Source organism: Trachypithecus francoisi, unplaced genomic scaffold, assembly GCF_009764315.1.
Source record: "Trachypithecus francoisi isolate TF-2019V2 unplaced genomic scaffold, Tfra_2.0 Lachesis_group0, whole genome shotgun sequence".
Lineage (NCBI taxonomy): Eukaryota > Metazoa > Chordata > Mammalia > Primates > Cercopithecidae > Trachypithecus > Trachypithecus francoisi.
Genome location: NW_022681453.1, coordinates 36,147,600 through 37,301,032, shown reverse-complemented (window position 1 = coordinate 37,301,032; position 1,153,433 = coordinate 36,147,600). Strand labels below are relative to the sequence as shown.

Sequence of the window (1,153,433 nt, the reverse complement as noted above, 5' to 3'; positions counted from 1 at the left end):
GTTCACACGTAACAGTATTAACCTTAAATGTAAATGGGCTAAATGCCCCAATTAAAAGTGACAGACAAGCAAATTGGATAAAGACCTATTGGTGTGCTGTACTCAGGAGACCCATCTCATGTGTAAACACACACATAGGCTCAAAATAAAGAGATGGAGGAAGATCTACCAAGCAAATGGAAAGCAGAAAAAAACATGGGTTGCAATCCTGGTCTCTGATAAAACAGACTTTAAGCCAACAAAGATAAGAAGAGACAAAGAAGGCCATTACATAATGGTAAAGGGATCAATTCAACAAGAATAACTAAGTATCCTAAATATATATGCACCCAATATAGGAACACCCAGATTCATAAAGCAAGTCCTTAGAGTCCTACAAAGAGACTTAGACTCCTACACAATAATAATGGGAGACTTTAACACCTCATTTTCTTTTTTTTTTTTTTTTTTTGAGACGGAGTCTCGCTCTGTCACCCAGGCTGGAGTGCAGTGGCTGGATCTCAGCTCACTGCAAGCTCCGCCTCCGGGTTTACGCCATTCTCCTGCCTCAGCCTCCCGAGTAGCTGGGACTACAGGCGCCCACCACCTTGCCCGGCTAGTTTTTTGTATTTTTTAGTAGAGACGGGGTTTCACCGTGTTAGTCAGGATGGTCTCGATCTCCTGACCTCGTGATCCGCCCGTCTCAGCCTCCCAAAGTGCTGGGATTACAGGCTTGAGCCACCGCGCCCGGCCTAACACCTCATTTTCAATATTAGACAGATCAACGAGACAGAAAATCAACAAGGATATTCAGGACTTGAACTCAACTCTGGACCAAGTGGACCTAATAGACATCTACAGAACTCTCCACCCCAAATCAACAGAATATACTTTCTTCTCAGTACTACATCTCACTCATTCTAAAAGTAACCACATAACTGGAGGTAAAACACTCCTCAGCAAATGTAAGGAACAGAAATCCCAACAAACTGTCTCTCAGACCACAGTGCAATCAAATTAGAACTCAGGATTAAGAAACTCACTCAAAACCGCACAACTACATGCAAACTGAACAACCCGCTCCTGCTCATTGAATGACTACTGGGTAACGAAATGAAGGCAGAAATAAAGATGTTCTTTGAAACCAATGAGAATAAAGACACAACATACCAGAATCTCTGGGATACATTTATAGCACTATGTTGAGGGAAGTTTATAGCACTAAATGTCCACAAGAGAAAGCAGGAAAGATCTAACATTGACAACCTAACATCACAGTTAAAAGAACTAGAGAAGCAAGAGCAAACACATTCAAAAGCTAGCAGAAGACAAGAAATAACTAAGATCAGAGCAGATCTGAAGGAGACAGAGACATAAAAAACCCTACAAATAATCAATGAATCCAGGAGCTGGTTTTTTGAAAAGATCAACAAAACTGATAGACTGCTAGCAAGACTAATAAAGAAGAAAAGAGAGAAGAATCAAGTAAATGCAATAAAACATGATAAAAGTGATATCACTACTGATCCCACAGAAATATAAACTACCATCAGAGACTACTATAAACATCTCTACACAAATAAACTAGAAAATCTAGAAGAAATGGATAAATTCCTGGACACATACACACTCCCAATACTAAACCAGGAAGAAGTTGCATCCCTGAATAGACCAATAACACGTTCTGAAATTGAGGCAGGAATTAATAGCCTACCAACCAAAAAAAGCCCAGGACCAGATGGATTCACTGCCAAATTCTACCAGAGGTACAAAGAGGAGCTGGTACCATTCCTTCTGAAACTATTCCAAAAAATAGAAAAAGAGGGACTCCTCCCTAACTCATTTTATGAGGCCAGCATCCTCCTGATACCAAAACCTGGCAGAAACACAACAAAAAAAGAAAATTTCAGGCCATTACCCCGATGAATATCGATGCAAAAATCTTCAATAAAATACTGGCAAACCAAATCCAGTAGCATATCCAAAAGCGAATTCACCACAATCAAGTTGGCTTCATCCCTGGGATGCAAGGCTGGTTCAACACATGCAAATCAATAACTGTAATCCATCACTTAAACAGAAACAATGACAAAAACCACATGATTATCTCAATAGATGCAGAAAAGGCCTTTGACAAAATTCAACAGCCTTTCATGCTAAAAACTCTCAATAAACCAGGTATTGATGGAATATATCTCAAAATAATAAGAGCTATTTATGACAAACCCACAGCCAATATCATACTGAATGGGCAAAACTGGGAAGCATTCTCTTTGAAAACCGACACAAAACAAGGATGTCCTCTCTCACCACTCCTATTCAACATAGTATTGGAGGTTCTGGCCAGGGCAATCAGTCAAGAGAAAGAAATAAAGGGTATTCAAATTAAGGAAAAGAGGAAGTCAAATTGTCTCTGCAGATGACATTATTGTATATTTAGAAAACCTCATCTTTTCAGCCCAAATCTCCTTAAGCTGATAAACAATTTCAGCCAAGTCTCAGGATACAAAATCAATGTGCAAAAATCACAAGCATTCCTATATATCAATAACAGACAGCCAAATCATGAGTGAACTCCCATTCACAGTTGCCTCAAAGAGAATAAAATACTTAGAAATCCAACTTACAAGGGATGTGAAGGACCTCTTCAAAGAGAACTAAAAACCATTGCTCAACAAGATAAAAGAGGACACAAACAAATGGAAGAACATTCCATGCTCATGGATAGGAAGAATCAGTATCATGAAAATGGCTATACTGTCCAAGGTAATTTATAGATTCAATGCTATCCCCATTAAGCTACCACTGACTTACTTCACAGAATTGGAAAAAACTACTTTGAAGTTCGTATGGAATCAAAAAAGAGCCTGCATAGCCAAGAAAATTCTAAGCAAAAAGAACAAAGCTGGAGGCATCACGCTACCTGACTTCAAACTGTACTACAATACAAGGCTACAGTAACCAAAACAGCTTGTTACTGGTACCAAAACAGATATATAGACCAATGGAACAGAACAGAGCCCTCAGAAATAGCACTACACATCTACAACCATCTGATCTTTGACAAACCTGACAAAAACAAGCAATGGGGAAAGGAGTCCCTATTTAATGAATGGTGCTGGGAAAACTGGCTAGCTATATGTAGAAGGCTGAAACTGTATCCCTTTCTTACACCTTACACCTTACACAAAAATTAACCCAACATGGATTAAAGACTTAAATGAAAGACCTAAAACCATAAAAACCTTAGAAGAAAACCTAGGCAATACCATTCAAGACATGGGTATGGGCAGGAACTTCATGACTAAAACACCAAAATCAATGGCAACAAAAGCCAAAATTGACAAATGGGATCCAATTAAACTAAAGAGCTTCTGCACAGGAAAAGAAACTACCATCAGAGTGAACAGGCAACCTATAGAATGGGAGAAAATTTTTGCAATCTGTCCATCTGACAAAAGGCTAATATCCAGAATCTACAAAGAACTTAAACAAATTTACAAGAATAAAACAACCCCATTAAAAAGTGGGCAAAGGATATGAGCAGACTCTTCTCAAAAAAAGACATTTATACAGCTGACAGACATATGCCAAAATGCTCATCATCACTTGCCATCAGAGAAATCCATATGAAAACCACAATGAGATACCACCTCACACCAGTTAGAATAGCGATCACTAAAACTTCAGGAAACAACAGATGCTGGTGAGGATGTGGAGAAATAGGACGGCCTTTACACTGTTGGTGGGAGTGTAAATTATTTCAACCATTGTGGAAGACAGTGTGGCAATTCCTCAAGGATCTAAAAATACCATTTGACCCAGCAATCGCATTACTGTGTATATACCCAAAGGATTATAAATACTTCTATAAAGACACATGCACACGTATGTTTTTGTGGCACTATTCATAATAGCAAAGACTTGGAACCAACCCAAATGTCCATCAATAATAGACTGGATAAAGAAAATGTGGCACATATATACCATGGAATACTATGTAGCCATAAAGGAGGATTAGTTCATGTATTTTTGCAGGGACATGGATGAAGCTGGAAACCATCATTCTCAGCAAAATATCACAAGGACAGAAAACCAAACACCACATGTTCTCACTTATAAGTGGGAGTTGAATAATGAGAACACATGGACACAGAGAGAGGAACATTACACACAGGGGCCTGTTGGGGGTGGGGGGCTGGGGGAGGGATAGCGTTAGGAGAAATACCTAATGTAAATGAGGAGTTGACGGATGCAGCACACCAACATGGCACATGTATAGCCATGTAAAAAACCTGCATGTTGTGCACATGTATCCTTGAACTTAAAGTACAATAATCAAAAAATAGAAATTTTTTGACATTATACAAGACCTGTTATTTCTTCCCATATCTGATTGTTCTCATAATATTCCTGAGTAAGAGGTTGGAGTAGAAAGGTATTAAACTTTCAGAAGGAATGTGGGTTCTCCTCATTCTTGAGCCTCCTTACATTGTTTATAATACTATTTTGTGCCTCTTCTTCCCCTTCCTTGCCAGGTGATCCTCTCTGCCTACTATCCTACCCTCAAATTCAGATGAACATTTGTGCATGCTCACTTACATTATTTTACTTATTTTGCATAATATCTTTCTGAGTTAACCTTCTTATTATCCCTTTTTATGCATAAGAAATCTTGGTGTAATCAAATACCTATGGTTACACAGGTAGTGGCAGAGCTGGCTTCTGAAATCTGGGCTTTCCGATTTATAGCACCTTCTCCCTTCAGTGCAAATAAGACTTTCCTGCCCTATGCCATGATTTCCAGCTTCTGTGCTTTTTAATTTTTGTTTAATGCTCAACAGCCCTTGCTCACCTTGCAGAACTCACTTCATTCTCTAGAGCTCTCTGCAGCATTCTCGCCTGTTCTGAGGGTCCTCCTAGTTTGGCTTCTTTTATTATGAAAAACCTCGTTGTGATGTTGACCTTTGGCCTGGGTAACTGATAGTGTTGCTCTCTCTGCCTGAATCATGTTTGAACTGATGAAGTTTTACTTATTCCCTCTCCACATCCCTTAGGTTTTAAACTGTCTGAGAGGAGGGATAGATACCTCTATTGTGTCTTCAATAGAATCCAAGATGGAGCCTTGCATAGAAGGGCAGAATATTCACAGATTTGACCTGAGATACCTTTTGGAAGGCCTCACACATAGGGAAAAGCTGTCCTTTCAAAGGTTGCATTTTCATTCTTATGAGTTCTGCTGGAGACTAGGTTTATTAAAGAGTAAAGAAGCTGCTCAGTGAGCCTCTCCTTTTTATTCTCCCTATCCTGAAATGTGTTCATTAAGGTAAGGTTAATACTGGATAAATAAAAATACAATTCCGTGACTGCACACACTCTAGTGAAGGCCTCAGAAAGCCACTAAAGAAAGTGTTACTTTGCTTTTTGTAATAGCGCTGTAATGAACATACACATGCATGTATCTTTATAATAGAATAATTTATATTCCTTTGGGTATATACCCAGTAATGAGGTTGGAGTCAACCAAAATGCCCATCAATGATAGACTGGATAAAGAAAATGTAGTACATATACATTATGGAATACTTTGCAGCCATAAGAAGGACTGAGATCATGTCCTTTGCAGGGATATGGCTGGAGCTGGAAGCCATTATCCCCAGCTAATTAACACAGAAACAGAAAACCAGACACTGCATGTTCTCACTTATAAGTGGGAGCTGAACAATGAGAAGAGATGGACACAAGGAGGGAACCATCACATGCTAGGACCTGTCTGGCAGCAGCGGGGGGAGTGTCTGAAGAAAAACAGCTAATGCATGTTGGGCTGAATACTTAGGTGATGGGATTATCTATGCAGCAAACCACCATGGCACATGTTTACCTATGTAACCTGCATGTCCTGTACATGTACCCCAGAACTTAATAAAAATTTAAAAAAGCATTAAACTTTGTACCCAAGAGGTAAGTGAGAGTTGACCAAGCAAGCATTGGACAGCGAGTTTAGAAATTAAAGGTAAGAAAATCCTGTATGCGTAAAATGCCTGATTCATAGTAGGTGCTTAAAAGTAGCTGCTGTTAGAGTCTGGTAGCTAAAATGACTGAATCCTAGTTCTGCCGCTTGCTGCCTGCGTGACCTTGAATTCTGAAGTCTGAGCTTCAAAATTGTCATCTGTGAGCCTGAAGATATTTCCAAAAACATTGCATTCTGTGTCACATAAAGCATGATTTCTGGTATTTAGTGTGTGGTAGGCTCAATAATGGTCCTTTAAGGAGATGCACATTTGAATCCTCGGAACCTATGAACATGTTTACCTTACATGGTGAAAAGGGCTTTGCAGATGTAACGAAGGATCTTGAGATGGGGAAATGATCCTGGATTAAGTAAATGGACCCACTGTCATCACCAAGGTCCTTTTACATGAAAGGAGAAGGCAGGAGAGGTGGAATCAGAGAGGAGAGATGATGATGGAAACAGAGGTCGGAGTGATGTACTTTTAAGATGGAACAGGGCCACAAGCCAAGCAACATGGGCAGCCTGTTTCAGAAGCTGGGAAAGGCAAAGAAATAATTTTCCCTTAAGGCCTCCAGAAAGCATGCAGACCTATGGACACCTTGAGGTTAGCCCAGTTAAACCCATTCTGGACTTGTGACATGCAGAACCATCATACATTTACATCATTTTAAGCCACTAAATTTGTGGTAATTTGTTACAGCATAATAGAAAAAATTATAGGAAGTATTCACAAATGATCTATGTTGTTGTTGTTACTATTTTTTTTTTTTAAATAACTTAGGGCAGTTATTTAGCCTCTCCAGCTTTCTGCTTCCTTCCTAGTACTTGGGCATGATCACTGTGGCATACCACTGGAGTTCTTTCTCTGAATCATGGATCCCTTTAGCAGGGTGGTGAAGCTGATGGACCCTTCTCATAATTATGTGTATAAAATAAAATCAGAAATAGAACAAAGGAGACCAATTCTATTGAAATAAAATGATCAGATATTAAAAACAAGTGTGATAGAGTAATATTTGTACTTTATTAACACATTTAAAAAGATCTTGTATATGTACCACATTTTCCTTATCCAGTCTATCATTGATGGGCACACTATGCAGCCATAAAAAGGAACGAGATAATGTCCTTTGCAGGGACATGGATGAAGCTGCATGTCCTGACTTACAAATGGGAGCTGAACAATGAGAACACATGGACACAGGGAGGGGAACAACATACACTGGGACCTGTTGGAGGTTGGGGTTTGGGGAGTGATAGCATTAGGAAAATTAGCTAATGCATATTGGGCTTAATACCTAGGTGATGGATTGATAGGTATAGCAAACCACCAGGGCACATGTTTACATATGTAACAAACCTGTATGTCCTGCACATGTACCCCAGAACTAAAAATAAAAATTAAAAAAAAGATCTTGCAGCAGGCCTCAAAACTACCATAATTTGAAGTAGTGATGAGCATTCAGTGACACTCTGCAATAACGGAGATATGAGGTGAAGAAAGTATTCGATTTCTTTTGATGACGAGTTTGTGGGTACTGCTACTACTACTGCATTTTAGTGCTTGTATTCATCGTCAAAAGAAATGTTAGATTATTGTTGGGGGTTAATGGAATAAAGATGTAATTTTTTATCTCATCCAAGTTCAGCACCCCATTTCCCCAAATTCTGTCTGTCGACCCCTTAAGGGGTCCTGAAACCTCAGGTTTGAATCCCAGGCAGGGGCATTGTGAAAAGACCACTAGAAATCATGGTGAAACCTCAAGATTTTGATACTTATATTCAGAGTCAATGTTAGTATTCTAGAAATCATTAGGGGGTGAAGGGGTAATAGGACTGTTAGGAAGAGGAATGACTGCTCCCAGGCATTTGGGAAATGCCAAAGCCATTCTTGTAAACCCAACTGAGTTTATTTGGGCCTCATAGTTTGGAATGTTATTTGTAAAGCAGACTTAGCAGGAGAGAGGAGTTAGCAAATAAACAGTTTTAGAGTAGAATTGAGAGTGGTGAAGGTAAAATTCCATCTTAGAAAAGCATTAACACAATGAAAGAAATGTCATGATAAGAATTTGAGCAGCCAGGTGCAGTGGCTCATGCCTACAATCCCGGTACTTTGGGAGGCTGAGGCAGGCGGAAGGCTTGAGTTCAGGAGTTGGAGACCAGCCTCCCTGAAACATGGCGAAACTCCATCTCTACAAAAGACAAAAATGAACTGGGCATGGTGTCACTCATCAGTGGTCCGAGCTACTCGGGAGGTTGAGGTGGGAGGATCGCTTGAGCCCAGGGAGGTCAAGGCTGCAGTGAGCTATAATTGTACCCCTGCACTCTAGCCTGGGTGACAAAGTGCCACTTTGTCTCAGAAAAGAAAAAAGAATTTTAGCAACGTTGCCTCTTGGAGGTAATTTTGGATAAAAAAGAGTGGGTAAGACAAATTTCTTGTCCAGGAGTGAATAAGAAAAAAGGCCAAGTAGATTGTGCTGGCCATTGTCACTCAACAGGACACACAACTGAGCTTCAGTCAGAGTTCATAGTAGAGTAGCTTATTGGAGAGCTTATCAAATAGCTCATTTGGTGAAAGTTTTAGGCTTATATCTGGCTTATGGCATTGCACATAGTAGGCATCCAAATGCTCGTTAAATTGTTTTGACTCAATAACATTTTATATCCCATTCACTGGGTTACTTTTTTTTTAAAAAAAAGTCAATATTTGTTTTCACTGGATAATTTAGAAAGACAGCTATGGCAGCCACAAGTAAACAAGTAGCTTTTCAAAGCTGTCCACACCGGCCATATAAAAAGAGCAAGCATAATACATTTTTATTTTGTTAACATGAGGCTCAATAGGATTGCAAAATTAATACCAGTAGAGATTTTCTACAGGCGGTTTCCATCGCAGAATTACTGGAGAAGCATTGGCAAATACCTTTTTAAGTGATGGATTTGGCAGCACAGTCTTTAAATAGAAGACAGAGAGCTGTTAGGTACTTACTGTGGTTTAAATACGTCAATATTTTCTCATTTTTCTTTGAATAAAAAGTAACGTAAGGGTAAAACACCTGAAAGAAGTGTAGTAATTGGGAATGCGCCCTTCAGGCTTCACTCTTTATGGCAAGGTTGAAAATTCAAAGTAGCAGTCGTGTTTATTGCCAAGGTAGTGCCTTGAAGAACTATATAATTCACAAAGCGTATCATTCAGGACTTGTTTTCTCTTAAAAAAGCAGGGAGGTTGTCTTCATAGTTTATAGATCTACAGCCATCATATCTTATTGTTGTTTTGATGCTGTGTTTGTATCTTAGGATTATCTCTAATAGCTGTGAGTCTGCACTTAAATTAACAGCATGGTATATTTTGGCAGTGGTTCAAAAGTTATTGATTTTTGGTTATGTTTTTCATCAGCATCACTGAATGTATGGATGACATTATTATAGAGTTTGTAAAAGATTTTAACCTGGGAGTACTGGCTGTTAAAAGAAACAGCACAATAGTGATTAAAATGATTTACAGACTCCATTTCCATGCTACTAAGTCCGTGGGTCTTTGTACACTACATCATTTGGTACCACCATGTGGTACAGTATAAACACAGTTTGTAATTCCTTTGGTTTACCAATTTTGAAATCTTTGCATTTTAAAAAATTATGGCATATTTACATTTTTGAAATTTTGTGCATAACGTGAGACTTTAATAATTTGTTTAATTGACAAGTAAAAGTCATGTATTTATGATGTACAGATGATGTTTTGATGTAGCTGTACATTGTGGAGTGGCTAAAACAAGCTATGTAACATAGGTATTCCCTCACATACTTACCATTTTTTTTGTGATGAGAACACTTAACGTCTATTCTCTTAGCAATTTTCCTTTTCTTTTTTGAAACAGGGTCTTGTTCTATTGCCCAGGTTGGAGTACAGTGGTGCTGTCATGGCTCACTGCAGCCTTGACCTCCTGGATTCAAGTAATCCTCCCAATTAGATGGAATTATAGGCACATGCCATCATGCCTAGCTAATTTTTAATTTTTTTTGGTAGGATGAGGTTTCACTGTGTTGTTCAGGCTGCTCTCGAACTCCTGATCTCAAATTCCCCTGCCTCAACCTCCCTAAGTGCTGAGATTGCAGGCGTGAGCTACCATGCCCAGCCTAGCAATGTTCAAGACTGTAATATATCATTATTAACTGTAACCACCATGGTGTGCAGTAGATCTCTTGAATTTATTCTCCCTGAAATTTTATGTCATTTGACAAATATCTTATCCCCTAAACTCTAGCAAGCTCCATTTTACTCTCTGTTTCTGAGTTCAACATTTTTAGATTCCACAAATAAGTGAGATCATACAATATTTGTCTTTTTGTGCCTGGCTTATTTCACTTAACATAATGTCCTCCAGATTCATTTGTGTTGTTTCAAATGACATGATTTTCTTCTTTTGTAAGGCTGAATAGTATTGCATTGTGTATGTATGCCACATTTTCTTTATTCCTTCATTCATTTATGTACACTTAGGTTGATTTCATATCTTGGCTATTGTGAATAGTGCTGCAATGAATATGGGAGTACAGGTATCTCTTTGACATGCTGATTTCATATTCTTTGGATGTATATCTGGTAGTGGGATGGCTAAATCATGGTAGTTCTATTTTTATTTTGTCAAAGGAATGTCATACTATTTTCCATAATGGCTTTATTAATTTACATCCCCACCAACAGTGTGCAAGGGCTCCCTTTTCTCCACATCCTCACCAACACTTAGCTTTTGTCTTTTTGATAATAGCCGTCCTAACTGGTGTGAAGGAATGTCTCATTGTGGCTTTAATTTACATTTCCGTGATGATTAATGATGGTGAGAATGACTTGTCAGCCATTTACATGAGAAATATCTATTCAGGTCCTTTGCCCATTTAAAAAAATCAGGCTTATAGGTTTTCTTACTATTGAGTTGTTTGAGTTCTTTATGTATTTTGGATATTAGCTCCCTGTCAGGTTCATGGTTTGCAAATACAATCCATTAGTTGTCTCTTCCCTCAGCACAATAGAGGCTATAGATGACAAATACCCAAACTGGATGGTGAGAAGTTGAAAGCTTTTCCTCTAATCTTAGGAACAAGATAAGGAGGCCCACACTTACTGCTTTCACTCAACATAATACTGGAATAATACTGGAGTTGTAGACAGAGCAGTTAGACAAGACAAAGAAACACAGGCATCCTTGTTTTATTGCACTTTGCTTTGTTGTGCTTTGCAGATTTTTTTTTTTTTTTAAATTAAAGACAGGGTCTCACTCTGTCACCCAGGCTGGGGTGCAGTAGTACAATTTCAACTCACTGCAACCTCTGCTTCCCAGGCTCAAGTGGTTCTCCCACCTCAGCCCTCAGATAGCTGGGACTGCAGGTTTTTGTCACCATGCCCAGCTGATTTTTGCATTTTTTGTAGAGATGAGGTTTCACCATGTTGCCCAGACTGGTCTTAAGCTCCTGAGCTTGAGTGATCCACCTGCCTTGGCCTCCCAAAATGCTGGGATTATAGGCATGAGCCACTGCACCCAGCCTAGATATTACAATTTTTACAAATTAAAGTTTTGTGGCAACCCTATGTCCAGCAAGTCTATCAGTGCCATTTTTCCAGCAGCATGTGCTTATTTCATGTATCTATGTCCCATTTGGGTAATTCTCATACTATTTCTGACTTTTCATTATTATGATTATCTGTTATGGTGATCTGTGATCAGTGATCTTTGACATTACTATTGTAATTGTTTTGGGGTACACCATGCCCTGTGCCCAGGTAAGATGGTGAACTTAATTGATAAGTATTATGTGTATTCTGACTACTCCACTGACCAGCCATTCTCCCATCTCTCTCACCCTCCTTAGGCCTTCCTATTCCCTAAGACACAATAATATTACAATTAGGCCAATTGATAACCCTACATTGGTTCCTAAGTGTTCAAGTGAAAGGAAGAGTTACATGTGTCTCCTTTTGAATCAAAAGCTACAGATGATTAAGCTTAGTGAGGAAGGCATATTGAAATATGCTGGGATATGCTGAAAGCTAGGCCTCTTGCACCAAACAGTTAGTGAAGTTGTGGATGCAAGGGAAAAAATTCGTGAAGGAAATTAACAGTGCCATACCAGTGAACATATGAATGATTTTTTTTTGAAGCAAAACAGCCTTATTGAAGATATGGAGAAAGTTTAATCTGGATAGATCAAACCAGCCTCAACACTCTTGTAACACACCTAATCCAAAGTAAACCCCTAACTCTCCTAAGTTCTGTGAAGGCTGAAGGGAGGTGAGGAAGCTCTGGAAGAGAAATTGGAAGGTATCAGAGGTTTGAGGATTAAGGAAAGAAGCCATTTCCATAACATGAAAACTGCAGGATGAAGTAGCAAGTGCTGATATAGAAGCTGCAGGAAATTATCCAGAAGATCTAGCTATGATCATTGGTGAAAGTGGCTATACTACACAACAGATTTTCAAGGGAGACAAAACAGATTTCTACTGGAAGAAAATGCCATCTAGGACTTTCCTAGCTAGAAAGTAGTCAATGCCAGGCTCCAAAGCTTCAAAGAACAGGCTGACTCTCTTGTTAGAGGCAAATGCAGCTGGTGACTTTAAGTTGAACCCAGTGCTTGAATACAACCCTGAAAATCCTCAGAATTATGCTAAATCTACTCTGCCTATGAGTAGAGCCAGGATGACAGCACATATATTTATAGTATGGTTTTCTGAGTATTTTAAGCCCATTGTTGAGACTACTGCCCAGAAAAAAAAGAGATTCCTTTTCAACTATTACTGCTCATTGACAATGCACCTGGTCACCCAACAGGCCTGAGGGAGATGCACAAGGAGATTTAATGTTGTTTTCATGCCTGCTAACACAACAACCATTCTGCAGCCCATGGACCAAGGAATAATTTCAACTTACAAGTCTTATTACTTAAGAAATACATTTGATAGCATTATAGCTGCTTTATAGAGTTATTTTCTCTGATGGATCTAGGCAAAGGAAATTGAAAACCTTCTGGAAATGATTCACCATTCTAGATACCACTAGGATTTATGGGAGGAGGTCAAAACATCAGCATTAACAGGAGTTTGCAGGAAGTTGATTCCAGCTCTCATGGATGACTACGAGGAATTTGAGACTTCAGTGGAGGAAGTAACTGCAGATGTGGTAGAAATAGCAAGAGAATTAGAAGTCGAGTTTGAAGATGTTACTGAATTTCTGTAATCTTATGATAAAACTAGTGGATGAGGGGTTGCTTCTTATGAATGAACAAAGAAAGTAGTTTCCTGAGATGGAATTTTGTGAAGATTCTGTGGACATTGTTGAAATGACAATAAAGGATTTAGCATATTACATAAATTTATTTGATAAAACACAGAGTTTGAGAGAATTGACTTCCATTTTGAAAGAAGTTCTGTGGATAAGATGTCTTCAAACAGCATCACATGCTACAGAGAAATCTTTCATGAAAGAAAGAGTTAATTGATGCATCAAAACTCATTATTGTCTTATTTCAAGAAATTGCCACAGCCACCCCAGCCTTTGGCAACCACAACTTTGATCAGTCAGCAGCCACCAATATTAATGCAAGACCTTCCACCAGCATAAAGATTATGACATACTGAAGATTCAGATGATTGTTAGCATTTTTTAGCAGTAGTATATTTTTCAATTAAGTTTTTTAGACATAAAGTTATTGAATAGACGACAGTAGAGTATAAACATAACTTTTATATGCACTGGGAAATAAAAACTGTGTGACTTGCTTTCTTGCTACATTTGTTGTATTCTGGTGGTCTGAAACTGAACTTGCAGTATCTCAGGATATGCCTCTAAACGGTACCCAAGTCAGAAAGGAAGAAGTTAAATGGTCTCTGTTGGCAGATCACATGATGTTATATATGAAAAATCCTGAGGATTCCATAAAAACTATTAGAACTAATAATGAATTCAATGAAGTTGCATAATAAAAATCAATGTACAAAAATCAGCATTTCTGTACAGTAGCAACACATCTGAAAAGAAATCCAGCAAACAATCCCATTTATAGTAGCTACAAAAATAGTAAGAATAAATTTACTCAAGTACATAAACGATTTTTAAACTGGAAACTACAAGACACTGATCAAATAATTTGAAGAAGTGGCAAATAAATGGAAAGATATCCCATGCTCATGGATTGGAAGAATTACTATTTTTTAAATGCCCACATTACCCAAAACAATGTACAGATTCCATGCATTCCTTATCAAAATTCCAATTACATTTTTTATAGAGATAGAAAAAATATTCTAAAATTCATGTGGAACCACAAAAGACCCTGAATAGTCAAAGCAATCTTGAACCAAAAAGAACAACGCCAGAGGCATCATGATTAGAAAACCTGTTACCCGATTTGAAAATCTGCTACAAACAAGTAATTAAACAACCTGGTACTGGCATAAAAACAGATACATAGACCAAGGAAACAGAATAAAGTGCCCAGAAATAAATCCACACATTTACTGACCATTGAGTTTTGACAAAGGTGCCAAAACACAATGCCAACACAGTGAGGAAAGGGCAATCTCTCAATAAATGGTGCTGGGAGAACTGGATATCCACATGCAGAAGGATGAAATTAGATTCTCATCTCACGCTATGTACAAAAATCAACTCAAAATGGAGTTAAACATAAGACTATGAAACCATAAAACTGCTAGAAGGAAAAACAGGGAAAAGCTTTATGACATTGGTCTGGGCAATGATTTTTTTTGGCTATGACCCCAAAGTACTGGCAACAAAAGCAAAAATAAGAAAAGGAGATTACATCAAACTAGAGAACTTCTGCACACCAACAACAAAAAATCCACTTCATAGTGGAGACATTGATAATATTTTAGATTTATTTAAAATTTGCATATTTCAAAACTAAAAATTACAAACAAATCATATTGGCAACAAATTATATTTCTAGACAAATAACTATTCCCATACTGTTATAGTGAACTTTAAATTAATGTTCAAGTTATTTTGTTATACTGGAATTCCATTGCATTGGTAAACCAAATTTAAAAACTGGAGGCTTCAATGAAACATTTATTTTTATTCATTCTGTGCTTTCAGTGTTTTGATCTGTACTTTAAGATGTGTAAGCTCACTTCTATCATCATATTTGAGTAGAATACCTGTAAATGGATTGTTGCTAACCATGAAACTTGCACTGTGTTCTAGGGTATAAGGGCATTCCTTGGAAGCAATTGTTAACTATGAAATTGATTTGATTATTATAGATTTCAATTTTGTTTGAAAATATTTGTAGCTCCTCCCTTCTCTGCCTCATTGACATGTTTGATCATATGAGTTGCTTTAACCAATGAAATCTGAGTGGAAGTAACATGTGTACCTCCTGGACAAAAGTGTAAAGTTAGTGGGGGTTTCTATGTTCTTTTCCTACTATCATGATAAGCAGCAATATTCCAGGTAAGGCCTACTCCCTTAATTTGTATACCAGAATGAAGATGACATGGAACCAGAAGCATGACTGCTTTTCAGTAGACATTTGACATTAAGTCAGAAGTAAACCCTTGTTGTGAGCCACTGATATTTTGGGCTTTTTTATTATTGCAGTGTAACTTAACCTATTCTGACTGCTGTGCCACACTTAATTGTTATCTCTAGGTTTTTAGAGGTAGAAATGCTAAGGGTGTGTGCATGTGGATATTGAATCATAAACGAAAGTCTAGAGTTTAGAGTATTAGAGATGAGAATGGAATTTGTCATGGGGAAATCAGAGAAGTCAAAGGCATGAAGATAGAATTTGGGACTGCTCATGACCTATTAGGAAAAAAAGTAGGCTATGGTGGCTCATTCAGAGGGTTTAAGAAGGCAGTAAATTATTTTGTTAAGGTAGGTGGGTTCTAGATTATCAACACTTGAAGATAATTTGAAAATTTGGAAAGCTTTTACATAGGATGAAGACATTAGTACTGCTTCGTTTTAGGACAATTGTTATGATAGAATGATGTATTAGATAAGTGATGAGACAGGAAACAAAGGATGCTTTCCAATGGCTGGACTCAGGTGGGAGGGCTGAGGGCCCAGGACCAGCTGGAAGCTGTCAATGGAAGGGTCATTTTTAGGGGCTTGCTCATGTATGTGAACAATTCTGTCTTGTGAGACTCTGCTTTTCCTGTGTGTTACTTCTTCTCTGTTCTGACTAGTAACTTAACCCCTTTCTTCTCTTTTCTGTCTCAGTGATTTTCAAGTTCATCAAACCCAACCCCATTTTTTTCTAATAAACATTTTGTAGCACTTCCTTTACTGTTCTGTGCTAAATTTTACACATAATATAATCTATATGCATACGTTAAACATCCTTCCAATATAATGCTCTTCTGTAAGGGAGACACAAAAGAAGACACATACAATAATCTGTAGTTCAATATGTAGATGCTCAGGCATGACAACATCAGAGGATATATTGTTGTTACCAGATACTTGCAATTATATGTCAAATCTTTGTGAATGACACAGCTTCAAATGCAGCTCAGCAAAGGTGTGTTAGGTTGGTGAACTTAATACAAAGCAATCTTACGTAAGTGATGGAGCTACATGAAATGGTAAGTGTCTCTTGATAAAGTTCTGAACACAACAACTCTCTCTGGATTGACATAATTGCACTCCTAACTTTAATAGGCGGTGATTTCTATCTAACACTATATAAACATACTTTGCATTCAGGTGCAAAGTCAAGTCAGGCTCTAAGCTCTTATAATTACAAACACGTTTTTGCCTATGTGAATGCCCTGCCGGTCATTAAGAATAGTGAAGATTTTGGGATGATTCTTCATTTTGCAGGACTCCAGGAGCATTGTAGGATATCAAATGTCATTGTCTACCCAATTCTTGTGACAAGCTACAATGCCCCATGTTTAAAAAATGTCTACTTGTGGGCAATCTTGCTTGGATTTGGGAATTACTGTTCTTCATCATTGCTTCTGCTCCATGGTAACATCAGCTTGCCTATGCCACAACAAGGCCTCACCACCCTCCCTAAAGATAGACAGACATGAATTATCAGCTTCAGCTTCTATTGTGAATTGCCTTTGTCTTTTGGTAATCTTTGTTCAAATTCTAAGTACTGGAAGAGGATGAACCCAACATGGTGAGTTTTTGTTTTGATCTTGTTTTTGAAACTTCAGGCACATGATCCAAGTCACTAGCCAGCCTGTGGATTAGCTGCCCTAGACCGATCAGCTGAGGCAAACAAGGGGCAGGATTGAAGAGAGAAGGAGTTAGCATGCTTTATACTGGACATGTCTGATATGCTTAGTTATTCATGTTCATCAGTAAAGTAGAGGTGCATTGGCAGGACTTCATTTGGTTCATTCTTCTATTTCCAGCTCCTAGACTAGTTTCTGGTACATGTAAATGTCTTAGTCCTTTCAGGTTGCTGTAACATAATACCATATACTGAGTGGCTTGACAGAAATTGATTTCTCACAGTTCTGGAGGCTGGAAGCCAAGATCAGGGTTCTAGCATGGTCAGATTGTAGGTGGCAGACTGCAGACTTCTACTTTTTTCTCATGGCAGAGAGTAGAGAAGGGAAAGCAAGTTCAATCATGACTCCTATAAGGGCACTGATTGCATTCATGAGGACTCTATCATCATGACCTCATCTAATTCTAATTATCTCCCAGAAGTCCTACCTTCTACCACCATCATATTGCAGGGGCTAGGGTTTCAACATATGAATTGTGGGGGATATAAAGATTTAGTCCATAACAGTAAACAACTATTGAAAGAATGTTGGTGACATTTGTGTATCATTGCTATCTTATATACTCTTGGCCAACTCTTGTATGTAAAAGAGTTAGGGTAAAAACTCTTATTACAAAAAGCTTAACAACAGAGTATATAATATATGACATAAATATATAACATAGAATGATAAACTAAATGGCTTGGGCTTACTTGTACTTCCTTAGAAATGTCATTTGAATTAAAACATTTTTCTTGTTTGTTGCTTTTGACAGTTTTTAAAACAGGCAATTAGAATGTGTGGAAACTGCCAGAAGAGTGTCTTCTACCTACTAGTAAATTTGAGGAGAACTATTTATTCTTCTTACTTAACAAGAAAATGCCATGTCACAGACTTCAGGGAAAGTTTTTTTTTTTTTTTCCCTGCTTCTTGACTACTGAGGCATAAACTATAAAATGAAATACTGCCCAAGTCCTTGGCATATTGCTTTTTACAGTGTTCACAATGTTGTCAGGTACTCAAAGTCACCCAAATTCAAGACCCAACTTTTGTACTCAATTTGTTGTTTTTGAGTTATTTCCTGATAACTTATAATGTTGTTTTATGTGTAACTGATACTTTTTATGTAATGATTTATTCAGAGATGCTTTAAAAGTGTGGATTGGTGATTTTCTTTTATGTTTTCCTTAAAGGGTTGAATTGAATTCATGGTATTTCCCGGAGCACTGGGCTACAACTTGTTTTCTACTTATGGTTTAATTATATAGAGTTTGAAAAATAGACCAGGTATGATGGCTCATGCCTATAATCCCAGCAGTTTGGGAGGCTGAGGCAGGTGGATTACCTGAGGTCAGGAGTTCGAGACCAGCCTAGCCAACATGCAGAAACCCCGTCTCGACTAAAAATACAAAAATTAGTTAGGTGTGGTGGCACATGCCTGTAATTTCAGGCAGGAGAATCACTTGAACCTGGGAGGTGGAGGTTGCAGTGAGCCGAGATCACACCGCTGCCCTCCAGCCTAGGTGACTAGGTGGCAGAGCAAGACTCTGTCTCAAAGAAAAAAAAAAAAAAAGAGAGTCAGAGATGCAGAGATCTTTGAAGGCCCCGAGCCTCTTGAGGGCAGGAATCTTATTTGGTAGGGCTTTAGGAAGACAATGAGTCACATCCTTCTTTTTTTTTTTTTTTTCCCCCCCCACTTACTGAAGCTGTTGAAAAACAAACACAGGGTCAGAGAGGAATCAAAACCTCAGTTTTACCACTGGTAAAATTGGGCTAGAGAATGAGAATCAACCCTTGAGCCTAGATGGACTTCTTAATACTTCCCTCCCTGCCTTGAGTTTTCTCCTTGGGACCTTCACATGGCAAAACAGGCCCCTATGAACTATCATGTCTGATTATGGCTTTCATCACGCCCCTTGAACAAAGCAAGGCCACATAAACACAGCAACTGGGAATAAATCAGCCTTGCCCAGGACGGAATTATGGACATTGGATGTCGGACTCTTGTCATTTCACCAATCAAATCAAATCTCCCTCTTCCCATTTGGAGGAGCAAGTGCAACCAGGCAGCAGTTTCCAACCCATTCTGTAGAAACATACAGAAAGGGGAATTGTTCTCTTTAAATTATTCATCTATTTATTTCTCATTATCTAGCACAGAACATAATAAGCATTAACAGATAGATAGATAGTTCTCACATGTATTTATTTACTGAAGCCTGGTAACCACAAAATATTATAACTGGCTGCAGTAGATAGAAAATGAGCTATGTTTGTAATTTGGCAATGAAGGACATTTTCAGTAGAGATCATTTTGGATGGCATTTCAGGTACTCAATTAGGAAGAAGGGAACAAGGGAAAAAAAGCTAGAACAAACCATCTTCTTAGAGTTCTCTCTTGCATTGTACAGCTCAACATCCCTGTAAGCTTGGATGTTGACAGCAAATTGCCAAAGAAGAAAGCACTCGAAGCTCCACTTCAAGTTCTATATTGTGAAAATGTGGTAATTTAATTGAAAGGCCAACTTCCTCACCATGTAACCTTTAAAAAACGGGGTTGCTATATGCATTAATACTACATGGAGAAGCTAAGGTGATTTCTCGGATGTTCTATGCTTAGAAATGTTACTGTGCGGTGGAAAGATTCTCATTTCTCTTTATGTGTCAGACAGTTCTCTGTGTGCTCTGTGTTGTTCAACACTATTGTGTTTTGGCTGCTCTACAATGCAGAGTACTTCTAGGGCTTACATATTTATGATAACTTCAGGCCATCTGCCGCTCAACTACTATCAGAGAATGAAGAACAATTTTCAACTTTAACAAAGCCTTACTCACCACACCAAAGCACTTCTCATAGTATTTGTCTTCTAGTGCACTAAATTCTGTTGTTCTAAACTCACATTGACTTATTACTTGGTACTTTTTTTTTTTTACAATTATCCTTCCTGCCAACCCCCCGCCCCCTAAAGAAATCAACATGCTACCTTTTATTTCTGGGCCAATGATCAAGGTTCTAAACATGACAAAGATTGATTTTGACCTTCTGATTTAGCATGTAAATTAGGATACTTGAATTAGAATGCTCCATATTTTCTTCCAGTTTGTGTGTAATGCCAACAGATTGGTATGAATCAAAATGGAACACTTAGAAAAAGATACCATTTATAAAATGTCAATTAGAGACGGCAAAACTGAATATAAAAGTTAGCTAACTGGTGATATCAATTAGGATAGTTTTTCCTGTTGCTTAATACTACCATTATTACTTTGTAACAGAGTAAAAATTTAACCTCCATTTTGTTATTTTGAAAAACCTAGTGAACTTAGTTGTGTATTAATATTCCTTTGTTACATTTACTTGGAAAAAATCTGAAGATACCAGTGACTGGCTTGCATCTTGTACCACACTGTAGATTTCTAGATTCTGGAAAAAAAAAATGCATCGAATTTTGTGTAAATTATTTGAATGATTAGAGGACAAGTTCAAAATTCAAATTATGGATTTTTTCCCCACCTATAAATAGACTTTCTTAATTATCTTGATCAGAGGTTGGTAAACTTTGGTCAAATCTGGCCCACTGTATCTTTTTGTAGGGCACATGAGCTAAGAATAATCTTGATATTTTTAAGTGGTCATTTTAAAAATGATTGTACCAATATAACAGCCTTGATTTTGCAGTTTGGCCTCTAATGCCTGAAATATTTACTGTTTGGTCTTTTAAGAACAAGTTCACTAACCCTTGATCTAGATTATGGTGATAAGACCTAAATGAATTGCCACGATAGACGTGTAGTAGGTAAAAATGCCTTTCTGGGTCACATTCATGTTGTGTCAACAGATATTTGTAGTAAGAAAAGCACCACTGCAATTTGTGCTGTGAGTGGAAATACTTTAAGAACTGAGAAGCTACTTAATCCCAGCTTTTTATGTAAGCCACTGAACAGCCATCTGGTGGAAAAGAGATTTGGGTGGTTCTTAACCTGGACCTATATATTTTCCCCAAAGGCTGTAGCAAAATTCACAGGGATTCTAGAGCTAGTTCAAAGCTATGATGGCCAGTTAGGCAAAGCCAGAATAAAACAGGGATGCATCAGCAAAACAATAATCCCTTCTGAAATTTTGGTCCAGGGGGACATGGATGAGTTTCACTTGGAAACCTACATGCCTATGACCATCAGAAAAACAATATTTATTAAATCTTTTATCTCTATAAAAATAAAACAAATAGCCTGGCATGGTGGGTGAACTTTCATGAGATTTACATCCAGAAGTCTGGCTGTGAAATTCTGGAGTCTGGAGAGAGTTGTGCAAGTTAATGATGGGCTTTTTCATCCAGGCAGCTGTTGGCCATTCAACACTTGAAAGCCCAATTAGCTTTGCCCTTTGTTGCAAATGGCATCTTCTCTCTTCTCAAATTCCTGCCTCTTGCCCACCGCTTTGGTGACAAAGCTGATGTCCCATCATTTTGATCTCAGCTTTGCTTTTTTCTTAGCCTCATTTTCAATTCCCTGTCTTGTTAATAAAGATTCCAGCTTAGTTCTTCAAGTACTTCGGTTCTCATCAAATTTGTGGAATATGCACCTCGTAGAAGAACTTGACTTTCTTTTCTCCTAAGTTTTGACAAGCTTTCAAACGTGCCTTAATGAAATTCTTTAAGAGTGGCCTCCCTATTCTGGTGCCAGTCCCTGGTGAGCTGAGAAGCAAGTGTGGAGCAGACCAGTTAAGGAGGTGAGTGTGAACAGGAAGGCAGAGAACTCATACTCGCTAAGTTTGGGGCAGTTGTCTGGCCACTCTGTGACTCAGTTTTCTTCATAAGCAAAACTGCGGGGCTGGGTAAGGTCCACTCCATGTTTCCATCTGTTTCGACAAGTTCGATTCTGTAAGTGACTGGGATAGAATGTCAGTGAGAAAATATGTTTTATACTCAGATTGTTGTTGTGCTCACTGGGGTTCAGGGTTGGCACTGTTATTCTGTATTAATTTCCTACTGCTGCTGTAACAGATGATCACAAACTGAGTTGCTCAAAACAACACAAATTTATCATCTCATAGTGCTGGAATATTGGCAGGGCTGTTTCCTTCTGGATGCTCTAGGGCAGTGGTCCCCAACATTTTTGGCACCAGAGACTAGTTTTGTGAAAGACATTTTTTTCATGGACTGGGGAATGGAGGGATGGTTTTGGGATAATTCAAGTGCATTACATTTATTGTGCACTTTATTTCTGTTATTATGTTGTAATATATAATGAAATAATTATACAACTCACCATAATGCAGAATCAGTAAGAGTCTTGAGCTTTTTTTCCTGCACTTAGTCCCATTTGGGGGTGATGGGAGACTGACAAATCATTAGGCATTAGATTCTCATAAGGAGTGGGCAACCTAGATCCCTCACATGTGTGGTTCACAATAGGATACACACTTCCATGAGAATCTAATGCTGCTGCTGATCTGACAGGAGGCGGAGTTCAGGCTGTAACGTGAGTGGTGGGGAATGGCTGTAAATACAGATGAAGCTTTGCTCACTCACTGGCCGCTTACCTCCTGCTGTGCAGCCTGGTTCCTAACAGGCCACAGACAGGTACCGGTCCATGGCTCAGGGGTTGGAGACACCTGCTCTAGGGGAGAAACGATCTCTTTGCCCCTTTCAACTTCTAGAGGCTATCTTCATTCCTTAGCACATGGCCTCTCATCACTTTGCGTTTTCTCCTTCTGCTTCCTTTGTCACATTGCCTTCTTCCTGACTGATCCTCCTGTCTCCTCCTGTAAGGAGCCATGGGATTAAATTGGGACCACGTGGTTAACCAGGGATAGCTTTCCCATTTTGGGCTCCTTGATTTAATCACAACTGCAAAGCCCCTAAAGGTGCTGTGGTCTGAATGTTTGTGGCCCCCTCAAAATTCATGTGTGGAAATCCTAACCCCCAAGGTGATGGTATTAAGAGGTGATTAAGGGGCCTTTGGGAGGTGATTAGGCCATGAAGGCAGGGGCCTCATCAGTGGGATGAGTACCCTTATGAAAGAGATGCACAGCTAGTCTCTTCCACTGTATGAGGACACAGAGAGAAGGCTTTATTCCAGGACCAGGAATCAGGCCCTCTGCAGACACCTTGGTCTTGGACTTCCCAGCCTCCAGAACTGTAAGAAATAAATCTTTGTTGTTTATAAGCCACCCAAATTATGGTATGTTTTTACAGCAGCCTGAATGAACTAAGATACCAGGTAAGGCAGCACATACATAAGGTTCTGGGAATTAGGATGTGAACATCTTGAGGAGGGGGAGCATTATTCTGTCTACCACAAACTCCTGACACTTTACTGCTCAAAAACTCTTCACTGACTCCCTGTTGCCTAGAAAGTAAAGCATTTTTAAAGGTATGTCTTTCTTTTAACAAAAAACAAACCAGGACTACAATAAAACAGACTGCAGTTTCCTTTTCATCTTGATTTACCAGTGACATATTTAAACTTAATTGCAATGACCACGCTGAAATTTAAATTTGCATATTTTATTTTTTTCTTGTTCCTTTTAAATTTTGTATGACTCAATTTTACTAGTTCTGCTTCTCTTAAAAAAGTTGATGGTTTTATCTTGTATGTAGTTTTATTTTAGTAAAAAACAGTTTTATAAGTTTTAACAAGAATTCAAACATAGCCCGACTCCAAATATATCAGAAACTACTGAATTGTACACTTTGACTTAATTGTATGGTATATGAATTATATCTCAAGCTGTTATTTACACATTTATATGAATCTAAACAACAAATGATTTTATATTTTTCTGCTTTTGACGGTGTGCATACCGCAAATGAGCAATGTCCCTTGAATGCAACTAAATGTTCAACGGCTGCCATACGTGAAGCTGGAACATATCCCTCTTATAAAAATTAATTCCAGATTCCAGATACGTTTCTAATAGGTTCTACTTATTACTTCTGGTTATTTTAATTTTGCTTGCACTTATATTGTCAAAACAACATACTTTTGAAAAAATCAACGGCTTATAATTTTTTTGAAGAGAGGAAGCCATTTTCTTTGCTCCATAATTATAAGACATTTATATTTTTAGATTTATAAACACCAATTAACATGACAAATTGGGTGAATGTTTCTTCATTTCTGCATTATCTCTTCCCCTCCATTCACCTTTCTACACATCACCTGCCTTCAGCATATCTCCATTTACCAATTGCATCAAGTAAATTTTGGTACATAGGCATCATAAAAGAGGAAACAGTATTGCCATGCCACCTTTTAATAAAAACAGGATGGTCTAGATTTTTCTTGTGAGATACTGTGTGATGAAATTCTTGATGCTGAATGACAACTGAAGATATACCTATATTATATCCTTTTTGAGAAATATGTTGTTCATTCATCCACTATTTCATTAAACATTTAAAAAAATTGTAGTGAAATGCACAAAGCATAGAATTTACCATTTTACCAATTTTTAAGTGTACAGTTCGGTGGCATTATGTATACTCACATCGCTGTGCTATAGATCCATCCATGGAGTGCTCTTCATTTTACAAAGCTGAAACTCTGTACCCATTAAACAATAACTGAGGGTGACAGTATCTGTCACCCTCAGCCTCTGACAACCACCATTCTACTTTCTGTCTTTATGAATTTGACTACTTTGGGTACCTCATGTGGTATTTTTCTTTTTGTGACCAGCTTATTTCACTTAGATAATATCCTCATGTTCTTCCATGTTGTAGCATGTGTCAGAACTGTCTTTTTTTTTTTTTTTTTTGAGATAGAGTCTCGCTCTGTTGCCCAGGCTGGAGTGCAGTGTCATGATCTCAGCTCACTGCAACCTCTGTCTCCCATGTTCAAGCGATTTTCCTGCTTCAGTCTCCCAAGTAGCTGGGACTACAGGTGTGTGCCACCATGCCTGGCTTATTTTTTGTATTTTTAGTTGAGATGGGGTTTCACCGTGTTAGCCAGAATGGTCTCAATTTCCTGACCTTGTGATCCACCCACCTCGGCCTCCCAAAGTGCTGGGATTACAGGTGTGAGCCACCACGCCTGGCCCTGTCTTCCTTTTTAAGCCTGAGTGACATTCCATTGTATGTACATACTATATTTTATTCATTCATTCATTGGTTGATGGGCATTTGGGTTGCTTCCATCTTTTGGCTATTGCAGTAAGATCGCTATGAATATTGGTGTACAAATATCTGTTGAGGTCCTTGCCTTCAGTTCTTTTGGATATATATGCAGAATTGGGATTACCAGATCATGTGGTAATTCTGTTTTTAATTTTAAGGAAATGCCATATTGTTTTCTACAGTAGTTGTACCATTTTACATTTTTGCCAGCAGTGCACAAAGGTTCTGTTTTCTCGACAACACTTGTTATTTTCTATTTTATTTATTTACTTTTTTTGATAGTAGCCATTGTAATGAGTGGGAGCAGGTATTTCTTTGTGGTGTTGACTTGCATTTCCCTTGTGATTAGTGATGTTGAACATCTTTTCATGTGCTTGTTGGCCACTTGTATATATTTGGAGAAATGTCTATTCAAGTCCTTTGGCTATTTTTAAATTGGGTTGTTTGATTCCTTGTCTTTTAGTTATAGGGATTCTTTATATATTCTGGATATTAACCTCTTATCAGAGATATGATTTGCAATACGTGCGCTCATCCTGTGGGTTGCTTTTTCAAACTGTTAGTTATATCTTTTGATGCATGGAAATTTTAAACTTTGATGTAGTTCAATTTATTTTTTCTTTTGTTGCATGTGCTTTTGGTCATATCCAAGAAATCACTGCCAAATCTAGTGTCATGAAGCTTTTCCCTGTTTCTTCTAAGAGTTTATAGTTTTAGGTCTTCCATTTAGGTTTTTGATCCATTTTGAGTTACATATATAGATTTTAAAAATAGTGAGTAACAACCCTGCCACATTCTTTTGGAATGTATAATTCCAGTACATATATAGTTGTACCATGTCTTTTTGGCTCCTAAGGCCAAAGGATTTATTCTGTCCTTTAAAAGTTGAGAGACGTTGTATATATTAAAATTATATATACTGTAGTAGTGTATAATTTCTTTAAATCTGAACCTTATAATCAGGTGTTTGTTATTCTACAGTTTGTCACTACTTTTTCATTTATTGCTTTGTTTCCTAATCATTGTTATATATGCCACTGCAACCAGCAAGTGGTTTATTTAGGGTGTCTAGAACTTGCCCTGAGTTTTTAGCAACCCAGAGCAGTTCAGTGGTGATGGCCACAGGGGTGCTTGTGTCACCCCACCCCTAGCTCCAAGCAGATTAGCATAGAGAGAGACTCTATTTATTTGGGAGACAGTAAGGGACAAGAACAACGGTCTCTGCCTGGTAATCCAGAGAATTCTTGCAGCTCTTCTCCATGACTACCAAGGTGATACTTTATAAGTGTGCAAGAATCACGGCGTTGCTGGACTTGGGGTGCCCCATACTGCAGATATGGCTTAGAACACAATACCCACATCTGTTTGAATACCTGGAAAGCCTTCCCAAAAGAGGAAGAGTACAAACAAACTCAGACAGCAAAGACTACATTAAATAACTAACCCTTCAATGCTCAGACACCAACAAACATCTACAAGCACCAACACCATACAGGAAAACATGGCCTCACCAAATGGGCTTGAGCTTCAAACAGTAACTCAAGTATTCAGTTTTTCTTTATCTTTTGCCTCTACTTTCCTCTGGTTTTTATATTTATTTTTGGGTTCCATGTGGTGGCAAGATGATGACAGTAGCTCAAGCATTACATCCTTGTAAATTTTGGTTTAGCAGGATAGAGCAATGAACCCCGGTCAATATGGTGGAACACCCTGCGTTAGCCCTAACTGGGGTCTTGCTTGGGTAAGCTTGAGTCAATAACTCGTGACTAAATCAGTGGTTGTGGCTAGGGGTAAATGCAAGGCGTTGGCCATCTTAGGTTGGGGTCATATGATCTGTAGCTGAAGCTGGAAGGTAGGGCCTCATGTAAACCTGAAGATTGAGAATGGGGGAAGGGTGTTTTACTAAAGGGAAATTGGAGGTGTTACTAGCATTGAGGTTAATGGATACTGAATGGCCCCAAACTAACAATTGTCAAAGCTCTCTCCATCTAGAATGTGTTGTACCCTCTCTGTTATCAGTATCTGAATCTCTTTAAGATCTAGCTAAGATCTTCACCTCTTTGAGTCTTTCCTGCTGAACTCCCAGCACAAAGTAATCTCTAATTTATCTGAATAACTATGGAATCTGTCCTTTATTTTACAAACATCTAAAGTATTATTTATCTCTTAGACCTTGTATGCTGAGGACAAAAAGACTCTGTGTGTGTGTGGTGTGTTTATTGAGACACAAATGGGATTCAAAAACAGGCTTAGATTAGGCTTCCTAACACTTGGTAGGGTATGCTTTTTCATCTATATCTACTCTTGGTTCTGCAACAGCTGTATTTTTTTTTCTGTTTGTATTTTTAACGGGAGCAATTCCTATGGCTTATCTCCCTGCATTAGTGGTATTAATAGGATGGCTATTAAAAATAATAAAAAGAATCAGAATTGTTGGGTCATGTTAAATAATGCTGCTGCATCACGCTTTCTGAGGTGTGGAGTATATATATTTTTCCCCACCCAAAATGATTGATAGAGATGTCTTCTTGGCTTATTGGGCTGCAGGCAGGGATGCCAACTGTGGCATCTGCAGGTGGGCATAGCCATTCACTAGTGAGATCACTATACAGTGTGGAATTTTGAAAGCAATACGATGAAAAGAGGAAGTCATAGGAAGTAGAAGCGATATGAAAGTGCTAAGGAGAGGGGAGAGCTGAGCAGCTGTGAATGGTGTGGGGGAGAGAGAAAGTCATCTGAAGGCTAGAGCTGTCCCTGTTGTTTATATTTATTTGAAAGCAAGGGACTTTAAAGCCAGGTGTTAGGTTACTTTGTAATAATGCAGCATGTATTTAACATGAGTGAAATACAATGATCTTTATTTACCCTGTGGCTTTTAAAATTATGACAGGAGAAATGAAAACAGCCAGAGTAGAAAACAAACCTCCCCATGTTAATGATTAGTTCTCCAGGAAGGGTAAGTAGAGGGGAAAAAAGTGACACAAATTAATTGGTGTAATCTTTCCTTAGCTTGGGTTCATGGACAGTGACTCCTTAAAACATGAATTCCATGTTCTCATCAAAATAAATCCTCATATATCTACCAAAGCCTGGCAAAAACAAACTAGAATTTTCAAGAATACCTTTTATTCTAAAGAGAAGGAGTTTGAAAAAAATCAGGGTTTATACAAGTCAGGATCCTCGAAGCTCCTCAGGGAATAGAAGATGTTTATGTCCCACTGATTCTGACAACCTGCCCACTTTTAAATGAGTCATCAGGAGTGGGTTGTACTTGGAACAGCTTCAAAATTCCAGTGTCTTGACACATTTTTTGATTACACCATTAAACACAGTAAGGTTACATCTTGAGTTATTATATAGACCGGCAGATAAAGAGATGGCATTTTCTGAATTTCACTTTATCTCTATGGAATTCCTCTTTCTGCACCTACGTTTGATTCATTGTTACAGGGTGAATTAAACTTGCATGCATGATGCAGTTTTTAAAGTCCGTAACTCAAGCACAGCAATAAAAATGGCAGCTCCCTTTTAAAAAAACCGGCTCAAAGTTTCACTCATTCCTTTCATGAAAGATCGTAATTGTTACTCTTCATGAAGTTCAGCTGTTGCAGGAGAGAGCATTGGTTCATACTAAATGTTTTTAATGTTCTGTTGCTCAAATATAAGCTCAAAGTTAAAATGCCATTTTTGCAATTTAGCTTTATGACTAATCATTGCATAAGCGGCAATTGGATTTCCAAATTGGGCTGCCTAGCTATGAACCACCAAATAGGATTGCTTATCTGAAGCAGTTTGCTGCAAGACCAAACCCTGAAATGAATTACAAGCAAACAATTAAAACAGAGGGTGTTTTCAACAGAGCAACAGCCATCTGAGTGCAGTTATTGGCCATATATTCTTTTAATTATTCAGTCTGCTTGGTGGAATTTAAAAACAATATTCCATTCTCCTTTTCTATTTAGTAAATGTTGGGCTCATGCCAGTGGACCATCTTCTTTTTTTTTCTGAATGGAATCAGACGATCTCACTCAAAGATCCATCTCCCAGGGTACATTTAGATAAATCAGTTTCTATGTCCCTGAAATCAGAGAGTGATTAACTGCCTATATTTGCCTGCCAAAATGGAGATGCTTTGCGAACTCAAGAATAATAAAAGCAGAAATATAGGAAAAATGTAATCCCACCATTAAGAGACAATATAACTCCTTGATCTCACGGAAGCAGTAGCACAGCTGTATAAGGATCATGAAGAGAATAAGAAGGCTTTTTACCTTTGTGTAGATGGCCATCAATTTAATAGAAATAAGAAAGTACCAAACTCATTTTAGTGCTTGAGATTTTGCTTGAATTTAAGATGAAAGGTCTGAGTTTCATTAGGAATGGAAGCAAAGTTGTTTCTATCTTCAGAATATATTTTGTTCATAAGTGGCATTCTTTTAATCTAGTTAATTTGAAAAGATCTTAGATGAAAATTATTGCTGCATGAACAATAATTACAAAATTACATGTGCAACTGCAGACCAATTTAGGAACACAGAAGATTTTTGTCAACCAACAGCAGGGCAAGAGATAGAATAAATCAATCTGTTCTGAAACTTTGAGAGCTTTGAGGGGATTATCTTTGGAGTATGTGTGTGTCATATTTTGAATCTGAAATAGAGAAAGAATACTATCCCAATGTTAGAAAAATTTCTTCTTTTTTTGTCTACTGTGGAGGCTTGCAAACTGTGCGGCATGCTAAGATACTGGGGAAGCTTTTAAAAATCTGAACGCCTAGGTCATATCCCAGACTACGAAATCATAGTATGTCCCTCCAAGTTTGAGATACCAATGCTCTCTCTTCCAAAATTTTCATTGACTCATTGAGGGAGAACATGATTGTCAATGGGTAAGTCCATATGTATAATCATAGCTAATTTTCTCAACCAAAAAATAGAAATAAGATTAATAATTGATGCTTTCCCTCCACTAATGATGAAAGGACTTTTTAGTCTGCCAACCTCTTATTCTTGATAACTACTATTTAATAATATGGTATTAGTTCAGTCTTTCATTTTGCGAATGAGTGAAATGAGCTTGCAAACGTGGGTGTTGATGGCATGTTTCTACGAACAATCAGATTGTTTAATAATTTGAGAAAATCTAGGAAACTAATGAAATCCATTAGTAGGCCATTACATATTGAAAGTCCTCTGAACTTTCTGACTGTCTCAGAGTTTCTTTTAGAATCTGAATCTTTGCCTTAGGGTACAGGAGTATGCTTGAGAGCAGGGATTATAAACTGGTGGCCTATGGGCCAGGTTTGGTCCACTGTGCTGTTTTAGATTCTGGAAATACCACATCAAGGTCCTAATTTCTAGTTCCTAACAAAAGTTTAGCATATCTAGAGCTGAAAAGCTGCTGTTCTTCTGGGACAGGGCTCCCTTTTACTTCTGTGTCCCACTAGGTTATATAGCTGCCTTTCTTATTTACTTGTAGTCGCTGGAGTTTGAGATCTCTGCTTCATGATAAGAGAGTGAGGCACAGTATGGTTTATTTCTTGGGCTTCCTGACAGAAACAAAGTCGTTAATTTTCTTGTTTTCTTTTTCTTCATGTGATGATACATTATAAAGAGAAATATAGTCCTCTGCTGCATTAACTTCCTAAGGATGCCATAACAAAGTGCCATAGCTGGGTGGCTTAAGACAATAAACATTTATTCTCTCACAGTTCTGGAGACTAGAAGTCTAAAATCAAGGTGTTGGCAGGGCTACGCTTCCTCAGAATCCTCTAGAGGAGGATCCTTGTTGCCTCTTCCAGCATTTGGTAGCCCCAGGCGTTCCTTGGTTTGCAGTTGGAGCACTTCAATCTTGGCCTCCATTGTCGTACTCTCTCTGCCTCTGTCTTCACATGACATTTTCCTCTTCTTACAAGGACACCAACATGTTAGATTAGACTTCATTTTAACTTGATTACACATGGAAAGACCTTATTTCCAAGCAAGGTCATATTTACAGGGATTAGGACTTAAACATATCTTTTGATGGGACACAATTCAACTTAGAATACTTGTGTTGTGCAGAGGCATGAACAGTGTGACTGGTGCCCCAGAGCCATGTGTGGTCAGGTAGTTAAGGTGGTTCCCTTTTGTGGACCAGGTGGCCTGAGATCAGTCCATGACTCTATGTTCCATCACTTTGTTTTAGTTCTTTACCATGTTTCTTCCTGTTTGGTCACATGTGCTTATAAGAGTTTCTATCCATCCAGTTTGCCTTATCCTTCCACTGACCTACTACACACATTGGGGGTTGCCGTAAATACTTTGAAAGGAAATAAATATGTTGAGGAAGTGGGACAGAGAGCAAAAATGGCCAAAGTAGTGTTCCCAAGACTTGCTTCCTTCCTTCATTAGTGCTAAGGGTGGTACAAAAGGTAGGAGAGGTCCTTTCACTCCTCACTGCTCCTGTGTTCTCCCCACTTGGCACATTTTTCTTTGTTACTATGCCGATGTACCACTTTGTTCCCTGGTTGGGATGTCTCTGCACAAATGTCTGATTTGAGGTCATTTGCACTAGTAATTTAGGGGATTCTCATATCCGTATGAATAAGATGCTGACCTTCTACCTGAGAATTGACTGTATAACATGACTCATTTGAGTAAACTCAGCATGGTCCTTTTTCCTCATTTATTTTGTTAAATTATGAGTGTTCACACTTTAATCTGATAATCTCTTTTAATTTGTATGTATAGATCATTTACATTTAATGTAATCATTGAAATATTTTGACTTAGGTTTACCATTTTATTATTTTCTGTTTGTCACCTTTGCCTTTTGCTTTTGTTCCCATTTCCTGCTTTCTTTTATTTGAATACTTTTTAGTATTTTATTTCAATTTATTTATTGGCTTTTTTATACTTCCTTTTTTTCCTTTTTTAGTGATTGCTTTAGGGCTTAAAATGTACATATCTGATCTTTCAAAATGTATATTAGAGTTAATATTTTGACACTGAGCAAAACATAGAAGCCTCACAAGCATATAGGTCTCTTTACCCTCCTCCCTTTATATGATAATTATATATATTACATCTACATACATTAAAAACTCTATTCAAAAATCTTATAATTTTTGCTTTCAAAGTTATACATATTTTTAAGAACTTGAGGCAAAAAATAGACTATGTTTACCCATATATTAACGATTTTTGTTGTTCTTCCTTCATTGATTTTCTTCCTTCAAGTTTCCCTCTGATGTGGTTTCCCTTTAGCCTGAAGAATATCCTTTAGCATTTCTTGTAGGGCAAGTCTCTTGCCAGTGAATTGTATCCTCATTTTAGAGGTGTGAGGTTACCACGGTTTTATTGATGTGTGTGGGTATGTGTTAAATGTGTGCATTTCTTTTGTTTTCTGATGAGAAACAAAGTTAATTCATCCAATGGGTATTTTTACAGTGGTTACTGCGTGTCAGGCACTAGTTGAAACTACTAATTATATGGCAGTGAACGAATCAGAAATGTTTTTTTGCCCTCTTGAGCATCATGTATGGGGGATAGACAGTAAATAAGCAAATAAAGCATAATATGTCGTGAATTCTATGGGGAAAAATAAAGCTGGGGTCAGAGATGTGCTCTCCCAGCTTTATTAAGGCACAATTGACAAATAAAAATTACATATGTTTAAGGTGTCTAATGTGATATTTTGATATACATATATGTTGTGAAATGATTACCACAATTGAGCTAATTAACATATCTATCACTTCACATAGTTACCTGTGTGTGTATGTGTGTGGTAAGAATATTTAAGATCTACTCTCTTAGCAAACTTTAAGTCATTGAAACAGTATGATATAGGCATGAAAAGAAGTGCATAGGCCAGCAGGCTAGAAAGCCCAGAAACAAACCCTGGAATAAATGGCCAACTAGTGCTTGACAAAAATCAACTCCAAATGGATTAAAGATTTTTTTTTTTTTTTTTTTTTGACACGGAGTCTTGTTCTGTCACCCAGGCTGGAGTGCAGTGGCGCAATCTCAGCTCACTGCAAGCTCTGCCTCCCAGGTTCACACCATTCTCCTGCCTCAGCCTCCCCAGTAGCTGGAACTACAGGCACCCGCCACCACGCCCAGCTAATTTTTTGTATTTTTAATAGAGAGACGGGGTTTCACTGTGTTAACCAGGATGGTCTCGATCTCCTGACCTCGTGATCCACCCGCCTCGGCCTCCCAAAGTGCTGGGATAACAGGCATGAGCCCCCACGCCAGGCCCAAATGGATTAAAGACTTAAACATGACTGGGTGTGATGGCTCCCACCTATATATAATCCCAGTGTCTTGGAAGGCCAGGGCAGGAGGATAGCTTGAGCCCAGGAGTTCAAGACCAGCTGAGTGACATAGTGAGATCTTGTCTCTAAAAAAGTAAAATAAAATAAAAATTTAGCCAGGTATGATGACATGTGCCTATAGTCCCAGCTACTTAGGAAGCTGAACTAGAAGCATGGCTTGAGCCCAGGAGTTGGAGGCTGCAGTGATCTCTGATCATGCCACTGCACTCCAGCTTGGGTGACAAAGTGAGCCCCTGTCTGTTTAAAAAAAAAAAATACACACACACACACACACAAATACAAGGCCTAAAACTGTAAAATTCCTAGAGGAAAACATAGGTGAAAAGCTCAATGATGTTGGTCTTGTCAATGATTTTTTGGCTATGACAGCAAAAACACTGGCAACAAAAGCAAAAAGTAAATGACAGGAGACTGCATCAAAAATTTCTGCACAGCAAAGGCTTGTGCTTTTAAAATAGCATAGTCAGAGATGACCTCTCTGAGAAAGGAAGTGCTGGAGTAAAGATTCAAAGAAGATGAAGGAGCCAGCCCTGACGATATCTGGGGGAAGAATGTTCCAAGTGAGGGGACAGTGAGGGCAGCTGTCCTGAGGCAGAGGTGACTGGCATGCTTGAGGAGCAGCAGTAGTGTGGCCAGGGTAGTGAAGGAGAAGGTGGTAAGGAATACAGTCAGATGATTGAGGCTGCAGCTATAGAGATACTGCCATGAAAATGAGGTGAGAAAGTGTAGCCACGTGTTACACACCACTGCGCAAGATTTATGTAGCGAAATCTCTTATTTTTAAATGTTTACTCTTCTGGGGCTATAATGGATCAAAAACCTCAAATACCTAAAGGAACGAGGTCTCTAACAAAAATATGCAAATGCACATCTAGCATTGCAATCTTCCAATTTTGCTGGACACACTGGAGAGAGATGATTGAGTTACATCTCTTGATTTTTAAGTACTAACAACTAAAACATGTTCAGAGCCTTGAGCCAAATGAAACACCTGTGGGTTGCAATCGGGTTATAAGTTGCTCGCTTTGAGTGCTGGTCTAGAAGCTTTATTACACAACAAGCAGCTCCGATCCATCATTCTTTAAGAGAAATAATGGTTTGTGCATAGATTGCTTTAAATTTGATTTGTATTCTTTATGCCTTCTTTTGTTTAGTTTGATGCAGTCATAGTCATCGTTTGACTATGGTCAGTGACTGGGAGAAAATAATTTTCTTTGCACATGTTGCTGCTTGTCGTGTAGATCAGATGTGACCTGGTGAGATGAGCCAAGGGGCTCCGGTTTGTAAGTGGCTCAAGGTCAAGTCCCATGATGCTGATGGACATTCACCGTCCTCTCTTCTTTCCTCTTTACGATGGCAGACTTTGGACATTCATCTGACTTTATTGCCTGAGAGGTTTATTATACTTACCACAGCTTTCTCCACAGCCTGGTGATATAATTATGATTGTTATCTTCTCCTTATCTTCCCTCTCTCTCCCCTTTATGAGATGAAAACCTCTGGTATAAATATGTGACAGCGAGGGCATGCGCTTTTTCTTCTTCTCAGCCTAATGGACGAACAGCTGGGAGTTAATGAGCTTTTAATAGTGAGTGTAGGGGGTTAGTTTGTTGCAATTTCAGTCTCCGCTGAATACTCTGAGGTCTCGTTGTTTTTCTGTTTCCCCTTAACATTAGCTTTATTGATACCTGCAAACACCTGTTTAAAATTCACTCAGCATGGAGGGGACATATTTCTCTTTGGATCACCTTGGCCTCAATTGACTCTTCTTTAATTATGAAGCTCCTGTGGAACTTCATGTGAGGTTTTATATCTTCATTTTTAAGGACCTAAAAATGTTATATAGGATTACATTTTTATTTAGCACAGAAATAACTTTCTGCATGAGCTTTGTATATTTTTTCCTGACTCTTTTTATTTTTTCTCCTCTGTCCTTAAAGGCAAAACAAGACAAAAACCTTCCTCCACAAATACATTTTGTAGCAATGTTCTTAGCCTTTATTTCTCATTTATCCTTCCCCAGTAAATTAAAATTTTCTCAGACCCATCATTGTAAATCCTGAGTCATAAAATGATTTCCTGTAGCTGAAAAAATAATCATGATTAGCAATAACACCTAACTTATATGCAGTTTGTGGATCACCCGTATAAAGCTTACAAATCATTTTCATGCATCTGTATTTTCTCATTTGGTATTCACAATTACCTTCTGAGATGAGCTAGACAATTATTACCATTTTACAAAGTAGAAAACCAAGATACAGTACATTATTAAGATTAAGTGATTATAAAAGCTAATACTTATATATGGTAAGATTTCCAACAGTACAAAGTGTATGTAAGTTTACCTACTTAGAGGTAACCATAGTTAACTCTTTCCTTCTTGGAAGAGATGCAGTCTCGCTATGTTGCCCAGTCTGGAATGCAGTGGCTCTTCTGCAGTGTTTACTCACAGGTGTGATTGTAGCCCCCTGCAGCCTCGAACTCTTGGGCTCACACGATCCTCCCATCTCAGCCTCCTGGGTAGCTGATACTGTAGGCACATGCCACCTCACCTGGAGTCATAGTTAACTATTTTCTTGTGTTTCCTCCAGTAATTTTCTTTTGTTAAAATTTAAAGTTTCAGGATACATGTGCAGGATGTGCAGGCTTGTTATAGAGATAAACGTGTGCCATGGTGTCCTCCAGTACTTTTCTAAACTTATATATACTTTTTTTAAAACACAAAGTAGAGAATGCTCTCCATGTCATCCTGCAACTTGCTTTGTTAATTCATTTATTAATTATTATTATTATTATTTTTGAGACGGAGTCTTGCTCTGTCTCCCGGGCTGGAGTGCAGTGGCCGGATCTCAGCTCACTGCAAGCTCCGCCTCCCGGGTTCACGCCATTCTCCTGCCTCAGCCTCCGGAGTAGCTGGGACTACAGGCGCCCGCCACCTCGCCCGGCTAGTTTTTTGTATTTTTAGTAGAGACAGGGTTTCACCGGGTTAGCCAGGATGGTCTCGATCTCCTGACTTCGTGATCCGCCCATCTCGGCCTCCCAAAGTGCTGGGATTACAGGCTTGAGCCACCGCGCCCGGCCTGTTAATTTAATTCTGTAGGATGGAGAGTAAACATATCTGATATCAAGCCATATAGATCACCTTCCTGCATTGTGGGGACTTAATGTAGTTTATTTAACCAGTCCCCTATTGATGGACATATAGGTTGTTTCCAGTTTTTGGTATTTTGAAAGAGAACTGAACAGCCTTGTACATGATTGTTGTGTATGTTTGCAAATACACCTGTAGAACAAATGTCTAGAAGTAGAATTGCTAAGTTAAAGAGTGTGCGCATTTAACATTTAGATGCCTATTAAGAAAAGTGCCCTAGTATTTTATTGCAATATGTTCACAATATAGCCATTTACATGAAAAGTTGTGCCTTCCCCTCACAATCTCTCTTAATACTTTGAATCACAAAGCTTTTCAAAATTGCCAGTCAGAATTATTTTAATTTTTGCTTCTTTAATTATTAGTGAGGTTGAGCATCTTTTCATATAATGAAAAGCAATTTGTATTTCTGTTCATGCGTGACCCTTTGGATTCTTAATGTTTTCTTAATTGATTTTTAAAACTCTTTATGTATTGAAGAACCATAGCTCCATCTGTCTTGTTGCACATCTTTTCCCTAATTTGTCATTTGTGTTTTGACCTTTTTTTTTTTTCCATTTAAGACTGGTATTTATTGCAAAAGTAAACAGGGTCATTATAAAAATAAACTTGGGAAAATCTGAAAAGCAAAAAGAAGAAAACTGAAGTCTCAGCAATCTTATTATTTAGTGACAATCACATCTGTTATTTTGGTGTCTATTCAGTTCTCTCTTCTCCTCTTCTCTTCTCTTCTCTTCTCTCTCCCTCCCTCCCTCTCTCTCTCTCTCTCTCTCTCTGTGTGTGTGTGTGTGTGTGTGTGTGTATCTGTCTGTCTGTAATTTTTCTTTGAAGTTTATCTTTCAAACTCTGGAGCCATCTGGAGAGTCAAGAAAACTAGGTGGGAAACTCTGAAACAGATAGATCCATCATTTTTTGGATCACTGTCCCCTTTCCATTTTCTTTGAGAAAAGTCCTCAGTGTTTACAAATATCTTTTTCTTGTTTTCCTAAATTTATTCTTGGAAGGCCTCTCTCTATCTCAGTTTTGTCTTTGGTCACAGTGCTGAGGCTCCCAGGCTGGATGAAGCTCCTCTGTCTGTGCTTGTCTATCTGGTTCTGAGACTGTCTGCCTTTGTTTTGGATTTTCTGCATGAATGGCCACGTAATCTGCAAATAGAAACAGTGTTATTTGCTTTTTATTTCTTTTTTTTGCCTAATTTTCACTGGCCAGGACCTCTAGTTCAATGTTGAATGGAAGTGGTGAGAGCAAATATTCCTGCTTTGTTCCCAGTCTTAAGGGGAATGCATTTGATCTTCATAGTTGTGTATGTTTGCTATAGGTTTTCTGTATGTGCCTTTTATCAGGTTGAAGAGATTTCCTTCTATTTGTAGTTTGCTGAGAGTTTTATTTCTTATGAATGGATGTTGAATTTTGTCAAATATTTTTTCTGCATCTATTGAGATGAGTCACATTGTCCTATTGGTGAGTCACATTGATGTATTTTTTACATTAAATCTACTGCATTCCTTGGATAAACTTTACTTGGTCATTACATATTATTATTTTTATATACTGCTGGAATTGATTTGCTTTTTCACTGTTGCAAAATACACATTTTTAAAACAACTTTAAGGTGTTCAGTTCAGTGGTACTTAGTACAGTCACAATGTTGTACAACCATCATGACTGTCTAGTTCCAGACTGTCTTCATGAGCCCAAAGGGAAATCTCATATACTTTAAACTGCTACTCCCCATTCCCCCTCCCTCTCCTTAGCCCTGGCAATCACTAGTTTGCTTTCTGATCTATGAATTTGCCTGTCTTGGTCATTTCATATAAGTGAAATTGTACAATAAGCCTTTTTATCTATCTTTTTTCTTTTTTAACTTAGCATCATGTTTTTAAGATTCATTCATGTTGTAGCATGTATCAGTACTCAAGTTTTTTCAATCTCTGGATAATTTACTGTGTGAATATATCACATTTTATTTATTCATTCATCCATTGATAGACATTTGGGTTGTATTCACCTTTTGGCTATTTTGAGTAATGTCACCGTAAACATTTATGCATAAGTTTTTGTTTGAACGTCTGTTTTGCACCATTTTACATCCCCTCAGAAATGTATGAAGGTTCCAGTTTCTCCATGTCTTTGCCAACACTTACGTTTTCCTGCTTAGAGCCATCCTCTTGGGTGTGAAGTGGTATCTCACTGTGGTTTTGATTTGCATTTTCCTAAAGACTCATGATGTTGAGCATCTTTTCATATACTTCTTGGCCATTTATGTATCTTCTTTGGAGAAATACCTATTCAAGCCCTTTATAAATTGGGTTGTTTGTCCTTTTTTTTTTGTTGTTGAGTTGTAAGAGTTTTTGATGTATTTTGGATACTAGACCCTTATCAGATATAGATTTTCCAGATATTTTCTCCCATTTTCTCTGTTGTTTTTCCACTCTTGGAATTGTTCTTTGATACTTAAAGTTTTAAATTTTGATGAAGTCCAATTTACTTATTTGTTTTCTTTGCTTGTGTTTTTGGTGTAACATCTAAGAACTCACTGCCAAATCCAAAGTCATGAAGATTGACCCCTATACGTTTTTCTAAGACTTTTGTGGCTTTAGTTCTTACTGATCTGCTTGTGTTTAAAAGGATTTTTGCATCTATTTTATGAGAGATGTTGGTCTGTAATTTTCTTTATTTTTAATGTCTTTGGTTTTCATATCAGAGTAACGCTGGCCACATAAAATGAGGTAGTAAATGTTCCCTCCTGTTCTTTTTTTCTGGAAGAGTTTGTGTAGAACTGACATTAATTTTTCTTTAAATGTTAGGAAAAAATCAGCAATGAAGTCTTTAGACATGTGGTTTTCTTTGTGGGAAGGTTTTAAAGTATAATTTTAATTTATTTGATATAGAGATACTCATGTTGTCAATATCTTTTGGAATGAGCTTTGGTAGTTTGTTTTTCAGGAATTTTTCAAATAAGTTATCAAACTTATGGCATGAAATTGCTCATAATATACCATTTTTCCTTTTATTATCAATATAATCTGTAGTGATGTTTCCCTTTTTGTTATTAATATTGGTAATACATATTTTTTCTCTTTTGTTCTTGACTAATTTGGGGAGATTTATCAACTGAACTGGCCTTTTCAAAGAGCAGACTTGTTTTATTACTTGTTTTTAATTATTTTTCTCTTTTCTCTTTCATTGCTTCATGCTGATGTTATTTTTATCCAGTTTTTGCTTTGGATTTAATTTGTTCTTCTTTATATAGTTTTAAGTTATATGGAATCTTAAGTTTCTGACTTAAGACCTTTCTTGTTTTTGAATATAAGGATCTATTTTTGTAAATTTCCCTTGGTCACTGCTTTAGATGTGTCTCACACATTTTGATATGTTCTATTTTTATTTTCATTGTATTAAAACATATTCTAAAATACTTTTGTGATTTTTCCTTTGAGCCATGAATTATTTAGGAATGTATTATTTACTTTTCAATAGTTTGGATTTTTCCAAATGCTGTTCTTTTATTTACTTTTAGTGTAAATCCTTTGTAGTTACAGAACCTGCCTGGTAAGCCTTTTAGGTTTTTAACGTTTTTTAATATTCTAGAATATGATCTGTCTTGATGAATAGTCCATATTGTACTAAAACATATGTATTCTGATGCTTTTGGGCACACTTGTTCCATAAATACCAGCCAGTTTCTGATTATTTGTTTACTTGTTTTATCAATTGCTGAGAGTCAAGTTTTAAGGTCTCTGTATTAGTCTGTTTTCATGCTGCTGATAAAGACATACCCGAGAATGGGCAATTTACAAAATAAAGAGTTTGAATTAGATTTACAGTTCCATGTGGCTGAGAGAGCCTCACAATCATGGTGGAAGGCAAGGATGAACAATTCCCATCTTACATTGATGGCAGCAGGCAAAGAGAGAATGAGAGAGCTTGTGCAGGGACTGCCTCTCTTTAAAACTATCAGATCTCATGAGGCTTATTCACTATCACAAGAACAGCATAGGAAAGACCTGCCCCCATGATTCAATTACCTCCTACAGGGTCCCTCCCAAAATACATGGGAATCCAGGATGAGATATGGGTGGGGAAACAACCAGACCATATCATTCCACCTCTGGCCCCTCCCAAATCTCATGTCCTCATATTTCAAAACAATCATGCCTTCCCAACAGTCTCCCAAAGTCTTAACTCATTTCAGCATTAACTCAAAAGTTCACAGTCCAATGTCTCATCTGAGACAAGGCAAGTACCTTTGCCTATAAGTCTGTAAAATCAAAAACAAGTTAGTTACTTCCTATATACAATGGGGGTACATGCATTGGGTACATATAGTCATATCAAATGGGAGAAATTGGCCAAAACAAAGGAGCTACAGGCCCTATGCAAGTCCAAAATTCAGTGGGGCGGTCAAATCATAAAGCTTCAAAATGATATCCTTTGACTCCATGTCTCACATTAAGGTCATGGTGATGTAAGAGGTGGCCCTCACAGCCTTGGGCAGCCCCTCCCCTGTGGCTTTTTAGGGTGTAGCCCCCCTCCCAGCTGCTTTCATGGGCTGGCATTGAGTGTCTGCAGCTTTTCCAGGAGCATGGTGCAAGCTGTTTGTGGATCTACCATTCTGAGGTCCTCTTCTCATAGTTCCACTAGGTGGTGCCCCAGTAGAGACTCTGTGCAGGGGCTCCAACCCCACATTTCTCTTCTTCACTGTCCTAGCAGAGGTTCTCCATGAGGGCCCTGTCCCCTGCAGCAAACTTCTGCCTGGGCATCCAGGCGTTTCCATACATCCTCTGAAGTCTACGTAGAAGTTCTAAAACCTCAATTCTTGACTTCTGTTCAGCTGCTGGCTCAACATCATGTGGACACTGCCAAGGCTCGGGGCTTCAACCCTCTGAAGCAACAGCCCAAGCTGTACCTTGGCCCCTTTTAGTCATGGCTGGAGCAGTTGGGATGCAGGGCACCAAGTCCCTGGACTGCACACAGCAGAGGGACCTTGGGCCTAGCCCACAACACCATTTTTTCCTCCTCAACCTCCAGGCCTGTGATGGAAGGGGCTGCCAGAAAGGTCTCTGACATCCCCTGGAGACATTTTCCCCATTGTCTTGGTGATTAACATTTGGCTCCTCGTTACTTGTGCAAATTTCTATAGCCCGGCTTGAATTTCTCCTCAGAAAATAGGGTTTTCTTTTCTATTGCATTGTCAGGCTGCAAATTTTCCAAACTTTTATGCTCTGTTTCCCTTTTAAAACTGTATGCCTTTAACAACACCCATGTTACCTCTTAAATGCTTTGCTTCTTAGAAATTCCACTAGATACACTAAATCATCTCTCTCAAGTTCAAAGTTCCATGAATCTCTAGGGCAGGGACAAAATGCTGCCACTCGCTTTGCTAAAACATAACAAGAGTAACTTTTCCTCTAGTTCCTGACAAGTTTCTCATCTCCATCTGAGACCATTTCAGCCTGGACTTTATTGTTCATATCACTATCAGCATTTTGGGCAAAGCCATTCAGCAAGTCTTTAGGAAGTTCCAAACTTTCCCACACTTTCCCGTCTTCTTCTGAGCCCTCTAAACTGTTCCAACCTCTGTCTGTTACCTAGTTCCAATGTCACTTCTGCATTTTTGGGTATCTTTTCAGCAACACCCACTCTACTGGTACCAGTTTACACTATTAGCCTGTTTTCATGCTGCTGCTAAAGACATAACCAAGACTGGGCAACTTATAAAACAAAGAGGTTCAATTGGCTTTACAGTTCCACACAGCTGGGGAAGTCTCACAATCATGGTAGAAGGCAAGGAGGAGCAAGTCCCGTCTTACTCGGATGGCAGCAGGCAAAGAGAGAATGAGAGAGAGCTTGTGCAGGGGAACACTCTTTTTAAAACCATCAGATCTCATAAAATTTATTCACTGTCATGAGAACAGCACGGGAAAGACCTACCCCCATGATTCAATTACCTCCCACTGGGTCCCTCCCATAATACGTGGGAATTCAAGATGAGATTTGGGTGGGGACACAGCCAAACCATGTGAGTCTCCAACTATAATTGTGTGCTTGTCTATTTCTTTTAGTTCCATGAGTTTTTGTTCTGTGTATTTTGAAACTCTGGTATTAGATACATACCCATTTTGGATTATGTTGTTATCTTGATATATATTGACCTCTTTATGATCATGAAGTTCCTGTTTTTACTTCTAGTAATAATCCTTTTTTCTAAAGTTTACTTTGTGATTTAATATTAATGTAGCCATTCAGAGTTACCTGTATGAATGACTGAATGGTATATATTTTTCATTCTTTTGCTTTTAATTAATATATATCTTTATAGTTAAAGTGGATTTCTTGTAGACAGCAAATAGTTGGGTTTTGTTGCTTATTCATCCCAAAATCTCTGCCTTTCTAATTAGTGTGTGTAGATGATTTACATTTAACATAATTTTTGATATGGTTAAATTGAAATCTACAGTCTTGTGTTGCTTAACAATGGAGATGCTTTCTAAGAAGATATTGTTAGGTAATTTTGTCATTGTGCACATATCATAGAGTATAGTTACACAAACCCAGATGTTATAGACTACTACGCACCTAGGTTATATGGTATGGGCTGATGCTTCTAAGTTACAAACCTGGACAGCATGTTATGGTACTGATTACTGTAGGCAGTTGTACACAATGGTAAGTATTTGTATGTCTAAACATAGAAAATATATAGTATTATAACCTTATACTTCCACCATTGTATATGTGGTCTGTCATCAACAGATACATCATTATGTAGCACATGACTATTGCATATTACTATTTGTTTTCTACTTCTTTTATAGATTCTTAATTTGTTTTTCTGCCTTTCTTTGAATTCAGTTTTTATGATTCAATTTTTCCACCATTATTACTAATTATCTATACCTCCTAATTGTACATTTTAAAAAATGGTTATTCTCAGGCTTCACTATCCAGTAAGGCAGACAGTATCCCTATGTAGCTGCTTAAATTTAAATTTTGAATTAATTTACATTTAAATGCTTGAAATTTCATATCCTTAGGTAAACTAATGACATTTCAAGTGTGCAGTATCCACATTTGGCTAGTGGCTACCCTATTGGACAGTATAAATATGGCACATTTTTATCTACACAGAATGTTTTCTTGGACAGTGCTACCCTGAAGCTGAAAATATGTCACTTTGTCTTACAGTCTACCTTCAAGTAATATGCTACCTTATGTATATCATAAGTATGTTCCAGCAGTGTGCTTTTGTTTCATGCCTCTATCTACTGCTTTAAATTCTGTAGTATATTATTATTTTGCTTTAGGCAGTGAGTTTTAGTATGAGGAGATTAAAAATAAGAAAAATATCTTTCATATTTTTATAATTTCCAACACTCATTATTTCCTTGTATATATATTGAAATGTCCATGCAGTGTCATATTCCTTCTTCTCTGCCTGAAGAAATGCCTTTATTATTTCTTATCGTGCTGAGTTGCTGACAATAATTTATTTTAGCTTTTGTTGGTCTAAGAAGGTTTTCATTTTCCGTTTTAAAAAATTACCATACACACCAAAATATGTTCTAATTTCTTTTGTTATTCTTCTTTGACTTGATGATTATTTAGTAATTTGTTGCTTAGTTTCCACATGGTTTTTCCGATTTTCTTATTATTGGTTTCTAATTTAATTAAATTGTGTTTAGATATCATATTCTTTGTGATTTTAATAGTTTTAAATATACTGAGACTTGTGATATGGTCCACAATATGGCCTATTCTGATACACTTACCACATGTGCTGAAAATAATGTGTATTCTGATGTTGTTGGTTGTACTGTTCCATAAATAGTAATTAAGTTCAGCTGGTTGATAGTTCTGCTATAATTTATGGTGCTGTTGTTAATATTGTCTAGTTATTCTATTAGTTGCAGAGAGAAGGGGGAATCTCAAACTATGGACGTGGAATGGTCTCATTGTCCCTTTAGTTCCAACGCTTTTGCTTCACATATTTTGAAGCTTTATAGCATACACTTTCAGGCTTTCTGTATCTTTCTGTTAAACTGGCCCTTTTTTTACAATGAAATGTTCCTCTTTATCCATGATAATGCATTTTGTTTGGAACTGTGTTTTATCTACTACTAATATAGTGATTCCAGTCATTTTATGCTTACTTTTTGTATGGTGTGTCTTTCTTTCATCCATTTACTTTTAATTTTCCTGTTTCTCAAAGTAAACCTGTTATAGATAGCATATATTTGGGTCTTGTTTTTATCTATTCTGACAGTCTCTACCTTTTAATTGAATTATTTAGTTTGTTACCATGTATTATAATTATTAATATGTTTAGGTTTGAGTCTACTGGCTTATTTTTTTGTTTTCTGCTTGCTGCCTCTCTTTTTATGTTCCTCCATTCCTCTGTTACTCTGCCATTTTTGAATACTTTTTGAAATTCTACTTTAATTTTTGTACTGTATTTTGCCTTTGTTTTTAAACATAAAATTTTGGGTTGACAGTCTTTTGCTTTTTCCCTCTTAGTACTTCAAAGATCTTGCTCCATTGTCTTCTGGGTCATTTTTTCTTGCTTTCTTGTGTGAGTCTCATCATTTTTAATTGAATGCTGGACAGTATGCGTGGAACAGGAAACTGAAATAAATATTATTTATGATTTATGACAGGAAACAGGCCTATTTCTTCTGCTATCAGGCCAGGAGTTGGGTCAATCTAGCCAGCAGTTAAGCTGGATTTGTTTTTGGTTGTTGCTGTCATTGCCCGGGTCCCCTATAGCCTTCCCTTGCCTTCAGCTCTGGAGTGCTGCTACTTGTGGTCAATATGGCACTGGTATTACCAGAGTACTTTGTTGTTGTTGTTGTTGTTGTTGTTTTTGTTTGTTAAGATTTCCTGATTCACCCTCAGCTTTGAGCAAACTCTGAACACCCTGCAACATGGAGGAAGTCTCCCTCCTTGCTCTTGTCACCTCCCCAAAGGTAGACTGGCGTTGCTTGTGAATAAGTTGAATATTTGAATTGGGAACAGGGTATTATTTCTTGGCTCTTCTGCTTCCAAGGGTGGGGCTTTCTCAATGCTCCTGGTACTCTCTCCATGGCAGCTGAATTTTCCCTTGTATGTGTAAAGGTAAGGTGGTTTGGGGAGGGAACAGGTTTCCTGCCACCTTACTCTCCCTAACATTGTGCTTTGTGCCTATTTCACAGTGACAGCTTATCCCCACTCTAAACCTACACTGCCTAGTGAGTCTCTCTGTCTTCTCTTGCCCTGTCCCCAACCTTTCTCATGAGCACCCAGTGAAGGAAATTAGAAGAGTGAGTACATTCCCCCAAATCCTATTGTGTCGGAGACTCCCAGCTCACATACGGCCTTTAACCAATAGCTAAAATTTGAGTTGTTTTCTGATTATCTGCCTTTATAGCAGCTACCTTTTCTTTCCCTGCTCTGACAAATGTCAAACAGTTAATATCCTCACATCCTTTGGAATTTAGTTCACTCGTTCTTTGTTACTTTCTGAGGGTCTCAAAGTAGTTAAGATTTTGTACATTATCAAGCTTTTGTTGTTATGATGGAAATAGCTTTCTTTTTTGCAGCTTTTTAATATCCCAAGAACAAGTGTAGAGCCTCTTCCTATGTTTTAACTTTATTTTTATAAATTTTAGCCCCACAATTTCCTTTTCACAGAGTCTATTATAGTTTTCTTCCCCTATGCCTCTGATCTTATGTTTTGATTAGAAAGGGTTTCCTACTACTAAATGAAAGAATGAAAAGAGGATCTCTCATTATTTTACATTAAAATTATTGATTCACCTGGAGTGTATTTTGACATATAGCATTTTATATAAATTCAAATTTTGTTCTTTCCAAGTGACTACTAGTTGATCCAATACCGTTTGTTGATTAATTCATCTTTGCTCTACTGCTTCTCTCATATGTGCTATTAAAAAGTAAAAGGCAAGATTCGGGTTGAATGCCCAGTGTTTACTGATATTCCATTTAATTGTATTTCTTGGTTTTCTTTCTGATGTTGCTTGAGAGTAGAGTGTGTGGAGGGAATTTTCCTTTCCACAAGCAGTGCCTCTGTGTTCATGGTCTTATCTTTCTTTCCCTCCAGTTGAAGAGCCGTTTCAAAGGAGATAATGTGTATTAACTAGTCAATAAAATGTATTCTCTTACAGAATTTCCATCTATCTAATGCTTGCAACAGAATGAAAGAATCCAGTAGTATTAACATACTATAAACATTTGGCCTTGTTTATAAATTCCAGGGTTTTTTTGCATTGATCTTAGCAGGTATTTCCAGGAGTAAACTACTTCTTCCAGAGGTTACCTTTCCAAGTACTGCCACCTCTCCTAGAACTGGAGCTTGGGAGAAGACCCCTATTTTTATTGTTAGCCTCTCCAGTGTCTACCCCTAGGCCTAGCTTGACTGCTGTTGTTCATCTCCTGGATGAAGAAGCAAGGTCCATTTCTGTTTGGTCTCTTGCTCCAGAGGCTTTGTTTCTGAATGAAAACTACTCTTTTTACAACATGTTGACAATATGGTTCTGATCTTAGGCTGTTGGTTACTGCTTGAGTAAGTTTCACGCTTGCTATACATTTTTTATTGCTGTTTTCATCACACATTATTCCTTGTTTTCCTGTCCTTCTCATGTCTTCTTAAGCACCTTTGCTCTTAATCTTCATCTGTCAAACCAAAATTTTATTAGAAATTTAACTAAATTGTCCCCATTCCACCATTTTAATTTATGTGATGTGGCATAATAAATAATGTATCTGGTTCCTGGGACAGAGCTTTGAAAACCCTTGGAATTTGCTGAGTGACAGGAGTGTCTTTGATATGCCACTGAGGTGACTCATAGTGAGTCACATCCTTACATAGCTTCAGGTGGGGGCAGGTCATCAGAAAGAACAAACACAGGATTAGAGGGATGGAACTTCCAATGTCTGGATGGGTAAAGGAGGGGAGCTGGAGATTGAATTTAGTCACATGGCCAGTGATATAATCAATCATGCCTAAGTAGTGAAATCCTGATAAAAACTTTGGACACCAAAGCTTGGTGGAACTTCCTGTTTGGTGAACACATTGATGTTTCAGGAGGGTGTTGTACTCTGAATCCAAGGGGAGAGGGCATGGACACTCCACATCTAGGACCCTTCCAGACCTTGCCTGATGTGTGTCTTTTGTAATAAAATTGCAACTGTACGTATAGAGCTTGGTGAGTTCTGTGACTCATTCTAGTGAATTATTAAAGCTGAGGGACTTGTGGGAACCTCTGAATTTGTAGTCAAGTTGGTCAGAAGTGTAGATGGCCTGACATCTAAAGTGGGGTCAGTCTTGAATATTTACACAATATTCAATTAGGTTTCCTAATTCCAGCTGCTTATAACATCCCCTATTATAGGGAACCTTTTTGAGAATGACTGAGCTGGAGTTAATCATGACTTTTAATTTTAATGGATGCTCTCTCATATAGATGATTGAGATCAGTAGTTGTCTGGTTAACAGAAAAAGTCATTTGGAGAAGGAATTATTGTTTTAAAAAGATGAAACATGCAATATTATTCAGAGTTCTCTAGAGAGACAGAACCAATAGGATGAGTGAATGGATGGATGGATGAGAGGGGATTATTAGGGGAGCTGGTTCATGTGATGATGGAGGCTGAGAAATGACAGGTAGTCTGCAAGCTGGAAACCCTGGGATGCTGGTAGCATACCTCAGTCCAAGTCCAGCTACCCTTCCTCTCCCGATCCAGACACTGGAAGTTCCAACCCTCTAATCCTGTGCTTGGTCTTTCTGATGACCTGCCCCAGTCTGAAGCTATGCCATGGAACCAGAGAAGCCAATGGTGTAACTCTCAGTCCAAGGCTGAAGGGCTCTAGTGTTAAGTCCCCAGAGTCCAAAGACCAGATAGCCTGGAGTTCTGATGTCTATAGGCAGGAGAAGATGAGTGTCCCAGATCCGGGAGAGTGAGGGAGAGAATTCAGCTTTCTTTTACCTTTTTGTTCTATCTGGGCCTCCAGCGAATTGGATGGCACCCACCCACATTAATGATGGATCTTTCCTACTCAGTCCACTGACTCACATGCCAGCTTCCTCTGGAAACGTCCTCATAGAAACACCCAGAGGTAATAATTTACCAACTTTCTAGGTATTCCTTAATATCTACTTGGCACCTAAAATTAACCATCACACATGCCTTAATATTTTATTTGAACTTAATACCCATAAATGAACTCATTTACTAATCATTTGATGTAAGATCAAGGCTCTTCTTTGAACATGGATCCAAAATCTGAATTCCATATGGTCTTGCTTCCATAAAGCTCACCTATTTTATGTCATCCCTGAATTCCAAGTTTTCTGGTTAAAATGAAGTGTAGGCCTTAGACACTTGTGAAGCCTTACAGAATTTAAAAAAATCTTTATTCTTCCCTTTCATACTTATTTTGCCCATTCCTCATTTGGTTGCACCGTTTTACAATTTGCTTTTGGGTATTTCCAAGCATTTGGATTTCTTTTTGAAGAAGCAGTTCTCTTGGTTACACAATATTCAATTAGGTTACATTATTCCAGCTACTACAAATGATGTTAGCAGGTTTGGTAACACACAATTTTGGTGAATATGAAGCTCACCTCTTGCTCTTCCTATGTGAGAGCATTCATTATGCTGTGATATTCCATTAGAATATTCTAGAAAGGCATTGGGTGATTAATGGTCTTCATACCTCTGAATCCCTTTGTACATTTTAAGTTGACATCTAAACTTCTGCATTAGTAAAATTTTACTGGAGTTTCACCTTTTAATGAAATAACTTTTGGGGAGGTGGTACTTTTGATAACACGAATTTTTAAACTGTTTTTGTTGGGTTTTAATCTGGAAATGTTTACTCCTAGTTCCATAGTAACGAGATGGGAGTGTTCCCTTATCCCCCTCGCAGGAAGTGTGACAGGGGTGTGGCTCATATTTTCAGTGTCCTGCTGCTCAAACCCCAAAGGGGAGCATGCAGATGGGCAGCTACAGAGGCCATGGGGAGCACTTTTTGGGCTCCAGTCCCATGGCAGCGTCTAGGGGTGTCTGCGATTTCCAAAGCCCTAGTGGATGTGTGTTACAGTGTGTTCTTTCAGCTTTGCTGTCTGCAGGCGGCTTGTGTTAATCAGCTCAATTAGACATTCTGCCTTATCACAAGGATAGAGGGCTTTCCGTATCCCAGGGTTCTTGCTCTAGTGTACCAGAAAAATTGGATCACACATGGGCTTGGAGGATGAGTACAAGGTTGTATTGAGTGGTGGAGGTAGCTCTCGGTGAGATGGATGGGGAACCAGAAGCGGGATGGAGTGGGAAGGTGGTTTTTCACTGGAGACAGGCCACCCAGGGGCTGGACTTTCCTTCAACCGCCCCCAGCCAAACTCCCCTCGTCGTCCGTCCTTCCACTCTTTTTTGTCTGCTGTCGTATTCTGCTCCTCTTGATGTCCAGCTGCTTGTGTGTGTGTGCCCTGTAGGTCTTAGGTTTTTATGGGCCCAGGATGGGAGTATGGCAGGCCAAAAGGCAACTTTTTGGGCACAAAAACAGAAATGCCTGTCCTCATTTAGGTCCGTGGGCACAAGCCCGAGGGTGAAGCCCTCGCCACGGACCCCAGCCTTCTCTACCCAGCACTTCCCTGCCCTCCTCCTCTATCAGTAACATATGGGTTGCACAAAAAATTATTTTCTTTATAAAGTGGGAGAAGGTGAGGTGGGTCTTGAGAGCAGGCATGTGCCTCCCTCATCATCCCAATTTTTAAAAATGTATGAAGGATAATCTGGAGATTGTTTCTAGGGGTTCATATACCCTAGTTTGAAAACTGGTGTTTTAGAGCATTGGTTAAGAGAGCTTCTGCTTTATTTCCATTTTTATAATTGCTTTTATTTTGCTTATTTCAGAAATTTTCTCCTCAGTCTCGTTCTTCACAGATAATCACTGTTATCATCAACAGTGTTTCCTGCTAGACTCTTTCTGGACATTTCAAAACATGCTATCATCAACTTGTCCTGAGCTGTCACAAACTTTTCTACCCTTATAATAGCATGTAAAATGCATAACCCCTACAACTGACCCAATTTTGGCGTCATTCCTAAAGCAGTCATGTTTTTAGGAGGGAGATACTTTTGACAAAGTGTTTTTCCCAAGAATTGTATTAAAAACAAACAGAAAACAAAAATGAACCCACAAGCCAAAATCTGGGATGTAACAAGTTCAGCATTTGGATGGGATTACATTTAGATTTTTGTTTTCATGAATCTGATTTCCTGACTAGCTTGGAGGTTGGGCATGGTCCTATACAGGGATGTTTTTTCTGGGTTTTCATGATAGTAAGGTACCCCTGGCAGTTCTGTGGCCATTGATATAGCTTTTACATGGCAGTTGCTTTCTGTGTTTGTGTAAGCCATGCATGAAAAAGGGGATTGAAAAAGATTAACTCCTGAATTCAAAAAGATTTACTGTTTACTACAGGGATCCATCCACAAATAAAGGAGTTGTGTTCCCTGCCCTTATAGAGCCTATAGCCTAAGGGATGGTATGTAAGAAAAGATCGTTAATCAATTAAATATTATGAGAATGCTACTTGGTGGGATTTCTGCATTTGTTTTTGGGAATTTTTTGGCTTTTATTAACACATGATAATTGTACATATTTATGGGGTATAGTGTGATGTTTCGATACATGTATACTTTGTGTAAAAATCAAATCAGGATATGGTAGCATATCCATCACCTATTGCATTTATTATTTCCTTGTAGTAAAAATGCTCAAAATCTTTTCTTCTAGCTATTTTGAAATATTCACTACTCTTAATCATAGTCACCGTACTGTGTGGTAGAACAGTGGTCCCCAACCTTTTTGGCATCAGGGACTGGTTTCATGGAACTAGATTTTTCCATGGACTGGGGTGGGAGGATGGTTTGGGGATGACTGAAGCATGTTACATTTATTGTGCACTTTATTTCTATTATTATTCCATTGTACTATATAATGAAATAATTATACAACTCCCCATAATGTAGAATCAGTGGGAGCCCTGAGCTTGTTTTCCAGTAACTTGCTGGTCCCATCTGGAAGTGATGGGAGACAGTGACAGATCATCAGGTATTAGATTCTCATAAGGAGCGTACAACCTAGATCCCTCCCATGTGGAGTTTACAGTAGGATTCATGTGCTCCTATGAGAATCGAATGCTGCTGCTGATATGACAGGAGGCAGAGCTCAGGCAGTAATACAAGCAATGGGGAGCAGCTGTAAATACAGGTGAAGCACTTGTCTGCCACTTACCTCCTGCTGTGCAGCCCGGTTCCTAACAGGCCACAAACTGGTACCTGTTCATGGCCCGGAGGCTGGGGACCCCTGCAGTAGAACACCAGAATTTATTCCTCATCTCTAACCGTAACTTTGTAGCCACTGACCAATCTCTTCCCCATCTCCTCCTCCCCTCTCCTATTCTTAGCTTCTGTTTCCCACTGTTCTACTGTTACGGGTTCAGCATGGTTAGATTGCACATATGAGTCAGATCATGCAGGATTTGTCTTTCTGTGCCTGGTTTATTTCATTTAACATAATGTCTTCCAGATTTGTCTATGTTGTCACCAATGACAGGATTTCACTTTTTTAAATGACTCAATAGTATACCATTGTGTATATATACGATATTTGGTTTACCCATTCATCCACTGATGGACACTTAGGTTGGTTTCGTATCTTGGCTTTTCATGCTGCTGCAATAAACACTGCAGCTATTTTTTTGGCATATGATTTTATTTCTTTTGGATACATACCCAGTAGTGAGATTGCTAGAGCATGAGATAGTCCTCTATTTTTAATTTTTTGAGGAACCTCCATACTGGTTTCCATAATGGCTGTACTAGTTTGCATTCCCACTGACAGTGTATAACCACTCCCTTTTCTCCACATCATGCATTTGTCATTTTTTGTCTTTTTGAAAATAGGCATTCTAACTGGAGTGAGGTGATGTCTCATTGTGGGTTTGATTTGCATTTCCCTGATGATTAGTGATGTTGAGCATTTTTTCATATACCTGTTGGCCATTTGTATGTCATCTTTTGAGGAATGTCTGTTTAGATCTTTTGCCCATTTTTCAATGGATTATTTGCCTTTTTTGCTATTGAGTTGAGTTTCTTATATATTCTGGATCTTACTCCTAATCAGATGTATGGTTTGCAAATATTTTCTCCCATTCTGCAGGTCATCTCTTCACTCTGATTGTTTCCTTTGTTACACAGAAGCCTTTTAGTTTGATGTAATCCTATTTATCTATTTTTGCTTTTGTTGCCTGTGCTTTGGGGATCTTATATTTTGAAAGTTTTAACAATTGTTAGTCAGTATTCTTATAACAAGTTGTGTGTGCATGTGGGTGTTTGGATGCTTAAGCAAATCTGAAAAATGTAGCAAATAAAGATCTGATTTTTTTAACCTGAAAATAACCTTAGCAGTATAGGAAAAAAAGTACTAAGGATAGAAAATATACAGATTTTTAGAAATATTTATCAAATGCAAAGGATTCAATTCTTGTGCATATATGCATATATGTGTGTGCACATATGTATGTGTGATATGTGGAAATATATAAATATATATGTATACATATAAGGACTTACCTATGAATGTAAGATACTATGGCTTGAAAATCATCTGTCTGGTTAGCTTTTGAATTATATAATCAGATTTATCAAAATTATGCTGGTATATATTTGAAAAATTAACTTCCTCATCTTTCTGTGTCCCAAATTCCACTCTTCAGTTGCAATTACTGCTCTCTTTTTATATATTTTATATTAACACCATATTTCTAATCAATATGTATACACTGCAATTTATTGATACATCAATTTAAGATTTTAATTATAACCTCTTGTTAATATATAGTGTTTCCTTTCTTGGACAGTTTTTCTGTTTCTAACTGCTTTATTTGCATGTGTAAATGTTTCTAGCGTATGCATTGTATCAAATTTCCTGTTGTTCCCGAGATCATTTCCATTCTGACTTTCTTTTCTATTCTGGCTTTCTCTTTATTCTGGCTAGTTGAAAACCTGAGTCTGGGGCTTCCTTTCACCACTCTTTTGAATTGGATTCCTTGATTCCTGGGTCCCTTGTCTCTCTCTTTCTAACTGTACCCCTTTATTTTGCTATAGCATATCCTCTGGTAAATTCTTAAATAATTGTGTTAATGAAAATAAAGGTTTTGAGTACAGTACTTGGGTGACAGATGCACTAAAATCTTAGACTTCACCACTATACAATTCACCCATGTAACCAAAAACCATTTGTACTCCCAAAACTACTGAAATAAAGAAAATATTAAAAACAAAAACTATAAAAGTTTTTAGGCAGGATCTGATATATTTGCTAAGTCTCATGCTTTATTGATAGTTTTGTTGGGTGCGGAAATCTTTTTCAGACTTTTAAAAGCATGAGTCCATTGTGTTACTTTTGAGAAGTCTAATAAAATTGTTTTCTTTCTTTTTCCACGTGGTAATATTTGTTTCCCCTGGCTTTTCAAAGCTCTCACAATTTTCTTTTAAAATTTGAATTCCTTGAGGAAATACTTGGTGTAGGTCTGCTCTTCATCCCGTGTTTCTGGGCACTAATAGAATTCAAGTCTTTCTGATCTTGGATATGTATTATTTCTTTGGTGATATTTTTACTCTGCTTTTTGTAGTTGTTCTTTATCTTTGAAATAGGATTTGGACTTATCTGGATTGTTTCTCTAAGTATTTTCTGTTTGCTTTCATAATTTTCATCTTTGCTTTTGGAATTTTCTGAGATTTCAGAAAAATTGATTTTTAGCTATTAAAAATTAAGGATGCTTTTGTATTGTCCCAATGATTTTTTTTATCATAGCATTTGTAGTATCTTTACATACCTCTCTCTGAGAAGTATCATAGCAGAAAGGTTAACAGCATTATTTGAGAATCCTTATTACCTGGATTTGATGTTTGGGATTTTTTTTTTTTTTTTTTAAGTATTTGATGATGACCTTATGAAACTTTGTCTTGTTCCCTTACCGTCCCTATTATCAAAGACTTAATGAGATTATATATGTGTGTGTATGTGTGCAGGTGTGTGTATTCATTCTCTGTTTGAAGTATATATAAACTTTAGGTACCTGGCATATTGTAAGTGCTAATCATGATCTCTTTCTCTCCTTTTTGAATAGTACTACTATTATTGGAATGCTTAGGTGCTTTTCTGTTCCTTGTCATTGATTCTCCGTTCTCTAGTTCTATCTTTTCTGTTTGTTTATTTTGGTCTCTTTCATATTGGAGACTTTCTCCCAGCATTGTACCTTTTTAAAGAAGCATGGACTCTCTGAATATGAACGGGAATGGTGACTAATGGACTTATTTTTGAGTACACTGATGGTCAGCCAGGCCTCTTGCTGTCAGCTCCCTGCACTGAAGCACTTACTGAGGTCTTTAAAGTGAGTCAGTCTCTTCCCCTCAGTATCCACTTCTGCCTGTCTCAGTCAGTCACTCCTAATCCACCTGCTTTCCATCCTCCAAAAGCCTATTAAATGTCTGTCAACAGCTGATGTGTCCATTTCTGTACTTTGCTCTTCTGAGTTCGGATCTTATGTCTTCCTTTTCTTTGGTTTTAGTGGGGTCTTTGGAAAGAGAGAAGATACCCACAGGTGGTTACTCTGCCATCTTTCACTGGAATTAGAAATTTAAAAATCAATTGAAATCTGGTTCTGCTAAGTGCTATTAAGGAGAGATCTGTGGTGCCACATAAGAGTAGCATTCTAATATTTTAATTCTGGATTTAGATACTTAATGACATGTATAGTGTGTAAAGAAAAATAGCATTTGTAAGAGAGAATTTAATACCTAAAATTTTTTTTTTTTTTTGAGACGGAGTCTCGCTCTGTCACCCAGGCTGGAGTACAGTGGCTGGATCTCGGCTCACTGCAAGCTCCGCCTCCCGGGTTTACGCCATTCTCCTGCCTCAGCCTCCCGAGTAGCTGGGACTACAGGCGCCTGCCACCTCGCCCGGCTAGTTTTTTGTATTTTTTAGTAGAGACGGGGTTTCACTGTGTTAGCCAGGATGGTCTCGATCTCCTGACCTCGTGATCCGCCCGTCTCGGCCTCCCAAAGTGCTGGGATTACAGGCTTGAGCCACCGCGCCCGGCACACCTAAAATATTGTTTAGATTATGATAAAAAAAATTATGCAGCTTATTGCTGGAGCCTATTTTACTTAGGGCTAAAATAGAACAAAATTTCCTAAGGGAAAATGTTAACAATACAAATATACTTTTTATATTTAAAATGTACAAATGGAAACGTATCACCAATTTCTATATTATACATACAGAGATTTATTTATTTTTATTCACTGAGATGGTCCTGCATACAAATTTAGTAGAAGAACAAATAAGAAATCTATCCAACTGCAGATGAAATGTTGTTGAAATCACAAATGCACATATTGAAAAGGACTTATAAGGACTAAAACAAGTCCTTCTGTTTATTTTTATCTTCTAACTCTCCATTTGGCTTTATTCTAAGTATGATATAAGTAGTTTTTTAAACAGTTCTTTGAAACTGAACACAAGCAATTTCACTGCTCCTTCTGGCTTCTTTGTCTTTTGGTTAACCACACACTTGGCTGTCACCCTGCTTTTGCAGGGATGCTGAGGAAGGGGGATGATTAGGGTAGAGGGAGGATGCCCGTGAAGGGCAGTGTCAGTGCCATGCTTGTCAACTGCCTCCAAATGGAGAGGTTTTTGCAGTCTTTTCTGTGTCTTTGCAACTATGTTCTCTCAGAAGCAAGGTACTCACAGTGATGGACTGAGCATGGGGAAACCACTTCATTTGATTTCCTCTCCTCTAGTGACCCAGCTGAGTTTGAAACCTTTACAAGCACTAGGCAATGGTAAAACCAGAGCCAGACAAACAGGAACTGGAGTGCCCAGTACAGTCCACTGCAACAGGGATGAGAGTCATGACTCATATCATTGGAGATACCCTAAATTTGGCATGGGTTGGCTTCTGGTGAGAGAGCTGAGGGTTTAATTCATTGGCTGAATACCTTGGAGGGAAATAAAGGAAGTAATGCACCAGGTGGGGAAGAAATTAAAGATTGCCAGCTATCTCAAATCTTAAATTCAATGAACAGCAGTTGGGTAAGGGGGCCATTGTAATACTGATTTTTTTTTTTTTCTCCTAGAAGGCATTTACTATTTCTTTATTCTGAGAAGTATAAACAACAGCAACTAATTGAATCAAATTCTTTTTATATTTATTTCCAGATCTTACCAGTTTAGTAGTTTAAATAGCTTATAATAATAGTTGTCATATTTTTATTACTAATTTTATTACTATTTCTATTTATTGTGCACTTGCTACATACCAGGTGCCATTTCAGCATATTATCTATATTAGTCTTTACCCTCACATCAGACCTCTAAGAGTTTATTATTTTGCAGCTATGGAAACCAAGGCAAAGAGAAGTGAAACCACTTGTGGAAAATCTTGCAGAAGTAGAGAGATGTCAGAGCAGCTATTTAAACAGAAGAGCCTGGGGGCTTTACTTTGATAATGGCTTCCAGCTATATTTTGTAATGTTAACTTTTCTCCACCAACTCCTTATTTGGAAATTTCTCAAATTTAAAGAAAACATTCAAAGTACAATGAACATCTTTATATTCCTTACTAGATTTGCCGCTTGTTTACATTCTACCATATTAAAACTACTAATTACATATCTGCCTATCTAGCTTTTTTTTCTGAATGTTTTGAAAGTAAGTGACAAACCACATCTATTTTTCAAGAATAAGACCATTCTCTAAAACAACTTGCTATTGTAATAATCTATGTTGATACAAACTGAGGCAGACTTGGTTTAAACAAAGTTCATATCTTATTGATATTTCCCAGTGATCTACAATGAATTGGGCTAAAAAGCCAATTTACTATATATATAAGCACATAGAGACTTTTCAGAAACATGAGTGATGTGTTTTGCTCAACTATTTTTCCAGTGTGATACTCCCTAATAGGAAGCATTTCACCTTTTTTCAGCCTATGAAGTTATAATTACTAAGTGACAGTGTATTAGTGGGGGCTTCCATAAATATCACAGTCTAGACAGCTTAAACAAAATAAATTTATTTTATTATAGTTCTAGAGGCTAGAAGTCTGACAGCTTCAAGAAGCTGTTGATCTTGGACCTCTGGCAATTCAGTTTTTGGTGGGGCTCTCTTCCCAGCTTGCAGATAGTTGTCTTTTTGCTATGTTTTCACATAGCCTCTTCCTCTGTGTGGGCATGGGGAAGAAAGAGCTCTCTGATGTCTCTTCCCCTGAGGACACCTATGCTATCAGATTAGGACCCCACCTTTATGACCTTATTTAACCTTAGTTAGCTCCCTAAAGCTCTATCTCCAAATACAGTCCTACTGAGGGCTAGGGTTTCAACATACGAATTTGTAGGGGGCAAATTCAGTGCCGTTCATAACATAGTTTGATGGAATATTTACAAAATGTAAGTGGATTAGGTTCACTACGAAGTAAGTTGTATCTCAGTATAACATTTGAAAGTATACGTTATTTATTTAAATCAACTCTTATAAAAAGGGAGCTATTTGTAGTTCATGTGTATGCATACTTGTGTGTGTGTGTGTGAAGTCTGTGTCATACGTGCTAAAGACCAAGGTTTACCTAATGATGAGATCCGCTCAGAGCATTTATTCCATGGTGTTTATCATCTTGAGATATTATGAACCTTCAAATCTATGGTATTATTAGCAAAAAAAATGGTCAACAGAGAGACTTCTGGTTAAGAAAACTGACAAAAGGAAAGTGCTGAGAAAAGGTATTGTTTTGAGTAGTAAGGGAATAAAAATTTTAAGACTTATTAGAAGTGATGAGCTTGGGAGGTTTTTAGATATCTTAAAAAGTAAGGTAAGCAACAGAGGAATGTTGGTTAGAATATAATTTTTTTTGTGTTAATTTTTGACCCATTGAATAACTTTTCTTGTAATATCTATTAGAATCAAACAATAATAGTTAATCTCACAAAGACAGAGTGTTCCAAGCAGATGAAACATTTTCCTTGGAATATATTAAAGGTAGGGAACATATTATTTCTTTTGGGTGTAGGAAGAAGGCTCTGAGTGGAAAAGGGAAAGAGAGCTGGGATACAATTCTTAGACTGGATTTTGCTACATGGCTTTTCAGGGGAAAGAATGTAATACAGTTTAAAATATCATCCTCCATTTTACAATTACCTTTTGCCACATGATCATAGATGTTCACAAAAGCATTCAAGAGCTTCACCAGTTTTCCTAAAGGTCTGTCTTTAGCCCTTTGCTACTTAAATCACTATCTTTTGAATATTTCAGCAGTTGACTTTCTCATCTTCAATTGTTGACCTGAATCTGCCAAATTCTCAGTTAATAGCTATGAATGGTGTTCAAGCAGCTCTCAAACATCACTGTCTCAAAAAGAAAAAGGAAAAAAAGAAGTCTCGCTCTGTTGTCCAGGCAGGAGTGCAGTGGCACGATCTTGGCTCCCTGCAACCTCCACCTCCTGGGTTGAAGTGATTCTTATGCCTTAGCCACCTGAGTAGCTGGGATTTCAGGCATGTGCCACCACACCCGGCTAATTTTCGTATTTTTAGTAGGGACGGGTTTTGCCATGCTGGCCAGGCTTGTCTTGAATCCTTGGCCTCAAGTGATCTGCCTGCCTTAGGCTCCCACAGTGCTGGGATTACAGGCGTGAGTCACTGTGCCTGGCCCCAACGTCACTTTTATTGACTTTATGAGATTCTTCATCTTTTGTAATATTTGTATCATAGGACATTTTAGGTAGTCACTGAGAGATAGACAGACTTAACAGGACAGCACCTGGTGTTGAGTGGGGACTGGTTTTATGTGGGCAAGGCATACTTTATTTTGATGAATTTAAAAAGTACATAGCAAAAACCATACCCTGCAAATAGACCATCCACTGCAAGTGTAATGTATCAAAAACTGGGGAGAGGAAGACTATAAATGAGCCATCTATGCTCCTATAAAGCCTTTCCTTTGATGCTCTACCCATTTCCTTCTACCTATTCAGACATCTCTATGAGATTTTCCCCCATAGCATACACACATGCTGTAATTTCCCACATCTTAAAAATGTTGGCTAACATCTGTACATCTTATTGGTGACATTCTCATTTCTCTCCTTCCCTTGATAACACCATTTCTCAAATAGTCACTATAGTTGCTGTCTACAATTTCTCAATTCTGCTCTCTCTCAAACCCATTCTAATCAAGATTTACCTCCATTCTTCTGCCACTTTTTTTTCTTTTTTCTAAATTAAGGCCACCAATGGCTTTCCCAGCCTCTTGACATAGAGGTAATCTTTTTCTTTATCCTCTAGCTATAGTTTTTTTCTCTCGGATTTTATCTAGTCTCATGGGTTTAAGTACTAGATACATATGCCAATAATGAGCAAATGTCTTTCCTAAAGTTAGACTTCTCTCTTGAACTCCAGACTTAAATGTCTGGACTTCTCTCAGTTAGGTGTCTAATTAAAATATTAAATTTAACAACCAAGCTCCTAGTCTTTGGTTTATTTAGGGGATGACCCCGTTCTTCTTGTTCAAACCCGAAACTTTGGAGTTAGCCTCTTAACATCTAGAATCTCCACATCTAGAAGCCTCTACTTCCAGAATCCAACCTCTTCTTCCTACCTCCACTGCTACCACATTGGTCCAAGCCACCACCAGCTTTCCAGGGATTACTGTCTCTGCTGCTTCCATCCTTGCCCTTCTTTAATCTGCTCTGATCACAGTAGATTCTTTTAAAATACATGTCACATTAAGTCATTGTAAGCTCAAAATATCCAGTGACTTCTCACCCCACTTTGAGTAAAAGCCCAAGCCTCTATAGTGATCCATGGGGCCCATGTAATCATCCACACACCTTTCATTATCTTTCTGGCATCATCTCTCTATTGTCCCTTCTCTGACACAGCTCTAGTCACAAGGGCATTTCCCCTCAGATTTTGCAAGGCTTTTTTTCTTTTCAACAGCTTTAATGTCTCACTAAGTACTCAAATGTTAGTTTCTTAGGCTCTTCCTGTTTTAAATTGCACCTTTCTTGCTTTGTGATTTTTCTATCACTAAAATATGAAAGATCTTCGAGGAAGATGATTTTTTTGCTCATTTTGTTCAGTGTTATATTAGCATGTGCTTGTCAAAGAGTAAATTTTTAGCAAATCGTTACTGAATAAATATGTAATAGAAGCCAAAAGGCATTTATTCAGTATTTACAGCATTTCAAGTAGTTCACTGTGTTCATTAAGCACTTTATTTAAACTTCATAATTGTCATATACTACTTACATATGCGAAGTACAAGATTGAGAGACTTAAATTACCTAAGTCTGGAAGCTAGTATTCCAGCTCCTAAATTCAATACCCTGTCTTTTGTTACCAGCAGGTAAAGATAAATCCACTTCCATCTTAGGAGAACAGTCAGGTAATTCCATTTGGCATCTCTACTTGTTGAGACCACAGGTGTCTCTCTTTTTTACTGTCCTATCCTCAACACCTGGCAGAGGCCCTGGCACATAGTGAGAGCTCAGTGGATATTTGTCTTCACTAAACTACCAAGTTTGTCCATCAGATGGCTACTATCATCTTCTACACTGCAATGTCTTCCTTATTGATTAAGAGCCAAGTTGGGATAGGGATGGGAGAAGAAAGTTGAGAATTACAAGTGAACTGCAACTAGGAATACTGGGCATGTTTGCCAAGGGAAGCAACTATCTGTGGCCTCATTTTCTGCTTCCATTTCATGAAATCTTGTATTTAGCCTTCTCTTTCCTCTGTTCTGCTCCCATGGAGAGATAGGCTGAAAATGCCATACAGAAAATCACACTCAAATCAAACAAATGCCTTCTAAGAAGATCAGTGGAGTGTGAGACTTCTCTTTGAGGGTGTATTTTCTAGTGCTGGGCAGGAGGAGGAAGGGGAAAAAGAATTTGAACAAAAGGAGAAGGATGCAAGGGAAATAATAGCATAAAGAAAGTCTCCCTAATCTGATGCTTTGCGTGTCTCTGTTAACTTTCAAGTAGTTTCAGCTGAAGAACTTCTATTGACGATGTGGTTTTGTATTTTATCCTTTTCACGATAGCAAAGCCCTGTCTGCACTGGGACAAATAGGTATTTTTTCTATTGTTTGAAACTTTTCTTAAAAGTATATTTAATAAGAAAAAAATGATATGTATTTAAACTATTTACTCTTCAGATAAAGTTAATCCATCCTCTATAGCAATCCTGAGGCAATCAATTTTTGTTGTAAGGATTGATCATAACACTTTTAATGGTGTCTACATCAACTATTCTGGTGAATGAGGAAACAGGCATTTCACATGTTACAGCCCTGCCAGTATTTTAAGTCTTCTTTTTTGAACAGAAAATATGCAACCCGATTGCAATTTCAGAAGTGTGGAAAGGAATCGAGTAACAGTTTCAAGTTTCCCCACTTAAAAAATGTGTCTCAAAGAGCACCAAGAACAGTCTCTGGCACATAGTGTGCTGTACGTAAGAGTTGGTGAAATAAATAGAAATAAGCACCTACCCATCTACCCCACATCTGCCCACCCAGACAAAGCCAGAAGGGAAGTAGCTTAGCCACTGAAAGGATTAACAGACAGCATGAAGGGGACAGTGTTTTGTTTTTTGCTTTGTCCAGTTTCCCTCCTAGGAGCAGCCCCATTTCTGGATAGCGCAGTCTTGCCTCCTCCAATTCACACTTCAAAACTTTAAAGTAAACTCCATATGAGAAGTTTCATCTGCAACTTCTCACTTATTGCATGGGCCTCATGTTATGTTCTCAATATTTAGCTTCAGTTTTCAAGATGGATCGTCCCACCATTATGTTCCCCTGCTGTTTAAGAGGAAAAATTCGTCTTTGTTTTAAGTGAATTTACTTGAAGTGGCCACTCTCTGGTACCAGGCTTATTGAACAAGGCATACCCCCATACCTTTTAGGAGAATTAAGTTTATAACAAAAGCTGCTAGTTTCTTGTCTGTTTCAGCTTTCATTTTTCTCCCATCCTATAATACTATATGTCATACATAGTTATAAGATATCTGTGATGGTTACTTTTCTGTGTTATCTTGACTGGGCCATGAGGTACCCAGATACTTGGTAAAAATTATTCCTAGTGTATCTGGGAGGATGTTTCTGGCTGAGATTAACATTTGAATCAGTGGATTGAGTAAAACAGATGGCCCTTTCAAATGTGGGTGGGCCTCATCCAATCTGCTGAGGACCTGAATAGAATAAAAAGGCTGCTCTACCCCTGAGTAAGAGAGAATTCTTCCTGCCTGACTGCCTTTGAACTGGGAGATAAGTCTTTTCCTGCCTTCAGACTTGAACTGAAACATCGGCTTTTGCTGGGTCTTAAGACTGCTGACCTTCAGATGGGAAAAACACCATTGGCTCTCCTGGTTCTCAGGCCTTCGGACTTGGACTGAAACTAGACAAATGGCTCTCCTGAGTTTCCATCTTGCAGACTGCAGATCTTAGGACTTGCCTACTACCATAATTGCATGGGACAATTCCTTAAAATACTTCTCTTTTTCTCTATGTGTACATTCAATTGGTCCTGTTTCTCTGGAGACCCTTAACTAATACAGTGTTGTACATGAGCTGCTCAAACAATTATAAGGAACAATTTCTATGTGCCATTCACACTGGATCCTTATTTCTGCCGTCAGGCTTTGAGCAACTTTAAGTACCTGTTGCTGAGTACCTACCTCCTGTGCCAGGAAATTACAAAGAAACAAAAATATATCCTTATTCAAAGATCATAGTTGTATTAGTTCATTCTCATGCTGCTAATAAAGACATACCCCAAACTGGGTAATTTATAAAGGAAAAGAGGCTTAATGGACTCACAGTTCCACAAGGCTGGGGAGGACTCACCATCATGTCAGAAGGCAAAGGAGGAGAAAAGTCATGTCTTACAAGCAGCAGGCAAGAGAGTGTGTGCAGGGGAACTCCCCTTTATCAAACTATCAGATCTCATGAGACTTTTTCACTATCACAAGAACAGCATGGGAAAGACATACACCCATGAGTCAGTTACCTCCCATCAGGTCTCTCCCATGACACGTGGGAGCTTCAATTCAAGATGAGATTTGGGTGGGGACACAGTCAAACCACATCAATTGTCCACTGTCACCAATACACAAATTCCTAAAAAGACTGTATGGAACCACACAAACACTGTCATCAAACAGAAAAAGATGTTGTTAGTGGGAAACTGAGCTATGTCCCATGACTTGCTGAGGTAGAGATGCCATTTTTGGCTCTACCTGGTAAAATACAAGCTATAAAGCAAGGGGGGAACCTTTCCTCCATCTTTGGGTTTGAGTCTCACCTCTTCTTAATCTCTAGTTATGAGGTCCTAGGTGAATTAGTTAATTTCTGTACATTTTCTTAAAGATAAAATCAGAGTACAAAATAATACCTACCCCATAGCATTTTTATAAGATTGCGCAGGATGATATTTGTTTGAAAAAAAATTCAAACAGTACCTAAAACCTGTATTTTATCAAATCTAAGATGCCATCAGTTGTGAGATATACCACTTTTGTGTGTATTCCTAAGAAGGAAAAGCAGTGCCAATTATCATTATAAGGTGCTACTAGTTATGTCACCTCCTGATGTGTTAAAAGGTGAAAAAAATGTATTTTAAAATCAGTGAAGTACAATAGTTGGTGCTGTATAAATAATTAAAATTCTGGTTCAGGCGAGCTGATAATTCAGGGCAGTGTGGCCCAGTCCTAAGTTTGAAGAGAAAATAATCCATTTGTACTTGTGGATGGTTATGTAGCAACAGAGTTCTAAGTAAATCATAGCATTACTGAACGTCCAGATCGTTTCTTGACTGCTCCAAGAAGTTACTGACACATATATTTTTCATTTTCTTAGTGGCGTTTATAGCTGCTTTCATTACAGACTCAAGGGTCATTTAGTAATCTAACCAAGGCATGATGGTTTGTTATGGACTGAATGTCTGTATCCTTTCAACATTCATATGCTGAAGTCCTAACTCCAAATGTGATTATATTTGGAGAGAGGACCTGTGAGGTGGTAATAAAGAGTAAATGAGGTCATTTAAGGGCATGGCCTTAATCTGACAGGACTGGTGTCCTTATAAAAAGAGGAAGAGACACCAGAGCTTGTTCTGTTCTCCATGTGAGGACACAGCAAGAAGGTGACTGTCTGCAAGCCAGGAAGAGAGCTCTCACCAAGAACTAACTGTACAGGCTGACATCTTAAGTTTAGACTCCCAGTCTCCAGAACTGTGAGAAAATACATTTCTGTTGTTTAAGCCACCAAGTCTATGGTATTTTGTTATGACAGCCCAAGCAGACTGAGACAGTGACCAATGGGAGGACATTTCCTGAGAGATAACTGTGAATGACTCCTCCTGGCCCCTGCTCATAGCTAGTCATTAGCTGCCAGGGAATGTTTGACTGAAAGTTGCTGATTTGCAATTGGAACCAAAGACAGGATCTCCCCTCCAACATTTCCCAGCCCTTACTTTTCTGCTCACTCAGTGCTAAAGTTTCATAGTATTTTACTGACATTATAATTACTATTTATTTAATTTTACAGTTGTATACAACTACCTATGGGAAATCAATGCTCTTGTTATGAACACTTAATTAGGTTTATCATTTTAATCACTTCTCCATATTCATGCTTTCTTAAGTAGTAGATTGAAAACTTTCTCTCTTGTTGGTAGTTTGATTCTCTGGGTACTGGTTCTGTCTGCCTTAGCATTTGTTCTCACCAGTAATTGAATTTTCCTGCCATCAACATTGAAGATGGCGTGACAAGGTTAGTCCAGAAAACATTCAGAATAATATAAAGGTTGTTTGGAAAGCCTGTCTTTATGGATAAAAAGTCTGAATCATGGAATATTTTGAAATTGGTTTTATTTTGAAACACGTGCATCAACAGAAACTAAGCAAAGCATTAACTGGTGGGAATCCTCGGGGAGACCTCTTTTAATGAGTAGATGAAATTGCTTACAATTCACATAATTTCCATGTAAATGGATGTATCTGAAAATCATGAGCACACTTGAGGGTACTTGAAAAAGTTGTCTTTCCTTAATAATTTCTGAACAGAACCTCTACAATCTTGTTTATGTTATTTTTATCAGAGCAAAGGTAAGTCTCTCCAGCCTGGTATAGCCAGAGTAGGTGTTTTAGTTATCTACTGCTGTGTAACAAATTACCCCAAATCTTGAAAACCTGAAACAATCAACAGACATTATCTCACACACAGCTTCTGAGCATCAGGAATCTGGGAGTGGCTTAGCTGGGTGGTTCTGGCTCAGGATTTCCCATGAGGGTGTAGTTATGCTGTTGGCTGGGCTGTAGGATCCACTTCCACACTTACCCACGTGACCAATGGCAGTAGACTGTAGTTCCTGGCTATGTGGGCCTCTAACTAGGGCTGCTCACAACATGGTTTCCCCAGAACAGATGAATACGTGAGTGAGCGTGCCATTGTCTTATCACCTAATCGTGTACATGGCAAACCATCACTTCTGCTGTGGTATACTGTTGTCACATAGACCGAGTAACTCTGGTTTAATGTGAGAGGGGCCCACGCAAGGAGTCTGTTTGCAAGTTTACTGACATGGCTGTTGTCAGGATACTTCCGTTTCTTACCACCTAGGCCTGTCTGTAGGGCTGCTCATGCCAGGGTTTCCCCAGAGTGAGTGATCTGAGGGCCTGGAGATGACAGCCACCTAATTTTGGACAAACCAGCACATCTGCTGCATGCTTTTGCTCAGACCAACCCTGGTACCATGTGGGAAGGGACTGCACAAACCTGTGAATACTTGGTGGTGGGGATGACAAGGGAGCATCTTAGAGGGTGGCTGCCACAGTTGACATGTGACCTAAGTCAGGCCAGTCAGATGCACCCTTTCCTAGAACTGACGTGTGGAGCAGCATGACAGATTGAGTGGAATTACTCACTCAGGTTGAGCCATGAGAGTAGTTCCACTTATGGTTAGCTACACTCTTCATTCTACAAACTCCTGATCTTCCAGTAAAGTCTCTTTGCATTACCTTAGCTCAAATCAGTTTCTGTTGTTCTAACAAACAAAAGACTCCTAACTGATAAATGGATTCCAATGTAAATTACCCTTAAGTACATGTGCAATACAGAAACTACTTTGTTTATCATAGGATGATGGAATTCAGGTGGTTGGTGATGGGAGCGTAGCAAGAAACTGTGGTGCTAGATTGGAATCGGAGATGTCAGTATGTACTTATGCTGTACCTGCACACATACTTCCTTGACCTATTTGCTGAAAGGGCCTGAGTCACTCCCTAATTGTGATGAGTAAACCTACACATTGAGATTCAGGTTTCTAAGTCTGATGCCCCATGAAAAGTAATCAAGAATTCTTGAAGAAATTATGGGGGCAGGGAAAATACCAGGTAAGTCTGGAACTTCTTGAGGGTCAGAAGGTTAGTAAGTTCTCAGAGAATATGAGAATATGACACAGCTCCTCCTGCCTAGATCTGGGACAATTGGAAGGGTCTCCTGCTGCCCAGATCTGGGATGATTTGAACATTAACATAGAATCAGTCTTACAACTATCATATTGATAATTGATTCAGGTGGAAATCATCAATGGATACTAAAACTAGTAGGTGAAAGTTTGATAAAGAATGGGATATATTCATAGTCTCACTAATATATCTCCCTCAAAATGCTTACTAACATAAAGGGAAAAATAATACCTTTACAACGGAGAAGCCTGACAGATACCATCCTAACCATTTAATTAAAGGTAATAGCACTGATAATGGGATGAAAGGACATTAGGTGTTTCCTGATATAATGCACTAAGAATAAAGAATCACTTCTGGGACAATCTGCTAAAGATGCATTGCTTGAATCTAATCAAGAGGAAGCATCACACAAATCCAAACTGAGAGACATTCTGCAAAATAATTGGCATGTAACTCTTGAAAAATGTCAAGGTCAAGAAAGAAAGACTGAGGAGGAGTTTCTGAATAAAGCAGGCTAATGAAATGTGACAATTGAGTGCAATGCATGCACCTTGATTGGATTCTGAGCAGGGGGAAAATAGCTATAAAAGGCATTATTGGGATATTGGCAAAATTTGAATATAGATTGTACATTACATAGTAGCATTATGTCATGTCAAATTTTCTATCTTTAATCATTATGTAACCTTATGTCTTTGATTTTAGAAAATACACAGTGAAGTAGTTAGGGGTAAAGGGTCATCATGTCTGAAATTTACTCTCAAATGGCTTAGAAAACCATGAGAGAGTGAATGATAAAGCAAATGGGGCCACATATTAGCTGGTGAACCTGGGTGAAGTCTGTTACAGCAGCAATTGCCAACTAATAACAAAGTACCACACATTTAGCACCACGTTTCTGCAAGTCAGAAGTCTAGCACTGCCTGGCTGGAATCTCTGCCCAGCATCTCACCATCTGGTTAAATTCAAGTTATGAGCAGGCTGCATTCCTTTATGGGGAGGCTCTGGGGAAGAATCAACATCCAGGCTCACTCTGGTTATTGGCATTTCTTGAGGTTGTAGGACTGAGATCTCCATTTCCTTGTCATGTGGCCCCTCCATCTTCAAGCCAGCAATGGCACCTGGAGCTCTTCATCTGTCTGTTTTTCAGGGCTCATTTGAGCCCTGAATGGCCCGATCTGGATAATCCAGGCTACGCTCCCTCTCTTAAAATCAACCAGTTGGCCAGTCATGGTGGCTCACGCCTGTAATCCCAGCACTTTGGGAGGCTAAGGCAGGCAGATCACTTGAGGTCAGGAGTTTGAGACCAGCCTGGCCAACATTGTGAAACCCTGTCTCTACTAAAAATACAAAAATTAGCCGGGCATGGTGGCACACACCTGTAATCCCAGCTACCCGGGAGGCTGAGGCAGGAAAATCGCTTGAACCCAGGAGGTGGAGGTTGCAATGAGCTGAGATCACGCCACTGCACTCCAATCTCAGTGACAGACTGAGACTCCCTCTCAAAAAAACAAAAAATCAATCTCAGTCACATCTGCAAAATCTCCTTTGTCATGTAATTAACATGACATAACCATGAGTGTGACCCCAGGGGTTGATGATCCTGGAGGCCTAATTTCTGCCTACCACAGGTTCACAGAAGCTTTCTGCATTCTTCTCACCACCTTTATATAAATTTGAAATGACATGTTATCAAAATAAAATGTTATAAAGACTCATAAGCATAGCACAGGAAGTTGGAAAATGTCATCATAGCATCGTTCTGGTTTTGGTGGTGTCATTTCCTTCTAACAGCACTGGGTTTGTTTTTCTCCCCCCATTACCTACTAGGTCACCACCAAATCAAGCAGGGTACATGTGAGGTGGTCGCTGTGCACAGGTGCTGCAATAAAAACCGCATAGAAGAGCGGTCACAAACAGTCAAGTGCTCTTGCTTCCCGGGACAGGTGGCCGGCACAACTCGGGCTCAACCTTCTTGCGTTGAAGGTAAGACCTCTCTGGTCAGTGTCTCTGATATTTCAAAAAGGTCAAAACCCACCAGGAATTTCCCTACTTTGCTGCCTTTGCAACCCAAAGAAACCTAGGGTTGCTTTGAGATCAGTGTCAATCCAAAGTGAACATAAATACAACTCCAAAAATGTCTTGATGGTAAGGTAAGTCTTCAATAATGTCCCTCAAGGGGTACCAATGGGGAGTTGTATTACACGGCAATTGGGAAGACGTGCGTCAATTCCTTTTGCCCACCTGTCTCCAAATCTCACTCACCAAAGCAATTGTTTCCACAGATGCCCTGTTCTCCCTCCTCTTATACTCTGTACTCAAAATTAGCAGCATGACTTTCTCACTTCATGCTTGGTGTCATAGATTAGTATCCTCTCTTTTATTTCTAGTTTATCATTTTAACAGACATTTATAGGACATTCTCTTTGGAACAGCTTCCCTGGGAATAGTTTGGAATCATGTATCATTCATTTGTAATCTCCAAATCCCCTAGCACAGTGCTGTGCCGATGGTTGTAGATGGAAGCCTGGGATTGATTTCTTTTGATACCCCTGGCTTCTTCCAGCAGACGCTGTGTTAGAAACAAGTGTCAGTCCCCAGGGGAACAGATACATGGGGTTAGTCTGTATCAGTTGCTCTGCAGTGTCACAAACCTCCCTGAAAATGAACATTTCCAGTCTCATTTGATGCATGTCTGAAGGTCAGCAGTTAAAACACACACACATTCTTAACTCCAGATCATATTGCACAGTGAACAAGAACGGCTGATTTACCTGCATCCCATTCCCCCTACCAAACACACACATAGACATACACAACTATATGGGCTGTGTGGTTACAGTGGTATATATGTATCAGCACCATCTCAGCCACCTTTAAAGCAGGAAAGTGGAAAATTTCCACCTACAGTTTTTTATCAGAAACTTTGGGGGCCAAATGTGTTGCTGAATTCAGAATTTGCTCATATTTCTTGTGGGTAACATAGCACATATACCATCTATTACCTTACAGACCTAATGTACTCTCCACTTGCCCCCCATAATCATAGAAATATTACTATATCTACAGTGAAATGTGCAAATATTCATGCAGGATGGGATAAGGTTGGATAAAGAACTTGTTAATTCAAGTCTGGTTTGCTGTCATCTTACAGAAAACCTTTCAATTTCCAGAGCTTTTTGGATTTGGGGATTATTGATAAAGGATTGTGAACCTATAAAAAAAGATGAAGATCTTTAACATTAAAAAAAAATGGCATTTTAAAATTTCTTTTAAGAAATACACGGAGTTTCTACACCTCCAGCTGGGGAAGTCTAATATATTTATCATCTCTATTAATTGAATCCAAATCACAACCATTCTTTCTCCTGGCTGTCTCTCAAATCAGCCCACTTTTCTCCATCCCCACTGCTACCTCCACAGTCTAGGGGTCACCCTTAGATCTTGCTGAGTGTGCCACATCTCTGCTTCCACTTTCAGTCCTGTAGCCAGAATGATCTACACAAACAGAATGAATTATGTCACTCCCACACTGAAGACCACACTTTAGTGTCTTCCCACTGTCTTTAAGATAAACTCCAAGTTCTTTACCATGGCTTGCAGAGCCCTGCAAGATCTGTGTCTCAGTTCTCTTTCAAGTACTCTACCCTAGGTAATCCAGAGTTCTTCCCATTTCTTTTCATTTCTGCACATTACTAATTTGCATCCCTTGCCTGAATCATTGCCCTCCTCCCCATAAAACACACCTGGTCTGCTTAATTCTTCTTATTCTCCTTTCAAATCTCGTGTAAGTTCTTGCATCAACTTGGATTTCCAGTTCATGACATTTAGCCCATGTTATTGTAAAAACGTATGCCTTCCAGTTAGTATGTAAACAGTTTGTGGACAGAGACATGGTCTCTTACTTTCATCTTTCCCCATTGGCTGGCCCATGAAGAAGTTTTAGTACAGTGGAGAACGGACTTTGCTAATCACAGATTGTTCTCTAGAGGCAATGTGTTTGCTTGCCTCTGTAGGCCTTAAATGTCTTCTAACGAACTCTTCTTATATTCTGTCTAACTCAGAATAATGTTTACAATATTCAAAGCACTTAAAAAGTACTGATAGGGTGGTGATGACTATTAGTATCTTTATCTTAATAAAGAAAATATGAATACCTTACCCCAGACTATCTTGTTTTAAATTTTATGTATGGGCAAATCCCCTTTGGCCACCACCCTAGAAGTAACTACATTTATGTGTTTGGTCAATATATTTCTGTATATTTGTGTATTTGGAGCTAGGTTTGTAGGAAACAGTGGTAGATTTCAGTATGAGTGTGTGTTTTACACAAATGCTATCACATTGGATATTTCACTCATCCTGCATTATTCCTATCAGTATTAGGTTGCAGAAATCTTTGTGTGCTGGTACCTATTGATCTAACTGGGTGTTTTCAATTGCTCCATAGCATTCCATGTATGGATAGGCCATAATTATTTAGCCATTCTTCTTCCTTTTTAAAAATTAATAGGGTCTTGCTCTGTCATCTAGGTTGGAGTGCAGTGGCATGATCATAACTCACTGCTGCCTTGAACTCTTGGGCTCAAGCAATCCTCCTACCTCGGCCTCCCAAAGTGTTGGGATTACAGTTGTGAACCATTACACCTGGTCACTATTCCTTTATTGATGGACATTTTGGTTGTGTTTATGGCAAAACAGACTCGCAGGTTAACTAAATGGTTTCCCTAGTGTCATAGGAAGTGTGATATGGACCAATCATGGAGCATCTGAGCAGAGTCTATGCAGCATATGTTGTATATGCTGTCTACTAGAACTCTCTGTGATGATGCACATGTTCCCTCTGTATACATTTACGGAGATAACCTGTGTAGATGGATATCTATATCTATATGTGATGATGTATATGTCCAATGTGGCTAGTAGCCATTAGCCACCCATGGCTATGGAGCATTTGAAATGTGGCTAGTGTAAATTTAGATTTAATAGGGACTTGTGGCTCAAAGCTTCACAGTGGACAGTGCAGGTTATGCGTGATGTAAACACGTAACTTGTGTGTAACATTTGTGGTCAGAAAGTACCAACACCCTGAAAGGTGAGACTAGGTCTTTCAGCTTGTGTCTCCTATACCTAACATTGTCTGGCAAACAGTCGGTGTTCAATAAATGTTTATTGGATCAAAGTCACTGAGAAGTGCAGGCAGTTTAAGCTTTGGTTGGGATGTATGTCTGATTTCATCTCTCTTTGATCTCTTCCTTATCTGAGTATGTTTCCATTAGGGCTTTTTAGCTTTGCCTGCTTAATCTTTATCCCATAATAATTATGCAGTATCATGCCCTTAATTGGCATGTGGAGAAGACCTATCCTCTGCTGATATGTTCCTCTTATCTTATTTGTCAATAAGAATAGAAAGGATCTAAAATATAAAATTCACCTGAATTTACATTTAAATTAAAACAAAGGCAAGAAAATGTTGTCATGGGGCACTAATTAATGCTGACATAGGAATTGGAATATCCTTTTGCATTTCTGTTAATCCACACGACAGATACTTATCTAGTGTTTTCATTGCTTTTCTGTAAAACCATAGATTATATTATATAAACAGGGAAACTAATTAGCTGTTCCCCTTCTACCAAACTTTTTTGTTATCATTAACTTATGAAACCTCCCCTGAGTTATTGAAGTGGGTCTTTAATATACATTGGGGATTTGGGAGATGGGACAGGGAATTATTTGATTGTAAGGCTATGGTTACTTGGGTCCTAAAACAGACAGCTATTCAGCTGGTAATCATTCTTCTTTTTGAATCTTCGGCTGGCATAGACAGGTCTGTTTTACGGTGGAAACTATCTTCCACACATTTATCAAAATACTGCTCTATGGAGATAATGCTGAATGGTTTTATGATAAAATGAGACAAATGTGTAGTACAAGGAAGTTTATTTTGTCAAAACGAATGGTTTCTGAACATTGGGTTTAAAAGATTAATAAAACAAAAGCTCGAAATAGAAAGTAGTTACTTTTCAAAGCTATTTAAAAATTTTTTTGATGCCCCATCACTTTTTTTTTTTTGAGACAGAGTCTCGTTTTGTCACCCAGGCTGGAGTGCAGTGGCATGATCTTTGCTTACTGCAAACTCTGCCTCCCGGGTTCAAGCAATTCTCCTGTCTCAGTCTCCCGAGCAGCTGGGACTACGGGTGTGTGCCACCATGCCTGGCTAATTTTTTGTATTTTTAGTAGAAACAGGGTTTCACCGTGTTAGCCAGGATGGTCTCGATCTCCTGACCTCATGATCTGCCTGCCTCAGCCTCCCAAAGTGCTGGGATTACAGGCGTGAACCACTGCACCCAGCCCACTTCTTCAAGACGTCAGAATTCATTTAGTTAAGAAGCAGAGTTACTGTTTGGACTGCAGACAACTTTCATGGCTTTATGGGCTGTGTGATGAGACATAGGGTCTGTCTTTACAATGTGTTTTCATTGGGATTTTTTTTATTGGGCATGTTCTCCTTCCACTTAAAAGATATTTTTCTCAGTGCAGACATGTGAATGGCAGAGAGAGAGGATTTTACCAAAACACTTTGGGAGTTGGGAGGATATGTATGTTGTATATGTTGGTTCATTCATCGTTTTAATTTGGCACCTTTGTGTCTGACCTGTCCTGCATGCCAGATGGAAGTATGAGAAGGAGACTCAGGTTCTGGTTTCAAGGAACTCTGAGTTTACTAGTTCAGAGAAACAAACTTTTATTAATGAAGGACTCAAAAGGAGAACAGAGAGGTGGTCAGGGATGCTGCCCCTTGAGAAGCAATGGGTCTGAATTTAGTAGGTAGAAGGATTTGATGGTGGGGGGAGTTAGGCAACGAGGCAGCCCAAAGCGTATGAGAGTGAGTGGGGCTAACTCGGGAACTAGAAGTAGCTTGGTCTGGCTTGGAAACAGTAGAAAACAAAACTGGAAAGGTAAACGGAACCCTTGATATGAGAGGCCTTAGAATAAGTCAAATTTTAGGATTTAATTCCTGCCTTCTGGGAATTTGCATTTTAAGAGAGTGTGCCAATAAGAAAGAGTATGAAGTGTTACGAACAAAGTTTCTATCAAGTACTGTAAGATTCCTGATAAGAAAAAATGTGATACCTAAATTTGACAGGTCACCTTGTCAGCATAGGTTTCATGGTGAGCTCACAGTCAGTCAGGATTTGTGTGTGTGTGCATGCATGTGTGTGTACTAGTCTGTTCTCACACTGCTAATAAAGACATACCCGAGAATGGGTAATTTATAAAGCAAAAGAGGTTTAATGGACTCACAGTTCCACGTGGCTGGGGAGGCCTCACAATCATGGTGTAAGGTGAAGGAGGAACAATGGCATGTCTTACATGGCAGCAGGCAGGACAGTGTGTGCAGGGGAACCGCCCTTTATAAAACCATCAGATCTTCTGAGATTTATTCACTATTACAAGAACAGCACGGGGAAGAAAAAAAACCCACCCCCATGATTCAGATACCTTGCACCAGGTCCTCCCATGAAACATGGGGCTTGTATGAGCTACAATTCAAGATGAGATTTGGGTGAGGGGCACAGCCAAACCGTATCAGTGTGTGTGTTTGAGAGAAACCTCACAAGTGGGTGTGCGAAAACTTTAGATTCATGGAATCGCCCATAGTAGGGGCAGGGAGGAAGACATAAAATAGAGGTGGCATGGTGTTTATGATGGATTAGAATTATTTTCATAAGTCCGAGCTTTGAGCAGGTCTAGCACAACCTGCTAGAGGATCTAGCACAATCCTGCGAGAGGATGAACTAACACAACCTCTCATTTTGAGTTAGTATGCCTTTAAACTGTAAATCCATGTTTCTCAACCAGGGGCGATTTTGCCCCCTTGGGGATATTTGACATTGTCTCAAGACGGCTGGGAGAGGGTGCTACTGGTGTCTAGCATGTAGAGGCCAGAAATTCTGCCTTACATCTTACAATGCACAGGATTGACCGCCACGATAAATAACCAGGTTCAAATGTCAATACTGTTGAGGTTGAGAAACCTTGACTTACAAGGTTTTACAATGTGTTTTCATTGGGATTTTTTACAATGTGTTTTCTTTACAATGTGTTTTCATTGGGATTTTTTTTATTGGGCATGTTCTCCTTCCACTTAAAAGATATTTTTCTCAGTGCAGACATGTGAATGACAGAGAGGATTTTACCAAAACACTTTGGGAGTTGGGAGGATATGTATATGTGGATATGCTTATACAGTTACTTAGATAATAACTGTCCCAATATATGTGGATCCCCAATATATGTGGATATGCTTGTGTGGGTCTGCATTTAGTAGAGAGGACAAGCCTAGATCACAAAAGATCAGTGTATGTGTACTCATGCACTGACTCAGTACTCTGTGTACTTTGTGGAACTAACAATATTGTGTTGTTTGCAGAATGTGTGAACAAGTAAGATTCCTTGAAAAAAATAGTACTCTAACTACTGCTCTTACGCCTGTTAGCTGGGTCAAGTTGGTGTGGCTTCTTTTCTTAACACGACATATAAAAGTTAATGGCTTAATTTTTAAATAACACAGAGTCTTAAAATAGTAATATGATTGAAATAACTGAAGACAAAGTGTTACAATCTTGGAGCATATTCTATAAGGCATATATTCTAGGAAGATGTTTTCTTAATTTTTCTGTTCATAGTTGCAGTAGAAACATACACTTTGCTTTAGAATATCCTTCACCACATGTATTAGGGTTCTCTCGAGGTACAGGACTAATAGGATAGATGTATATATGAAGGGGAGTTTATTAGGAGTTTTAACTCACACAGTAACACGGTGAATTCCCACAATTGGCTGTCTGCAAGCTGAGGAGCAAGGAAGCCAAAACCTCAAAAATAGGGAAGCCAACAGTGCAGCCTTTAACCTATGGCTGAAGGCCTGAGAGCCCAGAGCCCCTGGGAAACCACTGGTGTAAGTCCAAGAGCTGAAGAGCTTAGAGTCTAATGTTTGAAGGCACGAAGCATTCAGCACAGGAGAAAGATGGAGGCCAGAAGACTTAGCCAGTCTAGCCCTTCCACGTTCCTCTTCCTGCTTTTATCCTAGCTGTGCTGACAGCTGATTAGATGGTGCCCACCCAGATTAATTCCTAGTCTACTAACTCAAATGTTAATCTCCTTTGGCAGCACCTCACAGGCATACCCAGGAACAATACTTTGCATCCTTTAATCCACTCAAGTTTACGCTTAATAATATTAACCATCACACCATGTAAATACAGCTAAACTAAATCAACAAGTAAGAGTCCAACTCAGGAAAAGTGAGCATGTTCTTGGTTATAATTTGAAGTCTGGCTTATCTAAGTAACTGTATAAATATATAATTGTGTTCTGTTTAACCAAGTGATGTTTATTTGGGACAAGAGATACAAAATAAAACTCATTTTATACAATAGAGAGTAAGGAAAATGTACTAGAAGCAAAACAGCTAATTATCACATGAAATGTTCACCTTGACAGCAGCACTGTAGAATATACCAGTCACTACCACAAAACCAGGGAGGGCTTCACTGTCTTTTTATTTTATTTTTCTTTCTGCATAAAACTGGAAATTCATTACAGGTTGGCAGCTTGAAGATAGGGGTATTATGTGTTTTCGTAAGTCAGGAAGCCTGGGGCTTTTAAAAGAATTTTATTTTAAAAATAGAAGTGACAAGACACTTTCTCATTTAAAGTGTATTATGATATTTTTTAAGAGGAAAAAAATATCTATGCCTCCTACAAACGTATTTTCCTGTGGATACAAGGCTCAGTAAAGTGGGCAGATGTTCTCACCAGTAACTTTAATAAAATCCTACTTCTGAGTCCTTTGTCCCTGCTAGTGAGGCTGAAGGTGCACTCGAAGCTTATATTTCCTGGCTGTTTAATGACCTTATTCTCTGTCAGGTCCAGCCCTCAGTGGGTTCTTACCTTTGCTGTCAGTTTCTTAGTCAATCCTTAACTCATAACGGAATTTGCAATGCGTATTTTGATTATTGTGGTGTTTCCTTTTACGTCCGTCATTTCTGAGAGAGCACTTGCCATAAAGCCTTTCACAAAGAAACTCCATCATGGGTAACACATTGACGAATAGGGGCACCTCACAATGTATTATTCTGTGAGACAGGAAAATGTATATTTGCAAATAGGACTCCTTTACATTTCAGGGCAGCTTGCTATTTTAAGGAGTCTGAGGCAAATCTGTTTTTAGAAGAAAGCATCACTCCATATTTTCCAATTAAAACGAAAAACCTGGTAGATAATCTCATAAGAGTTTTGTCTTGGTCTTTCGTGCTTCCTTTTTAAATTTTTTAATTTAAATCCCTAAACACTAGGTAAATGCTGATTTTTTTTCTGTAGTTAAGAAGTGGCATATTTTTCTGTGATATACATCCGGATCTGTCATTTTTATTCCCCCCTCCAGCTCCTTTTCTAGGTTTTGGCATCGGAAGTACCTTGTGTCCCCATGGGTTCAGTAAGTAAGTGCTGGCTGGCATTTCTCTGCTGAAAGGCTGAGATTATCTGATTCATTCTCTTTCTCCGCAGGGAATTTATTCCGCAATTTCTCACTTCACTCCCACCTCAGTTGCTCTTCTGTTTTAGAGTTCGTTCTTCTCAAACTCTTCTGGCACCCAGTTTTCTCTACCTTATTGCACTACTTGGCTCAGACTCCTTCCCTGGCTCTCTGCTGCTGAGAGACCCAAGTCTAATCTTGAATTTTCCTCGAGAGCCCCTAATAGTTCCTTCCCAGACACCCTCCTAATCTGAGCATCCAGGGCTTCCCTGACGATCTCTCACTTCAGCCACATGCGTCTGCTGGCTTCCAGGTGGAACCATCACTGTTGCTCCTGTCTTCAGTTGTGGACCTCTGGCCACCTGTCAAGACTGCTTTTGAGTCTTTCATGAAGCTCTGATACCTTTCCAGAGTACATGGGTTCTCACTCCTGAGTGGAAGAAAGTTAGTCTAAGGAAGAGTTTTGAAGACAAAGTATTTTAAATTCAGCTCTAATTCTATGTAAATACAACTAAGCTCTGTCAACATTTATGTAACGTTTCTAGTCCTGCAGATGGTATTTTAAATTGAGGTCTGGGGATCATCTCTTATTTATTTTTATATCCACTTGGAACCAATCCATGGTACTCAGACAAGAATGAATGGTCAGCACTATGAGTATAGTAAAACTCTGTGTAGTACTTCCTAATCTAAAATATTATTATAAATTGTGATACAGTAGAAAGACTACTGGATAAGGAAGAAGAAATTCTAGTACCACCCTCCACCCCTTTCCTAACTCTGAGGGAAGCCCTGGTTTTTATTTGTGGCACTATCTGGCTCCCCTTTCTGGCTTCTGAAGGTTGTTGGGACAATCAAAAGAGGAACGGTAAGTAAAAGTGCTTTGAAAGTGACACAGCTCCATGAAGTTGCAAGGGGAAACTGAGGCTGCAAAAAATACAACTTTTTTTTTTTTTTTTTGAGACAGAGTCTTGTTGTGTCACCCAGGCTGGAGTACAGTGGCGCAATCTCGACTCACTGCAACCTCTGCCTCCCAGGCTCAAGTGATTCATTCAGTCTCAGCCTCCTGAGTAACTGGAACTACAGGTGTACACCACCATGCCCAGTGAATTTTTGCATTTTTAGTAGAGGCGGGGTTTCACCACTTTGGCCAGGCTGGTCTCAAACTCTTGACCTCAAGTGATCTGCCTGCCTAGGCCTCCCAAAGTGCTAGGATTACAGGTGTGAGGTATCATTCCTGGCCAAGAATATAACTTTATTAGGCTTTACCTGCTATGTACATCCATACCAGTTTCATGGCAGTCTCTGGCACAATAAATAAACAATTTGGCTAGATTCCTTTCTTGGTGTTGGCAATGCCTGATTTAAATAGCAAGTGGTTACCCGAGATCACAAATCCACCTGACTTAGGTACTATTTGTTTTGATGGATATCACTAGATAGTAACTGCTCAGTATATTTGGCCAGAATCAGGGACAATGTGGCCACTTGTGGAGAAGATTCTACAATGTCTGGCCCGTTCAATGAATAATGAAATTATCCTGTGCTCTCATCATGCCACGTAGTGTTTGTCTGACTGGGAAACTGTTTGAATGCACTGGCTTGCCTCCTTCCATACAAGGATTTGTTTCTAAGTAGATGCGTAAAGGAGGGAGGTATGAATATAAGTGTTATCACTTGGGCTGTAGCATTAGACTGCCCCTCTTCAAGTGCTTGTTTGACTGTTTTCAGACTGTGTGACCTTGCTCTAGTCACTTAATGCCCCTGGACCTCAATTTTTTCATTTCTATGAAGTACAGGAAAATGTTTTTAAAAATATTTTTTATTTCAACAGTTTTTGGGGAACAAGTGGTCTTCTATTACATAGGTAAGTTCTTTAGTGGTAATTTGAGATATTAATGCACTCCTCACCTGAGCAGTATACATTGTACCTAATGTGTAATCTTTTATCCCTCACCTCCCTGCCCTGAAAAATAATTTTTAACCTCAGGTTTGTAGTGAGGTTTAATTTAGAAAATACAGGAAGGAAATTAGCAGGGTGCCTGGCCCTCAATAAAAAGTAGCTATTAGGATTTGTAAAACTTTGTTTGAACTTGAGTTTCTGACTTCACAGGCAGCCTAGTTTGAGTCAAATCTATCAGGAAAGTCTTCAGGGCTTCCTTTATATAAGACCATGTTGTCTGCAGAGACAATTTAACTTCTTCCTAATTTTAAGTGCCTTTTATATTTTTTTCTTGCCTGCTTGCTCTAAGACTTTTGGTATTCTATTGAATAAAAATGGTGAGCGTAGATACCCACGTCTTGTCATATATGGCCTTTATTATGTTGAAGTATATTCCTTCAGTACAAAATTATCTTTGTTAAGAGTTTTATCATAAAGGGATGTTGAATTTTGTCGAATGATTTATCTGCAGGAGATGACCATATGATTTTTATCCTTCATTCTGTTAATGTGGTGTGTCACATTTATTGATTTACTTACATTTAATCATTCATGCAGCCCAAGGATAAATCCCACTTGATCATAGTGGAGGATCCTCTTAATGTGCTGTTCAATTCAGTTTGCTGGTGTTTTGTTGAGGATTTTTGATCTACGTTTATCAAGGATATTGGCCTAGAATTTTCTTTTCTTCTAGTGTCCTAATCTGGCTTTGGTATGAAGGTAATGCTGGGCCTTGTTAAATGAGTTTGGAAGTGTTCTCTCTTCTTCGATTCTTTGGAAGAGAAAGCAGAGCATTAGTTCTTGTTCTTCTTCTTTTTTTTTTTTTTTAAGAGAGTCTCGCTCTGTTGCCCAGGCTGGAGTGCAGTGGTGTGTTCTTGGCTCGCTGCAAGCTCCACCTCCCAGGTTTACACCATTCTCCTGCCTCAGCCTCCCAAGTAGCTGGGACTACAGGCGCCTGCCACCACGCCTGGCTAATTTTTTTTTTTTTTCTTGTGTTTTTAGTAGAGATGGGGTTTCACCTTGTTAGCCAGGATGGTCTCAATCTCCTGACCTCATGATCTACCTGCCTCGGCCTCCCAAAGTGCTGGGATTACAGGCACGAGCCACCACGCACAGCCTAGTTCTTCTTTAAATACCAGGTACTAATAAATTCAGTAAAGCTGCAGAATACAAAATCAACATCCAAAACTCAGTTGTATTTTGCTAACAATGAACTATCCAAGAAATTAAGGAAATGATCTTATTTTTATAATAGCATCAAAAAGAATAAAATACTTAAGAATCAGTTTAACTGAGGAGGTAAAAAAATCTGTACACTAAAAACTGTAAGACATTAATGAAAGAAATGGAACAACATCCTGTGTTCATGGATTGGAGAAATATTGTTAAAATGTCTATACTCTCCAAAGCAATCTACAGATACAATCCCTAACAAAATTCTAACATAATTTTCCACAAAGAGAGAAAAGCAGTCCTAAAATTCATATAGAACCACAAAAGACCCCAAGTAGCTAATGCAATTTTGAAAAAGAAAAAGAGTTGGAGGCACACAGCCCCTGATTCAAATTATATTACAAAGCTATAGTTATCAAAACAGTATGGCACTGGTATAAAAATAGACACATAGACCCATGTAACAGAATAGACAACTCAGAAATCCATGCATTTATAGTCAACTAGTCTTTGACAGGGTGACAAGACTACACAATGTGGAAACAATAGTCTCTTTAATAAAGGATGCTGGGAAGAAAATTAGACATTGCCATGTAAAAGAATGAAGTTAGACCTGTGACTTAAACCATATGGAAAAGTTAACTTGAAAAGGATGTAAATGTAATCTATGAAATGAAACTATGAAACTCCTAGAAGAAAACATAGGGGAAAAAGTCCTTGATATTGGTCTTTGCAATGATATTTTGATTATGACACCAAAGGTACAGGCAACAAAAGCAAAAACAAACAATTGGGACTACATCAAATGAGAAAGCAACCTACAGAATAGGAGAAAATACTTGCAAGTCAATTCTGATAAGGAGTTAAGATCCAAAATATAACAGAAACCCACCTGCTCAATTGCCAAAAATTAATACCCTAATTAAAAAGTAGGAAAAAGAACTGAATTGATATTTTTCCAAGGAAGACATACAAATGACCAATAGGCATAGGAAAAGGTGAAGGAATGCCATGCCCTCCAACTTTCCTATGGCTTTTTGTAATTAAGTGGTTGCTGGCCACTCACTAGAATGGCATGGAGAGCTGAACACCATGTATGATGGAAATTTTTAGTGCTTTTAGTTTTTGCTATTAACAGAGACCATCAAACATAAGAACCAGTTGCAATACCATTGTAACCTGCAATCGAAGATGATGACCATAATAACAGCTGACATTTTCTAAGACTATTGTGACTGGCTCAAAGTCAGCAAAGATTTTCACACATGGATTAACTTTATCCTCTTAACATCCTAGGGTGAGGATCTACTTTTCAAATGAAAAAAGTGACAGAGAAGTCCGAGAACTAGTCTAATCTAGAGGATGGCACAGTCAGATTCAAACCCAGGCAAGCCCACCACAAAGCCCGAGATCTCATCAGCTCTATTTTACAATTGGGCAGTCCACTGCAAAAGTGATCTATTTTTTATTTGTATAAACTTAAGGGTACATAGTGGTGAAGTCTGGGCTTTTAGTGTAGCCATCACCCAAATAGTGTACCTTGTACCCCTTAAGTAACTTCTTGTCCTTCCCACCCTTCCAAGTCTCCAATATCTGTTGTTCCATGACTATGTCTCTGTGTACACATTATTCAGCTCTTGTTTATAAGTGAGAAAATGACTGACTTTTGACTTTGACTTTGTTTCTGGGTTATTTCACTTAAGATAATAACCTCCGGTTCTATCCATGTTGCTGTGAAAGACAGGATTTCATTCTCTTCTGTGGCTGAGTAGTATTTGATAGCATATCTATACCACATTTTCTTTATCCAGTCTTCCACTGATAGACACATGTTGATTCCATGACTTTGCTATTTATTACTAGTGCTGCGATAAACATGTGAGTGCACGTGTCTTTTTGATACAACAGTCTCTTTTCCTTTGGGGAGATAGCCGGGGGTGCGATTGCTGGATTGAATGGTTGTTTGATTTTTAGTTATTTGAGAAATCTCCATACTCTTTCCCACAGAGGTTGTACTAATTTGCCTTCACACCAACAGTGTATAAGCATTCCCTTTTCTCTATGTTGTCACCAACATCTGTAGCTTTTAAATTTTTTAATAAAAAAGAAATATTTTGTAGAGTATATGCCTGATGGGATGCCTTAAATTTACTAACAGTAAATTTAATAGCAATCTTTGAACTCAGTGCACCACTCTGTATTGAGTTTTATTTTGTCCATCTTTGGAGGAAGAAACAGTGTCACAAATATTATTTGGCCTTTGTTTTCCAGCTTCCATTGTGATTCAGAAATGGTGGTGTCACATGAATCCATGTTTGGAAGGAGAGGATTGTAAAGTGCTGCCAGATTACTCAGGTTGGTCCTGTAGCAGTGGCAATAAAGTCAAAACTACGAAGGCAAGTATAGACAAAATGCAACTACAATTTACAGTTTATCAACTGTGGGGCTTCCTCCCCTTGATTTTATTCTGCCATCAAGAAAACATTATTATGTGTTGATAAACCTGCTTGGGCAGTGCTACCTTAGGGCTTTGGCCTTTTTGAAAAGTGCATTTCCCAGCATCATTCTGTGTGTCAGATTTTATAGAGCAGTGATTTGGTGGGAGAATTCATTATTTTAGGCAGGGCCCCTAAATTCATTTCAGCTTCTTCACAAGCCCGATTTAAAGTAAAAGTTTCAGAGCTGACAGGCCAGTGTATCAAAACACCATGGCAAGAATCCACATCCAGATGATTTACTCAAGTAGAAATACCTATTGCTTTAAAGGAGATTTAATGCTTGGAGATTCTTATTCAAGACTTAGAAGCCAACACTTTTCTCCCCAAATGGTCCTCTTTTTAATTCTCACTGTCACTGAAGAACACCATTGTCTACCCAGTTCTCCAGCCAGAAACCTACCTTCTTCCTTATCTTCCCATGATCAGTTGGTTATATGTCCTTAGGATTTTTACTACCCAACTTTTCCATGATTCTTCAACACTGTGCTTACTCCTCTTTTCCAATCGGCCATCTCATATGGAGATGCATCTAGACTGCTAGATTGCTGCCTTCCAGTCTGGTCCCTACACAGTGACTACAGTAATTTTGTAAAATCCACATCCTTTAAGCTAATCCACCTCAAAATATTCCACTGGTACCCTCTGGTAATTGGCCCACTAGCCTCTGCCTGGTCTTTAATGAGTAACATGGCCAAGCCACCTCCGCTTCCTTCTCGCTGCTCTAAACATCCTGGCCTTTTGTCAGTCCCTCTTACCCTGGTCCTTTTGCACTGGCTGTTCCCTCTTCATAGAATATGTTTCCATCCTTTCTTTTCTGGTTAATCATCATTTTTTCAGGGACCTCTTTCCTGATTGAATGCATGCTCCCTGTATGTTTGAGAATTTATTATGGTTACATTTTACATAGATTGCTATCCATATTTTGCTTAATACCTAGAACTTTCTGTCTGGTGGGAGAGCTTTGATGTTGGGCCCTGGCAGTCCCAGAGCCAGCTGAATGCCTTGGTAACTATTTCTTGAATGAAAATTGACATGACCAAGGTCATTCTAAGATCATTAGACATACTGGAATGGAGTGACTCTAGTTCTCATTGCTATTGAACTTTGCTCCCTTAGGAAGTACATACAGTGAATGACTTCTTGCCTTTCTTATGTCATCTCCTTTATGAATACTTTGAATGAGAACTCTAAATGCTTAGTAATTCATCTTCAGCCATGGAGGTCAAAAGCAGGCCAGTTCTTCTAAGTGTGAACATGAACTATTAAGATTTTGTAAAATATATTAAAACATAAGATAGTAAGTCTAAAACAAAATATTAGAAAATATGATTGTACAAAACATTTTAAATGGGAACTTTAGCTGATATTATACCCCAGATTATCAATGGAATAGTTGTCAGTTGATTCTCTAGGTAAAACCAGAATGTTGAAATGAAGACCATTTTCAACATTAATTGCGATTGTCAACTAACTTACCCTTGTTACTGATATTGAGATGACTGGGATAATGACCTGATATCTGCTTTTATATCCAGGGCAGCAGAAGTCCATGGAGTCATTTACTGGTGGTGCAAGGAGGTCAACACTCGTATCGTTCTAAGCCATTCCCAATAAACTTCCATCCTATATAGACCCAGCATGCTTGCTAAGCAAACCCTGCCTTAAGATAATTTCCTTATCTTTCCCTTGGGCCGTTTCACCTATTTTTTCCTAATTCCTTCCTAAGTAAAAATCTTGGAGTAACACATGAATTAGGGTATTACATCCATCAGTGATAAAAATTTTCTTTCATCATATTTCTTGTAGGCTAAGGAATAACATTTTGGAAGATTCTATTTGTATTGATTTTTATGTATAAATATAAAACAAGATCATGAGCAGAAGCCAACTGTAGTTCTCTTGGTAGAATGGCTCTCTATTTATGTGTAGTTAGAGAAGGCATTTGCAGGAAGCAAACCTTTAGGGACATTTTGGCTCAGTGCTGGGAATGTAAGTTTGCTCTAGCTAAATCCTCAACGGTAGTGACATTTCATTTAGCACTTTGAAAAGTTGTAGAAAGATAATACAGTTCCCCAAGCCATCATGATACTTGGGCTGCTTTTTTAGTGATATGTCACTTGAGAATAATCTTGAAGTCATAAAACTTTGTTTCCTTTATTAATCCAAGTCAGTGTGACTTGAACTGCATAAAAAATTTTGTATCTTTTATGGATCTTATGCACATAGAGTAAATTCATTTGTGGGTCTGTGACTAGCTTCCAGTTGTATCTTTTTCTTAAAATTGTTACTGACCTTACACCACAGGTAAGACAGAGGTCCTAGAAAAGCAGAGCAATTGTTTCCCTAGAGGATATGTTAACTAAACTATATAACAAAATAGTTTCAATTTTCTTTAAACAGTTCATGCACAGCAGCATCAAAACACAGAAGGGCTAAAGTAAGATGGTCTCCAGTAAGCCAGCTATGTCAGAATTTTATTTTCCATTTAAATGCAAATATGAAAATAGTTGGCAGTTAACTTGAATATTAATAGCTTTAGATGAAGATATGAAGAGAGAGAGGATAATTCCCTAACTAGTCATCTTTTCCAAGTATAAAATATTGGCATTGAGTTTACTCTGCCAACATAGTTTTCAGCGTCTCTAGAGCTACTGCTTCTTGTGGGAAAATATGACCCTCTCTATGGACCTGCCTTAATTGAAATCTGGGTTTTGCTGCATTCTCTGTGCTAAGGAGTTTTTCACTCTCTGGGGTTGCCATTGTTAAGCCTTCTAACAAGGGTATGATGTCTTCTTAGCATCGAAGCCAAGCATTTGCCATATCTTGTTTGTGAGTAGAAGCAAATCACTTTGAATCTTGAGACATTTTAGACTTTTTAATGTTCTTATTTTTGAATCCTCTACTAAGGGTGAAAAGCTATGTCTTTAGAGTAGTAGTTCTCATCCAGAGGCAGTTTTGCCCCTGAGTAGACATTTGGCAATGTCTTGGATATTTCTGGTCATCACACATTGTGAGGATGCTACTGGCATCTTGTGGGTAGAGGCCAGGGATGCTACTAAACATCCTTCAAAGCACAGACAGCCTCTACAACAATTATTTGACCCCAAATGTCAATAGTATGAAGGTTGAAAAACTGTTTTGGAGTACAGTATATTTTTTTCAGTAGCTCTTTGCAGACTTCCTACTTGATTCTTTTACTTCGTTTTTCAAAGTTTCTGTTGTCTAAATATTTCCAATATTTCATATTGGAAAATTTCTACAGAATGGAAGCAACAGTTTTGTCTTCAGTATCTTCCTCAAATGCCTCTCTAATCTACCTGTCTCTTGGGCCATCACCACGGGTCATTGTCAATATAATAATTTAATGCTATCATGGGAACGTGTAAAAAACACAGTTTTGAACTCTAGGATATTCTGGTATAGTAAAAGCCTAGGATAGGGCTTAGAAAACTATGCTTTTAAAACAGTTGTTCTTAGGGTGATTGTGATGAACAGGCAGTATGAGGGAACCATTAGTCTAACTGAACTCTCTACCTGTTCTCACCCTTAATTGACTTATACCTTGCTTTCTCTGCATCAAGGGTAAACTCCCTGCCCAGGTTCCCTCCCTGTTGAGAGATCATCAATGGATCCCCCTTGGAAACTGATACAAAATACAGATTATAAGCATCTTAAATGGGCCTTCACTGCCAATCATTGTACAGGCCATGTACTTCCTCATACCATTGTTGCCTCCTTTTTCCACTTCCTCTTCTAAAATTCCACTTGTCTTTTAATGTCCAGCTCAGATGACTCCTTTACCCTGAAGTTTTGTCTTCCCTGATCTCTATAGTCAGACTTGAAATGCTCAGGGTACCCTGAGGAATGGGAGTAGAGCTAATATTGGCATCTTAGTAGCCCTGTATCCATCAAAATTCAGAAGTAGCAATGAATCTTCCACATGTAATCAGTACAATAATAATGTTAAAGGAAAATAAGAGCATTTTATCATCCAACTTCAGTGAAGTTGTCCAAAATGAGCTGGGCATGGGGAATAAGTTGCCTTTGACAATTACATCCTGGATGTACATTGATAGATCCAGAAAGAGCTAACATCACAACAGCCACCATTCCCTGAGTACAAACCGTGTGTCAACCACTGGGCTGTGTCATTCAAGTCACATATTTTATTCATTCTTTACTACAACTGTAGGGGGCAGGTACTATTATCTTTATTTTGCAGATGAAGAAACTAAGGCAAAGAGAGACAATCTACCCCATCACAGAACATGGCCAACTCCATCATTCAGTCACTCAAGCCAAAGATCGTGGAACTGTCCTTGATTCCTCTTTTTCTTACATCTTTGTCCTATTTGTCACAACTCTTTAAGTTGATAGTTCAGTCTTGCCATGCATTTCTCATCTCTTCCTTGAACCTCAGAAAAAGGCCAAAGTCCTTGCATTTGCCTCTTCCTCTCTTCCCAGTGAGTCAGGCCTCCCTCACTTCCTTCAACCTTCCTTGATATCCTGTATGGAAGAGCAGCCCTCTACCTTCCCTTCACCAGCCTTTCTTTCCTCTACTATACTACTTTACTTTTCTCCATAGCACATATTATTAATTTTACCTGTTTGTCCAATCTTTTCCTCTGGAATAGAGATCAGCAAACTGTGGCTTACAGGCTAAATCCAGCCCTTGGCCTGCTTTTGCATGGCCCATGAGCTAAGACTGGGTTTTACATTTTTAAGTAGTTGGAAAAAATCAAAAGCAGAATATTTCAGAATGCATGAAGATTATATGAAATTCAGATTTCACCATCTATACGTAAAGTCTGGAACAAAGCAGTGCCCATTCATTTATTTATTGTCTATGGCTACTGTTGTGAATGAAATAAAGGCAGAGTTAAGTAGTTGCTATAGAGACTGTATGGGCAGCAAAGCTGAAAATATTTACTGTATGTAGTCCTTTCCAGTAAAAGTTTTCCAGCCCCTGCACTAGAAGGTAAGCTCCATGAGGGCAGGGTTTTGTTTAGTTTGCTGTAGTTACCCAGTACAAACAAAAGGGGAGTAATATTGTTGAATACATAAAGGCCATATGTCAGTTAATAGCAAGGCTGAGGTTTGCATATATAGCTGATTGGGTCTAAAGCCCAGGTATGGTGACTGTACTATCAAATAATTTGCTTTGAAAAAATATTTTTGTGGTGTAGGCATGTTAAAGTCTTATGCTTTTTTTTTTTTTTCCACCTGAACTGGTATATTGGCTAACACATAAAATTTCTTATATGACCAATCAACTATAGAAACTGCTATTCTATTTTCTTAGATCATAAGCAATGAGCCTGGATGTTTAAAAGTGAAAAATACAACCACTACCTTTTTAATGGATAATACAGCAGTTTTATAAAATAACCTATTTTCAAAAGTGAAAGTTAACTGCATAAAAAAAATAAAGGCAACATTTTATCTTGACATGCACTGATTTTAATCAACCATTTGAAAATTTTTTAGTGCCATTAACAAAGCATGCATGAATTGATGGGCGATGAGTGTACCTAATCAGATGGGATTTTTATAACCTCACAAATGCAAAGCCAGACTGCATAATACCCTCTTATGGAAGTCTTTGTGCATGTATTCTTTATATTTCTTGCTTTTAGGCTGCAAAGCAGAATTTGACAGTTGATTTGGTGAGGTCAGTTATAGGTAAATGTACAAACTGATAAACTATTCACAGTCAGGACCTTATTGGTCTAGGGGGCAGGAATGGTTATTTTGGTGGGTATGGATTGTTGAATGCTCCCTTATTTGATTTGTTTTAGGTAACGCGGTAGCGAAGAGAGAGGTGTGCTTCAATCCTGGAGGGGCAGCAGGATGCGGAGCACTTTTGATTGGATTCCCATCCTGGCCCCTTTGCAGAAAATTGTCTAGGATTTCAGCAACTTCATATTTGTATATGAGAGCTGTGAGAGGTGGCATTCACTTAACTGGCCCAGCCCTCTCTGCTTCGTGATTTTATTTCATCGAATTATGACCACAAGCCACCACACACTTGACATCCTATCTGGATTCCCAAGGAGCATACCTCCAACATCCGAGAAGAGCAAATTAGAGTCTTCAAAATGCATCACCACTAAGGGCATGTTCATTCTTCACTTTCTTTCTGCCTTTACAAAAGAACTTAGATGTATGTTTCAAAGGGTCCTCATTCTGTTCCTCTTTTGAACTTTTCTTTTTGCCCTTGTATTAAAGTGGTTTTAAAGGGGTCTAAAAAGATTTTGGAAAAACATATTTGCAGATGTAGATTAATTGGTGAAGAAAATTACTGCCAGAGATCAACTGGTTAACTGGTAAAGAACATTTATTTTATAATCCTTGAAGAATAGAAGGACATAGTTGGATTATTGTGTGTATTTTTACTTTCCATTGTCCAGTTAGCAGAGATAAAATGAGAGCGTTTTAACTTCAATGTACCATTTTACTGAGTGCTAAGGAAGCATATCAATTCCAATATTTTATAACCAAAGCTCTATCAGAACATATTTATAAAACTTGTTGGAATTTTTATGGCTTTTGTGTAGTCATGTAGGTAACTCATTTAAAATATAAACAAATCTCAATTTAGATCAAGGATTATTTCTTAGATCAAGTTTATGCCAATTATATGAAAATATTTTAACTCCTAGACAGGAGTCTTTCAGTGCTGAATTTTAGACTGTAAATGAGTTCTTCTTAACTTGGCTGTTTCCCTACTTCTGTGTTATTTCTTATTTCTTTAAAATCTGAGTCCTGATTGGCTTAATGATTTTGCAGCAGACATGTCTCCACATATTCTCAGATGTTGTCACGTGGAAACATGAAACAGATGAAGAATGACTGACCCAGATTTTAAATGTATAAGGTACATACTACTGTAAAAATATGGGATGAATTTTATATATTAAGAAATACCAAAAACATAGTTTGTGCACCAAGTTAATTATCCCTGGCCTTTCACATTTATGGGGGGAAAATAAATCAATACTTTAATGTTGTTTATAGCATAATGGTTGTTTGATTTTATTCTTGCAGAAGGAATAGAAAGATTTGTTGGCTAAATTTTTGAATTTGACTACATGTGTTATGATCATATGAATAAGTAAAAAATATCATCCTGCTGATGGCATACATGTTTTTGTGATTATTATATGCCTTAAGACTTTGTGTTAACATCCTACCTAGGCTTGCAGATTTTAAACATGAAAAACTCGTTTTAAAAATAACACTTAACTTTGGGGATGTGAACTATATCGCAAAGTTGGCACATAACATTTGGGTGGCTTCGTTTCTTCTCCCAAACCTATGTAGCATTAAGCTTAGGTACACTCATGATGTTTTATGCATACTTTGCTCCCTTTAGTATTGAGATATATGTATATATATCTATATCTATCTATCTATCTATCTATATATATATATGGAAATTTTATGATACATGAAACAGTGACTTAATTTTTTAGCCCATGTATCTGATCTCGTACCTCAAATAAGATCAAGTAACTATGACAGTACTTCACCTTTAGGTACATCTCTGGTGCGTAAACCACTTCCAGGGAATCAGTGGTCCATTTGGGAAAATGGCAGGCCTCAAAGCTGCCGTTTCATCCATTGTTGTTTCAACATGTACTTTTTACTTCAAAAGTAAGGCCTGAAATGGGGCTTGCTTTGAGAAGCATTTTAATGTTATCATTCCCATTCCTTTCCTATAGGGAAATAGGTAAGAGAATTTTCGGTATTTTTACAGAATTTAAAACAAACATACCAGGACAGTTTTGAGGCTGTTGGTCACAGCATGTTAGGACTCTGACTGGCACATGTAGTCTCAACACCCGAGAAACCTTTGCTGCTTGTATCTGTGTGGACACAGCCAAAGTCTCTGTAAAGGAACAGTAACTACCTAGATTTTTCTCTCTTCCCCCTCATGTCTGGATGTGCTGCTCCAAACCATGTACCCCTTTGCCTTCATTTCCACATTGGAAAGGTGAAACTCTGTTAATAAATTACATTTAAGGAGCCTCTACAAGACTGTTCAGAGTTATTGGTAAAATTCTCTATCCCTCTACAAACCTATTTTTCTACTCAATTTGGGAGATATTTATGAGTATTTCCATTTCATAGAGAAGAATTTAAGACCTACAAGATATTAGACCAACCCAAACTCACACAGGGAGTTATTACTGGAAATTATACAATGAGGGTCATGGTGAGATACAGAAAATTCTAGATTTATTTTTCTTTGAGAGTACTTTTAAAATACTATTCTGTATTCTAGGTGTCCAGGTGATGGGCTAGCCTTAAATCTGCAGTCAGATTCTGTTTGCATCCAGCACCTGCAGTCTTTGCCACTATCCCAATGTTAACAGACTGATGAAGAATATCATGTTGCTACCCATTTTTTTAAATGGGTAAAATAATCATAACTGAATTTCTGCTTGAGTTTAAAAGAATATTTGTATTTTAAAGAATTTATTTAAAGGAAACCTGGCCAGGAACAATATTAAAAATATTGAACTGCTCTGTAGTTGGTCTTGGACTATAAGCTGACTGTAAGTTACATATACCACTGTGCTCATTGGCAGATCACTTGCCCCTCCTCATGCCAGAGGCTACCTGAGAGTGTAACCGAGCAGTCGAGCTTGAAAATGCACTTTTAAACTTTTTTCCCCTCCTTTCTTCCAAGTCTCAAGATGTAACCTCAAAACAAACTGTAGAAACTTTTCCTTAGTCTTAAAATAGAGCCTCAAACATACTTTGAAACTCCATTCCCTTCCTTTTACCACTATGTACTCCTTCTTTCCCCCATGTACATTTATCTAACTATATGCTTTTATCTAATTATATGCTTACTTAGAAGTTCTAGGGGCTAATGTTGAGACAGACCAAGCATGGAGACCCAGCTGCAAAATTCCAGAAATTACCTCAAGGTGGTTAGTCCACACCCCAGCCATTTTAAGATGACAGCCTTCCATGCTCCTGGTAGACAATAGTTTGAGATAGCCACCAGAAGAAGACATGTGGACCTTGTATTCAGCACCATTCCCCCATGCCTCCCATTCCAAGTTCCCTCTTTAATCCCTTCTCCCCAGCCGAAAGTTTGAAGTGGTTCTGGAAAGGGTGAGCTGGCTGTTTCCCCACAGCTAGCTCTGGAAATAGAATCACTTTCCTTTCACTACTCTTCATCCTTGTTATTGGTTTTATAAGTGGTGAACAGCTAAGCCTGCACTTGATTACAAGAGCAGATACAATCTAGCATATGTTATGTGGATTTCCAAGGTTGCTTAAACAAGCCCATGTGGCAACATTGAACAGCCTATGTTCTCTCACATCAACACTACTGGATGCAGAGGAGAACCTGCCCCTTTTATGGGTCTATATATACTCCTTCATCCACCACCATCTCTACTTGGCCAGCTTTTTGCATTTGAATTTTTGCAAGAACTTGTGGTGTGTATACAAGGTTGAGCATTGACTCCTGAAAGTGGCAATGGAAACACCATACCAAAAATGCCTATTTCACAGATAAACTGGAAAGTGCTTCTGCACAAAATTCTTTGTGCACTATTAGGGACCCACTGACCAAGGACAAATCCAATGCTAGTCTGTTGACTAACTTTGCCATTTAGTGAAGCAGTCTAGCCTGAACAAACTGGCGTAGTATCTGCGTATAACCTACGCACATCCTCCCATAAACTTTAAGTCATCCCTAGGTTACTTATAATACTAATACAATGCACATCCTATATAAATAGTCGTCATACTGTATTTTGGGAATAATGACAGGAAAAAAGGTTTGTACGTGTTCAGTATAGACATAACCATCTTTTTCCCCCCCAAGTATTTTTGATCCACACTTGGTTGAATTTACCAGTGCCCATGGACTGTAATCAGTTCTTAATAAAGTTGTGTATCATTTATGAATAACTTGTAGTCCAACTGGTCATTTCATGCCAAAAGAAAAACCAAAAAAACCTTGCCTGAAAACTGGGGCTTAAGGTTTAAGTGAATGCTGCTGATAGAAAATTGTGAACAGGTAAGACTACATCTTTTCATGTTTTTTCCTTGTTTCCAAGTCAGTGAGAAATTTGAGAAAGCAAAGAAAGGACAAAAGCAAACACTCAAGAACCATTGCTTCCTGTTGCCCTTAGCTGTCAATTTGGCAGAATGTTGAAAACCCATGTGCTTTCTTCATGGACAAGTAAGTGCCTTGGCCTGTAATACCTATCTGGTGGACATCAGAGCACCAATTTAATCCGAAACATGAGATGACAGATGACACACACATACACATACACACACACTCTTTCAGGTTCATCTTGTAAAAAAACTCAAGCCCCATTCAGCAGCCATATTAAAGGAAACAATCATTTCAAATTACAAAGTAATCTTGTAAACAGAAACTTAGAACAAAAGAGCCCAGTAAATAATTGATGAACAGTTACTGAAGCATGTTGGGTGTCTCTGTAGTATTGATTTTTGGCTATGAAGAAAGGAGGGCTCTGCAAGCTCATACTTTTGTCTCTCCTATTTGGTACTATCAATATTCATAGCCCACTTACATGTTAGGAATGTAAAATGATGCATCTTTTATGTTGTTCATTTGGGCCCTTGCTCTCTGTGGATGAGGTCTCTGACTCATTCCTTAATTACCAGCTTTGATTCTCTTAATGAGAAGTTATCAAAATAGTTCAGGACACTGAATTATTAATTGAATAACTGTAATTAATGATCAAGAAATGGAAGCAAGCAAATAAACTTTGGTCTTCTACTTCCAAGTCTGAAATACTATTCTCAGAAGTTCAGTTGGGTCTCTGAACTTCTCTGCCTTCTCTTTGAATTGCATCTTCACCATTGCTTTGTTACATGTATTAAGTTCAGTGCTCAGTGTTTTATAGGCCATTCACAGCATGGAAAATAAAATCATGCCCTTGCTATTTTAGCATTGCAATAACTGAAAAGATAACATAAAAAATAATCCATAGTTTCTCTCTCACACACAAGTCAATAGAGTGGAATGCTTAGGTCAGCTCAGCGGGGGCATGGGTTGAAATAGGAATCAGGACAAGACTTTGGAATATTTAAATATGTATGAGTGCTATATATCTGACAGAGGACTGAAACTGATTGAGTGCCACAGCAAAGAAACTACGGTAAAACCACTAGGTTTCAGCTTGAGAGAAAGTTAGCGACAACTCTTGAAACTGTCAAAGTCAGAAAAACTGGTATTTGATGCTGCCATATATTATTTAATCACTGTCTTTCCTGATTCACTACTAGAGCACAGACAAGGAGTAGGAACTGAGGAGGGAATCTGTGAAAGATGCTGTGTCTGACATTCCCAAGGGAAATGGATATTGCCTATGCAAAGTCAGTGCAGATGGCTCTGATTTGGCAATGTATGCATTTGGCTTAGGTCAGAGTGAGTGAAGTAATGAGGGATTTGCATGGGTTTTTGGAGGGCTCTTATTTTACAAAAAAGATTAGGAAAAACTAATCTTAAAGACCTTTCTCATGTGTTACTCCATTCCTGTTCTTTAAAAAGAGCTATGTTGGTTTGTCTCTTCTCTCCTGACATCTCAAACACAAAAAGGGGACAGAAGAGAGAAGAGAACTATTCGGGTTCAGAATAGGGCTTGGAAGGAAGATCTGCCCAATAGCTAATTTGTAAAAATTGATAGATTTGACTACAGAAAAAATAAAACTTTGTACATGGCACAACCACATAAACCAAACTAAACTCAAACTGGCAATAGTATTAATAGCCTATATGGCAGATAAAATACTGATATTCATATATGGAAAGTTTTTACACATCAGTAAGAAAAAGATGAACATCTCAATAGAAAAGTGAACATGAGAGAGGTCGAGATGGCTGATTAGAAGCAGCTGCAATCTACAGCTCTCACAAAACGGTGAGTGAATTCTGCACCTGAGGTATCTAGATTCTCACATTGGGACTGACTAGGAGGATGGCTCAACCCAGAGAGAGTGAGGAAAAGTAGGGTGGGGTGATGGTCCACCCATGAGTGGCAAAGAGCCAGGGGAACCCCCACCCCCAGCCAAAGGAGGTGGTTAATAACTGCATGACCCTTCCTGGGAAACCATGCTTTTCCTATGGATCTTTGCAACCAGTGGATCAGGAGATCCTTTCATGAGCCCACATCACCAGGGCCTTGGGTCCAAAGCACAGAGCTGTGCAGAGTCTTGGTGGAGTGGCTGCCTACCCACTCACGGGAGCATTTAGGGAAACCTGGGAGTTTTGCATACTCCAACCCCAGGAATTCCAGCAAGGCAGGAGATCCTGTGCATTTGCCTAGGAAAGGGGCTGAATCCAGGGACCCCTTCCTTACACCTTATGCAAAAGTTAACTCAAGATGAATTAAAGATTTAAGTGTAAAACCCAAAACTATAAAACCATAGAAGAAAATCTAGGCAATAACATTCAGGACATAGGTACAACCAAAGATATCATGATGAAAACACAAAAGGCAATAGCAACAAAAGAAAAAATGGACAAATGGGATCTAATTAAACTAAAGAGTTTTGCACAGCAAAAGAAACTATCAGAGTTAACAACGACCTACAGAATGAGAAAAAATTTTGCAATATATTCATCTGAAAAATGTCTAATATCCCAAGTCTACAAGAAACTTGAAAAAACCACCTCATTAAAAAGTGGGCAAAAGACATGAACAGACACTTCTCAAAAGAAGACTTCATGTAGGCAACAAACATATGAAAAAAAAGCTCAATATCACTGATCATTAGAGAAATGGAAATCAAAACCACAATGAGATACCATCTCACACCATTCAGCATGGTGATTATTAAAAAGTCAAGAAACAACAGATGCTCATGAGATTGTAGAGAAAAAGGGACACTTTTACACTGTTGGTGGGAGTGTAAATTAGTTCAATCATTGTGAAAGACAGTGTGGTAATTCCTCAAAGACCTAGAGGCAGAAATATAATTTGACCCAGCAATCCTATTACTGGTTACATACCCGAAGGAATATAAATCATTCTATTATAAAGATACACACATGTATATGTTCATTGCAGCACTATTTGCAATAGCAAATACATGAAATCAACCCAAATGCTTATCAATGACAGACTGGATAAATAAAATGTGGTACATATACATCATGGAATACTATGCAGCCATAAAAAGGAATAAGATCGTGTCCTTTGCAGGGTCATGGATGGAGCTGGAAGGTCTTATCCTCAGGAAACAAACACAGGAACAGAAAATCAAATACTGCATGTTCTCATGTATAAGTGGTAGCTGAACCATGAGAACACATGGACACATGGATGGGGGAACAACACACACTGAGGCCTTTTGGGGGTGGGGCAGTGGGAAAGAGTGCATTATGAAGAATAGTTAATGGATGCTGGGCTTAATACCTAGGTGATGGGTTGATCTGTGCAGCAAACCACCATGGCACGTGTTTACATATGTAACAAACCTGCACATCCTGCCCATGTATTCCAGAACTTAAAAGTTAAAGAAAGAAGAGTGAACAAATGGTATTAATAATTCACAAAAGAAATAGAAAAAGGCTGGGGGTTTGCAGTTCTTGATGAGTAATCCAGAATGAACAGTCTTTCATGTATCAGCTTGGCCAATATTAAACAGAAAGATAATATCTAACAAGAATTACAGGGGGACAGTGTTACATCACACATAATATGTATCAACAGCTGTAACAGTGTATTACCTCTTGACTTCAAGATTTCTACCTGCAGGAATTTATCTCAAGGAGTTAAGAGGAAAAGTCGTATGTGCGAGAATGTGAATCACAGTATTGTTCATAAGACCAAAAAAATCAGAAATCCTTAATAGCCATCCCAAAGGAATTGGTTGTACTTCCAGTTCTAGGCAAAGTGAATTCTATTTTACTCCTTCTGCTTATCACAACCAAGGTCCCTGGACAAAATACATAAGTTACCCAGCAGAGGACTCTAAAATGTGGAGTAAAAGCATACTGCCTCAGGTTGTTGGAACTGAATGAGGCCCTGGGTTTTGTTTTCTTTTCTCTTTTTCTCTCATCTTCTGTATATCTCAGATTGGGCACTAGAGAAACCTGAAACTCAGCAGTGTCAATAGGTGCAGACAAAAATATACCCTCAAGAAAAGCCTGTTTTCTCTTGCCCAAAGAACTGGGAAAAGTGCAACATAATAGTCCAGAAGCCTTTAATGAACATCTATCTGTTCTCGAGGTAAACACCATGAAAAAAAATCTACACCTACCCTCTGCCACAACAGGTGTTGCAGCAGTAGAGTTTGTGGGTGGAACCCTTTCTTTCTTCCATCTCCTTGCTCTGCGTGTGAGGCTGTATCCTTCCTACATAGAGCCTGTAGGTCAACTTTGACTTCCACCTTCCTGTTACTCACCTCTCATGACACCACAGATATGAGGAAGCACCCTTTCTCCCTGGAATGGTGGGCAGAATTGTAAATCCATCTCCTCTGCAGGAAGAAGATGACTCCCCATGCCCCGCTGTGTCAGTGCATAAAACCCTGTCTTCTGTTCCCTGCAGTAATGAGTGCCCCTGCCTTCCCTACTCTAGCCATTGCTAAAGAGACAATAGAGTATACTCCTGTCATCTAGGCTGGTACACAAGTGCGGCCAACCAGAACAGCAGAACTGCAGACTTATAAAGTAGATTGACATTTGAATCATGACCCACAAAAGTGAGCTGGACATGCAGTTTGAACTTACATGGTTGACTAGCTGCCAAAATAGCTTTACATAGGAATCAGTCTGACAACATAATATTCCAAATATCTAGAATACAGCCCAAAATTACTCATTATATTAAGAAATAGGACAATCCCAAATCATATACAAATGTGATTGACAGATGCCAGAGCTGAGATGACACAGATGTTGGGGTGTTTAGATAAAAATTTTAAAGCAGCTATCATAAAAATGCTCCAGGAAGCAATTACAAATGCTCTTGAAACAAATGTAAAAATAGACCAACTGAGCAATAAAATAAAAATACAAAGAACCAAATGAAATTTTTGAAATGAAAAGTACAATAAATAAAAACAAAATTAAAAACCTCACTGGATGGGTTTGATAGCAGAAGTGAGATGAAATAGGAAGGAATCTGTGAACTTGAAGATAGACCAATAGAAAACATCCAGTCTGAACAACTGAGAAAAAAAAAAAAGATGGACATGAACTGAGCCTCTGGGACTTGTGAGATGATAACAAAAATCTAACATTAATGTCCTTTGAGTTCCACAAGGAGAAGAAATAGAATATGAACCTGAAAAACAAATGGCCCAAAACTTCCCAAATTTAGCAACAAGACATAAATCTACCATTTAAAGAGCGCATGTAAGTAAGTTTTCATTTCTCTGGAGGTAAACTCCCCAACGCGCAATCACTGGCTTATATAGTAAATGTATCTTTAACTTGATAAAACGAGTTGCCAAACTTTTTCAGAGTTGTTATACCATTCTACATTCCCATCTGCAATGTGTGACAGATCCAGTTACTCTGCGTCCTCACCAGAATTGTACAATGAATTCTTGTTATGTTTTATAATGTTGCCACAAACACTAAATTAATGAATACTGAATCAAGGCTCCTAGGGGAAATACAGGGTAAGTTTCCCACCAGCCTCTGGTCAGAATATTTTCAACCAAATCGATACATAACGTTGTTTTATGTGTGTTTCTGTTTAAAGGCATCTTATTTCAGACATTATTGTTGATTCGTTAGCACTGCACTCATGGCCAATAGCACTATAACTCATGTCTGAACAAAGCTTGTCTAACATAGACTTTTTTTTTTTTCCTCTAAGCCTGTTTGTCATTCAAACTAGCCAATACTAAACTATTTACCCTGGCTTGCCTTGCTGTTGAAGAAATCCCAATAAAGGCTCTTGTCTCAGTTTTTTCTCATCCCTGCTTCTGTCTCCTGACCAAAGCTTGATGCTCCCGCTGTGGCCTTGCATGGCATGGTATTCTCTCTTCCCTTGGGAAACATTAAGTAATCAGTTCTTCAATGGCATTAACGTCCTCATATCAGGCATCTTTGTAAATTACTGTCTCTCTGGTACAAACGAAATGGGTTTAACTTCCTTGTTTAAACTGTCTCTTTGAAACAGGTTCACCAGTATATTTAATCTCCAAACTGAACTCCCTTGAGATACTCCCTTGGCTTATCTGGTCATCCTAACTTGGACTGAAGTAGTTCTCTTGAGGTGGAAGAACAATCCAGGGAGCTAGAAATATCATTCTCTTTGACTGTCAAAACTCTCTGAGATTATAACTCACTCTGTCCACTTGATCTCTTATGTATAAGTCTTGCCAGCCCAGAGATTCCGTGTATCAGAATGTGTGGGAAGAGATTTGTGTATTCATCAGAATTCATCTATTACTTTTTCCTCTGATCTCCCACATTCCAGGTTTCAATGTAAGCCTGAGACATCTTTGACTTCCCTGTGCAGAAATCACAACAGAGAGAAAACTAATGTTTCCTGAGCACCCACTGTAAGTAAGGCACAACACAGTATTTCACCAGTATTTCCCAGATGAAAATCTGAGTCTTAGAAAAATTCAAAAGCCAGGTTGAAGACACAGATAGTAAGGGTTAGAGCTGGAATTCATACCACTTGTCATGTTTCTACTTTGTCTTTCTCAGAGATTTGCAATTTGAGAGTAAATGTTACTAAATAGTAATGTCAGCAACCACAATTCATTTTCAAGGCCTTAAAGATTGAGCAAATAACCCCAGAGAAGACACTGTAAAAATAAAGCCTTATCAGGGTAGTGATAGTGGAAGTCAAAAGGAGATTTAGACTCTAATGCCATAATAAAATTTGTAATTACACAAGACTGTCCAGAATGGGGAATATGAGTTCTTAGAAAGTAAATAGATTTAAATGAGAATTACTTAACTAAAAACTTGATAAGACACTAATTGATTTCAGCAATGAGACATTATGTAAAGTACAGTCAGCAAGACTGCTAAAATGAGGAAGCACGTGTCTTGGAGTTTAATGGAATATTATCCCAATTGCCAAGATATCCTCTCAGCAGAAAATAGGAGGGAACAGAATGCTATTAGATAGGAAAAGGTTGTTTTTTATGGCTAAAAGGAGGGGTGAGCAAGCCCTGGTGGAATACTTCTTCTGGTTTTGGCTATGCATGTGATAACTATTTTCTGATCTGACTTCCAAACATAGAATTTTGTTTGCTGGTCCAAAGTTTCCCTGGGTTAGAGATTCATGTCTCTTAATACTGGACCACTACTCCATGCAATGGTCCAGAGATACAATGACAAAATCGAGGGCTGAGAAGAAAAAAATGAGTATCTTCCTTTTGATCTCCTAAGGAGGCTTGAAGCTATATGGATTTTTCAATAAATGTCTTCATTCTACTTTCTTTTTTTTTTTTTTTTTTTTTTTATTATACTTTAAGTTCTAGGGTACATGTGCATGACGTTTATATCATGTATAACTCCCCAATGCAATCCCTCCCTCCTCCCCCCTCCCCATGATAGGCCCCAGTGTGTGATGTTCCCCTTCCCGAGTCCAAGTGATCTCATTGTTCAGTTCCCACCTATGAGTGAGAACATGCGGTGTTTGGTTTTCTCTTCTTGTGATAGTTTGCTAAGAATGATGGATTCCAGCTGCATCCATGTCCCTACAAAGGACGCAAACTCATCCTTTTTGATGGCTGCATAGTATTCCATGGTGTATATGTGCCACATTTTCTTAATCCAGTCTGTCACAGATGGACATTTGGGTTGATTCCAAGTCTTTGCTATTGTGAATAGTGCCGCAATAAACATACGTGTGCATGTGTCTTTGTAGTAGAGTAATTTATAATCCTTTGGGTATATACCCAGTAGTGGGATGGCTGGGTCATATGGTACATCTAGTTCTAGATCCTTGAGGAATCGCCATACTGTTTTCCATAATGGTTGAACTAGTTTACAATCCCACCAACAGTGTAAAAGTGTTCCTATTTCTCCACATCCTCTCCAACACCTGTTGTTTCCTGACTTCTTAATGATTGCCATTCTAACTGGTGTGAGATGGTATCTCATTGTGGTTTTGATTTGCATTTCTCTGATGGCGAGTGATGATGAGCATTTTTTCATGTGTCTGTTGGCTGTATGGATGTCTTCTTTTGAGAAATGTCTGTTCATATCCTTTCCCCACTTTTTGATGGGGTTGTTTGTTTTTTTCTTGTATATTTGTTTGAGTTCTTTGTAGATTCTGGATATTAGCCCTTTGTCAGATGAGTAGGTTGCAAAAATTTTCTCCCATTCTGTAGGTTGCCTGTTCACTCTGATGGTAGTTTCTTTTGCTGTGCAAAAGCTCTTTAGTTTAATTAGATCCCATGTGTCAATTTTTGCTTTTGCTGCCGTTGCTTTTGGTGTTTTAGACATGAAGTCCTTGCCCATGCCTATGTCCTGAATGGTACTACCTAGATTTTCTTCTAGGGTTTTTATGGTATTAGGTCTAACATTTAAGTCTCTGATCCATCTTGAATTAATTTTCGTATAAGGGGTAAGGAAAGGATCCAGTTTCAGCTTTCTACTTATGGCTAGCCAATTTTCCCAGCACCATTTATTAAATAGGGAATCCTTTCCCCATTTCTTGTTTTTGTCAGGTTTGTCAAAGATCAGATGGCTGTAGATGTGTGGTATTATTTCTGAGGACTCTGTTCTGTTCCATTGGTCTATATCTCTGTTGTGGTACCAGTACCATGCTGTTTTGGTTACTGTAGCCTTGTAGTATAGTTTGAAGTCAGGTAGCGTGACGCCTCCAGCTTTGTCCTTTTGACTTAGGATTGTCTTGGCAATGCGGGCTCTTTTTTGGTTCCATATGAACTTTAAAGCCGTTTTTTCCAATTCTGTGAAGAAACTCATTGGTAGCTTGATGGGGATGGCATTGAATCTATAAATAACCTTGGGCAGTATGGCCATTTTCACGATATTGATTCTTCCTATCCATGAGCATGGTATGTTCTTCCATTTGTTTGTGTCCTCTTTGATTTCACTGAGCAGTGGTTTGTAGTTCTCCTTGAAGAGGTCCTTTACATCCCTTGTAAGCTGGATTCCTAGGTATTTTATTCTCTTTGAAGCAATTGTGAATGGAAGTTCATTCCTGATTTGGCTCTCTGCTTGTCTGTTACTGGTGTATAAGAATGCTTGTGATTTTTGCACATTAATTTTGTATCCTGAGACTTTGCTGAAGTTGCTTATCAGCTTAAGGAGATTTTGGGCTGAGACAATTGGGTTTTCTAAATATACAATCATGTCATCTGCAAACAGGGACAATTTGACTTCTTCTTTTCCTAACTGGATACCCTTGATTTCTTTCTCTTGCCTGATTGCCCTAGCCAGAACTTCCAACACTATGTTGAATAGGAGTGGTGAGAGAGGGCATCCCTGTCTTGTGCCAGTTTTCAAAGGGAATTTTTCCAGTTTTTGCCCATTCAGTATGATATTAGCTGTGGGTTTGTCATAAATAGCTCTTATTATTTTGAGGTACGTTCCATCAATACCGAATTTATTGAGCGTTTTTAGCATAAAGGGCTGTTGAATTTTGTCAAAAGCCTTTTCTGCATCTATTGAGATAATCATGTGGTTCTTGTCTTTGGTTCTGTTTATATGCTGGATTACATTTATTGATTTGCGAATGTTGAACCAGCCTTGCATCCCAGGGATGAAGCCCACTTGATCATGGTGGATAAGCTTTTTGATGTGCTGCTGAATCCGGTTTGCCAGTATTTTATTGAGAATTTTTGCATCGATGTTCATCAAGGATATTGGTCTAAAATTCTCTTTTTTTGTTGTGTCTCTGCCAGGCTTTGGTATCAGGATGATGTTGGCCTCATAAAAAGAGTTGGGGAGGATTCCCTCTTTTTCTATTGATTGAAATAGTTTCAGAAGGAATGGTACCAGCTCCTCCTTGTACCTCTGGTAGAATTCAGCTGTGAATCCATCTGGTCCTGGACTTTTTTTGGTGGTAGGCTATTAATTGTTGCCTCAATTTCAGAGCCTGCTATTGGTCTATTCAGGGATTCAACTTCTTCCTGGTTTAGTCTTGGGAGAGTGTAAGTGTCCAGGAAATTATCCATTTCTTCTAGATTTTCTAGTTGATTTGCGTAGAGGCATTTATAGTATTCTCTGATGGTTGTTTGTATTTCTGTGGGGTCGGTGGTGATATCCCCTTTATCATTTTTTATTGCGACTATTTGATTCCTCTCTCTTTTCTTCTTTATTAGTCTTGCTAGCGGTCTGTCAATTTTGTTGATCTTTTCAAAAAACCAACTCCTGGATTCATTGATTTTTTGGAGGGTTTTTTGTGTCTCTATCTCCTTCAGTTCTGCTCTGATCTTAGTTATTTCTTGCCTTCTGCTAGCTTTTGAATGTGTTTGCTCTTGCCTCTCTAGTTCTTTTAATTGTGATGTTAGAGTGTCCATTTTAGATCTCTCCTGCTTTCTCTTGTGGGCATTTAGTGCTATAAATTTCCCTCTACACACTGCTTTAAATGTGTCCCAGAGATTCTGGTATGTTGTATCTTTGTTCTCATTGGTTTCGAAGAACATCTTTATTTCTGCTTTCATTTCGTTATGTACCCAGTAGTCATTCAGGAGCAGGTTGTTCAGTTTCCATGTAGTTGAGCGGTTTTGATTGAGTTTCTTAGTCCTGAGTTCTAGTTTGATTGCACTGTGGTCTGAGAGACAGTTTGTTATAATTTCTGTTCTTGTACATTTGCTGAGGAGTGCTTTACTTCCAATTACGTGGTCATTTTGGAATAAGTGCGATGTGGTGCTGAGAAGAATGTATATTCTGTTGATTTGGGGTGGAGAGTTCTATAGATGTCTATTAGGTCCGCTTGGTGCAGAGATGAGTTCAATTCCTGGATATCCTTGTTAACTTTCTGTCTCGTTGATCTGTCTAATATTGACAGTGGAGTGTTGAAGTCTCCCATTATTATTGTATGGGAGTCTAAGTCTCTTTGTAGGTCTCTAAGGACTTGCTTTATGAATCTGGGTGCTCCTGTATTGGGTGCATATATATTTAGGAGAGTTAGCTCTTCCTGTTGAATTGATCCCTTTACCATTATGTAATGGCCTTCTTTGTCTCTTTTGATCTTTGATGGTTTAAAGTCTGTTTTATCAGAGACTAGGATTGCAACCCCTGCTTTTTTTGTTCTCCATTTGCTTGGTAGATCTTCCTCCATCCCTTTATTTTGAGCCTATGTATGTCTCTGCATGTGAGATGGGTCTCCTGAATACAGCAGACTGATGGGTCTTGACTCTTTATCCAGTTTGCCAGTCTGTGTCTTTTAATTGGAGCATTTAGTCCATTGACATTTAAGGTTAATATTGTTATGTGTGAACTTGATCCTGTCATTATGATATTAACTGGTTATTTTGCTCGTTAGTTGATGCAATTTTTCCTAGCCTCGATGTTCTTTACATTTTGGCATGTTTTTCCAATGGCTGGTACCGGTTGTTCCTTTCCATGTTTAGGGCTTCCTTCAGGGTCTCTTGTAAGGCAGGCCTGGTGGTGACAAAATCTCTAAGCATTTGCTTATCTGTAAAGGATTTTATTTCTCCTTCACTGATGAAGCTTAGTTTGGCTGGATATGAAATTCTGGGTTGAAAATTCTTTTCTTTAAGAACATTGAATATTGGCCCCCACTCTCTTCTGGCTTGTAGAGTTTCTGCCGAGAGGTCTGCTGTTATTCTGATGGGCTTCCCTTTGTGGGTAACCCGACCTTTCTCTCTGGCTGCCCTTAAGATTTTTTCCTTCATTTCAACTTTGGTGAATCTGGCAATTATGTGTCTTGGAGTTGCTCTTCTGGAGGAGTATCTTTGTGGCGTTCTCTGTATTTCCTGAATTTGAATGTTGGCCTGCCCTACTAGGTTGGGGAACCGTTCTCCTGGATGATATCCTGAAGAGTGTTTTCCAACTTGGTTCCATTTTCCCCCTCATTTTCAGGCACCCCAATCAGACGTAGATTTGGTCTTTTTACATAATCCCATACTTCTTGCAGGCTTTGTTCATTTCTTTTTCTTCTTTTTTCTTTTGGTTTCTCTTCTCGCTTCATTTCATTCATTTGATCCTCAATCGCTGATACTCTTTCTTCCAGTTGATCGAGTCGGTTACTGAAGCTTGTGCATTTGTCACGTATTTCTCGTGTCATGGTTTTCATCTCTGTCATTTCGTTTATGATCTTCTCTGCATTAATTAGTCTAGCTGTCAATTCTTCCACTTTTTTTTCAAGATTTTTAGTTTCTTTGCGCTGGGTACGTAATTCCTTCTTTAGCTCTGAGAGGTTTGATGGACTGAAGCCTTCTTCTCTCATCTCGTCAAAGTCATTCTCTGACCAGCTTTGATCCGTTGCTGGCGATGGGCTGCGCTCCTTTGCAGGAGGAGATGCGCTCTTATTTTTTGAATTTCCAGCTTTTCTGCCCTGCTTCTTCCCCATCTTTGTGGTTTTATCTGTCTCTGGTCTTTGATGATGGTGACGTACTGATGGGGTTTTGGTATAGGTGTCCTTCCTGTTTGATAGTTTTCCTTCTGACAGTCAGAAGGACTGTCTGTTGGTCTGTTGGAGATTGCTTGAGGTCCACTCCAGACCCTGTTTGCCTGGGTGTCAGCAGCAGAGGTTGCCGAAGATAGAATATTGCTGAACAGCGAGTGTACCTGTCTGATTCTTTCTTTGGAAGTTTCCTCTCAGGGGTGACTCCACCCTGTGAGGTGTGGGGTGTCAGACTGCCCCTAGTGGGGGATGTCTCCCAGCTAGGCTACTCAGGGGTCAGGGACCCACCTGAGCAGGCAGTCTGTCCGTTCTCAGATCTCAACCTCTGCGTTAGGAGATCCACGGCTCTCCCCAAAGCTGTCAGACAGAGTCGTTCGCGTCTGCCACGGCCCCGCTCTTTCCCCTAATGGACTGCAGCTGTGCGCTGTCCGCAGAGGTAGAGTCTACCTTCATTCTACTTTCTTACAACCTTTCTCTGACAAAGGAGAACTCCCTTTAAGTTTCCATCTGAAAAGGTCTGTCAGAAATATAGTAAGAATTGTGCTATCATAAGCAATATCAAAATCAGTTCCAATGACTGTATTTTGAATAAAATATAGATATTAAAAGGACAAATTATAAAACCAAGCTCATTTTATGGCATCCCTTTGGGAGAACCCTAGGGGATATTGATTTACTGAATCAAAGTAAAGCCTTTGCTGTTAAAAGTGTCTAATGATATAACTAGACATTTGATCATTTGCAATATTAGAGCTGATTTAGTCTTTCAATGAACAAGTGAAAACAATATCAACTCTTTAGTTCACATTAAAAAATAGGAAGGGCCAGGAAACAAAAAGGTTTTTCTTTTTTTCCTTTTGCTTTCTTCTGCTCTTTGGGATATCTGTGATTTGGTACAGATCAATTGCTAGAGATGACTTTATAAATCAGATGTATTCAACAGGTAAATTGATCCAATCATTAAGAACATATCTGTGCTCATCTAATGGGAGGTTAAGATACTCCAGGGTATCAGCTTCAATTTCCCTGTTTTCATCCTCCAACTGGATCTGAACTATCATTGCCTAGACAGCCCCAAGACACTGAAGGAAACACATATTTTGTCTATTAGAATCTGAGGTATTTTGAAGGGTAGGCAGATTATCCTTAGGAAAGTTGACTCTGTAAATAATAGACTTGTTGATAAAATAGCATGTTTAAAATCTATTTCCAACAGGATCAATGATTTTCCCTTGGATTTAACTTTTTATTTTGAAATAATTACAGGAAGTTACAAAGATAGTACAGAGAGATAGAGCCCCGTACCTTTGACGCAGCTAACTGGTTACATCCAACATAACAGTAGCATAATATCAAAATCAGGAATTTGGCCTTGATACAATGTGAGTATATAGTTTTACATATAGAACTATCCTATTACTACAAAATTCTCCCTTATGTTAAGCCCTTTACAGTCACACCACCACCCCTGCCACCCACCATTGCTAACCAATCCTTAACAACCACTACTCTATTTTCCATCTCACTAAAAACTCAGCAAAATGCCCTGAGATCCGTCTAAGTGGCACATGTCAATAGTTCATTCCTCTTGATTGCTAAGTAGCATTCCATGGTATGTAAGTACCACAGAGATTTTCCTTAGCCATTTACCTATTGAGGAACATTATCATTGCTTCCAGTTTTGGCTATTATAAGTAAGGTTGCTGTGAACAATCATGTCCAGGTTTTGTGTATACATGGTTTTCATTTCTCTGGGATAAATGCCCAGAAGTACAACTGCTGTGACACCTAAGTGTATTTTCAGTTTGTTTGTGTTTTTAGCTGCCACACTTTCTGAGAGTGACTGGGCCATTTTTCATTCCACTAGCAAAGTATGTGTGATCTGCTTTCTCCACATCCTTACAAGTCCTTTATCAGTGTATGTTTTTAATTTTGAGTTCTGAGAACTCTTTATATATTCTAGTTATGAATCAGTTGTGAGCTCTGCGGTTTGCATTTTTTTCCCCAGACTCATCTTATCTTTACTGATCTTTCACAGAGCAAAAGTTTTAAATTTTGATGAGGTCTAATTTATCTATGCTTTTCTTTGATAGATTATGCTTTTTGTGTTATGTCTAACAACTTTTCATCAAGCCCCTGGTCCTGAAGACATTCTCCCATTTTATTCCTGTAAATTTTATAGTTTTACAGTTAAATCTATTTGTATAATATGTCCGGTTTAAGCTGAAGTTCACTTTTTGCCTGTGGATGTCCAATTACTCCAATACTATTTGTTGAAAAGACTGTACTTCCTTCGTTGAATTGCTTTTATTCCATGGTCAAAAATCAGTTTGCCATGCTTGTTTGTGTCTCTGAGTTCTCTATTCTGTTCCATTTATCTATGTGTCTACTCCTCTATCAAACATGCAGACATGGTTACTATATAATAAATATTGAAATTGATAGTGATTCCTTCATTTTGTAAGAATTATTTTTGTGATTCTATTTTCTTTGCCTTTCCAAATAAGTTTTAAAGTAGTCTTGCCTATGTCTACAAAAAAAAAACCTTATTTAGGTTGAGTAATCCTAGAATAATTTTAAGATAATTAATGTTTACTAAATTGTATTTTTTAATCCATGATCATGGAATATTTCTCCATTTATTTAGATATTTGATTGCTTTCACCAGCATTGTGTAGTTTTCAGCATACAAATCTACACAGGTTAGATATATTTACACCTGAGTATTTAATATTTTTGGAGTAATTTTAAGTGGTATTTTATTTTTAATTTCTTTTTATGTGCTCACTCATTGATTTTGTATGTTTATCATGTACCTTGAGACTTTATTGAACTCATTTGTAAGTTCTAGGAGGTTGCTTTTTATAGGTTCGTTGGGATTTTTCTATATATAAAATAGGAAAAAAGCAGTTTTATTTCTTCCTTTCTGATATGTGTGTCTTTTCTTTCCTTATTGCACTGGCTAAAACTTTTAGTTTCATTTTAAATAAGACCGGTGAGAGCAGTCATTCTTGCCTTATTTCTGATTTAGGGGGAAAGCACTTAATCTTTTACCATTATGCTTAATGTCAGCTGTAGGTTTTTTTTTTACAGGTGCTCTTTATCACATTGAAAAAGTCCACCTCTATTTCTATTCTTCTGAGTATTTTTAGTATGAATAGGTGTTGAATGTTGTCAAGTACTTTTTCCTGCAATAAGTAAATGATCTTGTCATGCTTCTTCTTTAACCTGTTAATGGGATGACTCATATTGCTGATATTTGAATATTCTAAGAACCTTGCATCCCTGGCATAAAGTCCATTTTGTCATGATGTATATTTCTTTTTATATTTTACTGATTTTTTTTTTTTTTTTTTTGAGACACAGTCTCCCTCTGTTACCCAGTCTGGAGTGCAGTGGCACAATCTCAGCTCACTGCAACCTCTACCTCCTGGGTTCAAGTGATTCTCCTGCCTCAGCCTCCCAAGTATCTGGGATTGCAGGTGTGTACCACCATGCCAAGCTATTTTTTTTTAAGTAGAGATGGGGTTTCACCATGTTGGCCAAGTTGGTCTCGAACTCCTGACCCCAAATGATTCACCCACCTCAGCCTCCCAAAGTGCTGGGATTACAGGCATGATCTATAATATGCACACTTGGCCTATATTACTGAATTCTGTTTGTAAATATTTTGTTAAGGGCTTTTGTGTGTGCACACTGGTGTGTAGTTTCCCTTTTTTGTATTGTCCTAGTGTGATTTGTTATTAAAGAATGCTAGCTTTATAGAATGAATTGAGAAGTGTTCCCTTCTACACTGCTTTCTGAAGAGATTGTTTAGAGTTGGTGTTAATTCTTCTTTAAATAATTCTTTTGATAGTCTTCTCTAGTGAAACCAAGTGGGCCTAGAGATTTCCCTGTTTCTGACCCTTGGTGTTCCTAGGTTGCCAGTTTCTTCAGCACCCAGCCTGAGATACATGAGGCAGAAAGCAAACCCAGGGAATTCATTATCAAGTTGTTCCCTGGATCCTGAGCTTCCTTGCTAGTCTGCCTTCTTCTGCCTCTCAGACTTTTATTATATTTGTTCAGAGTTTTATTTGTACTTACTGGGAGAAATAAGGAAGAGTACCTGTGTTCCGTCTTCCCAGGAGTGGAAGTTCTCCACAGGATTTTAACATGTTGCCTAGTGAGTAGCCAAGAAGAAAAATGTTTAGGAGAAAGGGGAAAGGATATCAAATTCTTGAAATGGAATTCTTGGAAAAATGAACGGTGAGGGTTTGGGTTCTGAGGAACAGCCTACTTTTGTTTTCCTTTCTATTGTGATGTAATTCCAATACCATAAAATTTATTCTTTTAAAATATACCATTCAGTGTGTTTTTTTTAAAAGTATATTCAGAAATTTCTGTAACCACTACCACTATCTAATTATGGAATATTTTGGTAATTCTAGGATGAAACCCCATGCCCACTTAGAGTCATACCACATTCTCCACTAATATACTTTCTCACTAATATACTTTCTGCCTCTATAGGTTTGCCTATTCTGAACAATTTATATGAGGGTGATCATAAAATATGTGGTTCTTTGTCTTAAGGTTCTTTCACTTACCAATATTTTCTAGGTTCATCCATGTTGCAGAATGTATTAGTACTTCATTCTTTTTATGGCTGATTTATTAGTATATTCCATTGTATGGCTATACCAAATTTTGTTTATCCACCCATTACTTGACAGACTTTTGAGATGTTTCCAGTTTAGACTATTATAAATGATGCTACTATGAATGTGTATTCACACAAATTTTTGTGTGAACTTATGTTATCAATTCTTTTGGGCATATACCTAATATTTGAATGGCTGAATCATATGCTAATTCTATTTTTTAACTTTGAGGAAAGGTTGCCGAATGTTTTCCAAAGTGTCTGCACCATTTTACATTCTCACTAGCAATGTATTAGGGTTCCGATTTCTCCATATCCTCATTCTAATTTTTTTACATCATAGCTCACCCCTAGTGAGTGTGAAGTGGTATCTCACTGATTTTATTTGCGTTTCTCTAATGACTATGTATGTAAGTACATTTTCATATGTCTATTGGCCATTTGTATATTTTCTCTGGAGAAATGTCTATTCAAATAGTTTGTCTATTTTAAAACTTGGTTGTCTTTTTATTGTTGACATGCAAGTGTTCTTTATATATTCTGGATATTAAAGTCTTATCAGATATGTGATTTGTAAATATTTTCTCCCATTTTGTGGGTTGTCTTTGCACTCTCTTGATATTGTCCTTTGATATGTAAAATTTTTAATTTTGGTAAAGTTCAACTTAATCTATTTTTTGTTGTTGATGTTTGGCTTTAGGTGTCGTATCTAAGAAACCACTGCCTAATTGAAGGTCATCAAAATTGACACCTTTTTTTTTTTTAGTTTTATTTGTACTTATTTATGAAGCATAGTGTGATGTTTTGATATATGTATATATTGTGTAATGATCAAATCAGCATATTTAACATCTCTATCACCTCAAATACTTATCTTTTGTGTGTGTGTGGTAAAAACATGGATGGAAAATCCTCTCTTTTAGCTAGTTTGAAATATACAACACAATATTAACTCTAGTCACTCTACTATGCAATAGAAACCCAAAATTTATCTTTCCTAACTGTAACACTGTCCCTGTTGACCAATGTCTCCCTATGCTCCCCAAACCTTCCACTGCCAGTCTCAGGTAACCACCATTCTACTTTCTATTTCTACGAAATCAATTTTTTTAGATTCCATGTATGAGTAAGATCATGTGGTGTTTGACTTTCTGTGCCTGGCTTACTTCACTTAACATAATGTCCTCTGGGTTGATTCATGTTGCTGCAAATTAAAGGATTTCATTCTTTTTTATCCTGAATAATATTTCACTACACACACACACACACACACACACACACACACACTCTTATCCATTCATTTATTGATGTACACTTAAGTTGATTCCATATCTTTGTTATTGTGAATAGTGCTGTAAGATAAGCATGGATGCTTAAAAACACAGTATGAGTGTTCCTCAAAATATTAAAAAGAAAACATATGATATGGAAATCTCACTACTAGGTACACATTGAAAGGAAATCAGTAAGTCAAATAGATGTCTTCCAGAAAATTGAAGAGAAGGGAATTCTCCCAAATCCATTCTGTGAGACCATCATTACTTGATACCCAAACCAACCAAGGACACAACAAAAATGAAAATGTCTCGCCAATATCTCTGATGAACACAGATGCAAAAATTCTCAGTAAAATATGAGCAAATGAAATCTAGCAGCACATTAAAAAGATCATTCACTGTGGTCAAGCGGGATTTATCCCTGGACTGCAAGCATGGTTTGACATATGTAAATCACTAAATATGATTCACCACATAAACAGAATTAAAAACAAAAACACTATGATCCTCTCAACTGATGCAGAAAAAGCATTTGATAAAATGCAATATCCCTTTATGATAAACGCTCTCAAGAAGTTTTGTATAGAAGGAATATTAAATGCCATATATGACAGACCACGGCCAGCATCATACTAAATGGGGAAAAGGTGAAAGCTTTTCCTCTAAGATCTGGAACAAGGAAAGGATGCCCACTCTTGTCATTTATATTCAGCAGAGTACTGAAGTCCCAGCCAGAGCAGTTTCACAAGAGAAAGAAAAAAACATTCAAATAGGAAAGGAGAAAGTCAAATTTTCTCTGTCTACAAATGACATGATCTTAAATATAGAAACCCCCAAGACCTCACCAAAAACTCTAAGAAATGATTTTAAAAAATGCAGTACAGTTGCAGGATACAAAATCAACATGCAAAATTTAGTAGAATTTGTCTATACCAACAATGAACTAGTGGAAAATGAAATGAAAAGGGCAGTCCCATTTACAATAGCTACAAAAAAAAATAATAAAATAGCTAGGAATTCTCCAAGGAGAAAGTTTCTATGAGGAAAAATATAAAACGCTGACAAAAGAAATTGAAGAGGACACAAAAAATGGAAAGACATCCCATGTTCATAAATGGGAAGAATATTGTGAAAATGACCATGCTACCAAAGCAATCTAGAGACTCAATGCGATCTGATGAAAATATAAATTACATTCTTCAAAGAAATAGAAAAACAATCCTAAAATTTGTATGGCATCGCAAAAGGTCCTTAATAGCCAAAGTAATCCTGAGCAAAAAGAACAAAGCTAGAGACATCACATACCAAACTTCAAAACATACTGAGGTAACCAAAACAGCATGGTACTTGCATAGAAATAGGCACATAGACCAATAGAACAGAATACAGAACTCAGAAATAAATCTACATATTTACAGCCCACTGATTGTTGACAGTGTCACCAAGAAAACTCACTGGGGAAATGACAGTCTCTTCAATAAATATTGCTGGGAAAACTGGATATCCATGTGCAGAAAAATTAAACTAGGCTCCTGTCACTCACCATGTACAAAAATCAACTCCAAATCCGTTAAAGACTTAAACATAGGACTTGAAACTGTGAAATTACTAGAAGAAAACAGGGGAAATGTTTCAGGATATTGGTGTGGGCAAAGATTTTATGGAGAATACCTCAAAACCACAGAGGTAAAAGTAAAAATAGATAAATGAGATTATATCAAACCAAATAAGCTTGATAAGGCCCTTTACCTTTTTACTTCTGTAAGTTTTATAGTAATAGTCCCTATTTCAGTCATGATTTCAACCAGTTGAGTCTTTTATTTTTGCTAAACCAAATGTTTTTCAATGTTGTAGTTAATCTTCTCCAAGAACCAACTTTTGATTTTGTTAAATGCCTCTATATTTTTTCTATCTATTTCACTTATTTTAGCTCTAATCATGATTCTTTCTTTGGTTTCACTGAGTTTAGCTTGATCTTTTTTTTCAGCATCTTAAGATGTAACATTAAGTTTATTGATTTGAGAACTTTAAAATAAATTATTGGCATTTGTAGCTATAAATTTCCCTTTGAGCACTACATTAGTTGTAGCCCATAAGTTTTGGTATGCTGTGTTTGCATTTCTTTCTCCTCAAAGTATTTTCTAATTTCCCTTGTGATTTTTTTTTACCTCATGGTTAGTTGGAAGTGTACTGTTTAAGTTCCACATATTTGTGAGTTCCCCAAATTTCCTTCTGTTAATTATATATATAGATGAGAGAGAGAGAGAGTCTTGCTCTGTCACCAGGCTAAAGTTCAATGGCATGATCACGGCTCACTGCAGGCTCAATTTCCTGGGCTCAAGAAATTCTCCTACTTCAGCCTCCCAAGTAGCTGAGACCACAGGTACATACCACAATGCCCAACTAGTTTTTTACTTTTATGTAGAGATGGGGTCTCCTTATGTTGCACAGGCTGGACTCAAGCTCCTGGGCTCATGAGATTCTTCTGTCTTGGTATCACAAACTGCTGGGACTACAGGTGTGAGCCAATGTGCCTGGCGTACAGCAATATTCTAAATGTATTTTATATTTATCTTTAAAAAGGTAATTTAAAAACTACTGTTTTAGATCAGGGGCCAGGAAAGTTAATTGGCAAAAGACCAAATAATATTTTAGGCTTTGTAGGTCATATGGTCTCTATCACAATGGCTCAACTGTCCACTTATAGTGAGAAAACAGCCATGGCTAATGTGTAGACAATTGAGTGTGACAGTGAGCCAGTAAAACTTCGTTTACAAAAATATGGCAGTGTGCTGGACCATATTTGCCAGCCTCTGGTCCACATGAATGTTTTTTCTCAGTGTGATTTTTTAAGAGAGTTATTTTATCAATATTATCCTCTGTGCTCTTTTGGGATATTTCCTCTGCATAATTTCAGCAAGTAATTTGATTTTATAAACTTTACTCATTTTACAGAGATTCTAATCTACCAATCCATGATGTGTTTATTTTCAAGAAATAATTCTTTCTTTTTTAATGTCTTCAGTTCTGAAACACAGATATGAAAATACCTTCCCATTTTCTTTACCAGTCATGTCTGTGTTACTGGAAACTTTAATGTTGACATTTGACATATAATGAAACAGAAACAGCATGATAATCTCATCCCAAACGCAAACAGTCTGATACATGGACTCAAATGAGTCACATCTGTGTTCAGAGCAAATCCCTGCAAATCAATTATAAAAGAGCACCCTAAGATGTATCACATTTGGTTGAGAATACATGAAACTATGTCTTAGAAAATATTTGGCAAGTACCAAGTCTTCAAGATTCCAAGAACACTCCTGAGATTTCAGAGGTCCAGGGCAGGGAAGCTGTGGCCATTCCAACATACATGTGTGACAACAGAAAAAATTGAGCGTTAATTGATTAGCGGCTGCTCAGTGGTATGAAGCAGTCTGTAGCAGAGTCTAAATGAATAAATAATCAAATCCAGGGTATAATGTAATGGAATGATAGATGGCTCAGGAAGGTTCTGTTACCAAGACATCTTAGTAAGAGCTGCAAGAACACCTTTATGCCCTGAAAGGAGATGAGAGACACCGATGTAAGGTATTTATCACTGTATTATTACCCTATGGCACATTTCTTCTAAGAGCCTTGAATTGCTGCCACAAACTTCCCCAGTAAGGGAAAGCAAATGGGGAGGCTATCTCAGTTTAACAGACTCAGAAATGATGGCCCAGAGTGTTTGTGACACACTGGTGAGCTTGTTTTCTTCTGCCGTGGAGCCCTCTTGGGACAAAATCTGGACAGCTTCCCAAGCTGCCTGCCTTCAGCTGTGTTACAGCAACAAGCATTTATCTAGCTCTGGCTGTGCCTGGTGAGGAGGATAAGAACAGCAGCAGCTACTGTTGTTGTAAGTGTACCAGGTACCAGACTCTCTGTTAATGGTTTGACATACGTTATCTCATTTATTCCTCATAAATAATGCTGTGCAGATGATTAAAATGATCTCCAATTTAAAGATGAAGAAACGGAGGCTGTGAATGGTTAAGGGACTCAACCATACTGAACCCTGTCTCTGATTCCAAAACCCTCTATAAATATTTTCTGTAGTTTCCTCAGTCAACACAATGGTTCTGGTTGGCCTGGTAGCTAAACTTTGTGCCCAAAAATAGTGATGTCCCTCTGGCTCCCTGACCAGTCTTTTGTGAATCTGGGCAGCCTGAATTAGGCCCTCAGAACTGAATATATGCCCAAAATAAACTGTCAGAAAATGATAGGTTGTGGCTCACATGAATCAACTGGCTCTTAAGGGCAACAGTGCCTACTTCTGGTTCATTCTTCCCTCGAGTACAGATAATAACTGCTGTGGAAGGTTCTAGGAGGTCAAAAGCTATGTGAGCCGGGAAAGCTAAAAAAGCTGTGGCATGCAGAATTCTTTTTTTTTTGAGATGGAGTATCAGTCTGTTGCTCAGGTTTGAGTGCAGTGGCACAATCTCGGCTCACTGCAACCTCTGCCTTACAGGTTCAAGCAAAGACAGTTTTTTTTTTCCCCCCAACTTTTAAGTTCAGAGGTATATGTGCAGGATGTACAGGTTTGTTACATAGGTAAACACGTACCATGGTGATTAGCTGCATAGATCATCCCATCATCTCGGTATTAAACCCAGCATACATTAGCCATTCTTCCTGATGATCTTCCTTCTCCCACCATCCACCCTCTAACAGGCCCCAGTGTGTGCTCTTCCCCTCCCTGTGTCCTCATATTCTTACCATTCAGCTCCCACTTATCAGTGAAAACATACGGTGTTTGATTTTCTGTTGCTGTGTTAGTTTGCTGGGGATGATGGCTTCCAGCTCCATCTATTTCCCTTCAAAGGACATGATCTCATTCCTTTTTATGGCTGCATAGTATTCCATGGTGTATATGTACTACATTTCTTTATTTAGTCTATCATTGATGGACTTTTAGGTTGAGTCCATGTCTTTACTATTGTGAATAGTGCTGCAATGAACATACGTGTGCATAGATCTTTATAATAGAATGATTTATGTTCTTTTGGGTATATATGCAGTAATAGGATTCCTTGGTCAAATGATATTTCTGCCTCTAGGCCTTGGAGGCACACTGTCTTTCACAATGGTGGAACTAATTTATACTCCCACAAACAGCATAAAAATGTGTATTTTTCTCCATAACCTCGCCAGCATCTGTTGCTTTCTCAATTTTTTGATAATGGCCATTCTGACTGGTGTGAGATGGTATCTCATTGTGGTTTTGACTTGCATTTCTCTAAGGATCAGTGATGTCGAACTTATTTTCATGTTTGTTGGCTGCATGATCTGTTACCCAGGCTGAACTGCAGCGGTGCAGTTTTGGCTCACTGCAACCTCCACCTCCAGGGTTCAAGTGATTTTCCTGCCTCAGCCTCCAAAGTACCTGGGACTATAGGCACCTGCCACCACATCTGACCAATTTTGCTTTTTTTAATTTTTAGTAGAGACAGGGTTTCACTATGTTGGCCAGGCTGGCCTCAAACTCCTGACCTCGTGATCCACCTGCTTTCGCCTCCCAAGGTGCTGGGATTATAGGCATGAGCCACCATGCCCACCCGAATGTCTTCTTTTGAGAAATGTCTATGTATTTTGCCTACTTTTTAATGGGGTTTTTTTCTTGTAAATTTAAGTTCTTTATAGATGCTGAATATTAGACCTTTGTCAGATAGACAGATTGCAAAAATGGTTTCCCATTCTTTAGGTTGTCTATTCACTCTGTTCATAGTTTATTTTGCTCTGCAGAAGCTCTTTAATTAGATCCCATTTGTTAATTTTTGCTTTTGTCGCAATTGCTTTTGGTGTCTTCATGAAATCCTTGCCTGTGCCTATGTCTTGAATGGTATTGGGTAGGCAGCATTCTAAGGTGGTCTCTGAAATTCCTGCCCCTTGGTGCTCAGGCTTTGTAATCCCCTCTCCTTGGGCAGGAGCAGGACCTGTAAATATGACATCACTCCCATGATCAGGGTATATGGCAAAGGTGGGGGGATTTTGCAGATGTGATTAATGTCTCCATTCAGTTTTTTTTTTTTTTTTTTTGAGAAAGGGTCTTGCTCTGTCACCCAGGCAAGAGTGCAGTGGCATGATCTTGGCTTTGAGCTCAAGCAATCCTCCTGACTCAGCCTCCCAAGTAGCAGGGATTATAAGCACATACCACCATGCCTTGCTAATTTTTGTATTTTTTTGTAGAGACAAGGTTTTACTGTTTTGCCCAGGCTGGTATCGAATTCCTGGGCTCAGGCAATCTGTCCAGCTTGACCTCCAAAGTGCTGGGATTATAGGCATGAACCACCGTGACTGCCCTCAATTCAGTTTGTCTTGAGTTAATCAAAAGGGAGATCATCCTAGGTGGGCCTGAATAACCAGATGAAAACCCTTAAAAGCAGATCAACTTGTTCAGAAGAGACTGATTTTTCTTGTTGATCTCAAAGAACTGCCATGCTGCAAGAGGGCCACATAGCAAGAAACTGTGGGCACTGAGAATGACCCCTAACTGACACCTATTAAGAAAACCGGGACCTCAATCCTATAACCAGAAGGAACTGAATTCTGCCCACAACCACGTGTGCTTGGAAGAAAACCCTGAGCTCCAGGAAAGTGTGCAGTTTGGCTAACACCTGAATTGCAGCCTAGTAAGATCCCTGAGCAGAGGACCTAGTGGCACTGTACTGGGACTCCCCACCCATGGAAACTGTGAGGTCATAAATGGGTGTTGTTTTAAGCCACGAAGACTGTAGTAGTGGCAACAATAGAACTAATATAGGAGACTTCCCAGAGGAAAAGCTTTCCCACTTCTTCTCTCTTATCTTCTCCAAACCCTTGTCCAAGCAGCAGCTGGGGTGATTTTTTAACACTGTACATGAAATCATGTACTCTTCTTGCATCAGACTTTCTAAGGGCTTCCCTTTGATGAGAGTCATCTCTACACTCCCACCAGAGCTCACAGGGTTGCATATGACTTGGACCTTGCTCTGCCTGCATTCACTGTGCCACTGTCCCTAGGTCTACACTCCATCCAGCAGGGCCTTCCTTTACTTCCCAGAAGACACCACCAGGTGCTTCCCAAATCTGGAGCCTTCACACATGCTTTTGTCTGGAATATCCTTTACCTCACTCTGCACCACTTCATACTCATTATTTAGATCACGTGTTCATAGAAGTCTTTCCTAATTCCCTATTTAAACTACAAGCCTTGATTTCCAAAAGTTATTCTACCTTAAAGGTCTGCAGTCATGTATTTGTGTATTTTTGATGATCGTCTCCATCCTTCCTTCCCTATTAGACTCTAAGCTCCTTGAGGGCATGGTACAGGTCTATTTTATTTCACACTTAATATGTAGAACCCTGAACAGTGGGTGGTGTGTAATTCATTAAAGCTACTTACTGAGACTTTTTATTCTCCTTTTATGAGATTAAGGTAGAACTGCTCTACTTGACCCGTGGAGGCTCGACGTGGACACATGATTTACTTTCACCCATTGAATGTGAAAGGGCATGATGATTATTACCTCTGGGTAGAAGATTTTTTAGCACCAGTATATAAATGTCCATGCTTCTCTCTCCCTGGCCCAGCAACACATGATGTTCTGAATCTGTCTTGTACAGTATAGTAGCCAGTGGCTACTATATTGTAGTATTTTGATTATTGATATTTATACTAATTAAAATTAAATAAAGTAAAAATTCAGTTCCTTAGTCACATTAGCTGCATTTGAAATACTCAATTGCCACCTGTGACTAGTGGGTACCATTTCGGGCAGTGCAGATATAGGCCATTTCCATCATTACAGAAAGACCTATTGGCCAGAACTGCTGTGGATGCTGGAGGCTTGTGTTTCTGAGTAAGGAAGACATAGAAGAGAGCCACCAGTTGCTTTAATAGCATATTATTTGAGTGTGAAATAACCTGTGTGTCAGCAACTTATATTTCAGGTTTGTTTGCCACTGTAGCAAAATCCAGCCTATCCTGACTGTTGAATGTAGTCACTAAATAATTCCTTGCTAAGTAGCTTAAGGATTAAATTTCACAAGGGAGATTTGCATGAAGGATGAGGAAGGAAGATCTCTTAAGGGGGCTGAGCAACCTCAGCAAAGGTTTGGATCTGGGAAATTGACAGGACCTCTGGGAATCGTAGGGTTTATGTGAGGAAGTTTTAGACCTGAGAGAGGCCTGGAAGGAAGCAGAGAAGCCAGAGTTAAGAAACAGTGCACAGAGCATGAGGGGAAGGTCATTGGTAGACCAAACCCTCATCTGACTCCTGAATCTCTTGAGCAGTTGTGATTTTCAGAGCCTACAACCTGAACTCACATCTGATGCTGCTTTGCCCATTTAACTGCTATGATATGCTACCTCCCCAAATGCCACATCTGTCAAATGGGGTATATTAGTCTATTCTCATACTGCTGTAAAGAATTATCTGAAACTGGGTAATTGATAAGTAAAAGAGGTTTAATTGGCTCATGGTTCTGCAGGCTGTACAGGTAGCACAGCTGGGGAGGCCTCAGGAAACTTTCAATCATGGCAGAAGACAAAGGGGAAGTAGGCAAGTCTTCACATGGCCAAAGAAGGAGGCAGAGAGAGAAGGGACAAGTGTTACACACTTTTAAACAAACAGATCTCGTGAGAACTCACTCACTGTTACTAGAACAGCTAGGGGGAAATCCACTTCCATGATCCAATCACCTCCCACCAGGCCACACTTCCAACGCTGGGGATTACAATTCAACATGAGATTTGGGTGGAGACAAAAATTCAAACCATATCATTGAGATGACAAGTTTAGTTCAGAGCATTATTAATATGCTAAGCAGAGCATATATGAAGAACCCGGAGGATGGTTAGTAGCCAGGAGGCTGTTCTTGTTGTCCCAGAATTGTGGGTAAGGCCCACAGCCAAGGAAGAAGCTGGAAATACACTATGTGCTAGTCAGAGTGAAAATGGCAGCCATTCCTGGTAATGCTTGCTTAAAGGTTCCATTGAAGAAGGACTAGTCCCTTCTCTCCAACTTGACCTTGCCACTCTATTAATAAGAGAAATGTGCAAGAAGAGCTATTACCTCTACTTCCCCAAGGGACATGAGGTGGGAGGTACTCCCTCTCCCTGGAGTCTAGAGACAATCCTCCAAGAAACCCACTCCTAAAACTGGTGAGTGGCGCTACTCCCCTCATGCACCTGCCAGGTAAGGGACAGGAGATTGATTCCCTCTTAATGGTGGTGAGATTTAGGACTGGGCATTAACATGGTAGAGAGGGAAAAAGAATGACATTTAAAAGCAAACAGGATTGAATCTCAAAATCTAAAAGAAACAATTGGAATGAGGAGAAAGCACCTAAACCTCATGGAATTCGGCTAAAATACAAAGGGGGCTGTTCCTTGGCTTGGAAAGAGCTGGGAAGGCTTGACATGTGCTCCTTGAAGGATATTATTAGGAAAATGTTTTTCTTGTTTCTATTCCAATAGCTTGGAACTTCTCCATGAGCCAGTTATCCTAAGGTGATGGCTGGGACATAACAAGCCCCTGATGAACTTCCCAGGTGCCACAGCTTATGAGATGTTTTAAGAATTGGCTCTTGAGTGCCCTTCAATTCCCTCTTTTGAGTTCCAAGTTGATGAAACATAAAGTAATCTTTAAAAGAAAGTATGGGGGACACAACTTGATATTCTTAGAGTATTTCTAGTTTTATAATTAATTCACGGATGGGAGAGCCATTATCTGATAGCATCCAGAAATGTGGAAATTATTCATTTCAGACAAGTAACACTGGTCCTGTTATAGTTTTTGATTAAAATGAAAACTTACCAAGTTTTATTTCTCAAAATATGATAGCTTCACAGGCAATTGAAATCAGCTAGTTCCATTGTTGGATTTCTAATTCCAGGGCTTATAATAATATTTTTTTGGAGTCAAACATGACATAATGCTAGGACTCCTGGAGCTAGCAAAGATGATAAAGTATTTTTGCCACAGCGGGTACTCTGCAAAATCCTTTATTAAAAAGAGCTGTCACACACACGCTCAGAGTGTGATGGATTGTACAGAAACGAAGAGTGACATGCTATGAATTTACAACATTAATTTTTTTCCCCTAATTAAAGCAATGGAATGGCCTCCAAACAGAAACTGGCTGGAGCTGGACAGGAATGATTGTATTCCCTAGCACTCCAGAGGATGGATTCTTGACCCAGTGTTCTCACAACAAGAGTGCTTGAATTAAACTATGAGCTGACGGCAAAAGGTAACTGACATTATTTAATTAAAAAGCCTCTCTACCCTGTTATACCTGACTTCTACTTCCACTTGATATGTGGACACTTTTTCTTTTTCCTTTTTTTATGTGTAATTAGACTTGGTAATGTAGCTGTCCTATTGACAAGAGTAAACTCTCCTCATAGTAAGAGTGGCTGACTTCTAGACATCAGAAAGGTTCATGGAGTAATTCAAACTGTGATGATGTGTGCATTAGAAGCAGTGAAGAAAATCTTGACAAACAACATCTACTAACAACTCTGATTGCCAGGGAAGGTGTGAATGACTTTGCTTTTTCTGCATGTTTCTTGCACTGAGGGAAATGAAGGCATACATATGTCTCCAGTAAGAGGTATTTAATGAGTCACAATGATGGTGCAGGAACAGACTTAGTATGTTCTCTTCAAACCACTGTAACTTCCAGTCCACAGCCCCAAGATGGCAAATAGAGTTCACCTCAGGTACCATCTTCCATGGACTGGTTACGATCACTTGCTAACCTATGTTAAAAAGATTATCAGTCCATGTCTGAGTTCAGCAGGAGAGAGTAATTCATGTCATGTCTCCTTCAAGCATGAGAAGGGAAAGTGGAGGTTCAATGCCACATATTCCTTCAGTTACTTACGACTTTCCTCCTGCCTTGAGTTCACTCTTGTGCAGGATCATTTCACCTATCTCTCAAACTTTCTGAGGAATTCAATCACAAGAAGTTATTTTATGTTCTTCCTTCTATTAATAGTTCCACATGAATGCTTTGCATGCTGTAAATACTTGGTAGTTATATATCAAATGATTGACATCCAGGAGTAGAAATTAAGGTATTTGAATGAATAGAGACAGGCCCCACGACATCTCTTTCTTCTTGAAATTTGGCTCTCTGAACACCTACAATGTAAAACCTCATCAGCTCCTTTGTGCTTTTCAAAGGAAAATACTCATACATTTCCCATACCTGTAAAGGAAGATATGTCTGGCACAGTCTGCAGAATTAGTCTCTGGAACACAGAATTACTCGATTTCTATTATTCAGTATCATTTTCTCTGTCCTGCAAACCACTGGGAATGGCAGGCCAAAACAGCAGGCCTGTTGAAAGTAAACACATATCCACTCATCTCCACAGGAACTACATTGAAAAGGGTGTTCAAAGCCAGGGCACACAAGAGCTTAGACTTGGCAAAAATCACAGCTAGCTTGGAAAGAAAGTGACTACTCACAGTGGTGCCACTGAACTTTCCCTGTTCATTATTGCTTCCCTCATTGGGTTCATGAAAAAGCCATAAAGAACCAACATGGCAGGGCATGCTGTCTGCGAGTCAGAATAACTATTGCAATTTTTGGGCTGCCTCGATATATGCGAGAGAGACAGGTTCTATGTTGGGGTACACAGAGTGAGTGGATATATGTGTGTGTACATGTGTGCCTGTGATGGTGCAGATGGGATTAGCTCAGTCAACTCAATCTTTCAGGACCATTGCTAATTTATTTAGTTAAAGTTAGAGAAGTATTGAGGTATTCACTTATCAATTAAGCAGAAGAGATGTTGCTTGGGTAGCTGTGACAAGCGCTAATATAGCTAGAGAAACATGGATGTCCACACCAAAGGATATGAAAGGGCTTTACATTCACCAGATTAGACCAAGGTTTCCCAATCTTGGCAATATTGACATTTTGGGCCAGATAATTCTGTGTTAGAGAAGGGGGCTGCCCTGTGTACTATAGAATGTTTAGCAGCATCCCTGGCCTCTACCCACTAGTGGCACCCACTCCTAGTTGTAACTACCAAATTATCTCCATATATTGCCAAATGTTCCCTGGAGGAAAAGTCACCTTTTATTGAAAAGTATTGGACCAGACCTTTCTTTTAGTTTCATGAAGTTGAGAGAGACATCAGATCAACACAGAATCCCTTGGTGATACAGTTTCACAAATTATACACAAGTACCTTGTGTTTTATCACTCAGCACTGCCTTAAGAGAAATTTGTGCATCCCAGTCAGCAAGTGTGTTAAGTTTCTTTAACATATTAAATAATTTTAAAGAACATAGATTTTTTTTTTTTTTGAGACGGAGTCTCGCTCTGTCGCCCAGGCTGGAGTGCAGTGGCCGGATCTCAGCTCACTGCAAGCTCCGCCTCCCGGGTTTACGCCATTCTCCTGCCTCAGCCTCCGAGTAGCTGGGACTACAGGCGCCCGCCACCACGCCCGGCTAGTTTTTTGTATTTTTTAGTAGAGACGGGGTTTCACCGTGTTAGCCAGGATGGTCTCGATCTCCTGATCTTGTGATCCGCCCATCTCGGCCTCCCGAGGTGCTGGGATTACAGGCTTGAGCCACCGCGCCCGGCAGAACATAGATTTTTAATTTGAAACATTAGCCTACATTAATCAGCATATTTTTATGCAGATATAATTATATATCCAAAGACAAACTAGCTATAATCATTCATAAATCATGGCAAAGCAGGGAGTATAATTAAATTGGAAATGAATCTACAAAGAAAATACAAACACAAAAACATACAGAATAAGTAGGTCCCTTGCTACATCCTTTTTGGTATTGCTATAAACTGGGGGAATAAAAGAAATACGTAGAGTGCGAGTTGGATATACATTTTGCTTGTCAAAATACACTAGCACAAATAGATTTATGAGCAGGTATAGTTCACTGCTATCATCACTAATCTGGATTTACAAACATCTTGGCTTCCCAATGAAAAGGTGAAGGAAAACAAGTAAAACCTCATTGGCATTACTTGAATGACAAAACAATGGGAAAGATACACTGTATTACAAGTGTTGACTAAAAATCTTCATGCCATTCATTCATAGGCATTCCTTCTATTTAAGGTTAGCTACTATTCATTAACTTATTAGATAGACATGGTGTGAAGAAAGGGAAACCATGGGCAAGTGACTTTTTTTGTTATTGTTGAGATGGAGTCTCTGTCACCCAGGCTGGGGTGCAGTGCCATGATCTCAGCTCATGGCAACATCCGCCTCCTGGGTTCAAGTGATTCTCCTACCTCAGCCTCTCAAGTAGCTGGGACTACAGGTGTGCACCACCAGGCCTGGCTAATTTTTGTATTTTTATTAGAGATGGGGTTCACCAAGTTGGCCAGACTGTTCTCGAACTCCTGACCTCAGGTGATCAGCCTGCCTCAGCCTCCGAAAGTGCTGGGATTACAGGTGTGAGCCACCATGCCTAGCCAACAAATGACTTTAGGCAAACTTTCCAATTCAATATTTTTTCCAGCACAAAGAGAAGCATTTAATCAAATTGTTTTTGCCAAGCAAATTGACTATTAACTTATCAGATCCAAGGCTTGATTGAATAAAGGCTGTTTTAAGTGTAGTTCTTATCACTAGGAAAAAGAGTTAGAAACACATAGAGTCACCTCAGCATTATACTTAGATTGGATAATGTAACTGAGTAAGTACTATTTTCATGAAGTTCAGTCATTACATTATCCTTTCCCATTTTAAAAGAAAAGAAATTTAAAAATCAAACTTATCGGTGGAGCAAGATGACCGAATAGGAACAGCTCCAGTCTCCAACTCCCAGCGCGAGCGACACAGAAGACGGGTGATTTCTGCATTTTCAACTGAGGTACTGGGGTCATCTCACTAGGGAGTGCTGGACAATCGGTGCTGGTCAGCTGCTGCAGCCTGACCAGCGAGAGCTGAAGCAGGGCGAGGCATCGCCTCACCTGGAAGTGCAAGGGGGAAGGGAATCCGTTTTCCTAGCCAGGGGAACTGAGACACACAACACCTGGAAAATCGGGTAACTCCCACCCCAATACTGTGCTTTAAGCAAACAGGCACACCAGGAGAATATATCCCACACCTGGCGGGGAGGGTCCCATGGCCACGGAGCCTCCCTCACTGCTAACACAGCAGTCTGCCGCAATCTATCCGCAAGGCAGCAGCGAGGCTGGGGGAGGGGCGCCCGCCATTGCTGAGGCTTAAGTAGGTAAACAAAGCCACTGGGAAGCTCGAACTGGGTGGAGCTCACAGCAGCTCAAGGAAGCCTGCCTGTCTCTGTAGACTCCACCTCTGGGGACAGCGCACAGCTGAAGACCAATAGGGGAAGCAGCGGGGGCCGGTGCAGATGCGAACAACTCTGACAGCTTTGGGGAGAGCCGTGGATCTCCCAACGCGGAGGTTGAGATCTGAGAACGGACAGACTGCCTGCTCAGGTGGGTCCCTGACCCCTGAGTAGCCTAGCTGGGAGACATCCCCCACTAGGGGCAGTCTGACACCCCACACCTCACAGGGTGGAGTACACCCCTGAGAGGAAGCTTCGAAAGGAAGAATCAGACAGGTACACTGGCTGTTCAGCAATATTCTATCTTTGGCAACCTCTGGTGCTGATACCCAGGCAAACAGGGTCTGGAGTGGACCTCAAGCAATCTCCAACAGACCAACAGACAGTCCTTCTGACTGTCAGAAGGAAAACTATCAAACAGGAAGGACACCTATACCAAAACCCATCAGTACGTCACCATCATCAAAGACCAGAGACAGATAAAACCACAAAGATGGGGAAGAGGCAGGGCAGAAAAGCTGGAAATTCAAAAAATAAGAGCGCATCTCCCCCTGCAAAGGAGCGCAGCCCATCGCCAGCAACGGATCAAAGCTGGTCAGAGAATGACTTTGACGAGATGAGAGAAGAAGCTTCAGTCCATCAAACTTCTCAGAGCTAAAGGAGGAATTACGTACCCAGCGCAAAGAAACTAAAAATCTTGAAAAAAGAGTGGAAGAATTGACAGCTAGACTAATTAATGCAGAGAAGATCATAAACGAAATGACAGAGATGAAAACCATGACATGAGAAATACGTGACAAATGCACAAGCTTCAGTAACCGACTCGATCAACTGGAAGAAAGAGTATCAGCGATAGAGGATCAAATGAATGAAATGAAGCGAGAAGAGAAACCAAAAGAAAAAAGAAGAAAAAGAAATGAACAAAGCCTGCAAGAAGTATGGGACTATGTAAAAAGACCAAATCTACGTCTGATTGGGGTGCCTGAAAGTGAGGGGGAAAATGGAACCAAGTTGGAAAACACTCTTCAGGATATCATCCAGGAGAACTTCCCCAACCTAGTAGGGCAGGCCAACATTCAAATTCAGGAAATACAGAGAACGCCACAAAGATACTCCTCCAGAAGAGCAACTCCAAGACACATAATTGCCATTTTCACCAAAGTTGAAATGAAGGAAAATATCTTAAGGGCAGCCAGAGAGAAAGGTCGGGTTACCCACAAAGGGAAGCCCATCAGACTAACAGCAGATCTCTCGGCAGAAACTCTACAAGACAGAAGAGAGTGGGGGCCAATATTCAACATTCTTAAAGAAAAGAATTTTCAACCCAGAATTTCATATCCAGCCAAACTAAGTTTCATCAGTGAAGGAGAAATAAAATCCTTTACAGATAAGCAAATGCTGAGAGATTTTGTCACCACCAGGCCTGCCTTACAAGAGACCCTGAAGGAAGCACTAAACATGGAAGGAACAACGGTACCAGCCATTGCAAAAACATGCCAAAATGTAAAGACCATCGAGGCTAGGAAGAAACTGCATCAACTAACGAGCAAAATAACCAGTTATATCATAATGACAGGATCAAGTTCACAATAACAATATTAACCTTAATGTAAATGGACTAAAGGCTCCAATTAAAAGACACAGACTGGCAAACTGGATAAAGAGTCAAGACCCATCAGTCTGCTGTATTCAGGAGACCCATCTCACATGCAGAGACATACATAGGCTCAAAATAAAGGGATGGAGGAAGATCTACCAAGCAAATGGAGAACAAAAAAAAAGCAGGGGTTGCAATCCTAGTCTCTGATAAAACAGACTTTAAACCATCAAAGATCAAAAGAGACAAAGAAGGCCATTACACAATGGTAAAGGGATCAATACAACAGGAAGAGCTAACTATCCTAAATATATATGCACCCAATACAGGAGCACCCAGATTCATAAAGCAAGTCCTTAGAGACTTACAAAGAGACTTAGACTCCCATACAATAATAATGGGAGACTTCAACACTCCACTGTCAACATTAGACAGATCAACGAGACAGAAAGTTAACAAGGATATCCAGGAATTGAACTCATCTCTGCACCAAGCGGACCTAATAGACATCTATAGAACTCTCCACCCCAAATCAACAGAATATATATTCTTCTCAGCACCACATCACACTTATTCCAAAATTGACTACATAATTGGAAGTAAAGCACTCCTCAGCAAATGTCAAAGAACAGAAATTATAACAAACTGTCTCTCAGACCACAGTGCAATCAAACTAGAACTCAGGACTAAGAAACTCAATCAAAACCGCTCAACTACATGGAAACTGAACAACCTGCTCCTGAATGACTACTGGGTACATAACGAAATGAAAGCAGAATAAAGATGTTCTTTGAAACCAATGAGAACAAAGATACAACATACCAGAATCTCTGGGACACATTTAAAGCAGTGTGTAGAGGGAAATTTATAGCACTAAATGCCCACAAGAGAAAGCAGGAAAGATCTAAAATTGACACTCTAACATCACAATTAAAAGAACTAGAGAGGCAAGAGCAAACACATTCAAAAGCTAGCAGAAGGCAAGAAATAACTAAGATCAGAGCAGAACTGAAGGAGATAGAGACACAAAAAACCCTCCAAAAAATCAATGAATCCAGGAGTTGGTTTTTTGAAAAGATCAACAAAATTGACAGACCGCTAGCAAGACTAATAAAGAAGAAAAGAGAGAGGAATCAAATAGACGCAATAAAAAATGATAAAGGGGATATCACCACTGACCCCACAGAAATACAAACAACCATCAGAGAATAATATAAACGCCTCTATGCAAATCAACTAGAAAATCTAGAAGAAATGGATAATTTCCTGGACACTTACACTCTCCCAAGACTAAACCAGGAAGAAGTTGAATCCCTGAATAGACCAATAGTAGGCTCTGAAATTGAGGCAACAATTAATAGCCTACCCACCAAAAAAAGTCCAGGACCAGATGGATTCACAGCTGAATTCTACCAGAGGTACAAGGTGGAGCTGGTACCAGTCCTTCTGAAACTATTCCAATCAATAGAAAAAGAGGGAATCCTCCCTAACTCATTTTATGAGGCCAACATCATCCTGATACCAAAGCCTGGCAGAGACACAACAAAAAAAGAGAATTTTAGACCAATATCCTGATGAACATCGATGCAAAAATCCTCAATAAAATACTGGCAAACCGGATTCAGCAGCACATCAAAAAGCTTATCCACCATGATCAAGTGGGCTTCATCCCTGGGATGCAAGGCTGGTTCAACATTCGCAAATCAATAAACGTAATCCAGCATATAAACAGAACCAAAGACAAGAACCACATGATTATCTCAATAGATGCAGAAAAGGCTTTTGACAAAATTCAACAGCCCTTCATGCTAAAAACGCTCAATAAATTCAGTATTGATGGAACGTACCTCAAAATAATAAGAGCTATTTATGACAAACCCACAGCTAATATCATACTGAATGGGCAAAAACTGGAAAAATTCCCTTTGAAAACTGGCACAAGACAGGGATGCCCTCTCTCACCACTCCTATTCAACATAGTGTTGGAAGTTCTGGCTAGGGCAATCAGGCAAGAGAAAGAAATCAAGGGTATCCAGTTAGGAAAAGAAGAAGTCAAATTGTCCCTGTTTGCAGATGACATGATTGTATATTTAGAAAACCCCATCGTCTCAGCCCCAAATCTCCTTAAGCTGATAAGCAACTTCAGCAAAGTCTCAGGATACAAAATTAATGTGCAAAAATCACAAGCATTCTTACACACCAGTAACAGACAAGCAGAGAGCCAAATCAGGAATGAACTTCCATTCACAATTGCTTCAAAGAGAATAAAATACCTAGGAATCCAGCTTACAAGGGATGTAAAGGACCTCTTCAAGGAGAACTACAAACCACTGCTCAGTGAAATAAAAGAGGACACAAACAAATGGAAGAACATACCATGCTCACGGATAGGAAGAATCAATATCGTGAAAATGGCCATACTGCCCAAGGTGATTTATAGATTCAATGCCATCCCCATCAAGCTACTAATGAGTTTCTTCACAGAATTGGAAAAAACTGCTTTAAAGTTCATATGGAACCAAAAAAGAGCCCGCATTGCCAAGACAATCCTAAGTCAAAAGGACAACGCTGGAGGCGTCACACTACCTGACTTCAAACTATACTACAAGGCTACAGTAACCAAAACAGCAGGGTACTAGTACCAAAACAGAGATATAGACCAATGGAACAGAACAGAGTCCTCAGAAATAATACCACACATCTACAGCCATCTGATCTTTGACAAACGTGAGAGAAACAAGAAATGAGGAAAGGATTCCCTATTCAATAAATGGTGCTGGGAAAATTGGCTAGCCATAAGTAGAAAGCTGAAACTGGATCCTTTCCTTACCCCTCATATGAAGATTAATTCAAGATGGATTAGAGACTTAAATGTTAGATCTAATACCATAAAAACCCTAGAAGGTAATCTAGGTAGTACCATTCAGGACATAGGCATGGGCAAGGACTTCATGTCTAAAACACCAAAAGCAACGGCAGCAAAAGCCAAAATTGACACATGGGATCTAATTAAACTAAAGAGCTTTTGCACAGCAAAAGAAACTACCATCAGAGTGAACAGGCAACCTACAGAATGGGAGAAAATTTTTGCAACCTACTCATCTGACAAAGGGCTAATATCCAGAATCTACAAAGAACTCAAACAAATATACAAGAAAAAAACAAACAACCCCATCAAAAAGTGGGGAAAGGATATGAATAGACATTTCTCAAAAGAAGACATTCATACAGCCAACAGACACATGAAAAAATGCTCATCATCACTCGCCATCAGAGAAATGCAAATCAAAACCACAATGAGATACCATCTCACACCAGTTAGAATGGCAATCATTAAGAAGTCAGAAACAACAGTGTTGGAGAGGATGTGGAGAAATAGGAACACTTTTACACTGTTGGTGGGATTGTAAACTAGTTCAACCATTATGGAAAACAGTATGGCAATTCCTCAAGGATCTAGAACTAGATGTACCATATGACCCAGCCATCCCACTACTGGGTATATACCCAAAGGATTATAAATTATTCTACTACAAAGACACATGCACACGTATGTTTATTGCAGCACTATTCACAATAGCAAAGACTTGGAATCAACCCAAATGTCCATCTGTGACAGACTGGATTAAGAAAATGTGGCACATATACACCATGGAATACTATGCAGCCATCAAAAAGGATGAGTTTGCGTCCTTTGTAGGGACATGGATGCAGCTGGAAACCATCATTCTTAGCAAACTATCACAAGAAGAGAAAACCAAACACCGCATGTTCTCACTCATAGGTGGGAACTGAACAATGACATCACTTGGACTAGGGAAGGGGAACATCACACACTGGGGCCTATCATGGGGAGGGGGGAGGAGGGAGGGATTGCATTGGGGAGTTATATATGATATAAATGATGAATTGATGGGTGCTGATGAATTGATGGGTGCAGCACACCAACATGGCATAAGTATACATATGTAACAAACCTGCACGTTATGCACATGTACCCTAGAACTTAAAGTATAATAAAAAAAATTAATAAAAATAAAAAGCAAAAAATTAATCATAAAAAAAAATCAAACTTATTTTTGAACTCCTGACAGCTCTCTTTTGCTCACCATTTAAGTCTTTTAGTTTAAGGGAAAGGCTTCCTACTTCATTTGATAAAATTTGGCATGTTTTATTCTTAGTGTATTCTGTATTTTGCTTGATAACCAGGCATCTTCAAAAGAAGAAAGTCATCCTTGAACTGAATTGGCATTCTGTTTACACTTCTATTGTGAAAGACATTCCTTTGTTTGCTGAAATATCTTCTGTGTCTCCATTCTAAGAATCACCACATGAAAATACTGATGGAGACTGCTCTCTGTACAAAATGTAGCCAGCTGGTACAAATTAGCTGCTAATATACGTATGAAAACATGAAGCATTTTTTTTTGCAGACTGATATTAACATCTATGAATCTACACAGGTAATCAAATGACTGGAGTTAAAAACAAAAGTCAATCTTCCAGACTCAGCCCAGAGAATACTGCCTCTAGAAGCCACCAGGCGCAGCCAGCCCCTCTTTCCTCTGTGCTATAGTATTTTGAACACAGTTGCTGTTAGCATTCATCCTGCTGTATTAGGATGATTTATTTTCATGTCTTTCTCCCCTAGCAGACTGCACTACTTGAGAGCAATGAACACTTCATTTTTTTTTCCAGTTTCTTTATTTTTATTATTATTATACTTTAAGTTCTAGGGTACATGTGCATAATGTGCAGGTTTGTTATATATGTATACTTGTGCCATGTTGGTGTGCTGCACCCATCAACTCGTCAGCACCCATCAACTCGTCATTTACATCAGGTATAACTCCCAATGCAATCCCTCCCCCCTCCCCCCTCCCCATGATAGGCCCCGGTGTGTGATGTTCCCCTTCCAGAGTCCAAGTGATCTCATTGTTCAGTTCCCACCTATGAGTGAGAACATGCGGTGTTTGGTTTTCTCTTCTTGTGATAGTTTGCTAAGAATGATGGTTTCCAGCTGCATCCATGTCCCTACAAAGGATGCAAACTCATCCTTTTTTATGGCTGCATAGTATTCCATGGTGTATATGTGCCACATTTTCTTAATCCAGTCTGTCACAGATGGACATTTGGGTTGATTCCAAGTCTTTGCTATTGTGAATAGTGGCACAATAAACATACGTGTGCATGTGTCTTTATAGCAGCATGATTTATGATCCTTTGGGTATATACCCAGTAATGGGATGGCTGGGTCATATGGTACATCTAGTTCTAGATCCTTGAGGAATTGCCATACTGTTTTCCATAATGGTTGAACTAGTTTACAATCCCACCAACAGTGTAAAAGTGTTCCTATTTCTCCACATCCTCTCCAGCACCTATTGTTTCCTGACTTTTTAATGATTGCCATTCTAACTGCTTATTCATTGGTCTAACTCTCAGAGATTGTCCTTTCATGATATTGAGCATATTTACAGTAACTTGTCTAGTGCTTGCCTTCCCTGCTGGACTGTTAGTAGGTAGGAAACACTGATAATAATAATGTACATGGAACTGAAAATGTGCTAGGCCTTGTTGAAAATGTGTTGATAAAATCCTTTTTATTACTTACAACTTCATGTGAAGTAACTACAACTATTATTGGTGCAAATGTAATTGCAGCTTTTTTCACTACTTTCAGTGGCAAAAACTGCAATTATTTTTGTACCAACCTAATATAATCTTCATATTGTCACTGAGAAACCCAATAACTGAGAGGTTAAGTAACCTGCCTGAAGAACTAGAGCTGCTAAATCAAGAGCAAGGATTTGAACCCAGACAGTCCGGTCAGAGGCAATTACTCTAAATCATTATATTATACTACCTGTACACTACCAGGGCCCTCAACCATATTTGGTAAATGGATAAAAGGAGGAAGAGAAAAAAATGAAGAAATGAGGAAAGAAATGAACAAGGAACATATAGTCATTAATTTTTTTTCTGAATAACTGAGCAGTAGAATCTAATTTTTACAGCAAGAACAACTAAGTATTGGCCAGCACGGTGGCTCATGCCTGTAATCCCAGAACTTTGGGAGGCTGAGGTGGGCAGATCATTTGAGGCCAGGAGTTTGAGATCAGCCTGGTCAACATGGTGAAACCTCATCTCTGCTTAAAAAAAAAAAAAAAAAAATTATCTGGGGGTGGAGGTACATACCTGCAATCCCAGCTACTAGGGAGGCTGAAGCATGAGAATCACTTGAAGCATGAGAATCACCTTTTTGTCTCAAAAAAAAAAAAAAAAAAAAAGAAAGAAAAACTGTGTCTCATACACACACACACCTGCGTACACACACACACACACACAGAAAAAGTTTCTAGATACTACAATGTATAGTATCCTTAAATGATTTAAGTTGAATAGCTATTAAAATAGTAATCTTGAAGTATTCTTTGTGGTATGCACAAAGGTGCACAAAGTGCCTGTGTTAATGTTGAGTAAAAAGAGAATATAAAATAGCATATATCAGCACTATCTAATAGAAATATTATGAGAAGCACAGACATGAGTCACATATGTAATTTTAAATGTGCTAGAAGCCACATTTAGAGTTTAATAGGTGATGTTAACTTTAATGATTTATTTTGTTTAACCCAATAGAGCCAAAATTTTATTTCAGTAATCAACATAAAAATTATGAGGCATTGGCTGGGCATGGTGGCTCACGCCTGTAATCCCAGTACTTTGGGAGGCTGAGGTGGGCAGATCATGAGGTCAGGAGATCGAGACTATCCTGGCTAACATTGTGAAACCCCGTCTCTATAAAAATACAAAAAATTAACCGGGCGTGGTGGCAGGCGCCTGTAGCCCCAGCTACTTGGGAGGCTGAGGAAGGAGAATGGCGTGAACCCGGGAGGCGGAGCTTGCAGTGAGCCGAGATTGCGCCACTGTACTCCAGCCTAGGCGACAGAGTGAGACTCTGTCTCAAAAAAAAAAAAAAAAATTATGAGGTATTTTACATGTTTTAATAATAAATGTTATAAATCTAGAGTATATCTTCCTCCTATAGCACATCTCAAAAAAGACTATATTTTAAAGTCTCATTAGCTATATGTGGCTAGCAGCCACCATCTTGGATTGACCCCAGGAACTCAAGATTGGTTTAACCCCAGCAACTCAAGATTGGTTTAACATCTAAAAATCAATTAATGTAAATCATTGTATTCTAGTATACAGGAGAATGGTCATCTTGATGCATGCAAAAATATATCTGGACATGATTCAATGTCCATCAATTATAAAAACTCTTAGCAAGCTAGCTAGTGGAGAAAATTCCTTCAACCTGATAAAGGGAATTATGAAAAAAAAAAAAAAGCTCTTAAATAACCACTGGGTCAAAGAAGAAATCACAAGGGAAATTAGAAAATACTTAGAGATGAATTTAAATGAAACACAAGAAACCAAAGCTAACAGCATGCAGCAAAAGCAACACCAAGAGTGATTTTTAGAGTTGCGAATGTGTACTTTAAAAAAGATCTCAAATCAATAAACTGTATACCTTAGAAACTAGAAAAAGAAGAGCAAAGTAGACCTAAAGGTAGCAAAAGGAAAAAAATTCAAAGATTAGAGTGGACATAAAATAGAGAAGAGAGAAACAACAGAAAAATCAAGGAAATAAAGTGTTAGTTATTTGAAAAGATCAACAAAATTGAAAAACTTTTAACTAGGCTGACAGGAGAAGAGAAGAATGTTAGAATTACTAAAATCAGAAATGAAAGTGGAGGCATTCTCACTGATTTTATGGAAATAAAAAGGATTAGCCTGGGCAACATAGCAAGACTCTACCTCTAAAAAATTTTTTTTTAATTAGCTGGGCATGGTGTCATGTGCCAATAGTCCTAGCTACTTGAGAGGCTGAAGTGGGAGGATGCTTGAGCCCAGGAGTTTGAAGCTACAGTGAGCTATGGTTGCACCACTGCACTCCACCTGCAGTGACAGAGAGACTCTTTTTAAAAAAAGGATGAAAAGAATACAATGAACAATTGTACAACAAAAAATTAAATAACTTAGATGAGATGAGCATATTGCTAGAAAGATACAAACTTCCAAAACTGACTAATAAAGAAATAGAAAATCTGAATAGATATGTAACCTTTAAAATAACTGAATAAAAATTTTCCCAACAAAGAAAAACCCAAGACTGGATGGCTTCACTGTTGACTTCTACCAACAATTAAGAAAGAACTAATGCCAATCTTTCTTAAATTCTCCCCCACAAAAAATGGAAGATGAGGAAATACTTTCCAGTTCTTTTTGTGAGGTCAGAAATACCCTGTTATCAATACAGCACAAAGATACTACAAGAAGAAAAAAACTCTACAGACTAATATCCCTTATAAATATTAATGTAAAAATACTAAAAAATATTAGCAACCTGAATTCAGCAGGATGTCAAGAGTGGATATATTTCTGGGACACATGGATAATTCAGCATATAAAAAAGTGATAAATATAATACGTCACATGAACAGAATGAAGAAAAAAATCATCTCCATTGACACAGAAAAATCGTTCGACAAAATTTAACACCCTTTCATGATAAAAACCAGAAATAGAAGGGAACTTCCTCAACATGATAAGGGCTATATATGAAATAAATCATACCTAACATTATACTCAATGTTGAAAGCCTGAAAAAATTTCCTCTAACATGAGGAAGAGAAGGGTAGCTTTTGCCACTTCTATTCAATATAGTACGAGAAGTTTAGTCAGAGCAATTAGATAAGAGAAAAGGGCATACATATTGAAAAGGAAATAGTAAAATTATCCCTGCTTTCAGATGACATGATTTTATCCATAGGAAACCCTAAGGATTCCACAAAAACTTTTAGAACCAATAAATGAATTCAGCAACATTGCAGGGTACAAAATCAATTCACACAAATTAGTTGCATCTCTATACACTAGCAATGAACAATCCAAATAAGAAACTAAGAAAATGATTTTTTTACAGTAGCATCAAAAAGAATAAAATACTTAGGAATAAGTTAACTGTGGAGACAAAAGATTTGTACACTGACAATTATAAACTACTAAAAAAATTAAAGATGACATTCTATGTTTATGATTTGGAAGAATATTGTTAAGATGACAGTATTACCCAAAGAAATCTACCAATTCAATGCAAGTCTTATCAAAATCACAATGATGTTTTTTACAGAAAAGAAAAAAATGCATCCTAAAATTCACATGCAATCTCTAGAAACTCCAAATGACCAAAACAATCTTGAAAAAGAACAAAGTTGGAGACATCATACTCCTGGATCTTAAACTATACCACAAAGCTATACTGATCAAAACAGTGTGGTATTGGCATAAGGCACAGACTAAAGGGAAAAAAACCAGAGAGCTCAGCAATAAGCCCTCATAATTATGGCTCATTTATATATATATATATATATATATATAGGGAATGCCAACACCACTCAGTGGGGAAAGGAGGAATTTTTTTTTTTTTTTTTTTTTTGAGATTATTACCCAGGCTGGAGTGCAGTAGTGTGATCTCAGCTCACTGCAACTTCTACCTCATGGGTTCAAGTGATTCTCCTGTCTCTGCCTCACAAGTAGATGGGGTTTTGCCATGTTGGCCAGGCTGGTCTCGAACTCCTGGTCTCAAGTGATCCACCCGCCTTGACCTCCCAAAGTGCTGGGATTACAGGTGTGAGCCACCGTGCCCAGCCCAGGACTTGTCTTTTCAACAAATGGCACTGGGAAAACTGGATATCTGCATGTAAAATAATAAAGTGGGACCTTTATGCCACATACAAAAATGAACTCAAAAGGAATCAAAGTTAATAGCTACAACTATAAAACTCTCAGAATAATACATAGCAGAAAATCTTCATCACATTAGATTTGACATTGATTTTTTAAAATGTGACACCAAAAGCACAAATAAATAAATAGCAACAAAAAAGCAAATAAATAAATAGGACTCCATCAAAATATAATGCTTCTGTGCATCAAAGAACACCAACGAGAATGTGAAAAGGGAATTCAAAGAATGGGAGAAAATACTTGCAATATTACCTGATAAGTGATTAATATCCAGAATATATAAAGAATTTCTACAACTCAACAACCACACAATTAAAAAAATGAGCAGAAGACTTCAATAGGTACCTCTCCAAATAATCTATACAAATAACTAATTAGACATAATATGCTCAACATTATTGATCATTAGGGAATGTCAAAATAAAAATCACAGTGAGATATCACTTCACACTCATTAGGATAGCTATTATAAAAAACTGGAAAATAAGTATTGGCAACATATAGGGAAACTGGAACACTTGTGCATTACTGTTGAGAGTGTAAAATGGTGCCACTGCTTAGTGGCAGTTTGGTGGTTCCACAAAACCTTAAATAGAGAATTACCATTCTATTCCCATACAATTACCATATGACTCAGCAATTCTACTCCAGGTATATACACAAAAGAATTGAAAGCAGGAACTCGAACAGATTTTTGTACATAAATGTTAATAGCAGGATTATTCACAATAGCCAAAAAGTGGTACCAACTCAAATGTCCATCAACAGATGAACGGATAAACAAAATGTAGTATACCTATACAATGGAATAGTATTCAGCCATAACAAGGAAACAAATTCTGATGTGTGCTACTACATGAATGAACCTTGAAATTATCATGTTCAGTGAAATAAACTAGACACAAAAGGACAAACATTGTATGATTCCACTTATTTGAGACACTTACTACAGGCAAATCCAAAGACACAGAAAGTTAGAATTTACCAGGGTCTTGGGGGAGGGACAGATGGGGAATTATTTGATGGGTACAGAGTTTCTGTTTGGGATAGTAAAAAAAGTTCTGGATAGAGATAGTGGTAATGGTTACACGATATTGTGACTATATCTAATGCCACTGGGCTGTACACATAAACAGTTAAAGTGGTAAATTTTATATTAAATATGTATTTTACATGACAAAAATAAATTTAAAAAATACTAGCACAAACATAATAAAGATAAAAAACTAAATGCTCACAGAAGGATGTCCAGTATTAAACATGGTACTGGAGGTCCTAGCCAGGGGAAAAAAAGCTATAAATCCCTTTTGGAGACCTAATGTAAAGTGTGATGACAACAGTTAATAAAAATTTATTAAATCTGTGAGGCTGGCAAGATGGCTGAATAAGAACAGCTCCAGTCTGCAGCTCCCAGCACGATCAATGCAGAAGGTGGGTAATTTCTGCAATTCCAACTGAGGTACCTGGCTCATCTCATTGGGACTGGTTATAGTGGGTACAGCAGCTTAGGGAGAGTGAGCAGAAGCAGGGTGGGGCGTCATCTCACCCAGGAAGTGTAAGGGGTTGGGGTACTCCCTCACCTAGCCAAGGGAAGCTGTGAGGGACTGTACTGTGAGGAACAGTGCATTCTGGCCCAGATACTATGCTTTTCCCATGGTCTTTACAACCTGCATACCAGGAGATTGCCTCGGGTGCCTAGACCACCAGGGCCCTGGATTTCAAGCACAAAATTGGGCAGTCATTTGGGCAGACGCCGAGCTAGCTGCAGTTTTGTTTTTCATACCCCAGTGGCACCTAGAACACTAGCAAGACAGAACCATTCACTCCTCTGGAAAGGGGGCTGAAACCAGGGAGCCAAGTGGTCAGGTTAGTGGATCCTACTCCCATGGAGCTCAACAAGCTATGATCTACTGGCTTGAAATTCTCACTGCCAGTACAACAGTCTGAAGTTGACCTGGGATGCTGGAACTTGGTGAGGGGAGGGGTGTCCACCATTACTGAGGCTTGAGTAAGTGGTTTTCCCCTCACAGTGTAAGCAAAGCTGCCAGGAAGTTCGAACTGGGTGGAGCCCACCATAGCTAGGCAAAGCCGTTGTAGCCAGACTGCCACTCTAGATTCCTCGTCTCTGGGCAGGCCATCTCTGAAAGAAAGGCAGCAGCCCCAGTCAGGGGCTTATAGATAAAACTCTCATCTTCCTGGGACAGGGCATCTGGGGGAAGGGGTGGCAGTGGGCGCAGCTTCAGCAGACTTAAATGTTCCTGCCTGCTGACTCTGAAGAGAGCAGTGTATCTCCCAGCACAGTGCTCGAGCTCTGCTAAGGGACAGCCAGCCTCCTCAAGTGGGTCTCTGATCCCTGTGTTTCCCCCAGAGAGAAACATCCCAGCAGGGGTTGACAGACACCTCATATAGGAGAGTTCTGGCTAGCATCTGGTGGGTGCCCCTCTGGGACAAAGCTTCCAGAGGAAGGAACAGGTAGCAATCTTTGCTGTTCTACAGCCTCTGCTGGGGATACCCAGGCAAACAGAATCTGGAGGGTCCTCCAGCAAATTCCAGCAAACCTGCAGGAGAGGGGCCTATTAGATGGAAATCTACCAAACAGAAAGGAATATCATTATCATCAACAGAAAGGACATCCACACAAAAAACCCATCTGAAGGACACCAACATCAAAGACCAAAGGTAGATAAATCCATGAAGATGAAAAAAAAAAAGTGCAAAAAGGCTGAAAATTCCAAAAACCAGAACACCTCTTCTCCTCCAAGGATTACAACTCCTCACCAGCAAGGGAACAAAACTGGATGGAGAATAAGTTTGACAAATTGACAGAAGTAGGATTCAGAAGGTGGGCAATAACAAACTCCTCTGAGCTAAAGAGGAATGTTTTAGCCCAATGCAAGGAAGCTAAGAACCTTGAGAAAAGGCTAGAGGAATTGCTAACTAGAATAGCCAGTTTAAAGAAGAACGTAAATGATCTGATGGAGCTGAAAAACACAGCAAGAGAATTTTGTGAGGCATACACAAGTATCAATAATTGAATTGATCAAGCAGAAGAAAGGATATCAGAGATCAAAGATCAACTTACAAAAATGAAGTGTGAATACAACATTAGAGAGAAAAGAATGAAAAGGAATGAACAAAATCTCCAAGAAATATGGGACTATGTGAAAAGACCAAATATACGTTTGATTGGTGTACCAGAAAGTGACAAGGAGAATGAAATCAAGTTGGAAAACACTCTTCAAGATATTATCCAGGAGAACTTCCCCAAACTAGCAAGGCAGGCCAACATTCAAATTCAGGAAATACAGAAAACAGCACTAAGGTGCTCCTTGAGAAAAGCAACCCCAAGAGACATAATCATCAGATTCACAAAGGTCAAAATGAAGGGAAAAATGTTAAGGGCAGCCAGAGAGAAAGGTTGGGTTACCCACAAAGGGAAGCCTATCAGACTAACAGCAGACATCTCTGCAGAAAACCTACAAGCCAGAGGAGAGTAAGGGCCAATATTCAACATTCTTAAAGAAAATAATTTTCAATCCAGGATTTCATATCCAGCCAAACTGAGATTCATACGTGAAGGAGAAATAAAGTCCTTTATAGACAAGCAAATGCTGAGAGATTTTATCACCACTAGGCCTGTCTTACAAGAGCTCCTGAAGGAAGCACTAAATATGGAAAGGAAAAACCGGTACCAGTCACGGCAAAACCACCCAAACTGTAAAGACCATCAACCCTATGAAGAAACTGCATCAACTAATGGGCAAAATAACCAGCTAGCACCATAATGATAGTGTGTGTGATCAAATTCACACAAAATAATATTAACTTTAAATATAAATGGACTAAATGCTCAGTCTCAGGATACAAAATCAATGTGCAAAAATTACAAGCATTTCTATATACCAATAATAGACAAACAGAGAGCCAAATTATGAGTGAACTCCCATTCACAATAGCTACAAAGAGAATAAAATACCTAGGAATACAACTTACAAGGGATGTGAAGGACCTCTTCAAGGAGAACTACAAACCACCACCCAAGGAAATAAGAGAGGACACAAATGGCAAAACATTCCATGCTCATGGATAAGAAGAATCAATATCGTGAAAATCACCATACTCCCCAAAGTAATTTATAGATTCATTGCTATTCCATCAAGCTGCCATTGACTTTCCTCACAGAATTAGAAAAAAATACTTTAAATTTCATATGGAACCAAAAAAGAACCCATATAGCCAAGACAATCCTAAGCAAAAATAACAAGACTGGAGGCATCACGCTACCTGACTTCAAACTATTCTACAAGGCTACAGTAACCAAAAGAGCATGGTACTGGTACCAAAACAGATATGTAGACTAATGAAACAGAACAGAGGCCTCAGAAATAACACACATCTACAACCATCTGATCTTTGAGAAGCCTGACAAAAACAAGCAATGGGGAAAGGATTCCCTACTTAATAAATGGTGTTGGGAAAAGTGGCTAGCCATATGCAGAAAACTGAAACTGGACCCCTTCCTTACACCTTATACAAAAATTAACTCAAGATGGATTAAAGACTTAAACATAAGACTTAAGCCATAATAACTCTAGAAGAAATCCTAGGCAATCACTCAGGACATAGGCATGGGCAAAGACTTCATGACTAAAACACCAAAAACAATGGCAACAAAAGCGACAACTGACAAATTGGATGTAACGAAATTAAAGAGTTTCTGCATAGCAAAAGAAACTACCATAGTGAACAGGCAACCGACAGAATGGGAGAAAATTTTTACAATCTATCCATCTGTCAAAAGGCTAATATCCAGAATCTACAAGGAACTTAAATTTACCAGAAAAAAAAAAAAAACATCAAAAAGTGGGCAACACATATAAACAGACACTTCTCAAAAGACATTGATGCAGCCAACAAACATATGAAAAGAAAGCTCATCATCACTGGTCATTAGAGAAATGCAAATCAAAAACACAATGAGATACCATCTCACACCAGTTAGAATGGCCATGATTAATAGGTCAGGAAACAACAGATGCTGGAGAGGATGTGGAGAAATGGGAATGGTTTTACACTGTTGGTGGGAGTGTAAGTTCAACCATTGTGGAAGACAGTGTGGTGATTCCTCAAGGATCTAGAACCAGAAATACCATTTGGCCCAGCAATTCTATTACTGGGTATATACCCAAATAATTATAAATCATTCTACTACAAAGACACATGCGCCCATATGTTTACTGCAACACTGTTCACAATAGCAAAGACTTAGAATCAACCCAAATGCCCATCAATGATAGACTGAATAAAGAAAATGTAGCACATATATACCATAGAATGCTATGCAGCCATAAAATAGGATGGGTTTATGTCCTTTTCAGGGACATGGATGAAGCTGGAAACCATCATTCTCAGCAAACTAACACAAGAATAGAAAACCAAACACCACATGTTCTCACTCATAAGTGGGAGTTGAATAATGAGAAGAGATGGACACTGGGAGGGGAACATCACACACCAGGGCCTGTCAGCGGGTAGAGAGCTAGGGGAGGGATAGCATTAGGAGAAATACCTAATGTAGATGGCAGGTTGATGGGTGCAGCAAACGAACCTGGCATGCGTATACGTATGTAACAACCCTGAACGTTCTGCACATGTATCCGAGAACTTAAAGTTTAATTAAAAAAAGTATTCAATCTTTGTAATTTGCTGAGAATAGATTTTAAGCATTCTTACCACCAAAAAAGAGATGACTGTGAGGTGATTAATATTTTGATAGCTTAATTTTGTTAATCATTTCTCAATGTATATGTGTATCAAAATATGTTGCAAACCTTAAATACATACTATTGTTATTTGTCAATTATACCTCAGTAAATGTGGAAAAAATAACACTCTGAAATAAGTGGTAAATTTCTTTTGGAAAAAAATATAAGAGCTTATAGGAAAATTGAGAAAATGGTGAGATGATGCCAAGAAAATTGCCAAATATTTTCAATGGTGGGAAAGAAGGAGAATCTACGAGCACAGCTGATATTTGACCAAGTAGAGAGTTTCACCAAACACTGACACGTGCATATATTCCATTCTCGGTTGCCCTTGAAATGGCCCATGCTTTGTGATAATGATACCATTTTAAGAAAATTCACAGCAAGTTATGTAGAAAAGAAATCAAAATCAGCGTGAATCAAATTCTTATTGCCAGTAATTAGAGGTTGAGTAACCCACACATTGAGATAAGTTGGGGACGTCTTTGGGCTGCATACAAAGAACCTGAGTTTATAGACAGGTTATATTAAGTCTGTATATCTGAGTATTGCTGGTTATTTCACATGTTTCCCCCACACTGACTCAATTACAACCAAAGACAAAAAGTTAAGTAGCTATAAAGCCATTCTGTTATATTCCTACAAATAACCATCACTGCAAGAAGGCATTTGGATGGAGAATGAGAAAAGATTGTCTTGGTGGTCTGTAGAGACTAGCCCCTTGAGTCTGCACAGAGAAAAATAGAGGTACTACACTCAAAGAGACAATCGAAAATTTTCAAAAAGTCCCTGAAGCAGAAGCAGTGCAAGACACATCTAAGGGTAACATAGTAAAAGTTTAACCTATTGGAAATGAAACCTTCTAATGAATCTTAGGGCAAAGTGTCATCATTTATAGGTAACATGAGAAGCGCAGCCATTTCAACAGTGAAATCACAGACCTTTGGAAAGTACTGTTAATGAGACTTGTACTTAAAGTGTGTAGTATGCAGGAATAGAAATCTTCAAAAGAAAAATAATTCTAGTCTTCAAGAGTTCCACTGAGAAGCAAAAAATAGCAACAAATAAACATTCAGTTCAATAATATAAAAAAGAACAGACAAGAAGTTTGAAAGAATTAAGATTAAAGAATTAATTAAAAAGCAAAAACGGAGATTTGAGAGAAAACCATGAGAGCTGGATACATATAAAAGGACAAATAAAATAGATTTTTGCTAGTTTGAATTACAAAAAAGACAAGACAAGTTTGGAATGAGAAGGAGCTTATTAGTATATCTGGAAAAGATTTTTAAGTTATAAAAATATGCTGTATAAAGCTCATGTGTCTTTAAAAATCTAAATTAAAGAAATGATTATTGAGATAATTAAAATAGATTCATGATCAGCATACTCACGAAGTAAGCTGAAAATGGTAGAACAGATCTATGTCCTACAAAGGAGAGGAGAAAAATATTACGTTGCTGAGTCTACAAAACTACTTAATACGTTTTACAGAATGTGTGAGGATGATGCTGTTGACTAATTTTGTTTTTCTGTCACTTCATATGTTGAAGCCCTAATCTTCAGTGTGAGTGTATTTGGAGACAGGATCTTTCAGAGGTAATTAAGATTAAGTCAAGTCCTAAGGGTGTGGCCCTAATCCAACAGGATTAGTGACTTTAAATAAGAAACACCAGAGGGCTTTCTTTTTCTCACTGCCACGTGAAGATATAATAAGGAAGCAGCCATCTACAAGCTGGGAAGAAAGTCTTTACCTGAGACGAAATCAGCCTGCACCTAGACTTTGGATTTCCCAGCCTCCAGACATGTGAGAAATGAATTTGTTATTTAAGCCACCCAGTCTGTGGCAGTTTGTTATGGCAACCCGAGCTAACCAATTACAGATGGAAACCTTCCCAATTTATTTTTATCAAAGTAACAAAACTAATTCCAAAACCTACAAATAGTACTGAAAAATTATGGGCCAGTCTCCTAACAGTTTAAAAATCCAAAAGAAAATATTGAATGAATTCAGCAAAATATTCAAAGAATTAACTTGACATTGTAGTTTTACATTAAAGCAGGATCAGAATCGTTGAACACTTGTAGTTTGATTAATCTCATATACATATAAATAGGCTAAAACAAGGGTCAAAAAACTTCTTTCTGTAAAATACCAGTAAATATGTTAGACTTTGTGCAAAAGCAGTCTCTGTTATAAGTACTCAGTTCTTTCATTGTGGCCCCAAAGTAGCGTTAGGTAATATGTAAATAAATGGGTGAGGCTGTGTTTCAATATAACATTATTAAAACAAGAGTGGGTTTTGCTAACCTCTGGGACAAGGAAGAAACAAAAGATTTTATATCTCTAGAGGCCAGAAAGGGATTTGATAGAATTGCACATATAGTACTTTAAATAGAAATCTCAGTAAAACAATGAATAAAATCAATTTTATGAGCATAGATAATCTTTTATAAGGAAACATGAGAGATGCAGCTTTTACAGTCAGGAAAGAATTACTGATGCCTAGTATTTTATTGCTCTTATTCAGTGTTGCACTAGATGTCTTAGCCAATGCAACAAGACAAAAAATAAATGACAGTCTAGCAAAGATAACTTCTATACAATAAATTTTTTTCTATCCTAATATGCAAGAAAATCAACTGAAAAATTATTAGAATGGATGCAGATTTGAATTGTGGTTAGATAAAAGATAAATATACAGAAAAATCAATAGTGTTCTTTATTTAAAACTGAAGAAAACTCCCAAATATTATTTTCCTGAACAGTGACATATCCTGCTAAGTGATTAGGCCCTGCTGAAGGGAAACATGGCTGTTGTGGGCCACTGTTAGGGATGGGAGTTGATGGCATCATTGGAGTGGATACATAAAGAAGTAACTATTGAGTCTCACTGAAGAATGTGAAGAAGCCATGAATCAAGGGAAATCTATATGGTCCCCCTGGATGAAAAAGTTGGTCATTGTCTGAATACTTAATCTCCAATAAAATTAGAAAAGCATGAATTTTAACTAGAAAAGTCATTCACTCAGTCGCCAAATAAGTAGTCTAGCCACCCTTCTAAGGGCTTGGTTTCATTAAAGAATAAAATGCAAAGGTTCTTGTCCTTGTAACTTCTGGCCCTTATTGAGATTACATTTTAGCCAGGCAAGATAGGCCATAAGCTATAAGCCTAATTACATATTTTAGAAGGTGGTTAAAGAGGCATAAAAGCGAGAGAAGGAAGATCAAAAGTTGAGTAGCAGTCAATTTTAAATAGTGGGGTTAGGTGTGCCCTTACTGACGAGGAGGTGACATTTAAGCAAAAGCCCAGAGGTCCAACAGGACTCCTTTAAGTCTCTCTGGGGGAGAAACATCCCAGGTCGAAGTCAGTGCCAAGGCTCTAAGGCATGGATAAGAATTAGAAGAAGGCATAGAGGTAAGAGCAAGGAGCCAGCCTGACTGGAGTGAAATGAACATGTGAGGGGGTAAAAAGTAAGACATGATGTATGACAGGTACAGGATGAGGTGATGTAGTTCCAGCATTGTGTGAATGTACAGTAAAGTGCTAATTATTAAATAGTACAATGTTAGTATTATTGGAATAGGTTTCTTCAATTGTATAATAATTGAACCTGCTATGTAGCAGGTCAATAAAACAGCCTCAACAAAATAGAAAAAATCATTTAGAAGAGCTAAATATTTGATAATTCATATAAGATAGGTTTGGTGTTCCATATTTAGAATAACCACCTTGGGGGCAGGGGTGGTAAGGGAGGGGAATGATCTAGTTGAATCATACCATGGAAGAAGAGGCAGGAGATTTGGAGTGCAAGATGGACTTGGCCTGTTATGGCTAGCTTTGAATACAGAGGAAGCAAGCCCTGGCAGGAGTCAGAAGCCTGGAATCAGTCTTCATGTTGTCACTGGTTGATCCTGTGAAAGTTATGTAGCCTTTCTGAGCCCTGATTTCCTCAGTCCCAGTCACTGTTTCCTTTCCAGAGTGCCATTGAACACTTATCAGCGCACAGTAGTGGATAAGACCCTAGGGGTATGGTGTCCAAACTTTAGTTCAAATCCTGACTTGACTAGAGAGTAGCTGTGAGATCATGGCATTTATCTAACCTCTGCTTTTCATTGTTCCCATCTGCAAAGAGGAACCCAACCCCTATTATACGCGCATGAATGGAATAGATATATAATAAACATTATGTAGTTTGATACTTAGGTGCTCAGTAACTTTGTCCCCTTTTGTTTATCAGAAGTAAAATATTCTTGAAATAGGAGAACAATAGTAATATAAGTTTATTATTTGTGTCTGGGCACCTTTTATTACCTAAAACTTCATAAGATCGGTGTTACTATTCCCATGTTACTTATCAGAAAACTGAGGCTGTAAGGGATACAAAACTTGCTCAAATAGTAAATAGACTATTTAGTAAATAGAATAAGTCTAACTTATTCCAGAGCTCAACTTTTAATCACTACCATTTAATGCTTTAATAATTACCCATATATGTAAGACATTTTGCATACATTACATATTTTACCTAAAAATGACTCTGTTAAGATAAAACCTCAATTTTCCTTTCTGATCTTAAATTGAGGCAAGTAGTTTGGTGGCATATCAAGCTGTTTCCTTAGAGAATTAGAACAATTATCAGCTTCTCAGGAATCAGCAAATGGTGACATTTGTCAAAAAGTGAAATATTACAAAGGCAGTTGCTCTTAATTTTTAAATAACTGCTGGAGCCTAGTCCCGACAGCAAGAAGCTCCATATATATATATATATATATATATATTCTGCCTAATTTGATGAGGATGAACTTCAAAAAACAGACGAAATCTTTTTAGTTTTTCACCTCAAAGATAATTAGCTTGAAATATAAGAGATGAGAGTAAATCACAAATACTGTTATTTCAAAGACATTTCCTTCCACTTAATCCTGATTTGCTTGATGCCTTGATTCATAAAAAGTAATATTCCATCTGTATGTAAGTTTTGCACATTTTGTTCAGGAATACCATTCTTGTATTTTAGCCCTTCAATGGTAATTTCCAAGATTTCAGCTCCTCTCATTTGACAGCTATTCACAAATTGCTTGAAATCTCATGAGTATAAACAACAAATAAATATGGTAAAACTGAGAAATATCAGGAGGTCAAAGATAAAGTGAGGACATTTTTCTTTACAAGCCTGAAAGAAGTAGTTCGTTCAATTCTCCTTGCTGCATTGAAAGATCAGGAGTCATTCCTACGTCCTTTTCCTGTGGCTTGGTTATATCAGCTGGAGCCCTCACTAGCCTGGAAGGGACCTCGAGAAGACATATATGTTTGCCTGATAGTTTCAAGCAAGGTTTTACTCAATATAGCAACACAGGCACCTGGGCAGTGCTTGTAAAACTGAAATAAACATTTGTCGATCAAACCCAAAGTTTGCCCTAAAGGACTACATTTTTTAGTATTATTTCATTTCTAGCAAAACCTCTACCTTGGGATCATGTCTAGAGGCCTAAACAAGGGCCAAGTCAATTTCCTTTTGTAACTTTGGCTGACTTTCATCATGCATCATGTCTTCTCCTAAGTTGTTTACCCTGAGTTATCATTTATTGTAACCATCTAAAAAATTACTCCTAATGCTACTCAGATATTTGGTTCTACTGATCGATATCAAAAATGAAATTCCAAATGGAATAATTTTCTTATTTTGTCATTCCCATTGGATCCACCAGCCACAGGAGACAACGTGTTGGTATTTGGGTGCCAGAGTAGACAAGAAAGGGAAAGAACCTGTATTTGCTTTGGAAAATTATTCATCCTTTTACACATCATGGACTCTGACTGCATATCTCTTAATGAAATGTTTCTAAACCTAACCAAACTGCCAGAAAAAAATTTGTAATAAAACCTTGCCTTTTGTATCACTTTCTATTTTCTTTTTTTTCACCTCATTACTATGACAAAAAGTATATTAGTGTCTGAACATTTCATCAGTTCCAAGAACTGTAGCTGCAGGCGCTTCATAAAACGGAAATTGGTGACTGGCTGGGTTCTTTATTGCATGTCTACCACACCCATAATTGTTTAATTTGCATTGCATGTGCACACTCAAATCTTATACATGGTGTACCAGGCCTGGGGAGCTTAGTTGGTGATAGCAGAAGTTACCTTAAAATGGTTTGAGAGGTGATTTTGGTGATTTGGGTTGTGCAATAGGTAAAAAACCTAAAACATTGTAGAACATTGAATTATTCTAAAATAATATCTTACTCATTCCCTTCCAGTGTCACTGGTATTTGTATCCTATGGTTCAGGAACCATTTGAGCAACCAGAGCCAATTCTCCAAAACTGACCCCACAAAACAACTGACTGGGGCAGACACAAAAATCCATGTGTCCCCTAGGGAGCAAGTCTCCTCTGCTTCTCAAGCAGTGCAGGAAGGTTCATTGTTGGGCCACATATGACAGTGATGGAGAAATTTGTCAGAGGGGGAGTTCTAAGCAGCTGGGATCTTCATCATGGCAGATGAGAACAGGATTGATATGCCAGTAATAAATCTTCTATTATTGAAGAAATTGGTGATCTGTTCTGCTATATTTTGCTTTGACAAACTCTCAAAAGGGGAAAAATCCACCTTAATAAGAGGACGTTTTAAATACTAGGATTCGACTAATAGATTTAAGGGAAGGGGACCAGGGTCCACATGGGACTCATGTTTAGATAGACACCAGCCCACTGTTTATCTTAGTGTTGAGAAAAATTGATTTTTTTGTTTCATAGACTGTGTTGCTTCCCCGCCCTGTGCCATTCAATAGTCAGACCACAATCCTGGCTGACTGAGCCCTTGGCAGACCCCAGAGACACACCAGGAAATATGAAGCCATGATACTCTAAGGGATTACATCTAGATGGGAAAGGAAAACCCTATTCTCAGAAACAATTAGTGAACAATTATGTTTTATGAATATTTTAAGAGATTGTTGCATTGTTGGGTAGCCAAAGAAATTTCACATAGTGGAAGGATTAAGCTTTAAAACTAAATTGAATTTAAATAGCATTTTATCTGTTTGAATATTTGGCTGGTTATGTTGTAATTCGTATGGTTTCTCTTACCTCCTGAAAAAATGAGCCTCAAACTTTGCGAGTGTTCAGATCACCTGGGGAATACATTAGAGGTACAGTTTTGGGTGCTCTCTCATACACATATGTGCCTTCAGACATTCAGAACTGAGCCTTTCCTTAGGTTATATCTTTTTTAGAACAGAGTCAGGTATAGTGTATAAATTGTAGCAATTTCTCTTCCTGTGAACATTTAGAAATATTAATTTATCTCTACTTCTAACAAACAAATTGGAAACCTAACTAGGATTCAAATAAAGAGCCAGACTCAAGGCTGGCCACCTTGGGCAGCTGGCACAGGGCTGGGGAGGGATCTCTGAGTGGGTACCTGCTGAGAACAAGAGGAGATGGGATAACTGTGGGCAGCGGGATCTGGGAGAGAAGGAAAGGGAACAGAGAGATTTGGTAGGTTTCCCATTATGTTGGGAAGTGTGGATACTGCGGTTTCTATGGGGGTTTGGGTCCTGATTCTGCCACATCCCAGCCACGTGAACCTGTGCAAGTTCCTCGGCCCCTGTAAATGGTAGGTCTTCAGCTAACGTGGATATCAGTGCTGCTTATCTGAACTGGTATTAATATGAGCAATATTTATTTACTTAAGAGGGTTGTTGTGTGTGTTAAATAATTTAACATCTGTGAAACTTGGTAGAATAAAAGTCAATTAATTATTCTTTGTGCATTTAGTTTATTTTAAAATTTTGAAATATTCCATATCATTGTTTATATTGTCTTGTTAAAACAGTTTATATGGTATGTAATAAATATGTTGCATTTTTTAATAGCTCAGACTTTTTAAATTTTAAAATGAAGAAAAATTGAGTGCAATTTCTTGGGCCTTATCCTGAGAGATTTTTAGCTTAGGAACTGTGGGGTGGGCCCCAGGAATCTGCATTTTGGAAGCACTCCTAGGGATTATATTATAGATAATACCTGAGCTACCTTTGGAAAACTAGTGTATATACTCAGAGTTCCTTATTGCAAAGAGAAATATTCTGTATATTCTGTATATATATGTGGGGACATCACACATTTATGGGTGCTCAGTAAATGTGTGATAAATGAAGGAATGAACAGGTAAATGAAAAGGAAGACTAATTCTATATTTCTCACCTTCAGTACTGTTGACATGTTGGGCCAAATAATTCTTTATTGTGGGAGCTGTCCTGAGTATGGTACGATGTTTAGGAGCATCCCTGATTTCCACCCACCAGATGCCAATGGTACCCTCTCTAGTCATGACTAAATTATCACCAGATAACCAAATGTTCCCTGCAGGCCAAGTCATCCTGTTTGAACCAGTCTCATAGGTTGATGCAACAGCATAAGGGACGACCCCTAGCACGTGTGGGGCACATAACATGCATTAAATAAACATTCGCACCATCGTGTAAATCATGGCCATTTCTTAAGACCATTTTGGATGTTGAATTCTTAAAATGACCTTCAGATGAACTGAACAAAGTACAGACTAGATGGAGCATTCCAACAGGAAGGTTTGTTTGGTGGTTCTGCAGGCCTTCTTGTAAGGTTAGATAATTATTTTCTTTTTCAGAATATCTGAATATGAACACAGGAAAAAAGTTAATTTGATTTTGAGCATCCCTAGTGGATGTCTGGCCCTTAATTTTTAAAAAAAGTTATGAGTTGTAATTTACCAGTGTGATTCCCATTAATCCCATAGGGAGTCAATGAATAAATCCATACACAAGATTTGAAAATGTAACCTTGGATAGGATCTGCTTGTTATATTCATGAGAATTATGATTGCCTACACATGGACACATTTCTCTTCTCCCTCTCCATTAAAATTTTAAAGCCATACACTTAGCAAAAGGAACTCATGTTGTCAAGAAAGCAAATAGAAAAAAGAAATTAAAAACGTTACTGTGATAAACATTATCTTTACTTCATTATTTAAACGTTTGGCCATTCTTATAGCTTTAACCAAACAATTGAGTTTCCCTGGGGTCAGAGGCAAGTGAGGCTGTGATGTGAACTGGAAGTAGATGACTTTGTGCTTTCTTGCATCGCAGGAAACAATGAGGATTAGTATCCTCATAGAAGCACACAAGGATGTGTATCATCTCAGACTGAATTCTGCCTTTTACCAGGGGTTCAAAATAATGAATTAGGAGCTTTAGTAAGATAGGTAAAATGAAAGAAATACTCAATAGGCATCTTACCTTCCTTCTGCCTGAATTCTACCATGTCAGTAGCTACCGCTGTAACAGCTATGGCAACCACAACACAACCAACGCCACAAAACAATGCCTATTTCTACTAGCAGAACTGTTACTACTGCTACAAACCTCTTCCCTACAACTGCTCTTACAATGCAGTAACAACTACCATTGCTACCACATAGCCACAATGCTAATAGCTACAATGACAACAAGAACACTACTACTATTACTACTGCTACTCTTTTACTAATTCTGGAAAATAACTGTGTTGAGAACTTACCATTTCATGGATTTCACCACCATCCTCTGACATAAGTATTATGACCCCACTTTGACTAATTAGTTTGAATCAGGTGCTCATAGAATGTAGTTTTAGGGTCCCAGAAGGTTCACTCAAGGTGTCACTCTGGATCTCCTGTTCAATGATATGATGCTTTACATTGTGTCCCAGGTGGCCATACAACCTTGGGCAAGCAGCTTCACCTTCCCGGAACTTGGCCATCATGCTTATACAATGCAGAGGATGGATTAGATCATTCACAAATAGGTCCCTCTTTTCTCTCTCAGATTGATTGTATCACCATATTATGTGAGCTAGGAGCACTGTGGCATCACACAGTGACATATAACTGAATGTTCATTTTGTCCTTTGGGTTCTCATGGGGATGGCCACCTAGAGCTGTGGTCTAGCCAACTGGCAATAATTGAATTTGTCCTCTCCTGGCAAATAGAACAACATTAAGATCAGGATCCCCAGCGTCTACACCAGGAGGGGCGATGGAGTAGAACATTTTTATTTGAACTTTGCCTTTCTTTGTGGTTCAAAAAATGATGACCATGGAAACCCCATAAGTTAGACATCCTTCAAAAGCATATTAACTCAAGAGAAAGACTGAGGGAGGATTAGTAAGTGGGAAGAACAAGGTCAGGCCTTTCTGTGAATAACAGAATTGTGAATGACAACAACATGCATACTTTTGTTATTCATAATAGCAAAAAAGTGAATGTCATATATATGCCCATGAGGAGGGGGCTGGTTAAATAAATTATGAAACCCTTCTACAACGTGATACCAAGTAGCCGTTAAAAATGATTCCATATTTGATACAGAATGACATCCATTTAAGTAAATGACAAAATAAAATTGCTATACAGCATAATCCCATTCCTCCTCAAATTCTCAACATTTCAAACTCTGCAAGTACAAGCAAACTTTAAAAATATATACAAGGATGGTCTCGAACTCCTGACCTCGTGATCTGCCCACCTTGGCCTCCCAATTTGCTGGGATTACAGGTGTGAGCCCCCGCACCCAGCTGAAGTTTGCGGTCTTTAACTGTAGTGGTGTAATTGTTGTCAGCCTCTCCTCTGAGCTTGAGACTTGTATATCTTATGTGCCTTAAATTACTACAGGTTTATAAAGTCATGGCATCCTGTTAAAAAAATATATATATATATATACAAAAATATCAGTCATAGGTATCTCTTGGCAGTGGGATTAAATACATTTTTTAAATGTATAAATTGTTGGTAATAAGTAGAAAAACATAAAGCTATTTCTAATTAGGGAAAATTTAGATGTGGGGGTTATAAGTATACTCTAGTGATAAAGCCCTTCTTTGAAATGATTTTCCTCTCAACTTTGCAAATTGTCTGTAGATTTAATTTTCATGCCACATTGGAAAATCAGGCCTCTTCTTGTTAGAAACCCAAATCCCCTACCTGATTAGCCATGTTATTTGGAAGCTTTGATTCTAAATAACTTGTGGCTTCTTATGAAGGTTAAATCCTCCCAGATGGAAATGGGACAATACTGGCATGTGTAAAAGGATGCTCCATGAGTTCTGACAGCACCTCCTGTGAACACTGCTAGAACAAGTGCCAAACTTCAAAGACAACTATTTTGAAGGAAACAATGCTTATTTAGACATACACATAAGGTGTGAACTAAGAAAAGTACTCTTTAAAAAGCACATAAATGAACACACAGAAAGGCAGCCTTCTTTTTAGCGTAAGTTTATGCTAAAATTATATACAATTTTCAAATTAAGTCCTTACAATCTCTAGTCTTGCCTCTCAGATTCACTTTGGTTTGCTAATCTATTTTCCTCCATCAGTTTTCTCTTTGTGCACAGTGCATTCTGGGCTTTTTTTTTTTTTTTTTTTCCTAGAGGCCTGGAGGCATTTTAATAGGCTATGTCAACAAATGAGCTTAATTGATCCTGTTGGGCTTTCATTTAGGCAAGGATGGTGAGGAGCGGATGGCTCAGTGCTCTTCTGAAAATTATAGTTTTAGAAAAATGCATTTCCATCTGATTTTATTTGCTGAAGGAAATATTCACTTCTGTGTTGTTCAATATATATTAATCACTATATTGCAAGCATCCGCACTTTATTTTTTTTGAGATACTCTGTCACCCCTGCTGGTGTGCAGTGGTGCGATTTTGGCTCACTGCAACCTCTGCCTCCCGGGATCAAGCGATCCTCCCACCTCAACCTCCTGAGCAGCCAGGACCACAGGCATGCACTACTATTCCTGGCTAATTTCTCGTATTTTTGGTAGAGACAGGATTTTGCCATGTTGGGCTGGTCTCAAACTCTTGAGCTCAAGTGATCTGCCTGCCTCAGCCTCCCAAAGTGCTGGGATTACAGGTGTGAGCCACTGGGCCCAGCCTATCCCCACTTTAAAAGACACGTTTCCCCAACTCTGCTGGTATAGTCAACTCTGCTAGACCACCATTTGGTAATTTATGGTAGCTGTTCTTCAAAGAGGTTCAATGGCTATCAAAGACCTTCTCGCAGTCTTCCCTCCCAGAAAACCCTGGTGGGGTGAGACTGAGAAGTAAAAGACCAATTTACCAGAGGACTAAGAACTAGCCCAAGAGCCATATCAAACTTGGGTCAAACATTTTTCTCGAGTACCTCTCAATTCTCCCAGCCTGGGTTTGTCCTCTCCACTATCCTCTTAGGCTACCCAAGACTCAGTGATTTAGCATGCTTCCTGTCTGACTGTCCTAAACACATTCCTTAAAACAACGTCCAGTGCTAGCAACTTCATTCTGCTGGTCGCCTCCCAACACACATGCTGCAGAAAGTGCTTTGATCATATCATTTTCCTATCCTCTGATCCACCTTCTGGTGTTCAGCAGTGCTGCTTGGCATTATTAACACATCGGTTCAGTCTCCCACATGCTTCCTGACACCTCCTCCCTTCTCAAAATGCTAACATCTCCTTCTGCTCACCATTCTTTGATGACTTTGCTGTTTCCTTCAGAGACAATTAAAGCAATAACAAGAGAACTTCCACAAACTCCCATGTCCACAACCACTTACCTTTCAGCAGGTGTGTCTATATGCTGTGTCTTCTTTCTCGTCACCGTAGGTGAACCAGCCACATTTCTCCCCAAAGGCAACACTTCCCCTTGTGTACAAGAGCTCATCCTCTCTGCTCCAAAACACTGCTCCTGCAATTAATTCCTTGCTCTCTTCCCCCTACATCATCAATTCTGGCTCCTCTACTAGATTGTTCCCAGCTGTGTAGGACACGTTGCAATCTCTGCCACCTTTAAACAATCTTCCTTGATTCCATTGCTCCCTTCAGCTGAAGCTTCATTTATCTGCTCTGCTTTTACAAACCTCTTCTAAGAATGATCTATGCTAATGGTCTCCACGTTCTCCCTGAACTTATTCAACCAGTTTTTTTTTTTTCAGGTGTTTCTACAGAACTCACTGAAACTACTTTCAGCAATGTCGCCAATGAATTCCTTGTTGCCAATTATAATAACCACCTGTCTCTTTTCTCGTTTCCTCCCATTGAGTATTCTAAATACAGCAACCAGACATCAGTTAAATCATGTCATGCCTCTGCTCAAAACTCTTTCCTGGCTCCTCTTTGTATGAAGTCCTGATAATTTTAGACAATATCTTGCATGACATGGCCCTCATTACCTCCCAGCTCTCAACTCATCTTCCTCTTCCTCTTGCTCACTCTACCTCACTCAGTCACATCATCTTCTTGCTATTGCTTGAATAAGTCAGGTGCACATCCATCTCAGGGCCTTTTCATGGGCTATTTTCTCTCTGTTACATGCATGACACACTTCCTCAAATCCTCCAGGTATCTGCTTATATGTGACTCCATCATTGAGGTTAACTCTGTCTACTCCATTTACAAATTTACTTTATTCCTACTCTTGTCACTCCCTTATTCCAATTAGACTTGTCACTTATTTGTTACTTATTTATTATGTTTCTTGTCTGTCCAGTGTGAAAGCTCTTTGAAGGATATGATTTTGTGTACCAGCTTTGAGGACCACTCTTGGCACAGTACACACTCAGTATATCATGTCTTGAATGAAGGAACTAGTGATAAAATGACCAATAGTACTTTTTGAAGCTTGGTTTCAAAAGACTTATAAAAATGCATATTTTTGGCTTCACATATGACTACTTAATTATAGTCTCTGGAACTGGCCCTGAGAATCTAGTTTATTCTTATGCACAAGGATTCCTTGTAGTAGGAATCAGTGACAGAATACTGAATGGCTATTTTGTAGTAAACCAGTAACAGATAAGACTCTCAAATAACTAGGCCAATGGTTTTGAAGCTAGGGCTATTTTGATCCCCAGGTGACATTTGGCAATGTCTGGAGACATTTTTGGTTGTTCACACTTGGGGAGAGTGGGGGTGGAAAGGGTGTGCTGCTGGCATCTGGTAGGTAGGACACTGCCAAACAACCTACAATGCACGGCACATCTCCCAAGAATAGAGATTTGTCTGGCCCTAAATGCCAATAGTGGTGAAGTTCAGAAGCTTGGACTAGGCTCATTTTCTGTCCTGGACAGCTTCTGATCCCTAGCTCCAAACAAGAAACTTGTCAAAGATTTAGAGAGCAAAGAAAACATTGTTTTAGGAGTTATGATGATTCAGCCTCAGCCCTGCTTTTAATTATATTATCTGGATTATATCACTTATTTATTCTATTTAATTTTATGACATTAATTGTTATATCACTTATTCATTCTATTTAGGAACTTAATTTTGTCCCCTAAGGTGCATAAGTTGAAGCTGTAACCTGTAACATGACTGTATTTGAAGATAGGGCCCTGAAGGAGGTAAAGTTAAATGAGGTCATAAGGCTGGGGTCCCAGCTGATAGGACTGTTTTCCTTATAAGAAAAAATAAGAGACCTCAAGAGTGTATGCACACAGGAAAGAGGCCATGTGAGGACACAACGAGAAGGAAGCCATCTGCAAACCAGGAACAGAGACCTCCCTAGGAACCAAGCCCCCTGTCACCTTGATCTTCTTGCTTCAAATTGTGGGAAAGTAAATTTCCGTTGCTTAAGCCACCAGTCTGTAGTATTTTGTTATGGCAGCTTAAGCAGACCAACACATACTGCAAATGGGCTTTGCTGTTCATGCTGCCCTTTATTTTTATGACAGCATCTTGATTTTCCTTTGGAGGAGACCTTATCTCTTGCATTGCACACTGTAGTTCAGGTAGGTTGACCTCACCTTCCAGCTCTAAGGACAGACCTATGAGCTAGGTTTGGCCAATCAGAGTGCCTTGGTCTTTTCACCCCAGTGACTGAAACGAAACCTGTAGAAATTATGGGATTTTATTGGATCTACTGGAGAAGAAGATCTTCCTTTCTGCCAGCTTAATGTTTGGAAAATGTGATCCTGTAGCTGCCAGGCATCTTTACTGGCTACGGGAATCTGCCTGAGAGTGAAGCCAACACTAAGGAAAACAGAACCAAGTGGTGGAGAGAAACTGAGTCCCAGTGATGTTCAAATCTTTAGATCTAACTTTGCATGGGGGCAGATGGGAGGGAGGAGCTGGAATTTTCATTCACAGAAGTCAACAAATTCTTCTTATTTCCTTAAGTCTGTTTGAGTGAATTGTAAAACTTCCAACAAACTATGTCCTATTTCAAATTTCCTTGAATGTAACACAAGGAGCTGGATTTGCCTTATAGCTAAGAATTTGTAGTATGCACAAAATGGTCTCAAAAAGCCAATTTTTTACACCTGATAATAAGCAATAATGATGAAAACATGCAAGTTAAACCTTTGCCCCTAAAGAAATGTTGCCTGTGAATCGAGTTTGAGGAATACAGTGGGGATCAGAATCCATCCTAGGCTTCCTCCCTTTGGTAAAAGTTAAATTGGAAACAGCAGAGGCCTTATCACATTTGGGAGAAACTGAAGTTCTGGTGGTGAGGCAGGCCAACTCTGGCCTAGTGGAAGAAGAGGAGAGGAAGAAGTACAACTGTAAATCAGTTTTTAATGTGTGCAGGCCACTTGGCTTTGCTGGTAAGGAATCATGTATTACACACATTCCATGGTGCACCCAATGTGGAAATGGGGTTTATCATTCCTGGGAGGAGATAGTCATAATTCAGAGCTATTAACAAAAATAATAGGGCTGAGGCCCCGAGAAGCTTTTCTTAGAATGCAGTCACACATTCCACCTAACCCAATTTATGCAATGTCATGAGTCAGAACAGATCCCCATCAGGTCTGTCATGCTTGTCATAACATGGCATTTGAATAGAAGACATCCCTTCCCAAGAGAAATTCCTGCTAAGGAACTGTGTCATTTAATGGGGTTTAAAGATATCCTTTTAAGTTTCAGGGCCTGTTTGTACGAAATTCACACGAGAACAAGCAACTGTCGGCTGAGCTCCATTTAAAGGGAAACAAGCTTTCTCCAGGCAAGGATTCAGAGGGGTAGGCTCTGTGGCTATAATTAGCTAGTGATGGCAATGGAGCATAGCAGGGAAAGAAGGTGGGGGTGGGCTTTGGTTTGAATTTGGAATCACAGATATGTTTGTTTGTTTGTTTTTTATAAGCTGCCATCTGTGAATCTGAGTTACCTCCAAAATAATCATGTGGCTATTAATGACAATGTTTTTCATCCATAGTGTCACTGTTTTGGGTGAGCTAATTGGACCAGAGGTGGACCCCTGGCTCACCACTGGCCATCACATTCTCTTGGGATTTGAAAATGGGGCACAGAGACATTCTAGTTGGTTTATGGTTGCCGTTGGTTGTTTTTTCTTGAAGTTGGGACATGTATATTTTAAGAGACATAGGCTGATAGGGCAGGACTGTCTCAGTTCTACATTTTTATTTAGCTTGGAGGAAGGAACAGAGATAGCTTTGAATCCTTTGGAGGAAGCCTTGGGAAAAACAGCAAGTGATTTAGAAAAAAAGGATCCGGTGAAGTCTACAGTTTTTAGACCCTTGGCAGATTTCCTTAACAGGTTATTAATTTCAAGACTAGGTGGTGTTAAGAAAGAATACAGCTCATTATCTAATCCACTTTATGTTTTTATTTCAAAAGTAGCATTTCAAGCTCTTTGAGCTCCTACAAGTTTAATAGTGACAGAGTAATGATGTTGCTGGAATTATTTAAGCAGAAAATTATTAAGGCATTGAGAATATTGGAATAAAAACCAAACCAAAGTGCTTTTCTCTCAACAATCAACACAGGAGACTTCTGTGACCAGAGGTGTGGGCTTTTTTTCCCCCCCTACACACCAAGCAAACAAGCAAGCAATTTTGCAGCAGACACTAGCTGGGTGTTCTCTAATTCAATTCAATTCTGGCACTATCTCCAGGTAGATAGTGTCAGAATATCACAAGTTGAGGACTTAGTCCCCAAGACTGCCCCGCACTTCTTCTGATGACAATCACAAGCTCCAGGTTGTTTAACCTGTGCTTCTGACCAACTGGCTATAAATCAAGGTTTTTTCCTTGGGCTTAATTAATTTCCTAGAGCAGCTCACAGAATTCGGGTAAACAGTTAAACTTACTCTTTTATTATAAAGGGTATTACAAAGGATACAGATGAGGAGTGTATATGAGGGAAGAGGTGCCGAGCTTTCAGGTCCTCCCTGGGCTCACCACCCTCAAGCAGCCTCCACGTGTTAAGCCATCCAGAAGCTCTCTGAACCTAGTCCTTCTGGTCTTTCATGGAGGCTTCATTATGTAGCCATGATTGATGAAACCATTGCCTGTTGGTGATCACCTTAACCTTTGGGACCCGTTTCCTTCCCCTTAATCTTGCCTTGGTCTTTTGGTGACCAGCTCCCATCCTAAAGCTACCTAGGGGCTGCAACCCATCAGTCAACACATTAGCATATGAAAAAACACATCAGTTTGAGGACTCCAAAAATTTTAGGAGTTGTATGCCAGGAGATGGGGACAAAGACTCAATATGTTTTACGATATTACAGGCATCTTGGTCTTACCCATCTTTAAATTATTTCCTTCTTCATTGTAGACATTTTCAAATAATAGTTACACACTCATAGCATATTTTTTAATTGAAATGTAGAGAAAGTAACAAAAGATATACCCAAGTAAGACATATTGCCAAAATGGCACAATATGATTTACCTTATGTAATTCATAGAGAAGGAGATCTTCTCACAGAAAAGTAGACATACAAAAAGGCAAGGCTGGTGTGTCAATCATATATCCAAATATATTGCTAATTCCTAAATATCTGCACTGATCTCGATGCCATGGGTTAGGTCAGTGTATCCAAGTGATTCATTATTCCTATGAATATGTTTTCCAAAGTTTATTTTGCAGTTAACTAGCAAAAGAGAGTCACAGTTTTTCACATCAGGAAAAAATTTGCAAATAAAATGAAACCTCTCATTAGTGACATTCCTTTCTAAATGCTGTGTTGCCACAAATCATGACAGCAAATCATTCGGACCCTACACTTATACTTCGACCTCCCTTGCTTTCTCTTCCTGCCTACTGTTATCTCTTTTACTTCTCTAATTAGAAAAAACTTGCCCAGTGCTATTTTAGTAAAAGTGCTGGTTGAGCCTTTTGGAAGAGAACATGGCTAGGGTAAAGGGAGTGAGTTAGCCCTGTATGTTTCATGTTTGGGGGACTTCAAGCAGCAAGTAACAGCTGGAAATTTTGTAGCTGGATAAAATTAGATTCTCCCTGAATTCCTCACTCAGTATCACAAGAAATGGGGAAGGATTATCCCTGCCTATTATGAAGGGATGGCTTAGTTCTAATAGTTTCAGGAGGACTGAGGCATTGTTTCTTGTTTGGCTGACAGTGAAACAACTTTACAGTTAGCTCCAAGACAATGGTTGTGGTCAGACTCCTAGGTGTATGCAAATGGTGGTGGCAGCTTGGATTTCTGTAAACCTACCCAACATATTAGTCCTGGGATGGTTCAGATGGCATTTGACAGCAGCTATAGACTCTCTGGCTGGGAAATCTAATTCATACACACAAGTAATTTCACCCCAAGGCAATTTTCAGAAAGACTTAAGGGAGGATATATTTTTCAGGAGTCTCTCTGTAGGGAGTAAGAGACACCCCATTATTCTGGCTTAAACATAAAGGGATTTATGACTCGCATCCCTAAGAAGTCAAGGGACCTACTAGCTTCAGGAATAGCTGAATACAGGGGAATTGTTGTACTCATTCTCTCTCCATCTCTTACCTCTGGTTTCTTGTGCAGTGACTTTTAGTTTCATACAGGCCTTCTCATCCTGGTGGTCCCTGAGAGCTCTGGAATTATACTACATTGCAACCACAAATCCCAGCAGAAAGTGAACTTCTCCCTCCCCAGTAGTTCTAACTATTGCTGAGATTTCTGCGATGGATTCACTTCGGTCTGGGGTGGGTATTGGTTAAGAAATTCATTGGCCAGACCCAAGGAAGTATTCTCTCCTGGAGTCAGGTGTGTGTGTATGTATGAGATGGGGTATCACTGGCCCCCACCGGAACTCATAGACTGAGCATAGAAAAGAGGTGATTTCCCAAAGAATAACCAAGATGCTCTTACTAGAAGAATGAGGGCTGGAAGGTGGGTTTACAAAACCAGTGTTTGCAGATGTTTGCCACAAGGAGACTCCTGCAAGGACTAGTCTTCATACTTGAGTATGTAAGGGCTGGTGATTTATCTAGATGAGGCATAAATGTTCATATGTCTTCATTCACACTCACAGGCTAGTTAAACCTGACATGTTCAGATTTGACTTATTTTAAACTGACCAGGATGAGATTAGATGGGAGGAGACTTGAGAAGAGGAGGGGAACTGACTTCCCTTTATACCTACTACTTGCACATATGTCATATATGTATGGTTTATTCTCTTCTTATATTATTTCAAGGCAGGTGTGATTGCCATTTTAATATGGAAACAAACAAAAAATAAAACAAAGAAACCTGTCTGCGGTTATACAGCTAGTAAGAATCTAGGTCCTGTCTTCAACTTAGCACATTATTTTCATGTTTATATAACTCAAAAAATTGATTAGTAAGCTAGAAGTCTTGTATTTGTGGTGCTGATGAGAGAGGTCACTCCCTGATGCTCAAATGTGTTAGTATCTTCCTACCTTTTGATATATAATTTCTGTGGTTTGGTTGCTCATCTGCTAGTTTGTGCTGCTATAAGAGCATATCCTAGACTGGGTGGCTTTAGGCCACACACATTTATGTCTCACAGTTCTGGAGGCTGAGAAGTCCAAGGTCAAGGTGCTAGCATGGCTGGGGTCTAGGTGAGGGCCCTCTTCCTGGTTTGCAGATGGCCACCTTCATTACTACGTCTTTGAATGGCAGAGAGTGAGTAAGCTCTGCCTGGTCTGTTCCTTCTTTTACAAGAACACTAATCCCATCATGGAGGACTTGCCCTCATGATCTCATTTAAAATTAATTACCTCTCAAAGTCCTACCTCCAAATAACACACTGGGAGTTAGGGTAGCAAGATATGAATTTGGGGGCATACAAACATTCAGCCCATAACATCATCCTAGCCTTCCATCCTAGATAATCTTAACTCATGGTCATTTATTTGCTTATCCTTTTCCCAGTTCTGCCTGCCTTCCTGCCTGCAATGTCTCTCTTTGCCAAACCTGTTCATGCCAAAATAAGAGTTTCTTTTGGAAAATAAGCTTGAATCTCTCTCTCTTTCTCATTCTTTTGAATTTAGGCATCCTTTGGCTGGCACGTTAACTCAGAGAAGGAAAAACTTGGCTTATAGAGGCTGCTTTTGCTCCCATGCCCAATAACACCCGTATCTTGGAACCAGGGAAGGCACAGAACTCATTCTTCCCTTCTACCCATGCTTCACTGCATTTCATTCCAATACATATTGTGATTTTTGATCCAGTAATAATTATGAATAGGAATCTCAGTTACATTATCCAAATAAGGAAGAGGGGCAAGAAGCTATCCCACTCAATTTGATATAATGTTTTATTTGGTATCTACTGAGAGTAACAGGCATGAGGTGCTAGCTGGCTGGGCTGAGCAGATTAGTAACTTGCCTTGGGTTATCAGTTGAGTTTCATCCAGAAATAAATCCTGTCTGATCTCTTGGTAAACACCATGAGATTATTCCATCTAGTCTGGAGGCAAGGATTTTTTGCCTCATAATTGAGCAGCAAAATGACACTGACTAAAGCATATTTTGTGTGTCTCAGGATTTGACTAATTTATGAGTTAGGATCATGAGAGAAAGATGGCCTGCTCACTGTCATCAGAAATTTTATAACCAAGGAGGATATGATCATACTGGAGCAATGGTTCTCAGCCTGGGAGCAATTTTGCTGCCCTTCCTTCAAACAGGGGACATTTGGCAATGTCTGGAGATTGGGGGTGGGGGAGGGGCTCCTGGCATCTACTGGGCAGAGATCAGAGGTGCTGCTGAATATCTACAATGCACAGAAAAGCCCTATGATAAAGAATTATCTGACCCAAAATGTTAATAGCATTGAGGCTGAAAGATCTTAAAGTAAATCAAAAGTAGCCAAAGGTAATACTCAGACTTCTAAGCAGGTAGAATATTTTCTTGGACTCATATAAGAAATATTTCTCTCTTTGGCAGAAGCTGCTGCTGAGGAACTTAGTCCTTGTGTTAGTTTCCTATTGCTACTATGACAAATCACCACAAACTAGACGGCTTAAACAATACGAATTTATTATCTTACATTTCCAGAGGTGAGAAGTGTCACTACATCCCTTCTCTAGACTCTAGGGGAACATTTGTTACCCACCATTCTCAGTTTCTAGAAAGCTGAGGCATCTAGCTGCCTGCATTTCTTGGCTTGTAGATCTCTTCCATTTTTTCAGAGGAGCAATTTTATCACTCACCTCTGTTTCCATCACATCTCCTTCTCCGACTCTCTAGAACGGAAGTCCCCAACCCCCAGGCCATGGATTGGTACCGGTTCATGGTTTGTTAGGAACCAGGCTACACAGCAGGAGGTGAGGAGTGGGTGAGGGAATGAAGTGTCATTTGTATTTACAGTCACTCCCCATTGCTTGTATTACTGCCTGAGCTCCGCCTCCTGTCACATCAGCGGCAGCATTAGATTCTCATAGGAGCACGAACCCTATCATGAACTGCGCATGTGACAGATCTAGGTTGTGTGCTCCTTATGAGAATCTAATGCCTGATGATCTGTCACTGTCTCCCATCACCCATAGATGGGACCATCTAGTTGCAGGAAAACAAACTCAGGGCTCCCACTGATTCTACATTATGGTGAATTGTATAATTATTTCATTATATATTACAGTTTAATAATAATAGAAATAAAGTGCACAATACATGTAATGTGCTTGAATCATCCCCAAACCATCCCCTTCCCCATGCCCATGGAAAAATTGCCTTCCGTGAAACTGGTCCCTGGTGCCAAAAAGGTTTAAGACTGCTGCTCTAGAACATGACTACCTCTCTCTTACAAGGATCCTTGTGATAACACTGGGCTCACCCAAATAATCCAGGATGTGCTTAACAGAATAGCACTTGGAAAATCCCCTTTGCCATCTCAAGATAACACATTTACAGGTTTCAGGGGTTAGAACATGAACATCTTTGGGTAACCAGTATTTTCCCTACCAGAGTGCCGTTTCCTTACTAGAAAAATCTATAGCCAAGATAGTCGAATAGGAACAGCTCCAGTCTCCAGCTCTCAGCGGGAGCGACACAGAAGACAGATGATTTCTGCATTTTCAACTGAGGTACTGGGTTTATCTCACTAGGGAGTGCTGGACAATTGGTGCTGGTCAGCTGTTGCAGCCCGACCAGCGAGAGCTGAAGCAGGGCAAGGCATCGCCTCACCTGGGAAGTGCAAGGGGGAAGGGAATCCCTTTTCCTAGCCAGGGGAACTGAGACACACAACACCTGGAAAATCGGGTAACTCCCACCCCAATACTGCGCTTTAAGCAAATGGGCACACCAGGAGATTATATCCCACACCTGGCCGGGAGGCTCCCACACCCACGGAGCCTTCCTCATTGCTAGCACAACAGTCTATGATCTAACTGCAAGGCAGCAGTGAGGCTGGGGGAGGGGCGCCCGCCATTGCTGAGGCTTAAGTAGGTAAACAAAGCCCTGGGAAGATCGAACTGGGTGGAGCTCACAGCAGCTCAAGGAGGCCTGCCTGTCTCTGTAGACTCCACCTCTAGGACAGGGCACAGCTAAACAACAACAACAACACCACCACCAACAACAAAGCAGCAGAAACCTCTGCAGACACAAACGACTCTGTCTGACAGCTCTGAAGAGAGCAGTGGATCTCCCAACACAGAGGTTGAGATCTGAGAACGGACAGTCTGCCTGCTCAAGTGAGTCCCTGACCCCTGAGTAGCCTAACTGGGAGACATCCTCCACTAGGGGCAGACTGACACCCCACACCTCACACGGTGGAGTACACCCCTGAGAGGAAGCTTCCAAAGCAAGAATCAGACAGGTACACTCGCTGTTCAGCAGTATTCTATCTTCTGCAGCCTCTGCTGCTAACACCCAGGCAAAAAGGGTCTGGAGTGGACCTCAAGCAATCTCCAACAGACCTACAGCTGAGGGTCCTGACTGTTAGAAGGAAAACTAACAAGAAGGACATCCACACCAAAACCCCATCAGTACGTCACCATCATCAATGACCAGAGGCAGATAAAACCACAAAGATGGGGGAAAAAGCAGGGCAGAAAAGCTGGAAATTCAAAAAATAAGAGTGCATCTCCCCCTCCAAAGGAACACAGCTCATCGCCAGCAATGGATCAAAGCTGGACAGAGAATGACTTTGATGAGATGAGAGAAGAAGCCTTCAGACCATCAAACTTCTCAGAGCTAAAGGAGGAATTACATACCCAGCACAAAGAAACTAAAAATCTTGAAAAAAGAGTGGAAGAATTGATAACTAGAATAATTAATGCAGAGAAGGCCATAAACGAAATGACAGAGATGAAAACCATGACACGAGAAATACATGACAAATGCACAAGCTTCAGTAACCGACTCAATCAACTGGAAGAAAGAGTATCAGCGATTGAGGATCAAATGAATGAAATGAAGCGAGAAGAGAAGTCTAAAGAAAAAAGAAGAAAAAGAAATGAACAAAGCCTGCAAGAAGTATGGAATTATGTAAAAAGACCAAATCTACGTCTGATTGGGGTGTATGAAAGTGAGGGGGAAAATGGAACCAAGTTGGAAAACACTCTTCAGGATATCATCCAGGAGAACTTCCCCAACCTACTAGGACAGGCCAACATTCAGGAAATACAGAGAACGCCACAAAGATACTCCTCCAGAAGAGCAACTCCAAGACACATAATTGCCAGATTCACCAAAGTTGAAATGAAGGAAAAAATCTTAAGTGCAGCCAGAGAGAAAGGTCGGGCTACCCACAAAGGGAAGCCCATCAGACTAACAGCAGATCTCTCGGCAGAAACTCTACAAGACAGAAGAGAGTGGGGGCCAATATTCAACATTCTTAAAGAAAAGAATTTTCAACCCAGAATTTCATATCCAGCCAAACTAAGTTTCATCAGTGAAGGAGAAATAAAATCCTTTACAGATAAGCAAATGCTTAGAGATTTTGTCACCACCAGGCCTGCCTTACAAGAGACCCTGAAGGAAGCACTAAACATGGAAAGGAACAACCGGTACCAGCCATTGCAAAAACATGCCAAAATGTAAAGACCATCGAGGCTAGGAAGAAACTGCATCAACTAACGAGCAAAATAACCAGTTAATATCATAATGACAGGATCAAGTTCACACATAACAATATTAACCTTAAATGTAAATGGACTAAAGGCTCCAATTAAAAGACACAGACTGGCAAACTGGATAAAGCTTCAAGACCCATCAATCTGCTGTATTCAGGAGACACATCTCACATGCAGAGACATACATAGGCTCAAAATAAAGGGATGGAGGAAGATCTACCAAGCAAATGGAGAACAAAAAAAAAGCAAGGCTTGCAATCCTAGTCTCTGATAAAACAGACTTTAAACCAACAAAGATCAAAAGAGACAAAGAAGGCCATTACATAATGGTAAAGGGATCAATTCAACAGGAAGAGCTAACTATCCTAAATACATATGCACCCAATACAGGAGCACCCAGATTCATAAAGCAAGTCCTTAGAGACTTACAAAGAGACTTAGACTCCCATACAATAATAATGGGAGACTTCAACACCCCACTGTCAACATTAGACAGATCAACGATACAGAAAGTTAACAAGGATATCCAGGAATTGAACTCATCTCTGTATGGGAAGGGAGGGGGAGGGATTGCATTGGGAGCTATACCTGATGTAAATGAAGAGTTGATGGGTGCTGACGAGTTGAAGGGTGCAGCACACCAACATGGCACAAGTATATATATATAACAACCCTGCACGTTATGCACATGTACCCTAGAACTTAAAGTATAATAAAAAAAAAAAAAAGAAAAATCTATAGCCTGTCCCTGTTTTCTGAGATACTTTCTCCCCAAACTCCTTTATATTACTAGAACCCTGTGACCAAAGAAAAATAAAAACCAGCTCTGGAAAATCAAAGTAAAAAAACATCCCCAATCTTAAAGAAAGACAGTTCTCTTTAAAAAGCTCCTAGCCACTTGGTGAAGCTTCTAAGCTAATTCCATGTAAAGGTGAATACAACAATTATAATAATCTCAAGATTCCAAGAAGACTGGAGAGTTGAGCTATTTTGGGGGGCTTCCATTATTTTTTCTTTCTGTGTAGAACTCAATGGGATCTTGCTTTAATAATATGAATCCGTAATCTTTATTTCCTCAAGCCTGCTTAGTCAAAATTTCTAGGAATTCAGCTACCATTTTGTTCTAGATCCTTGTCAGTGTCCAACTCTGTTCTTAACAGTTCCCCAAAATGCTGATGCTGAACTTGAAGGTCACTATAACAGATTCTCTGTGGGGGCTGTGTTTATTGCATTATTTGAGCACCTACCTGGTTACCATTGTTTTTTTGGAGGGTGAAAGTAGGTACCAAAAACTACCAGACACTCCACCAGGGTTCAATGAATTTAAAATGCATTTGGCTCCATCTAAGTGATTTGGGAACTAGAAGAACAAAATTCAACCAAATTGAGTGAACATCTATGGAGCATGTACTCTGTACCACGCTGGCATAAAACACTACCATATAAAGATAAATATGCAAACACTTCAACTTAGTACCTAGGAAGGATTTGCCATAATCTACCTTTTTATAAGTATTTCCATAATAGCAAGACTTCAATTTGTTCCCACCTCTAAAAAAAATTTACATCTCTACCTATATGTGACATTGTACAAAGAAAATCAAAGTTATTTCTTTATAACTGAGCATTATTTTTTCATTTGTGTTTTTGAGTGTCAAATGACACAACGAAAAGCACATTGGCTCTCCAGTACACAGGGCTCAGTATGAACCCCAGTTTAGCCCCCTTTCTAAGAAATAGGAACCTTGGACAAATTGCTTACTATCTCCTCGGTTCAGTTTCCTTATTTGTAAAATGGGATTAATAAGGGTCCCACCAAACCACTTTACCAAGAACCAGAAAAAAATATGCGGGGTTTACACAGGTGCAGTGGATAGGTGTGTGGCTGATGAATGGCGGCCATGATCATCACCCTCCTCCAGTGACCTGGTTATCAAACATGCTGCTCCCAATTGGAAGTACCAAGTTTCAGACGGGATGCATGCTTTTCCTTTATAGCTCCTTCACCTCCCTCATGGGTTTGGAAAGAGCTTAATATGAGGACCAATTAAAGTTGATAACACTCTTCAGTTCATATTTGGAATGATTTTTTCAATATCTTTAAATGCAACTCACTTGTCATATAATTGGATGTTATAAAAGTTTCCATTTTTTAAAAAATTACCTAGTTGAGTATCTTCTGCAAGATGCTGACTCTATAATTTTTACAACCTATTACTATTCCAGCCATTTTTCACTTTGGATATAATCCCTCATTTTCATAGAGCACATAAGGCTGACCATTCAGCCAATCGTGAGCTTTTAAAACTCTCCATTCATATAGCTCCCATTTGGAATCATATTTCTGAGAGGAAGAAATGATATCAATGTTTTTTTATCTATCCTATGCTTCTAGAAAATTTGAACACTGACATCTTTGTTTTATATGATTTTGAGTTGGTAGGCAATTGAGAGGTTGGGACATGGTATCAGGGAGGACGAAATATGAATCCCAGCTCTGTCACTTACTTGCTTTCGCAGGAGACTTAACTTGTTGTGCCTCAGTTTATCCATCTGAAAAATGGGGATTATAATAGAACCTCCCTAATAAAGATGTTGTGAGATTTGACGGAATGCTTAGTATACTGCCTGTTGCGTATATTATCGCCATCATTAACATTAGCAATATTATTATCATACTACTGTACTTCACTGATTTCTGGTTGGAATAAATTTAGCTGTTATATGTAAAGTGCTTAGCATAAAGTCTGGCAGAAAGTATATTCTTAGTAAATGGCAAATACTATTCATTATCATTCATATTTAAGGGTTTCATAAACATTAACTCATTTAATAATTATAATAATTCTGTGTGTTGATTCTATTACTCCATTTTATATATGGATAAACTAAAGTACTAAAGGACAGGAAAAAAAATATATAAGGGCTTTTATACAAGCGCAGTGGGTAGATGGATGACTGATTAGTGGGTGGTGATGAGTGGCTGGCTGATGAGTGCTGATCATAATCATCACCCTCTCCCAGTGCCCAGGTTACCCGATGTGCTGCTCCCAAGCATAAGTATTAAGTTTCAGACAGGTTGCACATTTATCCTTTATGGCTCTTTCACCTCCCTCATGGGCTTGGAAAGAGCTTAAGGGTTAAATATCTTGCACAAATCACATAGATATTAAGTGGCAAAGCTGGGGTTTGAACCCAAGAGCCATTTTATATCATTTGGCTATAAGATTCTGTTCCTGGACCAAACTGAGGGTTGGGTTGCTATTTCTTGTGGCCCAGTAAAGAGATGCAGATGAACTGGGGAGGATAAAGTTTTTATTTCTGTAACCAGTTACAGGGAGAAGGCCTGGAAATTATCGCCAGACCAACTCAAGATTACAAAGTTTTCCAGAGCTTATATACCTTCTAAGCTATACGTCTACATGTAAGTGTGCGTTTATCTAAAGACATAAGTGGTTAACTTCTTTTAATCTATAACTAAGGTCTGAGTCCTGAAGACCTTCCTCTGGAGCCTCAGTAAATTTACTTACTCTAAATGGGTCCAGGTGCTGGGGTGAGTATCCTTATCTTGTCTCCTGCTAAATCACAGAGGTTTGGGGAGTTCCTTTAGACTCTCAATAAACTTGTTTGTGGGAGGCCTGGGGAGTTTCTTCAGACCCACAGTAAAACGTGTTTAATCCTAAATGGTTTCTGTTAAGAATTCCTTCATTATTTTGTCATGCTTTAAGGTCCAGGAAAGGCCTAGACAAAACTCTTGGTGGGCTTTTGTTACATTCCAGCCTTTGTATAAGGGCACTGGCTTTCAATATTGAACTTAACCACTCAGTCAGTTCTGAAACTGTTGTTATGGAGGCCTACGTTAGTGAGCCTGGCCTGCCACAATCTACTCCGTTTAACTTCTATCACAAAAGTGGCACTGGTGTGTCACTCAAGTCATGCCCTTGCTGAAAGACCAGTTACATTGTCTAGAGCAAGGCCAGATAAATAAGACTACAAAAGTATTGCTGGACTTTGTATGGTGGTTCTCCTTCTAACGTAGCATACCACCCACCCAGATGCCTGAGAAAAGGTAGGAAGTCACATTTTTTTATTAAATGGCTAAGTGGGAACAGCCAAAAATTAAGCATGGTTGGAAATGAATGAGACACCCACTGATTCTAGAAGAGCTGTTCTTTAGCAGAATGACTAAACTTTTTCATTTTTCTGATGGTGATTAAAACAACCTAGCAACAGCAGTATCACCCCCTTAAGAAGAAAGAAGACCTTAACAGGGAGGATGTGGCTGAGAAACACAGCTTCTCATAGGAAGCTGAAGTGTGAGATTACCTTATAATGCTGACCCTATAATAAGATGCTGTAGTTCAGGTGTGAGGCCAAGGTAATTCAGAGGGTCCTTGGAAATAAGCAGGCTGGATTCAGTGCATAACTGAGATACTGCTTCTCCTAAATAACACGCTCAATGCAATCTGCTTTGTGTGGATTGCATTTTACAGGCAGTAGTGCAGGGGTAATGATGTGATGAATTTGACAATATTCTTACTATACAATTTATTGAGCATTTACTAAGCACTTCATTCTTTCCATACACATTTTCACTGGAATGGTGTGAATTCTTACATCAGCCACCTAAAGTTAGTAGTGCTGTTTCACCATTTTACAAATGAGGAAACTGAGGCACACAAGCTTGAAATGATACGCCCTGTGTCTTACAGCTAGATTGTAGTAGAGTTAGGGTTCAAACCCAGATGTGCCCACCTCTATCACCTGCTGATCTAATCACTTAGCCTCATGGGCAGCCAAGAATGGGAGAAAGAACCAGACCAGAAGTATTTTAACCAGTCAGGAGACCTACAGGAAGGCACTTGGTTTTCTCATCTCATCAAAAACCTGGTTTTAGGGGTTGAGAAAGCAAGGGTCCCTCTTTTCCCAGGAACACAGCTTTTCTGCTAGGCTGTTTTCAGTATCTTATTGATTCTGATTGGTCAGGTGCTCTTCTGTGACCCAAGGCCTAGGTAGAAATGGCTTAAGTCAATCAGAATCTCTGGAAATAAAGATGTGAGGTTAAAATACATGGCTAAGAAGGGCTGAGGGATGAATTCCACAAAGAGAAATCAGAAACCTGATTTTGGGTGGGATTAAATAGATATTGGAGAGAGAAACAACATATTCTCCCAATTTTATAACATGATGAGATGCCCTGTTACAGCCAGTGCTGTGGCCAGAGCTGGCTTTTGCCTGAACAGTTATTTCAGGACAGGAATTCTTCCAGGAGACATGTCTGACTCGTCTCAGAATCCTAGCTATGCTCCAGTGGGGTTCTGCTCCATTTTTCTCACTTATTAAGTGAATATCATATGCTCAAGATACATTTTCTCTCTTCCTGCTTGCATGGCTACAGAGCACTATGAAAAATAGAGACTTAAAAAAAACCTGGCAGTGCAACCAATCTTTATGCAAAAAAAATCTCAGAGTCTTAAAGCAGTAGCCATAGCCCTAATGGAGGCTGGCTATAAAGGGAACTCATTGCTGAATTCCAGGTAATTATTTAGGCAACAGGCATCCTTACCATGCAGCACAGGAGTGTCCACAAATCTCCAATTCACTGTCACAGCAAGGAGAAAAAATACTTCCCTGTAGACAGGGCCTTGGATAAAAGGAAGGATTGCAGTTTGCTTTCTATATACATTGCACCTGAGGTCAGCCCCTCCGGGAGGAGGCCCTGGTGGGAACAGCTCAAGCCAGCAAGGGCTAATTGTTGCTCCATTTAGAGAGCACCTGAGTTAAACAGGTGACAAGCCTTTACTGTAAAAGGCCTCAGGGTCAGGAAACAAATAGCTGAGTTATATCACTGTGTGTGGGTGAAATGGGAGCAAATGAAATGGTGATGTGAGAGTGGGATACACACACACACACACACACACACACACACTCTGGTACTGGGTGCTTGAAGATTTGCCAGCCAGGACTGGTGCCCTCTAACAGAGAGTCAAAGCACTTCTGCCCCCTAACTTGCCCAGTGTCCCAGTCTCTTAGGCTGACCCTGGCTGGTGCTGGGAATTCTGGTTACATACCTGATCCCCCAGCACCTAACATGCTGTTGGATACAAGCAAAAACTCAAAATAAAAAAGTACTTGGAATGTTTGGCCATTTGGGCTGGACTTGTGTTTCTGGTTAATATTCTTGTGGGCTTGTACATTTTGATATGTAAAGCACTCATCAGTCTGGCGGCTGCTAGTGTCATTGACCGAAGCATTCTTGGGGCTTTAGTGTGATTAGTAGGAGGAACAACTTCAGGGGAGGGGAAGGAAGGCATCCTCTCAGTAGGAACCACTGTGTGTCACAATTATTCATTTGCATATCAAAGACGTAACCTCATATTAGACCACAAACTGGTGAAATCATGTTAGGAAGATAAAGATAACAACAATAGCAACACTTATTTAGGATTTTTTTTTTGAGTGCTCACCATATGCCAGGCACTTTTAAGGGCACTTAACACATTTTAGCACTTGCTCATCTAACAAATAGTATGACTTTCCCTGTTTCCCAGATGAAGAAATTAAGGCAAAGAATTTAGGTTACTTGTTGAAAGTTACACAGCTAGTAAGTGGCATATGCTGCTTTCAGTCTTCAGATTGGTGGTTCTCAGACTTTGGCAAGCAATAAATTCCCCTGGAGAGTTTGTTAAGAAGCACAAGGCTGGGCCCCAACCCCAGAGTCTCTAATCATGTAGGTCTGGGATGGGGCCTAAGAATTTGTAGTTCCAAAGTCCCAGGTGATGCTGATGGTGATGGTCCAAGGGCCACACTTAGAGAACCAAACTCAGATAGGCTCTAGAGTTTACACTCAACAGATTTTGAGTGCAAAGAATATTCATGGAGAAATTGTGGCACCTGTCACTTTGACTTTACACGTTACATTCTTGTCATAGGATCCAATTTTTGTGCCCAGATGTGGGATATTTTCTCTCTCACCTCCAAAACCATGAGCATCTGAATGGTATATGATGAGCATTTTGTGTAGATTTCCCACAGCTGCTGGTGTGGAGGTTGACTTTTCTTCTCCTTATTCCTTCTCAGAGTAATTTGTTACCATGGCTTAAGGAGCCCTATATCTGGTAGCCATCATTTAGTGATTGGCTAAATAAAGTATATACATTGAAACAAAACATTTACAAAGTTATAGGGAAAAAATGGTAGTCCTCATAAAATTTATTTTCCCCTTTTTATGGCTGACCAGTTAGATAAATTATTTCCCAGCTATCTATGCAGCTAGGATGTTGTATGAGTCCATTCTCATGCTGCTAATAAAGACATACCTGAGACTGGGTAATTTATAAAGGAAAGAGGTTTAATGGGTTCACAGTTCCACATGGCTGGGGAGGCAAATTGTAGTGGAAAATGAATGAAGAACAAAGTCACCTCTTACATGGCAGCAGGCAAGAGAGTGTGTACAGGATAACTCCCCTTTATAAAACCATCAGATTTCATGAGAATCATTCAATACTACAAGAACAGTATGGGAGAGATCACCCTTATGATCCCATTATCTAATACCTTGCCCTGCCCTTGACATAAGGGGATTATTACCATTCCAGGTGAGATTTGGGTGGGGACACAGCCAAACCATATCAAGTGGTGATGTGATTAATGTTTCCCTAAATGAAATGGACGCATTTTTCATTTTACTTTCTTCATAAGAAAATTTCTTGCCTTGAATATCCTTGTTTTTTCCTTTCTGTGAGCTGGAATACAGACAGGATAGCAACCCAGCTTTGATCTTACAGATGATGACAATACCTTAGGGATAGTGAACAACAAGATGGGAGAAAACTGGGTCCCTGAAAGACTGTATGGAGCAGAGCTTCCCTGCCATCCTGAACCTCACATCTCTAAAGTATTTTATGGGAAAGAAACAATCTTATTTAAATCAGTAAATTTTCAGATTGTTCTTTGCTACAGTATCTTAGCCTTGACAATAAATAATACAGATAACATATGATGGTATACATATATTGGTTATCTAAAATTACACCCCCAAACTTAGTAGCTTACAGCAATTAACATTTACTATCTTTTTTGCTGGTCAGGAACTGGGAGCACGTTAGCTGACTGGATCTTGATTGAGGTCTCTCATAATGCTGTAGGTAAGATGTTGGTTGGGGCTACAGTAGTCTGAAAACCTTATTGGAGCTGGAAGATGAATTTCCAAAGTGACTCCCTCACATAGTCATTGATAGGAGGCCCCAGTTCCTTGCCTTTCCATAGAGCAACTTAAGTGTCCTTAAAATATGGCAGTTGATCTTGTGAGTGATCTGAGGAAGAGGAAGAAGGAAGCCACAGTGCCTTTTGTGACTTCACCTTGGCAATCACACTGTCACTCCTACTGTATTCTATTGGTGTGCTGAGCAGCCCTATTAATGTGCGAGGGGACTGCATAGGTGCGTGAATACCAGGAAGAAGTCAGCCAGATGGCTGGGGGCCCTGTTGGAAGATTGCCACCACATGGTATGAAACTAGTTCCAAGGTGAACTCTTAGCTAGGAATGGCAGGCACAGGATGTTTAGATTGTTCAGGTTTTATGGATATGTATACATACTTATGCACACATACACATGTGTATGCTGAGAGTCTTTCTGAAAGGACACTTACCAAACTGATAGCAGAGAAGGTAAGTTAGGGTACTAGGGTGTGAAGAGTAATGCCTTTTATGATATATCCTTTTGTAGAGTTTGACATGTATATTTGTTTTTAGCTAATGTTCAGTCAAAACATGATTTTTTTTTTCCTTTCCAACTTTTAGGTTCAAGGGGTTACACATGCAGATTTATTACATGGGTAAATTGCGTGTCACTGGGGTTTGGTGTCATCAGTACCTGGATGGCAAAGGTAGTTTTCCAATCCTTACTCCACTTTCACCCTCCACCCTCAAATAGGCCCCTGTGTCTACTGATCCCTTTTTTGGGTTCATGTATACTCAAAAAACATTACTTTTGTTAAAAAGCCAAACAAAATTAAAAACTAAAACCAAAACAAAATGACAAAAGAAACCGAAACAATTGTTATACAAACTTGAGTCCAACATACAACCAATCCAAAAAAAGGAAGCTTGCATTAGAATTTGATATTGCTTTTGCTTCTTAGACTAATAACTGACTATGAGTTAAACAGTGTTTTTTTTCCCTTTGTAAAAAGAAATTTTCCAAAGCAACAGTTTTTATGAATAGTTAATATCTTTTCTGGGATGCACAAAATTTGGAGGTTTAAGTGGGAAGCTTAGGAAAGTACATAGTGTCATCAATAGCAAATGTACTCAGTAAGCAGAAATAACAAAGAAACATAATGAACTCCATTTTTCTCTTTTAGAAGAGCAACTTCTTTTATGTAACCAAAGGCATTTAAAATACTAATTAATATGGCTTGTCTCTTGAAACAAAGCAGTCAATGACCACAGAATTGTAAAGTTGTTTGCAAACAATGAACAAATCCTGTTCCCCGAAATGTTTTACTGAATATCTGGACTGTGTTCTTCAAAAGGAAATGGGAGAATTTTTATGCTAGCTAGAACAATTATTTAACAGAAGTACTAACACTTCTTTGCTTAGGACCCAGAGATTGGATCAGTGAATGGGGTTTATGTAGATAACTATCGAAAAAATGGGAGGTGGCAACTTTGTCTCCATTTTTGACCATTCACAGCTGGTCATCCACATCAGTGCATCTCAGATGATGCATGGTGACCAAAGTTTTAAAACTTTCCAATCTGTGGTATGACCAGTATGCAACCCATGCCACATGTGATTCATCGGATGAGTTAGACAACATCTGAACTAGTCTTTTCCTTTTAAACAAGGTGAGTCAATGGAATACATGCTTGGATATTATGGCAATTTCAAATTGCAGTGGAAGTTTCTGAAAACTTTCTTTCCATTTTTATGCTTATCCCATCCCAGACCTATTCAGATAGTTCACAAAAGGCATTAGTCACCTGGTCAGACAAATAATGCTACAGTAGATTATAGTTAATGGGGAGGAAGTGATTTGGGACAAATAAAGTATGATTGGAGGTATTTGTTTTCTTTTTGGTTTTCTTTGTGTGTGTGTGTGTTTTTTTTTTTTTTTTTTTTTTTTTTTTTAAGATGAAGTCTTGCTCTTGTTGCCCAGGCTGGAGTGCAGTGGTATGATCCCAGCTAACTACAACCTCTGCCTCCCAGGTTCAAGTGATTCTCCTGCCTCAGCCTCCCGAGTAGCTGGAGCTGTAGGCACCTGCCAACATGCTTGGCTAATTTTTGTACTTTTAGTAGAGACGGGGTTTCACCATGTTGGCCAGGCTGGTCTCAAACTCCTGACCTTAAGTGATCTGCCTGCCTCAGCTTCCCAAAGTTCTGGGATTACAGGCGTGAGCCACCACACCTGGCCCAGTATTTGTTTCATATGTATTGTTGTGGGTTGAATTGTGTCCCCAAAAAAGATATATAACAATCCTAATCCTTGGTACCTGCGAATACGACTGTATTAGTCCATTGTCAAATTGCTATAAATACCTGAGACCAGGTAATTTATAAAGAAAAAAGGTTTGCTTGGCCCATGGTTCTGCAGGCTGTACAGGAAGCATGGCAGCATTTGCTCACCTTCTGGAGAGTCTGCAGGAAACATACAATCATGGCAGAAGGTGAAGGAGGAGCCAGCACTTCATGTGGCCAGAGCAGGAAGAAGAGAGACGCAGTAGGTGCTACACACTTTTAAACAACCAGATCTTGTGCTAACTCACTTACTATACAGTACCAAGGGAGGCTGGTGCTAAACCATTCATGAGAACTCTGCCGCCATGATCCAATCACCTCCTACCATGCCCACCTTCAACACTGGGATCACAAGTAAACATGAGATTTGGGTGGGGACACAGATCCAAACCATATCAACCTTATTTGGAAATACGGTCTTTGCAGATGTAAGCAGGTTGAAATGAGATCATACTGGATTAGGGCGGGTCCTAAATCCAACAACTCGTATCTCTATAAGGTGAGAAAGAGTTGAAGACCAAAGGAGACACGGGGAAGAAGGCCATTTGAAGATGGAGGCAGTGATTGGAGTGATGCAAATTTGCAGCTGCAAATCAAAGGAACACCAAAGATTGCTGGCAACTACAACAGGGTAGGAAGAGGCAAGAAGGATCCTCCACTTCTAGAGCCTTCAGAGAGAGATAGCCCTGCCATTATCTTTTTTTTTTTTTTTATGATGGGGTCTTGCTCTGTTGCCCAGGCTGGAGTGTAGTGGCATGATTACAACTCATTGCAGCCTCATCCTCCTGGGCTCAGATGATCTTCCTGCCTCCCCTGAGTAGCTGGGACCACAGGCAGATGGCACCACATCTGGCTAATCTTTGTATTTTTTGTAGAGATAGGGTTTCTCCATGTACCCCAGGCTGGTCTTGAACTCCTCAGCTCAAGTGATCTGCATGCCTTGGCTTCCCAAAGTGCTGGGATGACAGGTGTGAGCCGCTGTACCTGGCCAACACCTTGATTTTAAACTTCCAGCTTCCAGAACTATAAGAGGCTAGATTTTCATTATTTTGACAGTTCGTGGTACTTTTTTTTTTCATAGTAGCCCTAGGAAACTATACCAGCAGTGGTGTATTAGTCCATTTTCACACTGCTATAAAGAACTGCCCGAGACTGGGTGATTTGTAAAGAAAGGAGATTTAATTGACTCACAGTTCCACATGGTTGGGGAGGCCTCAGGAAACTTCCAATCATGGCAGAAGGGGAAGCAGGCACATCTTACATGGTGGTAGGTTAGAGAGAGTGGAGTGTGAAGGAGGAACCATCAAACACTTACAAATCAGACTTCATGAGAACTCACTATCACGAGAACAGCATGGGGGAAACCACTCCCATTATCCAATCACCTTCTACCATGCCTCTTCTTTGACATGTGGAGATTATGGGGATTACAATTCAAGATGAGATTTGGGTGAGGACACAGAGTCAAACCATATCAAGTGGATACTGTGGAACAACTATATTAAGAATTAATATGTACTAGGTAATAAATGGTTTTTAAGGCTGAATAAGTTTAACTTGGATAAAGTTAAGTATTTTATCTCTATAAAAATTTCTAAGGGCTTTTGGCCTAAGATTAGCAGCTACGGCTGACTAAACACTTCCCTTCTTTCCAGAAAGTATGTTGAAGACATTAGGCACATTAATGCAGTTGATTATCACAACAACTCTATGAAGCTGGAGAATATTACCCTCCTCATTTTAGAGATAATAAAACTGAGGCACAGAATGGTTAAATACTTGCACAATGGGCAGATAAAAGTAGAGCCAAGATTCAAGGCTAGATAGTTGAGTCCAGAGCCTGAGCTGTCCTGTTATATAAGGAGCCTTGGGGATCTTTAAGATTTCCCATCATGATGGTGAATCTATTTTTCGTGTGTGCAGAGAATTCATGGGATGAATGTTCAATGGAAGAGGACTGCTGACCTGTCACTGGCCACACATTCTACTGCTTAGAGTATAATTTCAGGATTCAAGCAGTTTAGGATCCCTGGAAACATTAACTGAAACAATTATTAGTGTCCTCCAGTGGTGGCAGATATATTCAAAGAGCTGAACAAATTATTTTTCTAACTAAATAGTCTCACTTGGAATCACTTTTTTTTTTTTTTTTTTTCCCCTGCAGGACTCGGGATTTGAACAGGAAGGCACAGATTGGTTAGTAACAAATACAGTCTGACAAAAGCAGAGGAAGAAAAACCCACACCAGCGAGTGGAAAAAGGAGCTAAATCAATGGGCTGTGAGAATTGAAGGAAAGCTGATTCAGGTGTGAAGAAATGGTGTGGTTGTGAGGCATGCCACGTTGCTGAGAGGATGAGCTTGTTTAAACAAATGAAAAACCCAGAAGAAATCAGAGAGACCTAGACACAGAACCAGTGGGATGCAACTATTGGCAAAGGCAAGGAAAGCGGGAAATGCCCAATCACAAGCATTTAAAAATCCACACATTCAGAGAATGGAGTGGGTGGATGACTGCAGAGGAGTAAACGATGGTGCTTTTGGTGTTAGAAGGTCAAGATCTATTTTCCCACTCTCAGAAGATGACTCGCTTCTTATTTGATCAAAAATAGTGGAGCCGTCGGAAAACAATTCCCTCCTATTTTCACCACCAAATCAACTACCCACCTGCATCTGTGCCCATTGATTTTCCTTCCCACCTGGCACATGGAATAAATGGCCCCTTCTCATATCTGCCCCTCCACCTAGGCCGTGCAGGGTGTTCCCTCTCACCCTCCCTAGGACTTTCCTTCTGTCATCTTCCACTTTTCTTTTTTGTGTCATTGTTTTCTCACTCTTTACAAGATCATAAAAATCAGTTTATAATCATTCTAAAATTATTTCCCTCTCTGAAATGTTTTCCCTCAAAGCTACAGTCTTCAAGCTATAACCCTATATTTCACTCCCCTCCTCCTTTACGGCAAAACTGAAGAATTCCTCATATTCTATTTTTCCACTTCTTTACTTCCCGTCTATCTGGAAAACACTCTAATCAGGCTTTTATCCAGACCATTCCACCGAGTTATTCTCTGTGTCTTTGTCATCATTAGAACGACTTTGGGTCACCTAACACTTTTCTAGAACATATCATCTCCAGAGCATTGTGTCTTTAGTTTAACATGCTGTCCTTTGGGAATCCAGGTATTTTGCTTGTTTTGGATATTTTATCCTACAAGCTACAGTATTTATTATGTAACATTAGGACGTTCCCCCCCGACCCAAATCTGCAATGATTACATTTATGATTTCTCCAATGCCACTGCCTACTTTGTTTTATTTCAAAGAGATTTTTAAAAGACCCATTTATAACACTGAACTTTTGTAATTGTGAGGGTCATCTCTCCAGAAATAAATAGTCTGTGTATAAAGAAAAGCAAAAAAATAAATGTAAGAACTCAATTATGTTTAGGAGCCTCTCTCTAGAAGTATCTTAAACTAGAATTGACTATCTTTCAGGTGAGGTCTTCCCTAAATTACATTTGGTTTTTCACAGTAAAGTAATTGAAAATGTTTGTAAAGACTTGTATGTAAGATGATTCCCTATTTTCTGAATGATGAGCTTTGGAGAAAACACCTTACCTCATATTCAGGCACATATGTTGTTTAAGGCTACATAAAAACCAGATTGATTTATCTGTCACAGTGGTTGAAGTAAACCTTACCCTGTATACTGACAACAATTTCTCATAGGCCCAAACAACTAAACCACTTTTCTGCAAAGCAACACATCTTGATAAAATTCTGCATTCCCTGTCTCATCTCGTTCATTTTCTATATAAAGCACCTCTTGAATACACAAGTGCCCCACAGAAAAAGTGTCAGACCTTTAATTCCAGGTATGAACTTTAGTATTCCATAACTCATGGGCTCATGAAACCCATTTCATATTTATAACCTGTTTTTAGAAAATGTGGCCTGTCCCCTCTTTCTGAGGTTGGTTTCCTCATCCAGGACATTCAGGTTGTTGTCTCAAATCAGAAACAATAATGAGATTGCCTGGGGGTACGTTTCCTTTAGCACAGGTCTCTGAAGCCCACACATAGTATGTTCTCATTCCAACGGAATTTTTGGATATTTCTGCCATCTCATTCTGCTACCCCAAAATTTTTCAAGAGTTCAGAAATGGATGAATATAGATTTGAGAAGTGAACATGTAGAGTAGACATGTTCCTGATTAGTAATTTTCATTTTTAAGATGTTCAACAAATGAAAACCTTTTAGGTGATTTATAAATCTTTCTGTCACTAAAGATAAGATTTTTAAAAAAATGTTTAATTCCTGCTCTTTTTCCAACATCACTCTGCCTTCCATTACTAAAAACATAAAAAGTACTACCACAAAGAAGAATAAGTAATAAGGTCTACCTATATTCCATGATTTATAGAGTTGGCCCAAGGTCATGTACACAACCATGTGGCATGACTTCAGTTCACCAATACATAGCCTTCTTTCTATGCAACTGGCCTCCTACTTAAATTCTCCCCAAAACATCTTTTGGCTTAAAACATTTAAAACCATAGCCATTATTGCAAAACAAGAATAGCAACACAAAGAGTATCAGCTATTATTTATTGGATATATATTAACTTTTAGGATATATTTAAGTGATCTACCTAAATTATCTCCTTGCAGGTTAGACACTATAATTAACTCAATTTTTCAGATAAGAAAACTGAGGCTTAAAGAAGCTAAGAACTTCCTAGACAAAGGTATTTAAGTTGAGGGCTTGATGAAAATCCATGCTCTTCTCCTCTTTGTATATCACCCCATTCTCAGAGCTAAAATGCACCCAGTAGATTCTTTGATCCAACTGCCTCATTTTCAGGATACAATGGATGCCAAGAGAGGTAGAGTGACTCATTTGAGGTTACACAATAGCTGACTCAAGATCATAGCCTGGATCCTTTTCATTTAAGTCTGATGGTCCAGGTGCAATATGATAGTGCATCCAACATAATTAGGATCCTGGAAGACAAGGGACTCATACTGGCTTTCCCTGCCCCCAACTCCCAAGATCAATAGAGGCCTTTTATTGCATCATTAAAATATTGCAAATAGGTCTTAGGAATTATCCGCTATCTTGTTTCTGTAGCTGGACGACTCTTAGATCTTATTCACCAGCCTGCAAAACTGTTCTGTTTTCAGTGACATAGATACCATCCCCAAATTTTCTGATATCCTTTTTAACTGTTGTGATTTATTCAATCAAAGCAGTTGAATTTGAAACAAGATAAATGTTTCCTTCAATGATTAACTCACCTGGCTGGGTGTGGTGGCTCATGCCTGTAATCCCAGCACTTTGGGAGGCTGAGGCGGGTGGATCACGAGGTCAGGAGATCGAGACCATCCTGGTAACATGGTGAAACCCCGTCTCTACTAAAAATACAAAAAATTGGCCGGGCGTGGTGGTAGGCACCTGTAGTCCCAGCTACTTGGGAGGCTGAGGCAGGAGAATGGTGTGAAGCTGGGAGGTGGAGCTTGCAGTGAGCTGAGATTGCACCACTGCACTCCAGCCTGGTCAACAGAGCAAGACTCCATCTCAAAAAAAAAAAAAAAAAAAAGGATTAACTCACCTATCTGAGCTTGAAGTACTGAACAAGCAACACTTGGCCTCATCCAGACCCTGCAGATGTATTTTTCACCCAAGAAATTTCGGATTTCAACAAGAGACCCATTCTGCTGGATAACAACATTGATGGGGGAGTGAGTATACACAGACATCATCTTTTAACGAATGTCCAGTATAACACCCTTGATCATGTTTTGTACCTGACTACAAATAGTGCAAATGGTAGCCAGTTCCTTTCTGTTTCCCCACTATTTGCCAACCTGGAGCTTATTCTTTTGCTTTCTGAGGAGATGGAGTTCTACACTGATGTGATTGAAGTCCCTCTGCAGAGTTTCTCTGAAGTCCTTCATAGTAACTGTGCTTCCCTTCAGAGTGATGTCCATGTTTTCTGGAATGTCTGCAGTCAGATTGCTGAGAATGGTTTTCATTCTTATAATAGATGCAGCAAAGAGACACACTGGCTTTTGACTCAAAGGAAACTGACTTGAAAATGTAGTAGAATTATGTACAGGCACACACTTAGGAGAGAGAGTAGTGAATTCTTAGTTCCAGTTACTTTTCAACTTCTTTTAGTTCATTCCCATCATGCTAAGTTGGCAACCTTCAGCCTATACAAAGTGCTACCATTGATTTAGTGTCTAACTGTGTGGTTGTTTGGATAAGACTCAGGAGGAAATCCTTTTTGTTCATCTCATCTTCCTGAACTTTGCTCTAACTTCACTCATCACATTTATATGGAAAGTGAGACCAATAGACTAAGATATATTTAGAGATATTTTGTATGCTGCATTTTCATGTTAGTTATTCAAAGATAAATCGAACATTTTCTCTTTTCAAACTTCACTTCTCTATCCAATATCTATCATACATCTATCTAACTATCCATCTATCTATTTATCTAATCTTTAATTAAATTTTTACTTGTATAGTGATCAGCTGAAAAGACATACTTATACACCAAACCAAACATGATAAAATAAATTTTTATATCATACAGTTAACAGCTGACTCTCTACACACTCTGATTCCAACTATGCTTTTGTTAGGTTTTTGCCAAAACATTTCGCTGAGCCTGATGTAGAATTTTAGAACCACTTCTGAGGTTGAGTGCCAAACCTACAAATTAATAAAATTAACAGGGACAGTGACTCCATGCAGTAGTGGCACAAGAGAGGCAGTTGCACAAAGTATGCCAGAGATTTTGATCAACAAAATTTTTCTAACAGATTGCCTGGCTGGAGTTTCAATCCTTATTTGCCATGGTATTAATGCATACTATTTTTCACAGATGAAAAGAAATGATTGTGTTGAAGAATAATTTGCCACATCTTCTAGTGGAGTTTGATGGAACTGTTCAAAGCCATGTGATCAATGAATTATTTATAGACTATAGTACTAACATCTGGTAGCAGTGCTATTGTTAAGGGTATGTCAAGCTTTCCGATAGATCCTGGCTTTTTTTTTTTCTTTCCTGAGCATGGATCCCTTGCCCATTTAAAATTGTAACAAGTAGAAACTTGGTAGAGAGAATGACTTTTTATAATAAAAATCACCAATGGCCCAGTAGACAGCAAAGAAAATTGCCCTTTCCCCAGTTACATTTAATCTCCAGGGACAAAAATTTGGAGGTAAGGGAATTGGAATAAGCATACATTCTCTCAACACAAAGCCAAGATGGCTTAGTATCAAGAATAGTGATACAATATGTTTTTATGTAAGATTTAAGGCAAGATTAACATATGCATAAAGTTCTGGGCAAGCTAATGGTTTTATCAGCTCACTTTCACACTATCTTTTTCACATTTATGGGGGCTTTTGTCCTGTCGGAGTCAGACCTACTCCGCAAGTCCCCTCAAGACAGCATTTCCTAACATCCCTCTATCCAAACAGACTAAATTGTCCAACTTAAGAATGGGGAATATGTGGTGCTCATGGCCGTAACAGACATCACTAATCAATTGCATCACTATTACAGCACTCTGCTGCTGAACCTTCTTGGCCAAATCATAATTAAATTTTGTTAGTTATTTATGCACTGGTAGTCTTGGAGAATGCATTACTACCTCCATTTTATAGGAAGGGCAAACAAGTTTTCAAAAGTTACATTAGCTAGGACTGGAAGCAGGGTCTAAATTCTACTTTAAAACAGTATAATAACTATTCCAGGCATCATGGGGATAGTGGTAGAAAAACAAAATGCTATCTAGCTTTCAATTAAGTCACAAGACCACTGCTAAATATACATATATAAAAAATTATATTTTATATATAAATTATATAATTATATATGTTATATTACATATAATATATACTACATAATATAATATATAATTATATACATATAGTATATGCTATATATAATATAATATATAATTATATTACATATAGTATATGCTATATGTAATATAATTATATAATTATATTACATATAGTATATGCTATATATAATATAATATATAATTATATTACATAAGGTTCTTCAGGACTAAATAGAATTTGGACAGAGAATCCATGCCTTGGGAATTTGATTTTTGAAAAAGTAGCCACTGTACATTAGAATGAATTGGATTTCACTCACTGCTCCCTAAATCTCATTAAGCCTACCATAGTCTAAGTCATGAAACATCTACCTGGAATATTGCAATAGCATTCTAATTCAGGGTCTATGACCTGGGTCCATGCATAAATTCAGGGGGTCCTTTGAACTTGGCTGAAAAAAAACACTTCATTTTCACTAGCTTTTAACTACAATTGAGCATTTTCTCCAAATATGCCTACCTGTAGCAAACCACAGAGCTATAAGTAGAATCTGTGACTTGTTACCAATAAAAATCATTAAAAAATTGTACATTGGCTGGGCGCGGTGGCTCATGCCTGTAATCCCAGCACTTTGGGAGGCTGAGACGGGCAGATCACGAGGTCAGGAGATCAAGGCCATCCTGGCTAACACTGTGAAACCCTGTCTCTATCAAAAAACACAAAAAATTAGCCAGGCGCGGTGGCGGGCGCCTGTAGTCCCAGCTACTTGGGAGGCTGAGGCAGGAGAATGGTGTGAACCCGGGAGGTGGAGCTTGCAGTGAGTGGAGATCGCGCCACTGCACTCCAGCCTGGTGACAGAGCGAGACTCCATCCCCAAAAAAAAAAAAATAAAAAAAATTATACATTACAGGTATTGAAAGTATCTTGAAACATAATTGCACTCATGATGTTTTAGAAATTATGGTGGATTTACCACTAGATTCTGTAATTTAATAAATTCATGAAGAGACATATTTTTCTAAATGGCAGTTTTCTTTCAACATTTTGCTAACTGCATTTTGTATAACTGTTTCCTTTTCAGTCTTGTGTATTTTTCCTACACTTGAAAACATTTTCCTGAGGAGGGGTTAGATGACAAAGTAACACAAAAAGTTTAAACTCTTGTTCTTACTTTTTCCCTTGCTTTCACCTGTACTCACCATGGTGTGTCCTGCATGCAATATCTCAGTAATTCTTGACAAAGATGAGTTTTATCACGCCTCTCTCCTGCTTTTGCCCTCCAATGGTTTCTAATGAAATCTAGAGTCCTTGTCATAAGGACCTATGCAAATTGCCCCCACCTTCCCCATGTTCTCAGATCCCATCTGCCAAATCTCCCCCTCACTAATCACTTCATGTGGGACCCCCACACTGAACTCTTTGCTCTTGCCTTGCACTTGCTCTTCCCTCTGGCTGAAAACCTTGTTCCTGGTTATCCTCATGGTTCTCTCCCGACTTCCTTCAGGTCTCTGCTTAAGTGTCACTTTATCAAAGGGACTTTCTTTATTGTCTCAGTCCATTTAGTGTTGCTATAAAGGAATACCTAAGGCTGGGTAATTTACAAAGAAAAGAGGTTTATTTGGGTCATGGTTCTGCAGGCTGTACAAGAAGCATGGCACTAGCATCAGCTCCTGGTGGGAGTTTCAGAGAAAGGGGAGCCACCGTGTGCAGAGATCACAGGGTGAGAGAGGAGGCAAGAGAGCAAGCAGGGAGGCTCCAGACTCTTTTTAACCCTTTTCCTGTTTAGAAAAAAATATGTATATATGCAGCTCATTGCCAGCACTCATTTAATTTTACATAAACACACTCTTTGAGGCTGAAGTAAATCTGACTGATTTTCAATGTGAAAATAAAATATAGAGACTGTTCTTGGAGTTATGTGTAATAACAAATATCGGGATCATCTGAATCATCAGAATTGTCTATTTCAGAAACACTGGATTCATGCAACGAATCTTCAGTCAACAACTGTTCAAGAATGATGTTAACATCATTGGCATGCTATGTTTTCTAGGATTTGACATTTTCAGCCATTGAGAATTACTGTATTTTGTAAATGGAAGTACCACTATTGAAAACAGAATGCTATAAATAGAATGATGTCTTTTGTTTCTAAAGTCTATTTACTAAAGTGACATGAACATAATAACAAATGTGAAATATTTTTTGGCAAAGTTACTTTGGGGTAAATGCGGCAGCCGCAAGCACTACCTGCAAGTATTCTCAGGGCAAACAGGCAAAACGTTCACAACCAGCTCTTGCAGGAACTAAAAGAGTGAGAACTCACTCATCCCCTCCCTACCCCACCAAGGAGGATATTCATCTCTTCATGAGGGCTTCACCCCATGACCCAAACACCTCCAGTTAAGTGCCTCTTCCGATATTGGGGATCCAATTTCAACATTAGGTTTGGAGAGTCAAATATCCAAACCATTAGACCTACCTTATTTAAAATGTTACTGCCAACCTCAACACTCTTTTTCCTAAACTTGCCTAATTTTCCTCATTGCTCTTATCACCATGAATGTATTGTATACTGGTGGTCACCCCACTGGACACTGGAGACTCAATTTTGTGTTAAAATAATGAACAGGTAAATAGTGTGCAGGAAAATGAACAGATAAGCAATGTACACGTAAGACATGGCCACGAGATGCCCATGGGTCAAGCCAAAGATTATTCAAGGCTACTGATTATTTCTCCGGAGTCCCCTTCTGTCAGGGGAAAAGTTAAGGTGATCTGTATGGTTTGACAATAGGCCAGGTGATTTTACTTTAGTCTTCAGTAAGGGGAACTCTGGGAGGTCTGAGCAAAATCAGCATGTGGCCTGCAAGAAAGAGGTTATTGAACTGGAGCTAGCTATGTGGCCTCTCAAAGGCCTGTGTTTCCCAACTATAAAATGGAGTTAATAACGCTACCTACTCCTCAGGGAAGTACAAGGGTGAAATGAGATAAAGCAGGTAAGAAGTTTAGCCCAGTGCCTGGCATGTGGTAAGTGCTCAGTAAATGTTAGTTTTCACTTTATTATTGTTTTCATTATAGAAACGAATCATCTAGTTATACTGCTGTAAACTTTAGACTAAGGCCTCCTCGCCTAGGAGACCTCAAAATGCCTCACAGGGGTTGTGAGGCTCCCAAAAGTAAATACGAAGTACTTTTTGTGTGAGCATATCTAGATTTTTCTGGAAAAGAGAATCTGAAGAACTACTCCCGATGTGTCTGCTCCTCAACACCAGAGTGATCCAGCATCAGGGTGAAGATATAGAATGTGAAGAATGGCCGAGGCGGGCGGATCACGAGGTCAGGAGATCGAGGCCATCATGGTGAACACGGTGAAACCCCACCTCTACTAAAAATACAAAAAAAATAGCTGGGTGTGGTGGCAGGCACCTGTAGTCCCAGCTTCTCGGGAGGCTGAGGCAGGAGAATGGCGTGAACCCGAGAGGCGGTGGAGCTTGCAGTGAGTGGAGATTGCACCACTGCACTCCAGCCTGAGCAACAGAGCGAGACTCCATCTCAAAAAAAAAAAAAAAAAATGAAGAATGGCATGGTGAGCTGTGAAGAATGGATGGCATCGTGAGCAATGCACAAAGCTGCTGGCTCAGCAAAACTGTTAGGCCTCAATTTAACCAAAAGTCTAGGGGAAAGTATTTGTTTTCAATGGAGCAAATGCATGGTAGAATAGAAGGTTAATATTCACGAACTTGAGAGAGAAAACACTAGAGTTAAAGGAAATTTCCTACCACGGAGACTTAGGATGATGATCCCATATTCCCAGAGAGTACAGGATCACTCACATCTGCTAATGGGTGGTGGTGATAGGTACAAGATAGTATAAAAGTTTGAGAAACAACAGTGATGTTTAAATTTTAGTGTGCATCAAAATTCTCTTGAGATGTGTGTTAAGATGCGTGTTAAGATGTGTGCCAGAGATTCTGACTCAGGGGGTGAGCAGTAGATCAAAAAACCTGCATTTGTAAGAAGCACCCTGTATTGGTCCATTTTCACGATATTGATAAAGACATGCTTGAGACTGGGTAATTTATAAAGAAAAAGGTTTAATGGACTCACAGTTCCACGTGCCTGGAGAGGCCTCACAATCATGGCAGAAAGCAAGAGGCACTTTTTTTTTTTTTTTTTTTTTTTTGAGATGGAGTCTCCCTCTGTCGCCCAGGCTGGAGTGCAGTGGTGCGATCTCGTCTCACTGCTAGCTCTGCCTCCTGGGTTGATGCCATTCTCCTGCCTCAGCCTCCCGAGTAGCTGGGACTACAGGGGCCTGCCACCATGCCCGGCTAATTTTTTTTTTTTGTATTTTTAGTAGAGACGGGGTTTCACCGTGTTAGCCAGGATGGTCTTGATCTCTTGACCTTGTGATCTGCCTGCCTTGGCCTCCCAAAGTGCTGGGATTACAGGCGTGAGCCACTGCACCCGGCCAACGCATATGTTACGTGGCAGCAGATAAGAAAGAATGAGGGCCAAGTGAAAGGGGTTTCCCCTTATAAAACCATCAGATCTCATGAGACTTATTCACTACCATGAGAACAGAATGAGAGAAACTACCCCATGATTCAATTATCTCCCACCAGTTCCCTCCAACAACATGTGGGAATTATGGAAGTTACAAAAAAAGATGAGATTTGGGTGGGGACACAGCCAAACCATTTCACACCCTAAATAATTCCAATACAGGTGGCCCAAGGCCCATTCTAAAAAAGATGAGTCAAAAGGAAAGAGGTTAGAAAACAGTCCTCTCAGCAACTTTCAGCTCAGCTCACCAGGATCAAAGAGCATAGCATTCAGGGCCAATGCTTTAGGAGAGATGTATTTGCATGGTGTATCTTTTGTATCTAAAGTGTTGGAGACCTGTGCAGTGATGGGAGGCTAGTTGAGGCTTAGACATCCTTACCATTTCCTCTTTGGGAACTTGGCTCATATCCACTGAACTTCCTATGTTTCATCCATAATCCTTTTATCTTAGAACACTTGTTTCTATGTCCAGAAATCCCCAGGTAAGTTCTGAGTTGTCTTCTGGAATCCTAGATTTGGAAGGAAGATCTAGTGAGCAAATGCTACCAAAGAAACCAAACAAAGTGTGGTAGATTATTATTCAGCAAAAAATCACTTGCTTTCACTCCTCCCTGACCTCCATAGGAGTAGTGTACATCCCAGCTTCATGGGAACTGGGCTTGTCCTGGTGATAGGCTTTGGCTAATGGAAGTTAAGTAGAAGGGACAGTGTCTGGATTCCAAGCTTATGTTGTATGATCTTCATATGTTTCTATTCATCCCTCTGTGTATTGGTTTTCTGTGGTTGCTGTAACAAATTACTGTAAACTTGATGGTATAAAATAACTGAAATTCTTTCACTGTTCTGGAGGCCAGAAGTCCAAAATCAAGAGGTCAACAAAGCTGTTCTCCCTGCAAAGTGTGTTCCTTGGCTTGTGTTTGCCTAAGTCTAATCTCTGTCTTTATCTTTCCGCAACCTCCTTGTACCATCTTCTCTTCTGTATCTTACAAGAACACTTACTTGGTCATTGGATATAGGACCCACATAGATTGCAAATGATTATCTCATCTTAAGATCCTGGACTTAATTACAGTTACAAAGACACTGTCTTAGTTAGCTTGGGCTGCTATAATGAAATACCATAGACTTGGTGACTTAAACAACGGATATTTACTTTTCACACTTCCGGGGGCTGAAAAGTTCTAGCTCAAGGTGCCAGCAGATGCCATGTCTGGTGAAGACCCTCTTCCTAGTTTGCAGATGGCCACCTTCTTGCCATAGCCTCACATAGTGAAGAGAGAGAGAGAGAGAGAGAGAGAGAGAGAGAGAAAGAGAGAGAGAGAGAGAAAGAGAGAGAGAGAGAGAGAGCTCATGTCTCTCTCTCTCTTCTTAAAAGGGCACCAATATCATCATTGAAACTCCACCCTCATCTAAACCTAATTACCTCCCAAAGGCCTTACCTCCAAATACTACCATATTGAGGGTTAGGGCTTAAACATACAAATTTGGGGGGAAACAAACATTCAACCTATAGAAGACTTTTTTCCTAAATAAGATCACATTTACAGGTTCAAAAGGTGTATTAGTCTATATTCACACTATTGATAAAGATATACCCAAGACTGGGTAATTTACAAAGAAAATAGGGTTAATTGTCTCATAGTTCCACATATCTGGGAAGGCCTCACAATCACAATGGAAGGCCAGGAGTAGCAAGTCACATCTTACATGGTGGCAGGAAAGAAAGAGCTTGTGCAGGGGAACTCCTTTTTATAAAACCATCAGATTTCATGAGACTTATTCACTATCACAAGAACAGCACAGGAAAGACCCACCCCTGTGATTCAACTACCTCCCACCAGGTCTCTCCCACCACACTTGGGAATTGTGGGAGTTAAAATTCAAGATGAGATTTGGGTGGGGACACAGCCAAACCATATCAAGGAGTTAAAACATGGACATATCATTTTGTAGGGTGTGGGGGACATCATTCAACTCACTATACTGGGAGTGTCTAATGTCTACAGTGAGAGGAACATGCTCCAGTTTTTCAGTCTGGGCCTCAGTAGATTTGAGCACACCCACAGCCTGAAGCAGAGACACCAGCTCAACTGCCCAACTTGAACAGAGATAATTGCTGATTACTGTGTGCTTCTGAGACTTAGTGATAGCTTGTTGTACAGCAAAAGGTGACTAATACCCAAGGAATGAAGAGCATGCCCACTTAGTCCCTCTTGGCAAAAGGGAATTTTGTCACAGACACAATAACAATAAGAAGTGACTTTGTGTTATGGAAGTTATTAGGGGAGGCTGGTTTTGGTTTCTTTCACCAGATAATTTACCCCCAAATTGGCCTGAGAACATTCATTCTGCTTCAGGATTCACATATAGTGATGTAATTGCCAACTTGGAGAGAGTAGGGAAGGGAAATGGAAATGATTTTTAGCATTCCTTACTTGCATGCTCCTCAATAAAGCAACCCATGGTTGCAAATGATCATAAGACTCCTTTGGATAATTTGCATTTCTCTTTACAGACAGAATTTGGCTTTTTTCTGAGGAAATACATTTTGATACAAAACACTTTAACCTGAATATATACCAGCCTTGGTTCAGCCATAAGAAAGAAATTATTAGTCAGATTAGGGAAAGTAATGGATGAGCCTGTGAAAAATGGGTTTGGCACCAGGCAAACAGAAGGCAATATATGGGAATGGTTGAGGCATTCAGCAATGGAATAAAATTACAGCCTCACTCACTCACAACCCGTGGTCCTTGGCCATGTACTGAATTAAATAAGACATTTAACTCATTTTCATAGCAACCTGTATAAGTAGCTGCAGCAGATTCCGTGAACTGAAAGAAGAAGCCAAATTTTGTTTAACTTTGTGTCCCCAATTCCTGGCATCAAGCCTGATGCTAAGTATATGCTCAATAAGTGTTTGTTACATTGAACACATGGGAGCAAGAGTGATTCTCTTAAAATTAAGACAGACCATGTAATTCCTCCACTGAAACCTTTTAGAGGTTCACATCTCATCCAGACACAAACTCAAAGTCTTTTTGATGCCTGTCAGAACTTTGCATGGTATGATCCTGAGCTCCACTCTGACCTCATCTGTCCACTACTAGTCTACAACACACCAATTCTTCCCCAGTCACTTCATCGTCCTCTCCTTGTTTGTAAAACTCACTAAGCATTCTTTAGCTTCAGGAACTTTGCACTTCCTAACTTCTCTGCCTGGATTGCTCTTTCTCTACATATCTGCATGTCTTTTCGGTCTTTGCTCACACCATTTCCTTCTCCATTTGGCCTCCCATGACCATCATATATAAAATTGCAATTCCCAGCCTCACTCCCCAACACTTCCTGCTTCCAATCACTGCTTTATTTAGTCATTTATTCCTACTCCAATTTAACAATGAATATTGATATATTTATCTCTCTCTCTAGCTAGACTATAAACTCTTCCAAAGGAAGTGTGTGTGTGTGTGTGTGTGTGTGTGTGTGTATAAAAGCTATTTATCTATCTTAAAACAGTGCCTGGCACAGAGTAGTCACACAGTAAAGATTTGTTAAATGAGTGAAAAAATGGTAGTTTGTGCCATGCATTGAGTGATTCCATGAATTAAAAAAATGCATTTTGGTAATGAATGCTGTTGCTGCACCTTAGTACCAGAATTGTCTCTTTAAAATTTACCTGAAAGGGCCCTTGTTTCTGCTGCTCTGTCTTTTGACCACACTGAGGCTTCCTGAGGTTTCCTTACATGCCCTGTCTGGCATGCCATGCCTCCTGTTTCTAGGCCATAACACTTAAAATCCACTCTCTTATAAATTTTAGGAGAAGAGCCAAGATGGCCAACTATATGCAGGCAGGAAGAACATCTCCCACAAAAAGACCAGATAGAGAAGACTGGCACACTCTGAGCAGACCTTCGAAGGAAGGCAGTGAGAATAGATGGAGGGAGGATGCAAACCGTGAGTTGCAGGGGGAGTAAGGTAGGAACCCTACACAGGGCTGCTGAGCACCAGGACTTATTCTTAGCTGTCAGTGGCTCCTGGAGAAGGACTGAGTTAAATGGGCAAAGAGTGGCCTACTCTCACCATGGACCTTCAGAATCCTAGCTGCAGGAGACCCTATGACCCCCATGAGCATTTGAGCTGACAGGGACAGCTGCTTGGAGAGGTGGCAAGCGCAGAACTCTAGCCTGTGTGGAGCCCAGAGGGTTTGGCGTGGGAATGGCTACAGTGGAGCATGGCCAGAGATGTTCATACCCCACGGCTTGCCGTGCTCCTCTAGGTGCCATGCTACTCTTGGACCTAGACAAGGCAGGGTGGTCTTGCCTGTGGGACAGGGCCAGTCTGATCTGAGCAGCACCCTGTTTGTAGGCCTCTCCTGTGGTCCCTTCCTAGCTGTATCTGCTTGCAGCACAGCCTTGGATGCACTTTCTGGCAGCCACCACTATAGATTCTTTGCTGGTTGTCCCCACCTAACTGTCAGAGAGTTTCAGTAGATGGGCCCCAGAGGATGTGCACTTGCCCACAGCCTCCTCCCACTGCTTTGCCAGCACGTGTGGACCTCACCACGCTATTGCCACCAGTGCACATGTGAACCTTGCCACTGCTGCTCTGCCCCTGCCAGTGCAGGTATACAGTACCTGTGTGCATATGGATGCCACCATCTCACATCTTCTGGTGTGTGCACACCCTCCCACACCACTGTTACCACCAGCGTATGTACACAGACACCACCACATCAATGCTACTGGAGTGAGCACATGCATGTGGTCTCTACCACCTCACTACTGCCAGCATACATGCACATGAGCATAGACTCTGCTGCTACCACCCCAGTGAAGTGCTTTTGCAAGCATCCCATCAGATCATTGTTGCCAGTGGAGTGGAAACACCTCAGCCCCTCCAACACAGCAGGTGCTTAACCTTAAGGGGCCAGAGAATAAAACTGTAGGCTTGGTCCCAGCCCTCCAGAATTAGAGCACACAGCCTAGGAGTGCTGAGCTGAGTCTTGGCCCCCTGAAATAATCCAGGAACAAAGTCAGTCAGCTGGGTCAAACCCTCAAGGGCACTGAAGAATATAAAAGCAAAAAACCCCATCCAAAGGATAGCAATATCAAATATTAAAGGAACATCAACCCACACAGATGAGAAAGAACCAGCTCAAGAACTCTGGCAACTCAAAAAGCCAGAGTGTCTTACCTCCAAACAATCACACTAGCTCTTCAGCAATGGTTCTTAACCAGGCTGAAATGGCTAAAATGACAGACATAGAATTCAGTATCTGTATAGTAACAAAGATCATTGAGATTCAGGAGAAAGTTGAAACCCAATCCAAGGAATCTAAGGAATCCAATAAAATGATACAAGAGCTCAACAAAACTGATTTGATAGAGCTAAATAACTCACTATAAGAATTTCACAATACAATCAGACACCGGATCACCTAGATTCATAAAACAAGTTCTTACATACCTATGAGGTAACTTAGATAACCACACAATAATAGTGGGAGACTTCAACATTGCAATGACAGTATTAGACAGATTATGGAAGCAGAAAACTAATAAATATATTTGGGACTTAAACTCGACACTTGACCAAATAGGTGTAAAAGACATCTATACAATATATGTTCTTCTCTTCTGCATGTGGCATGCACTCTAAAATCAACCAGACACTCACCCATAAAACAATTCTCAACAAATTAAAAAATACCCTAAATCATAAGAAACACATTCTTGGACCACAGCACAATAAAAACAGAAATTAATACTAAGATGATCTCTCAAAACTATACAATTACATGGAAATTAAACAGTCTGCTCCTGAATGACTTTTGTGTAAACAATGAAATTAGGGGGGAAATCAAGAAATTATTTCAAACTAATGAGACTAAAGCTATACTATACCAGAATCTCTGAGACACATGTAAACCAATCTCAAGAGGAAAGTTTATAGCATTAAATGCTCAGAAATAAGCAAAATCAAAGCTGAACTGAATGAAATTGAGATGCCAAAAAATGACACCAATGACCAATGAAACCAAGAGTTTGTTTTTTGAAAGAAGAGGACTAATAGGCTGCTAGCTAGGCTAATGAAGAAAAGAGAGAAGATCCAAATAAACACAATTAGAAATGACAAAGGGGACATTACTACTGACCTCATAGAAATACAAAAAATACTAAGAGACTACTACAAACACCTCTATGCCAACAAACTAGAAAACCTACAAGAGATGGGTAAATTCCTGGAAACATACAACCTCCCAAGATTGAATCAGGAAGAAATTGAAAAGCCTGAAGAGATCAATAATGAGTTCTGAAATTGAATCAGTAATAAAAAGCCTACCAACCAGGAAAAGCCCTGGACCAGACAGATTCACCACTGAATTATACCAGATGTATAAAGAAGAGCTGGTACAAATCCTATTAAGACTATTCCAACAAATTGAGAAAGAAGAACTCCACTCCAACTCATTCTATTCTATGAGGCCAGAATCATTCTGATACCAAAACCTGGCAGGGACATAACAAAAATAGAAAACTTCAGGTCAATATCCCTCATGAACATGGATCCAAAAATCCTCAACACAACACTAGCAAACTGAAACCAGCAGCACATCAAAAAGCTAATCAACCACAATCAAGTAGGTTTTATTACTGGGAAGCAAGGTTGGCTCAGCATGTGTAAATCAATAAATGTGATTCATCACATAAACAGAACTAAAAACAAAATCATATGATCATCTCAATAGACACAAGAATGGCTTTTTGATAAAATTCAACATCTCTTCTTGTTAAAAATCCTTAACAAATTAGGCATTGAAGGAAACTACTTCGAAATAATGAGACTTCTATTATAAATACACAGTCAAGAGCATACTGAATGGGCAAAAACTAGAAGCATTCTCCTTGAGAACTGTAACAAGACAAGGATGCCTGTTCTCACCATTCCTATTCAACACAGTACTGGAAATCCTAGCCAGAGCAATCGGGCAAGAGAAAGAAATAAAAGGCATCAAAATAGGAAGAAAGGAAGTCAAATTATATCTCTTCATGAACAATATGATTTTATACCTAGAAAACCACATAGTCTCTGCTCCAAAGCAGAGACTTTCAAAAGTCAGAATGGAAAAAAAATTAAAAATATAATATATTGCTTTTATCTGTAGTCACCATAATTTAAAAAAAAATCTCTAACTTACAAAAAAGAAAATTAACCTAAAAGGAAAGCTAGTCTTCAGATAGGTGGAAGATTTGTAGGAGGTAATTCTTTAAGTTGTTTGTGATTATCTTTGACAGCTGGAATAATAAACCAAAATAGTGCTAATGTGCAATATAGAGGTAGTAATTGCGTCTTAGCTCTATATTACATACCAGTCTGTAACTTTGTTTTGGTCAATAGAAAAGAACCAGATGATCATTGTGATTTATTAAATATGTCTTCTTAATTAAGATGAAAGAATTGATGCATTAATATTATCTGCTGGCTGGAAAAAAATCCAGTGAAAGATAAACCCTTCAGATTCTGACAAAATGCTTTGGGGCAGAGACTTATGAAAAGCTAGTTCTTTTCCAATGGAGAGAAGTTGGGAGAGATACGTTAAATTCTGAGCCCTGGAACAGATTGTGGCTGCATCTCTGGCTTTACAACCAGCCATTAGAGTAGGGCCCTATGAACCAATGATACACCTTTGGCTTTCCCTTGGATGGAAAATATAGGGAACCAAGTCAGTGGTTCAGAAAGTGCCATTAATGTAGCATTATCCATAAGTCAAACCATTCCCCAGGGGAGGGAACTCCAGAGTGAGAGCCTTGTCTATCTTGAATGTGTTCTATCTTGGGGTCATGATAAGAGGGGAGAGAAGGGGCTGAGATATGTACACGTCCATATGTCCCTTAAATAGGCTTTTATGAATATTTGGATTAGAGAATGTTGAAATCTGGTCAATCAAATGGGTGGCTAAAGAGAACTCAAATATACTGTAAACCAAATAATTCTGAAATAATTTAAATGAGGGTGCTATGGTTTAAATGTGTACCTCAAATTTCATGTGTTGAAAACATAATCCTGGCTGGGCATGGTGGCTCACGCCTGTAATCCCAGCACTTTGGAAGGCCGAGGCAGGCAGATCACCTGAGGTCAGGAGTTCAAGACCAGCCTGCTCAACATGGCAAAACCCCATCTCTACTAAAAATACGAAAAATTAGCTGAGCATGGTGGTGGGCACCTGTAATCCCAGCTACTCAGGAGGAAGCAGAATCCCAGCTATTGAGGAAGGAGAATCGTTTGAGCCCGGGAGACAGAGGTTGCAGTGAGCCGAGATCCATGAAATTCTGCCTCAACAAAAAAAAAAAAAAAGAAAAGAAAAGGAAAAAGAAAACATAATCCTCACACTCATATGTTGATTGGTTGTGGAGTCTTTGAGAGGTAATTAGGATTAGATAAAGTCTTTAGGTTAGGGCCCTCATGATAGCACTGTTGACTTTATAAAAAGAGGTCACTTAAACTGACCTGCACTCACTTGCTTTCTCACCATGTGATGCCCTATGCCATGTTATGACACAGCAAGAAGGCCCTCACAGATGCTGGTGCCATGCTTTTGGATTTCCCAGTCTCCAGAATCATGAGTTAAATAAATTTCTATTCATTATAAATTACCCAGTCTCAAGTATTCTGTTACAGCAACAGAAAATGACTAAGACAGAAAATTGTTACTAAGAAGTATGGTTGTTGGTATAGCAGATACTTGAAAATGTAGAAGTAGCTTGAGAACTAGGTAATTGGTAGAGGCTGAAAGACTTTGGAAGAACAAGTTAGAAAAAGCCTGAATTTTCATAAACAGAATGTTCAGAGTGATTCTGGTGAGGACTCAGAAGGATAGACTAGGAAAAGTCTTAAACTTCTTAGAGATTACTTAATTTGTGTGACCAGAATGTTGATAGAAATATGAACAGTATAGGCCACTTTGATGAGTTCTTAGATGGAAATGAAGATCAAGACACTGGAAACTGGACTAAAGGCCATCCTTGTTATTCTGTTGCAAAGAACTTAGCTGCATTGTGTCCATGCCCTAGGGCTTTATGGAAGGCAGAATTTAAGAATGAGGAACAAGAATATTTGGTGGAAGAAATATCTAGGCAGGAAAACATTCAGGCTGCTGCATGGCTACTTTTAACTGCTTATAGTAAAAGAAGGAGATTAGTATTGACAGAGCAAAGTTAGAGGCTATTCATCAGGACAATGGAACATCAATACATGATATGGAATTCAGAGAAATGCTCTTTTCCTAGAAGCAGATGAGGCAATTTTGTATTATAAAACTGAATAATAGGTGTAAGAGTCAGGAGGCCTGGATTACAGTTCCCAATATACTATTCTGGGCACATCACTTAACTCCACTGAGCCTCAATTTCCTCATCTGTAAACAAAATCAATTGTATTTTCTCTGCCTACTTTGGAGGGTAATTCTTAAAATCATATAATGACACATATGTCTGATCACTATATAAGCATAGCTTAAAAACATTTTTTTAAAAAATTAAAAAAAAAAAAAAACTCACAGCTTTTGTTTAAACAATCTTAATCCCATAAACCCCAGTGTGGACTGACCAATCAGCCCAGCAGACAACTGGGATGGTATGGGCAGAGGATATTTAAGTCTATCAAAAATCAGATTTCTTTTGAAACAAATCATTGTCTTATTTCTGAAGTTGCCCATATGCTAGCAATACCATGAGATTAAAATTCACAAAAGTTCTTTTTTTTTTTCCTTTTTCCCCCCAGGATTTAAATATTTCACAGTTGAATTTGAGGAAAAACAACTCCATGTTCAATGTTTGTACTACTCCCTAAGGCTCCAAGTCAGCATTTAAGATAGTGCTTCAAAAACCTTAATAGAAGATGAAACTATGCTAATTAGGACAATGGAAATTTATGTATCTGTGTGGAAGGATTCTTTGTGTGTGTGTGCGCGTGTTGGTGGGAATCTCTACTGGGTAGCTGCTCACTGTAGTGGGAGAAAAAATACATTAAAAATAATAAAGAGGCCAGGTGCAGTGGCTCACGCCTGTAATCCCAGCACTTTGGAAGACTGAGGCAGTTGGATCATGAGGTCAGGAGATCAAGACCATCCTGGCCAATATGGTGAAACCCCATCTCTACTAAAAATACAAAAATTAGCTGGCATGGTGGCACGCACCTGTAGTCCCAGATACTCGGGAGACTGAGGCAGGAGACTCACTTGAACCTGGGAAGCAGAAGTTGCGGTGAGCCAAGATTGTGCCTTTGCGTTCCAGGCTGGCGACAGAGCAAGACTGCGTCTCACACACACATACAAATAATAGCAGTAGTAATAACAATAATAATAACAACAATAATAATAATAATAATGGATGCTACTTTATGAAAATATATTTAAAAGACACTATTTTCTCCTCTGCTTGGGGAACACAGTTAAAGCTGTTCTGAGGACTCTGAAAAATTTCTCAGAGGTCTGAAGTCAACAGACACTCTCCTAGAGCCTCAGTCTCACATGTAATTCTGCCTCTCTGCAATGCCCTTTGAGACTCATTTTCCCTTTTAAGCCTGCCTGCATGAGGCTGCATTTCATACAGAAATTGTCACCTCTCTTTATCACTCTGTTACTCTTCCCAAGAAAAAGGGAATACTAATATTATTGGTCAGATTCTGGAATACTTTACAGAAAATTTACTATTGTATGTGGTCACTGTGAATTAAGAGGTTATACATACGGTATTGAGGTATAGCATTGAATCTCTTGAAGTTCAATGTTAAAATAGACTTTGAATGAATAAAATAAAACAGATTCTAAATCTACAGTTGTTTCCCTAATATTCATCTCAAGTCTTCAAAACTAGATTCCATGTAATAGTCAGACAATGGCAAGGTGAATTTTCTTGTTTTTCTTTTTCTCCCAGATAACTAAGTTTTATTTTTTCTGTCATTCATATCTTCAGCCCAGAAACCCAGTTCCAGACCACTGTAAGCAAGGCTATAGGTATAGATAAAATAAACTTTTTCTTGTCTAGGAATTTATATTGTTGTCTTTATTATAGGTTACCAAAGAGTTTTATTCTTATATCTTTTGATATATTAAAAGTTAAACCTTTTCAGTTCTCTACCTCCAGCCATTCTGTCTTAGGAATGTGGGTATTTACAGCTTTTGGTTGAAATTAGTGAGAGCAAGTTTGTCACTTGTTATCACTTTGGAGTTTATGAAATTCTTTTGAAAGTCTTCCTTTCTGAGTCAGTCAGGACCTGGGACTTTGCTTGACTCTCATGACATGGGGTATACTACATGGGAAGATAAAATACCTTAAAGTTCTGCCATTATAATCGTCTCTTTCTAAAGGATACTGACTAGGAGGCAGAGGGTGGTGCATAGGATTCATTAGACATAACAGTTGACTGTACCTCTCACTCTGCTCCTCTCTCTTCTTTATCTTGCTTCCAAAATAAATGTGCATACAATCACTGAGGGGTTTTGTTAAAATAGAGATTCTGACTCAGTAGGTTTGGAAGCCGCAGATTCTGCATTTCTAACAAGTTCTCAGGTGATACAGATGTTGCTGGTCTATGGCCTACACCCAAAGACAGACCTATGGGAGGACACTTCAGCTCAGCTTGCCAGAGAGTGCCATCCTCCAGTAGTGTAGCAGTCACAAATCTACCTAATAGTCCATTGGTATTTTGATTCCTTCAGCTTCTATCCATTGTATGCACTACTTCCTCAAGCTCTTTTTGCAGAGGGATGATTGGGAAAGCAGGTAGGATCCCCGGTAAAAAATGATATCAATTCCTTCAGGATATTACCACTCTTCCTACCAACAATTCATTTATATTTCTAGATTTTAGAACTGCAGTAGCGAAGTTATCCTCCAGAGGATAAAGACTAGTGGCCAGAAGGATGATTACTGGTGGCCAGAAGGTCACTTTTATTACCTTTTCCTCCTTGATTTATGTTTAATTTAAATGTCTTTCTCTATCCAGTCTCTATGGATGGCATCATCAGTTAGGCTGCCGATATTTTTCAAGACTTCTATGAAGGGGCTAGTAAGAGCTTTTTCAAACTAATGATACCTGCAATAAAAGAACATTCACCAACACAGCTTTAAACAAGTGGAAACTCAAGAAAGCTGTAAAGGCACGTTAGCCTGTTTAACAAGGCAGGTGGGCAGGAAGGTAGAAAACTTTTCTAGTTGGATTGAGGATGCTTACAGCCTCTGGTGATGATCTGTTCCTTGGGATCAGCAATAATATTGAATTGTATTTCTTCATGGGATGATTCTTCTATAAACACTACTAAACATTTGCGTTTTGTTAGGGACCACATGAGGTATTGTGGGAATAGCAAAGATAAACAAGACAAGCATTGGCTTTCCAGAGATCTAAACACAGGCCAGAACAGACACGTGAATGGCTAGATTTTTAAAGGACTCACTAGATGCCATTAAGGTATACATCCAATAAATATTTTTTAAGCCACTACCATGTTCCAGGCAAAGTGGTGAAAACAATAGACATAGTCCCTTCTTCCATTGGAGCTCATTAAATAGCCAATTACACAAATAAATATGTGATGACAAATTTATATAACTGTCCTGAAATGTAAATGGGCTGTAAGGAAGAAAAAAGAGAAACCTGGTTGAAAATGGAATTAGAGATAGCCTCTCTGAGGAAGGGACATTTCTCCTGAGACTCTGAAGGATAAGGAGGAGTTTGCTAAGTAAAGAGATGGGAAGACCAGTACAAAGGAAAGCACAGCATGTGCTAAGGCAGGAAAGAACTTGATACATTCCAGAACTAAAAGCAGACTAGTATGGCCAGATGGTCACGAGGGAGAGAGAGAGAGGAACAAGATGAGGCTGGACAAGCAGGCAAAGAAGCTCACGTTGAAGCACCCTGCAGGACCAGACTCAGCATTTTCTTCTAAATGCAGTGGGAAACCATGAACACAATTTGCATTTTGAGAAGTTGACTATGGCTGCAGACAGGAGAGAGGCAAAAATCTTAGCTGATAGACCAGTTGGAGCCGTCAGTTGGGTCATGTTCATTATGTTCTGAGTTCAGGGACAAATCGCTGGCCAGTAAGGTGCCAGCTACCACCAATGCTGGTGCCATTGCCCCATGTGAAGTCTCTGTGCCCAGATCACCATGCTGGGGCCAGAGAAGACTTCCTTCATCCAGGCATTATGCATCACCATTAAAATCTCCAGGGGCATCGTTGAAATCCTAAGGGATGTGCAGCTCATTGAGACTGGAGACAAAGTGGGAGCCAGTGAAGCCATACTGCTGAACGTCTCTCGCTATTTCTTGGGTGGATCATCAAGCAAGTGTCTGACGATGGCAGCATCTACATCCTTGAGGTGCTTGACGTCACAGGGGACACTCTGCATCCTCACTTCCAGGGTGTCTGCATGGTGCCTGTGTTTGCAGATTGGTTACCCAGCTGTTGCATCAGTACCCCATTTTATCATCAATGGGTACAAAGACCTTCTTGGCTGACCCATCTGCCTTGTGGCTGCTGCCCCTATGACCTCCACTAACACTGCTGCTCCTACTGTGGCCACAGCTGCAGCCAAGGTTGAACCAAGGAGGAATCGAGAGTTGGACAAGGATATGGAGTTTGGTCTCATTGATCACCAAAAAGCAACCAACTTAGACAGCTTTTTTTTTTTTTCTCAAAACCAGTAAATAAAGACTTATCTTAAAAAAATAAAAAGAAGTTTCAACACTGACTAAAGTGCCTGAGGTCAACGTGGAGACAAATTTAATCAGTATGTTTCTCTTATATTTGAAGGTGCCCTGAGGGGATGTACTGGAAGAAGAAATTTTGGAGCATGTACTTCAGAGAAGAAAGGATTTCAGAGATGACTTAAAAATATACAATAAGGGCCGGGCGTGGTGGCTCAAGCCTGTAATCCCAGCACTTTGGGAGGCCGAGGCGGGCGGATCACAAGGTCAGGAGATCGAGACCATCCTGGCGAACACGGTGAAACCCCGTCTCTACTGAAAAAAAAAAAAAAAAAACTAGCCGGGCGAGGTGGCGGGCGCCTGTAGTCCCAGCTACTGGGGAGGCTGAGGCAGGAGAATGGCGTGAACCCAGGAGGCGGAGCTTGCAGTGAGCTGAGATCTGGCCAGTGCACTCCAGCTTGGGTGACAGAGCGAGACTCCGTCTCAAAAAAAAAAAAAAAAAATACAATAAGTTAATCTTAAAGTATCCTTTTGTGTAAGACAATACACTAAGTCTTGTGGGACTTGAGTTCCCATTCCCGTTTCACTATGTGTACGCGTGTATACATAGTACACATGTGTAAACTTGGGCCGAATGCTTATTTTTCTCATATATAAAGTAAAAACATTGATATGGTCTCTAAAGCTCCTTTCAGCTATATGTCTATTTTGTGGAGATGACCATGGGATTTGAATCAGAGGAACTGGGTCTTCTGCTCACTCCTGTGACCTTGGCCGAGTCACCTGATCTTGCTGAAACCAGGTTCCTCATTTAAAAATAGGGAAATGATGCTATCTAGAATTGCAGACCCAACATTGAACACAACGCCTGGCACTTTGTTGGAAGTATTTTGTAATGAATGAATACTTTTCTACCTTGTGAAGATTAAATGAGATCTGATGTAAGTTTGGAAACTAGCTCTGTTTCAATACTCACTGTGAACTCAAATTTACGTTATTAAAAACTTTACTGTGTTCTGGGCTGAGCATGGCTCTTTATCCAGCATTATTTGTTCAAATGAGGGTACATCTTCAAATTCCTTGGCACATATTAAAACAGAAGAAAGTGAGGCTGGATAAAAATGAGAGGGTATAACATTTAATGAGCTATTAAACTTCCCACCAGAAAGCGAGAAACTCAGAAGGAGTCCAAAATAGCAACTGCTACATCACCAGCCAAATAATCAGCTACATTTATGAGCCAGCAATCCATTCTTAACACGTCTACAAGATAGACAGGAGAAATAAAATAAAATAAAAAAGCCGGCTTTAGCTCAGACTTCCCTGTAAGGTAACTTTATCGATCGTCTTTAACACTTACAATTTCCAGGCAACAGTTTCTTAATATGGACTTGCAGGTTTCATATGAGAATGGCAAGTAAAGTATAAAAAGTTGCCTCTGCAGAAGAGTCAACTTTTTCACTTTAAGCTATTTCACCTTTTGTTGAAATTTCTTGAAATGATGGCTTGAGTTTAAGCTGTCAATGTTATTTAAATGCCAGAGTGGTTGTTCATCCTCACCCTCACCCCACAGTACTCCATTCTAGTTTTTCGACTGCTGCTTTCCTATTCTTAAGAGTTGCAGGGGGTACCAGCTGCAGTTCAGTTTGGCTTTGAAGTTCAGCAGACTTCCCCTGTTCTCCATGAATGATTTCTCTCATTGAGAGTTACTTTGAGCTTGAGGTAGAATTTAATGTTCTCAGAAGACTAAAAAAAAATTCCCTTAGGTGTGTGATACGAAGAAAGAACACTGCCTCCTTATTTCTGCTCCAGTTCATCCATCTATAAGGCAGGCCAGTGGGAAGGCTGGAACAAAGTCTAGGCTAAATTAATACTCCAGTTCCAATATTTGCTATTTATATATTGCATGAGGAAACCTGCTGGTGGCCCCATGGAGTGATCTGAAAAGCAGAGGAGACAAAGATGGCTATGAGTACAAAGGGCATTCTGGACAAGAGCTAATGATTCCTCAGGGGGAGTATGAGCCAGTAAGAGCGTTAGGAAGAATACCAGCAAAAGTAGCAGAAATACCAGTAACAATAAGGCAACTACCATTTAATTGAGTGCCTCCCAATGTGTCAGGCATAAAAGGTCCATCATATATATTGACTCTTTTTTTTTTTTTTTTGAGACGGAGTCTCGCTCTGCCACCCAGGCTGGAGTGCAGTGGCCGGGTCTCAGCTCACTGCAAGCTCCGCCTCCTGGGTTTACGCCATTCTCCTGCCTCAGCCTCCCAAGCAGCTGGGTCTACAGGCGCCCGCCACGTCGCCCGGCTAGTTTTTTGTATTTTTTAGTAGAAACGGGGTTTCATCACGTTAGCCAGGATGGTCTCGATCTCCTGACCTCGTGATCCGCCCGTCTCGGCCTCCCAAAGTGCTGGGATTACAGGCTTGAGCCACCGCGCCCGGCCTATATTGACTCTTGTACAGATGAGGAAATGGAGGTAAAGAGAATGTCAGTGATTTGGCCAAATTTACTTAACTAGAATGATGAGGGACTGAGATTCAAACCCAGGTCCATCTCAGTCTACAGTCTTTGCATTTCATCAAGCTATAGGGTGTCAAGAAGGATCTCAAGAACTTTTTCACGGTGGCCTTATTTTTCTGTCCTCCCTGATTTCCAGGACTTACATGAGGGTAGCTGGAGCTTGCTCAGGGCAAATGGAGTGACCACGTTTTGCTAAGAGTGTAAGGTAGCTTGGATTTTTTTTCTTGTTTAAAGCTAAAACGAATTTGAATTGTGATGTGTTGGCAAAAGGAAAGAGGAATGGTACTAAAAGTAGAGAGCATCGTGGGATGTTTGCAAACTAGTAGTAGGTGCATAGAGACCGAGCACTTATATGCTATAAGAGGAAACACCAAGCCCAATGGGGCATTCAGAGCACAAATAAATTATATCTGTTTGGGTGGAAGAGATGGACTCAGAAAAGACCTCATGGAGGAGGTGGCTATGGATCTATGCTTCAAAAGGCAGAATTCTAGAAGGCAGAGATGATATTCTAAAAAGCCTAATAGTGGAATTTTAATTAGTTGCATCTCAGACTACAGAGTGATTTTTTAGGGCAGGAGAAACTTGTGTCATTAAAGCAATCTTCTTGGTCAACACAGAAGGTCAGCCTCAGCAGTTTGCTAAAGTAGATATCATAACACTCTAGTAGAAAGAGACTTGAACCTGCAGTAGAAGACCTGGTTTCACATTCTAATTCTGGCACTGAGGTGAGACTTAAACACCCTGAGACTTAATCCATCAACTACAAAATTCTGATAACTTCTACCCTGCCTTTCTCCCAGCTTGTGAAAAAGTTTGAAGTAGATGACAGTGTTGTAAATGTGAGAAATTATCATTTCATTTGGAAAGTTTACCCCTCCATTCTGGGGACAGGGGTTCCCACTGGAAATTTTTGAGTTCCATTGGCTAAACAATTTGCTGTAGGCAATTTAACTGTCTAAGTTAAATCTCTCATGAAATCTCTCATGGTGTTTGAGTTTCATAAACTAGTAAATGATCAAGATAGAATTTAGACATTCAACTTTCTACATGTCACAATATGTCAAAAAATCCATCACACTTGCACACGAAGCACACACACATGTGCACGTGCACACACACACACACTTGCCTTCATTTGTCTTGTAGTTTCAACACCAAAAAAGTAGTAAGAACATAACCTCAGTAAAAATTCAGCTTTTTAAAATGGAATAAATATGGCTTTAAGAGAAATTTAATTGCATTGTGCATCTGGCACAAAAGGTGAAAGCATAATACTGTGATGGCATAAGATCACATGGGACCTAATTTCCCTCCCACAGATACTTGCCAGGGACAGGTTGTTCTTTAACTAATTTATTTATTTTAGTTATCCTTCCACAGACTAGAGAATATAATTTCTTGGTATGGTTATTCTATAGGTTGAGGCAAAGTTTAAGTCTCTCATGATATCTTTCATGTGTCTACCTTCCTAGCCCGCAGCATAGTATCTGAGATGGAGCACTGAGGACAATGTAGGAGTATCAGAAATATAAAGGAGAATTATTTTGCTTATTATTTGAAGTTGTTCTGGGTTTAGCAGGTAAAGTAGGAATTATGGTGGTCAATTACAAAGATACAAAATCAACCTAAGTGTCCATCAGTTGGTGAGTGGATAAAGACAATATTATGTATATATCTAATACACACATATACTATATATAAAATACATATATATAATGTATACATATATACACACATACCATGGAATACTCCTCAGCCATAACAAAGAATAAAATAATGTCTTTAGCAGCAATTTGGATGGACCTAGAGGCGATTCTTCTAAGTGAAATAACTCAGGAATGGAAAACTAAATACCATATGTTCTCACTTATAAGTGGGAGCTAAGCTATGGGTATGCAAAGGCATACAGAGTGATACAATGGACTTTGGAGATTCAGAAGATGGGAGGGTAGGAGAGGAGTGAAGGATAATAAAACTACCTACTGGGTACAATGTATCCAGTCAAGTGATGGGTACACGCAAACTTTAGGCTAAAATTTAACCAAAAACCACTTGTGCCCCTACAACTACTGAAAAAAAGTTTTAAAAAATTAATTATGGTGAAGATGGCCATGAACACATTTAATCTACAAACTGAATTTAGACCTAAGTTTTTCCCAGACCTGTTCTCTGCAGTCAGATCCTACTCTATCAAATCCTCAAACAGGTTAAGGTTAGAGGTCTTAACAGAAAAATGGTACAAACTCTGAGCACATGGAGAATGTTTAGAGTTTTCACATATTTCTGACTCACTGCTAGGGATTTTCTAATTATGTTAAATGCAGAAGAGTTTGAAAGTCCAGGTATCTGCATAGAGACCCTGCTTTGTTTCTTCCTTTGGGGTTTCTTAAACTGGGATGAGCATACATTTGCAAAGCTGTAAACACAAAATCATGACTTTGAACTTTGGAGATAATTTGCAAGCTCTTCAAGGGTGTTTTTGATCAGTCATAACTTTTACCTTACACACTGACTCTAACACCTGTCTTTTGTCTTCCAACCAAATGAAGGGTCTGCACTAAGAATCACTGAGCTAAACAGTCCAGGACTTGAAATTTTGCTAGCAAGTAGAGGAACTGTTGATACTATGTTAGGTGACCCAGTGAGTTCAGGAGGGGACTACTGAGATACAACCAAAGAGTTTACATAGAAACTGAAAAAGAACCTCTAGTTTGTGTTTGTCACAGTGCATTGGTTAGCAATAACCACAATAATGCCATGTAACAAATTACCCCTAAGCTTAGTGGCCTCAAATAACAACCACTTGTTATCATACACTTGGGTCAGTGACTTCACTGATGTAGGCTGTGATCACCTGAGCAGCTCTGCTTCTACCTGTGGGTCAGCTGGGCTTGGCTCTAGCCTTTTGGTTGGGCTCAGAACATTCTGTTGTTCAAGCTGAAAGGGCAGAAGCTACCTTGAGCATGCCCTTTTGATGCAAGAGGGCAAGCCCAACCCTGAAAGCACAATTCAACTGTATACTCATATCATGTTCACTAACAACCCACTGTTAAAACAGGTTGTGTGTCCAAACACACAGTCAAGGGCTGGAAAATACATCACAACTACCAGAAGGCCATGGAAGAGGTGTGTACATATAATTCCACTGCAGAGGGCTAAGGAAATTGGAATCAATAGTTTATGCTACTCCGGGGAGGAAGTCCAGATACACCATGGGAGAGTTTTAGAGGACAAAAGAACAAAACTCTGTTTAGCAAGTTAAGTTCTTTTCCAGGCTGCTAAATAAGCATCCTTTCACAAGGCAGTGACTTGATGTTTTTTTCTATTGAGTTTTACTTTTGTTGCCAGATCTGGGCTCTGGTGGCCACAGTTACTTTCTCTAGAGCCAACACATGACACATAGGCAAGTGTAGAATAAAGGTTAACCATAAGTATGTGAAAAACTTAACACTTCTTAATTTCTGTGACTGAATTCCTAGCTCCAAAACAGAGTGCTCATAACTTGAGATAAGTTGCTTAACCTCTCTATGTCTCCGTTTCCATATTGATAAAACTGGTTTAAAGATGGTATTTACTGAAAAACATATTTGAGGGAATAATCAAGGAAAACGTCCCCAGCCTTGCTAGAAATGTAGACATCCAAATAAAAGAAGCTCAAAGAACACCTCAGAAATTTATTACAAAAAGATCATTTCCTAGGCACATAGTCATCAGGTTATCTAAAGTCAAAACAAAGGACAGAATCTAAAGAGCTATGAGGCAAAAGCACCAGGTAACCTATAAAGGAAAACCTATAAGATTAACAGCAGATTTCTCAGCAGAAACCCTACAAGCTAGAAAGCAGTGGGGTCCTATCTTAGCTTCCTTAAATAAAACAATTATCAGCCAAGAATTTTGTATCCAGTGAAACTAAGCTTCCTAAATGAAGGAAAGATATAGTATTGTTCAGATAAACAAATGCTGAGAGAATTCGCCAGTACCATGCCAGCACTATAAGAACTGCTAAAAGAAGCTCTAAATCTTGAAAAAAATCCTTGAAATACACCAAAATAGAACCTCTTTAAAGCATAAATCTCACAGGACCTATAAAACAAAAACACACACACACACAAAGATCCTCAAGGTATTCAGGCAACAAGTAGCATAATGAATAGAATAGTACCTCACATCTCAATACTAACATTGAATGTAAATGAACTAAATGTTCCACTTAAAAGATACAGAATGGCAGAATGGATAAAAATTCACCAACTAACTATCTGCTGTCTTCAAAAGAATCACCTAACACATAAGGACTCACATAAACTTAAAGGGTGGAAAAAGACATTCCACGCAAATGGACACCAAAAAGCAGGCAGAAGTAGCTATTCTTATATAAGACAAAACAAACTTTAAAGCAACATCAGTTAAAAAAGACAAAGAGGGACATTATATAATGATAGAAGGACTAGTCCAACAGGAAAATATCACAATACTAAATATATATACACCCAACATCAGAGCTCCCAGATTTATAAAACAGTTACTATTAGACTTAAGAAATGGGATAGACATCAACACAATATTAGTATGAAACTTCAATATTCCACTGACAACACTAGACAGGTCATAAAGACAAAAACTCAACAGAAAAACAATGGATTTAAACTATACCCTACAACAACTGGACTTAACAGATATTTACAGAACATTCTACCCAACAACTGAAGAATATACACTCTCTTCATCAGCACATGGAACTTTCTCCAAGATAGACCATATGGTAGGCCACAAAACAAGTCTCAATACATTTAAGAAAACTGAAATTATATCAAGTACTCTCTCAGACCACAGTAGAATAAAATTTGGAATCAACTCCAAAAGGAACCCTCAAAACCATACAAATACATGGAAATTAAATAACATGCTCCTGAATGATTATTGGGAATTAAAAAATTCTTTGAACGAACAATAACAGTGACACAACTTATCAAAACCTCTGGGATACAGCAAAGGTGGTGTTAAGAGGAAAGTTCATAGCCTTAAATGCCTACATAAAAAAATCTGAAAGAGCACAAACAGACAATCTAAAGTCAAACCTCAAGGAACTAGAGAAACAAAAACAAACCACACCCAAACCCAGCAGAAGAAAAGAAGTAACAAAGATCAGAGCCGAATTAAATGAAATTGAACCAAAAAAAGTACAAAGAATAAATGAAACAAAAACCTTTTTCTTTGAAAAGGTAAACAAACTTGACAGACCATTAGCAAGATTATCCAAGAAAAGAAGAGAGAAGATCCAAATAAGCTCAAATATAAACAAAACAGGAGATATTACAACCAATACCACAGAAATACAAAAGACCATTCAAGTCTACTATGAACCTTTACATGCACAAACTGGAAAACCTAGAGGAGATGGATAAATTCCTGCAAATATACACCCCTCTTCGATTAAACCAGGAAGAAATAGAAACTTTGAACAGACAAATAATGTGCAGCCAGATTGAAATGGTAATAAAAAAAATTGGCAACCCTCTCCCCCAACCCAAAAAAAAAAAAATCCAGGATCAGATGGATTCACAGCTGAATTCTATCAGACATAGAAAGAAGAATTGGTAGCAATACTATTGACACTATTCCCCAAGATAGAAAAAGAGAAAATTCTCCCAAAATTATTCTATGAAGTCAGTATCACCCTAATCCCCAAATCAGGAAAGAACATAATAAAGAAAGAAAACTGCAGACCAATATCCCTGGTGAATATAGATGCAAAAATCCTCAACAAAATACTAGCAAATTGAATCCAACAGCATATCAAAAAGATAATCCACCATGATCAAGTGGATTTTATACCAGGGATACAGCAATGGTTTAACATACACAAGTCAATAAATGTGATAGATCACATAAACAGAACTAAAAATAAAAATCACATGATCATCTCAATAGATGCAGAAAAAGCATTTGACAAAATTCAGCTATTTATGGTTAAAAACCTCAGCAAAATTGGCATAAAAGGGACATACCTTGATGTAATAAATGCCACCTATGACAAACCCACAGCCAATATAATACTGAATGGGGAAAAGTTGAAAGCATTCCCCCTAAGAACTGGAACAAGACAAGAATGCCCACTCTTACCACTTCTATTGAATATAGTACTGGAAGTCCTAGCTAAAACAATCAGACAAGAGAAAAAAGTAAAGTGCATCCAAACTGGTATAGAAGAAGTCAAACTGTTGCTGTTTACTGATGATATGACTGTATATCTAGAAAACTCTAAAGACTCCTCCAAAAAGCTCCTCGAACTGATGAATCAATTCAGCAAAATTTCAGAATACAAAATTAATCTACACAAATCAGTAGCTCTGCTATACACCAACAGTGGCCAAATTGAGAATCAAATTAAGAACTCAATTCCTTTTACAATAGCTGCAAACAAACAAACAAAAAAACAAAACAAAAAACACCAAAACCAACAACAAACAAACAAACAAACAAAAAACTTAGAAATATACCTAACCAAGAAGGTGAAAGACCTCTACAAGGAAAACTACAAAACACTACTGAAAGAAAATATAGATGACACAAACAAATGGAAGCACATTCCATGCTCATGGATGGCTAGAATCAATATTGTGAAAATGACCATATTGACAAAAGCAATCTACAAATTCAATGCAATTCCCATCAAAGTGCCAACATCATTATTCACAGAACTAGAAAATACAATCATAAAATTCATATGTAACCAGAAAAGAGCCTGCATAGCCAAAGCAATACTAAGCAAAAAGAACAAATCTGGAGGCATTACATTACTTGACTTCAAACTATACTATAAACTCATGGTCACCATAACAGCATGGCACTGGCATAAAAATAGGCACATAGAACAATGGAACAGAATAGAGAACATAGAAATAAAATCAACTGATCTTTGACAAAGCAAACAAAAACAAAAGTAGGGAAAGAATACCCTATTCAACAAATGGTGCTAGGATAATTGGCAACCCACATGTAGGAAAATGAAACTGGATCCCCATCTGTAACCTTATACAAAAAGCAACTCAAGACAGATTAAGGACCTAAATCTAATACCTGAAAGCGTAAAAATTCTAGAAGATAATATCAGAAAAATCCTTCAAGACATAGACCTATACAAAGATTTCATGACCAAGAATCCAAAAGGAAAATGCAATGAAAACAAAGATAAATAGATGACACTTAATTAAAGAAAAAAGCTTCTGCACAGCAACAGAAATAGCAACAGAAATAATCAGATGAGTAAACAGACAACCTACATAGTAGGAGAAAATCTTTGCCATCTGTACATCTGACAAAGGACTAATATACAGAATCTATGAGGAACTCAAACAAATCAGCAAGAAAAAAACAAACAATCCCATAAAAAAAGTGGTCTAAGGCTATGAATAGACAATTCTAAGTGAAGATATACAAATAGTCAAGAAACATATGAAAAAAATGCTCAACATCACTAATGATCAGAGAAATGCAAATCAAAGCCACAATGTGATACCACCTTACTCCTGCAAGAATGGCCATAATAAAAAAATTTTAAAAAATAGATGTTGGTGTGGATACAGTGAAAAGGGAACACTTTTACACTACTCGTAGGAATTTAAATTAGTACAACTACTATGGAAAGCAGTGTGTGGATTCCTTAAAGAACTAAAAATAGAACTTCCATCAATTTGATCCAGCAGTCTCACTACTGGCTATCTACCCAGAGGAGAGCAAGCCATTATACGCAAAAGGCACTTGCATATGCATGTTTATAGCAGCACAATTCACAACTGCAAAAATATGGAACTAGCCCAAATGCCCATTAATCAACCAATAGATAAAGAAATTGAAATAGCCCAAAAACCCATTAATCAAAGAATGGATAAACAAAATACATACTTTTATATGTATGTACTTATATATATACACACACATATGTATATGTACATACATATACAAACATGTATATATGTGTGTGTGTGTTTATATATATACACACACATCATGGAATATTACTCAGCCACAAAAAGAAATGAAATAATGGCATTCACAGCAACCTGGATGGAACTGGAGACCATTATCATAAGTGAAGTAACTCAGGAATGGAAAACCAAACATTGTGTGTTCTCACTCATAAGTGGGAGCTAAGCTATGAGGATGTAAAGGCATAAGAATAATACAATGGACTCTGGGGACTCACGGGAAAGGGTGGGGACGGTGAGGGATAAAATACTACAAATTGGGTACGGCATATACTGCTTGGGTGATGGGTGCACCAAAATTTCATAAATCACCACTAAAGAACTTATTCATGTGGCCGGGCACGGTGGCTCACACCTGTAATACCATCACTTTGGGAGGTCAAGGCAGGCAGATCACTTGGGGTAAGGCGTTCAAGACCAGCCTGGCAACATGGTGAAACCCTGTCCCTACTAAAAATACAAAAAATTAGCCAGGCATGGTGGTGCATTCCCATAGTTCCAGCTACTTGAGAGGCTGAACCATGAGAATTGTTTGAACCCACGAGGCAGAGGTTGCAGTGAGCTGAGCTATGCCACTGCACTCCAGCCTGGGTGACAGAGCAAGACTGTCGCAAAAAAAAAAAAAAAAAAAAGAACTTATTCAAGTAACCAAACACCACCTGTTTCCCAAAAACCTATGGTAATAAAAAAATTTTAATTTAAAAAATTTTGAAAAACTAAAAATAGAAAAATATAAAGAAAGAAGACATTTTCATACAACTATACAATTTTTTGTGTATTAAGCTAAATGTTATTACAAAAGAGTCAAAAACTTTAAATCAAACAACCCCATCAAAAAGTGGGCAAAAGATATGAACAGACACTTCTCAAAAGAAGACATTTATGCAGCCAACAGACACAAAATGAAGGAAAAAAATGCTCATCATCATGGGTCATCAAAGAAATGCAGATCAAAACCACAATGAGATACCATCTCATACCAGTTAGAATGGCAATCATTAAAAAGTCAGGAAACAAGAGATGCTGGAGAGGATGTGGAGAAGTAGGAACACTTTTACACTGTTGGTGGGACTGTAAACTAGTTCAACCATTGTGGAAGACAGTGTGGCAATTCTTCAAGGATCCAGAACTAGAAGTACCATTTGACCCAGCCATCCCATTACTGGGTATATACCCAACGGATTTTAAACCTTGCTGCTATAAAGACACAGGCACATATATGTTTACTGCAGCACTATACACAATAGCAAAGACTTGGAACCAACCCAAATGTCCATCAATGATAGACTGGATTAAGAAAATGTGGCACATATACACCATGGGATATTATACAGCCATAAAAAAGGATGAGTTCCTGTCCTTTGTAGGGACATGGATGAAGCTGGAAACCATCATTCTGAGCAAACTATCGCAAGGACAGAAAACCAAACACTGCATGTTCTCACTCGTAGGTGGGAATTGAACAATGAGAACACTTGGACACAGGGTGGGGAACATCACACACTGGGGCCTGTCGTGGGGTGGGGAAAGAGGAGAGGGATAGCATTAGGAGATATACCTAATGTAAATGATGAGTTAATGGGTGCAGCACACCAACATGGCACATGTATACATATGTAACAAACCTGCACGTTGTGCACATGTACCCTAGAACTTTAAGTATAATTTTAAAAAAATGAAAAATCAATAAAGGAAAAAAGTTACAAGAAGTTAAGGTTAATTTATTATTGAATGAATGAAACATTTTTTAAATTAAAATAATGGTATTTACTTCACAGAGTCGTTGAGAACAAATAAGAGAATTCAGGGGAAGCACTGGCTATAATTGCTATAAATATTAGAACAACTCTTAGAAAGTTTAACCAAGAGATGGACAAAGGAGAATGTCCCTGAGCATGCCACATCAGTCTCCTCAAGAAGACCAAAGAAGGAATATGTGAATGGTACTTTCAAGTGATATTTTCTGAGAAGAGAGCAAAATGGATATCAAAATACAGGGTCTCAGTTCAGCCCGGCTGCTAGATATCAGCAGCTTCCCATTTCTGCACTGCATTGCTATTTTACATGTTGGCTTCATGGTCACTTTAGGGAACATTTGCCAAACGTGCTGTCAGGGATTTCACTGGAAGAACAGAGTGGCATCTGGAAGTACTGTTCATAGGACTTCTCAACATCATACTTTATTTTGTCAGGTTCTGAGCTGTCATTACAGCTCTAGAATGTGTTCATTAGTTCAAATTTGCAAGAAGTCTCATTTTGGAAGATCTTTCTATAAGTCACAAACCTGTCTGGACACAATTAGTTAGGACATAGAGAGTTCTCAGGAAATATCAGAGTGTCTTTTGACTTTGCAAAATTTTGACCAAATGCTAGGCTGGGGATTTTGTGCAGTAACAATATCACAGTCTATGTGGTACTATTCCAGGAGCAATTGTTGCTGTTTGAAATAAATATCAAGTGTCTGGTGACACTCCTTACTTTAGTTTCTCAAAAGAGATGTCTCAATTTTACTGGTGTGCCATGTATCCTTCGAATGTATTGAAATATTGATTGATGTGTACAATTTTTTTTTCATTACAACTGAGGGTACATATTATTATGATGATTTCTGTCAGGTATCAGGTTCTTCTGAGTGAGGCTCCTGAAACCCTGCAGACCAAAGAAAACGTGCTGACAGGGAGAAGAGGCTAAGCATGGTATCAAGTCATCATCAAGGAAAAAAGCCTATGTTTTGTGGACTATTTAAGAACTTTGCCTTATGAGTATCAGAGAGTTTAGTCAGGGAAGTAAACTTTTCTAAAAAGGTCTGCATTTGGTTGAAGGACAATCAACAGAGTTTAAAACTATGATTATTTTGGTAGACACGGTGAAGCATTATCCTCTTGTAATAGAATTGTACTGTAATTATTAGGCTTGTTTATTGTTTTCAATCTCTTCATTGCTTTAACGTATGGTCAACATTTCTGGTATTTTAGATGTTGAGAACAACTAATTTAGCATCATAAAACCTTATCCTTCACATGCTGTGGGGAGATAAGGTCAGTATTTATCAAATGAATGAGAATCTAGGATTATGTGCTCATTCCAGGTTCTCAGGAGGGTTTAGGGATTCAAGGAAGCACAAAAATATCTGAGAAATAGCAAACTGGGAACATCCTCATATTAAAAAGTTGTGGGGTCAGGGCACGGTGGCTCACACCTGTAATCCCAGCACTTTGGGAGGCCCATGTGGGCGGATCACCTGAGGTCAGGAGTTCAAGACCAGCCTGGCCAATATGGCGAAACCTTGTGTCTACTAAAAATACAAAAATTAGCTGGGCATGGGTGCCTGTACTCCCAGCTACTTGGGAGGCAGAGGTAGAAGGATCCCTTGAACCTGGGAGGTGGAGGTGACAATGAGCAGAGATTGAGCCATTGCACTCCAGCCTGGGCAACAGAGTATGACTCCGTCTCAAAATAAATAAATAAATAGAATAAAATGTTTTGGGGGCATTACAGGAGTTAATAAAACATTTTAGATGGATAGAGCAGGTAAAATTGTCCTCTCTAAAGCTTTTTCTTTTAATAAAAAGCACCCTCGAAAACATTTCTTTTCTAACAGAAAGCGGCTTGAAAAACTAGACCTGCAAGCATTGATATGCAAATACTGGCGGCTAAAAGCCCGGTCCACCCAATATGGGGGTTCCCACCACCTTTTCTTTGTTGCCACTAGCAGACAACATCGTGGCCACCAGCCAGGTAGAGGCCAAGTGTGCAGGACAACATGGCGGCCAGCCAGGTGGCTGCATTTGCGTGTTAAAAGGCTAGGGTGGGAGGGCCAGTTTGTTCGCAGGCTACGTGAATGACACGCCTGGTCAAACCAATCCTCTGGGCCCTATGCAAATCAGACACCATGTCCTCTAGCCTCCCAACAGAACCTACTGATTTCCGCCGCATGCAGGGTTTTCCATTCGGAGATCTCCTCCCACTATATGGAGGAGCTGTTTTCTTCTTTCTTTCCTATTAAACTTTCCACTCCTTAAACCACTCCACTTGTGTCCATGTTGTTAATTTTCTTGGGATGAGACCAAAGACCCTGGGTGTTTCTCCAGACAATGGAGCCAGATTGGGGGAGTAATGATAACACATAAAATGCCCTAAAATAATAAAAAATAATATGCAGCTAACAAAAGGAGACGAAAAAACTGCTGCATGCTGGACTTTGAAGGGACAGAACACTAATGGTTGAATACACATCTGTTGAATAGACAAACATGTAAAAAAAAAAAAAAAAAAATGAGTCAATGAATAACCTTACCATATATTGTGGATTTACTATGTGTCACACATGTATATGACCTGATTTAAGGAGGCAGGTATTTTCATGCTCATTTGGCCACTGTGAGTTATAAAGCTAGAAATGAAATAACTTGCCCAGGATGAGCTACTAAATGGTAGAGCTGAGATTTAGGCTGAGAACTATCTAATCACCATAATTCAATTCTCTAAAGTGATACTTTAGACAAAAAGTTATAGATCTCTTCACTATAGATTAGCCAAAATATAACCTTTAAGAAAGTTAAACCAGGTCATATCCTTCTACTAAAGCCTTGTGATAATTTCCCATCACTCAGAAAATAAAACCCCAACTCCTGACCTGGACCGACCAAGACTGTCCCACAGAATCTTGCCCTGTCTACTCCTTAGTCCTCATCTTTTTACACTTGACTCTCTGTTTTTCTAACCAACTGCATTTATTTCTGCTTCAGAGGCTTACATTTGCTGTTCCATCTGTCCGGAATATTCTTCTCCCAAGTCTTTTCAGATCTCTGTACAAATACCACCACTTGGAAAGATATTCAGTAGCTACCCTGTCTAATTGTATGCCTTATTTCCATACTTCCTTCACTGCTGTATTCACTCTCTGAAATTAGGTGTTTTTGTTTACTTGTTTCTTGTGTCTGAGCTCCAGTAGCAGGTGAGTTCTAAAGATTATCTAGAACTCTAAAGGTGAGATCTAAAGATAATCCCTCAGGATTATCACAGTAGCCCCAGTCCCTAAAATAACACTTGACACATAGTAGACACTCAACTGATACTTACTAAATGAATGAACAAATTCATCCTTCGAAGCAAAGACTGAGTGCTACTTGTCATCATGAAAACATTTCATTTGTCTGTAAGACAGATGATACCTTGAAGGATAGGGAGGTAAAAAGTAATGTCTGGGTAAGATGTTGTCACTTTAGGAAAGCACAAGATTGATCACGGAACATAACCCCCAGCCTGTACGAACAAAGCAGCAAAAAGGTGAAGGTGAAACACAGAATCGAACTGGTTGAGAATTTGTGGTCATATTCTCACTAGTCAGGTTAAACTTCATGACCTCAAAATGGTGCAGGTAAAAATGAATTTTGGCCAAAGTTAGCCGATGCCAAATTTGGCCACAGGGTCACAAAGCAGCCATAATTTTAATGTAAACAACCTTCCACAGTGAGAGCAATATCTTATTTGTGCATGTGATTCCAAAGTAATTTTTTTTTTTTTTTTTTTTTTTTTTTGAGACGGAGTCTCGCTCTGTCGCCCAGGCTGGAGTGCAGTGGCCAGATCTCAGCTCACTGCAAGCTCCGCCTCCCGGGTTTATGCCATTCTCTCGCCTCAGCCTCCCGAGTAGCTGGGACTACAGGCGCCCGCCACATCGCCCGGCTAATTTTTTTTGTATTTTTTTTAGTAGAGACGGGGTTTCACCGTGTTAGCCAGGATGGTCTCGATCTCCTGACCTCGTGATCCACCCGTCTTGGCCTCCCAAAGTGCTGGGATTACAGGCTTGAGCCACCGCGCCCGGCCCCAAAGTAATATTTTAAAGGGCTGCAGCAATTTTGGCCAGACACAGAATTGTACAAGTCTATAGCTAAGTTTAAACCACTATCGAATTCAGAATATGCTGTGTGAGTGTCAATTTGTGAACTCTTAGCTCTAGCAAGTTTTAGAAGATGACAAATCGATTCCCATTCAGCTACCTGTCCCAAGGTTAAGGTACCTCTGAGGAACAATCTCCAAGACTAAAATGTAGTTTGGAATTTAACAGTTATTGTTTCAGGTTAGAAGTATAATCTAATGAAGTGTGCAGTAATATCCTGTGGTGAGCACCTGAACGTTAAACTGCTTGGGATGAGGCAGTGGATCTCATCCGACCTTGTCATCTATATTAAATTTAACACTCCCAGTGAACACATTTTGAGCAGCCTACCTCAAATGGATGTGATCTATTTCGATTTTCATTCTTCCTCCTAATAGTTTAATACAGTTGAGTAACTCCAGGGGCCTTGGTACAAATCAGAAGTGTTGCTCCCCGCTGCCGGTTAAGGGCTGGTGCACGAGGTAACTAGAAATTGACCTTCATAAAACACCTCTCTGTTTATACCACTGATCCTAATTCCAGGAGGTGATTGAGAAACCCAATGGCCAATTCTCCCCTGAGGATCTCCCTGCTCTAACCCATGGAGGGCCTTGACAGATGTGGGAATTGTGAGAGATGAGAACTGGCAACATCTGTTTCCTTTTATAATTACAGCTTAACTGCTCTGAGAAGTGGTTCAATGCTATGGGGTAACATTACACAGTAGCTTCTGGTTTCCATATTTTATACAGCATAGCAAGTGTGACATAATTCAACACTGATCAATTCCATTTTCCTAGATGAGCTGGTTACTGCCAAAGGGTAAGAAATGGCATTTCTAGGATATTTGCATGAATTTTATTTTGACAGTCCATTGCATTCCCCATCTAAGGTGTGAGAAGACTGGCAGCAGTTTCTTATACCCCACCCAAATAAATATTACACAATTATTTAACATTATTACAGAGGCAACTGGAGAATCCAGGTCTTGGGAAGGGGGCTCAACTTCAAGCTCTGTTGAGAATGAATGTATTGATATAGAAAGTAGAATGGGTAACTTTGGACAAAATATCCCATTTGGATTTTAAGGTATATATAGTCTCTTTGTAGAAATCAGCTTAAACTAGGTTAACTAAAAACCTCTATTTCTTCCTGATATCGTTCACATACCTTTGGTCTCTCAGGAAAACAACTCGAAAAACCAGGAAAAATGGGGCAAATGTCACCTTAAACATTTATGGAGAGTCTGAAATGTGCTGGGCCCTGTGCTAGATTTTATAGGCAAGTCTCATAACATAAGGCATTTTAGAGATGAAAAGACCGAGGCTCAGAAAGGCTAAGTGACTTTGGCAAAGTCCCACAGCTAGTCAGTGGCAGAATAAGGATTTGAAGCCAAGTTCTTTCTGCCACTAAATTTCCAGCTGTTTCCCAGCATCTATCTGCAATCAAGCTTTGGGATTCCACCTTTCCTGAATGGATAAGCTGCCCAAAGTAGGGGCTCCAAGATCTCTTTCTGAGATACTGCCATTTGGTGCATCAAGCACTGGAATTCTTTAGGGATCATCTCTGTACTCTAAATTCCAAGAGGATGAGACTCATACCGGTATTAAGCACCTACTGTTTCACTATTTTATTCCTAGTGCCTGGGAGGAAGTAGGTGCTTAATAAATGAGTACATGAATGCATAAACTGATGAATGAATGGTCCCTGCAGTTAGAGTCTAAAATACTTCCTTAAGTAGAAAGAAAATGATCTGGATAAGGCACACAAAAGTCAACAGCAAGAAGCCATCAAGAAAATCCCCAGTTCAGGAACTTTGCACTGGCTGTTGTCACTGCCTGGATGATACTTTCTACAGATTCTTGCATGTTTGGCTCCATCTCTACCTTTATCATCTCCAGTGCCATCTTCTCAGAAATGCTTTCTTCACCATCTCCCCTTTGTGTAGAGTTGATCTCAAATCTAGTTACTTTCTGTTCCCTGACTCTAACTGATTTTCTTTATAGTGTTCATCATTGAGGCTATCTTGTTTATTCATTTGTTTGTTTGTTTGTTTCTTTGTTTCCTACCTTTAGAAGGCCAGCTGGCTTGTTTCACCACTGTATCCCTACTGCCTAGACATGTACTAGGCACTTAATAATTACTTCTTAAATGAAGCCAAGAAAAGTGAGATCAAGTTAGAACTTCAGAGATCGAGGTACAAGGGGAAAGGTCAAGGTCTAAGAAACCAGAGATTAATACAGCAGCACATAGCTGATCCCCCAAAGCCTTATAAATCTGTCTGTCTTGGGGTTCAGGGTCTACATTACACCCAAATGCTCTCTTGGAGTTCAGCTGCTTTTCAGCAACCCCTCCCACAAAGACTGCTTGGAATGAACTGTTCTCAACACTTGGCCCTTCAAATTAGTCTTCAGTAACTGAATGCAGGGGTATTATAGAACAGATTCTACTTTTCTCCTGACTTTTGTTCCAAGGGGATAAGGCAGCAGTCCCCAACCCTTTTGGGAATAGGGACCGGCTTTGGGCAAGACAATTTTTTCCATGGTAGGTGAGGGGAGGGGATGTGATGGTGGTTTCAGGATGAAACTGTGCCACATTAGGTCATCAGGCATTAGTTAGATTCTAATAAGGAGTGCACAGCCTTGATCCCTCACATGCACAGTTCACAGTAAGGTTTGTGAACCATAACTGCCCATGGCCTGGGAGTTGGGGAATCCCTGGGATAAGGTATCCATTTTGTCCCTGGTTGGTGTTCTCATGTCTCAAACAAAACAAAACAAAACAAAAACCTCCAAAAACTTACAATGTTATCTCTCAATTTTTAAAAAAGTATATCTATTATATAATTGTATGGTGGCATTTTGCATTTTCCTTTAGCCCTAACTCCCTAACAGCAGAGGTCTTTATATCTAGCCAGCTGTGAGGCCTGGCTGCTTTAAAGTAGGGGGTTAATTGACTAAAAAGCCCCAATATTGATCAGACAAAGGGTAGTTTGGAAACTTTTCCCAGGCGTGATTCACTACAAACGATCCAGCATCCTCAGCTGACTCCTCATAGAACAAAGCCCACTTTGGTCATATCCCTGACCCTTGTTTCCTACCCAGACAGATGGCTTCATCTTCCACTTCTGCCATCGCACTGCCTTGATCACCATGGGATTCAATCAATGAGCCTAACCAGAGTAAATCTGATGTAGGCCGGCTTGGCTGTCTCATCTCAGCGCAGTAAATGCCACCGTCGATCATTGTTTGGGCTTTTCCTGGAAAGGCCACAGGTTCCAGGAGAGTCTGTCATTTTCTAAAAGGCACATTCTGTTCTTCAAGGTAAGAAGAGACATTTGTCTAAACTCAAAGTGCCCAGGAATTTTTTTTTTCTTTTTTTTTTTCTGGGGCCTGACAGGGTAGGAACAACTGAGAATGTGTCAGCAGCGCATCATTCATACAAAGTGAATTAATACTAATAATTACCGTGGATAGAGTTACCATGGCTGCCATTTATCGAGTGCTTTTTAAGTGCCAGTCTGCATTTTACATTACCTCACTGAGTCCTCACACCAATCCTCTGTGGTAGGCATTATTATTCTCTCCATTTTCCAGAGGCTCAGAGATATTATGGAATTTGTCTAAGGCCACACAGGAAAAATCGGTAGAAGTGAGACTTGAACCCAGATATTCTACAGCAGTCGTTTTCAACTTGGGGTGATTTTGCTTCCCAGGGGACATTTGGCAGTATCTGGAGACACTTTTTAAATTAGCTTTTTATTTTAGAATCGTTTCAGATTTATAGAGAAGCTGTGAAGATATTACAGACAGTTGCCATATATCTCACACTGTGCTTGCCCTATTTTAACCTCTCTCATGGGAAGAATTAGTATGGTACATTTGTAACAATGAACCAATATCCATACACTATTCTTAAATACATTTCCTTCTTTATTCAAATTTCTTTAGCTTTTACTTGATGTCCCTTTTCTAGGATCCCATGCAGGACATACACAATGTTCATCTGTCTCCATAGGCTCCTCTTAGCCATGACAATTTCTCAGAATTTCTTGTTCATTTTTGTTTTTCGTTTTTGAGACAGAGTCTAGCTCTCTTGCCCAGGCTGGAGTGCAGTGACAGGATCTCGGCTCACTGCAACCTCCGCCTGCTGGGTTCAAGTGATTCTCATGTTTCAGCCTCCCGAGTAGCTGGGATTGTAGGCACACGCCAAAGCACCTGGCTAATTTTTGTATTTTTGTAGAGATGGGATTTCACCATGTTGGTCAGGTTGGTCTCGAACTCCTGACCTGAAGGGATTCACCTGCCTTGGCCTTCCAAAGTGCTGGGATTATAGGTGTGAACCACCACACTGGCCTTTCCTTTGTTTGTTTGTTTGTTTTTTGATGACCTTGGCAGCTTTGAGGAGTACTAGTCAAATATTTTGGAGAACGTCCCTTGATTTGGATTTGTCTGATGCTTTTCTTGTGATTAGATAATGGCTATGGGTCTTGGAAAAAAGACCACAGAGATAAGGTGCCATTCTCATACCGTCATTTCAAGGATACATATTGTCGAATATGACCTATCACTGTTGATGTTGACCTTGATCCTGAGGCTGAGATTATGTTTGTCAGGTTTCTCCATGGGAAGTTCCTCTTTTGATTCCTTTTTTTTTTTTTTTTTTTTTTTTGAGACGGAGTCTCGCTCTGTCGCCCTGGCTGGAGTGCAGTGGCCGGATCTCAGCTCACTGCAAGCTCCGCCTCCCGGGTTTACGCCATTCTCCTGCCTCAGCCTCCCGAGTAGCTGGGACTACAGGCGCCCGCCACCTCGCCCGGCTAGTTTTTTGTATTTTTTTAGTAGAGACGGGGTTTCACCGTGTTAGCCAGGATGGTCTCGATCTCCTGACCTCGTGATCCGCCCGTCTCGGCCTCCCAAAGTGCTGGGATTACAGGCTTGAGCCACCGCGCCCGGCCTTGATTCCTTTCTATACCATACTCTTTGGATGGAAGTCACTATGCACAGCCCACACTTAAAGAGTAGAGAATTCCACACCATCTCCTTGAAGGCTGAATATCTACATACATTATTTGGAATTTATCTGCACAGGAGATTTGTCTATTGTCCCTATTTAATTAATTACTCATTTATTTATATCCTCATGAATATTTATTTTGTACTTTGGATTATAATTCAATCCTATCTTACTAATTTTATTGCTCAAATTATGTTAGGTTTGGCCACTGGGAATGTTTTCAGTTGGCTCCTGTATGCCTTTGACATAGGCCTACCACGGAGTGTGTGTGTGTATGCATGTTTTGATAACTTCCTTTCTTTCCAATACCACAAGATGCACTAGGCTCATTTTGCATATTCCTTCCCCAGCCATAGAATTAGCTCTTTCCCTGGAAATATTGTTGATTGTTATGACTAGGGGAGGGTGCTCCTGGCATCTAGTGGGTAGAGACCAGGGATGCTGCTAAACATCTTGCAATACACAGAACAGCCCCAGCAATGAAGAATTATCCCATGGAAAATGTCAATAGTGCCAAGGTTGTGAAATGTCACTCTATTATCACTTAGAAGTTGAAATATGCCATGTTGATAATTACTGCCTATTCTTTTTCTTTTTCTTTCTTTTTTTTTTGAGATGGAGTCTAGCTCTGTCACCCAGGCTGGAGTGCAGTGGCGAGATCTCGGCTCACTGCACACTCTGCCTCCTGGGTTCACGCCAATTCTCTTGCCTCAGCCTCTCAAGTAGCTAGGACTACAGGCGCCCACCACCACGCCTGGCTAATGTTTTTGTATTTTTAGTAGAGACAGGGTTTCACCATGGTAGCCAGAATGGTCTCGATCTCTTGACCTTGTGATCCACCTGCCTTGGCCTCCCAAAGTGCTGGGATTACAGGCGTGAGCCACCGCACCTGGCCAATTACTGCTTATTCTTTATCCAAAGTTTCTAAGTGAAAATGTAGCAAAGGTGAAGGCACAACCAATGAATGCCACACAATATTCCAACCAAAATGAAAACACCAGGCTAACGGATTCAAAGATTTTTTTTTTTTTTTTTGCATGCATTTTCCTTGCTTTTCTGCTTGCCTTGAAGAAGGAAGTATATTTGCCAATAGGAGGGAGGGTTTTTTTTTTTTAAAGTACAGTGCACAAGACAGAAGGAGCAATGAGTGAACACATGAATCTAGCATCTGCTAAATTAAAAATAAAAGTCTGTGTCCTTGGGTAGCTCCATTACCAATCCCTATTTTCCTTCTAGCAAATTATCCTTGGTATGAAGGTAAAACTCCTTTCACAATCTTCTGTAGAAGGATATTTTAGAATTCAGTTTAAATAAATTATATGCCTGGAAAATATAACACAGTAACTGGTAAGAGAAGCAGATCTGTCATTTGTGTCTTCTCTTGATTAAGCATAGTTAGTTTATCTTACACTGGGCAACAATGACTGATTCGTATGGTTGTCACAAGTTCCTGACACTTGCTCATGTCCAATTTCTGTTTGTAATTGATTTTTGTGTTGTAATAGTTTTGGCCAGTAGAGTTTGCATGCTTTTTCCCATGTGTGCTTTTTTTCTCTCTTGTTTTGAGATAGGATGGGTATTTTATCCATCTTCCACCACTGCTCCCACTTGGGACTATAGAATACACACATTTTTTGCACAAAGGAAATGAAATAACCAGCCTATGATGAAGACAAAGCCAGGTCATTCAGAGAAAGTCAGTGCTTATGAAGTATGCCAGTTCAATCTCTGGGATATCCATGTTCTTAGCAGACCAAAACCAAAACAGATTCAGAGAATGAATTACCACCTAATGTGGATCTTCCTGAACCCTGACCCTCACTTCAACACACATAATGGTTCATTAGAGAAAGGTAGCCATGTACAGGGAAGGGCATTGGATTTAGATAATTTTTAATCCTGGCTCAGTCATTGCCTAGCTGTGTGACTCAGGGCCACTCACTTAATCTCTCTGAGCCTCCTGGATACTCATTCATAAAAGTAGACCAATTTTGGCTACCTCATAGAGTTGAGGATTCAGTGAAACAGTGAATATAAAGCACTTTTTATAGTGCTACATATCATAGATGTTCCACAAATTACTCTGATTAGACATATCTCTATATACCCCATGACACTGATATGTTGATTAACAGAGAATCCTGAAATTGCTGGAAAAAAGTGAAGCTCAGACAAGCTAGTTCACTGCTATTGATCTTGTTTTCTTTTTTATTATTTAAGTGATAGGGTGGGACAAGATGATCTTTAAACTTTCAGAGTTGTTAAGATTCTAAAATTCTAGGATTCTCTTCACTAGGCATTGAAATATGAATTTTAGCCCCCCTAATTGATATACATGCATACATGCATTACTATTATGGCTATTATTTACCATAACAAGTCCATAGGTTTCACCCAGCCTCATAGGATCCCAAGAGAATGCATAATTTCCTGCCCCAATTCTCTTCTCCTCCCCTCTCCTAGTAATCCACTGCTTGCTCTCACTCAGCCAGTGGGCCCAGGGGTGCAGATCCGGCAAAGGGCAAAGAAGGGCAGACCCAGGGGGGTCACAGGTGGGGAAGAGGGACTAGGTGAGAGGTTCAGTTGGTCTCCACAGTGAAGACATGGAGAAGAGGGAGGATTGGTGTGCAGAGAATAAACAGGGGATGGGTCATGGCAAAAAAAGCACCAGCAAGGTGCCGGTGTAGAGAAGAGCAACAGAAATACAGTAAATGTTGAACGTTTTGAGTTGGATCTCTTGAATTATCTTATGAATTTAGGTAAAGAATAGACCACTCCCTTTGAGTTTCAGACAAATATATGCAACTGCCTGCTCTACATTTCCACTTGGATAGCATTTTAACACAATCCATCCAAGACTGAATTCCTCAACTTTGCCCAGATCAGCTTTACTCAACATCTTTCCTATCTCAGCTGGAGGCAACTTGATCCTTTAAGCTCAGGACAAAATGTCAGAGTCCACTTTACTGGAATTTTTCTCCCACAGTCATATCCACATAATCAGAAAATTTAGTCAGTTGCTATTGTCAAATAAACAAGCAGAATCTGATCATTTCTCATCACTTTCATTGCTATTACCTTGCTGAAATCACCATTATCTTTTACCTGCAATACTGAAATAGGTACTTGCTGGTTTTTCTGCCTCTGCCCTAGCACTCATGCCACAGTGGTATAGTTAACACGTAAAGCAGATTATGTCATTTCACTGCTCAAAATCCTTCAGTAGCTCCCAATCCTGTGCAAAATGTGATGCTTAATTCTATGTGTCAAGATAGACAAATGGGATTACATTAGACTAAAAAGCTGCACAGCAAAGGAAATAGTGAAGAGTGAAGAGATAACCTGTGGATTGGGAAGCATATATTTGTAAAATGTACATCTGATAAGGGATTAATATATCTGTATCTATACATTTATTTTTATTTTAAGTTCCAGGATACATGTGCAGGATGTGCAGGTTCGCTATATAGGTAAACATGTGCCATGATGTGCCACGATGGTTTGCGGCACCTATCAACCCATCACCTACTTATTAAGCCCAGTGTGCATTAAATATTTATCCTGATGCTCTCCTTCCCTCTGTCCCCGAACCCTGACAGGCCCCAGTGTGGGTTGTTCCCCTCCTTGTGTCCATGTGTTCTCATTGTTCAGCTCCCAATTATAAGTGAGAACATGTGGTGTTTGGTTTTCTGTTCCTGTGCTGGTTTGCTGAGGATATTGACTTCCAGCTCCATCCATGTCCCTGCAATGGACATGATCTCATTCCTTTTCATCACTGCATAGCATTCCATGTTGTATATGTGCCACATTTTCTTAATCCAGTCTATCATTGATGGGCATTTGGGTTGATTCCATGTCTTTGCTATCGTGAATAGTGCTGCAATGGACATATACATGCATGTATCTTTAGAATGGAATGATTTATATTCCTTTGGGTATATATCTAGTAATGGGATTGCTGGGTGATATGGTTTGGCTGTGTCCCCACACAAATCTCATCTTGAATTGTAGTTTTCACAATTCCCATGTGCTATGGGAGGCACCTAGTGGAAGGTAATTGAGTCATGGAGGCAGGTCTTTCCTGTGCTGTTCTCATGGGAGTAAATAAGTCTCATGGGATCTGACGGTTTTATACAGGGGAGTTCCCCTACACAAGCTCTCTTGACTACTGCCATCCATGTAAGATGTGACTTTACTTCTTCTTGCCTTCCACCATGATTGTGAGGCCTCCCCAGCCATGTGGAACTGTGAGTCAATTAAACCGCTTTCCTTTATAAACTACCCAGTGTCAGGTATATCTTTATTAGCAATGTGAGAACAAACTAATACAGTAAATTTTTACTGGTAGAGTGGGGTTCTGCTGTAAAGATACCCAAAAATGTGGAAGTGACTTTGGAACTGGACAGCAGGTAGACGTTGGAATACTTTGGAAGGCTCAGAAGAAGACAGAAAAATGTGGGAAAGTTTGGAACTTCCTAGGGACTTGTTGAATGGCTTTGGCCAAAATGCTGATAATGACATGGACAATGAAATCTAGGCTGAGGTAGTCTCAGATGGAGATGAGGAACTTTTTGGGAACTGGAGTAATGATGACTGACTCTTGCTATGTTTCAGCAAAGAGACTGGTGGCATTTTGCCCCTGCCCTAGAGACTTGTGAAACTTTGAATTTGAGGGAGATGATTTATGGTACCTGGTAGAAGAAATTTCTAAGCAGCAAAGCATTCAAGAGGTGACTTGGGTGCTGTTAAAAGCATTCAGTTTTAAAAGGGAAACAGAGCATAAACGTTTGGAAAATTTGCAGCCTGATAATGTGACAGAAAAGGAAAAACCCATTTTCTGAGGAGAAATTTAAGCCAGCTGCAGAAATCTGCATAAGTAATGAGGAGTCAAATGTTAATCACCAAAACAGTGGGGAAAATGTCTCTAGGGCATGTCAAAGATCTTTACCGTAGCCCCTCCCTTACAGGCCTAGAGGCCTAGGAGGAAAAAGTGGTTTTGTGGACTGGGCCCAAGGCCCACGTGCTGTGTGTAGCCTAGGGACTTGGTGCCCTGCATCCCAGCTGCTCTAGCCGTGTCTAAAAGGGGCCAAAGTACAGCTTGGGCTGCTGCTTCAGTGGGTGCAAGCCCCAGGCCTTAGCAGCTTCCACATGGTGTTGAGCCTGCGGGTGCACAGAACTCAAGAATTGAGATTTGGGAACCTCCACCTTGATTTCAGAGGATGTATGGGAATGCCTGGATGGCCAGGAAGAAGTTTGCTGCAGGGACAGGACTCTCATGGAGAAACTCTGCTAGGGCAGTGTGGAAGGGATATGTTAGGTTGAAGTCCCCACTGGAGCAGTGTCTAGTGGAGCTGTGAGAAGAGAGCCACCACCCTCCAGACACCAGAATGGTAATTCCACCAACAACTTGAACCATGCACCTGGAAAAGCTACAGACACTCAATGCCAGCTCACTAAAGCAGCTGGGAAGGAGGCTGTACCCTGCAAAGCCACAGAAGCAAGCTGCCTAAGACCATGGGAACACATCTCTTGCATCATTATGACCTGGATGTGAGACATGCAGTCAAAGGAGATTATTATGGAACTTTAAGATTTGACTGTCCCACTGGATTTTAGATTTACACAGGGCCTGCAGTCCCTTTGTTTTGATGAATTTCTCCCATTTGGAATGTCTGTGTTTACCCAATGCCTGCACCCTCTGTATCTAGGAAGTAACTAACTTGATTTTGATTTTACAGGCTCATAGGTGGAAGGAACTTGACTTGTCTCAGATGAGAGTTTGGACTATGGACTTTTGAGTAAATGTTGAAATGAGTTAAGAATTTGGGGGATTGTTGGGAAGACATGATTGGTTTTGAAATGTGAGGACCTGAGATTGGGGGTGGGCAGAATTTTATGGTTTGGTTTTGTCCCCACACGAATCTCATCTTGAATTGTAGCTCCCACAATTCCTACATGTTGTGGGAGGGACCTTGTGGGAGGTAATTGAATCATGGGGCCTGGTCTTTCTCATGCTGTTTTCATGAGAGTGAATAAGTCTCATGAGATCTGATGGTTTTATAAGGGGGAGTTCCCCTACACAAACTTTTTTGACTGCCACCATCCATGTAAGACATGACTTCGCTCCTTCTTGCCTTCTGCCATGATTGTGAGGCCTCCCCAGCCATATGAAACTGTGAGTCAATTAAACCTCTTTCCTTCATAAATTACCCAGTCTTTATCAGCAGTGTGAGAGCAGAATAATATTCTCGATCAAATGGTATTTCTGGTTCTAGGTCTTTGAGGAATCCCCACACTGTCTTCCACAATGACTGAACTAATTCACATTCCCACCAACAGTGTCAAAACATTCCTATTTCTCCACAGACTTGGCCAGCATCTGTTGTTTCTTGACTTTTTAATAATCACCATTCTGACTGGTGTGAGATAGTATCTCATTGTGGTTTTGATTTGCATTTCTGTAATGATCAGTGATGTTAAGCTTTCATATGTTTCTTGGCTACATAAATATCTTCTTTTGATAAGTGGCCACTTATGTCCTTTTACCACTAATGGGATTTTTTTTTTTTTTTTTTTTGTAATTTGTTTAAGTTCTTTGTAGATTCTGGATACTAGACTTTTGTCAGATGAATAGATTGCAAAAATTTTCTCCAATTTTATAGGTTATCTGTTTACTCTAATAGTTTCTTTCGTTGTGCAGAAGCTCTTTAGATTAATTAGATCGCATTTGTCAATTTTTGCTTTTGTTACAATTGCTTTCGACATTTTCATCAGGAAACCTTTGCCTGTGCCCATGTCCTAAAAGGTATTGCCTACATTTTCTTCTAGGGTTTGCATAGTTTTGGGTTTTACATTTAAATCTTTAATCCATCTTGAGTTAATTTTTGTAAGAGATGTAAGGAAGAGGTCCACTTTCAATTTGCTGCCTATGGCTAGCCAGTTTTCCAGCACCGTTTATTAAATAGGGAATCCTTTCCCCGTTGCTTGCTTTTGTCAGGTTTGTCAAGTATCAAATGGTTGTAGATGTGCAGTCTTATTTCTGACTTCTCTGTTCTTTCCATTGGTCTATGTGTCTGCTTTTGTGTAAGTACCATGCTGTTTTGGTTACTGTAGCGTTGTAGTATAGTTTGAAGTTGAGTAGCGTGATGCTTTCACCTTTGTTCCTTTTTATGGGCCCCTTTTTTGGTTCCATATGAATTTTAAAGTAGATTTTTCTATTTCTGTAAAGAATGTGAATGGTAGTTTAATGGGAATAATGTTGAATCTATAAATTACTTTGGTCAGTATGGCCATTTTTACTATATTGTTTCTTCCTATCCATGATCATGGAATGTTTTTCCGTTTGTTTGTGTCTTCTCTAATTTCCTTGAGCAGTGGTTTGTTCTTCTCCTTGAAGAGGCCCTTCACTTCTCTTGTTAGCTGTATTCCGATTTTATTCTCTTTATAGCAATTGTGAATGGGAGTTCATTTATGATTTAGCTCTCTGCTTGTCTGTTGTTGGTGTATGGGAGTGCTTGTGATTTTTGCAGATTGATTTTGTATCTTGAGACTTTGTTGAATTTGCTTATCAGCTTAAGAAGCTTTTGAGCTGAGATGATGGGGTCTTCTAAAGGATTATGTCATCAGCAGATAGAGACAGTTTGACTTTCTCTCTTCCTATTTGAATACCCTTTATTTTTTTCCCTTGCCTGATGACCCTGGACACTGTAATCTCAGCACTTTGGGAGGCCAAGGTGGATGGATCATGAGGTCAGGAATTTGAGACCAGCCTGGCCAACATGGTGAAATTCCATCTTTACTAAAAATCCAAAAAATTAGCCAGGAATGGTAGTGTGCACCTGTAATCCCAGCTACTTGGGAGGCTGAGGTAGGAGAATTGCTTGAACCCAGGAGGCGGAGGTTGCAATGAGCCTAGATTGAACATTGCACTCCAGCCTGAGTGACAGAGGAAGACTCCATCTAGAAAAATAAAATAAAATAAAATAAAATAAACTTACAATACTACTACATTGAATGAGAATGGTGAGAGAGGGCATCCTTGTCTTGTGCCAGTTTTCAAGGGGAATGCTTCTATTTTTTGCCCATTCAGTATGATATTGATTGTGGGTATGCCATAAATTACTCATTATTTTAAGGTATGTTCCATCAATACTTAGTTTATTGAGAGTTTTGAACATGAAAGCATGTTGAATTTTATCAAAGGCCTTCTCTGCGTCTGTTGAGATAATCAAGTAGTTTTTGTCTTTAGCTCTGTTTGTATGAATTATGTTTCTAGATTTGCATATGTTGAATCAGCCTTGCATCCTGGGAATAAAGCTGAGTTGATCATGGTGAATAAAATTTTTGATGTGCTGCTGGATTTGGTTTGCCAGTATTTTACTGAGAACTTTTGCATCAGTGTTCGTCAGGGATATTGGCCTGCAATTTTCTTCTCTCTCTCTCTTTTTTATTTTTATTTATTTATCTATTTGTAGCTCTGCCAGGTTTTGGTATCAGGATGATGCTGGCTTCATAAAATGAGTTAGGGAGGACTCCCTCCTTTTTCATTGTTTGGAATAGTTCCAGAAGAAATGTTACCAGCTCCTTTTAGTATCTCTGGTAGAATTCAGCTGAAAATCTCTCTGGTCCTGAACTTTTCTTGGGTGGTAGGCCTATTTATTACCACCTCAATTTCAGAACTTGTTTTATTGGTCTATTCAGGGATTCAACTTCTTTCCGATTCAGTCTTGGGAGGGTGTATGTGTCCAGGAATTTATCCATTTCTTCTAGATTTTCTAGTTTACTTGTGTAGAGGTGTTTACAGTATTCTCTCATGGTTATTTGTATTTCTGTGTTATCAGTGGTGATATTCCCTTTATCATTCCTTATTGTGTCTATTTGATTCTTCTCTCTTTTCTTTATTAGCCTAGCAAGTGGTCTATATTTTATAAATTTTTTCAAAAAATGGGTTCCTGGATTTATTGATTTTTTGAAGGGTTTGTTGTGTCTCTGTTGTTGTCTCTTTGTTCTCACTGGTTTCAAAGAACTTGATTTCTGCCTTAATTTTATTATTTACCCAGGAGTCTTTCAGGAGCAGGTTATTCAATTTCCATGTAGTTGTGTGGTTTTGAGTGAGTTTTTTGATCTTGAGTTCTAATTTGATTGCATTGTTGTCTGTGAGACTGTTATGATTTCAGGTTTTTTTTTTTTTTTTTTCAATTGTTCAGGAGTGTTTTACATCCAATTATATGATCTATTTTAGAGTAAGTGCTGTGTGTTGCTGAGAAGAATGTATATTCTATTGTTTTGGGGTCAAGAGCTCTGTAGATATCTATCAGGTCCACTTGATCTAGAGCTGAGTTCAAGTCCTGAATATCCTTGCTAATTTTTGGTCTCAATGATCCATTTAATATTGACAGTGGGGCATTAGAGTCTCCTACTATTATTGTGTAGGAGTGTAAGTCTCTTTTTAGGTCTCTAAGAATTTGTTTTATGAATCTGGGTGCTCCTCTATTGGGTGCATATATATTTAGTATAGTTAGCTCTTCTTTTTGAATGAATTCCTTTACCATTATATAATGCCCTTCCTTGTCTTTATAAAAATCTTTGTTGGTTTAAAATCTGTTTGTCAGAAACTAGGAATACAACCCCTGCTTTTTTCTGCTTTCCATTTGCTTAGTAAATTTTCTTCCATCCCTTTATTTTGAGCCTATGTGTGTATTTGCATGTGAGATGGGTTTTTTGAATACAGCACACCAATGGGTCTTGATTCTTTATCCAGCTTGCCATTCTGTGTCTTTTAATTGGGGGCATTTAGCTCATTTACATTTAAGGTAAATATTGTTATATATGAATTTCATCCTGTCATCATGATTTTAGTTGATTATTTTGTTGACTTGATGTAGTTGCTTCAGTGTCATCGGTCTTTGAACTTCAGTGTGTTTTTGTAGTGACTGGTAATGGTTTTTCCTTTTCATATTTAGTGCTTCCTTTGGGATCTTCTGCAAGGCAGGCCTGGTGGTGATGAATTCCCTCAGCATTTGATTATCTGAAAAGAATTTTATTTCTCCTTTGCCTATGAAGCTTAGTTTGGCCAGATACGAAATTCTGGATTGGAAATTCTTTTCTTTAAGAATGTTGAGTATTGACCCTTAATCTCTTCTGTCTTGTAGGTTTTCTGGTGACCCCTGTTGGGGAGTCTCACCCAGTCAGGATGCATGGGGTCAGGGACCTGCTTAATGAAGCACTCTTGCTGCCCCTTTGTGTAGGGGGAGCACTGGGCTGGGGGTAATCCCACTGGTTCAGAATTCCCAGATTCCTCAGAGCCATCAGAGGGAAAGACTAAGTCCACTGATCCATGAAGACTGCAGCTGCCCTGCCTCCAGTGACTCTGTCCCAGGGAGAACAGAGTTCTGTCTGTAAACTCCTGGCTGGACTTGCTGAAATTACCACAGAGAGGTCCCACCCAGTGAGGAGGGATAGGTCCAAGTCCAGCTTAAAGAGGCAGTCTGGCCACAATCTGCCACAGCCACTGTGCTGTGCTGTGGGAAATTTCTCTTGGGTCCAAACTGCTCAGCCTCTCCAGCACCAGTAGGGGAAAATCGGTTACTGGAGCTGCAGTGATGGTGGCCACCCCTCCCCCCAGGAACTTGGTAGTCTTAGGCAGTCTCCAGTCAAGCGGCCACTGAGAATCTGCATAGCTCTGTGCATGGGACCCAAGACCGCAGTGGTGTGGGCTCATGAGGGGATCTGATTCATGGGTTGCACAGATCTGTGGAAAAAGCACGGTTTCCTGGTTGAGGTAGCACAATCACTCACCACCTCCCTTGGGTGGGGGTGGGAGTTCTTGTGCCATGTGGCTCCCAGGTGGCCTTCGCCGCACCTTGTTTTGCCTTGATCTCCATGGGTCATGTCAACCGCCTAGTCAGTCCCAGTGAGAACCTGGATACTTCAGTTGCTAACGCAGGATTCACTTGCTCTTGTTGGGAGCCTCTTACTGTGGCTGTTTCTATTCAGCCATCCTGGCCCCTCCCAGGCTTATTTTGATTCCTAGCCTCTATTCCACTCTTGGGATTCTCTCTCCCCACATGCTACTCTAATACTGCTACAGTTATTATGAGAGTCCAAGGCCCTGTAGTAGCAGGTTTCATTCAGATGACCATTGTCCTTGTAGGCATGACTCCTTTAGGTTTGATGATATCCAAATTATATAAGGAACTCAGACAACTCAATAATAAGAAAACAAATCAGCCAATTAAAAAATGGGTGAAGGATCTGAATAGACCTTTCTCAAAAGACTTTCAAATGGCCAACAGGTATATTTTAAAAATGCTCAATATCACTAATCATTAGAGAAATGCAAATTAAAACAATGAGATGTCAACTCATACTTGTTAGAATAGCTATTATAAAAAAAGATGAACGATGACAAGTGTTGGTGAGGTTGGGGAGAAAAGGGAAACTTTGTATACTGTTAGTGTGAATGTAAATTCTTGCAGCTATTATGGAAAACCATATGGAAGATCCTTGAAAATTAAAAATAGAACTATCATATAATCCAGCAATACTACTACTGGGAATATATCCAAACTATATGAAATCAGTGTGTCAGGTTGATATCTGAACTCCAATGGTCACTGTAGTATTATTCACAATAGCCAAGATAGGTGATATTGTCTGGATGTTTGTCCCCTCCAAATCTCATGTTGAAATGTGATTTTCAACGTTGAAGGGAGGTGATTGGATCATGGGGCAGTTCTCTCATGAAGGATTTAGCACCATCCCCTTGGCAATAAGTGAGTTCTTGCTCAGTTAGTTCACACGCGAGATGGCTGTTTGAAAGTCTAGGACCTCCTCCTTCTTTCTTGCTCTGTCTTTTGCCATGTGATGTGCATGCTCCCACTTCACCTTCTGCCAGGATTGTAAACTTCATGAGACCCTTGTCAAAAGCCAAGCAGATGTTGTTGCTGTGTTTGTACAGCCTACAAAACTGTGAGCCTCTTTTCTTGATAAATTACCCAACCTCAGGTATTTCTTTATAACAATGCAAAAATGACCTAACACAATAGCAAATCAACTGTCCATCAACGGATGAATGGATAAACAACTGTGTCACACACATACAACAGACTACTTATTCAGCCTTCAACAAGAAGGAAATCCTGTCATTTGAGACAACATGGATGAACCTGGAAGACATTATGTTAAGTGAAATAAGCCAGGCACAAGAAGACAAATACCCACTACCTCAGTTTTATGTAGAATCTAAAAAAGTCACACTCATTGAAACAGAGTACAATGGTGGTCATCAGAGGCTAGGAGGTGGGGAAATTGGAGAGATGTTGACCAAAGGACACAAAGTTTCCGTTAGAAGGAATAAGTTCAAGAGATCTATTGTACATCATGGTGACGACAGTTAATAACAATGTATTGTGTACTTGAAAATTGCTAAGAGAGTAGATATTAAGTTTTCTCACTGCCAATTTACATACTTACAACTACATACCTATCACCATAAATAAGTATGTGAGGGAATGTATATGTTAAATAGCTTGATTTAACCATTCAACAATGTATACATATATCAAACCCTTATGCTGTACATCACAAATATAAACAATGTTTACTTGTTGATTAAAAAATAATTATGTATTACCTTGACTTGTCCATGGGGTACCTAGATATTTGGTCAAATATTACACTGGATATGTCTGTGAAGACATTGGCTAGGTTTAACCTTTAAATCAGTAGACTGAGTAAGGTAGATTGCCCTTGCTAATGTGGGTGGGCCTTGTTCAATCAGTTTTGAAGGCCTGAATAGGCCAAGAAGGCTAACCCTCCCAGAAAGAAGAGATAATTCCTCCTATCTGACTACTTTTGAGTTAGGACATTTGTGTTTTCCTGGCTTAAGACTTAAACTGAAACATCAGCCGTTCTTGGCTTTTGGCTTTTGGAGTGGAGCTTTTCTGGTTCTCAGGACTTGGACCTGGTGAACTATTCTGGTTCTCTAGCTTGCTGACTGCAGATTTCTGGACTTGTCAGCCTAAATCACGTGAGCCAGTTTCTCATTTTACACACACACACACACACACACACACACACACTCACACACCCTTCTGGTTGAGTTTCTCTGGAGAACCCAGAGTAATACACAAATTAAAATCTACGGTCATTGGGCATGGTGGCTCTTGCCTGTTATCTCATCACTTTGGGCATCCGAGGCTGGAGGATTGCTTGAGCCCAGGAGTTCGGAAGTAGCCCGGCAACAAAGTGAGACCCTATCTTTGCAGAAAAAAAAAAAAAAAAAAAAAAAAAAAAGCTGGTTGTGGTAGCATCTACCTGTGGACCCAGTTACTCAGAAGGCTGACGTAGGAGGATCACTTGAACCTGGGAGGTTGTGGCTGTAGTGAGCTGTTATTGTGCCATTGCATTCCAGTCTGGGTGACAGAGCGAGACCCTGTCTTCAAAACAAAACAAAACTAAGGTGGTTACAATGATGTATAACGCCCTGCATCTTTAGGCCTTATTATTCCCTGTTCATTCCTTTAGTCCAGGGGTCTACAAACTATGGCCCATAGGCATACAGTCTAATTTTGTAAATATAGTTTGATTGGAGCAGTCTTGCTCATTCATTTACGTATTGTCCAGCTGCTTTCATATCCCACTGGTAGAGCTGAGTGGTTGTGATGGAGACTATATGGCCCTCAAAGTCAAAAATCTTCTACTGTCTGGTCCTCTACAGAAAATGTTTGCTGACCCCTGCTTGAGACTCATACCAGCCTTTTTGCAGTTCTATGTATGCACCCTCCAGGCCTAGCTCTCCCACCTTAGGGTTTTTGCACTTTCTGTTCCCTCTCTGTCTGATATATTCTGCCCTCAGATATCTGCATGACTCAGTCCCTTACCTCCTTCGGGTTTTTTTTATCAAAGGTCACCATCTCAGAGAAGTTCCCCCTCCCAAGTATTCTTTCCTGCTGTTCTCCTCCATATCAGCTATCACTATCTTAGTTATCATACATTGTATTTATTCTGTTTATCATCTGTGCTTCCCCACTCAATGTAAACTCTGCGAGGTCATGCTATTGTTTCATTTGTTCATTATTGAATCACTAGTGCCTAGAATAGTGGCTGGCATAGAAATGTTCAATGGAAGTGTTGAATAAATGCAAGGAATTCATCTTAATCTATTTCTAGACTGTTGAACTGTGCCTCTTGAATAACATGCCATAGACTGAACTACATGGATCCAAGATTCGCAAGGGTTACATATGCTTATCGAGCCCATGTAAGCATGTATCAGCATAGAATGGCATTGATTGAAATAGCCTTCTGAACAAAACTATAATAGAAATATGTTTTATTTCCTCAGAGGACAAAAAAGGGGGGAACATATGTTTTAGGCATTGAAATTTTTTCTTTTAATCTTTTTTTTTTTTTTTGACACCTCTCCCATTCTTATAAGCATGTGCCACCCTTTGCTCACTACCTTGACTCTTTGACTTTCTCTGAAATGACTACATTTGATTTTCCTGGTCTTATTATCTTCTGATCCCCTTCTATTTGTCCAGACCATCTCAACTCTAATCCTTTAATTCCTTTTAGCAAATAAGAGTGGGAAGAATGAAAAAAGAGATAAACCTCAAGCACAGAGGTTGTGGACAAAAATAAGTTCTCATGAGAAACAGACATTTGTCTTTTTTTATTAAACAGCTCCTGAGAGTCTGCCAGGCAATGCACAATTGCTTTGCTTCACCAAAGCAGATATTCATGGCTTGCATGTTGTGGATGAATGGAAAGATTGTGGGGATCTGATTACCTTTTCCTGAGATCTTCCTTTATATTCTTATTTAACTATCTATGCACGATTAAGAACAAACATATTTTTGTACCTCTTTCCACATGCTTATATACAGATATAGGTATAGACATAGATATGGATGATAAAGATGTAAGATGTAGATCAAATATATTTCATATATGAGCTCCTATATACATACAGAAATTGTATGTGTTTTAAAATATTTATCAGATTGTGTGATGAATCAATACCAGTAGAAAATAAATTCCATTTTCCTATGTGCCTTATTTAGTCTTTGTAGATCTGTAGGGTAAGAAACTTGACTCAAACTGGTTTAAACAAAAAGAAAATTTGTTGGCACATATAACTAAAATGTCTATGGGATTACTTCAGTCACAGTATGATTCAGAGGTTCAACCTGAGTCAAATAAGCCCCCAGTTTCTTCAGAGCTCCAATAGGTAGACTAACCAAATTTGGTGCAGCAAATACTATAGCTATCCCACCCACATCCCCTTTTAGACTCTTTTTTAGTGCAGTGGGCCCTGACTCTCAAAACCTAGCATCTGTATCTATTTGCCTGAAGTGATCCTTCAGTGGCTAAAACATTTACTCTGCTAATGCTCAGGGCAGACCAGAAGTATCAGGGAATTAACACCCTTAGGAGCAGCCCTCTACCGATGACTGACAAGAGTTAGTTTCCACTCTTGTGTCAGGCTAACTCTGAGGCTCCTGTTCTACATGGGCTCCCAGAGTTTCCCAGAAGGATTAAGCTACAATCCCCTCAGTTGTAACTTACTTGATGGTAACACATGCTTTATTGCTGGCCTTTCTTCTTCCTTCTCTACCACATTTCCTGGGATCACTTCTCAAATAAACCATTTATACTGAAATCTTTGTCTCTGGGTCTACTGCTGGGCGATCCTTCCTGATTGAACATGATGCACATCTTATCCTGATTGGACAAGTTGGGACCACTTCCTATCTCTGCACCAGTCACTGTGGCTAGGGGGATTAGTGTCACCATTGGTTAGATTTAGATCACACTCTCTTCCCATAGGGCCCAGAATCCAGCTCAAGAAAAAGCGTGCGAACCAAAGGATGTCAAGAGAAATAGATCCCAAGTAGCCCGGGAAACAAAACCAACAATGCCACCATTACCCATCTCTGCCACATTGTCATCAGGAAGGTATATTTGCATACCCAAATTTTGGGCACCAGGTGTTATGTCTAATGAACAGACAGATCTTCTTTAGTGCAGATGAGCTAGACCAGAGGTTGGGAAACTATGGCCCCATTGGCCAAATCCAGCTGCTGACTATTTTTTGTAAAAAACATTTTATTGGAACATGGCCATGCTCCTTTATGTATTGTATATGGCCATTTTCATGCTCTAACAATGAAGTAAAGTAGTTGCAACAAAGACCTTACAGCTTACAAAGCCTAAAATATTTACTGTCTGGTCCTTTATAAACAAACTTTGCCAACTCTTGTTTGACACTAACCACTTTTATTTTCAGAAGCTGTCTCCTAGATCCCAAGTCAGCACATGAAGAATTGTTATTCTCAACTCCTCTTTCTCCTTTTCTGTTCCTTCATAGCTACCCCCATCTGAGGGGTATCACCTGAGCAAATGGCAATTAATTTAGCAGATTCAACTTGTCATACTTCCCTAAGCAAGAACTATATATCAGTTACTACAGCTGATCTTTTCAGTAACTCAGTACCCATGGCCCCGCTAATGGAATATACTGATTACAAAATGCAACTCAAGCTCATCTAAACACAGTTGTCACAAGTGTGATTAATTCAGTGAAATTGCCCATATTCAGCTGGAGAAAATGAGAAAGGCAAATGTTGATGGGTTATGAACCTTAAGTGACAATCTCAGTTGTGCAAAAATTAACTTTATTTTTTCAAAACTCTTTAATTTTTTGACTCATCGGTCCCCTCTGAGAAAAGAGTTAATTCGGTATTTTGAGGATTTTTTTTCAGTCCAGTCAAGAGATTTCCCAGATTAGAGGGAAGATTGCACAGGCCATCTTGAGATTTTTCTTCTTCCCTCTAATTCAGTCCTGATCTTAAATGCCTCAGGACTAAGACAATTTCTGCGATACCACTGGGGAGCCAAATCCAGATCTTGGTCCCTTGCTAGAGTTTTTAAATATGTAATTTGTCTTGTGTGAGTCTTGAGTGTGCTACACTTTCTATGCTGGCACTTGACCTTCATGGATTATGTCCATTGACTTTTAGTTGCTCTGCCCTCTGAGATGTTCAAGATTTTGCCCTAGCTTGGATCATCAGGTCCTCAGGTTATTCTCCATCCTCCAGGTCCTTTATCCAGGCTTATTCAGATTTTTCAGCACAACTTCAGTCCTTCTAGGTCTTTCCTGTAGGGTTGATTGTTGTCCCTCATCTTTAGGAGGACCACAGGAGATGCAGAATTACTATTCCCTAACCCCTCACTCCCAGCTCTATATGACTACCAATGACCAGAGTTTGAAACAGAATAGACAGAGGGCCAATCCTCTCTATTATCAGGTTCCCAAATTAAAAGCCATTGTGAGGCATTTTTTCCTCTTCACCCTAGGATTTATTCCAGGCAGAGATGATAGAATAAGTCACCCTAGTACTGTGTCTTTTCTCTTCAAATCTAAATTCTTTTGTCCATCTGCAGCTCAGAGAATCTTTTGTAGAGTCTTGGAGCAGGAAGAAAACATTTTTTTTACTCGTTTGTCCATTTGGAGGCTAAGGATGTCACATTTTTTCTCAGCAGTGGACTGTCTCTCCTGCAGTAGGTGTTCATCCATTGGGGTGTCAAAGATGGATGGTCAGCAGCTACACTGAGAGGTAGTAAGTAGTACTTCAGTTAACACTTTGAAATATTATTCTGTCACATTAAGTAATGGGTTGTTGCTGACATCCAGAAAGGCAAATAGTTGTCGTAAATAATAATTATAGTTAGCATTTCTTGGATGCAAAGAATATGCTAGCTGTTACACTGCACTCTTTTAAAACATTTTCTCATCTAAATCTCACAAATCTCTATAGGATAGGTGAGCTCACAATCCCCGGGGAAGAGTTTGAGACGATTGAGTTAGGTCTTTTAAACAAGACCATATGACCTCTGTATGGTAGAGATGGGGCTTCATCCCAAGTCTCTGGCTTTCTAATGAGTGTTCTTAATTACCAAGAGACTCTACCTCCTCAGAAAAACTAACAACACAGGTTTCTCTCTCTCCCTCCCTTCCCCACCCCACTCTTTCCTCTCTCAATCTCTTTAACAGAAGCACGGTTTTGCAAAGAGTCTGTGTGGTTTCCAACAAGACCTGACAAATGGTTTCCCCAGATGTGACAGTAGCATATATTACTACTGTATAATTGCTGAGTTCATATATGTCTGCCCTTAAAAATGTCAGTTACTCAGTGGTAAGACTGTAATTTATCTTTATGACCCGGGGGCCCAGCAGTTAGTAGGCAGATAGCATCTGAGTCTTGCCTGAATTAAGAAATCAAGCATCAACAGGAAGAGGCATGCTCACTTCTTGCAGAACAGTGTTCACTCCTGACATGTATAAACTTTGGTAACACCCTTTTGGCTAAATCAATGTATTTGTTTAAAATGGCTATTAAGGTCATCATCTTAGGATAGGGATGACCATGATTTTTACACATTTCATCCTTCCATCCATCCACCTGTCTACCCAGCTTTCAGTAAATGCTCCCTATGAACTCCTGTTCTAGGCTGGGTGCTGAAGAGTTTTGCCCCAGAGGAGCTCCCATTCAACTGGGGAGAACCAGAAATATTGATTTCAGTACAATATGGTAAGTACAAAAGAAATACGAATAAAGAGCTATGGGAGGAATCTAAAGAAATGGGTAACTACTTGTCTGTGGAAATTTTCATGGAAAAGGTAGAGAAGGCAACTTTCCCAGAGAAAGTTGACAGAATAATATAGAAGTTAAGAGAATTATAGTAGTAGGCTCCTCAAAGAGATCTGTGTCCCAATCCCAGGAATTTGTGAATATGTTACCTTACATGGTGAAAAGGACTTTGCAGATATAAATACATTAAGAACACTGGGATTATCTTGAATTATCCAGGTGTGCCCAAGGTAATAACACACATCCTTATAAGATGGAGGAAAGAAGGTCAAAGTCAGAGAAGGAGATGTCATGATGGAAGCAAAGTCAGAGAGAGGAAGAGAAAGGAAGGGAAAAGAAGATGGGTGGGAGAAGGAAAGAGAAAGAAAAAGAAACATTTGAGATGCAATGCTGCTAGCTTTGGAAGGAGAGGAAAGGGCAGTGAGTGAAGGAATGTGGGCAGTCTCTAGGAGCTGGAAAAGTCAAGAAAACTGGTTATCCTCTAGAACTCCAGAAGGAAGGCAGCCCTGCCAGCACCTTGATTATAGCCCAGTATAATTCATTTTGGGCTTCTGACTTTTAGAACTGTAAGATAATAGGTTTGTGTTGTTTTAAGGTACTACATTTGTGATGATTTGTCACAGCTTGATAGGAAATGAATATAGCAATTTTGGAGCCAGAGCACCTTGATTTCTCTGCCACTTCTTGGACATAAATCCTTGCATGTGTATCACTTTGTTGAGCTCTATTTTTGCCAAACTTTAGATTCCTTCTTGTGCTGAATAATAATACTACACCATAGAGGGTTGATCATCACCATGCTGGGCATACAACATGCACTTAATAAATATAAGCTAATAAGGTGACCCTTAGGCAAAGCCTTGAGGGCTCCACAGGAACATTCCAGGCAAAGGGAAGAGTATATGCAAGGCATATTATGACCAGGTGGCGTACAGTGAAAATTTTGCTCTGGCAGCAGTGAGACATGGAGGATGCAAAGAAGCCAGATATGAGGCTGAAGAGGTGAGACTGGAACAAGTAGTTGTGATGCCTTATATAGCATCTTAAGGAGTTTAAACTCTACTCTGTTGACTAGAAAGGCAGGAGCAATCTTTAAAGAGTGAGAGCCACGATGAACTTGGGTATTTAGAGATATTGGCTCTTTTGTTCATAAAGAGTCTAGGGATGGAGAAGACTTGTTTGAGGGAAATAATGTAAAATACCCTTTGGTCTTGCAAATGATCATTATCATCAAAATTTCATCATCAAAACTCACGTATTAGACTAGGTGCAGTGGTTCCTGCCTTTCGTCCTAGCTACATGGGAGGCTGAGGCAGAAGGATCACTGGAGCCTGGGGTTTCAAGGTTGCAATGAGCTATAATCATGCCACTGCACTCCAACCTGAGCGATGGAGCAAGACCCTATCTTCAGAAATAACATAGGAGCCTATCTTCAGAAACAATACATTTCCACCAAACTATTATCTCCTTTATGCTAGCCTATATAGCTGTTTTTGAACATAGGAAACACTTCTCAACCTTATGAGAAGAAATGTAATACCACCACATAATTCATCAGTCTGTACACTGATAAATGTGCAGTTATCTGTGTGTATGTATACATATTACACTTCAATAAGAAGTTTAAAATATTAGCTTGAAAATGATGCTACCACTTACATTGTTTGGAAACACAAAAATATGGGTATTCTAAGAAGATATGTTCCTCCTAGAATTAAGAAATACGATTATAGCAGACATATATTTCAGACCCTAGCTTCAGAAACAAAATGCAAGTATTTCCTGAGTGCTTAGTTTGTGTCTGGCACTGTAATAACTGCCTTTCAAAGGTTATCTAATTTAATGAACCCAAGAATCTTATACCTTGGTATATTATTAGACCCAAGAGACAGAAGAGAATGTGTACTTAAAAAGGTTAAGTGGCTAGCCCAAGGTCAAATAACTAGCAAGGAGCAGAGAGAGGATTCAAGTCCAAGTCTTTCTGATGCCAGGGGTTATTGTTTTACCTACCATGTAATTTTTCACTTCTGTCTCTTTCAAGAAATTTCATAAGTGAAGTCATATACTAATGAGGTCCTAGGTCCTTACAGACTAAATTAGGGCTCCATAAAGTACTCTCACTCTATCTATTAATGTTATTTCTTCTTGAACTGTACCAGAGCAAGTTTCCAGTATAATAGTTTCTATGCAAGTTTATTCTTCAATCTAGCCGTCATGTATGCTAGAGACTATGTAACCACCAAATGTCCTTACTGCTATGAATTTATGCCCTCCTCTCCATTCACCAGATGAAATAATAGCCATTGATGAGGCAGTGAAGCACTGCTGATGTTGGCATTCTAAAAATACAGCCAATTAAGTGTGTTGGGTAGAAATGAACCCTATCATAACTGTTGCTGATGTCAAAGATTTGTTTGTCTTGGTATCAGAAATAAACATAATAATCTTTTGCTTTCTAAAATGGCATCAGAGATAACACATGCCTTGCTGGGTGCAGAAGACGTTGTGATACCAATTCTGGTACTTTTCTTTATGTGGAGTGGAGGAGATAGGAGATTGAAGGAAGACCTCATGTTGTGATAATCATAGGAAACATCCTTTATAAGAGATTATTAAGGAGATTAGCACACCTTCAGTTATATACCCTTGAACATAAAAAGTATCCACATCCCAGATATCAGAACAAGAAAAGACATTGTAGAATCTGAGGTTGATTACATACTGGGGCCTGTCAGGGATTAAGGTTGGGGGAGGGAGAGAATTAGGAAAAATAGATAACGCACGCTGGGCTTAATACCTAGGTGATGGGTTGACAGGTGCAGCAAACCACTATGACATATGTTTACCTATGTAACAAACCTGCACATCCTGCACATGTACCCCAGAACTTAAAATAAAAATAAAAAGGAATCTGAGGTTGATAACATGAGACCAAAAGAAATTGAGGGGTGACTTCAAAAGCGAGGGAAGACACTTGTGGTGCCCAAAACTGAAACAGGTAGGATAAGATGAAAAAAAAGTAAATAGGGGAAAAAAGGAGAAATATGGAATTATGGACTTTGAGAGCTGGAAAATATTAGCTTCTCTAGTCAAGAGTTAGCTAACAGACAGCATTTGATCTATTATATCTCAAGGCAGCCCTACAGGAGGGACCTGGGAAGTTAATACTTTGACTTCCCTTGTCTCCCTCCTTCTAATTTCCTACACATGCTCTCCATTGGCTGAACCCAAATGACTGCCAGAAAGTAAGGAAATCTGATGATGTCATACACACAAGTCAGTCTTGAGGCAGAGATGGGTGGTGAGTAGACATAGAGGGGCAAAAGTGAGATATCCACCACATTGGGGTGGGAAATTAATCTTAGATTAACAGTAAGAAAGGGCTCCTAAGTCTCTAGTTAATAGTAAAAGAGCTGGATGAAGCCACTTAATGATATGTGTATAGTAATCCTCCTTAATCTGCTGGGGATACATTTCAACATCCCTAGTGGATTCCTGAAATCATATATCATATAAAACCCAGATATCCTATATTTTTTCCTATACATACATACCCATTATAAAGTTTAATTCAAAAATTAGGCCCACTAAGAGATTAACAATAAATAATAATAAAATAGAACAATTATAACAATATACTGCAATAAAAGCTATGTGACTGTGGTCTCTCTCCCAAAATATCTTGTTGTACTGTAGTCACCCTTCTTGTGATGATGTGAGATGACACAATGCCTATGCGATGAGATGAAGTGAGGTGAATGACACAGGCATTGTGATGGAGTGTTAGGCTACTATTGACCTTCTGATGATATGTCAGAAGGAGGATCATCTGTTTTGGGTGATACTGGATCACTGAGACATGATGATGTGAATTTATGGATGTTGGGAGTGAATAATGTCAAAGACCAATGGGCAGGTTGGAATACAGTATGGAGAAACTGGACAAAGGGGAACTCATGTCCCAGGAAGGACAGAGTGAGACAATGAGATTTCATCATGCTACTCAGAGTGGTACCTGATTGAAAACATATGAATTATTTCTGGAATTTTTCATTTAAGATTTTTAGATCATAGAAAGCAAAACCACAGGTATGTAGGTAATACTATATGATGGATATGTAAGCTGGCCACACCAGAACAGGAACTTAGTTTCTTGGTAGCATTTCCCCATACACCTGTAGATAACCAGTTGCCTGGAGCTTTTCTCTTCTTAAGCCAATGGTTCATCTCAATAAATACTTGGTGACCAGGACTGTCATACATGAGCTAGACCCAAAGCCAAACACAACTGGTGGAAAACCATGCTTGGTAAGTTACAGGGTTAGCTTGTTCTTAAGCTTTGATAGTCCATGAGCTGCAGACATTTAGTTCCCATTGCCCTGCTCCTCAAATCTACCTTCTTGAATATTTCATCAATACATTTCCACCAAACTATTGTCTCCTTTAGGCTAACCTGTATAGCTGTTTTTGAACATAGGAAACACTTCTCAACCTTATGAGAAGAAATGTAATACTACCTCATAATTCATCAAGCTGTACACTGATAAATGTGGAGTTATCTGTGTGTATGTATGCATATTACACTTCAATAAGAAGTTTAAAATATTAGCTTGAAAGTGATGCTACTAATATGTACACATACATTGGAAACACAAAAATGTGGGTATTCTAAGAAGGTATGTTCCTCCTAGAAACAAGAAATATGATTACAGCAGACATGTATTTTTATCTCCTCAATTCTATTTTCTTTGGAGAATTATCCCTTCCAGTTTCTGTATTGTTTTGTGGATGGCTGCCCTTGCTCTCTGAGCCCAAGGGTGAGCATGTAATCCAGTTCTGGCTAACACACCCCAACCCTCTGGATGCAGTGACTGGTGTGGCAATAGATATTTAACTCAGATAAGCCAAAGTTCTCCTTGGACATTTCTACTGGAACTATGGAGATGTGTCCTCTTATGTTTGGATAACAAATTATAAGAAAAATGATGTATACATGGGACTTCTGGTTGCCATCTTTCCAATTACATGACAGGAGAATAAAATGAGTCCAACACATATTGGAAGTAGAACTGAAAATTAGAGAAAGAAAAGCAACCACTATCATCTGAGCCCCCAGGAATCTGCTATGCCCAGCGTGTAAATGTCTTGATTATGCCATGGACCCATTTTTAGATTTTACAGCTAGATTAGTCAATACATTCTATTTTGAGTCAGTTTGTGTCATTTGCCTGCCATTTGTCATCAAGAGAACCCAATCAATATAACAGTATTAGTAGTATAGTTTTTGTCTCCCAAAGGTTGAAATATATCTTGGGCTTCTTCTTTTCTTTGGAGCCAGGAATTAAACAACATTGTCCTGACATCTTCCAAACTCACTGTGTGTCTCATTAAAGAAATAATGATTTTACAAACCTTAGTATATGCGAATCCCAGTTTGCATATCCAACATAATTATGATGTAAAGGTTGGGAAAGCTTTCATGAAGTCATAGGACCATCTGGGTTTTCAGACTGTCTCCTCTTCCTTTCCATCCCCTGTCTCACTGTCCCTGAGACTCTTGAGTTAGAACTAATACCTGGCACTATGCCTCTGAGAAGGCATTTCAACTCTCTAGACCTCCCCTCAATTTTCTGGGATTTCCAGGGATAAAGAAAAGAACAATGCTTTCCTCATTTGAGAAGCAGAGTGATACTGATATATGGAACCCATTGAGAGCGGCAGGAAATCAACAAGACTCCGAGTGACCAGTAGAGTTGTCCCAGCCTGCTGAAAATCAGCCTCCAGGGGACTGGCCAAGAGCCTGGTATGACCACAGCTGGCTATTTCCTTAGGGTGTGTTCTCACTCACCTCACGTCTGCTGCCAAAAATCCCTGCCCCCTGGAAATGTCTTTGTTCTTTGGCCTAGACTCAGACTTTCTATTTTTCTGTTTGAAAACGCAAGTATATATGCCACATTTTCTTAATCCAGTCTGTCACTGATGGACATTTGGGTTGACATGTATCCTAGAACTTAAAGTATAATAATAAAAACAAAAACAAAAACAAAAAACAAAACAAAACAAAACGCAAGTATGATTGGACTCTTTCTTGGAGCAGTTGCAAAGAGTAATGTAATTTTCTTCTCCCAGCTTGACTGGTTTTACAGTGAGACGTACAACTAAACTTCTAAGATGACACTTCATGAGAATATAGCCTTGATCTTAAAATAACAAATAAACGCTTACCTTAAGGGTGTTTGTTCCATGTAAGATGTGATCTCAGACACTAAGATTTATTTGCTAGGCTGACCTCGGCCTTTCCCGGAGATCTGAAGGTTCTACTTGTAACACATTTTCATCACTTTTGAAACAAGAGGGAGTTACCTATTGATCAGTATGCCTCAATCTCAAGAGTGGCTTTCCTCTCTTGTGCACTTTATATAGTGTCCATTTCTTATTCCCTCTATGTCCATCCCTCTCTTCTGGGCCACCATCATGTCTCACCTGGATTGCCATCACACCTTCCTAACTTGTCTAGCTGCATCTACTTCTGTCCTTCTCCCCTTTGATCTATTTTCAACAAAGCAGCCAGAGTGATTTTATTGAAAGGAAATCAGATCACGTCACTCTTCTATTCAATATCCTCCCATGGTTCTCATTCCTTACTTGGAGTAAAAACCGAAGTCCTTAATGTAACCCACTGGTCCCATAAACTATGGGTCCTCCTTCCCTTTCTAACTTCCCTTCCCACTACTCTTTCCCCGATTCACTCTGCTTCTGCCATACTGATCTTCCTGCTATCTTTTGTCTTCCTCAGGTTCACCAGGCAAGCACTTACCTCAGGGCCTTTGCACATGTCCATAGTGTTCTCCCTCAGATATTCTCATGGCTAGCACCCTCATTTCCTCAGGATCTTTTCTCAGAAGTTGCTTTCTCACTGAGGCTCTGTATAACACCTGACCTAAAATTTCAACCCTTATCACCTGTCACTTCATATTGCCTTTCTTTGCCTCCAATTACATTTCATGTATTATTAATAATCCGATTTATCATCTGTTTCTCCTACTAGAAAGTGAGCTCTACAAGGGCAGGAATTTTGGTCTCTTTTTTAAAAACCACTGAATCCTCAGGGTCTAGAAGAGTACCTGGCACATAGTATGTGCCAATAAATATTTGTAGAAACAATAAATGAATGGATGAATATTTTAAATGGAAGACAGAGGCACACAGCTGAGAACTAAACCAAAAATGTGTGTGGAAGATTTTTCAGAGAAGATGTTGCCTCAAAGTGGGGAGGGGCAATGGCTTTATAGAGGCAGGAAACATAAAACACATATAAACTGCTACCTAGGGCGTAAAAAATAAGCAGCGGACATAAAAATACATGAGGCCGGGCATGGTGGCTCATGCCTGTAATCCCAGCACTTTGGGAGGCTGCGGTGGGAGATCACGAGGTCAGGATATCAAAACCAGCCTGGCCAACGTGGTGAAACCCCCATCTCTGCTAAAAATACAAAAATTAGCTGGACGTTGTGGCGTTCACCTGTAATTCTAGCTACTCGGGAGGCTGAGGTAGGAGAACTGCCTGAATGAGGGAGTCAGAGGTCACAGTGAGCCAAGATTGTGCCACTGCACTCCAGCCTGGTGACAGAGTGAGATTCCGTCTCAAAAAAAAAAAAAAAGAAAAAAAACTGACATGAAACAATCCACAAATATGCTATAAACATATACACAAATATACTATAAGCACCTCACAGAACAGTGAACAAATAAAATCGTATATCTACAAACAAATCAAAAAACGAACTATAGATTTATGTGTGTGTGTGTGTGTGTGTGTACAGATGCATACCTAGAAAAGGGTCTAGAAGTCTATACCAGTGGTCAAAATTGTTTTCTGTAAAGGGCCAGACTGTAAATATTTTAGGCTTTGTAGGCCACATATTGGTCTCTGTTGAATATTCTTATTTTTCTTCTTTTTAAAACAACCCTTTTAAATGTAAAAAGAAAAATTTATTTTACATAATGTGCAAAAACAAAATCCAGTCTTTGGTCCTTTAAGTTATTGACTCCAGATCCAGATTTTTTTTTAGTTATGGTAAAGGCAGTGACATTGGGTAGAATGAGGAAGACTAGATTTTGCCTTTAGGTGCTTTAAAACTATTTTGAATTTTTAAAAATTATTGAATTATTTTGAATTTCAAAATGATTGATGAGGTTTGAATTACGTTTTCAGGACGTGTATTCCTTAAATTTATGGCTAAAAAGAAATTAGGAGTTTTTTGTTGTTGCTGTTCCCACATGGCCAAATAGTAACAGCTGTGGTCTGTAGCTCCTAGCATGATCGAAGCAGAAGATGGGTGATTCCTGTATTTCCAACTGAGGTACCTGGTTCATCTCATTGGGACTGTTTGGGCAGTGGATGCAGCACACGGAGGGTGAGCTGAAGCAGGGCGGGGCGTCACCTTACCTGGGAAGCATAAGAGGTTGGGGAATTTTCTTTTCCTAGCAAAGGGAAGCCATGACACACTGTACCTGGAAAATCAGTACACTCTGCCCAAATACTGTGCTTTTCCCACGGTCTTAGCAACCAGCAGACCAGGAGATTCTCTCCTGTGCCTAGCTCGGCAGGTCCTGAGCTAGTGAGCACTGCTCACTGCTAGTGCAGCAGTCTGCGACCCACCTGCAAGGCTGCAGCCTGGCGGGGAGAGGGGTGTCTGCCATTGCTGGGGATTAAGTAGGTAAACAAAGCAGCCAGGAAGCTCAAACTGGGTGGAGCCCACCACAGCTCAGCAAGGTCTACTGCCTCTGTAGACTCCACCTCTGTGGGCAGGGCGTAGCTGACCAAAAGGCAGCAGACAACTTCTGCAGACTTAAATGTCCCTGTCTGACAGCTCAGAAGAGAGCATTCTCCCAGCATTGCATCTGAGCTCTGAGAATGGACAGAATACCTCCCCAAGTGGGTCCCTGACCCCTGTGTAGCCTAACTGGGAGACATCTCACAGTAGGGGCCAACAGACACCTCATACAGGCAGATGCCCCTCTGGGACAAAGCTTCCAGAGGAAGGATTAGGCAGCAGCAATATTTGCTGTTCTGCAGCCTCCACTGGTGATACCCAGGCAAATGGGGTCTGGAGTGGACCTCCAGCAAACTCCAACAGACCTGCAACTGAGGGACCTGACTATTAGAAGAAAAACTAACAAACAGAAAAGAATAGCTTCAACATCAACAAAATGATTATCCACATCAAAACCTCATCTGTAGGTGACCAACATCAAGATCAAAGGTAAATAAAACTACAAAGATGGTGAGAAACCATAAAGATGGGGAGAAACCAGAGCAGAAAAGCTGAAAATTGTAAAAACCAGAGCACCTCTTCTCCTTCTCCTCCAAAGGATCACAGCTCCTCACAAGCAACAGAATGAAACTGGACGGAGAATGACTTTGATGAGTTGACAGAAGTCAGCTTCAGAAGGTTGGTAATAATAAACCTCTCTGAGCTAAAGGAGCATGTTCTAACCCATCGCAAGGAAGCTAAAAACCTTGAAAAAAGATTAGATGAATGGCTAACTAGAATAAACAGTGTAGAGAAGACCTTAAATGACCCAATGAAGCTGAAAACCATGACATTCTTAAACTTCGTGATGCATGTACAAGCATCAATAGCTGATTCGATCAAGTGGAAGAAAAGATATCAGCGATTGAAGATCAAATTAATGAAATAAAATGAGAAGAGGAGATTAGAGAAAAAAGAGTAAAAAGAAACCAACAAAGCATCCAAGAAATATGGGACTATGTGAAAAGACCAAATCTACGTTTGACTGGTGTATCTTAAAGTGACGGGAAGAATGGAACCAAGTTGGAAAACACTCTTCAGGATACTATCCAGGAGAACTTCCCCAACCTAGTGAGGCAGGCCAACATTCAAAATCAGGAAATACAGAGAACACCACAAATACACTCCTTGAGAAGAGCAACCCCAAGACAAATAATTGTCAGATTCAACAAGGTTGAAATGAAGGAAAATATGTTAACGGCAGCCAGACAGAAAGGTCAGTTTACCCACAAAGGGAAGCCCATCAGACTAACAGCAGATCTCTCAGCAGAAACCCTGCAATCCAGAAGATAGTAGGGGTCAATATTCAACATTCTTAAAGAAAAAAATTTTCAACCCAGAATTTCATATCCAGCCAAACTAAGCTTCATAAGTGAAGAAGAAATAAAATCCTTTACAGACAAGCAAATGCTGAGAGATTTTATCACCACCAGGCCTGCCTTACAAGAGCTCCTGAAGGAAGCACTAAACATTAAGAGGGACAACCAGTACCAGCCACTGCAAAAATATACCAAATTGTAAAGACCACTGATGCTAGGAAGAAACTGCATCAATTAAGGGGCAAAATAACTAATGAACATCATAATGCCAGGACACAGACTGGCAAATTCGATAAAGAGTCAAGACCCATCAGCGTGCTATATTCAGGAGACCCATCTCATGGGCAGAGACACATATAGGCTCAAAATAAAGGGATGGAGGAAGATCTATCAAATAAATGGAAAGCAAAAAAAAAAAAAAAAAAAAAAAAGCAGGAGTTGCAATCCTAGGCTCTGATAAAACAGACTTTAAACCAACAAAGATCAAAGAGACAAAGAAGGCCATTACATAATGGTAAGGGGATCAATTCAACAAGAAGAGCTAACTATCCTAAATATATATGCACCCAATACAGGAGCAACCAGATTCATAAAGCAAGTCTCTAGAGACCTGCAAAGAGATTTAGACTCCCACACAATAATAATGGGGGACTTTAACATCCAAATGTCAATATTAGACAGATCAATGAGACAGAAGGTTAACAAGGATATCCAGAACTTGAACTCAGCACTGCACCAAGTGGACCTAATAGACATCTACAGACCTCTCCACCCCAAATCAACAGAATATACATTCTTCTCAGCACCACATCACACTTATTCTAAAATGGACCACATAATTGGAAGTAAAGCACTCCTCAGCAAATGTAAAAGACCAGAAATCACAACAAACTGTTTCTCAGACCACAGTGCAATCGAATTAGAACTCAGAATTAAGTAACTCACTAAAAACCACACAAGTGCATGGAAACTAAACAACCTGCTCCTGAATGACTACTGGGTAAATACCAAAATGAAGGAAGAAATAAATATGTTCTTTGAAACCAATGAGAATAAAGACACAACATAGTAGAATCTCTGGGACACATTTAAAGCAATGTGTAGAGGGAAATTTATAGCACTAAATGACCACAAGAGAAAGCAGGAAGGATCTAAAATTGACACCTAACATCACAATTAAAACAACTAGAGAAGCAAGAGCAAACAAATTCAAAAGCTAGCAGAAGGCAAGAAATAACTAAGATCAGAGCAGAATGAAAGTAGAGACACAAAAAGTCCTTCAAAAAAAATCAATGAATCCAGGAGCTGGTTTTTTGAAAAGATCAACCAAATAGACTGCTAACAAGATGAAAAGAGAGAAGAATCAAATAGATGCAACAAAAATGATAAATGGGATATCACAACTGATCTCACAGAAATACAAACTACCATCAGAGAATATTATAAACACCTCTACACAAATAAACTAGAAAATCTAGAAGAAATGGATAAATTCCTGGACACATATACCCTCCCAAGACTAAACCAGAAAGAAGTTGAATCTCTGAATAGACCAATAACAGGCTTGGAAATTGAGGCAATAATTAATATCCTACCAACCAAAAAAAGTCCAGGACCAGACAGATTCACAGCAGAATTCTACCAGAGGTACAAAGAGGAGCTGGTCCCATTCCTTCTGAAACTATTCCAATCAAAAGAAAAAGAGGGAATCCTCCCTAACTCATTTTATGAGACCAGCATCATCCTGATACCAAAACCTGGCAGAGATACAACATAAAAAGAAAACTTCATGTGTCTGTTGGCTGTATGGATGTCTTCTTTTGAGAAATGTCTGTTCATATCCTTTCCCCACTTTTTGATGGGGTTGTTTGTTTTTTTTCTTGTATATTTGTTTGAGTTCTTTGTAGATTCTGGATATTAGCCCTTTGTCAGATGAGTAGGTTGCAAAAATTTTCTCCCATTCTGTAGGTTGCCTGTTCACTCTGATGGTAGTTTCTTTAGCTGTGCAAAAGCTCTTTAGTTTAATTAGATCCCATGTGTCAATTTTTGCTTTTGCTGCCGTTGCTTTTGGTGTTTTAGACATGAAGTCCTTGCCCATGCCTATGTCCTGAATGGTACTACCTAGATTTTCTTCTAGGGTTTTTATGGTATTAGGTCTAACATTTAAGTCTCTGATCTATCTTGAATTAATTTTCGTATAAGGGGTAAGGAAAGGATCCAGTTTCAGCTTTCTACTTATGGCTAGCCAATTTTCCCAGCACCATTTATTAAATAGGGAATCCTTTCCCCATTTCTTGTTTTTGTCAGGTTTGTCAAAGATCAGATGGCTGTAGATGTGTGGTATTATTTCTGAGGACTCTGTTCTGTTCCATTGGTCTATATCTCTGTTGTGGTACCAGTACCATGCTGTTTTGGTTACTGTAGCCTTGTAGTATAGTTTGAAGTCAGGTAGCGTGACGCCTCCAGCTTTGTCCTTTTGACTTAGGCAAATGTCCATCTGTGACAGACTGGATTAAGAAAATGTGGCACATATACACCATGGAATACTATGCAGCCATAAAAAAGGATGAGTTTGCGTCCTTTGTAGGGACATGGATGCAGCTGGAATCCATCATTCTTAGCAAACTATCACAAGAAGAGAAAACCAAACACCGCATGTTCTCACTCATAGGTGGGAACTGAACAATGAGATCACTTGGACTCGGGAAGGGGAACATCACACACTGGGGCCTATCATGGGGAGGGGGGAGGAGGGAGGGATTGCATTGGGGAGTTATACATGATATAAACGTCATGCACATGTACCCTAGAACTTAAAGTATAATTAAAAAAAAAAAAAAAAAGAAAGAAAACTTCAGGCCAATATCCCTGATGAACATTCGTGCAAAATTCCTTAATAAAATACTGGCAAACTGAATCCAGCAGCACATGAAGAAACTTATCCACCACAATCAAGTTGTCTTCATCCCTGGGATGCAAGGCTGGTTCAACAAAAGCAAATCAATAAACATAATCCATCACATAAACAGAACCAGTGACAAAAACCACATGATTATCTCAATAGATGCAGAAAAGGCCTTCGACGAAATTCAACAGCCCTTCATGCTAAAAACTCTCAATAAACTAAGCATTGATGGAACGTATCTCAAAATAATGAGTTATTTATGACAAACCCACAGCCAATATTATACTGAATGGGCAAAAACTGGAAGCATTCTCTTTGAAAACCGGTACAAGACAAGGATGCCCTCTCTTTCCACTCCTATTTAACGTGGTGTTGGAAGTTCTGGCCAGGGCAATAAGGTAAGGGAAAGAAATAAAGGATATTCAATTAGGAAAAGAGGAAGTCGAATTGTCTCTGTTTGCAGTTGACATGATTGTCTGTTCAGAAAACCCCATCGTCTCAGCCCAAAATCTCCGTAAGCTGATAAGTAACTTCAGCCAAGTCTCAGGATACTAAATCAATGTGCAAAAATCACAAACATTCCTAAACACCAATAACAGACAAACAGAGAGCCAAATCATGAGTGAATTCTCATTCACAATTGCTACAAAGAGAATAAAACATCTAGGAATCCAACTAACAAGGCATGTGAAGGACCTCTTCAAGGAGAACTGCAAACGACAGCTCAATGAAATAAAAGAGGACACAAACAAATGGAAGAACATTCCATGCTCATGGATAGGAAGAATCAATATTGTGAAAATGGCCATACTGCCCAAGGTTATTTATAGATTCAATGCCATCCCCATTAAGCTACCAATGACTTTCTTCACAGAATTGGAAAAAACTGCTTTAAAGTTCATACGGAACCAAAAAAGACCCCACATTGCCAAGACAATCCTAAGTCACAAGAACAAAGCTGGAGGCATCACGCTATCTGACTTCAAACTGTACTACAAGGCTACAGTAACCAAAAGAGCATGGTACTGGTACCAAAACAGATATATAGACCAATGGAACAGAACAGAGGCCTCAGAAATAATGCCACACATCTACAACCATCTGATCTTTGACAAACCTGAAAATAAAACAAGAAATGGGAAAAGAATTTCCTATTTAACAAATGGTACTGGGAAAACTGGCTAGCCATAAGTAGAAAGCTGAAACTGTATCCATTCCTTACACCTTATACAAAAATTAATTCACGATGGATTAAAGACTTAAATGTAAGACCTACAACCCTAAAAACCCTAGAAGAAAACTTAGGCAATACCATTCAGGACATAGGTATGGGCAAATACTTCATGACTACAACACCAAAAACAATGGCAACAAAAGCCAAAACAGACAATTGGATCTAATTAAACTAAAGAGCTTCTGCACAGCAAAAGAAACTACCATCAGAGTGAACAGGCAACCTATAGAATCGGTGAAGATTTTTCCAATCTACCCAACTGACAAAAGGCTAATATCCAGAATCTACAAAGAACTTAAACGAATTTACAAGAAAAAAACAACCAACCATCTAAAAGTTGGCAAAGGATATGAACAGACATTTCTCAAAAGAAGACATTTATGCAGCCAACAGACATAAAATGAAGGAAAAAAATGCTCATCATCATGGGTCATCAAAGAAATGCTAATCAAAACCACAATGAGATACCATCTCACACCAGTTAGAATGGTGATCATTAAAAAGTCAGGAAACAACAGATGCTGGAGAGGATATGGAGAAATAGAAACGCTTTTACACTGTTGGTGGGAGTGTAAATTAGTTCAACCATTGTGGAAGACAGTGTGGTGACCCCTCAAGGATCTAGAATGAGAAATACCATTTGACCCAGCCATCCCATTACTGGGTATATATCCAAAGGATTATAAATCATGCTACTATAAAGACACATACACATGTATGTTTATTGTGGCACTACTCACAATAGCAAAGACTTGGAGCCAACCCAAATATCCATCAATGATAGACTTGATTAAGAAAATGTGGCACATATACACTTTGGAATACTATGCAGCCATTAAAAAGGATGAATGCATGTCCTTTTCAGGGACATGGATGAAGCTGGAAACCATCATTCTCAGCAAACTATCACAAGGACAGAAAACCAGCCACCACATGTTCTCACTCATAGGTGGGAAATGAACAACGAGAACACTTGGACACAGGGCGGGGAATATCATACACAGGGGCATGTCATGGGGTGGGGGCTAGCATTAAGAGAAATACCTAATGTAAATGATGAGTTAGTGGGTGCAGCAAACCAACATGGCATTATGTATACCTATGTAACAAACCTGCACGTTGTGCACATGTACCCTAGAACTTAAAGTATAATAATAAAAAAAAAATTAGGAAAAAAAAATAAACAAATTGGGGGAAAAAAACCCTGATATATAGGAGGTATTCAAGAAATATTTGTTGAATGAATGGATTTTTTTTTTTTTTTTATTGAGACAGGAGTCTTGCCATGTTGCCCAGACTGGAGTGCAGTGGCATGATCTCAGTTCATTGCAACCTCCGCCTCTCGTGTTCAAATGATTCTCCTGCCTCAGCCTCCTGAGTAGCTAGGATTACAGGCACCCATCCCCGTACCCAGCTATTTTTTTTGTATTCTCAGTAGAGAGAGGGTTTCACCGTGTTAGCAAGGATGGTCTCAATCTCCTGACCTCGAGATCTGCCTGCCTCAGCCTCCCAAAGTGCTGAGATTACATGCCTGAGCCAGTGCACCCAGCCATGAATGGATTTTAAATAAATGAAAAACTGAATGTCCAAATGAATGAATGAATACATGGACTCACACGTTTCCAATTCTTTTGCTATGTTTTGTATAGAGGCAATTAAGTGGTTGACGAAGTTCTGCAGCTAACAGAACAAGACCTAAGGCATGTCCTGTAAGATTCAAAGTCCAAGGTACTGACTTCATATTTTTCATTATTATCAATTTTCATAATATTAGTACTGAAAAACTTGTTAATCAAATCAATTTCATGGAATTTAAATTATTTTACCTAATGCATTAATCTTGGCTTGCATGAGGCTCTACTGTAATACACCACAGCAAAACTTGCAATAATATTTAGTTACTTCCACATTTTGTTACAAGCTTAAGTGAGCATTGAGTCACAAATATTTATTCATATTAAACCCACTTGTCTAGGAATGAGCTACTTTTCAGGCTCAATATGTCAAACTTTTGGTAGAATAAGCATTTTAAACCTTTTTGGAGTTTGCAAAAATCCATGACTTCTTTACAAAAAAGCAAAAGAAAACACATGCACATCTGTGTCCTTGTAGAGAGATGACACTGTCTTCACTTTTGCCTTTAAATCCTTTTTACACAATAATAAAAACATAAATTTTAAATTGTCCTTGAGATTACTATCTAAATTGCTAATAATTGTTTAAAACACCCCTTGCCACGCTTTAGTACCTATCCCATGTGTTTTCACAAAATAGCATATTTATCATCATTAATACAAATCTCATTAAAAACACGCATTAGGCACCCATCTGTACATTCTGTTCTGGTGCTATACCAAAGGGTTTTGGGGAAAAGTAAAGCAACAATTTAAGTCTGAGAAGTCCTTTAAAAGTTACTATTAAAATCTATTTTAATTCTTGTAAGATTTCATTCTCTTAAATAACTAGATTCTTCTCCCTCTCTGCCCCATGTATGTAGAACATTTCACTTTCTACTAAATTTATTACCTAATCTGATTTTCAAAGAACTATTTGAAAGGACAGAGCAGGATGGCAGAATAGAACTCTCCAGCAATCATTGTCCTGCAGAAGCATCCACTTAAACAACTATCTATGCACAAAAATACCTGGCTATAGCATAGTAATAAGAAAAGACACACTGAAGAGGGTGGAAGGAAAGTTTTATAATACCTGTGTCATCTATTCCCAATCCCAGGCAGCACAGCACACAGAGAGATACCATTCCCTTAGGAGAAAGATAGGAAAGTGAGCATCGAACTTTGCCTTGGTCCCCAACACTGAGACTACCAAAGAAAAATAAAGCACAGGCAGACCCTCATCGTCCCTAAATGCAGTCTTATACCCATGGACTGAGCCCCAGTGTCAGGTGGGAACCCATAGTCCCTGTGAAATGGATTCAGTCTCTGGACTGTACCACAGCTGACTGACTACAATGGCCTTGGATCTCAGAAAGACTTCGGCAGCAGGCAGGCCTCAGCAGCTGTGGACTTTGGCTGTGTCCCATGCTATGCTAGCCTTAGCAGCCAGACAATTCCAACTGAGCACTGTGCCAACCACAGCAGTCCTGGGCTTAGGGTACTTCCTAGCACTGTAACAGTTGCAGTGATCACAGACTTAGCAAACATGCTAGAGGCCTACCCAGAATCTCTGCAATCACAGGCATTCTGTGAAGGACATTCCCAGACAAAACCAAACTGTGAAGACAGAAATAAGTACTTCTTCAATGTGCAGACACCTATGCATGACCACAAGAATCAAGAACAATCAGAGAAACATGAAAAAACAAAACAAAATAAAGACCAATATCAAAGTGACAAAATAAAGTTCCAGTGACCAATCCCAAAAAGATGGAGATGTGTGAACCACTTGACATAGATTAAAAATACTATTTTAACGAAGCCCAGCAAACTTCAATAAACTACAGATAAACAATTAAACAAAATTAGGAAAACAGCAAAGGACCACACTGAACAATTTAACAGAGAGACTGAAATAATAAAATAAATAAATAAACTGAAATTCTGGAGCTTAAAGATACAATAAAAAAAATGAAAAATGCAATAGAGAGCATCTAGAGCAGAATTAATTAAGCAGAAGGATCTGCAAACTTGTAGACAGGTTGTTGAAAATACATAGTTAAAGGAGAAAAAAGAAAAATGAATGAAAGGGAATAAAGAAAGCTTACAGGATTTATGTGGCAGCATCAAAAGAGCAAATGTCTGAGTTATTTTGAGTTAAAAAGGAAATAGAGAAAGACAAAGGGGGTGGAAAATTTATTTAAGGATATAATAGAAGAAAACCTTCAAAACCTGGAGAAAAATAAATGTTCAGGTAAAGAAAGGTCAAAAATCTGATTCAAATAAACAAGACTACTCCTACTCCAAGGCATATTGTACCCCATGGCATGTTATAATCAAACCATCAAAGCTTAAAGACCAAAAGAGGAGCCTGAAAGCAGGAAGATAAATGAAGAAAATAACATACAAGGGACATCCAATATGTCTAGCAGGAGACTATTTAGCAGAAATCTTACAGGCCATTGGGATGATATATTCAAAGTGTTGAAGAGAAATAAATGCCAAGCAAGGATGCTGTATCCCGCAAAGCTATCCTCCAGAAATGAAGGGGAGATGAAGATTTTCCCAGACAAACAAAACCTGAGGGAGTTCACTACCACCAGACCTGTCTTACAATAAATGCCAAAAGAAGTTCTTTGAGCTGTAAGGAAAGGACACTATTAATATAAAAACATCTGAAAGTATAAAACTGACTGGTAAAAGTATACAGTCAAATTTAGAATACTCTAATATTATAATGGTGATCTGTAATTTAATTATATCTCTAGTATGAAGGTTAAAAGAGGAAACTATTAAAATGATAACTACAATAATTTCAGAGATATGCAATATTAAAATATGTGAATTGTGACATAAAAAATTCAAAATATGGGGGAGAGTAAAAAAGGGAGAGGGTTTCTTTTAGATAATTGGGCTTTTTTTAAAAAAAACTTTTATTTTAGATTCGGGGGTACAGGTATAGGTTTGTTATATAGATAAACTCATGTCATGGGGGTTTGTTGTACAGATTATTTTATTACCCTGATACTAAGTCCAGTACTCAATGGTTACTTTTTCTGATCCTCTCCAACCTTCCACCCTCCACCCTCAAGTAGGCCCCAGTGCCTGCTGTTCCCCTCTTGTGTCCATGTGTTCTCATTATTTAGCTCACACTTATAAGTGAGAACATGTAGTATTTGGTTTTCTATTCCTGCATTAGCTTGCTGAGGATAATGGTCTCCAGCTCCAAGGATGTTCCTGTAAAAGATATGATCTCATTTTTTGTGGCTGCATAGTATTCTATGGTGTACATGTACCACATTTTATATATTCAGTCTACCATTGATGGGCATTTAGGTTGATTCCATGTCCTTGCTATTGTGAATAGTGCTGCAATGAACATACACTTGCATGCATCTTTATGATAGAATGATGTACATTCTTTTAGGTATATACCTAGTAGTGGGATTTCTGGGTCAAATTGTAGTTCTGTTTTTAGCACTGTGAGGAACTGCCACATTGCTTTTTACAATGGTTGAACTAATTTACACTCCCACCAACAGTGTATAAGCATTCCTTTTTTTCTGCAACCTTGCCAGCATCTGTTATTTTTTGACTTTTTAACAATAACCATTCTGACTGATGTGAGACAGTATTTCATTGTAGTTTTGATTTGCATTTCTCTAATGATCAGTGATACTGAGCTTTTCTTTTTTCATATGCTTGTTGGCTATATGCATGTCTTCTTTTGATAAGTGGTTGTTCATGTCCTTTGGCCACTTTTTAATGGGTTGTTTTATTCTTATAAATTTGTTTAAGTTTCTTGTTGATTCTGGATATTGAACTTTGTCAGATGAATAGACTGCAAAATGTTTTCCCATTCTGTAGATTTTCTGTTTGTTCTGATGATAGTTTCTTTTGCTGTGCAGAGCTGTTTAGTTTAATTGGATCCCACTTGTCAATTTTTGTTTTTGATGCTATTGTTTTTGATGTTTTCATCATGAAATCTTTGCTCATGCCTACAGCCTGAATAGTATTGCCTAGATTTTCTTCTAGGGTTTTTATAGTTTTGGGTTTTACATTAAGTCTTTAATCCATCTTGAGTTAATTTCTGTATATGGTGAAAGGAAATAGTCCAGTTTTAATCTTCTCCATATGGGTAGCCAGTTATCCCAGCACCATTTATTGGATAGGGACTCCTTTCCTCATTGCTTATTTTTGTCAGCTTTGTTGAAGATCAAATAATGTAGGTGTGTGTCCTTATTTCTGGGTTCTCTGTTCTGTTCTGTTCCATTGGTCTATGTATCTGTTTCTGTTGTCTATTTACCATGCTGTTTCAGTTACAGTAGTTCTGTAGTATAGTTTGAAGTCCAGTAACATGATGCCTCTATCTCTTTTCCTTTTGCTTAGGATTGCCTTGGCTATTTGGGCTCTGTTCAGGTTCCATATAAATTTTAAATATTTTCCTAGTTCTGTGAAAAATGTCATTAGTAGTTTGATAGGAATAGCCTTGCTTTGGGTAGTATGACCATTTTAATGACACTGATTCTTCCTACCCATAAGCAGGGAATGCTTTTTCATTTGTTTGTGTCATCTCTGATTTCTTTGAGCAGTGTTTTGAAATTCTCATTGTAGAGGTCTTTCACCTCCCTGGTGAGCTGTATTGCTAGGCATTTTATTCTTTTTGTGGCAAGTATGAATGGGATTGAATTCCTGATTTGGCTCTCAGCTTGGCTGTTGTTGGGGTATAGGAAAGCTAGTGTTTTTTTATGTTGATTTTGTATCCTGAAACTTTTGAAGTTGCTTATTAGCAGAAGTAGCTTTTGGATTGAGGCTATGGGTTTTTCTAGATATAAAGTCACGCTGTCTGCAAACAGAAATAGTTCAACCCCCTCTCTTACTATTACATGCCTTTATTTCTTTCTTTTTCCTGATTGCCCTGGCCAGGACTTCCAATATTATGTTGGATAGGAGTGGTGGGAGTGGGCACGCTTGTCTTGTACTAGTTTTCAAGGAGAATGATTGCAGCTTTTGCCCATTCAGTATGATGTTGACTGTAGGTTTGTAATAGATGGATTTCATTATTTTGAGGTATGTTTCATCAATACCTAGTTTATTGAGAGTTTTTAGCATGAAGGGATGTTGAATTTTATCAAAAGCCATTTCTTTACCTATTAAGATAATCATGTGGTTTTTGTCCTTAGCTCTGTTTATATGATGCATCACATTTATGATTTGCATATGTTGAACCAACCTTGCATCTCAGGAATTAAGCCTACTTGATCTAATTGGATTATCTTTTTGATGTGCTGCTGGATTCAGTTTGTCAGTATATTGTTGCATGTTTTTGCATCAATGTTCATCAGGGATATTGGCCTGAAGTTTTCTTTTTTTGTTGTGTCTCTGCCAGGTTTTGATATCAGGATGATGCTGGCCTCATAAAAAGAGTTAGGGAGGAGTCCTTCCTCAATTTTTTTGTTTAGTTTCAGTAGGAATGGTACCAAGTCCTTCTTTGTACATCTGGTAGAATTTGGCTGTGAATTCATCCTGGGCGTTTTTTGGTTGGTAGACTGATTCAATTTTGCGTGTCATTATTGGTCTATTAACAGATTCAATTTCTTCCTGGGTGAGTCTTGGGAAGGTGTATGCATCCAGGAATTTATCCATTTCTTATAGATTTTCTAGTTTGTGTTCATAGAGGTGTTCATAGTAGCTTCTGATGGTTATTTGTATTTCTGTGGGGTCAGGGATAACATTCTCTTTACCAGTTATAATTGTGTTAATTTGAATCTTCTCTCTTTTCTCCCTTGTTAGTCTAGCTAGTGGTCTATTTTATTATTATTTTTTTCAAAAAGTCAGCTCCTGAATTTGTTGATCTTTTGAATGGTTTTCATATGTCTCAGTCTCTTTCAGTTCAGCTCTGATTTTTGTTATTTCTTGTCTCCTGCTAGCTTTGGGGTTGGATGGCTCTTGCATCACTAGTTCTTTTTGTTGTAATATTAGGTTGTTATTTTGAGATCTTTCTGTTTTTTGTCTTTTTTTTTTTTTTTTAACAGAGTCTCACTCTGTAGCCCAGGCTGGAGTGCATGACACAATTTCGGCTCACTGCAACCTCCACCTCCCAGGTCCTGTTCAAGCAATTCTCCTGCCTCAGCCTCCTGAGTAGCTGGGATTACAGGAATGCACCATTATGTCCAGCTAATTTTTGTATTTTTAGTAGAGACGGGGTTTCACCATGTTGGCCAGGCTGGTCTTGAACTCCTGATCTCATGATCCGCCCAATGTGGACAAATTAGTACTGTAAATGCCCACTTTAATATTGTGTTAGCTGTGTTCCAGAGATTCTGATATTTTAGATCTTTGCTCTTACTAGTTTCAAAGAAATTGATTTCGGCCTTAATTTCATTATTTACCCAAAAGCCATTCAGGAGCAGGTTGTTTAATTTACATATAATTGTATGGTTTTGAGTTATTTTCTTAGTCTTGACTTATAATTTTATTGCACTGTGGTCTGAGAGAATGGTTGGTATGATTTCATTTATTTTGTGTCTGCTGAAGATGTTTTTAATGTCCAATTGCGTGGTTGATTTTAGATTATGTGCCATGTGGCGATGAGAAGAATATATGTTCTGTTGTTTTTCTAGTGGAGTGTTCTGTAGATGTCTATCATATTCACTTGGTCCAGTGCTGAGCTCAGGTACTAAATATCTTGTTAATGTCCTGCACTGATGATGTATTTAATAGCGCCAGTGGGGTATTGAAGTTTCTTAAGAGTCTAAGTCTCTTTGAAGGTTGCTAAAAACTTGTTTATGAATCTGAGTGCTCCTGTGTTAGGTGCATATATATTTAGGATAGTTCGATCTTCTTGTTGAATTGAACCGTCTACCATTATGTAATGCACTTCTTTGTCTTTTTTGACCTTTGTTGGTTTAAGGTCTGTTTCATCAAAAACTAGGATTACAACTCCTGTTTGTTTCTGTTTTCCATTTCTTGATACACTTTTTCTTTACCCCTTTATTTTGAGGCTATGTATGTCACTGCAGGTAAGATGGGCCTCTTGAAAAGAGCCTACCAATGGGTTGTGCTTCTTTATCCAACTTGTCACTCTGTGCCTTTTAATTGCTTTATCCAACTTGCCACTCTGTGCCTTTTAATTGAGGGCATTTAGCTCATTTAGATTCAAGGTTAGTATTGATATGTGTGGAATTGATCCTGTTTTCATGTTGTTAGCTGGTTATTATGCAGACTTGCTTATGTGATTACTTTATAGTGTTATTGGTCTGTGTACTTCAGTGTGTTTTCATAGTGGCTGCTAATGGTATTTCCTTTATATATGTAGTGCTTCTTTCAGGAGCTCTTATAAGGCAGATCTGTTGGTAACAAATTCCCTCAGCATTTGTTTTTCTGAAAAAGGTCTTATTTCTCCTTCACTTATGAAGCTTAGTTTGGCTGGATATGAAATTCTTGGCTGGAATTTCTTTTCTTTAAGAAGGTTGAATATAGGCCCCCAATCTCTTCTGGCTTGTAGGGTTTCTGCTGGGAGGCCCACTTTTAGTCTGTTGAGCTTCCCTTTGTGGGTGACCTGTCCTTTCTCTCTAGCTGCCTTTAACATTTTTTCCTTCATTTCAACCTTGGAGAATCTGAAGATTATGTGTCTTGAGGTGATCTTCTTGTGAATTATCTTGTAGATGTTCTCCGCATTTCCTGAATTTGAATGTTGGCCTCTTAGCTAGGTTGAAGTTCTCATGGATGATATCCTGAAATACATTTTCCACATTGCTTCCATTCTCCCCATCTCTTTCCGGGATACCAGTGTGTCATAGATTTGGTCTCTTAAATAATCTCATATTTTTTGGAGATTTTTTGAATAAAAGAATTCATTCTTTTATTTCTTTTATTCTTTATTCTTGTGTAATGTCTTATTTCATAGAGGTAGTCTTCAAGCTCTGAGATTTTTTCCTCAACTTGGTCAGTTTTTCTATCAATACTTGCAACTGCATTATAAAATTCTTGTAGTGTGTTTTGCAGCTCTATCAGGTTGTTTAAATTTTTTTCTATACTGGCTATTTTGTCTGTCAGCTCCTGTATTACTTTATTGTGTTTCTTAGTTTCCTTGGATTGAGTTTCGATGTTCTCCTGAACTTCAATAATCTTCCTTCCTATCCATATTCTGAACTCTATTTCTGTGATTTTAGACATCTCAGCCTGGTTAAGAACACTTGCTGGAGAACTATATGGTCATTTGGAGGAAAGAAGGCACTCTGGCTTTTTCAGTTGGCAGAGTTCTTGTCCTGGTTCTTTCTCATCTCTGTGGGCTGATGTCCCTTCAAACTTTGAAGTTGCTGTCCCTTGGATAGGTTATTTTTCTTTTATTCTATTTGGTGACCTTGGAGGTTTGATTGTGGTATAAGGTAGTTTCAATTGACTGGCTTCATTTCTGGAAGATTTTAGGGACCAAAGCTCAGCTTAGGACTCCTGGAATGCATGTTGTAACTCTGGGGGACTGGTATTGGGCCCCAGCTTTGTTCTCTGGTTCCTTGAGGTTAGGAACCTGTTGCACTGGAAGGGCTGAGGTGCTCCCAGCCTGCCAGTCACAATATTCCAATGGGTGGTGCCAGCCAACATGTTACACAGTGTGGTGGTCATGGGATCCATCCTTATTTGTATGTGTCAGCAGCAGTGGCAGTGGCAGCATGGCAGGGTGCATACTTGTCAGCTATGGCAGAGTGCTAGCAAGTGGTGGACTGCTGGCCTCCATGCAGGCATTCACAGCAGTGGTGATGGCAGTACAGCATGGGGTGACAGGGGGCCCCGATGGTGTCTGTGTGTTCATGCTGATGATGATGTGAACACAGTGGTGGGGTACTGGTGGATGCAGGACTGTGTGTGCCCTCTGTGTGCATTTATGCAGATGGCAGTGGCTGCTCAGGATAGGGGTGGGCCCACTGTTCTCCATGACTAATTTTGGGCAGGCAGTAGTGTCACTGTGGGCTTGGGTGCTGGCAGGTGTGGGGTGCTGGTGTGTGTGGGGCAGGTGGGCTCTGGGCACCAACACTCTAATAGCAATGGCGATGTGTGGCCGATGGGAGTGTGCCAAGGTCTGCCTGTGCACACACTCACCATCAAAGAAATTTGGGGCATGGCTGGGGTGAGTGCATGCAGGCAATGCAGCAGGAGGGAGGCTGCAGTTGGGGAAGGCCATAGGTAGGCTTGTGTGTGTCTGTAGGGGCCACTCTGCTGCAGTTCTTTGTTGTCAGGTATGATCTACCAGCACAAAAGCTATAATGTGGGCCCCTAGGAGGTATTCCCTGGACAACTGAGACTGTACTGCAAGAAAGAGTGGCCAGGCTGGGGTCCTGGGAGAGGCCAGTAAACTGAGGGTTGCTTGGATTGGAGTGGCCCCATCTCCGAGGCAAGACCATCCTACAGAGTTCAGGTCTGACAGTTCCCCCTAGGGTCAAAGTCTCTTAGGGGAGCAAGTTAAGCCTAGTGTGGTAGACATTCCTGGCTGTGGTCCAGTATGGATGCTCCTACACCAAACCCACTGGGCTCCACTCTGGTTGGAGTTCTGCTCCTATAATTTCTCTAAGCAGGTCTCCCTGCCAACTCAAGTGTCTGTGGTGGTCATAGGGTCTCCTCCTGCCTGTATTCCAGAGGCCTGTGGTGAGAGTGGGTTTCTTCTTGCCTGTTCAACTCACCCCTTCCCCAGGAGTTACTGGTGGCCAGGAATGAGTCTAGGGGGACAGTAGCTTCATGTATGGTTTCCAGCTTTGTCCCCCTTCAGCCCAGCATCTGTGTCTTCCCTCTGTCCAGTCTCAATGTCTTCCCTCTGAAACGTGCTAAGAGTGTGCCAGTCCTCCTGCTGTCCCAGTCCTTCAGTGACAGAGGATCCCTCTGGCTGCGTCTAGCTGGCAATCTTACCCCCGAGGGGTTTTTTGCAATTAAAATTAAGTTGTTTTCAGCTTAAAACAATCTGTTAAAAGACATTTTTGCAAGACTCATGATAATCACAAAGCAAAATCCTATAACAGATACATAAAAAATAGAAAGCAAGGTATCAAAACATACTACTACAGAAAATCACTGAACTACAAACAGAGGAAGAAAGGTGGAAAGTATCTGCAAAACAACTAGAAAACAATGAACAAAATAGCAATACTAAGTCCTTATCTACAAATAACTACCTTGAATATAAATGGATTAAATTATCTAATTAAAAGACAAAGCATGGCTGAATAAATTTTACAAAACCAGACTCAAGTATCTGCTGCCTACATAAGGAAAGACACACACAGACTAAAAGTAAAGGGATAGAAAAAGATATTCCATGTAAATGGAAACCAAAAGAGAGGAGGAATAGTTAAACTTAAATTGGATATAAAATAGACCTTAAGTCAAAAACTATAATGAGAGACAAAGAAGGTCATCACATAATGATAAAAGGGTCAATTTAACAAGAAGATATAACAATTATAAATATATAAGTATCCAACGTTAGAGTACTGAAATAGAGGACACAAATATTAATAGATCTGAAGGAAGAGGTAGACTCCCATACAGTAATACCAGGGCATTTCAACACCTCACTTTCATCAATGACAGATCACCCAGACAGAAAATCAACAAGAAGACATTGGACTTAAATTACAGTCTAGACCAAATGAACTTAACAGACATGTACAGAACACTCTATCTAACAGCAGCACAATCAATACACATTCTTTTCAACTGCACATGGAACATTTTCCAAGACAGATCATATATTAGGCCACAAAACAGACCATAATAAACCTAAAAAGATTGAAATCATATTACTATCAAGTATATTTTTTGACAACAATGGAACAGAACTAGAAATCAATAAAAGAAGGAGTTTAAATAATTCACACATGCATGGAAATTAAACAACATGCTACTGAACAACAAATGCAGCAACTAAAAATTTAAAAAAATTTCTTGAAACAAATGAAAATGGAAACATAACACACCAAAACCAACGGGATACAGCAAAAGGAGTTCTAAGAGGGAAGTTTACAGTAATAAATGCTTACATCAAACAAGTAGAAAGATCTTAAATAAACAACCTAATGATAACCCTCAAGGAACAAGAAAAGCAAAAACAATCCAAAACCCAAATTACTAGAAGGAAAGAAATAATAAAGAACAGAGCAGAAGTAAACTGAAGAGACTAGAAAAACAATAGAAAATATCAACGAAACAAACAGTTGGTGTTTTGGCTAGACGAAGAAAAAAGACTCAAATAAATCAAATAGATAAAAAGGAGACATTATAATTGATACCACAGAAATACAAAGGATAAGAGACTATTGTGAACAATTATATGCCAAAAATTGGATAATCTAAAAGAAATAGATAAATTTCTGACATGTATGATCTACAAAGATTGAATTATGAAAAAACAGACAATCTGAACAGACCAATAAATAGTAAGGACATTGAATCAGTAATAAAAAGTCTCTCAACCAAAAAAGCCCAAGACTTGATGGCTTCACTGCTGATTTCTACCAAACATTTAAAGAAGTAGTACCAATTCTTTGAAAACTCTTCAAAAAATTGAAGAGGTAGGAATACTACCAAACTCATTCTGCAAGGTCATCACTACCCTGATACCAAAACCAGACTAAGACACAACAACAACTACAACAATAGTCTAATATCCCCAATGAACATAGATGTAAAAATCCTAAACAAAATACCAGCGAACAGAATTCAATAGTGCATTGAAAAGATCATTTACCATGATGAAGTGAGTTTCCTTTCAAGGATGCAAGGGTGGTTCAACATACACAAATCTATAAACATGATACATCACATTAAAAGAATGAAGAACAAAAACCATATGATCATTTCAATAGATATAAAAAATGATTTCACAAAATATAACATTCCTCCATTATGGAAACTCTCAACAAATTAAGTATAGAAAGAATGTGTCTCAACACAAATAAAGGCCATATATGACAAACTCATGGCCAACATTATACAGAACAAGGAAAAGTTGAAAGTTTTCCTCTAAAATCTGAAACAAGACAAGGATGACCACTCTTGCCACTTGTATTCATGATAATACTGGAAGTTTTAGCTAAAGCAATTAAGAAAAGGAAAGAAATAAAAGGCACCCAAATTGGAAGGGAGGAAGTTAAATTGTCTATATTTGGAGATGACTTGATCTATACATAGAAAACTCAACAGATTCCATCAAAAAGCTGTGAAAACTAAAAAACAAATTCAGTGAAGTTGCAGGATACAAAGTTAACATACACAAATCAACATTTCTATACACTAACAGTGAACTCTCTAAAAAAGAAGTCAAGATCAGGCATGGTGGCTCATGCCTGTAATCCCAGCGCTTTGAAAAGCCAAGGTGGGAGGATCACTTGAGCTCAGGAGTTAGAGACCAAACTGGGCAAGATAGTGAGGCCCTGTATCCACAAAAAAAGAAAAAAAAAAAATTAGCCAAGCATGGTGGTGTGCACCCGTAGTCTCAGTTACTTGGTAGGCTGATGTAGGAGGATCCCTTGAGCCCCAAAGTGCAAGGCAGCAGTGAACTATGATTGTGCTACTGCCCTCCAGCCTGGGTTACAAAGTAAGACACCGTCAAAAAAAAAAAAAAAAGTCAAGAAAACATTTACAATAGTTACAAAAATTAAAATTCTTAGGAATAAATTATCAGAGGAGAAAGAACTCTATACTGAAAATTATAAAATATTGATGAAAGAAATTAAAGACACAAATAAACAGAAAGATATCCCATGCTTAGATTGCATGAATTAACACTGTTAAAATGTCTATACTATCTAAAGTGATGTACAGATTTAATGCCATTCCTATTAAAATACCAAGACATTCTTCACAGAAATACAAAAAACGATTCTAAAATTTATATGGAACAACAACAAGAAAAGACCCTGAATAGCAAAAGCAATCTTGAGCAAAAAGAACAAAGCTGGAGACATTACACTACCTGACTTCAAAATATATTGCAAACCTATAGTAATCAAAACAACATGGCATTTGCATAAAAACAGACACATAGGCAAGTAGAACAGAATAGTGAGCCCAGAAATAAACTAATACATTCACAGCCAGCAGATTTTTGACAAAGTGCCCAGAACACATCATGGTGAAGAGACAGTCATGTCAGTAAATTGTGTTGGAAAAACTGGATATCTACATGGAGAAGAATGAAATTAAACCTTTATTTCTTGCCATATACAAAAATCAATTCAAAATGGGTTAAAGATTTCAATTTAAGTCCTGAATCTATGAAACTACTGAAATAACATCTGGATAAAAGCTACATGACATTTGTGATGTGGGCAATTATTTTCTGGTTATGACCTAAAAATCACAGGCAACAAAAGCAAAATTAGATAAATAGGATTATATTAAAAATTAGAAAAATTAAAAACACATAAAAAATTTAAAATCCTTTGTTGTGTTTCTGCACAACAAAGGATATAATCAACAGGGTGAAGAGACAACTTACGGAATGAGGGAAAATACTTAGAATCTATACATCTGCTAAGGAGTTAATAATATCCAGAATCTAAAAGGAACTCAAACAACTCAATAGCAAGAAAAAAACCTGATTCGAAAAGGAGGAAAAAAAAGAATAGACATTTCTCAAAAGAAGACATACAAATGGCCAACAGCTATATGAAAAAATTCTCCACAACAGCCATCACCAGGGAAATGCAAATCAAAACAGCAGTGAGATATTCCCTCACTCCTGAAAAATGACTATTATAAAAAAGATAGAAGATAACTGGTGTTGACAAGGATGTGGAAAAAAGGGAACACATGTGCACTATTGGTGAGAATGTACCGCCATTATGGAAAACAGTATAGAGGTTCCTCAAAAAATTAAAAATAGAACTACTGTGTGATCCAGCAATCCCACTACTGGGTATGTATCCAAAGGATATGAAATCAGTATGTTGAAGAGATAGCTGAACTCCCGTGTTTACTGCAGCACAAACTATGGAATCAACTTAAGTGTCTGATAACAGACAAATGGTTAAATAAAATACGTTGTATATATACATAATGGAGTACTATTCAGCCATTTAAAGAGAAGGCAATTCTATCATTTGTGGCAACATGGATGAACCTGGAGCACACAGTGTTAAGTTAATTAAGTCAGGTACAGAAGGATAAATACTATAAATACTACATGATTTCATTCATAAGCAGAACCTGAAATAATTGATCTCATAGAAGTAGAGAGTAGAATGATGTTTACCAGAGGCTGGGGTGGTTAGGAGGAAGTGGGGTAGGGAAATGTTGGTCAACAGCTATACACTTACAGCTAGATGGGAGGAACAAGTCCGGAGATCTTCTGTATAGTCTGGTGACTATAGTTAATGACAAGATATTGTATTCTTGAAAAGTGCTAAGAAAGTGGATTTTAAGCGTTCTCACCACAAAAATAATGATAGGAAGTACTTGGTTCATTAATTAGCTAGATTTAGCCATTCCACAATGTGTATATACTCCAATATCTCATGTTGTACATGATAAGTATATATAATTTTTATGTCAATTAAAAAATAAATTTGAAAAAAGTATGTGAAGCCCACATTTCTCTGTTTTCAGCTAGAGTTGTTATTGTCATGTGTTGATTTTGGCTTTATTTAAGGCTATCACATTTAACTGCATTGAATGCCATTCACAATAAATGCTAAAACATAGCTCTAACTATGAGCAAATATCCTACTACAATACATGAACCACTCAATATTTTTTATCATACTAAAAAGTGGGAATTAAATTATAATATAATGAGAAACTAGCAGTTTGAAGTCATTCCAAATGTGGTGAATCTTCACCAGTGCATAAAATTTTTCAGTGATTGTGAAAAACATCAGAGCGGTTTAAGCCTTGAAGCTTTCACCCAATAACCAAAAAAGGGCCCAAAACAAACAAGCATAGCTAAGCATTTCATCCTGGAAGCAGATTATTGAATTAATAAGACAAGTCAATTAATGTAATGCTCTGTTGCTTCAGGATAAAACATGAAAATGGAAAAATGTGAGCTGTTTACCATATTGGGATCAAGCAACTAGGAAAACTCTGAACACAACATCTTCCCTTCTTTAATTATTAAAGAACAACTCAACATGGCGTCTGCCATGGATTGAACTGTATTCCCCCCAAATTCATATGTTGAAGACCTAGCCCCCAGGGTGACTGTGTGTGCTCTTTCTCTGCCATATGAGGACAGAGTGAGAAAGCAGCCATCAACCAGCCAGGAAGAAAGCCCTTGAGAGATAACAAATTGGCCAGCACCTTGATCTTGGATTTCCCAGCCTCTGGAACTGTGAGGAAATAAATGTCTGTTGCTAAAGCTACTTAGGCTTTGGTGTTCTTATTGGCAACTTGAGCCAACTTATATGGCTTCCAGTAGCTTTCTGGAGAGGAGTACCCTGGAGAGGAGGTTATGGTGGGCACTGAATGGGCATTCAGCAAGCTATCTCTTTTCCTTCCTAGGTGTACAATTGGACTTTTTTTTTTTTTTTTTTTTTTTCCCAGCTTTCCCTACAGTTAGGTGGGGCCATAAGCCAGAGTTCTGCTTAGTGGATTGTGGGCAGTTGTAATTTATACCACTTCCAAGCCTGTCCTTTAACATCTCTGGAGTGGTCCTCTGAGCTTGCTCTCTCTTCTTTGCTTGCTGTTAGGAAGCAGAGGCTCTATGGAAGGTTTCATAGGCTCTGAAATGTAGGAACCTCTCAGGTATTTTTAGCTTGGAATCCAAGGACCTCTTAGTCTATGGATAAAATTCAAGGAGTTCAACCATTTTCTAAGCTTGGTTAGAAAATTCTACATCTGTATTTTCAGGAGACTGTAACTTGAATTTAGCACTTCCTTCTACTATGAATGTAGGCAAATCACCACCATGATATTACAAGTACCTATGACTTTGTTACCTAGAGATATAACAGATTTTTCATATCACATTATAGTTGTTGCAGATATTTCAAAGTATTTTTACCTTCAAGACTCCTTAAAAAATATGAGTTATTAAACTTGCTGCTGGATTTTGTTATTTAATACTTTAATAATGAAGCATGTATATTACTACATATTACATTTGTTTTTAAACAGTTTGATCACTGAGTTTTAATGTAATTTCTTTAAATCCCATGAATTTTATTTTATGCATTTTAAAACTACTACTGTGGAAAAGTGTTGACAGACTACACCAGACTGCCCAGTATCCAAGGCAGAAAGAGGTTAAGAATTTTGGAACCAGATGGAAGGAGCCTGTGTTAGTGTTACATGGTGGGGGGAAATAAACATTTGTTGGGTTAACCCACTGAGACATCGAAGTTGTTTGTTATATTTGTTAGTCTTCCCTCTAAAACATGGGTTGGCAAGCCTTTTCTGTAAAAAAACAGATAGTAAATATTCGGGGCTTGGTGGGACTCACAGTCCCTGTTGTAATTATTCAACTCTGCCACTGTAGAGTGAAGGCAACCATAGATAAAACATAAATGAGTGCACTTGGCAGTGTTCCAGTAAAACTTTATGTATAGACACTGAAATTACAATGTTATAGAATTTTGATATGTCACTAACTGTATTCTTTAAAAAATGTTTCTCAATCATTTAAACATATAAAAAATATTCTTACCTCAGGGGCCATACAAAAGCAGGCAGTTGCCAACCTCTGATCTAGACATGGGTCAGGTAATCCTTTGGGGAAAGATGAGGGAGCATCCTTGTGTTGACTGTTGAACTCCTGGATGATTCAATTCCAAAACATATCCTTACTGGCTATGTCACTTAACAGCAATCTGAAGCAATTCTGTGTCGTCTACTCTTCCTAAATCCAAATCCTAACACTATGTATACTTAGTTTAGAATAGTGGTTCTCTGGTCTGGCTGTGCTTTAGAATAACATATGATACTGTAAAAAGAAATATTGAAGTCTGGGCCACTGTCTGTACCCATTAAGTCAGAATCTCTGGGGTTTGGGACTCTGGCATTTTTACAAAGCTCCCCAGCTGATCTCATGCAAAAGAATATTAGTATAGACGTGCTGAGGCTAAAGATGAACACTTGTCCTGTGTCTCACAGTGAGGGCAATGAACAAAAATGGAGATTTCTTCTTTCACCATCTTGGACTTCAATTTATTTCATTTCTATTCAGTTGAAAACAGCACTTTGGTTAAACAAATATAAAACATCTCCTCTCTTCTAACACATATCATGTCATCAGGCTAGAGCAGTTACCAAGTATGAATGACTAGTGTGTAACCTCTTGCCCAGAGTTTAAAAACTGGTGTTTAGGGAATGGTTTTGGCTGTCTGTCTCCTTTTCTTTTTTCTTTTTCCTGTTTTTCCTTCTCAGCCGCATTCCCTCCCTTTCTTCTTCCTTTCCACCCTATTCCTTTCCAACACCAACATACTGAGAACCTACTATGTGCCTCCTTGGTACTTCTTTGGATGTCCTGAGATTTGATTCAGTTTATCTGTACAACGTCGTTAAAATTTTCCATTATTTTCCAGCATTTAAAAATAGGCAGATTTCATAGAAAAATTAGTGGAGACGGTGATCCTGTACATTTCCATGTGGTGACAATCAGGTACGTCTCAGTAACAGGATTCTTTGACACTGGGTTCTTTCGGCTTAGCTGCAGTTCCACCCCTTCCAAATGCCTCATACGTACCTACTTTCTCATGGAATTGAAATCCTTCAACCTTTAGAAATTTGAGCTGTGGCCCATTAGGTAGTCCAGTTCTTTAAAAAAATATTCTATAGTCTGCACCTTTACTCTCACCCTACAACTAAGTGCCAAATTCTCAGATGAAAGTAAGCTATTGTGCTATCATCCATATCAGAGGTCTGCAAACTATGGCTCCTACACCAAATCTGCCTTGCTGCTTGTTTTTGTAAACAGTTTTGTAATTAAGTTGTATCAGCATACAGCCCTGTCCATTTGTTTGTGTATTGTATATGGCTCTTTCACATATTGATGGCAGAGTCCAGTAGTTTCCTGCAAAGTCTAAAATAATTACTATCTGTTCCTTTGCTGAACATACGTTCTAACCTATGATCTAGACTTTTGGTGTAAGACATTTGTGCATCAAGATATCTGTTACAACCTGGCTGATTTCAATTTTAGCTTTTCATTAAGATGTTTTATATTGTTGTGGTATCCACTTAATTTCTTACAGCATATTAAACAAACCAGAGGCCCCTTTCTATTAGAAGAGATCAGCTTTAGTAAGAGGAAACAAATGTGGAAAGAGGTTATTGGCATCTGTTATTCTTTTGCTAAAATACTTTTGCCTTGATGTTAATTTGAATCACGCTTATTTTTTTTTTTTTTAGTCAATTGTTTCTTAAACAGTATTAGGAGAAACATTTTATTTCATCTTATTATGTAAATGTTACCTTGCTTGGAGAACAAAATCACTGCTTGACTCTTCAGCAAATTCCCACTTACTCCCAACCCCAGTGAGCCCTACAGTGTAATGGAGGAAAGAAGCTAATGGTTTCAGAGCATTTGACCATTTTCAACATTACAATTGCAGCTAATCTACTTGAAATATGCTTAAGATATTATGCTCATTTTATGTCCTCAGCCAGCAGGAAAAATATCCAGTTTATTGGCTTAGATCAAAACGTACAACAGTGGTAAGACACATATCAAAGTTCCTAATCCTTTTCAGGAAAAGATTGTCTGAAAAAAAATCATTTAAAAACTCTTTTCTTTCACCTTCTCCCTACATTTGCTCAACCAACTGACTAGAGTTTGTTAAAATAAAATTTTCTCTCTGTAAAATGCTGACTTGCAACACTTTCTTAATCTTTCTCCATCCTGGAGAATGGACTTTTTGTTGAGCTTTATGTACTGGATTCCAAACAGGAGAAAATATAACATAATATATAATTCACCATGGTAGCCTGTAACATGAAAATGTTCTACAGGAAGGGGTATCAATGTTCTTGTCATTCCATATTTGTTTTGTCAAGTACCTAGCAAGTGCCTAAGATTGTTCTCCATAATAAGTATAAAGGAACAATAAAAAATAATAAGCGTGAGGAAAATGTGGCTTAGCTTTATCAAGTTAAAATGTTAAGAGCCCTGAAATTGGACCTGATATATCACCACAGCTTTACTATCAAGAAGCCCTGGTGACACAGGCAGAGTGGCTTCAATTATCTGGGCTCTGTGTACTCTTTTGCACAATGTGGACACCACCATCTATCGCCTGAGAGCTGACCGCCAGTGTTATTTTTACTTTGGAGATGACCAAATAAAATGATAGAGTATTTGTATTCTATAAAGGACTCTACAAAGGAAGGGAGTTTTTAATGTGCTGCTCAGGAAGACCTTGAAATTTCTACTGGAATTTTTTTTGTAGTTTGCTTTTAAAAGTCCTTGGCAAGACCTCAGTAAGTTTCAGTTGACTGAAGATGGGGCAATTCAAGCATCAGTAAGGATAATACGTGCAAAGGAGAGAAACACATCCAATAAGTTTACTTCCATAAAGTCATTATCATACTAAAAAATTCATTAGCTGCTTTTTATTTTTATTTTTATTTATTTATTTATTTTTGAGACAGAGTCTTGCTTTGTCCCCCAGGCTGGAGTGCAGTGGCGCCTCTGGGCTCACTGCAAGCTCCACCTCCTGGGTTCATGTCATTCTCCTGCCTCAGCCTCCCAAGTAGCTGGGACTACAGGTGCCCGCCACCACACCTGGCTAATTTTTTGTATTTTTAGTAGAGACGGGTTTTCACCGTGTTAGCCAGGATGGTCTCAATCTCCTGACCTTGTGATCCACCCGCCTCGGCCTCCCAAAGTGCTGGGATTACAGGTGTGAGCCACCAGGCCCAGCCTCATTAGCTTCTTTGAAGGTTGCTGGTGAAAGAATTCAATATTTTGAAAGCTGATAAACCAACAGAAGCAAGCATTTATCATGCCTTCTTATAAAATCTATACCTCTGGATAATGATGTGAGAAAATTTCTCTTTAGAGAAGTATTCAGCTGCTAACAAACAAAGGAAGAATGATAAAATTTAAAATACCATCCTTTGTAACTGGTAAAATATTAGTGTATCTGAGAAGTTGTCATCAATGGCTGATAATGTCATGAAAAGAGACAACCAGACATTACGTGCCTCTAGAAGGAAATATACATCTCCACCTATGAAGTCTTGCCGGAAAAAACAAAGAACATAAAATACAATGTAAATCTGATGAAGCCTTTAGATCTAACTACTAATTTATAGAAAATTCAAGAGACAGAAGAACATTTTAAACAACACCATGGAGATGTTATCAACAAAATGCAGACTTTGGGAAAATTTCACAGAACAGAGACAATTCACTTCTTTTTTTTTTTTTTTTTTTTTTTTTTTTTTTTTTGTTGAGACGGAGTCTTGCTCTGTCGCCCAGGCTGGAGTGCAGTGGCCGGATCTCAGCTCACTGCAAGCTCCGCCTCCCGGTTTACGCCATTCTCTCGCCTCAGCCTCCCGAGTAGCTGGGACTACAGGCGCCCGCCATCTCGCCCGGCTAATTTTTTGTATTTTTTTTAGTAGAGACGGGGTTTCACCGTGTTAGCCAGGATGGTCTCGATCTCCTGACCTCGTGATCCGCCCGTCTCGGCCTCCCAAAGTGCTGGGATTACAGGCTTGAGCCACCGCGCCCGGCCGACAATTCACTTCTTAAAAATTTTTTCAAAGAAGAAAAAAAGAAAGGCAGAAAGGAAACATATAAGTTAAAATGGACATTAAGTGACATCTCAATCAATTGTAATATATGGAATTTACTTGGACTCAAGCAATTTACTGAAAAATTGTAAGACGAATATGGGAAAAATCACTGACTTGGTAGTTGATAGTATTAATAAAGTATTGTTAATTGTTTGTTTTGATAATTGTATTATGGTTAAGTTTGAGGAAAATGCCTTATTTTTTACTGATATATTTACAGAAGATATTGAGAAGTGAAAATGTGCTAGGAGCCCTCGCTTGCTCTCAGCGCCTCCTTGGACTTGGCGTCTACTCTGACTGCACTCAAAGAGCTCTTCAGCCCACCGGTGCGCTGTGGGGGCCCCTCTCTGGGGCTGGCCAAGGCCGGAGCCGGCTCCCTCTGCTCACGGGGAGGTGTGGAGGGACAGGCGTGGGTGGGAGCCGGGGCTGTCGGGCCCCCACGGGTTCCGGGTGGGCACAGGCTCTGCGGGCCGGTACTTGGTGTGGCTGGCTGGCGCCTGCTGGGCTTGATCAGGGCATGAGCTCCCTCGGGGCTGCCGGAGTGCCCTGGCTAGGTGCTGCAAAGTCCTGCAGTGAATGTTAATGAGACGTGAAGCTAGCTGGGCTTCTGGGTTGGGTGGGGACTTGGAGAACTTTTGTGTCTACCTAAAGTATTATAAACACACCAGTCAGCGCTCTGTCAAAACGGACCAATCAGCTCTCTGTAAAACGGACCAATCAGCATTTTGCAAATAGGACCAATCAGCTCTCTGTAAATGGACCAACCAGCAGGATGTGGGAGGGGCCATGTAAGAAAATAAAAGCAGGCCACCCACACCAGCAGCGGTAACCGCTTTCACACTGTGGAAGGTTTGTTCTTTTGCTGTTCGCAGTAAGTCTTGCTGCTGCTCACTCTTTGGGTCCATGCTACCTTTATGAGCTGTAACACCCACCACGAAGGTTTGCAGCTTCACTCCTGAGGCCAGTGAGACCACCAACCCACCAGAAGGAATGAACAACCCCAGATGCGCTGCCTTTGAGAGCTGTAACACTCACCGGGAAGGTCTGCAACTTCACTCCTGAAGTCAGCAAGACCATGAACCCACCAGAAGGAAGAAACTCCAGACACATCTGAACATCAGAAGGAACAAACTCAGGACGCACCATCTTTAAGGTGTGGACCGTCAGGGTCCGCAGCTTCATTCTTGAAGTCAGCGAGACCAAGAATGCACCAATTCTGGGCACAATATGATTTGCTTTAAAATAATCTGGGGTTGGGAAGTGGGTGGGTATACGGATGAAACAAGATGGGCCACATACTACCACTTGTTGAAACTGAGTGATGAGTACAGAAGAGTTATTATACAATTCTATCTACTTTTATGTTTGAAGATTTGAATTTTCTCTGTTCTGTAAAGTTTTCCCAAAGACTGCTTTTTGTTGATAGCGTCTCGGTGGTGTTGTCTAAAATGTTCCCCTGTCTCTTGAAGTTTCTGTAAGTTAGTAGTTAGATCTAAAGGCTTGATCAGATTTACATTGTATTATATCTCTTCTTTGATTTTTTAGGCAAGACTTCTTTATAGATGTTGTGTATTTCCATTAAGAAGCACATGTCTGGGTGTCTCTTTTCATGACATTGTCATTCTGTCTACTTCCATGTTTGAAATTTTCCATAATTACAAGTTAAAAAAGCATGAAGGAGAAGAGTTCCAGCATGAAACAATGGTAATGAACCTAGGGATCCTCCTGCATGTTCAGGGGCTTTGGCCTGGGAGCTGGCAGTTCTAAGAACAGATAGGGCAGAGTGAAGGCCTAAATGAGTCACTTTTCTACAGATGCTTAAATTATGTTGGGATCAGTCAACTTTGAAACCCATAGAACTTCAAAGCTGCCTCAGTAATATCCAATCTCTCTCTCTCACTCACACACACACATTTCAAATGTCATTAAAATCTGTTAAAAAGCTCAGAAGTTATAAAAACCAACATAATGGCCACCAATTTTATCCTCACTGAAAGACTATCCCCAAAATAGACTTTTAGCCTATCTTGAGTTTCTTTAATAGTGTGCTTGATCTGATCCGAATCTATTCTTATTTTTAGATACAAGCTTAAACTAGTGTGAAAAGCTGAGTGGTCATCTTGAAGGCTAGACTTCATTTTATTCAAAGAGATAATTAATTGTACATTCAGATTAAAATATTCAACAAAAAGGAGTTTTTATTTCCAGTTGTAGAATTCACAGTGCTTCTGTTAAGAGGTCAAATGGAATTTTCATAGAAAAATACAAGACATGTCTCTAATCCTGCTATGGGATTTTAAAATCTTCACTTGATGTTTAGAATAAAGAATGACATTTTTGAATAAAATACATTTCTTTCATCTCTTTTTGGGACTATGATCAATGTTTAAACTGAATGATTGTTTCATTAAAATCCCATCCCACAAGTAAAAGTGATTTGCAGGAGGTTACAGAAGGCATTCTTACAGTGATATCAGCCAATGGAGAACAGGCTAGGATATCACCTTTGTGAAAGTCTGCACTGCATTACCCATGTCTTCTAGGATACTCTGGGGGGATATTTTATTTTGGAAAAAAAAGAAGTATTTTAAGAATTTTAGATTCTCCTTGAAACCATTAGAGACATCCCTGTGTATGCAAAAACTTGGTTTCGGAATCACTGACTTAGATCCTTGTTTTAAGTCTTCAGTACTTGGAAGGGGCCAGTTACTGAAAATAAAAGCTGGAAAGATTGATGTTTTTGGTGATACCAGTAGCCCATGGTGCTTCTATAATTCTGCAAGCACTCTGCTGCTAGGTTTTGCATTTGAAGCCCTTTCCAAGCCTTGAGACCCTCTTAGCTGCTGTTTGTTGGTTTGTTTGAGACAAAGTTTCGCTCTTGTTGCCCAGGCTGGAGTGCAATGGAGCCATCTGGCTTACAGCAACCTCCGCCTCCCAGGTTCAAGCGATTCTCCTGCCTCAGCCTCCAGAGTAGCTGGGATTACAGGTGCCACCACGCCTGGCTAATTTTTGTATTTTTAGTAGAGACGGGTTTCACCATGTTGACCAGGCTGGTCTTGAACTCCTGACGTCAGGTGATCCATCTGACTTGGCCTCCCAAAGTGCTGGGATTACAGGCATGAGCCACCGTGCCCGGCCCTTACCTACTGTTTTAAATGAAAAATAAAAAATTAAATATTTGAAAAACAGGAAAACATCTACCTTGGAATCTTTTTTGTATTTTTATCCTCTACCTTGAAGCACACTGCCGAACTTTTGCTCTTTGAGAAACATATTTTTGAACCTTAAGGGATACTGCAAATTCTCAAAAATACTGCACATCCTAGTCATATTTACTTAGGAAAATAACCCAGAGTCCTGCAAATATTGCATAGATTACTGCACAAGAAAACATGCCACACTGCTATCTTAAAAGTCGGGATGAAATATGACAGATAGACAGGTGAGGGGACCACATCACACAACTAGAACATTCCTTGAAGTGGTCTCTAAGGGGTGAAAAGTCGTGGCTATTTGTCAATTTAGAAATCCAGGAAATTGCACTGCAAACTATTTATACATTTTGGTTGTATTTGCATGCTGCTAGGGCCATGGTTCTCAACAAGCTCAATGCCTAAACCTAAAAATAACTTTGAGGGCCACATGGAAATTTGTGCAGTGATTTCTTGGTTGTTACAACAGTTGTGGGGTTCTGCTACTATGTGGTAGGCTGGGAAAAGTGTTATATGTCCTGAAGTATTTCTGCTCAAGGAAGAATTGTCCCACTGAATTGTTAATGTCTCATTGAACATCAATGTAAGTAAAAAACCTGCTCATAATGATATAAGCCCAGAAATGAACTCAGTTTACAAAAACTAATTTTTAAAACTTCAGACATAATTAACATTCCATAAAATTTACTCTTTTTAAGTGGTCTATAATTTGGTGGTTTTCAGTATATTCACAAGATTGTACAACCATTACCAGTATCTAATTCCAGAACATTTTAATCTCCAATTAGCAGTCACTCCCTCATGTCCCCTTTCTTTCTAGTCCTCAGAAATTAAATTCCTTCTGTATCTATAGATTTACCTATTCTGGACATTTCATATAAATGGAATCATAATATGTGACCTTTTGAGTCTAGCTTCTTTCACTTAGCATAAGGTTTTCAAGATTCATCCATATTGTAACATGTATCAATATTTCATCCCTTTTTATGCTTGAGTAATATTTTATTGTATGAAAATGCCCTATTGTATTTTATGTATTTGTTAATTGACGGATGCTTGCATTGGCATTACCCAGGAATGCAACTACCATGTAAATGGGGGAAAGATTGTACTCTTTTGTTCTAAATTTTACTAAGAATCAGTTATCATTTTAGAAAAATCATGTTAGCAACAGTAGCCTGGCTTGTGGATTTGAATCATCAATAAAATAACTTGTTTTTATTTACAATGTTGTATTCTTGAGTTTATATCTACACATCTACACCCATGTGCACACAAAGTTTTACTTAGTTTGTATTTTAAAATATAAAACATTAGCTCAACTGTATCTGGGTAAATTTACTTCCCTTAAATCTAATACTTACTCATTATAAATATGTGCACAACTCTATTTCATTCTGTCTTCTGGCATTATGTGCCAGACTATTTACAAATTTAAACGAACATTTTTAAACAGATTTTCTTATATTTCTCCTTTATATCACATTTGAGAATTACGTTGATTTTTCTGAATTACATATATAGGGATATTATACTATTCATTAATTTCATTTCAAGAGAGTAAGTTGATATCAGAAAATACTTGTTATCAAAAGATAGTATTAGATCTTGTAAGGTTGACAGTCACTGTATTAGGGCAAGACTGTGGTGAGATTATCTTTGCAAGAACTATCCCTCTGACATAGGCTACACATTCCTTTGGTGGCATTTGTATGCACACAGGCATTGTTTAGCTCCTTAGGGTATTTGAGACAAGTGATTTGCATATTGCTGTTGAACTCTGTAAATTTGCCACAATGACAAACTAATTAACAATGATCATTGCATCTTTGAGTTATTGATGACTATTCCCATTTAATAATTTTCCCTGACATAAGAAACACAAAACTTGTAATGAGAAAAAAAAAAATGTCTGATGGTCTTCTTTTTAGAGATTGCTGAAAAGATTGTTGAGATTTTAAACAGCATGTTAAAGCTTGAATGCAAAATAGAGTTGAGAGATTTCTGTCTAGATGAATTTTCATTACTTGCATATCCCATAACTCATATGTTATTGCTTTATAAATCTAGTATATAATTAGATGATATCTATAAATCTGATAAAGCATTATCTGTAAAGGTAGTGGCAAGATCGCTGACTAAAACATGAAGTTACTTATTTAATTTTACATTTTTGAACCAATTCATGCCTTCAACCATTTTATAATTTTGGCCAATTTACGTCTCACCTATTTATATTTGGTCTGCTTCCCTGTTATCAAACTCTTGGCAGGTTCATCTTTGCAGTTATAGTTATATCTGATTGAACACCTCTGAAGTCTTTCTGTCAGTCTCCACAAAAGAGGCCATTGGTTTACTATAAAATTCCTTTGACTCCAAGTAATTTCCATTATCATCCTACTATTGATGTAACTGATGGAGCTGGCTTGCCTCAAGAGTGGCTTACTTACTCTGAAGAAACAAATGCCACTGAAATTGGTTAAAAAAAAAGAAAGAAAAGAAAACAAGAAAAAAAAAAAACCACCCTGTTTTTACCAGTAAGCAATGCTGTTAGACAGTTAAGGGATATCTGTATCTCTGAACAAAGCAACCTCCTTATAGAAGGTATGAGTTGCTCTTCTGAATCTTGAATTCATTGTGTCAAAAGAATCTGGCATTAGAGAGTATCTCTAATTTCATTTTCATTATACAGATAATGAAACAGGATCAGAGAACCACAAATTCTGGGAAAGAAAAGATTGTACAGGCATGAATCCTTATACAGCATTCCTAACAGTTGTTCCAGACTATGTTTGAACACCATCAATAACAAGAAACTTACCACCTACCAAAGAAAGTCTGCTGGGTGGTTCATTCTTATATTAAACTGAAATGTGTTTGGCTATAAATTCCATGTACTCTTTAAAAATTAATTAAATTCCTTTTCTAAATGATAAAACTTTAATTACTTAAATGCAGCTCTCATTCTTGATCCACTTATTGTTGTTCCATGAATCTGAACACTGTGTTCTTAGACTGTTTCTAATCATCACAGCTGCTTTTGTCTGCTTGTCTAATTTACTTGAACTTGCTTCAACCATGCAAGGTAGTTAATGGCCATTTTGAATGTAGATCACCTGCAAAATTGGTCTACATGCCACGCCAATGCTCTCTTTCACATAGTTGATAAAAAACATTGCATAAGACATAATCAGGACAGAACCCAGGATTCTGCTACTAGAAATCTGTCTCCAGCATGTGATTAGTCTGTGAATTAAAAACATTTAAATATGGCTATTCATTAAGATTATGAACCTACACAATGTTTTACCAACATCCACCCTTCTCCATAATAGGCTGGGTGTCAGCAAACTTTTTTATAATGGATCAGATAGTAAATATTTTATGCTTTCAGAGCCTTCAAGTCCCTGTTGCATCCATTCAACTGCTGCTGTTGTGCAAAAGCAGCTATAGCCAGTATGTAACAAATGGTTGTGTTAGAATAAAATTTCATTTTTAAAAAGTCAGCAGGCCAGATTTAGTGTAAGAGCCAGTTTGCCAATCTCTGGTCTGGACTTGAACTTTCCTAAATTCTAGATGTATTATGTCCATCATTTCAAAACTTAATCCCTCAGACTAAGCAATGAGGCTTTCCATTGGGAAAAGGTGTCTGACATGATTTTTTCTCGGTGAACTCAAGCTGGCCTCTAGTGATTACTGTTTCCCTAATTATTCATAAAAATTCCCTTAAAGATACACTCTAGAATATACCTCAGGGTCACTAGTCTACAGTTTTCAGAATCTACTTATTTTTTTAAATAATTGTAACTATACTTAACCGATTCTAACTTCTGACACCTCTCCTTGGTGCCTCAAAATTCCTTGGCATTGGTGTGGTGATACTTCGATAGCTTTTTTTTTTTTCCATCTGGTTTTAGGAATGTAGTTCTTATGCAGGGAGTGATATACGGGACCTGGCTTTTACCGGCTTGTGAGAGCCGGTTGTGTACATCTCTTCCCGACTCCACACTGGTATCTTGAAATCAGCAGTAGTGTGAGAATTTACACCACAGGAATCAATAAATGGTACAAATCAGGGCTTTCCCTTTCCCTCTGTCATGCGTCCTGGGTAATTCAATCATTGAGCAGAGCAAGATGCTGTCTTACAAATCTCTTCCCCTATCTTGGGTTTATTTTTCTCTTAACAGTCTTTCTTCTAGGCATTTTAGCAGAAACAACATAGTTGCTTGAGAAAAATCTGAATTCTTTATCACCTACACATTATTGGATTCAGGCAGTAGGTTTGTCCTTTCTTTGTTTTTCTTGCTTTGAACTTAACTACAAAAAGCTCTTTAGGCAGCTCTTAGCATTTTGGGGAAGCCAGAAGTCACTGGGGGAATTTAACTTTCCTTACTATGTTCTTCCAGGTTTCTGTCATTCTTATATATAGTCTTTCTTGATGGTTTGCTTTTGCTAAATCTTTTGCCAATGTCTTTTAAAATTCCAGACTGTTTCTTTAGCTAGCTTACCATATTTCCTCATTGTTCTCATTTGCTCTTGCCTGCATAGGATGCCAGTCCTAAGAACTGATTTGAGAAATTTAAGTGACTCCCTGAGTTAGGACTAAAAATTAGGACTCTTAACCTAATGCATTTACTAGGATGCTATGCTTTCTGTAACATTCAATAAAAGAAGATATTGGGATTAAGAGACAAATTTGAAACCTTTTCATTCATAATTCAATTTGAACTTTGTTCACTGACAATGAGGGTAGGTCTCATGGGAGTAGGCCGAATCAGATGAAACTAAAACTTTCTCTCTACGAATAACCATTAAAAGACTCAGCATAGTCTTTTGTTTTTTCTTCTTCTTCTTCTTCTTTGAGACGGAGTCTCGCTCTGTCGCCCAGGCTGGAGTGCAGTGGTGTGATCTCGGCTCACTGCAAGCTCCGCCTCCCGGGTTCATGCCATTCTCCTGCCTCAGCCTCTCTTAGTAGCTGGGACTACAGGCGCCCTCCACCACACCTGGCTAATTTTGTGTGTGTGTATTTTTAGTAGAGACGGGGTTTCACCATGTTAGCCAGGATAGTCTCGACCTCCTGACCTCGTCATCTGCCCGCCTCGGCCTCCCAAAGTGCTGGGATTACAGGCGCCCGGCCAACTCAGCATAGCCTTATGCTTGTTTATCAAGATGGCCTTAGATAATTCGGTCCACTGAATGGCAATTGATTGATATAGCTGAGGCTTGAATCTTATCATCAGCTCCTTCGTGAAAAGAACAGTATTATCACTGCTCTGTCCTAAGTTTTCCATGTGCATTACTAGATACCACAAAAACATTCTTACTAGTCCCCTCAGTTTACTTGGGTGCCCTTCAATCTGTTCTCCATTTTGAAACCAGAGTTGTCATCTTAAAAGTTGCCTTAGGATTTTATTTGAAAGAGGAAGACAGGAAGCACTGATAAGGGAGTAAGGAAATAAGACAGGAAATTAAGGGAAGCCAATAAAGTGTGTGTTTATGGACAGGCTGTGGCTTTGGGCGACTTGGACTCAGTCTTACTTGGAAATTCTTAAATGCTGAAGAGAACTGTGCTGTACAATATGATAGCCACTGGCTGACTGAGGCTTTCTAAATATCATTTTAGGTTAATTAGACATTTAAAATTAAGTAAAACTAAAAATCATTTTCTGCATTGCAACTGTCACATTTCAAGTGCTCAATAGTTTCATGTGCCAATTGGCTACCACATTGGATAGCTCAGATATAGAATGTCTTCACATTGCAGAAAGTTCCACTGCGTAGCCCTGATGCAGAACATATCTCAGGGTTGCCCATCTGGGAGCAAGGAAGCTAGGAATTTATATATCAGTCTTATTTGTCAATGGTTGCTCTCCTAATTCCCTGATAAGTCTGGTTTGCCCCACACATATAAGGGAACAAGGAGAGAATATGGATAGACACCAATAGCATCTGCTGTAAGTATAAATCAGATTGTGTCACTCTTGGCTTAAAATCCTTTTTCATGGTCTCCTGCTACAATTCAGATAAAATCCACACTGTTTATCATGCCCTACATGGCCCCATAATCTGACTTCAAGGTTACTTCCCCAATCTCATGCCACTTTGCTCTCGATTACTCTGCTTTCAAATCAAACTGAAGGAGACTTCTGTAAGTTTCGCAAACACAGGGAGTTCTTCTTTGGCTAGGGCAGTGGCACATACTGATTGGCCACTTGTAAGACCCCCACCGGTTCACTCCCACTCCCCCTTAGCTCTCTGCATGGCTGTCTCTTGCTATCCTGTAGTTCTCAGCTAAATGCCACCTCCTCCGAGAGATGTTCCATGGTCATCTCACCTAAAGTTACCATTTCCCTCCCATTGTTTGCTTTCTTGGTTTGTTTTGAATTTATTTTGTATCATGATTTTTAATTATTTCTCTACCTTTGTTTTTGTTTGTTTTTCCTAGAACAATGTAAGCTCTGAAGTCACCCCCAATATCTAGTAGTGTACCTGACACATAGTGAGAACTCAACAGATATTTGTTTATTGAATGAATAAGTGAATTAATGAACAAAAAAAGTCTTTACCAGTGAGGTGGGTGTAAGAGAGGGCATGAAATGTCACACCTCTGCAGTATGCAGTATGCAGGGTTATGTGTGAATCTGCTTGGACAGTTAGCCTGAATGACAAAAAGGCTGAGTGTGAGGGAAAGAGTGGCCTGGCCATGGCATTGTGTGTAGTTGCTGATCATGGTCTTATACACTAGATGGCTCAAGTCATTAGCAACTCAACTTCTGAATTAACACACTGGAAACCAGCAGGTTGCATTCTCCAACATGCTATTACTTGCTTGTGTCAATGGCATCACTCAAGTGTGGGTTATACCGGCATTTTCCAGTGACTTGAAAACACTGTCTAGCAGATGGAGAATTCTACAAAGTTGATCAAGCATCTGTCTAGTCTTCCAGCTTTCTAGAAAAGGAATATGAAATAAAATTTTGGTTATTTTTGTTAAATTTGTCTGTCTTGAGTGGAAATAGCAGAGACACAGGGAGCACCTAGGTGAGGCCTTAGTAATTTGAGAATAATACAGTAACAATTTTCTGGGAATAATAATTGCTTATCTACTGCTTTATATTTGTGTAACATTCCCACTTTCTCCATTTCTCTAATCCTCCCATAACCTTTAAGTTTTGTATAATGATTTCCATTTTACATGCAAAAACTCTGGGAGAGAGGTTGCAAGCTTTTCTGGGTTGAATTTTTAAATGGAAAGCAAGGACTTCAACCTTTGAGGAGTTATTTTCAATGTACACAGTGCCTTTCAGGCATGAGATGTAAAGGGGAGAAGAGGGGAGAAAATGTGATAGTGGTGAGATGAGCGGTGGGGGGCGGAAACCTTGAAAGCTTCTCAGTATAGTCATCTTGGGAGGTGTCAGATTAGGATCCAAACACAGCAAGAACTCACGTGGAGTCCAGGTATGAATGTAGACAGCAGCAGGAGTCATAGAATGATTTTATGTCACTCAACATAGAATCAGAGGGGGAGGCCACTTTTATTGGGCAGTCAGTACTTAGCATTGAGTAGATATACAAGCATCCCAGGACTTTTTGCACTAGCTGGTAGGCTCTGCCAATCTTATACTGCTTCCTTTTGGTCCCCAGTGTTTGCTCCTGCACTAGGTTGGTTACCCCAAAGTTGGAGCCCATGGAAATGCAATAATTTTACTCCATTCTAGCAGAGAGGTTGGCTCCTTTTTGCAACCTTGACATTTCACCCAGTAGATGACAACTGATGTGCCCATAGCATCCTCGGTGGCAAAAGGTAAGACAGGCTGTAGGTTATGTGTAATTGCCTGCAAACTAGCTTTTTCTGCCACTTTTTCTACCACCAGAGGAATCACATGAAAATGCAAATATATGAGAATAATATAATTTGGGGCCAGATTTAACAAAATTTCAATGGGTTATAAATACGTGAGATTTGGACACTTCAAATTGTGATATTGTGAAATATATTTTTGGTTTTCAACATGGTTCCCTGGCATACAACTCTTAAACTCCTTAGAATTTCCAAGTGATGTCTTTTTATATGCTAACGAGCTGACTGATGATGGCTGGCTGCTTCTAGTTAGCTTTAGGATAGGGGCTGGTCTCTGGAAGGACCATCTATACTAAAGGATTAGATCCAAGGCAGGATTAGAGGGTTGGGACTTCAGCCCCACCCAAAACATCTAGGGAGGGGACAGGAGCTGAAGGTTGACCTGATTACCAATGGCCAATGACTTGTTAATCATGCCTTTGTAAAGAAGCCTCCATTAAAAACCCAGAAGGACAGGGTTTGGAGAGATCCTGGACAGCTGAACACATGGAGGTCCTGGAGGGCAGTATGCTCAGGGAGAGCATGGAAGCTCAATACCCCTTCCTATACTTCATACTATCTTTCTATCTATATCTTCTGTACTATCCTTTATAATTAATTGGTAAATATAAGTAAGTGTTTCCCTGCATTCTATCAGTCTCTTTAGCAAATTAATAGAACCCAAGGAGGGTGTTGTGGGATCCTCAGTTTGTAGCCAGTCAGTCAGAAGCACAGGTCAAACAACCTGGGGCCATGATTGACATCAGAAATGGAGGCCAGTCTTGTGGGACTGAGCCTTCAACTTGTGGGTTGTGATGTTATCTCCAGGTAGTGTTAGGATGGAATTGAATTAGAGGACATTCAGCTGGTATTCACTGCAGAATTGCTTGCTTGATGTGCAGGGAAAAACCCGCACACATCTGGTCACAGAAGTCTTCTGTGTTGATTGTCGTATGGTGTGAGAGCAGAGGAAAAATATTTTGAGTTTGTTTTTGTCCACACTCATATACCAGCATCTGAATTTCTGGATAGTCCTAAAAATAAGTCAGAAGAATGTGGACATATGGTTCCTTAATGAGCAGCATTAAGCATGGTGCCATGCATGGCAACAATAAACTGAGATCAAATTCTGGCTACTAGTGCCTGCAATGTGTCAGGGTTTCTACCTTCATCATGGTATGTTAGGCACTGTAGGTGGCCCTGCTTAACTAACTTTTGTTACCTGGCTAGCTTCTGTAGGCTTATGTGCCTTTTATGCCATGTTTGAGAACTACCCTTGAACCAATTATAATGCCTTTAAAAATTTACTCACAGTCGGCCGGACGTGGTGGCTCATGCATGTAATCCCAGCACTTTGGGAGGCCAAGGCAGGCAGATTACGAGGTCAAGAGATGGAGATCATCCTGGCTAATATGGTGAAACCCCGTCTCTAGTAAAAGTACAAAAATTAGCTGGGCTTGGTGGCACACACCTGTAATCCCAGCTACTCAGGAGGTTGAGGCAGGAGATTCGCTTGAACCCAGGAGGCAGAGGGTGCAGTGAGCTGAGATTGCACCACTGCACTTCAGCCTGGCAACAGAGTGAGACTCCGTCTCAAAAAAAAAAAAAAAAAAAAAAATTATTCACAGTCTTTCTGAAGAAGCCATTTCCAATTTCCAACCCATTCCATGATCTATGGCCACATATCCATGTACCATGGCCGAATGGCTACAATACACTGTCTTATGGAAAGTCTGGCTGCAAGTTTTCTTCATAGCATGTCAGTCTATTCTTGGATTATAGCTTCTGTAAGCAGGTGGGAATCAGGGCTAGATAAACGTTGCCTGGTCTCTCAAAGTCAGTGAGGACTGGGATCTTGCCTTTCATATTTGGTAATCAGTTATTATTTCTTTTAATGATGTAACTAGCTACCAGAATGAGAGCTTAAACTTTTTGAAAATGAAGCAAACTACCTAAGTAAATAAACAAATGAGAGCCACTTGTGGACCAATGATTTGAGCATGTCATGATATCCATTGATATGCCCTGAGCTATTTTACAAGGAAAAAGAATCCTGACGTATTCAACCTCAAATCTCTAAACCTTTAATAGGGGATATATTAAGAGGCTAGTATGTACAATTAATGGCCTCCTCCTTAATTTAAAGTGTGAACCTGATTCTAGTTTATCACTTTTGTATTATTCCCATGGGTAGTATGAAATTAGATTCCATTACTGCCCCCACTAGTCCTGAGTTCTTACATTCCAGAGTAGTGCCCTTTATCACATTTTCCTGTATTTGTAAACTAGCTGGAGATGGCTCAAGCCCTACAATTCACTAAACACGCAGTCTTTTATTTAGAAGGTAGACAGCTCACAAAAAGACATGACACACTTCTTTGTCAAGCAAACTCTAATAGCTTTTGAAATGGGGCTGTCAAGCTTAATTAAAAGAAAAAGTCATATTATGACATGATATTTAACCTCCCAGGGAAGCATTGTGTACCCTGTGCAGGTGAAGAATGTGGTGGATCTCCTCATATAAACAATCTTTTTATCTTCCATAACTTACTGTATCAGTGACAATGGCAAGGTGGCATAATATATTGTACTATAAAACCACTGTATTGCTTTGTGAAAGTTATACCCAATTTGATCGAAAAAACATGTTGAATTGTGTCTTGGTGAAAACATTCTTCATCATTCTATAATGGAAAAAAGCCAAGCAGTAAACTTCTCAATGTGCTTGCCTAGTCCATTAATAGATTAATCGAATCACCCCAAAATGTCAACAAATAAGATTTACACTATTTGAAAATATTCATTTTATGAAATAAGCTACATTTTCTCTTTTTTACTAAGAGAAGGGCTCTGGATAAAACTCTTTGCATTTACTCTAATTATGTTATAACATTATTCATCGTCCTGGATGCACAAGCTCAAAATCAATATTAGTCATACCACACTGAGCTCTTTATTACCAGAAATACGTGATATAAGTTTTTACACCATAAATGTGCAGATTCAATAGGCAGATGGTAGCTACTGAATTCCCCAAACTGGAGCAAGTTAAATTTAAACACAATTTGGTGGTTCACACATTTGTATAAGGGACTTGGATAAATCCAAATTGAATTTGACGACATTTACAAATATTTGCACTGTCTTATTGGATGGTTTCCTGATTCTGTTGTGATTTTTTTCTCCAGGTCTTTTCAATAAAGACTGTTGCATGAATTGACTGATGGGAAATGAATGAACAGATGTGGACCTCTAGACCAGCTCCTTCACTGACTTAAAGGCTCTGGTTACAGAAAAGGAAAAGCTGTGACCAAGACATCTTGTGAGTTATGAGAAGTGTCTGCATGTGTGAGGCTATACAAAAGAGAATAGCCTTCTTTCTTCCCATTGGATTTTCATTTAGTATTAATGCTTTTAAAAGAGTATCCTAGGGAACACTAATAGTAAAGTCCACATGTTCAGAGAATTTGGAGCAATACTAACGCTGGCAGCATTTAAAAAATCAAATTAGTTCATCTCACTTTAGGCATGATAGAAACTTTTATGTAAAATCTAGATTTCTGGCTCTTTTGAAAAACTGAAGATGTAACACTACAGTGATTATACCCTCACATAGAAGTAATTTCTTACAGTTTTTCATTATGCAGCGCATGTGTGCTCCATTAGCCATGTGACCAGCTAGAGGTTTCTTACTTGATTTCCCCTCTTCTAGTCTTTTTTAAAGACGCACAGTGCCCTTTGGTTTATTAAAATCTCTGACAATTCCCCCAGTAAATATCTCTATTTTGTTTTAAAAACTTGCCCAAATATATTTGATTATAGAAGATTTTTCCTTCACATTTTGCATCTGGATCATAAAATTCAAAATATTCTGATTTTCTGGTGTGAACTTTGTGCTACCTTCTGGCAAATATTTTGTGAAAGTGTTTGAGAAGCCTAGATTTTGCACTCAGGATTCTATTTCTGTCTTGATGCTTTTATAGGCCTTCAAGATGCAGAATCAGTTTATCTGGTTAGAGTGTTTGTGTGTTCAATCAGACTTCAGGCTATCTTGATAGAGATAGGGGAGCCTCTGAATTTGACCTGAGATTTAAATTTAAAAGTTGAAACTATGGGACCCAATGTGCTACTGACCTAATAAGAAGCCATAACAACATTCATTCCAGAGAATGTATTTTGCATAAAAATTGATACAAGATGACTGGAACAGAAAGTATGATTATGCTATCTCTAGGAAAACTAGAACTTAAGTAGATATTTACTTCTTATAAGCCTTAGCTGAGCAACTCTCAAGAAAAGAAAAAGGTCATTCATTTTTTGGTGGGGTTAGCCCCATATCTATTATTCCAGTAACCACTATGAAAGCCCAGTAATGGGATCTGACATTTCGGCTTGCTGACTGAGGACACTGCAGTTATAGTGATGGATTTCTGATTTTCAAAATATTAACAATGGAAATGGTAGCCACAATGGAAACAAAGACCTTATGGGAAAAGTTCTGGCTGACTATGAGTCTCTGAGCAGGGCATTCTCTGGATTTGGTTAAGGTTGATTCACTAAAAATAAATGGCAAAATAAAGAAGACAGGTAGGTTTAGAAAGAAGTTATTTACCACTTTAATAGGGCTGTCCAACATTTGGTCACATAGATCATCCTGAAACCTAATTGCTTTCATAGCCTTCCTATCTCACAAGAGGAGATCCGAACACTCTTGGAAAAAGCAAACCAAACATAGAAAGAGATGCCATGGTAAGACTTGTTGCTACAGCACTATGTAGTTAACGATGCCAGACTTTGGATTTAATCAGAGGACATTTCTGCAGTCTAGGACAGTTATACAAAGCCTTAAGACATTGTATTTACAGGACTTATTCATGTAGGGATCCATATCCTACCCATAACTCTGCCAGAGTCTTAATAGCATGGTGGAGTGGCTCCCTTTAGAATCCTCATTTTCTTATATGTGGAAAAGCTAGTAGTTCTAAAAATATTTTCCTGGAAGAGGTTAGAACGGTTATTATATATCAATTGAATATAAAGTATGATTATGTAAGCCAAGCTTGCATGCTAATATTGCACAGGGTAGAAAGTAATAAAACAGGACAATGTGCTTCCTTGGGCCATCTGGTAGAAGCAGAGGGAAGTTCTTGATTCAGTATCATTATGATGCCTCAAATTCCAGGAGTCCACCTGTAGCTGGCCTTCTCGTGTCAGCACCATCTTGAATTCTCAAAAGGGCACATATCTTCCTTGCCGTTAGAAAAAGAAATGACTACCAAAACAAAGCAAAACAGACAAAACATCCAAAACTCAAAGGGGTACACCAGTCATCTCAAACTGTGGTACTGTTCATTTCTTGAAGAGAATAGATAATATTTCAAAATATTATATATATATACATATATTTCAAATGGTACAAAGTAACTATAGATTCAAATTAGAAGACAGTTGATCGTTCTTCATGATCCCCAAAAATTTCACTGAGAAAACCCTTTCTTAAGCCCACTTTCCATGGTGTTGCCAAAATGCTGCGTCTTCTCACTGTAAGGTATTTCATTACACACAGTAAACACACTGTGATTATCTGGTAGCCAGTCAAAGTGCAAGTAAGAAATCCATTTGGCTTGTATATATGTGAGATGTTTGAGATTCTCAAAATGTATATTCCAGAGGGTTGGTTTTCCTTTACTACCACAAAAGCTTCTGTTAGGTTCTTGGGTGAATCTGAAACCAAAAAAAGACAGACATTTCAGGGAGAACAGTGCAAAATGAAGGCACAAAGAAATGTGATTACGCAGAAAATGAGGACACTTTGGATCTTCAGGATGTTGCTTTTTTTCAGATGATCTGAAGTCAAAAATCTTAAGGTTTAGAGCAGTCATTTTCAAATGGTGATCAAATCATATTGATAGGCCACCATATTTTTATCAATGCAATAAATTGATGATGTCACTCCTAAGGAGTGAGACTCTTGGAACAATGCCTATCCAGGACTGTTTTCCTAGACATGTGACCTATGAAGTTGCACAAGGCCCTATCCTGGAAAGAGCCTCCTGCTTGGTTTAATGTTCTTCTGTTGCCATCTTGAGATTATTAATACTTTTTAAACAAGGGTCCTGCACTTTCATTTGGCACCTGGCCTTGCATGTTATGTAATCAGTCCTGTGTCTATCTGATGAGAATTTGAACTGAGTAAGTTAATCCACGGTCTTGTGAAGTTGGCCTGTTGTAAGATGTAGAGGGCTGACACGAGGTGAGGTCGTTGCCAAGGTTAGACCACATCTGTGTAGGAACACACAGATGAGAATCTGTTCCTGTGCAAGGTAAGAAACTGTTGCACTCAATGACACAGTGTTCAAGGGCAATCAAGATTACATTTCTGTTGCTGTAGATGTCTTTTAATCCACTTGAATAGGGTACCAAAGGTTCAAATATTCAAAAGGACATGTACAGAGAACCACTAATTTCAAGCATAAATAACAATTCTAATAGAGTTGATACCCCTACTCTAGAATTCTAGGAAATATGGCATTTTTCTTTATTATCTCTTACTTCTTTATAGTTTTAGAAGTTGAGTGTTCTGAGGCTAGAGGTAGAAGTCCATTTAAGGATTTTAGAGTTAGGTGGGTGGATTTGTGTTGGGCCAGTTACAGAAAACACCGATTTGACAAGATGGCTATAGTGGTTAAGTGTGCAGTCTGGGGTCTTCTGCCTCCTCCTTTTAGGAAATAAAACTTGACTTTACATTGTATACTAACTGTTGATTTTCTCACTAGTCTGAGAGACATTCACATACTGGAATGAAGCAAATCCAGCGTGGTTTGCTACTTCCCAAGATATTATACCAGATTATGTTCTGCTATTTTAACCTGTTAATTTGTCTTTTCCAATAACTGGTTTTCTCCTCATTTCATTTTCTTCCTCTTCCTGCCTCCAAATAACTGACATTCAGCTTTTAGCTGACATTGTTCCATCATTGTCAAATAACTTATTTTGTCTTTGAAAGGCAAGTAAATCTAGGGACTCCAAAATCACTAAGCCAAAGGGAAATTCAAGCTGGGAATGATGTCAGGCAAACCTGCCTCTCATTTTATTCCTAAATAATATAGCTAGAAAGATTTTTCAAAAGCCACATACCTCACTCACAATTTCACCACAAGGAAATTCCTTGTGGGTCCCAGATCTTTACCCTAAAACCTTTCTGTTGAATTTTACTCTGGCAATGTAAATTGATAGTTTATTTTCTCAGGTGCAGGACAAAGGACAGAACTCTAAGTCATTCTCTTCTCATCTGAGACAAATGTATAACTGATTGCATCTTCTGATGTAAAAATACAGATTAACTGAGCTAGATGAAGGCCTAGGTGGCTCTTCCTCTACCCCCTACCCACATGTAAATGGCATATTTGGTGAAAGGCTGATCAAAGACCAAAAGAATGTAACCATTTGTCTCTTATCTAACCACACCTTTAAAATTTTGCTTCTTTCCTCAATATCCACCCTTTTCCCTTTAAATATTGAAACCCTCAAAATCATCTTTGGAGAAAGGCACAGACCTACCTCTAGGTCATGCATTCATAACCTTGGCCAAATAAACTTTCTAAATTGAGTAAGACCTGTCTCAGATACTTTTCATTTTTACATCTCTAAGGGGGAAGTCTGTCTTTCTAAATTAAATCATTGTTCCTGATTATACAAGGTATAGACATGTATCTGAATACATGAGATAGAGCCTCCCCAACTTTCAAACTTATGTATTTGATATAATTTAAAGAAAAGACATAAATAAATAGGTATCTAAAACTGCAAGAACAAAATCTCTAGTCAATATTTAGGTTGGTTAGTCTTGCTCCTAAGTACCAACAAAGTGATTTAATAAAGCAATTGAAACAATGATCAAGCAAACACAGGGGAATAATTTGGCCATGAAACTTCACCCAGATGTACTGAGATTCTCCCCAGAAGTGTGTGTGTTGCCAGATTTATTCTACTCCAGGCTGGGTCTTGGAAAACCTCTCAAGGTGAATGCTTCTTTTCTATGGGGTGGCAGCCAGGAGTCTTCTTCTCTTAAAAAGTTATTTCAAATCTCCTGAAAGAAAAGGCTTTGCCTAATTCCACCTATATTTTCTCCTTCCTTCTGTGGTAATAATGTCACTCATATCCTTTGTTCCTGAGGTTTTTCTTTAGACTGTGGCTTGTTACCTGGGCTAGTCCAGACGTTCTGGGGTGTCTGGTAGTTAAGATGAACCACCGCATTTCTACTCTTCACCTTCCTTAAAAAATGAATACCATAAAGTTTTAAATTAGATCATACTTTGAAACATTATTTATCCACATTTCGAAGAGAATTTTGTTGAGGATGATTATTTTGGAAGTAACCTACAAAAGATGAAGGTTTGGAACAGTCTTTTATAGGAAAGAGAATGAAGTCTCAGGAAGCTTTCTCGTGATTATCTTTATATTGAAGTTACTTTTAAAATAATAGTATGAAGGAAACTCTCAGTTGCTATTAACAATCTGAGTGTGTTTCTCCAATTTTTTTTTTATCCTGAGTGAACTCTCTTTGAATTAGTCTTACACAATAAAGAACAAAAGAGGTAGTTTTCTTTTTACCTCATTGATAACAGCAGAACAATGAGAACATGTGACTGATAATAATTAAAGTACATCTGTGAATTAAACCATTTTTAAAGTCAAATTGTTAGAATCAATATTTGAAGTGAGTAAGCATATTTGTGCTCTGATGGAGAAGAATACATAAGGTATAGAAGAAAAGTTAATATAAAATGTGTTTTCAGAGCACACAATCTAAGGACTGGCATTGACACACCATTTACACAGAATAGATGGTTCCTATATACATTATCTGGACTTCATTGGTGCCCTTTGTATTTAAAAGTGCTTATTTCACTGTGAATTTCTTGAGAAGGAGGGAGGAGGGAGGACGTATGTCAGTAGGAGTATTTGAGTCCTCTGAAGGTTTAAAAAGTACAGCTTTTCCAGTGTCCTCTTTTTCCTTTTCTAAGGACAGACTTGAGAATTCTCAGCTGACTGTTGTGCAGCTCACATGGCTGTAGAGTAGTCTCCTGTTTCCTTGCTTGAAATGGATGTACACGTCAGAACAGGTACATCTTCTGTTTTCAAACCAACTGCAATGGTAATTTATTTATCTAATCCATTCAACTGCTTGGGTTGAATTCAGCCCACCCAGGGAGGTAGCAAATGGTGTGCTCCAGTCTCTGTTACTGTGATCTGATCCTACACAATACTCCTGTGTTATTGGAAAATGTCTAGGGTGCATCTGCAACACATCTGATGGTTTTAAAATGTACTCTACAGAGGCCAAATAAAAGAAAGTTACACTGGTCTCAAAAAAGTAGCATTAACAATTTCTGTTTCTATTTTCGTTTTGTTTTGTTTATATTCTGTCTTCCAAAAAGTCTCCTAGTTGGTATCATTGGAATTTCACATACTTAAATCCTGACTTGAATTATTTTTCTCTACTGTGTTTCACATCTAGAGACACCATGAGAGCAAGACTTGCCTTCAATAAAGGGCAATCAGTTATTTAGAACAAAGAGATTTGGCAGGAAATATATCAGCAATGTGCTTAAAACAAAGGTGGTTAGATTCCAATCATACTGGCCATCATTCAGAATAGCTTAAAACAAACCAATTTGTGAGGGCAACTTCAAATTATTCAGAAGAATCATTTTTAGGCAAAAGTAACCAAAGGGAAAACTAATATCCCACCTTCCACTAGTTAATTAAAATGGTTTCTGTGGATAAGTTGCATGAACCAGGCTCATTTCTGAATAATGTCTTTTGTAGGTGTTTCATTAAAATGAAACAGGATAACCCACATTAAGCTACTCAGGCACAGACAGACGCATGTTAGCAAGCTAGGGTGGTTCAGAGGTCCCTCCTGGTAGCAAGCCGGAAATATATGGCCATTTACTACCAGTCAATGTGGTCAAAATAGGCAAGGTAATTTGATACACAAAATGTTTTCACCTATTTTATATGTGAAAAATAAGTTTTATATAGTATTATGTAGCATTAGTTTTGTCTTCTGCATTACAAAGATGCAAGAACCAATTTTATTTATTGAAAAGGTGATGCTGAGAAGGAAGAGTAAGTCAAGATTAATAATAAGGGGTAGGAAACAGAGACATCCTTTCAAATACATCAGACTTTTGGTAGAATAAAAGTTCAGCATATTAGGATTTGTAACCAATGGAGCTTGCTTTAAAAAATACTCCATAGGCTGGGTATGGTGGATCATGCCTGTAATCCCAGCACTTTGGAAAGCTGAAGCAGGAAGATTGCTTGAGGCTAGGAGTTAGATGCTGCAGTGAGCTATAATCACACCACTTCACTCCAGCCTGGGCAACAGAATGAGAGCCCCCTCTCTCAAAAAAATCTCCTGTAAATTAAAACACACACAGGCATGCACACACACACACACACACACATACACACACACGCATACAAAGAGAGAGAGAGAGAGAGAGAAACAGGGCTGATACTCAATGGGTACACATACATATGACCACACTTTTTAGGTTGACATACTTTTTTATTAATGGATTTATAATTACTGTCTTAAGCATCCGGAGCATCTCTCATACCTGTCCCCTTTAGGATTCCAAGGCTGTCCAGTAACTACAGGGTTAATATCTGGCTAGCTGGGTCTTTCTGCCGTGCTTCAGCATCAGGGCACCAATTCTGATGGGTTGGATTACCCCACCCTGAAGGTTGTTATTTGTTTAGAAGATCACTCCTGATTTAACCAGAGAAATCAAAGAATGATTTATTCATGCCCCGAAACCCTTTTCAGTTCTCTGAAAGATCATCACAGAACTCTTTTAAAGAACCACTAGAGAATGGCTTCTGTAGGTGTGCTTAAACGCAGACCCTTTCAGCAAATCATCTGGATGAATTAGGGAGGAACTTTATTTGATTATCATTCTGAGCACTATAGATGTTGGATGAGTTATCTGAATAATTACCTCATGATTCCTCTCCCCTCTGACTGGAAACCCAACTTAATTTATGAGTCTGTGACAGAAACACTAAACTGCTCAGTGTGGAAAAGTCAAGTTCAATCTCTAATGCCTCATTCATAGATGGACACTGATCTGCATAGTTAAGAAGGCTTTCTGTCACAGGAGAATCGTTCTTCTCTCCTGTGCAAAGCTTCTGTGGATGCTGTTTGCACAGCCCAAACTCAAATAGTACAGTCTGTAACATGGAAAATACATTTGAAATAAGTGCACTTACTCTCGTGGTCTTAATTTTGTTGCCTGTTGCGCACATCCATCCGGAATTGTCAGGGAGTGTCTTACATTCTTCTCCTTCTAGGCAAGGCTCCATCTCACACCACCATTTCCCAATCACTATGGAGGCTGTGCAAAAACAGGAAACAACTGTGTTTGAAATTTATCCAAACAACCTGAACACTGACGTTGTGTCCCTCTGCAGATTTCCATATTCTTGGAAGCACACTAAGTTCTCTTTAATCCTCCATGACTAGTTAAGAAAATTCTATTAAGAAAAATAAGATTTTAATCTCTATGTCTTATAATGCAAATATAATTATGTGGTCTGGTTTCATCAAGGAGCATCTTGTTAGGGATTGAGATTGCCTTTTCAAAATTATGACAGTAGGAGAAACCTAACATAGCTGACTCCATCTTGCTTCTAACATTGAAGCTATCTTTGGTCATTTCTGGGCATAGGCCAAGCTAATTTTGGGAGGAATTTAGTTTAAACTTAAAGCAAGGATAATAATTACCCTTCCCAAAAGTAAAGTACCTTTGTAAAACTAATGAAAGGCCACAAAGTTCGGACTATGAGAGAGGCCTGAATTCTCTTAAGATATAGAAGTAGTTAAAAGATAATCAGCTATTGTTCTGGAGGCTGTGAGATTTGTAATTTTCCAATTACTCCTGTAGATAACATCACTATTGTAGAACTGAAAATTAACTGTTTGAGATGTTTTTCAGACTTTTGCATTCTAGCAACCAACTGACTTCACTGAGACCCATGCACTCAGGACTCAACCAGTCCTGTGGCCCCCACCTGGAGGCTGACTTAGCACATGAGAACCATTTGCCACACCTCTGTGATTTCATCCCCAAACAATCAACATTCCCCATTCCCTAGCCCCTTGCCCACCAAACTACTCTTGAAAAATCCTAACCTCCAAGACTTCGGGGAGACTAATTTGAGTGAAAACTCCAGGTTTCCCATGTGACCAGCCTTGCCTTAATTAAACTCTTTACTGCAATATCACGGTCTCAGTGAATTAGTTTTTGTCTGTGCAGTGGACAGGAAGAACCCACAGGCAATTAAAAAAATCTTTTTTTTTTTTTTGTATGATGAAAGCATATGGAAGAGGAAGACTCATGAAGGAAATAAAAATATTTTACCCCAAAATATACTTCTTTGACATAGTGTGAGATGGCTGTTCAGAGAGCCAGCAAACAGAAGTAGCCCAGCAAAATTTTCTTTCAAGGGGGAGATTTGTATCTATACAGAAAATCTGCACTGATACAACCAGGCTTTCTCTGAAGTCCCCATTGTCCAGTCTAGGAAAAATTAACCGAGAGTCTGAAACTTTTGAAGGCCTAAAATAAATATGTACCATCTATTTTCTCTGAGGGCTGCTACCTGTGAGACCAACATTGCTAACCAGGCCTCTTTTTCTCTCCCTTCCCTAACCTGTCTTGCCATATAACCTGATTTACCATCATAACCTCTTTTGGGCCATGCGCTGAGTCCCCATTCTTCATGTAACTTCAAGATAGTATTTAAGTTTTTATACGCCATTAGGGGGTTAGTGTAATCACTGTGATTCTCCCTCATGTGCATATTGATAAATTTGTATGTCTTTTCTTTTATTAATCTGCCTTTTGCCCTCGTGCCTTTTGATTTTTCATCAAAATTTCAGAAGATGAAGGGGAAGTTTCTCTTTGCCCCCCCTACACTTAATTTTTGGGTCTTGAGGAACTTTCATGCTGTTAGCTTTTGTAAAGCACAGAACTTGCACTATTTCTATTCAACGAAGGGGACAAAATGCCTCAATATTCTTCAGAATGACTGAGGCATTCTTCTCAGAAAGGCCAATTTATCCACCAAGCATTAGGGTTTATCCCTTAGCCTAGGGCCTTGAAGAATTTCAAAGGCCTGGCAAAAGAAAAAATGAATTGACTGAAAGTACAAAAGAAAAGTTGCAAAATAAAAGTCAAGAGTAATATTAGATGAAAATATTTCCTTACCATCGAGAGTATAGTTGATATGGGTTGTGGTTACCTTTTGTGGAGGGAACTATGAAAAGTTGAGCCTCTGATAAAACTGCCCTAATTTTCAGGAGGATATAAAGAATGACCACAATTGGAAGCTGGCAATGAATTTAGTGTATGTATTAAATATTTACAGCACAGGTTTTCTGATAACAAAATTTTATAAAACCAGTGACTAGATTCACTCAATGCAAATCAAGAGACTCTACATTTCCCTTAACGCCTTGACTGAAAAATGATTTCTACACAAGCACCAGTCATTTCTGTAGCTCCTCCCTGTGTTAGCTCTTCCCAACTCCACCTGAGCTTTTCCCATTCAGAATCCTCAAAATGTCAGCCAGGTGTTTGTCTCATGATGCTTTCTGGTTGGCTGTTTTTACACTGGACCAGAACCCTTCTTCTTTACTCACTCCCCTCCACCCCCCATGTTCCAAAGATGCTCTCTACTATGATGTTTAAGTCTCATAACAACAAAGAAGCCAAATGAAATATGGTAACATCACAGAGGATTAACATTCAAACGGATGGAGTAAACCCTGCAGCAAAGCAGGAGCACATTAAAATTCTCTCTCTTGGCTGGGCACGGTGGCTCATGCCTTTAATCAGTACTTTGGGAGGCCAAAGTGGGTGGATCACGAGGTCAGGCGATCAAGACCATCCTGGCTAACATGGTGAAACCCCGTCTCTACTAAAAATACAAAAAAAAAAAAAAAAAAAAAAAAAGCTGGGAGTGGTGGGTGGGTGCTTGTAATCCCAGCTATTCGGGAAGCTAAGACAGGAGAATAGCGTGAACCCAGGAGGCGGAGCTTGCAGTGAGACAATATTGCCCCACTGCACTCCAGCCCGGGCGGCAGAGCGAGACTCCGTCTCAAAAAAAAAAAAAATCTCTATCCAGTGTTCACTAGAGGATGAGATTGCTGACTTAAAAGCAGAATGGTTTAAACATCCAGACATCTCTCTGCACTTAGGTTTTCCTTGTACGCTTTTCTTACTTCAGTCTTCCCCTTCTTTAGAATTCAGTGTTCCTCAATCTTTACTTTGAATAAAATTATTATGTAGTGAGGAAAGAAAAGAACTTTTATGTGAGGAGTGTGAGCATTTTCAAATTATTAGGCCCAGGGAGGTATAAAATGAGATAGCAATCACACCCTGCTTCCTCTCTTTTGAGACACGCATTCATCTAAGGAGATGGCTTGCAATTGCTGCAAATAGCTATGCATTAACCTAATAATGCCTCAGTGGACACCATATCCCATGCCCTATAGCTTAGCAATGGATATCCAATCACTAATTAATGTTATTTCTGTAAACCAATGAGAATTTCTAATAAAAACTTTGCCCCCATCCCCATTTTTTCCCCTTTAAAAACCTGCTTTTAACTATGGCCAGTGGAGCTCATATCCAAGGTTACTTGGGTCTGAGTCTTCCAGGCAGCTATCGTAATTTTGGCTCAAATAAACTCTTCAAATCACATTTTGTGCTTCAGGCTCTTCCCTTAAAGTGACAGACAGTAGGATTCTATATGCAGTCATGTCTACTCTATCATATTGTCAGTTTAAGAAATTTCTCAAGGGTAATTTTGCCATATTTAATTTTTACCTTAAATGTGAACCAGACCAAATTACGTATGATGCAATTCCATTGGATATGGCCAGTAAGCATAGGTGGTAAAATCTTCTAAATAGTTCTATTCATATGTAAGACAATGTAATATTATGGTAAAACATAGAGTTCTAACAGAAGACACAAATCATCCACAGAGTATAGAATGATTGAGAGTTTAAAGGTTTTGCTTTGTTTTGTTTTTGATGGCAGTGATCTGTATCTGGGCGTGGAGTAAAGGAAGATTCTTGTCATGGGTAAAAGTACTTATTTACGTGAATGAACATATGACAATATTACATAAGAGAAGCACATGTTATAGTGGCAAGAAAAACATACACTACTGAAAGGGAACAAAAATAAATTATAAAATCTCCAGTTACATGCATAAGATACAAATCAAGGTTTGCCCGTGTTTATTGAAAACCTATAATCTGAAGTTTCCTTTGGGTGAGCACTTAATCAGAAACAGTCCAGTCACATTTACTACCATTTCTGATGTGTATCCACTTAAAGCCCACCTAATATTTCACAACTGTTGCCCTGAATCTAAACCATCAAGAATGGAAACCCTTTGGTCTTAGCATGAGAAGAAACTGCCTTTCCCAACAGTCCTTCAACTTAGCATTTTGTCACCCTTTTTTCACAGTCATGCGAATAACTCATATCCGTCAGTGGGGTCAGCTTTTCCTGTTTTTCTTTTTCTTTCTTTTTTTTTTTGCCTCCTTCTAAGCCCTATTCCACCTCCTTCAGGCTGCTCTCTGCCCTCTTGGAGCTGATCTACTTTGTTGCAAGCTAACAAAGCAGTTTCCTTTTGTCTTAAGCATTAATATCTCCTAAATGAAAATGTAGACATTAGGGAAAAAATACATCTCCAAACCCATGCATCACCTTTAATTCAAGGTTGTAAAAATCCACTGGCTCACAGGGGGAAAAGGCTTTCTAAGAAAAAAAATGTCCTCAGACCTGTTATAATATCTAAAAATTCACATTACAGTTGCCTCTTCTAAATAGAGTTGGATGATTTGCTCTACCCTTTGGCTTATTAGAATCCAATTCATTCTTCAAGTTGTAGAGAAGTTGAAACCTGCAGATTTGCTAATTTGAGTATATAAAACAAAATAAAAATAAATAGATTAACAGGGAAAAAGGCATACAAATTATGTGCACACAGGTGCAAAAGAGTCATTCCAAATATAAAAATTCAAAGAAAGGCAAGATGATCAATGTTTTTATGCCGTCTTGAGCTTACAGAAAGAATAGGGGCTTGGAACAGGTTATGGAAGAAGGCAAAGAGAAATTTGGTTGGCAAAGGTGGTCCTGTTATGCAGATGAAACTTCTCAGGTAGCAGCCCTCAAAGAGAACAGCAGGGTGTCAGACTGTCAGTCTTTTCTAAATACTGACAAGGAGGGGGCTTCAGAGAAAAGCTGTTTGCATCTGTTGTCTACTTCACTCTTTTTCCTCTACAGATGCAAATCCTCTCCACTAGAGACAGATTTGCGGAGCTACTTCTGTCTTTTTTTTTTTTTTTTTTGAGACGGAGTCTTGCTCTGTCGCCCAGGCTGGAGTGCAGTGGCCGGATCTCAGCTCACTGCAAGCTCCGCCTCCCAGGTTCACGCCATTCTCCTGCCTCAGCCTCCCGAGTGGCTGGGACTACAGGCACCCGCCACCTCACCCAGCTAGTTTTTTGTATTTTTTAGCAGAGACGGGGTTTCACCGTGTTCTCCAGGATGATCTCGATCTCCTGACCTCGTGATCCGCCCGTCTGGGCCTCCCAAAGTGCTGGGATTACAGGCTTGAGCCACCGCGCCCGGCGCTACTTCTGTCTATAAGCCCTCTGAACAGCCATCTTAAAATATGTCAAAGACATATATTTGGGGGTAAAATATTTTAGTTTTCTTCATGGTGTTGCTTTTCTGAAGATGTTATTAGAACAATTTTGTTTCTGATTGACACATTATGCGGTCATCTTCATATATATCCTTTTACATTCCAGGTCAAGGTGTGAAAGGAAAATAAAATAAACTCACTATGCCAAAGGGAAAAGTTAAGCTTGTGAACTGAATCACACACACACAAATCCTTCCTTTTGCTTCTAAACAGATAGCTGCAAGAGGAGGCCACATGTCTCTCTCCATGGTCTCTTATCTTCACAGGTACAGGACAAAGACAGGGATAGAAATCATCCCTCTCTCCATCCCAAGACAAATGCATATTACACTTCTTCCTCTACTCCATGTTTACTTTATTTCATGTAAAATGCAGATTTACTGAACACACAAGACGAATCCATACTTGACTGTTCCTCTGCCTACTCCTTTCACATGCAACATGTAGATGTAGTGATCACTCATTAAAGCACCTGATATGGTTTAGCTGTGTCCCCACCCACATCTCATCTGGAATCACAGCTCCCATAATTCCCATGTGTTATGGGAGGGACCCTGCGAGAGATAATTGAATCATGGGGGTGGTTCCCCCATACTGTTCTCATGGAAGTAAGTCTCCTGAGATCTCATGGTTTTATAAGGGGTTTCCTCTTTTGCTTGATTCTCATTCTTTCTTGTCTAGCACCATATAAGATGTGCTTTTCACTTCTGCCATGATTGTGAGGCCTCTCCAGCCACATGGAACTGTGAGTCCATTAAACTTCTTTTTCTTTATAAGTTACCCAGTCTTATGTATGTCTTTATCAGCAGCATGAAAACGGACTAATATAGCCTCATAAGGATGTGACTGCTCACCTTATTACATACCTTCCCTCTTTTTTTTTTTGTTCTCCTTACCACCTGGCCCATTTTTCCCCTTTAAATACTGAAGCCCTCAAAACCCTCTTTGGAAAAAGTACAGGCCACAGTCCTGCAGTGACTGGTGTCTGTTTTTCCCAGGTGTATTCTCATCATTGGCAAAATAAACCTCCAAATTGATTGAGACCTATCCCAGACTTTTATTATTATTATTTTGGTTTGCAAAACTACATTCTCCAATCATAATTTTCTCATAAACTCATTTTTTTCTGTAATATATATTTTTTAAATTTACAACGAGAGAATTTCAAGATTGCCTCCTCTTCACCCAAACTGAAAGCTACCTAAAAACCTTCAGGTTATTTGAAAGAGAATTGATCTACTAGATTTAATTAAATGAGCTAATATCAATGCTAGTTAACTGTTTTTACGATTTTGTCTCATGGAGATACTTATGATAAGTGATGGGAACCCAAATATGCACCCCCGCAACTACTTCTTTGGCATATTTTCAGATGGCTATTCAGAGGGGCTGTAGACACAGAAATAGCTCTGAAATGCTGTCTTTTGTGGGGACGATTTGTATGTAAACAAGAAATCTACATTAGTGAAGTAAAGAGTGGATGCAAATGGGCCTTCTCTGAGCACCACCCAACGCCCCCACCCCCGCAAAAAAAAGACTCCAAAGTCTGACAGAGAAACCGTACCCACAGGCTACCATTTATTCTTTCTGAGAGTACTCCAAGATACCTGAGGGGCTTTTATCTGCATAAGAAGGCAGCCTTTATTTGCCAGGTTTTGCCCCTGCCATTCTCCCATACCCAGTGATGCCACCTCCCTTCCTCCTCCTGAGAAGACCCAAGCCCCTATTCTTTCGGTAACCTCAGGGGGGTATAAAAACTTCAGTCATCCAGCTCTTTTGGGGTCTCACATTTGTGGTACTCCCATGTCTATGTACATATTAATACATTTGCATACTTTCTCCTCTGTGGATCTATTGTCCTTTCATTTCAACAGACAGATTTGCACCTTCAGAGAGAAGAAAATTCTCACCCCTACCTAAGAAAAATATGAAGATAAATAATTCTTAAATATTTTGAATTAAGATAGTCAATGCAATAATAAAAAGATTAACATGTATCGAGCGCTCCTATGTGTTTCTCTGTTAGGTATTTTAAACGTATTACCTCAGTCTTTGCAGTAACTCTGTTAAAGTAGGTAGTTAGGTTGACATGAGCAGGGCAGGAAACGACCCCCCACCAGGAATGCCTGGCAACCATCAGGGGACGGTCACGTGGTTGTTAAACTGTCTCTCTAAAATAATAATTGGTCACAGCCAGTGCCAGGGAAAGGCAGTCTCCCAACAGATAGAAAACACCTGAAGCTGGTCATCAGCAACTTCCCCATAAGATCTCAGGAGTTGGATGAGTGGGCTCAAGCATGTACACTAAGAAGCAAAATGATGGAGTTTAACAGACCTTCCTCCAGGAACACTCAAGTGATAAGGGAAAAATGCCTCCAATGAGCATGTTCACAACTTCTCAAGTGCTGGCGGGTCACTACACATGTGGACAGCCCCTCCTAAAGGAAGAATCAGGGGAGATGGGACACAAACCCCAGAAGTAAACCAACTTATAAAACTGCAAGTCAAAGGTCAAACTGTATGCTTGGATCTCTCAAGTCACCCGCTTGTCCCTCTTTCAAGTGTACTTTACTTGCTTTCATTCCTTCTCTAAACTTTTAAATAAACTTTCACCTGTGCTCTAAAACTTGCCTTGGTCTCTCCCTCTGCTTTAAGTCATTCTGTCAAGTTCTTTCTTCTGAGGAGGCAGAATCTGAGGTTGCTGCAGACCCATATGGATTTGCTGCTGTTAACAACCCTATAAAGTAGGTATTATCATTAACCCATTTTAAAAGTGAGGAAACTGAAGCCCGGAGAGATTAAGTAACTTCCCCAAGCTTACACAGGTAGAAAGTGCAGGAATTAACACTAAAACTCAGGCTTGCTTCACCATAAAATCCACGTTGTTTTTTGTTGTTGTTGATCATTATAATGCTCACTCAGTGCCTTCTAGCTTTATATTCAGCATTCATAGAATTAAAAAAAAAATTGACTTTTGAGTCCATGAATTCTCTGTGTTGTATTACTACCGAAAATAAATTTCATATCAAACACAAATACTTTCAGAAAACAAAAATATTTAGTTTCTTGTAATAAGGGAGGAGACCACCCTTCATATCATCTTATGCCCAATTTTTGCCTCCAAAGAAAGAAGTAAAAACTAAAAGGCAGAAATGAAATCCACAGACAGACAGCCCGGTGCTGCACCCTGGGCCTGGTAGTTAAAGATCAACCCCAACCTAATTGGTTATGTTATCTATAGATTACAGAAATTGTATAGAAATACACTGTAAAAATCCCTATCTTGTTTTGTTCCAATCTAATTACCAGTGCATGCAGACTCCAGTCACATGCCCCATGCTTGCTCAATCAATCATGACCCTCTCACACGCACCCCCTTAGAGTTGTGAGCCCTTAAAAGGGACAGGAATTGCCCACTCAGGGAACTTGGCACTTGAGACAGGAGTCTTGCCAATGCCCCTGGCCGAATAAACCCCTTCCTTCTTTAACTCAGTGTCTAAGGAGTTTTGTCTGCAGCTTGTCCTGCTACATTTCTTGGTTTCCTGACCGGGAAACGAGGTGAATGGCAGATGGTCGAGGCAGCTCCTTAGGCAGCTTAAGCCTGCCCTGTGGAACATCCCTGTGGGCGCCTCTGACTAGCCTGAGCAATGCAGATCCTGAGAGTGCTCCCAGGTAAGCATTTGCCCCAGTAGGACGCCTCGCCAGAGCAGTGTGTGGCAGGCCTCCGTGGAGGATCAACGCAGTGGTGGAACTCCGGGAACGAATGGACACTTGGAATCTGGACATCTAAAACTTGGTAAGACTAGTCTTTGAAACTTGTTCACTCTGTTTGAGTGGAAGCATGGCCTGATCACCCATGGTGTGCCTTTATTGGCATTTTGGTTTTGGTTTTGGTTTTGATTTGGTTTGAATTTCTTGACAGGACTGGTCTTGGAAACTTGCCCTCTCCATTTGAGTGGAAGCGTGGCCTGATCACCCACAGTGTGCTTGTACCGGCACTTTGGTTTTCATTTTTGACTTGAGTTGGATTGCTTGATACTTTGGTTTTGGTTTTGACCTGGCTTGGATTTCTGGATACTCTGATTTTGGTTTTGATTTTGGTTTGGTGCAAACTGCAAAAGTGTATGTGTGCTCTTTTTATCTGTTCTTTGTTTTGTGGTGTGCGTGTGGTGTGAGCGTGGTGTTTTGTCTTGAAGAAGCATAGGTCAGGCACAAATAAGCCCACCCTACTAGGAACTACGTTGAAAAATTTCTAAAAAGAATTTAAGGGAGACTATGGAGTACTATGACACCAGGAAAACTTAAAACTTTGTGTAAGACAGACTGGCCAGCATTAGAAGTAGGTTGGCCATTAGAAGGAAGCCTGGACAGATCCCTTGTTTCAAAGGTATGGCACAAGGTAACATGTAAGCCAGGGCACCCAGACCAGTTCGTGCACATAGACACTTGGTTACAGCTGGTTTTAGACTCCCACCCCCAACACACAGTGGTTGAGAGAACAGCAGCATAAGCAGCTGGCAGAGGCAAGGAAAGACCAGCAGAGAGAGAGAAGGGAAAGAGACAGAGAGGAAAAGAGGCAAAGAGAGAGAGGAAGAGATGGAGAGGAAGAGACAAAGAGGGAGTCAAGGAGAGAGAGAGAGAGAGAGAGAGAGAGGCAGAGAGAGGAAGAGACAGAGGCAAAAGGAAAGTCAAAGAGAGACAAATTCAAAGAGAGAAAGAAAGAGAGAGATATACAAGTAGTTAAGAAGAAAAAAAAGTGTACCCTATTCCTTTGGAAGCCATCATGCCAATTCTAATTTGGACAAAACAAGGTCTTATTAATAGCAAAGGATAATTAAAATCCCAAACTTACAAGGTTTTCAACAAAAGTAAAATTTGCTAAAAGTTAACAGTGTAACATGTATTACAGTAACTTCTATTCTTGTGGCCTTAGACAGTCTAGTCCACAGACATAAAAAAAGGTTCGCTTTGGAAAAGAATGGTTATCATCTTCAAAAAAAAAAGAAAAAAAGAAGGGAAAAAAAGGGGGAAAAAAGGGGTGGAGTTTATATAAAAAGAGTGTTATATGGTAAATTCTTGTCCTGAAATAAATTAACCGGTTGTTTAAAGAAAGAAATATTTGTAATAAGTCAGAGAGTTAAGGCATGTCAAAAAGTTGCTTGTAAAAGTCATGGAAAAAAGGTTATAAAAAAAGTGTGTCAAGAAAAGAATTTATGCAAAAAATGTTGTATAATTTAAAAGTAACTAGGCCTCCTAAATGTAAAACTACTGGAAAAAAAAAAAAAAACAGGTTATATGCAAGGTGTATAAGAAAAGTAAAATATACCTTTGGCAAAAGGATTATAAGGAGGCATAAGAATGTACATTTTTACCTACATCAAAAAGTTAAAAAAATTAGTATTGTTTTGAAGGTTTAAGCAAGTTTTAAAATGTTAATTGTAAAGAACATTCTGTGTGTAAACATATTAGCTAAATTTAAAGAAGTATCATCCAGTTTTTCTGTGAACTGGATATTAAAGTAAAAGCATAACAGGTTTTTCTTAAAGCACTAACCTGCTCTTTAGCAAAAATTATAAAAGGTTAGAAAGAGTCTATAAAATCTTACCTTATGGTCAAACATTAAAAATTAAATAAATATGTCTACAAGGTTTTATTAAAATTAGGTTTAACATTAATAACACACTAATATAAAGATAAACATTTAGCTTATTTGGTATAAAAATCATACGAGAAGCACTGTTAAATGTAAAATGGTATTTGGTTTTCTTTGGTTTAAAAACTAATAAAAATAGATGCTGAAGGAAATTTCTCAGTAAAAAGGCACTAAGGACTATAAAGTCCACTGCCAAGGTCCCCACATTTAAAACAAAAGGTCAATTTCTTAAAAATTATATACTTGGTTTATCTTCCACTTTCCTTTCTCACAAAATAAATAAATAAATAAATAAATAAATAAATAAATAAATAACAAAGTCTTTTAGCACATGTACCACCCCTGGAATTTCTGGTAAACCAGCACCAGCCTGAAGATCACATTCTCATCAAAAGGTGGAAAGAAGAAAAACTCGAGCCAGCCTGGGAAGGACCCTACCTTGTGCTGCTAACCACCAAGACTGCTGTTCATACAGCAAAAAAAGGATGGACTCATCACACCTGAGTCAAGAAAGCGCCACCCTCTCCAGAGCCATGGGCCATAGTCCCAGGGTAAAACCCTACCAAACTAAAGCTAAGAAAAATTTAACTCTTTTAACCTATTCTATTGCTCTTTCTTCTTTCCTCATTCTATTGCTGGCCATCTAGTTATTAATATAACCAAGTCAATTTTGCCTCAAACTATTGCATTTAATGCTTGCCTTGTTATACCCTGTGAGGACTTGCCAAGTCAAAGACAGCTTTCTACCTCAGAAAAGTACTTCTGTCCCTCCTGACTGTCCTCAGACTAGGCATTAGTAAACTAGGACCATTTAATCTGGGGAGATTTCAATAAAGACCTCAGTGCCAACCAGGAGTGTTGCCCCCCAGTGTAGAGCTTTCATGCCATAGTTGGTCCAACATTCTGTGGACCACTAAAGAGCAAGGATGGGCTGCCCCAACCAGTTTTTGTAATTTTCCCAAAACCATACATTCATTTTACTAGAGGATCATAGAAGTGAAAGACTTAAACTTTAGCAATTAAGACAGGATACCAAGATGTAAATGCCTGGTTAAAATGGATTGAATATTCCATCTGCACGTTAAAAAAAAAAAGCAATTGTTATGCTTGTGCACATGGCAGGCCAGAGGCCCAGATTGTCCCCCTTCCACTAAGGTGGTCCTCCAGTTGACCAGGTGTAGGCTGCATGGTAGCTCTTTTCCAAGATTCTACAGCCTGGACTAATAAGTCATGCCAAGCTCTCTCTCAGCTATATCCCAAAGTCTGGCACCTCGTGGTTCAGCCCCTGAGGGCCATCCAGCTTCCATCTCCCAACACTAAGTTCACTTCGTGTCTCTCACAACAGAGAGGAAACTTAGCATTCCTTGGAGACCTGAAGGGATGCAATGAGCTTAAAAATTTTCAAGAGCTTATCAATCAATCAGCCCTTGTTCATCCCTGGTGGATGTGTGGTGATATTGTGGTGGACCTTTACTGGGCACTCTGCCGAATAACTGGAGTGGCACTTATACTTTAGTCCAATTGACTATCCCTTTCACCCTGGCATTTCATCAACCAGAAGGAAAAAAAATAAGACATCATAAAACGAGAGAAGCCCCTTATAGGTCTTTCGACTCTCATATCTATTTAGACGCAATTGGAGTCCCATGAGGAATACCAGATCAATTTAAAGCTGGAAATCAAATAGCTGCAGGATTTAAGTCAATATTTTAGTGGGTGACAGTAAATAAAAATGTAGATTAAATAAACTACATCTATTACAACCAACAGCAACGAGCTTTTCATGAGATAAAAGAAAAACTCATGTTGGCCCCAGCCCTGAGGCTACCTGACCTGACAAAACTCTTTACACTCTATGTGTCAGAAAGAGAAAAAAATGGCAGTTGGAGTTTTAACCCAGACTGTGGGACCCTGGCCAAGGCCAGTGGCCTATCTCTCAAAACAACTAGACAGGGTTTCCAAAGACTGGCCCCCAGGTCTAAGGGCCCTAGCAGCAAAGGCCCTGTTAGCACAAGAAGCAGATAAACTAACCCTTAGGCAAAACCTGAATATAAAGGCCCCCCATGCTGTGGTAACTTCAATAAATACCAAAGGACATCATTGGTTAAAAAATGCTAGATTAACCAAGTTCCAAAGCTTGCTATGTGAAAATCCCCACATAACCATTGAAGTTTGCAACACCCATAACCCCACCGCCTTGCTCCCAGTATCAGAGGCCCCAGTTGAACATAACTGTGTAGAGGTGTTGGACTCAGTTTATTCTAGCAGGCCCAACCTCCAAGACCATCCTTAAACATCAGTAGACTGTAAGCAGTATGTGGATGGGAGCAGCTTTGCCAACCCCTGCAAAGTGACTCTGAAGAAGACGACAAGCCCTGCTCCAGTCACACCTGGAAGCTGACTGGTCCACGCATGGCCGAAGCATGAGGAAACACATTGCGGGACTCATTTTCCTTAAAATTTGGACTTGTACAGTAAGGACTTTAACTGACCTTCCTCAGACTGAGGGCTGTTCCCAGTGTATACATCAAGTCACTGAGGTAGGACAAAAGGTTGCTAAGGTCCTATTATTTTATAGTTATTTTAAGTGTACTGGAACTCTAAAAAGAACCTGTTTGTATAATGTTATTTTATACAAGGTATGTAGCCCAGGAAATGACCAACCTGATGTGTGTGATGACCCATTTGAGCCTCCCATGACCACAGTTTTAAAAATAAGATTAAGAACTGAAGACTGGTAGGGGCTCATAAACGATACAAGTAAAGTGTGAGCCAAAACAGAAAAAAAAGGGTACCCAAACAAGTCACCTTAAAATCTGATACCCGTGCTGTAATTAATAGCAATAAGTTAGGAATAAGGTGTGGTTCTCTTAATTAGAAAAAAGGGTATATGGCAGAAAATAAGTACATCTGTCATAAATTAGGACTGTGTGGAAATAAATGTAAATACTGGTCTTTTGTCATTTAGGCCACTTGGATTAAAAAAAAAAAAAAAGATGGAAAGGATCCAGTCCACCTTCAGAAAGGAAAAAATGGCCCTTCCTGTACTAAGGGTCAATGTAACCCCTTAAAGCTAGTAATAACCAATCCCCTTGATCCTCACTGGAAAAAAGAGGAGCATGTGACCTTAGGAATCGATGGGGCCAGACATAGTCCTTGAGTAAATATCTTGGTTCAAGGAGAAGTTTACAAATGCTCTCCTGAGCCAGTGTTTCAAACTTTCTATGATGATCTAAATGTGCCAGTACCAGAAAGTCCAGGAAAAACAAGAAATTTGTTTTTGCAATTAGCCAAGCATGTAGCACAGTCTCTCAATGTCACTTCATGTTATGTATGTGGAGGAACTGTAATAAGAGATCAATGGCCATAGGAAGCCCAAGAATTAGTACCTATAGACCCAGTTACTAATGAATTCCCGGATCAAAAGAATCAACCTGATAATTTCTGGGCCCTAAAAGCGTCAATTATTGGCCAATATTGCATAGTTAGAGAAGGAAAAGAATTCACTCACCCCATAGGATGACTTAGTTGTCTGAGGCAGACACTGTACAATGGTACCACAAAACCAGTCACTTGGCGGAGTTCAAATCACACAGAGAGAAAATCATTTAGTAAATTCCCAAAGTTGCAAACCATGTGGACCCACCCAGAGTCCCACCGGGACTGGACAGCCCCTACTGGATTATGCTGGATATGTGGGCATAGAGCTCATGCCAAATTAGCTGACCAGTGGGCAGGTAGTTGTGTTATTGGCACTATTAAACCATCTTTCTTCCTACCGCTCATAAAAACAGGCAAACTCCTGGGCTTTCCTGTCTATGCTTCCTGCGAAAAGAGAAGCATAGCTATAAGAGACTGAAAAAATGATAAATGGCCCCCTGAGAGAATCATACACTATTATAGGCCTGCTACTTAGTCACAAGATGGCTCATGGGGATACCAGACCCCCATTTACATGATCAACCGAATCATATGGTTATAAGTTGTCTTAAAAATAATCACTAATAAAACCAGCAGAGCCTTGACTATTCTGGCCCAGCCAGAAACTCAGATGAGAACTGCTATCTATCAAAATAGATTAGCTCTTGACTACTTGCTAGCAGCTGAAGGAGAGGTCTGTAGGAAATTTAACCTTACTAATTGCTGCCTACACATAGATAATCAAGGGCAAGTAGTTGAAGACATAGTTAGAGAGATGACAAAACTGGCACATGTGCCCGTGAAAGTGTGGCATGGATTTGATCCTGGGGCCATGTTTGGAAAATGGTTCCCAGCGCTAGGAGAATTTAAAACTCTTATAATAAGAGTTACAATAGTAATTGAAACCTGCTTACTGCTCCCTTGTTTGCTACTTCTTCAAATGATAAAAAGCTTCATCGCTACCTTAGTTCACCAAAATGCTTTGGCACGAGTGTACTATATGAATCACTATCAATCTGTCTTGCAAGAAGACATGGGTAGTGAAAATGAAAGTGAGAACTCCCACTAATAAAATGAGTGAGAGTCTCAAAAGAGGGGAATAAGGGAGGAGACCACCCCTCATATCATCTTATACCCAATTTCTGCCTCCAAAGAAAGAAGAAGTAAAAACTAAAAGGCAGAAATGAAATCCATAGGCAGACAGCCCAGCACCACACCCTGGGCCTGGTAGTTAAAGATCGACCCCTGACCTAATTAGTTATGTTATCTATAGATTACAGACATTGTATAGAAATACACTGTGAAAATCCCTATCTTGTTTTGTTCTGATCTAATTACTGGTGCATGCAGCCCCCAGTCACGTACCCCGTGCTTGCTCAATCAATCACAACCTTCTCACATGTACCCCCTTAGAGTTGTGAGCCCTTAAAAGGGACAGGAATTGCCCACTCAGGGAACTCAGCACTTGAGACAGGAGTCTTGCCGATGCCCCCAGCCGAATAAGCCTCTTCCTTCTTTGACTCGGTGTCTGAGGAGTTTTGTCTGGGGCTCATCCTGCTACAGTAAAATCAAGTTAGCTTAAAAAAATTCAAGCAACAGCCAACTTATCACACTTGTTTTTTTTTGATCTGAGCTATGCATTACTTGATTTCACTAGTTATAGCATTTTAATAGAAATTCTCACAAGTGAACAATTTTCAAAGGCATGAGAGAAACTTGTGAGGTAGATGCATAACTGCTCCAAGGACTTTTTATCCTCTAGAATTGAGTTAATTAAATATCAGCCACCAAAACCAACTTCTCTTATCTGAAGTGATTATGAAAGATTTTTAAGGTCCCTTTTAACCCTGGGGTTCTAGGATTTGCTCTGTGAATTTGCCATGCTTAGGAAAACATGTGATCTTTGACTCTTTCCAGAATGTTCATCTTTCTTTGAGAGATTCTTAAAATCACTAAAGTTTCTTTAATCATTAGTCTTGATTTTTCCCTTATACTAGGTCATATTGCTGTAGAGCAAAAGAGAGGCTGTAAAATCCTTTATTTCAGTATAAATCCTAAATAGAGCAGAAATCTGTTTTTCATTATGGTTGTTGTTCACTCATTAGGCATTTTGCCATGGAACTATAGCAAGATACTAATAAGCAATGGGCTTAATAAAAACAATAAACAAACATTACATTGACTAAGAACTGCAGTCCCTTTCTATTGTTTCAGTATATAATGAAATTCAGCAAATGTTTACCAAAACATTACCTGCTTTACCAAGAGTGATAAAATAAAGAACATGACATAGTCCTGTCCTCAAATCTGACAGTTTAGATCAGAGTTTCTCAATACAGGTTATTGGCATTTTGTCATAAATTACAGGAAAGAGGTACAAATGAGCAAAGTGCTCATCCCTGGTAAATATGTTGTGTTAACAGAGCAGGTTCAGGTTGGGGAATAAAAGGAGAAAACCTGTTGTAGTTTGGATGTTTGTTTTCTCCAGGGTGCATGCAGAAATTTGATCGCCAATGTTAGAAACGGGGCCTAATGGGAGGGGCCTAATGGGAGGCATTTGAGTTATGGGGCGGATCCCTCATGAATAGGTCAATTCCCCTACAGGGGAGGGTGAGTGAATTCTCACCCTCTTAGTTCCCAAGAGAGCCTGGCACCTCTCCTCTCTCCCTTGCTTCCTCTCTGCCACGTGTTCTCTGCACATACAGCTCCCCTTCACCTTCTGCCGTGAGTGGCGGCAGCCTGAAGCTTTCACCAGATGCCCAGTCTTCCAGCCAGCAGAACTGTGAGCCAAATAAATATTTTTTATTTATAAATTACCCAGCCTGAAGTATTCTTTTATACTAACACAAACAGACTAAGATAAAGGCTTAATAAGACTATGGAAGTTCTTGAAAGCGAGCAGCTTGTGCTATATATATATATATATATATATATATATCACTTTATATATATAGCACTTTATCTATCTATCTATCTATCTATCTATCTATCTATTTAAAGAGAATGGTGAACCTAGATTCCATGAGCAAAGGGAAGACATGATTAAAGGGTTGGTAGGGGAAGATGCATTGGTGTAGTGTGTAAGATGGGAGAAGAAGCAGATGAAATGCTAGTTAAGTGTCACTAAACTCAAAGAGAAAATAAACTCTTGATTTTAGATGCTTACACTAGAATTGTGAAGAAGGGCAGGGCTGAAGGCAATGTTAAGAATAACAGAGGACCACTTTAGCTGGTAACTCAGTCATCTTAGCTTTCACTCCAATCACACTGGACTCATCTGCTTGTCTACTTGTACTAGGCAGTGAACTCCTTAATGGTAGGATTAGTACTATACTAATCTTTGAATGGCATGGGGTAGCTCAAGACGGATTTCCAACTTATGAGTGAATAAAGAAAATGAAACAAAAAGAGAAAAAAAGTAGTGTCCATATCAAAGGGTTGTAAGGATTACATGAGAAAGTGCATTCAAAGCACTTAGCATAGTACTGAGCATTCAGTAAATGTTCAATACATATTAGCTATCATTATCTTCATTGGCATCATCAATTTTATTACTCTAAAGAATAAAATCATGCCAAACCAAAAAGGCAATTCTTCACTAAGTTAGTGTAAAACATTATTCTTCGATATTATGCCAAACTCTCAGCTTGCTTCTATGACTTATGAGAGTTTAAGCATAAATTAAATGGTTGAACATATGATTGCATTCATGTTCCCAGAAGTAGGTTATAAGTACATCAATCAAGACAAATTTCCAGCCTTATTTTTGTGCAACCTGTCATGCAATTTAAAGCAATGGCTAGAACTCCACTGGAGGGATGGGATAGCTCTCCAGCCTCCCTTTTTGCACAGGTTGTTGGAACAGCTGTTACAACTCTTTTCTTCAAAAGACCTGCAGTGACTCCCTGTGTGTTATTGTCTTTATCAAAGCAAACAGGAAATTAAAGGCATTGGATAATCTTCCCTGCAGTTATTTCAAACTTCTGCTTTCCTATGAGTGCACATTTAAGGATAGGATCCAATTTGGAGACATTATGTATTGGTTAAGACTCTAAGTTCTTGGATATGTGATGGGGGACCTGGGTTTGAATTTTAGTTCTACCACTTTGTAGTAGTATGACTTTGGAAAATTGCTTAATTCAAGGTTTTCTCAGTTGTAGAAGAAGTTAAAACTCACAACTTGTTATTGTGAATGTTAAAGTCAAAAGTCACAACTGGTTATTGTGAATTTTAGATAAGATACTTACCATAACGCCTAATAAACTTTATACTCAGCATGTGGCAGGTATTAACATTGTTAATCCATGTGTTCATTATCCAGCTTTGTATGCCTCCATCCCATCACCTTCATACAGGGTTAATGCCTTATCTTTAATGCAAGATTATACTAATTCTGAAATGCATATGATCATTTTTTATAGGTCAAAATGTATTTCTTTAGAGGATCTACAGTATATTTCAAAGACATACATGAAGTTAAGGGCTGATGGTAAGATTGATTAGGATTGCATTCCCTCTACAAATTCTATTCTAGTGCTTTTTGAACAGACAATCTTATCTTGGTGAGGGTAGAGGGGAGGATATGGATTGTGAAATGGGCAGGATTGAAGGTCACAAGTTAAATGTGGTATAATTTCCTTCAGCCGGTAGACTTTTTTTAAAGGTATTTGAGACAAAAGTTATCTTTTATTCATTCAAAAGCTAATCATTTACTGCAGTGCTGGACATAAAATAAAGACACACAGTTCTCACTCTAAAGCAGCATACAGTCCCTTGTTGGAACTCTGCCCTGAATATAAAGACCAGACAATATATATTGACAAGTTGTGATGCATAAAAAGATACAACGTGCTATCAGAGAAAATAACAAGTGGATATAATTTAGATTCTCAGAGTGTGACCATAAGAAGACTCCTCATTGATGAAGTAATTTAACCATTAAGTAATTAACAAAATTGTTTTTGTATTAAAATAAGTAAGCATATATATTATGATATAAAAGGCTAACTTGACATGAATTTTAAAACAAAACACAAAACAGAAATCTTTTACTTGTTACGGGCTACTCTAAGCTGTCTTATTGGAACACAGGGGTACAGATCCTAGTTTGGAAAAAGCTGTATGCTCTGGTGACAGGGAATTTTCAGAGACCTTTTGCAACTCAAGGGAGCTCTCCTAATTCCTGCCACTAATAATACTTTGTTTTAGGCTGAATACCAGTCCTGGAATCCCTGGCTTATTCTATGCTTTTAATTTGTGATAACTTTATCCTTGATTCTATTTGTAAATCAAATCCCAAATGGTGGTCTCGCTTTCACTAAATAGACGGTTTTATTTTAGAATTCAGTTTTACATCACTGTGCATTTGTGCATTTGTGTAGAAAAATAATGTTTAATAAATGGTCAGCAAGGAACACAAGGAATCATGCTTATTAAATACATTTCTTACTGTATATACCTTGTATCTTATAATTTAACATTCTACCTTCAAATTATTTAAGAGTGACCCTAAAGTTTATTTATAGTAGATAGTAATTTGCAATTTTGAAGAACAAAGGTTGTTGATGTTTCTTATTTTGCCAATTTAAAAAACTTTTTTTCTCTAATTCTGAAAGTAATACATATTATTTTTTAACATTTAAAGCATACAGATAATTAAAAAGAAATTATCACTCATGATTCCATTTGGCAGAGGCATACTTTTACATTTTAGTGTTTTTCTTAAAACTTTAGAAATGGCTCCTTGAAGGAATATGTTTATATACAAACATTTCTCCAATTTTAAAAAGTACTTTATGGGAGTACTATTAGACTCTATAATATAGTTTTTGCTAGAATTGCCACAAATTTACCATAATCAAATAACGTCAGTTAAGTACTCTTTCCTTTTTTATATGTAAAGTAATCATTTTTATAGTTATTGAGGTATTAAAATATCACTTTTGGTTGATTCCACTATGCAGTTGATCCCAAATACTAAATTATGCTCAGAAAATTCCTGGCATTAAGTTCATTTGCAAAACTAGTGCTCACATTTTGGCAGTAATGGGAAAGTTGTACACTGATTGTAAGGTCTTTCATTTTAATCTTACTCCCACTAGAGAAGATTGATATAAATAAAATTTAAACAGAAAACACATTTTAGATGCCAGCAATGAAAAAGACTTTGTCAGACTAATGAAAAGGTATCAATTTTCTCTACTTTATTCAATGAATTGTGAGTCATTTTCTAAATGGATTAAAGGGAAGTTCAAACTCCCAGGGAGATGCTCTTGGCATTGATGAAAACTTTAGACAAGGGAGAAAGAACAGGGCATGCAAAACCTCTTAGGCCACTTCAGATCTATACAAATTGATACCAACTAGGAGAGAAGCATCTCTAACCCTGAACTCACCTATTGCCTTAGAAGCCAAATCCCAGGGAATTGAATGAGATACATTGTTTCTCTTATTTTATTAAGATGGCATAGGTGGCTGAGTGAATCACAACTGAGAACATGGAAAACTCCGGGGGACTGAAGTCTGGATGAAAATCCTGTGGTTCTCAGCACTTTATATGCCTGGCTCAGAGACACTTGAGAATGTGTTAATACAGGTGTTTAATTAAAAAAAAAAAAAAAAGAGAGAGAGAGAATAACATGATATAATACCATTGTGCTCTTGCAGTCTCTAGGGGAGACTGATACCTTCAGGTTTGCTGTAATTAACCTCAAAAAATGTAACTTAACTCTCATGTGAAGATGAAATATGGAAACCTTGATCATAGAGCACTCTTGAAACTAATTTGATGCGTGTCTATATTTGAAGTGGCAAAATAATTTGATAGTTGATGATTTCAGTCATTCGGCAAGAACTTCCCAATATCTCTGGAATATGCCTTTGACCACTCACCTCTTAAAAAGTGGAAAACAACAATCAACTGCTTTATTTTGTTTTCTTATACAATACCGCACAACTAGCGTGGTTATTTTTGTGGAATTGTCTGGACTGTTTGGAAGAGTTTAGCTTTACTTATCAGAAAAATATTTATAGACCATCTGCTCTATGCTCAGCACTACTTAAAATAGGCAGGCTGAACTACATAAAAGTATAGCAGAGCTTTCACCTATGAGTTTTAAAGCAGATGAGAAAATGAAGGATGATATAAGGGTTCTTAGTTTGAAATATGTAATTTCACTAATATCAAACCCACTAAACCAGAATGAATCTGCCAACTGCCAACAAACAAGGGGGAAAAGAATTTTCCATACCGACACTTCAAAATTCATTTTGTTCATGTCAGTGATGGCATTAAGAAAGCTAAAAAAGCACTTAAAGGAGACCAGGAATGTATATGCAGCAATGTTTCAGATGGAACTGTCTGCAAAAAGTTCAACATCTTAGTTCTACTGCCTTGAGCCAAAAATCCCCTATACTTCTGACTGTATTTACGGCTATCTGTTTAGCTAAACTAAGAGTGGAGTAGAACACATACCCAAAATTCAACAGTAAAACCTAGAAACATAGAAAGGTACTTCCCAATCTAAGGGCTCAGGATCCTGGGAGGTGGGGAATCTTGTGGTAGCTTAAAACCTTACTTTTCTAGCAATAGTGGTTTAATAATGCTGATTAATTTTGATTTTATTTTCTAAATGTACTGCCTCTTTATGTCAGGCGATACTGATTTTCCATATTCTGATTTTAAGAACAATTAGAAATGTTTCCTCTTCTATAACCCCTCTGTGCACTGATTTAGCCTCTCCTTCCATTAAGAAGTAGAGTCTATTTTCCCAGCCCTTCCATCTGGGTTTGGTTATATGATTTTTTCATCCAATAGAAGGTTAGAAAGCAAGAGACAAGAAGAGATTTGAAGGTGGTTGTGTTGGGGCTTGCTGCTCTATAGAACCCTGTCGGGACCATGCTGAAAAGTCATATGGAACAGAGAATAGCTACCCCAGGTGAGGTCCTCCTGGCATCATCAGCCTGCCAATCATCAGACATGTGACAGAGGCCATCCTGACTCCAGGTCCAATGGAGCCAGCCCAGACCAGAAGAAACCACCCAGGCAACACAGAATTGTGAGAAATGGTACATTTTTGTTCCTTTAAGTCATTCAGTGTGTGGAGATTTGTTATACAACAAAAGGCAATGGGAAAGTAGTCAGAAAATATATTTTTAAGATGAATACATTTAGGTAAATTTAAAGAAAAGCATCAAGCAAGTAATGATAAAGACAATATACTGGTATAGCAAGAAATAGGAAGATGGTATGAGACTGACAGAGGTTTGGAAAAAAATGACATAAAATGTTGGGTATTCTGTACCTAAATCCAAAACAACAAACCCCAATCTATAAATGCATTTTCCGCTTGGATTAACTGGGAAGCAAGAGTATATGCAAAGAAAACCTAAGCCTTTGAAAAGAAAAATAAAAACAATCTTATCCATAATACACTTAAATAGCAAAACACTAGAAACATGAAAATAATCTAGTATACGGAATAATTATTAAGAGTGTTACTTTAGTATTTATATTTTGGGGGATATTTTATTTTAATCAAATTCAGATATTATATTTATGAGTTTTTGCTTCTAAATGCACTGATGTAAGAATCTAGCAACTGATGACAGGGCATTTTTTCATGGCTTCTTGATCACTGGCTACTCACTTTCCTGATTAAAGGAGCTGTCCTGTTCTCCAGTCAAACTGATCCTAAGAAATTACAAAACATTTATTTAACACGAAGCTCAAAAATTGGCAGCTTATGTGCTGAAATTGATCTGGATTCTTTTTTTCTCCCTACACAGTACTTTTAATAATTTAAATTAATTACCAATATTCACATTAGGAGATTTTACATTAAAGTTCAAATGTTAGGTTTCTGGGAAAAATGGAAAGACTAGCAACACTGGTCTGCATGTTTATAAAAACAACTGAGCAGTGTTTTCTCCTTTGGTTAGGGTTCATGTTCTCCAGTTTGCCACAGTCCCTGCCACCCCCTATCATCCCAGGCCTTCCATTCACTCATCCCATGGACACACACACACTTCTTTCAAGTGCTTTTTTTTTTTTTTGTGAGACAGAGTCTCACTCTTATTGCCCAGGCTGGAGTGTAATGGCATGATAATGGCTCACTGCAACCTCCGCCTCCCAGGTTCAAGTGATTCTCCTGCTTCAGCCTCCTGAGTAGCTGAGATCACAGGTGTGCACCACCACACCTGGCCAATTTTTGTATTTTTAGTAGATATGGGGTTTCACTATGTTGGCCAGGCTGGTCTTGAACTCCTGACCTCAAGTGACCTACCTGCCTCAGTTTCCCAAAGTTACCTAGGCTGGAGTACAGTGGTATAATCTCGGCTCACAGCAAACTCCACCTCCTGAGTTCAAGCAGTTCTCCTGTCTCAGCCTCCAGAGTAACTGGGATTACAGGTACACACCGCCATGCTTGGCTAATTTTTGTATTTTTAGTAGAGACGGGGTTTCACCATGTTGGCCAGGCTGGTCTTGAACTCCTGGTCTCAAGTGATCTGCCCACCTAGGCCTCCCAAGTGCTGGGATTATGGGTGTGAGCCTCTGTACCTGGCCTCAAGTGCCTTTTATGTACTCAGATTCTGACTTAGGTGCTGCCTCTGAAGCACCAGTCCAATTGACTAGAAAAAGACCTGAAAGCCTTTCTTTTTCTGCTTCAGTAAATCAGAATGGCCATCTAGTTCCCTGAACCTTTCCCTATCATTACTCTGCACATTTACATATGTTGCTAACACCGATGGAAGTGCTCTCCTTCCACTGGCCCATTGAGTAGAGACTTTTGACTTCTTACAATCTCATTCCAAATGTGTGTTCTCACTGAGAATTTGTAGTGAGGAAATGATTCATGTCAGATCTTGCCAAGTTAGATGGAAAGACAGTGGAAGACATTACACAAAATCAGCCTATCATGTTCAATCCACAGCTACAATCTCAAGATATTCTAGAAAAATCTATAAATAACTGAAAAGTTTTTGATATTTTGGTGGCTCACACCTGGAATCCAAGTAATTTGGGAAGCTGAGATGGGAGGATTGCTTGAAACCAGGAGTTGGAGACCACCCTGAGCGACAAAGCAAGACCCCATCTATGAAAAGTAGAAAATAAAAAATTAGCTGGGCTTGGTGGTGTGCTCCTGTAGTTGCTACTCAGGAGGCTGAGGCAGGAGGATCATTTGCGCCTAGGAGTTCAAGGCAGCAGTGAGTCATGATCATGCCACTGCACTCCAGCCTACATAACAGAGTGAGACCCTGTCTCCAAAAAGAAAAAAAAAAAAAAAAGACAGTAAGAGTCCAGACTCACTTCTCTGTTTTCACCACAACATATGCAAACAAATTTCACTTTTCCCACACTGTCTATAGGTTTTTTCCTTTCCTATCCCTTACGAGTTCTGTGTTTTTGTTACTTGATTTAGTCTACCACTGACTCTCTCAAATACAAGTACATCATTTGTATGAGAAATAACTAAACCACATGCCAAATAACTGTCTCTAAGTTATTCTTTGATACTGTAAAAATTTCTTTATCAATTCCACACTTAACCAAACTTAAGTCTTCCTTATTTTAGGCTTCTATTGTATTGTGCTCCTCTTTCCTCATGTATTTTAAGTGTTTCTTCACCTATCTCTCTACTAAGATGTACACTTCTTGAGGCCAGTGATTGTGTATTCCAGTTGTATGTTTAATGTACCAAGCAGAGTGCCTGGCACATAGAAATTGTGACCAGCACTGTAAATTGGCTACAGAAAAGCCATTCCCAACTCCTTCTCCCTTGATACTTCCCACTCCAGCAGTGGAACTTAAAAATAATTGCTTTACTAGCTTTCCTGGTAGCTGAGGTTGGGCATATGATAAGATTCTGGTCTATGAGAGCAAGCAAAGGTCTGCTGTGGAGGACACTCTGGAAAAATCTTGATTTCCTGTTGAAAAGACAAAGTCACTGCTTACCTGGTCCTTAAGTCACCTACTCACACAGTCTCAAATGCGTATATGACAGCTGCAGCTACCATAGCCATCATAAAAGACAGTTCAGGAAAATTGCTGCAACGCTGGCACTTAGGTCAACAACCAATACCTCTCTACTTTCTGTATGCAGGAAAAATCAATTCTTATTGTCCAAGCTGCTTCAGTTGGGCATTCTGCTACTTGCCACCTAACACAATCCTATGTTACACTGAAGGTGCTCAATAAATATTTGTGGAATAACTAAATGATTGAATGAATCCAGGTGTTTGACTGCACCAGAGCCAGATTACTGCTATTTTCTAGCCATTTGGTACTGAATATTAACAATTACTGAAGAATGAGATTTTGTATTAATATTAAAAAATTTAGTTGACTAATAGATAATCCTGAGAGTAGATTTCTGTCCTTATTATGTGTCTTTCCACTTTACATGCACAATCACTCTGTCCCTCATAGCATACCAGATGCAGAAGTTACAGAACTGGCATAGAGCTATGTAAATTGGTCATTTTCCTAGCATACTTCCGTATCAGTGGTAATGTTGGGTTTTCTTAATTATAATCCAGATTTGCTCACAATGGAGTAATACTATTATGGCATAGAGAAGCCAAATTCAATTTTACTCACTATTAAGATTCATTTGGATGTTTCTGACATAATTTCTGCAAGAAGATGAGAGCATATAGAAATTGCTCTCAGAGCGAAGTATTTTTTGAGGCTTGCTGTAGCACAAGAAAGAAATTGGGAGAAAACTGAACATCAGTCATCAAAAGAAAAAGGGAAAAAAATAGCAACTAAAGAAAAGGCTTCCAATATTTATTTATTGTTCTTTTAAAATCATTTTCTGTCCCACCTGTGGCAGGCTGAAATCTAGCTCTACCCGAGCCTGAGCCACAGGGACAGAGTCTGAAAATCTTCGTGAATATGATTTGTGGAGAAGACAGGTCTGAAGAAAAAAATTTTTTCTCATGCTCTGAATTTTCAAGTTGGCTCTAGCCCAAATGCCAAGCTCAAAAACCATTTTCATTTTACTTTCTGAGATGACAACTTTTCCCAAAGAAAAAAACAATCACCAGTGCAACATTCTAATTATATACAAACTGTTTTGTATTTTAGGATTTTGTTGGTCATATGATCCCCTTTCTACAAGAAGGAATACGCCGAAATGACTTCCTTTCAATTCATCTCATTATGAAACTCTTCTTGAATAACATTCCCCCTCAATTCAGAAAGGTAATGTATAAGCTCATGTTATGAACTAAATGCTTGTGTCCTCCCAAAATCCTATGTTGAAATCCTAACTTACAACGTGATGATGTTAGGATGTAGAGTGTTTGGGAGGTAATTCGGTCATGAGAGTGGAGCCCTCATGGATGGAATTAGTGCCCATATAAAAGGGTCCCCCAGAAACCTCACTCTGCTTTCTGCCATGTGAGGATACAATTAGAAGTCAACAGTATACAACCCAGAAGGGGGCCCTCACCAGAACCTGGCCGTGCTGGCAACCTAGTCTCAGACTTCTAGCCTCCAGAATTGTCAGACATATGTTTCTGTTGTTTATACGCCCACCCAATCTATAGTACTTTGTTACGGCAGCCTGAACTAGCTAAGGTAGCCTATAGCACATATATATGAATTTATTTATGAAATGCATCATACTAGGCAATGTAGTTGATACAGAACTATGAGGTAATCGTTAGCAATTGGCTTTGTCCATTTGGGCTATTATAACAAACTAGTATAAACTGGGTACCTTATATAGGACAGAAATTTATTTTTCACAATTCTGGAGGCTGGGAAGTCCAAGATCAAGGCAATGGCCAATTATTTGTCTTGTGAGGGCCTGCTTCCTTGTTTATAGATGATGTCTTCTCATTGTATCCTTACATGGAAGAGACAAGGTAGCTCACTGAAGTCTCTTTTATAGGGACATTAATTTCATTCATGAGGATTACACTCAGTTGAGGCCCCTGTCTTCTAATATCATCACATGGGTGATTAGGTTTTAACATATTAATTGAGGGTGGGGGAGACACACACATTCAGATCACAGTAGCAATATTCTAATTAGCCTTTTATATATTGTATTTTAGACCAACAAGCTCAACCACCTTGATACACATAAACTCATGTATCAACTCATTCTATTTGAGAATGGAGGAAGGATCACTGATATTTAAAATAAAATTTAATCTTATCACTTAAATTAATTGCTAAGTTGTTGCCCTGGAATGATCCAAGAGGCAGGCTTTATAGACAAATAAAAATTACTCTGAAACCCGTCTTGTACTCATCTGACATTTTGGTCTCCCCAGCAGTAATCCCGATTTTTTCCCTCTGGTTGTGGTACTTGGGTTTACCTTTGGGGAAACAACCTTCACTCACTCTAACCATGTGGTCATGGGACCTTGTCTTAACCCTCTGCATGTTCCTTTCCCCTTATCTCAGTGATTGGTTCAGATGTAAATGGAACCAGCCAATGAGTTGGTTTGGGAAGTTTGATTCCCTGAATACCTGGTACAAAGTAAGTGCTCAATAAATTTGCTGCTGTTATTGTTATTATAAAAGTAATCATCAGTAAGTAGGAATCAGTAACCATCGGTTGCCCTCATTCAGATGCAATTCAATGCAGTTCAATTAAACATAAATATGTCATATTCCTAAATATGTTGAGGCTGAGGACAAATTTAATAAATTTTAGTGCATGCCCTTAAGAAAACTATCAGCTTAATAAAAAACACTATTTAATTGCCATCAATGTAGTCAGGGCAATGACAAAATAAATAATACTTTGAAATCATAAACATTTAGGGAGAATTGACTGTGGATCAGGCACTGTGCTAAATACATTGTATTTATTCCATAATTTAATCCTCATAATAATCTCATTTTAGAGAGGAGGAAACCAATCAATAGGAGGCACAAAACATGCCCACACTCACACAACTAGTAAGATGCAGGATCTAATCCAGAGCTGAGAGGGGGTTGAAAAAGGGATGTCTGCAATGAGTGCTAAAGGATCAGTAGGAATTTGCAAAGGCAGTAGAGAAGGGGAATCTCAGTAGAAGTAATGCTTGTGCACGACCCAGAGGTATGAGCTAGAATATTGTATTCTGGCAACTATTATATCAGCATTTCTGGAGCAAAAGTGTGTGTGTGTGTGTGTGTGTGTGTGTGTGTGTGTGTATCAGCAAGTGGGAACAGAAGATAAGGCTGGGTATATTTTTAGGAATTGTGCTGCTTAAATTCGATCACACTCCACAGTCTTAATTAACTAGGCTTTATAAAAATGCAATTGCTGTGACAAATCGAAGATACCGTGAGGATAATAGAAATGATCACTTTTGATCCAGAGCAAGTTCTATCTCCTCTCAGCAATACTGTTTCTCTGTCAGATGAATGTCTCCTCCTGGGCCATAGTTCTGCTTTTGCGAAGTACCATTTCATAGATGGAACTGGAAATGAATTAGTTCATTTGACAGGATTAAGCAGTCTGTCCTCACCAAATATTTTCTTCAGTACAGATCTCTATCAGATGCTGCCTGGAGGAGGCTTGTTCAGCATTTGTATCGCTCATCTTATTACAGACCACTTGACTACACATTTGCACAGCTTTCCCTGCACCCAGGTCACAAAACAAACTGTGTAGTCTTGGTTTATAAATAAGCAGCCAGGGCAAAAGGCACTACATAAGACCATGACTAACTAAAACAAAGAGCTCCATCTGAGCTTTAAAACAAAGGGTGTCACTTTTAGGAAATGATTCTTTTACTTCAATGAATGTATGTAAAAAGGAAACATTTGTACCTTACTATAGCTGGAAAACTGGTATTACATGCTCTGAGGTCAATATAAAAATAAATACAATAAAAAGGTTGCTGATTGTACAATGTTAGACACTATCGTCTTTCTAAGGTGAAATCCTCAGTTTATTTTAAAAAGTTGGAGATGAACAAATTCTAGGGAGATATTAAAGACACAATAATACTAAATTGAGATGTTCTCCTTCAATGTAGCAAAAGGATAGAAGGAAATGGAAAAGGGAACAGCTGGCCAGGCACAGTGGGTTACGTATGTAATTCCAACAGTTTGGGAGGCCAAGACACATGGATCACTTGAGGTCGGGAGTTTGAGACCAGTCTGACCAACATGGGGAAACCCCATCTCTACTAAAAATACAAAGATTAGCCGGGCGTGGTGGCATATGCCTATAGTCCCAGCAATCTGGGAGGTTGAGGCAGGAGAATGGCTTGAACCCAGGAGGTGGAGGTTGCAGTGAGCCGAGATGGCTCCATTACACTCCAGCCTGGGTGACAAAGCAAGACTCCATCTCAAAAGAAGAAGAAGAAGAAAGGGAGCAATTTATTTACTCTGTACCTCAATTGCTATTTAGTGTCACCTGTACTATTATCTCAAATGATTTTATCTAGCAGTGATATGGTCCCTACACACTGAACACAATGAAACATTCCCTCTCTCTCCTGTTCTTTTATTGCCTCTTCTAGCAGCAGGAGAAAGAACCAGTGCTCTCCTTAATACCACACACTATCCTGATAGCTTTCTATCCAAGATCACTTGTATTTAGATCCAGTTCAAGAACTAAGCACATTAATTGAAAATATACACAAAGGAAACTATAAAATATGAAGGAACTGCAACATATGTAGCCTAACTTTTTCAGTTGGTATTTACATTAAAAAATGTACAAACCAAGGCTAACATTTCTTGAAGGACAGCTCATCCACACCGTCCCCCTGATGAAAAGCACCAGATTGAGAAGTCATCAGTCTAGTATCTTAAGACACAGTTAATCGCTGAATTTGGAACACAGCTTTCAGCACCTGGATGCTCAGGAAAAAATATTAAGCAATCAAGTTTTATCAGTGATGACCAATAAAAGAGAAAAAGCTAAATTCAGCCCTAAATTTCATTATCAAGATGGGTTGAGCAACCTCCAATATTCTTAAAGGACCAATGACCTTGACTGCTTTGGATTGTGAGAGAAATGAATTTCAAAGATGAAATAGGAAAGTATGTCACTGCAAAGATGCATAGAGGTACTCTCTCATGTCAACAGAGACCAATATATCTGCTTTTACTGATCAAAGTGAAAATGTAAATTGCATTTGGGAAGTAAGGGCCAGTGCAGCCTGCAAATAATGCTTGGTTTCTACACATTTGAAACTTCTTAGGTTACTATGCTTCAGGTGGCTCTAAGAGGGGATGCTAATTTCAAGAGGAGCTTGTGTTCACAGTTTAAGACGTTTCATAAGGAAAAAAAGGGGATAATTGTTGAGTAAACCCTAAGTGTATAGCACTCCATCTAATGCTTGCAGCAATTGTGGGAAGAAGATCATATTATCCACATTTTACAGATAAGGAGGGGAAGGTTCAGATTTTAATTAGCCCAAACTAGTGAAAGGCAAGGTTTAAGGTTCAGGCTTTTATGGACCCCACATTTTGATATCTTTTTTGATTTCATAATGCCTGCTAGAATTATTATACGAGGTGTGGTGATGTCAACATCAATTTGTCGCATAGCTCTTATTTCTACATACCTAGCATCTGCTCCCTTCTCTTCTGGGACAATACTTTAATTTTCCTTTGGGGAGCTACTCTCCCTACAATGTTAGTCAGATGCTTCAGGTGGAGATAGCTATACTCCCTGGAAACAGAGGTGGCCACATGACCAGGCAGGTCCATTCAGATCACTCTATCTCTTTTGTAGCTTAAACACTGTTGGAAAAAACAAATAGCTATGCCTCTCCTTGAGAAGTGTGATACCTCTCCTGCTGAACCTGGGCTGGCCCTAGTTACTTGCTTGAACAAAAGAATGTAACCCAAGTAACATTCTAGGATTTCTTAAGGTAAGTCATAAAATGTCTTGCAGCTTCCACACATGCTTTTTCTGGGAGTCCTGAGCCAGCCTATAAAAAATCCAACAGCCCCGAGACTACCATACTGGGAAGTACACATGCAGATGCTATAGTTGATCATCCCAGATGATCCCAACCTTCCAGCTGTCTCCTTCAAGCCAAGGTAAATGAGCCATTTTGAACTTTTGCAACCAATCCAGTCACCAGCTGAACACCATGGACCTCTGTCCATGAGTAGTTTGAAACAATAGCCATTTTATTACATCTCATGTTTATTCTGAAGAATCACCCTGCCAAACCTTATCCAAATTGCTACCAATAAAAATATGAGATGTAATATAATGGCTATTGTTTCAAACTACTAATTTTGGGGCTGTCATATACAACTAAAAACTGGAACAATCTCTTTGGCCACAGTGACTGATTCGGAAATAGGCTTGTGACCTAAGCCAACCAATAATTTTCAGTTCCAGGATTTTTTCTAATGATATTGGGAAAAAAGAGTTTTTTTTTTTTTTTTTTTTTTCATTGCTGGGTAGTACCCTGGTGTGATATAAAACTAGGCCTGTTGGTAGCATTTTTATTACTGCTGAGGCACAGCTTGTTTGAGATGGAACCCAATGTAGAAGAAAACAGAATAGAAAGATGGAGAGAGAGGTCGTGATGTCCAAAGTCAGCTATTTCCTTGGCCTTATATTTCATGGCCAGAAAACTTTTCGTTTAAATCAGTTGAATGATGTTTTTTGCCCCTGAAAGAGTTTAAACCAAGAAAAGCCTTACTGGGGGAGAAAAGTAGAATGAGAAGCAAATGGTTGCAAACAATGAAATGAAGGCTCTCTACACATATATATTTATATACCTATGCATATTTGTAATTCACGTCAAAGTCACTGTTTCAAAGTTGGAGGTATGCAAAAAGAACAAGATAAACTTAAGGACCACATTTAAAAATATTTTGCCATATCTGTATAGAAGGGCTCTCAGTTCAAAGGCCATTTTAATCTTTCCAAATATACTTCTGCAACTGACTGATGTTTATGTCCCCGCAGAATTCATACGTTGAATTCCTAACCTTCAGAGTGATAGTGTTAGCAGGTGGGCCTTTTGACATAAGGATGGATTCCTCACAAATGGGATTAGTGCTCTTATAAAAGAGATCCCAGAGAGGTTCCTCACCCCTTTTGCCATGTAAAGTTAGAGAAGACAGCCATCTGTGGGGAAGTGGCCCTCACCAGACACTAAATCTCCTAAGCACCTTGATCTTTAACTTTCCAGCTTCTACAACTGTGAGAAATAGACATTGTTTATAAGCCACCCCATTTGGTATTTTGTTATAGCAACCTGAAAAACTAAGACAATTCCTAAATAGAAAGAAAAACTGTATAGTTTGATCAAAAGCTACTTGGGAAAAAATAAATAAGCAGAATAGTATGGTAGTCAAAACTATCAGCTTATGTCTCAGTGGGCAAGTTACTCTGATGACCTGAGTTTTACTTTCTTTATCTGTAAAATGGAAATAATGCCTGTCCTGCTTTATAGTCTTTTTGTTTTTTAAAATTAAATGAGTTAGCGTTTCTTGAGGCAATAGGAAACAGCCAAGTAAAACCATGTTAGGGCTTGCAGTTTGGAGGGACTTATTTGGATGCATCAGGCTTTATGAAATAGGTGGTGGTCTGCATCCACAGAAAAGATATGGACGTGACTTCTGAGGTTGAGGCTAAAAAAGTTAACACTATTACTGTCAAATAAGATAACTACTGGCCACATGCAGATATTTAAATTTAAATTAATTAAAACTAAATAAAATTAAAGTTCCTTCTCAGTCATATCAGCTACATTTCAAGTGCAAAACAGCCACATACAGCTAGTGGCTACCGTACTGAATGGTATAGAATGGAATATTTCCATCTCTATAGAAAGTACTATTGGACAGCAGTGATCTGGTGTACCAGATCATTCTATCTGCGTGGCATCTGTTGGCCATCACTTGGCACAAACCCACTACTCCTTCACTCCCACCACTCTGAAAAGAGTTAGAAGATCTGACTTTCACTTCATTTCACGTCTTATGTTCACCACTCTGGAGGCACCTGTGGATGAAAAGTGGAATGGAATCATAAAAAAACCCTGGGCATTGATACCATGTTTGCCATTGATATTGGTGAGAACTCCAGATAATCACATCATGTTACTGAGCCTCAGATTCTCATCTGTAAAGTGAGTCTGCCACACACAACATGGGCCTCCATCCATGACATGTGGACCCACCCACTTTGCACAGTTGTTGAAATTGCCTGAGAGAACACTGGTGCTTTGAAAAATGTACAAAGGTGGAGATGGACAAAGTTCTCCAAAGGTGAATTTTTTTCTAAAGAGGAATTTCTCAATGTTTAAATTAATAGGTCATGTAGCAACATAATCAAGATCATGAGTTCTGACACTGGAAGAAACAGTTTTTTTTTTTTTTGTTTACTTAACTCCTACTTTTAGTCACTTACTAGTTAGAAGGTCCTGGACATAAACAAACAAACAAACACACACACAAACAAACAAACAAAAAACCCACCCAGAATTCTTTTAACCTCTTTTCTCATAAAATGAAGGAATAAAACCCACCTAATAGCAATGTTGTACTAATTTAATAAGATAACGTGCTCTAATATTGTATCTGAAGCACAGAATAAACTAAAAATTATTAGCTAATTCTCCTGGCCCTGGACCTTCCACAGGCCATTGCATGAACTTAAATCAGTACATATGCAAGATGGTAACAGAAGTATATCTGTACTTTTTGTGGCAGGTAGAGAAAATTGCAGACAGCTAATAATATCAGCATCTAATTTTTCTAAAAAGTACATTATTTTAAAAGGCTCATTATTCTTTGTGTTGAAAAAATAGTCACTACTTTTAAGTTAATGCATACTATTTTTTGAGAGTAATATTTTGGAAGCATCTCAGTTCTATATTGTGGGAAACAAATATAAAACTCCACTAAATGGTGAAAGACCCAGATTGAACTTAGTAAGTAAATCGATGAGTCTAGTTTTTGATAAACTCCTCTGTGCATCACGTGAAGCACTCAAGCAAGTGAAGGGGTTAAGAACTTCAGTTCTGGAGTCGGCGAGATCTAGGTTTAAGGGACCTTGATCAAGTGATTTAACTTCTGTAAACCTTGGTACCCTTTTTATTAGATAGGGATAATCCTACCTCATTGGGTTGTTGAGGTAATGATATATGAAATGAGTTAACGTAGAAAGACCTCAGAAGAGGACTTGTCATATGTAAGTGCTATCTATGTTATTGGTGATAGTATGCAGAACAATTCCAGGTATGCAACAAGTGTTTAATTAAATATTGTGTATTACTTATATTTATCTACTATAATTTTAAAATAACATGTTTGATTTTAGTTTGAATAAGTAAATGATGTTGACAGTTGTTATAAAGAGATTTACAATCAGGAAATTAAGTTTATCTGTGGTAACTAAGACTACCAGGAAAACGTTCAACTATCATAAGCCTGGTGACTATTAATCTATATTTAATTATATTATGTTAAAATTTTAAAATACTTTTCAACCAAATTGCTTTTAATATGTAGTTATTTAAAGTAAGATATATCTTAGAATCATTTTAAGGCATGAAAACCTCATGGTATTTACCCAGTTCACACTGGATTGTCTCAATTCAATATAGTTTAGGTTTCTATCATTTTGATGTAAGAAAAATAGTTATCTTCTCCAGTGTATTTCTAACCAAGATCTAGAGGAAATAAGTTATTTCAACTTGTCTACTAGTAGAAATATATGAGTAGAAATTTACTGAAGCTATGAAAATAATTAAGTTAATAACATTTATGACAACTGCATCTACTAATAGTATTATTTGTACATTTGTTTTCATACCTATTACTTCATATTTAAATTCATCACACCAAGGCTGAGCCTTATTTCCATATTTATTGCTACCCAGATATTTATACTATGTGTTTGCTTAAAAAACAGCATGGGTGTAATCTTGAAAGGGCAAAGCAAATAAAATATGATTGCAAAAGTTCTAATGAGTTTTTTCTCCTTTCAGGGACAAGAAAAAAGCTATCACAGTTGAGAGGAGCATTTGCATTTGAATCTTCTTAATATATACTCTGGAAAATCAGTACAATAGATATCTGACCTTCCTCCTATGCTTTTGAATAAGCAAGAACAGACAGAAACCAAAAGGTGTAAAATCTTTAGGAATGTAATGAACTGGTTTATATCAGAGGACACATTTCTAACTTACATTTACCCGGTAGCCAAAGAAGAAAATTAACTTGCCTGTGTCTTCCTGTTACATTTTTTTGCAGAACTCAATAAACCTGTCACCTTCTTGCATTTTTATTTTTGTTTTATTCATTGTACTCTTTACTATGCAAAATGATACAGTGGGAAGAAATCGAATGGGGAGTGAAAATTCTCCAGTGCACATCTGCCTTCTGTTGTTAATGAGCTGTGTCACCTGTTTGACTCACTCAACTTTTTTGAGTCTTAGTTTATCCTAAAACGTATGTAAATTCTAAGTTTTAGATGCAATATAACCTATTTAGCAATATCGTGTGGACAGTTGGCTACATAGGCAGTCAAGGCTTATAGCACAGGGTTTTGCCTGAAACATGCAACTGGGAAATGTGATACTGTACCCAGTCAACCATGCACAGTGGCTCCCTGGTTTAACAGGGATGCAGGCTACTCTTCAGGAGATGGGTGAGTTAATATTGTGCTTCCTGTAGTTCAAGATGGTATGATTGGGCCTGAATCCTCACCTCTGAAATGTCCACTTTCTGTCCTTTAAGCAATGGACATACAATGATGGCCAAAGCACTGTCCATTCCCTTCCCTTGAGCTGCTCTAACGGGGAGACAGTCGAGTTAACAGGAAATTATGGTTGAGTATAATATGTTCTATTGCAAAGACAGCAATGGACACTGAGGTAGCAGAGGTGAGGGGTAACGGACTCTGCCTAGGAGAGTGATTAAGGAAGTTTTATGTTAGTGGACAGCGATGCAAAGCAGGACGGGAAAGAGCACTGCAGGCAGAGGGATGAGACTTTGCAAATGCCTGAACTCAAGAGGAAGCATGGAGCAAGGAGATGGGGACAGACCATTAAGGATCTGATAAGCCATCATAATGGCATTGAACTTTATCCTGAGACAATGGGGACTCCAAGTTGGGAAGTTACATATAACATGAGTCTTTCTTAGCTTGAGTCCAGGGAGGGCATAAACTAGTTGTAATAGCCCACTCTGGAGCCAGTTGCCTCAGCAAAATGGGTCCAGTTCCCTTCAGCCCCTTTTCATTCTGCCTTTCAGGAACCTATTTCCCTGTGGGGCATTTCCCATCCTCTGTTCCCTGGCGATGTTTGTTCTGGGGACTTTCCTTTGCCCTTCTGGTGTAATTCTCTCCAAACAGAGAGAGTTCTGATATCTGAAAAGGATCAAACTAATAAATTACCTTTTCTTAGCTGGTAATGGCTGGTAATGAGAGGATATGTTACCCTTTCAAGAGGCTTTGGGTTTTAAAAACAATTGGGATTATAACTGTGATTTTTAAAAAAGTCTTCCATTTGTTTCATGGCTTCTACTAGTCCTTGCCCATAAGCATATCTATTTTCACATTGATTTACGTGAAAATTCAGATAGTATTTTGAATCTTTTTTGTTGTTGTTCCTATAAAATTAAGAATTCATTTTGTCTTGATAATGGCCTAACCTAGTAGAAGACTGGAATTTTGCATTTCAGGAGACAGGTCTGCAAAGGAGATAGACACAGGTAAGACCATGAGGGATATCTTGTCAGTGTCCTTCAATGAACTCCACAGCTGCTTTTTTCTCTACCTTGACACAGGGTAGGATGGACATGAAATGAACTCTAATGAGGCCACACGTGCTGATGACATTTCATTAATTAACTTGATATAGCCTTTCTTTTCCCATGGGACCAACCCACACAGAATTTCCCCAGGCAACTTTGGTAATTTGTGACAATCAATAATACATATAAAGTACCTAGCACTGTGCCTGACACTTACCAAGTGCTCAATGAATATTAATTTTCCTTCCTTATACATAGAGATTGACAATACTGTCACAACACTTGGAGGCCGATGTGACAGCAATTACCAAGTTGGGCTCTTGGGTTAGACCAGAATTTGACTCTTGGCCTCATTGCTGTTTCTCAAACACACTCATACCGTGATGCTATCTTTGGGCCTCTACTCTTCTTCCTTCTGTTGTCTCAATTCTCTTCCCTCATGAATTTACTTGGCCAACCTTCTCATCTTCTTCTAGTGATCATTTAACTCTTACTTGACCGATGAACTCTATCTATACCACTTTATTTAATGTTGTTACTTGCCTCTACTTCTTCCAACACTATGAATCTACCTTAGTCTACTATTTTTTCATGCACCTATAATTTCCTGATTTTGTATATATTATGTCTACTGGTGTTATTTTTGTCTGATTTCCCCCATAAGAATGTAAGTTTCTCAAGGATGAAGATCTTTTCCTGCCTTATTTATGCATGCATCTCAGATAGCTAGGATTGTTTTTAGCACAGAGAAGGAGCCAAAAATCTTTGTTGAACGAGTTAACGATTACTTCATGAGTTGTGTGATCACTGGACAAGATGCCTGACCTTCCTAAACATCTAGAAAGTAGGAAAACTAACAGTATCCACAACGTAGAGTTGCTATGAAGAATAAATAAGGTAACGAAGAGTTTGACACCCAGTGAAAGTTCAATAACTGTTATAAAAGTTTTAAGGCAAACCTAAGATGTCTTTCTGAACACTAAGATTTTTTTCAAGTAGTTATGGACTGCGTATTTATGTCCCCTTGAATTTCACATGTCAAAGCCCTAATCACCAATGTGGCAGCATTTGGAGTAAGCAAGTAATTAAGGTTAAATAAAAGATCATATGAGTGGGGCTCTGATCTGACAGGATAAGTGTCCTTATAAGAAAACACACCAGAAAGCTCCACCTCCACCTTACTGCATACACCAAGGAAAGGCCATGTGACGCCACAGTGAGAAGATGGACATCTGCAAGCCAAGAAGAGAGCCCTCATCAGAAATGGAATGGGCTGGAATCTTAACTTGGACTTCTAACCTCCAGAACTATGACAAAATAATTGCTGTGTTTAAGCTGCCCAGTCTATGGTTATTTTGTTATGGCAGTATGGGCTGGCAAATACATGTGTTTAGATTTTTTGGTATATCTTGCAAAGGAGAAGTGACATCTAAATAAACACTACTTTGTAATAACGTGACATCATGTTTCTTGTGAGGTCAAAACACTTTCTCATTACTTAGGTTATATATCACCACCATCATCCCAAACACAATAGGGGTTGTGCGTCTTTTGTTTTTTATCTTCATTGCCATTTTGCACGTGAAGAAATGGGTCTGGGTTGGATAAGAGGTGTACCTAAAATCATACAGTGAGATATGCTAAGAATCTGAGGTGTCTTTATCACACTGCAATGTTTCCCAATACAAAGTCTTATTGAAAATATGACAAGTTTAGAGTCTAAAAATCTTGTGAGCTCTATAATCATTTAATAGAATAATACCTGTTTCCTCATTGTAAACACAGCTTAAGTATAGGTAGAGGGTACTTCAAAGGGGAGAAGGGGTAAAGAATTCTAGCCCCTAGTTTTAATCAATTGTTTTTGCCCTGATCTGACAACCTGGTAATCATATAATATAATTTAGGAAACATACTAATATATTTCATTTTTTCCATATAAACAAATATTTTAACATAACCTTTTAAAATTTTTGTCTCAGTAGTAGGGATCTCTTTCTCTATCCTGTCTCATCATGGTTCTCCATTAGCCTATGTTTTCTATTGGCTTTTGAGCAGACAATTTCATCTTTAGTTTAGTTTTGGGGCCCAGTGGTGGCTGTATGGTAAGATAAGTTATTTGGCTATCCAAGGGCTGGCCAACAGGCTTTAATTCAAGTTCTAATCCAGCCATTGCTAGTGGCTGCCTCAGGCACGTTGTTTAAGGTTCTGAAGCTGTGTCTAGACTTCACAAGCAAGAGTACTGTGATTGATTATCAATGTCTGCCCTGGTGAGAAGGACAGAACGGCAGCAGGAAAGCTATGAATTTGCTATGCATGGCCCAGAACTTAAAATATCGAAGACCCTTCCTGCATCGCAGGCCTTGCATGAGGCCATAATAAACACCATTCCAGCCCAGAAAAATAATGTAGAATATTCTATTACCATAGAGTACATATTTCTGATTCATTTGCACTGTGGCTGCCTTTGAGAATAATTTAAATGAAATGAAAGGGTATATTTTAGTCATTTTGAAAAGGAGGACATTTTGGGGAACATTTCATCTGACAAATTTGTTGAAATGGTCATTGTTAGGTACTAAGTAGAGCAACCAGAAAAAAATGCCTTCTATGAAAAATGTTAAAATATATTTAACATTTTCTCAATGCTATAGCAGTTATTTCACCTTGAGTTATGAGGCTTCAATGACTAATATTTCGACCAATCAGACCATAACAAATGCATACCAGTGGAGCACAGCATTGTTCTGATTATGCCCACACAATGTTTCCACCAGCTTTCAGATCCTGGTAACAAAACTGGAATGTAAACTGATAAAGCATATTTGCTCTGTGTGCGCGCGCGTGTGTGAGAACACACTCTAAGGTGACCCCTAATGATTTATATCCCCTTGGGTCATCTCTGCTTGAGTGTGGGCAGGACCTGTGAGTCAGTTTTAAGAAATAGAATGCAGCACTGGTGATGGGAATGCCACTCTGTTCACAACAGCAAAGACTTGGAACCAACCCAAATGTCCATCAATGATAGACTAGATTAAGAAAATGTGGCACATATACACTATAGAATATTACGCAGCCATAAAAAAGGATGAGTTCATGTCCTTTGCAGGGACATGGATGAAGCTGGAAACCATCATTCTCAGCTAACTAACACAAGAACAGAAAACCAAACACCGCATGTTCTCACTTATAAGTGGGAGTTGAACAATGAGAATACGTGGACACAGAGTGGGGAACATCATGCACTGGGGCCTGTTGGGAGGTGGGGAGGTAGGGGAGGGAGAACATTAGGAGAAATACCTAATGTATTTGACATAGATGATGGGTTGATGGGTGCAGCAAACCACCATGGCACGTGTATACCTATGTAACAAACCTGCATGTTCTGTACAAGTATCCCAGAACTTAAAATATAACAATAATTAAGAAAAAGAAATAGAATGTGGCACTGGTGATGGGAATGCCACTCCCACGATACTGTTTTATTGTATAAGACTCCTTCTTGGTAGACTAAAGAGATTCCCTTGTTGGCCTTGAAGAAGCAAACCACCATGTTGCAATCTGCCTGTGGGAGGGATCATATGGCAGGGAATTGCAAGTAGCTTCAAGGACCTTGAGCAGGCTCCCTCTAGCAGCCAGGAATAAGCTGGGCCCCCAGTCATACATACATCTGCAAGGAAATAATTTCTGCCAACAGCCTGAAGGAGCTTGCAAATGGAATCTTCCATAGTTAAGCCTCCAGATGAGAACACAGCCCAGCCAGCACTGATTGCACCCTGGTAAGACACTGAGAGGAGGACTCAGCTAGGGCATTCCTGAACTCACACACAAACATTTTGAGTTACTATTGTGGGTTGTTTTAAGTGCTAGATTTGTGTAATTTTCCTTGCAGAAACAGAAAAGTAATATAAAGTGACAGAGATGAATTTAAAATGTGACCCCTAAACTTGCATAATGTGATTATAAGGTTACAACCATGCTCAGAATGTCAATGAGCATGAGAGAAACTGTTAAAAGAGAAAAGCTAAAGGCTTTAGAAGAATACAGCTTGCATCATGTGACTATTCCCAGGACTGTAGTTTGTAACTTTTTGTGTTTGGTGGAACACTTGAAAAGTGTAAAATGTTTCTCTCTCCATAGTTACTTATTATTATCCACTTGGTTACCCTCCAAAACCTTGTCCCTGTTTGAGTAGAACCATTTACTGTCCTGGCTGCAGTTTTACATACTCAGGAGGTAGCTCTTGCACGTTTCAGCAAATATGCTTTGATCTTTGGTGTCTGCTTAATAGGCTGCCATACTTCTCACCCCCTACTCGCAACAAGACACACTCTGTTCTTACCATTCCACATGCCCACAAATGTTACAATCTGACAAACTTTTCTTATATACTTGTTTTTGAGTACATATCCTCCTCACTTTTAGCAGGAATAACTTGCATTCTTGATCATACTTTGACCCCTTTGAAAGGTCATGGTATACCTGTGTATCATAGCACAGGTTGACACCTGGCCCCACTGCTTCTGGAGAGACTTTTACTTTTACTGACCATTGATATTTTTGTTGCTGCAGATCGGGAACATTTTAAAGCTCATTAGCTTAACTGTTAAGAAGTTGGATGGTAAATCTGTGGTGAGGGGATAAGAAAAAGATGAGGTACAATTTTGATTTGGTAAAAGATTCCTTTTCTATATTAAGGGGCTGAGTCAGATATGAGGACACTTGATACACAGTGACATGACAGGGATAGCTGCAGATCTCTTATGATTGTGCGATTGTGCGCCTGTGTGGACTAGGTGAAACTAATCGAATCAATTTAAAGCCCCGGTGGCAGACAATGCAGGAAAAATGTGGCTGTCATGCTTGGATCCTGGTATCAGCCCTAGTTAAGATGCTCCAGGAATGCATGCCAGAGTCTAGGGAGACCCCTCATGGTGCAGTGGCAGGCAAATGCATACTGCTTACTCTGGGAACAATTTGTGCTTGGAGCTATTCATGTTAGGATGGCAGCTAAGGGGCCCTGCTGGCTTTCAACATGAAAGTCTAGCAAGCAGTTTCTCTGTGGCTCAACTCGGAAAGCAGGGCAAGAGGGGTTAGGTTTTACGGGAAAGAAAGATCCTTATGGAATAATGTTTACAACAGACTAAGGGAACACATAAACTCCAAGTCTGGAAATATTTACCCTTTGCTTTATATTTGGTTACACATAAGACACTAAAATGTGGTTATTAGCCTTTTTCTTGTCCCTTCACCACAAAATTATGCTTTAAAAATATATAATCCTCCAAAAAATCAGTCAATTAGGTATGCACTAAAATTCAGTTTGTGAACATTGGATTAATCATTTCTGTGGTTCCCAAGTTTATCCAAATTATACAATTATGATAATATAATGATGATGATGATCAAGGTAATTGTTATTATAATTATCATCATCTTTTTACTTAATCATTCTCTTAGCATTAAGCATTTTGTTCAAATATAAAAATAAATCTATGAATGCTGTTCCATTAACTCTCTTTCAAAAATATTATTAGAAAATGATGCCCTTTCCTGGAGAAATGGAGAACTTATTAGGTTTTCATCAGAAAGGCCTCCCTACTAGGAACGATTTTTCAAAAAACAATTCAGTAAAATTCACATAACTAAAACTCATGACTATAAGCATTTTAAAGTGTACAAATCAGTGGCTTTGAGTGTATTCACAATGTCAAATCATTGCCACAAGTTAATTCCAGAACATTTTCAGGATACCAAAAGGAAACCCTCTTCTAATTAAGCATCATCATTCTCCTCTCCTCAGCCCCTAGTGACCTCTAGTTTGCTTTCTATCTCTATGGATTTGCCTATTCTGGACATTTCGTATTAGTGGAATCATACACTATGTGGTTGTTTGCACCTGGCTTCATTCACATAGGTTTTTCAAGTTCATTCACTTTAGTGCAGGCTACATATCCCTTATTTGAAATGCTCATGACCAGAAGTGTTACAGATTTCAAGTGTTCTGGGTTTTGTAATACTTGCACATACATAATGAGATACTATGGGGATGGGACCTAAATCCAAACACAAAATTTATGCATGTTTTATGTGCAACTTATACACAGCCTGAAGGTAATTTTATTTTTCCCTTGGGGATATGGAATAAACTTTGTGTGTTTTTCATCTGCATTTTGACTCACTTGACCTGTCACTTGAGATCAAGTATGGAACTTTCCACTTGTGCTGTCATGCTGGCACTCAAAACATTTCAAACTTCAGAGCAGGTCAGATTATAGATTTTTGGATTAGGGATATTTGGGCTATACATCATTCCTTTTTACAGCTGAATAATATTCCCTTGTATGGATATATCACATTTGTTTACCTATTCACCCACTGATGGACATTTGGGCTGTTTCCACCCTTTGGGTATTATGAATAGTGCTGCTGTGAACATTTGTGTAACAGTGTTGGTCTGAATACATGTCTTCAATACTTTAGAATCTTAGAATAAATTCTTGGTTTTGTGTCTTTTGTTGGGGAAAACTTCAGCCCTGGCCAAACTGTTTTAAATGATGCCATAGCTCTTTGCACACTGTGTTTCAGAGTATTAAGAAGGAGCTGTTTCACTTGGGAGGGTGAAGGTGAATGTGGCCGATCAAAGTACATGGGGCTGGGGAGAATCAGGGAGGGAGAGGCAAGCAGAAAAAATAACCTGGGTCCTCTCTGAAATAACTCAAGTTTCTCATAATCTGCTATATTGATAGTAATGACATGGTGTCTATTGTCTGTGATTATTACTATGACTGTCTACATTCATCTATGTTTCCAGAAACATAATCAGTTTCTACCCAGTTAGTCAATCTTTAGTAATCCATCAGTGGTCTGAAACAATTAGGATATTAATGCCCAAAATAGTATATTTGGGCATGGTAGCTGAGGTTTCATAAACAACTCTTTTGTGTTTGGTGAAAGTTTTTTTTTTTCTGTGTGTTATAAAGCACAAGAAGACTCAAATTTATTTTTCCTAGCAAGCAATAAAAACAGTAATTATAAACCTTATCTGTAAAATAGAATTAATAATAGAGTTGCTATGAAGATTAAGTAACTTAATATGTTTAAATTGCTTAGAACGATGCCCTTGCTATGAAGCAAACATTATATCATGATTACTACTCATTTAATATAAGAGAGCAAAAATAGTGTTGTAAAAAGTAAGTCAAACTACGTTCTCCCCTTGCTTAAAGTCCTTCAAGGTTTTCTCACTTTGCCAAATCAGTAACGCATATCCATGTACTAAGACCCAGCCTGAATAATTGGGTTTCTAACCTCCCAAATAGTTTTGGATTATTTTTCTTCTAGCTTACTTTGATTTTCTTTCCCGGAGGAGATCAAGATTTTCCTGCCACAGGGCCTCAGCACCTGCTTTTCCTATGCATGTCCACACTACACACACCTACGCTGCGTCCAAACTACACTTCTGTTGGCAGGTTGCTTCTCCTCTTATGGGACATGGCTCCAATATCACTTTCTCCTAGATACTTTCCATGCTAAAAGAGATTCATTCCCCCATTACAAATTTCTATTTCTTTTCCTTTTGGCTATGGTCAAATAATAGCCTAATTATAACTGGCAGTTTGTAAATTATCCACTGACCACACTTTTGTCTATCCTTCTAACTCTCTGCAAATCACCTGCCTACTCTAATCACTCTTGTAGTTCCTATATTTAGCACAGTGTTTAGATATTCATGGTATATATTGATTAAATGTTTGGTAAACAAACATAATTTCCAAATAGTTTTCATTTCCATTTCTGGAAAGGAGAGTTAAGTATTTTATAAGTATGATTATCTCACACACTCTCATGGTAGGTATTATCAATTATCTTATTTTAATAATATTTTCAAATTATTTATTTGTTCCTTTGCATATTTCATGGCCCTTTTTTCCTCAAAGGATTTGAGATGACAAATTCTATCAAGCCTTGGTTATGACCTGCATTCACTTAAGGCATGTTTTGACTTTGCAGTGTTCATTTTATACAGTAATTCAATTTTAAATAGAGTCAGCAAAAGATGAGAGAATTAAGAGTAAAAGATCCAAGTTTGGAACTAGGTATTTATAGATTTTTGGCTCCCTAAAATATTCCCCCCCCCGTTTTTTTTTTGAGACAGGGTCTTGCTGTGTACCTAGGCTGGAGTGCAGTGGCATGATTTCAGCTCACTGAAACCTCTTTCTCCTGGATTCAAGTGATTCTCGTGCCTCAGCCTCCCAAGTAGCTGGGACTATAGCTTGCCACCATACCTACCTCTTTTTTTTTTTTTTTTTTTTTTTGTATTTTAAGTAGAAAGTAGATTTCATCATGTTGGCCAGGTTGGTCTTGAACTCCTGGCCTCAAGTGATCCACCCCCTCGGCCTCCCAAAGTGCTGGGATTACAGGTGTGAGCCACCATGCCCAGCCCATTTCCCCCCTCTTTTGATAACTGAATCTCAATTTCCTTTGGAGAATCATTCAGTTTCTACTCTCTGTTCATGAGCTTCTGAAGTGGGGGTGTGCCTTCATCTTGATCAATCATAAATCATTATCTTCTGGTCACAGTGATTGCTTGGGGTAGAAATTGGCAAACTTTTTTTTCCATAAAAGACCAGATAATAAATATTCTAGCCTTGTAGGTCACATGCTCGTTGTCACAGCTACTTGATTCTGTCATGACATCACAAAAGCAGTGTAGACGATATATAAACAAATGGGTGTCACTATGTTACAATAAAACTTTATTAAAAACTAGTGGTGGACCAGACTTAGTAGACTGTTGCTTGATGACTCCTAGTTTAGAGTACTGCTGCTCAAAGGGTGATTGTCTGTTTGTTATTGCTGGTCTGTAACAAGTACATAAATTAAGAAACTTTTGTAATAATTGGGCAGGGCAACTTTATGTCTGAGAAGTCTAATAACAAATAATTTGGGCTTATATTTTATGTCCTTTCATTTTATTTTCATGCTAATTCATTTTTATTGTGTTTTACAAACGTATTGGCCCATGACAGATTGGGTATTTTTAAAAAAGAGTAAAAAGGTCCTTCATGATGGAGAGTTTGAAAAGCGCTGGTGTAGAACACAACATGACTTAAGCCAAGCCCATTAACCCAAACCAAGCAGATCCCATGACTTACCTAAAGAGACACATTTCCTCCAATGGCACACAAACCCAGACAAAATGTGAGTTTGGAGCTGTTTAGACCCATGTCAAAGAGTCTAAGAGGGCAGCCAACACAGTAGAAGGCACAACCAAAAGATGGGATGGAATGGGATGGAAACTGAGCACAGATGGCATCATTTGAGGCTATGCCTTAAGAAAACCTGTAGTTTATTATTGTGTACTTGCAGTCTGCTTCCTTCATTAATAAGTTTTATCCCTGGATTTTACTTGAATATAAGACTACAATCCCTTCCTGCTTCTTAAAAAAAAAAGAAAAAAAAAAAAAAAAAGGAAAAGAGGAAAAAAAATCCAGTTTGAATTGGGTTTTTTGTCACTTATAACCAAGAGAATCTTGATAGACATACATTTTCCTGCCCTTTGCTTCTAATAACTACCTGTGAGATACTAGAAAAATCACCTCCATTATTCATACGTTTATTTCCACTACTATGAAAATAATGGGGTTTCACCAAATAATACCTCAGTTCTACTAGAACTTTAAAATGTGTTTTTGGTGGGGTTCACTCACTGCACACTGGCTCACAGTCTGGCCCTTGCCCATAAGATAAATAAAGACATAAAATAAAGTGTATTTTAGTTTACCTTTTCATGATTAAATTGAAGATATTTGTGATCTATATTTAAAACGTGAATTCTGAAATTTTAGTTTGTAGCATGTCTTCTCAAAAAAAAAAAAAAAGAAAGGAAGATGGAAAGAAAGAAGGAAAACAAACAAGCAAGCTAGCTCCAAACAATAAACAAAAACAAAAAGCAAAAATACCCTCTCTACTAAGAATTCAAGGTTCGGTTCAGTCTGCCATTTGGTAATGGCAGACTTAAGAGTGATTTGAATGCATCAATAAACAGTAAGCAGTTTTTTTTTCTTTTAAATTAACATATAAAGAGTTTCTATGAAAAATTCTACCCTAGATATTTGTTATTCATATTAGTTTGTCCCTGACAAACAAAATGAGTTGTTTAGTATAAATGAAAATCCTACACAGATCTCAGAAGATATTTTAATAACTAGGCTTCTTTACGAGAGTAAGGAGAAAAATGTATCTCTTCAATGATTTCTCTAGTTCCATTTTAATGACAAGAAGCTGACTACTTTAGCTTCTACCGGGATAAAGGGAAAAGACTGTTGCAAAAGTAGGTGAGAGAAAATTTACTTCTAGGTCCCAACCTATACATGTCAAAAATCCCTTTTGCCGGAGACAGGCTTTCAGGGCTCCATTTCCCAGTAAGTGTTAAAAAAATATCTCCTTTACTCATGAAAGTCCCTGAAGACCATTTTAGTCAATCATGCTGGCAGCCACCCTCTATACACAAGAATTACTTCAAATGTTTCTTTCTACATGGTGGCCACTAAAATAGTTTTCTCTCTCTCTCTCAGAAAAAAAAAAAAAAAAACAAAAAAGCCACCAAACAGCTTTGGGAGGAATTTTTATAATCCCAAATAGGCTTTTTCTAATCCTCTACTTGAATCAGCCTTCAAGGAAAACTGCCTTTGTGCCCTCAAGCTGTGTTGCATTTCCAGTGACATCTTGGGCTCTGTAATTACCATGTTTTCAGTGAAGGTCAGACTTGGTCTTTTTTCCTTAAAATAATAAATTTTTCTACTTTAGGGAAATGCAGCTACTTAGACCCACTTAGCCATAATATGCTTTTCTAATTTGGTATTCATATTTTGCATGGCTGTGGCATTGTTCTCAGCCCCCAGCATATGTTTAATCTCTGTGATTTATAACCCAGCCTCCCAGATGTATCTTTGAGAGTGGGAATATTGACTAATTCATCTTTGCATCCCCAGTGCCTGGCTCAATACATATATGTAGATTAAATTATTACAAAGTAATATAATAATTATTGAGGACTTTCTCCATTTCAGGTGCTATTATAAATACTTTCCGTATTTTTCATCCTCATTGCAACCTCATGAGGTAGACACTATCCTTATGCCCAACTGACAGATGAGGAAACAGAAGCAAAAAGTTGTACAACAACCAGTAATTGCCGAGCCAGGATCAAACTCTGATCTGGAATCTCTTAACTATTTGACAATACCAAGCGCCTCAAGCTATGTTGGTAAAGAATGTACTTAGTATGAAGCAAGGGGTTGGTAATTGAAGTCACCTATTCTTCCCACAGTAGCATCAGATCCAAGTGGATCCTTTGGAAAAAGTTCAATTAATGGGTTACCAGGTGGAGATAATTTTCCTGTAGCAATGACTCCTGAGCATTTTTCTCTATCTATGCCATCACTCCCAAGGGCAAGCTATTATCCTCTTCCTCCTGGGCTACAGCTATTTCTATGCACAGCAGTCAAAGCTCTCCTAAAAAACAAATGAAAAAACAAACAAACAAACAAACAAACAAAAACCCCTTCTGCCTGTGTCATTCCCCTACTGCAAAGGCTTTATTACATGTCCAAAAAGGATAAAGTCAGGATCCTCCTCTGATTGTGGAAGGTCCTTTGTGAGTACTACACTTGTCATTTCAGGCTCCTTGCAAGCTCATTTCCCATTCAGCACACTCTGTCTACTTTTGTTTCCTGGAAGGAATCAGGCTGTTTCCTAGCTTAGGACATTTGCTCAGGCTGATTCTTCTGTCAGGCACACTACCAACCTCCTACCCTTCCACCCTCCCAACTGACACATTTCTACTCATCTTCGTTTAGGTCTTAGCGTGGCTAGGAAAGAGTTTCTTGATACCTCTCAATCTCAGACTACATTAGATTATTCTCATGTGCACAGTCATAGCTGTGTCTTGCTCTTCTAACAATTACTTTTTAAATATCTTCCTACCAGCCTTGCCATATGGCTAATATCTATCATAATGTCTGCCATGTTGCTGACACTCCAGTGGCCTACTAACCAGAATGCACTGATGGATGGGTGGACATATATCAAAGAATTAAAGTTGTGTTAATTCTTGGAACCACGGCCTTAGAGATGATAAAGCATCTAGAACATACCTTGAAAGCACAATTAGCTGGTGGAGTACTGAAATGGTTTACCCAAGGACATTGACAATCAGAAAAAAGGTGGTATTATAATCATGTCTAATACATGCCAAACACTTACAATGTACCAGGCATCATTCTAAGCACTGTACCAAGTGGCCACTTTCATTTTTCCACTGGGCTTTTTTGTGAAGTCAATTCAGAGGTCTCTCTCTCTACTAAAAGCTGACAAGAAGTAACAACAACAGTAGTAGTAGTGTTGATGGTAATAGTAATGATAATGATGATGGTGTTGTGGTGAAAGAATCTTACTGTATGCTATATTATTTATATGCAGTATAATCATATGTAGTCCTAAGGACCACCCCATGAGACAGGTAATGGTATCGCCCCCACCATAGAGAAGAAAATGACACAGAAGGGTTAAGGAACTGCCTAAATTTTCACAGATAACAAGGGCAGAGCCAGGACTCATATCAACCCAGTCTTGACACTCAGGGCCCATATTCTTAAGCACTATGTTTGACAACATCTGTTCCAGTTATCTTTTACTCAAAATTAGGTGGCTCAAAACAACATGGTATCTCGATTTCATGGGCTGAGTGGGCTAAGTGTGTAGTTCTTGCTTGGAATCTCTCATGAAGCTGTACTGAAATGTTGATTGGGTACTTTGGTCATCTAAAGGTTCAACTTGGCTGGATGGACACATCCAAGATGGCTTACTTGTAGGACTGGCAGTTGATGCTGCTGTTGCCTGGGAGCCCATTAAGTTTGCTAACTGGAGAACCTATACATAACCTCTCCAGGTAGCTTGGGCTTCTCAGAGCATTGAGACTAGCTTTTGACAAGAAACAGCCCATAGGGACCATTGCAAGATACTAAAGGAAGCTGCAAGACTTCCTATGACCTAGTCCTGGAAGTTCAGACTTCTCTAACATTATATCGATCAAGGAAGCACTTGGGACAGCCCAGGTTGAAGGGGAGAATTAAATTCAACCACTCAATATTAGAAACAGCATCTTCTGGGAGGTATTGATAAAGGCCATCTTGGCAACTATCTACCACATCCTGGCTCTTTTCTTAATTTATTCACATTTACAACTGATTCTTGTTAACGCTGATCTTTCTGGGTAAAAGGGTAGGCATTGCTACCCTCCTTGTATGTCTCACTGGGGAACAACTTTTGGTATCCTTTAGCCAAACCACAGACACAGTGATATTTGATTTGTGAAGGTCTGTTGTTTGTCTTTTTTTTTTTTGCTTCAGGGAAAGAAGGTTCACTATCATTGTTATTTCAAGAGGCAAGTGGGAAAATCTTGCGGAATAAACAGAAGCACTTCAAAGGACTTCTTAAATCACTATCTGCACAGATCACTTTTCCTTTTAAGCCTGTAAAGGAAGTTTGTTTGGCATTGCCTAACTTGCTTTGATGTAAATTCCTTCTTCAGTTTCCTTTCTTTCTTGATCCACATGTGAGCCTGGAGAGCACGTGTCTTTCTGCACCCTCACAATCAAACCTGAATTGCTTCAGATACCTGTCCTCTGGCCATGCCTGCAGCAGTGTGGACTGTGGATCATTCAAAATGATCAAGAAAGGTAGTTGGTCAGTTAGTTGGAAAACTCGGTGAAAGCAATAAATGACAAGTTGATCCATGCACCTCGTATACATTTCAGTCTAACTAAAATCAATGAAATGTACACTTATTTGCCAATTTTAAAATGTAAAGCCAAGAACTTTCCTTGGATTGAGAATTCATATATTGAGGTCCCAAGCAGTCACTCCTGCATACACTAAATTTATTACGTATCATCTTTGATGCCTAGTTTTTAAGTAAAATGACAACTTAATGCAGAACATATACTTCCAATTGTTTTTAAATGATCTTGCCAAACTGCAAAACAGAGAAAAGAAATATCTCTTTTTATCTAACCTTCAGATTTAGCTCTTTTTCGTCTCCAACTCGTATTCCATTAGTTTATATAATATTTAATTAAATTATGTATTTCAATAGTAAGTGCCACAGGCACAAATAGATTTGGAAACACTAAATGTTGTTAAGTATACGCTCAATTGCTGAGAACAAAAGTGCTCTGATGAACTAGAAAGTGTCCTACAAGCCTAAAGCCTGTGTTGTGGGTGTCCACTGGGATTTTTACATACAGAATGGAGAACATCAGTTACCCTGTTGTATTGGTTAGAGGTCAGTTAACAGAGCTTCTTTTCTTTTCTTTTTCTTTTTTTTCCCCTCTAGTTGTCTCTTAATCTCATTGATAACCATGTTGTTCACAGTATAGAGAAGAATCTAGACTTTCAGCCTGACCTTTTTGTTAAAATCCTATGGAATCCAAGTCAAGTTTAAACAAAATTGATCATTTTTAAAACATGTTCTTTGTGCCAGGCACTATTTTAAGTGCATTGTATGTTTTATCTAATCTTATCCTTATAATAACCCTATGAGGTAGTGTGTCACTTAGAAATTGCATTAAGCTGCTAGTGCAGAAATAACAGGGGCTTAAAAACAGTTGTTTTCTTGTAAAGAAAATGATGAAAAGTAATCAGCCCAGAGCTTGTGAGGTATCATTAGGAATTAATTCATCATGTGTGACTTCCATTTTCAAGAGTACTGCATGATCCAAGATGACTATTGGAGTCTTCACATCTGTACTTTTAGCAGCAAATGATAGGCAGGAGGAAAGTTCTCTGGGAGACTTATTAAGATCTAGAACTTTCAGGCCACACCTGCCTGTGAGGGAGACTGGGATATATATTTTTCAGTTGTGAAATTTGATACTCAGCATAACATCTGGGTTATCCCACACAGAAAAAAGAGGAGAATGATACTGGATGTCAACCAGCAGACTAGGATCCAGACAGTTCTTGTTACTATCCCTATTTCACAGAGAAGAAAATGGGCTTATCAATGTTAAGATCCTGATCACCAAGGTTGTAAGTGACAGGTCTAAAACTTATACCAACTATCCAGGTGTGGTGATGTGCACCTGTAATCCCAGCTACTCGGGAGGCTGAGGCAGGAGAATCTCTTGAATCCAGGAGGTGGAGGTTGCAGTGAGCCGAGATTGTGCCACTGCACTCCAGCCTGGGTGACAGAGCGAGACTCTGTCTAAAAAAAAATTAAATAAACAAACTTCAGGTGTGATGTTATGTTTAACCCTTATAAACAACCCTGGGAAATTGATATCATTAGCCCTAATTTTCAAGAAACTCAAACTTAGAAAGGTTAAGACCATGATTATACAGTAAGCACAGCAAGTAAGATCAGAGACTGAATAAAATCCTGGTTATCAGATTCCAAAGTGGAAGCGCCAAATCAACACACCATTTGGCACTTCTGGGAAAGAGTCAATACAAATTCCAGATGCTGTCTCACCCCGCCGTGCATGAGGCCTCCAGGGAACGGGGCAGGAAAATACCATGAACTTATAAAAGTAATGTTTCATCAGCATTCAATTTCTTCTTAAATTTTCTGATCATTCATTGTCTAAAATTTGCTTGATCATAGAAATCAACTAAGTTATTTGCTTAAAAAAAAAACCAAACTTCCTCTTACATCCATTAAGATGGCTACTATAAAAAATAAATAACAAGTGTTGGTGAGGACGTATAGAAATTGAAACCTTTGTTCACTGTTGGTGGGACTGTAAAATAGGACACCTGCTGTGAAAAACAGTTATGGAGGTTCCTCAAAGAATTAAAAATAAAATTACTGTATGATCCAGCAATTTCAATTCTGGGAATACATCCAAACAATTTTAAATCAGGGATCCTAAGAGACATTTGTATACCCATGTTCATAGCAGCATTATTTACAGTAGCCACAAGGTAGTAGCAACCCAAGTGTCCATCAACAATGAATGGAAAAACAAAATGTAGCGTATACATACAATAAAATATTATTTAGCTTTAAAAAGGAAATTCCAACCCATGCCACAACATAGATGTACCTTGAGGACTTTATGCTAAATGAAATAAGCCAGACATACAAAGATAAATACAGTATGATTCCGCTTATATTTGACTACCTTCAGTAGTAAAGTTCATAGAGACAGAAGTAGAATGGTGGTTTGCTGAGAAGAGGAAGATGGAGAAAAGAGGTGCTGTTGTTTAATAAGTAAGGATATTTAATATTGCAAGATGAGAAGAGTTCTGGAGACTATTTCCACAGCAATATGAATGTGCTTAACACTACTAAACTATACACTTAAAAATGGCTAAGATGGTAAGTTTTATGGTATGTGCATTTTACAATCAAAAATAAGAAAAAATAATTTTCTGGTTCTTTCCCCTAAAGATTATATTTAGTACATCTTGGATGGAGCCAAGAAATCTGTATATTCAAAAATCAAGTGCTTTCTCCTTTAATGCTGAACTCACAGAGATTTTGAAGGAGAAAATGTCTTCCCACAGTATTTTTTAAAGCTTTTCCTTCCAAGAAGAAGAAAAAAACTACAAAACCTTGCTATCCATGATCTTCTGTTTTTTCTACAGAATAAATATAGAAACATCACAGGCAAACTATCACACTCCAAAGATACTTATCTTGAAACTTTAGCATTAAAAACTCATCCATAAAGTCATGAATCAAAGACTACAATGAAACAACAGAGAAGTTGGGCAAGCACTCCTTTCTGATTCATTCATTGGTTTCTTCTTTCACTCATGGACAGATCAGATGAATTCAGGGAGAAATGAGGGAATGGAGAGTATCAGAGAAGCAGCTCACTCAGAAATTCTCTCTGAAGTCTGGCTTCCCTAGGCTTTGCTGCCTTAACTTTTATAAAAGAAAGTCTCAGTGATATAGAAGCCTCCACTGAGTATTTTGGAAAGGACTTGATGCAAAAAGGAAAAAAAAAAAAAAAAAAAAAGCCACTGGTTGAAATAGAATGGGTCCATAAGAAGGCAATATTCTTAATTTATCAAGACTTAATCACAGTGGGAAAGGGAGTTTCTACAAAGTTTTTAATCCTTTTATGGAGCAATGCAATTATAACCAGGGACCCACATGGACCAGTCTCCATATAGAGGTGCATTGTACACAACAGCAAATCTCTTATCCGCTAATTTCTATTTTTTTGGTGCATGTTTTAATTTTTTATGTACTGATCATAATATATAAGTAATATATAAGTACAGATCATAATATATATATAAATATATAAGTACATAATATATATGTACTGCTTGTATGTAGACTAAGTAAATAAGTACACATAAATTGAGGGCATATTCTTAAATATCTTTTACTATTGAGGTAGGTGATCGATACAGTTTGATGTAGAACAGAGCTCCTCTATCTCTGGTGGGCTTCAGAATTATCTGGAAGTCTTGTTAAGATGCAGATTTCTGGGACACACAGGCAGAGATTCTGATTTGGTAGGTCTAGAGTAGGGCCTGAGAAATTATATTTTTAACTATTTCCCATGTCGTGCTGACAGTGCCTATCCATAAACATGACATTGGGTAGCACTATTCCAGAGTAGTGGTTATCATACAATTTGGTCTCAGGATCCCTTTCTATTCTTAAAAATTGTGGAGGAGGCCAGCTGCAGTGGGTCATGCCTGTAATCCTAGCACTTTAGAAGGCCGATGTGGGAGGATCACTTGAGCCCAGGAGTTTAAGACCAGCCTGGGCAAGAGGGTAAAATCTCATCTCTATAAAAAGTACAGAACTTAGCTGTGTGTAGCAGTGTACAGTCATGGTTCCAGCAACTCAGGAGGCTGAGATGGGAGGATTGCTTGAGCCTGGGAGGTCAGGCTGTAGTGATCTGTGATTGTACTAGTGCACTCCAGCCTGGGTTGACAGAGTAAGACCCTATCTCAAAAAAAAAAGGAAGAAAAAATTTTAGAGGATTCTAAATAACTTTGTTCATCTATTGATATCTGTTGATATTTACTGCATTAGAAATTAAAAGTGAAAAATTAAAAATATCTTAAAATTTATTTAACAGTAAACCTCATATGTTAACATAAATGGCATATTTTAAAGAAAAATAACTATATTTTCCAAAACAAAAAAAAATAGCAAGAAGAGTGACTTATTTTATGATTTTTAAATCTCTTTAATGTCTCGCTTAATAGAAGAAAATTTTAGTTTCACTATATGCTTCTGTATCCAAACTTTTATGATATGTTGTCTTGCTTGAAGCATATAAAGAAAATTCGCCCCTACATAGATATGCAGCTGGAAAAGGGTGAGATGTTATATGATATGATAATATTATAGGATTATAACAGTATTTTAAGATAATCATGGTTATTTTTCTTTGGTATTAAAAGCTCAAAACATAGTAGTTTCTTAAAATTTAGTTGCAATATTTCTCTGAAACCTTATCGATGGTTACCTGAAAACCCACTGGTCTATCTTCCACGGTGAATGGTCTTATATCCATGCAAGATTTTGTAATATCATGAACTATTCACTGGAAAATATTGGTTCACTGAATTAAGCAGACTTTTGAAATGTTGAAATATTTCCCTGTCTTATAAAAGTAGTGGTTTTTAAATATCACTACCAATAACATCAGAAAAGTCCATAAGTATTGGAAATCTGTCAAACTAAAGTTTCCCAAAATTTTAATTTTTCACTTGAAAGCTTGAGCTCTATCATTGGCAACAAATACTGTTGGTTATTTTCCTTGGAAATGATAGTCTCACTGTTTATTTTGTTTTACAAAAGGGTTGCAAAATACCAAAATCTGAATAGTTTGTCAATTTTTCATTTAAGTGAAAAAGGTGGCTCATCCACCTTGCCATTTGATTAACAATCACAATGTATGTACTTCCCATTTTGTCACACGAAATATTACATGTGTTCAAGAGTTTAGATTAAATAAAGTTAATAACTTTTTACTGGTTTCTTAATAACATTTTTTAAAAAATGGCCATTCTTTTATTTTACCATGTGCATATGGCAGCAAATAAAATAATGGCTACTAGTATATTTTGGTGCCACTACCTTGATTTTGTGCTAAGGAAATAGCAGTACTACTTATCATTGCTTTTGTAGCATTAATGCAAATGTCAACAGTGAAAAAGAATGTTTTATTATTTTCTGAAAATAATTTTGAACACAACCTTAAATGAGTCATAGAAGAACACCAGGGGTCTACGGACCACACTATGGGAAATGCTTTTCTAGAGAACAATGTAAAGTAGACATTGAAAATCAACTTGCAAATAGAGTTTGGCCTAAAGATATATTTTATTTGGCCATCACAGTGCTTAAAAATTAAACTGAATTAGCTATAAACATTTAATGATGAAAAGATTTCATATCAAAATATGGCTTTCAAACTTTTATTGGTAGATTGTAGAACGGGTAACACTGGTTCCTCATTCCTTCATGGTGATGATAGGTATTCACTACTCCTTTTGCATGAGGCAAGCTTCTCCTAAATTGCTCTAGTTCCCATTTTCATTCATTACATTTACCTTCCTAGGTGCAAAGCAATCTGAGTCTGCAAATCCTGGTATTATGACAAAATGATGAAAAGCAAAGCCTTTGAGTTGGATATGCATGAGTTAAAAACTGCAACTCTTCTGCCTTACTAGCTATGTGACTTGTGAGGTTAGCTCCATTTTTCTTATTCTCAGTTGTCTTATGTTCCAAATGAGGATAATAATATGAAAGTTGTCAGGATTAAGTGAGATTCTGAAAATAAAGCACTTAACTTAGCCTGTCAAATCTATAAGTGCATAATAAATATTGGTTCTGTCAGTGGTGCCAGTTATAACAGAGCCACATGTTCACTTAATCCTCATAATAACCCTATGAGGTGATTCCACTTTAAAGATGAGGAAAATGAGGCACAGAAAAATTAAACAGCTTTCCCAAAATAACACAATCAATCAACACCAACAGCTTTAATGCCACTACTAATAAAAATGAGACAACAATGCCACATATTGAGCACTCATCATATTGCAGGCTCTACACTAATAATCTCCTATTTATCATCTCATTTAATATTTACAAAACCCTGTGGTGCAGGTATCTTATTGCCATTATGCAGATGGAAAAATTGAAGCCTAGGGAATTTGAGGAATTTTCTCAAGATCAAAAGCAGATCCTGGATTTGAACCCAGATAGGACTCCAGAGTTTTGTCCTTAACAGTTCCAAGTCTTGGTGCTTTTTGTACACTGTGATGGTTAATATTGAGCGTCAACTTGATGGTATTGAAGGATGCAAAATATTGTTTCTGTGAGGATGTTGCAAAAGATTAACATTTGAGTCAGTGGACTGAAGGCAGACCCACCCTCAATCTGAGTGGGCACCATCTAAATAAACAGCGCCAGCATGGCCAGAACAAAAGCAGACAGAAGAATATGAAAATACTAGACTGGCCTAATTTTCTGGCCTACATCTTTCTCCGTGCTGGATGCTTCCTGCCCTTGAACATCGGACTCCAAGTTCTTCAGCTTTGGGACTCCGACTGGATTCCTTGCTCCTCAGCTTGCAGGTGGCCTATTGTGGGACATCACCTTGTGATTGTGTGAGCCAATATTCCTTAATGAACTCCCCATTATATATACATCTATCCTATTGGTTTGGTCCTTTTAGATAACCCTGGCTAATACATACACATACTAGCAGGTGCTGAAATATGGTTATATCTGGCTCTATTGGACACTGTGTTTATTGCTATGTGGGGGCATCTGTAAAGAAGAAATTTGTGCTACTTACTGCAACCTGTAGATGCCAGACCAGACCACATAGTGGCTTCTTTGTGTGAAACCCTCCAATATATGCCAATAAACAGAACAAGCAGAAACATCTACAACACTCTAAATGTTTTAATATGATGAATTTATAATTTATCATTTCAACTTTTTTTGATACAGAGAACTGTTTACTAGTTGCAGAACCTTTTTTTTTTTTTTTTTTTGAGGCAGAGTCCCACTCTGTCCCAGAGGCTGGAGTGCAGTGGTGTGATCTCGGCTTACTGCAAGCTCCACCTCCCAGGTTCACGCCATTCTCCTGCTTCAGCTTCCCGAGTAGCTGGGACTACAGGTGCCCGCCACCACGCCTGGTTAATTTTTTTTTTTTTTTGTAGTTTTAGTAGAGACGGAATTTCACTGTGTTAGCCAGGATGGTCTTGATCTCCTGACCTCGTGATCTGCCCGCCTCGGCCTCCCAAAGTGCTGGGATTACAGGTGTGAGCCTCCGTGCCCGGCCAACACTCACAGAAATTTAAACTTTTGTAGAAATAAACACACACTTCCATCTTTACAAATATGCGATGATTTATGAATCATAAAACATAATTAACTTGTTGTGAAAAATTAAAAGATGATGAATGTGGCTATTTTTTTATTTTGTCAAATCCAGAGCTTTTAAATAATAAAAGAAATTTACAGTATGTTATAAAAAAGATCATGCTGGTTTCTGACTGTAATTAGAACCATCCAAATTTTGCTATCAAGTACTATCAAGTTTCCAAAAACCTTCCCTGACATTATAATATTTTGGATTAAGTCACATTTCTAGACAATTTACATTCTCTCTTATTTGTAATTAAATTCTGACGTTTCAAACGCTCTCTGGACCATCATAACATTTCCCGTCTTTTCATAAGTTTAAGAATGATCTGGCTCGGATTAATTGGATCTCAAAGGATATAAATTACTGTTATTTCTGGTATTTTATTTCATTTTATCTTTATTTTGTTGTCAAAACTTACTGGCAATGAAACATCACAATAAACTCACAATTTAAATGATTTTAAATGGTTTTAAAGATGAGTATGCCAATAACACATAGAGTGAAACCAAACTGCCCTGGAAATGCTGTAGGAAGTTCTGATTAGGACAAAATGCTAAGCTATTAAATAAGAAGTGGGTAGCTCAGTTGTGTAAGTGTCCAGATATCAAGACATCTGGGTAATTAACCGAATGCTTACCTTTTTAATGACAATTAATGCTGCATTGACATCATCAAACAAGAGTTCATTTCACATACCCAGAGGTCATCATTATGATATGCTTTGCTATGTGTCTCGTATTGGTGATTATAATGCATCATCTCTTACAACTACCCTATTAGAAAGATGAGTTATCATCATTTTATAGATGAGGAAACAGCCTTAGATCAAGAAACTTTGCACAAATCACAGAGCTAGCAACTGGTAAGGCTGAGATTTGAACCCATTTCTGTTTGCGTTCTAAGTCTAAGCTTTTCTCACATTGGAGGCATGGTACAGATCAGGTGCTGCAAATGGGAATGACCACGGTCTAGGTAGACGGCCTGAATTTGTGAACATGGTCATGTTTCAGACCACAGGGAGTGGCCAGATATGTGAAAAACTGCAGACTGCACTCCTTATCTGACAGCTTTCAAATCCAGAGTTCTAAAAAGCATGATGTAGGCAAACAAAACATAATCACCTTGTCTCGCCAGTTCTTTAGTTTGTTACTATGGTGCAGGCAAAGCAAAATCAATCCTGTATACATGGCTTTCTTTTTTTATGTAGTAACTAGTTGTTTAGGCTGCTGAAATCTGTTTAATCAGAGTTTATCGGGTCGGGCATGGCAGCCCACATCTGTAATCTCAGCACTTTGGGAGGCCGAGGATGGCTTGAGCCCAGAAGTTTGAGATCAGCCTGGGCAACTTAGTGAGACTCTATCCCTACCAAAATAAAATAAAATGCAAATAAAAAAATTAGCCAGGAATGGTGGCTACTCACTCAGGAGCTGCTTGAGCCTAGGAGGTCGAAGCTACAGTGAGCCATGATCATGCCACTGCACTCCAGCCTAGGTGACAGTGAGAACTCATTTTAAAAAATAAAGAAAATTATCAGTGAAGGAAAGGTCTCCATTTTACTGACCTTCAGCGAATTATAGATTAAACGTTTAAAAGCAGTGACTAGAGAGATTGTCAGTGATCACAAACTTTTCTCTTAAACGTTTACTGGCTTTTTACTATAGCAAAATGTACGTTTTAGTATTTAAAGTTTCCTAGAAATTATAGTTCAAGGTGCGAATCAGTGGTGAACTACCATCAGGCAAGTAGCCAGTGAGAGGGTCTGCATCATCTATTGGTATAAATAACTGGGCATTTGAATTTAATTGACTGAATGTAGAATTCTTTATCAGGTATATGCAAAGCCTTTTATAGTAACTACAATTTGCTTACATTTATTGGAGTGTCAAAGGAAAGAGAAGAATTGAAATATCTTAGATGCTTTCCAGTAAATATGGTGAGTAAAACTTGGGTTTCAATATTGCATAAAGAGTGACTCAGAACAATTTCGTCAGGTACACTCATCTAAATTCTGACTTTGTCAGTAGAGGCAAAAAATTGATGGACTTTTCCTAATTCTCTAAGTAAGCCAGTGGCAAAGTACGACAAAACACAGATTTATTTAGGCCACTGTTAACACATGTAGTGTGGGTTGGGGTAGAACAATTTAGCACAAACAAGTGGGTTGTTTTGAAAACAAATGACTGGAATCAGTTAGACATCTGGCAAAGCCAGCCGGCAAGTTGACAACATTTACCCTTGTGTGTCATAAGGTAGTGGAGCTGACCACTAAGAGAGATTTTGTAGCCTGTAGCTGTGGAAGTTGTTAAGAGAAGACAGTTATTTGTTCTGGGTGGATTAGAGGCCCCAGAGGCTGGAGACTGCAACCCATGAACCTTTTCATTGCTACTTTGTGTGTAGATACAGCCACATCCACCTCCTTAAAATTCCAACAATCTTCCTATCTTTGCAAGAGCATGTGTTGTCATGGAAGGTAATCAAAGGATGGGTTAAAATAGCCTTGATTATGATTCTTGCCTTGAAATTAAACCCCAGCAAGCAAATTGTTTCCTTTTTCCCCGCAAAGATTTTAAATCCAACTTATTTGAAGTTTCTATTTAAACTGAAAATACTGTAGCATCTCATGCAAAGTGAAATCAATCTCTTTAGAAAAAGGGAGAGGAGTAAGTAGAAGGGGAGAATGTGGGCCAAGTGTATGAAGATTAAAACTTGCTTTTTCAAAGATTTTGAAATATGAGAAACTACTTCTGCCTCTAAGATTAATGATGGATCCTTGGGACAGAATCACTCTGTTTAACTGCTTTCCTGGTTGCTTAATAGGCATCTTGAACATGATATATCTAAACCCAAACTCCTCATTCTGCTTCTGCCCACCTTCTTTCTCTCCTAGGCTTTGAACATTCAGAAAATAGAACCAACAACCTAGTTGCTTATGCCAACCTCCAGAAATAATCTTCCATTCCTTTTTTCACCTCACCCACCAATCCAGTGCATTGCATCTTACCTCTATGACACATCCCAAACTAATTCCTCTCTGCTACTCTTATCCTGGCTCATCCCTTCTCTTCTCACCTAGACCACTGCAATAGCCAACTAAGCATGTTTCCCTTGCTTCCACTCTTGCTCTAGATATTCCATTCCCTACTCAGCAGTCACAGTGATCTTTCCAAAACTGTGCTGTTCAACATGGTAGCCACTAGGCAGAGTGCCTTCTGAGCCCTGGAAAGGTGGCTGGTTCCAAATGAGATGTGCTATAAGTCTAAAATATACACTGAATTTTAAGATTTAGTACAAAGAAGAATGTAAAATAGCTCATTAATAATTTTTATATTGATTACATGTTGAAATGACAATAATTTGGGTGCATTTGGAGTAAAGCAGTATCAAAATTAAGTTTACTTGTGTCTTTTTACTTTTGAATGTGGCTACTAGAAAATGTAGAGTCACATGTGTGATTCACATTGTATTTTCATTGGACAGTGTTATTGTAAAATGTATGTATCAGATTATGTTTCTTCCTAGCTTAAAATCCTACGGTGACTTCCCAAGGCATACAATCAAGCTTCATCCCACAGTCTAAAGAGCCGTAAGTGACTTGGCCCCAATCTCCTATTGTTTCCCTCTATAAACTTCAGGATCCAGTGACATTGGTCCTTTGCCTGTTTTTCAAACACGTGAAAGGCACTGTCCTCTTAAAGTCTTAGCTCTTGCTGTTCCCTCTGCTCTGAAGGCTTCTCTTCCACACATTTACCTATATCAGCCCCACAGAATCTGTTTGAGGGAGGTATTTTTCAAACCACCCTAGGTAAAGTAAACCCCTAACTCTTCCAACCACATCTTCCTGTCTACCCTTCTTTATAACAACTAGCATTCTCTGAAATTATCTTGCTGCTCATTTGTATTTTGTCTTCTTCTCCCATTCTATCCATGCCAATAGGGACAAAAATCTCTCTAAAGCAGGATAGTGGGTGAGCTAAATATAGCTTCTCAATCAGAGACTACAACTGAGCACATAGTAAGTGTTCAGTAAATATTTGCTGAATGGATTAATGAACAAGATATAAATGGGCTTTGTAATCCATGAAGCATTTTATAGATCTGGGTACATACTGTCTATGATTAATTCCCTGCTACAAGAGTACAGTTGAATAGCTTTGAAAGAGACCATGTGTAGACTCTTGGTTGACAAAGCCAGAAATATCTGTTCTTTACAGAAAATGTTTGTTGACCCCTGATGTACGTATCTATTTTTTAAAGTTATGCAAGATCCTTACGAGTTGGGCATTCTCTGCCTCCAGTGTGTGCTGAGTTAGTTCCTCACTCCCATTCTGTGGCGTAGCTGAGCTAGACCACTTGCTGAGGCCTGGACACACCTTTTTATTTCAAGGGCGTGCCTTTTTATTTGCTGATTCCCTAGCTGGGAATATCTGTCTTCCCGATGTCAGGCAAATACCTATGTTGATTGCAAGAAACAATAGAACTGACCCTGACTGGCTTAAGAAAGAAGTTGAATTTAGTGGCTCCATGAATTAAACAGTACAGTGACAGGACTAACTTTAGGCATTTCCAGGACGAGAGGCTTAAACTATGTCAACAGCATCTAGTTTCTTTCTCTCCATTGCTCTGTTCTTCCCCTAACGTTAGCTCAAATCTCAGGCAGATTTTCTTCTTGTGGTGGCAAGAAGGCTTCCAGGAGCTCCGAAAGGCCTGAATCCATCACCCTGGCTACAAGAATGTGTTGTTTAAATTGGCTCAGAACTATGTTAATGTCAGTCTGCTGGGTGAAGTCCATAGACAGTTCTTCCAAAAGGTAGAGAGTAGAAGAATTAATCTTCTTGAGGAAAATCAGGGCTTTTAAACCAAGAGAAGTAGGAAACGAAAGCTGTGTGGCAAAACTCATGGATACCTGCTACCTCATCCTTTAAGACCTAGTGGAAATGTTTTCCCCTTTTGTAAGTTTTCACTGACAACTTTGTCACTTTTCTAGGTGATTTCTGCACCCATTCTTATCTCCCTGGTCTTCCCTCTGTGTCAGTACTGCCAACCGTATGTGGTAATAATTGGTTAACTTGCCTCTCTTTTGCAGAGGCTTCCAGCTTCTTTTCTTTTTGGTGTCTACAATATCCAAATATAGTGCCTGATATACAGGAGGAGCCCAATAAATGCAGAATGAATGTTTAACAATGTCATGCCTGTAATCCCAGCACTTTGGGAGGCTGCGGTGGGTGGATCATGAGGTCAGGAGATCGAGACCATCCTGGCTAACACAGTGAAACCCCATCTCTACTAAAAATACAAAAAATTAGCTGGGTGTCGTGGCGGGTGCCTGTAGTCCCTGTTACTTGAGAGGCTGAGGCAGGAGAATGGCCTGAATCTGGGAAGCGGAGCTTGCAGTGAGCCAAGATCGCGCCATTGCACTCCAGCCTGGGCGACAGAGCAAGACTCTGATTAAAAAAAAAAAAAAAAAAAAGAATGTATGCTGGATCTCTTTTCTTGAGTAACATATTCTGTGTAAAAGTTGTGTCTTAGGAGAATTACTCTAGTAGGGTGAATTTGAGAAGATCGCAACTAGAAGACCATTACTGTGTTTCAGCATGAAATGAAGAGGAATGAGTCAAAGATGCTGGGCCATGGCAGTAGAAAAATAATGAAGGAACTTGATATTAAGAAATGCTCTCTCTGAATCAGTGATTTAGAGATAAATCTCTAAATTATTGATCAAAAACTTAGACCAATTAAAAAAGCTACCATATATCGATATTTGCCTATATGCTAGGAACTACGTAATCTGCTTTATATAAATTAACAAATTAGAGTCTCTCAATACCCCCGGAGGTATGGTAAGAGTCTAATTTTAGAGATAAAGAAAGAGTTTCAGTAATGTTAAGCAGGCTGTTCAAGGATATGTAGTGAGTTACGGTAGAATTTAGCTCTGAATGAAACTCTGCCTCTAAAGGGTGTGTTGTCATGAAAGCCAAAAGAGGTATGTAACGTCATCCATTTCTTCTATCACTCTTTTAGATCCCAAGATGAGTGACTTTGAGATTGAAGGTCTATATTAGTTTTAGCAGTTTGAGCAAGACACTACTTGTTTGTGGTAATACTCTTCAGACACTTAATAGATTAAAACACTCACTGGTTATAGAACCCCGTCCATTGTCATAGTAAGGTCTCAGTCGATCTCCCTGATGGTGCCACATAACATCAGAAGTTAGACAACAGTCAAGAGTTGAATAAAGAGCTCATGGCTTTGTTGTCACAGAATCAAATCTCAAATCCAGCAGTCAGAGAGATATTGAAAGTCAATCACATATGTTCAAAAACATGGTAATTTATGTATTAGTTTGTTTTCACACTGCTGATATAGACATACCTGAGTCTGAGTAATTTATAAAGAAAAGAGGTTTAATGGATTCACAGTTCCATATGGCTGGGAAAGCCTCACAATCATGGCAGAAGGCAAGGAGGAGCAAGTCACATCTTACATGACAGCAGGGAAGAGAGAACGAGAGAACCAATTGAAAGGGGTTGACCCTTATAAAAGCATCGTATCTTGTGAGACTTATTCGCTACCATGAGAACAGTATGGGGGAAATTGCCCCTATGATTCATTTATCTCTCACTGGGTCCCTCCCACAACATTATGGGAGCTACAATTCAAGATGAGACTTGGGTGGATACATAGCCAAACCATATCAGTTTATAAGGTGACCAAACTTACAGGGATTCCCATAGTACCTATACCCTCATTATCTGCTGTATGAAACAATAGCTACTGACAATTAACTGGATTTCTGGCCTACTCTTTGCTCTCAAAGAGTTTATAATCTGAAAAGAAGGAAAGAGACACCCAGGGTTCTGAGGATTTGACAGGTTCATAAAATACTAGAAGGGATATTACAGATCATTTAGGTCAGTAGTTCTCTAGTCTTAATGTGCTTCAGAATGACCTGGAAGGCACTGTTATAACACAGGTTACTGTACCCCACTCACAGACTTTCTGATTCAGTTGGTTCTGAGTAGACCCCAAGAATTTACATTTCTTTTTCTTTTTTGTAATTTTTTTTGAGACCAAGTCTCGCTCTGTCACCCAGCCTGGAGTGCAGTGGCACGATCTTGGCTCACTACAACCTCCGCCTCCCAGGTTCAAATGATTCTCCTGCCACAGCCTCCCAAGTAGCTGGGATTATAGGTGAGTGCCACCATACCTGGCTAATTTTTTTTTTATTTTTAGTAGAGACAGGGTTTCACTGTGTTAGTCAGGATGGTCTCGATCTCCTGACCTTGTGATCCACCTGCCTTGGCCTCCCAAAGTGCTAGGATTACAGGTGTGAGCCACTGCACCCAGCCAAACCCAATAATTTCTATTTCTAAAAAGTTTCCATGTCTTACTGATGCTATTTGCATGGGAACCACACTTTTAGAGCCACTGATTTAAGTCATGTATTTCACTGTGCAAATGAGAGAATCCAAGCTTAGAGAAGTGAAAGACTTGTCTCAAACCATGTTAGTTAATGTCACAGCTGAAAATGAGGGCTCCTCCCTAATGTGGTGATGTGTGTGTCTGTGTGTGTGTGCGCACGCACGTATGCATGAGTATAATGTGTATGTGGGCATGTACGTATATTTTTCTGGCCTATGAACCATCCATTACTCCTTGTTCTGATTTAACTATGCCTCCCTTCTTCTTAGTCCCTGTGATGTGAATGAAGCTGATATCACAGCCACCTGCAGAGAAGAGTGTGAAAAATGTTGGAAATACCTTCAAAATTCACATAGTCCTTCTGATTGAGCATGTACATTTTCCAGAATTTATCCTACAAATATAGTCTCATGTTATATAAATATATCAAGTACTGTGTTTATCCCAGCATTGCTTTAATAGGAAGACAACAGCAAAAAAGCAAAAGGTCCATCAAGAAGAGACTGTTCAACTGAATCATGGTAGATGCCTATAATGGAAATGCATGCAGCCATTTCATAAAATAAGAGAAATGTGCTGACATTGATTTCTGGAAGTTTTGTGTTTAGGACATTGAAAGAGCTGTAAGATTTAAGAAGTGAGAAGAAGCAAGATGTACACAATGTCTAAAGCTGTCATTTATACAGAGTGGAAATATGTGTATTCACACATATGTACAGCCAACATATTAGTGTATATGTGTGTATGGAGCTACAATTTATAGGGTATATATATATATATATTTTTTTTTTTTGAGTGAGTCTCACTTTCTTTTTTCTCACTTATTGAAATATATATATATATTTTTTTTCTTTTTTCTTTTTTTTTTTTTTTTTTTTTTGACACAGAGGCCGGAGTGCAGTGGCACAATCTCGGCTCACTGCAACCTCCACCTCCTGGGTTCAAGCGATTCTCCTGCCTCAGCCTCCTGAGTGGCTGGGACTACGGGTGCACATCACCATGCCCAGCTAATTTTTGTGTTTTTAGTAAAGATGGGGTTTCACCATGTTGGCCAGGATGGTCTTGATCTCTTGACCTCGTGATCTGCTTGCCTTGGCCTCCCAAAGTACTGTTATTACAGGCATGAGCCACTGCGCCTGGCCTACAGATATATATTTTTACGTATATATGTACACACATATACAACATAAAAGTGTATATGTGACTACTAAAATATATTTCAATATTTCATAAAATTGATTTTATTTTTGGAGTCTTTAATAATATAGAAATATAGAATTGGGTATTTCCATATACAACACATACTTTTTTCAAATAATTGTTTATTCATTTAAATAACATTTTTTGATTTCTTATACACTTACATGTTATAGTTCAGGTTGTTCCTGTGTTAAATTTTATAAATTGCTAGTTGTTTCAAAGTGGAACAGAAGTTGAGGACCACTTGCAATAATGTCTTAGAATTGATAGGTCTTAGAATTAATAGGCTCAATCTACAAAAACTTATTATTCATCATATTTTATAGCTAATAAACTACCATGGCACAAAACTGATTCTAGCATGTAAGGGAAGAGTCACTATTTCAGCTTTTAGCTTCTTATGGAAAGTGAATAACTATTCATTGAGAAAGGGTCCCATATTTTATAGACTCTAAGCCTTACTGAAAGTAATTTTTAGTTTTTTTTTTCATATTTCCACTTTATGTCAGAGATGGTGTTAGATGTTTTATCTCAAACAGATTGCTGAAAGTCTTCCAGATCTCTCATTTAGAAAGGGCCTGCTGACTTTCTTGCTGAGGACCATGAGCAGACCACATAAATATGCACAGGTGCCTTGAGCACATTGTAAGCATCACTGATAATTCTTCTCAACTCTCTGTCAACTTGCCATATTGTGATCCAATTTGTTAAACAAAGAGAGTGGCAAAATTGAGAATACCTAATGAGACAGCAAATGCTGCTGCTGTTACCTATGAGAATTCAGGAGTCACAAGGAATATGTCTGCCCACACCTCCAAGAACCAACTTCAGTATTGATCTCTGATAGTCCTCTTTGCTCTAAATTTCACCCCACAATTTAAAACACTTTCCTCTTTTCTGCTGGACAAAGAACAAGATCCAAATCGCTCATGAATAGGTGAATGATTTCCAAGCCATTAGTGGAACTATTTCCAAGTACTGATGATCCATGCTCCTCATTCTAAACTCAAATTATAAAACTGAAGTTAAAACGACTATGAGTTACCTCTCTATATCTAATAATATATATTTTTCAAAGCCTAAACTTGAATACCAAGTACTGGTAGAACCTCTTTGAAAAACTGGCTGTATCTTCTAAAGCTGAAAAAATGTATTTTTTCAGAAATTTCACTCTTAGGCTTATATCCAACAGAAATATTTATATATGCTTGCCAAAAGATATATAAAGAATATCTATAAAAGAATGTTTATGCCTGTAATCCCAGCACTTTGGGAGGCTAAGTTTGGGCAGATCACCTGAGGACAGGAGGTTGATATCAGCCTGGCCAACATGATGAAACCTGGTCTCTACTACAAATACAAAAATAATTAGCCAGGCATGGTGGCACATGCCTATAATCCCTGCTACTTGGGAGGCTGAGGCAAGAGAATCTCACTTGAACCCGGGAGGCGGAGGTTGCAGTTAGCCGAGATTGCACCACTGCACTCCAGCCTGGGTGAAAAGAGCAAAACTCCATCTCAAAAAAGAATTTTTTAAAAAGCACTATTTATAATAGTCCCAAGCTGGAATCTACTTGAATGCCCGTCAAAAGTAGTAAATTTTAAAAATGTACATTTATTCTGTGGAATTATATAGTAATGAGAATGAAAAGAAATAACTATTATATGCAACAATATGGATAAATCTCAAATTATGCTAAAATATATAAAATATATACTATATATATAATATATATAATTATGTTGTATAATTTATAGCTCAAACAGAATCAAAACTAATATATGGTGTTAGAAGTCAGGATAGATACCCTTGGGGGAATGCAGTAGTTGAAGTCAGGATGGATACCCTTGGGAGAATGCAGCAGTTGAAGTTTGGGCAGATACCCTTGGGGGACTGCAGCAGTTGAAAGGAGACATAAGGGGGTCTCTGAGATGTTGATGAGGTTCTGTTTCTTCATCTGAGTGCTAGATGCATGAGTGTATTTACCTTGTATAAATTCCAGCAGCCTTTTAGTATTAATGTTATACATTGATCAAAATAATAAAAATTAGCCATTACAGTAGAATGTACTCATTTAATCCTATTACTAATAACTATAATATTGGTATAAAATACTAATAGTTATAACCAATATTGGCATAAAAATTTTCTGGTTACAAAGGGGTTCTATATATCCTTTAAAAAACATATTGGATACTGGTAACAAATCCCATGAACGTAAAAGGATGAGTATTAGAAAATAATCCTCAGGGTTAATTTAGGTGTGGCCCCAGGTCACAATATATCTTTTAGCCACAACTATTGAATAAGCAATAGATACCTATGAAGCCACCTTAAGTCAACTTGAAAAATGACAATTATTAGACTTCTTTAATCATGTGATACTATTCATTATTACTCTACACTTTCAGATATGTAGAAACAGATGTAAAATTTAAGGTGGCTAAACTGGAATTCTTCACATGTTTGTATCACCTCAAAATCCCCAATGTCATCTCTGCATTTTTGAAGACTAGTTGAGTTCCATGCTTCCCTTTCATAACCTTTGTGCAAAACAGGACAGGTCCCGAGCACTTTTCTCACTGTGTTGAATGGCTGCAGGTTTCTGAAGACTGTGGCTATCTCAAACTTAACAGCTTAAGGTCAGGCCCTTTAAAATGAGAAGCCAGCATTTAAAAGGTGGCTCTGGAGGTTGGAACTGGGAATCTTTTCACATCTGACCCTGAGCAAGAGAGATTTTCAATTTTATCATCAACGTTGTACTCAAAGAACCAGAGCTTCTTTGATAAAGAAGTAGGACCTTAGCTAATCAGTTTAGCACATCTCATCTCAGCTGTGAGGATCTCTCCACTTTTGTAATATAAAATAGGAAAAACGCAGCCACACTGAAAAAAACAAAGCCACACTAATGTGATAAACAAGGACTTTGTCCTGGTAGTCAAAGTTATCTTTGCCATTTTCATTGCTTCTCTCTTGTGCTATATTTCCCCCTCTATTAGAAACCATATCTTAGTGATGATTTATGTGGCTCACTTTGTCTTAATCTTGTATGCCTTTTCAGGTATGACCCCTGTTGGAATTTGCTTTCCATGAGAAGTAACAGAAGTGTTTGGGAATATAGTTAGATAATTTCCAAGGATTTATAAAACCAAGATGCAGCACCTGCTATACTCCCAAGTAAACTTGGTTCTTTTGGCAACCACTGCATTGAACTATTTCAGGTAACTAGAGACCAAGTCTGCACACTGGGTTCAAATCTTAGTGAGTTTGACTCTGCTAGATTCTATCAGACAACTTCCAAAGCTTGTGAATCAAATTCTGACAGCTGAATAGCTCTGGCTTGCTTCTATGGATGGTAGAGCCAACTCACCATAGTTCTTAGTAATGGGGCACAGGTGTGGAAATCAGGCTTCAGGCAAAACTTCAGATTCTCGAATGGATGAAAGGACAAGTGTTTCATTCCTATTTCAAACCCTGTTTCTACCCCCCTTAGAGAAATGAAGAAACCTGGTATAGTGGTGAAAGTAAAGGCTCTGGAAACATACAGACTTATATCCTGAGTAATCTTAGTAACTTTGATTTACTCAGTTTTTGTTTCATTGTCTATATATGGGACCAATAATAACATACTAGTATTATGGCATTAGATAACAGTTCTGTAAAGTGTCTAGGAAAATATTTGATAGTTAAACTGTAGTCAAGAAGTAGGATAGCTTGGCATTTTATTTACTTGGGGTGATACATTTTCTTGCAGATACACACTTAATACTAGCCTCTGAGCTAATTCACTTTGCTCATGTTGACCTTTATCTCCTTGAAAACTTTCTTCATTCAACAAATGTTTATCTAGCACTTTCCATGTTTCAGGCACTGTTAGGCCCTGGGGATATAGTGTAGAACAAGTTAGAAAGGGTTATACCCCTCTTAGAGATTATATACAACAACAAAACTAGTTGATGGAGTAACTAGAGATGGGAAATGAGCATGCTACCTAAAGTAGGAAAGGCCTCTCTGGAGTCTTTTCTGAACACATAGCACACTGGAAGCCAAGTGATCAAGACTTGGAAAAATTCTTCCTTTGCATGACATTACTTGCCTGCACTGGGCCTATGAGGGCAGGTGACTGCAGAAACCTGAGGCTTGGTGTCTCAGGTAATCATTCTACCTTTGACCAATTCCGGTTGAGAAGGATGCAAACCAAGCAACAAGGCTGCTGCTATCTGGCAGCAAGTTTCATGATGGAAACAATGCTACCTGCAGTAAGACCACTAGATTTTTGGTGTCTGATGATGAGTGCTATAAGCATAAAAATAGACTGGAAAGTTAAGAATTCCATGTAGCAAGTTATACAACTAGAAACCTGGCAAAACATTCTTCATTTTCTGTCTGTCCTGGATTGTCTGTCATCAATTCACATCATAATCATCACTGTAATCAATCATCATACCCTTCTCCATTTCCTCCAGGTCAATGGGCAGCAACTTACCACTGTATATCCTAGAATCCTATTCCTCAGAGATTTCCTAGCTACAGTCAGTGAGAGGCACCTGAGTGAAGTTTGGAAGGTGGCAGAGAAATACATACCATTATTCTCTGGTGGAAGTTTTAAGCAGGCAGTTCAGGTCAACAGTTTCCCTGAGCTACTGAAGATTCCTAAGTAGCTGAGGTAATGGGCAGTGCTTTCCCTCATGATTTGTGGTTTCCTCTGAAAATCAATCACTTTGATCTTGAAAGCAGCCGGGATCATTGACTCCAACTTGTTGGCAATTACTTTGAGATTTCTTGAAAGTAATCTCCTAAAAATGTCCTCACTCCTCCCACCTCAGCCCTCATGCCAGTCATGTAAGCCTGTCATTCCTGTGTTAAAATATTTAGCTAATCAAAATGTCTACAGTGCCTTCTATATTTCTGTTCAAAGCTTGAATGATATGCTGCTCCTTATTCTTCTCTGTTCAAAGCTTGAATGATATGCCATTCCTTATTCTTCATTAGTCAAAGTAACTTATTAGACAAGTAGGCACTTCTCCAAAAAGTTGCTATCACTTATTAGGCATATATGATATTCCAGACACTGAGCTAACTGATTTATAGGCATTTTATTTTTTTAACTGAGATAATTATGTATTTACATGCAATTGTAAAAAAAATAGAGAGATCGCCTATATACCCTTTATCCAGTTTCTTTCCATAATAACATTTTGCTAAACTATAATATCAAAATCAGTATATGTATAGATATTGATACAATATCCACAATATATAGTTATATATAGATATTGATACAATATCGATATATAGATATTGATACAGTCTACTTATCTTGTTTGAATTTCTCCCATTTTACCTGTATTTGTGTGTGTGTGTGTGTGTGTGTGTGTGTATTTAGTTCTAAACAATTTTGTCACATGTAGAAGGCTTGTGTGTATACCACCTATATTAGTCTGTTCTCATGCTGTTAATAAGAATACATAGGACTAGGTAATTTATAAAGGAAAGAGGTTTGATTGACTCACAGTTCCACATGGCTGGGGAGGCCTCACAATCATGGCTGAAGGCTAATGGGGAGCAAAGTGACTTCTTATATGGTGGCGGGCAAGAGATCTTGTATGGGGAAACTCCTATTTATAAAACCATCAGATCTTGTGAGACTTATTCAGTATTATGAGAAAAGTATGGGGAAAACCAACCCCATGATTCAATTATGTATACCTGACCCCAACCTTGACATGAGGGGATTATTACAATTCAAGATGAGATTTGGGTAGGGACACAGCCAAACCATATCATTCTGTCTCTGGTCCCCCTGCAAATCTCATGTCCTCGCATTTCAAAACCAATCATGGCTTCTCAACAATCCCCTAAAGTCTTAACTCATTTCAGCATTAACTCAAAAGCTCACAGTGCAAAGTCTCATCTGAGACTAGGCAAGTTGCTTCCACCTATGAGGCTGTAAAATCAAAAGCAAGTTAGTTAATTCCTAGATACAATGGGGGTACACTCAGATAGGGCTCCAGAGTTTTTGTCCTTAACAGTCCCAAGTATCAGTGCTTTGTATATATTGTGCTGGTTAATATTGAGTGCCAACTTGATAGGATTGAAGGATGCAAAGTATTGTTCCTTGGTATGTCTGTGAGGGTGTCGCCAAAGGAGATTAACATTTGTGTCAATGAACTGGGAGGCACAGATCCACCTTCAATCTGGGTGGGACCATCTAATCAGTGGCTAGCATGACTAGGATAAAAGCAGGCAGAGAGTCGGCCAGGCATGGTGGCTCAAGCCTCTAATCCCAGCACTTTGGGAGGCCGAGACGGGCGGATCACAAGGTCAGGAGATCGAGACCATCCTGGTTAACATGGTGAAACCCCGTCTCTACTAAAAAATACAAAAAAAATTAGCTGGGCAAGGTGGCGGGTGCCTGTAGTCCCAGCTACTCGGGAGGCTGAGGCAGGAGAATGGCATGAACCCAGGAGGTGGAGCTTGCAGTGAGCTGAGATCCGGCCACAGCACTCCAGCCTGGGCGGCAGAGCGAGACTCCGTCTCAAAAAAAAAAAAAAAAAAAAAGGCAGGCAGAGAGTCATGAAAAGACTGGACTGGCTAAGTCTTCTGGTTTCCATCTTTCTCTCATACTGGATGCTTCCTGCCCTTGAACATCGGACTCCCAGTTCTCACATCCAGGGCATGCTGATACAAGAAGTGGGCTCCCATGGCCTTGGACAGCTCCACCCCTGTGGTTTTTCAGGGTGCAGCTCTCCTTCTGGATGCTTTCACAGACTGATGTTGAGTGTCTGTGGCTTTTCTAGGTGCATAGTGCAAGCCGTCAGTGGTCTGAAGGATGGTGGCCCTCTTCTCACGGTCCCACAAGGCAGCACCCCAGTGGGGACTCTGTGTGGGAGATCATACCTCACACTTCCCTTCTGCACTGCCCTTGCAGAGGTTCTCCACAAGGGCCTTGCCCCTGCAGCAAACTTCTGCCTGGGCATCCAGACATTTTCATACCTCCTCTGAAATGTAGGTGGAGGTCCCCAAATCTCAATTCTTGACTTCTGTGCACCTGCAGACTTAATACTACATGGAAGTTGCGAAGGCTTAGGACTTGCACCCTCTGAGGTCATGGGCTGAGCTGTACATTGGCCCCTTTTAGCCATGGCTGGAGAGTCTTGGATGCAGGGCACCAAGTCCTGAGATGGGACACCATGGGGAGCCCTGGATCCAGGCCAGGAAACATTTTTCCCTCCTAGGCCTCCGGGCCTGTGATGGTAGGTGATGCTGAGGGTCTTAGACATGACCTGGAGACATTTTGCCCTTTGTCTTGGTGATTAACATTTGACTCCTCATTACTTATGCAAATTTCCACAGCCAGCTTGAATTTCTCCTCAGAAAATGTGCTTTTCTTTTCTATTGAATCATCAGGTTGCAAATTTTCTGAACTTTTATGCTCTGTTTCTGTTTTAAAACTGAATGCTTTTAACAGCACCTAAGTCACCTCTTGAATGCATTGTTGCTTATAAATTTCTTTTGCTAGATGCCCTAAATTAACTCCCTCAAGTTCAAAATTCCACAAATCTCTAGGGCAGAGGCAAAATGCCACCAGTGTCTTTGCTAAAACATAGCAAGAGTCACCTTTGCTCCAGTTCCCAACAAGTTCCTCATCTCCTGAACTTTATTGTCCGTATCATTGTCAGCATTTTAGGCAAAACCATTCAACAAGTCTCTAGGAAGTTCCAAACTTTCCCACATTTTTCTGTCTTCTTTTGAACCCTCTAAACTGTTCCAACCTCTGCCTGTTACCCAGTTCCAAAGTAGCTTCCACATTTTTGGGTATCTTTACAGCAGCACCCCACTCTACTAGTACCAGTTTACTGTATTAGTCTGTTCTCATGCTGTTAATAAAGACATACCTGAAATTGGCTAATTTATAATGAAAAGAGGTTTAATTGACTCACAGTTCCACATGGCTGCGGAGGCCTCACAATCACGGCAGAAGGCGAATGAGGATCAAAGTCATGTCTTGCATGGCAGCAGGCAAGAGAGCTTGCGCAGGAAAACTCCCCTTTATGAAACTATCATATTTTGTGAGACTTATCCACTACCATGAGAACAGTTTGGGAGAAACTGTCCCCGTGATTCAATTATCTTAATCTGGCCCTGCCCTGGACACACAGGGATGATTATAATTCAAGGTTAGATTTGGATGGAGACACAGCCAAACCGTATCACCACCACTGTCAAGATACTGAACAATTAGTTCCATCACATTCTTGAGTGGAGCTGTAGATGTGCTTTTAAAGTTCAATCCTTTAGTGTCCCTATAGATTCTATTGTTATCTCCATTTTGCAGATAAGAAAACTGAAGCTTAGACAGCCCATCACTGGTACAAGGTTGTGTAATTAATACATAGCAGAATCAGAATTTGAATACAAGTTTTCTGACGTCAAAGCCAGTGGTCTGGCCCAGTAGGCCAGTGGAGCTTCCGATGTCTCAAAGAATATCTCTCTGACTTTTCAAAAGAGAAAATAGGAGAGCCAGTCTTGAAAGTGAGCAACAAAAGGGAGATTAATTATACTTTTCACATGCCTCCTTCCCACTGGACAGCAATGAAGTCTCCTGAGTGTTCCTTGTCAAATTTCTTCTTTCAACATCCTATACTACTAGGATACTAGTATTTTAATATTTTATTAAACATTATTTTATAAACCTTTATATTTATAAAATGTTATACATTTTCATTATTTTCATGGTATTTTAAAAACCCTAAAAATACTCCAAATGCATTCTACTCTCTGACCTTTTAAGCCTTTGCCAGCGCTGATCTTAGCAATTGCTTAGAAAGGTGCTTCGGTTTGAACCATTGAGACGTATTACTCATTTCTTTTTCTTTATTTTCTTCTGGACTTTCCAATGAACCAACCGCTTTGACAAGGAACAATCTGACACCTCGTGGAATTTATTTCTTACTAAAAATGATGTAGCTTTTGATGAGCTGGCAGTTTCTGAAGTCATGCAGACAGCAAACATATGTCCTTCTTAGAAACTAGATTTGCAGATAATAGAAAAGTGCTGATAATGTGGGCTCCAAGTTGGATGTAGCTACCCAGTGAAGAAGTCCCATAAATCTCAAAAATCTCAACATTATTTCCAACTCTCAACTACTGATAGTAATGAGGGTCTCAGAGAGCACAAATACTGTAATTGAAATCCACTGATAATCTGAAAACTTCATTCTATCCAATCATTTCAGAGCCCTCTTGGGCTATACTCTTGATAGGAAGGGGTAACAAGAGGTCAGTGTGACCAATTTGGGTTTCATCTCTGTCTTCCTTTCTTGGCCCAGCCTACTCTAGGAGTGGGGGTGCTCTGCTAGGGAAAACAGTAAATGCAGGAAGCAAAGCCTGTCACTGATGGACCAGGAGAATAATTCGGTTCACATCTCACAAATACAAAGAACTTCAATGACAACTTTTGATGATACTGTCAAATAAGGTTTTGTACACACAGTCTCAGAGGCACACATAGGATTGAAAGAAAAGTATGTTCTTCATACATATTTCAACCTCTATGCCATTTCCAGAGCACCACCTCTCAAGTCTAGGTACCATCAATTAACATTTTTATACCTTCTAATATTATGGTGTGAATAACACAATTATACTGTGTTACTTTCATTTTGAAGTGAGAAGCCTAAATTTGTTAGATGTATATCCTTAAAATAGTCAAAAAGTTCAAAACCTTTCACTATCTCTTGGTTTTCTGTTTTGTTTTTGTTTTCATATGTATCAGGGCCCTGTTAATGTGCATGTGGTTTGTGGCACTGGGAGAAAAGTTAAGAGAATTTAAGAAGAACTAGATAATCATATCTTGACATCACAGTAAAGTACATGGTTATTTTTACTTTTAAAAGACAGAGGCAGCCTATTAAATGTTTACTATAATGTTCACAACTTTATCTAGTTTCTGGAACATTCACTGACAAAGATTCTGTCATTGATCAAACTCTACTCAGGCTCCCCTGAACTCTTTTTTCAACTGGGCCTGACTTTTGAATTTCCACGTTTGTCTCCGCCTTTTCCAGTTTTAGCAAGAATTCTGCTAAATCAGTTTAACCAGAACCCCCTACCTTGAAATCCACTCACCCTTGAAACCAGGTTCCTCATCCTCCAGCATCTTCTAGGTTATGCCTGAGGACCTTCGTCTGCCTTCAGCAAGAATCCTGTTAAACCAGTTTATCCAGAATCTCCCCTTACCCCGATGTTTCCTCTTGGTAATTTTCTATCTGCTGACCTCACACTGCTCCTTGGCTGTAAATTCCCACGCTGTATTTGAAGTCGAGTCCAAGACCCCATTGCAGTGGTCTTCACATCTACCATCATGGCCCCCCTTGAATAAAATCTTCCTTACCATATTTGACAAGTGTCATTGAATAATTTTTTCTTTAACATCATCTACCCATAACCATAGTCTTAGTGTGACTGCCCCTTGGTCAATGAGCTAATGTTAAAATAAAAATGTTGAAATCAGGGGCTATTAGGGTCTGAGAGGACTTGAAAACAGTGTTTATCATTAGGATATAAGCAGTTCAACATTAGGATGGGAGTGTGGATAACTGGGAGGGCTCAAGATTTTATACTGGGACCCAGTGTTTCAAGGGATGTTCATACAGGACTCAGTGCTTCAAGGGGTATGGGCTTTGGCAGCTCATTAACCTTCTCTGAACATTTGAAAAGTGGAGATGGCAACATTTACATTTTAGTACTGCTACAATTTAAGGAGAAAATACATGTATCAGTCAAGACAGGCTGAGTCACACCATTAGAGTAAACAATCTTCTGACCTCAGAGGCTTAAAACAAAGGTTTATTTCTCACTTCCATGTCCACTGTAGATTAGCTGAGAGTTCTGCTCCATCTCATCTTTTGTTGATACTCTGGGAATTAGAGCAACAGATCAGCCACTATCTGCAACATTGCCAGCTACTGTGGCAGAGGAGAAACTCTCTGTATGGTCACAAATTAATAAATAATGTTTTTCCGAGAAGTGAAGTATGCCACTTCCACTCATACCCAGCCCAACCTCAAGAGTGCCAGGAATATGTAAGCCTACCACGTGCCCAGAAGTAGAAAGATAAGTGCAATATTTAGCAACAAGTTCAAGTACAAAGCCTGACACACTCAACAAATGATAATGTCTATCATAATAATTATGCAATACAGTCAGTTCTCAATAGGCTGATATTCGATGGTCTTTTGTTACAGTTGTCTATGGAAGAGAGGCTGCCTGCAATTCCCTCCCTATCTCACCCCTTACTCCCCTGCCTAGTATATTATCTTCTTTTGGTAACTTATTCCCCAAGTTTTTGTTGTATACATAATTTCCTAGCAAAAAGACAATATTTTTCAGTTAGGAATGTTCATGTGTCTAAGAGCAAATGGATATAAGTGGAATGGTTGTCCTTGAAAGGCCATATCCTTCTCTGTCTTTTCTCTTTCCAGATGGTTAGAATATGGATCTGGTGGCTAGAGATGAAGTGGCCACCTTGTCCCATGAGTTAACTTTGGAATAGATTTCACCAGTAGAACAGCAAGATAGAAGACCCACTGTTCTAGTTCCAAAATATCTGCATCTACACTTTAACTTCAGAAATAGATTTCTAAGTTATTTCACTCACAGCTATTTTGGATTTCATTGCTTCTTTCACTTTTGAATTATGAAGAACTGGATAGGACCTAGCAAATTTACACACAGATGTATTAATTAGAATGCATTTGGCTGCAAGTAATGGAACATCCAAATTAATAATGGCTTATACACTTAAGACACCTAGAACTGTCTAGTCATAGATGGTTATATAGTTTTGATGCTCAACAGACTCAGATTCTTTCTGTCTTTCTAATCTGTGGTCTTTAGCATGTTGAGTTTGGTCACTATATGGTTACAAGGTATCTCCTGCAAAGCTAGTTGTTCCCAGTAGTACTCAAGGCACAAAGAGGAAAGAGGATCTCTGTTATCTCTATTTTTATCAAGAGGCAATAACATTTACTGATCTTTATCACTGATCTCTGCTCCTCTCCCCTCCCATCCACCCAGCAAGGAAATTTCTTCTTTAGTATCTAGAAAAAAGCCACATGCCCACCCCTAAACCAATCACTAGCAAATGGGATTGGAATTATTACGCACAGTTTAGGACATCATGACTCATCTCCCAGGCTAGAAAATGGACTGTCCTTCTTTAAGTATGCTGCTGCCTAAATAAAATCAGAATTCTATAGACTAAGGAAGAAGGGGGAAACAGTATCCATCTCAGCAGTTAAAGTATCTCTGATTTCTTCTCTCCTTTGGCACTTAGCAAGTCATACGGTGCCATGCTTATTCTAAACACATGGAACTACAAAATGAAAGGGTAGAGAGGAAGGATATCTTACTACTACCCTGCCTTTCATCCACCCTCCTACCTTCAGTTTATTCTCAAACAGCAGGCATTGGCTACTTTACTTTTTAAACAAATCATATAATGTCACTACCATTGCTTAAAACCCACCAAAAATGTGCCATTGCCTGGATGAAAATATCCACACCTCTGACTGTCCTCTACAAGACCCTGCACTATGTGACCCCGGCTTTCCTCAGTTCTACATCTCATGCCACTGTCTCCTTTCACTTCTCCAATGGGAAGGGGCTTCTGATAGTCTTCCAAGAGTTATGGACTCATTCCCACCTTGGAGATTCTGAAACTGTTTTCATCGCTCCCCACAAAACTTTACCAGATGGGATCCTCCTTGTCCGTTCCAAGTACCTTCTCTGAGAGACCTTCTTTGGCCATTCAATCTAAAGGAGCTCCCTCTGTCCTAGCTCTCTCTTTACCTGGTTTTGCTTTCCCCATTGTAATTTCACTATTTGAAATTATCTTAGGAATGCATTTATATTCTTTTTGCATTTGCATTCACTGTTCTATCCCCACTAGACTGCAAGCTAAATGAGAGCCAGGGTTTGTCTGTTTTCTTTGTCTACAAAGCTCCAGCAAATAGACCAGTCTCTGGTACATGGTAGGTGCTCAGCAGATGAACAGAAAGTTGGGCTACGCTGGAAGTATTCTTCCCTGCTTGGCTAAAGACAATGGCATAAAATCAATGTTCCTTTGTCTATAAAAATGAAATAACATCCTACCTCATCAAGAGTATGTTGTCTCAAATCTATAAAGGGTCCTATAAAAGAGTTATTTTGAAAATAATGTAAAAAAAACTATCCATTCATTTAATAAGTAGTAGTGTTTTAATCCATGTAGCTCACCAAATTTGTCTAAATTAATTTTTCTAGCACATGGGTCGGTGGGGCATGTCTGACTTAATTTTTTTTTTTATTACAGTCTCCATTTTACTCAAGATGGCTGTTCAGGAGGCTACGCAATTGCCTGTGAATGCTATGGTCCATAATTCAGCAGATATGGAACAAGGAGACTAAAAATGGAATACCATCCTCCTTCCAAATTTATAAAAAAACTAAAAACTGTCATCAGATTTTGACTTCACCCAACATGACACCCAACATCAACTGGTAAAGCTTCTTCTTGGGTATGTGGACATGCTCACTATTTACATGGAGCTTTTCTCTTTTTTTTTTTTGAGACGGAGTCTCGCTCTGTCACCCAGGCTGGAGTGCAATGGCCAGATCTCAGCTCACTGCAAGCTCTGCCTCCCGGGTTTATGCCATTCTCCTGCTTCAGCCTCCCGAGTAGCTGGGACTACAGGCGCCCGCCACCTCGCCTGGCTAGTTTTTTCTGTATTTTTTAGTAGAGATGGGGTTTCACCGGGTTAGCCAGGATGGTCTCGATCTCCTGACCTTGTGATCCGCCCGTCTTGGCCTCCCAAAGTGCTGGGATTACAGGCTTCAGCCACCATGCCCGGTCTGCATGGAGCTTTTCTATGAAAATTTGGAACACAGGACATAGATCAAGATTCATTGTGGACATGGAAAGGGAGTTTATAAGTAACAAAGATGGAGTAGAGAAGTTACACAGTTCAACAGGCAAGGATAGGTGGGGGCAGATCCTGAGAGAAAATTGAACTGATTACACAATGATAATTCCAATATGCTTGTCAAAAAAAAAGGGGCTAATCAAAAAACTGAATAAAATAAAACCTTTTGATAAAAACCTTGTAAGTGACAGACAGCATTTGAGTTGCAAGTTGTTTAAATCAGTTCTGAAATGAAACAGTGGTTTTTCCACTATGCTTCAGGAAATAGATGCTTGCTAAATAACTCCTTCAACTTTTTTCTGGCATCTATTGATTATATCCATAGAGATTAGGAGGAGACGGCAATTAAGTTTAAAATTTAATGGTGTTCTGCTGCTGTTAAATTACTGGCTGACTCTATCAATGCGTCGACTTGGATAGAAATCTATGCCCCACCGACCCATGTGCTAGAAAACTCTATGATGCCCTTTCAGCTAAATTATAATAATCACAAGCAACCAAATAACTAAGAACCAGGGATCACACAAGGTCCCTGTAGAGAGTGACAACATTTGCCTATAGGATTTGCCTAATCTACATTTTTAAAGAGGCCACTTAAATTGAAAATAACAAGCCTTGAGAGTTGTTTTGTTTACCTTACTAGTTGCCAATTTTGGAATTCACTAAATGGTATACATACCACACTCATAACAAAAAGGAAGCTTTTCCTACCAATGACAACCAAAATATATATATTCCATGGAATTTCATTTTGCTTGTCAGGCAATGAAGTCTCTGATATATGTCATAATTTAATCTGGAAAATGCCTGGTTACTATCAAAGTAGATGATTCCATGTAACATAAAACAGCACATTAAGTAAGCCTAGAATTATCAATTTACTCCGTGACAAGGAACTATCCTGATGATATGACTTAAGACAAAACTAGTAGTAATCAGATATACAGTGGTGACAAGGAACTAGAACATCTTATTTTCTATAGAATTTATCAGGAATCAGTTACTATATTAGTCTTTTCTCACACTGCTAATAAAGACATACCCAATAATTTATAAAGGAAAGAGGTTTAATTGACTCACAGTTCCATATGGCTAGTGAGGCCTCACAATCATGGCAAAAGGTGAGTGAGGAGCAAATTCATGTCTTACATGGTGGCAGGCAAGAGGGCATGTGCAGATGAACTCCCCTTTATGAAACCATCAGATCTTGTGAGACTTACTATCACGAGAACAGCAAAGGAAAGATTTGCCCCCATGATTCAATTACCTCTCACCAGGTCCATCCCATACCATGTAGGAATTATGGGACCTATAAGATGAGATTTGGGTGGGGACACAGAAAAACCATATCAGGTATCTATTATGTTTGCCAAAATTTATTTCTTTTTAATTATATATTTTGAAAAAAATAAGTGTAGATATATATTTAGGAATACTCAAAACACAGCAAAATACAAATAGAAAACCCAAAATCTTCTAAGCTTTTTCTCTATTTTATCTGCCATTGTGCTGAGAATTCTCCAGCATTTTCCAAAGTGTAACTTTTAACAGTAAAAATGTATTGTTTTTATCAATGCCTCACAATTACTAACTGCATTATTGCTGCATAGTTTGATTTTCCCCCCACTTTTGCTAAATAAACATCTTTGTTGCAACCCAGACAACAGCTCTAGGAGTGACTGTTCCTTTTCTCCAAAGGTATTTAACTCGTTATATATTAACAGCCAAAAGTGCTACCAGAAAACTGGGTGTAAGTCACAGGGCGGAGTACCAGAAAGTCCTTGGAGATGGACATGTCTATGCTCTTGTCCTGAGTCCTAGGACAGAGCAGCCAGAGTTGCCTTCTACAGGAAAGACAACTGGGACCACAGGCAACTGTCTTCTGCTTGAGGACAGATGAACATAAATGAGACAGGTTTTCATTCTTACTGACATCATGGTGATATGTTGTGGTAGGCTTGGGTTCTACCTAACATTAGAGTTTCCTTGTGAAAGGAACATAGAAATATGGCAAGGGTGGTACACTAATTGAAAACTTCAGTCCCTCTTCAATTTGTCACCTCTACTAAGATTCAGTGAGAACAGCCAGAGCGGCTGAGAACAGATTGGATGCTGGTAGGGGAAAAAGAATTGGATCACATAGCCAGGTCCAACTAGCTAAAAATCTCTAGATGGGATGGATATATATATATATACAGCTTTCATTCGCCTGGGTTCCTTCAGGGTATCCTGGCCAGATTTTTTTTTTTTTTTTTTTGGCATAGTCTCACTCTTTCACCAAGGCTGGAGTACAGTGGCATGATCTTAGTTCTTTGCAACCTACATTTCCTGGGTTCAAGTGATTTTCATGTCTCAGTCCCCCAAGTAGCTGGGATTACAAACATGCACCACAACGCCCAGCTAATTTTTGTATTTTCAGTAGAGTCAAGGTTTAAGTATGTTGGTCAAGCTGGTCTCAAACTCCTGACCTCAGGTAATACACCCACCTCAGCCTCCCAAAGCGCTGGGATTACAGGGATAAACCACCACACCTGGTTATTTGGACTCTTACCTGCCCTATCTTGGGCTCTAAGAGCTGATCTTCTTTATCTGTTTCTGAAGGAAGATTTCATTTTAAGATATATTTCTTTTCTTAAATATATTTTTTAAAATTTGAAGGAAAAGTTCTAGTCTAATGGGGTTCCTGAAGTGTGATCCCCAGGCTAGCAGCATCAACATCACCTGGGAACTTGTTTGAAATGCAAATTATTGGACCCTAGCCCAGGTCTATGTAATCAGAACCTTTGCTGATAGGAGGCAGGAGGTAACCTGTGTGTTAACGAGCCACTCCAGATACTGCCTCTTCTCATCCCTGGCATCTATGTGGGTGAATATTCACTCTCTATTTCTCTGGGTTCCACCCTTTGGAAGGAGCGAGAGATGCTCTGAATCTATAACACAGAGAAGAGGAGGAGGATGTGCTCACAGAGATCTTACCTCTGAATTCAGTACTTAAAAATATAGTTCAATTGCTTTTACTAGGATAGTTATGTTCCTCCTGGCATGTACCCTATACCATATTATGCTAAAAGTCTGTCTCTTCCCTGGACCTGAGTGGCAGTATTAAAAAAAATAAAAATTCTTTATTCAGAAGGAACCAGACCCTAGGTAGTGGATGCTGAAGAAAAAAACACAATTTCCTGCCATCTTTGTATTGACATCTTCCACAGGGTAAGAAGAGAGGACCTGGAAGTATCAGATGGTCTGGGATGGAACAGGTTGCTCTAAAGTTTCCTTCCAAATCTGGAATTCCGAGATTTGAAAGGATGGATATATTTTGTCCCATCCCTTTTTTAACTTCACCAATGCCACCTATAGTCAATTTTCAGCCAATTTTTTGCTGTCGGGAGAGGAGGCATTTTTTTAAAAGCCTCGGTTTTTTTTCCTTCTGAGACCAAGAAAAGCTGTTTCTTAGCCATACTGGGAGCTTGAAGGAACAACCATAAAGTAATTCTTTCAGAGATGATGTGCAGTTGTCCATCTCTCAAGCCTCAAAAAAGGGCCTTAACATGTGTTTACCTCATGATCTACCTAAGTAAAGCAGTGGTTAATTACTTTGTGAATCTGAACAAACTTATATTAAAAGCATAACCCAAGTTTAAGGGGGAAAAAGCATGACATCTTTATTATAGTTTCTAGAGCTTCAGGTATCTCTGATTACACATGAGAAGTTTACCTTTGTTTATCAATTTCTTTTATTTCACTGGGGATGATATTCATGAGTATTTGACTGGGACATCTTAAAATGAAAGTCTTATATGGGTAAATAGGGAATTAGGAAAAAGGTGGCAATGAACTCTCTTTGTATTGATTTTATCACTCATTTCAAAGATGAGATAATACTTTCTATCAACAGCAAATACTTTCATTCGGCTCCCATAAAACCAGTATTAGTTTCATTTATTTTGTCCTCACAGTTAGGATTTAGTTATATTTATTCAATTCTCAGAACTTGTATTTTATAAAATGAACAGTTTAGTCTGAATCATTGCTTATTTCTCCTAGTGCATTAAAAAAGAGAACAAAAGTATAATTTCTTTGAAATTAGTCACTACTTAAGAGTTTTTATTTATTTCTAAGATATAGTTTCTGAACTCAAGATCAAAGTAGGGGAAGAATTTTTCCAATAACTTCAAGGCTCCTAATGTCATAAAACCTGTCTACTATTTTTAAAAATAGTGTTATTGCTTATTGTCCTACAGGTTAAGGAACTTATTACTTGTAATGGATGTTGTGGGGTGCCACCTGATCCTCCCTGCTCCCCTCTCAGGACAAGACACTCATTCCCTCAGCTCCTGCCAGGGGAATTGCCCTCAGGTGATGAGCACTTCCTTGCCCAAAATGATACCCCCCTCCCAGGGAGCACCCTGCACTCAATGACAGGCAAATGTGGGCATAGAATGGCTGCTTCTTTGCCTAAGGGAGAAGAACTCTGAAGAACTTGCACTGTGAGAACAAGGATAAGGCTTTGTGGTGACTGTACCACAACTCAATTCCTTTTTCTGCTGATTGCTGCTTCCTAGCCCTGCCTCTCCCACAGATGCTGATCCTGAAGACATTATGCAATAAACCTCCTGGAAGTAAATCTGTTTTAGGGTCTGTTTCCCAGGGAACCTGCCCCAGATATTACTAAGTGTAACTGGATTTACATTCAGGTTTGCCCATTTTATAGAAGTAGTGATACAGTTAAGAAAAAAAAAAAAGTGGGAAGCACTGTTTAAAAATGTCCCTACTCCAACCATGAAAGATTGTTTCCCGAGCAGTTCAAAGTGACCTTCATATGGAATGTTTGTACATAAGACACCCGGAAATGTCATAATAGTAGTGGCCAACATGTTATTTATTTCGTTTTGAGAATCTATAGAGCCACTTTGGGAAAACTGGGGTGAATAATAAACTTAGAATCAGATTCCTGTGTCTTAGTACTGGATTCTGAGTTGATGACTTTGGATAGACCGCTTAACTTTCCTGAGTCCTCTTGGAAATTATGAAACAATGAACAGGTATATGGTCCTCATAAAAAACAAGCTGTAATTCTGGCTTATCAAATGTCCATGTACTAATTCATAAAATGCTTGTGTAGTAGAATAAGACCAGATGTATTAATTAGTTCTTGCATGATATAAAAAACTACCTGAGACTGGGTAATTTATAAAGAGGTTTAACTGGTATATAGCTCCACAGACGGTACAGGAAGTATGGCTGTGGAGGCCTCAGGAAACTTTCAATCATGGTAGAAGGTAAAGAGGAAGCAGGCATGTCCTACATGGCTGGAGAAGGAGAAAGATAGCGAGAAGGGGGAGGTGCTACACACTTTTAAACAACCAGATCTCATGAGAACTCACTTACCATCATGAGAACACCAAAGGGAAAATCCACCTCCATGATCCAATGACTCCCCACCAAGTCTCTCCTCAGCATTGGGGGCTATAATTCAACATGAGATTTGGGTGGGGCCATAAATCCAGACCATATCACCAGATAATTAAAATGTTTAATCAATTCATCCCATGAGTTTACCCATGAGTATAGGGTAAACTATTTCAACGTATTTCAAAGCATGGTCCATGAGACAATGTCATCAGAATCACAAGATATTTGCTAAAATGCAGATTCTTGGATCTTATTTATGTGTGGACTCTAAAAAAGCTGAACACGTAGAAGCAGAAAGTAGAATGGTAGTTACCAGGAGCTTGGGGAAGGAGGGAACTGGGAAAATGCTGATCAAAGGATACAAAATTTCAGTTAGAAATTGAAGAGATCTATCATATAACATGGTGACTATAGTTAATGACAATGTATTCTATTTTTGAAAATTGCTGAGAGTAAATTTTAGGTGTTCTCACCACAAAGAGTGATAAATACGTGAGGTAATACATATATTAGCTCAATTAGATATTCACAATGTTTATGTTTTTTAAAACAATATATTGTACTTGATATACAGTAGGCCCTTGAGCAACATGAATTTGAACAGTGCAGGTCCATTTACTTAGGTTTTTAAAAATAAATGTATTCAGAAAATTTTTTGAGATATGTGACAATTTGAAAAAACTAGCAGATGAATTACGTAGCCTAGAAACAGCAAAAACATTAAGAAAGTTAGGTATGTCATGAATGCATAACATACATTTAGATAGTAGTCCATTTCATCATTTATGACCATAACATATACATAAATCTATTATGAAAAGTTAAAATTTATTAAAATTTACACACACACACACACACACACACACTCTTACAGGCCATACATGGAGCCATTCACAGTTGAGAGAATGTAAACCAAGATAAACATGCACTATTAATCCTAACTTCATAAAATTAACTGTAGCACATAGTATACTACTATACAATTTTGTAGCCCCCTCCAGTTGCTATTGCAGTGAGTTGAAGCATTACAAGTACCTACTTAAAATGCCACGTGACTCTAATTATCTCTGAATGAACAGTACATCTCTCCAGCAAATTGCATACTGCAGTAAAAAGTGATCTCTCATAGTTCTTCTGAATTTTTCATCACGCTTAGCGCAGTATCATAAACCTTGGATAACACCATGGGACCCATATGAGGTACCACTAGTGATGGTTGAAGTGTTTCTAGGAAACAGAGAAAATTCATGACATTACAAGAAAAAGTTGAATTGCTTGATTGAGGTCTGCAGCTGCAGTTGCCTATCATTTCAAGATAAATGAATCTGGCTTAAGGACATTGTAAAAAAAAGAAAAAAAAAGTGGGAAGCTGTAGCTGCAACTATGCCAGCAGGCACAAAAACTTGCATGTTTTGCAGAATACCTTTTTATATCATATTGAAATTAAGCTTTTATATGGGTGCAAGATTGCTATAAGAAAGGGATACCCATAGACTCCAATGTGATTTGAGAAAAACAGAAGTCATTACCTGACAGCTTAAAACAAAAGGAAGGTGAAAGATCTAAACCTGGAGAAATTAACGGCAGCAAAGGATGGTTTAATAGTTTTAGAAAGAGGTTTGGTTTAAAAGATGCCAAGATAACAGGAGAAGCAACTTCAGTTAACCAAGAGGCAGCAGACCAATTCTCAGATGCTGGTTTTTTTTTCTTTTTGAGATGGAGTCTTGCTCTGTCACCCAGGCTTGAGTGCCCACCACCATGCCCAGCTAATTTTTTGTATTTTTAGTAGAGACAGGGTTTCACCATGTTAGCCAGGATGGTCTCGGTCTCCTGACCTCATGATCTGCCTGCCTCCGCTTCCCAAAAGTGCTGCAATTACAGGCATGGGCCACCTCTCCCAGCCCTTCAGATGCCATTAAATAAATTTTTGAGGAGAAAGAGCATCTGCCTGAAGAGACTTTAAATGAAGATGAAAGTGTTCTATTCCAGGGGAAAGAAATGGCATGAAGGACATTTATTGGTAAGGAACAGAAGCGAGCATCAGGATTTAAGCCACTAAGCTAACTCTATTGTTTTGTGCAAATGCAGTTGGGTTTATATCAAGATTGCCCTTATATACAAAGTTGCTAACCCCTGAGCCTTGAAGGCAAAAGATAAACACCAATTTCCAGTCTTTTGGTTGTACAAGAAGGCCTGCACAACAAGAATCCTTTTTATCTGAATTGGTTCCATTGATGCTTTGTCCCTGAAGTCAGGCAGTACCTTGCTAGTAAATAATTGCCTTTTAAAGTACTTCTAATATTGGACAATGCTCCTGGCTACCCAGAACCTCATTATTAATTCAACACTGAAGGCATCGAGTAATCTACTTGCTCCCAAACACCATGTATTTAATTCAACCTCTATATCAGGGAGTCATAGGACCTTTACGGCTCCTTAAACATGACACTCTATAAAAAGTTTGTCAGTGCTATGTAGGAGAACCCTGAGAGAGGACATAATGAAAGTCTGGAAGGATTACACCATTGAAGATGCCATTGGTGTTACATAAAAAGCTGTTAAAGCCATCAATCCTGGAACAATAAATTCCTGCTGGAGAATGTATAATGTATTCAGATGTTGTACGTGAATTCATGACAGGACGAATCAAGAAAATCTTGAAAATGATCATGTATATGGCAAAAAAAAAAAAAAAATTGGGGCGATGAAGGGTTTTAAGATACGGATCTTGAAGAAACTCAAGAGCTAACACACACCAGACCAGAGGAATGAATAAAAGACAAACTGATGGAGATGAATGCATCGAAATCTGATCATGAGGAAGAAGATGGAGAAGCAGTGTCAGAAAACAAATTGACCTTGGACAGTCTGGCAGAAGCATTCCAATTATTGAAGACTGCTTTGACTTCTTTTATAACGTGGGTACTAAAACTAAAGTAAATGGTGGGAGGAGAACTGGTTCTATATAGAAACATTTTTTAGAGAAATGAAAAAGCAAAAATCTTAGACAAATATTATGATGCATTTCTGTAAAGTTACTTTAAGTGCGCCTGCCTCTGCTGCCTCCCCATTCCACCTCCTCTACCTGCCTCTGCCTTTTCTACCCATGAGACGTCAAGACCAAGCCTTCATCTTCTCCTCTTCCTCAGTCTAGTCAATACGAAGATGACTAGAATGAAGACTTTTATGATGATCCATTTCCACTTAATGAATAATAAATATATTTTCTCTTTCTTATGACTTTCTTAATATTTTCTTTTCTCTAGCTTACTTGATTGTAAGAATACAGGGTGTAATATATGTAATATATAAAATACATGTTATCGACGGTTTATGTTATCAATGAGGCTTCCAGTCAACAGTGGGCTACTAATTGTTAAGTTTTGGGGGAGTCAAAAGTTATAGATGGATTTTTGACTGTCTAGGGGGTTGGTGCTCCTAACCCTGTGTCGGTCAAGAGTCAACTATATACATTTATTTGTCAATTAAAAAATAAAGACAAACAAAAAATACAGATTCTTGGATGCCACCCTAGCCTACTGAATCAGAATAGCTGGGGTTGGCCTTAGGGACACAGCATTTTAAGTAAACATTTTTGGTAATTCTTATGCAACTTATAATGAAGAGTAGAAGAATAATCGTGGGTGTGGAGACTCAAGGATGGAAAGGAAGAACTGAAATAGCAGCTGTTATGGACCAGCAACAACAATAACAAAAACTTGTCACTAAGAGCTCAGATGAGGATGGAAGAACTGGTCCTTACATAGTGTCCAAATGGCTCAAGATTTCCAACCCTTCTTAGAAGCTCAGGGATGGGCTTAGAGGTAAGGGATTCCTCTACTAATCCAGAGCTGGGGGCTATATCAAACAGGATACAGTGGAGAGATATAGATATGGGCTTTCAAATTCACAGTTCTTGTACAAGGCTGTTTGAGATAGCTGACCCTAAAATCTGAGTGGGAAGGAAGGACATTGAGGCCAGTTGGGATTTGATAGGCTGGGGAATAGGGTGGGGACAATGGGGCTCACAATGCTAGTAAAATCAAGTTCAGTAGAAGCAACTGAATAGATGTGGTGACAGGAAGAAGAATTCAAAGACAGGGAAGAATATTTAAGAGACTTAGTACATATGATGATCCTGTATTTCTTATAGAAATAATGCTGGAGAGCCTGGAAAAGCTGTCACAGTTCTTTTATAATTCCTGTGTCAATTACAGTAGGTTCTAGTATTTTGAAGTTGCAGAATCTTCATTTAACAACACAATTGCAGTCAGTGCTATAAATTTACAAGTTGCTGTAGGTGCCCCATTGATACAGAACATCTGTTAACCTGCTTCAACTTCCACAGGATGTGCAAAGAATTAATTTCTCATTTCAGCCCTTCTCCTTAAGCCTTTATTTACTCAGATGCACCTGAGAATGAAGTTCAGATTTCCAGCAGAGTGTCAAGGTGAGAGGCCCTAGAGGTTACTGCATCTTTATCAATGAAGAATATGCATCCAGAGGATTATGGGAAATATGAACAGCTCAGTTGCAATGTAAACCTTATAGCTAATTGTCATTTAAATCATGGGGTTGATGAATAACATCCCAGGAATAATGAGTATTCAGCCTGACAAATAGTTCCTCAAAAATTATCTAACACAATTTTGGCATATTGCTATTTGTCAAATTATTCCTATGCCAGATGCTTACACAGAATCTGTTGCCCATTGCCAAATGGCCTAGCTGTACATTTTCTCATTAGATAGAATTGATATTCTATGCAGAGAATGTATCAAATATAATTAAGAACAAAGAGATTTGTATTTGCATTTTCCATCTACAAAACCACTGCATACCTCCACTCACCTGGAGGTTCAAGCCCATATATATGCCATCCTCCTCACTTGGGGCATCCGGAAGCCTCCAGACTTACCGAGGATAGGGTTATAGCTTGCATTTTGATCAGAACAGGAATGAAAAGTGACTTGAAGAAGAGTTGCATTTAGAACATGCACCATTTCTGTCATTTTGGAAACATGCTGTATTTTCTGATTGCAGACATTTTCACATCCTAATATACGAACTGTCAGTCCCCAGCACAAATTAAATAAGGGTGAAAGGAGTCTGCAATGGCTCTCTTGTCAAGACAGAGGGTTTGGGGCACTACCTCTGACCTATTCAAACCCCATCATTCTTAAAAAGAATTCAAAAATCTGGAGTTGGGTAACTCTCAAGGTTAGTAAGTGCTTATGTCTCTGGAGATTAATTCATTTTATGAATCTTACTGAAATAAAGCAATTCTATAGCAGCAAGGAAAAAAGCCCCAAGTATCTAGAAACACTGTAGTGTTTCAAATGAATTTATATTATCATTCAAAGAGGCGAGTAGATGAGCCCATGATTGACAACTACAGTTTTCAACATTTACAATTCCCTCTTCAGGGATATTCAGAATCGATTGAAAAAGAATGCAGTGTTTAGGAACTACTCGGGTACTTTCAGTAAAAATGCCTTAAATAATGATTGTCCAAAGCTTGCTAGACACTTTGTAAATGTCAGAAACACATTAAATATGTTAAATGGCCATGTTCAATATCTAGAAAACAACACAAATGATTTACAATCAATTTCACACATGCCCTGAATGTCTCTCCCTGATAGAAAACAAAGATGTCCTCTTTGACTGGGGCACATGATTCCAAGTCTTCATTTTGGTGCAGAATTCAAACTCACATGGCTGCTTGACACACTATAGGGCATTTTCTTGGGGGTAAGTTGTGTTCTTTGGGGCTGAATAAAATCTGATGTTGAACATACCTTCCCTGGCTGAGTAAGGATAGTAGTAGACATGTTCTTACCTGGTTTTTTGTTTGTTACTTTTTTAGTTTTTTGAGACAGAGTTTGCTTTGTTGCCCAGGCTGGAGTATAGTGGCATGATCTCTCCTCAATGCAATCTCCTCCTCCTGGGTTTGAGTGATTCTCCTGCCTCAGCCTCCCGAGTAGCTGAGACTATGGGCGTCTGCCACCATGCCCGGCTAATTGTTGTATTTTTAGTAGAGATGGGGTTTCACCGTATTGGTCAGGCTGGTCTTGAACTCCTGATCTCAGGTGATCCACCCACCTCGGACTCCCAAAGTGCTGGGATTACAGACGTGAGCCATGGCACCCAGTCAACATGTTCTAATGAAAGTACAGTGCATAAGAAAGCAACGTGGCTCCTTAAAACTGAATTCTCCTTTTAGATCACAACCACATGTCCTTCAGGCCTTCTCAGGCTCTCCTGCTACCCATCCTTACTCTTTACCATCATGGAAACATTCAGGCCCTTGGTCCTTTTATTTTCTCCCAGCCATCCTCCCCTCTTGGCCTCTCTTTCTATCCTGGGTGATCATCTGAACAACTCCCTCAGAAATCCATCCAGATTCCTTCACAGTTCCGTTCTGTCATCATAGTGTCCAGGAAAACCTCCATGCAGAACAGCACAAAACTTGCTTGTCACATTAAATGTATGGTCTCCCACTTAAGTTAGGCCATCAGAACTGATCTTTAATCCTTTTATTATCAGCCAACTCCCTGTCTCATTTTGGAATGGCCAATTTCATATCACCACCTCTCCTCTCCAGGCCACACAACTCTTTTATTGTTAACAGATGACTCTGATCCCTATGGTGTGGAAAGAGTCTCATCTGTCAGTTTGGTCTTGTTGACTTTCTGTCCAGTGTCTTCTCATGTCATTATACCTGTATAAATCCCACTTTTGTTTTCACTGCTATACTTCTTCTCTCCCCCCCGCCCCGCAAAATCAACCTCTTTTGTGCTCAGAATATTTTTGAATGTACAGATGGAAGGGGAAGATGACAGGGATGGGGGATATGACTTCAAGGAAAATGCCTAACAGCCTTTTTTTTCTTTCTGATGCAGGAGTGTCTTCAGCACCATCTCTTTCTCCCTGTTTTGAGACATCACTAAATCATTCATTTACTTTGTCTAGCATTCCTTCAAGTTCCTCCTCTACTGACAACCTCCCTTCAGTCTTATTAATATGCTCTAGTCTTTACCCTCTGGATATCAGTCAACTACTCTCATAATCAACATTTCTGATGCATTCATTTAGCAAACATTTATTGAGGACTTACAAATTACGATACACTATGGTAAAAAGAACTGTCTAGGCTTAAAATATTTATTTTCCTATTGTCATTCATTGCATGAGTGGGGTGGCCAGATATAATTTTTCATCTAAATCTGGAAAGTGACTGCTTCATAGCCTGGATATTGGGACAACGGGCATAAACTGGGCTACCCTATTTGTTACTCACTGCAATATGAAAAGATAATTTCATAGTAATGAAGTCAAGAGCCTGGACTCTGGAGCTAAACTGCCCAAATTTGAAACTTTGGCTCCATCACTTATTTGCTGTGTTTCTTCAGGAAAGTAATGTAACTTCATTTTCATTCAGTTTACTCATTGTAAAATGGGGAAAACCAAGGTGCCAATCTCATAAGATTGTAGTTTCAAATGAGTTACAATGTAAAGGGAGTTTAATTGCAATAGAGATATAAGGACAACACCAGATCATAATTACATAACACTTACTACATGACTGCAGGTGTGACTACATTGTTAGAGTCATGTAGTAAGTGTTATATGTAATTATGATCTGGTGTTGTCCTTTTAACTCTACTGAAATTAACTAAGAGAAACTATACATTTCAAATTTCAAAAATGTTGGGACCTCCTTTTCTTCATCTTTTATTGCATTTAATACTTCTGAAAAATCTACTTCCTTGGTCTCCATAACACCTTCATATCTGGATTGTTTTCACTCTTGTGCAGTTGTGTTTGGGGGGTCCTTTTTATGGGATCTGATCCTTAAAATACACTGTTGCCTGGGCACCTGCCTATGAGCCATTCTTGAGCCTCAAGCTCTCCTTGAGTGATGGAACTCACTTTCATGGCTTCACTTACCAACAGACTGCGGCTCACTAGTTAAATTCAAACTTGTAACCAAGACCTCTTTGCTTTCAGGCTCATACATCCAATTTTCTGTTAAACACTGCTACTATATGTCCCAGTTTTATCTCCAACTCAACATGTCCACAACAGATTCCATCCTCCTCACCCTAAATCTGCCTTTCCTTTCCTACTCTTTAGTTGAATGAATCATAAACAGCCTCAAAGTACAAACTAGAGACTAGGCAAATCACCGTTTTCCTCTATTATCCTCAAAGCTAATGAATCATGAATCCCATGGTTACATTGTCTCCAATGGACTGTTTGACTGCATACCTCCTTTCCATCCTCAGGACTACAGTTTTAACTCCCACTCTTATCATTCCTTGTGTGGATCATGGCAATCATCTAACTGTTCTACCTGCCTCCAGTTCTGCCCCATAAAACCCATTTTCCATGAGTCTGACAGTCTGTGCTGTGCCTGGCAAAAGGGGCTGCAAACACAATGTCCAGCTCCAGGCAGGTCCCATGAGTGAGAAGAGCAGGCTAGAGTAAGGAAGGAAACATCATCTCTTGTTTTTCTTGAAGCATGTGGACCTTCTGTTCATTTACTTTCCCACTTTTACCAAAAGTACTTTGTACTTATGTAGACATGAATACAAAGAAATATATCTTCACCATAAGAAAAATGTGCTTTAAGCTTGATGATAAATGGCCACACTCATTGGGCTCAGCATTGGCAAGGGAACAGGAAGTGGGGAGATTATAGACACCTGGAGAGCCCATGTCTGCTCCAAATGAGACATCATTACTCAGATGCCATGTGCAATACGGACTCAGAAATATTAGATCTTTCTGTTTTTTTGGAGAGAGGGTAGTCTTATTTTTACATATAGGAAGAAGAAATTCAATATATTGGCCCAACACATATGTAATTCAGATCTTTCTAGAAGGTTACCAATTTGCTATTTCTTTCTAAAACATAAGTTTGATCATATAAATCACCTACTTAGAAGACATTAGGGCCTCCCATCCTCTGTAAAATACTGCCTACGTTCTCTAACATAGCAGGTAGGACCTTCCCTATTCTCGCCCTTACCTCTCCCCTTTTATCTTTGGTACTTCATGTTTTGGAAATGATGAAGTGAGTCTCATTTCCTGCACACAAAGCCCATATCTTAACTTCTGTTCTATGTATGATGCTGTTCCCTGTAGCTGTAACATCAATACTTCTTTCTTGGCCTAATTCCTACTCAACCCTCAAGGCCTGGTACACTGCCTCCTGCAGGAAGCCTTCCCTGCATCTTTTCTGCTCATTTCTCTCTCACTGTACTTCACTATTTTGTGGAGATGTGTCTGTTTTTCCCACAGTAGACTCCAATCTCCTTAAAGGTTATATTTGTACCTTAGCATGGAAATAAACCTAGCATGGACACACAGTAGGCAGCCAATGAAGTTGTGTTTTTTTAAACAGCACTAATGAAAACTGAGTAATAGGCAGCTCAAATTCTGATACTACCTTGTGGCTGCTTCTCTAACAGCTATTAAGATCTCTTAGAATTAACAAAGTGTTTTATAGCCCACAATGTCATTCCAACTAGGTTATTTTTTTTCTTCTCTACATCAGTCTAATAAGAGAGGTTTAGTCCCATTTTACAGTGAGAAAATGAAAACTCAGAGATGTTAGCCGACTTATTCAGGTTACACAATTACGGAGAAGTTATTAAATTTCTTTCTACTACCTTTCATATCCAGTTTTCCTCTTACAACATTAGCAGTTGAAGTGTTCAATGTACTCTGAAGTTTCAGTGGATAGACCCACAGGGTCTGTGGCCTTAAATAGGAAAAAACAAAAATCACCTCTTTCATTAACCTTTAACGGCAGTTTAGCATCTCCTTCAACTATGAAAGAATGCAACAAACTACCCTTGAATTAGCAGTACCTGTGACTTTGTCACAAATAGAAATCACAAAGATTTTTATTTAACAGTCCAGTCGTATTAATAGAATCATTGAAATGTTTATGCTCTTCATTATTTTAAAACTCTAGTTTCTATTAGACTCACTGATGGATCTTGTTATTTACTGTATTAATAAAGAAACATGCATATTACTCTCTCTCAAATTTACATCTAAAATATTTTGAAAATTAGATTTCAATATAATTGATTTTATTAGTTGCCATATATATTTTTGCTTTATGCATTTAAAAACATTATCCTCAGAAGGTGTCTGTGGACCTTATACCACTGTTAAGGGCTCCATGGCACAAAACAGATTAAGAAGTCCTGAGACTTCCTCCTCATTGTGTCCTTTTACTAGGAGATGACTCCAGGGATGCAAATGTCTCTCACACAACCTACTATTCTCTGGCAGAATTGCTCACACCCTCCACCAACTGCAGCAGAATTCCTGAGCTCACTTCTCAGCTCTGCCACTTAATACTGAATGTGTGGTGTGGGTAAATTATTTAACCTTGGTGCTTTAGTTCTCTCCTTTGTACCTATCTTATAGGATTATTGCAGGATTAACCAACTTAATAAAGTGTTTAGATCCATATCTGGCAAGTCGTGCTGTACATGTTGATTCTTTTATTTACCGCTTGCAGCATTCTTTCCTATGAACAGAATATAGCTTTCCTAGGCAGAACATCGCTTCAGAATACTTCCCCACACAGGCTTGCAGCAGCTAATAACAACTGATCACAGTTCACTCAAGAGATGAAAATTATTTGCCAGCCTTGGCATTATTCAGTTCATGAGTCTGGGTTTGTTTCTCTATGGTTTTTAGTTACACTACTCTACGCAAATGTATATTTTTTTAAATGTTCAACTACCATCCACACCCATCTAACTGTTGTCTAGAACTTTGGAATAAACCTTTGGCTTGTTAATGATCAGATCAGAAGCTGGAGAGTTTAGGAGCAATGGTCCTGAAGCAAGGACAATTTCTGTAGAGCAGACAAGAGGCTCATTGGGGGAATGAGTGGATCCTGAGCAAGTGATGCATAGTGGATGAATTGAGCAATCAAATCTAGCAAATTTAGGGGAGGGAACTGCAGTGGACAGAATGGAATAGCCAACAGTTTGGTTTATAGATAGTCAGTCAATCCTGGTTCTAGCACTCCATAGTGAGATGACCTCGAGAAAGTTCTTTTAGCTTTCTACATCTCAGTTTTCCTCTTCATAAAATAGAATAATCTTACCACTAATCTTAGGAGACTGCCATTGTGTGTGTTGGAGCTGATAAACATAAATGCCTACAATAATACATGGCACATGTATGGATATTTAACAAATGCTAGCTCACTTTTCTTTACCCACTTTTAAAATAAGGGGCCTCATTCCAACACTATTCATATCCTTTAAAAATATATTTTCCAAATGGTGACAGCAACTGATCCAACATTATGAAAGAGAATCTGATTCTCCAACTTTCATTGTTGGAAAACTCAGAAATGCAATGGATGGATCATTAGTGCCCCTAAGGTAAAGCACAGTGATCAAAGCCAAGAAGTCACTGGATTGATGCAGATCTCTCCCTTCTGACTACTCCACTTCACTAAAGATGATCTCATTAAGTAGTGATTGTATTCAGATTATTTGGTTCTATGCCATAGACACTTTGTTTCAGTTTCTGTGCTTCGGATGCAGATGAGAGTGTGTGTCTAATTACCTGGACATGCAGTGAACCATTCATGATATTGATGGAGCTTCTTTGCAACCTCAAAAGGGAAAGTTAACCTCTATGTCTTTTCTAGAAGCCATAAGTTTTAGATGAAAGCTGATTTTGTGATTCTTTTTAGATATAAGTCTTCTATCCATCTAGAATAAACTGGGTACTGAAGTGGGTAATTTGATTACCTTTAATTTTTATTATTTAATGACAGGCATATATAAATGATGTGTCCTTATAATTGAATATGCTGCTGGCAAACTCCTGCTAATGTCTAACTCAAGGTAATGAAGAGAATTTATGTGAGGCTCAGATAGAAGGGAGGGGGCCGGGACTCTTGCTGTCTTCTTCCATACTCACCTCTCTATTCTTTAGCTAGGGATCAGCAAACTTTTTCTGTAAAGGAACAGATATTAAGTATTTTTGACTTTGCAGGCCATATGGTCTCTATTATGACTATTTATTCCTGCTGTCATAGTGTGAAAGCAGCTATAGATAATGCATAAATAAGGAAAGCTGTATTACAGTAAAACTTCGTGCATAAAAATAGGCCAGACATGGAGGCTCGTGCCTGTAATCAGAACACTTTGGAAGGCTGAGGTGGGAGGATGTCTTGAGGCCAGAAGTTCAAGAACAGTCTGAGTGACACAGCAAGACCCCATCACTACAAAAAATTAAAAAGAAAAATCAGCTGGGTATAGTGGTATGTGTCTGCAGTTCCAGCTACTTTGGAGACTGAAGAGGGAGAATTGCTTGTGCCCTGGAGTTTGAGGCTTCAGTGAGCTGTGATTGTATCACTGCGTTCCAGCCTGGGCAAAGAGTGAAATCCCATCTCTTAGAAAACAAATCAAAACAAAGAAACAACAGCAGCAAAAAACAAAAGATAGGCCAGATTGGGTATGCGAGATATAGTTCTCCAACTTCTGCTTTAGGCTGTGGTTCTCAGAATATGTTCTCAAGAACAGCAGCAGCATTTGGAAATTGTTTAGAAATGTGAATTTTTGGTCCCCGCCCTAGAACTCTCAAGAAACTTTGAAGACGAGGACCCCAATCATCAGTTTAAATACACCCTCCAGGTGATTCTGATGCATGCTAATATTGGAGAACCATCAATTTAGGCCAATGGGTCTTACATCTTATCCAAATAGAAAAATTCCCTCCTAGTCAGTTTATAGCTGGAATTCATTTCAAAAAATTTTCATGCTGAATGTTAATTTCAGTGTCTGCAACTGCACCAGTATTTATATATTTGTTCAATATAAATATCTATGGAGAATTCTTCAGAGAAAATTAGTTTGCCCATACTTCATTGCATAAATCATTTATTCATTTGTCGACTAATTAAAACAATATTCTTGTAAAGTAGATAATCCTTCAGTGCTAAATTCTACACAAGTGCACATCCTACCACTAAACAAATTTGGATCAAACACTGTGCAATCAGAAGGCTTTCTTGCAACTAAATTGGAGTGGTTGTTATCACTTTCCAAAAATGCAAAAATAAAAATGGCAGAAATAGAAAATGTACTATACATAATCTGCTAAGTAGATGTCACAGTAAACCAGCTAATTTTGCAGCAAAGAAAATAAAATGCTCAAAATGCAAAGTTTATAAAGTATGAAATGTCTTAGAGATGTAAATATCAGCATGTCTAAGTTTTGTCTAATTATCTTTGGGTTATGACAAAAACTGAACACAGATATGGGTTCTATTCTCAAGATAACCATTCATATTCCTTTTGAATTACTTGGCCATAATTGATCAGTTAGATAACTACATAATTTAATTAAACAACCCTGTGATATAAGGACAGCTACCAATATTTTGTAGATAACAAAATGTGGTATTCAGAAGGAATAAAGTAGTGCTTGAGATCACATGTTATAAATGGAGAAGGTGGGATTTAAATCCAGATCTACTGTATGTATGTATGTATGTATTTTTTTGTAGAGACAAGGTCTCGCTATATTGCCCACGCTGGTCTCAAACTCCTGGCGTTAAGTGATACTCCTGACTTGGCCTCCCAAAGTGCTGAGATTACAGACATAAGCCACCACACTTGGCCCTGAGAGCCACTGTATTTAAAAGAAGAGCTAGCAGCAGCATTTTGTATTACACACATACAGAATACACATATTCCTCCAAATATTCTTAGGGAGCTACAGTACAATGATTAACTCTTCACTCAAGATTTGTACTTCCTTACATGGTGTAGCATTGTTACTGGAAAGCTCAGCCAAGGGCTACAATTCCCAGGCTCCCTTCAGTTAGGTGGGGTATTGTAACTTCACCTGGCCAACGGTATGTGAGAAAATAATGCTTGTCACACAAGAGTGACAGAGAAAAGAAAGAAGGCTTGAGAACTCTTTCTAGGGAATAACATTGGCTGTGATAACTGGTAGGTATAAGTTATGGGAGAAAGAAAGACTAGGGACTTTCTGAGTACTTGAAAGAACTGTTTTACCCAAAAGACAACTAGCTCAGATTTTTTTAAAAAGCATATTTCACTGTTTGAGGCTACAGCAACCCTTGAACTTCCAAATTTGTATAAAGAAGTAGGTTGTGAGAGCGAAGGAGCTCCAAGGTGGGCACACTGCCTCACACTCCCTTCAGATGAGGCCATAGAGGATGATGAAAAAGAAAACCTGTAGGGGTGCAGAGCCAGGGCCATGGAGGGAATGGACCAAGGGCTCCTCCCATGTGGGGATCTTTACAATGCTGCCTGGCAGGATCTCACTTTGTTAGGAAATGGTGATCACTGTTTCTTTTCCTTTCTTCCCTTCTCTGAAAGGGAGTTTTAACATTGCAGTTATTCTGCTCCTGACACAACACCTATATGTTTTGTATTTGGGATTTGGTGAGGGACAGATGATTCATGTTGTGGTTTATAGGAAGGCCAGACTATGAGGAGGAATTCCATTTAGACCTTGATATGGTTTGGCTGTGTCCCCACCCAAATCTCATCTTGATGTGTAACTCCCACAATTTCCACATATCATGGGAGAAACTTGGTGAAAGGTGATTGAATTATGGGGTCGGGTCTTTCCTGCACTGTTCTTGTGACAGTGAATGAGCCTCACAAGATCTGATTATTTTCAAAAAGAGAGTCCCTGCACAAGCTCTCTCCTCTTGTCTGCCACCATGTGAGACATGCCTTTCACCTTCCGTCATGATTGTGAGGCTTCCCCAGCCACATGGAACTGTAAGTCCAATAAACCTCTTTTTTTTTTTTTCTTGTAAATTGCCCAATTTTGGGTATGTCTTTATCAGCAGCGTGAAAACTAATACAGACCTGAGGGAGAAACTATTCATGACCTGGAGGTCCTAGACTGTGAGCTAGATGCTTGCAGGGTAGAACTTAGGGCTGTCTCTCTTTGGGAAAAGTAGGCACAGATATTTGGTGGCCAGACATAAGCATAGTGAGGGCAATAGGTAACTGCCTTCCAGGGTTCTGTGCTTGTGCTTCTTAGAGGAAGGATGTTACCAGGAAGAGGCTGTCTTACCCAGGACTGTAATTTTCAGGCCCCTTGCAGTAAGGTGGAACCCCTCACCAATGCAATTTTAGTGTATGTAATCTGAGTCATTTCTGAGCCAAGGTAATTAAGAAGTAGATGGGCCTTCTCCACTCTCCGCTACTTGATGTGGATGCCTTTAGCAGTCACACATAACAGAGCCACAATACATAAGGATTGAGGCTTCCTGAATCACCACATGGAGGAGAGCTACTTGCCATTCAGGTACACCTCAATCAGTTTTTATGTGAATGAGAATTAAATATCTATTGCATTAATCAAGAACATGGAGGTATATAGGACTATAACATGAAATTACTGACCCTCAATCCTTATCAGCTATCTGATGGAGAGAAACAGTTTATAGTAAAGATTGCCTGTGAGATATTTAATCTATTCCTTTCTGTAGGCGCTAAAATCCATTTCTAGCTTCAGTCAGACTAGTTGAGTGCTGATGGCTACCCTGAGCCATTTTGTGTATACTACCTTATTGTTAACAAAGCATCCCATAAATTTTGTAGATTTAGAGGACAGATTTCTCCTCCTTCCCTTCCTCCCTGCCTCCCTCTGTCTTCCTCTTTCTTTTTCCTTCATTCACTCACTAGCAGCCACTATGTGTCACGTACTCTACTGGGATATTGAAATGTGATAAGAATATTAGTACCACCATAGTTTGAATGTCTCCTCCAAAACTCAGGCTGAAACTTAACAGTATTGAGAGGTGGAGACTCCAAGAGATGATTGAGTCCCATGAGGGCTCTGCCCTTATGAATGAATTAATCTCCTCATGGATAAATGAGTCATCATGGGAGGGGAATGGATGGCCTTTTAAGAAGAGGAAGAGAGACCTGAGCAAGCACATTAGCTTAGCCCCTTTGTCATGTAATACCCTTTGCCACGTTGGGATTCTGGTGTCCCCACCAGCAAGAAAGCCCTCTCCAGATGCAGCTAGCTCCTAGGTGTCCACAACTGCAAGAAATAAATTCCTTTCCTTTATAAATTACTCAGTTTCAGGGATTCTGTTATAAGCAACAGAAAATGGACTAATTTAAAACATTGATATAAGGAGTAGGGTGGTGGTGATCATGAATACCTGAAAATGTGGAAGCGGCTTTGGAACTGCATAATGGGCAGAGGCTGGAAGAATTTGGAGGAGCAGGATTCTAGTGAGGCCTTAGAAAACAGGAAGACTAGGCTACAGCCCATGTACCAGTATATAATCACACATCTGGCCATTTATCCTTCCATGTAAGGTGCACAACCAGGTACACTGCTCGAAGTTCTGCCTCCTGGGAAGATATCGCTTCACTGCTGTCCTTCAGGGATGTCCTAGAAAGTGGCTGTAGTACTACAGCTGTCCACTCTTAGGTGGTGCCTGCATATCATGCAGAACCATCTGTCAACCAGGCCCTAGTCTTCTCTTCCTCTGTCAACTGACCATAGGGAACTCCTCATGAGGCCATCAGTGCAGGCTGAGGGAGAAAAGGCAGCGTGGCAGAGGTGCAGACCATGGGCATCTGAAACACTTCCTGATGTAACTTACTTGTGCCTTCAGGGTCTTCTTGCGCCCAATCACGTATATAATAGTTCTATTTGATGATGGAATGCTGCTGTGCATGACCCACTTTATGGCTAGATGGGTCAGAAAGCACCCAGTTCATGATAGGCAGTTCAGACTGCATGGTGAGTTGACGACCCATAGTTAAAAGTTCAGTTTCCACCAAAGCCCAGTAACAGGCCAAGAGCTCTCTCTCAAAAGGAGAGCAGTAATCTGCAGAAGATGGCAGGGCTTTACTCTAAAGTCTTAGAGGCCTCTGCTGTGATTCACCTATGGGGGTGAATCAAGCCCCCCCAACTATGGGGGCTTGCCAGAGGATCCAAACAGCATCACTATCTGCCACTGACACCTCAAGCACCATTGAATCTGCTGGGTCATATAGCCCAAGTGGCAGAGAAGCTTACACAGCACCCTGGACCTGTTGCAGAGCCTTCTCTTATTCTGGACTGCGCTCAAAACTGGCAGTCTTTCAGGTCACATGATAAATGGGCTAGAGTAACACACCCAAATGAGGAATATGTTTCCTCCAAAATCCAAATAGGCCCACTAGGCCTTGTGTCTCTTTCTTGGTTGTAGGAGTGGCCAAATGCAGCAACTTATTCTTTATCTTAGAAAGAGTATCTCAACAGATCCCATGGCACTGGACCCCTAGAAATTTTACTGAGGTAGAAGATCCTTTAATTTTAGTCAGATACAGTTCCAGAGGGAGGAACACTGCCTCCAGGAGACACAACAATGATTTCATTAAACTGGAAGTTAAGATTGCGACCTGGACACTTTGAGCTCCTCCTACCTTTAAGTCAATAGGCTAAGAAGGGAGTTACAGTGTTGGCTGGGGTGATTAACCTGGATTATCAAGATGAAATCAGTCTACTACTCCACAATGGAGGTAAGGAATAGTATACGTGGAATACAAGAGATTTTAGTATTACCATTCCCTGCGACTCAGGTCAATGGGAAACTACAAGAGCCAATCCAGGCAGGACTACAAATGGCCCAGACCCTTCAGGAATGAAGGTTTGGGTCACTCCACCAGAAAAAATTCATGACCTGAGGCGTTTGCTGAAGGCAAAGGGAATACAGAATGGGTAGTAGAAGAAGCTAGTCATTAAAACCAGCTATGACCATGTGACCAGTTGCAGAAATGAGGGCTGTAATTGTCATATTTCCTCCTCCTTTTGTTAAAAACATGTTTGTGCATGTATACACTTGTGCTAAAAAAATTCTTCATTTTGTTTCCTTTTTCCTTTATCATGTGACCTAAGATTTGTTGACTTCTGTATTAGTCCGTTTTCATGCTGCTGATAAAGACATGTCCAAGATCAGGCAATTTACAAAAGAAAGAGGTTTAATGGACTTACAGTTCCGTGTGGCTGGGGAGGCCTCACAATCATGGTGGAAGGTGAAAGGCATGTTTCACATGGTGGCAGACAAGAGAAGAGATCTTGTGCAGGGAAACTCCTGTTTTTAAAACCATCAGATCTTGTGAGACTCATTCACTATCATGAGAACAGTACAGGAAAGATCTGCCCCCATAACTCAATCACCTCCCACCTAGTTCCTCCCATGCCATATGGGAATTGTGGGGGTTACAGCTCAAGATGAGATTTGGATGGGGGGACACAGCCAAACCATATCAATTTCATATCAGAATTTAAGTGTTGTTAACTTTACGTAATAGCATTTGAGTTGGGGATTGGTGCATTTCCAGTTGTTCAAAGGAAGTTGTATTACGTTAGGCATAATTATGATCTTATTACTGTCTTTATTTGAAGATTATGTATGATCTCAGTAGTTGTGTATGCATTCGAGTTGACAATGAGTGGACTTGTGATGGTTAATATTGAGAGTCAACTTGATTGGATTGAAGGATGCAAAGTATTGATCCCAGGTGTGTCTATGAGGGTGTTGCCAAAGGAGATTAACATTTGAGTCAGTGGGCTGGGAAAGGCAGACCCACCCTTAATCTGGGTGTGCACAATGTAATCAGCTGCCAGCGCAGCCAGAATAAAAGCAGGCAGAAGAACCTGAGAAGACTAGACTGATTTAGCCTTGCAGCCTACATCTTTCTCCCATGCTGGATACTTCCTGCCCTCAAACATAAGATTCCAAGTTCTTCAGATTTGGGACTCAGACTGGCTTCCTAGCTCTTCAGCCTGCAGATGGCCTGTTGTGAGGTCTTGTGATTGTGTGAATTAATACTCCTTGATAAACTCCCCTTTATCTATATCTATATCTCTATAACTATTCTATTACTTCTGTCCCTCTAGAGTACCCTGACTAATACAGCTTTGTAGACGGCCAAACTCAAAAGCGATATACTAGGATATGTGGCAGAAGAAATTTCTATGTGAAATATAGAAGCTTCATGGTTACTTTTGTCCACTTACACTGAGATTTGGGAGGAAAAGAATAATTTGAAGACAGAATTTATACTTAAAAGGAAAGAAGAGTAGAAACATTTGGAAAACTCTCAGCCTGGCCATGTAAAAAGTGACAAAGCATGTTCAGGAGAGAAAAACCAATGAGGTAGCCCAGTGACTGTTTGCTAAAGAGATTAGCATGGATAGAAGGGAGCCAAGTATTATTCCACAAGACAATGGAAGAAAGATCCCAAAGGCATTTTATAGATCTTTGAGGCTGCTGCTCCCATCACAGGCCCAGAGGGCTAGGAAGGCAGAATGATTTCAGGGGACAGGCCTGACACTCTCTAAATGGGCTTGCTGCTCAGGGATACCATAGCACTTTGCTCCCAGAACCCTGGTACAGCAATTTGTGGCCTCCCTAGCTGTGGCTCAAGTGGCCTCAATTGAGATGAAACCCACTCCCCAGAAGATACAAACCATAACATTTGGTGGCATCAAGGTGGTGCTAATTCTGCAGGCATGCAGAAGGCAAGAGCTATGGAAGCATGGTAGCCTTCACCTAGATTTCAAAGAATGTGTCAGATGACCGGAGGGCAAGGCAGAGACTTATCACTGGGGTGGAGCCACCACAGAGAATTTCCTCTAGAGCAATGCTGAGTGGAAAGGTGGGTTGAAGGTGCTCCAGAGAGTCTCCACCAGAACAATGCCTAATGGAGCCATGGGAGTGGGACTAACACCAAGGTCCCATAACTGTAGAGCTAACAGTGTTCAATGCTGCCCTAAGCGAGCTGGGTAGACTGAGTCCAGCCAAGCCACAGGGGTGGGACCGCCCGAGGTCTTGGGGGCCCAATCATAACTGTTGTGCAGAGGTTGCAGACATGGAGCCAGAGGAGATTATTCTGTTATTCTGGAGTCTTTTTTTCTGAGACAAGGTCTCACTCTGTTTCCTGGGCTGGAGCACAGCGATACAATCCTGGCTCACTGTAACCTCCCACTAGGCTCAAGCGCTCCTTCCACCTTAGCTTCCCAAATAGTTGGGGCTATTGGCATGTGCCACCAGACCCAATGAATTTTTGTATTTGTAGTAGAGACAGGGTTTTGCCATATTGCTCAGGCTGGTCTTAAACTCCTGGGCTCAAGCAATCTGCCCAGCTCTATCTCCCAAAGTGCTGGTATTACAGGCATGAGTCACTGCACACTGCTACTCTGGAGTCTTACTACTTAATGTCTGCTCTTGGGTTTTGGACTTGCTTGGGGCCTGTTACTCCTTTCTTCTAGCCTATTTCTCCATTTTGGAATGGTAATGTGTACCCTATGTCTCTCCTACCATGTGTCTTGGAAGTAGATGCCTTGTTTTGATTTCACAAAAAAGTAGATGGACTTTTGAGTTGGTGCTAGAACAAGTTAAGACTTTAGGGCTATGGAGTTGAAATGAATATATTTGTATGTGAGAAGGATATAAGTTTCAGGAGGCCAGGGGTGGAATGCTATGGTTTGAAAATTTGTACCCTCCAAAACTTACGTTAAAATTTAATCCCCAGTGTGGCAATATTGAGAGGTGGGGCCTTTAAGAGGTGAGGCCTTTAGAGGTGATTGGGTCATAAGGACTCTGCCCTTATGAATTAATTCATTCCTTAGTGAATGAGTTCCTTAATGGATTCATGGGTTTTCATGAGAGTGAAACTGGTGGCTTTATAAGAAGAGAAAGAGATAACTGAGGTAGCACATTCTGTCCCCTTGCCATGTGATGCTGTGTTGCCTTCAGACTTTATAGAGTCACTCCTAGGAAGAAGGCCCTCCTAGGAAGAAGATGTAGCCCCTTGGCCTTAGGCTTCTCAGCCTCCAGACCAGAACTGTAAGAAATAATTTTATTTATAAATTAACCAGATGCAGATATTCTGTTATAAGCAACAGAAAATAGACTAACACAACTGTTTTAAACAATATTTTCTTTATGTAGACCTGGACATATTTCTCTTTAACATTTTGCCAAGAATAGCTGTTTCTCTCCTAAGCAACAGCCTGGATTAAGCTGGGAACATTCTAAATCTTGTAACCAATCTTGTTTCCCTCTTTGCATTGCCTGTTAGAAGGCTTACAGCCAAATTTGCGACACATTGCTGGCATATTTATAGGCTTGCGTGACCTTCTCTCAGTTCCCTCTCAGCTTTCTCTTAAACTTCTTACCCTCATTTCCCCTGTCTTCTTACTTCTTTCATGTCTATATTACATTTTATGTTTACATTGCTGTGTGGGATTCATCCATGTAAGTTACATTTGCTCTTTTATAAAATATTTATAAATAAAAAGGGAAAGCACAGAAACAGTTTTCAGCACTATTTAGAGTTTTCTAATAAAATAGGCAAAATCTGGACAACAGAAGTGGAGCTGTATCTGCTAACAAGAGCCAAGGTGTCACCAGGAAAGGCATCTGCCTTCCTGAGTGCCAAGGGTTATTCATATCCAGTGACTCGCTGTTCATTTGTGAAGCTCTACACTGATTTAATCACAACTTTCCACAGAGACATCTGTTGGTTCCACATTTGGGTTAAATTCAAATCAGAGCCCAAGTTTTGGAATGGACTCTGAGCAATCCTTAAATGTATTCTATTTTGTACAATATACACCTGCTGGTCTCACCTGCTTGGGGACTACATTATTAGATGACCAATTAATGAACACTTGCTCAAATTTCAACATTAGCCTGGAGCTCAAGAAAGCAATTTGGCCCCAACTTGACTTTGTAAATTTTTTACCTATTACTCCCTGAGGCCTCAGCCAAACTAATTGGTGTCTTTGAAACATGCTTTGTGATTTCTCTCCTCTCTGTCCTGTTTCTCCTATTAACTTCACCTGAGTTAAGAACAAGAGCTTGCATCTATCAAACATTTATATGCCAGGTATTTACAAATCTTTTTACTTATTAACATGTTCAAAGCTAGGATAGATCATATAAGGTAGATACCATTATGCCCACTTTACAAATGAAGAAACTAAGGGCAGGGGATAAGAGTGGAATTCCTTTCATATCTATATTACACTTTATCTGACTGTTTTGGAAATATCCATATAAGTCACCTTTAATGCTATATGGAATGTTTATAAATTAGAAATTAAAAGAACAGAAATAATTGTGTTTTCAACAAGAGCCAGAATTTCAATCCACTCTGCCTTATTCCCCAACCCATGCTCTTAACCACTACAGTTTTGGTTCTCAACTCTAATTATCCCTTAGTATCCCTCATGGAGCTTTTAAAATATGCAAATACCCAGGCCCTGCTTCAGCTCAATCAAGTAAAAATACCTAGGGGTGTGTCCAAGCCAATGATATTTTAAAGAATCTCCCTAGGTGATTCTAATATGTAGCCTGGCAGGAGGTTAATCGTACTCTTCAATTTCCCTGATACGAAGGGCTTCCTTTTTACATGGTTAAGATATGTTAATCTCAGTTCTTCTTACTTTTTCTCCGTAAGTAGAATGAACACTCCCCTTTCCATAATGATCCTTGATGCAAAACCAAAAGCATGAATTCACAGTCATGTGGCTAAGATGTCAAGATTTCCTATGGGAGATACTACTTCTTTCATAATCTCCACTCTATTTTTTGCCAGCAAAACTGTGATGTAACTTTGTTATCCTAAATATCAGAGCACTGACCTAAAAATCAGAATGGACCTGTATCCTTTCTGACATTTCTTGGGTTTATTCTCTGTATTGGTTAGAAATCTGGGTTCTAAGTACAATGAATAGCAATTATACTAGAAACAATTTAATTCCTGTGCTAAGTAGTGATACATCCAAACACAAATCTAACCATATCATTCATTGACATAAAACCCTTTAGTGCCTAATTCTACTGCTTTTGGGCAGCATCAATGTCCACCATGGCTATCAGGCTGCTGCATGAGCTCATTCCTAATGAGATTTCCAGACCCATCCCGCACCCTTCTCTACCCAGGCACACTGAACTTCTTGTAGCTCCTTGGATTCATCAGCATCCTTCTTGTTGATGCTGGGCTTTTGCACATACCGTTTTCTGCCATGGACATTCGATCCCATCCTCTTACCTAGTCACTGAGAGTCCCAGACTGGATGTTAGTTCTGATGAGAAGCCATCTAGATCACCCTTCCCATTCCATCATTTAACACTCTAACCTCTGCTCTCAGAGCACTCTGAGTTCATCTCCATCACAGCACACATCATATAACTTTGCAATCATCAGTTTACCTGTCATTTCCCCTGAACTTTATAATCACTGAAGCAGAAATCATGTCCTATTGGTCACTCTATCTGATGCTCAGTATTAAAGAGGGTTAGTACTTGCAGAAAGAATCTTCTGATTTGGCATTTTCTTGGGCCTTTCATGTATCATTTTTGGTTTAGACTGGAGGTAGTATTAGACATATTTCTCTTGAATTCCACAGACAATGCAAAATGAAGTCCTCAAAAATGACAAGTTTTAGACAAATTGTGTTAACTCTGAAATGTATACCAAAATTCTGTCAGTCAGTCAGCAGGCTGGCAAAACCATTTGTAGTGCTTTCCCATCTGAATAATCATTTAGTATATTGAGTAATTCTACCTGTGGTTAAAAGTTCTGTGTAAATTCATCCTAACATGTGTTTTGTTCCCTCCTGGAACAGTCATAGATAGAACAAACGTCTGCTTGAGATCTTTTTTTGTATCAAAATGGAAGAAAAAAATTCATAGCACATGAATGCAAAGAAGGGGCCAAAGCTCTTCAATATACTGTAAAACAGACATCTTAGGTATGGAATCTGACAAGGTTCTATGGTTGAATCTGTTTATGTTCAGTTTATTGTAAAAAGCAGCCAAGAAAATATTTACATTTTCTTCTATTGCTTGTAACAAGCTCATCGCTAGAAGAGGCTGTATTTAGACAGAATTACAGAGGAGATGATTGAGCCTTCCTCGAACAGTCCTTCAATTGCTGCAAAAACTAACTTGGTCCACACCCATCCCAAGTTACCACTTCACATAACACCAGCAACTCAAAAGGAAAACAACATAAAAACTTAAGTTTATTTCAGATGATACAAATGCTTAGAAGAGTTCATTGCCAATTCAGTTTTGTTGATAGAGATTATTGTAGCCTCTATAACGTTAAAAACATCGGGTTTTTGACTGATTCCACCAAGTACAACGACTTCAACTTTTCTCTGATATCCTTTTGCAGAAAACTTAGAGTACAGATAGTTCAATCGAGTCTGTGATACACTCAGGACAAAAGAATCTCCTTTACACATAAACAACACTCAAGTGTAAGTCTGGGAATTGTTCCTATGCTCTCTTCATTTCTCCATTTAATGGTGAGGAGTCTGAGAGATGACCCACCAAATCTGTATCTCACATCAGTCCTTTCAACCATTAGGACTAATACTTATTGAGAACTAATTCTGTGCCAAGTGCTCTACATGCATTTCTTAAATAATTCTCATAATTACATTGTGAAGTTAAGTTCTTGTAATTCCTGTTTTCAGATTTGGAAACTTAAACTTAGGATCATAGTAGAGCTGGAACTGGAATATAAATCCATCTTTGATTTGATCTTGTCCCACTACATAAGTACAAAAGACATGAATTATTTGAGCATCTGTACCAGGCATTGTGCTGAGCACTGGCATGCAGCTGTGAACAAGACCTTCATGAACTTTGCCTTCATGCAGCATTTGTTGTACAGAAATAAAGAGAGTATTAAAATGTAACTTAAAGTGGGAAATTGTGTTCCGAAAAGGGAAGAACAAGATATATAGTAGCCTACATCAGGAGGACTTAGATTAGTTTTTGGAGGCTATGATAAAGACTTTAGGCAATAAGAATGAAGATCCTTCAGTAATCAAGGTGAAAAGGTGACAATGGCTTGAGCTTGGTTATTGGATAGAAATTGAGATGGAAAGAAGGGAAAAGATGAAAGAGAATTAGGCAGAGGAATTAAGGAGGTCTGATGACAAAATGGACATGGGCCATGAGGAAGTGAAAAAAGACAAAAGTGTGCTCCATTTTGAGCATATTGAATTTGAGGTGTCTTTGAGAAATCCAAATGGAGATGTTTAATAACTACATGAACAAAATGACCTAGAGTTTAGAAGAATGGATTAGGCTAGGTGCACAGACTTGGGAGCTATTTGGGTCTCTGAAGCCATGAGAATGAATGAAGCAACCTAGGGAGTCTCTATAGTGAGAAGAGAAAGGCAGCTCTTGTGCGAGGGCTAAGAGAAGACCAAAGTCAAGGGTAAGTCAATCTGTACCTAATGTGCCCCATCTTCAGTGAAATGCACACTCCTAGCTCCTTTTTGAATTCCATCATGCATATGAGATATTTCATTTCCAGAGATGCTGTGACGACCAATGGGAGCTTGGGAAATGAGTGTCTTCTCTTACTTGGATTGGGATTAGAAGATGTCCTCAATATCTTCACTTCTGAATGAAAACACAGCACGTCACCTTCAACTTGTCTCCTCTCTTCATGCCTGATGGGATACAGACTTCTATGTCATGACCAGCTTCTTTTTGTTTCTCTGCACACATTTCTGGAGGTTTGAAAATCTTGTTTTATGGTTGAAGGTAATCAAATGAGGAAAAGGTACACAAGTACAGGCATTACAATCAAAATTGCAGTTTTAACTCATGGTTTCTTATCTTAAGTTGCAGAAATGCACTCATTAATGAAAACACAAATTTAAGATATTTTCTGAGTGCATTATTGCTAATATAATTGAGGGCTCACAATATGCATGGAGATTGGATTACACATTTGTGGTTTATATGAATTTTCTTGTTTAGTATTCCCTTCAACTCTTTGATGCTATATTATTTTCATTTCCTTTTTACAGAAAAAGAGACTGTGATTCCAAGAGGATAATATGTTTAAGGACATGTGACTAATCAGTGGCAGAATTAGAGTTGAAATTCAGGAGTCTGTGTGTTCCAAGTCACAGTGATTTTAAATTGCCATAACAAATTTCCATTTGTCTCTTTGAGAATGAATGCAATCTTAATGTCTTTCATGAGTAATACTATCAGATTGCTGGGGTTGAATTTTGACTTTTCAACCTGTTAGCTATGTGACCCTGGGCAAGCCCGTTCTTATCTTGAGCCTGTTTCCTTATCATTAAAATGGGGATAATAATAACAGTACCCATCTCATGAGTTGTTATAAAGATTAGGTATCATAATGTTGGTAAGATTTTCAGTAGGATACCTGACACGGTATCAGTCCTTAACAACTCTCAGTCCCTGTAGTTATTATAATTCTTGCATAAGGGCTGCTAAGAGCAATAGACAATTTCTACAGTACAAATGTGGTTTTATTATATTGTTTCTCAAACTTATGTGCTTGAAGATTTTAAAGGGAGCAGGACTTGGTAATGTGAGAGACAGCCATTTCTCCATCAACTCTTTCTTGACAAAATAGACTTATAACACCTGTATTTGAATTTTACAACACTATATTACCCCTGATTTCAGGGGTAATATGGAAGGTTGGTCAGGCATCCTTTGGTATAGGTGTTATAGAGGCTTTTGTGAGGGGTTAGGAGGGAGCTACATAGAACATGGTGTTGTCAATCCCTAAAGAAATAAATTGGAGTTGAAGAACTTAAGTGCCAATCAGGAGAAAAATAAATTGACATGAGCCTGTAGTTATCTACCATGTTAAAATAAACCCTAAATGAGAAGCCCTTTACCCAGATGCCCTTCCCCTGTATAAAGAATCTCCTAGTTAACACAGTATCTCAAGACTGCTTAAGACAGTAAGCAGAATTGAAGAGAGCAATGATTTAAAATTTCCATCCGAAGGTTTTGTTTGTTTGCTGTGTGTGTGCAGTTGTGAGGACTCTTTGTAGCAGTGTGAGTGGTCGGGAGTAGAGAGTGAGTGAGACATTCAGGTGACAGTAACCCTGTGTGGGTAACAGCATGTGTGGAGGCTGGTGATATCAAAAAGATAATTTGGCTTGCTTTGCTTTGGCATTGTCTGAAGTGTTAATATAGAGGTTTTGAAATCTGTTGTCAGACACTTCATAGGAGATTTCTGTCTCCATAGAGGGCTCTCAGTGCTGTCTCCTCAGTCACAAAAATCTAAGTTGACTGATTTACACAATTTCCCACCACAGATTCCTTTATTGCCCCCTCTAAGTACATGATTAGCATGATTCAGTTTTAAGAACTATGTTAGGTAATAGAGACACACAGTTTAATTACTACACTACTTATGGTTACTTCTTGTTTGGCCCTATCTAACTTTTCAGCCTTCTGTCTCTTGCAATGTTATTGTCCTATGGGTTCCCACCACCACGGTTTTCTCTCAATGTTTTGATCAAAACCTGTGGCTTTTCTGCACACTGTCTTCTATGCCTGCAATGCTGCTCACCCACTAGCTTGAGCTGTACCTCACATTTCAGGCTTCCTGTCACGTCTTCATGGAAGTCTTCTTAGCTCCCCAATCTCCTTTACATTCCTTGTTATTGCATCCTCTCCAAGGACAGAATTCTTATCCTTCTGAATGTGTGGTTTACTTGTATGTGTTTAGGCATGATTAAATTATGGTCTGTCTCTCCTGCTGTACTGTAGGTTCCATGAGAGCAAGGGGCTGTCTTTGTTCAGCATTATGTGATGAAGCATTTGGCATAATTCCTGGCACATAGTCAATGCTCCAAAAATAATTGCTGAATGAATGAATGAGTTAATAAGACTCTCTAGCGAGGAGATCACAAGTCAACAAAGATTATAGTACATTGCAGTGAGTTATGAGACATGTTATACAGGCTGTTCCAAGGACCTAGAGGTGGGCATTATTAACTTTAGGCATAGTGTCTTCAGGAAGGGCCTCTGGAATTGGAGATCTAAGTTGAGTAATGAAGAATCAGATGGTGTGAAGAAGCGGTATTGAGGGTGCATTTTAATCAGAGGGATTAACTAGGGTTGAGATGTGAGTCTAGATAATGGCAGTCTTGAAATTAGGGAATGAGGAGAAATGGATGGATTTGGAATGTAAATATAGGGAACATGAATGCTGATGGTTTGTATGTTAGAGGAAGAGCTTAATCAGGAGGCTAGTGTAACTGAATGGTGTTATTGTTCTCCTAGGGAGCAAATATAAGAAGTGAACTGGTACTCTGAATCTTTCCTACCTTTACTTCTGATCCTCTTTTCTGCCCATTATTTCCAGCAGTTCCCACATGGGGTCTCATATCTATCCCTATCATGTCCCAGAAGAAATAATCTAACTTCTCTAAGGCATCAGGTTCCTCCCTTGTAAAGGGGGAATAGTAGTACCTATCTTATAAGGCTTTTATGAGGATGATATAAGTAATCAATTCAATATACAGGGTCTAGCATATAGTAAGAACTCAGTAACTACAAACCAGTAAAATTATCAGTTTCAGGCTACTACTCTAAGTAGTGTCCCATTGAGTTGAGAAGATCATTGCCAGCTGACATGGATGGACTTAACCTCCCTGGTTTGTAAAGAAAAGAGAACAAGGCAGATATCCAAAATGAGCCCATGATGAAAGGCAACATCTCCCATGAGATAGAGCTATGGGGAACACAGATAGGCTGCCTCCTGAAATCAGTATGTCAGTTTCAGGTGCCTCGAGGCATGCTGTGGAGCAATCTCTGCCCTTGAATTCCACGACCCCATGTAAATTCTCAAAATAACTTCCCTTTTTACTTGAACCACTATTGAGAAGGTTTAGGTTTCTTGCACCTGGGAGAGCATTGATGAGAAGAGGCATTCAGTATAAAACAAAATTAGTGTGTAGGCACCAAAGGAGACCAGGAATGATAACTTCTAAGTTAGCATGTGCAGGTCATTCTAAATTTAAAGGATGTGACCTTCCTTTGAATGAGTGGCTAGTTAACCGCCCAATCATTTTACGAGCCTAAGTAATATTAATTACGAGCCTAAGTAATATTAATTGATAGTCCACTACATTTTACCCTCAATTTTTAAAATGATGCAATAATGAAAATACCAAGTAATATCAGATATTATTGGACTTGCTTTTCATTTCATAAGTGAAACAGGTGAAATGGGGAAGGTGAGAGTGTCCCACCAATGTCCTAGGTCAACTGGTGATCTCAAACTCATCTGTTCTTACATAGTTGGTGCATAAGATTTCCTTCCTATGACTACTCCACCCATCTAGGAACCCAGGTTTCTCCCCTCATTTCCTGGGGGTCACCTATGCAGGGTAGGAGGCTAAGGAGGTCTAAGGATGCCTGTGGTTTATGACTCTTGTTGGAAAATCAATGTGCAATATCTAGCTGCTGTTAATGGATGGTCTTCACTTGAAGGCAGCTAATAAAATGGCTTGAACAAAGTGTATTGAGCTGTCATGTACAGTGTTCTCTTGGCTGGAGGTTGGAGATATGGATCTTTAGGTAGAGTCACATCTCTCTGGTACTAGTCACAGATGGCCTTTACTCTAGTGGGCCACATCCCGCTACCCATGTGGTCCTTCCTTCCTTTTCTCCCTCTGCTCTCAGCAGTCTGGGGAACAGGAAAAAAATCATTCTTCAATTTTAAATCTGAGTACCTTAATAGGTTTTACATTTAAATTCCACATGTTTGGGCCTCTCTTCTCTGGTTAGTGGGTGCATTAGTCCATTTTCCTACTCCTATAAAGAAATACCCAAGACTGGGTAATGTATAAAGGAAAGAGGTTTATTGGACTATCATAGTTCCACATGGCTGGGGAGGCCTCATAATCATGGCAGAAGGCAAAGGAGGAGCAACGGCACAAATTACACAGTGGCAGCAAGAGAACATGTGCAGGGGAATTGCCCTTTATAAAACCATCAGATCTCATGAGACTTACTCACTATCACAAGAATAGCATGGGAAAACGCATCCCCATTATTCAATTACCTCCCACTGGGTCCTTCCAATGACACATGGGGATTATGGGAGCTACAATTCAAGATGAGATTTGGGTGGTGACACAGCCAAACTGTATCAATGGGTAATTCATATCTTGCTGTTTGAACTTGTATGGAGGGGGGTGGTAGGTTTTCAGAAATTCAGGGAGCTTCAGAGGATGGAGGAACATATATATCATTAAGTTTTTAAAATATTACTCATCTGTATAAGTTTATACACAAGTCCCAGAAGGGGATACAAGTTTTACTACTTCCGTATATAAAGTTATCAGATTCTTCCGCATAGAAATGTACTGGTATCCTCGGCAGCTTCCAGTGTTGTTGCAGAAGGACAGGGCTATAGATTTTCCTAGAAGTATGAAATAATTCACAAGATTTGCTTGTTATTCATATGGACAGCACATTAATAACACAGGACCCTAGAATCCTGCCTTATCTAGGCTGCAGCCCAGCTAAAGGGATGTGGAGCTGACTCCTTAGATTTAGAACAACATTTTTCCTGCTTTCTGGAAAAAGAAAGGATGAAAAGTGCTATCATATCAGAGAAGACCAGGTATTTGAAAACACCTGAGCTCTCTAGAGATAAATGAAAACCAATGACTTGGGGGCTACTTTGGGGAAATTTCTTTGTGAATTTGAGGTTATATGTAAACAAGTTTTATGGCAGCTAGGTAACTGACAAAGATTTCAGGTGTGCTGTGCCATGACCTGTCTCTCTCTCACACACACACGACATACACACCGTGACAGATGTTTATGCAGAGAATTTTGCTTCTTTCAAGTGGCTATATAGATGGGCTTTACAATGAGACTTCTACATTAAGTCTAGTATATGCACTAAATATAACTTTATATATAGTTTTTACATTAAAATAACATCAAAATTCTTGAAATATTTCTTAGATGATACCCACAGTCATGAATCTGATCCTGTTGAGAAAATGCAGAGAATTAAACATCCAAGAGATGTTGCTAAAGTCATTGCAATTATACTGCACATAATTTGTACTATGTTCCCCAAACAGCCAGTCTAATCACAAAATTTCCTATTTATCATCTTCTTTTCTGGTGAATCCCATAGAGAAGAGTGGCTAACTAATTGAATTTGTAAGTCATTTATCACCGAGTATGATTTAAATGTGATTTTTTCTCTCTTCCTTAAGTCTGGGTATTACCAAACGTTTCATCTCTGCCTATTTGATTGATGAAACACTGTAGTCCAGTGTTTAATTTACATTTCTTCATCTGAGTGATGGTAAGCATTTTTTCCATGTTTACCAGCCATTTTTATTTCTTTCAGTGAACTACTTAAGATATTTCCTTGTGCTAAAAAATTTAGGTTTAGACCAGTCTATACAATATAATATCATTCGTATTTATAAAGTTTTACATGTCTGTATCTGTAGGCCTGCGTGTACCAAAATATATTCTGTAAGGATATGTAGAAATATGACAAGGATCATTTCCTCTGGCAATTATGATGTGAGAGGATTAGTGGGAAAGAAAAAAAATGAAGAATCACTTTAATTTGTGTTCTTTCTTTGTTATATTTATATACATACATTTCTTTTGCAAAAATTTTTAATTGATAAATAATTATGGGGTATGATGTGATGTTTTGATATGGAATATATGCATACATTTATATTCGCAACAGATTATATATATTACTTTGATTAAAGAGTATATTTTTCTACAAAATTAATTTTTTAGAAAAAAAACTTATTTAAAATTAGTTTATTCACTTGAAATTAGTAGGGAAATGACTGTATGAGCTAGTTACCACACATTCCATTGTCTTTAAGGATCAGGCAGGAAATCAACCTGTCAGAGTCCAGTGTAATAATAAGAAATAGTGAGCCTTGTAGGAAACTGGAGTGGCCCATTTAAAGGCATGCAAAGTCAATTTTTTCAATAGTCTGCTGACCTCAGGAACAGGTCTGAGGATGGTTTTTGCCAGTGGGCTGGCAACTGGCAACTGCTGCTCTAAACCAGAAAACAAACAAACAGAAAGATGACAACATCTGCTCTTGGACAGATATATATGATGACTGAATTCCAGTTGTCTTTGTTAGGAGGAACAAATGTAGACAACTATCTTTTATTAGGCACTATAAAAAGCTTTGACAGCTCTTGTACATTCATCCTCTTCTTCCTCTTATGGATGCAGACTTGGATCCCTCACACTCCTGTACATGTTTAGGTGCCAAGCTGGGGACTAAATGCTGTTTCAAAGAGGATTTGCACACAATTCAGAAAGTATACCTGAAAATGCCATCACTTCACTAAAGATGCTACGCAAGATCCTCTTCTAATAGGAACAACGGGATTTCCCTTTATAAATGTCTTCTGATAAAGTCATACGTGTTCAGCATTCCACCTACTGAACAAGCTTGGGTGTGTTTAAAAAGAACAAAGCAAGTTTCAAACAGAGACAGTTATGAAGGGACCACAGCCAGCCTTTGTGGCATGCATCCATGATCCACCACAGCAATTCATTATCTCAGTATTTCATTGTGTGTGGATGACAAGTAACAAATGGCAGAACCAAAATAGGTCATCTTCTCTGTCCCCTAAAACATTTAATATTTGTGAATATATATAGGGGCTTAAGCTTTTTCATACTATGCTTGCTCTGGAAGCTCTCTAGATGATTTCCAAGCTGCAGTTGAGCCCAATATGTCACTGAGATACTATAAATCACATCAGTATAGGATCAGTTGTGTACTGTCTGGCCAGCCAGTCTTAGGAAACACACTGAGCTATCTACAGGCATCACACTATCCATTAACTCAGAAGACTTGAAAGATAATCCTGATAAACAAATCATAGTACACAGACTCCACAGCATCATAGCCCCAAGTTTATTGCATGGAACTCTGGGGACTAGAGGAGATAAAAAAAAAGTTATGGTTCAAAAGGTTCTAAAAGTTTGGGAAATACTGTGTTCAAGTTTAATAAGTTACTTGTCTGCAGAACTTCTCAGAGCCTTTAATACACTATCATGTTTTGGAAGGCTAAGCAGAGGCTACCATACATAATCTTTCTCACATATATCCCATGTTATTCTATGGAAAACTGTTGCTGAATTTCAAACTTTCTTCAATTCTCAAACCTTTTTCTCTACCATGGCTGTCTCTAGGAAATATGATGGTATGTGGTCAAGAAAATTGTATCATGTCTTTTCCCAAGGAGCAATCACCAGAAGGAATTTTTGCAGAAGTTCTTGTTCTAGAATAATGTCACTTGAAAAAAACAATAAGTTACATCTGTCAAATAAATTTTATTTTGTTAAAAAATAGTTATAAACTGTAAGACTGAATACAAACAGTTCTTGGGAAAAATGAATCAAGCCATTTTATGGATAGATGTATTAACATTCCTTCTAAGCATTTATTTGTTAACTTCTCTCTTTTACTACCCTTAATCTCTGACCCTCTCTTTCTCATATGCTTTGTATGTTTCTTGCTCTCACTGTCTGGTCTGTCTTGCCTCCTTCTTGTCAGTCTGTCTTCCTGGGTCTAAGTCTTTATGCATCTCTTCTCTGTCTCATTTGTTGTTATCTTGGGGACTAAGCATGATGAGCCAGGAGCAAAATGTCCTGTTATGTTGTAAGTTTTGTTTCTTCACAGAAATAGCAGGATGACTTTTTCATTGTATTAACTAAAGATTTTTTTGTTTTGTTTTGTTTTGTTTTAAACTTGGGTTTTCACTGTTGTGAAAGAAAGTTCTCTGATGTAACCTGGCCTTTTGTTAACACTTTCTCTTGCTGGTGATCCACTATAAGAAGACAAGAATACAAGGTGAATGTTGCTAGTAATCAGTCATTGAAACGATCATAATTTACATGGAAGGAGAAGAAAGACTTATGAACTTGTCACGGAGACTTTTTCTTAATTACAGTGATGCTAAAATCCACAATGCCTTAAAGGACCTTGCTACTAACAACTAGTTAAATGCACCTCCCCATATTTGTGCATGTCAGAAACAGATAAAAATTACATGACAATAAAATCCTAAATAGAGAAAACTGCACAAAAATTTCACCACTCCCACTATGCTTAAACAATGAAGCTTCAATCATTCTATAAAAATAAAAGCACTGAAAGAACTGCTTCTAATTGCTCCATAACAATGACCTAAGAAAGCGTAATCATCTTTAAGACGTAGAAAGAAAAGGGGCAGGTATTGCCCAGTGAACTGGGTGTTTCTGTAAGTATCCACAGGGTTGGGCTCACTTCTCTCTCACCCAGATGTTTGGCATCTTATAAGAATGCCCTTGGAATATAACATGTGTTCATGTTAGTTAAGGGTTTGCCTATGCTTGATGAATGGTGAGCCCTGTAGACAGCCCTGGCTGACCTTCTGGCTCTGCCATGACTGGCTGTGTGATTTTTGAGCCAGTCACCAAATCTCTCTGGTCTCCAGTTTCCCGGTGAATAAAATGGAAATAATAGGAGGACACACTTTATAGGGTTAGAGTTAGAATTAAATAAGTGTATAGACTTAGAGTTGTTGGGAGAATGGCACATAATAAGCCTTAAAAAATGGTAACTATTATTTTTATTATTACTGGTATTAATTATATTCCATTATTTTTACAACTTTGAGATAGATACTATTTTCATGCCCATTATAGATTAATTAGAATCATAGAACGTAACTTAATAAGCCCTCCAGAAATTTATTTTTGTTTGTTTTATATCATTTGTTTGGAAAAATTGTTCTCAAATAAATAGGTGTGTTTTGAGTCATCATCCTCTTATTTATGAATCTTTATTTGATTTTAACTTTTAGTCCCTGAGAAGTACTTGGAAATTAATGAAAGGCTGTAGGTAATATTTTTAGTTGTTCTCAACTAAAGATATTGAGTAGCATGCTCCTACTTCCATTTTGGGTTATAGATTAATTAAGTAATAATTAGGGTATAATGACTTACCTTCCTTCAGAATAGTGCTAGGCACAGGTTCAAGGATATAATGCTTTTATAAGTATTTATAAATGACTACTTCATAACTTAATTTGGCAAGTGCGTATTTTGGTGTTTTCAATTATTAGAAAATAGAATATCATTTTTGAAACAAAAGAACACCACTTAAAATTTTCTCCAAATATATATTATACTTTTGAATAAGCTGCTAAGGTTTTACCCCAAATTTTCTGTTCTATTTTAAATAATCTGCTCTCAGATTCTCAATCTTAAAGCAATCCAATATATGCTTCTTTTAAAATGATAGCTGTTCTCTTGTTTTTGAAAACACTGTAAAAGGCAACTGACCTGCAATTTCAGAGGAAGACAAATAAGAGCAATTGGAACATTTACCATGGGAGATTCACTGTATAAGTCAGAATATGTTTAGGACAAACGTGGTGTATAAATTATCAACTGCTGTCATGCAGAGAAGTTGATGCCTGTCTATTCTTAGGGAACTGAGATTGGGAATGCAAGAAACACCGCAAATGCCATAAAGTGGAGAGGATAGTTAAATAAATGGTGTATCCACCTCTGAAAAACCCATATAGCTATTAAAAATAATTTTTTGAAGAATATGTATTCACTTGGGAAATGGTCATCATATATTAAGTGAAACAAGCCATCCACAAAACTTTGCTACAGTATTTTAGTTCAATAAAATACCTACAATGTGAGTTTGCTCTTTAATAGTGGGGTAAGACTGGAAGGACATATATTAATATGTTATCTTACAATGTAGTAACAATCCCTGGGCAATGATATCATGGGTGATTTTAGTGCATGGATGTATCTCTGAAGTTTTCAAAATTCCTATTATAAACATGCATTCCTGAAGATGACTTACAAGTATTAGTAATATCCATGATAATTTGTTGGAAGCATTTCCAAGAAAAGATGATGGCTAAAATTCCACTGTATTCAATTAATATGAAACAAAACTCATATAAAAAGTTTCTCTCTAAGGATTATCCACATTTACTAGTCAGATAGAAAACAGATATTATCATTTAGTAAGCCTTTGACAGGAGTCGGACATTGTGGAAAAAACATATAGAAGATTTCCTTAATCCCCAGAACAATCTTAAAAAGTAGAAATGTCTATAATCCCTGTTTTACAGATGAGCAAACTGAGTTTAGGAAGCAAATTAATCATTCTATCAAAAATACAGACGAGGAAGCTGAGGTTAGAAAGCAAATGTCATTCCATCAAAAATGTCATTCTATCGGTAATAGTTACAGCTGTGATTCTATCCAGGTATATCAAATTTCTCAGTCCATGATGTTAATAACTACACTGAAATTTTAATTTATATTCATACTTTATATTTAATTTTCATTCAGAGATCTAGGCCACCAAAACAATTTTGATCATAGCAACACAATAGACTTGCCCATACATGCCAATGGATTGAAGGATTTTGGAATAGAATGTTACCAAAAATATAAACAATAAACATGAGAATAAAGAACACTCAATACTTTATTGACTTTTACCTGGAAGACAGAAAGGATAGCCCTTTTGTTTGAACTAACCACACCAAAGAGTTCAGATTTTCCAAAGTCGAACAAAGTTTTCCTGAGATAAAAATATTACTGTTATGTGGCTTAACTTCTCACAAATCTTAGGGCTAGATACCATTTCCCCCTCTGTCAGCATAAGCAATGCATTGCACTTTGTGTTTTGTATCCAAATCCTAAAGGCAATTCTATTTCTAGATCATTAGAGATAAAAATGAACTGGAAACAAAACGAAGATTTATAGTTAACGGCTTCAAGGCTTTCTTTGGCAAAGAACATGAGAAACCATCATGGTTTTGTTTTATAATGCTTTTTGGCTCCTAGGCCAAGAGTTTCTTCTTTAAGAGAGAGGGAAATAGCTTTACTCATCTAACTGCCTGCCTTCCCTGCATTAGAGGTGCTCACTGTGTTGACTGTAGTGTAGAGTAAGTAAATAATCATAGTGCTAGTTTTTCAATCTCAGTACCATTGACATTTTGAGCTGGAGAATTCTTTGTTGTGGGGATTCAGGGGAGCAGGGGTTGTCCTGTGTATTGCAGGATGTTCAATAGGATTCATGGCCTCTACCCACTAGATATCAGTAGCAGTTCCCTTGTTGTGACAAATGTGTACACCTAAGTATCTCCAGACATTACCAAATGATCCCTGGGAGAAACTGCCCAGTTGAGAACTAGCCCCAGTATATCCCCAAACTTGACTTTTCTATATCCTTTAAAAAACAGTTTGACCTGATGAGGCGTGGTGGCTCATGCCTGTAATCCTAGCACTTTGGTAGGCCTAGGCAGGAGAGTTGTTTGAGCTCTGGAGTTCAAGACAAGCCTAGGCTACATAGCACGACCTCATCTCTACAGAAAATAAAAGAAAAATTAGGCTGAGGGAGAATGTTTGCTTAAGCCTGGGAGTTTGAGGCTGCAGTAAGCCATGATGGTGCCATGGCATACCACTTGGGTGACAGAGCAAGACCCTGTCTCTAAAAAATGAAATAGCTTGACCTTCCCATGGCATATAATTGACAGCTGTATATGCCACATAAGCTTGCTCCTCTGGCTGTGACTGGTTGGGCAAAGGTTGACGCATTGGCCTAAGTTGGGCCAATCACATCTTGTCTTCTCAGATAATGTATTAAGACACAGAAACTGAGTCAAATATATGTGTGCCCTGAAACAATACAATCATGCTGAGAGACATTAGAGTCAGTACCATGGAAGTAAAAGCCTTATATCATTCTCTCATTTATGAGAAGGTAAAAATAAAAATCTTGAAAAGAGACAGTCTACACAGGACAGAATTAGGTAAACAGAGATCAGAGACAGTATGTTCCATGAACAAAGAAAATGAGATGACAGCTGCCTGAAGAATTCACAAATTCCAAGAGGTTTGGCTAAATTTCCTATAATTGGTTCACCGAGATTCCTTTATTTTCTTAAAATACTTCCTCTTTACTTAGCCTAGCTTGAGTGTGTTTCTCTTTCTAACCACCTACTGATCCATAATGAAAATACATAACATGAATCGATCTAGAAGGTATCCTTTCTTATCTATATCTAGAGGAAGAACAATGAACACCAAGCCAAGGGATTCAGGTTCAATGTCCTGTTATGTGAACTAAGCAAGTGACTCATTTCTTTGAGTCCTCCTCCTGATTTCTTAAATAAAGGATTTGAAAATCAATGCAAACCCAGCTCTAAATTATGAAACACAAAGATGGGAGGAGAGATTTATAGTCCCTTTGCACCTTGGACTCATTGTTTGGCAGTAACATATAAAACTGTCTTAAAGGTAGTGTTCTAAATTTGGTATTAGAGTCCATTATGCTGGGCTGAAGAGTCATTCGAGCCATGGCTTATCAACCATGGGATGAATGGAACGCTATTCAACCCTTCCAAGCTTCGGTTTCTACATGTTGAAAGCGGTAGAGAAAAATGTATCTCCTTATGGTAATCAGCTTCCATGGTGCCCCCCAATGTTCCCTGCCTGCTGGTCTTCCAGCCCTTGTAGTCTACCACCACAATGAATAGGGGCTGGTGGGTATAACCTGCAGGATATTGTGGAAATAACAAAGTGTAACTTCTGAGGTGACGTATAAAGGCTTCTGTATTGTTTTCTTGGATTACTCACTCTGAGGGAAGACAGCTACCATGTTGTGAGGACACCAAGCTTTTTATGAGAGGGTGTTCACAAGGCAAGGAACCAAGACCACCTCCCAACAGCCATGTGAACAAACCTTCTTAAAACCATTCTGCCATATCAGTCAAACCTTCAGATCTTGACTGCAACCACATGAGATACTCTAAGCCAGAACCTCATAAGTTTAATTCGTGACCCACAGAAACTACGACATAATATTTTCTGTTTTAAGCTGTTAAGTTTTGGGATCTGTTATATCACAATAAAGAAAAAATATACTGCTTTGTCAAATTATTGGAAGGATTAAATAAAATAATGCATGAGAAGTGTTTAGCACAGGGTTTGACCCATACTGAGGACTCAGGACAATTCTATTTATTCATCAGTTTTTCTGGAGCACCCAGAGTGGTACCTGGCATATAGTAAGTGCTCATTAAATATGTGTTGAACGAATGTTAGGTGTTGCTATATTTATTATCATTATCACCATCTTCATTCTCTATAGCCTTAGTCCAAAATCATTTCCCAAATGAGCTGGACCTTCAAGTTTCTTGACCTGAAAAAAATTCCTTTACCCTAATTTGCTCTAAAAAATTTCAAAATAAAGCTATTTGAAACCCCAGAACCCAGAAGTTTAGTCCATTTTGTGCTGCTATAATGGAATATTTGAGACTGAATACTTTATAATGAATAGAAATTTATCAGCTCACAGTACTAAAGGCTAGGAAGTACAAGATGAAGGCATCAGGTAAGGGTCTTCTTGCCGCATCATCCCATGATGAAAGGCAGAAAGGCAAGTGTGCAAGAGAAGTATACACTTACCCTTTTATATTAGCATTAATTCTACCCATAAGGGCAGGCTCCCTGATATGATGTGGATTTATGTTCCTTTCCAAATCTCATGTCAAATTGTAATCCCCGGTGTTGGAACAGGGGCCTGGTGAGAGGTGACTGGCTCATGGAGGCAGACTTCCCCCTTGCTGTTCTTATGATAGTGAGTGAGTTCTCACAAAATCTTGTTGTTTAGAATTGTGTAGTACCTCCTCCTTTGCTCTCTTCCTCCTTTCCTGGCCATGTAAGACCTGCTTGCTTCTGCTTCACTTTCTGCCATGATTGAAAGTTTCCTGGGGCCTCCGTAGCCATGCTTCCTGTACAGCCTGTGGAGCCATGAGCCAATTAAGCCTCTTTTCTTTATAAATTACCCAGTCTCAGGTATTTCCTTATAGAAGTGTGAGAATGGACTAATACAGTTCCTCACAGCCCAATCACCTCCCAAAGGTCCCACCTCTCAATGCTGCAATGGCAAGCAAATTTCAACATGGATTTTTTGGAGAAAAAACATTGAAATCATAGCACCAGAGAAAAAAGAATTCAAACTCTGCTGAGGCTGGCAATTGTATAACTTTTTAACACTTTGGATGCACCTTGTTCATTATCTGGAACCATAGCAGATAAAATGAGAAATTACATTATGTACAGTGAATGCCATATGAACTTTTCAAGAAGTAAAACCAGGTACCTACCGTCGACGCAGGAAGGCCGGTTTCTTGTTGTTCCAGCCACTTTTCCAGGTAGACAGGAACACTTTACTGTTTGTGACCTCTCCTCAATGCGATTCTTGTTACAACATCGGTGTGCTGCTATCACTTCACACGTCCCTCCTTCTGGCAAGAGAGAAAGAACAGGGACACTGATTAGAAATAACTCAAGGACTATTCGAGCCTCTGGGAGTGCATGTAGAGGGGTTGAGGAAAGTAATTGAAATTATAGAAACAGTTTCCATGAAATACAATTACAAAAGGACTCTCTTCTACTATATGTAATCACAGAGAGGACAGTGCTGTACTTCCAAAGCAACAAAGAATACCAATACATAGCCCTCAAGATGTGGCAATTCTGGGTTGTAGGTATTGAGAGGCAGTAAAGCAATGAATGCCTGGAACTAACACACTCACTAAAGATGCTGCCTGATTTAAATGCATATTTTGGGAGCCATCTTTTGTGTCATCATCAGATTTAAGATTCTCTGAGCTCTCTCTATTGACAACAACTGACACTCCAGTGATACAGAAGCTACAGTGCCAGAAAAACTGCCCAGAAATCAGCTCTCCCTTCCATTGCCTGACTACTTCAAGGGGGGTAAATAGACAATCTATTCGGGAGATATTTCCCAAATCTAGACTTCATCCACAAATGAAAGAAAGAATTGCTGGAGAAAATGGGTAGGTGCTTTAAACAATGTTTCAAACTGCAGGCCTGGTCATATAGCTTGACTTAATTGTAACAGCTCATCCATGCATTCATCAGAATTTATTGGCAAACTAATGTGCGTCACCCTCCACTAGGTTCTTAGCAGGTGAACTGCCGACTCCGTGTAAAGGTTGATAAGCATCCAAGTGGGTCTTTCTGGTCTACAGGAAATCAGCTAAGCCAGATCTCTAGAGATACACAAAAGATACACCAAGTGACCAGAAAGCAGGAGTCAACTTTCTCAACATCAAGTTTGGAATTCAGAATAGACCCGGACCACTTAGGATTCTTGGCATTTAGGATACAAGTGGCAAAAATTCACCGAGCATTTGTTAAGCAACTTCTATATACAAATTACTGTGTGATAAACTGTATGGATGAGAATACATCCCCTGTACACAAAGGATACATATGGACACTTAGAAAACATTGTAAAAAAGAAAAGGAGGGAGAAAGGAAAGAGAGAAGACTTAAGAGACAGTTTCATCCTTTCATCCTGTCCTTTGAGAACTGTGTAATGCAGTGATCCTCAGTGCAGTGGTGGCGAGGTGTGATGTTGCTCCCTCCCCGCTAATAATAGCTGGCCAGTTTGGAGATATTTCTGATTGTCATCACTGGTTGGAGCACACTGCTACTTGTATCTTTCAGGAAGGAAGCAGGGCTATGTTAAACATCCCACAATGCCCAGGATGGCCTCCCATAGAAACAATGATCTGGTCTAAAAGATTAATATTGTGAAGATGTTGAGAAACCCTGGCCTAACATGAAAGAAACACAAGAGTCTTTGATTTTGAGTAGACTAATTATGTTTCTCTCCATGGGAGGGAAGAGTTCAGGCTTTCACATCAGCCTCTTTTAGTTTGAATCTCAGCTCTGTCACTTACTGAATGCCTTAGTTTCCTCACCTGTAAAATGGGAATAATAGTAACATCTGTATCACAGGGTTGTGTGAGTAAAAACAGAGAGAACACATGTAAAGGGGTTAGCGCTGAGCCTGACACATGGTAAAGAGTCTGTATATGCTTCCTAAAATAAGAATACCAGAGTGACTGGATATTATTTATATCTTTCTAGGTGCCAACAAAGGTATAAATTTATATCTTTGGTGCCAACAAAGATATAAATTTTTATCTTTGGTGCCAACAAAGATATAAATAACACACTTTCTGTCTTAGAGGGATTGAAGATATGGTTTCTCCCGGAATACTCACTCCTACCTCCCATACCTCCAACCTCCTCACTCCAACACAAATGATTTTGCCAGTTAACTCTCCTTAGAGCTCAACTCAAAGGTCAGTTTCTTAGAGAATGTTCCTCACTTCCACCATTGTTCATTCTATTAGCACCCTACACATTTCCTGTGTGTAGTTGTTCATGTCTGTGCCCTAGCCAAACTGTAAGCTTGATTAGGGTCAAGGTCATTGCTTGTTACCTCACAGCAATGAATGGGAATTGTTGGAACAAAGGACTGGTGTGGTACAGGTATTTCTCTAGGACAATCACCTTGGTAAGCTGTGTACAGGAGGAGTTGGAGAAGTACAAGGTAGCAAAGGAGAAGAAATAAATGGCTCTTGCAAAACACTGAGTAGAAGAAAGAAGGCTGCAACTTGTTCATGGAAGAGTGCCTTACTATCTCCACATGCACAACACTGGGATTCGAGTTAATGGAATAGGGCTAATCATATATTACACTCTTTAACTCAGACACCTGCAATCATGTCACTTTAGCTTATAATTGTCAGCTACAAATACCCTCGGTCAAGTCAGTAATAGCTAGTTCAACACTTCACGAAAATGCCACTAATTTTAACATCACCTCTTGGCTCTAATACAAGAGTGGAGCAATATTTATGATTGAAAATGGCACAAGGCACATGAAAGCTCTCAGGATGTATTTTGAATCTCATATGATTTACAGTCAAGTCAACGGACACAATGACAGACATGCCAGATTGCCTGAGTTACTGCACTGAGTTAAATAATACTGACAACAAGGTGGACACTGAAGGTCCAAAGCCTGTCCCTCATGGCACTGCTGTCAATGAGAAAAAGGAATGCTTCTCTGCTACTCTTGGAGCTTGCTGCCATTTCTGGAGCTCTGATTTGGATGCTGGGCGCTGTATTAATTATACACATTCCAGCAACGTTACAAGGTATTGTCCCCACTTTACACCTGAGAAGCTGAGACTCAGAGGGGTTGAATAACTTGCCCAGAATCACATAAGTGTGACCCCAGTCTACTAGATCCCAAAACTCATGCTTTTTGCATCTTTTCACAAGTGGTTGTTCCTTGTGGTTGAAAAACTTCCAAGAAAAAGTTTGACACTTGGCTTAGAAAGGTTATCAAGGTTAAATATCCAAGCCACCCCTCTTCCCCTAGTTGTGACTCTGACCTTATTCGTTTTGTTTGTTTGTTTTGAGATGGCGTTTCCCTCCTGTTGCCCAGGCTGGAGTCTAATGGCGCTATCTCGGCTCACTGCAACCTCTGCCTCCCGGGTGCAAATGATTCTCCTGCCTCAGCCTCCTGAGTAGCTGGGGTTACAGACATGCACCATCATGCCCAGCTAATTTTTTTGTATTTTTAGTAGAGACAGTGTTTCTCCATTTTGTCAGGATGGACTCCAACTCTCGACATCAGGTGATCCACCGACATCAGGTGATCCCGACATCAGGTGATCGGCCTCCCAAAGTGCTGGGATTATAGGCATGAGCCACCACTCCTGGCCGATTTGTTATGACTCTCTCTCTCCTTCCCTTTCCTCCATGGACACTGGTTTTGACAGTTACTGCATGAGCACCCTAGGCACGTACCCCATGAGGGTCACTGTATCACCTGAGACACATTCCTAACAGATCTCTGGCTCACCCACTCCCCACTCCATCATTGCTCAAATGTCACTTAATAAGAGGCACACTTGACACCCGTCTACTCAAAATAAATCATACTCCCCTTAGCCAGTACTCATGAGCTCCCTTGCTTTATGTCCCCTCACTCCTCTGCCCCCAACACCTGTAACTTTCAAACACAGTATATAATTTTCTCATGACATTATTGTCCATGTGTCCCATTGGAAATCAAACTCCTCAAGAACATGGATTCTTATTGTTTTATGTATTCAACAATGTGTGGGATATTATTATCAAGGTTTAAAATGTGCTTTTAACACATATTTTATTTAATTTTCAAAGCAGTTCAAAGATGGAGGTAGAACTATTATTATTTCAATTTTCTAGAGATGATGCAGACTTAGAGCAAGCAATATAGCCATGCAACCAATGGTAATAATAATAGTATTAAAGAAATTAATCATTTATTGAGTTTTTCCTATGTGCCCAATACCATAATAAACACATCACAAATCTTTATTTTACAGGAGAAGAAACTGTGACCAAGAGTGACTTAGAAACTTGCCCATGTTTCAACCTACAGAATGGGAGAAAATTTTTACAATCTACCCATCTGACAAAGGGCTAATATCCAGAATCTACAAAGAACTTAAATTTACAAGAAAAAATCAACCCCATCAAAAAGTGGGCAAAGGATATGAACAGACACTTCGCAAAAGAAGACATTTATGCAGCCAACAGACACATGAAAAAATGCTCATCATCACTGGCCATCAGAGAAATGCAAATCAAAACCACAATGAGATACCATTTCATACCAGTTAGAATGGTGCTCATTAAAAAGTCAGGAAACAACAGACGCTGGAGAGGATGTGGAGAAATATAAATGCTTTTATACTGTTGGTGGGACTGTAAACTAGTTCAACCATTGTGGAAGACAGTGTGGCAATTCCTCAAGGATCTAGAACTAGAAATACCATTTGACCCAGCCATCCCATTACTCGGCATATAACCAAAGGATTACAAATCCTGCTGCTATAAAGATACATGCACATGTATGTTTATTGCAGCACTATTCACAATAGCAAAGACTTGGAACCAAAAATTTCCGTCAATGATAGACTGGATTAAGAAAATGTGGCACATGTACACCATGTAATACTATGCAGCCATAAAAAAGTATGAGTTTATGTCCTTTGTAGGGACATGGAGGCAGCTGGAAACCACCATTCTGACCAAAGTATCACAAGGACGGAAAACCAAACACTGCATGTTCTCACTCATAGGTGGGAACTGAACAATGAGAACACCTGGACACAGGATGGGGAACATCACACACCAGGGCCTGTCATGGGGTGGGGGGAAGGGGAAGGGATAGCATTAGGAGATATACCTAATGTAAATGATGAGTCAACGGGTGCAGCACACCAATATGGCACATGTATACATATGTAACAAACTTGCATGTTGTGCACATGTACCCTAGAACTTAAAGTATAATAATAATAATAATAATAAAGAATATCCATACAAATTTAAAATGCAAGAAAAAAAAAAGAAACTTGCTCATGTTTTACCTAGCAAGGAGCCAATAGCATTGAGACCAGCACCCAGACCCTCACCCCATATACAGTGCTCTTTCCCCTGTCCCACCCTCACATACATGATGTCATTTCCTTGAAAAAGGGAGAAAAGCTTGGTAACTGGGAAATGACGAATGCTCCATTTTCATTAAAGACTTGTATATAAAGTCAATGACCCCAGGGCATATCTTCCTTAGATGCACAGATGGTGGATTTGCACACAGGAGGCCAGGAAGGTGTTGCTCTAAATAACAGGCTTGTCGGTTTTGACAGGTTGAACTATGGCCTCAATTACACATGCTGCTCAGGTACACTGGCGCAGAGCCCAGAACTAGGTCTTGGTGGATACAGTGAAACCCCTCAGGACCCCAACAGTTGGAAGATCTGATTGGGCCATGATACCCAAATCTCATTCCCAAAGTTTATGTTGTGACAGATCTAGCCACAGTAAAACGGAGCAATTTAATCTTTCAATCTATCCTGCCCATAGAAGCCTGGACTTGTATTAAAAAAGTAAAAATATTCGCTCTTTGGCAGGAAAATTCACACTTACATAACTTTGCTCTGAAGATACATTTTGTGGGGCTTTGTGGATTATCCAAGGGGGCTCAGTTACCTCCACTCTAAGAAAGGAGATAAGCTATTTTTAAAGTTCAATATAATAATCTATTCTTCACAGAGATTCTTCTGCTAATGAAAAAGTGAAATCAATCACACTTAGGTGATTATCAGCTATCTAAAGGAAGTATTAAATGACAAATATTTGATTGATACATTATTAACTAAAGGCTAGGCTTTATTCACAGATTCTTTTAGCTTTTACATAATGTACTTTCCTGTTTCAGGGTCCCATCAAAGATACCACATTACATTCAGATGGGTAGATGAATGAACAAAATGAAAAATGAATAACAAATCTGTCATGGATTTCTGAATGATCAAATAATATGGAACCTAACCGAGAAGGGTGTATGCCTTTGGTATAGCAGAGTATATATACAGAGTATAGTAAGCTTGTAAAATACACACCTTCCCCCATTCCTATGTGTTTTTCACTTCTTGGCTATATCAAGAGCCCACCTTTACTTGGGTCCACCCATGATACAGTGAGAAGGTGATCAAATTCTATAAGGATATAAAAGGACATAAAATTCCTGTTACAACCACAGAGATAAAATTTTTCAAGACTCCCTCGGACAAAAAGGTTCTACTTATCTATTGCCCCCATCAGCTGGCTTCTTGGAAAAGGAGAAAGGAAACCAAAATGTTCCCCAGAGTTGATCCCAATGAAAGGGAAGAGTTAAGTTTGTCATATTCTTTCTGGAAATTAGAAAATGTCCATTTTAATCCAATGTATCTGCATTTTAAGGTTTACCTTGTGAACTGTCCTTTCAAACTTAACTGCCAAGGTGATTTCAAACTGATAATATTTGTCATTGAAATGTCTTTCAGACTTTTCCTTGGTGTCAATGCCTATCCATTTCTAAATTTCATCTCAATCCAAGTCAAAATGATTTCAAGATGATCTATGGTTTCTCAAAGCTAAGTCATCTAAGTGCTTCTTTAGAAAATGCAGCTCCCTTTCCTTTTTTTTTTTTTTTTTTTTTTTTGCTTATGGAAAATAGCCTCTTTTTTGGATTTCACCCAGGATCTGTAGATCTAAAAAATAAGACAGATGAAGTAACCTATCATCTAATGGCAGAGGATGTAGAATAAAGAACAGGTTAGTATGGAGGTTAATTGTACTACTCAGATTTTCCAGATTATTGTTTCTGTTATCAGTTAATCTGCAGAAAACACATATCTAAAATATCTATAAAATTATTCCAAACCCCTAAGTCTAGCATTATAAGGGATCCCATTGTTCTTTCCAATTAGGAGGTAAATGCTGTAATTATCTGGCTAATGCACACTGATCTGAAAAAGTTGGATGTGTTAAATGTACTCTGCTTTCCAGTTCTCTTTCTGCCACAAATCTTCAAAACAGTGGTCTTTCTTCTCACTCCTTTTGCTCATGTTGACCCAGGTATTAACGGGAAGGTCCCCTGCCAAAAAAAAAGCTCCATGGGGCATCTCTCTATTTTCCCATCTGCTCTTTTCTCTTGGGTTTATCAGAGCCCTGAATACATTATCAAACCTATTTTTAACAGGAAAAGAAAGTTTCTAATATCCAAAAAAGAGAAAAAGGGCATTTCAAGATTATTTCTGGCAGCAGCAACTCTGAGCTGGAGAAGTTAAAAAAATGCCGAGTCCAACATGCTCCTAGCAATGATCCCTCCTTCCCAGCTCAATGCATCACTGTCTTGACCTGTACAAGTGAGGAAACAAGGAAGATAAATTGCTAAAGATAATGTTTCTTTTAAAAGGAGTCCCCACTGGTGACAATTATGTGTCATGATGGAAAGGGAAGAAGAGGTTAGGAATGACTGGCAGGCAGATGAGTAAAAGCTTGACAACTGGCATCATAAGCCAGGGTTTGCCCCCAGATTGGATATTTAATAGAAATAGTTCATACCAACCAACTGGATCACTCTGGGCTACAAACTGGGTCGACTTTTTAGAATGGACACCTATGGGAATTTGCAAATGTCCGATCTTTTTCATCTGCCAGGGAATTGGACATTCAGTAGTATCTTTTGCTGTTGGTGATTGTATTAGTCTGTTTTCACACTGCTGTAAAGATACTACCTGAGACTGGGTAATTTACCAACAAAAGAAATTTAACTGACTCACAGTTCCGCATGACTTGGGAGGCCTCAGGAAACTTATAATCATGGTAGAGTGTGAAGGGAAAGCAAGTACCTTCTAAAAATGTGGCAGGAGAGAGAATGCTGGTGAAATGGCCACTTTTAAAATCATTAGATTTTATGAGAACTCCCCCACCATCATGAGAACAGCATGGGGGAAACCACCCTCACGATCCAGTCACCTCCAGCCAGTTCCCTCTCCCGACATGTGGGATTACAAGAGATGTGATTTGGGTGGGGACATAGTGCCAAACCATATCTATCAGTGATTTCATGTCCAAGACAAAGCATAGCCAAACAATTTAAAATGATCACAACAGCAGGTTTTCTGGGAAAGAAGAAACGATGCTAAGTGGGTAGTGTAAATTGGAATAGAGAGAATTGCTTTAAAAATAAAAAGAGAGAGAATGTAAACCTAAGCCTTGTACATGTGCATGTATGTGGGTATTGCTGTGGTGGTCTTCCTGAACCATACTCTGAGTTATATTCTCCTGTGTATGATCCTACATCTCCTACATAATTCTTGTACAATAATATTTACAGTGTGCATGATTTTGATTTTTTAAAAATAATGTATTGCTTTTCCTATAAAGAGGAAGGACAACATTTTTTTTTTTTTTTTTCTGTTTTACCATTATCCCAGTACTAAGCTTGAAATCTGGAACTTGTTTGGTCTGTATAGAGTTGTTGAATGAAACTTTTCCTCAGAGACTCACTTTTGATGCCCATTATATGTTCTCTTAGCAAGCTGAACTTTTCTTTTTCAGCATGACTCCTAATTGGAATTACGGGCTTGTTGTCTAGCCTGTTTGGCTGGGCACTCTATACTGGCAGGAGGACCACATCTTGTTTAATTCTTTATCTCTTGTGCCTGGAATAACAGTGGGTAGTCACACATTTACTAAATTATTAAATGACTGAATGACGAAAGGAAGGAAGGAAGGAAGGAAGGAAGGAAGGAAGGAAAGAGAGGGAGGGAAGAATAGATGGAATGTAAAGGGAAAGAAAAGGAAAATAGAAAGGAAAAGGTAGAAGAAGAAAGAATATATAAATTAATCCTCTTTTGGGAACTTTTTCTGAACATCCATTATGTGAATATTTTCACAAAGATGAATTTGAATAAGTATAGCTTTTGCAAAGATGAGAACTTGCAATATACCTTCTAGAGAAATCAACTTGGGATTTTGGTTTGGGATGGTGTCAAAAAGGAAAAGTGAAAAGGAAAAGCTTTTCACTCTAAGTGAAATAGCTTTAAAATGAAATAGCAATTAAAAGTAATTGTGAGGAAACTTCAGTTCTCATTAATAGGCCAGGATATATGCTTATAGCCAAAGGCAACTTTTGGAGAAAATGAATAAACCATATTTAAAGAATGTTAAGACTGACATGATTATTAGAATCCTTGCATTTCCACTTTATTACAAATGGTTTCTTTAAAAGCTGTAATATGTAAGAAAAATCACAAATTTTTTTCAGAGTCACTTTTACAGGACTTCTTGATCAAGGTTTTATAAATAGCTTTTTTGGAAATCATCGTAGCGGGTGTCAGAAATGCATATTTAAGACTGTGTTTAAAATGCTTTATTGACCCAATGGACTGGAAGGAAGCTCTGAGTGTCTTGTCTGTAAATCATTGACAAGAGAGACACTAATGGATCTTTAAGCATGCTTTGGTTGAGGAGGGCAAAATAGATGCTTGATTTGTTTATACTTGAGATTAAACAAATTCCCATCCATTCTCTCCCAGGGTCCTCGGGTATGTAGAGGAAAAAGGTAGGAAAATGGAAGAAATTCTGGGCAGGACAACAATGTTTGAGGCAGGGTAGCAGAATGGATAGGATCACAGATTCCAGAGCCAGGCTGCAGAGACAAGTCCTGGGTCTGCTGCGTCCTATTATTTTTCATTCCATATTTCAAGGTTCTCATCTGTGGAATGTGGATGACAGCATCAACTTTACAGAGTTGTTTTAAGAACTACACTATTGCCTAGCTGAGTCAATGGTCTTGGTTTAAGAATAGGGTTGAGGGAGATCCAAAGGGGATTTAGGTCAAGAATACTGCATCCTATAGTGAACAGTAGACACATTATAGCTATTTTTCTAAGCCTTATTTCATTTCAATTCTTGTCCTAATCACAGTAGAATACAGCTTATTTATTTTAGATGTTAGCTCAGGGAACCTGAAGGGCATTGATGCTGTGATCCAGTTTCCAGAGACTAACATTGACATCCACGGTGAATGCCCTGGATTGCAATAGTTGCAATAATTCTTATACTTAACAGGTATAAGAATTAAATAAATACAGGCAAAGTGATTATAATAATACCTGGTTCAGAGTAGGCATGAAAATTTACTCTGATATTACTAATACTATTGAAGTTATCATCTTTGACCAGGTCATCATTGTTGGTGGGAAAAATATAACTCTTATTTTTTTCCCTTTTTCCACCAATATGGACTACTCCTCACTCTTATCTTTTTACTCTCATTTCAGGCTAATCACGGAGAAACTACATTTAGGCATCATTATCTCCCTGAAATAAAACTGCTAAAAGTAAGGTAATACCACAATCAACTCAACACCCACCCACTAGATTTCTTCAGTTTTTTAAAAGAAGAAAATGACTTATATATTGGATATGTTGAAAGTCTACTGCAGAAATAATTTTTAGTAACTGGTCTACCCCCATGGAAATACATTTTACCCAAAGGTGCACCAATGAGGTTACAAGAACACACTTGATTCCTTACTGCTCTTTACATATTGTGGAACTTTTACTCTTTCCCAACAAGGATGCATCAGAGAGCATGAGGAAAGGGAACCCATGTAATGGAGTGGACATCAGACTGCCTTTGGGCTACTCTCATATCTGCCTTCAAATTTTTGTTAAAATAAGGCTGAGGATATATCTTCATTTTTCTATTCTCTGTCCTCAAATTTGCTTGCTGGATGTAGACTTTCCTTCAATCATTCCAAATTAATGCAATCTCAGAAATGAAACAACTGAAGGGGAAGTTTCTACCTCAAAGTGGGGCATTCACCCTGGATGTCAATATAAGTCTCTGGAAACTGAATCACAGCTTCCCTGAGCCAACATCTAAAATGAATAAGTTGTATTCTACTATGACTGGGACAAGAATTGAAATGAAATAGGGCTTAGAAAAACAGCTATATCTACGTTTGTTTTAGTGTGCAATATTCTTGACTTAAATCCCCTTTGGATCTCCCTCGACCCTATTCTTAAACCGAGACCAATGACCCAGCTAGGCAATAGTTGATCAGGCTTTCCTTCACCATTGTGATCCTTTAAGGCTGAGAATGACATGGAAACAATTTCTAGAACAGACATAGGCCATGCTATTTTAGATGAATAACTCCTCTGGCTATACTAATTTTTCTAAAATTATGTAACACACCGACATAAAAGACTGAATATACTAATATCTAATATAATTTTGAATAATTAACATCACTTTGGTTACTAGCTGGATGATTTGGAGCAAGTTGTAACCTCTAAGCCCTTGTCCCTCTAAGCAAAATGCCTAAATTTAATGGATACTGTGAGCATTAGAGATTGTATATGAAAAATAATTAAGAAATCGAGCAGCACATAGTAGGTATACTATAAATAAGGGCTGCCATTCTCCTTGTTATTAATATAAAAATTGAAACCCAATTTCAAAGACAACACTGGAGGAAGATGAAAGGGTAGAATTCTGAAAGGTTGGAAAATGGAGTCATTTGCCTTTTAGATTCCAGGTTCCAAAGACCCCAAATTTCTGAGCTGTTCCTGCAATGGCAAGTGGCCTAATGTGCCCTTTCCATTGCATACTCACTTTGTCTAGTCTTTTTTTTTTTTTTTTTTTTTGAGATAGGGTCTCACTCCATTGCCTAGGTTGGAGTACAGTGACATGATCACAGCTCACTACAGCCTTGACCTCCCAGGCTCAACTGATCCTCCCACCTCAGCCTCCTGAGTAGCTGGAACTGTAAGCACATGCCACTATGTTTGGCTAATGTTTTGATTTGTATTTTTGTAGAGATGGGCGTCACCCTTTGTACTCCCTATGTATTACTCCTAGGTTATAAACCATGCTGGTCTCGATCTCCTAGTTTCAAGCAATCCTTCCGTTTTCAAGTGATCCTCCCACCTCAACCTCCCAAAATGCTGGAATTACAGGTTTGAGCCACTACACCTGGCCTCACTTTGTCTACTCCTACCTCTTAATTCATTTTTGTTCTCTGTTTCTTTATAACATATTTAATGATATACAAGCAGGAATACATGCTGAGAAAGAAGCCCAACAATAACCATTAACTTCTTTTTATTCTTTTAGAATGAGATACTTCCATTATCGTTCACAGATAAGTGTAATGGATGTTAAAAGGAACATGGGTGGTGATTATACACAAACTCCTTTATGAAGATATAAAGGTACAGTAAACAAAATAAAGCAGATACTGCAATATGAAGACTCCAAATCCATCACTTCTAAACCATAATTATTTTATGATATTTCTTTTCTCCAGCTAAATGAAAAAAAATACCATGGAACAACATTTTTGAGTTGGCTGAAGTGAAGATGAGAAGATCAAGACAAAATTTGAGATACTCAAGGAAGAAGTGGCCGTTAAATACTGTCCAGTTTAGGGCCAGATGCCCATCAGTGGGCCCTCTTGCTGAGCCATAAACTGATCTCAAACTGCAAATCCCCCCCTTTTTTTGCTTTTTGAAACAGAGTCTCGCAGTGTTGCCTGGGCTGGAGTACAGTGGCACAATCTCAATTCACTGCAACCTCTGCCTCATGGGTTCAAGCGACCCTCCTTCCTCAGTCTCCCCAGTAGCTGGGATTACAGGCACTTGTCACCACACCTGGCTAAGTTTTCTGTATTTCTTAGTAGAGATGGGATTTCACTATGTTAACCAGGCTGGTCTCGAACTCCTGACCTCATGATCTGCTTACCTTGGCCTCCCAAAGTGCTGGGATTACAGGCATGAGTCACCACGCCCAGCCCTTTCTTTTTTTTCGGTCCCATAGGAGAACTGCACACAAATCCATAGATGTTAGATTTTACTTTCATCTATGGGCCACTTACTAACCACCTCCTAAATAAACTGTTAAATGTTTTGGAAATCTGTTATACAGATACTAAAATTAGAGTTTTGCTTATGTCTAACATATTCCGTAATTGAGGATTTTGTGAAGAAGTTGTCTCTACGGTATCAATGAATGGCATTCTTTTAAATCTCAGCAGGTCTGTGAGTGGTAGGATGGTTGAGAGCATAGTGTTTGAGATTGAATTTTGGGGTCATTGACTGGGTTTTAACTGCTTCCACCCTTTATTAGCTGGATTTATCTCAGGAAAATCATACAAGCTTTCTATTCTTAGTATCTTCATCTGTAAAATGGGGAAAATAGTAGTATAATTCTTTCATCATGAGGTTGTTGTGAGGATGAATGAGTAAACACAGGGAAAGCACTTGGAAGAGTGTGGGAGTACAGGAGCAATGTGTTTGCTCTGATGCTGTTACTATTATTAGTGTTAGCTGGGGCAGCCATTAGGGATGCCAATGACTGTCTCCTCCTCCTGGGCTTATGGTAGTTACTGACCCCCTTGTGGGAGGAGGAGGCATTGACTGTTTTTAGTCAACTGGGTATTAATGGACTTGACATATCACTACCAAGTTGAGCTTTTAATTGTCTGTGCAAGGCCTTCCAGGGCTCTCTTCCTGCTGGTGTGGCAGCCAGTGGTATTTTAGATCAAGGATCAGCAAAGTTTTTCTATAAACATCCAGATTATAAACATTTTCAGCTTTGTGGGCCATCTGGTCTCTGGAGCAACTACCAAACTTTGCTGTTATATCACAAATGCAGCCTCAAAAGATATATAAACAAATTAGTGTAGCTGTATGCCAATAATATTTATGGAAACTGAAACTTGAATTTGTGTAATTTTTATGTGTCACAATTTCCAGCCATCTAAAAGGTAAAGATCATTTTTAGCTTGTGGATCATAAAAATCAGATGATGCACCAGATTTGGCCTACAGGCCAGTTTGCCAACCCCTATTTTAGACGGTGCTTGCAACAGAAGTTCTAGTCCCTGAGTAACTCCTGCAAACAGAGCCACACTGATGAATCACAATGGATGTGTTGTATGATCAAGCAATAAACTTTTGCCATTTGAAGTCCGTGAGATGTGGAGGTTGTTGCTGAAGCTTAACAAACCCACTATACAGTCTACTACACAGTCATGCCTCACTTAATGACAAGGATAAGTTCTAACAAATATGTCATTAAGTGATTTCATCTTTGTGCTAATTCTTGAGGGCACTTACATAAACCTAGATGGTATAGCCTACTACAAACCTAGGCTAGATAGTATAGCCTATTATTCCTAGGCTACAAACCAGTACAGCATGCTATTGTACTGTAGGCAGCTATGACACAATAAGTATTTGTGTATCTAAATCTATCTAGACATAGAAAACATACAGTAAAAATATGGTATTCTGCTGTGTTATAATCTTATAGGTCTGCTGTTAACTGAAACATTGTTATGGGACACATGGCTATTATTCTTTAAGATCATGACAGCAAAAGAGATGCCTTCCACCCTTAACAGTATTTAAGTAACCTCTGCAAATATGTTTACTAATAACTGTTGGGTGGAGCCATTTCCAAGGCTTTCACTCAGTGAAATACAGTCTTTCAAATCCATGTCTTCCATGCAGAACTAGAATGAGGTACTTTTGCTTATCTTTTGCCTGTGCATACATACCTCATCCAAGCCAAGAGTCTGGCCCTTGTCATCTGGATATTTTATTGGTTTAGCTGAGAGGTAATAACAAAGTATATATTTATTTATATTTTGAGGGCTGTGCCTCGCATCCATAGCCAGAGAGACCAGAAAACACACATTTAGGAGAAAAGAAGGCAAACAGAAATCTTGATTTGTGTTACACATTGTAGATGTCATTAACTATGACTCAAGTAGAAAAACTTATTACTCCTCTTTTTGACAGTGATGACAATTTAATAGTATTTGACTCTACCGAGTTACATACAGCATCCGCAGACATTGAAAGAGACTGTTTATCAAGATGATAAATAAGTTTTTCTTTTCCTCTCTGGCTGCATGGATGTGATCAGAAGTCTAAGACCATCTGAATTCACTTAGTCTGGCCACCAGGCAGAGGCTAAGCTACCTGGGACCATCTGTGCTTGAAATGAGCTTCCCTTAATAGACCCTCTCCAGGCATGTCAGCACTAACAGAGACAAGTTTGCATGAACGAATGAGCACCCGTGCATTCAGGGTGAGCTTCGGGGTGGAGGGAAGGGAGTTAGTTATATTGGAAATCCTGCTCTCTGGAAATCTCGTGCTCACTAATTTCACACCGCAGAGCTAGTTTTGTCTTCTGGGTTATGTAGCTATTGCAAAGCAGGCTGGCTAAATTCTTGATATGCCAAGAATGTAGAATTCGTTTTTATGGGGAAATTATAATAAGAAACACTTGTCAAATAAGTGTTTGTTCTTAGTATTATTGCTATTGCTAGCTGTAGCAGTCATTACTGTTATTAGTTATTTCTACTCTGTAGCAGACACCTGTTCTTTCTGCCTGCCCAGCAAACAGTCCTACTTCTACTGATGATTGCTTCTTCTTTCTTCTAGGGAAGCCAGTGACCTCTCTTCCCCATTTTCAGTTCATGGAGTTTGGGAGGTGCTGGTTTCATGCCCTGCTCCAAGAGAAAACACAAGACTGAAGACTGGTAATGAAGATAATGACATCTCTGGTGACCAGGTGGTTGTTAACAAGGGCTGGTACCTGGTCCAAGCTATACACAAAGAGATCCAAATGCAGAACATTTATTCTTGGGGAAAGAGTAGAGTGTTTTCCTCTAAGCATTACTGATGAAAAGATGTAAGTCTGGAACTTGCCACTATCTAAGCACCATGACGGAAAAGCCTGCAGGAGAATGCAGTCAACCCAGAGGAACACTGAGTAGAGAGGTGGAGCACCTCCTGACACTATGTTAGTATTATTTGATGCCACTGTGCTGGAAGCGGGGTGCTGAACTTTAGCCAGTAAATGCCTTTTTTTCTTGATTGAGTTTGAATGAGATTTTCTGTGATTCACAATACAAAGAGCCATGAGGGACAGTTGTATTCAAAGTATCAGGAAAATTATCTTTAGTTATCTCTTGTGGATTTGTTACATGCAGAACTCTGTAAATGCCAAAGTTGACTGAGGCACTGCCCTAGTTCCAGCGTCACCTCCTCAAGGAAGCCCTCCTTAACCTCCTGATAGGGTCTGTGACACTTCCCTCTTTATCATCCTGGATTCATGACTTCCTCCACTTCAGCACATTCACAACTGCAATTTTATATGTGTTTGTGAAAAAATTGTCTGCCTCTCCAAGAAGTGAAAACTCCACGAGTTGGTGGTCATGCCTGCTTTCACTGATTGGGTTATCCCAAGTGTCCAGCACAATGCCTGGCTGTGGAAATCACTGCAGCCAACACAATATTCATTCTCTCCTTTTTCTGTATGGCTAGAACAGTAATTTGCCCACACATTCAAAAATATTTTTCTGTCCCATTCACAGCTGTGGATGAACACCTGACACATTTCTCGTCAATGGTATAAAAATGAAAGTCCACTGAGGCCATCTAGGAAGATTGTACATACCTGATATAGTCACTGCTTCTCTTGTCTGTTGTCTCATTACCACCTAGTGTATTTTCCCCTCAAGCATATAGTTAGGAATTAATTAGGTAATTTCCATGTATAAATGTCCACTAAGTTTGATATTTGAATCATTACCAATAACATCTTCGGTGAATCAACAGTATGTATAAGATTTACACAAATACAAAAACAGATTTGCCTCTTAAAGAATCTGATTGGTTAGAGAGGAATAGAATTTAGCAGTTTCTACTTCACTCAGCCTGAATACGACTCTGTTCCCCTTATAGTTGGGAGGATTACTGGGGTTCAAATGCTGATGGTTCCTTATCAGGGCTGGAATAAGCAGCATAAGCAATAAAGCTCTCTTGAGAATCTTCGTTGTATGCACAGACTTAGTTGCTGGAATGCACTATAGTTTTGTAATTACTCTGAGTGTCACTGGCTGGAATATTGTTATTGTATTTCATAACTGGTGAATCTCAACAAATGAAACTTCTTGAACCTTAATTTACTTATCTGTACAATGGGAATAATGATGACTATTACTATATGTAGTTGAAATCCACTGTTCTTGCTTGCCTATGCCTCATTCCCTCTTTTGGTAACAGCACATCTGGTTTCCTTTGTAGAGTGACCACCCCTACCCCATTTTCAGTCGATACAGTGCAAGTAAACAAGGGCTCCAGGATTGTGACCTGGCCAAACAGCATGGTCTTTTCCCAGCCACAATGAGTGGCTTAAGGATGGGCTTGTCATCCAAGTTGGTTAAGTCAGATTAGACCTGGGCTGTGTGGAAACATTGGGTAAGAAGCAGCTTTATTTCTGTTGAACTTGAAAATGTGAGCTCACCTTTGGAGAGCTCCTGTGTGAGTTGAGATTGAGCTGACATGCAGACCAGTGCAGAGAGGCGATAGAGATGAACCTAGCCCTTGTGACACCTTTGAGCACTAGATCCAATGCTGCCAGCTCTACCTCTCTAATTTTTGTTTCTGCATGTCAATAGATGGTCCTCCTTTTATTTGCTTCATATAGAATTAAGTTTTAGTGTTCCAACAATGTACCTCATTGAGTAGTTATGAGGACTGAATAAGAAAAATGTGCATAAAGCATTTAGCACAGTGCCTAGAACACAGTAACCACTCAAAGTGTGCGGTCATTTTTGTTACTATTATTAATATATATCCATTATTATGAAATTATTGGAATTTTATTATGCTAACATGAATTATGGGCCTGCAAGAATTGTTGAATATCTTTAAATTTACTGACAGCAATTGGGAAAGAGAATCAGTTAGATACAGATTTTCTGAGACTTCTGCTGAAGGTGAAGTCCAAATAACTCACCATTATTGATTCCTAGCAATTGATAGTTAAACAGTCAATTGAACTGATTCTTAGTCAACTGGATGGTTGAGCCTCTGTTGTAAAGAAATCCCAGACAACAGAGAAATGAAATAATTGGCAAAATATTAATACTACAGTGAAATCTCCTGGGCTCAGTAATCTCCCAAACAGGGGTTCAAATCCCAACCCTCCTGCTTATAAACCATGTAAAATGGATACATTTCTTAATCTCTCTGAGCTTTGTAAAATGAACACCTTCTTCATAATTGTGAAAAAGAAATGGAGTAATATGAACTGCTCAGTATAGCCAGACTTGGATTGTAAAACTGCATAGTTATTATCACTTTTGATATTTTAATTATATTGACTGTCATGAATAAGCTAGTTCAACTCTAAAGTTATGTAAATTAGAACTTAACATTTTTATGACCAAAAAATAATGATTAATTGTCATTTGATCAATGTAGAAGCGCTGTGTGGAAATAGAGTAATTTGGATGCTAAGTTGGTTAGACTAAATGAGAGAGAAATTTTTCTACTTTATTTAAAAGAATGTAATTTTTGGAATATAAACATTCCTTTAGATAAGTTGTAAATAAAGAATGAGTGACTCTGAGGTGAGAAGTTTGCAAGAAAATGAACATTCTTCTTTGATTAGATGTCTATTTGCCAGCAGACATTTTATGACTGATAATCTGAAGAGCAGAATATAGTTACTGAAGTTTCAGTTCCCAGAAAGAAACACTTACATAAGTTAATGTTCATAATGAAATAACATCAAGGAACAGCTAGACAAAAAATACATAAATTTCAACCTAAGGTTAAAGTTTTCTTCTTCACAGTAAACTATATTCAGGTTAATGGGATTGACACAGGATCTGAAGCAACTGGGGAGGCCCGGTTGCTTTATACTCTATTTCTACTGCAGTCAATAATACAGGAAAGACATTTGTAGGGATGCTAGCTCCAGACAGCATTTGTGAAAATGGAAGATCCTTCCAGGGTTTTTATGGTTTTAGGTCTCACATTTAAGTCTTTAATCTATCTTGAGTTAATTTTTGTATAAGGTGTAAGGAAAGGGTCCAGTTTCAGTTCTCTGCATATGGCTAGCCAGTTTTCCCAGCACCACTTGTTAAATAGGGAATCCTTTTCCCATTGCTTGTTTTTGTCAGGTTTGTGGAAGATCAGATAGTTGTAGATGTAGGTGTTATTTCTGATGCCTTTGTTCTGTTCCTTTGGTCTCTATATTTGTTTTGGTACCAGTACCATGCTGTTTTGGTTATTATAGCCTTGTAGTATAGTTTGAAGTCAGGTATTGTGATGCCTCCAGCTTTGTTCTTTTCATTTAGGATTGTCTTGGCTATACAGGCTCTTTTTTTGATTCCATATGAAATATAAAGTAGCTTTTTCTAGTTCTGTGAAGAAAGTCAATGGTAGCTTGATGGGAATAATACTAAATTTGCAAATTACTTTGGAAAGTATGGCCATTCTCATGATATTGATACCATTCAAGACATAGGCATGGGAAAATATTTCATGACTAAAACACTGAAAGCAATTGTAACAAAAGCCAAAATTGACAAATTGATCTAATTAAACTGAAGAGCTTCTGCACAGCAAAATGAAATATCATCAGGAAACAACAGATGCTGGAGAGGATGTGGAGAAATAGGAACACTTTTACACTGTTGGTGGGAGTATAAATTAGTTCAACCATTGTGGAAGACAGTGTGGCAATTCCTCAAGGATCTAGAGCCAGAAATACCATTTGACCCCGCAAACCCATTACTGGGTATACACTCAAAGGATTATAACTCATTCTATTATAAAGACATATGCACACATATGTTTATTGTATCACTATTCACAATAGCAAAGACTTGCAAACAACCCAAATATCCATCAATGATAGACTGGATAAAGAAAATGTGGCACATATTCACCATGGAATACCATTCACCCATTAAAAAAGAATGAGTTCCTGTCCTTTACAGGGACATGGATGAAGCTGGAAACCATAATTCTCAGCAAACTAACACAGGAACAGAAAACCAAACATTGCATGTTCTCACTCATAAGTGGGAGTTGAACAATGAGAACACATGGACACAGAGAGGGGAACATCACACGCCAGAGCCTGTTGGCGGGTACCAGGCAAGGGGAGGGACAGCATTAGGACAAATACCTAATGCATGCGGGACTTAAAACCTAGATGACTGGTTGATAGGTGCAGCAACCCACCATGGCACCCTGTGTAACAAACCTGCATGTTCTGCACATGTACTAGGAATTTAAAGTAACATAATAAATGTTTTTTTAAAAAAGAAAGAAAATGGAAGATCCTCATGAGAACAGTCTTAGAGAAACAGTACCTTTCTCCTTTTTTTCCTCCATAGTTTTGTTCAAGTCTTTCTTGGTTAATACTAAGATTTTTCCTCCAAACAATATGGCAAACAACAAAGTATGACTGGAGATTGGAGTGCTGGGGTCAAAATGAAGGAAGATGCCATTGGAGATGAGAGCAAAGGAGAGGGTGAAAGATGATCAGTTGTAAATTCATACTGGACCTTAAAATCCATTTTAAAATTTTCTTATTTTATTCAGAGGACACTGAGTAGCTCTTAAAAGATTTTAACAGGTAAAATAACATTATGAAAGCAGCATTTTAGTAGAATTGTTTAAACTTTTATGGACGGTTTGGATAACTTCATGTATGAATAAATTTTACATTATCCTTCTACTAGGCCTATGTCCAAGAATAACAAATACATCCATCAAAGAAGTATGCAGAAATATCCACAGCAGTTTTGTTGATTATAATCCCAAATTGGAAGTAACTCTGATGTTTATCAATAGCAAAACTAAATTGTGGTATGTTTCTACAGTAGAGTACTGTACAGCAGTAAGAAGGAAGACTCTACTGCTACATGCAACATAGTTTGTTGAGTGTTTTTAGCATGAAGGGGTGTTGAATTTTATCAGAACTTTTTTGCATCTATTGAGATAATAATGTGATTTTTGTCATTGGTTCTGTTTCTGTGATGGATTATGTTTATTGATTTGCATATGTTGAACCAGCCTTGCATCCCTGGGATGAAGCTGACTTGATTGTATTGGATGATTTTAATGTGCTGATGGAGTCGGTTTGTCAGTATTTTATTTAGGATTTTCACATCGATGTTCATCATGGATATTGCTCTGAAATTTTCTTTTTTTAGTTGTGTCTCTGCCAGGTTTTGGTATTAGGATGATGCTCGCCTCATAAAATGAGTTAGAGAGGAGTACCTCTTTTTCTGTTGTTTAAAATAGTTTTTGAAGGAATGGTACCAGCTCCTCTTTGTATGGCTGGTAGAATTTGGCTATGAATCAATCTAACCCTGGCTTTTTTTTCTTTTCCATTGGTAAGCTATTAATTACTGCCTCTGTTTGATAACTTGCTATTGGTCTATTCAGGGATTTGACTTTTTCCTGATTTAGTCTTGGGAGGGTGTACGTGTCCAGGAATTTATCCATTTCTTCTAGATTTTCCAGTTTATTTGCATAGAGTTGTTTGCAGTATTCTCTGATGGTAGTTTGTATTTCTGTGGGATCAGTGGTGATATCCCCTTTATCTTTGTGTGTGTGTGTGTGTGTGTGTGTGTGTCTATTTGATTCTTCTCTCTTTTCTTCTTTATTAGTCTGGCTAGTGGTCTATTTTGCTAATCTTTTCAAAAACCAGCTCCTGGATTCATTGATTTTTTTTGCAGAGTTTTTCATCTCTCTATCTCCTTCAGTTCTGTTCTGATCTTAGTTATTTTTTGTCTTCTGACAGCTTGTGAATTTGTTTGCTCTTGCTTCTCTAGTTCTTTTAATTGTGATGTTAGGGTGTTGATTTTAGATCTTTTCTGCTTTCTCATGTGGGTATTTAGTGCTATAAATTTCCCTCTAAACACATTGCTTTAGCTGTGTCCCAGAGATTCTGGTACGTTGTGTCTTTGTTTTCATTGGTTTCAAAGAACTTATTTATTTCTGCCTTCATTTCATTATTTACTCAGTAATCATTCAGGAGCAGGTTGTTCAGTTTCCATGTAGTTGTGCGGTTTTGAGTGAGTTTCTTAATCATGAGTTCTAATTTAATTGCACTATGGTCTGAGAGACTTGTTTGTTACGACTTCTGTTCTTTTGCATTTGCTGAGGAGTGTTTTATTTCCAGGTATGTGGCCAATTTTAGAATAAGTGCGATGTGGTGCTGAGAAGAATGTATATTCTGTTGATCTGGGGTGGAGAGTTCTGTAGATGTCTATTAGTTCTGCTTGGTCCAGAGCTGAGTTCAAGTCCTGAATATCCTTGTTAATTTTCTGTCTTGTTGATCTGTCTAACATTGACAGTGGGGTTTTAAAGTCTCTCTCTATTATTGTGTGGGAGTCTAAGTCTCTTTGTAGGTCTCTAAGGACTTGCTTTATGAATCTGGGTGCCCCTGTATTGGGTGCATATTTATTTAGGATAGTTAACTCTTCTGGTTGCATTAATCTTTTACCATTACATAATATCCTTCTTTGTCTTTTTTGATCTTTGTTGATTTAAAGTCTGCTTTATCAGAGACTAGGATTGCAATCCCTACTTTTTTTTTTTTTTTTTTTTGCTTTCCATTTGCTTGGTAAATATTCCTCCTTCCCTTTATTTTGAGCCTATGTGTGTCTATGCACATGAGATGGGTCTCCTGAATACAGCACACCGATGAGTCTTGACTCTTTATCTAATCTGTCAGTCTATGCCTTTTAATTGGGGCATTTAGCCCATTTACATTTAAGGTTAATATTGCTAAGTGTGAATTTTATCCTGTCATTATGATTCTACCTGGTTATTTTGCCCATTAGTTGATGCAGTTTCTTCATAGTGTTGATGGTCTTTACATTGTGCTGTGTTTTTGCAGTGGCTGGTACTGATTTTTCCTTTCCATATTTAGTGCTTCCTCAGGATCTCTTGTATGGCAGGCCTGGTGGTGACAAAATCCCTCAGCATTTGCTTGTCTGTAAAGGATTTTATTTCTTCTTCACTTATGAAGCTTAGTTTGGCTGGATATGAAATTCTGAGTTGAAAATTATTTTCTTCAAGAATGTTGAATATTGGCCCCCACTCTCTTCTGGCTGATAGAGTTTCTGCAGAGAGATCCACTGTTAGTCTGATGGGCTTCCCTTTGTGGGTAACCTGACCTTTCTCTCTGGCTGTCCTTAACATTTTTTCCTTCATTTCAACCATGGTGAATCTGATGATTATGTGTCTTGTGATTGCTCTTTTTGAGGATTATCTTTGTGGTGTTCTCTGTATTTCCTGAATTTGAATGTTGGTCTGTCTTGCTAGGTTGGGGGAAGTTCTCCTGGATAATATTCTGAAGAGTGTTTTCCAACTTGGTTCCATTCTCCCCATCACTTTCAGGTACAGCAAACATAGGTTTGATCTTTTCACATAGTCCTATGTTTCTTGGAGGCTTTGTTCATTCATTTTCATTCTTTTTTTTTCTCTAATCTTGTCTTCATGCTTTATTTCATTAAGTTGATCTTCAGTCTCTGATATCCTTTCTTCCACTTGATCGATCTGACTATTGATACTTGTATATGCTTCACGAAGTTCTCATGCTGTGTTTTTCAGCTTCATCAGGTCATTTGTGTTCTTCTCTAAACTGGTTATTCTACTTAGCAGTTCCTGTAACCTTTTATCAAGGTTCTTAGCTTCCTTGCATTGGGTTACAACATGTTTCTTTAGCTCAGAGGATTTTGTTATTACCTACCTTCTGAAGCCTATCTCTGTCAATTCATCAAACCCATTCTTGGTCCAGTTTTGTTCCCTTGCTGGCCAGGAGTTGTGATCCTTTGGAGGAAAAGAGGCATTCTGGTTTTTGGAATTTTCAGCCTTTTTGTGCTGCTTTTTCCTCTTCTTCATGGATTTATTGACCTTTGGTCTTTGATTTTGGTGACCTTCAGATGAGGTTTCTGCATGGCCATCCTTTTTGCGATGTTGATGCTATTGCTTTCTGTTTGCTAGTTTTTCTTCTAACAGTCAAGTCCCTCTTCTGCAGGTCTGCTGGAGTTTGCTGGAGGTCCACTCCAGACCCTGTTTGTCTAAGTATCACCAGCGGAGGTTGCAAAACAGCAAAGATTGCTGCCTGCTCCTTTTTCTGGAAGTTTTGTCCCAGAGGGGCACTCACCAGATACCCACTGCCTTTCCTGTATGAGGTATCTGTCAACCCCTGCTGGAAGGTGTCTCCCCAACAGAAGGCATGGGGGTCAGGAACCCACTTGAGGAGGCAGTCTGTCCCTTAGCAGAGCTCAAGTGCTGTGCTGAGAGATCTGCTACTCTCTTCAGAGCTGGCAAGCAGGAAACGTTTAAGTCTGCTGAAGCTGTGCCCACAGCCGCCCCTTCCCACAGGTGCTCTGTCCCAGGGAGATGGGAGTTTTATCTATAAGCCCCTGACTGGGGTTTCTGCCTTTCTTTCAGAGATGCCCTGCCCAGAGATGATGAATCTAGAGAGGCAGTCTGGCTACAGTGGCTTCATGGTTCTGTAATGAGCTCTGTCCAGTCCGAACTTCCCAGAAGCTTTGTTTACATTGTGAGGGGAAAATCCTCTACTTAAGCCTCCGTAACAGGGGACGCCCCTTCCCCCACCAAGCTTGAGCATACCTGGTTGACTTCAGACTGCTGTGCTGGCCATGAGAATTTCAAGCCAGTGGACCTTAGCTTGTTGAGCTCCATGGGGATGGGGTCTGCTGAACAAGACCACTCACCTCCCTTGCTTCACCCCCCTTTCTAGGGGAGTGAATGGTTCTGTCTCACTGACATTCCAGGCACCACTGGGGTATGAGAAAAAGTCCTGCAGCTAGCTCAGTGTCTCCCCATATAGCTGCCCAGTTTTGTTCTTGCAATCCAGGGCCTGGTGGTGTAGGCACCTGAGCAAATCTGGTCCGTGGGTTGCAAAGACCATGGGAAAAGCATAGTGTCTGGGCCAGATAGCACCATCCCTCACAGTACAGCCCCTCATTGCTTCCCTTGGCTAGGGGAGGGAGTTTCTTGATCCCTTACACTTCTTGGGTGAGGCAACACCCCACCCAGTTTCTGCTCACTCTCCGTGGTTTGTGCCCACTGTCTAACTAGTCCCAATGAGATGAGCCGGGTACCTCAGTTAGAAATGCACAAATCACCTGACTTCCTGTTGGTGTCGCTGGGAGCTGCAGATCAGAGCCGTTCCTATTCAGCCATCTTGCCCGGGAATTCACCAATAGATACTTTTTAAAAGAATGTAATTTGGCAATATTTACCAATATTTCAATGGACATACCCTTTGACCCAGTAGTATCAATTCTTAAAATCTCTTCTATTGATATTCTTGCAAAAGTTTACAAAGTTATACGTACAAAGATATTAAATGCCTTATTCATAATAGAAAAAATGGGACAGTTATTAAAGATAATATAAGAAATGAATACAGTATTTTTAGTCACAAAGAGGCCAGGCTGATGAAAGCATTTTGTGTATGGCCAGTGTTTCCTCTGGTAAAAAATGTGAGCCTAGAAAGCCCTGTCAAATACATATTATATTTCAGTTGACATGCAATCATTTATAAATCAAGGCAAAGCATGTCATGTTCTTACAGACACAAAGTCCCCCCGATGCAGAATAAAGACTGTCTAGGCATGTTTCCCAAAATATCAACCTACATGGATGAACTTCAAAAATACAGAACTCTCTTTATAAATGTGGACAATGTGCTGCTTAGCAAACCCACAGTTTTATTTTAATTAAATAGTAATTTGACCTTTAACCCATGGTCAGAGGTACTTTTCTTACTTTCATAGTAAAAAAAAAAAGAATTCACTCAAAAATTATAAATTAAGTGAAAATTACAACCTAATTTTGTAAGAAACAGATTTCAAAGTAAAGCTGAAGTATTAATGGCTAATCACATGGAGATCTCTATTCTATTATGATAGAAACTAATTATTAAGGTTTAAAAACACCATCTGAAAGGTCCATTCTGACCCTGAAGTTTACATTCAAAAGAAATCAGATGGCCATACATTCTTTAAAAAGAAGTGTCTTTATTAAGAATGATTCATTTCAGTAGAGTTGTCAGTTTCAGAGTTTGGAATACAGGACGAAAGGGTCTGACAAAACAAAGATCCTGTTAGCACGCCATCTAACTCTGTAGATGTGGGAATTTGTCGGAAAAAGCAAATAAAAAGGAGGCTGGTGGTTAGATAAAAAAAAATTCATAGGTGGCAAAATGAGCTGAATATAGCAAAAATGGAAAATTACAGAGACAAATGTTAGCTATGATATATTAGAGAAAAATGCATAGATACAGATGAAAAAGAGGCTTAGAGCAATAATGTTTAAAAAAATAGAAAGGCTTAAACTGACAGTGAATGCACATTGAGGCCTCTGTGTAATATGGTTACTAAATTTGCTAATGTGCTTTGGAGCTTTATTAATAATGAATCCAATCATTTTTTTCTTTAAATCTATACTACCTTTTTATAAACATATAGTTCATATCTAGTGATTCTAATGTGTTCAATCAATGCCATGTCCCCTAAAACCCTCTGGTAAAAATTGTTATTTTTCTGCATATCTCCAGCCACCAAGATTTCTCTAACCCTAACTTTTTCTAGTGTGAGTTAAAACAAGAGGAATTTTACTGTGGTTCCTAAAAATGACATATTGAAATACTGAATACGCTTTTTCAAACTATATAGAATATGCCTATTATGGAATTCAGGCTTAACATTCATTCATAAAGTAACATGAGTTATTTTAGTGGAATAGGGAAATTCCACTTTGAATCTCAGGAATTAGTTTTCAGGATATAGTCAGAAATGGTTTAGATACTTTTGTTAAACACAATAATAATTATTTTTCATAAAAACCTAGAGCTGAATGAAGTGTGTATTATAAATAACCTTCCAAGGTTGTGGTCTCAGAAAGTAACCATGAGGTCCTCCTCCATGAAGGGGGAAAAAAGTTTTTTGTATCCCTGTTAGAGCCTGCGTGTACTACTGATGGACCTCATACGGGGAATCCTTGATTACAGCAGAGAACTGCCTTTCAAGTTATGTCCTGAGTGAGAGCAGAAAAATGACTCACTAAAGGAAACAGAAAATCTGGGAAAATAAATCAATCTAATGCACCATCATGCTTTTATTTCACCAGCACCCATCATAATGCCTGGCTCAGAGTTATTTATTTGTAAATGCTTGTTGAAGGTTGAACATGGAGTAAATTCATCCCACAATTCTCTGTTGAGATAAAACATTTCCATGGCACAGAATAGCATGCATAAAAATTGCCTCAGTGGCACTATTTAATGTAAAAAATAAATAAATACCCTAATTTATTTAATAAATAAATAAATACCCTAGGCTCCGTGAGCGTTACGTTTAACCAGTGACCTTAAGGAGAGGCTTATGTGTAACTGGAGAACTCCAATAATCTCTTCCTTAGTGTCTTAAAATAGTCCCCTTTTGCAAACTGAGCTATAGACTGCCATTTTGAGTCTAGCATAGAGAAAGTCAGATCTGTGAGAAACCTAATTATCACTGAAAGTACAATGTCTGGATTTATAGTCACCAGAATTTTTAGTCCTGCTTTCAGCCAACAACAAAGACAGATTTTTGAAGCTGTAGATTTTGAGATTCATTCCATCACACTCTTCTTGTGCTTAAGGGCTTCACCCATAAGAAAGTGTCTCTATGCAGACACCAAAAAAAAAAAAAAAAAAAAAATTAGGCACAGAGTATATGGATTTAATTTTGAACTTTACAAAGAAAATTGTGAGCACACTAGCAATCTAGATGTAGGGCAAGTATATGCATTTCCATATCAAACCAAAACACACAAGAGAATAATCTTTCTTTCTAAACTAAAGAGTCTTGCAAATTGATCTCATGGGAAATTGTTTCTAGGACCTAATTCTTATGCATATAATATATTTCAAAAATGAATTAAAGGGAAATGGTATTGTCTCCAACAAAATAAGCTTCTGGCAGGCAAAGCTGCAGCTACACACATCTCTATACACTTTACACCTACTAGCTACAGAGCAGACACCCAAGAGGCCAACAGAAAAGAAAGCAATAGTCTACAAAACTAATTCATCAGCTACACAGCTGGCCTTCTGGAGCCAGCACTCTTGGTGAAGGCAAACAGTTCCCTCTAGGGAAGGGAAGGACAGTTGTCAACAGAGATGGTAGTAGAAAAACCTATCTGTAGCTAGGCCAGTCTCCCCTAGGATTGTCAGGCTAGATCATGTGCATAGCACCCTAGATGAGTTCTCAACACTTGTAAAATGGAATTGATTGACCCATATGTGGACTTTTCAAATATGTGCTCTCTGTGCCATCTACACAGGATAGTAGAGACAATTAAAAACAAAAACAAACAAACAAACAAACAAAAACTCATAACCACCTCAGTCACCACACATTACCAGAGAACAATCTAACCTAATTTTAAAAATGTGATATGATTACGATTGTGGATTGCAGTGTCATATAAAAGTGCTTCAAATTCCAGCTGTGTCATTTGTTAGTTGTGTGACTTTGGACATTTTAAGTAGTAAATCTGAGTCTTTGTTTCCTCATATAAAAAATAAGGATAACAACAGTATCTGTCTGGTGTTACCGAAAAAATATTATTCATGGTGTGGAGAATAAATTTGGCACACTGTCTCGTTTATAGCAAGTCTGCTAAGTTTTTCTGTGCAGGGCCAGATAGTGAAAGTATTAGGCTCTGGGGGCCATGTGAACTCTGTGGCTACTTGTAACACAAAAGCAGCCACAGTTTAGCACTGTAGGATGGCCAGAGTTAACACTAATATATTACACAGTTTCAGATAACTAGGAAAAGGATACTCAATGTTCCCAATACTAAGAAATAATAAATGTTCAAGATGATGGATATACTAATTACCCTGATCTGATCATTGTATGCTATATGTATCAAAATATTACTATATACCCCATAAATACATACAATTGTATTTCAATAAAAAAAAATGAAAAGCAACTACAAATAATTTGTAAATGAATAAGTGTAACTGTGTTCCAGTAGGAAACTACTTAAAAAACAAGGAGGCAAGTTGAGTTTGGCCTACAGGCTGTAGTTTGTAATGGTTTCTAGACATGCGTAACAATAATATTATGAATAAATCTAGTCATAGCAAATACTTGAGATTACCTACAACGTGCCACATATTGCACTAAGTGCTTCATGTGGATTTATTCAGTCTTTATAACAACTTTCAAGGTAGAAATGAATAGTATATCCTTTTAAGAAAAGATAAAACAGGCCCAGAGACTTTAAGTGCCCTCTCAAAATCCCACAGCTAATACGGTGAAAAGTAAGGATTCAAATCTAGGTTTTCAGGTTTTGAAGTCTTGTTTTCTTAGCCACTTACTCTGACACTGACTATTATGTACTAATAACCTGGTTTAGCAAGTACTTTAGTCTTTGATCAGGATTTATGCTGGGGAAACACCATGTTGTTTACACAGTCATTGGAAAAGTTTTCAAAATAAGTAAAAGATTATTCCACCTATGGGAAACAACTTGAGAACAGTTCTTTCCATCTTCCTTGTAATAGTCTAGATGCTACATTATCTCATTTAATCCTCGGGGGGAAAAACCCAGTGAGGTAGGCTCTATTATTACCTCCATTTAACAGAGGAGGAATGTGAGGTTAAGAAAGGGCAACCATCTTATCCAAGGTCCCACAGTTAGTAATTATAGAACCAGGACATACATAGGTTCAAAATAAAGGGACACAGAATAATCCAACAAGCCAATGAAAAACAAAAAAACAATGATTGCAATCTTTGTTTTAGACAAAACAGACTTTAAATCAACAAAGATGAAAAAAGACAAAGAAGGGCATTACATAATGGTAAAGCGTTGAATTCAACAAGACCTAAGCATCCTAAATATATATACACTCAATGCAGAAGCACCCAGATTCATTAAGTTCTTGAACACCTTAGAAGAGACTTAGACTCCCACACAATAATAGTGAGAGTTTTTAACACCCCACTGACAATATTAGATAGATTATTGAAGTAGAAAATTCACAAAGTTATTCATGACTTGAACTCAGCACTGTACCAAGTGGAACTGATAAACATCTACAGAATACTCCACCCCAAAAGAATAGAATATAAATTCTTCTCATTGTCACATGGTACTTACTCTAAAATCAATCACATAATTATAAGTAAAACACCTTTCAGCAAATGCAAAAGAACGGAAATCACAATAAACAATCTTTCTGATCATAGCACAATCAAATTAGAAATCAAGACAAAGAAATCAACTCAAAACCATACAAGTACATCAAAATTGAATAACCTGCTCTGAATGTCTTTCGGTTAAATAATGAAATTAAGACAGAAATCAGGTTTTTTTAAAACAATGAGAACGAAGATACAACATGCAAGAATTTCTGGGACACAGCTAAGGCAGTGTTAAGAGGGATTTATAGCACTTAAAGTCCACATCAAAAAGAAAGATCTCAAGTTAACAACCTAACACCACAACAAAAAGTAGAGAACCAAGAGCAAACCAATCCCAAAGCTAGCAGAAGATAAGAAATAACTGAAATTAGAGCTGAACTGAAGAAGACTGGCATATGAAAGCCATTTAAAATATCAATGAATACATGAGGCATTTTTTTGAGAAAATTAATAATAAAATAGCTCTGCCACTAGCTAGACTAATAAAGAAGAAAAGAGAGAGGATCCAAATAAATACAATCAGAAATGGAAAAGGGAATGTATTACCACTGACCCCAGAGAAATACAACTGACCATCAGAAAATATTATGAACACCTTTCTGCACATAAACTAGAAAATCTAGAAGAAATGGATAAATTCCTGGACACATACATCCTCCCAAGACTGAACCAGGAAGAAGCTGAATCCCTGAATAGACCAATAATGAGCTCTGAAATTAAATCAGTAATTAATGGCCTACCCCCCAAAACAGCCCAGGACCAGATGGTTTCACAGCTGAATTCTACTAGATATAAAAAGAAGAGCTGATACCATTCCTGATGAAACTGTTTCAAAAATTGAAGAGGGACTCCTCCCTATCTCATTCTATGTGGTAAGCATCATTCTGATGCCAAAACCTGGCAGAGATACAACAACAACAAAAATACTTCAGGCCAATATCCTTGATGAACATCAATGCAAAAATCCTTAACAAAATACCAGCAAACTGAATCCAGCAACACATCATAAAAGCTTCTCTACTACGATCAAGTAGGCTCCATCCCTGGAACGCAAGGTTTGTTCAACAGACTCAAAACAATAAATGTGATTCATCACATAAACAAAATGAAAGACAAAAACCACATTATCTCAATAGATGCAGAAAAGACTTTTGATAAAATTCAATATTGCTTCATGTTGAAAGCGCTCAATAAATGAGGTATTGAAGGAATATACCTCAAAATAATAAGAGCCATCTGTGATGAACCCACGGCCAACATCATACTGAATGGGCAAAGGCTGCAAACATTCCCCCCCAAAACTGGCACAAGACAAGGATACCTTCTCTCACCACTCCTATTCAACATAGTGTTGGAAGTCCTGGCTGGTGAAATCAGACAACAGAAGGAAATAAAGAGAGTAAGTCAAACTATCCCTCTTTGCCGATGACATGATCCTATATCTAGAAAACCCTATAGTCTCAGCCCAAAGGCTCCTTAAGCTAATAAACAAGTTTGACTAAGTCTCAGGATACAAACTCAATGTACAAAAATCACTAGTGCTCCCACATCAACAACAGTCAAGCTGAAAGCCAAACCAGGAACACAATCACATTCACAACTGCCACAACATAAAATAACTAGGAATACAGTTAAGCAGGGAGGTGACAGATCTTTACCAAAAGAACTATAAAACATTGTTCAACAAGATCAGAGATGATACAAATGGAAAACACTCCATACTCTTGTATAGGAAGACTCAATATCATTAAAATGGCTATACTGTCCAAAGAAATTTATAGATTCAATGCTATTTCTATTCAAACTATCCATGACATTCTTCACAGAACTAGAAAAAAGTATTTTAAAATTCATATGGAACCATAAAAAAGCTCAAAAAGGCAATCCTAAGGAAAAAGAACAAAGCTGGAGGCATCATGCTACCTGACTTCAAATTATAATATGGGGCTGCAAAACAGTATGGTACTAGTACAAAAACGGAGACATAGACAAATGGAACAGAATAGAGAATCCAGGAATAAGGTCACATAACTATGATAATCTGATCTTTGAAAAAGCTGACAAAAACAAGCAATAGGGAAAGGATTCTCTATTTAATAAATAGTGCTGGGATAACTGGCTAACCATGTGCAGAAGATTGATACTGGACATGTTTCTGACACTATATACAAAAATCGACTTAAAATGGATTAAAAATTTAAATGCAAAAACCCACACTGTAAAAGCCCTGGAAGACAATCTACATTTAAGATTAAAGTCTTAAGTGTAAAACCCAAACCTCATAAAAACCCTAGAAGACGACTTGGCAATACCATTCTTGACATAGGAACAGGCAAAGATTTCATGATGTAGATACCAAAAGCAATTGCAACAAAAACAAAAGTTGATGAAAGAGATTTAATTAAACTAAAGAGCTTCTGCACAGCAAAGGATACTATCAACAGAATAAACAGGCAACCTATAGAATAGGAAATAATATTTGCAAACTATGCATCTGACAATGGTCTAATATCCAGCATCTATAAGGAACTTAAACAAATTTACAAGAATAAAACAACCCCATTAAAGGGTATTAACAGACATTTTTCAAAAGAAGACACACATGTGGCCAACAATCATATGAAAAGAAGCTCAACATCATTGATCATTAGAGAAAGGCAAATCAAAGCCATAAGATACCATCTCACATCAGTCAGAATGGGTATTATTAAAAAGTCAAAAAATAACAGGTGCTGGCAAGGTTGTGAAGAAAAAGGAATGCTTATACACTGTTGGTGGGAGTGTAAATTTCTTCAGCCATGGTGGAAGACAATGTGGTGATTCCTCAAAGACCTAAAAAAGAAATACCATTTGACCCAGCAATCCCTTTACTGGGTGTATTAGTCTGTTTTCACACTGCTATAAAGAAATACCTGAGACTGGGTAATTTAGAAAGGAAAGAGGCTTAATTGACTCACAATTCCACATGGCTGGGGAGGTCTTAGGAAACTTACAAACATGGCAGAAGGCAAAGGGGAAGCAAAGACCTTCTTTACATGGTGGCAGGAGAGAGAGGAATGTGTCAAAGAGGAACTGTCAAATGCTTACGAAACAATCAGAGCTCATGAGAACTCACTATCATGGGAACAGCATGGAGAAAACCTCTCCCATGATCCAATCACCTCCCTCCCTCAACATATGGGGATTACAATTTGAGATGAGATTTGTGTGGGGACACAGAGCCAAACCATACCTTTTTGCCCTTAGCCCCTCCAAAATCTCAGGTCTTTTCACACTTCAAAACCAATCAGGCCTTCCCAACAGTCCTGAAAGTCTTAACTCGTTCCTGCATTAATTCAAAGATCCACAGTCCAGAGTCTCATCCGAGAGAAGGCAAGTCCCTTCTGCCTTTTTTGATTTTATGATCCTATAAAGTCAAAAGCAAGTTAGGTACTTCCTAGATACAATGTGGTTACAGGTATTCGGTAAATACTCCTGTTCCAAGTGGGAGAAATTGGCCAAAACAAAGGGGTTACAGGCCCCATGAAAGTCTGAAATCTAGCAGGGTAGTCAGTAAATCTTAAGGCTCCAAAATTATCTCCTTTGACTCCATGGTTCATGTTCTTGGCATGTTGATGTAAGATGTGAGCTCACACAGCCATGGGCAGCTTTTTCACGGGCTGGCATTGAGTGCCTGCAGTTTTTCCAGGCACATGGTGAAACCTGTTGGTAGGTCTACAATTCTAGGGTCTAGAGATCCTCTTCTCACAGCTCCCTAGGCAGTGCCCCAGTGGGGACTCTGTGTGGGGGCTCACACCCCACATTTCCCTTCCACACTATCCTGGCAGAGGGTCTCCATGAGGGCCCTGCCCCTGAAGCAGACTTCTGCCTGGACATCCAGGCATTTTCATATATCCTGTGAAATCTAGGCAGAGGATCCCAAATCTCAATTCTTCTGTGCACCCACAGGCCCATCACTGAGTGGAGGGTGCCAAAGGTTGGGGCTTGCATCCTCTGAAGCAACAGGCCAAGTGGTACCTTGGCTCCTTTTAGTCATGACTGGAGCTGGGGTAGCTGGGATGCAGGGCACCAAATCCTGATGCTGCACACAGCAACAGGACTCTGGACCCAAACTCTGAAACCATTTTTTTCTCCTAGGCCTCCAGGCCACTTGTTACTTTTAGACTGCCAGGCCTGTGATGGGAGGGCTTGCTGCTAAGATCTCTAACATGCCCTGGAGACATTTTCCTCATTGTGTTGGCGATTAACAATTAAATCCTCATTACATATGCAAATTTCTGCAGCCAGCTTCAATTTCTATCAAGAAAATGGGACTTTTCTTTTCTATTGCATCATCAGGCTGCAAATTTTCCAAACTTTTATGCTCTGCTTCCTTTTTAAACATAAATTCCAATTTCAGATCATTTCTCTCAAGTTAAAATTGCCACAGATCTCTAGGGCAGGGCAGACTGCTGCCAGTCTTTTTGCTAAAGCATAGCAAGAGTGACCTTTGCTCCAGTTTCCAATAAGTTCCTCATCTCCATCTGAGACCACTTCAGTCGGGACTTCATTGTCCACATCACTATCAGCATTTTGGTCAAAACCATTCAACAAGTCTCTAGGAAGTTTCAAACTTCCCACATCTTTCTGTCTTCTTCTGAGTCCTCTGAACTGTTCCAACCTTTGCCCATTACCCAGTTCCAAAGTTGCTTCCATATTTTCAAGTATCTTTATAGCAGCATCCAACTCTCTGTGGTACAACTTTACTATATTAGTCCATTTTCACACTGCCATAAAGAAATACCTGAGACTGGGTAATTTGGCGAGGAAAGAGGTTTAATTGACTCACAGTTCCATAGGCTGTGGAAACCTCGGGAAACTTTCAATCATGGTGGAAGGCAAAGGGGAACCAAGGACCTTTTCACAAGGTGGCAGGAGAGAGAGGAGCATGTGGAGGACCAACTATCAAACACTTATAAAACCATCAGATCTCATGAGAATTCACTCACTATCATGAGAACAGCATGGGGGAAAACCTTCCCCATGATCAAATCACCTCCTTCCCTCAACATGTGGGAATTACAATTAGATATGAGATTTGGGTGGGGGCACAGAGCCAAACTGTATAACTGGGTAATACCCAAAGGAATATAAATCATTCTATCGTAAAGACACATGCACAAATATGTTCACTGCAGCACTATTCCCAATAGTAAAGACATGGAATCGACTTAAATGCCTTTCAATGGTAGACTAGATAAAGAAAATGTGGTGGCCGGGCGCGGTGGCTCAAGCCTGTAATCCCAGCACTTTGGGAGGCTGAGACGGGCGGATCACGAGGTCAGGAGATCGAGACCATCCTGGCTAACACTGTGAAACCCCGTCTCTACTAAAAAATACAAAAAACTAGCCGGGCGAGGTGGCGGGTGCCTGTAGTCCCAGCTACTCAGGAGGCTGAGGCAGGAGAATGGCATGAACCCGGGAGGCGGAGCTTGCAGTGAGCTGAGATCCAGCCACTGCACTCCAGCCTGGGCGACAGAGTGAGACTCTGTCTCAAAAAAAAAAAAAAAAAAAATGTGGTACATATACCCCATGGGATACTACGCAGCTATAAAAAAGAATGAGATCCTGTCCTTTGTAGCGACATGGATGGAGTTGGAGGCCGTTATTCTTAGCAAACTAATGTAGGAACAGAAAACCAAATACTGAATGTTCTCACTTACAAGTGGGATCTAAATGATGAGAACACGTGGACACATAGAGGGTAACAACACACACTGGGGCCTACTTGAGGGTAGAGGGTGGGAGGAGGGAGAAGATCAGGAAAACTAACTAATGGGTACTGAGCTTAATAACTGGATGATGAAATAATCTGTAGAAAACCCCCATGACACAAGTTTCCCTACGTAACAAACCTGCACATGTACCCCTGAACTTAAAATAAAAGTTAAAAAAAAAAAGAACTAGGATAGAATCCCAAGTTACTCAGTTCCAAGATTAAACATTGAACCACTTAAACACTGCAATGAAATGTCCCTTTTCAGTTCAGGAATGTCATAAAATTGATTCAGGTTGAGGACCTGGAGTTCAAAAGGCCTATATCCTAATCAGTTTTGCAGACCTTTGGAGATGGGCTGATACAACAAATACTAATGCAAAGACAAACAAAAGATAACGTTTAAAACAGAGTAGACGGTCAATGAAAAACATCATTTAATTAGGAGAGTGGTTCTCAAAAACTCCCTGGCTGTGCCTTTGGAAGTCTTTAAAAATATATAAATACCTTGGCTGCTTTTTTAGAGATTATTTCACTTTTGACTGGAGTATAGCTAAAATCAGAGGTTTTCTTTCCCCTCCATTGTACATTACAAGCCTTTGTGGGATATTCATATATGCATATGCAAAAAATAGTCTATAGCAATGGTCTCAAACTTGGCTGCATATGTGAATCACTTGTATATGTAAACTACTTAGCACTGAGCCTGATACACAGAGAACTTTCAAAACATATTAGTTATTACTGTTAATTAAGGTTGTTAAGCATGAAAAAGCAGACTTCATATCTGTTTTAATGAATTGAATTGAACAAAGAAAAGAATGATTCATAGTAGTCCTTGGGAATCATCTATAAGTTAATCTGATATTGACTTTTCCGAGGCATGAAAGTTGATTGGGCTTATTTACATACAAAATGTATAGATCACGACTTCCTTAAGGTCAGGGACAACATCTGATTCATCTCCATTATTTTTTGTCCACTGACTTGTGTGGGGTAAGTATGCCAATATGTACTTTCTGAATGACTCCAAATATGCTTTGTTGGATAAACCAGCACTTAACGATTTTAATCAACTATGTTTGAAGCAAAATAGGTTTAAAACTTAGTTGCATGGTAATAGAAAGTCCTGAGAGATATCGTCAAATGATAACACCACTGTCTGGAGTGGGATACACAATAGAAAACAGTCCTGCTCCTAACAAAAGCAAGCTCTTGCCTTTGATGACAAGCACTGATCCAAAAGCAGAGAGAAAAATGAGGCTAGAAGGCTACTTATGTTTGGGAGAATTACAGTTCAGGTGGGAATACACAAAAAAATCTGGAAGAATCATACCAAAAGAGGATCTTCTTATACAAAGATTTGGTTTTGATAAGATCAGCACCAGATAAATTCATCCCCAAATACAATTATTCTGAAATGTGATTAGCCTATGGAGAGTTGACGAAGCCATCGCCAAGAGAGAAAGGTGGTTGGAGATAATGCTCTTCTTCTACTTTTGCACTGGAGGATGATTTTGCAGGCAGAGAGATAAGAGGTGTTGAAAGTAATGCAATCCATAAAAAAATGTATAGAGACAGAGTATCTGAGATCATTGAGATAATATGAAAAGGCTGAGCTGGAGTTCTTAGCAGGGATGGGGACATTTATCTCGCAAGAAAGCATAAGTAACTTAACAACAAGGAGACCTGGAAGTAAGCAACTTTCATCAATACCAAATCATAAGATGAATGCTTAACATGATGCTGGCATAGTATTGTGGGTTTTAGAAATACAAGGGATGGGGTTATAGATGATGGAATGGTTACAGGAGTTTTAAAGGTCATTTTGTGCATCAAGACATGCTGAATTGTAGAGTATTCAAAGAGCCAATTTATTGTCATAAATATTAATCTGTTAAAACCTTTATAATCAGTGAACTCTCACTTTAAATTCCACCTTTGCATTTGATTGTACACAGAAGGGTTATTTTTATTTGTATCAGTATATATAGATAACAGTACAGAAGGCAATTGAGAGTGGTTAACTTGCTCAGAACTCACTCCCCCTCACTCCTTTCTTCTTTACGGAGACAAGCCCTTTACAGCTTTGCTCCATCCATATGGTTACGGTGTATATAAAGTATGATCATGTTTATAAAATATGACCCCTGCCTACCAAACCTCAGTGGATTGGCCAGGACTGGGAAACTGACTCAAGCTGCACCAAAGTGGATTTAGAATTCTCATATGCATCTGACTGGTCTCTTAAATAGCAGCATTTAATCACTGGAGTTGTGGGTGGCTACGTTTCACCATGTGGGATGAGAAGCAGAGAAAGCTAATTTGCAGGGTAGAGATGCAAAGAGGAGAGTGACACCATCTTTGGTCTATTTCTGAGTCTCAGATGCATTCCTGCCCTCAAGTTCCGGGAGACATTGTATTTCCTTATAATAAATTTCCTCCTTGTGTTGTATTCTTGCCCAAGTGAGTTTCTATTCCTGTCAAACAAGAGTCTGAACTAATACAGAAATGAGCTCTAGCTGTTTGCAGAATGCATTCAGTTTTACTCCTGAAAGGGAGTCCTAACAAAATGAATGTTTGCTAGGCAGAGTGACCCAAGTGTTCAGTTTGAATACTGATAAGCATTTCCCTCACATTGGAGTTAGATTTGAAAATCCGGTCTCATATTAAGATTGGCGTATCTGGTCTTTCAGATGGTGACTCGTATCTTGATGTAAAATGAAATGACTTGTGTCTCTTACGGTAGCTCTGACATCAACATTTATTACACTGTAGAGCGTGCTGTTGTCTGCTGTGTGAAACATGCTCAAAAGGTATTGTTTGCCAAGGGCTTCAATGAGGAAAACAAAGCAGAAAGAGGGCATGGGGTACCTTAGAAAGGGCCAAGCGAGTAGAGCAGATAACCTGGGTTCTAGTCTTATGTTTCCTTGAGCAGCTTGAGTCCCTCTCCCTGAGTTGATATGGATGAAGCTAAACAGAATGGCGTAATGGAAGAGTATGTTTTTAGGGTTAACTAACCACATATTCAAATCTCACTTTTGCCACTTACTAGTCACGTGACTTTAATTTAGTTACTCATGCTTTCTGAACCTCAGTTTTTTCCTCTGTAAAATAAAAATATATGTTCTTCTTCCCTTATAGAATTAAAAAATAAGAAATAACATAAAAGCTGGGCACTTAGTAGGTGTTCATTACATAGTAGTTATCATTATGAGGCCAAATCAACTTGTTGGATTTAATTCCCTTATTAACTTATTTATGTGTTCACTCCTCCCACAAATATTTTCTCTGTGCCTGCTATGAGCCAGGCACTGTGTTAGGGGCTGGAATTGCACCAGTGGGAAAAAAGCGATATCTATGTCTTCATGGTGCTTACAATTCAGTGAGCACTAGAGCAAATGCAATGGATGATCAAATTTCTTGGTCTTTGCAGACCTCATCATGGTAGAGGAACCCTACATGTTCCTGTCTGAGCAGGCAGTGGCCTTCCTGTTTACTATTATTTTAAATGCAATGTTCGTGAACACCTTTTCTTCCTCATGCTCATGCTTCCACAACCTGTATGAGGATTTAAGCACGTGGGTAATTGTATGCTGGCCACCATTTGCAAGGCTATGATGTGAATCTTTGTTGTAGGCAACATCCTGGTACTCAACAAATGGTCGTAAAAACTTGCAATTTAAAAGTGAAAGATATATTGACTGTGAACTTTACATATTGTGGGAACAATTTTTTTCCCCACTGAGATTGAGGCCAAATGAATCCATTTCCATCTCTAGTAGAAAGTTTGCCTGAGGACAGATTGGGGGCCTTGTACACTGGCTTCCTTTATAAACCTTGACAGTTCTTCAAATATGTTTTGTATTTTCCAGCAGATTCTTTGGCTTAGCTTCCTATTGGGGCTATTCTTTAGTGGCTTTCACTTTTTTTTTTTTTCCCCAATGGCTGATTTTTTTTCTTTCTTTGTTTTTATAGTGCTGAATGTATTGTTTTCCATCTGATTGATTCTGCTATTTCATTTTATTAATTCAGACTTTCTTACATGTGGGTCTTTGCAGTTTATTCCCCAAATTGTGTTTTTCCAGCTCAGTTTTGGCCTCTTCCTGAAAACAAGGCTATGCTGCATTATGCTCTGAAATTTCTTCACCTGCAGTTTCATATCACCTGCTGGTTGCATACTAGGCTATTTGTCATGTGATTAGCAATTAGTAAAAACAGCATTTTGATCACAAGCCCAGAGGAACACCAAAGATTGGTAGTCCATCTTCAAACCCACCTGGCTCTCTTCATCAAAGTGCTCATTAACTCAGAGTTTGGGCTTCCATACTGTCAGTTTCTGGGATTGATTATTCTCCATTAAAGTCTGGATCCATGTCCACAACAGCCTTGTCTTTACTTGCATGTACATTTTCAGCTGTCACTAAACCATCATACTGCCATCAGGGGCCAGAGAAGTCCAAATAATGCAAGGCTATGTTCTTCAGAGATTCCTGGGGCTTTGGCCAGACCACAAAAATAGTCATCACTGTCTTTATTGTATTTCAAAACCCAACAAATAACTACTAATGTCTATGATTCTTTGTTCACTTGTTTTCAACCTGTGAGGCATCTTAAATAACTTAAATATTTATCCAAAAATTTGGATAAAAGTGGGAGAAATAAGGAGGCACTCTTATCAAATACTTTCTATGTGTTAGATGGCAGACCTCAAACTGCCTACAAACTGTTGGCCCATTAGATACTAGCCTACATAGAGATTTTCAGAAGTGTAAATTAGTCACAATAGAATTTCACACAAGAATCTAGATTTCTAGTTTCTCTGAAAAATATCAGGTTGAGCAACATTGGATCACAATGTCCCCATGGGAACAATTAGCTGGTACTGACACTGACCAGTAGCACCATTCCCAATTAAAAACAGTGTGCGCTCACCAGTTCTCCACACTCTCTAATACTCTTCTCTGTCTCCAACTTGGCCACTTTTGTTTATTTTTAAATGAGTTCTCCACACTCTCTAATACTCTTCTCTGTCTCCAACTTGGCCACTTTTGTTTATTTTTAAATGTTATGCATCCCATGTGCATTTGAGGTTGCAATATCTATCTTAGGTGATTTCAAGTATTTTAACTTCAAAAAAAAAACCATTTATTGCAGCACTATTTACAATAGCAAAGTCTTGGAACCAACCCAAATGACCATCAATGCTAGACTGGGTAAAGAAAATGTGGCACATATACACCATGGAATACTATGCAGCCATAAAAAACAATGAGATCATGTCCTTTGCAGGGACATGGATGAAATGGAAAACCATCATTCTCAGCAAACTAACACAGGAACAGAATACCAAACATCTCATATTCTTGCTCATAAGTGGGAGTTAAAAAATAAGAACACATGGACACAGGGAGGGGAACATCACACACTGGGGCCTGTTGGGAAGTTAGGGGCAAGGGGAGAGAGAGCATTAGGACAAATACCTAATGCATGCAGGGCTTAAAACCTAGATGACAGATTGATGGGTGCAGCAAACCACCATGACACATGTATATCTATGTAACAAACCTGCATGTTCTGCACATGTATTCCAGAACTTGAAGTAAAATTAAATTAAAAAATAAATAAAAATCATCTGCAGTTTACCAATGAAAAAACAGGCTCAGAGGAGTTTTCTTTATAGTAAGAGTGGACCCATGCTTTTTTACATTGCATCAATGGGGAGAGGGGAAAAATATTACAATCTTTTTTTAACAGAAGAGTCAATAAGAAAAATAAAGTATTTCTGACTTGCTTGGCCTGTTGTGCATTTTGTTCAGTGATTTCTAGATTATTATAGTAGTTCAATTTTATAGTTAGAGGCAAATCAAAAACAGTTAAAGGTGGAAAAAGGCAAAGCAATGCTCTAGAAGATTATACTGCAAAGTATCTTCTCAAACTGATTCAGCCACATGATCATAGTTAGTTAAGATGATAGATTATTCCCTGGCACTCCCCAACTTATCCAGGGATTATGAGTCCAGACAATTTTAAAAAACCCAGCAAAACACGAAACACCCGAGGAGTTTTAACAAAGAGAACAGTCATTCTCCAATTGTCTAGGAGTACTTTTGTGGCTCTTATGTGTGGTTTCATGAAGATAACTTCTAATTCTCATAAGGTTTTCAATTTCCCACACACTTAAAAAAGGAATTCCATCATCCTACTTGTAACATTTCTTAAGAAGTTAACAATTCATTTTGCGTTTTTGCTGCAAACGTTGAGCTATTTCACTCTGGTTAACTTTAGGCTCCAAAACATTTAAAAAAAATTATCAATCATCTATATTTTAAAACAAATATATATTTAGGCATTCCGTTTCCTGAGTGTCTTAAAAGCACATAGGTGGTCTTGCTTTCTTTTATAATGTCTGAATGGCGGATCTGTCTTGTCTTTTGAAGGTGTGGCACTTGCAAATATTTTGAGAGGGAACCTGGTTTTTTTCTAATAAGAATGTGCAAATGTGCACACCATTCTAAAAACAGGAGATCTTGTTTAACAAGAAGAGTATTTGGAGAAACAATGCAAGAGGCAGCATCAATTTCTATTGAAATTGAAAACAATGTGAGAGTGAGTGATGGCAAATCCCTAAGAAATGGAGGATTTAAATTGAACAAGGGCTATAAAATGGAATTGGCTAAAGGAAAACAATCATTCAGAAACTAGATAGGACAATATTATCTTTGAACTGTGACTACTATTGGCTAAGAACCGATGAGGTGATGGGGTTGATAGCACCAACTTTAAGATGTGGACCTCATAAATATTTTGCTAACTTCAATCATTTGTTTAAATACATATATCCTTATTGTAGGCCTGATTTCTTTGCAAAGAATAAATTGAAAATTCACTTTAGCAAATTTTTTGAACTTCAGCAATAATGTATTGATATATGATGCCGGCCAATGCATCGCCTTTTTCTTCATATCAGCTATAAAAGATATTCTGATCCAAGGATTTGTCAAAAGCTCATCTTAACTATTACAATGGTTGGTGGCCTTTGTTAGCCTTTCATTATAAAACAATTTATATCCAGGACACATTAGATTTATTTTGGGTGGGGGTGTGTGTGGGTGTGCCTGCACCAACATTAAGTGTGTGCTAGACAAAGGTTCTAGAACATCTCTCTTCTAACTAGGCATGAAAGATTGATATTATAACACCTGTTTTAAAGAAGTGAAGTTCCTGCTATAGCAAAACGTAGGCCATCTATTTTGACAATATCATAAGGTCATATCAAGCAATAAAATAGTGATTTACATATATTTTTATATACATAATACATTTTATGTTCATCAGATGCTTTCATAATTCTCCCACCACCCACTAGTCCAGGACCTACTATCAAGTTAATTCACAGAGAAAACGGCAGGAGAGAATTACTGGTATAAACAATGAATTCAGAATACATTCTTGTGTGATGCTGTCTTGCTTCTAAATAGTAACTACTCCACAAATGTGTTGCCCCCCACTTTCCCTTGGGTTTAGATAGAGTAAGTTGGTGGAGATATTGGTGGCACAGATAGAATGGATTTTTATTTTGTGCTCCCCTTCCCACATAAACTTGTGCAAATAAGTCAATACAAAATGATATTAAGGAAATGAAAGAGGGAATAGGGGAGATAAGTAAAATCATCATGGTTTTCTTTTTCTATTAAAGAAAACATTAAAAAAAAAATCTCAAGATATCCTCTGGTTAGTGGACACTCTGACATCCCTGCTGTCCTTATGATGTTCTGTGTAATGGGATTTCTTTTTACTTAGACTACGTTATCTATATGGGCCACAGAGATGTAAGGGCTTCAAGGCCCATCAGAAATGATTTTGCGATATAGTGATAAAGTCACTAAAATTCTGGCCCCAAAGGTGACCTCCCACCAGGGACTGAGAAACATCTATTCTCTCTATTGGATCAAATTCCACACTGCTCAGCATCTCCCTTGTTTAAAAACTAACCAGAGAAAACATATATTAATCTAACATTAATTTTTTGGGTTTATTTCATCTCATAAATTTAATTTGATTAAGAGACAATGGTGAGGTGAAGCACACTTTTAAAGATTATACGAGTTGTCTGTTACTTGAGGACAAAAAAATCCTGAGGTTTTCACTTGGGAATGTGGACAAAATGAAATTCCAGGCAATTAACTGGCAGAATTGCATGTATATTTACACGTAGAATGGCTTATTTTTCATTGTAATTAGCTTTTAGAGTATCACTGGGGATTCAAATAAATGTATGGGAATGTGTACACATAAATAAACTGTTTGCATTTGAGTTAATTTGTTTCACCACTAGACATGGGCAGCAGCTAAGTGAGCCATTAATGTTGAACATTAGTTTTACAAACAATAGAACCACTCCCTTCATCCAAGCAGTTGTCCTTTATTTTTTTGTCTCCTTCCTAGAACCTGCCTTATTAGAACTTTTATATTCCACTTCTCAATCTTGGCTTAACATTAGAATCACCCAGGGAGCTTTAAAACAAACAAACACAAACAGGCAACACAAGTGAGCAGATGCATGGGTCCTACCACAGAGAGCCTTTTATTTTGTCTGGGGTACGGTTGGACTAGATTTTCAAAATCTTTTCAGGTGATTCTAATATGTCTGAGGTTGTGTACCACTGAACCACACAACATGAATTTTGTCAGATATTAGGAACATCCCTTTGATTATCACAACTTTTCCAGCCCTGCCTCTTTGCTTACAAGTGACTTGTGTGGTTCTTGACATGTTTAACCTTTGCCTCCCAGTGGAGGAAAATCATGGCATATGACCACTGACGGACACTGAAAGTTGTTACTAAACAACTTGAAAGTGCGTTTGACCTAACCTTTGTTTCCTTTTGTCCCATTAAATCTCACCACTGCAAGATTATTAAAGCCTAAAGAGATCTTGCACATTTTTATAAGGCAACTTTACCATGTTAAGCAGGAAACTGGTAAACAGGTTGAGATTACTGAAGAATGACACTGTCATTTACAAGAATTCTGATTTCCCATGAGGGACCTAGATTACATTACACTTGAAGAGACTTCTGTGCCGGAAACATCCCACTTAAAGCTTCAGGTGGGTCTTAAAAATAGGCAACCTCATCATTTATGTGCTGGCACCATCTAAAGTGCTTTGCATGAGGTAATTTACTACATTCTCACAACCACCCCATAAGGGAATGTAGCACCTTATAATGATCTTAAATAAGATCACTATTCCTGCTTAAGCGGTAAGGAAACTAAGGTTAACTTAGAACCGGGGGGTAAGGACAGTGAGTTCTGGAAACTTTGAGTTGGAGTCAACGTCCAGAGTGTCAGAATTGACAGGTCAGAATATAAACACATTTGAACATGATCAGGCGCTAGATAGACAGATATGATTCCTGGTTTTTCATTCTAAATCTTGCTTCTAATAATAAATATGAGCTCTGTTTATTGAGCATATACTTTTCAATCAGGCACTTCACTGGATACGTCATTTAATTCCTTTAAAACCCACAAAAGCTAGATGAGTAAAATCATTCCTTTTGGTGTATAGAAGAGAAAACTTATGCTTAGGCAAGTAAAATAACCTGCCCCAAGTCCAAAGCTGGATTTGAACTGTCTGGTCTTAAAACCTCTGTTTTGAAGCCCTGCCACATATTGCCTGCCTGTAAGAAAAGGTATTATATAAGTTTGTATCCACTACATTACACTACTTCATGGTTCTTTACATTTCCATCCAGTGAAGTCTGTTTCTCCATTGTCGACATGTATGCTTAAGAAGAATCAACACTACATTGTGTAATGGTTTGAAAACAAGGACTTGCTATAAGGATGGTAAAGCAGGCCTATGAATTGTTGCTTTATACAAGAATCCTTGTGCCCTCTGTTCTTTCTGAAAGTTAAGATTTCAAGCTGTTTTCCTTCACATTCGTCCTGTGACAATTCTCTGTTGGGTGCAGCTACAGACAAGAGGGAAACTGGAAAGGACACTCATGCATTGATATTGTTGGGCTGTGTCCCCACCCAAATCTCATCTTGAATTGTAGCTCCCATAATTTCCATGTGTTGTGGGAGGGATCCCATGGGAGACAACTGAATCATGGGGGCGGTTTCCCCCATATGGTTTGCATAGTAGTGAATAAATCTCATGAGATCTGATTCTTTTTTCTTTTTTCTTTTTTTGAGATGGAGTCTCACTCTGTTGCCCAGGCTGGAGTGCAGGGCACAATCTCGGCTTGCTACAACTTCTGCCTCCTGGGTTCAAGTGATTCTCCTGCCTCAGCCTCCTGAGTAGCTGGGACAACAGGCACATGCCACCATGCCCAGCTAATTTTTGTATTTTTAGTAGAGACAGGGTTTCACTATGTTGGCCGGCTGGTCTCGAACTCCTGACCTTGTGATCTGCCCACCTCGGCCTCTGAAAGTGCTGGGATTACAGGCATAAGCCACTGCACCTGACTGATCTGATGATTTTATAAGGGGAAACCCCTTTCACTTGGCACTCATTCTCTCTTGTCTGCCAAAATGTAAGATGTGCCTTTCACCTTCCACCATGACTGTGAGGCCTCCCCAGCCACACAGAACTGTGAGTCTGTTAAACTGCTCTTTCTTTATCAATTACCCAGTCTCAGGTATGTCTTTATCAGCAGCATGAAAATGGACTAATACACCCATCTTTATTTGAAGTGTCCTATGTGGTAATTCACATCCTCGATTTTTTGGGTCAACAATTCCTTCTCCCTCCTTACCTCCTCACCCTTCTCATTGTCAAAATATCTCGTCCATTCTAGTGTTGGAGCATCCAAATCATATTTCTTGCCTTCGTCTGTAATTTGGAAGTTCTATAAATATCTTTAGCTGTGGTCCTTGAGTTAGAAGTCACATATAACTTTCAGGTTTCAACTTCTCTGAGTACCAATACCGATTCCATAAGCAGCAGCAGGTAGAGTGGCCAGAAAATGGATTTTTTTTTTTTTTTTTTTTTTCAGATCCAGAAAGTTTATTCTCTGTCCTACTCCCATACCCCACTGTTGTTGCCCTTTCAGGACTCTTTACTGCCACATCCCAGGTAGGCCTTTAATCTCCACTGGTACCCACGGTTTAGCACCGTTTTCTCATACTTGACTCTTTCTTTTTTTTTTTTTTTTTTTTTTTATTATACTTTAAGTTCTAGGGTACATGTGCATGACGTTTATATCATGTATAACTCCCCCATGCAATCCCTCCCTCCTCCCCCCTCCCCATGATAGGCCCCAGTGTGTGATGTTCCCCTTCCCGAGTCCAAGTGATCTCATTGTTCAGTTCCCACCTATGAGTGAGAACATGCGGTGTTTGGTTTCTCTTCTTGTGATAGTTTGCTAAGAATGATGGTTTCCAGCTGCATCCATGTCCCTACAAAGGATGCAAACTCATCCTTTTTGATGGCTGCATAGTATTCCATGGTGTATATGTGCCACATTTTCTTAATCCAGTCTGTCACAGATGGACATTTGGGTTGATTCCAAGTCTTTGCTATTGTGAATAGTGCCGCAATAAACATACGTGTGCATGTGTCTTTGTAGTAGAGTAATTTATAATCCTTTGGGTATATACCCAGTAGTGGGATGGCTGGGTCATATGGTACATCTAGTTCTAGATCCTTGAGGAAACGCCATACTGTTTTCCATAATGGTTGAACTAGTTTACAATCCCACCAACAGTGTAAAAGTGTTCCTATTTCTCCACATCCTCTCCAACACCTGTTGTTTCCTGACTTCTTAATGATTGCCATTCTAACTGGTGTGAGATGGTATCTCATTGTGGTTTTGATTTGCATTTCTCTGATGGCGAGTGATGACGAGCATTTTTTCATGTGTCTGTTGGCTGTATGGATGTCTTCTTTTGAGAAATGTCTGTTCATATCCTTTCCCCACTTTTTGATGGGGTTGTTTGTTTTTTTCTTGTATATTTGTTTGAGTTCTTTGTAGATTCTGGATATTAGCCCTTTGTCAGATGAGTAGGTTGCAAAAATTTTTTCCCATTCTGTAGGTTGCCTGTTCACTCTGATGGTAGTTTCTTTAGCTGTGCAAAAGCTCTTTAGTTTAATTAGATCCCATGTGTCAATTTTTGCTTTTGCTGCCGTTGCTTTTGGTGTTTTAGACATGAAGTCCTTGCCCATGCCTATGTCCTGAATGGTACTACCTAGATTTTCTTCTAGGGTTTTTATGGTATTAGGTCTAACATTTAAGTCTCTAATCCATCTTGAATTAATTTTCGTATAAGGGGTAAGGAAAGGATCCAGTTTCAGCTTTCTACTTATGGCTAGCCAATTTTCCCAGCACCATTTATTAAATAGGGAATCCTTTCCCCATTTCTTGTTTCTCTCAGGTTTGTCAAAGATCAGATGGCTGTAGATGTGTGGTATTATTTCTGAGGACTCTGTTCTGTTCCATTGGTCTATATCTCTGTTGTGGTACCAGTACCATGCTGTTTTGGTTACTGTAGCCTTGTAGTATAGTTTGAAGTCAGGTAGCGTGATGCCTCCAGCTTTGTCCTTTTGACTTAGGATTGTCTTGGCAATGCGGGCTCTTTTTTGGTTCCATATGAACTTTAAAGCAGTTTTTTCCAATTCTGTGAAGAAAGTCATTGGTAGCTTGATGGGGATGGCATTAAATCTGTAAATAACCTTGGGCAGTATGGCCATTTTCACGATATTGATTCTTCCTATCCATGAGCATGGTATGTTCTTCCATTTGTTTGTGTCCTCTTTGATTTCACCGAGCAGTGGTTTGTAGTTCTCCTTGAAGAGGTCCTTTACATCCCTTGTAAGCTGGATTCCTAGGTATTTTATTCTCTTTGAAGCAATTGTGAATGGAAGTTCATTCCTGATTTGGCTCTCTGCTTGTCTGTTACTGGTGTATAAGAATGCTTGTGATTTTTGCACATTAATTTTGTATCCTGAGACTTTGCTGAAGTTGCTTATCAGCTTAAGGAGATTTTGGGCTGAGACGATGGGGTTTTCTAAATATACAATCATGTCATCTGCAAACAGGGACAATTTGACTTCTTCTTTTCCTAACTGGATACCCTTGATTTCTTTCTCTTGCCTGATTGCCCTAGCCAGAACTTCCAACACTATGTTGAATAGGAGTGGTGAGAGAGGGCATCCCTGTCTTGTGCCAGTTTTCAAAGGGAATTTTTCCAGTTTTTGCCCATTCAGTATGATATTAGCTGTGGGTTTGTCATAAATAGCTCTTATTATTTTGAGGTACGTTCCATCAATACCAAATTTATTGAGCATTTTTAGCATAAAGGGCTGTTGAATTTTGTCAAAAGCCTTTTCTGCATCTATTGAGATAATTATGTGGTTCTTGTCTTTGGTTCTGTTTATATGCTGGATTAGGTTTATTGATTTGCGAATGTTGAACCAGCCTTGCATCCCAGGGATGAAGCCCACTTGATCATGGTGGATAAGCTTTTTGATGTGCTGCTGAATCCGGTTTGCCAGTATTTTATTGAGGATTTTTGCATCGATGTTCATCAGGGATATTGGTCTAAAATTCTCTTTTTTTGTTGTGTCTCTGCCAGGCTTTGGTATCAGGATGATGTTGGCCTCATAAAAAGAGTTAGGGAGGATTCCCTCTTTTTCTATTGATTGGAAAAGTTTCAGAAGGAATGGTACCAGCTCCTCCTTGTACCTCTGGTAGAATTCAGCTGTGAATCCATCTGGTCCTGGACTTTTTTTGGTGGGTAGGCTATTAATTGTTGCCTCAATTTCAGAGCCTGCTATTGGTCTATTCAGGGATTCAACTTCTTCCTGGTTTAGTCTTGGAAGAGTGTAAGTGTCCAGGAAATTATCCATTTATTCTAGATTTTCTAGTTGATTTGCGTAGAGGCATTTATAGTATTCTCTGATGGTTGTTTGTATTTCTGTGGGGTCGGTGGTGATATCCCCTTTATCATTTTTTATTGCGTCTATTTGATTCTTCTCTCTTTTCTTCTTTATTAGTCTAGCTAGCGGTCTGTCAATTTTGTTGATCTTTTCAAAAAACCAACTCCTGGATTCATTGATTTTTTGGAGGGTTTTTGTGTCTCTATCTCCTTCAGTTCTGCTCTGATCTTAGTTATTTCTTGCCTTCTGCTAGCTTTTGAATGTGTTTGCTCTTGCCTCTCTAGTTCTTTTAATTGTGATGTTAGAGTGTCAATTTTAGATCTCTCCTGCTTTCTCTTGTGGGCATTTAGTGCTATAAATTTCCCTCTACACACTGCTTTAAATGTGTCCCAGAGATTCTGGTATGTTGTATCTTTGTTCTCATTGGTTTCAAAGAACCTCTTTATTTCTGCTTTCATTTCGTGATGTACCCAGTAGTCATTCAGGAGCAGTTGTTCAGTTTCCATGTAGTTGAGCGGTTTGGATTGAGTTTCTTAGTCCTGAGTTCTAGTTTGATTGCACTGTGGTCTGAGAGACAGTTTGTTATAATTTCTGTTCTTGTACATTTGCTGAGGAGTGCTTTACTTCCAATTATGTGGTCAATTTTGGAATAAGTGCGATGTGGTGCTGAGAAGAATGTATATTCTGTTGATTTGGGGTGGAGAGTTCTATAGATGTCTATTAGGTCCGCTTGGTGCAGAGATGAGTTCAATTCCTGGATATCCTTGTTAACTTTCTGTCTGGTTGATCTGTCTAATGTTGACAGTGGAGTGTTGAAGTCTCCCATTATTATTGTATGGGAGTCTAAGTCTCTTTGTAGGTCTCTAAGGACTTGCTTTATGAATCTGGGTGCTCCTGTATTGGGTGCATATATATTTAGGAGAGTTAGCTCTTCCTGTTGAATTGATCCCTTTACCATTATGTAATGGCCTTCTTTGTCTCTTTTGATCTTTGATGGTTTAAAGTCTGTTTTATCAGAGACTAGGATTGCAACCCCTGCTTTTTTTTGTTCTCCATTTGCTTGGTAGATCTTCCTCCATCCCTTTATTTTGAGCCTATGTATGTCTCTGCATGTGAGATGGGTCTCCTGAATACAGCAGACTGATGGGTCTTGACTCTTTATCCAGTTTGCCAGTCTGTGTCTTTTAATTGGAGCATTTAGTCCATTGACATTTAAGGTTAATATTGTTATGTGTGAACTTGATCCTGTCATTATGATATTAACTGGTTATTTTGCTAGTTAGTTGATGCAGTTTCTTCCTAGCCTCGATGGTCTTTACATTTTGGCATGTTTTTGCAATGGCTGGTACCGGTTGTTCCTTTCCATGTTTAGGGCTTCCTTCAGGTCTCTTGTAAGGCAGGCCTGGTGGTGACAAAATCTCTAAGCATTTGCTTATCTGTAAAGGATTTTATTTCTCCTTCACTGATGAAGCTTAGTTTGGCTGGATATGAAATTCTGGGTTGAAAATTCTTTTCTTTAAGAACGTTGAATATTGGCCCCCACTCTCTTCTGGCTTGTAGAGTTTCTGCCGAGAGGTCTGCTGTTATTCTGATGGGCTTCCCTTTGTGGGTAACCCGACCTTTCTCTCTGGCTGCCCTTAAGATTTTTTCCTTCATTTCAACTTTGGTGAATCTGGCAATTATGTGTCTTGGAGTTGCTCTTCTGGAGGAGTATCTTTGTGGCGTTCTCTGTATTTCCTGAATTTGAATGTTGGCCTGCCCTACTAGGTTGGGGAAGTTCTCCTGGATGATATCCTGAAGAGTGTTTTCCAACTTGGTTCCATTTTCCCCCTCACTTTCAGGCACCCCAATCAGACGTAGATTTGGTCTTTTTACATAATCCCATACTTCTTGCAGGCTTTGTTCATTTCTTTTTCTTCTTTTTTCTTTTGGTTTCTCTTCTCGCTTCATTTCATTCATTTGATCTTTAATCGCTGATACTCTTTCCTCCAGTTGATCGAGTCAGTTACCGAAGCTTGTGCATTTGTCACGTATTTCTCGTGTCATGGTTTTCATCTCTGTCATTTCGTTTATGATCTTCTCTGCATTAATTAGTCTAGCTGTCAATTCTTCCACTTTTTTTTCAAGATTTTTAGTTTCTTTGCGCTGGGTACGTAATTCCTCCTTTAGCTCTGAGAGGTTTGATGGACTGAAGCCTTCTTCTCTCATCTCGTCAAAGTCATTCTCTGACCAGCTTTGATCCGTTGCTGGCGATGGGCTGCGCTCCTTTGCAGGGGGAGATGCGCTCTTATTTTTTGAATTTCCAGCTTTTCTGCCCTGCTTCTTCCCCATCTTTGTGGTTTTATCTGTCTCTGGACTTTGATGATGGTGACGTACTGATGGGGTTTTGGTATAGGTGTCCTTCCTGTTTGATAGTTTTCCGTCTGACAGTCAGAAGGACTGTCTGTTGGTCTGTTAGAGATTGCTTGAGGTCCACTCCAGACCCTGTTTGCCTGGGTATCAGCAGCAGAGGTTGCCGAAGATAGAATATTGCTGAACAGCGAGTGTACCTGTCTGATTCTTCCTTTGGAAGTTTCCTCTCAGGGGTGACGCCACCCTGTGAGGTGTGGGGTATCAGACTGCCCCTAGTGGGGGATGTCTCCCAGCTAGGCTACTCAGGGGTCAGGGACCCACCTGAGCAGGCAGTCTGTCCGTTCTCAGATCTCAACCTCCGCGTTAGGAGATCCACGGCTCTCCCCAAAGCTGTCAGACAGAGTCGTTCGGGTCTGCAGCGGCCCGCTCTTTCCCCTAATGGACTGCAGCTGTGCGCTGTCCGCAGCGGTAGAGTCTACAGAGACAGGCAGGCTTCCTTGAGCTGCTGTGAGCTCCACCCAGTTCGAGCTTCCCAGCGGCTTTGTTTACCTACTTAAGCCTCAGCAATGGCGGGCGCCCCTCCCCCAGCCTCGCTGCTGCCTTGCGGATAGATCGCCGCAGACGGCTGTGTTAGCAGTGAGGGAGGCTCCGTGGGCGTGGGACCCTCCCGGCCAGGTGTGGGATATATTCTCCTGGTGTGCCTGTTTCCTTAAAGCGCAGTATTGGGGTGGGAGTTACCCGATTTTCCAGGTGTTGTGTGTCTCAGTTCCCCTGGCTAGGAAAAGGGATTTCCTTCCCCCTTGCGCTTCCAGTGAGGCGATGCCTCGCCCTGCTTCAGCTCACGCTGGTCAGGCTGCAGCAGCTGACCGGCACCGATTGTCCGGCACTCCCTAGAGAGATGACCCCAGTACCTCAGTTGAAAATGCAGAAATCACCGGTCTTGTGTCGCTCGCGCTGGGAGTTGGAGACTGGAGCTGTTCCTATTCGGCCATCTTGCTCCGCCCCCCAGAAAATGGATTTTACAGTCAGAGAGACCAATGTTCAAGATCTAGATCTATCATTTACTGTCTGTGTATCTTATAAAAATTATTTAGGATCTTAGGTAAGAAGCTCAGTTTTCCCATCTACAAAATGGACCTCAGCATACTTACTGGGTAGTTCATTATACAATGCATACGAAGTGCTAATCACATTGCTTGCTTAGTGTATATGAGCTGCTACAACAAACACAACTATTATTATTATAACAAACTGTGCCTCCCTCCAATAAAGGAGTCTTTCAGCTTCATGATCAAGGTCAAAGGCATAAGGTCCCTTACAGACAAGCCAATCATCACTTTAAATAAAGGATGCAGTGGAGATTCTGCAGACAGATGTTCAGGTTCAAATCCCTGCCTTGTCACTTTCTGACTGTGTGACCTTTGATAAGGAACTCAACTTCTTTGTGCCTCAGTTTCTTCATTTATAAAATGAGGATAAAAATTATATTCATATCATAGGGTTGTTGGAAAGATTCAGAAGTTAACAGAAGAGTTAACATATGGAAAGAAAGTTCTTAGAATTCTGCCTGGCACATATGAAGGAGTATTTCAATGTTAGTTATGTTAATTATTTCAGTTAACTTCACCCCAAATTTACAGTGAAAAAAACAGAATCGAAGAATATATAGTCTTTGCTTTTCTTAGATATATATCTCAGTTTCCCTAGAAACTTTTACATTTATGCATTTTAAACTTAGATATCTGTAAGCTTATAAGATAAATACATTTCTCTAGAAATGTCTTCCTTGAAATGCATCCTTCTCTTTACTGTCTTTATCCTCTTTAATTAAGTCTTTGTACCAAATCTCTCTTTACGGTGCTCTTCTTTATCATTTTTTAACTTCTTTTTTGAAATTTTGGAGATGTGCCTCCCAATTCAAATATGGTATCCAAGCTATGAAGTGTAAATAATAATTGCCATGAATCATAGTTTTCTGAAGTTTCCTTCTAGGAATCACCAAAAGTGCCTGTTAAGTACCCAGTTATCTGGCCTCTCCCTGGGAAGCCCTAACTCAGCAAGTCTGGATTGAAGTCCAGGGATCTGTATTTTAAACAAATATTACAGGATATTCTTAGAGCTAGATCCTTCTGTCCTAAGTGCTGACTTAAAGCTGAGGTGGGAGACAGCAACAAGGCCTCCAGTTACACTTAATTCTGATTTCACTTTCTGTTGTCACTCCTTCCAGCCCCAGAGGGTAAATTTCTCAGCTTTTTTTCCTGTGAGCAATTACTCTCAAACACACTCTGCAGTCTTCATTTGTGAGATTCCTAACCTCTAGTAGCTCCTGCTTTCAAGCCACCAAATCTATCAGTTGGAAACAGTTTTTCATGGCATGTTGAACAAGAGAGACAATGTGACCCCTGAGACACTGCAGAGTAGGGAAACGGGTAAAAACTTATGTTGGCAACATTGTAACCTTGAGAAATCCCGAAGGCTGCCTGTGTCTGGAGTTTGTGTACTTAGAAAGAAATTAGCTGTAACTTGCCTTTCTTTTTGGATATATTGGGAGATTTCATTGGTTATTCCAGGCAAGAAAATGAGCCAATGCATAATGATTTACTTCTTTAAAAAGAACCGGGATGTGGAAATCATAAACTAGTGGAAAGAGTAACATCAGGAATTCCCCATTAGATAATTGACAATATCGTCCAAAATAGAGAAAAGTTTGATTCAACCAATTTTAAAGTCAGAACAGTCAAACTGTATTATCAAAAAAAGCCCGCAAGACAGGGCTTACATCGTTAAAAAAAAAAAAAAAAAAAAGAGAAGAAAACTAATTTGGGATTAAGGTGCTTTAAAACTGTGTATATTCTCATTCTATTACTCATTATCTACTAAGACATGCCCCACATTTAATTTCAGAGTAAAATATCTTTGGAACTACACACATTTGTAGACCCTACTGTATCATCTCTTTCCTGGTGAGTGACATCATCCACCAACCACTTGTCTCCCTGATTTTTGGTTCTGCCTTCCAAAACCCTCAGACAGCTTGCTGTTATGTAGCCCCTTCTTAGAAACTCCTTAGGACTTTACATTCACTGCAGGAAGGATCGAACTGCATTTCCACTCCATTCCTGTAAGGAAACTAACCTCTCGTTATTTAATTATTTTTAGCAAACAAACCAAACACAAACCAACTCAGATACTTGTACATTGAGAAAGTGTCCAACAGATATGTATTAAATCAAATCCATAAACCCCATACCAATAAAACCAAACCCAACATTATAGCTTGATTCTCTGTGGTTTTTGCCTACGCTGTTTCCTGAGTCTAAGATACCATTTCTCCCTCTCTAGTCCGTGAGAATGCTTATCATTCAAAGCCCAGCCAAAATGCCACCTCTCTGGTAATGCTTTGCAAGTCTCTAGGAGCAAAGTTAATAATCACATCTCCTTTTAACTCTCACAGCATTTAGTATAGACTCCGATTATGGCTTGTGCCCAATACACCTGGCAGTCCCTCTAGGCCTGTAGCACAAAACATGTTTCCATTCTCCTCAGAAACCAGCACGGCACAGTTTGGACATTGAGAAGGTGTCTAATAGGTACGTGTTAAATTCAACTCATAAACTCCATACCAACAAAACCCAACCCAACCTTATAGCTTGATTCTCCGTTGAAAGAAAGAAGTAAAAGACATTTTCTCCCTCTATTAGATAGCCATTTTAGTTTTCAAAATCATTTAGTGCAAAGTTGGGGACTGGTTGGAATGGTTAGTAGATGAGTGACATCATGTTAGTAAAAAGATCATTGATTTTGGATTTACACAACTCTGCAACTCACTGCCTCTGTGAGCTCAGGTAAATTCATTACCTTCTCAAGAGATTTAGTGCCACCTGTAAAATGGGCATAAGATACATCTCACAGATTTTTGTGTCACAAGTAAATTAAATAATGTGCAAAATCACCTAACACAAAAGGTTACAAATAATACATCCTCATGAAATGTTGGTTCTCTCCTTTGCTTTCTTTCTCATGTCTTACCCAGTTTTGTTGGGTTATAGTTTAACCTTGTTTTTTTTTTTATTTTAATTTTTTTATTGATACAAAATATTTTACACACTTAGGGGGGATATGTATTTGTTACATGACTACAGTGTGTAATGATCAAATCGGGAATATGGGGTTAGCCATTACCTTGAGTATTTACCATCTCTATGTGCCCGTAACATTTCAAGTCCTCTCTCGTAGCTACTTTGAAATCTGCAAAGCATTGTTGCTAACTATAGTCACCCTGCTCTGCTATCGAACATTGGGTTTTTTTTGTCTAACTATGTTTGCACCCACTAACCATCCTCCCTTTTTCTGTGCCCCCACTCACCCACACACCTTTTCCAGCCTCTGCTATCTATCATTCTGTTATCTATCTCCACGAGATCAATTTTTTTAGCTCCTACCTGTGAGTGAGAATATATGGCATCTATCTCTCTGTGTCTGGTTTTTCACCTAACATAAAAACTTCCAGTTCCATCCATGTTGCTGCATGACACAATTTCATTCTTTTTTATAATGCTGTTTTTTTCTTGCTCAACACTTAGTGATACAGCCAATGGATTCTGACTTCCTACCTATACAATAATTATTTTAATACTTGAAGGCCATTGTGAGGTCATCCTTTAGATGACAGTAATTAGAGTTTTCAGCAAACTTGCATTTTGCCTTATTATTTCTTTAGCATAAAACTATACCACGCTTTTATCCATCATCACAACAGAAGACTGAAATCATAACATGTATTTCTTATGAACATTAAACTTAGTGATTTAAAAGCCTCTCACCAGCTTTGTAATATTCAATGGATAATAACTGATATTAATAACTTCTAGTTTTCATTAGAGTACCATAAACTTTTTTCATGGTTGCATTATGTTGTCAAAATGCTAATGTATAGTACAGTGATTTTGTTTCTGCATAAAATGTGAGCATTTCCATATGAATCAGTGATTTTAGCATTGTTGTATCTTCATAGGAGGCCCAGCTGTGAGTTTAAATAGAAACATATGTCATACTTACATGTACAAACAGTATTTCAAATGACTAACTGTGGCAATATTAATGGTACCAACTTGAAATTTTTAATCTGCTGAGTGAGCAGATTTGTGATTTAAGAAAACCCAACAACCATACTAAATGACACAACCACCAAGTAGCTGCTACTCTAGTTTGTGCCCTTTTCCTTCTACTCATCATTCCTTTCTCCGTAAATATTGGGTGAAAAGTGAATTTCGCATCCTGCTCTATGATGAAAATTTACTTATGCCAACATATGTACTGGAATACCACAATGTATAACATGTTATGTTATGGCTATAACTAGGCAAACAGCCTACAGAGATAAGCACCTATATTATACTAAATGGTTAAATTGTTACTCATAAAAGTCTGGCATGTGCTGAAATGGTTGCTCAAAGGGCTGCTAATAGTGGTGCAGTCAAAGTATTCTCTAGATGTCACGCACCTCTATGAGGATCTGTGGAGTAAACATTCTCTGCCAAATCATTATGACATTTAGCATGAGGAGGCATGGAATTAAAGTGCCATCAAAGTTAGTTATGTACTCTTATTATTCAAGAGGGAAAATCTGTACCATACTTAAATCATAGCTGCAAATAATGGAGAGGCATTGATTGATCCTGATAAATATAAGTGGGGGTCTAAAAAACATACGCTACCAGAATGGTGAGCCTATGACCCCACTTCATTTAAGATCTTCTAAGGGAGCAGACTTGTATTTTTGTGTTCAATTTGTAGATGTTTTATTCAGTGTGTCTCATATCAAGGTCCGCACTAATAGGTTCTACAAAATGGCTCCTTATAAAACTAGAAAAGTGGTTCCTCTGATGGAAAAAGCCCTCTGTTTTGACACTGAAATAAACTTTAGCTTCATGAAGGGGCATTTGGTGGCTTAGTTTCCTATTGCTGTTGTAACAACTTACCACAATCTTGGTGGCCTGAAACAACACAAATTTATTATTTTACAGCTCTGTAGTTCAGAAGTTTAACATGGGTCTCACTGGGTTAAACTCAAGGTGTCAGCAGGGCTGTGATCATTCCTGGAAGCTCTAGTGGAGAATTCATTTCCTTTGAGTTTTCTGGTTTTTAGAGACTGCCCACATTCCATGGCGAATGGCCTCCCTTCCTTGATCTTCAAATCCAGTAATGACAGATTGAGTTCTTCTCACAGCATATCACTGCATTCTTTTCTTCTGTCTCCCTTTGTATTTGTATTAGGCCAAACCAGATAATTCAGGATAATCTCCCTATTTTAAAATCAACTAATTAGCAGCCTTAATTCTATCTGCCACGTTAATTTTCCTTTTGCCTTGTAGGGTAACATATTCATAGGTGCTAGGGATTGTGGGGGCATCATTGGTGGGATCATTATTCTGCCTATCACAGTGGTCAATCCAAGTATTACTGAAGTCTGTTCCGCAATTTTTGATTAACATGATTTTAAGAATACTGACCTTTTGCCATAGAGCATATGGGGAAAACTTCACATGTTTGCAATATGATATGTGAACAATAAAAAGGGAGATTTCTCCATGGAGAAGGGTAGCATAAATAATATGCTATCTGGCCCAAGAGTAGGCAACAGTGCACTGGGTCCAAAACTTATGATGTCAAACAGATTCACACAAGAAAAAGACATTTTGTTATAGTGGTGAGACCCAGGTACAAAAAGTGGTGGATTGGCCATAGCCTTGACAGAAGATGATACCTGATTACTTCTAAATGTTGGATGATTATTGCTTTAGGTGGGATTAAACTTCTTAGGTAGATTGAGGTCTGGAAACAGAAAATCAATTCAGATCACACAATTGGTGACAACGGTTTATAAAAATGGTCATAGAAGGATTATTATCTTCTCCATTATGCTACATGTTTACCTAAGAATCAGCATGGTATCACTAATACATGCCATTGGCTCTGTAATTCTGAAGGCTGCAAGTTTTATTTTAAAGGAATGGTAACATTTATTCACCAGCAATAACTCCATCTGAGGGCTGTGAGTGGCTACAGGGATGGGGAAGGAGAGTAGACCATAGATTTGCGGTATGGGGGAAAGGCAATCAGTCTACCTGGGAGGCGGGGATAATGAGACATGCATATGATGGAATAATATGTAACCATTTAAAAAGGGAAGTCATATTATATAGTGTCTGAGAGAGTCCACCAGTAACTAGTTTTTCTTGGGCAAGTTGCTTGACTTCTCAAGCTTCAGTTTCCCTGCCTGTTACATGAAAACAGTGATATAACTGATATAATGCCTCAGATTTGTTGAAATGTTAATGAGATGTAAATATCTTAGTACAGAGTCTGACAATATGGTATGCCATCAATAATACAACTGGGTATAATTGTAAATATTATTAGCTCAATAAGATGACATGGAAGATCTCCAGGATATAAAAATAATAAAAATCAATAGAACTATAATGATTCAGTGTTTTAAACATAAACAATTCAAAAGTATGTATACAGAAAGTTCATAAAAGCATAGAAAAATGTCTGAAAAGACATACACCTAGTTGTTACCAATAATTCTGGGAGCAGAATTTGACTTTCAGCTTTATTGCTATAATAAGAATAAACAGCCTTGTTGAATGTTGGTTCCCTGAAAATACTACCAAAACAATCTGCTGATAAATAGTCAATTTAATAAATACATAATACTTCTGTAAGAATAGCAAGAAGGCACATGAATCAACATGTAAAGTATATTTAAACATTTTGTGTAACATCTGAGGGTTTACGTAATCTGATATTATTCTATCACCTTTTAAAGAAAAATTCTCTCTCCAATTTCCAAGATCCCAAATCTAAACTAAAACAGACCATCTTCTTCATAATTCCTTGGGAACTTGAACAGGCGTAATTGGGAATCTCCAAGTTCAAGAACACTTACATCTCTAAAAGGGATATAAAAATGCCCTGTCAGTCCACCCTCAGGCTGCCTTTTGCACAATATAACAAGAATCAGAATGCTTGGAAAGAATACAGTTAGCAAGAGCCATTTTCTCCCTCTGTGTCTAGTCTCAGCAACACTTTCACCAATTGTCAGCTAATTGGAGTTTTCTCCTTGGCTGGCTAAGCAGAGAAACACTACACTGACTAGTGTGGGGAGCTCCATCTTCACAATAGAAGAGGTGGAAATGGCCTGAAAGTACACAACTATGACCCTAGCTTCTTAAGGAATTAAACAGCAGCCAAAACCAACAAATTAAACGAAACAAATTATTTGGTTTTCTGAGAGATTTGACATCAAGTGCTTTTTGCCTTGCTATTAATCCTAGTTATTTTTTCTAAGAACGAACAGACCCTTCCACCTTAACTGCGGGCATCTATCAATGATTAAAGTGATAACAAATATATACATAATGAACACTTGTTTTTCTTCATGAAGAGGGACAAGGTTTCACTCAAGTAAGTTGCTAAATAAGAAACATGTCTTGTCAATCTGTGTTTTGAGAGGATTTACCTCTATTTTAATTAAGCAAATAGTCATTGAATCCTATGCAGTCTGTGCAGCTCTAGGAGACTCAGAAGAGTTAACAGTGTAATTGGCAAGAGAAAACACATACATGGCATCTTTATCTCTGCATGACAAAGGCCATAGTGACATCAACCCTTAAAGGTTTTGTTCACCTGTTTTCTAAACAAGGATGCTAGCGTGGGAACACAGCTGTAAAACACCTGGTACTAGAGAGACTTGCATCCAGATACTAGCTGTGCTAGTTCCTGGGTAGGAATTGTTAAGCAAAGCATTTAAATTTTCAAAAATTCTTCACCTACATAGTAGCTATAAGGATTAAATGAGATGATGCCTTAATGTGTTTAGCACAATATACGTATATGTGTGTGTGTATGAATATGAAAGATTCCATATATTTCAATTTTTATAAGTAGCAATCATTGTGAGTCAAAAGAAGTTGCATTTGAATTCTGTATGCAGCCTTTTATAATCTTGGGAAATCATATAATCTCTATAAGTTTTAGTACCCTTGGTGTGAGAAGCCACCTCACAGGATGGTGGCAGGAATTAAATGAGATACTGCACGTAAGTTTAACTTAGAGCCCAGTACATAGTTAAGTGCTCACTGATGGTAGCTATGGTAGCTATTGATTTTGGAAAAATCTTGCTCTTTGGGAGGCTGCACAAAATGACTCTTTTACTGTACCTAAGATTGTTGACTCTACATATTTCCTTTCCTTTCACAGAAAGAAAGAACCCAAGCATCCATGCACACTGCCTTGTACTACATGCTGAGCTTGAGTTTTATCCCTTTATATGCACAACCACCCTTAGGGACAAGTATTAATCACATAATATATATGAGGAAACTGAGGCTCAGGAACAGTGCTTTTCCTGGGGCCATGTATAAGCCTGAAATCATGGAGTCTGCAGGTAAGTGCTCTATCACCCAGTATATCAATTTGTTTTTTTATTCCAACCCAAGTACTGGATTCAGAAATCTAGTGCAGGACATCCCTCTGTAATGGTGGTGTTCAACAGAACTTTCTATGACGATGGAAATGTTCTACATTTGTGTTGTCTAATAAAGGAGCCACTAGCCACTTGTGGCTATTGCTATTAGCACTTGAAGTACAGCTACTGTAATTGAGGAGCTGAATTTCTAATTTCATTTCATTTTAATTTTTAAAATATTTATTTCCTTTAGCCAGGATTTGAGCTTAATTATTTAATTTTAAATAACAAATTTAAATAGTCACATGTAGCTTGTGACTACCAGTTTGCCCTACAACTTGCCTAGCTACAATCATTCAGTCTTTGCCTGAACACCATGAGTGACAGGTTGCTTATCACCTTACAAGCAGTCACTTCATTGCTTTCTAGCTTTGAATGTAAGAAGAGCCTTCTTTATGTTGAACTAACATCTGTTTCCCTCTAACTTTTACTTACTTGGCCTGTCTGTATTTTTCCCTGGAGCTACATAAAGTATGCTCAATCAGTTTCACAAAATTGTATCCCCTAGTGCTCTTTACCATGTTCCCAATTATGAAACAGTCTGGGATTGGGGGATTTTTATAAGGCTACTATGGGGATTGAAAACACTGGGGTGATGCTATAATGGTGGAAATAATCATTACGACGCACTAAGCACTCACTACATGCCAGGTATTGCTCTCAGACCTTTACACATATTAGGACATTTAGCTATCATAACAACCCTACTGGCTCATAAGCCTCAGAAGTGGTGAAACTACCATTTGAAATGAGGTAGTTTGAATTCAAAGTCCATATTCTTAATTGTGCTGCAACCTGGCTTCCCAAGTCCAGAGTTAGAGGAACTAAGAGAGCCCAAAAGTAGGACTATGTTGACTGAGGATCTGGGGCTCAAAACCCTTACCCTCAGTAAGAGAGGGTTGAAGAAGAGAGCATGATAGACCCCCTCTGCAAGACCCTCACAGTTTTTTGCAGAACTCTGGTCTGGCTGCCAAACACCACTTCCCATAGGCCCACAATGAAAAAAATGGAAAAGGTGCTCTTGTCCAGGGATTTCACACCAACATTTCCACAGGGATCTGAACGACCATATAAATGAGTGAAGAGGATTGCTTGTAATGATTTGAATGTTTATGTCCCCTCCAAAGCTCACGTTGAAACTTAATTCCCCTACAACGGTATTGAGAGGCAAGGCCTTTATGAGGCAATTAGTCATAAAGGCTCTGGCTTCATGAATGGATGTCTGGCTTAGAAAAGGGCTTGAGGGGACAAGTTTGTCCCTTCCAACCCTTTCATCATGTGAAGATGCAGCATTCACCCCCTCTGGAGGACACAGCCACAAGGCACCATCTTAGAAGCAGAGAGCAGTCCTCACCAGAGACTAAATCTCTTGGTGCCTTGATCTTGGACTTTCTAGCCTCCAGTACTGTGAGAAATAAATTCATCTGTTATTAATTACCTAGTCTAAAGTGTTTTGTTACAGTAGCATGAATGAACTAAAGCAGTTATTTATGTGTATTTTAATTTCCTCAAATTTGTTCTTGCTCAATTTCTTTTTCTAGATGTTTCATATTCTCTTCACTGTATAGCAAGAGGAGGTGACAAGTGACGGTAATGGTGGCTGTCACTTGGTCTCACTGTCTGGGAGGCAATAGAGAGTAGGGGAGATTGGGGAAAATGGAGGCACATATCATGCCTAAAAGAGCAGTAGCATCTCAGCTTCAGCTTATCACTGCTAGATGGAAACACAGGGCTTTTGTTCTCTGAGCTGTCAAGGGAAGTGTGAAATCCACATCAGATCACCTGAGCTTTCAGAGGAAGTGTGAAATCCACATCTGTTATGTGAACTATTTCATTTTTTGAATATTGACAACTTCATTAAAAGAAATCATCCTGTACTAAAAGCATTGTGGTATCCTAGATTAAATCTTGGGATAGAAAAAAAAAAAAAAACTTTAGAAAAATAAATGAAATTCAAATAAAATGTGGAGTCTAGTTTTTTTGTTTGTTTGTTTTTAACAGACAAATGAAAATCCCTATAGTCAAAACTTGAGTGTCAGTTAGTGTATATACATATAGTCCACTGGCTGCTAATATGTAATCTCTAATCCAGTGCAAGCACTACATTTAATGGTGAGAAAGCTGAAGCCCAGAGATCAAAAACACTTTGCTTAAAGTTGTATGAATTAGTTGCAGCATTTTTGTCTGAAAACTGCATTTTGTACTGCTCAGGCCAGGGTTGATTAATTCTGGAATTATAATAGAGCTTACTCTTGTTTAGTCCATACGTGGAATAAAGCAAGCCTAGTGGATTTTGCTTGCGGAGTTCATCACAAGTGTTAAAATGTTAGGAGACTGAAATGCTGTGTGACCTTTGACAAGAATGCTTCCTCTTCCTTCCCTACTGACCTCCCTCCTCTACTCTCTGCCTCAGGCTCAATTTTTCTCTTTCCTGCCTTTTTCTGAATATTTAGAGTTTTCCTTCAATTGTTCCCTACTTCCCTGTAGCCATTGTTGCACGAACGGCCAGATTATACAGCAAATAGTGGCTATGAATACAAAACAGTGTACTTATCCACAAACCTAGACCAGAAATACCTGGTCCGTTAAAGCACCAAAAACTTTTCAAACCCACCAAATAAAAATTACTACTACAGTGCTCATACCACAATAATCACATGATGTCCTTGTGCAGCTGAGCATAACCGATAAGGTAAGAATCACCTATAAATGACTTACGGGCTATATCAGGCTTTACTTAAGGAATAAAGACACAATCAAGTCTATCTTCACAATGTGACTTATAGGAACAGAAACAACCAAAGAAACAAAAGCTACAGACTCCTTGTTTGTCCAAAGATAGACCAAAGACTACTAGTGCTTGGTGCTTGGATGAACTGCACAAAGCTGATGGGAGACAACTGAATGAAAAATCAGAGTTGGGGATAAAATGACTTAATTCCAGCCCACTAGAGAGCAATAAATCTGTGAAGTGTGCTTTTTTCTCCAGTGAGCACAATTTAAGGACAGATAAGGGAGTCATCTCATTTGTTAAAAGGTACAATTTTAGGGGAACAAAAAAGTCATTTTCCTGGCATGGTGGTTTAATACTGGGTCAATTTGGCTTCTTCGCTTTTTAATTCTATTTTAGATTTGCTCAGAAGTCTCCGAAAGCAGCCCTATACCCTGTGAAGGTCATCATAGGTAGAGGAGGTAACTGACAGATGTGGGCTCTAGGTCATCCTCACTTTCCCTTGCTTTGCTTCCAGGTCTTCTTCGAAACTTCTGACCCTCTAATCACCAGTGTCCCCAGGCCTATCACTGACAGTGGTACAACAGCCTTCCATGCACTTCTGTCAGTTTTCTTCTGCCATCCCACTGTGACTGTGGCATCTGCCTTCCTACTGACAGAAACCAGAATACGTCATGCCAAATAGGTCTCTTTGACATAAATATTGTTGAGCTAAAGACAGTTAGGCAGCAGCAAACAAAGGAAGAATGCTTTCTGTCCTCCCTTCTTTTCTACAGACAGATGGAATATAAATTCTCCTTTATTGGAGAAAACTCTTACCAGCTCAGATATGGCACCAGAGGAATCTACAAACAAATCTTACTCCATTAGTTTACTTCTATATATTTACCATCCCATAGTTTTTCACCTCTGGAAGCCTAAAACTACTTTCTTTGCCTTGTCACTTCTCTACAATTTATTGTTATTTTGTTGAAGATGCTATAGGAGCTAGAGTTCTAAAGCATTGCCTTCAATTACCTTTCACTGAGGTTTCCCTGCATGATGTGTACTGCATGCGTTAATAAACCTGCTTGTTTTCTCTTGTTAATCTGTCTTTTATTACAGGGATCTGTCCCACCTCCAAATTTATTCCTTGAGGAGAAACTGTATTTCCTCCCTGATATCATATTCCTATGCAAGTTCCTACTTGTTTACCTACAAGTGCTCAGGAGGGTGGTTAGTGATTTTTCTCAGATCTCCCACCTCCTTCAGACCCTCACTTTCCTGGCTTCTCCCATAATTGTCTATTCGTATTCCTATTACATATCTCTATTCCTTAATGCTCTTAATAGTCCTGCTTTCCAGTGTGGAAGAATAGAACATGCTGCCCCCAAATAGGAATCCAAAATAGGACTGTTGAGCTGAAGGCCATTAAGATGAAGCAGACGTAGGATAGTTCTCTGACCTCACTCTACTTGCCTAAAAACAAGACAGAGCTTTGCAAACACAAAGATAAACTTCTCCCTCTCTGCTGGGGAGAACAAAGGTTGACCACTGAAGACAGCTTTACACCCTCATCAACCTGAAGATGATACCAGAGGAATCCACATTAACAAGCTTTTCTACTATAACTAGCCTTTCTCTTCCAGTTTTTGTCTTGCCCCTTAAATTGCCACCCCTAGAGACTCAAAGTGCTTTGCCTTTGTCTTGTTACCTCTCTAAAAACGCATAGTTCCTTTTGGAAGATGCTATATAAGCTGGACTTCAAAGTCATTCTTAGAGAGCTACTCTATCTGAGTGTCCCCCATGTATATATAAAATATACATGTTAATAAACTTTTATTTATCTCTTGTTAATCTATCTTTTGTAACAGGTGTCCATTTTAACTAAAACCTAGGGGGGTTGGAGGAAAACCCCTATACTACACTGAATCTGCTTAATACACTAAAAAATTCTCGGGTGTGGTGTTTACCGCAATTTATCTGATCCCAACAATCATCTTGGTTGCTTATCAAAAACACAGATTTCCAGAACCCATCCTAGGCTCAATGAACTGGATTGTTCAGGACAGGGACTGAAACCTTGCACTTTCAACAATCCAGGTTACTCTTTTAATTAAGTAACTTTGGCTACCATTTCTCTAGTGTCGCTGTTCTTACCTGGGTAGCACATTAGAAACACCCAAGGAATTTTAATGATGCTGATGCCTGGGTGCTAGCACCAGACATTTGGAATTAGTTGATCTGGAGCATGGCCTGAACATCAGGAATTTAAAAAGCTCCCTGTATGATGCCAATGAGCATCCAAAGGTGGGAAGCCCCCCTCTACTGGAATACAGGTAAGCCACCTATTAGGAGGGAATACTTTCCTTCCATCTCACCAATAAAGTATGACAGTACCATAAGTTTCAGCATAGGAATTCTTAACTAGAATTTCAAAGTCAGTTTCCCAGCTACAAGGGTCTTGGTCTTTTAGCAATGCCCTCATTTCTGCCCTTAGATTAGAATATGGACACCAGAGCAGTTAAGTGGCTGGTCCATGGTCACACAACTACTTATTAGGAGACCCAGCATGGAGCTCTTTCTGACACAGATAAACAACCTCTTCATCAATGCTTAATTGTGTCTGGAATAAATGTTCGTACATGTAATTGGCTCTGTCCTGAAGATGTATCCTGCTGCTTTTCTGTTAAAAAGGAATTTAAATTACATCCAATAAGCAAACAGGAAGTACAATACCTGTCTTTGTTTTATAGGAGCAGCCCTGCAATTTTATAGTGTATAAGAAATATCTTGGGACTTTTAAAAAAATGCAGACCCTAGATGGCTAATTCAGGAAATCTGTAGTAGGCCTAGGTATCTGTAGTTCTAATCTAATTATAAGCATGTATCCCTCCCATCCATCATAATTCTACTGCAAATAGCCCAAGGACCAGCCTTTGAGAAGCTCTGCTCTGTTACTTGGTATAAGATATTTAAATAAGAACAGCGTGTATAAGATACTGTCATAACATAATTAAATAAGAACAGCATTTATCTCTCATTGTATATAACATATACTCAACATTTTGTTTTTTTGAATTTGTGCAGAACATTAAACTCTCAGGTCTTCTAGAGCAGGGATTATATCCACAGCCTCTTAAAGCAGTGCTTCATCAAACAAAGCCAATTGAGGCACTGAGTACATACCAGTTTCTTTCTTATTGCAGTCTTGTCATCCACACTTTGGCCCACCAGTGTTTTTAAGATAATATTTGCTACTTACACCAATAACTATACATATGCATTGTTCAGTTTACAACCCTTAAATTCAGAGTTATAGAGTCTAAATTGTACAGAGGCCAGATAAATACCGCTAATGACTCAAGTAAACTGGGTTGGGAGTTCATAGGGAGTAGTGGGGACTGGCAAACCATACAGTTCTTATGTGTGAAAAAGGAACAGTTGTTAATTGACTCAAGGCTATTCCGGTGAATATGGACCCAGAGATGCTGATCTTCTGGGCTCCCTTCCCCATCCCCACTAGAGAAGGTGATAATCTAGATCAGATGTTCATAATCTAAGACCTAATGGCCAAATCCAACCCCCTACCTGCTTTTACAAGTAAAGTTTTATTGAAACGCAGCCACACCCCCTTTCATTTGCATATTGCTTATGGTTGCTTTTTCCCCACGATGGCAGAGTTAAGTGTTTGTGGTAGAGACCTGTAACCCTCAAAGCCTAAAATATTTACTGTCTGGCTCTTTACAGATACAATTTGCTGCTTGCTTATCTAGACATTTTTCCTATGAAATTTTAAAATACCAGTTGAAAATTAAAAAACACTTCATGTGCAAATAAAACACACATGCTGAAGAACTAAATATCTATTACTGTTAACTCTTCCTCTTGTCTATATGGGTATGGTAGGACTTTATCGGCCTTTATTAGCCTTTGCTGTACTCTCTAAGGGATTTTTATTTCTGTAACACCTTTTCGTAAGAGAATATCATGTCCAGAAAAATGGGACTTATGTGCTGTGATTTCTGGTACAAATTTTTAGCAATTAGAAAGAATTTTGCTTGTGAAAACAAGGAAAAAAGTAGGCACAGATGACTTTGAATTTGAAGATGGTAAATGCTGATTTAAACACTCCAAGCCCAAATCCCTCAAAACCTGAAAAAAGAGATAGTCAAGATAACAGAGCCTGTGGGAGAATTGATCTCACATTTTATGAAACCCTTAGAAAACAGCAGAATTTTCTGAATCCATAGGGAATGATTCAGGAGAAATTTCCAGAAAGGGGGAAAAAAAATTCAGTCTCCTATAAGGAAACAAGCAGCAGATTGGCATCAGCTTTGTAATAAGGTTTTAGCATAAGAAATCCAGTTTGTTTTAGAAGCAAAAAGCTTCTAGACCTTGTGTCAACCAGGTTTTAAAATTATTAAAAACCATTCCTTTTGCTTTTGCCCTAACCCCCTCTTTAATATGAATCCTTGATCTTCCTACTGCAGTTTTTCAACCATGTTACTTTTCATGAAGTAATGTGATCTATTTAACTATTTAGGGATTGCAGTAATTCATTCTTACATTGCATGTTGAGTTTTTAAAATTGCTTTCAGATGTTCCTGGGGTGGAGGAGAGTGGGAAGAAAACAAGGATCATAGAGAAACTTTGATTGAAATATTACAGAACCAGAGCAAGTTGGAAGCCCTTTGCGATTTATTGGTTTTTCAGGAGTCAAATTTAATTAATAGCTCAGAGAGAAACAGGATGCCTGAATTGGATCTTACAGCCTAAATGTTCCCTCCTCTAACCTCTCAAATGTATCTACAGGAACAAAATTAGAAAAATAGGTCTCAGGTAGCTTGCAATGGTTGTCTATTACCTAAAATTCTAGTTCAAGAAAGCACATGAGTAAGATGAAATAAGCTCTGTTATTTAAGTGGCCAAATATATTTGACGGAAGAAGATAAAGTTAATTTAGGCATTGTATCTGAATGTGTACTCTGGCTTGGAATGTATGAAGCAGTCCATAAGTATAGTGATAAATAAGTGTAATTTTACATAAAAAATACAAATACTAGTTAGTATAGGCTTACTGTGTGCAAAGCTCTACAGTGAGCACTTTACATACATTATGTCATTTAATTTTTACAAGGTCTCATTTCATCTTACATGCAATGTCACTGAGGTATAGAGCAGTTAAGTAACTTGCTCTAGATAACACAGCTAGCAAGAGGTAGGGGTCTAAGTCAAAAGCTCCTGCTGGTAGCACTTTTACCTTTCCAATAACCCCCTGAGGAGTGTCCGCTTTACAGATAAGGTGTGAAAAGGCTCGGAGGAATCAACATCAGGGAATTAGTAAATCGCGGCATCAGGACTAGCACTAAGTCTCCTGATTTTGGTTGCCTTTCAATAACGCCACACTATTCCCCACCTGAAACCCTTGCAGCCAAGAACTTCAAATGGAGAGAGATAAAGAATCCAATAGAAGAAAAGACCCAATAGGAGAAAAGTGGCTCGGAGATGTTATCATGAACAAGTTCCAGAAAAGGATAAAAATAAAGACCCCAAAATGTACCCTTTCAAAAGGCATATCGTAGTTGACTGTTGCTAGAATATATGATGTGATTAAAAAGTAACCTCTTGCCTCTACTTTTTAGAAAAGTAAAGGCAAAGCTAGTGATTTCTGAGTTGGAATCAGAGTGGCCCTATGGGCCAAATGCAGTCCAATATCTGTTACTGTAAATAAAGTTCTTTTGGAACACAACCATGGTCCTTCATTTTTATACTGCCCATGGCTGCTTTCATGTTGCAATGACAGAGTGGCACAGTTGCAACAGAAACCATATGACCTGCAGAACCTAAAATATGTACTGTCTGATCCATTATGAAATAAATAAGTTTGCCAAGCCCTGTCCTAAAGAAATGCTAACTATGTGATACAGAAAGTGTTATGGTGCTGCACTACAGGAGAACCATTTCCAGCTTGGATGAGAAGAAAGTGACATTTCCTGCAAACAATAACACAATTTAAAACTCTTGCCTTTGCCCTGGAGAATACTCAGTCTTGGTAGATCCAGAATGAGAAAGCAAGGGAGAGGATAGCAAGAGAAAGGAGAGAGGTATTGTAGCATCATTCAAGGCATCCCTGTGAACTGGTAAAGCAGACAACTAGTATTTGCAGAGTATGTTAAAGGGAAGCAAAATCTTTCAGAGACTCAACAGCAAAAATAACACTTTCTGCAAAAGTATAAGCAGTAAGAGCATTCCAGACGAAAATGATGTATAATAATGGCTATGATTCAAGAACTGATCATCCCAGAGTAGGTGACATAAGATGAAAGTAAGATCCTATATACGGGATTACAGTGGAGAAAACAGGCTGAACCAATGCAAAGAACCTTCTGAGATAAGGGATAGAATTAGTTCCCTCATAGAAAGATCTTAGGATCTTGGGCATTTGCATCACTTAGATTATATGTCTTGATACTGATTCTATCAGTCCTCTAGCCTCTGCTATTTGCTTGTAAAATACACCCCAGCTTGCTAAAACATTATTTTTTTCTTGCATCTTGTATCAGAAAAAGAAGTTGGGAAGCACCGGTACATCTCATTATTGAAAAATATGGAACAACTCTAGACAGAAAATTTAAACTTGTGAAAATTACTTTGTGGCTTGAAGCCTCTGAAGTCTGCTTTGGCACTTAAAGGAGTTAATCTATAGCAAGTTCTGTGTATAGCAGTGGTCAGATTCATTCTCAATCAGTCATTCTCAATCAATGCTTCTGTTGTCACCATAAAGGCCATGAGTTAAAGAACACTCCCAAATACTGTTGCTTTAAAATGTTTGAGATGGTAGAGACCTTTATGACTAGAGTGGTCAAGATTTTGGGGCCCAGAGAAGAAGAATGCCAGATAAGCAGCATCTGCTGCTGAATATTAACACAGATTGCCCGTAATCTCAGCACTTTGAGAGTCTGAGGTGGGTGGATGGCTTGAGCCTAGGCGTTCGAGACAAGCCTGAGCAACATGGTAAAACCCTATCTCTACAAAAATACAAAAATTAGCTAGGCGTGGTGGTGCACACTGGTAGTCCCAACTACTCAGGAGAGGCTGAGGTAGGAGGATCACCTGAACTTAGGAGGTTGAGGCTGCAGTGAGCCATGATCATGCCACTGCACTACAGCCTGGGTAACAAAGTAAAACCCTGTATCAAAAACAAACAAAAACAACAAACACGCACACAAAACTTAATTCCATCCGAGTAGGCTGCCCATCCCTCTAGTACTTCTAAATATTTTGGCTTCAGAATTAGACAAATCTGATCCACGTGCAGCTAGTGAGGTCCCAAGGAACAGTGTAAAAAGAACAGCTGCCAAGCAGCCAGCCATTCCTTCTGGAAAAATTCTAAGCAGACTGTTAGTTGGCTGGCAGAGGCAGGCATGTAAGTTAACAAGCTTCTCTCTCCAGCCAATCTTTTCTATCTTTATCTCTTAAGAAGAGAATGTGCATCTCATTACCAAGTATCCCCAGCATATCTTTTGATCCACCCTTTCCTATCCCCGTCTCAAAAAATATGGTATAAATTCTGAATGGGATACCTCTGGTTTTCCAAAACCTTCATTTAAAAAACAAATTCCAACATTACAGGTTGTAAACACAACACTTCTTGCAAAAGTCTTTTTATTTATTATTATTTCTAGCTGTAAAAGTGCTTCCCAGGCAATAACAAAGACTTGAATGAGATGGTATTTCTCTGCCTTGAAGAAATGCTTGAACATGATCTCCTGGGTCTCCTTGGCCAGCTTAAATGTCACTCTACTGTTCATACCAACAGATTGCTGATTTCTCACGTTTTCCCCTGACTTCTTACACCCTGAGTGCTGTTAATCCCCTTTTCTATTTTCCTCAAGTCAGAGGATTTTCCTGTGTAAAAGAGCAGCTCTATTTCTATATTCATTGGTTTTCTTTGGAAATTACATTCTGTTATGGAAGGAAGGGCTGCAGAGATGAGAGCTACAGGCAGATGAGAAATACACAGCAGCCACTCACTGGTCCTTGATTCTGATTTCGTCTTCTAGGTCTCTCTGCCTGAAGGAGGTAAGGATTAGATCTGGCCCTGGTTGCTCACTTTCATTCCAATCCATTGTGACCTCCTGCCTTGATGACCGATCTGTGGGAATTTGGCAGGAAGTAGGGTGTCTCCAGAGGTTAACAGTTGGTCTGGTTCAAAATGATGATCTCTTCCAGGATGTAGACTGTGAAGGTGGACATTTTACTATACTCCATATGACACCAATCTCCTGAGATCTGAGATCTAAATATGAATGAGGCACTAGATTTCACTGATTTTTTTTTCTTTTTTTGAGATAGGGCCTCACTCTGTTACCTAAATTATAGCTATTTTGAAGACTGTAAAGGAACTTAAATAAATTTATTTATAACTTTTGTAGTCAGTGATTAAGAGCATAATTTCCAGTGTTGGATAACCTGTGTTAGCTGCTACTTGACTGGTAGAGAGCGTCACCTATTTCTCAGTTTGCTTATCTATTAAATAGAAATAATAACAGAACCTAATAAAATAACGCAAGGATATTTGAGAATAAAAACAATGACACAAAACACTTAGCACAGTGCCTGGCAGCTAAAGACTGTGTAGATATTTATAACTACCCTCTTCCTTATCTCTGTTGCTAGGTAGCCAAGTCCAGCTAAAACCTTAAAACACAAAGAAGTAACCTAGCTGAAGTTGTAGAGCTAGGGGGCAAAGTCAGGGCTAGAATCAGGGTTACTTGATAGTCAGTCCAATCTGACAGTTAGAGGAATGAGAACAATGAACTCCTATGTTAATGATGCAGTCCTGAAAAGCATTTCACACCCAAGCCTGTCCTCACACACATCTGTACTCTGGAATTCCTTAATGGGATTATGATCTAAGAAGCATCATTCAACATACATAGCATTTAGAGCCATGTAGACTTGGGTTCATAATTTACTTCCACAAAGTCATGACTTATACCAGAGGTTCCCAAACTTTAGTAAGGTCATGTGGCACTTTAGTGTCCCAGTAGTATTTCACTGTGTCCAGTAGGCCCCCAAAACATTTAATATTTCCATTTATTAAGTAGTTCAAACACCTTAACAGATGTTTATCTTCTGATGTTTTAACATCTGTGTGAAAAAAATGCATGATTTGAGATATTATAAAATGTCACATTGTATGTGAATATATCAAATATTATAAAAATATAATAAAATCTTATGTGGCCCATGCCTGTAATCCCAGCACTTTGGGAAACCCAGGCAGGCAGATCACCTGAGGTTAGGAGTTTGAGACAGCCTGATCAACATGGAGAAACCCTGTCTCGATGAAAAGTACAAAATTAGCTGGGTATGGTGGTGCATGCCTGTAATCCCAGCTACTCGGGAAGCTGAGGCAGAAGAATCGCTTGAACCCGGGAGGCGGAGGTTGCAGTGAGCCAAGATCGTGACATTGCACTCTGGCCTAGGCAACAAGATCGAAACTCTGTCTCAAAAATTAATAATAATAATATTGCTGCACACTTCTTAAATGTCGGAATCAGATTGGACAGCAGCATTCTTTTTTCTTGTTCTATATTGATTTTCATATGGGGCAAGCTTTTGTTCACAGCAACTACTACAAACCTGGCTACACAAACATGACAACATAAAAAAAATATGTGGCAACAAGTGCAGTAGAGATATAGTTTGAACCTGAAATGCTTTGAACTCGTACTCGCCCAACAGATGTCAAGTATCACTGTAGTTTCCTAGAAAATGTAAAATATCCTGCAAAGCTCTGTGAGATCACTGTAGCATCCAGGGGTGCCTCAGCATGGAATTTGAGAACCCCATACTTAAGCCAATCTCTACTTTATTATCTTTACCTACAAGTCTGAAGAGACTACTATTATACATAACATTTGTAAGAATAAAATTAAATAGTGAAACCTGAAAGCACAGAGACCAGTATGTCTCAACCTTTAGTGTACATAAGAATCACATAGTATTCTCTTTTTAAAAATGTAAATTTCTGGTCCTATCCCCAGAAATTCTGACTCAGTAAGATTGAGGGTACCTCAGAAATCTGCATTTTTAATCTCACCAGAAGATTTATACGTGGGTGGTCTGAAGACTTATACTTGGAGAAAAACTGCTTGAGATGTAATATTATTTATTTGGGATATGTTAAAATGCCAGCAATTTAGAAAAGACAATTAACCTATGACATTTGCTTCTTAATGGATAATGAGAAAACTTGAAATGATACCAGTGGGTTGCTAAGTAAGTTGCTTTCATCCAATTCCCCAGGTAATCAATCTATAGATCCTCACCCACTCCTACACAGTGCAACCTGACAGCACTTTGTTAAAGCAACTAAACCTATAGGAAATTTGATCTTTGAATAAGAAAAGACCTTGAAAGAGAAAAATATACTCTGTGTGTGTGAAGAGTCTACTATTAAATCTTAAAGGCTGTGCTGTATAAAGTAAAATTATTGTTATTAAATTCTCCACAGATTACAAGGTAGCAGCAGCTCATATTGTAAAGGCCAGATTGGGCCTTTGTGATGCCCAACTTGCTAAGCACAAGGGATGTAGACTTTGCCTCTTGAAGGATATTTGCCTACAGCACAATACCAATAATGGAAATAATATCTGATCGTATAAAGTTGAAGCTTTTATTCTCCATAGAACTGAGAAATGATGAGAGAGGCACTCTGGGAATTTTCCCTTTAGATTAAATATTTGAATCATGACTGTCTGAGACAATCACATTCAGCTCGAAAATTACTTTGCTATCTCAAGCATGCTGAGAATAAAAGACACTTTTGGTATCACAATTAAGACATGAAAATCTTATTTTCTGCAGGATTTGTATAGTTAAGAGAAAAAAGTATTTGAATGATACTTAATGTTTAAGCTAAATTTAACTGACTCCATCTTCTGCACTGATATGGGAATAAACAAGTTCACAGCCTTTCGGAGCTGATTAAAGAAACTCTCCAGAAGCTCATCAGTTTTAAGCACTATGAAACATGAGAAACAAAAGCCAACTGGACAACCACTTTGTTGTTCTGCATCAAGATGACAAATCTTAGGTTTTCTAGTACCTTCTTACATTTACTTCCAAACTGGTTTGAATCTCACATGGGGCTGATACATTATGGAGGCTTTGGAGCACAGATAGCATTTGTTTTGTGGGTTTATTCCCTTTATCTTACTTTTGCCAGATCCAGTGATCATTTCTAGGGAGGTCACCCAGCTTTCGGAATTGGTCAAAAGGGTGGAAGCCTTCCATCCATTCGTAGCTCAACTAGTTTTAAGGGGAAGATGGTAACCATTTGATGATGTAATTTCTTCAGCAAGATCCCATTCTTCAAATGTGCCTTAATTCAACCACCAACTCAAAATGCCACTATTTCCAAAACCACCTTGATACTCAAGGCCTTTTCAGGCTAAACTTCCATTCCACATCTCCCCGTTTTCCCTATCAAACTCCCGTCAAACTGAATAACTGAGATTTCTTGGTTTATACTCTCTGGTCCTCTATCTCTAATCTTTACTTCTGTGACTCCTTGTGAAACCAACTTTGCAAAAATTATAACTCAGGAAATTACGACAGTGAAACAAACTCCATTGTCTTCTAACTTTTGAGCTGTCTTTGTTCATTCCTGGACAGAGGCTGAACTAATCTTGAGAAGGAATGTAGTTTATAGTTGAACTCTGAAAATTCTGAAACAAAATTGGTAGTAGCCCTTTCCCCTCCTCAGAAGAAAACACACTTCTTTCCTGGGGACCAGTCTGCCTTTGTACGACTAACGAATTAACTAAAAAATTAGAAATTATGGTTTAGGAGCCATGCAGCCTCTGGCGGCAAGAGTTTGAACCTCCCCAAATTGCTCCTGGGAATAACATCACTATTGAAAAACCTAAGATCAGTGTTTGAGATATTTTGCAGCCCCTGCACTGGGTGCACCAGCTGACACCACCCAGACAGGTTGTCTGGCTTAACTAGTTCTGCAATCCCACCTACAAAAAGAAGACAGCAAGAAAAATTTACTTTGACCCCCTTTGATACCATCTCCAACCCGACCAATCAGTACTCCCCACTTCTTGAGCCCCTAACCGCCAAATTATCCTTAAAAACATCAATCCTGGAATGCTCAATGCTCGGAGAGACTGATTTGAGTAATAATAAAACTATGGTCTCCCATACAGCCAGCTCTGTGTGAATTACTCTTTCTCCATTGCAATTCTCCTATCTTGATAAATCGGCTCCGTCTAGGTTGTGGGCAAGGTGAACCCATTAGGTGGTTACTCTCTTATTCTGGAAAACTACCTCACTCTTTCCTAACTTTTATACATCAACATCTTACCCATTATTTAATGCTACCTCTTGCAGGAAGGCTTCCCTGACTCTCAATGTCTCCACTGTAAGTCTGTTTTCTTTTATCTGAATTCATAGCACACATCTCAATTTGCCCTTATTTTTTTCCTGAGATTAAGGAAATGTGAATACAGGTCAGACTTCCTGTCTTCCTCATTAAATTGTAACTTAAAAAAAATCAAATTTAGTTTTGTATCCATCCCAACATTTAAGACAGGGCATATCACCCTATCAATGTTCAGTACTTGAATTAATTAGAGAAAAGAATGGATGTGTACTTACTCCTGGAAACCCTTCCAGTGATCTAATGTGCCTAAGGTAGAAATAACTGAGTTTTCCCGTTCAAAGAAATGTCCATAGGAAAAAAAAATGGGAGAGGAAAATACACAGAATATGTGCCTATCACTCAACTTTGGTGGGGGGGGGGGGGCGGGGCGGGGCGGTCAGTTGCTAAGGAGGAGAGTGGGATACTGAGTCTACTTAAAGGAAACTTTACCCAGTCTCATTCTTACACATAATACTTGGCAAAGGAGAGACTATTTCCACCATTCAAATGCTTTCTACATTTAAATTCATTCCATTCACATGAAAAAACTAAGAAGGCATTGACATATATCCTGTTAAGTACATTCTCCAATGCAACAACAAAGGTTAGTTATCTGGATTTCATGTAGCTTATTTCAGATGGAATCAGAAGACAGGGAAGGAAATCCCTTTCGGTCCACTGAAACCATGGCTGTTTAAATTCAAAGAGAACCTTAGTTTCCTTTCTTATACCATGAGGAACATGTAACAAATGATAGGTTGTGATCTTTTAGGATTCTATGCTGTCTTCTACAGTAGAATACTCAATTTGCATGTATATCAAAAACACAGTGGCTTGTTTTCAAAGCTTAAAGCACCATATTTTCATACTGGTTTTTGAGAAGCACTTAAGTCTCATTTATTGTTTTGATCGTGTATGAGAACAAACTCAGGCAGTATGAAAAAATAATTAGAAGAAAATAAAAAGGGTAAGAAACTCTTTAGTGGAACAAATAGTATTCATATCAGAAGATGGTTGTGGGAGATGTCTCATAGCTGAATTTTGTGAGCTGATTGTTAAGCTATTGGCAAATCCAAAGCAGCCATGGTGGGAATATTTACATCTTACAAATTGGTGAACAGTACAAATCATACTCCCGCCACCCCTCTCTTTTAGAGATGGTTTACTAGCATACCACTGATTAGAGGCTGGCATAGTTACAGTTTGCAAACAGGTGGGGAAAAAAGATTGCAATATCTTAGTGATATTTTCTTTCCTCAAAAATCTACATTAAGAACAAAAGTGGCAACAACATATTCAAAAACACTGGCAATGTTTAAGAAGAGTTGTACACATTGCAAAAATGCGGTTATATTTAGAACAAAAGGATTGTAAGTAACAGCTCTACCAAATAGAGCACTGAAAGAGCTTTTAATAAACTTTTCAGTACACAAATTGCTTCTGTTTCTCATATAGTATATGTTAATATAATGTCTTCAAAAAATAAATGAAGCTTACATTTGTCTTTCTCTAATTGGGTTGGCTATTACTATCCATACTGCCATAATCATTTATAAACAGTAATCACAATCTATACTGAGCCCGTGTCTCTAATCATACAAGTCTCTGTATCTTTATGATTAAGTTTAACATGGCAAAAATGTTATGAAATTATAACTTTAATGAGACATAAAAATACAATCTTGTCTTCATTTGTAGAAAACTTCAGTTCTTTTAATGCCGTGCTCAAAATCCAATGACATTTCAGTGACTCTGAGGAGAAAAGGAAGGGTGACTACGGTAGATGTAAGCACTGCTGTGGTTCTTTACATACCTACCCTGCTCTCGGCATTCACACTAATTTCCAAACTTCTCATTACATTGATGTTGGTTTTGGCCATGTGACTTGCTTTAGCTAATTTAAGGTAGGTGAAATTGATAGTATGCCTGTTTCAATCCACATTCTTGAGAGGTATTACATGTTTCTCTTGTCTTCTTGTTATTGATTGTGAGAAGACTATGCCCTAGGAAGTTGCTGCCCTTTAGCTTGAGCCTCAGAAGAAAAAACTTGGCCCATACTTGAATCCAGTCTACAGCCCGAATCCAAGTCTTGCTTAGATCAAGCTCCAGACAACTCACCAACCCATAAGCAAACAACAAATGTCTCAAGACATTGAGTTTTAGTTCAACATGTTATACAGCAGTATGGTAGCAATAGCGGATTAATACAGTTAGCAGATGTTAGGTTAAAGTGGAAATTATTACAAACTTTCTTCATGATAATTTATGTAAATCAACCTTGTATAGGTTTAGAATAAGAAAGCAAAGTTTTGAATTCTGGCTCAATAGTTTCAAAAGCCTCTAACTTCAGTTTTGCCATCTATAAAAAGAGAACAACAATGTTCACAAGTTTCTAGTGAGGATGAACAGAGAATTCTCAACACAAAATGCTCCATTATAAAGGGCTCAACATAGAATACGGCACATAATAAAAGCTCAAAAACTGATATCTATGTTATTTTTATTAGATAGCATTTATCGAACATTCACTGTTAGCAGAAGTATGAATACTAACTGAAATCTAGAAGAGAAACAAAGCATATTTTTGTTTTAAACTCAGAAATCACTAATAAAACAAAACCACCTGCAAGGCAACATATTCGGTACTGACTGTAGAACACAGCCAAAGGCAATTGCTTTGGAATTAAACACAGGTTTGGAATAGGGATTTATTTATTTATTTTTTTGAACACCAATAAGCACTGACCATATCAAAAAGGCTTTGTAAAATTTGATGGATGAGTTCCATTACATAAGTAAAAATTAAAGCATGGCCTCATCCAAGTGTTGTTAACAACAGGCATGAAAGATCCATAGCAGGTAGTCCAGAGTTCACCAGGGAGAAGAGTTTGCAACATAAGCTTGTACTGCAAAAACAAATACCCACATCTTTAAATGAACTCCAAGCCAAAGAACCTTAAGCTTTGCATTTGAACACCAGCTAATCTAATTTGACAGAAACCCACTAAGTGATCAGAAAATTCAACCATGTGGTCTTCAGTGAATTAATTAAATTGGTTGGGGACTCAGTGTCTCAGGCATGCCATACTGCTCTTTTTTCAGGTGGAAGAGAGAAGATAGGCAAATAGAAAAGAATGTGAAGTTTAGGTGGATGTGTACCTCACTTCACATACCTAGGATTCCCCTCAGAAGCTGCAATGTGCCCCATCCCTGTGTCTTCCTGATACCATTTCATGATTACTTTAAGAAATGCAGTACTTAAACATTTAAGAAGATAGATCTTCTAGTAAGTGTTCTTACCATAAATACGCACAAAACAAAAAACAAAAAGAATAACACAGGGACACAGGAAGCTTTTGGAGGTGATGGGTATGTTTATGACCTGAATTTTGGTGATAACATGAGTATATACACATGTCCAAACTCACCAAATTGTATGCATCAATTATGTGTAGTTTTGTATACCAAAGCAACTTCTTTGTATACCAATTGATATGGTTTGGATTTGTGTCCTTGCCCAAATCTCACATCCAGTTGTAATCCCTAGTGTTGATTGGATCATGGGGGTGGATTTCCCCCTTGCTGTACCCATGACAGTAAGTGAGCTCTCGTGAGATCTGATTGCTTAAATGTGTGGCACCCTCCCCCTGCCGCCTGCCTTCTCTCTCTTCCGCCTGCTCCAGCAGTATAGGACTTGCCTGCTTCCCCTTTGCCTTCACCATGATTGTAAGTTTTCTGAGGCCGCCCCAGCCATGCTTCCTGTGTAGCCTGTGGAACTGTGAGCCAATTACACCTCTTTTTTGAAACACATTATCCAGTCTCATACTTCTTGCTGTAAAGAAGTGTGAGAACAGACTAATACACCAACTATATCTCAATAAGCCTGGAAAAGAGCATAATATTTCAACTAATCTAAATTGTCCAACATTAGGCCGGGCACTGTGGCTCACGCCTATAATCCCAGCAATTTGGGAGGCCAAGGTGGGCGTATTACCTGAGGTCAGGAGTTTGAGACCAGCCTGGACAACATGGTGAAATCCTGTCTCTACTAAAAATACAAAAATTAGCTAGGCGTGGTGGTGCATGCCTGTAATCCCAGCTATTTGGGAGGCCGAGGCAGGAGAATTGCTTGAACCCAGGAGGCAGAGTTTGCAGTGAGCCGAGATCGCGCCACAGCACTGCAGCCTGGTGACAGATCAAAACTCCATCTCAATAAACAAACAAACAAACATTAAAGGACATAGATTCACCTGGAAAGCTTGTTTAAAATGCGTATCCTGCCCAGATACCAGGTATTCTGATTTAATAGTCTACAGTGATGATTATAACTTTCCTTTTCATCCTCATACCTTTCAAGCAGATAGTTTGAGGATCATACTTTGAGGAATATTAAACTATCCTTAATAGAAAGTCCCAAACTTTGGTTCTTGGCCAAAGATGTGTTTTCTCACCAATTTGGTGGTAGAAAAGAGGAAATTTCACATAGTATTCTGGATTTTCTTTAAAAATAAGATACAGATAATTCTTGAGCCTAGCTCTTTCATGATAAAAGCACATCAGAGGTGAATAGTGTCACAAAAGTCAGTTAGGAGGATCCCAAAAGCATGAAAATGAGAGACCAAAGTCACTGAGGAAAGGATGTCAGAATTAAGGTTTTCAGATACAGAACCCAGTTCCCATGGCTTTATAATAATCATAGTCAGCATTTAAGGAATGCATGCAGTGAAAGGACCCCTCTGCTAGGTGTCTTATATATATTGCTTCTAATCCCCACAACAACTAGACAAAATAGATATTAAGTTCTTTACTGTCAAATTAGAAAACCAATGATCAGAGAGAGGAAGTGTTTTACCTAACACCACATAGGTGGCAAAAGGGTGGTGCTGGGTTCCAAGCTCAGGTTTGCCAGGCTTCAAGACTCCCCTCTTCCTTAATAATCTGCCACTTTTCCAACTCAATACATTAAGGTGGAAGAGATGTGTGGAACAAGTGTTGAAAGGAGTGTGCTGGGATTTGGGAACCACAAAGAAGGTGTACAAATGACAACTTGACAAAGCAACAAAGGAATGTTTTCCATAAGCAAATCTTCCATGTCACCAGTAATATCATGAGATTTTCTTCTTTTCTAAGGGCATTTTTACTTGAGCACATCATTCAGTGGCAACTGGGTGTTCATTCTAGCTATTGCTATCATCCAATATTTATCCAGTATTTTTTATAATTAATGGAAATTCTTATAAGTGGACTCAACCTACCAAAGTTGGAATATGATTATATGTGTCTGATACCATTACGTGTATGTGTATAAAAACATGCCTTAGGCTTGACACGGTGACTCACGCCTATAATCCCAGCACTTTGGGAGGTCAACGTGGGGGGATCATGAGGTCAGGAGATCGAGACCATCCTGGTTAACACGGTGAAACCCCATCTCTACTAAAAACACAAAAAATTAGCCGGGCATGGTGGGGGGCTAATAGTTGTAGTCCCAGCTATTCGGGAGGCTGAGGCAGGAGAATGGGGTGAACCTGGGAGGCAGAGCTTGCAGTAAGCGGAGATCGTGCCACTGCACTCCAGCCTAGGCGAGAGAGCAAGACTCTGTCTCAAAAACAAATAAATAAATAAATAAAAACATGCCTTATATTTTATAGGATATCCTCCAATTAAAAAAAAAAATTGGTCCCACTGTTCCCATAACCATTGGAATGGCCTAGAAATTTGAGTTATTCAGCATCTGAAACCCATTTTAATCCAACTATTTTAAAGCTTAAAGGGGTACAAAGTTCTATGTAAGATCACGTGTATAATCATGAGTATGGAAAAGCTGATCTCTGTGGGGATAAGTCATACATTGCTATTTCCCAGAGGGAAAAATGGGCAGTGGTACCATAGAAAAACTCAGAGTTCAAGCCCAAATAACTAAATAATAGACCTAATAGTCTTGTTCCTGGAAAGCAAAGTATCATTTTTTATGTCTCTGACTCTCCGTTTATTAAATAAAAGCGTTGGTGATAACATCTATAATTCCTTTTAGCTGTAAATTCTATCAGTCTAAAAGAATTATTACCTTATCCTACGAGGAGAAAGAAAAATCATGCCAAACGCTCTTATAAATATAAGGCATGTAACAAAAGCCATAATGCAAACACATTTCTCCTGAAGCTTGTGAATAACCAACATGGTCACATGACAAAACCCCAGGCACAATCACTTTGACAAGTTACTAAGGTGTACTAATCTATGGTTCTGCTCTGCTTCAGAATATACAAAAAATTACATTTCTTTATTCCCTTTAAGTTAGGTATGATCTTGTGACTACTATTGGTTAATGAAATGTGATGTAAGTGACATGTGACACCTTGGAGTCAAAGTATTTAATTGCTGGCGCTCTGTTTTCCAACCCTCTCACTTCCTATCCCTCAGAAGATACAACAAACAGCAAGATGATAGACCCTTCACTGATATGGGTCCCTGAGGAACCCATATCAATGTATCTCATTGACTTGCCTCAGACATGTAACATGAGTGAGACATATAGCATGAATGTCAAAACACTGGGATTTCAGGGTGAATTTCCTACCACAGCAAAAATCAAAGTGTGGTGCATGATCAAGCAGCACGGGTATCAGTTCAGAGACTGTTAAAAATGCAGAATCTTAGGCCACATCTCAGAACTAGTGAGTCAGAGGTTGCATATTAACAAGATCACCAAGTGATTTATATAAAAATTGAGACACATTGAGAGTCTATCCTGACTTATACAATGTTTAAGTAACTGTCCAATGTGGATATATTTGAAAGATCTAGCTTCCTCTACTGAACATAAACTAGGATTTTCTTCAACATGTTCAATAGTTGTTTCACAAATTGACAAATGTAACAACAACAACAACAAAAGAAATATAATATCTCAGCACTGCTTTGAACTATGCCTAATAGTATGAATGTTCTCTGTTCCTATCTTGAAGAATGAAGAAAGGAAAACACGTATATAAATGGCCTACCCATACCATTTTTTTCTATGTATAAACGCATAGTAAAATAATTACCACAATCAAGCTGTTCATCACCTCATGGCATTATTTTGTGTGTGTCATAAGCTTACCATCTACTCTCTTGGCAAATTTCAAATATACAGTATATTAACTACAGTTTCCATGTTGCACATTGGGCCTCCTGAACTTATTCATCTCATAACTGAAAGTTTTATACCCTTAGACCAAGATCTCCCCATTTCTCCCACCTCCTGAAATCCTGGTAACCACAGTCTCACTTGTTTCTATGAGTTTGTCTTCTTTAGATTCCATATGTAAGTGAAATCACATTATACTTGTCTTGTTGTGGCTGGCTTATTTCATTACAATAACATCCTCCAAGTTCATGTTGTAACCGATGGCAGAATTTCCTTCTTTTGTAAGGCTGAATAATATGCCATTTCTTCATTCATTCAGTAATGAACACTTGGGGTGATTCTATATCTTGGCTACTGTGAATAACGCTGCCAGTGAACATGGGAGTGCACATATCTCTTCCACGTACTGATTTCATTTCCTTTGGTTATACACCCACAAATGGGATTGTTAGATCACATGTTAGTTCTATTTTTAAAAATACTTTTATTTTAGGTTCAGGGGTACATGTGCAGTTTTGCTATATAGGTAGATTTTGTGTCGCGGGGGTTTGGGGTACAGATTATTTCATCACTCATGTAGTAAGCGTAGTACCCAATCATTTTTTGATCACCTTCCTCCCACTCTCTACTCTCAAGTAGGTTCCTTTGTCTGATGTTCCCTTCTCTCTGTTCATATGTACTCAGTGTTTAGCTCCCACTTATAAGTAAGAACATGCAGTATTTGGTTTTCTGCTTCTGTGTTAGTTTGCTTAAGATAAAGGTCTCTAACTTCATTCACATTGCTGAAAGGATATGATCTCATTATGTGCAGTAGTATTTCACGGTGTATACTTACATTTTCTTTATCAAGTTTACTGATGGTCATTCAGGTTGATTCCATGATTTTGCTATTAATGGTTATGTGATAAACATACACATGTAGGTGTTTTTATGACAGAATGATTTCTATTTCTTTAAGTATATATCTAAGAATAGGATTGCTGAGTCTAATGGTAATTCTGTTTTAAGTTCTTTCAGAAATTGCCAAACTGCCTTCCACAGTGGCTAAACCAGTTTACATTTCTACTAGCAGTGTATAAGCATTCTCTTTTCTCCACAACCTCACCAACATCTGTTATTTTTTGACTTTTTAGGAACAGCCATTTTGATTGGTGTGAGATGGTATTTCCTTGTGGTTTTGATTTGCATTTCTCTAAATGATTAGCAATGTTGAACATGTCTTCATATGGTTATTGGTTGTGTGTTATATTTTTAATTTCTTGAGGAACTTCCATACTGCTTTCCATAATGGCTCTACCAATTTACATTCCCATAAACACTGTTCAAGAGTTTCCCTTTCTCCATATTCTCATCAACACTTGTTATATTTTGACTTTTTGATAACAGCCATTCTAGGAGGTGTAAGGTGATATCACAGTGATTTTGATTTATATCCATAGTGAGTGATGTTGAGTACCTTTCCACGTATCTCTTGGTCTCCTCCATTTAGTATGCACGTCTTCCTTAGGACAATGTCTATTCAGGTCCTTTGCCCAATTTTTATTTAAAAAATTTTGTTGTTGCTGCTGTTGAGTTGCAGGAGTTTCTTATATTTTGAATATTAACTCCTTGTCAAATACATGGTTTGCAAATATTTTCTTTCATTCTGGAGGTTACCTTTTCATTTTGTTGGCTGTTTGCTGTGCAATAACTTTTTAGTTTGATGTAATCTATTTATTTATTTATTTATTTATTTATTTATTTATTTATTTATTGTTGCTTGTGCTTTTGGCCAAAAAATTATTGTCAAAACAAATGCCGTAAAGATTTTCTACTATATTTTCTTCTAGGAGTTTCATGGTTTCAGATCTTACATTTAGATCTTTAATCCATTTGGAATTGATTTATATGTACAGATCCAATTTCATCTTTTTTTTCTTTTTGTGTGTGGATATGCAGTTTGCTAACATCGTTTATTGAAAAGACCCATGGTTCATTCTTGGTGCCTTTATTGACGATTAATTTACCATATATGAATGGGTTTACTTTTGTGCTTTCTGTTCTGTTCCATTGGTCTGTGTATCTGTTTTACACCTGTAGCTCTGTAATGTAATTTGAAATCAGGAAGTGTGATATCGTTTTTCTTGCTCAAAATTGCTTTAGCTTTCAGAGTCTTTTGGTGATTCTATGCAAATCACACAAATTTTGTAATAACCTCCTAAAAGGTGCATGATTTTGGCTTCAAACCATTACAATAAATATCTTTGTAATGGTATAGTCCTAGTTATCAACTTATTTATTTTTTAAAAAGTCTATTATCTTACTAGCATTCATTCATTTATTAAATATTTTTCAAGTACCTACTATGTGCCTGAACTATACAATATAAAATTCATCATTTAAAGTGAAATTTAGTTGCATTTAGTACATTTACAGTGTTGCAAAACCATCACCAGTATCTAGTTTGAGAACATTTTCTTCAGCCCAAAAGGAGAACTTGTACCCGCCAAGCAGTTACTCTCCATTCCTATCTCCCTATAACCCTGGCAAACATTAATCTACTTCCTGCTTCAATAGATTTGCTCATTCAAGATATTTAATATAAATAGAATCATACAATATGAGACCTTTGTGTTTAGCTTCTTTCAGTTAGCATCATGCATTTTAGGTTCTTTCATGTTATAGCATGTATTAGTACTCAATACTTTTAAGATTGAATAATATTTCATTGCATGGATATACCACATTTTGTTATACTTCATCAGCTGACAGACTTTTTTTTTTTTTTTTTAACTTTTTGGCTATTGTGAATTGTGCTGCTGTGAACATTCTGTAAAAATTTTTGTTTGAACACCTATTTTCAATTCTTCTAGGTATGGAACTATTTTTAAACTGTGAGAAAGACACAGATGAAATTCTCTGTCTTCAAGGTATTTAAATCTAGTAAGGGCAATACAAATATTTATTGAGAATAGAAAATGTCACAGCCAGATAGACTAAGACCATTCAGGCAGCCTTTCAGTTAAATATCTCAGAGCTAAACATTTTCAAAATTATACAAATCAAACAAATGAACAAAACAGAGTCATGAAGCTTAGTAGTTTATTATATCTGATTCCAATCCCAGTTCTACCACCTACTAGTTATGTGACCTAAGGCAACTTAATTTCTCTAAGCTTTGATTTCCTCCCTTGTAAACTGTGAATACTGATAACATACCTTGCATCCCAGGGTTGTTTTGGGGATTAAGTGTGATAACACACATAAAGCACAGCAAGAACTCAATAAATCATCATTTCTATTATGTGCACTTCAAAGCAAAATAAGACTTATGACAAAGTAAAAACATATGAAGGGGACCTGGTATAGCTCTCCAGATCCCCTTACGTTGCTTTATTATTGAAATAATCCACACAGTAAGTAATCCATTTATGTGGTTTGATGAAGCCAGTCTTACTCTCCAGTTGCAGAAATACACACCTAGACCAGCTTGGTTAATAGAAGACTCAATCACATGGCCAGATTGATGGTTTCAGGAAAGGGCATGCAACCCAAACTGAACCAGAATCTGAAGTGAGGATTCTTATAACAACCCTGGAAGAGAAAGGCTTCTTTGCATCTAAACTATGAGGATGTAACCTGTAGTCCATGATATATGGACAAAGCCAGTTTCTGTAAGAATTAGGTCAACACACATATATAAGTGGTATTGATACACAGTCACATATCTATTAACATTCTCTGAGCCCCTGGACCCAGCTATCCCTGCAATTAGATGCATAAGAGCACTTCAGTTCATGTGTGCATGTATATATGTACTTATGTAGTTATTTTGCCAGTTTGACTTGGGGTTTGGTCACTTTTAACTTAAAAAACCAAGACTAATGCAAAATTTAACCCAGAACCAGGTGAATTAACTTTTTATACAACTCTAAATTAATAAGACCTGAGAACCCTGCCATTTCTCTATCTCTCAGCACATAATTTTCTTCATAAACATGATAGGTCAGAGATTATTCATACACAGCCACAGGCTGCCTCTGTCTCTCCTGTTTGCAACTTTATACATGTAAAACTCTTCCAAAGTATAAGGTTAACCAGCAGCTAGTATTGAAGATGTGTTTCTGGAGCCTGTAGAAAGTCAATGGTCAACATATGAGACTGTGGGCATTAAAACAAAGCAAAACAACAAATTCACAAAAGTTTTGTTTGAGTAGAGCAAAAAGGCTCTGATAGTCAAGAACTGTAGCCTCTAAACTTTGAAGCCAATCTCTAACATGTCAATAACCATCACGTCATGGAGTACAGACTTATCCCATGACAGAACTGGCACTGAATAGATATGCTGGCACAGATTATTCTGGAGGGGCAGTCTTTGGAAACATAGGCACCAAAATGTATCATTTTGTGACCACACATTAAGGGTGGTCACAAGTGGCCGAGCGTGGTGGCTCACATCTGTAATCCCCGCATTTTGGGAGGCCAAGGCAGGTGGATCATGAGGCCAGGAGTTCGAGACCAGCCTGACCAACATGGTGAAATCCCGTCTCTACTAAAAATACCAAAACAAAGAAAAAAAAAAGGAGCCAGGCATAGTGGTGCATACCTGTAATCTCAGTTACTAAGGAGGCTAAGGCAAAAGAATCCCTTGAACCTGGGAGGCAGAGGTTGCAGTGAGCCAAGATCATGTCACTGCACTCCAGCCTGGGTGACAGAGTGAGACTCTGTCTCAAAAAAAAAAAAAAAAAAAAAAGAGTGGCCAGAAGCAAGACTATTTACTTCTCTAAGGAGGCTCAGGAGAGGTAAGGGCACAGATAGAATCACAGTGCTTAGTGACATCATGGGGTTACTTTTTTTTTTTTTTTAATTTTATACATGGCTTGGAACCATGCTGCCTTTTTGTTTTTGCCTTCCTATTTGATTTTTATTTCATAACATTTTAAAAAATCACTCCTCTTGGTTTACCACTAGTCATGTTTCTTCTTAGCTTCCATGTTATTGTTCCCTACCATTAAGCTCTAAATTCTAGTTCAACTTCATCTGTTTCTGCTCTTCAGAGATGCAAGGCCATATACACATTCATTATATATAAAGAGTTTATTTTTAAAAATGAATAAAAAAATAGAGTATACAGAAATCAGTGTCACTTGTGAGTTGATACTCAGGCAAAGAGAATTCCAAAGGAAACTGCATAATAAAAATGAATAGGTAACACATCTATGCCTCCATTAGTCTGCTGGTTTATGCAAGTCCCTGGAAAATGCTGTAGACAAATTGTGATAATCCACGAAGGTTGAAATGTTTGTTAACATCTCTCAGAAAACAGCTGAAATGCTTAGACTAGCTTCCCAGCCCAGCAGACACTTTCCCCAGCAATTTTAGCTGAAGGGGCTTCAAAACTGTGTAATAACCACTTTCCCCAAACACAAATCTGAAACTAAATAGGATCATCAAGAAGAAGAGACTGTCCTTCTGAAACTGGGACGGCAATTGCTGTGTTCAATAAAAATAGCATCTTACCCAACATCAACAGCAATTTTATGAAATTGGTAATTTCAACACTCCACACAGCCCAAGCCAGGCACTGGGGAATGTATTTGTGAGAGCAACACAAAATCCCAGTTGATCACCAACCAGCTGATTCATGAAAACCAGGCATGTAGAAAACATAAAATTTGAGGCTGGCTTTCCAGTTTTGCAAAATGAGAAAAATGCGATCCTAGCCAGTGTCAAAATGTAACATGTTTTTATACCAACAGATTCATAGGCCAGCGTTAACCAGGCTGAACAGGGCATAGGCTCTTGAAGGTACCATATTAAAAAAAAGTTAGCACGCATGTAATTAATTAGTAGTCTTAATACCCAGATGCCTCCATTAAAAATTTCTCCATATTATAAAAGGCTACAGTAAGAATTCAAGGATTTGGAGAGTGTCTGGTTTGTAGACCACCTGGGTCCGTATCTTTTTCCTTATGGAGACTGATAGTAAAGTAAGGCAGCTCTATGTCTTGCTTTAAATGATATAATCCATTTGAAAAGCCTTCATTAATAAAAACAACTCTTAGCATTCATGAGATGTTGGAGATTTTTATGCATGTTAGTTAATTATGAATAAATGATACTGAACTGTGCCCTGGGCAGTACTAATATCCAACTAATGCCATTTGTTGAGTACTCACTTTGTGCCCAGCACTGAGCCAAGGATTTATATGAATTAACCCATCTAATCTTCTCAACAAGCCTATGAAGTTAGTATTGCTAGCTCAATTTTACTGATAAAAGAATTGAAGCTTAGAGATGTTTCATATTTTGACCAGTTTCATGCTGCTAGCAAGTGGTGATCTAGTGCTTGAACCCAGATTGGTCTAACATCAAAGCCCATACTTCACTCATGTTGTATCTCCTCAGTTATACAACCATTTTTCTTCCAAGTTTTATAAAAATGTACTTCTTATATTTTTTACTAAAGTATGCTAAAACTGTAAATGATAGGCCTCAAATTTCTGAAATAGTCTCCCTGTTAATATCCAAATACCTCTGAGAGAGAAATTTTGTATTATTCTGTTCTCATGCTGCTAATAAAGACATACCTGAGACTGATAATTTATAAAGGAGAGAGGTTTAATGAACTCACAGTTCCACATGGCTGGGGAGGCCTCACAATCATGATGGAAGGTGAAGGGGAAGCAAGACATGTCTTACATGGTGGCAGGCATGAGAGCTTGTGCAGGGGAACTCTCCTTTATAAAACCATCACATCTTGTGAGACTTATTCACTATCACTAGAACAACACAGGAAAGAACCGCCCCCATGATTTAATTACTTCCCACTGGGTGCCTCCCACAACAAGCAGGAATTATGGGAGCTACAATTCAAAATGAAATTTGGGTGGGGACACAGCCAAACCATTTCAGCAATCTAATCTATAATCAAGAATTTGGAACTCTCTATTTAAAGATGTCCAAGCTCTGTTTTGTGGTTTTGGGTTTGTCACATGACATCTCTTAGTCCCTATTTATTTACCTTTTTCAAAGGAGATAATAATTCTTATTTCTCAGAGCCGTAAGGATGAAATTAGATAATACTGAGAGATAAGTGTGATATTGTGTCTACCTGATAATAAGAGATTTTCAAATTCTGATTTTCTTTCCTTCTGCCATGATCATCCTTTTTACTTTATGGTAACAAATGTATATATTCTTTCAAATATCAAGTTCTGATAATGAAATGGCCACATAGATTCTGATAACACAGCGGCTAACAGGCAGCATGGACAATGCAGGGTTTTGCAGGACAGCAGAAGGTGTGAATTGCAAGCAAACTTCCAGGTCAACACGGCCAAGACTGATGTGACTATATGATATCTTAAATGCGAAATATCAATGAGGCACAGATATGACCAGTGAACCCAGCAATTTCCCAATGGTGCTTAATCTGTCACAGTTCCTCCCTCTCCAGGCTTAATTTCCAAAGATAATTGTCAATGACACAAACCAAAGGCTGCAGTAAACAGTCATTTAAAACAATTGAAGACACATTTGAGTTTCAAATATGTGACACAAGGAACACTTCAAAAGTTGGTTTTGTTCAATAATAGTATCAGTAAAAAGGAAACCCAGCATTTTCTATCAGTCTGAAAATGTTACTTCCTTGTTTGTCAAGTAAAAATAAGAAAATACGTAGCTTTAGGGAAACATTTGGGACTTAGGAACAGAGTGAATTCCATGAAGTCCTAACATTTTCTGTAAATTGCCATTTGTTTGAATTCTCAGACATTCTAATTCTATTTCAAGTCTATTTATAAATAACTAAGATCCAAAAGTGTTTACATCCGCTGCCCTATAACGAGCCCTTTGTGTAACAGCTTCCCAATCACAAAGAAGTGATTGAGAATTTGGGATCTGGGTTTGAGTATCTGATTTATCACCAGCAAGATAAGCGACACTGGACAGATTATCTAACCTCACTCAAATCCTAGCTTTCTCACTTAAAAATGGGGCTTAGAAGAGCCTCTGGGATTCTTATAGAGTTATGGGAACTGAATAAGCTTATGAAGAATTGAATACATGCTGGCTATTATGATTAACACAACTGTGGGTCTTAAAATCCTAACTGGTTTACCTCAAAGCCCATAGCCATTTCAGCTCCTAGAGGGGAATTTTCTAGTTTGTTCCAAAGTTTACTCTTGATTTTATAGAAAATGAGACCTAAGTAAAAAGAGGTTAATTGACATGCCTATGTAACATAGCCGGAACATAGACTAAAATAGTTGCACAATTAATAGAGTGATAAACATAATCACTATCATGATAGTAGACACAAACATGCACTGAGCATTTATCTCATGCCAGGCACTGCTCTAAAATCTGCACATATGTTGCCTAATTGAATCATCACAACAGTCTGAAATGTAGATACTATTATCACCCTTAGTTTGCTGATGAGAAAGAGATTGAATAACTAGCGCAAAAGTCACATAATTAGTATTTGGGAGGCTAATTAAACCCAGATCTTGCGGCTCTTAACTCAGGCTCCTAACCACATTGCTGTACAGGGAAAGATATGTGTTCAACTTAATCTTCTACTACAAATGATGACACTGATGTCTTGGTGCTGTTAAATAATTATTCTAGGGTCACACATCTAGTAAGGGACAGACACTTTAGTTCAGACCACTTCTTCTATTGCAATGATTTCCAAACTTCTGGGATTTTTGTGAATAAAGTTAAAGAGAGGGACAGACACACTCTTGACTGGTGTCAGCTTGGAGGAGATCTGTCAGTAGACCATGATGCCCTTCTGCTGAATACAAACAATTTCATAGCATACCCACCCACATTAGACAAGGCCACTCTGTGACTGTGATAAAGACTGGCAAAATGAGACAACTTTCTAACCACGTCTGAGCATAGACCATAACACAGACATGAGCTAAACTACAAAAGAGACCAAACCATCCCTTTCCTGCCTAAAGAGTGACTGTTATTTCTTGGCTAATTACTGCTTTAGCTCCATTTCATTTCTCCCACCTAGATACCCAGTCTAGAATTATTTCTACAAGTTGGTGCAAAAGTAATTGCAGTTTTGCCATTTTAGTGGGGGATGGGCACATGATTTAGGTTTAATTCTTAGCCTCCCAAATACTAATTATGTGACCTTTGTGTTTTTGTGTTATTGTTACAGTGGCAACAAATGCAATCACTTTTGCACCAACCGAATACTTTGAGAGCACTCAATTCAGGGCAAAACCATGAAACCTCTCCAAATTATGTCACAAGCCAAATCCTACCCTACATGCCTTCTGTGACTCCTTGCGCTTCCAAGGTGTGCTCCCTCCCTCTCTGTTGCAAGCAAGAAATTCAATATTTATTGATTACAAGTGTATTCCTAGTATACTTCGGTGCTTTTTGGCTGTACTGACATAGAATTTTCAAACATATTTTGTTTTATGAGAAGATGTGTATATATAAATATTTAAAATTAGCATCTAACATCGATGACCATTGTTAAGAGAAAGTACATTTATCAACAAGGCTATATTTATCAACAAGGCATAGAAAAATGTCATAAACAAACACAATCCACAAACTGTAGTGAATATTAATTTAGCTCTATGAAAAAAATATCTATTTTGTCCTTATTTTTCTTAATTCATTTTGGTCTAGCAAAACCTTGTCATGGCCTAGCACTGCCAGGAAGAAATCTGGGCTTTGGAAAATCAAAAATCGAAAGCATATACTACAATTTGGAGATGGTGGAGGCTCTTCAAGAAAAGTACAAAATAAGGTGGGAAAATTGGTATTTATGGAGAATGAAGAAAGAAATGCAATAATTCCTGGAGTCTTGGAGACATAGGTGCCCTTCTTCTGATATTTCCTTAGGCGCTTTACCAGAGACACACAGATTATTCCCGATTGCTCTCTGGCTTGCCCTCCCAACCTGGAACACAACATAAAACGCTTGTGCAAGCGAGGGTTCCGAGGCTAAAGTTTCATATGTTTCATAGCAAATCTGTCAGTTGCTAGCATTTGGTAACACTGCCTCATGTCATGCTGCTTCAGAGAATTATTTTTCAAGAAATGAATTCTAATGAATCCCACAGGTTAAAGGAATAAACAATATTTGTATCATTCGGTTCACTATCTGACTGTTGGCTATTTGTCCTCCTTCCCTTTCAGCTTAAAACTACCATACACATTTTAGCCTTGAAAAAGTCATAATTTTGATGGCTGAAATTACAGAGTTATACATACAAGGACAGTCCACTCAAAACCTTTTGGGCAGAGAATTGTCAATCACTGACCTGTAGTTAACTCAGATGCTGTTGCTTCCTTTCTTCATAAAACTCAATGTTTTATTTGGTTTGGTTTGGTTTCTAATTCCCCTTCAGCCTTCCTTTACATTTGCATTGGCTCCTCTTTCCTGACTCTTCAACCTGTTCCCTAGTTCTGGCCACGTGAATCTATTCATTTCAGTGAATTTTACACAGCTGGGTAGGTCTGCAGGTGGCAGCTAATGTATTGTACAGGTGGCTGCATAAATCCTGATTCATTTCAGCTGGAGGAGGTAATGTTCTCCCTGGAATATATTTAGTTCGCCTGGGCCTAGGGCAGACAGTCCTGGTCATACTGAAGCCAGTGTTTAGGGTGAGATGATATATGGCAAAATCACATCAGGATTTTATGTAAGATTTATTTTTCAAAACATCTTTTAAGATAAGCCATGGCTTATTGACCACAACTGGTCTTGATTTTCCTTGGGATAGTGATATTGTGTGCTGTAGTGGGAGTGTCCTGGTACTCAGAGAAAGACTTTTTTTTTTTTTTTTTTGAGACAGAGTCTTGCTCTGTCCCCCAGGCTGGAGTGCAGTGTTGTGATCTTTGCTCACTGCAACCTCTGCCTCCAAGGTTCAAGACATTCACCTGTCTCAGCCTCCTGAGTAGCTGGGATTACAGGCATACACCACCATGTCTGGCTAATTTTTGTATTTTTAGTAGAAATGGGGTTTCACCCTGTTGGCCAGGCTGGTCTTGAACTCCTGAGCTCAAGTGATCCACCTGCCTCAGCCTCCCAAAGTGCTGGGATTACAGGCATGAGCGCCCGGCCCCTGACTATTACCATCTTTAAGGGACCTTGTAGCAGCCAACTCCTGAGCTCAGGCTATCCTCCCACATTGGCCTCCCAAAGTGCTGGGATTACAGGCATGAGCCACCGTGCCTGGCCACAGAGAAAGACTTTTAACACTTGTCTGAACTTGGTTGGGCAAGACATGTAACTTCTCCAAAATTTGGTCTCCTAATAAAGTGGATACAACTGCGCTGACGTCTTAGGATTGTGAGAATTAACTGACATAATTGAGTCTCTGGCTTCCTTAAGTGAAGATGCGTCTTCTTAAAGGTATATGATGATTTTGAGAGGAATAAAAAGTCAAGGGCACAAACCCAGCAAATCTTAGAGAAGCATTAATTTTACTTAAGGATTGAGCTTTAAATAATTTAATGAGTATGTTCAAATACTATTTTTATGTCAAAATAATTATGGAGCTTGAAGCAAAATATGTATGCTTTCTTTAAAGAAATCTATAATACAAGATTAGAGAAAATTTGTACTTGTATATGTAATTTTAGCTTATGGCCCCGGGCCCAGGAAATTAGAAAATTAGCCTCCTCTGCCATTAGGCCTAGTTTGGTTTAAAATTTAAGTATGTAAAATTATTTTGTATTTATAAATTGCACGGTAAGGTTTTGGCATAATCTTAGTGTACGTGCAGCTGTGGGAAAAAAAAACTCTTTGTCTTTGGGAATGGATAGAGCTGAAATGCATGGGAACTTCTTTTAAAGTGGAAATATATCTTTTATGAATGATATTAATGGAAGAGAGAAGGAAGTGATTATTCATATTTTGGGGCTTTTCAGGAAACCTTGGAGATTTCAGTTGACTGTTTCCTTTAAAATGGCGGCCTCCTGTGGTTTTCATTGCTTCAAAGTCCAGATGGAGATTGAAGTGGGCTGGCAGAGCTAAGAAAACTTAGAGAGCAAGGTGGGAGGAGGTGATGGGGATGGATGAAGGTAGGGAGACGAGGGACGTGGTCAGGAAAAGAGGATGGGAGATCAATGATGGCTTCCTGTTAGCCAACTACTTAGCAAGCACCCAGCATGCAACTTCCTAAAAAGTCCTAGCATTTTAAGTTTCAGACTTGTTTTATTATTATATGCCATTTTTACCGAATGACACTTAGAAAAGTCAAAGCTGGCAGGGCACGGTGGCTCAAGCCTGTAATCCCAGCACTTTGGAAGGCCGAGACGGGCGGATCACGAGGTCAGGAGATCGAGACCATCCTGGCTAATACGGTGAAACCCCGTCTCTACTAAAAAATACAAAAAGCTAGCTGGGCGAGATGGCGGGTGCCTGTAGTCCCAGCTACTCGGGAGGCTGAGGCAGGAGAATGGTATAAGCCCAGGAGGCAGAGCTTGCAGTGAGCTGAGATCCGGCCACTGCACTCCAGCCTGGGCGACAGAGTCAGATTCCGTCTCAAAAAAAAAAAAAAAGAAAAGTCAAAGCTGAAAAAGAAAGGTCTTGAGTATTTGGTTCTTACATATTTACAATTTCATTTATTTATTAACTTACTTCCCTCTTTCTTTCTCTCCAACATCAAAGGAAATGTTAATTAAAGACACTCCAGAGGAGATGGCAATACTAACAGCTAATTTATTGAGCCTTTACTATGGCATACAGGCTTATTAAATCTTATGACTAAGCTATTGAAGTAGGAGCTATGATTATCCGCATTTTATGGGCATGACCAAGAGGGGTAATAATAATAGCAGTTAATGTTACGGAGGGTTTCCCATGTGCCAGGCAATGTTCTCCTTGCTTTTGTATATTAGACTACATCCACATCACAATAATTCCAGGAAGCAGGCCATATTTATCCCCTATTCAAGAGTAAAAGATAAGTAAAGAGAGATTAATTGACTTGACATAACATAGTTGGCAAGAGGTAGATCAGAGATTTCAACCCTGACAGTCCAACCTTGAAGTCCATTCTGTAATATAGTCTGTGTGGCCCCCAATGTAGAAGAAAAGTGGAAACTTTACTCTGTTCTGCTGGAGGAGATATTAGGGCTAGACTTTGCCCAGTGCCTCTTTAGCACCTTCTTACTTTGTCCCATTGGGAAGAGGGAGCCTATCTGACTGCAGAGAGTAAGAAGAATCTTTAGAACATGGTTTTCATCAGAAAACTGGCTACAGAGGTGACAGAAGAGCTTTGAAGCCAAAAAAGAGATGGGTATTAGCAGTAACAGGGAGCCACCTCTGGCCCTGGGTCAGAGGGAGAGCCCAGGTAGGCAAGTTTACTGAAACTAAGTACCAGAGTCCAACAGTAGAAGGTGGAATCATGATAGGCCTTTCTGCCAGGATCTGGAACCGAGGAGGAGATAGGCTTGCTGCAGACAACATGGCAGAGCAGAGAGGGAAAAACACTCCTGCTTCTCCTTTCCCAGCAGCTTCCCATCTCCTATCAGTACAGCCCATTGGCTAGACCCAGCTGGCACAATAGCCTGGGAAGTGCAGTCTGCAGTGGACAGCCTCTCATTGCCCAGAGCAGAGCAGGGCAAGGATGATGAGTGTATTTGAAAGCATGATGACTCAGGACGCACCCCTGCATCCATTCAACTTGGAGAGGAAGATACAAAGAAGCTAGGCTGTGGCCACAAACCAAAGCCTTGTTCTCAAACTGCTTTACCAGTAACAAAGCCAAAATATTATTTTAATCCTCATTTTTAAAACATATATCATCTCTCAATTGACTTGGATTTTACTGGAAAAAGAAAATGGGCTTGATAAGTAGTATATTCTACCCTCACCTCAAATGGTGAAACTTAAGGTTAAATGTAAATGTTATATATATATATATGTACACGCACTGTATATTTACTCAAACTGCACATAAAATATTCAGGTAAAATGATCATTTTAGAAGTAACACCATTTTAGTAGTATTCTCATCACTTGCTTTATCAAAGCTATCAAGCATTCTAGTGTTACTATGAAAATAACTAATTATTTTTATGATAATGAAGAATTTAAATAGCTCAGTAGGATAAAGTAGATTCAAACCATGGCTTAGTTTTCCTCATCTTTGGAATACTAAACTGGAGTAAAGGATTTAATGCTTCTAATATGAAAACATGTCTTTTAAACTTTTTTTTTTTTTTTTTTTTTTGAGATGGAGTCTCGCTCTATCGCCCAGGCTGGAGTGCAGTGGCATGATCTCCACTCACTGCAAGCTCCGCCTCCCGGGTTCATGCCATTCTCCTGCCTCAGCCTCCCGTGTAGCTGGGACTACAGGCGCCCGCCACCATGCCCAGCTAATTTTTGTATTTTTAGTAGAGGTGGGGTTTCACCATGTTAGCCAGGATGGTCTCGATCTCCCGACCTCGTGATCCGCCCGTCTCGGCCTCCCGAAGTGCTGGGATTACAGGCGTGAGCCACCGCGCCCGGCCCATGTCTTTTAAACTTTAAAGAAAAAAAGATATTTCTCAATCCATTTTGAGCATGATGAATTTACTTTGGGATGGGAATATGAAAAAGTGATTTTTACCTAAGGGACAAAGCCAAGAATGAATTTAACTTAGTCAAAATCCTAAGTGGTAACAATGGCACACAATAGCAATGCATATCCATGTGACAACCCTGGACAAAACTTGAGCAATAAGCCATTCAGGCAAGGTTTCTCAGCTTTGCAGTATTGATATTTTGGACCCAATAATTATTTGTTGGGGATGAAGATTGCTCTGTATAATGTAGGATGCATCCCTGGCTTCTACCCACTAGATACCACTAAGCCTCTTCCCTGCCATCCCCCACCAAGCATCAGTCATGACAAACATGTCTCTGCTATTGTCAAATGTCCCTGGGGTGGGGGAATGATGAAGGAAGGGGAAAAATAGTCCCTGGTTGAGAATTGCTGTTCTAGAGATTTACATTTCTCACTTACATTATCCTTGGTTGTGACTGTTCTCTATTTTTATTGAAGTAATTCAAATTTTAACTTTAAACACCACACACACTGAACTGTATTCTACTAGTGTAGAAGCAATATCCAAGGATCAAATCTCTTTGTGGGATTAAATATTTTTATAACTATCTCTTTTATGTCCTTAAGGTGAACCAAATTATAGTCTTAATATGCCAAATAGGACCCAAGATACCTCAAGTACATTGTGAAATGAATATATTTGCTGAGGACAGTAGAGGAGGAGGAGAAAGAATCATTTCTAAATAAAATGCTGTCTTCTGAGATATCTACATTAAGGTAATTTTTTTAAAAATGGATGTTTATTAGTGTTATAAATTGTTTCTAGTTATGAATTTAACTATTGGGATCCATTTCTTTTATTAGTAGGTATATTACGCAGTGTATTTTTATTGAAAAGGACGTCATTCAGAGGGTTTAAGTTCAATTATTTTTTAGGTAAATAAGCCTACTTAGAACAGATTACTTTAAAATCTTTTAAATAATCACAAGGAAAGAACTAGTTTCATGTTTTCATGTAACACAACTTTCTCAAACAGTTTAAGAAAGAGATTTATCCTCTTCTATCACCTGTAATAAAGACTGGAAACAAAGTAAATTAAACACTCAAAGAAGAAAACCATAACAAGAAATCAAAACAATTTAAGATTGGATCGATGGCCAGGAGAGCTGAATTCTGGTCAAGACTGTAGGAATGCATTGCAGTGCAACCTAAGCTTTGTCATTTCTGTGGGTTTCCATTCCTCAGCAGAAAGACATTCAAGCTTGGTGACTAAATATCCCTTATACCTGAAGGATCTATGATTCTATTAATAAATGTCTGTCTAACATATTACTCTCCTTTAGATTTAGGGCCTTCCAATTTCTACATATAATGACTTCAAGGATATTCAAATTCTTTCCATAAAACTCAATTATCAAAGAGGCCATCCTTGATAGCCAGGAGAGGGAGAAGCATACAGTGCATCCAATCCCTTGAGCCGAAGTGTGTCACCATTAGAAAGACACAATTTGCCTTGGTATTGGCGGTCTCATCACCAGAGAGCTAAATAAGTCTCAGTGTGTGAGTGTCTGTGCATGTATTTAAATTTCTATCTTACTGACAAACTGGTTGGCAACACATGTACTATAAAACTAATATAACATTAGAATTCTATTAGAATGAATATTTCATTCATCTATATTCTCAACTCAAGGTGCCTTCAGGTGCATGTGACCAATGCAATTGCAAAGGAGCCCAGGCTTAGTGTTCAATGTTCGGTAGTCATCATGTTGAAATTATTAGGGTTTTATCATAGTTTCTGTTTTGTAAGTGAAGTTTGATGAGACAATGGAGCATGTGTCAAGGGCTTAGAACCTTGGCTCACACATGATCTTGTCTCATATCTCCTGCAGATTTTGATAGGCTAGAAACCCGCCATGATGCCTTGAATAAAACCTACCTGGAATGGGTCCTTGGCCATCTGCTTCCACACACATGGTTCCCTGGATTCCTGTCAGCCTCCCCATCTCTGCCTCACTCAGCAGCTAGTGCTTCCTCCAACTCACTGGTGCCACATTGGTCTCTTCCTCTCTGTTCCTGCCCAGTGACTGCTGCTACCCTCTGGGGATCAGAGCACAGGAAGAGTTTGGGATGGGAGTGTGTACCTACGTTGTTTTGGGGTGGGGCACAGCCAGAATCATCCCTGTTTCCTGCTGGCAGCACCACAGTGAGTTTGGCAGGTGACTTGGTCACCCCTGATTCTGGTACCAAACACATTGCAAACCTTTGGATTTGAGGCCTGTGGGAAGGATAATTTACAGGCTCCCAGGCACTTGTTCATGTCTGTACTCATCAGCAAGTGTCTCTAAAACCTGGACAAGTATAACATTAAATAATAAATAAAAACAGCAAATATAAAACCCACAACAACAGATCCATAAGAGAGAGAGACTACAGAAGAAAGAATGAAGTTTTAATTTTAGTAACTTTAATGGTACTTCCCCCCCTATTTTTTGAATAAAGGCTCCCCATTTTCATTTTGTGCTGGGCCCATAAATTATGTAGGTGGTCCTATAATCAATAATTATTGAGCATCTGGCATATTCCAGGGACCATGCTAGGTACAGGGGACCCGACAGTGAGCAAAACAAAGCACACTTAAGCCAGCAGGGAGTTTTCAATGATTTCATCATGACTGTCCTGCCTTCCATCCCTGAGATTCTGTCAAGACTCTTTTTAAAGGCATTTCCTATACACTGGTGGGAAATTAGCAAAATCAATTATGATAGCATGATTTGCTAGCTTATCAAGTATTTTAGTTTCCATCCCTGGGTATCCCTCTCAATGGCAGGACTATACGTCCTCTCCTTGGTGATCTCAGGAGTGGCCATATGACTTTCTTTGACCAATGGAATGTGAGTGGAAGTGTTGTGTGTCACTTTCTGATAGGCATTTTAAGAGCCAGCACATAGCTCACCAGATCTCTTTACCTTCTGTTGCAGTGGCTGGAAATGTTCTATATGAAAGTTGGTTCCCTAGCCTTAGATTTAGGAAAGAAGACAACATGTAGAAAAGCTACAACTGACATATAGCCTAAGTAAGATGGTTGTGGCAACTTGGTTGTGGCAAATGACTGAGATAGGAATTGTTTGTTAATGCAGCATAGTCTAATCGTTCTCACTAAGCCACCATTTGATGACCTTTCTCTTGAAGAAAGGGGTCTCTTAAATCGTCGGAAATGTGGTCTGAAAGGCAGGACATATAAACACATAATATCCATCATTATATCCAGAAAACAACAATCTTTTAAATGATACATTGGAACTATTTTTCCTAATACTCAATTTCCATTCCCTTCCACAACTCATTGCCAAATTATTGAGTCTTTAATTAATATGTAAAAAAAGACTAAATTAAATAGTCTTTAATTTAATTTAGTTTGACTTACTTTTTGTGTTATCTGTACCAGCTATTTTAAATATTAAGTTGGTTCTAAATCACTCATACACTGCTATCAGAAAAATGAATGAATGCAATTCATTGCATTGAAAAAAAGAGTCAGAAATAATGGAGGCATTGGGCTATTTTTGTCATTAATCAAAACACTTTAGAAACATTCATTCATTATGCTGTCTCTACTTTTTCTCCATATCTTAGTAAAGTAAACCAGAAAGTAACCAAATCCACTGAATTCAAATATTGACACATAGTTTAACTTCACCAACTCATTCAACTTCTATTTATTGAGACCTACTATGTGCCAGACACTGTTGTAGGCATGAATCCCCTGGTACCTAGTATGGCATCAGGCATGCACAAAGTGGTCAATAAATATTTGTTATAAAAATGGGAATTTAATGAATTCAGTATTCACTCAAATCACCTCATAAAAACTGTAAGTTTTTATTATGTTTTCTGGACCCATTACTTTTCTTTGTCTGAAAGGAGATGCCAAGAAAAAAGAGAGAAAAAGCCCAGACTACTGCAAGTTAGCACCTAAAAGGCAGAACGTTATGAAAAGTCCAAACAATATTACAAACACATTATTCTGCATAAGATTTAAATCTAAAGCTACATGAAACTGTATTGGTTAAGAATTACTTCTATTTCCTTTTTTACCTGAGGGTACATCCTGAGGTATTTTAGGACAGGTAAATTTTCCAAGTCACTCTAAATTTATTTAACCAGTTTGTTCATTTCTAAGGGAAGGAGTCCTCCCCAGTGGGGTGAACCTTCTCCCTCACCCCCTGGATATTATTCAGTTTTGTCAACTTCAAAACTCAGGCAGTAAGAAATGAACATTTGAAACAAACTATTTCATTATATGCATTCATACAGTTATGGAACAAAACAGTCTTTACTCAGCTTAGGCTAGTGAATCCCTCATTTAATTACAACTGGAAAGGTTAGAAACTTTTTATCGTGCACACATATTCTCTGGGAATTATCTAGCTCTGAAATATAATTAATCACCCTCTGTCATGCTTTCATTATATGCAGGGCCCTCCAGAGCCATTGCTTTCTTCTTTCTTCATTCATATTCCTCTGACCTTCCTCTTCATAGACCTCAGGTGAATTTCATCGACTGCTCAGAAATGACTGGATATTGTTAAACCCATTTGTCAACCACATTATCAGCTCACAAACATGAGATCTCTGCATATGTTTAGCCTTTTCCATATATAGCAGCCCAAGTATTAACATGGAAGGCATCTGTCAATGTTGACAAAAATTAAATTTCAAAACTACTGTAAATAATAAAGCAGTCATATAAAGATTATTTCTCTGGAGCATAAGCTACTAGTAAACACAATTTGCATATTGTGCTTACAGCTGTTTCAACATGAGATGTTTGCTGTGCTTCATTAAAATGATTTGATTTGTCAGATTCTAGGATAGTCAAAAGTCTGTATGAAGAACTATATAAGGAAGTTTGGTGACATTTTTGATTTTTAAAGCTAGGCACATATGGCATGGGAGGAATAAAGTGAACTGAGTAATATATCTTTAGGAGAATTATTAGGGTGTGAAGGTGGGGAAATCCACCATTAGCTCAATTCCAAAACTATTTCTCTGCCCCAGCAAAGCTATTAACACTTTCCATGCATAACTTAATGGAAGTAGAATGGCTATTCCCAAAGCAAGCTGAGAGGACATGAGGTCCTTCCACACCAACAACTGAACATGACAGAATCAAGCATGTACTTGGTAACTAAGCACACCTCGGACAAGTTTTCTGTGGAATTGATTTAATTGGAAAATTCTTTAACTTTCTTTTTTTGTCCATATCCAGTCAGAAAGCATAAAATCTAATTGCTCAGTGGGACTTGAAAAGGGCATGTGAATTTGCATTCTCTCTTCCAGGAAGAGAAGACCTAACCTTTCTTAGAAAAATGTTTGGGGCCTCTGTTTCTTCATGATTTCCACAGGAGAATATTCCATGAACCTTTACTTATTGAAGTTCTCTTTAACAGAGAAGAAAGTCTTTATTTTGTGTCTAATTGATGATTTTCTTAATGTATTTTCTTTTTCTCTCAGTGTTATATAGTGATATATACTCATAATATATATAATATTTATAAGAATATATCAATATCTGTACAAATATCTTGTGACCTAAGAATAACTATGGTAAGTCAATCTTTAGCTAACTTTCTCAAACTATGGACCTGAACATTCCTTTAAACAGAATTTGTGATCTTTTTAGTCCTGAAGCTCCTCCTGTTTCATTAAGATGGGGAAGCTGGGCTGAGCATCTTTCATCACAGGTTATATATTTAAAAAGAATGTTTAAGGTTTCAAATATAAAAGCACTTGCTAAATGCACTTACAAATGAAGCACTAACTAGTATCAGTGAAAAGGTAACTTACTCATTGACTAGTAGCCATCACAAATCGTGATCTTGTGTATGTGCAGACACAAATATGTGTGCTATATATTAATACTTTATCAAAAAGCAATCCCATCAGAAGAAAAATTTGTCAATCATTTTTATCTTATCTAATGATGTATCTTTGACAACAATCTATGGAACATCAATAGCAGGAGAATCTGTGTGTAGGGAAAAGAGGAAGTGACAGGAATGATTATGTGTTGGTGGCTTGACTTTGCTGTAACTCTGCAGCAAAGTGGCAGATATTAATTCCCTTTATGAATAAGTCTCCAAATAAAGCTCAGTTCTGAACATATGATTAACCCTATGGACAGGAACAGGTGTTCCTATTTGAATTTTATTTGCCTACTAATTCACAGGTCAACTATCGCTACCTAATTGGACCAGGTGTTCAATACAAAGAGTAGTATCCTAAAGATTTTTCATAGACTACCATAGGTAAAACAACAACCAAACACTAACTGAACAACATCCTAAAGCCTAGCCAAATAAACAAGAATGATGGGAGCCATCTTAATCCTATTCAAGGGTGTACGTAGATATTTACCTTTAGGCAGAATAATGGAGTGAAAATTGTTGCTTGGAATAATGCTGAAAAAAAAAAGAATTCCTTTTTACAGTTCTACTTATTTTATAATCAAACATGTAAGGGATATTTGATATCTGCAGGCTAATATTCATACCCACTTCTTAAAATAAAATTAAAACACACATTTCTCCACTTCTAGCTTCTATGGAAATCGACTTTAACTCCAGGGCCTGAGAGTGAGGCAAGGGCTATCAGAATAATTCAAGTTCCAGTCATAGTGATTGATTTAGGCAAACAACACAAGTCCATCCAGTTAGGGCCAAAGAGAGTGAGGATTAGGGCTTTTCTTTTCTGTACTCTTTTCAGAAGAGGTGCATACCATTGTCCAGGCGTATACTGCAGATGGACAATACATCTGAGGGGATACAATTCATATTGATACATCTTCAATATTTTGACTTTTTTCTTATTTTATCAGAACTTTGTCAACTCCAGCATACATGGTTTCCATATTTATTTGAACAATTCTGGGGGGACAGATGATACTAAAACGTCTTGTTCTAAGAAAATCAGCACATTTGGACAATTTTCAAACAAATGAATGTAAAGACTGTTCTTCTACAAGTTATATGCAGATCATTATGCTTGGACATGGGATAGACAAGTTTAAGAATCAAGAACACACCTATCTAGCATCTAGCATGACAAAAAAAATAGCCTATGATTTGAAGCAAGGAGTTTAAATTGATAGGTTTTGGCCGGGCGCGGTGGCTCAAGCCTGTAATCCCAGCACTTTGGGAGGCCGAGACGGGCAGATCACAAGGTCAGGAGATCGAGACCATCCTGGCTAACATGGTGAAACCCAATCTCTACTAAAAAATACAAAAAACTAGCCGGGCGAGGTGGCCGGCACCTGTAGTCCCAGCTACTTGGGAGGCTGAGGCAGGAGAATGGCGTGAACCCGAAAGGCGGAGCTTGCAGTGAGCTGAGATCTGGCCACTGCACTCCAGTTTGGGCGACAGAGCAAGACTCCGTCTCAAAAAAAAAAAAAATTTGATAGGTTTAAAAATGCAAGACAATGCTACACTTTCAAAACTATTTGCTTTCAAATGTAATTGTTTACTGTTAATTTAGTATGATGTTTTAAGCAACATTAATGTTATAAACAACATGATGAGAAATATGGTTTGGCTCTGTGTCCCCACCCAAATCTCATCTTGTAGCTCCCATATTTCCCATGTGTATGGGAGGGACCCAGTGGGAAATGATTGAGTCATGGGATCAGGTCTTTCCCATTCTGTTCTCATGATAGTGTATGGGTCTCACGAGATCTGAAGATTTTAAAAATTGGAGTCTCCCCGCACAAGCTCTCTTTTTTGCCTGCTGCCATCCATGTAAGATGTGACTTGCTCCTTTTTGTATTCCACCATAATTGTGAGGCTTCCACAACCATGTGGAACTGTAAGTCCAATTAAAACTCTTTCTTATGTAAATTGCGTAGTCTCAGGTATGTCTTTATCAGCAGCATGAAAATGGACTAATACAATAAATTGGTACCATGAGTGGGGTGCTGATGAAAAGATACCTGAAAATGTGGAAGTGACTTTGGAAATGGGTAATAGGCAGAGGTTGCAACAGTTTGGAGGTCTCAGAATAAGACAGGAAAATGTGGGAAACTTTGGAACTTCCTAGAGATTTGCTGAATGGCTTTGCCCAAAATGCTGATAGTGATAAGGACAATAAAGTCCAGACTGAGGTGGTATCAGATGGAGATAAAAAACTTGTTGGGAACTGAAGTAAAGATGACTCTTGCTATGTTTTAGCAAAGAAACTGGTGGCATTTTGTCCCTGCCCTAGAGATCTGTGGAACTTTGGACTTGAGAGAGATGATTTAGGGTATCTGATGGAAAAAATTTCTAAGCAGCAAAGCATTCAAGAGGTGACTTGGGTGCCATTACAGGCATTCAGTTTTATAAGGGAAGCAGAGCATAAAAGTTCAGAAAATTTACAGTCTGACAATGTGATAGAAAAGAAAATTTCATTTTCTGAGGAGAAATCCAAGCCTGCTGGAGAATTTTGCATAAGTAATGAGGAGCTGAATGTTAATCCTCAAGACAATGAGAAAAATGTCTCCAGGGCAGTGCCTCCTATCACAGACCCGAAGGCCTAGGAGGAAAAAGTGGTTTCGGTGGGCTGCGCCCAGGATCCCTGTGCTGTGTGCAGCCTAGGGACTTGATGCCCTGCATCACAGCTGCTCTAGCCAAGGCTGAAAGGGGACAATATAGAGCTCAGGCTGTGGCTTCAGAGGGTGGAAGCTACAAGCCTTGGCAGCTTCCACATGGTGTTGAGCATGTCAGGACACAGAAATCAAGAACTGGTGTTTGGGAACCTCTACCTAGATTTCAGATATATGGAAATGCCTGGATGCCTAGGCAGAAGTTTGCTGCAGGGGCAGGCCCCTCATGGAGAACCTCTGCTGGGTAGTGTGGAAGGGAAATGTAGGGTCACAGCCTCACACAGAGTCCCTACTGGGGCACTCCTAGTGGAGCTGTGAGAAGAGGACCACAGTCCTCCAGACCCCAGAATGGTAGATCCACCAACAGCTTGCACCTTGCACCTGAAAAAGCCACAGACACTCAATACCAGTCCCTGAAAGCAGCCAGGAGGGAGGCTATATCCTGTGAAGCCACAGGGGTGGAGCTGCCCAAGATCATGGGAACCCACCTCTTGCATCAGTGTGACCTGGATGTGAGACATGGAGTCAAAGGAGATCATTTTGGAGCTTTAATATTTTACTGCCCTGCTGGATTTTGGACTTGCATGGGTCCTGTAGCCCATTTGTTTTGGCCAGTTTCTCCCATTTGGAATGGTTGTATTTATCCAATGCCTGTACCCTCATGGTATCTAGAAAGTAACTATCTTGTTTTTGATTTTACAGGTTCATAGGTAGAAGAGAGTTGCCTTGTTTCAGACAAGACTTTGGTCTATGGACTTTTGAGTTAATGCTGAAATGAACTGAGACTTTGGGAGACTGCTGGGAAGGCATGATTGGTTTTGAAATGTGAAGATATGAAATTTGGGAGGAGCCAGGGGCAGAATGATATGGTTTGGCTCTGTGTCACCATCCAAATCTCATCTTGTAGCTCCCATAATTCCCATGTTTTACGGGAGGGACCCAGTGGGACATGATTAAATCATGGCAGTGGAGACTGGGTCTTTCCTGTGCTGTTCTCTTGATAGTGAATGGATCTCATGAGATCTGATGGTTTTAAAAATGGGAGTCTCCCTGCACAAGCTCTCTTTTTGCCTGCCACCATCCATGTAAGATGTTATTTGATTCTCCTTGCCTTCCACCATGATTGTGAGGCCTCCCCAGCCATGTGGAACTGTAAGTCCAATTAAACCTCTTTCTTTTTAAATTGCCCAGTCTCGGGTATGTCTTTATCAGCAGCATGAAAATGGACTAATATAATGAGCAAACAAAATTTAGCATACATAAACACTTGACAGCACTGAAAAAATAAAGTCTCTTAATAAAAATGAAGCGATGTTTTAAAAACCATACAATTGAAGCTAAATAAACTTCACTATCTTTTAGCATTGACACTGGCTTCTCCAGAATAGAAAGGATTAGACTCATTTCAAATATAAACAGCATGATTATATCGATCATAGAAATTATCCAGAACTAAATTTTAAAATAAATTTATTTCTTCACATATTTATCATTACCATATATCACCTTTAAGATTCAAGTTTATGATAGTGTTTAGATGAAAAATAATTTGAAAAGTTATAATGAATATGAATATGAACTACAAATATGAACTATTTCAACAATATAAAATATAAATTGGAAATTTATCAAGGAATATAGTCGTGTGATACTGGGGGAACATCAGGAACATGAGGAACTAAAACTTATATATAGTTTTCTTACATTTAGAACATCTCTTGTTGAATTACTGAAATATTCATGGCAATAATTCACCAGAAAAAAATTCCACTTTTATTTAAAAATATTTAAATAATATTTGATTAAAAGTATATTTGACTTAGTTGATACTGGTAATTGAGAAGCCAAGACCTTTGCTTCTCAAAATTAAACAACAGCTACTTAAGATCTCCATTCCTACTAGAAAAAATCGTAAAGTCTAGGGTTTGATTATTGGTACAAGTAAGCTTTGAAAGTATCATAATTTGTTTTCCTGAAAAAAAGACAGGAAATGTTTACATAACATCTAATATATGAGTGTACTTGAATCTTAAAAATTTACATATTCTACTATATTACTTCTAACAGTATGATTTATATAAGTTTGTAGAGTAGCTTATATGTTTCAATAATTATTGACAAATTAATCATAAACTAACTTTGGAAATTTCCTCAAGAAAGAGTTACCTTTTTCTAATTTGCACAAAAGTGCCATGTGGGCTGTAGTCTAGAGAGAATCTAGGTTCTGGTGACATGATTTGAGGACTACACTGAGCCCCCTTTGAAGCCATCACTCCCATCTGTTCAACTCTGTGGGGCAATACATTTACTTATATTTTAGATCAAATAGTTTAGGTGGCAGTTTCTGCCACTGTCAACAAAATCCTAAATGATACAAATCCTGAGAAAATCATTAATTCATGAATAGCTATTTCCAGCATCCAGATAGAAAAGTGCTAGTCAGGTAAATCTGTATTTGGTTCTCTCAGTGTAAATATTCTGGGCTTCTTCCTATATTTATACCCAGTGGCTAATTACATGGTTTTGTTATAGGATAGACATGGGTTAAATTTTCTCTTGGCTATTTATTAGTGCTGTGGCACAAAGTTCGTGTGAGTATTAAATGAGGTAAGAGGTATAATACCTTGGTTATTGTAGGTGTTTAGTAAGTGACAATAATTATTATAGCTTATGTCTTCCTTTTCCCTTCAAGGTACTAGATATCTTTGGGCATATTATAATTGATTATTATTTCACTTTTGTATTTTATAATTCATTACTGTATTCAGAAAATATGCCTTGGACACCTATTGTATGCTTTGTATGTTCTAGACTAAGGATCCAGTGGTAAAGAGAATAGACAAATTATTCATTTTTACAGAGCTTTCAAGGTTGTGGGATTCAGAGTACCAGGGGTGAGGTAAATCTTGAATTAGGAAGACTTTTGAGTTCAGATATAAGTGATGAGGAAGAATTAGCAATGTGCAGATCTGTGATGAGAGCATTCCAGATCAAGGGTAAGGGTTCTGAAGCAGGAACCAGTCTGGCTTCTAGGGATGTGAAGCAACTTGTATAACAGTAACATACTGGAGAAGCAAGTTGATAAAGATTGGAGCAGTAGGAAGGAAGAAGATCATTCAAGCTGTGTAGGCTAGAATATTAAATTAAGATACTATTCCAGTGAAATCAAAGCTTTCCAACCACCTGCTACTTTTAGGTGAGTGAGTGTGTGTGTTTGCATGTATGAGATGGGACAAGCTATTCACTACTTTGTAACAGCATCTCTTTCTCTGTGTCATTGATAAGCATATGATCAAAATAAATGGGCATTATCTTCCTGATGAAATCATTTGATGAGAATGACGAATTTTCCATGCCACTGTAAAGGAGGAGGATGATGAAAACAACCTCACTATTGTTGACTACAAAGTGCATCATGTAGTTTTACATGAACAAACTAGTAAACAAGAAGCCTTTTTTTGTGTGGCTCCAGTGGTGCAGTTAGCTAGCATGCATGTGGTACTTATAAGAATCTTTTGTCCCTCTGAATTGTTTGTTATAAAGGCATCAACTTACTAAGTCATCTATTCTGGGTAATAGATCTGTACAAGAGATGGCAAATTCACTAAGACAGGCAGGAGGGAGTATAGAGAAGCAACAGTAGTAGCAAAAGTATTTCTAATTTATTATAACATGAATACAAATAACTCTTTTTCGTAAAACTAAAATAAAAGAGCAATAGCTAAGAGTATGACCACTCCAGGGGTGATAGCATCTTAATGAAAACAGAATGCAACAGATAAAGTGAAATTTTGGATGTCAAGCCATGTATATAAGACAATTACCTTCAGTATAAAGCCTTTGGGGTCCTCTGAATTCATATAATATTATTGATTTATAAATCATAGGTTTTTAGCATGTGAATGCTCCATAATTTTGAGGCTCCTTTTCAAATTAGGAAGTAATATTTTCATTATGTCACCCAATTTGTTACTATGCTTGGCATTTTGGGGAGTGATCACACATATTTATTCAACACTTGGCAATAGTAAAAATGAGCATTTTTTTCTTTAAAATATGTAATAATTTTAGAACACTCAAGAAGGCTAAAATAGTCATATTAGAAACCAGTGAGATAACGAGGGCAGTTGTGAGTCTCTTGCACACTGATTAGCCATTTCTTATGCATCCTTACATATAACTAACCCTGACCTCAGCTCACCTTCTCACATGGAGCTCACCCCTCATTATGTCTTTCTAGTTCTTGGAACCCACCTTCTCATGCATACTTAAACTCTCCAGATGAAATTAATATGCTACATCAAGAAAGAAGTCTGGAGTACTTTAAATCTCCAGTTTTTTCAAGTGCCTTGCCCGGTGCAGCTAAACGAAAGTAACAATCACATAGTAGAGATAAAATACAAATATTGTTTCAGAAAAAAAGTAGAGGCAAATCTCCAATAAAACCACAAATAAGAACTGGACAAAGCCATATATCCAGTAAGTTTGAAAAATTAACAAGTCATATTACTTATGTATGTAGTTAAGTAGCTAAGTGTTACTGATGAATGTAGATGCTACTGATCCAAATATCAGATTGCTAGATGTGTAGAATTTGGAGTTAGTCTGTATTTATACACTTGGTGATTACTTTACCTGTAAGACCACTCTAGACTGGCAATGGGATGCTACAACAAATATATTTGAACTATCTCTTTCTCATTTTGAATCCCAAGGTTGAGCAAATGATTTTTATTTAAGCTAACCAAAGAATTCCCAACTTTTGAAAAATGAGGTACAAATAAACATTCTAAGTAATGTTTTTCATCATTGTATTATAAAATGGACTTTGGTTTTAGAAAATGTGGAATGAGAAATAATAGCTAAATTTAGTGATGGTGATTAGGCACACTGCTATGTGCTAGGGCAATGTATTAAATTCTTAACACACATTATCCCAATAATACTATCATTATTCACACTTTATTGATGAAGAAATAGGAGCTAATAGTAGCTACATGGATTCCCGAGTCATATGGTGGATCTGATATTTGACTAGTCCTTGCTGGAGCCAAAGATCATGTTCAAAACCACTGCAGGTTTTAATGTTTTGAAATGTTAGTAAAAGTTTATAGAAAAGAAATGTAGATATTTGTCAGAAAATCATCAGAAATGTGAGAATTAAGCTATAATTGGTCTCAGGGGAAGCATGGGATGAGGCTGTTACAGGAATGTGGACACTCTAGAGAAAGATCCACCCCTGCTCCTATGTAGGGGAGATTCAGCACCAAGGATAGCAACCTACGTGGCTTACCCACAGGGGACCACAACTCAGTCCAAAGACCCAGAGACAAATGACTCTGTGGTTGGGACAGATTTTTACATAATGTAGTTCCAGAGACAAGCTTTAGCTCCTCTGAGATCTAGATCCATCCAGTGGGTGGAGGGGGAGGGGACACTCAACAGATTTGTATAAGACCAAATTGAAACTGTTCAGTCAAAATCTATTTTTGACAGCATGTAAATTTAAACACATACACACAAGCACAAACACAACTGTATATTTGAGTTTAAAAAGAATGTTTCTGAATATGTGAAAACTAAACTCAGGCAAACTCTCTAGGGTAGCATGCAAGCCTTAGATGTTTCAAAGTTAATAACAACCTGATAATTACTGTCACTTAATTAAATTTTTGCAAGGTCAAACCCAAAGAGAGACGTGTTATTTCCCCTTAGACACTTATCCCACTGGAAAAACATCCCACCCAGTAAAGAGGAGATACAAAGCTATACTGTAATAAAAGTTAAAAGAAATACAACTACCTGGGTAAAGACCATGAAGGTCACACACTAGACAATTATCAGGTAGCATTTAACCAACTCTAGTATTCTCCTAACACCTGGTCTTCCTTTTGGAATCTGAAGCTCCCTTGTTTGTATTTTCTCTGCAATAACAGTTTCAAATATCTAGCCCTTGCATGAAGTCATAGTTTTGTATTTTTTCCTCCTCTCTGTTTTCAATCACCAAAGGGTTTTCATTAGTAACTTATTCCAATTCATTGTTTTCAAACATTTTAAATCTATGCCTCACCACACAAGGTATTATTCTAGGTGCTGTATTTGCTCATGTAATACTTACAGCTGCCTTGTAGTGTTATTATTTCCATTTTACATGAAGAAAATGAGGTGTGGAGTCACCACATAATGTGCCATAGTTCACACAGCTAGGAAGTGGTAGAGCAGGGTGTGAACCAGCTTTTTGGCTCTTAGGTTTTTGTCCTTAACAACTTCACTGATGGCTCTCAATATTCATATTACATATCCTCTTCCCTTGGTGATATTTGAAAACTCACTAGAGGTATAAGGCACTTTCTTTCCATCCCCTCACTCCCACCCCACTGGAGAATCTTTTAATTATTTATTCTAGCTAGGAAATTTATTAGTGTATCCCTACAACTCTCAGAGATCTAAAGAGATCTAAAGTGATTGCTACTCTAGAAAATTACATTTCAAGGAATTCTCCTTTACCCTAAGCCTTTATAGGTTGAATTGTGTCTCCCCAAAGATAAATTGAAGTCCTAACCCCTAGTGTGTGTGTGTGTGTGTGTGTGTGTGTGTGTGTGTGTATGAAATAGTTTTATTAAAGATATAATCATATTAAGATGAGGTCATTAGAGTGAGCTGTAATCCAATATGACTGGTGGCTTTATAAGAAGAAAACATCAGGAAAAAAATACATAGGAAAAATGCCATGTGACAACAGAGTCAGAAACTAGAGTTATGCACCTGAAAGCCAAGGAATAATGAGGATTGGTGAAGCTAGAAAGAGACAAGGAAGGATGCTACCCAGAGACACTGCAGACCCATTGATTTTAGACTTCCAGCTTCTAGAACTTAAAGAGAGTAGATTTTTGTTGTGTTAAGCCACCCAATCTGTGGTACTTAGTTTTGGCTATCCTAGGGAAATAACACATTATTTCATATTCTATTTTTACTGCAGTTTGCAGGAGGAGAGGTAAAATGGAGCTATCCTGATAAAAAGTAGCTACTGTGGGGTCTACTGGGATGACTTTTTGCCTGGCCCACTAAAACTCAAACGAAAACTGAAAACACCCAACTAAACAACTATATAAACCTTCTTTGGACAACATTTTCCTTGGTAACTTCACTGTTACTTCCTCTTACCAACTGACCAAATAATTAACTAGCATCAAGAAGAATTTGCTTATTTCTCCATTTTAAAACACTGACCTTGCCAAATCGTTCTTTAACTTCTCTAAGTAATTAAGTATTTTTTTATTGTATTTCAGTGGCTGTTTGAAAATAATAGCCTGGAACAATGGTAAAGAATTTATCTCACTTCCTGGGTACCATAGGAATGGTTATCACTTATTAGTACAACTCCTGGGAATAAAATAACATCTGCAAACTTTATGAGCATCTCAATATCTCAAGGTGGGAGGTGGGCACAGAACATGATACAGGTTCAAATCATACCCCTCATTTAGATTATTTAGAAAAATTTTCCATACTGAAAAATATAGCCATACTAGAAAGGTAAAATGATAGCCAGAAAGACCTTTTGCTAGGTTCAAATATAAAGAAAACTTTACGAAGAAGGTTTCTCACTGTGCTTACAAATTTGCTTGCATTAACCTGGGCTTTAACAAATAAAACCCTGTAGTATTTTGAATTTTGGATGGTTTCTTCTGTATGCAACCTTCTCCTTTACATTTTTTCATATCAGGCATATATCATTTAAATCACACAGCTATTGTGTATTTTCTATTTTAATATGAATAGGATGAAAATATGTTTAAAATACTTTCACATGCTTTCAGACACCTTCATTTTCCCACATTTAAATATCCAATTTCAGATTTCTATCATTTTCAAATAGCTCTGCCTTACTCTTTGTGGGTAAAACTATTCCTGTACACTTCAATTTCCACGAATGTAATGTCCACCTTTGTTAAGCAAGCACTGTATGGTGGGTGCAGTACTAACATTTGAAATTCTAGTGAGTGTATTTCCAGCATAACACAAGTAAATAGAAAGCTTTTGTTTTTCTCTTAATTTTTTTTTTGATAAGGGAGAGGGCTGTGGTTTCCTGACTGCTTTTCAAATACATGTCAGCAAACCAGTGGCTTCCTTTAAGAAATTTGTCTCTTTGTGACATACTTTTAATCTTTCAAAAGAATTTTTATAATGAGGACAATTGGACCAAAAGTCATTGTTTTGTTTCCTCTTTAGGCAGAGTAAACAGCTAATTTTTGAAGTGTTATGTTAGGGTCAACCAAAAGCTCCCCCTTTGTAAAATCTCTCTTTATCAGTATGTCATCATTTGGAAGGATCTTTATATATCTATAAATTTGGTTAAAAGCAATGTGGTTCTAGAAGCCTCCTGCTAGAAGACAAATGTTTGTCCTTGACAAGGTAACATGGAAATCTGGAAATATTTATCTGTGTAGCTTTTTATACAGTAAAAGTGCTTTCATTCATGACATCTCATTGATTTCTCACAATAATGCTGATAATAGAAGTGGGTCATGTTTATTGAGCATTTTTTATGTACCAGGCACCTTGACATATACTTCTTTGAAAAAAACATGTAGTCATCACAACAATCCTATGAGGTAGATTACTAATATTTTTCCCATTTAAAAAATGAGAAAACTGAGATGCAGAAGTTTAAGTAGTTTGGCTAAGGTCACACAGGGACAATTAGTAGTAGAACTTGCATAGAACTTGGGTATTCTGGCTCTAGAGCCCTTATTTTGAACTTCATTTTATAATTAGCCCCATTTTATCAATGCATAAACTGAGGCTTAGGGAAAATGATTTCCTCGCTGGTTTGTATAGCTAGCAAATGTCCAAGGGGGGATGAACATTCTGGTCTCCCATACTTCTGGCCAGGTGGTCTTTCCTGTAGGAGAGACTGCTTCCTGTTTCCCAGTCATCCAAAGGTGTTTAGTTAGCACCTTCTACACCAGACATTGTCCTAGATGCTGAGGATACAACAATGGAAAAGACAAGGACTCTGTTCTCTTGGAACTTTTATGAATAACAGAACAAAGATTCAAAATTAAAAAAAGAAAGATTAACAAGGAAAGAAAAGGGCAACGGATAAGTAGCTGGGAGAGTACATTGCCATTACCAGTTATTAGCATATGAACTGTTTATTTTTCAGAGTAGCTTAGCTGTCTTTTGGAAATGCTCTGTATGAAGAGATCATAATAAATTCTAATGGGAGAGACCAAAGGCATTCTCTGAGTGGAAAGTGCCATTCTGGACATGTGTATGGTGTTTAATACATAAGAGATGGTCAGTAAATAGTCACTGAATTTAACTGCCTTTCTTGAGAATTCTTGGAGTCTCTAAAGCAGTTAGAGGTCACTGGACTGGCCTGGAAATAAACACCTCTCTATCTCTAGTAGTTTTACTTAATGAATTAAGATTTAATGTAATTATTACTTTGTAGTGTAATTACTACTTTGGCCTTCCAAATTCCAACTACAACTATTTCTCTCTTCCTAAATGAGGGCAAAAGAAAACACCTGATCTTCTGTAGTGATTATTTTATAAAATATTTATAAAATATTTCATCATTTTATCAAAAGATAAAATAACATGATATAAAAATGAGTAATTAATAGAAAAAGAACTGGGAAAAAATGAACTAAGAATAAAAAGCTGAACAAATCTTCCAATGAACTAGGAATACAAATATAAACTAAGAACATAAAACTGAATAAATTTACCAAAACAAAATAGATTTCCAAAATATGTACATTCAATCAATGCTATCATTCTGAAACATAATCTTTCAACTTGGTCTAGACAGTTAAATGATGTTCTTTCTTGCTTTCCTACATAAGCACCAGTTGTCAGTCATCTGATAGACTTCTGACAGTTTTTAGAGTATTTGCTGAGTCTCCAATGCTAGTTTTTAACTCAGTTATGACCCCATTATCTTAAATAGTTCAGACACTCTTCTCTTTGACTTAAAAATTCCATCTTTTTCATGTTTCATTAAATATTTTTTAAATATTGTTTTTTTAAAACCTTGCAAATGTACTACCTTTAGAAAAGGTGCTAAACATTTTGTTTAGTGGTTGTATGAATCTGTACATGTGATAAAATTCTATAGATCTATTGTATTTGTCTGTTCTCATATTGCTATAAAGAACTACCTGAGACTGGGTAATTAATAAAGGAAAGAGGTTTCATTGACTCACAATTCAGCATGGCTGGGGAGACCTCAAGAAACTTACAATCACGGTGGAAGGGGAAGCAAGGTACCTTTTTCACAAGATGGCAGGAAGGGAAATGAATGCAGGAGGAACCAGAAAACACTAAAAACCGTCAGATCTTATGAGAACTCACAATCTCAAGAACAGCCTAGGGGAAACCGCATGCATGATTCAATTACCTCCACCTGTCCTCTCCCTTGACACATGGGGATTATGGGGATTACAATTCAAGATGAGATTTTGCGCTGGGGACACAGCCAAACCATAGAATTCTGCCCCTGGCTCCTCTCAGATCTCATGTCCTCACATTTCAAAACCAATCATGCCTTCCCAACAGTCCCCCAAAGTCTTACTTCATTCCAGCATTAACCCAAAAGTCCAGGTCCAAAGCCTCATCTGAGACAAAGCAAGTCTTCCTTCCACCTAGGAACCTGTAAAATCAAAAGCTGTTTAGTTACTGCCAAGATACAATGGGGGTAGAGGCATTGGGTAAATGTTCTTGTTCCATTTTTTCTCACATTTGGCTAATATGAGAAATTAGCCAAAACAAATGAGCTACAGGTTCCACACCAGTCTGAATTCCACCTGGGTAGTCATTAAATATTAAAGGTCCAAAATGATCTCCTTTGACTCCATCTCTCACATCCAGGTCATGCTTATACAAGAGGTGGGCTCCTACAGCCTCAGGCAGCTCTGTCCCTGTGGCTTGGTAGGGTAAAGTCCCCCTCCCAGCTGCTTTCTTGGGCTAGCATTGAGTACCTATGGCTTTCCCAGGTGCATGGTATAAGCTATCAGTGGATCTATCATTCTGGGGTCTAGAGGATAGTGGCCCTCTTCCCTCAGCTCCACTAAACAGTGCCCTAGTGGGGACTCTAAGCAGGGGCTCTCATCCCACATTTTCCCATCCACACTGCCTTAGCAGAGGTTCTCCACAAGGGTCCTGCCCCTGCAGCAAACTTCTCCTGGACATTTAGGCAGTTCCATACATCTTCTGAAATCTAGGCAGAGGTTTCCAAACCTCGAGTCTTGACTTTTGTGCATCTACAAGCCCAACGACACATATAAGCCACCAAGGCTTATGACTTGCACCCTCAGAAGCAGTGGCCTGAGCTGTATATTGGCCCCTTTTAGCTACAGCTGGGATTCAGGGCACCAAGTCCCAAGACTGCACAATGCAGCAAAGCCCTAGACCTGGTCCACAAAAGTATTTTTTCCTCCTAGGCCTCCAGGTCTGTAATGGGAGGGACGTCCATGAAGACTGCTGACATGGCCTGGAGACATTTTCTCCATTGTTTTGGTGATTAACATTTGACTCCTGGTTACTTATGCAAATTTCTGCAGTCAGCTTGAATTTCTCCTCAGAAAAAGGGTTTTTCCTTTCTATTGCATTGTCAGGTTGCAAATTTTCCAAACTTTTATGTTCTGCCTCTCTTTTAAATGTTAGTTCCAATTCCAAACCCTCTCTTTGCGAATAAGTAAAACTGAGCACCCAAGTCACCTCTTGAACTGTTTGCTGCTTAGAAATTTCTTCTGCTAGATACCTTAAGTCATCTCTCTCAAGTTCAAAGTTCACAGATCTCTAGAGCAGGGGCAAAATGCTGCCCGTCTCTTTGCTAAAGCATAGCAAGAGCTATTTATCTTGTTTATTTTTCAGGGGAGCTCAGCTGTCTTTTGGAAATTCTCAGTATGAAGAGGTCATAATAAATTCTAGCAGGAGAGACCAAAGGCATTCTCTGAGTGGGAAGTGCCATCCTGGACATGTGGAACTTTGTTCCATTTCCCAAGAAGTTCCTCATCTCCATCTGAGACCACCTCAGCCTGGACTTCACTGCTTATATCACCATCATCATTTTGGTCAAAACCATTCAACAAGTCTCTAGGAAGTTCCAAACTTTCCCACATCTTCCTGTCTTTTGAGCTCTCCAAACTGTTCCAACTTCTCTCCCTGTTACCCAGTTCCAAAGTCACATCCACATTTTCAGGTATCTTTCTAACAGTGCCCCACTACTTAGATACCAATTTACTGTATTAGTCCATTGTCACTCTGCTATAAGAACTACCTGAGACTGGGTAATTTATAAAGGAAAGAACTTTAATTGACTCACAGTTCAGCATGGCTGAGGAGGCTTCAGGAAACTTACAACCATGGCAGAAGGCAAAGGGGAAGCAAGAGACCTTCTTCACAAAGTGGTAGGAAGGAGGATGAATACAGGAGAAACTACCAAATACTTATAAAACCACCAGATCTTGTGAGAACTCACTATCACAAGAACAGCACCAGGGAAAACACCCCCATGATTCAATTCCCTCTGCCTGGTCTCTCCCTTGACACATGGGGATTATGAGGATTATGATTCAAGATGAGATTTTGGGTAAGGACACAGCTAAACCATATAAGTGTTTTTGTCCCTCTTTTTATCTGTCCCACTCCCTCAGCTACAAGATTTTTTGATCACTGCTGCAAGCCCTTTCAATGTCTTCCTTTTTCTGTCCCTTTCATTTCATTCTTTTGATGTCCCCTCCCCAAATGGCTTCTCAGTATGACACACACTTTCACTTGTCCATGGTTATTTATAGTCCCTTCGGCCCCACATGGACCCTCACTTCTGTAGTCCAAATCAACTAATTCAATATGTTGGATCCCTAGTTCAAACTCCTGCAAGAAATATCTAAGTGACTCCACTAGAAGTAGTGTCCACCTCTGGCTGCTACCAAGAGAGGGTGTCATTAGTTTGCCCTGTGTTCATCAGGGACTGAGGGCACAGGCTCACTGGGGAAGATGAAAGGAAGCACAGACATTTCCTCCGACTAATGGATGAAAAACAACTAATGGACAGGGAAAACATCTCCAAGTCCAATGAAACAATTTTGTCTGAGAGGGAAACACTTTTATATTACTTCTGAAGTGTTCAGAAATTATAAATTATATTGATTGCAAGAAAGCATTAGAATCACAGTAAGTTCTTATTGAGTGAAAAACAAGATAAATATAGCACTATTGGAAAATGCTAGACTTACTGAGCTTGTTGTAATAATTGATCTAATTAAGTTCAAAATAAATAGAATATTAACTTACAAAGAATCGAAATTTCACAAGGAAGAAAGCAAAAGAAGGAATATGAACATATAGAAATATTCTTAATACAGAAGACCCCAAAAATGTAAAAAATTGAATGATCAGAAATCCCACTGATATCAGGAGAGGAAGATCTTGCTGTAAACTTTCCTCTTCATTAAATAATTTTTAAAAATGACCAGTAATATTATCTATTTCACTGAGGTTGATAATATCTATCATTAAAAGAGGAATACACAAAACTGAATTTTGAATGCAATAGTTCCCAGACGTATTGCCCATTAGAATCACTAGCCGAATGTTTAAAAGATAAAGATGGCTATGTCCCACCCTAGATCTATGGAATCAGAATCTCTAGGAATTGGGGTTGGAGGTAGCGGTGGTGTCTCAGTCAACAAATTTGTTGTAAATCTTCTCAGGGGCTCAGGGTGAAGACCCAGAAGTGAGAGTGACTATTCTGAAGACTTAGGAAGGTTCCATGTTGTTGACTTGTGTGCAAGATTAAAGATAGTCTAGTGATGCTTTAATGCTTTAAGTAGTCCCTACAACCTTAGTCAATGAAGAGAAATACCCTAATCAAATGGGTACTTACTTTGGTTTCACTTAAAATAAAGATCACCATTGGTGACAGGGTCTACTGTGTTTTGCAATGTCTTATACCCTGCTACCCCTTCAGTGTCATCCTGTGTTATATACCTGCTTACTTTCTAACCTCCAGCTACATGGGCTTGCTCTGACCTCCTTGGATGTCCTAATTTACCTTCTACCTCAGGGTGTCAGAATATGCTGTTCCATCTACCTGCAAAGTCCACCCTTCTTCTCTCCTATGGGCTGATTAACACTCTTTCATATTTTGGGTTTCAGTTCAATTATAGAAGCCTTTGTGACATCTCCAATTAGGCCACTTACCCCAAACACTCCAATATCATCATTTTTCCCACCTTTATGCGCTATTTACTACTGTTAAATTTTCCATTCCAGTAGTAAATTTTTCCATTTACTACTGTTAATTTCCATTAACCATTTTCCCAAAAGGTTATTTGATGAACAGATCTCCCCAATGATAACAAGCTCCCTAAGGGTAGCAGCCATGTCTGTTTCTTTTCACCACTGTATCCCAAGCACCTAGCACAGTGTCTGCACATGGTACACTTTCAATAATTATTATGTATATTAATATAGAGGCACACAGGTGGGCAACTTGTATGTTGAAACAGGAGGTGTATCCATAGAGACAAGTCAGTTCAATAGAGACCTAAAAGCCAGTTTGTTAAGAGCCTATGCAGAGATATTATCTTTTCTTTTCTTTTTTTGAGTAAGTATCTTTTTGAGCCCCTAAAAATCACTTGATACCTTGTATTATTTTAAAGGATAATCTGAATATATTAAGTTGATTCTATCATTCTGTGGCTGCTTAGCATGAAAACATCTAGATGAATTTGTATCATATTCCAAGGGTATGTTTAGGATTATGTGATCTAAATAGAGATTTCAAGGGATATGTGACAGAAATTCATTTAGGCAGCTCTTGGGAACAAGTAAACCAAACAGGCAATAATTCTCCTGAGAGGCTAAAACTGAAATTCAAGAGGTTACCATGTGGAGAGACAAGTCACATGTTTTAAAAGGCTATAGATAAAAACAATGAACATGGATGTCAAATATGAACCCAAACAAAAAGTCACAGGGGTAGGTGGTCCAGATTGCTAGTGTTGACTTTGGTAAAGTTGTAGCTCACATGGACGATTCTCTAGAGCAAAGATCCCTGATGAGAAGTAGCTATGATTTATTGGTTTATCTCTATTAATTCTCATGTGCAATAATGGTGCTCATTTTCCAGAGAAGATTAACTTTATCTGTTGTCAATGGAGAATCAAAGCTCTTTATCTTATATAACATGATTTTGTTTTCATCTATACTGATTTTTATTTCAAAAATAATAATATCTTCTCTGTTCAAAAATGAACCATAGCTGGGCTTGGTGGCTCATACTTACAATGCCAGGAATACAGGAGGCGAAGGAGAGAGGATCACTTGAGGCCAGGAGTTAGAGACTAGCCTGGGCAACACAGCAAGACCCTGTCTCTACAAAAAGGAAAATTAGCCAGACATACTGGCACATGCTTGTAATTCTGGTTACTCAGGAGGCTGAGGCAGAAGGATTGTTTGTGCCTAGGTTGAGGCTGCAGCGAGTAATGATGACATCACTGCACTCCAGCCTGGGTGACAGAGAAAGACCCTGTCTCAAAAAAGAAAATAAAACAAAACTGAAACACCAGGGAAGTCAATGAAAGAAAACAAGTCTCTCTCCTTTCCTTCTTTCTATGTGGGGGTAAACAGACTTGACAATTTTATGTGTTTCTTTTCCAAACACACACACACACACACACACACACACACACACACACACACACACAGCATTAGACTATATTGTCAATTAAACTTTTTAAAAAGACTTAAAAAGTCTTTTTTTAACTGAAAAAATAGGTCTTAGAACTTACAGTCAAGATAAAAGCACTGATTTTCCTAACAAAGTATGAAAAAGAATTGCTTTAAAAAGCTACCAACCCACTGCATCCTAACTTTAGGATTTATAATCATCATTGGCAATACTTAAAGGAGATGATTTCCTTCTGCCTCCACAAATGTTGTGGAATCTGATTCAAAATCCCTAAATAATTAACTCTGTACATATTATTAAATTTAAAATACCTTATGTTTACATTTCATTTTACAGTTCACTGGGACCTTTCCCTTTACATTATCTCATTCAACTGTCACAGCAAATATATGGCTCAGGGGGTTGACTGAAGGGGACAAAACTGAGACTTAGAGAACATAGAGAGTTGTGCAAAGACAGAGAGCAAATAGGAGAAGCAAGTTCAAACCTAGAGCTTCCTTTTTTTTTTTTTTTTGAGACGGAGTCTCGCTCTGTCGCCCAAACTGGAGTGCAGTGGCCAGATCTCAGCTCACTGCAAGCTCCGCCTTTCGGGTTGATGCCATTCTCCTGCCTCAGCCTCCTGAGTAGCTGGGACTACAGGCGCCCGCCACCCCACCCGGCTAGTTTTTTGTATGTTTTAGTAGAGACGGGGTTTCACCGTGTTAGCCAGGATGGTCTCGATCTCCTGACCTTGTGATCCGCCCGTCTTGGCCTCCCAAAGTGCTGGGATTACAGGCTTGAGCCACCACGCCCGGCCAAACCTAGAGCTTCTGACTCTAAATTCAGATTCTTCCTTGTGAACCGGTGCTGCCTAATATAACCATTAGCCATTCATGGCTACTGTACACGTGAAATGTGGCTGTATGATTCAAGCATTAACTTTTTTCTTTTTTTTTAATTGAGACAGGATCTCTCTCTGTCACCCAGGCTGGAGTGAAGTGGTGCGATCATGGCTCACTGCAGCCTCAACCTCCCAGGCTCAAACAATCCACCTACCTTAGCCTCCCAAGTAGCTGAGACCACAGGTGCATGCCACCATGACCAGCTAATTTTTTTCTTAGAGATGGGCTTTCACCATGCTGCCCAGGCTGGTCTCAAACTCCTGGGCTCAAGTCATCTGCCCATCTCAGCCTCCCAAAGTGCTGAGATTATAGATGTGAGCCACCAAGCCTGGCCCAGGAGTGGCATTTTTAATCTTATTTAAATGTAAATTGACAAATGGAAAAAGTATAAAACATTTTTTCTCTAAATGTGACTTAATTGTTTTGGCAGAACTGCATTTTACTTTTACTGTTGAAAGTTTATTGTCAGAATATAGACACACTGTAAGTGTCATAGATACATTGGATTTGAAGAGTTGGTATAAAATTAAATTTACAAAATATCCCTTTAATAAATTTTTATACCAATTACAAGTTAAGATGATATTGGGGATATATTTGGTTAGATAAAATACATTATTGCAAGTAATTTCACTTTTTTTTACTTGTTAAAATGTGGCTACATGAAAATTTAAAGTAATATATGTGGCTTACATTTTACTTATATTGGGCAATGTTGTTCAGAATTACACTGTTCCTTTCGTTTCCTTGATTTAATTGTGCATAGAAAATTAAATTTTGAATTCTTGTTGTTTATTGCATAATTTGACAGTTAAGAGTATTATAAAATATTTCCTAAAATAAAGAAGGACTCAAGAAAGCATAAAATCAGAGGCAATTTTAACTGCTGAGAGTATGTTTTAGTAATGTTCCTCTGAGTGCATTTCACAGTAAATGAACAAAAAATCCTAAATCTTAATCAATAGCTTTGCAGAGAGATTCTCTGTGCTTTGATCAAGTTCTGCTTCTTTGTGTTTTTTGACAAGGTTCTCTTTTCTCCTGACCTCGTTCGTAAGAGGGCTAGAGGGAGCAGTCCCTCAGTGGGCCTCAAAATGAAATCAAAAGGGCCTTTCTCACCACAGTTCTCGACCTGGAAATCACTCTTCAATTTCCCCCAAAGGTCTCCAAAGACCAACTTCTTTGCCCTGACTTCCGTTTCTGCTGAGAAACCTAAGATATTAAATACAAATGCTTTATGAAGAGAACAATAGCTCACATTGATCAAGCACATGTGCCAGGAACCATGCTAAGTCCTGATCTATGCAGTATCTCATTAATTCTTACAGAGGCCCAAGGATGCAGATACTGCTATTAATCACAGGACTGGTTACACACTTTGCCTATGATCACATATCTAGAACAAAGTGACAATAGGATTTGAGTTGTCTATTTGATCCTGAGTACACACTCTTAATTAACCATTACACTTAAGTCAGTCTCCAAGATAATTGATGGGGTTGGTCTACAACAGGGATTATTTTTTCTATTTTTATTTTACTTTCAGTTCTGGGATACATGTCCAGAATGTGTAGTTTTATTACGTAGGTATACATGTGCCATGGTGGTTTGCTGTACCTATCAACCCATCATCCAGAGGGATTCTTAATCTGAGGTCCATGGGTGAATGTCAGAAAGTACGTGAAGATCCTGATGCTATTTCAACATGCTGCCAGCGTATGATTATTTTTCCCTGGGGAGAGGATCTATACTTTCATTATATTATTAAATAATCTCATCAACTATGAAGGGTTAAGCACCTTTGGTTTACAGAGGTAAATCTCCCAGTGAACTTTTCAGCTAGAAGGTTGTAGCTGTTAGTACAAACTTAAGGCATTTTTTAAAAAGAAAGTCATCCTTTTATACTAGAGGTCTAAAAATGGTATAGGATTGAATATGTAGCTTTTGAGAATTCATGAGAGAATAGAAGCGAAGCAATCAATGAAATGCCTCTTAATCTAACCTGTGGATAAGAATAAGGAAGTGATGGCCGGGCGCGGTGGCTCAAGCCTGTAATCCCAGCACTTTGGGAGGCCGAGACGGGCGGATCACAAGGTCAGGAGATCGAGACCATCCTGGCGAACACTGTGAAACCCCGTTTCTACTAAAAAAATACAAAAAACTAGCCGGGCGAGGTGGCGGGCGCCTGTAGTCCCAGCCACTCGGGAGGCTGAGGCAGGAGAATGGCGTAAACCCAGGAGGCGGAGCTTGCAGTGAGCTGAGATCCGGCCACTGCACTCCAGCCTGGGCGACAGAGCGAGACTCCGTCTCAAAAAAAAAAAAAAAAAAAAAAAAAAAAAAAAAGAATAAGGAAGTGATTGTCTTTTTTGTTTTTGTTTTTGTTTTTCTAGTAGCTCTCACAGGATCAAAATGAAAAGAGTCTAGATACAGTGGCTCGCACCTGTAATCCCAGCACTTTGGGAGGACAAGGCAGGAGGATCCCTGGAGGCCAGAATTTCTAGACCAGCCTGGGCAACATAGCGAGACCCTGTCTCTACCAAAATGTTAAAACAACCAAACAAAAACAATTAGCCAGGTGTGGTGGCATAGCACCAGAAATCCCAGCTACTTGGGAGGCTGAGGCAGGAGGATCACTTGAGCCCAGGAATTTGAGGCTGCGGTGAGCTGTGATTGTGCCATTTCACTTCAGCCTGGGCGACAGAGTGAGACTTTGTCTTTTAAAAAGAAAAAGAAAGGAAAGAGGCAAACGATTATGAAAACACCTACATGAACCCTAAAGCATATGTAAATGAGAATTTTTTTTTTTTTTTGAGACAGCGTCTCACTCTGTTGCTTAGGCTGGAGTGCTGTGGTGCAATCACAGCTCTCTGCAGCCTCGATTTGTCGGGCTCAAGCAATGGGAGTATGTATGGTAAATAAGCAAAAGAAGACCAAGAAGAAAAGCTGTGAAGAAGATGGTTTGGGAAGAGAGGAAAAGAAGACAGATGCCTTGCCCTTCCTTAAATCTCTAGGTAGATAACACACAGCTACTAAGAATTATATATACAGAGGTAAACTAAATGTTCTAAATAGGCTTAATTGTATAGAGTAGATAATATCTAATGTAATATATGAGGGGAAAAGAATAATTTATGTCTAGGTTGATTTTTGGCTAGGAGGGAAGATGGTGATGAGAGAGTAAATTACATGAGTGAAAATTGAAACCGTATTTACTAAAACTGTGGTTATATATTTTTTACTCCATTGGTACAAAATTCTCTAATTCTTGCAGCCACCTCCCAGATATTTATAGAGAAAATATCAGATACCTTGTACTGTATCATCTCCCACTAGATGATTAGATTTTAAAGACAGGACAACGCATTTCATTTCCGTTATCCCTTGTATGGCAGGTGACCCAGGATTCTCTAAATAAGCATGCATTTATTTGGAAGGGAGTATTCAGTCTAGTATGATTTGTAGTTTTGGGGACATAAATAATATTTTGGTTCAAAATACTTTGAAAAATTTTTTAACATGATCCAGATGTTTTTTGTGGGGAATGAACATTCTATGTTATATTGATTCTGCACTACCTTAACGTGTGGATCGTTTTTTGGCCTCCACTCCCTTTTTTTATACAATGACTTGTTTTCACAGGATTCTGTCAACAATAGTATGTAGAGTAGTTAAGAGTATAAGTTCTGCATGTAGACAGTCTTAGATCAAAATCTCCCTCCACCACTTAATAGGTTTTTGGTTTTGGGTAAGCCTAGGTCTAATATATTGTTGTAAATGGAATCTGCAATACTACCCACCTTGTTTTGGAGATTAACTGAGATCATTCCTGTAAAGAGTTTAGCAAAACACTAGGCATGTAAAAAAATACATAAATGTTATAACATTATTTTCAAAAGTGCCTTCTAGCTCCATCAATTGTTCATAGTTGCATTGCCAGTTGTGCCTGGTCCTAGACAACATCTTATAGTCCAAGACTCTAGCTCTAAATATCTCTTTTTCTATTAATGTAATAAGGGAAACTTTAATGTGAGCTGCAGTTATTTCAATTCAACACCTATATATTGAGCCCATATTGTTGTCAGATCCCAAAATCTTCATAATTGAGGTGGACAGAACTTACATTTCTTGAATATTTTCTATGGGTCAGATCCTGTTCTAATCCTTTTACATGCATCATTTTTACTTGATGTTCACAGCGACACTAAGGCTGTTATTTTCCCCCATTCTACAGATGAAAAAAAAAAAATAAAGCTTAGCAGGGTGAAATAAAACATGCAAGAATTTATAGTTATTAAATAGAAAGTTAGATCTTGAGGAAAAAAGCAAGGTGTTTTTTTTTTTTTTTTTTTTAAATAGGATTAAACCCATTTTGAGCTGAGGCTTTCAGATTTATCTATTCACAGTTGATAACGAGTAATTTCTTTTTAAAATTATTTCACACATTCAGATCAAAGGTTATAAATTAATAGTTAAACATATTGGAGGAGTGCATTCTTTTTAAAGCAGCAATATAGATATCAATTAAGGAGAAAATTAGATATATTTTTTGACTTATGTGAAGAGAAGAGATTTGCTATAGTATTAAAGGGTTTTTAACTACAGGATAGTAAGGTAATTAGGAAGCTGTCAAAGCTTGTTATGTTATCTTGTAGCAGTTGGTGTTCAGAATATTTCTTGTTACTCCTGGTCTGAATGGGATGTGGTTAATATGCAGCTTCAGTCAACAAAGGTTCAAAGGGGACAATTTAATTACGACTCTGTAACTTCTTAATTTTCAATTATTATGACACGGGGGAACTGCCCTTGAGAAAGGGTAGTTAAAAGACATTCACTACTCATATAAGATTACAGAAATAGACAGACGTGAACAAGAATAATGATTACTGCTTGTGTATTTTAAGAGTTTTTTCTTACACGTTAACATGGTAGTAGACTGAATAACAGTTTCTCCTAAAGATTATTCCATAGAACATTACTACTAGTATTATGTGATGTTTGCAGGTCTTCCTGTAAGAACACTTTTACGGAAAAATAAATTTGAGAAATACTGGGTTAATTAAAGCTAAACAGTAATTCTTTTCCTGCAGAATTTCTCAGAAACATAAGTAATATATACAGTAAATTATCAAGAGAGTTCTTACATCAAATATGCCAAATTATTTGATCATAGAATCTTTATTTTTCCATAATACTTTGAAACTAGAGTTCAACAGAATATTCTCTGGGTTATATTGGTATAATGGATAAAAATCTTAATTTTAAGCATAAGAGTCAAGACACCTGGGTGCCTAGTTCTACCACTTACTTGCTTATTTATTACACAAGTCCATTGGTTTACTCATTCATTCATTCATTCATTCATTTCCACTTAAATGATTCATCTCAAATTAACCTGGGCAAAACAGAATTATTCAGTTTGCTCCACAAATCTCTTGTCTGCTCAATCTTAATTAACAGTACCATTACTCAATCAGTTGCTGAAATTAAGAACCAAGGAGACACCATTAATTTCTCTTCTTCCCTCATTCCTCATTCTATTCATCTGCAAAATTTGAAAGTTCAATTTCTAAAACATAGCTGACATCCAACTACTCATTACCATCTTCACTCAAATCCTAGCCATAATCATTTCTCATAAGGACTACTGCAGCAGAACATTCTAAACGTTGCTCCCGCTTCAACTTTGGTCCACAAAGCAGTCAGAGAGGAAGGTCTTTATAAAATAGCAGCTAGTCCATATCAAGCCTCTCCTAAGAATATTCCAGTGTCTTCCTGTGACTCTTACACTAATGCCAAAATATGTTTTTGGGCAGATGTAGCTCTAATTATGAATGTAGTAATGCTTCTACAAAATAATAATGGGGACTATCTTTATGACCTTGGGATAAGGAGAGATTTTAAAATAGGACACAAAAAATCATGAACCATAGTAGAAAGATTCATAAGTTGGACCACATTAAAATGGAGCACTTACAGTCACAAAGACACCATTAAAAGAGTGAAAATGCGACCTGTATAGTGGGCTTTTATTAATGTAAACAATGAAAAGAAAATTCATATGCAACTTTTGAAAATACTGTATATAAACAATACCTATGTATTAAAAAGCAGAAACCAATAAATATGGGTTAGAGACATGAACAGGCACCTTAAAAATATACTATTTCTTCACCAGGCAGTGATCCCATACTTTGTGAAAATTCATTGAACTGTACATTTATGATATGTGGTTCTCACTTCAACAAATGTGACAAAAATGTATGTACCCAAATACTTCAAGACATGAGCTAACCTCCTTGGAGAATGAAGTAACTTGGCCTAGTTTCAATACTTAGTTATTTCTACAATGATCTTCACAAAGCTAGTCATTTTTATCTTTGAAAAGATAGGCGTATTTCATTTTTTCCCCCTACAGGGTAGTACTAGCAGAGCATTTTTGAATAAGAATTGCATGATTATATAAAGCCCTAGCTCTCCCATATCATGAAACAGTCATTAATAAGTCATTGAATCTGCATTTAATACAGATGGAGTTCTCACTGTTACGTTTTGCATAAGATGAATAAACAAAGAATCAAAGAACAAGGGGTATTAATATTTTAAGTATGATATTTAATTTGAAAACAGGACAGAGAGATATTAGCATTGAAAGCAGATAGGCAACAATGTCTGGATGAGAAATAGAGGATAGACATCATTAAAAAGGTGGGCGAGGTAAGAATACAAATAAAGGGAATCTAGCCTTGCTTGACAAACAGCTGCACCAACTCGGTGCAAATGGTGACATAATCTTCCATGGGCAAGTTCTCCAGGAAGCTGAGCCAATGAAATGGAATTTTTCCAGAGTCATTCTGCATTTTATTTGACTCATTTCTGCTTTCACCGACTTCTTGGAATTCAACACAAATACAAGCCCAAGGATAGCTTTACCTTAGCAAAGCTGCTTAAAAAACTAAATGTTCTTTTTGTGCCTATGGCAATGTCAGGGATCCACGTGGGCCTGGAACCAGGCTCTGTTTTGCACTGCGGAGTGAGCAGCAGCATATGCGTGAGAGTTATTACCGCAAGGAGCAGATTTTTCTACTTCTGCTAATTCTGGATTAGAAACTGCCGTGAACTCTCAGCCATGAAAGGAGAGGGGAGATCACTCATGACCAGAGAGCAAAGTAATGAGAATTGAGAGCAAAGGAGGCTTCCGAACTCAAGGAAAGGGCTTCTCTAACAGGAATCTACCATGGCTCCTGGACAGTGACCTGTGAAAATCAATATTTAAGAAAAATTAAACAAAATGGATCTAATCAGTTTACGATACTCAGAAAAAATTTTTCAAAGAGGCCCCCCTTAACAAAAACAAAAAGCAAAATCCCCCAGACCTGAGAAGTAGGCCTGTTGAAAGATCTAAAAATGTCCTTCAATCCAGGCAAATAAGGAGATATAATTAGATTTCACAAATGGGCCTTGCTTCGGGGCATCACGGAGGGAGGGATAAATAGCCGTAATTGGAAGTTTATATAGTGTGCAATGCAAGCCAGGGAACATCCACTGTTAAAATAATTTCCTTATTATTTAAAAAATAATTTTTAAACACTTAAAATGCATACAGAAGCAACAGGAGGTACCTTTAAAGCCACTGGGAGGAGAAATGATGGAAAACTGAGGTCCAAAGGACTGAAGAATGTGATGAGATGGTTCTTGCAGAGTGCCAGATGCACACTTCTGGACTTCAAGGGACAGAGAGCAGTGCTTAATGCTCCCTGTCCTGTGAAGGCAAAGAAAAAAATCTCATTGCCCCTTACGGTGATTTTCATGCACAATAACTTCAACCCCAAATGGAACTCATCTGTTCTCTCAAGGAGGAGGGTGGGGGAGCAGCAAAGGTCAGAGCAGAACAGCTGCCATTAAAACAAAGCGACTGGATTAGGTTTTCATAGTTAGCAGGAGATGAATGAAGGGCAAAGAGCAGCCTGTTCCTCATGTAATAGGGCGATAATGGGAGTTACATTTGGGCTGCTATATTCTACTTTGGCTTGTGTCAGCTTTTCCATTACACACACAGTTTTTCAGGAAAGTGATAATTCAATTCAGTAGTAAGGAAAAATAAAAGGAAAGTAAATTAACTGAGGGCTGAGACTTGGCAAATAGGGTCTCCACTTGGACAAGCAGAGCCCCAGGAAATATGAAAGCTGATCACTTTCAATTCTAGGCCTGAGAACTGACTGTTCTCTGGCACTTTTCTTTGTACCGTGGCTGACTACGGGGGCCCCACAACCGCTGTGTTTCCCTTGCTGGAAGTGCGAGGAGCCTCTGTTCCAATTGTACAGCACCAAGGATGGCCCTGTTAAGAGCTTGATGTCAGGGGGCCTGGCTCTCCTGTTGAGGTGGTCTCCTTTTGTTATACCAGCACAAATAACAGAGAGTTTTTCTCTCGAATTTCCCGTACGGATTTTCTCTCTTACCCTTCTAGTTAGAGTGAATACTCTGTATCTTGATTATTCTCTATTACTACAACCTTGTGCTTGTCCCCTCATATTCTCTGGGACAGCCCCGGGAAGATGTCAGCAATGACCTCTCCATAACTCAATTCCAGTGCCTACATAGCAGGTACTCAGAAAATACTTGCTGAATGAAATTCAAGAGCTGGTTTTTGCAATTCCTAACTTTCTTGGGTGTTTTTCCTCCTCCCAGTTCTTCCTTATTAATCCTTCTTTGCATCCTCTGGGGTCTCTAGTTCCTTTGTGCACTCTCTGAGTGTTGAGGGTCTTCAGTTTCTGCTAGCTCTTTTGCCCATTCCAAATATTTTCCTGATCTGATTTCTTTCAAACTCTGAGCTGCAACTTCAGAGACAGCCTGACATCTTTATCTCCAGGCCAGACTTCAGTGAGGAGCTCCTGTCTCACACAGTCAACAGTTTTCTCTTGGATAGCCCAGTGGACAAATGTAGACTCATTAACTCACCCCTCAGCTCACCGAATACTGGTCTATTTTTAAAAAATATTTTTAATTTTTTTAATTTAAATTTTTAAAAATTTTTTATTATTATTATTTTTAGATGGAGTCTTGCTCTGTCACCAGGCTGGAGTGCAGTGGTGCAATCTTGGCCCACTGCAGCATCTGCCTCCTGGATTCAAGCAATTCTCCTGCCTCAGCCTCCTGAGTAGCTGGGACTACAGGTGAGTGCCACCACGCCCAGCTAATTTTTGTATTTTTAGTAGAGATGGGGTTTCACCATGTTGGCCAGGATGGTCTCGATCTCTTAACCTTGTGATCTGCCTGCCTCAGCCTCCCAAAGTGCTGGGATTATGGGCATGAGCCACCGCACCCAGCCTGGTCTACTGCATGTTTCAGTCTCCTAATTCATAAATCTGGGCCATATATTCAATGATTGGCTATTCTTGCTTCATCTCTTTGTTCTCACGTTGTTGGTTGAAATATTTAATGCAAATCTCATTACTTTTATCATTTCACCCTTAGTGACAATTGCATGATCACACTCAAAAATCTTTTCACACTAAAAAAAATCAGGACCCAAACAAAATCCACATAAATTGCAAGTGATTGATATGTCTCAAATCATTTTTAATCTGTAACAGTTACTCTTACTCCCCTTTCTCATGCCACATATTTGCTGAAGAAACTGGATATTCAGAAGTTTTTTATATAAAGTCATTAATTTCCTGTGGTACATCTTACCTTATATTAATAAATCTCCTCTAGCACTATATATATATATATATGTGTGTGTGTGTGTTTGTGTGTTGCTATATATGTATATATGTTGCTATATATATATGTTGTTTGACATTTTTGAGGCATACATGCACATATAGTAACATCTACAAATCTTAAAAGTATGTCTTCATGAATTTTTACATATCTATGTATAAGCACCATCCAGATCAATATTTACAACACTTACAACACTTTCATCCTCCCAGAAAATTCCTTTATGTCCCTACAAGTCATCAGGTACTCTCAGAGGTAAATCCTATTCTGACTTCTACCAACATAGATTGGTTTTGCCTATTCTTGCAATTCACGTTAATGGACTTATATAGTAAAACTCTTTTTGCCTTGCTTCTTTCACTCAATATAGTGTTTTGAGTTTCATCCATGATGTTGAATGCATTTGCAATTTGTTTGTTTGTTTTTTACATGCAGGATCTGGCTCTATCACCCAGGCTGAAGTGCAGTGGCACAGTCATGGCTTGCTGCAGCCTCTGACTCCCAGCTCAGCCTCCCTAGTAGCTAGCTAGGATTACAAGCATGTGTCAACTTGGCTGGCTAAATAAAACAAAAATTGTAGAGACAGGGTCTCACTATGTTTTCCAGGCTGATCTCAAACTGGGCTTCAGCAATCCTCCTACTTCAGCCTCCCCAGTAGCTAGGACTGCAGTAGCATACTATAGGCATATGCTAATTTAAAACAATTTTTTTTTTTGATAGAGATGGGGTTCTCACTATGTCACCCAGGATGGTCTTGGACTCTTATCCTCAAATGATCCTCTTGCCTTAGCTTCCCAAAATGCTGAATTTACAGGTGTGAATCACCATGCCTGGCCTTCTCTTTTTTATTTCTGGGCAATTTTGTATTGTATGAACATAGCACAATTCATTTCTATTCATTCTCCTATTGATGGACACTTAGGTAGTTTCCAATTTTGGCTACTGTGAAGAAAACTGCTAAAAGCATGACTGGGCAATCGTTTTGAAGACACATGCTTAGTGAAAGAATTTCTGGGTCAGAGGAGAGACATATAGTTTATTACAAATTGCCAAAAGGTTTTTTTTAACATTGTAACATTTGACATTCTCACCAAAGATGTACAAGAGTTCAATTGGTTCCACATTCTCATCAACACTTAATATTATCATTCTTTTATATTTTGGCCATTTTGATGGATTTGCAGTGATAGCAAATGTATTTTTTAATTCCCAAATCCATGCAAGAAAATTAAGAATAACCCAACAATTTCAGATGCATTGAAACATTAGTAGGAGTCTACTATTTAAAGTGATACCTTCTGACATCAATAGAAGTTCAATTAAGGTTAGTAGGGATGAAAAACACAGAAAAATTCCAATCTCATTTAATTCTTCCCTCTTTCAAAATTATTTGGCCAAGGTGGGCATTGATGCAGATTCAATATCAAAAGCCTAATGACAACCTGGTCAGTTGCAGATAACATCATAAAGAGCAACAGGCATTCTGCATTGCAGGAAATATCAGGTCTTGGCTTCTGGTTAAAGTTGATGTATCCTTTTACTTATGGCATTTACTTAACTTGACGGGATGTGCAATACTGCACAACCATTTATCCAGGAGGATTCAACTGATCAATGAAAATGTTGCCAATTATGCAGCCATGCAATGTATAAAAGGAAGTTAAGGGCTGATAAAAACAGCCACATGCTCTTAAAGCCGGGAATGATTACCCATCCCTGCTTTGTGCTGTGGGACGTGTTGTGGAGTAGGATGAGCTAGGAAGGGAAGTAACGTTTGCTAGATACTTATAATATGCCAGGCATATGCTAAGACCTTTTGTGTAGATATAATTTTGAATCTAATTAGGTCCTCACAAAAATACTTCAAGGTGGGTTTTATTACTCCATTTTACTGAAAAGGAAATTTATGCTTAGAGGCATTAGGAGTGTTCACTGCAAATGCTCAGGGCCAGGATGCGCCCAGGACTGTAGTAATGCCATGGTGTTTTATCTTACAAGAATGATGAGGAATATATTAGATTTAGAGGTATAAAAATTATGCATAAATTACTTTAAAAATCTTTTTAATTGCCCTCAAACTAGGATATACCTGACCTGGTGTGTATAACCCAAAACAGTAATACATGTGCATACTGAAGCTTGAGAACCAGCTAGTTAGACTATAAGAAAAGCAGTCATGTGCAGATTCAGGGCTCTTGTCCCCTCTGCATTTTAAGATAGTTATCAAACCTCTAGGGTGAGGAAGTATAGCAGAATGGCCTCAAGCATTCCTGCTTGTGTGCAGGGTTTACTTACTTGGTTTAAGTATTAATTCTCTATTATCATAAAGCATATTACATCTCTTTATTGTTCTGAGAGTTTAAAAATATAGTAGATTCACAGCTTCAATGAGGAAGGTTATCTTCCAAAATCAGCCATAAAGTAAAATATTATGCAATAGGATTCCTTTGGATTCCTATCGTATTATAAATAAAACTGAGTTTCAGAGAAATTTAAGATATGTGCCCAAAACCCTAGTATAATTCAGGACCAGAAAGTAATATCAGCTCATCTGATTATAAGCTCCAAGGCCCCTTTCATGGATCAACTGACCAACAGTTTAGCAAGAACAGATCTGGAATCAGTTAACCTGGAATTTGATATACTTCAGATCATCTCATTGAAATAAAAGGTTGGGGGACTTACCCATAAAATTACTGCATACATCAGGCTTGATTCACTAGAGAATGAAAGCCAGTGATTTCCCTTTTCACAGACAAGATAGTTTAGGATAGCCCTTCCCAGCCTTGATTTTGCTATGATACTCATAACAGATGATGTTCTTCAGGGAGCAGAACACACTCCCTGGGTTGTTCCCAGGTGTGGACTCCGTAAGTTTGCTCCAACTGTGCTTCCTTGTCTCGCATTCAAGGGAACGCATCAGAATGCAAGGTAGTTAAAATGACATTGCCTGGAGAACCTTGAAAGCTCTTAATTTTGTATTAGGAAGTAAGTCATACACAAATGGCTGTGTTTTAACTATTACTTAGAGATTATTTTTTGTGACACATTTACTGTCACAACTCCACAAGGTCATTGGGAGGATTATGCACAAGAATGCACAAAGTACTCAGAACAGTGCCTGATCCATGGTAAGTGTGCAATACCCGTTCATGATCACCGTCATCAAGAATGAGAAGAGAGCAAAGTGATTGAGATGGTTGAGCTGTGTCCTCACCCAAATCTCATCTTGATTTATAGTTCCCATAATCCCCATGTGTCGTGGGAGGGACCTGATGGAAGGTAATTGAATCATGGTGGCAGTTACCTCCACGCTGCTGTTCTTGTGATAGTGAGTGAATTCTCATGAGATCTGATGGTTTTATAAGGGGTCTTTCCCACTTTTGCTCAGCACTTCCTCTTGCTGCCACCTTGTGAAGAAGGATATGTGATCTTGGAAATCTTCCCCTTCCACCATGATTGTAAGTTTCCTGAGGCCTCCCCAGCCATGTTGAACTATGAGTCAATTAAACTTCTTTCCTTTATAAATTACCCAGTCTCAGGTAAGTCTTTATTAGCAGCCTGAGAATAGACTAAAACAATGATTCCACTCTCTTCTGTGGATCAGAAATAATATCAATCCTCTATTATAAGGAAGTTAAAGAAGTGAATAATGGTGCCACAACTGCATCCACTCTTTTAAGTATCCCAAGCAATGTAAAAGCTTCCCATGGGACCAGGCACGGTGGCTCATGCCTGGAATCTCAGCACTTTGGGAGGCTGAGGCAGGTGGATTACTTGAGGTCAGGAGTTCGAGACCAGCCTGATATCTGTCTCTACTAAAAATACAAAAATCAGCTGAGCATGGTGGGGTGTGCCTGCAATCCCGGCTACTCAGGAGGCTGAAGCAGGAGAATCACTTGAACCCAGGAAGTGGAGGTTGCAGTAAGCCAAGATCATACCACTGCACTCCAGCCTGGGCAACAGAGCAAGACTCCATCTCAATATATACACACACACACACACATATATATGTGTATATATATATATATGTGTGTGTATATATGTGTGTGTGTGTATGTGTGTGTGTGTATATATATATGGTTAATGTGGAAACTGGTGCCCAGCAAAATCAAAATATCTTAAATAACTACTTCTAGAGCTTGATATCCTACCATGTTTTCAGCACTCCTGGGTTTTAAAACACTAAAAATAAAATATTAACATGGTATAAAGATAATCTCAAGAGAAACACGGTATAGTGTTTTCTTTTTGTGGAATTTTAAGTCGTTTTGTAATGTATGAAGCTGCCAGTTTATATCCATTCTTCCCTTTAACCTTTTGAGACTTACTTTGCTTATCTATAAAACCTCAGTTAAAAGATTTATCATGCCTATCACACAGGGTTGCTGGAAGAATCAAAAGGAACAATGTAAATAAAAAATTTAAACAACTTATTGTAAAATATTTTATTAGAAATTTAATGGATTTCTTATTCCATAAGAATATTCCATAGGAATAAGAAATAAGTTGCATACCACCATAAAGAACATTATCATAATATATATTTATCAAATATCATCTCATTTAATTCTCTAAAACACTTTTTAAAATAGATAATGTTGTTATAATCATTAAAAAGTAAGGAGATTAGGTGTCAGAGAGGATAAGCTAATCGCTTAAGAACACAAAGTTGAAAGGAACCAAGATCTGAACTTATCTGAAGAAATTGGTTATTATCTTGAGAGTAAATGCAGTTTTATTATTGTCATTTGATTCCTATTTCTGGCACAACTTAAGCAAATTGCATCTCCATCTTTACAGTTCTCTCCAATCCCTGAAGTCCCATGACCCAAATTTTTAGGTCCATGAGAGTGATATAATTTGGATTCTCCTTCAAATCAAAATATTTCTAATCATCCCACTGTGCAGAAGGGGGAAAAAAAACCAAAAGTCCGCTCAATGCATGGTCAAATCCTTTAAAAGTGGAGGTAGGGTTGTTTTGTAATGATGTGAAACCACTGGTTTATACCATGCTTCCCTTTAACCATATGATATCCTGCCTAAAAGGCCATCTTTACCATCTGAAAATTTTCCTAATTCACTTACCAGACTGCACCAACAGGACATAGAATGTTGAGACTGCCTAACAATGAACCACGAAACAGGGCAGAATGAATGCCACTAACTTTGTAACTTACAAAGAGAGATTGCCAGCCAGGGTTGTTAAAGGGATCAATGGTATTGAAAGAATGAGTTGTGGTGAGCAGAGTATTGACCACCAAAAAGAGTGATGGACAATTATAGTCTCAGTTCAGTATCAGTGTTATAAAGGTCACTGTTGAAAGATGTCTCAGTTCCCCTTTTTAAAAGTTCCCCTTTTCAGGCTTGATTACAGCTCTTCTTCTTTTCCATTATTCTGCTTTTTCAAGTGCTTCTTTCAGAATCTTAATGACAGTGAATCGCCCCATTCAGCAGACAGTAAACATATGACCTACACTAATAGCTTTATTAGAAATTTTACATTCTGTATATAAATGATAATTTGGGAATGCAAGAATTTGGGAATTTTGTGCAGGATGAGAATTTGGGAAAATAAGAACACTATGCAAGACTTCAATCAGCACATTACTTAAAATGGAAAAATCTACAGTTGTATATCATTAAGGCTACAAATTGAAATTTCTCCAAAGTCAAGAAATGAAAAAAGTTACGGTTCTCTAGGTGGCATTCGTTTCCTCACTGTTATCTGTACTGTGTAATGCACATGTTGTGTTATACTTAACACCTAGCTAGTAACTGGGAACACAACCCAAGAGCAAAGCCCATATTATGACTTAATATTACATGGAAAACTATCTCCTTGGCATTTCTATGTTTTTATGAGATTTCTATTTGAAATGGAAAATTTCCTCCTGAGCAAATGTTTTTAATATAAGTTTCAGGAAGGAGGATACCGAGAAGGAGAGGAAACAGTTTTTCTGCTCTGACTTCCCATAGTAGTGACTATGTATTATTATGTCAATCTCTTTCACCAGATTATCAGGTCTAGAGAAGTAGAATCTATGCCTAATTCTTCTCCGTATGACCCATAGCATCTAATGTAGTCATGTAAAAAGTCAGTGCCAACATTTGTATCTTGATAAGATGAATAATTAGGGGAGGGATCAGATGAATCCAAGAATGAACACCTGTGCATCATCCAAGAAGCATAAAGTAGTGGCTACCACACTTACCTGGGCTCCAAGTTTGGCAAAAGAACTGTATAAAGAATAGATTCCTGGACTCCTCCCCAAATTTCTCATGAAGGACAATTTCTCATTGTACAGACTTGAAATCTAAATTTTAAGAAAAGTTTCTCAGTTGAATAGTTTTTAGCTAACCTGGTTCTAGTCTATGTAATGATATTTAGGAAACTTTGAGATCAAGGAAGTCCTTGGTTCTAGGTTAGACATGGCTGATTAATTTCACTTCACAAGCCAACTCTGCATAGTAGTGGCTATTGAGGATCTGATACTCAAATTTAGTCTATGATCCAGGAGTATCATCCGGAACTTATCAGAGAAGATAAATATCAGGGCCAGAAGCAGACCTACTGAATGAAACTCTGCATTGGAACACAATCTCCAGTGATTCATATATACATTAAAATTTGGAAGCACTGGTCTAGAACAATGCTAACAAACTATGGTGTGTGGATAGGCAGAATCTGTGTCATCTGGCAACTTGTTAGAAATGTAGAATCTTAGTTCCCATCCCAGACCTACTGAATGAAAATCTATGGGGGTGGTTGGTGTGGGAATGTGTATTTTAACAAGCTCTCCAGGTGATTCTTAGGTATGCTGAAGTTTGAGAACCATAAGTATAAAGCACTGTGCTAAGAAAAGGTGCAAGGGACACCTGGGCTTACAGCAAAAAGAGATATTGATCAAGTAATACTGTTTACCCAGGTGCAGAAGGGGGAAAGTGATGGCATCACCTCTGCCCTAGACAGAAAACTTGATGCATGGCTGTGAGCTTTAAGACAAATACATAGGATGTATGAGAAAATCAAAATTCTTACTAGAATAAGAAGTAAAAGGTACAACAACCTGTCTCCCTCCAAAAAAAAAAAAAAAGGATGGTAGCAAAAATAGAAAAATGATTAAATTCTGCACGGATAAAACAAGTGTGGCAATATATTGGTAATTATTGAAGCTGGGTGACTGGTAATGGGATTCTTAGTTTGTATTATTTGTTCTGCTTTTGAGTGTATGTGAAATTCTTTATATAAACAGTTTGGAAATAAATCCATCTGGAGACATATTATTGCCTGAGAACTTAGGAAACATTACCAGTCTTTTAAGACTGATAATATCCATTGTCAGTGTGAATGAAGAGAAAAAGAAACTTGCAGCTACTGTTGGTGAGACTGTAAATAATTATGGCCTTTTTGAGAGGTAATTGAGAGTACCCATTAGAATGTTTACACGTGCTTCACACATATTGACCTGGCAATTCTATTTCTAGCCTATCTACAGAAAAAGTCACTCATTTGTGTAAGGATACTGTATAAAGATGTACTGAGCTTTATTTGTAATAACAACAATTTTGAGAGAATCTATGTATCTATTATGATGGGACAGTTTCGTAATTGTGATTTACTCATAGCATGGACTATTGTACAATTATTTCTAAATGACTTATGCCTAAATATGTTGACCTGAAAAGTTGTCATGATACATTGTTGAGTAGAGGAAAATGTTTATTGTCCCCTTTTAACTGGGATGGAAAGACGACCTTAATGCTTTTGTGTGTATTTCTCTACACTTAGACAAGAATCTAGAGGTCTGATACTAAACCTTTAGTTGTTATCTTAGAGAAGGAGGCAAGAATTATGTCTGTTTTTTGGAAGCTGTCCATCACTTTTAACTTAATGTAAGTTTGTACTATTTTTTTCTATCTTTTGCATCTTGGGGTCCATGTGAAATAGTTCCAAACAGTAACATATAAATGGATCTTACTGGGAAAACTCTTAAGTTTGGAGAAAGCTCTTTTATGGGCTCAGATTCAGGGAGCACCTGCCTTTTATTTTCCCTTTGCCTTTTTCCCCTTTTCCAATCTAGAACCGGGACAAATACCTTAAGAAGGAGATGCTGTTTTGCAAGCTTGAAACCAATGGTTCCATGCTTAGAAGTGGCACAACAGAAAGCCAGGAGGATCTTGAGTACTCGATGGAAGTATAAATTCAGAGCATCAGCCCTGGTTGATTCTCTTTCAAATTTCTTATGCAAATGAGATAATATCCTTAAAGTTTAAGTTAATGTTTTTCAGGTTTCTTCACTGACAGCCAAACAATTGCCAGCCAAAGCATTACTTAACCATCTAGGTGTCCTGGTATGAATCTGGTATGAATAGAGGTGGAATACACATTCTAATATATGCACTAATATATATGCAAGTAGGTATACATAAGGAGGTAACTTATACATCTTGTTCTCATGTATTTCCAGCCTTAGCACAGTGCCTGGCACATAATTTCATGAAGGAATAAATAAATCCATGAAAGAATAATGTATATACTTATCTCAGTTGTGGGATTATAGATGATTTTAATTTCCTCTTGTATACTTGCCTATATTCTTTGAATATTTAAAATCAGAAAAAAATCATTTTTAAAATTATTTAAACTGCATAGGAAAGCTAGCTATATAGTACAGCTTGATGAAGTGGAACTGTATTATTCTACAGATTTTAGCATATTGCATATCAAACCTTTCCCTCCTCCCTCCCTCCACAAACTATTTTAAAAATAGAATAAAATTCTGGTAAAACTCAAGACAGGTATTAGTCTGATCCTCCATCAGAATGATAAAAGAGGTTTACTCTACAATTATATTACATATTTATAAAGTAAAACTTAGAAGAAACTGGTTTCTTTTACATTGATGGATGTCTGATCACAAACCATAGGAAATAATAAAATATTAAGCATCTTTGTTTTCTGTTAAGAATGCATGTGTGATATACAGTATTTCAACTCAGAGGACATATTTATCATACTTCTTGCACACAAATCAACTGAACTTTGCACACAAATAACTGAAAACCCACTGGGTGGCTCAACAACTTCTGCAACATTTTAGAAAGTGGCATGGCATTAATACTTTTATACCAGTGTTCTCAATAGGGCCATCTGGCAATGTCTGCAGACATTTTGGGTTGTCACAACAGGGGGATGCTAGTAATAACTAGTGAGTAGCGACTAACAATGCCACTAAACAATGCTCAGGACAGCTCCCATGACCAATAATTATTCAGCTTCAAATGTTAATAGCATTGATGTTGAGAAGTCTTGCTTTAGACAATTTTTTTCCTTTCTTGTTATTCAGTCTGTAGCTACTCTTAGAAATTGTTTGAATACTTTGCCTTCTGGGTTTGTTTTTTTAAAAATTGGGTTATTAAATTACCAATTGGCTGATTGAATTTTAACATTTAAATTGTTTTTTTCTAGTCTTAGAATTTTAACAGTAGATGTACAGTCACTGTATTGTAGAGATGTCTTCATTCAATAAATATTTACTGGGAGTCTAACAGGTACTAGATGGAGCCCAGATACTAAGTTTGCAGAAATAAGGAAGACCTGGTCCCTATACTCAGGTACTTACCACCTAGTGAAACGGAAAAAGCCCTAATCCTCAGCAAACAGCAGACTCAGTTAGGTAGTCACATTTGGGGGCAGCATAATTAACTTTGAATTTAAACTCAAGTCCCAAGTCCAAATTCCAGTTAACCATTTCTTTCTTTCTGTGTATTAAGCAAACAGCACAGTCCTGCTTCCTGGTTTCTGCCCTATTTACTCTAATGCTTGAAATGCTCTTTCTTTAGCTCTCTTCTCCACTAGCCCTTTTGTCCCATTCAGGTCTCCATTCAAATGTCACCTCCTCATAGAGGATATTCCTGATCACTGTCTCCTCTAAACTTTCTCTATCCCATTGTTTTGCTTTATATACTTTATCTGAAATTATCTTGCATACCTGTTTAGTGTTTGTTTCCCCCACAGTGATTTTTTAATGACTTATATAAAAAAAAAAAGTCCCCTAATCTTACAAGACCTTGGATGATCTGAAGTCTGACAATGCAGACGATCTTGCTTGAAGCCCTTTTCCTTCTTTCTCCTTTCCAGTCACACTGGTTTTGCTCTGCACCTTCAACAGAACACATTCTTTCAAAGCCTTTGGACATCTCTCCTCTCTTCCTACCCCTTGGTAGTTACCTTTAAATATGACGTCTTCCACTCCCCCACAAAGATTGCCCTCGATATTTCTCCCCAACATTACTTATTATATTTTAATTATTTGCTTATTTTGCTTGTCTTCTCTTTTAGTCCTAGACCTATAAAGGAAGGACTCTTATCTTCTAGTTCACTGCTATCACCCCAGTACCTGCCATAATTTCTTCCTTAGATGTGCTCAGCAAATACATATATGTATATATATCTCAATTAACTTTATCCTGCAAACTTAAAACTAATTTTTAAAAATAAAATTTAATACAACATATAACATAACTTATATCTTTTTTGCCTGCCTATCTCAAGAAATATTAACTTCATAGGCCCACCCAGACCATGCTTCTGCTTTTGCAAATTGTATATGGTCTACGTTAATTTTGCAACAACAACAAAATGACGAAAATAATGTCCTTTGGTAATGGAATCATTTCTAGAGAAAGCAGCTAAACAAGAGAGAAACAGAAACAGAGAGAGAGAATGCACAAGCAGTCGTATCTCATTAAATTAAAGCAGAAGTACACATTAGACTTTTCAGTATGGGTAATCATACACAAGCTAGACTGCCCCCAGACCCCACCACACAGTTATATGTGGGGTAGGGGGAAAAAGCGAACACCAAAAATCCTCACTACTTTTGTGAAATCTTGATGATTTGATCTATGAGTGCTGTAACTATCTAGGCTCCAAAGTCCTCCCAGTGGAAAATATCGCTTCCCACAGCAATTCGGGCAAACTCTGAAGAGTAGTCAAAGCAGGCTGTGTCTTGTCCTTGAGAATATTAGCTGCAGAACGATTTTTGCAAACCACACTGTGAAGCTCACATTGATCTGCCAGCAGTGTTTGAATCTGCAGGCAGAAATGAACTTTGGCTTTTCTTGAATGTATTGGCATCCCACACTGTTTTGCTCTTCTATTAATTTACCATTTTTCTCTGAACACTAGATAGAAAAATGTTGGAGGAGGTTTGGAGAGTTTTTTCTTTCGAATCCCTCATTTAATAAAACTTTCATCATAGCTCTTTTTAATCTTTTGCCCTTCTTCATGAAAACCATCATCCTAAACACCATAAAATGAAACATAACATTCAGAATCTGGGTTTATGAAATTTGTAGTTTGAATTTGGAATTGGAAATTCGTGTATGCAACTGAATAGACTGTTTTGAAACCACCCTAAGTGTAAAACAGAAGAGATAATGCCATTTCAAGGCCAGCCAACTCCCACAGTTCTTAATAAGACTTGCACTCATTTCTTATTTCTTGGCAGGTTATCTCACATCTCTACCTTAGGGCCTGGCAAGAAAGCTGGTAAGAGCAAATCAGTGCTTCAAAGCCATGTGAATTTAACGAAAGAGTTGGTCTGGCTTACAGATTTTTAGAAATTAGAATAAAATGTTGACATACTAGTCCCTTAGAGGTTGTGTTGTACCTGCTAATGTTATGGACAGTGAAATTGAGTCCTAGCGATTTAAAAAGAAATTTGGTGTCAGTCACACAGCCAGGGATAAGACTGGAATATTTCTCTCTGTGCATTGTACTATTACCACCTAGTTTAGCTCACCGTTGTCTCTACCCTGAATTTCTCTGAGAAATTCCTAACTGATCTTCTAGCTTCCATTCTTATATTCTCTTGTTTATTTACAGAAGCAAGAGTGGTTTTAAATCATAATTTCTATTACTGTAGTCCTTTGCAAGATACAAAGAGGACAATGCAAACTCTCACAACACATTACAAGGCATGTGTGATCTGGCCTCTTCCTTTCTCCAATCACAACTTTTACCACTGTCCCTGACGTACTAAACTTTAGCCATGTTTGTCATTTAGTCTGCAAATACATCTTACCCCAGGGCCTTTCCACTTGCTTTCCCTTCTGTTTGGAGTGGTTTCCTTCTTCCCTTTGCATGGTTGAAGGCTTTTACTCTATATCTTAGCTTATCACCTCCTTTTAGAGTCCTTTCTATATGAAAATGAGGCTGGCACGAGTCGTAGTAATATTTGTTTCCTTGCTTGCTTTCTTTTTTTCATAGACTGTGACATAATTTGCAGTTATTCATTTTGGGTTACATATTTTTATTCCCCCTCCTCCAATTAAAATACAACTCCCATGGATAGCATAAGATGGGGACAGAACAGGCCAGGCCAGGCCCTCAGTTCATTCATGTAGAATAAAAGAAAAAAGAAAGAATGGGATTTGAATTCAAACTTTGACAGCTCAACTCAGTTTCTAGCTATATGAAGATACAGGTATTAAGAGAAATGCAATTTTAATGTTTTAGTAGTTTCTGCCACTACCTCTTCATTGCTTGACCTGACTTAAAGGCTAGCTTTGGTTTGAAACAATTTAGGACGTCCTTACAACATATGAAAACTAAATCCACAGGAATGTTTTCCTGAGAATTTTAGATCCTATTTGAATCTTTTGTTTCATAGATGAGGAAACTACAGCCCAGGCAGATGAAGTGCCACAGGTGTCACCAAACCTGATGGTATTCCTAATACCTTTCTTTTTAAAAAGTCCAGTTTCTCAAAAATAGGATAAAAGTACTGTTTGGCCTAACTTGCATTGAATCATTATATTCCATTTACTGTATCCCATTATACTAATAATCACATACTCATCCATCACCAATTCTTTAGTGATTTTGTGATATGCCAGGCCCCACGTTACATGTTTTATCTTATTTCACCCTCTTAACCCCATATGCTTTAGGTAACTATGTCAAATCATTGAAGAAACAAGGAAACATGGGTTCGACAAGCTAAGCAGGTAAGGTCACCAAGGTAAGAAAAGGCCAAGCAAGAGAACAACCTGAGGGCACATGGATTGCCACATTTTAAGCTATTGCTACTATTCTGCCTCCCTAAGTGGAGCTCCAACAGCACACAGAAGCTAACGTAGTTTTCCAGAGCATTGTGTCTTATTACAAAAGAGCAGCTTTTCACCTGGTGGGAATAGGCTTTCTATGTAAAGTGATTTTTATCTTTGGCAGAAAGCAACTGCAATACAAAGTCATATTTCACTCTGCTCAGAGCTTGGATCTCCACATACATTGTATAAGTCAATAGGATTGGGGAAAGAGAATTTCCCCCGAGCATCTATATATAGTTACACAGTGCAAATCACTGTACACTTGAAAATCACTTAACCATATTTCAATCATGTTAGTGAAACCCTCCAGCTGGTATCACATCCCTGCTTCTGAGGTGAATAAACTCATTGTATATATTTAAGAGAGTATATGTGTGTGTGTGTGTGTGTGTGTGTGTGTGTGTGTATGGGTGTGTGTGTGTGTGTGTGAGAGAGAGAGAGAGAGAGAGACACACACAAAGAGACAGGGAGAGAAAAATCTAATATGGAAGCGGGGAGATGAAATACAGGTGGATGTGATCCAAATGGTTCCCCAACTCCCATCCTCTGAAATATTAACTCTTTGGAAACTGTAGGGTATTTGGCAAAAACACCTCATTTGTGATTGTGACAAACATCAGAAAATGTTCCTCAACATCATAACTTTGTTGCAAAACCTGGGACTCTCTATCTGTTGTCCAAGTTTCTTTAAGAAATGTGTCCTTTTACTCCCTTTGGGTTCTTAGAAATCGCTGTTTTTCCCATCCAACATTCTTTCTTTCTTCTTCTTGGAATAATACCCCAGTTTTACTAGGGAAATCATCCTTGTTGCATTCTGAGTTATGTGGGTTGAGTGGGGCTGATGTGGACCAGGCCTGGTCAATTAGAGGTAGACAATTCCATCCCCAGATCATATGATTGGTTATGGAGTGTGAGTAAGGCAAAGCCAGACCTATGAAATGTGATCCTAGGGCTTCTGTGGGTCTGGCTGGGAAGCAGAAGTTGTGTGTTTTGTTGGAATGAATGACCTGGCAGAAAATAGGCCTGGAGGAGTGGCTAATGGTCATCCTTGCCCCCTCATGAAGATATGTTTTCAGAATTCAAAATCAATCCAGGAGAAAGCAGCAACAAGAGAGGAAGGGCAAAGGGGCAGGGTGGGGTAGAATTTGATACTGTTTGACCCCTTGCCTCCTGTCATGTCCCAAATCAGCTACAGCTTTGCAAACTTCAGTTAGTTAACCCAATACATTTTACCTATTTTTCTGTGCTTAAGCATTTTAGATTGGGTTTCTATCATTTTCAACCAAGACTCTTGATTAACATGGACTGAAAATCAATGTTTTTAAGAAGTCTTCAATAGAAACAGAAAATGTTATCTTTTCATCACTCTGTGAGCTTTCTTAAAAAACAAAAGCCCACGGCCGGGCGCGGTGGCTCAAGCCTGTTGTAATCCCAGCACTTTGGGAGGCCGAGACGGGCGGATCACGAGGTCAGGAGATCGAGACCATCCTGGCTAACACGGTGAAACCCCGTCTCTACTAAAAATACAAAAAAAAAACTAGCCGGGCGAGGTGGCGGGCGCCTGTAGTCCCAGCTACTCGGGAGGCTGAGGCAGGAGAATGGCGTAAACCCGGGAGGCGGAGCTTGCAGTGAGCTGAGATCCGGCCACTGCACTCCAGTCCGGGCGACAGAGCGAGACTCCGCCTCAAAAAAAAAAAAAAAAAAAAAACAAAAGCCCATATATGCTAAGTGCCCCCATGTGCTTCATTAATAAATTTTAAATTGAGGCTTGACTTTTCTCTACTGTTTAATCCATAATACATCCCATAGCTGCCAGTGGGCTAGTCAGGCACACCCTCTAGGAAATGAAGTTATATTTGACCTTCCCTCTTGTTCCTTCATCCACAGGATCAGCTCTAATTAATGAGGGTGCCTCTGGCCAAAAGGAAGGATACTTGAGTTTGGAAGAGTCTTTTGGTAGACCTGGGTTATACTTTCATCCTGGGTCCACAGACAAGCTGGTCCTCTTCATAAATTCTTTATACATAACAATAAGCAAATCCCAAATGATTGCCCTGACAGGGGAATCGATGCTGCATAAAAACACCAATGAGTCTTTACATTGTACATGAGAATGGTCTGTTTTTCGGTCCACATAAAACCAAATATTTTCTACCTTCAAGTGTAGGCAAGATAAGAGGTTTGAGGATGCTCTGTCTTCTTCTGGACACAAACACAGCAAGTGCAACAAGAGTCATCTCAAAATATTAGAAGGTAGTATTTATAAACCCCCATGTTCTGATAACCTGTCATAGAAGCCCCTCCACAACCCCATTGGGTACTCATCACCTTCAACCTCATTCGAAACAGGGGCTTAGAGGGATTAAGAAAGTGATGAAGCTGGAGCTACAGTGGCACAATCAGTTAGCATGCAGAACTTGTACAGAGAGTGATGAAGCAGATATTGAAATTTACTTCCACCGAAAGCAAAGAAAGAATACATTTGGATATGGTTTCCTGCAGCATGCCTTTTAGCCTGAAGAAAGGGGCACAGAGACTTTCCAAGGTAGGCACAGAAATTATTTTGCCAAATACACTTCTGAGTAACGAGTTCGACCACAGAAAATGTACTCAGAGGAAAAGAAAAGGTAGAACTGAAAAGTTACAACATGCATAGAGTCATATACGGCTTGTATCTTTTCCTTCCCTTAAATATTAAAAAAAAAATCCTTCAAATTGGTTGGTTGCTGTGCATTAAAACTGGTTCTCTCTCTTTTAAAAAATTTTACTTGTTTTTAATTCTCTTAAAAAATTAAATAAGGTCTTGCTATTTTGCTCAGGCTGGTCTCAAACTCCTGGCCTCTGTTGATCCCCGCATCTTGGCCTCCCGAAGTGCTGGGATTATAGGCGTGAGCCATCACTCCTGGCCAAAATTCATTATCTCTAATCCCACTGGAAATGTGTGGACCATTGTCTTGAAACTTCTCAAAGTGTTGCCCTGGTGTCAGCAGCATCAGCATTACCTGGAACACTCACAGAAAGGCAAAATCTCAGGTCTCACCTCAGACCCATGGAATCAGAATTTGTATTTTTTTTTTCAGAGTTGGGGGTCTCACACTGTCCCCCAGTCTCACACTGTCGAGTACAGTGGTGCAATCAGCTCATTGTAACCTCATCATTATAACCTGAACTCCTGGCTCAGGGGATCCTCCCACCTTAGCTTCTGGAGTAGCTGGGACCACAGGCATGTGCCACACACCTAGCTAGTTTTAAAAAAACTTTTGTAAAGACAGGGTCTCACTCTGTTGCTCAGGCTGGTCTCAAACTCCTGGCCTCAAGCAATCCTCCTGCCGTGGCCTCCCAAAGCACTGGGATTACAGAAGTGAGCTAATGCACCCAGCCAGAATCTGCATCTTTAATAAGACCCTCAAATGGTGCATATGCACATTACAATTTGGGAGAGATTAGTCTGAAACAGTTCGGCAAAAGTGTGTTCTTTGGACAGGCAGCATCAGCATCAATGGGACTATGTTAGAGATGAGAGAGAAGGGAAGGAAAGAAGGGAGGAATGAAAGAAGGTAGGGAAGAGCTGGGTAAGGAAATGAAGGGAAGAAATGTCCACATTAGTTAGAAATTCTTACATGCCAGAATGTAATGGAGTATTGGAATTAATGTTAGTTCAGTCAGGCAAGACAGCTTAGTGTAATGAGTTAGTGTCAGCCGCTCTGAAAGTTTACATCTTTTTTAATTATCATGATTACCCAACTGACTGGTTTCTTTCTAACAGCAGAAAAGTGCAGGGAGCATGTGAGTTAAGCAACATTAGCAGCCCCTACAGCACATGCATAAAGCAAGCAGAGTGGAAGTGTCAATCAGGCAAGAGGTGGATATTTTTAGGTTCCTGGAAGACAACCAAAGGGCTTTGTTTGACCCTGTTTTCCCTGTGTCAGGGTGCCTGGTCTCTACCCACTATTCATCCATTCTTTTCTTTGCTATCCCTTTCACCTTTCATTTCCTTCACCATATTTTCTCCCAGTGGGAAGAAAAAATGATGATAATACCCATCAAAAAGAGGTCAAATATCACAGGAAGAAAATATCTCAAGGACTCTAATATTTAGCTGACAGTTGAACTGCCTGGCCACCGCCCCCCTCCACGTCTCCACACCAACAATGAGTTGAGTCACGGGGGCCACACGTTTTTGGTCTCCCGTTTGAATCTGCTAAAACTCAAAATGTCAAAGTTTCAGCAATATCTTAAAATACGTCTTTCCTCCTTGAAACTGAAATGGTGCTCTCTTTCCTCTTATTTTCTTATATCCCGAAGTAGCTGTCCTTTTTTAGAATATTGTCTCTCAGAGCCAAAACTTTGGTCATCCTTTCAGAATAAGGAGGACTCAGAATGGCAATCAAATACCTTAGAACTTTATTTTTAGAAGCTGGTGTTATAAAAAGAGACTAACAGTATGATTCTGAAAACATGCCTCACCTCTTAACACCTCTTTGAAACGAAATCAGAAATTTTCAACACAAAGAACAAGGAGAATGCATTCTCTGGGCTGCCAATAGCAAGAGACTAGCTCTTCTAATGAGTTCATGACTAAGAAAAACTCCAGAACTAAGTTATCTTTGCCAGTTGGTATTTATAGTAGCATCTAGCAGCCTTAAAATTATCTGACAATTGTCTAGCAGAGATTTATCGTGTGCAACTAGTCTTCCCATTGTGGACTACTTATTTGAAGAAATAAGAGGAGTCATAGAAAATGTACTTAGAGGAAAAGAAAAAGAAGAACTGAAAAGTTACAACATGCATAAAGTCATATAAGGCATATATCTTTTCATTCCCTTAAATATTAAAAAAAAAAAAAAAAGAATCCTTCAAATAACCTGTGCAGGATAGAACAAAACTTTCAAGACTCAATAGAGAAATCTCAACATAATCAGTTATGTTTGTATGAAGGAAAGTCTCTAAAAATTCCCTGTACAAATTTACTTGAATCAAGGCACCAATCAAAAGCACTTCCATCTATAGGGTGGGATAATTCTTGTGATCACTAGGTACACGGGCTTGGTTTCCCCCAGCTGCATCTCACATTTTGGCTTCAAACCTCCGTTTCCATATAACTTATATGAGTTACTAGAACTTCTGGAGTTTGGTCTCCTTGTCTGAAATGATAATGACATGACAACCATAGACTCTATATAGAACTATTTTGTTTGAGTAAAATGATTCATGTTAAGGGCTTAGCATACAAGTATGGGTTCAGTAAGTTTTTTACAAATGTTTTAAGATTGGCAAATAATGATTGTATTTTTGGGGTACAATGTGATGTTTTGATATATGTCCACAGTGTGGAATGATTAGATGAGGCTAATTAACACAGGAAGTCTTATCTGTGTGTTCCTATAGACCAGTTTACACAAATGAGTCAGAATAAACTTGACTTGTTGTGAGGAGAAACTCAGTTTTCTCTTGTTAATGCTTCCCCTGGGGAGGAGGATTATTTGCATGCAGGAAGACTATCCATGGGAAATCTGTTTTTTGTGGCACCCAAAGCCCCCTGTGCCTTTGGCAATATTCATAGGAGAAACTGGAGTCTCTTAATTCACAAAAGGTTCTTTTGCTTGACTGAGCCCAAGAGTGGATGTGCCTCATTAAAGATTAGTCAGGCAGGACACGTAGCTTCAAATTATGATAACAAGCCAATTAAAACCACACCCTTATCCCTGAGAGTTGGGCAGCATCCTCTGGAGAGGTGGAACACAGAAGACAGGTTAACTGCTAAGCCAGAGCTGCCAGATTCTTTGGCCTTCCTTTTCCCATCCTCGCTATGTGCCAAGCATCTGGCAACTCTGTCTTTCTCTTTTCTCACCTGGATCCTTTACTGTGTGTCTCCTGGAATGTCCCATTCTCCCAAATCCACATCAAATAGTTTGCAGCCCTATGTTCTAGAAATGCAGAATTTCAAATGTGCAACAAGTCTTGGTAAAGGGAGAATAAAAATACTGTATCCTCCAGAGAGGTATAAAGATGAAACGAGTTTCTGTTTGTGAAAACTCTTATAAACCATAAAAAACAAACCAAATGTCAGTATCATGTGGAATGGTAGTGAAGGGGTGTCAGAGATTTACTTAGGACCGGGCTGTTTATATCTACTCTTCTGGGTAAAGACAGCAGTTATGTTTCTTATAAAACCTTCAACTTCACAACCCTTGTGATACAGATCTCTTCAATTAAAGTTATTTTATATCTCCATCTCATTCTTTTAAGCTTCACTCTCTACCAACTGCTGGGACACCTTTATTACAGTGTGTAAAAGCTTAAATGACCATCCTGGCTGCAAATTAAAGTGCACGACATGAGAAAGATGACATTCCGCTCCCGTCTCAACTCAGCCTGAACACTGACCACTTTTCCTTAATAGTATCCTTATCACGGGTGCTTTCTTTTGCCTATGAAGGGAACCTTTTATGTCCTAACATGCAGCAGCCTGGCACAGGCAAGGAGAATAAGAACTTGCTGACGATGTCGATAGAGCCTAATCTAACAGTGCCGTTCAATTTAGAAACTCAAGACATTAGCATTCCAGTGACTATACAATTTTTTTCTTCTTAATATTCAGAACTTTTACTTTCAGGCCTAAACCTTTTAGGGTGACATGCTAGAGCTGTGAAGTGTCCCAGAGAAACAGCCCTATACCACTAAGGCCTGGCATTTTAATTAGCCATGTCGGGGTTACACCTGCAGCCCAGATGTAGAAGGCTGACTCAGCTTCTGCAGGACCCAAGAGTACACAGCCAGGGGAATGAAGGGATCTGAGTGTCTTGGGCCAGTTCTGTAATGAGCCTCAGCAAGAAAGGCTCCTTTCAACCAGCTGTAAGGCCATGCTTTTCTGGTTCTCGTCATCTTTCTTAGGCCTGGAGGTGAATGCAGTTAGTTCAGGCCTCATATCACTGTGTGCCCTGGGAAAGTTGCTTCGCCTGGTGGGACAGATCAGAACATCTTTCTGAGACTTCAGAATTCATAGAAATTCCCACCAGGAATGTCAAGTGTGACGTGGGTAAACCTTGACAAAAGTCAAAAAGCTGGTCTTGGTAGGATGCCTGGTGAGTGTGCTAAAAAATTGAATGAATGAGGTGACCCTGATGATGGAGAATCGTTTTCACATAAAAGGACCTCACAAATTAGGTTGATGTGGAAAGCAGCCAGGCCAGGCCCCTTTGGAATACACAGCAAGAATGCTGTGGTTAGACTTCCTAGCAAGGAAGACAAAGAAAATGAAATCAACACCTGGTAATGGCTGAGGGAAATTAAACAGGAGATCAAGAGCTAAGTGATCAGAGCCTCAGAAAAGGTTTTGGATGAAATTATTTTAAAAAGACTTTCCAAGTTTAACAGAATCATGATGAGGTGAAGACAAAAATTGGGATTATGGAAATGATACTAAATTGAACACATATCTAGCTTTGCCAGCAAAGTTGTGTATGAGTTTTTAAATTTCATATATTAAAAGCCACAATTTTTGCATACATTTTCACATAAATATGAGAATTCTATATGGAGAGACATATTATTATAGCAGATCTTAATAGTTATCAATAAAATCTTAATGTCTTTTTATGCAAATTTTTTTTAAAAACTGACCATCTCTGTCTTCTCAGATGCAACACTAAATTGCTCAAATTGTGAAGATCTTGAAATAAACAATTATCTATCACTAAAATAGGTTTTAAGCAATTTAAGCAGATTTTTGTCAAAACTTTTCCTCTGTGAGGTATAATTTCTTTTTTTTTTTTTTTTCGAGACGGAGTCTCGCTCTGTCACCCAGGCTGGAGTGCAGTGGCCAGATCTCAGCTCACTGCAAGCTCTGCCTCCCGGGTTTATGCCATTCTCCTGCCTCAGCCTCCCGAGTAGCTGGGACTACAGGTGTCCGCCACCTCGCCCGGCCAGGTTTTTGTATCTTTTTTAGTAGAGACGGGGTTTCACCGTGTTAGCTAGGATGATCTCGATCTCCTGACCTCGTGATCCGCCCGTCTTGGCCTCCCAAAGTGCTGGGATTACAGGCTTGAGCCACCGCGCCCAGCCCCTCTGTGAGGTATAATTTCTATAAAGACTTTCACTGACTGTGTTAAGCTCCTAATAGGTAATGCTAGTTTACTTCTATACTAATAGGAATTCTAAGATTTACTTTAAAATGATAACACTGAAATATTGTGTTCTAGTAGTCACTACCTACCCATCCTCTGTCATTGAACTTTTATAAGTTAACTGGCGTAGTTTTCATACAATTGCTTCCATTTCCTTGGCTAGAGTGACTATAAGAGAACCACAGCCAGGTAAATCTTGCAGACGCATAAATGGTGATGAAAAGGTAAAAGATATTAGGTTCATACGTTGACAGTTTCCAAACTTCAATAATCTATGTGCCCAATATGTGCCATCTCCACAAATGACCTGAACTATGGTTTATTTTTCAATGTACTTTGTTTTTTTATTTTCTGAGTCGGAGTCTCGCTTTGTTACCCAGCCTGGAGTACAGTGGTGTGATCCTGGCTTACTGTAAACTTTGCCCTCCTGGGTTCAAGTGATTCTCGAGCCTCAGCCTCCCGAATTGCTGGGATTACAGGTGCCTACCACCATGCCTGGTTAATTTTTTGTGTTTTTAGTAAAGATGGGGCTTCACTATGTTGGCCAGGCTGGTCTCAAACTCCTGACCTCAAGTGATCCGCCCACCTCGGCCTCCTAAAGTGCTGGGATTACAGGCATGAGCCACTGTACCCAGCCTCAAATCTACTTTATTTTGAACCAAATGATTATATTAAAAAAAAATAAAAGTCTATATAGCTGTTATTTGGCAAATCATTCTCATTTGTAAATAGAAGATACACAGATATTGACATGCATTAAAATAAATGAAGAATTTTGAAATCAACATTTGTCTAAATATGGTATTCCCCAAATCACCTTGTGTGCTTGGATACATGAAACATAAGTTTATAGTGTGATAAAAAGACCTAGACCATGGACGAAGGATGCTGGCCTGGAACAGAGAGTGGCAGGGGATGGTATCCTGGATTGAGAGGCAAGATACGTGACTTTGAGTCTTGACCACCCCATCACTCACTTGCTGTAACTATTTGAGCAAGTGGCCCAGCCTCTCTCAGCTTCATTACTTGTTCTGTAAAGCGAGGTCATAAGACAAAATCTCTGTCATCCCTTCCAGAGTCAAATGCCAGTAACCTCATGACTAGGAGTAAGTCCCTGGGCCTCAGTATCCCCTTACAAAATATGTGTGTGAGTGTGTATGTGTATGTGTGTGTGTGTGTGTGTGTGTGTGTTGTTGTTGTTGTTGTTGAAGTGTCTGTTCCACCCAAGTGGGATTATAGTCAAATTTTGAATGTGAAAAATTTGAATTTTTGTATATGTTCCACAAGAAAATGACAAAATACAAGGATGAGACTAGTCTCTATTAAAGAAACTAAACAGCACATTGTATGTCAGGTATTAGCAAATCACAGTGAAATTCCATGGTATAATATATTGGTTTATACCATAGAAATATACTTTTACCTATTTTCAGGGGTCAAAACTCTATGTGATGGATATTAGAATCTCTGAATTGAGACTAAGAGTTTGAGTCCAGCCTGGCAATTATAGTAAGACACCATCTCTTAAAAAATATTTCTGAATAAAATCAAACTTCCAACCCCATGAATAATACTCTAAAAACCTGTATTATGCTGACTAACAGAAAATGCTGTGTTCTATCAGGGGTGACTGTCTTTCCACATGGATACAACAATCCATGACTCGAATAAGCAATGTCAGTGTGTTCAATAAAACTACAGAAATTATTAAAACTTTATAAGATCTGAAGATTTTAAATGCATACAACATTTAATGTCTAACATCATTTGACCCATGACATCTGGCCTAACCACAGTCCCAACTGTGTTCACAGCTACTGTTTGACCCAGCAATCCCATTACTGGGTATATACACAAAAGAATGTAGATCACTATGCTAAAAAGACATACACACTCATATATTCATCACCACGATATTCACAATAGCAAAGATATGGAATCAACCTAGGTGCCCATCAAAGGTGAATTGCATAAAGAAAATGTGGTACATATATACCATGGAATATTACACAGCCATAAAAAAGAATGAAATCATGACTTTTGCAGCAACATGATGGAACTGGAGGCCACTATTCCAAGCAAATTAACACAGGAACAGAATACCAAACAATGCATATTCTCACTTATAAGTCAGAGCTAAACGCTGAGCATACATGGACATAAACATGGGAACAATAGATACGGTGGACTACTAATGGGGGAAGGAAGGATGTGGCATGGGTTGAAAAACTGCCTATTGGATAGTATGCTCACTACCTGGCTGGGTTCGATATACCCATGTAACAATCATATATATATATATATATATACACCCCATATCTAAAACAAAAGCTGAAAATTAAAAAAATATATATATCCTAAACCTAGGACTTAGGGTTTGGGTAGTCACTGGTTAGTGAATCATAATGGGAGGAAAAAGCAAGAATACAAACTCTGAGAGGATTATCTAGCAGATGGAAACAGTCCCTAAATTGGATGGTATTTTGGTCAAGTTGACACAGCCCTTAGTTCACTTGGAGATTGAGCAGAGAGAGTTTCTCAGACTTGCTCAACATAGATCACAAATGATTCTACATGAAGAAATAAATCATCTTATAAAAGTCAGTCTTTTAGCAAGTAGGTGATATAAATTCACTTTTTCTATCAACTTCCTGTGAAGGGACATCTCAATTAAAACTAAATCCCTTTTCTTGGTCATTTTGTATCCTAACTTGTGGAGGTCCACAAGTGTTAAATTGTTGAACTAAAGAGGTTAAGTTGAAAAGGAAAGTGAAGCTCTGGAATATGCAGTTAAATCCCTAATGGCATAATTGGTTAGTATGTCATAAAATGCAGTCTCAAAGACTTACAGTGGCACCTGGGAGCTTTTGGAAATTAAGAGTGTCAGGCCTCACCCCACACTCACTGAGTCAGCATCTGTAGTTTATCAACATCCCCAGATGATTTGAGAATCCCTGCCCACACATGCTTTGGGGAAGAGCTAGATGTGAGTCCTGGCACCCTGGTCACATTCTAAGTTACTGTGTGGGCACCCTTGATTAGAATCCAGCAGAGCCTGAGATTTCCAAGGGTCCAGAGGTGAGATCTGTAGCGACTTGAAAATGGCACTTGTTGGCTGTTCCTGACAGAAGATGCAGAAGAGAACAAACCCACAGCCAATATCATACTGAATGGGCAAAAATAGGAAGCATTCCCTTTGAAAACTGACACAAGATAGGGGTGTCCACTCTCACCACTCCTATTCAACATAGTGTTGGAAGTTCTGGACAGGGCAATCAGGCAGGAGAAAGAAATAAAGAGTATTCAATTAGGAAAAGAGGAAATCAAATTGTCCCTGTTTGCAGATGACATGATTGTATATTTAGAAAACCCCATGGTCTCAGCCCAAAATCTCCTTAAGCTGATAAGCAACTTCAGCAAAGTCTCAGGATACAAAATCAGTGTGCAAAAATCACAAGCATTCTTATACACCAATAATAGACAAACAGAGAGCCAAATCATGAATGAACTCCCATTCACAACTGCTTCAAAGAGAATAAAATACCTAGGATTCCAACTTACAATGGATGTGAAGGACCTCTTCAAGGAGAACTACAAACCACTGCTCAACGAAATAAAAGAGGACAAGAACAAATGGAAGAACATTCCATGATCATGGATAAGAAGAATCTGTATCGTGAAAATGGCCATACTGCCCAAGGTAATTTATAGATTCAATGCCATCCCCATCAAGCTACCAATGACTTTCTTCACAGATTTGGAAAAAACTACTTTAAAGTGGATATGGAACCAAAAAACAGCCCACATTGCCAAAACAATCCTAAGCAAAAAGAACAAAGCTGGAGGCATCACGCTACCTGACTTCAAACTATACTACAAGGCTACAGTAACCAAAACAGCATGGTACTGGTACCAAAACAGAGATATAGACCAATGGAACAGAACAGAGCCCTCAGAAATAATACCACACATCTACAACCATCTGATCTTTGACAAACCTGACAAAAACAAGAAATGGGGAAAGGATTCCCTATTTAATAAATGGTGCTGGGAAAACTGGCTAGCCATATGTAGAAAGCTGAAACTGGATCTCTTCCTTACACCTTATACAAAAATTAATTCAAGATGGATTAAAAACTTAAATGTTAAACCTAAAACCGTAAAAACCCTAGAAGAAAACCTAGGCAATACCATTCAGGACATAGGCATGGGCAAGGACTTCATGTCTAAAACACCAAAAGCAATGGCAACAAAAGTCAAAATTGACAAATGGGATCTAAGTAAACTAAAGAGCTTCTGCACAGCAAAAGAAACTACCATCAGAGTGAACAGGAAACCTACAGAATCAGAGAAAATTTTTGCAATCTACCCATCTGACAAAGGGCTAATATCCAGAATCTACAAAGAACTCAAACAAATTTACAAGAAAAAAACAAACAACCCCATCAAAACGTGGGCAAAGGATATGAACAGACACTTCTCAAAAGAAGACATTTATGCAGCCAAAAGACACATGAAAAAATGCTCATCATCACTAGCCATCAGAGAAATGCAAATCAAAACCACAATGAGGTATCATCTCACACCAGTTAGAATGGCGATCATTAAAAAGTCAGGAAACAACAGGTGCTGAAGAGGATGTGGAGAAATAGGAACAGCTTTACACTGTTGGTGGGACTGTAAACTAGTTCAATCATTGTGGAAGACAGTGTGGTGATTCCTCAAGGATCTAGAACTAGAAATACCTTTGACGCAGCCATCCCATTACTGGGTATATACCCAAAGGATTATAAATCATGCTGCTATAAAGACACATGCACACGTATGTTTATTGAGGCACTATTCACAATAGCAAAGACTTGAAACCAGCCCAAATGTCCATCAATGATAGACTGGATTAAAAAATGTGGCACATATACACCATGGAATACTATGCAGCAATAAAAAGGATGAGTTCATGTCCTTTGTAGGGACATGGATGCAGCTGGAAACCATCATTCTCAGCAAACTATTGCAAGGACAAAAAACCAAACACCACATGTTCTCACTCATAGGTGGGAATTGAACAATGAGAACACTTGGACATAGGATGGGGAACATCACACACCGGGGCCTGTTTTGGGGTGGGGAGAAGGGGGAGGATAGCATTAGGAGATATACCTAATGTAAATGATGAGTTAATGGGTGCAGCACACTAACATGGCACATGTATACATATGTAACAAACCTGCATGTTGTGCACATGTACCCTAGAACTTAAGGTATAATTAAAAAAAAAAATGCCCTAGCATATTTCTGATAGAGTTGAGTTCTGTGACTTCCCAAGGAAGTAAGTGAACCTGGAAAAACATATTCAATTTCTTCTGATACTCCAACAAGTCCCAAGTGAGGGTGGACTAGAAGGTTTCCAATATTAGGCATAAATTGGTATATTTGTTATGTGGCTCTAAGAAGCTACACCATTGACAGTTGGTTTTTCTTGTGCTGTGGCATTAGCATTATCTGGAGTTTTTATTTGAAATTATTCTCTGAACACTTAGATTCACAATGGTAACCACTCAGTTAAACAGAATGACTTAAAGTCACACACAGTTTCTTATTCTTCTGAGAAAACAATTAGAAAATACTTGTGAGTGAATAGAAAGTTGATCATAATTTTGTAAAAAGGGAGCATAGTTAGTAATTCTCAATACAACCAACTACAGGCCATGCTCAAGTCCTGACCAATTGAAGTCAACATTACATCAACTTGAATAATGTCAGTCAGAAACCACCAGTGTATGCTGACTAAAGGTCAGCCCAGGTTTCCAAACCAATGTAACCATTGAAAGGAAAATGTTTTGAAATATTTTGGATTTACAAAAAGTTGCAAAGATCCTACAGAGAGCTCTTCCATACCTTTTACCCAACTTCTCCTAATATGAACCCCTTATATAACCACAGTGCATTTGTCAAAACTAAGAAATTAACATTGGCACATTACTATTAACTAAACTTTATTTGGATTTCACCGTTTTTTTCACTTTAGTCCTTTTTCTGTTCCAGGATCACACGTTGCATTCAGCACACATATCTCCTTAACCTCCTCCTGATCTATGATATCTTTCTTTCCTTGTGTTTCATGAGCTTGAGAGTTTGGAAGAGATATTTTATCAAATGTCCATAAAATTGAATTTTTCTGATGTTTCCTTGTAATTAGGCTGGGGTTATGAATTTTGGAGAATAAAATCACAGAGGTGAAATGCCTTTCGTATCACATAATATTAGGGGGTACATGATAACTTATCATTGGATATATTAACCTTGGTCACTTGGTTAAGGTAGTGTCTTCCAAGTTTATCCACAGTGAGGTTACTATTTTTACCATTTTATCAGTTTCCATACTCTGTTCATTGGAAGCAAGTCACTGAGTCTAGCTCATACCTAGGGGAAAGTTGGCCACGTTTTAGAGGGTGTAACAGTCCCTTCTAAGCTCACTGCATGAAAAAATATTATTTCCTCATTTGTGAATGACATTAATGATAATTAACTCAAAAGGTTATTGTAAGGATTAAATAAAATCATGGGTATTATACACTTAGCCCAGTGCTTATCACATACTAAGTGTTCATTTGTTGATGTAATCATTGATTCAACAACTATTAATTGAGCACAAACCACATCTTGTCTGAGGCAGAGTACAGTACTTAAAAAAAAAAAGATGGACACCATCCATGGCTTTATGAAGTTAACTGTCTATTGGGGAAGACAGAGGTTCGACAAGCATATAGAAAACATGACACCACAAATTATAATAAGTTATACAAAGGAAAAGGTCAGTATGTCATGTTGGAAATTAGATTAAGGATGGGGAGAAGCTAATTTAAATTCTGGGGTCGAGTGGCTGGGCTTTAAAGGAGTGCCATCCAAGAAAGTTATGTTTAGCTGAGATCTAAAAGATGAGCAGGAGTGAGAGATAGAAAGTGTGAATGGCAGATGTCCCATGTAGCAGAACAGCAGGTTGCAAATACCCTGAGACTGGAAAGAACTCCATATAGTCAAGGGCCAGAGAGAAGGCTGGCATAAGCAGAGCTTTATGAGTGAGGAAATATATGAGATGAAGCTGGAAAGGAGGCAAGAGCTTGATGCTTTCTGTTTATCTAAAGTCCAACCAATGAGTGATGCCAAGTGCAGGAATGACATGAGGTAGTAGAGAATCATAAGAAATGATATTGGCTGCCGGGTGGAAAACAGACTGGAGGGGGCACAAAGATGTCCCAGGGATGTGACTATTGTGGCTTGTACAAAGGTTTTGTGGACAGATGGTGGCAGCAGAGAGAGAAAAGCAGATGCAATCACTTGATAACACTTGATAATCACTTGATAACACATAAACATACATCAAATTTCCTCCAGTCTTCTTCTCCCAATTACCTAAATTGATTTATATTATAATTAACCCTCCAGTCTTATAACCCTAGAATCAAATTTGCTGTCCTCCTCTTCCAGAGTGTCCAAATAACATTCTACACAATGCTAAGGCAATGTACATTAAACTGTGTACAAGACTATGTGAATTTAAGAAACCTCAAAATAATTTTACACATGGAATTCTTTCAGTGACACCTTTATCTCTTTTGGTGGACACCTGAGAGCAATGCCATGGATCAAGCACTGTTAAAAATGTGACTTTGCACTACAATGCATGGAGATAGGTGCTATTATTATCCCCAGTTTACAGATGTGGTAACCAAGGCACAAACATGTTAGGTAGCCTACTCAAGGTCTTGGTCTGCCAGCCAGTCTACCTGCTCTGACCACTGTGACACACCTCAGAGCTAAGGAAGTCCTGGTTTGAGAGAACCCCTCGTATTGAAAAAGCAGCCTTTCCCCTGTGGCTAAAGGAAGACTTTTTGAGCTGAGGAAGTGTATTTAGAAACTGTGGAAACTCCTCAGTAAGTAGGCACTAGGACCTCCCTCCAGAGTCATCCAATATCAAGTGAGAATAAAAATTGCTTTATTCTACTCACACCTAAAAGGAATATTATAATGCCTCAATCTAAAGGTGCTTGGAGTAGCCATCTGATCTGATGCTAGAATCTAATATTTGGAAAGTATTTTAATGCGCTTTTCTAGCTTTGATAAATAGTATGGACTCTAGCAGAGTTAGCACTCTGAAAGGAAACAATTATTAGTAAATAGATTCATTAACAAATTAATTCATTCATAAATTATCAGTAAATTGATTCATTAGCCCCCTCTTCTGTTAATTAAAAGTGTTTGTTAAAACTGAAATATCAGTGTATTACAGACTTAACTGCCTATTAGCCAGAGAAATGGACTAGTCTTTCACTTCCTATTAGCCCATCTCCAACCATCCCCACTTTGGACACTTTAGTCAATATCTTCAGAAGAGAGAAAATCCTAAGAAGCCTAGGGTCCCTTAAAAAAAAATCATTATCCTTCACAAAACAAACAGGCAAACAAATAAATTTTAAAAAAAACAAACCTATAAAGGTCTCAAGAATGGGCTTTGGTTTTTTATTAGTGATCCTCTGTGCTGTGGCTATTGACCCTGGTGTCACCTGAATGGACACAGAGACAATATTTAGCTCCAAACCCCAGAAATAAAGCGGGATATATAGGTCCTGTCACAATAAATGTCACATTTAATAGTGGTGATTACTGATTGTACACTAAGACCTTAAAAAAGTTGTCAATTCTCAATACTTCCTTGGTACACTGAAGAGTTGGTGAATATTTTTCATTATCCAGACTTAATGATTACTGCAATCAGAACCAAACCAATAAATGTAAATGAATGTTTTTCTAAATTGAACACAAACAAGATTTACAAAATATAGGTTGGTAAGCCAAACCTAATAAAAGAGAAAGAATAATATTTAATTAAAAGTCATTTGAGAACTAAAGAGTATTCTTTATTCCTTCTCTATCCATTCACATTTCTCAGATTGAATCATTCCACTTTAATCTTATTGTTTGGGTCAGTAGATGACCTAAAGATGAATGAATGCTCTTCATCTGTTTCATTAGCACTTATTTGATTTATTGCTTCCTTTTAGGCAAAATAGCCACTCTTCAGAATGATTTTTATTTCCTGTTGTAAACCAAGTACTTTTTGAGTGACAAGTAATTCATTACAAAATTCATTTTCTCCCTACCTTTTCAATGAGGCCAAGTGGCTGCTACTTCCAAGGCTAGTGTTTTGGGCAGAGTGTCAAATTACCTTTTCTATTTATTGTACTGTGTAGGCTGGCACTGTGGGTTTAGCTTACTGCTGGCAGGATTAATTTAGCATTCTCTAACCAATCAAACAATCTCATTGCTGTCTTCTGCCTATATAATAGAATGGCCCTTAGTATACTAGAGTCAGACATGAACATCCTGGAAGGTCACTTTCAGAGAACTGGGACTTAATTGTGGTAGATCTACTGCTAAATCCTGGGATCATTTGTAATATTCCTATATATCTTTACCTTTCCTTTACCTTACCTTTATCTTTATGTCCACAGAGGAAATAATTTGGCATCACGGCATCTCTTTGGTTCCCATATGAATAGATTCCAGTAGTATTATTTAGAAAGTGACCTCAGTAATTATAGTCCCCTCCCCACCATGGAAGCCACATGGAAGTGTTCATTTCAGCGATTAATGCAAATGATGGTACAAGTATCTTCCTTCCAGGTTTAAAAAAGTCTTCTGAGATTTCACTAAATTTTAGGTAGGCATTAGCTGACATTAATGAAAAAGCATATCTAATTACTTTCACTAACAATCATCTTAGGTGGTTCAATTTTGATGTGATTGATTTTCATATTTTTCTCAGTAATTATTTCAGTGTCTTTGTCCCATATTCTAATATTGAATTATCAAGTTCTGTGTTTTATCCATGTTGAAGACCAATGCCCAGTAGGAACTATACTCATTTCTCAATGGATAGACAGATTAGATAGATAGATAGATAGATAGATAGATAGATAGATAGACAGATAGATACACAGAGTTCCCTGCATAACTTTCAGAATCCCAAAGAAACTGATGCTCCAGCTATCTTTACAGATTTACCAATTATGTCTGCAGCTTCTATAAAATAGGAAAACAATGAATCAAAACCCAGTTGCCACATGATAATGACCTTCAATCTAAAACTAATGTCACACAATAATGACCTTCATTCTGCATTAACCTGTATTAGAAGGGGCACAAACCTGTTTCAACTCCAGAACCTTGTTATTTAAAACATACTACCTGTTTCACTATTGTGCTCATTAGACAAACATCTGACCTAATTTAGTATCATTGACCAAGAAAAATGTCATGATAAAATCCTCCCCATGAGAATTCAGAAAATAATCATTGTACAATCGAGCATTACTGCCAACTATCTGCCAGAAAGTTGAAAGATAACCCAATCATCACCTGCCGTGCATCACCATTAGGGTTCTTTAGTCTGGTTGGAGAGAGAAAATATTAACACAAGATAGTTCAACAGCAATGCAAAGGGGTAGATGAGCATGCAGTAAGTAGTGCACAAAATCAGAGCTACAGAAATGGAAAGAAGTGAGAAACAATGTTTAGACAGAGTGGCCAGTGATGGTTTCACAAATGGGTGAGATTTGAAGTAGGTCTTACTTAAGAGATGGATAAGATTCTGTGATCATAGAAGACTGGACCATTTGGGAAAACTATCTGGGAAGCAAGATTAAAGTACACAAGGTCAAGGAGATGGGACTGTAAAGGGCATGTTCATTTTGACAAGTATACCAACTTACCTAGTATACAGTGGGAATTATAAACAGCAACCTCAAAATGTAACCTTTATTGAGTGCTTTCTATGTTCAGCTATTTTTTCTAAATACTTTTCAAGTATTAGTGCATTTAACCATCACACCAGAAATATGAGGTAGTTATCATAATTACTTACTGTATTAGTCTGTTCTCACACTCCTAATAAAGACATACCCAAGAGTGGGTAGTTTATAAAGGAAAGAGGTTTAATGGACTCACAGTTCCACATGGCTGGGGAGGCCTCCCAATCATGGTGGAAGGTGAAGAAAGAGCAAAGGCACATCTTGCATGATGGCAGGCAACAGAGCTTGTGCAGGGGAACTCCCCTGCAACTCCTCCAACTGGGTCCCTCCCACAACACATGGAATCATGGGAGCTACAATTCAAGATGAGATTTGCGTGGGGACACAGCCAAACCATATTACCTAAATTCACAGGGCAGCCACAGAGATTTTAAGTAGCTGGGCAATAACATAAGTTTAGTATGTGGTAGAGCCAGAATTGGTACCCAGGCAGTTTGGCTCCAGAGAGTACTTATAGCCACTATTCCTAACTGTGTCAATGGCTGCAAAGACAAGACAGATGCCTGAAGATGTCTGATTATAGAGAGTGGTGGAGATTGTGGGGAATTGGAGAGCTCTTGCCGCATCCAAAATGGGCAGCCACTACTCAACTTTAGCTTTGTGGGACCATGGGCCCAGTACTGTCAGATTCAATTTTTTAAAGAGATATCAGAACTATAATTTGAAGTAAATTTTTTAAGAATAGCATGTAGTCAAAATATAGTCTGAAGGTGACCAGTTTGAGACATGAGAGAATAAGAAGGAATGAGATTGAACATGTAAGCTAGTACTGGATCGTTGGGGGTTCAGGAATCCTGGGAAGTGGGAGCAGACAAGACTTGAAACCTGAATAGTAGCAGGAGCAATGGAAAAGAAGGGTTACATCTGGTAAATTTCATAAGAGATAATTAATTGGACCTGTGACTGCAGAGGGAGATTTGCTGACATTTAGATCAAGGAAGAAGATGATAAACAAGCCAACTGAGATTATGAGTGAAGAGATCTCAAAGACATCTCATTGCCTTTATAAAGCCAATGACAGAGCACATATACATGGAATTATCTGTTGAGTGACTGAGAAGCAGGGCTGTGATTATAAATGACTGAACCTTGGGAACTGCATAGACCCCAGTGTGAGTCCCGATGATGAGGCTTCCCACATGTGTGACATGGATGAGTTAGTTATCATTCCTTTAGCTTCAGTTTCCTCACAGGTAAATCACGTCACTCCTTCGCTGGCACCTACATATGGCTGATAAAAAGAAAGAAACCCAGTGTTTTTTCCTGCCCTCCAAGGCTTTGGCACTCTCTGTCAGCTCACAGTCCTCCAATTCCTCTCAGGATATTTCACTCACAGAGGCCATGCTGAGTTCTTCATAAGCACCGTTTCTGCCTCAGGACTTTTGCACATGATGGTTCTTCCACCTGAAATGCTTTCCCCCTGAGCTCACAACATCCCTTCTTTTAGGTCTCTGCTTAAATATCATCTCCCTGATGTCTCCTTCTCCTTCTCCCCTTCTTTTCCTTCACTTTCTCCTTCTACATATTGTCTTTCTCCTCCACCGAAATGCAAACCTTTGTTTTCTTCATTGCTATATCCATAGCACCTAGGCTGTTGCCTGGTCTAGAGTGGGCATGCAATGAATGAATGAAATGAAAGTGACAAAAGAAGGGAATATTGTAACTCCTAACAGAGAAGTGGCATGTAGATAAAATGAGAATATGTGTCTTAGTACTTAGCATACAGCCATAGCAAACTTTTTTTTAAGTAGCTAAAAAGGATAAGAAATGCCAAACTGTGGGCAGGGAACTGGAGTTGATCCCTAGAATTTAGAATCTGAGACCGTGAACAGGCTTCTGGGTGGCTCAGTCTGTATCCATTGTCACCACTCATACTCTCAAGGGTCTATTGTCTGAGTTCTTGAGGAGAATTCTGAATGTTATCCAGTGAGAAGTAGATTAGCCACAACGGTGTGTTACAGACTAATATTTTGTTTTGTTTTATTTTTCTTGCTTAACAATAATCTACAAGCTGCCATTTATCATTGCTTGTGGTAAGTTGGAGATTTGGGAATGGTATGGTATGAAACTAAAAGCAATGAAAAGTTGAAAGAAAGCAAATGCCATTTCTATCATATGTATTGCAGTTATTTTAAAAATTACTATTACATTACCATAATAAGAGAAATAGGATTCATTTTCTGATTTTGTAGGTAATTATATCCTTTAGGAATAGTCATTGACTTGAAATTAGATCCTTGTCCTGCAGGGTCAGGCTCCAGGGAAGAAGGAAATTGCTAAAAAAAAAACCAACAAATGACTACGAGATCATTTAGGCTTGCCCAATTTAGCTTTTTTTTTTTTTTTTTTTTTTTTCTCGGAATCCCTGTCTAAATCCCCACTCAAGTAATTTTTGTTCTGCCTTAGAGACTGGTCACCTAAAAAAATAAATAATAGGTGGGAATTTTAAAGCATGCAAAGTACCTCTCAGCTGACTGAGTACATCAAGGTTTTGGGAAAAGAGCTAGTCTCTTGAGAATAGGAAGTATTGTGGTTTATTCCTAGGAAGCCTGGAGAGCTGCTGTGGGGACACCATGGGGACAAGATATGCAGTGGAGGTTAGTTCAAGGGGCCAGGCTGAGCCAGGAGTAATGCGATTCCTAGTTTAGTTTCTAAACTCCTAATATTAAGCATTGGTGTATTGCACTTTCTCGGAATACTATAAGCAAGTGTGTCTTATATGATAAGCTCATACTATAACCTTACCCTATAAGATCAGTTCTGTGACTGCTCCAAATGAAGCCAGAATGTGTAAACAATAACAGCCATGTGTACCTCTGCAGGGCATATTATTATTGTCCCCTTTGGACAGATAAGCAAACTGAGAGCCAGTTTTGCCCAGGGTTCCACAGTTAGTACATGGAGAAGTCTGGATTAAAATCATCACACTGGATGATGAGGCGGGGACAAAGCTGTAGGTGATGAGAGTGTACGGTTACTCCCTGGAAATGCTTTTCCTCCCAGAATGAATTTATTGTATGACTTAATATTAATAAATTAGTCTCAACATACTTTTGGGAGATAGAAAAAGCTGAAGGAATAATAAATATTTCTAGAGCCATTTTTCATTGTTTGGTGCTATTCTAGATACATGCCTTCGGAGGCTGTGTGATTGAAACATATGAATCACACTAAAGTGGTCTACCCGAGAGGAGACACTCCACATCTGGCTCTGGAGGGTACTCAAAAAAAACCCAACAAATCTCCTTGTCAGGGCTTCATATAGGGTCAATGGTATGCCTTTTCTGCTTTTAGCAGCCTTAATTTAATTCTGCTCTTTTATGACTGAGTGGGCGAAACGGACCTCAGAAGGGCTTTCTGATTTTCCCTTTTCATGTTTCTTCTTGTTTCTTGGTGCTGCTTGATCTTAGTCCTGACTTTCTACTATCCTATGCCTTTCAAATCCAGAGTTGGTAGATGGGTGGTGGAGGGTACCCAAGTTGTTGTTGCCTCCTGAGCAGCCCTTTTACTGATAACAGAATCTCAGTTTCCTCTGGGGAAACACCACTCTTCTTATGCCATTTGATACAGAGGACAAATGACACATCTCAAGCCCTGACAGTTGTGATTTTGTCAGTGATGCCTTATGACTCAAACCAGGTACTGAGTTGTCAGAGCTGTGACTAAAACAGCTGGGGAAGACATTTTCTTCCAAGTGGAACTGCTGAACTAGTGGAGTTGAAGCCTGAAATTCCCAAAGAGATCTTGACATGGTAGAAAGGGTCTGCCTGGTAGTGGGGGCAATATGGGAAAGGCAGAGTCAGGGACTGGGGGAGATCAAGTCCTGGAGATAACATCCACATTCCCCATCTGATTATTTCCTGGGTTATTTTAGTCACCTGAGCGAATCTGTTTCTTTTTGGTGCTTAAGACCATTTGAATTGGGTTTATGAAGGCAGGTGGCCTGTGTGTGGGTGATCTGTTGTCCTGAGCCCCTATTACCTTCAGTAGGGAAGGCACCAGGTTCAAGAGGCTGAGGAAGAGACCCAGAGCCAGCAAATAAGATCTGGGGTTTTATTAGGGTCTTCTATACCGTTGACAGAGTCCAGTGGCAGAGGGCTGGACAGGAGAAGAGCCTTAATTACAGAAATGATCCCATGGCGAAGGGCTGGACAACATATTCGCCTTCCTACAGTCCAGTGGCTGTAGGCTGGACAGGAAAACTACAACTGCTGGCAAACATCATGCAGTTTATACAGCATTTTTACTTAACGTCCTCCACTAATGACCTCTACCTGGCAAACTTCATCTACACCCCGTCCCCTGCCCGGCCCCCGACCACCCCGCAAAACTCAGGACTCAGATGTTTATCATAGATAAGGGGCGCATCTCCCAGTTGGCCATTCCTGGACTCCCCAGCTCTGAACACACATTCAGGTGCATCTGCCATACAGGGTCATTCTCAGGGTATGCTTAAATTATTGCTGTCAGGTGCATTTACCCTACATTGTCTTCTGACCAAGCAAGTCAACTGTAATAAGATGTTTACTTTGAGGTCTAGTTTCTGTCACTTTATGAACTTTTTTACCTGCAAATGGTTTATCTCATCTTTAATCTTTTCTCAGTATTTTTATTTCTATAAACATCAAGGCTAAGGCAAATTGAAGTCTTCTCCCCACTAATCATCTACAATTATATAGCTTTATCAAGTGTTTCTACTTACTGGTTCTTATTGAGGTTTTGTATTAACCAAACTGGGGATTTCTTGCATTTATAAAATAAGAAGCCCTGACCTTACACATTACAAACAAATATTTATGCAACATTGCCACTGCATAAGGGTTATGAGAAATTAACATGATGAATATTTTTAGTGATTGATTATCATTTAGCTTTTTTGTTTTTAATGAGCATATGTTCAAAGTCGGTTATGTACAGAAGGCTCACATTCCCCCTATTCTCAAAGTCTAAGTCTTAATGTGAGAATTTTCCCTTAACAGTCTGTAACTAAGTACTCCAAGTGAGGTCATACCTAAGTCTGCCTTTTAGCCAACAGTGGCTCAATATTCAAATTATCTTTACTTTATGAGGAAGATAAACTGTAACCTGGAAATTTAAGGCACCTTTCCAAAGTTATCCTACATTATTAACACGGACAAAATTTCTACTAATTTCTATACAAAGAGAAAGGGAGATCAGACCAATTGATTCAGGCTCAGTGCCCAACTTGAGGAGAGCTCAGAGCGCAAGATACCCACCAGAGCTTGATTCAATTAGCCAATTGAGAGACTTGCTCCTTCACATTCTGCAATAGAGTCATGAATTGTGTTGCTGTTTTTAAAAATATATACATATGATATTCCTTTATCCCATACAGGACTGCATTCAGATTGTGGCTAAAAGGAACTTGCAAAAGTGGAAAGGATGTATAAAGTACAAATAAAAATGACATGGTTGGGGAGAGGGCAGAGAATAAAGTACGACCACCCGTACAGCTCTGCAGCACCCGGATCTCAGTGTGCATGGATGTGAAATAGCCTGGCACCTCCAGGCCCCTCAGCATACCTGCAGCATGAGGGACCTGAGGTGGCTTCAGGCAAAAAGCACTGCAAAACTGACAAGGTTCCTAATGCTGTCCACTTGAGCAGGTGTGCTGGAGTTCACGAGAGCTGGAACTAGGACAGGTGTTAGTTCTGGTGACATCTGGGGAGAAGAAAAAATAATTCTTGCACATGCTTTTTTTTGTTTGTTTTTCCTAAAGCAGGAGGAGAAGAAATGAGAAAATTCCTAGCAAAAAGGAAGAGACTTTTGTCCAAAGAATGCATATGAAAGAAAGAGATTTAGTTAGTATCTGAGGGAACATTTAGGTGGACTTTATCACAACAAAATTTTGTTTCTAATCACACTCATCTTTCAAGATCCAGGGAAGGAGGAAGAGAGGGAGGACAGAGAGTCAGTATATAGAGTAGGTGGAGGTATTATTAATAGTATATCAATGTTCACTGTGTGCCAGGCATGTTGCTGATCATTATATGTAGTCATTTATTTCTCATATCAAGCCAATGAGGTAAGAGTCATTTTATCATATGACATTTAACTGACAGAGAAATTAAGGCACTAAGAGTCAAAGCACCCTGATTCCATGTTCTAACATTTATCATCCTTCTGAATCCTCAGATTTCCCCAATCTGGAACTCCTTTCTACCTATAGGAAAAATGAGGCTTTGCCCATTTTCAAAATGTCTTAAATCCTCGTAGTATAGCCAAGATTTGAACCAGTCTGAGCAGAAACAGCTGCGGAACTACTTCACCTGATGCAACAGAAGTGATATTCTTAGATGGAGATAGTGCTTTGTCAATTGGAGAGTTCTTTCACCGTATCATCTCATTCTATATTAACAATAGACCAATGAGGTCTGTAGTTACCTTCTCAAAATTTTTTTTTCTTTTTTTGAGACAGAGTCTCGCCCTATCACCCAGGCTGGAGTGCAGTGGCACCATCTCGGCTCACTGCAAGCTCCGCCTCCAGGGTTCACGCCATTCTCCTGCCTCAGCCTCCTGAGTAGCTGGGACCACAGGTGCCTGCCACCACCCCCAGCTATTTTTTTTTTTTTGTATTTTTAGTAGAGACGGGGTTTCACCATGTTAGCCAGGATGGTCTCAATCTCCTGACCTCATGATCCACCGCCTCGGCCTCCCAAAGTGCTGGGATTACAGGTGTGAGCCACCGCGCCTGGCCACCTTCTCAATTTGTAGAAAGAATATTGAGACCAAAAGACGGAAAGCAGATTGAATAAGATTATTAGAGACTCTTTATTCTTGGTTCAGGTGTGTTTCCTCAGGATGGTTGGGACCCCTGGGAGGTTTGTTTGGGCACAATGAAGGCAATAGATGCCAACGGTTTCAAGGCTCACGTGGCTGATTTCATTACCTTACAAGCTCCACATGGAGATGTGGAAACAGGCATGGAAATAGCAGACAGAGGATGGTACCAGACATCGTCGTTGACTCTAAAGATAGAACAGGGAACGAAACACACAGATCCCTGTCCTCAGGGAGCTTGCATTATTGGAGACTGTTTTGAGTCACTTTATTACCCATGCCTGTGTCTTACACCATATCCGCTTTATTAACCTGGCTGTCCTAGATGAGCCCTCTATTATGACTCTTGTAAAAGACTAACGTATTTCCTCTTGCTTCCAAAAGACCAGCTTATACATTTCACAGAACAAGAAAACAATAAAAGCTAATCCTCAAGAGCAAAACATTTATTTCCTTTGTGATCTGTACTTGCAGGATGGGCAGGTTTAGAATTAGAAGCTCCTCAAGGTCATTTAGCAAGTAATCAGTAGAGGAAACAAGGCAATTCATCTTCTGATATTTGCTCTATCCATGAGATTTTCTATTTGCTAAAGGTGACCAAAGTATCAAATGTTTATGAAAGAAAATGGAACTACAGTAAAACTCTGCTATCATTCCCCTTCCAAGGAACCTATGGTATCAGGTGACCCTCCTGTTCACTTTGTCTTAGTATCCGTATCTATGCAAGCCTCCACAAAATGAAAAGTAGAACATTAGAAATATATTTAATTGAGGGTGTAACATGTAAATCACAAAGAAATCATTACCACAGGTTAATGTCCGGGAAAATAGCCTATCAAGATTTTAAAAAGAATTAGAGACTCAATAAATAAATAAAGTCATCCTTAGCTGCATGACCTTTGCTAAAAATGAACACAGCTTTGGAAGAAGTTCTGTTAAATACAAACCAAGTAAAAGATGCTCAGGCTGTAACTACTGGCATGACAAAGTGTATGGGCAAAAACTGATTCAGGATGAAGATTACCATTTTATTTTTTGAAGTGGACATAGATAATATGTCAAATGCCTGGTCAAATTTCATAACCAGTCTCCAAACCTCCAGCTGAGTTCTTGAGATAGAAAAACGTATTTTTAAGGGTCTTCTAAAGAGGTCATCGGTCCTCACTACACAACATAATAAAGTCTTGATAGTTGAAAAGCCTTAATTCTGAGCTTCCTTTGGCAAGAAAACATTTTATTCCTAAGCATATCATAGACTTTCAAGTCAGACAGACATGGATTCTACTTTGTGTCACACTGTCTTCATGACTTTGGACAAATCACTTAATTTTTCCAAAACTTAGCTTCCATATTTCTAAAATGTTGATAATAACAATACCCTGCATGCTTTTTTTTTTTTGCAAATAATAAATAGTTAATAATGCAGGGAATGTGCTTAGAAATATGCCTGGCACAGGGTAAATGCTCAAACATTTCTAATTAGTTTTACATAGGACATATGGTTTATTTAAGGACTATGTACCTTTAAATAAATCATGCTGGCTAGGGAGAGTGGCTCACATCTATAATACCAATGCTTTAGGAGACCAAGGTGGGTGTTTCTTGAGGCCAGGAGTTTGAGACCAGCCTGGGCAATATAGCAAGACCCTATCTCTACAAAAAATAAAACAAAATAATCATTCTTTGATTCAATAGGGGAGACATAATCTTTTCAACAAATGGTGCTGGAGCAATTGGATATCCACAGGCAAAAGAAATAAGCATAAACATAAATCTCACACCTTATAGGAAAATTAACTAAAATGGATCATGGTCATAAATCTAAAAGATAAAACACTAAAATCTCTAGAAAAAAAAAAGGAGATCTTCTAAATCTAGGACTAGGCGAAGAGTGCTTAGACATCAAAACAACAATCAATAAAAGGAAAAATTGATACATTGAACCTCATCAAAATTAGAAACTTTTGATCTGCAAAAGACCCCATGAAGGGGATGAAAAGGGAAACTAGAGTTTGGAAGAAAATATTTGCAAATCACATATGTGACAATGGACTTGCGCCTGGAAAAAAGCTCTCTCAAAACCCAACCTAATTATAAAATAGGTAAAATACATGGGCATTTCACTGAAGAGGGTATTTCTGTGGCAACCAAGCATATGAAAAGATGTTCAACACCAGTAGACGTTAGGAAAATGCAAATTAAAACCACAATGAGATTTCACTACACATATATCAGAATGACCAAACTGAAAAGGAGTGGTCACACCAAATGCTGGTGAGGATGCAGAAAAGCTGGATTGCTCATACACAACTGCTAGAACTGTAATATGGCATAGTTACTCTAGAAAATAGTTTGACAGCTCCTTTAGTAACTAAAAATGGACTTACCATACCACCCAGAAATTGCACACTGTGGTATTTCTCTCAGAGAAGTTAAAACCTGCTTTCCTATATATTTGTTTGAGTTCTTTGTAGATTCTGGATATTAGCCCTTTGTCAGATGAGTAGGTTGCAAAAATTTTCTCCCATTCTGTAGGTTGCCTGTTCCCTCTGATGGTAGTTTCTTTAGCTGTGCAGAAGCTCTTTAGTTTAATTAGATCCCATTTGTCAATTTTGGCTTTTGCTGCCGTTGCTTTTGGTGTTTTAGACATGAAGTCCTTGCCCATGCCTATGTCCTGAATGGTACTACCTAGATTTTCTTCTAGGGTTTTTATGGTATTAGGTCTAACATTTAAGTCTCTAATCCATCTTGAATTAATCTTCGTGTAAGGGGTAAGGAAAGGATCCAGTTTCAGCTTTCTACTTAAGAACTCAAACAAATATACAAGAAAAAAACAAACAACCCCATCAAAAAGTGGGGAAAGGATATGAACAGACATTTCTCAAAAGAAGACATTCCTACAGCCAACAGACACATGAAAAAATGCTCATCATCACTCGCCATCAGAGAAATGCAAATCAAAACCACAATGAGATACCATCTCACACCAGTTAGAATGGCAATCATTAAGAAGTCAGGAAACAACAGGTGTTGGAGAGGATGTGGAGAAATAGGAACACTTTTACACTGTTGGTGGGATTGTAAACTAGTTCAACCATTATGGAAAACAGTATGGCAATTCCTCAAGGATCTAGAACTAAATGTACCATATGACCCAGCCATCCCACTACTGGGTATATACCCAAAGGATTATAAATTATTCTACTACAAAGACACATGCACACGTATGTTTATTGCGGCACTATTCACAATAGCAAAGACTTGGAATCAACCCAAATGTCCATCTGTGACAGACTGGATTAAGAAAATGTGGCACATATACACCATGGAATACTATGCAGTCATAAAAAAGGATGAGTTTGCGTCCTTTGTAGGGACATGGATGCAGCTGGAAACCATCATTCTTAGCAAACTATCACAAGAAGAGAAAACCAAACACCGCATGTTCTCACTCATAGGTGGGAACTGAACAATGAGATCACTTGGACTCGGGAAGAGGAACATCACACACTGGGGCCTATCATGGGGAGGGGGGAGGAGGGAGGGATTGCATTGGGGAGTTATACATGATATAAATGATGAATTGATGGGTGCTGACGAGTTGATGGGTGCAGCACACCAACATGGCATAAGTATACATATGTAACAAACCTGCACGTAATGCACATGTACCCTAGAACTTAAAGTATAATAAAAATAAATAAATAAAATAAAAAAATAAAAAATAAAAAATAAATAAAAATAAATAAAAATAAAAAAAATCTGCTTTCCCTGGAATGTCCATGGCTTCTTTATTTATAATGGTCATAACAGGAAAATTCTCAAACGTCCTTCAACGGGTGAATGGCTAATCAAACTGTGGTCCATCCATAACTCTGAAATATTACTCAGCCATAAAAAGAAACGAACTATTGATACACACAACTTGGATGAACCTCAAGGAAATTATGCTGCATGAAAGAAGCCAATCTCAAAAGGGTATATATGGTATGATTTCATTTATATAGCATTTGAGATATAGAGATAGAGAAGAGATTAGTAGTTGTGATGGGTGGGGCAGAGGTGAGGAGGTGTAGGTACGGCTATGAAGGAGTAGCTTAAGGAAGCCCCATGGCAATGTTACATTAAATATCATAATTCTGGAGGGTGGTTAATGAAGGCACGAATGTGAGCATAGATGTACACACACACACATGCAAATGAGTACAAGTATAACTGGTGAAAACTGAATAAGCTCTGTAGATTTTATCAATGTCAGTTTCCTGGTATTCCTTAATATTATACTGGTATTACGCATGATGTTAATTAACATTGGAGGAGGCTGTGCAAAGAGTACGTGAGACATCCTGGTACATTTTCTTTGTAATTTCATATGAATCTATAATTATTTAAAAATAAGAAGTTAAGGAGATTATTACAGCCTAGGTGACAGAGCAAGACCCTGTCTCAAAAAAAAAAAAAAAAAATCATTAAAGAAAGATAAAGCTCACTGGTATGATTAAGATATATGATCCAGTGCCAATCACCACCCCCAGATCTAGTTTTCAGCCAAAATCCAGGGAAGACTAATAATCATAAAATCATACAATTCATCAGGGATAAGTTGATCTTTTTTCTGCTCTCTGTTCAAGAGAATAAGTATCAACTTAAAATGCTTCCTAGGAAATAGGAGATAAAAAATGTAGTTTATTTCATCACACTTTTTCCAATGCACACACACACACATCTCACATCATTACTTAAGAGTCACCATATGCTAAGTGTTACATACAACATACACAGAGATATGCTATGTAGTCTACATCAAAATGACAGTTTATATAACAATATATGCCTGCACTTAATTCTTACCGATAACACTTAAGTAGGACAAATAAATGGCATTTTCAGTTCCCAAAGTAAATTTGTGATGTTAGGCAAATCAACTCTCAAAATGGTTTTTAATATGGCAGTTAAACTAGGTGATTTTAAAGACTCTAACTATAATTAAATAACATCTAATTGCTAGGAACAAAAATTCATCAGGCACAGGTGCTAGAGATGTATTATACTTTAATATACGGGAAAACTTCATTAATTTAGACACTGCTAATTTAGAACTTGTAACCATTTAGCATGGTTGCTTTATATGTCACATTTTTAATATTTAAGAAAAGAAGAATTGTTTAGACTGTGCAAAGAAGAGTCTAAGAATATTTATTCAAACAGAGCACACTTTTAAAAGGATCAGTGAGTACTTTATTAGTTCTCTTGTGTGTACTAGACTGGAAGGGTTCATTAGAAACATTCTTATCTAAACACAGAGTCATAGATGGACTTAGGATAATGCCACAAGCAGGGCAGGAGAAGGGACTAAACCTTTGCAGAAGATTCTCCTACGCTCATTCATTTCAACAAAAGGCCCTTACCAGCTCCCATCTGAAGCTGTGTAAAGTATCTATAGAACTTGTTAGTATACAAACCTGATTTTAGGTTGTATTACTGCTGACTTAGGCAGGGCAAGGTGTTGGTCAGGCCAAAGCTGAGGGTTAATAGTTTACAAAACAAAATTAACATGACAGAAGGGCAAACAAAATCTCTGGTTTTAAATTTTTATGTGGTACCATTCAGATAATTTGCAAAACTTCAAGATTTTCCAATTACAGATTTTATGTCTTTCTCACACCCTACGCTTTCTGTTAGTTCTTTTGGCTTTGGCTCCAAAGTGAAATGAACTTTTTGGGTTTTTGGTTCCATGGGGGATGAAAAATAAAACCTTTGAATGAAGCATTAAATTAAATGGGATGCTAGTGTGCCTGCCACACACCCTTTCCTCTGCCCATTCATAGCCATCTATCCATTGCCTGGAAAAGAGGAGGAAAAGTTGGGTCATTTGTCTTAAGAAAGTCATAAGGAAAACTAATGATCCAGTTCAAAGGAAATTAAAAGGCAACAATGTTGCTCCCAAGACACCATGGGAAGTGACTTAATAAGGCCTAGGAAAAGCACACTTAGCTAAGAGTTCAGGATTTGTGTTCTGTGTTTCACTCTAAAGTACTATTTCTCTTTGCACTGATTTATTTGTAAGCTGAAAACACAATTCTTTAAAAGTCATGAAGAGCTGGCCTTCTCAACAGTTTTTTCCATTATATGTTGAGTCTCCTGTGGAAATAGTATTGTTAGTCCAAAAACATCCCTAGAAGGTAATTGGGCTAATCTCAGGGTATCTGGAAAAGTAAAAAGAACATCACCAAACAACTGCTGCATTCTTTTCCTTCTATTTGAATCTGCAATAGACACAGACTTTATTCATTTTACACTCCTTCCAATAGGATCAAGTACCAAAACTTTTAGTATGAAATAATATTCTTATTTGCAATTTTACGAAAAATATAAGTACTATTTTGCAACCCTAATTTTTTTCTTTTAACTGCAGATAACTGATCTAACCACTATGAAGACATAAAAAATTCATTCTTTAGTTTAAATAGGTGAGCCTAAAATATGCTGTGATGATTTAATATCTATGGTGGTATTTTTCCCGTATCTCAATCAAGGAAAAACATCAAAATATTCACACTAGAGCTGATTTTATCATCTCAAAGCTTTCTTTGGCAGACATAAGTGTGGCCAAAACAAAATTACTTAACACTACTTGCCATTATGTGTACACAGTTAAGTTGCTTTCTGTCTCTGCGCAGCAAAGCCTAGACTGATAAAAGGAGGTGTGTCTGCTTTATTCCCTGACAGTACAAATCAGTAAAGGAATATACATGAGTTCTTTTGAAAAGACCTTGTAAAAATTACAGAGCTTCAGAGGGCATGCTGACCTCTAAAGGAGGGGAAGGAAGCAAGACTTTTCTCTCCTTCCTCTCTGTCTACTCTGTGTCTTTCCAAAGGAGAGTGATATACACTTAACAGTTCAGATGCTACGACATACTAGGTCTATGTCACAGAATGGTTCCTGTTTACTAGTGGGCAGGGTCACTGTGTAGTCAAAGGTCATATAAACGTGATGCAAGGGTGAGCATGGTGCTCATTCTCTCTATGCAGCTGGAGTGATTTTTAAAAAGGAAGGGTTATGCTATGTTCTAAATCATACATCTTCTGGTACTCTCTTCTTTGCCCTTCTTTGTGCTCCTATGGAGTTGACGAATGACAACAGTTTGAGATTTGCCTTTGTATTCAACAGAGATGGAAGAGTCTTGCATTTGGCTAGATGACATTCTTTGCCCCCAATTTACAAGAGTTCTGACCTGCTATTCTGTACATTCTTAGTTACACATGCAATGTTATTGTGCTTTCTTAAACAACTTCCCTTGTTCACTGGTCTCCTAAGGGGACACCACAAAGTGGAATGGTATAGTTGGGAAGAAGTTATGAGTATTCCTAGATCATTTGCCATAAAATATCCAAGAGCATCCCATTCTCTTCATCATTTCTAAAAGGATAGTAGAGAAAACACTGGATTGGCGTCAAAAGACTGGTGGTTCTAATCCCAGCTCATACATAAACTTGGATAATCATTTTACCTCTGTAATACTCTATTGCCTTATGTGTAAAACCACCTATTTTACAAAAGAGCTCTTGTGAACATCAGATTTCAGAATGTATAAGAAAGCCTTTTACACCATCACTTATAAACACCATTTATTTATAAGGTGCTATTATATATTTAAAAGGCAAATTCACTTGTAGTGAAACCATCTGTCTTCTCATCTATAAATGTGTCAACAAGGTTGTTACAGGAACATGGGGGCTGCAAATGGTTCTGACTAATTGTCTGAGGGATTCAGTCGATCAGTTGGCTGTTTGCTCTCCATGGCACAAAAGAAGCAGATGGACTGCTTCCTTCTCCCTGACTAAACCTGCTAATTGTTTTGGCAACTAAGCCTTCGAGAGATTAGAAGTTAAACTAAGCATTACTTAAAATCATATATGTGTGACTTGAGAGCTATCCAATAAGCACAGGCCCTTCTTCAAATGCTAGTAATATCATCATCATGGTGACTGTTTTTGTTTGGGGCTAGGTCAGGATAGGGGTGTTGTTCACACAGAATTTCAGGTACTTCTCCTGGATAAAAGGTGAAATATTGGGGAAAAATATCCTCTACCAAATATTCAGGAAGAAAGAATTGTATCTGTTTTACCATAAAGTGGAAGTTCAATACAAAGGATTGATAAATAGAAACTCAGGCACATTAATTGTAAATAAGTTTCTGCATTTAAATTCAGCACTCCTGAGTTCTAATAACGTATTGACGAACTTTGTAACATGATCTCAAGTCAATGCAGTCACAATTCTTAGTTCTTTCTTCCGTAATACACGTATTAATACTAAATTCTTGACAAATGAAAAGGGAGGTAAAAGGAAGAGAGAGAAAACTAAGAAGATTCCTTACTATTTGATTGAGGTATACATAAAAGTTAATTTTTGTCTAAAAAATACACACATCTCTACCATGATTCAAATCTGTGCTTCTCAAAATTACTATCTAGTAGAAATTTAATATTCAAAAAGCAGTATTTACTAAATTATTTCCATCTGGGAAAACCTGCTTAGAAATTAGCCTAAGTAAATCCATAAATCAAAAAAGTGGGATATGTTTTAAAGCCTTTACCCCCAAAGAATTCCATAGATCATTAGTTTCTACAAGTTTCAAACTCAAATATTGATCTAAAGCAAACTAATCTTAAACTATGGGTTTAAATACTCATTAATAAGGTAACATTTTCATTCGGTGTAAATGTTCTTATATAATTAAGTATGCATTGATTGAGGCTATGGAGAGAAGAGAACTAGGCAAAAAAGTGAGTTTAAATATTATGATTATCTGAAATGTCCATGTTTCTGTTAAGATATTACAAAATATTTAATCATCAGCCATCAATTTGGCAAAGGAAAGGATTAACAAAACAATTCCACCCTTTCTTTTGGTATTTAGCCACTTCATGCCAGCTTTTGATTAAACAGTCTCATTTAATCCTCTCCCAAGATGTCATCATCAGGAAATAAAATTTTCAAAATTAGCTGACTATATAGGTCATATAATATACTATGCACGGAAAATTAAAATTTCGTTTCTGCACAATTTAGCTGAAGGAAACCTGTAAACTGCTTCTTCCAGATCTTACATCTGGCATCACATTGCCAATTCTTCAGAGAAAATCCTGATTTTCTTTATTCAGTTCATGTAACCAATAAGGAAAATTAACTGGTAAAATCAAGAAGGTCTGAGAAATCCCACAAGTTCCAGGTCTCAGCCTGAGGGAGGACGGTTCTTCCTGGGGTCACCTATCTCAGCCCTAATGGTAGTAGTGTTACCAGCCCTCTGATGTCAAAAGACCACCTCTTGGGCACTTGTACAGGCTCATTTGAAGGGCTGTGTCTCAATGGGTGTGAACTAGACAGAAGCTGACCCAAGTTCCTGAAAAAGCACCTGAAGCGAACGTTACCATGGTAACCTATGAATGTTATCCATACAGTGACCAATGAAGGTTAGGTTTCAGCATTTAGTGGTGAGGCCTTCAGCTACCCTGGCCTTCACCTTCATGGAAAGAGGAAAAAAAAAATTAACAAAAAGCAAATGACCAAAAGCAAGGAGGGCAGACAGATCTGATCAAATTAACACCCCAGTTTCAGTGATGCCTCTTTATATCTGCTATTATGATGTTTTGTAAAGTTCTCTTTAATTCTTGTCAGTCAATCTCTTGATACTCTTATCTCCTATTACAGTTCATAATCTTTATATTCAACTTTCTATCCCAATTACTATGTGATTGTTCATTTCTGATTGGACTCTGACCAATTCAACATCTTTGAATACACTTTGACTTTTTAACAATAAGTAAGGAATAAATTTGTAATTGAACAAAAACCAATAAAATTTTAAGGCAAAATGTACATAGGTAAAAAAAAAAAAATCAGAACCCTATTATATGTTGGTTACTTTGAGATAATCTGCCTCCAGGTTGTGTCACCCCCTCAGGATGTCAGGGGTTAAATTCATGAAAACATGAATTCATACATACATGCCTTGTTATCCATTTGTACCTGATGTGTGCATAGCATTTAAAACCAACCAACTCAACTATCTACTTAGGATCAGCAGTGCATGTTATTGCTATGGTCTGAATGTTTGTGTCCTCCCAAGCACCTCTCTCCAAATTCATATGTTGAAATCCTAACTTCCAAGGTGATGATATTAAGAGGTGAAACCCTGGGGAGGTGATTAGGTGATGAGAACTCTGCCCTTACAAATGGGACTAGTACCTTTATAGAAGAGGCCCCAGAGAGTTGCCTTTTTCCTTCCACCTTTGGGATCACATTGAGAAGACACCATTTATGAACCAGAAGGCAGGCCCTCACCAGAAATTGAAACTGCCAGAGCCTTGACTATGGACTTGCCAGCATCCAGAACCTTGAGAAACACATTTCTGTTGTTTATAAGCCGCCCAGTTTATGGTATTTAGTTATAGCAGCCTGAACAGATTAAGACAATGATGTATCTTGTATATCTTGTCTTATAACATTACATATGTTGAGATATTATTCAATGTCTTAGTGTTCAGCAACCATAATCTAATTTTCATTAGAACAGCCCATTCATGTCTGAGATCTTTGTTGAAGCCCCATTAATTCCAGTGCATGTTTTATGAGTTATTGATGTGCTGTCAATAATTCTCCACTGAGTATTCCATGATCGTGATCTCATGAGAAGGTGCTACTCCTGCCAACATAACTCAGCTGGGAAATTGGAGGAAGCAGTTTCAGTGACGACTTCCTTCCATGTAGCTGTTTTATGTGACCAGGCAGGGACATTCTAATGGACACTTAGTTTCAAGAACAATTAAAGCCCACTTTAAGAAATACATTTTCCCATGAATAATATTAGCACACTGTGAATATGAAAGACTGAAACTGGAATATTTGGGTTAGCAGTGTTATTCAACAACCTCAAGCTTTCATTTTTTTTTTCCTATCATGCAGTTGGTTAGCGAATATCTGTCTCCTAGTAGGTTCAGTCGATTAGTACCTCCTTTCAGTGCATCTTGTTAGAATAACTCTGTCACAGAGTACATTATAAAATAATGAAAGGGAATGAGTTTAAGTGGCTTTAGCCAAGTATTTTGGCCTATATGAGAATGCCATTTCTCTTAATCTCACTAATGATAGTAATTTATACATTCATTTTGAATGGACTGACTTGTGGAAACTTATTTGTTAAAGTATGAATTATTGAAATCCAGCTATAACTGACATAATTTTTGAGTTTTTTAACAAAAAGTTTAGAATATTACCTAGTATGCCCTGGGGAATTAGAGGGGTAAATAATGAAGTGGCTCAGAATGTCTACCTTTATTATGAGTGGCCCTTTCCCTTGGTTCTGTCCTACTTAACTATGAGCCTTTAGGTGTTGTGCCTTTATTGAGCATCAACTTTGTATAACAAGGTAGACTGGCACAGGTGGGTAGTGTTGTGGTGGTTTTAATCTCAATAATTATATTAATGAGAAACATGTTAATTGCGACTTCCAGTTGCAGATGCCAAAAGTTAACTCAAATCAGCTTAAACAAATAAGGAATATTTAGAGCACCTCTTGGTGAAAAAGTCCTAGAATGGTGTTAATTTCAGAGATGGCCATGTAGATACTCAACCGATGTGAGGAAGATTTCATCTTTCTCTTTCCCATATCTCAGTTCTACTCTTTTCTACTTTATTTCACTCTCAAGAAGTTTCCATGTGTGAAGTGGTTCTTTGAAGCACCAGGTTTACACTCAGCCCCTCGTAAGTCTGGCAAAAAGACAGCTTCTTTTTACCAGTATATGTACCAAGGTTCCAGGTCTGAGTCTCACTGGACTACTAGGGGTTACAAAACACTTTGATTGGCCAGCCATGCTTGATCTACAGAGCATGGGGTAGGATAAGCACCAACCAGATCATAATGACCCCTCCAGAGAAAAAATGAGCTACTGTATGGGAAAACTGGAAATAGAAATTGAGCCGATGCAAACAAAAGTTCTGCATTCCCAGAAGCTGTTATTTTAGCGAAGTATGAACCTAGAATGCAATATTTAATCCCCACAATACCACCTATTTCTTCGAATCATTCTATGTTATTTGCATATGAGACAGCTGGTGCTGAAAAACATTAAATAACATGCCCAGAATTTTATAACTGGTAGGTGTCAAAGCTGCTATCAATATAATAGAGGCAAAGTTATTCCTCCTGAAGAGCACCAGTTCACTTAGTCATAATCTCAAAGATGGATTTCATAACCAATGTGTGAGATGTGGTAAGATACGGTGAGTGGAAGTGTTTAACTCAAAAAAATTCATTGATTGGAATAAAATAAGATTTCTACCTAATTCGCTGAACTCGAAGTCTCTCCACAAAGTTGCCATATGTGAGGAAATAAAATAGTTAAGGCCCTCACAGAGCAGCAAATAGCCCCTTCACCTTGAACTGAGGTGAAAATGCATATTGGCCTCTAAGAGCAACACCTTCAGAACTCCAGCAAACGTGTATATAAATGTGTGTGCATACAAGATGGGGGCAGGGGTCAGGAATGATTCAAGTGTTTATTACATACAATAGAGTTCATCTGTGCTCCTCACTAATTCATTCAAGGATCTCTACTGAGCATGTACACTGCCAAGGATTCACAGAAAGTTGCATCAAATAGACATCAAACTACATTGCTTGAATCAAAAGTCACCTGCTGTGCCACTTTGCCTTTATGTGATTTTCAGTGACTTTGGAATCAGAGGAAATCTAAGTATGTTTACAGCAAACACCATGACATTGGTTTTTTTGTTGGTTTCTTTGCTTCCCAAGGCCGAAAATAAAATGTCGGAGAAACTAACCAATGAGTGAAAATGTGGGCAGTGATGACTCTATCTTGAAAAGCCAAGCAGAGCTTTGGTGAGCCAGGTGAAAAGTCGAACAGTGTCACTTGGGAATGTGTCAGAAACCAATCTTTTGGAAATAGAAAAATGGGAACTGTGGCTGCACAGCGTGTTGGAAGAACCGATGCTTTTTTATAATTTCATTGCACTCAGAGTTGATGAATCCTAAATACTCTCCTTTGGGTTAGCATTGACAGTTTTATCTCCAAAAGAGGAGATACTCAACATATGAAGGTGGCATTCCTGTTGCTCCCCGCTCCCCAACCCCTATATATATCTTCAGGGATTTAATGTGAAAGAAACCTAAATCTGTGTGCTTGGAAAGCTACCATAGAAGCAACTTCCCTCTGAGAATGCTGTCGACTTCTCTCATCACCCACGAAGTCAGTATCTAGCTTCTTTCTGTAGGAGGCCAATTCCAAATGCAGTTTCCAAACACCTGCCACTGCTGTTCTTTGATTTCACTCTCAAATGCCATAGTGGGGAATCTGTTCAAGCAATCACCACCCCAGCTGATAACCCACAGAAATATCAGCTGCTGGATAATCTGTATGTATTCTTCCATCCTGTTATGTTTTGTGGAGGTACAGTGATATTCAGCAAAGCCAGATTCAGCAGTGAGCAGTGATGAACAGCAGGGACCTCCTGGCTTGAATTCCACCATTACCATTGCTTTTCTGCCAGTTTCGGTCTTTCCTTCTTCCTCATATTTCCCTCATTTTTTCTGGTCAGTAAAATGGGAATTTATTTAGTGCTCTAGACATTAAAAATTAGAGTGAGACTAAAGACAAAAAAGATACAGAAAGATGTATGTATGCCCTTTCACCTTTGCTTCATTAAAAATAATAAGGTCCATCTGGTATAGACAGTTTCAAGACCTTTGTAATCCTGGAAGTTCCAGTATAAAAGCACTCATGAATTATTATTATGCTGCTGAGAAATGTATGGCTTTTTCAATCTACAGATTCAATGCAATTCTTGTCAAAATACTAGTAACATTCTTCAGAAAAATAGAAAAAACGATCCTAAATTTTGTAGAAAACCATGAAATACCCTGAATAGCCAGAGCAACACTGAGCAAAAAGGACAAAACCGGAAGTATCATACCACCTGACTTCAAAGCTGTAGTAACCCAGACAGCATGGCATTAGTATAAAAACGGACACATAGGCCAATGAAATAGAATACAAAACCCAGAAATAAATCCATGTATTTACTTCAACTGATTTTCGACAAAAGCACCAAGAACATACATTGAGGAAGGAACATTCTCTTCAATAAATGGTACTGGAAAACTACATTAGACTAAAAAGCTTTTGCACAATAAATGAAACAAACAACAGAGTAAAGAGAGAAGCTGTAGAATGGGATAAAATGTTTGCAAACTATTTATCTAATAAGGAACTAATATCCAAAATATACAAGGGACACAACAGCAAAAAAAATAAATAAATAAAATTAACTCAAATAACCTCATTAAAAAACGGACAAAGTATCTGAATAGAAGTTTCTCAAAAAAAAAAAAAAAAAAAAAAAAGATATACAAAAGGCCAGGGAAAAAATGAAAAAATGCTCAACAACACTAATTACCAGGGAAATGCAAATCAAAACCACAATGACATACCATCTTATCCCAGTTCGAACAGCAACTATCAAAAAGGCAAAAATTAACAAATGCTGGCAAGGACGCAGAGAAAAGGGAACTGATACATTGTTAGTGGGAATGTAAAATGTACAGCCATTATGGAAAGCAGCATGGAGATTCCTCAGAAAACTAAAAATAGGCCAGGTGCAGTGGCTTATGTCTGTAATCCCAGCATTTTGAGGGGCCAAAGAGAGAGGATCACTCAAGCCCAGGAGTTCAAGACCAGACTGAGAAACATAGTGAGACCTCATCTTTACAAATAATAAAAAAATATTAGCCAGGTGTGGTAGTGCGTGCCTGTAGTCCCAGCTATTTGGGAGGCTGAGGTGGGAGGATCACTTGAATCCAGCAGTTTGAGACTACGGTGAGTTATGGCTATACCACTGTATTCCAGCCCGGGTGACAAAGCTACTACAAAAAAGAGAAAGGAAAAAAAAAAAAAAAAACTACAAATAAAATTACCATATTATCCAGCAATCTTGCTACTGTGTTACTTATGCAAAGGAAAGAAAATCAGTGTACTGAATAGCTGCACCCCCATGTTTATTTCAGCACTATTCACAAAAGCCAAAATACAGAAGCAACCAAAGTGTTTGTCAACAGATGAATGGATAAAGAAAATGTGATACACAATGGAATACTCTTCAGACACAAAACAGAATAAAATCCTGTCATATGCGGCAATATGAGCCTGGAGGACATTATGTTAAGTGAAATATGTCAGGCCCAGAAAGATAAATACCACATGTTCTCACTCATATGGGGGAGCTAAAAAAGTTGAGCACATAAAAGTAGAGAGTAGAATTGTGGTTATTAGAGGCTCCTGAGAGTAGCAGGGAGAGGAGGATAGGGAGAGGTTGATTAACAGATACAAAATGACAGTAGATAGGAGGAATAAGTTCTAGTGTCCTATAGCAGTGTAGGGTGACCTTAGATAATAATTATTTACTGTTTATTTTCAAGTATCTAGAAGAGAGTTTGAATGTTCCCAACACAAAGAAATGATGAATGTCTGAGGTGATAGATATGCAAATTACCCTGATTTATCACTGCATACTGTACACTTGCATCAAAAACTCACTCTGTATCCTATAAATATGTACAATTATTAAGTGTCACAACTAAAAATAAAAGGAAAAAGATGTATGGCTTTTCCAGTCTATAGAGACAGAAAATAGATTAGTAGTTACTTGGGCTAAGGGTAAGAAGAGACAGTTACTGCAAAAGGGCATGAGGAACCTTTCTGGGATGATGGAAATGCTCTAAAGCTGAGTGTGGACATGTCTGCACCCTCCATAAATTTCTTAAGTCGTTAGATTTTACCTTTAAAACAAGTGGATTTTATGGTATATAAATTATATCTCAATAAAGCTGTTAGCAAAAATCAAATAGATTAAAGCATAGGTAGACTGACAGATATATGCTAAAACAAATATAATGAAAGGTTAATTGTGTAAGCTATGTGTTGGTAATGAGTGTTCATTGTTCAATTTTCTACCTTGAGTATTTAAATGTTTATAATAAAATGTCAGAAAAAATACATGTGTACAAAAATTTGTATCTCTATGCTTGGTGGAAAAGATGGACCTTTCACTTTGTATATCCTGTGTAAATACAGGAACATACACATGCATTTAAATAAACAAAAAATGTAAACATACAAAAACCCTCATTGTCTTTGATAAAAATACACTAAATATGACTAGTGATTAAAGAGGGCACTCAGTACATAATGAATGAATGATAATTAAATAGTTATTTATCTGTTTGAAAAATGGGCAAAAGATCTGAACATTTATTTATCAAAAGAAGACATACAAATTGTCAACAGGTATATAGGAATATTCAACATCACCAATATCAGAGAAATGCAAATGAAAACCACAATGCGATATTGTCTCACCCCAGTTAAGACGGCTTTTATCAAAAAGACAATAAATAACAGATGCTGGCAAGGATGTGGAGAAAGAGGGACCCTCATACACTGTTGGTGGGAATGCAAATTAGTATAATCACTATGGAGAACAGTATGGAGGTTCCTCAAAAAATTAAAAGTAGAAGTACTATATGATTCAGCACTACCATTCCTCGGTGTATATCCAAAGGAAGGAAAATCACTATATTGAAGAGATATCTGCACCCACATGTTTACTGCAGAACTATTCACAAGAGTCAAGATGTGGAATCAACCTAAGTGCCCATCGATAGATGAATGAATAAAGAAAATGTGGTACATATACACAATGAAATACTATTCAGCCATGACAAAGAATGAAATCCTGTCTTTTGCAACAACATGGATGGAACTGGAGGATATTGTGTTAAGTGAAATAAGCCAAGCACAGAAAGACAAACATGGCACATTCTCACTTATATGTGGGAGCAAAAAAAAAAAAAAAAAAATGATCACATGGAGATACAGAGTAGAATGATGGTTTCCAGAGTCAGGGAAGGTTCATGATGGGGCAGCAGGGGGATGAAGAGAGGTTTGTTATGGGTACACAAATACCGTTAGATGGAATAAGATCTACTGTTTGGTAGCACATAGAGTGACTATAGTTAACAATAATTTATTGTATATTTAAAAATAACTAGAAGACTAGAATTGGAATATTCCTAACACACACAAAAAATCATAAATGTTTGAGGTGATGGATATTCCAATTATACTGATTGGATCATTACTTATTCCATGTTTGTGCTAAAATATCACATGTACCCCATAAACATGTACAACTCTTATGTATCCATAAAAGTAAAAAATTAAAATTAAAAAAACAGTTACTTATTAAGCCATCACCATAGGTCCTGTGCTATTCTAAGGATTTTACATACATCATCACATGTACTTGTCAAAAACGGCTGTTTGGGCCAAGCATTATGTATATCTCCATTATATAGATGAAGAAACTGAGCCTTAAGGGAGTTAAAATACACATGTAAGTAGAGAAACTGGAATCTGAAACAGGTCTGACATCAAAGAATTGACAACTATATTTCGTTCTAATGAATGCACATTGAGAGCTGTTCATAAGACAATGATCACAATTTAATTAGTCTAATTTCTTCTTCCCACCTACCAAAAAGTAATGATTAACCATGTGAAGAAAATGTCAACTATGTTATAATCATCTTGGCCATGCTATAGTTCCAGCCTATGTTTCCACATTTCTCATTTCTACATTAGAAAAGTATTTTGCATCATTTGGCAGAAAAAAAAGCCCACCCCAAAACAAAACAGTGCCTTGTGCTACTACTTTGATTAAGTTGGGATTTTTAAAATCCCATCTCAACCACAAACCAGTGAAAATGGCTGAGCAATGACATTTTAGACTGTAAAGCAGCAGCTATTTTTTCTGTTTTAGAATAAGGTATCTTAGAAGAATTTCTTTTTTCACCTAGTATATAAGGACTTCTTATATATGTTTATTTCACAGAGGTAAAATTCTTATTTTTGAACATTGTAAAAACATGAGAAAGCAATAGCGGATCTTAGTTATCTGCTTGACTGCCAATGAAGAAAACCAGTGAGGAAATACTCACTGTGACTTCCAAATCTACTCCAACCCAAAATGCTGCTAAGACTATTGTGCCTATCTGGTTCAAAAATCACAAGTCCATAGCCAAGATTTCTTGAATTTGATAAAAATAAAGCCTCTTGCTTTTAAAAGTCGAGCCAGGTGCCATATTTAGAGGGGGCAGATAGTGGGTGGCCAGGGAATCAGAGAAGTGAGTGGAAAACCATATTGGGCAGAATGAATTCTTCAAGAGCAATCTTTGCTCTTTAAATCTCTCCCCCAGTGTCCCTTTTTTCTTCTACTTTCTCCCAAATTTCTTCCTTCAGCCTTCATTTAACCTTAAGTATTTGAACAAGGGCTCAATATAGGTGGAGGAAGGGTGCCATTCTCATCTGTTTCACTTGCAAGTTCAACACCAGATGGGATGTGGTTTTATTCCAGTCTTGTCATAGTTCCCAAAGTTAGTTTTACTAACAGGCAAAGAATTGTTGCTTTTAAGTCCATTAAACATGCGTATATTGAGAACTAGTAAATTCTAAGCTCTGTGCTAGGCACCAGGACTACAGAGACAATAGGTAACAAACCTGGTTCTTGAAACATTCATAGTATAGTAGGAGAGATGGACAAGTAAGCAAATCAATCACTAAGCAGTCGAGCAGGAGTAAATGAAACAAGTAAAAGTACACAGCCAGATGGTACTGCTAGAAGAGGAAATATACAGTAATAATGTACTTTCTGCAGAAATATTTTTGAGCCTGATTATCATGGCTGACATAGCAGTTGATGTTTGTAGAGGTCTGCCAGGTATAGTGGCATGCACTTGTAGTCCTAGCTACTTGGGAAACTGAGATGGGAGGATAGCTTGAGGCCAGGAATTCGAGGCTACAGTGAGCTTTAATTGTGCCTATAAAAGCCACTTCACTCCAGCCTGGGCAGCGTAGCCAGACCCCATCTCTAAAACAAATTAATAAATAAAAATTTAAAAATTAGGAAAAAGAACGGTACTTATAGAGGGTTTACAATATGCCAGGTGATGTAATGATGCTTTCTATCCGTTATCTTGTATACTCTTCCTGATAACTCAGTGAGTAAGTACTTTTATTTTCCCAGTTTTCACAGATGAGCAAACCTCACATGCATCTGCTGAAATAGCCTGTGTTCTATCTTTCCATCCTGAGGGCTCAGCTACAAGCTACTTATGCACTTGTCAACCTGTCTCCAAGCTGCACCCTTGGCTGTTTTCTCCACAAGGCAGTTTCCAAAATAAAGTATATGCTCCACTCCAAGTTACAGCCAGTGATAAAATATACCCTTCTGGGGAATCACTTTTTACTTATAACGTACCGACCTTGCTCCATGGAGCATCTGTGGTGGGACAAAAAAATCATTTTAATAAAATGAAAAGCCCCAGATGCTCCCAATATTGCGTGATAAATTCACACCCTGTTTGGGAATTCACCATGGATTCAAGCCAGATCTGTATAGAGAAAGTTAATATCTCTGACCAAAGTTGGGAGAAAAAAGCCAACACTCTATTCTATAATATATAAGTGGTCAGCATTATATTTTCCATCTTCTATTCAGCCTTTCACTTAATGTCTCCTTTGTGGTCTTTTGTGATTCAGTATTTCCCCAGTATGCCTGTATGGAGCCTTGCTACATGGAAAGTTGCATTTTGAGTTTGAAGTACTCATCTTCCAAGTTCACCTGGAGGATGGAAACAGGATGTCACCAACTTGGCAAGGCTTTGAAGGGCCTGGCTGATTATGTTCTAATCTGTCTTGATTCCCTTTCCTCATTTTTCATGTAATGTTCTTAACACAGCCCAAACCATAATTTCATTGCTTTTTAGCAGGAAGGGAAATTAATGGATGTACTCTGAGATTATCTAATGACATGATTTATTTTTAGTTCTATTCCTGTTAGAGGAAACCTAAACAGAGATTGCTAGGATACAAGCTAATCCACATTAAAGAAATACAAATTTCTATGTGAATATTTGCATATGCTAGAAATATTTGCCTTGTGTTAAAAAACAAAAAACAAAAAAGCAGACATTTTGAGATGTTTAAGGACTAATCAATCCACCCCAGTAACAATGACTTGACTCTGGACTTTCAGCAGTTCATTGTTTCATTTGTGTGCATCTGGGCTCCCTTATGATAGTAAATGTCCTCTAGAGGACAGAGGTCAAATCAGCTTCTCTTATGTGCCCCACAACCCCTTGGCCAATGCTGTGTACTCTTTACTCCTCTGAACTACTAGTCAGCTTCCTGGTGGTGCTCACTGGTGGTTGCTACCTTTTGTAAGATTTGTTTTCCCAAGCTTGTGCTCGGCAGATGTGGTAGGGAGAAAAAGCACTGGCATCAGGATGGGGGCACAGCTGGGAAGTGACCAGACTCTGAGAACTATTGGTTCTCTGACTTGAGCCAAATCACTTCTGAGCTTTTGTTTGTCTGACTTCAAAAGAAAGCTAATAATTCATGTTCTGCCTACATCTCAGGGCGGTTGAGAGTCTTAAGTAGTATAATATACATGAAAGTACCTTGTAAAATGTGTTACACAATGAACATTAATATGAAGAAGAGGAGGGCAAGCAATGATGAGGCTGCCTCTCCCCATTCGGATTAGGTCCTTGAGGCCAAGGAAAATTTATCTCAAGTTTTATTTTCGTTAACCGCTTGTATCTCCTATATTGGAACTTCACCAAAAGGCATGACAGACATGGGAGTATGTGGGAGTGGAGTGGGGAGGAGGGCAAGTAAATATTTTGAATTGATAATTCACATATGCATATAAAATGATGCCCCTAAGAAGCATGAGAGTCATTCATTTGAACATGAAGCATAGTGGTGGAAAACCTATGATTGTGATAATATGGTTGTTTCTCTCCCTCTGTTAATAGGCATGAAAGCATGTCAGACACTTTGGAGCACATCAGCCTGCCCATGAGTGAATAGTATTGGCATATAGCACAAAATCATTTTATTTTCAGCTGTACCCTGACCCCTTGTTTTTAATTGTCTGATCAAGAAGCTCTAAGGAACAGTGGGAAAGGCAGACCCTTGAGACTGAGAAAATCACAACACTTCTCCATCAATCAGTCAGTCTTTCTTTGAACAAGTAAACTGAACTCTGAAAATGGGACCTGAATTTCAATTCTGCTAATGACTACATGTGGCAGGAATATTCTGTTTTGTGAAATATGACTCTTTAACATCATGTCTCAACTACAGGCTATACATTTATGTATAACCAAATCTTATCTCTCCGTATTGATGGTTTTCAAAGTGTTTTCATATGGATTATTATTATTATTTTTTTGATGTTCACAGCAAACCTGAGATAGAGATATTGTTATTGCTTCATTTTCACAGATAGGTTATCTGAGGCTCAGAGACTTCAGAAAACATGCTCAAGATTATGCAATTTTCCAAGTAAGAATAAAGGCAAAGAAGAATTTAAGATGTGGAAATTCAAGCTTAGAGAAGTGAAATACCTTGCCTGACGTTTCATAATAAGTAAACAATAGAGACAGGACTTGAACCTACGGAGTCTGGCTCCACTCTGGCTACCTCCTCTGCATGTTGGATACCTGATTCAGGGCCTGGCACATAGTAAGTGCTCAGGAAATACATATTTCCTATCATTATCAGTATCCACACCTTGTGGTAGAGAGGGCAGACAAGATGAGAGGAGACATGACCTCTCCAAGGTTGCCAGCTGGCCCTCCTTCTGTGGCACCATATTTCCACCACAGGCAGGAATTATTAGGTAATTTATTTTGACTGTTACTCTCTATGGATTTCTTTGGTGTGGGTAAATTTATTTTAAATAGATGACCCTATAAAAGTTGTTATGAATAAATGGGCACAAGATCCCGATTAGACATTGCAGGTTGTTGAAAACTTCCCATTCACGTCTCCTCTTGACATGAGAGTACACTGGGCTTAAACCCAGGAAAATAAACGAACACTGAAACAAGTAATAAAGTGCCACAAACCAGCCAGGTGTGGTGGCTCATGCCTGTAATCCCAGCACTTTGAGAGGCTGAGGCAGGTGGATTACGAGGTCAGGAGTTCAAGACCAGCCTGGCCAACATGGTGAAACCCCATCTCTACTAAAGATACAAAAATTAGTCATCCGTGGTGGTATGCACCTCTAGTCCCAGCTACTTGGGAGGCTGAGGCAGGAGAATTGCTTGAATCCAGGAGGCGGGGGCTGCAGTGAGCTGAGATCCTGCCACTGTACTCCAACCTAGGTGAGACAGCGAGATTCCGTCTAAAAAAAAAAAAAAAAAAAAAAAGGTGCCACAAGCCAAAGGTTTTGGAAAAGTCAAACAGCAAGGGAGGCAATCACAGGCCCACACCTCCCGGCTTGTAACCCCCGCCGACTGAAAGTCTAGAATCTCCTTTTGCTCTTATTGACTATTTATATGAGCTAAAAGTCTTTTAGAAGTTGTTTGGTGTAAATGCCTAATTTAAAAGATGTAGAAACTGAGGCCCAGAGCAATGAAAGGAACTGCCATAAATGAGAGCCTATGAGCCTCAGCCAGGAGGGTGACTCTGGTCACTAGCCTCTCTGTTCAGTGACCTTTGCTACCAACTGTGTACGGTCCCTCAAATGAAAGGCTACAGGCTAGAAAGCTTTCAGGAAACAAACACACATCTCTAGGTTAAAACGCCTCTAATTTCTGGATTTCTAGAAAGCCAAAAATTTGGCCGGGCGCGGTGGCTCAAGCCTGTAATCCCAGCACTTTGGGAGGCCGAGACGGGCGGATCACGAGGTCAGGAGATCGAGACCATCCTGGCTAACACGGTGAAACCCCGCTCTACTAAAAATACAAAAACTAGCCGGGCGAGGTGGCGGCGCCTGTAGTCCCAGCTACTCGGGAGGCTGAGGCAGGAGAATGGCGTAAACCTGGGAGATGGAGCTTGCAGTGAGCTGAGATCCGGCCACTGCACTCCAGTCCAGGCGACAGAGCGAGACTCCGCCTCAAAAAAAAAAAAAAAAAAAAAAAAAAAAAAAAAAAAAGAAAGCCAAAAATTTTTCCACAGAGACCAAGATGAGATTAGCAGTCCTTCGGCATAGGTTGCAAAAATTTTACAAACAGAGAATTAAAATTTATTAATTGACTGTGTTGTCCTCTGTCTGAGCCTGGGCCCCACAGGGTGGACATCAGTGTAACCCCTTATCCTTGAAGAAAAGCTAAATCAGCAGGTGTGTGGAGGGGGAAGGTCAGAGTTCTGGGGTGGAAGACACCTGCTTGAAGGGCATGTCAGTGCTCCTCTTAGTCTTAATTCTTTCTTATAAGGATGTCTTAAATTTGCCTACATTTACCTTTGTTTACCAAAGGTAATTCATACATGCATTTAAATCTTTCTAAAATATTTTACATTTTATGTTGACTGTGAGAAGCCAACCAGAAAACATCAGTCACGGGGAGGAAGAAATAACCCACCCACACCAAATGCTAGCAGTTTCCCACTACTTGCATGGTTGTTGGCTATAAAATCTGGGTTCAATAAATTTTATTATCATTAACTGCATTCTAGACAAACAAAAATTCTGGATTAAGGTTTAGTCAGATTCATATATTTGATGTTGAGGTATTCACATAAACATGGCTGTATAGCATTGTGCTCAATTTTAACTGCAAAAGTTAAAAAAAAAAAAAGCATGGTGATGCCCAGAAGGCATTGATCAATCACATATTTCAGCACAAGATTGCTAATAACTTCAGGTGTGCCATAAATTACTTTTGCCCTGATTAGCATTCATCATGGCCCTGGATACATAGCCATTACTGAAAAGACCCTGCCACTTTTCTAAATTTCCTCATCCCAACAATGAGCATGGGCAATAATCCCTTGAGTTGCTAAGTGTTTGACTTCCAAGGCTGTGGGCGGTTTCCCACAGTTGCATACTATGCATCTCTGTAGGTAAAATTCTGGGAAGGCTTACATTTTTATTAGAAGGACATGGTGATGATAAAATTAAAAGGGCCTAACAGGCTTATGTGCATATAGATGTAGACACATACAAACATATATATGTACACACATACTCTGAAAAAAATTAGAAATTGTTTTAAGTTAGTTTTATTTGTATGACTTAGTGACGTTGGTTGTAAATATTCGATGATACTATTGAATAACACAGTGTATATAAAATATTTAACATAGAATCTGAAACATAGTAAGTGCTCATTTATTGAAAGATGATTTTGAATGACAACTCCAGCTTGCTTATTGGCAGAGATTTCCTTTCAAGTATAAGTGGAAATATTGAGAGGCTGAATAAGCAATCTCAACCTTAAGTATGTTGGAAGTGCCTGAATAATCATTTAATAGGCCCTCAAGGAATCACACTGATTATTTTGACAGGAAAGATGTTCACCCATTCTGAATACCTACCTAAGTCACCAAACTTGGCTCTGAAAGACTTGCTTTCTTCCAAAAAAGAAATCAAGCCTCAAAGCATTGTCATATTTGTGGAAAAAAATTCCATAATGAAGAATATTCAATAGAAAGTGATATTTTAAAAAGCAATACTGGCCAGGCATGGTGGCTCTTGTCTGTAATCCCAGCGATGCACTATGGGAGGCAAAGGTGGGTGGATTGCTTAAGGTCAGGAGTTTGAGACCAGCCTGGCCAAGATGGTGAAATTCTGTCTCTACTAAAAATACAAAAATTAACTGGGTATGGTGGCAGGCACCTGTAATCCCAGCTACTTGGGAGGTTGAGACAGGAGAATCACTTGAAGCTGTGAGCCAAGATCATACCACTGCATTCTAGCCTGGTGACAGAGCGAGACCCCATCTCTAAATAAACAAGCAAATAAATAAATAAAATAAAATAATAATAAAAAACTCTCCATCCTCCCCAAAAACAGACATATTAAGAAGTATGCTCAATGATCCTCCATTAGAAAATATGTTTAATCTGTCACATCGAGATGGAATAAAGATTCTGCACAAATAAACTTGAGAAGTTAATTCAACCAAATTTATTGATCAAATAGATATTGAATACCTGCCAAGTAGAAACATAACTAAGCTAGCAACCCTGAAGGCAAGAGGAGGTGGATATGTGAAGAAAAATGGCCTCACTCTTCATACAACTCAGAAAATGTCAGAGACAAGCAGGTAAAAGACTAATTCTTATTTCCTTACTTTTAACTCTGCAAATAAAGATATATCAGAGGAGGAAATAGGAAGGACAATATATTGCTTTCCTGTATGGCATAAAATTCATCTTGTGAAAGGAACAATAACATAACAGTAATGACATCAGATGAAGTTTGCGCTAAAGGGCAAGACAAACTACGTCAGCTGTTTTTTAGGCTTGGTTTTGTTCTTCTAAAAATGGGTGGCATTGCATGTGTTAACGTTTAACTTGTAAATCAAAACCACGAACATAAATAAGTCAGGCTTTCTCTTCCACTCCTCTCATCCTCAATAGAATTATGAAAGTATAATAAAATGAATAAGTTAGAGGATTTTTGGTCTGCTCAGATCTAACAGTCATTCATCTTGAGGGAGTAAGCTCTCCACAGTTGACCCCAAAACACCTTCCAAGTGTCATTCCCTATTATATTTCAGTGTTCAACAAATACACCATGGATTTTCATTCTATTTCACAAATAAGTATCCAATTTTTGTGTTCAAATTATATTGCAAAATGTGATTGTTAGTGGTGTCTCTGAAGGGATTAAAATAATCAAATAGCACAATCAAATCATATTTATTATAGATCATATTCATTGAGAATCTCCCCCACTGAACATTTGCTCATTCTATTCTCTCTACCTAGATACCCTGCTAGTTGCAATACTATTGAACCTTGTTTGAAATAATTTTTGAAACGTAAATATGCTTTTTCTCTTTTCACTTTCTGACTTTTTAGGATTTTACCCCAGTTGTTCTAGTGTATCCATCTGTTTGAGGGTGAAAGAGGAGGAATATTAGGAATTTAGGAACAGAAACAATATTGGGTGAAAGGTAACTTTTTGCTTTTGACATTTAAAAAAAATGACATTGTTGCAAAACAAGCACCTTACTAGCCAGGCTATTTTCTTAAGAAAATATTATCTAAAGTTGTTGTATTTCTCATTTAACATATCAAGAGCCAATCTGCTCTCTTATCACAGAATTTTATATAAGGAAGACCCAGATAAGAGGAGGAATAGGGGCAAACCCATTCCCCTTTTTATTAGACCCTAAGAAATAATGGGAAGGAGAAAAGAGAAGGGAAGAAGAATAAAATTGAGTCCCAGTTTTCTTTATCCTAGGTTGAAGTCCAGTAAGTAAAGTTAATTAGATGAGCAACAGTAATACTGAAGTCAACAAGAGAGTATTTGTTACTGGACCAAGATGGTTTACAGGCCACTTCCTGCACCAGTGGGAGGCCATAGTGAAGCAGAGGAGTGGCCAGAGGGAAGTCTTGAGGCTTTACATGCCTGAGCTACACTTGTGTGACTCGTGGGACTTGAAGCTGCTAAGGATGTGGTTGGAGGCTTCTACAGGGGTGCTGTAACAGAAGTAAGACCACTCTGTTTCCAGGAGTATAAAGCAACCCAGTTAAGCCAGGTCTTGATGGAGATCACGGCCAATCCTCAGAGGTATCTGTGGTACCAGTGGGGACAATCTGAGAATGAGTCAGCTAGGGAGCTCCATGCACTCAGGGATGCTGAAAGAGATCTACTCAAGAATACCATGAGTGACCCTTAGAGCCAGCAGCGCAGCAAGAAAAAATGAAGGAGTATTATTCAGTGAACAGAGGAACCAAAGAACACTGTGACCCAAGGACCACAATCCATCTTCTCCACAGAGACTGAGAGAGCTATACTCCTTTACTCACACACCTGATGGCATTTTGAAGAGTATCTTGGAGGTGGTGATGGAAATCTGAGATACTGATCATTTTATACAAGATACTAAACTCCTCCTAAAGAAATTGTTTGAATTGGCAGATTGGATAGAGCTGTAAATCGGAATGGACATCCATCAGTAGTTTTTTTTTTTTTTTCTCTTCACTAATGAGTGGGTCTAAAGAACTCAGGGAGAAATAAGAACATATTAATTGTAGACAAATTAAAAGAGCAGCACACTCAGGTTGTAATATGTGCTAAAGTTGTGAGCCTGCTTTTATCCCAGGCTCAGCATAAATGCCCCCTTATCTGTGAGATTTTATTCAGCTTGAATTAATCACTTTCTCATTTAAGTTCCATAAGAGCTCACTTTAGAACTGGCTTCATTCAGCCTTGTTTTGCAGACAATCTTTATATATCTTTGTTACAAAATTAAAAACACTTTGAGGACATCTACCCCAGTGATCATATAAATTTCACATCTTGAGTTAATGAACCAGCTGAATTTGGAAGCTACGTGACATTCTTTTCTAATTAAGAATGTTTTGTTTCAAAGGTCTAATCCATGCTCTACAGTTCATATTTCGACTTACACAATTAATTGGGGACCTATACAGCTTATAAACCAATTTATCATATTAAAACCTCAAAGGATTGGAGAGGGCAAAACCTTCTTTTATATTGATTACTGATTATTGTCTAGCTATTGTTTTTATTGGCCTAATATGTATAAGGTCTCTTATTTTTTCTGGCAACAAACTATAATCTGCAAACATATAACCAGTGCTGAGACAAACTTGGTATCCATCCAGGACAGGCAGAATTTAAGATGGTTCCAAAGTTTCTGAACTTGGGTGTATACACCCTGTAAAATCTCTTTCCCTTGAGTGTGGGCAGGAAAAGTGATTATGATGAGATATCATTCCCTTGATTAGGTTACTAATCAGTTGACTTTGAGTTAATGAAAAGAAAGATTATCCTGGATAAATGTCAATCAGATGAAATGTTTACAAGGTGAAGCATCAGAGACATGTTTTCTGCAAGGCCTGGAAGAAAGCAAACAGCTCTATGTGAGAAAAGAGGGCCCCTTGAGTGCTGCCTCTAGAAGCTGAGAGTGATCCCTGGCCAACAGCCAGCAAGAAAGTTAGTTGGATGGGCCTGGTTGTAGAGGCCAAACTAGAATGAGAGTTTATAAAGACACCTGCGTTTATACACAACTGCTGTTGGCAAAGGCCAAAAGATAGGGTAACAGAGTGCTACATGACTTCCTAAGCACTGTGAGTTCTAAACTATATTTTGATATTCAATTCAATAATGTCTGTATTAGTAAACTATATACAAAGGTAGATCTAACTCCTCTAGGTTTTACTTTGCTATAGTTTTTGTCAAATTAAAATACTTTTAAAAAGTGTCTTTGGGTTATAACGAAACTGTTCTGGAGGGGAATATAAATGCATTTCTCACTGTCAAGCTATGCCTAAGATTTATTTTTTTAAGATATAATAGCTGTAGCCATATTTCCCTAGTGATAAAAAGAAATCCCCTTAGTAATCCCTACAAAATCCTAAAAGGCTAAAAAGCAATGAAGAGGATTTCTAACGGTAAGTTATAAATCCTTTTAGAGAACATCTTGGTTTAAAATAATTTCAAAAAAAAAAAAAAGGAATGCTTAGGAATTGAGTAGTACTATTTAGAACTCCTTCAGCAATATCAAGGACACTCAAAAGGATTTCACATTCAGAGCTAAGATGAAATGAAGTTACATTTGTGATGGTCACAGATAGTAAGAAACTAAAGTTATCAAAGAAACAACACTATAGTCTCTCAGAGCCTGATGGAAATTCAGCGATCACTTATTCAGCTTAACCCAAGTCCAGGCTCTTCTCTGCATGAGTGGTAGCAGGGAATGATCTCATCACCTCATGAGTCAATGTATTTCTCAGGTTAATTAAGCAGAAATTTAACTAAATGTAAATTTTGATCTTTCTTACAAGTTTTGTTCTCTGGCATTCCAGAGAAGAAGCTCTACCTTTCTTCTGTCTGGATGCACTTCCAGTATTTGAAGGTAGCAGTTACTGGTATTAACTTTCATAGTCTGGATACCTATAGGAACAGGTATGAAATACAAACAGACATAAATATATGAGATGTAAAGACACAATGGAGTGGTGATCACTGTGAGACTGACGCCCCATAGACTCATTCCTCATCCCCACACTGTGACCTGGGAATCAATCACAAGCCAGAAATCTGGATTATCAAGAATAAGAATATACTCTCTTTTAAAAGCTGTAATTAATTAACCTATATATTATTTAAAAGCTGTAATTAATTAACCTATCTATTAAGAAATTACATTTGATCCTTCTAAGTATGTCATTACATCAAAACATGCTATAAAAATGGATACTTTAGAACATCATTTATATCTTAAAGCTGTTTGCCAGTCAATGTTGAGAAGAAAATCTGGAATCTACATCTATTTAAATACCTAGAAATGAAAATCTTGGGACTTTTCATTTAATTTCTGTAATTGTGACCTGAGAGGCTGGAATTTTCTACGTTGAACTAATCCTGGAAAATGGAAACATCAAATCATGTGGGATGCCAATTAAATCTCCAGGAAACATCTTGTGTCAAGATTCATTTGTCATAAAGATCTGAAGACATGAGAAGTGCTTCAGACGCTCTTCCCAGGAAGGCACACAGCATATGGCATTTAGTATATAATTTCAGAGGTTCACCTAAACCTTTAAAAGGTTTTTATTTTATTCAAATCTAAATACCCTTCAATGATAATAATGATGATGATAAAATCTAACATATTAGGCAAGAAAAAATAAATTGACTGTGAAAACTAAATGAGATTGTAAGTGTGCTATTTCAGATTGTCTTTGCAATAATAAAATAAATCAATACACATAAAAGGTTTGAAAAACATGTTATCTTAATTATCATACCAACCCTCAAATTTAATAAAATATTTTAGAGCAGTATCAGATTTATAGCAAAATTATGAAGAATACAGAGTTCCTATATCTCCACACAGCAGTTTCCTCTATTATTAATGTCTTACATTAGTATTAGTATGGTACACTTGTTACAATTAATGATTCAATTTCAATATATTATTAACTAACTAAAGTCCATGCTTTATTCAGATTGCCCTAGTTTTAACTTAATGTCCTTTTTTCCCCCTGTTCTAGGATCCCATCCATCCAGGATAATTGAGCCATCTGTCTCTTAAGTCTTCCTGGCTGTGACAATTTCTCAAACTTTTTCTTGTTTTTTATGACCTTGGTAGTTTTGAGGAGTACTGGTCAGATAATTTATAGAATGTTGCTCAATTTATATTTATCTGACTTTTTTCCATAATAGCTGGGATCATGGGTTTGGAGGAGGAAGACCACAGAGATAAACTATCATTTCTATCTCATTATATCAAGGGTAGATAATATTAGGTTGATGCAAAAGAAATTGCAGCTTTCACCGTTAAAAGTAATGAATAAATTACATTAAAAATAATAGTGAAAACTGCAATTACTTTTGTTTGTGTTAACTTGTTTGTGTAATTTTTGCCAGGTTTCTCTATCGGAAAGTCACTCTTCCCTTCACCCACTTTTCCATCCTTTACACTTCGGAAGAAGTCACAACTCAGAGTTCATACCTAAAAAGGAGAGAGTTGTGCTCTCCCTCCTTGAGGGTAGATTTTCAGTCTAAATTATTTGGAGTTCTCCTGCATGGTAGATTTGTCTTTTCTCCTCCATTTATTTATTCATTCATTTATATCAATAAGGCCAATGGATATTTATTTTGTACTTTGGCTTATCATCCCATATCACTTAATTCATTTTGTTGCTCATTGCTCCAGTGCTGGCTCTTGGGAGCTCCTCAGTTGGTTCCTGTGTCCCTTTGACTCTGCATTTATGGAGTGTTGTCTTTTTTGAGCCTTTTCTTGCTTGCTGTTACTACAAGATGCTTCAGGCTCATCTTGTACATTTCCTGTCCCATTCCTAGAATTATCCAAATTTTCCAAAAATCTCTGGTCTTTTTAATTAAATAATGGTATTGGAAACTATGATCTGGGCACTAAGTGCACTCACTGCTATGTCAAGGAAATATATGTGTATAACAGTCCCACATATATGCACATTTAACCCATGCTCCTGTGGAATACAACTTTATCAACCCAATCTCAATGCTTATGCACAGTCTCTTTTTCTTTTAGTTTTACGGACTACACATTTCCAAAATTACTAAAGTCAGCATTGTTCTCCCCACCTGCCTTCAGTGAAGGTGTTTTATATATTTTAATAGAGTTAGGATTTTGGTCATATTCTGCATTCATCAGGGATTCCCCTGTTCTTGAAAACGGTTTTTTAAAATCTGCATACATTAAGGTGCACTGTATGTGCATTCAAGTTTAATGCGTTTTGTCACGTGTCCACAATTAGACTATCGTACAGAATAGTTTTTCTGCTTTAAAAAAATCTTCTCTGCTTCAACTATTCAACCTTGCCTCTTCCTAAACTTCCGGCAACCACTAATGTTTTCACTTTCTCTGAAGTTTTGCCTTTTCCAGAACATTTTGTGGTTGGAATAATATAGTAGGTAGCATTTTCAGATTGGATTCTTTCACTCGGTAACATGCATTTAAGTTTCCTCCATGTCTCTCTGTGGCTTAATAGCTCATTTATCTTTTTGGCTGAATAATATTCCATTGAATGAATGTACCACAGTTTGTTTATCAATTCACTGATTGAAAGACATCTTGGTTGTTTACAGTTTGGGATGTTTATGAATAAAGCTACTATGAACTTGTGTGTGCAGGTTGTTGTGTGGACATAGGCTTTCAAATCAGTTGGGTAAATAGCTAAGAGAGCGATTGCTGTATCATAGGGTAAGATTATGTTTAGCTTTATAAGAAACTGCCAAACTGTCTTCTAAAGTAGCTATACCATTGTTTATTTCCATCAACAATGAGGTCCTGTTGTTCCACATTTTTGCCAGCATTTGGTATTGCCACTTTTTAAGATTTTCGTCATTCTAATGGCTCATTGTATCTTATCAGAAATGTATTTTGCACATATTTTCTCCCCAGCCATGGCTTGTCTTTTCATTACCTTAACAATATCTTTCACAGAGCATAAGTTTGTAATTTTTAATGAAGTCTAGTTTATTGATATATTCTTTCATGGATCATGCTTTAGGTGTTATATCTGAAGACTTGTCACCAAATCTAAGCAAGATTACCTAGATTTTCTCTAACCCTCCATTTTTCAGAAATTATATAATTTATTTTTTCAGATGGCAAAATTGGGATGTGAAGATTAACTGGGCCAAGGTCACATAGCCTAAATTTCAAATTAGATTGTCTGACCTCCAAACCCTGTACTCTTACATTTTACGCTTCTTGAGCACCACACTGCTTAGTGTGAAGATTAAATAGAATAATGCATGGAAAGTGTTTGGCGTATAGTGAGTATGATCTATTTATGATTATTGTTCTTGTTATTCCTCTTAGGCATATACATTATGTCAGGCTTTGATTTCAGTTATAACCACATAAATTCATAGTGAAACCTCCTTGGCATACTGGGCTAATGATGCTTCATTGAATTTAAAGTAGTTTTATGGAGCTTTATATTGATACGATTAAATAATGCAGAAATCTGAGTGTCCTTCATTTCACAGATCAGCAACAGTATATACAACCTCTAAGCAAAAGTGCAACTTTCTTTCTTATTAAGACACTTGGACTAAGATTGTAGAGAACTCCCCACTCACTTACTGGTGGGGAGTTCTCTTTTCTCTCTTTTCTTCCCACTTAAAAGAAAATTGACATGTATTATTTTAAAAACAGGGACAATAAATTCTCCTTTGAATGTAATAAATAACCAAATACAGTATAGGTAAGAGGAGGTAGTTTGAAAGGGCAAACTGCAGTTGCTGATGATAACTGTTAACATTTTTTGAGCTCTTTGTGTTAGACACAGAATCAAGGATTTAGCACATAATATCCTACTTAACCTTACATATTATTATTATATTTATTTGAAAACCAGGAAATAGAAGCCCAGAAAAATGAAGGAACTTGTTCAGTCACACAGTGAGAAAGAAATGGCATGAGAGTGAACTCTGGTCTCTCTGAACCAGGAACCTGAGCTCTTGAGCACTATGCTCCTCCAACCAATAAAAATCACAGAGTTACGTGGCCAGAACTTAATTGCACCAAATTTTGTGCAAAGGGAAAGACTTTATAGTATCTAAGAAACTGAATGGGAGAATTTTAGAAGACTATATTAAAAGCTATATCTATGCCATGTGGCCAGGAGAGTATCAAAGCATCACAGCTTCTATACTCAGAGATCAATTCCTGATTGGTTTAATAAGGAAATAATATTGTTCCAAGTGTGCTTGGCAAATTAAGGAAATGCCTGAATTCTAAGTAACTAGAAAGCACGAAAAGGACAGACAAAGCATTTGGACCATGTTGAGCGTCAAGAGTTGTTGATGTATGTCAAGGAAAAGACCAATATCCCAGCTGATCTACTCCTTCTAATAAGGAATCCAAGAAACCAATACTAATGTGTTTTACTAGGATATTCAAAATCAACTGAGAAACAGCTTTGACACAGCCCAGTGGCATACTGCAGTAGATGCATATATACATAGCTAATATTGGGAACAATATTACCTACTTTGTAGTTAACTCTTCTTTATATAGTCTTTTTTTGTGTATAATAATAACCATCTGAGGTTAAGGCAGGCAAAAATCAAATAACTTTTTATGAAAGTCAAGGTTGAATTGATTCAATATTGGAAGAAGGTGCTAAAGGCTCTACTGGCTTTAAGCAGAACTTTCCCACTGGCTCCAATGGTAAGAAGTTCTAAGCTGGATACATCTTCTGATCATAAACATTTACTGTGAGTGCAATTACTAAACTGGAGGTCATTATGCAGAAAGATGTGGCATGTGACTTACTGTAATATACTGATCAAATTACTCGGAACACGTAAGTTGCGCATCATCTTCCTGGCTGGGTGTGGAATTTATGGAATCCACACAGGCTTGATGACACTTCTCTGAAGATCTAATATCTGTCATATACTCCAGGCCCTATCCCCTGACTCCTTAGGGAGCTTGGGGGTAGAATACATGAAAGTAAAGGGAAAGTATCACTTTTGGGAACAGCACTTTGATTTCCTCCTGGGATATTACTTCTCTTAACTACACAGAGCCAAGCTAGATCAATGAGCTCTCTTTTGAGATTTTTAATATTGAGCAGAAGGATGCAAAAGGGAAAAAAGACAACAAGAAAATAACGATGGCATTCATTCATTCCAGAAGTGACAACTTGAAGAGACTGTGAGCTAGATCTGGGTGCTATGTCTTAAATTATGGACACAGCTTGATTTTTCCCTTTTAAAGTTATTTTTCCAACATTTCCTTCAGTTTTTCAAGTCTCCTGGTAGTCATCCAATAAATTCAGTTTCCACTTGTATTAGCTGGAGTTGGTTTCTTTTTTACTGGCAAAAAAGTGTTATAAGGGATTATATCATCCGACAGAATCAAGGACTGACTTCTGTTGAAGTGCAGAGGAGCTAATAGCCTCACTAGGTGTGTTATGTTTTTACTCTCTCTAAAATGATTTTTTTGAAAAAATACCACCATTTGTAAGTTAAGTTAGCTAGGCCCAGAGGAGGGTTAACGAAAGGGAATGTGGCATATCCCGAGAGTTTCTAAAGATGACTTTTCCTCGTTTGGCTGGGACCATGGGCTACAATCTCACCTGGCAGCTTAGTGTGTGATTAAACCACATAGCTGAGTGTGTCAGTGCAGCACCAAGTAAAGATTGCACATGGGTCAGGGATGAATAACTCCACAGCAACCATCCCCTTTCTCCAACCCCACCCACCATTGCTTCAACTTCTCACTCTGCTGGCCTTATTTAGACATACTTCAAAAAAACTGATTGGCATATTGTATGGATAACACCAAGAAAAGGAATTCCAGGTAAAGTACAATTCTGAAAGGGGATAAAAGCTGAGAAGATGTAATAAACAGGTGAATGGATACACACTTATATTGTGTGAGTGATTCATGGTTTTAATAATGTTTAGTGGGAGGAAAGAAAAATGACTGCTCATTGCAAGGGGAAGATGTCTTATTTGAAAGCCAAAGTCATCTGGACCTGTAAGGAGACAAAAGAGTCACAAAGATAATAGCAGCTGAAACTGACCCTCTATTTTCTAACTAGTAGCAAGACTGAGTAGCCCAAAACACAAAGAATATCATGTTGCTTCTCTACTAAAATCTTCTCAATGGCTGCCATTAAATTTAGAAGTGACTCACAGAGTACTATGTGATCTGGCCTTTTTCTCTCATTACAATCTCATCTCTCACCCTTCTCCTCCCCACTTTGCTTCAGCCACACTAATTTCTTTTTTTTCTTTTTTTTCAGTTCTTGAACAGACCAATCTCTTTCCTGGTCTGATTTACCCCTCCCTCCCCAAGCAGCTCCCCATCTTCATATTATAGGCTCATACTCAGGCTGTTGCTCCTGGGTCAAATGTCGTCTCTTCAGGAAAGCCCACTATGGTACCCTATCCTAGGGAACCTCCACTTACCACTTTTTTTCCGTCTCAATGTTTTTATCTTTATTATGAAGTTCATGGCAGTCTATTGACTTGATTAGAGTTTGCTATAGGTTGGATATTTGACCCTCCGAACCTAATGCTAAAATGTCATTCCCAATGTTGGAGGTGGCACCTAAAGGGAGATGTTGGTCATGAGGGTGGATTCCTCATAAATGGCTTGGTGCTGTCCTCACTGTGAACAGTGACCAGAGTCTTGCTCTGTTAGTTCCCATAACAGCTGGTTGTTAAAAAGAGCCTGGCGACGTCATCTCTCTCTCTTGCCTCGCCTATCTTTATGGATCTCTGCACACACCAGCTCCCTTCACCTTCTGCCATGAGTGGAAGCAGCCTAGGGCCTTCACCAGATGCCAGCACCATGCTTCTTATGCAGCCTGGAGAACTGTGAGCCAAATAAACCTCTTTTCTTTATAAATTATCCAGTCTCAAGTATTGCTTTATAGCAACACAAATGGACTAAAACAGAGTTTCTCCACTCTAAAGTATATGCTTCATGAGGGCTGTCATTCTGTCTATCTCAATCACCACACTATTTTTGGTACCCAGAAGAGTGATTAGCAGATGGCAGAATCTCAGTAAATATTTTCAAATATCCAAATTCAGATGGAATCATTATGAAAATGAAGGCATTAGTCAGTATGTTTAGAATCTTCTCTCTTAAATATATCCTTCACACCAGGAAAATGATCTAATAGTTGAGAATAGCATATAGAAAATACACTTTATAAGTATAAATTATATGTTATATCTACATATTGGAGCCTCCAAGATGGGCATCAGTGATTATTGCCACCTGGTATTCATGCCTTTGTGCAGTCTTCCCCCACACTGAATGAAACTAATCTGTATAGTCAATAAGATATTGTAGAAATGATGGTGCATGATTTTTGAGACTAGGTCATAAAATACACAGCTAAGGCTGTCTTGTTCTCTCTTGGATCACTTGCTTGGGGGAGGCTAGCAGCCCCATAGAGAAGTCCAAATGATAAGGGACAAAGGTCTCCTTTGAATAGCCAGCATCTGCTTGCAAGTTATGTGTGTGGGTTGTCTTAGCATTGGGTCCTCCAGCCCCATAAAGCTTACAGATGCCTGCAGCCACAGTCAATAGTTTAATTACACCTCATGAGACAATGACCACAGCTGGAACCACCCAGCAAAGCCAGTACTGGAAACTGTGTGAGATCATCAATTTTGTTTTAGCTGCTCAGTTTTGGAGGTTATATGTTATGCAGCAATAGATAACCAACAAACTGTCTCCTAGGGTGTGGAAGATAGTAAACATTACAAAAAGGGTAACTAGCAGCAGGAGCTGCATCAGTAGTAGCAGCAACAGTAGGGTGGCTCACTGAATAGAACTTGGGAAGAATGGGTACACATGTTAGGCAAAAAACTGTCGAATATTTATAGTCCTTCACAGCGCTGAGAAGTTGAGACATTGTGTATTGCACATCAAAATAGATTCCCTTCATCATGCTAGACTGAAGGGTAAACATTGGAATTTTGAGATGATTCAGTGGGTCAGGTAATACCGGAGGATATGATCCATTTGGTATTAAGTCCCAAGTCTATACGTACCAGACTTTACCTAATGGATGAACAGCTAGCAAAGTCCTTGATCACAAGAGATTAATTTATGCATATTCACACTGATAACTGTGGCAAGAATACCTGGTCTGTCAGGATGGTTCCCAAAGGCATCTGTAGGTCCAACTTTCATTTCAGAGGAAAAACTCTAAAAACCAGGCCTTAAGACAGCTTGGTTTTCCTGACTTGAGTCATGATATTTATGATGAAGCCTTGTAAGTTAGATTTCATTTTTTGGGGGGGGGGGGTTTGATAACTGAATAACACTTCTAAGGTAAAACAAATGGAAGGTGTTAAGTAATAGAAAAACCTTCAAAAATAGGAGTTGGTGGTAACAGGAGAGACAGTTCCAATTATTTTCTCCGTTTCTCTTTCTCTCAAACACAAGCTCATTACAAACCCGGGCCAAGAAAAAGGGAAAAAATTGTGATGGAGTTTGGCACTTTCAGACCATGTTTAACTGGAAAAAAATTAAAAGTGATGCTGATGAGTTTAAAAGATATGCCCACAATTTCAGCCACTATGCGCCCCACATCTATAGATTTGAACTATGTATTTTTGATTTGCAATCTGAGACAATAAAGTATATATAAATTGTGTGGGTTTTATGTCTCTTATAGCTGTATTTGTATTATAAAATGAGAAAAAAGTAAGTTCCCCAACTTAACAACAAACATGAACAATATAAAGAAAAAATTTTTAGGAATGTTATAGCATTTGTTGATAGAATGATAGCATTTTAACAATTTAAAAAATCAAAATCTATGACTGCAATTTTGAATCAATGTCTAAACACATTGGAAGCCAGAAAATCACAGGCTGAAACTGCTGAGAACACATATAATGTAATAATGCATGTGGAAGACAGCAAATAAACTGGTTAAGAAGCAAGAAGGGACAATGATAATATGATATGCTACCCTCTTAACTTAATTGTCTATGAGAATCACAACATTTCTACGTTGCTTTCCATTTGTTATAGAGCCACATTATCCATTTTTTATCTAACAGTCTTGGAAATTACTGCTGTATAATGTAATATTCTACATGGAAGGTTAGGCATGTTCCAGGCTGTATTAGTTTTCTATCACTGAATTAAAAAATCACCACAGATCTAGTGGCTTAAAACAATACAAATTTGTCACTGCACTGTTTCTGTGTATCAGGAGGCTGCTATGTTTTAGCTGGGTCCTCTGCTCAACGTCTCACAGGGCTGAAATTAATCTGTCAGCTGGCTCTGTTCTCAAGTGGAGGCTTGACTGACTAGGTGAAGATGTGCATCTGAACTCCTCAGGTTGCTGGCAGAATTCATTTCCTTGCAGTTGTATGGCCAATCATCCCATTTTTTTGCTAGTCATCGGTTGGGTATCCCTCTTGGCACCCAGAGGTTACTCGCAGGCCCTTTCCATGTGGCCACATCCATGAAATGGCAGTTGTTCCCCCAAGGCAAGAAAGAGGACATCTCTGCAACTTGGAATTTCTTAGATATTTTGTCTCTTCCATTACACCTGCTTTTTAAAGGGCTCCCCTAATTAAGCCAGGCCTGCACACACTCAAGAGGAGGCACTTATTCAGAGCACACTAGGTAGTAAGAACCTTGGGGGCATCTTAGATCCATGCCTACCACCCAGGCGTACAACCTGGAGGAAATTTTGCACAGCAGGGCAGCCTGAGCTACAGGCATAGGCAAACAACCAGAAGGCCTGGCTTGGTCCTTTTTTTTTTTTTTTTCCCCCGCTGTGGGGAGATGAAATCCCTGGGGTCCTGAAAAGATAGAGGTTAAAATGTTCAGGCCAACTGGCATTATTTTCTTTCCCAAATGAGAATGAGGCCTTGCTGGATCTGAGTTTGGTTCAAACATCAGAAGGATCTATGTTAGAGCCAATCCCTTAATGGAAGAAGCCAGATTGAGTAGCCTGGTCCTGATTGGTGACATAAGCCAGACTATAATAGTGCAGTGGTGGAAAAATGAGTCACTTCTTTTCTTAAATCTGGTGGGACCATTCATACACAGAAAATGCATCCCAGAAGTTTCTTGGGGCCAAAAGGAAAAGCTGTGCCCAGGCATGTTGCATGAAGTTACAGCTTGCTGTAACTACTTGGCTGAAAGAAATAGGAACCTGGCTAAAACACTGCTCCAATCAACATGGCGAGTTCTAAGGCTATAAATGCACGATGGACTCTGCCGATGCTGCATGTTATTGAAATAAAATGACCAGGTTTGTACTGGTGCATGGATCATAGGCAGAAGGAAGGAATAGCTTCCAAACTTCCATATCCTTTATACAGCAGTGATTGGAATATTGCATCTTACCAAGAAAAATACTGTAAGGTTTTTAAAAAATAATCCCATCTTCTCTTTTTTCATACAATGAAAAATATAAACGGACAGGGTTGACATTCAAGTGAATATAAAGCAAAACAGTGAAGGAGCTTATTATTTCTAAAAGTCTCTGAGTCTGTTGTTACTCCATTGCTACCTGCCTAAGGTACTTTTCCAAGTGCCAAAATTATAGAATGAGATTGGTGATCAATAAAAGGAAGCATTCTTTATTTACTGTGTGGCCTTGACTAAGCACTTTGTTTTTGTTCTCAATTTTCTCTTTCGAAAAATGGGAATAACAAGGGCAACTAACTTCTAGAGATGTGGTCATCAACTGAGATATGCAGTGCCTGACATACAGTAAGGGATTAGTAAACATTAATAATTACTACAACTACTATTACTAGTGCAAGTACTATCAGAATAGATATTTTAATGAAATTTTTATTGCTATAAAATTGTTGACAACAAACGGTGTGTCAATGCTCAATTGGTAGTTCTTAAATCTTAGTATGCATCAGAATCCTTTGGTAGGCTTGATTAAACAGTGAAAGCTAGACTTACCCTCAGAGTTTCAGATTGTGTAAGTCTGACGTGGGGCTCTGAGAACTGACATGACACACTCATGATCACTGTCTACTCTGTGAAGTTTCTCACTTCATTAACAAAATTTTAAAAATAGTCAATCCAGTAGTTAGACAATACTCTAGTGCACAGGTAACATGTGGTCATATTTTTCACTTTTATGAATTTTTCTGATGGTCTATAAAAATAGCACCAATTAACTATGACATTTTGATATGATTTAATCTGGAAAACACTTAAAAAGCATAATGTGTAGCATCTTGAGGCTCTGCTTCAAGAACAAGAAAATTTCAGAAAACAGTAACTTTATGGGTCTTGGTTACCAAAATGTCACTCCATATTAGTCAATAGAGAGCAGTATCTCCATTATTTGCTAACATGGGGCTGAAAAATACTGTTTTCTAAAAACCATTCGTCATTCAATTTGATAACATTCAGGGTAGTACTTACCAGGCAAGTTGGTATTATTATTAACTCTGACTTCAAACATTTAGTTTACTACATATATAATATGTCTGGAAGTTTTTGATGTTGAATTACCCCACCTTCTTGATAAAAACACCTTATCACTTTGGGGAGTGTCAAGTCATTTCTACTCTTCATCACTGTGCCGTGTGGGTGACTAACCTCAGCTCCTAGCTTCTGTGGAGATCATGTGACTAGGTCTAGCCAATCAGTATATTTCCTTCTCCGGGCTAGGGAAACTGGGCATGCAGTCCAAGTTGGTCCAATGATATACAACTGCAGCACTTTGCTTGGAACTACTTGGAAAAAAGTTATCTTGGGCTTAAGGTAATTAAGATGATAGAATGTGAATCAGAAGCTAGGGGTCGCTCTCTTGTCTGCACACAGAAATATTTTGCCAGATATGACCAATCCAAATGAGAGCAGAGCTCAGACAGAAAGTGTAATTTATGGTGACATTGAATAAATGAATCCAACTATGCCTGAAGCCATGACATCATTATTTTTATCTTCATATGGGTGTCAGTAAATCCTCTTTTTTACTTAAGCCGTTTAAATTGATTTTTATATCCATAACTGAAAGAGTCCTCAATAATATCATTTGGGAATTATTATATTTTTTATAAAACATGAATAACAATATTACCATGTAGTTGACAATATTTTATAGTATTTCATGACAAATCAGAGACATATTAAAGAGAGAAAAAGAAAACATCTATCTCATTTTAACTCTGTCAACATGCTATTATCTGTTTACCATTGGTTGTTATTCTATATATTCTTTCTTTCTGACAAAGTATCATGTTGTCTACATTGCTATAGAAGTAAATTCAAATCAGGCATTATTCTATCCCCTTAATAAATACATAATGTATCTCTTTCAAACTATTTCATAATATTGACATAGTTTAAAACCTACCCCCAAATTCTTTAGCATTCACCAAAGACTGCTGGTTTTTTATGGGTAAATCTGTGGTTTTAAAAATAAAGCACACAAAAAAGGATAAAAACATTTAAAAATCATTTTAATCTCCACATGACACATGGAATGATAAAGGAATTTTAGGTTATATCTTTAATCAGGGGGTGACTGTGTCATGGTGACTATATTTTCATCTCTACTGCAAGAAATTCTAATGCATTATAATCACTGAATATTTTTGCAGATCTCCTGAAAGCTCAGTTAACTGAAGAGAAAATCCATATAAAATTTAACTTTTCCCTTTTTTATGTTAATATTTTCCTACCTAATATATTTTCATATTAGTGTAAAGAAGAACAATTTTGTGACTAATTGTTCTTTTTCCTTCATCCATCCTTTGGTGAATGATAATGTTGGTTTTCTGGGACACCACTTGTACTTATTTGTACTTTATTAATAGTCTATTTCTGTGGAAATTCATGTCAATTGCAAACAAATGTAGTAGTTGAAGAAAAGATCATCTAGGGACATTTTCTAGTCTTCAGGAGTCAAAAGTCATGCTCAGTCCACTTTTGTCTCTTTGTAGTAACAGAGCTACCAAATAGTGTCAGAATCTTTCAGTTTTTGAGCTCTAAATATCCACATTTCACCAATGTGGGAAGAGAGACTGAGAGAATTTGTGCCTTCCTTAGGGTCACAGAGTCCTGAAGGACACCTGGTCCTGTGTTCTTTTTCATTCCTCATATCCCCTCATAGTCATTTTCTTCTTCATAAAGATGTGAGGACAAGATCTAGAATATCACAGTGTATACTGGCTGGACAACAGACACTGTTAAGAGGGGTTCTGAAATGAACATAACCAGGACCTCAGTCCTTGTAATGATTTCCAGTGGGTTTATTAACTAAGAGTTTCAGCTCATAAAGCACAAACCCTTGTTATTGAATGAATTTAAATCATCTCTGGAAAAGTGTGATGCCTAAAAATCATCTGTATCTTACAGAATACATTAAAAGAAATCCTTCCTCACATAATCCTTGCAGTGCAGTGCTATTAAAAGTCATGGTTCATTTTCTCGGGCTTACCTGGGTTATGGAATTCCAATACATTACATACAAGGTCAGTTTTATACTGTATGCAGATCTGCAATTGGCCAATCTACTTTATAATTCTATAATAGGACATGATTTACTAAATGGGAATAGTTATGCTTGAAGTAAAAGGGAAAAAAAGGAAGTGGGTTTATAGGACATCTGGGAGGCCAAATGATACAGTGAGAACAGGCTGTAGACTAGGTAACTGTAGATCTTCGTTATCTCGTAGATTAGTGATTAACTCACTGGATGACCTTGAGCAAATCACTTCAGCCTTGAGAATTTCAGTTTCCCCATAAAGGGAGTTGAAAAACTTCACCAACAAAATAAGCTAGAGCTCTATATGGGAAGCCTGTTAGAATATAGTGAATATTTGAACATTTGTGGTTATTGCTTTTAATCTGTCCTTTCTTTTGGGATTAGCCGCCTCTTCACTCTTTGTGAGTCCCATGGGCTGCCAATCCTGCTTATGCCTTCTTGGCCTCTGCAAAGGCACACGATTCAGAACTATCTATAAAAAAATCCTTTCCCTCCCTCCCTCAGGACACAACTATTGGTCCACAGCTGAGTACATCATCAAAGAAGGACAATCAGAATCACTTTTGGAAATTCTATGGACAAAGGGGTTGGAAGGTTAAACTAATTTTTCTGGGGTTGTTAACCAAAAGATGAGTGTAAGTGGGGATTTTCCCATGATCATCTCTGTTACCAGGTGAAAAGTTCCTAAGAATGAAGCCAGCTCAAAGGAGATTAGAGATGAAAAATGGACAGAGACTTCTGTTTCCATGTTCCACATCTTAGAAACTTGGAAGTTGCCACTTCACCAAAACAACAAGTAAAAAGCTGAATGAATGGAAAAAAATCACTAACTAATTTTAGGTCCATAAAACAGATGAGATCACAGGGCAAAATCCTGTCCCCCAAATTGGAAAGACAGATAGGTGGATACAGAGAATCACAATATACCAGGGCAAAAACCTCCCAGCAACAAGTGCTAGGTAGGAAAACCTTAACTGTAATCAATGAATTGCTGAAGGCTTGGTGTAGACAAGTTTGAAAGCTAAAAACTACAAGGGGATGCGGTCATGCAGGGGGGTGGGCTTTGACACTTTTGTGACTTTAACCTCCAGAAGCTCAACCAGGTTCTCACAGTGAATATTGGAGAAAAATCTCCTGGTGCTTCCAGCCAAGAGAGGGAGAACAGCAATCATTTCAAAATATACCAGAGCACTGTGTTCTTAACCAGGTATACCATTAGAAGAAAGTCGTTACCTAGAGCCTTACTTGCTGGGGTTTTATCAGAGCCTAACTGACATGGGGGAAGGACAGTACCCAACTTCAGTAAGCTCAAGTTTTTCATGTGAGAAAAGAGAAATACCAATTCTAGCTCACTCTAATCACCTAAGGGGGAAGAAAAAAAACTGAAAAACATGAAGTTCACAGTACAGAGGCATAGGCTTACCAAAATCCTGAAACCCAATTATAGGACACTTCCCCTCTTCTCACACTTTACCACCACCTTACTAAAGATCTTTTTACAGCAGTTGCTTTTACCCAGTACATAATGTCTGGTTTGCAAGCAAAAATTACAAGGCATACTAAAAGACAAAACACGTAGTTTGAAAAGTCAGAGCAAGCATCAGAAACAGACATGTCAGGAATGCTGGAATTAACAAACAGAAAATAACTGCAAATTTCATTCAAATCAATGTCAGACACCAAACCACAGATCCAGGAAGGTCAGAAAACACCAAGCAGAATTAAAAAGAAAAGAAAAAGATGCCTACACCTAGGCACATCATTTTCAAACTACAGAAAAGGAAAGATAAAGAAAAAGTCCTGAAAGAACTTGGAAGGAAAAGACACCTTACCTGCAGAAGAGCAAAGATAAGAATTATACCAACTTCCCTTCAGAAACTACACAAGCAAAAAAGAGAGAAAAATGAAATATTTGAAGGGTTGAAAGAAAAAACAGAAGTGTAGATTTTTGTACTCTGCAAAATTATTCTTTAAAGTGAAGAAGAAATAAAGTTTTTCTCAACCACAAACTGAGAGAATTAGTCAGTAAAGGTGCCTTAAAGAAATGTTAAAAGTTCTTTAGAGAGAAGAAATATGGGTCAGAAACTCTATTTAAAAAGATCTATTTAGAAAAGACAAGCATTGAAGAAAAAAATAAGTGAGGGTAAAATAAAATTATTTTTATTCTTCACTGATTTAACAGAAAACAGTTTGTTCAAAATAAAAATAGTAACAACATATAAATTACGTATGCTCATATTACTATGTATAAGATATATAATACTTATTTTTGCTTATATATAAGTAAATTTCACTAGAGAAATAATACAGGGGATGAGAGGGAGAAATTAGTATTGTTTTGTTATTGTAAGTTACTCACAGTACCCATAAAGTAATATATTGTTATTTAAAATTTGGCTTGATTAGTTGTCAATGTATATTGCAAACTCTAGAATAATACTACATAAGTGAAAAAAGAAGTATAACCACTAAATAAATTATAAAATAAGTCTTTAATATAGTTTGCTAAAGAAAGGAGGGAAAATTGAATTATAAAAAATGTACAATTAAAACCACAAGGCAGAAAAAGAGTCACAGACAAAAATAGGGACAAAGAACATAAGCAATAAACAGAAATACTAACGAATATGGTAGATATTAATGAAACTATATCAATAATCACTTTGAGCAACAATGGTCTAAATATACCAATTAAAAGACAGGGATTGCCAAAGTAGATAAAAAACAAGACCCAACTGTATTGTCTACAAGAAACCAACTGTAAATATACAGATACACACAGATTAACAATAAATGGAGAAAAATATACTATGCTAATATTATTTAAAAGAAAGTGGATGTCACTGCTGTGGTCTGGATATAGTTTGTTTTGTCCTCACCAAAAGTTATGTTGAAATTTGATCCCCAATGAGGTTGTGTTAGGAGATGGGACTTAGTGGGAAGTGTTTGGGTCATGAGGGCTCTGCTTTCATGGGTGACTTGGTACCGTTTTTGCAGTAGTGATTGAGTTCTCATTCTGGTGAGACTGGATTAATTCTCACAGGAATGGATGATTTCCCATAAGAGTAGGTTTACAGAGCCAGGATGCCTCTTAGGTTTTGCCTCTTCCTATGTGTCAGCTTCCCCACTGAACTTCTCCATCGTGTTATGGCACAGCACAAAAAGTCTTCACACAGAAAGCCCTTACCCAAAGCCAACAGATGCTCCTTCTATGCTTCTTGTACTTCCCATCCCATAGAACCATGAGCTAAATAAACATGTTTTCTTTATAAATTACCTAGTCTCAGGTATTCTGTTATAGAAACATAAAATACACTAAGATAGTCGTTATATTATTTCAGACAGGGCAGACTACAGTGCATGAAAATTACCAAGGATAAAGAGGGACATGCACAATGATAAGGAAGTCAATTCTCCAAGAGGACATAATAATCTTTATCTATGTGCCTAATAACAGAGCATCAAAATACATTAAGCAAAAACTGACAGAACTGCAAAGAGAAATAGATGAATCCATTATTATAGTTGGAGACTTCAACACCCTTATATTAGAAATGAATAGATCCAGCAGGCAGAAAATCAGAAAAGACATAGTTGAATTCACCGCCACCACAAGTGAACCAGATAAAATTCACATCTATAGATTTCTTCATCCAACAACAGCAGCTCACACATTCTTCTCCAACTCACATGAAACACTCACAAAGATATGTCACATGCTAGGTCATAAAATACACTGTAACACATTTTTAAAAATATAAATTATAAAAAGTCTGCTCTCAGATCACAATGGAATCAAACTAAAATTCAATAATAGAAAGATAACTAGAAAATCCCGAAATACATGGAGATTGAACAATACATTCCTAAATAACACAGGGATCAAAGAAGAAATCTCAAGATAAATTTTAAAATATTTTGAAGTAAATAAAATGAATGAAAACAAAAACACAACTTATCAAAATTGTTGGGATACAGTCAAAGCAGACATAAAAGAGAAGTTTATAGCATTGAATGAATATATTAGAAAATTTAAAAAGATCTAAAATCAATTATCTAAGCTTCTACCTTAGTAAATGAGAAAAAGGAGAGCAAATTAAACCCAAGTAAACAACAGAAAAGAGATAATAAACATTAAAGCAGAAATCAATAAAATTAAAAACATGAAATCAATAGAGAAAAATCAATTTGATCAAAAGCTGATTCTTTGAAAAGATAATTAAAATGATAATCCGGCCGGGCGCGGTGGCTCAAGCCTGTAATCCCAGCACTTTGGGAGGCCGAGACGGGCGGATCACGAGGTCAGGAGTTCGAGACCATCCTGGCTAACACGGTGAAACCCCGTCTCTACTAAAAAATACAAAAAAAAGCTAGCCGGGCGAGGTGGCTGGCACCTGTAGTCCCAGCTACTCGGGAGGCTGAGGCAGTAGAATGGCGTAAACCCGGGAAGCGGAGCTTGCCATGAGCTGAGATCCGGCCACTGTACTCCAGCCTGGGCAACAGAGTGAGACTCTGTCTCAAAAAAAATAAAATAAAATAAAATAAAATGATAATCCTTAGCCAGGCTAACTAAAAAAAAAAAAAAAAAAAAAAAAAGAGAGAGAATGGATACAAACTACTAATATTAAAAATGATATCCTTTCATTTTTAATGTTAGTACATGCCACAGATCCCATGTACATTGAAAGGATAATAAAGGAAGATTCTGTACAACTCAATGCTCACAAATTTAATAACAGGTGAAATAGACCAATTCTTTGAAAGACACACTCTGCCAAAATTCACATATGAAGACATAGACATTCTGAATAGACTGATATCTATTAAAGCAATTGACACAATCATTAATAACTTCCCTAACAGAAAGCATCAGGCTTAGATGGGTTCACTGGTGAATTCTATCAAACATTTAAGGAAGAAGTTATATCGATTCTTTGCAATCTCTTTTAGAAGACAGAAGCTGAAGAAATACTTTTTAACTCATTTAATAAGGCCAGCACCACCCAAATACCAAACAAGACAAAGATATTACCAGAAAACAAATCAACAGACCAATATCTCTCATGAACTTAGAGACAAAAATCCTCAACAAGAAATTATCCAATCAAATTCAATGTATAAAAAGAATTATGCACTATAATCAATAGGGATTCATTCAAGATTTGCAATGCTGATTCAATATTTGAAAATCAATTAATGTAATTTATCATATCCACAAGCTAAATAAAAATCACATGATCATATGAATAGATGCAGAAAAAGCATTTGACAAAATCCAATACCCATTTATGATTAAACACTTAGTAAACTAGACATTGAGGAGTACTTCAACTTGATTTTAAAATGTACAAAACACCTATGGCTCACATTATATTTAGTGATGAGAAACTAGAAGCTTTCCCACTAAGATCAAAAACAATGCAAGGGTGTTGCCTCTCACCACTCCTTTTCAATGTTCATACTGGAAGTCCTAGCTAATGGAATAAGACAAGAAAAGAAAAAGTATACTGATTGAGAAGGAAGAAATAAAACTCTTTGTTCTCAAATGGCATTATTATGTAGAAAATCCAAAAGATTTAACTGAAAAAGACACATGGAACTAATAAGGGATTATAGAAAGGTTACAGGATACAAGTTTAATATGCAAAAGTCAATCATTTTCCTATATACCAGCAACAAACAGGTGTAATTTGAAATTAAAAACACAATACCATTTGCACTCGCACCCCCCAAAATGAAATATTTAGTGTAAATCTAACAAAATATCTTTATATGAGGAAAACTATAAAATTCTGTTGAAAGAAATTAAAGAACTAAATAAATGGAGAAAAATTCCATATTCATGGAAAAGAGGACTTAATATTGTCAAGATGTCAGTTCTTCCCAGCTTGACCTATAATTTCAATGCAATCCCAGTCAAAATCCCAGAAAGTTGTTTTGTAGATGTTGACAAATTGATTCTGAAGCTTATATGGAGAGGCAAAAGAATCAGAATAGCCAACACGACATTGAAGGAGAAAAATAAAGTCGAAAGACTGACACTATCTGCTTTCAAGACTTACTGTAAAGTTACAGTGACCAAGACAGTGTGGTATTGGCAAAAAGAATAGACAAATAAATCACTGAGACAGAACGGAGAACCCAGAAATAGATCCATAAATATACTCAATGATCTTTAAAAATGAACAAAGGAAACACTATAGAGAAAGATAGTGTTGTTAACAAATAGGGTTGAAACAACTGGATATTTATGTGCAAAATCAATCAATCAAGACACAGACTTTATGTTCTTTATAAAAATTAGCTCAAAATGGATCACAGACCTAAATCAAAATGCAAAGCTATAAAAATCCTAGAAGATAACATAAGAGAAATTATAGATGACCTTGGGTTTGGTGATTTTTTTTTAGATATGACAGCAAAGGTATGATCCATAAAAGAAAAAATTGATAAATTGGGTTTCATTAAAATTAAAAATGTCTTTTCATTCAACAGAATCCTTCATTCAGCTGAGATCCAGCCACTGCACTCCAGCCTGGGTGACAGAGCGAGACTCCGTCTCAAAAAAGAAAAAAAAAAGAAATGTACAATCAAGCAAAGCATGAATATATCTGTCAAAACAGCAAGCAGGAGCCCTTGTTTAAAAAACTTAACAAATGTACCTTCAGGCTCTGATGATAAACTTATTTCCAAATTCACTGGTGAGAAAAAGCATTTGGAAAGCTGAGATCTCTAAGGTATATAGTGTTATTTGTCACTCTGTGTTTAATTGTTCCTATATATAGGTGGGTTGGAAGTTTCTAAGACTTGAATTATCTGTAGTTAAATGTAATGTAACTCTGGTCCTGCTAGAATGTAAGTTCTGTAGGTGCAGATATTTTTGTCTGTTATGTTTACTACTGTACCCTCAGGGCTTACCATGTAAAAGTTGTTCAATAAATACTCATTTAATGAATGAATGAATTGTGATATTAGTCATTAAAAATGAAAATCTCAATTTCTAAAGTTCTGCCTTTTCCAGAAAGTCTTATAGTTGAAATCATACAATGTGAGCCTTTTCAGACTGACTTCTTTCACTTAATAATATGCATTTAAGTTTTATCCATGTCTGTTTAAAACTTGATAGTTCATTTCTTTTTAGCACATAATAATATTCCACTGTCTGGATGTATCTTAGTTTTATCTATTCACCTACTGAACAACATCTTCATTGCTTCCAAATTTTGGTAATTATGAACACAAATACTGTAAATGTGTGTGCAAGGTTTTGTGTGGACATTAGTTTCAAATCCTTTGGGTAAATATCAGGGAACACAATTGGTGAATCTTATGATGACAGTATGTTTAGTTTTGTCAAAAACCACCAAACAGTCTTCAAAAGTGTCTGTACCACTATGCCATTCCCGGGTTTATGCCATTCTCCTGCCTCAGCCTCCCAAGTAGCTGGGACTACAAACGCCCGCCACCTCGCCTGGCTAGTTTTTTGTATTTTTTAGTAGAGACGGGGTTTCACCGTGTTAGCCAGGATGGTCTTGATCTCCTGACCTCGTGATCCGCCCGTCTCGGCCTCCCAAAGTGCTGGGATTACAGGCTTGAGCCACCACGCCCGGCCTTGATTGTACATTTCTGTAGGAGAGAATTTTGAGTAGTCCCTGTCAACTAAAGTTAGATTTAATAAAACCACCAGCCAGCAATTAAAGAAAAAAGGCATTGACATTTCCTTCTTTATAATTAGATGTTGCCACTAAAATGGAGAATAAAGGCACCGTGGTCCTAAATTCTGAATGTTGCCTGGTGGAATTTTCATTGCATTTTCCAAACCCCAGAGGAGCTTGTTCTGCTGATTGAACTGTCATAAAACCTGCCAGGTAAAAATCAAGTAATTCTAAGAGATACACCTGATCTTATAAAGGCAAATACTCCATACCATACCCACTTATTTCTCTTAAATTTCATCATTTTATTTTAAAAAGCAATATAATATACTCAGGGAATATATATTTTAGCACAGCATAAACATTCTATTTATGGGCTAAGAAAGCTGGCAAATCACTCTAAATAAACTTGTATTGATAATACTTAACATAGTAAATTATTACACATTTACTTCAGTTGGTGATTATATATATTTACCAATTACTGCTGGGGTTGAAAGCATGTCTAAGACATGATTCTAGACCTTCTAGAAGAAAGTGACACATGTTGAGGCTGTGATAGGTCATCTAACATATTAGAGTTCTACTATATTTTCTTGTCCAGGATGTCTTCTCCCACATTATCCTGGTAACAAAATACCTCTTTCTTCTGTGAAATCCATGCCATGCAGTTGGTGGAGACTATCCTCACTTTCAATGGCCAGAAGGATGTGGTTGGCTCTGATCAAATAATCCAATTCCTTTGGCCAAAGTGATTTGTTCAGCTGTTGGTAAATGGGCTAAACAGGGCCAATTAAAATTCTTCCTAGGACTGTTCTAAAGAAGCTATGGGGCATGGTCACTCAGCAGGCATGGATGGTGGCCATCTTGCTGCACAGTGAAAGAGCCAGTCTGTGAGATGGACAGGGGCAGGGAGCACTGACAACAGCAGTTTGAGCCTTGGTTCAAAGCACAAATGAAATATAACACAGAAAAATAGAGCAGGAGTGAGAATGAGAGACAGAAATATGATAACATCATTTTTCTCCCTATATGCAATACTCTGGGACTTTGAAAATATTTTAGGCAATAAACTTCCCTTTATTTTTCTTTATACTAATTTGAACTGCATTTCTTCAACTAAAAGAATGCTGAATGCACATTGGAAAGCAGGTGAATCAGAACAAATATAGATCCCACATAAGTATCACCAAAATTGACTGATTTATAGATAGATAGATTGATTGATTGATAGATGTGGTATTTGGTCAGAAAAATCTAGAAAATCTGAGACCATTAGAAAATGCTTCCAGGAGTACTGAAGACACAGAACAATGAACTAATGCAAATTGTCCATTGGTATGAACATACTATTGCCATTTTATCACTTTTGAAGACTTAGGGGAAAGTTACAAGTTATGTGAACAGAAGAACGTCAAGGCCAGATGGGAGCTGCTTATACACAGATGTGAAGGGCAGAACCAGGACCCTGATTCTTGACCAGTATCCACTTAATTATACCTGTCCTTAGATGAGGATTATTTCTCAAAACCTCAGCTTTGTGACCTGTGGCCCATTTTCTAAAAGCCCAACTATCTCTACAATTTTATACATTTCTGATGCTATTGAGACCAGAAGAAGAGAGAAAATATTTTTAGATATGTAAATTATAAGTGACATGGGTCCAGGACATTTTCACAGCAGTAGATTCCATCCATAAACATTTTATCAAGCACCTACTACTTTCCAGGGTGGGTGTTGAGAGTTAAAGGAAATATAAAGACATATGTGATATGGATCTGTGTGGAAAGACAGAAGAAAAAAGAAAACATTATAAGAACCCTAATGAAAAGTAGAAATCTCTGTGGCCTGATATATTCAAACACAGCGTGATCATACTAGGGATGGCTGAAAACAGGATTTCTCAGCCTTAACATGGTTGACAAGTTGGGCTGAATAACTTTCTGCTATAGGGGTCTTTCCTGGACCCTGTAGTATACTGAACAGCATCTCTGGTCTCTACCCACAAGATGCCAAATAGCAAAACAGGTTGTGACAGCCAAAAATGCCTCTGGACTTTGCCAAATGTCCTTTCGGTGGGACAGTTACCCCTGATTTAGAACCAGTGGTCTAGAGGTACTGATGTTTAGAGACAGAATGGTCATAATCTCGAATTTTAGATAAGACATGATCATAAGCATCTATATACAAGAAGTCTTCAAACTCAAATTGTTAATCCAGGATGCCAATAATCCCAGAAGCCTGTGGCAGTCTACCATGGGTAGGGGTGGTGTAAAGGCACAAGAAGTCTTATGTTGTATTTTCCTGGGGGCACAGACTTATCCCTTGAGGATTTAGAAAGAAATTAAGCATTCTAAGTAGTAATTTAAACATCCATTTTTATATTTAAACAAATGCACATACATTACAAGGCAAATCCAAAATCATAGTAAGGCTTGAAAGAACATTTCCAAATGCTCTGGGCTATTTAAAGCTATAGTCACAACCTCTTCAAGCATACATTCAGCCTCTTGATATGAAGAGAACACTGAAGCAGCATGTGAGGACGCAGACATGGATGGGCATGTCAGGGATATATCCGCTTCAAACAGGTTTATAGGAAATTAAATGGGCATACCTAAAAACTGACCACTCCAGAGAAATGTGGGAGAAGACAACAATTACTAGTTAGTACTGATAATGACGATGATGGCGCTCACTCACCTGTGGTGAACACTTCCTATATGCCAGTCTCTGTGTTATACATTTTACCAACAAAACCTCACACCAACCCTGAGACAGCTACTGACATCACTGCCATTTAAAAGATAAGGAAACTAAGCCTTCATACTTTGAAGTATTTTGTCCTAAGTTGCAAAGCTAATGTATTAGTTTGCTAGGGCTCCCATAACAAAGTACCACAAACCATATGGCTTACAACAACAGAAATGGATTATTTCACAATTCTGGAGGCTGGAAGTCTGAAGGTACATTATTTCTTACATGGATATTATGTACTCCCTGCCAACAACAACAACAACAACAACAACAAAAATATTGCTTCCATATTATTTAGTTAAATTGTTTTTAGTATAATATATCTTTCATAATGATTGCACAGCAATTGATGTTGAATCAATTGTCATCAGCATATTTGTAAAGAAAATTCTCTGGTTACTCTCATCTTTTTAATTTGTTCTCAGTGGCTATGGAACTCCAATCTTGCACACTGGAAAAATCTAAGCGGGGAAAACAATGGAGATTTCCATTTGATATTACTTCAGCCACCAAGGTACATAGGAATGCTCCTCTTAATGCCTCACTTTCTCCCCAGGGTAGAACTGTACATGCCCTATGTCATTTGGCTTGGTAGTGACTCCTCCCAGTGGAGGGACGGTATGCATTCCTACTCCATTGACTTTGAGGCTGGCCATTCTACTTCCTTTGATCAGTGGGCAGAAATGACTGTGTTCCAGTTCTAAGCCATAATTGTAAGAGTATTACAAGATTTCACTAGTCCCGTTGAGTTTCTGCCCTTTGCTGTGGGAAAAACATGCCCCAGAAAGTCATTAGTCTTTCAGCCCAAGTCTCAGAACAAAGACACATGAAGTAGACTTGAATCTGACACAAAGTCTAAAGCCAAAAAATTTTAGGCTTTAAGACATTTTAGGCCTAAAGCCTAAAAATGTAACTTAGCTCAGCCAAATTCAGCCAAGGTCAGCAAGACCACAACTGAACTGCAAACCCACAAACCTACAAACAAATGTTTGCAGTTGTAAGAAACTGCAGTTTGAGGGTTGTTACACAGTATTAGGGCAGCAGAAACTTGACTAACACAGCTACCATATATGATAGATACAGAAGAGACCTGTTCATTTTTTTTTGCAATCCACTGTAAAGCTTGGCTTTTTAAACCTGAAAAACGTGAAAAACAGAATTTCTCTAAGAAAAATTGTATTTTCCTATTGATTCACATAATAATTTCAGAAACATTTTTGCTTAAGGAAAGATGTTCTCTTTAAAATGATAATAGAAGTCATACTCAAAAATGCAGCAAACTTAAACAAAACTGTGTTCAATTCTCTGTTTTTCAGAATGCAAGAAACTATTGAGTATCAATACATGAAAAGGGGAGACACTGGAAGGAGACATCTGACTTTTCTGTTTTCTTGTTGTTCGCTGTTTTAAGTTTCAAAGGTAGTTGTTTTAGATAAGTATTATTTCTGTAAATTCTACTGAACTTCTTCCCTTTCTCGACATTTTTGGTAAAAATGTTAAAGTTAGGGGACAATGCTTTATTATGTCTTAAACTTGGCATTAAAATACCTTTTTATCACAAAATAATCCATGTTTGAATAGTAGAAAAGTACCTAAAATAAAATATTTCTCCTACTAGATTCCATTCCCTAAATACCACAGTTAGCAGCATGGTATGTATAATTAAGACTTTTCCAACTTTTCTGCTATCCCAACTTACTTTGGAGCTTAGTTTTTATTTAGGAAGAAGAGGCAAGTACTGTGACTAATTCCTCACACTTAAAACACTTCAGCGATTCTTTCATCCTCTTGGAGCTCAGCATCTTATTAAGGTTTAAAGAGACTACCATATCTGCCCATGCCCACCATTGGGCTCAGATCAAGACACCCTCAACTTTACTTTGTACATTTTCCTTTTCAGCCCTCGTGTGCTTCTATGGACACATTTCCACACTCCATTCCCTATTCTGAATTATATCATAGTCTCCTCCATTCCTGAGTAAAGTCCTAGTCAAGTTTCGGGTCTCAGCTGATCCATCACACCCTCCAAGACTACTTCTTTTACTTCCTTAGACTAGATAACTCCCCTTGCTATATGCTTAGAGTGTCCCTTTTATTTCCTTACTAAATCATTCATTAAAATTTTATTTAATTTTTTAATAGTAATAATTTAATATAAAGACAAACCACAGGATGTGAAATATTTCAAGATCAATGGATAAATGATTTTTGTTCAACAGAAAGGAAATTGATATATAAAATAAGTATAGCACAAGAAAAACTGCATTCCATTTCTCTTAACTTTTTAGATTTTGTTTGTGAACTATACAGCTCTCTAGAGATGCTCCTGTCAAATTCAGATTCCACTTAATGGGATGATGAAGGCACATCATAATGGTGCCCAATGAGCAACTTGCGGTATTCCCATCAGACACATTCAGTTTCTCATCAGTTTTCATTTGTAACACACTGGCAGATGCCATGACCACATGATGGAACATGGAGACTAGGTGGACAAGGAGGTAGAACTTTATCCTGGAGTTACCTAGTCGTCAACCTTTTGCCAAATGCACCATTTTGGGGAGAATTACAGGGCAGGAGAGGGAAAAAGACCTCATTTATTATAATTTTAATAACTCTTGTTTAGTTTTAATTGTCATAACTCCATGAGAGCAAAAGCTGTATCACTCAGTCCCTTACAGCACCTGGATCTGGTACATAGTAATTACTCAGTAAATAGTTGTTGGACTAGAGTGAATAGTGCTCTTATAGCTGAAAAGACAAGAAGCACTCAGGAACTAAAGCTGATGATATATGTAGGCAGGACTTTGGAAAGGAAAGGGAAACCAAACCAAAAGCAGATAAACCAAGAATATAGAAAGAGGTCCTACACTTAGAACTCACCTAAGAATGGTTGAAGCAAAGAAAGTGAATAATTTCTTCAACAGTGATTGAATGACGTTGAAGTGATTGAGTGACATTGAGGAGTTTACGAAAACACTATCAAATCACATCTTAGATAATGACTACATCAATCAGGCCTCCTGAATTACCCACAGTGAAAATCAGGTGCCCATTATCATGTGGCTTATGGGCTTGTATTTGCATAAAATCTATATGAAACAAAGTTTACCTAATATGTCGTAAACTTAAGATGAGCAGTGGCCCTTTTTTAAAAAAGTCGTCTTTCCCTTTCTTTGATTCTACTGTCTTTGCTGTGATAAAACGTTTTGTGGCAAACTATAGAGTTGGGATGAGTTGATGAGCAAAGTCCAGTTTGACCTATCCATAAGCATGTCCTCAAATATTTCAGTTCATCAATCCTTCAGGTATGTACTAAAGCCAAACCAATAGAGACACAAAGAAAGACAAAAATAATTGAATACACTTTTAGTTTAGCATCGTTAGTGTGCCACAAGTTTCAGTTTCAGTTTACCTGTGAAGATAATTAGCTTCATTCTGACCATAGTTACATTTTTCCACTGCTTGAACCGGCTTAATAAATACCACCAAGCTGAATAGTCCTACATGTTCTGCAGGAAATGCCTTTAAGCTATAAATTAATTCATACTACTCTGAGTACGCACTCAACTTTTTGCCTTATTGTTGAGGATTCCATATGAGGAATATCAGAAGAAAAAGTATGCCATGCAGAAAAAATATATATTATAATGTGTTTACCACAGAATTTAAAAATGGAAAGACGAAACAAAACAAAACAAAACAAAACCAAGATAGATACACAATAGACTCATCATAAAACAGAATTCACTTCTCCCGTCTCTTCACATGGGGATTTCCTGTAGGGTTTATTTTAAGTCCCCACCAAGACCAGCTGAATCCAAATATCTGAATTTTATAAGCTACGCAGATGAGTCTTAGGTTTTTTAAAACATAAGTAGTACAATGTAGGCAGTGTCCAATATGACTAGGAAGTCAATGTGGGGTGAGAGGTATTTGTTAAAATTGTGCTTCAGGATAGATAATTTCTTTATTTAATTCATACTCTAGTCTCATTGGAAGTTAACATTATTTTGCTTGGAGAAGCTCAAGATACATAGTTAAATAGGAATAAATGAAAAATTTATCTTTCCATGGTTCATAAAGATATATTAAGAAAAAAAAACCTTAACAGTCCACATGGTGAATTTCCTATTCTGTTCTCACAAACTCTTCCCAACACACATACCTTTATTTACCACAGTAAGAAACTAAGGCTATGGATCTCAAATTTAATGTGCAGCAGAATCCCATGGGCACCTGCTGAAAACACAAATGGTACCACTGACACAGAGTAAAAACAAGAAGACTAAGGAACTGCCTGGGATTTACATTTTACCCAGATTCCAAATGACCCTGAGGTTAGTGGTCTAAAGAACACACTGTGAGAAACAGAGCAATGAGGTGATGGACCTAAAAGGGTACTTTTCCTACCTCAATATCTTGTCTTCAGAAAACAAATGAAATGAACAACGAACATCAACTGCAAATGGGTATGTGGAACCATTTTCATGAAAGACTTAAAAATGTGTTCCCAGTGACATATTGCTATCATCGTAAACTTATCCAGAAGTATAGCCAGGCTCCCAGCATCAGAAGGACTGCTAGGCTGTAATGCAGTGAAAGCAAAATAAGCTGTGATCTAATTAATCATCTCTTTCACTACAGGATAATGTAGACATGAAAGAAGCTTTTGGTGACTGACATGAATCCTGAAGGAAAAAAAGAATGACAAAATGTTAGAATCCGTTAGTATCTCTTTCTGACACCACTCAAGAAAGAGATCAGGCTGATTTCACATGACTGATAGCAGTTCTTTTGACAGAATTTCCCTCAAGTAAAGAAAGACAATTCATTCAGCCACAGTAGCTTGATATAAATATCTATGAGGCTTGCCAGCTTCCTTTGTTCTAATTTATCCTTACCAAGCAATCTCTGTAACTGGGTCTTCAAAGTTCACTAACACACTAGGAGAAATTCCCCCACGTCAATGACTAATAATACCAGTGGTGACAATAAGAATCCCAGCAGTGGCAACAGCAATATTAATGGCAGCTCCTTTTGTGCCAGGCATAATGCCAGACCCTTCTCCTGCATGATCTCATTTTATATTTGAAGCATCCCATGAGGAAGGTATAATTAGTATCCTCATTTTAGAAATGAAGAAACTGAGGCTCAGAGACTTTAAATAGTTCAAATTAAATAGACAAGCTTTGATTCAGGCCATTTTTATCTGAATTGAGAACTTACCCACTATACTTCTCACCTTGCTCCCCTTCCTTGACAGAGTACCAGTTGTTGGCTCGGGGTGTGAACTTCGAAAGGCCCAGAGCTGGAAGTGGGAAGGTCTCACTGAGACCATGAAATCAAGATGATGGGCAGAGCTCTGAGAGGGCAGGCATATTTGATATGTGCAAAAAAGTTAGCTAAAAAGGCTTGCCAAGCCCAGAGCTGATATTTAAGCAGGGAGTACAGAGCCAAAATTTTTAAAAATGGAAATAAGAACAAGGATGGGGTTGAATGGTAGTGAAGATCAGTCTGAAGCCACATTTAACAAAAGTTGCTTTCTGGGGCTAGATTTCTTGTACCAGAAAACAGTGGCATGTAGCTGAGTCTACTGAATGGAAAGAGCCAAGGATGAAACAGAAAGTGCTAGTTATCGCACTCATTACATCAGTCTTCCTCTTTCAATAAGCCAACATCTACTTAGCATCTACCATGTGTGCAACCATGGGAATACGATGATGAACAAGATTAGTCCTCACCTTCACAGAACTTCCGCTCTAAGATTTTACATTCCAAAATTTTGGGTCACACTCGAAGAATTTTATTTGGTGCAAATCAGTGTCCGAGAAGATAATCATTAGTGTACCTCCAATTGGAAAGTCTGATCATCTAAAACTGCTGGCCAGCCTGGACCTATGAAGACACAAGCATGGTCACAAGTCTTCCCCATTAAAAGTGCACACCTGGCCTTGCATTCATGAAGGAAACAGAGAGCTCCAAAAAGCAAATAAACAAACAAACAAAAACAAACAAACAAACCAAAAAACACCATTCTGGATGATAAAAATTAATCAAAAGAAGCATCACATAAAATGTTGGGCAGCATCAAAAGTCATTGTTCCCTACCATGGTTTTGTCCTTAGTGCAAACAGCATGGAATTCAGAGTTTAAAAAAACCAACTTTCCTCTCCCTAAGACACTTAATGGCCTAATGGAAACACAAAAACTGAATTGCAAAAGACAAGGTTGGTTCTGTAAACATAACATAGATATAAGAGATATTAATTTCTAATTGTTATAGATACATAAAAATAAAATTAGATGCTAGTTTCTGATGGTACTCTCTCGCTCTATATATATGTGTGTGTGTGTGTGTGTGTGTGTGTATATACACACACATATACACACACACAAATTATATACATATCTATATACAATTTAGGGAGATACTACTTTCAAATGTATGTACAGCAAAACATTTAGAAAGATAGGTAAGAAATAGAAAAAAACCTTTAAGACTTGCAGAATAGATGCAAAGAGAAAACCATCCATTTAAAAATTATGTATTAAAGCCAAATGACTATTTAAAATAGCAAACGTAGCAAGTGATGTGGCGGAATCAACCTTACAAACTTATTCCTATCAATGTCCAAAAACATTAGGCAGTATGGAATTTAGTGTTCTCTACTTTAGAATTTCCTAAACAGAATGCAAATAGCACTTAGAAATTTAATTACATTAAAATTAAAAACTTCTGTTCATTTCTAATCAAGGAAGGGAATAAACACCCTCAAGAATATGAATAGGCAATCCACAGAATAGAATATGGAACAGAGATAACAAGGTCTTATATTCAGAATATAAAATAACTTCTACAAATCTTTAAGACAAAGCTAGACAACCCAATAGAAAATAGGCAAGAAATGTAAACGGACACTTTATAAAACAGAATATCCCAATGGCAAATAATCACACAAACAATTGCTCGACTTCATTAGTAATTAACAAAATGCAAATTAAAGCCACAATGCTACCATAATACTCACTAAAATGGCCAAAATTAAAAGGACTGACAGAACCAAGCACTGGCAAGAATTTAAGGCCAAAAGGATTACCATACATTGCTTCTGGGATGAGTATAAACTGTGTAACGTGTTAGAAAACTACTTGGCATTTTCTACTAAAGTTAAACACTGTTTTGCATATGATGATCCAAAATCCCACTCCCAGGTATATGCTTAAGAGAAATGCATGACACATTCTCCCAAAACACATATAAGAAAGTTCATGGCATTGTTACTTGTAATAGCCCCAAATTGAAAACCAGTATTACAGAGGATTTCTAAAATTTATCATGTAATCATACCATGCAATGATGAGCTATATCACCCAACATAATGAATTTCACAAACCTGCTGTTGAACAAGTGAAGCCACAATGAGTGTGTCACCATTGAAAGTTCAAAAATAGACAAAGCTAATCTCTAGAGTCAAATAGGATCATACCTTAGGCCAGGGGTGAAGGTGATTAGAAGGGGCATGAGAAAGCCATTTAAGTCTGATAATGTTTTATTTCTTTATTTTTTTATGTTCACTTTGTGATAATCCATTAAGTAATACATTATATTTGTACACCTCTTTTTTTTACATATGCTATACTCCCCTAAACACAAAAAGGATAATGAAAGGCTGCTTATAAACAGAAGGTGATGTCAAATTTTGCATGGAGGAGACACATAAAAGACAATACTCATGTTTTATTTTTTATCCACGCCAAATAATGACAGGTAAAATGAATTTACTCAGAATTCAAGGCTTCATTATTGACAAGGTACTCCTAATTTCCATGGAAGTTTCGCTCGAAACTAGGAATATAAACTTAAAGATGGGATGGATATCTAAGAAAAGCAAACTGGCTTTTTTCCCCACAAACTTCACACATTCTCAAGAAACTGCTAATTACCCACGGAGATAAGAAGGATAGATGATTTTCAGAAGAATCATATGTGGGCTAGGCCCATGATATGTCTTGAAGGAACCATCTCCGAGCAAGGGGAGAAATTAAAGGCCATCCCAAAAGCTTGAGCTTCCTCAGCAGCCTGGGGCAATTCAATGCATCCTGAACACTTACTAAAGAGCCAGGCACACACTAATGGTTTTTTTTTTTTTTTTTTTTTTTTTTTGAGATGGAGTCTCGCTCTGTCGCCCAAGCTGGAGTGCAGTGGCCGGATCTCAGCTCACTGCAATCTCCAGCTCCCGGGTTCAGGCCATTCTCCTGCCTCAGCCTCCCGAGTAGCTGGGACTACAGGCGCCCGCCACCTCGCCCGGCTAGTTTTTTGTACTTTTTAGTAGAGACGGGGTTTCACCGTGTTAGCCAGGATGGTCTCGATCTCCTGACCTTGTGATCCGCCCGCCTCGGCCTCCCAAAGTTTGATGAATGAATTAATGAGAGGGAGGTGGGAGGAAGGAAAGTCCAGGCAGGTTGGGTGCATGGATAAAGGATGATAAGTAGACAGGTAGAGATACCTACAGAAGAATCAACAATGATCTTATCTCCAGGTGGGGATGGGATAAACATTCTTCTCATATATTAATCATACACCTACAATGTGTCTTTCCCAGTACAAGAGATGATGCGCACAATGGTGAAAGAAAGGGGGGAATAAAAAGACTAACTTCAGTTCTCATGTCTTAGTAAAACACAGGTTTCACTCAATGGTCTATTATTACAATGAGAGAGGGGTTGTGTTATGCTTTGGAGCGCAACATCACACTGGAATGCTTAAAAGAGAACCACATAGGAACTTAGAGACATCCTCAATTTACTGCTCTGGTTTCAGGCTGTACTGGGTACTTCTGTGGAAGGGTTAGGGAAGCACACTAGGAGCTATTTATAAATTCTCCACTGGTTCCTAATCGCCCTGGCAACAAAACTCAAAATCCTCATGATTAATAACAATTATTCCCAAAGAGTAGAAATGTATTATAAGAGATCCTCAAGATGATATTTGCTAGCACGCCAAAGGGGGAGCTAAGGCAATAAACGTCTCTGAGTTGTACAATGAGAAAGTTGTTTTTTCCAGCTTTCTTTCCAAGGAGAAAGCCTCATGTTGCTAGTAGGCTGGAGGACTTTACCTACTATCACTGCTCACCTCCCTTTTTGACAAGTAACAGTCTTCATGCTCAGCATCTTGTAATGAAAACAACATTGAGTTAGAATTTAACAAATTCATTTTATTTCAGATTTATTTATTTATTTATCTAATTTATTTGAGACAGGTTCTCATTGTTACCCAGGCTGAAGTACAGTGGTGCAATCATGGCTCACTGTAGCCTCGACTTCCTGGGCTCAAGGGATCCTCCCATCTCAGCCTCCTGAGTAGCTGGGACTAAAGGCAGGCGCCACCCCACCTGGCTAGTTTTTGTATTTTTTCTGTAGAGATGGAGTTTCTTTATGTTGCCCAGGCTGGTCTGGGACTCCTGAGCTCAAGTGAGCTATCTGGCTTGGCCTCCCAAAGTACTGGGATTATAGGTATGAGCCACTGCAACTACAATAGTTCATTTTCAAAGTGACTTTCTACTTAGGTTAGATGATGCTGTGGTTGCATTTACATAGAGATACAAAGTTTTATTTTAAAATAAATTCATTGAAGACAATAAGTGAATAGATTTAATACAACAAATTAAGGAAATAACAGCACAAGATATACTCTGGTTGAGTAAACCATGAAAATGTTATGAAAAGACCAAAGACTGGAAAACACAGGCTTATACCATCCCTGAAGTTCCAGTCCCTTCTACCTCCTCACATACCACAAGCTTCTGCCCTCTTGACCTGCCATTAAGGCTTCTGTTTTTCAAGTCCATTCTTCTTTATTGATGTTGGCTCCCCAAATGTGATTTGCTCTATTTGGAAACGTCCTTTCCCTTCTTTGTCCCTCCTTACCCTCACTTTACTGACTCATCCTTCCAGGTTCCCTTTAAATGTTACTTCCTCAGGAATGCCCTTCTTGCTGTCTCCCCTGTGGACTGGTTCCTCTGGCTACACATCTCCACTTAGTGCTTGCTCAGATGTCTGTCTTTCCTGACAGCCAAGGAGCTTCATGAGAACAGAAACTTTTAGACACTGTCTTGGCAGAGTTCCTGACATATACCAGGGTTAAATATTTATTGATTTAAATTGAATGAAGAAAAACAGCATTTCAAATGAGAAATTAAATGTATAACAGTGACTATTCAAGTGAAGGATGTAGAATAACATCCCAGTTGTGTCTGCAGAACACACTTCCCCACGTCTTGGCCCACAGGAATCTGCTTCATCACCTTGGGTTGAAGAATGAACATTTTTAACAAGTAAAATGGTAGTCCACAGGCCACTATCAAAAATATTAAGTCTATACATATGGCAGTCAACATTCTTTGGGCCTGATATCTTTCTTTCTCTAGAGCAATTTCACATGAGTAGTTAACCTTTGCTTATTTAATCAAATCTAATATTCGTTCAATACCTACTTTTGTTAGCAAATGGGAGCTTTCATGTTCCCAGTATATATTGGAGTTAATCAATAGTCCTGCTTTAGGGATAGAAAGGACATGCCAAAAAACACCTATGTAGCATTTCAGACTGTTTTCAGGGGCAAAAAAGTAATAATTTTTATCCTTACAGAGGATAAAAATCAACCCTCTTTCCTTTTGCTTTTCTTACACACACACAGCGCTTATCATCATAAATGTAAAAAATATATTGGTATCCCTTCTAGCCACAGTGTTTCCAAATATAGACTCTAATAATTTTCTAAGCCTCCAGCCCTGCAAGGTTTATCAAACCTGATATTTGCTTTCATGTAGGACTTAGAATGCTTTGAAATTGCTGTCATGTAACATGTGGAGGTGATCTATTTCATCACCATATCCATCCTCTGTCAATCATCTGAATTATTATAAATATTAGTATCAACCTAAACATTTGATTCCTTATTCATGGAAATTCACAGAAAATTTCAGGGAGAATATAGCATGTATGGCACTTTTTGATGTCCAGTTCCTCTCTGAGGCATATGAATGTAGAGTGTCATATTGATATCCCAGAGAAAATCAGCTAATGTTAGTGTTTGCATAAGACATTTGAGTTCTTTGTTCAGGTTACAGATTAGGAACAATTACATTAAATCGTAATGAAGGGGAATATCTTTTTGAGTATATTAGCTTTGCATTACAGAAGACCAAGGTTAGCTTACACCCCTCATTGTGGTTATCTCTGAAGCACATGGCCTTATATAGTACACATTTGTGCATTCATTTTCCCTGACATGTTAACTACAGTTGCTACTGTTTTGTATGCCTCACTTCCCACTCTCAGAGCAAAATGAGAACTATAGAACTGACTCTGATCTAAATAGAATGTGCTTAGGAACAAATATGCTATCACAATCCCTTGTATTACCAAAGCGAGTTGGAAATCACTACACAGGTAATGAAAGAATGAACAGTCCCTAAATTCAAAAGTGATGCATGAACAAAATTATGTGTTTCAATTAGACTGCATAAGCTGTGAAATGATCAAATAACCTTCTCACAGTTGAGGGCAGCTAATAAATAATAAGAAAAAATATATAGGATCCAACAGTCTTCTGATCATAATAGTTTCAATCAAAGTCTTTATTACAACAAAAATATAGTTTGTCTTAAAATGGGAACTTCATCAAGCTATTAATATGCACCTTACTTTTATACCTCACTAAAGACAATACATCTGAAACATAATAAGTTGCTAGAGTGTTCCAATGCATGACAATGCATGACTTCTAGTTCATTACTTCCTGATGTTATGACATTGCTGTCCAATCCTGGGGCATAATGAAGAGCTCGAGATCTTATATTATCACTTAATTAAGTTCAATTAAGAATCATTAACCTTTGCTCCACTTCTCAAACTTGAGGCACAAAAGTGGTCCTAGGAAAACTTTAAAAGGTGAACTTGGGCAAGACCAGTCAATGGATTTTTGGAAGAGTTAAAGCCCTCTCAAACCACCATTTCACCCAAAGCAGTGGGGCAGGTGATACTATTGATTGATGATAAAACTACACACATACTGCTTAGGTCAAATGTATTGAGTAGTGCAAGAATTTTTTGATAGGATAATTATTTGGGAGAGTTGGTTGAACCAACTGAAATAAAGATACATGACTTTGATGATTTGTTTCAATATTTTATCTATGAACCTCTTCAACCTAGACACAAATTACGTTTCTTTTTATTACTTTTTCAATGCAATCCAACCTATTCTTATCACCACCATATGCATAAAATATAAATTGCATCCATAAAACATGATATTATCACTAAATCATAAACTAAATTGGCTGAAATTGCTAATAAATGTGTATAGTGCATAAAGCAATATGTTTTACATAGGATTTACAAGAATGCAGGGTTTATATACAGAAATGGCGTAAGGGCTGTAAGACATTACGCTAAAACACACGTTAAAATGTGTGTACGTGGATAAGTACTTTCAAAGGTTGTTTTACTTTAAGTACTTTAAATGGGTGTTGGATGTTGTTCATGTTAATGTGATAAATTCAGTATTCTATAGGATCAGATAAATCAATAACGAAAGTACCAATTGAAGCGAGAACCTAGTACAATAATTTCTAATTCCCATTTCTGATATTTGGATGTTATACTACTAGTAGTTTTGAATGAAATACTACTGCATTGTATGTAACACTTAAACCTTAAATGTCACCACCCCAGAAGCTGACGGCACCATGCATCACACTATACATCTCATTCATTTTTATCTCCGTACTGAGCACAACACACAGTACAAAACTGGAGCTTTTACAAAGCGTGCTGAATAAAGAAATGAATAGTATCCAATTTTCCACCTAGTAATGTAATACTGAGAAATTCACTAAGGGTTACATACTTTGTCTGTCTGTTTATGAATTCGTTTATGTTTGAGACAGGGTCTCACTCTGTCACTCAGGCTGGTGATCTTCTTGCCTCAGCCTCACCAGTAGCTAAGACTGCAAGTGCATGCCACCCACACCCAGCTAATGTTTTTTACTTTGTGTAGAGATGGGGTCTCACTGTGTTGCCCAGGCTGGTCTCGAGCTCCCCAGCTCAAGTGATCCTCCCGCCTTAGCCTCCCAAAGTGCTGGGATTACAGGCATGAACCACTATCCTCAGTCTATAAACTGTATTTATCATACATTTTAAAAGTAAGGAATCACATCCGGATCTTTAAGACAACGTTTTTAGCTCTGCTCTGCTTCTTTCATAACTTAGATTTCACCCTATTTTACAGATGAAAGAGTTGCAACCTCCACTCTTCTCCTTTTGATGTGTGCTAAGAGAGCCCACAAGAGATGTCTAAGCCATTTCTAGTCATTTCCGTTAGGAGTCTAGTATTCTGGGAACTTGTCTTGATCAATCGTTTCTAACATTTTTGTATCTAAGACATACTTTCGATAACCAGAATGTTTGGAACCACATCTGAAGGGAATTTTTAAGAGATAAATTTGAACAGTGCGTAAAAAATAATAATTACCCTGTTAGCAATGTATTAGTGTAACAGTTTCTAACAGCTAACTCACCGTTGGTTACCCTGATTTTACTTCATGGTTACTGAGTGCCTCCAACATCAGTTATCCGACCAAAACTATAGTCATTGGAACAGAAAAATTTACTGCCTTGACTTACATAATTCTAAGGAAGTTTTTTTCTTTTTTTTCTTTTTGTATGTTCTAGTCAGTGCACCATCTTTCTCTGGAGTAAGGTATATTATTTATCTACTGTTGCATAACAAATTACTCTAAATGTTAGCAGCTTAAAACAACACACAGTTTCTATAGATCAGGAGTTGGGGCATAATTTGGCTGGGTCCCCACCAGCCAGCCCCACCTGACTGAGTCTCTCACCAGGCTGCAATCAAGATGGCAGTGACAACTGTGTTCTCATCTCAAAGCTCAACTGGAGAAAGATCTGCTCACTCATGTGAGCAGGGTTCAGTTCCTTGTAGTTTGTTGGACCAAAGGCCCAAGGTTTTTGCTGACTGTTGGCCAGAGGTGGCCTTCTAGTCCGTACTTTGTGCATCTATGCAGCATTGCAGCTTGTTTCATGAAAGCCAGCTAGCCTAGAGAAGGGAAGACCGAGAGTGCCAGCAAAATGGAAGTCACGACCTTTTATAGCCCAATCTCAGAAGTCACATCACTTCATTTTTGTTGTATTCTATGGTTGTTTTTTTCCAGAATAAAGTCACTAGGCCTAGCTCACACACAGACAGAGGGGATACAGAAGGGCATGAAAACTAGGAGGAGAGGATCGTCAGGGGTCTACCACATAGGTGATGTTGCTATTCTGGTGACCACACACATAAAGGGCTGTGGAGGCCAGGGAAGAATTGTAAATGATTGAAGCATGTCAGTTGCCAAGAATAATAAGGGGTGGTAGGAACTGGGGCAAACTAGGAAGCATGTATCTTCTCTAGAAGGGGCAGACACTGCTTAGCTCCTACTGACTTTTTCCAACTGGCTGATTTTTCAAAAGAAACCATAAATCCCAGTACTTATGATAAATCATCTGAACTTCTCATGTTGGGACAATATCGGCTAATCAAACAAAAATTGCCTGCAGGTGTGATGCAGTTCTTGTTCAGTATCCTGTATCTCTTGTTACTAGTCATCTAGCTCCTCTGCCATTTCAGCTTACAATCTGAAAACCAAGCTCAACATGAGTCTGACATATATAAATAAATTAGGCTCAGTGTGGTGGCTCACACTTGTAATCCTAGCACTCTGGGAGGCCAAAGCAGCAGGTGGATAACTCGAGGTTAGGAGTTTGAGACCAGCCTGGCCAACACAGTGAAAGCCTGTCTCTACTAAAACTACAAAAAAAAAAAAAAAATTAGCCAGGTGTGGTGATGCATGCCTGTAGTCCCAGCTACGTGGGAAGCTGAGGCAGGAGAATTATTTGAAACTGGGAGGTGGAGGTTGCAGTGAGCCCAGATCGCACCACTGTACTCCAGAATGAGTGACAGAGTAAGACTCCCTCTCAAATAAGAATAATAAATTTTAAAATTATGTGTTATAGGCAGGAAAGAATCTTATGCAAGTGTCAAAATTTGGTGTACACGAGCTCAGTAGCTTACAGATTTTAAGCATAATTAATAATTTCTTTGCATTCACACAAGCATACAAACAAATAAATGGGGTCAGGTAAATGAAGGACAGATGGGAAGACTGTCCTCCCAAATTTCAGGAGCATGCATTCAAGCGAAGTTGCCTTATTTGACAATCCAAAAAAAACTATTTTCTACTTCACATGTCTATTATCCAACTCATTTATTTGATAATTAATAAGTGAAAAATTCTAGCATTATGCAGTTACATCAAGAAGAGGCAGATTAGCTGATGTTACTTTGGAAACTTTACAAAGAAAACATTTTCAGTGTTCTCCAGGGCTGCAGTTGCAAACAAGATGTTCTTTAATAAATCACTAGATAAGTGCTTGTTATTACATTATTATTTAATAATTTAGAAACCCAAGGGGTACAGAAAAAGAAAACCCCGAGTTCAATTTTTACAACTTCACTTTCTTTAAAAATGCAGGCCAATGTTAAATGAGGAAAAACTGAAAGATGAACAAAATGAGCAGGAACAACACGATGAAAATTTTAAAATCCTAATGAGGATCAGAATTCCACTTCCATTCTGTGATACTTATGCACTTAAATTAAGTTCTGAAGGTCGTTTAGTAATATAGGGTTGTAAAAAGCCTAAAAATATTTTTTACATACAGAGGAGAAAAATCAAAGAAATATGCTGATCTGGTATATGCCTTAGAATTTTAAATTTTTAAAATATCAAAAGTGGTGTTCTGTTCAGGGAAGATGAGGTGATATAAAATATAGTTTTCCCGGAAGTAAGTTATAACCTAATGAAATTATGAATGATGATGTGTGTTTCAAAATAGCAATAATGTAGTCTTGAGTGGTTCTGCTATAAAAAGTTGCTCTTATTCACCAAATTAGTGTGTTCTGAGCACCACCTCATCTCCTCCTTGATATGTTAACAGTAAAAACATATAACATCTCAGAGTTTATTACAGAATGCACTGGCTACAAAATAGCCCCAGACATGTGTGTTTGGGGATTTCTCCTTTGATCCATAAGGAAGCTTATTGACTTTCTTCAAGCCATTCTCCAAGACCAGCTGGAAGCACCTCCTTAAACGGTATCCCTTATTACATCATCTCTTCTAGGGATCTCACTATTCTCTAAATTGAATCTAAACTCCTTACATGGGTAACAAAGCCCTGTGCTACTCTGTCCATTTTTCCTTTTCCCAGCTAATCTCATTATTCTACCTTACCTTCCTTGTAGTCCAGCTAAGTAGCCATCTTTCAGATCCTTGTGCATGCCAAGCTATTTCCGCCCCAGGGCATATAAACCTGTTGCTCTTCTAGCCTGGAGTGTCTTTCCTGAGCTTGTTTTCCAGCCTGTTTGTCAGTTAGGTAACAGCTTTATAGATACCTCCTCCCGGATGCCTTCCCTGAACACTCTGAATTAGTTCTCATACCCATCTCTCCATTATTAATTTCCATCTTAACCCCTTGCTTGCTTCATTCCTAACACCTATAAAAAATCATGATCATTTTACTTCTTTGATAACTTTTTTGGTCTGCTCCTTCCACTATAATATTAAATAACAAGAAAGGGATTATGCCAACCCTGCTCATTATTATTTCCAGCATCTAATCAGCACATCTGGCACAGTGGAAGCAACTGATAAGTATGTGTTGTATGAGTGAATGAATGAAGAAATAGATGACAACTTGAAAATAAATAAAATAAAATTTGGTTACACAACTTAACATAATAAATAGCTACCATATGCCAGGTATAGTGCTTTGCAGGGTTATGTTTTTAATTTGATAACCATCCTCTGAAATATCTACTATTATTACCATCAGAGTATAGAAGGAGAAACTGAAGGTCATGGGCATTAAGTAATTTGCCAAAAGCCAAGACAGATTATAAAAGGAGTAGGAAGAGCATTTGAACTTGGTTCTCTCTTCCTCAAGACTTCCAGCTTGTAACTGTTATATACACCATTAATAGGTAAGCCCATGTGGAAAATCAGGAGTTTCTAATTATTTAGATCGGGACTACATTTTAGATAACTGCTTAAAACCACATTTAACTTGTACCCAAGATGACAATGTATCTAACCACAAATTGAATATAATAGGAGTTCGTTCCTATTATATTCCTGATTACTACAGCTAGAAGTCTCAGGATGACAAGTTTCTCTCTTCAAAAGAACAAAGTAGTAGTAAAGAAGCTCAAGAAGCACAGAATCCCAGGGCTTTTTTCACTAGTGAGGTTTTCCCTTTAGCCACTAGCTCTGTAGCTACATCTAAGAGAAGTCAAATGTGAATCTCAGTTTTCTAAAAGAGCTGGTTCTAAACTTCTCTGATCATTAATGGTGATTGACCAATTAAATATCCCAGAGCAAATTCGAGGGAGCATGCCTTGGTGTCTACTTGGCAGAAATATATGGGCAACTAAGGAATTCTCTGCATCCTACTTTGATGAAATATGTTACCAATTCTGCCTAATTAGAATTACTCCTTTTCTCTTTTAATAACATCCCTATGCATATTTGTCCTCATTCATAGAATATAAACAGTTGACACCATCTGAGTTTCTGTAATATTTACAGTTTCAGTAAGGTCTACGAAGACTTCAGTGCAAATACCAGTTCTCGATAATCACCAGTCTATAAAACATCTTAATTCAAATGCCACCAAGAACTAGATGAGCAATATAGTGAATCATAAACAACCAAATCAATTTCCCCTCACATTCCTCACAGAACTAGCAAACAATCTACTCCCAGGTTGAACTTTTGTGCTGAGTTTCATCCCAGAGTACAACTTTACAATGGAGTTTTAAGCCCCGAAATTGCTGATGTAGCCTTAATTGTAACTATGCTGGTGACACCATTCTAATGAACTCTTTGCTATTTTATGTGGCCTGGGTATCCCAGGTGGGGTATTGTCTAAATGTACAAACACATTGGTCAGGGTTTAGTGGGAAAGGAGAAGTGGTAAATACATATGTGTATGTGTATGCGACATGAATTATGCAAAGTTTAATGAGTATAATATCAAAATGGTAATAGCACTTCCCATTATGGGAAGTCTTTGAACTAATGCAAATACTGTCATTTAAAAAGCTTTATCAAAATTATAGGGGGGACTAAATGATCTGTAACCTTTATTATTTATTTGGTGGAGTCTCACTGTCACCCAGGCTGGAGTGCAGTGGTGTGATCATAGCTCACTGTGACTTGGAACTCCTGGGCTCAAGCAATCCTCTTGCCTCAGCCTCCCAAATAGTTAGGACCACAGGGACCTGCCAGCATGCTCACCTAGTTCTTCAATTTTTGTAGAAACGGGGTCTCAATATGTTGCCCAGGCTTGTCTCAAACTCCTGGCCTCAAGCAATTCTCCCATCTTGACCTCCCAAAGTGCTGAGATTATAGGCACAAGCCATGGCACCCTGCCTGTAAACTGTATTTATATTTATGCATTAGTCCATTTTCATGTTGCTTATAAAAACATACCTGAGACTGGGAAGAAAAAGAAGTTTAATGAATGTACAGTTCCACATGGTTGGGGAGGCCTCACAATCATGGCAGAAGGCAAAGAGGAGCAATTCACATTTTATGTTGATGGCACAGGCAAAGAAAAAGCTTGTGCAGGGACACTCCCATTTTAAAACCACCAAGTTTTGTGAGACATATTCACTATCACAAGAACAACATGGGAAAGACCTGTCCCCATGGTTCAATTACCTCCCACTGGGTCCCTCCCACCACATGTGGGAATTCAAGATGATACTTGGGTGGGGACATAGCCAAACCATATCATTCCACCCCTGGCCCCTCCCAAATCTCATGTTCTTACATTTCAAAACCAATCATGCCTTCCCGACAGTCACTCAAAGTCTTAACTCATTTCAGAATGAACTCAAAAACCCACAGACCAAAGTCTCATCTGAGACAAGGCAAGTCCTTTCCACCTGAGAGCCTGTAAAATCAAAAACAGGTGAGTTATTTTCTAGATATAGTGGGGGAACAGGCATTGGGTAAATATAGCCATTCCAAATGGGAGAAATTGGCCAAAACAAAGAGGCTACAGGCCCCACGCAAGCACATAATCCAGCAGGTCAGACAAATCTTAAAGTCCCAAAATTATCTCCTTTGAATCCAGGTCTCACATCCAGGTCACACTGATGCAAGAGTTAGGTTCCTATGGTCTTGGACAGCTCTGCTCTTGTGGTTGTGCCGGGTAGAGGCTTCCTCCTGGCTGCTTTCATGGGCTAGAATTGAGTGTCTGTGGCTATTCCAGGTGCATGGTGCAAGCTGTCAGTGGATCTACCATTCTGGGGTCTAGAGGACAGTGGCCCTCTTCTCATACCTCCACTAGGCAGTGCTCCAGTAGGGACTCTGTGTTGGGGCTCCAACCCCACATTTCCCTTCCATACTGCCCTAGCAGGGGTTCTCCATGAGGGCCCTGCCCCTGCAGCAAACTTCTGCCTGGACATCCAGATGTTTCCATACACCTACATCTAGGAAATATAGGCAGAGGTTCCCAAACCTTCATTTTTGATTTCTATACACTTGCAAGCTCAACACCATGGGGAAGTTGCCAAGGCTTGAAGCTTGCACCCCTTGAAGCCATGACCTGAGCTCTTCATTGGCCCCTTTCAGCCATGACTGGAGCAGCTAGGATGCAGGGCACCAAGTCCCTAGGCTGCACACAGCACAGGGAACTGAGCTCGGCTCACTTTTTCCTCCTAGGCCTCTGGGTCTGTAATGGGAGGGGCTGCCATGAAGACCTCTGACATGCCCTGGGGAGATTTTCCCCATTGTCTTAGTTATTAACATTTGATTCCTTGTTACTTACGCAAATTTCTGAAGCAAGCTTGAATTTCTCCTCAGAAAATTGTATTTTCTTTTTTATCCCACTGTCAGGCTACAAATTTTCTAACTTTTATGCTCTACTTCCCTTATAAAACTGAATACCTTTAACAACATCCAAGTCACCTCTTGAATGCTTTGCTGCTTAGAAATTTCTTCTGCCAGATACACTAAATCATCTCTCTTAAGTTCAAAGTTCCACAAATGTCTATGGTATGGGCAAAATGCTGCCAGTCTCTGCTAAAATATAACAAATGTCACCTTTACTTCAGTTCCCAACAAGTTCCTCATCTCCATTGTTCGTGTCACTATCAGCATTTTTGCCAAAGTCAACAAGTCTCTAGGAAGTTCCAAACTTTTCCACATTTTTCTGTCCTCCTGGGGGCAGAAGAGACCTGCCCCCATGATTCAGCTACCTCTCACTGGGCCCCTCCTACAACATGTGGGAATCTAAGATGAGATCTTGGCAAGGACACAGCAAAACCATATCAATTTACTTATTTCCTTTATTGTAATGAACCACACTTGTCTTTCAAATCAAAATACCAACCACCATTTTGCAGTTCCAGGCAAACCAATGCTTTTCAAAGTATAATGTGCCTATAAAGCACAATCCAGTTAAAATTCAGATTTTGATTCTGTAGGTCTGGAATGGGGCCTTTTTTGCATTTCTCACAAACTGCTAGTCCATGTCATTGTTTATTTAGAATGAAACTTCTATAAGAGGTTTTAGTTATCATTGCACTGTTTTTACAACATTCAATAATCACTTTTAAAATATGTTGGGTGATAGATTCATATCCCAAAATATGCATTTTCTTGCAAGTTAGAAATAGAAATTTTAAAAAAGTAAATATCCTATAACCCTGTTATTTGAACATTGTTTAAGTTGCAGTTCTATTGCTGTTTCAAAAACCAAAAAGCTTCTGAAAAAAATCAATGACTTTAAAAATGAAGAGAAGGGCTCTAAAAACACTATAAAGAAAGGCAAACAACTAGTACAATATACCACATTGCTTATTTGCAAGGATCCTGAGAAATAGCAGAGTTAATGTTGAGAAGACAAAAAGCAATATGAGAGTGAAAACTTGTCAGTCTCTATGTCCCATTCTCTAAATGTACACTCAAAGGAAAGTGAGTCTTGAAATCTGCAAGTTTCTTAAGTGTTTGAAGTTTTTAAAATAGACGCTTCATATAAATATATATCCCCTTACATATTTAAAATCTAGAATGCCAATTCGTGTATGTGTGGCTGTATCACTGACATTTCATCAGATATAATGTCAAAGTTGTGAATCACACAAATCATTCAAGAGCCACTTTGCAAATACTTGAGTGGCAGCTCACACCCAGAAATGTATGTGTTTTCTGACAAGTTAGACTTGTAATTCATCCATTAAATATGACGGAATATATAGTTATTTCTATGGGGCTCTTAAGTGGCCTCTTCCCATTACTGTGGCAGTTTTTACAACTTAGTACATTTGAATAATGTACATATTTCAAGTAAACCTGCCAAGCTTACTAACAGTATCTCATGTTTTCTTTGATTTTTTTTCAGAGTAGGAATTGGAATCATTAGTCATGGAATGTAGCTTTTTTATACAATCATTAGTCACATACTGTGGTTTATGGGATACTTTTTTATATTGAGCTCAAGGACTATAGCTCTTGAGCTAACCCTCCATTTTTCCTTAACAAATTCCTCAGATTTTCCCTAAAAATAATACCCTCATGTTGCAAAAGAGCAGTGGCTTTGAAGTATATTCACAGAGTTGTGCAACCATCTCTAATATGTAATTTTGGAATATTTTACCACCCTAAAGAGAAACCCCTGTCAATTAGCATTCACTAATTGACACTCTCTATTCCTCCCTACTATCAGACCCTGAAAATACTAATCTATTTTTGTCTCTATAGATTTACCAATCCTGAACATTTTTTTATAAATAAATAATCTATTATGCAGCCTTTTGTGACTGCCTTTATTCATTCAACATAAAGTTTCCAAGGCTTATTTGTGTTGCAGCATGTATCAGTATGTCATTCTTTTTTACAGCTGAGTAATATTCTCTTGTATATATAAATTATTTTATTTATTGATTCAGCAGCTGATGGACACTAGGGTTGTTTCCACTTTTGGGCTATTATGAATTATGCTGCTATAAATGTTTGTTTATATGAGTTTGGGTATTTTCAAGGCTTTTTGGCATATACCTAGCAGTGGAATTGCTGGGACACATGGTAATGCTATGTTTAACATTTTGAGGAACTACTTAACTGTTCTCTAAAGTTTCTGCAACTTTTTATAATTCCACCAGCAATGTATGCATGCATGAGGGTTCCAGTTTTTCTATATCCTTATCAGCAGTTGTCACTTTTTTATTTTAGCCTCTTAGGAAGTATGAAGTAGTATTGCACTGTGGTTTTGATTTGCCTTTCCCTAAGGATTAATTATATTGAGCATCTTTTTATATGCCTAGCTTCCATAATTTCTGATGAAAAGTCATCTGTTAGTCTTATTGAGGAGCCTTTGCATGTGATAAGTCATGTTTCTTTGCTGCTCTCAAGATTCTCTTTGTTTTTCAACAGTTTGGCTATGACATATATAGGTGTCAGTTTTATTGAGTTTATCTTGGTTGGAATTCATTGAACTGCTTCAATCTGTAGATTATTATTTGTCATCAAATTTGGGAAGACTTAGACCATTATTTCTTCAAATCTTTTTCTTCCTCTTTCTCTCTCTTCTCTCCTTCTAGACTCAATCATCTATAGAATGTTACACTTGATGGGATCCTAAGGTTTAAACCTCTGTTCATTTTTCCTCATTTTGTTTTCTTCATTTTGCTCAAATTGGACAATCTCAATTGATCTATATTTAAGTTTGTTAATTTTTTTCTTCTGTTGATCTTTTCTTTTGTCCCCTCCAGTAGCTACTTGATTAGCCATTGATTTTTTTTTTCATTGCAGTTTTTGTAATTATCAACTCTAGAATCTGTATTTGACTCTAGTGTCTCTTTATTGACAATTTGTATTTGGCAAGACATTGCTCTCATACTGTCTGCAATTCTTTAGAGATAATTTTAGTCCCTTAAACATATTTGTAATTGCTTAAAGTCTTTGCATAGTAAGTCCAACATACATTTTCCTGAGAGATAGCTACTATTGATTGGCTTCTTTTCCTGTGTATGGGCCATATGTTTCTTTTTTGTTAGTGGACTTTTAAAATATATAATCTGGACACTCTGAAAATCAGATCCTCCCTCATCCCATATTACTTTTCTATTGCTGTGAAACAAATCACCACAATTTAGTAACTTAAAACAACACAGATTTATTATTTTGAAGTTCTGCTGGTTATAAGTCTAAAATGTGTCTCACTAGGCTAATATTATCATGTCAGAAGGACTGCATTTCTTTCTGGAGGCTTTATAGAACAATCTATTTTCTTGTGTTCCAGCTTCTAGAGACTGTCTATATTCCTTCACTTACAGCCCATTCTGTCTTCTAAGTCATTAATGAGTACTTCAGTCTTCCTCACATTGTGTCACTCCAATACTAACTCTTTCACCTCCCTCTTCCACATTTAAAGTACCCTTGTGATTACATTGCACCCATCGAAATCATCCAAGCTAATATTGTTATTTAAAATCCAGCTGCTAGCAATGTGAATTCCTTCTTGCCATGTAGCATGTAACATAAATTTATAAGTTCTAGGGATTAACACATGGGAATCTTTTATGGAGAGCATTATTCTGCCTATCATACTTCCCAGGGGCTTATTGTTGCTATTTGTTCTTGTTTTGGCTGTTGCTGTTTGTTGGCTTAATGAGTTTCCTGGATGAAGTCTGTAAAGTATGTATTTGTGTGTGTGTGTGTGTGTGTGTCGCCTGTATCCATAGAAGTCTCTATGTCTCTGCTTAAATGGCTTAGTGGTCAGGCAGTGATTGAACAAAGATTTCCTTAAATGACTTGAATCAATAAGTCCCCCAGCCTCTGTTGAGGGGCTGTGTGTTTATAAGCATGCCTCCAATGCTTTGGTAGTTTACAGCTCTGCCCTAGCCTTCACGTCCTACTCTGTGCTGAGTCTCAATGTCAGTCAGAGATTAAAGCTTGGGGCATTTTCAGTTTATTTCTGGGGATAAGCACAGCTCTGCACATGCATGTTGCCTTCTGGATTCCCAGAAATATATTGGAGCATTTCAAATGCCTCTATGGATATCTCATATCCCAGTTTTTCCTTTAAAATTTTTTGGTCAGCCTCCTGTTTGTGCCACTTGTACAGCTGCCTCAGAAAGCTGCAACATTAAACAACTGCAATTGAATATTTTTGACAAACACCCTGGGGATAGGGCTGTTTGCACAGAGAAATTTCAGTCAGATTGTATAAAAACAAGTCCTGGACATTGGACAATTATAGGGAGCCACTGGATAAGTAAAATAGTAAAAATTTTCTGGGAAGAGGGCTTTTGGAGACCCCTAAAACTGTTTTTCCCTTGAATGGCTGCTAGACTGTTGGTTTCTAACAAGTACCATGGTTGTGAGTCTATTGGTTTTCAAGGATACTGCAGATTTGAGAACAGGGTGATGAGAATAAGGCACATTAAAATTCCATAAATCTTGCACTTCTTACTGATACTCATGTTTTTTCCGAATAAGTGCTCCTTAGACTGTCATAAGCCTTTAGTTAATTTCCAGAGCTCTACAAAAGTTACATTTGAGGACTTTTGCAAGTGTTCTCATTGCCCTTATGGAGAAGCAGATTTTGGGGAGTCCTTATTCTATCATTCTGGAAGGATTTCTTGAAAGGTCTTTCTTAACTGTCAATATCTCTCTACCTTTTCTGTAAGTAACATACTTTGTCATTACAAGGACATCTAATCTTCTGGCCAGCTGCTGAAGGCACCCAGCCATCAATCTTTTAAACATTTACTACAAACAAAGTTACCTTTCTCTACCTCACCCATATACTATTATTGTAATGTCTAGTTAAAAAGTAACTTTCCTCTAAAAATATTCACATCACCCACAGAGTGAGAAACAGATTCATTGTCATGAAGTTTGGTGTGCATCAAATATTTTGAACTTTCATTTGTTACAATCTTGCCTTTAGCCATAGAATTCTATATTCATTATTTATTGCAGAGCAATGAACTGCCTTAAGACTTATGAGTTTACAGCAATTATTATCATTTGTTAGACATAAAGTTCTGTCTACTAAATAAGATGTTCAGGGCTACGTGATCAAGCAGCTATTGCTGCATGGTTTCTGTAGGAAAGGAAGTAGAATTTGTTTGGATAGGAGACCCCAGTTCAGGTTTCCTCATTTGTAATCATGTTGACCAGGTCTAGAAGATTCACTTCCAAGGTGATTCAATCATAGAGCTGGCAGTTTGGTACTAGTTTTTATTCAAGGGCCTCAGTTCCTCTCAACATGGGTATCATCAAAGGGTTGAGTGTCATCATGACACAGTGGCGCGCATCCTCCAGAGCAAGTGATCCAAGACAGCAAGGAAAAAGCTGCAGTGCCTTTTATGACCTAGCTTTGAAAGTTGCACATCATCACATTTGGCATATTCAATCAGTCATACAAGACCAGCCTTGATTCAGTGTGGGAAGGGCACAGATACATGGAGACAAATCGTTTGGGAACATCCTGGAGGTTAACTACTATAGTTTCTATTTTGTCTAAGACCCTGTTTAGGACATAAAATAAAACTTATAAATATGACCATTCCTTAAAGAAGAACAAATTTATTTGCAGAGGAAATGGCGTGCATTCCAATAACAAAAATACTACTACAAATAGCTGATGTGTCATAAATGAAAGAAAGACAATATACTTCAAAAGTTCAGAGAAGGTAGAAATTCCATTCTGCTTCCAGAACAGGGACTTTGGGCTGAGAGGGACTCCTGGTTATAAACAAGAAATCAAAAAGCAATTGTCTATTTTTTAGTACCAATAAATTCTTAAGATAAAAAGGAAAGTATGCACATTTGAACTACTGAGGTCAAAAGCAAATTTAGACTCCTTGTTTAGAAATAGACTTGCAACCTCATGGCAAGCAACACAACTCCAAAATAATCAAGAATAATTTTTAGCTAAACCATTGATACCAGAATACATTCATCACAATTATAATTTGCTACCAGGATATAAAGAAAAGACAGTCATTTCTGGATTTCAACTCCTAGACTGGAATAGAACTAAACAGACATTATTTATAACTAATCAAGATCTACATTATGACTATTTTCAGAAATGTAAAGTTATATCACTATCAACCACTAATACTTGCTTTAAAAGCTAGCATATGTATAAATATACAAGGGAGAATTAACGTGTGGTTACTAAATACATATTCTGACATTTCAGTGAATGATTTGAAATTTTGCAGTCGAAACTGAATAAAAAATAGAGGACACTATCACAGGACAATGACATTGAAAGTGACTTTTAAATTTACCTGCAAAGTTGTCTTCACAGATTCTTAAAAAAACACCTGGGTTCCCCTGTTTTTAAGCTTTGTCCTAGGAATTATTTATTTATTTATTTAATATTTTGGGGGTAGGGAAACAATGTCTCTGTTGCACAGACTGGAGTACAGTGATGCAATCTTGGCTCATTGCAGCCTCTACCCTATCTTGGGAGTAATTTAGACTTCTGTAACTCTTATTAAACTATTTCAGCCTATGTTCGGTGTTCCTTGGTGCAGTGGTTCTCAAACTTGTTTGTCCCTGGTGCCCTTGTTAAAAATGCAGATTTCTTAAAAATGCAGATTCCTTACTACTTAGTGTGGTTGACTGATTGAGTCCCCCAACTCTGCATTTTTAACTTTTTTTTTTTTTTTTTTTTTGATACCGAGTCTCGCTCTGTCGCCCAGGCTGGAGTGCAGTGGCGAGATCTCAGCTCACTACAAGCTCCACCTCCCGGGTCCATGCCATTCTTCTCCCTCAGCCTCTCCAGTAGCTGGGACTCCAGGTGCCCACCTGGAGTCTTTTTTGTATTTTTAGTAGAGATGGGATTTTGCCACATTAGCCAGGATGGTCTCGATCTCCTGACCTCGTGATCCACCCACCTCGGCCTCCCAAAGTGTTGGGATTACAGGCGTGAGCCACCGCGCCCGGCTGCATTTTTAACTCTTATGCAGTGATTCTGAAGCAGTCATCTGACAAAACTTTGAGAATTGGAGTATTACTGTATATGAGCTATGTTTTCAGAGCATAAAGGAAACATCTCACATTTTCATTCAGCAGACCTGAGTTTATGTCCCAACCACAGCACTAACCAGCCAAGTGACCTTGGGAGACTCATTTAACCTCCCTGAGGCTCATTTGAATAATGGTGAAAATTCCTGTTTTGTGCTGAATAGTGCTAAAGACGAAAAGAGGCAGCATTTGCAAAACCCTTTATAAACCTTAAAGCCTCTACCTACAATATTGAGAATATTCTTACTGCTGAAGCATCTGCCAGAGGTGGCCAGTTTACATCCTTGATCTTATTTATCATTCAGAAGATATTTACTGCCTGTCTACTGGGTAAGGCTTCATGGCGGATGTACTTCCCCTGGCCCTTACACAAGCCTATAAGGGAATTTCAGGACTCACAAATGGGCAATTAAACCTCCAGCCTCTTCCTGAGAGTTCTGCCCTCCATTGGATTTGCAGAACTTTCTTCTGATGATTAAATTGGCACCTCTGTATGAAAATGTTCCCTTCCCATCCTCCAGGGAGGGGTGCTCTCCCATTATGAGCTTCACAAGGGAGGAGTGTGGCAGGCTTTGCTGTATATTGCACACTGTTAATTTTTAATGTGAAGAGGCAGACTCTGCCGGCTTCCTTTACGGTACGGATTGTGCTGCAGGCTTCTCATCCACTGTGCAACACAATCCGTTGGCTATTGCCAAGAGGTAGCTTTACCTTTCTAGGGGTGTAAAAATGGCAAATGATTTAGTTACTGTCTTAATAAGGGGGAAAGAGGACGTAACTCTGCTCATTGTAAGGGACTAGTCTGAAAGAGCCTCAAACACATGATAATATAATTGGATGACAGACTCTCTGACAAGTGAGAGGTAAAAGAAAGCACTAATAGGAAGGAGGAAGACAAAAACAACTATGAGGAGAAAAGTGGCTCAGGAAAGGGGGATCCTGAAATGTAGATGGGTTTAAGGCCCACTGTGATTAAAACTTTTAGGTATCCCCATTGTCCATAGGATAGCAAAATCTTGTCCCCACAAATAAGATCTTGACAATGAAGCTTCAACCTACTTGTTTAGTCTCCAAGCTCTGGCCACACTGAATTTCAGTATTGGGAATGTGCTATGCTCTTTCATACCTCCATGCTTTTGCTCAGAATTTTCTATCTTTGATCTGGCATTGCAATGTCTACTCACATCACTTTTCAATTTCCTATAGAGAGTTCAAGGTTGAGCTGGAGTTCTCTAGCTCTTGTAGCCAGAACGAACTATTCCCTTCTCAGTCCTCCATGACCATTTAAAATATGGAAATATTGTACTAAATTTGATTCACTCTCCTAAATATTTGAGTGCATACTATGTGCCAGGCACTGCAGTAGATGCTGGGGATATAGCAGTGAGCAAAACGAAACCACTTGCCTTCTCAGCTTAACTACTCATTTATTGTCCATCTTTCCTTTTAGACAAGAGGGCAGGGTTTTGTCTGTTTAGTTCATCACTGTATTCCCACAGCCTTAGAAATGTGCCTGGCACATAGAGAGCACTTGATGAATAAATATTTGTTAAATAAATAGCCTTTACCTTAATACTAAATTCTACTCTAGGATGCTAGTCAGTTACGCTTTTCAAAACAAACTTTAGGCAATTTGAGAGTATAAGCCATACCTTCTTTGCCTGTTGTATCTTCAGAGTAGAGCAAAATAGCTGGTATGTAGCAAATGTTCTGGAATGAATTAAACTATCTAAGCTTATTATTTTAGCTGCTTCTATATACTTCATATCCAAAAGCTGGGTAGCTATGTTAGACAATTATTTCTCCTGAGACAAATTAAAACCAAAGTATAACCCTAAGAAATCTTTCTCTAAATATAGGACTTCAGACAGAATTGGGAGGAGACATAATCTGTGTGCATGGGAGTTGCTTATTAGGCAGTTTTGCTGGTGAAAGAAAGGGTTTTGGGAGTTCCTACTTTATGCCACAGAGATTGTTGCAAATTTACCAACATTTTTCATTGTTAGAGGTGTTGATACTGAGAGTCACTCATCAGATAGAAGGTGAGATTCTAAAATTCCAACAGTTGATAGTTCTCCATGCACAAAACATCATAGACTTCTGAGCCACCATCTATTTTCAGATTCTCTTTTGGGTTGTTGTCCCGTGACCTGAACTTTACCCTTCTTAAACAACTGTGCAAAGAGTTAATGTATGAACAGCTATTCTTTGTTTATTCACAACATAGAAGGAAGAGGATTCATGGACTACAAAATACAGGGATATACATAACAGCATTTAAGTAATTGGCTTTAATTATATTTTAGGGAGTCGGGGTGGGGGAAATACATTCTTAAAATGATATATCTCAGAGGATATGCAAAGATGTTTACACAGTCACTAAATGTGTATTGGAATGAGAGAAAGGAATCAATTCAGTTACATTCCAAGTGGATGGGGAAAGTAGAATTGCAGGGAAAATACATCATAGGTAATCCACAAAGTGGGTAATCATATGTGAAAACTTGAGAGCTAACCCTAAGAACTAGATTTTAATTTACCCATGTAACTACCTCCTACACACACACACACACACACACCCGTTGCAAAAGGAACAAACATAGTAGATGAGATCATGAGGCAAAAGCTGGGTAAAAGCAAAAGTGCATAAAAAATGGGAGGGAGCATGTAACGAAAAATAAAAGATACGGCAAAAATGAAAATTTGTCGAGTTTTACAAAAACTGGGAATATTCTATAGAACATATCCAGGGCAATTACCCAAGGGGGAAAAAGAGGATTTATTCAAAACTTGCTTGATGACATCACTGTAAAGTGTATTTCAGGTGATAGCAAAAGTTACAATACCTTAAAGGCCCTTTTCAGAATTCTACTTGAATGTGTGTGAATTCCACAATAGTTCACGTATGTTAAACAGCTTACTTTGAGATTCTGTTTGAAAAAATACCATTCAGAGGCAAGACCTATACGAAGTTTCTACCCTGAGTGAATTTTTATGGCCAAATTAGGAACCTGGGAAAAGAGAGATTGTAATAAACATGCTGACTCAGCAGTGAACTGCAGAATGGCAATGGGATATTATTTTAATGATGCCAGAGCTGAAATGCATCATTCCCGAGATTAGCATATCTGCTAAAAAAAATACAATACATTCAGCAATCCAAGCTAAAGCATTTTGCCGGTGGTCAGCAGAAAGAGGATTTTTGCACAAATGGGAAGACTGGGATACAGGATCAGCTCAGAAAATTTTGAAGAGATTACACAATTTATAGACCTAAGAATTTAAACTGCAAAAGTCTAAATGGGATTTAGTTTCTTTTTGTCCTGGAAGTGTGTTCTTTAGCAAGTTCCCTGGCAGAATTTGACTGGTTACATAGTCTACTTACATGCTCCTTCCCATCCTTCTAGTAGATCTTCCAGTTTATTAGTTAAAAAATTAAGTCTCTTTAATTAGTTCATCCATAAGAAAGTTATTTAGTACCGATGGCAAACCAGGTACTTGAGATACTCCAATGACCAAGATCCAGCTTCCACCCTTAAAAATGTCATAGTTTAAAAGGGAATACAACCAAAACAGCTAGTAATTTCAGTCCAGGTGAATTATGCCATGATAAAGATAAATAAGTATAAGAGACTATGGGAGCATCATAACACTATGGGAGCACAAACATGTCTGACCCCAGTTTGGGAAGATCAATGAAATGAAAGGTTTAAGCCTTGACTTAAGGGTTGATTCAGCCTTTACTCTACTTTTTAAGAATAATTAACACATTCAAAGTGCAGCATCAACTTCATCAGACACTAAAATCAGTTTAATGCCTACATATGGGCAGAACCAAAGGATGAAATGGAGAGAGCAAGTATTGGCCAAAGGTTATACAGCAAGGACATTGCATATCTTACAGGGAAATAATGTTGGCTAACTCCAGACCACAGGTTTCACCCAGTGTACTAAGCTGGAGTCACCCTATGATTTTTCACCATCGTCAGTACTTGGTTAAAATCAAACTAACACTGGAAAATGATGATCAATACATAGAGAAGAGTACTCCTTCAGAAGATTACATAGAAAGAAAAAATAAATTGTTATGCCCTTGAAAGAAAAGCTACTTTTATTTAAGTTAATAAAGCTTTATTTGTTCTCTAGCCATTAAGTTTATAGAAATTAAAAGTCTTTACTATTTGTCTTTTGCCAACATGAATTTAAAAGTGACTTTAAAAAATCTCATTAACATTGTGCTTTTTTTTTTCTGTCCCAAGCTGATTCAATACAAAACAGATTACCTCCTGTCTATGCCACTAAAGTGCACATAAATATTTCACAAACCAATTTATCTAAAAATTTTGTCATTCCTCATTCTGAGTCTGGACATAGAGTGCACTAGAAAGCACTTTAGGTTTTTCAGATAACATAATCAGAGAGGCAAGAGTATATTATATTTCCTTTTCTGCCTCTTGTCTGGGCTTCAAATATTTCTCTTGGAGTGTTTTCAGAATTTTATTATGTCAGATTGGCAAACACATAGTTAATGGGATCCCAGAAAATACTTAATTGAGATAATTTAATAGTCAAAATAAATTCTACACTATTGAGCCATAGGGGAAGGAGAGAGAGAGTAAACTTAGTTTTACCAATTATGATGGGAAAAAATTATAGTCTTAATGAGCAGAATGGTCCAGACTAGGGGTCCCCAACCCCTGGGCCACAGATAGGCACTGGTCCACGGAGGTGAGCAGCCGTCAAGTGAGCATGACTGCCTGAGCTTCACCTCATGTCAGATCAGCCACGCATTACATTCTTACAGGAGCCTGAACCCTATTGTGAACTGTGCATGCAAGGAATCAAGGCTGCACACTCCTTATGATAATCTAACTAATGCCTGATGATCTGAAGTAGAACAGTTTCATCCTGAAACCATCCCCCAACCCCATCTGTGGAAAAATTTTCTTCTACAAAACCAGTCCCTGGTGCCAAAAAGGTTGAGGACCACTGGTCTAAACCACTGAGAAATACATGCACAGAAGAGTTGAGGGACCTTTGATCCTGAAGTCAAAGTTGGGAAACTGAATGGCCCTCTTCTGCTATTTTATTATCAGGCTTTATGTGAGAAATCTATTGCTTCTAGACCAGCACTTGGCAAATGTTTTCTCTAAAGAGCCAAAGAGTAGAGAATTTCTGATCTGTAGGCTCTACAACCTCTGTTGCAACTCTTCAGCTCAGCTGCTATAGTGTAAAAGCAGCCACTCACAGTCAATAAAAAAGAAATGAGCATGACTGTGTTTCAAAAAGAATTTTGCGAAAACTGGTGGTGGGCCAGTTTTGCTGACCCATAGTCTAGAGAATTAATAATTATGAATCTGAAGGCAAAACCCAAAAGGTACCTGGGAACACTAATCAAGGAGAAATGATCAAGTCTCCATGCCAATAAGACTAAATATAGGTAAACAAGGCCCAGCTTAAGGAGGAAAAATATGAACTCAAAATAATAACAAAATGGGCTTTGAGTCTGAAATCTTAGCTTTGCTGTCAAGATCTGTGCTTGCCTAGTTTTCTCACTAGCAAAATGATATAAGCAAACTTTTATTTCCCCCCTACTATTCTGACTACCTTAAAGATTATTTTGAAGCTGAAAATGAATATTTTTAAGTATTTTGGAAAAATATAAGGTGCTATACCAGTGATAGAAATATTATAAAATGATTTACACAACTCCTACATTGCTGGGTTCCATCACCAAATTCTGGGCCCTAGAGTTTCTAATTGAGCAGGTCTGAGGTGGGGCCCAAGGTCTAACATCTCTAATCATTTTCAAGAGATATTGATACTGCTAGTTTGGAGAACACTTTGAGAACCTCCACTGTACGCTCTTAAAATAGAACATAAATCCCTTGGTAGAAGTGGAGGTTAAGTACAGAGATGAAATTCCAAACTAGAAAATTTAGGATTAAGTACAGATTTACATATAGTGAGTATCCCTAATTATAAGCCTAAAATTTTGTTCAGCATATCATAGCATTATACCTTGTATGGGAAAATTTATGTCCTTGGGATAGAGGTAACAATGTTTTTTTAGCTTCCTAACAGATCCAGAGAAATACACTTAGATTGTATTGACATCAAAGTATCATCATAACATTACATATATATATAGTAAATATAGTTATGTAGAGTTTCAAACAAAAGCAATTAAAGGCATGGTCCTGATTTTTTTTTAAGATGTGGAACTAAATGGATAGTGACCCACACACTTAACACCCTGGGTATTTGCATTTTGACCCACTTGAAATCTACATGCTGTGATCATTGAGTGTGTGGGCCATTATCCATTGAGTGCATGGTCAGAAAGGCCAGTTGTGGCAAGACAGCATGGGCGCTGGAGTTAGCCAGACCTGACCTAAACCCTTTCTTCCCCAGCTCTGAGAGGGCATTGGAGGTAGGGTTCAGGTAAAAGCACAGGCTCCAGACCCTGACCCTCTGAATGGAAATCCTGTCCCCACTTTGTAATGACTGTGTGATGGTAAGGAAATTGATTAATCACTGAGTATTACCAAAAATGGCTAATGAAACAAGAATTGATTAAGTGCTAGATGCTATTATAATTGTTTTGCAGATATTGTTACATTTAATTCTCACAATTCTGAGGTGAATACTATTATTATGTTCACATTATAGATGTGAAACTGATGAATAGGGAGATTAAATATCTTCTGTAGAGTCACTTAGCCAGAAAAAGATATATCTGGGGATATTATCTTAGGCAGTTTGATTCCAAAGCCCATTATGCGCTACTGTAAAAGTTGGCACACTAAGGCCCTCTTGCTAAAGCCAGTCACTGCTTGATTTTGCAAATAAAGTTTTATTGAAACACAGCCACGTCCATCATTTACAATATCATCTATGGCTTCTTTCTATTACATGCCAGAGTTGAGTGGCTGCAACAGAACAAAGAATATATGGCCTAAAAAACCTTAAATATTTACTATTGGTCCCTTTATTAAAAAATGTACACTTACCCCTACTCTATGAGGCCCTATAATTAGCTGTCTTAGTTATCTGGCAAGTTACTTCATTTATTCCAGTCACAATTTCCCTCACTACAAAGTAAAGATCATACCACTGACCTTGCAGGAGCCCAAGAGCTTTCCATTTCTACTATACACTTATTCACTCTGCCTATTAGAGGAAATGTAATCTAAACACAGGTTTGGTCACCTGATGCTTGCAGAGTCCAATTAACAAGAGCCAGGTCTAATATAAAAGAAAGTGACTTTTTATTCCAAAGCTAGCTTAGGGAAGAAGTACAGCCTTCTTCCCTTAAGAGAACTGTTTGGCTTTTGGAGCAGAAAGGGGATGCTTTTAAAAGGGGTGACTATATAGGGATAGAAATGAGCAGGTGGGGGTGGTCCATGTGCTAGTTCAGTGCCTTATTTACCGAGCAGCTGAGCTGGTGTCTTCATGGGCATAAATAGGTTTTAATGGTGGCCAAAAACTCTCTGGGTGGGAGAAAGTTTGTAGTGGGCATACTTTAGGTTGTAAATCAACTGTTATCTCTCCAGGCAACCTCGTGGTGGTTGAGTTCTTTTCTGGAATTTGCCCTGTAGGGAGTGTCCAGTGAAGAGGAGGTAAAAGGTTATTATTTGCATCTCTATAAAACTAAGTAGGAAGTGGGGAACAGGGGGAAATGGAGAAGGGAAAAGAAGAAAAAGTAATTTAAAAAATAGTAATTCATTCTCTTTTTCTTAGAAAAATGAGGATACTCAATTACAGAAAGTGTTGCTAATAATTTCTTAAATTGTTTGACCACAGATGTTCTGGCATGTTTTGCCTCTGAAAGTCTCCCGTTAATACCATGAAGAACTATTTTTTCAAGGAGCACAATTTGGGGAATTTTAATAGGCTCATGGTCCAGCTGCCTCATTTTCAGATAAAGAAACAACTCAAGCATTTTGCATAGGGTTTCACTGCCAGTCAGGCAATAAAGGGATTTGAATCAGCTCTCCTGATCTCAGAATGGGGCTCCTCACCCCTGCAGGTGGTGTGCTGTCATCTTCTATCCAGTCCTCGCCCATGTTCTTTCCAGTCACATGGCTTTCGTGCTGTCCCATTCTTTCTTAAGACAAGACTGCGAGCTCTTTGAAACTGAAGTTCATATTCCTCTCATCTCAGCCCCCAGCAAATTGCACAATGCTTGTAGTGTGGTTGGCATTCAGTAAGTGCATACTGAATGAATAGGAGATTGAACAAAAGCCACGCCCTTCCCCAGCATTTGGGATTTCATTTCTTCCTTCAGTCACCATCTTCTTTGTCTAACTTTGATACAAGGTGCAGATTTTCTCCAAACTACAAGAATTTCTCCTTACTTCAGTATATGCAAAATACCCTCTGTCACAAAATATATATATGATGCTGTAGCTTGCATTTATTTCAATTAAACTACATGAAATCAAGGGCACATATTTGTAAAAGAAAGGAGACATATGCAAACGGCAAAGGATCCAAAAAATTGTAAGGTCATCACAAAGTGAGGCCTTCTCATCTCAGAGTACAACTCTAGCATTTAATGATATATTCTGCACATGACATGGCCCTCTATTCTAGTCAATGACTGTACCTTATATTCAGTTGAACAAAGACTAAAGTTTCTTCACCCTGAAAACTTGGCTGGGTAGGACTTTTTGATTGATGAGACCTCATAGCCATCTCCAAGCTGACACAAAAAATGGCCACAATGTATCTAGTATCTATGTCATCAAGATTCAATAAAGAGAAAGGTATATCAGCTTCATGAGCAAGTCATACAACTTACACCTTACAAGTTGAATTTGAAACCAACCCCCACCTGCGATGCCCTTTCACCATACTGTATGCCGCAAACATTCATTGCTTGCAGAGTTATGAATAAGAAAGTAGGGATTCCCAAAGCTTGCTGGGAAGCTAGCTACCTGGACCACATCACAGAGTGGGGAGGCACTTCTGAATCGGAAATGTGGCTGAGAAATTGCAGTAATATGAATGCCAGTGTAAAAGATTTGCCAACATCTGAAGGCCATTTCCTCTCAATCTGAGACTGTCAGGCAAATAAAAGATAAGCAGAGCCACTGGACTGGGCCTCGATATTTGGGTTGCTTTCCAGGGGCAGATTTCCTAAGGAGGTTGGGTGAAGCCTCATCATAGATTTTAATTTCCGCTCATTCTAAGAGAAAACTGTTGATCTCTGGAACTTGTTAAATCTAAGACTGAGGGAATAGATTTGAGAGTAAAGGGACTCAAATGTGAAAGTTGGCCAGACTTCACAGCTTTTCCTCATAAGCCAAAAAACAAGACACAGTTTTTCGTTATTATAACTCAAGTCCTTCAAACCAAGAAGACTTATTTTTGTTAATAATAAAACCAAAGGTGATATCTGTCTATCCACCTAGCAGTTGATTATGCTAACAACGGTTCTGAAATGAAATTTGTAGCCAGAGCTATTTGGAGATAAACAGAAGAAGCCAGCCCTATTTGGAAATGACTAAAGAGACCACATATGAGTTTTTATTATCTTGGTTAAATAAATGGGAAACATAAAACCTGGGAGATGAGACCATAAGATTTCTTAGTCATTTCTATTGATTAGAAAACAGCTCCAGAAAAGACTCAAAACTATTTAAAAATAAAACTGTATTTTTTTTTTCTGTTTGCTCCTGTGTTGTCCAAGCAAGGCACGGCTTTTTCTCCTCCTCTTTACAGCAGTTGGGAGAAATGAGTTTCCAGCAAAGAACAAGCTTACTTATCAGATGTTCTTGATAGAGCTGTGATCATCTTTATTGCAATTATTTTTGATATATCTTGGCAATGTTCTGTTTTCTGATTTAAGATCATGGACCTATAAAAGTTTCCTACCTGCCACTTAACATTGACCTCAGCATGAATTTCTACAGGATGCTCAAGAGCATGTTGTAAGCACAAAGACAGCAAACAAAAATAGAGAAATGCAATTTAAATAAAAAATAAATGTAACAAATAATAATAATGGTTTTCCCAGGTCCTTTCTGAATATGCTCCAAACATGTTTGTCTATATCACACTTATTGTTTAAGTCAATCTGAATTAAAATACAAGAGCTAGGCTAGGATAATCTGGCATTAAAACATAAAAGTTTATTAATATTGCCAGGAAGAACCTGAGAACATTTTCCCCAGGGCTTATAAAGGCAGTAAAGCACAGTGGTTAATGGCGACAGAATTAGGATATCTGAGTTCTAACTCATCTTCCTCATTTACTAGCTAAATATAGATATAAATCTCAGAGAAGTAACATAACCTCTCCGTGCCTCAGTTTTTCATCTATAAAATAGGGATATTAATATCAACGTTAACAGGAAGGATGACATGAATTAAAACTAGTACAAGACTTATTATTTTCCCTGGCACAGAACACATACTCAGTAAATTATGGTTATTAATATTACAAAGATGAAAATGATTCTGTTCATCATTTGAAAGTTATATTGTTAAATACCCAATTCAAAATGTAGGTCACTGAACTGTTTTCCCTTCTGGATACAATACAGATAAAACAGGTTAACATTAATGGATCATTTTATTGCAGAACAGACATGTGCTGAGCAACGTTTATGCATTTACTCATTTAGTGGGCACAGCAGCCATAGTATCTGTTCCTATTTTTCAGATGAGGAAACTGAGGCCTAGCAAAGTCACGTAGTTTGCCTAAAATCTCAATAAGAAGCAGACCCAGGAGAAAATAAAACAACCAAGCAGACAAACAAGAACATCTACCTGATTTCAAATCTGATGCTTATGACTACCAGGCAACTTTGCTTACAAATTCAGATTGTATGCCTGCTTTTGGACCTTCATTCCTTCTTATTTCCCAGAGATCTAGTTAGAAGGGCCAGTCTGAAAACCAAAATCTCAGAAATACCATGACTGCTGGTTTAAGAGTCTGTCCCTTTCTCCAGACCCTATTTGGGATGCTGAATCCTCCTCCCTGATTCTGCTGCAGTAAGCCCAGTTTGGTGCTTGTGCTTTTTTACCATGTTCCAGGCTAGTATATTCTGCCACCTCCCTTAGTTTCTTCAAAAGAACTCAGATGTCAGAAATGGTACCCTTGGGCTAAATACAGTCTGCCTGACCCTGGGGGTTGGACCACCTGGTACTTGAAGGGGAAAAAAAGTAATAATCTAATTATTGCAACCACCTGCCTGCCACCGCGGTTGTGTTCCTGACTGCTGCCAGGTGCTATGCTGGCAGGCTTGGACCAATTAGTAATTGTAACTGAAACTGAATGCAATTAATTACATAACTTTAAGCTGTTCAAATTTGACACCCTGCAATTACTTCATGAAACTGGGATATAATGGAGGTTTACAAGAAATGAAGAGAAATTATTATGAATAAGATTTCCATCAGTATTTTCTTCAGGTTTGGATCATACTCAATCTTCATGTATCATATTCACATCCAACCCTTTCCATTTTCCCTTTGTGGATGGAATGATTTGTTAATTTCCAATTTGTGGCCCAAGACTTTTAAAAGGGATGGCTATTACTCTCATAGATCACAAGGGACAATCACTTCCCCTTGGGCCACACGGTGACAGGCCTTCTACAAGGCATAAGAGAGTGGAATACAGTGTGAATTAAAGAGTCACAGGGATTAGGGTTTGAGACATGGCTCCACTCTGAAATAACGGGGCAGGCGATATCCTCACTCAACTTCCATACCCTCATCTGTAAGTTAGGGATGATATTAACGCTGGGAAAAGTAAGCAAGACAGAATCCACAAATTGACTAACATAATATCTGGCATAAGATAAAGGCTTGGTAAATGCCAATGTGCTATCCCTGTCTGCTAATGCTGCACAGTTCTGGGGGTTGGCAAGCCTTCTACTGAGACTATCAGAGTTATAGCTTCCCCACTGACCAGGCACTGCAGAGTGACATAGTGGCTGATGACCTAGGACTTGGAGTCTGCTGTACATGGGTTCTTGTCATGAATGCCATCTAATGAGGAGTGTGTCCAGAGATAAGTAATACAACTTATTCAAGTCTCAGTTTCCACATCTTAAAATGGAAGAAATGTTACTTACCTCATAGGACTGGTTTGTTGATAAGGCATGGGCCTGATACAAGTAATCAATATAATTAATACATTTCAACTTTTATTTATGGCGAATTTTTAAAATTATGATTTGTATTTTTCTCTTGGTCTTTTCCCCTATCTTCATTCCAGAATGGTAGCCAAGCCTTTCTATGCTCTCTTCCTCCAGTATATTTGGTGGGGGCCAGAAAATAGAAGTTAAACAATGTCCCAAGGGCACTGGGGAGAATAGAAGTAGTGTGTGTGTGTGTGTGTGTGTGTGTGTATGTGTGTGTGTTGAAGATGGTTGGGGGAGTTAAGTGAGAATGACAAAAGTTCAAGGTGAGGGAGAGGAGAACTACCTCCAAGGCAGGGCCCCCAGAACAGGGAAAGTCACATATGTTCCCTGGCAAAGCCTAGAGTATTAGCAAGAACACTGAGCAGATGGCTATATGGCTTCTCTAAGAAAGGCAGACCTGGTCTCTGGATTCCTATGTGGGATGAAAGAAGAGACATATGAGCCCCAAGGAAACAGGGGTTTCGAATAAGAGGATTGCCAGCTGCAATGTAATAAGCTAAAGATGCTCCATTTTGCAACTAAGTTCCCTAGATTTTACTATAATCTAGAAGCAAAAGGAAACCCCAGTAATAATTGCAGCAGGAGGTGGCTGAATGCTCACCAAACCCACTTTCCTGCTTAGGTACACTGGGAAATTACACTTATCAGTTTTCCCTGCAGTAAAGGTGGGATGTTGCAGGTAGATCTGGCCAATGGATTATGGGAAAAAGTAATGTAGACAATTTCTAGGTCTCTAAAACCCTTCGGGTGATGTGCCATGCTCTTTCTCTTTGCTTATTAGCTGACTGGATGCAGAGGAAGTAGGGTAATCTGAGGATGTTTTAGAAAATATTGGCAAAAAGAGATGAACAGATTCAGGATTCCTGAGCACCACATGAAAAGTCACCTGCCAAATAAGCAATCAGACAATGGTGAGACTAAGAAATTAATTTGCTGTTAAACCACTAAGAATTAGATGCTGTTTATTAGGCTGGCTAGCATTAATTACTCTTACTAATAAAAGACCTGACATAGAATTTTTCATCAACCCTAAAGGATGAGAGTTAGAAAACAGAATTAAAGTGATTGAAGGGGAACAGAATATAAGGAAACTCATACTTAAGTTTGTGCATAGCTTTCTTATCATAAAAATTGAACTTTTCATGCAGCAATCTAAGCAACATGTAGGCAATAGCAATGAAAAAAGGCAAGTATTTCTCTACCATGGATTGTTCTGATGACTAATTCAGGGGAGTCATATGACAGGGTTCTCTTGCTCAAGGAAAATGTCAAGGTTGGAGTGGCTGTTTCTTAGCCATGAGAACACCATGGATTCATCAGAAACAAGAATCTTAACCAACTCATGAAGTTCTCTCTGCAAATATAAGTGATGCTAATTCCTGATGGTTTACAATAAGTAAAACATGAACAAATAAAGTAAATGAGTCTTTGAGAGCTCAATTCCAAAGACCTTCAAAGCCACAGGAGAGCTTTGCAAATGACAGCTCAGAAGCATCCTCATTTCTATTCACATCTTTCAGCTTTCCCAACAAAATTCCTATTCTTTCCACTCTCTCTCACATACCACCTTCTCAGCTTCTAATCATGATCTCCCAGCTCTCTCTGAACTGCAGCATTTTTTAACTGGTCCTTGAAAGTGTCCTGTGACATGTCATAAACCACTGTATTCATTTCAGTGATTTGAAGCATCTGGGAAATAAATTTTATTAACTCCAATAATTGGGTCTGATGTGAATAGTTTGCTATTGGATCTATATATAGACACACCTGGTCGAGCACTGGATCAGGTTAGATTTGGTATCATTTAAAAATATTTGTTGACAAAATTGTGTTACCTATAGTCACCTAGGGGAAAACGATAGCTTTACTATGAGCATAAAGAGTAACTAACTCATTTTGTCCATTCATGGGTGAGAAGGGCATTCGTTGGTTTATTTGCCCAACATCCATTCCCTCTTCTTGTACTATTAAGACCCAACTTCCCTTTGGGGACCAAGTGTCCCTTACTCTCAGTTCATGTGGCTTATAAGCAGCTGGTCCCACTCTCCATTTCCTACTCCCTCTAGTTTCAGGACTTTGGAAAATATTCAAGTTTGTCTAGAGTATGCCACCCGGCTGACTTCTGCTTGGTTCGGAGAGGAGTTACCCAGGCCCAAGTCCCTAGGACTTTTCAAGTAATTATATATTGAAAGATGAACTCTTTCCACTGGGAATTCAAACCTGGCAGAATATAAGCCTGGAGGTGGTGGTGGCCACCTCATCACCACTTTGGAAGTGCTACTTAAGAATAAAGCCAACACAGAGGAGAGGTGAGCCAAAACATGAAGAGAAAAGTATCTGTGATGATTATGGTTGAGTGCCTAGATGGAGCTGTATTTTAAAAGAGCAATTAATGACCTTTTGAGCTTCAGCTACTTTGATTTGGGTTTCTCTAAAAGCATCAACTCTTCATATCATGGGACTGAATTTAACTGATAGCATTAGGGTCCGATTTCTGTGGTATATTCAGACATCTTTTACTTTGGACTGTCAAAATTGTCTTGCTCACTGACTTGCACCAGGGTTTTACAGCACTATCACTGTGTTTACTTCTTATGAAACTTGTCAAAAAGTTATAAGCTTTTCACATGAGTAAAAATTATATAGATGTCTGGGAGGTTTGGGAAAACTGCAAAAAAAAAAAAAAAATGCAGATTCCTGAGCTCTGAACCCAAAGAATCTGACTTAGCAGGTCTTTTGAGTGTTCCACAAACCAGCATTCTCAACAAACAGCCTAGATGATTCTGATGTAGGTAGACACACTTTCAGAAACAGTGCTGTGGCAAAAAGATTAGAACTCAGGGCTCTGAGTCATATAGAAATTAATTTCAAATCCTGCTTCTAGGCCTACCAAATTATTCTTTTGGGCAAATTTCTTAATCTTTGTGTCCCTCAACTCCCTAATTTATAAATGAAGATAATGCCACCATAGAGGGCTTTACAAGATAATGTTTATGAAGAATTTAGCACCGTGTCTATTATATAGTAAAACTCCATTAAATGATGCCTATTGGTAATTCATTTACATGAATGAGCTTCTCAGATAAACTAATCATTGCTAATTAGAATCCAGTAGCATATAAGATTTTGCAGCAATGAGAATAGAATGCGTAAGTTTTGGTGTAGAACAGGGGAAGCAGACTATATTCCTCAGTTCCATAGTTTGAATGTGTTCCCCAAAGTTTGTGCAATGGAAACTTAATCCCTAATGCAACGGTGTTGATTATGGTGATTATATCATAAGGGATCTATCCTTATAAATGAATCAATGCCATTATCACAGAAGGGGTTTAATTTTCTTAGGTGTGGGTTAGTTATTGCTGGAGTAAGTTTCTGACGAAAATCGTGAGTTTGGTTCCCTTTTCTCAGTTCTCATGCTTTCTTGCCCTTCCAACTTCCACCATGGTATGACTCAGCACAACGGTCCTCCCTTGCCTGGAACCTTGATATTGGAATTCCCAGCCTCCAGAACTGTGAGCAATAAATTTCTTTTCTTTATAAATGACTAAGTCTGGTGTATTCTGTTATAGCAACACAAAGCAAACTAAGATATTTAGCCTGATAAATGTTCTGGTATACAAAGGAGAGGAAAATACCAAGAAAAGCTGCCTACCTTACTTTATAATCTTGCCTAAAGCCACTTAGGACATTAAGTTTGTCAATATAATTTTAGCCTTCACATTGAACATTTTTGTACATTAAATAACAATAGCCTAAATACATAAGCGAGTAAGGCAATGGAACTGGCATAGTATTACAAAATATGTTGCAGCTTGTGTAACAGTTACAGCTATACAAAGGAGAATGTTAATGGTAAAAGGTGTAGAGGGAATAAAGAGGATAGTTGTATGAGGTATAAATCTATGTGGCATTGTTATATGAAATACAACTTTTGAAGGACGGCTGTCCTCAGTTTAACAAATCGAGGCCCCATGTCAGCAAGTCACTTAGTTTCTTTAGATTCTGGTTTCTAGCGTATAAATTGAGGAAAATAAAGCCAATGTTATTAGGTTGTGTTGAGGAGTCAACAAAATGACTATGCAATACTCTTAATAAAGGGCTAGACATACGGCTAATGCTCAACAAAAGTAGTCATTACTATTATTTCTTATTATGGTTTTACTGAAGATCTTGTTTTTTAAAAGCTGGCAAAAATGAGGATTTTTTCTCTGAAAAGAAACATTTTTTAATATTTTTACAGACATGACAGTGAGGAGGGGAAGCAATCAGAAATAACCTAACTCATCAATTTCAATAGGTGGGAAAGAAAGAAAGAAGTAAATGAAAGGTTAAAACAAGTACTTCCTGCCAGGACTGTCTTATAACACCTCGTTTCTCAGATGAGGCCTTGGTTAATATTCCTCTTGGTGAAGCAGCAAGAACCCACCAACACCTGTCATGGCTCTCCTGTTAAGGAGTCTCCAACGGCTACCTCCAAAATCCATTTTTTAATGATTTTCCTTTGTTGCCGTAACAGTTGCAAGAAAAAAAAAATCAATTCTACAAATTTCTTATTTTCCAAACTGCCCTGGGCTTTGGCTGATAAAACAATGATTTAAGTCAATGGCTGAGGTGGGAATTTGAGCATGTTCTTCAAGGATAATCACCAGGTCCTCCTTGAGATGCATTTATTTTTAACCAATTACTCAACCTCTCAGTGTGGTGATTAAACAGAGAGGTGTAGGAAACACAAAGAGTGGGAACTGCAAACCAGTTTCATTCGTCTTTGTATCTTAGGAAACTGCAGGTGTGTGTTAATGAATTACATGACTGGTAAAACAAAATTAAAGGCAGCTGCATGTGTTTACAAAACTGCAGCAGCAAATTACAGGTATCTGTAGCATCCATAATTCATCCATAATTTGACAATTTTCATATTACTGAAATAAAGAATCAAGTCATGCAGAGGATTACAGTATTTGCCTCTCAGCACAAGAGACCTTGCTTCATTACCTATGCAGTATCTCAAATGAAATAAATACAGCTTTTCAGGTGGAGGTGGACCTTAAGATAAAGGAAGAAAGTATTGCAGAAAACCCAGCCCCCAGTTCCATCCCCTAGGCCTCTAACTTCTATTTCCTTATCAATAGAAGAAAGAGTTTGCATTCAACCTTTAGAAACACACATGCTAGGTCTTCTTTTGACATTGCTTCCTAAATCTAGAATCCTGAGGTAAGTTTCTTAAGACTGTGCTATAGTTTTGAAGTTTGTCCTCCCAAATCTCCAGTTGAAATTTTATCCCAAAGCTGGCAGTGAGGTCTAATCTGAGGTGTTTTGGTCATGGGGACAAATCCCTCCTGGCGGGCTTGGTACCATCCTTGCTGTAATGAATGAGTTCTTGCTCTCTTCATTCCCACAACAGCTGACTGTAAACTACAGCCTGACACCCCTCTCTCTTGCTTCCTCTCTTGCCATGGGCCCTCTATCTCCACACACTGGATCCCCTTTGTCTTCAACCGTGAGTGGAAGCTCCTTGAGACTGTCATCAGAAGCAGATGTTGGTGCCATGCTTCTTGTACGTTCTGCAGAACTGTGAGCCAAATAAGCTTTTTTTCTTTATGAATTACCCAGTCTCAGGTATTCCTTTATAGCAACACAAAGCATACTAAGACAGACCTTATGCCTTCATTTTAACTTATTTATTTGTGAAATGGGATAGCCTTAGTGACTGACTCACAGGGTTTTTTACATTTAATTTAGTTAATTAAGATTAATTGACTTCATACACTTAAAGTGACTAGTATAATGGCTCACACCAAGTAAGCACTTAGTGAAAATTTCACTATTAATATCTCCAAGCTTCAGTTTTCCTAACCATAAGTTGGGGGTAAGAAACGTTGCTTACCACATATGGTCATCAGGGGGATGGAATGAGATAATGCATGCAAACAGCTTAGTTTACTTCCAGGCACACTCACTATTACAGTCAGTAGTACACATAATAATAGCAGCAGTTGTATTCATATAGACAGAATAAAATAATATTGCTAATTATTTAAAAATTTCTTTTATATATACATTCCAAGACAGGCTTATCACTTCTTTGAAAAAAAAAAACATTTTGGTATTCTATATTCCATTTCAGAGTGATGTAGATATTATTGGGGACTGGATTTTTACAAAATATCTTGTACTTGAATAAATTTAATCTTGATAAAAAATCCCTGTATAAAGGGATGTCCTGTGCCTTGGAGGGAGAACCCTTAGCTCTGCCTCCCCAAAGAAGGCTGAGCAGAGTCGCACCTGGACTTCTCTGCTGCTTGATGAGGATGAATCAGGAGGCTGTTTTGGAAAGCTGCCGGAGTTGGGAGGAATGTTGAACACAGCATGGAATGTGACAGAGACAGCACTGAGAAGCTACAGAGACATAGGGCACACACTTTTCTGAAACCTGTGTGACATTCCCCAGAATCAACTTTCTCAAGCACCCATCATTGCACAGATGAGATCAAGGGCCTGGTGTTAACTATTACAATTCCCATCAGTGAAATTTTGGAAGACAAGACAATGAAAATGTATAGTAAATTTAAAATAAACTTTCTGAGCCAAACTGATCTGAACACATGTCAAAGCTTATTGCCCATTAATAAGGGCCTCTGCAGGCAGGTTACATTCATGCAAAATGATATGAGAGAAGGAGGTTAAATACATAAGGCTTCTTCCAAAATACAGACTGCTATGCTATGTTAAATAGTTCAAAAGGTCATATTTTTACCAGTGGTAGGATAAATTTGTGATATGTGGCCATCTTCAGATATGACCCATTAGTCAAAAACAACAAGTAATCTATGAGAGAAAAAATGACAAGCAAATTGATCTGTGGCTATTAATTAGACAAACTAGGTAACAAAGTTTCTCCTGCCTCTTCCACACAGAACCAATTAACACTGAGACGCTGAGCAAAGGTCAAAGACAAGAACATTGGCAGAAGCAGAGTCCTGCTTTTTCTCAAATTTCTGTAGCATATAATCAAAGGCACCAAACAACTGACTTATTTCTCAGAAATTGAGGCAACATTTTTCTCTCACAACAATAAAGATACTTTGTAATATTTTATATGTGTTTAGCACATCATTTCACCCAGTGTGTTTTCTCTGCCACATGTAATGCTCACAACAAGTCTAAAAGGTAGGCAGGGCAGATGTGAGTCCTGTTTTATACACAAGGATCAGGACATCTAGAGAAGTTCAATGTCTTTGCTCAAAGCCTATCATTAAGCAGATGAAAGAGCCAGGGATGGAATTCATGCTCAATAGAGCTACAAAAAAAAAAAAAAAAAAAAAAGTTTTGCCTTCAAATCTTTCAAGTGTTTCAAGAAAATTGTGTCTGGTTGGAGCCCGTGGTAGACACAGATAGAGACATGCATTCAATGCCATGGGCAGTTTAGGAGTGTTTCATATTCTTTTATGTGACGGTCAGTCAGGTGGGGCCACTAGAGGAGACAGGAGAGGCTCAGGAAAGCAAACTTATCATATTAACAGGCTCTAGAGATTGAAGGTATGGCATGTCGCTTGGGGCCACATGCGGGAGACGCTAGGGTGGACAAGAGGCAGAGGCAGGAGCAGAAAGTTGGGAGGTAGGGATATTTTGCAGACTTTTTTGGAGTTTTCTTGGGAAAGGCAGAGGCAGGTGAACTATTTAAGATCAACTATTTTGGATAATTTTGGCTGGCTCTAAACTATAGGAGTGGTCCCTAGTTGCCTGATACCTGGCCCTGGAGTGGTTAAAGCAGGGGAATGTTGCCTTCTGGGTATATGGGCCAAGTTAAGGAGGTATGGCTCTGGATTGCTTAGTTTCCATATCAAGGGTATGCTCCTGGCTGAGTCCACTAAGAATCGATTAGTTCTAGGAGGGGCAGTCTCTCTCCAACTAGAAAGCTTTTTTTTTTAAGATGTCAACACATCATTATATAGAGAATACACACACACACACACACACACACACATACACACACACATATCTAGTATGTATGTGTGTGTGTGTGTATGTATATATATATATATATATATATATATATATACCCAAGAGGTATTTAAAGGTCCTGGTTCTCTCTTTCCACTAAATCCATCAGCTCCCGTGTCTCCAAATTCCCAGCCTGCTTTAAGCCATTTAAGTCTTTTCAAATAAGAAAGCTATTGTATAAATGAAGGCTTACCACTTCAGAAATTATCACCTTTAGCATCTAATAAACAATGTTATTAGATGAGCTATTTTTGCTGTAGGATTTTCTCCAAGTGTGTTCTGTTAGAATTTCCTATGCTTACGCTGGCAGACTTCAACCTCAGTTATAAATTGAGATCACCCAGTAAGAGTTAAAGAACTACTGAAATCTGGGTTCCACCCATGAGATTCTGATCTACTCTTAAGATATTTGTAGATTATGTAAGGGGAATTCTAGAGCAAACCATAAGAAACATGTTCTTTAAAAAATATCAGGACTTCTCAGAGCTTTTAATACATTCATGCATCATGTGGGTCCCCAAGATGGGGAACTATGGTTTATGGTGCTTGGCAAACTTATTTTTACTCCACAGTCCTTTGGGTGTTGAACATCTCCTGAGATTCTTGTTCCACACTAGCCCCTGAATGCTGGGAGAGGAGAAGGAATGTTTTGATGGGATCTGAGCTTTATCAAGAGTCAGGCACCTCCTAAGGAGAAAGACTGCATCTAAAGATAGATGCGATAAAGACAAACTTCCTCATCTATACCTTGCTACACAAAGTGTGGTCCCTACGCCAGACTCAACAGAACCCCTGGGAGCTTGTTAGGAATGGCAGAACCTCAGGGTCCCATCTTAAACCCACTCAACCAGAATCTGCATGTTGACAAGATTCCAGGGTAGTCATATGCATGTTAAAATTTAAGAAGCAGTGCTCTAATACACCAGTTTTTCTCAAGCTTCCAAAATTCCATCATTCTGACATTGAGGAAACTTCTACCAATGTATCAACAGAGGTTCCTTCTGTAGAAAATTTTTAACATTCTATGGAAAAAAGTAATAAAATCCAGGGTTGTGGTTGCACAAACTTGAGGGACAGGGAGGGCAGTGACAGAGAACATGAGGTGGACCACATCCCCCGGGTTGTGTAAACCAAAGAAATTGTTTCAAAATGGAAGCTATACCCGTCAATTTTGTCCAGGAGCTTTAATGAATTCAAGTTTATCAGTACAAGTTACTACTTTTTGGGTACTTCATAGGGCCTAGGCATCTGGATGCCACTTTATCATCATTATTTTATATTATCATCACAACAACTCTCTAAGATACGATCTATTATTGTCCCCAATTTTTTGATGAGGAAATGGAGGTCCTTATGGGTTTGTAAAAGACATTGTGCTCAGGTTAAAAGTCAAAGAGCATGGAGTTAAAAGTAGCAGAAGTTGGGATTTGACCCTAAGTTGAACTCTGAAAACCGCACTCTTACTACAGAAAAACTAAGTTAAAAAAATTTAAAACGGATTATTGAAGTGGGAAATTAAAGAAGAGTTCAGGGATCATATTTGAAGAGAGATTGATATAAAAAGTGTGGCCAGAATGTGTTCTTAGGAAACATATTCTTAGTTTTGCCTAATTTTAAATAAACCCTGCATAAGTAGTCAATGGGGAAACAAGCATTTGTCACATGATTACAATGTCCAATCATATTAACAAATAATTTTCATAGCAATTTTGAAATCTACAAATAGCTACCATCTTGTTTTATCCCCACAGTAGTTCAGTGGAGAGTTTTACCATCCACTGGTAAAAGGACAAAGTAACGCACAGAAGTCCTGAGATCTCAAAGTCAGGAAGTGATGGTCATAAGATTAAAAGTTGGGTCTTAAAATCTTCAAATGCTGGGCTCCTTATACTTCAGTATGGCCACCTTCCCAACTAGCAGATAAATAGTAGGTTCTTCAAAATAAAAGATGGTGCATACCTCAGTTGGCCAGCCCAACATGGACAGCCAACATACAGCAAAGGAAAGGGCTCATAGAAATAAATGGATAAAACAACAATAACAAAATTTAGAAAATGCCTTCCAAGAATTTTTCACACTTTAGCAGAAGCTCAATACTAACAAATGGTCGGTTCTGGTACCTAGGAGCACAGAAAGTTATTTTCCCACAGCCCTTAAATTTGTTTTGGGGTTTTTTTTTTTTTTCCTCTTTCAAAAAGAATGTTTCTGCCAAGTTTTCTCAAAAACAAAAAGAACTTAAAAAAAAAAGACTCCTCTAGGGTTCCTGCTGACATAAAGGGCATGTTGGAGATGCAGCTGCCTGTTAGGCACAGTCAGGAGGGTCCACAGGAACAGGGACACAGAGGAACCAAACTAGGTTATGGGTAAAATGTACTCTGGAATTCTAGGATTGGCAGGGATCTTAGGAGGTCATTTAGTGCATTCCTCTGTCTCCAGGAATGACTCATCTTTCTCCATTAATTTAGAACAAGATTCATTCTATTTTAGAGAATCTGTGAAACAACTACTGTTAGTCTTGGTTTGACTCAGTGGCTCTCAACCAGGGCTGATTTCTCTCACCCTGTTCCCCACCCAAGGAACACTTGGCCATGTCCAAAGACTTTTCTGGTTGTCATAACTGGGGATGTCCTAACTGGCATCTGGTAGGTTGAGGCCAAGTACAATGATAAGAACCCACAACAGACAGGACAGTCCCCATGACAAGGAATTATCTGGCCCCAAAGTAAATATGCTGAAGTTGATAAATTTCACAGAATAGAGAAAGGGAGACCATCATGCTTTGCATATTGCTGTCAGAGTGTTAGTAGAAGGATGGATAATGTGATGTTTAAGTATAAAAGGACCTACCCTGTAATGGGACTAAATTTATTATGATTCAGAATTGTATTTCTTCATAAGCCAATGTAGTACCCATTTTTTTGTGTGTGTGGCCAGACTGACATAAATCCCTACTTAGCTATTAGACAGTAACTGCCATGAGGGTAGAAACTATATATGGTTAATCTCTATTCTTCTAGGACCTATCACAGGGAAAAGCACATAGTAGGTATTTAAAATGTGTTTTATAATTCTGTCTAAAACTTTTAAGTTATCTAGTTATGTAAAAATAGCAAGATGGATTTTCACAAATAAGGAATATGTACTTGAGATTTTCTGTCTTGAACTTAAAGACCATTTTGTGTACTTGATATTTTGGGGTTCCCTAGGTGAGGCATTTTTTTTTTTTTTTTTTTTTTTTGAGGTGGAGTCTCGCTCTGTCGCCGGGACTGGAGTGCAGTGGCCAGATCTCAGCTCACTGCAAGCTCCGCCTCCCGGGTTCACGCCATTCTCCTGCCTCAGCCTCCCGAGTAGCTGAGACTACAGGCGCCCACCACCTCGCCCGGCTAGTTTTTGTATTTTTAGTAGAGACGGGGTTTCACCGTGTTAGCCAGGATGGTCTCGATCTCCTGACCTCGTGATCCGCCCGTCTCGGCCTCCCAAAGTGCTGGGATTACGGGCTTGAGCCACCGCGCCCGGCCGGTGAGGCATCTTAAAGAGTCTTCCAGAGCAATTGAAATCAAGAAGTCTTTGTGACTTCAAATGGGGCATGACATGTTATATATATGAAGATTTTGTACACTAAAAAACAAATAAATAATGATTTCCCAAGTGAGTCGCAAAGTGAAAATCACAGAAGCAGATTCTCCAAATTGTGGATGTTGCTTTGTTTTCCAGAAGGGCAACCCTGTTTAATTATGCACCGGTCCGCTCCATGGAAATGAGCTGCCTCTGAGAGGAATGTCTTAAAGAGAATCAGAGCTGAGCAATTCAAGGCATGGGGTGTATTTAAAGTGCTCTTGGAAAGCTACCAACTACCACTATCATAGACACAACCCATTTCTGTTTTAACAGGAACTTCTTTAGCCCACCCTGTTAGAGTAGGAGGTTTTGCCAACTTCCTTTAGACTTTAATTGATAACACACAAATCTGTTGCCGCAGATGGCCGGGTGGGCAGCATCTGAAGCTGAGATCTGGAGAAAGGCTTCCCACCCCCAGCAAATGCAAGAACGTTCAAGGACTGCACATGCACAGTGCACCATGGAAACAGAATTGAGGGAGGAGCTCTGGGCTCCACACTAAAGCACAGGGGGGTTGGATTAAAGGCGTCCTTAAATGCAGAAGGTTGCACGTTCCCAGCTTGCCTTTCTATCACATGCTAATAAGATGACATGGTTTCGAATCCTAGCTATACCAGCTACTAACTGTGTGATCTTGGGCACTTTAACTTCTCTAAGTTTCACTTTTCCCATATGCAATAGAGATTGATACTAACATTTTCCTTTGGATATTTAGAGAAGCCTGAATAAGAAACAAAGCAATTTTTTTCATTAGTTATTTGCATTTCCTCATGTATGGAACAAAACTACCCTGGAGATAATTTCCATTCTTTTTTATCTTTCCCCAATATGCCATGTGGGATCTAGGTAACTCTGCTAACCTAGAGGTAAAAGGGCAGAAGTCAAAAGTCAAGGACTGTGGTAACTTTAGATTCTTCGGAGATTACTGATGGAGACTCGCAATATGCCAAGTGCTCACAAGAGGCTTAAAGTGACCTGGGAGGGAGAACATCTTGGAATGGGGATAAAATTTGCTGAACTGGTTCTTTTCAGTGGCAGATGACTGAAGTCAACCAAAACTGCCTTAAGGAATAAATAGGAAGACATCTGTCAACCCTCATCAGAGATGAGAAGCGCAGTGGAAAGCTTCAAGCCAGGTGGTATCCAATTGTTCAAAAGAAAGGATCAGGACTCTGTCTCTTTCAGTGTTTGGCCTTGCTTTCTTTGGTGCTGGCTTCACAGTCAGCAAGGCTTCCTGAAGCAGTGGCCCTGAGGAGCGCCAAGCCTACATCCTTTTACTGTCAAGGCCAGCAGACCAAAACTTATCTTTCCCAATAACTCTGGTATAAGTATTAGGATTTAGTCTGCTTTGGTCAGGCCTAGGTCATGTGTCTAGTTGGGCAGTGGGCATCCCACCAGAACCGGGTAGATTGCAAGGGCAGAGGAGTTATCAGTAAAAGGAGAGACAGAAGTCAGTTAGGCAAAACAGAAACATCCGCTGCACTTGCTGCCCACCTGAGTTCTCTCTCTTAATAAAGGGCTTACCTACCTCTTTCTCTCCTGTGATATGATGAGGATGATTATAAAACTGAGTTCAACAAGGCCTGGAACTATGAGTATACTATGTATAGTTGGGCTGAAAGGAGATTCTTGTGAGGTATTTACATCACATTAAAGAAGTGTCCACCTTAGACATAGGGGCCATGTAAATGTTGTCTATTTTTGTGCAGCAGTTTGGCTACATGAGAAAAAGTAGATTCTCACAAGCTGCTGCCCACCATTGACCCATGGCAACCCTTTAGTTATTCTTAGACTCCAAGGAGCTGAGGTTATTAATGCCAGAATGGGAGACTAGCTTAGGTACAATATTTTAAGTATAAATTCAGTCTGATAACCTCATAGGCAAGCAGAAATTTGTATTCATTCTAGAACATTTCTGCCATGTATTTCTCTAGCTCAGGTTTGGTATGTTTCTTTTTAAGCTCATTGAAGTCACTTTAACCAATTATACATGGTTTTAAAGACAACAGAGCACCTGGGATTCACAGTTGTACAGAGTGAACGATAGGAAGCAGCAGGGCAGTAAAGGGGCTAAATGCCAAGATTTTGAAGGTAGGCATAGTGGGCTCTAATGCCCTAGGCAAATTATTCAACTCCCATGAGACCATTTGCTCTTCTATAAATTAGAGGTAAGGTTAATACTGACTATTGCCACTGAGCACTTTCAATGTGTCCTAGGCTTAGTGCTTTATGTGCTTTAATGCACTGAATTCTCATACCCAACTCCAAGAGGTAGCTATCATCATTACCTTTATTTTACAGATGGTGGCACAAGAAATTTAGGAACTTCACCAAAGTTGCAAGTCAAGTAAGTGGCAGGAAAGTGTTCAGCCCAGGACTTATACAGCATAGGCACTCAAAAAATGTTTGCAGTGGGAGAAGAGTTGGTAATACATGACTTCCTCTTTTAAGAAATGTACAGTCCAAATGTAGAGGATATCATCCAAGATGACTGAGGAGAAAAACGTGTGATTCTTCATTGGAAAATGCAGTAGTTTAATCTTTCCAGAAGAGAAAGTTTGTTTTCAGATGCTAGTAAGAGAGCATCATACTCAGCTACCTCTGAAAAATGCCCAAGCTTCTTCCTTCAGAGTTTTAGGAGCAGATCACCTTTATATGCAATAAGTGAAGAAGGGCATTGGCCCCAAAGCCTGCTGTATTTTCTGAATCAACTTTGATAACCAATGTCAAGTGCTGTTGACACAGCTACCCTACCACGTAGGCTGTGAATAGATGATATGACAGGCTAAAACTTGAGGCCACCTCAATTCACCCACTATGTATTCTTCACTGCAGTTTGAGATGCAAGAGTCAAACTGAACACCATGAACCACAGGAGAGCTAACTTGGGTGACATTTACTATTTATTGACATATTTAGAATTTCACTCCAGTATTTCATTTAGTCTTAACAACCACTCCATGAGGTACTATTATTATCTCCATTTTGCAGAGAGCAAAACAGGTTCTTTGACATTGCCCAATATCATATACAGCTATTAAGCCATAGAGCCAGCCAATAATAAAGAAGTTATACTCTTAACTACTATATTCTCAGTTTCCCACATTGACATGGGTTGAAATAGAGCAGGAGGTGAGTTCAGATAAGTAAGATGAGGCTTGTTATTGAGTGCTTGGGATTCCTATACCAAACTCTAGGCTTAATCAAAATGCAAAAACCAAAGTTGGCATAATTACATGATCTTAACTTTTTCATGCCCTTAGGGTATTCAAGTCATGAAAAAATTGCTGAGACCCAAGAAATCTCCTAGTTCATTCTATAAAAGGAAGCAATCTAAGTGTCCCAATTATTAATTAGCAATTCCACATATTTACTTCTTTTCTAAAGAAGAGAACAAGGAAAGAAATGGCCACAGACTCTGTCATTATTATAACAAGACTCACTGTGCTCAAAGTGAATCAATATTTCCCCATAATGTTACTTGTTTTCCACTGAATTCTTGGCAAATTATACAGAGAAAAGCAATGCTTACAGTACATTATTACATCGGTGTTAGGTGGGGAACTATTCATTTCCACATATTGTTGAAACAGTGTTCACTCTACAGAACCTATTCCCAACTCTAACTTCCAATGGTGTGTATTTCTTCTCTTATTGCTATTTAAATACACAATTACTTTCTAAAGTTAATTGACCTGATATTTGGTATGTCAATGTTTGCGAGTGCTAACATAAATAACAAATGTCCATCTGTGACAGACTGGATTAAGAAAATGTGGCACATATACACCATGGAATACTATGCAGCCATCAAAAAGGATGAGTTTGCGTCCTTTGTAGGGACATGGATGCAGCTGGAAACCATCATTCTTAGCAAACTATCACAAGAAGAGAAAACCAAACACCGCATGTTCTCACTCATAGGTGGGAACTGAACAATGAGATCACTTGGACTCGGGAAGGGGAACATCACACACTGGGGCCTATCATGGGGAGGGGGGAGGAGGGAGGGATTGCATTGGGGAGTTATACATGATATAAACGTTATGCACATGTACCCTAGAACTTAAAGTATAATAAAAAATAAAAAATAAAAAATAAAAAAAATAAATAAATAAATAAAAAATATTATGTATATAATAACTGATATAACAATGCAGTAGAAATTCATTTCCTAATGGAATTTTCTTAATTAAAATATGTTGGTAGTTTCCAGAATTCCAAAGGCCCATCAATGCACATCTAAAATACAGGATGAAAACAATCTGCCTGTTTCTACATGGTCACACTCAAGGGCAGTAATTAACAAAGCAGAGGAACTGTTAATATGCTGGTTCATTCTTAGTTTCTCCCTTTGACAGAGGCCCACAGAGCCTCAGTTTCACTAGTCCTGGCAACTTCCAGCAATGTCAAACATATCCTAACTCTACCCTGAAAAGACTTGCAATGATTTGGTTCCTTACTAAAGGCAACCTCACTGTTATAAAAACCAACTATCAATAGTAGCAAAAAACAAGGGCAACTTCCAGTATTACTGAATACACACCATGTGCTTAGTTCTGTGCTAAGTGCTTTATACTAGTTATTTTATATAAACTACTCATGTAGACGGAGTTTCCATCTTATACATGAGGAAACAGAGGCCGAGATAGTAAATATCTTGTCTCATGTTCTATCAGCTTGTAAGTGGTGGAGTTAGGATTCCAATCCATCTCTGCTTCATTCCAAAGCTCATAGTTTTAACAATTGCTCCACCACCTTTTATATAAAGTAAACAGAATGGCTAAAGAAAGTCAGCCTTGATAAAAAACATTTCATGTTTATTAGTCAGGATAGAAGAAGCTGTGCTGTGGTAACAATCCCAGAATCTTTGACTAAACATAAGCCACAAAACCCGATGTACAATATGGAACTTTCCTAGAGCTCTGTGTTCATTGCAGTGCTCCTGGTGACTTTTACCTTGTGGCTTCACCATGTCAACATGCTTCTCATGGTGAGGCACCTGAAATCTGAAGGGATCTTGCACTAGCTCTTAAATGCTACAGCCTACAAATAGCACATCAATTCTACTCTTGGCCATTCCTTGTCACATGGCTCTGCTCAACTCCAAAGAGGCTGAAGAATATGGGGGAAAACATGGATATTCACTGAGCAGCTAATGTCTCTACTATGTAACTTTTGATGATTGTTAAGTAGGAAAAGACCTAATGGGCTGCTCTCTCACCTTAGGTATATACAAATATATTCTATTAGACATTTTCAAATGCTTTGCCCAAATTTTTTGGAGGTAAGTGGCTACTCATTGAATCCAGTTATCCACTTTTTTTTTTTAATAGTAGCTAAGACTAGTCATGTATGGTAACAAAGAATTGGGATATTTGGCTATAAGAATATACTTTTCATAAAGGTAACTGGAGTAGCAAGGCATGGATTTAGACATCTTTAGTACTTTAGGGCTACTAGCATAACATTGCTATTTTTCTCTCAACAGTTTTTATGGGAAAAGATCAAGTTTAAGTGCCAGCCAGATGTGAAGATGACCTATTTGGGCCTTACCTTACAGGCCTCTTGTGATTTACTGTTTATGCTTCACTTTCTGGCCACAACCAACCAACACAACCACAGGTTCAAAGGACATCCACATGAAGGCAATGACTTGTGTGATAGGCATCTTTCCTTTTATCTGTTTCTACTTCACTCAAACCTAGAGGCAAGATTTCAAAGTGGGAAAACCTCTGCATCTATGCATTTACTAGTCTTAGTTTCATTTGCTTTTTCTGTACTCTGGGAACCTATCAAGTTTCTAGAACTTTCTATCAAGTTTCTAGAACTTTCTATCATGCAGTATTGCATGGTCTCACTTCTTACTGCTGCTGCTACTCACAGGTATGCTGCAATTTAGAACATACTTTCTTGGCTTAAAATCAAATTCTCATTTTCTGAATATAATCTGATGGGATAAATTACTTAAGAAAGCTAAAACATTGAAGGAAGGTCAACACTTGTCAAGGCTTGCTCTTTCATTTAATAATAAAATTGAAAGAACAACAAAAAATAGAACCTCTGGGAATGAAAAAAAAAAAAAGCAAGGCATCTATATGAAATAGTTTGAAATGACTAAATGCTTGAGGTTTTTTTGTTTTGTTTTTCTGTTCAGAGGAGTCTCTTAACTTATTCCATGAGAACAGGTGAGAGATTTTTTTTCCCATAAAGCACTCCTATTTCTAGATCTTGAGCAAAGAGTTTAGAAAACAATATTCCCCAGATATAATAGAAAAATCATTCTGGTGCTCTCAGTCTTCTCTTTTAAAAACTTATATTCTTGAAAAACTATTCTGAGATTTTTCCCTCAGCCAAATCCTTTGGGTCTGAGTGGCTGATGACGGTTCTTAATGAATAGGTAAAAAGAACACTGAAGTATCCTTTGAAATTTCAGCAAACCACTGGGCTAAAACTTAGTATCAACTGCAATACAGATTAATTGATCCAAACCATGTCTCTCCAAGATGCACACTGATGGAAGAGAGAATCCAATGCACAAAGTGAATTTTAATCATTTCTTTTTGACCCGTATCCATGGAAGTAGGAGGCAAATTAAGAAAAAGGAAAAAATATAAATCCTCTGTGCTTTCCCTGGTGTCTGTTACTCCCTCCCTTTTTCCATTTAGGAACTCAAATACACATATTCCACTTCCTTCCCAATGTGTTCATTTTAAAAAGAGAGAAGCAACGAGTGCACCCTGTGAAGGGGTTGCCATGGAGAAGCCGTTCCAGGTGAAGAACAGTCACTACGGAAAAGTGGCATGCAACTTGTCAGCAGAAAGGCTGCAGCAGCCCCAGAGCGATCATAATTTCTGTCCCCACTAATATAAATACAACCACGTTTCTGCCGGTCTCCAGAAAAGGCCCTGTCCTTTTATGGGTGTACCTGTACCTTACAGCAGAGCTGCAGCCTATTTGTATTTAAGTCAATGTATATTTCAAATGCATGCACAGGGTGCCATATTTAACAGAACCCTAACGACAATGCTTTGTTGAAAGCCTTTTCTCCTCCTATATAGCATTTCTCTTTTGGGGTTTACTTATAGTGGGTTACACTTACAGAATTCTGACTCCTGAACTCTGCCAGTGTGAAGGAAATATAGGTCTATCATGTGTTGCCTTAGTTTGCCCTCATTCTTGAAACTAGGCTATCAGTCAAAATCAGAAGAATTTTGACTGATAAAAAGGAAACTATTCTATTTGCCCTCATTCTTGAAATGAGCTATCAGTCAAAATCAGAAGAATATAATGTGCGAGTCAATCTTTCTGAAATTCAATCTGTTTTTCTCTGCTGGCTGAGAACTGTTTAAGAGTATGTAAGTAAATTTAGGCTTGTTTATTAGACTTCAGCAAAATTTCCCTGGTTTTAATGAAAAGAAATACATTTATATGCACATGAGATTCACCTCCCCCCAAATATGTGTGAAACATACATCTGGCATCATATCCACAGTTGTTTAAATGTAAAAGAAAAAGGGAAATCTTGATAAAGTAAAAGAAATGAAAAGACAGCTATTGTCATTCAGTAACAGCTGTTTAAATAAACTGCTATTCAGAAAGCCAAAATGGTTTAATCCTTAAAGGATCAACTTCCAACTTTGAGCATATAACAAATATCACTGATATTTCTTAAGCATGTATTGTATTCCAAGCACAAGGCGAAGTATATTCATTTGATCCTCAAAGCAACTCTATGAGATGGTAGTTTACAAACAAGAAAATAGAGGCTTGGATTTGTTATGCAACTTGCCAAGTTATTTCTATTTTGCTAGAGCCAACCTGGGGGTTTGAACCTGGGTCTTGTAGACTCTAGAGTCTGTGCTTCCTTTTCCATGCTGCCTGGAAATCAGGAAATTCTCAAATTCAAATGCAGGATCTCAGATATGCAAAGCGTGTGCCTGCCCTACCACTGAGTCCCAGGCATGTCAAAGAAGAAATTATAGGCTTTGTTTGGCCAGAGCTAGCTACCCTGGATATGTATTACAGCAGATATTGTTCGATGACTACCCAAAATTGATTTTCCCTTCCTCTTTACTAACATGTGGCAATGTGCCCAGTTAAAAAACTGCATTTTCCAGGCTCTCTTACAGATATGTGTGGCCAGTGGAATGTAAGTCATTCAGCAAAGCTTTTTAAAAGAGTCTTACTTGGCTGAAATGAGACCTTTTTGCTTCTCCCCCTGCCTTGTTCTTCCTATCTGGAACACCACCTCTCCAGCCACCAATGGCGGAAAAATGAGCAATAAGTCATAATCACAAAGCAAGCCAGAAGATGGAAATCACGTACTAAGAAATTTCACATGCCTAAAGACAGTGCTTCAAGTTCACACATCATATTATGTAAGAGAAAAATTAACTTCTATTTTATTTAAGCCAGTATTATTTGGAGTTTCTGTTAAATGAAGCCAAAACTAGTTTCAACAGAAACTTACATATTGTTTGAATAAGAAAGAAAAGGTAACTGATTCATGTCCTTTCCTTCCCAATGACAGTAACCTCCTGGAGGCTAGAGACCATATCGCCTATATTTCCTTTTAATATCTCCCCAGCATCTATAATTTTTCCAGACAAATAGCATGGAGTCAATAGGTATTTGTTTACTTGACACAGTGGACATTTTAGAAGAAGCACTGAGCAAAGTCTAACTTTCTGGATGTCAGCTTTTTTTAAAGCTAAGCCCAACTTAAATATTCTAACTATAAGAAAATGTATTCTGGACAGATTCCAGCAGGCCACTGACACTGACTGACAATAAGAACCAACTGTTCCTCAACCTGAAGAAAACAAGAACCCAGAATTAAATTTGTCTCTCTAAATGTCAGTGGTTAACAAAGGAGCTAAATGGATCTTTAAATAATTACAGTTGGCAAAGAAACAACCATATGTACATGTATATATATAATATGTATACACACACACACGCACGCAGTCCTTTTAGAAACTTACCCTATTAAGAATGTTAATGTGACTTGAGTGTTGGTCTCCTGATTTAACCTCCTTTCCCTTCAGAACTCACTGTGTCCTTGTTCACCTTCAGAACATTGAATCCATTCACTATCAAATCTCCAATCTACCTTCCACTCTTGTTCCCACTTTGCATATTCACTTTTCCCTTTTGCATAGGCCATTCTAGAAGGCTTTCCTCTCTAGCCAAGGACTCTAATCAATCAATCATTTTTTTTTTTCCAGTTGTCATCACACTTGTCATTTCAGCTGAATCCTATCTCTATTCTGAGGTCCAGTCCAACTCCCACACTTTTCAAGAGTTCAGTCCTGACCATTATGACCTCAGAAATATCTTCATCTTTTGTGAGTCCCCCTTTCTTTAACTCTCTGTCCAATTAATTGTATCTTTACTTAGAAGTACCCTTTTCTCATATGGATATTATGTCCCCTCAGCAAGTTTCTAAGGGTTTTGAGGGCAAAGACTGTGTCCTCTGCTGCTTTGGCACCCATTGACTGCCATGCTCCCTAATATCTAGTAAGCTTTTGTTAGTGAGAGCAGCTTGGTTGTTTGCCTTTGGGATTTGGATACAAAATCGATGTGCAAAAACCACAAGCAGAGAGCCAAATCATGAGTGAACTCCCATTCACAGTTGCTACAAAGAGAATAAAATACCTAGAAATCCAACTTACAAGGGATGAGAAGGACTTCTTCAAGGAGAACTACAAACTCCTGCTTGAGGAAATAAGAGAGGACACAAACAAATGGAAAAACATTTCATGCTCATGGATCAGAAGAATCAATATTGTGATTCTTTACACTGTTGGTGGGAGTGAAAATGGCCATACTGCCCTGAGTAATTTACAGATTCAATGCTATCTTTATCAAGCTACCATTGACTTTCTTCACAGAAGTAGAAAAAACTACTTTAAATTTCATATGGAGCCAAAAAAGAACCCATGTAGCCTAGACAATCCTAAGTAAAAAGAACAAAGCTGGAGGCATCATGCTACCTGACTTCAAACTATACTACAAGGCTACAGTAATCAAAACAGCATGGTACTGGTACCAAAAGAGATATATAGACCAAGGGAACAGAACAGAGGCCTCAGAAATAACAACATACATCTGCAACCATCTGATCTTTGACAAACCTGACAAAAAGAAGCAATGGGGAAAGGATTCCCTATTTCATAAATGGTGTTAGGAAAAGTGGCTAGCCATATGCAGAAAACTGAAAATGGACCCCTTCCTTAAACCTTGTAGAAGCATTAACTCAAGATGGATTAAAGGCTGAAACATAAGACCTGAAACTATAAAAACCCTAGAAGAAAACCTAGGCAATACCATTCAGGACATAGGCATGGGCAAAGACTTCATGACTAAGACACCAAAAGCAATATCAACAAAAGCCAAAATTGGCAAATGGGATGTAATTAAACTAACGAGTTTCTGCACAGTAAAAGAAATTATCATCAGGGTGAACAGGCAACCTACAGAATGGGTGAAAAGTTTTACAATCTATCCATCAGACAAAGGGCTAATATCCAGAATCTACGAAGAACTTAAACAAATTTACAAGAAAAAATCAAACAAACCCATCAAAAAGTGGGCAAAGGATATGAAGAGACACTTCTCAAAAGAAGACATTTATGCCACCAACAAACATATGAAAAACAGCTCATCATCACTGGTCATTAGAGAAAGGAAAATCAAAACCAAAATGAGATACCATCTCACACCAGTTAGAATGGTGATCATTAAGAAGTCAGGAAACAGTAGATGCTGGAGAGGATGTGGAGAAATAGGAACGCTTTACACTGTTGGTGGGAGTGTAAATTAGTTCAACCATTGTGGAAGACAGTGTGGTGATTCCTCAAGGATCTAGAACCAGAAATACCATCTGACCCAGCAATCCCATTACTGGATATACCCAAAGGATTATAAATCATTCTACTATAAAGACACATGCACATGTATGTTTATTGCAGCCCTGTTCACAATAGTAAAGACTTTGAACCAACCCAAATGTCCATCAATGATGTACTGGATAAAGAAAATGTGGCACATATACACCATGGAATACTATGCAGCCATAAAAAGGATGAGTTCATGTCCTTTGCAGGGACATGGATGAAACTAGAAACCATCATTCTCGGCAAACTAACACAGGAACAGAAAACCAAACACCACTTGTTCTCACTCATAAGTGGGAGTTGAACAATGGGAACACATGGACACAGGGAGGGGAACATCACACACTTGGGCCTGTCTGGGGGGGTGAGGGGCTAGAGGAGGGATAGCATTAGGAGAAATACCTAATGTAGATGACGGGTTGATTGGTGCAGCAAACCACCATGACACGTGTATACCTATGTAACAAACATGCACATTCTATATATGTATCCCAGTACTTAAAGCATAACAATAAAAAAAAATTTTAAAAAAAAGGAGGTTCTATGATCATTCCTATTTCACAGGTAAAAAAGCTGAGACACAGAAACTAAGCAATGTACCCCATTCTACATCTGCTAAGTGGCAGTGCCAGGATTCCTGGCAAGGCTCTTGGGCTTTAAAAGCTGAACTCCAGCCAGGATGCTACAATGATTGTAAGGCATGAGCCTTGAACACTGATGGCTGTATGCAACCCAGCCCCCCGGTGGCAGGGCTCACATAGCATCCAACTCTGCCTGCTCAGTAGCTAAGGTCTGTACTTAATTCTTTGTGGAGGTAAGAGCTCACAGTAACCACTAAAAAGTTTGCTTAATCTACCTGGGAGCAGCACTAATAAGGATAGTAGCAGATTGAAGAAGGGCTGCAACATGGCAGTGGAGAGTCTAAAAATAAAAATAAGGATGCAGGAAGGGTAATACTTGAAGGTAATTAACCGGTGCTCTTCCTCCCTCTATGGAGAACAAAAGCCAGCTAATTGGCCAGCTTAAACAGCTCTGACAGCACCTTAGAGCCCAGCTCTTCTCTTGTGTGTGTGTATGTGTGTGTGTGTGTGTGTGTGTGTGTGTGTGTGAGCGTGTGTGTCTGTGTGTTCAGAGATGATTATGGCAAGAGGGTATTACACATTACCCAGATTGTGGAAAAATATGGGATCTTCTGAGAGGAATTATAATAGAGTCACTGATAAGTGCGAAAAATAGCCTTCGCTAGCTATGGTTTCAAAGGTCACATGCATGACTAGTTATTTATGGTGCAGGGAATCTCTCTGGGACAACGTAACTCACCAATTCACTCATTCCTTATGTGCTTATTTCCTAAAATATTTAATAAGAGCCCACTATGTGCCATGCATTATCCAGTTACTAAGGATGAAATAGTGGAGTCATAAAAGCTCCCTGTTTTCATGGCTTGTCTTTCACACTGGGGAGGCAGACCACAAACACACCCACCAATGAATGAACAAGAAAATAACAAGGAAAGAGACAGTGCAATGAGCTAGAAAAGGATAAGAAGACTCTAGCCAGGGAGGACAGGGAGGTATCAGATGGAAAGGTAATATTTGAGCACAGGTGTCCAGGATGAGAAGGAGCCATTCCTACAAATTGCTGGTGAGAAGGGAGCCTTTCAGGTAGGTAGATCCAGAGGTGCAAAGGTCCTGAGGCAGAAAATAGTCTGATGTGCCTGAGGAAGGGAAATGTAACTGGAATGTAGTAGGAGGGGGAATGTAAGATGAGAAAAAGGTTGGAGAAGTGGAAAAGAACCAGAGAGAAAGGGCTTCCTAGGCAGTGGCACAAACTTGGCATTTTATTCTAAGAAAAGAGAAGTTTTTAGAAGGTTGTAAGAAAGAGAGCACCGTGCTGTGCTGTGGAGAGTAATTTGATTACTGGGTGGAGAAATGGTATTCAATGGAATTAGATGAGAAACAGGAAACTAATTGGGAGGCTGCTGTGGAAGCCTGAGAGGTTTGGTTGAGTGTGGTAGCAGCAAAAATGAAAATAAATGAAAGGGTTAGAGCTGTATCTTGGAGAAAGAACCACATTTGCCTTTTATCCAAAGGCTCCACTGCCCCAAATGTCAGCAGCAAACTGCTATAGTGCCTAAAATTCCTGGAATTAAATAATTAAAAAGTTAATGGGTTATGTTAGAAACTAATTCAAAAAAATGATTTTAGATAGTTTTCTTCCAGCCCTAGCTTCTTAAATGAATGGCTGCAATGCTGTCCACTAATTCTTTACCTTCACGGAGACCCTTTGGGCTTTTCATTCCAGGGCCATGCCTGCCCTGTTTTCCTGGCAGGGTTGTCATGAGAAGTTAATTTATTAATATTAAATAAAATAAAAGCCTTTAAGGCTTTATGCCAGTTTCCAAACTAAAACCTGTGTATAAAATTTTGCTCAAAGAAATGTGAAAATAAGTGTTTTATAGTCAAAGACACATATAGGCTTCTATATTGCAGGACTTATCAGAGCCTTTAGTGAGCTAACATGTATGAGAGTCTCCAACAAATAAGAAAATAACAAGGAAAGGAACAAGGAAATCAAGTCTGCTGTATTTCTCAAACTTACTTCAAGGAGGAACTTTTTTCTTTCAGGCCATGTGGTTACAATTCCCATGGAACCCAGTTTGTCAAACACTGTATTACAGAGATGAGAAAGACTACTACTGAGACACACCAGGAGATCTTTCAGAAGGCCTTTTGAATTTTAAAATTGAAAATCTCCCATCAAGGAAAAAAAAAGTATATATATATATATATATATATAACTTATAAATAATCCATGCTTTGAACAAAAATTTTCATGTTATGGAACCAGCATCTTGCCTAGGTCTAAGACATAAGGCATTGGTCTCAGAATAAAATTAAAAGGGATGCTAATGTAAGATACCTTGAAAGTGTTTTCTTCCTTGCCTACACAAGAAACCCGTGAGGTAGTAATTATGATCCCCATTTAACAGAGGAGAACACTGGAGCTTAAAGAGATTGAGAATCTTGCAGTAGTTCATCCAACAGATGTGTAACCAACAAGTGTACTTCTAAACTTTATACATAATAGCTATTTTTAAATGCTGGGATTAGGTGCAGCAGTCCTTCAACTAGTGTGGCCTCTATTCTCATTCAAACTGCAAGTAGCAGCGGAGAACAGACAAGGCAGTCACAAGGTTTACATCCCAGTTTTCCCACTTCTCAGCTGTCTGATGTTAGGCAAACTGCTTAACCTCTCTGATTTCTGGCTAACTTGTCTGACCCAGACAGAAGACAACAATCCCCCTCCTGCCCCACTCACCCTTAGATTTGTCATGAGTATTAAATGGGACAACACCAGTCAAGTACTTCGCCCAACTCCCGACAAGTGGGGAGCTCCTATGAAACGTTTAGACTAGCTTGTCACTTTGTATAACACCATTTGTAGAAGTTGGGATTTTCTTTTAGAGAAATTACCTACTGAGGTAATTTTATGTCCAGTCCAGTTTAAATGACAGAAGATAAAAGCTGAATATTTTCATTTCATCTAGGAGAACTACCTTGGTCTAGAAATCAGTTTTGAGTAAAGACTTCCTTTTCTTTCTTTCTTCTTTGTTTCCTGGAAGCACTCAGTTTGGAGTTAACTCACTGAGCCTGAGTAATATGAGAAAAATTGGAATCCCAGTGAGAGACAAGGACTTAGTTGCTGATGGTTAAATGATTCCCAGGGTCCTGCTCTAAATACCAAACATTTCCTCTCCACAGAGCATATCCACATTGCATCAGATGGGCAGAAGAGCAGGGAGGACCAGTCACAAGAATTTGATGGACAATCAGGTAGAACAGTTACGCATGTTTTGGTGGGGAAGTCTGCTCTAACTACAAATCAAGCTTCTGATTTAAAATCACACCTTATTCTTGCCTTAGTTAAATCTACAAGAAACCAGTTTTTGACCTTTAAAACACAACATCAGCTTGTTCATAGTCCCCTTGTGGGTTGCTTGTCTACTTAATGAAATTGTTGCCTGCTAATAAAGTTGTGGTTGGAGTCCTGTCTCATAGCCATTAACCTCAGGATCTGTGCACAATTTTCTCTTTATTACACTGTAAAGTCCCTTAGCAGTGGGATGTAGGGTCTTGCTTAGAACTGAATTTGGATGGTCTCTAATCATGATGAGTTTAAAATGGGATGCAAGATGTTAGATTACTATAAAGACTACATGGAATTAAGTGTGTAGCCTCTGGGGAAATCCTGCCTGAGTCTGAGTCTTGGCTCCACTGATCATTAATGGTGCGACCCCTATAAGCTTGTTCCTTCAGTTTTAAAACCTGAATAGCAATTATGATAATGATACCTACCCTACATCAGTGACTTGTTATGAGGACTCAAGGAGAAGTAGAAGTTCTGAACCATAATAAACACTAGCTATCATTATTATTACCAATACCATCGTCATCACCACCACCATAACAGTGCCATCAGCATTACCACTACCACCACCACTCCCATCAGCATCACCACCACCACCACCACTCCCATCAGCATCACCATCACTACCATCACCACTGCCATTAGCATCACCACCACCACCACTGCCGCCATCAGCATCACCACCAGCACCTTCATCACCACCACTACCACCACTGCCATCAGCATCACCACCACCACCATCACCACCACTACCATTACCACACCACTACCATGATCACCACCACCACCATCATCACCAGCACTACCATCATCACAACCATCATTACCATCACCACCACCATCATCACCACCACCACTATCATCATTACACTACTACCATCATAACCACCACCAAGATCACCACCATCACTACCATCATAACCACTGCCACTACCATCAATACCAACACCTCCACCATCATCCACTACTACCACCACTACCATAATGATCACTGTCACCTTTGTCCACAGCAGCAGCAGGCGTGCCATGTTTCACCCAAACCCATTAGCCAAAATCTTCAAGATCTAATCAATATATTACACAACATTATAAACAAACAACATTACAACATTATAACCAAAAACAGCCTGAAAGCTAGCAAGATATTAGACAAAAGCTTTACTGGCAGCAAGGCTGAGTCATTAGTGCTGTTCACTTTAGTCTCTTTTAGATAGTTTAATTAAAATGTTCTGCCCTTTGTCCATTTTCTATCTCTCACACATTGCCAATGACCTTAACATTTTATTATTAGTCATTAAACAAGGCTCATTCTCTTTTTAAAGTTTATCTATACAGACCTCCTTCTCCTCCTTTTCAGTGACCAAGAGGAGGCAGACTTGCTCAGAAACTCCATAATTTCGATTGGTGAATTTTGCTTGCATTCTGATTGAGTCAAAAGTCAGCTAAGATTATTCATGAGTTTGCAGTTTCTATTAATTGTTCCTGTAGTGAAGCGCTAGTGTATGCATTTTATCTTTTCAGGCTACATAGTAATATCAGTTGTTCTCAGTCAGTATCTGAAAACCTTGAGTTCATCAGATTCTGTAGATTACATGCTCTAAACCTTAAATCTTTTCCTCTAGAAAAGAGGAAATTATGAACCCACCGCCTTGAAGAGTTCATGCAGGCCACCTTTGTGTATTGAAAGCGGGTATGTGTCCACACACTGAAAGAGCATCCCACATTCTCAAGTCAGCCTAAGAGGCCTGTTGTGTTATTATGTTTGCAAGTAAAATGTGTGGCCAATTGAATGTCCACATAACATAATGTGGCTCTGATACCAGCTTCCCCTATTGTGCCCAAATATTGTCCCATGATGTAATATTAACTGTGCATCTTTCCATAAGCTCCCTCTTGAAAGGTAAACACCAAATAGTTCACCCTCATCTATTATCCAAACCTGGGGTGGGCCCATAATAGGATCAATGAGTGTAGCTGACTTATAAAACATTTATATGCTTGGAATATATACATTTTTGAAAAGACAGAGAATCAACAAATTTGCCAACTTTTTTTTCTTCAAGATTTTGGGGGAAAACTGAATGCTTGTCAGGACCAAAGATAGATGTAACCTGGCAAGACATAAGAGCCCTCCAAGGAAGATTTTGACATCCTTTACCACATTTCTGGTGCCACATTTAGTAAGTAAAATTGAGCAGTATCCAAGTGGTCTTCTCATTATCAAGTTCCAGGAAGTATGTTTATTCATTCACTCATGGACTCCATCATTCAACTAGCATTTGCCAATGCTTATGGGTGGCCAGACGCTGTGGTAGGCACTGGGGAGGCAGCATGGAATAGGACAAATGGAATTTACAGTAGATTTGCACAAAGACGTCGGTTTCATCAGTAGGGCTTTGGAGCAGTTTATGTCTTACTTTGGGTCACCAGAAATCAGATCCTGAGACAAGGACCTAAAAGGTGATTCTAGGAGACAGGAGTGAAGGAGCAGAGAGAGTGATACAATTAAGGCTCAAAATCAATTAATGGATGTGTTTCGAAGGTCTCTGTCGCAGGCATCAGGGGTTCCTGAGAATCCACAGAGCCACTGAGAAGCACGCAGAACACTTTCTAGAATCGTCTACCTGGAGGATGAGGGGCTGCAGGATTTACCTACCAGTCTTTATCCCCACTGGTGAAGGTTGCGTTGGGGCTGCCTTACACACAGGCTGAGCACACTCAGTCACTGTTGGAAAAGGCCTTGAAGCAGAAAGATAATCGAAGTACACCTGAGGCAGGCACTACATGTATAAGGTGAGTCTGAGCTGCCACAGCACTGCCCACCACAGCAGTGGCTACAATGAGGGGTGAGCTGAGGGGATGTGATGTGGGACACCAGAAGCAGTCACAATCATTCTTTTAACAAGCATTTAACCCTGCTTCCAGTGCTTTCAGGGACTGGCTCCACGGTAGGATTCCATATGTGAGCTTAAAAAGACAAAGGGCTTCCACAGCTCAGATATTACAATGGCTCCAGGCAGGGGCTATGTCTCTCCAGCATATTTAGAACATCTTTTAGCTCATAGCCACAAACCAAATAAACAGATTTGGTGGTGAGATTCACTTTCGCTTTTTGAAGAGTTTCAAATGTTAGTTTTCAAAACAACGAGCAGTAGTAGCACTTGTAACAATAATACCAAAAATCACAACAGCAGCACAGGTAGCTCTTACTACATACGAGGCTCTATTCCAAGTGCTTTATGAATATCAGCCCTTGTCATCCTCACAATAATTCAGTAACGTAAGTACCATTATTATCAGTCCAACTTTACAGACAAGGCAACTAAGGCACAGAGAAGTACTGTGCTGAAATTCACCCAGGGTGAAACAGACAGTGGGATGCAGGATAAAGATTCAAACCTATGAACTCAGAATCCAGATTCTGTGCTCACTACATTCTACTTCTGCAGGCCTAAAGGAAAACCTGAGCATTTCCTCCATCTTCCAAGTATATGCATCCTTTTCATGTCTATTTCAAGCACATTCAGGTATTACAAGAGTCTCAGTCAATGCCAAGTGGATGCTGATTTGGTTCGCTTCTATTCCAAAACTGAAAGAAAATGCAGAGCTTATCCAAGGAAACCCCAACTCTAACCTGCCTCCTCTTATTTTTACCCCCTTACCCATACTTACAGAAGCTCTAAGACAGCAAAAGTTCTGCCTTTTGGACAGTGACATGTCACAAGTGGGTAGTGAATGAGCAGGTTTCAGAACCTCTGTTCATTCAAGGGGCTAGGAGCCCAGGCTCTGGACCTAGATTTACTTGGTTCAAATCCTGACTCATATAAATTCTCCACGCATTGGTTTCCTTCTCTGCAACATGGGCACAAAAGAGTGCCTAATGAATTAGATAATATTTGTAAATTCCATAGTACAGTATTTAAGACACTGTGGAATTAACATAGTAGAGCACTGGCTATTATCATTATCTCTCCCCACTACCATACACTTGCATGGGAAGAGCCCAAACTATTAACTTAGATGTTCATGATTCCATTTAAGAATGGACAAAATGCTATGAGTAGGCTTCCCTCACAAATGCACATATCACACAATTTTATATACTGTCTCAGAGACATTACAACCCACTGAGCATCCTTATGGGCCACATACAGACATCTCTAGACAGACCATGTAAAGTTATCTGATAACTCCCATATTAGCCGGGAAGTTTTCTCAGAAAGTATAGAGCGACAAAAAGCTGCATCAACTGCTAAGAACAGTGAGACCAGACAGAAAGAAAATAGAAGAAGCTTCTGTCATGTTTCATCCCCCAATAATTATAAAATCCGTGTAACCATCGAGTGACAAGGCTTAAAGCCAGCACATTTAAATTTTTCATTAATTAAGCTGAAGACAACATTAACTTACTTCAAAATAACAATTTAAAAAACTCAAACTCTTTATAAATGAAGGCTAACACAGACAATCAAATCAGCAAACACTTCAAAAATTTCATGGACTCCTTCAATTAAAAGGACTCCAGACCCTCATACTTAACATAGTCCAATGGTCTGACCTAAGGAAGCTTTTTTAAAAACCCAAGATTACTGAAGGACAGTGATAGCTACAGTTTCTAGTGAATCAACAGAAAACTTTTTTTTTTGGAAAAAAAAGTGTCATTCATTATCAGAGTATAAAATCAAGGTAGATATCCTCCTAGAGCATCTGGTTACAGAAAGCAAAAGTGGCTTATTGCAGCGGGACAAACAACCAGTTTATTATTCAATCTGAAACCAAACTTCAGATGAACAACCACATGGATTTAGAAATACTTCCAGTGGACACAATGTTAAACCAGTTGGTTACTAAAGGCAACTTTAGACCAAACCACTGTGTTAATTGGGAAGAGATAAAGTCATGCTAAATGAAATAGATTCAACCATTTAATAAAAACTATCAAGGGCAGACCATCTGTTTTCAGACAAGTGAAGAAGCCTTACCAGACTGGAGATCACTGCAAACATGTCTACCCACTACTTCTTCTTGGGCAATATAGTAGGGAAAGTTCTATGTTATCTCAGGCAGGACTCCTCTACACTGGGGCAAAGTTGTGCAAGAGAATATGACTGTTTTCCATTCTCTCCATGTTCCTCTTCAGTGTCCTTCACCCATGTGTTTTTGTTGGACAACATCCTTCCTCCCCAGGTACTTTGGGAAATATGTAAACCTTAAATGCTATGCCAAAGGCAACAGCCCACTCTCTGTGTTCCTGTTGCCCCTTCTCCCTGTGAGTGCCTCTACTCTCCTCCACTCTTCTGCACTCACAATGCATCTTAGTACCTAAGGATGTAAACCTGAGAAGCTTGATGGAGTGTCATCAAGAGATAAATCATGCATTTTCCTAAGGCAAGAGGAAACGTTTGTGCAAGAAATGTTTGGGGTAGGGAGGGAAAGAAAGGAGGCAGGAAGGGAGGAAAGAAGAAATCTACAGACAGATTTTTGGAAGAAAAGGGTTGTTTTTTTCTTTACTGCTCTTTCTAGTAGGTTAGCCACCTCTCCCTAATGAGTCATGAAAACTTGGTTTATGTGTATGTGTATGTGTGTGTAAAACATATACATATTTTATATATATACCTGTAAAATACAGATGCACATATGAAAATGTAAAAATCTAGTATATAAAACACACACATACACAAATATATATACACACACATATACACAAATGGCATGAAGCAAGTTATGCTAAGAGCAACTGAAATCTTCATATAAAAATAAATTTCTTATTTATTTCAAGTTCTATTTATGGGATTATAAGCAACTTGCTTTTTTTCAGGCTTTGCCTTTTAAAAAACAAATGTAAAGTATGCCAATGACAAACTATTAGGTTTATCTTGACACTGAATTTCATTAGGACATGGTCCTAAATTCATATTTAACTGATTTTCTCTCCTCATACAGGATTAAGTGTTCTTGTCATGTGAGTTGCTTAAGTTGTACATTTACGTCTAGATCCATATAATCTTTTTTCATTCTATTATCTTCATTTGTGATTCTTTTTCAATTTTCACTTCCCCTAAAACACATGTGATTATTTAATTTTTGATAACTGGCATTATACAGAAGACAAGACATTCTTCTGGTCAAGTGTGTTTACAAACATTATGAAATCTGTACATTGCAAGGATTACTTCTCCTGGTGCTGGTGTCATTGCCTATGGGAACGTGAAATGCTGGCCATATGCTGGAATGGGAAATCCTCAAAATCATGAGGAAAGTTAATTATGTAGAAAGCTTCAGAACTAAATAACCTAAAGAACAGTCATATCAGAGACCTAGACAGAGAAGAGCAACACGAAAATTTGACTCTTGAGTTAGACAGAATGAGGTTTGAATCCCGGATCCACAACTTACTGGCAGACCTCCATTTGTTTCTGGGTAAAACAGAGTTAAAAAGGGTACCCACCTAATGAGATAGCAGTGAAAGTAAAATAACAATATAACTAAGGGCCTAGCAGAGTGCTTGGTTTTGAGAGTACATTGAGTGTTCTATAAACATTAGTTGGAATTATTAATAAATATGAAATACCTCAATATAGTTATATACATCCTGCAATTGATCTTCTCTCCTCCCTGCAAAATTACAGGAATCATTCTAGGATGCCTGCAAAATTACAGATACTGTAAATAAGAACTAGACTTAAGCTTTGGAAGGGAGGGACACCCCCCCTCATTGTCAATTGCTAGAAATGGCAGTGTATGCTACATTTTGATAGATCTAGATGACAAAGATATGATGTTGAAAAAAACAGTAAATTATGTACATTTATATATTAGTATTTTTATATTCAGCCATGAACACTACCTAATTTTAAAAGAATTAGAAAAACTCATGTTATTGAATTAGGGACACCATGAGAATTTAGTATCCCAGCTGGTTCATTTGCACTCCAAACACACACTGTTCTTATTCAACTACAGCGTGTACATTCAGTTCAAGAGTGTTCTTCAAAAACCTTGTTAGTGAACTTCAGATTTCTTGGAACATCAAAAATAAGCTTGCATATGTGAAAGATCCACTGACACAGAATAATGAGTTCTGCCAGGGTTTTCAAAAACACAGGGAAATTGTCTTATTTTCTGTCTATCATTTAAAAATTATTGAGCCAGAATGACTTGAGTTAACTCATAGGAAATCTCAGCTCTGGTTATGAGTATATACACAGTACACACACATACACACACACACACATTAATGTACACCATTTGAGAAGTCTAAATTAAAATGTGTTCTATCAATAATTAGAACAAGATGCCTTATAAAAAAGCATTTTTCAGCCTGCATTGAAATATTATTAGCAAAGAGAACTAAAATATACTTTTCCTTGGAGAAATCTATATTTTGGCTTTTCATCCCAATACTGATAACTCAGTAATGGACATGAGCTGAGACAAAAAGCGACTGTAAGAAAGAAGAGACTATTGATTCCAAACAGGATTTGAATTTGTGATTTAGGCCTCCATCTAACTCATGTATGAAGTTCTTAAATGGTCTTTAGTTAGTCTTTCAAGTATGTGTCCATAAAAACTGGAAATAATCATTACATTCCTAAAGGTGATAGTTACCTGGGAAAAATATATTAGTGCCTTTACTATTTCAGAGAGTCCTTTTTATTTTTTTAGGAGGATGAAATCCCCTGAGAAGATCCCCTACCATAGGTTTTTAATAACGATCTCCAAAGACTCATGAGAAAACATGCTTCTTCCATAAACTTTCATAAAAGAACAGCCACACAATAAATATCCGTTGCATAGAAACATGAAGTTAGGTAGTGCTTTCTCTTCATGTGGCCCTTTTCTTTAAGTTTATGAACCTCACCTCAAGTAAGATAAGGCTGTATCATTTCTGTAACCCTCTCACTACGGCAAAGAGACTTACATAGAAATATAGAGGTTGGCCAGGCATGGTGGCTTACACCTGTAATCCCAGCAATTTGGGAGGCTGAGGTGGGTGGATCACTTGAGATCAGGAGTTCGAGACCAGCCTGGCCAACATGGCAAAATTCTATCTCTACTAAAAATGTAAAAATTAGCCAGGTGCCATGCTGTACACCTGTAATCCCAGCTACTTGGGAGGCTGAGGCACGAGAAGCACTTGAACCCAGGAGGTAGAGGTTGCAGTGAGCCGAGATCGCACCAGTGCACTCCAGCCTGGGCAACAGAATGAGACTCTGTCTCAAAAAAAAAAAAAAAAAAAAAAAAGAAGAAAAAGAAAAAGAAAATGAAATATAGAGCTTACTATGAAAACCGAATGACAAAATCTCGCAGGTAAGCAGGACGACTTGAGTATTCTTTACTGCTCTCCCACATCCTACCCTACTCTGACTTTTAAGGATTTCATAGTTCTCTTAAAGGAAGAATGGACTGAAAATTCCTAGCAGACATTTGCATATGGATGCTCCTTTTCCCCCTTACTTTAACTTAGGTCAATAGTTCTCAAACTTGAGTATACCTAAAATTTACTTTACAGAGTTGCAAGACACTAGGCATATAAAACGTTATGGGTAACCCAAATAGCCAAAACAATCTTGAAAAAGAAGAAAAAGATTGGAGGTCCCACACTTCCTAGTTTCAAACTAATTACTATAAAACGACTGTAATAAAAACAGTGTGGTACTGGCATAAAGATGGATATATAGACCAATAGAACAAATTAGAGCACTCAGAAATAAGCCCTCACGTATCTGCTCAAATTTTCACAAGGGTGCAAGATCATTCAATGTGAAAAGAACAAACTATTCCATAAATAGTGTTGACAAAACTGGATATCCACATGCAAAAAGAAAAAAAAGACAAAGTTGGACACTTACCATATACCATATACAAAAATTAATTCAAAGTGGATCAAAGACCTAAACTTAAAAGCTTAGAAGAAAAAATAGGGGAAAGCTTCTTGACATTAGATTTTAGCAATGATTTCTTGGATATGACACCAATAGCACAAGCAACAAAAGCAAAGGTAGATAAATTAGACTACATCAAAATTAAAAACTTATGTGCACCAAAGGAAAAAAATCAAGAGTGGAAAGGCAATGTATGGAATGGGAGAAAATATTTCCTAATCATGTATCTGATAAAGAGTTAATAGACAGAATGTATAAAGTACTCCTACTGTTCAACAACAGCAACAACAAAACCAAACAACTTGATTAAAGATTAGGCAAAGACTTGAACAGATGTTTCTCCAAAGAAGATATACAAATGGACAATAAGCTCATGAAAAGATGCTCAATGTTAGTGATCATTACGGAAATGCAAATCAAAATCATAATGAGATACTACCTTATATGTATGGCTACTATCAAAAAAAAAAAAAAAAAACCCTAAACGTCAGAAAATAAGTTTTGGCAAGGATGTGGAAAAATTGGGTCGTTTGTACACTGTTGGTGGGAATGAAAAACGACGCTGTCCCTATGGAAAACAATATGGTGATTCCTCAAAAAATTAAAAATAGAATTACTATCTGATTTGTCAATTCCATTTCTATACCAAAAAGAATTAAAGCAGGGTCTCAAAAAGATATTTGTACATCTGTGTTCATAGCTGCGTTATTCACAATAGTGCAAAGGTGGAAGGGACCCAAATGTCTATCAGCAGATGAATGGATAAGTAAAATGCATTGTATACACTCAATGGTGTATCATTCAGCCTTTAAAAGGAAGGAAATCTTGCTATATGTAACAACATGGATGAACCTTGAGTACATTATGCTACATGAAATAAGCCGGTCACAAAAAAGACAAATACTGTATGATTCTAGTTATTTGAGGTGTCTACAGCAGTCAAATGTATAGAAATGGAAGGTAGCGTGGTGGTTGCCATGGGCTGGGAGAGAGGGGGACACAGAGAGTTGTTGAAAGGTATAGAGCCGGGGTCCCTAACCCCTGGGCCACAGACCAGCACCAGTCCAGTTCCCTGTTAAGAACTGGGCCACACAGCAGGAGGTGAGGGGCAGGTGAGCAAGCAAAGCTTCATTGTATTTACAGCTGCTCCCCATGGCTCGCATTACAGCCTGAGCTCTACCTCCTGTCAGATCAGTGGCAGTATTAGATTCTTATGGGAGTGAGAACCCTATTGTGAACTGCGCATCTGAGGGATCTAGGTTGTGTGCTCCTTGAGAATCTAATGCCTGATGATCTGTCACTGTCTCTCATCACCTTCAGATGGGACTGTCTACTTGCAGGAAAACAAGCTTAAGGCTCCCACGGATTCTACATTATGGTGAGTTGTATAATTATGTCATTATATATTACAATGTAATAATAATAAAATATAAAGTGCACAATAAATGTAATACGCTTGAATCATTCTGAAACCATCCCACCCTCAGTCCATGAAAAAATTTTCTTCCACAAAACCAGTTCCTGGTGCCAAGAAGGTTGGGGATCACTGGTACAGAGTTTCAGTTCTGCAAGATGAAAAGCTCTGGAGATTGGTCACACAACAGTGGGAATATAATTAACACTACTGAACTGTACACTTAAAAATGGCTGCGGTAGTAAATTGTATGCTGTGTGTGTTTTACCACAATTTTAAAAAATGTATTGGCCACATACATAAAGATCAAAGGTAATTTTGACTATATGAAAAGTTTCATTATAAATTAATTAAAATTTTTAAAACATAACACTTACATTAAGCTGTGATTCCACTATACTTTCAGGCTATTTGTTATTGTGTTCCCTATTTATAAAGCAATGTAATTATAAGAAACTATAAACATCGACTAACCCAGATTTTTCTGGTTACTAAAGAAGAAACTGTGAAACTCTCATTTGTAGAAGTAACCCACTGCCCAAGGTTATATAGAGAGTTAATGGGATTAAAAACCTAGAAATAGTTCGCTGTGCTTTTGCTGTCTATTGAAAGATAGTGTACTTCATCCCTGAATGCTGATAACCTATCATTAAATTCAGTTGGGGATTACAGCAAATTATACCGGCCACTCTAATACACCACATCCCATCCTTATTAACTTGGTTTTCCATTTAACTTGTAATCTGATACACTGTTGCCACTCCTCTGAGAATGAAAGCGAGCTTGGGAAAAAATCTCACAATATGTTATTAATGTGCTCCTGAGAAGTTTTGCGTAAATTGATTCATATCTTCCCATATCTCGTTGTACTTTAACTTAACCAAAACCCCAGACTGGCTCCAAGGGAAAATGAAGGGCACTTAATAATGCAATGAGGGGAGTAAGTTTCCATGAAGAGACCACAGTGTAATAAAACAATTAATTAAGGATCACATGGAAAAAGAAACTTATTTGCACAAACGAGAACTGCTGAAAGGCACTAATAAATGATTATTTCATTCATTCAACATTCAACATATGTAGCAGCCCAACTCTACGCTAGCCATTTTTCTAAATCAGAGATCATCACATGGTTTCTGTAAAGGGGCAGACAGTAAATATTGTAGGTTTTGCAGGCCAGATGGTCTCTGTCACCAACTACTCAACTTGCACAGTGGCATGAAAGCAGCCATAGATATTAAGTAAATCAATGGGCAATGCTGTGTTCCAATACAACTTTGTTTATAAACCCAGGCAGGTGGGCTGGATTTGGTCCAAAGGCCATAGTTGCCAACCTTTGTTCTGTGCCTTGGAAGACAAGGGTGAACTAGGTCCAGAGGTCCTTGTTTTCATGAAGCTTATATTCTAACAGACAGGAGAGGGCAAGCAGACAAAAATAAATAAATGAACAAAAGAGTATCATGCGATATTGATAAATTTTGATGACCTGAATCTAGGGTAGAGCTTGGGGAGCATTACTTTTTAAAAAGTTCTCCAGGTAAGACCTCTGGTCAAATAACCTTTGTTTCTATAACTGTGGTTGGGAATAATTAGATTGTTAATGTTAATTTCATTGAAAGAATAACAGAGAAATAGTGAAGTTGAATGAATGATCTACCAATAAATTAGTTTCTTTGATATACGAAGGCCAACATATGTGCATTATAAGTAGCATGGACACTTCATTTATATAAGAAAGCCAAATAAAATTGCCTTATGTGTATAATATAAATATCACGTCAGTGTTTAAGCATTTCTCAGACTGACATATTTTTATTAGAGGGTGGTCTTCCATATCATTACTAGAGGGTGGTTCATCCCCAAATTTTGTTTTTACAGAAATGTTTTGTGGTGACAACAGGACATGTGTTACACAAGGATTACAAGCAATTCTAATTCATCACTAGATACATTGAGCAGGCTTTGAATTAGATAAACAATCTTCTTATCACACACAAAAAAATAGGATGGGGAGCAGCACATGGGAAGAAACCGATAAGGTCTAGGCATCTCCTGGTTAGCATTCTGCTGTGTTTTCTGCTGACTGGTCTGCAAAACTGAGAGACAGGGACACACCTCCAGCATGACTGAGACCGTTTAGGGAGCAAGGAACAAAGCATTCTAAGGAGCACCTTAGCTAATATGGGTTGCTATTCAAATTACATCAAAACCTCAACCTGTTCCATTAAATGACAGTGAGAATAGTCATTTCTCACTAATCCTGGGGCTCATTATTTGGTCTGTGTGCCAGAACTATTGTACTGGCATTCTACTTTTACACTTAACACCTCAAAATGACAAAGAAGGATTTAATGCTTATCTGGTTAACCCATTTCTTGCTTCACAGATAAAATAGTAGTGGTATCATCTGGGAAGCAATAATGGGCTGATTGGGTTGTAAGCAACAGATTCACAAATGCCACTCTTGAACTCCCATGATGCCTCTCTCTAAGTTTCACTATGGAATATACCACGCTAACAGTAAGTGTGTAAAACGTAAGTGCACTAATTAATTACTGTATAGCAAACTATCATGTAACTGCCACTCAGGTCAAGAAATAAAACTTTGCCAGTGTTCCAGAAGGTTCCTGGCTGTCCCTTCCCAATTATAATCTCCTCTCCCCCTTCTAAATGTAACTGTAACCAGGGGTTCTGACTTTTTACTTATCACGTCTTTGTTTTCTTCATATGTTTGTCTTCTATGAGCTATAAATTATTTTATTGTTTATTTTTGCCTTGTTTATTTGCCTCGTTTATTTTTAAGCATTATATAATTGGAATAATATAGCATGCATTCTTTAAATCTGACTTCTGTTGCCCAATATTCACCATGTGAGTGAAAAATTAACTGTAATTTTTCCTTTTCACTGTTGTATAGGATTCCATTATATGAGAATATCACTATCCATTTTACAATTGATGGACATTTAAGTTGTGTTAAGTTTAGGGCTATTACAAATAATACTGATATGAACACTCATATATATTTCTTAGTATACAAATGCACATAGCTAGATATGAAATTGCTAGTCTGTAAAGTGTTTGTATCTTCAATTGTATTAGCTAATGCCAATATTTGTCAACGTGTTTCATACCAATTTACACTCTTACAAGCATCATGTAAAAATCAAAGTTGCTCATATCCTTTTTAGCACTTGATGTTATTAGGCTTTAATTTTAGCTATTCTGGTAGGGATCTCATTGAAGTTTTATGTTTCCCTAAGGATCAATGAGATTGAGCATCATCTCATAAGTTTATTGGCTCCTGTATATGCTCTTTTGTGAACTAACTTATTTTAAGACCCTTGCCTATTTTTATCATTTAGCTCTTGCTGAGTGACAAACTATTCTACAACTTAGTAATTTAAAACAATAAGCATTATTTAGCTCATAGCCATTGAGCCTCCTGGTAGTTCTTCTGCTCCAGGCTAGGTTTAGCTAATTGTGACTGTTCTGTGGGGCGTATACAGGCTGGATGGGGGCTGGATGGTCTAGGATGGCCTCACTCACATGTCTGGCAATTGGCCAGCTTAGGATAGGGCTGTGGGGAAGACAGGCCACATCTCCTTCATCCTCCTGTAGGCTATCTGGGATCCAAGAGATCTAAGGGCACAGAGAGATCTGAGATACCAGACCAGCCTGGCCAACATAGTGAAACCTCCTTTCTACTAAAAATACAAAAATTAACTGGGCATAGGTGGCGGGTGCCTGTAATTCCAGTTACTCAGGGGGCTGAGACAGGAGAATTGGTTGAACCCAGGAGACAGAGGTTGCAGTGAGCTGAGATAGTGCCACTGCACTCCAGCCTGGATGACAGAGTGAGACTCTGTCTCAAAAAAAAAAAAAAAAAAAAAAGAACTGCATCCCAAACTGTCATGGTCACTTCTGCTGCATTTTACTGGCCAAAACAAATCACAAAAGACTCTACCTTTTGATGAGAGTTACTGCAAAGTCACAAAAAGTATGGATAAAGGAGGAAATGAATGGTCAGGGCCATTACTGCAACTAATCTACAAACCACTTTTCTATTGAGTTTCTTTTTTTCTTAATACTTTGTAGGAACCTTGTATAGGGTCTTTATACAAATCTTTTGATGGTTATTTGCATTTCATATTTCTTCTTCCATGCTGTTAGAACCTTTTTATTTTTGTTATGAAATCGTTTAACGAAGAGAGGTTTTAATGTACCTAAATATGTCAATATTCATATTAATGAATAGTATTATGAGTCCTATTAAAATCTTTGTCTATCCAAGCTTATATTCTCCTATATTTTATTTTTAATCATTTACTATATTACCTTTCACATGTAAGTATTCAATTCACCTGGATTTGATTTTTGTATATGGTGTGAGTCAGGTGTGAAGTTTGCTTTTTCCATATGGATTTCCAATTTTCCCAGCACCGTTTATGGAAAAGACCATCACTTTCCTACTGCTCTGCAGCACCACCTTTCTCTTGAATCAAGTGTTCTTATGTGTACGTGTTCGTTGCAGAAATCCATTCTGTTCTATAGCAATCTTTGCCTATCCTCACGATAATATAAACACTGCCTTAGTTACTGTAGTGTTCAAATAAATCTTGGGATCTGGTGCGAAAAATTGCTCTTAGCTTATTGTTGATTTTCAAGAGTGTCTTGATTATTAATAGGGCTTTGTATTTCCATATAAATTTTAGAATCAGCTCACCAATTTCTAAAATACTACCTGTCAAGATACTGACGCCCAACATTGAGTGTCAAAAGTAATCTAAAAAATTAATTTGAGGATAATTGATAGCTTTAGGATTAATTTCTTCCAGTCTATGAATATAATATATATTTCTATTTAGGTCTTTTCAATTTCTTTAAATAATGCTTTATCATTTTATTGATAGGAACATTCCATATATTTTATAATTGTATTCTTTGTATTTGATTATTTTGATAATATTATAAATGGTATTTTTAAAATTCATTTTTTTCTGTTTATTTCTGGCATATAGGAATTTAATTGATTTTTATATTTACCTATTCAGCAACCTTGCTAATATCACCTATTACTTATTTTAACATCTGTCAACCATGAATGTATTATTTCTTCATTGCCAATCCTTATTTTTTTCTTGCATTACTGAACTATCTAGGGCCAAGGATACAACATTAAAAAATAATGTTTATAGCAAGCATCTTTGTGTTAATCCCAGATTCTAAGGGAACGGGGAGAGGGTCAACATTTAACCATTGAATATAATATCTATTTATGGTTTTGGTCGATATAATGTATTAGATTAAAGAAATTCTCTTGTTGATTAGTAAGAATTTTTAAACTCTGAAATAATTTTATCAAACACTTTTTCTGCATTAATTGAAATATTTTTTTCCTTTTATTCTATTAATGTGGCACGTTACACTGAAAAATAAGAAACGTTAAGCAACTTTGAATTTCTGAATAAGCTCATTCAACAGGATGCATAGCTGAATTCGATTTGCTAATTATTTGTTTAGAATTTCTACATCAACACTCATGAGTTAGACAGTCCTATAATTGTCCTGTCTTGTAATACCTTTTATGAGTTTTCTTGGGAGGGGCCCACTGACCACAGGGAACAGATGCCCACTGTTAAAGCTTGCCTTGCTCTGTCTCTTCTCCATGTGAGTAAAGCATTTTTTTTTTTTCATCCAGTGCTTGACTGTGTTACTTTCCTTGGTGACTCTGATACCAAGATGCAATAGACAGAAGTGCTTGAACTTCTACTCCTAATAATAGGCAACAGATGCTGATTACCCAACAGTTAGTGTTTTCATGGAGCATCTTTTCCTATTCTTTTAGTGAAATAACTATCTGAAAAAAACCGGCTTTTAATTGGGGCATTTAATGCAATTATTAATGTATTTGTAGACAATCTACTAAGAATACTACTAATCTCTAAACAATCTACTAAGAATTTGTCCTGCCCTACATTTCTTCTCTCTGTCTCTCTCTCTCTGTCTCATGTGTGTGTCATGGATTATTTATTTCTACTATTCTTTTTAAGAATTATAATACACTTTTTGAAATTATTTTGTTATCCTAAAGATTAAAACATATTTTCTTAACTTAGCATAATCTAATGCTGATTAGTATTTTTATTTTTACCCTCTTTCCCAGAATTTCAAGAAACTTAGAACACTTTTGCACAATTTATCTGATGTTTATGCTGTAAGTATTATATATTTTAATTCTGCCTATGTCATTTATATTCGTAATCGATTTACCATTTTACTCTGAATCCCTTCTTAATTCTTTAAGTTTCTCTCTGAGAACATTTCTTTTTCTGTTTGTAAGATCTTTCTTTAGTTTTTAGTTTGGGTATTACTGACAAAAATCACTCATTCTTCGTCTATATGTATTTTTATTTTGCCCTCTTTTTTGAAAGTTATTTTTATTGGGCATAGAATTCATAATTGGCAGCTTTCTTTCTTTTGGAACACTGAAAATATCAGCTCATTGTTCTTCTGACTTCCATGATTTCAGTTGAAAAGTTAGCTAGTAGTAGATTCCACCTACCCAAATAGTGGTCTAGGAAATAGCAGCACATTATATCTTGTTATTTTTTTATTATGTTTTGAAATTTTATTTTAAATGTTGCTTGTAAAAGTAATTTGATCTATAGTGATAGCCTATATTTCTACAGGAAAGATGATCGTTTTGTTTCAGCTTGGCAGCTATACCCTAGCAGCTCAGGATAACATTAATTCTAGTGTCAGGGACTGAGATTTGGGAGGAAGGGGGCATTCAAACACCTGTTACTGTGGTGAAGTCTTTGTGATGTCTGCTTTACCTTTGGTTCATCCTTGCTCCCAGGGCACCACCCACCTTTCAAGATCCCAGACCAAAGCAGAAAGGGTTTATAATAGAACCTACCGCTGGTAGGCTCTGGACTCCAAGTTTTTTTCATTTTCCAAGTACTGTGAGCTGTCAAAATTACTGTTATGCCAAATAACCGCCTCTTTTAGATAGGAAGATAGCCATAGTTTATCTCTTTCTTTCACATTGTACATGTGATTCATCACCAAGTCCTCCTGTCCCACCTCCAGAATACATCCTTAATACATGATGGCTCTCAATCTGCAATGTGTGCCCTAAATATTGTCCAACTTTGCCTCCTGGTTTCCACCCTTGCATTTCTTAATCCATTCACTAAACAAATGTTTAAAATTAACCACCTATGATTTCTCAAATATCTAGAGGCAGAAATACCATTTGACCCAGCAACCCCATACTGGGTATATACCCAAAGGAATGAATATAAATCATTCTATTATAAAGAAACATGGATGTGTATGTTCATTGAAGCACTATTCACAATAGCAAAAACATAAAATCCACCCAAATGCCCATCAACGATAGAGTGGATGAAGAAAATATGGTACACATACACCATGGAATACTATACAGCCATAAAAAGGAATGAGACCATGTCCTTTGCAGAGACATGGAAGGAGCTGGAAGCCATTATCCTCATCAAACTAAAACAGGAACAGAAAAACAAACACCGTGGGTTCTCACTTAATTGGGAGCTGAACCATGAGAACACATGGACACATGGTAGGGGGAACAACACCCACTGGAGCCTGTAGGAGGGAGCGGTTGGGAGAGATCATCACAAAGAATAGCTAATGGATGCTGAGCTTAATACAAGGTGATGGGTGGATCTGTGCAGCAAACCCCCATGGCACACATTTACCTATGTAGCAAACCTGCACATCCTGCACATGTATCCCAGAACTTAAAAGTTGAAGGAAAAAAGAATAATTAATAAAACTAAAATCAGCCACATAATCACATCAATCATATTATGAGGCTCTGCAGCTTAAAAGTCTCCAACAGCTTGCAACTGAACTTGAAGTACTTTGTTTTTCTAATATCAACTTCTTACTCTGGTACTCAAGGCATTCCGTCGTTTGGCCTCTACCATTCTCTCTAGATATACTGGAATAACTTTTGTTCTATGAATAACCCAAATTAGTTCCTTCTTTAGTTTATTTGTACTTATAGTTTCCTTTATCTGAAAAACAACAACAATTTTCTTAGTAAATCAAGCGGAGCAGCCTCCTCTTGGTCATGCAGTTTCTCCTTGAATATTATGTCTTTTTAGAGCCCTTCACTTATCATTTCAGCAAAGGCTTCCTCCTTTACCAATGCTCTTGTGTATTACTCTATTTAATTTTATTCATAGCATTTGCCACTTTGATATTCTTTTTTATTCCATGCAATAAACTTCAGTCAAAGATAACCTGAAAATATCTCTTTTTTTCCAATATAAAGAAGTGTACCTGAAAATGACATAATTGATTAAAAAATCCAGTCAATATAAAGAGATAACATACGATGCCACATTGCTGAAATGGAGAACACACAGCACTGGATCTTACACATAAATCGCTAATCTAGTCCTCGCCTTATGAATTCAGCCTTCCTATAGCAATCTAATTTTCTTCCTTTCTATCCTTCACTCCAAATATCCAATTTGATATCACCCAATTTCCTTCTCAAGAAAACATTTTTTTTTCTTTTCAACTCAAAAATCTGCTTCTAACGTATCCAAAGGGACTGTCACAGAAGCAAGCAAATAATCGGGTCAACAATGTGCACCATAATAGAGAAAAACTTAACACTCTGAATATTCATTAACAGGGCTTTGGCTAAGTACATTTAGAGCTTCATTACATGCGGCCTTGAGGAAGAGCTGTAGGTATTTTCATGGAAGAAGTTAATAATAAATTAGCAATTAAAAAAATGTGTAGAGTATGACAATATGACAGAGCTTTTATTTTTAAAATCTCTCTCTATACACACACATATGTATTAAGTCACCTCTACAGAGTGAAATGGGATTGGGTAGATATTATTATTTTCTACTTCTAGACCTCTGTTTTGTTTTAGTATTTCATTTACATATTATGTTTTTATTATAATATTATTATAATAGCAAATTATATTATTTTATTATAAATTTTTATAATTTTTATAATTTTTATAATTTTTATAATTTATAATATAATATTATAAATTTTTAATATTTTATTATAAATAAAATATTATTATAATAGCAAATAATATTATATATTATTATAATAGCAAAAGACAAATTAAGCTACTCAGAAATTTAAAAAATCATATTCTGTTTTGAACATTTCATTTAGGTATATTTTTTACCTTCATCTAACCAGCAATGACAGCATTCTCAAGGTGTTGAAAATTACTAATGTGCTTGTCAAGCTTTATACTGTCTAGATTAATTTGTTCATGTCTAGTTTGGCAACGATTTCCAGGAACCTTAATCCCAGGGTACTCACCAACAAATGTTGTGGAATCCCACGCCTAATACTTTAGGCATAGTAGCCAGTGGCTAGAGTGTATCATAATGCTTAAAATGCTTAATTCTTTACTACACACACACACACACACACACACACCACACACACACGCACACACACACCTTCAAATAAAACATCTTTCCTACTATCCTATCTTGGCTTTATTACATTGGGCATTACATAGAGAAAAGTTACTTCAGTAAACAAACATTTTTTGTCCTTTTTTTTTTGTCTTGGGACAATTGATGCATTAGAAAAAATAATATTTAATACAATTCAGTTCAATTAGTTTGTGGCATTCAAAAGCAGCTCTCACAGCTTTTATCTAACAAGTTTCTACTTTTTTGACATGAATAATTTTGACAAAAATAATAAGCTGTTATATACCATTTGACACATCTCTCTCATAAAGTTATACAATAATGAAGGGTATAAGGTGACTTCTATAAAAGCTGATTTTTATAAAATCCTTAAACAACCTGGTCAGAAATATTAGAACATAATGTGATTAGAAAAAATCCAATCAGCCCATCATTTTCTGCACTTCCTCACCCATATATTGTAGCATTGAATCACCAGGGTTTGGCATGAGTAGATAATTTAGTTCTTAACAAGTATTTAACAGAATTTGTACCCTAATGACTAGGGCAGAAGCATCCAAGGGCCTCTGTAAAATCAATAAAAACACAAGTGGTAAATTGGAATAGACATTAAATTATGTGCTAAAAGACATTTGCTCTTTGAATTTGGATTTAAAACTAGACTCTGTTAATTGGTGCTGTGTCAGAGTATCAGAAATCATACTAAATGCAGCCACTCCTGGAAACTTAATTGAGAGGGAGAATTCTAAGCTCTTCAGTCTCATAAAAGATATGACATATCTCTAAAATTCATTTGATGAACTAATAGCAACTATAGCTCACTTGGCAGTTCAGAAGTATCTTTCATGTCCAAACAATTACGACAATTGATAACATTAGAAGAAAATATTGTAGAACCAGGTCCCAAAGAAAATATTTACCTTAATTCATGTTTATACTTTTATTTTTAAAGGAAAGAGAGTGTGTGCTCTTGCATATATCAGTAGTTCATTATGTTTTGTTGCTGAGTAATGTTTCATTTATAAATGTAATACAATTTGTTTATCCATTCACCAGTTGATAAACATTTCCATTGTTTCCAGTTTAGGGTAAGTATGAATAAAGCTGCTATTAACATTAATGTACATGTATCTGGATGAATATGTTTTCAAGAATTGCTGGACCATATGGAGTGCTTTACTGGTAAACATTTAATAGTTGACTCTTCCTCTTTCCCCCTCAAAAGTCTCTGATTTGTAGCATTTGCCAATTCTTGCAGTGTAAACACTCCTACTCTACCCATTTCAGTCTCCCAACGTGGCATCACTGAATGGAGTTAGAAATAGATGTGCATAATCAGCTCCTATGAACTGGTAATGTTTGGCTGCAATACAATGCTAGTAATATGGTAAATGTGTATTTTACTTTGTAAGAAACTGCCAAACTGTTTTTCAAAGGTGTTTTGACACTTTGCATTCCCACCAGCAATGGATGAGAGTTTCAGCTGCTCCACATACCAGCCAGCATCCAAAGTTGTTTAGGGGTTTTCCCCTTTATTTTAGCCATTCTTTTTTTTTTTTTTTTTTTTTTTTTTTTTTTTGAGACGGAATCTCGCTCTGTCGCCCAGGCTGGAGTACAGTGGCCGGATCTCAGCTCACTGCAAGCTCCGCCTCCCGGGTTTACGCCATTCTCCTGCCTCAGCCTCCCAAGTAGCTGGGACTACAGGCGCCCGCCACCTCGCCCGCTAGTTTTTTGTATTTTTAGTAGAGACGGGGTTTCACCGTGTTAGCCAGGATGATCTCCATCTCCTGACCTAGTGATCCGCCCGCCTCGGCCTCCCAAAGTGCTGGGATATTTTAGCCATTCTTTTAGATGTATAATGTTATATCTTGCAGTGATTTTTTTTTTTTTTTTTTTTGAGACGGAATCTTGCTCTGTAGCACAGGCTGGAGAGCAGTGGCGCGATCTCAGCTCACTGCAAGCTCCACCTTCCGGGTTCACGCCATTCTCCTGCCTCGGCCTCCAGAGTAGCTGGGACTACAGGCGCCCATAACCACGCCCAGCTAATTTTTTGTATTTTTAGTAGAGATGGGGTTTCACCGTGTTAGCCAGGATGGTCTCCATCTCCTGACCTCATGATCTGCCCGCCTCGGCCTCTCAAAGTGCTGGGATTACAGGTGTGAGCCACCGTGCCTGACCCTATCTTGCAGTTTTAATTTGAGTTTCCCTAATGACTAATGATGTTGAACACTTTTTCTTGGGTGTAGTTGCCTTTTCTGTATGTTTCTGTTGAGGTGTCTGTTCAAATCATTTGCCCATTTTGTTTTCTTAGTATTGCAGTCTGAGAATGTTTTGTAAATTTTGAATACAAGCCCTTTATCAGGTATTTCATTATAGGTATTTTCTTCCAGTCCAGTGACTTGCCTTTTCACTTTCTTAACGGTGTCTTTTATAAAGGGTAAGATTTTTGTGTTCATAAAGCTTAATTTGTGTTTCATCTTTCATTGTCTGTGCTTTTTCACCCTAAGAAATCTTTGCCTTACTCAAGTTACAAATATGTATTAGCTATAATTTCTTCTAAGACTCTGATGTCCAACACAACAATCACCAGTCACATATGGTGCCTTAAATTTAAATTAAATCAAATCAAATTAAATTAAAACTTTAGTTCCTGAGCTATACTAACCACATTTCAGGGGCTCAATAGCCTCTTTGAATGGTGGCTACTGTATTGGACAGAACAGCCACTGATCACTTCCATCATTGTTCAGTGTCCCACTTGGATAGCACTTCCCTAGAAGTTTCATAGTTTTAATTTTATATTTAGTCTTTGATATTTTCAAGTTAATCTTTGTATATGATGTGAAGTATGGCTAAAGTATTTGTTTGTGGTTTCGTTCTTTCTTTTTTTGATTTTTGCATATGAATTCCAAATTGTCCCAGTAACATTTTTGAAATCTACTTTTGTGTTTATCACCATGTGATTTTTGTGTGTGAAAGTTAGATACAAGGGCTTTCCTTTGGCATTTTAAAATTTCTTTTAAACAAGCATACCTGGGAATAAAATATTAGATATTGAAAACTGTGGTTGAATTAGGCCCATCAAATTTACCAAGCAACACTTGCATTACCTACCATAGGATGTCTCTCAAGCCAACACCAGTTTCTGACATATCCTGTCCACAAGTCTTTAAGGGATTAACCTGTGAATACGGGGTAGATTAGGCCTGGTTTACATAGGGAGGCAGCTGAAATGTAAGGGAAAATTAATCTCTTGCAAAGAAATTATTGAATAATCTAATCAAGGTAGGAAAACATCACTGTATCCTCTTAATAGAGACATAGAGCCAAGCAAATGATCCTCTGTTAGTGGGGAAAAAGTGTGACTGTATTTTTTAAATAAGTTTACTTAGCAGAAAATACGTATTTCTCACATGAAATTTTTCTGTTTATCTTCTCCCATTTTAATTCTGCTTTAGATTAAACAAAGCAAATACTCGATTCTGTGTTTTATCACAATACCGTCTATGGTTTCTGTTGTTTTTCATCTCTTTCGCTTTATTTGGTCAATTTTGAAAAACATATTTTTTGCTTAAAGAGCAGTCATAGGATTGAGATAACCTCACCTTGATTTTGTGATATTTTTCAAATTCATGTAACAATAAAATAAAACATGTTTGTTTAGCTGGCTGAACATTTTAGAGTCTAAAAATTGTTTTGACATGACTGTGTTTTTGTCCATTTGCAAAGTCTCAAATGTTAGGGAACTCTATGGTACTACTGGAATGTGTGCTAACCAATATTTTAGTTTTGACACTGATATATTTTGAATGTTTGTCCCCTCCAAATCTTATGTTGAAATGTGATCCCCAGTGTTGGAGGTGGAGCCTGGTGGAAGGTATTTGGACCACAGGGGCAGGTCCCTCATAAATGGCTTGGTGTTGTTCTCACACTAATAAGTTCTCATCCCATGAAGATTTACGTGAGATCTGGTTGTTTAATAGAGTGTGGCACCTCCTCGCTCTCTCTTGCTCCTGCTCTCACCATACGATACATCAGGTGTCCCTTTGCTTCACCATGACTGGAATCTTCCTGGGGCCTTAACCAGACACAGATGCCAGCACCATGCTTCCTGTACAGCTTGCAGAACTGTGACCCAAAATAAACCTCTTTTCTTTATAAATTACCCAGTCTCAGGTATTCTTTTATTGCAATGCAAAAGTGGACTACTACAGACACATAGTTTAGAGCAGGGGTCATCAAACTATTTTTTCCCCCAAAGGACAGATAGTAAATATTTCAGTCTTTGCATGCCCTAAGGTCTCTATCACAACTATTCAACTCTGCTATTATAGTACAAAAGCAGCCATAAACAATATGTAAACAAATGAGCTTGGTCATCTTCCAATAAAATTTTATTTATAAAAGCAGGCTCTGGGCCAGAGTTGGCTTCCAGGCTGTAGTTTGCTAACTCCTGGTTTAGAGATACAGATCTTTATTTCCACTCCCTCGAAAAAGAGAAAATTCATTTGAATGTAATTTGTTTAAAAATAAATAAAATTTAATGACAATATATTCCATTTAAAGCAGACTATATATATTCAAGGAATGTGATATTTTTAACCACAATAAGAGAAATCCAATTTTTTATATAAATAGTAATAAATTTGTCTGTTAATTTATTTTACAATTTTTACATATATTTTTCACATTTAAAATTTCTATATCTTACCATACACTTGAAAAGATAATAAAGACTTAATTGAATGATGTAAGAATTCTTAGACAATTGTCCTCATAATTATTTTATCTAAGTTCAGCACCCTAGTAGTTAGCTAAATAAACACAATAGACCCATATTAATCTGAGATTTTTAAACCCCTCTGTCTCTTAATGACCAGAATCAGACTGGTATAAAGTGGCCATGAGTACAGAATGTGACAGTTATTATAATAAGAGCAATAAAGACTAATTATTATACACATGATGATCTAACATTACACTTTAAATTCCTGTGATGCACTGGAGACAATAAAGGATGAGTCAGTAAATCAGGCTGATGAAAGACACCTGCAAATAAAGTGGGAAACTTAAATCAATGGGAAGAAGCTGTCTGAAGACCTGGGTTCAAATCCTGATGCTACCTTCATAAGCAGGAGCTCTGAAATTCGAGAAAATCATTTGTATTCTCTGTGCATCATTTTTTATCATCTGTGTGATGAGGTAATAAAAGTACCCACTTCATAGGTTCAATGAGGACTGAAGGATATGATTCATGTAAGGTGTTTAGGACAGAGCCTGGCACATAACCAATGCTCAGTGAATATTTAATTAGCTGCTGGTATTTAATTATTTTGATGATGATGATGGTGGTGGTGGTGATGGTAGTGGTGGTGGTGGTGATGGTAGTACTGTTGATGATGACAATTAGAGTGCTGAAGCTTAAAAGCTTAGCAGATTCAGGGAATTCTGATACTCTTCCAGACACTTATTAATTCAACATGAGTGAATTATACTAATCTTGTGGCTTTTCCTCTGAGCTATGCTAGGTGAGTGGCTAATAAAATAAATGCATGCAAATATGTTAATTGGTACTGGTGAATAATAAAGATGTATTTTCCCATTTAATAATTATTCACATTTCAACAACAATTTAATGTCTAAACTTAGGAATGAATGGCTAAAGCTGGAATTACCATGACATATAATTAATAAGCATGTTTAGAAACAAGGAAACCTTTAGCCACACTTACCACACAACACTTCTTCCTCAAATTTATTGGGTCAGCCCTTCCTGCAGCCTGCAGCTAATTCCCCTGCAGCTTCTTCTAAAGGGTGGGAATTAACAGTTCTAACCAAATCTGCCTCAACACTTGCAGGGCCCGAAGCAAGAGTACAGATTGAGACTCCTCAACCCACCTCCCCTCATCCTCACCTCTGGCTCCAGCCTGCACTGCAGGGAACAGAACATGTGACTTTGGACACCAGAGTCCTCTATCTCCAAAGTTGGGTAATGTGTACTCCTTGGTCACTCCATGCATGCACACCCCCAGCATTCTTCTCTGACCTTAAGAGAATAAACTCAGGGAAGAAAGAACCTGGAAACAGATTCAGGGCCACTTACGCTGAGAATCCTAGGGTCTCCAGTACCCAGAACTTGACGTGGGTAGGAGGACACTGGTTCTGGATAGACACAGTCCTTGGCCCGAGCATTCTCAGTTCATAGGAGCACAAACAGAAGAAAACCAGAGCTGGACCCTTAAGCCCAAGACCTTGTGCCAGGGCTAGTTGTCCTGGTCTAAAGGTGGTACAGACCATAACTAATTGAAGAGAAATCTAAGAATCTGAGAGATTATATAACTTGCCTCCTGGCCAAGGGTAAAAATAAATTATAAGTAGAGATAACCTGCAAGTTCAGGCACTATTTTCCTATCTACTTAGAAATGTATCGATAAATTTATAATAATCATAATATACAACGGCAAGTTCAACAATTTTTTATAGGAGTGCTGATCTGAACCTCACCCCTGGGTAAAACTTCAGGAATTCAGTATGGGAAAAAAATGAGAGCCAACCTTCTATGCATCATAATGGTTAAATCACATTAATGTGTCTACTTAGTTCCCCTATTAATTATGGTAGGGTAAAAATCTTGCTATATAAATAATTGAATGGTTGGACAGAGAGCTACAGAATGTTGCAAAACTGTAATATCACAGTTATCTGAGAAGTAGATAATTAAATGGTAGTAAAAAAGCAGTCTTTTACATCTTAATCAGAGTATTTAAAGAATTGGAAAGGGGTTTTAGAACTTTCAGAGTAGGAGAGTTAACAGCCTTTTAAACGGTTAAGAGATGCCATCAGCCTCACATCTTAGGCCAATCTTGACGTTTCTACCTAAAATGAATTAGCATAAGAGGAAAGAAAGGAAGCATTTCCACTGAATCTAAAGGCATAATAACTTCCAGAGTCAAAATGTCAAAAAGGTATCAGCTACTCTAACACCTTCACCTTTATTCTTATAAAAAATGAAACAAAATCTGTAATGCATTTTTATTTTTGACAAGACACTTGGTTTAAAAATTGGTCTGACCCTACCCCACCTTAAAGAATCTGACCTACTTAGCATTCTTCATGCAATTTTCTCTATCTGGAACCATCCACTTTGAGATCTGTGTTAATCTGGGTCTCAGAAAATATGCTTAAGGAGTAATAGGTCACACAAGCATCAGGAGTTGTCCAAAAGTAAAGATAATTTCTGCTTGGGTGTAGGAGGAAGTTGCCAGTTTTTGGAGAGCGCTCCATGACATGACTCCACTCTAAAATGCCTGAAGTCTTCCCAAGAGAAACCATCTCTAGTAGAACCTAGCAATGGTCTCAGTTCTCCATTGCATTTCTCAGCCTCAGTCTTCTCACAAGACATGGGAAGTACTGCTTTTTAGTACTGCTTGTGCTCTCCTCTTTCCTCTTCAAAACATAGAAGGCTATTCCTACTGACTAACCTTTTGACTTGTCGTTCAAAGCCTTTGAAATCACACCTTCAAGCCTTGGAAATCACACCTACCTTGAGGGCCTGACCTCTTCTCTTTCCCATATCTAAAATAGGGGTCTGTATCAGAGGATGGAGGGTGGGAAGAGGGAGATGATCAGGAAAAATAACTAATGGGTACTGGGCTCAATACCTGGGTGATGAAATATTCTCTACGACAAACTCCCATGACACAAGTTTACCTATGTAATAAACCTGCACATGTACTCCTGCACTTAAAAGCTAAATAAAATCAATCTTCCACCAAAACAAAACAAAATAAGTGTCTAAGCCTCTAGTGGCTAAAGTGGATGAACAGGTAACTAAACATGTGGTGCTGGCTAGGTATGCCCACATATATTGTTTTCCCGCCTTTTTTCCTGCTGATGGTTTTACCATGTTTTGTCTTGTGCTATCATAACGTGTATCTTTCCTACATTATTTCCTAGGCTGGAGGATTCTTAAGAAGAGGGATGAAATCTCATTCATTCCTGATTTCAGAGTTTCTGAAACACAAGGTATGTTAAAAAAAAAAAAAAATCCCTTCATTGAATTATTGAAACACACATCAGGAAATATGCCTTTATTGATTAATAGAGCTATGTTGGGTCAACAGATAGCTGGAATCATTGAATGACAAATGACAAAAGAATGCTTAGAATGGAATTGAGCTGAGTGGAGTCTAAATATGCATGAAAGACCTATTGACAAGCAGTATCAGACACTAAATTTGGAACTGAGATTCAGAAAGTAAAAGACCCATCCGGTGGCCATGACAGTCCCATGCTAAACCAACACCCTCTGTTGTCCAGGCTGGAGTGCTCTCAGGCCGCTGCAACCTCCACCTCTCAAGTTCAAGCAATTGTCCTGCCTCAGCCTCCTGAGTAGCCAGCATTACAGACCCTGCCACCATGCCCAGCTAATTTTTGTATTTTAAGTAGAGACAGGGTTTCACCATGTTGGCCAGGCTGGTCTTGAACTCCTAACCTCAAGTGATCTGCCTGCCTCAGTCTCCCAAAGGGCTGCGATTATAGGCGTAAGCCACTGCGCCTGACCTTTCTGCATGTTTATAGCTTTTGGGGTTTTTTGCTTTTTTTAATTCAAATTTTATTTTATATTCAGGGATTGTATGTGGAGGTGTGTTTCCTGGGTATATTGAGTGATGCTGAGGTTTTGGTATGATTGATCCCATCATCTAGGTAGTAAGCATATTACTCAATAGGCAGATTTTCAGCCCTTGTCCCTCTCCCTCCCCCCCCCTTTCTAGTAGTCCCCAGTGTCTATTATTTCCACCTTTATGTCCATGTGTACCTAATGTTTAGCTCCCACTTATAAGTGAAAATATGTGATATTTGCTTTTCTGTTTCTGTGTTAATTTTGCTCAGGACAATGGCCTCCAGCTGCATCAATGTTGCTGCGAAGGGCATGGTTTCATTCTTTTTATGGCTGTGTAGTATTCTATTGTGCATATGTACCAAATTCTTTTTATCCAATCCATTATTGATGGTCACCTAGGTTGATCATATGTCTTTGCTATTGTGAATAGTGCTGCAATGAACATATAAGTTCATGTGTTTTTTTCATAGAACAATTTATTTTCCTTTGGGTCTATACCTATTAATGGGATTGTTGGGTTGAATGGTAGTTCTGTTTTTAGTTATTTGAGAAATTACCAAACAGCATTCTACTGTGGTTGAACAAATTTATTTTTCCACCAAGAGTGTATAAGCGTTCCCTTTTCTCCATAGACTCGCCAGCACCTGTTGTTTTTTGACTTTTTAGTAATAGCCATTCTGACTGGTGTGAGATGGTAGTTTATTGTGATTTTGATTCACATTTCTCTGATGATTAGTGATATTGAGCATTTTTTTCATATATTTGTTGACACTTGTATGTCTTCTTTTGAAAAGTGTCTGTCCATGTCCTTTTCCCACTTTTAAATGGGGTCATTTTGTTTTTGCTTATTGAATTGTTTAAGTTCCTGATAGATTCTGGATATTAGCCCTTCGTCAGATGCACAGTTTGTGAACACTTTATCCCATTATGTAGGTTATCTGTTTACTCTATTGATAGTTTCTTTTGCTAAGCAGAAGCTCTTTAGTTTAATTGAGTCACACTTGCCAATTTTTGTTATTGCTACAATTGCTTTTGAGGACTTAGTCGTAAATTCTTTCACAAGGTTGATGTCCAGAATGTTATTCCCTACATTTTCTTATAGGATTTTTACAGTTTGAGTCCTAAATTTAAGTCTTTGATTTGTCTTGAGTTAATTTTTGTATGTGGTGAGAAGTAGGGGTCCAGTTTTATCCCTCTGCATGTGGTTAGCCAGCTGTCTCAGCACCATCTATTGAATAGGCAGTCATTTTCCCCAGTGCTTATTTTTATCTACTTTGTTGAAGATCAGATGGTTGTAGGCATGCAGCTTCATTTCTGTGTTCTTTATTCTGTTCCATTGGTCTATACATCTGTTTTTGTACCAGTACAATGTTGTACCAGTTACTGCAACATTGTAGTATAGTTTGAAGTTGGGTAATGTGATACCTCCTTGTTCTTTTTGCTTAGATTTGCTTTGGTTATTAGTAATAGGCTCATAGCATTTGTATCTCCCTCTACCATAGCACTTACTACCCTCCATTGGAATAATTTGCACAAGTCCTTCTCCGCCCACCACCCTACCCTCTGCTCCTCCTTGCAGATATCTCATCATTTGACTGGCACAATGCACTGCATATCACCAGAGGCCACTAAATATTTAGTGAATAGATGAATAAAAAAAGAAGACCCTAGGCAGACAGAGGCCTAGTAAAAACTCACTAAGTATAGAGGTTAATGCCTTTATACATTTATTTTTATTATTTCCATTTTATAGTTTTGGAAACTGAACCTCTGGGAGATCTAGCAACTTCCCCCAAATCACAAGACAGTGGCACAGCATAATAGAAAATTCTGGTCTTCTTAAGAAGACATCAGCCATTTAGATGCATGTAACAGAAACATTTCAAAAAACAGTCACACCTTAAAATATCTCGAGTTGAGAGGTTGCTCTTTTTTTCCTCCATTTGACACATTCAAGTATTGACTTCCATCACGATTCTGTTAAAACACTGAATCTACTGTAAAGTTTCGTTTGAAAGGATAACATAATTCTGGATATATATCTGCTGGATAACATAATTCTGCACAGTGAGACCACAACAGGTTCTTTGCAGTCAATAGTAGCTACAGGTATTGCCTGTCTGTCATGTGCTGGTCACTAAGAGCATCATATGGGTAATTTCCTACTTCACATTTGAGGAACCTGAGGCTTGGGAGGAATAACCTGTCAATGCTTTCAGACCTGGCAAATGTGGAAGTAGGATCTATACTCCTATCTACCTGTCAATGGAGGCCATATTTTGTTGTGCCATACTGTGGGAATTCTCTTTCTGAGAGCGTCTGCCTCAACTCTTTATTCCCTTCCCTGGTGGAAATCAGTCCAGTACTGTACATTTCCATGGTCCTCTAGTAGTCCTTCTTTCATAGCTCTTAATTTATTTTATTGTGCATACACTCATTCAACAAGTATTTATTGAGCACTTACTAAGTCCCAGGCACTGGGCATAGCAGTGAGCAAGATAGACAAAATATCCTGCCTTGCCCCCTGCCAGACTATAAGCCACACTTAGGCAGGGGACATGTTTGCCTTCCTTCCTCTCATATCTTATTGAATGAATAAGATCATTAAATCGACATGGATTCAAAACACTGAATAACTGCTTTGAGACAACAGAATATAAACCCATACTATACATGGAGCCACCTCATCCAATGCTCAGTTTAGGGCAAGTGAGAAGTGTTTAGTATTGGTGTGCCATGCAGCAAACATGGAACCAAACACAAATGGGGAAGAAAAACAGAGACAATAACTTGTTTTGTTTACTCTCACATAAGTAGAGACTAACTGCTCTTCAATCTGAACATAATTATTGTGGCCTTGAAGCTGAGAGGTGTTCATTTCAAACAAGGGCTACTATGAGAAAAAAAGTGTCTTGTATAAAAATCTACATTAATGAAGCTGAGATTCTGTAATTACAATCACGTGAAATCCAACCCCAGGTTACACTTCCCATTGCTTGTGTGTCAGGCGATCATTTCTCTTATGATATGCTCATGGTGAACACAAGGTCGGAAAATGCATCTACAGTGACAAAAGATAATTCTTTTGCTTAAGAATGATCCCAGAGCATCTGTTATTAAATCTCTCAGCTCACAGAAGCACAATGTAAACAGAAAGGAACACCTAGTGAAAGAAATATTCAATCAGGCCCCAGATACCATTTCACCTGCTGAAGGTGCCTAGGGGTATACATCTGCTGGATGGTAATTAGGTGTTTTCAAAAACTCTCCAATCTATCTGATTGCTTTCCACCATTACCTCTGAGAATAACTTTCCCAAACTCTCACTTCTAAGCTATATAAAACTGCTTTGCGATTCTAATTCTCTTAAGGTGCAGGGTGTGTATGTGTGTATTTGTGTATTATCTAGACACAACTGTGTTTTAGTGGCAGTGTCTTTCTTGTTAGACACCATGCCTCTATAATAGGAGTTAATTTAGCCTGTAATTTTAAGAGTACAGGTTTTGTTATCCTTTATCCCAGCTTGACTGTGAATACAAGCTGTCTGACTTTGGAGAAGTTACCTAACCTCTCTGAGCCTTAGTTTCCCCAGCTGAAAAAATGTAGCTAGTGCTCCTACCTTACAGGATTTTTGAAAGAACAAAATAAGATGGTGTATCCAAAGCATTCTTAATGAAGGAAATTCTCTGAAGTCAGCTCTACTGTCTTGGCAAGGCATTTAGCCTCTCTGACTCCAGTCTCCTGATCTGTAAAATGAGAACACTCACTCATGGGCAATTTTGTCTGGATTAAATTAATTAATATGTGGATAGCAAAGATAATGGAATCAACCTAAGTGTCCATACATGGATGAATGAATAAAGAAAATGTGGTACGTACATACAATGGGATACTATGTGACCATTAAAAAGAATGAAATCTTGCCATGTGAAGCAATGTGAATGACTGGAGGTCATTATGTTAAGTAAAACAAGCCAGGCACAGAAAGACAAATATTGCATGTTCTCACTCATATGTGAGAGCTAAAAAGTTTAATCTCAAGGAGGTAGAGAATAGAATGGCAGTAGAATGGAAAGTGTGTATGGATGGTAGGGGGAGAATGAAAAGAAGTTGGTTAATGGGTACAAACACAGTTAGATAGAACAGTTAGAAACAATGTATTGCATATCTCAAAATAGCTAGAAGAGAGGTTTTGAAATGTTCCCAATACCATAGAAATGATAAATGTTTGAGGTGACAGATAGCCTGTCTGCCATGACTTGATCCCATGACACATTCTATGCATGTAACAAAATACTACGTGTATCCAATGAATATACACAAATATTATGCATCAATAAAAATAAACAAGTAAAGTTAAACATGCTTCTTTAAAATTAACTAATTAATGCATGGAAAGTGCTTAACACAGTGTCTGAGATGACACAGTAAGTGCTCTATAAATGTTACCTATTAGTAGCATTGTTACTTTTATTATCATAACCCTCATCGCCACCATCATCACTGTCACTACCAGATAATCTGATTAGGGGTAAGAACCATATCTTACAAATATTTCCTCAGCCCATATTTTGGGAAGCTAAATATTCCTTAAAATTTGTGGGTGGCTATCATGAGAATTTTTGGATGAAATCTCTACAGCATAAAGACATACCACCATGGAAAGTGGGTCCTGATTTTAATAATAAGAGATGAAACCTGTAACATTAAAAACCAATATTCCAGGACCAGCATACAAAGCTTTTTATGTCTGAGTGCCTACAGGCTTGAATAGCACCAAGCAAAGGTATCTCCTTGTAAAAATATTTCCAAATAGCATTCTTTGAATTAATAAAAACTGTTTTTTTTTTTAAATGACAAGACCACTTAAATGAAACTCAGTGATATTTCCATTTCAACTGATATCAAGATCAAAGGATTGCATCTTGTGGGATGTCAGAAATAAGAGAACTTGTAAGTGGCAGAGGTTAGAACCTAAGAGCTATATCAAATGTGGGAAGAACGGAAGTGTCCAGGGAGCTGTAAACACACTTTGGAAAACAGCCCATCAGATCTGTCTGGCTTGAAGACAAAGAACCAGAATGCTGCCTGCCTGAAACCAAGCCACTTAAGGGCCTCTGAGATGGTCACAGGCCATTTCCATGATGGGTGACCTTGTATAGTCTGCCATAGGAGTAATTCCCTAAAACTATCAACAGTTATTCTACAAGATGACTCCTTGTTAATCAGAGAAAAATGACCAACAGGAGCCAAAGCAACTTCCAGTTATGGTAGAGGACCAAGTCTGTGTTCAATTTCTTTTTTCTCCCTTCTCTTCTCTGACTTTTCACGTCACCCTATAGGTTGACATCTGGGATAGTGAAGCAGCAAAAACACTAACATCCACTCAGTACTTGTGATACAAGTACAACACTATGGGGTAGGTGGCCATATCTCTATTTTACACATGAGAATACTGAGCCTCACGGGGTTAAATAACTTGCCAGAGCTAGAATTAGAAGAATTGATCTCTCTCCTTCTATCCTTCCATGATAACTGGCTCAGTATGTCTGTTCCCTACTGTAACCTCAACACCTAATTGATACTTTCTAAGCATTCTTCAGCAAATATTATTAACAATCCGCTTTCTCAGCTACATACAAAATCTGACTTTCTTAATATCTGTCATAAAATGCATATAGGAAAGTCTGTTTCTTTTATTCCTTCGTTTAACAGATAGTTACAAGTCCCTACTGTGTTCCAGAAACTGGAGATACCTCCGGGAATATAGTAGACTAAGAGCCCTGCCCTGTGGATCTTATCTCCTAATTGAGGAAGTGAGATAGTAAGTAACAAAGTCAATAAATAAACAAATTACTTAGGATATCAGAGAAAGATCCATTGGCTCAGAGAAGATGAATAATAACATCAACCACAAACCCATCAAAGATGGAATCATGATGGATAGAATTAGAGTTTTGTTAGGTATCATTTTTGAAAATGTTAAACTGGTATATATTTTATATTTTTCATTTATCTTAAATCACAGTACCCTAGGCATCCAACCCCACCCCCCCACTCTAATGGGCACCTGAGAGAAAGAACAGGCATCATCTACAATCACAAAATCCTTGTTCATGTTGGCTGTCAAATTAGATTTATTTTGAGTCCATAACATGAAAATAGTTTTGACAGTCAGGCATTGTCAAAAAGAGAAAAATATATGTAAATTGCAAAAATTTCCTTTCCATACTAAGAGACAGGCCTGGCGACTATATCTATGAGGTTTTTCTATATGCCATGGGTAGAGGAAACTCAGGATAGAATATACTGTAAGCTCCCATCTAGGGGGAAAACAGAGAATGCTTCTAGTTGATAAGGAACTTGGATTCTTATTTTTCATCAACCTCTATCCACGTTTGGTAGCCAATCCTCAGGGGGAGTAATAAGAACACAAGATATATTGATATGGGATGCTGTAAGCAGCTTTCCACCTATAGCTCTGGGAGAATGCAACTAGCAGTGTGCAACCTTCTGACCTGGAGCAGCTGCAGAAGAATACAAATGGCCACATCACATAGTCAGACAGAAAGTGACCCATTAGACTGACCTACCTCCCCAGATCCCACCACAGTGCTGCGTAGATTGGGTTGATTGGGATAATATAAGAAAGATCTAAAAGTTTCTGGGATCTCTTAGGCACAATACACAGTAGTCAAGAAGGGCCTGCCATGGGTCTGCTAGGAAAGTTTTTAAGGTCTTCCTCAGAGCTGAAATAAGGAGGATGGAAATCAGTTTAACATCATCATGGCTCAGACCCAAAGGTAGCAAAATGAGAGCAAGTTATGGGACAGGAAAGAGGAAGTAGGAAGGAAAACCATCGTGGGAAGAATAAATTCATCAGCTGTGAATTTGAGAGACATATACAGAAAGAGGCTCAGTGACCAGGCTGGACAAGAATTAAACTCAATGAAGGCCAAGAAGAGCCCAGATAACAGTCCAGCTACCCGCTCACTCCAGCATTCTTTCCTCCATCACTGCGAGTACACAAACGCTTTTTTCTTTGTTTAACACCATCTTGGATTTTGAGGAAGGACAGGGAAAACTTTTGAGAGGAAATAAACATACATAAAGTGAATTTCACTTATTAATCTGACTGATGATGTAGTCAAAAGAAACTGAGCTAAACTGAAAGAGACTGTTTAAAACTAGCAGGTAATAAAATACTTAAAATTAAGTTTTTCCCAGCCAGCTTTGTTCAGCAGAAACAATAAAGTTAACGGAGTTGTAGTGTGTAAATCTTGGTCTCTGGGTTAAAGGGATACTAACTCAGCCATTATGATTTATCCTGCCTTCTTCTGTATGCACATGGAGCCAGCTGATTTTATTTTGGTACATTTGGGGAGTGCGATTGCTATTCTGGTGGGTGTCCAGATATTAGGAGTTTCTGTTTATGACTTCTGAGAGCTGTTTATTGGAAAGAAGTGTTCTTTTGCCTGCTAATGTACCTATAAACTCTTTAATGAAAACTGCTTAATCAGCCCCATGAAAGATTTACCTGAGATGGAAGGAGGAATTTACGGGCAGAACACGACTCACTTTCCTTCCTATTTTCTTGTGCATTTATCACTGGTCTAAAACTCTTCTTGAAAAGTTGAAATCTCTCCCCATGCTGGTATCTGTTCTTCATAGCTTCTTCCCAAGAAGTCATCCTTCACCCAAAGCATGTAAGAACACTGCTGACCTCCACCTTCTCAGAACCTTTTTCTCTAAATACCTCATAGGTTTCTAGATCTTTCTGACTTTTTCTCTATAACAAGTCACTGTTGACTGAAGTATTTTCCTCTTCAGGTTATATTTACATTTTGTCAGGTTTTATTCCAAATCCAGAATCAGAAGTTCAATCAGGGATAAAGTCTTTAGGTATCAGGAAAAAAAAAAAAAAAAGGTGTGTGTTTCATTCATTAATGCCCTCAAGTCAAAGACCAATAAAAATGCACCTTAATTTGAACAATGTTGGGTTTATTCACTTGCTGCAATGAGGAAGAGCTGATGCCATTGGGACTGAGGTGAGGTGGGTATTGGAGAGGGCTTATTACAGAATTTGGGCTTGTGTGATTTGGGAGATAATTTCAGGAAAAGGGACATTGTTTTGAATTGGATGTTGTCTAGAAGCTGGGATAATTCTACAATTGGGTATCTTAATAATTCTTACCTAGGAGATGAAAACATAGGACAAGGTGAAAACTGTTAAGGAAACCAGCAGTCACTCAAACTGTTATAGGAGATACTTGGTGAATTTTTCTGGTTTGGAAAATGTTTATGCTTTTTTCTCTGTTCTTAAATGATTAGAGTTCTAGTCTTGATCCCAGCATCGCAGTGTGGTCTTGTGTGATGTTGACGTTCTATGAAATCGTTTGGGTTAGCCAGGTGAACAACATGACCACACTGCATGTGTGAGGCTGGCTCCTGCCTCTCAGGGCTGCTGTTCTTACCTTCAGTTTGCTCATTCATTTATTCATTTGTAGTGGTTTATCAAAATTAATGAGTATATAATTCATTGAACTGCTTGCTTGATTTTGATCTGTTCCTTATATTAGAAAATAAGCTCTATAAAGTCAGACACCATGTTTACTTTGCTCATTATTTTATACCAATAAAATATACTTTTCAGTGCCACGAAACAAAGCACCTGTCTTGGAAGGTCTCAAATCAGATACTGATAATTAAGCTAAATATTATGGTTTAAAGCACTGGAGAAGTGAGAATGGATAGAAAATTAGCCAGCTATTTTGTGCTCCCAAAGCCAAATTTTCAATGGAAAAAACAATAAACATACTAATTTTAAGACATATCATTTGTTCTCAGGGCTAGCCATAAGGGCATACTTCTTTATTAGACTATTTGTTTCAGATAACCTGCCAAGCTATTTAAAATGCCCAATTTTCAATGCTCCATTATCCCCAGAGAGAAGTCTGTAGGTGTCCTGGGTGATCAAAAGAAAGGTTTAGGGAAATACTAACTTATATTGTCATTTTATAGAGTAAATCATTCAGCTAAGATTGTCCAGCTGATTAGAACAACATTAGACAACAAAAAAGTGTTCCTCATCAAGAAAGCTTTTCTGAAACAGATTATTCTTGAAATCAGACTTGATTTCAAGATATTTCAGTGCTCTCCTAATACTTAGCTCAGATTGGATTGTTTTAAAAAATACTATTTTTCCCACTTGTCCGAATACATAAATATTTAGTTGTTTTGTTAGCTGGGAATCTTTCTGAAGATAACAGATTTGGAGTCAAAGAAGCAAAAGTCTTACTAACATTGATTTTCAGTAGCATTACCACTAACATCCTGGTTGTCTCTGACCTGTCTTTTAGAAATGCACTTCTCTCAGCTGGGCAGATTAAATGATTCTCTGACCCAAGTAAAAGTCATCCAGCCTCTTTGAGTGACAGACACTTTGCCAGATTCCATAAAAACAGTAGTAAATAGCAGATATAATTTTTGCCCTCTGAGGTTATAGTCACAAAGGAAAGCTGATATTGAACAAGGAATCACTGATGAACTGAGTGTCACCAATGAGAGGCACGAAACACAACTAGACATGCAGAATGCCTATTCAGACCCACAGGGTCACAGGTGGAGGGGAACAACATGGGGTACAAAGCAGGAAAAACAGCACTGGCTAAGATGTCTTTGTATGTATTGTGGTTTTGAGTTGTGGTTTCCAATCTGACATTTATAATTCTAATGATACCAAATCTTAATGTAAAAATGAATTGTCAGTATCTTGGTCATGATATTACACTACAGTTTTACAGGATGGTACCATTAGAGGAAACTGAGTAAAGGGTACACGTGATCTCACTATATTATTTTGTAGAACTGCATGTGAATCTGTAAGTACCTCAAAATAAATGATTCTAAGAGACAGAAACATATCTTGCAGGGATTTGTTTGTTTTATATGTTGGAGAGAAGACTCTTGGGTTATTAACCAATAACGACTCAGCTGTCACAACTCCAAAAGCACTGAAATTCTCAGCTATTTGGATGCCTGGCTCACATTAATTTCTCTTCACATCTTTGGTGATTGAATGAATGAAGGAATTCTTAGTGAGTAGAAGGGCTCAAGCTGCTAACCTCAACTGCAAAGTCTTGGTCATTATAGTGAAATCTTCACTTCATGTTTAAGGGGGAATCTTAGGAGGTGAGCCAGTCAATTTCATTTTCAGAGATCACACATATAATAGCTCGTGAGTCATGAACATGTTTTTAAACTAGAAATTGTAATTCAAGCCAGGGTTGTTTACATTTCTGCCTTTAATATTTTATCCTTTATTCCTAACAAGACCTAGCCCAGACATTGAGGGACCAGCTAAATACAGATGGCTGAATTATTAAAAAGGATTCTCTCTGAGTGCCTCAGGAACTACACAGGCTTTTCTAGTTAACATTTCCATCTAGGCAAGAGGGGTCAGGACCACACTTCAACCACAAAGACTGGAGTTGGCAGAGTCAACCATGATAATATGCCCCTGGAATTCATGGCTTGGGTTTCCCTGGAAGGTGTAATTAATAACCCACATGCATCCAACCAGTAATATAAGTACATGTCTAGTATTTGCATTCTCTCTTATATCCCACACTGAAACCAGATAAACAAACTTCTTTACTATCTTTTCCAAGATGTACCAAACCTCTGAATTAGATTTAAAGAGTGTTCATGTTTATTGACTAATTAATAACCAATCTGTCCACCTATACTTCCATCGTTGTAATGAAGAGGAACAGCTAATGTTTATTATCTACTTGCTATGTAACAGCCAGTTTGCTGAAAATTTTATAAAATTCATATCGTATCATTTAAACTTCACAAAAAGTATTACCTCCATTTTACAAATAAGTAAATTCAGGCATATCAAGATTAATTGCCTTACGATCACTTAGCCAATACTGAGAACTCCCAAATTTAAATTGCTAGCCCTGAACTTTCTCTTGAGTTTCAGGCTCACATATCCAGCTTCACATTCAAACATCTCCAGTTGTATGTCTAATAGGTGCCTCAATCACAGCACTTGCAAAACCAAAATCTTGATTATCCTCCCCCACCCATCCTCATGAAAACCTCAGGACACTCCATTCAGTGAATGGCAGCCACCATATATCCAGTTGCTTGGGCCAAAAACTGTAGAGTTATATTGAATATCTCCTTCCCTCTCCCCCTACATCCTAGTTACCAGCATGTCCGATCAGCTCTACCTTCACATAGAGCCAGAATGTGGCTGTTTCTCACCATCTCCAGTGAAATTGTTGCAATCTCTCACCTTGTCAACTGTAATAGCCTTCCAGCTGGTCTTTCCACTTCTGCATTTGACTTTCTACAGTGTATTCAAACACATATAGTGAGGATAATCTTTTAGAATTTTATATATCAAATCACTCCTTGGCTCAGAGCTCTCATTGTATTTGTTGTTTTGTCATCCCTACCTCTCAGCTTGGCTTTGATAGATGGAATCAATATTCATAACAGGGTCCTTGACGATTTCAGTGTTAAATTCCAGTAAAAACAATGAAAAACCTACAGCTTCAAAATTGCTAAACTGACAGAAACTAAGAAATTATCCAGCTCTGTGCTCTCATTTTTAGAGCAGGAAACTGAAGCTTTGGAATATTTGATGACCTCCAAAGGTCAAGTAGCTAATAATTAGCTGAACTTGGTTTCATATTGAAGATCTCTGGCTCCCAGCCAGTGCTTTATACATGATGTCACACTGTTTCCACCTTCCTGGTTGCTATGAGCGGAAACCTCTATATGTGTCAAAACCACAAATGATCAATAAAACTAAAATCTATGAAAAAATAAATTCTGAGCATTTGCCTGATAGCACCAACTTACTGTGGCTGTGGAGGCAGTCAGACAGTATGATTCCTATATTATTTTTCAGCTAAATTAATATAGGCTATGGATGCTTTGTGAGTACATATTATTATTTTCAAGTCCACATTATGGTATTATTTATGTAAAATATTTTAATGGCCTTGGGAAGTAATTGCCAGCTATATTAACCTTCTCACTGATGATAAAGACTGTCTCAGCAAAAGTAAATGTTGTTACTTCCAACTAAATTTAAATGATCTTGCTTTATTTATTTATCATAGAAGTAAAAAACACAAAAACATGAGCTGTGTCTAACATGGTTGTAGTCCCAGAACCTGGCACATAGTATCAGCTCAATAAAAGTCTATTGAATGAATAAATAAGTAAATAATGTTTATACAGAAATGTCTATAATAGAAAAAAATAAAAATATATACAAATTCTAATAGTAAGAGATTGTATATATAATTCAGGTGATGTTCACAAAATGAAATAAAATTTTCATGAAGTAGACATGTATTTATTGGCATGGAAAACATTCAAAGTATGTTGCTCCATTTAAAAAGTTGGTTATGAAAAGTTGATGTTTCATATAATGCTATGTTTTAAATACAAGGATGGATGGATATATGGACAAAGAGAAGGAAGGAAAGAAGGGTGGGAGGGAGAGAGGGAAGGAAGAAGGAAGAATGGAAGGAAGAAGGAAGGAAGGAAAGAAGGAAGGAAGGAAGGAGGGGGGAGGGAGGGAAGGAAGGAAGGAAGGAACAAAGGAAGGAAGGAAAGAAAGACAAAATGTCCAGGAGGATATTTTCTAAAATGTTTTCTGTAGGTGGCACTTATAAATAATCTATTTTTATATATTTTTGTGTTAGCAAAATTGATCACTTGTATTAACATTAACTATTATCTTTTTAAATGCCTGGCACAAACAGTCAAATTTCACTGTCAACCTCATGTCCTCTGAGAGTGAAAATATTGATAGTAATTATTTTCTTTAACCATCATCACCACCAACAAAAAACCTCCCAAACCAAATTAACATCTATTTCCCAGCATTTTCAACTATTATTTCAAAAGGATTTCTACTGAAGTATCTGAGTATGAGAGCTTTACGGATTTTGTAAATCAGATTCTATTCCTTTCTAAATGCAATTCCTGTACAACAGTAGGTATCCAATGGTAACTAAGCAGGGTTATTTGAACAATGCATAAATATTTCATAGTGTGCAAAAAGCCACAAATGCCAAACTAAAATGTCTGCAAACATGCAAGATTTCCAGTTCCAAGAATGTAATTATTGTCTTGGGATTTGCGGGGTGTCTTGTTGAAGACCCTTTTCATTTTGGTAAAACGATAATGTTGCAAGGAGAATAATGCTCTAACATCCTATGTTAACCTCAATGGTCCTGATCAAGGGGAAAGATTCCTTTTGTAAATGATTTAAGAGAACACCACCTAAAGCCTTTTGTTATCTGTTAGCCTAAAGAATGCCTCTCTACTAGTCCACTGTCTGGGAAAATATCACAATAGGGGTTTACATCACAATAGAGTGTGTGGCCACAAGTCTGACAACTTCAAAATCATTATTATTAGCAAAAGCTGCCATCACCATTTAGGCTACATTAAAAGTAAGTTTTGGTATTTCATCTTCCTTTCCCCTCATTCTCATTATAGAATAAAGATATTTTTAAAATATCCCAGTAATTCAGATATAGATTTTAAAATTAGAAAGAAAAATTATAGTCAAAATGTTTTATACAGTTCTACAAGAAGTTTATTTTATAAGAATAAGTGAAAATGAAAAGAATGCTGCTTTAAAATGCAACAATCAGAGATGCTTCCAAAAATCAGACAATTGAGACGTACAAAATACACATACTGCTGAAATCAGACGGCAAAGAGAAAGAAGATAACTTCTGCAAATTGTAAAGGATCACCCAGGAATTCACTTGCGTCTCCAAGAAGCCCCAAAGATACCCTGGACTCCATACAGTTACTGACATCTGACCCTGATTAGATGCTTTCCTGGATAAACTCAATGACTAAATGCCTCAATAACATGGAAACTATGCTGGAAGTATCTGTGACCCTAGACTACTTTGAGAAACGAAAGGAAGTGACCTTAGGTGGTTTACCTCATAGACCACTAGTCAAATCAGAACATCAGGTAATTGTCCACTTCCAGATGCTTGATTAATAACTGCCCATTTTAGTATTAATATTTACAAATGAGCTGTACTTTGTGTAAACAGAGACAATTCCTTCAGGGCAGAGGAGAGAATAGCGGGTTCATCAAGCGGCAGATGTTGATTTTCTAAAACACCAAAATTACTGAGTGCTCAGCTTCTGCAACGAAGATCCAAACCTGTGGCTAGAACCTTCCATGTTGGGTACACCTATTCAGGCATGGCTGGATATTGTGTTGCAGATTCATTACATGAACTGTGGAAAGAGATTTGGGGAAATGCTTCAGAAGAATACTAATGTCCTTACTTTGAGGGAGTTTATTGAAAACCCACTCAGCTAAAGAATATCCTTTCCCTACTCTCTGAGTGGTGAGGTAGTTCCAGTGATTTCTAAATATGTGACAGGAACTTGGATTATTGAAATAGGCAGATATACTCTTTGGAGTGGATAAAAATCAAAAAACAAATAAAAGCCACTTCAAAGCTCTACAGAAGTCAACAGCTTGATCTTCAGTCTCTTATGAAGATCAGGAGTGATGATAACCATCAAGAACCATATTTGACAATGTACCAAGAAACTCTGTCATGTTTGATATTACAGTCACATTTAATCTCCACGAGAATCACTGAAATGCTTACTCTAATTCAGGCATTATCATTCACCTTGCCATGCTCAAAATGTGGTCCTTTGTGCACTAACCCTACAAGTTATTCCTCAAAATATGTAATCATGATCAAATAAGTTAGGAAATATTGCATACTATGTATGCTTAGAGGTTTCTAATGGTGGTGTTTCACAATTAAGGCCTTGATAAGTCCTGTTGGAGAGAAAACGGTTAACTTTCTTTAGTTGAATGTCTCCAGATTTCTTTAACCACAGAATCCCTTTAGTAGTTACTGACTTTAGACTTATTATCCACTATCTATAAAATAAAGATAGCAATGCCTTACTCTCAGGAATTATAAAAAGAGTTAAGTGAGAAAGTCCCTGACTCACAAGTAGGTGAGAAATCCTATTGTGAGTCCATTTTATCATTCCTATATTGTAACCCCAAAGTGTTTCATTTGAACACATATGTTTATAGTGTACTAATGATGCATGGATAACGAGATAAAATTTTTATGGCCTGGAGTTCACATTACAATGGAGAGGCAAGTACATACAGCAGTGACTCTAACGTAAGGACAGATATTTCAAACTGCTGCAACGAAAGTACAAATAATTAAAGAGTATAGGAGAGAAGGCAGCTGATTCCCACTGAAGTATGGGGGATACTTTTTTTTTTTTTGAGATGGAGTCTTGCTCTCTCTTCCAGGCTGAAATGCAGTGGCGCAATCTCGGCTCACTGCAACCTCCACCTCCCAGGTTCAAGTGATTCTCCTGCCTGAGCCACCCAAGTAGCTGAGATTACAGCCACCTGCCACCGTGCCCAGCTAATTTTTGTAATTTTTAGTAGAGATTGGGTTTTACCATGTTGGCCAGGCTGGTCTTCAACTCCTGACCTCAGGTGATCCACCTGCCTCAGCCTCCCAAACTGCTGGGATTACAGGCGTGAGCCACCACATCCGGCCGGGGACTAATGTTTTAAAGGAGACAAGACTAAGAGTTAGAGGTGAAACCTGAATTTTGGAAGCATCCTGGCAGAGAAATTTTTTGCACTGATCTTCCAAGCACAAGGTATAACATAAGCAAAGGCACGGCAGCATAAAAATGTGGCAGAAAAGAGCTATTGATATAACAAAGACATACATAAAGAGAAATTATTATCTTTTCTAAGCTGGATGTGAACAAATTTCTTCTATTAATCTACTTCCAATGCTAAGTATATATTTTAAACATATAAAAATAACGTAATAACTCACTAAAGAGGTGCCTGCCACACCCACATTCCTCAATCAGGGAAACTTTCCAGGTCATAGTCCCTACTTAGGGATGGGCCTAGACAGCCATGTAGTGTACTCACCACATCACGTGTTTGGTCACCTCCAGAACTGAGGGTACCCAGCCAATTAGCTGGCCAAGAGCCCACGTGGTATACTGGCATGAATAGCATTGCCTACAGAGAAATGAACCGAGCCATTAAGATCTTCACTCTCTGATATTTAAGTAGGAAAATATGGAAAGAAGAGTCTTTGCAGTGATGTCTGAATTTGAATGCATGCAAAGAAAAAAGAGGTTCCTGTGGTAATATACAGATCGGGAGGGACACTAACAATATACGTGGTGAATGTACTGAATTTATGAAGAAGCAGTGATCATGAAAAAACAGAAGCTGAGGGAGAGAAAAAAAAATATCAAAGCTGAATGTCAGCTAGTTGATAACGGACCAGCAGCAAGAAAAGATGCCAAAAGAAGTCAAGACCAAGAAAGTAGCTGAAGCTGGGAATTGCCAGAGCATACAGGATCTTCTACTGCTCAGATCTGCAGTGATGCTTCCCATTTAACTCCATTTCCCATGAGCCACAATGGTGTCAGATTGCCTGTTCACAGATTGTCAAGACAGCCCAATATGGCCTAGTGACCATAAACATCCATGCACTTGTGCTGGTCTGAATGACTCTGTTCCATGCTGCTAAATGAGCTAAATTAAACCAAGTTTGGAATAAGGAAGAACAAGGAAATCATCTATAATCTCACTGCTCACAAATAATGATCACTTTGTAGTGTTCCTCTCTGGTCCTTTTAATGTATTATTTTACTTGAAATGTTTTTCACATAAAATCTATAGAAAACAGGCAATTAAAATTCAGATAATTCAAACAAAAGCAAAAGTGATTATCACCTAAAATATTTAACTACTTAGAAGTTAATAGGTTGGGATTGAAGGTTTGGTGCAGTTGATTGCCTCAATTAATTTCATTACTGCCCAGAATGTATTTTGTTTCTAGATGGAGCCCTTCTCTGATTTCAGAAGCTCTCTCTCATTCGGTATGTGCATAACATAAGACCTAGGCTTCACATTTTTCCATTCGGGCTCCATTATGCTGGTGTGTACTTTGCAATTACAAAGAAAGGAGTGAAATGGAAGGCTGTGAACTTCATTAATATTAAATATTAATCCTTCACAAATTAAGGTGCAATTTGCCATTAAATGTTAAATGCATTCTTATAGCATCCCTAAAGGGTAGGAGAATACCTCCTCCTTGTATATGGAGAAGTGGATAAACCAAGAAGGGCAATGACTTTCTCAATGTCAAATAGCAGCATAATTAGTAAAGACAACCAGGACTCGATAGCTCTGAAGCTCCATTTCCTTCCATTTAGTCTTACATCTTTAGATGTCTCCAAAGTAGCTGAAACAGTATCAGTCTCTGAAAGACACAACATAAATATAATTCATTCCTCCCTTCAAGGCCCTCACTGTATAGTGTGACAGTCAGGCATAAACAAAGTATTATAACACAATGTAAAACTAAACTCATCATCATCATCATTATTATCATTATCAACAGCAACAGCATAGCAGTTGCTTTGGTACTAACTTAAACTCTTTCAGTGCTCAGACAACCAAAATAATGTAAGTACTATGCATTGGTCCATTTTACAGATATGGAAACAAGACTTTGAGAGATTAGTAATTTGTTTGATGTCACAAAGCTAGAAAATGTTATATTTTAGGACCTGACCTCATGTCTATCAGATAGCAAAATTCAGGCTTATAACCCTATGTTGATGTGCCTCTTATATTTAAGGTTTCTATAAATTGCTTCAGGAAAAGAATGTGGAATAAATTAATTAGGAAGTAGGAACAATGGAAAAACCCCTTATGGCTTATTGGGTTCTGTGAGGGCTACTTTAGAATCCTCTTTTATCAGACTCTCATCTCCAAAGACCACTACACTACAAGTAAAAACAGTGGGTTCAGGTTCTTGCTTTTCCATTCAGCTTTCACCACGAATGCTTAAATAACAGTGGAACAAGCCATCAAAAATCTCCCAACATTTCTATGATGCTCTCTTAATTATGCTGACGGAGAGTTTTCCTAGATGATTGGGATGGATTTATTTTTCCTATGAAAGATAGTGGATCAGCCAGGCACAGAGGCTAAGGCCTGTAATCCCAGCACTTTGAGAGACTGAGGCAGCAGGATTGCTTGAGACCAGGAGTTCAAGACCAGCCTGGGAAACATGGTGAAACCCCATCTCTACAAAAAATGCAAAACTTAGCTAGGCATGGTGGCACGTGCCTGTAGTACCAGCTACTAGGGAGGCTCAGGAAGGAGGATGGACTGAGCCTGGAAGGTCAAAACTGCAGTGAGCCGAGATTGCAACACTGTACTCCAGCCTGGGTGACAGAGCAAAACCTTGTCAAAAAAAAAAAAAAGGAAAGAAAGCAAGATAGATAGTCGTTCTTGGTCCATCACCAGTAGTGTTGACATTGGCTTCATTTTTCTACCCACTTGAGACACTTGGGAAATTCTAATAGTTAGAATGTTGACTAACTTAGACAACATCTTAATTGCTGCTTCTTCATGATACGTAATAAAGTGGCATTTACTTTCAGCAGCCCCCTTGTTAAAGTCATTGAGATTTAAAATGGTATAAAATGAAAGCAATTCATTATGATTCCACTGAAGTAGACTTTCTTTGTGGGGTTGAATGTAATATCCTAGTTAGGTTTTCAATATTCTTATCACAAACTACAAGTTGGTTTCTGAATCAGCTTATAGAAAAGGAACAAAGAGGAAGGAAACTCATTGAAGGTGACAAATAGTCTATTAGCTTAGGAGTAAGAGTCAGAGTCTCAGAGGTCACAGGCTTCAATGGAAAGGCAAAAGACAGCTAATTTTATCCCTAGTGCCAATAGCATATCTGTACAGAAGGTCAGGCAATCACTATGCAACCTGTACAAAGTAGGCACCACCTCTGGCCAGTCTCAATGCAATATTGTATACAAAAGAAATAGGCAAAGTCACAGTTTTAAATGCGTTTCCACTAACAGTGTCTACTGACCCTGGCTCTGTCTTCTGTGATTCTACTTTGTCTGGTCCTCAGTCTTGCAAACCAAAGGTACACTTTCGTCACCTGCCAGATTCATGGGGAAGGTTAATCATGTGTGATCCAAAGGACTACTGTTTACAACAGAAACATCTTGTTGCAACAATTTCAGAGAATTCAGAAATGCAACATTCTATATGTTGACAACTATCCTGGAATGGCAACGCAAAAATGACCTAAATAGCTTGTTTTTCAAGACTCAAGAAGTAATTTTCAGGATTCAAGATTGAAGCAATTTATCCAAAGAAAATGTAGATGGTGGTTATGAGACAAGCTCAAGAGTCAAATAGAACTGATATGAATTTCAGCTCTGCCATAAAATAGACTTGGAGATTACTTCATCTCCCTGAGTCTCTGCTTCCTAATATGTAAAATCGAGGTAAATAATCAAATCTCTCTCTCAGTCAGGGTTACAAGTTTTGTTGGAAGCCTTATATACTTTTTTCTTTTTCATTTTAGTGTCATTATATCCCTTTGCTGTAGGCACTATTGTTTTCCTTCTTTTTACTGATGAGGAAATTGAGACTTCAAGAAGTTTAATATTTGCCCCAGGTCATAGAGCAGGAAATAGTTCCACTGGGATACAACCTCAGGAATTTGAACTTGAGCATCAAAGTTTCCCATTAAGCTTCTACACAGCCTCTAAAGCGGGGTTCCCAATCCCCAGACCACAGACCAGTACCAGTCCACTGCCTGTTAGGAACTGGACCACACAGTAGGAGGTGAGCAGCAGGCGAGCAAGTGAATTTTCATCTGTATTTACAGCAGCTCCCTGTCACTTGCATTATGCCTTGAGCTCCACCTCCTGCCAGATCAGTGGCAGCATTAGATTCTCATAGGAGCAAGAACTCTATTGTGAACTGCATATGTGTGAGATCTAGGTTGCAAGCTCCTTATGAGAATCTAATGCCTGATGATCTGTCACTGTCTCCCACCACCTGCAGATGGGACCATCTAGTTGCAGGAAAACAAGCTCAGGGCTTCCACTGATTCTACATTATGGTGAGTTAATAATTATTTCATTATACATTAATATATAATAATAGACATAAATTGCACAATAAATGTAATGTACTTGAATCATCCTAAAACCATACCCCCCACCCACTCCAGGTCTTGGAAATTTGTCTTCCACAAAACCCATTCCTAGTGCCAAAAAGATTGGGAACCACTGCTCTAAGCACTCACTAAATACATATCATCGTCACCATCACCATCATCATTACTACCTCTACCCCTGCCTTTCTACTGTAGCAACTCCTACCACTGCTGTGGCTGCTACTAAAACTGCTGTGCTACTCTCACCACTAGTATAGCTAATATACATTGGAGAAAAAATAATTGTGCATAGAGATGCGATACTTATCTTTTAAATATGGAGACATTTTAATCCCAACAGAATTTTCCAACTAAACCTTATTAGACAGTTGGAGAGGAATAGAGTATGTCCCACTGAGGAAAGTTTCCCCAGACAACATGGCCACTCTCATAGTGCTACATTTATTCTTCTGTTTATGCTCTCTTTAGCAAGATAAAAAGGAAAAAGAAAGAATTAGGAGGTAGGGGACATATTTGTTAATTCTGCAAAATGAGAATCAGCATAGAACACTGAAGAAGCCCTCTGCTCTAGTCCCGTGGACCTTTGCTAGGGCCTGGCTCTGCCATGTGTTGGAAGATGAAACCTGGAGTAAATCACTCAACCTCGAGGGACTTCTTCTTTCTGACATGTAAGATCAGGTTGCCTCTAACTCTAATATTCAGTAAGTCTATAAAAATATCCTCTTATAACAAAGCACTAGGTGTAAGTAATCCTCCGAGAAACCCAAAACAAATAGAAAAGCCTACCCAAAGGAGGTCTCTTCTACTGGTTTATCTATTTATTTTCTAATTAACCAAGAATGAGGATAGCCTGTCTTGAAATTTTCTTTGGAAGCCTGGAATTTAAATGCATGTCATTGCACACAGTATTTTCTCTTCAGAAATCCTTCTAATGAGCCAGGGGAAGAGTACATTGTTCCTTTTTAGGTAAATTTCATTGGAGTCCTTTGTATTCTAACAAACTAATTAATGCTGAAGACTACAAGAGCCGAATAACACTGCTCTGAATGTTTTATGTTTGTAGTGTTCTTTTGAGTTTACCAGAGCTTTTGTTTATACTAGATCATGTGTTTCAAGCTTCAGACAAAACCAGTCACTAAACTTTAGATCCATAATGTCCAACTGCCTGTAGGCATCTCTCTGGGGACACCTCACAGGTGTCACAAACTCCACAGCCCAAAACTGAACTCACTAAATCTATAAAAACTCCCTTTTCTGCTTTATCTCTGTGGTATCACCATTCACCTAATTCTAAAAGAGAAACCTGGCTCTTGGTCCCTCTCTTCTTCCTAACCTCTCCCTTTAAAATCAGGATGTGCCTATTTTATCTCCTAAATGTTTCTTGGCTATCCTTTCTATCCTTGTTCTCTCTCTTCCCCATCTGTCACAGGACTCCTGCAGGTCTGCTTACCTTGTCACCCTGTCTCTGGTCTTATTTTTCCCAAATCCATTTTCCACATTCTACCCTGGAAACAACTAAAACACCACCCTCTGTAACTCCTGGGAATGGTTCTCCATCACTTTAAAATTCACAATATAAAACTCAAGGACCTTCACAACCTGACCTCTACCTACTTCTCTAGCCTCACTTCCCATACTTCACACTCAAGCCACACAAGGCTGCTTCTTGTATCTGTGCTGTTGCTCATGATACCTGCTCTGCCGCAGAGGCCACCTGCTATTGCCACATCTGGTCCTTCCCTAGGCTGTAAGCCTCAGTTCAAGAAGTATATCCTCCAACCACAAAAATACAAAGAGAGAAAATATTAAACCACTCTTAATGTTACTGAAATGTTCTAAGCAAATTACAGGCATTGGTCTATTTAGTTCTTGTAGTGACTATATGCATAAAATACTATTGCTATTCTCATTTTATAGATGGTGATTCTGTCTAATTGTAATTCCCAATGCTGGAGGTAGGGCCTGGTGGGAGGTGTTTGGGTCATGAGAGCGGCTCCCTCATGGCTTGGTGCTATCTTTGTGACAGTGAGTGAGTTCTCCCAAGATCTGGTCATTTCACCATGTGATGTGCCTCTTCCTCACTTTGCCTTCTGCCATTAGTAAAATCTTCCTGAGGCCTCCCCAGAAGCCGAGCAGATGCCATCACCATGATTCCTGTAAAGTCTGCAGAACCATGAGCCAATTAAATCTTTTCTCTGTATAAATTACCCAGCCTCTGGTGTTTCTTGGTAGCAATGCAAGAACAGCCTAACACAGAGGGGAAACTGAGGCACAGAACTACTAAGTGGCACAACTAGCAAGTGGCAGAGCTGGCATGAGAGCTGGAGCTCCCTGACTCCAGAGTTCTGTTTCAAACTCCTATACCACACCTCTTCCAGTGAGCCTTCCCTGATTTCCCTCCATCACCCCATTCTCCCCACTGATGATACATAGTTACTGGAAGACCCAGAACTCTTGATTTCCATCTGATATATTTTGGCTGTGTCCCCACCCAAATCTCATCTTGAATTGTCTCTCCCACAATTCCCATGTGTTTGGGAGGGACCTGGTGGGAGGTTGTTGAATCACGGGGGCAGGTCTTTCCCAGGCTGTTCTCATGATAGTGAATAATTCTCAGAAGATCTCATCTGTAAGAGGGAGCTTCCCTGCACAAGCTCTCTCTTTGCCTGCTGCCATTCACATAAGGTATGACTTCCTCCTCCTTGGCTTCTGCCTTGATTGATAGGCCTCCCCAGCCACATGGAACTTTACGTTCATTAAACCCTTTTTCCTGTATAAATTACTCAGTCTCAGGCATGTCTCAGCAGTGTAAAAATGACTAATACAGTAAATTGGTACCAGGAGAATGGGGGACTGCTGAAAAGATACCTGAAAATGTGGAAGTGAATTTGGAACTGGGTGACAAACAGAGGTTGGAACAGTTCCGAGAGGTCAGAAAAAGACAAGAAAATGTGGGGAAGTTTGGAACTCCCTACAGACTTGTTGAATGGCTTTGAGCAAAATGCTGATAATGATATGGACAATGAAATCCTGATCAAGGTGTTCTCAGATGGAAATGAGGAACTTGCTGGAAACTGGAGAAGGTGATATCTGGTACATTTTAGCAAAGACACTGGTGGCATTTTGCCCATGCCCTACAGATTTGTGGAACTTTGAACTTGACAGAGATGATTTAGGGTATCTGGAGGAAGAAATTTCTAAGCAGCAAACATTCAAGAGGTGACTTGGGTGGTGTTAAAGGCATTCAGTTTTATAAGGGAAGCAGAGCCTAAAAGTTCAGAAAATGTGTAGCCTGACAATGCAATAGAAAAGAAAATCTCATTCTCTGAGGAGAAATTCAAGCTGGCTGCAGAAATTTGCATAAGTAAAGAGGAACCAAATCTTAACCCCCAAGACAATAGGTAAAATGTCTCCAGGGCATGTCAGAGGTCTTCCTGGCAGCCCCTCCCATCACAGCCCCTCCCATCACTGTCCTAGGTGGAAAAGATGGTTTTCTAGGCTTGGCCAGGGGGCCCCCTGCTGTGTGCAGCCTAGGGACTTGGTGCCCTGCGTCCCAGCTGTTCCAACTGCAGCTAAAATGGGCCAACGTACAGCTTGGGCTGTGGCTTCAGACGGTGCAAGCCCCAGGTCTTAGCAGCTTCCATGTGATGTTGAACCTGCAACTGCACAGACATCAAGAATTGAGGCTTGGGAACCTCCAACTAGATTTCAGAAGATGTATAGAAATGCCTGGACGTTCAGGCAGAAGTTTGCTGTAAGGACAGGACCCTCATGGGGAACCTCTGCTAAGGCAGTGTGGAAGGGAAATGTAGGGTCAGAGCCCCCACACAAAGTCCCTGCTGGGGCACTGCTTAGTGAAGCTGTGAGAAGATGGCAACCATCCCCCAGTCCCCAGAATGGTAGAGCCACTGACACCTTGCACCTTGCACCTGGAAAAGCCATAGACACTCAATGTCAGCCCATGAAAGAAACCAGGAGGGAGACCGTACCCTGCAAAGTCACAGAGGCGGGGCTGGAGCTGCCCAAGACCATGGGAACCCACCTCTTGCATCAGTATGACCTGGATGTGAGACATGGATTCAAAGGAGATCATTTTGGAGCTTCAAGATTTGACTGCCCTGCTGTATTTTGGACTTACATGGGGCCTGTAGCCCGTATGTTTTGGCCAAATACTACCATTTGGAATGGCTGTATTTACCCAATGCCTATACCCTCATTGTATCTAGGAAGTAACTAACTTGCTTTTTATTTTACAGGCTCATAGGCAGAAGGGACTTGCCTTGTCTCAGATGAGACTTTGGACTGTGGACTTTTGAGTTAATGCCGAAATGATTTAAGACTGTGAGGGAGTGTTGGGAAGGCATGGCTGGTTTTGAAATGTGAGGATGAGGTTTGGGAGGGGTGAGGGGTGGAATGATATGGTTTGGCTGTGACCCCACCCAAATGTCATCTTGAACTGTATCTCTCACAGGTCCCACCTGTTGTGGGAGGGACCCAGTGGGAGGTGGTTGAATCATGGGAGCAGGTCTTTCCCATGCTGTTCTCATGATAGTAAATAAGTCTCACAAAATCTGATGGTTCTATAAGGGGGAGTTTCCCTGCACAAGCTCTCTCTTTGCTTGCCACCATCCACATAAGATGTGACTTGCTCCTCCTTGGCTTCTGCCGTGATTGTGAGGCCTCCCCAGCCACGTTGAACTCTAAGTTCCTTAAACCCTTTTTGCTGTATAAATTACCTCATCTCAGGTATGTCTTTATCAGCAGTGTAAAAATGGACTAATACACCATCCCAGTGATTTATCCATTATGGCACATACAAACCATTATTTTCCAAAGTCCAGTCTTAGCAACACCTTCATTACAATGTTCCAGCATGTGTATTAAAAACTGCAGTTACTCCTTTTCTTAAAACCTTACAAAAATGCATAGTTCTGTACCTCCCCCAGACCTCTTGAATTAAACTCTCAAAGGGCAGAGCACAGGAACCTGTGTTACTGACAACCTCTGTATTAGCGTCTATGTACACAAAATAATATGGGGATTAAATCAGATAATGCATGTATGGTACTTAGTCCGCAAATTCTCACATAATAAGTGCTCCAAAATGTTAGCCCCTGTTGTTTTTATGGCTGTCCTTATTACTGTTTGATACAAATGAATAAGACTAAACAAGAGCTAATGAATTTTCTATTTACTAAGAAAAAAAGTAGAAAAGAAAAGATGACAAACCATGCTACTAGAACCATAACACATGAGGTCTTTTGTGATCAGGCAAAGAATAATTTTGAAGGAAATAAGAAGTTTGTGCTTTCCAGGTCCATGTTCTTTCGGGTTTGTCTTAGGTAAATCACAGGGGAAGAAAACAGATATATTTTTATTTTAGCAGTTCTATTCCTGAGAATAGTGGAGCCTACTTAAGTAACATGACCCCAAGTACAGGAATTAGGGTGATTAAAGATTTAAAAGCTTAGAGCCATCAGCACTGTCATACTATGAAGTCTCAAGTCTCAGAAAAGCAGAAATAGCCAGCTAATATAAACAAGAAAAATCCGTCTGATCTAGAAGTAAGTATCTTATTCTGGAAAAGAAGATCTACAATAAAGTTAACCCCTTGAGGAATGCATTAAAGTCCTTGATAGACAAAATGACATCTTGAATATTATATCCCATAACTTCAAAATCTTGCTTTTTCTGTATGTCTTATTTTATATGTATCACTTATTGAAACCAGTTATTTAATTTATCTTTCATCTAATGGTCAGTTTGAAACTTTTTTTTAAGTTGAAAGTATTTGCTTAGCATGTATTAATTCCTAATCTCTAGTCAACAATGCCCAAAGCCAGGTGATCTGTTATGACTTATTTTCTTGAGTTACTGAAGACATTACTGCCATGTGAAGAATTGCAAGGATGGCCGGGCGCGGTGGCTCAAGCCTGTAATCCCAGCACTTTGGGAGGCCGAGACGGGCGGATCACGAGGTCAGGAGATCGAGACCATCCTGGCTAATACGGTGAAACCCTGTCTCTACTTAAAAATACAAAAAACTAGCCGGGCGACGAGGCGGGCGCCTGTAGTCCCAGCTACTCGGGAGGCTGAGGCAGGAGAATGGCGTAAACCCGGGAGGCGGAGCTTGCAGTGAGCTGAGATCCGGCCACTGCACTCCAGCCTGGGTGGCAGAGCAAGACTCCGTCTCAAAAAAAAAAAAAAAAAAAAAAAAAAAGGATGGCAAATGTCAAAGAAAGCAACAGGAAGTGTTATGGAGGCCGACAGTAACTTTTTATTTTTTATCTTTTGGTTTTTGTAAAGCATTTCCTACTTTCTTCATTAGAATAAGTATTGTTCTTATTATAATTGTTTATGTATCTGTCTTTCTACTACTCCTGGACAGTAGGGACAGGGTCTCATTCAACATCGTGTCATTAGATTGAGCAAAGAATAGGCAATCAGTAAATGCTTGTTGAATTGAAGGAAAGAGGGAAGAAAAGAAGAAAGGATGGAAGGAAAGAGGGAAGAAAGGAAGGAAGGATGGAAGGAAAGGAAAGAAAAAGAATGGAAGGACGGAAGAAAAGTTGGTTACTGGATGGTCATAATGCTTAGCAATTTACAGTTAAAATGGATGCAAATTCAAAACTTGCAATAACAACACAGTAAAAATGATTCTGTAAAACCACTCCCTCTACAAATAAATAATAAATGCCTACCATGTGCAGGAGCATGCTAGGTCCTAAAACTAAGTGCTTGTATTACCTCTCAAGCCATGTACTAAATAAACACAATAACCACATTCCTCACTCTCATGGAGCCTCCAGTCTTGGAGGAAAAAGGACATTACATTTTTTTTTTTTTTTTTTTTTTTGAGACAGAGTCTCGCTCTGTCGCCCAGGCTGGAGTGCAGTGGCCGGATCTCAGCTCACTGCAAGCTCCGCCTCCCGGGTTTATGCCATTCTCCTTCCTCAGCCTCCGGGTAGCTGGGACTACAGGCGCCCACCACGGCGCCCGGCTAGTTTTTTCATTTTTTTTAGTAGAGACGGGATTTCACCGTGTTAGCCCGGATGGTCTCGATCCTCTGACCTTGTGATCCGCCCATCTTGGCCTCCCAAAGTGCTGGGATTACAGCATTGAGCCACCGCACCCGGCCCAGGACATTAAACTTTTAATAGAAAGTCAGTTTATTGTGGCCATTGGGGAAGTAATAAATGATGGGGTGAATAACAGAAAAGCTGGTGAGAAACTATGAATATATTTAATGAAAAAAATCATGAAGGAATGGGAGTGTTTAACCTGGAGAAGATTAAGAAGATCATAAAAATGCTCTGGGACAATTAAAGAGGCAAATCCTTACGTTAGGCATATTTAGGATGGCCACAGAATGCAAAACAAGGACCAAAATGTAGATGTCACAAGGAAGTAGATTTGGGGTTAATTTGAGCAAAACTAATCTCATTGTTGACCTCCAACTTGAATCCTGGTCAATATTATGGAGACAGATAGAGCCTACTGCCTGGCTCTACGCCAGTTGCCCCAAATCAAATCCAATGAGAAAGTCTGTGAGTTATTCTACATGGAGTTGGTCATCTTGCTTGGTACCATGTCAAAGACTTTACAGCATTGACTATTTTTATTTAATTGCCCCTAAAAACCCCTGTGCCTTACGGAAATCTGTCACTCTCCCACCCTGAAAGAGAAATAGAGGCATCAGCTTATAAAAACCCCAGAGTTGGCCAGGCGCGGTGGCTCAAGCCTGTAATCCCAGCATTTTGGGAGGCCGAGACGGGCGGATCACGAGGTCAGGAGATCGAGACCATCCTGGCTAACACGGTGAAACCCCATCTCTACTAAAAAATACAAAAACTAGCCGGGCGACGTGGCGGGCGCCTGTAGTCCCAGCTACTCGGGAGGCTGAGGCAGGTGAATGGCCTAAACCCAGGAGGCGGAGCTTGCAGTGAGCTGAGATCCGGCCACTGCACTCCAGCCTGGGCGGCAGAGCGAGACTCCGTCTCAAAAAAAAAAAAAAAAAAACCCCAGAGTTCCCTCCTCGCATTCTTCCCAGCTATTTTGTATATCTTCCTCTCTGTCCTGAATTCAGCAGATCTTAGTCCCAGGTTCTCCTACCTCAGCTTTCTGTTACCTGTTGATGCCTTTTATAATCTTACAATAATTCCCGGAATCACCTGAAGGTTTTATCTTGTGAAAATCAGAAATTATGTCTTCATGGTCAGCTCCTCTCATGAAATATTTGGTTAATCTACTGTATCTCAACCTACAGTTGAATTCTCCTTCTACCTGATTATTCTGTATAACCTGGATACTGCTCAGTTCTTTGCAACCTGAATTTATTTTATATTTTCTAGAACTGTCTGAGATATATACCATTCTTGCACCACTCAGAGAAAAAGATGGGATGTTCTTTAGACAGACACACATTTAAAAGCAGAAGCACAGTGCTTACATATATCTACAGAGGGGTGTATATCCCTTCTTTGCATTTATTTATTTCCTAAATATTTATCAAGCTCCTACCATGTGCCAAGCACATTCTAGAAGCTGGATTATAGCACTGGACCAAAGATAAACTTACCTGCTCTCATGGAACTAATTCTTTGTTGGCAAAAAAAAAAAAAAGAAAAAGCACACAAACAATACACTCACCAACACAGAAATGTGTACATACATATATGACACATATGGCTTTATTGATACATAATAAAATGTAAATATTTCATGTATTTGATAAATTTTGATGTATGCATACACCTGTGAAACCATCACTACAATCAAGAGAATTTCTGCCTGCTGCTTTATAATCTCTATCCAACTCCTTCCCAAGTAACTACTGATCTGCTTTCTATCACTATTGTTTGTATTTTCTACACATTTATGTAAATGAAACCATACAGCATGTACACATTTTTGTCTGGCATAATGATTTTGACATTTTCCATGTCATTGTACATTTCAATAGTTCATCAGTTTTTATTGCTAAGCATCCTATTGTATGGATATATCATAATTTATTTCTCTATCCACCTGTCAAAGAACATTTGGGTTGTTTTCAATTTTTACCTAATAAAAATAAAGAGATAGATACATTGATCAATAGACAGATAGAGACATATAAATGTGTATGTGTATATATATACACACACATACAAACATCTATGTATATACACATATGTATATGTATATGTCATCTCTATATCTACCTATGTAGATACATGCATATACAAATTCTTCTATGTCTCCACTCACAATTTGTACTCTCCAGCACTTTCACTGGCTCCCTTGTGGGTTCCAAGTCAAAAGGCATTGACGGAAATACATTTGAAAGGCTGCAAATAGGATTCAAGTATTCAGCAGGAAAGTGCTCAATAACCTCAAGGGTTTCTTTAAACATAAAGGGGAAGGCACTGGGACCCTCTCAGTTGTTCATTATGTGCCCTTGCAACGTGCTTGCAAAACACCCAATACATTGCCCATCACAGCAAGATGCTCTCATTCTAGTTGAGAAAATCTCCCAGACCTTGAAGATCACAGACTCAGATTTATGTGATCAGATAAAAATGTATTCTGCAGTCATCCTTGGAAAATCCCAAGTAAAACAAATTAAAAGAAACAAAAACTCCTACAATATACCAGGAGAGCAAATCAAAACTGAAAAACTGTGCTCCGATAAAAATTAAAGTTACAATAGACATTCATAGTTAGTTGCTCTCTGTCTGTGGTAGAGGTAGAAGTACTCCGATCTCCCTAATTTGATAGCTGTTACAGTTTAGATTACAGATAACACAAACCGAATACACAATCAAAAGGAAACCACTTGCAAAGCTTAAAATTTAGCCTTATACATGATTTTGCTCTTCTTGATGGGTCTGCATTTACTCATGAACCCATAGCTCTGGGAGGCAACTGACCATAGAAAGTGATAATTAGCTAAGATGTACATATCAGGGCAATTAGTTTATTTTTTTCCTAAAAAATGCAGATATTCCCCAGAAAGAATAAAGAAAAGAGTTTAAATGAAGAGAAAAGATTCCTAGAGCTTGCATCTTTGCTGATCTTATTAAATTTACAACACAGGACAATTTTATCATTAAAATTATACAATGGCATAACCACAATAGGATACTTCTCAAGCAGAAAATGGCAAAAAAAAATTACACAAAACACAAAATATTTTCTGAGGAGTTAAGAAGCTTTCTTGGACAAGTTATGTTACCATAAAATATTAATGTGTGCTCATTTGTCATGTGTTAATTAGCAGAATAAGCTGTAGGAAGTCCGGATTACCATGCAAATGTTAATTAGGTCATAATTTATGTTAAGCATTTCTAAGTTTAGGAGCACCGCGTCTCATTTAGCAGCAGTTGAACTTTAGAAATAATTTGCATGTGCAACTGCTCGTTTTCAATTTTAATATGACAGTCACTTCATTTTAATAAATACAAGAAACTGCATTTAAATAAAAGCAAATTCTGGACTAATTTGGTCACAGCCAGTGCATTTCCCCAGGAAATTGAAACTTTGTCCTTTCATCACTGTTCAGGTAATAAAAAAAATAGGCTTCAGAAGATATTTTTCCTAAAAGAGCCCAGAGAGTCCTCCTGACTCGTCATCAACTATCCCCATTTCTTTTTTTGGAGAACATGTCCTCCCAGCTGGTTTTTCACATCATCCAGGTTGGCCATCTTCCTTTCCCACCTCATCATGTTTTTACCCCTCCACTAGGGTTTGCTACACAGCAGTATTCTGCCGGTTCTCCCCTATTTTGCTTTTATATATTTGAATTTATCTTTCTTTAAGCTGTCAACTTATTAAGTTTATTTTTTTATTCTGTTGCAGAGTAATGTAGGATTCCAGCTGAATTCCTGTAAGCCACAGGAAACTCACATTGGAAAGGTAAAAAGTCCTTTATCCCAGGTAGGAAATCTTCAGAAAGAAAAGCAATTCTGGCATCGCCAGAGTGAGTAACCTTTTTATTTACTGCTACACTGGTTCCAAACAGCCTTTCTAACCTATCTCATGCCATGGACTCCTTTAGTGGTCTGGTGAAGCCTATGCATTCCTTTTAAAATAAAGTAAAGGATTAAAAAGAAAACTAATTATAATGAAATAACATTTTAAAAATGTGTGATATAATAAGATGTAGGCTTCTTTATTAATGCATTAAAGAACGTAATCTGACTGCAGGTCTGCAGGTCGGAATAATGACTGTAATTTCAAAATACCTGTAGTAAGAACCCTAATTGAATTTTCAAGCCATCTGTATTTCAACGGTATAAAAATACCTGAGATTTCTATTGGTGACAAAGTCATAGAACTCTAGAAGGATATTTTTAATCAATGTTTTCCTAACTTAAACTTTACATTATAATTATGAAATGTAACTTTTAAAAAATATTTTTACTTTCAAAAACTATTTTCATTTTATATTTTTTGTCCATGTGCAAACTTTTTAAAAAAAATATGTATAATTATGGTGCATGCCAAATTTATTGCATCTTTAATGGTTTCTTATTACCAGTAGTAGTATTTAAAACGTTCTCTAAGATGCGACCCCCTATTAGCTCAAGACGGGAAAATATGTAGCTCAGTGACTGAGGCCTGGGTAATCCCAGCCCTCATCACCCGCAGCCCTGAGTTTATTTTACATATGGGCTTTCAAATAAGCTTTGATTCACACTTTTCTTTTTTAATGTGAATTTGCTGCCAACATTTTAAAATTCTAACTTGCAAATAAAAACCCAGATTTCAAACTTCTCGTAGGCAATGCTGGTGCTGCATTTCTACATGGCAAGGATCCACTGGAGCTGAGCCTGTTTTTTTTTAATCTGGATACAGTGTCCCCTTCTCCAAAACCATTTTTCTTTTTAGGTTACCTGTCTTGCCCCTGTGGGCATTTGAGTTGGCAACCACCTGTTAGATGATAAAGTTCAGACTTCTAGAGACTGCCACTGAAGACTGGCAAAAACTAGTGTTTGTAGCTAATTACTTTTGAGAGCTTTTGGTGTTACTATTTCCCCAGAAAAGGAATTGATAACTTTCCCTACCATGGAGCATTTCTTCCCTTCATTGAACCTATGAGGACTGCTTCTTCATTATGGTTATCTCTTAACCAAGCCACTTTCAAATTTCAAATCATAATTCAAATATTACCTCTTCTATGAATCCTCCCCTACTACTTCAAACTGAAATATTTGTCTCCACTCTTGATGTGCAGCTACCAGAGAACAGGGATTTCAGCTTATGGTTTAGATTTTTCCATTGAAAAAACCCTAGGGTCAGGCATATGTATAGGAAGTCACAATTCCTTGTTGATTTTATTTTCATTGGTTTGGTCAAGAACCTGCTTTTTGTTTTGTTCATGCTTTGTTCTTGCTGTTTATTTGTTTGGTGTTCACTTTCCAAGAATAAATTATTCTCCAGAAGTCACGAACTAGTCTTTCAGGGCCTGTGCATTATTTTAAATGACAAAAAACTTTGCTTATTTGACCATGTTTCTGGCATCTCTTGAAAAGATTTGCATAGGATCACAATCTTGGGCCTGAAGCCCCATATGGCAGCTACTGGTTGTAAGTGAGTAGCAGAAGTCTCCCTTAACAAAAGCATAGGAGCTCCAGTTCCCTACAGTCCTCACCATCCCCTACTACAGTGCCCTTGATTCACCTTGAGAGTCTGTATTACCTACCTCCTCCCTACCCCCAGAAATAGCTTGGTTTGAGACCACTTAGTCTACACAAAAATAAGATTGTTAGAGAAAAAAATAAGTGATAGTCACTAAGAGGTTTTGGCTGTTAGAAATGTAGTAGCAAAAGATCAACTGATAGCATCTAAAATAAAATACCACATACTTATGTCTAGTATATGTTTTTTGGAAGCATTGAACCCCCTACCATGTCTTCAGAAACAAAAACCATATCATTTGAGGTATCATTTCTACATTTCCCAATAAAAAGGAAAATTTCTCTTTGATGAGGGATAAATGTGATATATTCAGGGCACACAAAAAGACAGAAACCATGCAGCACCAGTGGTTCAACCTCCCCCTCCTTTCCTGAAGGGTGTTTTGTGGAGAAAGATGACCTCATCCTCAAAAATAGAGATATTTCTTGAATGTTCATAATGTACCTTTAGTCGTCAACTACAGTTTTATTCTTCATGTACATATCTGCTCTTTTTTGGAATCTACTTCCCTTTCAAGACACTGCACATGATCAATAGTGCTTATGACCTATGCAAAATGCACCTGTTATTATTGTCTTAAATCACCGCTTTCAAGCTTCAAGCAAATCCCCCTTCCCAGTTTTCAGTGATGTGATAAATAAGTGCATTTTCATCCTGCCTGTACCCTCTCTAATTCTGAGGATGGATGTGCCATTCCTACTCAGACCTTGTAGCCCTGCACTGATTCCCACTGTGCCTTTTAACCTGTTCTCATGGAGAAGCCATTGTATGATGCTGAACATACTCAGTCTCCTTTCTCAGGACTTCTTCTCTCAGGACACACAGACTGAATTACATGTAGAATTCCTGAAATGGGAAGTCTATACAAACAGATAAATTTATCAACCACCATAATTGTTTTTAAAATTATATATCATTTCCATAATCAAGATGAAAACACAACTCTCAACCTGACACTTAACAAATCTCCTTTTCAAAGTCTTCTAGCTGATATACACCATCTTCATATAACATCAACGAGAGAGACAGACTCACATATGCCATGTCACAGAGCTTTCCACGGGGAAGTTTCACAGTATTCTCATTGGCTCCTGTCCACTCAGTTTAGGCAGATATTTATTTTCTACAACTGTTAGCTCCATCTCCAAACAAAGCTGAGAAAGAGATCCAGAGAGAGCCAGCAAGAAAGAGAGCACACACACGCTAAAGAGGAATATGGTCAGTACACACTTGAACCTATGTCAAACCCACTGTGGGATCTGTTGAATCATCCATCCTGACAAGCTGGTTTGTGATGGTGAGACTTGAACAATCCACATTTTCATTATATAGAGCCTAACTGCTAAGAAAAGCAATCAAAAGCCAGCTAATTGAATTATCCATGAGCCCATTTAAAGAAGAAATATTGCTCAGTAAAATTATACAGCCTCTCTCAAGCCCGGCCCTCCAACTCTTTTATCTTTTCTCTAAGGCATATGTACCTGACATCCATGACAAAGACCCACAGCTCAACAGAGACTGACCCAAGAGACATGGAGGCCAGTTTCCCCACATTCACAGGGACCAGAGTAATGTTATACATAAGCAAACAAGCAGCTCACTGTAAAAACACGATGCAAGGATTTCTGGAGAACGACCCACCATCTCATTTGCTGGTCTAGAATAGTCCACGCACCTGTCTGCTTCTCTGCCTGAAATTCTACCAGCCAAGTTTCACTCCTTCAAGGTAAAGCGTTACGGCCTAAAACAATGTTCTTTAAAAATATCTGCCCCAGGCTAACTTGAAGTTGCATCAGTCATTTGTACGGTCAGTGTCTGCCTTTGCTGGTTTCTATCCATGGAAACCATGTATTTGGAGCTGCTGTGTGGAGGTGGTGCCACAGGAGAAGGCTGAGGAAGACAGGGATTGTGAAAAATTGTGAGGCCACTGGCACTTTAGGAAGGTGACACCCCCAGAGGGAAAAGGGATATTCTGAAAGACACACACACACACACACAAACACACACAGTTGCAATGGTGGACTTTTGAGGTGATGAGGCACATAAGTCAGAAAATAGTATGGAGGCATCAAAAATAAATTTCTCTTCCTTCCCAGTTTTTTTTTTTTTTTTTCTCCTTCAGTGAGCCTTGATTATACATGGAGCGAGCCCCTTTAGCATTCAGGAGTAGATTCTCACTTCAGCCTAAAGAAAGCCGTGTGCTTAGCTGGCTCCTCTAGCCCCCAGAGGAGGAGGCCAGGAACAAGCCTGCGGGGGCTCCCCAGCTGCCTCCCAGGAATAGATTTATTTGCACCCAGCAGTTTAGGCTCAGGTGCTTTTCTAAGTAAAAACAATTATGCTCACTCCGCCCTGGCACTTGGGTTAATAATTCCCAAATGAGTCAGTAAATCAAACAAGAACACTTGTACAAAAGATCTTATTTTCTCTGATTCTTTAATTCATTTACCTAGGGCTGGCCCTTGGCTAAACTGTGGACAAGATAAAGACTATTCATTAACGGCTCCCTATATCACAGGCCCCTCTGTCATTGTGCAGATACACAGAGTGCCCCTTGCTTACTGTAGAGGTCAGGGTGCTGCTGTTGCCCCTTACCTGCATCTGTACTCCCTATCCAACATTCCACTTTGCTCTCAAAACCTACCTGTTCTGTGTTCTGCTCTCTCAGAGATGTGTACTATTCCTTCCAGGGTAGCTTATTAGTGGGTAGAATATAGGCTCTGCAGTCAGACTCCCTGAGCTCAATTCCCACCTCTGCCATTTACTAACTCTGTGACCTTGAGGAGGTTACTTAGCCCTTCTGCCTCAGTTTCCTCATCTACACATTCAAATGATACAATCTACCTTCCAGGGTTGTTATAAGGAACAAATGTTTTATTTATATAACATTTGTGGTGTGTGTGCGCACGTGTGTGTGTGATTATTAGTGCTGTGCCTGGCACTTTCCATGCACCCAATGAGCATTCGCTATTGCTATTAGTATTATAAATGACATATAAGGCACAGTCCTCCAATTGTATGGTCTTCTTCTTCAGGCTGTTCACGTGAATTTTCTCCAAAATGTCTTCTCAGCTCCTGAAGAAAGTTTGAGGAGGCAGTAAAGAAAGCACCTTGATATTATTTATACCATGAAAGTGATAGAAACAATAACTTATTACTCATTATCATGTGGGAATTTTATATATAATAGCAAATATCTCCACAATTTGGTCTCATCTTCAGCAATCACTGGTGGCTTCTGATCCTGAAACCTCCCAATTTACAACCTTTTTCTGCCTTGCCACCAGAGCTCATCTTTGTAAATAGTTATGGACTGAACCCAAAGATACAGCAGCCATAGAAAACATTATACAAGCCTTTTTCTATGGGCTATTCATTTAAAAATAATAAAACTATAGTTTTTAAAAGTCTGAAAACAGGTATCAATATACAACTCTGTTCAACAAGCAGCAGTCAGTTGTTTTCTGGGAGACATTACTAAATGTGTCTGGCTTTGTGTATCACTTTGGTTAAGAACATTTTTTTCTTTACCTCTGGAATTTAGAAACTTATTATATTTTCAACATTGACTCAGGAGTGAAAAACTGAGCTCTCAAATATGTCTATTAATAACTCAGAGACCTTGTGAACATTCATTACTCCCCAGGACTCTATGTGTCTATCTGGGAAATGGTAAGGGAGAGAAGAAGGAGAAAACAATCTCACAGAATGGATTCAAGCTTAAACACCTACATGTGAGAACACCTTGCAAACAGAGATCATCACAAAGATGAAGATCATTATTGTTATGTTGCAATAGTCAATGTTTTTGAGCTGCTACTATGTACTGGGAACTCTCTTAAATGCATTGTATAAATTTTCTTGCTCAATGCATATAACAACAATATAAGATACAAATCTTTATTAAATATTACAGATGAGGAAATCAAGGCTTAAAGTTGTTGCATAACTTTCTGAAGGCCACATAGCGAATAAGTGATAGACCTAGGAACTTGATTTCACTAACTAGATTATTAGCATCTATACTATAGTTCCAGCAGAAGTAGAGACATCACTGGTTCCACTTTAGCTGCAAAGATGATTGTCATCCATTACACCTGTGATGAGTTTCTTATTGCTGCAGTAGCAAACTACAATGAACTTAGCGGTTTAAAATACAAAAATGTATTATCTTGCAGTGGGATAAGGAGTCTGAAATGCATTTTAGGAGGCTTAAATCAAGGTGTCAGCAGGGCTGCACTCCTTCTGAAGGTTCTAGGGGAGAATCTGTTATTTGCTTTCTCCAGCTTCTAGAAGCCACCCACATCACTTGGCTGATGACCACCTCCTCTGTCTTCAAAGCCAACCATCGCGTCACTCCACCCACTGCTTCTGTCGTCACATTTCCTTCTCTGACTCTCACCGGAGGCTGTATCTTTCACTTACAAGAATTCTTGTAATTACATGGAGTCCACTCAGGTAGTCCAGGATAACCTTCCCATACCAAGATCCTTAATTTAAAAACACCTGCAAAGTCCCTTTTGCTATGTAAGGTAACCCATTCACAGGTTCTGTGGATTAGGATATGGATATCTTTAGGGAGAGTCCTTATTTTGTATATCACACACTGCAATGACCAAGTTATAAAATTACAATTAAAGAATTGTTTCTAACATATAAAAAGGGAAAGGAAGCAGATTGCTTCCACCCTAGCATATTTCCTGAGATGAAGTTCCATATTTAAATGAAGCATTGGAATTGATATTTTCTCATTAATTTAGTAAAATGATTAATGAGATGTGCAACAGAGGCATGAAGAAAATACACAGGATCACCTCTTTTCAACACTGATGAGAGGGACACTGGTTTGGGGTGAATACAGGAGCTCTGTTTCAAGTGATGAGATTCGGCCCCATAACATAGATAACTGAAATATCTCTAACTATGGACCATTAGACACCATTTGAATTATCACACTGCCAAATCTACAAACTACAAATTTCTATACCTGGCTCCCAATTCAAGAGGGTGGAATATACGTTGATTCAGAAGAGGATGCTCTGCCCTCGGTGGGGAAACAGAATTGCTGGCCAAGGGCAGAGGAACCTAAAATGTGTGTTAGAGAAGAGATGATGGGCAGAATTGCAGTTTTTCCCATAAAAACTCCTATAATAAGTTGTGACCAGTCAGCCACTCTCTTAACACAATTATGTCAACTTAACATGGGTCACAAGTGGATCTCAGTATTGCAAGGGGTGAGCAATAACAAATGCTCATTTTCCCTACTTATCTCATCCAGACCCCTCAGTGTCTCCAACCAAATTCCTGCTGCCAGTGTCTGCATACTTAAGCCAGAATTTGCTTTATCTCTTGGAACTACAATTAAACCATCCTATTCGTGGCCAGCATGCTGAAAGTGCCTGGAATTTAAAACCCTCTAGGAGTAGCCCTTCACCAATGATTCTCAGAAATTGGCATGTAAATCTCCCACACCCTTTCTTCTCTATTGTGAAATTTCTGAAACATGTGTTTTGCCCTATGTCCCAGAGTTCCCCATGGGATTAAGCTCTGGTTGCTCACTGTGATAGCTGGCTTAATAATGTTTCTTTGATTGATTGACTGTCTTATCTTCACTGTATCATATTAAAGTGTTTTGCATCTCCAAAATAAACCTGGATCTACCTCAGGATCTAATTCTGGACCGTTGGAACTTGGGTGACCACCCATCTTGTTTGCTCAGGATGAAGGATGTTCCTGGGATATGGGACTTGCAATTTTAAAACCAAGACAGTCCTAGGAAAAGCATCTCAAATTTGCCTAGAACTTGCAGTTTTTCAGGATGTGGCACTTTCAGTACTAAAACCTGGGAACTCAGGTTGGAACTCAAAGTGATCCTAGGAAACAGATCTTTAGAATTGGTCTTTGCAGCTAGAAACTAGCAAAATGGCAACAAAATCACCATTGCTAGTCATGAGTGGAATGGCATGCTACGAAATCATAACTGCTGAGACTCTTACATAAGATTGAATTGGGATGGGGCACAGCTGGAAGAGGATGCGCTAGCTTATGCAGTTTCTCTAGCACTTGAGAGATAGGGTGGCAATGGCCATTGGAAAGATTGTGGAATTAGATAGTTGGACCAAGTACCATCAATGAGCTGAAAGAAGAAAATGACAAGCTCACATGAGCTGAATAACAACTCAGGACACAGTGTGGAAAGCCAGAGGCCTCTCTGGCATCATTTAAAGAGACTCTCATCTTCTGCAGGCAGAGAAAAGATCAGGCTGAAAATCAGGACTAGGACCTGATGTGAGAAAAGAACTGTTTAGAGTGTTGAAGCAACAACCCCCACCAACATTCTAAGGCAGAGCAAAGATAAAGAAGATGGGAAACCCTGAGATATGTCCAGGGAGAGAGACATCTGGGTAAATGCACTCCAGACTCTTGAACTCTCAGATTCTCCTTAACCCTCTGAGACTTCAGAAGTTACCTACATCTTATTTTTAGAGTATAGCATCCTTTCCTTGCTGGGAGACCAAGCAGAAGCTTCACCTAGGAGGCGGCCTTGGGAGATGATACTTGCCTTCCTCAAGATCTGTCTCCACATTCCAACATGGCTTGACTAGGGAAGCACTTACTCTGCTTCAAGAAGTAAAGAATTATTCAATAACTGTGTTTCAAGATCTGGTTAATAGGTAGCTACTGAAACTGGGAAAACAGGTGTGGCAGTGAACTTTGAGAGTTCTGTACCCTTGGGGCAGGGGAAGGGAGCAAAATATAGTGCTGGGTAATGGAGTTCATTGATATGGAGGCACTCACCATACAAGGCAAGCAAGGAATTAAACCACACCGCCTCTTGCCCCCCACACACATACACACACATGAGTATCTACCAATGACACTTAAGAGTTGGACTACAAATATCTTTGCTTCTCAGCCCTTAGGTGAGATGGTTCTGAGTTGTGTGCTTTGCAGATTTCCCAGAGTTTCTTCAGGGGATTAAGTTTCCATCGCTCACTATGGCAGGTGGTGCCTTTTTTCACTGCCCTCCCTTTCCTTTCATACTTCCCCACTCCTGGTCATGTTTCTTACCATCCAAATAAAATGCTTCACCCAAAATAATTGCCTGAAGATCTGCTTGTGGGAGACCCTAAACCAAGGCATAGAGGTATATATCTCATTATAAAAACTTCAAAGCATAGTCTACCTCAAATAAACAAAAGAAAAACATACTTATACTAGATTAAGAAATTGAGGATCATAAACTTGTCTAATAATGTAACTAGTGCTATAACCTTTCATCTTAAAATAGTGTCTGGCAAATGGTAGCTACTTATTAACTGTTTGTTAAATAGATGAATAAACAAATGAATTAATAAGATTAACCCCAATCAATTAAACTCAGAGGTTGGCCAAGCTTTGCCTGTAAAGCACCAGATAGTAAACAGTTTAGGCCTTGCAGGCTGTACAGTATGTGCTATGACTATTCATCTCTACTGTTGTAGTATGAAAGCAGCCATGGACAATATGTAATGAATGAGTGTACCTGTGTCTCAATAAAACTTTATTCACAAAAACAGAACATCAGACTTGGTCCATAGGTCTATTTTGTATTGCTATAAAGAAATACCTAAGGCTGGGTAATTTATAAAGAAAAAGGTTTATTTGGCCCATAGTTCTGTTGGCTAGAAGACTGGACATCTAATAAGGGCCTCAGGCTGCTTCCACTCACAACAGAAGCTGAAGGGGAGCTGGAGTGAAGAGATCACATGGGGAAAGTGGACGGGAGGTGCCAGGCTCTTTTTAACAGCTGGTTATGGTGGGAACTAATAGAGTGGGAACTCACTCACTACCCTCCCTACTCCCCTGACTGCTGGCTCCCAAAGTGAAGACATTCATCTTCTCATGAGAGGTCCATCTCCATGACCCAAGCCCCTCCCACTAGGCCTCATCTCTCAAAACTGGGGATCACATTTCAATATGAAATTTGGACGGGACAAGCATCCAAACTATAGCAACAGAGTTTGCCAATTGCTAGTGCAAATAAAAATTAAAACCATATCAAAACTTCATATCTGTGAAGGAGAGGCCAGAAAACTTGTGATTTCTCTGATGGCTATTTTGATACTTTTTAAAATGTAAAACTAGGTCAGTCATGACGGCTCATGCTTGTAATCTCAGTGCTTTGAGAAGCCGAGATAGGAGGATCACTTGAGGCTGGAAGTTCAAGATCAGCCTGGGCAACACAGTAAGACCTCATCTCTACAAAAAAATTTAACAATTAGCCAAGTAAGATGGTGCATGCTTATAGTCCAAGCTACTCAGGAGGCTGAGGCAGGAGGATGGCTTGAGCCCAGGAGTTCAAGGCTGCAGTGAGCTATGATTGCATCACTGCAGTTAAGCCTAGGTGACAGAATGAGACCCTATCTCTAAAAAATAATATTATAAAATATAAAATTATTTTCCAAGAAACTGATTTCTCATTTTTTGTGTCCCTGCTTTGCTGGAAGCTTGATTTGCCATTTGGTTGTCTCTACATCACACAAATTACTGTGAAATGCAATGTTACAAAATGAAGAGCAGAGGTAGATTCCATAGCCTGCATAAAAGTAAATAGATACATTAAAATACAGATGCCAAGGTTTTGGAGGAGAAATATAGAGACAGAGTATCTAGTAGGTAGATCTGATTTTGTTTCCATTCCTACTAGAAAAAGTACCAGCAGACTCTCCAGGTAGCTTATGCTCATGTCTTAAATGCCAACACTTGTCACATGTAGATTAAGGTCTTTATCACATCTGTTAAGATTTAAATAGGCAATCTATGGGGAGTAAAACTTGAAACAATCATCAGGGGAGTTCTCCTTGGCTCCTCCATGTAAAGAAGTTCCTACCCCCACCAGCTACTCTATTTCCCAACACACTACTTTATTTCTGCCATTGCATTCAACATACCTGAAATGTTTGTATTTGAAAATTGTCTGTGCTAGTGTTAGAAAAAGTCATGAAGACTTTGAAATGGACCAGAAATGACTGCTATAGAATGCTGGATGAAGTTTAACAGATACTCCAGGGATAATATGATTTCATGGGGTACACACACACTTTAGTTGGTCTTTCAAGAGAAAGAAGTTAAATTGCTGATGGTGCCAGTGAAGTAAATATTTCCTGTCCAACGTAAGGCAAATTATTCCTGCTTGTGGTGATGAAAACACATATTGTCCAGTAGAGATTATAAATCTTTGTAAATCCAGTTCTCATTTGAACAAATTATAAACTCTGCCTGTTCCCCTTATTAATTAGTAAGTCACATAAATCTTTGACATGTGTTCATGTTGTATTTGTGGGAGTCATGATTTTACCTTTTTGAAAATTATCCTTTAACACTAGACACAATATTCATAAGTGAGTCAGATAGAGGATGTTTCTTGTTCAATATCATGCCCGGCACATAAGGGAAACAATAAATATTTGCTTGGTGAGTGAAGAAATGAACAAATACATAAACAAATAAAGTGAATGAAGATGTTCAAATAGGATGTAAAGCCAGGAGACAAACCTAGCTACAGTATAAAACTTTCAGAAATGCCAAGTAAGAGTGTAAGTTGTGTGCTGATCAAGAGTTTCCAGAGTTCTGTGTCCTAGTTTATGAGGTGTATCTTCTCAGAGGATTTCCTTGTTTAATGAGTCTGAAGTTCCACCTGGGCTAGAGGAGGGTTTAAAAACATTGTGAGGACATTGGAGGACTCAGAGTAGTTACAGGAACCTGGGAATATTTAGGTGAAATTTGAGTACCAAAACAAAAAAAAAGAGTGCCATTGAGAAGGGATAGTTTGATGGAGATGGCCTATTGAGAGCCATTGTTTAATAAAAATTCTCTGGCAAATTCATCTGTCAAGTTGAGAGAAGATCTCAATACTTAGAAAATAAGAGAAAGAAGAGGTCATGGTGGTTTCTTGACAGCAAAGAGCTACTAACAATTACTCCAGTGTTGTGAAATTCAGTACATAAAGCATTTTGAATGGGGATATTCCATTTCAAAAATCATGAAGTTTTAATGTTGAGAGTTAAACAGGTGTAAGTAATAGCTTTGCACACTTTTCATTGACAGACACCTCAGTAATTTACGGAAAAAAGACTTCCTTAAATTACAACAAAGATGAGGAATTCTGGAGTCTGTCCTTTATCCTCTCAAATTTTCCTATATTCATAGAAATTATAGAATGCAAAGAGTATCTTTTGTAATCTTAAAAGGACTCTCCAACATTCAAAATTATTTTAGAAGAAAATTATGTAGTTTTGTCAACTAGCTACCTGGTGTATTTTTTAAATGACAGCATCATTAAAAAAAATAACACTTCACACCTAAATTGACTTATCTTGACAAAATATTTCCATACATCTTTTCAAAGCCTGTGAGTCAGAGAAATCATGATGATGATTTACAAATCTTGTGAAATACTATGATATAAACAGTGCCATATATTAGAGGGTAAAAGTTCAGACGTGATATATACAATCTAAATGAGGGTTTCTTAACCGCAAAACTAATGTCATTTTGAGCCAGGTAAGCCTTTTCTGTACAGAACTGTCCTATATTATAGGATTTTTAGATTTTACTGGCCTCTACCCATGACATGCCAGTAGCCCACTCTTCCGTTGTAGGACAATCCAAAGAATCTCCAGATATTGTCAAATATCCCCTAGGTGGCAAAATTACTCCTGGTTAGTAACCATTGCTCCGAATCCATGCAGTTCTAATAGGTTATTCAATTTTAACTAGTAAATATCTGTGCCAGATCTGATTCTTAGTAAGAATCTTATTCTGTTGTCTTTTCTCCAATAGAATTGCAGTGAATTCTGCCAGTAAGAAAGCACAGTAATAGTAGAAACTGAAATGAATATAATAGAAACATTTACTCACTTCTGTAATCCACATACGCTAAGCCTAGCATATGGATTAGCCCATGTAATCCATCTCCCCTAACAACCCTATGAGCCAGGTGTATTTATCATTCTTGTATTACAGATGAGAAAACTGATGGTTAACAATAATAAATGTGTGCATATAGTTGGCAAAGTAGAAAGCCTTCAAACTGAGATACAATACCAGGCAGGTTGACATAGAGTATACTTTTAGTATCTATGCTGAGAAGTAAACTGTTTTTTCTCACAGTATGCAGCTATAGGAAAAGATACTTCGGCTTATGGGCCAAACAATGGCTGGTGGGTCAAATCCAGCCCACCACCTGTTTTAGCAAATCAAGTTCTACTGGAACACAGCCACAACCATTCATTTACATATTGTCTTTGGTTGCTTTCACACTAAAAAGACAAGTTGAGCAGTCACGACAGAGACTGCAGGGCTGGCTAAGATGATAAATAATTATTCCCTGGACTTTTACAGGAAAAGTTGGTCAATGGCTGACCCCTGCTTTAGAAGCTGAAAATCTGGCCCCTCAAATGGTAAGTGGCAGAGCCAGAACTTGAATCCAGCCCTGTCTGGGATCCTGGCTCTTACCCATAGGGCTCTGCTGAGGACACTAGGAATGGCATCCAGCACAGACGTAGAGCTTACTATATGTCAGGCACTTTTCTACACATTCCTATAAGCAAACTCATTTAATCTTCCCGATAATTCAGTGAAGTATCATTACATGCCATAGCAGACGATGGTGGTACCCAGCCCAAATCCCCTCAGCATTCACTTCTACACACTGAGGAATTTTATTTCCTCGCCTTAGAAGCACATCGGATGCAAACACAGGACAAGTGGCACGTGCCATAGCATAAATGGCCCATATGCAACCTTCAAAGACTCTGAGGGTGACACATCACTCAGGGGCCCTTCTATACTCTCTTGAGTACCCACGCCCTCTCAGTGGTAACTGGTTTGCTAATCCTTCATTGGTTTTTCCTTCTTCCCTACTGTAATTCCTCACTTCACAATCTATGTTTCCTGGCATCACCTTCCAAAGGAACTACGTATAGTTGAATTCTTTCGGAGTCTGTTTCTGAGGGAAGTAAAACTAAGATACACCGTTTTTACAGGCAAGAAAACTAAGGCCCAGAGAGGTTATGTAACCTGCCCAAAGTCACACAACTGGTAATTGGAGATTTGAACCAGGACATCTAGTTCCAGAGTCTACAGTCTTATCCAAACCATTCCCACAAAACAGCCATTTATGGGAGTATCTGAGTATTCCTGTTTCCCTTTCTCTACAAAGCAGGATAAACACACTATCATGAACACCATCTTTGGGAATTTATTCAGAGAGGGATGAAAGTCATCTGAGGGTGGAAAAAAAAATATGCAGAAAATGCTCTCTTCCTGCTCCTTCCCCTCGCCTACTGAAAAGGACAGAGTTTCTGTTATGATGGCAGTCAATTTCTGTGCTGCCAGCCAAGTGAGAGGGACAGAAGAAAACTTTCCTCTCTCCAGTCGTAGAAATTAACATCTGTACACTTCCTTTGCTTATGCTCCACTGCCAGCCTCAACTGGGAAATAGTCCCTCCAACTCCAAGTAACCTATCAGGGCTACCATTTCCCCAGGCCCTATAATAGTACAATTCTGTCCAGGTTCTATTACTGAGATGCAGAATTCATGTGTGCCCAGCAACACAAATCACATTTCTTCTCCTCTTCAGTGTTGGAAAACAAACAAATAATTGCTCTCTTTTCTTTAGGGATTAAAAAAACCCATATACTTGATTGATAGACAACTACCATAATTCCTCATCTGCAGCCCACAATCCTCATATAATGAGAGGCACTGAAATCATTCTGCCTGTCACACAGACACCTCGTGGCTGAGCAAGAGCTTCTCCCCAAGGAGAAAAGCCTTTCTTCAATAGACACTCTAGACACCATAGGCAAAGATTTAGAGTTCATTTCCTTTTAATAGCCTATGAGTTGTAAAAAAAGGAAATTTCTAAGAACTTCAGTGGTCTTAGAGAAAATGAGTAATTAAGCCAGGGCCACTGCATATAGTTATACATTGTAGGCTATGATTGGTGTCTCCCTAGAAATGTGCAGTAAAAAATGTGCCCAGCCATAATGTAACTTAGTACAATCACTATGGAGAACAGTTCGGGAGTTTCACAAAAAACTAAAAATAGAACTTCTATGTGATTCAGCAATCCCACTGCTAGGTATATGCCCAAAAGAAAAGAAATCGGTATATCAAAGAGATATCTGCACATCCATGTTAATTGCACCATTATTCACAATAGCCAAGATTTGAGAGAAACCTCAGTATACATCAAGAGATGAATAGATTTTTTAAAATGTGGTACATATGCACAATAGAGTACTATTCAACCATTAAAAAGAATGAGACTTTGTCATTTGCAACAACATCAATGGAATGGGAGGTTATTATGCTAAGTGAAATAAACCAGGCAAAGAAAGACAAACTTCACATACTCTCACTTATTTGTGGGAGCTAAAAAAATTAAAACAATTGATTTAATGGAGATAGTAGAATGATGATTACCAGAGGTTGGGAAGGCTAGTGGGGGAAGAAAGGGAAATTAGGGATAGTTGATGCGTACAAAACTATAAAAAGAGAGAATGAATAAGATATAGTGTTTGATAATACAGCAGAATAACAACAGTTGACAATAATATATTATACATTTGAAAATAACTAAAAGGGTATAATTGTATATTTATAACACAAAGAAAGAATAAATGTTTGTGGTGATAGATGCCTCATTTATCCTGATGTGATTACTATGCATTGTTGCCCATATAAAAATATCTCATGTACCCCATGAATATATTTACCTACTATGTACCCACAAATTTTTTCTAATTCGAAAATATCCCCCAACTGTGCATGACAGCCCTGCCATAAGCCCGTCTTCAATATTCATGAACCCCACATATACCTATTTTGCCTAATACATTCTTATAATCATAGATATTATATTATTTAATATTAATGATTTGCAGAGGGAGTATCAGAATGTTTCCACTTGTTAGAAACAGAGTACTCAACTAACAGTACTTACATTTCATAAAGCAGGAAGAAAGGAAACAGGCAGTTCTGGGGTTTAAAACCTGCATGATTCCATGATGTCTGGGCTCTGGGTTGATTTCTCCGCAATTAAGCTTGGGTTCCTCCTCTTGGTTAGAAGATGGTTACTGCAGCTCTAAGCATCATCCCTCACAAGCATGTGGCCAACTTCATCCATTTGCATAACCTGGAAGGCCCTTGCAATGATCGAGTCTCCCTCTCTTGCAGTAGAGTGATGGAGTCAGAAGCTTCTGACATTTCTGAAGTCTCTATAGCTATCATACCTATTAGGTTGGTGCAAAAGTAATTGATTTTTGCCATTACTTTTAATGGCAAAAGTTGTTGTGTCTATTGGGTGATTATATTGGCAGGTGTCTTCTTCAGGTCAGGTTATTGTGCTCCTGGGTTGTGAATATTGCCAATATATCCCTGCCCTCCATTACTTACAATAACTTGAGTCTCTATTCATTATAGCCAAATAGTGTAACCAATCCACTCAACTGTTAACAGGGAAGGGTGTTTCTCCTTGACAGCTGGATCCAGTGAAATTATGTGGTATTTCCAAAAGAAAGAATAGATCCCATTAATTCTGGTTCATTTCAGAGATGAAGGCTTCCCATCTTCATTAAAAGTGGCTGCTACCCATATAAAATAAACTTTCCCTTGGAGCCTTCTGTGAAAATTTAGTTGGCTGCTATGCCATCCCTTTGTGGTGAGCCACTTCTTGAATTTATGCATTTTTCTCATATTTTATGTGAACTTTATTTCAACTGGAAGGTTGTTCCAGAATTATTTCATATCTTGGGCCAGGTATGTGGATCTATGTCAACATCAGAGGAAGGATATTTCGAATCTGTATAAAAGTTTCCTAAGCTGAAAGATGTGCTAGTGCCCCCATATAAGATTCTAGACTTGTCTAAAGGAGAGAAAAACTGCTCTCACTGTAGATGCTTTATAAAGATAATGTGTGTGGCACCAGTAGCTTGCCTACCCTCATGGGGATGAGAACAATTGAGCAGATAAAGCTCAACTTTATTAAAACAGTTGTTAAATATTAAAACAGTTTGTCATAGATATCACACTAAGATAATGAATGAAGCAAAAGCTTTATTCAAATATTAAACACAGTGCTTGCATATTTCTAACAACTTCTGATGCAAGAGGTATATACTTGGTTTTTAAAAAAATCAATATGCCTTATGTGATAGTATAATACTTGCCAGGGATAAACCAATATCATCAGGTTTAACCTTATTTTAGACACAGTACAGCAGCATGTACAGTACCACTCAGGATCTAGAGCCAGGTCTCTGGGAATGACTGGAGGCTGTGTTCAAGTCCTAACTCTATCACTAGCTGACTGTCTAGCCAAACAAATTACTTAACCTCTCCAAATCTCTGTCTACTTATAAATTCAGTTGGCGTACCTACCATATAGAGTGTTATGTGAATTAAATGAGATAATCCATAAACGACCCTTATCGTGATGCTTGAACTCAGTAAGCACCCAATCAATATTTATCGTCAAAGAATCAACTTACTCAACATTGATCTTAACAATAAGACAATGGGACCCTAACTGGACAATTTTGCTGATTTATTTCTAAGATTCTTATAGCCAACTATTTGCTTAAAAAGTTGAAAATGTATCATTGCAAACTTAGTAGCACAATTGTTAAAAAGTTGAAAATGTATCACTACAAACTTAGTAGCACAATTGTAAGAGAGTGTATTAATCATGGAAAAATTTTTTAATAAAGTTGAAATTAAGTATTTTCTGGAATTAATGAAATAATAATACATTTAGGAGTCTGGTTAATTATGTCTTTGTTTTAAGGATAAATTATTTTACACACCTACAATCAGAGTCACCTAAATATAACCTTATCAATATAGGGAACAATACAAAAAAATTATCTAGACCTGTGTTCCATATTTTCATGTAGTATAGAAACTAAATAAAAATATGGATTTGTCTCAAATCCTGAAAACCACTGACAGAATCACTATATCCCATCCAACACTGCGGTTGCAAAAGTAAGTATCCTCAATGGGAATATGGCTTACATAAATAATGGAGATAAGAGAAAAATGAAGGAATTACTGTAAATCTAAAAGTAGCTGTAAACTTATTAGGGGAAAGATACTGCCAGGGGGGCAAATTAATTAAAACATGTCAGTAAGCTAATTCCCAAAACTTTAGTAATTAATTTATGACAATATCATTAGAATGCTACTTCAGATTATTTACAGCTATAGTCACTTATGAGTAAAGTCTTTTCTAAGGTACAAAGTGTCCTCAGCCTAAGAATGTTCCCTTTGTTAATTTTCAAAATGGAATAAAACTTGAAATATAAAGAAATGAATGATTAAAGAGTGGAAAAGGACTTAAGAGATCATCTAGTTGCAGAATAATACATACACATCATCTGTGCCACCACTCCCTTCCCTAGTGCCCACACTAGACATACTCAATCAAGCCAAGTACTGTATTTGTCCTTAAAGAATGCAAGGTGACTATTCCCAGTCACTGTCACTCCATAGTAGGACTCAAGTCCCAAGACCAAGTCCATTGACCATATATATAGTAGCAGAATCTCATCATTCTACAGATGTTGAAACCAAGACTTGGAGAAAGAGCTTCCCAAGGCTGCACAATTTGTGGTAAAGGCAGAAGAATCTAGATTTCCTGACTTATGCATCTAATTTTCTATAATACTAACTATGGTGGATTAAATTATTGGTCCCAGTTCTTCAGCTTTTCTGTATTTTTATCTTTTGCCAGATACCTTTGTAGTTTATCGAACAAAAGAAAATGTAACACCCCACCTCTGAACATTGGACTCGCACATATGACTTTATTTAGCCAATGGATTATAGGAATAGGTACATTGTGCCAGTTTCAAGCCTAGGTCTTAAGAGGTCTCTTGTATTAATTTTGCCCTATTGCTCCTCCGCCATTGCCATGAGAAGAGCTCCAAAAGCTAATGCCCTTCTACCTAGGCCAGAGAATGAGACACAAGGAGCAGACCTCAGCCGACTGGTCCTACGACTCAGAGCAGAAACTCCCAACCAAGATCAGCACACTCCTAGTTGTATAAGTGAGCCAGCTGAGATCAACTGAGGTGCCCCCAGTCAACCCACAGAGGCCTGCAGAAGAAGAAAATGCTACTATTGTATGCCCTGAGTTCCTGTGGGTATCTTTCCACACAACAATAGCCAATTCATACAATTATGATGAATATATTATAATAATTACTATCAAGTAACTTCTATATACCAGTTATTTTGCCACGTTATGTCTAATCCTCACAACATTTCTGCAGCAATAGTATTATCATTCCCATCTTAAAGACTGGGAGAAGAGACCCAGAAAAATTTTAAAACTTGCCCAAGGTCTAACACGTACCAAGTGGCTGGACCATAATTTGAACTCTGGTCCAATCGTAAAATTCCATGTTCTTTCTTTAGTAGCACACTTTCTCTCTCTCTACTTTCATCTTCCATTTGACTATCAATGTCAATATATCAATGTAAAACAAAGAAATTGTTTTCAGTGTCTTGAATAAAGAGAATATATCTGTTTCCTTAAACCATGAGAGAACCCAGGCCCAGGCTGGAGTGAAACAGCCAAGAGGGAAAGCAGCAGGAGGTGAAGTCAGGGAGGTGACTGGAGGCAGGATTATCCAGGGCCTCTTAGGTCACTGCAGAAAGTTCAGATATTTTTCTAAGCAAAACAAAGAGCCATAAAAATGGGCAACACGAGCTGCTCACCACGTTTTCACTCAACAGATATGTAATCATCATTTTGTAAGACACTAGGGTTTCAGTGACAAACCATAAAAGAACAAAAGCCACTACCATCATAGAGTTTAATGTGCCAGAGATAAGACCAAGATATTAATTGAAGAATTAAAGATAAATGTAACACTGTAATTGCAGTAAGCCCTGCAAGGGAGAAGTACCTAATCCTTTAAGAGTCTGAACTAGGAGAGAAGTTGAATTAGGAAAGAATGAAGGAACAAACAAATGAATGAAGGAACAGAAATGATTCCCATCTAAGTCTAAGGACAAAATATGTTTGTGAAACCTGGTACCAGACTTGGGTCTTCAAAGAGTAGAATCCTAAAATTGAGGACTGTGATTTTCCTAGCCTTTTTGTCTGAGTGGAAAAGATTGACTGGGATAATGAGCAGAGGATTCTAGGTCAGAAAACAGAAATGAATTTTTCTTTATTCTTTTAAACATGTATACATACGTAACAAACCTGCACGTTGTGTACATGTACCCTAGAAATCAAAGTATAATAAAAAATAAGTAAAAAAAAAAAACCAGAAATGATTTTTTCTTGAAGACTCCTACATGCATTCCTAGAAATAGTCTACTTCAAAATAAATGCCCTCAGCAGCAACACAGGCAGGTTTTGACTCTGGCAAGCAGCATCCAAGAGCCTGCTTGTAAAATGACCTGGGAAGAAAGAAATCTAGGAGAGAAAAAATGTTTAAATCCTTCAAGCAGCCTTAGCCTCTTTTAGAATTCAGAGGGGAAAAAAAAGGCAAAAGTCCAGCTTCACTTTTAGATGCCAGAGAAAAAGAACTCACAGAAAATTCTATGAATAATGGACTCACTTTTTAATTTTTCATGTGTGGCTTCAGATTTTTTCTTCAGTAGCAAAAGCAAAATTGAACTACTTCGAAGAATTCTGATATATATTAAGTGAAATTAGTTTCTGAAATAGACTAAATGCTTATGTGTTTTGGTCTGGCTAATCTTTTAATCATCTACCTTGAAAACACACATTATATATGTATATAACGAAAAATAAAAATTTGTGAGTAATTCATTTGAAACTGAGCAGTATTCCTCATTCTATTTGAATAGTTCTTTACTTTTAAAAGAAATTATTTAAACAAGTTAATCTTTCAATTAATTTTTTAAAACAAGTCTTCTTCCACCCCTTATAGAAAATCTCAGAGGTTCAGGGGACCTAGGTGGCTTATAAAGAACAAAAATAATAAATTATTGCAAAGACAATTTTAACAGTCCCTTTTCTCCTTCCATCTATCACCACTTTCCACTTTAAGTAAGTAGCACCAGAATCACTCAACAAAGAGTGAAGCAAAAGGCAGCACCTGCCAGTTTTTTACATAAAACAGTGCACTCTCTTTCTGTTAACATACAAACTCAGAATGGCACAATATAGGCTGGGCACGGTGGCTCACGTCTGTAATCCCAGCTCTTTGGGAGGCCGAGGTGGGCAGATCACCTGAGGTCAGTTCAAGACTAGCCTGGCCTACATGGCGAAACCCCATCTCTACTAAAAATACAAAAATTAGCCGGGCATGGTGGCGGGCACCTGTAATCCCAACTACTTGGGAGGCTGAGGCAGAAATGCTTGAACCCATGAGGTGGAGGTTGTAGTGAGCCATCCAGCCTGGGTGACAGAGCAAGACCCTGTCTCAAAAAAAAAAAAAAAAGAATGGCACAATTTAAATGGCGATTAAAATGAAAATTAATGTGCACTTGAAGGTTTGAGGACTTGAACTGGAGTCACCAGCCTCTGTACCTCTCAACTATAAAACAGTAGCAAAAATAGTACCATTCTAAGATATGTCATGAAAATTAGTGCATAAACACATAGACTATGCACAGCTATAGTTGGTGCTCTATTTAAATATAATATATAAAGTTTTTGTTTGTTTGTTTGAGATGGAGTTTCGCTCTTGTTGTCCAGTGTGGAGTGCAATGGCACAATCTTGCCTCACTGCAACCTCCACCTCCCAGGTTCAAGAGATTCTCCTGCCTTGGCCTCCCAAGTAGCTGGGATTACAGGCATATGCCACCACACCCAGCTAATTTTTTGAATTTAGTAGAGACAGGGTTACACCATGTTGGTCAAATTGGTCTTGAACTCCTGACCTCAGGTGATCCATCCACCTCGGCCTGCCAAAGTGCTGAGATTACAGGCATGAGCCACTGCGCCCAGCAACATATAAAGTTTAATGTTTTCATTGATCAAAATTGAAAACAGTATATCCTAGGTATAATGCACAATGATGTAACCATTAGACCAATGTAAATAATTACTATGGTCTCAAACATTGGGGAACATATATATTGTTTAGTTTCCCAAATATAAAGTTAAGTCTATAAATACAGTACCCTATAGGCTCAAGGCAGGTAATGCAAATTAGGGTAGGAAAAAACTGAAAGTGGAGGGGTGAGGAGTCTATGATGAATTGAGGTCAGTCATGGGAACGAAAAGGCTCATTGTGGTCAAGTCTGTCAATTTTCCCATTAAAGTAGAAAATCTGGATTTTTTTTATATCTTAAAACTATTGGCAAATAATGCAAAACTGTTAAACAACATGATAACAGCACTGATGTTGTCCATCCAAAGCTCTTTGTAAGATATGTTTGCAATCTCTACTCTAGGTCCATGATTTTCAAGCCATGGTGTATGAAGAACCAAGAGCTCAGATAGGAAACAAAGAAATGTGCTCAACAACCCATACCTTCTTGGGTCGTCTAGGCCCTTCTTTCACCAGAATAACTCAAATTGTATCTTTTACTGTAAACAAGATACATTTGAATCAAAGGTGAAGAAATTGAGAAAACTCTGGTTTGTAGTGGGAAAAGTCCTAGAGAACATGGCTTTTGCCCATTCTAGACCGAAAGCTCTGACTGACTGTACTGTTTCTCCGTACAGCTCCAGCACCTAGCACAATACCTAACATGGTAGACACTCAACAAAGAGTTTTCAATACCTGAATGGAAAAAAGTGAGCGAAGTATTAGTTTCCAAACATTTTCAACCCAGGTTCAGTTTCTGAACCTCTCCACTTGAGTTATCCCTATCAGGAAAATGGGAGACAAAAAAAATCTGTCCTTCACAGGGATGGAGCAAAGATGCATGAAATAATCTATATGACTGGCATAATGTTCTCAGTAAGAATGTTCCCATTGCAACTCAAAGGCATACATGTGTGTTCTCTCACTTTAACCCATGCATAAACTCTTGGGGAGTACAAAAACTGAAATTTGGTAAACAAAAATTAGTTGGTTCCATTATTTTTAATCATTTTTAATCACTTTACATGCAAGAAGGATATGTTTACGTAAAAGAATCTCAACACAGAGTCTTTCAGGAATATAAACAATCATACAAGGTGGAGGAAGAGCAACTGAAATAAAAGGGTTTTTTTTGGTTTTTGGATTATATATTTATTTACAGCGAGGCACATGCCTTTATAATTACTAGCCATATTGTTTGCAAATAAGATAATTAATGTGTACATTTGCAATAATCTTTGATGTTTGGCAGAAAAGAGGCAGTCTTAATGCAATTTTCAAAACAATGTTACATATCTCAGAGTTGCATAATCCATGAATGTACAGGGCCCGAGAGCAATGGGATCTTCATTGGCGATGTATGTGTTATTAAATAAAAAAGTTTTGAAATGGAAAAGAATTTACTACTTCGCTCAAAACTTTTTATTTTGTAAAAATTGGTTGAACAAAATAATGGGGATATATGTAAATTGTAAAAGACTAGAACAGTGATTCTCAAACATTGGTGTTCATCAATATCTACTGAAGGACTTGTTTAAACATATTGCTAGGTCTCAGTGTCATAGCATTTGATTTAGTAGGTCTTGCAGAAGGAGGAAGGAAGGAATCAGCAATGTGTACCTCTAACAGGTTTCAGGTGATGCTGATGCTGCTGGTATGATGATCACACTTCCTGAGCCACTGGACTAGAGGAAACCATAACAATCTTCTCAAAATAAGGCTAGATCATTAGTCCCATCATCAGAGCACCAGGAAAAATTACATTCTCTTTAGTCGGTATTAATGTAGGCACTTTCTTGGACACAGAGCTTACATTGGAGCTTCAGAGTCATTAAATCAGAGACTAGGTTTCTTGACTCTACTCAGCTGAACCCCACCTATAGGAGCAGTGACCCTCCCTTGAGAGAAGGTTACTGAGAGACAGACTTCATTTGTTTATGAGACAGTCAGAGAGTGTTAAGGTGATTGGCTGGCTCAGCAGGAGGGGAGGCTTAAAGGGAATAGGAGCAGTTTTGAGTGACTGAACGATGGAGCCGGTGAGTAAGATTGCCTTGCAATAGTGTTTTTCTCAAGAAACACAGCAAGCCAAGACGTAACGTACAGTTACAAATGTTAAAAGAATAATTTGAATATCATCCCAAAAATATTTATTAAAATATAGCCATAAACACAAAACAATGTTGTAGCAGATGCCCTCGATGTCCTGTCCACATCCTATCAGAAAGCATTGCTCCACATACCAGCAGCTTCCTACTGTGCATGTGTGTGACTGCTGGAGGACTTTCTATGAACATAAATGCAGGGAGGTGCTTGGCCCACCCACAGGGCAGATCAGAAATGTGTGGAGTGATTAGCCCTGGGAGCGTCCCCAGCCAATGAGCTGGAGTTGGTGGGTTAATACCCTGGTTTATTCACCCCTCCAATGGACTTCTCTGAGGCATGTCCTTCACAGTCCCCTAGAAAGCCCCAGCAAAACTGAGTCTCAGTTGTCTGCGTCAGCAACTCACTTATGGAAGCAACACATATTGGCTGCTTTCCCTTCCCTGTCTCATTTGCCCACTTGTATCTCTGGAGATCATCAATGACCTCCAAGTAAACTACCTGACTCAAATCTTTGTTTCAAGGTCTGCATCTGGGGTAATGCGGCTGTTCATTCAAGCATGGTTTAAAATAGTAAGAAATATAAGAGATTGTCTATCATAAGAGATCCATAAGATGAAATGCTACACAATCTTTGAGTGGAGAGAAATTTGCAGAATAAGAAGAATGACATCTTATCAATTGTATAAAATACACACATGTACAATAGCATACACTTTTCTTAGTGCATATATATTATATAAAAGCCTAGAAAATGACCTAAAAAGACTCAAACTGATTATTGTGACTCTCCTTGCACAGGCAGGTGATTGTTAAAGACTACTTGTCCCTTATCCATAAGGTTTCCACTTTTATATGGTGATTATATTCATGTATTATTCTCTAACAATTACTAAAACAATTAGAAATATATATAATTGCTAATATTAATATGAGTAAAATCACCTATGAATACTTTGGAGAAAAACATTTTTTAAAGTCTAAGATTTCAACAGAAGATTAAGCAAATGAATTATGCTATATTCAGAGAATAAGAAACTATGTAATTAATACAAACAAAACAGTAGCCATCAATCAACTAGTGCTGATATGGGGACCAGCATATGGCAGGGCTTGCATATAGAACAGAGGACAAGAGAGACACAACCCCTGCCCACTTGGAGTTTATAGTGTACTAGAGAAGGAAGATATTGAAGCAGGATCATGTACAGTGAAAGTTATATATGAGTTACAATGCAGATATGGGTGATAGATTAGTAGAAAAAAATAGGCTACTGTACTGAACATGCAATAGCCTCCCTTTTTATGAAAATAAACGTGCACATAGATTTATGCATTGTAAACAAGATGAGAGGTTACATAATGAAATGGTAACAGCAATGATCTCTTTGTAGTGAAATGAATTCAAAAACATCTTGGCTAAGCATCTCTAAGAAACTAGGGTTGTTTTTTATCTTCCTACTTTTAATGTCATTGCTTTTCTGACAAGTATTGACCCCTGCATAGTTTTTCTTAAGTTTCTTTTAAAAACAATAGCTTCTACTTTAAACTGCTTATAGTTCAGCAAATGTGACTACCCCAAACCCTAGGTTCTATAGATTAATACTGCAGCTATGCAAGCATCATTTATACATCCACTTGACATCCACTGAGCTCCTGCTAGAGCTCGGGCTCTGTGCCATGTACTGTGGATTCAGCTGTGAGCAGAGAGGAACGTGGGTTCTAGCCTCAGAGGGCTTACTGTCCAGGAAAGAAGACAGGTTCCACAAAGCACTGGACAAACTCTTACACTGACCTCGATACAGAATTCCTGATTGGTTACCCTGAAATTACACCTTCCCACCAGCATTGACTAAAGATTCCTGGGACACAAAATCTTGACTTTCTAAAGGTTTTGATGAACTGTCTTGATTTTTCCAACTTTCTTCTTGGTCATCACCTTCCCAAAGTGACTCACTAAAAAATCATAAGGAAGATTTTTCAGACTCACTGTTCTGAAATATGACAATGAGAGTCATTAAAATTATGAAAAAATAGGGTTAAGAATTCTACAAGGCAAGACAGTCCATTAAATTATACATACTGTAGACAAAATTCAGCATCGTCCTGTGATTTCCTAATGTTTCTATCTGTGGTCTGTTAATGGTACAATCAGCAGAGAATCATTTATAATATAATAATTCAAACACCGTAAGGCTTTTATGCAATCTATGGAAAGGTGTCTTGTGGTTTTCTTTGTCTTTCTTTTCTTCATTTCTCTGTTTCAGAGAGGGAGAGTGTGTGCACACAATTTTCTTTGGATTGCATTCCCACTTGCATAAAATGGTATGCCATGAAAATATGTTTTCTTCCTATTGTCCTGTCTGGCCAAAAGATGCTTTAAAAGGATTTGCTTAAATTGGGCCTTCAGAGCAGTAGAATGCATCTTGCCAGAGACCTTCTCTCTCCACATTGCCTCTGGAGTGATCTCTCTAAAATGCAAATCTTACTGTTTCTCTTCCCTGCAGAAACCACTGAAAAAGACCCCTTCCACACACCAGAGGAAAAGATTAAAATATTTACAAGCTGATTTTTTTCCACTAAAACTGAAAGTCGTTTTACTGAACTGTATTTCTTCCAAAATGGACTACCTACTTTATTGAGTAAAAGAATGTCATTGGAAAAAATTGGAAACTGGAGTTGAGACATAAAATATTAACACCTAGAGATTTTTTAAAAGCAGCACCAAGAAGGCAACTTTCTAATCTTTCCACCTGAAGCAAGATTGTGGGCTTGGGGATGCTTCATTACAGGCTTCTAAGATAGAAGGACAAATATTTCAACATGATATACAAGGTCCTGCACATCTGGTCCTTGCCTCTTTGGCATCATTTCCAGACAAAAACCCCTTCATAGGTCACCCACCTGCAATTCTGCACTCCTCAAGTTTCTCTAGACACACTGTGCTCATTCATGCCCATTGCCTTTCTACTTTTTCTTTCTTCTATCTGGAACACCCTTCTCCTACCCTTTTCTGCCTAGAAACAAGTGCACTCATTCTGCAAGATGTGCCACAGCTACCATCATTTCTACATTCTTCCCTGACCTCTCCCAATAAAAAATTAATCACTGTCTCCTCATAGCTCCATGTCATCACTGCAATTATCATGACACATCTAATAATCACATATTTGTCTGTTCCACTAGACTGTGGGTTTCAGAGGGCAGGATTTAGTTCCTGGAGCAGGACTTAGCACTTAATAGGTGTTAGATAAGTGCTCAATAAGTGAATGATTGTACAAATGAAAAAACAAATGAATATCAATGTGGCAAAACAGTATTCAAAATCCCATTGATCTCAGAATGGCTAAGACTACGTTTTCCTTATTTGAAGAAATGGCTTTATTATTAAATGTTCTGGGCTCCTGAGAACCACACTGGCAAGGAAATGAGAGGAATTGCCCTTGAAGTCAGTCTGTCTTTGGGGATTCACAGAGTAGCCTTCAAGCTGTAATATTTATTAGAAAGAAGGTGGCCAAGATTTGGAGGCAGGGCAGATGGGTAAGTAGGAGAGAGTTAAGGGACCCACCTTCACCAGTAATTGTGCAACTAGTCTAACCTCATATGGATTTACCAAGCCTTCTCTGAAGGTCACCTGTAGCCAAACTTGACATCTAGGAATTGGTGGGCTCAGAGAGAGTTTTCCCCAAATTGAAAGATAGAAGGTCAAAATAAAGAGAGGTGACAGGCTCTACGATTTTAGGCAAAACTTATAAATGATGCCAGGGGATCTTTTTTGTTGTATATTTTATTCACTATTTTAAAATTTACTTAGAGTAAAATTCCCTTTTTTTTTTTTTTTTTTAATGGAGTCTTACTCTGTCACCCACGCTGGAATGCAGTGGCATGATCTCAGCTCACTGCAACCTCCACTTCCCGGGTTCAAGCGATTCTCCTGCCTCAGTCTCCTGAGTAGCTGGGATTACAGGTGTGCACCACCATGCATGGATAATTTTTGTATTTTTAGTAGAGATGTGGTTTCATCATGTTGGTCAGGCTGGTCTAGAACTCCTGACCTTGTGATCCACCCACCTCGGCCTCCCAAAGTGCTGGAATTACTGGCGTGAGCCACCACACCCAGCTGTAAAATTCTTTCTTTTTGGTGAAGTGTTTCATGAGTTTTGACAAATTCACAGCCATATAACTGCAACCAGTATCTCAATATGTGGAGAATTCCCACCACCCTCCCACCAGAATTTTCTTACACTGACTCTTTGTAGTCAATGCCTACCCTCAACCTCAGCCCCTGGACACCATTAATCAGTTTTCTATCCCTTTTTTGCCTTTTCCAGAATGCACATAAGTGGAATCACGTAGTTTTGTGCCTGGCTGCTTGCACTTAGCACTAACGCAGTTGAGATTCGGCCCTGTTGCTGCATGTTTCTGCAGTTTGTTCCATTTTATTGCTATTCCATTGTGTGGCTGCACCAGTTTGTTTACCTATCCAACCCATCAAAGGACATTTGGAGTGTTTTCAGTTCCTAGGGATTGAATAGAGCGTCTATCAATATTTACACGTGGTTTTTGTGTGAATATAAGTTGCATTTCTTTCGAGCGAATACTCAGAAGTGGGATTGCTGCATCGTAAAGTAAATGTATGTTTAATTTCATAAGAAACTTCCAGTTTTCTGAAGTGATTATGTCATTTTTTGTTCCCATACGATTGTTTCACATCCTCGTTAGCACTTGGCATTATTGGGAATTTTTCGATTTTTGCCATTCTAATCAGAACTTTTTAGATGAGATACTTGGAAATAGAAGGTGAGATTTTAAACAGATAATAATTATGTATAATGTTATAAAATAAATTAGTATTAATGATATACTAAAAATAGAGAGTTTTTTTAACCAAATATATTAAATATTTAATCAACGTAAGGAAAAGAATGAGGGAATATACACAGAATCTTGGGTGTGAGAAGACAGAGTATATGACTATTAGCAAATAGGTTTGTGCTCAGTGAGGAATGCCTCAACATTGCATGTGAGAAATAGCAGTCGTTGAGCTGATAGGAACACAGGCTGGCCTGGGCCACAGACCTCTGGAAATAAAAGTCTAATTACAGACCATAAATCAGAGGGTTGCTTTGTTTCTTAAAAATATATCTGAGATGAGGCAAGATCTGGGAAATAAATTACAATTATAGACTTTTTTTAAAAGGGCAAAGTGGTGTCATGGTAAAGTAGGGAGAATGTAAAAGTTCACTGGATAAGAAGCCCTATCTGTAAATATTGGGCAGGTGACCCAAAGCCATGATGTTCAGGTGGAAATAAGGAGAATTTGTGAGCAAGCCCTTAGATGCCACCCAACTGCGCACCGCTATATAAGGATGAATGTGTAACCAATAATCAATAGATAACACATCTGGTTTGGAGTGTGAAATTTTAAAATTTCCCCTTTCTAAAATAATATCACATTTGCCAGCACAGGTGTCCAGCCCAAAATTCATCTCAGAATTCATGTCCTTCCCCTCCCCGCTGATCTATAATGTTCCCAGTATCTTTCTCCTCCAAACTGTCAGGTAAACAAGGACAGAAGAATCCCTATACTCTGGAACAGAAAGTGTTCCTTCTCACCAAGCAAGGACATGAAAGGGTAATAGCAGTTTCTTCGTTGTCCACTCAAAGGAAGACGAGTACTAAAGCAGAAATCAGAATTTTGTAAAGACACTGGTTTATGCTTCCTGCTGAAAGCTAGGTCACAAAAGAGTCCATTTAAGCTAACATGAAGAGCATGGAGTCTGAAATCAGACTGCTTGGGCTCAAATCCCTCTCCCTTACTTGCTAAATGTGTGACACTACTGGGCAAGTTATGAAGAGCTGTGCTGCAGGTTCCTCTTAAGTAAAACAAGGTTAGTAATGGTAGTACATTATAGGTTTATGGTGAAAATCAACTGAATTTATACAAGCAAGGAGACTAGAGTAGTGCCAAGCGCAGAGTAAGTGTCTCATGTTAGCTGTTATGTTTACATTTGATATTATCGTCATAGTTAACAGCATCCTATAGCAAGTAAAGGAAGCATTCCAGGGGCTCTCAGTCTCCTTTCATGCTAAAATCACATGACTCATTTTTTCTTTCACAAGCCCAAGGTATTATTTCTTTGGCTTAATCTATAAATTAGGTCATGGACACTGGAGGTGGTTATGGGTAGCAAGTAGGCAGTGTTGTACCTGCAGAAGACACCACTGTCTCTAGTTTGTAGGTCAAAGGTGAAGAGGGATTTCACAATGAAGATCTTTGCTACTGTCTATACAGCTTTGCTTCTTTACAGAGTGATTATGCTCTCATTTATTTCACAGTGATCCTGTAACCTGTCCATATTTCTTCCAAATGAACTGATCTGAAAAGTACATCAAACTCCTAAGTGAAAGGTGATATGGAATATCTAATGATAGTATCTATTTGTTCATCATGTTTAATCCAAGGGAGGTTGTAAACTGTATTTCCAGCATTTATAAGCAGATAATGATGTCCTCTAATAAAGATTTTTTGATGGGGAAAACATATATTCCAGTTCCTCTTCATACAGAAAAGAAGAAATATTGTCTGCTTTAAAAAAATACTTCATACACTAATTTTTTCATTCTATCCATTCCTTAACAAGGAAATATCTAGCATGATTTAATCCAGCAAATCACAAACTGGTATTTGTCATATCATATTGGCTTACATGCATATAAAAGTACTATGCTCTCAGAGAAGGTACTGAAATTGGATGGAGAATGTTCTTGTTTAAAAGATAAATGTCTCGCATAATGCAAAGAAAATATCAATGTCAGAAGCTAAATGCTTGCATTGTGAATGCCTTTAAAAAACATACAAAATAAAATGAAAAAGTACAACCATTATAATCCAATGCTCCTAAAGGATATAAAGATAAATGACTTTTTGAGGCAGAATGTTCCAGATATGTCAGGTGTTGAAAGTCAAAGTATAATCCCCAACTGTGAGGACAGACAGAAGGTGAAGATTGGAACAGCTGAGCAAGTTGGCAGAAAAGGAAGTGAGTATGAAAGCTCAGTTACAGAAAAATATGAGTGCTAACTTTTATACAATGAAATAGCAACTAGGTCAATAGAAAAACGTGGAAAATTACAAGAGATGTTAGCTATTTTTGTGGAAAATTGAAGGCAATTTGACCACTTTTTCACTATTGTAAAAGTGTTTCACAACTAGGTATTACCTTCCTAAGTGACTGTTGAGTATATATATTTTCCTTCAACCATTTATATATAAATGTTCTTGCTTCTGACTTATTGGGGGAAATGGAAGGATATCATACATAGGAAGGAAAAGGAAGAGAATGAGGAATTGGGAGGTGACAAGAGAAGAAACAAGTTGAGCAGGAGTAGGAAGCAAGTACTGAAAAGAATTGAAAAGAACTGAAAAGCACAAGAGCAAATCATTAGTTTACACATTTTGACATTCCCCCAGATTCTTGGCTCTGCAGGTCCTAAGGAAGATCCTTTTGTTTTCCTGGGCAGGATGATATGAGGGTGAAGCTCAAGAGGAACTGATTTCTGTACAAGAAATGGCTTGAGGTTCCACTGAAGGAAACAGACACAGGAGTCTGGGAGAGAAAAAGCAGAACCGGAGAGAAGAAGGAGTGGGAAGGAAAGTGGAGCCAGGCAGTGGAAAAGGGGTGGTTTGGAGTCTGGAAAAACATGGAAGATGACACAGACTGAGATACGGACAGGAGAATTTCAGCAAATTCTCACTCTGTGTTCTAGGATGCAGTTCTTTTTGTACTACCTCTACAAAAGTCTGTCAACACAAAGGCCTACTTTTCTTCTAAAATTTTTGCCATCACAATGGTGTTTCTTTTGGATATGTGAGTGAGTTGAAATGAGCTCTGGGTGAGGGCTGGATGCCCAGCATTTATATGGCATGAGAGTCAGAGGGAAAGAGGAGAGAAGTATTGAGATCAAAACAAGGGTAGACTAAATATACCAACATTTGATAATTTTACATTTACTCTCCATACTTTAGTACACTGCTCATCTAGGTAGAATGTTTGTCTACCATTTAAGGCATTGTTTAAAAAAAAAAAGTCTTTTCAGAGCTTCAACTAATGAACCTCGCACAGACCAGAGAAGCTGTTACTTTGTTCTCAAAGATCACACAGCCAAAAACCAAAATGGTCTGAAAAAAACATGAAGGTACCTGCATGATATTTAAGAGTTAAGATTAAAAATGCAATGAAATCCCAGAGAATATAAAAATATCAAGACTTAGATGTCAGTGCACTCAATAAGTAAACGGGTAAACTTACCCTGCAGCTTAGAGAAGGAAAATTTATAAGATTCAAATCGGTATAATTTAGAGATTAAGTATTAAAAAACGTGTCCCAATGATCCTGGCTTAGTTTATAACAATGGGATATGATTCAAGCAGTATCTAGATTTGAACAGAAAATGAAGTCATGGGAAAAATAATAGAAGATACAATCATCCAATCTAACCTTCTGACAAATAGTATAGGTTTGGGTTATTTTGGGATGGATGTTCACACAATGAAGCCTCAAATTTTTTAAATAAAATGTTTAAAATTGCTTGTTTCATGTATTAATCATCATTTTTAATTACTGGCCACTCTGCTAGGCTTTGGGATTTATGGCAAGCCTGCCACATAGGAACATTTCAGCAAATGGAAATGACGATTTTCATCTTTCACCCGGCCAACTCCTCCACAAACGAGGTCTTTCCCAGTCCTTCTAGATTTGAATGATTATTCTTTTCTCTTCCTCACACCTTTACTCAGCATATACTTCTTGCCTTGTATTATTTTTCATTTATAAGCACTGCCCACTATTTCCGAGTGCTTTGTGATAAAGTATCCTTTGATTCATCTTCTCCTTTGGCACCTGTAAGTGGTAGCACAGCACCCCACATAAATGTTTGTGGAATGAAATAAGAACCCAGATGGGATATAAGATTGGTCACCAGATGCCCCATAAGGAAATGAATTCAACGTCAATTTCTCAATATAAATAAATTCAGGCCCCAATCCATACTGAATATTTATCTTTTTATAATAATGATTGTATTAAAACATTATTGACTCAAACCTTCAGGTCTCTAATCTTCCATAAGGACTTTTCTTTTCTAAAAATTGGCTGAGAATTGATTCTGAATAAGAACTTCTATGTTAACATAGGAAACAATCCCAAAGCTTGAAATTGATGTATAATAGCCAAAGAGTAGCAACATATTTTAGAAGCTTGATCATCTCAAAATCCATGATATTTCTTTTTTGTTGGTACAATTCTTTCTGATAATGAATCTAAACTCCTGTAAAGTAGTATGTGAGCTGATTTGTAGTCTCTCTAAAACCACTAAAATGGGGACATCCTTTCTATTCCTAAGGGTACATTGCTATAAGGAGCAAACCAACAGCATCTTATTTGGGAAAACTCTGAGGCAAAATACAGTGTATGAGAGATAGACAGATGCCTTAAAATTCCATCAAGTGGAGTATATACCCAAGGACTATAAATCATTCTACTATAAAGACACATACACACATACATTTATTGCAGCACTGTTCACAATAGCAAAGACTTCGAACCAACCCAAATGTTCATCAATGATAGACTGGGTAAAGAAAATGTGGCAAATATACACCATGGAATACTATGCAGCCATAAAAATGGATGAGTTCATGTCCTTTGCAGGGACATGGATGAAGCTGGAAACCATCATTCTCAGCAAACTATCACAGGAACAGAAAACCAAACACTGCATGTTCTCACTCATAAGTGGGAGTTGAACAATGAGAACACATGGACACAGGGAGGGGAACATCACACACCCCTCCCTGTGTTAGGGGAGGGATAGCATTAGGAGAAATACCTAACGCAGATGACGGGTTGATGGGTGCAGCAAGCCACTGTGGCACATATATACTTATGTAACAAGCCTGCACATTCTGCACAGGTATCCCAGAACTTAAAGTAGAAAAAAAAAAAAAAAATCTCCATCAAGTGTGCGCTGGTGAAAAAAAAAAAAAAATTAAAGCATGAACTGGTTTCATTTTTATAATGTGTTTTACTCTTGTGACATTACTGTTTGTCATTATTAATAATGTCATCCATTTTATTTCCATTTATCTTTATTCTCATGATATTTTAAGTATATTCTCTAATTTCTTCATCTTACAAAACATCAAGTTAATATCCTCAAGAAAAGTTAAATAAAAGGGAATTCAGCTTACACTTGATGGAAGGTTGAAGATCAGGTTCTACTGAGGTTCTGATCATAGGATCTCTGCAGACTAAGCTGGCTTCTTACCCACACATTTTCGGATGTATTTTCCCAATGGTTTTCTTAACTATCATCCCATACCAATTTCTGACAGCTGGGACTTACGCAAGGTAAAGACACTAGCGTGCATTCAGACAGAAAACTCCATGAGGTTGAGACCATGCTGATTTTGTTTATTACCATATTTACAGGTCTTGGCTCCTGAGGGCATTCAAAATACTTTCAGAATAAATTACCAAACTTAATGCTACTTAAAGTCTAGGCATTATTACCTAAGAGTACATCCACTACTTTATGTATTATAGTTCATATGCTATAATTGAAGTGGGCTCTATGTTTGCATCACAGCAGAGTATATGACAGTAGCCACTGGCCACTGTACAAAGAGGTCCCAGGCTTCACTTGAAATGTGGCTACTGAGACTAAAAATCAATGTGCAAAAATCACAAGCATTCTTATACACCAGTAACAGACAAACAGAGAGCCAAATCATTAATGAACTCCCACTCACAATAGCTTCAAAGAGAATAAAATACCTAGGAATCCAACTTACAAGGGATGTCAAGGACCTCTTCAAGGAGAACTACAAACCACTGCTCAGTGAAATCAAAGAGGACACAAACAAATGGAAGAACATACCATGCTCATGGATAGGAAGAATCAATATCATGAAAATGGCCATACTGCCCAAGGTTATTTATAGATTCAATGCCATCCCCATTAAGCTACCAATGACGTTCTTCACAGAATTGGAAAAAACTGCTTTAAAGTTCATATGGAACCAAAAAAGACCCTGCATTGCCAAGACAATCCTAAGCCAAAAGAACAAAGCTGGAGGCATCACGCTACCTGACTTCAAACTATACTACAAGGCTATAGTAACTAAAACAGCATGGTACTGGTATCAAAACAGAGATATAGACCAATGGAACAGAACAGAGCCCTCAGAAATAACACATCTACAGCCATCTGATCTTTGACAAACCTCACAAAAACAAGAAATGGGGAAAGATTTCCCTATTTAATAAATGGTGCTGGGAAAATTGGCTAGCCATAAGTAGAAAGCTGAAACTGGATCTTTTCCTTACTCCTTATACGAAAATTAATTCAAGATGGATTAGAGACTTAAATGGTAGACCTAAAACCATAAAAACCTTAGAAGAAAACCTAGGGGATACCATTCAGGACATAGGCATGGGCAAGGACTTCATGTCTAAAATACCAAAAGCAACGGCAACAAAAGCCAAAATTGACAAATGGGATCTAATTAAACTAAAGAGCTTCTGCACAGCAAAAGAAACTACCATCAGAGTGAACAGGAAACCTACAGAATGGGAGAAAATTTTTGCAATCTATTCATCTGACAAAGGGCTAATATCCAGAACCTATAAAGAACTCAATCAAATTTACAAGAAAAAAACAAACAACCCTATCAAAAAGTGGGCAAAGGATATGAACAGACATTTCTCAAAAGAAGACATTCATAGAGCCAACAGACACATGAAAAAAATGCTCATCACCACTCGCCATCAGAGAAATGCAAATCAAAACCACAATGAGATACCATCTCACATCAGTTAGAATGGCAATCATTAAAAAATCAGGAAACAACAGGTGCTGGAGAGGATGTGGAGAAACAGGAACACTTTTACACTGTTGGTGGGACTGTAAACTAGTTCAACCATTGTGGAAAACAGTGTGGCGATTCCTCAAGGATCTAGAACTAGAAATACCATTTGACCCAGCCATCCCATTACTGGGGATATACCCAAAGGATTGTAAATCATGCTGCTATAAAGACACATGCACACGTATGTTTATTGCAGCACTATTCACAATAGCAAAGACTTGGAACCAACCCAAATGTCCATCAGTGACAGACTGGATTAAGAAAATGTGGCACATATACACCATGGAATACTATGCAGCCATAACAAAGGATGAGTTTGTGTCTTTGGAGGGACATGGATGCAGCTGGAAACCATCATTCTCAGCAAACTATCACAAGAACAGAAAACCAAACACCGCATGTTCTCACTCAGAGGTGGGAATTGAACAATGAGAACACTTGGACACAGGAAGGGGAGCATCACATACCGGGTCCTATTGTGGGGAGGGGGTAGGGGGGAGGGACAGCATTAGGAGATATACCTAATGTAAATGATAAGTTAATGGGTGCAGCACACCAACATGGCACATGTATATATACGTAACAAACCTGCACATTGTGCACATGTACCCTAGAACTTAAAGTATAATAAATATATATATATATCGCAAAAAAAGAAATGAATTTTTAATTTTTACTAATTTATTTAACTTCAATTTTAAATCTGATGTTTGATTTACTTGCTAGAACATTTTAAATATGGTTGAAACAACTCAAGTATGTGAATCAATGTTTGTAACTGTAGATTTTATAAAATCTAAATGCAGATCAAGTATTTTCAAGAAAAATTGAGCATCTGAATTGAGATGTGCTGTCAGTGTCAAACATACACCAGATTTCAAAGAGTTGTTACAGAAAAAAAAGTAAATTATCTCATTAATAATTCTTTATACTGATTACATGTAGACATAATTGTAGTGGGCTGATAGCCTCCAGAAAGATATGTCCACATCCTAATCCCTAGAACTTATGAGTACTACCTTATAGAGTAAACGAGTGAATATTACCTTATGTGGTTAAAAAAAAGTGTGATAGAGAATCTTGAGAGAAGGAGCTTACCCTGGATTATCTAGGTGGCCTTAAATCCAATGACAAGTTTTCTGTTAAGAGTGAGCTTAGCCGGTCACGGTGGCTCACACCTCTAATCCCAGCATTTTGAGAAATCAAGGCAAGGGGATAGCTTGAGCCCAGGAGTTCAAGAACAGCTTGGGCAACATGGAAAAACCCCATCTCTACAAAAAATACAAACATCAGCCAGGTGTAATGGCATGTTCTTGTAGTCTCAGCTACTCAGGAGGCTGCGGAGAAAGAGTCACCTGAACCTGGGGAGTTTAAGCCTGCAGTGAGTCATGATTGTGTCACTGCATTCCTGCCTGGGCAACAGAGTGAAACTCTGTCTCGAAAAATTTTTTTTAAAAAAAGAAAGAATGAGGCTGAGGGAGATTTGACAGGCAGAAGATGAACAGGTAAGATGGCAATGGAGGCCAAGATTGGAGTGATATGGCAACCACAATTCAGCATCCACAAGAATCTGGAAGAAGCAAAGAAGGGATTTTTCTCTAGAGCCTCCCATGAGAAAGTAGCCCTGCTGACACCTTGATTTGGTGTCTGGGACTTCTGTTCTCCAGTATCACGAGAGAAAAAATTTCTATTGCTTGAAGCCACCCAGTGGTGTGTGGTAACTTGTCACAGCAGTCATAGAAGACCAATAAAGTATTTGGGGCTAAAAATAATATTTAAATTATTTTCATCTTTTTGTTCAACTTCTTTATATGTATCTAGCTAGAAAATTTTAAATTATAGATGCAGGTATATATATATATATACTTATTTTTTTTTCTTTTTTGAGACAGAGTCTCGCTCTGTCACCCAGGCTGGAGTGCAGTGGCATGATGTTGGCTCATTGCAACCTCCGCCTTTTGGGCTCAAGCGATTCTCCTGCCTCAGCCTCCTGGGTAGCTGGGATTACAGACATGTGCCACCATGCCTGGCCAATTTTTGTATTTTTTGTAGAGACAGGGTTTCACCATGTTGGCCAGGCTGGTCTTGAACTCCTGGCCTCAAGTGGTCCACCCGCCTCAGCCTCCCCAAGCCCATCATATTTCTATTGAACTATACTGCTGTAGAATAAACTATCCCAGAGTGTCTTATCTTTCCAAATATTTTTCTTGGGATTTCTATCTCTTAGGTTACATATGTAAGAAACCTAAAACCCTCTTCAGCTCACAAAGTGATGAAACGATAGCATACTATCATCATTCCTGGAACATGGAATCCTCAATTCATGTTTGGGAATTAATTTATTAAGTGTTAACTTGTAGGTTTCTTTAGTCATTCAAAAACATTAAGCTGAGAACCCTAGTTAATACATTAGATGAGAGAATTGGCACTTTCAAAGTTTCCATTAAGATGGAAGGAAGATTGAAATCCAACATGATAGAAAATAACAGAGACAAATTTAAAGTCCACACTTAGGATCAAATAGCAAGCTGTGAAAACAGAGACAAGGAGATGTGACTTCACGGTGGCATGTGTGAAAGAGACCTGGGGGTTTTCACTGATGGCAGACTCAATCCGAGTTGGCAGGCTGATACATCTGCCTATTGTGACCTTGAATTGTTCAAATAAATATCGGGGTTCCACAAATGACAGTCATGTCTTAGGCCACAGCTGAACCATTTGCTATGACAAACAATTAGCCTGGAAAAGGGACAGTCCAGGAATAACATAGGAACTGTCTTTACAACTAAATGGCTCTTCACTGAGAGATGGCTGGCTCTGCAACCTCCCACAAAAATAGAAACAATCCACATCTTTCCTAGCATCAGTATATTCAGGATTCTGCTAAATATTGGGAGATAAGTCTAATTTCAACTCTCCAGTATTGAAACAGTCTACCTCAAAAGGTAGTAAACCTCTCACATCTTAGAGAAGACTCTCAGAAAAGGGCCCACCATGAAGACTCAGAATATTGCTTACTTTTCTTAAGAATGAACTCTGATATAATTTAGATGTGTGTCCCCACCTAAATCTCATGTTCAGTTGTAACTCCCAGTGTTGCAGGTGGGGCCTGGTGGGAGGTGATTGGATCATGCAGGTGGTTTCTCATGGTTTAAACCATCCCTGCTTGGTACCATCATCATGATAGTCAGTTTTTGATTGTTTAAAAGTGTGTGCCACCTTCCCCCTCTCTCTCCTCCTCCCACTCCAGCCACGTGAAGTGCCTGCTTCTCCTTTGCCTTCTGCCATGATTGGAAGCTTCCTGAGGCTTCCTCGGAAGCAGAAACCACTGTGCTTCCTAGATAACCTGCAGAACCCTGAGCCAATTAAATCTCTTTTCTATATAAATTATCCAGGCTCAGGTATTTCTTTATAGCAATGCAAGAATGAATTAATACAGCCTCCCGAGGTAACTGTGCACTCTTTCAGAAACAAGGTACATAGAAGTGAACAGTAGTTACATATATCAGAACAAGATACATAGGACAGTAGTTAGGAGCATAGACTGCAGACTGAGACTGCCTGGGTTTGAATCCTAGCTCTGTCCTTTACTAGGTGTGTGATACTGGGAAAATTACTTTGAGTTTCTATCTCCTCATCTGAAAAACTGGGATAATAAAAGTTCCTACCTCCTCAGGTTATTGTCAGGGTTAAATAATACATACAGACGTATATATGTGCGTGTGGGTGTGCAGTGCTTAGGGTAGGGCACAGTACTTAATAAAGACTCCATAAGTTTTTGGTATTATATTACATCAGAAGAAAAGGACATTTAAATTTGAAAAGTCCCTCTTTAAAATTCTTCTGTGTTTGAAAATCATAGTAACTTGCCATTTGGATTTCTGTTAGACGACTGGGAGAAAATGTACCCTCTCGGTGGGGATGGGATTTCTCCATTGCCCATAATATCAGCTTTAGCAGCAAAAGGTCTCTCATTCCCCACCTGCTGGACCAGTCACCTCATCCTCACAAAGATTTGCCTGTGGGCCAACCCCTGCCCTCACTCCCATGACCAAAGAGTCATGCAGTTCTGGGGACCAGGGCCACTGAAGCAAGGGAGGAATTTCATTTTTAGTAAAGAGCTGAAGGCTGTGGAGGAATTATGTAAATACTTACATTAGATTTGATAAGAAATAAAAGGAATGGTCTTTATCTCATGTGATCCTGAAATTTTTATTTATTCATTCATTTAGTCTGCAAATATTTATTAAGAGCCATCTTTTTGCCCTCTGACATAGCAGGGATCAAAACTGATGACAATCCCTGCCCTTGTGGAGCTTACTTTCTTGTGAAGGGAGACAACAAGTTTGATAAGTAAGTGAGTTATATAGTAAGTTAAAAGGCAGCAAACGCTACTGCAAAAATAGGACAGGAGAACGGAGATGTGCAGTTCTGAGAGGAGGGTGAAATTAAAATCAATAAAGAGGTAAGGGAAGACCTCACAGAGGAGGTGATATCTGAGCAGAGACTTGGAGCAGGGAGAACGTATATCATGTAGACATCTGGGGAAGAGCATTCCAAGCCGAGCAGGAGTCAGTGAATACAGATGTGTGCCTGTCTTTGAAGGGCCAGCACGGAGCCCAGTGTGGATAAAGGAGAGTGAGCAAAGAAGAGTGAAGTAGGAGAAGATGCTGTGGAGCTAATGGGGGTAAAAGTTGAGGGCATATTATTAGGACCCTTTGTAAGGACTTTGACTCTTACCCTGAAATAATGAAACCACTGTGTGTGGGTTTGGGACAGATGACTGACAAGACCTGACTAACTTTTTAACCTGACCACCTGCCTGCTGTGTGAAAAATATAGATAGTAGAATACAGACTGTGGCAAAGGTGAAAGCAAGAGACCACCCTAGGCTTCCCCTATAATCCACTTAGAGGAAGCTGTGACTGGGCCCTGGGTGACAGCAATAGAGGTGGTGGGAAGTGGTTTGAGTCTGGATATATCATGAAGTTAGAGAAAGATAGCTTTTCCAATACATTTAATGTAAAATCTGAGAAGAATGGAATGTAAAATCTGCAGACAGTAGTTGGCAATTCCTAGGTTTTTGATGTGAGTGAGGAATGGAAAAGATGGAGTTGCTATTAACTGCGATGAAGAAAGGTATGGATGGAAGAGGTCTGAGGACAAGGGAAGATCTGTTTTATAATTAAAAACATTTTGCCCAGGCCAGAGAAAGAAGTCATCCCCAATTTCAGCATGCCCCAAAACAATATGGCAGAAAATCCAACCAGTGAATCAACAATCACTTGGCAGAGGAGGTTTTGAGGCAAATGAAGTGTCCAATGAAAGCACAGTCTTCATGGTTGCTAAGACAACTTCCAACTCTTTATTTCTGAAATATGATTTTTAAATACCTTAACAATGTATAATAGTGTGTGTGTGTGTGTGTGTGTGCGTGCGCATGCATTAAGGAGACGGTCTAAAGAGTCCTTTACAATCTTGACAAAATAATTGCCTCAGCCTTATTCTACCCCCAAGAGATACAAGGTCAGAGATTAAAGCCAAGTTTCACAAAACTAAACCTAAGAAGGGGGCGGAGCAAGATGGCCAAATAGGAACAGCTCCAGTCTCCAACTCCCAGCGCGAGCGACACAGAAGACCGGTGATTTCTGCATTTTCAACTGAGGTACTGGGGTCATCTCACTAGGGAGTGCCGGACAATTGGTACTGGTAAGCTGCTGCAGCCTGACCAGCGAGAGCTGAAGCAGGGCGAGGCATCACGTCACCTGGGAAGGGCAAGGGGGAAGGGAATCCCTTTTCCTAGCCAGGGGAACTGAGACACACAACACCTGGAAAATCGGGTAACTCCCACCCCAATACTGCGCTTTAAGCAAACGGGCACACCAGGAGAATATATCCCACACCTGGCCGGGAGGGTCCCACGCCCACGGAGCCTCCCTCATTGCTAACACAGCAGTCTGCGGCGATCTAACCGCAAGGCAGCAGCGAGGCTCGGGGAGGGGCGCCCGCAATTGCTGAGGCTTAAGTAGGTAAACAAAACCACTGGGAAGCTCAAACAAGTGGAGCTCACAGCAGCTCAAGGAAACCTGCCTGTCTCTGTAGACTCCACCTCTGGGGACAGGGCACAGCTAAAAAACAACAAGGGAAGCAGCAGAGGCCTGTGCAGACATGAACGACTCTGTCTGACAGCTTTGAAGAGAGCAGTGGATCTCCCAACACGGAGGTTGAGATCTGAGAACGGACAGACTGCCTGCTCAAGTGGGTTCCTGACCCCTGAGTAGCCTAACTGGGAGACATCCCCCACTAGGGGCAGTGTGACACCCCACACCTCACAGGGTGGAGTACACCCCTGAGAGGAAGCTTCCAAAGTAAGAATCAGACAGGTACACTCGCTGTTCAGCAATATTCTATCTTCTGCAACCTCTGCTGCTGATACCCAGGCAAACAGGGTCTGGAGTGGACCTCAAGCAATCTCTAACAGACCTATAGCTGATGGTACTGACTGTCAGACGGAAAACTATCAAACAGGAAGGACACCTATACCAAAACCCCATCAGTACGTCACCGTCATCAAAGACCAGAGACAGATAAAACCACAAAGATGGGGAAAAAGCAGGGCAGAAAAGCTGGAAATTCAAAAAATAAGAGCACATCTCCCCCTGCAAAGGAGCGCAGCCCATCGCCAGCAACGGATCAAAGCTGGTCAGAGAATGAGTTTGATGAGATGAGAGAAGAAGGCTTCAGTCCATCAAACTTCTCAGAGCTAAAGGAGGAATTACGTACCCAGCGCAAAGAAACTAAAAAATCTTGAAAAAAGAGTGGAAGAATTGACAGCTAGACTAATTAATGCAGTGAAGGTCATAAACGAAATGACAGAGATGAAAACCATGACACGAGAAATACGTGACAAATGCACAAGCTTCAGTAACCGACTCGATCAACTGGAAGAAAGAGTATCAGCGATTGAGAATCAAATGAATGAAATGAAGCGAGAAGAGAAACCAAAAGAAAAAAGAAGAAAAAGAAATGAACAAAGCCTGCAAGAAGTATGGGATTATGTAAAAAGACCAAATCTACGTCTGATTGGGGTGCCTGAAAGTGAGGGGGAAAATGGAACCAAGTTAGAAAACACTCTTCAGGATATCATCCAGGAGAACTTCCCCAACCTAGTAGGGCAGGCCAACATTCAAATTCAGGAAATACAGAGAACGCCACAAAGATACTCCTCCAGAAGAGCAACTCCAAGACACATAATTGCCAGATTCACCAAAGTTGAAATGAAGGAAAAAATCTTAAGGGCAGCCAGAGAGAAAGGTCGGGTTACCCACAAAGGGAAGCCCATCAGACTAACAGCAGATCTCTCGGCAGAAGCTCTCCAAGCCAGAAGAGAGTGGGGGCCAATATTCAACGTTCTCAAAGAAAAGAATTTTCAACCCAGAATTTCATATCCAGCCAAACTAAGTTTCATCAGTGAAGGAGAAATAGAATCCTTTACAGATAAGCAAATGCTTAGAGATTTTGTCACCACCAGGCCTGCCTTACAAGAGACCCTGAAGGAAGCACTAAACATGGAAACGAACAACCAGTACCAGCCATTGCAAAAACATGCCAAAATGTAAAGACCATTGAGGCTAGGAAGAAACTGCATCAACTAACGAGCAAAATAACCAGTTAATATCATAATGTCAGGATCAAGTTCACACATAACAATATTAACCTTAAATGTCAATGGACTAAATGCTCCAATTAAAAGACACAGACTGGCAAACTGGATAAAGAGTCAAGACCCATCAGTCTGCTGTATTCAGGAGACCCATCTCACAGGCAGAGACATACATAGGCTCAAAATAAAGGGATGGAGGAAGATCTACCAAGCAAATGGAGAACAAAAAAAAGCAGGGGTTGCAATCCTAGTCTCTGATAAAACAGACTTTAAACCATCAAAGATCAAAAGAGACAAAGAAGGCCATTACATAATGGTAAAGGGATCAATTCAACAGGAAGAGCTAACTCTCCTAAATATATATGCACCAATACAGGAGCACCCAGATTCATAAAGCAAGTCCTTAGAGACTTACAAAGAGACTTAGACTCCCATACAATAATAATGGGAGACTTCAACACTCCACTGTCAACATTAGACAGATCAACGAGACAGAAAGTTAACAAGGATATCCAGGAATTGAACTCATCTCTGCACCAAGCGGACCTAATAGACATCTATAGAACTCTCCACCCCAAATCAACAGAATATATTCTTCTCAGCACCACATCGCACTTATTCCAAAATTGACCACATAATTGGAAGTAAAGCACTCCTTAGCAAATGTACAAGAACAGAAATTATAACAAACTGTCTCTCAGACCACAGTGCAATCAAACTAGAACTCAGGACTAAGAAACTCAATCAAAACCGCTCAACTACATGGAAACTGAACAACCTGCTCCTGAATAACTACTGGGTACATAACAAAATAAAAGTAGAAATAAAGATGTTCTTTGAAACCAATGAGAACAAAGATACAACATACCAGAATCTCTGGGACACATTTAAAGCAGTGTGTAGAGGGAAATTTATAGCACTAAATGCCCACAAGAGAAAGCAGGAAAGATCTAAAATTGACACTCTAACATCACAATTAAAAGAACTAGAGGGGCAAGAGCAAACACATTCAAAAGCTAGCAGAAGGCAAGAAATAACTAAGATCAGAGCAGAACTGAAGGAGATAGAGACACAAAAAACCCTCCAAAAAATCAATGAATCCAGGAGTTGGTTTTTTGAAAAGATCAACAAAATTGACAGACCGCTAGCAAGACTAATAAAGAAGAAAAGAGAGAGGAATCAAATAGATGCAATAAAAAATGATAAAGGGGATATCACCACTGACCCCACAGAAATACAAACTACCATCAGAGAATACTATAATGCCTCTACGCAAATCAACTAGAAAATCTAGAAGAAATGGATAATTCCTGGACACTTACACTCTTCCAAGACTAAACCAGGAAGAAGTTGAATCCCTGAATAGACCAATAGCAGGCTCTGAAATTGAGGCAACAATTAATAGCCTACCCACCAAAAAAGTCCAGGACCAGATGGATTCACAGCTGAATTCTACCAGAGGTACAAGGAGGAGCTGGTACCATTCCTTCTGAAACTATTCCAATCAATAGAAAAAGAGGGAATCCTCCCTAACTCTTTTTATGAGGCCAACATCATCCTGATACCAAAGCCTGGCAGAGACACAACAAAAAAAGAGAATTTTAGACCAATATCACTGATGAACATCGATGCAAAAATCCTCAGTAAAATACTGGCAAACCGGATGCAGCAGCACATCAAAAAGCTTATCCACCATGATCAAGTGGGCTTTATCCCTGGGATGCAAGGCTGGTTCAACTTTCACAAATCAATAAACGTAATCCAGCATACAAACAGAACCAAAGACAAGAACTACATGATTATCTCAATAGATGCAGGAAAGGCTTTTGACAAAATTCAACAGCCCTTCATGCTAAAAACGATCAATAAATTCGGTATTGATGGAACGTACCTCAAAATAAAAAGAGCTATTTATGACAAATCCACAGCCAATATCATACTGAATGGGCAAAAACTGGAAAAATTCCCTTTGAAAACTGGCACAAGACAGGGATGCCCTCTCTCACCACTCCTATTCAACATAGTGTTGGAAGTTCTGGCTAGGGTAATCAGGCAAGATAAAGAAATAAAGGGTATTCAGTTAGGAAAAGAAGAAGTTAAATTGTCCCTGTTTGCAGATGACATGATTGTATATTTAGAAAACCCCATCGTCTCAGCCCAAAATCTCCTTAAGCTGATAAGCAACTTCAGCAAAGTCTCAGGATACAAAATTAATGTGCAAAAATCACAAGCATTCTTATACACCAGTAACAGACAAGCAGAGAGCCAAATCAGGAATGAACTTCCATTCACAATTGCTTCAAAGAGAATAAAATACCTAGGAATCCAACTTACAAGGATGTCAAGGACCTCTTCAAGGAGAACTACAAACCACTGCTCAGTGAATTAAAAGAGGACACAAACAAATGGAAGAACATACCATGCTCATGGATAGGAAGAATCAATATCGTGAAAATGGCCATACTGCCCAAGGTGATTTATAGATTCAATGCCATCCCCATTAAGCTACCAATGAGTTTCTTCACAGAATTGGAAAAAACTGCTTTAAAGTTCATATGGAACCAAAAAAGAGCCCGCATTGCCAAGACAATCCTAAGTCAAAAGGACAAGGCTGGAGGCGTCACGCTACCTGACTTCAAACTATACTACAAGGCTACAGTAACAAAATAGCATGGTACTGGTACCAAAACAGAGATATAGACCAATGGAACAGAACAGAGCCCTCAGAAATAATACCACACATCTACAGCCATCTGATCTTTGACAAACCTGAGAGAAACAAGAAATGGGGAAAGGATTCCCTATTCAATAAATGGTGCTGGGAAAATTGGCTAGCCATAAGTAAAAAGCTGAAACTGGATCCTTTCCTCACTCCTTATACGAAGATTAATTCAAGATGGATTAGAGACTTAAATGTTAGACCTAATACCATAAAAACCTTAGAAGAAAATCTAGGTAGTACCATTCAGGACATATGCATGGGCAAGGACTTCATGTCTAAAATACCAAAAGCAACGGCAGCAAAAGCCAAAATTGACACATGGGATCTAATTAAACTAAAGAGCTTCTGCACAGCAAAAGAAACTACCATCAGAGTGAACAGGAAACCTACAGAATGGGAGAACATTTTTGCAATCTACTCATCTGACAAAGGGCTAATATCCAGAATCTACAAAGAACCCAAACAAATATACAAGAAAAAAAACAACTCCATCAAAAAGTGGGCAAAGGATATGAACAGACATTTCTCAAAAGAAGACATTCATACAGCCAACAGACACATGAAAAAATGCTCATCATCACTCGCCATCAGAGAAATGCAAATCTAAACCACAATGAGATACCATCTCACACCAGTTAGAATGGCAATCATTAAAAAATCCGGAAACAACAGGTGTTGGAGAGGATGTGGAGAAACAGAAACACTTTTACACTGTTGATGGGATTGTAAACTAGTTCAACCATTATGGAAAACAGTATGGCAATTCCTCAAGGATCTAGAACTAGATGTACCATATGACCCAGCCATCCCACTACTGGGTATATACCCAAAGGATTATAAATTATTCTACTACAAAGACACATGCACATGTATGTTTATTGCGGCACTATTCACAATAGCAAAGACTTGGAATCAACCCAAATGTCCATCTGTGACAGACTGGATTAAGAAAATGTGGCACATATACACCATAGAATACTATGCAGCTATAAAAAAGGATGAGTTTGCGTCCTTTGTAGGGACATGGATGCAGCTGGAAACCATCATTCTTAGCAAACTATCACAAGAACAGAAAACCAAACACCGCATGTTCTCACTCATAGGTGGGAACTGAACAATGAGATCACTTGGACTCGGGAAGGGGAACATCACACACTGGGGCCTATCATGGGGAGGGAGGAGGGGGGAGGGATTGCATTGGGGAGTTATACATGATATAAATGATGAATTGATGGGTGCTGACGAGTTGATGGGTGCATCACACCAACATGGCACAAGTATACATATGTAACAAACCTGCACGTTATGCACATGTACCCTAGAACTTAAAGTATAATAAAAATAAATAAATAAATAAATAAATAAACTAAACCTAATATGTAAACGCCATCTTCCTGAACCATTAATAGGAAAGCAGCAGTTGGTAATGACATTTGTGACACAGAAATATTGGTAAACCAGGCTAGCCTTCCCATTTTTAGTTTTCTCTTCTTTTGGCCTCATAATGTACTCTGCCCATCAAGGCAAATATTTTAGCTAATAAGAAAAACTGTTTATTAAATAATTAGCTCTTAAGAAGCTTAACTTTCCCTAACACAATTTTTCTTCAGCTGGGGTCACTCTGCACTACAAGAATGTTTAATCAAAGGAAGGGGGAGCGGAATAATATTGCCATACTCCTAGGGTTTGAAAATAAGTCATTTAGCACCTAAAATTGCAATGTCCCCTGCCATCACTGTTTTCCTAGCTTCATTAATTTTTTTTCTTCCAAAGTCAGCATCCACCCTTACAAGGTTTCTTTTCCTATCATCATCAAGGCATTTATAGGCATTCATCCATGACAAATGTATGCATTTGATCCATAACTGATTTATCTGCCTACCAACTAGAAACAGATACAGTTCTGGAAGTAAAAGTAAGGAGAATAAAAAATACTTAGGATAATATAAAAATATCACCTACTTACTGAATTTGCCCTATAAAAATCTCATCTGAAGCAAACAGCAACATTCCAGACAGTGTAGTATTGAATGCTTTGACCTTTTATTCCAAGGTGGTAATTCTTCTTAGAACTGGGAATCAGTTCACAGATTAGATTCACAAATGAGAAGGTGGAGAGAGGGCAGGAGAGAGTGAGCAAGCAAGACCCTTAGGTATTTGCTATCAGGAAGAGACTTGATGGAGAAAAGGAAAGAAAGTTCCATAGCCTCAAAGATTTGCTTCATTTTTACTTAAATGAGGAGTTGGGCCATATGACATTTCATTCAAAAGTCGGCTATATGAAACAAAACAAAACAAGCTTGATGTCATTTTTTTTTTTGATTCACACAATGGATTATTCCCTTCTCAGATCTACACTTTTGCCTTCTTTATAGACTGAGTAAACTGATCCAACAGTTGGATATTTCAGTTCAATAAATACTGAAATAAGCTAAGATATCTAAGCTTGGATATCTAGGAATGAAAGAGTACTGTCATAAAGAAAATATCATTTTCTAACCACTAAGGCATTTTGTGGCCATATCATGCATGCTGTTCAACAAATGGCTCTTGCTGTCTGCCTTCTGGGAACATGGTAGAACTGTACTTCATGGCCCCTTGCTACTGGGTTAAGCCATATGACCAGGTCGGGCCAATGAGCTGTGATGCAAGTCACTTCCAAGTCAAGGCATTTATTTTATGTTGAACCTACAAAACTCTCCTTTTTCCGCCATGGTGAACAACACTGTTTCAAAAGATGCTGCTCTGAATTCTGGATTGAAGACAATGTAGAGCACAGCCCCCAGCCAACCCTGGCAGACAGTGGCATGAGCAAGAAAGAGGTATGCATAGAGATATGGGGCTGATTGGTTACCAAAGCATCACCTGGCATATCCTGGCATACATTTACTTCCATCTTAACACTGTCCACCACAACCAAAACTAATGATACTAGCAGAGAAAGTTTCTGTATTGTAATCTATAAGAGCATGGGATCTGGAATCAGATTACCCTAGTTCAAATACTGGCTTTACCACTTACTAGCTGTGCACTTTGAGCAAGTTATTTAACCTCTCTGAGCCTGATTTCCTTCACCCGTACAAAGTAAAAAAAAAAAAAAAAAAAAAAAAAAAAAAAAAACAAGAGTGACTTTCTCACAGTGATAAATATAAGGATTAATGAAATAATATAGAATGATTAGCACAGGGCCAGGAACATAGTAAACACTTAATACAAATCTTAAATTAATATGTATATAAATCTTAGACATAATTGAAGAAGAAAAGTTATATATTTTTCTTCCAAAGCCAGCTTCCACTCTGTCTTCTCCTACCTTGAAAGCATTTACATGCATTAATGGATGACAAACCAATGCAATTTCCCTTATATTCTTCTGATTTTCTCTAATTCTGATTTTCTCACATTCTGCCTCCTGACTAAAGGCAATGTTAGTTTCTTTGCCTGGAATTCTTTGCTACTCAAATTCCATCCCTTACTCTTGGCATAACCCATTCCTACTTCTTCAGGTGATATTTGAAGCACTACTTTTCACTGAAACTTTGATCCATGTAATAGGCCCTCCCCCCAACCAACAGCCCCTCCAAGAAAGGAAAGAAGGATGGACAGATAGTCTTGGAGCTACCCAGGGGGCCATAGTAGAAAGACAAGAATGTCCTGTCAGGAACTCCACTTCATTTACCTAACACTGGATATAAGTTTGGAAATACCTTCTGATGCTTCTGCCTCCAAATGTTCTATTATGATGACAACTTTCCTGAATTAGCATTTTTATATTGTTTTCTGTTGATGAATAATACCATATCCTGTAGAAACAACTTTACACCAGATCTTATTCACATAAACAAGTACATCAATAGGGTTTTCTGCTTACAATAATAATAAACTACCCTTATTGGTTTTCAACAATTTAATTAAATATAATTAAATCTAGTTTGTTTTGGCAACCTATTAATGTCACAATTGAATATAAATAGACTCATGAAAATATGATAATTAATAAATCCTTTACACTACTGTAAAATTACTCTGATGCTCTGCTTGCCAGAAATACTTAACAGCATTTTTGAAGTATGTTAATGAGGACAGTAAAAAACGAGATAATAAAGTTTGATCAAAGCACTTGGTAAGGCTTCTATATGGTTTTTGCCCCCTGCAGTAGAGAGCTAGTGTCTGTTGGGTACAAATTCTTAGGAGATCCTGAAACACTAATTGTGAATTTATCATCATCTTTTAATGTCTTTAATCCATGGCTTTTACTATATAGGCTATTCTCTCACACTAGCTCACATTCCCTGGAGTCTCAAAACATAAGAAACTGACTATTGATACTTACTTTTTTCTTCTTCTTTTCTTTCTTGCTAGAGCTCAAAATATTAGACACCATGTTAGGTAATTCTTAATATACATAGATGTCATTTTGTATTCAGAGTATAAAATACAGGGTACATACAGCAGTATAGATGAAACACACATACGATACCTTGGGATGCACATTTAGGTACCATTATGTTTATTAAAATATGCCTGGATTTCTCCCTTTAGTGATTGAAACCTATGATAAAAGGGTGACAGATGATTGTAAGAACAACACAATTATTGAAAAGAAAAAAAAAATCCCAAGAAGTGTAGATACACACTATAAGATTTCAGCTGACTTGTAGCTCTTTTAATAGAATTATAATACGATTATAATCCAGTCTGAGGGTCACAAAACACCAATGCTAACTTTTGGATTATTTCCCTTTAATGAGTTATTGGTCAGGTATCTTCATTAATTAGTCAAACTTCCCTATTAGTTGACACCACACACACACCAGACACCACCAAACTTTTTTTTTTTTTTTTGAGACAGGGTCTCGCTCTGTTGCCTAGGCTGGAGTGCAGTGGCGCAATCTCGGCTCACTGCAGCCTCCGCCTCCCAGGTTCAAGCAATTCTCCTACCTCAGTCTCCCAAGTAGCTGGGATTACAGGCACACCACCACGTCCAGCCGATTTTTGTATTTTTAGTAGAGACGGGGTTTCACCATGTTGGCCAGGCTGGTCCCGGACTCCTGACCTCAGGTGATCCACCCTCCTCAGCCTCCCAAAGTGCTGGGATCAGGTGTGAGCCACTGCGCCCGGCCAGACACCACTAAACTTCTTAACTAGACCACCTTCACCTGTAATTACATACACAATGTACTTTTGGAAGGAAGGATACAATAGGCATTGACCTGTTTATATTGACTTAGAACATGTGACCAACTATTATGTATTCCATAGGAGAGATTAACCATAAAAATCCATATCATGTACTGTGTTGAGTACATGGATTTTATTATCAGAAGACTCAGGTGTGATAATAAGTGAGTAAATAAGTCCAAGTTGTAAAACTTCTATGTGCATCTTTTTATATAATAAAATATTATGAGCATACAGGTTAGTAGTAGGCAGTTTATCTCTTCCATCCTTGCTCTGATATTCACGTATTTACATAAAATATAAGAAGATACCATATCCTAAACACCTACTATATGGCAGGTGTAGGACAAACATTGTCTCTATTTCTTACAGAATATTCATTATCTCTATGTCTTACTTCAGCCTGCAAGGTAGAGAATTTATAAACTGGAATCCTCACTCTATGGGTGAGTCAGGGAAAGTCACACTGACTTGCCCACCCTTAGAGCAAATAAGTGTAATAACAATAGAGATGGGATGTAAACTCCTGGTTGGCCTAATATACCAAGTTTCCCCTATCCCTGCAGATCCCTCAGACCAAGAGTCACTGGTAGCAAAGAGGGTGAAGGCAGGTAAAAGACCTGCAAGCAAATCAACTCTTTGCCCAATTTCCAAAGACGTAAGTAGATGCTGCATGGCCCATCTTGATGGGACAACTGAATTGCGTAAAAGAACAGCCTATCCCAGGAACAGACAACATGTTTCATCTCAAAACAAAACAAGTAAGTCCATGTAGGGCACTTAGCCCATTATGTGACATATAGTAGTGCTGGATGATGATTCTTCTGAGAGGAGTTATTCTAGGTGTTTCTGAATTCATCCCTGTCTCATTTAATTACTCAGTGACTGGAGAGCTATACTGTGCTTGGAAGGATTCAGAGGTTGAATCTGGGTTCAGACACAAAGCATATAGTAATTGATCAGCAATGTCTCCTAGAGCAAAATCATAGAAAGAATGTGCTGTGTGTCAGGAATTTGCCATCACTGGCCAAGGGGCTATTTTTGGAAGAGAGAAGTGTTGTTTTGTTGTTGTTGTTGTTGCTACTGTTGTTTGTTTTTGATCATGACAAGAATTGGAAAGGGAAATTTCAGGTCTGATTATACAGGCAATTTCTACCTGATATGTTATTGGGCTATGGGTCCAGCAAGTTTTATTTGAAAGACAGCAAATTCTATATCTTAGCAAAAAGACACTGCTGCAAATGATCAAATCACTTACCAAAAAGGTCAACCCATTATACAATATTCTAGGTAATTTATAAAGTCTCAACATGATAAATGCCAAACAATCTTATGAAAAAGTTAAATTGCAGTTGGAGAGCATTCTTTTCCAGTGTGAATGATTTATAACTTCATTTTAAGTAAACCAAAAAATCTACACTAAGAGCAAGTCTAATAAATGTAGATTTATCCTATGCCGCTGCTTCCCTGACTGGGGCACAAAAGTGTCTTCGGAGTCTAAAAGAATTTACTGGGAAAAAGTAACCCTGTAAAAAATGCTTGAAAATTAGGCACTGTTAATCCAGAAAGGAAAGAAAGCATGCTTTCAGCCAGGCCTGTTTGCATAGTGAAATGAAGAATCAAGCATTATTTAGCTGCAGTACTCAAAACTATTACATGATATAGAACAAGCTAACTGCCCAAGAAACAGATGTCTGACTAATGTAGAACAATGCTCCTCAACATAGAAATTTGTTGTTTAATTTCAATTGATCAAGAGTAGATTGCTGATATTCCTAAAACTAGTACTTGTTTGTAATGGAAACCTGACTGAGAGTTGGTACGCAACCTAAGTTTTCCTTTTATGTTTATACTTATGCACATTTTGCAAAGTTTTGTACAAATGGGAATAACAGTACCAACTCTGTAGGGTTTTGGTGCAGACCAAATGTTATATCATAAGAAACATCCCATATTGGGGCCTGTATACAGAAAGCACTCAGTAAACCCAGCCATTATTCAGAAGCTGGCAAAACTTCCAACTTGCCCTCCCAAGCTAGGTGAACTTAAACAAATCCATTAACATATTCTTTTACATTTTTGTAATTAGAAAAATGGGAAGGTGTTCTACCTCATGAGGATATTGTGAGGATTAACTGAAATATCAAATGCTTAAGATCGTTCCTTCATTTAGCAAATATTGATCTGGCCCTCACTGTGTGCCACACTGTTTCAGGCATTGTCAGACTGCTGGGTTCCTTACCCTCACATAGCTTGTGATGTGGTTAGGGAAATCAGAGTTAAACCAAGGACTATAGTAAAGTGTCATTTCTATTACTACTAGGTAACTGTAGTCCTCCACACCTAGGAGGTGCAATAAGCCTTTTGTTGGATATGGATATAAATATTAATTTTGTTGTAAGTTAAAAATAATTATTGTCCTTAAGTTTGAGTTACACAGCTTCCTTTAATGTAATAACCAGATGTTTGAAATCAACAGTTATAACACATCTTGTCTTTCATTGCACAAAGATAACAATAATTCAAAGGTGTGAAAGGCCCCACAGGGCTCAGAGAGTCTGGCCAGAATATAGTTGCCACGTCTTTGATAATTGGCTGACTTGTGTTCCATAGAGACTCCCATTGTGACACTGGGGCTCTTTCCATCCATCTCCATCTGTGATCATCAGTGTACACTGACAAGGCAGATGTGAGATTATAAAACTAAGTAATTAAGAAATAAAATCTTGTTTTCTCTTTAATTGGAATGATACAAAAGTTTCTCTAACTAGTGTGGGCCCTCTAGCCATCAAGGTCTGCTACCCCATCCCTTTACACTTGCCTGTCTCTAAGTCTTTACTTCTTCTGTTCCTTTGGGTTGAATATACCACCCTTCTGTTCCTTCTAGATGACTTCCTACCCAACCTTCAAAGTCTAACACAAAATCATCTCCTTCAGGAGGGCTTTCCAAATCTTCTCTGCTCAGAATGAATTGCTTCCTGCTTTATGATTACATAGTACCCTAATCAGTTACGACCCATAACACAAGCAGCTTTGCATCTTAGACACAGAGTTAGAGAAGAATCAGGCGAGGACTCAGAACTTTCTGAAGGTAATGCAAAGTAAGTTTTCCAGCTCCCAGAAGTTGACAGAACGGTCTAAATCTGCACTATCTTAAACAGTAGCTCTTGGACCTGTATGGCTCTTTAAATTTGATTTAATTAAAGTTAGGTCATTTTCTTCTTTTTTAATGAAAAGAATTTCATGGCACACATTTTTTGGGTAGAAGAGATACTCTGAAGATGGTTAGCCAATTAACCTACATAGGGGATGGTCTATGACTCTCAACTTGCATGCCAGTGTCAATCAATTGACAGGGAGTGCCCGGAGAAAGATTGAAAAAGATTCTAAAATCACGTGTAGGCTCTGTGAGAACAACTACTGTGATTGATTAACCTAGGCTGGTGATAGATAGAAGTCTGGAGATTGGCAACATGCATGCCATAAATTTGCTCTTACTTCTAAACAATCCTGCAAGCAGCTGTCAAAAATGTTGCCCTACAAATGTTCACCCAGTGACCTAGATTCTCAAGCACCTGTCCAGTAGGTGGCATCTTGCATGTTCATCAGATAAAGAGATGTAAAAAGCTACAAAACCAATTCATTTTAATAAGACCCCCATCTGGGAAGCTTCCAAGTGACATGTACTCATGTCTTATCTCTTATCATTTTATTTCAGAATAGGGGATTTATTGATTTAGTTATACTTTTTACTATGCCCCATATTTTAAAGTCACAATTTTTATAAAGGGCTGACCTCTAGTTACCATTTCTCCATAGAACAGTGGTGTTCAAATTTTCCTTGACCACAGCACACTGAGTAGGTGAAATATCTAATTCCTGTCTTCACTTCCCAGTGGAAAAGTACTTAAGTAATAAATACTTGGAAAGAAATTTTTATGAATCACTAATTACTGTTCATACAATAAGAAAAACATACTAACATGCTCTTATATTATAAAATGATGCCCTATGAACCAAAAAATAAAAGATAAGTGTTATGGGCCATGAGAATATGTTGCAGAGGTTCACAGGCAGTGAATGTCACCAACAATGTCACCATACATCACCACACAAGCAAATTTTAAGGTCTTTACAAATACAGTTATGTATCACTTAACAACAGGGATATGTTCTGAGAAATACATCATTAGGCGACTTTGTCATTGTGTGAACATCAGAGTGTACTTACACAGATCCAGATGAGATAGACTACTATCCACCCAGGCTATATGATATAGATTATTGCTCCTAAGCTACAAGCTGTATAGCATGTTATGGTACTGAATATTGTAGGAAATTGTAGCACAATGATAAGCATTTGTGTATTTAAACCTACCTCTAGTACCTGGGTGATGAAATAATCAATACAACAAACCCCCACGACACAAGTTTACCTATATAACAAACCTGCACGTGTATCGCTGAACCGAAAATAAAAGTTTAAAAAGTGTCTAACCAAACCTAGAAACAATACGGTAAAAATACGGGACCACTGTGGTATAAGCCATTCATCATTATGCAGCATATGGCTATACATGTTTTAGCAATAAGAATATAGATAAAATATTTTCCAAACCACAATTAAGCCATGTCTCAAAGTCTAGTCTTCAGCAAATTTAGAATCCAAAATATGTAAACATCCATCATTACAGACTATAGGGTTAACCCAATCATCCACAGCAAACTTAATTGATAATGATGAAACTAAACCACTACTAATTTATAATTAAAAAACAAGGACCACAGCAATTGAAAATCACTAACAACTCAAGACAACACTCATGATACACTGATAACAAATTATCCTTCTCCACATTGCATGAATTCTAATTCTTTGCATACAGAAACTTTGCAATGTTTCCAAGAGCTGGCAGCCAGTTAAAGAATACTGAATTAAAGAAGTTCAGTAAACATTAGTTAATGTAATTTATAGCAAAATGATAACTCAGTTGTTTTACAAATAAGTAGCCTTTATTCATAGACAAAATGAATATATATGATACCATAAATCATTTTCCCAAAAGAGAACCTTGGGTTTCAAGATAAATTTATAACTCACTAGAGGGCTGCAGACTAGATTTTGAGAACTTTTATAAAGTATTAAATTAAGAGTTTTACATATGCATTTCTATGCTGCTTGATGCTTCTGTTTTATTAGATTTGCTGATTACTATTTTTTTCCCAACCATAATCAAAAAGAAAATTAGGCTGGGCCGGTGGCTCACTCCTATAATCCCAGCATGCTGGGAGGCCTAAGCAGGCGGATCACCTGAGGTCAGAGGTTGGAGACCAGCCTGGCCAACATAGTGAAACCCCCGTCTCTACTAAAAATATACAAATTCACTGGGTGTGGTGGCATGTGCCTGTAGTCCCAGCTACTCAGGAGGCTAAGGCAGGAGAATCGCTTGAACCTGGGAGGCAGAGGTTGCAGTGAGCCAAGAGCACACTGTTGCACTCCAGCCTGGGCAACAAGAGCAAACCTACGTCTAAAAAAAAAAGAAAGAAAGGACATTAATTGATTTTTAGCTGAGATTCAAATGAGACTCAAGAGCAAAACTACGTCTCAAAAAACAAAACAAAAACAAAAAAACAGAAAGAAAATTAATTGATTTTTAGCTGAGATTCAAATAAGGCTACTGAACAGACTACTATCTTCATTACATCAAAGCTCTCTGTTTGCCAGAGCCCCAGTAATACCATTTAGGTTACAGACACAATGTTTTAGCCTGCCGGGTAGAATCATCCACAAAGTCTTCAAATAGTTTTAGCAGAATGCTTTTTTACATTAAGAAAAGGTAATTTTGAATCACGCTATGTCAAATAGATAAAGTTAATAAACCAGTTCCTTGGGTAGTTTAAAACTTATTTGGCAGAATATACTTCACTGTTTATGGAACACATGAATCCCCCTCTCGGAGCTACTAGGTACAACATGAAAATTGTTGAATTCCTTCCCACCCTCTCATCTGGAACTTTGCAATTTGACAACTTAAAGGAGATCTCAAAAGCTCCAGCCTCTGACTCCTACTCTGGAGCTCTTTCCTCATTACCATTTGATATTTTTTAAAAAGGCTTAATGTGATGTTTTTCTACCACTTTTTGAATTTTAAAGAATGTAAAGTTATTTACATTCTCATTCGGCTGAAGCTAGGTTGATCAATAAATAATTATTGAATACATACCCAATATTAATTCAGTGAGAAGTCAGACCTGCTGACCTGCTGATCCTAATCCAGTATACTGTTAATTTCAGGAACAACGAGGTGCTTTACCCCTCGCCTGTGTGGCAGCTCATCTAAATCTAGGAGCTGACATTCTGTATTCACTTGAAAGCATATGAGTCAGTTAGTCTATTCTTCATCCACAAAAGTGGAAAATAAGAAAATTCCTTTGGACATATACAGATTCAGCTTGGATTTATTCTTGTGTGATATGAAAGCATGCCTAGAAAAGAAGGTCTAGTAACTGCACAGTAAAGGCAAATGCTGGTAATTGCATTAGTAGAACAATGGCCACACCTGAGGATGAGAGGTCTTCCTCCCTTGCAAACTCAGAGAACAACTTGGTTTGACTCCTTCCCTGCGTGAAAGAAAGATTTGCTTAAGAATAGGCAGATCCCTCAGCATTCCTACCCATCTTCTTGGAGAAAGCCTGTGATAATATCATTTTTCTTTTCTTTTTTGGACCTTTATTATATGAAGTCGGGAAAAGAGAAAGAAATAATGGGCCAACAGTGTTCCCTAAGTGCTTTGCAGGTATTATCTTCGGGGAATTCAATTAGTTATACAAATTTTAAACAAAATTCCACTTCTCTTTATTCCCAAAGAAAGGAAAAAGTTCTTGTCTGGTGTTACTTTCTCTCTGCCACAAAGGTAAAGTGACTTTTTCTCTTGATATAAAAAGATTTGGAAAATAAAAGTCCTTTCCCTATTTGCCAAGTGAAGCCTCCTCTTCAGTCCCTCGAGACTCCTATAATCTTTTACAAACTTATAGAGGGGAAAAATCCCCAAACCTGTGACTGAAAACCTTAGGGATTTAATTTTTTACTACATTTGTATGGATAGTCTTCGGATTATTTTGAATGGAGTAGGTGTCAAAATTGAATAGAGTCAAATATCTACATAAAGATACACACAGAATACGTGTATGTTATACTGACAATATATGTCACTCTCCATTTGAGAAATCTCAAAATTATAAACACACATACACAAATGCACATACATCCGTATGTACACACACAAACACTCACGCACAAGTAGTAACAACTAAGGAACAGTTTAAGATTCCACCAGAACCTTCATTCCTCCTTTTCTTTTTTTTTTTTTTTTTACATTTATAAAGGTTTTCTTTTCTTTTTTTTTTTTTATTATACTTTAAGTTCTAGGGTACATATTTTCTGAGAACCTATTATGTGCCAACTCAGTAGAAGTGAGAGATAAAAAGATGAATACCACAGGATTCCAGAATTATCTTGGCCCATGCTTCTCAATGTATGTAATCTGAATAGACATGGCAGATGCTACCCAAATAAAAAGTGTCTGGAAAATTTTAAACAAAATCAGATTTCTTACCTGCAAATCTTTTCAGAACTTTCATATACTTACAAGCACTGCAAATCTCCAGGAGGAGAACATAACAAACAGTGGGTGCTTCCCAGCAGGTAATTTCCACACTTTTGTCCAAGGAGTATCTTGAGAAGACAGTGTTTCATGAAGTATAATTCTGAAATGCTGGCCTAGACATTTTACTGGATTAAGACCCTTAAAAGGAAAAGGGCCTCATGATATTTTCCTGCTTATTCTCCCTTGTTTTTTCTTAAACTGGAAACATGGTTTGATATCTCTCTAATTTTACCATTGAAATTCTATCACTAATATTTTAAGCTTTTTGATAAAAAGCAATATATGCTCATTCCAAAAATGCATCAAAAAAATAAAAAATTATAGGAAGTTAAAAGTCAAAGTCATCCTAGTCCTCTCACCAGATTTAACTACCACTGTAGAAAGGATGTTTATATCCTTTTTGACATTTTTATGTATGTGCAAATATGATTCTTTTCTCCAAAATTATTTTGAAGCAGAGTATTCTGTTCCTTGTTTTCTTCACTCAGCAATGTATCATGGGCATTTTTCCACGTGGGTAGATAGACATATTCTCATCTCTTGAAATGGCTACATCAAATCCCATTGTGTGGGTGTGCTATGATTTATTTTATCAATCCCCTATTGACGGAGATGAAACTCCTCTCCAGTTTTTTCCATTAAAACCATTGTTGCAATAACTATAGCTTAACATATATCTTTTCACATTTGTTTAGTAATTTTCTTAGTATGAGCACCTGGAAATGGAAGTGTCAGGATTTGCATATTTTACCTTTTGGGAGATGTTACTAAATTGTTATCAAAAATTGCATGCCAATTTATCCAGTTAAGCTTTGATACTTTTGCACAAAGTTTAAAATTGAAAGAATTTTTGAGAGTTCAAATTGTCTTCTTAGGTAAACTTTGAGACATTAACAATTAAAGGCTAATCTTCATTTTTGCCATTTCTAAATATTTTTGTTTGCAGTGTAGTATAACATCTATTTTCCCTAATGAGGAGTTGAAACCACAGGCTTGAGCTCACATAAGAGTTTTTATAGCATTGTAATAATTTTCTTATAAGTTCATAGGATCAGCAGGAAATATTTATTTGCATCTCTACTTGGCTTTGATATTATAGGGTCTGATCAAATATCAATAGCTGCACCCTGACTCTGCGATGAGATCAATATGATCAATCAGATGATCGATGGATTATCACTAAGCACCAGCTTGCACCAAATAACAACCTGTCTGCTCCAATACTTAGGCCAATTCGCTATACTTAGCAGCCTAGCACTGGTACGCATTCTTAAAGAGCCAATATGTGACCATGGTTGTTCCCACTATTTCTTTTATATTACAGTTATAAAACAACCCTTTATTGTAATGTACTCTGGTATTCTACTGCATATTCTTTGAGCAGCTTTCAATAAAGTAATATTGAATAGTAAGGTAAAAATAAGCATAAGGTGTACAAAAATGCTTTTTAATATTTTAACAAAAATACCATACTTTAAAATGGATAGCGATGTTCAGTATGCAATAATCAAGGCATAAATGAATATATCTAACACAAATAGTTTGCTTAATATAGCTTTAAATCAGGTCAAGTATAAATTACACAGACAACTCTATTCAGAGTAATCTTTTTATATATCATTTCCATACACCCCTGTCGATAAAATAGCAGTGACTCAGGAATAAATGATTCATTAGGCACTTAAAACTTCTTGTCTCATGTAATTTATCTATATAATTTAAAATTACTGAAGAATCCCAAGGATCTTTTCTTGCTAAATTATTTTGAGATGATTTATATTTTACTAAGTTTCAAGGACACACCCCCCCGCCCCCCACACACACACATTCAAAATTAGGTAACTATCAAAATTGCTGTCATAATTCATAGATCCATAAGGGGAAAACTCATCCTAAAATAGAAAATTACAGTTAGCAAAAACCATTCAATCTTTTTTTTAACCTGTTACACAAAACAACCTGGTGATTATAAAGAGTTGAGGTGTCTATTTTAATTACCTGAAACAATTGAACACCACTTTTGAGTTTTCATTGTTCAGTGTGTCTTTTTAAAGTGAAATGTCCTGTCTATAGCTTTATAATGAAAAATTTTAAAAAAGCACAAGTATTCTTCAAGTTGTTAGGGTAATTTCCTACATCATTCCCCAAATAAAAACTTGATCCAGCCAAATATTAAATTATTGAAATTACAAATCTGTTCATCTATAGCACATTTTACTCATTAGTGTAATTTTAAAATTCACTTTCATGTGATTGACTGTTTTAATCTTCCTTAACTAGTGAGTAACTGAAAATAAATGGTGCATTCCTAATACTATAAATACGAAAAATAGGAAGTACTTAGGGACTGCAGGCGAATGCATTAAAATCAGTCAGTTTTCTAGTTAACATATTCTCATTCTGTTTGTGTACAAACCCACTGCATTGAGAAGACAGATCACAAATTCATGGCCTCACAAAAACATGGTCTCCATTTCATGTTATGACAGCAGAAATTGGTCCAAATCTCTAACCATTTCCCCTAAAGGACCCTGGCTGGCTGGTGCCATCCAGGTGAGGCAATCTGAACGAGGGGAATATCATGTCAAATTCCACTCATCTGTCAGTGTAGCGGATTATTTCTTGAGAGACTGAAATTGGCTGTTTGCTGTCTGAATACCATCAATCTTACCATGTAGGGAACAGCCAAACTGCCTGTAAGATGCTGGGTAGCAGAGGGTGGGGATGGGGGGGAGCCATTCCTAATCAGGTGAGGAGGCAGCTGTAAAGCTTTCACTCTCCCTCCATTCAAGGCTCTGAGTGAAAGATTTGTCATTTTCCACATTTCCCAGATACTTGGTATGCACATGGAGTCTGCCTGCTCTTGCTTTATGAAAGAGGTGATTTTTCAAGCTTAGGCAAATGTGGCAGAGCTCAGGGTCTGCGGGTGTCTCATTTTTTCTCATCATGTCACTTGTTTTAACCGATTTGAGAAAATGAGATCATGTTTTTCCTTTTTGCTCATTTATCCAGCAATTTATTTATTTATTTGTTCATCTAGGGGTGGATTGTCACAGATAACTGGCCCTGATTTCTATCTTGTTTTCATACACATTTCATTAGTGTCCCTGGAGATTTAAGACCTACAAGGCAAAACGTCACAACTCTCATCCCAAAAAAGGCATATTTTTATTCTTGAAATCAAAAGATTGTATTAAAGGATCTGACTGGAATTATCTAGAATATGGCTATGACCAAGATCTATTACTTTAATCTTTGCAGCTATTGTCAAAAGCCAAGGAAAGTTGAATAAATGTATTATATAGAACTATTGGATGTTAAGTTTAATATCATTTTAATCATTCTGGATCTAGGAAGGGATATTTATAGTTTCTTCATTTCAACAATAAAGCTGAAATGGGTCTCATGTATTAGCACTTGGGGTCAAAATTGGTTTCAGTGCTGCAGTTTCTTGGGGTATTTGATACACAGATCAACCATGCATTGGTTGATAATACACAAATTCTAAGGAAGAAAATGGAGAAAACAAATATTGAGTTTAATTTCAGCCGGAACCTAATATGTGATTTTCAGTTAAAAATATGATATTTTAATAATAAGCCCTATAAAGACATAAGTTTAATTATTACACATAACCCACACCAAAAACTCCACATATTCACTGATTAACAGAGACAACTATGTGAAAGCTTGTTACAAATGGTACTGTATCTATTTCATGATTATATGCATAGAGTAAAATAAGACACATAGCATTGGTAGTATATTCTAGCCATGTACCACATGGTTAACAAAACAATATCAAGAGGAAAAAAAGAGTTGTTGCCTCAGCTATGTGGATTATTAGCTGTGTGAACAGCAAAGCTTCATTCATCAAACATCCCTGGCTTGCAGGTTTACAGTCTATTAAGTGGGGACATCAGTAATTCCCAATATTTGTGAAGAACTTTACAGCTTACAAAAGACTTATTAGAAGTTATTTTTACTATATTGACACCCCACCTCACCCCCACCACCACCATATCTATATGTGGGAAATGAGAGCAGAAAAGTCAGTTGTCCAAGGTTATGTCACTAACCTTAAGTGACAGAGACTTGGGTGGCCAGCCCTGAGCCCTGCCTTCTCCCCTCAACCACGTACCACTCACCAGTTCTGCCATGGCCACCTCTCAGAATGGGTGTGCAGTTCAGATGAGACCAAGTTTTGACATAGTGAAAGTTTTCAAAAATTATATGAAGGGGCTCACACTTCTGCAAAGAAGCTATTTGGCATGGTCACTTGGCGCACTGAGAGGCATTTTCCCCTCCTAGGGACACAGGCTCTGGCAGTGAATCATGCTGATCTGACTTCCAATGACAACTATTGCCTGTGTGGCCTCAGACAAGCCACCTAACCTTTCAGAGTTTCTGTTTCCTGGGCGAAAGGGGAGAAATTACACCTATTTGAGTAAGGATTCAACTAAACAGTGTGAATTAATCCTGAGAGCCCTGCCTAAAACATACACGTAATAGTTGTTTCATCATGAATTCTTACTGTTGAGTATCACAACGAGTGCAGATGTCCCGCATTGTTTATTATTTATGACCATGTAGTGAAAGACATTTGTGCCAGAACTGACTGTGATTAAGCGATTGGAGGTAATGTGGGAATCTCAAATTCACTTTTGTTTTCCCTCCATCTCGGTTGCACTGAGGCTTGAGTGACTGTTCCCGCGCCAGGCTCTGGACACGGGATGCAGAAATACAAGCGCGTCCTGAAGCAGGGCGGTTTCCATGCCCACCTGCAGGGGCACTAGCGCCCCCTCGCCTTCCCTCTCAGACCAGAGCGTGGGGAAACAGGATGGCGGGGCCCAGAATCAGCTCCCAGCCTCAGCCCCAAGCACAAGCCAGCCCCACCCCTTCTCTCGGGGCGGCCAGAGCTCCAGCACCCAGCAGGCTTGCGCGCTCACTGCAGCCTGGTGCAGGCGCGCGGGAGGACCCTGGGCTGCATCCGCGGTCTGAAAAGCCTGCCCCCAGCAGGGAAGCTGAGCCCCGAGAGGCAGCAAGCGGAGCCCCGGAAGGTATTGCTGGAGGACTGTACAGAAGAGCCTGGGATCGGTGTCCAGGCCGCCTGAGGAGCCAGGGAAAGGCAAGGGCGTAGACGCTGGACCACGCAGCAGGAGGAAGCCCGACGGATGGGAGGAGGCCATTGATGGGATTTGGAGAGGCGGGTGGAGGGCTGGGAGCACTTCAGAACTCAGCATCAGAAACTTGGGCGCGCAACTGGTCCCCCGAGCCCGAACTTGACCGTCGCGAGAGAGGAAGGGAGGCGGGGGAGGGAGGTTGGGTGGAAGGTGAAGGCGGGGTGGGTAGTAGAAGGATGCGAAGGCTGATGCTGAACAGAAAATGGAAGGAAATTTTTCCGAAAACCGGGGAAGGTAGGGACAATCGAGCTGGGAGGGACTGTAATGAGAAAGCTGGAGAGGCAAAGAAGGAGAGCAAAATCCAGATTGAGGAGCGAGGCCGTGGATGGGTGAAAAATACACTTTGAACATTAAGAGGAAGAAAGCAAAATGCGTCCGGAACTAAAAATTCAATATAGGAAAAACAAAACAAAACAAAAATCAGGTGGGAGGGACCTCGTCCCTGAAACTGCCAAAAGAGAGGGAAAAATGCCACTGAGCATACCGGAAGAACAGAAAGTGAAAGGAGAAAGGAAAGGAGGCATATTATACCAGACAAGAAATAGTAAGTTAATTTTTAATTTCTTTTTCATTGACAACTTGCTTCCAAAGTTAATTTGGGGACTATGCCCCCAACAAAATTCTTAGCCACATACAGACCAAGATTATAGTAGGTAAAATCCTCAAGTCTTGAAAGTTATTCCACCTTTTGCAGAATATTCTGCTATTGGCCAAAGCGTCCAAAAACAGATGACTTCTACTTTTCAAGGTGTGTAGAAGCAGGCGGGGTGACACTTAGAAAAACCCACCTTTTCTGAGAAATTAATAGGAATACCCCCAAGACATTTTGGCACATTCCCCTTCCCCCAAAGCATCCAGCCAACAATATGTCTTGGAATTCAAAGGCAAGCTGCCCACACTACAGCACTTTATGTCACTTGCATTCAACCATCTGTTAAGGAAACAGTGGCAAGACTGGAGGAGGCTGCAGTGGATCCAGCTCCTGACTTACCTGGTCTGTGCAGGTGATGCTGCTGGAAAGTGTGCTGAAGGGATCCATGGCAGAGTAGCATTGCACAAGCACTTATCCACAAATACAGGACCCAGGACATCGCAGAGACCATTGCCATTCTCTAAAGAGAACATTCGACAGGAAAGGTTACCCGCGGCTTCAAGCCCCCAGCTCAGTCAGCCCCACTGATGAGGGAAGGGAGGTCTCAGACGTCATGTTCCTTTGCTACTTCTCTGGCTAGAACTAATGATCCAGCAGAGGTCATGCTATGAAGTGGGATTGAGGGAAAGCCCTTTTCAGATGATCATACATTCATTTTTTTCTTAATTCTGCAAAATTCCAAGGATTGCCAAAATGCAAAAATAAAGTTTTAGACTATCAGTTAGTCAGTTTAAAACAATGTGTGCTGACTAAAAATCCTATTTTACACAATGATCTTTAAACTATAGTTATCTCAGGCACTGAAAAGCTGCAGACTCCTCCTGTTCATTCTAACTTCATTGCAAGTCTGACATAAGCCTGGAAGGAAAGAGTGGGTTCTTTTTTTTTTTTTTAATTCTACAGTCATGAATTTTTAATTGCAATGCTGTCTTCTAAACTAAGTAATCATTTCTCAGAGGCATGTTGTAATCTCCTGATAGAACCGATACTTTTGACTGGACCAAAGAATCAGAAGGGATTGTGTTTAGCCAGAATGAGTTTCAGATGCAAGACCTATTCTTCTATCCTAGAGCAAGCCATAATTTACAATATTGCTTAGCCTCCTAAGATTTCATTGTAGCTTTTGTTGTACAGCATTGATGAATGTGCATATACAGGTGGCGTATGTATTTATGGATGAATATGTACCTTTTCTTGAGCACTGAAACTTTGACAGTCTTATCTGAACCTATGAGGATCTTAGGAACTACAAAGGCTCAACTGCGCTATATATTGTCCAATTTCTCAAACAACACCTCATGCTGCATTTCATATTGCCAAATTAATCAAACTTGAAGCACCGTCCTTACTTAGCCAGTGATAGTGAAGCATTTTCTACACAAGAATCCAGTTAACTGTATGCTTTTCTGTTAGGTCGAGAGGACTTTGGAAGAAGATTTCTTTCTTTCTTTTCCTTTTCACTGTCAAATCATACCCTTCGAAAACCTCAACTACACATTGAAAACGTGCTAGTAACCTCCCAGCCTGGCTTCTTTATTCATGAAAATTGGTTCTTTATTAAAAACCATGATGTTCAGAAAACAAAAATATACATCATATATATGCACATAACACAGGCTCATTTGTGGATTTTAGCAGAGAGATACAGCCTTAGAAGGATTTTAGGACTATAATAGACAAATGGTGACAACTATAATTAAGGGCAAAGTAGGAAAACATTATTTTCAACAGCTTGGTGCTATTCATGCCTAAGTCTGTGATTCAGATGGAGCATTCACTTTCTAATTACTTTCACTGCCCACTGTTTACTTTTGTATACAACATACTTTGTCTTATTGTTTTCAGAACTATCGGGATAACATACATGCATTCTCTTCAGTGGAAATGAATAGCAGCACCCCTACTGTGAAACCTAAAACGAATGTATTTGGGGACTTTTTCAGAATACCCTGCAAATTACAGAAAGACAAAACAGAGGTGACTGTGGATGTATTTACTGCTTGTGAATTGCAGTTAAAATGTACTAGAAATTCATCTAAACTTGAAAAAAAAATCCTGCCACAACCAAAACTTAACAGTTTTTCAATGACTGCTTTCTCTTGCTCATTTCTTCACCCATATAGATCCTACCACTCAAAAGGATTACTGTGACTTGATGCTTGCAATATTTTCTTTTTTAATTTAACTTTCTTTAATTCTCAGCATTACTTCCAAACCTCCTGCATGCCACTCTCACTGCTTGCTCCTTTACCAAGAGGTTGTCTCAATGTTATTAAGTGTCTTCCCCAAATAAAGCATTCAGCCTTGCACAGTTCTCTAGATATGCCTGGATATGCTTCAGATCTGCCTTCTGAATCTTAAACCCTCAAAGATGCTTCTTACCTGAAAAATCCAGCCAAGAGCAGAGTACTCTATTAGTGTTCATTGGAAAGATCTAACACTTTTTAAAATCCATCTGTGCCACAATTTGAAATCTTTTTTCAAAGAGCTTCCCAACAATCTTCTTTATCAGGATTAAAAAAATAAAAAATGTTACTCTCTTCCGATCCTATTTCCACAGTAAAAAAAAAAAAAAAAAAAAGAAAAAATTAAAAAAGACATCGGGTTCATTCAGACTGTATTGTCAGAAAAGGAGCCAAGGTTTGAGGGGTGGAAACCTTGTCATTTTCACCTTTAAATCATCTCCTGGCGTCACCTCTGCCTGACGAGACCTTTGAAGTGATGGGGAGATAATGTGCAGTTTCCTGATGAGAATCAGTTTATAGTTGCCGATGGACCATCCCCACTCCAGTGCATTCAGGGCAGAGTAAGGCAGCAAAATGTAGGAGCAGGGCTGCTATACGGTGCTGTAAGTAGCGGTAGTCTGTTTCAATACATCCCTCCGCTCCAAAGTATCACATGTCTTAAAGTGACATTACCCTCTATTACAGCTACAGTGAATTGTAATATCTGCCCACTAACTCTTCAACAACTCAAGCAGCGCTTTAACACTATATTGCCTGATTTATTATGTTAGAGGTCCTACTGATACCATTGATTTAACAAAAGAGTAAAGAGGGAAGGAGAAACAAGAAAAAAAGCATTCTGCAAAATACTGATAGTATTAGTGGGAGTTACACTTCTAACAGTAAATGGGAAAGTGAAATATAAGCCATTTCTTACCTCTTAATGTTCTTTTTACCAGTAAGTTAACCACAAATATTGTCAGGTTTATACTAATTTAAGTCTGCTGGTTGTTTCAGCAGTTAAATAGGAGACTAGAATTTACCTGGAATAGGACATAGATGCATATATGCATAAGTCCAACAAAAATCTTCCGAACTTTTTGAACATGTTTAATAAATAAAAATGTGTTATTTTTAGCACCAAATGAAGAAATATGCTCACAGCTCTTTTTAAAAAATTTTTCGTCTCCTTCAAATAACATGCTGGGGTGGGGAGGGAAAACACTCAGTAGTTCAATGTCTTGTTTCTCGTACTATGGGTTTGAACCCTTTCTTCTTCAGAAATACAGTGTAATTTTGCCTAAACTTCAATGATGCATACAAGGGGACCCAGTTTTCACTTGTCAATTGCACAGGTAATAATTCCCTGAAATACCCTCAGTTATTTCACAGATCACTTATAAAGCCCCTACTATGTGTTAGGTTCATGGAGAACAAAGCAGAAAGCATGATTGATGAGATCCTCACTGTTATAGATCATACTGTCTAGTCTTTTATGGTGTTTTCAAAATCAAGGTAGTTCTCATAATATTCCTTCCTTGGAAACATTTTGAAATTCCCCAGGATACTCTCTTGCCTTTCAGAGGCACAATAAAGAAGGTCCGATGCTGCTTTGCATCTTTGCAAGCGATTCTGTTTTCTCATGTTACACACAGTGAGAGAGTGAGGGATCCTTCAGACTCGTCAGTCTTGTCAATTGGTCTTTCACATTGCACAAAACACACATAATAGCTCTTTGTAATATAACAACTGTTCACTAAATCTTACATCTAAACAGATTTCTAAGTAGTAGCAAATATTAATCTCACAGTTAAAAATTAGTTAAAAATGCCAAAGTTCTAGTTGGTATTGCATGTTTCACATCTGTGCCTCATTCTTGTTTTTCATGAGTATGTACAGAAAGTTTACACTGACTGTACAGCATCAAGATAAACAAACAAACAAACAAAAAACAGCAGTGGTGGCAGGTAATGTTTATCAAACCTTCACCAGATGCTAGCACATTCTATAGTATGTCTTGTAAAGTCTAATTTAATTCTTTTTACCAACCCCATAAGATAAGTATTATTATTATTATCTCTGTTTCACAGTTGGGGAATGTGAGAGGAGACAGGAAGGTTAAAGAACGTGCACAAGGTTGTAGGGAAGTAAGTGATAGAGCAGATTTCAAGCCCAAGAGTACATTTCTAAACACTGGGATAAAATATTAATAGAAAAAATAATTCAAAAATATAACTATTATATTTTCTTATTTCTTTAACATTAAGATAGTCTCAAAAAATGATTATTCATTCTTTTTAGAGGTACATATTATACCAGGTATTTGAAATATAGAAGTATACAAGACAGCCTTTGCCCCATGATTATTGTTGGTTGTGGTTTTACTATGCTAATGAATTAAAATTAAAAGGAAGTTCACCTTTGCTAATAAAGGCTACCATTTTGAAAACCTGTAACCATTATGTTTTTCATTTCTAGAGATTAAAGTGAGGGTCAAGATAGTTACTTCCGTAATTAAATTTAATCCACCACCTAATGGACTACATTCAAGGTATTCAGATAGGCATTGTTGAAAATTAAGAAAAAAAAACTGGAATAAAGACTCGCCTTAAGTATCATTCTAAATGTATGTAATGAAGCAAGAATATCAACAGAGTTCCATGTTTTTCTTCCAAATACCTTGCAGACCATTGCATTACAGCCAATGATCATTTGTCCTAATAATGTAAGAATCAACATATATTGATCTTTGAGGCCATTTAGTGTATTCTCCCAACTCAAAGCAAAACTACTGTCACATTTTTCAGAGAAGTTGAGTCTTTCCACCTTCTGACCATGGCAGGATTGCACTTCCTGATCCATTTAGGGTTGGGTATGCCATAAGGTTCAGCCAATGAGGTGTCTTTAGAACTGATGGCATTTCCTCAAGCAATAGAGCATTTAATTGCTGAAGTGACACCCTCAGATCTCTTCTTGCCTTTGAAGCAGGGACAAGCTGTGCTATCAGCCTAAGTCCTTGAGCAGAGGCCTCCTCTTCCCCTACCAATCTTTGATGGATCTACATAGTGAATAAGAAATAGTTTTTTGTTTAAACAATTACAACTTAGGAGTTATTTGTTATTGCAGCATCATCTAGTCTATCCTGACTGATGAAAACTTTATCTTGTAATTCACTTATTAATTGAATTTTTATGTTCCATGCACTGTACTAAGCCATGAGGAGAGCATTATACACATTAGTAATCACAACTATGTCTTAAAAATACAAAACATTCACAAGGTAAACACCAAACAAACAAACAAAAGCAGTAACAAAAAAAACACATACAACAAAATAAAACCCAACTACTGCTTAAGAAAGAATAAAGATCCTTAGTAGCAACAGGGAATGCACACAGTTGGAAAGAGAAGCTAAATCATTTTCTATCAAACTGGGGATATTCTATACTACAATTTGAATCTGGATCCATAAGGCAGAATTTTCAGTAACTGTAAGAAAAAGAAAATGAGAGACAAGATTTTTCTTAGACTGGAAAAAAAGATAACCTTCATGTAGGAGTCTCATTTTTCACTTCCAGCAGCCTAGCTCTACAATTACTTTATCAACTATAATTCCTCATTGCTTATCTTGTCTGTCTTCCAGGTAGAAGAAAAAGAAAGAATAAGGTCCTTTCTTTTGTTCTTACACTTCTCATTTCTTTATTCTTTATTCTCCTTTTAGGACAGAGAAAAAGTTGAAATCCCACCAGCTTCACCTTCTTTTCTCTAACCAAAGCAATACATATATATTTTTATGGCAAATAAGTAGTCCCTTTTTTTTTTTGCAAGGATATGAACATATATCAGAAGCACATAAAGGTCATGAAAATGACTGCTTTGGCAATAACAAAAACAATAATATGATTTTTTGGTTTATAAAACTTTCAAATCCATAGCTGATTTAAGATCAGATCTCCCAAAGCTACTCAATTCCAATGGCCATTCAACAACCCAATAGTTTGAGCCAGAAATGAAGACTCTTCGGGACATGTCCCTCCCCATAAACTTCTGCATCCAATCAGTCACTACTGCCTACTAATTCTACTTCCTGTTTATGCCTCAAATCCATCCAGTCTGTCCCTCTCCATTCAACTCTGTTGTCCAGGCTACCATCATCTTTTACCTGAACTATAACAAGTATACTTGTCTTGGAGTATGTAGCTCCCACCTGTGTCTCCCCGACTCTGCATCTGGAGGGAGCATATTTGAGACACATGATGATTATGTCACTCCTGCTACTTAAAAACCTTTCAATGGTTTCCCATTGCACTTAAAATAAAGTCCAAATCTTATGTCCATGGTTGACGAGGCTCTGCATGAACTGGCCCACCTACTTCTCTAGCTTCATCTCTTACAAACGTTCTAACTCTTGGCTTCTAGTAGACTCTTCTCTTGGATCCTTGAATAGGATGGAGAAACTTTCTTTCCAAAGCCTTCTCTAGTACTCCAGACAAGATCAGGTCATTGTGCTATGTCCCCTTGTATCCCTTGGGACAGCACGTCTAGAATCTCAAATACCAGTATAAATAGCAATTTCTGGAATTATTTGTTTAACGCCTGCTTTATCTCCTTACAAGAATCACCATGAGGGCAAGTAGGACAAGCATATTGGTCATTGCTGCATCTTCAGAGTCTAACATACTGCCTGGCATATAGTAGACAATAAAATACTTGAATGAATAAATGAATAATAATGAATGAATCAAAAATAAAATACTAATTTACCATCAGGATGGCATGCATAATGAACTGCCTTTACAGAAATAAGTAGATTTGACCAGGCGTGGTGGCTCACGCCTATAATCCCAACACTTTGGGAGGCCGAGGCAGGCGGATGGCCTGAGATCAGGAGTTCAACACCAGCCTGGCAAACATGGTGAAACACCATCTCTACTAAAAATATGAAAATTAGCCAGGTGTGGTGGCGGGCACCTGTAATCCCAGCTACTCAGGAGGCTGAAACAGGAGAATCGCTTGAACCCTGGAGGCAGAGGTTGCAGTGAGCCAAGATCACCATTGCACTCCAGTCTGGGTGACGAGAAAGAAAAGAAAGAAATAAGTAGATTTTGTGACCCTCCCCATAGCCTTTGCTAGTTTTTTTGGTAGGTAATATATTCATGTATGAAGTGGTGACCCATATTCAGGGTGACCACCTTGCCCTGTGTTAGCCTATTGCAATGACACTAAGTAAAGGAAATTGGCCTGTACACTGTTTAAAACAATGGCTACTTGCCACTAAATTTGTGTTGGATTTTTTTTTTTTTTTTTGCTAGAAAAAAAAAAAAATGAAACCATTGTGAATTTTCCACCCTGGTTCTCAGGATTTGATATCCATTATGATCTGATGGTAGATCTCACAGCTGATCCCTGGAGAATAAAAAAAGTCTACAGATGTTAAAAGTCAAAAGAAAGCACTTAAAATTTCAGTATATTGGACCTAGAAGAGACCCCCAAAATCTCCTTGTCTAGCCTGTTTTTTTTAGAAGAAAGATGAAGACCTAAGAAAGGGGAAGAGGCTTACTCAAGGGAACATGGTAAATTAACTAGCGTAGATGATGTTAGAATACAACTTTCCCAATCTAATGTCGCTCTTTTGTGTGCTTCCCCACCCTCCAACGTAGACACACACATAGATACAAACACACACACACACACACAGAGGAATAGAGAGAATGAGAGAGAGAGAGAGCACTATTCAGTAGAACTTTCTGCAATGTTGAAGATGTTCTGTATTTCTGCTGGCTAATATGGTAGCCACTATTGACATGTAGCTATTAAGCATTTGAAATGTCACAAGTGCAACCAAGAAACTGAATTTTTAATTCTATTTAATTTTAACTATTTTAAATTTAAATAGCCACATTTGGTTGATAGCTACTGCATTGGACAGCACAGTTCTGGAATACACAGCCAGGTCAAGAAAAATAAAATCTGTGATTTTTCAATAATTTTTAGTAAGCTAAAAGAAAGATCTTTAATTACGTGATAGTAACCTTCCAGGATGAGAATAGCATAGAAAGAAAGAAGTAGGGTGTGTTTGGTTACAATTAACAGAAAAACAAACAGGCATACACAAAATTCAAACTGGAGTAAATAATAAAGAAGATGTACAGTTTCCTGTGGGTTGATAGCCCACAGGTGGCACTCACTTGCAGGTGGGTTTAATGAGCAATTCCACTAAGCCATCAAAAACTAGTTCATTTCAAACTCTCTCTGCCTTCCAGAATTTCTATTCATTCTAAGGCAGGTGTCTCGTCATGGCTGAAACATGGCTGCCAATGGCTGCCTGGGCTATGTGCTTCCTCATCCACATAGGAACAAGAGAAAGGATTGTTTTGGGTTTTCTCACATGAGCAAGTATTATTTATTCCTAGCTTCCTCCAGCAAACTACTAGTCATGCCTCATTAGTTTAACTTGGGTCACTTGCCCCTCCTTGAGCCAGTGACCTTGAACAGGGGGAAAGATCACATTGTTGGGCTTAGAGCTACAGTACATGCCACAACCCTAACTCTGGAGAGCATCCCCCAAAAGAGATGCATTCAGTGGGGGAGGGTGGCACTTAAAGGAGAATTAGGATAATAATGGGAAAAGGAGAATGAATATTGAAGGCATGATTATAATGTTGACTAAGGCTAGTAAAGCTTTCATATGTACTTTTAGGACTAAAGGACTTTGATATGTTTTATAATTTCTTCCTACTTATAAAATAATGTATTCATATGTTAAAAGGTAGATAACTCAAGATCTAAACTAAAAGTTTTAAAAGTCATCTATAATCAATCACACAAATGTTACCAGCATTCACATTTAAGTATACATACTTCTAACACTTTTTCAAACATGCCTATTTGGTGCTGTTTTTTTAAATTGCAATTTAATATATTGGTTTTTTGGTTTGTGTGTGTGTGTGTGTGTGTGTGTGTGTGTGTGTTTTGAGATGGAGTTTTGCCCTGTGACCCAGGCTGGAGTACAATGGCACTGATCTCGGCTCACTGCAACCTCCTCCTCCTGGGTTCAGATGATTCTCCTGCCTCAGCCTCCTGAGTAGCTGGGATTACAGGTGCCCACCACCATGCCCAGCTAATTTTTGTATTTTTAGTAGAGATGGGGTTTCACCATGTTGGGCAGGATGGTCTTGATCTCCTGACCTCATGATCTGCCCGTGTTGGCCTCCCAAAGTGCTGGGATTACAGGTATGAGCCACCACACCTGGCCAATATGTTTTTATTATGTTTTATGATTTTTCATTGTATTTTTTATATTTTATTATTTTTTTCTCAAAATATCACATTTTTCATGTCAGTCCTTTAATGGTGCTCTTAATCCACTTAACCAATCTAAAGTACTGTACTTTTGTTTCTTGAAATATTCGACATCCATTTGTTGCTTGTAAATTGTGGTTGATTTTGCTTTTGTGGCAGTAAATTTTTTACTACATGAACCAAATATTAAAAACAGGAAAGTCTTTCTTTTTCTATGGGATCCTACATAGTGTTAGTGGTTAACTACAAAAAAAAAGTAATCATACATGTATCTTATTTTCCTAGTGTGGGTTTAAGTACTATTAACTTTTCTTGACTTCCTAGGTTTATATTTGATTTGCCATTAAGTAAATTTCTGAAGAATAGAAGTTTTTGTCTTACTATTAATATAGCTTATTATTCTCTTTTATCTGGCTTGAGTTTTTAATCATGTGAACCAGACAATTCCCAGAAATAGTAGAAAAACACAGGAAAATAGAAATATATATATATATATATTTTAATCTATACCTCTTTGGGTCTTCCTCCTTTTATTTATTTATTTTTTAATGTGGTCAGAGAGGCAATCTAACAGCAGGAATGAGATAATAAACTCTGGAGTCAAACTGTTTGAGTCTATTTCAGCTCTACCTCTTACTTGCTGTTGGATTCTGTATAACTTCACCTAAGTTGCCTCACTGATACCTGCTTCAAAGGATCATTGTTAGATGCACATCAGTGTATCTGGTACACTATAAATCTCTATAAAGTTTTAAAATTAAATTTGATTTATTTGGTGTAATTAAGATTTTGCTCAGAATTGCAAGATGTTTTCTCACTTCTCTATACCTTTGAATGTGCAAAAGTATAGAATTCTATTGAAACATTCTTTCTATTTGAAAAATACTTGCTCTGTCTTTCATTTCTACCTACCATTTCCCTTCTCCTTCCTTTTTCCTAACTCGGCTTGCTTTTCCAGATTAGCTTCTTGATGTCATTCTCTATGGAGTTTCTCTTGGCCTCCCAAGTCTAAGTTAGAGACCCCTCCTCTACACTCCCACAGATTCTGTCAACTGCACTTGCTGTAGCATCTATTGTTCTGTGCCATATTTCTCTGTTATTGTCTCTCCACTAGACTATCTTTTATATCCATATAATTAGGCAAAGCAGCATAGTGCCTTTCAGTTCCTCAAACATATTATTCCTTCCTTCCTTCCTTCCTTCCTTCCTTCCTTCCTTCCTCCTTCCTTCCTTCCTTTCTTTCTTTCTTTCTTTCTTTCTTTTTCTTTCTTTCTTTCTTTCTTTCTTTCTAGGCTGAGTTTTGCTCTGTTGGCCAGGCTGAAGTTCAGTGACCTTGGCTCACTGCAACATCTACCTCCCAAGTTCAGGGAATTCTCCTCCTTCAGCCTCCTGAATAGCTAGGATTATAGGCACACACCACCACACCTGGCTAATTTTTGTATTTTTAGTAGAGATGGGGTTTCATCATGTTGGCCAGGCTGGTCTCGAACTCCTGGCCTCAAGTGATCTGCCCACCTTGGCTTCCCAAAGTGCTGGGATTACAGGCGTGACTCACCACACCCAGCTATATTATACCATTCTTGACTCAAAGCTTTTTCACATTCTGTTCTCTCTTTCAGAAACATTTTTCCATTCTGTTATTTTCCCAAATAGCCCTTTCTTTATCCTCCCTGATTTCAGGGACACTTTCTCTGACCATATCACTCCTTTCTTGAAAATATGCAATTATTTCCCAATACACAGAAAATAATGTCTGATTTTTAAAAAACTAGGTCCAGCATGAACTGATATCTACCCCTATTTCCAAGCTAATATTATTCCACTTTTCCCTAAACACCTGCACGTGCACCATGCTCCAGTCACTCTGGTCTTTTCTCACTAATTCATTTGGGCAGTCATTCGTTTACCAAAGATTCACTCAACAAATGAGGTACGGAGACTAGAACTCAATTACTGGTGAAGAAGATAATCACTGCTCTGCTTTATATACTCCAAATCCTTTCCAGATTTATGGCCTTTAATGTGCTATAAGCTCCTATTTTATTTATCACTGTTCACTCACCATCTGGCAATGTACCTGGCACATAGTAGGTGCCTAATCAATATTTATAGAACATATGAATACATGAATGTGTGAATGAATGAATACATAGTCACTTCTCATTTATTCGTGTTTTAGGTGTTTTATGAATTTGCAGCAAGATTCTAAGCAAGTGGTTGGCAGTGGGCTGAGCAGGGAGGAGGCTGGGAAGAATTTCAGATGATGTGTCTGTATGTGTATGGGTGTTTGTGTGGGAATCTGAGTCTGAGAGTGCCTTAATGTGCATCTCCAACCTCATCCTAGTGCCAGAGGAAAATGCTTTTTGCATCACTTCTTGTTTTCTCCACCCTTTTGTCCCCTTCTTCTAACACACCCTATTGACAGTACGCCTTCCCTACTCTTGGTTTCCACCCTCACATTCAGGTTTTTGCCATAGTGTAATGGAGAACATGTGGTATCTCTGGGAGTCCCAGCTCAGGGAGAAGAATGTAACAGTTACAAGTTTAGAGTACAGAAAAAGAGAATTATAAAAGGGACTTCAAGGGAAGAGGGGATGAGAATGCACATAGCATGCTCATGTTTGGAGTCCCTAAGCCAGAAATCCTCAATCTTGGCAGTAACTTACAATAATCTGGAGAGTTTTTAAAATTCTAAATGCCCAGGCCGCCACCCAGATCAATCAAATCAGGAACTCTGGAGATGGGACTCAAGCAATAGTGTTTTTCAAAGCTCCCTAGGTGGTTCCAATTTGCAGCCAAATTTGAAAACCACTGCACGAAAACAAAAATGTACGGCAGAAGGCCTCTGGTCACTATGGCAACCCCCAAAATACCTGCAATTTCTTGTTATTTAGTTGCCAACTAAGAGATATGTTCTCTGTGTTTAACAGATTTAAGTTTAGCCCAAGCAAGGCATCTTTATTGAATACTTACTATGTGCTTGGTATGATAATAGCTACCATATAAAACCTCTATTTCATTAATTTTTTTTCTAGTCATATTTAACTGTGTAGATCATATGAAACTTAAGTGTTCCAAGCCATGTTTGGTAGATTTCATGGTTGCTTCCATTACTTATGATCCTTCTTGATTGTCACTTATATAACCACAATGTCCCTGCCAAGCTAATTGCTGGTTCCAGAAGTCTTTCCTGTAGTTCACGGTAGCCCCGTTCTCTTGACATGATCACAGATGTGAACAAAAGTCAGTTTGGGCCAAAGTTATGCAAGGACAAGCTTTCAGGGATCTTCCAAAAGACATTTCCTCACTTGTCTAAGACAGCCTCAGAAAGTGATTTTCTATTTTCATCCAGAGTTGTATAAAAAAGCATGACATTAACCAGGAGTCATTAACTGATATTTTCAGATCCTGAAGAGCCACCAACCTGTCAGCATGAGGCCGACACCCTGGAAAGAAGAGTAAACAAGTTGGGGAAATGTCCTTTGTTGAATCAAACCAATCCGAAGGTCCACTTAACACTAGGCTTGCCCTGTGATGAATTAAGACAGCTTCAGTTGGGCTTTCTGTTACTTGGAATCAAAAGCATCCTAACTAACTGAGCACTAAGACACAGCCTATAACGATGGAAATATAAAACCAAGATTATCCTATAGATAATTTAATCCAGACTCTCAGTTTAAAAATAAACAAACTAAGATTCAAAGAGCTGAAGTGCCTTGTGTAAGGCAACACAGTCTACCTGGGACTGTATTACCTAGAGCTGGGCCTGGACCTCAAGTGTCCTCATTGCCAGCTCACTGCTTATTCTACTGAACTATAAAGACATATTCATTGTGAACATTCACTTTAGTTTTCCATTCGTGTTAAATTAGTTGTAATGGCCCTAATTTTTGAAATGTCATAAATTTCCTTGGAAGGAACTCTCTCTAGAAATATATATTCTCATTCCTCTCTCAACAGACACACCCAAAACTTATAGATACAATTTGATTGTTAAATGTAGACATCATGAAAGAATACGGAAAACTGTTAAAAATACATATCACACAGCTCACCCCCAACCAAGAAAAAAATTAAAAATTCTACCAGGCTAGGCTGCTTCACTAAATGATGTTGCTGAATATATAAAATACTTGAATCTAAATTTGAAAGTGCTCCCCCCTCCCCTTGATTAACCAGATTGTCCCCTCCCCTATATATAGGAACGCTATGTGCCTGAGCCCACTTGCCATCTGTCACCACATTTTCCAAACTTCTCTTCCACCCCCTCCTCTTACACAATCTTATCACATAGAAATATTAGATTTCAGGGATTTGTATAATTTCATCAGATTTTCTGAGCAAAGTAAAAATAGAAGATGTACTGGTATACTAAACTGACTCAGTTTTTGAGTGCCCAACACATATCTACGGTAGCCAGTAATGCCCTTTACACAGACCTTATGTGGCCAGGAATAGCAAGAATAAGGTTTTTATTTTTCCCCCTGTAGTATGATATTTCATATTAGGAATTTTCAGGCATTCCCCATATTACAGAGAGGAATTTGGATAGTTTCCAGAGAGTCCTGACTCATATAACATTATATTGCTTTGTTTATTAGCTTTTGTAAAGTTTGGTGAGTTTTCCCAGATCACTGGAAAATACTTGCAAGCCAACTGGGGAGTATCCATATTGTTGCTTCCCCCTTACAGTTTAGGAGATGAATTCTAACCATCTAAATATATGGTACCTCTACTCACCCAGGCGCTTTGGCCAGAAACTTAAGAGTCTTCTTAGTTTGCTGTATTCCCTACCTCTCAGAAACAATCCATCAGAAATACAAGCTAACACTTTTGTTTCCAGATCCCACAGGAAGTCTTTGAAGAATATCCAGGGAAATTGGCTGTGAAGTATCAAGCCTACTACCCAATACACATTTGTTAAGGATGGTCCTGTGAACTAGGTTCTTTCCTATTTCGTTCTTTCCTATTTCTCTGCATGTGTAGGAGAAAAGAGCTTGTAAGAAGCCCCCTGTTGAGTCTACTAAGCATCTTACTTTCTTCCATCTGCACCCCTGATGGCTCTGAGGGATTAATCAATCACAGACCATTCTCTGATCATCCGGGTGGTCACATGACTCAAGCGGTGGTCACATAACTCAAGCCTGACCAATCAGGAATTCCCATGCTCTGTCAGCAGAGATTGGCTCAAGGGCACATTACCCAAGGAAGAACACAGGGGAGGAGGGGATTTACTTCCTTTATAACAGGGCTACTGGTGGCTACTTTTATCTTTGAGGAAAAAGGTTACCTGGGGAAGCAGAGAATACAATCACACCCACAAGAGAAGGAGGAAAACTAGGGTTGAAGATTTGAAGATGGAGAGAGAGAAGGAGGGAGAGGGATAAGAATAGAGTCTAAATGAAGGTTACAGACTATGGTTTGCCTTCTGCTTTTATAAATTAAGTTTTACTGGAATACAAATATGCCCATTTGTTTATGTATTACGTATACTTGCATTCATGCTACAATAGTAGATTAGTTGGAACGGATACCATATCCAATGGGTTATTCCTGACTGAGGGCACATCAAGTATGTTGCCCTTCTCAAAGATCTTATAATTTAGTGAAGGGCAAGAAATGTAAATATTAAAGCACATTAAGATAATGGGAATAAGGATGAAATGCAGGATAGAAATAAATCTAACAAAATAACAATGCTAACAACAATGATAGTGTTCCTGATGATGACAGATACCATTGATTGATTGCATAGTGGCACTGTGTTGCTTCTTTAAGTATATTGTCACTCATCCTCCAAACAACCTTGCCAAATAGATGTTTCAGTTAGGATACAAAAATGTTTGCTGTAGTAACAAGCAACCCCCATAGCTCATGCTGCATATCCAGGGGGGATCAGTAGGAGGATTTGCTTATTATAAACAGTCAAGATCCCAGGATAATGAAAGCTTTCTCCATATGTTTTCATATTTGCCTCACTGGGGGAAGGGACCATTGTAAATCACACACTGTCTCTAAAAATGTCTGTCCACAAGTGAAACACATCCCTTCCACTCACATTTCATTAGTCAAAACAAATCATTTAACCATTCCTAAACTGAGAAGTACTGGTGGAATGTAATGCTACCATGTGCTTAGAAAGAGAAGAGCTATAAATATTAAGAGAATGCCAGTACATTAGTCAGGGTTCTCCAGAGAAACAGAACCAATAGGATATAGATATATTGATAGATTATAGATGATAGATGATATACATATAGGTATAGGTATATATATAGACATAGACATATGAGGAGATTTATTAGGGGAATTGGCTCACATAATTATGGAGGCTGTGAAGTTCCACAACAGGCTGTCTGCAAGCTGGAGATCCTGGGATGCCAGTAGCGTGGCTCAATCCAAGTCCAAAAGTCTCAGGATCAGGAAAGCTGATGGTGTCAGTCTCAGTACAAGGCCAGAGGCCTAAGAACCCAGCAGGTTGCTTTTGTAAGTCCTGAAGTCCAAAGGCTGGAGAGCCTGGGGTTCTGATGTCCAGGGACAGGAGGAGAAGAATGTCCTAGCTCTAGGAGAGAGAAAAAGGAAATCTTTTTCTCTCCTTTTTTGTTCTATCTGGGCCCCCAGCCAATTGGATAGTGCCCACCCACATTGAGGGTGGATCTTCCCCACTCAGTCCACTGATTCATGCACCAGTCTCCTCTGGAAACCTCGCAGACACAACCAGAAGTAATACTTTCCAGTTTCCTAAGTATTCCTTAATCCAATCAAGTTGACACCTGAAATTAATTATCACAACCATGACTTTACTCAAATCGGTATTATTAGTATTCACTTTTCTAATGAGAAAACATAGTAAGATAAGTTAGGAGACTTCCTCAAGGCTGTCAGCTAATAAGTAGTCATGTTAAAATTGAACCCAAGTCAGTATGAATCTAAACCCCAAGACATTTTTTTTGTTTTACCATGTCACAGTCTTTTCTTATCAGCTTTGTGTTAGTTGATTGAATAAAATAGTAAATTCACATGATGTAGGACCAAGCAGGACATGTAAAACATTTGGGTTTGATGAGCTTGGAAATAGCACTTTAATATTTTTAATAAAGACATTTACATTATATAAGCAATACTTAAGAAAGACATGGACAGCAGTTTTGACCAGAGAATTGGGTCTGCAGTGGGATAAGGAAGTAGTATAAAAGTTGGAATAAGATAATGTTAAAAAAAAAAAAAAGTGAGGGAGAGATTGAAGAGGAAGACAAAAGTGAGTAGTTAGAAGGGAGGTTTCAGACAGAGACCTTTCCTGCTCTTGAGTAGCTTAAGTATAATTCTTTCCTAAAAGGTGCAGGTTCAAATATTTATGAGACAGAGTTACTATTCCTTTTAGAGGCTTGTCAAGTGTAAGAGGAGGAAAAATCTGTTTGTGAAGGGAGTTTACAGTATACTTAAAGTTTATTTTAAAAATAAATAGGACTTGATAGATAGGGCAATAAACAACAGGCCCCATCAGTAACCTGCCAGGAACACTAACAGGAAGCATCTGTAGGCTGCCAAGAGCCAGAAATAAGAATGAACAATTCTTACCATCAGAGTCACAGGACAAAGTCACAAGTCACAAACAAAGTGACAGGACAAAGTCAGAGTCACAAACAAAGAGGATATTTGGGATGCAGCATCTCTAAGCCAAGTTACTCTCTGTTACGGTTACACTCACAGTTATATGGAATACACCCACACAGGTAAAATCACATCTGAGTCAGATGTTGCTGGTTCCCTTTGCTATGAATTCCAGGTTTTGTTTTAGCTTGAAATTATGACACAGCACACAAAAATATATGGGGATCTTTAGAGAAATATAATAGCACAGAGATATTAAACATTGTATGCTGTCAGTAATTAGGAAGTATATGTGGTCAAGAAGAGTTATGTGTTCTCTCCAACCACTTATTCTCTTGATATTTATATGTATTAAATGTATACAGGCATGACTATTTATTTAGGTGCTGGTCAAAACTGCTGTCCATGTCTTTCTTAAGTATTGCTTATATAATGTAAATGTCTTTATTAAAAATATTAAAGGGCTTACTATTTATTTATTTATTTAGGTGCTCCTACAATATGCTGGGCGTGATTACAGGAGCTAGGGATGCAGACATGAAGAGGAGAAACAATCTTTACCTTCATGGAGCCTCATATTTTACTGGAAGAGTAAAACGAGGACACAAATGCACAAGGTGATTAAAGATTGGGGCATGTGATCTGAATGTATGAAAAGAATGATGTCGTGGAAAACCTGGGGAACAAGGAGTGGAACTGACTATAGGTAGTGGTCAAGGAGCCCTTTGGGGTACTAACCTTTGAGGTGAGAACTGAAAGGTAATAAGCCAGACATGCAATGACAAAGCATGATATATATTTGGGCTTGCTTCAGTTATAGGTCAGTGCAAAAGTAATTGCAGTTTTTGCAATTTTAATGGTAATAACTGCAATTACTTTTGCACCAACCTAATAAAGACTTTCTTTCTGGAGACAAAAGTATAATAGAGCTGGGTTGTGAAGCTTATTGGATTGAGGATCTGAGCTTTGTTCTTTCTGAGATCTGAGATCCGTCTCTGTTCTGCCACTTAATAGCTGTACACTCTTAAATTAGCCATCTAAATTTTATAAATGCGGATTTCTTCATTTGTAAAATGTGTGGGTTGGGCCGGCAGATCTCTAAAATCTCCTCTAGCATGAAAAGTCCATACTACTTTGTCTTCTGTTGCCATTGCAATAGTGTCCATATGCTTTCTCTCAACACACCACACACATACACACTTAAGAATATGTGTATTAAGTCTTCTACTTGCAAACTGCTGTCAGGAATTGACCCTGGGAAAAATAGGAAATGACTTTTCAATACGATTTGAATATAAGTGAAAATCAACCTTAGCCCCTTACTCCAAACACTACTTTGCTGAGGTAACATATTAGCTATTCCATAAAGGTCCCTGGGCCTTTATCTTATCTTAAGACTTTATATTAGAGAATACACCACTCCCCTTTCTCAAACTATCCATCAGTGGCCACAGCCTTGGATGCTCCGTGTATGTGTGTGTGTGTGTGTGTGTGTGTGTGTCTATGTGTGTCTATGTGTGTTTGTGTCTGTGTGAGACTCTTCCTCCTTATTCTCCCCTCAATGCAACTCAACCCAACTGCATGTAATGGGCTATTTGATGACCTGGGGAATAATGGGAAAAGATGAGGGAGGCCAACGGATTTGCTTCCAAGGAATTTGGATTTGGGATTATAAGATAGTGGATGGGTTGGTTGCAGGGCCCAAAATGAAGGATACACAAAAGGCTACAGAAGCATAATGATGACAAAGCATTCAAATGAAGCCCGTTGACTCCATGTCTGTTGAGGCTCTCAGAGCTGTTTAAATCCAGACTCATTTTCCAGTTCTGTCTCCCACGAGGCCCAGGCTTTATAGTATTTCCTGCCCCTGATTTCTATGAAATTTCTCTGGGTCCTATCAGCAACCACATTTCTACTTGACATACCTTAACTGGAATTCTTTCAGTCAAATTACATTCACTAAAACAAAGGGTGGCTCATTCAACAAATAAGATAAACTCCATGAAGATGTTAATGGTAACCAGATTTAGAAACAGGAGTAAGAAATACAAACAGGGGAAAGGCTCTGCTTTCAAGGAATAGAGGTCAGGTGACCAGGAGCTGCTGGCACGGGGAGAGGTAAATGATGCCTGTTGCAAAAAATGGATTCCACAAAATGCAGTTTGGAGTAGGGGCAGGGAGGTGCTCCAAAACTGGCCTGGGAGGATCTAAAAGAGAAGACTGGGAGGAAGAATTTTGGCCTACAATTTTGCTAATGAGAAGTACTCAATTCCACAGGATAGAAACTGCCCTCAAAGCTCACAGAAATGTTTATCTTCTTCTTCCAGGTACCTTCCAGTATCGTGCCTAACATACAGTAAAAGTAATAATACCACTACTTATTCGTGGGGGCTTGAAATTGTCTTTCAGGTACCACATAGAAAGACATTCTCTCCTAGTCATTCTTTAAAGAACTCTATTCTTCTCCCACTGAACCATTCATTAAACATTTTTGTTAATTCTGTGGCTTATGATTCTCCACTTAGGAATCATGGGTAGGACAATTAAGCTTGTCATTTTTAAGAAGAGGATGGTATGGAGTGGTTGCCCAGTAGTCACTTCCAGCCGCCAGCTGTGATGAGTCTATAAAACATTTTGTTTGAATAATGCATGGGAACTTAAAATACAGCACACTATTACAAAAGGTAGAAATATTCTAAGTCAAGTTATTTCTCCTCATAAAATAGTATCCCCCACCCCCAGTATTAGCAACAAAGCAGAATTATTCTGTATTGCTTGAAATGTAAACATCTAATGCTTAAGGAATGACTGAATAGATATTAAACCTAGTTTCATTCCATGCTGTAGACAGGCAAAGTTCTAATGAGAGTAAGGCTGAGCAAAGGTCATTTAGCTGAAAGATGCTTATTTGGATTGAACATCTTCTCTGCTCTAGGGTAAGCAAGGACAGATAGGCAATCAACTTATAAAAGCAGGCACTGTGTGCCATCCATAATGTAGACCTATATATCTGACCTAAAAAGGCCACCGCTCATGTTTCCAGAGTGGAAAAATGCATATGAAATACCTTACCTGTAAGAAAAGATCCTTCTGTTTAGTCAGAAGTGGGCCAGCAAACTGATACCTTGACAGCATGCTGGAGAGTCTAGCAAAGGGGCAGGAGGGGATGTAGACTTCATTCCTGCCTTGTCTCAGTCTCTAAAGCACAAGGACATCTTTGCTCTAGAAAATGACACTTTGTTTGTGTAGGTGCAGAATTTTTAATCATGTTCAATTATTCTCCCGGAGTAAAATCTGATCATCACTACAGATGCAACTTTTCTAAAGCCACCATGTTAATCACAGTTGTTATTTCCTGACCATTTGAGTAGCTCTCAACACGCTATCCAAATTTTTATGATCCATGGGGAAAGAACAGGATAAATAGGGAAAGGGAGATAGATGGAAGGTTCTTATCTTGAGCATTTTAATTAATCCAGTCTCATAAAGTAATTTAAATCAATGGATGGTTTAAGTCTGATTGTCAAAGCATTCCTATTGAAATGGAAGCCTTGGAAATAACCTTAGGAAGCATTTTTTTATAGTTTGGATCCAACTCTGTCCAGAGTGTTCAATCCAGGGCTAGAGAAACTTATAAATGGCTTTCCTTTCCAAACAATCTGAATGATAACCACATCATACTTCTTTTAAGACAGATGGTGAGAGCACAGTTTGCCTTTCAGTTTCAATTCACTGCCATCTTTTATAAGCAGCATGGTTAAGCGAACTGCTGAAGAGAACGGCCTCCCAAGCCATTCTGCCTAATTTTAACAATACTGGGATGAAACCTCATGCTTTAATATTATGGTTCACTTTCCCAAAATGTTTTATGAAACTTGCCTTAAATTTGCCGTCCGAGATGCATATCTGATAAAACGTAGGCAACCTCCCTAAAAGTAAATACACAAGAAGTTGGCAATTTTTCCTATGTTCCTGACACCATTGTCTGCCTCTTGATTTGTGTGGGTGTTCTCATTTCCAGAACTCTGGCTCACATTGTTTTCATAACTCCATTTTGGATGCCCTAAAAGAGAAGCCAAGATCCACCAAACTCTTAAGTATACCATCTGGATTTATGTTTGTCTTGAATACCAACTTACGGAGTGCTTACTGTGGACCTCCCACTGTGCTAAACCTTATATTTTTTTATCTGTGTTAATCACACAATACTGAAAGATTAATGCCATTTTATAGATGCGAAAACAGCCTCAGATAGGTTAGGTACCTTTTCCAAAGTCATATATCTCATAAATAGCAGTACAGAAATGCAAACGGGTATAACGTTAAAGCCCTGCATTCTAACCTTCACTGAACAGCACCTTCATTTAATTCCATTGCTCAGGGGGATGCTTGAGCACTGACTCCAGTAACAAAGCCTGATCAATAGCAGACTTACCTTTGAAATTGCCCCCAGTCCTGTTTTGGTGGCTTCCCACTTGACCACTAAACATCTGTATTATTTTGTGCCTAGACTGGGTGAAAAATAGTTGATTTTCTTTGGGGTAGGTACAGAGATAGTTCAAGCAGTCCTTGCCAAAGAAAAGAGCAGCTATCATCACTTATATTGAATCTCTTTCTACCAGGGAAATTCCAGAAGAAATTATAGACCTAGACTTATATCCCAAGCTTATATCCCAGAGCTCAGCATTTAGATATGCAAATATTTGTTGAATTAATGAACAAGTGTATGAACAGAGACTTCATTACCCAGGGACAAGAGACTGCAATGGGAGAGCCTTTTACTATGTCTTGCTTTGACCAATGATACTTCTGATACCAGTTCTTTCCTGATTCCTGGGTGCCAGTTCAGTTATCCAGAAATATCCCCAGAAATAAAACTTCCCTTGGGTCTTTCCCTGATAGAAAGCCCTGTCCACCAAGAAGCTTACCATTTATTTTAGAATAAATTTAACTTTTCTCAGGTGGCACTGTCATAATACTCTCTCTGTACTTAGCCTCCCGGGCATGAAAAATAAAAAATTTTTAAAAAGAGAGTGCTTTTTGTGCTTTAAATTAATCAGACTTCTGAACAACTAAATGATGTTGTTAGTGATCTATCATTTTCATTAATTCAACATATATATATGGAGCCACAACTGTGTGCCAGGTATATTCTAAAAGCTATGGATTTTGTGGGTATGAAAATGAAAGGGACAAGAATCTTTGCTCTTATGAAACTTAAATACCAGTGGAGGGAGCCAGACAGGAAGCCAAATAGAGAAGTAAAACATGAAGTGTGTTGGAAGGTCACAAGCAGCAAGAAGAGAAACAGAGTACAGAAGAAGCGGGGTATGCCACGCCGAGGGCAAGGTGCCATTTAAATAGGGTGGGAATTATAGGTTACACGTGCACCCCCATTAAGAAGAGGTATATTGAAGTCCTATCTTCCAGTGCCTCCAATTTGTTGAAGATGTAGCTAGCTACGATAAGGCTATACTGGAGTAGAATAGGCTCTGAAACCAAAATGACTGATGTCCTTCTAAGAAGACAGGGTGAAGACACTCAGGGAAAGCACCATGACAACAGAGGCAGAGACTGGAGGGATACAGAGACAAGCCAAGGAACACCAAGGATGTCTGGCTGTCACCAGAAGCTAGAAAGAGGCAAGGAAGGATTCTACCTAGAGTCTCAAAAGGAGTACAGCCCTGCTGGCACCTGGATTTTTCTAGCCTTCAGAACTGTGGGAGAAGAAATATCTCTTGTTTCCTAAGCCCCCTGGCTGGTGGCACTTGTAACAGCAGCCCTAGGAAGCTTGGGCAAGGAGGCCTCGCCTGTGAGGATGGCATCTGAGAAAAGACTTGAAGTTGGTGAGGGTAGGTACAAAAATAACTCAAGCAGTCCTTGCCAGATCAAAAGAATGGCTGTGATGCAATGGTCATCGCTTATATTTAACCCCTTTTTACAGTGCAAATTCCCAAAGTTCAGAGACCTAGTCTTATATCCCAAGCTTGTAGCCCAGAGCCCAAAATTTAGATATGCAAATATTTGTTGAATAAATGAATGAACAAACAAACAAGTGTATGAGCAGAGACATCATTACTCAGGGACAAGAGACTTCAGAGCATGTAGCTATCTGGGGGAGAGGGAATACAAAATCCTAAGTCCCTCAGGTAGGAATGTACTTAGCACAGAGGTCAGAGTGGCTGGGGTACTGTGAGAAGAATAGCAGTCAATGAAGCGAAAGGGTAAATGTGACACAAATACCAAGGGTCTTCTAGCACAGCAGTGTTCAAACTGAAGCTCAGCATCATAATTATGCGGGGGACTTGTTAAAACACTGATTTCTGGGCTCAGCTCAACCTCAGTATTTCTGATTCAGTAGATCCTAGGGCAGGGCCTGAGACAATGTATGTCTAACAGCTTCCGAGGGGATACTAATCTTACAGATCCAGGGACCACACTTTGGGAAGTACCGCTGTAGGCCATCCTAAGGACTTAGGCCTTTGTTTTGAGTTGGCTAAAATATTTTTGAGGGTTAGAGCAGAGGAGTAACACAATGTGACTTCCTCTTCAGCAGGAAACTATTTGGGTTGAGAATGGACTGTAAGGGATGAAGACCGGAGGCAGAGTACAGTTGTGAGATTAGTGTAACAAAAACTGTGTAATGTGAAGCATCTACTAAAAAGTAGACATGAGCAAGTATGTGCTGCCTGTGACCCAGAGAATTTCAGGAGCGGGGAGGAGCAGTTGCATTTGTTCCCCAAAAACAAAAATGTAAATAAGAGATTTGACTTCCCTGGTGCCTTGAAAGCTTGGCATGCTTAGAGAGGAACATTTATTTCATAGGAATTATATTGCTTCTGAGGGCCACTAGCTTCCCCTCCATGTGTAGCCAATTTAGCAATCAAGCTCATGTCACATCTTGAAATTTTTAATGGGCCCTGTAGGCATCCCCTGGAGTTGATTGCCTGGCTTACTTTTGAAGGAAAAAAAAAAAAGGGTCTTTTCATTCCACCCTCACACCAGCTCAGAATCCTGTGAATTTTAAGACCTTTTGTTTGAGTAGCTAATGAGGACTCCAATGCACATGCTCTGGTAAAGTTCTCAGATTATTCACGGGGTGACCTTTAAGAATGTCCTAAAATAGAATATATATTATCTTTTTATATAAAACCCAGATTTCACAGTAGAAGAAATTCCCAAATATGAAGAATAAAGCAAAATACCAGGATTAATAATGACAGGAAAAGGGATATTTAGAAGAGAACAATGCGTTCAAGCTTTTTGAAAGCATTTGATTTCTATTACCACATTTCCCTTTCATTCTGTGTGTGCTCCCACCTTCCCATTGATCTATCATCTTGGCAATATGCTCATAAAATCTATTCAGATCCCTTCAAAAACATCATGGTTTTAGGTCTTGCTTGTTTGAAAGGAATTCAGAATTTTATAATTTGGGTTTTACAAATACCATAGTTAAAAACAAAAGGGTATTTTGTTTAAATAACCAAAATCTTCATGAAAGATATAGCTTAGGACCTTTCTATTTCAACATAAAAAGTGAAATATCTTCCAAGTCTTACTTAGACCACTTAAGAGCTGACATACTGTATCATTAGTGATGTGACTGTAAGCAAAACTTAACTTCTCTAAGTTGATCTCATGGAGGTAGAAAGTAGAATGATAGATACCAGAGGCTGGGAAGGGTGTATGGGTTGGGAATGAAGAAGAAAGATTGATTAATGGGTGCAAATACATAGTTAGAAGGAGTAGTTTTTAACGTTTGATAGCAGCACAGGGTGACTATAGTTAACAACAAAGTATTGTGTATTTCAAAATAGCTAAAAGAGAATACTTGAAACATTCACAAAACATAGAAATGATAAATACTTGAAGTGATAAATACCCTACATACCCTGACTAGATCATTGTACAGTCTATGGATGTAAGGACATATCAAATATATCCTATAACAATGTACAAATTCTGTGTTTCAGGAAGAAAAAAAAAAACTTCTCTGTTTCTCAGTTTCCACATCAGTAAACTAAGGAAGTTTGGACCCTTCACTTTTATTTGGGTCAAGTCATGAAGGCCCCAGTAAATTCAAGAATCAGCTAATTTAAATTGTACTATTTTGCCCTATATTTGTTTTGGCTTTAAAAAAGGAAAGTTATTTTAATGCATGTCTTCTAGGGTATTAAAACTGAGATCAAACTTCAAGTTCCTTTGGAGGCTAGGCTAGTAGCATCAATGAGTGAAGCAGGTAAGAGGCAAAGAAAACAAAACCAAGGACCAACAAGGTGCAAGCTAGGAGCAGGTAGTGAAAACTTCCAAATAAAAATCAACTGGTACTCAGCTCCAGGCTGTGCAATGCATGCAATGCAAGAATAGAGGCCCAGGTTTGTTACACAATCCATTTCAGAAGCTCAAACTACTCATTTTTGTTGTTGTTATTTAAAACACTTGGTATTTTTTTTTTTTTTTTCTTGAGATGGAGTCTTACTCTGTCGTCCAGAGCTAGAGTGCAATGGTGCAATCTTGGCTCACTGCAACCTCCACCTCTGGGGTTCAAGCAATTCTCCTGCCTCAGCTTCCCACATAGCTGGAACTACAGACTCGTGCCGCCACACCCAGCTAATTTTTGTATTTTTAGTAGAGACAGGATTTTACCATGTTGGCCTGGCTGGTCCCGAACTCCTTACCTCATGATCCACCTGCCTCAGCCTTCCAAAGTGCTGGGATTACAGGTGTGAGCCACCATGCCCGGCCTAAAACATCTGGATCTTTAAATCACAAGCAATTCTAATGTGAAACATTGTTATCACTATGTGGACCAAAGCAACATGTCTTCTAACTGAATCCAACATGAAAGCTATAAGTTTGCATGATGAAAGCCATATTGTTGCATGCTAAATGTCCATAAGGGGAGTATCAGGTCACAAGAGTCCTCATCTTAATTAATTTTCTCTCTCAAAAATATTAGGTTGGTACAAAAGTTATTGCGATTTTTGCCATTACTGTCAATGACAAAAACCGCAATAGCTTTTGCACCAACCTAATACTAACCTTATGCATGCCCCTACAAGAAAAAGGTTACATGTTCATAATAGATCAAGATAGATAGACAGAAAGACAGGCATGGGTTATAATAAAAATGCTAACAAAACAACACAAACTGGTTTTCCTGAGGGGCCTTAGACAACTGCAATTTGACCTTTCTGACTCTAAATCAAGATATTCTTTATTTCTGATCACTTGCATTGAAATGGTGAACAAAAGTGGTCAGAATCACGAGAATTGTCCCAATGCCCTAAGCTAAAAAATAGATAAGTGAGGATATAATTGACACTATATATAGGATTTTTTTTTCCTTCCATGGAAAGATTAAAAGGATTAAGTAGTAAGCACCCTTAGGATATCTAAGTGGCTTTTTTTCTTTTTGTTTTTGTTTTACTAACAATATATTTGATATGCAGAGGCCCATAAATAATTTCAAGAAACAGTATTTAGATTTATGGATTTGCTATATAAATAAAATTAGACTTTTGTCAGCTTGTCTACTGTTACTGTATCACAGGAAAAATGTCTGGATGAATTTTCACCAATTTTGGAGAGAATATTTGTGAAGATTTGAGTGATAATATAGGTTATGTTCTGCATATCAAGTTGGATTCCTTCACAAAGATCTGAAAGTCTAGAGTAACTTATTTGAGAGATAATTCTGGGTGGCAGGAAGGAAGGAAGGAGAAAAAGCCGACAGCTGCATCACTGAACTGGTGATGACTCTAAGCAACTAGGCTCATTCCCACTGGAGAATGTCTGAGAACCATAACGAATGTGTTTCAGAATGGTCCCTTCAAAGTCCAGAGAGACTGAGACATTTATTCATAGACTCTCATCCTCCAGTGGTTGGAATTTTCCCTGGGTATTATCTTCCTTGCATATGAACACTACACATGGCTTGGGAAGAAGTCTTGAGGCAGAAGAGCAGAGAGATACTGGGGGCATTTGATGTGGGATGACCTCAGCATCATAGGAACACTCCATCACATCAGCAGCTGGTGTGTAATCCAGGTAGAACACACACACACACACAAAATCTGCTAAATTATGTATGCAAAACTGAAGGTCATCACTGAGAAAGGATGCTCTTCTTCAAAGTGTGAGAACTTAGGAACAAAGAGAAATCTATGCCTTTTCCAATTGAGAGAGAAAAGCTATCATCACCATATTGTGACAGCCAGCACTGTTGGGCGCTGACTTTGAGCAACACTGTCCCGTGTGTTTTGTGTACATCCTTCATTTGGTCTTGCCACCACTTAATGCCACAGGCACTATTTTTATCCCCATTTTACGACAATCAAACTAATGATTGGGCAGATTAAGTCATAACACTTTACTATACCAAGAGAACAAACACTAACTGTGTTCCAAATACATGCTCAAATCAAGTCATAGAGAAGACATCTTGAATTTCAGGCATTGATTTGCCACAAGCTGCTTCACATGTGGGCAGCCCTCGAGAATATTCCTGGAATAGTAGCCATCAAGATATATTTATTTCATTACGGTTTATGATTCTCTCCCCACCCCCCACCAATTCTATCAACTCCTTTATTTAACATATAATGACCACAGAAAAGGAGAACAATCTCAACGTAGTAAGAAAAAAATAAGTGTACTTTTTCAGGATTAGAGAGGTTACAAATGAAAAATTTGCTTTCTCAGCATAAATACACATACAGTTATCTCATTTAGTGCTACCAACTAAAGAACGATTTGGATATAACACCATACTTTTCAGAAATACTTTACATTAAATATATACATATGTATGTACCTCTTTCACCATATTTGACGCTTTATGATTCTCCTAAACAATGATCAGTACACCAGTAAGTCACAAATAAAAAATTTTCTGAAAACCTAGTTAAATTATCTAGGTAAACAAAACTCATGTTAGAAAGGTCTCATGGCTATTGAACTTTCAAGAAACACACCTACTCTATGTCACAGGATCCACTCATAAAAAGCAAGTGTTTGTGAATGTGTATCTGAAAAGAAATTCATATTAAAGGGAATTATTTCTTAAAAGAGAATTTTTCTCTCCTGCTGGGTATCACCCTTTCAGGGCTCTAAAACAGAGGTAGGTGTTTGCAATTCATGACTTCAGAACCACTGGGACACCAAAGATGTGTGTGCCTCATGCAGAGACCTCACTTCTCTTTCATGGTAACAAATGACTCCCATACCCTCTGCTCTCTTGGCTTCCAATAAAGGTTTTGAATACCAAGGTAGAGAGAATGGAGAAACAAGTAGAGAATGGAAAAGGAACTGCTGAAAAATAACGGGTAAAGTGTCACAATGAGCATTTTTATTCTAATTTATTTAATTTTGTTTAGGCAGGCCAAGTGGGTGAATGCTGTGGGTATGGTAAAAGGAGTCCTGGTAGGTGAAATAACATGAAATCCTCTTAATGATGTCAACCAAACTGTTAAAAACTGATACCTGGCAATTAAGATGTTTATCCACCTAGATTATTAGTGCTTTCTTCTCTGTTCTTGGTAGATATCTCCGTGATCTGTGTTTCAGTTGTGGCTCAACTAAAGAGGTTTTGTGAAACTGTTTTCAATTTCATTCTATTAGTTAGATAACTAAGTTAATTTTCTAAGATATAAAATCATGCTGAGAAACAGACATACACGCTGTTGCAAAAATCTTTTCTATGTTACTTAATACAAAAGTATTAAATAAAGTAGAAAAGAAAGGAAAAGTAGGCCGGGCGCGGTGGCTCAAGCCTGTAATCCCAGCACTTTGGGAGGCCCAGACGGGCAGATCACGAGGTCAGGAGATCGAGACCATCCTGGCTAACACGGTGAAACCCCGTCTCTACTAAAAATACAAAAACTAGCCGGGCGAGGTGGCGGGCGCCTGTAGTCCCAGCTACTCGGGAGGCTAAGGCAGGAGAATGGCGTAAACCCGGGAGGCAGAGCTTGCAGTGAGCTAAGATCTGGCCACTGCACTCCAGTCCGGGCGACAGAGCGAGACTCCGCCTCAAAAAAAAAAAAAAAAGAAAGAAAGGAAAAGTAGACAGCTAGAAATTGTAGACATAAATGCTGATGGACTTGGATGTGATATGAGTTGATTTGTCCAGCATGTTAACATACGTTCAGAGACGCTAGTGTCTTGTTTAGTCCCTTAATTTTTCTTAGGTGGCTTTGATTTTTAAAGCATATGGTTCTGTTAACAACTGGCCAAAAAATATTTGCACATGAGACTTTGCTTTTTAAAAAAAAATTAGTGTCTACAACAGTGAATTCTTTGCAGCTCATTACTTAGGAATAATACAGTCACATGGATATTTAGGGAGGATTATGTGAAAAACATGTTTCTGTATTTTTATGATCGTATAGTAAAAGGGAATGGACATCTTAGGACTTTCGCTTAGTCTTCACAGCCTCTTTGATACGCCTGATGTAGTATGTCAAGTTATAGGTGGACATATATAATTGGATTTTTCTAGGGATAAGGGCCACGGCTTTCATCAAAGCCTCAAAGGGGTCTAGGACATCTCCCCACAGCATACACAAAAAAGTAAGACCAACCAAGAGAAAATAAACAATTCTGAAGAGACGGTAGGTCTTTAATTGCTTTTGTTGATCTAGTCTTAAGTGATGAACTGCTGGATTTCTTTGAGGGGCATCAAAGAGTCACTCACTCTATCTCATGTTATTTGCTCCATATATAAAAATCATTCTAGGCCTCTATTTAGGCAAAATGCTCCTCTCATAAACACCTCCACAGTATCCTTGTTTTAGACATAGCCAGTCTTAAACAGTTGGATACTCCTTTTTGCTTTGACTTGTAGGAGGTTTAGGGTCAAGTCTATGGCCTGTTTCTAGCAACTGTACCAGACTTTAAAGTCTATATGTCTGTGATTGAATTTAACCCTGGAATGTAATAGTTTTTCTAACCTTATACTCAACTCCCTCTAATATTTATGTTATTATTCTGTGCCTCATGTTATTTTTAGAGGCTGTTTTAAACTCTCATACCCATTGAAATAATAAAGCTTGTGAGGAAAATTAAACCCAGGGCAATTAGGTCACACTCCTATCATTTCCAGCCCTACCCTTGTTTTGTTTTTCCTGGTAGCACTTAAAATTAATCACCTAACAGTATATTACATATCAATTTATTTATGAGTGTCTATTTATGAGTGTTGTCTGTTTCTCCAACAGAAGAAGATAAATACCACTGAGTCAGAGACATTATCTAACATGGTCAGTCTTGTATCCTTAGTACCTAGAACAAAGTCAAGTCCTAATAGGACCTCAGTAGAGATTTGCTGAATGAACCTGGTGATCTCAGTTCATAGAAAAGGTTATTGATCAATTGATCCACAGAGCTCAGCCAGTTAACTCCCTCCTCTGTGCTCTTTTGACTCCTGCTGAATTTTCCATAGCATTCAAATGGAATCATTTTTAAGTTTGGCAATCTCCTAAGTTTAGACAGAAATCCATTCTATATACATGAATGTTCCCTGTTTGAATAACAATATAATTCTTCCCACTTGTTTTAAGTGATTCTAAAAGGAGGAAATCATTGACTTTACAAGAATTTTGTAATTGGAAATCTGGGTACATTTTAGCAAAGGCTAATGGATGCATACTTATTTTTCTGTGGAGCTGTATTTCTACAGTACCTTGAAAGGAACTCTTATTAAACTTTTAAAGATATTCAAAACAAGCTTTCTGTTATGTTACTAAGGAAAATTAAAATACTGTTTGTAGCCTTATACCAACTTCAGTTACAGGGCCCTTAAATCATCATTTATATATTCTCAGTGTTCAGCAAAGAACAAAATATGAGTCCCATAGAATTTGTGGTTTGTTTTAAGGATGCATGAGAGTACAATTGAGAACCATGCAATTCATAACAAATTCAATCTAGACAAGACAGTGTACTATTAAATGAAGCGCCACCTATTTCTTCTTTCCCACAAGAGGCTGAAGAATGGAAGTCATTCACTCAAATATGAAATTCATGAAACACTTTAATTCTATGACAGCCATACACCAAGGAACAGAAAAAAAATTATTTCATCTCATAATGTTTTGGAGACCTCAGGCAAATGTAAACTGTAGATGCTGTTAGACATTAAGGATTCATTGTGAATACTAAACAGCTAAACTGAAAGTCTACTGGTTTATTTGACATTTCATGGGATTCTAGTAGGAGATTTATTAAATTATTTACCAAACTTCAACGGGAAAGATTACCATTTATTCGGTCTGACTATAATGCTGATAGGCTTATTTCTTTCACAATGTGGTTTATATTAAGTGATAAAATATATGGTAATTAACATCTAGCGTCTACCATTAATTCATCAGTCATAACTCATTTAAATAGAAGACAGCAGTCTTCTATGAGCTGACTCACTGGTGATTAAACATTCCCACAATTTTGTAATAAGATTTACCTTCTGTCAATGAGACACATCTGGGTCTCAGAGACCAAGGTTTAGTATTTATACACAGAAAATGGTCCTCTATTCACCTATGTCTTTTGAGGAAACTATCTACATAATTCCATCATAGCTGGTTCCATATAATTCATCTTCAAATATTTCTGAACATAAAGCACTGGATACTATTCTTCTCTTAAGTGTGTATGTTCTTGCTAAATATTTATGTCCATGAATTACATATAGTCATATATATATATATATATGTATGTATGGGTATATACACATATCCATATATTGTGAGCATCTGTATGCATCCAAGATATGATGTGTATCTGCATACACACAGACATTGTGGACATCTATACACATGGCAAAATGGAAGTGGAGAACTAGAATTAAGCCAGGTAATTCTGAATAATAGAAATTTCATGGAGAGGATGGAAGAAACAATACCAGTGATGACACACAAATATCATGCAGAAGAAGGACCTAGCAGCATTGCTGCAAGATTGTGAAGTAACCAAAGTCTCAAGAGGACAGATGACACAACTTACTTTATCTCAGATAAATGTGTTTCCTGGTGAAGAATGCCTCCTAGGTGATAATTGAGTCCAGTGAAATGGTAAGTTATAGAAATGAGAACAATGCTAGCCTAAAGCAGGACCTGTGACTACCAAGACTTGATGACAGAGGACCTGGGAAGAAAAGAAAGGGAAAAGTTGAACACAGAGAAGACAGCACAAAGAGTTTGTGACTTTGCAATGAAGGGTGGTTGCCTCCAGGTTCTGATCAATGGAAAAGGGGGAAGAAGAGAGTGTGAAAGTTAGTGGGAGAGATTTGAAGATGCTATTCTGCTGGCCATTAAGGTGGAGGAAGGGGCCAGAAGACATGGAATGCAGGCAGCCTCCAGAAGCTGGCAACCTCAAGGAAATAGATTATCCTCTGAAGCCTCCAGAAGGAATGTAGCCCTGCTGGCATCTTGATTTTTAGCCCCGTGAGACTTCTGATATACAGAACTGTAATAGAACCAGTCCTTTTTTTACATCACTAAATTTGGGGTAATTTGTTACAACAACAATGAGAAATTAATATACTCTTTCCTACCAGGAGTGGCCTTTTCTCATATGAATTTTCTGGAACTATATTATCCAGTAACTTAGAAACAATATTTGGGTTTGAATAAACTTCGTTCATCTTCCATTATGCCTCTGTCTTCCTCAGTTTAGGGTTGAGTGATCTATATGTTTGTGGGTGTTTTATTTTCCAGCAAGAAAGATCCAAGGAATTCATATCACTTCCAAATCAAATTTCACTGTTCAAAACATTAAGCCCCATAGATCTCATACTACTTAAGGTAAATTACTTAAGACAAACTTTAAAACAGCTTAATAATAAATAAGAAATATTTTTTTCATTCAATGAGCAAGCAATAAAATAATTTCAACTTTCTTTTACCCAATTTTAAAGTTATTTTAATTTATTAATACTGGTTCTGTCAGAACAAAGACTCTTAAATGTGTTTGATAACTTGATGATTCTGTTGCGAGAGAAAAGGTAAGCTCTGAGATATCAGAGAAGTAGCACAGAGTCATTTTCACAGTCCATTTCACATACTCTCCCTGTTTGCTCCTTAAATCAATTTACATGTCCCTCAAGGAAGACTGTTTATATATTTTGTCCATCATAACTCAGCTAATTTCTCATCCTTTATGTTTATTCCCAATGAAACTGAACACACCAAGGGCCTCCCTGGGGTCTCTGCCCAGGGCTTTATAACCATGAAACGGGCGCCTCCTTTCCTTCTTGGCATTTGCTGCCAAAGAGAGTCTAGATCTGACAGATGCCTTCAATTCACATTCATCCAAGACTAACCAAAAGAGACACTGAATGGTTAGTTTGTAATCCCCTTATTGCATCATTTTGCTTTAAAAACAAAACAAAACTAGTAAGAAAAACAGCAAAACACAGTGTGAAGCCCACAACTTTGCAATCAGACTCCAGCTTACACCCCAACTCTTAGCCTGCCTGATGTGCACCCTTACACAACTAACCCAATCCCTTCCAGCTTCCATTTTCCCACTCGTGTCATGCAAGAAGAAGCAGTATTTCTTTTAATCACTTGTTATGGGGACTAAATGAGATACTGTCTTCAAAGCTTTTATATAGCGCTGGCTGATGGCAATTGCTTGATAAAATGCCACTATCACTCTTCCATCTCTTAAATAACTATTTTAGAACAAAACCTGTTACTTAACTTCTTTGGGTGGCATCTTTTTCATCTGTTAAGTAAGGAAATTTGACTAGATAATAATGTATCATTTTCCCTTTAGTGGTGCAATTTTACAATACTAAGGACAATAGAAATATAAAGTGCATGGTTGTAAAAGTGAAGGGATAGTTAGGTAAAAGGATATAGAAAGAGAGAATTGCATTGACATATGTTTCTACAACTGTCTTTAAGCATTTTTTTATTTGTCCACAGTTTATTTAACAGACCCCTATGGGACTACCTACTGTGTCAGGTGTTATTCTAGGCTCAAAGGATTCAACAAGAAGCAAAACAAAGATCCTGCCTTCAGGCAGCTTACATTCTTGTGGGCAGACCAATGACAAACAAATGTATAGAAACATGTCAGGTGGGGGAAAGTGCTGTGAAGGTGGATAAGGCAGGTAGGGGAGAGTGACTGATGGATGGGGAGAATATTATTTTATTTTATTTTCTAGTGATACATATTTGTACCTATTTATGGGGTCCATGTGATAACTTGTTACATGCATATGTGCAATGTTCAACTCAGAGGATTTAGGGCAAGCATCAGAGGATTTAGGGCAAGCATCACTTCAAATATTTATTATTTCTATGCTACAACTGTCTTTTATTAATAATAACTCTCATATTAGCTATTAAGTTCTATTGTGCCGTAGATCATTTGGAAATATACTGACCTGTGAGGTATCTCCAATCAAATTTTATAATAAAATAAAAGCTAATATTTGTTGTTTATTCTATGGCAAACACTGTTCTATGTGTTTTATGTTTAACTCATCCGATCCTTGAAAGACTCTCATACACACACATAGGCACATAGTATATGGGGAAACTCAAGCAGAATTTCCCAATGTAATTATTCAATAAAATTTTACTTTAAGTGCTCTCCCTGCAGGATAAAATTGATTTGTGCTATGCCCTCTCCCTCTGCCTTTATACTTTGTCCTTTTCTGTTTCTTAAGAACACACTTGATTCCATATGAACTTTAAAGCAGTTTTTTCCAATTCTGTGAAGAAACTCATTGGTAGCTTGATGGGGATGGCATTGAATCTATAAATCACCTTGGGCAGTATGGCCATTTTCACGATATTGATTCTTCCTATCCATGAGCATGGAATGTTCTTCCATTTGTTTGTGTCCTCTGATTTCACTGAGCAGTGGTTTGTAGTTCTCCTTGAAGAGGTCCTTTACATCCCTTGTAAGTTGGATTCCTAGGTATTTTATTCTCTTTGAAGCAATTGTGAATGGAAGTTCATTCCTGATTTGGCTCTCTGTTTGTTACTGGTGTATAAGAATGCTTGTGATCTTTGCACATTAATTTTGTATCCTGAGACTTTGCTGAAAAAAGAAGACATTCATACAGCCAACACACACATGAAAAAATGCTCATAATCACTCGCCATCAGAGAAATGCAAATCAAAACCACAATGAGATACCATCTCACGCCAGTTAGAATGGCAATCATTAAAAAGTCAGGAAACAATAGGTGCTGGAGAGGATGTGGAGAAATAGGAACACTTGTACACTGTTGGTGGGATTGTAAACTAGTTCAACCATTATGGAAAACAGTATGGTGATTCCTCAAGGATCTAGAACTAGATGTACCATATGACCCAGCCATCCCATTACTGGGTATATACCCAAAGGATCATAAATCATGCTGCTATAAAGACACATGCACATGTATGTTTATTGCGGCACTATTCACAATAGCAAAGACTTGGAATCAACCCAAATGTCCATCAGTGACAGACTGGATTAAGAAAATGTGGCATACATACACCATGGAATACTATGCAGCCATGAAAAAGGATGAGTTTGTGTCCTTTGTAGGGACATGGATGCAGCTGGGAACCATCATTCTTAGCAAACTATCACAAGAACAGAAAACCAAACACTGCATGTTCTCACTCATAGGTGGGAACTGAACAATGAGATCACTTGGACTTGGGAAGGGAAACATCACACACCAGGGCCTATCATGGGGAGGGGGGAGGGGGGAGGGATTGCATTGGGAGTTATACCTGATGTAAATGACGAGTTGATGGGTGCTGATGAGTTGATGGGTGCAGCACACCAACATGGCACAAGTATACATATGTAACAAACCTGCATGTTATGCACATGTACCCTAGAACTTAAAGTATAATAATAATAATTTAAAAAACAGGAAAAAAAAGAACACACTTGAAATTCTAACTTGAAAGTAATTTTGAATATTTAAAAAGGTTTTATAATTTTTTTTAAAGTTACGTGTTTAGCGTAACAGGGTCTAGATTAACGTGTCAAATATCAAATACAGGAAATAAACAGATGATTATGTGATAACGAGGCTTAAGTACTGGCAGAAAAGCTTCAATCATTTTGAAGGAAAAACATATTAATTAAAGAGTAAAATCAGGAACTATGCCCAAGAACAATTAAAAACTCTAGGGCAGAGCTGTCCAATGAAAACAGAACGTGAAGCATACATGTGAACCACATATATTATTCCATATTCTCTAGTAACCCACATTATAAGAATGTTTAAAAACATGTAAAATTAATTATAATGGTATATTAAACACATTACATCCAAAATATTTTTATTTCCATATATAATGAATATTAAAAATTATTAATGAGATATTTTACATTCTTTTTTAAAAATTAATTACTTGGCTGGGCATGGTGGTTCACACCTGTAATCCTAGCACTTTGGGAGGCAGAGGTGGGCAGATCACTTGAGGTCAGAAGTTCCAGACCAGCTTGGCCAACATGGTGAAATTTCATCTCTACTAAAAATACAAAAATTAGCCAGATGTGGTGTCATGCGCCTGTAGTTTCAGCTACTTGGGAGGCTGAAACAGAAGAATCACTTGAACCCAGGAGGCAGAGGTTGAAGTGAGCCAAGATCTCACCATGGCACTCTAGCCTAGGCAACAGAGCAAGATTCCATCTCAAAAAATAAATAGATAAAATAAAATAAGTTAATTTATAATTGAGAAATAAAACTTGTATATTCTGTACAATATGATGTTTTGAAATGTTTGTGTATGTTTTGGAACGGCTAAATCACACTAATTAACATAAGCATTACCTCACATACTTATTTTTTGTGGTGAGAACACAAAATCTACTGTCTTAGTGATTTTCAAAGGTGAAATTCATTACTATTAACTGTAGTTACCATATTATACAACAGATCTCTTGAACTTACTTCTCCTATCTTACTGAAACTTTTTGTCCTGTAACCAACATCTCCCTGATCTCACCCTCCAACCTGGTAACCACCATTCTACTCTCTGCTTCTATGAGTTCAACTTTTTTAGATTCCATATACAAGTGAGATCATGTGATATTTGTCCTTCTGTGCTAGGTTATTTCACTTAACCTAATGTCCTCCAGGTTCATTTATGTTGTCACAAATGCTACTTGGGAGGCTGAGAGAGGAGAATTGCCTGAACCCAGGAGGCAGAGGTTGCAGTGAGCTGAGATCATACCACTGCACTCCAGCCTGGGTGACAAAGCAAGACTCCATCTCAAAATATAATAATAATAATAATAATTGTTATTATTATTATTATTAAATTTGCTTAACAGTTTCTCTTTATTTCACTTAGTCATCAAAATCAGATCTTTGGTTCTAAAAAACTGTCAAGAGATAAAGGAGATAAGCATGAAGAACATAGGTTTACACTTCCAGGAACTATAAAAAAAAACATATGTACAAGGAAAAAGTTGTGTTAACTATATTATCATAGTAAATCATTACATCAACATTTGTGTTAAAAAAAATAGATTAGAAAACATTTTATCAGGAAATTGTTAGAAGAAACAGGTGAATTAATTAGTTACTGTCATTAGTTGGATTAATAACAATTCATTTATTCTAGACTGGTTTATCGCAAGTGTTCTTCCAAGTAAGAATATATGATTTTATGTTAGAATATGCTAGAAAGTGTTTAAAGAATTTTGGAAAAGCATACAGTCAAAGAAGTAAATTGTAATTGGCATTCTTTCTTGGTGAGTAAAGTCAGTCATAGGTTCATGAGAGAAAAATCTAACTAGTTTTTTAAAAGCTTTTTCAAAAGCTTTACCTTTATTAGTCAAGGTAAAGCAGAGAATACATACTGTTGATTTAAAACAACAACAACATTAATGTTTTATAGTTTCCAGGTTCCATTTTATAGGTCTTTCATCTCCTTAGTAAAATTTATTTTGAAGTTTTTTTGATAATATCATAAATGGGAGTGTTTCCTGATTTCTTTTTCAGGTAGGTTGATATTTGCGAATAGAAATGTCATGGATTTTTTTATGTTGATTTTATGTGTTACAACTTTAATGAATTCATTTATTAGATATAGAAGTTTTTTGGTGGAGTCTTTGGGGTTTTCTATATATAGGATCATGTCATCTGCAAACAGAGATAATTTTACTTTTTCTTTTCCAATTTAGATAGCCTTCATTTATTTTTCTTGTCTAATTGCTCTTGATAGTGCTTCTAGTAGTATGTTGAATAGAAGTTGTGAAAATTAAGAATGTCTCCAGAGATTGCTAATGTCCCCCAGTTGAGGGTGGGGGCAGCATGCCCAGTCAAGAACCACTGTACAAGATTGACTGGAAAGTGAGTTGTGCTGTTGTTGTTGTTGTTGTTATTTCATGGAGAGGAAAGGATTCAAAACTAAAAAAAATACATCCAATCAAGCAATGATTTTGGAAGCAAGTTTTCCAAGCCGGTAAAACAGCAAATGCTATACCTGATAATGAACTTGGAAAGTCCAAAGAACATACAAAGGATTTGTGTGACTGAAGCACACAAACGAAGAAGGAAATAGAATCAGAGAGGCAGCAAAAGACTTTCAGGTCATGACAGAGAGCTTAGATTTATTCTTTCTTTAAGTGTGATTACAGATTTCAATAAAAGAGAGAATTTCTGATTAGCTGTGAAGCAAGAAGTGTTCTGACTAGACCTTTAAATATGGATAGGCCTGGAATTTTACAACCTGGGATGAAAGATAGAAGCATTCCAGGAATGGATAAGGGACGGAGATGATAAATTCTGGCTGGGCTGGCACCAGGGCTGTGTAGAAATAGGTTTTTGGAATTGTCAGAAATGTAGTCTAATGCTGGAAAAAGGGACATCTTCCACTCCAACCACTACTGGGATGACAACTTGGAGAAGCTCTCTCAAGGAGAGTGTGTTCCGGGCAACACACTGGCAGCAGCTGTGAGCTGTGGTACCCACTGCGCGTATATAGATTCTGACTCAGCTCCAAACAAAAGGGCCCAAAGCCAAGGGCAGGTGGAGCAACCCAACACAAGCCAGAGACTGACAACCCAGGGACAGGCAACTAACAGCACAAAGATGTCAGCGACTTGAGTTTAAAATGTTCTTGTCAGAGGTTTACAGAGTCATCACCTTCAGACCAATGGAGACAAAGATAACAGACTTTGGGTCTTTATTCTAACTCCTTTGCTGTTGTTTTGTCACTATGGAATTGGCATGTTCAAGGCATTCTTCTAAGTGCTTGCCATTCATTTTCTCACTTAATTTTATGAATGATCCTATGGGGCAGATTCTCTTATTTTCAGTATTTTTTAAAATAAGACACCAGAGTCTAGAAATGTTCTGTTTCTTGCCCATGCAATTTGAAACCTCAAAAATCTGATTTAAGCATAACTTCTTTAGCCAACATATAATACTCAAATAAAGCAATAAACACACTGTAGCACTCTGATGAAGCAATGACAAAAATGAAATCACCTGCCAAAAATCATATCCGGCTAATTCCTAATAATTTGAGGAACAATTACTACTAAATTGCTAGGATTTGACCTTCAACTAGTACCAGCTGTACTGTATATGAATTGCCTAGTTTAATTCTCATAAAAACCTACGAGAAAAGTCTTATTAGTTATTTCAATTTATAGATGAGAAACTTGAGATATAGAAATCTGAAGCATCTTGTCTGAAGTCACACAACCAGTAGGTGGTGGAATTGAGATTATAACCCCGACAGTCAACTACCCAGTGCTTTACTCTGATACTAAATTATTGAACCCAATTTTCTTCCAAAGAGGAAGTGTTCAGAAACTCAGAGCTTTATTTGATAAAAAATCAGGTGCATTATTTAAAATCTAGGCAACATTATTTAAAGGAATTTCACAAACAAGGACATCTGATAATGTCATACACCAAGGCAACACTTTGGAAAGCTTCCCTTATGTTCTTACTGTTTGTGCAGAAGTTTTAAAGAAAACACATTAAATTCATTTGTCAATTTATTTCACATGATATCTAAATTTACAAATAAGTCTATGGAAAGACGACTTGGTTTCTTGATTCTGTAATCTTGTATTAATGCATTGGATAGTTGATAGATTCAGATATTTCCAAGTACCTTAGGTAAGGATCTGTCCCTACTCCATCTACTCCCCCACCTTCGAATCTTCTAACCAAAAACACTTTGAGAAACCAGCAAAGACCAAGAGTTCCAGAAGCCACTGTCAATGTTTTAGAATCTGTGTATTTGTATGAGTTCCAGTGTCTGACATAGGAATGACAGAATGCCACTATGTATGTGGTAGCATACTTCCTGTGACACCAGGGTCATGTAAGAGACTGGCCCAACCTGTTGGTGACCCAATCTATTGAAAATTGTCTATTCTTCAGCAAGAAAATTGTGAGCATTAAGAGGCATCCATGAGGCAGTGAAAGTAAGCCAGGGCTTGGCATTAGAACTTCTAGATTTGAGTCCTATTGTACTGTACAAGCTTTGTGGCCTTAGGCAAGTCACTCTAACTGCTGAAAGATTAGGGCTTTTTACTACACAGGAGGTAGCATAATCCTGACCATGGCTATCGGGAAGATTGCAGTGCAGATCAATAGGACAATAGATGCATGAGTGGTTTAAGAACCGTACAATGTTCTAACAACAAAAAGAGGCATTCATAATATTGATGTCAAACAGGCAGTTATACAACTGACTCCACTAAACTAGGGATAGCATGTCTCTCCTCTGTGCTCAGGTGTTTTTCACAATGGCAGTGTGTGCTGAAGCAGAGCTGATACAAGCCAGTGTGTTCTGGAGATATAGGAGGGATGAAGCTAATGTGAGTAAGCCATTTATGCTTATGGCAGTTACTCAAGAAAGAAATGGAAAGTTCCCCATGTTTTAAGGCATTAAACAATCAGTTTAGTTACAACCAGTGGGCATGAGATAAACATTGCAGGCCCAAGGGCAACTATCTTTGTATCTTTAATATAAATAATAATTATTAAAATAATAATAGCACATGTATTGGTCAACTACTTTTATAAACAAAGTGCTCTAAGACTCATAGGCTTAACACAATTATTTATTCTCAATTCTTCAACCAGCATATCAGCTGGGGATTTGTTAATTAAGGCTGGGCTCAGGCAGGCAGCTCTGTTTCAAACTGCAAGCTCACTTGGACTTAGATCCTCAGTGCGGGCTGGGCTCATGTGTGTTCATTCTAGAACCCAGGCAAAAGGGGCAGCAGCTACCTGGGAGCAAGGCCTTTTCAGGGCAATGACAGATGGGCAAGACAGCACTTGCATAAGTATATTTCAGGCTTCTGTCTAATCTACATACATCACATTCACTAGGTGCTTACTGCATGTTCAAGCAATTGTTACGAAGAACTTTACCCCCATTGTTTTGTACGATTTTCATGACAACCCTGTAAAGCAAGGTCCATTTTTATCCTAGTTTTATAGATGAGAAAATCAAAGCAAAGAGAAGTTAAGAAAATTTACCAATATCCCACAGTTAGTCAATGTTCGAGTCCAGATTTGAGTGCAAGTTTTGTCAGTACATTCTATTGATGACTTAAATCCTTGTTCATCAGTACGGCAATTAAAACGGGGCTAGTTTCAGAGTGTTGAATATATCTGGGTTCCCATATCATGACATTTAAAACATATTTCTTATTTATATCATGGAATATTTGCTATACACAAGCATTCATAGCACACATCCACATGGTAATGCCTAATAAAACAAACATAAAAATCTACCACCTATTCACAATAGGTGGAATTTCCTATTCACAATAGCAAAGACTTGGAATCAACCCAAATGTCCATCAGTGACAGACTGGATTAAGAAAATGTGGCATACATACACCATGGAATACTATGCAGCCATAAAAAAGGATGAGTTTGTGTCTTTTGTAGGGACATGGATGCAGCTGGAAACCATCATTCTCAGCAAACTATTGCAAGAACAGAAAACCAAACACCACATGTTCTCACTCATAGGTGGGAACTGAACAATGAGATCACTTGGACTTGGGAAGGGAAACATCATACACCAGGGCCTATTATGGGGAGGGGGGAGGGGGGAGGGATTGCATTAGGAATTATACCTGATGTAAATGACGAGTTGATGGGTGCTGATGAGTTGATGGGTGCAGCACACCAACATGGCACAAGTATACATATGTAACAAACCTGCATGTTATGCACATGTACCCTAGAACTTAAAGTATAATAATAAAAAAAAAATGGATGTATTGGTTTGACTGAAGGAAACAAAAAATTGAATTAAAAATTTTTCTGTTTTAATATTTAAAAAAAAACATCTACCACCAAAGAACTAGACTATTACCAATAGCCTCGTATGATCCTTCTCTGGCTCAACTTCATGACTCCTCCCTGAAGGTAACCACTATCTGGAATTTTATATTTGTCATTCTCTTGCTTTTTGTTAAGGATAGATTGATCACACATGTCTGTACCAAATAGTTTTGCTCAACTGCGCTGTCACCTGTATCTAGAGTTAATTTATTTTTTATTGATGTGTAAAAATAGTACAGTTGATAAATATATCACATCAGTATCTTACCAATGAATGCTGGTTTGCTTTTAATGTTTTGCCATCATAAATAATGCTTCTATGAACAATCTCACTAGTAATGTATGAGAGTTTCCATTATGCTAAATCTTCAGCCATCCTTGGTGTTGTCAGACCCCATAAATTTAAGGAAAGTAAAAAAAATTTCGTTGTGATCTTAATTTCCATTTCTCTGCTTACTACAAAGGTTTAGCACATTTTCATAAGGTAATTCATCATATATGTTTTCTCTTCTGTGAACTCCTTGTTTATGACCCTTGCCCATCTTCCTATTGCATTATCTTCCTTACTGAGTCATATAAGCTATGTGTCTGTTTATACAGTACATTCACATAAACTTTTCCATTGTATATATCATTCATATTCTCTCTCAGTTTATGGCTTATCTTTTTATTCTCTTCACGGTAAATAGTGAAAGGATTTGTCAGTCTTTTCCTTAATGGTTGATATGGTTTGGCTCTGTGTCCCCACCCAAATCTCATCTTGAATTGTACTCCCATAATTCCCACATATTGTGGGAGGGACCCAGTGGCAAATAATTTGAGTCATGGGAGCTGTGTCCCCCATACTGTTCTCATGGTAGTGACTAAGTCTATGAGACCTGATGGTTTTATCAGGGGTTTCTGCTGTTGCATCTTCCTCATTTTCTCTTGCCACTGTCACATAAAAAGTGCCTTTTGCCTCCCACCATGATACTCACCATGGCCTCTCCAGCCATGTGGAACTGTAAGTCCAATTAAACTTCTTTTTCTTCCCAGTCTCGGGTATGTCTTTATTAGCAGCATAAAAGCAAACTAATACAATGGTTATACTAGTATGAATAGTGTTCCCCCAAAATTCATGTCCACCAGAATCTGTGGATGTGACCTTATTTGGAATAGGGTTGATACAGGTCACACTGGATTAGGGTGGATCCCAAATCAAAACACTGTTGTTCTCTTAAAAGAAGAGAGAAATTCAGACACAGAGACAGAGGAGACACAGGGAAGACAGTCATGTGACAAAGAAAGAAGACACTGGAATGGTGTAGCTGTAAGCCAAGGAATGCTAAAGACTTCCAGCAAACACCAGAAGTTGCAGAGGCCAGGAAGGACTTCCCCAGATATTCAGAGGGAGCATGAGCCTGCTGACACCATGACCTCGGACTTGCGCCTCCAGAAATGTGAGAGAAGAAATTTCTATGTTGTAAGCCACGTAGTTTGTGGTAATTTGTTATAGCAGCCACAGAAAACAAATACGATGGTTAGGAATTTCTGTGTTGTAAAAATTTTTTACATCTGAAAGCTGTGAAGATACCCTGTAGATTACCTTCTGAAGTTTTAAAGATGTGTCTTCACATTTAAATGTTTTTAATTTATCACATACTGACTTTGCTTATGGATGTGAGGCAGGGATTTAATTTTATTGATTTTATTGTTTGGGTTTTGTTCTTTTGTTTGTTTTCGGGTAATAAATTTTTTCAGTACCATTTCCAATACCATTTACTGAAATGTTCATTTTTCTTTTATTAATTCACAAAGCAACCATCACATATTAAGGTGCCTTATTAGAATGGGTTTCTTTTTAGGATCTTGAGTCTGTTTCAATGGCTAATTTGCCTACCACACTATTCTGGGCAAATTACTGTAACTTTATTATAGTTGTTCTTATGTGGTAAAACTAGACCTTTCACATTCCTTCCTTTGTTTTGTTTTGGTTTTTCAGGAGTCTCTTGATCGTTCCTGGTCATTTGATCTTCCGTTAAAATATAAAATCAGCTTATAAATCATTTCTTAAATGTCTGTTGGGATTATGATTAAAATTTAATCTCTAGATCAACATGGAAGAATTAATATTTTTACAATATTAAGCCTTTGTAGTCATAAAATAATTTTTATTGTTTATATTTTTAAATAAAGTAATAAAGTACTATATTTCTCCACGTTTTACACATTTACTGCTAAATTTATCCCTAAGTACCACACATACTTTGCTACTAATATAATATTACCTTCTCAAAATTATGTATCCTAAATTTTTGGCTAGTGTATATAACTGCAATTTTGGACTGCTGGTGTTACATCCATCCACCTCTCTACCTTCTATTATTTTGACGTATATATATACATGTATATATAGAGTATACATGTATATATAATATACATTATATATATACACATATATATAGCTCATATATATATAGAGAGAGAGAGAGATAGAGAGAGAGAGAGAGAGATCTTTCAATTTTTTGTATGGGTAATCATGTGCCAAAAAATGATAAGAGCATGATGTTTTCCCTTTCCGTCTTTTACATTTTTTTCCTCTTTCTTTCCATGCTGCACTGGCTGGGACCTGCACCATAATGTTGGATAGAAGTAGTAAAAATGAGCATCCTTGCCTTGTTTGAAGTTTTAAAGATAACGTTTTGAATGTTTTACTATTAAGAATTATATTTACTGTAGGAGTTTTTTTGGTACTCTTTAATGGATTAAAGAAATTTCCTTTTTATTCATAATTTGCTAAAAGTTTCATCACAAATAAATGTGGAATTTGTTAATTGCTTGTCTGACATCTGTTGAAATCATGTTGTTTTAATCCTTAAATACATTAATGTGGAAATTACATGAATAAACTTTTAATTTTAACTCACTTGTGAATTTTTGGAATAAACTCAGCTTAGTTTTGGTGCATTACCCTTTGTGTAGATTGCTGAATTTTTTTTTTCTAAAACAGATTGCTGAATTTTATTTTTCTAATATTTGGGGTAATGTCTTTGCATTTATATTTTGAGTAAGATCACTTCTTGTTTCCATTTTGGATCATAGAATGAAATTATGTGATAGTATCCTTTTTTTGTATCTTGTGAAATAATTTTTATAAAATTGCAATGATTTGTTCCATAAAGTTTTGTAGAATATCCCATAAAGCCATCTAAATCTGGTGTTTTCTTGGTTTGAAAAAAGAAACTCATAAAGCTAAACTATACAAGGTTTGAATGATATAATTAATAAGCCTGAATCTATAGAAGACTATTTTATGAAATACATATATGTTTAGAGTTATGTCTTGTGCCTATCAAGTTGATAAGCCACATTCTTCTTAAACCAATGTGAAACTTTCATAAAATCTTACCATGATCTAGGCCAAAGAGCAAGACTCAGCCCATTTTAAGGAATCAGCACTATTAAAAAGATTAACAAAACAGACAATTCTAATGAGATGGATGCCTGACAGACCTTTCAGTAAAGGATAAAGTTCTGTAAATCTCCTACTGTGATGTTAGATTTGTCGGTTTCTTTCTGTAGTTGTAGCAATTGTTGCTTTATATATGTTGAGACTATTTTGTAAAGTACATACATATTTAGAATTATATCTTCTAGTGAGTTGAGATTTACTTTTAGTAAATGATTTTTGTCTCTAAGAATATTTTAAATTAAAAAAATTCGGGTACATAGCAAGCGTATACATGAATTATTTTTACACAGTCCTTCAGTACATAAAAATTACTTCAGGGCAAATGGGGGTATCCATCACCTCAAACATCGATCCTTTGTGTGATAAACAATCCTATTATACTCTTTTAGTTATTTTTAAATATATAATTAAATTGTTATTGACTATAGTCACACTGTTGTGCTATCAAATATGAGATCTTATTCATTCTTTCCTACTATGTTTTTGTAACCATTAACCATCCCCACTCTCCCCAGCAAGCACAACCACTACCTTTCCCAGGCTCTGGGAATCATCCCTTTACTCCCTATCTCTATGAGTTCAATTGTTTTAATTTTCAGCTCCCATAATATGTGAGAGTATGCAAAGTTTGTTTTTCCATGTCTGTCCTATTTCATTGAACATAATGACCTCCAGTCCCATCCACATTGATGCAAATGACAGGATCAGATTGCTTTTGTGTGTTTTTTTATTTTACTTTTAGTTCTGGATACGTATGCAGAACGTACAGGTTTGTTTCTTCGGTACATATGTGCCATGGTGGTTTGCTGCATCTATCAACCCATCATCTAGGTTTTAAGTCCCGCATGCATTCACTATTTGTCCTAATGCTGTACTTCCCCTTGCTCCCCACCCCCGACAGGCCCTGGTGTTTGTTGTTCCCCTCCCTGTGTCCGTGTGTTCTCTTTGTTCAACTCCCACTTATGAGTGAGAACATGAGGTGCTTGGTCTTCTGTACCTGTGTTAGTTTGCTGAGGATGATGGCCTCCAATTTCACCCATGTCCCTGCAAAGAACATGCTCTCATTCTTCTTTATGACTGTATAGTATTCCATGGTGTATATGTACTACATTTTCTTCATCCAGTCTATAATTGATGGGCATTTGGGTTGATTCCATGTCTTTGCTATTGCAAACAGTGCTGCAATGAACATACATGTGCATGTGTCTTCATAGTAGAATGATTTATATTCCTTTGGGTATATACCCATAATAGGATTGCTGGGTCAAATGGTATTTCTGGTTCTAGATCCTTGAGGAATCCCCACATTGTCTTCCACAATGGTTGAACTAATTTACACTCCCACCAACAGTGTAAAAGCATTCCTATTTCTCCACAGCCTTGCCAGCATGTGTTGTTTCTTGACTTTTTAATAATCGCATTTTGACTGATGTGAGATGGTATCTCATTGTGGTTTTGATTTGCATTTCTTTGGTGATCAGTGATGTTGAGCTTTTTTGCATGGTTGTTGGCTGGATAAATGTCTTCTTTTGAGAAGTTTCTGTTCATATCCTTTGCCCTCTTTTTGATGGGGTTGCTTTTTTCTTGTAAATTTAAGTTCCTTGTCGATTCTGGATATTAGACCTTTGTCAGATGGGTAGACTGCAAACGATTTTCTCCCATTCTGTATGTTGCCTGATCACTCTGATGCTAGTTTATTTGCTATGCAGAAGCTCTTTAGTTTAATTATATCCCATTTATTAATTTTGGCTTTTGTTGCAGTTGCTTTTAGGGTTTTCATCATAAAGTTTTTGCCCATGCCTATATCCTGAATGGTATTGCCTAGGTTTTCTTCAGGGTTTTTATGGTTTTGGGTTTTACATTTAAGTCTTTAATACTCCTTGAGTTAATTTTTATATAAGGTATAAGAAAGGGGTCTACTTTTGGGTTCCTGCCTATGGCTACCTGGTTTTCCAAGCACCACTCATTAAATAGGGAATCTTCTTCGCATTGCTTCTTTTTGTCAGGCTTGTTGAAGATCAGATAGTTGTAGATATGTGATGTTGTTTCTGAGGTCTCTGTCCTGTTCCATTAGTCTATATGTTTGTTCTGGTACCAGTATCATGCTGTTTTGGTTACTGTAGCCTTGTAGTATAGTTTGAAGTCAGATTGAGTGATGCCTGCAGCTTTGTTCTTTTTGCTTAGGATTGTCTAGGCTATCACATTGTTTTTTATGGCTGAATAGTACTCCATTATGGATATGTACCACATTTTCTTTATCCATTTGTCTATTGATTGGCACTTAGGTTATTTCCAAATCTTCGCTATTGTGAATCATACTGCAAAAAAAAATGAGCGTAAAGGTATCTTTTCAATATACTGATTTCCTTTCTTTTGGGTATACACCTAGCAGTGGGATTGCTAGATCACATAGTTGCTGTATTTTTTAGTGTTTTGAGGAAACTCCAAGCTGTCCGCCATAGTTGTTGCACTAATTTACATTCTCTCCAACAGTGTACAAGGGCTCCCTTTTCTCCACATCTTCAGCAGCATTTGTTATTTTCTGTCTTTTGAATATAAGCCATTTCAACTGGGGTGAGATAACATCCCTTTGTAGTTTTAATTTGCATTTCTCTCATGATGATGTTTAGCACCTTTTCTTGTGTCTATTTGTCATTTGTATGTCTTCTTCTGAGAAATGTCTAGTCAGATTTTTTGCCCATTTTAAAATCAGAACGTTAATTTTTTTTCCTATAGAGTTGTTTGAGCTCCTTATACATTCTGGTTATTAGTCTCTTGTCAAATAGGTAGTTTGCAAGATTCTGATTCTAATTCTGTTGGTTGCTCTTCACTTTGTTGATTGCATCTTTTGCTCTTCAGAAGCTTTTTAACTTCATGTAATCCCATATGTCCATTTTTGCTTTGGTTGCCTTTACTTGTAGGGCATTACTCAAGAAATCATTGCCCAGTCCAATGTCCTCAAGAGTTTTCCCCAGTGTTTTTGTGTAGTAGTTTCATAGGTTGAGGTCTTAGACTAAAGTCTTTAGTTCATTTTTGTGTTATTTTTCTGTATGGTGAGAGATAGTAGTCTAGTTTTATTCTTCTGAATCTGGATATCCAGTTTTTCAGCACCACTTGTTGAAGAAATTGTTTTTTCCCCCAAGGTACGTTCTTGGCACTTTTGTAAAAAATGAGTACACTGTAGGGATTTATTTCTGGGTTGTCTATTCTTTTCCACTGGTCTATGTGTATGTTTCTAAGCCAGCACAATGCTGCTTTGGTTACTATAGATCCGTAGTATAATTTGAAGTCACGTAATGTAATTCTTCCAGTTTTATTCATTGTAGCCAAAACTTAGGATAGCTTTGGCTATTCTGGGTCTTTGCAATAAATCTGTACATTACTTTGAGTAGTATAGATGCTTTAACAATATTGATTCTTCCAATGCATGAACATGGAATATCTTTTCATTTTTTTGCGTCTTTAATTTCTGACATCGATGTTTTATAGTTTTCATTGTAGAGATATTTCTTGGTTAAATTAGTTCCTAAGTATTTAATTGTACTTGTAGCTATTGCAAATGGGATTACTTTCTTGATTTCTTTTTCTGATTGTTCACTATTGGCATATAGATACACTACTAATTTTTTTTTTTTTGAGACGGAGTCTCGCTCTCGCCCGGGCTGGAGTGCAGTGGCCGGATCTCAGCTCACTGCAAGCTCTGCCTCCCGGGTTTACGCCATTCTCCTGCCTCAGCCTCCGGAGTAGCTGGGAATACAGGCGCCCGCCACCTCGCCCGGCTAGTTTTTTTTTGTATTTTTCAGTAGAGACGGGGTTTCACCGTGTTAGCCAGGATGGTCTCGATCTCCTGACCTCGTGTTCCGCCCTTCTCGGCCTCCCAAAGTGCTGGGATTACAGGCTTGAGCCACCGCACCCGGCCACTACTAATTTTTTATGTTGATTTTGTGTGCTACAAATTTACTGAATTTGTTTATCAGTTCTAACAGTTTTTTGATGGATTCTTTAGGTTTTTCCAAATGTGAGATCATAACCTGCAAACAAGGATAATTAGACATCTTCCATTTTAACCCATTTATGCCTGAGGTTGCAATTTTTTTAATTTGAAAAATTAGACTTCGGTGATGACCTTAAGCAGTAGGATATAAATAACTCCCACACGTTTAGTGTTCCAATAATGGAACACTAGGCATAAATGGGTTTTTAATGTCCTTTATATCTTTCTCCTGTCTGATTACTCTAGCTAGGATTTCCAGTACTATGTTGAATAGCACTGGTGAAAGTAGACATGCTTGTCATGTTCCCCATTTTAGAGGAAAGGCTTTCAGTCTTTCCCCATTCAGTATGATACTAGCTATGAGTCTGTCGCTATGGCTTTTATTATGTTGAGATACATTCCTTCTATTACCAGTATTTTTAAAGTTTTTATCATGAGAGGATGTCGAATTTTAAAAAAAAATTTTCACCATCAATTGAAATGATCACATGGTTTTTCTCCTTCATTTTGTTAGTACGATGTATCACGCTGATTGATTTGCATATATTGAATCATTCTTGCATCCTTGTAATAAATCCCATTTGGTCATGATGAATGACCTTTTTAATGTGTTGTAAATTTAATTTTCTAATACTTTGTTTAATTTAATTTTCTAATACTTTGAATTTAATTTTCTAATACTTTGTTAAGGCTTGTTGCATCAATATTCATCAGGGATGTTGGTCTGTAGTGTTTGTTTGCTTGTTTCTTTGATGTGTCTTTGTCTGGTTTTGGTATTAGAGTAATACTGGCCTTGTAGAATGAGCTTGGAAGTATTCCCTCCTCCTCCATTTTTCTGGAATAGTTTGAGTAGGATTGGTATTAGCTCTTTAAATGTTCGGTAGAATTTAGCAGTGAAGATACTGGGTCCTGAGCTTTTCATCACTGGTAGACATTTTATCAGGACTTTGATCTCACTACTTGTTATTGGTCTGTTCAGCCTAATAATTTTTTAATTAATTTTTTCTCTATTGATTTACATACATTAACCACGTATTTGTCTTTTCTAGCACAGTTCTAACATCAAAGAGTTGGCCATACTGGATGCAAAAATAGACTTTTACTTGGTAAATACCTGATTATTTTAAATAGCTTCCTTATTGCTCACTTATGATTCTTTTATTTCTTTAAATATTTCATAAAGTAATTTTGTATTTTGTTTTGGATATTCCCATATTAAATAATTAGGTGTCTAAATCTGATTGTTTGCTTGCTTTTGCTGACTCTCACGCATGGTGGTTTTTGGACTCCTATTGGTTGACCTCAGTGAATTTGAACCCTAGGGGATTATACTGGGGATACTTTTCACCATGTGGGATTTGCTTCTGGACTTGCTAAGAGCCAGAAGATGCTATTAGCCAGGAATAACTTTAGACCCTTTAAGGGCACAGGCCAAATCTAGGAATATAATGTTCTGCTCATGTAGTCATCCTTGATAATCATGTTCTCCTGACATTTAGAGATGGACAATACTCAAGTGTATACATACATAATTTCTGATGATGTATCAGATGCCTCTTCTACAGCCCTTTATATAACTTCTTTGTACCATCTCTCACTCTAGCCACTGATACCATAATGGCCTGTCCCAAGTTTTGATGAGCTTCATACTGGTACAACCTTACAGTGACTCATGCCTTTTAAAAGTCAGATCAATTTCCAACATATTATGCTTTTAATTTTCTGTGTCATAGAATATACCCAAGAGTTCTTTGAAGGTGAAATTTTGCCCCACTTTATGTACCTTTTGCTTACTGACCCAAATTTATCTAAGACACTATGCCACAGGGTGCCTACAAGAAGTTGCTTAATTCTTGGAAATGTGAGATAGTTGATGCCATGGAGATACTTCTGACTCCTGGGGGCTGGAAATATACAGATAAATGTTTCTCTATCCTCAGGATTAATACCTCAGAAACACATTTCAAAGGGTCTAGCACCAGAGTGTCCCTTAATAGCAGCCAACCCTATAACTCATCCTTATATTGACTTTCTTTATTTCCCTGTTCATCAAGCTTATCTATTTCTCCTGCTCCCTGGATCATTTCTCCAGTAAACTTCCTGCACTCAGAACTTTGTTTCATACTCTGATTCCTGGTCAACCTATCCTAAAACAGAACAAGATTAGGAAGAAAATAAAATAGAGTAAAATGATAGCGTGATTGGAGATGAGGAGAAGAAGCTCAAAGAGCCTTTTAGGAAGACAGGAGAGTTGAGCTGAGATCCAGAGGTATAAAGGGAGTCAACCCCATGAGAATGTGGGTGCTGTATTCTAAATGCAGAAGCAACTGGTGACAAACTTCTGAGGTGAAATGAAACAGAAAGATAATCAACGCAGTAGGAAAGGAAGTTAAAGGATTGGTCAAGGTCTCTACTCCTAGAAGACCTTATCAGCCACTGTAGAGAATCTGGGATTCATTCTGATTGGATCAAGAAGGCTTTTGAGAGTTATGGGAAGGAGAATAAGACAATCTGATTTGTACATGGTCAAGAAACCTGCTAGGCAGTGCTAAGAGTCAGATCTCAGAAACTGTGTTCATTGTTTAAAAATACATATAACTCGCATAGCGGTGGCTCACACCAGGGATCCCAGCACTTTGGGAGGCTGAGGCAGGTGGATTACCTCAGGTCAGGAGTTCGAGACGAGCCTGGTCAACATGGTGAAACCCCGTGTCTACTAAAAATACAAAAATTAGCTGGGCATGGTGGTGGGTGCCTGTACTCCTAGTTATTCGAAAGTCTGAGGCAGGAGAATCGCTTGAACTCGAGAGGCGACGGTTGCAGTGAGCCAAGATCACACCATTGCACTCCAGCATCAGTGACAAGAGTAAAACTCTGTCTCAAAACATATATATATATATATATATATATACCCACACATACTGAGAACAATTTGGACTTGTTCTGAATCCATAATCTTCGTTTTGTATTTGAGAAAATTTCCTTATGTCTGTCTTCTATTAGTCTGTATCTGAAGCCACATTACCTCTTCAGCTAATGTAGCAATCTTTGATGCTGAAAATAAACATCCTGGTACATAAATATCTGACTATGTCTCTATTTCCAGGTGACATAATCCAAGTAGTAAAATTACTAGGCCAGAAATGGTAATTTTTTCCATTCCCTGTTACATTCAGTCAACTTATCCTAAATGAGGAGTTTGATTTATTAATTTCTACTCCTGCTAGCCTTGTTTGAGAATGCTCACCTCACTGCAAAGTCACCAGCACTCAGCCCAAGTGGTCCCTCCTTTGCTAGGCAATCTAAGAGTATAAAAATGACCACACAAACTGAAACTGTGCAAAGGGATCTTAATAACCAATAGAAAAATGACAATTATTCTCTGACCTTCAAAACTTTTTGTTAAATCATTAAAACTTACTCTCAGTTATAAATGTATAAGAAATTTAAAAGACAGTAAAATGCAAATATTTAGTAGAACACTAAACATTAGAAACATTGAAAAGTAAGGTGTGCCATAAACTTAATTGTGTTCCCTCCTCAAATTCATATGTTGGAACTTTAATCCTCAACGTGACTGTATTTGAAAATAGGGCTTTTAGGAGGTTACTAAAGTCAGATGAGGTCTTCAGGGTGAATCTTATCTTACATGATTGGTGACCTTATAAGAAGAGAAGGAGAAAGAGATCTCTCTCTTCCCTCACTTGCATAAAGAAGAGATCACGTGACACAGTGAGATAACAGCTGCCTATAAACTGAGAGAAGAAGCCTTGGAATCAAATCTACTTAGCCAGCCCTTTGATTTTAAACTTCCCAGACTCCAGAACTATGAGAAATAAATTCCTGTTGTTTAAATCACTGAGTCTATTGTATTTTGTTATGATAGCCTGAGATAAGACAAAGTATTTTATTTTTCTGTTAAAAGGAAAACAAAAAGTTGGGCATGGTGGCTTGTGCCTGTAATCCCAACTACTTGGGAGGCTAAGGCAAGAGGATTGCTTGAACCCAGAAGTTCAAAACCATCCTGGGCAACACAGGGAGACCTCACCTCTAAAAAAAAAAAGATACATAAAAAAATTATCCAAGTGCAGTGGTGCACACCTGTAATCCCAGCTACTTGGGAGGCGGACATGGGAGGATCTCTTGAGCCCAGGAGTTTGAGGCTTCAATGAGCTATGATTGCGCCCCTGTACTCCAGGCTGAGCAACAGAGCAAGACCCCAACTCTAAAACCAAACAAACAAACTTATCAAGAGTAGTTTAACCAGTGCTTGCCTTCCTCTTCTCATCACAGAACTTCTATACTCAAGCCGAATCTTTTCTATACCTTGGCAAATTGTCATACTCCATTTTAAGTCTCAATTGGCTTCCAACATTTTATCCTTCAGGATTTCAATGTCATGAAATATCTTCAGGAGTTTCTTGAATGTGAAAATTTTTTCCTAATGTCACTTTCTCTGGGACATCTTCATACTTTCACATCGATCACTTTTCTCGTTTACATTGACAAGTTCACCTTCACTAAGTTCCGCTGGCTATATATGTGGAATCTCTCAAATGGTGGTAGTGTTAATGTTCCCACAGTTAGCTCTTTCTTCTGATTTCACCCACATTCAATTTTCATTTCAGTTCCAGTATTATCGTTTTTTGTTTCTTTCCTTCATTTTCATATTTACTGGCCAATTTCTTAATTCGGCTATTCATTTCTGTAAAATGTCATGTGGTTCTATCACTGGCAGACAAGAGGCAACACAACTACATGCATTGCTGTCTGTGCATAATCTAAATAACAGGTGCAAAGTGACCAATTGCCAACGGGTTTTGAAAGGAATGACATCATGGGTTTCTAGTTATGATGCTCATCTGTTATTTATGTAGGAATTTGTGGACTGAATAACTAGTAAGAGAAGACTGGAATTCACACAATTACAGTTAATATTCTGTGGTAACTGAAATTTGAACTGTTTTTGGAGGGCTGGTGTTAGTAAATTAACTGGTGGTGAATGAAATTTGTGCATGTCACTACCACACAAGACAAATACTGACTATATTATAATGTTTTTCATCTTCATCATTTAGATAGATGAAAGGTGACAAGTCTTGGGTTTTTTTTTTAATTATACATTAAGTTCTAGGGTACATGTGCACAATGTGCAGGTTTGTTACATAGCTATACATATGCCATGTTCATTTGCTGCACCCATCAACTCGTCATTTACATTAGGTATTCCTCCTAATGCTATCCTGCCCCAGCCCCACAACCCCCAACAGGCCTCTGTGTGTGATGCTCTCCGCCCTGTTTCCATGTGTTCTTGTAGTTCAACTCCCACCTATGAGTGAGAACATGCAGTGTTTGGTTTTCCATCCTTGTGATAGTTGGCTTAGAATGATGGTTTCCAGCTTAATCCATGTCCCTGCAAAGGACATGAACTCATCCTTTTTTATGGCTGCATAGCATTCCATGGTGTATATGTGTCACATTCTCTTAATCCATTCTATGCATGACGGACATTTGGGTTGGTTCCAAGTCTTTGCTATTGTGAATAGTACCACAATAAACATATGTGTGCATGTGCCTTTATAATAACATGATTTGTAATCCTTTGGGTATATACCCAGTAATGGGATTGCTGGGTCAAATGGTATTTCTGGTTCTAGATCCTTGAGGAATTGCCACACTGTCTTCCACAATGGTTGAACTAATTTACACTCCCACCAACAGTGTAAAAGCATTTCTATCTCTCCACATCCTCTCCTGCATCTGTTGTTTCCTGACTTTTTAATGATCACCATTCTAACTGGTGTGAAATGGTGTCTCATTGTGGTTTTGATGTGCATTTCTCTGATGACCAGTGAGGATGAGAATTTTTTCATATGTCTGTTGGCTGTATAAATGTCTTCTTTTGAGAAGTGTCTGTTCATATCCATTGACCACTTTTTGATGGGGTTGTTTGTTTTATTCTTGTAAATTTGTTTAAGTTCTCTGTGGATTCTGGATAGTAGCCCTTTGTCAGATGGGCAGATTGCAAAGATTTTCTCCCACCATGTAGGTTGCCTGTTCACTCTGATGCTAGTTTCTTTTGCTGTGCAGAAGTTTTTTAGTTTAATTCGATCCCATTTGTCAATTTTGACTTTTGTTGCCATGGTTATTTGTGTTTTAGTCATGAAGCCTTTGCCCATGACTATGTCCTGAATGGTATTGCCTAGATTTTCTTCTAGGGGTTTTCTAGTGTTGGGTCTTACATTTAAGTCTTTAATCCATCTTGAGTTAATTTTTCTATACAGTGTAAAGAAGGAATCCACTTTCAGCTTTATATATATGGCTAGCCAGTTTTCCCAGCAGCATTTATTAAATAGGGAATCCTTTACCCATTGCTTGCTTTTGTCAGGTTTGTCAAAGATCAGATAGTTGTAGACATGTGGTATTATTTCTGAGGCCTCTGTTCTGTTCCATTGGTCTGTCTCTCTGTTTTGGTACCAGTACCATGCTGTTTTGGTTACTGTAGCCTTGTAGTATAGTTTGAAGTCAGGTAGCATGATGCTTCCAGCTTTGTTCTTTTAGCTTAGGATTGTCTTGGCTATGCAAGCTATTTTTGGTTCCATAGGAACTTTAAAGTAGTTTTTCCAATTCTGTGAAGAAAGTCATTGGTAATTTGATGGAGATGGCATTGAATTTGTAAATTACTTTGGGTAGTATGGCCATTTTCACGATATTGATTCTTCCTATTCATGAGTATGGAATATTCTTCCATTTGTTTGTGTCCTCTTTTATTTCGTTGAGTAGGAGTTTGCAGTTCTCCTTGAAAAGATCCTTCTCATCCCTTGCAAGTCGGATTCCTAGGTATTTTATTCTCTTTGTGGTAATTGTGAGTGGGAGTTCACTCATGATTTGGCTGTTTGTCTGTTCTTGGTATATAGGAATGCTTGTGATTTTTGCAAATTGATTTTGTATCCTGAGACTTTGCTGAAGTTGCTTATCAGCTTATGGAGATTTTGGGCTGAGACCATGGGGTTTTCTAAATATACAGTCATGGCATCTGAAAACAGAGACAATTTGACTTTCTCTTTTCCTAATTGAGTACCCTCTATTTCTTTCTCTTGCCTGATTGCCCTTGCCAGAACTTCCAACACTATGGTGAATAGGAGTAGTTAGAGACGGCTTCCTTGTCTTCTGCCAGTTTTCAAAGGGAATGCTTCCAGTTTTTGCCCATTCAGTATGTTACGGGCTGTGGGTTTGTCATAAATAGCTCTTATTATTTTGAGATACATTGCATCAATACCTAGTTTATTGACAGTTTTTAGCATGAAGGCATGCTGAATTTTATCAAAGACCTTTTCTGCATCTATTGAGATAATCGTGTGGTTTTTGTCGCTGGTGCTGTTTATGTGATGGATTATATTTATTGATTTGCATATGTTGAACCAACCTTGCATCCCAGGGATGAAGCCACCTTGATCGTGGTGGATAAGATTTCTGATGTCCTGCTGGATTTGGTTTGCCAGTATTTTATTTAGGATTTTCACATTGATGTTCAGCAGGGATACTGGCCTAAAATTCTCTTTTATTGTTGTGTCTCTACCAGGCTTTGGTGTCAGGATGATGCTAGCCTCACAAAATGAGTTAGGGAGGATTCCCTCTTTTTCTATTGATTGAAATAGTTTCAGAAGGAATGGTACCAGCTCCTCTTTGTACCTATGGTAGAATTCGGCTGTGAATCTGTCTAGTCCTGGACCTTTTTTTGTTAGTAGGCTATTTATTAATTATTGCCTTAATTTCAGGACCTATTATTGGTCTATTCAGAGATTCAACTTCTTCCTGGTTTAGTCTTGGGAGGGTGTATGTGTCCAGGAATTTATCCATTTCTTCTAGATTTTCTAATTTATTTGCATAGAGGTGTTTATAGTATTCTCTGATGGTAGTTTATATTTCTGTGGGTCCATGGTGATATCTCCTTTATCATTTTCTATTGCATCTATTTGATTCTTCTCTTTTCTTCTTTATTAGTCTTGCTAATGGTCTAGCCATTTGGTTGATTTTTTCAAAACACTAGTTCCTGGATTCATTGATTTTTTGAAGGGTTTTTTGTGTCTCTATCTCCTTCAGTTCTGCTCTGATCTTGGTTATTTCTTGGCTTCTGCTAGCTTTCGAATTTGTTTGCTCTTGCTTCTCTAGCTCTTTTCATTGTGTTGCTATGGTGTCGATTTTAGATCTTCATTACTTTCTCTTGTGGGCATTTAGTTCTGTAAGTTTCCCTCTACACACTGCTTTAAATGTGTCCCAGAGATTCTGGTACATTGTGTCTTTGTTCTCATTGGATTCAAAGAACATCTTTATTTCTCCCTTCATTTCATTATTTACCCAGTAGTCATTCAAGAGCAGGTTGTTCAGTTTCCATGTTGTTGTGTGGTTTTGAGTGAGTTTATTAATCCTGAGTTCTAATTTGATTGCACTATGGTCTGAGACACAGTTTGTTGTGATTTCTATTCTTTTACATTTGCTGAGGAGTGTTTTACTATCAGTTATGTGGTCAATTTTAGAATAAGTGCAATGTGGTGCTGAGAAGAATGTATATTCTGTTGATTTGGGGTGTAGAATTCTGTAGATATCTATTAGGTCTGCTTGGTCCAGAGCTGAGTTGAAGTCCTGAATATCCTTGGTAACCTTCTGTCTTATTGATTTGTGTAATATTGACAATGGGGTGTTAAAGTCTCCCATTATTATTGTGTGGGAGTTTAAGTCTCTTTGCAGGTCCCTAAGGACTTGCTTTATGAATCTGGGTGCTCCTGCATTGGGTGCATATATATTTAGGATAGTTAGCTCTTCTTGGTGAATTGATCTCTTTACCATTATGGAGTGGTCTTCTTTGTTTCTTTTGATCTTTGTTGGTTTAAAGTCCATTTTATCTGAGACTAGGATTGCAACCCCTGCTTTCTTTTTGTTTTCCATTTGCTTGGTAGATCTTCTTCCATCCCTTTATTTTGAGCCTATGTGCATCTTTGCACATGAGATGGGTCTCTCAATATAGCACACCAATTATTCTTGACTCTTTATCCAATTTGCCAGTCTGTGTCTTTTAATTGGGGCATTTAGCCCATTTACATGTAAGGTTAATATTGTCGTGTTTTAATTTCATCCTGCCATTATGATGTTAGCTGGTTATTTTGCCTGTTAATTGATGCGGTTTCTTCATAAAGTCGATGGTCTTTACCATTTGGCATGTTTTTGCAGTGGCTGGTACTGGTTGTTCCTTTCCATGTTTAGTGCTTCCTTCAGGAGCTCTTGAAAGGCAGGCCTGGTGGTGACAAAATCTCTCAGCATTTGCTTGTCTGTACATGATTTTATTTCTCCTTCACTTATGAAGCTTAGTTTGGCTGGATATGAGATTCTGGGTTGAAAATTCTTTTCTTTAAGAATGTTGAATATTGGCCCCCTCTCTCTTCTGACTTGTAGGGTATCTGCTGAGAGATCTGCTGTTAGTCTGATGGGCTTCCCTTTGTGGGTAACCCGATCTTTCTCTCTGGCTGCCCACAGCATTTTTTTCTTTATTTCAACCTTGGTGAATCTGACAATTGCGTGTTTTGGGGTTACCCTTCTCGAGGCGTATCTTTGTGGTGTTCTCTGTATTTCCTGAATGTGAATGTTGGCCTGCTTTGCTAGGTTAGGGAAGTTCTCCTGGATAATATCCTGAAGAGTGTTTTCTAACTTGGTTCCATTCTTCCCGTAAGTTTCAGGTACACCAATCAAACGTATATTTGGTCTTTTCACATAGCCCCATATTTCTTGGAAGCTTTGTTCATTTCTTTTCACTCTTTTTTCTCTAATCTTGTATTCTCAGTTTATTTCATCAATTTGATCTTCAATCACTGATATCCTTTCTTCCACTTGATTGAATCGGCTACTGAAGCTTGTGCATGTGTCATGAAATTCTTGTGCCATGGTTTTCCCCTCCATCAGGTCATATAAGGTCTTTTCTAGACTGTTTATTCTAGTTAGCCATTCATCTAATCTTTTTTCAAGGTTTTTAGCTTCCTTGTGATGTGTTAGTACATGCTCCTTTAGCTCGGAGAAGTTTGTTATTACTGACCTTCTGAAGTCTACTGCTGTCAGCTCATCAAACTCATTCTCCGTCCAGTTTTGTTCCCTGCTGGTGAGGAGCTGTGATCCTTTGGAGGAGAAGAGGCGCTCTGTTTTTTAAAATTTTCAGCTTTTCTGCTATGGTATCTCCCTATCTTTGTGGTTTTATCTACCTTTGGTCTTTGATATTGGTGACCTACAGATGGGTTTTTGGTGTGGATGTCCTTTTTGTTGATGTTCATGCTATTCTTTTCTGTTTGTTAATTTTCCTTCTAACAGACTCCTCAGCTGCAAGTCTGTTGTAGCCACCAGCAGAGGCTGCAGAACAGTAAATATTGCTGCCTGAGCATTCCTATGGAAGCTTCATCCCAGAGGGGCACCTGCCTATTTGAGGTGTCTGTCAGCACCTACTGGGAGATGTTTCCCAGTCAGGCTACATGGGGTTGAGGGACCAGCTTGAGGAGTCAGTCTGTCCATTCTTGGAGCTCTAACGTGGTGCTGAGAGAATCACTGCTCTCTTCAGAGTTGTCAGACAGGGACATTTAAGCCTGCAGAAGCTGTCTGCTGCCTTTTGTTCTACTATGCCCTGCCCCCAGAGTTGGAATCTATAGAGGCAGTAGGCCTTGCTAAGCTGTGGTGGGCTCCACCCATTTCATGCCTCCTAGCCTCTTTGTTTACACTGCGAGCTACTCAAGCCTCAGTAATGGTGGACGCCCCTCCCCCTATCAAGCTACAGAGTCACAGGTCGAACTCAGACTGCTGTGCTAGCAGTGAGCAAGGCTCTGTGGGCATGGGACCCGCTGAGCCAGGCAAGGGAGGGTATCTCCTGGTCTGCTGGTTGCTAAGACTGTGGGAAAAGCACAGTATTTGGTCAGGAGAGTACTGTTTCTCCAGGTAGAGTCTGTCACAGCTTCCCTTGGCTGGGAAAGGGAAATCCCCTGACCCCTTGCGCTTCCTGAGTGAGGTGACACCCCACCCTCCTTCAGCTCACCCTCTGTGGGCTGCACCCACTGTCCAACCATTCCAACCAGGTACCTCAGTTGGAAATGCAGAAATCACCCATCTTCTGTGTCTATCTCGCTGGGAGCTGCAGACCGGAGCTTTTCCTATTCGGCCATCTTGGAAGCACTTGACAAGTCTTGTTTAATAAGTTTGAATCCTGCCTCTCAAACCTATCAGCTGTATGATTTGAACAAATTATTTATTCTAATCCCTTTGAGTTTCAACATCTTTATTTGTAAAATAGAGCCAGTAGCCACACTTAACATTATTGTTTTTTCTTTTGGTTATCATTCATTGGGCACTTATGTGCCAGGTAGGATGCTAAACACGTTAATACGGTAAATTCTTAGTAAAAGCTACATTTAATTTTTTCTTTCTTTGGGGATTTTAGTGTTTTCCATATTGTTTGGTAAATGGTTTCTTTATCTTCCTCAAAGCTGCAAGTTTGGCTTACAAGTTTCAAAGATATTCTGTTCATATCGGATCCTATTCACCCATAAGATTAGAATACCCGGCCAGGTGCAGTGGCTTACGCCTGTAATCCCAGCACTTTGGGAGGCCAAGGCGGGTGGATCACAAGGTCAGGAGATTGAGACCATCCTGGCCAACATGGTGAAAACCTGTCTCCACTAAAATACAAAAAAAAAAAAATCAGTTGGGTGTGGTGGCACACACCTGTAGTCCCAGCTACTCAGGAGGCTGAGGCAGGGGAATCACTGGAACCTGGGAGGCAGAGGTTGCAGTGAGCCGAGACCACGCCACTGCACTCCAGCCTGGTCAGAGCAATACTCTGTCTCTAAATAAATAAATAAATAAATAAATAAATAATACACCTCAGAATGTCATGACCTGCATATAAAGTTTCTTTTCGTAAGGTTTATTTTAAATGAATAACTAAAATAATTAATAGTTCATCTGTGCACTAATGTTAAGTCAAAATAGTTGACATTATCTGAAAATGACTATATCCTTGATTGATAAAGCCTTTTGTATTGCAGCACAATACTTACAACAGAGAAACGGTGACTTTAAAGTCATACCACTATTGACTTTGAAGAGTGCCTTCCTATAGTTTCTGTAATTTTAACTTTTAAATTCCTAATTTAGTTAAGCAATTCACAAGAATTCTATTACTGACTTTATAAGTCATAGCTCCCAAACAAAATACTGATGAAACCTTCAATTCTCCAAAAATTACATGCCCTTGAGAGAGTTACTATTTTGAGAGACATTTTATCTTTTCAGATGCAAAAGGGAAACTTGCATGTACAGATGGGCATCTTCTTTGAGGCATATGCTAAGATAATAAAACCACAGGCATTTCTTCTGCATAGAATTGTGTCACAGGATTGTAATGCACAAGACTGCTTTGAAAATACTGTTTTCTAACTTGAGACCTTGGTCATAGTTAGGAAAGAAAGCCAAAGTCATTGGACACAATGAGGAAAAGAAAAAGATTCTTTTGCATTGAGTATTTTTAAATAAGTTTACAGTATAGATTAGTCACTACTAATGGTTTGAAAAGATAAAGAAGACCAAAAGATAAACACAAACCAGTTACCATCACTTTTAAATTAAATTTTAATGATTCTGTGTCATATTTTCATGAAGGTGAGTTTAGTGTGATACTTTAAAGAGTAATACCTTCCCTTGAATCATCAGAGGTGTCTTTTAATAATTATCTTCTTAGAGTTGTTAACCTGAAACATTGAGATTATATATATTTAGTACAAAAAACTTCAATCATTACAGTGTTTTAAGTAAGAGGAAATCATACTAGCTAAGATAAAAAAGAAGAAAAATAGCAAGTACTAGGAGCTCTCATATACTTCTGATGGCAGTGAATTGGCAACCACTTTTGAGAAGTGATGTTTCTTACCAAAGATGTAAACATGCACACTCCATAACCCAAACGTCCATTCTTATTCACAACAGAAATATGACATGTGTTCATAAAAAGATATATTAAAGTATTTATGAAACATAATCCCCAGTGTTGGAGGTGGGGCTTAGTGGGAGGCATTTAGATCATGAGGGCAATTCCCTCATGAATGGCTTGGACTATTCCCTTGGTGATAAATGAGTTCTTGCTCTGAGTTCACAGGAGATCTGGTCATTTAAAAGTGTGTGGCACCCCTCCACACACACACTCTCTTTTTCCCTTGCTCCTGCTCTGCTATGTGAGATTGCCTGCTCCCCCTTTGTCTTCCACCATGATTGTAAGCTTCCTGAAGCCTCCCCAGAAGCCAGGCAGATGCCAACACCGTGCCTCTTGTAAAGCCTGCAGAACCACAAGTCAATTAAGCCTCTTTTCTTTATAAATTACCCAGTCTTAGGTATCTGTTTATAGCCATGCAAAAATGGCCCAATACAGCCCCAAACTAGGAACTACCCAAATGCTCATCCCAGTTTAGTGGATTAATGGTGGTATATTCACTCATCAGCAATGCAAATGAACCATCTGCAATGACATGTAGTCTGGTGGACCAATCTTTCAAACTTAATGCTAAATGAAAGACCTCAGACACACACAGCAAGTACATACTATATAGGATTCTATTCTATGAAATACAATACAGGCAAAATTAATCTATACAATTAAAAAGCCCAAATAGTGGTTACTCTGGGGAGTAGGGAGATTTGTGTCTAGAAGGAAGCATGAGCGGGCTTCTAAGATGTTTGTTTGTCAGTGCTAGTCACACAGTTGTTTTCAGTTTGTGAAAACATGTTGAATGGCCAATTTCATGTGCACATTTCTCCATGTAAATTATATTTTAATAAAATTTAAACAGTAAAAAATAAAAGCAGAATGCTTTTAAGATAATGTGGTTTGCTCACTTCAATTTATATACTGTTTTCCACATTAACTTTATAATAATCAACAGCAAAGATTTCTTAATAACAAAACTATCATCTTCCCTGCAGAATATTTTTTAATTAACTAATGATTCATTCATAAAACACAATGCAGAGTCTAGTTCTGCCACAAAATGGCATTGCTGTAGACATCATCATAGTAATGTCACTTATTTTGCTGATGTGTTTAACCAAATTAGTACATCTGAAGATTGCAGAATAAATATTTTATACTCCACTTTAGAAAGGCATTTTATTACACAAACATTAAAATCCCCTTCCAGAAAATACAACCTAGTTAACTGAATTTGTATCCTACTGAAGTTTCCTTAGCTCTTCAAGGAAAAATGCATAGTGCCAAAATTACCCATGAAAATTCCCCAGTGATGTGGTACACCAGAGATTGAACTACAACTGATAGTCTATACAAGATAGATGGTTTTTGCTTTAACACTAATTTGATCACTTTTTCTCTGATTTAAGATGATGAGATAAAGGAACTAGCTGGTATTTACAACCATATTAATAAGAGGAAACAAACATATCAGAATCCCACCAGCCTCAGAAGCACCTGGGAGCTGTAATTAACTGAGGCAACAGCAAAGTCACAGAGTCCAACTCAGAGTTCCTATAGGACGTACACTCACTGGCTAGAGTGGCTGGTTGGACTGCCCTTATTATTTAAATTATTTTCCCTTTTGCTTTCTCCCAGTCCCCATCCCTGACCCCAATGTAGTGTACTCATAATTGAATTCATAAAATTTTTAGTTTATCTTCTGAAAAATCAGAATATCTACCTTACATTGTAATGGCAAAATGTAAATGTATCTAAAATGCTTCCTGGGCAGCATAGTATCCAGCATGTCGTGAGTGCTCAGTAAATAACAGCTATTATTATTGCAGTAGAAGAATGTGAAAATAAATAAAAGGTATCAAATCATGACACAGTCCCAAAACAAAGTTTAAAATTAATTACTCTTTTTCAAACTGTGTGGAAAAATTTTTTAAATTTTAAAAATATGTATGATTCACCTCACGCAGCATCCTTTTCCCAAAACTCAAGATCATGTAGCCACCATGGCTCCCTTTCCATTCCCCTGGCAATATGGTTTTGATGGTGCTCCATCAAGAGGTAAAGTGCATTTCTCAGTCCACTGGATGATGGCTGACTATGGAATGTTTGGCGAACTGAAATCAGCAAAAGGGGCTGAGTGCCTGTTCCAGATTTGGGCCTCCAGAAGCAATGTGGGTTCGCACTTTGTCTCTGGGGACTCTCTCTCAGTCATGAGCATAACCTTGGGCTAGCCTGCATGAGGAAAAGAGACAACGTGGGTCAGAGGCCAGTTAGCCTACTTATCCCAGTTGAGGTCCCAGACACCTGCCAGACCCACATTGATCAGCAAAGCCACCAAAGCCAGGCTACAGCTCCACTGTGGTCACTCACAGCTGACCACAGACACACGAGAAGACACACTAGTACTGCTCAGCAGAATCATGAGCCAAATACACAATTGTTATTTTAAGTCAACATATTTTGGGTGAATTTTTACTCAATCATACCTATCTGATAGAGACTGTATATTTTCTAATCCATTCAAAATTTTTATTTAACCCTAGAGCATTAATTGCAATGTGTGGTTCAGACACATTGTAGTATTCCTACACATTATGTAATATGTTCAGACATTCCATAATATTCCACAAAGACACATATATGCACTAACCTAGGAGTTGGGTGTAAAAAAATGTGTCCCACTGATTCACCTCTTTCATAATAGAGTATCCATGGACCTACAATAACAAAGACTTAGACCCTAATCACCAGCATAGTCTGGTCATTTTCTATCTGTCACATTATAAATAAATTATTTAACCAACATGTGTATCAGAGATTCTGGCCAATGTAGTTGGGCATGCATCTTCTTTCAAACTTGATGCACAATTAGGAAATACCTAACTGAGAAGATCAACTTTAAATACCAGCTTAGAATCATGAATAGTTACACAGGGGTAGGTAGGTACTTTCAATCTTTTTAAAATTTAAATAGGTAAAAAGGAACATATAGGCTGGTCACAGTGGCTCATGCCTGTAATCCCAGCACTTTGGGAAGCCAAAGTGGGCGGATCATGAGGTCAGGAGTACGAGACTATGAGACCAGCCTGGCCAATATGGTGAAACCCCATCTCTACTAAAAATACAAAAAAAATTAGCCAGGCATAGTGGCGTGTGCCTGTAGTCCCAGCTACTCTGGAGGCTGAGGCAGAAGAATCACTTGAACCCGGGAAGCACAGGTTGCAGTGAGCCAAGATGGCGGCATTGCACGCCAGACTGGGTGACAGAGCAAGACTCCATCTCAAAAAACAAAAAAAAATATAGAGAAAGATTAAGTTTATCTTCTTTCACTGTTTCATTTTAAAGGCAGTGTCATCATTGCCAGTGTGTTATGGGTGCTTCCAGGGACACTCCATTTATTTTGTGTATATATAGTATATGCATGCGTATTTGCATGTATGTTTACCTGCTCCCCTTCTTGATGCTTTGCATTTTGTCTTGGAATTCATTATCGGTATGCATAGATTTTAAGGCAGAGAGACTTGAAATGAGATGAGCCCAAGCCAAGGCATACAGGTGTTAGTACTGTTGAGTGATGGTAATGGCCAATCCTCCAGTATCTAGAAGACTGTTAAAAGCTTCACATTTTTCTATTCGCCTTTCAATATTTTTTGTATTCCTTTCACTGACAGGGTATGATTGCCAAAAATTGGGGGATCCTTAGAGGCCATTTTTTTCCTCTCTCTTGGAACCAACATCTAATGAAGCCATCCTACATGCTTAAGCCTGCAGTTATCACTGATTTAAATAAAAAATCAGTCCCAAAACTTGAAAGGGCTGAGATAATGGGACTTCAATTTGGACCTAGCTCTTATAAGGGTTTAATTATTTGTTTATGGAAATATTTTATTGTCTTAATGATATTAGTCATTACTTAATAAGAAGTCATGTATTGCCTAAGACTGTCTTATGTCTTAGGGATTATGTGGGGGATCAATTTACATCCTTAAAAGAAAATCAGATGCTGAGAAAAGTAGCAACCAAGTGCCAGAATGTCTGGTTTATAGACCCCAAGCCCAGAAATAATTAGATCATGCAGGCGGTGATCTTACAGATGCAAGTACTGTGTTCAAAGAACAACACCACATTTACTCAGAAGCCAAGTTTATCCAACTCAGGATTCTGCAGCTTTCAGAGGAACATTTGTGGCTAGATGATTGCCCATCACGAAATCACCTTTAAAAATAGAATAATGCACCACAAACACATCTAAATTATTTTTAGCCTCTAGTACAGAAAAACAGATCAGTGATATAGTTTCTAAATTTCTGAAACAGTTTCTAGTCTGCATTATGTTTTGAAGAGATATGGCCTGGGTTTGGTTTGGTTTGGTTTTGGTTTTGGTTTTTTTCTTTTCATTTTTACCACCTACTTTAGATGACTTGAGCCACATTCTGAAGACATAAAGTCAATAACATAGTAGTAAGTTATTTTAAGAAATTAAACCTGCAGTTCTTTTTTAATAATCAGATTAAATTCAGGATACATTTCCTATCATCAGAATTTCAAAGTGCTTAAAATCTGGGACAGATTTTTTTTCAGCAATGTTACAGGAATTAATGTGGGAGGAAGAAGGGGAAGGGGAGGTGGAAGAAAAGGAAGAAAAGGAAGGAAAGGAGGAAGGAGAGAGGGAAAAAGGCGGGGCGGGGGGAGGAGTAGGGAGGGAGAGAGGAAGAGAACCAAGATAGTCTACTCCCAAAAGTAGTGTTTCCATGGAGAAGCAATGCTATTAGAGACACTTAGCTTGCAAGATGACTAGGAGACATTCTTAACTTTATATTGGAAGATTATCGTGTATGCTAGTTTTATCTCATATGAAGCAGCAAATTTTCTTAGAATACCAACAAGTGGGTTTCAGCGAATTGTATAGTGAGGACACAGTGATCACTACAAAAATAAACAAAAGCTTTCGGTTTATTTCTTACTGGGAGAGAGTCTGTAAAAGGCTGAACTTTTTGAAAAGTGAAATCTGATGCAAAAACTTCATCTAAGGAAACATTAGCTTGAACATCCGGGGAGGTGGGAGTAGAAATCGTTTCACACTATTTTTTCCTCTCTATTATATTTTTTCTTCCTGATAATTTTGGGAATAACATCATGTCCTATATTCTGCCAGCTACTGCTAATGCTCTGAACTTTCAGTTCCTGCCTGGCAGGGATCCATCAATCCACAGTCTTTTCACTATTAAATCTATTTCTCAATATAGGTCACTTGAGTCCAAATTACTCAGTTACAGATAAAATATAACCCTCCACTAGAGGGATGTATTTTTATCTCAACATTCAAAGAGTTGCCTTTTTAACATGGCCTAGTGTTAATGCAGGTTACACTCATAACTCTTCAAGAAGAGACTATCACTTAGAAATCTACTCTCCCCTTGATAATTAGGTTTAACTTCTCTTAACATAAAATGAGAATTATGTGACTTAGAGGAAGTGAGATAAGATGCCTTAGCTTAAACTAATGATGAAAGTTGCGACTTCTCCATATTGCAGAGGTCTCTTCCAAAATCATATTAGCATTTAGGGAAATGCCACTATAACCCCCACAGCTGTTGTCTAGAACCTAAATATTGAGAAAGAAATTAGGAAGCTCTGCATCAAGTCTTTATGTTGTTAGTGACACTGAACTTCCTCATTCGTTATTTTAAATAATGACTTATTGTACTTCATTGTAAGGGAGATTCAATTTCTGAGTGTATAGTTGACCACAAGCGATGTATTCATTTTTTTTTTTTTCTCAATGTCTCTTATTGCCTCTTACAGAAGGGCCTAGTAAGGCTTTTATGCCAAATCCTGACTTGGCTTTAAGTCACTATATGTGTACTATTCTACACATTTAACAAGATGTAAATGCAAATTTAGGCATCTATCAGATATTTGGCAAAGACCATAGCACTTAGACAATTTTGATCAAAAATTTAATGTTTATAATATTGAAAAATCCACTACTTATGCAAGTGGTATATTGAGAATATTATTTAGGAAGTTTTACCCTTAAATCCTAATGTTTTCCTACTAATATGTTACATAACCAAAGAAAAGTTATATTACCTAAATCACCCATTAGAAAAACTAACATTAAATAAAGACCACCAGTTGAGCTCATGGAATTCTCAGAGCACATTGTAATGATCATTCACGCACATGGGGAACTTTTTCAAGCAAACTCATATGTGGAATTCAACTGGGATGAGATACTGGGTTAAATAAGACCCTCAACAGAATCCTGAGGCACCGAAATATATAAAGGTCACCACCTAAGGTATTTTATTCTTAGGAAAGTGTACTCACTAATGACTTATTTACTTTTACTTTTAACAGTGTTAGCTATTTCATTTTCCAGTACATATTATTAACAAATAAATTATAAATAGAAAGAAAGCTCTTAAGGCACACTTTCTGCAAGAAGTGCTATCTAATACTGAGGCAAAGTACAGAAAATAACAGCATTGTATGCGAGTATTCAAAAAGCATACTCCTCTTGAATCAGCAAAGGCACCTCAAGATACCTCTGTTTTCCACATGGTTCGACAATAGTAAAAGAGATAACCCCTAGGCATCTTGTACAGAACGTGAAATTCTGTTCAAACTGCAACTTAAGATGGCAGAGAAAGACACAATCCATTGTAGAAAGGCTTTCATTTTATGGCTAAAATGGTTTTTTATTGTTATTGTTAAGGTTTTTCCCACAGATGACATAACTACAGTTAGCTAAGCAAGTCACCTATGACGATGTGAATTTGCCACTCTCATAAAGGAAACAAAGTTATTGTGTATGCTTTGATTATAAACTACTGGGAATCAATTTCATTTGACCAATACTGAGTCCCTACTCTAGGCAAAACACTTGGCATGGAAATGCATTGAAATGAATAACTTTGTTATACATATAAGTAAAATTTCTAATCTATTTCACTTAATTAACTTATTTACTTTTTTCTTTTTTTATTATTATTATACTTTAAGTTCTAGGGTACATGTGCACAACATGCAGGTTTGTTACATATGTATACATGTGCCATGTTGGTGTGCTGCACCCATTAACTCATCATTAACATTAGGTATATCTCCTAATGCTATCCTTTCCCCCTCCCCCCTCCCTACAATAGGCCCCAATGTGTGGTGTTCCCCCTCCTGTGTCCAAGCGATCTCATTGTTCAATTCCCACCTATGAGTGAGAACATGCGGTGTTTGGTTTTCTGTTCTTGATATAGTTTGCTGAGAATGATGGTTTCCAGCTGCATCCATGTCCCAACAAAGGACACAAACTCATCCTTTTTTATGGTTGCATAGTATTCTATGGTGCATATGTGCCACATTTTCTTAATCTAGTCTGTCACTGATGGACATTTGGGTTGATTCCAAGTATTCGCTATTGTGAATAGTGCTGCAATAAACATACGTGTGCATGTGTCTTTATAGCAGCATGATTTATAATCCTTTGGGTATATACTCAGTAATGGAATGGCGGGGTCAAATGGTATTTCTAGTTCTAGATCCTTGAGGAATTGCCATACTGTTTTCCATAATGGTTGAACTAGTTTACAGTCCCACCAACAGTGTAAAAGTGTTCCTGTTTCTCCACACCCTCTCCAGCACCTGTTGTTTCCTGACTTTTTAATGATTGCCATTCTAACTGGTATGAGATGGTTTCTCATTGTGGTTTTGATTTGAATTTCTCTGATGGCGAGTGATGATGAGCATTTTTTCATGTGTCTGTTGGCTGTATAAATGTCTTCTTTTGAGAAGTGTCTGTTCAAATCCTTTGCCCACTTTTTGATGGGGTTGTTTTTATCTTGTAAATTTGTTTGAGTTATTTGTAGGTTCTAGATATTAGCCCTTTGTCAGATGAATAGATTGCAAAAATTTTCACCCATTCTGTAGTTTGCCTGTTCACTCTAATGGGAGTTTCTTTTACTGTTCAGAAGCTCTTTAGTTTAATTAGATCCCATTTGTCAATTTTGGCTTTCGTTGCCATTGCTTTTGGTGTTTTAGACATGAAGTCCTTGCCCATGCCTATGTACTGAATGGTATTACCTAGGTTTTCTTCTAGGGTTTTTATGGTTTTAGGTCTAACATTTAATTAATTAATCTAGTCATTAATGACAATGGCCATTAGAAATTTTTTCTACCTATACCTTACAAACCCTTCCTCAGGCTATCAAAACACAGCTTTAAGAAGAAAAATGGATTTTAATAATAACAACAGCAAAGCCTTCTCTAGAATTAGCTAGGTTTCAGACACTGTTCTAAGCCCTTTGAACACATTACTTCATTTATTCACTTAATCCTTACAACCTTTTGCAAAATAGGTACAATCATCACCCTTATTTTTGAGGCAAGGAACCCACCCAGAGTTATTTGGAAAGTTGCTCAGGGTCTTACAGCAGAAGTAGCAGAACCAAGATTCAAAAGCCCAAGTTTTCTAGAGGGAGAGGGAGGATTATCAGGATGTTCACGGATACGGGTTTTAAAACACTCCACAAAAGAAATGTTATAAATATAATGAGTGCCAGCTATGCTATATTTTGATCTATCTATTGAGTATAATGGTCACTTTTGGGGTGATGGGTACACTAGAAGTCCAAACCCCACCATTAAGCAATATGTACATATAACAAATCTGCACATGTACCCCTTGAATCCAAAATAAATAAAATTTTAAAAAACAATAAGAAAAACAAAAGTTTTTATTTTTACCTTCCAATAAAGAACTATCAACATGCTGTGGCTAAGTCTGAGTAGATATTTAAAACTCTCCAAAAGTTGTCAGAATTTGTTTCAAAGGACTGGCCAAAGATTCATGCATTGCCTATCACCTGTTCAAATGCAAACTGCCTCAAAGGGCCAAAATGCCAGAAATATTGGATAGCCTTGTATACAATGGCCTAAGAACATTTTCTTTTCAATCTGGTTTATCACACAATATTCAAAATTTACTATTATTAATGAATCATGAGAACTAACGTTTCAAATGCATAATAAAATATGAGCCATAAGAGATTAATACAATTGTGTGCATGAAGAAAGATTCTTAGTGAAAGCAATGTCTGAAAGAGTGAATTCTTTTGGTAACAAATGGTGGAAACCCAAATCAAACTAATTTAGATTAAAAGGGGTGGGAGGAGATATTTTACTCACTCATAAAACTAGAAGATCACAAGTTCAGTTGACTCAGAAGCATAAACAACGTCCCTAGGAGTCTGCCTTACTTAGCTTTTAATTCTTCTTCTCATGATATTTGGGCTTCATTCTCAGGCCCATGTTTCCAGAAGGCTCAGAAGATAGCAACAAGTAACCTCAAATGTGCACCTTTATTGATGAGCTACTAAATCTCAGATAAAATTCTAATTGGCCTGACTTGGATTGAGGGCCCTTTCTTGACCTAATCACTGCAGCCTAGAGGTCAAAGAACCCATAAGGTTGTACCAGTACAAAGCTGGTCAAAACTTGGAAGAGGCCATCATTGCATCAGTGACTAAAGTAATAGACAGCACAAAGAGGTTACATAAAGTGCTGTATAAGAGACATCTGATACACTGTCAAAGGTTATGTATGCATACACTTGAATATTGTTTGTCTCTACAATTCAGGAGAACATGACTGTCAAGGATGACTAGATGAGCAGAACTTGAGATTCCTAGATTTATCCTGTGGCCCCCAAAGGGTTTAAAGTTGTCCCAGGCTAATAACATCCCCTGGCTCTTAGCAAATGTAAAAGCAATCCCCCATAGTGGAAAGTATCGCTAGTGTAACCCACTAAGTTTCCAAAGCATTAAGGTCAACCAGTAGAAGTCCATAAACCACCATGGGTGAGAGTCAGCAAAGGCAAGCAAACAATCAGATTTAGACACCTAATTATTTAATATAGGAATATCAGAGACAAAATATAAAATTAGTCATGAATTATAGTAACAAAATCAAAGAACCTGTGGGGCTCTCCCTGAGTGCCTGCATGGATTCACTGCTTAACAGGACACCACGGCAGTTACCCAAAGGAAAAATGCAATGTTTTCCTACATGAAGAAAGGGGAAGATATGTTGGACAGGTAGAAACAACATTTGACTACTACTATCATGATTTCCCCATGGAAAAAGCTCAGATTTCATGCAAGGTAACAACTTCCTTGTATTCAGGGATAATTACATGTCAAGCACTGTGCTAAGCATTTCACGTGCCTCCTTTCATTTAATTCTACGGCAATATTGAGGTTGACATGATTGTTATTATTTCTAGGAATGATGTGAAATTGTGTACCAATTCACCTACACCAGCTATTTACACCAAGACCTTTCTAACTGACCAATGCCCCTTTCAGTTAATTGGTTCCTGTGCCATACTAGTTGATATATTTCAAATAACCAATTCTGCTTTTTCTTTTGTTTCTTTTTGAGACAGGGTCTCACTCCATTGCTCAGTCTGGAGTGCAGTGGTGTGATCATAGCTCACTGCAGCCTGAAGCTCCTGGATTCAAGTCATCCTCCCACCTCAACCTCCCAAGTAGCTGGGACTACAGGAATGTGCCTCCACACCTTGCTGATTTTTTTAAAATTTTGTAGAGATGAAGATTCTCTATGTCGCCCAGGCTGGTCTTAAACTCCTGGGCTCAAGCAATCCTCTCACCTCAACGTCCCAAATTGTTGAGATTACAGGTATGAGCCACCAGACCAGGCATTCCTATTTATTTCCAAACTGAGACTCATAGGGTTTCATAATTTAAAAATGTAAATTCAGTAAGTACAAATCCACTAGTAGAAACTCAGTAAATGTTATTCATTATTAATGCTAATTACTGTTAGCATAAACATGACAAATGTTATAGGGGCATTATATTTTAATGGTTTAGGATATTCATTAAAGTGTAATTTTCATAGAATAAATGCAAATTCTATTTAAAGTGCACAGCTTGATGTGTTTTGCCCAAAGTATATAGCCTTCTAACTACCACCACATAACACAGACATTTCTCTCATCTCAGTTTTCTCTTGCCCCTTTGCAGTAAATTCTCTCGCCTCTCTCTGGACAACCACCAATATGCTTCCTGCCACTACAGTTTTGCCTTTTCTAGAATTTCATATGAATGGAACCATATAATACACAATCTTTTGGATTTCTGTTCTATTGTTCAGTATAACAATGAAGTATCTATTGAGAGCCATCTATGTTGGTGCATGTATAAGTGGTTTGTTTGTTTTTACTGTTTAATAGTGTTTTATTGTTTGGATATACCACATTTTCTTTATCCATTCACCAGGTGATGAAAATTTTGGCTGACTCTAGTTTTTGGATTTCACAAATAATGCTGCTTTGAATATTCACTGCAGCATGACAAATCTAGGGTGGACAGTAACTGTTGAGCAGTTAATCCCCTGCAGTTAATCCCATGCATGTTCATTTTCCTCAGGTAGATAATAAGCCAGAAAAGAAACTAACGAGTCATAAAAACAAATACAAGCTTAACTTTATATAAAACTGCCAATCTGGCTGTAACATTTTCTCATTTCCACCAGCAATGAATGAGAGTTCCATTGGCTTTACATACTTGCCAACACTTAGTATGGTGAGTCTTTTTAATGTCAGCCATTTTAGTGGATATCCAGTGCTTGTTTGTGAATTTAATTTTCATTTTCCTGATGACCAGAGTATGGAACACATACAATATGCTTATTTGCCATCATATATCTTCCTTGGTAAAGTATCTGTTCAAATTTTTGTACATTCTCAATTTTTACATGTTTTCTTATTGAGTTGTAAAAGTCTTTCATAAGTTCTGGATACAAGTTCTTAACAGATACATGGTTTTGCAAATATTTTTTACTGATCTATCAATTACCTTTTCTTAAGAGTCTTTCAAAAACAAATGGTTTTTAACTTTGATAAAGTTCAATTTATCAATTGTTTTCTTTTCTGGTTAATGTTTTTTGTATAATACTTAAGAAATCCTTGGTTAAACCAAGAACACAATGTTTTTTTTCTTGGTTTTATACACATGGTTTATGGTTTTAGGTTTTACATTTAGGTTTACAATTTATTTCCACTTAATTTGTAAATTGTATAAAAATAAGGGTTGAGATGTTTCTGTATTTCACACCAGATACTTAATTATATTACTTTTCTATGGCAGCTATAGAAAATCAACACAAACTTTACTGTTTTAAAACAACACAAATATATTATTATGCAATTCTATAGGTTAGAAGTCCAAGTTGTCAGCAAGGCTACATCTCTTTCTGGGAGACCTAGTGGGGAGTTCATATATTTGCACTTTCTAGCTTCCCGAGGCAGCCCACACTCTGTAATTCATGGCCTCTTTCTCCATCTTTAAAGCCTGCAATATTGGATCCAGTTTTTCTCTTCTACCATTTCTCTGGTTCTTTCTGCCTCTCTCCTCTCAAGAACACTTGTGATTACAGTGAGTCCATCTGGATAACCCAGTTTATCTGTGTATTTTAAAGTTAACAATTTGATTTGCAAACTTAATTCCTCTTTGCTATGTAACCAAACACATTCACAGGTTCTGAGGATTAGAATGTGGACATCTTTGGGGTGGGGGTGGAGGCATTATTTTCTCTATTGCATCAGCTGTATCAGGGCTGTGTGTTACAAAGACTCCTTTTCCCATTGAGCTAATGTTGTGTCTTGGTTGAAAATCAGTTGACCATGTATGGATCTATTTCTGGATTCTATTCTATTCCTCTGATTTCTTTCTCTATCTTTTAAACCAGGGGCCTCCAATCCCTGACCTATGGACTAGTTCTGGTCTGTGGCCTGTTAGGAATCAGGCCACACAGCAGGAGGTGAGTGACAGGTGAGTGAGCAAAGCTGAGCTCTGCCTCCTGTCAGATGGGTGGTGGCATTAGATTCTCATGGGAGCATGAACCCTACTGTGAACTGTGCATGAGAGGGATCTAGATTGCATGCTCTTTATGAGAATCTAATGCCTGATGATCTCTCACTGTCTCCCATCACTGCTAGATGGGACCGTCCAGTTGCAGGAACACAAGCTCAGGGCTCCCACTAATTCTACATTATGGTGAGTATGTAATAATAATAGAAATAAAATGTACAATAAATGCAATATGCTTGAGTCCCATCCCATCTCAACCCATCTGTGGAAAAATTGTCTTCGACGAAACTGGTTCCTGGTGCCAAAAATGTTGGGGACTGCTGTTTTAAACAAAACCACATTGTTTTGTTCACTGTAGATTTAGGTCAGTCTTGAAATCAGTTAGTCTAAGCCCTTCAACTTTGTTCTGTCTCACAATTATTTTGGCAATTCCAGATCTTTTGTATTTTCATATGTGGATTTTTTGTAGGAATTGTATTGGGTCTATATGTTGATTGGAGAATGGACATGTTAACAATATGGAGTCTTCGGACTGCGAACATAGTATCTGTCTCCATTTATTTAGGTCTCCCTTATCTCAGCACTGTTTTGTAATAATTAGTATACAGGTCTCACATATCTTTGTTAAATTTATTTCTAAGGGCTATACTTATTTCAGGTTCCATTGTCAATGCAACTGTACTTTTAATTTCTTTTTCCAGTTGTTCATTACTGGTCTTAGAAATGCAGTCCTTTTTTGTATATTGACCTCAGACCTTGTGAAGGCACTAATAGCTTTTTAAATATATTCCTTAGGATTTTCTACATATATGACAATGTCATCTGCAAAAAAAGATAGTTTTTCTCCTTTTTGTACAATCTTATCTTTTTTCTTCCCTTATTGGACTATTTTGGACCTGCAGAACAATATTGAATTGAAATGGTGAAAGCAGACATTCTTTATTATTCCATATTTTTGGTATAACAAATTTAGTCTTTTACTAAGTATTATGTTTACTGTGAATTTTTATAGAAGCCTTTATCAAGCTGAGAAAGTGTTTTTAAATGCTAGTTTCCTGAAATTTTTTATCATGAATAAGTGTTCATTTTTAACAATTTTTTTCTACTGCTATCAAGATGGCCAAATAATTTTTCTTCTTTATTCAATTAATATGATGAATTGCATTGAGTGATATTTGAATATTAAGCAAATCTTCAGTTCTTGAGATTAAAGCCTCTTGTATGTGATGAGCTATTCTTTTTATATAATGTTGAATTTGATTTGCTAATATTAAGGATGTTTGCATCTGTATTCATGAGAGCCATTGGTCTGTAGTTTTCAGTTTGGGGAATATCTTAATCTGGTTTTGGTATCAGTGTAATAACTGGCCTCATAAAATGTGTTAGGAAGTGAACCCTCTTCTATTTTCTGAAACAGTTTTTGTAAGATTGTTATACTTTCTTCATTAAATATTTGATAGACTTCACTAATGAAGACACCATATCCTATCGTTTTCTTTCTCAGAACATTTTTAAATTACAAATTTAATGTTTTTAATGAATATAGGGTTATCTAAGTGCTCTGTTTCTTCTTGAGGCTATTTTGGTGAGTTGTTTTTCAAGATATTTGTCCATTTCATCTAAAGTGTCAAATTTATTGGCATAAAATTGTTCATAAAGTTTCCTTTTATTGATTTATGCTCTTATTTTTATTAATTCATTTCTTCCACTTAGTTTGCTGGATTTTGCTAGCTTCCTATGGTGCAAGTTTAGATCTTGATTTGAGATGTTTCATCTTTTAAACACAAGCATTTAAATCTATAAAAGTGCTGCTGAACGCTGATTAGCCACAATCCACAAAATTTAATATGCTTTTCTTTCATTTTTGCCGTTAAAATGTTTTCTAGTTTTTAAATAATTTATATGATGATAAAGAATACACAAAATTTACCATTTTAACCCTTTTAAGTGTACAGTTTAGTAGCACTAAGTACATTCACACTGTTGTGCAGCAGTCACCACCATCCATCTCTAGAACAACTTTGTCATCTTCCCAAACTAAAACTTTATCCATTAAACAATAACTCCTCATTCCTTCTCCTCAACCCCTGGAAACTACCTTTCTACTTTCTATCTCTACAAATTTGATAGTTCTAGGTACTTCACATAAATGAAATCATACAGTATTTGTCCTTTTCAGTCTGGCTTATTACACTCAGCATAATGTTTTCAAAGTGTATCTACGTTGCAGCATGTGTCCGAGTTTCCTTAATTTTAAGGCTGAATAATATTTAATTGTACATATGTACATGTTGTTTATCCATTTATCCATCAATGGACATTTGGATTAATACCACCTTTTAGCTATTGTGAATAATGCTGCTGTAAATGTGAGTATTAAAATAACTCTTTATGTCATTGTTTTCAATTTTTTTGGATATATACCCAGAAGTAAAATTTGTAACTTCTTTTTGAACATGGGTTATTTATAACTGTGTTTTTTATCGCCCAAATATTTCGGTGATTTTCCAGATAATATTCAGTTATAAGTTCATAATTTAATTCTATTGTAGGGAAAACATTGTATGATTTAAATATTTTTGTATTTGTTGACATTTGTTTTATGACCCTACATTTGGTATATCTTATATCATAATGAATGCTCCACGTGTTTGTGAAAAGAACATATATTATTCCGTTTAAGCATAAACTATTTTACAAATGCCAGTTTCTTCATGTTTGTTTATATTGTTCAAACTTTTTTTTTTTTTTTTTTTGAGATGGAGTCTCACTTTGTCACCTAGGCTGGAGGGCAGTGGCACAATCTTGGCTCACGGCAACCTCTGCCTTGTGGGTTCAAGGAATTCTGCCTCAGTCTCCTGAGTACCTGGGATTACAGGCATACACCACCACGCTCAGCTAATTTTTGTATTTTTAGTAGAGATGGGGTTTCACCACGTTGGCCAGGCTGGTCTCCAACTCTTGACCTCAGGTGATCCACCTGCCTCGGCCTCCCAAAATGCTGGGAATACAGGTGTGAGCCACTGTACCCAGCCTATGCAAATTTTTTTTAATATCGTTACTGATTTTTTACCTATTTGTTTTAATTACTGAGACAGGAGTTTTGAAATTTCTAACTGTACTTGCTAATAATTGTTAAATTGTCTATTATCTTTTCAATTCTGACAGTTTCTGCTTCATGCATTGTGGAGCTCTGTTACTGGGTACACAGACTTCTATAACGGTTTTATAGAACCATCGTTCCTATTGTACTGATCCTTTTTTTAATCAAATATCCCTTTTTGTCTACTAATACTATTTTATCTTGTTTTCATAGATTGAAAAAATCTTGTTTTCTTTTTAAATGTCATTTTATACATTTAAAATATACAACCTGATTTTACAAAATACCTATATAGAGTTAAACGGTTACTGTAGAGAAAGAAATTAACATATCTATCATGTCACATAGTTACCCATTTTTCCTTTCTATAGCAAGAGCAGCTATAATTTTCTTATTTAGCAAAGATCCTGAACACAACACATTATTATTAACTATAATCTTCATGTTATACATTAGATCTTTCAACCAACACTCTTTGTCTTAAAGTATAATTTATGTGATATTCATATATCCAGTTTACATTTTCTTTTTTTCCAACGTATCTCTGACAAAGAGTTAATTTCTTTAATTCACAAAGGGCTCAAGCAAATCAGTCAAAATAGTAAGAATAGGCAGTGTTTATGAACAGGCAGTTTATAGGGGAAAATAGCATAGACCAATAAATGTCAGAAACATACTTAACCTCAACAAATCACAATACTAATGCTATGTCATTGTGCCTTCATTAGATTGGGAAAAATAATAAAACATTGATAATAGTATATATTGGTAAATATTTGGTAAAATAAATTCATCACTTTTCATGACAGTATTCAACTATTTGGAGGAGATATTTGGCAATATCTATCAATATTTAAAATGCACAAAACGTTTGCATCAACAAGTTGAGTGCTAAGAATTAACTCCATATATAATAATAATAATAAAATACTTGCAAAAGTATACAAGATATAAATATAGACATGTGAATTGCAGGATGATTTTAATAGCAAAAAATTGGGAAAATACTTAAATATTCATTTTTAAAAATTGGGTAAATAAATTATGGCACATCCCTACAATATAATTCCAAGTTGCCACTAAAATGAGGTACATCCGTATTTCTTAATCTAGACAAAAGTCTATAATATATTAAGTGTCTTTAAAAGTTATAAAATAATAGTTTTTTTGTAAAAATAAAGAAAAACAAAAACTCTGTGTGTGTGTGTGTGTGTGTGTGTGTGTGTGTGATGCATAGGTTAAAAAAAGTCCATATCATGTTTTCTCTCATAGTGGTACCATGAGTGATTGTCACTTTATACTTTATATTGTAGCATATTTTCTGAAAATTTTACCAAAAACATGAATTATAATCACTAAAATAGGATGTATATTTTATATACATAAACAATGGGCAGGGATGAAGAGAGGTGTCAAAATAAGGAGGTCATTTATGACAAATTAGGTTTTCTACTTTGAGAATATTTGCAGTTGTTTATGGCAGAGTGTGCCTTCCCCTAACCTTTCAGCTTCACCAGTCCTAGCCCACCCCTACAGATCACTGGGAGCTTCTGGGTACCTGTCCTGGATACTCACTCAGGCTTCCCTCTGTTGTAGCCTCTTTCTCTCCTGAGAGCATTTCTCAGGCCACCTCATTCGTTTCCTGTTTGTCCAATGTCTTGGATGATGGAGGCTGGTGGAGGTAGAAAAGTGGAGAGCTTCTCATCAAATGCAAAGGCTGAGGACCTGGACTGCCTTCCCTCACAATCTCCTCCAGACCCTTCTTCTTGGTGTCTGACCCTCACTGGGTTTCCAAACTGACAGTCACACAATGAATCAATTTACTGTCATGGCCAGTGTTTTAAAAAACTACAATAGAATAGAATAGAAAATATAAAAATGTATCATGTGCATTAAAGGCAAGTATTGCTTATAAAAACTTTTGTTTGGGATATATGTATGTATGAACTTCTGGAAGCCCATCCAGAAAGCCCCAGCTCCTTTCCGATTTGGGGCTCTTTCTCCTCCTACCAACCAGAAAACCACCAAAAAAAAAAAAAAAAAAAAAAATGGTGAAAAGGAGAGCAGGACTCTGACCTCTCGTGGTGGCCAGGTGACTTCTGGTGGATTCCACAGTCTCCACCCAGATCCCAGCAATGATCATAGCTTAACATTGGAATATTAAAGCATGGTCTTGCTTTAATTCTCAACTGTGGAATTCTAGCATACAAAATTCTGGTTCTGAGAAGTCTTCTCTATTTTTTGCTTGACTCTTTTTGTTTCTAGTTCAAGTTTTTCAGTTGTGAAGTATATTGGGCCTTTACCTCTGGAACAGAACAATTCACCATCAAGACTTTGCCTTCTATCACCTCCTTCTTGTCTTGCATTGCTCTGGGACTGACCACTCCTTTCACTAACATCTGGTACTCTGGCGTGGTTTTCTCCTTGTTGTTCTGAACCACAATGTACTTCTATTTCCCTGAGTCATAGACCCACTCCTGAGAAATGAAAAACACTTCTATGTTCGCTAGGGAGAAGTAAAAAGGTTGGGCCATCCTTCTAAAAAAGCACCAGGTGCTGAGGCTTCATGTACAATGTGGTGCTGGCATCTATGACACACTGCAGGGTCAGGTTCTGCTCTGTTTACACCAAGTTTGGCAGGATCTTCATGAGGATGCTGTTGATGGTGTAAGAGTTTTCTTGACCCTCAAAGCATGAAAAGAGAAGAAGTATCAGTAGAACTCACGGATACCTCAGTAGGATCCTGAGGTTGAAGACTGCCAGGCGTAGTTAGTTCCACCTTCAGACCATGCCTTTTGGGCAGAAGACACTTCCACACTTCTGTGCTCTTCAAATTGTTCTGTCACCATGTCCTTCCTTCCAGTCCCACTTCTTAAACTTACTATTTAAATAGTGTGTATCATTTTCTATCCTTTTACTTAGAGTTTATTTGTGTCTGTAAAGTACAACTTTTATAGACAGATCTTGGTTTTTAAAAATCCAATCCAATATTATTTTTCTTTCATTTAAAATATTTAATCCATATATTTAATGTGATTATTATATAACAGGATTTTAGACTGCCATTGTGCTATTTTTTTTGTCTCATCCTTTTTTATTCCTCTCTTCCTCCTTTCCTAGCTTTTCTTTGGTTTTCCACAAATAATTTAGTATGTCATTTTACCCTCTGTTAGCTTTTAACTATATTTCTTTACATGTTTGTAGTGCTTGCCTAAGGATAACAACATGCATTGTTAACTCATGATAATTTTCTTAGATTTAATATTGAATTATTATTATTATTATTATTATTATTATTATTGAGACAGGATCTCACTCTTCACCCAGGCTGGAGTACAGTGGCACAATCACTCCTCACTGCAGCCTCATCTCTCCAGGCTCAAATAATCTCCCCACCTCAGCCTCCTGAAAACCTGGGACTACAGATACACATCACCACACCCATCTAATTTTTTTTATTTTTAGTTGACACAAGGTCTTGCTATGTTGCCCAGACTGATCTTGAACTCCTGGGCTCAAGCAGTCAGCCTGCCTTGGCCTCCCAAAGTGCTAGGATTACACGTGTGAGCCACCACATGTGGCCTTGAGTTCTTATTTTTATTAAAATATCAGAATCTTAAAATAGTACAGTTCCATTTACCCTCCATCTTCCACGCTATTGTTGTCACATATATTATACCAATGTACTTTATAAACACTATAATATCTTTTCAAAAATATTTAAAAGAGAGAATAAAATATTTGTAAAATCTTTTATATTTCACCATATTTTTTCAATGCTTCTTATTTCTTTCTGCAAATCCAGATTTCCATCTGGTGTCATTTTCCTTGCACTCAAAGTTCCTTTAGTGTTTCTGGTACTGCTAGTCTGCTAGCTATAGATTTTCTAGGTTTTTGTCTAAAAATTTCTATTTCATTTTTACATTTGTAGAATAGTCTCACTAGTTATGGAATTCTTGGCTGCCAGTGTTTTGTTTTTGTTTTGTTTTTTAATTACTCAGTATGTTGAATATGTAAGTCCAACGTCTTCTGGTCTGCATTATTTCTGGTAATAAATGAGCAATTGATCATATTGTTGTTTTTCTCTTTCTACTTTTTGCATGTAATGTGTTGTTTTTCTCTTGCCACTTTTAAGATTTTCTGAGGTTTTTGTGTTTTCTTTTTAGGTGTCTTGCAGTAGTGTACTGAGATTGGATTGTTGGGTGTGTGTGTGTGTGCGTGTGTCTTTATATTATTTGGGTTTCATTGAACTTCTTGAATCACTAAGTTAGTGGGTTTTCTTTAGCAAATTTAAGAGGATATGGGCCATTCTTTCCTCAAGTTTTTTTTGTCTCTTTCTCTCCTTCTTCACCTTCTGGGACCCCATTCACACACATGTTGAACTGTTTGATGTTGTTCCACAGTTTTCTGGGGTTTTGTTCATTTTTGCTGAATGTTTTTTTCCATGTTTTTCAAATTTGATAATTTCTACTGACTTAACTTTAATTTCTTCTTCTTTTTAAAGACAGGGTCTCCTTTTGTCACCCAGGCTACAGTGCAGTGGCACAATCATGGCTCACTGTAGCCTTGACCTCTTAGACTCAAATGATCCTCCCTCCTCAACCTCCCAAGAAGCTGGTGCCAGAAGTGCATGCCACCATGCCCAGCTAATTTTTTATTTTTTGTAAAGACAAGGTCTCCCTCTGTTGCCCAGGCTGGACTCAAACTCTTGGGCTCAAGCAATCTTCCTGCCTCAGCCTCCCAAAGTGCTAGGATTACGGATGTAAACTACTGTGCTGGCCAATTTCACTGATTCTTTATTCTGTCATTTCAGCTCTGTTTTTGAGTCCATATAGTGAATTTTTCATTTCCAGTATTGTGCTTTATAGTTCTAGAATTTCCACTTGTTTTTTTTTTCTTATTGCTTACATTTCTCTGTCACAATTTCCTGTTTATTTGTCAATATTATAGTCTCCTTTAATTATCTGAATGAATTTAAAATTGCCTCTTTGAAATCTTTACCTGCTCAATATATCATCAAGGCCCATTCAGTGTCAGTTTCCACTGACTATCATGCAAAGTCAGGCAAAGAAGCCCCATCATGTTTCTTTGTATATCTACTAATTTCTTGTTTTAAATTAAACGTTGTAGATTATAACTTGTAGTGACTCTGAGACATCTGAGGATTATTGGTTTGCTTGTTTTATTATTTTCATTTCAGTAGGCAATTTGATTGGTCTAGATTCAAGCTATGAAAATAGTTTCCCCTATTAATTACAGTAGCAGGTGTTTATAGTTCTGGGGTCAGTCAGAGATTTGGGGAAAGTTTATACTCAGACTTTGAACTTCAATACTTTTGCATCTTTCTCACTTCCAGAATTCCTTTTAAAAGGTCAAATATTTCTGTCCTCTTAGTTTTATAATCTACTCCAAACTGGTATGACTGGTTGGGGTAGTTCACTGGGGGAAATCATGAACAAAAGCCATAAATGTATAATTTTTGCCAGTCATGCCACATATAGTAGTCCAATTTTTAAAATATTTGTTATTAATATAATTTAAATGATTATGAATTTGTAAGGAACAATAGAGATCCTACCTATACTTTATTTAGTTTATTGCAACTGCAACATTTTGAAAAACTACAGTACAATATCACAACCAGGATACTAACACTGACTGATATAATCCACTGATCTTATTTATATTTCCCTGATTTACATGTATTCATGTGTGTGTGTGTTTGCGTATGTAGTTCTATAAAATTTTATCGCATAGATAGATTCACATATTTACCACCACAATCAAGCTACTCAACACTTCCTTAACCCCAAGGATCCCTTTTATGACCAAATTCACTTCTCTTCACCCCCATCTCTCTTAGCCCCTAGAAACCACTAGTCTGTATGCTATTTCTCCAATTTTGTCATTTAAAAATGTTGTATAAATGGAACTCTACATTACATAACCTTCTGACATTGACCTTTTTCACGTAGCATACTTTTTTGGAGATTCGTCCAAGTTATGATAGAAATCAATCGTTATTTTCTTCTTATTATTGAGTTGCATTCCACGGAATAAATACACCACAGTTTGCCATTCACCTGTTAAAGGTTATCTGGGATGTTTCCAGTTTTAAGCTATTATGAATAGCTGCTATGAACATTTGTGTACAGGATTTTTTGTGAACATGGGTTCTCATTTCTCTGCATAAATGCCTAAGAGTGAAATTGCTTGGTTATATGGTAACTGCATGTCTAGTTTTGAAAGAAACTATCAAACTATTTCCCATAATGACTATCATTTCTCACTGTCACTAGCATAAGTGATTATTGTCTCCACATTCTCACTAGCATTTGGCATTGCTATTATTCTTTACTTTAGCCACTCTGATAGATGTGTAGTGATATCTGATTGTGGTTTTAATTTGAATTTCCCTGAAGCACTCATAGCTAGTATATATAAGGGACTCTCAAAACAATCTTAACAAACAATTAAAAAATGGGCAAAAGATATGAAGAAATGTTTCACTGGAGAAGACATACAGGTGGCAAATTTCAAATATGGGTCTTTTGACACTGTTTTCTGAAGAAGGACTTGCCTGGCATCTTTACATCACCATTACCGTATGTCCACTGTGTAACGCTCTAGAGTCATTTTATTATGTAAATAAGGACTTACATACAAAAAATTTACAGCATAAGTATCATGTAAAATAGAATTTCATCATATATTTTAATGTCGCACTATTAAAAACACAAACAGGCTATGTGGAGATAACAGAATAGAAATAAATATACCAAAAGATAAAATTATCTTTGATAATAGTAATATGAGTGAGTTTTAAATCTATGTTCCATTTATTTGTACTAGTGGGAAGTTAGAAAGTCAGCTTCTATGATTACTAAACTGTGTTTAGCATTTTTATTAGGTTACAACTTAATCATTGCTGAAAATGTGTTTCTCAAAGAGGTTAATGAAAATTCTAACTTGAACATTATGCACAGTCACAAGAATTTCTATTTATTATCTGTACTCAACTTTAATAAGGCAGTACATTACCTTAAGTCTCCTGAAATCACAAGTAACTTCAGATAAGAAAAGCATGTAGCTTTTTCATATTAAGCACATGTTTAGATAATGATTACTACTAGATTTAGTGGTATCATCCATACAAATTACGTGCACATAACATGTTAACTATAGTAACATCCTATGAATAATTTGAGCAAATTTTAACAGTATTCTAAAATGAGAACTTTAAGGCTAGCCCTCTAAAATAATTAAATTAGTATGCAATAAATTAATAGAAACTACCCGTAAGGAATATTATCCAAATATGAGATATGTTTTTAGTTGAACATTTAAAAACAATTCACATACAATAAATAAAAATTAAGCAGTGAACTAAAACCTTTATGGACATTTAGGCAAAATCTCTTAGGAAAAGCTAGGCCCTGAGCAATTCATTCTAATTTGCTAAAGATGATATTTTCAAGTTATTGAGTAAATTAGGGTTTCCTATGAATGCAGCTGAACATTCTGGATTAGCTTAGACAAATCCATATAATCTACTTAAAATTTATTTTGGTTCTTTGTTTTCCCCCAGAACCAACAGGGAAATGCTTCCTGCGCAAAAATCAGTAAATCCAGCATGCCAAATTCAGTCATTTTGACTCAATTACTATAGACAACATTCCAGAAGGTTGTGATTTTTAATTTATAAAAGTTCATAAACACCTATAATTAAAAGAGAACTACAAATGACTTACAAGGTAATGAAACCATTCCCATGCCAGGATTAGAAAATTCTGAAATCTCTAGGTGGAGAGTATATACCTTTTTTCTTCACCATAAGGCCATTAACATTTAAAAATTGGCAAGGTTGGCATTTCATGTAATAAATAATTTCTTATGATATTACTATCCACACATCAATGCCAGAGGCCCATGTTCTAGCCTGACCTAGCCATGCTTGTCTGGAAGTTGCCAAATATTACTTTTAAGAACATTATTTTTGCCTGCAATATGAGCTAGAGAAAAAAAAATCATCAGAGCACAATATTAATAATTAGTATGCTGATGATTAGTGTACCTTTAAGAGCTCATAAATTAGAAGTTCAAGTCATGAATACTGCAAACACTCCACTAATACATATGCTCCTAAAAACACAGTGGACCATAATGAGGGAGCTGAAAAGGGACAGCCTTAAAAATTTATATATTATTCATTTCCCATTGGTTTTTATAACAAACAACTCCTCGAAGGAAATGAGCTGCCAAAGAAAAGTTACAGCAAAGTAATCCTGGGGCTGGGACTGAATTAGAGAATAAGAAAATATTTTATTAGTGTTGAAAATTCTGCCCCCAACAGATAGAGCAGCGGACTGGATATAAAAGGTCTGGTTTGCTCCTGTGGCCACAGGGGATGAGAATTAAGATTTAACTTACTGCATCTGAAAGGCATTTTAAGTTTTTCAACAGAAATGGAAATGTGGCAATATGGTTATACTGATATCACATACCTCAGAAAGCCCTGCCAAAATTTCTCAGCAGCCAATATCCTCAATTTACTTCCTCTAGTAAAATGTTAGTTTCTGCTTTAGGGGTCTTATTTTAATTTGAAAACATCCCATTGAGTATTGAGCATATGTGATGAATTTATGCCTGAGGGCTTCCCCTCTTGGTGCCATTTCCATTTCGGAACATTTTGTTGAATAGGTACATGTTGTACCTTGATAGAAATACCTAGTCAACGGTTTGGAAGGTTGGTATGCCCAGGATGATGTATTGGTCTTTTCTTTTTTTTTCAATGATGTATTTGGCAGGGACATATGTTAAGGACTGAGAATGCACAAAGTTCACTTCCATCAGAGAATTTATGTTTCGGTGAATTGAGCTCTCTCATCATAAACTTTTATGTTTCCCCAAAAAAAACCACACCCACTGACCTAAAGCTAGCACCCTGTAGCACACTTTTCTAAGAGACTCCAACGATAGATAGATGGTCTTCAATTCCAGTCCTTCCCACCCCACTGGCACTATGACCTCGTAGGCAAATTGCAGTCATTGACTGTTCTAGTAGTTACACTGTAAAATGAAATTTCTTGTTTTTGCAAAAATGTTAATGGAGGTGGCCTGTGCTGTGGACTGAATATTTGTGTAACACCCCACTTCCCAAATTCCTATATTGAAGCCCTGTTCCTCATTGTAATGGTATTAGGAGGTAGGTCTTCCAGAAGCATTTAGGTTTAGACAAAATCCTGAGGGTGGAGCCCCATGATGGGATTAATATCCTTTTAAGGAAAGAAAGAGGCACAAGATCTCTCTTGCTCTCTTCTCTGTGTGCATACATCAAGGAAGGCTGGGTGAGGACATAATTAAGAGGAAAGCCCTCACCAGAACCTGACCATGCTGGCACTCTGATCTTGGACTTTCAGCCTCTATAACTGTGAGAAATAGGTCACTCCCATTTATAAGCCATACCCAGTATATGGTAATTTGTTATAACAGTCTAAACTGACCACAACAGCCTATAAAGTTCTTATTTGTTTTTGAAATTAATTACAACTCAAAATAAGAGTTAGCTATAACTATTCAACCCTGATTGACACACTTTGGACACACTTTGAAAAAACTGTGTTCACACTTTATTAAGGGAGTTTAATCCTGGGGTAGGAAGAGTAACAGAAATGGGGATGTGAATTAGGGAAGGAAGGGAAACCAAAGCAGGGTGGTGCATTGGCAAGCTGATCTTGGCTTCCCAGTAGAACACAACACCATCACTCAGTCACTCAGAAGCCACATGGAATGGCCATGTTGAAGAACAGTCCATCAAGGGGAATGGTAGCAATACTATCCGTGGCTCCTTTCCCCTCTCCTATCACTTACTGATTAAAGTTCTCCCCATGGGCTATTATCTTCCCTGCACTTTCATATCGTGGTACAAGGTCCTTCTAGGCAGTTCTGGGAAAGCCAGAGCCTTGTAGGTCCAGTTCCAGGGGCTGGAACTGCTATGGACCATGCCACAGTGAGTACAACCAAGCTTAGGCTTTTGTCCCTAGGGAAGGGAATGTCCACAGGAACTTTGGAAACATGAGAACAGGAGCCTTCCCTGGGCCATTCCAGTAGGACACTGGGCAGGCAGTTGAGGCCCCAAGTGACAGGGTGCAGGCAGACTGAGCAGGCATGAGGTGGCACATAACCTGGATCTAGTACCTTTCCCCTTGTGACGGACCCATCTAAAGAATATGTGGTTCTTGCAACAACATGGATGGAACTGAAGGCCATTATCTTAAGTGAAACAACTCAGAATCAGAAAGTCAAATACTACATGTTCTGACTTATAAGTGGGAGCTAAATAAAGGATATACATCAAGAGTGTGGAATAATAATCACTGGAGACTCTGAAAGTGGGAGGGTGGGAGAGGGGTAGGGGATGAGAAATCACTTAATCAGTACAATGTACACTATCTGTGTGATGGTTACAATAAAAGACCAGACTTCACTACTCTGCAATATATCCATGTAACAAAACAGCACTTGTACTGCCTAAATTTATACTACATATATATGTGTATATATACACATACATATATATGCACATATACATGTATATGTGTGTGTATAAATGTATGTATATATACATATATGTAGTATAAATGTATATATGTAATATAAATGTGTGTGTATATATACATACACAAACAAATACACACACATATACATATATATGGTTCTTCCTCATGGATAGAAGATGGGTCAAGGACACTTTGTAAAGTATCTCTGAACAAAAGCATGTCATTACTTATATGGCAGCAAAAGCCCACTGCACTATTGTTTAGCCAATTTAAGCCCTGGATAGAGAGAACTGCAGTAAGATTTCAACATGCTTCTTGACCTTCAGGGTTTTTGACTCTCAGAAATCTTTCCCAAATCTGATGACTACAAGTCAAGCATTTCTGTTCATGATGACTGAAAGAGAGATATGGCTGCTTGGAAGCAGAGGATTGATGCAAATGACTTTGGCTACAATGCTATTTTTAAGAAATGTTGCAGATAGTAAAATCTAAAGCAACAGGTATCATTCTGCAGAAAATATGTTTCACCAGCTGGTGCCACTAGTCAGTCCTCTCTTACAACTTTTTTGCTTCCAATCCTCTCTAGGGTCTGGCTGGGCAAATAACTGATTGTGCTGTGTCTATAATCACTTTTCCAGTTATCCTCCCAATTAGGTACTGACCCTTGCTTTCTTCTGCTAAGATACACTTGTCCTTAACTTCCAATGGATGTGAACAGCTCACTGACTTAGAGATGTGCCTCTGTATCAGCATGTCTGCCTGAGATTTCTAACTTCCTGCCTGAATCAGTCCTTTCTGCAATCAGGAGCTTAATTCCTATTTTTAAATAATGGCAAGGAAGCAGCGGATGGTAGTGGCAGCAAAGAAAATGGCATTGAAGTGATTTGTTTCCTCATGTGTCTCCAATTGAAAGGGCTCCTCAAGGGCAGAAAACATTTCTTTCTGAGCTTTGTATCCTCAGTGTCTAAGCCAGAATTTGCCCTATTGGAAAGACTCAACAAATATCTGTTGAATAAATGAATGGCACAAGACAAGGGGAAGAAGATTGACTCTAAAAAGCAAAAACATAGGGAATAGTGGAAAGAAAATTCATATTTTTCCATCACAATGTTATGTGGAATATCACATGAAATACCTTTATGTGAATAAGCAGGATGTAAATTATGTGTATATTTATCACATCAGTTTTGTTTTTAAAATAGTATATAATTACAAACATTGACATGCATATAGAGAGAGAAACATAAAGGAAAACATTTCAAGGAAATGCAGCAAAACATAAACAATTGGTATCCGTGGCCAGTGGGATTACAGGTAATTTTTGTTGTATTCTTTATATTTTTCAGACTTTTTCTAGATGAACATATAATTTATAATTCAAAAAGTGATGCTATAAAGAGTCCACCCAAAATTCAATAGAGAAAAGGAAGAGAGGGATGTGGAAGAAGAAAGTCATTTTATAATTTATTAGAAGATAGGATAAAGACTGTGCCTACTGGGGCAAAACTACTCCTACAATGGACCTTCTTCATCCGAGTTTTTGCTTTCTGTGGTTCAGTTACCCAGAGTCAACCGTGGTCCAAAAATAGGCAAGTACGGTACAATAAGAAAAGTTTGAGAGAAAGAGACCACATTCACATAACTTTTATTACAGCATATTGTTATAATTGTTCTATCTTCTTATTATTGTTCTTAATATCTTATTGTAAATTAAACTTTATCATGAGTATGTCTGTACAGGGGAAAAAGAAACAGATTATATTTAGGATTCAGTACCATCTGTGATAGGCATCCACTGGGAATCCTGGGACAAATTCCCCAAGAATAAGTGTAGACTACTGTACTACCACTCATAATCCTTGTCATCATCACCATCATTATCACCATCATCATCAAATAATGTACAGGACATCAGGTGAGGCAGAGTAATTCTCCCTAGAATATACTTCTGCCACATGGTTTTCTAATAGTTCAAGTCCTGTACCACAATGTCAGTGGGGATGGAAGAGACTCCTCAAAGAATCACAGGGTGAAGATTTGGGGCACCAGTAGGTCCAGCCACTACTCTTGCTACACACCCAGATACAGACTCAGTCTCCCTAAACAAAACTCTACTGGTCCAGGGACAGAAAGCCATTCTGGGATCCTTGTTCCAAATTCTTGCTCTGTGGAACTCTTTTAAACTTATCTTCTTACACAACACAAAACCTAACAAGAGAATTGGAAGAGTTGTAGAAGCAGGCTCTATGATTACAGAGAAGAGGTTCTCAACAGGAGGTATTTGGTCCCTAGGGGACATTGAGTAATGTCTGAAGACATTTTTGATTGTCATAACTCCAGAGGAGGGTGGGTGCTATAGACATCTGACACGTAGATGATCCACATTCTACTTTGCACAGGATAGCCCTCACAGCAGAATTATTTGACCCAAATGTCAACAATACTTAGGTTGAGAAACTCCATTTTGAATATGAAAGAATGGGTCCAAAATGAGACTTATTACCACTGTCACCATTAAGAAGGTCCACATCTTGGCAAACGACAATGGAATGGTCAACTCTAGGGACTAACACAGGTATCAGAAAACCATTGCCATCCAACTATGGGTTTCAGAGCTACACCCTGCTTCTTACATCCACCTTGGCAGGAAAGATAACTAACTTGATACCACAATTCATGATTGGAAAACAGCAACAGAAAACTCAAGGCTTCCCCTCGGTTGCCTGCAGCAGAAAACGCAGAAGTCAAGACAGCATGCCTACACTTTATTTCCGCATTCAAAACCTTTGTCTAGAGAGCATCTGGTTGGCACAATCTAAATTAAGAGATGCTGGGAAATGAAAGTTTTGCTTTCACAACCTTGCACTATAAATGGAGGGTAGGATGGCTGTTGACTAAGTTACTTTCCTACACCTGCCAAAATATCATATTTATATTTAAACACAGTCAGTGCTCCCCACCAGACTGTTTCTCATTCCTGGATTTGTCGTTCCTGAATTCTTACTCTGATTGGTCTCTCCATTGGCTAGCTTTGGTTTTCAGGAGAGTTTTCCCCCAGCAAGAGCTCAAAGAATTTCCTGATTTCTTTCATGTTTGACAATATTGCTCTGCAACCATTAGAAATAAAAGCAACATTAGTGGGTAATCTGTCACTGGGTGGTGCTCTCTCTGCCTGAAGTACTGCAGACAGTGCTTTCTGTCTTCTGGCCTTGGATGTCAACATGGAAAAGTCTGAGGCCAGCCGGATTTCTTCTCCCAGGTATATAATTTGCTTTTTCTGCCTGGAAACCTGAAGGATGGGACGTGCTGAATCAATGTGTGCTCGTGGATCTGCAGATGTGATTTTCTCTTCATTTTGGGGAAATTATTTTGTGTTATATCTTTGAATGCCCTTTTTTTTTATTTTTATTTTTTGCTTTGGGAGGAATATCCACCTTAGAGACACCACTTATTTTTATGCTGCTTGTTTTAGTCTTATTTATCTATTAGCATTCTTACTGTTTTAATCTCATCTGGATTCACTGTAATTATGTATAGTCTCCCTTCTATGTCAATAATTAAATTTTCAATGTTGATTCTCTTACTTCATATTTCTACTTACTGATCTGTTTCCTTGAGTCTACAAATCACTCTGTTGTTTTTATAGCTAATACATGAGAAATGCTGGACTCAACAAGACACATCATGAAAAAAGTTGGTATGCTTCCTCCCCGTCTCTTCCAACCTGTACTTTGTGTTATTCTTTTTTGTTCTTACGTGAAAAGTGAGATAAGACCCAAAGCTTCTCTGGTCCCTTTCAAGTCACAAGAACAATCTCATTTCAGTAACTACCAAGTCCACTTTAAAGTATATTATGACTCTAAATTTTAAATTGCTCTCCTTCCCTAGTTCAAATTCACCTCAAGAGGGGAAGTTTTTAGTGAGTGCAGGAGGTGTGGTTGCTTCTCTTTTCCCACTGTCCCATCCTTCCACACTGTGATGGTTAATATTGAGTGTCAACTTGATTGGATTGAAAGATGCAAAGTATTAGTTCCTGGGAATGTCTGTAAGGGTGTTGCCAAAGGAGATTAATATTTGAGTCAGTGGACTGGGAGAGGCAGACACTCCCTCAATCTGGGTGGGCACCATCTAATTAGCATTAGCAGCCAGCATGGCTAGGGTAAAAAGAGGCGGAGGAACACAGAAGGGCTAGACTGGCTGAGTCTTCTGGCCTCCCATCTTTCTCCTGTATTGGATGCTTCCTGCCCTTGAATATCGAACTCCAAGTTCTTCAGCTTTTGTACTTTTGGACCTACATCAGTGGCTTGCCAGAGGCTCTCGGGCCTTCAGCCACAGATTGAAGGCTGCACTGTTGGCTTCCCTACTTTTGTGGTTTTGGGACTTGGACCGACTTACTTGCTCCTCAGCTTGTAGATGGCCTATTGTGGGACTTCACCTTGTGATTGTGTGAGTCAATTCTCCTAATAAACTCCCTTTCATATATACGTCTATCCTATTAGTCCTGTCCCTCTAGAGAACTCTGATTAATACACACAGCTTCTTCACCAGCTCCATTTCTGAGGCCTGAAGACTGTGATCCAGGAGGAAGTCATAGCTTAGGAATTGAGCCTCCTGGAGGGTGGCAGGAATACAAATGCAGATTCCTACATGTGGGGGCTCTATGGTGCTTCCTAGGACACCCTCCCATGGGGGACTTCCGATCACAGCTCCTATGACTCTAGCAATAACTTTGGTATGTTTCCTACTCCCATCTTATCCCTGGAATTCCTACTCTCCAACACTCTCCTGGGTCACGTGGTCCCCCATGGAAGTTCTCTGGGTGGAAACTCTTTCACACTGCCTCTGTGAAACCATACATCTTTCCTTAATATGGAGATAAGCACAGATGGTCCCAACTCACTATGGTTTGGCTATGTTTTTTCAACTTTATAATAGTGTAACTGTACTTTAAGTATACACAAAACCATTCTGTTTTCATTTGTAGTACAATATTCATTAAGTTACATGAAGCAATCAACATTATTATAAAATAGGCTTTGTGCTAAATGATTTTGTTCAACCATAGGCTAATGTTAGTGATCTGAGAACATTTTAGTCTAGGCTCAGCTATGATGTTTGGTAGGTTAGGAATATTAAATGCATTTCCACTTATAATAGTTTCAACTTACAAAGGGCTTATTTGGATGTAAAGCCAAGAAGCATCTGAGGCCAGGCATTGTGGCCCATGCCTATAATCCCAGTACTTTGGAAGGCCAAGGTAGGGGGGATTGCTTGAGCTCAGGAGTTTAAGAACAGCCTGGGTAAAATTCTGAGACTGCATTTCTATGAAAAATAAAATAAAAATTAGCAAGGTGAGGTGGCATGTGCCTTTACTTCTAGCTACTTGGGAGGCTGAGGTGTGAGGATCACCTAAGTCCAGGAATTTGAGGCTGACTGCATCACTTCTCTCCAGTCTGGGCAAAAAGAGCAAGACTCCATCAAGAAGAAGAAGAGAAGGAGAAGAAGGAGGAAGATAAGTAGGAGGAGAAAAAGGAGGGAGAAGGGAAGAAGGATGGGAGGAAGACGAGGAGAGGAAGAGAGAGAGAAGAAAGAAAAAAATATTCTGTCTGTATAGTGTTGTCCTCTTTGTTTTACCACCATAGGCCTAAACCAGAATGAACAGGCATCTATCTCCACTGGTGTTTTCCTTGCATCACTTAAAGTTGGGCTTAGGATGCCTCCCCTAAGAGGCACAGCTCTCCCCTCCTCCATAAGGGAAGGTGTGAAAACAAAGGTATGTACCACACCATGCATTTCCTCATATCTTCCTCCCACCTTAATTGCCAGAAGTGGGTATTATCAGAACCTGGCTAATCAGCTTTGCCATCTCTTAGCACGTACTGCTTTGGTGACTTAGCTTCTCACTTTAGGATAAGAGGGTACATAGCATCTATCATATTTTAAAATATCATATGTCACATGCAATAATTGAGACATATTTATACTAAAAAAAGTAGTCGTATTAATGTTCTGTTGTTGCTGTAACACATTACCAGGCTTAAAACAACACAGATTTCTTACCACACGTCTCTGTAGTTTAGCCCAACATGAGTATCACAGGGCTGAAAGTAACATTTTAATTGACAGGACTTTGATCATTTCTGGAGACTGGTGGGGTTCCTCAATGTGGGGAACACCATGTCCTCATCGTTACACTGTGTATCAAGGTGCCTTTCCCTCCTCTGGCCAATAAAGGACAGTCAAACCATTTTCCCCCAGTATTTGAATTTTGAGGGCAGTAATTTAAGGTTGGAATCCACCAGAGTTATTTCATTGCATCTGCAAGAACTTGAAATGACTGGTCATTTATTTATACCTTCTAGATCCCTGGCATCGCTGCCTGTGTGAAACCATACGTCTTTCTTTACATGGAGATGGCCCTGATTTCTGTTCTTTCTGAATCCTGGATATTTATCTAGTCTCTTGACTCTTTGAGCTATATCTTATCTTCCCAAGAAGCTTTTTGGACGTTTTTTCTGTTTGTTTCTACCCAAGTTAGCCAGAGTCCATTTCTGTTAGTTTCTACTAAATAATCTTAACTGATACCTAGTGTTAGTATTAAACAGAAGCAAGGGGCAAAAGGCCTTTGGGCAGTGATTCTGTACTGTCAATTTCACGGGTAAGTTCTGTTGCTATGTTTCTGTGACATATTGGATCCTAAGAATTGCAGATCAATAATACCTTAGTAAAATATAATACTTCATTTTGCCTCACTCAGGGAAGAATTCATTTTGTTTGGGAGAAGTCAATGATAGAAGGATAACTAATAAAAATTCAGTGTTTCTTTATAGTGATTTAGGTTTTTGCTGAATTTGAAATTTTTATGCCAATACTGTATGGGTCACTGATTTAGACAAATTAAAGACATAAATCATATGAAAGCTGTAATTGCCACAGTTGTTTGGTTTTCACTTTATATTTATAAAATCTATTTGTTTTGCTCTATTGTATTGCCTCTGCTTTACCTGTTTTCGTTGTTGTGCTAAAATAGTTTCTTCCTCGAAATATCCATTTACCTATGCCCTGCTTGGAAACAGTGTGGAATCATAGTTTGGGTAAGCCAAGCTTTTCCAGTTTGCCAAACATAACATCTTTAAAAGGGAGCCAGTTTTTGTGCTGTTATTATCAATCCATGAGGAAGTCCTTTGAGAGATATCTGGGTAAATATGTTCCTATACAGTATATTACAATGTAAAATGATTCTTTTAAGGAATTTGTTCCTTAATTAGTAATTAATTATAATCAATAATTAATTATAAAGAATAGCTACTTTATTAATTTATAAGGCATTTATTATATGCTAGTTGAAGAAAACATTAAATTCAGTTTTCACAGCAACCCAGTGATTTAGGAATTTATTATCTTCAGTTTATAGATAAGGAATCTGAAACTTAGGGAGCGCAAACAATGTGGTTCCCATTCACACAGAGGCAGAGCTAGAATTTGAAACCAGGTCTGGCTGACTCAAAACTAATTGCTTTCAACAACATGAACATTTTGGCTTTCGTCAAATTTCCGTTCACCTCTTAATTAATTCAAACTGTATTTATATTTATTTTTGACAATTTCATCAAAACAAAAGCACACATTTTCTATGTTATTATAAAGAACTCAGAGATTTCAGTAGAGGGTCGACCTTTAAGATTGGACCATCTATCCAACAGGGGAATGATTGTTCAGACATTTACTATGATACTGTAGAATCTTTGTTAAATCGGTAAACGAAGGGGAGTGCTGAATAATCCCTTTAAAAGCAAACTCCCACAAAGGTATGCTTTTCAAGGACCTGTGAATTTGAACCATGGTCCCACCCTCTCTTTTATGGCAGCAATTGGGAGATTTCAATGAGCAGGACTAATCTTTTTCCTGACTGAGTCATACTCATAGGAAAACAAAAATAAAGTTAAATGACAGAACTTGAGATCTGGGAAGATTCTCAATACAGTCCATCCTTTCATTTTCGATATGGTGATACTAAACATGTACAGTTGATCCTTAAACAACATGGGGTTTAAGGGTGCTGACTCCTTGCACAGTTGAAAATTTGAGTGTAACTTTTGACTACCCAAAAACTTAACTGCTAATAACCTACTGTTGACCAAAAGTCTTACTGATAATGTAAACAGTCAATTAATACATATTTTGTATATGTATTATATATTGTATTCTTAAGAAAATTATAAGGATGAGAAAACACATTTACAGCACTGTACTGTATTTACTGATACCATAAGTTTATGTTTTCTGTTTGCAAAGTCAATTGTCTGTCTCAAATGGTGGGCAAACAAAGCTGCAGACCTCAATCAGGTATATATCAAGCAATTCAACGTTTCCTTGTAATGTCATGACTTTTTTTTCTGTTTTTGGGAGCACTTCCAACATCACTAGAATGGGTTCTATGGTGTTATTTGAGGCTTATGGTATTGCACTAAACACCATGAAAAATACATGAGAACTATGAGAGATCACGTTTTACTGCAATATGCAATTTACTGGAGAGGTGAACTGCCCACATAGAGATGATCAGTATCACACAGCGTTTTAAGTGGATACTCGCAACACTTGAGCTCACCATAGTAGCAACAGGAGGTGGCTATGAAATTATTACAATAGAACAGTATGTACTACAGTTAATTTTTGCAGTTAGGCTTTAACACAGGTCTTTACCTTTGTTTACATTTCTCTTGACTGCAAATGGCTCTATGTGCAGTCTGTGTTTGTGTGGGTAAGTTCTGATACATTTTAACTTTTTGTAGTAGATTTGTGCATATTTTATGATAGTAAAGAATAAAATAGACTAGTATCTACACGTAGTTTATATTCTCATGTCATACTTAACTTTTTTCTAATTTTTATTCCTTCTAGTCTATGGGGTTCAGCTGCAAGTTTTTTCAAATTGTTACAAGGCTCCAAAACATTTCCCAAGATATGTACTTTTCTCACTCATAGGTGGGAACTGAACAATGAGATCACTTGGACTCGGGAAGGGGAACATCACACACTGGGGCCTATGATGGGGAGGGGGGAGGAGGGAGGGATTGCATTGGGGAGTTATACATGATAAATGTTTTTGTTCCTTCTCTATGAATGAGGAAACTTATACACCAAAAAGTTTGATTTATTCACCTACAATTCTCACATTAAGCTCAGTGATGAGTATTTCACTTCACTGGAGACACATAACCAGCATCTTTACCTGCATGGAATATTAGTAGGAGAGACTGTTTAACAGATAATTATTTGATCACAACCAGGATTAAGCACTCAAAGAAGAGGTATAGGATGTCATAAGAATAAATGCAGAGAGTAAGGAAAGTTTCTCTGAGAAAATGACCTTTCACCTGAAATCTTACTGATGAATAGAAGGTAGCAGGACAAATAAATGCATGAGTGGATTTTATGTGCAAAAGACCTGAGAAGAAAAATGATACCATGCTGATTTTATATTGACACAGTCAAATGGCTGATGAGAATATGTCAAATGGCTGATGAGAATATGTTTCCTCACAGCAGAGGAAACAAGGTGTTTTAAGGGAATAAAAAGAGAAGTTCTGTACCCTAGTGGGCATGGGTTCCAATCCTCATTTTCCCACTTATATCTGTGTGATATCAAGCAAGTTAAACAAACTCTCATTGCCTCAGTTATCTCAACTACAAAATGGGAATAGAATGGGGTACTTATCTTAGAATTTTTGAGTCAATTTTTACAAAATATTAAAACAGTGCCTAGGACACAGTGTTCAGTAAGTTTTTGCTTTCCTTACTATTATTACGAAAGCACACTGAAAAGGAAGCACAGTGGCGTAGCTTTGGAGCAATCAGTTGTCAAAGTGGTCAATTAGAACAATGAACCAAACTGACAGGAACAATCATGCCATTATTCACTCACCCTGACAGTGCAATTAAGCAGTGCATAAGAGGTGCCGGCCCCACAGTGTGTCATTTTCCCCCACAGAACAGTGCTAGGTGAGGGTCAAGTGGATGCACTGCAGATGGGGGAATCAGCACATTGCCAAGGACCACCTGCCTCTTTATGAGCTTATGTAGGGGGCAGGGTAGGGGGACAAGAGAGGGAAAAAAGGTGTAAGAGAGGAGAAAAGGTACAAAATCAAAGTGGAGGAAAGTGCCTCAGCCATAGCCCCTGATAAAAAGGTATTAGCCAGGTTGCCTGGGCAAGGAAAGCAGCTGTGCCAAAGAGCATGGCTGGCCCAGTGGGCTTGAGTCCTTGACTGCAATTCCCTCCAGAAAACTTCAGTGCACTGGTTGTGCACCAAGTATGGTGTAGGTTGAGCAGCTTCCTCATGAGGACTTTCAGGCAAAACCTTGTCTGTGATTGCCTATGGTTGGATATGAAAGATTGCATGTTGAATTTTGGGCTTGGAACCAGACTCCTGAACATTCAAGCAGAACTCTAAATTTCAGGTGGCTAATCTACTCCTACGAAGTTCCTAGCTGCTGATCATACTGTTATTGGAGTAAGAATTGCAACAGGTCATTGGAAAGAGACTTTGCCAGTCTCAGTCATTTTTAAATAACCTTCTGCCTCATCTCAAAGGTTTTGGACTCTGACTTTCTACCAGGTGGAAGGCAACCCTGGCACATTGCTGAGTGCCACTCAAAGTGAATGCCCCAGGTATATCAACCCCCTAGTGTTCTGAGGCTTCACCCACTCAAAGACAAATCCTGCAACTTGTTTCAAGAAAGAAACTGAAAGGTCAGTGTTACTGAGATGAGGTTAAATGGTAGCTCAAGATGAGGTTGGAGAGCAGAAAGGGACCAGATGAAAATATACATGAATCCACCAAGGTTGTATAGCTAAATCCAGAGGGAGTCAAAACTCAATGCCACGTGCACCTGGTTCTTCAGCCTTGCTCAGTACACTGAGCCAGGTCAGAAAAAAAATCATTTGAAGATGATGATGGTTCAGGAAACTGTTTGGTTATTTCCAGGGGAAAGTAGTGATATTAAACATATGTCACTGGCAAAAATAGAGGAAATATTTGCCTGGGATCCTAGAATGAAATGTTGGTCTTTTGGTCTTAACGACAGAGGATGAAGCTCACAGGTCTATCAAGCTGGTGGGCAATGTCAGTCCAGATAAACAATCTGACTCCAATAGTCTACTAGTGCAGATGTGTCTAATGCCCTCTTCAATTCAGCATTTAGCTTTTCCATGCAACTTAATGAGGGGAAAAGTAAATCTCAGTCAATGATACATCTGCTCATAAACTTCCATTTGTTAAATATGAAGCAAAATTCTGACAGCCATAAAACAGGGTGAACAGTTGTGTGTTTGTATTAAAATATCATTGAGATAAGCAATAACCAGCAATCCGAGCAAAGGAACATCTGCGATATTATCATGCTATTTCTGACTGAGTCATCTCATGCTGGGAGAAAACACAGGAAAATGGAGTTATCACTTGTGGTGTTCTTAATTGAGTTAAGAAAGGGCTCCGTTTTGTGTGTGTGTGTGTGTGTGTGTGTGTGTGTGTGTTCCCAGGGTAGGCCCTAGAGATGCAATAGGTGTTATTTAAAAACAAATTTATAGCTGATTCTGAAAGTTCACCACAAATCATGCACTGCCACCACCTTGAAAATAAAATCCTGTCCTGATAATTCCTAGAATAAAATATAAGCACTCAAAGCCTTATAATCATTGCATCTGCCTATACTGTTTGCATATTTGAAAGGACTGTTTTGTTTGACATCTGGAAGGAAGGTCATATATAAAAACATTCGATAATGCTGGTTTTCAGGTTTTTACCATGAGAAAACTTAACTGATAGGCAAAAATTCTTCCATAATAGATTCTAATATGGGCTTAGTAATTTATTAAGTGCATATCTTGGATAAAGATAAAACAAAAAAGATGCTTATTACACTGAATTATATTCTAGACAAAATATTGGATTAATGGTATCAAGATAGTATTAATAAAATGTTGCAAGAAGCATTGGAAGTAATTTACTGTTACTCTCTTATTACACAGATGGCAAAGATGTATCCATATTCATGAAATCGCATGGCAGGAAGGAGTCATAGGTTATAAAAAGGTCCAACATACCTGGATTAAATATTAGATTTTTGGCCATGAATAAATTAATCACACTGAGCCTCAGTTTATTTATGTCTAAAAGAGGAAAAACATTAGTCTTATCTTATAAAGTTCTTGCATAATATATACGAGATAATATGTTTAAACTGCTAGGGCACAACACTCTGCTCATCAGAGATCCTTAGTAAGTGGTTCTTAGTATCTGCTTGATTATAGCTGAAAAAAATGGAATTTAGTTAGCAAGTTCACTACATCAAATTATTTCTGCATATACAGTAAAAGAGAAAACGAAAGCCAAAGAATCCTAGATGGTGATACATTTTGTCAAGTTTTTCCAGACCTTCCTACTAAGTCCATGAGAAGCATACCAGTATACCCAAGGCAGTCCACAATTTAAATCACAAGTTTTAACCAGACTTTTTGCCAATCTAAGTAATGCAAAGAACAGGTAATCCTAACCTTAGGATAGACTGCAAAAAACTAGACACATCAAATGATCCTCTAACTTAACTCTCTAGGCGGTGGAGAGAAACAGGTACTTTTAGCCTCATTCCCAACAAGGTGAATTTTGCCAGGTGGTTATCGTTTTGGCACAGTCATGCCTTGTGTTTAGGATGTCTGACTCACAAATGTCTTCAATCTCCCTATACATCTACTGAAAACAAAGAGCCCACAGCCCAAAAGCCATTTATACGGACAAAGTCCAAGTCAGACATGCAGATATGATATGGACTGAAATTTAAAGACAATTGTCTCTGTGTGTGTGCCTCCATTCAACATGGAGATCCCTTTGAAAATCACCTTCAAACAGGAAAATACAAAATAAACAGCCGGTGACTCAAAATAGAAATATAAGTAGTGCAAACTCTAGTCGTCAGCTTAAGTTTGTGTTATTTAATAATATCAGCTATAACTTTGTGCAATGCCTTTTATCCATACTTTATTAATCAGACAGCACATTAAAGTATAAAATATTAAACAATAATCAGAAATACCAAAGTGGGGTTGTTTTACTTCTAGTACATGGTTCCTATTTAAATATAAACTACCTAATACAAATGTGTAATAAATGTATGCATTTCTCCCAAATGCTCAGCTTCTTTATGAACAAACTGACCTTCATGACAGCTCTATAAAATGGGAATAGACCGGTGTTTTACCTTCATTTTCTTTTTTTTTGAGACGGAGTCTCGCTCTGTCGCCCAGGCTGGAGTGCAGTGGCCGGATCTCAGCTCACTGCAAGCTCCGCCTCCCGGGTTTACGCCATTCTCCCGCCTCAGCCTCCCGAGTAGCTGGGACTACAGGCGCCCGCCACCTCGCCCGGCTAGTTTTTTGTATTTTTTAGTAGAGACGGGGTTTCACCGTGTTAGCCAGGATGGTCTCGATCTCCTGACCTCGTGATCTGCCCGTCTCGGCCTCCCAAAGTGCTGGGATTACAGGCTTGAGCCACCGCGCCCGGCCTACCTTCATTTTCTATGTAGTATACTATGAGAATAATTACTTTCAGTGTGATGTTTGTTGGTGCACAATGGAATTGGTGCCCCCTAAAGGTGTACAGCATGACAGCCCTGTTTGCTTCTCAAATGATGCCTTCGTGTTAAATATGTTTACCAAAATTATTCCAAGACTCTATTGCCTGGGTTTTTTCCTATAAATGCTTGCTCTGAAATGGACAGCATCTACATTCTTGCTTTGCTTGAGTTCTTACAGGTATTGACTTCAGCCCTTTTGATAAGGAATTAGAGACATCTACCGGTCTTCCAAGTTCTAAGAGTCATGCACATCAGGGGTCTCCCTACCCATCCCACAGGGGAATCTCAGAACCAAGCGACCTTATCAAACACAGCAACTGAGTATCAATAGTTGGCTAAAATGAATCATCGGTACATGAAAACCTAAAATACCTTTTAAAATATCACAGGACTCACACTTTATGAATTGGCAGCTCTTAAGGCATTTATACTCAGTTGCTGGTAACTTTATGGTTACATAAAGATTTGGAGTGAATGACAAAAAAAAGTCACCAACATGGATCCTCTAGACTTTAGTGGTTTGGTTTTTAAGTTTTTACTTTGGATTGTTATCTTTATAAATGCATTGTTTAACATCATATAAGAACCTATTTGTCATCCTTATTTGTGGTTTACATTAGAGTTTATATAGATTGGTTTTTGATTAGCTCTGAACTCTTTGTCCAGGGACAAAAAAAGTAATTCCCATGAGAAATTGTCAGTAGTTTCTATGCCGTTTAAAATATACTTTTTAACAATGCATGCTGTTATGGTGATGGGAGCAACGATCATTTTTAACTACATCTAACCTCAGTTGTTGGGTTGTGGGAGTAAAATAATATAAGGTTTACATGTAATCTAAAATAATTGAGGATCTATAGTTGCCAATTTGCATGAATGTTTTACAAAGTCTAACTGATTCTTCAATAATAGAATTTTTAGTTTATATTGTCTCAAAATATTTGAATTTACATTTATACCAAATAAAAAAGTAACATGGACTAACATGCCATTTCTCCACATATGGTTTAGAATCTCCTGGAGGTGCTTATTATAAATCCTAGGCCCCTCTCAAGTTCTCATGAATCAAACCATGTAAACATTATTATGGTAAGATAGTGGTTGGTTTTAATGCTGGAAGTTACAGAGTATAATTGTGGTTGTTTGTTGTTGTTGTTGTTGTTGTTGTTATTCCCATCCTAAAAGCAAGGAAACTAAGACTTAAGAAACTTGCCAGAGTTTACTTAGATTATTTAATAGCAGGTCCAGGACTTAAACCCACGTGAATACAATACCACAGCCTATACACTTAACCAAGTGCTTCAAGATTATCCCAAATTCACATGAAATTTATAAATTTACACAAATTGAGTATGTGAAAGATTTGCATAGAATATAGGTAAGAGAAATAAGAGAGATGAGAACAACGTGCAAAGACTGGAAAAACAGAAAGGTTAGGTTTGCTTTGGGACTTAAGGTATTAGTGATGGGACAAGCTCCGTATAGGGAAGCATCCAGAATTATCAGGCTGGGGAAAATGCTGGGGAGCTATAGCGTGGTTTCTGACTAGGAACACTAGTCTGTATGTCTCTCTATGCCCACAACTCAGGCCGCCTCCAAACTGGGCCACAGGAGCATTGTGAGTGGGCTCTCTCCTTCAGTCTTGCTTTCCCAGTGCATCTACCATGCTGTGTTCACAGTGCTCATTCCAAAATGAAAATCTCAGGTCATTACTCTGCTTGAAATATATTTTGATGTCCTATTACTCTTAGAATAAGGGAATCCAACATGCACATCATGGCTTTCACCGCCATATAAAATCAAGCATGAATGTCCCTCCTTATCTCTCCATTCTCCACCTCTGATGATGTCCTTCCTCTGTCTCTGCCTCCACCTAAGCTTCCCACTCTCCCATTGCCCTCTAGTAACGCAGATATACAACTTCTTTCATTTTATTCCCAAGGCCATGATCTTTTCCCCTATTTGGACTTTACATATCCTAGTCCCCCTGCAAGAAACATTTTTGTATCATTCATAGGTATTTCATCTGCCAATTCGTCTCCATTTATTTTTGGTTTTGTACTAGAGATGGGGGTCTCACTATGTTGCCCAAGCTGGAGTGCAATGGCTATCTACAGGTGTACTGCAGCCTGGAACTTCTGTGCTCAAGCAATTCTCCTGTCTCAGCCCCCTAAGTAGCTAGAGCTACAGGAGCATGCCACCATGCCCGGCATGCATCTGCCAATTCTTACATATCACGTAGCTCTCTGTTTACCTAAAACCCTCCGGCCCTTCCTCAACCAACCTACCCAGACACATTTACTATTACTCCCCTTGCTCATTCTAGCATGTTTCTCACAGGGTCATAATAAGCTTTGTGCTTTTCTAGAAACCTCATCAGAAATAGTATTCCCTTAGGTGCAGTCATGCTCCGTCTTCTTTACTGGGGAACCATTATAGACTCGTCCTTACTATACTGCCTGCTAGTAATTGCTTGACAAATATTATTTCTCAAATACATTAAGAGATGGATGGGCAAATGAATGGCTGGGGAAAATATGACAGAGGACAGGTAAGTAAATATAATAAAGAATACATGTGAAAAACATAACAGTGTAATTTAATTGCCTTAGATAAAGGAATCAAAGGATAATATATTTAATACCTCAATGTATCAAAGCACTCTTTTAAAAATAAAAAAAATATCCATTTCTTCAATGTATCTCTACAGGATGTCCACAATGTCTGGAAATGCAGATAATAATTTATTTTCTGTAAAGATTTCTTTGATGATATTATAATAATAATAGTGATATATTTGCCTGTTTCTAGATTTTTTGGACACCCATAGATATAAGCACTATGCAAATGACTTTCACAATCCTTGCTGCCCCAATTTCTGCCTGATTTGGGGTGACTTCCAGCCCTTTTAGTTGGGGAAAGTGGAGAATTAGTTGATGTGATTAGGTGAATCAGGAACATCTCATTTATCTGGTGCATGCTACCTATGGCTTGTTTTATCAGTAGCCTCTTCCCACCTTTAGCATCGAGGAGGTTCATGTGACAGGCTGATGAAGCATGCCAGTCAAGAGTATGGCCTTTTGTGTCACATAGACCTAGGTTCAGAACAGTGTCACCTTGGAACACTATAGGCCTGTTTCCTGATTTGTGAAATGAAATTAACTAAGGGGCTTTTAAGAAATTTATTTAAGATAATTATCTTGATTTTTGAACTAGTCTCAATTTATCTTCCTCTATTTTTCAGGTAGTTTTAGCTCCAAAGTAAACAAACAACAGGCCAAACTACATCTTCTCTGTGACCTAAACCCCCTGTCTTGAAGCACGGTTCTGATGTAGTATTCCTGACAGTTTTCTACTGGGCAGTATCTTAGCCCCCAACTTAAGCTTATGTTTGTATCTAGTACTTCCTCATCCTCTTATTTATCCACATATTTATTATAACACAATTACTTCCTGATGCCTAAATCTCACACACAACTCTGCATACCTAAATAATGTTTTTCCACCACCCTTGTATTAAGAAGTGGACTCATTCCCTGATACTGTGGCCACTATAGAAAAATCCATCAGCAAGTGACAATTTTCCCCATTGCTTTTTAAAAATCATACTTAAAATGAAACTCAAAATAACTCCAGGGTGAAGGAATAATATATAAGAAAACAAAACAATAACAAGCTTGCCTACCTAGAAATCAGGAAAAGTATTGATCAAGAACAAAGTGCAGAAAGATGGCTGGTCACGGTGGCTCACACCTGTAATCCCAGAACTTTGGGAGAACAAGGTGAGTAGCTTCCTAGAGGTCTTAAGGTCAGGACTTCAAGGCCAGCCTGGCCAACATGGTGAAACCACGTCTCTACCAAAAACACAAAAAGTAACTAGGTGTAGTGGGGGGCACCTGTAATCCCAGCTACTCGAGAGGCTCAGGCAGGAGAATCGCTTGAACCTGGGAGGCAGAGTTGCAGTGAGCCAAGATTGCGCCATTGCACTCTAAGCCTGTGTGACAAGAGTGAAATTCTGTCTCAAAAAAAAAAAAAAGTGCAAAAAGAACACAAGATCCAGACACTTTCCATTATGGAAGAGAAAATACGGCACATGAAGAAAAATATTCCTGTGTGAATGTTCCATATGCATATTACTATCTCAAATTATATACAAATCATTACTAATGGTAGTTTTCCTAGTGAGGGGAACAATTAACTTTCCATACTGTTTATTCCCACACTGCTTATTACATTTGTAACTTTTACAATGTTTTACTATTATTTAAGACAAATAGAAAAGTACTGTGGTGAATTGTTCTGCAAAAGTACAAATCCTGGTCTATTTTTAGACCTTTTGTTCCAGGCCTGAAAATCTTCCCAGAGTTTCTTACTTTAGTATTTTGGGGGCATGATTTTGAAGTATTCTGAGACATTGTGCTGCATATTAGTTTCTTTAAAAATAATATTTCCATATCAAATATTAAATTCTTAAACTTTTTGTTAATGCTTCAAATATTTCAGGATTGTGTTATACTTCCCCTTTTCAAAGGAAACCTCTCTTTGCATCTGCTGCAGTTAGAGCAAGAAACATCCTTCTCTCCAAATTGTCTTTTTTATTTTTTACTGTTGTGTTACAGCACAACCTTCTGTGTTCAGCATACAAATGATAGGTGGTAAAGATATTGTGAGTTTGCATGCATAATAAATATGGTTTCATTTGAGTAGTTGGTGAGTATTTCATAATGCAAGAGTGGAAAATGGGGCAATTTGAATATTTTGGGAGGCTTCAATATATATTTACTGTGCATGCATATACATAGTTACATACAATTTTCAACACTCTTATTTATAAGCAAATAGCCAAACAGACCATTATTTCTATGTGGGCCCATATGACATAGTCAATGGTTTGGAAAATATAGGCTAGTTAACTAACTCATTATTGTAAAATAGAAAATGCAAGTAAGGTATATCAGCTATTTGAAACCTAAGCCACTGAAGTTAGAGTAGCTCTCTTGGAATCAAATTTAGGAGCAATGTTTAGATGTAAGTCCTCTCGTTTTTGTAATATTTAAGAGAACATGGAAATATGAAACATTTGAAAAAGCTATTTAGACTAAAATGGGACTCAAGACCTTTCTATAAAATAAGCTGGCAAATCAAAAGCAACATATTCCTTATGATTTTACATTTTCATTTCAGAGCATGTTATGTTGGTTGGGCCGCAGCTTCTAATGCAGTTAGTTGTTGGAATCACAAATGGTAATACCTGTAGAGAGTGGTAAAATAAACCTAATGAGCTCTTACATTGGTGTCAGAGTCTCTGTGGAAGTCAACTAGTTGAAATTACTCAAAAGAAGTAGAAAGAGGAGGCAGACACATAGGAACGAGTTGACTTAGAGTTAAGGTGTCACAGGCATGTGACCGACGCAACCAGCGCTCCGTCAATACCCATCCTGCTAAAACAGTGAATGAAAATGACTGATCTACAATTTGCATCCTCTTCCAGTCCATCAACTGAACATTATTAAAACCAGCCAGCCAAAACCCATTAGAACAGCACTCACGTATGAAACAATGCCCAGGTCTGCTTGTTCTCCATTTTTATGCACTGCTACAGGACTATAAATATTCATCGTAATGTAACTGAAAATTATTGAAGTGAGAAAAAAGAGAAACAGGGAAGCCATTTGCTTCAATTCATAAACAGCATCTGTTGGGAAGTTATTCATAGATTGCTTCAGGGCCTGCTGAGCAGCAAGCCCACGGAAAAGGATGCCATTGCAAGCAAATTGGCGCAAACTGCATGGAGATGCCATTAGACATGATTCACTGACAGCCGGGGAGAATGATCAGGCACTGGGTTGTTTTATGTGTTCTTTTATCACTGGGACACAGAACTACCCTCCAGCCAAAGTCTCACACGGTTCAAATTAGACGAGCAACCTTCTAAGTACATTAAGGCCTAACTAGTGGCTAGGGAGAGTTAGGGAAACCGCCACACTCCAGGTGATAGAACTTGTTCATCTGCCCACATCTTAGGCACGCTTCAAATCCTGCCTGCACAACTTGGCAGATGTGAACGTCCCTGGTAATACATTGTCCATCAAAAATTAAACGTTAAAGAAAAAACTTTTGAGAAGGTCCAAGCTAAATCAGCGGTGCGTTAGCCCCAAACGGAGTGAATCTGAATACTCACCACTTACCAAAGCAATGCGAAGAAGAAAAATTAGCAGGGAACTCTTTCCAATCTGGCATTGTGGTGAAGTCGTATTTCATCAAAAACTGGATTTATGGCTTCCTAGTCAAAGCCCCAAATTCAGTTCAAAAAATAAATAAATACAGGAAGAGCTTTCAAATGTGAAGTGATCATGAATAAAATAGATGGGTTGATTTAGTAACTTTTTATACACATATATTGATTTATGTGTTTGTGGTTAAAAGGCATCTTCAAGACTGAGAAAGAAAATATTTATCTCAGATTTTGGGTGTTTTTCTTTTTTTTTTTCTTTTTTTGGCAATGTGAGTGTTGTCTGTTTCAAGCTGAACCCACTGATTGATCTTGATATCACTAAAAGATGAACAACCAGGCACAATGTGTCTACTAATACCAGGCAATAAGAAAGTTTTACACTTCTCTATGAAGGACCCTTGTTCACACACTCACACACACACACACACACACACACACACACACACAGGAGAGAGACAGAGAGAGAGAACCTAAATTGGATTAGGCCTTTAGATCTAATTACCCCTTTATAGAAAAAATCAGGGGACAGGGAGAACACATTAACACCATGGAAGTGCCATCAGCAAATTTCAGGGAAAACTACAAGATGAGTGACCTGGTTTTCCCAACAAACAAATTCCAAAGAAAATAAAAGGGGTGGGGAAGGGAAGAAGAAACTTACAGATTTAAAGATAATTAAGAGATATATCAATTAAAGGCAGTGTATTGACTTTACTTGGCTCCTGATTTGAATAAACCAACTGTGCATTCCTCAAAGGAATAAATAAATAAATAAATATAATACATATATATGTATTCAGAGAAATTTGAACACTGACTAGATACTTATGGTTTTCAGGAATTGTTAATATTTTTGATACAGTAATTTTTAAATAGTCCTTATCTTTTAGAGACACATATTGAGATACAGGCTTCAAAATAATCCAGCTGGGGATGGAAGGAGCAGGTAGGGTATAGAGAAAGGAATTTTACTTGGTTTGATAATTACTGAAGCTAGGTAATGGGAACATGGGGATCTGTTAGACAGTTCTCTCTACTCTTTGAAGCCTCCCATAATCAGTTTGTATTACTCCATAGGTAACTCATTCAGTGTTTTGCTGGAGTTGGCTCACACTGGCTCAAAAAAATGACGTCAAACTTTCAGAAATTTTATGAGCCTGTTGTTAAAGCACTGACAGCTTCAAATCAGCCATGACAGTGTATTTTTATCATGAAAATCAGCTAATGATGCAAATCAAGGTTGCCTTTGTTTTTCCTGAAGAACTGATTGTTTAACATGAACTAGCACACCATTGCTTCTACCCCCAATGCCAAATGCAAAGAACCACACACACACACACACACACACACAGAGGAAAAATAGAATTAGGAAAACCTCACCAGTAGCAGAAAGGGCTGAATTTTCAGCTTAGTTTCCTCTACTGTCCCTCCCTATCACCATGTACTGTTAAGCTGCCTCAGATCCCAAGCTGGGGTAACCCATGGACCTATATCCAATCATTCCTTCATATAGCAAGTCCTTATTGTTTTTCCTCCTATCAAAATGTATCCAGCCTGTGGACATTTTCCAACAGGACATATTTTGACATAGACTAGTCCTCAAATGATCAGATTAACTGATTCTTGTCTAGGTGTGAAGAAGTCTAAATGCTTCTAAAATAATTTTCTTTGAAAGTTTCTGGGCTTTTGGGAGGCTTCATATTCCTGTGTAGTTCTGTATCACCAAAGCTCCTTCATACTCATTGTTGCATTTACTTACTTTTTTAATTCTTGATATTTACTAAGTGACTGTGTATTTCATACAAGATCAATTCTCACTAGCATGTTGTCTTAACGCCTTCTATCAAAAATATAAGCTAACAAGGGGGTTAAAATGATCTTCCTCTGGCAAATAAGGACATTAAAAAAGGGGATAAATGAAGTGTCTTATCTGAGGCCACTAGGCTAGTTAGGGACAAACCCAAGACAAAAGCCTAAGAATATTTTCTATCCTAATCTAAAAATCTTTCTACAAGCCACCAGTACATTGTTTGCATAAACATGGCAGGTTTGCATAAACGTGTGGACCACAAAGGAAAGAAATTTCAAAGGCATTTTTTCCTTTCCCGCATGCATTGGTAGGAAGGTCGCTAGCTAGTTAAGTCCAATTCATAAGTATTTATTAAGTGCCTAACAAATGTAGCACCTACTAGATGCTATCAGGAGATGAAAATGTCCTAGATTTTATTTATTTATTTATTTATTTATTTACTGAGACAGAGTTTCACTCTCTCACCCAGGCTGGAGTGTAGTGTGGTGATCTCAGCTCACTGCAACCTCCGCCTCCCGGGTTCAAGCAATTCTCTGCCTCAGTCTCCTGAGTAGCTGGGATTACAAGCGCCCACCACCACGCCTGGCTAATTTGTGTATTTTTAGTAGAGATGGGATTTCACTATTTTGGCTAGGCTTGTCTTGAACTCCCGACCTCAGGTTATCTGTCCTCCTCGGCCTCCCAAAGTGCTGGGGTTACAGGCATGAGCCACTGCTCCTGGCCCCATCCTAGATTTTAAAACAAGAGACATACTGGTTCCCTTAATTTGTAGTTATCCTAGATTGCCAAAAGGGTGTGTTTGGTTTGAAATACTGTGATTTGCAAAATTATGCGGTTGTCATTCCTGGTTTCTTCATGCATTCCAACAGAAGCCATGCCAAACGTATCCAGGAAACGTTTAGAAGGCTGGGGCTGTTGTCCCATAAACATCTAAATTTTCTGCATTTGCATCCTTCTCAAACTAGATGTGTAGGACCAACAATCCCATCAGCACTCAAGGTTTCCTTCTGCTTTTCTGTAACTATTCATTCTAACTCAGATCCTGCAACTGAGAAAATGGCCAGGTGTGGGGGAAAGATGTGATCTCCATGCTAACACTAAATAAAATGGATGCATTCTGTCCCTGTGTGCTCTTGGTAGATATTTGAGTAGAAACTAAGTGCTCCTAATTGCTCATTGATTCTACTATCCTTTTTTATGTGTGTGTTCCTGTATTTTACTATTGACCACCTGCTACCTGTCAGGGACTATGATAAGCACATGGGATATGACTGGGAAAGATTCTGACCCCAAGAACCTCACAGGCAAGTGAAAGGGAGACTTATAAGCAAAGATGCAAGTATATTAGAGTATGCAAATTACTATAATGGGGCTAAATACCAAAATGTTCAATGGGAACACGAAGGAGCACTTACTTACTACAGGCGAGGGTCTGTAGTCTCAGGTGAAAAGAAATATTCTTAGAGGCTGAGACATATGGGTAAAACCTGAAACACAATGGGAAATGTTTCCAGTGAAGTCATTAAACGGGGAGTAGACACTGCAGACCCTGGAAACACCATATATGCTGATGTTGGGAAGATCCCACCTTGAGGTGTTCTGAATCTGTAAGTTTCAAGTGAAACCCAGGAAAGTATATTTTTAGCAAGCGTCCCCAAGAGATTCTTGTGCAAATGATTAAAAACTTCAAGAAGATCGATGGCAACATGATTGTCGTTTCAACTAGTTCAGAATGCGATCATCCTGGAAAATTTGTCTCAGGCATCCATGAAGCAACTTGTTTGGCACCACTTATATTACCATCTTAAGGCATGTCATACCTGTTGTGTGTAAGCTTTGGAGGCTAGGAATGTAGTTCAGGCAGTGGATCAGATTTCTACCAAGCTGGAAAGAAGGGCAGGAGTATGGAATGCTTGAGGAATATACCACAAGGTGTATAGCATGAAAGGAGGGCTCTCCAGGCTGGAAGATGCTGAACCGGGACCCAAAGACAGGATGGAACATGTAAGGGAGGGTACAAGCATTTCAGGTCATTGAGATTCGTAGTTTCAATGTCTGGACTGAATGTGGGTTTGGCTCCTTCCTAGCTGTGACATTCAGCAGACTGTATAACTTCTCTTTGCATCAGTTTCTTCATATGTAAAATGGAAATAATAATTTCCACTTGGTAAGACTACTGTGAAAGGCATATAAAGTGATTCATCGGGTAAAGTACTTAAGGGACCTGGTACATAGTAAGTGCTCACTCAATATTTATTGAACAAAAACTAAAAACTAGTTATCATTACTTTGATCTATTGGGTGTCCCAGTCCTGCTACAACCTCAACAAATACTTTTGGAAGTGATGGCTCAATATGCCATCTCGAAAAAGCACGTATGTTATCAAAGAACCATTGCTTTCAGTTGCAAGGGGCAAGAAATCATTTTGTTCCAGTTCTTTATTTTGCAGTGGGCATAGTACAGTGAAAGGAGCAGAGATTTTGAAATTAGATGTATCTAGGATTCTGTATAACCTTGAACATGTTTTACAAACTCTCCCAGGCTTGGTTTCTTCATAATACAATAAGTGTATAACTCTCAGAACTGTTAAGAGACCTTATTAATGCATTCACTCAAAAAATATGAATTAAGCATTTACAGTGTGTGAGAAACTGTTCCAGAATCTGAGGATCAGCAGTGAACAAAATAAATGAGAGATCCCTGCCCTCACCTAGCTGACATAGACAAGAAAAGGTAGGTGTATTCGTTCCCTAGGGCTCTGCGACAAATTACTACTAACTGGGTGGCTTAAAACAACAGAGATTTATCTTCTGGTGGCTAGAAGTCTGAAATCAATGTTAACAGGGCCACACTCCCTCTAAAGTCTCTGGGGAAGGATCCTTCGTTGCCTCTCCTAGCTTCAAGTGGTTGCCAGCAATCCTGAGTATTCACTGGTTTATAGACACCTCACTCAAACTATTCCTCCATTGTCATGTGGCGCTCTCCCAGGGCATCTGTGTGTCCAAATCTTCCTCATCTTATAAGGACACTAGTGGTTGGATTTAGGGCACATCGTAATCCAGTGTCATCTTAAACTGACTACATCTGAGAAGACTACTTCCAAATAAGGTCACATTTACAGATACCAGGGGTCAGTATTTTAAAATATGTTTTGAAGGAGACACAATTCCACCCACAACAGGAGGTAATGAACAACCTGACCAGGTAATGTCTGATAGGAAGATCCTGGCTTCCAGAAGGCCCTTGGTAAGGATAGGTAATACAGGTAACATATCTTGCTCACTGTTTACATATAAGGCCATTCATCTGCCTTGCTCACCAAAGATCACAAACCCAATATATTGGAAACTAAAACTCTGGTCAAATAACTTTCCACAGAAGGAAGGCTGTTTCCAAACACTAGTGTCTCCCCAAATAGGTTATTCACAGGCCTTAATGCTCCTAAAAAATTGGGGGGAATTAAGTGCATAATCTTTATCTTTAATGAGTACTTATTAATTCAAATATTTGTTGGAGGAACTATTACAAACACAATAAACTCATGATTTTACAAATAACACTTATGATGTGTTTAATAGAGTTTAAAAATTTTTAATTAGCTATGTATTGTAGATAAATTACTAGAAAAAGTTGAGGGAAGAGTTGGTAACTGGCTATGGAAAAAAATGCTGCAGTGATACTTGAGTAAAGCAAGTTTTCAGAAATACCATACTCCTACGTGTTATTTCTCTGTTCATCCTGTCAAACAAACTAGCATCCATGGCTATATGTTTAACATGAATCCAATTTGCAAAATGCAGTTTGGGAAATTCCCCAGTTGGAGCATTGAGCATTGTCTTAGGCCACTCTGGCGTTGCTACAAAGAAACACCTGAGATAGGGTAATTTATAAGTAAAGAGGTTTAATTGGCTCTCGGTTCTGCAAGCTTTATATGAAGCATGGTGCTGGCATCTGCTTGGCTTCTAAAGAGGCCTCAGGAAGCTTGTAATTACGGTGGAAGGCAAACTGGGGGCAGGCACTTCACATGGCAAAAATAGGAGCACGAGAGAAAGACAGTGGTGGCAGGAGGTGCTGTACACTTTTAACGGATCAGATCTCGTGTGAACTCAGAGCAAGAGCTCACTTATTACCAAGGAGATGGCCCAAGCCATTCCTGAGGGATCTACTCCCTTGATTCCAATACCTCCCACCAGGCTCCACCTCCAACACTGGTGATTACAATTCAATATAAGATTTGGATGGAGACATATATCCAAACTATATCAAGCATGAAGACTATGTTTCCATGTCAGTGACCTGCTAAACTAATGATTGTTTCCCTCAAATCAACATCTTTTCAACAAATGGTGCTGGGACAATTGAATAGCCACATGCTAAAGAATAAAGTTCAACTCTCCCTCACACCACATAAAAAATTAACTCATTAATATCTAACAAGGCGATACATTTGACACATGTGTGTGTGTGTGTATCTATTATTGCAAGTTATTTCTTCCATTTGGGGGCTTATCTTTTTACTTTCTTGATGGTGTCCTTTGATCTATTTTTTTCTTTGATTGTTGTACTTCCTTCTAAGCATTTTATAGTTTTAGCTCTTACATTTGGATCTTTCATCCACTTTGTGCTAATTTTTGTATATGGTATTCTCTTAGTTTTTGCTTATCTTGGAATGCCTTTATTTCTCTTTTATTTTTGCAAACAGTTTTGATGGATTTATTGGCTTACAGTATTTTTCTTTGAATACATTGGCTATATCATCCTACTGTCTCTGACCTTCATGGTTTCTGATGAGAAATCAGTTAATATACTTGTGGATCCCTCATAAGTGATGAGTCACTTCACTCTTCCTACTTTCAAGATTATTGCTTTGTTCAATTTGTTTATGATTTGTCTAGGTATGAATCTCTTTGAGTGTATTCTACATGGAGTTCATTGAGCTTCTTAAATATACAGAGAAATTTTTTTCATCAGATTTTGAAAATTTCAGCCATTATTTCTTTAAATATTCAATCTACCCCTTTTGCTCTCTTCTCTCCCTCCAGGATTCCCATTATGTGTAGGATGATACACTTGTGTACCACAGAAGTCTCTAAAGCACTGTTCATTTTTCTTCCTTCCTTGTTCCTTCTATGTCTCAGACTGGATAATCTCCATTTACTTATCCTCAGGTTCAATGATTCTTTCTTTTACCTGTTCAGATTTGTTGTTTAGCCCTTCTAGTGAATTTTTTATTCCAGTTATTATACTTTCAGCTCCAGAATTTCTATTTAGTCTTTAAAAAATAATTTTCATATCTTTGTTGGTAGTCCCTATCTGGTACAAAATTGTTCTGACACTTAAGTGTTTTTTTTTTAATAGCAATAACTCAATTTATTGAATGGATTGCAAAAGATATGAAGCAATGTCTATATATGCCATTCAAATTTAACTACAAAGAATTCACATTTTTGAAATAGAAACAATGAGTACTTATTTCATATAGACTATGTTTCTGTATCTTTTTTCTATTTTTTAATTTTATTTACTTATTTTATTATACTTTAAATTCTAGGGCACATGTGCACAACGTGCAGGTTTGTTACATATGTATACATGTGCCATGTTGGTGTGCTGCACTCATTAACTCGTCATTCACATTAGGTGTATCTCCTCATGCTATCCCTCCCCCTACCCCCACTCCACAACAGGCCCCAGTGTGTGATGTTCCCCTTCCTATGTCCAAGTGTTCTCATTGTTCAATTCCCACCTATGAGTGAGAACATGCAGGGTTTGGTTTTTTGTCTTTGTGATAGTTTGCTCAGAATGATGGTTTCCAGCTTCATCCAAGTCCCTACAAAGGACGTAAACTCATCCTTTTTTATGACTGCATAGTATTCCATGGTGTGTCACATTTTCTCAATCCAGTCTATCATTGTTGGACATTTGAGTTGATTCCAAGTCTTTGCTATTGTGAATAGTGCCACAATAAACATAAGTGTGCATGTGTCTTTACAGCAGCATTATTTATAATCCTTTGGGTATATAATCAGTAATGGGATGGCTGGGTCAAATGGTGTTTCTAGTTCTAGATTCCTGAGGAATCGCCACATTGTCTTCCACAATGGTTGGACTGGTTTACAGTCCCACCAACACTGACACTTAAGTTTTATAAACATATTTCTTTTAGATTTTTAAGACATACTTAAAATAGTCAATTTAAAGTCTTTGACTACTTATTCCAACATTTGGACTTCCTCAGGGACAGTTTCTATCAATTTACTTGTTCTTGGTCGGGCCATACTTATTTATTTGCATTTCTCATAACTTTTGTTGGAAACTGGACATTTTACATAATATAATGTGGAAACTCTGAAAGCCAGAATTTCTCCTCCTCAGGGTTTATTGTTGCTGATTGTTCTTGTGTTCTCATTTAGTAACTTTTCTGAACTAATTCTGTAAAAGCAGTACTCTTCACTTCGCTTGGTCAGTGAAATGTTGCTCATTAGCTTAGTGGTTGCTAATAATTGAACAGAAGTGTTCTTAAACACATGAAACCGATAGCTCTTCCAGTCTTTGCTGAGTGGCTCTGCATGTATGTTGGGTCATACCTTGAACATGCAGCCAGTCAGTTGACGATTTCACCTTAGTCTTTACTTCTTGCTAGCACAGAACCTCAAGGTCACCCAAAGGTGAGAAATTAGGACATTCACAGGTCTTTCCAGAGTATCCACACAGCCCTAGCCCTGGACCTGTGTGCAGCTTTATACATGTGCATGACCTTCTAAATTCCTAACAACATGTTGAAGTTTTCCAAAACCTTTATAGACTATCATTCTCCAGCTTTTTCTTTTAAGTTTTTTGGTTTAGCCTATTATTTGACCCAACTGTTGTCTATTGCATCAAGCAGCCACAAAGTTAAACATTTGGCTCTAAATGTTTTTGACAAATGTCCTTAAGAAAACAGATTTCTTCATTTGGTGAGATGGAAGTCAGGTCAAATAAAGACCGCTTTGCAAGTGTGGTCTTTCCAGGAACCACCATAAAGGTCATATAATAACAATTATCTGGAAATGAGCTCCAACCACATTCTGCCAGTAGCCCTTCCAGTGGCTACTATGTTGCTGGTTTTCACTATGATTATGGTCTGTTAGGTTAGGTTTCCCTTTTTCTTTTTCTTTTCTTTGTTTTTTTTTTTTTTGTTTGTTTGTTTGTTTGTTTGTTTTTTGAGACCAAGTCTCCCTCTGTAGCCCAGGCTGGAGTGCAGTGGCATGATCTCAGCTCACTGCAACCTCCAACTCCTGGGTCCTGGTTCAAGCAATTCTGCCTCAGCCTCCTGAGTAGCTGGGATTACAGGCACGTGCCACCATACCCAGCTAACTTTTGTATTTTTAGTAGAGATGGGGTTTCACCATGTTGGCCAGGCTGGTCTTGAACTCCTGACCTTGTGATCCACTCACCTCGGACTCCCAAAGTGCTGGGATTACAGGCGTGAGCCACGGTGCCTAGCCTGTGGTCTGTTAGTTTTCAATGCTACTGTGGAGCTGGAGAGAGGGAGATAGAAATAGAGTACATTAAAATGCAACAATGTTCACTCTTCTTATGAAGATTCACTTGTTTTTTAGAACAAATGTTCCTCAGGTTACTGCAAGCCCTTGGTTAATTTCCAAAGTCTGAGAAAGTTGGTTCTGATCATTTTTGCCAGCTTTTTCATTGTTTTTATGGAGAAGAGAAATTTCAGAGATCCTTACATCATTATTTTTAGTGCTGTCACCTCTGTCCTTCTTTCTTCATCTCTAAAAGCATGGTTGGATTATAACCTGCACTGTACTGACTCTTCCCTTTTTCTTCCCTGGGTTTTTTTTTTTCCTCTCCCTTAATTTATTCCCAGAAAATACTGTGTATACTGTGTCAGGGCTGGGTAAAGATGCAAGTGTCCAGTTTGGTCAGTGTTCAGAAGATGAGAATAATTGAAGGGTAAGTCATTTTTATATTTATTTTGTTCCCTCTAAATGGTGATTATTTAATTAACTATGTTGATATTTACACTACAACAAAACTATCTACCAAAGCACACACATTAAATGGCATTTGTGTCCTGACACTGAGAAGGAAATACATAATGAGACCATCACCTACCAAAGCACACACAGTAAATGACATTTTTGTCCTGACATTGAGAAGGAGATACACAATGAAACCATCACAAATTCTCAAGCTGATGAATATAGGTTGACTTACTCCTTTTTAATTACATCAAGAAATACATGTTTTCTCTTATATGGTCCTCCCCCCCGATAACCCAACTTTCAAGTTTGACTCACATGTACCTTTATTTGGTAGTCAGTTTCTTAAAAAAGCAAAGTTGCTGTTGTTGTTTTAATAAATTCACAAATGTTGCTAAATATAGGAAACAGTCAAAGATATCAAAGCCTCATTGAGATCTTGATGCTGGGCAGTTATCTAGGTTTACTCACTAGCAAAGTGACTTATGACTTATTCTTTCACCTTACCCGAGAAATGTGAATGCTGTTACCTGTTGCAGACCTTTGAGGCTACCAGCACATAGCTTAAACTGTGAGCTTTTGAATAACAAGGACCAAGGCTTCTGTGCAAACTTTGGAGATTTTTTATAGTTGCTTTCTAGAATAAAAAAGCCAGTAATACCTAAGAGCAAAAGTAGCATCACCAGTTATTTTCTATGCCCTTTCCAGTCAGACTTGACCTTTTCTTCAATGCTTCCCCAAATTCCAAATTATTTTCTGCCTGAGGAAAGGAAAAGCATTTCCTCCTGCCAGAGACAGCCAAGATGCTGCAGAAGCAACAGCTGGCCAGAAGTGATTTTCTGTGATTTTCCCTTCCTGTGGAGCATGCCAGTCATAGAAGTGGATCATTATGTTTCTAGGTAAGAATCCCAGATTGGTAATTCTTTGGGCTTTATTTAACTTCTTTTGTTTGATGAACATTACCAAGCATGCCTCTATACTCAAAGGTCTAACATTTACAGAGCATAACCAGAAATACGTCTGACCAAATAGAATGATGGAAATTATTTCTGCTAAGGCTACAATGACAACATTAAGACAAAACTCATGCTATAGCACCTTACAGCAATGAACTCATAAAAACAAGACACAATTTAGGAATGGTTATGGTCCTGAGGTCTCATAGGCAGTTGGGAAATGGGAGCTTGGGTTTCAGTATAAGAAATTATTCACTAAATGGAAACTCAGTGTTCCAAGTTTGGCCAGGTTTTGGTCACAGTAGGGAATTTGTTTGCCATTTTATTTCCTAAATATTTTGGTTTAGAGACTTTGAGTATTTGTTTTCACATCTTGGAACTAAATGTGAACAGAATTTGTTGGTTGGTTTCTTAAATCATTATGTTGAGAAAGAACCCCTATCCTCCTCTCCAGCTGGAGAACAGTTCAGGCATTTCCTAACTGCTCAGTGAGGCTACTTTGATCTGCCAGAGACAAGGTCACTAGTACAAATGGTGACTGTTCCACTGGACACATTTGTCTGCCTCTGAGTATGGCCTGAAACATCTGGCTGGGACAGAAACTCACAGCCACTTTGTTCACTGTTACAGACAGATCATGAATGATATGGGTCTGGGGAAGGGAACACACACAACAATATCCTGGACACTTATTTTAATTCATGAGGGAGATAAGGAAATAATAACCTTGCTCTTAATGTGAATTCCAAGGAGGGAGCTAAATAAATCACCTCTACTCTATGCACACCGTTATTAATCTATACAAATACTGGTCAATTAAATTAGATTACACTTGAAAAGTGCTTGGCATTGCAGCCTGACACATAGTAAGGCTTTTTGTAAGACTTAGTGGCAATGGCAATGAATAATAAATCATATTCTGAACTACTTAGTGTTTGTTTTGCATGCACTTAACATTCCAACAGAGAAGATGACGTGGAAAGACACAAGACAAAGTGCTCTTTGTAAACTCATTGGGCATCATGTAATATTTCATATGTCTGAGAGGTCAGATGTTTGGCTTTGGAACATGAAAGAATGTTATGTGGGTGTGATTTTGGGAGGAGAGATAGAATATCAGCAACTATGGATGTGAGAGGTTTCAAGAAACACAATTAATGAAAGTGTAATGTGAATTGTCTGACACTTACCTCCTTTGTGGACACTACGTATAGCCAATGATCCAATAACATTCAAATCTTTGAATGTCTATGGGTTAAACAATAACATACTACTTTGTTTCAATATCCTTTGTGTAAGAACCCTTAGTTAATTTCTGCTCTGAGACTCATTTCAGGAAAATCGCTGTCTTTGTAGATTAATATATCTTCCTTCTATTTTCAGAAATCACACTGCTTCACTTGGCATCTTTCTTTTGTTGCTTTAGCCACTTTAGGGTTATACCTCACTTTATCACCCAGGTGGGTAAAATCTGCTCAACCAATATGTGGAGTGCTAAAAACATCAACTCCTTCTGCTTTCTCCAGACGGTTTAGAGATATCTAACCCTATCCAGTGTTTGAAGTTGCTTTAAGCATATAAAAGTATAAAGAATAGCATAAAACAGCATTCACAAGGTAGCATTTACAAGAGAGCAATGTGGTACTATGGCAGGTTAAGTGTGATTCCCATTCGGAAAGCTGGGGTTCAAATACTATTTCCACCAATTACTTGCCTCTTCAGGTTCTCCATATGCCATGGTTCTTTGTCTTTGTTCCTTTGGCTTACCTGGCCAGAATGCCTTCCCCTGCTCTCCTCTTACCTAAGCCTGGTCATTAGTCAAAACCTTTCAGTTTCCACGTCTTTGGCAGATCCCTTGTAGACAGCTCATGTCAATCACTATATTTCTAGTCCTCCAAAGACAGTGAATGGCTCAGGAGAATGTGTGACCCCAAATAGTCTCACCGAAGTAAAGTGCTTGAGTGCCTACGATTTGCACTGAAACCACTTGAAGAAGAGGAAAAAAAAAAAAGGAAAACTAATAGGCCACAATCATAGTGAAAACCAGCAACGTAGTAGCCACTGGAAGGGCCACTGGCAGAATGAGGTTGAAGCTTCAGCAAGGCAAAGACTCATTTCCAGAGAATTGTTATTATACAACTTTTTTGGTGGTTCAAAAAGGGGCTTGCTGGTGGCCATGTTGATGCCCAAAAGGAAGAAGTTCCCTGAAATTAACACCAGCACTAAGGAAAAAAGCTTCAAGAGACAGAGACAACATACACCTTTGGGTATTTAGATCCAGTCCTGCCTGAAACCATGTACAAAGGGAATTTCCAGATATTGAACAATTAGTTATCTTTTATGGTTAAGCTTGTTTCAGTTGGATTTCCCTACTGAAATGCTGAAAGCTGCTGCTGAAAGCCTACTAACTAACATACCTACAGCATGCACAGTACTAGGAATTCAACAGTAACTAAAGTAAATGTAGTCTCTGCCTCATCAAGTTAACATTCTTGTGAAATAGGTTAAGATGTCAATGAGTCATAATAACTGCTAATGATGGAGACATACAGAGGGCTGTGGGAGCACTCAGAGGATCCAGTGTAGGGGAGTCAGGGATGGGGAGACTTCTCCAAGGAAACACCACCAGATGAATTCCCTGCCAAATGTTCCTTGGGGTCAAATTAAAGATATTACATTTTCGGCCTCAAATTGAGTGCGCAGTGAGTAACAATGTTGACGCCTAGCCATAGGTACCATTATTATAACTCTAAAACTATAGCTTTACCTTAAAATTCCCACCCAGTAAGATGTCATCCCTTCATTCTATTTTAATAGCTAGATTTGCATTATTCATGATTATTGCTTCAAAAACATAAATTATCTCAGCTGTTCAGCCATCATATATATAGTTTCCAACCCTACCACCCACTTCCAATCAGAATTTTGGCCATGGCCCCAGTTGGTACTGAGAGAGAACACATAAACGTTAAATACTATAACAATCTGTGGTAGAAGGGAAAAAAATCAGCAACTGACAGTGCTGCAAAATATAACCAGGAAAATAAAAATACCTCATCCAAATGCCCATTTTTTTTAAAGTGATACACACTGACACAGCAATCCTCTGTTAGGTTTAGTAAACCCGTCAAAAAGCTGATAAAATGGACTCAATAAAACCTTTTTTGTGTCCCTTTTCCTGAGAAAATAGTAGAGTTGGTGAACGCTTGAGCAGTAGATTAAATATCAGCAACTCAGGAAGGACAACATGAATTTCCATGCATTATATACGTATTAATTACATGGCAGAAGTTGTAAGAACTGAACATTTAACCCTTAGCTAGAAATTTCAAAGGACCAGTAATATTAGAATGCTTAATATCTGGTCTGAGAGTTTTTCTTCCCAATCCATGTGCCCTTTGATAATTAGATATAAAAGGTTTTCTGAGTAATTGCACACTAAGAGATCCAGGATGGAACGTTATCAAGCTGTTCTTCAAAATACCTGTATAAAGAATGAGTTCAAATTAAAAAGCACAAGAGAAAAAAAACACGCACTGAACTGTAAAATTATGCTGAAGCTCTCTTTGATCAAGATATTTCAAACTTGGAAGAATATGTGAGAAATAAATCTACAAGGGTAGGACTGATCAGATGTGGCAGCCGATGTCCAAGGCAGTCCTCAATGATTCTTGCTTCCTCATATTTATTCTCTTGTGTATTCCCTTCCCACAGCGAATAGGGCTGGTCTGTGAAACCAAATGAGTATTGCAAAAATGAAGTGTGACTTCTGAAGTCAAAATAAAAGGTGTTGTGGCTTCTTTATTTTGAATCAGACACTCGGGAAAGCCAACTGCCATTGTTGCCATACTACAAGGACACCCAAGCAACCCTCTATAAAAGACCACGCCGGGAGGAACTGAGGCTTCTCATCTGCAGCCAGCACCAACTTGCCCATCATGTGGGTGAGCCACATTGGAAGCAGATCCTCCAGGCTCAATCAGGCCTACCAACAGCTGCAGCCCTGGCTGACATCTTGATCATGACCTTCTGAAACACCCTGCACCAGAACTACCCAGCTAAGCCACTCTAGGATTCCAGACTCACAAAAGCCATGAGATAATAAATGAACATTGTTGTTTTAAGCCCCTGTATTAGGCTGTTCTTACATTGTTATAAGGAAATACCTGAAGCTGAATAATATATAAAGAAAAAAGGTTTAATTGGCTCATGGTTCTGCAGGTTGTACAAGCATGGTGCCAGTATCTGTTCTGCTTCTGGAGAGGCCTCAGGGAGCTTTTACTCAAAGTAGATGGTGAATTGGGAGCAGGTACATCACAAGCCAAAAGCAGAAGCAAGGGGAGGTAGAAGGTGCCACACTTTTAATTGACCACATCTCATGAGAATTCAATCACTATCACAAGGACAGCACCAAGCCATGAGGGGTCCTCTCTCATAACCCAAACATCTCCCACTAGGCCCCACCTCCAACAGTGGGGATTACAATTCATGTGACATTTGGCAGGGACATATATTCAAACTATACCAGCCCCTATATTTTTGGGTAATTTGTTATGCAAATGATAGATAACTAATTCACTAGACAGATTACCTCAATTTTTTCTCTAACCTCTAGATTGTAAAGTTATTATTTAGTAGTAGAAGACACATTTATTCTTCTAAGTATCCATCTATGGCTGATTACTACTCCATCTGCAAGGAACTGTTTGGTAAATGATGATTATACACATCCATGTATCTATAATACCTCTCTGTACCTTAGTCTTCAAGTAATTGTGAAATAACAAAAATGGCAAAAGACCATGAACATCCTTAAATCCAATCCCTCTTCAACATACTGGCTCTATTTTTCCCAAACTAAGCCTAAACACCTTGAGTGAGAGGAACTTATTATTCATCAGAATTCATTCAAAATCTCTCAAGTAAATGAACTCAAGCAAAATATATCTCCCTATGAATTCCAAATACTGACTTCGAACACTAGTTCTTATTCTTCTCTGGTCAGTCTTTTCAGATTACCAAAGAAAATATTACCTTCTAATTTGAGTTCTCGCTTAGATAGGATATAAGTATCCAGCACTATCTCATATCATTGAACCCCTGACATCCCTGATGCTCTGAACTTGCCTCAGTTTCTCTATAATCAGAGCCCATTAACTAGCAGGCTACAGATTTGTGGAGCTTTCCTTGTGCTTCTATTTGATTATTTCCAGAGATTTGAACTTGGACGCTTTTTGATGCAGCATGGTCTTTCCAGTACCCATAAGTCCCACAGCTCTTTCCTTTTTTGTAACTCTGTTCACTTCACCCATTTCTTACCTTTCTGTCCCAGGGCTCCTAGAACACAGCAAATATTTCTGACCTACAATAGGTTACAACTGCTGCTATTCCTGTTCCACATGCCACAAGTGGGGTTGATTCAGAAAGCTTTCCATGGTTATTGGTGGGATGAAATCAGGACTTCATCACCTTCTTGGCTCATTCTTAGGCATTTTAAGTTAATAAGTATTTATTAATCATCTCCTGAGTGCCTTGAATCAGAAGCTATGTTGAATCATATAGAAAACAGAAAACTCGGCAGGTGCAGTAGCTCACACTGTAATCCCAGTGCTTTGGGAGGTCAAGGCAAGAGGATTGCTTGAGACCAGGAGTTCAAGACCAGCCTGGGCAACATAAAAAGACTGTATCTCTATAAAAAAATTTTAATTAGCCAGACATGGTGATGCACACCTATAGTCCCAGAAACTCAGAAGACTGAAGCAGGAGGATCACTTAAGCCCAGGAGTTTGAGGTTGTGGTGAGCTATTATCATGCCAGTGCCTTCCATCCTGGGTGAGAAAGTGAGACCCTGTCTCTTAAAAAAAGAAAAAGACAGAAAATTTGCCAGTCCACATCTGAAGGCCAAGGAGCTGTGTCTGTCTTATTCATCCCCATTCTGCGGCAACGTAGCACGTAATGACTATGCAATCCATGAGGAAAGGGAGAAAGCAAACAAACATGCTACCCCAACTGAAAGATGGAGTCAACAACCAGCAAACCTCAACTGATGAAATACAAGCAATAAGTACTTGAGAAATTTAAGCAGAGGGACATTGTCAGAGGACACTGTCAGAGGAGGGGATGTGGAAATATATGAATTCCTTACTGGCCAACTGTGATTCTGCTCAGTCCATAGTATGAGCCTCTTTGAAGAATAACCACTTCGAGTGTGTTTAATCAGGGCTTGGCAAGAGCCACCTCTCCTTTTGCTCCCTGGTGCTGGCAACCTTAAGGACCAGATTTTGTCGTTGTTGTTTACTGTGTGATTTAGTGATGATATAAATTTGGGAGAGTTAGCTCTAAAGTGCTTTTACCTTTCTATTAAGGAAAAAGTTATAGTGGATCAAAAATGTAGGCCGCGAATTGTTCTCAGTGAGGAATATGAAGGGGAAATAAATAATCCATGGCAGATCTCAAGAGGTCTATCTTTATTGTTTGTTTCATGGTACACACATCCTGCAAGCCTCAAGTAGAATAATTACTTCTCTAAATATCAGCTGAAGGGGGGGGACCAAACTCAGCACACAATGGCACTAGACTTTTAATTCCAGTGACAGCTAAAACACCATTAAACTGTACTTCAAGTCTTTGAAGTACTAAAAAGTTCAGTTAGAAAATAGTATATGGTCATGTATCCAATTTAATAGCTAACGTAGTTCTTTCTCTCTCTCTCCCCCCACCCCACCCACCCCGCAGTTGAGAAGACATTCAAAGTACGAAGGAATGGTACTGGAAGCTTTAAAGACCCAAAGTAAAGTGGCAAGTTTTTTAGAATGAGTTAAAAGGGATGTGGAGGTTATAACCTCCTCTTCCCACTTCATTGTCATTATCCAATCATATTGGACAGTCTTGAGAGGCAGTAGGGATTACTGATTACTGATTAATAGCATAAGCTTTCTCTGAGGTCAGACAGACCTCAGTTTGCCTCCTACTCTGAAGCTTACACAAGGTTGCCCTGATTCAACAATGTAACTCCTGTGACGCTCAGTTTTCTCATCTAAATATGCAGATAAGAGTAGTACTTACCTCGTAAAGTTCTTAGAAGGATTAAATGAAGAGATATATGGTAATCATTATAACTGTAAGCCATATATTGACAGCTTATTATGGACCAAACTCATAGCTAAGTGGCACATCATCTCTTTTAATCCCAACAGTGGTGCTTCTCTTTATCAATATAGAGAATAATAACAAAAAACAAATAGGAGAGAGAATTACATTGGATTCCATTTATTTATTTTATTCTATTTATGAGGAAGTGTCAACAGGCCACAGGAGGAGAAAACACGAACTCCACATCTGAACAGTCTCTCTGGATCCTCCTTAGACAAAGCCATCCCAGAATTTTCAACTTTTCTCACCTGTCACTAATGTCCTTAAGAAAGGAGTCCATGTTCTAGATATAAACTGATAATATTGTGTGTAGTGACTCAAGGCGTGCACCTGTGGTCACATCATCTGTTTAAGCAGCTATGTTCTATAGGCAGCACTTGTCATCTAGGACCTCTATTTTCCTCTTATTGAGCAGATTTTAATCCAGATTAACCTGATATTCTAGGAATGTTTATGCTTCTGAACTTTTATTGTTATCAAAACTACACTTAATGGAATTCTCTCCTCCATTTGAGCTCATCCTGTTGGATTTTCATTTGGATTTTGGCATTTTTCACATTAGCTTTCCCTTCCAACTTTGATATCAACATTGCACTATAAGGAGTCTTTCACGATAATCTTTAAGCCAAAAAAAAAAAAAAATGCCAAAAAAAAAGCAAACTGAAGGCAAACAAACAAAACATCTTCATTGTCACTACAAAGAACATGAAGAAGCATTTCCAACATTATCTAGAGTCCAGCAAATGAAATACCATGTCCGACTCTGTCCAATGTGCAATAACTGACATGCTGTCTATGTTACCTTTCAGTATGAAACATTTGTATATCCATACCTCTAGTACTTTAATTCTCAAGACATGAAAGAAAATTTTCCACAGAAAACACTAGGAAATTATAAGTTACAATTTACTACAAATTGAAAAATGTGCAGTTATATGGCAACAAGTTGACTTCAGGCATTCCCTGAATTTTGAGAGTCTAACTTTGTGCAAAGCAATGTTCAGTTACTGAAACTGGAAACTGCCAATGAAAAATGCATTTCATTATCAGGTTTATGAGTTATTCCTGTGCATGTTGAAACTTGTAGAATTAACTGTTCTACTTGGATGTGACCAGATCCTTTCATGATATTAAATACATACCTCTTTATTTCCTGTATTCTGACACAAGAAATGAAGCAGGAGGGTTTATCAAGAACTGATGAAAAGACGCTTTTCATACATCAAAAATGTTCATGTGAAATGTAAACAGCTAATAACTGTTTATACTGAAAGAACAGTTTCCATTTTGTAAGGTTAAAAATTATTTAAAATATGTAACCATAACTCACCAGATATTGAGAAATAAAGCTATGAATGGGTTATAAATATGTACAGTTGTAAACATTTAATCAGTAAAATTACATATAGAACATATCAAAGTTATTCTTAAACACAGAGCAAAACAAATGTCCAGAAGTTTGTCTACAAACTATGAATTTCAGAGAAGAATGTTCATTGTCAAGGACTATTATAGGTTATATGTTTAGAAATCCACATGGACTTCTAAATGGTTTGTTGGCTCATCCCTATAACAACCTGTAGAAAAGAACTGACAAATCTTGTGGCTTACTCTTTTTTTTTCCTAAAAGCCATTATTTATGACACTTTTCTCAAATCATTTTCCTAAGAGTGCATCATGGACCAGATCTTGCCCACATCATTTGGGCTAAATGGATAGTAGCAAGGTTTTATATTCAGTCACATCTAGGCTTGACTCCAAGCTCTACATACAGCTTCTTAACTCTGTGACCTTTGACTCATTACTAATTACCAATTACTCATTCTCTGAGCCTTGGTTTCCTAATCTGTAAAACGAGGATTGAAATGGTTTTAGAATATGAACATTCACAATGTTTTAAAAAGGAAGATTAACTCCTTTTTCTTTTTTCTTTACGAATTCTGAAGATTAATTTTAAGAATTTCCCTTTACTTCCTGGCATGATTTAAAGTTTAGGTTTTTTATTCTGAAGTCAAACTTAAAAAAAAAGTCAACTTAAAAAAATTTTTGGTTGCTAATAATTTGAATTATGAGTTTAATGAATCCTTCCTGTCAACTGTGAAAGAAGAAGAGAAAAAATAATTGCAAAAAGAAAGAGAAGGAGGCGAGGGAGGGGCAGCATAGAGACCAAAGTAAAGTGGAAGAATTACTTTAAGAAAAAAAAAAAAAAGCTCTGAGATGTTAGAATCTGATCCTAGAGACAATTGCCTTGAAAGATAAAAGATTATCCTACCCCGCAAGAACCAGCTTGCAAACTCCTGGAAGGATCACTTGGAGTGGCACTGTTCACATCTACTAAAGGGTCAGGTGGAAGATAAATGATCACTCTCATCACTACCTGCTTAGCCATCACAAAAGGAAGAACCTTCCAAATTATTTTCATTGGAAAGCCAAAAGAGCAGTATATCACCTGCAAACACCCTGCAAGAGTGATGCCTATTTATGGAAAACAACTTGGTAGATGTCACCTGATTAGCCCAAGTGACACCTCACTAATACACAACCTTTCAGGGAACCTGCAGGCCCCTAAAATGATAATGAAACTCTCGACACTAATTAGGGTGAGTGGAGAGGATTCCTATCTATATGTGAGGGGTAGGTGAGGTAAGGTTAAACTAAATAATCCCAAGACCCTCATGCTGAAACCATGATTATATATTGCATATTAATTCCTGCCTCACTGTGTTCTTGGGAAGATTAATTAATTAATTAATTAAAACGACTTATGTCAAGAACTTAGTATTGTAAGAATTCAAAATAATAGCTATTTTCATCATTATCATAGCTGTAGTGCCTTTTAATGTTATTGGGGCATTAAGAAACATGAACATGAAAAGAAACAAGAAAGTGGGATAAATGGCAGGGTGTACTCTCAAACTTGGTAAGAGTTAATCTCCTCATCAAGAATTGCCAGAAAATTCCAGGCAATATCATGGGATCATTGCAAGAAAAGCTATCTTAAAATTTTACACTTTTGACCTGTACGTAATCTAATTCAACCATACCTTGCTATAGATGCGCAAACACTGACAAGAGTTGAAGGTTCCAAAAGTGTGTTTTCAATAAAAAAAATCTAGAAGTAATTTTTTACTTGGTGCATGACATATACTTCTGACTTTCTTCAGTCTAGGTATAAGGGCTGTGCTCTCAAGAATCAATTCCATTGAAAAGTTTTAAAAAATCAAAGTGTAGTAATCAATGTGCTTTTTGACTGCAACTGAATCTCCATTCAAATCAAATGTACTAGAGAATTTACTGGCCAATACAATTGAAATGGCTCGGGCAGAAGAACTTTAGGCAAGAACGGATTCAGATGTGCCTAAGCGTTATCATCATGACTTAGCTTCTCTCCTACTCCCTATTAGCTTTTTTTTTTTTTTTTTTTTTTGGTTGACTTTTCTTGGGCAGTTCTGTTCTTTGGTTAATAGTCAATGCAGTAATCCTAGTTGAAAGATGACTCCTGTTTTACAACAGTTAGAGCAGAAGTCCAAAGATTGAATGTATTTGCCTATATTGGGCCTTGTGAACATTATTGAGCAAAACATTGTGACCAAGAAAAGATCTATGTTCATTGCTCTGGCCTGGGTCCTATGGCCACTCCTAGAGATGGAAGAGCAGTAAATCATCACACAAGTCAAAGGAATAAAACTGAGAAGTTATTCCTCAAAACAAACTGGGAAGCTGTTAGCAAGGAAAAAAAAACAGAAAACAAAACAAAAAACAAAATAAATGCAGGACAAGAAAAAAACAACAGATGCCTACTGAAACTACTTTTATGAGAATACAGAGAATGTTAGGATGGACAAAACCCAAGTATAAATTCAAAGTTCTTCAGGATACATTATTATTGTTTTCAGAGCTCAGGCAACTGTCCAAGTCTTAAAGCACTTCCACAGAATGCATAAGGTCAGAGGTCTGCAGACTCCTGTCTCTCATCTCTCTTCATTGACTTACAAATCCTAAATCAGGCATTTACAGTTAAATTGTGGTTCCCTTACCATCTTAATGACCAGTTTTATGCAATCATATTGGTCATTGGATCGATCCTATTCAGTTTCAAAGACAACCCCAAACATCAGATTGACCTTTTCAGTCTAGTGTTTTTTAAAAATCCTAGACACTGTCTCCTTCACTCTCGCTTATGGTTTTCCCATCCATTTTTTTCTTCTGCTTTCTTCTTTTCCACTCTTCTCCTATACACTCTCGCTTATATATATGCTTTCACAACAGATTCTTGAATTCAACTTCACTTCGTCCTTTATTTTTTCTGTGTCAAATAAAGATATTGATTAAATTCTACTCTATTCCATTTATCCAAAAGCATCCAAATTGTGGGCACTATTTCAGACACATGGGTCACAGGAACAAGTAAGTCATAGAAAATCTCTGTTCTCATGGAATTCCCATTCTGGTGGAGGAGACAGACAAATGTGCCACCTACTTGTGCTTCCTTGATTAGTACTGTCCACCATGACCTGTGATCATCATAAATTAGGTGGTTTTTCAAAACACATAATCTAATTTAACCTTGTCAACTCTTTCAGGGGAGTGGAGCAAATTCCACTGACCTCATTTTACAGATATAATTGAACCAAGAGGCAAAGTGAGATCATTAATTCAATCATTCGATAAATATCTACCTAAAATATGCCAGATACTATTTTAGAATTTTGGAACTCTATCAATCAATAATATTGACATGGACATTATCCTCAATAGTCTAGTGAGGGATATCAATAAATAAAATGACAACTAAAATGCATATGAAGTTAAACAGAAAATTCATGGTGGATGGACCCAAAATAGTTTTCAGCATTTCTAACCTAAGCCTGCTATCCTCACATACAGTATAACCACTCCCTCCAAGTGATAATTTGACTAAAATCCCTGCAAGGATGAAGCACCACCTACAAAAGCTATTCTTATCTTCATTCCTGCTACACAGGGCAGGCCTAAAAAAAATTCTGTAATTCCCAGTCAAGACCATGCTGCTACTTCACAAGGAATTCTGCTAGCGCTACCTCCTCCAAACACCTCTACTGTTCAACATTGTACTGAAGGACAGATCAACGCAATGTGATAAGATGGATTGGATTGGATAGGATAGGATAGGATAGGATAGGATAGGATAGGATAGGATAGCAGACAGCTCAGCTTTCTCTCTCAGGCAGCCTCGCTACAGAGACAAAGTTCCTAACCATTCTTTTATACTTCCTCTCCCCAAAGAAGCCCTTCAAAAGTGACAAGTACAATTCACGAAAGCAACAACATAACTTTTCCAAATGTTAAGTATTGACTTACGGATAGTATAAAGCTAATAACAAAGAGAACATAAATAGCTATTATAATGCACCGCAAATAGGATTAAGTATTAAGTACAGTATTAAGAACAGATAAGGACTGTTACAAACTAGTTAGAAAAAATGAGCCAAAGATGTGAAGAGGCAAAATAGAAACCCAACAGCCAACAAACAAACCAACAAACAAAAACAAACATAACTTGAATCAGCAACTAAACTACTGCAAGTTAAATTAACATTTGGATATCAATTTATACTCTTCAAATAGGGAGAAAAATATCAGACTTCACAAAGTGTTGATAACAGTATACATTTCTGGAAGGAATTAAGTTGCCGCAATCAATTCTGAAAATAGTTGTCAACATATCGATAATTTTTAAAAGAACATAAAATTCAACAATTCCATTTCTACCTATAGATTCTATAGAAACTCTCGCACTTATGTCTCAGAAGACTGCTCAAGAATGTTTAGATCAGCATTCATGAAATTGTATTACAATCAAGCTAAATATCCATTAACAGTAGAACAGATAAGATGGAATGTAGTAGAATTTAAAATTGAAAAGCTATACCTATATGATTCAACACAGACAGACATTGAAAACACAAGGCCAAGTGAAAAATGTATGTTGTAGATTGTTACATAGAGCATATTATAACTTCTGGATATTTTTAACACTCAAACAATACAATATGTATGTTGTGTTGCATATATATAATATGATAAACACTCTCAAGAATACAGAAAAATATTTTCTAGAAATAGAAAAACATGACCCGGAAGGAAACAAGCACAGCTCTGGAAAGGGTAGGAGAGAAACTATGAATTGGGAGGCATAAAGGAACGTCAACATTACTTGTTAGGTTTTATTTTACATTAAAAAAAATATGAAACAAGACTGACAAAAAGCCTTTATCAAGGTGAATATCCCACCATTTGTTATATACTTTCCTATATTTTCCATTTTGTGTATTTCTCAAGATTTAAAAGACCAAACAAGACAACTTTCTGTATGCTTGCTACTTCCTATTTCTACCTGTGAATCATTCTCCATCTCATCATTCCAGATTAGCAGAAGAGCTTTATGATTAAGAAATGGTACTCCCTCAAGCCTGTAATCCCAGCACTTTGGGAGGCCAAGACGGGCGGATCACGAGGTCAGGAGATCGAGGTCAGGAGATCGAGACCATCCTGGCTAACACGATGAAACCCCGTCTCTACTAAAAAATACAAAAAAACTAGCTGGGCGAGGTGGTGGGCGCCTGTAGTCCCGGCTACTCGGGAGGCTGAGGCAGGAGAATGGCGTGAACCCAGGAGGCGAAGCTTGCAGTGAGCTGAGATCCAGCCACTGCATTCCAGCCCGGGTGTCAGAGCGAGACTCCGTCTCAAAAAAAATAAAAAAAGAAAAAGAAAAAAAAGAAATGGTACTCCACATATCAAACAATAAAATCACGTCTTTTTCAGCAACATGGATGAAGCTGAAGGCCATTATCCTTCAAGTGAAATAACTAAGTTATTTCTAAGTGAAATAATTTAGAAAATCAAATACTGCGTGTTCTCACTTCTAAGTGGAAGCTTCACAATGAGTACACATAGACATACAGATGGAAATAAAAGACAATGGAGACTTCAAATGGTGGGAGCGTGTGTGGGAGTATCAGCTTAAAAATGACCTATTGGGTGCAATGTTCACCAATCAGGTGATGGGTATACTAGAAGCCCAAACCTCACCATTATACAACATACCCATTTAAAAAAAATAACCTGCACAAGTACCCCCTGAATCTGTAAAATTTAAAATATTCTTTCAAATAAACTAACAAACCAGTATATAAATAAATAAGACATTGGGCCCTATAATGAGAAACTCTTTGATTCAAATGTCAGCCTTGTTGTGTATCTGGGCAAGCTAGTTAACTGCACTCTGCCACAGTTTCCTCATATGTAAATGAGGAAAAACAGCAGCACCTACAGTGCAGGGATGTTGAATGGAATGAAGTGATACATGTATTAATAAAATACATGTACTATAAATACATGTACTACTGAAGTGATACATGTATTAATAAAACACTTAGCACAGAGACTGGCCCTGGTAGATCATGTCATGAAGACGAGTGGTAGGGAAAGCAGGCTGCATGGCAACTTGTCCAGGAGCCTGTGCTGGGCCAGAGTCTTTGCCCACCTGAAAATGGCACCTCAGGCTTCCAACCCAGAAGAGAGGTCATATCCATTCATCCCTGCATCTTTCGCACTGGGTCTTCCCTAGCCATAGTAAGTGATCATTCAATATTTAACCGAATAATTACTATTCAGACAGCCATAAGTTCAAGGCAACAACAAGATATCCAAAGAAAGAAATCACTGACATACACATCTTAGCATTTCTTTATTTGAATTACTTCTTTCAATAAATATTCACTGAATGCTGTCATACACTAATGCTACACAGAGTGGGATCCATGAACCAGCAATTTCAACATGAGAGCGTGTAGAAAATGCAAAACTTGGGTGCCATTCCAGGGCCACAAAATCAAAATCTGCATTTTAACAAGCTCCATAGGTGATTTACATTCAATGTAAAGTTTAAGCACAAGTATGACGGTCTATGGGTGCTCATATCAAGAGCAAATTCTGATTTTTTTTTTTTTTTAATGGGCTGCCTGGGTTTAAATCCTGGCTCTGTCATCACTAACTGTGTGACCTTTGACCAAGTCATCTGGCTTACCTGAAACTCACTCCTCCTATCTGCAAATGAGATATTAAGTACCTACCTCACAGAGTTGTTGTAAGAACTAAAAAATTGTCCCAATAGAGTTATTTAGCATTGCCATGAGGTTTTACTTTTATGTTAGTTTTGTTAGTAAGTGATGTCAGTTTTTGTTATTAATGCAAACATTTGGAAGAAAGAAAAATAGGCAAATGAAGACATGGAAGAAAGAGGGGGCAGAACCTGCATTAGGGGAAGAAATTGAACCAGAGGAAAAATGGCTTATGGAGGGGCAATGGTGAGAGAATAGGACAGGATAGAGGATCTGGAAAAAAGTTTGCTATGTGTTAACCCTGAAGTAGATTTCCAGCTACATTATGTACCCAATTCTGCTCTAGAATCTCATGCAACTGGCTTTTCCTTCTTCATTTCTTAGAAACAAATTTTTGGTAGTGGTGATGGTGGTTTGTTTAGGTATTCTGGATTTCATATCTTATTTTTTAAATCCAGCTCCTATGGGATCTTGTATTTTTCAATGCTTCAATCAGAAACCACACATACAGTTCAGATTTTTTGCCAATGTTGGAGTATTCTATCTACTCCTTTTTAGCACCAGAAATATAACTGAAGTACTGAGCGAAGTCTTGCATCCTTCTGTAGGAGCTATCTCCCCCACTGCCTTCCATGATGTCCTGTTCATGGCGTTCTCTCTCCTGGATCATCTTCTACTCATACCCTGCTATAGTCCCTACTATAAAAAGCAGCAAGTGGATGACTATAAAATAGTAATTCTGATGTTGCCACACTGCTTACAATGCTTAATGATTGCCCATTGCTTTTCAGATACAGGTGAAATTCCTGCCCCCATTAAGATTGAGTCTTTATTAGCTTAGCTTTCCAGTCTCATAACGCGCACTTTCCTTTCTCTCTCTCTCTTTCCAGCCATAGCATCCTTTGAGTCCTTTCAACACTCCCTGGCCCCTCCAACCCAGACCTGACTCACACAACCAATCTTCCACTAAGACTGCCCACCCCTGGTTGCCACTACACTCATCCGATTTATTTTATTTATTTATTTATTATTTATTTATTTATTATTATTATTATTATTATTATTATTATTATTATTTTTTTTTTTTTTGAGACAGTCTCACTGTTTCACTCAGGCTGGAATGCAGTGATGCAATCTCAGCTCACTGCAACCTCTGCCTCCTGGGGTCAAGCGATTCTCCTGCCTCCGCCTCCCAAGCAGCTGGGATTACAGGCAAGCACCACCACACCAGGCTAATTTTTGTATTTTTAGTAGAGACAGGGTTTCACCATGTTGGCCAGGCTGGTCTCACACTCCTGACCTCAAGTGATCTGCCCAACTTGGCCTCCCAAACTGTTGGGATTACAGGCATGAGCCACTGCACCAGGCCTATTCTTCACGGTCACTCCAGGTATAGTGTCTTCTGGGAAGCTTCCATAGCAGAGGCATGGCCCACCCTAGGCCACATCATCTGGCTTGATGCCCTCAGAACACAATTTTGCTTTCTTTTGGAACATTACCTTAGTTTGAGGGTTTAAATACACTGTCCACTATGTTGGTTGACTCTCACAGTGACCTGTTCCCTGTTATGTATAACCTGTGAGGATTTTTCTCTCTCGCTCCACAGACAAGGAAACCTGAACTTTAGCCCACACTCCTCTCTCTGGTTTTCAGGGGTTTCTTTTTGTTTTTCCTATTTTTTTCTGGTCACTGAGGGCTTCTCTGACTTTGGAGGCATTTAGTTCTACTTTTGAAATGTTTCGTGTTTGTTTGTTTGTTTTGAGACAGGGTCTTACTCTGTCACCCCGGCTAGAGTGCAGTGATGTGATCACAGTTCACTGCAGCCTTGACCTTTTGGGCTCCAGCAATCCTCCCATCTCAGCCTCTCAAGTAGCTAGGACTACAGGCTCCCACCATTACTCCTGGCTATAAAATGTTTATTATTATATTTTTTCCAATGTTTGACATATTTTGAAACTAGAGGACTTCTTGTTATCCTAGTACATAATATTATGAAAAAATATAATTACCTAAGAATGCAAATGCATATTCTATTATTTAAGAAAACTTGTCTATTTCACAACATTGGAATCTCCATGAGAAAAGGGAATGTATGTGTTTTGGTTCATCATTGACCTCAGTGTTTTTTTCTTAATCAATATCTGCCACAGAGTAGGCACTCAAAAAATATTTCTTGAATGAATGAACAGATCAGACTCTGAAGGATGGGGGATTTTTCTTGGAGCACTTTGCTGAATAGCAGGCTGAATTTAACCAAAGGAGATATGACAAATTCCAAGATGTTCAACATTCTCCCAGGCACTTGCAGATGAAAGCCTCAGAGTCTTTGATCACCAGAAAATGTGGCTCTCCTACTAGTCTAAAGTCATTAATCTTTAAAGCATTTTTCACTCCATCCATCCTACACTTAAGTTTCCATATTCTTCATTAATTCTGACATCAGCAGTCTGAATTCCTCCGAGGCCCAAGGCACTAGAGCTCTGCCTTCAAATACCAAGGGCATATTTTTTAAAAGACAGGCATAATTTTCGCCCACAAGATTTTGTGTAACAATATTACCAATTAGCCCCTTGTACCATCCAAATAAATTGCCTACTAGTCATCACTTTAAGGGATTAATTGACCATGCAAATACTGAGAGGCATAAAATTCTGCCGCCAAGCAGGGACCTAGTTAAGGCCCCTTTATTTCTCCTTGGGAGCAAACTCCTTTATATTTTAATCATATTGTATCGTTTAGATACAAAGTTCACTTAAGTTTTTAGTCCCTAGGATCATCCTCGATTTATCTGCTCTTTGCCACCTGGGTTGGACCAGGCTTTCTTCAAAGATTTCACATGAAGAAGGCAGCTGTTAGAAGGTAAATGTTAGAACTCCAGCTGGTTTTCCATCTCTCCTTTAGTGCCTTGGAGAGAGCAACCATGGCAGAATTCCCTCTGTGAACAAAGGAAGTCTATGCTTATCTGAGCTATGGATGGAATCAGAATGTTGGTCATAGGCAGTCCCTTAAATACCCTCCAAGTCCAGTGAAGTGTTAAGGAAGTTAATAAGGTGGAGTCTGTGAGGTAGGGCTCCAGTGGGAAACAAATGGCACAGTCAAATAGAATAATAAGGAGAGTTTTGAGGAGGGAATTGTTGACAGAGGGTGTAAGAAAACTATAAAAGCGGTAACAGCACCCTGATGTTAGTGCCCACAGAGCTGTTCCCACTTCTTAGCTGGAAGGGGACAATGGGAGGGAACTGTAATCAGAACCTGGAAAGAAAGACTTACAGAGAGAACCACCTTCTTAGGAGCTGTGGTTTCTGTTTAAGGTGACAGCCAGTCCAAAGTGATCCCTTTGAGAAGGAACCCAAGGGAATAAAATACTCCAGTCTCCCTTTCCTACCCCCAAGCCCTGCCCCATGTCCTGCTAGTGCTCCCCATTGGCTGATCCTAACAGGAAGCCAGAAAGCAAGGGAGTTCTCCAAGGCATCCCAAGTGCTCAGTCTTCTGAGAATAGAGTGTGGTGGAAAAAATAAAATGTGAGTGTACATCTGGAGGAGAAAACAGAAGGCCTCCAATTCTGCTGGGATCAGAATCCTGTGTTCAAAGTCAGCTCTGTCTTAACAAGTTGATTAACCTTGATCAAGCTATTTAATCTCTGGGCCTCAGTTTCCTTATCACTCAGAGATTGAACAACAACAACAAAAGCCCACCTCATAATGTTTCTGGTCAAAATACCCTATTTTAAGATAAACATCATTATTTGATTAATTGGCTAGGAAGAGCAAAGAAAGGAAGAAAAAGAAAAAAAAAGAAAGCATTGAAGTTTAAATGTGCAGAAAAAGACAACATATTTACATGTATATAACCATAGAAATAAAATGTCATTTATGGAGCTATTATACTTCACCAAGTATATAGTAGCAGCTTCGCACACATTTAATTCTCACTGAATTAATAGGTGATATTCTTTTTTTTTTTTTTTTTTTGAGACGGAGTCTCGCTCTGTCGCCCAGGCTGGAGTGCAGTGGCCGGATCTCAGCTCACTGCAAGCTCTGCCTCCCGGGTTTATGCCATTCTCCTGCCTCAGTCTCCCGAGTAGCTGGGACTACAGGTGCCCGCCACCTCGCCCGGCTAGTTTTTTGTATTTTTTTAGTAGAGATGGGGTTTCACCATGTTAGCCAGGATGGTCTCAATCTCCTGACCTCATGATCCGCCCGCCTCGGCCTCCCAAAGTGCTGGGATTACAGGCTTGAGCCACCACGCCCGGCCAATAGGTGATATTCTTAAACCCATTGTACTGAAGACTAAGCTCAACTTATAGCCCCATTATTATAAATATGACCTTTAAAAATGCTTACCAGCTAGTCATTAACATCCAATTTTAGAAAAGAAATAAAATGGCAGAGTACTGGTTTTCAGTAAGAAACTCATAAAACTACAGTATAGAGAAAGGTACATTTTCTTAAGACCTCTGTATTTACCGGGATTGGTGAAGTGCTGGAATGTTAATTCACCAGAGAGGGTCACTGTCATAAGTGCTTTAGAGGCCTGTAAGCAAAGCTATTGATTTCTTCTTCTTCAAGACTTTATTTACAAGTTTATTAACATGATCAACATCAAAGTAACTTGTGTCTCAGGAACCATACTTGTTACAAGAAAGCAGTTTCTCAGGAGACTGCAAGTTTAGTCACATGATTTGGAGGCCATGCAACTCTGTTCCATTCCCAAACTAGGTGGATTTTATCTTCAACTCACATCACATTTGGAAAACTGGCCTCATGGGGTCTAGTAATGTGTTCTTTAATAAAGACCACTATGGTGGCAAAAATGAAGGACACTTTGCTGACTCATCCATGAATAGAATAAGAAGAAAGTTCTAAAAACCAAAGCCACAATGAGATACCATCTCATGCCAGTCAGAATAGCAATTATTAAAAAGTCAAGAAACAACAGATGCTGGTGAGGTTATGGAGAAAAAGTAACACTTTTACACTGTTGCTGGGAGTATAAATTAGTTCAACCATTGTGGAAGACAGTGTGGCAATTCCTCAAAGACCTAGAGGCAGAAATACCATTTGGCCCAGCAATCCCATTACTGGGTATATACTGCAAGGAATATAAATCATTCTATTACAAAGACGCATGCATACGTATGTTCATTGCAGCATTATTCACATTAGCAAAGACATGGAATCAATCCAAATGCCCATCAATGATAGACTAGATAAAGAAAATGTGGTACATACACACCATGGAATACCATGCAGCCATAAAAAGGAAAGAGATCAAGTCCTCTGCAGGTACGTGGGTGGAGCTGGAAGCCATTATCCTCAGCAAACTAATGGAGGAACACAAAATCAAACACCACGTTCTCACATAAGTGGGAGCTGAACAATAGGAACACATGGACACATGGTGTGGGGGGTCGGGGGTGGAACAACACACACTGGTGCCTGTCAGGGGATGGTGGGAGGAGGCAGAGGATGAGGAAAACAAGCTAGTGGATGCTGGGCTTAATATCCAGGTGATGGGATGATCTGTGCAGCAAACCACCATGGCACATGTTTACCTAAGTAACAAACGTGCATATCCTGCACATGTACCCCTGAACTTAAAAATAACAGTTAAAGATTAAGGCTAGGCGTGGTAACTCATGCCTGTGATCCCAGCACTTTGAGAGGCTAAGGTGGGTGGATCACAAGGTCAGGAGATTGAGACCACCCTGGCTAACACGGTGAAACCCCGTCTCTACTAAAAATACAAAAAATTAGCTGGGCGTGGTGGCAGGCACCTGTTGTCCCAGCTACTTGGGAGGCTGAGGCAGGAAAATGGCATGAACCCAGGAGGCGGAGCTTGCAGTGAGCCTAGACCATGCCACTGCACTCCAGCCTGGGCGACAGAGTGAGACTCTGTCTCAAAAAACAAACAAACAAACAAAACTTAAAGATTAAAAAAAAAGTACACACTGTTTTGCTACTCATGAAAATATATTGACTTCGGTTCCCATGCTTTATAACTGGTGGAAAATTCAACACCATGACTCACCTTCATCTAATATAGGGCCCTGAAGTTCCCACGAGCTTTTGCCTCCTAATCTCAGGAAATCCACAGCCACATGATGAACATGTTCCTTCCGCCCCCGCTTGTGAGAGAGCTTGAGAAATTTGTCTAAGGTGGTGTCCTTAAGCATGTCTTCTTAAGAAGCCGAATCTGAGCTCCACCTTAACCTTTTCAGTCAGAATCTTGGGGCGCTGAACAAGTTCTTCAGGTGATTCCAATTGATGCTCAAGTTGAAGAATTACTATTCTATACCAGATTTATTAAATTTACCTGACCTGATAAAACTCACCTGGGATGTTCTTCTTCGACCAGGGCTTCTAGCTGATCAAATTGGTAGCCTCTGAAAGTCCCTCCCACAGAAAGTCTGGTCTCAGTGGTTCTCAGATGGTGTTACAGACTGAATTGTGTGTCCCCAAAATTCTTATGTTGTAATCCTAACCCAATGGCTGCATTTGGAGATAGGAACTTTAAAGAGGTAATTAACTTAAAATGGGACCCGTAGTGTATACTTTAATTCAACACAACTGATGTTCTTATTAAAAGAGGTGATTAGGACACATAGACACACCAGGGGCACACAGACACAGAGACACAACCACATGAAGAGTTGGCGAGAGGGCAGCTGTCTGCTGATCAGAGAGGGAAATCTGAGAGGAAAACCAACCTGCTGATACCTTGATCTTGGGCTTCCAGCCTCCAAAACTGTTAGAATATACATTCCCATTATTTAAGCCATTCAAACTGCAGTACTTTGTTATGGCAAAGTATCCATATTTTCAATAGGCACCACAGGTGGTTCTTCTATTCCAGCCAAGCTCAAGAAATAGCCCCGCTCACACTTGCCTTTCAGATGTGGTCTTTAGAACAGCAGCTTCAACGTAACAACGACTGACTCAGAGTCTGCATTTTAACAAACTTCACAGCTGACTTACATGCAGAGTAAAGTTTGAGAAGCATTGCCATGCACCACAATCTAGGGTTGTCATATTTAGCAAACAAATATTTGCAATATTTGAGGCATATTCATACATACATCTATAAGTATACACATTTATACTAAAATATTCATTGTTTATCTGAAATTCAAATTTATCTGGGCTTCCTGTATTTTAACAGGCAACCCTACTACAACATCCTCTCTCAGAGCATAGAAGGAAACTGGATTGGTTCACCAGAATGATGTCAGAACAAGATGGCCAAAGACTCAACTCTAGTTTCTAAAAGCATCCTTCAGTATCATGTGTTTCTTATTCCCAAATTGAATAACGTAACAACACTGGGAAGGACTGACATTTCCATTAGTTAAACAAAGTAGCAAAACCTGATGATATTGTCTAATCTTCAGGTACTGAAATTTCTCACTGGAAGCATCTATATCAATTCTCACCCTTAAAGCTGACAGCTTGTTTTCTGGAAGGCAGCCCTGAATTCAGAGCTCCTTATCACCCAAACATTCTCAGAAATATCACATGGTTATTTTTTGTGATAGTGCCATCTCTCTCAAAGTTAAAATGCCAGGTCATTTATTTTGTTACTTCTAAAAGAAAAAAAAAATCACAGAATGCTAGCACTTGGCTCAGCTACCCACTATCAGTGTCAACCTTGGCAAGTAACTTAAACTCTCTGAGCCTTGATTTCCTCATGTATAAAATACGAGTACAAAGAGTATCTAGTACACAGAGTTGTTGTGAGGGTTGAGTGAATTAATCTGTGTGGTCAGAAGAGTGCCTGGTACAATTATAATTGCTATGAAGTGTTACCTATTGCTAACAAGGAAGTGGAAGTTCCCAGATAAGACTTTTTTCAAGCATAGTCCCTGAATCCCTTAGGGTCCCTAAGTCAGAATCCTTTAGGGTGCCTCTTCAGAAATATATACAATGGAATACTACTGGGCCATAAAAATGAATGAAATCATGTTTTCCTTTGCAGCAAGATGAATGGAACTGGAGACCATCAGAAACAGAAAGTCAAACGCTGCATGTTCTTATGTATAAGTGGGAGCTAAATAATGTATACACGTGGACATAGAGTGTGGAATGATAGACATTGGAGACTCTGAAGGGTGGGGAGGATGAGAGAGGAGAAATTCATTAATGACTACAGACATCACCACTATATCCAGGTAACGAAAAGACACTTGGACCCTCTAAATTTATAAAAAAAAAAAAAATTAAAACAAATTTAAAAAGTAGATTCCTGGGTCTCATCCACTGAATCAGAATCTCAGAGATCTCTGGTTATTACAAGTATCCCTCACCCCAAAAGTGATCCTGAAGTACATGAAAGTTTGAGGGGCCTGTTATGGAGGTTAGGAGGTCTGCCCACTTCTCAGTGGCAGTATCTTTGCTTCCCAGTAGTGTATGAAATAGACAGGTGCATGACAAAGGACTCAGTGCCTTACACTAGAGGGCTAAATACAGTAGAAGTTTAAGTGCTTTTTCCAAGGTAACAAGTTACCCTAGTAACAGGCAGAACCAGGATTTTAATGCATATCTCTGACTGTACAGATCTGCTCTCACCCACCCCACCAGCAGGAGCACAAATCTACCCAGAAGAGACTTGACCTGCATCTGATGATAGAGGAGAATGAAGTCTTCCAAAACTACTTCTTCTCTGAAGAGACTCTCTACTGAACAGTGGACCCCAACATCCCTGTGGAAAGGGTGGGGGCTCCCAAGTGCCCTGCTAGAGCCAGCCTTGACAATGAAGGGCATCTATCTGCTGAGGAGAGCCTCACTTTGGAGCAGCCCACACCTACAGGCAAAGGGCTCACATATCCCAGAAGAAGCCTGCAACCAGGATGGGCCTTTTAACCCAACGATTTCACATCTGAGAATTTTCTTTGAGAAACAGGAGTTTTTAATGTTTAGAAGAGGAGAAGATCAACAGCTTGGTCTCTTCGACAAGTCAATGTTAAAGAGGAGAACAAAGGTGGCGGGGATTGCTCTTGATGGAAAGACACTTAAGAGATGCAACAATCAAACATAATAACTGGTCCTTGGTTGGATCCTAATTTGAAAAATGTTCTCACTCATAAGTGGGAGTTGAACAATCAGAACACATGGACACAGGGAGGGGAACATCACACACCGGGGCCTATCAGGGGGCGGGGGGCTAGGGAAAGGATAGCATTAGGAGAAATACCTAATGTAGATGATGGGTTGATGGGTGCAGCAAACCACCATGGCACATGTATGCCTATGTAACAAACCTGCGCGTTCTGCACATGTATCCCAGAACTTAAAGTATAATTATAAAAAAAAAAAAACTAAAAAAAGAAATAAAATAAAAATTAAAAGTCGGTGTTCAACGTTAAGAAATAAAAGCTGAAAATGGCATTTTGGACAACTGGGAATTTTTGTAATGGGCCATATATTAGATATTAGGGAATTGCACTTAATTTTGTTAGGTACAATAATTATATAGGAAAAGTTCTCATTTTTATGAGACATATATTTACAGTAGTGGGTGAAATGTCATAATAGATATGTTTTATTTTTAAATACTTAAGAAAAACATATACCAAGCAAGTATGGCAGAATGTAATCAGGCTGAATATACTTGCTAGCTATATGTTTGTGTTCATTGTACTGTTCTTTCTAAATTGCCGTGAGTTTGAAATTTTTATAATGAAAAGTAAATTTAAAATAACTGAATTGGACATTTGGGGCCAGTAAATCCACTTTTAGAAACTTGTCAATATTAATTTGTTTATTGAAAAAATATTCCAAGCAATAAGAAAATATTTAGACAAGTATTTAAGTTGAGTATTGCAGGGCTATACATAACAGGCAAAACTTTTTTTAAGAAAAGCTAAATATCCAATAATTAGAAGCTGTTAAACAAATAGACAAATTGTAGTTCATGTACACAATGAAAGGTGTGCATCTCCCAAACACAATGATAAAAGTGTTTGTTTCCAGAGTCATAGAGGAAGGTATTCAAGATAAATTTATTATGTGAAAAAGCAGGTACATACCAGCATGCATGCTGTTTTGGAAATGATCCCATTTTGTGAAAAGAATCATATATTTATTCAATAGTGATTTTACAAGCTAATGTGCATTGAGAACTTAATATTTTCCAGCCCCTGTGCCACATTATAGGATTATTTTAATATCATCACAATTTTCCAGACTGGGAAGTTGAGGCACAGAGTGGTTATATAATTTGCCCAAGAGCTCATACAGCTAAAAGAGACAGAACTGGACTTTCAACCAGGTTTGTGGGATTTTTCAAGCCCAAAGCCCTTACTCACTGCACTGATCTCCACCCAGGAAGACAACATACCCAACACCAGCAAATTAATATGGATTCTGATTGTGTGGTGGACTGATGGGGAATTGTTTTTTGTTATGCGTCCCTGTAGCTTTTCCTTTTTTCTATAAGATGTATTACCTGGAGCTCTTTTCATAAGTTCAGGAACAAATCATAAAAAAAGATGGGAAAAATGCAACAATGAGCAGAATTTTCTGGATCTGGGCCCAGATATCCATCATCATCTGGCTGTGTAATGCTGTCTGCTTACTCTGCTACTATCCTGGGAGACTGTTTCTAGTTACCTGCTCTAAATTTCTCTATGTGTTTGCTTGTGCCTGGCTTACACTGAGAATGCAGTCTGTCTCATTTTGTCTAGCCTTCTTGCCTTGATAAACTCCCCTTGCAATAATATCTTCTACTTTGTTGTAGATTGTATTTTCCAAAGATGGTGATAACAATATCTCCCATCCCACATGCTGTGAATATATGACTTCGCCACTCCTGTATAAAGACATGTTGTCTATATCCCTTCCCCTTGAACCCAGTGGAAATTTGTGACTGCCTCTATCAGTAGTATGTATGGCGGAAGTGATCCTATATGATTTCCAAGGCTAGATCATAAAAGATAGCACAGTTTCTACCTAATTACTTCTTTTCAGGGATGCTTGCTCTTGGAACTTGGCCACCATGCTGTAAGGAAGTCCAGGCCACATGGAGAAGCCATGTATAGGTGTTCCAGCCAACAATCCCAGCTGAAGTCCTAACCAAAAGCCATCACCAACCACCAGATACATGAGCGAGACCTTGAGATGAGTCTAGCCTAAGCAGTATCAGAATGAAACTATAAGAGAGATTTGATCGAGAAGCACCAAGTTGAGCCCAGTCCACCTCCAGAACCATAACAGATAATAATATATTGTTATTTTACATCACTTAGTTTAGAGTATTTTGTTACACTGAAGTAGATAACTGATACATAGTTGGATAGTACATTGTAATTTATAAAGCATTTTTACTTTCCTTCTCATAACTCTTACAATCTTGTGAATGTAGATAAGAAGATTCTTTACACAGAGGAAAAAGCTAGAGCTCTGAGAGTTAGGAATCTGGGATTATAAATATGAGAGAACTGGGCCTAAATCCTATTTCAGGTACTTACTCTTAATAGCTACATGCTCTTAGACAGTTTACTTAAATTTTGAAAGACTGTTTCTTTATCTGTAAAATGGGTATAATAGTATTACCAATCTTACAGGGCTGAGCAATGGGTTGTCTAATGCATGTGATGTCATTAGCACCACCTCATCTCAATAAATGTTTCTGGTTTGGGGGCCCAATACCTTGGAGGGAGTCTTGACTCCTTTTTCTCATCTCTCATAGTAAACCCTCAGCATATTCTAGTAGCTCCAGCTTCAGCATACATGAAGAACCCCATGACTTCTCCCAATCTCGACTGGTCCAAGCCCCTATCATCCCTCGCCTTCATTAGGGCAATTGTCCCTAGGGTCTTCCTACTCTACCCTGGCCTCCTCATGAGTCTGTTTTCCATACAGCTGCAGAAGTGACCCGGCAATCATGGAATTGGGTTGTGTCATGCCTATGGCTTCCCACTCAGCATATTCTAGCAGCTACAGCTGCAGAATACATGAAGAACCACATGCCTCCTTATTCCACTCAGAGCAAAAAGTCCCAACAGGAAACAGCCAGGCCTGTGTGCACAATCTGCCCCCTGTTATCTCTTCCACCTCATCTTCTTCCACTTTGTCCCCTTGCTCGCTTCCCTTCTGCCTTGCTGGCCTCTTTACTTCTCAAAAGAACTAGGCCTATTCCAGCCTCAGGTCCTTTGCAGTTGCTCTTCCCTGCACCCAGGAGACTTTTTCTCCAGGCATCTAGTGGGCTCATCCATCCCTTCTTTGGAGACTTTGCTCAAATGGTAGCTCTTACTAAGGCTTTCCAGGATCATCTTATTTAAAATTGCCACCTTCCAGTACCCCAGCACTCTGATCCTCCTCCCTAATTTACTTTCTCTCTAGTGCTCATCATCATCAGACATTCCATATGCTTCAACTTATTTATCTGTCTGTCTCCACCTATATCCAATAGCGAGTGGCCTTTATGAGAGCAAAAATTTCTGCCAGTTGCATTTGTTACTTAAGTCTGAGAACCTAGAATACTGCCTGGTATATAGAAGATATTCAATAAATATTTGTTGATCATAAATGAGTGCTCAACAACTGATTTAAAATTTTCTTGAAGGATAGCTATTGTCATATTATTATAATTAAAACCCAAGTTTTCTGACTTCTACCTGTATATCCACTTAGTGGGTTGAATAAGTGGCATCCTCAAAAGATATGTCCAACTCCTAAACCTTATAACCTGTGAAAGTGGCCTTATTTGGTAAAAGGGTCTTTGCAGATGTAATTAAGGATTTTAAGATGAAATCATTCTGAATTTAGAATGGTCCCTAAATCCAGTGGAGATTTCCCTGTAAGAAGAAAAAAGGCATAGAGACCCAAGACGAGATGACCATGTAAAGAGGGAGGCAGAGACTGGAGTAATGCATCTGCAAGTCAAGAAACATGAAGGACTGTCATGCAGCCACCAAAAGCTAGGAGAGATACATGAAATGATTTCTTCTCAGAGCCTCCAGAAGGAACCAACCCTGCCAATCCCTTCATTTTGGACTTCTAGCCTCTACAACTATGAGAGATTACATTTCTGTTGTAAGCCCAGTTTTGTTACAGCAGCTCTCAGAAACTAATACATCTGCTATAGCCTGATGTCTCCCTGGACACCAAACTGGTCTCCAACTCAGCCTGGCAATCTGGACTTGAGCTTATTCTGCCATCAAGCCTCATTATAAACTGTATGCCATTTTTCCATGTGGACAAGCACCTTGGCACAGCCTCTACTCTAGCCTTGGTACCAAGTTGGCCACTTCTCTCACCAGCCTGGGCTGACTTCTGATCTTGATGCTTCCCAGCTTGCCCTGACCACGGCTCAGTGCTGCTGCAAGTGGCTGATAAGGTTCCTTGGTCCTGCCTCTGTGCCTGTATTTCCAAGTACCATCTCTAGACCTAAGTGGGCTGGACAAAATACAGCATTCAGAACCAGAACAATTGGTCTTTTGAGTCCCAGTCAACTGTCTGTGGATCACTGAGGGCTCCATACCAGCTGGTGATCTCACTGCCCCTCTGAAGCTTCTGGCCAGACTGCATTAATAAACTGCTGAAAGAACCTTCGGTTCCTGTAACTTTTTCCAGCCTAATGTCTACTGTGATGTTTAATTTATGTTGTTAGGAAATAAAAGAAGTGCACTCCTTCCTGCTTAAAATGTTTACGTCAGCCGAGACCTGGCACTGCTTTTCCTGTATCATGAAGAGAGAGCATTAGGAGGAAGATTTTCTCTCTGAATCCGGAAAGGTTTAGCAACATCCTCCTCCAAACAGGTTGGGACAACGTCATTTCAGATTTCCCAAAACTTGTGGATAGATGAGGACTCCTTTGCACAAACTGGTACCCAAATGTCAAAACCTCTTTCTTCTTAACCTACAAACAGGGATTGGCAACTAAACAGATAGATTTCAAAATATGTTCTGCTTCCTGTTAAGCAAGCTGTCATGCTCCCAATCTACCCTAATTTGTCAAGTCTTCCCTCAATTCAGGCAAGATGAAGCAAGGGACACCCACTTCCTGCCCACCTCCTCCACCTACCTCCTTCCTTTACTCATTCACTGAGAGGGAAGCCTTCACTTTAAAAATAGAATTAAAAATATATATATAAGAGTAGAGCTCTCAAGTACTCATCAAAGGGAAATTTTTATCTCTGAATAGATGAAGGCTAAGAAAAATAGTTTTCTATCTAGGTTGAAGATTTTTCAACACAAAAAGAAATTCCATTCAATTGGCCCAATGTGTATTGAGTATTTATGTACCTAGAATAGTATGTTTATGAAAGGCCTGCTCCCCCTTGCATGTCAGTTCCCCAAGGGCAGGGATTTTTCTCTATGTTGACTAGAGATACTGCTTCTAATGGTCCTGGTGCATAGTAAGTACTCAATAAATACATGAAGAATGTTGAATGAAGAATGTTGAATCCTTAGGGAAGAAAGCAACTGGAGATTCTGGGAGAAACTTCAGAGAAGATCCTAAAATTCCAAAGCAGCCAGGCCTTCTGGGGATGATCTAGTCTATACCTGAATTTTTATTAATGTTAATAATAGCCAGGGCTTATTACTGAGTGCCAGGTACTGAGCTGAGCTCTTTAGTTTCATTTCCTTATTGAATTATGTTGCTCTCCTTATTATTCATATGAGGAGACAGGCGATCAAGGAAAGAAAGTAAGTAATCTTAGGTCACACAGCTAGTGAATGGCCAAGCCACACAATTCACACCCAGGTTTCTGACTCCAGTGCCTAGACTCCAAGTCTTTGATATATTGCCACTTTTTATAGTTCAGTAAACTGAGACCTAAAAAGTGGAAGAGGCTACCCTGGTTTGCACATCTCAAAAGTAGCATGGAGAACTTAAACTCGACATTACTGGATTCCTAACTCGGTGTTCTTGTTATAACACCACGCTGCCTCTTATCACTAGTAAAACCAGGAATTTTGAAACTTCAGCTCTTCTCATAAAAATGTTTTCTCATCCTGATGCTCTTCCCTTTGGTACTTGGAAAGAAATCTGGTCGGTATCTTTAAAAAAAACCTTTTTAAAAATCAAAAAATTCTTTTGAGAAAAAGCAACATGTTTGATGACCAAAGAATAAAGGCTTTTATTCATATAGAAAAATTTAACCTGCTTAAAATATTAATATAGTGTTTATATACTGCCTTTCTTCCAGGAACTGAAAGAATTTAATATAGCTCATTAATTCTTAGACTATTTCTGTGCGAGAAGAGAACAAGCATCATTATCTATATTTCAATATGAGGAAACTGAAGCATAGAACCAACTGGAGAGTTGGGAAATAGAGCGAATTTGTATTCCAAGCCAAATGCGAAAGACATGATCATTAAGTCAAGCTACAGCTAGAATGTTTGTTGAATGTGGATCATTTCTGTGAAGAACGTTGGCCTTTGTTGAGGTGCCTTGAGAAGACCATGGCATGATAGCTTTAATCAGTCAGTCCTATGATTAGTAGAGCATTTTCTTGAAGTGACAATTTTTAAAACACGAATCTCAAATTTGAGAATGTATCAGAATCACCAGGATGGAGAAAACACACATTGCTAAATCCTGTCCCCGAAGTTTCTGATTCACTCACTCTGAGCAGTGGCTAAGAGTCTGCATTTCTCACAAGTCCCCAGGCCATGCTGCTGCTGGTGGTCCCTGAACATGTTTTGAGAACCACCCATCTACAGTGACTCACCATTGCAGATGGCCCTGCCGGAGGTCAGCACACAGACTCTGCAATGAAAGCTGCCCAGGTTTCAGTCCTGCTCTGCCACTTCTTAGCTAGATGACCATTGATAACTCATATGATTCATTATTTTGTATTACAATTTCTTCTGAAAAAAAAATCAGGCTTATGATACTTTTACACAGCATGCAGCAGATAGAAAGTGCTCAATAATTGTTAGCTACCCTCCTATTTTGTCATGACTCAGGCTATAGGCTTAGAAACCTTCCCTGATGCTACAGAAGCCCTCACTAACAAGGTATCATAAATTAGGAAATATTCCTCCCAAGATGTTGGGCATTCCCTAGGGAAATTAACATCAGGAAGAAATCTTAATTATGGGAATGATCATGAAATTTGCAAGGCCTGATACTTTGATCAACAGGGAATATTATTTTAGGGCATGAACTCATAAAGTTTCCTTTAAAAGTCTTATTAGCAAGGGTAGGGACATGAACTTTGATATATTTCCAGAGAGTTAAGTACTGTAACAAATTATCAAATTTTAATGATGCTGGTGAAGATAACTATGTTTGATGGAGGTGTATCCAGAAATACTTAGTCTGAATTCTAATGAAAGAGATTTTCCTCCATTCCTAGGTTGCATTTGTTCCCTGCTCAGAAGAAAGGATTCTGTGTGTATGCTGAATGATAATAGTATGTTAGAAATTTTACCCAAGTTTAACAATTCTTCCAGAGAAATAGAGGATTTATTCTCCATATTTAAATCAAATCACCAACAAAATGTAACAGAAATGATGATGTGCCTGTTCTGTGTCTGTCTTAAGAATGTATAGCATCCTCTGCTTTTGCACTCTGGGGAAGGCCAGCTACCATGTAAGATCTGAATATCCTAAAATTGCCAGGCTGTGCTAAGTCTAACCTAATCGTGTGAACTGAGTCCCAGATCAGGAGCTCCAGTCAATACCCCAGCCAACAGGCAGCTCTGATTTCCCTGCCATGTGGCTGAGGCTATCTTGGAAGCAGATTCTCCAGCCTTCATCCAGCTGCCCCAGCTGATGCAGTTTGGGACCAAATAAATAAAATGGTTATTTTCTTAAGCCACCTAGTCCAGTGTGGCTTCATTCATGAAGCAGCAACAGATAACCAGAATAGCTAACTTAAAGAATACTCCAGTGCTGTTTATTACAGGCACTCTGCATAAAAGTTCATCTTGATACAGTCCTAACCAGCCCACAGTGATTTCTTGGTGCTTTGTAATACATATCGATTCCAAATAAACAATTGTACATATGTTATTTGATACCAGTTACTAATAACAATTGTTTTTACTGTTCTGTTCACAACTTTTTGATTTTTATATCAAGGAAGAAGGCCAAGGGAAATTCTCTTTCTTGATCTTGACTGTGACAGTCCAATGATCTAGACCTAACATTTCACTACTTCTCGTGTTCATATTTTATCATAAAAACATCAGAAAAAAAGCCAATTGGTCAAAAGTACAAAGGTGATGACTTAATCGACCAGATGGTTTCATGTGTATTTAAAACTGCATGCACCCCAGTGCATTTGGAGTCTGATGATAAAAAGATACTGACTGCACAGTGACACTTCCCATCCTCCAGCCTTACATAGCCTGCCTTGGTAGAACCACACATTTCTGTAGGTGATGGGGACCACTGTGCACAGTCAAAATATCTAAGTTTTGTCATTGCCCTTCACTTTTACCACTGCACTTTCCAAAATGAGAGAACACACACAAAATCTAAATGTATAGATGAGCAAATTGCTGCTGCATAAATCTTTCATAAGATCTAATTTTGTTCTATTTTAAGCCCTGAATAAAAACTCATACATATCCAGTTGTAACAGCCTGAGACTTCTCTTAAAAGAGAGTTAATTCTCAATGGAACCATTTCTCCAGATTTCACATTCCCTCTAAATCTTTCTTTTCCCCCAGAGAATAGCAAGTGGTTACATCAACGGTTTGCTATACTAAGGAGACTAGAATATGTATGAAGGTTGTGTGTTTACTTTTGCAACCGTGGGGCTTTCCAAAACTTCTGCAAACAGGTACTTTAACCTCATGAAAGGTTTCATGGGAATTGAATACAGAGAGACATACACCTACAAAAGAAATGAATTGTACTATTTGCATAGTACATTTGTCTTCTGCTGCCTACAGGGAGGAAGGAAGGTAAGAACTCTGGGAAGAGAATTGTGCTTAGACTGCAGTTAATTCCATGGCTTCCTGGCAAGTTATTGCATGTTGGAAGCTCAGTATTCCTATCTATACAAGAGAATAGAAATGTCTCCCCATGAATGAAGCAAAATAAATGAGATGTTTGGAAAAGCACATTGATATAAACTCTACACAGGCAAAGAACTATCATAACGATATTATTATTATTATTATAGTCTTAATTACCTCTAAATATTAAGAATCATTATCATTGTTGGTTATCTGTTTTGCACTCTTTGAAAGATTATCTTTACTACAGTAGTAGTTGTAGACCTTACACAAGTTAATTTTTCGTCCCTAAGGCTCTTTTTTCCTCACCCAATATGGCTGAGTTGTGAAGATTACATGAAATAACCTTGGAGTGCATCATCACCACTTTAGCACTCTATCCTGGGAGCCAATGCTGACTCAAGACCCTGAGTGCTTCAACCAGGGTTTCACCAGCACAGGAGATTCCCCCAGTTTTATTCTTCTTGCATCTGGCTCCCAGAATGAGGCAGCTGCTCTCAATACCCCGCCCACCTCATATCTTCTCAGCACAGCTCTGAGCTGACCTGCCATCATCATGCCATCATCTTCCCTCTCTGTCTTTCTACTTTGCCACCTGAAGACCTTCTTTATGTACCCAAGAGCTCCACTAGCCTCTGTGCTGAGAAAAATCTCAACCAATGATGAGTGGAAGTTGGTGAATAAATAACTCCGCTTCTCACTGCAGCACTTCTACCACGCTTTCTAGAAGATTTTTGATGATTCTTGGGAAGATCGAGACCCACCTGTCTACAGCAGTAACCCACTCGTTAACTTTCTTTTTAACGGGCTTTGCTCTCTCCCCTCCTTCACCTTCCCCATTCCTTCACTTGAGCTTCCTGGTTGACTTCCAAAACAAACACATGAGCCAAAGACCCTGTTTCAAGGTCTGCTAGCGGGAGATCCTAACTAAGTCACCAAAGTCTGGAATGGATGTGCCTGACTTGCCAAGCCTATCATTAGCCCTTGTCCTGACTGTACAACAGCCCTTGCCAGGATAAGTGAGTGCCTGGCATTTTCAGCTTCTATAGTGACAGTAATTATATAAGTTCTGTCTCTGTGGGATCTTTATTTTCTATGTTCTTCAAATATCAAAATATTTTTAGATACATACAATAAAAATTATAAATATCTGCTACTCAATATTTCTTCTATCAAGAGAAGGAAGCACACCTAGCTTTGTATTTTTCTGGCATGTAAATATGTTGTAAAAATTCAAACATCACCTCTGTCTCTACTGCATGGTTCTCAAAATCTGTTTATGAGCCCTCATAGTCCCTGAGCTCCCCATGAGACTTCTGGGGCTTTTTAATCTGATGTTACATTCAACCAGCAGGTCCACTCTTTGATAATCCAAAGACTAGAAGGGAAATTGAGACCCTGTCTTTAGCTCTCAACTAGACCACAATCTAGTTACGAAGACGATCATTTGCATAAATAATTCTGATTTAAGATAAACTCTGGCTAATGCTGCAATGGAAGTACAAAAAACAGGATACTGGGGAAAGAAGAATTCATTTCCAAAGAAGGAATCAGGAAAAGATTGGGCATTTAGCCATTTACAGACTCAATGCCATCTCTCAGACTAGGGCAACATGGCCATTTAAAGCATAACACTAATCTGAAAACGTGCAAAAGTTGCTTTTAGCCCTGTAAGCAATCTGTAGCTACAAGAGTGCTCCTGTGAGTGACATGGTTTGTTATACATTTACAGGGAACTCCTCTAGGGAACTGCATCTAGCAGTTATCCAAGTATGTACCTAAGTAAGTACAAGGTAAAGACCAGGTCAAGTGGGGAAGATGACCACGTACTTAACACAAAATTGAGATTCTGGCAGGACAGGGAATTTGTTCAGGAGATTTGCACTCACGGTCATATCCCATGTATCTTCTTCATGTTTGGGGAGAATCGGCTGTTTACTGGCAATGGCAGGGCTGGTCCATGTTGGTCAGCAATGTTTTCTCTTTTTTAATAGCCATAGCTTACAACTGAGATATCAGGAGCTGGTTACACATAATGCTTTGGCAACCCTTGTACAGCACTGTACAAATGTCATATGTTAGCATTTCTGTAATTGTCATATTTCAATTTCTGGTGTATCTTCTTATATCTAATTTTAATATATAACATAATATTCAATATCCATGTGAGAGTTTGATAGCTTTGGAGGCAAGGAACAGAAAACCCATCTCAAACCAGCTTAAACAATAAGGAAATTTTTACTGCCTTACATATCTGAAAATTCTAGAGATAGGGAAGACTAATCAAGACCTGAACTCAGTTTCTTTGTGATTCTCTTGGCTGTCTCTCTTCTCTCTTAGCTTCATTCTTGAGCTGGTAGTAAGAAAGCTGCCATAGCTCTACCATGGTGATTTCCTGGTGGAGAGAAGCCATGTTTTCCAGTGGCTTTCATTTTTCCAAATGCTCCCTGTAAACATTGTGTCTTATCTCCTTCTCCTGGACTGAGATGCACACTCTTTCCTGAGTCAATTCTTCTGTGCAGCAATGGTTGGTTGTCCTGGATTCCTATACCAGTTACCGTCAAGGAGATAGGAAACAAATCAGACCCATCCTGAAGCTGGGGACAGGCTCCCCTCCTCTGAAGCATTTGTTGCTGATATGGTTTGGCTGTGTCCCCACCCAAATCTCATCTTGAATTGTAGCTCCCATAATTCCCACTTGTTGTGGGAGAGACCCAGTGGGAGATAACTGAATCATGGGAGCTGTTTTCCCCATACTGTTCTTGTGGTAGTGAATAAGTCTCACGAGATCTGATGGTTTTATAAGGTGAAACCCCTTTCACTTGGTTCTCGTTCTCTCTTGCCTACCTTTCGCTTTCCGCCATGATTGTAAGGCCTCCCTGGCCACGTGGAACTGTGAGTTCATTAAACCTCTTTCCTTTATAAATTATCCAGTCTCGGGTATGTCTGTATCAACAGCGTGAAAACATGATAATACAGTTGCCACAAGGGGGAAATCTAAATACCCAGAGTAAGTCAGGAAGGAAGGAGTGAATTACAAACTACATCCACCACATTAGTGAAGACTAAATGCCTTAAGACAGGTAGAGCACTTGGATAATAACTGCGATATGGAAAATTGCTTAAATAATATTAACTGCTCTTTTTGGAATGTTAAAATTACTAACTAACCCATTTTTCTAAATAAAATTCTAGAAATTCAGGCAAAGAAAACTTGGTGCCTAACCAAAAAAAAATTATATAAACTATTTTATAGATTTTTTTACTTGCCCAATGACTAGGTATTATATATTTTCCAGTAGAATTTTAGTCAATCAATATGTTTTAATATCTGCACCATGAAAGACACAATTACAAATGCTACATGAGACATTAAGTGTAAAAATATAGCTTCTTCTAGGCACTTGGAAGCTAACACAAAACATACATAGCTAACACAAAACATACATACCATATCAGTGTACAATAACAACACTCGAATCAATATTGAATAAGTGAAATACTAATATTTATAGGTAATATAAATATATATATATAATCTATATAAAAATAGAAATATTGAAGAACTGTTTCAGTACTACAGGATTTAAGAACCTGGTCATTAATGCCATGGAACATATGGTTTGAATTCTTGCCCTAGCATTGGCATCTGAGTGATATTGAGAAACTTGTTAATCCTTCCCTAGCTTTACTCTTCTGTACCTATCTCATTGGACTATCTTAAGGGTTAAATTACATTAACTGATGCAAATAATTGTTGTCACTACATCTGGCACATATTACATACTCCAAAAACATTAGTTACCCTTAGAATCACCATCCTCATAATGAGTCAGGTTTATAAATTTGATCTCAGTTTTAAAGGAAGTGTATGAAGCTGAAAGGTTAAAAAAAAAAAAAAAAAAGGAGATAGCTGATCATGTAATCACAAGTCACACTTGGAAACTTAGGGAACAGCCAAATAGGGGCAGAAGAAGACTCCAGGTAATAAATAACAGGTCATATTTATACAACATCATCTCACTGAATCCTCACCCTTTTTAAATTCAAGAAAGAATAGTACCTAAGGTATTGAAGGTGCCACATGAATAACTGTTGAATGGGTGATGATGGAATACAAATAAAATAGTTAATAAAATGACTTGCTTTTAGTGTTTGACTAGTAAACAGCAAGGATGAAACTAGAAAAGAACCCAGGTATTCTAATTCCTGATCTCTTTTTAATGTTTCCTACGCTACTCAACTCCCTCCATGTAAAGAATTAAGAGAGAGAAGTTTGGTAAAAAGCATCTCTAGGGAATGTAATATCCTGAAGCTCAGGTGCACCCCTAAGAAACAAATGCATTATGTTCTCAGAGTTAGCACAGTGTGTGGGAAAGCATGCAGGTCAGGTGAAAGCCTCAATTTTTCCTCCACAGCTCTGTGACCTTGAATAAATTACTTACCTTCTCTGTATCTCATTTCCGTCATCTATAAAAGGGTGTAAAATATTCATTCTCATCTCCTAGAATTGTAAAGATTCAGTGCAGCAATGCATGGAGGGCCTTTTAGGACACTGCTGGTTTTTCTATGGGTTCTCCCCACTCTATATTTGAATCTATGCAATTCACAGCTCTGTTCTCCCTTTGTCAGAGACTTTGATGTTTGCTTTTCCAGCTCTAGGAACTACGTATTCACAAAGAAGGGATGGAAGGGATTGCTGTTCCACTGAAACTCCTGTAGAGAGACAATCACCTCCCTCATCACACACAGCATTCAAACTAGAGAAAATGGCTGCAATTTCATTTCCATGAGTCTGACACTCAGGACTGGCCTGAGTATCAATGCCCACATATTAATAATTTGTGGGGTCCGGTGCAAAATGAAAATGTGGGGCTTCTTATTTCAAACCTATTAAGAATTTCAAGACAGGAACAGCAGAGCGTTAAACAAGGTATGGGACCCTTTTAAGCTCATGCACAGGTTGCACACTCTAAAGCCCGTCCTGCTGATACTTTAAGCACCCTCCTTCCCATCTTCCTTTAGGGCGGAGGTATATACAATGGAGATTCCGTTGCTATAACTTATCCACCTATGTAGTCAGCCTTTTGCTACTTTTGTCCCAAATGCCTGACTGTAAGTGTTCCTCCTTCCTTTGATCTTTGCATTAAATTTACTTAGAACTCTGAAATCCAACTACCTAGATTCATGTTTGCATTCCACCCCTTACCAACCTGTATGACATGGGCATATTACCTAACTTCTCTTTACCTTTATTTTACTGCGTAGTGTAAAAATCCTGAAAATTGAGGATAATGATAATAGTAACCTTATAGACCTGTGGATTAAACGAGCTAATAATTTAAAGTTTATGAAGAGCATCTAATGCAGTGGTTCTCAACCATGGCTGCATATTCAAACCTCTTGGAGAGCTGTTTAAAACTTCCATGTTGCTGGGTCCCCACTCACAACCAATTGGATCAGAGTGTTTATGGGTGAGGCCAGAATATTGGTAGTTTTAAAAAGCTCTCGAGGAGATCTGCGTGATCAAGAGAGTGGAGGGCAAAACTAGTCTTGTGCATGGCAAGTATTCAATACAGTGTTGGCTAGTTAATACACAGTGTAGCTAAACAAAGAAGTAACATGTTCTGCATTTCAGTTCTTCCCTTGGATCTACTCTGCATCTGGCTTCTTTCTCCCACTCCCATCTGCTTTTATCCAACATATACCTGAAAGCAATATAAATCAAAACCAAAGATGTCTTAAGGTGCTCCCACTGAGACGAAGGTGCCTTTGAATACAGGTCTCCCCATTAACCTCAAGATGAGAGGGGGAAATGTCAACTTCTCTAACAGGGATCTTTCTTTTGATATCAAGGTGGGCTGTATTCCAAAAGCTTGGCACACAGGGGGCATTAGGGGACAGGGAGGACTCCAGTCAAGTCACCAGAGATCCTTAAATAATGCAAAGCAGAGAAGCAAGGCAGCGATGAGAATGTTAATTTCTTGAGCTCATATTTCTCTCCCATCAGTGTGGATAATCATCTCTTGAAAATGTCCTTTTGTCATATTTATGATGGTGACACATCCATTATGAATACAGTAGCTCATTTGCAACATGACCTGACAAATATTGAACGTTCTAGACTACATTTAATTCCACGATGATGAAAATCATTTGTGTTTCTTTGTAACCAGAAAGGGTTCAGATTATATAAAGCTTAAAATAGGAAGGACTTTATGACTTGTCCTTCACAATCAGTCCAACAACCAGGACGTGGCCTGGGGTTGAGATAGGAGCTGTAGGAGTGGAGCCAATTTGACCTCAAGATCAAGAGGATTTCAATTTCAAGCTGAGGTTCAGGGACACATTTTTGGAAGGAAGCTGGATGAACTAGCAACAAATGGTTTGCTAAGTAAAAGTCAATGACCATCTCGTCCAGGTAGGTCAAGGAGTCAGTTTACAAACCCAAGGTCTCTGAAACTCAGACCATAAAATCTGACTTGGGGAGAATCTCAGAGGCCCAAATTCCAATATCCAGTTATTGAATAATTGCTACATTTGCTGTGATTCTGAGTCTAAGAGAAAGGTGGAAATCCTGCCTGAAAGCTATTTATGTTCTAGTTGGAGTCCCAATTCCTAAACACCTGAGAAGGAAACTCCTAAAAGGCATTACAAAATAACGTAAGTTTAGATGGCAAAAGAAGCATTATAGTCAGGACAATGTTTTCAATGAATTTTGCAATCATGGTGAGTCCTGAAGTTCGTTGTGTAGGTTAAAAGAAAGATTTCTTTTTTGAAGAACAGAAGACAATAAACTGAACTAGTCTGAATCATAGCGATTTTCTTTTAGTTAAGCAAATTGTTAGGATTAAGTACTGTTTTCTAAAAGTTTTGTTCCATTTATATATGCTTATGTATGTGCATCTTAGATTATGATGTGAAATGGAATTTTGCTATTGTATTCAAGGTCCAAAAGGAATGAAATTCACCATTATTAGGGGACAGAGTCTCCTCAGGGCCCTTAGGGCAGAATTTACAAATTGATGGTACACAGGATACATATAGCCCATTAGCAGTGGGTCGATTGGAAATTTTATTGTTGTTTTATGGTTCACAAAATGAGGTTTTGAAAAAATAAGAATAAGCGGTCAGCAGCTAAAAGCCGGGAGGTTTTATATTTTAAAAACACAGATTTTAGCTGGGCACGATGGCTCACGCCTGTAATTCCAGCACTCTGGGAGGCCGAGGCAGGTGGATCACCTGAGGTCAGGAGTTCAAGACCAGCCTGACCAACAAGGTGAAACCCCGTCTCCACGGAAAATACCAAAATTAGCTGGGTGTAGTGGGAGGCGCCTGTAGTCCCAGCTACTCGGGAGGCTGAGATAGGAGAATTGCTTGAACCTGGGAGGCAGAGGTTGCAGTGAGCCAAGAGCACACCACTGCACTCTAACCTGGGCAACAGAGTGAGGCTCTGTCTCAAAAATAAAAAATAAAAATAAAAATAAAAATAAAAAACAGATTTCTAGCTTTTCTTCAAATACCAGAACATTTGGAAATAATGAGCCTGTTTACCCACAGACCAGGAGTGCCCAGACAAACTTTCTTGTGAAAAAGGAAAAAGTCTGATGGGTAAATCATGTGGATAGATTCCCACATTATTCTTTATCCCTATTCTTTTGGCTTGACAATGATTGGGACCTGGCAGGTGCTCTTGCCCCAGCCTACATTTTTGACCTTGTTGCTCACCCACCTTCTGTTGCAGTCAAACTGAAGAGCTAAAGTATCCAAGAATAGCTCTGGCAATCCTCTAAATGTGTAACACACTCTCTTCACCTCAGACCCTCTGCTGGTTGAAATCTTTGCCAAAGCCCAGTTCAAACATACAGACCTTCCAAAAAGCTTTTCTGAATCTTGTATCTCCTGATAGTTTCCATCCCTGAATCCCCCTAGTATATTCTCTACTGCCCTTGACGTACTCTATAATTCTGTCTTCTATAATTCCCTAAAATATGTCATTCTTATTTTTCATCATCTGTCTCCTTGAGTAGGTCATGAGCTCCCTGAATGCAGGAACCATGTCACATTTGTCTCTACTTTACCATCCCATTGTCTAGGCCAGCGAATTGTGTACAGCAGATACTCAATAATTGCTTGATGAATTGCATCACAAAACATTTCAATATAAGTTTATTTATTAAAGCATTGTTTGAAATAGCAAAAAAAAAAAAGGAAAACAATCCAACTGTCCATCAGTTGAGTTTGAATAAATCAATTGCAGCACCTCCATACAATGAAATACTCTGAGACTAGCAAAAATGATTTAGCTCTATATTTGGTGATATATTATAGAAAGATGTTCAGGGTATATTACTAAGAAAGAGAGCGATTGCCAGAACCACAAAGACATCATTATCTGAAAAAAATTTTGAATAGACACTTTTATGTGTAAAGAAAATCTAAAACAATATTTATTCATTCACCTCACAAATATTTCCTGAATTCCTACTATAAGTCAGAAATTATGCTAAGAGCTGCATGTATAAAATTTTACCTGAATTCCTACTATGAGTCAGAAATTATGCTAAGAGCTGCATGTATAAAATTTTACCTCCACTATGGGAGGTAAAGAAAAATTATATGTAAGAAAATAATGAGTGCAACAAAGAAAAATAAAGCAGAAAAATTGGATAAAGAGTGACAAAACTAACGTGGAGAACATTTCTATACTAAATAAAGTGGTCAGAAAGCAACTCTTCAATTAGAGATTATTTTTCCCAGAAACCTGAATGAAGTGAGAGAAGAAGCCACATCGTTATTTGGAGGAAAAGGATTCCAGGCAGAGAGAACTCAAGTGGAGAGGTCCTGAGGTACAATTGTACTGGCTGTGGTGAGAGACACAAAGTAAAAGGAAACGCAATATGAAATGAGATCAGAAAATTAGTGTGACATCACATTATGTAATGCCCTATAGGGGACTTTGAGTCTTATTCTGAGTTGAGAGAGAGGCTGGGCAGGCATTAGAAGAATAATAATATGTTTGGTAATGAACTTGGTAAGTTCAAGTGATCTATTAGACCTCCAAATGGGAGGTAGTTTGATACTTGATCTACCATTCAGGAGGCATGTGTAAGCTGTATTATAGATTTGGGATGACATATACAATGGTATTTAAATCCATTTTCTAGGTTGGCAAGACTACTTTGAAAATAAATGCAGAAAGCAAAGGGATCTGTAAACAAAAAATGAAATTTTAAGCCCTTCCAACTATCTGAATGGGCCCCTCCTCTCAGTCGAGGGTATTTTAAAGTTAACCTGAAAAACTACTTCAGGCCATAATGAGAAGTGGCAGAAGAGAAGGTCATCAGACATACTTCATTACCATGAACATTAACAGAAACCTTAAGACTGATAGAACAGACTCTAAGTCTGATAAGAAACATTTACAATCTATTCTCTCTAAAGCCTGCTATCTGGAGGCTTCATCTGCGTAATTAAATATTGGTCTTCACAGCTCCTTATCATAACCCAGACATTCTTTTCTTTGCATAATAACTCTTTCAACCAATTACCAATCAGAAAATCTTTAAATCTCCCTATGATCCTGAAGTCCCCACTTCGAGTTGTCCTACCTTTCTAGACCAAACCAGTGTACATCTTACATGTATTGATTGATGTCTCATGTCTTCCTGAAATGTATAAAATCAAGCTGCACCCCAACTACCTTGGGCACATGTCATCAGGACCTCCTGAGGCTCTGCCATGAGCAGTGTGGCCTTAACCTTGGCAAAGTAAGCTTTCAAAATTGATTGACACCTGTCTCAGATCCTTTTTTGTTCACAGGTTTGAGGACTGAGCTTCATGGCATTCCATCATTTAGAGATCTGGAAGATTAAAGAAGCTAACAAGCATTACTTACAAGGGGAGGTCTGAGAAAGGAGGATAAAGGAGAGCACCACATTAAAGGAACTTAATGAAGAAAGTACAGTAGTAATGAATAGATGCTTACAAGCTTAATGACGGCAGCAATAGCTTTTGTTTATGAACATCTCTATTGATAAACCCCACAGAGCACAGATGAGGATGTCAATAGTGCCATAAGGCTAGCCAGTTGACGGAATGAGTAGCAGATATTTCTTCCCTTGGCTAATTTTCCTAACCTGTGGGTATCACCATCTCCAGTAGTTCAACCACAGACATTCCTTTTGTCAGATAACTAAAGAAACTATACACTGTCATTGTGTTTTTTAACAGAAGTCAGTAGAAGACAGTATGCTAGTAGGTGGGGTCAGATAATTATACAAATCATTTACACCTGGCATTTGCATGTTACAACACGATTATGCAGAGTGCCATTCTAGATTTTAATCTTATTGGGTTTTTATATGAGCCTAGTGAGTTAGGTTATACAGATATTGTTACAAGTATTATTACAGTAGAATTGCATCTTACTTGGCAGTGGGGTTCTAAAGTACATAAAGAGAAACTTGTATGTAGCCAAAATTACCCGTGAGAATTTTTTCTCTCAAAAACTCCAACACACTCAGTTTTCCTGCAAGTATTAGAATTTGTTGCTGTTTCTTCCACTCATGCCTGGTAAAGTGGATGGCTTCTCTTTGGGCTCATGCTGTTCAAGAAAATAGAGACATGTTCAGTATAGCAAGATGCATGCTATTTCTTCATTTTTTTCCTTAGCGTTCTTCCCTACCTCTTCTCATAAATATTTATGACCTCTCTTACATATCAGGTATTATCATAGGTGTTGTATATACAATCGTGAAATACAGGGACTATATTCTTGGTCTCAGCAGGCTTACAGTCTAGCATACACTGTGAGAAGCACATGTGATGCAGGAACAATAGTCCAGACCTTTGGCACACATGCTATTGCCATTCATGGCTAGCAGAACTCTTGCACTAATTAAATTACTTCTTTTCCTCTTACAGAGTGCTTATATTTGAATTTGCCTAAGATAAACTCCCATCAGATGCAATTCTATATTACCATAATACAAAAGGCTTAGAGAGAAAAGGTGACTTCCCAAGAGTTATTCTATCATAGCAGAATCAGACTTTAAATCCAGGTTTAAAAAATGTTATATCCCATGTTCTCCGTCTTCTGTTCTAGACATCTCTTCTCTCCTCTGACATAGTTACTCTTTTGGGCTGAGTCTACACCTTCCCTTGTCCCTCCTAAATGGAACAGCATGGCCTTGCTCTTGTCTTTTGCTCTTGACTTTTCCCTCCCCAGATACAAATTTCTGTTTCTATCCTCATCTTAGCCTCACCTGAAGAAAATGTGGCTAGAAACGTCTCCATTGCTTAGTCATTTTGCTGTTGGTATCCTTGACGCTTGGTCAGAATTAACCCAGGCATGGCTATTGAATAGAAAGTACTTGATTTCACTTTACTGACATCTTGACTTTCCAACTTCCCTGGAGATTCCATTATATTCCTACAACCCAGGTAGGGAATTGTCATTTTTACTGAGGATAAATCTATTTAGGTGAATGTCCCTCTGCAGAATCATTTATCTTCCATTCCAATTTATACTGTAGACATGGCTCTTGTCCAAAACACGGTGATTTATTAGGGTTTCTATTTAGGACTGTGTTTATAGACACTATGCCCTACATTGTGAGATTGTTAAAGTAAGAAATTCCCATAAAATTAAATTTCAAGCAGAGCAAATTTGTGTGGGGGAGGAGAGACAGGATTGTCTGAAGTACATGAATTCTTACTGGTGAGACTGTGAAATCCTTTGTATCATGTCAGGTTGACCTCACCAATTACTCGGTAAAAGTAGAAAGTTAAAGCAATGTGACTTCATTTAGGCAAATAGATGTGCCATATTGTGAAGCTGCTCTAAATGTTTTTGAATAGTTGCCACTTTAATTTTATGATATAATAACTTGGTTTAATGTCTTGGTCATTTGATGAAGTTTTTATGTTCACCTGAGGTAAGCTATGAGAAGGAACAAATGATTACTTGCAAACAGAGACCTTTTACCAATTGGATTTCAAAAATAAGGGGAAGAAAATGGTGAAGTCTCCAGATCCTTTTCTTCACTAAAGAGCCATGGGCATGCAGTCACCTTTCAGGGCCTCAGTTTCTGTCAGGGTAAGAAATGTTAGCTGCTATAAGAAGCAACCTTAAAATCTCAATTGTTATTCGTTCACTCACTTCAGTATAAGGTGTTTGTGTGGGAGGTGGGTTCTGGCCCTTCCAAATTGTGGCTCCACCATTTTCAGCAAATAGTCCCAAATTAATACCATTTGAAAGTTTTTTCATGGTTACCACCATTGCCCTTATGAGAAAACTATTTTCAACAGTCAGGTCCCTCTTGCCATGATTTTCTCTTACCTTTTTCCTGCACTACAGACTGACTACAACTTTAACTCGGATAATAGTGAAAGAGTCAGCTATCTCTTTGATACCAAATTATTACATTGGAAATCAATGTTTACATTGTTATCTACTTCTAATTATGTAACATTTTAGGCTTCTTCATTACTTAAGTATGTGAAATAACAAATTTAATAACTTTTCAGTTCATTGATTCTGGATGTGTTTTTCACGAAACTTCAGCCATAAGAGAAAAGATATCTGGTTGATTCAGGAAAAAAAAAAAAAAAAAAATACAACCTTTTTTCCGAAAAGCATTTTCTCAAAACAATTTCTCAGTGTAATTGAACAGTGTTTAATATTCAAATTCTTCTCTTCTTTCTTTCTCCTCTGAGGAAAAGCAACTAAATTACCAAGTAGATTTCAGATCACCAAAAAGAAGAAACTGGCAGGAGGCTTAACACTTAGTGTCTTGGATTTTTTTCCTACTACCACACAGTCCATATTTTTTCTTTTATTGTACTTATTTAACTCCTTCTTCATATCTACACATGACTTATTTACACGGTAATTTTTCATTATTTGCAGTATTTACTATCTAAGGTTTGCAGTGGCTGGTTTGGCACTGTTTTTAGTTTAAAAGTTTGTTGTTTTTGGTTGGCTATATGAGGTATATTCCTGCACTTCTCTACTTCCTGCCATTGTGTAACATCATCTAATTATTCAAACCAAGATGATTTGAATAATTAATACTTTATTCCACCTTTGAGAACCTCACACATAGTCTTGGCCCTACAGAAATCATCTGTGTGGAATTTCACGAGGATGGGATTTAAAACATGTCTTATAGGAAGGAAGGGAACATGAAGAGCAAGCCTTATGATGCTGAATGGGGTAATAAGTTTACAGGTAGAATGTGCAAAATACAAGGTCTACTTTGGCAGAGTTAGAGAACAATTTGGGGAAATGGATGAGACCCAGATAGGGATGCCTCATATAAACACCTAGAATATTTAGACTCTAGAGAAGGTTCTTCAAAGTGTATTTCAGAAAGCACAATTTCCTTACTGTTCCGTAAGAAGAGGAAATCATGTATTTAAGATATGCTTCATATGACTTTTACCTCTATTATTAATGTCGAACTTTGGTTTAATGCTTACTCTTGCTCTGAACCATAGCTAAGTTTACTATTTGCATTATCATTTGTTGTTTTTGGTAGGTAGATACTATCATCACCAACATCATCATCATTGTATTTATTATTTATTATTGTGTAACAAATTACCCTAAAACTGGCTTATAACAACCATGAACATTTATTCTCTCACCTTTTCTATGGGTCAAGAGTTTGGTAGCATCTTGACTGGGAGTTCAGGCTCAATGTCTCTCATTTAGTTGCAGTCAAGTCATCAGCCTTAGCTGAAGTTCTCTGAGGGCTTGATTATGTCCTTAGGATGCACTTCCCAGTTGGCTTGCTCATGTGGCTGCCATGTTGGTGCTGGTTATTGGTTGAAGGTTTTTTCTCTACATGGGCATTCTAATGAGCTCTTAGAGGGTCCTCATGACATGGCAGTTGGCTTCCTCCAGAGCAAGTTATCCAAGACAGAGCAAGGAGGAGATACAGTATCTTTCATGACTCAGCTTTGAATACAACTCTGCAACATCCTATGGGCTACACAAGTCAGTCCTTTCTCATGGGGGAAGAGACACTGTGTGAACACACTGTGAGAGAAGAGTTGCAGGCCATTTCAGAGGTCATAATCATTATCTAGTTTTGCAGATCAGGGAACTAAAATCAGAGAGACGAAGTCATTTGACAAAGAACATAGAACATTGGGAAAGGTCACTTAAACCCAGACACTCTGATTTAGAGAAAGCAGATTTTGAAACTATTCTATAATTATCTTCAATAGATGATTTCTTTCTTAGTGTCACATGGATATTAACATAATAGTCTGATAAATCTTTCTGTAATTAAAGTGCTTTCCAAACTTATGAGTTTATCTTTTCTTTTTCTTTCCTTTCTTCTCCCTCCCTTCTTTTTCTTCCTTCTTCTTTTCTTCCTTTCTTTTTCTTTCTTCCTTTTTCTTTTATTTAAATAGAATATTAACGTCTTGAAGAACATGCTTTGGGAAATGTCAATGTAGGAAATAGGGATAATTAGAAGATTCTAAATAAGACAAAGAAATGAAGAGAATGGTATTGGGGTAGATTAATTTGATAAGTGTGGGGGACAGATTGGTGGGAGAAGGAATCAGAGGCATGCAAATGTGTTTTGTTAAGAAAACAGAAACCAAACACACAGACAAAAAAAGGCAAACAAAAAGCAAGGGACTATTGCACATGTGACTTGGAAAAAAAATCAAAAGAAAGAGTGAAATAATACAGGGTGGTGAAAGGGGGAGAGCAGTCTACAAAGTACATAAAGCAGAAGAGTAGAGTGATTAAAGGCAAAGCATTGAGTCAAACACGTCAGGCTTTGTTTCTTGGCTCTGCCCTGTAAACCAGGGGATGTAGGAAAAGTCACTTCAAAGCTCTCTGACCCCAAACTTATTCGCCTGAACAGGCAGGCAAAATTACAGTACCTCCTGTTGTTGGGAGAATTAAAAATTACATGGTAAATGTTCATAAAAGATCTTTATTATTATTTTTCATATTGAACTATAATTACCTGAAGAAATTCAAAATTAAAAGTGAATATTTATTATAAATAGGATATTAATTTTTTAAAACTTTTTTCAAAACCTCAGAACTCTGTCCTTGAAGGTCTTGTAAGTGATTAATGTACCATGATAAATATGACATTGTTCTAGTTGAAGGAAGGAGCCTACCTTCTTGCTCCCATTCCTTTTCTATCCTGCAGTGTTAGTCAAAGAAATTGTATAGAATGCCAGGAAATTTGCAAGGTGCTTTTTGAAAATCATCAGATTAAAACCAAAGCACCAGTGCCAATTTCTGAGATGAACTATGAGAAGATCATGGTACAAGTAGAAGAGATGTTTCCCCACAGACCACATATAAATAGAGACAGATGAATATATCCTAACGCAAAGCATCTGCAACCCCAAAAAGCTTAATTCTAGAGCCAGAGAGGAGAAAAAGTGAATAAGCAATAAGCTTGACTACTGAAGTCAGAATTTAGTTTTTGTTATTACTAATGAACATAGATTTCCATAAATATTTATCATAACTTTGCAGGGCAGGTGCTGAATCTTACTGCCATATCCTCAGTGTCTTGCTCAATACATACCATTTAATGATGCTTGATAAACATCAGTGGGATGAATGAATGATGGAGTCAGTGGATAAATAAATGAATGTTTGCATGAAAGGGTTCAGTAGAAATGAGAATAAATGGATGTGACAAATAAACACTTAAAAAGAAGAATAAATATAATTTCACTACAAACTGATGCACTGAATGAAGGAAAGAAATTTCCTGACTTATAAGAAATAAGACAGCTCAACTTTATGATTCTCTTTTGGCTTAAAAAGCCCATACTTCTAATGTTTTGTGAGTCACAAAGTTCTCTACATCTTTAAGCTTCATTTCAAGACTGCATCAATAGTACTGAATTTCACAGAAATTTGCAATTGAGGAGGAAAAGCCCATTTCAAAGAGAAGATAAAAGAATCCATGTCTATTATATATCAGTTACAAAATTGAAAAAGTTTTTAAAAAAGAATTGGGGCCTGTATTAGTCAGGGTTCTCTAGAGGGACAAAACTAAGATGGATATATATATATACACACACACACACACACACACATATACATATTTATATATGTGTATATATATAATATGTGTAAGATATATATCCATATATAGATATATATGAAAAGGGGAGTTTACTAAGTATTACTTTACACAATCACAAGGTCCCACAATATGCTGTCTGCAAGCTGAGGAGCAAGGAGGGCCAGTCTGAGTCCTGAAACAGAAGAACTTGGGGTCCAATGCTCGAGGGCAGGAAGCATCCAGCACAGGAGAAAGGTGTAAGCTGGGAGTCTAGGCCAGTCTCTCCACTTCACGTTTTTCAGCCTGCTTTATATTCACTGGAAGCTGATTAGATTGTGCCCACCAGATTAAGGGTGGATCTACCTTCCCCAGCCCACTGACTCAAATGTTAATGTCTTTTGGCAACACCCACACAGACACACCCAGGATTAGTACTTTGTATCCTTCAATCCAGTCAAGTTGACACTCAGTATTAACCATCACAAGTCCACTCCTTGTCAACTTGAACCCATACACATCTCCTGAGATCGTAAATAATCTTCAAATAAAGACAATAATAAGGACATAATTATGCCTAGCATAATACAACTATCCTTAGAACAACGGGAAACACAACAATCCCCAACGCAAATACTATTACATAAAGTTAACAATATTTAAACACTGATATGAAGTCAGTACATCTTATGTCACATGATAAAGGAAAAGGAAATAAAATGAAGATATTTTCTTAGTAGAAGTGTATACATGCACAAACGTGTTTTTCGCAAAAGAAGAAGGAAATACTCATGACAATTACAGTCCTTGTTTCTGCAGCTGGTCACATGGTCATCGCCGGTATTGGTGACTACCTTCTACTTCCCATTCTGTATTCCCTTTGCCTTCAGCAAGTATCTCAGCAGGTTGTGGGTTTTTTTGTTTTTTATTTTGTTTTGTTTTGTTTTTTTCCTGGTGGAGTGACCCAAACCTTCATTCCTGAGGGATCTGGGCCATTTGTAGTCCTGCCTGGATTGGACTGTTGGAGTTTCCCATTGACCTTAATCACATGGCATGGGAATACTAAGAGATTCCCTAATGTAGCTCCTGTATTCCATGCCTATGCTTCCTTACCGCCATTGTGGAGTAAACTGATTTCATCTTGATAGTCCAGGTCAATCACCTCAGCCAACACTATAACTCCCTTCTTAGCCTATTGACTTAAAGGTAGGAGGAGCCCAAAGTGTCCAGGTGGCAGCCTTAACTTCCAGTTTAATGGAATTGTTATTGTGTCTCCTGGTGGCAGCATTCCTCCCTCTGGAACTAAGACCTCTAGGCCGGCAGAACGTAATGTCTTGGGAACAGAAAGAACAATTTTGCTAGTGGATCACTAGGGGTGATGGTGACTGGTGCCACTTCTACTTCCACCCCTTGAGTCCTGGACTTGTGAATCCTGGCTATGAGAGAAAAAGTACCACATGTGGGACACTGATTCAGAGCATACATGGCCTTCTGGAGAACTCTGCCCCATCCTTGCAAAGTGTTGTCACCTAGTTGGCATTGTAATTGTGACTTCAAAAGGCCATTCCACCGTTCTATTAATCCAGCTGCTTGAGGATGTTGGGGAACATGGTAAGACCAGTGAATTCCATGAGCATGAGCCCACTGTTGCACTTCTTTAGCCATAAAGTGAGTGCCTTGGTCAGAAGCAATGCTGTATGGAACACCATGATGGTGAATAAGGCATTCTGTGAGTCCACGGATGGTAGTCTTGGCAGAAGCATTGCGTGCAGTATAGGCAAACCTATATCGGAGTAAGTGTCTATTCCAGTGAGGACAAACCTCTGCCCTTTCCATAATGGAAGAGGTCCAATTTAGTGAACCTGCTACCAGACAGCTGTCTGATCACCCCGAGGAATGGTGCCATATCAAGGGCTCAGTGTTGGTCTCTGCTGCTGGCAAACTGGGCACTCAGCAGTGGCTGTGCCCGGTCAGCCTTGGTGAGTGGAAGTCCAGGTTGCTGAGCCCATGCGTAACCTTCATCCCTGCCAACATGGCCACTTTGTTCATAGGCCCACTGAGTGATGACAAGGGTGGCTGGTGAAAGAGGCTGAGTGGTGTCCACAGAACGGGTCATTCTATCCACTTGATTATTAAACTCCTCCTCTGCTAAGGTCACCCATTGCTGAGCACTCACATGTGATACAAATATTTTCAGTTATTGACCACTTAGAGAGGTCCATCCACATACCTCTTCCCCAAATTTGTCACCAGTTTTCCAATCATGCTTCTTCCAGGTCCCTGACCATCAAACCAAACCATTGGCTACAGCCCATGTATCAGCATATAATCACACATCTGGCCATTTCTCCTTCCATGCAAAGTGCACAAGGTGCACTTCTCAAAGTCCTGCCCAATGGGAAGATTTCCCTCTACTGCTGTTTTTCAGGGATGTCCTAGAAAGGGGCTGGAGTGTTGCAGCTGTCCACTTTCTGGTGGTGCCTGTATATCATGCAGAATAATCTGTAAGCCAGGCCCTAGTCTTCTCTTCCTCTGTCAACTGATCACAGGGAGCTGTCCATGAGGCCATCATCACTGCAGGCTGGGGTTGAGAAGACAGGGTGCCAGGAGTGGAGACCATGGGCATTTGAGCCACTTCCTCATGTAATTTACTTGTGCCTTCAGGAACCTGCTTGAGCCCAATCTCACACACACCACTTCCATTTGATGATGCAGTGTTGCTGCTGTGCCATGATACTTTATGGCTAGATGGGTCAGAAAGCACCCAGTTCATGACAGGCAGTTCAAGTCACATGGTGACTTGATGACCCATGGTCAAATGTTCAATTTTCACCAAAGCGCCGTAATAGGCCAAGAGCTGTCTCTCGAAAGAACGGTAGTTATCTGAATAAGATAGCAGGGCCTTGCTCCAAAATCCTAGAGGCCTCCACTGTGATTCACCTATTGGGCCTGCCAAAGGCTCCAAACAGCATCCTGTCTGCCACTGACACCTCAAGCACCACTGGATCTACTGGGTCATGTGGCCCAAGTGGCAGAGCAGCTTACACAGCAGCCTGGACCTGTTGCAGAGCCTCTCCTGTTCTGGACCCCACTCAAAACTGGCAGCCGTTCAGGTCACTTGGTAAATGCGCCAGAGTAACAAACCCAAATGAGGAATGTGTTGCCTCCAAAATCCAAATAGGTCCACTAGGCATTGTGCCTTTCTTGGTTGTAGGAAGGGGCCAAAGGCGGCAACTTATCCTTCACTTTAGAAGGAATATCTTGACAGGTCCAACACTACTGGAGCCCTAGAAATTTCACTGAAGTAGAAGTTCTCTGAATTTTAGTTAGATTTATTCTTCATCCTCTGGCATGCAAATGTCTTACCAATAAGTCCAGTGTGTTTGCAAGACTGCTCGCTGGATCCAGTCAGTATAATGTCCCCAATATAATGGACCAGTGTGATATCTTGTGGAGGCAAAAAATGATCAAGGTCCTTCTGAAAAAGATTGTGACACAAAGCTGGAGAGTTGATATAGTCCTGAGGTAGGACAGTAAAGGTATATTGCTGGCCTTTCCAGCTGAAGACAAATTGCTTCTGGTGAGCCTTATGGAGAGAAATGGAGAAAAAGGCATTTGCCAAGTCAATGGCTGCATACCAGGTATCAGGAGGTGTGTTAATTTGCTCAAGCAATAAAAATCACATCTGGTATAGCAGCTGCAATTGGAGTCACCACTTGGTTAAGCTTATGATAATCCACTGCCATTCTCCAAGATCCATCTGTCCTCTGCACAGACCAAATGGGAGAGTTGAATGGAAATGTGGTGGAAATATCCACCCCTAAGTCTTTCAAGTCCTTGATGGTGGCACTAATGTCCGCAGTCCCTTCAGGGATGCGATATTGTTTTTGATTTACTATTTTTCTAGGTAAAGACAGCTCTAATGGCTTCCATTTGGCATTTCCCATCATAATGGCCCTCACCTCATGCAATTTTACTCAGTAAAGCACATGATTAGAGGTCTTGGGGCCAAATCGATCTCAACCTATTCTCAAACTTTAAATGGGTAAGAAGCCTGGCTCATGGGTGTGGAGCCAGGCATGCAAAAACCCCACTTCTGGTACCAAAATCTGTATTAGTCAGGCTTCTCTAGAGAGACAGAACTAATATGATACATATAAAGGGGAGTTTATTAAGTATTAACTAACACAATCACAAGGTCCCACAGTAGGCTGCCTGTAAGCCGAGGAGCAACGAGAGCCAGTCTGAGTTCCAAAACTGAAGAACCTGGAGTGTAAAGTTTAGGGCAGGAAGCATCCAGCACAGGAGAAAGATGTAAGCTGGGAGGCTAGGCAGTCTCTCCTCTCACGCTTTTCTGCTTGCTTTATATTCACTGGAAGTTGATTAGGTTGTGCCCACCAGATTAAGGATGGATCTGCCTTCCCCAGCCCACTGACTCAAATGTTAATCTCTTTTGGCAACACCCACACAGACACACCCAGGATTAATATTTTGTATCCTTCAATCCAATCAAGTTAACACTCAGTATTAACCATCACAGGGCCTATGATATTTGAGGAATGGACATTAAGGAGGAACTATCTGTAAGACAACTGGGGTTGTGGCAGAAGACAAAATAGGTAAAAATGAAATGCCAACTCCATATTTGCACTACACCATGAGCATGAGTCTTTATGTTGAATAATAGGAATGAAGATCACTGATTAATTGGGTGAATTGACAACACAGAGGTCAGTGAGTAGAGATTATAAACTCATGTTGATAATAACAATCACTCACAATTACTAAGCATTTACAGTGTCAGGTACATTGGTATTTTCTTTTCATGTATTATTTTATTTAATTATTCTGGCACTTCTGTGATAAAGATCAGAGATTTGCAAAATTCCTTTGTAAGGACTAGATAGCAGATAATTTAGGCTTTGTGGGTCCTGTCATCCCTGTTACAACTACAGCCATGCACCACATAATGACATTTAGGTCAATGACAGACCACAAAGGTGGTCTCAGATATTATAATGGAGCTGAAAAATTCATATCATCTGGAAAATTTCTATTCCTTAGTGACAATTTCCAGACCTGCAAGCTCAATTCATGGTAAGTGCAAATATAACATTTGTTATCCTTTATACCATATTTCTACTGTACCTTTTCTATTTTGAGATACACAAATACTTCCCATTGTGTTACAACTGCCTAAAGTATTCAGGACAGTAATATGTTGTACAGGTTTGTAGCCTAGGAGCAATAAGTGATACTATCTAGTCTAGGTGTGTAGTAGGCTATCCCATCTAAGTTTACATAAGTACACTCTATGATGTTCAAACAATTAATGCAACTGCCTAACAATGCATTTCTCAGAAGGTATCCCCCATTAAGTGATAGATGACTGTACTTAATTCTGCAGTTGTAGGAGGAAGCAATCATGTATAATACACAAATAAACGGGTGTGGTTACATTCCAACAGAGTTTGCTACACAGCAGGCAGCAAGCCAGATTTGCCAACCCTGGATATAGATCATCATTCCCACTCATTGTCTTTTGGTCTACAGAGCCAAGACTCCAACTCGAGTCTTTCTATACCAGAACCCACACTCGTAACAACTTCATTATATTGCTTGCAATCAAGTTTCAGAAAGGTAACTTCAACAGAGGATTGTAAGCTGAATTACAAAGGAAAAACTGATTTCTAGAGACCCAAAGGCTAGATGGTAAAAATATAAACGGGATTCACTCACATCTAAAATTAGGGAGGTGTATTAGTCCATTTTCACACTGCTGATAAAGACATAACTGAGACCGGGCAATTTACGAAAGGAAGAGGTTTAATGGACTTACAGTTCCATGTGACTGGGGAAGCCTCACAATCATGGCAGAAAGCAAGGAGGAGCAAGTCACGTCTCACATGGATGGCAGCAGGCAAAGAGAGAGTTTGTGCAGGGAAACTACAGTTCTTAAAAACAACAGGTCTCATGAGACTCACTATCACAAGAACAGTTCAGGAAAGACTCACCCCCATAATTCAATCACCTCCCACTGGGTTCCTCCCAAGACATGTGGGAATTGTGGAAGTTATAATTCAAGATGAGATATGGGTAGGGACAAAGCTGAACCATATCATTCCTCCTTTGGCCCCTCCAAAATCTCATGTCTTCACATTTCAAAACCAATCATGTTTTCCCAACAGTCCCCCAAAGCTTTAACTCACTTCAGCATTAACTCAAAACTCCACAGTCAAACATCTGATCTGATATAAGGTAAGTCCCTTCTGCCTATGAGCCTGTAAAATCAAAAGCAAGTGAGTTACATCCTAGATACAATAGGGGTACAGGCATTGGGTAAATACCACTGTTCCAAATGGAGAAATTGGCCAAAACTAAGGGGCTATGGGACTCATGCAAGTCCAAAATCCAGCAGGGAAGTCAAATCTTAAAGCTTCAAAATGATTTCCTTTGAATCCATGTCTTGCATCCAGGTCACACTGATGCAAGAGGTGGGTTCCCATGGTCTTGGTAAGCTCTGCCCCTGTAGCTTTGCAGGGTACAGTCTCCCTCCTGGCTGCTTTTATAGGCTGGTGTTGAGTGCCAGTGGCTTTTCCAGACACAAGGTGCAAGCTGTTGGTGGATCTACCATTCTGGGTTCTGGAGGACAGTGGCCCTCTTCTTGCAGCTTCACTACATGGCGCCCCAGTAGAGACTCTGTGGGGGCTCCAACCCCACATTTCCCTTCCACAGAGGTTCTCCATGACAGCTTCACCCCTACAGCAAACTTCTGCCTGGGCATCCAGGCTTTCCATACATCCTCTGAAATCTAGGCAGAGGCTCCCAAACTTCAATTCTTGACTTCTGTGTACCTGTAGTTTCAACACCATGTGGAAGCTGTCAAGGCTTTGAGCTTGCACCCTGTGAAGCCATGGATCAAGCTGTACCTTGTTCCCTTTCAGCCATGGCTGGAGTTGCTGGGACACTAAGCACCAAGTTCCTGGATTGCACAGAGCAGAGGAGCACTGGGCCTGGCCCACAAAACCATGTTCTCTTCCTAGGCCTCTGGGTCTGTGATGGGAGGGGCTGCCTGGAAGACCTCTGATGTGTCCTGGAGACATTTCCCCCATTGTCTTGGGGATTAGTATTTAGCTCCTTGTTACATTTTTTACACTGCTGATAAAGACATACCCAAGACTGAGCAATTTACAAAAGAAAGAGGTTTAACGGATTTACAGTTCCATTTGGCTGGGGAGGCCTCACAATCATGGTGGAAGGTAAGGAGGAGCAAGTCACATCTCACATGGATGGCAGCAGGCAAAAGAGAGCTTGTGTAGGGAAATTCCTATTTCTAAAACCATCAGACTTTGTGAGGCTCATTCACTGTCACAAAAACTGCTTAGGAAATACCCGCCCCCATAATTCAATCACCTCCCACTAGAGGAGCCAGTCAATCACCTCCCACTGGTGGGAACTGTGGGAGTTACAATTCAAGATGAGATTTGGGTGGGAACACACAAAAACCATATCAGGAAGTAATAGTAGCAACAGATAAGAGGGAATGGATAGAGGTTCACAGTAGATAGAATCTCCATGATTTTGCAACTAATTGGTGTGGTGGAACTAGGAATGCGTATGCAGTATGGTACTCTCAAGTAAGCAGAAGAGATAAACTCTATCAAACTCTCCTAAGAGGTTGAATGAAAGACTGAGAATTGACCATTGAATTTTGTGACATGAAGGTCACTAGTGACCTAAATAAAAGCAATCTTGGAAGAATGATAGGGACCAAAAGTCAGAATAAATTAGGATCTCAAGAGAATAGGAAGACAGGACTGAAAGTGAGTTCATATAACCTTTTTAAAGCCATTTCAAAATTAAGAAATATCAAACCAATTGAAAGGCATTCTAGAAATCAACTGGTTTGTTCTCCACAAAATTGTCAATGTCATGAAAGATAAAGAAAGGCTGAGGATTGGAAAAAAGCTACAAGACATGACAGCTACATTTTATACATGATTGGTGATTGAACTCAAGATCATGGAAAATTATTATAAAGAACGTTGTTGAAACAATTGATAAAATTTGAATACTGGCTGTATTTTAAATGAGAGTATGATATTGATGCTTACTTTCTCAAATTTGATAATCGAATTGTGGTTATGTAATGGAATGACTTTGTTCTTAGGAGATACACCCTGAAGCACTTCAGAGTCACTTCAGAGTGAAGGATTATGATAGATGCAACTGTCACTCAAATGATTAATAATTTAGAAAAAAATGTATATATGTGTGTGTATGTATATACATATTTTTCTGAATCATTTACGTATATATAAATATATATGATATGTGTGTATATAAAAGTTTGTGTGTATATATAAAAAATAATAAAATAAATATATAAAAATGATGACATAAGTAAAAATAGTAAATAGATTTACAGGTAGAATATTGAATATATACATATGGAATCATTGAGGGGAATATGGGAGTTCTCTGTATTATTCTTACAGTCTTCCTATAACTATGAAGTTATTTTACAATAAAATATTTTTGAAAATGTTGAGTAATTATTTCTGAGTATTGAAATGAGTTTTGTCTGTCTCCTTATCTCTATTTCAATTTTTTTCAACAGCAAACAAGGATCAATTGTGTAAAAACATAAACATTTTTCAGTGATGAGAGAAAAATATGTCAATTAACTTTATTGACCACTAAAAGAGAAGTGTTGTAGCAATTTGGGCAAATATTAATTTTATGAAAGATATTTGTTGTGTTTTTTGTAATTATAGAAAAATATTTGGACAGTTCTTTAATGGTGAGATTATATACCACGGGTGATATTTTGTGGGCCAATGTTCTATGTATCAATAAAGAAGGAGTTTATAAATTGGGACATTGCTTTAAGTATTTTCATATTTATTATAATGATAAAACACCAAGTGAACTGCTAATTTTGAATTTTCCTGAACTCAATAGGCACAACTTGCTTATGGGCTTAAATTTTTATCTTAATGTTCTATGTGTTGCTTTACCATCTATAGAGGAAAAGATTCCAAAAGCAATTAACTATACCCTTTGGTTTCCCTGAGAAATTCCTATAGGGAATCTGTGAAAGAAAGGGCAGGATTAGGGTAATCACACAAAACCAGTTTAGTCAGATTCTCACCCTTGAGAAAATCTGGCTTAACACCCCTTGGCTAGCAGAACAAGTCTGCCATTATCACAGTAACAGATTTTTGGTAGAAACTCAAAAGCCACTTGTTGATTAATTGGCAGAAATGGGAGGAAAGTTTTTATCAGAGACAACTTGACTCTGCAAGATCTAGCAAGGTTAGCATTAACTCTCACTGACACAGAATGTGCAATATAAAGACCGTAGTGTTAGGAGACTGGATAGATTGTTTTAAAATGTCAGTCCACTGAATAAGAAGGATAAGCCAACTTTGTTGACTACAGGTCTTAAAGTACTTTATTGACTTAATAGCCAAATAAGAAAGAAAAATGGAGAAGGAAAAAATGAATTTGTAAAGAAGGTTGAATAACAATAATAACGCTGCTGAGATTTGTAATTCAATGGAAACAAGTCATTTAAATTCAGCCTTTAAAAATAATTATAGAAATAATTTTTGGAATTATTATAAATACTGGGTTTTGAAGGGTTTTAAAACTGTGTGTGTATATATATGTATGTATATATGTGTGTATATATGCATTTATGTGTGCATATGTATGCACACATATACACATACATGCATATACATACACATACATATATATGTTATATATATATATATATATATACACACACACACACAGATACAATTTCAGCTTCTGGCAGCATGGTAGACTATATAAACTAATTGATTGATCCCCTTGACTAAAACCAAATACAAATAAAAATAAACATCTATTTTAATGCATTGATACACTGGCAAGAATATAAGGATTTTCCAGAGGGCTTAAGGAAGAACAAGAGCTCAGGTAAAGAAGGATTAAAGCTCACCTTTACCCTGAGGGCATCTTCTGAGTCCAAATGACTTTGGGCTTCATTTTTCATGGCCTCATGAGGAATGAAGACAAGAGAAAAAATTTTCAGGGTAGTAAATCTAATAGGAGACACTACAAGTATACCTGGGGCTAAAAAATTTACATCCTCAGCAGACAAACTAGAAAGAAAACTGCACCTCCTAGGAGTAAAAACTAAAATTAGGTTTCTATATCCTGTTATTGAGTGGAAATCAGGAAAAAAATATCTAAAAATTACAAAGAAAAGACCATACAATATACTGAAAAACCAACTGAATTTCCATATGATAAGCAGTTTAAATATGTAAGTTTTTAAAAAATAACATTTTAAATAGTACCAAAAAATCAATTTAGTTAAACATACACAAGACCTTAACAACACAAACCTTTGAAGCTTTATTAAAATATATTAAATAAGTGCTAAATAAATGTACAGATTTATCATTGTTCATAGACAGGAAGACTCAATATTGTAAAGAACAATTCTTCCCAAACTGATCTATATATTCAACACCAATTGGCTTTAGTTTGAAATATGACAAAAAGATAGGCCGGGCGCGGTGGCTCAAGCCTGTAATCCCAGCACTTTGGGAGGCCGAGACGGGCGGATCACGAGGTCAGCAGATCGAGACCATCCTGGCTAACACTGTGAAACCCCGCCTCTACTAAAAAAAATACAAAAAACTAGCCGGGCGACGTGGCGGGCGCCTATAGTCCCAGCTACTCGGGAGGCTGAGGCAGGAGAATGGCGTAAACCGGAAGGCGGAGCTTGCAGTGAGCTGAGATCCGGCCACTGCACTCCAGCCCGGGCGACAGAGCGAGACTCCGCCTCAAAAAAAAAAAACAAAAAAAAAAACAAAAAGATTATGTGATTCAAAGAGCAGGTCAAAGACTAATAATAGCCAAGACAGCTCATAATAGAATGTACATGGTAAGATACTTGCCTTAAAAGACATCAAGAGTTTTTATAAAAATCTAATATTTAGGGGCGGAGCAAGATGGCCGAATAGGAACAGCTCCAGTCTCCAACGCTCAGCGCGAGCGACACAGAAGACCGGTGATTTCTGCATTTTCAACTGAGGTACTGGGGTCATCTCACTAGGGAGTGCCGGAAAATCGGTGCTGGTCAGCTGCTGCAGCCCGACCAGCGAGAGCTGAAGCAGGGCGAGGCATCGCCTCACCTGGGAAGCGCAAGGGGGAAGGGAATCCCTTTTCCTAGCCAGGGGAACTGAGACACACAACACCTGGAAAATGGGTAACTCCCACCACAATACTGCGCTTTAAGCAAACGGGCACACCAGGAGAATATATCCCACACCTGGCCGGGAGGGTCCCACGCCCACGGAGCCTCCCTCATTGCTAACACAGCAGTCTGCGATCTAACCACAAGGCAGCAGCCAGGCTGGGGGAGGGGCGCCAGCCATTGCTGAGGCTTAAGTAGGTAAACAAAGCCGCTGGGAAGCTCGAACTGGGTGGAGCTCACAGCAGCTCAAGGAAACCTGCCTGTCTCTGTAGACTCCACCTCTGGGGACAGGGCACAGCTAAACAACAACAACAACAAAAGCAGCAGAACCTCCACAGACGCAAACAACTCTGTCTGACAGCTTTGAAGAGAGCAGTGGATCTCCTAACACAGAGGATGAGATCTGACAAGGGGCAGACTGCCTGGTCAAGTGGGTCACTGACCCCTGAGTAGCCTAACTGGGAGACATCCCCCACTAGGGGCAGTCTGACACCCCACACCTCACAGGGTGGAGTACACCCCTGAGAGGAAGCTTCCAAAGTAAGAATCAGACAGGTACACTTGCTGTTCAGCAATATTCTATCTTCTGCAACCTCTGCTGCTGATACCCAGGCAAAAGGGTCTGGAGTGGACCTCAAGCATCTCCAACAGACCTACAGCTGAGGGTCCTGACTGTTAGAAGGAAAACTATCAAACAGGAAGGACACGTATACCAAAACCCCATCAGTACGTCACTATCATCAAGGACCAGAGGCAGATAAAACCACAAAGATGGGAAAAAGCAGGGCAGAAAAGCTGGAAATTCAAAAATAAGAGCGCATCTCCTCCTGCAAAGGAGCGCAGCCCATCGCCACCAACGGATCAAAGCTGGTCAGAGATGACTTTGACGAGATGAGAGAAGAAGGCTTCAGTCCATCAAACTTCTCAGAGCTAAAGGAGGAATTACGTACCCAGCGCAAAGAACTAAAATCTTGAAAAAAGAGTGGAAGAATTGACAGCTAGACTAATTAATGCAGAGAAGTCATAAACGAAATGACAGAATGAAAACCATGACACGAGAATACGTGACAAATGCACAAGCTTCAGTAACCGACTCGATCAACTGGAAGAAGAGTATCAGCGATTGAGGATCAAATGAATGAAATGAAGCCAGAAGAGAAACCAAAAGAAAAAGAAGAAAAAGAAATGAACAAAGCCTGCAAGAAGTATGGGATTATGTAAAAAGACCAAATCTATGTCTGATTGGGTGCCTGAAAGTGAGGGGGAAAATGGAACCAAGTTGGAAAACACTCTTCAGGATATCATCCAGGAGAACTTCCCCAACCGAGTAGGGCAGGCCAACATTCAAATTCAGGAAATACAGAGAACGCCACAAAGATACTCCTCCAGAAGAGCAACTCCAAGACACATAATTGCCAGATTCACCAAAGTTGAAATGAAGGAAAAATCTTAAGGGCAGCCAGAGAGAAGGTCGGGTTACCCACAAAGGGAAGCCCATCAGACTAACAGCAGATCTCTCGGCAGAAACTCTCCAAGCCAGAAGAGAGTGGGGGCCAATATTCCATTCTTAAAGAAAAGAATTTTCAACCCAGAATTTCATATCCAGCCAAACTAACTTTCATCAGTGAAGGAGAAATAAAATCCTTTACAGATAAGCAAATGCTGAGAGATTTTGTCACCACCAGGCCTGCCTTACAAGACCCCTGAAGGAAGCCCTAAACATGGAAAGGACAACCGGTACCAGCCATTGCAAAAACATGCCAAAATGTAAAGACCATCGAGGCTAGGAAGAAACTGCATCAACTAATGAGCAAAATAACCAGTTAATATCATAATGGCAGGATCAAGTTCACACATAACAATATTACCTTAAATGTAAATGGACTAAATGCTCCAATTAAAAGACACAGACTGGCAAACTGGATAAAGAGTCAAGACCCATCAGTCTGCTGTATTCAGGAGACCCATCTCACAGGCAGAGACATACATAGGCTCAAAAAAGGGATGGAGGAAGATCTACCAAGCAAATGGAGAACAAAAAAAAGCAGGGGTTGCAATCCTAGTCTCTGATAAAACAGACTTTAAACCATCAAAGATCAAAAGAGACAAAGAAGGCCATTACATAATGGTAAAGGATCAATTCAACGGAAGAGCTAACTCTCCTAAATATATATGCACCCAATACAGGAGCACCCAGATTCATAAAGCAAGTCCTTAGAGACTTACAAGAGACTTAGACTCCCATACAATAATAATGGGAGACTTCAACACTCCACTGTCAACATTAGACAGATCAACGAGACAGAAAGTTAACAAGGATATCCAGGAATTGAACTCATCTCTGCACCAAGTGGACTAAATAGACATCTATAGAACTCTCCACCCCAAATCAACAGAATATACATTCTTCTCAGCACCACATCGCACTTATTCCAAAATTGACCACATAATTGGAAGTAAAGCACTCCTCAGCAAATGTCAAGAACAGAAATTATAACAAACTGTCTCTCAGACCACAGTGCAATCAAACTAGAACTCAGGACTAAGAAACTCAATCAAAACCGCTCAACTACATGGAAACTGAACAACCTGCTCCTGAATGACTACTGGGTACATAACGAAATGAAAGCAGAAATAAAGATGTTCTTTGAAACCAATGAGAACAAAGATACAACATACCAGAATCTCTGGGACACATTTAAAGCAGTGTGTAGAGGGAAATTTATAGCACTAAATGCCCACAAGAGAAAGCAGGAAAGATCTAAAATTGACACTCTAACATCACAATTAAAAGAACTAGAGAGGCAAGAGCAAACACATTCAAAAGCTAGCAGAAGGCAAGAAATAACTAAGATCAGAGCAGAACTGAAGGAGATAGAGACACAAAAAACCCTCCAAAAAATCAATGAAACCAGGAGTTGGTTTTTTGAAAAGATCAACAAAATTGACAGACCGCTAGCAAGACTAATAAAGAAGAAAAGAGAGAGGAATCAAATGGACGCAATAAAAATGATAAAGGGGATATCACCATCGCCCCACAGAAATACAAACTACCATCAGAGAATACTATGAACACCTCTATGCAAATCAACTAGAAATCTAGAAGAAATGGATAATTTCCTGGACACTTACACTCTTCCAAGACTAACCAGGAAGAAGTTGAATCCCTGAATAGACCATAGCAGGCTCTGAAATTGAGGCAATATTAATAGCCTACCACCAAAAAAAGTCCAGGACCAGATGGATTCACAGCTGAATTCTACCAGAGGTACAAGGAGGAGCTGGTACCATTCCTTCTGAAACTATTCCAATCAATAGAAAAAGAGGGAATCCTCCCTAACTCATTTTATGAGGCCAACATCATCCTGATACCAAAGCCTGGCAGAGACACAACAAAAAAGAGAATTTTAGACCAATATCCCTGATGACATCGATGCAAAAATCCTCAATAAATACTGGCAAACCGGATTCAGCAGCACATCAAAAAGCTTATCCACCATGATCAAGTGGGCTTCATCCCTGGATGCAAGGCTGGTTCAACATTCGCAAATCAATAAACGTAATCCAGCATATAAACAGAACCAAAGACAAGAACCACATGATTATCTCAATAGATGCAGAAAAGGCCTTTGACAAAATTCAACAGCCCTTCATGCTAAAAACGCTCAATAAATTCGGTATTGATGGAACGTACCTCAAAATAATAAGAGCTATTTATGACAACCCACAGCTAATATCATACTGAATGGGCAAAAACTGGAAAAATTCCCTTTGAAAACTGGCACAACAGGGATGCCCTCTCTCACCACTCCTATTCAACATTGTGTTGGAAGTTCTGGCTAGGGCAATCAGGCAAGAGAAAGAAATCAAGGGTATTCAGTTAGGAAAAGAAAAGTCAAATTGTCCCTGTTTGCAGATGACATGATTGTATATTTAGCAACCCCATTGTCTCAGCCCAAAATCTCCTTAAGCTGATAAGCAACTTCAGCAAAGTCTCAGGATACAAAATTAATGTGCAAAAATCACAAGCATTCTTATACACCAAACAGACAAGCAGAGAGCCAAATCAGGAATGAACTTCCATTCACAATTGCTTCAAAGAGAATAAAATACCTAGGAATCCACTTACAAGGGATGTAAGGACCTCTTCAAAGAGAACTACAAACCACTGCTCAGTGAAATCAAGAGGACACAAACAAATGGAAGAACATACCATGCTCATGGATAGGAAGAATCAATATCGTGAAAATGGCCTTACTGCCCAAGGTTATTTATAGATTCAATGCCATCCCCATCAAGCTACCAATGAATTTCTTCACAGTATTGGAAAAAACTGCTTTAAAGTTCATATGGAACCAAAAAGAGCCCGCATTGCCAAGACAATCCTAAGTCAAAAGGACAAAGCTGGAGGCGTCACGCTACCTCACTTCAACTATACTACAGGCTACAGTAACCAAAACAGCATGGTACTGGTACCACAACAGAGATATAGACCAATGGAACAGAACAGAGTCCTCAGAATAATACCACACATCTACAGCCATCTGATCTTTGACAAACCTGAGAAACAAGAAATGGGGAAAGGATTCCCTATTTAATAAATGGTGCTGGGAAAATTGGCTAGCCATAAGTAGAAAGCTGAAACTGGATCCTTTCCTTACCCCTTATACGAAGATTAATTCAAGATGGATTAGAGACTTAAATGTTAGACCTAATACCATAAAACCCTAGAAGAAAATCTAGGTAGTACCATTCAGGACATAGGCATGGGCAAGGACTTCATGTCTAAACACCAAAAGCAACAGCAGCAAAAGCCAAAATTGACAATGGGATCTATTAAACTAAAGAGCTTCTGCATAGCAAAAGAAACTACCATCAGAGTGAACGGCAACCTACAGAATGGGAGAAAATTTTTGCAATCTACTCATCTGACAAAGGGCTAATATCCAGAATCTACAAAGAACTCAAACAAATATACAAGAAAAAACAAACAACCCCATCAAAAAGTGGCAAAGGATATGACAGACATTTCTCAAAAAGACATTCATACAGCCACAGACACATGAAAAAATGCTCATCATCACTCGCCATCAGAGAATCAAATCAAAACAATCAACCACATGAGATACCATCTCACACCAGTTAGAATGGCAATCATTAAAAAGTCAGGAAACACAGGAACTGGAGAGGATGTGGAGAAATAGGAACACTTTTACACTGTTGGTGGGATTGTAAACTAGTTCAACCATTATGGAAAACAGTATGGCAATTCCTCAAGGATCTAGAACTAGATGTACCATATGACCCAGCCATCCCACTACTGGTAATACCCAAGGATTATAAATTATTCTACTACAAAGACACATTCACACGTATGTTTATTGCGGCACTATTCACATAGCAAAGACTTGGAATCAACCCAAAGTCCATCAGTGACAGACTGGATTAAGAAAAATGGCCACATATCCACCATGGAATACTATGCAGCCATCAAAAAGGATGAGTTTGCGTCCTTTGTATGGACATGGATGCAGCTGGAAACCATCATTCTTAGCAAACTATCACAAGACAGAAAACCAAACTCCGCATGTTCTCACTCATAGGTGGGAACTGAACAATGAGATCACTTGGACTCGGGGAAGGGAACATCACACACTGGGGCCTATCATGGGGAGGGAGGAGGGGAGGGATTGCATTGGGAGTTATACATGATATAAATGATGAATTGATGGGTGCTGACGAGTTGATGGGTGCAGCACACCAACATGGCACAGGTATACATATGTAACAAACCTGCATGTTATGCACATGTACCCTAGAACTTAAAGTATAATAAATAATTAATTAATTAATTTTTAAAAATCTAATATTTAAGATATGGTGGTATGAGCCCAGGAATAGATGAATAGAGTGGTGGAACAGTATCTGGAATCCAGAAGCATATTCAGAAATGTATGGATATTTGATTCACAGATTAGTGGGAAACACGAATTTTTCTATAAATGGTGCTAAAACAATACAATTGAACCCCTAACTAAAACAAGACGATTTCTTATGAATTAAAGACCTAAGTTTGAACAGCAAAAGGGTAGCAAGTTTAGAGGCAATGTAGAAAAAATGGCTTCACCATTCCATTCAAAGAATCCTCCATTTTATTCTGAAACTGACCTTGAAGTAGGGAAGGAATTTTTAAATAAGATAGAAGAAAAAAATCATAATGAAAGAGAATTAAGTTCAATTATATTAAAATTAGAGCACCCATTCCTTAAATGGCACCATGTGGCAGATACTGTGAATCCTCCAAAATATTCATGTACTTCCCTACACTTTCTAATCTCCCTCGCATTAGATTGGGGCCAGATGCGATTTGGACAGTACTGGCATAAGCCACTTCCAAACACAGCACTTAAAAATAACCTATGCAATTCTCCAGCTCTCCTTCCCTTGCTGCAGCAACTGTAAAGGCCATGTGTTTTATAAGGCACAGCTACTAACATCAGACTTCATTACTCCACTAAGAGTTGAGATTCATTTGTTATCCCAGTTTAGTCTGTTCTATTCTGACTAAGAAACACAGTAGAAAAATGACAGCTACAAAGTGAAAAAGGCATTTGTAGCACATTTAATAGACAAAATATTAATGTTTAATATACTTTTAAAACACCTATGAATTAATAAGAAAAGAATAAACATCTCAATAGAAAAATGGGTGAAAGATTTAAACAGCCTCTTTTATAACGGTCAATAAACACATAAAAATATATCCACTTTCTTTAGTTAATGAGAAAATGGTACCTTTTCATTTTCATACCCATCAATATGACAAAATTTCTTAAAACAAATGTGAAACAATAAGAATTCTTATCAACTGCTAATGGAAGTATAAATCAATACAACTACTTTGGAAAACATCTTATCATTTTCTAATAAAGGTAATGAAGCTCATACTCTTCAAACCAGTAACTCTGCTCCTAAATATGTACTCTAAACCAGTATTACCCAATAGGCAGTTGATGATGAAGAAAGTATTTTATAACCTCATTTTCTAATGTGGTGACCATTTGCTATGTGTGGCTACTGAACACTTGAAATGTGGCTACTGTGAAAAAGGACATATTTTATTTTAATTCACTTTGATTTTAATCTTAATATTCCCATGTGCTAGTGGTTACTGCATTGGACAGAACAGATCTAGAATAATTCTTGTACATGTCTATCAAGAGATTGTTTATAGGCCTGCCTGAGGTCTACCGCTGCCACCATCAGTGTTTGTATACTCTTCCTCCTCTTGAGGCTTGAGGACTGACCCGTGAAGTTCCCTATATCATCATAGTTGTGTGACAGCCTCCACAAACAACTGCAGCATAAGCCAATAACGAATTCACAGACACCACTGATATTGATTACAGACAAAGACATCATATGAAGACTACACTACTGTGCCCATCCAGAACCAAAGCCAAAGTACCTTACACAACCAATACTATAGATACCTCTACAGGAAAAAGTCTTACTCCATGAAGACAAACTGAATGTTTAGAACCCTAAAAATAACACAGTAGTAAGTTCCTTGGCTGTTCTTTTTGCTTCATATATACCAGATTTGGAGGTGAAGAACTCAACAATTCAAAAATGACAATGGAAACAGACCCTCAAAAAGCCCCCTAAAACTGTACTCTCTCTAGCCAAAGGACCAGGAAAAGCACAACCTAACAAGCCAGAAAATTTTAAATACCAACTTCACCCCTGTAGCCAAATACCACAGGAAAAAAAAAAAAATGTGGCTCCAACCCCACCCATACTATCAAAGGTCAAATGGAGAGCTTAGACTTTTACCCTTCCAAGACTATAAGGAGGTACTACAATATCTCTGGCAGGGTGGTATCATATAATGCCAAGTGGAGGGCCTGGACATTCATCTCCACCCAGCAATAATGAGGTGCCTTTCCACCTACCCACCGCGGTGGTGTCAGAGGAGGCCTCAGGAAGAGTCAAGATGTTCATTATTGCTCAGCAGTAATGAGGCCATTCCCCACTGCAATGTCAGTGGACAGCATGCGGGGAGCCAGATTTATACCCCAACTCATCAAGAACGAGAAGTCTCTACCACAGGTATCAACAGGGACTGACTGTGGAACCTTGATGCCTATCTCCAACTGGAAGTAGCAAGGCTGTGCCTTCTCTTTCCCCTGTCAGAGTAGTTTCAGAGAAAGCAAGCTAAAACAGAAGGTTTAAATAAGATTCACAGTCTCATAAAATAAAGAAAACTGCCCAGATTTCAAAAATGTATTGACTCACTCTCCAAAACCCAACTAGGGCTTAAACTGAATTAAGAAAAAGAAAATCAATAGATGTCAACACCAAGATGACAAAGATATTACAATTACCTAACAAAGATTTTTAAGACAGCCCATCATAAGAATGCTTCATCAAACAATTACAAACATGCTTGAAACAAATGAAAACATAGAGCTCTTAGGCAATAAATTAAAAATCAGATCAAAGATATTTTAAAACTAAAAGCAAATTTTAGAGCTCCAAAATCCAATACAGAAAATAAAAACTCAATGAATGGGCTCAACATCAGAATAGAAGGGACCGAAGAAAAATCAGTAAAGATAAAACAAAAAAAATTATCAAATTTGAACAAAATAGTGAAAAAGGACTAAAACCAAAATGAACAAATTCTCAGGGCCTTCTGGGACTATCACAAAAAATCTGACATTGATTTCATTAGAAGGAGAGGTGAAGAAAGAGCAAGAATAAATAAGGACTCAGGGAAATAACAGCTGAAAACTTGCCAAAGTTAGCAAGAGACAAACCTCTACAGACTCAAGAAGCTGAGCAAACCATAAGCAAGATAAACTAAAAATAAATTTAAAAATCTGTGCTAGAACACATTATAATCAATCAGCTTAAATTTTTTTAAAAAAATAATAAATCTTGGAAGCAACTTGAGAAAAAATGATATATTATCTACAAAAGAAAACTATTAGAATGACAGCGTTCTCATCGGAACAGGTAGTCAGGAGGAACTGGCACAACACTCGCAAGTGCTGAAAGAAAAAATATATACAATGAAACTATCTCTCAAATGAAGGAAAAATCAAGACATTCTCAGATGAAGGAAAACTAAGATTATTTGGAAACAGCAGACCTACTCTAAAAGAATGGCTAAAATAAGCTCTAAACCAAAAGAAAACAATAAAGGAAGGAAACTTGGAATATCAAAAAGCAAGAATGAACATGGTAAGCAAAAATATGGGTAATTACAATAGGCTTTTCCTCTCCTGTTGTATTTTCTAAATTATGTTTGATGATTGAAGCAAAGAGTATAATACTATCTGATATAGTTCTAAAGTATATAGAGGAAAAATATAGAAAATTATGGTCATGTGTCACTTGATGACGTGGATACATTCTAAAAAATACATCATTAGGCAATTTCATTATTGTACAAACATGAGAATGTACTTACATAAACCTAAATGGTATAGCCTCTTCCACATGTAGGCTATATACTATATAGCCTATTGCTCCTTGGCTACAAACCTACAGGGCATGTTACTTGACTGAATACTTTAGACAATTGTAACACTATGGGAAGTATTTTGTGACCAACGTCGTGAAACCCCACCTCCACTAAAAGTACAAAATTAGCCAGGCATGGTGGCGCATACTTGTAATCCCAGCTACCTGAGAGGCTGAGGCAGGAGAATCACTTGAACCAGGGAGGCGGAGGTTGTAGTGAGCTGAGATTGTGCCATTTTGCACTCCAGCCTGGGCAACCAGCAAAACTCTGTCTCAAAAAAAACTAAACATAGAAAAGGTATAGTAAAAATGTGGTGCGAAGGATAAAAAATGGTACACTGGATAGGGCATTTACTATGAATGGAGCTTGAAGGAGTGGAGGTTGCTCTGGATGAGTTAATGAGTGAGTCGTGAGTGAATGTGAAGTCCTAGGACATTACCATATGCTACTGTAGACCTTAAAAAACACTGTACACACTTATTACCACTATCATTATACACTACACAATTTTATGTGCTATACCTTTATGACTGGCAACACAATAGGTTTGCTTATAGCAGCATCGTTACAAAAACATGAGTAACAAATGCATTGTGCTACAACATTATGACAGTTACAAACTCACTAGGTGACAGAAAATTTTAAGCTCCATTATAATCTTATGGGATCATCATATATGAGGACTATCATTGATCAAAACATTGTTATATGGCTCATGACTATATATAATAAATATAAGAGTTTAAAGGGGTATAAAAGGAGCCTGGGTTTTTATATATCATTTCAACTGATGAAATGATGACACAGTAGAAAAAGATATATCCTCAAAACATTAACAAAATCAAAGTTAAAGTGGCTATCTTAATATTAATAACAGAGTAGACTGCAGAGAAAATTACCAGAAACATAGAAAGACATAGTGATAAAATATATAATAATAATACATTATGATATACAATGATATATAATATATAATGATAATGATATATTTATTGATAAAAAGATATAGTATATAATGATAAAATATATACAATAAAAAGGTAAATATATAATGATTAAAAAAGTCAATCAAACAAGAAGACATAGCAATCCTAAATGTGTATGCATCAAACAACAAAGCTACCAAATGCAACATAGTTGAAAAGAAAAACAGACATATACACATTTATAGTTGACAATTTCAACACCTCTCTCTCAACAACTGAGAGAACAATTGGATTAAAAATTAGCAAGTGTAAAGAAGAACTCAACAACATCATCAACAAATAGGATTCAATCAGTATTTATAAGTAGCATACACAGTATTTAATGACTAACTTAATGTTACTCTAACGTTAGTGTAACTTGGAAGAAAGTTCAACTGGTATAAGCATTAAAATTCTGTCATGATACCATTGCTAAGATATGAGCCCTTTGCTCTTGCTCTGTCTTTTTAATCACTCATGTCTGTACCATGTTTTGTGTTGCAGAAGTGGGGAAACCAACTCTTTATGTGCTGTTGTATAGTGCCAAGCAAGTATAATTGGGAAAAGTGCTATGAGGAGCTAAAAAAAAATCAAATTGTTACATTTTTGCTGATTGCACAAAGAGGACCTAACATGAGAAGGAAAGTGCTGATTCTGGTATAGTTGGGAAGGAAACAGATTTCTGAAGCAAGGGACTTAAGGTTTACATCATGTGAAATCGATTGTGCATTGTCTTCTCTAAGTATTTTGAAGGAGGGCAAAACCCCAACTTTCTCTATTTGTTTGATAAAATAAAAAATAGTTTGTAAAAGCAACAACAGCACACTGAAAAAGTTCTTCCCTGAAAAATGGCAAAACGCTTTCCAAGAGCACAGAACCGGCTGGCTTTTGGTTTAATTCAGCAATACTTCTATCCATTGGCAGAAATAACAGCATATTTCCTGCAGATCAAATTTGAAGTTTCTCTCAGAAAATATCTTGGGTTTTGTATATGCATATTCATAAAATGAAAATAACTTGATTTGCTGGCACTCTGGGCCTGGAGGCAGAGGGGCAGAGAGGGAGAGTAATATTGTTAGGAATTCAAGTAAAAGAGCAGGGCCAGAGAAAGCAAGAAAGTGAAGTAAAAACACAGGTCAAGTCTCTAGAAAGAGCAGAAATATGCAGATGTTAACCGTGCAGATGTGTTTGGGAAAGAAGGCGGCTTTTCTTCTCAGGATCCTATAGCATGAGTTTGAAAATATTGGTTGCCTGACCCAGATGGGAGAGCGTCTCACGTATGCCAGTGCAGAGCCGAAGGTGTGTCTGGATGCAAGCTGGCTGGGATTCCAGCCAGGGAAACAGCAGTGAAGCTCAGAATGAGAGGGAAGCATCTGATCTTTTCTAACAGAGGTGCCCTTCAGAACAAGGCTCATGTCTGCTTAGGTGGCAGCAGCTTCTAGAAAACTGAAGGAAATAATCAGAATATTCTTTGTTTGCACCTCCAGTTCCATTTTCTACTTTGTCTTTTCCTTCTTTCCTTCCATTCTTCTTTCCTTCCTTCCTTCCTTCCTCCTTCCCTCCCTCCGTGTCTTTCTTTCTTTCTTTCTTCCTTCCTTCTTTCCTTTCTCTCTTTCTTTCCTTCCTTCTTTTCTTTTCTTCTTTTTCTTTCTTTCCTTCCTTCCTTCTTTCTTTCCTTCTTTTTTTCTTTCTTCCTTTCACATATGGGAGGGACATCATAGTTTTGATCCCTAGTTACTCCCCAACCAGGCTGTCAGGCTGCAGTGGCTGCCTTTTTCCAAGACTACGGCTGCTGTTTGGTGGCAGGAAATGTTCCCTGCTGTCACTAGCCATGGAGTCCTACACCATTGTTTGTGAGTTTCTCTTAACACTACCCATACCTATGTAATGTCCCCTTCATAAAACTTAACTCAATTATCTCATTTGAATATATTATCTGTTTCCTGCTGGGACACTAAACTAGACAGTGAATTGGTCCTGATTGGTAAATCAGTTCCAGAAAGGTGACTTGAAGTGGAGGAAAGAGAATAGTAGTGATGATGGGAGAGAAACCTCCAAGACAACATGCTGCTATGGTCCTTGGCTGTCCTCTAGGAAAGCAGCACTACTCCCTAAGCCATCTGTCTTAGGTTACAGTGTTGCAGAAATTAAGAAAATGACATTGGGTGTCATTGGGAGCTTGGAAATGACAGGCAGTATGAAGTTAATGGAGTTATGGAAAGAACCCAGGATTGAGAGTCACACAAACCTGGGTCTGTTACGTAATATCTGTGTGGCCTAGAAAAAGTGACTTAAATCTTTGAACCTCACTTTTTTTCATATATTCAAAAAGATAATAGTATCCACATCTTAGTGATTTTGTGTGATGGTAAATTATTAAGATAACAAAATGCATCTAGGACAGGGTCCAGAGCTTTCCAGTTTCTTGGTCAATGTTAGTTCCCTTCTTCCTTCTCTGCTTCCAGGTAACCAAACAAGTCATGGGATGCCAAGGCGTGGGAAAGTTTATGCTCCTAGAGCAGAAAAGTGTTCAGTGGCATGATGGTGCTGCACTATTGCTTTACTAATAAGCGGCTATGGTGCACAGTACCCTGCACTGGCATCAGAACTAGATTAAAGATTTAGACAATCCACAAGGCCAGTTGATTTTTTGCAACATACTTGTCTTCTCTGAGCCCCAGTATCCCATAAGTAAAGTGAAGCATTTGGGCCAGATCAGCTCTTCCTAAAATATGAGTCACGGTCTGGAATTGAGAGGGAGACAAGGGCATAAGGAGGGGAGTATGTTCCCCCTCAACTTCCAGAATGAAAAGATAGAAGGCAATAGAAATGACAGCCGTCCATTTAATTATCTGTAGCAAAAATAATGTGCTGGTAGGTCATAAGCTACCAATGTGCAAACACATTTGCAGATGTGTTTTGTTTGACCTGCATATTGGTGTTTCAAAATTTTGCATTATTTGACAACCTTTAAAAATCAGGAGACATGATATGAAAATTGAGATTGCCAGCTTCTCTCGAAAATCTAGTCATATTCCCTCCCCTACTACACAAATTTCTACAGGGTAGTAGTGGTCAGGGCTGAGAAAGTGCTGCCACCTAAAGAAAGAACCTGAGCCCTCCTGTTGGTCACAGTCTTCATCTAGCCCACTTCTCCAGTATGTATGCTACCTGGCAGACTCTTTAGGACGTTCGAGTGCTTGTTGCTTAATAAATTAAGAAATGTAGGTTGCAATGTAAATGGTTCCAATAGATTAAAAATTGCCTTTTATCTTCACTAAAATAGAAAATAAAACTAAGCACCAAGGACACATTGGTATAATACAACTCAATACAAATCAACTAATAGCAATATATGGACCTTTATTGGAACTTAATACAAGCAAACTGTAAAAAGCTAAAATAATTCATGAGGTACTCAGGGAAATTTGAACATTGAGTGACTATTTATGGTATTTGGAAACTACTCATATATTTGATGTTGTAACAGTGACACTGCTACTTTGGCTTTTTTATTGTTAATACATTTTATTTTTTGAGCAGTTTTAGGTTCACAGAGAGATTGAGCAGAAAGTGCAGTGAGTTCCTGTCTACCTCCTGCTCCCCGCCCATCCCATCCCACCCCCCCACACACAACATACCCTGCTCTCTACATCCCACATTAGAGTATATGTTTAATGCAACCAACAAACCTACACTGACACACAATTTTCACCCAAAGTCCATAGTTTACATTAGGGATCACTTAGTGTTGGATATTCTGTGTGTTTGGACAAATGTATAGTGACATGTATTCACATTAAAGTATGATGCAGAATAATTTAACTGCCCTAAACATCCTCTATGCTCTCTGTCTATTCAACTTTTCCTCTCACCTAACCCGTCAACCACAACACTTTTTTACCGCCTCTAGTTTTGTTTTTCTCTTTCGATATCAAGTTGGCTATTCTGGGTATTTTGCCTTTCCATAGAAACTTTAAAATCAGTTTGTAGATATCCACACTTGATCATGGTGTGTAATTATTTTTATACATTGTTGGATTGAATTTGCTAATATTTTGTTGAGGATTTTTGCACCTATGTATGTGTGAGGTATTACTGTATATGGTTTTTCCATGTAATATCTTTGTCTGATTTTTGCATTGAAGCAGTGTTGGCCTCTTAGACTGAGTTAGAAACTATTCCCACTGTTTTAATCTTCTGGAAGAGATTGTAGAGAATTGGCATGATTTTTTTCCTTAAATGTTTGGTATAATTTAGCAGTGAACCCATCTGGGTCTGGTGCTTTTTATTTTGAAAGGTTATTAGTTATTGATTCAACGTCTTTAATAGATATTGGCTCATGATCGCCTCTTTCTTCTTGTGCAAGATTTGACAAGTTGTATTCTTCAAGATATTGGGTCCATTTCATCTAGATTATCAAGTTGTGAGCATAGAACTGTTCATAATAACCTTTTATCATCATTTTAACATCAATGGGTTCTGTAGTAATGTCCCCTCTTTAATGTATGATACTAGCAATTTGTGTCATCTCTCTCTCTTAGCACAGCTAGAGGTTTTATTGATCTTTTCAAAGAAAAGATCAATAAATTTCATTTCATTATTTTCTTTATTGACTTTGTGTTTTTCAATTTTATTGATGTGCATTCTAGCTTTTATTATTTCTTTTCTTCTGCTTACTTTGGATTTAATTTGTTCTTCCTTTTCTATCTTCCTAAGGTGAAGGCTTAAATTATTGATTTGAGATTTTTTTTTTCTAATATGTGCAATACGAGTTGACTGATGGTGCTGTTGAGTTCAACCATGTCCTCCACCTTTTGGATTTGTCCCCTTCTAACAGAGGAGTGTTGGAGTCTCCAATTATAAGGGTGGACTCTCCTGTTTCTCCTTGCAATTCTATCAGTTTCTGTTTCAAGTATTTTGACACTCTGTCATTAGGCATACACACCTTAAAGACTGTTATGTCTTCTTGGAGCATTGACACTTTTATCATTATGTAACACCTCCTCTGTATTTCTGATAATTTTCCTTACTCTGAGGTCTTCTGTGTCTGAAATTAGTATAGCTACTGCCACTTCTTTTGATTGATGTTATTATGGTGATATGGTTTGGTTGTATCCCCACCCAAATCTCATCTTGAATTGTAGCTCCCAATCTCTCCAATTTTGGGGACAGTAGTCTTCCCTGTGACCTCATTTCTCTGATGGGTCTGATGACCTCATTTCTTTGTACTTGTTAGGACAGAGTGGCAACTTTTATGTTTCTTACCTGCCAGATAAGCAACTGGAAATCTCTGTTTTTTAAAAAAGTTCTTATCTTTCTAAGATGACTGCTGAGATACATATAGATGAGATATGATACCTGGAATTTGCTTCAAAATAGTCTGGGAGGATGAAAAGAAATGGATGGGATGCAGTTGAAACAAGATTGGTCATGACTTGATCTGAGAACCCAACAAAATCCGTTGTTGAATCTGGGTGATAGCTATATTGGTGTTCATTACATTATTCTCTAAATGTTTGTATTTGTTTTTTCAAAATGTAGTTTTGAATTTTTCTCTTTTTCTACTCTGTGGACTCCGAATAACTATAGTTCTCTAAGAGGCCAGGTCCATTTTCTCTCTTCCTCCCACTCTAACCTCCCTCCCTTTTCTCCAAATACTTCAGAAAAGACAGACAAGGCTCACCAAAACGTCTTAAAAGGAAGAAAAATAACTCTACCCTAGCAGTAGTTCCCATACTTCAGTCCTTCACTTTCTTCATGCATATCTTGCATACCCCACTGTAGTATTTTCTCTAAAATTGTCTTTAACTTTGTTTCAGATTAAGTCCTTTTTTTTCACAACGTCCTGAGAATTTTATGCATGAAACCAAAGAGTTGTGGTTCTAGCAATATTTTAATACATATAAAAATGAATCTGTAGCCACTAAATAAAGTACATTGTTTCGGCTGGGCACAGTGGCTCATGCCTATAATCCCTGCACTTTGGGAGGCTGAGGCAGGTGGATCATGAGGTCAGGAGATCGAGACCATCCTGGCTAACATGGTGAAACCGCATCTCTACTAAAAATACTAAAACAAAATTAGCCAGGAGTGGTGGCACGCACCTGTAGTCCCAGCTACTCAGGAGGCTGAGGCAGGAGAATGGCATGAACCCGCGAGGCAGAGCTTGCAGTGAGCCGAGATCACACCACTGCACTCCAGCCTGGGTGACAGAGCCAGACTCCGTCTCAGAAAAAAAAAAAAAAAAAAAAGGCATTGTTTCATGTACTTTATTTAATTATCTTGTATTTTACCAGCCAATATGTGTGCCATGCTGCATGACTGCACTAGCTAAGTCATGGTCACCATCATGAAGAGAGGTGCACAGATTCCCAGTCCCCTCAAAAACTTAAGTCATGTTATACTTCCTCTTTCCTAGTCTAATATTCAGAAGATGATTAAATGACAGAATTAGAATCTCTTACCTCTCCAATGTAGCAGTTTGACTTATATGGGAATTTTCAGTAGAAATCACATGTATTTCACTGTGCAGATTCACAACAGTGTCAAAGAATTCAGTTGTTGTCCTAAGCTGACCATCAAATGAGGGAGATATAAATCCATGTTTGCTTCTCGAGAGAGGTTAGATCTGTAACTAAAAGGGGATCTGCTGCTGTGGATTCACTTTGTTTTTAATTTAACTGAGAGGGAAACTGTATAAATTAATCACAGAGGATGGTATTTTGTTTCTGAATGTAGTCATGTAAAAATCGATGTACATATAAATGTGGCAATCCATTTCAACTGTGTCTTGGAGTCTTGGTTTCTCTTTCACCTCCTAGATTGAGTTTTCTTTCATTAGATCAGTGCTTTGGAGACCTTAAGGGGAAAAAAAGAGAAAGGAGTGAAAGTTTGGGCTGTGATTAAATGTTTAGAACTGGAAAAATGACAAGTATTTATTTCTTTGGTCATTGCAATGCAACAGGAGCAGCAGCTGAGTGACTATAAGAAAATAAATACACCAATCAATTGGTCAGGTACTACCACCATCGTTAAAACCTGAGCATTTATTCTGAGAACCCAACAAAATCCATGAAATCCATGTAAAAAAATGCTTCTGAAAATTGAATGACTATTGAACACTGGAACTTTATAAAAAGCAACCAGAAAAACTTCTGTAAATGCACAAGGCTTTTAAATTAGCTCTAAAATGACAAATGTCAGTTTTCAACCTTTTTAGAACATTTTATATCAAAAAAATATGATGAATGTTGCATTATCATTTTTTACTCTGGCAAAAAAAAATATATTATTCTCTGTAGACATTACAACGTAAAACAAAAATGCTTTTATTACCAGTAGCAATGATGTGACAAGCTTGATGAATGCAAGTTTAAGATTCCTTTAGGTTTTGGCATCCCTTCACACTTACTTTCATGTTACTAAGAGATTCTGTAGGTTTGACTAGCCATCATTTAAGAGCATCATTTAGTCTGAAATGACAGAAAGTAAAATGTTCTTAAGTGTCCAATTTTTCTCTTTTCCCTGAATGAGCTGCTAATGACAAAATGTAACATATTTTATTCATGTTGTCTTAGTGAAGAAATGGTCATTGCCAAATGATGACTGTCAAACAGAGATGTTTTCACTTAACACTCATGAAAAAAACTGTAACAGAAACCTGGCAACCCTGTTGTGTTTTGTGTTGTATTTTTAAGAGACTTGGATTGGCAGGTAAATTTTTCCAACTAAATGGGCCTCAAATATCCCCCATGTAAAACCTGGATAAGTTAGACTGAGCCAGCTACAAATGCATTGGCTTATAGGCTAATTAGTGCATTGAAGACCGAAGCATGCCTCTAATGTTATTTCTTCAACCAGGGAGGTTTCTGAAATGGTGACAGTTGTGAACCTAGACGTAAATAATTAATGACAAAACAACTCATGGCTTTCCAAGCAGAATTTTCTTTGAAAGTTATGTGATCATATTTGAAACACCACATAACAGCCACATTAGGGATCACTAGGCTGGTTACAGTGAATTTTGAAATGTAAATAACCAGCTCAGATCCCTCTGGGTGTCTCAGAGTCTGAAATTTAACTCTTAGTTTGCCATTTGGCAAAACATGGCTTTTTGTTTATCTTTATAAAGAGTTCCAAGGAAATATAGGCATCTCAAAGATTGTAAAAAGCAATGCTTATTATTGTTGGAACTTCTCATTTCTTTATTTAATTCATTTTTAAAAATTTGTTTCCATTGTATGCTAACTATGATGCTACACATGGGGAACAATGGTAAACAAGACAGATAGGTCTCCTTTACTAGAGAAACTATGCCAACAGGGATTTAAATAATGAAAAATAAATAAGGCAGATTCACATAGTGAGAGAGTGGAAGAAAAGGATGGGAGGATAGGATGTTACTTTGGATAGAAGGGTCAGCAAAGGAATTTGTGTCCATGAGCAGTAATACTCGAAGTGTGTTCCCTGTACCGGTAGCATCTGCATCACCTGAGATCATGATGGAAATGCATATTCTTGAGTCCTACCCGTGACCTACTAAACTGGAAACTCTAGAAGGGGGCCCAGCTGTCTGATTTTAACATGCAACACCTCCCCCCATACACGGGTGACTGTGATGCGCTCTTGAAGTTTGAGTAGAACCTAACAATCTCATTTGAGCAAACTCTCTAGGTAAGTCTGATATATCATTGTACTTTGAAGTTCTTGTGAGTCTACCATTTCTATTCTACCTTCTTTTGACCACACGCCTCTTTCCCACACTCCCCTTAATTGCCCATTTCTTTGTTCTTCTTTACAACAAAATCTCAGAGTCTAATTTATTTTCTTATAATCTCTCTTAATCCTTCTCCAATTAAGTTTACATCTATATTACTACATCAAAACCGCTCAGGCCAAAGTCACCATTGACCTCACATTACTAAATCCACAAGATTTCAGTCTTCGTTTTACTTGAGTTATTCACAGCATTTGAACAAATTGACCTACATTCCTTCTTTAAGCACTTCCTTCCTTGGCTTTCTCTTTCTTTCCTAAAGTATCCATTCTGTTAACTACTTTTCTCTTCACCTGTAAACATTGCCACACCCCAGAGATTAGACCTCGGGCCTTTCAGCTACTCTATCTACGGTCAATGGTTGCATTTAGTTTCATGGGTTTAGAAGCCATCTATATGCTTTCAACCCCCAAACTTAGATCTCCACCATTGACTTTTCCCAAAACTTCATATTCCCACTTGTCATGTGGATGTTTAATTGGCATCTTAAACTTAACAAGACCATAATAGAACTTCTGATTCCCTCCCTGCAACCTGCTTCCCCATCTCAATAAATGACAGCTCTACCTTTTCTGAACAACTCTGGCTCCAAATCTTGGAGTTATCCTTGACTCTTTATTATTATTATTTTTTTGCCCAAAATCTAATCTTTAATTATATCCTCCCTGTTGACATTGCTTTTAAAATATATCCAGAATTTAGGCCAGGCACAGTGGCTCACGCCTGTAATCCCAGCACTTTGCGGGGCTGAGGCAGGTGGATCACCTGAGGTCAGAACTTTGAGACCAGCCTGGCCAACGTGGTGAAATCCCATCTCTACTTAAAAAACACAAAAATTAGCCAGGAGTGGTAGTAGACATCTATAATCCCAGATACTCAGGAGGCTGAGGCATGAGAATTGCTTGAACCCGGAAGCCAGAAGTTGCATTGAGCTAAGATCACACCATGGCACTGGGTGACAGCGTGGGATTCTGTCTGAAAAAATAAAATAAAATAAAACATATCTAGGATCCAAATAGTTACCACTGTCACCACTACTACCATTCTGGTCCAAGGCACCATCCTGTCTCATGTGTATAATTGCTCTAGCATCCTCATGTGCATTCCTGATCCCACATTGCTCCCTACAGTCTATTTTTTACCACCAGGCATTGTCATCCATCTTACTCAAACAAAAAGCCAATGTTTTCACCATCAACCACAAAAGACCACATAGCCTAGGCCCTTTTACCTCTCTGAGCTTCTCTTCTATTACCCTCTCCCTCATTCCCTTGTCTCCACTCACATTGGCATCCTAGCTTTCCTCAAACAGGCATGCTGCTGCCTCAGGGCCTTTATATTTGCCTTTCCAACTGCCTAGAGTGCTTTTCCCCTAGATAGCTTCATGGCTTGTCTATGACTCCCTTCATGTCAGCCCAAATGTTTTCCCAGCAGTGCCATATGCCCTGCTTCACTTTTCTCCATAAAATAGATCACCCTCTATATTTACGTATACATTTGTTTATCTGTATCTCCTCACTAAAATTACAAGCACAGACTGTCTTGTTCCCTGCTTTATCTCCAGCGCCTAGAATAGTGCCTGGCACATAACAGGTTTTTAAATAAATATTTGTAGAAAGAGTTAATGTAATACTTCAGGTCTCAGATCAAATATCTACCACCTTAGCGTGGATCAACCCATCCAAAACACCCTTCCACAGCCCCACTCTATAGCCTATCACCATGTTTATTTCTGTATTGCAATTGTGAGGCTATGTGCTATCTTCTTTAGAGTTTTATTTATTTATTCATATTGTCTCCCTCCCAAAGACACTAGGTTATATGCCCCATAGGGGCTAAGACCTCATCTATCCTCCTAGTGCTTAGTGTAGCACCTAACACAGTGGTGCATTTCAAATATTCTTTAGTACAAGTGTGTAAAGAAATAAGGTGCTTCTCCATGCTCTCTTGATACTATCTTATTAAATCTTCATATTGAAACTTTGAGGGCAATGATGTCATCTCTCTTCTATTTATGAGAATACCAGAGCTCAGCAAAGCTACTATCTTGCCCAAAGTCACACAGAGAGCAAATCACAAAACCCAAGTCAAACTCTAAGTCCACTCTCTTTCCATTGCATTGCTTTATAGGGAAACCAGCCAGGAGGACAATAGGATTCCTTTGACTTAATATTCTAATTTGATGATATTGGATATTTGAAGATATTTGGACTAAGACGTTAATCATCAGTAACGTTTTTATGGCCACCCCTATTACTTTACTATGACTTTAAAAGAGGAATTTAATATTTTAACCCAGATGAATAATAAAGAAATTTAGACTTACGGAAGAAAAATGTTTGGAGAAATAAAGCCTTTATTTATTTTAATGACTCCAAAGTCATGGCTAATTTTTTGTACCACATCTAGAGAATGATGGGGTAGTGGAGAAAATATTAAATTCAGAATCCAGGTCTGTCACAGATTATACTTCAGAAGAATATAATCACCTCTCTGAGTGACCATTTCCTCACCTAAAAAGTGAAGATAATGCCTATTTCAGAGAACTGCAGAAATAAGAGCAATTGCAGTAAGTATGCCAAACTGTCTGTTGTCACCTCAACATCCTTGTCTTCCCCTTCCGTGGTGTCCTCTACATTGCAAAGAAGTCAGAACCATAATTTCCAGAATTTCCTTCATGGAACATCTCCAGGGTGGATTCTGCCAGAGAGAAGTACTTGTACAAGATTTGGAAAGCAGAAAGGGAAATTAGGCCATTATCATAAAGAGGCATCGCAGCACAGGAAAGATTGGCAGTGGCTTCTGGGGGCACCTGTGTGCATCCCCCGATTCAGTGCTGTGGACACCTGCAGTGGTGGGAGGTGTCTGCTGGAGACTTTCTCCCCTAGAGGGCAGGTTGAACAGCGCAGTAGGGATTCCTGCAGCATCCTGGAGCTCTTGAGAGTTACAGCAGCTTTCAATGGGTGTCTAGACCCGGTGAGTTCAAGGCTGCTGACTGAGATGATTAGAAATATCTCTTCTGACCATTGACCTTTGCTACCACATCCTCCCCAAAAGTGCCTAAGTCTCTATTTCCCTAAATTAAAAGTCTTTATACTTGGAACACATTGAGTGGCTTCTGCGTATTTGATGAAACCCAAATCATAAATAATGGTAACAACATACACATATTGAATACTGCCCATGGGCCGGGCATAGTGCATCTTCTTATTGAATTGCCCTTAAATAATAGATATTATGAGGCCCATTTAGTTGATGAGGAAACAGAAGCTTATAGAGATACTTGCCCTCAGTCACACAATTTATGAGCACCAAACAGGGATTATACAAGAAGGTACATTAGAAACTGAAAAGCTCTGTACTGATGGGAGATATTTAACTCTGTATCCTTTCCTGGTAGAATTTCCCACAAGAGTGAAAATAAATCCCTGTCTTTTCAGGGACAGAGTCCTCAATGTTCTCTATTCTAACATTTCTCAATCTGGCACCATTAACGTTTTGGGCTAGTTCATTCTTTGCTGTGTGGGCAGTTGGCAGGGGTGGGGGTAGGGGCAGTGGCTCCCTTGTACATGGTAAAAGGGTGAGCAGAATCCCTGGGCTCTACCCACAAAATACTAGGAGCACCCCCCACGGGTGACAACAAAGTGCCTCTGGTGCTGCCAAATGTTCCCTGGGAAGCGGGGTGGCAAAATACCCCCCAGCTCTGCCTCCATGAGAATCATTGCGTTGTAATCTTCCTGCTAGGCATCTAGAATTGCAAGATCTAGCCTCCCGTGAAACACCCTACCCTAGGTTTCTGTGCTCTCTAGCAGTAAACGATTCCTGCAGGGAGGCATATGCTTTCACACCACCACCAAAAAAAAAAATGCAGATTATTGTGTTTAGTATGATATCATTTGGTTTAAAATATATTAAAACCTACCTACAGCAAAAGATATAAAAGTATTCATACCAACCTGTTCACATTTGTTACCTCAAGGATATGGGCAGTACAAAAGACGATGAGGTTTTTTTTTGTGTTTCTGCTGTGGTTTAACTTATTAGAATGAGCAAATTTTACTTTTTCAAATATTTTTATCCATGATAATTAAACATTCAGTAAACATTAGCGCATCCCGTATGTGCAGACCCTAAGCTAGACACAGTAAAATAGATCAAAATGAAGCACATAAAGCCCCGTCAAAAGCCACCAATCCTTTCTGCAAAACTCAGGAGGTTTGAAAATCTGAGTGGTTACGTATTTCAGAAATAGGCACCCAAGGTTATGGCCCTAAAGTAAAGTATCAAGCAAGACACTAATTCTGGGTATATCATTTCCTTGCATCCTAGCCACCCCCAATCAATGCCTTTCTTGATTACTTTGTATCTCACCATGACATTTACTGAGACCCAAATCATAGGCAACAGAACTTCCATTCTCCACATCCAAAGAGCAGACAATTTCCTCTCCTCACTTACTCCAACCACCTTCTCCACTCCAGAAAGAACAGGATAAGGTCTGCCCCAATAGAAAGCAAAAGGAGTTGTAAATATGTATGTTCCCTCATTGAATTAACAACATCAGGCACTAGGGTTGTAAGTTCTTTGTATTAATATTACTCAACTCTAGAAGCTTGTAGACACCCAGTAGTACAATGTCTTTCAAACTAATTGAATAAAAATCACCTGGGACTCACACAAGATGAACTGAATCTGAATATGTGAGTGGGAGGCAGTGGTGGTGTAGAAATCTGATTTTTAACAACTACTCAGGGAAATATTTTTGCACAGAAAGTATAATATCTTCTATACAGTATGCATTCAATAAATATTTTTTAGTTATTTTGAATTTATCCAGATGAAAAGCCAGTGAATCTTTCCTCGAATGGTAAAGTATAAAGAGATGCTGAATAGAAAAACTCTGAGTTGTCAAGCTAGGCATTTTCCTTCCATAAACCTCTGTGATTTGGGTAGAAGCAGAGTAGCTTTAAAATTAAAAAGCAATTTTAAAGGCCTTTAGAAATGGATATGACTTTCATCACAGCAAATGGCCCCACATTCTAGTAGACTTTGGAATTTAAGTCTAACATCTGGACAAACTATTAGTCAACTCTATTCCTCTGAGAAGTGTTTGAGAGCAAATGATTATTAAAAACATCACCAGAAGGTCATTTTATCACCTCCCTAATTTTATTTTAGAGGATCTAAATTTCCTTCCACCAGGATGTTTGCCTGGAGCAATCAAATCATCTCTGCGCCAGCCAGGTGAAGGGGACTGATATGCGAACACACTTCTAAGAGCATCTGAGCTTTCAAGTTTTAAGTCATTGAAAGTTTCAAGCCATGTTCTAACTCAAAAGGGATGTGCTATAAATTACGATATGCAAAGGAGAAACAGGAGTGTCTCTTTAAACAAACTCGAAACAGAAGATAGCTATAACAAATGAAAAGGAGATTTTAGCACACAACAAACAGGAGGAAATAGGTTTAAAATGGTAAATAAACATTAATTAGTCTTTATAAGAAGGTTGTTAAATTTAATTCATACCAAAAGTATGAAATTTGGAGGAAAGGGTACACTAAAGGCTTTGTTTTAAATTATAAATTTTCATCTAAAGAACAAATTCTCTTAAAGACTCCATTATATTACTCAGCACTGTTTTCACTTTATGGAATATTTTGCATTATATTTTAATTAAAGTTATAATTACAGAACTAAATATAATTAGCTTCTTTCTTCAAAAGAAATTGGAAGTGAACTTACTTTATTAAATTTTCAATTTGTTTCTTGCAGTGTTACATAGTTTATTCTAATTAATTGAAGGAGAACTCATAAATATTTTATCAACATAGGGATGTGATTAAAAACTCAAGAATTTTTCCCTTACTTTTTAATTTTATACCCCCTAATTTTTGGCTCGTGCTCAAATGTATACAGATGATGTAGAAGGTTGAAGTCCCTCATTGTATTCCCTCTCAACCTGATGCTTAGTCCCCAGGTTGGTTGGAGCATTTATTCCCTCATTTTCTTTCCTTTTGGGTCAGCATTTTGCAGCCTTCCCAAGGAAGAAAGGTGATTATCAGGCTTTTTACATCTTTCCAGAATGGATACAATAATGGACATCATGTCCCCGACTGTTATATTTCTGCCTATCTTATCGCCATCTTCCCAACCTTAGTGCTCCACAAAGACAAGTACTTCATATTTGTGTCATTGACTGTCCACGCACAACACTACAAACAGCATGCAGAACACAGTAAGTGCTCAATAAATGATGGCTGAGTCAATGAACGGACTCAAAATTTCCAAAATTTGTCCCCCTGAAGACTAGTTCTGAATCATGTTTATAGTAAATATTCATTCAAAAAATTCCATGTCAGAGGGTTTAAGATAACTGACTATAGATGCTGGACATCAGTTCTCCCTAGAAAGAACAAAAATAATGAATAATCATACCTCAAATAGAATATCAAAGAGAGAACACTAAAACCCAGTGAAGGGCTCACAGGAAAAACCTGAAGCACAGAAAAAGAAGAAGAGAAAAGCCAACTTAGTCATAATCAGCTAGAAGCTTGGAGGGACTCAGTATTGGAGGTAAAGGTAAGTACGAGTGTTTCAGTAGCCCTCACCCCTACTGCAGACTTCTAGGATCGGAACTATGGGAGAGCTCCTCTGTCCTCATGACTGCACTAGTATGGGTGGTAGTTTGGAGAATACTTGAGAGCATTGCATCAGACTGTAAACTCATACTGGGTCACTCACCCAACACCAGACTCACTGACTGCAGCAGGATGCCACTGTGACAGCACAGCTGTCAGGGACTGTATCCTGCCCTAGGAACCTCAACTCTGGTATCTTCATATCCCAGGAGCTCCCTCTGACATTACCCAGTGCCCAGTAGGAGGGCTGTAGCAACACTGCTAGCTGGACCTAAAGGAGTTGCAGGATTCCCAGCACTGTAGCCCTCAGGTAGTGCTACTTCTTGGGGGGAAAGATGAGGACAGCACACCAAAAGGGCAGCCCCTGGGATAAAGAAAACGAAAGGACTTTCTAGAGCCCAAGAGCTCCCTGCATGACGCTGTGAAAGTGAGTCCACTTCCTACAGGAGCACAAATTCTGTGCTCCGTGTGCTCCGTTCTCAAAGAGTGAAATTCCCTCCGACCAGCTGAGCAGCCTCTGTGCTACAGCCCAGGCATAGAGAAGAGACCCCTGTTTCTCCTCCACATAACACTCCAGGCATAGACACTGCTACAACCACAGGAAGTTGGCACAAACTAGCCAGAGTGCTGCCTCTCTCAGGCTGTGAGTGATGACTGTCACTCCACTGGTGGAATAGTCTCTTAGCCTGGACTTAAAGGAAAGGAAAGGCCCCCTGCCCCAACTAGGTAGCCCACTAGGAGGTCCTCTAGTGCTGCCACCACAAAGAGCAGGTGAACCTGAGAGCTCCCTGTTTGGGGCAGTAAAAAGTGACTCTGCCTTCAACAGTCATACAAACTCTATGCTGGGCTTTGCAGATAAAGAGTGAAGTCCCCCACCACTGGCCAGACAGTCTCTGCTCACTCTACCTCATGAGTAGACAATAAGAGAATAAGTGTGCTCCACACACTTCTGCAGGAACAGCCACTGCTGCTGCTCAAGGAGGCTGGTGTGGATGAACTAGAGTGTGTTCTATCTGGGACTCTGAGGGACGACTATGACCCCACTGGCAGGATGACCTCAGCCCAGGATTGCACAAAGGGTGGTGTCTTTCCCTCCTTCTGCACAGAAATGCAGCACTGCTGCCCTAGAGAGTAACACAGGCTGAAAGCCAAGTGTTTGGGGCTGTGGGTAGAGACTCCACACTGTACGCACTGCCAGCTGCCAGAGATTTAGTGTTGAGTCGCTGGAGTGGCATCTCCTGTGGTCCTGGGCTACATTGCAGCCTAAAAGCAAACTGCAGTGTCGAACCTAACTGACTATTTTGAACACTGGGGCAGGGGTGTGAAAGGGAAGAAGACCTCATTCCTGACTGCCAAGGAAGAGGCACTGATACTGTCCCTCACTCCCAGTACAGAGACCTCAGGGCAGCAGTGATCACTCATCACTCAAATATTTGGTCTAAGACTCCTTTGCCATCCCTGTCAGTGCTGGTACTTACCTTGAGGGACCTCAAGTCTTTCCTGGTTGGCTCTGCCCACCTTTGCCACCCACTCCTAGACAAAGGGGCAGGACCTAGGCCTTGAGTCCTCTAGGGCCTAATCCACCAATTGGGACAACAGAATACTACTCTCAGTTTACGAAGATCAAGCACAAACCTACTGCTACTACCACAGCTGGGTTTTACTAGCAAGTGCCAACTACTGGCCTAGAGGTCAACCCACACAGTCCATTACAACATCTGCTGACACAACTGCACAGTGCTCAGGAATGAGACAAGCCTCTTAGGACCTCTACTACCACCATTGCCTGTGCCACTCCAGCTACCCAGGATACCATGAATCCAGTCACACACTCAGTACACTGCTCCTACAACTGGCATTTGAGAAAGCCACCATACTAAGGCTATTCATAACCAAGGAAATCATACAGTCTTCATTACCAAATGCACCCATAAGCAAAGTCAACAGCCCTACTCAAAATACTTCATAATCATATCCTCAAGGAAAGTCCTGCCCCAATGAAAGTTAAATTCAAAAATAAGAAGAGACTGTTTCTCCAGATGTGAAGAAATCAGCATAATAATTCTGAAAGTATGAAAACCCTAGGTGTTATGACACTCCCAAAGGAACATAGCCATTCTCTAGCAATGGATCCTGACTAAAAGGAAACTTCTAAAATGCCAGAGAATGAATTCAAAATATTCACTTTAAATATGCTTAATGAGATACAAGAGAAATCTGAAAACTAATACAAAGGAAGCAGAAAATCAATTCAGGATATGAATGAGAAATTTACCAAGGAGATAGATACCTTTTTTAAAAAAGCAAAACTTCTGGAAAAAATAAAATAAAATCACTGAAGGAACTGCAAAACACAGTTGAAAGCTTCAAGAGTAGACTAGACCAAGCGTAAGAGAGAATATTAGAACCTGAAACACGTCTTTTGAATTAATCCAGTCAGACAAGAATAAATAAAAGAGAATTTTAAAAAGAATGAACAAAGCCTTCAAGAAGCATAGGACTATGAAATGACCAAACTTATGAATCACCGGTATTCCTAAGGAAGAAGAAAAAGTTCAAAGTTTAGAAAACCTATTTTAAAATACAATAGCCAAAAATATCCCTAGTCTATCAAGAGATTTAGACATTCTAGGATGAAAGGCTCAAAGAACACCAGAAAAATACATTACAAGATGTACTTCACTAGAAAAGTCATCACACTATCTAAAGTTCATGTGAAGGAAAAAATCCTAAATTCACCAAGAGAACATTTTCTAGTCAGCTATAAAGGAAGCCCCATAAGACTAACAGTGGACTTCTCATCAAAAATCTTTCAAAAGTCCAGGTACGGTGGCCCATGCCTGTAATCCTAGCACTTTGGGAGGCCAAGGCAGGTGGATCACTTGAGGTCAGGAGTTCAAAACCAACCTGGCCAACATGGTGAAACTCTGTCTCTACTGAAAAAAAAAAAATAACCAGGCATGGTGGCGGGCACCTGTAATCCCAGCTATTTGGGAGGCTGAGGCAGGAGAATTGCTGGAACCCAGGAGGCAGAGGTTGCAGTGAGCCGAGATCACACCACTGCATTCAGCCTGAGTGACAGAGTGACACTTTGTCCTGAAAAAAAAAAACCTTTCAATCCAGAAGAGATTGGGACCCTATTTTCAAAGTGCTCAAAGAAAAACAAAAATTTTCAACCATGAATTTTATGTCCTGCAAGAAGAAGCTTCATAAATGAGGGAGAAATAACGTATTTCCCAAAGAAGCAAATGCTGAGGAAATTTGTCACCATCAGACCAGTCTTACAAAAAATGCTCACTGGAGTACAAAACATGGAAACAAAAGGTCAGTATTTGCCATCATAAAAGCACAGGAAAGTATAAAATTATCAAGACTTTTTGTTGTTGTTTTTGAGACAGAGTTTCACTCTTGTTGCCCAGGCTAGAGTGCAATGGTGCAACCTCAGCTTATTGCAACCTCTGCCTCCCGGGTTCAAGTGATTCTCCTGCCTCAGCCTCCAGAGTAGTTGGGATTACAGGCACCTGCCACCACACCCGGCTAGTGTGTGTGTGTGTGTGTGTGTGTGTGTGTTTAGTAGAGATGGGGTTTCACCATGTTGGCCAGGCTGGTATCAAACTCCTGACCTCACGTGATCCACCCACCTTGGCCTCCCAAAGTGCTGGGATTACAGGCATGAGCCACTGTGCCCAGCCTAAAAGTCTTATTAAATAATTACACAAAGGAGAAAGAGAAAGAAATCAAGTGGCAATACAACAACACTCCGCTTAATCACAAAGACAAACAGAAAAAAAAAAAAGGAATCTATAGAACAACTAGATAACAATTAACATTATGACAGGAACAAAGCCTCACATATCAATATTAACCTTGAAAGTAAATGGATTAAATCCTTCACTTAAAAGATATGGATTGGCAGAATAAATTTTTTAAATGAATGAACTATATTCTACTTTCAAGAAACTCACCTTATAGCTAAATATATTTATAGACTGAAGGTAAAGGAGTGGAAAAAGATATTCCAAATAAATGAAAATCTAAAGTCCTAAGGTGAGCAGGAGTAGCTGTATTCACATCTGATAATATAAACATTAAATTAGCAATGTAAAAAAAAGATAAAGAAGGTCATTATAAAGCGATCAATTAAACAAGAATATATAACAATCCTAAATATATATGCACCCAACACGAGAGCATGCAGACTTATAAAACAAAGATTACTGGACCTAAAGAAATAGACAGTAATATTAATAGTGAGGGACTTCAACACCTCACTCATAGTATTAGACAAATCATTTAGACAGAAAATCAAGAAAGAAACACGAGATTTAAATTGGGTCATAGACCAAATAAACATAACAGTTAATACAGAACACTCTCCCCAACCACTATAAGACATATATTCTTTTCATCAGCACATGGAACATTTTCCAAGATAGACCATACATTAGGCCACAGGTCAAGTTTTAACACTTTTTTAAATCAAAATTATATCATGTATCTTCTCAGACCACAGCAGAATAAAACTAGAAATTAATACCAAGTGGAACTCTGTAAACTACGAAAATTAAACAACTCCTGAACAATGTTTGGGTAAACAATGAAATTAAGACAGAAATTAAAACATGTTTTGAAATGAGTGAAAATGGAAATACAAAATACCAAAACCTCTGGGATACAGCAAAAGCAGTGATAAGAGGGAAGTTCATACTGTTAAATGCCTACATCAAATAAAAATAATCACAAATTAACAACTTAATGTTGCACCTCAAGGAATTAGGAAAACAGAACAAAGCAAACTCAAAGCTGGCTGAAGAAAGAAATAACAAAGATCAGAACTAAATGAAATTGAGACCAAAAAAAGATATAAAGATGAACAAAATAAAAAAAATTATTTGAAAAGATAAACAAAATTGATAAGCTACTACCTAGACTAACAAAAGGAGATCCACATGAATAAAGTCAAAAATGAATAAGGAGACATTACAAGTGACATCACAGAAATACAAAAGATCATCAGAAACTATGATGAAGTACTACATGCTCACAAACTGGATAACCTAGAGGAAATTAATAAATTCCTGGAAACATACAACCTCCCAAGATTAAAGCAGAAAGAAACAGAAATCCTGAATGGACCAATAATGAGTAATTAGATTGAATCAGTAATGTAAAAAAAAGCTCCCAATGACAACAACAAAAATCCCAGGAACAGATGAATTCATAGTCAAATTCTACCAAATGTACAAAGAACAGTAGCACACCCAGACTTATAAAACAAAGATTACTAGACCTAAGGAAAGAGGTAGACAGTAATAATGCCAGTCCTCTCAAAACTGTTTCAAAAAATCAAGGAGGAGGAAATACTCCCTAACTCATTCTACCAAGCCAATATTACCCGGATACCAAAGCCAGACAATGACACACACACATAAACACACAACTAGAGACCAATATCCCTGATAAACATAGATGCAAAAATCTTCAACAAAATACTAGCAAACTGAATCCAACAGCACATCAAGAAGATAATACACCAACATCAAGGGAGTTTTATTCCGAGGATGCAAGGATGGTTCAACATATGCAAATTGATACATGTGATTCATCATATGAACAGAATTAAGGACAATGACCATATGACCATTTCAATAACTGCAGAAAAAGCTTCCAATAAAATTAAGAACTGCTTCATGATAAAATTATTCAACAACATAGGCATTGAAGAAACATACCTCAATATAATAAAAGTCATATATGACAAACCCATAGCCAACATCATACTAAATGGGGAAAAGTTGAAAGAAATGCCCCTAAAAAATTGAACAGACAAGAATACCCACTTTTACCATTCCAATTTAATACAGTACTGGGTGTCCTAGCCAGAGAAAACAGGCAACAGAAAGAAATAAAAGACATCAAAATTGAAAAAAAGCAAGTCAAATCATCTCTGTTCACTGACAATATGAGCTTGTACCTAGAAATTCTAAGGACATCTCCAGAAACCTCTGAGATTTGCTAAGTTAATTAAGTGAGGTTTCAGGATACAAAATCAATATACAAAGTCAGTAGCATTTCTGTACAACAATAATAATCAATCTGAGGACTGAATCAAGAAGTCAATCATATTTATAATAGCTACAAAAAAAAATCTAGTAAAATGTTTAACCAAGGAGCTGAAAGGTCTCTGCAAGGAAAACTATAAAACACTGATGAAAGAAATTATAGATGTTGCAAAAACAAATGGAAAAACATCTCATGCTCATGAATTAGGAGAATCAATATTATTAAAATAACCATGCTATTCAAAGCATTCTACAGATATGATGTGATCCCTATTAAAATACCAGGGTTATTTTTCACAGAATTAGAAAAAAAAGAATCCTAAAATTATTATGGAACCAAAAAAAATAGCCTGAATAACAAAAGTATTCCTAAGTAAAAAGGACAAAGCTAGAAGCATCACATTAATTCACCTGAAATTGCGTAACAAGGCTATGGCAAACAAAACAGCATGGTACTGTAGTAAATACAAACACATAGATCAATGGGAGAGAATAAAATGTGCAGAAATAATGCCACATATCTATAGTAATCTGATCTTTGATAAAGTTGACAAAAACATACACTGGATAAAGGACACCCTTTTCAATACTTGTGCTGGGGAAATTGAATTGCCATATGCAGAAGAATAAAACTGGGTCCCTATTTTTCACTACATACAAAAATCAGCTCTAGAAGGATTAAATACATAAATGTAAGGCCTGAAACTATAAAAGTACTAAAAGAAAATCTAGGAAAAACTCTATGAACATTGTTATAGGCAAAGAATGAATGACTATGACCTCAAAAGCACAAGCAACAAAAACAAAAATGGACAAATGAGACTTCATTAAACTAAAAATCTTCTGCATAGCAAAATAAATGATGGACAGAGTGAAAGACAACTTGTAGAATGGGAGAAAATGTTTGCAAACAATGCATCTGACAGGGGACTAATATCCAGAATATACAAGGAAGTCAAACAACTTAACAACAAATCCCCAAATAACCCCATTAAAAAGTAGGCAAAGAACATGAACAGACATTTTCCAAAAGAAGACACACAAATGGCCAACAAACATATGAAAAAAAATCCTTAATATCACTAATCATCAGGAAAATGCTAATTAAAACCACAATGAGATATCATCTTACACCAGTCAGAATAACTATTATTTAAAAATTCAAAAATGACACATGTTGGCAAGGATGTGGAGCAAGTAGAATGCTTATGCACTGTTAGCGGGAATGTAAATTAGTATAATCTATAAAAAACAGCATGGAGATTCCTCAAATAACTAAAAATAGAGCAACCATTTGGTCCAGCAATCCTACCACTGGATTTCTGCCCAAAGGAAAAGAAATCATTACATCAAAAAGATATCTGAACTCAAACATTTATCATGGTACTATTTATAACAGCAAAGATATGAAATCAACCTAAGCTCCATCAACAGATGATTGGATAAAGAAAACATTACACACACACACACACACAATGAAATACTATTCAGTCACAATAAGAATGAAATTATGTCTTTTGCAGCAACATGGATGGAATTGGAGCCTTAAGTGAAACAACTCAGAGACAGAAAGTCAAATACTGCATGTTCTCACTTCTAAGGGGGAGCTAAATAATTTCTACACTTGGACATTGAATAGAATAATATACACCGGTGGCCAGGCACAGTGGCACATTCCTGTAATCCCAGCACTTTGGGAGGCCAAGGCAGGCAGACCACCTGAGGTCAGGAGTTCAATACCAGCCTGGCCAACATGGCAAAAGCCCATCTCTGCTAAAAATAAAAAATCAGCCAGGCATGGTGGTAGGTGCCTGTAATCCCAGCTACTGGGGAGGCTGAGGCAAGACAATCACTTGAACCCAGGAGGCAGAGGTTGCAGTGAGTCCAGACTGTGCCACTGCACTCTAACCTGGGCAACAGAATGAGACTGTATCTCAAAAAAAAAAAAAAAAATATATATATATATATATATACACACACACACATATATATATGTGGTGTGTGTGTACATACACACACACACACATTGGAGACTTGGAAGGGTGGGTGGGTGGGTGGGAATGGAGTGAGGCATAAGAAATTACTTAATGGGTACAATGTGTGTTATTCAGGTGATGGTTACACTAAAAGCTCAAATTCCACCACTACACAAAATATCCATGTACATATAACAAAACTACACTGTTACTCTTGAAATTTATACAAATAAAAAATAATTCCATGTCAGGAAACCATAGTTTCTTGACAGAAAGACTTCCAAGAAGAGATCAAACATATAATGTTATCCATACTTATTTAACCAGAAACAGCTTTTTCCCTGCACTCAGCTCATGGGACCAATGTTCGGCAGAACATACATTGTGAAATTCTGCCGTCTGTCTTAATGGCTTTGAGCAGGGTGGGGGAAAATTATACCTAAGTATTTGAGAGTGCAGTTAGTCATGTCCCCTAGTTCATTGTATATAACCATCAATGATCCCTGGGGCAAAACCCTATTTTGATCAATTGATCAATAAGTTCCCCTTTAACTTCATTCTCTTCTCCTTCCCCTATAGGCAACCATATCACTGTGTTTAATATGAACATTTTCATTCATATATATTCTTATGTTGGGCCGGCAAAGGAGTGGAGGGGACGAGGAAGGAAGTGACACCCTACAATATTCCTTTTTGTATATAGTTTTGACTTTCTGAAGCCTTTAATCTTCTATATAATACAAATAACTAAATCAATAAGGGTGGAAGGAGGAGGGGACTAAAACTGAAAGTAAAGTGAACCACATGAATTCAATCATATTTCAAAGGAATGCTATAATTGCTCTTAAGTGGAACAGAAAGAAAGGAGAGAGGAAGAGATGGAGGGAGGAAAAGAGAGAGAGAAAGAACAAGAGAATAAAAAATCAAAAGAGAGAAAGGAAGAGATGAAGGAAGGGAGGGAAGAAAGAAAGGAGGGAGAGAAAAAAGATAAAGAAATAAAGGAAGAAAGGAAAAAATATCCAAGTAATTGACCATACACCCTCAGTTTGCAGCAGAGTAGAGTAGGGTGGTAACAAGAATTGTAAACAAACCCTGAACTCCTTTGGATAAGCTTTTTTTGGTAATGGTGTGGGAAAAGTTGTGAAATTATTTTAGATGTATTAGAGGGTTGAGCAAATGAATCAATTTAGGAGCCAGGGTTCTCAGTGAGAAAGAAGGTACATACAAATATGAAATGGCGGAAGACAAGAAAGAGCCACATAGGGATGGTTTGAAAATTGTAAGTATTGGTGTGAATTCAAAATTTCAAAGATATGTAGATATATGTACATGCACATGAATATGTGTACATGTTTAAGTATATATGTATGCATATGCAAGTGTGTATATATAAATATGTCTCTGTATAGAGCATGTATTTCCTAGTTCTGTACATTGAAAGGGTCAAAATGCCACACCTAGTAACAATGAGCACACCTAGTACCTAGAGCTTGCTATCTAATATCATTCCCCACTAAAAGGAACCAGGACTCCTTGGAGAAGTGGCTGATTCCAGGGCTTGGGTAAATAGGTGTAAGATGAGCCTGGAGCATCTCGGTATGCTATCAAGTAAGTGCTCAAAGAATTGATGGGAGAATGCCCAAGGATACAGAAGCCAGCTTAAACGTGCTCCCACCAGCCAAATATGGGGTAATTTCAACTCCGCAATAATTAACTGATCTATTAAAAACCATTTGGGGAATAAAGAAATGTATTATTACATATTGATAATAAATATATAGAACAATAAATAAAAAGGGAAGATGAGAGGGCTCTTGTTTATGGCAGAATACCATGTGCTGGCTAATAAATGTGGAAGGAATACTGGGATAGAAAATCAGCAACTTGCAGCCATTGTTTATAAAGATTAGATAAGCCAAGGATTATGAATGAATACAAAAATTTAGGGAGAAAATTTGATGTGGAGAAAAATATGTGCATGCTCTTAATGTGTCTTTCCACAGATTAAAGATTGCAAGGGAAAAAATAGTAATTATACAGTAGAGAAATCAGACAACACCTTAACCGAATGGTCAAAATTAACACCAATTAAGAGTAGATGGGAGTCCTGCCTCCAGGTGTGGCACCCCGAGTGGGACACGCCATCACCTATGCAATATTCTGGCCAAGAATGCATAACCTAAATCTAATCAGGAAGAAACATTAGATGAAGCCCAAATGAAGATCATTCCATTAACACATATGGGTATTGAGGAGTATATTTTTAAGTATCATTGTTGTACAGAAACAAAAAAAGGATATTTTACATTAAAGGAGGTAAAGAGACATGACAGCTAAATGCAATACCTGACTCTAGACTGGATCCTGTAATAGAGAAGGAAAAGTATTATTTAAAAAATCTTTCGGTCAACTGATAAAACTGGCATATAATAAAATTTTACCAATATAAAGTTATGATGTTGATAAGTGTACTGTAGTCATGTAAGAGCATATCCCTATTCTTAGGAAATACACAGTGAAAAATTAGAAATAGCCATGACAAGAGAAAGAAATAAAGGGTAAGGGTATTCAAATAGGAAGAGAGGAAGTCAAATTATCTCTATTTGCAGATAACACAATTTTATATTTAGAAAACCCCATCATCTCAGCCCAGAAACTCCTTAAACTGATAAGCAACTTCAGCAAAGCCTCAGGATACAAAATCAATGTGTGAAAACACAAGCATTCCTTTCCACCAACAACAGACAAGAGAGCCAAATCATAAATGAACTCCCATTCACAATCACTCAGAGAGTAAAACAGTTAACAAGGGATGTGAAGGACCTCTTCAAGGAGAACTACAAACCACTGCTCAAGGAAATAAGAGAGGGCATAAACAAATGGAAAAACATTCCATCCTAATAGATAGGAAAAATTGATATCGTGAAAATGGCCATACTGCCAGAAGTAATTTATAGATTCAATGCTATTCCCATCAAACTACCATTGACATTCTTCACAGAATTGGAAAAAAAAACTATTATAAATTTCATACGGAATTTCTTTGTAGGGCACTGGGCAGATAAATGCCCACACCATACAATGAAAACCCCATATAGCCAAGACAATCCTAAGCAAAAAGAACAAAGCTGGACACATCTCACTACCTGACTTGAAACTATACTACAAGGCTACAGTAACCAAAACAGCACGGTACTGGTACAAAAGCAGACACATAGACCAATGGAACAGAAACTCAGAAATAAGATCACACATCTACAACCATCTGATCTTTGACAAATCTGACAAAAACAAGCAATGGGGAAAGGATTCCTTATTTAATAAACAGGGCTGGGAAAACTGGCTAGTCATATGTGGAAAATTGAAACTGGACCCCTTCCTTACACCTTGTACAAAAATTAATTCAAGATGGATTTAAAACTTGGATGTAAAACCCAAAACTATAAAAATCCCAAAAGAAAATCTAGGTAACACCATTCAGGACATAGGCATAGGAAAAGATTTCATGACAAAAACATCAAAAGTAATTGCAACAAAAGCAAAAATTGACAAACAGGATCTAATTAAACTAAAGAGCTTCTGCACAGCAAAAGAAACTATCATCAAAGTGAAAAAACAATCTATAGAATGGGAGAAACATTTTGCAATCTATCCATCTGACAAAGGTCTAATATCCAGAATCTGCAAGAAACTTAAACAAATTTACAAGAAAAAAACAAATGACCCTATTAAAAAGTAGGCAAAGAAAATAGACACTTACCAAAAGAAGACATTTATGTGGCCAACAAATATATGAAAAACAGCTCAACATCCCTTTTCATTAGAGAATGCAAATCAAAACCACAATGAGATATCATCTCACACCAGTCAGAATGGTAATTATTAAAAATTCAAGAAACAACAAGGCTGTGGAGAAGTAGGAATGCTTTTACACTGTTAGTGAGAATGTAAATTATTTCAATCAGGACATCTAGCTACTACACACGGGGCTTGATACCTAGGTGATGGGTTAATAGGTGCAGTAAACCACCATGGCACACGTTTGCCTATTTAACAAACCTGCATGTACTGCACATATATCTCAGAACTTAAAATACAATAAAATTTTCAAAAAGAGGATGGGCATGGTGGCTCAAGCCTGTAATCCCAGCACTTTGGGAGGCCAAGGCGAGCAGATCTCCTGTGGTCAGGAGTTCGAGAACAGCCTGGACATGGTGAAACCCTGTCTCTACTAAAAATACAAAAATTAGCCTAGCATAGTGGCAGGTGCCTGTAATCTCAGCTACTCAAGAGGCTGAGGTAGAAGAATAGCTTGAACCCAGGAGGCAGAGGTTGCAGTGAGCCGAGATTGCACCATTGTACTCTAGCCTGGGCAACAAGAGCGAAATTCCATCTCAAAAAAAAAAAGAATAAATCTGTAACCTGAAAAAAAAAAGAATAGATATGGAACCTGAAGAAAAAAAAAGAAAATGCCTATGAGGGGTATAAATCATCCTAAATTCAGAAAAAGAAATGTACAGAGAATGAGGTGGAGAGGGAACTGTGGGGAAGTATGTGCCAATGATAAAGGAACAGTAATAAAATATTAACAATAGGTGACTTGATAAAAGGTTTATGGATGTTCTTTACACTATTCTTGTTCTTACTTGAAATTATTCTATTTATGCTATAGTTTTCTGTATTATTCCATCTAAGCTACTCTTATTTGACATTCTTTCCAAATAAAAGTTTTAAAATCAAAAATATATTTTTAAAGGAATAGTCTTTACTACTCTTATTTGACATTATTTCCAAATAAAAATTTTTAAATCAAAAAATATATTTCTAAAGGAAATATTTCCAGAATGGTAATAATATTGAAGCTGACTGATGGGTGTATAGAATTCACTATTCTATCTCTTTGGCATACATTTGGAATTTTCCATAATAAATAAATTTTTGTTTTTCAGAAATGGTTTGACTTGTCATTGGTTTACATTTAAACGACTGATTTCATGTATTGACCATGGGCTATTTGGAAGGGCTCCTCCACATGTGAGGTGTTGTCAAACTTGGTGGCACTGGGCAGATGAATGCCCACGCCATATAAAATTTGTCCTCAGGGCCCGGGCGCAGTGGCTCACACCTGTAATCCCAGCACTTTGGGAGGCTGAGGCAGGTGGATCAATTAAGCCCAGGAATTTGAGACCAGCCTGGGCAACACGGTGAGACCCCATCTTTAGAAAAAATATACAAGAATTAGCCAGGCATGGTATGGTGGTGGGTGCCTGTAGTCTCAGCTACTTGGAAGGCTGAGATGGAAGGATCACTTGAGCTCAGGAGGTCAAGGCTGTAGTGAGCTATGATTGCTCCACTGCACTCCAGGCTGGGTAACAGGGTGGGACCCTGTCTTTAAAAAAAAAAAAAAAAGTCTTCAAAGCTTTAGCTTGCACAGCAATCTCTCCTCTCTCTCTCTCTCTCTCTCACACACACACACACACACACATACACACACACAGAGAGAGAGAGACATTTGCTCCTTTTGGGCAGTCTATGACAGTGTAATATAATAGGACACTTTCTGGCTTCCTTTCCTCCAGGCTATTTTCTCACTCTGTTCTAGACCTTTCTTTTTTATCACTTGTTTAATATTACCTTATACCTCTACAGAATTACTATGTTTTCCAAAACACTTTCACATACACTATCTCATATCATCTGTAACTATTCTGTGAACAGAGATACACATTACCATGCCACCTTGACCATCAAAGAACAAGGAGAAGGAAGTATCAAATCCAAGGTCAGCAGGAGCAGGAATTAGAACACAGGGCACATTTTTCTATACTGTGCCTCACCCAACTGACAGCATATGACATGATGAAGTTAGAGAAGAATGGCAAAATTATGCCTGGCCCATGCCTTTTAGGGGTTTCTGGTAAGCTTTTAAATAACAGCATGGGGTTAACTCCAATATCCATGTTGTTTTTTGCTGTGACTATGCATAGCCTGGCACTCCAGTATTGGAATAGTGTCTTTTGCATTTCTCCATATTGACTTTGCTTCCATATGAAATATTTACATATGTTTATCACTTTGTCATCATTTAGAGTGGCATCTGTTTGCCAAAAATGAGTCAGGTCTCAGTCACAGCAGCTTGTTGAATCGGTGTGAGCATCTCTGAAGGAAAGGAGAAATTGCCTTTTGATAGGCTCCCTTAAAATTGAGTTACTTTATTAATGATTAACTGACATTTCATTATCTTTTGCTTTCAAATATGCTTTGCAAGTTTTCCTTCATTTCAGACTTATAACAACCTGTGGGATATGTTAAACAGCTTTTATTATCCTATGCATCGGCTGTTGGAAGGTGAAATTATTTTAAAATGTCACAGGGCTAGGAGCATGATGACCCAGGTCTCCTACTTCTCACACCTGTGGTCTTTTTATTAAATATGCTAAGTCACCTTATTAAAGAAAACACTAAGAAACAATGACGTTTCAAACATTGCTGAGAGTGATGTTGTAATTAAACTAAGAGCTACAACTTGGTGAGTGTCTAAGTTTTAATTTACATCTATAAAATAATATTAAAATGCTTTCTGTTGGTTCTGGAAATCAACTAAAGTCCCAAAGTCCCAAAAGCCTATAGAAAACCTATTTAAAAAAGAAGGTGGCCAAATTGGTCATTTTACCCATGCCCCCATCATCTCATCCAGCTCATATAGGCAGAAGACTAGAGCTAAGAGAGATCGTTGAATCAGGAAATGGTTGACTGAGTGGCTATTGCACAAACCAAGTTAGGGCATTTCCATGAAGTGAGTGAAGGCTGATTATCAGATGGGCAGATTAAGGTTTCATTCCCTGGCAGATTGCTTGCAGGTGGATAGAAAAATATGTTAGTGCTCCCCAACCTATCCCCATTCCCCAACACAGAACTCGGTGACAAAATTCTTGAAGGAGTTTCACATGTATTTCTTAACTATGGGAGCATATGCAAAACAAGAAGCTGCTATTTACTTCCTGTCTGGGATCTTCTGAAGATGGTAAACTGGTTGCAGCCAACCCCAATAACAGGGAGAGGAGAGGGCAACAGTGGAGACCGTCTACACAGCAAGCATGACAAGTCTCCCATGTACCAAGTCTTCACCTAACCCCAATAACAGGGAGAGGAGAGGGCAACAGTGGAAACCGTCTACACGGCAAGCATGACAAGTCCCCCGTGTACCAAGAATCTTCACCTGTCTCAGACCAACCTGATGGGGCCACACTCAGTATCACTCCATGAAGGAAACAATGAGCCCCCATCAGAAATAAGTTGTGGTGTGGGCCACGAAGGCAGCGGCTGGTCAGTGCCTCCAAACCCTCAAGCAGTGGGAGATGAGCATAGTTAAATAATTGCCCTGACTTATGTCAAGTTCCCTAGAAGCACAGATTGAGACAGAAATTCAGATGCACGAGTTTTAGTGATAGAGATGCCTCAGGAGAAACCTGTAAAAGGAGGGAATAAAACAGAAGAGGGAAGAAAAAAGAGCCAAGCTAGCGTAAGATCACAGGTCCATCTAGCCAGATTCATGGGTACAAAAGGGCTCTGTAGCTTAAATTACCCATCAGAATCGTCCCCTGTTGAGGCAAAGGGCTGGCCTTGAGTGTCTCAGTCATTCATCCGCTCCTGGCAACTGGAGTGAGAGGATGGGTTAAACTAAAAACAATTCTCAGGAGAAGGAGCAGAGGGCAGCAGTGAGCCATTCAATGCTCCGCGTAAGAGTGGATGTGTGCACTAGAGCAGACAAGAGGATCCATTTGGGGAACCAATGGCACTCCTACATCCCCTTCTTCCAGAGAAAATGGTCCAAGGTATCTTCCACGTGGTATTTCAGAGAGATGGAGCCGCAGTTACTCATAGTAATGACCTACTCTAAAGCTTTTGTTGGTTTTTATTTTTTCCTCTTTTCCTCTTTTCTTCACTTGTACTACCTGCACCCACTTCCCAGATAGACTAACTGCACCCATATTCTCCTCTCAAGATCATTTTTGGGGAAATCCAAATTAAGACAACTATCTGAATGAAATTATTGCTATCACTGAAGGCTCCCAACAGCCATGGGCTCCAATTAGATAGCCTTAAGGAGCGAGAAATTAAAGATCATGTTGGGGGAAAAAACAAAATAAATCTCTTTCCTGCTTGCACCACTGTGAAATTTACATTGGTTAACAAATTGATACCCATTCATTATCTAATTTAATCCTCACAGCAACGTTTTGTAGTAGGTATAATTATCTCCACTTTATATGAAAAAACAGAGGTTCAAAAAAAGTAAGTGTGTTGCCCAAAGTCTCCCAGCTCAGATTCAAGTTCATGTAATTTAATTCTAAAGCCAGCAAACATTCTTGTTACTAATTCACATATTTGCATTTGCTCACTTTAAAATTAAGTGTGGGGCTTCTAGAACAACTCTTAAGACAATTGTGGTGAGAAGTATACTTTTTATGTGATGAAGGGGCACATTTTTCTTTTTCTAATATAGCCAGGAAGATGAAAAGGGCAGATAGCATGTTTTGTTGTTAAACTGACAACATTATTGATATTTTTCAAATTATTACAAAAAAGACCCAGCATTCATATGTTTTATTTAAGGCAGTTTCTGCATCGTTTGGACATTACATTATTTATGTCAAAAACAGTATTTTGGGTGAACATTTATTCACCCGGTAACATTTATTAGTTACAACCAAGCAGTTTTAAGACCAGAATAAAAGATTGGAAAAAGGACAGTAAGGGGAATAAACCAGTGTCTTATTTCTCTGGGACTCTCCCTGACATGTAGATATTTTGTTCAAGTTAAATTCCCAATGTTTGCTCCATAGGGTTGACACAACTCCCCAGGCAGCCGGCTGTTAGGAAGGACTATTAAATCAGTCAGGTAAATGGGAAGATGTCAACCACAGTTTCTGCACAGAAGGCTATGCTGTACGGTGATTAGCATGATAAAAACATCGGTTATTAGGCAACCTTTGATTTAAACTAGGCCATGACACTCAGCTATGCAATCTTAGACTAACTACTTACGCCCCGTAAGTCTCAATTTTCCAAAATGCAAACAGGAGAAATTGATGGTAGTTAACTGTATTCATCTGTTTTCGCATTGCTACAAAGATAGTACCTGAGACTGGGCAATTTGTAAACAAAAGAGGTTTAATTGACTCATGGTTTCACATGGCTGGGGAGGCCTCAGGAAACTTGCAACCATGCAGAAGGTGAAGGAGAAGCAAGTACCTTCTTCATAATATGGCAGGATGGAGAGAGAGAGAGAGAGCAAAGGGGGTAACTGCCAAACACTTTTAAAGCATCAGATCTCAAGAGAACTTACACACTATCAGGAGAACAGCATGGGGGAAACTGCCCCTATAATCCAATCACCTCTACCTGTCCCTTCCTCAACACTTGGGGATTACAATTTGAGATGAGATTTGGGCAGGAACAAAAAGCCAAGCCATATCACTAACTGACAGGGTTTAGGAAGCATTAAATGGAATCAAGTTACATAGTATCTGACAATAGAGTGAGCACTCACTAAATTTTATCTATAATCAATAAAATATTTATTTTTCTGATTAGAATAGGATATAAGGAAGACACTTTAATGAAAATGAACACAGTTAATTTTGCAAAGTTCAACCTATGCTCTTCCAGTCTTAGCCACACCCTAGTTTCCTGAACACCACCAGTATCATGCCCATGAGGAGGTTCGACTTGCACAAATTCACTGAGCAATGCACATCGGGATGATTGCATGACCGACATTGTTTATCTGGAACAATTCTGCTTATAACATGTCCCTATGTGGTGCCTTTTGGGAATTAACCCTCTCCCCTAGGAAAGCAGCAGGAGAAGGTTGCAAACACAGTGGAGAAAGAGTACATGTTGATATGGAATGCTGTAAACTTACATTACTGTGAATCTGGGATGACAGCATAAGTCACAAGAAGGGAAGCATTAAATGAATTACACAGGCCCTCTCCAAGAAGTGACAATAAAACAGTGGAGTACCCTTCACCATCCCATATTTCATTTATGCCACATAAATTCAACTCAAGAATCTTATCTTAATTCTTTCCCATTTTTAGCCTCCTTCGCATTCCCCCTGTCATATGACTCAGAATTATTCTTTCATTTCATGTGTATTTATTGAGTGCCTTCTCCTTTGTATAGACGTCCCTGTAGGGCGTTATCAAGGTATAAGTGCAAGCTACAGTGGTTATCTGCATGGATATCTCACCAAATTAAATTGTTTTCCTGATACAAAAGATAGATAATAGAAAGCCAGGTAAAAAATAACTGTGTATTAAACTTCATATGTAATCACTCTCTAACCAACACCATTATTCTGTGTAAATTAAGAGTAAATGTCAACTGATTTTGTGGTTGTGCTTGTGAGAATGTTAATACTATGACAAGGAAGTACACTGCAAAATCATCTTTTGTTAATTTGCTGAAAATACGATGTGGGTACGGATGGGGTATAATTATTAAAAAATAAGGTGATCAGGCTTCCCAAGTTATTCTGGGCACCCATTCATTATTTTCCTGATTGAGGGATGGCAGAAATGCAGCACATGGTTCACACTCCCCTCTGCCCCCAGCAACACACACACATGCACATATATACACGTGTCAATAATTGAACATGGGGCTTTTCCCTACTGAATGTTGATATTGCCTCAGAATCTTTCTCAACACAGCACTCCAGGAAATACATTCCACTATCAGTGTGGGCATATGCAATTACTTCTACTAAGGATATAATAATCCTTAGAGTTGATGGAGGGGCTTTTTATACTTTTTGACAAGCTAAGTCCTTCAACTTCCTAATATTGTGCACTTTTAATATGCATCCTACCCATGGTGAAGCAATAAGAAGAAGAAGATGAAACACCTTAATACCTTGAGTTGAGAAAATTTGGATTTGAACTCATAATTTCAAACCATTTTAAAATATAGCTTTATTTATGTATTCCACAAAAATCTCTATTCTGTTCATTTTTTTTGTCCAGGTTCATCCAGGAACTAGAATAAAAGGTGAAGCAGCCATTGTTTATAAATTTGTTACTTGTACCAACCACTTCTCTACCTGGCATGCTGCAGAGGTGAAACTCCCAATCCTAATACATCAAAACCCAGGTTCTGATTCTGAGCCTAGATCTTCAAAATCCACATAATATTTCCTGCAATTTCCAGAGCTAACTCAGTGAACAAAAATGTTTTCTATTTAAGACAGTCCGGCGGAGCAAGATGGCCGAATAGGAACAGCTCCAGTCTCCAACTCCCAGCGCGAGCGACACAGAAGACCGGTGATTTCTGCATTTTCAACTGAGGTACTGGGGTCATCTCACTAGGGAGTGCCAGACAATTGGTGCTGGTCAGCTGCTGCAGCCTGACCAGCGAGAGCTGAAGCAGGGCGAGGCATCGCCTCACCTGCAAGCGCAAGAGGGAAGGGAATCCGTTTTCCTAGCCAGGGGAAGTGAGACACACAACACCTGGAAAATCGGGTAACTCCCACCCCAATAGTGCGCTTTCAGCAATCAGGCACACCAGGAGAATATATCCCACACCTGGCCGGGAGGGTCCCACGCCCAGGGAGCCTCCCTCACTGCTAACTCAGCAGTCTGCGGTGATCTATCCGCAAGGCAGCAGCGAGGCTGGGGGAGGGGCGCTCGCCATTGCTGAGGCTTAAGTAGGTAAACAAAGCCGCTGGGAAGCTCGAACTGGGTGGAGCTCATAGCAGCTCAAGGAAGCCTGCCTCTCTCTGTAGACTCCACCTCTGGGGACAGCCCACAGCTGAAGTCCAATAGGGGAAACAGCGGGGGCCTGTGCAAACGCGAACGACTCTGTCTGACAGCTTTGGAGAGAGCCGTGGATCTCCCAACGCGGAGGCTGAGATCCGAGAATGGACAGACTGCCTGCTCAGGTGGATCCCTGACCCCTGAGTAGCCTAGCTGGGAGACATCCCCCACTAGGGGCAGTCTGACACCCCACATCTCACAGGGTGGAGTCACCCCTGAGAGGAAGCTTCCAAAGTAAGAATCAGACAGGTACACTCGCTGTTCAGCAATATTCTATCTTCTGCAACCTCTGCTGCTGATACCCAGGCACAAAGGGTCTGGAGTGGACCTCACGCAATCTCCAACAGACCAACAGACAGTCCTTCTGACTGTCAGATGGAAAACTATCAAACAGGAAGGACACCTATAACAAAACCCCATCAGTACGTCACCATCATCAAAGACCAGAGACAGATAAAACCACAAAGATGGGGAAGAAGCAGGGCAGAAAAGCTGGAAATTCAAAAAATAAGAGCGCATCTCCTCCGGCAAAGGAGCGCAGCCCATCGCCAGCAACGGATCAAAGCTGGTCAGAGAATGATTTTGACGAGATGAGAGAAGAAGGCTTCAGTCCATCAAACCTCTCAGAGCTAAAGGAGGAATTACGTACCCAGCGCAAAGAAACTAAAAATCTTGAAAAAAGAGTGGAAGAATTGACAGCTAGACTAATTAATGCAGAGAAGATCATAAACGAAATGACAGAAATGAAAACCATGACACGAGAAATACGTGACAAATGCACAAGCTTCAGTAACCGACTCGATCAACTGGAAGAAAGAGTATCAGCAATTGAGGATCAAATGAATGAAATGAAGCCAGAAGAGAAACCAAAAGAAAAAAGAAGAAAAAGAAATGAACAAAGCCTCCAAGAAGTATGGGATTATGTAAAAAGACCAAATCTACGTCTGATTGGGGTGCCTGAAAGTGAGGGGGAAAATGGAACCAAGTTGGAAAACACTCTTCAGGATATCATCCAGGAGAACTTCCCCAACCTAGTAGGGCAGGCCAACATTCAAATTCAGGAAATACAGAGAACACCACAAAGATACTCCTCCAGAAGAGCAACTCCAAGACACATAATTGCCAGATTCACCAAAGTTGAAATGAAGGAAAAAATCTTAAGGGCAGCCAGAGAGAAAGGTCGGGTTACCCACAAAGGGAAGCCCATCAGACTAACAGCAGATCTCTCGGCAGAAACTCTCCAAGCCAGAAGAGAGTGGGGGCCAATATTCAACGTTCTTAAAGAAAAGAATTTTCAACCCAGAATTTCATATCCAGCCAAACTAAGTTTCATCAGTGAAGGAGAAATAAAATCCTTTACAGATAAGCAAATGCTGAGAGATTTTGTCACCACCAGGCCTGCCTTACAAGAGACCCTGAAGGAAGCCCTAAACATGGAAAGGAACAACCGGTACCAGCCATTGCAAAAACATGCCAAAATGTAAAGACCATCGAGGCTAGGAAGAAACTGCATCAACTAACGAGCAAAATAACCAGTTAATATCATAATGACAGGATCAAGTTCACACATAACAATATTAACCTTAAATGTAAATGGACTAAATGCTCCAATTAAAAGACACAGACTGGCAAACTGGATAAAGAGTCAAGACCCATCAGTCTGCTGTATTCAGGAGACCCATCTCACATGCAGAGACATACATAGGCTCAAAATAAAGGGATGGAGGAAGATCTACCAAGCAAATGGAGAACAAAAAAAAGCAGGGGTTGCAATCCTAGTCTCTGATAAAACAGACTTTAAACCATCAAAGATCAAAAGAGACAAAGAAGGCCATTACATAATGGTAAAGGGATCAATTCAACAGGAAGAGCTCACTCTCCTAAATATATATGCACCCAATACAGGAGCACCCAGATTCATAAAGCAAGTCCTTAGAGACCTACAAAGAGACTTAGACTCCCATACAATAATAATGGGAGACTTCAACACTCCACTGTCAACATTAGACAGATCAACGAGACAGAAAGTTAACAAGGATATCCAGGAATTGAACTCATCTCTGCACCAAGCGGACCTAATAGACATCTATAGAACTCTCCACCCCAAATCAACAGAATATACATTCTTCTCAGCACCACATCGCACTTATTCCAAAATTGACCACATAATTGGAAGTAAAGCACTCCTCAGCAAATGTACAAGAACAGAAATTATAACAAACTGTCTCTCAGACCACAGTGCAATCAAACTAGAACTCAGGACTAAGAAACTCAATCAAAACCGCTCAACTACATGGAAACTGAACAACCTGCTCCTGAATGACTACTGGGTACATAACGAAATGAAAGCAGAAATAAAGATGTTCTTTGAAACCAATGAGAACAAAGATACAACATACCAGAATCTCTGGGACACATTTAAAGCAGTGTGTAGAGGGAAATTTATAGCACTAAATGCCCACAAGAGAAAGAAGGAAAGATCTAAAATTGACACTCTAACATCACAATTAAAAGAACTAGAGAGGCAAGAGCAAACACATTCAAAAGCTAGCAGAAGGCAAGAAATAACTAAGATCAGAGCAGAACTGAAGGAGATAGAGACACAAAAAACCCTCCAAAAAATCAATGAATCCAGGAGTTCGTTTTTTGAAAAGATCAACAAAATTGACAGACCGCTAGCAAGACTAATAAAGAAGAAAAGAGAGAGGAATCAAATAGATGCAATAAAAAATGATAAAGGGGATATCACCACTGACCCCACAGAAATACAAACAACCATCAGAGAATACTATAAATGCCTCTATGCAAATCAACTAGAAAATCTAGAAGAAATGGATAATTTCCTGGACACTTACACTCTCCCAAGACTAAACCAGGAAGAAGTTGAATCCCTGAATAGACCAATAGCAGGCTCTGAAATTGAGGCAACAATTAATAGCCTACCCACGAAAAAAAGTCCAGGACCAGATGGATTCACAGCTGAATTCTACCAGAGGTACAAGGAGGAGCTGGTACCATTCCTTCTGAAACTATTCCAATCAATAGAAAAAGAGGGAATCCTCCCTAACTCTTTTTATGAGGCCAACATCATCCTGATACCAAAGCCTGGCAGAGACACAACAAAAAAAGAGAATTTTAGACCAATATCCCTGATGAACATCGATGCAAAAATTCTCAATAAAATACTGGCAAACCGGATTCAGCAGCACATCAAAAAGCTTATCCACCATGATCAAGTGGGCTTCATCCCTGGGATGCAAGGCTGGTTCAACATTCACAAATCAATAAACATAATCCAGCATATAAACAGAACCAAAGACAAGAACCACATGATTATCTCAATAGATGCAGAAAAGGCCTTTGACAAAATTCAACAGCACTTCATGCTAAAAACGCGCAATAAATTCGGTATTGATGGAACGTACCTCAAAATAATAAGAGCTATTTATGACAAACCCACAGCTAATATCATACTGAATGGGCAAAAACTGGAAAAATTCCCTTTGAAAACTGGCACAAGACAGGGATGCCCTCTCTCACCACTCCTATTCAACATAGTGTTGGAAGTTCTGGCTAGGGCAATCAGGCAAGAGAAAGAAATCAAGGGTATCCAGTTAGGAAAAGAAGAAGTCAAATTGTCTCTGTTTGCAGATGACATGATTGTATATTTAGAAAACCCCATTGTCTCAGCCCAAAATCTCCTTAAGCTGATAAGCAACTTCAGCAAAGTCTCAGGATACAAAATTAATGTGCAAAAATCACAAGCATTCTTATACACCAGTAACAGACAAGCAGAGAGCCAAATCAGGAATGAACTTCCATTCACAATTGCTTCAAAGAGAATAAAATACCTAGGAATCCAGCTTACAAGAGATGTAAAGGACCTCTTCAAGGAGAACTACAAACCACTGCTCAGTGAAATCAAAGAGGACACAAACAAATGGAAGAACATACCATGCTCATGGATAGGAAGAATCAATATCGTGAAAATGGCCTTACTGCCCAAGGTGATTTATAGATTCAATGCCATCCCCATCAAGCTACCAATGACTTTCTTCACAGAATTGGAAAAAACTGCTTTAAAGTTCATATGGAACCAAAAAAGAGCCCGCATTGCCAAGACAATCCTAAGTCAAAAGGACAAAGCTGGAGGCGTCACGCTACCTGACTTCAAACTATACTACAAGGCTACAGTAACCAAAACAGCATGGTACTGGTACCACAACAGAGATATAGACCAATGGAACAGAACAGAGTCCTCAGAAATAATACCACACACTACAGCCATCTGATCTTTGACAAACCTGAGAGAAACAAGAAATGGGGAAAGGATTCCCTATTTAATAAATGGTGCTGGGAAAATTGGCTAGCCATAAGTAGAAAGCTGAAACTGGATCCTTTCCTTACCCCTTATACGAAGATTAATTCAAGATGGATTAGAGACTTAAATGTTAGACCTAATACCATAAAAACCCTAGAAGAAAATCTAGGTAGTACCATTCAGGACATAGGCATGGGCAAGGACTTCATGTCTAAAACACCAAAAGCAATGGCAGCAAAAGCCAGAATTGACAAATGGGATCTCATTAAACTAAAGAGCTTTTGCACAGCAAAAGAAACTACCATCAGTGTGAACAGGCAACCTACAGAATGGGAGAAAATTTTTGCAACCTACTCATCTGACAAAGGGCTAATATCCAGAATCTACAAAGAACTCAAACAAATACACAAGAAAAAAACAAACAACCCCATCAAAAAGTGGGCAAAGGATATGAACAGACATTTCTCAAAAGAAGACATCCATACAGCCAACAGACACATGAAAAAATGCTCATCATCACTCACCATCAGAGAAATGCAAATCAAAACCACAATGAGATACCATCTCACACCAGTCAGAATGGCAATCATTAAGAAGTCAGGAAACAACAGGTGTTGGAGAGGATGTGGAGAAATAGGAACACTTTTACACTGTTGGTGGGATTGTAAACTAGTTCAACCACTATGGAAAACAGTATGGCGATTCCTCAAGGATCTAGAACTAGATGTACCATATGACCCAGCCATCCCACTATGGGTATATACCCAAAGGATTATAAATTACTCTACTACAAAGACACATGCACACGTATGTTTATTGCGGCACTATTCACAATAGCAAAGACTTGGAATCAACCCAAATGTCCATCTGTGACAGACTGGATTAAGAAAATGTGGCATATATACACCATGGAATACTATGCAGCCATCAAAAAGGATGAGTTTGCGTCCTTTGTAGGGACATGGATGCAGCTGGAAACCATCATTCTTAGCAAACTATCACAAGAAGAGAAAACCAAACACCGCATGTTCTCACTCATAGGTGGAAACTGAACAATGAGATCACTTGGACTGGGGAAGGGGAACATCACACACGGGGGCCTATCATGGGGACGGGGGAGGAGGGAGGGATTGCATTGGGGAGTTATACATGATATAAATGATGAATTGATGGGTGCTGACGAGTTGATGGGTGCAGCACACCAACATGGCATAAGTATACATATGTAACCAACCTGCACGTTATGCACATGTACCCTAGAACTTAAAGTATAATAATAAAAAAAAAAAAGACAGTCCTTGTTAATTTATCTAAAAGGAAAACTCTTATTCATCTTTCAAAACCCAGGTTAGGTATCATCCCCTGTGGAAAGCCATCTTTGTCCATCTCTTCTGATGATCTGATATGATGAATTTCCTTTATTTCTTGTGCAGGTTTCTCTAACTGCCCTTATCAATAACTCATTTGCATCCTTTAGCAAATAGGGAGCTTCTTAAAAGTCAGGTGATGTGTTAGTCATCTCCTCACCCTGAGCACCTATCAAGGTTCCCCACTTAAAGGCTAAATTACTACATGTTGTTAAACTGAACTAAACAGAATGCTCAATTTTAAGCACAGGGAATTACCTTTTAAATCAGATATTCTTGAAAGTCGCTATTGGAGACAATGAAAACATTAAAGAGCAATTGATACCAAGAAGGTAAATCGTATGGAAGGGAAAAATCTAATATTTCATTCATCATCATTCAAATATTTAATAAGGGTCTATTATAAAGAAAAGGTAAAATGAGAGACAGTATGGAGCTCCTATATAATAGATAGTGGGAATTATGTACCACCAACTACAAGTAAATGAGTGTTTATCCACCAGTCACAAAGAAATTTTGTAGTAAATAAGTAGAAAGGGGAATGGTTGCAACTGAGGAGGGATTGATAAACATGAAAAAAACAGGTCAATGAGCGTAATACTGCACTAGTCCTATTCTTCTATATTCTGTTAGCTGTTGAAGACAACTACACAAAATTTTCCATCAGATTTACCAACCACAAAAACTGGGTAACAGGCAGAGGTCAGAACAGTTTGGAGGACTCAAAAGAAGACAGAAAAATGTGAGAAAGTTTGGAACTCCCTAGAAACTTGTTGAATGATTTTGACCAAAATGTTGATAATGATATGGACAATGAAATCCAGGCTGAGGTGGCCTCAGATGGAGATGAGAAACTTTTGGGGAACTGGAACAAAGGTGATTCTTGTTATGTTTTAGCAAACAGACTGGTGGCATTTTGCCCCTGCCCTAGAGATTTGTGGAACATTGAACTTGAGAGAGATGATTTAGGGTACCTGGCAGAAGAAATTTCTAAGCAGCAAAGCATTCAAAAGGTGACTTGGGTGCTGTTAAAGGCATTCAATTTTGTAAGGGAAGCAGAATGTAAGAGTTTGGAAAGTTTGCAGCCTGACCATGCAATAGAAAAGAAAATCCTATTTTCTAAGGAGACATTCAAGCTGACTGCTGAAACTTGCATAATTTATAAGGAGCCCAATGTTAATCCCCAAGATAATGGGGAAAATGTCTTCCACATTTTTAGGTATCTTTTCAGCAGCACCCCACTCTACTAGTACCAATTTACCATATTAGTTTGTTTTCATGCTGCTGATAAAGACATACCCAAAACTGGGAAGAAAAGGCAGTTTAATGGACTTAACAGTTCCACATGGCTGCGAAGGCCTCACAATCATGGCGGAAGGCAAGGAGAAGCAAGTCACATCTTACATGGATGGCAGTAGGCAAAGAGAGAGCTTGTGCAGGGAAACTACCATTTTTAAACCATCAGATCTTGTGAGACTTATTCACTATCATGAGAACAACATGAGAGAGACCTACCTCCATGATTCAATCATCTCCCACCAGGTTCGTCTGACAACAGGTGGGAATTATGGGAGCTGCAAGATGAGATTTGGGTGGGGACACAGAGCCAAACCATATCACCAAGAATCTTAATTTCTCTAATAACAAATTTGTGTGTGCATGAGTGAGTATGGGTGTGGGTGTGGGTGTGTGTTTCCCATTGATATACATAAACAGAGATAGGCAAACAGACAGATAGAGCAAGAATTTTAGAGTCAGGTAGATCATTGATTGAATCTTAGAATCATTTCTCTCCAGGTGTGTGACTTTATGAAAAATCACTTCACCTTTCCAAGCCCGTTTCCTCATGTATTTACATGACTGTTTTACACATGAGTATTCTTGTTTGAAATCAAGACCTTATATATCAAAACTAGCAGAAAACCCAGCACATAGCTGGAACTCAATAAATGATGGCATAATCAAAATATGATTATAAGTATGATTATCATCTTTGTGTACCCTAAGACACTCTACCTCTACTACCCATCCTTCTAATTCTTCCCCTGCCCCCAGCAGTCAGTAATGAATCACGGTAGATAGAGAAGTCATAGGGGAAGGTGGGCATTTGGAGTTCCTTAGCGTGGAAATTAATAAAGTCTTTTGAATTTGTTTCATAGTAGTCTAATGAATATATGTGGTTAATCTTGATGACCTAAGCTCCCTCATTTATAAATTGGAGATTTAAAAAATACTTTCTTTGAAGGTTTATTTTGAGAATTGTATATAATGTATATAATTTAGCACAGATCCTGGCACATAGTAGAAACTCAAAATGGTGGCTATAACTGTAAATATCATAATTAATTATATGAGCTTATTGTTCTCAAAATGAAAACAATAACTAAAATGTATCTTTAATTCCAAAGAGTTCTGACAGGAAGTAAAGAAGGTGTCAGCATTCTCCCATCTCCTTGCAACCCATAACACTCTGTCCATGTTGGTACTGCTAGGACATCCAAGCAGGTCTGGGAAAGCTAATACCTTCCAGGAGAGCATCTAGCAACTCTAGATGGAATGTGCTGTAGACAGCTGTAAGTACACAAGAATCCAGGCACAAAGCAGACTGTTTAACTCACTGTGAATTAGATTTTTGATTCTTTATATTTCCCCTTCAATTCCCATGACTTTCGTTTTGAGTAGCACTGGGTCATGTGGAATTTTAACAAAGGCTTCTCTGAAAATCCAAAAGAACGATCCTCTCTGTGTTATTGTGTAGCCTCTTTTATGACCTTATTACATAGACAGGTTTAGTTAAACAAGATTTTCTCTTCTTCAAATTAGTACAGAACATACTTTATTTTCTGTGTCTTGGCAAGGTTTCTAAAATCCTTCCCACACTGGGATTCACTTAGCCCAGCTAGGATTCCACAAACATAAGATAAACTATGATGCCTAAAAAGACAGACAGGGAATGTAAACTGGTCTGGCCATTCCTGAAAACTTCCCAGAGAAATTAAAATTTATGTTTACCAAAACGAAAAACCCATACACAAATATTCATAGCAGTTTTATTTGCAATAACTAAAAACTGGAATCAGCCCAGATGTTCTTCAACACGTGAATGATTAAGCAAACTGTGACAAGTACATTCCATGGAATACTACTCAGCCATAAAAGAAACAAACTATTGATACAAGCAAGAACTTAGATGAATTTCAGAAAACTATGTTGAGTGAAAAAAGCTAATCCCAAAAGGCTACAAAGCACTGTTAATTTCATTTATGTAACATTTTGAAATATGAAACATAATTTAGATGGAAGTAGATGAGTAGTTGGCAGGAGTTAGGGGATCAGGGCAGGGATTGGAGAAGGAGGGTGGCAAGCAAGAGGTAAGTGTGGATATAAAAAGGCAACAAGGGGATCCTTGTGGTGTTGGAACTGTTAGTATCTTTACTGTGGCAGTGGATACAAGAACCTGCATGTAATAAAATGGTATAAAATTTAATACATACAAATATACATACCTGTGAGTATAAATAAAACTTGGAAAATCTGAATAAGATTGCTGAATTGTATCATGGTCAATATTCTAGTTCTTATAATTTTGACAAGTGTCACCATTGGGAGAAACTGGGCAAAATGTACCTAGGAGCTTTCTGTATTATTTGTTATAGCTGCATCTTATCTACAGTATCACACAAAGTTTTATTTTCAATTAAAAAATAAACTGAGTAAAGCCACTGGACGAAGCAAAAGGAAAAAATACTTTCTATGTTATCATTGAAAAAAATTATGAAGTTCAAACCTCTAGAAAATTATTGAATTATTACATAGTGATTGCTTAAACTCTCTTCAGTTCAAAAAAGAGAGAACTTACCTCCTGAAAGAAAGGCTAGGCATAGTGTTTCGCACCTGTAATCGCAGCACTTTGGGAGGTTGAGGCAGGCAGATCACTTGAGGTCAGGAGTTTGAGACCAACCTGGCCAACACTGTGAAACCCCGTCTCTACTAAAAATACAACTATTGGCTGGGTGTGCTGACTCCATAATCCCATAATCCCAGCTACTCAGGAGGCTGAGGCAGGAGACTCACTTGAACCTGGGAGACAGAGGTTGCAGTGAGCTGGGCAAGAGAGTGAGACTGCAAAAAAAAAAAAAAAAAAAAAAAAAAAAACTCCTGAAAGTATTAATATTTCCTAAATTTGAAAAATTCTTCCTAAAATTGAAATGGAATTCTTTTTTAAAAAAACACTATATCTATTGGTCTTACAGAACAACTCTAAGTCCTCAGACACATGGGAGCTCTTCAAAATCAGAGAGCTATATATTTTACCCTGAGCTTGATTTTTATTGTGATAAATACTGTATTCTTGGTTATTTTTCTTCATAGGTCATGCTTTTGTGCTCCTTCCTGATTCTAAACAATTCTTCTCTAAACACATTTCAATGTCACCAATTTTTTTCTTTTTTTTTTTTTTTTTGAGACGGAGTCTCGCTCTGCCGCCCAGGCTGGAGTGCAGTGGCCGGGTCTCAGCTCACTGCAAGCTCCGCCTCCTGGGTTCACGCCATTCTCCTGCCTCAGCCTCCCAAGCAGCTGGGACTACAGGCGCCCGCCATGTCGCCCGGCTAGTTTTTTGTATTTTTTAGTAGAGACGGGGTTTCACCATGTTAGCCAGGATGGTCTCGATCTCCTGACCTCGTGATCCGCCCGTCTCGGCCTCCCAAAGTGCTGGGATTACAGGCTTGAGCCACCGCGCCCGGCCCAATTTTTTTCTTAAAGTAATTATAGTGTTCTAAGTGTGATATAAACAACAGAGAGGCAGGATTGCAGGCAAGATGGCCGAATAGGAACAGTTCTGGTCAGCAGCTCCCAGTGAGATCGAAACAGAAGGCGGATGATTTCTGCATTTCCAACTGAGGTACCCAGTTCATCTCGTTGGGACTGGCTGGACACTGGGTGCAGCCCACAGTGGGTGAACCAAAGGAGGATGGGGCGTCGCCTCACCCGAGAAGCGCAAGGGGTCAGGGAATTTTCTCCCCTGCCCAAGGGAAACTGTGAGGAACTGAGCCTGAGGAACCATGCACACTCAGGCTCAGATACTGCTCTTGTCTCAGGGTCTTCACAATTCGCAGACCAGGAGATTCCCTGTGGTGCCTACCCCACCAGGACCCTGGGTTTCAAGCCATTTGAGCTTGGGCAGCCATTTGAGCAGACACCGGACTAGCTGCGGGAGTTTTTGTTTTGTTTTGTTTTGTTTTCCATACGCCATTCCATTCCAGTGGCGCCTGGAACACCAGTGAGACAGAACTGTTCACTTCCCCGGAAAGGAGTGTTGAAGCCAGGGAGCCAAGTGGTCTGGCTCCGCGGGTCCCATGCCCATGGAGCCCAGCAAACTAAGATCCACTGGCTTGAAATTCTTGCTACCAGGACAGCAGCAGTCTGAGTTCAACTGCAACCCTCACGCTTGGTTGCTGGAGGAGCGCCCACCATTTCTGAGGCTTGGGCAGGCAGTTTTATACTCACAGTGTAAACAAAGCCACCAGGAATTTCAAACTGGGCAGAGCCAACTGCAGCTCAGCAATGCCCCTGTGGCCAGACTGCCAGATTTCTCTTCTCTGGGCAGGGCATCTCACAAAAAAAGGCAGCAGTACCAGTCAGGGATTTATAGATAAAATCCCCATCTCCCTGGGATAGAGCACATAGGGGACAGAGCAACTGGGGAAGGGGTAGCTGTGGGCACAGCTTCAGCAAACTTAAACATCCCTGCCTGACAGCTCTGAAGAGAGCAGCAGACCTCCCTGCACAGTGTTCAAGCTCTGCTAAGGGTCAGACTACCTCCTCAAGTGGATCCCCCCATGTATCCTGACTGGGAGACACCTCCCAGTAGGGACTGACAGACACCTCATAAAGGAGAGCTCTGGCTGGCATCTGGCAGGTGACCCTCTGGGACAAAGTTTACAGAGGAAAAAACAGGCAGCAATCTTTGCTGTTCTGGAGCATCTGCTGGTGATACCCAGGCAAACAGGGTTGGGAGTGGACCTCCAGCAAACTCCAGTAGACCTGCAGCAGAGAGACCTGTTAGAAAGAAAACTAAGAAACAAAAACGAATAGCATGTCCACTCAAAAACCTCATCCGAAGGTTACCAACATCAAAGACCAAATGTAGATAAATCCACAAAGATGGGGAGAAACCAGCACAAAAAGGCTGAAAATTCCAAAAACCAAAATCCCTCTTCTCCTCCAAAGGATCACAACTCCTTGCCAGCAAGGGAACAAAACTGGACAGAGTAAGTTTGATGAATTGACAGAAGTAGGCTTAAGAAGGTGGGTAATAACAAACTCCTATGAACTAAAGGAGCATGTTCTAACCCAGTGCAAAGAGGCTAAGAACCTTGAAAAAGGGTTAGATGAATTGCTCAACTAGAATAACCAGTTTAGAGAGGAACATAAATGACCTGAAGGAGCTGAAAAACACAGCACGAGAACTTTGTGAAATATACATAAGTATCAATAGCTGAATCGATCAAGCGGAAGAAAGGATAACAGTGATTGAAGATCAACTTAATGAAATAAAATGAGAAGACAAGATTAGAGAAAGAAGAATAAAAAGGAATGAACAAAGCCTCCAAGAAATATGGGACTATGTGAAAAGACCAAACCTGCATTTGACTGGTGTACCTGAAAGTGATGGGAAGAATGGAACCAAGTTCAAAAACACTCTTCAGGATATTATCCAGGAGAACTTCCCCAACCTAGCAAGACAGGCCACCATTCAAATTCAGGAAATATAGAGAACACCACAAAGATACTCCTTGAGAAGAGCAACCCCAAGACATATAATCAACAGATTCACCAAGGTTGAAATGAAGGAAAAAATGTTAAGGGCAGCCAGAGAGAAAGGTCAAGCTACCTACAAAGAGAAGCCCATCAGACTAACAGCTGATCTCTTGGCAGAAACTCTACAAGCCAGAACAGAGTGAGGGCCAATATTCAACATTCTTAAAGAAAAGAATTTTCAACCCAGATTTTCATATCCCCGAACTAAGCTTCATAAGTGAAGAAAAAATAAAACCCTTTACAGAGAAGCAAATGCTTAGAGATTTTGTCATCACCAGGCCTGCCTTACAAGAACTCCTGAAGGAAGCACTAAACATGGAAAGGAACAACCAGTACCAGTCACTGCAAAAAAATACTAAATTTTAAAGAACATCAAAAATATGAAGAAACTACATCAACTAATGGGCAAAATAGCCAGCTAGGATCATAATGACAGGATAAAATTCAAGCATAACAATATTAACCTTAAATGTGAATGGGCTAAATGCCCCAACTTAAAGACACAGACTAGCAAATTGGATAAAGAGTCAAGACCCATCAGGGTCAGAAGACCCATATCATGAGCAAACATATACATAGACCCAGAGTAAAGGGATGGAAAATATTTATCAAGTAAAAGAAAAGCAAAAAAAAAGCAGGAGTTCCAATCCTAATCTCTGGTAAAACAGACTTTAAACCAACAAAGATCAAAAGAGACAAAAAAAGGCATTACATAATGGTAAAGAGATCAATGCAGCACGAAGAGCTAACTATCCTAAATATATACGCACCCAATGCAGAAGCACTCAGATTCATAAAGCAAGTTCTTAGAGATTAACAAAGGGACTTAGACTCCCACATGATAATAGTGGGAGACTTTAACACTCCTCTGTCAGTATTAGACAGATCAACAAGAAGAAAATTAACAAGTACATTCAGGACTTGAACTCAGCTCTGGACCAGGCAGACCTAATAAACATCTACAGAACTCTCCACCCCAAATCAAGATAATATACATTCTTTTCAGCATTGCATCACACTTATTTTAAAATTGACCACATAATTGGAAGTAAAACACTACTCAGCAAATGCAAAAGAATCGAAATCATAACAAACAGGCTCTCAGACCAAAGTGCAATCAAATTAGAATTGAGGATTAAGAAACTCACTCAAAACACACAACTACATGGAAACTGAACAACCTGCTCTTGAATAATGACTGGGTAAATAACAAAATGAAGGCAGAAATAAAGCTGTTCTTTGAAAGCAATGAGAATGAAGACACAACAGGAATCTCTGGGTCACATTTAAAGCAGTGTGTAGAGGGAAATTTATAGTACTAAATGCCCACAAGAGAAAGCAGGAAAGATCTAAAACTGACACCCTAACATCAAAAATAAAAGAACTTGAGAAGTATAAGCAAACAAATTCAAAAGCTAGCAGAAGACAAGAAACAACTCAGATCAAAGCAGAACTGAAGGCGATAGAGACACAAAATTCCCTTCAAAAAAATCAATAAAACCAAGAGCTGTTTTTTTGAAAACGTCAACAAAATAGATTAACTGCTAGTCAGAATAATAAAGAATAAAAGAGAGAAGAATCAAATAGATGCAATAAAAAATGATAAAGGCGATACAACCACTAGTCTCACAGAAATACAAGCTACCATCAAAGTATACTAAAGAGGCGTGTAAACGCCTCTACACAAATAAACTAGAAAACCTGAAAGAAATGGATAAATTCCTGGACACATACACCCTCCCAAGTCTAAACCAGGAAGAAGCCAAATCCCTGAATAGACCAATAAAAGTTCTTAAATTGAGGCAGTAATTAATAGCCTACCAACAAAAAAAGTCCAGGACCAGATGGATTCACAGCTGAATTCTACCAGAGGTACAAAAAGGAGCTGGTACCATTCCTTCTGAAACTATTCCAATCAATAGAAAAAGAGGAACTCCTCCTTAACTCATTTTATGAGGTCAGCATCATTCTGTTACCAAAACCTGGAAGAGACACAACAAAAAGGAAAATTTCAGGCCAATATCCCTGATGAACATTGATGCAAAAATCCTCAATAAAAGACTGGCAAAGTGAATCCAGCAGCAAATCAAAAAGCTTTTCCAGCACAATCAAGCCGGCTTCATACCTGGAATACAAGGCTGGTTCAACATATGCAAATCAATAAACATAATCCATTTCATAAACAAAACTGATGACAAAAACCAGGTGATTATCTCAATAGATGCCGAAAAGGCCTTTGACAAAATTCAATACCCCTTCATGCTAAAAACTCTCAATAAACCAGATATCAATGGAACATATCTCAAAATAATAAGAGCTATTTATGACAAATCCACAGCCAATATCATACTGAATGGGCAAAAGCTAGAAGCATTCCCTTTGAAAACAGACACAAAACAAGTATGCCCTCTCTCACTACTCATATTCACCACAGTATTGGAAGTTCTGGCCAGGGCAATCAGTCAACAGAAAGACATAAAGGGTATTCAAATAAGAAGAGAGGGAGTCAAGTTGTCTCTGTTTGCAGATGACATGACTGTATATTTAGAAAACTCCATTATCTCAGCCCAAAATCTCCTTAAGCTGATAAGTGACTTCAGCAAAGTCTCAGGATACAAAAGCAGTGTGCAAAAATCACAAGCATTTTTATACACCAATAGCAGACAAACAGAGCGCCAAATCATAAGTGAACTCCCATTCACAATTGCTACAAAGAGAATAAAATACCTAGGAATACAACATACAAGGGATGTGAAGGACCTCTTTAAGGAGAACTACAAACCACTGCTCAAGGAAATAAGAGAAAACACAAACAAATGGAAAAATATTCCATGCTCATAGATAGAAAGAATCAATATCGTCAAAATGGCCATACCGCCCAAAGTAATTTATAGATTCAATGCTATCCCCATCAAGCTACCACTAACTTTCTTCACAGAACTAGAAAAAACCACTTTGAACTCTATATGGAACCAAAAATGAGTTCACATAGCCAAGACAATCCTAAGCAAAAAAAAAAAAAAACAAAGCTGGAGGCACCAAGCTACCTGACTTCAAACTATACTACAAGACTACAGTAACCAAAACAGCATGGTACTGGTACCAAAACAGATATATAGACAAATAAAACAGAACAGAGGCCTCTGAAATAACACTACCCATCTACAACCATCTGATTTTTGACAAACCTGACACAAACAAGAAATGGGAAAAAGATTCCCTATTTAATAAATGGTATTGGGCCACGCATGGTGGCTCACACCTGTAAACCCAGCACTTTGGGGGGTCGAGGCAGGCAGATCACAAGGTCAGGAGATTGAGACCATCCTGGTCAACACGGTAAAACCCTGCCTCTACCAAAAAATACAAAAAATTAGCCAGGCGTGGTGGCAGGCACCTGTAGTCCCAGCTACTCGGGAGACTGAGGCAGGAGAATGGCATGAATCCAGGAGGCAGAGCTTGCAGTGAGCCAAGATCGTGCCACTGCACTCTAGCCTGGGTGACAGAGCCAGACTCCATCTCAAAAAACTAACTAACTAACTAAATAAATAAATACATACATACATACATAAATACATAAATAAATGGTGTTGGGAAAACTGGCTAGCCATATGCAGAAAACTGAAACTGGACCCCTTCCTTAAATCTTATGTAAAAATTAACAGAAGATGGATTAAAGACTTAAGCATAAGACCTAAAACCATAAAAACCCTAGAAGAAAACCTGGGCAATACCATTCAGGACATAGGCATGGGCAAAAACTTCATGTCTAAAACACCAAAAGCAATGGCAACAAAAGCCAAAATTGACAAATGGGATCTAATTAAACTAAAGAGTTTCTGCACAGCAAAAGAAATTATTATCAGAGTGAACAGGTAACCTACAGAATGGGAGAAAACTTTTGCAATCTATTCACCTGACAAAGGGCTAATATCCAGAATCTACAAGGAACTTAAACAAATTTACAAGAATAAAACAAACAACCCCATCAAAAAGTGGGCAAAGAATATAAACAGACACTTCTTAAAAGAAGACATTTATGCGGCCAACAAACACATGAAGAAAAAAGCTCATCATCAGTGGTCATTAGAGAAATGCAAATCAAAACCACAATGAGATACCATCTCATGCCAGTTAGAATAGCGATCGTTAAGAAGTCAGGAAACAATAGATGCTGGAGAGGATGTGGAGAAATAGGACGGCTTTTACACTGTTGGTGGAATATAAATTAGTTCAGCCATTGTGGAAGACAGTGTGGCAATTCCTCAAGGATCTAGAACTAGAAATACCATTTGACCCAGCAATCCCATTACTGGATATATACCCAAAGGACTATAAATCATTCTACTATAAAGACACATGCACACATATGGTGGCACTATTCACAATAGCAAAGACTTGGAACCAACCCAAATGTCCATCCATGATAGACTGGATAAAGAAAATGTGACACATGTACATCATGGAATACTATGCAGCCATAAAAACAGATGAGTTCATGTCCTTTACAGGGACATGGATTATGCTAGAAACCATCATTCTCAGCAAACTATCACAAGAACAGAAAACCAAACACCATATGTTCTTACTCATAAGTGGGAGTCGCACAATGAGAACACATGGACACAGGGAGGGGAACATCACACACAAGGGCCTGTCGGGAAATGGGGGGCTAGGGGAGGTATAGCATTAGGAGAAATACCTAATGTAGGTGACACGTTGATGAGTGCAGCAAACCACCATGGCACATGTATACCTATGTAACAAACCTACACGTCTGCCCATGTACCCCAGAACTTAAATTATAATAATAATTTTTTTAAAAAAGAGGCTACAGTTATCAAGGGTTAAGGACAGGGAGTGGGGAAAGGGAAGTAGATGTGATAGAGTCATTAGGTACACTGGGGCAAGTCCCCACTGAAACACCACCTTGAAGGCAAACAGCCTGAAACCCCCAGCCTAAAGTGAGAACTATTCCTCTTGCCCACTCTCTCCCAATTGGTTCTTTCTGAATAATGCCTTTTTGCCAATCCAATGTCGCCTTTTCCTAAACTACCTATGGCCCACCTCCCCCTCTATTCTGTGCCTATAAAGACCTCAGACTCAGTCAAAAGAGGATAGAGAGGTGGCTTGACTGGAGAGAGGCAACTTGGCTTCTGGGAGACAGCTAGACTTCAGAGGAGAACCAGCCGGACTTCAGGGAAGAGATGGCTGGACTTGAGAGAAGAATACCTGACTGTCCCACCCCCTCTCCACCTCCCCTCTCCACTGAGAGCCATTTCCAATGCTAAACAAAATTCTCCACCTTCGCCATCCTTCAAGTGTCCACACAATCTCATTCTTCTTGGATGCTGGACAAGAGCTCAGGACCCACTGAATGTGGGTAGTCAAAAAAGACTGTCATACTGGCCCTTTGCCCTCACCACTGGAGGGCAGCCACCCCACGTGATGAGGCAAGGGGTCAACGGAGCTGATAACACACCACCATCTGCAGACAGCAGAGCTAAGAGCACTGTAACACACCTTCTGTGACTTTGGGGTTGCAGGCACCCCTACCTGGGCACCACTGTGGGCCCCACATGGCACTTGCTTCTGCTGGAGTACAGAGTGGCTGACTTTGCTCGCTGTGAGTAAACAGAGCCTGCTCCTCCCAGTGCCTGGAGTGGCAGCTGGCTGGATCCTGCAATTGCTTGCTCATGTGCTCCCTCCTAAAAAGGATTGAGAGTGGTGAGCCCAGTAAAGGGGCACCCCTGTCGCAAGTCCAACAAAGGGGTTGAGAAAAATCCAGCATCCAATGCTGGTATAAAAGGGCACCTAAAACTAGAGATCATTGTGGTTATGGAATTGTTTTGTAGCTTGATTGTATCAATGTCAATATTCTGGTTGCAATATTATACTATAAGTCTGCAAGATGTTACCATTGAGAGAAACTGAGTAAGAGGTACACAGGATATCTCTGTATTACTTCTTAAAACTACATGTAAATCTACATTTATCTAAAACAAAACAGTTTAATTAAAATGAGGGAGAGAGACAGAATGGCAAAGTCTGCCTCAACTAAGCTGTCATAAAAGTTTGAGTACTTGTAAAAACAAAACAAAGCAAACCAAGAACACCCATACTCCAACCAAGTCTACGTGGAGCACTACTGAATGTTCGTAAATAACCTGAAGTGGTGTGTGTCTTGGCTCCAAACTGCATACCAAAGAAAACTTAATATATGAACTCCAGATCTGAATGTTTAGACAAGTATATATATTTATTGATTACACTGTCTTCATACTTTGGCTCTTCAAAATAATGTCCAAACGCAACAAAAACCTTGGTATCCTTTTTTTCTTTCTTTTGCACCACACTTGTAATCTGTCAGTAAATTATTTTGTCTCTGCCTTCAAGATATACCCAGAATCTAATCACTTTTTCATTAATTTCACTGCTACCACCATCTCTTAGCTGGATTATTCTAATATTCTCACGAATGGTTTCTACAGTCTACCTGCTCCTGTACAGTGTTATTTTCAACAAGGGAGCCACAGTGATCCTTTAAAGCATAAGTCAGACCATAACATTCTCCTAAGAACCCTTCAATGACTTCCAAGCATAAACACAATCATGATAGAAGTAAAAATTCTTGGTCGGGCGTGGTGGCTCATGCCTGTAATCCCAGCAGTTTGGGAGGCCAAGGCGGGTGGATCACGACGAGGTCAGGAGATTGAGACCATCCTGGCTAACACGGTGAAACCCTGTCTCTACTAAAAATACAAAAAAAAAAAAAAAAATTAGCCGGGCGTCAAGGCAGGCCCCTGTAGTCCCAGCTACTTGGGAGGCTGAGGCAGGAGAATGCCATGAACCCAGGAGGCGGAGCTTGCAGTGAGCTGAGATTGAGCCACTGCACTCCAGCCTGGGCGACAGAGCAAGATTCCATCTGAAAAAAAAAGAAGTAAAAATTCTTGCCAGCATTTCCCAAGTCCTTAATGATCTGACTGTCCTCCACCCTCAACCTTGTGTCTTCTACTATCCCTTTATCCTTCAGCTTCAGCCTCACTAATCTCTTTGGTATTGTTGGAATATGCCAGCCAGACGCCTTCCTCAGTGCCTTTGAACTGACTTTTTCCTCTACCTTGGCTGTCTTTCCCTAAGAGATGCACATGACTAACTCCCACACCACCTCTAGGTATTTGCTTGAATGTCGCCTTCCCACAAACTCCCTGTTCCTTTCCCTGCTCATTTTTTTTTTCTGTAGAACTTCACATCATCCACATATTATTTATTTATCTCATTTTTTAGTCTCACCATTAAATTTGTATTTTGTTCATCAGCACCAAGAATATTGCCTAACACATAGAAGGCACTCTGTAACAATTGAAAAAAAACTAAATGAATAAGTAATCAGAATGAATGGATAAGGCAGTTTAATAATGGGAAATATTAGTTAGGAATTTTGATGAAATTATTTTTCTTAAAGTCCAAGTTTCTTTCCATAATGAACAATTCCACACTTTCCATGATGTACTGTTCCACAGTTTCCACAATGTACAACTTCTTCATCAAATTTACAAACTCCTCCGTATCACACATTACTTATTTTTGTTTGTTTGTTTGTTTTAATTATTTTTTGGATGGCTTGTCTTCTCAGCTAAATCTGAAGCTCAAGAGTAAGAGCCATATTCTAGCCTTTTAAAATCCTCCATCATTTCTGTTAAAGCACTACAGATACTTATCATTTCTGTTCGTGAATTTCATGACCCCTCCTTTATTGTTCTCATTTTGATATATTTCTTATAATATATTTTAATCTTATGTTGATCATGTCTCTTTTCCTAATGTAATTGAGTGTCAACAGCACTCTGGCTGCTCAAGATCCTCTGCTGAATTGATCTAATATAACCTTTCACCACCCAACCCACTAACATTCCCCAGCAGTAGAATCTGTCACCACGTTCTTGCCATTAGTTAACCTGGAAGGTAAGGACTGTCGCCATGAATATGTAAGTCACAAAGAAAGAGAATTCACAGGAAAGTTCATCATCAGGAAAGGAGAAACAATTCTGTAGCTCACAGAACCAAGGAAAAGCTTGGATTAAATTCTCCTGGCGTTGGAGATTTTACCTTGCCATGCATAATGACTGAAGCAACCATTTCTGCTAGACTTCAGAAATGCAGATTCAGAGAATTCATTTTAGAGTAAATCAGAAACTTATCTTTTTATCTGGCTGTTTCTATCCTTAAATGTCACTCTGAGTTTAAAGCTCTTGAATATTGTTTTATGTAGAGTCCTTAGAGATAACTTTATTGCAAATTTGGTTTGTATAGCACTGAGTTTGAAGAAAAGGACTAAGGCAGTAAGAAAAACTATAGGGAATGAAAATTCATAAAGGAGACTCTACCGATATCAAAAGGGGCAGACAGGAAAAAAACCACATTTTTGCAAAAGATAATAAAATACAGTAAGTGTTGGAGGGAAAACCCTGAAACTCTTTTCTTTCAGCCTCGTCATATTATGCAGGTAAGACCTTCTTCCCAAAACGCAAAGTAAATTGCCCAAGGTCATGGAGTAGTTAAAGACTAGGATACTCATTAGCAGCATAATAATGGCAGTGATAATAATAACGACCTCCTCTACAGGGCTTCATAAATCATTGAAAATAACCATTCTAATTTATATTACCATTTTCCTTAAATCTATTACGCATTACTATTTAAGTTGGAGGCTCATTCAAACCAGATGGAAAGTTTATGCCTTCAGTGCCCAATTTCTTAGTATGGTTATTATCATCATTATTATTATTGTTGTTCTAAGAACACTTAACATAAGGTCTACCTTCTTAACCAAATTGTAACACAATACAATATTGTTAACTGAAGTTACAGGATCATACACCAGATCTCTAGAACTCATTCATCTTACATAACTGAAACTTTATACCTGTTGAATAGCATCTCCCAATTTTCTCCTTCCCCCAGGCCCTGGCAACCACTATTCTACTCCCCGCTGCTATGCATTTGACTATTTTAGAAATCTCATATAAGTGGAATCAAGCCATATTTTTCCCTCTGTGACTGGCATATCTCATTTAGCATAATGTCTTAACTGCCATTGCAAAATTATGACTGAGACAGTGAAAGAGATCTGACTTAACAAACTCCATTTGGGCCGGGTGCGGTGGCTCATGCCTGTAATCCCAGCACTTTGGAGGCCAAGGCAGGTGGATCACAAGGTCAGGAAATCGAGACCATCATGGCTAACACAGTGAAACCCAGTCTCTACCAAAAATACAAAAAAATTAGCTGGGCATGGTGGCAGGCACCTGTAGTCCCAGCTACTCGGGAGGCTGAGGCAGGAGAATGGCGTGAACCTGGGAGGCGGTGCTTGCAGTGAGCAGAGATCGTGCCACTGCACTGCAGCCTGGGTAACACAGCAAGACTCCGTCTTAAAAAAAAAAACAAAAAACAAAAAAACTCCTTTTTACTTCTAATCTCTAAGCTATCCTTGTTCATTCCTGGGCATAGGCTGAATTAACTTAGGGAGAAACTTACAGTTTAAAACAAAGGTGATGCTGGGTGCAGTGGCTCACACCTGTAATCCCAGCACTTTGGGAGTCTGAGGTGGGTAGATCACCTGAGGTCAGGAGTTCGAGACCAGCCTGGCCAACATGGTGAAACCCCTGTCTCTACAAAAATTAGCTGGGTGTGGTGGTGTGCGCCTGTAATCCTAGCTACTCGGGAGGCTGAGGCAGGAGAATCGCTTGAGCCTGGGAGGGAGAGGTTGCAGTGAGCCAAGATCATGCCATTGTGCTTCAGCCTGGGCAACAAGAGTAAGACTCCATCACAAAAAAAGAAAAAAAAAAAAGGCAATAGTGGCCCTTTCCCAAAACAAACTTCCTTTTTGCCGGGGAACTAGATTGCTTTAGTAGGACTAACAAATTAGCCACAGGATTAGAAAGTATAGTTTAGGAGTCATGCAGCTGGAGACTATAAGATTCTGACCCTCCCCAAATTGTTCTTGGGGATAAAATCACTAGTGTAAACCCTAAGACCAGTGCTTGAGATATTTTACAGACCCTGCACTCGATGGATCAGCTGGCACCACCCAGACTGATAAGCTGGCGCATCTGATCTTGTGGCCCCCACTCCAGAACTGACTCAGTGCAAGAAGACAGCTTCCACTCCCTGTGATTTCATCTCGGACCTGATCAATCAACTAATCAACACTGATGGTTCACTGGCTTCCCCCACCCACCAAGTTGTCCTTAAAAACTGTGATCCCCTAATGCTGGACACTGATTTGCACAATAATAAAACTCCAGTCTCCCACACAGCCAGCTCTTTGTGAATTACTTTTTCTCTATTGCAATTCCCCTGTCTTGATAAATTGACTCTGTCTAGGCAGCAGGCAAGGTGAACCCATTGGGCAGTTTCATATATACCATATTTTTCTTTTCCATTTACCTGTTGATGGACATTTAAGTTGTTTCCATGCCTTGACTATTATGAATAAAGGTGCACTAGGCATGGGAATGCACATACCTCTTTGACATACTGTTTCCATTTCCTTCGGATATATATCCAGAAGTGAGATTGTGGGATCATATGGTAGTTCTATTTTTAATTTTTTAAGAAATCTTCATAATGTTTTTCACAACAGCTTCACAGTTTTATAGTCCCACCAACAGGTTCGAATTCCACTACACCTTTACCAACACTTGTGATCTTTTGGATTTGGGTTTTATTGTTTGTTTGTTTTTGACACTTCCTAACATCACATTGAGGCTCTGATTTGCATTTCACTGATGATTAGTTATGCTGAAAATCTTTTCATATGCCTGTTGGCCATTTGTTTGCCAAGCCAGAGCAATTAGGCAGGGGGAAAAAATGAAAGAAAGAAAAAGGATCAGAAAAAAGAGGTAAATGATCTCTCTTTGCAGATGGCATGATCTTATATATAGAAAGTCTCCACCAAAAAAAAAAAAAAATTAGAACTAATAAACAATAAAGTTGCAGGATACAAAATTAACATACAAAAATCTTTCATTTCTATACACAAACAATAAACTATCCCAAAAGGAAATTAAGAAAATAATTTCATTTATAATATCATCAAAAAGAATAAAATCCTTAGGAATAAACTTAACTAACGAGGACTTGTACCCTGAAAATTACCGAACATTGATGAGATAAATTAAAGCAGACACAAATAAATGGAAACAGCCTGTGTTCATGGATTGGAAGGCATAATGTTGTTAAAATGGCCATACCACCCGAAGCAACCCACAGATTTAATTTACGTTTTGGTTGTTATTTTATAAAATCATTAATTTCAGGCACTGCAAGATAATAATAATTTCAACAGCTAATATTAAAATATGCTAAGCTTGGTGCTAAGAGTTTACACTGATTGTCTTAATTTATACTTAAAGAAAAGCAGAAGTGAGTATTCTTTTTTTTTTCATTTAAGTGAAATTATTTTATTAAATACTTATTTATTACAAGGACAGAATGCTAGCAATGCATTTTACTAATTTTCTTACACCTTATTTTTTTTCCTTAAACTTTTTTTTTTTTTTAAATATTATACTTTAAGTTCTAGGGTACATATGCACAATGTGCAGGTTTGTTACATATGTATACTTGTGCCATGTTGGTGTGCTGTACCCATCCAACTCGTCAGCACCCATCAACTCATCATTTACATCAGGTATAACTCTCAATGTCATCCCTCCTCCCTCTCCCCTCCCCATAATAGGCCCAGGTGTGTGATGTTCCCCTTCCAGAGTCCAAGTGATCTCATTGTTGAATTCCCACCTATGAGTGAGAACATGTGGTGTTTGGTTTTCTGTTCTTGTGATAGTTTGCCAAGAATGATGGTTTCCAGCAGCATCCATATCCTTACAAAGGACACGAACTCATCCTTTTTTATGGCTGTGTAGTATTCCATGGGTGTATATGTGCCACATTTTCTTAATCCAGTCTGTCACTGATGGACATTTGGGTTGATTCCAAGTCTTTGCTATTGTGAATAGTGCCGCAATAAATATACATGTGCATGTGTCTTTATAGCAGCATGATTCATAATCCTTTGGGCATATATCCAGTAATGGGGTGGCTGGGTCATATGGTATTTCTAGTTCTAGATCCTTGAGGAATCGCCATACTGTTTTCCACAATGGTTGAACCAGTTTACAATCCCACCAACAGTGTAAAAGTATTCCAATTTCTCCACATCCTCTCCAACACCTGTTGTTTCCTGACTTTTTAATGATTGCCATTCTAACTGGTGTGAGATGGTATCTCATTGTGGTTTTGATTTGCATTTCTCTGATGGTGAGTGATGGTGAGCATTTTTTCATGTGTCTGTTGGCTGTATGGATGTCTTCTTTTGAGAAATGTCTATTCATATCCTTTGCCCACTTTTTGATGGGTTGTTTGTTTTTTTTCTTGTAAATTTGTTTGAGTTCTTTGTAGGTTCTGGATGTTAGCCCTTTGTCTGATGAGTAGATTGCAAAAATTTTCTCCCATTCTGTAGGTTGCCTGTTCACTCTGATGGTAGTTTCTTTTGCTGTGCAGAAGCTCTTTAGTTTAATTAGATCCCATTTGTCAATTTTGGCTTTTGTTGCCGTTGCTTTTGGTGTTTTAGACATGAAGTCCTTGCACATGCCTATGTCCTGAATGGTATTCCCTAGGTTTTCTTCTAGGGTTTTTATGGTATTAGGTCTAACATTTAAGTCTCTAATCCATCTTGAATTAATTTTCGTACAAGAAGTAAGGAAAGGATCCAGTTTCAGCTTTCTACTTATGGCTAGCCAATTTTCCCAGCACCATTTATTAAATAGGGAATCCTTTCCCCATTTCTTGTTTCTCTCAGGTTTGTCAAAGATCAGATGGCTGTAGATGTGTGGTATTATTTCTGAGGGCTCTGTTGTGTTCCATTGGTCTATATCTCTGTTTTGGTACTAGTACCATGCTGTTTTGGTTACTGTAGCCTTGTAGTCCAGTTTGAAGTCAGGTAGCGTGATGCCTCCAGCTTTGCTCTTTTGACTTAGGATTGTCTTGGCACTGCGGGGTCTTTTTTGGTTCCATATGAACTTTAAAGCATTTTTTTCCGATTCTGTGAAGAAAGTCATTGGTAGCTTAATGGGGATGGCATTGAATCTATAAATTACCTTGGACAGTATGGCCATTTTCATGATATTGATTCTTCCTATCCATGAGCATGGAATGTTCTTCCATTTGTTTGTGTCCTCTTTGATTTCACTGAGCAGTGGTTTGTAGTTCTCCTTGAAGAGGTCCTTGACATCCCTTGTAAGTTGGATTCCTAGGTATTTTATTCTCTTTGAAGCAATTGTGAATGGAAGTTCATTCATGATTTGGCTCTCTGTTTGTCTGTTACTGGTGTATAAGAATGCTTGTGATTTCTCCACATTAATTTTGTATCCTGAGACTTTGCTGAAGTTGCTTGTCAGCTTAAGGAGATTTTGGGCTGAGATGATGGGGTTTTCTAAATATACAATCATGTCATCTGCAAACGGACAATTTGACTTCTTCTTTTCCTAACTGGATACCCTTGATTTCTTTCTCTTGCCTGATTGCCCTAGGCAGAACTTCCAACACTATGTTGAATAGGAGTGGTGAGAGAGGGCATCCCTGTCTTGTGCCAGTTTTCAAAGGGAATGCTTCCAGTTTTTGCCCATTCAGTATGATATTGACTGTGGGTTTGTCATAAATAACTGTTATTATTTTGAGATACATTCCATCAATACCGAATTTATTGAGAGTTTTTAGCAGGTGCTTCCTTCAGGATCTCTGGTAGGCCAGGCCTGGTAGTGACAAAATCTCTAAGCATTTGCTTGTCTGTAAAGGATTTTATTTCTCCTTCGCTGATGAAGCTTAGTTTGGCTGGATATGAAATTCTGTGTTGAAAATTCTTTTCTTTAAGAGTGTTGAATATTGGCCCTCACTCTCTTCTGGCTTGTAGAGTTTCTGCTGAGAGATCTGCTGTTAGTCTGATGGGTTTCCCTTTGTGGGTAACCCGACCTTTCTCTCTGGCTGCCCTTAAGATTTTTTCCTTCATTTCAACTTTGGTGAATCTGACAATTATGTGTCTTGGAGTTGCTCTTCTCGAGGAGTATCTTTGTGGCATTCTTTGTATTTCCTGAATTTGAATGTTGGCCTGCCTTACTAGGTTGGGGAAGTTCTCCTGGATGATATCCTGAAGAGTGTTTTCCAACTTGGTTCCAACTTGGTTCCATTTTCCCCCTCACTTTCAGGCACAGCAATCAGATGTAGATTTCGTCTTTTCACATAATCCCATATTTCTTGGAGGCTTTGTTCATTTCTTTTTCCTTTTTTTTCTCTAGACTTCTCTTCTCGCTTCATTTCATTCATTTGATCCTCAATCATTGATACTCTTTCTTCCAGTTGATTGAGTCGGTTACTGAAGCTTGTGCATTTGTCACGTATTTCTCGTGTCATGGTTTTTATCTCTGTCAGTTCGTTTATGGCCTTCTCTGCATTGATTTTTCTAGTTAGCCATTCTTCCATTCTTTTTTCAAGATTTTTAGTTTCTTTGCACTGGGTACGTGGTTCCTCCTTTAGCTCTGAGAAATTTGATTGAGTGAAGCCTTCTTCCCTCAATTCGTCAAAGTCATTCTCCGTCCAGCTTTGATCTGTTGCTGGCGATGAGTTGCATGCCTTTGGAGGGGGAGATGCGCTCTGATTTTTTTAATTTTTTGAATTTCCAGCTTTTCTGTCCTGCTTTTTCCCCGTCTTTGTGGTTTTATTTGCCTTTGGTCTTTGATGTTGGTGACGTACTGATGGGGTTTTGGTGTGGGTGTCCTTTCTGTTTGTTAGTTTTCCTTCTAACAGTCAGGACCCTCAGCTATGGGTCTGTTGAAGATTGCTTGAGGTTCACTCCAGACCCTGTTTGCCTGGGTATCAGCAGCGGAGGCTGCAGAAGATAGAATATTGCTGTACAGCGAATGCTGCTGTCTGATTCTTGCTCTGGAAGCTTTGTCTCAGGAGTGTACCCCGCCATGTGAGGTGTGAGGTGCCGGTCTGCACCTAGTGGGGGATGTTCCCCAGTTAGGCTACTCAGGGGTCAGGGACCCACTTCAGCAGGCAGACTGTCCGTTCTCAGATCTCAACCTCCGTGCCGGGAGATCCACTGCTCTCTTCAAAGCTGTCAGACAGGGTCATTCACATCTGCAGAGGTTTCTGCTGCTTTTTTTTTTTTGCCATGCCCTGTCCCCAGAGGTGGAGTCTACAGAGACAGGCAGGCCTCCTTGAGCTGCGGTGGGCTCCACCCAGTTTGAGCTTCCCAGAGGCTTGGTTTACCTACTTCAGTCTCAGCAATGGTGGGTGCCCCTCCCCCAGCCTACCTGCTGCCTTGCAGTTAGATCTCAGACTGCTGTACTAGCAATGAGGGAGGCTCCATGGGCATGGGACCCTCCCGGCCAGGTGTGGGATATAATCTCCTGGTGTGCCATTTGCTAAGACCCTTGGTAAAGCACACTGTTAGGGTGGGAGTTACCCGATTTTCCAGGTGTTGTGTGTCTCAGTTTCTAAAGGGATTCCCTTCCCCCTTGCGCTTCCCAGGTGAGGCGATGCCTTGCCCTGCTTCAGCTCTTGCTGGTTGGGCTGCACCAGCTGACCAGCACTGATTGTCTGGCACTCCCCAGTGAGCTGAACCCAGTACCTCAGTTGAAAATGCAGAAATCGCCCATCTTCAGTGTCACTCGTGCTGGGAGCTGGAGGCTGGATTTGTTCCTATTTGGCCATCTTGCTCACACCCGAAGTGATTATTCTTAATCACCTACTTTAAAGATAAGAAAAACATATAGAAATTAAGCAATGCACACAATTCACTTTTAATGCATTAACAGGTCAGGATTTAAGTTTATAACACCACTTTAAAAAATAATAATTTATTTTATAACTGATTCAGTGTACATGTGATTGTCACTGATTATTATAACCTACAAGGATGGAGAGATGTATAAACTTTGAATCAAATTGAGTCCTCTAAACATCATATATACAAAAAATCCATAGCTGGATTCTCTTGAAAAATTCTACGTCAATCATTTCCAATCAGGAACGTCTCAATTGGTCCCACGGTTATAACACTGTAGAATTACATAATTGCAAAAAAATTTGTAAACAAAATCACATTGTGGATGTGCTAACTGGGGCAGTTCATCTTTAAAGGAGCCCTAAAATTAGTGATTTTATAAAATAACAACCAAAACATGATTATACTTCTAAGCTATACCATAAATTAATACTTTTATGTATCAAATTTTCTCAATGATAATACATTACATTCTGTATTCACAAAATTTTATTTTTAAAAGCAATTTTAGATTTATAGGAAAATTGAGCAGCTGGTACTAAAAGTTTTAATAATATCCTCTCTACCCAGTCTTTGCACACTGTTACCCCGATTATTCATCTTTCACTATTATGGTACATTTGTCATAATTAATAAAGCAATACTGATACATTGTTATTAACTGATTTCATTCGTTATTCAGATTTCCTGAGTTGTTACCTAATATCCTTTTTTCTGTTCCAGGATTTCATCCAGTATATCATACTAAATTTAGTTGGCCTCTCTATTTAGACTCCTCTTGGAGAGGACATTGTCTTTCTCGCTCTACTTGTTCCAGCTTCAGCCTTTGGGAGCTCTTTCAGTAGACTTCTTTGTTCCTTTGACATATTGTTACCAATGTGACTTTAATGCACTTGTTTACTTTCTGGCCCTACAAGATGCTCCAGGATTATCTTGTATATTTTCTACTCCTGGCTTAGAATCAGCTGTTTCTCCAGGGAGTCTTTGTTCCTTTTATTATAAAATGGTATTTAAAAATCAACATTTGGCTGGGTGCAGTGGCTCATGCTTGTAATCTCAACACTTTGGGGGCCCGAGGCAGGTGGATTACCTGAGGTCAGGAGTTTGAGACCAGCCTAGCCAACATGGTGAAACTCAGTCTCTACTAAAAATACAAAACTTAGCTGGCTGTGGTGGTGGTTGCCTATAATCCCAGCTACTTGGGAAGCTTAGGCAGGAGAATCACTTGAACCTGGGAGGCAGAGGTTGCAGTGAGCCAAGATCACACCATTGCACTCCAGACTGGGTGACAAGAGTGAAACCCTGTCTCAAAAAAAAAAAAAAAAAAAAAAAAAAAAACAGGCCAAATAGGAGCAGATCTGGTCTACAACTCCCAGTGAGATCAATGTAGAAGATGGGTGATTTCTACATTTCCAACTGAGGTACCTGGCTCATCTCATCGGGACTGGTTAGACAGTGGGCACAGCCCACGAAAGGCAAGCCAAAGCAGGGTGGGGGGTCACTTCACTCGGAAAGTGCAAGGGGTCAGGGAACTCCCTCCCCTAGCCAAGGGAAGCCATGAGGGAATGTGCCTTGAGGAACTGTTCACTCCAGCCCAGACACTATGCTTTTCCTACGGTCTTCACAACTCACAGACCAGGAGATTCCTTCAGGTGCCTACGCCACCAGGGCCCTGGGTTTCAAGCACAAAGCTGGGCGACAGTTTGGGCAGACACCAAGCTAACTGCAGGAGTTTTTTTTCATACCCCAGTGGTGCCAGGAATGCCACCGGGACAGAACCGTTCACTTCCCTGGAAAGGAGGATGAAGCCAGGGAGCCAAGTGGTCTAGCTCAGTGGATCCCACCCTGACAGAATCCAGCAAGCTAAGATTCACTGGCTTGAAATTCTCACTGCCAGCACAACAGTCTGAAGTTGCCCTGGGACACTTGAGCTTGGTGTGGGGGTTGGGGTATAAGCCATTACTAAGGCTTGAATAATGGAGCTGACAAAAATTTTGAACTGACCAGAGCCCACCACAGCTCGGCAAAGCTGCTGTAGCCAGACTGTCTCTCTAAGTACCTCCTCTCTGGGCAAAGCCTCCAAGAAATATGGGATTATGTGAAAAGACCAAACCTACATCGGATTGGTGCACCTGAAAGTGATGGGAAGAATGGAACCAAGTTCAAAAACACTCTTCAGGATATTATCCAGGAGAACTTCCCCAACCTAGCAAGACAGGCCAACATTCAAATTCAGGGAATACAGAGAACACCACAAAGACACTCCTCAAGAGGAGCAACCCCAAGACACATAATCGTCAGATACACCGAAGTTGAAATGAAGGAAAAAATGTTAAGGGAAGCCAGGGAGAAAGGTCAGGTTACCCACAAAGGGAAGCCCATCAAACTAATAGCAGATCTCTGGGCAGAAACTCTACAAGCCAGAAGAGAGTGAGGGCCAATATTCAACATTCTTAAAGAAAAGAATTTTCAACCCAGAATTTCATATCCAACAAAACTAAGCTTCATAAGCAAAGGAAAAATAAAATCCTTTACAGACAAGCAAATGCTGACACATTTTGTCGCCACCAGGCCCGCCTTACAAGACTTACTGAAGGAAGCACAAGATATGGAAAGGAAAAACCAGTACCAGCCAGTACAAAAACATACCAAATTGTAAAACCATCACACTAAATATGGAAAGTAAAAATTGGTACCAACCACCACAAAAACATACCAAAGTGTAAAGACCATCGACATTATGAAGATACTGCATCAACTAACAGGCAAAACAACCAGCTAGGATCATGATGACAGGATCAAATTCACACAAAACGATATTAACCTTAAATGTAAATGGGCTAAATGCCCCAATTAAAAGACACAAACTGGCAAATGGGATAAAGAGTCAAGACCCATCAGTGTGCTGTATTTAGGAGACCCATCTCACATCCAAAGACATAATATATGCTCAAAATAAAGGGATGAGGGAAGATTACCAAGCAAATATAAAGCAAAAAAAAAAAAAAAAAAAAAAAAAGCAGGGGTTGCAATCCTAGTCTTGGATAAAACAGATTTTAAACCAACGAAGATCAAAAGAGACAAAGAATGGCATTACATAATGGTAAAGGGATCAATGCAACAAGAAGAGCTAACTATTCTAAATATATATGCACCCAATACAAGAGCACCCAGATTCATAAAGCAAGTTCTTAGAGACCTACAGAGAGACTTAGACTCCCACACAATAACAGTGGGAGACTTTAACACCCCAATGTCAATATTAGACAGATCAACGAGACAGAAAATTAACAAGGATATTCAGGACTTGAACTCAGCTGTGGACCAAGGAGACCTAATAGACATCTATAGGACTCTCCACCCCAAATCAGCAGAATATACATTCTGCTTAGTACCACATTTCACTTATTCTAAAATTGACCACATAATTAGAAATAAAACACTCCTCAGAAAATCCAAAAGAACAGAAATCCTAACAGTCTCTCAGACCACAGGGCAATCAAATTAGAACTCACGATTAAGAAACTCCCTCAAAACAGCACAACTATATGGAAACTGAAAAACTTTCTCCTGAATGACTCCTAGGTAAATAAGAAAATTAAGGCAGAAGTAAATTAGTTCTTTGAAACCAATGAGAACAAAGACACAGTGTACCAGAATCTCTGGGACATAGCTAAAGCAGTTTTCAGAGGGAAATTTATAGCATTAAATGCCCACAGTAGAAAGCAGGAAAGATCTAAAATTGACACCCTAACATCACAATTAAAAGAACTAGAGAAGCAAGAGCAAACAAATTCAAAAGCTAGCAGAAGATAAGAAATAACTAAGATCAGAGCAGAACTGAAGGAGATGGGGACATGAAATACCCTTCAAAAAAATCGATGCATCCAGGAGCTGGTTTTTTGAAAAGATTAGCAAAATAGATAAACTGTTAGCCAGACTAATAAAGAAGAAAAGAGAGAAGAATCAAATAGACACAATAAAATAATGATAAAGGGAAGATGACCACTGATCCCACAGAAATACAAACTACCATCAGAGAACACTATAAACACCTCTATGCAAATAAACTAGAAAATCTAGAAGAAATTGATAAATTCCTAGACACATACACCCTCCAAGACTAAACTAGGAAGAAGTCAAACCCTTGAATAGACCAATAACAAGTTCTGATATTGAGGCAGTAATTAATAGCCTAACAGCTGAAAAAAGCCCAGGACCAGACAGATTCACAACCATTCTTCCAGAGGTAAAAAGAGGAGCTGGTACCATTCCTCCTGAAACTATCCAAACAGAAAAAAGGGACTCCTCCTTAACTTATTTTATGAGGCCAGCATCATTCTGATATCAAAACCTGGAAGAGACACAAGAAAAAAGGAAAATTTCAGGCCAATTTGCCTGATGAAGATCGGTGCGAAATCTCAATAAAATACTGGCAAACCGAATCCAGCAGCACATCAGAAAGCTTATACTCCACTATCAAGTCAGCTTCACCCCTGGGATGCAAGTCTGGTTCAACATATGCAAATCAATAAACGTAATACATCACATAAACAAAACTGATGACAAAAACCACACGATTATCTCAATAGATGCAGAAAGGGCCTTTGATAAAATTCAGCACTCCTTCATGCAAAAAACTCTCAGTAAACTAGGTATTGATGGAACATATCTCAAAATAATAAGAGTTATTTATAACAAACCCACAGCCAATATCATACTGAATGGGCAAGAACTGGAAGCAGTCATTTGAAAACCGGCACAGGAAAAGAGTGCCCTTTCTCACCTCTCCTATTCACCCTTTCTCACCTCTCCTATTCACCATATCTAGGGTAATCAGGCAAGAGAAAGAAACAAAGGTTTTCAAATAGAAAGAGAGGAAGTTAAATTGTCTCTGTTTGCAGATGACATGATTGTAGATTTAGAAAACCCCATCGTCTCAGCCCATAATCTCCCTAAGTTGATAAGCAACTTCAGCACAGTCTCAGATACAAAATCAATGTGCAAAACTCACAAGCATTTTTATGCACCAATAATAGACAAACAGAGCCAAATCATGTGTGAACTCCCATTCACAATTGCTTCAAAGAGAATAAAAAACTAGGAATACAACTTACAAGGGATGTGAAGGACCTCTTCAAGGAGAACTACAAACCACTGCTCAAGGAAATAAGAGAGGACACAAACAAATGTAAAAATATTTCATGCTCACAGATAGGAAGAATCAGTATCATCAAAACGGCCATACTGCCCAAAGTAATTTATAGATTCAATGCTATACCCATCAAGCTACCACTGACTTTCTTCACAGAATTAGAAAAAAACTACTTTAAATTTCATATGGAACCAAAAACGAGCGTGCATAGCCAAGACAATCCTAAGCAAAAAGAAGAAAGCTGGAGGCATCACGCCACCTGACTTCAAACTGTTCTACAAGGTTACAGTAACCAAACCAACATGGTACTGGTACCAAAACAGATATATAGACCAATGGAACAGAACGGAGGCCTCAGAAATAACACCACACATCTACAACCATCAGATCTTTGACAAACCTGACAAATAAAAGCAATGGGGAAAGTGTTCCCTATTTAATAAATGGTGTTGGGAAAACTGGCTAGCTACATGCAGAAAACTGATACTGAACCCCTTCCTTAGACCTTATGCAAAAACTAACTCAAGATTGATTGAAGACTTAAATGTGAGACCTAAAACTATAAAAACCCTAGAAGAAAATCTAGGCAATACTATTCAGGGCATAGGCATGGGCAAAGACTTCATGACTAAAACACCAAAAGCAATGCAACAAAAGTCAAAATTGACAAATGGGATATAATTAAACTAAAGAGTTTCTGTACAGCAAAAGAAACTATCATCAGAGGGAGCAGACAACCTACAGAATGGGAGAGAATTTTTGCAATCTATCCATCTGCCAAAGGGCTAATATCCGGATTCTAAAAAGAACCTAAACAAATTTACAAGAAAAAAAACAACCCCATCAAAAAGTGGGCAAAGGATATAAACAGACACTTCTCAAAAGAAGACATTTATGTGGCCAACAAACATATGAAAAAAGCTCATCATCACTGGTCATTAGAGAAATGCAAATGAAAACCACAGTGAGATACCATCTCATGCCAATTAAAATGGTGATCATGAAAAAGTCAGAAAACAACAGATGCTGGAGAAGGCGTGGAGAAATAGGAATGCTTTTACACTGTTAGTGGGAGTGTAAATTAGTTCAATCATTGTGGAAGACAGTGTGGCAATTCCTCAAGGATCTAGAACCAGAAATACCATCTGACCCAGCAATCCCATCACTGGGTATATACCCAAAGGATTATAAATCATTCTACTATAAAGACACATGCCCATGTATGTTTATTGCAGCACTGTTCACAGTAACAAGGACTCGGAATCAACCCAAATGGCCATCAGTGATAGACTGGATAAAGAAAATGTGGCACATATACACCATGGAATACTATGCAGCCATAAAAAAGGATGAGATCATGTCCTTTGCAGGGACATGGTTGAAGCTGGAAACCATCATTCTCAGCAAACTAACACAGGAACAGAAATCCAGACATTGCATGTTCTCACTCATAAATGGGAGTTGAAAAAAGAGAACACATGGACACAGGCAGGGCCCATTGGCAGGTAGGGAACTAGGGGAGGGATAACATTAGGAGAAATACCTAATATAGATGACCAGTTGATGGGTGCAGCAAACCACCATGGCATGTGTATACCTATGTTACAAACCTGCATATTCTGCACATGTATCCCAGAACTTAAAGTATAATAAAAAAAGACAAGAAAATCAACAGGCCTCGGCTGGTGACTCATACCTGTAATCACAGCACCTTGGGAGGCCAAGGCAGGCAGATCACAAGGTCAGGAGTTCAAAATAAGCCTGACCAACATGGTGAAACCCCATCTCTACCAAAAATACAAAAATTAGCCAGGTGTGGTGGCAAGTGCCTGTAAATACTGCTACTCTAGTGGCTGAAGCAGGAGAATTGCTTAAACCCAGGGGGCAGAGGTTGCAGTGAGCCAAGATCTCGCCACTGCACTCCAGCATTTGAGTACTAAGTGTGTCCATAGTTACCAGGGTGTTATTTATTTTGGGTGTGTCATGGTTGTGCTTTTGTGTATTTACATAAACATCCTTGAATATTTCTATATATAACCACCTGTATCTATATTAAGTTAAACATGAGTTCTCCCTGATGTCTACAACTGTAATGATTACCACATGGATTATTCAAGACTCTTCCCCTAGTTGATCTGTAAATTTCCACACCAACTGTGAGAAATGTAACTCCCAATGTTTGCCATTTATAGGCTTAATTGTTCAATTCCCGTATATATGTATCACAGTATAAGAACTGTTAACCAGAATCCAATGAGAAATAATTTTTATCAGCTAGAGTACAGTGCTTTTGTGCAGCTCATTTTGCCTTTAGTCTGACAGATTCCATTCATTTTCAAAGATATTTATGTTAAGACCTTTTTCTCTCTCCACCTTACTAAGGTTATCTCATACTTTGTAATGCAGTGAATTTCTTCTGTAAAGTCTGCATTGCTCCTGGAATCCCCTGACCTTCTAAGTTATTTTCTAAAATTTGCCTGCATTATGGTAATTCTTTGTGTCAAAAAACTTCTATTGCTTTTGGCAAATGCATAATGTTGCCAAAATGTCCACCATTACAGTATTGCACAGAATCATTTCACAGCTCCTCAGATGCCCTGTGCTTAACCTAATCTTCCCTTTCCCTGAACGCCAGGCAAAAACTGATCTTCTTTAAAAAAAAGTTTTGCTTCTTTCCAAAATGTCATCTAATTGAAACCATATAGCATGTAGCCTTTTCACACTGGCTGCTTTCATGTAACAATATGCATTTGAGTTTCCTCTATGTCTTTTCATGATTTGAAAGCTCATTTCTTTTTACTGCTGAATAATATTCCATTTTACAGGTATTTTATAGCTTATTCATTCATCTATTGAAAGACGTCTTGGTTGTTTTCCATTTTGGTAACTACCAAGTAACAATAAACCTGCTATAAACATTTGTGTTCAGGATTTTTTTGTAGACATAATTTTGCAGTGTAATTGGGTAAATACAGAGGAACACAATTGCAGATTATAATGCAAGGCTATGCTTAGCTTTGTAAGAAACAGACAAAATGTCTTCTAAAGTGGCTGCACCCTTTTATAGTCACATTTGAAAATTGAATGAATGAGAGTTTCTCTTGCATTGCATTCTCAGCAGCATTGGTTGTTGTCAGTAATTTGGATTTTGGCCATTCTAATGGTGTAGTTGTTTCTCATTGTTGTTTAATTTACTATTCTCTAATAACATAAGATGTTGAACATCTTTTCATATGCTTATATGCCATTTGTATATCTTATTTGGTGAGTTGAATGTTCAGATCTTTTGCTCATTACATAGAATTATTTAAATGCCTTGGTGTCATTTGGATTTAGCTCCTTTACTGGATATGTGTTTAAAATATTTCCTCTCATTCTGTGGCTTATCTTCTCATTTACTTAGCAATATCTTTCACATAACAGTTTTTAAATGTAATTAAGTTCAATTTTTAAAAATTTTTTTCTTTGATGGATCATGATTTGATTAAACCCAAGGTCACCTAGATTTTATCCTATGTTATCTTATGGAAGTTTTCTAGTTTTTGTTTTACATTTAGAAATAAGGTCCATTTTAAATTAATTTTTGTGAAAAGCATAAGGTATATGTCCAGATTCATTTTTGCATGTATATGTACAATTTTTTGATGATTATTTGTTGAAAAGACTGTCTTTTCTCAATTGAATTTATTTTGCTGTGTCAAGGATCAGTCGACTATATGTGGGAGTGTCCATGTCTGGGTTCTCTCCTCTTTTCTATTAATCCACTTGTCTATTCTTTTACGAATACCTCACTGTATCTTTATAGTACTTTATAGTAGCTATATAGTACTACTTGAATTACTATATAATTACCGTAGCTTTATAGTACTACTTGAAATTGAGTAGTGTCAGTTCTCCAACTTAGTCCTTCTTTGTCAGTATTATATAGACTATTCTGGGTCTCTTGCATTTCCATATAAATTTTAAAATCATCCTTTGAGATGAAGCTAAAAAACAGAATAAATTTGTCAATAATCACAAAATAACTTGCTAAGAATTTATTAGAATTGCATTAAATGTATACATCAATTCATGAAGAATTTATAGCTCAATATTATTGAGTCCACCTATCCATGAAAGTGGTACATCTCCATTTATTTAGATCTTCCTTTATTTATTTCATCAGACTTAACATTTTCCATATACATAGTATATATCCTACACATATTTTGTTGTTGATATTTCATTTTTGCTGGGGGAAGGAGTGAAAATTGTATTTTGTTTTCAACTTCAATTTTCACTTGTTCATTGGTGGTACATGAAAAGACAATTGACTTCTATTAACCTTGCATCCTGCAACCTTGCTATAATCACATAGTGGTTCCAGGAATTCTTTCAGTTTTACTAAACAGATAATTATGTCATCTGTGAACAAAGGTAGTTTTCTTTTTTTCTTTCTAATCTGTATATATATTTTTTCTTGCCTTGTGGCACTAACTAGGACATCCAGTAGGATGGTGAATAAGAGTGACAAAAGAAACAACCTTGTCTTATTCCCAATAATAGAAGAAAAGTATATCATTTCTCACCATAAAATATCATGAAGGCCTATTTTTTAGATGTTCCAGATTAAGTTGAGGATTTTTTTATTCCTAGTTTTCTAAGACTTTTTCTCATAAATAGATATTGGAGATGTTGGATTTTGTCAAATGCTTTTTCTGCATCAATTGACAGACTAATAAAATAGTTCTTTAGCCAGTTAATATAGTGTATCACACTAATTGATTTTGACTTTTAAATGTCAGATCAGTCTGGCATGCCTAAAATAAATTCCACTTACTGTGATGTATAACTATTTTTATGCATTTTGGATTTAATTAGCTAATATCTTATCGAAAATTTTTGCATCTATATTCATAAAATATATTAAGCTGTAGTTTTCATTTCTTGTAGCATATTTTCCCAGTCTTGATATTAAGATAATGCCTGCCTCCTTGAATGAGTTAGGAGGTATACCTCTTACTTCAATTTTCTAAAAGTGATTATAGAGAACTGATATTATTTCTTCCTTAAATGCTTGGTGGAATTCATCAGTGAAAGAATCTGGGCCAGATGCTTTCTTTTTTGAAAGATTAATAATGATTTACCAATTATTTAAGTAAATATAGATCTATTTAGTAACGTATTTCTTTTCCCTAAGTTTTTATGGTTTATATCTTTCAATGAATTGATCCATTTCATCTAAATTACCAAATGTGTCAGTATGCATTTGTTTGTGATATTTTTTATCATCTTTTTAATGTTTATGGAATCAATATTTGTAGTTTGTGTCTTCTCCCTTTTTCACTTGGTTAGCCTGGCTATGGATTTATCAATTTTATTGATCTTTTAAAGGCATTGCCTTTTGGGTTTATTGACTTTCTCTGTTGACTTCGTGTTTTCAACTTTATTGATTTCTGCTCAAAGTTTTATGTCATTTCTTGTGCTTACTTGAGGTTTAAATTGCTCTTCTCTCTTTACTTTCCTAAGGCACATTTCTATTATTGATTTTAGATCTTTCTTCTTTTCTAATATATGCATTTGCTGCTATAAATTTGCCTCTAAGCACTGCTTTTACAGCATTCCATGCATTAAAATATAAAAAATAAAAATAGGACTTGTAATGCAAAATACATCTGCAATCTCAGATTTTAAGAATATCTTAAGGTTTGAGACATTTATTTAAAGATACAACAGAAGGACTATTAGGAGACAAGAAACTGTGGGTGAAAAGAATTATCTTTTCTCTTTTTTTAAATCAACTTTTATTTTAAGTTCAAGGGTACAGGTGCAGGATGTGCAGGTTTGTTACATAGGTAAATGTGTGCCATGGTGGTTTGCTGCACAGATCAACCCATCACCTAGGTATGAAGCCAAGCATCCACTAGTTATTCTTCTTGAGCATCCCATAAATTTTGATATACATTTCATTTTGTTTAGTTCAAAATATTTTTAAATTTCCCTTGAGACTTCTTCTTTGACCTATGTGTTATATAAAAGTATGTTATTTAATCTCAAACTATTTGGGGATTTTCGAGATATTTTCTGATACTGATTTCTAGTTAAATTTCATTATAGTCTAAGAATACATGCAGTAAGACTTCTATTCTTTTAAATTTGTGAGGGTATGTTTTTCAGCCCAGGATGTGGTCTATTTTGGATAAAGTCCCATATAAACTTGAGAGGAATGTGTATTCTGCTGTTACTTGATTAACTATTCTGCTATTACTTGAACAGTTAGATTCTGTTCATTGTTAGTGCTATTCAGTTGAACATTTTCCTGATTTTTGCTTGTTGAAATTAGCTGTTATTGATATAGGGATGTTGAGATCTCCAAACATAATATTAAATATTAAATTTGATTATTTCTTCTTGCAATTTTATAAATTTTTGTCTCATGTATTTAGATTCTGTGTTGTTACCTGAATAACTTAAGAATTATTATGTTTTATTGAGTAATTGCCCCTTTCTTATTATTTAATGCCCATCTTTATCCTTAATAATTTTCCCTTTTTTTTTTTTTTTTTTTTTGAGACAGGGTCTCATTCTGTCGCCCAGGCTGGAGTGCAGTGGCACAATCAAGGCTCGGTACAGCCTTGACTTTCCAGGCTCAAGTGATTATCCCATTTCAGCTCCCTTCCACCCCACACTGCCCCCCACCACACACCCTCCCACCACCACGAGTAGCTGGAACTATGGGTATGTGCCACCACACCTAGATAATTTTTTATATTTTTTGAAGAGATAAGGTTTCACCATGTTCCCCAGACTGCTCTTAAACTCCTGAGCTCAAGCAATCCATCTGCCTTGGCTTTGCAAAGTGCTGGGATTACAGGCATGAGCCACCATGGCCAGCCTCTCCTTCACTTTAAATGATAATTTAAATGGATATAGAATACTAGGTTAGTGGGATTTTTTATTTTATTTCTTTAAACATTTTACTTCATTCTCTACTTGCTTGCATGGTTTCTGACAAAAAAGTTTAAAATAGTTCTTAGTCTTGCCCCTCTACACTTATTCACTCCCTTGCCACCACGGCTTCTTTCAAAATTATTTGTCTTGGGTTTTCTCCCATGATATGCTTAGGTGTAGATTTTTGGTTTTTATTCCTGCTGGTGTTCTCTAAGATTCCTGGGTTTGCAGTTTGGTATCTATCATTAATTTTGGGAAATTCTTGGCTATGATTACTTCAAGTACAATAGTTCCTCCTTATCCATGGTTTTGCTTTCCACACTTTCAGTTACCCATGAGTCACTGTGTTCTGAAAGTACTTAATGAAAAATTCCAGAAATAAACAGTTCATAAGTTTTCTGTTGTGCTTGGTTCTGAGTATTGTCATAATTTTTCTATTATAGTATATTATTAATCTCTTCTTATGCCTAATTTATAAGTTAAACTTTATCATAGATATGTGCATGTAGGAAAAAACATAGTATGTATATGTAGGGTTTGGTACTATCTGCAATTTCAGGTATCCACTGGAGGTCTTTGAATGTATCCCCCATGAATAAGAGGAAACTACTGTACTTCCTCTGCACTTCTCTGCTCCTTTCTCTCTTCTTCTAGGACTTCAATTATACATGTTATATTTTTGTAATTGTTCTTGGATATTGGAATGGAGGTTGTAGTCCTTTTTCTCTTTGTATTTCAATTTGCAATGTCTCCTTTGATATATCTTGAAATTCACTTTTTTTCTTGTTTATGTTCAGTCTAGTAATGAGCTTATGAAAAGCATTCTTCATTTCTATTGCAGTGCTTTTAATTTCTGTCATTTTCTTCTGATTCTTTCTTAGAGTTTTTAGTATTCTGCTTACATTATTCATCTGCTCTTGCATACTTATACTTTTTCTATTACAGTCCTTAACATAACTAATCATAGTTATTTTTAATTATTTATTTGATTATTGCAAACATTGTTTCTTTTTTTGTTGTTTGTTTTTTTTTTTTTTTTTTTTTTTTGAGACGGAGTCTTGCTCTGCCACCCAGGCTGGAGTGCAGTGGCCGGATCTCAGCTCACTGCAAGCTCCGCCTCCCGCCATTCTCCTGCCTCAGCCTCCCCAGTAGCTGGGACTACAGGCGCCCGCCTCGTCGCCCGGCTAGTTTTTTGTATTTTTTTTTAAGTAGAGACAGGGTTTCACCGTATTAGCCAGGATGGTCTCGATCTCCTGACCTCGTGATCCACCCGTCTCGGCCTCCCAAAGTGCTGGGATTACAGGCTTGAGCCACCGCGCCCGGCCGCAAACATTGTTTCATATCAAAGTGTAGTTCAGATGCATACTTTGTCTCTTCTGACTGTGTTTTTCCTTTTCTTTTTGTATAGCCTTATGATTTTTTGTTAAAAGTCAAACATGATGTATTAGATAATGAGAACTGAGGAAAATAGGTCTTTAGTATGAGGTTTTATGTCAATCCGTCCAGCTGATGGGTTGTGCTTCATGTTTTCCATAGCTATAGATGGCAGAGATTTTAGTTTCCTCAGTGCCCTTGTTTTCTCCACATTGGATTTCCCTAAGAATTCCTTCTTAAATAGAGTCTGTGTTTTGTAGCTCTTTCCATTCTAACCTATTGTGATTATTCTGGAGCTGTGTTGATGTGGTGGTAAGGTTTGGAGGAGGTCAGCATATCTGTCTTTTAGTGGGCTCAAGTCCTTGAGTTGGACTTCAGAAGTGTTTCTTAGTGTTTTTTTTTCCCTTCCATTAGGTAATACAGGAAGACTAGAGAGGGATGTAGGGGGCTAACTGCCTTCTCCATGGTCAAATAAGATGCTGGTAAAGTTGTTTCCCTTGAGGAGTAAACCTTGGCTATGGAGAATGCTCTAGGATTACTTCAAAATGGTACTTTCCCCCAATTGACCAAGATATGAGAGATGTTTTCTAAGATCATCACCATGAAAATCTGGTGGGCTTCCTGAAGATAAGATCCAAGAAAGTGTGAGGGGCCTCCTTCAGACTGGGCCTCCCCAAATTTTTACTCTCAAGCTAGTCCATAGTGAGCCTCCAGCAACTCATTCTACCAGTTTATGGCTTCAGTGGCACCTGCTCCAGGTAAGTTTATCTAGGCTATGATCTAACATTCCATTCATGAGATTTCTCCATTCTGTTGTGTGTAGATTTAGATTATTTATTCTTTCTGCTGTATAATTTTCAATTGTGTGAATATTAACACAACTTATTTATCCTACTCATTGTTGATGAACATTTCCAGTTTTTGTGTCTCACGACTAGTGATACCATGAACATTCTTGAACATGATTTCTGGTGAACATACACCAACATTTCTGTTGGATATACACCTGAAAGTAAAAATTCTGGCTTATAGGGGATGCATATACTGGGCTTTATTAGACACCAAGTTGTTTTCCTAAGTGGATGTTCCTCAAATGATGTATAAGAGTTCCAACTACCCCACTTTCTCATCAGCACTGAGTATTTTCCAACTTAGTCATTTTAGTTATTCTGGTAGGGGTGGTGTAATATTGCATCGGGGTTTTAATCTGCATATCTCAGATGACTTATAAAGTTGAGCACCTTTTATTTCTGTTTATTGATCATTTTAATATATTCTCTTTTCTGAAGTGTCCAAGTCTTCTTCCCACTTTTCTACTGGGTTAGTGCTCTTTTTCTCATTGACTTTGAGAGTTCTTTATCTATTCCAAATGTGTATTATTTTGGGAGGGAATATAGATATGTCAATATATTTTTTAATTTGTATTTTCATTGGCATACTGTCATTTAAAATTGTGACTTTCAAAAGAATGTGGTTTGGCCGAAACACTCAGTACAGGCCAGTAGCCTGTATATTCACTGTTCCACCAAAGAGAAGGCACATACTGTATGTCTTGGTTGAATTATGGTTAAGAATTCCTCTGACTCTCCAAACTAGGCCTTTGTTATTAACTATTAGGTTCCTGCAAATATAATTGTAGTTTTTGCAATTACTTTTTTTCCCCATAAGTTATTGAGGTATAGGTGGTATTTGGTTACATGAGTAAGTTCTTTAGAGATGATTTGTGAGATTTTGGTGCACCCATCACCTGATTAGTATACACTGCAGCGTATTTGTAGTCTTTTATATCTTGCCCACCTCCCACCCTTCTCCCCAAGTCTCCAAAGTCCATTGTATCATTCTTATGCCTTTGCGTCCTCATAGCTTAGCTCCCACATATCTGTGAGAACATATGATGTTTGGTTTTCCATTCCTGAGTTACTTTACTTAGAATAATAGTCTCCAATCTCATTCAGGTCACTGCAAATGCTGTTAATTCATTCCTTTTTATGGCTGCATAGTATTCCATCATATATACATACCACAGTTTCTTTATCCACTCGTTGACTAATGGGCATTTGGGTTGGTACCACGATTTTGCTATTTTGAATTGTGCCACTATAAACATGTGTGTGCAAGTATCTTTTTTGAATAATGACTTCTTTTCCTCTGGGTAGATACCCAGTAGTGGGATTGATGGAGCAAATGGTAGTTCTACTTTTAATTCTTTAAGGAATCTCCACACTGTTTTCCATAGTGGCTGTACTAATTTACATTGCCACCAGCAGTGTAGAAGTGTTTCCTGTTCACCACATCCATGCTAACATCTACTGTTTTTTGATTTTTTAAAATTATGGCCATTCTTGCAGGAGTGAGGTGGTATCACATTGTAGTTTTGATTTGCATTTCCCTGATCATTCATGATGTTGAGCATCTTTTCCTATGTTTGTCGGCCATTCGTATATCTTCTTTTGAGAACTGCCTATTCATATCCTTAGCCACTTTTTGATGGGATTTTTTTTTTTTTCTTACTGATTTGTTTGAGTTCATTGTAGATTCTGGATATTAGTACTTTGTCAGATGTATAGATTAGGAAGATTTTCTCCCACTCTGTCGGTTGTCTCTTTACCCTGCTGACTGTTTCTTTTGGCATGCCAAAGCTCTTTAACTAGGTCCCAGCTGTTTATCTTGGTTTTTATTGCATTTGTTTTCAGGTTCTTGGTCATGAAATCCTCGCCTAAGCCAACGCCCAGCCCTATACAAAAAATCAGCTCAAGATGGATTAAGGACTTAAACCTAAGACCTGAAACTATAAAAATTCTAGGAGATAATATTGCAATTATTTTTAAATGGCAAAAACTGCAATTACTTTTGCACCAACCTAACACAATTTTGTTAAGCACAAGCATGGAGTGGCAGCTCATCTCCCCTTCTCTGCCAGAACAGAGGAATTAGAGGGGAAGAGATATTTAATTTGAAATGGACTGCATGGTTGAATTTTCTGCATTTTCAGTCTTCTTTATTTTCTTTTTTCTGTTTACCTTTTAAAGTAGGTTGCATTAGAATACACTGTATTGCCACTCATCGCTCCTGTGTCCACCAGAATCTCATGATCCTCAGGTTGGTTTCTAATGATCTTTCAAAAGCCCACACAAAGAAACCAATGCATCACTGATTTCAATCATGGAAAGCAGCCAGGGGAGCTTCTATGTTCTCAGATTCTTCAAAGAATTGCCTAATCTTCTGAGAAACTCTCAAATTCTTCCTTTTCCCTATGTTATTATTAGAAAGCTGAAAAGGAAACACAGGAAGTGTAATCAGTGGGGAAAAAATTATATTTTCCATTCTTCTGAAACCCACCCCCATTCCCAGGTAAAACATGTAAACATGGATCTGAGTCTTCCTGTCTCTACACAGTCTTAAAGTTAATTCACCCTTAATGTTTATGCTGGTAGGGGATTCCATTTTCAATTTTGTAAAGGTAGCTAGGAGGCTGGGAGAAAAAAGAAACTAATAAATCAGTTGAAATGGCAAATCTAAAATAAACATGCATTAACAGTTAAGACCGGCATAGTTCTGGTGGCGACTGCGGCACATGGCGGCCCTAGGACATCTTGCCAGGGAGGCGGCGGCGTCCCCAGGCCCGGGTACTCCCCGTGCGTCCTGCAGACACCAGCTTCTTGGCCCCGTTTCTAGCACCTGGAATCCTTCCACTGCCTATCTCTGCCCAGGGCAACCCACGTGCAGTAACACCGACTCCAGAGCGCACCCGTTAGGCGATGAAGGCAGCGCAGCGTCAAGAAAAACAAAAGAATAAGAAGAAAACCTGGAACACGGCCTCTGTGGCAAATGAAGGCCGGAAGGCCTCAGAGAAACCTGCCCCAGAGGAAGTTTCCCTAAGCTCTGAGGCCCAGGTGCAGCAGTTGGCCCAGGAATTGGCTTGATGTGTGGAGCAACTGGAACTGGGCCACAAGAGGCAAAAACCCACCCCGACACAGAAAGAGCAGGCTATTGGAGAAATCCGAACCCTGCGCAGGGAAAGAACGTCCCTGCCCCGGAAGAGGCAGCGGATGCACTCCTTGTTTGGAGACTACAGGGCTCAGATGGAAGCCGAATGGCATGAGGCCCTGCGGGCTCACAGAGCTGCTGCTTATTCAGCCCAGGTGTAGCCTGTAGATGGAGCCACCAGAAACAAGAGCCGAAGCGTCTGCAGGCCTCGCCCTTTGTGGAGAGCCAAAGCCACTCTGGACACTCATGATGAAGAGTTTAGGTTCAGTTTCTTTTAGCTTCTCCCCCAACCTGGAACAATCCCTCTCCCTTGGGGTGGTGTAGGAGTTTGTTTGAGTGCAGAGCCTTTCCAGGACTTCTGTTGGCAGAGAACCCTGGGGTTGGTCTGTCCCTGTCTGGTCCAAGGATTTGGAGCTGTTGTGAAGGTATGAGACCATCAGATAGGCACAAGACCCCATTTGTTTTCTGATGAAGTCTTCTCTCTTTCAGAAGAGAGAAAGAGAGGTACATTTAGAAAATATACAATAAATTGGAGTGTTCAAGGTATTGTAGAAAGAATATTGTACTCAGCCTTTAGGATTAGATTAAGTGGCTGTTGGTAACAAAGAGTAGTGGAGAAGCTATATACTTGTACACTGGTTTTCACTTTTGAAAGGAATCCCTGTCAAACAGTTTAGTGCTTAATGCTATTATGTCACATTGCCCGAATCTCTATTTTTGATAAAATTGGATAACGAGTGAAAGAGTGTGCTGACCACCTGTGTTAGAGGAAGTACAGAAGGTTCAGGGGTCAGGTATACCTGGGTCCAGTCCCTCGCCAGGGTCCTTTGTCCGTGTTGCCTTCATTCCTGAGCAGGTGTCATCCTTAGGGAATCAGCATGGCACCCACTAGGCCAGGCTCTGTTCTTAGGAGGAAGGAGCTTCTTGCCCTAACAGTTCTGGCCTGAGACCTGGATTGAGCCTCAGCAGACTTCTTGTCTAAATGTTGGCCATGTCAGTCTCAGGCCCTATGTTGCATGGAATTGGGAATCTTCAGGTGCTAAGCCTCATTGTGGCTTGATGTTTGCTGGAGTCTTCCAAACTCAGTTCCCAGACTAGATTGATACCTGGAGCCCAGCTGCCTACTCAGCATTTCCACTTGGGTGTTTCATAGGCATTTCAAATTTGACGTGTTTAAAACACTTGATTAGGCTCCGGTTTCCCTTTGGCTTCTGCTTTTCAGTGAATGGCACGACTGCCTGTCTAGTTGATTCAGCAGCAAGCCTGTGTCATCCTCGATTGCTGTCTCTCCAGCACTGTATACTTTTTTTTTTTTTTTTTTTTTTTTTTTTTTTGAGAAGGAGCTTTGCTCTTGTCTCCCAGGCTGGAGTGCAATGGCGTGATCTCGGCTCACTGCAAACTCTGCCTCTAGGGATCAAGCGATTCTCCTGCCTCAGCCTCCCCAGTAGCTGGGATTACAGGTGTGTGCCACCATGCCCGGCCAATTTTGTATTTTTAACAGAGATGGGGTTTCTCCGTGTTGGTCAGGCTGGTCTCAAACTCCTGACCTCATGTTATCCACCCACCTGGGCCTCCCAAAGTGCTGGGATTACATATATACTTTTAATACTTCGACTGGCATATCAGCTCTGTCTTCAAAATAAATCTCGAATATTTCCAAAAAAAAAAAATAGTTAAGACCACATTCATCTAAGGATTGCTGAGAATTATTGGCTGGCCACGGTGGCTCACACTTGTAATCCTGGCACTCTGTGAGGCCAAGGCAAGTGGATCACCTGAGTTCAGGAGCACAAGACCTGCCTGTCCAACATGATGAAATCCCGTCTTTACTAAAAATACAAAAATTAGCCATGTATGGTGGTGCACACCTGTAATCCCAGCTACTCAGGAGGCTGAGGTATGAGAATCGCTTGAACTCAGGAGACAGAGGTTGCAGTGAGCCGAGATCATGCCACTGCACTCCAGCCTGGGCAATAGAGTGAGACTCTGTCTCAAAAAAGAAGAAAAGAAGTATTAATATATTTGATTGTTTATGAATCAGATACACAGAAAGGTTAAGAGATCATATAATGCACACAAAATATTTGATTAACCATTTTGCTGATTTGCAAATAAATCTTACACCCATAACAAAAGGTATTTACTGATACATACAAATAGTTAAGTTTAAATTTGCTGTCCATGAAAGAAAGAAAACAAATCAGAGAAGTGACTTTAAACACATTTAGCATGGGAACCCAGTTCAATTCTCCTCCTCAACATGTTGCCATTAAGTTTTAAAATCAACTAGAGTGAATTTTTGCAAATGATCTGACCAGGTATTTTGAAGGAAGTGAGGCTCAAAGGATTTAGAGTTAAATACTAAATATTCACCTTTTTCTTATCCATACTGCCCAACAACCAGACAGTAAACAATTACATAAACCTCTTAAAATGTTTTTGAAGGTTGATACAGCCTATGGAAATGAACATTACTCATATAGTGATACTGATACTGTCTGTAATCTATCAGGTGTGTCAAAGCACCTTGCTTTACCTTGGTAAGAGGAAAACGAGATGGTCAGATTGCAAAACCCGTCGACTTTGATATTCGATCTTGTCTAGACGGTTGATGTCCCTTCCTTTTAAGGACAGTAGCCAACTGCTTTGCTTCAATAATTTGATGCTAGGGCATTTTTAAGATGCCATGCTCTCCTGCTATTCCTTACTATCCCAAACATCTATCTTTCTACTTTCTTTATGACTTGGTAACTCAGTAGGCTTAGTTATGCTTAGTTTCATCAAAATTTCTCAAGACCAAGAACCAGGAGGGCTCATCAGCTTACTACTGTCTGTGAATTAATTAGAAAAATGTTAACTAAATTTTAAGTCTCTAAAATAGTTGCGCAATGTGGATTTGTTGTAATAGCGTTTGAAAGCAGTTGTGTTGTCTAAACTTGAATACTAGTTTTTCAAAACCTGACATAATTAAAGTTTATAATAAATAGACAGATTCAAGATAGTATGGCCAACACTTTTTAAGAAAAGGGGGAAAAAGGTGGAGCTGCAAAGAGCAATGAATGAATCAGAGGTGTATGATACTGACAAAAATGGTGGTACTATCACCACCTACACATTTGTATAAACTTCATTTTACATCAATTATACCAATAGACTAACCCTTTGGGGTTACAATCAGCAAATAGTATTATACCCATTTTAGAAAAGGAGGCATTAGATGATTGGAGTGAATTCTTTTTAACAACCGAGCTAGGTCTAGAATCAGAGTCTCTAACTTCTTAGTCTATGTATATAGCAATGAAAACATGTCAAAGCAAAAACGAAACCTCCAGAGAATTCAGATTGACTTTTGGAAACAAAATAATGTTTATTTATTTCCAATGAATTTGTTATAATACCATTTAGAGTTACTATTTGTTTCCTTCTACTCCATGCACTATTCTAGTGAATCCATTTAAAATGTACAAGAGTCCTATGAAGTAGAAACTATTATTTCCATATTTCAGATAATTTGCCAAAAGTTACATCTGGTAATCACTAAAGGAATCATTATCAATATCTTATCAACAAACATATAAACTAAAAAAAATTCCTAAAGAACTTAGTGCCAAGAACTTGATTATTAATTACACACTACAATAAAAAAAGAGCAAGGGCTACTTGAAGAAATGGTTGAATCTTGGGCTGGGGCAGGATATATGATGAAACTAGAGCCTCTTTAGTAGTGCCAGAAACTAAAGAAATATCTGTAAAAAAGGAAAAAGAAATCCCACAATGATAGAGGTACGTCAAAACAACACGGGGGTCAGACAAGAGACCTTCAATGGCTAAAACTGACATAATTTAGCAACAAAATAATATAATATTGGGTTGTAACCTAAGGATAAAACAAATGTCCATGAGTTCATACTGCCATAAATAAATGATTGTCAGGTGCAGTGGTGCACGCCTGTAGTCCCACCTGCTCAGAAGGCTGAGACAGGAGGATTACTTGAGGCCAGGAGTTTGAGACCCATCTAGGCAACATAGCAAGGTCTCAAATCTAAAGTAATAATAATAGATTGAATAAATAAATTGGAAAAATAGACAAATCTCCTGGGCAGAAAGATTTCAAGTATTTAATGTAGTTACTCTGCCCTCAAGGAGATGGAGCTCTCCTTAAGTATGGCCTGTGCATAGTGACCTCCTACAAAAGAATATAGTATGGAAAGTGGGGAAAAGTAACTTTACAGTGGAGAAATCTGACAAATGCTATCTCAGTCAAGTGGTCAATGTCAACATCATCAGTAATAAATCATGTTGATGGCATGGTATCTCTGCTGTGATGTGATAAAAAGGACTCTTCACATCCGTGATCTTTCTTCTGAAGATCCATAGTCCCAATTCAATCATGAGCAATTCATCAGTCAAAGCTCAGTAGAGGGACATCCTAAAAAACACCTGTGCAGTACCACTCAAAACACTCAAGGCCCTTAAAATTTTGGCCCTGAAACTGTCCCTACAAAGAGGAACCTTAGGAAGCATGACAACAATATGAAATGTGGTTTCTGTGATGGGATCCTGGAACAGAGAAAGGGCATTAGGTAAAAACTGAGGAAATCTGAATAATGTATAGAATTTAGTTAAGAATAGGGCGGGCGCGGTGGCTCAAGCCTGTAATCCCAGCACTTTGGGAGGCCGAGACGGGCGGATCACGAGGTCAGGAGATCGAGACCATCCTGGCTAACACGGTGAAACCCCGTCTCTACTAAAAATACAAAAACTAGCTGGGCGAGGTGGCGGGCGCCTGTAGTCCCAGCTACTCGGGAGGCTGAGGCAGGAGAATGGCGTAAACCCGGGAGGCGGAGCTTGCAGTGAGCTGAGATCCGGCCACTGCACTCCAGTCCGGGAGACAGAGCGAGACTCCGCCTAAAAAAAAAAAAAAAAAAAAAAAAAGAATTTAGTTAAGAATAACATATCATCAATACTGGTTCATTAATTATGACAAATGTACCATACTAATGTCATACTTGTGTCTACTTCATTGCAGCATAGCACTATATCATAAAGGCTCCACAGCTCTATAATGGGTGTTTTCTCTATCTAATGGCTTGTATACCCTTGAGAAGATGTTGTTTACTATGCTGGGGAGTTTGAAATTCCAGCACAGTGCAGCAGACCATTTGGTGAAAACCTGAAAAGAAAGGAGGGCAATATTGAAGGGCAGGTGCTACTCAAAAGATTACTATGGATGGAGGATTTCTCGTAACTGGATTTTGATGATAGATTATATTGCACAGATTGGTCTATTGAAAATGTATTTGATTATTTTTTGACTATGTGGTCTTCAAATGCACTGAAGTGTTAATCAGAGCTTGTAATAACTACCTGTTATTGGTTGATCTGTGACATTAACCTGCTCTGATAGTGGCAACGAAAGTTAGTCTTTGAGTACTATGTTCAATTTACTAAAAATATTTAGAATACTAAAGTATTTTCAAAGACAAATCTTTTGTGTGACAGATATAAAATAACACCCATAAGCTGAAAGGTCTTTCTTAGAAAAGCATTCTGTAGTAGCTTTAACAAGAGTATTGGGTGTCACTTTACGAAGCTCACTTTTTTTGGCCTGCAAGTAATTTAATATTTAAATCAAATTTAAATATTTAATTTTGAATATAAGCTGATCTCATATTCAAAGTCCTGTACTTTAGAAGAAATGATTGAATTATTCTCATGCTCATTTTGCCTTCTATAGGAATATACTCTGATCATCAAACTCATTTTCCACTGTAAAATTTATTGAACACAAAAACTGAGGTTCTTGAAGCATTTAGATACCCATTCTTTTTGTAGTGACCACTGCAATGTGGATGAAGGTTGACTAGAAATATACCTTCAACTTAATGATCTAATGGTTGTCCCCCAAGCCCACAGAAATAGCACATGGCATAAATCTGTGTTTTCTGAAAATATCACATTGTATTCTTGAGGTCATCAGCATGGAAATGATCTCCAGTGTAAAATCTATACGAGATATATGGGACTCTCTACAAGGAATATTGGATTATTGCACTCTGTAGCTTTGAAAACCATCTTTCTTGGATGGCAGCAGAAAGCTTCAATATACTTGCATGAATTATAAATGACACCCAGTACTCTTGTTGAAGCAGCTGCAGAATGCTTTTCTAAGACCCCTCAGCTTGTGGATGTTATTTTACATCTGTCACACCAAAGATTTGCCTTTGGAAATACTTTAGTATTCTAGATATTTTTAGTAAATTGAACATAGTACTCAAAGACTGGTTTTCTTTTTTTTTTTCTTTTTAATAATTCTTAGAATGGAACAGACATGTGTTTAACCTGAAAATGAAGTCATGGCTTTTAAACAATTAGCCTCAAACAGGAATTGATTAAAAAAAAAAAAAAGCCTGTCTGTGAAGGGGAGAGAGACAAAACTAACATTGATTTTGTAGTGTAGCTTCTTAATAGTTCAGACTTTTAGGTGCCTTTGAACATCTTTACTATCAGTAGTGAAATGGGGTAACATAAGATCAGAAGCCCCAAATCAACACTCTCCTTTCAAAGACACAATTGCTGGCTTCATTCACATTCTTTTACATATCTTTTTTTGATATTCTCTCTAAACACTCCACATATTTTCAGGCTGGGCACTTATACCATGGGCTCTTACCATGTCAGCAATTTTCTTTAGTGACAGCCTAAATAAATAAATAGCTGAATTTTAAGGACATACCTGTCATTGAAAAACCAATAGAATGAAATCAGACTCCTTCAGTATTCAAAGTGAAGATCATTCAACAACCAAAAAAGATATTTTAAACTGTTCATATATTTACACTTTTACTCTACCAAAAAGTACTTTCTAATGCCTTTAAATGATTTTTTAATGTGTTGTAAGTTGGTAGGCTCCCTGGAATCTACAAAGGAAAGCAAATAATGTGTATGCTATTGAATTATGTAGATTTATAATTTTTTCCTAACAAGGTAACAGAAAGTACACTAGGTTCACAGTCATACCATGTTTTGAAAGAAAATTATAAAGTGAAACTAGAGCTTGGAAAGATGCAGAGGCAAGATCACTGGGCAACGTGTCCAGAGGACCAGAGACATTTGAGTCTCTTCTATGGGGTTAGTTAGTTGTGTGACTGAGAGTGAGTTACTCAGCTTATTGAACTCCAAAGTAGTCATTTGTTATAAATTTTTCATAGACTAGTGAATGATTGGAATTTAGAATAATGCGCTCACGTCCATTAATGGCTCACGTCTATAATCCCAGTATTTTGAGAGGCTAAGATAGGAGTATCACTTGAACTCAGGAGTTTGAGGCCTGCCTGGGTAACATAGTGAGCCTCCACTTCCACAAAAAGTAAAAAATATTAGCCAGGTGTGGTAGCACCTGCCTGCTGTCCCAGCTATTCAGGAGGCTGAGGCAAGAGAATCAGTTGAGCCCAAGAGTTCAATGCTGTAGTGAGCTATGATTGTGTTACTGCACTCCAGGCTGGGTGATAGAGCAGGAACCTATTTCAAAACAAGTTTTTAAAAGAAATTTAGAACAATGGAGTTAAAAGGGACTTGACTATCATTCCAGGGTCACTAGTCCTTACTAAAAAATGAGAACTTTGTAAATTAGTATCAGGAAAACACAAAAATGATTCCAAAAAGAATAAAAAGTGAGTCCTCTAAAAATTTAATGTATGAGCTTCCCATTTCAGTTCTGATATGTAAAGTGGTAGTCACATTCCAATCATTTCCATCCTTAAAACAACAATAAAAAGCTGACCAAATTGAAAGTCAGTGGCTTTTCTTGGACCCATCAGAAAATTGAGGTCCCAAAGTAAAATACCATCTTCACACTTGGAGAATGTCTTTACTACAGAAAACCACTAAATCACAAAGATAAATCACAAGACATAAATAAAGGAACAAAGGATATATAAAACAATTAGGTAACAATGAACAAAATGACAAGAGTAAGTTCTCATCCATCAATAAAAACCTTGATTGTAAAGTTTGAATTCCCAGTTAAAAGATAAAGACTGACTGAATGGATGTTTTATTTTATTTTTTATTTTTTATTTTTTATTTTTATTTTTATTTTTTTTGAGACGGAGTCTCCCTCTGTCGCCCAGGCTGGAGGGCAGTGGCGCGATCTCGGCTCACTGCAAGCTCCGCCTCCCGGGTTTACGCCATTCCCCTGCCTCAGCCTCCCGAGTAGCTGGGACTACAGGCGCCCGCCATCTCGCCCAGCTAGTTTTTTGTATTTTTTAGTAGAGACGGGGTTTCACCGTGTAGACCAGGATGGTCTCGATCTCCTGACCTCGTGATCCACCCGTCTCGGCCTCCCAAAGTGCTGGGATTACAGGCTTGAGCCACCGCGCCCGGCCGACTGAATGGATGTTTTAAAAAACTCAACCATATGTTGCCTATGAGAAGGTACTTCACCCATAAACACACACATAGACTTAGAGTGAAGGAATATAAAAGGGTATTCCACACAAATGGAAATCAAAAGCATGCAGAAATAGCTATACTTATATCAGACAAAACAGACTTTAAGTGAAAAAAAAAAACATAAAAAGAAATAAAGTCATTATATAATGATAAAGGGACAAATTCAGCAAGAAGATAAAACAATTATATATGTACCCAACAAAGAAGCACCCAGGTATGTAACAAGTTAGCTCTAATAATACAGTAAGAGCTGGGAACTTCAAAACCTCACTTTCAGTATTGCATAAATCACCTAGACAGAAACTCAACAAGGAAAACTGGATTTAAACTGCACTATAGACAAAATGGACCTAATAGGCATTTACAGAACTGTAAATGGAAATTAAACAACATGTTTCTGAATGATTATTCAGTCAATGAAGAAATTAAGAAAGAAATAAAAAAAATTACTGAAACAAATGAAAATAGAAACATACCGAAACTTATGGGATACAACAAAAGCAGTATCAAGAGGGAAATTTTTAGCAATGAATGACTACATCAAAAATGTACAAGGATTTGAAATAAACAACCTAATTATGCACTTCAAGGAACTACAGAAGCAAGAACAAACCAAACCCAAAACTGATAGAAGGAAAAATTAATAAAGATTATAGCACAACTAAAAGAAGTTGAGACAAAAAAATACAAAAGGCCAACAAAGAAAAAGTGGGTTTTTTTGAAAAGATAAACAAAATCAACATACCATTAGCTAACTTAAGAAAAGGAAAAGACCCAAATAAATAAAATCAAAAACCAAAAAAAGAGACATTACAACTGATACCACAGAAATACAAAGGACTATTAGAAACTATTATGAACAACTATACACCAACAAATTGGAAAATCTACAAGAAATGTATAAATTCCCAACATATAACCTACCAAGACTGAATCAGGAAGACACAGAAAAACTGAAGAGACCAGTAATAATTAATGCGATTGATTGTTAATAAAAAGGCTCCCAAAAAGGAAAGCCTATTCTGAATAACTTGGCTGCTAAATTCCGAACTTCTAAAGAAGTCACACTAAATCTTCTCAAACCATTTCAAAAACTGAAGAGGAGGAAATTCTTCCTAACACATTCTATGAGATCAGCATTACCCTGATACCAAAACCAGACAAAGACACAACAAAAAAAGAAAACTGTAGACCAATATCCCTGAAGAAGAAAGCTGTAAAAATTCTCAACAAAATACTGGCAAACTGAATCAAACAATGCATTGAAAAAAAAATACATCATGCTAAACTGGGATTTATCCCAGGGATGCAAGGTTGCTTCAACATTTGCAAATCAATGAATGTAATACATCACATCAACAGAATAAAACCCCAAAATCATACGATCATCTTAATAAACACAGAAAAAAATATTTTATAAAATGATAAAAAAAACTTTAAACAAACTAAATATAGGAGGAACATACCTCAAAACAAAAACAGTCATATATATGACAAACTCACAACTAACATTGTGCTGAATGCGCTTTCACTCTAAAAGGTGGAGAAAGATAAAGATGCCCACTTTCACCACTTCTACTCAACACAGTATTGGAAGTCCTAGCTAGAGTAATTAGCAAGAGAAGAATTAAAAGGCATTCAAATTAGAAAATAGAAGGTCAAATTGTCCCTCTTTACAGAGTACGTGATCTTGTATATAGAAAAACCTAAAGATAAATACTCTTAGCCCTGACAAATAAATCTAGCACAGTTGCAGAATACAACATCAACCTATACAAAATTAGTAGTGTTTCTATACATCAATAATGAACTAGTTGAAAAAGAAATCAAACTGCAATTCCATAGCTACAAAAAGTATGTAAAATACCAAGAAATAAATTTAACCAAGAAAGTGAAAGATCTCTATAGTGAAAACGACAAAATGCTGATAAAAGAAATTGAAGAGGCAACACAACAACAACAACAAGTGGAAAGACATATCGGGCTCATAGAACAAAAAAATTAACATTGTTAAAATGATTATACACCCAAAACAATCTACAGATTCAATGTAATTCATATCAAAATATCAATGACATTCTTTATAGGAACTTTTAAAAACTGTTCCAAAATTTGTATGAAACCACAAAAGACCTTGAGTAGCCAAGGCTATGCTGAGCAAAAGGAACAAAGCTGAAAGTACCACACCACCTGACTTCAAAATATACTACAAAGCTACAGCAAACAAAACAGCATACTATTGGTATAAAAACAGACACATAGACCAGTGGAACATAACAGAGAATCTAGAATTAAGTCCATGTGTTTACAGCCAACTAATTTTTGACAAAGGCACCAAGAATACATATTAAGGAAAGCACAACCTCTTCAAAAAGAGATTGTAGAAAAACTGGATATCCATATGTAGAAGAATGAAACAACGCCTGTTTGTCACCATATACAAAAATAAACTCAAAATGAACTGAAGACTTAAATATAAGACCTGAAACTATAAAACAACTAAAAGAAAACATAGGGGAAACACTTCAGGACATTGGTCTATGCAAAAATTTTATGGCTAAGACTTCAAAAGCACAAGCAACAGAAACAAAAAAAGACAAATGGCACTATATCAAACTAAAAAGCCTCTGTACACCAAAGGAAACAATCAACATGATAGAGAGACAACGTGTTGAATGAGAAAAAATATTTGCAAACTATTAATCTGACAAGGAACTAACATCCAGAATATACAAGTAACCAAACAATTCACACAAAAAAAGATCTGATTTAAAAGTGGGTAAAGGATCTGAAAGAACACTTCTCAAAGGAAGATATACAAATGGCCAACAAGTATATGGGAAAAAAATGCCCAATATCACCAATTATCAGGAAAGTGTAAATCAAAACTACAATGGGATATTATCTCCCTCCCATCAGAATGGCTATTATCAAAAAAACAAAAAATAACAAATGTGGAAGAGGATGCACAGAAAACGCAATTCTTATACAAAGATATATGTGCACCCCCATGTTTATTGCAACACTATTCACAATAGCCAAGATATGAGATCAACCTAAATGTTCATCACCAAATGAATAGATAAAGAAAAAGTGGTATGTATACACAATAGAATCTACCCAATCATTAAAAAGAATAAAATCCTGTCATTTGTGGCAACATGAAAAAGCCTGGAAGGTATTATGTTAAGTGAAATAAGTCATCACAGAAAAATAAATACTACGTGTTCTCACACATATGTGGGAGTTAAAGAACTGAACGGAGAGGAAAATTGTCGTTATAGAGGCTGGGGTGAGTAGGAGGCAGGGCAGGATAGGGAGAGTTTGGCTCAAGATACAAAATTACAGCTAGATAGGAGGAATAAGTTCTCATGTTCCATGGCACTGTAGGGCAAATACGGTTAACAATAATTTATCATATATTCTCACAAAGCTAGAAGAGAAGATTTTGAATGTTCACAATACAAAAAAAGATAAACATTTGAGGTGATGGATATGCTAATTACTCTGATTTGATCATTACACATTGTATACATGTATTAAAATATTACTCTGTATTCCATAAATATGTACAATTATTATGTGTCAACTAAAAATAAAAGGGAGAAAAAACAAGTCAGATGCAAAGAGTGCATACTGTATGATTATGTTGGTACAAAGCACAAAAAGTAAAACAACTAATATAAGCTGTCAAAGCTAGTTGTTATATTTGGAGAAAAGCTGAAAAGAGGCAAGAGATAGGCAGCTGGAAGAGTGGCAAACTTTGGTCTCTTAACCTGGGTCCTGGCTACATGGCTGTGTTCAACTTGTTAAAATCATCAACCTATACATTCATGATTTATGAATATATCTATTATGATAATGAAAAGTTTAAACAATTGGCTCCTATCACTGAAATATACAGGGTTAGTGTTCAGGAACAACTCTGTCATGATACCCAAATGATACTTTCAGAATATATCTCTCTAGCTCTCTGCTTATCTGCCCTGCTTTCTTCTTTGTTGGTTATTCTCTTGGACAGGCTCTTCCCATGTGGTATCAAAATGTCCACGAGCAGCCTCAGCTGTCTGGTTAGAAATATAGCAAAAGGAGAGTTCCTCCACTCTTCCTCAAGATCAAGGAACTGCATCTCATTGGATCAAACTGAGGCACATGCCCCTTCCTGTACAAAGTAGTATTGGCAGGGAGTTAAAATGTACTGACAGGTGAGGTCTAGATCACGTGCCCATCCCAAAGCCATTATATCATTATTGTCATCATCATCATCTGTCACAGTTCTGGGGGTTGACGGCACCAGCTAAGCTGTTCTCACTGGGGGTCTCACAGTGTAGTTGCATCCAGATGGTGACTAAGCTGGACTCATCTTGAAGGCTTCCTCCTCACATACCTGCAAGGGAAGATGGCTTGGACGCTGGGGCTTCATGGGCATCTCTTTCCATCTCTATGTATTCTTTCCTCATAACCTCTCTAGCATGGTGGCTTCAGGGTGAAATAAATTTTCATCAGAAAATAGCCAAGGTTGTATATTATCTATGGCTGCTACATGCTACAATAGCAGAGCTATGTAGTTGTGACAGAGGCCATGTGGGTATTGCCTGTGAGGCTGAAAATATTTACAACGTGGGCCTTTGCAGAAAAAAATGCACTGACCTCTGACCCAGGCTCAAATGTCAGACAGTGTCATTTCTGCTGCATTCTATTTATTAGAAGTAAATCACGAAGGCCAGTTCATATCCGAGGGGATAATTTGTGGGTGTATTCTAAACCAGGGGTCCCTAACCCCCAGGCCATGGACCAGTACCAATCTGTGGCCTGTTAGGAACTGGGCCACACAGCAGGAGGCAAGTGAGCATTACCGCCTGAGCTCTACCTCCTGTCAGATCAGCAGGGCATTAGATTTTCATAGAACCATGAACCCTATTGTGAACTGCACATGCAAGGGATCTAGGTTGCACATTTCTTGTGATAATCTAATACTTGATGATCTAAGGTGGAACAGTTTCATCCCAAAACCATTCCCCCACCCCCAGCCCATCTATGAAAATATTGCTTTCCATGGAACCAGTCCCTGGTGCCCAAAAGGCTGGGGAGTACTATTATAAACCACCACAGAGGTGGAGTCACCTAATATACGTGCACTGTGAGGAAAAGGAAAGTGCTGTTGGCTACAGAAGGTGCAAAGATGTTGAAAAGACCAAAACAGGAAAACCACTCTAGGTGAGATAGTGTGTTTTTAGTTCTCTGAGCAGGTTAACTGAGTTGAGTTACAGAGATGCATTTCTTCTCCAAGCAAGCTATCACCATTTTCCATACCAGGAAGGTAACAGCAGAACTTGCTCCCCTCCAAAATTATCCCTATTGCTCAGGGGCACTTATGTTAAAAGTCATTATGACAACTTTTACAATGCTCTAATTGAGCTGCTTGGGCATAGAAGAATTGCTTCTTGCTAAAGGAAAATAGCTGGGAGAATTACAAAAATGGCATATCAGAAAAAATGCAACATATTCTCAGGCTTTTGAAATGTCAGACTTCTGGGCGCCAATTTATCTGACTTACATTACAGGGCTACAAACAGTCAGCAACTCTTATTTGGTCATTTTTCACAATAAAAATACATTTCTAAGTGCTATTTTAGCTCAATAATGATTGTACAGATCTACTTATTTTTCATTTATATGTGTGTATGTTGGGAAGGGGGTGGTTCCCTAAGTAATACCTTGCCCTTGGCAATGTTTGGCAACAAAGGAGAATGTATTATATTAATCAGATTGGACCACTTGCTTAGTGGAAGGTTGTAATCTGGATTTTAACAAAATGCAAAGCATTCAAAATCTACATGAAAAATTAAGCAGTCACTGAGTTGTTCCTACAGGAATATGTCACTGACATCATCTCTCCAGCTCCAGCATAATGGAGGAGGGTGAAGGCCATTATTATAATCAGGAAGAGATTCATTGTGATTGTATGATTCCCAGAGAGGCAGCTGAAATGTGGGTTGGAAATGCTGAGGAGGGGAGTGGGAGTGGGAAGCAAACAATCCAGGAGAATAGCAGGCTCCTTTTGACTGGCCATACTTCTCACGTTAGTAGATGCATAGCATCTTAAGAGAGAAATACTGGCCAGCAAGGACGTTATGAAACACAGGCTAGATGTTGATGGAAATGATTTTTTCACCTATATTTCATGTGTTCGAGTGGAGAGGAGATTATTTTTAAGGGGCAGGGAGGGGGCCTTTACTCTGCAAGCTCATCACCTATTGAGAGAGTTGGGCACATGCACAACTTATTATAATGCAAGGCATAATGTAAAGAGGACCCATCACAGAGTAGGAATTTAACAAATACAGGTGAGTGAGAGCTAACATTTATTTAGGGTTTGTACATAATAGACAATATGGTAAATGATTTACATATATTCAACCCTCACAGTCAATTTATTAATTGTATAATATTATTTACTTATTTTAGATGCAAGGAAATTAAGGCTTCATAAAGCCAAATAACTTGATAAAGGTTACTCAGTTTTGTTTTGGAATCTGACTTTTGAAGTAAGAAAATCTGGTTCCAGAGCTTGCCCTCTTAATTACTATGTATTACAGCCAATGAATGGGTGGGTGGATGGATGAAAGGATCAAAGGATGGATGAATAGATGGATGGAAAGAGAGATGATATAACCAAAATGTTGTGAAAATGTAGGGGAAGGAGTAAGTAAATCTGACTAGCTATTGGATAAGGTTAAATAGAAAAGGTTACATTTGACCTAAGTCTTGGATAGGACAGATGTGTCCAAGCAGAGGAGCTGGAGATGGACTTTTCAACCTGGCAGCAGAGCCTGAGCAAAGACACCTGACACCCAAGTCTCCATTAATCTAAAGGGTGACAGGTAGTCCTGCAGGACTGGACACAGGGCAACCAGGGCAGTATCCCAGAGAAGAGGCTCTGAATGATACAACACAGTGAAGAAATGTCATGTTGACAAAGATAGGCTTCCTTCTGTAGGCAGTAGAAAGCCTTCGAAGATTTTTTTAAGTGGTGGATAACATTTATTGAAGACTTAATTTATGCTAGCTACAAAGTGTTAAAATCCTCACAAGAACTTTATTGAGCCAGGTGATGTGAATCACTTGCCCAAAGCCATATAATCCAGAACTGTTTGAATGATAATTTGAACCCAGGTGTCCCTCCAGAGTGACAGAGCTAAACAGAGCAAGAGAACAGCATGATTTATCTGTGTTTAAAGAGCTAGTCATAGCAGCAGTGTGGATAAGGATAAAACAAAAGGTAAAGAAACTGATTAGAAGGCTATTTATGTTCAGACAAAACAGGTTGAGGAAATGAGCTAAGGCAGCATTCTCAACATTGATGCTACTGACATTTTGGGCTTCATAATTCTTTGCTGCAGGGGCTGTCCTATTCATTGTAGGGTACTTAGCAATATCCTTGGTCCCTATCCAGTAGATACTAGTAACATCTGCCTTCAAGTTGTGACAAACAAAAATGTCTCCAGGCATCACCAAATGTCCCCAGGAGGGCAAACTGGCCCTGGTTGAGAACCAGTGAGTTAAGGTACTGATGGGAGATCGGAGAACAGGAGATGTTTTACCAATAGGATAAATAGGACCAAATGATCAAAGGGTGAAAGGGCCAAAGACTTGTCCAGATGTACACCATAGCCATGGAAGGCAGTAATATGCCCAGAGGTTCATAAGTCTAGATTCAGCAAACCTGGACCTGAGGGTCTAGATTCAGCAAACCTGGGTTCAAAATTCAGCTCTCTAACCTGCCATTATGTGAATGAGTAAATTTGTCACACTCTCTAGTTCATAAAAGGAAGATTCTAATGGCATCTACTTCAAAAGTTGTAGAGATTAAACCTGGACTTTATGAGTAAGTGCTTAGAAGAGTTTCTATGACTTAGTGAGTGTTCAATAAATGTCACTACTGGCCAGTAAAGGAAATACAGGGGAGCTTTCTTCAACTCTAGTTTTTGGAGCTCGTGGTTTTTAATGTTTTTTCATAAATGGGCATGGTAAACTTTATAAAGAATTTTTCATTTGATAGAATATTTTTCAACTCATTAAGGTAAAACTGACAAAAAGAGTACATAGCTGAATATTTGGTCTGATACAAATATAGTTTGGCTCTGGGTCCCCACCCAAATCTCATTTTGAATTGTAATCCCCACATGTGGAGGAAAGGACCTAATGGGAGGTGGTTGGATCATGGAGCCAGTTTCCCCCATGCTTTTCTCATGATAGTGAGTGAGTTCCCATGAGATCTGATAGTTTAAAAGTGTTTGGCAGTTCCCCCCCACTCGCTCTCTCTTCTGCTGCCATGGAAGATGTGCCTTGCTTCCCTTCTGCCTTCCACCATGATTGTAAGTTTCCTGAGGCCTCCCCAGCCATGTGAAACTGTGAATCAATTAAACCTCCTTTCTTTATACATTGCTCAGTCTCAGTTAGTTCGTTCTAGCAATGTGAAAATGAACTGATACAGATACCAACTGTGAGTATCTGGTGTGTGTGTGTGTGTGTGTGTTTCTAGAAATACCTGTGTGTATGTGTGTGTGTGTGTGTATAAATATATATATACACACGTATATATACGTGTGTATATATATTAGATTATTGGAATCACACAAAAGACTAATAACATTATTTCTGATTGGTAAGATTATGAGTAAACTTAGTTTCCTTATCTATTTTTCTATCCTCTTTTATATTTTTCTAAAATGAGCATTACTTTTATAAATACAGGACAAAAGCAAATGTTCTCAAGTGTCTGTCTTTAAGATATATTAGTTAATATCCCACTATGTGCTAGGAAGTATGCTACAAACTAAGAGTACAATAAGGAGACACCCACCCTCCACACACACATATCCACACACACGTATCTACACACAGAGCAACAACAAAAGCAACAAAACCACAATAAGCCATGTGTACATAACAGAAAATTAGAGGTCGAAAAATCAAGTTCAAATTTAATACAGATACTCTAAAATCAAGGAATCTGGCTGGTTTTGGTGGTGCCATCCTAATTAATCATGAATATAAGTCTGGCAGAATATTCAAAGAATTTTCTAATTCTACTTTGCAAATGGTTCAGTAGAAAACACCATCATCTTCTCATTTTTAGGATTTTGCTTCTCTCGTTCAGTAATTTTTATCCCAAAGGAAAAATCATACAATTTTGTAATGTCCCAATCAACCTTGAGTCTGATTAGTAGGGACAGCTCACCTGAAAACTATAATTTTCCACAGGGAGACTTATTTCTGTAACAAAGGCTTTCCTTAACAATGGAAAACAAGAGGTTTTCCATTTCAAAATAAAAATCTTTGCCTCCATGCACATTTAGGAAAATTTAAACAGTATGTATTTTTATAAGCTCCCATAGACTCATGAAAACAGTTAAGTTGAGCCTCAGGAAAATTCTCCAACATCTTGACTGTGTGTTTAAACAAGAAAGAAGTGACCACGTGGGACTTGCTCCAACACTGTGATTCTAACATAAAGGTATCACTCTCAGTTTCAACTGGTGTCTCTATGTAGAGTGTAATGGTGATGATCAACCATGGATGCTCACTCTACCCTCTGTATCTTCTAAAATGAAGTACACACTGAAACAATGGAAAGTATGCAGCTGATAGAATAGGCATTCTGTGTGTGGCCCTTGTTATTCCTTCTCACTGCTATATTTCTAGAATTAGGTTTCATGTTGTCATCTTAAATATTTTAATACTTTACTGATCTCCAACATGTTTAGCCATAGGAGGATAGCAGTAAAATAAAATTTTATAGCCAACAAAGTCCTTTATACCTAAAGTTTATTGCACATTTTATATTTTGTTTAACAACACATTGTTCCTGGAGACTCTGAAATACACACGGATTCCTCAAATTGCAGTGTGGTCATGTTTTTTTTCCTTATTGAGGGTTGATTTTATTGTCAAGGTAGAAGTAATTCCTGATAATTGGCTAGGGTGGCTGAAATTCTGCTGGGAAGGCGCTTACTTCTTCGAAAGTGTGGAGGCAACCTTAAAGTTCTTCTGTGGTAGGAGAATACCCTCACTTGAATGTTGGCTTCCAAAATACATACATTCTCCATTCAAAGTAACCATTTTCCAAGAACTTCCCAATTTTCATCAATATAGTTGGGATTTAATTCCATTTCAACCAACAAATCAGGGAAGTTAATTGATAAAATAGGAAGGAGCCCAATGGATCTTCATATAGATGATGTTTTATGGTTAACAGCTTTCCTGTTGCTTGGCTAGGGCTTGTAAAGATATTGTTTCATAGTACTGACCAAGTTATTGTTTTCTGTAATGATGATTTTTAAGAATAATGAGCACCACCCTTTTATTGCTCTTTTGTTTAGAAAGTTGCTGTGGTGGCACCGAATTGATGGAAATTTTTTAAACTGGTATAAGACATTAAAGTAGTTGCCATTTTTCACAGATTGAGATTAAAAAAACCATCTTTCTACATTTTTTGCTATAGGGATAAGAAATAAACAACTACAAAATTCTAGCTTTTTCTATAAGGTAAGTTGCAGAGAGAACGGGCATCCTAAAAGAGTGTAATGTAATGGAAACACCATCCTACTGGATTGAATTTGCAGCACCTGTGCAGTTATCCAGAGGGCAAATGATTCGTTGCTCCACCGGTGAAAACTAAATGAATAATAATATAATTAGATTTGATTTCTGAGATCCTTTCCAGCTCAAATTTTCTATAGGTCTGAACAAAATACATTAACCTGATTTCATCCCAACTATACTATTGTCAAAGAGTCACTGGATCCCATTCATACCTTCTACTAAGATTTATTACACAACCAACATTCACCAAGACCTCAATATCCTGCATTTATCTTCACCATTAACATTTCCTCACAGGATATATTTCAGGATATTCTTGCGAGAAAGGGTTAAAAAGAACACCAACTGCCATACAGAAATAAATCACTGATCTTCTTGGTCTTACTGAGCTCTTGACCTATTTTCTTGCCTGAATTGCCAGAAAAGAAATTCAAAAGCCTTTAACCCTCCTCATACTTAGAAACAGAATCTAAAAATATACAGTTCACACAGAAGTTTCTGATCACCTCTTATCATCTCCAAGGATGAGATCACTGAGTCTTAGAATGGGAGGGGTGTTAGAGGGGTCACCGTTTCTGGATGCTGACCTCAGATCTGCAAAACTCTTGGGCCATTGCTGTCAGATACTGAGTTACTGAGTCTTCTATTAGGCCATGTTAAGAACCGGAAGGTATCAAAAAGAGCGGAATTTAGCTCTTGGAATTTAGCTCTTTTTAATGACTTCTTTCCCCTAATATTCTTGTGGTCAGGAATTTCATTCAATTGTCTACCTTCTTTGGGTTCAATATAAATGTACTTTGCCTCCAGTCCGTCTTCTACTGAGATGGAAATAATGTCTCATGCGTCTCTTCGAACATCCCTTCTTACTCTTGAATACGGTTGTTAAGGTGTCCTTCAGCTATCATTACTGTAAGCCCTGTATCTTTTGCAATAAACATAATTAAAAACTGCTCTAGGGTCTTCTTAAAGTAATGTGAAATTTTTCCCTTTCTACGCCTGGCATGGGTGATGTTAAAGCAAGTAGCACTGGGATAGAAAGGTAGAAGAGATGTCAAAAGATACCCTCCATCCTCAATGCTCCCTTGATGGAAGTGACAGCCTTATTTGTTTTGTTAACCAGTGCATAATTAAAAGTCAATATTCAAGATCATAATAAAAATCTGTATAACTACTCATGTTGTGAGTCTGCAGTTTGGAAGGAGAATCCATTAAAACACAGCCATGTATAATTCACAAGAAATCAGCAATAAAATGTTTGCTCTCAATGTTATCTGCCAAATGGTCTGTATATTACCTGTATAAATCCATATTACTTGAAGCCTGTAGATAAACATTCATAGGCAAAGTTCACATTGAGGTTATCTGCCTCCTGCTCTGAACTGGGGAGTGCGATTTAGAGGAGATAAATTGTAGTTTACTTCTCCAAGTCTCAAGTATGTCTTGCAGAAATGAGTTTAGTTCCTGAGAGGATATCTGTCATATCCAAATAGGAAAGCATGCCATTACAGGGTTGAACCCATTTCAAAAAGAATATAGCTTTTGTCCTCACTGGGAATCAAAAGGAAAATTCTTAACAATTAAAAGTCCTGGATGCACCTTCTGTTCACATAAAAAAGAGAGATTTAATGGCTTATAAAACGCTGATTCACTGGCGGTATGGTGATATTTTAAGTCACTGGTGAATTCACGGCTCATGTATGTGGAATTGTTTATGTGGCTATACTTTGAGTTTTGAAGGTATTAATTTTTATCAGCTTTTTAATATATTGGAAACAAATCTAACAGTAATAGCATGGGGCACTGAAACACCCTGAAAGAGAAGTTTAAGACTATGTCTCCCTAACAAGCCCAAGATGTTTTAGAAGAGAATAAAAGTTGTTGGGCTGATGCTCTCTCATTAAATGAGGTGTCTTCATTTCTTCATCCATTCCACAAATACTCATTAGGGGCCTCCTAGGTTTTAGAAACACAAAAATGAACAAGACAAGGACATTTTTTTCAAGAAGCTTGCATCGTCTGCGGACATCTGGGAATCAGGGAAGAAAGGCTTCTCAGAGATGCAGGTGCTAAGAGGTGACCTGAAAGACAAATGGGAGTTACCACTCCCTACCTTTCAATGGCCAGAACCTGCTGCTAGTCAGGAGCCCAGCAGGTTTGCCCAGAGGCACTAGGCAGCTATTAACCAATATTAGTCAGTGCCCTGGATGCGCATGTCCATCTTCCTTACCTTAGCTTGGGATAACTCTGAGATGAAATTACACTCAAGTTCCCTTTGGGACTCAACTGAAGCCTTCCCTTTATGGGCCTTCTCCTGGGATCAAGACAGCACACTTGGCTGGGCTACTCGGGAGGCTGAGACAGGAGGGTCGCTTGAGCTCAGGAGTTTGAGACTAGCCTGGGAAACATAGAAAGATGAAAACATAGCAAAATAAAATAAATTTTAAAATTGTACAAAAAAAAAAAGAGAGAGAGAAAAGAAAGACTACACATTTGCTCAGCTTCCCCCTCTGCCTGTCCTGCTTCTTCCAGGCTCTCACAGGCCTCCCTGGAGCACTTCCTCAAAAAAAATCACCTGCAAGTAAATACACCTTTCAGGGAACCCAACTTCAGACACTTTCAAAGGATCTAAAGTTAATTTGGCTAGAACTTGAGGTGCAAGATGGAGAAAAAGTGAGAGATGGATAAAAAATATTTCATTTTTGTCTGTTTGTTCTGGCTGGTAAGTGATCCTAGGGCCAGCTTCATGGCTGTGCAACCTGCACAGTCACACGGGGCCCTGCACACAGAAGCACACTGCCCTTGCTTTAATACTCTGCTGTTGCTGCCTTGAAAGTGTTGGTTTCTGAACATGGAGCCTGTGTTTTCATTTTGCACTGAGCCTTGCAAGTCTAGCCTTGATAAAAAGGCAGTTTCCCAGCCTTTAAACTGTTAAAATCCTTTAAAAATAAAAAGTTAAAAAAAAAAACAAGATTTTTCTAAATAAAATATTTGAATTAGTGATTCTCAGGGTGGTGACTAAATTTTCATTTTCCCCTCACCTATTCATTTAGGGCCGTTTGTACTTCACGGAAGGCCTGTCATATTTATTGGAAGTCCTTAGAAGTCCTTATGGGGTATTTCAAATGGGCTCCCAAATAACTGTGATCTACCAGGCTCTGTGGCTATGCTGCCCTGCCAACTGGGACATCAGACTCTATCTAATTTCTCCTCTGAATGCTCTCCATGGCCACCCCACCCATCAAGAATGCAAAGCTGTTGGTATTCAGTGGCAAAGCAAAAAGAGCACCTGTCGCTCTGCTCAGAACAAAGGCCTGCAAGCAGTGCTCTTGGGCCCCAATGTACAAAGGCATTTAAAGAGTTTTTTGAGACTGTACCTGAAAATAAAGAGATACATCCAAGAGCCAGACTAGGAATAAGTTAGAATATCATTCACTACACCATCCTTTCTCCTTCCTTGACAGCCACCGCTTTGTGAAAGGAACATTTGCAGAGTGCCTGCTTTCCTTCTGTAAGATGAACTCCCCCTCAGGTGGTTCCTTAGACCCCTCAGGCAGATTTCCCTTAGCCTCCCTCACCAGTTCACCAGAAATTCTCCAGAAATACCCAAGACCTAATGGTCAGCAGTGCCTAGGCCCCAGCTTAGATCCCATCCATGGTGGAAGCCAACTAAGATTCCAGTGTTGATCAAGATCTTGGCCCAAAGTATCAATAGAGAGCTCTTCAGGGTCATTTGTTGAAATTTTGGAACTAAATAAAAGGTGAAGATGACAACAGTGTGACATTTCAAACAAATATTTGAAATCACATTATTTATAGCATCTTGAGGTACCTCTGAATTATATCTGTCCTGGAAATAACATGATAGGGTTAAAATGTAACCCCTAGCACTGCCACCCCTTCTCCCAGAATACTGTTGTTTTCTTTATCTGCCCTCCTTTTTCTTTGGCGCTCCCATTCTGACAAGTTGTTGTGAAAAGACACACTTCTGCTTGCCCAGTTTAGAATAGTCACATGCAAGTAAACCAAGAGCTTTGGGATTAGGTGCTCAGTCCTGCCAGTTTTACCCTCATTTTTCCTGAATGACTCTGAGCCCAGGGAATGGAAGAGCTGTCTGCTTCTGGTGTTGACATTCTCTGCAAGCTCCCAGCACTCTCCCAGTGTGCTGTTGCTCCTCTCTCCCAGCCTTCATGCACTGCATTCTGTGTTCAAGTGTGTGCATTTGGTCTGTTGTCTCCATGTGGGCAACACGAAGCCCACTCTTGGGGAATTCAGCTTCTTCCCTATGGACAGTCTTCCTTCTTTCCTTTTGAGAGCTGCTGACCCTCTGCGTGTCTACCAAGTGGCAAATTCTGCCTGATTCTACAAATCTGTGCACTGTGCTGTGTCCACTCCCTGGAGTGCTCTCCAACTCTTTATTCTTGGCTACCTTTTGCATCCCCTCATCCAGCCACCAGAGTCTCATAGGAACTTCTAGATTTATTCAACATCATGCACAAGCCATACAGAAAAAGAAAAGCCATGTCTCAGACCCCCTTTTTGCCCCTGGATGCTATCCACCATGGCAAGTTCTGCACTCACCTCATGATGGCACAGAGCTTCCTGAGAGGCCTAAAGCAACTGAGGCAAGAATATGGGCCCCATCTTTGGCTAGGCCTTGATTTCTCCAAATTAACTACTAATTGCTACTTCCAATGATTTACACTAGACTCTAAGATGGTGTTAGGGGAAAGGGGGTAAGAACATTCTTTTTTTTTTGTTTTGTTTTGTTTTGTTTTTTAGACAGTCTCGCTCTGTGGCCCAGGCTAGAGCACCATAGCACAAGCTCAGCTCACTACAACCTCCGCCTCCTGGTTCAAGCAACTCTCCTGCCTCAGCCCCCTCAGTAGCTGGGACTGCGGGCACATGCCACCAAGCCTGGTTAATTTTTGTATTTTTAGTAGAGACAGGGTTTCCCAATGTTGGCCAGGCTGGTCTCGAACTCCTGGCTTCAAGTGATCAGCCTGTCTCGGCCACCCAAAGTGCTGGGATTACAGGCATGAGCCACCGTGCCTGACCAACAGTAAGAACATTCTATCTCTTCTTAGTCATTTTGTCTCCTTCCCCACCTCTGTCCAGTAGCAGCAGGATTTTTTGTCCTGTCTGGCAATGCCTACTTACATCTATTTACGGTAAAACCAGTTTTAAAACTCCAGGTTTTGTTATTGATATGGGAATGGAAACTCTAAAATTTATAAATCTTTGTTCTATCTCAGTAAACTTGACTTTCAATACTATTATCTCTCTAGGTTGTTTTCAAAGTACTCTAAAAATCAGCATGTTAGAAAAACATGTTAGAATGCAAATCCTTGGGCCCCACCCCAGACCCAACACTCGATCAACAATGATCTCTTTCTTCTAGATGATACTTGTCCATTCCTAACCTATGAATGCTGTGGATCTCATGGGTGAGGAATCACAGAGCAACAAGATTTCCTTAAATGAAAAGTAGGCCAGGTGCGGTGGCTCACGCCTGTAATCCCAACACTTTGGGAGGCTGAGGCGGGTGGATCACCTGAGGTCAGGAGCTCAAGACCAGCCTGGCCAACATGATGAAATCCCATCTGTAATGCACCTGTAATCCCAGCTACTTCTGGGGCTGAGGCAGAATTGCTCGAACCCGGGAGGCGGAGGTTGCAGTGAGCCAAGATTGCGTCATTGCACTCCAGCCTGGACAAAAAAAGATTGAAACTGTGTCTCAAAATATATGTATCTTTTTTATATTTAAAATACATTAACTCTTTTATACATATCCTCTCCTAAAAAAAAAAAATAAATAAGCAAACAAACAAATAAAAAAACTTTGGCAAGTCTATTGTGTTTCTGTTTTCACCAGGATTTTCTGTTTCCACAAATCTATGCCTCATTCTCTTTCACCACTGTCAAAAAAAATAATTATTCCCAAGTCGTCTACAGCCCTGGACTAATGCAACATTACTCAAATTAAAGAAATAATATATTGTGTAGTACAGCTAATATAAAACCAACATTCTGATTACAGATCTCTACACTGGGTCTCACTGCATTCATTAGACCTGTGTTAATAAATGTTCACAGTGAAGGACCCCAAAACTCAGACGGGCTTCTGAATCATTAAGAATAAAAATACAGTGAGCTATGTTGACTATAGATTTAAGGAATGAGTGTATTACGTTATTCTCTTCAGATTTGATAGTTCATCCCCATGAATGTAGTTCAACAAAACTAATGCTGATTTAGTTATTGGTCACTCTTCAAGTTCATGTTTTTGACTCAGCAGAATGCTCCAGTCCCTGGCCAAATCTTAATTCAAATTTGGGGATTGAGGCTACCGATAGTACTAGAAGTTGGGCTCTCATACCCAAGTGAATAAAGAAAAGATTACTAAAGCTGGAGTTCTCAGAGTGCTACAGCAAACAGAGGGGTGCGACACGGTATTTTAAATTTGTACGAGTACAGCAGTGCTCAAGATCTTTTGACATTGTGTGAATTACTAGAAGGTAGTTCACAGCTTAAAGATGAGCACCAGCTCCTTCTGATAACATTATACATCTGCAAAGCTGGGTTTTCAGCCAATGCTGTGATAAAAAGCCAGTACCATGCAAAAATCAATGTGGAATGGGAAATAAGGGTGGCAATGTCTAATATGATGCCAAGCTTTCAGAAGTTGTGTGGTGTCCAATGGGCACACACATCATCAGTAAATACTATAGATGTTTAAGAATTAGATAAACAAAATGTTCAATTTTTGTGTATTTTGTTGTTGTTCAAGTTTTGTGTATTTTTTCTTGTTAGGACATAAATGCATTCTATGTTTTAAACCGTTTGGATCTAACTATTTCACAAACAAAATCATTTGGCATTTCTTTTGTCCTACAAGTACTAGGAGCCAAGAAAGTTTTTGAATCTCTAGGCCCAGGGAGTCTCCTTGTTTGCAATTATAAAGAGTAAGATACTCACCAGAGAGATGAAGGCAGAGGTGGTAGGAACGAAATGCTACCATACTTACAGACAAGGTTAAGAATGGAGGGGTTATGTGTCTCATAGGTCCTTTCTTGGTCCAGAGCTTATACTTCCAGTATAGCAAATGTTTCTCTCTGCCTTGTTTTATAATACATTTTTACACATCAACTTCCCCACTAGATTGTGAAATTCTGAGATCTTTCCTCGTTTCTATATTCGTCCACCCAAAGCCTAGAAAGCTCTCTGCGCTCTGCCTCGGAAACATGCAGTTTTCAGATTCAGGTTGAGAATACTCTTTCACTCTCTAATGTAGTTACACTCGCAGCCCTTGAATTCTAGGCAAGTTCAACATTTGCGATGAGGCCTCCTGCTACTTCCATGAACATTGTTGCATGTGACACTTCAAGGTTCTTTTGAGATTGAGGCTTGAAGCCCAGTGACCCGGTTGGCTTCACCTTTTAAAATCCTGTGCCTGTGTCTGCTCAGTGAATAAATGGATGGATACATAAATGGATGAATTCTCACCGAAAGATTAAGCTGTGTTATAACAACACTACTATCAGTCTTGAAAGTCACAAAACCAAAGGCAGCAGGCAAGAATGACCAATATAAACACTGCTTTTCTGCATGCCAAGGAAAGGAAATGGAATCTGTTTAAGGTACACTCATTTCTAGATCCTTTTATAGAAATAAACATGGTTGATCCAACCCCTGTATATCTAATCATATCAACTATGACTTTGCCCCGGGAAGATGCCTGGTTACTTGAATACAGAAGGAAGACTAAGTTAATCAAAACGATTCCATGAAATTGAAGTTCACTGATACATCTTCTAGATTTCTTAGAATTATATGCTTGCAAATCAATTGTATTCCAATGGTTCATTTGTAAATAAGTTGCACAGAACATGAATCTTTTTTCCATAAAAAAATAGTTTTAAAATGTGGTTAAGTTTCCAGTCTAGTCCCCAAACTTATGTAGCCTGTAACTTTGCTAGAATAAAGCATATTCACAAATAGGGTTCATATTGCCTTGATGGCACAGGTTAAACAAAGTAGAAGAAACAATATTGAATAAGAGTTTCTTTTTAAAACGCATCTTGAAAACTCATGCTTTTTAATTGAAAAGGACAGGATAGATAAATGCTTTTAGAAAGATTCTAAAACAGATTTTAAGAATAACTGGAACCTTGAGAATCCTACCCCTAGTTCAGAAGAGATACCTAAACCAACAATAGCAAGGATAACCTTGGTGTTCGTGGGATTAATTCTCCCTGACCTCATTATGTATCCACATTACAATCTTCTCTGTAGGTAGTAGATATATGTTGATTTAACCTCCTGGCATCCTTTGCTCCTTCTTCTGCTGATAGCATTTCAATTTTGGTGGGCAGGGGAGGAGAGGAATGCCTTTCTTACTTTCATTTTATATTTAAATAGAACTGACTCCATAACAGAGGTCAAGAAGTCAGAAATGTAGAGGATTCCAGCCCTTGGCCTCATTGATTGGTCAAGAGATGAACATATAACACTAGCAGTTCCAGTCACAGTCAATGTGCATGACTTTCAGTGGAACTATTGAGAAAAATATATTAACTCCCCAAGGGTCTCTAATTTTGTTAGATGCAGACCTCGTGCTGCTTACATTTTTTTGAAGACAAGCCTACTTGGAAATTAAACCAACACAGGATGGCAAAGTCAAGCAATGTAAAAAGTGAATTCCTGACTTCAACTTTTTAACACCTGGATCCATCTGTGCCTCAAGCTTGTTTCGTAAATACATGAGCCAAAAATTTTCCCTTTATGTTTCAGGATTTTTTATTGTCTTTCCATCACTTTTATTATTCAACCAAAATAAAAGACTTCATTTGTTTTACAACAAATATCAACTAATAGTATATGTTTTCACTTTTTTCTATACCTTTTTCTATGAGAATACCAAGGAGAACCTACTCAACTCCTCTTCTCAGGTGAATTCACCAGGTGCGTTGTATTCCAGAAATGTCAAAAAGGATTCACATTAGAGGACACTGGCTATTTACCAAACTTCACTTGTCTATGTATGACTTTTTTTTGTCTTGATTTGGATTTATTCCTGCCATTAATCACCCATTGTTAGTGGTGTTTTATTTTTCCCTTCCTTGCCCCCAGGGACATTATAGAAATACAACAAAGAGAGAAAGAGAGAGTCACAGAAATATAACAAAGACAGGAATAATTTTTTTTTGTTAGAGAACCAGAGATCTTATTCTCTCTTTCCACTATTAATATACATATTTTAGCAAAATCACTTTTGATTTTCTCCAGGTTTTTGCCTCATACTTGTATAAGAAGTAACTATGATTCTGAGATTTTTGAAGCATTTGGAAGAGAAAGAGTTGCCAACTGGGATTAAATTAAAGGCACGAGCCCCAATAAGAAAGGGATTCCCGGCTGGGCGCGGTGGCTCAAGCCTGTAATCCCAGCACTTTGGGAGGCCGAGACGGGCGGATCACATGGTCAGGAGATCGAGACCATCCTGGCTAACCCAGTGAAACCCCGTCTCTACTAAAAAATACAAAAAACCAGCCGGGCGAGGTGGCGGGCACCTGTAATCCCAGCTACTCGGGAGGCTGAGGCAGGAGAATGGCATAAACCCGGGAGGCGGAGCTTGCAGTGAGCTGAGATCCGGCCACTGCACTCCAGCCTGGGCGACAGAGCGAGACTCCGTCTCAAAAAAAAAAAAAGAAAGGGATTCCCTAAGATGTAACTGAACTGAGAACAGTGAAAGACAGGAAAACTGAGCCTGCCCTGGACACAATATCAGTGAATGGAAAAGGCGGTGGTTGGAAGGAGATGCTGAGTCAGATGACTCTCTGTCAGAGCCTGCCCACTGTATCATCAGCCCCAGGCAGGGGCTTGTACATCAAACATCCACAGATTCCTAAGGAGGTGCCCATTGACTGAAAACTGTAATCTTCATTTTCATGAACATACCCAGGAAGGCTATGCTTAATAATTTGGTCATTTATAAGACTATGATAGGAAAATCCAGATGAGGCAACACTTAATTTTTTATAACAAGGAGGTTGCTGGGGAGGGGGTACATGTTTTGACAGAAGGGGAATTTTTCCTCTGAAAATGAACATAACCCTAGTTAAAATGAACAAGAATTTTCAACCTATTGGAGTAATTAGCTGACATTTGCCTATAAAATAAACCAATTTTAGAGTGCTAATTTCTGCTTTTTCTACAGCTTTTTAAAAACCCCAGAAAAGTTTTAATTCCAAATGGAATGGGTTGCTGGTAGTATGTTAACAAGCTACTCAGTATATAAAACTATATAATATGCATAGATATAAATGCAGAAATATAAAATCAGCACTAAATTGTATGTATAACATATTTGTCAACATGCTTTGTTAGGGAGACTTGACAATGTTAACCTATTGCCACAGGGTATTTGACACGTGGCCTAGGATGCTCTCTTGGCTCAAGTGACGTGCATGCAAAAAGAAAAAACTGTTTGTGTCAAATTTAGAAAAGCCAAAATACACATTGGAATAAATTTAAAATCCTGAGCAGTTAAATGATAGAATTCGGGGGACTTCCACATCAGGGAAGATGTAGACATAGTTTTTCCTATTCCACCTGCTAAGTAGAACTACAAACCCTGGGCATTATATAGAAAACAAACATTAGGAGACTCTGAAAGGTAGAGAGAAGACAGATGAGCTAGGTAACTTAACTCCCAAATAACAACATAGTGGAAAGTTCCCTGGGTTTGTTTGGTTTGGGGTTTTTGGTCTTTGCTTTTTCACTTCACATATTTCAAACTTGCCACTGAAGAAGCCAGAAATCCAGAAATGCTAATAGGCACAGACAAAAGTATCCCCACAAATTCTGCTCTTCAGCTAAAGGCTAGCAAATGGGCTGCCCAGCAAGGGGAAAGCTTTTAGAAAATAACTGGTCTACTCCAGCCACATACCACAGAAATAACTGTGGCCCATTTCTGAGCCATAGCAACCAAGGCTGACTGAGGAGCCCAGGCTTCTCTCCTGAGAGGCTGTTTAACAAAGCACAACAAAGCACTCTGCTGTGAAGGAAGGAAGAGCTAGAAGGCAAGACTTGTATCCCACAGGGCAGTAAAGGCCCTCACCCGTTCATAATATAAGGCCACTGGGGAGCTAGAACTCTTGCTTTGCCCACTAGCATCAGAGGAAGCCAGCTAAAACAGAAAGTTTACGTAACATCCAGAGTCTTCATAACATAAAACCCAAAATGCCCATATTTCAATAAAAAAGCACGCATCATATGAAGAACTGGTGAAATATCTCAAATTGAATTTAAAAAATGAATAGCTGCCAACATGAAACTTGACATAGATGTTAGAATTAACTGACAAAAACTTTTAAAGCAGCCTCCACAAAAATGCTTTAACAAGCAATTAAGAACACTCTTAAAACAAATGAAAAAACATCATTTCAGCAAAGAAATAGAAAGTGTCTCCAAAGAAATAGAAAATATAAAGAACAGCAAATACGTAAATTATAGATTTGAAAAATATATTAACCAAAATTTAAAAACCTCAATGCATGGGCTCAAAATTAGAATGGGTAGTACAGATGAAAGAACAGTCAACTGGAAGATAAAGCAATCGTAATTACCCAATCTAAATAAAATAAAATAGATTTTAAAAATAAATAAACAGAGCTTCAGGAGGCCATGGGAATATAACCAAAGAGTCAACTTTCATGTCATTGGTTTCCCAAGAGGAGAGGAGAAAGAAGGCAGAGCTGAAAAAGCATCTGAAGAAATAATGACCAAAAACTTCCTAATTAGGCAAAAGACATAAACCTACAGAATCAAGGTGAGCATCAAACCACAAACAAGATAAACTCAGAAAAATTTACACCAAGTATATTAGTCTACTCAGGCTGCCATTACAGAATATCATGGACTAGATGGCTTAACCAACAGAAACTTATTTTCTTACAGTCCGGATGCTAAAGGAAAGGAAAATAAATCTTGGGCCCCCAAAATCACTAAGCCAAAGGGAAAAGTCAAGCTGGGAACTGCTTAGGGCAAACCTGCCTCCCCTTCTATCCTAAGTCACCCCACTGTTCACTGAGATAAACGCATATCTAATTGCCTCCTTTGGAGAGGTGAATCAGAAACTCAAAATAATGCAACCATTTGTCTCTTATCTACCTATGACCTGGAAGCTCCCTCCCCACTTCTAGTCTTGCCACCTTTGCTTTGAGATGTCCCACCTTTCCAGACTGAACCAGTGCTCATCTTGTTTGTGTTGATTGATGTCACAGGTCTCCCTACAATATATAAAACCAGACGGTGCTCTGACCTCTTTGGCACATGTCATCAGGACTTCCTGAGGCTGTGTCACCAGCGCGCACCCTTGATCTTGGCAAAATGAATTTTCTAAATTCACTGAGAGCTGTCTCGCATTTTCAGGGTTCACAAGTCCACGATCAATGAGCTGGCAGGGTAGGTTCCTGCTGAGGCCTTTCTTCCTGGTTTGCAGATGGCTACCTCCTCACTGTGTCCTTACATGGCCTTTCCTCTACATCCATAGAGAGAAAGAAAGGGAGAACGATCTGGTGTTTCTTCCCCTTCTTGAAAGGACACTAGTTCTATAGTATTGGGGTCCTACTCTTATGAGCTCATTTAGCAGCCTTAATTATCTCCCTAAAGGTCCTATCTCCAAATTCAATCACATTGGGGGATTTGGGCTTCAACATATGGATCTGATGGGGAGGAGCAGCGGTAGTGGAAATAATTCAGTCTAAAATACCAAGAAACTTCATAGTCATACTTCTGAAAACTAAAAACAAAGAAAATATCTTGAAAGCGGCAAAAAAAAAAAAAAAAAAAATGACACCTGTAAGACAAAAACAATCCAAATGACAGTGGCGTTCTCATCAGCAACAATGGAGGCCAAAAGGAATTCTCATAATATCTTTTAAGTGTTGAAAAAAAACAACTGCCAAACCAGAACTTTATATCCAGAGAAAATTTCCTCCATAAATAAAGGAGAAATTAAGACATTTCTCAGATAAAAGAAAACTAAGAGAATTTGCCTCTAGTGCTCCTACCCTGGAAGAAAGATTAAAGGATGTCCTCTAAACAGAAAGGAAATGACAAAAGCAGGAACTGTAGAATATCAAGCAGGAAGAAAGGGTATGGCAAACAAAAACACAGATAAATAAATAGACTTTCCTTCTCCTCTCCAATTTTCTCATTTACATTTGATGAGTGCAACAAAAATTAAAACATTATCTGATGTGATAGTAAATGTGTGCACAGAAAATATTTAAAACAATTATAAAAAAGAAAGGGTAAAGAAACTTGGCTGGGAGCAGTGGCTCAAGCCTTAATCCCAATACTTTTGGGAGGCCAACGTGGGAGGATCACTTGAGCCTAGGAGTTTGATATCAGCCTGGGCAACATATGAAGACTCTGTCTCTAAAAAAATAAAAATAAAAAATAAAGAAAGACAAATTTTCTATAATTTATTTAACCTGCTAAAACAACATCAGTAGACTATAAAACACTATACAAAGTGATATCCTCAAAAACACTATAGATAGGCCAGGCGCAGTGGCTCACGCCTGTAATCTCAGCACTTTGGGAGGCCAAGGTAGGTGAATCACTTGAGGTCAGGAGTTCAAGACCAGCCTGGTCAACATGGTGAAACCCCATCTCTACTAAAAATACACAAAAATTAGCTGGGTGTGGTGGTGCATGCCTGTAATCCCAGCTACTCAGGAGGCTGAGGCTCAAGAATCACTTGAACCCAGGAGGCAGAGGTTGCCGTGAGCTGAGATTGTGCCACTCCACTCCAGCCTGAGTGACAGAGTGAGACTCCGACTCAAAAAAATAAAAAGATACACTATAGCTAAACCAAATTCTAGAAAATGAAATCTAGAAAATGTTCAAGCAGCCCACAGGATGACAGAAAGAAAAACAAACCAGAGAAACAAAATGAAAACAGCAAAATCAGACAGAATAAATGGAAAACAGAAAATAAAATGGCAGGCTTAAGTTCTAACACATCAACAATTTCATTAAATGTAAATGGCCCAAATACAACAAATAAAGGAATAGAATCCATGCTATCTATAAAACATTTGCATTAAATATATCAATATAGGTAGGTTAAAGTAAAAATGTGGAAAAAGATTTATCATGGAAGCATTAATCAAAAGAAATGTATTCACAAAAATGAAGTTGGACACTAACTCACACCTTATATTAAAAAAAAAGAAAACTCTAAATGGATCAAGTTGTAAACATGAGAGCTAAAACTATAAAACTCTTAAAAGAAAACATAGGTGAAAATCGTCATGACCTTAAATTAGGCAATATTTAACATTTAGATATGATAGCAATGAAACAAAAAATTAGGTAAGTTTGAATACATAAAAATTGGAAATTATTGTACTCCAAAGGATAGTACCAAGAAAGTGAAAAGACAACCCACAGAATGGAAGAAAACATTTGCAAATCATACATCTGATAAAGGTCTAATATCCAGAGTATATAAATAACTCTTATAAATTAATAATATCAAGACATCACTAATTTAAAAATGGGCAAAAGTGCTAAATAGAAATTTATGCAAATAACCAATACGTACATGAAAAGATGCTCAGGAAATGAAAATCAAAGCCACAATAAGGTACCACTTCATACCCACTAGGAAAGCGTGAATCAAAAGGACTGACAATAAAAAGTATTGGCAGGATGTGAAGAAATTGGAATCCTAATACTTTGAAAGGTAAAATGGTGTAGCCACTTAAAAAAAAAGTTTAGGCCAGGTGTGGTGACTCACACCTATAATCCCAGCACTTTGGGAGGCTGAGGTGGGCGGATCACAAGGTCAGGAGTTTGAGACCAGCCTGGCCAACGTGGTCAAACCCCATCTCTACTAAAAAAAGACAAAAATTAGCTGGGCGTGGCGGTGGGTGCCTGTAATCCCAGCTACTGGGGAGGCTGAGGCAGGAGAATGGCTTGAACCCAGGAGACCCAGGAGGCAGAGGTGCAGTGAGCCGAGATTGTGCCACTGCATTCCAGTCTGGGTGACAGAGCAAGACTGTGTCTGGAAAAAAAAAAAAAAAAAAGAAGTTTAATACTTTCTCAAGCAATTAAACAGAATTACCGAGCAATTCCACACCTGGGTATATATCCAAAAGAATTAAAAACCTATCTCTATACCCAAATGTTCATAACAACATTATTAAAAAGAGCTAAAAAGTAGAACCAATCCAAATGCTCATCAACTGGTGAATTAACAAGCAAAAGGTGCTGTATTCCTACAATGGAATATTATTCAATCATAACAAGGAAGGAAGTATTAATTTATGCAAATTACATAAACGAGTATTGAAAACATTGTGCTAAGTGAAAGAAGCCAGACACAGAAGGATACTGTTGTACAATTCCATTTACATGAAATATCTATAATAAGCAAACCATAGAGGAAAAAAAACAAATTAGTGGCTGCCAGGGGCTAGAGAAATGGGTAAATGGGAAATGACTAATAGTGGACATGATATTTTGAAGGGAAGTGATGAAAACATCATGGAATTAGACAGTGGTCATTGTTGCATAGCTTTGTAAATATATTAAAACTATTGAACTGCATACTTTTAAAAAAGGAATTATATGATGTATGAATTGTATCTCAAATGTTTAAAGAATGCAGGAGTCACTGCATTATATCATATAACATAGACATCAGCACACAAAAAAAATTACCAAAGACAGAGAAGGACATTATATAATGACAAAAGTGTCAATCTGCCAAATGATAACAATCCTAAATAGGTATATAACAAACAAAATTGCAAAATATGAGATGCAAAAACTAATAGGAATGAAAGGGCAAACAGACAAATCCACAGTTACTGTTAGAAAGTTTAATACTCTTCTTCAACAGTTGATAGGACAAGTAGGTAAAAAATCAGCCAGGATATAGAACTCAACACCATCAACAAACAGAATCTAATCAACATTTACAGAACACTCCACCCAACAAGAGCAGAATACGTAATCTTTTCAAGTGTCTACAAAACATATACAAAAATGGACCATATCCTCAGTCAATAAACAAACTTCAACAAATTTAAATAATTGAAAGCATACAGAATGTTTCCCAACCACAATGAAATCAAACTAGAAATTAATAAGAGAAAGATAACAGGAAAATCCTTAAGCAGTTGGAAGCTAAACAACATACTTCTAAATAATCCATGTGTAAAGAGGAAGTCTCAGGGAAATTTAAAAACTACATTGAACTAAATGAAAATGAAAATACAACATATCAGAATGTGTGGGGACACAGTTAAAGACATATTGA

The 1,153,433-nt window shown here is 38.4% G+C and overlaps 2 protein-coding genes and 2 pseudogenes across 2 annotated transcripts; 1 reads left to right on the top strand and 3 right to left on the bottom strand.

Moving 5' to 3' along the window:
• Positions 1–183,467: 183,467 nt before the first annotated feature.
• LOC117076445 lies at positions 183,468–184,410 on the bottom strand (annotated as a pseudogene).
• Positions 184,411–296,848: 112,438 nt separating this feature from the next.
• Positions 296,849–861,959, bottom strand: TAFA1 (TAFA chemokine like family member 1). Its single transcript, XM_033210390.1, has 5 exons — positions 861,753–861,959; positions 846,246–846,366; positions 430,350–430,490; positions 303,540–303,664; positions 296,849–297,980 (listed from the first exon to the last, which is right to left on the bottom strand). Exons 2-5 carry the CDS (start codon positions 846,361–846,363, stop codon positions 297,963–297,965), a joined length of 402 nt encoding a protein of 133 aa, XP_033066281.1. The 5' UTR covers positions 846,364–846,366; positions 861,753–861,959; the 3' UTR covers positions 296,849–297,962.
• On the bottom strand, positions 844,632–846,990 carry LOC117083112. The gene has a single exon (XM_033210389.1). The coding sequence runs from the start codon at positions 845,603–845,605 to the stop codon at positions 844,928–844,930; it is 678 nt and encodes a 225-aa protein (XP_033066280.1). The 5' UTR covers positions 845,606–846,990; the 3' UTR covers positions 844,632–844,927.
• Positions 861,960–1,117,622: 255,663 nt separating the features above from the next.
• Positions 1,117,623–1,118,313, top strand: LOC117083111 (annotated as a pseudogene).
• Positions 1,118,314–1,153,433: the final 35,120 nt, after the last annotated feature.

Coding starts and splice junctions, on each gene's coding strand:
- LOC117083112 (XM_033210389.1), bottom strand. CDS start 845,605: ATGTTCAAAGTGTATTTTTCACCCATCCACGGCCTCGCTCCTCAATCT.
- TAFA1 (XM_033210390.1), bottom strand. CDS start 846,363: ATGGCAATGGTCTCTGCGATGTCCTGGGTCCTGTATTTGTGGATAAGT. Junction 430,491..846,245: donor GCATCACCTGCACAGACCAG/GTAAGTCAGGAG, acceptor CTCTCTTGCCAG/AAGGAGGGACGTGTGAAGTG. Junction 303,665..430,349: donor CCGGCCTTCCTGCGTCGACG/GTAGGTACCTGG, acceptor GTTTTTGCACAG/CCTCCATAGTGATTGGGAAA.